At 34.5% G+C, this 1,027,203-nt stretch overlaps 1 protein-coding gene, 1 non-coding gene and 2 pseudogenes across 2 annotated transcripts; 2 read left to right on the top strand and 2 right to left on the bottom strand.

Annotated features, from left to right (window-relative positions):
• Window positions 1-180,567: 180,567 nt before the first annotated feature.
• LOC113185380 (thymosin beta-15A pseudogene) lies at window positions 180,568-180,723 on the top strand (annotated as a pseudogene).
• Window positions 180,724-229,364: 48,641 nt separating this feature from the next.
• On the bottom strand, window positions 229,365-892,897 carry Cntn5 (contactin 5). Its single transcript, XM_077797318.1, has 23 exons — window positions 892,879-892,897; window positions 722,874-723,095; window positions 708,541-708,664; window positions 708,237-708,412; window positions 637,355-637,450; window positions 585,980-586,183; window positions 555,891-555,993; window positions 506,919-507,100; window positions 497,929-498,065; window positions 495,801-495,930; window positions 493,674-493,824; window positions 362,480-362,607; window positions 359,605-359,780; window positions 325,517-325,637; window positions 299,604-299,762; window positions 294,924-295,073; window positions 283,250-283,320; window positions 281,240-281,474; window positions 272,588-272,697; window positions 240,458-240,644; window positions 239,899-240,011; window positions 233,326-233,494; window positions 229,365-229,465 (listed from the first exon to the last, which is right to left on the bottom strand). The coding sequence occupies exons 1-23, from the start codon at window positions 892,895-892,897 to the stop codon at window positions 229,365-229,367; spliced, it is 3,264 nt and encodes a 1,087-aa protein (XP_077653444.1).
• LOC113185394 (small nucleolar RNA SNORA66) lies at window positions 432,883-433,013 on the top strand. Its single transcript, XR_003301125.1, has one exon. It is a non-coding gene; the product is annotated as a small nucleolar RNA SNORA66 (small nucleolar RNA).
• Window positions 892,898-924,222: 31,325 nt separating the features above from the next.
• LOC113185352 (mitochondrial import inner membrane translocase subunit Tim23 pseudogene) lies at window positions 924,223-924,869 on the bottom strand (annotated as a pseudogene).
• Between the last annotated feature and the right edge of the window lie 102,334 nt (window positions 924,870-1,027,203).

The raw sequence follows: 1,027,203 nt of genomic DNA, 5'->3' as shown, positions 1-1,027,203 counted from the left end.
TTGTCTTACACCGAGGTGCCTTGCTTAGAAAGCCAAAGGAAGACTCAGGACCTGAATGACTTGAACTTCCCTTCTTGCTGTGGATAGAGAAAGTTAAAGAGGGGGGAAAACAGGGATCCAAATGGTGAAAGAGCTTGCTTGACAGGAAGAGGGAGAAAAAGGATTTTCAGGTTGTCCCTCCATGCTCGTGGTCTCCTTGATAACAATGATGACATAGGAGGAATGAAGGAACAGTTTCTCCATTCTTGAAAACCGTGCCCAGCCTAAGGATCCACTTGTGACATTCCTTGACTAATATCAGTTCCTTTCTTCCATTCCAGGCAGTGAGAAGTGACTGAGGAATTATGTAAGGAGACTGCCATTGACTAGAACAAAGTATTAATGAAAAACGTTTTTTTTCCTCAAATAAGAAAAAATCTTAGTTCTTATAAGCTGTTTCAGGACACCCTCAAACACAAGGAAAACAATTAGCAGCTAAATCAGTCTAGAACTGGGATTACCCCAAGTTATGTAGCAGGACCCTTAGCTTGTGTCAAAATGGGAATTATCATATTATTTTGGCCAAGAGTATAGAACAGAAGCAGGCATTCTGTAAAAGCCCGGGAACCCATTTGTTATGGTTTGGATGTGAGGTGTCCTCTGAAAGCTCACGTGTGAGAAAATGCAAGAAGATTAGGAAGAGAAATAATTGGGTTATAGCCTTGACCCAATCAGTGAATTAATTAATCCCTGATGAGATTGAGTGGTAACTAGAGGCAGGGATGTGTGGCTAGAGGAAGTGGTTCATTAGGGGGTGGCTTTGGATGTTAGGGTCTGTAAACAAGTCAGGATGGCACCTGGCATTTTGCCAGAGGGAGTGGTTTGTGAAGTAACACCAGGGAGCCATTAAGTGTGGAGATTCCTTATGGGTTGACTGCTGTATCTAGTTTATGTTAATTAAGATAAACTGTGTGGAATGTATATATACCCCTCCTGTCCTACAATAAACGGCTCCCACTCCTGCTGTATCAGTCTTCACAAATTGCTCGTCACCCCTGATTACTTTGCTGCAGCTGGACTGCAGCATTTGGGGTATATATTTTGTATCTGGAGAGTGGAGTCTCTCTCTCTTTCTCTGCTTTCTGATCACCATGTGTGTTACTTCCCTCTGCCTCACTCTCCCACCATGATGTTCAGCCTCACCTCAAGCCCGGAGGAATGGAGCCAGCCTTCTATGGACTAAGACCTCTGAAACAGTGTGCCCTCAAATAAACCTTTCCTCCTCTATTTGTCCTGGTTGGGTCCTTTAGTCACAGCAGTGGAAAAGTTGTCTAAAACACCATTTAAATGTGTAAACTAAATGGTATTAATTTAAAATTCCCTGTCTTCTTCATAAATTTGTTCCCTGATCATTATTCTTACAATTACTTTCACTATTCCCAAATGTGCATCTCCAGGAGGATGCTTGTAGCTGCTATCCCTTAGGTAACTCCTCAATGGGTACTCCAAACAAAAACACAAGTTGAATATGGACACGTTGCTACACTTCATGCTTTTTCTTAAACCTACTTCAAATTGCATTCCCTTACCTTAGGTGGCTGGGAAAGAGACTTGATATGCAAACAGTCACTAAGCCACCTTGGTATCTCTTATGTCCAACCCCTCCTCTCTATCCCAGCTTCAACACTAGTTCAGCCTTCACTGTCTGAGCGATTAAAATAAGCCCTCGCTGGCCTCCATGGCTTTGGTCAGCTGTTCTCTAATCCATGGTTGCAGTTAGAGTGATCTTTTTTAAAAAAGCAAAACTCATAGTTCTCTCCAGGGCTTAAAATCCTTCAGTGGCTCCTCATTGATTAATGGATATAGTTCAAACTCCTTAGTGGGCCAAACCAGTTTCTGTTATCTCTCTAACCTTATTGATTGCCTTATCTTTTGCCTCTGGAATTATGCTTCAGTTAAGCTGAGTTTCTTTACATTTCCCTCATGGGCCAGTGAGAGTGATCATCAGCCAAGAGGTCTCTATGAGAAGTTTTATTTTTGTTTTAATTTTGATGATTGCCTTTAAAAATAAAATAAGCATTTTTGAATAATCAATAGCAGTGGCTTTTAAACTTAAATGCACCTAGGAATCACCCAGAGGTCATCTTGAGGGGCCAACTTATTAAGTAACTCCTGTGTGGCCCAAGGCATTTCAAGACAACTCCCAGGTGACACCAGCGCTGCTTCTCTGTGGACCTCGTTTTGAGGAATGAGGGTCTAGAATTATGGCCACTTTCTAATTGTGTGTCACCACAAAACTGTCTTGTTGTCATGGACTAATGAATAAAGAAGAAAGGCAGACAATATTTTCAATGATTTGTTCCTTGTAGAAGGAACATTGCAGCTTACTGTATGAGTAAAGTGCAGGCCATAGTTCTAGTATTAAAAGAAAAGGCAAGCCAGGTGTAGTGGCACATACCTGTAATCCCAGCAGTTTGGGAGGCTGAGGTAGGAGGATCACAAGTTCAAAGCCAGCCTCAGCAACAGTGAGGCACTTAGCAACTCACTGAGACTCTGTCTCTAAATAAAATACAAAATAGGACTGGGGATGTGGCTCAAGGGCTGAGTGCCCCTGAGTTCATCTCTGGTACCTCCCACCTCATGCTGTAAAAAAAGAAAAGGCAATGAAAGAAATGAGTCACCATTCACAACAAGGTAGCATAGGTGGGTCAAATTCCAAAGAGTCACAGCAACCTGAATGATTTTACTCCAGAAAATTATCACTCATACCACAAACTGATATTACTTGAATGATATCAGTTTTATAATTTTTACAACTAATTTTGGTTTATACTTATATAATAGTCTAATATATTAGGGTTTATAGCAGTGGTATATTTCTACATAGTTGAGAAAACAAAGTGACTCTAAGATATATGAGCAACTTTTTCCTTTACAAGGGGTCTAGGAGCTGTACAAGTCTGGGATATACTAGACTAAGCCTACAGGTGTCTTTCCTTCTTTGCTCCTGTTGTAACTTCTGCCAGCCTATTGGATTACCCTCCCATAAGCCCTTGCCATCCTCACCAACCTGCCATGTCTTCTGTGCAAACACTCTTCCCTGTGGCTCCTTTTCTGAGCCCCGTTGCCAACTTTCTGTGTTCTGTCCTAATTTTTTTTTTCATAATGTATGCAATATTTTGCTATAGGCTTGAACCCATGTGTTTGCTTACTTTACTATCTCTTTTATTCCAAAGACAAAGATCTTGTCTTGTTTGTCATATTTGTAATTGCTGGACATATCATAGCCACTCAGTAAGTATTTTTTTGAATGAATGAATGGAAGTAAAACTTAGTTTGCAATTAAGGCAGAAAGAATATATCAATCTACCATGTGTTCACACTAGTGAAGGAAAGAAAATTAAAACTATAAAATATTTCCAATATTCTTCTACATGTAACTTGATTCCAGTATTATAGTTCAAATGCCTTGTCTCCCAAAGAATTTGCTGAAAAGTCTGTATTTACCCTAATTTTCCACAAGTCTGCTTGTTGAGGTTAAAGCTTAGAGAGTTTTCAAAAAAGGCAAAAAGAACATTGTGATTACATTTGGTTGATGTATCATCAGAACTAAAAATAGAATGGAACGACTGGAAATCTTTACTTGAACATCCAGCCAAAGTATGGTTAAGCATTATAGATGGGCTGGGATTGTGGCTAACTTTCTACTTCAATTACACAGGATAAATTCTGCAGCATGCAGAGTCTTCTGGCCCTGACTTCCAGTATTTTGGCACTACCATTTAATTTTCTTTAGCACCTTTGCTGGGGCTAGAAGAGAGAGTGAAGCTCAGTTTGCATTTGAAAATAGGACAAAACCTAAAATACAATATTTGGCTTTATTTTATGAGACTAATTTTCTGGCCTAGATATGGAAAGCAACCTACTTTAAAATATGTAAGACTCTTTATGCAGGTTGATAGACAGTGTGGGGTTGAAGTTGAGGGTAGGATTGGAATAAAGAGTGAGAGACAGGAAATAAGTCCCATCCAATTCTGTCACTGATGTACAATACAAATATGACCACAGCACTGTGCAAATACTGGTTGAAAGAATGGCTCTGATGGAACAAAGACAGGCTGGCCAAGCACAGATCTAGATTTTCATTTTATTTTAATAGCTGTTTAGAGTTCATTATGAGAACAAGATTCTCATGGCCCTAGAAGCCATAGAAACTTGTATAGCTCAGGGATTTTGATGGATAATTCATTCATGTATGGATTTAACCAAGCATTTCTCTACTTAAAGTAGGAAAAAACCAAAGTCTTTTCTGATTCCATCAGAGTTCCTTATTTTACTCTCTAGGAGTATCAAACTGTACCTAAAATCTGACATAATTTTCTTAACTCTGAATATTTCTGATTCTTCCCGGAATATCCATTCCCAATTTTTTTTCAACCTTATGCAGACATTAATTCCCTCAGAAAGCTTCTTGGCCATCCCCAGAGAGAGTTACCCACTTTCTCCTCTAGGTTAGCTTTGTCTCCTGTAGACTTCATGAAGCACTTAATATGTATTATACATTTGTGTGTGTGTGTGGGGGGGGGGTTATTCTTGTGTCTTTTCTTTTTTTGGAAATGAGGATTGAACCCAGGACTTTGCAAATGCAAGGTAAGTGCTTTGCCATTGAGGTACATCCCAGCCCTACCTTCTACTTATTGATCCTGTTTCAACAGGAAAGGATCAGAGAGTTGTAGACACCTGGCATCTTAAACCTGTAGTATGGTGGAAACGACACTTGATTAGAAGTCCAAATATGTGGCTTTAAACCCTCTCCACATGACCAAATATTTTCTCTTTTGTACACTTTACAGACAGGGCTCCTGCTCTGACTATTCTATACAGGAAAGAAGTATTTGTCTGTTTGTATGCTCATTCTCACTTAGTCTTACACAGTGTGTACTCAGCCATTATGTTTAGCTAAATTTAAAATGGCATTCTTTTTTGTACCAATACAGCCTTCTGGGTCCCACAGGCAGGATCTTGGTGCAAAATCACAAGGCCTTTTCCATTTGTTACAGAGGAAAACACACAGACTGAAAACAGATTTGCCCTATTTATTTTCTGATGTGTCAGAAAATTGTCCACCCATGTGTCAGACAGCAAGGATTATTTAACATCACTGTTTTGCCGCCTAGCACTGTACCTATAAGGGAATTGAACTCAGTTTCCAGATTTCATGTATTATTGATGTCTTTGATCTACCTGTAAACTGTGTTCTAAATGGACCCCTATCCTGGGAATCTAATTTTTTGAGACAGATATCTAAACAATCAGCATTCAGAACATCCTACATGCCTACGCAATAACCACAGCTGTTTGTTTATTCCCTGTTTCAACAGGGACAAATATAGTCACTAATTTTTGCCTTTTAAGGTAACAATCCATTTTAATACTTGGCAGGGAAGGGGTGGCGGACAGGGGAGAAGCCATCATAGTCACAAGAGAAACAGAAATACAAAATATCATAACAGCCTGTGTTCTTTGAACATTCGCTTTGAAGATGAAAACAAAGTTTACACAATATTATTTAAATAAATAGGAGGAATTCTGTGGTAGATAGTATATCTAAATGATTGACATTTGTAGATAGCTTTGTGAACTTTATCATGGAGCAAGGATCATCAGAGCTCAATTTCTATTGTCTTTATCCATGTGTTACTGCATGGAAACCCAGGGTATACTCCAGGAGGAAAGCAATCCTCTTGTTTCTGGCTATGGGCTGTATGATATATAACTGAAGCTTATGTCATATTAGAGTACCAGTTGTATTTATCAACTTCTCTCATGGTACAGTCCTGACTATATTACTCTGACAGCAATTTCTACTCATGATAATTATCATAGTCACTTGGGGGGTGGGTAGAATGGTATTCCTCAAGAATGATAGGCCGTATTTTGTACAGATCTTTCTACTTTGCACACCTTGTCTCATTTAACTCTCAGGATTAGTCTGCACTCTTTTATTACCAAGTAATGAAAGTAACTCTTTCATTACAAAAAACAACTTGAACTAGTATTGGTTCAAGGGGAATCTTTTTAGGGAGCTTAATTGAAAACTTCAAGGGCACATTTGACTTTAAACGTAGCACAATTGAAATCTTTTCTGTGTCTCTAACTTAATACCTAAATATCAGCTATTCTGTCTGATAATTGTCCTAGGCATAAAAACCAGAGCTACCTACATTTGACTGCCTATGTTTCTTAAGTGTTTGTTATTCTAAAGAAGAAAGGATCCTATGTTCATACAGCAAAGCTCAAAGAGAGACTCCAATTGGTCCTCTGTTGGACATGTGCTCATATCTGAGTAATGACAGCCAGAAAAGAGTTGGAGTATTCTGATAGCCCAGATTGGTGTTCCTTGCTAAATGTCGAAGTCAGGTAGGGCTCTCAGGATTCAACACTGTATCAGAACTACAGGAGACAGGAGACACAATTCCTGGAGGGAAAAGGGGTCGCTGAAGATTTGACAGTAATGGACATCCACCATGTTATCACAAAAACTAGCAGAGGCTTTGTTTCCCTTATTTTAGAAGCTCAGAGAGATCCATTTGTCAAAATTAGCATAGCTAGTAAATAGCTTAACTAAATCTTCTAGTCTATTTTTGGTTTGTTTGTTTGTTTTGGTAATCTTCAGGATGGAGAACACATAAACTACTTTAAAAGGGATATGTAGACATTATGATCTCAAAATGAGTAATTAATTTGGTGTAGTTGATAACCTGGGAAGAAATCTGGAATATTTTGCAAATGGTTGTAAACAAGAAAAGGTTATTTTAAATATAGGACCATTTTAAGAAAGAAATGCTAATATGTACAAAAATGTTGCTGCAGCATTTTTACTTATTGGAATAATATTCTGTAAGAAATTATAATTTCAAGTTTTAATGTTGGTATAATTTAAAAATAAATTTGAAAAAATAGAAGTTTCTTAATAAAGTAGTATAGTACAATGTGTTTTAAAAATACTATTGCATTGGTCTGGTTTTCTATCAAATATTTTTCTGTGATTTTTGGGTGAGGTGGCAAAGATAATTGGGCCAAAATAACACTGGGGAAGTATAGAGCCAGATAAAGAAAGGTTTTTTGTTTAAGGGCAGCTTTGTGCTGATTGTGACAGGGGAAGCTTGGATCCTCATGAACAAATCCAGAAGTTTCTAGGTAGAAAGCTAAGGGCTCCTTTTCAACTTGTATTATTTGCTTCTAAAAACAAGAAGGAAATCAGCGAGGTGGGTGGCATGGTGGCACACACCTGGAATCCCAGTGGCTGGGGAGACTGAGGCAAGAGGCTCACAAGTTCAAGGCCAGCCTCAGCAAGAACCTTAAAAGAACCTTGCCTCAAAATAAAAAAAGAATAAATAAATAAAAAGGGATGGGGATGTAGCTCAGGATTAAAGTGCCCCTGGGTTCATCCTCAGTATTCCCCTCTCCAAAAAGGAGAAAGCCAGCAGATAGCTCTTCCCTAATTTCTAGTATGTCCAAAGCTCGATTACCAACATATATTTAACCATTTACATTTAACACTTTGAGTATTGTACAATATCTTCATTATCTTTTCTTGCTGTATTTCCTAATAGGCTTTGGACACATCAAGAAACTTAGTAGGAAATTAAGAATGAACAGTGAAAAAGTCATTGATAGAAGTTTTGTGAAGAAAATAACAGACAAGATGCCAGTATTTGATTAGTTTGAGGGGAAAAAAATGTAATCCCCAAAGTGGGTTTGTAATGTTGATTATAAACAGAAAGGAGTTAGACTTTGTGGAAAACCTTATTAAAATAAACAAACCAAGAAAAATTGTAAGTATGTATTTAAAGGAAACAAATTCATATATCATGTATCTTGAGGTCTGATTGAGAAAAAAAATGACCATAACTTAGAAATATCCCATAAACCATATATATAAACATCTTAACCCGAGGATTCTCAAAAAGATAACCTAGTGCTTAAAATAGACTTGTGGCTTTTTATTGCGAAAATGGGCCAAAGGTTTTTTTTTTTTTTTTTTTTTTGGTATTAAGGAAAATGGGCATGTGAGAATTAAAAAATACTATCCATATTTAATACAAACAATATTTTCAAAATTGGTTGGTGAAAAGAATATACTGACCCTCTATTATCTGTAGAGATTTGGCAATGTCTATAAATTTATAGTCATCAAAATATGACAGACATACATATCTCCATTTAATGCTTTCGAGTGTTTTCAAAATCTCCATGAATATAATTTAACTTTAAGGAGTAGGTACTTTATATTAATCTTAGTTATTTTATCCTTTTTTTTTAAAATCAGTCTTTCCAAATATTTCTGAAATGTCTTACTGTTCAGTAGCTCATGGTTGTCTATAGCAAATCCTCTTGTGTTAATCAGGTCAATTTTTGTTTTCAAGGTCAGAAGGGAGGAAAATAGTGACAGAGTTGTTGTTGTTGTTGTTTATCATTTTATCCTTGGATTCTCACTTGCATTCTGTTGCACTCAGAAAGTTATTTGCTGCCTAAAGCCATGCTATTTATTCAGGCAGCTACACACTGGCTGATGAATACCAGAGTGGAAGGCCTGGAAAGAGCCCCAGGGAAAGGCATTGGCAGAGAGAACCTGACCAGTAAGCTCCCATGCTGTTCAGTGCTACACCTCTATGTATAAACTTTCAACTGATTTTCACAGACTCATGAAGAACTCTGACCCCCTTATCCTTTCTACTCATTTTTATAAGTCACTGAGGACTAACAAAATTGACTCTCAGGACCTTCTTGGTATTTTACCTATTTGAAAATAAAGAAACTTCTCTATATTCCTAGAAACCCAGGGAGAAGAGCGAATGGAAAAGGAGTATTCAAGAACGAGGGAGTTTTGTGGCACCCGTACCATTTCTATTCACTCTACAATGCACCTGAGAGCTAGGCAAAGAATATTGCATTTAATTTTACAAAACTGGAAAATCCTTCATGCTTACCAGTCATAAATGGACATGCTAGATCCCAGCATTGGTTTCCAGCATAGGTGAAAATTTAGATGAAAATTCAGGGTTACCCTGACTTCTTTAGCAATAGAAGCAGCTATTTTAAGAAGAAGGGTCCGCAAGTTTTTGCAAGAAAACTTCTGTATATTTATATCAACTAGATCTTAGGACAGTTACAGACTCGTTTCTTTATTGCCTAGTTTGGCAGGTAGGTCTTATCTCAATTATGATTCTGTAGTCTGAACAAGATTGAGATGAAGACTGGGATCAAAGAAAACAATGCTTTGTTTCTAGTCATGTGTGCTCAGTATCTGTTGTACTCGATTTCTTCATCCATAAAACATTTCAGCTGTTCATGGCAGTTAACCAATTTCAAACATCTTTCATGGCTCAGACTATAGGAGCAATACACATTTTTAAAAATCATTTTTATAGGCTTTGCCATATGGTGCTCTTTAATTTTAACAATTTTCATGAGTGTTTAAATGTAATAATGCATTTCATAGAATAATAACACTTAATTATTATTATCTACTATTTATCCAGTGATCTCATAGCAGGTTATAAACACTAATTAATTGAGATTTGCAAAACCTTGTGAAGTTCCAAGTACAATGGCCATGTTGCATTTATCCACTTATTTCTCTAAATGCTGCTTTGAAGTCTTTGAATTTTTAATTAGTGATTATGACTCTAGTTACTATCTGGGAAACTTGAAGTAGGCTTGTTTTTCATTTTTTCCCATGCTTTTTAAATAAAGATTTTATTTGTGATTTCTGGAAAGAACCAGAGAGAAATTTGACTAGCTAATTTTGACTAAAGGTTGAAATTACATCTTTGGGAATATTCAGATGAGTGAGCAAGTGATGTTGACATTTTCAACCTGCTGGGAACTGTAATGGGGAAATACTTAGTTTTCTGCTTTAGCATTCTCCATAGTGGGGATCTATAAGGCTTTAAATTGTGGCCCTGATTTCACAAAGATTTTAGCTCTTCCTTTTTATACTTCCTCAGATACCCTTTTGACTTTCTATCCTGATAAAGTATGGGCTGTATTATAATGGGAGAGAGCTGGTGATAGGTTACCAATCCAGAAATCTAGGCTCTACTTTGCATTGATTTATGCAGTTTATTTCACCCTTGTAATATTGTTTTCCATGTAACATGCAAAATAACATATACCATACTATTTCTCAACTTTGTGACCAAGGTAAAGTGAGAAAATAGGCATAGTTCTTCTTTAGAATCCTTTGGGTCCATAGCCACTTAACAAATATCTAATGCCTATTACGTGACAGTGTCTATTCAAAGGACTTGGAATATAGCAGTAAATACATAAATGAAAGAAAAGAAGAATGAATAACAAGTGTCTCCTGAAGCTTATAATCTAGCAGGCAGCAGGTGATAAATAAGTAAAAATATATAATAGTTTAGGTGGTGCTATGGCTTGATTGTTTCTCCCCTGAGAAACTCATGGGGAAATTTAATTGCCATTGTAACTGTATTAAGAGGTGGGATCCTTAAGAGGTGGTGGGACAGGCTTCTATAAAAGGATGAGTTTGGCCCCCTTTTGTCTATTTGCTCTTTAGACTTCTGACACATGAGGATGAAGAATTCAAGACACCACATCATTAGACCTACAAGTTCCTTGACATTGGACTTTACAACCTCTGGAACTTTGAGCCAATACATTTCTGTTCATTATTAATTACTCTGACTGTGGTATCCTCTTATAGTAGCACAAATGGACCAAGACAGATGGTGGGAAGTTTTAAGGAGAATCCTAGTTGTGACCATAGGTTCTCAGATCTGTGGCTTTAGGAGAACTACCCGACCTTATTCTACCCAAATTTCTAAGCTGTGAAATGAGAAAAAAATAATATTACTTACATGTTAGAATTATTTTGAAACTTTAGACCTATCTTGTCACAAATAGTTCAGTTTGGTATTCTAGTAAGAGAGAGTGAATTCCAATCAGTTTATAGTTAGGATGATAATTAGAAAACGAAGAGACTGTCTATGACACAGTTAATATTCTTAGAAGTAAGATTAACCCCAGGCTATCTGATTTAATGTATCTGCACTTGACTATAGGCCTACATGACCTTCCACCAATAATTATAGCTAAGAGCCTCATCTCATTTAATCCACACAAGAGCCCTATAAAATTAAAAACTATACTATCCCCTTCTTTGAGTTCCTGAGGTACCATCACCAGCTGGTCAGTATTCCCACGGCAAAGAAGGTCCAGCTATATGGTGTCCTCTTCTCCAAGCTTCAGGTACCTATTACTTCTACCTTTTCTCTTCCTACTTCCTCTCATTGAGGTAACAGGTCTTCCTACAGTTGCTAGATGTATGTTACTTCCATTTCCTGTTGACTCATTTTTAATCGTCTAATCCTATTTAATCAATTCTTTTAAAAAATGTTTCTCTACTAAAGAATCTATTGTGTTTTTTGTTTTCTTGCTTGTACCCAGAATGACTCTGTACCTAGTACCAAATGCAGTAACTCTAAGAAAAACAAAGAAACAAAAAACAACTCCACAACCTTAAAAAAAAAAAACAACTCCACAAAGATGGAAATCAGGATTGACTTAGTCATATCTTTGATGTTAAAGGAACTTCTGATTTTATTGCCAAAGAGAAGGGGAATACTAGAAATCCATGGCATGCAGTGTCAGAAACTTCACAACTAAATTCATTCTGCCCTGCAAATGATTGTGATGAAGTGTCAAGTCAAGCAAATGTCCTATGCTTTCTAATATTGTAATCCTTAAGAATGGCCCATGATTTATTTAACCAGATCCCAATAGATAACAGTAGTTTAAATTTCTCACTCTGATAATATCATGATAAACACTCATCCATTAGTGTATTTCTTTAAAATAAAACATTAAAACTAAGATAATATTGTGAGTGGTCATTTCTGGCAATAAAATTGAATGATTTTTATTTTCTCTTAGAATACTCTGATGATTTTTGTTGAGAGCCACAGCCAAAGGGGCCCCAGCAAACTTCCAGCTGCCAGCAAACTTCCAGCTGCCGGCTGATGATTGGCTCACAGTGGCCCCAGCAACATCTAGCTGATTGGCTCCTCCACGGAGCTGCTCATTGGGCTGTTTCCCTGCCCTTTCAGACCACGGAGCTGCTCATTGGGGGACTTCTTTGGCTCCGCCCATGTGACCCAGCCAATCGGCCTTAAGAGCAGGAGGATTGTGGGAGGTGGGGAGGTTTGTGTGGGTGAGAGGCTTGTGGAAGCCGGTGGTGGCAGTTGGGCTCTGAGGGTTTTTTTTTTTTTTTCCTGAGGAGCTGTTTTGCTTGGCGTTTGTAGTTCTAAAAATAAAGTTAGTTTCTTTTGACAAGTGGCTCCTGAATTGTGCCCAGCCAGACTGCGGCAGATTTTTTTCCAATATAAGTTTTTAAATTTTGTTATAAGAATAAAAGAAGTTATCCCCTCTCCCCCAATTAATGGTTATTAGGTTTATCATGTCACAACACAAGTGTACTCTGCTGTAATTTAATGAGGTTCATCCCAAGTGTGAATTGCACAATAATCAGAATAAGTCACTAAGTAAGCTGAACTGACTGCTGTTGTCCATGTTTGATCAATTCTTTTTCCCCAGGGTGAAAATAATTTTCAGTTAGTCTGAAATCCTAGAATCTATAGGTTGGAAGGGACTATAAGTGTCCTAAAGAAGATCATGAGGAATTCTCTAACTAAATAAGCCATTTACAAATAGACATAGACATCTAAAGATATCTAGAAAGAATTTGGGATCTAGTATCTGGTGACTCACCCCTTGAAAACCCGAGAGGCTGATGAATCCCCACGAGCTGACATGAGACCAGAACTGAGGGATCAATGCTGACTCCAGGCTTAACTGTCTTCCCACCTGACTATGGCCCCTCACCCTTGACTATTGTTTGATTTTTTTATCTAGCTTTGAAATTTATACATGGCAATGTTATCTTTGTTTTTTAATTTTTAATGTCAAGTCTAGTATAAAATATATGCACCTATAATTTAATAAATAGTTACATATTTCATCTGCTAACTATTGGTAGATATTCAAGGTCCCATAGTGTTCTCAGCTCAAACTTATCCAAAATAAATGCTTCCATTACAATTATAAAGCTGGCATCATTCAAAATTGTATCTGTAGCCCAGAATGCTCCTCCAGGAGAATTTCCAGATTTTTAAAAAAATTTAAATATATACATTTTTAGTTGTCTATGGACCTTTATTTTATTTATTTATATGTGGTGCTGAGAGTCAAACCCAGTGCCTCACACATGCTAAGCAAGTACTTTACCACTAAGCCACAACCCCAGCCCTCCAGATAGGTTTTGACAAATCAAAAATACAATTCTGGATTGGAGGAAGCAGGACACCGTTTTTATGAAATAGAATTGGACCAAATTTAGAGGCAGAAAACACCACTCCATCATCACTTCCTACAGAAATAGAAGAGGGAGCCTAGGCTGGGGGTGGAAAAGAAGGGGACAGTCATGGGGGATAAATCTCATTTAGTGAACTTAATAACTGGGCTGTGGGAGTGTCAGATGGAGAGCTCAAGCTCAGGACATTGCCTGACACCTGGGTGATCAGCAACAGTGTGGAAGCCAAAACAAAGCGTAGAAGCCAAAGCCACTTCTGCTTGAGGAAGCACTGTGCATTTGGCAAGAGGAATCATATTGGTTGGTTGATTCTTCCTCCCCTTTACAAAAGTCCAGGACCCTCAAACACACCAAATTGGCAATGAAAATAGGAAAGGAAAAACTCAGCCAGGACCAGTGTTTAGAGAGCCAGGGAAGAGGGGAGATCATGTACACAAAGTTCTTTCAGTAAATATCATATCTGGACAAGCTGAAAAAATGAGAAAAAACTCCTGAATACACATTTATTGATATTTCCCCAAACATTAACAATTTACATCATGAGCTCTGTTTCCTTTTTGTGCATGTGCAAGCATACACACACACACACACACACACACACACACACACACCCTGAGCCCCCCACTATGAACAGTTTTTAGAAATCCCTTAAAAACTGGATAGCCATTTAAGCCTAAATACCTCAGTTTTTTCTTCCTAAAATCATAGGAATTCTTTTGTATAAAAGCAGTACATTATCAAAATCAGGAAATTGCCAATGATAAAATATTATTATCTAATTCACAGACCTTATTCAGACTTCCTCTAAGGCCCTAACATTGTCCTTTATTAAAAAAAAATGCAAGATCATGTGTTATATTTATTTACCATTTCTCTTCAGTTTCTTTTAATCTGGAATACTCCTGAATTTTTATTAAGATTTTACAACATTGATATTTTTGAAGACTCAAAAGTAGTTAATTTTTTTAATTGAGGTAAAAATCATAACACATAAAATTTATTACTCATCAATTTTTAAATGTATAATTTAGTACTGTTTAGTATATTAACATTGTTAGTGCAACACATCTCTAGAACTTTTTCATCTTGAAAACTGAAACTCTGTATCCATTAAATTCTCTTGTTTTAATCAGCTTTTTTTCACTGCTGTGAATGAAGAACCCAACCAGCAAAATTGTAGAGGAGTAAAAGTTTATTTAAGGGCTCATTGTTTCAGAGGTCTCAGTCCATATACAGCCAGCTCCATTCCTTAGGGGGCCCAGGTGAGACTGAACATAATGGCTAGAGAGTGTGGCAGAGAGAAGGGACCCATACAACTCTGAGGAAGCAGAGAGACTCCACTCATTACAAAATATATACCCCATAGCTTCACCCCCAATGAACCATTTCCTCCAGCCACACACCACCTGCCTTTAGTTACCTCTCAGCTAATCACATTAGGGATTAATTCACTGACTGGGTTAAAGTAATAACCCGACATTTCTCCTCTGAACCTCGTTGCATTTTCTCATACATGAGCTTTTGGCAGACACCTCACATCCAAACCATAACATTCCCCTTCCCCATCACTGGGCAACCATCTTTCTATTTTCTATTGCTGTAATCTGACTACTTTAGATACTTCACAGTAGTGGAATCATTCAGTATTTGTACTTTAGTTAGCTTATTTCTCTCTGCATAATATTATCAAGGTTTATGCACACTGGGGTATATGAAATCATGGCCTTCTTTTAAAAAACTGTGTAATAGTCCATTGTATGTTGTCTTAAACAAGGTAAATGATAAAACACAAGTTTACTCAGGTCCTGGAGGTTGGGAAGTCCAAGATCAAAGCACTGCAACTGGTGTGGGCCTTCTTGCTATGTCGAAATAGGGTGGAAGGGCATCATCTAGATAGTGGGAGCACAGAGGAGAACTCTTGCCCAAGAGAGCTTACCTTTAAAATAAAGTCACTTCCATGAGAAGTAACCCATTCCCCTGTAAGGGCATTAATCCATTTATAAGGGTGGAGTCTTCATGACCTAATTATATCTTAAGGATCCCACCTCCCTTATATCATCATGGTGTCAATTAAATTTCAATATCCATTTTGGATGCATTTAAACCATAATATATTTATACATCATCTTTTTGTATCCATCTATTGATGGACATTTGCTTGCTTCCGTCTCTTAGCTATTATAAATGATGCTGCAATTTACAAGGGCCTGCAAATATCTCTTCAAGAACATGCTTGAATTGAATCCAGAATCTTGCACATTCCAGACAAGGGCTCTACAACTGAATAGTCCATGTTCTTTCTGATATATACCAGAAGTGGGATTATTGGATCATATGGTAATTCTATTTTTCATTTTTTGAGGATTCTCCTTACTGTTTTCCATAATAGCTAAACGATTTTACATTCCTAAAAGCGATCCCTTTACCCACACCCTTGATTTCACTTGTTATTTTCTATTCTTTCTATAGTGGCTGTCCTAGTGAATGTGAGGTGATATCTTATTTTGGTTTTGATAGGCATTGCTTAACATCTTTTCATATACTTTTTAGCCATTATATATTTTCTTTGGAGAATTGTCTAATATTTTTGCCCAATTTTTAATCATTTTGTTATTGTTTTTGTTGAGTTGCAAGAGTGTCATCTATATATTTTAGTCATTTGCCTCTTATTGGAAATGCAATTTGCAAATATTTTCTCCCATTCTTTGATATAGTCCCATTGGTCTATTCTAGCTTTTTTGGTTTTTATTTTTGCCTGTGCTTTTGGTGTCATAGCCAAGAGATCACAGCCAAATTCAATGTCCTAAAGCTTTTTTCTATGTTTTTTTTTCCCCTAGGGGTTTTACAGTTTCAGTCTTTAATCTGTTTTGAGTTGATTTTTGCATATGGTGCAAGAAAAGGGTCCAACTTTATTTGTGCACATGTGAATATTCTGCTTTCCCTTCACCATTTGTTGAAAAGGCTGCTCTTTCTCCACTGAATAGTCTTGGCATCTTTGTCAAAAATTAATTGACCATGTACGCAGGATTGATTTCTGGGCTCTATTCTCTTCCATTGATCTGCATGTCTACCACATTAATATTACACTATCTTTTCAGTGTTGCTTTATAGTGTTCTCTGAAATTGGGAAGTGTGAGGCTTTCCCTTTTGTTATTTTCCAAGATCGTTTGACTGTTAAAGATCAGGTATTTTGTACATGCACCTATACTTTGGGTTTGTCTGATCTTTCAATATGCTTATAGTCTAGCTATTCACCTTAGGAGGAACATCACAGAAATAATGTTGGGTCCTTCTCAGTGAAGCACATGCTGTTGATTAGCTTATTTCTGATGATGTTTGCTTTGGTTAAGGTGGTGTCTGCCAGGCTTTAGGAGTCATCATTTGACAATTTGTTTTTTTTTTCCGTCTTTATCCAATCCATGACTTCCCCTTTTGGATTTTACTATCTAAATATTTCTCAAGTCCATCTGCTCTTCCTCTGTCTCTTTGATCCAGCCTTACTGACGTTTCACTTCCCCAAACATGTTGTTCTTCTTGTTATGAACATAGTTTCTCACCATCTTGGTTTTCTGACTCCAACATTTTCTTTCCATTTCAGCTCAAACATCACCTCCTACAGGAGGCTTCCCTCCAGCTTTACAGACAGCTCAAGTCCCTGTTTCTACTTTCTCAGAGCACTGTGTGCCTTTCATTTCTAGGACTTAATAACTGTGGCAAACTTAGTTTTATTTGTGTGAGTTTTGGCTTAACAGTTGCTTTACCTTCTCAATAAATGGCAAGCAGCAACAGAATGCATTCCCTGCCTTTGTACCAGCACAGTGTTTGACTCATAGCATTCATAAATAATAGTCTAATGATAGTCCTAATGATAACGGCATCAATTCTGAGTGATTAATATTTGCTAGTAACTCTGCTAACTGCTTATCATCTCTGTATTAGCTCAGAAAAACAAATGTTAATGAAATATAGTTCACAAAAGCAATTTTTTAAATGTCATTGAATTTTCCATTTGTATAATCTTTTGTCAATTATTTAATTGTTTATCTGTTTTGGTAACTTATTGTCTAACATGTGTTATGAATTGCAATAAAGAATCTATAATAAATAGCAAAAACAATGCTAAGCAGGAAGTGTGAATCAGGCGGTATAGCGATACCAGACTTCAAACTATACTACAGAGCAATAGTAACAAAAACAGCATGGTACTGGTACCAAAACAGGCGGGTGGACCAATGGTACAGAATAGAGGACACAGAAACCAATCCACAAAACTACAACTATCTTATATTTGATAAAGGGGCTAAAAGCATGCAATGAAGGAAGGATAGCATCTTCAACAAATGGTGCTGGGAAAACTGGAAATCCATATGCAACAAAATGAAATTGAATCCCTTTCTCTCGCCATGCACAAAAGTTAACTCAAAATGGATCAAGGAGCTTGATATCAAATCAGAGACACGGTGTCTGATAGAAGAAAAAGTTGGCTACGATCTACATACTATTGGGTTGGGCTCCAAATTCCTCAATAGGACACCCATAGCACAAGAGTTAATAACTAGAATCAACAAATGGGACTTACTCATACTAAAAAGTTTTTTTCTCAGCAAAAGAAACAACAAGAGAGGTAAATAGGGAGCCTACATCCTGGGAACAAATCTTTACTCCTCAAACTTCAGATAGAGCCCTAATATCCAGAGTATACAAAGAACTCAAAAAATTAGACAATAAGATAACAAATAACCCAATCAACAAATGGGCCAAGGACCTGAACAGACACTTCTCAGAGGAGGACATACAATCAATCAACAAGTACATGAAAAAATGCTCACCATCTCTAGCAGTCAGAGAAATGCAAATCAAAACCACCCTAAGATACCATCTCATTCCAGTAAGATTGGCAGCCATTATGAAGTCAAACAACAATAAGTGCTGGCGAGGATGTGGGGAAAAGGGTACACTTGTTCACTGTTGGTGGGACTGCAAATTGGTGCAGCCAATTTGGAAAGCAGTATGGAGATTTCTTGGAAAGCTGGGAATGGAACCACCATTTGACCCAGCTATTCCCCTTCTCGATCTATTCCCTAAAGACCTAAAAAGAGCATGCTACAGGGACACTGCTACATCGATGTTCATAGCAGCACAATTCACAATAGCAAGACTGTGGAACCAACCTAGATGCCCTTCAATAGACAAATGGATAAAAAAAATGTGGCATTTATACACAATGGAGTATTACTCTGCATTAAAAAATGACAAAATCATAGAATTTGGAGGGAAATGGATGGCATTAGAGCAGATTATGCTAAGTGAAGCTAGCCAATCCCTAAAAAACAAATGCCAAATGTCTTCTTTGATATAAGGAGAGTAACTAAGAACAGAGTAGGGACGAAGAGCATGAGAAGAAGATTAACATTAAACAGGGATGAGAGGTCGGAGGGAAAGGGAGAGAGAAGGGAAATTGCATGGAAATGGAAGGAGACCCTCAGGGTTATACAAAATTACATACAAGATGAAGTGAGGGGAAAGGGAAAAATAATACAAGGGGGAAACATGAATTACAGTAGAGGGGGTAGAGAGAGAAGAGGGGAGGGGAGGGGAGGGGAGGGGAGGGGGGATAGTAGAGAATAGGAAAGGCAGCAGAATACAACAGATGGCAATATGTAAATCAATGGAAGTGTAACTGATGTGATTCTGCAATCTGTATACGGGGTAAAAATGGGAGTTCATAACCCACTTGAATCAAAGTGTGAAATATGATATATCAAGAACTATGTAATGTTTTGAACAACCAACAATAAAAAAATAAAAAAAGAATCTATAATAAAAATAGATATTATTTACTGATGACCTTATAAATAGTAGCCAGTGTCATTTGAAGGTACTCTCTTATAGTTGAGGTGCATACATTCTAAGTTTGTAATCTAACAAAACTCAAACTGCATGAAGAATTTTTTTTATAAGAATGGCGCTGTTACTAGTAGAAACAGGGTACATAAGCAACAAGTATTATTTAAATTCACAATGAAAATTGGCATAGCTCCATATTCTTGAATGAATGAAGCTTGAGAAAGAAATCATTCTCCATATAATGACAAATGTCATTTTCTTTTTTCAAAGCTGACCTACCAGTGTCTATTGGCCTATCCCACTTTCCAGGTCAATAGCAGATATTCTGTGCATTTTACTGTTGGGATTTTTTTTTCTTTCTGATAGAGAGTAAGAGGAGAATTTTTGCTTTGGACAAGTTTTGAAAGAGTGAACAGACTAAATTCGCTTTATCTGTTCTTAATTACAAATTATATGTATATTTTTGAGATCTTCACAAGCATCTACTGGCCACCCCTCACCCCTGAAAGAAGAGAGAATCATTTTGCTGCTTTGGAGATTGCTGTGTTATTGTTAATTTAAAATTTAATTAACTGGGTGTGTTGCCTGGGTTGAGAGAGTAAGGAGTTAATTCTTTAGTACATGTAATACTATGAAGACGAATAGTCAAAATTTGCTCAAATACCTACAATTTGTAAGAGAAAAAAAATATGTCTGGAGTTGGTGTCTCTAAACATCAGGGTATTTGGTAAGATCTTGCTGTTTGGCTGAATTTTTCATTATTGGAAAAAAATAGGTAGCTCATGTTTTTATAGACTCAGAGAATAATCTGAGTATATAAAAGGCAATAAATAAATGTTAGTCCAAAAATCCCATAAACAAACTTACATAAACTAAGAACCGTCTGAATTTTCATTGTCTCAAAATAAGGCATGATTTTGGAAACTGGTTCAACCTTCTTGTCATCTCAAATAAGACTAGGAAATATGTTGGCAGTATCAAGTCACAGCCCTAGGTTCTGGGAACCAAAGCTCCCTTTAGGAGCTTGTGTATAGACTACTTCATGACACTAGGGGAAAATGTTCTCTTATTTATGAACCATACTGAAGAAAACTTTATGATTAGGCCGAATATGGAGAAGAATTCTGAAGTACAGCCAGATGGTGCAAAATAGAAGTGCTGCTGTAGCATGGTCCCTGGCATGAGTAAACAATCTAAGAGGCTTCTTTATGGTAGAAAAAAGAAGAGGTACTTAAAAAAAATTAAAAAAGAAGAAGCAGCAGCATAGTGTGCTATATATTTGAATTACAGAGTTAAGAGAAAGTTGAAAAACTTTTTAAATCATAAAAGTAGAGTCATAAATACACTAGAGAAAAAATAGAGAAACAAAAAGTAAAAATAAATATGTACTATTTATATTTCCAATTTCCTTCCTTATATATTTTTTAACCCAAAATTGAATCCAATGGTACATAGTGTTTATTAGATTGCTTTTGTCATTGAACATTATATCGTGACAGCTTTTTCCACATTTTTTAATATTTATCTGTCAAATTTGCTTTAAAGCTAACTTTTGAAGTTGCATAAACTTTCTATTTATTGTACAGTTAGTATTTGCACTAAATTTTGAACAAAGCATAACTGATCTGATTTAGAAAGGAGATTAGAACCCATAAAGTGGCAGCCCTATAGCTCCAGGACTCTTATACAAGTTCCTGCAGCACATTCCCCAACATTACTTCAAATGGCTGCAGACTGTCCCACACATAACCACATTATAACCACTTTATAATTTATCCAACATATCTGCTATAGTTGAACCCATGTTGCTCCAAATAGTTCCTTATCAAGTACAGCACTATGAACAGCACCTTTGCAGGCCTAAAATTTAGGAGCATGTCCATTATTGTGTCTATGGGGTAGTTTCTTAAAAGTGGAATTCCTAAGTGAAGTTAGGTATTGTTAAAGAGGTTGTTAATATGGATTGCCAAATTACCACCCAGAAAGGACCTTAAACAATGGATCAACAGTGTCCCCAGAATGTTTGGAGAGCTCAAATTTTCCAGAATATTGTCAAAACTTCACTGGAACTATGATAAAGAACAAACCTTGAAAACACTATGTTTAGTGAAAGTGGTTAGTTGGAAAAGACCACATGTTATATGACTTCATTCATATGAATTTTCTCAAAGAGGCAAATTCACATAGACAGAAAGATTAGTGGCTGCCAGAGGGTGGAGGGAAGGGGGAACTAAGAGTAACCTGGATATGGGTTTCCTTTCGGGGTGTCTAAAATTAGACAGTGGTCATAGTTGTGCAACTCTGAATACATAAAACACTGAAGTTTAGACTATAAAAGGGTGACTTTTATCTCAATAAAGCTATTATAAAAAAAACTTACTTGGAAAACTTCACCAGTGAAAGAAAAAAAATGGTAGTTATGGTAAATTTTGTGTTTAATTAATAGTAATGTTCTACTTTTCTCTTCCCATGTGGATTGGTTACCTTTTTCTCTTTCCATGTGGATTAGTTACCTTTTTCCCCCTCCTTCCTTCCTTCCTTCCTTCCTTCCTTCCTTCCTTCCTTCCTTCCTTCCTTCCTTCCTTCTTCCTTCCTTTCATTATTAGAGATTGAACCCAGAGGTGCTCTACTACTGAGGTACACCCCCAGCCCTGTTTTATTTTTCCAACAGGGTATTGCTGAAGCTGGCCTAAAACTTTCGATCTTCCTGCCTCAACCTCCCAAGTTGTTGAGTTTACAGGTAGGCACCTCCTTGCCCAGCTGGTTATTTGTGTTTCTTAGTGAGTTACTTGTCATGTCTTTTTCTTTCTCTTTTAGAGGATTCATCCTTTTTGTAATGATTTCTATTTTTTCCTAATATACCTTTTAATATGTGCCTTTCTAAATACAAAGAAAAAAATCGTTAAAGAGTATTTATACTATTTTAAATTTAAGATTCTGGATACTGTTATAGTTATTTCATATCAATGAGAGGCTTGAATAGAGTCTTGATACCTAAATTTAATTCTAGAATGCCAATAATTTTAATAATTCTCTGGAAGATGGAAAACAGAAGATATTGATTCTAGCTAAATTAGCCTCAATGTAACAGGTAATTGCAGCCTGCAGTTGCTGGCATTTGCTCAATCTCTAAATTAAATAAGATGTTAAATATAGCTCTGGAAGGAATTCAACCTGGCAAGTGCCCTGACAATGTATAATAGTTTATGCTCACTTCAGAAAATTTAAAAATTCAAGAAACAATTGGTGTCATTAAGTGGAAAATGTGCCATTGGTTATCTTACATTTACTTTAATACTTTAGAGTAAATTATTCAAGGACTAAGATTCATGATTGTTCTTATTGCTGAGAGAAATATTCATTGGGTAGAGTGAAAATTTAAAAAAATACTCCAAAATATTATTTTGAAGCACTAAAATCCAAAGTTTGTACCACACTTGTTGATTTTAAATCTCCATCAATTGTAGGTAATATCTGTAATGCTAGAAGAGAAAAATAAACCCTAACACATTAAATGTAGGTATCAATTATAAAATTCATTACCATTTTAAATGCTAAATCATGAAAGATATGTTTCAGCATTGTGGATACATGGCAATTCTATACTTTTTAACATCAAGGGAACTGGGAGCATCCAGGAGACTGTGGCACCCTGAGACAACTTCAAATCCTTTCTTCTCTTAGTGTATAAAAGACATTTTCTGGATTTCAACAATGAAATCCAGAAAATGGCTTATCACATACAAATGATGGTTATTACTAAGGAAAGAGCAGAATCATAGAGACCAGATTGTTCTCTATAGTGCATTGTTTATTGCGAATATTAGTATCTGGCCAAACTAATACCTCTGAATTGAATCCCAGAGGTAGTTAAATGTAAGTTACTACTTGCAAGTCACTGTGTAAAAAGCTTCTGGAATATAAAGCTGAATAAAACCTTACTCATTGTTTCTGCCTTGGAGGGGAGCTTCGTAAACTTGTTTTTCCTTTTTGATTGGGAAGTTGGGACAGTCTGAGACTTCATTTCTTCTCCTTTTGACAGTGAAGAAAGTGGGTGCTCTCTTGATATCATGGCTAAAGCTAGAGGTCTACTGTAAGACTTGAGAACTCTAATTACCACACTGCTGTATACTGGAAATATTCTAAGAGAACAGGTTTTGAGTATTCTTACCACACACACAATAACAGGGTAACTGAGAGATGATGGATATGCTAATTTGCTTGACTGTAGTAACAATTTCCTAAGTGTTAGTGTATCAAAATATCATATTATACATACAAAATGTATAGACAATAAAAATCATACAGTTGGAAAAAAATCATACAGTTAGATAAAACAGAGATCAAAGTGGAAGGGACTGAAGCTAGAGGCTAGGGGAGGAGGCAAGACAGGAAGTGAAGGAAACAAGAGCAGATGCTCTGGTAAGGACATGTTGGGGAGGGGGCAATGTGTGGACTTCTAGGTCAGGGGCAGTTCAACAATCTCAGATTCACATGAGAGCGGAGACAGCCTTTGCAGTGGGAAAATTGATGATACATCACAGCATAAACAAACAAGCTTCTCAAAGAACGGGTCACATGTTGAGAGACTGAAAAACAAGAGCAGGAGGCTCTGGAGAAAGCCCGTGGAGATGAAGGGAGCCTGCTTCCTGGAGAGCAGTCCAGATTATATAGAAAGTTTATAAGTAAACACATTTTTCAGGCTCAGCAAAAAAAACGTGTTTACTTAACACCTCTCATCTAAGGACCTAGGAATGCTTTAGACATTTACATTCATTGCTTGCTTGTATTCCATTCCATGAGACAGGGGTAGAATTGGAATGTTTTGGGGATCTGTTCCTTGTCCTGCAGTCCCTATGAATTTATTTCCCTCAAGAGAGTGGTAATATGGACTCAGAGGTTATGTTCACATTAGACAACAATAAAGAGAATGGAATTTTAGATTCTTTCTAAAATAGGTCATGAAAAAATTGGATAACATCTAAAAATGTGGAGAATAACACTTGTGTCTGAGGATTCTGTGAGGTGATGCTGAAAAGATTGAGATTTTATCACTGCACTTTGCATTTCTTAGAAGCAGTACAGGGTATTCATGCATAATTACTGCACAGTTTTAGTTTGTTTTTTTTTTTTTTAATTTTTTCCTCCATTACTGGGGATAGAACCCAGGAGCACTTTATTCCTGTGCAACATCCCAGCCGTTTTTTAAAAATTTGAGACAGGATCTTTCTAAGTTATCCAAGCTGGCCTTGAACTTTCTATCCTTTCTCAGCCTACTGAGGCCCTGGGGATTACAGGTATGTCCCCGACGCCCAGCAATTTCATTTTTTTTTACAGGACTAAACTGAATATGGAATAAAGTGAGGCATGAGTTTCTCGGATCAAATTTGACATATTCTTTTTGGAATGATTTGATCTAAGATTTTTTTTACATTTCTTTTACCTGATTGTTTACTTTTTCTTTTTAACCATATTTACTACTTCTCAGAAGCAACTATTCTTAAAATTCATACAAGAGTTTTAACAGATTTTTTTTTAAAGAATTAGGATTTGAAAGGAAAAGACAAATTGTTAAAGATGTATATGAAGCAAGCTGGGAAGCTGAGACAGTCAGATTGCAAATTTGAGGCCAACCTCTGCAATTTAGTAAGACCCTGTCTCAAATTTAAAAAAAAAAATGTGGAGAGAGATATAGCTCAGTGGTAGACAGCCTCTGCGTTCAATCCCTAGTACCCCAAAACAAAATAACAAATATAAGTCTGAAAAGATAGACACAAAGGAATTTCTTTTTGGCTTACATACAATTTTTAATATTTCTATGATAAATGTGTATATAGATTTCAAATATCATAAATGTATCAAAGAAAAAAAGTTTAAATTGTCAGGCAGAAAAATGCCATGAGTATGTTCATATATATGTATGCATATTTTTTTATTATCAAAGTGTCTTTCCTATGCAATGCTTAATCTCATATAGAAGAGACCTCGGAGTAAAAACATTCTTCCACTATCAGGACATCTGAGAACAACAGATGGTGCCAGAACAGTGGGAGATGGCAGATAGGATAAAGCAGAGGGAGAGGAGGAGGAGGGAAGTGCAAACATGGGAAGCTCAGCTGGCAGCTGGAGCAGAGGTCCCACCAAGTGCATGCTGTCGGAGTGGATGGGAAACGCCTGGGCCTTGATGAGACTTCAGAGACAGTTGGGTTCAAACTCTGATGTTTTTGTGAGGAAACTGCTGGCCAGAGAATTATGAGATTGCCCACAGTTGTGGAGCTTGCCCTATGTCTTGGTGTTGAATCTGCTAATGCCCAGTCCAGCAAGTAAGTCTCCACCTGATCTCTACTTCCCCATCTTGGTATTAAGTACCTGTCCTGAACTATGCTCTTTTGTTTTTCTAAAACAATTGAGATGAGTCAAGAGAAAAACCTAAGAGACCTATAAATGACAAAAATCCAGCTCTGGTTATCCAACATGGACAAAAATCTCCCAAATGGAAGACGGATCTCCTATATAGTGACATCTTCCTTTTTTTATTTTTCTGTGATTAATGCCCTGGGCTCTTGGTAATCTCTCACTTTTCTACCTCATCTTGTTCTATTAGTACTACTGATTGTTAATCTGTGTGAACTCCTGTCACCTGGGGTTTGAATCCTGAACTTCAGAAATTTCATAGGTGACCTTGAGCTAGTTACTTAATATCTTGGCACGATTTTCCCATCTGTAAAAGATGATACAATAGTACTGGTCTCCTGTCTTAGTTTGGGCTGCTTTAGCAAAGTATCATAGGCTGGATGGCTGATGAACAACAGGATTTTCTCACAGTTCTGGAGGTTGAAAGTCGGCAGTTAGGGAGTCAGGTCTTCAGAAAGAAAGCAAGAGAACTCACTGGGGTTCCTTTTATTCAGGCAGGAATCCCATTCCATTGTGAAGACTCTACCTTCAAGACCTAATTTCCTCCCAAAGGTTTCTCTTCAGAATACCAACCCATTGGGACTTAGGATTTCAACGTATTAACTTTGGAAGGGACATACACGTGTAGTCTATTTGCCTTCCATGAGTATTATTTTTATCTATCTATTTATTTTTTGTGGTACAGGGGATTGAACCCAGAGGTGATCTACCACTTAACTATATCCCCAACCGTTTTCATTTATTTATTTTATTTTAAAACAAGGTCTCACTAAGTTGCCAAGCCTGGCCTTGCTCCTGCCTCAGCCTCCCCAATAGCTGGGATTTTAGGCCTGCACCATTGTACCTGGTTATTGAATGGTTTTAACTCAAGGAAAATGTTTACAACAAAGGTTACACTTGGAAGGTGCAATATGAATTAGTGATTGTTATGTTATTTCAAGTCCAATCCTTTGAATTCTGTTGCCTCTGCCACAGATGGCCAATTCATTTCACAACTCAGCTTCTCTGGAAACTTTTCCAGATTGCCATAGGATGAAATTATCCAGAACTTGGAAAACTTCCTTTGAACTTGTGCAGACATTCATAAGAGGATAGCAAGAAGACCATATATATACAAAATATATCTCTATCTATCTATATCTATCTATCTATCTCTATCTATCTATCTATCTATCTATCTATATATATATATATATATAGAGAGAGAGAGAGAGAGAGAGAGAGAAATCAATCATTATGTAAAACATAAAATGATTTGGAGCCACTTCTGCTAAGGACCTTTGCCAAATTTGGTAGCTCTTTGCAGAGCTCAGGATGAGAATTTCAAAATCACCCAACATATTTTCTGAGCTGCTAAGGTTGAAGGCCAATTATTTGGTAACTTATCAATTTTAAAGGTTCCCTTTTAATTAAAGGTAGAGCCTGAGACAGGTGGTGGTTGTGGTGGCAGGGAGCGGTTGAGGAGTTATGCTGCTTTGGGTGTGGTAGTCAAATTTAGGTGAGGAGAGGAGCCTGTCTGCAAGTGTCCTGGATAAAGGAGAAATCAAACCTTTTGACATAGGTGGGATATGAGCAGCATTATGACATAAAGCCCACATCTAGCTACCTATACAAATGCCACATATGAGTGATGCATGCACTGCAGTGGAGGAGAGGGTCTTCGTTCTATGGCTGGGTTGGTGTCTTTGAATGCTGGATCCTTAAAGATCACTAACACAATCATCAATCGATAAAATAAAGCCAAATGTATTGCTTGCCATGGTGGGAGAATGCAACACCTCCATGATTTTGGTACTGTCTTGATGCAGGGCAACCAAGGCAGAATTTATCAAGAATTGTAATCTTGCTTCTTTGTGAGGTGTGCACAGGTGAGTGAAAAGATCTATAAATTGAACTAATGGAACTCTATAGGAACTCAGCTGCAGGTTGCAAGGAAACTTATAAACTACCCCTGGAATTCTTGAAAGACTGGGAGAGACACAAGGTTGCACATATGGCATGGGATTCAAGCCATTTAATCTTCAGCCTTCAGTAACAAGTCTTCCACCTCCCCACTGGCCAAGGTCATCTATGACTTTGTAAAGAACACACCAATGCACTCTTTTGTTCAGAGATCCTTTAATTGCTACCCTATTGCTGTTGCTCTGTTGGTAGTGGGGGACTGTCCATTTCTCACCCGAACTCCTGATACAGTCCCCAGATGGCCTTCCCTCATTATATATTTCATCATTTATAGTCAAAGACTTCAGAGGCTCCTTTGCTCCTTTTAGAAAAAATATTCAAGTTCTGAAGTTAGCTTATGTGGTTCTTTGTGATCAACACTTGGCCCTTATCTACTTCTCCACATGGCTGTTTCTGTTTCTTGACTCTGTGTTGTAAGTGCACAGAACCCTCAGCTTCTGTGCTTGGAAAGTCCCCTCGAAGATGTTCCTCCTGCCTGTCTAATGACACTAGTCCTTCAACACTCTGCTGGAGTGTTTCTTCTCTGATATCTTTCCTGACAATACACTAGTAGAATCAGGTTGATATTTAAGATGTTAAATTTAACAACTGGCATAGCATCAGCACTAACCAAGAAGAACAGACATTGAATAGAAACAAGCAGATGTTCAATGTGATTCATGTCAGCTCTCAGAAGATTTAATCATTCTCATGCTGTGTGCCCACTGAAGCCAGCACACATATTCTTAGAGTTAACTGCATTCAGGCTGTCTTTCTCCTCCAAAGCAAAAGCCTCATGAGAATATGAACTGTATGTATTCACTTCTTTTCTATTTTCTCATTCATTCTTTTATCTTTTTTGCAGTACTGGTGTTTGAACTTACTTTATCACTGAACAACATCCCCAGCTCTTTTTATTTTTTTATATTCAGATAGGGTCTTGCCAAGTTTCTCAGGCTGGACTGGAATTTGAATTCTCCTGCCTCAGTCTCCCAAGTCCCTGGGATTATGGGCATGTGCCACTGTGTCTGATATTACTCATTTATTTATCCCTAGAATTTAGCCATGATATAGCCACACAGTTTCATAGTATTTGTTGATATTAAGAGTAAAAAAATGTAAGAGAAAGCTGTAAAAGAAAGCTCTCCAAACATTTTGCCAGATGAGGAAATAAGTATGACAGATTAAGGAACTTGAGTATCTTGCCTGTATTCCCACAGGTGGCATATGGAGATAGGAATAAGATTGCCTAGTTCAGTCTTAGTGACTTTGGGTAGAATTTAGGGACTGTGGCTGTTAAGGGGGTTGAGGACCACTCTCCTCTCTCCCCATCATGACATTGTGACCTGATAATCTAGATTCTTTATGATTTCAGTATGCTCATTTCTTCTATTGTTTTTTTTTTTTTTTGGTCCCCCTGCCCCATTTAAAAAAAATAATACTGGGGATGAAGCCTAAGGTAAGTCTGCTAATGAGCTACATCCCCAGTCTTTTTTTTTTTTTTTAAAGACAAGTTCTCACTAAATTGCCCAGGCTTGCCTTGCATTATCCTCCTGAGCAGGTTCCCCACCTTCCTTTCTTAAATTTTTTTTTTTTTGAAAAAAGTTTTGAACAAATTTAGGCCCATCTCAGCTACTTTGGAGGCTGAGGCAGGAGGATTGCAAGTTTGAGGCCAACCTGGGCAATTTAGCAATATCTTGTCAAAAAAAAAAAAAAAAAAAAAGAGCTGGGGTTGTGGAACAGTTACCATTGCTTGCCTAGTGTCTAGCAGGAGCAAGGCTCTGGGTTCCATTTCAGCACTACATGAAAACAAACAAAAAACAAAACAAGGTAATGTTTGGACATATGTTTAAAAAAAGTGAGTGTGAAGACTCAAAATATTTGTACACCAATGTTCATAACATCATTTTCCACAGTGGTCAAAAGCTGTCCAGCAGATGAATAAGTAAAATGTATACATACAATAAAATATTATTGAGCCATTAAAAGAAATGAAATTCTGATGGCTGTGATGGTATATGCCTGTAAACCCAAAGGCTCAGGATGCTGAGGCAGGAGGATTAAAAGTTTAAAGTTAGTCTCAGCAACTTAGTGAAGCCCTAAGCAACTTAGTGAGCACTGTCTCAAAATAAAACATTAAAAAAAGGGGCTGGGGATGTGGCTCAGAGGTTAAGTGTCCCTGGGTTCAATTCCTGGTTTCAAAACAAAGAAAAAAAAAAAAAAAGGAAAATCTGGCGTGTTACAGTAACTATTAACCTTGAAAACAGAATGCCATAATGCTAAGTGTGCTAAGTGAAATAAACCAGAGGCTAAGGGAAAATTTTTATATTATTCTACTTACATGGAATAGGCAAATTCATGAAACAGAAAGTAAGATAGAGGCTACTTGAGATTGTGGAGAGGCTGATATGGGAAGTTATAAGGGGTACAGAGCTTCTGTTCGGGGTAATGTTCTGGAAATGGATAGTGATGATGGTTGCATAAGAATGTGAATATACTTAACATTACTTAATTGTACACATAAAAATGCTACAGATGGTAAAATATATGTTATGTATATTTTATCACAATTTATCACTATTTAAAAATAGTACTGCCCAGTGAGGTGGTGGTGCATGCCTGTAATCCCAGCTACTCCGGAAGCTGAGGCAGGAAGATTTAAAGTTAAAGCCAGGCTCAGCCAATTAGCAAGACCCTGTCTAAACAAACAAACAAACAAACAAACAAACAAAAATATAAAAGGGCTGGGGACATAGTTCAGTAGAAGAGAACCCCTGGGTTTAATCCCCAGTACTGCCAAAACAAAACAAAACAAAAAAAGTATTATAAGGCATACAACAAAAATTAGTATCTTTGATCTTTTTAAGTTTAACTTCCAAGAGGTAACCATTTTTTCCCCTATTTTCTTCTGATTATATCTTTGTATTTCTAAATAAGTACATTTCTGATTCTTACTTTATTGCTCTTTGACAACGTCTGACTATTTCTTGTTATGTAAATGAGGGTTCAGTTAATATTGTCCTCACTTTTACTTCCCACCCTCTCAGTATTAGTTCTTTATGTTCCTTTTTTTCTTGTGTGTTTTGGCCACTTGTGTTCATGTTAGAACTTGAATTCTGCTGTTAAAGAATGAGGGTCCTGTCTTCCTGGGGTGGCTGTAACTGCAGCTGCTCAAGGGGCTGTGGTCCAGGCCACTTGTTTCCTGCTGAGTACCCTTGTCAACTCACTTGTCCAAGGCCCTGGTGGGATGCCAAGCTTGGAGCAGTTCTCTTTCATGGCTGGACCCAAATCTTTATATTCCCAACTGATGTTTCTGGTTAGGGTCATACTTCCAGCAGACTGATCTCTTTAACTCAGACATTACAGTCTGTATTTCTTGAGTTGGTTCCACTGCCTAGCAATGTCTGCTGCTATGGTGCACATGCCAGAGTGTCTCCATGGATTTGGACAGTAGATAGAGTCAAGGACAAGTTCTCCATGTCTCTTTGTGCTCTGTAATTAGTCTTATTACTTACTAGCCCTCAGTTCCCTAGTGCTTTCTGCCTTCCCTTTAGACTGTGACACTGAGGTTCCAAAATGGCTCATAGCCAAGATTTCCTATTTCTATGACAAGGAAACCTTTGAAACTAAGCCAAAATAAAGCAAAACAAAACTCCCTCCATTTCCAGAGATACAGAGGGTAAAACTGAGAACACTGTACCCTCAAAGTTGGACTCCTGGGGGAAGCAGTTGATAAAAGAGGACAAAACAGGTAAATGGCTCAAAGAATAAAGGGGAGAAGTTCTGGATTTGAATCTTTGTCTCAACCCCCTTGAGTTTCAGTTTTTCTTTCTCAAAAGTAGTGAGAATAATAACATTGGCCATACTTTCCTCACATGGTTAGTATAAAAAGCAAATGAAATGATATATGTGAAAATATTGTGGCAGGTGTGAGTCTCAGTCCCAAACGTCAGGCAAGTAATTCAAGTTTATTTATTTATTTTTATCACAAGCCCCATTTTCTTTAACTACAGAAACTTAATCTTGGTCAATTTGGGGCTCTCCTTCTTTCTTTCACTTGGTCACACCTGAATTCCTTGGGATTTATATAATGAAATAAATGCATTAGGTATCTAGCCTGTTTGATTTATTTAATACATATCTGAAGACTTGCCATGTGCAAGGCATTTAGATATATAAAAAAAGATTTGTTCTGGGGCCGGGGCTATGGTTCAGCCATAGCACACTTGCCTGGCATGTGTGAAGCAATGGTTTTGATTTTCAGCACTGCATATAAATAAATAAAATAAAGGCCTATCAACTACTAAAATATATATATAAAAGATTTATTTTCTTTCACAAAGAAATATAGAGGTCAGTGTTTTGCCCTTGCTTTTTTACTTTATCTCAAATATTTTGTGGTTCATCAAGACAATAGAAAATGTCACATGGTTTATCTTGCAGATTGTGTACTTCATAACTCTTTCGCATCATGCTGAATGTGAATGGGGCTTTCGATGTGCAATGTATAGCTTTATCAATATATGTAGTCAAATCTGTTTCAGATTCATTTTATTTGAATATTCATTATATCCTTTATGTATCCCAACAAGGATGATATTTTGGGGCATATATGAAAGAACTTCACAAATACGTTTATGATTTACTATTTATAAGGCTGCTAATATAGGAAAAGGAGAATGAATTAACAAAGTCAACAGGACTTCTATTTTTAGGCAGTTCTCTAATTTCAGTCATTTCCTATGACTAGTGAGTGGCTTGCATTCTGTGGGAGTGATATTTAATATTCAATAAATGAACACTGCATACATGAATAAAAGAATAGGATGAGAGAGGAGGCAATATGAAATTCATATTGGTCAACTTTGTTATTTGATGGCAAGGACTGGTTTTAAATGATTCATCTGATGCCTACTGCCCTCCCCGCCCCCAACTACTTCCAACCCTCATCCGCCACTAAAGAAAATTGGCTCATTCTCAATATATCCTCTCAAAGTTTATTGTTTGGGATGCAGAAATAGCTCAGTCTCTCCTGATCTCTTTTCTATGCCGGCCTACCTGTTTGGAACCTCTGCCTGGCTACTGCTCCCCAGACTGCCTGTCTTATTCTTCAGAGAGATCTTGGAATTACGCTGTTCCAGATGGGTGAAATGACCACAGTGGTATTTCAGAAAGGGTCCTGGGGACAGTCAGGAGATGGTGACTTAATGCTCAAGGTGAGCAGAGAGAGGTACTCTGGGGACTTAAGGAGATTGAAGAGCATGGGAATGGCCAGTGATATCTTTAAGCAGAATAAGAGGCTGTATAATGTAACCCAAAGGTGACTGGAACTTTCTGTGAGTTCTTTATGGAAACCCTTCAGTCATATTGTCTGCTTCACCTCTTGCATGTGAGAACAGCAGCCTGGATATAATTGTTTTCTCATTGTGTATTATCAAAGCATCCTTCTAATTTGTATACACAGTACATCACTGTCTGGATAAAAGCATTGCTAGTAGCCCCTACGCCCTAAGGGCTGTGTTGGTGCGCATGTATGGCCCTCTGAGCCTTTCCTGAACCAGTGTGTCTTCATATTTCTAGAGGAACTTATGCACCCTGCTGATTTCCATGGCAGAATGGAAGCCTACCTCTGTGCCACTATCCATGCTGTTCACTGAAAATGCTCTCTTCTCACTCCTATAGTTGCTAAGTTTTCCCTCTCTTAAAAATTCCTTTTAAGCCTTCCCTATCCCTCAAATCTTGATCATCTGTTTTCCAGCCTGGGCCATCCACTTGAAGATATTCATACCAATCATCTGTGTACCTAATTTAGTGCTTCATTACTAAGTCTTACACTTACTACATCAACTTGCAAATTGTTTTTGAGTAAAACGTTATTTTCCTTACAATAAGAGTTCCACATATTTATTTTAGAAATAATAGAAAATTAAAAGAAGAAAACTGCAATCATCTTTAATTCCATAATAAGATCATCTCTTTCTTATGTAAAAACACAAAATAGTTCCATTCTGAGTATTTTGATTTAAAAAATCATTTAATAGATGCAAAGTTATTATACTATTACTGTGATATCAGTAATGCTTTTAAATATATTTAGCCTTTATTATCATGATAATATTATATTCTTTTGACAAATAGTAGTTCATATATGACAGGGTATCTTGCCTAAGTTTCTTTCTTGTTTTTTGGTCCTGGGGATTGAACTCAGGGGGAACTTAACCACTGAGCCACATCTCCAGCTTAATTATATTTTATTTTGAAATTGGGTCTTCATAAGCTGCTTAGGACCTCACTAAGTTGCTGAGGCTGACTTTGAATTTACAATCCTCCTGCTTCAGCCTCTGGAGATACTGGGATTACAGGCATGAGCAACCATGCCCAGCTTGCCTAAGTTTTATTTTGAGTTTGGTAACACTATTTCTAGTATCCTTTATATATTATGATTACACAAATTTTCTTCTTTTTTATGAAAGGTATGTCACTAGAAATTTGTAGACTCTGAAAAATGAGACAGACATTTAAAGATATACATCTATGTAACATTTGCATAATCATGAATATATTTACAAATTTTTATGATACAATTGTGTATATTATATATGTGTATCAGTTTTTTGTTTCTATAATAAAATACCTGAGACAGGACAGTTTTATAAAGAACAGAGGTTTATTTAACTCAGTTTCTTTAGGTTTAATGGGATAGTGACTTCCTTGGCTCAGTTCTGTTCTTGGCCTTCTTGATTGTGTTGTTAGGATGGATGGCAACTGTTGGAGAACATGCAGAAGCAAAAGATTGTGGGCCAGGCCAATATATAAAGCCAGAGGAGTGCTGGATGGGGCCAGATTCAGGCTTATATTGCAATCTTGAGAACTACCAAGATGTTCTATGATAAATATCTTAATCCCTTCTGAGGAATGGCCCCCTAACGACCCAAGGATCTCCCACTGGATGCCCACTCGTAAAGGTTCCTTAGTACTTCCAATACCACCATCCTGGGGACCAAGCTCCTAACACACAGATTCCTGCGTGACAAACCACATCTGAATCATAGTAATATGTCATAGTTAGTAGTCTGTGTAAAATCCCTGTGACTGAACTACCAGTGAAAGTTAATGTTTCCAAGCTGATGAATAGATGTTAGAATCAAAGAGATATTAAAATTATTTTATGTTTTGATTGACTAGCAATAGAGCAGCAGAAGACAGTTTTTAAAAAATTAGCATTTTTTTCCCCCAAGAAATGTTTTACAAACTAAAAGGTGATTGTTCTGTTTCTCTCCTCCTGTGGCAAGCTGGTCAGCTCTGTCCAAAATGTCTTTTTTTGGTGATGTTGGACCTATAGCCACCATAATTTCTCTATGACAACTCTCTAGTGATAGAATGGGTGAGAGGTGGGTGCACTCATGCATCAGGTCCATGTGAGAGAGAGTTGAGGTCCAAGGAAAACAGGTGCTACGACTCTCATGCTTTTCTCTAGGCTGAAGAGAAGATCCATTGGAATAGCAAAGAGCTTCAGTGGAAATTCAACCCAAACTTGAATTTGTGGGCATCATGATCACGCTATCAAAAGTAAATATATGTTGCTCCAGGTTCACATTGTTTGGGCACTTTTTGAAATAAGGTAGATTAATTTGAATGCCAACAGGATAATAGAATAATTCCAGTTATTAAAATAGAAAACTGCCAAAATAGCAATCTAAATTAGTTCTTTCTAGTGATCATAACAATAAGAATAAGAAAGTGAAAAACTAAGAGAATAAGAATGAAAAATGGCAGTCTCGGCTCAGGGAAGGTAATCTGTAGAGCAGACGATAGGGAGTTTAACATTATACTTCTTAGAGCTGCCACATTCTAGATCTTTCCCATTGTATAAATTCTTCAGTAGGATGAAACTAATCATTTTTAAAGTTCCAAGATCATATTCAATCTGTGTAGTTACTATTAATGATTTAAGGAATGACTCACTAATTTACTAAGGGATATGGCAGAAAAAAAAATCGGAGCTATGAAAAGCCCCTAACATTCTAGTAAATAGGACATATATACTCAGACGATATGTTTAATCAATGCTGGTTTACCTTCTCTAGTAGAAATTATCTTGAGCTCTTGAGTCAATGAAAAAGACAAATGAGACCACCAAGAACAAGCTATTCTCTCCCTCTAGAAAATTTTTCCTTCCTCTCTTGGATACAATATTAGTTTGGTTATCTTGAGTAACTACCTAGCTCCCAAAATTTGTTTCATATAAAATTAATTCTATAAAAGTTCCTTTCCTTAATCAAATAAATTTGAGAAATTGTTTCACAGTATATCCCTGTCTTGGAAATGTATAATGCACATGAGTATATTAGTCACCATTAAAATGTCCTAAGTTAAAGAAATCTGTTTAACTTTATTGAATAGTTAACTTCTCAAACTTACATAAAGAGATAACATTAAATATTTTAGCTGTTTTTCATACTTGTAAATATTCTTGCTACAGTGTCCCTACCTTTCAAAGCAATGAGTTTCTGCACTCTAGGGGAGGATGGCACAATGGCACAAACTAGAAGGACAAAGGCTTTGCTCATTTTTTTTTTTTTTTTGAATATTTTTCTCTAGTTGTAGATGGTCACATGACTTTATTTTCTTTATTTATTTTTATGTGGTGCTGAGGATTGAACCCAGTACCTCACACATGCTAGACAAATGCTCCACCATTGAGCCACAACCCCCGTCCTACTCAGTTTTGACTGTTAAGATAATATTTGCTTTTGGCCTAGAGGAGGACAACAGCCTTTAGCATCAGGCTTTGTTGAAAATTGGGATTTCTAAACACCATAGATAGAGACATTTAAAAGATGGTATAAGATAATCTTTGCCTTTAGAAAGAAAGCTGGACCTTTGTGGGTGAAGGAGTGGGAAGAAGATAGCTAAAGGGAAGAGAAACAGATGGTCAGGCATGTGTGTGATTTGAATTTGTGGGCATCATGATCACGCTATCGAAAGTAAATATATGTTGCTCCAGGTTCACATTCCCTGGGGGCTGAGATCTAGGGGTAGAGGTCTGTTAGATGGCTAGGTGGTGGGGGAAGGCAAAGCAGAGGGTCTTCTGTCCTGTAACCTGCTCAGAATTCTGGGAGCACCTCACTGGAGTAACTGCTTCAACTGGTGAGTGGCCTCAGAATTTAAATGGCAGTGTGGAGTGCTTGGGTAGATCATGAGACTAACTTAGCGATTGTGAACCTCCTGTAGTTCCCCTAATGGTACAGAAAGGTCTCAGGAGAGACTTTTACAAGACCTGAAAAAGACTTTTACAAGCCCAGCAGAAAGCCAGCTGGCCTGCCGCGGAAGATGAGTGAGGACGATCTAGAATGTGACCCATCTCAAAGGCCAGGGGAGGAGATTCTTCAGCAAGAGTTCCTGCGGAAGACATGATAGGGGTCTCAGAATTACTTTGCCACTAATGAGGGTGAGGTAAGCTGAGTCAACAAAGGAAATACCTGAGTCCTGCCTAAACCTTTGACCAGCTGACAGCATCCTCAGTGGCTGTGAACAGATTGATCAGTGACCAGGCAATGAAGGGATGTCTCTGAGAAGATTAGAGAATCTAGCAGTGAAGAAGAGAACATTCTGTGGTTCCAGGCATGTAAAAAGTGCTGTGCTGGTGAATGTTTAACTAGCTCAAAAGAAAAAAAATAGCACATGACAAATTCTGGGGTGAAAATGCTTACTTACATCATGCCCGATCTCAAGCTACCAGCATAATGTCCCTGAACACAGACTGGGAGGAGATGCATGTAATTCTCTAGTCTTCATGTAAACTCCAGCTTTTCTCACAACTTACACCTGGATGCCAAGTTCAGAAGGCACAGGGAGAGGAAATAAAATCCTGGCTCAGATGTGTACAGTTAATAGACTGTTATTATTCTTTCCATCCCTACTCCTCCCAAGAAACTTAGTTGAGTAGAAGCATATGAAAAAAAAATTATATCGAAAAAAAGTTCATACTTTCTTTGCATATCCAGCTGTTAAAGCACAGAATTTGTCTCCCTTTCCAGGTTACCACTTTATGAATTGCTATTCTGTTTTTTACTTATCCTTCTCTGATTGTTTTTTCCCTAAAATCTTCTAGATCTTCTAAAATTTGGGCAGTCCTCAAGGTTTTCTTTTCCTTTTCTGTTCTCCCTTGGGTCTCTGTTACAGATCTTCAATCACCTATTGTATTTTTTACACATTGTGAGCCTGTGTCTCCAGCCTGATACCACTCTAACATTCAGCCAAATCACCTCTTAGGCCCTTCCTCTTGATTCTCTGTCATCCAAAATCACTAGTATATTCAGCTCCAAATCCCTGCTTTCCCATCTTGATTTTTTTTTTTTTTTTTTGCTATTCTTGGAATCATCCTTGCTTCTTCCTTTCACACTCACTCACTTCTAAGCCATGTGTCACATTTTACCCTTATTTTCCATTCCCATTGCCACAGCTCTAGTTTAAATATTTATGACCTCACATCTAAATAATCAAGATAGACTCCGTATGATTTTATTTAAAAATGTATCTTGGGGGCTGTGAGTATAGCTCAGTGTTAGAGCACTTGCAAGGCCGTGGGTTTGATCCCTAGCAACAGAATACAAAATAAAATAAACAAAACAAAACAAAAACCAGAAAATAAAAACATATCCTTTGTAAATAATTAAAATAGTTTATCATAAAAGAATAAAAAGTACAGTTATCCCTCAGAATCTGTAGGAAACTGGTTCCAGAACCCTCCTTGAGGATGCCACAACTCAGGAATACTAAATTCTCTTATATGAAATGGTAAAATATTTTCCCATAATATCCACACAAATCCCCCCATATTTTAAAAATCATCTCTATATCACATATGATACATGATAAAATATAAATGTTATAGAAATAGTTGTTATTCTGTATTGCTTAGAGAGTAATGACAAGATAAAATAGTCTGGCAAAAGAAAATACAATGGAATAAAAAGAAAAAACCATCTGTACGTGTTTAGTACAGATTCAATTAAAAAAATATTTTTGATCTGTGGTTGGTTAGTTGAATCTATGGATTTGTGAAACCCAGGGATATGATGGGAAAACCAAGCCAAACAAAAAACAGGCAAACATAAATTCTGAAATCCCATCTTCCAGTGATAACCCTGTTTGTTAACCACTTGGTCAGTCTTAGTGCAGGCATTATGTGTGTGTGTGTGTGTGTGTGTGTGTGTGTGTGTGTGTTGGGGGGGAAGGGTTTGAGTAAATGTATTTTTCTTATATAAATTATAATCCACATAAAACAACCATGGATTATATTATACATACTATGACTAACTAGCCTTTTAACTTAACAATATAAAAATTTTTCATGTTAAATGTATTTGTAAACATGATATCATAATATATATTATATTTAACCAATTTTTAAATTTAATAATATCAGATACATTTTTAAAAATTTAAACTGATGCTTCACTGGATAGCTGTGCTATACTTCACTTTTCTAACTCCATTGATGGATACTTTGCTATGTCCACTTTTTCACTATGAGAAACAAACGGTGTATAAACACCTTTGTGAGTAATGGAATTACAAGTGTCTTTCATACTTAGGTAAAAGTCGTCAATACTGGACGCATATGTACAGGGTACCCATACTGGTGGGTGGAGCCGAAGGTAGGGAGGGAATGAGGGCAGGCAGGCTCTGGGCTATGGATTCCCTGTAGGAGCTAGGAACTAGGAGCTAGGACCCAGGCACCAGGTCTCATGCTACCCTATTCCAGCCCAGAATACAGAGGAGAATGGGAATTAAAAATTCAAACTTGTCCCTTTAGGGTTTCCTGAAGTTATATTTTAAAAGATTAGAAAAAAAGAAGGAGAAGGAGGAAGACAATTTGAGCCTTAGATATTGTCTGATCTGTGCTTGAATACTTGCAGTACTAGAAATTTATAATTTCCCCAAACTTCCAATTAGGTTTGTGCCTACCTTAACATTTTCAGAGTCCAGGTAAGAGATCTACATACCATGTGTCTAAATATTTACAATATACCTTTCATTTAAAATACAATACTTGTTACTTGTCTGCATCCCATACTATGAGGTGCTTTGCCTTATGTGTATGGATTTCTTGGCCCAGAAGTCCCAGTTTTGTGAATTTCCCCTTTGGGTACCCAAGACCTGGATACAAAAAGGAGGCTGTGAGGGAGCAGTCATGCAAAATCAAATCCCAGCTACTTGGGAGGCTGAGGCAAGAAGATAGAAAGTTAAAGCCCAGCCTGTGCAACTTGGTGAGACCCTGTCTCAAAATAAAAAAATAAAAGAGGCTGGGGTTGTGGCTCAGTGACAGAGTGTTGCCTCACATATGTGAAGCACTGGGTTCGATCCTCAGCACCACATACAAATAAATAAACAAAATAAAGATATTGTGCCCATGTATAACTAAAAAAAATGTATTTTTAAAAAAAGCCTGGGGATGTGTGACTTAGTCATAGAACATCCTGGATTGTTCAATCCCCAATAATGGAAGAAAAAGAAGGAGGAGAAGGAGAAGGAAAAGATGAAGAAGGAAGAGGAGGAGGAGGAGGAAGAGGAGGAGGAGGAGGAAGAGGAGGAGGAGGCGAAGAAGAAGAAAGAGGAAGAGGAGGGGAGAAGAGGCAAAGAAAGGAAAAGGAAAGAAAGATTGAAAGAAGGGCATTTAAACCATTGACTCTCACAGGTGAAAATGGGAGAGAAGGGCGAGTGTGTGTGAGGTGAGGACAGAAGTGAAGGCGTGGGTGAATACGAGCCTGAGTGAGAGAAACCTTTCCATGATGAGGAAGCTGGTAAGGAATTTGTGAAATGAGGACCCAGAAGGCCAGGAGGACTTAAAATGATATATATAAGGAGGTAAAACTCTATCCTATAGTAATGGAGTTATTGGAAATTTTTAAGTATGAAAAAAACATGATTGGTGAGGTCCAAATTTTAGGTAGCCAAATTTGTTAGTAAAAGTAAAGTTGAATTGAATGGTTGTAGACTGGTGAAGAAAAGGAATATTTCCTGCCACTGAACTTTTCCCTACAACTTTGTCTTCACAGTGTTGGGATGGAAATTATTAGTTACCAGGCAATCTGTAATGAAGTGTGGAGAGACAAATGATGCGTTCAATGTTGGCTCCTAGATCTTGCAGCACATGTAGCAGAGGATTAGTAGCAGCATCACCAAAGGCTCCAGGCTTTGGAAAGATGTCCAGGCTTTGTCAGTGTATTGTAGAACTCTGTCTTAAAGATTTTCAGTTTCACATAGTCTTGGCAATAGGCTAGTTGGCAAGTGTTTGTGTCTCTGTGTGTGTCACTTTGAGTACACAGACTGAAAATTTGAGCCCTGTTTGCCATTTGCAGTCTTTGGAGAGGGGCAGGGAGCACAGTTCCCTGTGTATCTCTGTCTTGAAGAAGTTGATAGAAAGCAGAGAGAAAAAGATAGAAAACAGTTGCCTTTGGGAGCTAATTTGGGAAGCTTAAGGACATTGCAAAACAAAATCTGTATACACATAGGGAAAATAAAGTATCTAGTGATTATACTGTGTTACTCTAGGCGTAATTGTGAAGTTTTTAAAAGTACATGTTATTTATAAGGAGCACTATAATTACAGTCTTTCCACAAAATACATTATTTCCTGGATTACCTGCAAAAGTTCCTGTGAGTTCATCTATGAAGGTTCATTTGTGGAAGGTCAAATTATTCATCTAATTTCAATCTATTTAGGTCACAGCACAGATCTCAGGGGTGGTGGTAGTCATCACCAGCTATCAAATAATACAGTCATGTTCAGTGAAGAGCATCCAGGGTGAAGTGCAGACATTGCATATAAAACTTTTCCCATTAAAAAAGAGTGTATGATTTGGGTTGTTGTACCTATTTACATAGTGAATTTGAATGCAGAGGTGATGAATATCTGGGTACTTCCCTCCTTCAAATTTTATTCCTCTCTGTGTGTGTGTGTGTGTGTGTGTGTGTGTGTGTGTTTATACATGTGTGCACACGGTACCAGGGATTGAACCCAGGGTACTCTGCCACTGAGTTACATCCCAACCCTTTCCACTTTTTGAGACAAGGGCCTAAGTTGCTGAGGCTGACCTCAAACTTTCAATTCTCCTGACTCAGCCTCCCTATTCACTGGGGTTACACATATGTACCATGGTGCCCAGTAGGACTCAAATTCTATTCTCATATTTGATAGCCTAAGTGACATTATTTCCTTTCTTCCTTGATCTAATAGCCTGTCCCATCACTCTATCTCCCAAGCTTTTCTGCTAGACTCTCCCTCATACCTCCCAGTGTTCAAATGGCTTGTCATACTTCTTGCCTGCTTGTAAAAGAAAAACAATAAACCAGAGTTCAGAGTCAAGAGACTTGGGTTTTCATAAGCTCAGCTCTGTCATCAATTAGCTGCCTAACTCTGGGAAAGTCTTTTTCAACTTTCTTAGTCTCAGTTTTCCTTACCAGTACAAAGGGGAATAGGGAATAGATGACTTCTAAGGTTCTCCTCAACACTAACATTGGTGACTCTAACAAACATGGAACATAATTATTATAATAACAGTAGTGAAAGATATAATTAAAGGAAAGCTGTTCAAAAATATGAAGTGTTTTTGTGGTAATGCTGTAGTGACATCATGAATGCTAAAAATGCTCTGCATGAAAGTTTTCTTATATTGTTTTGGAGGTCTTTTCTGCCCATAACCTCCAAGCTGTTAGTCAATGGAGTGGCTTACTCTCTTTTTCCTTAATTGCCGTGCACTCCATATTCAGATTTGTGGTTACTCCAGTCACAAATTATATGTACTAACATTTCTCATGGAAGTGAATTCTAAGATCTAATTGGCATTACAGTTACCCGGTCCTTATGGATGGGGTCCAAATGGACTTGATTTATACTAGATTCTGTTTTACATCAAATAACAAAAGAATCAAGATCAGTTATCCTAAAATCAGATATTTAACAGGGCATGGCTTGCTGCACAGATTCTGGGATTTGGAATCAGAGACATGGGATTTAGGCCTGACTTAACAACTAATTATTTATACCTAAGTCTAGTTGACTTGTGATTTAAAATGTTAGCATTATAGGTACTGACTCTCCCCCAAAAAAAATTCTTAAAAGAAGGCATGATGTAATTTCCAGCCAAGAAATAGAATAGTAGCAGGATTCATGAAAAGCAAGAGATTTTAGAAAAACTATTAGGCAAAAAATCAATAGAACCAATTGGATTTTTGATCAAGAGCGTTGAATTTAACAGAGACAACCCCTTTTTAATGAGATTCAGTCCTGAATGATTGGAAGCAGAAATAAACAGTCAAAAGTCACTTTTGGGAAGGCAGAGAAGAGTAATAGGATGAATCAAAATATTCTGATTTTATGGTTGAAGAAAAAACTGTGGACATGCCCAATAGGAAATTGAAAATCAGTACTGGAGGTACAGGTTTAGGGGTCACTTGTCAGCTTCAGTAGATGTCAAAGAGAGTCCAGATTTTCTTACTTCAGTGTAATGAGCATGTCTTGGTATTTTTGATCCTGACCTCAGAAGTTCTGATTTGTGAGTTTAGGATGGGGGCTGAGAATCCCTACATTCTAGTAGCACCACAGAGATTTTGATGCAGGTGGTCTGTGCCCCCATCTTTAAAACAGTAGTTCTCAAACTTTAACATGCATTATAATCAAGTGGGGGCCTTATAAAAACAGATTGCTCAGCCATAACTCTGGGGTTTTTGATATAGTAAGTTTGATGTTGGGCTAGCTAAATTTTGTTTCTGATAAGGCTTCTGACCTGGATTAGACTTTGAGAAATCTGCCTTAGGCTACATGGACTTCACTGACATAGATAGGAACAGTAGGAAAAATTCAAGAATAGACTTCTGGAGGAAAATTGTCTTCAGTGACAGAAGTTAGAAAAGCCAGGGAAAGAAAGACTCTATCAAACATGTGAATGGAGAATCAGTATGGTGATATGATTAAAGGGGATTAAGTATGTTTAAATAGGCATTTTTCTTATTCTAAAAACTATAAAGAAAAAAAGCCACCTATTATCTCACCACTACTAAGGTTAAAAGATGAATAGTAATACTGTTCTTGTTAAAGACTTAAATTAGATATAGTGTCCAAGCTGTTATTAAGTTCTGTAGTAAGGACTCAATATATAGAATTAATATTGTTTTGCTGAGTAGCAGAGATGGGGTTCTTTCTACCATGTCATATTCTTAAGGGGGCGAGGATTTAAAGGAGAAAGAGAAAATCAATAATACTAAGGACTGGTCTCTCACCTCAATTCAACAAAAGACAAAGAAAAGAAGCCATTGACTTTTGAGGATCATGTGGGATAGATAATTAGGACAAGATCAGACTGAAAATGGTTTGGCAATTAGGTGAAAGTAACAGATACCAGATTCATTTGAGATATTTGGAAATAGAAGAAAGATGCAAACAGAGAAGGCAGCAGGGAGAAGTCTTTTTCCTCTCCCTGGGCTGGGGAAAACCTATGTTCACTTAACAAACACTAAGAAAGTTGGCTGGCTGAAAGATGCAGAACAGCAAGGGGATCATAAAAGGGGCTGTGGTTAGGAGCAAGCCAAAAGGATACAGATGAGTCTCAGAGGGGCAAGACTGAAACAAGGGCCATATCTGCTTTGATAGGATGTGGGGAAAAAAGTAAGTCAAGGTAAGAGGTTTATGGAAATAAAGAGAGGGTAGAAAACTTCAAGTATTTATTCCATTGTCAAATCTTTGCTTTCTATACTTTGTTGTATTTGCCCTACAAAATCCCATTACATGTTTGGTCAGCTTCTGTAAGTGGCTGTTGAGTGCAACAAAGGAACTAAAACATTTTCAAAATAAAGATACTTAAATGCATACCTTGTCCTATTTGTCCTTGCTAAGCACTCTGTGCCTCCCTTCTCTGCAATCCTTTTTGTTACTTATGTTCCTCAAAACCCAATTTTAAAAGCCTTGTTCAGTTTTCTAGGACCTTCCCTTCCGTTACATTTCCCCCATATTATCATCAAAGTAAATTGGTAGAGTACTTGCCTGGCATGTGTGAGCTCCTGAATTTGATCCCTGGTACTGAAAAAAAAAAGCATGAATAAAATCAACTTTATCTGATATTAATGCAATCAACTCCTTTCTTTTAATTAACATTGGTATAGTCTTTTTCCATCCTCACTTTCAACTTTTACATATCATCCTATCTGAAGTTTCATATATAGCATGCAATTGTGTCTGATGTTATTTTTATCTATTCCTCCAATGTTTTTTTATTCATTGGTGTATTTAGATTATTTATGTTTAATGTAATTATTTATATGTTTCTTATTTATTTATTTATTTATTTATTCAGAACCTGGGGGATTGAGCCAAGGGGTGCTATACTACTGAGCTACATGCCCAGTCCTTTTAAAACTTATTTTTAAAATTTTGAGACAGGGTCTTGCTAAGTTGCTGAAGCTGTTCTCAAACTATTGATCCTCCTGCCTCAGCTGGGATTTCAGGTTTGTGTCACTGCACCTACCAAGTTTAGGTCTTATTGATACTTGGAGAGGAAGAGCTTCTTGTTACTGCCTGGTGGGTGTGATAGAGTCCCCCACAAGGTCGAGCCCCCCACAAGGTCATACCTTGGCTTGGAGGAATGAAGGAACCTTCTTACTATTCCCTGTGAGTCCTCCATTGACAATGGGGAAATGAGGAGGAATGTCGCTTCATCACTACTATCAATGGTGAAAGTCCTGACTCTGTGACATGACTCCTTAGCCACCACCTTGTGAAGAGCAGGAGGGGCATCTTCCTTCCACCCAGTGGGAGTGCAGTCTGGGCCCCTCGGATGGTTTTCACCCTAACTGGTGTGCCTTCTATCTTCCAGAGCCCTTTTATATTTATTTTTGTGTATAATGTCTGGAGTTTTCATTTCTCCTTAATGGGAGGAATAAAGAAAGTTGCATTTTCTCCCCTTTCATGAAAACTGAAGTGTGAGTTTTGAACAAGTTTTGAACTTGCTGTTTTGAACAAGCAGTACATTTACATGGCATAAAGTATAACAAGCTATATAGTAGAAAGTTGCTCTTTCTTGTTCATTTTCTGCCCTGTTTCTATCTTGCCCCTTGCCCAAAGTTTTTTTTTTTTTTTATACTTTTAGAATTACTTCATGCACATATAAGGGAATGACAAATACAGATTGAATTTTATCCCTCCTTTAAAAAATAAAAATGTCTTAAATATATGCACCATATATTAAACTATATATCTGGAGACCTTTCCATATCCAGTGCAAAAAGAACATCCTTACTTTTTCTTTTTTAAAAAATTAGTTCCATACATTTTCAGTGTATGAAGAAAAGATAGCATCTTAATGGCATTTTATAAATTGTGTTGCTGAATTGTGAATTTTCTCAGAATAACTAGTATCTTTTTGTAATATATAATCCATCAGTGTTTATTCCTAGTGGGATGTCTGGAGATACTTGGAGCCAGATCGTGTGTTTTTCCTTTTAGAGTGGTTTGTGTGTAATATGTTTATGCAAAACATTCTGTGTTTTCCAGATGATCTCAGGGATTCCACAATTCTGACATTTTATGAGGAAAAAAAAACATGCCAAGTCTAATTATGGGAGCTACAGAAGTGTTTAGTGTTCTTAATTGCAAGAAAGAACTAAGCAAGAAACTTTAGGATGTTCTCTTTCCATTTGCAGAAGAATGTCAATAAACAGTCAGGCATGGTGATGCACACCTGTAATCCCAGCAACTTGGGAGGCTAAGACAAGAGGATTGAAAGTTCAAAGCCAGCCTCAGCAATTTGCCAAGACCCTGTACCAAATTAAAGCAATAAAAAGGGGTGGGGATATATCTCAGTGGTAGAGCACCCCTGGGTTCATTCCCCAGTACTGCCCAAACAGAAGATAAAGTAAAGGAGGAGGAGAAGAAGGAGAAAGAACACCACCAGCAGCATAGGTTTTCCTTAGATTCGTGCCCTCATATTTCTGCTCTCTTCCCTGTTCCAAAGACACACCTCATGGAGTCTGCAGTCCAATGAAAGCCCATCTAAACCACACTGTGATTTGTCTGAGATTTTTGGCAAAAACATTTTAAGAGATTTGCCAGACCTCATGAATTAGTAAAACCTAACTACCTGATGATAAGAGTAGGAAGATTTTAGTTGAAACATTAAAAAGTAGTTCTTGTCACCAATAGGAAGCTGCAAAAGAAGAAAAAAATGATCAGAGAGTTTTTGCAGAAAAGGAACAACTGTTTCCAGCTTTCTTGACACCATTTTTGTGAATAAATCACTGTGATTACTGCATGTGAGGCTTTCTGGGATGAGGAAGGAAGGAATCAAGACTGTAACTGTTCTTTCTATTTCTATATGTGACTATAAGAAGCTCATGCTATAATTGAATGAGGCTGAGTGAGAGTATTAGGATTTGGTTTATTTTTAATGTAGTCATAGTGTTAGTAGAAAGCAGAGCATAAAGAATATATTCAATTATTATCAGAAAATATAGTAGTCTCTCATTATCCATGATCAATTGTTGTCTGTAAATATTAAATATGAAATTGCAGGAAAAACAATTTATAAGTTTCAAATTGTGTAGTGTTCTCAGTAGCATGAAACCTCACACTATCACACTGAGTCCCACCCAGGATATGAATCACCCCTTTGTGCACCATCCATGCTTTTTATGTTACCTGCCTGTCAGTCACTTAGTAAGTATTTTGATTATCAGAACCACTGTCCAGTTTTGTGACACTTATTTTCAGATAATCCTTATTTTATGGAATAACAGCCCTAAAGCACAAGAGTAGTGATGTTGATAAGTTAGATACTCTAAAAAGAAACAAAAAACATGCTTCCTTTTAATAAGAAAGTGAAAGTTCTTGATGTAAAAAGAAAGAAAAAAATCATACACTGAGATAGCTAAAATCTATGATAAACAACACTCTACCTCTCAAATTGTGAAGAAGAAAAGAAATTCATGCCAATTTGCTGTCTCATCCCAAACTGCTAGTTATAGTCACACTGCATATGGTAAATGTTTAGTTAAGGTGAAAAAAGTAGTGAGGGGTAATCACCTGTAATCCTGGTGACTGGGAAGGCTGATGCAGGAGGATTACAAGATTGAGGTCAGTCCTGCAATTTAGTGAGACTGTGTCTCAACATATGAAAACGACTGGGGAGTCAGCGCAGTGATACAGTGCTTGCCTACTACTTAATCTCTAGCACCCCCCCAACCCCCAAAACAACAAAAAACAAGATGGGAAAAGTGTGAAATTTATATATGTATATATATAGGGAAAAGCATCATATATACAGTTGCTCCTAGTCTTTCAATGGGATTATATCCTGATAAACCTACTGAATATCATAGTTTAGCAGCAGCATACCACAGAGCATCCATTGTTTCCCATCATGGTCATATGGCTGACTGGGAGTTGAGGCTCACTGCTGCTGCCCACCATCATGAGGGATTATCCTACCACATATTGATAGCCTGAAAAGAGATAAAAATTCAAAATGTGTATTTTTAACATTGATCTTTAAATTTGAGCTTCAATTCTGGAGTAGAAATGGAAGATTTTCAACACAGGGATACACTGTCATTAAGCATAAGCCAATTTGCTAGTCTGGGTTCCCCTTGATGTAGTTTGTTTCAGGAATGAGCGTGTGATACAATTTTGCTCAGTGAGATATAAGAGTATTTTCCCCGCCCCCCACAGATTTCCTCACATAAAGAATTTCTTTGTAAGAAATCTTTTTCTCTCCAGGAAATATGGTTGCCTTCTGGAATGTCCTTGACTGAGGACGAAGAGAACTCTCTGAGGATGGCAGGGTGAGGGATGGGAAGAATTCAGGTCCTTGACAATATTGTTGGACTTGGAATTTAACAACTCTACAGCCTTGGTATATGTCATTTATGTGCCTCTGAGACCAAGGGAATCTCTGAAACAAAGAGTTTATTAAATTGTTATGGGTGCCAATCAGAAAAGGGCCAGACCTTAGGACAAGTTTCTGCAAGCAGCAACCTCAAGGCTTAAACTGGGAAAATGTCCATAGAGCTAAGAGTACTTTCAGAATGAAAATTTGGGGAAGGAGAGCTCAAATTGCTTACATGACACCTCCATTAGCTAGAGCTAAGAGAGACTGGAGACGCAAAATTGGGAAAGCTGTGGGACAGGAGGGAAATCCATAAGGAGAAGTCATTGTTGCCTCTGCATGAGTGGAGGTGAATAGTTCAGGAAGATTGTGAGTAAACAGCAAGGGTCCCACCTGCTGATTGATCATAATGAATTTAAGAAAGGGTAAATAATCTTCTGTTGATTTCACTCATTGTTGTTAATTTACTACCTTCCTTTATTTCTTCCTCTCTTCATCCTCCAATTCTTATGATTAAATTTAGGATGTCAGAATTTTTCTTTTTTCAAACATAATAAATTCTCTATATTACTTAAGTGTTTGTGATCCAGGTGTTTTTTCATTTGCAGCTAAAAGTATCATAACTGAAAAAAATATTTTAACATGCTAGACTTGAAAAAATAGTACTGATAATTTATTAATGAAAGTTTACGTATTCAAACACTCTTTTGGACATGTAGATTTGAACCAATGGCAATTGGAGATTATAATTAATTTCCATTTGATAAGTTTCTTAGGGCTGAATAGAAACATGAATTTCTAACTAACTAAGAAGAGTTTGAGGGGCTGGGGTGGTAGCTCAGTGGTAGAGCACGTGCCTAGGATGTGCGAGGCACTGGGTTCAAGTCCCAGCATTGCATATAAATAAATAAAATAAAGGTCCATTGACAACTAAAATTAAAAAAAGAGAATAGTTTGAAGACAGTAATGCTACAATTTTAGAAATAATTCAAAGTTTTCAAGAATATAAGTCATACAATTAGATTGTTTTATAATCCTCAGGGTATTTCTGACTTATAATCTTTCATCTTTCCCAAACTGAATATTTTGGGAAACACCCCAAAACCCACAAACACTTAATTAAGAAAGGGAAACTTATTTATTTATTTTTATGTGGTACTGAGGATTGAACCCAGTGCCTCACACATACCAGGCAGGTGTTCTACCTCTGAGCCACAACCCCAGCCCTGAAAGATATTTCTATTGATGCAAATCTGAAATCAGAATTGAGTTCTCTTCATGAATACTTCCATATCTCTGGAAGAATTCAGTCTGGTAAATATTGTCATTCTTACTGATTAATCATTTAACTCATAATTAATGCTGGGCTGGTAAATGTGACAACAATCCCTTCCTAAGAACTCTTGTTGGTTGGAATTCTGGTATAGGCCTTTTCATCAGCCTTGAGAATCTTACATTCACTGCAACTGAGTTATAGTTTTACTCCCATCAGGGTTCATTTTGAAAAGCTAAAATCAATCAATAAGTCCATGACACAGAATTAGAAGGTAACAGGCATTTGCATGGAGGTCCAAAGACAGGAAAAATGCCTTAGTCATGATGTTATTTGCTATAAAATGCAATGAACTTATAATCTACTTATTGACATTGCAGGGGAAAAGTTTACAAACTTTCCTAGAGACAAAGGGAATAATAGGTCAAAGTTAATTTTGCTACTTTCATTATTAGTTAAAATGTTGTTGGTGATTTTTTTTTAATTTCAATGTGTTACCTGTGTTAATTTATTTGAATAAATAAGATCAACTTTTTATGCTTATTAATTACTTTCACAGAATTGGTCATGATTTATGATTTAATTTTCTTTAGCTCTATTTCACATCAGTTTTAAAAATTTTCAAACTTGAGGTTTTCAGAAATCTAACTTTTCTAATTTCAAAGTATCTGCTATGGATATTTTTTAGGGAGTAAGTTTGGTGGTAAGAATTGATGCAAAAAATGCCAATGGTTTTGAATATTTTTAAACAATAAAAATTTCCATGGAACATGTATATATACATATGTTGTACACTGAAAACTGTGGATTCCTCCCCTATATTTTTGCCTTCATGAATCTCATCTATGTCTAGGAGTTTGCATGTCATTTCTTAGCAAATATTACCTAAATACCCAGCTACTTGGGAGGCTGAAGAAGAAGGATCACAAGTTCAAGGAAAGCCTAAAAAATTCAATGAGAGCTTGACTCAAAAACAAAAATACAAAATAAATAAATAAATAAACAAATGAACAAAGGCAGCACAAACATACGTTGGAGAAAAAATAGTCTCTTCAATAAGTGGTGCTGGGAAAATTGAAAATCCATATGTAGCTGAATGAAAGTTAACTCCTATCTCTCACCCTGCACAAAACTAAAAGTGGATTGAGGACCTAGGCATTAGACCAGAAACCCTGTGCCTACTGAAAGAATATGTAGGCTCAAATCTCCAGGACATTGGCTTAGGAACTGAGTTCCTTAGCAACATTCCTAAAGTGCAAAAAGTAAAACCAATAATCAATAAATGGAATGGAATCAAACTAAAAATATTTACAGCAAAGGAAACAATTAAGAACATGAAGAAAAAGCCTACAGAATGGAAGAAAATCTTTGCTACCAGCACTTCAGATACAGCATTAATCTCCAGGAGATATAAAGATCTCAAAAAAACACCAAAACAAACAAACAAACAAAAACGAAAACACTAACAAACCAACCAAACAAACAAACAAAAAATCCCCCAAACCAGGACTGGAAATATGGCTCAATGGTAGAGTGGTTCTTGCCTAAGCGTGCACAGGGCCCTGGGTTCTATCCCTAGTGCCACCAAAGTAGGGAAAAAAGACAACAAAGTCTATATCTCTGATATCTTTGCCTGCACATCTTATTGGTGCCATGAATAAAACGTTTTTGTAGCTAAAAATCAATCCTGAAATCTACTCCTCTGTCTCATATTTCTGTTTGTGTCCACATTCTTCTCATGGTGATTCCGGTTTGAAACTTCTAAGGCATTTCTTATTTTATCTTCTCTTTTGTCTATAGTATATAATCTGCTGAGAATATGCTTTTTCTACTTCAGGTGGTACTTGAAATCAATCAAACACCAAGCATTTGTTGGCCTGCACCAAGTGCTCATTACCATGCTAGAGACAGTGGGAGAAATACAAGGAAAATTGATGCAAAAGAAAAAAAAAGTACAGAAGAAGATCTAATGTCTTTGTCTGCCAGAATAAAAATTTCCATTACCTTGTTCAGCAAGTGATCACCCTATGCATAAAGATGAGATATCACTTTTAATCAGAAGAGCCTGAATTAGATGCCTAATTTGTAGAAAGAATCTACTGCAGTAATCCTAGCACTTTGAAAATGTGCATAAAGTATAAAAACAAAATAACACAGATCAAAGTAAAATAGATTGTGAGTAAACAGCAATCTAATGCTATAGAAAATTAATACTCTTTGTGTCCCCTCAGAAGATAATCATGGATATGAGTTTGGATAGTATCTCATTCTCTGCTCTGCCTAAAAAAGCTTGACTTAGATAGATATAACACATAACACATTGATTTTTTGCATCTAGTGCCAATGACAGATCATGATTTCAAAATCATCACTCAATAGATCTCTTTTGAAATTAATTTTTGTTATTCCTACCAGTTACTCATGCCATTGATGTTAGCCTGTACAGGCAGTTAGAATTTAGAATAGTGATTACTAAGATAGAGGTAGTAAGTGAGATCCATGGAAGTACCTAGGACTGGCATTTCTCCTTTGAGGTTCTTGGATGTTGGAGTGGCTGTCAAGTTCACACATCTGAATTGATTCTTAGGGGCCAGTATGAATCACCTAGTTGGAAGAGATTGAGTAGAACAGTTCAGGCAGAGAAAATAGAATGTTTAAAATCTTGGAGATCTGACAGAGTATGACTCAGAGAACTGTTCTTGGATATGGAGCATAGTATAAAAAGTGAGGGTGGTGGAGTATAAAGGAGACTGGAGTATAAATGAACCGAATGTGAAGCTCCTGATATACCATGCTCAAGAGTTCCTGAAGGCTACTGGAAATCTTTAAAGGATTCTTGGAAGAATGTGATTTGATACTACATAGTCCAAAGATTATTGCAGCAGCCTTTAAGGAAATGGATCATTAATGTTCAAGATGGGAAGCTGGAGCGCAATTAGGAGGTACTTACAATAATCTAGTCAGAAGTGATGAGTATTGAGTAGTGATAATTTTATTGAGAATGGAAGATTTGAAGAGATACAAAGGCCAGAGGATCAACAGATTTGGGCGATTCAAGGAATAAAGCCATAAGAGCTTCCAGAGTTTTGGATTATGCAACTGAGAAAATAGTGTTACAACTCAAGAGTACAAGTGACTGACCAAAGGCCACTGCCCAATTCAGCCTGGCCAGTTTTCCAGCAGTCAAGGAAAACAGTTAGGTAAGGCTATGGATTTGATGGCCTCCACAGAATTTCAAGAGGAATCTCGGTGAAGTGGGGTAGGGGGAACATAAACCAAACTACAAGGCCCTCAAGGACTGAGTAGACGTGAGGGATTGGAAACATTGACAGCATTGTTGTGTATGAGCAGAGGATCCTTGGGGATCATTATCATAATTTTACAGATGACTTCTTAGCATTATTGAAAAATATTTCCCAGGGTCTAGTTACCTGTTAAGGACCCTAAAGAAAGACAAGGAGTGGTCTGACGAGGAGAGTAGTCTGTCTGGGGGTCTCCCACCTCTCATTTCTTATGTTTGGCATCTACCCTGCATAAATTTCTGCTTCTCAAGTCATTCATATTTTATAAGTTTATCAGCAATTATGTCTTAACAGCCAGACACAGTGAATATCAGTGGAGTGCATTTGTGAAAGTAACAGAGAAGCTGAGTGGCAGTAAGTGATCCAGGATAGTGATGAATAAGGAATCGCTACATCTTAGCCACTAATGTCTTGTTTCTTGGATGGAAAACTTTTGCTTTTTCCTGCCTCTGCACTTTTGCTTACACCTCTACCAGAATTTCCTTCTTTTAACCATCTGAACAAACATAGAAGACTCAGATCAACTGCTCCTCCTTGGAAACATCTGGTTCCTGCCCCTAGAACAGGTCTCTCTCAATCCTGAATGTCTCTGGGATTATGCTAAACTTTTATGAACTTCATCATATTTTGTCCTATCTTAGAATAGCTACTTCTCTGAGCTTCCATTTTCTAAATATAAAATGGGATAATAACAAGTACTTTCCAGACTTGTTAGGAAGATTATAAATTATGTAAGTAATCTAGAAAAAAGACTGGCATATAGTTAATAAAGTAAAAGTAGCTGTTATTATTATTATCCTTAACTTCTTCTGTATTTAAAACATACGCAAAAGAGTTGCAATGACCTAAATGTGTATCATATAGTTTAAATAATAATGAGTGAGGCCACAAACTTTAGATGTGCTTTAAACTGAAATGGAAAAAACACAAGTCATTCTGTATATCTGGCTTTGGATCCAGTGAGCCACTGACCACAAGCTGCTGGGTGGATGCACCATGAGGATGTCAGGTGCTGCTAACTTCACTTCTTGATGAAAGTGCTTATCCAAGGGTCTGCACTGACCACTCAAAAGTGGCTTCCTGCACAGATGGTATGGGTTTCACTTTATTCAGTTTGTATAGTTGAACACAGCCAATCTGTCACAGGGAATAATCTCACCCTAACCAGATGGAAGGATAAATTCACCAAGAATTGTCTCATTCCCATTGCTAATGACTATAATTACATGAAGTAATCTTTCTATCAAGCAAACATCCTTACACTAAAAATAAAGCTCATGGTTAACCTGAAGGAATTCTTTGCCCAGGAGTTCTGGAATGAGTGAATGTTTGTTGGATGAGCAGCAGGGAACTGAGGACCTGTCACCCAAAGTGAAAACAGGCGACTATGCAATAGCAACCACTGGGGTAACTGTATTCAGGGAACCATGAGTTGTCAAGGAGAAATGTGCTGTGATGAGTTGTTTGGAATAGAGCAAGTATTTTAGGGAGAGTAAATATATCCAATTCTATTTTGCCAGACATCATTTGTAAATACCTTTCTATCCAGGAATGAAAGATTATATGCAAGCAAGTATGCCAATAATTCTTTTCCAAAAACACTTGTCTAAACTTGGCTAGGAAACTTAACATTGTCGGGGAAGTTGTTGTAAATGATGTGCTTCTCTTTGCTAATATCAAACAGTCCTGGGACAGCTAAACCATGCTTTCTTCAAAGCTACTTTCTTGGAAGTCATGTGGGTAGAAACATGGATGCAGCAAGTTCTGTGACTAGATTACCAGAGTTGGAGGGAACAGTCTGGATGATACAGGTATTGATGGCAGTTGACATCTCCAAAAGGTCATCCCTGGGTTCTCTCCTCCATGAACTCTTGACCTTTTTGCATACTTTCTTCTTCAGTTATTTCTCTGCTACTTGCAGTGTCTATAGTAAACACGTTCCTTTTTTTTCACCTCCAGTTCCATTCCACCTGTTGGCTCCTCTGTCTGAACACACCTATGAGCTTTCCTTCTGGATAACTCTTAGTTTTCCTTCAGGTCTCAACTTGGACATCACTCCCTTTAGAACATAGTCCCTGAGCATGCCCTAAGATGTCTCCTTTTAGTTATTCTATACCACCTGGAATTTTTCTAGGTAAGCTCTTGTCATCTTCCGACTATCTGTTTATTTGTCTCCTCATAGACTGAAACTCCTGGGAGGCCAGTGCTAGATCTCATTTCACAGTTATATCTTCAGTGCCCTCCAAGTTACTTGGGACATACCGCATAATCCATACATGTTTGTTCAATAGATCAATGAGTGAACAAATAAATAAATGCATAAATGTACTCTCCCACAGTCGAAGAATATCCAACATTGACATAATTGTCAGCATGATAGTAAAGAAATCAGATAAAGCAGAGGTGAACAAAATTGGATGGAAAAGTTTCACATTAAAAATCATTTTTTTTAAGCTGAGAGTGGTGGTGCACACCTGTAATCCCAGTAGCTTGGGAGGCTGAGGTAAGAGGATTTCGAGTTCAAAGCCATCCTCAGCAATGGCGAGGTGCTAAGTTAGACCCTGTCTCTAAAGAAAATACAAAACAGGGCTAGGGATGTGGCTCAGTGGTCCAGTGCCCCTGAGTTCAATCCTCTGTACCCCCCCAATCATTTTATTTTAAAAGAATCTTAATTTATTAAATGTTTTAAAAATAATATGAAGAAATTTTATTTTGAGTCAATTGAGACTTATTTCTGACAGAATGCCTCATTACTTCTAAATGACTTATTCTTTATTTCAAAAAAACAAGGGAATTTTCCAAACATAATACAGTACAGAGAATTATAAAGTTAAGTTTGATCACAATCCAGTCCTAGAACTCTGTTCAACTCCTATCAATTATGCCAAAACCATCCTTTATGTGGAATGATTCAGACTTAATCAGGGGTTGTATTTAGTTTCCATATATCCTTACTTAGTCTCTTCCAACCTGAAGACCTTCTGAGTCCTTTCTTGACTTCCATGACCTTGACATTCTTTTTTTTTTCTTTTTTTTTTTTATTGGTTGTTCAAAACCTTACACGGCTCTTGACATATCATATTTTAGACATTAGTTTCAAGTGAGTTATGAACTCCCATTTTTACCCCAAATACAGATTGCAGAATCACATCAGTTACACATTCACCTTTTTACATAATGCCCTATTAGTAACTGTTGTATTCTGCTACCTTTCCTATCCTCTACTATCCCCCCTCCCCTCCCCTCCCATCTTCTCTCTCTATCCCATCTACTGTAATTCATTTCTCTCCTTGTTTTTTCTTCCAATTCCCCTCACAACCTCTTTTATGTAGTTTTTTTTTTTTTAACAATGAGGGTCTCTTTCCATTTCCATGCAATTCCCCTTCTCTCTCTCTTTCCCTCCCATCTCGTGTCTCTGTTTAATATCAATCTTTTCTTCCTGTTCTTTCTCCCTGCTCTATTCTTAGTTGCTATCATTATATCAAAGAAGACATTTGGTATTTGTTTTTTAGGGATTGGCTGGCTTCACTAAGCATAATATGCTCTAGTGCCATCCATTTCCCTGCAAATTCCATGAATTTGTCATTTTTTAGAGCTGCGTAATACTCCATGGTGTATAACTGCCACATTTTTTAATCCATTCATCCATTGAAGGGCATCTGGGTTGGTTCCACAGTCTAGCTATTGTGAATTGTGCTGCTATGAACATCGATGTGGCCGTATCCCTGTAGTACGCTCTCTTAAGGTCTTCAGGGAATAGACCAAGAAGGGCAATAACTGGGTCAAATGGTGGTTCCATTCCCAGCTTTCCCAGGAATCTCCATACTGCTTTCCAAATTGGCTGAACCAATTTGCAGTCCCACCAGCAATGTACAAGAGTACCCTTTTCCCCACATCCTCTCCAGCACTTGTTATTGTTTGACTTCCTGATGGCTGCCAATCTTACTGGAGTGAGATGGTATCTTAGGGTAGTTTTGATTTGCATTTCTCTGACTGCTAGAGATGGTGAGCATTTTTTCATGTATTTGTTGATTGATTGTATGTCCTCCTCTGAGAAGTGTCTGTTCAGGTCCTTGGCCCATTTGTTGATTGGGGTATTTGTTGTCTTATTGTCTAATTTTTTGAGTTCTTTGTATACTCTGGATATTAAGGCTCTGTCTGAAGTGTGAGGAGTAAAAATTTGTTCCCATGATGTAGGCTCCCGATTTACTTCTCTTATTGTTTCTCTTGCTGTGAAAAAACTTTTTAGTTTAATTAAGTCCCATTTGTTGATTCTTGCTGTTAACTCTTGTGCTATAGGCGTCCTGTTAAGGAATTTGGAGCCTGATCCCACAATATGTAGATCGTAGCCAACTTTTTCTTCTATCATAAGCAGAGTCTCTGATTTGATATCTAGGTCCTTGATCCATTTTGAGCTCACTTTTGTGCATGGTGAGAGGAGGGGATTCAGTTTCATTTTGTTGCATATGGATTTCCAGTTTTCCCAACACCATTTGTTGAAGATGCTATCCTTCCTCCATTGCATGCTTTTAGCCCCTTTATCAAATATAAGATAGTTGTAACTTTGTGGATTAGTCTCTGTATCCTCTATTCTGTACCACCCGCCTGTTTTGGTACCAGTACCATGCTGTTTTTGCTACTATTGCTCTGTAGTATAGTTTGAAATCTGGTATTGCTATACCACCTGATTCACACTTCCTGCTCAGAATTGCTTTTGCTATTCTGGGTCTTTTATTTCTCCATATGAATTTCATGATTGCTTTATCTATTTCTACAAGCAATGCCATTGGGATTTTGATTGGCATTGCATTAAACCTGTAGAGGACTTTTGGTAATATTGCCATTTTGATGATGTTAGTTCTGCCTATCCATGAACAGGGTAAATCTTTCCATCTTCTAAGATCTTCTTCTACTTCTCTTTTTAGGGTTCTGTAGTTTTCATTGTATAAATCTTTCACCTCTTTTGTTAGGTTGATTCCCAAGTATTTTATTTTTTTTGAGGATATTGTGAATGGAGTGTTTTTCCTCATTTCCGTTTCAGAAGTTTTGTTACTGATATACAGAAATGCCTTTGATTTGTGCATGTTGATTTTATAACCTGCCACTTTGCCGAATTCATTTATTAGTTCTAGTAGTTTTTTTGTAGACCCTTTTGGGTCTTCTATGTATAGAATCATGTCATCTGCAAATAGTGATAATTTAAGTTCATCTTTTCCAATTTTTATGCCTTTGATTTCTTTCGTTTGTCTAATTGCTCTGGCCAGTGTTTCGAGAACTATATTGAATAGAAGTGGTGATAAAGGGCATCCCTGTCTTGTTCCAGATTTTAGAGGGAATGCCTCCAATTTTTCTCCGTTCAGAATGATGTTAGCCTGTGGCTTAGCATAGATAGCTTTCACAATATCAAGGTAAGTTCCTGTTATCCCTAGTTTTTCTAATGTTTTGAACATAAAGGGATGCTGTACTTTGTCGAATGCTTTTTCTGCGTCTATCGAGATGATCATATGGTTCTTATCTTTAAGTCTATTGATATGGTGAATAAGATTTATTGATTTCCGTATATTGAACCATCCCTGCATCCCAGGGATGAATCCTACTTGATCATGGTGCACAATTTTTTTGATGTGTCTTTGTATCCGATTCGCCAGAATTTTATTGAGGATTTTTGCATCTAGGTTCATCAGAGATATTGGTCTGTAGTTTTCTTTCTTTGAATTGTCTTTGTCTGGTTTCGGAATCAATGTGATGTTGGCCTCATAGAATGAATTTGGAAGAACTCCCTCTTTTTCTATTTCCTGAAATAACTTGAAAAGTATTGGTATTAATTCTTATTTAAAGCTTTTGTAAAACTCCGCTGTATACCCATCCGGTCCTGGGCTTTTCTTGGTTGGTAGTCTTTTGATTACTTCTTCAATTTCATCCATTGATATTGGTCTGTTCAAATCGTGTGTGTCCTCCTGACTCAGTCTGGGCAAGTCATATGTCTTAAGAAATTTATCGATGTCTTCACTATCTTCTATTTTATTGGAATATAGGTTTTCAAAATAATTTCTAATTATCTTCTGTATTTCTGTGGCGTCTGTTGTGATATTGCCTTTTTCATCCCTTATGTTAGTAATTTGAGTTCTCTCTCTTCTTCTCTTCGTTAGCATGGCTAAGGGTCTGTCAATCTTGTTTATTTTTTCAAAGAACCAACTTTTAGTTTTGTTAATTTTTTCAATAGTTTCTTTTGTTTCAATTTCATTGATTTCCGCTCTGATTTTAATTATTTCTTGCTTTCTGCTGCATTTACTATTGTTTTGCTCTTCCTTTTCTAGGGCTTTGAGATGAAGTGTGAGCTCATTTATTTGTTGGTTTTTCCTTTTTTTGAGGAATGACCTCCAGGAGATGAATTTCCCTCTTAAAACTGCTTTCATTGTGTCCCATAGAATCCGATAAGTTGTGTCTGAATTTTCATTTATCTCTAAGAATTTTTTGATTTCCTCCTTTATGTCTTCTGTAACCCCTTGATCATTCAGTAACATATTGTTCATTTTCCATGTGATATTGGATTTTCCCTTCCTTCTTTTATCATTAATTTCCAGTTTCAATCCATTATGATCAGATAAAATGCATGGTATAATCTCCACCCCTTTATATTTACTGAGGGTTGCCCCATGGCATAATATATGGTCTATTTTTGAGAAGGATCCATGTGCTGCTGAGAAAAAAGTATATCCATTGGATGATGGTTGATATATTCTATATATGTCAGTTAAGTCTAGGTTATTGATTGTGGTATTGAGTTCTATAGTTTCTTTATTCAACTTTTGCTTGGAGGTTCTGTCCAATGGTGAGAGAGGTGTGTTGAAGTCACCCATAATTATTGTGTTGTGATCTATTTGATTCTTGAACTTGAGGAGAATTTGTTTTATGTATTTCGCAGCACCGTTATTTGGTGCATAAATATTGATAATTGTTATATCTTGTTGTTTAATGGTTCCTTTTAACAGTATATAATGTCCTTCCTTATCCCTTTGGATTAACTTAGTCTTGAAGTCGATTTTATTCGATATGAGGATGGCCACACCTGCTTGCTTGCGCGGACCGTGTGCGTGGCATATTTTTTCCCAACCTTTCACCTTCAGCCTGTGTATGTCTTTTCCAGTCAGGTGTGTCTCCTGGAGGCAGCATATTGTTGGATTTGTTTTTTTAATCCATGTTACCAGCCTATGTCGCTTTATTGGAGTGTTTAAACCATTAATGTTTAGAGTTACTATTGATATATGGTTTGTACTTCCAGCCATGTTTGATTATTTATCTCTTTTTTTTTTTTTTAATATTTCGTTTGTTTCTCCATGATTACCTTTCCCCGCTCCGTCTGTCTTTACTGAGGTACTTCCCACTGTTGGCTTTGGTTATTGTTTTCCATTTCTTCCTCGTGAAGTGTTTTGCTCAAGATGCTTTGCAACGCTGGTTTTCTGGCTGCAAATTCTTTTAGTTTTTGTTTATCGTGAAAGATTTTTATTTCGTTGTCGTATCTGAAGCTTAATTTTGCTGGGTACAGAATTCTTGGTTGGCATCCGTTGTCTTTCAGTGTTTGAAATACGTTGTTCCAGGATCTTCTCGCTTTCAGCGTCTGAGTTGAAAAGTCCGTTGTTAACCTTATTGGTTTACCCCTGAATGTAATCTTTCTCTTTTCTCTTGCAGCTTTTAATATTTTCTCTTTGTTCTGTATATTGGATATCTTCATAACAATGTGTCTTGGCGTTGGTCTACTGTGATTTTGTATGCTCGGTGTCCTGTATGCATCTACAATTTGTATATCTGTTTCCTTTTTTATTTCTGGAAAGTTTTCTGCAATTATTTCATCTAGTAGATTACTCATTCCCCTGGTTTGAATCTCTATCACTTCCTCTATCCCAATGACTCTTAAATTTGGTTTTTTTATATTATCACATATCTCTTGTAGGTTTCTCTCGTGATTTTTAACCAGCCTATCTGAGTTGGCTAGACTCTTTTCCAGATGATATATTTTGTCTTCGTTATCTGACGTTCTGGCTTCTACTTGCTCCACTCTATTAATGATACTCTCATTTGAGTTTTTAATTTGGTTTATAATTTCCCTCATTTCTAAGATCATTGTTTGATTCTTTTTTATAGTCTCTATCTCCTGATAAAGATGCTTAACTTCTTCTTTTATCTGTTTATGTAATTCCTTCTCAATGTGTTCTTTCGCTGCTTGAATTTGCTGTCTCGTATCCTCTTTAAGGTTCCGTTCCATCTGTCTCAGGTGATCCATGAATTCTTTATATGACCATTTTTCTGGTGACTCTATATCCTCCTGAATATTTAGGCTGTCCTGCATTGTTTGCACTCCTTTTCTTCCTTGCTTTTTCAAGCTGTTCATATTGTTTCTTGTTCTGTTTGACTGCTGAGTTACTGTTTACTCCTATAAATTTATTTGATGCTTGGGAGGAAAGGTATTAGAAGGGATGGGAAGAAGTCACTAAAGAGAATGAGAGTAAGCAGGTAGAATTCAAGGAAGGGGGAATAAGAAAATTGAAAAGAAATGTAAAGGCAGGAGAAAAGAAGGAAAGAACAAAATAGAAAATTTAAAAGAATTTAAAAAAATAATAATAGTAGAAATGAAAAATGAAATTAAAAAAATAGAATAAAATAAAATAAGATGGATTAAAAAAACATTTAAAAGGACAGCAAAAAAAAAAAAAAATTATAAATGTAGTCCTAGAGTTCGATTAACTGCTCTTCCAGTAGATGGAGCTATGCCTACCGGGCCAAGTCTCTCCTCTCAGTAGGCGGGAGTCAATCACTGTGCAGCAGTTCTTCCTCCCGGACTGGGTGAGTCTCCACTCCTGCTGTGGGTGGGGCCTTTTGCAGAGCTGGTCAGGGGTCGTTTGCAGCACTGGGCTGGCAGGTGGGGGGTGGTCGTCTGTAGCTCCAAACCACCAGAGGAGGTTCACAGAGTCGGGCCGGCCGGTGCCGAGCAGGCAGCGCCCGCTCCCCCACTCACTGCAAGGTTGCAGGCAGCGGCTATTTGGCGCCAGCCAGCGGCGGTTCACAAAGCCGAGGCGGGCGTGGGCCCTGGCAGGCAGCGCCCGTTCCTAAGTTTGCTGTAGCGTGTGGGCGGCGGCAGTTCACAGAGCCGGGTGGCGGGGGCCCAAGCGGTCAATGTCTGCTCCTACCTTCGCTGTGACGTGTGGACTGCAACCACCCGGCAGCGGCCCGTGGTGGATCACGGAGCCTGGCCGGTGTGGGCCCAGGCAGGCCGCGCCCGCTCCTAAGCTCGGTGCACCCTGTGGGCCGCTAGTCTGGCAGCGGCCAGCAGTGGTTCACAGAGCCAGGCCGGTGTGGGCCCAGGTAGGCCCACCCGCTCCTAAGATTGCTGCTACGTGTGAGCAGCGGCTGGCTGCGGTTCACAGAACCGGGCGGCGGGGGCCCAGGCGGTCAATGTCTGCTCCTACGTTCGCTGCAACTTGTGGGCTGTAGCCACCCGGCAGCGGCCGGTGGTGGATCACGGAGCCGGGCCTGTGTGGGCCCAGGCAGGCCTGCCCGCTCCTAAGCTTGCTGCTACGTGTGAGCAGCGGCTGGCTGCAGTTCACAGAACCGGGCGGCGGGGGCCCAGGTGGTCAATGTCTGCTCCTACGTTCGCTGCAGCCACCCGGCAGCGGCCGGTGGTGGATCACGGAGCCGGGCCGGTGTGGGCCCAGGCAGGCCACGCCCGCTCCTAAGATTGCTGCTACGAGTGAGCAGCAGCCATTTGGCGGCTGCTGGAGGGGCTGTGCCCCTGCTCTGCGTTGCCGAGATTCAGTAGTCTGTGACAAGCAGACACCTCCAATTAAACTTACTAGTTCCCGGTAGGTCTCCTTTCAGTGGAATTTTGCTTGAAGTTTCTCAGCCTGACGCCTGTGGGTGTATTAATGAGTCTTTCTGATCCCCTTACCACGGACGCCTTGAATGTGCTGCCTCTTCGCCGGCGGCCATGTTCTTCTCCGACCTTGACATTCTGACAGGGCCAGGTTTGTTGTTGTTGTTATTGTTTTAATATTTCTTATCCTAGATTTAGTAGATGTTTCCATGGTTAGGTTAAGATTGGATTAAATTAGAATATCACATAAACACTAGTGAATATTATCTTTGCAATATATTAAATGGCACATGATTTTGATGTGTTATATTATTATTGGTATTAGTTTTCATTAATTGAGCAGGGTGGTATCTACCAACTTTGTCTATTATAAAGTTACTCTTCCTCACTTGTCTTCATCTTTTCCTCTGTTATAACAAATACCTTAGATGGAGCAATGTAATCTATAAATAGTATAATAGTAGTGCTCATAGTTTTGAAGGCTGGAACTGTTACAAGGTCAAAGTATCAGCAGATTCAGTGGCTGGTGATGGCCCATTCCTCATAGATGGTGACATCTCTGTGTCATTACATAGTGGAAAGGGCAAAGGGATCCTTCAGTCTCTTTTATAAGGGCACTAATCTTGTGTGGGGAGCGGGGCACAAATAAATATTCAGACCATATCATCCTCTTTGTAATTAATAAGAAATAGTTGAAAAATAATTTGAGATAATGTAATATCTTGTTTCTCAACAATCTTTCCATGTATGTGTGTACATGCATACACATCTATGTCAATATAAGTTTTTATTTTCTTTAGTTGGTTAAAATTTATTATAATCACTATTTATTTTGCTATACAACTTGGCCTATATTTAGTCAGTGGGAGCTTCTTTCAGCTAACATTTATGTCCTTCTGACATGTTCCCATCATGCTTTAAGCATTCCTTTACCTGTTGACCTAAGAAAATATTTCAAGTTCATCATTTTTTTTCCTGCTGCATCCCTGAAAACAGATACTTCTCCATGGAATCTTATCTTTTAGTGGAGAATGACAGTTATGGTGTTATGGTCTTAATGTTTATATAGTAGTGGTATTATTTATACTAGCCTTGCTTATTGCCATTGGGCATTGCTCCTCGATGCTCTCTCTATGGTCAGATTTAAAGAATTTTAAAAAATTGCATTTACTTCTACTTTTCTTTTATTTTTTTTCAGTACTGTGGATTGAACCTGGGTTTTCACATATACAATGCAAGTGCTCTACAACTAACTTATGTCCCCATTCCTTTTTAAAATTTTATTTTGAGACAAGATCTTGATGAATAGCCCAGGTTGGCCTTAAAGTTACAATCTTCCTGCCTCAGTCTCCCAAGTAGCTGATATTACCACTGTGTCTGGATACCTTTTAAATATATTTTTTATTTATTGAGAGTCATGAGTTCACAGTTATATCTCCAATTTCAATCTAACACCATAGGATTCAATCTTGTTTTCTTACTTTACTTCTTGCACTCTGACATTATCCGTTGGACTCTGCTATTGCTGTCTTCTCCTATATGGTATTAAGGCTGTCAGTGTAATCATCAGAATATGGGACAAGTGAAGTTATGTGACTTCAATTGTTAGATATTCAAAGTATTGTAGCTTCTACCTCTATCTTGGATCACTTGCTCTGGGAGAAAGCTGGTGACATATGATGAAAAGAGGAATCTGTAGCAAAGAACTGAGGCCTCTAACAACCACATTAGTGAGCATCTTCAGAATGAATCCTTCATCCCCAGTCAAGCCTTTGGATGACTGCAGTTCTGGCCAGCATTTGATTGCAATATCATGAGAAACCCTGAACCTGAAACAACTAGTTGTTTCTAAATTCCTAACACTTGGGAATTTTGAGAAAAACAAATGTCCACTGTTTTAATCCAATAGGTGTTACGCTAATTTGCTATGCAGCAACTGATAATAAAACAATGTGTTCACAGAAAGATCATTGTTTGGCTCCCGACTTTACTGATTTTAGCATTGAAAATCCCATGTCTTGGGAAACCCCCAATCCTGGATGAAGCAGCACAGTTAATTGATCTATGTGTTATACAAAATGTGAGGTACGTTAACATTGTACAGTTATGAGTTCATGTTCATGGCAAATAATAATGCTTGATTACCAGTACATTTATGATTATTTTAAAATTAAAATAATTTAAATAGATGAATCCTAAATTCTTTCCAGCCTCAAATTAATTCTGTGATTTTTTTTTTTTTTTGGTAGGCTGAGACTGGTCAGTAAAATTATTTTATTTTATTTTTTTGTGGTACTAGGGAGTTAAGCCCAGGGGTACTCTACCATTGAGCCACATCTCCAACCCTTTTTATTTTATTTTAAGGCAAGATCTCACTAAGTTGTTGAGATGGACCTCAAACTTGACATTCTTCTGTCTTAGACTCCCTGGTTGTTGGGGTTACAGGTGTACACCATCACACCTATTCAGTGAATTTTAGTGCAACTACCAAAGCTGCATCCTTGCAATAAGGAGAAAGTCTCTTTTGCTCTCTTTCTCTTTTTATTTTTGGCAATGGTGCATTCTACCACAGAGCTACATCCTCAGTCCATTTTTATTTTTATTTTTTTATTTTGAGCCAGGGTATTGCTAAAATGCTAAGGCTTGCCTTGAACTTGCAATTTTCCTGCCTTGGCCTCCGGATTGGCTGGGATTACAGGTTAGCACCACAGCTAAGGAGAAAGTCTTGTATCAATTCATGACCGGTAACTGTATCTCTGGAAACATATAACTCTTGTCTGGCTGTAAAAGATCCAGGTCCTGATCTTAGTGTTGGATCCTTTTCTTTTACTCCAGACTATGTGGGATTTTCTAAAAGCTTAAGTTAACAATCCCAGTCACCTGTCATTTACACACAAGATTCACTACTTTTTTTTTTTTTTTTAAAGAGAGAGTGAGAGAGGGGGGAGAGAGAGAGACAGAGAGAGAGAGAGAGAGAGAGAGAGAGAGAGAGAGAGAGAGAGAATTTTTAATATTTTATTTTTTAGTTCTCGGCAGACACAACATCTTTGTTGGTATGTGGTGCTGAGGATCGAACCCGGGCCGCATGCATGCCAGGCGAGCGCGCTACCGCTTGAGCCACATCCCCCGCCCAAGATTCACTACATTTATCCAAAGAACAGAATGTTATCTAGCCCAGTAGAAGTGTTTGTGTGAAACTGCATTTTTTAGTTCTGAGATGTGCAGCTTGTATGGCACTCCCTACAGACTATAGTTATAAACATGTAAGGAGTATATGACTTTATTGTGAGCATTGTGGAACAGGATGCTTTGAGCCTTAATTAAGACTACCACTGTCCAAAGACCTTATGCAAAATCTTCTTTCAGAAATGAAGGCAGGCAAGGAAGGAAGGAAAAAGAAAGAAAGAGATCCTTTAGAGTAAGTAAATCAAGACATATAATGAGGAAAAGGAGGAAGGTCTTCCAGAAAGGAAGTAGAATAAGACCTTTTCGCTTCAGATATTGCAAAGAAATCACATTTTTTTCCTAGAAGTTCTAGGAACTGCCAATACATACAGTAGATGGGGGTTCCCTGGGGTGCTGAAGACACATGTAGAATCTGAGCATAGGGGACAGGTCCTTGGAGGTGAACGTTGTATGAGGGACTAAGAGGAAGCAGAACCTCATGGAGGGGCCATTATATGGGAATGAAAGAGAGGGAATAGAGTTGTGGCTATGTGGAGATGTGGGGCAATGAGGTGGGGTCCAGTGGTTCTAGTCTACCATTCAGCAGTAGTTCTGCAAAGCCTTGGGGAGGAGAATATTCCAAACAGTAGCTAGCAAGACTCCTGAGTTCTTACAAGTCTGGGAATAGATCTTTACCAAATCTCCTGTTTGAGTTGCACTAAGTTCTTTTGGATACAGGGGACTGGGACTATTTTAAGAAGGTAAAAATGGGAGTGGTGGTTTTTAAATTTTATTAATAAAATTTCTAACACTGCTCCATTCAAAAGGTGAAATCTACTTCTTTTAACCTTGGGTATGAGCAGGGCATAGGAACCTGCTTCTCATGAAGAGAGTATGGTGGATGTGATGATGTGTGATGTTTGAGACTACATGATAGTGTAAGTCATCCTGGTTCTTCTTCTTCTATCTCTTAGATAGACTTTTCTCTCTTCTTTCCTTCAACCCTTCCTCCCTCCCTCCCCCTTTCTTTCCTTCCTCTCTCCTTCTCTCTTTCTCTCCTTCCTTCCTTCCTTCCTTTCTTCCTTCCTTCCTTCCTTTCTTTCTTCCCTCCTTCCTTCCTTCCTTCCTTCCTTCCTTCCTTCCTTCCTTCCTTCCTTCCTTCCTTCTTTCCTTCCTTCTTTCCTTCCTTCCTTCCTTCCTTCCTTCTTTCCTTTCCTCTGTCCCTTCCTTCTTCCTCTTTCTTTCTTTCCATACTGGGGATGGAACCCAGGGGAACTGTACCCACTGAACTACACCCTCAACTCTTTTTATTTTTTTATTTTGAAACAAGGGTTTGCCAATTGTCAAGGCTGGCCTCTAGTTTGTGATCCTTCTGCCCTAACCTCACAAGTACCTGGGATTACAGGTGTGTGCCACCATCCCTGACTAGATCACTGTTTCTTGAGCACAAGGGGAGCCTTATGGAGATGTCCATATGTCAAGGACTGAATCTATCTTCCGACAGTCGACAAGAAACTCAAGATTCCTGTCAACAACCATAAATGAGACACCTTGCAGGCAGGTCCTTCAGTTCATCAAGTCTTCAGGTTGCAGCTCTGACCAAAAGTTTGAGTCCAACTTCACAAGAGACCTTGAGGTAGAATGTCACAGCTAAGCTACTTCAAATTCCTAATTCAGAAACTGGAATAAAAAATGTTTATATATATTTTTTAAAACCATTAAATTTTAGGGTAATTTGTTATACAGTTGCAGATAAGTAACACACCTGTCCATCCAGAATCAGACTTGTTTTAATAAAGTTTGGTGAAATAAGAAATATGACTACACTTACTAAATATTGTGTTGAAATTATGTGGTTCTAGTATAGCAAGGACACTGTACATAATTAAAGATAATAATATCCATCACAGATTATGATCTGCATAGGCTACCAGGACTTTCCCAAGCATTTCTTATTCTGCATTCTCTATGGCAAGGATGATCCAGGAAAACAGAGCAGTCAGAGAGGAGGAGAAAAGAGATTATTTATCTCCTTAGGAAAAAAAACATAAACCATTCATGTGAAGATCTTTACTTTTGGAGGACTGATCATATTTCTTGAATTTGGGTTTTGTGAGATTCCACTTTACCCTTCCAATTGCTCCTTCTATAGTTGAACTAATTTGAATAGATTTCTCTTCTTTGCAACCATTGATTCCTGCCAAGACAGCACCCACTGGCCTTATTGCTGATTCCTTAGTTCGACTTCAGGGCAGCATCTGTGCAATGGAAGCAATTACCCTCAGGGTCACATTCTAGCAAGGTTATTTGTTACAACATAAGATTGGACAATACACTTGGAACTATTCTTATAGAAAGCTAATCCCTAACAAGCGAGTTGTTCCTGGAGGACTCCAGGGTAAAAGTCCAAGGTCAAGAACAGTCATTTTGGTTGAGTTTAAAGAAAATAAATAGGCATATATTGCTTTCTTAGGCAAATGTTTCTTAAATAAACTAAAATTCTTAGGAAAATAAAAATTTCAACCTAAAATCGTTTAAAACAATACAATACTTCTGATTATTTACAGCATCTCTGAGTTTTCTCATCTAAGTTTTAACAGATGATAAATACTTTGGACATGATAATATGAAGTACCTTAAAACATTTTAGGCATTGAATCTACAATTAACACTAAATAAAATGCAAGAGTACAAAAAATAAAATTAATTGCTTTAACCCCAAAGTAGGAAGTTTGTGTATAGTTTCCCAGGGAGCTCATGACCCCATGTGCTTCTGAGACGTGCCACATTGATTTCTGACCATTAGGTGGATGCCATTTTGCAAATACAGAGTGTGTCATGCAGATATTTACTGGCAATCTTCCAGGGAAAAGCATTCCTTATGTGCAAATTCAACACAGCTGGGATTATTGTTCAAAAACAGAGATTTGCAGGGTGAAAAGACTTTTCTGTACCACCCACATTCCAATGCATTTGGATAGTTTCTCAAAGGTTTTGTTTATTGGTTGGTTCAATCTTGACCTGATTCAGGGTCTGGAGATTTCCCCTTGGCAGCTTCATTAGCAAACTTAATTTTAGTTCAGATATGATTTGAAGAAATACTGTTTGTTCAGATAGTTAGCACTGTGAAAACGTATAGAAAGAAAACACAACACACACACACACACACACACACTGTGGTCAAGACTTTGTTAGGAAAACAATGCTACATTTGGGGCAAAGTTTATTTGCAAAGTACTTTTCCTGGTCTAAATATCTTCTACTATGGAGTCGAAATAAAATAATTCTACAGGACACTCAGTGGATTTTTTTTTAAAGTGAATTTGGGTCATGTGGCACAAACCTATAATCCTGACTACTTAGAAGGCTGAGGCAGAAGAATTGCAGTCCTATGACAGCCTGGGTTAACTGTCTGAAAATAAACAATAAAAAAAGACTGGCAATGTAGCTCAGTTGTAGAGTACCCTGAGTCCCTGTGTTCAATACCAATATCATTAAAAAAAGAAAAAAAAAGTTGGGAGATTGAAATTAGGGCAGAGGTGGCAAGCAAAATATTATTCGGTCAGATAATTTAATTCTAAAAATGTTGAGTAATCTCTTCAGAAGCTCTAAATGAGGTAGTTTGGTTTCCCCCAAGATGCCCAGGCTTATTTAGAATGCTGAATTGATATATTAGCTTTGCAGTTTTGGAGATCTGGGTGGGATGGAAGAAGACAGTGGCATTTTGGGTTTTGCAAAACATCTTAAATTATTTTCAAACACTTTAGGGTTGGCAAAGGCAAACTGAATTTTGTCAAATGCCTTTTTCTCTACTTCAGAACTCTAGTATACTTCAAGAAAAAATAATTCAATGTTTCTTACTTATTCTCAAATCATCAAAGAATTGTCTTGAAATAATTGCTTAATGCACAAGAAAATCTTTTGAAAAACTTAATGACATTATTGTAAAGTTCTTCTTGTATCCCATTTCCTTTCCTTTGCCCCTAAAGTCATAGTTATGTGGTTCTAGCATTAAATCAAGCCAAAGTTTTGGAAACTTTGCATATTGTTTCCCATTTAAAGCCCTGTAAGTATGAGGTAGTTCTAAGATTAGCCCCAAAATACAGCCTATTGTTACTATAAAATACGATTATAGGGTCATAAAAATTTTGAGTGCAATCTTCTCCTTGGTATAGGATTCCTTTTTTCATCTGAGCAATAACCCACCCTCTACATCAGCACACAGCAGGAAATGGTCCCCTCAATCACTGGTTGACTCTAAACAGGACTTTCCCTAATTTGTGATTAAAGTTCACAGTAAAGGAAGTGGTCATCAACCAGAGTGGTTATGAAGCAGTTATGACCTGGGAAAGGTCAGCCTTCTTTGGAGTCACCATTAAAGGCTTGCTACTCAGCTCTTAGCAATCAGAATGATGATAACAGCCAGGGACCCAGAGGCTCCCAGGAAGAAACTCCTTGGGTTACAAGACTCCACCTTCAGGAAAATGACATTTGTGAATTAACTACACATATGGAAAAGCAAAGAGAAGAGTTGTAGGTGAGCTGACTTGGGTGGGCACACTGACCTAATTTAGTGACTGGCACAAGATAGGGGTGGATGGGCCATCTGCGTGATCAACACAGGAAATAAAGCTGGTTCTTTCTTCTGGCTGTGCAGAAGAAGCAGCTTTAGTGATGAAATCAAGGGTCTTCCTCTGAGCATAGAGCACATAGTTCTTAAAGAAACCTGTCCTTAGCAGGATTCAGTGGTGCTTACCTATAATCTTAGTCACTCAGGAGGCTAAGGCAGGAGAATCATGAATTTGAGGTACCTTGGTCATCTTAGTGAGATCTTGTCTCAAAATAAAAAACAAAAGGGTCTAGGGACGCAGCTCATTGAGAGAGCAACCTTAGCTTCAATCCCTAGTACTGCAAAATAGGGAAAGGAAAGAATTTAAGAGCTTCCTTTATACTCAGACATCTGAATATTGGAGGTAAGAAATTATGAGCTTTGGAAAGTAGGAACTATGTGGCTTGTATGCATATCTACAATTTTCCTTAAAACTTTGAGAAAACAGATGATACAATAAGGCCTATAATATTAGCATGCATGGAATATAACAGATGCTCTTAGTGGAGGCAACCAAGAGTAGAATTGTCAGGATAGGTTTCCTGGAGAAGGTGGCAGCTGATTGAAGTCTGGAGAGACAGTAGTTATCCCAGGAAGGAAATGGAGAAGAATTAGAGGGGAAGGAGATTTTTTGGCAGAAGTATCATCATGGGTCAGGACATAGAGACATGAGATCAGGGGCTTATCCAAGAAATCAGAAAGAGTTTTTTGTAGAACATGAGGCTGGAGGATGCTTGAAGGACTTCCTCCAGGTGGGTTTTGTGTTTCATGGTAAGGGAATTATACTTTACCACTTTATAGGTAATGTGGCATCATGGAAGATTCCCAGTGGGAGAGTTACATGACCAGATTTGCATTTTAGATCCATCATGATGGTTTTTCTAACAGATGGGTTAGGGGTGTAGTCTGGAAACAATGAGATCAATTTTGAGGTCATTTCAAATTTTTAAAGGAGGCATTTTGAGGACCTGAAGGGTGGGGAGTGTAAAATCTGAGAGCCAAATAGATGAGATTTGCTGACTGGAGATGGATGATAAGGGACAGGGAGGGTCCAAGGGTGACTCTTAAGGTTATGTAACTGAGGCAGTGATGGGGCAATTTACTGAGAGAGGGAGTTCAGCACAAAGGAATGTGATAAATTGAATTCTGAATATTCTGGAACATCCAAAAAGGAACATCCAGATATGAGTCTACAGTTCAGAAGACAGGCCTATAGGTTTGGGAATTATGAACATATAAGGGAGACTGTTAAATAAATTCAAGTCAATTACTTTCTGGAGGAATATATATGATGGAAAGGCAGCTAAAAGAAACATCAGTGGCAGAGTTTCCTGTCTGGTGTAACATGATTTTTCCATCAGATAGTGAACCCCTCAAATTTAGTGAAGCTGGGTAAGAGTAGCAGTGTTGAGGATCTCTGGGAAAACTGCCACCTGAAGTGGCAGTCATTTCTAGGGCCTCTTAGTGGGACCTTTGAACATACTGGTACTAAGAGCATATGTTTGAGTCTTTGAAGTTGGTTAGCATGATGAAGGTCTTCTAGCTCTTGTTTCACTGCAAGGCTCAGAATATAGCCAAGGATCTCATCTACCACTTTAACCTCTATTTCAGACTTTTTTTTTTTTTCAGAGTGGTTTTTGCCAACTGCAGAGTTGCTGGAAGAATTGATTGACTAGGTACATAAGCAGCCCTAGGTTTGGCAGGTTGAGAGAGAGAGAACATAAGAAGATGGTAGGGAGGCCAGATAGGATGGTAAGTTCCACTCCAGACCATGGTCCCAAGTCTCTGACTTCACATACACTGGATAATTCTGCCAGTGTGTGACCAGTGTGGTACCTAGTTCTCTGTACAAGTTGAGCATCAATCCAAAATCTGAAATCCAGACTCCAAAATCTTTTTTCATGTTAACATGGTGCCACAAATGGAAAATTCCATACTGACCTCCTATGGTGATATGTCACAGTCAAATCACAGGAATACCAAAATAATCATGTAAAATTTCCTACAGACTGTGTGTATAGGGTTTATATGGAACACATAGTGTTTATAATGGATTTTGTGTTTAGGCTTGAGCCACATACCCAAGATGGCTTACTATGTATATATAAATATTTCATAATCTATAAACCCTCTAAATCTAAAATAGTTCTCATCTTGAAGTTTTTAAATACTCAACCTACACTACAAGTATTTCAGCCAAAAACATTACCAATTTGAAATCCTTAATGTGAAAATGATAAATCAGATTAGAAATTCATTCAAATAGAAAATTTCAACATTATGTTTGCCAACAAAATAAAATGAAGATTGTGTCAGATAACTTTCTGTTACTGTTACAAATGCCTGAGATGGATAAACTTATAAAGAGAAAAGGGTTATTTTGACTCTCAATTTTGGAGGTTTCAGCCCATGCTGATTTGGCTTATAGTGGCATATCACGATAGGAGTGTGTGGTGGAGCAAAGCCATTTGCCTTATGGCTGGGAAACAAAAAATGAGAAAGAGAGGAAGAGGCTGGGGACTATGCTCAGTGGCCTGAAACCTCCCACTCTGCCCCACCTCTTAAAGGTTTGGCTACTTTTCCAATTGTGCCACTCTGGGGAGAAGCCTTTTAACACAGGGGCATTTTAGAAATATTTAGGATATAAGTTATAGCAGAGTGCTATGGATGATGATGATGGTGGTGGTGGTGGTGGTGGTGGTGATGATTTTGTGGTCCTGGGAATTAAGCCTAGGGCACTCTACCATTGAGCTACATTTGAAGGTCTTTGATTTTTTTGAAGACAATGTCTTGCTCAGTACCCAAGCTCGATTAAAACTTGCAATCCTTCCTCTGCCACTTGAATTGCTGAGATTATAAGTATTATTCTTAAAATGTAATACTAATGGTTGCAAACATTTGAATAGTTGTCAAAAATTGTGACAACAAAGTTTTTTGTTGATAATTAAGAAGTTATCACAAAAAGCCAGGAATGGTGGTGCCCGCCTGTAATCTCAAGGACCTGGAAGACTGAGGCAGAATCTCAAGTTTGAGGTCAGCCTTAGCAATTTAGTGAGACCCTATCTCAAAATTAAAAAAAAAAAAAAAAAAAAAAAAAAAGGAGCTAGGGATGTAGCTCACTAGTAAAGTGTCCCTGAGATCTATACCTAGTACTGCCCAAAAAAGAAATAATTACAGTCTTTGTCTTTTTTTAAAAGTGGGAATTGAACCCAGGGACACTTTACTACTGAGCTACATTAAATTATTTAATTTTATTTTGAGATACGATCTCACTAAATTGCTGAGGCTGGCCTGGAACTTGGAATCCTCCTGCTTGTGTCTGTCTAGTGATTAGGGTTATAGGTGTGAGCCACCTCACCCATCTTATTACACTCTTGACAAGTAATTTTAAATGGACTTTTCTAGACTTAAAAAATCTTAAAGATATTTGAGAATTTTAAATAAATTCAGATTTAAAAATCATCTCTATTCCTCTTTATTTATTGTATTACCATACATTATACAATATAAAGAGGTAATTATTTTTCACTTCACATCATTTAGACACAGGTGAAAGGATTACAGTGAATAAATGACAATGAAGGGAAAATCCTGGGCATTAAGGGAAGAGAAGGGAGGACCTGAAGGCTTGCATTTCCAGTGGAGTTTAGGAATTCTAGAACTGCAGGGATGAGAGCTGTTAGTGGGGTCAACAGGCCTTGACATCCTGGGGAAAACGCAGGATCAACACCAGATGGTTAAATGGCCCCGTGAGGCTAACTGGCCTTCCTCAGGAGTTTAAATGGAACACTGGTTATGTTACCAGAATCAAATGTCGGCTGCCTGCTGCTCCAATATTTGGGAGATGAGAGTTGTTGGGAAAGAATCAAACTATTCAAAGCCAGCCTGAAGAAGTCTGAGGGGCTAGTTCCTCAAAGTTCTATCTTCTTGGGCTCAGGTTCAAGAATTGTGTATGTGCGTGCGGGTGTGTGTATTCGCACTGAGCATTGAACCCAGTGTGCTCTGCCACTGAGCTACAACCTCAGCCCCTTTTTTTTTTTTTTTTTTTTGAGACAGGTTCTCACTAAGTTCCCTAGGATAAAATAAAAATTTAGATCCTCATGATTCAGCCTCCTGAATAACTGGGATTACAGGTATGCACCAACAAACCCTAGCTCAGGATACTCTTCAAAGGAAACTTCGTGAGGAGTAGGCACAGGAAGGTATGAAGGAATGAAATCAGTCACAAGGCAGTTCATGGTTGTCTGACAATTCTTAGGATCTTTTCTATTGTCTGATCAAGAGATAACATTGGGAAAAGACCTCATATCATAGGTGTTCTCTCTGCTTAATATTTTCTAAAAATAAATGTATTAATGGGCTAATTAATAGTACACAGGGAACTTTTCCTGAATGGATAAATTTTCAGTAACTTTAAGATTATGAGTAAAGGTTTGTAGATTTCAAAGAAATTTGGGACAGGCCAGGGAGAGAGAACAGGCTTGGGAGGAAAGATATGAGGAGCACACACCCAAGTGTTTCCTCCCTTTGTCTCCTTTCCACCTACTTTTAAATTTCTTCTATTCTCCCTCAAGGGCACTTAGATGGTATTGAAAATGAGTCACTTATTTTAGAGTTAGATGCTTTTAAATTCCATTTTTGTATGCAGTCTGATTTTATGTAAAGATGGAATTTTGCTTTTATCTCTTATTTTATATAAAAATGGAATTTTGCCTTTCTTTCTGTTGTTGCTGTTGTTACTTGTACCAGACAGCTCTAAGAAAATGATGCAGGAAAAGAAAAAGAAAGGAATCAATGTGGTATTTATTGTCATAATCTCAGTGATAGCTCCACTGCACACTTCATTCCATCTCGTTGACTTTGCCCTGTCACCAGCTCATCACTGATCTGGTTCTCTTCCTTACAAACATAGGACAAGGGACATATCTTGTGCTTTATAGTATCTTTCCCCTATATATACCATAAAACCTTTGCCTATCTCAGCCCCTGAAAAATACCACACACACACATGCTATAGGTTCCTGCCTTCTGTGTACCCTGCCCCCATCAATCCCATTCCTAGGTTCCCAAATTAACTTCCTCTACTTTATAAAATAGGCATTTAGTTCAGAATGCCAATCAATGCTAGGGGCTGCCTTCATTATTTCTATATTCCTGCAATGCTTAGTGCCTTGTGTGACATGGAGAAGGTATTCAGCCATGTTTGATGAGCTGGGCTGCTTGAAAGACATGCCATTTTAATTCAGGAATAGGGAAGAAGGTAAGAGTCTTGGGTGGTGAGCTGGTAGGTGCATGGTAGGATCAGATGAGGGCTGCTGGATAAAAGTGGGATAATTATATACTGAAGTTTAAAGTTACTTTCTCTTAGATCTCAGCAAATTAGAAAGACAGAAAGAAACCTTCCTTGATTAAAGAAAAAAAAAAAAAAACAACCCTGAATTTCTAAAGATGAACCCTGTTTGTGACAGTTAAGTTTTTGTGCCAGTTAAGTTTTTGTGCCAACTTGATTAGGCTAAGGGATATCCAGATGGCTGGTAAACCTTTTTTTTTTTTTTTTTTTCCCTAAGAGTGTCTGTGAGATTGTATCCAGAATAGATTAGTGTTTGAATCAGTAGATTGAGTAAAGGAGATCTTCTCTCAGTAATATAAGTGGGCATCATCTAATATGTTGAGGACACAGAGAGAACAAAAATATGGAGTAAGGACAAATTCTAGCTCTCACACCTAGAACTGGGACATCTACCTTCCCCCACACTTAAACATCAGTGCTCTATTTGAGGATTTATTTATTTTTTTATTGTTTTTTTTTTAAAGATAAATGACAGCGGAATGTATCACAATTCTTATTACACACATACATATATACAGCACGACTTTTCCTATCTCTAGTTGTATATAAGGTATGTTGACACTAATTCGTGCCTTCTTCATACATGTACTTTGGATAATTCTGTCTATCACATTCTACCATCCTCCAGTGACTACTTCTCCTCTGTCCCCAGTTTTCAGATCTTTAACTCAAATGGAATTCTATCACTGGTTTTTCTGGTTCTGTAGCTTGTAGACAGCATATCATGGGACTTCTTGACCTCTATAATCATGTGAGCCAATTCTCATAATAAACGATCTATCTAATCAAATCGATCTTTGGATCTATGTCTTTGGAGAGCCCTAACTGAAACACAGCTGATCATAACATTGGATAACCTCAGAGACCAAAGGAATGCCTACAGAGTCATGTTGGTAGCTAGGCATGATGGCACATGCCTGTCACTCCAGCCTCTCTGGAGGCAGAGGCAGGAGAATTGCAAGTTTGATGTAATCCTGGGAAACTTAGGGATACCCTGTCTCAAAATAAGAAATTAAAAAAGGGCTGGGCTAGCACTGTGGTAGAGTACCTCTGGGTTCCATCCTCAGTGCTGCCAAAAATAAAAAAAAATAAAAATAAAAGGAAAAGAGTAATGTGGGTGAAAGAAATACATAAAGGAATGGTAAGACATAGAGTAAACCTCAGAAGTGTCAGAGGGATGACTACCACCTTTAAGCAAAGTTTGGCCTCCTCATTGTTTTCTGGAGAGAGGCAAAGGTCCCAAAGCAGCAGGTCCAGGACATGGTCACTGCTAGTATTGTCTTTCCAAGCTGTGGCACAAGGTCACTCATTCCATCATGCCATAGTGCTCTCCTGCATCCCCAGAGGAACCGAAAACATGGTGCATCCGTGTGGCATTTCTACCCAGAGTGTTTTAGTTTAATCATTGTCAAGGTTGGGGGAAGCATAAGCCTTTCTTTGCAGTCTGTCTCCAACAGGAGCTGATGTACTCAACTCTTGCCAAAAATGAATACTTGATGTAGACCACTAAAATAAAACTGCTTGTGAAAAGCTGGTTTATACATTGAGACAGAGACATAGTTCGAGCTACAATTGTATTCACAGGGAAAAATAAACAACAGAATAAATCATCAAATAACACTCTATCTTTTCTTTCTTCCATGTCCAGATTTCCTTCTCTCTTGTACTCAACCCACGAACTCTTCATGAGTATTTTCTCCCCCTGACCTTCAGTAAGTTGTTTGATCAACTTAGAATATATCAGCTTAAAACAAATTGATTTGATTGCAGGAGGACAAAAGAAAAAGGCTCTTTGTCTCTAGTAAGAACAAATGGAGGCCCGTATGTCTACTACCAAGACAGAGGCAAGACATCATAATTCTGATTTTCATTTAGCTTCCATTCAAAACAAGGTCAGTTCCTCATCTGCACACCAGTAGAAGGGCAAAAATCACTCTAGATTTTTGTTGCTTCCCAAATACAATCCAACATCAGTTGAGGACGAAAGGGTCAGATTTTCCTATAGTTTCTTTCTTTCTCTGATTCAGAGGAGGAATCTATTTTGTACTCTATACTAATTTAGTGAAGAAATTTTAAAGCTGGGAGGAAAATAGCTACAAAAGCTTCATATCAGTTTTCTGGATTATTTTGTCATCTGTCATGGAACAAATATCTATGATGTTACACAGAGAGATGTTTGGTCTGAGATATAATATATTCGTATCAAAATATGTAATCATTGATATTAAATTGTAGATTGATAAAATATTATATAAATAGTTCTTAGTAATCAGGATTTAGCTGTCCTGTGGCTTAATTTTTACCATATGGTTTTGTGGTTACCTCTGAGAAATTGTAATAAAAAAAAGATTGATAAAATAACAACAAAATATGATTTGTGAATCTCATCCAGCCCAATGCTGTACATAAATAGTTTTCTTTAAAGAAACCAAGTCTGAAATATGATATTATGCTCGACTTATGCATTAAATACCCAAACCATTATGCAGACATACACTGAACATGTTTCATTCTGTTATGTCATGTTCAAGAGAAAAAATGATTATTCCACCATACCCTGATACTCTGTAACAATGAGATAGAGATAGAAGAAATACAGCAATGGGAGCTGGGGTTGTGGCTCAGCGGTAGAGCACTCTCCTAGTATGTGAGAGGCACTGGGTTTGATCCTCAGCACCACATAAAAATAAATAAAATAGAGATATTGTGTCCATCTACAACTAAAATAATCTTAAAAAAGAGAAATGCAGCAATGAACTCAGCAATGAGTAAAAGCATAAACATTTATTGGTTAGAAGGTCAAAAGATTGGAGCAAAGTTTTTGTGGATAACCATCAGTCCTCTTATCCTGTAAGTTTATCGTTCCTCCTTCACTAGACTTCATCTCCTATACTACAATAAAAGCGAATGGTCATCTCCTATACTACAATAAAAGCAAATGGTCTCTGTCTCACCTTGGTTGCCTCCCACTTGGGACAGTGGACTCTATTCCAGGTCTATTGGTTATGACATGAAAGTAATAATAGTAATATGAATAGTTAACACATAACATGTGCCAACTATTGCATGATATACATTACAAACATTTTCTCTGGTCCTCATCATAACTCTCTGTGGTAGGTTGTACTATTATCATTCCTGCCTCAGTGAGAGGAAAGCAAAGCTTGGAGAGTTAAAAGACTTGCCTTAGGTCACAGAGTTAGTAAGGGAATGAAACAGAAGTGGAAACCACATTTTTACATCACTATTTTTTCTATAGCCTATATCTCTACAATCTGAGACAGGCACCTGCTAGGAAAAGAAAATTACCTGGAAAGCTGGGAACATCCCTCTTTGTTCTGATTCCCACCTCCTGCTGGGCATGCCCCATTAGCACTCTTTGTTAATACAGTCCATCCCCTCATTTATCTTCTTGTCAATCTCTTCTACTACGTGGGAGCTTAAAGATAGAAAATGCAGAACACCAATAGTTCCTGCACATAGGCACTTAATACATTGTTGTTGGGTGACATAAGCTAAAAATGGTTACACATTGGGGATTTATATAATTAAGACCATAGACTTGCCCAGCTGATTTGTTATTTTATTTCTCAGACGTTCAATAGATTGTTTGTAATTGCATGCTGACTTTTAAAACGTAGGCAGGTGCATTTGCAAATACAATTTGATGCATAATTGCCATTATTATATTTGGCATTTGCAAATTTAATTCTAATTACAGAATTAGCTGTTGTATCAAAAAGAAAAGAAAGTGTTTTAATTTAACGTTTTGATAGGAAGTGTATGCATATTTACTAACTTCATTATAAAACTATCTCATCAAGTAACTTCTGAATATCTATGCCACAAAACTCAATTAGCTTTTTGATGGAAGATGCTGTAGCCTTATTTTAATAGATTTATTTTACAGCGTTACTTTGTATTTAGCTTAGTCCTCAGATGCCCTCTAGTGGTAACATTTGTAAATAAATAATAAATTCAGGTGAAAATAAAATGAATTTTTCCAACAGTTGTAATTAAAGGAATTGGTAATCACATCTGTTCAGATTTATCAGACTGATGAAGTATAATGAAAAAAGACAGTGTATTTTGTCTTCCCAGTTTAATATAACTACCTTTAAAAAGTCTCATTAAAATATATAATAGTAAAATAACAAATATGATGACTATTTATTTTATAAATATATATTCATATATCCTCTACATTACATAGGATTGTGAAACAAATGTTTGTGTACTCAGTACTTTGCTGAAGAAATAGAAAAAAAATAGAAGTAAAAAGGGGAAATAGTCAGTAGTTGTTTGACTTAAAGGCCATTGTCTTTTTCTCCACAATATCATTATAATTCTCAAGATGAAGAATGAAAAAACTCAGTCCCACATAAGTGACATTGACACTTAGCTTCCTTAACAAACATGCTCTATCTAGTTTCTCAAGCCAGCAGATCTTACTGAAGAAAAAGCAAAATAGCTTTCATAATGCTTTGCACATAGTGAGGGCTCAATAAGTAATTATTTATGTTATATTCAGTAAACAATCTAATACGTTTTGATTGAGCCTTGGAAAGATATCCTGGGGGAATATGAGATCCTATAATATAGAAACCTAATATTATCTATCTGCTTTCAAATTAAGTTATTCCAAAATCATTCCCAGAGGAAATTGTTCCTTTCACATTCTAAAAGCAGCACAACAATAACTATTTTAAAAATTCACTGGTTTAAATCTCTTGCAACATTGTTTTCAGGATCACTTCTCACAGCTCTATCAATTTAGAATATATATGATTCAGAAGTATTCTATTATTTTATTGGAAATTGAATAAATTTGTATAGGTCCAAACTCTTATTTCATCGTTCAACATCTCAAATTCATTGTGATGACAGCTTCCACTTTGTAGATGAAAAAGTGGTTTTGAAATACTTGGAAACACACATATGCAATTCAACATGCTTTTCCCACAAGATGTCACCATGGTACCTATGAAATAGTCATATATGTATTTATCTGTCTGTGACCTTAGTTTTTAAAAAAAAAAAAACGTTCAAAAGACGTTCACATATGGGCACGTGATCCTGAAATTAAGGATATCTATGAATTCAATTTATAGATATCCAATATCTACTATACTACACGAAAGCAAATATTTGTTTCAATGAAGACAGTCATTGAAACTAATTATATGCATCCAAAAGGAAGCATAAAAATAGGAGCAAGATTATATTTAAGACTCTTTATTAGACAGATATTCTAAAGATACATCACATGTCACTTACCATGAGACTATCTCACCAATATGTGACACACTCATGGGCAGTTCCAGATGGAGTCTGTATATTTCATGTGAGTGTGTGATGTTGAAGGATGAATCAATCCCGAGTGGTTTCTGACTGAGGAAGCTGGCATATTCATTTGTCCTTTGTTTCTGTTTTAAGTGAACCTGAGGTTAAGAGCCAAGAGGTCAGGCAGACCAGAGTTCAAAATCCATCTCTGCCACCTGTGTAACCTCTGGCAAGTTAATTAACCTCCCTGAGTCTGATTTCTGATTTATAAATGGGGATAGTAATATCCATCTCATTGTGGTTGCTGTGAGAGTAAATCAAGGTGATGCATGTAAAGCACCTAGCACACAAGAGATACTCAATAAATAATGGTAGTTATTATTAATTCCAAGAGGGAAATGTTAATTAGAATCACATTTAATGCTTTGATCACAGGACTCAGCCTATGCTAGGTTTGGTTCACAGATTCAGAATTCTTGTGTAGTAAAATTTAAGCATATATATAAAAATTTAAACATTGGCAATAACTGATATTCTATGATGGCCTTTAATCAAGGTTTTGTTTGCTAAACTCAACTATTCATTCAAAGAGTAAACAGAGGTCTGGCCTTCCTTTTTATAATGATTCTCTTCTGCTGGTGACTATAGCTGAAATTTGCCTTGAGTCTGACAGCTGCACATAGTTAGACATCATTTGACCAATTGTTAGGCAAACTGTGGGATTTCCTCTCATCCTCCTGTGTTAATCCTGCCATGTTGCACTGTATTATTCTCCTATTTTTAAGCCTTCAATAGCTCCCCAAGGCTCTTAGGATAAAGTGCAAATATGGCAGACATCTGCGGCTTGCCCAATTAGCTGAATCTGCCTCAGATGCCACAGCCAGGGTGTTCTCACCACCAGCTCCTCAGCAACACTTCACTAGCAATGCCAGGAACCTGAAACAACTTGTCCAGAGTCACACTTGTCCTGCCTGATTGAGCTAAGACTAGAACTCAAGTCTCTTTATCCATTGGCACCAGCTCAGGATGAAGGCGACTGCTTAATCCCAGAAATGCCAGGATTATTTTCTTTAATTAAAGTGCTTTATATTCAGACCCGAATGATACAGCAACTTGGGAAGCTGAGGCAGTAGGATTCCAAGTTCAAGGCCAGCTTGGGAAATTTAGGGAGACCCTCAAAATAAAACGGGCTGGGGACATGTAGCTCAGTGGTAGAGTCCTCATGGTTCAATCTCCTGTACTAAAACAACAACAAGACCAAAACAGAAACAAAAAAAAAATCCTTCTACCTGATTTGGGCAATGAGAACTGCAGAGCTCTTCCAAAGCAAACTTCTACCAAGCTGTAAGAAGTTGTCTCAAGGGTCACAGGAAGCTCATCTTTTTGATTGGTATTTCTCATTTCTAAATTACATTTTTTTCCTCTAAAATTTTAAATGAGATAATTAAGAGAAATAAAATAACATGACATTACGAATCATTTCTACAAGATGAATTGGCCTCTGGAAGTCAAAATTGTCCCGTGCGGATGAAGACTCTGACCCCACGTTACAATTTGCAGTGACACGGTGCAGGAGAAACAAAACTGGTTATTCTAAGGTGTGTTTGGAAAACCATCAACATCTATTTCACCTGGAAGCCTGTTTGACTATTTTGTTGTTGTTGTTGTTGTTGGCAATGGGGATATACTACTACTGAGCTACCTTCCAGCCCTATTTACTTTTTATTTTGAGACAGGGTCTTGCTAAATTACCTAGGCTGTCCTGGAACTTTCAATCCTACTTTTCTGTCTTCTGAGTAGCTGGAATTACAGGTGTGCAGTACACCCAACTTGAAATATATGTTTTAACAAGATTCCATGTGACTCCAGTGGGCACTGGAATTTGAGGAGCAAACTTTCTTAAGCACAGTAGGACACAGCCTCATGGAAGTAGTGTCCTGCTTAGTTTCCTTCCTAATGCTCTGGCTGTGTCTGCCTAAGGGAAAACCACAAAATCACAGTTATTGACACTAATTTGTAAATTCACAGGGTTCCTGCTCCTTTCTTGGAAATTTTTGACTAAAACTTCTTTGGCATTCACTAAATAAAGCTGAAAAAATTGTGTCAATCAATTTTTAAAAAAAATATTAGCATATAGATCCATTGGTGAAAATGTGGATGATAATGTAGAAAGAAGAAATCATTTGTCAGTACAGAGTGACATCCACTAATTTTACCATCTTGATGTATTGTCTTCCACACACACATACGTAATATTTTAAATACATTTACAACATGTACACACTATGGAAGTATATACATTCATCTGGTCCAAAAAAATAAAGAGGTATAAAGTCTTTTGCTCATTTTTGTACTTTATCTGCTCAGTTCCATTCTCAAATCCAGTAGGTAACTGCTTATTAGTTTTTTTTATGTGTCTTTGCAGAGAGAGGTTTATGCATAATCAAGTAAATATGAATATGTATACTTTCTCCATTTTCAATACAAATAGCTTTTTAACATACTTTTGCACCTTGTGCATATATATATTTTCAGTTGATTTGCTTTTATTTACTGAGAATACTGTACTTGCACAGCATCCCAGTAGTTGTGTGTGTGAACAGTGTGTTCCTTTTTAATCCTCTGTTGGATTCCATGGTGTCGACATACAACAAGAAATTTAGCCATTCACTTATTATTATTGGATATTTTGTTGTCTTTAGTTGGGGCAAGCACAAATTAATCTAATACAAACAATTCTGAACATTATTTTGTGTAAATACATGTTTACAATTCTTGAAACTGATACATAATTCCTGAGTTACATAATACGTATATATTATATGGTTTTTTCTTCAAATTTTTAAGCTTTTTTTCTAGAGTACAATGTTATATTCCCACAAACAACATGAGAAATTCAATTTCTCCACATTCTTACTAGCATTTGATATTGGTCACTATCCTTAATTTTTGCTTTTCTAATAGTTGTGTAGTAATATTTCATCACAGTCTTCTAATTTGTTTATCTCTGATGACTAGTTGTGCTGAACATCTGGTTGTACACAATGTAGAGTTGCATCACATGTGCAGTCATACATGTACCTAGGATAATGGTGTTCATCTCCTTCCACCATTTTCCTACCTCCATGTCCCCTCCCCATCCCTCTCTCCCCTTTGCTCAATCGATAGTTTTTACAACTATTAAAAGGTCCATAATTGTGATCCATTTTATAAATTGCTTTTATACTTTCTATTTTATCACAAACATTTCTTATATTATATGAAGTTTTCATAAATGGCATTTGAAATAGCCAAATAGAATTTCATTGTGCATATTTAGAATAATGCCCTTGACTTGTAGAGGTTGCTTTTCACCTTTTGGCCCCACCTGCCTGCCTTTCTTTCCTCCTTCCTTCCTTTCTCTTGCTCTTTCCTTCATTCATTCCCTCCCTCCCTTTCTCCCTCCCTTCCTCCCTTCCTTCCTTCCCTCCTTCCTTCCTTCCTTCCTTCCTCAATTACAGATACCCCTGTGATGAAATCCTTTGTACATATAATTACTGCCACCCAGTGGGTACTGGGTAGAGCTTGGAGAGACATGGTCAATAAATGCTGCTGAGATCCCAGAGCAGTATATTTTTTCCCTTCCTGAATCTCACTTGTTCAATTATTTTTCAATTCTGTGTACTACTCTGTAACTTACTAAAGTAATTACCTTTTTTTTAAAAAAAATATAAAGTAGCGTTTATAAATCTCAACAAATAAGAATTACTACATAGAACAACAGGAAAGATGGAAAGAGAAGACAATACTTTCATTCAGTGAATGGCTAATTCCACATATGGTAGAACATGAATGAAACTATCCAATGAGGAAATCAGAATTGAAACACACACACACACACACACACACACACACACCGTGATAGCTAAAATTGAGAAATGGTGAAGGGGTAGATGTGGGAAATAAACAATGAAAGGGAGTTGGTTCTTATGCAGGAGGGAAAGGATTAGAAAAAGAAAATTCCCTTCTTTCTTTCTCCCACTTTTTCCTTTTTTTTTTTTTTCAGTATTGGAGATTGAACCCAGGGTGCTCTACTACAGAGCAACATCTCCAACCCTTTTTGTTTTGATGCAGGGTCTTCTAAATTGCTGAGGCTGGCCTTGAGTTTTCAATCCTTTTGTCCCTAGCCTCCTGAGTTACTGGGATTATAGGCATGTACCTCTGGACCTGGTTTTATTCCTTTCTTTAACCTTAGAATTTAGTCACAAATAGGCACACAGTTTCATTTCATTGAAAAGCTTCTCTCTCTCTCTCTCTCTCTCTCTCTCTCTCTCTCTCTGTCTCTCTCTCTCCCTCTCTTCCTTCCTTCCTTCCTTCCTTCCTTCCTTCCTTCCTTCCTTCCTTCCTTCCTTCCTTCCTTCCTTCCTTCCTTCCTTCCTTTCTTTCTTTCTTTCTTTCTTTCTTTCTTTCTTTCTTTCTTTCTTTCTTTCTTTCTTTCTTTCTTTCATTTTTAGGTCCTGGGGATTTAACCCAGGGGCACTCTACTACTGAACTGCATCCCCAACCCTTATAATTTTTCTATTTTGAGATAGGGTCTCATTAATTTGTCCAGGCTATCCTCAAACTTCTGATCCTCTTTCCTCAGGCTCTTGAATCACTGGAATTACAGGTGTACCCCTTTTACACCCTTGAAAAACTTTCTTAAAGCCTGAAGGACCCAAACAGCTGAGGAAATTAAAGTTTTCATGGAGGCATGAAATGTCCATCTTCTAGCTCTGAAGCAACAGGCTTGGAAAAAATCAAACAGAAATAGTTCTTAATCTGAAGCTTTTTGGGGTAGATTCACCAACAAATCCACAGTTTGATAGCTTATCTGCAGACAAATTTAAGTGCAGGAGGTAGCTGGCTATTTCAGTGTAAGGAGATGATAAAGAACTGGACCCAAGGTCGCAGAAATACATGGAAAACTATTGGGGGAATGCCCATTCTTGAGATGGGTAGTGGTATGTTAAGTATAGCAAGAGCCAATGAATTCTCTCTTCAAGAGAGGACATAGTTACTGTCATCCAATCTAGTCTAATATTTTTTTTTTTTAAAGAGAGAGTGAGAGAGGAGAGAGAGTGAGAGAGAGAGAGAATTTTTTTTTTAATATTTATTTTTTAGTTCTCGGCGGACACAACATCTTTGTTGGTATGTGGTGCTGAGGATCGAACCCGGGCCGCACGCATGCCAGGCGAGCGCGCTACCACTTGAGCCACATCCCCAGCCCCAAATCTAGTCTAATATTAAATTCAGGATTGCAGAGCCAATCCACCAAGGCTTAAAAGATAAATCATTGATTATTTGTGATAGATTCCAAAGGGAAAAGGTCCTCCGACAAAATATGGGACTGAATAGAAATATATGTATATCTTTTAACTAGCACTCGTGAATTGCAGAACTTATATGATGCAATCTTAAAAAAAATGTAACTTCTCTGTCACATGGTTCATAGGAAATTTGCAAGTTTGACCCATTATAGGTGAGAGCTCACTTACTCCTGAAGTATTTCCAGAGGCATCACTGTTATAGATAACTCTTTTATTTTTTCTCTTTTTCTTTCTGTACTGGGTATTGAGCTCAGGCACTCTTTACTAACTGAGCTACCTATACAAACCTTTTGTATTTTGAGACAGAGACTCAATAAGTTGCTTAAATTTAGGATCCTCCTGCCTCAACCTCCTGAGCTGTTGGGATTATAGGTGTGCACCACTACACTGGCTGCTGTAGGTAAATTTAATAAGATTCTTACTCTTTAGATTTGTCATTAGTGAAAAATCAATACATCATGTCTACCAAACTTTTGAAGATACAGTTAGTCCTGAAGCCATTGTTTTCTGGACTTCAGGGACATGACAGCCCCACCCCTCCCATGGGTAGATGAAAGTTCTTCCAAAAATCTCTCTTCATCTGCAATTCCCAACTCTTGGCAATTCTTAGTTCTATAGGTTGAGGTGTGTGGGTGGTGAAGGACTTGAAAACTCACTCTTGACCTTTTGTTTCACAATTCAGATTGGTGGTCTTTCATCAACACTTTCATATGTAGGTTATAGTTTATTAATTAATAATGAATAGACAGATTAACATCAATTTTAATATAGTAGCTTCTTACTACCAAATATACTTTCTGAGAAACTCATGTGATAGGTTATTCCAGGAAAATTACTAGGCTATAAGGGTCTTCAACTTTCCTTGAATTTTATTTTTACGTCAAGGTGTGCATGCATTTGAAGATTTAAATTTCCTTTAAATTTCAGCTTGGAAGTATATGTATTTTTTCCAGAAGAAAAACATCCATTTTCTTTTCTAGAGGAATAGGAAATGAAATGTCACCAGTGAGGAAACAATTTAGGTTGGAGATTTTGTTTGTATGTGAATATCACTGTATGTCTATGGCTAGATCTATGTGGGAAAATGCCATTTTGAAATTACCTTTTTCTGTTTTGAAAGAGTGGGAAGAAGAGATGAATAAATGACCCTTACCATTTTCAGTTTCTACCTCTTTCTTCAGAAAGTGGATGAAATGCATAAATACTAAATGCACACACTAAAGCTGCTTCTTGGCAGATGTGGATTATATTCTAATGGGACACGTTCAAAGAGCATCACCCAAATCACTCATTTATTTGCATCCCCCAAGCATGCCTCAGTGCAGTTTTGCAATATCATCATGTGCAGGTTTACATAGCTCTCTGTAATTGCTCTTTTGCTGCTTTAGCCCTGGGTGAGTCACACTTTGAGCAAACCTCCTGTACAATTTGACTTGAGCAAATTTATAAATTAGGGTTGGAATATTATTTGCGTAACATAAAATAACTCTTCAGTCTATAGTCATCATGAATTTCTTCTGATATTAAATATTCCACAGTGTGGTTTTGAAAAGTAAATTTATACAAATTTGATCCCCAAACACATTTTCAGTAGCCTGGAGTTCCCTCAGAGGATGCCAGTGGTAGATACAGCTTTAAGTTACTGCCGATGTCTTAGAACAGTGAAGGAGGCCAGAAGGGGAGAACATTAGCAGTTCTATTTCTGCACAAATGTGAGACTAACCTTGTGTTTCAGCACTTGCAGAAATAGTTAACAGAATGTTCAGAGGCCCCATAAAGCAGGTAAAGGATATAAGTGAAAAATGTATTTACTGTTGTTATCTTCAGACTTGTCTCCATAAGTGAGGAGAGAGGAGAAATGGAATATTTAGCACATGTGTCTTAAAGATTTTCTTTTCCTTTGGGTCTTGTTTCTCTACCATGCTCACTTACTTTAAACAACAACAACAACAACAACAAAAACAAACAAACAAACAAAAAAAACCCCAGTAACTTGGTGGGGTCCTCTGAAAAAAGAGTTATAGAAAAGAAATGACATCACAAAAGTAAATAAACAAGAAGAGGTGAGTACAAAGAGCCCCCATGCAAGTCCCATCTAGCATGGAAAATAAGAGAAAAAGTCAGTTTCTCCTTGTTCTTTATCCTCCCAGTAGTGGGAATTGGACCAGAACCTTGTGCATTCAAGGCAACCACTATGCCACTGAGCTACACCCTGGCTCTCGTATAAGCTTCTTGAAAGGGTGATGATATCACATTTGACGATATCACATTGCTTTCTTCCCCTACAAAGCGGGCATTCGATAAACATTGCCTATTAAGTGATTGAATCAAAGTGCACACAGCAGGCAATCTGGTAAGACCTCAGGCCCTAAGTGACATAGAACATCGTTTCTCAGAATATGATATCTTGGAGGACCTTGTGCTCTAGCCCTCCCCTCCTGTCTCTGTTTCCCTCCCAACTTCAGGTACCCGGGAAGGATTGTACTCTGAGGCTGATAATGATGATCTAGGATGACTAAATTAGAGTTTATTTGTAACCATTATAAATGTTTGAGAAATGTTTTGGTACCATTTTAGCTTTGAATTTTAAAAATGACACAGACCTGTTTGTTCAATTTAGAAAAGAGTAGTAAACAGATAAGTTAAAAGAAACAAAATCATTCACTATAGCACTAATTACAGATAGAAAGATAAATATATCTTTGTATAAAAATAGGATCACTGTACATATTGTTTGTGTCCTGTTTTTAACTTTGTGACAAACTGAGAATATATTTTTTTGAGGTATGATTTTAGAAGTGTCTTTAATGTGTTATCTTTTTCTTATTAACCAGGATTAATCAGTTATAGATTTGCTTAAAATAAACTGAGATGGGAAGCTCCCTGTGTGTTCCTGACTCCCTCCCATGTATGCCTCCAGGATCCAGCAAACAATATTAGTTCTTCATATGGTATAGGAAAGGAATGAATTTGCCTAAAGAGGGGATTTTAAAAAAAATCTAGCTAAAAGTACATAATAGCAAACCTCAAGGGAAAGTTGAGCCTTGTGAGCAAGAGAGTCATATGGAGGAGGAAATGCTATCATCCTCCCTATCCCATTGTACCTGGTATAGGTGCTGAGAGAGGCCAGAAGCTATGTTGTCCTCAACTGGAAGAAATTTTAGAAGTGGCTTCTCTTAACAGTAACATTCATTCTAAGAGATTGTTTGGGTTCCAAGAAATTTGTGCCAGACATGGTGGCACATGCTTGTAATCTCAACAACTTGGGATTCTGAGACAGAATCAAGGCAATTTGATGAGATTCTGTTTCAAAAATTATTTTTAAAATTAAAAATAGAGGTTTGGGAGTATAGTCAGTGGTAGAGTACCCCTGGGTTCAATTCCCAGCACTACAGTCAATCAATCAATCAATCCATCAAGGAAGAATTTGTGGCTGTGGTTCTGGCACCACTCAAAATCAGAACCCCCTCAGCATTAGCTTATTAAAGAGGAGGGTGCCCTGGATACAGCTGGATTTCATTGGCCACTGCAGAGCTAGAGGTAGAGATGTTCCAAAAGGATACTTGTGCATGGGCTTCTTTTCTCTTTCCACCCCCAGCAAGGGTGTGGCTTCATCAGTGAGACTTTGGTTCAATAAACAGAGCACCTGAGTTTTCACAAGAGTGCCTATCTATGATCACTAGTGCTGCCATCAAGCTGTGTTTCCATCACCACCAATTGGTTTCGGAACATTTTCATCACTTCATTGTTTTATTTTACTTATTATTTATTTTTCTTATTTGCAGTAGTGGGGATTAGACTGAGGGGCACCCTACCACTGAGCTATATTCCAAGTCATTTTAAGTTTTTATTTTGAAATAGGATCTTACTGAATTGCCAAGGCTGGCTCAAACTTGAGATCCTCTTGCTTTAGCTTTTGGAGTCACTGGTTACAAGTTTATAACACCACACCCCTGCCCCCACCACTGGTGTATGCTGTTTTATTATTATTATTATTAATTTTTCTTTTTTGCAGTGCTGGGGATTGAACCCAAGGCCTTTTGTGTGCTAGACAAACAGGTGTACATATTTTATGTGAAAATACAGTTTCACTTCTCTTAGACAATCTTCTGCATTTGCATATGTCTGTAAAGGAAAATGTGTGGATTTGCCCTTTCATAAGCAGGCTCAAATCACCATTCTGAATTCTGAATATTTCTACTCAATTTTTCTGAAGAACTAAGACTGATGTAAAAATAAAATCTAGTGATTAATTTTTTAGAAAATCCATAGGTTAGCCAGGTGTGGTGGCTCACAGCCTATAATCCAAGCAACTCAGGAGGTTGAGGTACTAGGATCACAAGTTTGAGGTCTGCCCTGGCAATTAGTCAGACCTTGTTTAAAAAAAAAAAAAGAAAAAGAAAGAGGAAAAGAAAAGAAAAAAAAGCATGTGTTATTAGCTTTTGTGGTAAATTGTGATTTGAGCCTTCTTATGAAAGGGCAGTAGCCTATCAAAAATTTGGCTTTCTCAATGCTAAGAATGACCAGCAGCCCCATGGAGGAGCAAGGCATGAATAAACCAGGCCAAGAAATATTGTCCCTGCTCTCTGTGGCACTTGACATCCATTAAGTTCTTAATCCCTAGCTAAATGCAACGGAGCATTCAGTAAGCATGGACGAACGTGTGGTCTCCTCTCTGAGTAGGCAACCTGGAATGCTGCAGGTAGTACTCTTTCCTTTAAAATATAAAAAAATTACTTAACCCTAGTGTGATGGCACACACTTATAATCCTAGCAAATCAGGAGGTTGAGGCAAGAGGATTCCAAATATTAGGCCAGTCTAGCAACTTAGCAAGACCCTGTCTCAAAAAATAAAAAAGGCTGGAGACATGCATACCTCAGTGGTAGAGCATCCCTAGGTCCAATCCCCAGTACTGAAAATAAATAAATAAATAAACAAATAAACAAACAAATAAATAAATAAATAGAGGTTGATCTGAGGAAATAGAGACTATGAATGAGTGTAAAGGGAAAATTAAATTATTTCCATTTAAATTTTACACACATTGTTGGTATATTTTTTCAAAACATGAAACTATATAGTACAGTTGTGTCCTATTTGTATGTAATCAATGAACAATGAATATATTGCAGAGGCATCTGTTTAAAAGCATCTACTAATATTGTACTGTTTCTTCCTCATATTTTATTACAATCAAATTTAATGATATTGGGGCTGGGGTTGTGGCTCAGTGGCAGAGCGCTTGTCTCGCACATGTGAGGCACTGGGTTTGATCTTCAGCACCACATAAAAATGAATAAACGAAATAAAGATATTGCATCCATCTATAACTAAAAAACATTTTTTAAAAAAATTAATGATATTAAAAGTTCTTCTAAAAAAAAAAAGGAGTGAGAAGCTATTCTTTTTCAGGTTCAAAGTGGGAATTTCCACTTACTCATTTTATCCTAGATACCAATGGTGGTAGGCTCAAACACAAGCGAGGCAGAGAGGACTGGATCTAACCTAAAAGGACATACTGACACAAATACTAGTGGGTCTGCCTGGACATTGCAGGGGAAATGGAAGAGGAATTGGGAAACCAAGAAGAGAGAGTTTGGTTTGTTACAGGTTAAAAAGGAATTCTGGGGCCTCACATTGGATTTCCCCCTGCTTATCTGTGAGTATCTTTTTAAGGATGTGCACTATCAATTTGGATTTCTCTCATTTTCAAATTTACTTGAAGACTGGAAATTCTGAAGCCTTAAAAAAAAAAAAAAAAAGAAAAAGAAAAAGACGGGAAGAGGCCAGCAGGGATTTGTGGGGAGGAATTCCCAGCACCCAGGTGGTGCTGGCAACCTGAGGTTAATGGACGCTTGTTTGTCTGTTCAACAGACAATTTATCTGTGATCATGGTCAGGATCAGATACGCTATGTTTTGTTTCAGAGGTAATATTTCACCACTGAAATCTGCAAAGCATTCATAATACATATTAATTTGAGAATAATTAGAAAACATAGATGATCAAAGTGATAATAAATGTCATCATTTTGTCTCTTTACTTAAGGAGGTGTGAAAATATCTCTTTGTAAAAATGGGATGATAAACTCTTAGTGTTTGTGTCCTGGCTATTTTAGTTGGGTCTGGAATGTTCCCTAAAGGCTGATGTGTTGAAGGATTGGTCCCCTGCTGGTGGCAGGTCCCTGGGGCCTTCCCTTACAGGGGATTTTGGGACCTGTTGTCTGGCCCCTTTTCTCCCTCCTCTCCTTCTCTCTCTTCCATTTCTTTTCTCTTCTCTTGTCACCTCTCTCTCCCCACTCCCTTTCCTAGCCACAAGCTGAGCAGCTCTGTTACACCATGAATTCCTTGCCTTATCACAGGCCCAGAAACAAAAAAGCCAAGTGACCATGGACTGAGACCTTTGAAACTGTGAGCTGACAGAAGGTTGACTAACTCACTGGCCTTTTCCCTACTAATCTATGAATATCTTTTTAGAAATGTGCCCTGTCAATTTGGATTTCTCTCATTTTCAGCCCCAACCACAGATAACAGATGGTTTCTGGCTAGAGTATGAAGGCATGCTTCTCCTTCCTGCTTCTGGTCAGTGACCATTACTCTTGGCTTTCAGGATCCAGAGAGAGCAGTGGTTCTGCATACTAAGATAAAGAAAGGAATTAGCTTCATGGGCAGGTGTAAGCTGGAAATAAACTGCTGTAAGTACAGAGAACTGTGGGAGAACATCTAGAACTGGAACACTTGGAAAGCAGATCCTTCTGTATTAGGAAAGAGAAATAGAAATAAAGCAAACTTTTTGCTTAGTAGTAAGGGTTACTAAAACCCATGGAGTTTTTAAAATGAGGAAAAGCAAGCTATTTCAGATGAGTGGTAGTAAAGGTTCCTATTTCATTTCTTCTCCAACCCCCAGAGTGTTCAGGGTGAAAAGTATTGCTTATTTCCTGAGATAGGGATACTTCCTAACAACTAAAAACAGTCAAATATTTAATAAGTTTATTTATAAATAACTAGGGTCCATTGATGGTAGGATTAATGTCAAGTTCACTTTCAAAGGTATTATTTTAGCCTTTAGATTTTTAAAATGGAATAAAAAATATAGGTTTGTTTAAGAAAACAATCCCAGAAAACAAATAATCTGTCAAAAAAAAAGGCAATAATTATTCACTATTTCATCATGAAAATATTCAGGATATAATACTCCAAAATATGACACTTCAGCATTTGAGAAAATAGCAGAAGCAGCACTGTCACTTTCACCTGCCCCTCATCCTTCTCCCCTGTAGCAAGAGATATAAGATAGGAAGGTCACTCTCTGACCTCCTCCCAAGATGCTATGCTATGTGACAAGTGTCCTGTGTTATACCTGGAGGGGGATCAAATGTCACACAAGGACGCCAAGAATCTAAATAAACAGGCCCTGTTAAATTCCACCCCCCCATTGTATTACCTTTACATCATATCTTTTTTGTCTTTCAATCATATTTCTGCTTGACTTTCCATAAAAATACACAGATTTCCCTATTCCTTTGGATCTTCACTTCTAAAATCTTATATCCTAAAACTTATATTAAAATAATTTGCCTGCTTTTCTCTAGTTAATCTGTCTTTTGTTATAGGGATCTCAACCATGATTCTTACAATGTCTAAAGAAAAGATGCTTTCTCTTCCCTATAATCATATAGAGATAAAAGCATACATATTTGCTTTTAGTATTCATGTCCAGTTTTTTTTTTTTTTTTTTTTTTTTGATCAGGGATTGAACCAAGGGATGCCCAGCCACTGAGACATATCTCAGCACCCCCGCACCACCTTTTTTATTTTTAAATTTGAGACAGGCTCTCACTAATTTGCTTAGGGCTTTGCTAAGTTGCTGAGGCTGGCTTTGAACTTGTGATCCTCCTGTCTCAGCCTCCTGAACTTCTGGGATTATAGGCATAAGCCACTGAATCTGGTCAATGAACCTGGCCATGTCCAGATTTTTCTAAGATGAGAAGCCACACTTTGTTAGCACTACTCTTGAGATGCACTATCCCTGTGGCAGTGTTTCTTTAACTCTGATCATGCCCTTAAGACTTTATGTGGGTAGATCGGGCAGCCATATTTTCTCTTCTTGTACTCAGTACTATGTCATGTATCCTCAGCTGAAAGCAGAGCATTGTCAGATGAGTAGTAAAGATGATTCAGAGCCTTAAACTCTCTGCAAGCCTAGGCAAGAGATGGTTTTAGAGGGTGGCTCTCCTTCTGCATCCTATCTAGCACTTATTATGCTCCTATCCTCAGGTTTATAGAGTATTTAGATTGGGTAGAACGACGGTAGGTTTAGAGATATTATGTAGATTTATAAGATGACCACGTGAATTTCACTAAACTGTTGGAACTCAGTTTCAGGGTTCCTAGAGGAACAGGATTTCTGAACCATTTCTGGGCCCAAAAGAATGGTCAGAGTCACACCAAGTATGGCAGTGGCACAGCAAGAATTTAACCTTTTATTCCCCCCCTCATCCCCCCCCCCCAGATTTGTCAGGATTCTGTCTGGCCAGTGACTCTTGCAAGCAGCTGCAGACCCTGTAGGGAACCCAGGGGTGAGAAAAAAGCCAGGCCAAGTTAGGATGCATCTGCTCTACTCTGTGCAGCTTGCCTCCACTGTTTCTGAAATCTTGGCTGGTAAAATGAGAAGATGCAGGAGGGTGTTTGAGTGGATGTGGTCTCTTCCTGCCAATATTGTAACCCACCTGCAGGGTCGTTTTACCTTTTTAAATGTTTAAAATAATATAATAGCATAGGTCTACTTAAGGTTAAAAAAAAAAGAAAGAAAGAAAGAAAATTTCTGGTGACCCAAATGCAAATAGCAATACAAGTATATTTTTCTCAAAAGGAATCATCTTGTGTATGTTTATATTTGAATTTCCTCTGAGAGTATGGCACCCCTGGCATCACATTTGAATTGCCATCAAAGTACGGTACTGCAGCTTTTTTATGCTGTTCTATAATCAAGAGTACCCACTGTAAAGTTTTATTTTCCTGGTGAGGCAGTGATAATTCTGTTTCCTCTCCCATGAAAGGCAATAACACCCATTGTCTTAAGATCCAACAAGACAGTGTGAGCCTGAAGAGCCAGGCTCTCTACAGAAGGAAGAGAGCAGAGAGGATATCTGGGGCTTCTTCCCCCAGGGGAGTCAAGTCTTTCAGATTCCAGACAAGTAAAGGCCACAGAGAGACAACACATTGCAAAGCCACCCTGGGAAGAGTATTTTCTCTCTGTCTAGAATATCAGGCCAGGAACTCAATATTACTAGATTGCTAATGAATCTCGATCAGTTAATGACCACTTGTGGCCGTGTTTTGATGAATGATGTACTTAAAGAGGCTGTTCATTCATAACCCCTCAATGGAGATATATTTTACTTTAAAACTTCTAAAATTCCACGGTAGTATATGTTAATTTGGGAATAGATAAGGGTAACGGTGGAAATCATCATCTGCTGTCGGCTTAGAACAACATTATACCTCATTTCTGTTTGAAAACTGGGATCATTATTTCTGGTTCACCTGTGGCCTGTTTTCTCCCTTTGTCTACACATACTTTTTTTTCCAGTTGCATTGTAACTCATTTGCCATTTGATCTCAAAAGTTATGATTGAGTCCATAAACTCCAGCTGCTGCACTACCTCCAGCTGCCTGGTCTCTTATGATTCTTGATTGCTCAATGCTGTCCTCAATTCTGTGAATCCCAGGACCCATTTAGTAAAATCTTTTTGGCTTAATTTAGGGAGTTTAGGGAGTCACTTTTTGGTATTTGATATTAAGAAAACCTTAAGTAACATCTTCAAGAATAATGCAAAAGATTAAGAAAAATTGGAGTCAGGCACGGTGGCTCACATCTATAATCCCAGCTACTCAAAAGGCTGGGGCAGGAGGATGGCAAATTTGAAGCAATTCAGGGAGACTCTGTCTCAAAAATAGTGGGGGTGCTCGGGATGTAGCTCAGCGTACGACTGACAGTCTGTGATTGCCCTGCCTCCTATTTTGTGAAGCTCCAAGCTTGCTACTCTTTACTGCTCATCAATGTTTAGAGTTTACTAGACTGTTAATGAATCTCAATCAGTGATCTCAAATCCTAAATATTCTCAATCGTTATATTATATACTTTTAGAAACAGGTATCCATTTTTCCAACCAACACATTTATTGATAATGAGTCACCAAAAAAAAAATTAAAATAGTCTTGTGACTGTGCTTTTCAGGAGCAATTGGTATTTGGGGAATGGGTTCTACTGGTACCATAGAGAGGTAAACTAGTTTTGGAATAACAGTTGGATAGACAGTTAAATGTCTGTGGAGTTTGTGCTTACTTCTGTTTTCCTTTTAAGACGAAACATGGACAAAAATAAAATAAAAGAATAATGAATCTAGTACCTCTGAACTCAATAACTTTCAAATAGGAGGAAGAGAGGTGAATTGTTATTGGAATCTCTTTAAACTCTATGCTGGGGCAAAGAATAGGAGGAGGAAGTAAAGTGGGAAAAGGAGAAAGAGAAGTATAAAGTTGGAGAAAAGGCAGTTTACTTCTTTGTAGGCAGGGTCCACAGATAAGCATGATAAAAAGAAAATACTTTAGTTCCCAATAGCAGTATCCTCTAATGTAGCTCTGGTTAATTAAAGCCATATTATAAATTGACTCTATTCCATACACATTCTTTATGATGGTTTTGTGGATTATCTTTGGCATGTTTCACTTGAAAAGTCTCAACCTTGTTTCAGTGGAGGAAAAGGGAAAAGATGATTTTCCATTTCTTCAAGTTTCAGTATTTTAAATGGTTCATGTCAAATCTGTCAGCAGATCCTAGGGAATTACAGGTGAAATAAAAAACTCAAGAGCCAGTCAAGTGCAAGAACATATTTTTAAGGCAAGAAGCAAGATAGAAACAGAGTGAGAGGACTTATTTCCCTCCCCACCAAGAATAGCAATGGTATACCTAGAATTTATTTTAAGCAGGAGCTAGTGTCCAGATGTCTATCTTCCATTACACACACAGCTACTTTGGGATTTTGGCCCGGCATGAGGTTGTTTATGTGGGTTTTCTTTTGGACAAGGCAGCATGGTCATCTCTTCATGTCCATATCCTTACTTAACTTCTCAGCTTTTATAAGAAGTCAACTCCACCTTCAGCATCATCAATTATCAGTGTCCTTTGCTTTATAATAGCATCAGAAAGTAAGTCTGTTTCAAGTAATGGACAAGGAATAAATTTAAACATACAGCTGCTAATAACAGGCAAAACCTCTGGGGAATATCTGGGGAGGATATTTCTCTAGAGGAATTGTATCTTTGTTTTGTTTATTATTTTCTCTGTATAGTTAGAAGACTGATGAATTCCAAATTTCAGTGGAGATATAAACATATTCTTTTCAGTAGAAGCAAACAAGTCTAAAGGTTGTGGGTTTGTTGCCCTGAATGTTGTTAACCTGTTTCATGACAGCTTTACTGAATAATGACACAAACCCGTTTTACAAATGCTCTTTGGACCAGCTTTTCCATCCTGATGGTTCCATCATTAGTGAGTTGTCAAGTCCTTGACAGATGCTCACCAAATATCTGGATGAGTGGTAGTTTTAACATTTCAAAAATTACGTTTTGGCAAAGTTCTTCCCTATCTGCTCTACAAAGGCCATCTTACACTGTTACAGAGTTTCATTTGTCTCTCCTCTAAAGCTCTCTGTTCTTGGATCCTGTCAGTCATATACTTGCACCGGAGGACTTTTATGAAAGGCATAATGGTGTTGTGGGCAGAGAATCAAATTTTAGAGTCAGATTTGAGCTCCATGACATTATAGCTTTGCAGCCTTTAAGAGCTCACCCCATCTCTCTGCTTGCAATTTTCTCTGAGATATTGAATCACATCTGTTGTACCAATGCAACTTCTCAATTGCTTCATTTGTAAAGTGCAGAAGTCAAATTGGTTTACCTCCCAGATCTTCTTCAGTTCTAAAATTCTCTGGTTCTGATACTTCTGAGCTCCCCTACCACTTTGCTGTACTGGGGATAGAACCCGGGGTGCTGTACCACAGAGCTACATCCCCAGACCTTTTTATTTTTTGTTTGGAGATAGGTTCTTGCTAAATTGTCAAGGCTGACCTCAAACTTGTAATCCTCCTGTCTCAGCTTCTCTAATCACTGGGGTTTCAGGTGTGCACCACCTGCACAACCATTATATTCCAATATTTTCCCTTGAGGAGTGAACCCAGGGCCTTACTTGTACTAGGTAAGTGCTCTACCACAGAGCTCCATCCCCAGTCCTTTTTATTTTTTGACTATGTTTTCACTGAGTTGTCCAGGCTGGCTTTGAATTTACAATTCTCCTGCCTCAGCCTCCCAAGTTGCTAGGATTACAGGTGTGCACCACAGCATCCAGCTTCCAATTAATTTTTAAGAATCAGAAATTTAAATGTATGAACTTCATTCCTTTAGTTTGATATAGGTTACAAAGCAGCAACAGTAGGTAGGGCAGGGAAAATTCAGCCTCCACACGTCAAACTCATAAATTTCCAGGGGGTCAAGGCACCAGGGCATCTCCAGATCAATCTCAACACTCATAAAAGCAGCAGTTACTTTATTATAGTTTAGATATAAGGATTTAACAATGCAGTTGTCTATCATCCAACTTTAAAGATAACTTATAAGTGAGAAAAACTATTAAAAAATGTTCATTGAGGGAGAAAACAAAGCAAAACAGATAAGTCTAGTTTATTCCTGGGGCCATGATACCATCTTAAAGCACAGACCTTGGCAGATGATATTGTTTCAGGGAATTACACAAAAATAAGACTCACAAACAATAAATTATTTTTCTCTATTCCTTTGGGTTCATGAAATAATTTTAAGATTCTGACACATAAAATCCTATAAATAAGGGATAATTCATCATATTTGTGAACTTAAAATTCTGTCCCCTATTTTTTTATATTAACACCATAATATATTATAATAATGCTATTTGACAGATATTGGCATGGTGCTATTTGAATAACACTTCTGATTTGGGCTAAGCTAGTTTCATTTCTTACATAATTTAAAATTTATACAGCAAAGAAGAATAATAATTATGATAATAACTTAAATATTTCCAAAGATTTAATTATATTACCACAATATTTAGTGGTTTTCTATATGTAGTTATATGTGAATGATATATCCATTTTCATTTTTCCTAATTTGCTTTAGTAGAAGTTAGAATGTGTTTTATATAAACTTTGTATTGACATAATTGTACATATTTGTAGATCTTTTCTTTTTTCTTTGCAGTTCCAGATTGAATTCAGGGCCTTGCACATGCTTGGCAGGTGATCTTCCACTGAGCTACACCTCAGCCCAAATGTTTATCATTTCTTTGTGTTGAGAACCTTTGAACTTTTCTAGTTCTTTATAAAATGTACAATAAATTGTTGTGAACGATAGTCATCCAGAAGTTAGAATTTATAATAATGAAATCACAAAACAATACTCCATTACTTTTACCCCATGCTACTGGTTAGAAACAGGTCACAGGTCCACTTGAACTCAAGGAGAAGGGATGACAAGGACAGGCAGTGATATCACTAGGGGCCATTTTGGAGTCTCTTTACAATTCACAAACAAGAACATGTCATAAAGCTTTAGCTGTGATTGAATTACAGAGAAAGCATTGTACCAAGACAGACAAAAAGCTATTTGCATGACAGCCCAAATTGCTTTACCTCTCTGGACTTGTTTTTGTGTGTGTAACAATAGAAAAGGACACATAAGGTCCAAAATGCCTGTGGTTGCAAAATTACCTAACGACTGTGCCTCAGTCTTCATAGCTATAAAATCTTATTTACTATTATTACCTTTCAGGGTGAATTCAAAGTCAGAGACTCTGCAAATAGAAAGCACTCATCAGCTTTGAGATAGTCTCATTCCCAAAAGATATTAAAGAGTTTCATACTGTGACCAACGAGTAATTTTTGTTTGTGACATGTAGTATACTGATCGAAGGTCCAGTTTTGGAAAGAGCCTCCCATTCTTCATAAAACATTAACATGAGTCTCTGAGCAATGGAAAGCCACTTCAATGCAGGCTGTTGGCATGGGGCTATGAATGCTGGGTTTTGTGTCAGAGAATAGGGATGGAAGGGGGATAATTAGTTAAATTATTTTCTGTTTCACCCAGATGAAAGAACTACTTTTACATATGTGTATCTAGATATTTCCAAATTAAGGGTACAGAATATGGGTCCCAGAGAGATTTAAGGGGCCTTACATAGACAGAATCATAATCGGAGAGATTCATTATAAAGCAGTATAAAGCCATAACATTTGAATTAGAAAGGCAGCAAATGCGTGCTTTGCATTGGCACATCCTGAAGAGCAGAGGAACATTGGATTCCATCAAAACAACAGAAGAAATTGCTCACACAATGCCTGAATTAGCAAGTGGAACAAAGTCTGCCTAAAAAGGGAGAAAAAACAAGTTGAAATCATCCTAGTAGGGCATTTTAATACATTCTTTTAGAATGAATTCTTAAACTTGGAGCTAGTGGGAAAGAATATATAAAAATAATTTCTAAGAAACAAATTCGACTTTCAAATTATCACATTCCTACAAATTGCCTCTTTCCAGCATGCCATTTTCTGGAAAGTCATGTTGACCTTTCCATCATGTCAACTAAAGTAATTCTAACCTGAATTTTAGATTTGATTGCATTCTCCTTGTTATGTTTCCTTATGCAAACTCTAGGGGAGGAAAGGCTTCCCCTCTGTCACCTAAGATTGATAGCTGGGTCTATAAAACAACTGACAACAGGCAGATTAACAAGAGATAAGACATGTGAGTTTATTACTTTCAAATATTGAGTGTATCAGGGCATCACAGGAAAAAAAAAAAAAAAAAGTGAATGTCCAAAAATCAGATGTGATTTGAGAAGTTTAGGAGAGAAAAAGTTGAATCTTTCCTTACCCCTTGCAAGGTTCATGACTAAGGCATCTAAGACAAAAAAGCAAAACAAAACAAAAAACCTGATTAATGAGAGAAGAGAACATATATTTACTTAATGTAAGTCTTACATGACCAAGGAGCCTTCAGAAATTAACATACAGAGAAACAGGGACACCTGTGTACTTTTATGCTAAGTTTGACGAAAAAGTGGATAGTTGTGGAGAAGTGTCTTTACACACAGGGGGTAAAATCTAGTGATTATAAGCTAGAAGGAACTTAACAAGTGCGATTTGTTCAGATTATTCAGTGTCTCTGTGTCTTCAGAGATAAAAAACATTCTTTCCTTTCTGGTATAGGGCGGGAATCTCTGGAATGAGGGTCTTAGGGTATTATTGCCTACCTAGGGAAAAGTTGGCTGAGCCTATGGCCTATTTCCTGGAAGAAGGGTTGAAGGGAAGATGAGAGTCTTTCTGCTTCTGTTCTTTCTCAAAATCCAGGGTGCCATAGTTTGGGATGTGTCCTGAGCTCCATCGGAGCTGATATTTTGTCTAAACAGGAAAAGGGAAAGGGATGTAGGGATGTTTTCACTTAAGAGAGAGTAATGATTTTTTTGAGAAAGATGAATGGGTCCTTAGAAGGTAGACAGGAAATATGATAGTTTATAACCAAGCTGATCTAGTTGTGGTATCAATGATAGTCTCCGGTGTGATAACAAGCCGATTTTCCCTAGCTGATGAAACTCCTATGGAGGGAATTACTGACAACTGAGTTTCTTTGGGAAGATTAATCTTTAGGTTGATCAGGGACATCCACAGAAATCTGCATCTTTTCTATACCTTCAACTCAAATAATCAATATGTTAATAATGTCCCAAACATAATAATGTTCAATAACTCTAGATAATAAATTTATGATCTCTTAAGAAATCTAAGATTTTGAATTTCTTTTCTTTTCCAAGTTCTGCCATCTTGATTTATTGAAAGGTATTCAAAATGACATCTTGAACTTTTTTAGTTCTCAGAATGATTCTGCATGTGTCTTCTCTAGATGTCAAGTGAAGTCTATTCTTTCTATGAGACTGAAAACTTCCTTAGCCCATTTTCCCATGGTTGGCCTGGACTGGTCCTACACATGGACTGCACTTTGTTCAAGTAGGCAGCTGGTGCAGATGATGATTTTGTCGTCATCTTCAGGTCTCTAAGTCCAAGTCAACTCTGTTGGACTGGGAGACTGTTATAAAGCAGGATTTCCATGAGAAACGTCATGAATTTGAACACCCCCAAATAAGCTCCTCCTACAGAGCAGGTAGCTTTTAACCTGCCTGAGTCTGCACAGGCTAATCAAAGTCAGATTTTTGTCATTTCATAAGTGTGCTCTTTGGGAGACAAAACTATTTGTTTTGGCAGGGGCAACAACAATGGTTAAAATCTTGATTTAAAATGAGACCAACTCTAGAATTTTAGCCAGAGTATTGTGGTTTAGTGTTCCATGCATGTTAACCCATGGATCTTGTTAACATCAGATTTTGATGCTCTTGGTTAGGTCAGGTAGAGTTCCTGCTATTCCAACAACATCCAGGCTGACCATACTTGAAGTAGCAAGTCCTAAATCCCTTGGTTTATAGGTGTGTGATGGCTGAGGGAGGCTAAGCAAGCTGCCTGGAGTCAGGTAGACAGTTAGCAACAGAGCTAGTACTAGAAGCCACATTCCCTGATTCTAAGTGAAATGCTACTTGCCAAATACTTTATTATATTTTCGCTTCCCTATAATATCCCCAATATTTAGGATCACTGAGTCTCAATATGTTTAGATTTTTAAAGTATCCAAGTTATTAATTACTGCTGGAGTATATGGGTTTTAATCTTTGGAGAGTTTTATCTCAATATCTATATTTACTTTCTTAAAAAGGTAGACTAGGTTCTACTTTTTCCTTAACCAAAAAGTAATGAATAAAATCCTTTAGTTAATATGAGGTGTTTCTTTTTAAGAAAAGGAACGACAGCCAGGCATGGTGGCACATGTCTGTAGTCATAGTTACTTTGGAGTCTGGGATAGGAGGATTGCAAATTTGAGGCCAGCCTGGGGGATTCAGTGAAACCCCATCTCAAAATAAAAAAAAAAAAAAGCAAAAAGATTTAGGAATGTAGCTCAGGGCTAGAACACTTGCATAGCATGCATAAGACCCTACGTTTGATCTCCAGCCCTATAATATACACCATCAAAAAAAGACTACAAGTCACATCTATATAACTGAGAACTTTAACAAGCTATAAAGTAGAAAAAATCCTTATTTTACATCTGGGCCTCATTCTTCAATAATAATATTAATACATAAATGGAAGAACGGTGAACTAGGAACACTCAAAAGGAGAGTCAACTAGACCCGATTTTGTCCATCCTTAGAAAAAGTGATCACCCAGAGGCCAACGGCTTTGAAAAGCATATATTCCAGTGTTATAGCTAAAACAAAAGGAAGAAAAGATAAAGCAAGTCCATATTTGTATGTGAAATTACAAATCAGCAATGCAGTTGATTTGAATTATTTGGCTTGAATTATTTGGCCTGCATATGTAGTTATTTAAAAGGTCCAGTGATTGAACCATTTTTGTTTGAAGCACCACCCAGAAGCAAGACTGAACAAAGTTCTTTCTGAAAGCGACATCTTGATTTCTCCCACATGATGCCCAGTATAAGCCCTATAAATGAGAGCACATTGATAAAGTGTTAGAAGTGATTTTCTGGGTCAAGCTCTGCATTACAACAAATACAGATTCAACCAGAAAAGTAAGCTTTCAATTGCTCACTCTTTTTAGTAGCTGCAGTTCCTTTTGCGGCAGCATAGATTGTTACACAAGCAAATAAATCCTTTTAATTGGCCCACCCCTGGGGCAAACAACCCACCCCAGTAAGTAATCATGGCGAAGAGTGGAGGCTGCCGAGGTGGGTGCATCCTGCTGAACAATTTTTGCTTTTATTTTACCAACTGATTTTAAAAAGCAGCATTGTAATTTGGCATTAAATATTTAAGAATGATATTAAGGTAAGATTGATTCATTTAACAGGCATAATGGAGTGGGGAAGCCGCATGGAGTGACTAAAGGGCTTCACAGTGGGAAATCTATGCTAGCAGGCATCAATCCGCACCTGGTAATGGCCATGAATAGGCTCGCCTTCTTGCTATTTAAATAAATTGATGTGCAATTCATCTGCTGTTTAGAGCCATTGGAAATGCACTGCACTAACTCTATTCCTTGGCAAGCATCCCAATTAAGTGCCTGGACCATTTATCAGAGTGCCAAGTGTATTTCAAGTTGCTACCAAGCTTCTACCATTTACCCAAATGGCAATTTGTTCTTAAAAGGGCTACTGGGGGTGTTGGGGGGCAGCAGCAGGATGTAGTAGAAAAGATACTGGACTCTGACAACACCAGTTCAACTCCTGACTTCACTAGAGCACAGGTCATTGAATCTCCCCCAAATTATTTCATTATCTCTGTAATAAGAAGAATAATATGCCTGCTTTTCTTACTTGTAAGACACAAAACAAGATAAAAGTGAAAGCACATTTCAGTTTAAAAAGTGCCATTCAAATTATGAGTTATCACTAAGAGCATAATTCTTGCAGGGGTACTGCAATGCCTGCCGTTTATTTCTGTTAGTGTTCTACACCGTTTCCTTTCCTTCTGTTTTCCTCTTGATCAGACAATCATAGAGCTGGGAGGAGAATAAAAATGTCAACCTTTTAAAAGGCCCACACCTTATGTGATACATAGGTTTGTATTTCTTGGTGCTAAAATGTTCAGACTGTTCTTGTAGTTTTATTAGCCACTTCTTGGTGATATATAAATCAATAAGAGAGCACTTCAAAAGCACTTAAAATAGGTATGATCATAAAGAGCAGCTAGCTAATTTGAAAATTTTATTTATTTTGTGATAAGATTTTCAATAGATTTCTGTTGATTCCCGTCACTTTAAAATATGCCATTGTCTCTTCAGTCTTCCGCTGCTGGATGTGTTTGGCATATTGGTTGTGGAATATAGAAATATGATTTATGCCTTTTAATTTTACAGACACATAATTCAGAACAAATTAAGTCCAGGCTTTGCATTAAAATAGGAGTTCAGAAAAACAAAGTGCTTACTTTTCACTAACGAATGGTGTTTGAAACAAGCAATAAGATGGTTATAATCATTTGTGGTCCACATGTCTCTGCTGATTCAATTAAACGAAGCTCACGGTGGCCCACTTAAAATGCATTGAGTGAGTATGTATATTAGGAATTGTGTTGACTTAGGTTGTTTACCATTCTGATCCTTTTGTTGTTTGCTTTTCTAGTTCTCTTCTGTACAATATTAAATAAAATAATAAGATGGCTGACTACAGTTTGGTAAACACTACTTTATAATTAATGTCTAATATACTTCTGCATCCTCTGTGATTAAACCCAATGGCTGAGTTAGTCAAATGCAGATATTTCCACTAAAGGCAAGCATTGCATTGACAATTCAACTACATCCAGTAAGATCCTATGCAGTGTCTTCTTTCATGTAGCCAGGAGATATTTTTCAACCCCTCTCACTGTACTCTGGCAATTGCCATTATATGGGCTATAACTCATCTGTCTACTCAGACTTCCTCTATTGCTTTTTATCTTCATCTGGCTGTCACTGGAATAATGGTTTCAACAAGAATCTATTTGGTATCAAGTTCTTTTTGCATAGGAACCAATGTATGCAAAGAAGTATTGGTTATAATGATAAAGTTTAGTGGAATAAACAACTCTTCCTAGATTTACTTGGAACAGAATTTCTAATGTTTTTGAAAAAGCATTTTTTAAAAGACATCAAAAAAATGGTAATTATACACCTCTTTGCTCCAAATTCTTATTTTCAAGCCATAGCTGCCAGTTGGATGGTTTTAGGTGGGGAGGCCTTTGGGAGTTAATTGATCTCCTTATAGGAATGGAAAGAGATTAGGGTGCTCTCTCTCAATCTCTCCCTCTCCCTCCCGTCCTCTGTTCTTCCCTTCCCTTCTCCCCAGGAGGGTACAACCATCAGAAGGATACAGCCAAAAGATGGTTGTCTATAACTCAGAAAGAGGGATTTCACCAGACACAAATTCTGCTGGTCCATTGATTTTGGATTTCTCAGTCTCCAGAACTGTAAGAAGTAAATTTTTCTTAAGACACCCAAGTGCTATGGTCTTTTTGTTATAGTGGCCCAAATTAAGACATACAGGGAACATATTTTTCTGGCCATAGAGCAATAAATTGGTAATATAAAAAAAGCCAAAGTTGAAGAAAAATAAAATTTTCAAACAAGGCAAACATGGGATCTGTAGGAATCAATGCTGCAATCTTATAAGATAATTTGTACTACTACAGTGACTTCAAGGGACCACATGCTCCTGTTCAGTGCAAAAATGTTTCTAAATCTGCATGCCTCCATTTTAACTTTCAAAGTAAATTACAAAATTATATCCTCCTCTGAAAAAAAATCTCCTGCATCATTGATTTGGCATTTGCCAGGAATGGGAGGGCAGAGATTGAGTTTGGGAGTCTGAGTTTTCAAGGGAGGTCAAGAAAGAAGCCTAGAGTTATGGCCAGAAAATTTGGAGTGAGATGTGTTTAGCTGTAGAACTCATTATTGTTAGGTCAGTTGGGGTCTTGACAGATTCACAGAAGTGGATTCCTTAATAATAAAAAATATCTAGCCTACAAAAAAGGTTATAAAAAGATTAAAACTTTATCAGTATCTTTCTTAATCTACTAATGAAAATAAGACTGACCACTGTATTGATTATAATTGTGCAATTATCTAATTTTTGGTGAAAGACTATTATAAAAGTTTTAGAACTGAAATTATCTGTTATATATTGAGATTTTAAAAAACATCACCTCTTTTCACAATTTTTGTATGAATTCTTATAAGATGTAAAGGAATAATTTTTGGTGAAAAATGGTTATTTTGAAATGCCACATAAATTTACTAATAAAGAAAGTTCATTTCTATAGTCTGCTCATCTAAGCTTCTTGAAATAGATACTTGTAGCTCAGGCAATTTCCTAGTGTGATGGATAATGAATGTTGACAAAAATATAATATAAAAATTATAAATGAGTAGTTATCAGCATTACCTATTTCCTATAAATAAATTGAGCAGACCTGGCTAAGTAGTGTTTCTTTACTAATAATGTGCACAAAGCAATTGAATCTATATAGTTCCAGTAATTTATGTTCTCTGTGTGCTTTAGTTTTCTCATTCATAAATTGGAGACAGTAACTGGTACTTATCTCCTTGGGCTGCTTTGAAGATCCAATATATTAATAGATATACATACTATTCCCTGTTATACTCTAAGTGCTCATTAAATACAATTTGTTGTTATTATCACTCTTGGGATTATTGGCTTCCCTATTCAAGTGCATTTGTGTACTGGCCTGGTCTAAATGTTTGTTTTTTTTTTTCTTCCAAAGTTTCCTTTTCTAGTTGTCTATGCACAAGATAGCATCCTTTCAAGACTCTTGTGAGAGCCACGACTGTCCTCCTGTTGTTCTGCAGCTACCATTTGCATGATAGTTATCATATTGGCGCCATTATGACAGCATTCTAGCAGATGTCACCAAAGTGTGTTAAGGAAGGATGTTAATGTCACTTGGTAGAAAGTCAGTTATGGGAGTGGTTGTAGTGACCATTGAGCTTTTGTTAATTTCCAAGCATAGTGTAGCTTATAAAAACCTAGACTTTGGATATGTGTTTCTTGAGAATGAGGAAAGTAGCTGAGGCAGTAAAGGTGCAAAGAAGCCACTGAAATATTTGTAAAATGATTAAGATTCAGTGTACTTGAATCCAAGAACCAAGTTGCATTAAGTTTTGGTGTTAATGATAGATCTTCAGTCCTTGTGGTTGTGCAGACTCAAAACTGTGCCTGTGAACTTGGTCTGCAGCCATTAGGAATTAAGTGGTGTCAGGACTCAGAAAACATTATCCTAAAGCACTTGGAACAAAAGGAGATTGGGAGGGTGTCAGAAGAAGATCTTCTCCCTCTGTCCTTTCTTCTCCAAGATATGTCATATAAAGCAGAATTCCTCTCCTCTAAAGCAGATCATAGAATCTAAAACTTCTATCTTCCAAAAGCAAGCCACAAAATTTAGAAAGGTCAGGTTCTATCCTACCTTCCCTGAAAGTAGATCCTAAGACTCTCATTCCCAAGGGCCTCTGCTCTATAACCAAGGAGGAGGGAAGGTTACACAGAGAGACCAAGGAGAATCTAAACAGGCCCTGCTGAGTTCCCCTCTCAGTTTTTTACCATTAGATCATTTCCTTTTTGTCCAGTCCCATTTCTCTATCATTATCTACTCTTTTCATCAGACTTAGCATAAAAATACATGGTTTTCCCTATGTCTTTGGGGTTTCATTTCTGAGGGCTTCTGTATCACATAAACTTTGCTAAATAAATGTTTCTCTTGCTAACCTGTCTTTTGCTATAGCAGTGGGGGCCATGACCCTTGTGAAGGGTGAGGAAAAGGCATTGCCTTTCACCCCTACAATGACCTTATAAAACAATGAGACCTTATACCCTTTGAGTGTCAGCTTTCTCATTTTAAAAATGGGTTAAGAGCACTTGTCTGTCTAATTCTGAAAAGCATAAAAGATCATGTCTGGAAAAGTGACTTGGTAATGTAAGATGATAATTACACTTTGTTCCACGTATCTTGGCAGAAATTCCCACCGTCTCCATTCCTTGTCATAACAGGCTTTGCATCTGCCCCCCTACTTCCTTCCAAAAGGCTCACACAGGGCATGGGTTGAGCAGGTGATGGTTCTAGCTGGTAGTAATGGTGCCAAAGAAGCTGTTGACAGAAGCTGCAACGCAGGGTTGGCCTCGATCAGATTTCCATGACATTAGGGCCCACTTGATCTGGTTGGGGTAGAGGAGACACCCAGACAAAAGAGACAGGGAAGACAGGAGAGAGCAAATTTGAAGAGATCAGGAAAGCAGCAGGCCCTGGGGTAATCCTTCAGCCAGAAGCCACACTCTGTGGGGCCACCTTCCAGGTTACTTGGCTGTTCCTCTGACTGTAGGCACCAGTGAATGAGGAGCTCTTGGAGGCATACCTTAAGCAGACACTGAGATTTAAGATCATGCACACTAAAACTCAAACTGACACTTGAGGAATTTTCACATTTGGCTCTTGGATTAAAAGAGACAGCTTTCTCCTTTTCGCAAACACATGGCATCCTAGACAAAAGACTGAGCAACCCTGAATTTAGTAAGCACCGCCTAAGTGCAACATAAGCTGATGCTTTAATAGAATGAGAACTGATGCTCCTGATTCCCACAAACATTCATTTTTTTTTTCCAGCTCATGTGCACCTTTTCTCAGGGATGAAATCAATCTTTTTTGAAATGAGGAAATGAGCTGTGTCACTAGCCCTCAGTTATGAGTGAAAAATATGGTGGGTGTTCAGCCTCACCTAGGTGCAGCAAATAATTCAGCACATTGAGCATTCCATGCCAATGCCTCAGATGACTTTAGTCTGAATTTTCCCCCAATTGGATTAAATTTGAGTTTTCTAAGTTTTTAACTTATCCTGTTTTAAAATGTTCTTTGATTTAAAAAATGTGGGAATAATGAATGATAAATGCCTTTCTTTAAAAAAATGAAATCATAGATTGTTACTTTTATTTTTATTGGTGTTGGGGATCAAACTCAGGGCCCTCTACTACTGAGATATATCCACAATCCTTTTGAATTTATTTTATTTTGAGACAGGGTCTCACTCACTAAGCTGTTAAGGCTGGCCTTAAATTTGGGATCTTTCTGCCTCCACCTCCTGAGTAGCTGGGATTATAGGTATGTACCATCATGGTAGCAAAAATCATAGATCTTTTTAGCCAGAAGGGATCTTGACACCATGTAGTCTAATCCCTTCTATTTAAAGATGGGATGCTAAGGCTCAGAGAGGCAAAATGTTTATCCAAGAGTGGAAAGTTGTAGAGCTGGGACTCAAATCAAGGTCTCATTTTTCCTCTACACTAAACTGTGTTAAAAAAAGAAAAAAAAAAAGACAAGTCAATTTATTTTTATCAGGGTCAACATCAAAGCATCAAAGTTTGATAAAAACCTTTCTGTGGATCTCAGTTACATCTAGCACAATACTTAAAGACATGGGCTTTGATATCTGACCTAATCTCCAATCTGGGTTTCATCTCTGACTTTGAACAAACTACTTAATCTTTCTAAGCTTCAGTTTCTTCATTTATATAAAGAAAATGACAGTGCATATCTCACTTATGAAGTGATTCATGTAATGTGCATAGTACCAAGCCAGACACAAGAGTAAATGTTTAATATATATTAGATATTACTTTTATGTCTACATCTGCATCTTTTTTTGTGGTAAGAACCTTTCTGCAGTGGAAAAATGCTGCAATCAATGGTCTGTGGGCTCTAAGTAACTTTGGAATCTTGAGCCCATGGAGGTGTTTCAAAGTCAAACACTTATTTACATAGCCTTTAGAAAGAGCTGCCCTCCCAGGAATGTTTACATCATTCAATCAATTTCAGTTATTTTCCAATTGGATAGCAAGTATAAGAGCTTTTCAGAGGGAAGAAAATAGGCAAACCAGCTTTTTTGTCTTTGCTGATGGTGTTCCCTCAGCTTGAAAAGTCATTCTCTTTCCTTCCAGCCCAGATTCCACTCATCCTTCCTAATTTTGCCTCAAATGCAGCTGGGACCCTGCACTAGCTCCCCATGCTTGCTTTTTGCAGAATGTTTATGTCTGTATTATTAACAAGTCAATGTGGATGCCATTCTCCCAGGTAGATTTTAGAACCTGTCTCAATTCCAGATTAATTCTCATCTCTGTGCACTGCAACACATAGTACTTCCCTCATTACATAATTGTAGCTGTGATGTGTGTCATGGTTAGAGCACAGACCCTGGTACCAGATCACCTGGGTTGGAATTTTAGCTCTGCTGTTTCCCAGATATTTGATTTTGGATAAGGTATATACTGTGTTCCTGCTTTCTCTTTTCTAAGATGGGGCTTTAAATAGTGACTTTCTCAGGTAGTTATTAAGGACCAAATGGGTTAATTCATTTAAACACATAAATGCTAGTTAGCTACTATTATTAATTCATAGTATCATGAGAGTTTTATTTGTCCATATATCCTCCCATATTAGAAACTCCATTAAGTCTGTACTTTTGTCTATACTTTTGTCTCGAAGGCTATGCAAAAATATCCATTGATAGAATGGAAGCAAAGACTGAATTTTAAAGGGCAGAAACTATATTTTTTTCATTTGTAGACAGACAGTGACTAATGCAGGCTTGCATTGATATTTATGTTCATAAATGTTTGATGAATGAATGAATGCACATTCTTTCTAAAGCTGTCTTCAACATTTTCTCTCTGCCTGGCTCTGGAATTAATTGCTAATTCATTTGTGCTCCTGACTTCTCACTGCACTCACCTGGTTCTTTTCCTATAGTTTTATGCAACACTGTCCCATATTATACTTGTTGATATGTCCATTTCTTTGACCGGTTTTTGAACTCTTTAAGATGAGGTCTGCTAATCATTCTATTATCTTTCAATACTTAACATTGTTTAAGTTGCTAATTCATGTTTTCTGGAAAGTGAAACTAAGAAGCAATTACTATGGCCAAGGGTGATCTAGAACATGTTGAAAATCTTAGTGTTCACTAAATCCCTGGTTTCACCATAATTTTAGTTCAGAAAGTTTTTTTTTTTTTAAAGTGAGCTTCCAAAAAAAAAGGAATTTATTTTTAAAAAGTAGCTAATCTTAGAACATTCCAGAAGTTGTTTCCAAAATTTGCTCTGCACTTCATAATCTATTATTTAAAACTACATATTGTATTTGTTTTTCCTTTTTCTTCTTCATACTATGTTATGCTTTAGTGTTTATTTAAAAGAGAACAAGTATTTTGTCTTAATTTAAGGCAGTGAACTTCCATACTATTCTCTGGAGGTACCAGGACTGCTTTTTACAATATGGACATTGAGATCATGTTGAATCAGCAGCATCTCAGAAACGCATCGGTATCTGAACATAGCATCCGCTGTTGCTTATGCTTTTATTTCCATAGTGCTCATGTCAGGCTAGAGCACACATTTTTTCCTGGTTTGTTAATTCTGCCAAAATGTCACTCTTGTCAAAATATCTACAGAAGTCTGCAGTCGATGTTAAAAATGTGGCCTCATGGAAAATTGCTGTTAATATGATTTAGTTGGTGCAGTCAAGATCCTGTCCTTTTAAGCATTTTGGTTTTTGTCATACCTCAGCAAGAATACTTTTATGTGTGTTTGCCTTTCATAAAGGAATTAATTTGTTGAAATATTGTCACACAACTGCTTATTAGGCATTAAGATTATCCCCAATTTCTACCAGAGCACTAAGGGTCACATAGGTTTATATATGCCTAGCTAATGAGTTAGACTCATTTAAAAAATTCATTTGTCATGCTTATTAGAATGAACCTATATTCCTTTATTACCTAGTACAAATCCTTTGCACATCAAGCCCAGAGCATAAAATTAAAATTGCATGAAACTTTGATCTCCTTCTTCATTAATCACACTGGATAATTATACACAGGTGTCAGCCTCTGTCTAAAGGCAGATGCTTTCTGACCCTCAATATAATGCTGAATATTTGCTGTGTACACTTAAAAGGTAACTGAGATGTGTATAATACAAAACATATCTCTTTCATTATGCTGTGAGATGTAAAATTCTACCTACACTATACTTAGGGATAATTTTAATTAGAAATACCTGACAGCTAATCCAATGATAATGAATTTAAGAGCTTGAATGGATAAAAGGATAAAAAGGGTAAAAATAGGTCAAATTAATTTTTACAAAATTAAATATTCATTTATATCATGTTTTCAGACCTTACTTTGAATTCCTTTGTTTAGCTTAATTAATGTTACCTGAAATAAATAAGCAAATAGTGATCACTCTAATTGTATAAATACATGGTATTATACCTGGTAAAATAACGTTATGGAGAGACTAGTAAGAAAATGCTGTGTAATGGAGAGTATTCTGATATAAATCCTTAATCCATCGACTTCCTTTTGGTCTAACATAGATGTCTATTCTCATTTAATTTTCAGTCAGTTCCCCCCAGAAAGGGTATATGAATAAGGTATAGTGTAAACTTAGCGTTATGCCCATATATACATTATTTACTCTGTTTTTCTTTTCTAAGAATGAAGAAAAGAAAATCCTTTTAAGGATTGCAAACTCCAGATATTTAGGTTAGTACAAGAGCAATGATCTTAGGGGGGAAATGTTAACAAGGCAGTAAGTTTAGAATTGATCAGCAAAGCTTATTATAATTATTTTAATTTTCTTGACACAGATATCCAGTGTGCTACATATATAATTTAAAAACTAACCTTATCTTAAATAGCATAAATTGTATGATTACACATTAATTCAAGAATTTCTTACTTACCATTAACTGTAGATCACTGTGTGGGAGATGAAAGAGAATTGCTAAGCACAAGGAGCCCATGGGTGGGGGAAGATAAGCTAGCTGATAATTACAAGAATGTGTTTTGCATGGAGTGCTATAAATACTCAGAAATGAGGTTCCCAGTCACAGATGCGGGAAAGTGAGGGAAGAGGTCCCTGGGAGAGTGAAAGACTGAAAGGACAAGTTAGTTTAGCAAGAGAACATGGGAGGAAAAAGAGTTCCAGAAAGAGAGACCAGCATAGATGAAGGCAGGAGGATTTAGATACCACAGTGTATTCTTGACTGGTTGTGGCTTTGGGGTAGAGAAGTACTGAAGTGCAGCAGTAGATGGGGCTGTGGAAGGCAAGGGTCCCATCATGAGTCTTCTCTTGTGTCACATCAAGGTATTTGATTTTATTCTTGAAAGCAGCCTGGAGGTTTTGAACCATTTCAAGCAGGGTAGTGACATAATATGATTTGGTTTTTGTGTTAGAAATAATCTGATAAGGACCTTAGATCAAGAATGTTTTCTTAATTTTTTTTTTTTTTGGTTGTATTTCAGAGGAGAAATGAATCGGTTTTGAACCAATTAGTGGGAGTAGATTGAAAAAGAGTGAAGAGGTTAGAGATATTGAGAACAGACAAATTCATTACATGTACCCATGTTAACAGGGCATTTGACCAGAGTCATGGTGGGGCCAATTGTGAGTGGTTTTTCTCCTGTGTCTTATTTTTCCTTTTCCCTTGTTCCCTGTCAAACAGATTTTGTGTCCTAGCTGCCTCAGGAAGGCAGGGGGTAAAGCGGGAAAAGAAGTAGCCAATATACATTTTGATAATTGTTTTTCATAAGCCTAAGGTTTAGGAGAATTTGGAGGACTTTGTAGAGCTTGTAAAAAACAAAAAGTAGGATGTATAGGGACAATGGTTTGCTATTAAAAAAACAATGGAAGTATTTCCTCTGGATTAAAAAAAAAGTGACTCCCTTTTCCTGGAAGGAAGAGAACAGATGAAGCTGAGAATGGTTCTCACTCTGGTCATGCATCAGTTGTAGTCAGGACGCTGCAATTGTTTGATAGCTTGACTGTGCTGGAAGATGCACGTGTATGTTCCCTGCACAGGGGAAAAGGCCAGAGGGAGAAGTGGTTACAGGATACATTCTAGAAGATGGAACCAAATACAGTTTTGAGACAAAATGTCTGTACTTCAAGTATGGCCCCAAAGAAACAGACCCACAGATCTGGGGGCTCACATATCTGGGGGATATGAACGGCAAATGTTCTCATAGAAAATGATGTACCAATAATCAGTATCTGCCACCCCATTTTGGTACTTCTTAACCTGTTCTTGAGGAAAAAAATACCCCAAATAAACAAGGTTAAGTTTACCACTTGCTCTGTGAAATGACAAGGAGAGCTCAAAAATACAAATTGGATTGCTTTATAGAAAAGACAGTCTATGTCTGTGTGTGTATGTGTTTACTTATATATACATACGTATTTTTCCCCACCTCTGGGTTTGTAGACTGGGCTTTATATTTTGGGGCTTAAAAATTTATATTCCTTGCATTATTATTTTTTGAATTTCTCTGGAAAGGAGTTGCATAAGATTAAGTGGAGAAAAGACTACAGGCAAAAGCAGGTAAAAATTTAAGAAAAATGAGAAGGAAATAAGAGTATTAAGATTCCGTAGCAAGGATCAAGAATATTGTAACTTTTTTTCTCATCCCAAAAGATTTTTGTTGTTGTTGTTGTTGTTTCTCTAGATAACCCACCAGACCTGTGTAAAACAATTTGTATTTTAACTTCTCCAGAGATTTTGGAAATAATAGTACTTTTTGGTATGTTTCAGTTATCAGCACTTTTTTCGTGTGTGTTTGTTTGTATGTGCGTGTATGTATATCAGTATCTGACCAAAACTCTTTCTTATAATTGAATAGGATATTATAATAACAATTGAATATTAAGTGAATAATTCATGATAAAAAGATAGTCTTCTCATTTCCATCAGTCCTTCTCAGTGATGCTCTTGCTATGGATAGGACCATTTTTCTACCAGGTGAGCCTGAGAAGGAGGTGACACTTCCCATTATCAGGGGTAGCCAGGGCTTCCAAGCATTACCTAGGCTGTAGCCATGATTACCTGTACCATAAGCAGTGTTTTGGGATCCTGGTCTAATTTTTCTGTGACAACCCCAATTTTATATAAATACCCCTTAAAATGGGGGTAAATTCTTTTGTTTCTATCATCTTTTTCCTCCCATTTGCCCTACACATAAAAGTTCTTTATCATCAAATTAATTTACAAAAGTTTATTTTGAGTATGAAACTCCCAAAGACACTGCAGAAGATACCTTCTGAGGTCTTAAACTTCTATATTCTTGTGGCTTTGGCTAGATTTTTTTTTTTATACCAGGGATTGAACTCAGGGGCACTTAACCACTGAGCTTCATCTCCAGCCCTATTTTATATTTTATTTAGAGACAAGGTCTCACTGAGTTGCTTAGGGCTAAGTTGTAAGGCTGGCTTTGTACGCATGATCCTCTTGCCTCAGCCTCCTGAACTGTTGGGATCACAGGCGTGGACTACCAAGTCTGAGAGACAGTCAGGTTGGTTGTTTCACACATATTTTGAGCATCTTATAAGAAATAACTTGGGCATTGGTTGCTTCTTCAGTCGATGTTAGGAAAGCTTTTATGTCTAAGTGCAGCTTTGCATTCCCTGTTGACATGTGAACCTGGCTTCTCATTAAATTCTGTATTATCTTTGTTTAAAACCTCTCTTTGGATGTCCATTAGTTAATCCATAGCTTACTCTTGTCTGCTCATGGACACTGCTGAGGAAATTAAAATTAAAACTTGCCTTTCAACTGTTGTCATGTCTAAGTCAGAGTCTCCTAAGGAGCCCAGATAACTGTGGAAGCTGTTCACTGGAGTGTTGAGCTTTGAAGCAGGTCATGAGAGTCTGAGGATCCATTCTGAGCAATGGGGAATATTCACAGACTAGAAGGAATGGGAGATCCAAACACCAAGGGCTCTAGGGGCTTTGGATATGTCACTTTTGCCACTGTGGAATAGGCAGATGATGATGCCATTAGGGCAAGGCCACACAAGACATGTGGACGAGTTGTGAAAGCAAAGAGAAGGTTCTTAAAGACCAGGTGCTTCAATGTGCAAAAATATCTCTCCTGGGAAGATTGAAGTGATTGAATCATGACTGACTAAGGCAGTGACAAGGCTTTGCTTTTGTGACCTTTGATTATTTGCTATTCAGAAATACCATCTATGCCTTGGCTGTGAAGTGAGAAGGCCTGGCCAAAGCAGGAGGAATAGTGCTTCATCTTAGCCAGAGGCTGAAGTGGTTCTGGACACCTCGGAGGCTGTGGAGGTGGTTTTGGTGGCAATGACAATTTTGGTTATGGGAGAAACTTCTGTGGCTGGGGTGGCTTTGGTGGCAAGTGGGAATGGCTGAAATGGGTTTGGCAAAGATGGAAACAATCTGGAGGTAGCAGAGGGTGTAATGATTTGGGCAGTTACAATAATCAGTCTTTAAATTTTGGATCCATGAAATGAGGAAACCTCGGAGGGAGGTTTGGTCCTCATGGTGGCAAAGGACAATACATTGTCAAACCATGCAACCAGGGTGGTTCCAGCAGCATAGGTTGCCATGGCAGCAGTAGATGTTTTTAATTACAAACAGGAATCAAAACTTAGCAGGAGAGAAGAGCCAGAGAAACGATGGGGAAAGGTTTAGGTTCTAATGGATTTACAAAGTTAGCCAAGCACTTTGGTAGTAGAGATTAACTGCTATAAAAAAAACAAACAAACAAACAAACAAAAAAGGCCTGTATATTTGTGACTAATGGTGTAACAGGTTATTTTATTTTCTCTAAAGTATAAAACACTCTCACAATTTTAAGGTAGGGTTTCTTTTTTGGCACCTATAGAGTTGGTTACTAAATGTAATAGTTTGATCATTACACCGAATAAATGTGTCTTTTTTTAAAAATGTGCTGTGTAAAGTTACTTGCTTCTGAAACCATCTTGGTAAACTTCCTCAACAGTGTGAAGTTTGAATTTCTTCAGGGTGATGCGAGATCCCATTAAAAATTTATTCACAACCTTCACGGGTGGAGAAGCCATTGTCTCCAGAAACCTTGGAGTAGTTGAATTAACAATTACTGTTATGATCTTCCGAATTTCACAGTTAAAAGAGTTGCCCAAGCAAAGTCACAGAATTATCTGGTTATAAAAATGATTGTTGGCACATCCTGTATGTAATGCATCTCAGTTGAATAATGGTACCAGTTAAAATGATAGGTGAGAATGGAGCTGGTGTATCATTCATTATCGTGTGGAATCAATAGATGATTTAATCTCTTGGAAAAACCTCTCCATATACTCAGGATGAAGCTTATGATAAATACTAATAAAACATTTTCAATTAGTTTGAAGTGTAAATTCAGTATTGATTTATACCTTATAGCTGATGAAAAACTCTTACCGCTTTACAGACTTTTAAAAACAGTTCACAGTAGAAGGGTAAAGGAAGAGAGTCAGGGGGAAGAAGGCAAGAGGTGGAGAGTTATCGAGGAGTGAAACTGATCAAAGAAAGTCATATGCATATACCAATCTACCACAATGAAACCCACCATACTGTATAATTAATATGTACCAATAAATAAGCAGAAACAAAACAATACAAAACTTTGTTTTCAGCTCCTTCAGGAGTTTTAAAATTTTCTTTACAGAATTCTGGAGTTCTAGCTGAAAACCCTACCCACTGAATTTAAGGAAGGGACATTTCCCTTCCTTAAATATTCCATGTGGGTATTTATTGATCACCTCTTGTATCCAGGTGCTGTCACAGGAACTCAGCATACATCGTTGAGCAAGGAAGACCAGGCGTTTACCCTTTTGGAATTTACATCTTAGTGAGAGAGATAGACAATGCATGATAGGATTAAGTGATGGAATGCATGTAAGGCACTTACCACAGGACCAGGCATATAAGTGCTCAGAAATATTATTGCTATTATGTATTTTTAATGCTGTTGTTACCAGGCATAGTTGAACTGCCTCTTGGACACTTATTGTGTTGCCATTCTGAGTTGAGCTTCTTATAGTTGTTGCACTTGTAGGTAAATTATTGGTTCATCAACCTCAGAAATGAAACTGTCTGGCAGAGAGGGAACTTCTTTTGGAGAAGACCTGGCCCGCCTGTGTGCCCTAAATCTGAACTGAAGCAGGTATCGCTGGTAATCACTTCCAGTTGCCCTGCAGTCTTACTGCCTTCTTCTAGAATGTATTAACACTTCTTTCTTCACTTTTTCCCTCCATCATCAGTGTGACATGTCAACACAGGATGCAGCATATCAATCATTTCTTAGAGGAATTCAATAGTAGTTTTTGTGAGTAATGAAAATGATTACCGGGTTGATGGTGAATTTGCTATCGACAATCTGATATGACAGTTATCTCACACAGTGGCAAGTGTTAAATGAACCTGAAAAGAAAACTGAGATGCCAGTATAAGCAGCACTGGAGGGCTGGAATTTATGCATAAGTCAGAATGTCTGATCAAACATTTGTCACCCTGGGGTACCTAAGGAGTTAGAGGGGAAAATGTCAACTAAGGCTTTCGCTACACAGACTGGAACTCATAGCCTGATCTCTTAGTCATGGGTATTGATATTAAGGATCAGATACCTGTAGGGTTTATCTAGTTTCTCAACTCTCCCTTCAGTTTTATTTTTAATTTTATTAGTTTATTTGTTCATTCAGTGAATGAGACATATATATGACCTTTATTATGTTTCATGCCAGTTGTTTCTGGAGTTTAGATTTCATAGAATGTAAACTTAAAAATAAGTATGAGGATAATTATAGGATTGTCATTTTTAATATAGCCAATGAAGGACAATTTAAAAAAAATCATTTTACCTATAATCATCATCATTTAGCAAAAGAAAGGGCATTTTAAATACCAAGAATTTAGAAAGAACATCATCTCAGAATAGAGGACAGTTCTATACATATAATTAATTTTATTTAAATAGCTCTACATCATGCCTGTTTTCTCATTTTCTAGACACCCTGGAGCAAGTTTTCATGAATTAGTACTAGTCAGCTATTATTATTTAGTAATTTTATATAAACATATTGTGTTTTTAGCAAATACTTTCTGAGGACCAACACCATAGCGAATCCTTTTCAATTTCTCTGCTGGTGCCCACTGTGCTGGACTCAGGAAATGCTCAATTAGATTGCAGCAGATTACAGCTCACTCAGAGAATGTTTTGTAATGGGAGCTATGTGAAATTGGAAAGGATTATGTATGTGTACATATAAATGGCATATATTAAGTTGCATGTCACCAGAGGTCTTCATACAGACTGAATGACTTGTCAGGGATGATTGTAAAGAACGTTTCTCTTCATCTGAATTTTCTAGAAAACAGTTCTTGAAAAATAGACTGTAACTACTCCTGTTGTTTTCCAAGCGAACAGTTTGTGTTCTAAAGTAAGAGGTATATGCACCAAGATTTTTTTTTTTTTTTTGCTCCAGTGGGTATAGAAAAATAATGCAATTTATTGTGAACATAATAGTTTAGTAATTGCTGTCTTAACTATTGTCAACTTAACTAAATGGCTGAGGTTAAATGACAGTCTCAATTTCAAATAGAATTTATTGACTTGATACTCCTGAAATACCAAGCACGAGTGGCTAGGGAGCCATTTCTGGTACTTCTAGTGTGCTTGAATGTTTCTATTCCCACATACTGAACCATATCCTTAGTAAGAATTGGTTGCGTTGTTGAAAACCTGTGTATGATCATTGTATTTGAATTATATTTACAAAATTATGTAAGCACCATATAAATTGATGTAACAAAAGAAAAGAGTTACTGAGGCAAGGTTTAAACTGTTAATGTTTTATTTGAGAGATGCCAAACCTAGGGCAGAGAGAGTAAGAAAAGTGAGGCAATAGGAAATTATACAGTGCTTCACAACAGACCCTGAAGAGACACAGGAGGGCACTGAGTACTTGAGCCCCTTTTGTCCAAGGAACTTTTCTGGATGGGTTACCACGAGAAACTGTGCTTGGATTATTTATTTGTGGGAGCAAAATGTAGAGAAATTATAGATCAGCATTTACTTCATGAGTTGTTAACTCCTCTGCATTTCAGGGTTTTATTATGCAGTCCTTTCAAACACTGCTCAGCAGGAGATCCCATGCCCAGTATGTGGGAGTAGGGAGAAGAGTCAGAAGGTCCATAGGTGGGGTTGGTCAGCCTTGTTGATTTGAGATGACTAAGATGGGAAGAACTGGGACTCCAGGCAAGTGGCTTTGGCTCCAGATGGAGAAACCATGTGGACATAAGCAGCGATGGCTGAGGTAGACAGAGCAGCTGATGGTCCGGAGACAGATGGCTCTGAAGGAACCTGGGAGGACATATAAAATTTGTGTCCAAGCCAGGCATGGTGGCACATACCTATAATTTATTTACTTGGGTGTCTGAAGTAGGAGAAGCACAAGTTTGAGGCTGGTCTTAGTAATTTAATGAGACCCTGTCTCAAAATAAAAATTAAAAAGGCTGGGAATGCAACTCAGTGGTACAGTGCCCTTTGGTTCAATCCCTGGAAGGAAAAAAAGAAAAGAAAAGAAAAAAAGTTGTGTCTGCATAGCATTTATGTATAGTGAGTTGAACTAGACCAACATTTTTTTTCATGTTTATTGCAGGTATCACTGATAATATTAAAGATAATTTCATGAGGACTGTGAATGAATACTTTTTAAGCATTTGGTGTTTGTTTAAATATGTATTAGGCTAAAATAGTACATAATAACATGATATATTATCTTCCAAATAATGTAAGTTTTCCTTTGAACATAATTTCCTAAAACAAAAAATTGAATCAATTTAAAGAAAAATAATAGGTAAATCAGAGTACAATTATATGCAGAAATGACAAAAATTGTTGTCTAATGATTGAAGTTTAAAAATAGTGGACAAGAGAACTTTTCCAACTCCAATGTCCATAAGTTTCCAAATGCCTGTGTAATTCTGTTCTAGTGGTAAAAAACCTGCAAAGCTATTGAAAACAGAGAACCTCTGTTTTCCAGTGTGTGAATTTCTTTGCTTTGGATTAGATTTTAGAACCCTATACTTTTTCTCAATAAGACTCTGCTAGCTTCCTCCTTTGGTTTTATAGTGGCCAATGTTTTCTTTCATTAAATATTTACTTTCTCCAGTCCCTTTAAGTGGGGAAAAAAAGTAAACCTAATAGTCATTTGTAGGCATCCTGATTCTCTCTCTCCATGCTGAGGCATTAGCTCTGACCAAGGAAATTCATCTTCATCCTTCATTAGAGTGTTGTTCACTGAAGTGGTTTATAGCCAAATAGAGTTGCTGGCCTTGCAGATTCTGTTTGGGCTGGTACTGAATCAAATGTGTTCTTGATGTCTAGATAAATCATGCCTTAGATTCTCTTGGTTATATCTGTGTTAATTTCTAAAACCAACTGTCAAAGAGATGAAAGCCATCTAGTGAAGCATGTTGGTATGTGGCCACTCTAATTCAGATTGCTTTCCATTAAATATGCCTTGCCTTACACATGTATATTAAATGAATGATTAAAAGATTCTTTTCTCAGAAAAACTAAAATATAAAAAAATAAAAAATATAAAACACAAAATATAGGAAAAGATGAGGGTTCTTTGATGTCTGCACTCTAAAAGCTGTTTACAGTGGAGTGAGATGGATGCAGAACAGCAGTGCCAGTATAGTCCTGTTAAAAACCAGCTTGAACTGTGGGACATTTGTGCCAAAATGCATCCCTTCATTACAGACAACAGCTTTTGCAGTTTTTCTTCTTCCCATTTTATTGAAATATAATTGAAAAATAAAAATTTTAAACATTTAAGATATAAAACACATTTGATACACATATAATTATGAAATGATTAGGACAATCAAGGGTATTAACATATCTATTACCACAAACAGCTACCCCTTTATTTATTAAGTGATGAGAACACTTAAGATATACTCTTAACAAATTGCGAGTATAAAATACAGTATTGTTAATTAGAGTCACTATAGTATCCATGAGAACTCCTGAACTTACTCTGCATAAATTCAGTTTTGTATCCTGTTTTGGTGCTATGGCTGCCATAAAACATACATATTTATATTTCCATCTTTTAGGTGCCAAAATTACCTTTCCTCCCCATTCTTTCCCATTCTTCTTGATAGTTTTAACAGGTGTGAAGTAATAGCTCATTGTTGCTTTGATTTTCATTTCCGTGATGAAAATGATATTGAGCATCTTTTCATACACCTGTTGACTGTTTGTGTGTCTTTTTTGGAAAAAAAAAAGTCTATTCAATTCCTCTGCCTATTTTTAAATCAGGTTGTTTGTTTGCTAGTGAGTTCTTTGAGTTTCTTGTATATTTTGCATGTTAATCTTTTGTTGGATATGGGATTTGCAAATACCTTCTCCCATACTCTAGGTTGACTCTACACTCTGTTGATTGTTTGCTTTATTGTACAGAAGCTTTCTTGTTGAGTGCCATCTCACTGTGCATCTTTGCCCTTGTTGCCTAGGCTTTGGGGGTCATATCAAAAACCAATTGCTAAGGTTAATTTCAAGAAAATTTCTCCCTGTGTTTTCTTCTAGGGGTTATAAAACTATAAATAGTTTTGAGTCTTAAATTTAAGCTTTTATTTCATTTCAAGTTGATTTTCTGAATAGGTGTAAGATAAGGACCAATTCCATTTTTTTTCACGTGAACATCCAAGTTTCTTAGTGCCTTTCTCTATTATGTGTTCTTGGTACATTTGACGATGATAGTTGACTGTGTATGTGTGATCTCTGTTCTTTCCTGTTGATCCATATGTCTGTTTTTATGCCAGTAAGACACTGTTTGGATGACTGTTGATTTGTACCTAAAGGCTTTAATTATTCCTTTTCAGGTCCTTTAGTTGCATTTTTGTAATGACTGGGGACTATCTTAGATTTTTTTTTTTTTTGGCAGGGGGGTCCTGGTGATTGAATCCAGAGCCATGGGCAAGCCCTCTACTATGGAAACACATCTCTGCCCTCTAAGTTTTTTTTTTTTTTAATTTTATTTTGAGATAGTATCTCACTAAATTGCCTAGTCAGGCCATCAATTTGTGATCCTTCTTCCTCAGCCTCCTGAGTGGCTGGCATGACAGGCATCACCACTATGCCCAATTTAGAATTACTGTTTAGCCTGAAAATATTTCTTAAGCTTAGTGTGTGCTTCTGTTCAGAGCAAAGCACTGTTGTAGGCACTGTGAGCATGCATGTTGGGCCGAAGTCCCTTCTATATATTTTTGGATACTGTTGTAAATGGGATTGCTTGTGCGATTTCTTTTTTAAATAGTTTCTTGTTAACCTATAGAAATGCAACTGATTATTGTGTGTTGACTTTGTGTCCGGCAACTTGTAGAACTTGTTTCTCAATGCTAGCAGTTCTTTCAGTGACATCCTGAGCGTGTTCCATATAGAAGATCATGTCATCTGAAAGCAGAGCCAATTCTTCTTCCTTTACAAGTTGGATAATTTTGTTTCTTTCTCCTGGCTTCACATATTATGTTATTGTGGTTATAATTTATATCTTTTTATTTTGTGTATACATTAAAATTATTGTGGCTATAGTTATTTATAATACTTTTTCTTTTAATGTTCATAATTGAGTTAAAAGTAATTATGTGCCACCTTTACTGTATTAAGAATGCTCTGAATTTGACTCTTATACTTTTGTCAGTGAGTTTTATGCTTTCTTAAGTTTCATATTACTAATCAGCATCTATCTTTTCACTTTAGCTTCAGCATTTCTTGTAAGGCAGGTGTAGTAGTGATGAGCTTTCTCCATTTTATGTGTCTGGGAGAGTCACTATCTTTCCTTTATTTTTTAAGCTTGGCTTTCCTGGGTATGACATCCTTGGTTGGCAGATTTCTTTCAGAACTTTTTTTTTTTTTTTTTTTTTTGGTGCTGGAGATTGAACCCAGGGCTGACACACCTGAAGTCTATTGTCTATGGTTGATAGCAGCAGATAGACACCTCTCAAGAAGGATAGAGAGCGTGCAGGGAAGCATGGGATTCCTCTTTGCTACACTATTTTGTTCCACCTGGGTTTCCCAGCCTATTGGACGGTGCTTCCTACATTCAGGACAGGTCCTTCCCACTGATTACTATCACACACACAAATCCTCTCTAAAAACACCTTCCTGGATATACCCATGTTTTACCAATTTCTTAGGCATCCCTCAATCTAGTAAGGATATAAACAAAATCAGACATCACATTTTGGATTGCATGTGATGTTTCTATTTTTTTTTCTAACTTCAGAATGGTTTGCTTTTGTCATTTGATAATTTGTTTATAATATTTCTTAGTGTAGTTCTTTTTGAAATGATACTGTTTGGGTACTTCTATATTTCATGAACTATCCTGCCAAAGATTTGAGAAATTTTAGCTATAATTTCTTTTCTTTTTACATCTATTTTTAACTGATTCATAAATATGTAAAAACTATATATATATTAGCTGGACGTGGTGGTGCATACCGGTAATCCCATAGACTAAGGAGGGAGGCTAAAGTAGAAGAATTGCAAATTCAAACCAGCCTGGACAATTTAGCAAGGCCCTAAGCAACTTAAAGAGACCCTATCTCAAAATAAAAAAAAATAAAATAAAGGGCTAGGGATGTGGCTCAGTGGCTAAGCACTCCTGGATTTAATCCTTGATACCAAAAAAAAAAAGAAAGAAAGAAAAGAAAAGAAAGAAAGAAAGAAAAAAAAAAAAAACCCTGAGGAATGAAGCCGGCCTTCTATGAACTAATATCTCTGAAACTGTGAGCCCTCACATAAACTTTTCTTCCTATGTAGTTGTTCTGGTCAGATCCTTTAGTCAGAGCAGTGAAAAAGCTGACTAAAACATGTATACATTGTGTAATGTTTAAATTGGGAAAACATATCTATCTTCTCAAATGTTTATCATTTCATTATGTGAAAACATTCAAAATCCTTTCTTCTTTATATTAACTTATACTTAGATAGGAAGAAGTTCTGGGCATATTATTGCCCAGAAGGAACAGTAGGGTTCCTTTCTCCACACCTCTCTCCCTCTTATTATTGTTTTTTGAATTTTTTTTTCCTGAACTGTTCTCTCTTTTCTCCTTCACTTGATGGTGTCTCGTAAATCTCATAGACTTTCTTCATCCTTTTTTCTTTTTTATACTCAGTAAATTTCAAGTGACCTGTCTTCAAGTTAAAAATTCTTTCTCTGCTTTATTGAGTCTGCTGTTGAAGCTCTTGATAAAATTTTTCATTTCATTCATTGTATTTGTGTGTGTGTGTGTGTGTGTGTTGCAGGGGCGGGGGTTACTGGGAATTGAACCTAGGAGCCCTCTACCCCTGACCTACATCCGAACCCTTTTAATTTTATTATGAGACAGGGTCTTCTAAGTGTTCCAGGCTAGCCTTAAATTTGTGATATTTTTCGTGCCCACTTTTACATGTATTTATACACAAGTTCTTCCTCTAATCTCACCTCCCAGATCCTTTTTTTATTCAAAGCCCCTGACCTACTGGTGAAGCTATTTACCACTGCTCATGTATTCATGTATATTTTCACCTTGACCACATTTCTTCCAATAAAATGGTTGGCTAGGTACATCCCCAAAGAGTACCTATTAAATAATTCATCTCACTTCTATCTCTAAGGCCATTCTTCAGTGGAGTTGTAATGCAGCAGCTCTCCATCTTCACTTGTACACATATAATGAGCAAAATCATTTGTGAAACAAGCTGAGTAATTTTCATTTGCCATCAGTTGGTCTGGATATAAAGGCTTCTTTTACATATTTACTCCCAGAGCAATAAGTATAACACCAAGTAGGTAAAAACTTGATGACAATGGGATAGTTAGTCTCAAAGTCCTTCTGATAGAATACTTAGTTATTATAAATTGAAAAGGAGTAACTTTATAGCAGAAAAACCTATCAGATACCAACTTGATCAAATTATCAAAGTTAACATTACCAACAATGGAATAAATTAAAATCATGTACGAATCAGTAGAATATAATAATAGCACCACATCCCTTTTGTCATGTTCCTGCCAAAAATGCAAAATTAAATCTAATCAGGAGGAATTATAAGATAAATTGAAATCACATGACATTCTTCACAATGACTGACTATCTTGTAATCTTCAATATCATCAAATCAAGAAAGTCAAAAAACAACTTAGGAGCTTTCAAGCAGACAAAGAACAAAGAGAAAAGAAGCAATGGAGAAAGGGAGAGAGGGGAAAGGAGAAGTGGGAGGAAGAGGAGGAAGATGACAGTCTCTAAATCCCTTTTGAAGGAAAGTACCCAGTGAACCAAAGATTTCTCGCTACGCCTTACCTCTTCAAGTTTCCATTCCCTTGAATAGCACCAACCTGGAGACCAAGTCTTTAACATGTGGGCCTTTGAGGGAGATTCCAGATCTAAGCATAATAAAAGGTGCATAGTTTTTTCCTTCTTCAAATAATATGTCCTTGCACCAGGTCCCTAAATGATCTTTATTGTGATTCCTTCGTCGGCTCTTGCCAAAAGCTTTATACAGAATCTTTTCCAATTGTAGATACTTCTAATGGCAAGAGAACTGACATGAATTATGTCCTAAATATCACAACCAGGACCTGATGCAGAACCATCGATTGTCCTGAGCCCAATTCAAAACTATGTGCTTCTCCAGGTGTGGTGGTGCATGCCTGTAATCCCAGCAAGTCAGGAGGCAGATACAGGAGGATCAAAAGTTCAAAGGAAGCCTCAGCAATTTATCAAGGCCCTAAGCAACCTAGCAAAACCTTGTCTTAAAATAAACTATAAAAATGTGGGGCTGTAGCTTAGTGGTTAAGTACCCCTGGTTTCAAACAAAACCATCCAACCAAACACCACCCCCCCAAAACAAAGCAAAACAAAACAACAAAAACTATGTGCATCTGTTTCACTTGGTAAATGAGTTAGAACAGTATTCCCAAGTTTAGAGTATGCTATCTTTAGAACATAAGGGCCTGGTCAGTATTTAAGCATGGATGTCTGGTGAAGGATGTTCTGGGATATTTTGTCTTTATTCTTGAAGGAATGTCCCAACATTCTTTGACTGGATTCTTGAGAGCTTCATCAGTATCATGGACCCCTGAATTTTCATAAAATTTATCTTCTATATTCTGAAGTGAATGTTTCTTTCCAAGGCCTCTATCACAATTGCCACTCCTTGCTTGGTATTTCTGACCCAATTACCATGATCTCACGTGTATAATGCACTGATCCAATGTTCTATGGAATGTTCACATAGTCCAGGTCCCTCTGAATTATGTTGTGATAGAGAGTGAAGAGTTAACCCAGCTCTTGGGCAGCTCTGTAATGTATATTGTTATTCATCTCCTGAGAACAGAGTGCTTTCTCTTTTATAGGAGTGGAAACGATTGTCTGCGTCAGATCAAGAGTGACTTCTAAGTTCCTGGGGCTGTGCTGAACTGCTGTGGCAGAGATTCCACACTTGGCAGTGCAGCTGCAGTTGGAGATACTACTTGCTAACTTTACATTAGGTTACTGCCATGTGCTTGAATTCAAGGATGGGGCATTGGGTCAGTGACTTCCTTTGGCTGAAAGAATACCTGGACAGGGATTGAGCTGTAGGTTATCAGCAGTCAATTCCATTAGAAGCTAAAAGAATGAGTATGTTGGTCCTGAAAGTGTGAGATTTGGTACCATACCTCAGCAAAAGTTAAAATGGGCTCTTTTAATTGTTGTTTTACACCATGAAATTTGAGTACACTTTTCAGGAATAGTGCCCTATCTTCCTCAGCTGTGAATTTAAAGTCTTATTCTTTGAAACCATAGGAAAATGTTCAGTTTCAGCTTGTGTCGTCCCTTTTTTGCTTATTGTAATCATTATTTTTGTGTCTCTGTTTTTTGAAAAGTATTGAATTGCCTTTTTAGGGCTATTTTCTGTCTTTCAAACATCACTCATCGTTTCCAAGGGTTAAAAGGTGAGTAAAGTTAAAATGAACAAATTTGCATTTCATCTTTTTAAAAGAATAATAATGATTCTTAGCTTTAGCACACACACAAACACATGCACACATATGCAGACACACAAATATGCATTTAAATAGGAATGCTTTATGCACCATCTCATTCCCTGTATGTTGCATTGCTTTGCAAACCACGTCTAGTCTAGAGAAAACAATGCGAGAGGACTTGAAAGTGCAAAACCTTTTTCAGGTTGTAGACACCTATTATTATGTATCACAGTGCAGATTTAGTGCCTATCAGCAAGATCTTGTGAAAGACATGACTCAGCATAGCACACTGGTCACTACCACACCTAGCTACTGGACCCAGATAACCTGAAGTATGGAACTAGCTCTACAGTTTATTCTTTTCCAGTCAAAATAGCTTTCAAAAATACAAGCAAGTAACAAAAACAATGAACAGATATTATTTTGGAATTAACTTTGAGTCATCTCTAACTTATATTTGAAATTAATAAACTATTAAAAATATCAGATACTTGCAAACTTCCTATCAGTGACACATAACTGATCAGGACATCCTAAAGTAAGGAAACACTGTTATTGAAAACCACCTTAGTGAAAACTTTATAAAGTTGTCTTCATATGAGAATCATCTGAATTCCTGAAATAATCTTGATTCCATGCCCTCTCCTTTTCTTACGAGATTTTTTCAAATTTCCCTGCTGCCCTGCATAATCAACTCCTCTCCATATGCCCAGGTCATAGCAAACACTGATTTATTGTCTGGTCTTAGAGGTTTTGTTTCTTCTAGAATGTCATATAAAATAAATCATTTATACATAGACTTTTGAGACTGATTTCTTTTTCTTAACACAATGCATTTGAGATTCATCCACATTGTTTCACATATTAGCAATATGCTCCTTTTTAGTGTTGAATACTATTCCCTTGTATGGTTGTTCCACAGTTTATCTATTATCACTAGTTGAAGGACATTTGAGCTCTTTCCAGTCCTTGATGATTATGAATAAAGCTGCTATAAATATGTTCTGCAAATGCAAGTTTTGTTTACTTAGATAAGTATCTAGGGATGGAATTGCTAGGTTATATAGTAGAGATATATCTAATTTTATAAAAACAAAACAAAACAAAACAAAACAAAACAAAACAAAAACCTGCCCCACTATTTTTTAAAGTGTCTATATGGTTTTATACTCTGCTCCTGGCTCCAGCAATGTGTTATAATACTAGTTGCCCTGTGTTAGTAGGGTCAGTATTTTAACTTTAGGGGTATAAGGTAGTATTTCACTAAGGTTTTAATTTGCATTTTTCTTACAGATAAATGATGTTTAATGCACAGTTAGGTTTCAAAACCTGACTCTGAATTGTTCTGACACTTTCTACTTGAGTCACTTTAGGAAGGTTATTGAATCGCCCTAAATTTCAGTTTCTTCAAACAGACAAAAAAATAGACTTTCTTTCAACCAGACTGATATGCAGTTAAATGCAAGGATATTTTTAAAAGACTGAGTATTTTTTTACTAAAGTAGTTTCAGGAGTTTGAGTTGGTGAATATTTATTATATGTGGAAAAGCATGATACACACAAGATCTCAATCAAACAAAATGGGATGGTGGGGATGTATATTGTGTGTGTATGTTGTGTTGTATATTGTATGTATATATGTAGGACCCAGGAGGACTCATTCAACTCAGCTGCGTGTGACTGGATGACACATTTGCTTCTGGTATTTTTCTGTTTCCTGTAATGCTTTAAAAAAATAAAATTTATTTAAAGATCAGCTAAGTACTTTTGGCATTTAATAGACATTCAGTAAATGTGAGTACTTAATGATTCTTCTGAACTAATTTGGTTATTCTCAAAATTTCATGTTTTAAAAAATACCTTCAGATGTTAAAAAATATATTTGGGCCCAGGTAGACCCAATTGGTCATTTGGTCATGTCCTGATAGGTTCTCTCTACCATTAGCTAATGGGCATGTTGCTCAAGACTCTCAGAGTTTCAAGCCTAGAAGACACTAGTAGCCTATGTGATTGAGTTCAGGTTGTACCTGGAGCATTACATGTTCTCCGTTCTTGTCTTGTTGGATAATGCAAGATGCATTAATGGTACCAATTACAAAGTGTGAGTTTGATTTATGGCTCTTTGTTACTTTCTCTGGCAGTCACCATGCAATAAGAAAATCCACACACAGCAATCTAAAGACAATTTAGTCTGAAATGGTGCTTTGCAATTTAGGCATTTAATTAGGGGTTTTAAAGCTTAATTAAAAAGTTAAATCATTTGTCTTTATTTCTGAAACAATGCTATTGTAGATGGTTCAATTATGTAAAATAAAACATAAGATATGTATTTCCTTGTCTTAAGTTATAGCATCATTCACACATAACAGCACAGCCCCATAAAATGTATCTGAGAAGATAGAACAAAATTGAAATATAGAACCATTAAATATAGTGTTGAAAGTAACTTCTGGTCTGTGAAGTTGTTTTTCTCTTCTTTAGTTTCATGATCCTTGCAACATATGAGCTTTTCCTCCAAAAATGTAAATGATGAGAAAAAGGATTTCAAGTATATTACCTACAATTCCATCCAAAGGCACACATTTATGCAAAAAAACTAGAATGAAGCTTCTCATCAATCTCGTTATTTAGCTCTAAAAAACAAATTACATTCTTGTTTCTGAGTAATCATCCTTCAGGTGCAACAAAAATGTACTTTCTAATTTTTAGGAAACTAAACCTAGGCCTCCATATTAGTGTTTTCTAGGTAAACACAACCAAGAGAACTTATTTATCTTTATCTATAAATATTTAGTGACTGGCACTCCCCCTGTTATATGCATATAAACAATAGGAACTATCTACATCTCTTTCATATTAAGCTGCCTTTATTTTGTGGAGTGATTCTTTCCTTAAAATAGGTTGTGAAAAAACTATGCATGGAAGTAAATACCTGGGTCCTAAATCTTGCTATTGTATTAAATTTGGATATATTGGAAGATTTGCACTTCCCACGTGTTCTTCAACTTTTATAGGTTGTATGTTAAACAACAATTACGTCATATTAGACCTATACAAGACAGATAGCAGACACTAGTGATTGTGTGTACTGGAAAAGGCAGGACCCAGGTAGGAATCAGAGCAGTGGACTGAGATGACTTCAATTATACATATGTGGCCAGACACCTGTGCTCCTAGGTTATCTACCCTCATTTGGTGTCAAGTGACCTAGATCAGTTGTTCTTACCACTGGCTGCACATTAAGATCACTTGGGGAGATTTTAAAAAATAATGATATGTAGATTCTGTGTCAGGCCAAATTAAACCAGAGTCTCTAGGGGTAGAGCCCACACCCTAGTATTTTTAAATGCTCCCGAGGTGAGTCTAATGTGCAGCCACAGTTGAAAGCCACTGGCCTGTATCTTCCTAGTAACATGGCACCAATGATTCCTGCTGTGAGCATGGGAAGTAGCTTGAGAAGTAGTGTAAGGATAAGTCAAAATTTAGAAGAGGGATAAATTAAGTCACTAGGAAAGCTCAGTGGAAGTCAATAAGCTATCTTAAAATTATACAGAGTCATCCAGGGGGCCCAAATGATATTAAATAGTTTGACCTAGAGAGGATCCAATCAGTGTTTCATTGTAAAGTTCTTTAGCAATGCTTGCCAGCTAAGGAGTAGGAAAAATGAACATCAGGGTCATTCATCGTGGAGGATTGGCATTTTTGATAGTTCCCAAATGATGCTGAGTATGGGAATCATAAGAGAAACTTATGAAAAACAAAATCTGGGACTCCACATCCACCGAGCCTCTTCTAGTAGATCTGGGTTGGTTATCTTCACTTTTAACAAACACACCAGGTATGAGGGGGAGGCAGTAGACTACAGCTTGGGGAACTACTGAATCAGGGGAATGGATTCTGTGTCCACAGTGGACACATGGTTGAAAGATGAGATCTCAAGATCCAGGTAGGTAAGGTGGCAACTGAAATCAGAAGGGCACAGGAGAAAAAGGAGGCAAATAGGGAATAAAGAGCAGGGTTCCTGGCAGAAGGGGAGGTGAGGAGTTAGAGACAAGGAGCTGTTCTGGCAAAAAATAGTTGGTCAAAACTATGGTCAGAGAGAGGAAATTCACTGTTTGATCTTGGATTTCATCTCTCGTACGTTTCTTTGTTTTGATCCCCCCTTCACGTTACTATAGGAATTTTGAGGACACAGAAGTCAGCCCATCATAGATACAAAAGCTGGGCGTAGGATGCTGAAACTCTATTGAAAGAAAAGGAAAGCACAACATGATTTTTCTTTGGTTACTTGGAAATCAAGACAAATCCCCAGTCTTCTCATAGTTTTAGCCTAGGGGAGAGATGAGGTGAGCATGTGCTAAATTAGCTTCTGCAAGACGTTCTGTGATTGCTAATTTTTGACCTTCTTTAGCACAGACTGCGATCTGAGGGCAAAGCCTCCTGGCTCCATGAGGAACAATGGCCTGGCTTGGTAACAAACTGATTTCCTTTTTGAACCTGCATGAGGAAATAAATTGGGGTCTGTAGGCTTAAAAGATTAAAACACTACAACCCTTAGAATTTAAATGAGAATTATTAGGGGAGAAATTATAACATGTCAATTATTGATCAGATATTCTTATCAAAATTGCCTAACAATGTGAGAAAGGAGAAGAGATTGCAGGGCTCTAAGGTATAGGTGCATATTTTAGTGACTTGGATTTGACATTCTCCTGTTTGTTTCGTGAATGCAGAGGGGGAGAAGAACATTCTCATTATCACCTTGCAGAGCTTATCTTAGAAGCCTCCTAGAACCACAGCTGTGTAGACATTTGATGTAAGCCCAAAGGTGCCATGGTTTTATCTTAAAAGCTTTTTCTTCTTCTTTAATAAACTGACTAGAAGTATAATTTGCATGCCATAAAATTCAGCCATTTTAAGTGTACTGTTCCACAATGATATTTAGTAAATTTCCCAAGTTGTGAAACCATTATCACAATGCAGCTTTAAAACATTTCCATCACCCAGTAACATCCCTTATGCCGTTTGACTGTTCATCCGTATTCCTACTCTCAGACCCTAGCAATAACTAAGCTGCTTTCTGTCTCTGTAGACTTGAATAAAGGCATTTTTCCCCATGCAACATGTATTTGAGAAATTCTACTTCTTGGACATATGTCAGTAAAATAAAAACTAGTATGGTGGCCTTTTCCTCAAATTATCTGAGTTAAGTTCCTAGGTTAATTCTAGTCCTAGTGGTTTTTAAAGTAAATTTGGTCATCATGTCAATATAATAATATTTGAAAAAACAATATAATAGTCTACTTTATTCTGATATATTCCTCCTATTGCTAAAGGTTAAGTCAATTCTTGACTTAACCTACTAGCTTGTCCCTTGTTTTATATATAATTATTACTTTAGTGATCTTTGATGTAGTCAAGACTGTCAGATGATACAAAGAAAATGTGGCAAAGTCTATTGTTAAAAGTGAATTTTCACTTCTTATTTCTAAGTACTGACAACCTTTTATTATTGCTAACATTTACAAGGGACAAATGAGTACTCGAGGAAAATTCATTTTATTACTTTGGAAACAGAAGCCTATTATTTTCATTCCAGTAATTTCACCAAATGGTCATCACATTTAAGTAGTTCTTTTTTTTTTTTCCTAAAAGACTCCTCTCCACTTATCCCTTTATGTTCTCCACTGAAAACCAAAGATGTAGCTTCTTGCAAGTGTGATGTGTGCAAAAGCAAAGATGCTGCTGTGGTTCACAGAATATGAGCTTCTCTTCACTGTGCAGATGAAGCATGGAATTGTCAGCATGAGCCATGCATTTAATTGGGTGCTGTCAAAATGGGGCTGAACATGTTATTTAAAATATCTTATTCTATGTTTAAAGCATTTCTAAGGGATCAAGGCCATAGTTTATCATCCTTTTTTTGTTCTTTTCCTACTTTCCATACAGATTAACATTATTCTTGTGCCTTATCACATTATTTATTAGAAAGTTTCTGACTGTACCATCTGCCATCAGCATTCACAGCTCACAAAGCCATGAGATGTACAATACTTTTAGGTGAAAACAATTATTGCAAACTTTAGTGCTCTATATACAAACTTGAATATTCATATGCAGATTTGTGTGTGTGTGTGTGTGTGTGTGTGTGTGTGTAATAAATTAAACAGAGTAAGGCACAAACTGCTTCTTCTTGGATAACTGATGGAAATTTAAATTCCTGACTGATATTTCACAATAAACAAGGTACTCTATCTGTATCAGAACTTCATCAGATTTTTTTTTTGTATCATGAATTAACACCCAATGGATGTTATCACTGTATGAAATTTACTGATTCAATTTCTCAGCTAATTAAGGAAGAGTCAGAAACTATCCAGTGATCAATGACTAATGATTTTACCATTTAAAGTAAAAAGAAAAAGTCTGTAATCAGTTATAGATCAGTAACTCAACTGGAAGCTGTAAGATCTGATTAGGTTCAGTCAACCTTCTGGCAAATAAAGTAACTGAATCAAAAATAATAATAACTTTTTCACTTAATGCAACATCCTTGATGTCAATCAGTACTGGTCTAGACTTTCTTACTGTATATCTCATGAATTTGTGCAAATCAAGGTCAGAAGACTGGTAATTAGGACAGAACTGATGCAAGTAAAGAGGGAGAAATTATTTTCAAAGAGTTATGGAGAATAATTCCAGTTTTAAGGAAAATTTCGCAGAAGTTACAACATGAATAAGGTCAATTTTCACTTACAGGAGAGAAAGTATTTGCAATGTGTGTTTTTTTTTTTTTTTTTAATGTTGTGTGCCCAGCAGTGCAGGTTAGAAAACTGGATAAAATGTGACTCTGATTAAGCCTAGGAATCTGAACTCCAGTTTAAATTTGGCCCAAACATAAAGCATTAAAGCAAAAAAAAAAAAATGTTTTTTAAACAAAAGCTTTTACTTGTTCTTCCTCTTTAGTTCTGAGTCTTGAGCTTTTGGATTCACTCTTTTCTTTTGCTAGTCCTGGATCAAGTTTAAATCACTAATGTGAAAGCAATTTCCCCAATCCAGGGAGGTGACTTAACTCTAAAACCAAGATTAGATTTAGGAAGCTACTTTCGTTCTGCAAGATTGGAGAGCAGTGCCTGTGAAGGTGGAGTGTTTCTTTAATTTTTTAAAGGAGATTTATTTACTAACCCATGCCAGAAAATTTGCCCTGTAAAATCAGGTTTTATCACGATCTGACTTAGGAGCCTCTCTAACTTCATTATCTCCACTGCCTCATACACCATGTTTTTCCACTGCCCAAAGTTATTCTAACCAAGTTCTTGTTCAGCAATATGCTTTTGTACACAGTGCTTCTCTCTAACTGCTTTTCTATGCTCTATTTTTCTTACAAACACCTGCTTATCTTTGAAATTTTAGTAATTTCTTCTTTGGGAGTCAGGCTGCTCACTTCATTTAAGATTTTTAAAACAATCTGTTTTTGCTTGCATATTATCACTTGTTATATTCTCTTATTTGTTTCCCTACCAGATTCTGTGCTGCTCAGGAGCAGGTAGCAGTGTTGGTTACATATATAATAGATGCTTACTAGCTATTTGTTTATTGACTAAATGGAAATGCCTGTCTACAGGTATATAAGTGCAGCTACCTTTGGAAAAATACTAAACACTGGGCACTGATGTAAGCTTTTTTTTTTCTTTTTTTTAGCACTTTAAAGTTGTCTTCTTCCTTGCATTACTTCTGAGGGGAAGTCAGCAATACTTTTTTATTGCTCCTCTTAATCTAATGCTTCTTTCCCTCTGGCTGCTTTTAGGATTTTCTCTTTATGACTAGTCTTCCTTGATTTTATTATGATATTCTTTCACATGGTTTTCTTTGTATTAATTTTGCTGAATTTGTTCATCTTTTTTCTATCTCTGGATTCAGAGTTTTAATTAAATGTAGAAGATCTACAGCCATGAATTCTTCAAGTATTTTTTTTCCCTCCTTCTTTGTTTTCTTTATGGTCTTCAATCAAATCTATGTTAGGCCAGTTATTGTTGTGTTACTGGTCGTTAAAGAATTGTTTTTTTCAGTATTTACTCTCCGTGCTTCAATTTAGATAGATTTTATTATAGGTGCTCAAGCTCAATGGCTTATTTCTTGTGGTACTGGGGATTGAATCCATAGATGCGATACCATTGGGCTATAGTCTCAGCCATTTTCATTTACTTACTTCTAATTTTGAGACAAAGTCTTGTGAAATTACTGAAGCTGGTCTCAAATTTGCGATACTCCTGCCTCAGTCTCCTGAGTAACTGACATTACAGGCTTTCGCCACCTGTAATGATAAAATGATAATGATAAATTAAGTGGACATGAGTAATTGTAGTATACTACAATTACTCATGTCCACTTAATTTATCATTATAGATATTGTATTTTTTAGTCTTTGTTGTATAGTCATATGTGTATATAGGGTAATGATGTCTGATACATTCTATTGAGTTCTATTGCATCTTCTATTTTTTTCTTACTATGTTTATGTCTTATTAAAAATATGAAGATATTTATATTAACTGTTTAAAATTCTTAAGTAATAATTTGATCATCCCTGCTATTTCTGGATAATTTTCTGTTAACTGAGATTTTTTTTCTAGTTATTCCTCATATTTTCTTGCTTCTTTGCATTTCTGGTAATTTTTGACCAGATACTGGACATTGTGATGCTAAGTACATGGGCATTTGGATTTTTGAACTTCCTTTAAGGGTAACTAAACTTTGTTTTTTATAGAAAGTTAAGGTTTTTGATGACCAGTTAGATGATTTTGAAGTTTGTTTTGAAGATATTTTAGGTAGGTCTAGAGTGGTCTTTATTTTAGGACTATTTTTGTCCTACTACTAATGTGTTAGTCATGATGTTGTCTACTGAATATAGTAGGAGTTCAGTGATCTCTTTCTACTCTACCTGGTTGCAACTCAATAATTCTTATACCTTTGTGAACACTTGGAATTATTCAGCTTTCACCTTCTTGATGATACTATGCCAGGACTTCTGGAGAGTCACTCCATGTTTGCACATTTTATTCAGGAAGAGACTCTGGAGAACCAGTGAAGATTTCTAATGCTCATTTTCTATGTACTATCTCAATGATTCTCTGTTAACAAATTCCAGTCATTTAAGATTTTCCAATGTTCCTTCTGTTTTTTTTAACTTAGTAAAACTATTGTTCTCTGTTTTGGTACCCTGTGCTTGCCCTAAAGTTCAGATGATTCCTCCATGTAGTAAGCTTGAGTAATTGTTTGTAATTTTTAAAATTTGGTTTAATTAGTTATACAGGACACTAGAATGCATTGGATACATCATATATAATGGAGTATAATTTCTTATTCTTCTGATTATACATGTTGTAGATTCCCACTGGTTGTATAGTCATATATGTACATAGGGTAATAATATCGGATTCATTCTACTATGCTTCCTACCTCAATACCCTCTCCCCCTTCGCTCCCCTCTACCTAAAGTATCTATTCATCCTTAGGCCCCCCCGAACCCCACTGTGAATTAGAATCTGTACATCAGAGAAATATTCAGCTTTTGTTTTTTGGGGATTGGTTTATTTTGCTTAGCATGATATTCTACAGCTCCTTCTATTTACTGGCAAATGCCATCATTAATATATGAATATTATATATGAATATTACTTTTGAGTAATATTTATAAATAATATTCATATATAATAGTTTTTTCATCAATACATCTGTTGAAGGGTACCTTGGATGGTTCCATAGTTTAGCTATTGTGAGTTGAGCTACTATTAACATTGATGTGGCTGTATTACTATAATATGCTGACTTCAAGTCCTTTGGGTATAAACCAAGAAGTGAATGATCAAATGGTGGTTCCATTCCAAGTTTCTGAGGAATCTCCATACTGGAAAGCTGAAGTAATTGTGATGCATATTATTTCCATTCTCTTTGGGATCTCAGTTTGGTGACACCTGTTATCCATTGTCTTAAAAACAGATTTTGGATGATCTAGTTGTTTATAGTAAAATTACATAGCTAATACTTACAACTCAATGGTTGGAGGAAAAAATTCTCCAATCACTTTTAATGCTTTAACATAATTTTTTTTTGTTTAAATGTTTTGGTTTTATAAGTAGCTCCAGGAAATTTCTGATTGCCAATTAATAGAGAAAATCATGAAAATATCATCAAAATAGAGTAGTCATTATTGACTGAAGAGAAATTCAATTTTAAAAATAATTTGAAATAATCTCAAACTTAATAGAAAAGTTTCAGGAAGAGAAGAGAATCATCTATTGTTTTTTCTGAATCACTGAATATAACTTGTTAACATGATACCCAAGCAACCCTAGAGACTTAAGTATACATTTTCAACAAACAAGTACATTCTCCTACATATCTAAATTAACACTATCCAATTAACCTTGATATGTTTCTACCACCTAAACCTTAGACCCAATTTGTATTTCATTAATTGTTTTAACAATGCTTTTTCTGGTGAAAGAATTCAATCCATTGTTTCTTTTCTCCTTGTTCTTTGTCTGCCTCTAAATTTCTAAGCCTTTTCTTGACTTTCCTGATTTGATATTGAAGATTACAATCCCAGTTATTTTGAAGAATGTCCTGCAATTTCAGTTTATATTATAGTTCCTCCTGATTTGATTTAATTTTGCATTTTTGGCAGGAACATGACAAAAGAGATGCTGTGTCTTTATTATACTCTATTAATTTATACATGGTTTTAATTTATTCTATTGCTAGTAATGTTAACTTTGATAATTCAATTAAGTTGGTATCTGATAGTTTTTTCTGCTATAGTTACTCCTCTTCAATTTGTAATAGTAAGTATTTTATGCAGAGGTTCTTTGAGACTAAATTTTCCATTGTCCTCAGATTTTTAACTTTATGCTAATTTAGTTTGATTAATTGTTATATGATGCCAAATAGTGATTTTTTAAAAAATTATATCATTTCTTCCACATTTACTAGTTGACTTTGTACAATAAGAAAAGAAACTGTCTCTTTTTAACGTACATTTGTTTATATCAGTATGGACTTATCTTTACTTGTATTATTTAATAGGTGCTATTATTAATTTTTTACTTTTAGTTATTAAATAATTTCAAACAATTCATTTGGGAATGTAGAAATTGAGGTAAAGAGATATAAACTTCTTAACTGCATATAGCTATCATTTTACTAGGATTTTATCAGAAGCAGATTCAAAGATAAAAATTCAAGGGTTAATCTTTTCCTAGTAGTTAAAAAAAATACGACCCCACTAGTAAGAAGTCAGATAAGAAAGGGAAGGCGACCTGTAGGGAGTGGATTATTAATCCAGGCCCATTCTAGGCAATTAGCATTTAATGTTGCTGTGGAAATTCAGGAAGCCATATAAAAATACACCTTAGTTTTTCTACCTGCAGGGCAATGGTTTGGGTATTTACCAACTTATGTCAGTTTTATATTAAGGAACAATATCTGGGTGAGGTTTTTTTTTTTTTTTTTTTTTTTTTTTCCTGAAGCTTCTGGCATGCTAGATGGGTAGGCACAGTGGGGTATTACAACAAAAGAAAAAGCCCTGAGGAAGAGTTGTGAAAAGGGCAGGAGTAGGGTACACAGTTCCACTACCACCAGCAAGTGACCATGTGGATCTCTCTTAGGCTGGGGCTAGGGCTGCAAAGACTGTGCTTCAGGCTGTCCTGATCTTGTGGCCAAATGCTCATAGTCCTGTAGATTCTGCCTCTGTAACAGATGGCATTCTTGAGCAAGCACCGCCAGTGAAAGGTCCACATGACATCTGTGGAAGATAAAGTAGGAATTCCATTTTCACCTAATGCCACGAGAATACAGCCAAACAAAAAAAGGGTTTCTGTCTTTCCACATTTTAAATTTGGGAAAAATGAAATCCACGCACATCTCCTGGATTCCTTAGAAGTAAATACTCTTTTTCACAACGTAGAACAATTAAGCTCAATAAAAATTTGTTATACAATAACCCTGTTAACACATCTTAATTCTGAAAGGATACTGAAAAGTAGCTGCTCAGTAGTTTGTGAAGATTGTGAGTAGGAAGAGAGAAAATTATGACAAGAAAAAAGGCTTAATAGTGAGATAGCATAGCTAGCATATCTTTGAAAATTAGAAGTGTAAGTATAGTTAAAAAGCAGATGGTCTGGAGCCAATTTTCTATGAACCAATTCATGGCTGTCCCACCTATCAAGACATTATGAGTTGAATTGTGTCTCCTAAAAGATGTTAAAGTCCATGCTCTCAGTACTTATTATATAACCTTATTGGAAAGAAAGACTTTGCAGATAATCTAAGTTAATATGAAGTCATTAGGATGAGCCCTAATTCAGTATGACTGGTGTCTGCTTTTTTTTAAAAAAGGGGAATTTGATACAAAAACATTTGCACAGGGAGAATGTCATCCGAAGATGAAGACAGAGATTGGATCATGCATCTACAAGTCAAAGAATACCAGGTATTGCCGGAAGATTACCAGGTATTGCTAGAAGAAGGGTGAGGAACAGGTGCTTTTCCCTAGCCCTCAGAAAAACTAACCCTGCTGACACCTTCCTCTTCAACTTTTTAAAACTGTGAGACAAAAAATTTATTTAGGCCACCCAAATGTGGTATTTTTTATGTTAGCCCTGACAATTTAACATGCAGGATTTTGTTGTTGTTGTTGTTGTTCTGCAGTTCTGGGGACTGAAACCAGGGTGTTGTATAAGCAATCTACCAATGAGATGCATCCTCAGCCCTTTTAAACATTTTATCTTTAAACAGGGTCTCATTAAGTTGCCCAGGCTGGTCTCAAACTTGCCATCTTCCTGCCTCAGTCTTGGGAATAGCTGGGATTACAGGCATGAGCTAACACATCCAGCTAATACACACTTTTTTTTTTTTAAATTAACCTCCCTGTTTTACAGTTTCTTCATACTGAGTGACAGTAATAATTATATTTACCTTCTAGGTTTTTGTGAAGAGTAAATGAGCTAATAAATACAGGGCTTAGACTTGTGCTTGCCGCTCAGAGGCATAGGGATAACAGGGCTGGTAGTTTGACTGAACAACCATTTATTCTCTTTTGCTAAATACTAAATAGCATTCTATTTGTAGGTTGGGCTTTCTGCTTACTTGCAGATCAATAATTCCCTACTGATAAAAGGGAATAGAGAACAGATATTTTGACTTAGCACAGTGAAAGTCACAGGTTGTAAGAAAAAAGAGGGACTATATCAAAGTGGCTAGTTTCAGAAAGCTAGAGTTTTTTTTTTTTCCCCCAGGGGGTTAGAGGTTTAAAAGAAAGAATAATGATTCCAAGGGTCTAAGAGGCCAGATGTCAATATTTTTAGAAACAGAGAAGGGTTAGTCAATTATGTGGTATAAACCAAAGGATGAAATGCTTCAGATACCCCACATCCTTCATCCTCTATGACCATGGGGCCTTGGATTAAGATATTGGTCTTTATAAAGGTGCTTTTAAATGAAAAACTTACATTACTTTTCAATAGCTATTTCTTAATTAGTATATCTGCTTATCTTATTAATAAGAATTTGAGAAAGCCTTGGGGAATGAAGTACTACCTAGGTTCATTGTGAGAAGAAATAGGTTAGTGGCTTGGGGAGAATTAGGCAATCTGGGAAGAGTGGGTAGTTGGAGATTGGAAGCTGATCAGGACTTGAGGGTTGATGGAAAAGAGAGGAAAATTTCATGTACTCAATCTTTGCTATTTATAGTTCTGTTATCTAAGACAAGTTATTTAATATTGCTTAGCTTCCTAAGGTAGCTATAATAAATACAACACACTAGTAAAATAACACACATTTATTCTTTCATAGTTTTAAAGGTGAAATCAAGGTGTTGGCAGGGTTAAGCTCCCTGAAGCTCTGGAGGAGGATCTTTTCTTGCCTCTTCCTAGCTTCTAGTGCTTGCTTGGTAGATCCATCATTCTAATGTCTCCCGTCTTGTGTGTTTCACACGATGTTCCCCCTTTCTATATCCGACTCCAGATTTCCCTCCTATAAAAACATCAATCATTAGATTAGGGTCTGCCCTACCAATATGGCCTTAGTTTAACTTGATTATTTCTACAATAATTCTGTTCCCAAGATCTTATTGTCCTGTTACATGCAAAAGTTCTGGGTGGAGATGAATTTTTCAGAATCATTATTCAAGTGTACTCAGTTTCTTCACCATAAAAGGAAAGGATTATATTATATTTTTGCTTCACTTTCCTTATCTGTAAAATGAGGAAGATAAGAGTTTCAACTCTGAAGGTTATTTTGGGATGTTTTTGTCATTCTTTGGTAATTTCCCATTGATTTTGCTTGCAATATCCTGATTTCCTTTGGGTGAATTGTTGCTTCCTCAATGGATTGAGTTCAGTGGCTTGGTAACTATGGGTTCACCTTCCTTAGATAATGGTTGTACATGTGACTCCAAGAATGCCAACCGGTTTGGGTTCAGTGGAAATCTAATCTTGATCAGAGGAATAAAAAGACTAAAAGTAGATGAAATCTGTAGAGTGGTGGTTAACTGCACAGATATTAAAGATGGGCCATATATGTTTCACTCTAACTCTGTCAACTGTGTGACTTTGGCATGTGACTTTGGCAATCATTTTGTCTCCCTTTGCCTTAGTTTCCTCACGTATAAAATAGGAATGATGATTGTGACTGCCTCATTCTATTTGTCCACTACTAAACTTGCCATCAGTGAGTAAAATATGACCATGTGGAGCTTTCAAACCTGGAGAGAGCTGGATACCAAACAGAGCAAAATGGAAATTTACAATAAATTGTGATATGTACATACATGTCATGCAAAGTGCTCACTCAGTACTTAGAACACTTTTGACAAGACCTAACTGTGAGCATTTACTTATTTATATTAGTAGTAGTGTTCTGATCACATATCAACCCTATGACTTCTGATTTCTAACTACTTGGAAATGTCTGAGCTTCTGCTTATTTCAGAACTTTTTCCCCCCTCTTTCTCTAATGTTGAGAACTCTAGTGTACTTTCAGCAAATTTCCTTTTGCTTAATTTAGCCTGAGTTGGCTTCCAGAGGTAGTTGTAAGGATTAAATAAAATCATGTACATGCTTAATTAATATTAATTGCAACCTGGGTATGTCAAGAATGGAAAGAATAGAATCAGTTGACAGTGATCTGACAAACAGAAGTAAACAAAAATATTACCTAATATTTTAGTGGGAGGTAGACTCCAGGGAACTTGGCATGCTGGTGAAGAAGGTCCAGCTTTAATTTATAGGATTGAATGAGAATGCTAGATCAATCTGAGGAACTCCCAAGAACTGAGGACTTGAATGTGACACATTCAAGGTAGTGTTAATTGTAATGTCCCAGAAGATTTAATCTTGGATACGCAGTCCTATTCAGAAGTAAGCTCTTCTTTTCCTTTCTTTCTTTCCTTCCTTCTCTCTCTTTCTTTTCTTCTTCCTTCTTTGTTTATTTTTTTTGTATCACCTGAGAAAGCATTCTTCAAAAATAACCTTCAAAGAAATTGTCCTTTGTTTTTTGACACAAAAATATAGAAAAGGAAAACTAATAATGAATGGTAGAGCCATTTGTTCAATACCAATCCATGTATACTCATTATTCTAAAGTGCAAAGGTACACATTTTCAACCCGAGAGGAAAGGTAATATTGTGCCAATGGATGCAATATCATAAATACACACATGCATATTCAAATGTTTCCAATTATTCTTTTGAAGCTGTATAAATTATGCATTTGGAAATTAACAACTGAAAATATGATACATATGGAAAATGCTTTAGCATCTTGAGATAAATATGGAATGAAAGAGGATTATTGCAAAAGCTCTTTTCTTGTCAAGTTTCTTCTGTTTCATTTCTAATCACCAACCACTACTCAGTCCTTTTAACTGTGTCCATAACCCAATTATCCTTTAGGCATCAGGGAACAGGAAGTACTCCAACCCTTATTTGGTTCAAGCGCCAAGCTCAGACTTGGTGTTTAAAGATAAGCTCCTGTTTTGAATTAAAGGGCTAAAACTGTAGTCAACTCCAACACTTTTCATCATGAAACCAGCTAATTGACATTCATTCATTCCACCAGTTATTGATGAAGTCTGCATTATTTTTTGTCAGAGACTGTCCTTTATATTGGGTAATCATGGTGAATAATTACTGTGACTGTCATATGGAATTATCAAGCTAGTAAAGAAGACAGACAGTAAGAAAAGCAACAAGGGAATATTATATTCAATTTGTAATGTGTGCTATGAAGAAAATGAGATGAGGAACAAGGGTGGACAATCTGCTAGGAGGTTGAGCCTACTTAGATGGGGTCTACTCGGTGACAACTTTCTCTGTATGATAAAGGATGCAAATATGAGTGATAACTGCAAGAAGATCATTCTCAGAGTTGTGAATTTATGTTGCCGGTGGGACCAGCCTGAGGTCAGAGTAGCTGCGTGTGTGTGCACACGCTGGGAATGGGAGAGGTGCTGTTGTCCTTGATGATTCTTGCACTATACTTTTTTTGTTCTTTAAACAGGTTTCCGGTTTTCCTTTTTTGACAAGGGAATGGCTTGAGGCTTGCAAAGTCAGGAGAAGATTGGTACTTAATGTCTGGCCTCAAATTACCAGTTTTATTTGCTCTGACTAGAGGCCCTGTAACCAACTGTTCTCTTAGGGCTTGGTTACCTCCTTAATGTATCCCTTCACATTTCATTTTTCTTCTTACTCTTCCTTGCCCTATCTTGAGCTTCAGAGAACAAAAAGTAAGCCTTCCTGTGGGCAGGTTTTCTCTCCTTAAGTGACCTGGGCATGACCTCACTGTAATCTGAATTGTTGCACAATTTAGCTCCTTTTCTATGCTATTGCTCTGTTGCTCCTATTTCTCCCCATTTAAGAAACAAAATAAAAACAAAGTAAGAAGAGAAAAATCTTTACAAAGTTAAAAAAATCAAGGAGTATGAAATGGTCTCAATTATTAATTAAAAATTCTGGCAGAGAGCATGGGAAGTGTCAGCATTATAACCAACATCCTGGGGGCCACGGTCAAGAGAAGCATTCTCTTAGATGCCTTGCCCTCTGCATCTTGCAAGAGGGATTCTAACCGGTGGCTCCTTATGCTACTTGATCCTGGGCTATATTTTCAAGGAATTAGTAGAGACCTCATTTTGTATGAGGAGCAAGTCAACCAAGGATGCTGGAGAAGAAGCAAGAGGAGGGGAAAGGGAATTTGTTATGAGATTTAGGTGTGAGCCTTACTGAGGGAATGCTCTGCAGGCAGAAACCGCTAGGGAGAGAGCAAAGCAGAATGGGCAAGGAAGAGGTGAATAATGGTGCAGTCTCAGGTCAAAGACCAGTCTTGGTTTCAATCAAGTGTTGGGGATGGTAATGTGGCACACAAACTTTACCAAAGAATATATCCCCTTTGAGGTAAGAAGCTATTTTGTGTACCCCAGTGTAGGTCAGTCCACTAGTGGGGAGCTATCCAATACAGCAGAAACGGGCAGGAGTACAGGTCTGGCAAGGGGCATCTGAGGAGTAGTGCCACCCAACATTGACCTCAGGAAGGTTTAAGTTTGACACGATCTTTAAAAATAATTGTGATTTCTGAAGTTGTGATACATGGAAAGAATTCCTCTAGCAACTCTCCTGTATCCCCCTCCCCTTTTATCATTCTGATAAGAATTAAACTATAGATAGTATAGATTAGATAAAGGGAAATGGAACTTTAAATCTAGCATATAGCACTGCCCTTCCAACACATTCAAGTTCAAGTTCTAATAGCTAAAGCTGCAGTAAAGAGAAAGGGCCCCTAGAAAATAGATGGATGGGCAGCAATGGAACATAAACAAAAGTAAAGTACTCTCTGGGGAAGGCTGTCCTACACCAAGAACTTGATTTGTCCCCTTCTATGGAGGATAAATCTGAGTTGTGAGAAGGATCTACTAGTCTGAATCCATCCATAAATATTGGTGCCACTTAACAAACTACTTGACCCTGATTCCAGCTCACCAGGCAATTGTGGATTTCCTAAATAGATCTGCCCTTGGTGAGAGAATGTTTTGTCATACAGATGGATACATTTCAGGCAAACATTAACAGTTATATTTCTCCCTAAACATGAACAAAATGGGACTGTTTGTACTTCAGTCAGTTTAGTTTGCTAGAGTCCTTTTCCCTGTACCTAATTCACCCTGTGACAAGGATCTGATAAATGTACCGCACTTTCAAAGCTGAGGATCAGAACCCGGGCCACGACAGACAGCTGCCCCGGGTTTCCCTGCCCTCCAGGCAGTGAAGCCCTTTTTAGTTTCGTCACATAGACATTCAGAGAAGGGTGAAGATGACTTTGGGCGTTTGTGGAGAAGACAGAGTTTTACTTTGGTCTTTATGAATGTACATGTCAGGGAAGGAGGCCAACCTCACAGAGGGTGGTGAGGAATAAGCCTGCCACCGAGCCACAGGCATTGAAAGTAGATGAAGAGACAGAGAAAGAGAGGAAGTATCTGTATCACACAGCACAGGAAAGGAGGGTGAATTATGCCATTCCCCAGCCTTCCAGTCCCACAGGGAGAGGCAGTGAGCCCATATGGATGCTAGGCTTTGTTCTTGGACTTTGGTAGGCACGCTCAGCGATGGCATGTGTGCACTCTCAGGCCCCAGGGGGATGGGCTTTCCCAACAGGGCCCACTTCCGAAAAATAGAATGGGGAATCGAATCCCCCAAAGTGGTCATGGTTGTGCAACTCCTGTGAAGTAGAAGTTAGTTTCTCTCTATTTGGCTGCAGTAGAGGTTCACTCAGGGGAGTCAGAGAGACATAGCTGGAAAGGAAGCTTAGGACCAGATTGTCAGGGACCATAGGAAGCCAAAGTACTCTGGTTTTTTAAAGGTGGCTAGAGTTTCACTCTATGGAGTCTTAAGAACAAATTCTAGCTTAAAATCTGATTACTCTCATTATCCTTATCATATAGAGAAGGAATGGGGACAGGGAGACCCATTGTATTGCTATGATTATATAGTCAAATAATTAGTAGGCATGACTGGAAACAAATATAATTCCTGAAGCATGATAATTGGTTAATTCATAGTAGCTATTGTTTTCAATAACATGACTTCCAGAACAAATGTCTGAAGTCCACATATTTAAATATTTAGAATTCACGAACCTTTAGAGGTTCTGGGAAAAGGAAACTTTTCATTTCTCTTCTACTTCACTCTATACCTGAGTCCAAGAATGACAACTTGACTCCTTTGAGACAGGCAGCACTCGGACTTGCAATGACTTTGTTTGGAGAAAGCTTTGGGCTATGTTGAGGTTCCTGGAAAGAGAATTGGGCAGACTTTCCCAACCTTGGTCTTCGACGGCCTGGCAGGCTACATGGCAAGCAGTGCTGAAACCTAGCGATAGGAGCGTAGAGGCAGAAGATGAGTGTGCTGGGCCTGTGGAACCTGCAAGGCAGGTGACAGCCTGTGCTTAAACCACTGGATCATTAGACAAGAATCTTTGATATGTCTCATCATGGGTGGGATTCCAACACCAGTCTTGAATTCTAATGAGAAAAATCTCCCCTCCGAATGGCTTCCCATCCAGAATACAGAATTCAAGTAAATAATCAAACCATGTGTCAATGACATGGGACTTCTGAAGAATTAAAAGAATGGAGAATAACGAAGAAGCAAAATAAGATACAGTCTTCTGCCTACTGGAATATGAGAAATCTGATGGTAAGGAATGTCACATCAACAGTGGGACTGATTTCTTACCTGCCTGTCCCAGTTTGCTGGGAGTAACTTCCTTTAGAGCAAGGAAATGTTTGTATTGTTCTCCAGTATATCCCCACCCCCACCCCACCACACACCTTTGAGCACACAGTAGGCAGTAAATAGAAGGTGCTGAGTCCATAAACAAATACAGGGGCCATGACTCTCTCTGCCACTTTGTCTTTCTCTCTGCTGCCTCATATCTTATATTTCATTTACAATCCTATACTATTCTCCTTCCAGAGCAAGTTTTCCTAGAAAAATAACTCTTAACACTTTAGAGTTTACTGCTATATTTCATGTCTCCTTAAACAAATTCCAAGAATCACTGACAATCTTTGTAGAAACTCTATATGTCAACTGGAATGTCCCAAGGTTACCATTTTTACAGAGAGGATTAGCAAAGCTTGTGAAACCTGGGAGAAATCTCCATTACAAATGAACCTTTTCTGGCCAGAGGGGCCTGAAAAGCCCAGGGGGAACCTATAGAAAGTTTAGCTGTCATGCCTGTCTTCTAAGCAGACAAGACATATAGACATTGCTGTTTTCTTAACACGTCTTAGAGAAGACAGGAAATAGCCCAGTTTGATCAGATCAATAATCACATTTGAAATTACATAGAAAGTAAACATTTGGTTTCCAGGCAAAAGTTTTATGTTTTGAGCAAGAAATAAGAAAGTTATAGGCCTTGGCAATTGGAACTTTGGATGTTTAAGTAACAGCATGCATCTGTGTGGAATTTAGTACCCTTAAGATACTCCTGTCTTTTTGTCACGTTTTCAGCCTTTTTGGGGATCTGGTTCTCAACTGTTGTTCTTCTGATTTGGCCACAGGCTCTATTAAAGGTTCATTATGACCTATAATTTAAAGTAGCAATTTCAGAATGAGATTAGATTGATTGAACTTCTACCAGATGCCAAGTGTCTGCTTTGAATTGGAGAGAAAAGGGTATGTAATACAGACATGGTCCTTGTCCCCCCAGAATTTAAATTTAGTGAGAATATGACACATAAACTCACAATCATTCACTGTGGTATGATCTCTGGTGGTGAGAGCCCAGGTTTTGGTGAGGATAGGGGGGTAGGAGTGACTGCTGAGGGAAAGGACTTATGAACTGAAGGTGAAGAGGGCCTAGAAAGAAGAGACAGGGTAGAGGTGATGGGGGAGCATAAACAGGGACATTGCACAAAAAACTGCAGAGGAAAACATGGCAAGTTTGGAGAATGTGTCCAGTACATTGGGCATATAGGCTCGGCCACCTCGTGAGTTATGGAGACTGTGCTCTGCAAGGAAACACCTAGGTGGGCTGGGTTAGAAATCCAGCTGGCACTCCTCTCACCAAGCCTGCACTCTGGTGTGAGACGGCATTTGCTCAGAGAAAGGGCTCTTTTTTTCCCTCATTTATAAAGAGCTATCATTTGGGCTATTTTCTGTCTTGTGCAGAGGTAGATTGGGGAAGAGTATGAAGGACTTAGTAAATTTTGGATATGAGTTCTGAGAGCAGTGGGGAGCCCTCCAATACTTTAAGCAAAAGAACAAGTCACATATGCATTTTAGAAAGATCACCAGTGACACTAAACCAGAGGGAGGGAGGATAATAATCCAGGGGAAAGGTAAGAGAGGCCTACACTAGGCAGGTGGTACAGAGAAAAGTGATTGGTAGTTCACTGGGTTTGCGGCACTGGAGGAGGTGAAAGGGTAAGTACTATGTCAGGATATTGCCTTGAGCAACCGAGTTGACTGTGTTGTTTCTGGAGGTAGGAAGGCAGGTTGAATGGGAAAATAGTGAGTTCAGTTTAGGACATGCTTGAGATTTTAGATGATTATGGTATATCCAAATAGCCAAAGGTTATTCAAATCCAAAGGATTAGACTCAAGAAAGGATTAGACTGGAGATACATCTGAGAGTGTGATTAAAATATAAATGAAAAAACCACAGGAATAGAGATTACTCAGGGGAAGTATTATGTAAAGTTAAAAGAGAAAGGAGCACAGAATGAAATCCCAAGAGAAGTTGATGTTTCAGCAATGGATAGAGAAAGAAGTGCCTGCATAGGAATCTGAAAAATAGAGAAGCTGGCAGATTTCCATACAGGTATGTTGCCACTAATGTCAAAGGACTACAGGGTTTAATGAAGAGAAAGTTTGATGAGGTTAAGACTAAAACTGTGTACAGAAGTTATTAGTCAGTGGAATTTTGAAAGTGGTGGTAAGTGCAATAGACTGGAATAGGAAGATGGGAAGCAGAAAAAGCTAGGAGGTCACTCCAAATACAGTTTTATGAGAAATGAGCTCTCAGTCTTTTTTGGGGAGGAGGGTGGGTACCAGGTTTTCAACTCAGGATGCTCAAACATCAAACCACATCCCCAGCCCAATTATGTATTTTATTTAGAGACAGGTTCACTGAGTTGCTTAGCACCTCATTTTTGCTGAGGCTGGCTTTGAATTCGCCATCTTCCTGCCTCAGTTGGAGGGATTGCAGGCATGTGCCAGCACACCTGGCTTCTCAGTCTTTATTAATGGGGAAAGTTAACTGTTGGACTCCCCCAACCCATTTTGGTCTGTAATAGAAAGAAGACCTCCAAACTATTAAAAGAGAAAAAAATACATTTACTTTTTTGAAAAAAGTGGAATGAAAATATTTTCTCTCTTCTAGAAATGTTCAAACGTCCTTCCAGTTCTCAAAAAAGGATAATCACCCATTAGCCAGGAGATAGAGCTCAGGAAACCAGTTACAGAAGCCTAGTTCTTCTAGTGAATCAGGTGAACGAACCTAGAGATCTCTTGCCATGGCCATTGTTCACATCCCCAGGAGTCTCAAGAAGCCAGGTCGCAGCCAGTGATGTCACCATTAGTCAGCACTCAAGCACTGGTCTGTGCTCCTCAGTCTTTCTGAAGAGGACCACCATCGAACTTTGCAGCAGCACTCTAGCTGCCCAGGTGTGTGTGTTTGCCCATCCTGAATAGCAATCCCCAACTTTCATCTTTCATGCCCCAAGAAACTCATAAACCTAAAAAGGACAACTGATCATCTAGCAGGAATGTGAAAGAGATCTAATCCTGAACTCATGTGAGGCAAAGGTGGTAGGTGGCTGCTGCAGAGAGTAAATTAAAGACACCTGAACTGGGACATGATTCCGTGGCACCCCTATAAACAAAGAGCAAAGGAAGTCAAGAAAGGGCTGCCTGGAACTCTATTGGGCAACTGAAAGGAAATTATGGATTAGATATAATTTAGAATGGAAGAATAGGGCATGATGAGTGATAAGACTGGGAGAGAGAGAGAGAGAGAGAGAGAGAGAGAGAGAGAGAGAGAGAGAGAGAGGTCTTCCAAACTCCTTTGGGACTAGAAAAATACTATGGAAAAACCACACTTACAAATATTCTCTCTGTATCCTTTTTGGTAGGGAGGGGATCAGGACCAAAGAGGAGCTCATCAAAAACACAGGTATTCGGAGTATCATTCTTATTACTTAGAAGTAGGAGAAAACGAAAATGTTCATCATCACTAGCAATTAGAGAAATGCAAATAAAAACTACTCTAAAATTTCATCTCACTTCAGTCAGAATGGCAGCTATTAGGAAGACAAACAACAATAAGTGTTGGCAAGGACGTGGGGGAAAAGGCACACTCATACACTGCTGGTGGGACTGCAAATTAGTGCAGCCAATATGGAAAGCAGTATGGAGATTCCTTGGAAAATTGGGAATGGAACCTCCATTTGACCCAGCTATTCCTCTCCTAGGTCTATACCCAAAGGACTTAAAAACAGCATACTACAGGGACACAGCCACATTAATATTTATAGCAGCACAATTCACAGTAGCTAAACTGTGGAACCAACCTAGATGCCCTTCAATAGATGAATGGATAAAAAAATGTGGCATATATACACAATGGCATATTACTCAGCAATAAAAGAGAATAAAATCATGGCATTTGCTGGTTAATGGATGGAGTTAGAGAAGATAATGCTAAGTGAGGTTAGCCAGTCATACCCCCCCCCCGCCCCACAAAAAAAAATGCAGAATGTTTTCTTTGATATAAGGAGGCTGATTCATAGTGGGGTAAGGAGGGGAAGCATGGGAGGAATAGACAAACTCTAGATAGGACAGAGGGGTTGAAGGGGAAGGGAGGGAGCATGGGGTTAGCAATGATGGTGGAATGTTATGGATATCATTATCCAAAGTACCTGTATAAAGACATGAATTGGTGTGAATAAACTTTGTATACGACCAGAGATATGAGAAATTTGTGCTCTATATGTGTAATACAAATTATAATGCATTCTGCTATCATAAATAAATTTAAAACAATAAAAAATGTAGGAGAAAACTTTACACAGAAGGTCACTGTATGCCTGTCTAGCTAACATTTGCTCATTTCCCTTCATTCATCAGTTGAATCTGAGAAGACGTGAATGCAGACTTTCTGCATTTACTGGTACACTTAAATACTTCCTTCTGAATAGAGTTATAGGGTATCAGCTTGGACAAGAAGGACTAGGTTCTGAAATCCCAAAGGGAATGCAACAACCCACATTTTAGAGAGATTAAGGTCGTGGTTAGGAGTGTGGCTTCTTTAATAGGCTTTCATCATATCCCAGCTCTGCAGTTAATTGACTTGAGGCTTTGGCAGACCACCCAATGTCTTTGAGATTCTGTTTCTTCATTTATAAATAAGGTTGTTGGGAGAATTAAATATGGACTTGTATATCGGTGCTTAGCACCCTTCCTGGCATATAGCAAAATCTTGGTAAATATTAATTATTAATTGTGGAACTGCTTCAACATGGTATATATTAGTAGTCTAGGGTTCCCTATTTAATTAAAATCACCAAACTTATGCCAGTATGTGATTTTGAATTTCTTCACTATCTCCTTTCTCTTCTTGAATTAAATGTATTTTCTTTTTAATTACATATTCAACAGTATATATGAAAGCTAGATAATGTGCTGAAGTATATTTTAGAATCTTGTATGTACTTTATCTCTTTTGAGCTTCAAACTATAGCCTACAGTTAGCACTATCAAGGGCATCTTAACACTGTATTATCATAAAAACTTACAGAAATTAAGTGACTCAATCAAGGTTATACAGATAATTAGTGGCGGAGCTGGCATCTGGTACAATTTTTCTGACTCCAAGTCTCACTCTACGAAGTCGATTTCCCTGATGTTAGTTCAAGAGATAAGCAAAGATGAACTTAAGTTTTTTGAATTGATAAAGGATTGAATAATTTTATAAAATCCAAGTTATTTTGACATTGTATGGCTATAGTCTAAGTCGAAGCAATTGTGTTTTGAAAACATGGCTTTAACATTTTGACTTTGGCTCTATATTGTTATAGGGACACCATATTGTTTTTTCTGTTATATTATGCATTATAATTATACATAACAGTGGGATTCATTGTGACATTCATGCATACAATGCATGAATAAATTTAATATAATTTGGTCATTTTTCTTTCCCACTACCTCTCCTTTCCTTTCCCTCCCCTCCACCATCTCCTGTCCCTATACAGCTAAAGGGAGACTATATCAGATTATATGTAGAATCAGTTTTTGTCTGTTCTTTTTCCTTCTCATGGATATTCAGTTTTGTCCTGGCATCTATCCTTGCTCCACAAAAGCATAACCTTTTGGGGAAGCCGTGTCCACCTGGTTCTAAAGGTGGGACTAGCTGGTGTAAAGGGATAAATCCCACTCCCTTTGCTAGTGAGTGGTTAAAGAGTGGAGATTTGACCTTATTCATGCTAGTGTGACCTCAGGACAGATCTAGCTAAGACCCAGGGAGAAATTTTAAACAATGAACATACCTGGAATAAAACAGGGTTAAGAGCAAAACTTGGCAGAAATTTCACAGCTACATCTAAATTCTTTTGAAAGAGAGCTTTTGGTGGATTTTTTATTTAATCTCTTTCAATAGAGGGACTCATATCATTTGTAAATTAAAATACAACTGACATATAAAATGTGAATCTATTACTAAAATAATCTCAAAGTTTGCTATTCACTTGAATTTGTTCTCTATTTTATGCCTTTGAATGGGAACTTGTCAAATGGTTTTGATAAGTACTTTCTCCCTCATCTTGTCTGGACGGTGTTCTCAGCTTTTAGGAGACGCAAGGCCATTGCTTGCACTCATAGTCAGAGGTGATTACTCTTTTGTCAGATGTAAACTGTCCTCTGGCCCAGCATCTAATAACTGCTAGGACTCTGTTAGTAAAAGCCTCTAGTTCAGCCTGTTGTTGCTGAATGATTTTTTTCATGGAGTACTTATTCTCACCATTCAAGAAATCAGTAACATTGTCATTTTAATAGCTTCTTTTTATAGTAGATGCCATAAGCATATTTCCTTCCCCTTCCAGCACACTGCCTATTATGCAGATACAACTTTAACCAAGCAAAGTTGTAAGAGGTATAAATAAATAATTTTGCATTTTCCTCATAGGACAAATGACTAAATGCTAATTTGGAACCTGGCAAACTTGGCCTGCTTGTTAGAAAATTTTAGAATAATGTGCCCCCTTACTGCAATTCATGCCATATATCCTATTTTATATGGCAAATCCCCAAATGAATAAATGAATTGTGCTTCTCCTAATGCTATTTTCTGGAAGACAGGAAACTTATGTGTGGCAGAGGCAGAAATTTAGTGTTGTTTCCGCTGACTGAATCTTATTTTTCATTTATATATTCCTACTATCCTAGGTTGAAATGATATTATTTCTACAAGTTTATCTATATCATGACCCACAATATCACCTCTGATGTTTCATGAACCATTTTATTCCCTGAGAGTTAAAGTGTCTGTATATTTTTAGCAGAACAGATAGACAAGGGTATCTGTATGCTGAGAATTCTTTGCATATGAGGATGCCTACATTAAATTCAATCTCTTTCTAAAGTTAGTAAAATTATGTTATTCTCTGATTCATTTGAAATTGTTTTAACCATTGAAGAACTACTTAGTATTCCAAAACTAAATAGCACAAAGTGGAAATCTTGCAATTCCATTTCTAAATACTTCTCCTTTTGGTCCAAATTTTTTTTTTCAAGTATTTACTGAGCACCAATTAGTTGTTGGACACTTGTATTGGTATGGGCATAACATTAGTGGAAAGAACAAAGCCCATGTTCTCATGTAGCTTATATTCTAGTTAAAAAAAGAAAGACAATACATTGCTAAACTCATAAAAGCATCACATGTCCCATGTGATTTACAGTAGGTAAAAAACTAGAATGGCCATTTTGAATTTACATGGACTGGTCAAAAAAGGCATTTCTAGTGATGGGACATATAAAACAAGGACTAGGCAGTAGATTCAGCAACCAAGAGGTCAGGTGACTGGGAAGCCATTTTTATGTAGGATGGATAGTCAGCTGGTGTTAGGTAACCCATTGGCTTTTGTCCTCTGAGTTCAATTTAATACTAGCTATTAAATATTTTCAAAATCTTCTTTGTCCCCATTAGCAAAGAATTTGGACAGAAATATTTTTAAAGAAGGGCACAGTGTGACAGGTGCCAAATTCTTTAAGGAATAAGAGGTGTGGATATAAATGCAAGAAAGAGGACAGTTAGTGAAGTGGTTTGATGGCTGAGCCTCAAAATAGCTAAATGTTTTGGGGAGAAGGCAGTGATAACAGCTCCTGAGTGCCAATAGGAAATGAGGTGGACAGCTTCATCACCTCCAGACTCAGTGAAATAAGTGGTGAGGGAGAGAAAACACACTATTTGAGTTGTCTATATGCAAAGCAGCATCCTCAGAAGACAGCAAGACTTCAGTTAGCTGGGAGTGGAACATGCAGAGAAGTGGAGGATAAAAGGGTGTTTCATCAATGGCAAGCAGAGAGCCTCAGAGGGTGAAGATCAGAGAGAAGTCTGTTAGTGGTGGAACCTTGAGTGAGATTACAGGAATTAACAGACCTATGTGAGGATGACAGCCAAGGTGATGGGGGACCAACAAAGGTGTACTCTGAGTAGGATGTGATGGGTCTTGAATGCTTTTCACAGTGAACATGCCATCTTTTGGGGAAAGGCATAACTCCCTGGGATGCTGGTTCAGTTATAGAAATGGAGAAGTGGAAGCAGTTGAGGCACTGAGGCATCTGTAGGATGCACATCTCCAAACTCTTCATGAGCTCCACCTATTGCCATAGGTGGACATCACAGGTCCACCTAATCAGGAAAGTGCCATCTCTCTGCTTCAACTATACACTGAGTATCAAAACATCTGAGTTTAAATGAAAATTATCAGTGTCATTATCCAGATGGTTCTGAAATATACAGATGTTTTTATTACACTGAACAAAACTTATCTGTGGCTATCTGGAAAATGAACTTACCTGCTGCACCAGATATTTCAAAAGCTTGTCTTTGTCTGTTTTGGCCAAAATTACATATGCCTGATATTTCATAAATGTAAGATCCCTGCTTTACAAAGGAGTGGAAGTAGATCCTATATGAATTTAATTCTTGGGTGGGATTAAATCTCATCAATGTGTGCATGTGTGCATGTGTGCATGCACATGCATGTATTTTTGTTCCCCAAATGGAACAACACAGAAATTCCAAGAGCTGATCATCAGGAACTGGCTTTTCTGGACAAGTGAAGCTCCTTTTTTAGTACTTTTGTTTTATCCATTTGATTAAGAGCATTTGGTGAGAAGAAGAAAGGGCATCATAGTGGCACACGTGGGACCAGATCATAGACCCTTGGCCTCCTGATTTTGAGTTCTTTTGATGTCTGAAGGAGCAATTTCTCAGCAATTTTTGTCAATAACTTTCTTTTTGAATTTTTATTAGAACACTATAATTATACATAGTACTTCATTTGTCTTCAAGCTATTTTTATTGCCACATAAGGGTAAGACACAAGGTGGAAAAACTGAGTCTCAGGGCATGCAAAGAGTTTTTCAACAGATCTGGGGTTCCTCTCCTTCCAAACACTCTAAGTAGAAAGTCAAAACCAGAGAATTGAGAAGTAAATAGACACTAGATACTATATTTCTTCCCTACTTAGTTTCTTCAAATGTAAAATGAGCAGTTAATCTCCCAGGCTTCTTTCAATTCCAACTATAGCAAACTCTAAAAATCCTAGGAACCTAGAGGAGATCTTGAGTTGTGCAAATGATTGACCAATAAGCATCTCAGAAATATGTTACAGAGTCTTTAGATGCAGCCTGTGAGGAAAATATTTGCCCCACTGTTACACACGTTTGTTAGAATTTTATTAATACATAGGTATCAATACAACCAGTTTGTACGCACCTTAGGAATAAGCAATAACACATCCCTCATGAGTTTAACTTTTTCAGTTTTATTTCCACAAAGGAGACAAAGGCAGTTTACTTATTCTGCAATTACTGTAGGTGGCAAGCTATCAATAAAATCTCATGCTTTCCCCAGTGGTTATGCAATCCTAATAATTAAATCTACACATCTGCTAAATAACAGCAGATTCAAAGTCTAGCAATTTACATGGAAGAAAACAGATGTCATTCCGGTATAATCTCTTCACTTTCACCATGAGTGCTGTGAACGCTGCACACCCCGCAGTGATTAATCTATCAAAATACTCTACTCCATTTACTCCATTTTATTACATCCTGTGTCACAGGAGATGGAGCAGCTGTTTCTGGATAGAAAGCAAAGAATGGGTACCAAATAAAGCATTCTCTGAATAGGTGCAGCAAACTGATGTTCCCAAATTATTAGAAAACAGAGATCAAGTGTCTGCAATGGAGTGATTTTCAGAAACTCCAGTGAAACTACTGTTTCAATCAACAGCAGAAGGGGAGAATGATCTGAAGCACACAATGAATAGGTGCATTTTCCCTTCACAGAAAAGTGCTTTGCAATGTAATCCTCTGCTTCCAAATTGAAAACTGAAGTCCATATCCTTTGTTAAGCACAGCAAGTTGATTTAAAGAGTAGGTTATTTCCTAATTAAGTTGCCATTAAATAAAACTTCACCTTTAAGGTGAAAACACATGTGAGAAAATCCCCAATTCTGGAAACTTATGCTGAAAAGTTAGACAGAAAAAGTAGAGTGTACTGTTTTGGGGAAATTTATTTGGTCATGGAAAGTGTTATCAAAGAAGACATTGAAAATTTGCTGGGAAGTTACCAAAAGAAATATTATTGATATAAATGAGATATAAAAAGAAGAATAATTATACATAGATCTAATATGTTCTTAAGAAGAAAAATTGTATTTTACTAGATGAGCAACTTTTACATTTCAGTGTGCTCAAGAATCTCCTAGAGTGCTGAAACCCACAAAGATTCTGATTCAGTGAATCTGGGATGAAGTTTACAAATCTGCATATTGAAGATTCCTGCTGGTTAATTCTGATGTGAGTTGTCTTTGGATGATTCTGGGAAATGCTTTCTGGATAACGGTTCAGATAAATATTTATTGGTAGTGTGTTTCATGTAATATGTGTGTGTGCTCGTGAGCACGAGAGCGTGTGCACACACATTTGCACATGCACACACATAGTAGGTACTCAACATATGTCTGCAGAAAGCATAGGGAAATTAAGAGCTCTATCTTTGGAGGCAGACATCTGTCTCTAGGTTTCAGTTCTTCTTTTTGCTTGTGTTTCCATTTAGAGCTAAATCTTTATTCTCTCTGAGCCCACTCTCCACCTTTGTTAAATGAATATACACATACTTAAGTCCTAGGATATTTTGAAGATTTATGATTAATGATTTTCTCTCAGAATGATTTGTCTAAGTTTGCTGCTTTCAATAAATTCCTCCTCCACATTCTCTCTTAAACTTGTACAAGGTTTCTGCCCCCAATAAAGTATCTAAACTGTAATTATGTAACAAAGCAACCTCCACATTACGGAAGCCAATCATCTAGTCTGCAATTTCTTCTTATTTGAACAATTATCAGAATTCATACTATTGCTCATCCCTCCTTCATCAGCAGATTTCTTCATATACATATTAAGAACCAATTTTTCATTTTTTTCTGCCATTTTTCTTGTTGCTCATTCTTGTTTCCTTGTTGGTTCCACCAGAATAGCAGGGCTCAGTCCTTGGGCCTCTTCTTTATCTATACTTACTCTTTGATTTTAGATGCCACTTCTAATGACTATCAAATTTATATCTGCAGTCTACACTTTTTTTCCTGAACATATTAGAATCATATATCAAACTACTCCACTTGGATGGGATCATAGAATCACATATTGTCTCCACTTCCATATCTAGTTGACATTTTGAATTTAGCATGGCCCAAATTGAGCAGCTGATTTTGCCTTCACTCCACCAAACCTGCTCTGTGCTATGCTTTTCTTCATTTCAGCTGATAATTTTATCCCTCCAGTGTCTTAGAGAGATAAGACAAAAGCGTTGGAGTCATGCATGATGCCTCTCTTTATATTATACCCCAAGTCCAATCTGCCAGAAAATCCTTTTGGCTTCTCCATTTCACACCACCTCCACTGCTATCATTCTGACATGAGCCACCATGACCTTTTGCCTGAAATATTGCAAAAGTGTAACTAATTTCTCCAATGCCACTTTTGCCTCCCTATAACCTATTCTTTACCAAAAAAAAAAAAAACCAAAAAACAAAAAACAAAAAACAAAACAAAACAGAGAAATACTTTAAAAGTGTGACTCAGTTCAGATTAGTCCTTTGACAAAACTATCCAATGGCTTGTTAAATGAATACACACATATTTAAGTTCTATGGGTAATTTGAAGATTTAAGATTAATAATTTCCTCTCAGAATTATTTGTCTATATTTGCTGCTTCCAATAAATTCCCCCTCCACATTCTCTCTTAAACTTATATAAGGCTTCCACATTCTCACTGGGCCATTTCTGACCTTATCTCCTCATCTTCACTGTATTTCTACCAAACTGTCCCCTTCACTGTCTTAAAACATGTGTGAGTGCACTGACTATTCCATCCACTTGGACACTCTGACTCTAGGTATTCTCATGGATTCTCTCCTCACCTTCTTCAAGTCTTTATTCACAGGTAGCTTTCTAGCAAGACCTCCCTTGACCACTCTTCTTAAAATTAAATTCCAGCCAGAGGTGGTGGTGCATGCCTGCAATCCTAGCAACTCGGGAGGCTAAGGCAGGAAAATTGCAAGTTCACGGCTGGCCTTGGTAACTTAGTGAACCCGTCTCAAAATAAAAAGCCTGGGGAGGTAGCTCATTGGTAGAGTGCCCCTGGGTTCAATATCTAGTACCAAAAAATAAACATAGAAGTAAGTAAATAAACAAACTCCAAACTTTTTCTTAAGTCTCCATATTTCTGTCCCTGTTTATTTTTATATGTACCATGTATCACTTCATATACTATATGATTTACTTATTCTATTGGTTGGTTGTTTGTAAGCTCCATGATAACAGGGATATTTCTTTTCATTTTTAATTACTGCTGTATTTCTAGAACCTAAAATATTGCCTGAAACAAGGCATGTACTCAATAAATATTTGATCAAAATAATGAGTGAACTTCCCTGATTTTTAAAATATAACCCATTAATGCATTAACTAATTATAGAATTTTTGAGATTGTCTTCATAAAACCAACTAGCATAAAATAAATTCAATTGATGTTTAATTAATATGACATAATAATTACAATTAATAGAATTTTTAAAATCAATTATAATAGAGGACACATACAAAGTGTTTTTCAATGTGCTAAATGTTCTATGTGCTTTGCAAGTATTACTTTAATACTTTTAAATGATTATGAAGAATATATTATTATTGTTATTATTATTATTATTCAGCAAATGAGAAAAATGTTAGAGGGCTTAAGATATCTGGTCAAGGTTACACAACTGCTAAGCTTTAGAGATAACAGTCAAAAAAGGGAGCCCTATCCTGATTCTTCTTTAATACTGTCCTGGGTAAAGAACCACAAAGAGTCACACAATCACTCAGTGGTTGCTTCTGTTAACAATACTGGTTGAAAAAAAAAAAAGAATACTAGTTGCTTGATGACATAAAATTACTTTCCTACAGATGTGTGTCAGATGTGGTTAGCCTATGATTCACTTTTTGGATAGTTTTGGTTGCTGTTTCCAAAACTTAGATCTGTAAATTGCTAAGTATTTATCTCTACTTTTTTTTGCATTTTTGACTATTGGAGGCTAATCAAGTGCATGCCCCATCTGAGAAAAAAAAAATTTATGTTCATGTTATAGGCCTATTGGGTACTACCAGCTTGGTCCATTTTCTTTTCTTTTGTAGAAATAACATCTTGGCCTCAAATAAGCTTTCAAGGAGACCCAGATGGTGAATAATAATTTTAATAGATCCATTGTTCAGTTTTAAAAAGATATCAGTCTGGCCATTAATGAAAGCCAGGAAATTGCTTTACTGCTGTGAAGTACTGTCAAAAGACCATTTATAAATTGTGAGGATATTACTTTTTCAATTAAATTTAAATATGATAATGAATGAAGAGAAAGGTGTACCTGCTCATAATTAGAGGAACTTGTATAAATACCAGAGTGAGAAAAAAAACATGAAGATTATCAAAGTACTTATAATTTCTATGACCAGGAGCCTCAAGAGTCTGATCTAAGGGGTCAGCGTTAAATGACTGCTATTATATTTTAAGCTAGTTTGCTTGGGTTATTTTTAATCTTTTGACTTATATTGTAGAGGTGTGTTATCTACTAGAGACCAAGTCTTTTACTGAGTTCACATTCTGATTGAGGTCATCAGTGATTATGGGAGGACTCATAAATAACATTCCCTACATTCTGGGTTGAGATTGGGATTTCAAGAGCTCATTAATAATGGTTAGTCTTGACTATTCTCTAAAGTTAGATAGAAACAAGGTTAGACTGCCCTAAGGAAGACAGAAAAAGAAAGTTCACGTACTGACTTTCTGATAACCTGGAGAAAAAAATAATAGGAAAAACCGCAAAGTACTAAAATCATCAAATGGTTTAATAGAAACTGTGGACTTCTTTCGGTTTTCACATTGAATCTGTGACAACGCTTTGGACTTTAGAAGTTTACTTTGTAATGAGAGATCTTTTTTGCCAGAATATAATTATACTCTGAGATATAACATATGATCTCGTTTGATTCTCATTATTGATGTATTGATATATGTAAATATTTCCAGGCAGTTATTTTTCTTTCAACAAATATTTCATATTGCCTGTAAAATGAGGATCTTAATAAACCCTAGATCATGAACTCATAGATAAAACTGGACCACAGTGAATTAAATATGCTACTGTGCTGAGAGTAATGTTGCCACCCACCTGGTATAGACTTCCCTTTTCCTCTTTCTAACAGAACTTATTGTTCAGGTGTTCACCTCAGTTTTCTAGTTCAGGGAAAGCTGACCCTACCATAGGAGATTGATCCTGATTAGTTTAAGCTACTTAACATGTGGACTTCCTTGAATCAAGGATTGATAGATGACGTATTCTGACCAAATTGTAGAAAAGGACACATAGCCCACCTGTATGGAAAAGGTCCTTTTCCCTCTTATTTTACATGAGCAAGAAAGCATGCAGTTCTGATGGCCGGGTACAACAGCACAAGAGATCACTCTTAGGATGAAGCTCATACTGAAGATGGTTGAGGAGATGGAAGAAAGAACCCCAGTCCTTGACAATGTAAGTGAACTTCCTGAACTGCCCCAAGAGCACCCACACCTCTGGGTTTCCATTCCTGGTAGATGATCTCTATCCTAATTGTTTCAACCAGTCTGATGTTATGCTCCATGCTGTATTTATATCTTGTCTTTGTCAGTTTGGGTTGTTATAAAAAAAAAATACCACAGACTAAGTGGCAAGCTACTTGCATTCATTTCTCACAGTCCTACAGGCTGGGAAGTCCAAAATCAAGGTGTTGGCAAATTTGGTTCTTGATGAAGGATCCTCTTCCTGGCCTGTAGGTGGCCAGCCTCTCATCATTTCCTCACAAGGCATGGAGAGAAAGCTCTGATTTTTTTTTTTTTCCTCCTCTCATAAGGGCCTTGATCTATGATGAGCTTTTACCCTCAAGACCTAATCTAACTCTAATGACCTCCTAAAAGCCTCCTCCTTCTAACAGCATCACATTGAGGTTAAGCCTTCAATATACAAACCTTGGGGAGACAAAAATATTCAGTATATAATGAAAGGTGTACCCCTGTAGTTACAAAAAATTCATATCCTTCTTGCATGCAAAATGCATTAATTCCATCCCCACAGCCGCCAAAACCTTAGGTTATTTTAGCATCATGTCTAAAGTCTAAAATTCAAATCTTATCTAATTAACACCTAAAACAGATGTGAGGAGGTCTTCTGGCAACTTTTACACCAAGGGGGAATTCCTCTCTACCTGGAGCCTGTGAAACCAGATGAATTGTATGCCTCTAAAATGCACTGGTTAGACATATTATAGAATCCTTATCCTAAAGGGAAATGTTGGAAGGAAGAAAAAAACAACATGATCCCAGGAGGTTAAAATCCAGTAAGACAAATACCATTAAATGTTAAGGCTCCAAAATAATCCTCCTTGCTTTGATTCTTTGCCTCCTGGACTAACTGGGGAGATAGTCCCATCTCCCAACAGCCCTACAATCCTGCTGAGTGGATTGTTCGGTGACCAAGGCTCTGGAGGGCCCAGTCTGCGTAGTTCTGAGTGGCTGCCATCTGGCTTGTTGAAATTGAGGCAATGGTGCCAGCCTTTGAAGTCAAGAAGGGAGCCCTGATGATCTCTGAATCACCTTCAGAATCTCAAAGAATAGTGCACACTCACATCCATCTATAGCTTTACGATCTGGTCCTATAGGAGCTAAGAAGTGGAAGCCTTTGTTTTCACCCTCCCTCTGCCTGCTTCAGTTCAAACTGCTAGTGTTTCCTATGGGTGGTTGATTAGTTCTGTGGTTCACACCTGTACTAACATCCTTATCAAAAGATTGTGGAGCCATTGTCTTGGTAAGTCTTGCAATATGGTAAGGCTGAGAATTTTCCAAATCTTTAAGTTCTGATTAGTTTTTGTTAAACAATTTCTTCTTAAACTCATTAGTCTCTTCTTGCATTTCACTCTATGCGGTCAGAAGAAAACATTTTGCTCAGCAATCTCTGGCTAAATATCCAAATTTCATTGCTCATGTGTGCCATGTTCCACAAAATACTAGAACATGAACACAATTCTGCCAAATTCTTTGCCAATTTATAACATAAATCACCATTTATCAATTATCCGATAACTTGTTTCTCATTTTTAACTGATTTCATCAGAATGCCTTTATCATCCACTTTTTTTACCCATATTATGTTGTTGATTATTTATCATCTAAGAGGATGGAAGCTTTCTCTACAACCCTCCTCCTTTTCTTTCTGAGTCCTCACCAAAATCATCTGTAACATTCCCTACATGACATTCATACACTCTTCTGATATGTGCCTCAAAATTCATCTAGCCTCTACCCATTGCTTAGTTCCAAAGATGCTTCCACATTCGTAGGCATTTTTACAGTAATGCCGTATTCCCAGTATCAATTTCTTAGCCAGTTTGGGTTGCTGTAACAAAATACCACAGATTGGGTAGCTTAAATAATAGATATTTATTTTCTCACTGTTTTGGAGCTGGGAACTCCAAGATTAGGCTACCAGAATGGTTGGATTTTGCTCAGGGCCCTCTTCCAGGCTTGCATATGGCCACTTTCTCACTATATGTTCACAGTCTTTCCTTTGTGGGTGCAAGTGTGTGTGGATATCTGCAATTATCTATATCTATGGCAAGAAAATATGTCTGTCCATAGAGACAGACAAAAAGAGGTAGAGACATCTCCTTCTCTTCTTATAAATTCACTAATATCATCTTGGTGGCTCTATCCACATGACCTCTTCCAAACCTAATAACCTCCTGAAGACCCCAACACCTAATATATCACATTGGCGTTTAGGGTTTCAACACAGGGATTTTGGAAGACACAAACTTCTAGTCCAAAACAAAGGGCCTATGACTTGACTAGAAACTTAGAGTTCTAAAGCCACCTGAGACTGCCTGCATGATCTGAGATGTCACACAATACTCAACCGTACTGTTGGAAAGTACTCTAGCCACTGCATTAGTATAGATTGCATTGAACTGACACTGGGAAGAGTTCTTCCCAGGTAGAGGAAAAATCAGGAAAATGGATCCTGGAGCAAGATTAGTCCTTGTTTTCAAGGAATTGAATTTCCTGGGAGCTGGAAAGAGATCTGCATGGGGGAAGTTAGATGAAGCAAATACTTGGCAGAGAGGTAAAAATCTGGGATAGGAAAATAGTTGTCTCTACAGGCTTACACAGTAGTATTTGTAGAGAATAAAGTGACAGAATGATGCAGACTGAACTCTTTGTTAGCATTTGTGGAGAAGGAGTGATGTAGATGTAGATAAATAGCAACAACAGATGAGTGGGGTTCATGGCAGAGCTAAGAGAGAATCTGCAGGAGGAGTGGAGAGGTTGGGAAACTTAAGGGCTGCTTCATTTTTCTGAGTATTTTAGAGGACGCTGACCCTTGAAATAAATGGGGGATGGAGGTGGGAATGGATATTGATTATTGTTATATTTACATGTAAACTGGGTGCAGTAGGGTTCCCACTCATTTTTATGCCTGAAGGAGGGAATATTTGCTAACTACACGGGATAAACTTTACTGTGATTAGCACTTAAAGTCATCTTTTCACCCTTTAAAGAAAGGAGGGTATATTTTAAGTCATTGCAACCTTTGATGCAAGTCCTTCCATGGGGAAATTGCTCATCTCCTCACTGGAGGTGTTGCAAACTTGAGTGCCATCTGAGCTTTGATGAAAAACACATCAAGAGTCTTTCCATTAGATCAGAGTTGGGTAACCCCTCACCTCGTTTCTTTTCTTTTCTTTCTTTCTTTCTTTTTTTCTTTTTAGGCCAAGGTGTAAATATTTTAAGCTTTTTGGGTCATATTCTTTCTGTTGCAACTATTCAAGTCCACTGCAGTATCAGAAAGCAGCCATAGACAATAAACAAATGAATATATCTGTGTTCCAATAAAATCTTATTTATATACTCTGAAATCTGAATTCCATACAATTTTCACATGACATAACAGCGTTATTCTTTAATGTTTTTGCAATATTTAAAAATTTAAAAACCATTTTCAGCTGTGGGCAACACAAATGTGGAGTGGGCTGGACTTGGCCAGGTGGGCCATAGATGTTGACTTGTATGCTAGATGGTAGCAGGCAATGGAGGGCAAATGACTTTTTTCCTATGAAGATGAGTGAAAACCAGCCTCTTAATAATAGCAGTTCAGCCTCTTCACTGTTGGGAGAAGGCTCCCTTCACTAAATCACCTACAAAGTATGTCCTTCTGACAAAGACAAGCATTAATTTTTCTCTGAGAAAAATGCAGGCTGGTCTGGTAATAAGAAAAGGACTTTTTTTTTTTTTTTCCTGAGAGCTTGGTTTTGTGTTTTGTCCTTTGTGAACAACAGATCACCCTATTACTATGCTAAGAAGCATTTGGCTCTTTCTTGCCAGACCTGAAACTTGGCTGAATCACAAGAACAACCATGCTGGTTGTCAATGGATGTCTTTTTGGTGCCAAAAGGAGCGGTGCCAAGTTTGATTAAATTCTTCTGATTTCTGGCCTTCCACTGGTGGGGACAATGAGGAATGGTTCTTGCCAATTCCTCCCAACACATATATAAAACTGTTCTTAAAAACAAAAATAGCATATTGGATAGGGCATATTGTTTTTCTTTAATAACCACTTGACAACATAGTCAACATTTCCCATATCATCTATTACATTAAGTGTCTATACTCTATTTCATCATAAATTATAAAATAACCTGATCAAATTTCCCATTTAGGGTTTGAAATAGTGGTCAAATTTTTGCTATTATAAAAAACAGTGTGGTGAAATTCCTGTTAGATAATCTTTGTTTTTGTGCAGATTCATGATTGCGTTTTTAGGATGAGTTCCCAGAAACAGAATTGCTGAAATAAGCATATATTGAAAGCTTTTGATAAGTGTCACAAAAATACACTCTGCAGTTATCTCAATCAATTTATATTCCCATCAACAAAACATGAAAATATCAATTTCTCTATATTTTCGGTATTAAAATTTAATTTGTTAGCAAATCACAAAGTTTTAAATAAAACTTTTTATTTATATATACCTTTCTCAATATTATGAATATTTGATGGGTCAGGGATGCTGTTGTCTTGATTATTTATTCTCAGTTCCCAGAACAAAGCCCAGCATATCATAGATATTTAATAAATACAGTTTGGATTGAAAAATAAGGGAGAGAAACAAATAATATTGCCAATATCTAGACATGTGTTTCCTATCCTCCCTTCACTTTCCAGACAGATTACTTTGTTATAAAATATGTTCTGATCAAATTTATGAGATCTGCCTTTTTCAAAGCTCTGCTTATTAATATGATTTTCTAAATATGCCTGAAAATGTAGAATACAAAAGATTGTAGAAGATGGTTATTTGAATCTCTGATTTTAATTTTTATAAGAAATCTACTCTTTCTATGACCTTTATATTGCTCTCTTTCTCTTTCTGTCAATCTCTCTGTTTAAAAATCCAATTGTATAATTCATTGGATCAGGGGATATGTATTTTTTTATTTAGCGTGTGTACGTATGCAAGGCTTGGAAATGTTTTCATTTGTTGGATACTTACACAGGCTGGATAACAGCATAAATAAATAGCCTTGGACAAGTCATAAATGGAAATCTCCTTGTTGTCAACTGAGTGCAATTAGGATTTTGCTATCATAATAATAGTTGCAGCTGTGCTTTCAAATGAAGAAATGCCCGCAAGGGCAAGATTCTCTCTTTAGATTGATACCCTACTGCTACTTGATTGTCTCAGTTGACTTATAGACCCTGCAGTGCTGAGTAAAATAATTGTCTATTTACACAGGCAAAGTAATTCCTGACTCCAAGGTCACTTGCAGTTTATAGGAAAGAGAGAAGTTTCGCCCTCAGGTGAGAACCATGGGAAACAGTAACAGATTGGCTGTACCCACCACTTCCAGAAGATCCTCCTCTGTTAAGAGTTTTGTAAGTTTAAAATATTAGCTCACTCTGGGAGGCCACATTGTCTGCTTTGTTCACTGAGGTATTGCTAGCATACCTCAAAACCTGTCTTATAGTAAAAGCTCATTAAATGGTTTTTGACTGGGGGATACCTATATTTTCCTTTTTTTTTTTTTTTTTGAATCTGCCAATCAATAAGTACTTTCTGAGCACTTATAAGTGCTTGGTAAATGGATGGAGTTGGAGAATATAATGCTAAGTAAAGCTAGCCAATCCCCCCAAAACAAATGCCAAATGTTTTCTCTGATATAAGGAGGCTGATTCATAATGGGGTTGGGGTGGAGCATGGGAGGATTAGAGAAACTCTAGCTAGGGCGAAGGGGTGGCAGAGGAAGGGAGGGGACAAGGGGGAAGGAAAGATGGTGGAATGAGATGGACATCATTACTCTAAGTACATGTATGAAGACACAAATGGTGTGACTCTACTTTGTATACAACCAGAGATATGAAAAATTGTGCTCTATGTGTGTAATATGAATTGTAATGCATTCTGCTGTCATGTATAACAAATCAGAATAAATTTTAAAAATGTTAAAAAACAACAAGTGGTTGGTGCTTCCAAGTTATACAGTTCTTGTTTTAAAGGTGCTCATAATCTAACTGGAGAGACAAAATATCCACTAAATTAGATTACAGTGTCATTCAGTGTATTAAATTCACTGCCTCACAAATCACCTGTAATTCTCCCTGCCCAGATCTTCAGCTCCTAATATGTCCACTCTTGTGTGATTGCCACTCCCCAAGTATAGACTAGATACATTAAGTTAAATTTAATGTAGAAATATGGCAGAGCTAATGAGATGTCATTTCAAAGTATCTAAGTTAGAAAAATGACTGGCTTCTGTCTTGGGTGTGTCCTTTCTCACTCCCTTGGGCCGCCACCTCTGAGGGAAGCCAGCTGCTTCATTATGAGGCAACTCTGTGTAATGTTCCATGTGAGTGAACATGGAAGTAGATACTGTTTCCCAACTTCCAGCCCAAGTCAAAGTTTCAGATGAGATTAGTTCCATATGATAGCTTGACTGCAAACACATGAGAAACCTTGAGCTGGAGGTGCCCATCTGAATACACATGTATTCCTGACGTATAAGATACTCAATGTTGTTTACAAGATGCTAAATCTTTTTAAAGTTATTTTTAAATATTTAGTGCATTATAATTATAGATACTCGTGGGATTCATTGTGACATTCATACACTCACATAACATAATTTGGTCAATTTCACTCCCCAATACTTCTCCTCTCACCCCTCTTCTCCCTCCCCCTGGTCTCCTTCCTCTTCTCTACTATTTTACTTGAATTTCATGATCTTCTCCCCATTCTTTTTTCTATACCTTTCTCCTTTCTAGCTTATGCATATGACAGAAGACATACAACCATTGACTTTCTGAGTTTGGCTTATTTCACTTGATGTAATGCTTTCAAATTCCATGTATTTCTTACAAATGACAATTTCATTCTTCTTTCTGGCTGAGTAAAATTCCCTTGTGTATACATACTACATTTTATTTATCAATTTATCTGTTGACACCTACACTGGTTTCATAATTTGGCTATTGTGAATTGCTAATGTAAACCTGAGCATGCATGTATTGCTATGGCATGGTGACTTTAATTCTTTAGGATACATATCAAGGAATGGTATAGTTTGGTCATATGATATTTCCATGCCTAGTCTTTTGAGAAACTTCCATACTGATTTCTATAGTAGTTGTACTAATTTACAACCTCCCAAACAGTGTAAAAGTGATCCATTTCCTCCATACCCTCACAAACAATCTATTATTGTTTGTGTTCTTCTGCCATTCTGACTGGTGTGAGATGAAATATCACTGTACCTTTGATTTGTATTTTGCTGATTACTAATGTTGGAATTCTCATATATTTGTTGGCCATTTGTATTTCTTCTGTTGAAAACTGTTTAGTTCATTTTCCCATTTATTTACTGTTTTTCGGGGGGGGAGGTGTTAAGCTTTTGGGGTTCTTTATATGTTCTGGATGTTAATACTCTGTTGAGAGAATAGCTGGCAAAGATTTTTTCCCATTCTCTAGGTACTCTCTTCCTGCTCTTAATTGTTTCTTTTGCTGTGCAGAAGCTTTTTAACTTGAGGCCATCCTATTTATTAATTCTTGATATTATTTCCTAAGCTTTAAGAGTCTTGAGGAAATTGTTGCCTGCACTTATATGTTAGAGTGTTGACCCTATGTTTTCTCCAAACAGTTTAAATCCTTAAATTTTAAAAGTGCACTGTTATATAGCAGTAAATAACAAATAGGGGTCCTTTGATTTATAACTCTATGAAAGAAGTTTTGGTGTACACCTCTATCAAAATGGTCCTTTATGTGAACATACTTTCCATCCTTTTTAATATGGGAAATTTTCATTTATCCATATATTGTTGTTTAGAGTGGGCTTGTGGTGCCCTTGTAGTAATTAAATATTCTGGTTAAAAAGAAGGGCAGGGAGATCCTTGGCCAGGAGTTCTGAGTAGAATATATCACTTCCTGAGAGACTGCATACATGACCAGCTCGCCAACAGCTGTTCTTTCTAGCTGGCCTCATTTAGGAAGTCTTATATTGTAACAGTGATCTCCTATAAGTCATAACTATCCATTAGATCCCTTTCTTTGGTTCACAATTCAAATACAAAAGCCAAAAGGTTTTTTTTTTTTTTTTTTTTTTTTTTTTTTTTTTAGCACGTAGCAAATTCACTTATATCAAAACTATTCCAGTCTGATGTAAGGCTACTTACATTCTTTATTCCACTTGTTTGAGAATTTTTGTGCCTAGTTGTAAAAGATTAATGCTTCTGATTATGGGTCTTGTCAGATCCTGTTGGGGATGTTAAGTAATACTAAGTAAAAGTATTATGTTATATTTCTAATACTTCAAAAAATAGGATTTCTGAAAAACATCTAGCCCTCAGATTTTGGATACTGGGTTATGGGACTTTGCTGAATTCTTTGGGATAGTATTTCACAGAATAAAATGCAACACTGAGGACCAGGACTATAAGAAGTTTGGAAGATCCAACTTTTGGTTTTGGAAAAGGTTTACTTTCTCTCCTGCCCAAATTAGTGTTCCTATCCTCACATGTAGATATGCTGAATTATCCATGAGAGGATTGGCTCTGCCTAAACCACAGTTGTGATTGACATTGGGTGGAGCTGGGAGAAAGGTTAGGTTCTGACATTATCCAGAGACAAGGCTCAGTGATTGAAACACAACACAACATCCCTAGAGTCTACTTGTTTGTTTGTTTGTAGTTCTTTCTCTTCTACTTCCAGAAGCACGAACTGATCCATTGTCTCCAAGTTTAATTCATCATAAGTCAGGGGAAATTCCTTGCTTTCATATGCTCCTATGTTCCAGATATTAAAATTGTAGTCGCTCTTGATTGGCTTAACTGTTAATCCAGCTCTTAAAACATAAAATATGAATTTAACATCTGGGCAATCTCTGATTCAATAAGTCAAGATTATAGAGGGGTAATACCTGCTGAAGAACTGTAATTTCAAAGGGAATCCTAATAACATGTTTTAAAAAGTTATTTAGCTTTTGCCCCTTAGTTTTCTCATCTGCAAACTGGTGTGAACAATAATAGTCCTCATTCAAATTATTGCAAAGGTTAAATAAGTTAATATCATGTAAGGTATCTGGAATAATACTCAGACTCATATGAATAATGATGATTCACCTGTTTTACATCTTCCAAAACTTGTCAGGTTTGTCTATAGTCTAAATTTAATTCTACCTTCTCCTAGGCTTGCCATCATTGCTATTATAATTTATTATTAATATTACATTATTTATTATTATAATGAGTAAGTTCTTATCTGCCTAAACTTTCTCTTGGTTTGAGCTAGATTTCTCTTGCTTTATTTTATTTCTGTTATTAGTTATTCTTTAATGTATTTAAATATGTTTTCCTTGTCTTTTTCAGGATGTTCTGGATTCAGCTTTATTACCAAAAATATTTTTATTTTGAATCTTACTTTTAATTGTAGAATAAAGTTTCTTTTTTACTTTTGTTCTTTAAACCTCCCTCCCTCTTCTCTCTTTCTTTCTGATCTTACAGCATTAGTAAGCAGCATTTGTTGATGATATTTTAGAAGTAAAAACATTTTTTCTAAATATTCCTCAAGTCATATTTTATTGTGATGATGCGACAATTGGTAAGGGTAGCTCTGACTAGATAATTGCAATGGGCTTTTGACCATTTAACTCTGATGACAACTATCGCTATTACTCTTTATATTTGTGTACTAATATTTGATTAATAGGGTGCCACATATGAAATTGCTTGTGATTCTCATAACACTGTAAGATGTATACTATCATAGCCACTTAGATAAAGGAACTAAAGGACTAATAGGTTGAGTAATTTGTCTAAACTAAGCCACTAGGACATAAAATCTGGAGGATCTTGGTCTTCTCACTCCAGGTCCCAGGGTATGCATCCATTTCTCAATTCTCTTTCTAGGGCTAGAGAGGTAACTTGGTGGTAGATCACAACCTGGTACAACACAAAGCCCTGGGTTCAATCCCAAGCACCTCACAAACTATCAATTCTATCTTTCCAAAAAAAAGGATAAATGTTGATAAATGACAATTATCTAAAGCATAGGCAATTGTAGTATGCTAAAGTACTTAGAAACGCAGTTCTAGATACTTTTCCAATAATCATTCTTTATTAGTCTGTTTTCATCACTATAATGACATACCAGAAGCAGCCTAACTTTTATAGTGAATAATTTTTTTAGCTCACACTTAGGAGTTTCACCTCTATTGGCTCAGTTTTGGTGAGGGTCCTCTCCACTGTGTCACATCATGGCTGATGGCAGGAGCATGTGTGGAAACCAGTCATCGCATGTGGATGCAGGAAGCCAGAGAGCAAATGGGATGGTGTCATATTGGCTCAGATATATATAACAACCCTTTTGAGAACTCAAGTGTTCTGTGACAGTGATCTTAAACCATTCCAAGAGTAATCTCCCTCCCTCTTATGACCTAAGGACATCCCATAGACCTCACTTTCTAAAGGTCCTACCACTTCCCAGTGTCACCACTGTAGGGACCAAGTGTCTGACACACAAACCCTTGGGGGACATACCATATCATATCGAATCCACAATACATCCTGAATAAATTCATACACTACAGGAAAGTCATAGAGATTCTCATTCCATTAAAACCATCATAGGATGGAGGAGTTGTTTTGTTATGGAAAATGAAAATCCCAAAGAAAATGTAAATCAAGTTGGCAAAATGCTGAGGTGATAGCTCCATTCATCAATCCTAGTCTTTTGATAAACTTTCTGTCAATCTAAAAAGAGCAGTTTTATTTTTCTTAAGAAACCATTTTTGGAATTTATATTACTGATTTTTCTTCTAGCCATAAAATGAGTCTAAAAACATTTCATAAAATAGAATTTATATATGTAGATAAACCATGGAGTTTTGCCTTCTATGCCTGTACTCAGAGGCAAAGTTACCTTAAAATTCTTAATAAGAATTTATAAAGCACCTGCCCTCAGCAACTCTAGCAAACCAGCCCAGCCCAGCAGTGCCTTGCCCTGGTGAAATAAGGTAGCAGCTGGTCAACGGAGCATTTCATACTACATCCAGCTAATGTTTTCCTGAAGATGGCTCAAATAGAAAATAAACTGCTTTTTTTCCAATACTAGATTAGAAAATCTTTACTGAAGGAAACTCAAAATTCCATTTGGGTCTGTAGCTTTGGAAATACAGAATGAACAAATTTCCAGTGTATAGAAAGACTTGAAGTTGTGGGTATGATATTAAAATGAGCTTACTGAAATGTGTAAAACTCACATGTTATTTGGAATCACTCTGCTGTAATTTTTGTTTACGAAGCTATCTCTCCCACTCAATTATTAATCTTTCGATGACAGGGATGGGGTTTTATTGATCTCTGTATTTACAGACCTAGCATAAGGAGCTTGTGATGTAACTGCCTAATGAGCCAGGAACAGAGCGAGTACTCAGGAAACACATGCTGAATGCTTAGAGTCCAAAAAGGAAAAATGAAAAGAAAAACCCCTGCAGAATCTGATAAGCCTTTATTATTATTATTTTTTCTAGCAGGAAAAGATTATAATATTATTTCTTTGTTTAGTACTGAATGCAATTTAAGGGTATGTAGACAGAAAGGCAAGAGAAAGAAATACTGATCAGAGATATATGCAGGGTTCTGTTGGGTTGGAGACAAGTATTAACCTAGCTGGCAGCAAAGACAGTGTGTGTGTGTCTGTGTGTTGTGCACACACGTGAGAGTGTTGTTTTCCAGAAGGAAGTGATATTTTGAAGGATAACAAAGCCAGCAATCACATCTAGAAGGGAGAAAGGTGTTTCTCATGATAGGAACAGCAAAAACCCAGAGGAGTGCTACAGCATAATGAATGGGGAGTCCTCAGCCTCTATGTGTACTTTCTTGTGAGTTCTCTCCCTCCCACTCCCCTTTATAATATTTTTGCATTTCTTCATCTAATCATCAAACATTTTGTATGTATGTATGTACTTATTTATTTTTTTCCCTGGGCACTTAACCACCCAGCAACATCTCCAGTCCTTTTTTTTTTTTTTTTATTTTAAGGCAGGGGCTCACTGAATTGCTGAGGCTGTCTTTGAACTCAAGATCCTCCTGCCTTAGGCTCCCAAGATGTTAGGATTACAGGTGTGCATTCTCAGCTTGTATGGACTTTTACCTCAAACTTTTCTCCAATCTTCCTTGCTGTGTTGCTTTTATCAAAATTCATGTTGTAGGGCCTGGGGTTGTGGCTCAGCGGTGGAGTACTTGCCTAGTACGTGTGAGGCATTGGTTCAATCCTCGGCACCACATAAAAAGAAATAAAATAAAGCTATCATGTCCAACTATAACTAAAATCAATAAACAAATAAAAATTTAAAAAAGATTCATGTTTTAATTCTTCCTTATATTACATTTTACTTTTTATCTTACAGATTTTAGCAACTTTTATGTCCTTTACTTTTATGATTTTGACCCACTACTGTTGACCTTTATCTTTAATTTTATGTGTTTTATCTTTTCATTTAATAGTTCTTATGCCTTTATCATCAATTGTGTTTGCATGCTTATACTTAATTTCTACTTTTTTTCTCATCCTACTCTCAATTTCACACTTTTATTCTTTCTTTTTAAATGTACTGTTTTTTTTTTTTTAAATACTATTTCTTCTATTTTTTTTTTCAGTCTCCTTGTGCTTTTGTTGTTTGGATAATGGGAGCAGGAAGTGCCCTTTCCTGCCTAGCTGTATTCTTTCTCTCCTAGCATGGTGGCCCAGCCTCAGCTCTGTGCCTCTCCTCACTCCCACTTACTTCCATCCTTTTCATCTCATTCTTGGCAAATGAGTTAGTTTTCAAACCAACAGCCTGTCAGTAAATTCAGACTGAAGTCCCAATTCCTCTGATAGCTCTCCTCTGAACACTTCTAGTGGTCATTTTTCCATGAACTGAAATGTCTGTGAACACTGTTCAGTTTGACACATTTAAATGCATTGTTCTCTATCACTTGGTCAGCAATAATATTTTCACCTGCTGTGGGCTATAGTCTCAGCCTTGCAGCCTTCAAAGTGTTAAAAGGTGAAGGCAATGTTTAGTGAGAGAAATGAAATATGTGTTCCAGACTGTGCTCCTAGGGCTTTGGAGCCTAGAAGCAGAAGGACACCCAGGAGAGGATGCGGCTGTGTCAGGCTATTACAGGTGAAGGGTTTTGGGACTGAGGGTGCAGCTCAGTGGCAGAACATTTGCCTGACATCTACAAGGCCCTGGGTTCAATACTAGAGCAATAAATAATAAAATAAACAAAATTGAATAGTGAAGGCTCCCACTTCTCAGGTGACCTGTATTGATCCACAATCTGGATACTCTGCTACACCTATGTGCTGCTGGTCAGGGGTTAAGTAGAAAGAGGAGCAGAATGAAAGAGAAACAATTCTGTTTGAATGGGTCTAACTTCTTATGTCCATCCTAGAGTTGTCGTTCTTGCTTTTATAAAAGGGATTTAGTTCATAAAAACTGATTTTCTTGCTTTCTTTGTTTTCTGAGGTTCTGGATCAAAACTAAGTTCAGTCTGTTCTGTGCAACATAAATTCCATAAGTATGGTCTAAACAGGTGGTCTATGGCTTGCTTACTTATGAAAATTCATATAGTAGTACATACAAATCAATTCATACATCAAATCAATTGTATACTAATATATAAGAAAAAACATGAAATTACCAGAGGATTGTTAAAATTATTTCTGTAGTTTCCTATGCTTTTCATGGTTTCTTTCATTGCTATAACAAATAACTACCAGCTGGTTGGCTTAATTTACTCATTCCCTCATGATTTAGGAGGATAGAAGTCCAAATCAAGGTGTTGGTAGGATCAGTTCTTTCTAGAGACTTTGAGGGAGAATTCATGCCAGGACATTTCTTTTAGCTTCTGGTGGCCTTAGGCATTCCTTGGATTCTGCAACGTAAGTCCAAACTCTGCCTCCCTCTTTTTCACAAGGCCTTCTTCTCTGTGTGTCTCTGACTCTAACTGTTCTCTTTTCTCTCATATGGTCACCAGTCATTAGGTTGAGTGCCCACACTAAATCCAAGGTGACCTCAGCTTGAGGTCCTTAATTCAATGACAAAATCCTTTTCCAAATAAGATCACCTTCATAGGTTTTGGAGATTAGGGTTGGACATATCCTTTCGGAGTCAGTATTCAACCTATTAAATTGTTAGTCATACACTTATTATTTCTTTGCTAATAAATGTTAGTAAACAAGGGTAACTAACTGGTGCATAGGTTAAGACTTCAAAATAGTACATATTATTATTAATCTAGACAAAGATCCCTTGATATAAAGAAGAAAGCCTCAAACTACCTGTTTTAAATTTTTTAAAATACAGTTTATTGTAATGAAATAAGAATATTCTTGATAGATGTAGTATGGGAACTCAGATCCAGGAAGCAGATTCAGGATCCCAGCAGGTGGATAATCAAGGCATGGTTGAGATATAGTCACCCTTTATTCAGAGGTGGCAACAGCCTCTAGCCAGCTTCAGCTTTAATCCCTACTCACTCTTGCCCCTTTCTTGGCCCTGCAGAAGTGAAATTCATTAATGCTGATGAATATCACTGCAGTTTACTATTGCTCACTGCTGTTAAAAGGGAAACTTCCTTAAACCTGACATTTAGTATAAGTAACTTGAACAATTATAAGTAAAACAGAACAAATTAAAACAAAGTCATACAAAATTAAAAAAAAAAAAAAAACAGTCCTCAGAATACCAGTCTCCAGAACTAAAGCAGGTTAATAAGACTCCAACCAATAACATGATCTGACAGCATTTACAGAAAACAGAAGTGCTTTGTAGAGACAACTTGATTGGTTACAGCTTAATTGGTTGATTGGTTACAGAACCTTCTGCAATCAACTGCAGCTCAGCTATTGGAGTTACACTTCATATTGATTTGGTCTGTTTGTGCTTGGTACTGGAGCCTCGTTCAAATTATTGCCCTCCCACAAATTTTATTCAATATTGCTATATAGATTCTACCTCCTTAATATATTACAATTTATTTATCCAATCTCTCATCCTAGTATTTTGTTATTATAAATAATGCTGGTATAAACATCCTAGTACACATTTCCTGTTTCCTGCACTTAGTCCAAAAACATACACACAGAAAACTAAATCAAAGTTTCAATTAAACAATAATTGCCCTTCCCATTTGCAACACAGTCTCATATTTTATTTATTCTAGTGTAGTCTAACATAGTATATATTTTTTAAAAGGATGTTTTTGACCCACTAGATCTGTGGTTTTCATGCTGCAGCATTTGCCAGAATCAGCTGGAGGACTTATTAAAAGACAAATTGCTGGAACTCACTCCAAAGTTTCTATTCCAATAGCCCTTCAGTCAGGTTCCAAAATTTGCATTTTTAACAAGGTCCCAGGTGATATTGATGTTGCTGGTTTGTGGATATCACTTGGAGAACCCATGAACTAGACTGATTTTTGTAATTTACCAATTAATCTACAAAATTTTCATGTGTAGGTACTTAAGAGTGAAATGGTTGGATCATAGTGTAGATGATTACTGACACTTGACAGATGATGGTTTTCAAAATTTTTGTACCTGTTTGCTGTTCTATCAGCGCAATATAGGAATTTTTATTGCTTTATATCCTTTCCAACATTTGGTATTATCAACTATAATTTTTGCCTACATGGTGAGTATGAAATGCTATCACATCTTGATTTTATTTTGCATTTTCCTGGTTATTAATGATGTTTAATGTATTTTCAAATATTTACTAGTTGTTCATGTTCCTTCATAAGCAAAATGCTTATTCATGATTCCATTCATTTTTCTGTTTGGGTTATTATCTTATTGATTGGCACAAATATTATAAATATTAATCTTTGTGGCTTATATGTATTGTCAGTATCTTACCCTAGTTTGCAATTCATTTTTTTTTTTTTTTTTTTTTTGGTGGTGGTGGGGGATATAGGGGATTGTGCCGCAGTCTGGCTGGGCACCAAATCCCGAGCCACTCACAACCTTGTAGATTCAAACAGCAATTCTTTATTCCTGAACTCACACCGGCCCTCTACAAACACGTTCTGCGGAAATCCAAGTTCTGCCCGCAAAATTCACGTACTCCACCAGGCTTTGAATCCCAAATACTTTCTGAATCCCAGGAGAACTCAACGGGAACTCAGGCAGCAGGATACGCCCTATTCCCAGCAGGAATAACCTTAAACCTGGAACCGCCCTAAACCCAGATTGTCCTTAAACCAGAACGCCCTAAACCCAAGGAGCGGGATACTCCCTAAAACCTGCAGGATACACCCTAAACCTGGATCCTCCCTAATCCAGTAGGATCCTCCCTAAACCTGGATCCACCCTGGTCCTTGAGCAGGGTCACCTTTCTCAAACATACATGCAATGTCACATCGAATGTCCAAGGCAAGTCCATTTTCACGAGTCCTTCCTCTAAGCAACATGGGGTACTCTGGCAAGGAAATTTCGATTCGTCATTTCTACTTGGCAATGGCTCTCAGCAGGATTGAACTCAGAGGCACTCAATCACAGAGTCACATCTCCAGCCCTATTTTGTATTTTATTTAGAGACAGGGTCTCACTGAGTTGCTTAGTGCCTCACTTTTGCTAAGGCTGGCTTTGAACTCGTGATACTCCTGCCTCATCCTCCCAAGCCACTGAGATTATGGGCATACACCATTGCCCCTGGTGGTACAATTTGATTTTTAAGTGTCATTATGTTTTGAAGAATATAAGGTCTTAATTTTAAATGGTCATTTTATGGTTAATGCTTTTATGTATCTTAAGATTTCCTGCTTGAACCTAGTCCAGAATGAACACGGTGGCAGTCAACTGACAGCCTTACATTAAACCCCAGGCTTCAATCTTTCTTTTAGTCAAGATGAGTGAAAAACCAGATTTGTCCAAAGTGGAGAAGTTTGACGAATCAAAACTGAAGAAAACTAATACTGGAGAAAAAAAAAATACTCTTCCCTCAAAGGAAACCATCCAGCAGGAGAAAGAGTGTGTCCAAATGTTACGGTTGTTTACTGGGTGAGGAGTCCTTGCTTCCCTGAGTGCTGAAGTATAACACCAGAGAAGCAAACAGGGGCAAGTGTAGACTGTAAAGTGGAAGGCTTCATTAAAGTATAGCAGAAAAGACTTCTCCCCCAGGAAGAATGGGACCTGAAAAGGGGCAGGGGGAGGTCTTCTCTTCTTTATATTTAAGGTCTTCTGTTGTCCTCCCACATTCCCGTCCTTTGTTTTCCCTCTATCCTGCAGTGATAGAATGCCAGTGGGAAGGCCAAAAGGTGGCAGTGGGGAGGAGTAATCTGGGCAGGAAAGGCCTGGAGTGGTTTGATTAGCACCTCCCAGTTTGCTGGGAGCTACTTCATTATCAGTTCTTTTGGATGGACTCCATCTTCTTAATAGACTCCATTCTTTATTGTACCTAACTACACTACCTATCTTTAAATCTGGCTTCAGAAACATCATAAAATGGGTATCTCCTCCCAAAAGCAAATTTCAACATTGCTGGAAAGTCTTGGTTTTACGCTTTTTTTTTTTTTTTTTTTTTTGTAAACCTGTGTGTTTCTAGAATATTAGGCACCTATGGCTTCTTACCTGTACTTTCCTGGATAAGAGGTTAACACTAGTCAATGTTCTCTTAAATTTATTTGTAAACTTCTCATTGGTCCATAAATAAATTCAAGAGGATAGATGCTATCAATAATCTCACCATTGATGATCTTTGTGTGTGTGGTCCTATAAGGCAAGCCGATTTTAACTTAGAATGGGTACCTACGTTGCTTCTTAATCTTCATGAAGTTACGTGCCTTTGCAGCTTAGTTTATTTTCATTGCTAATGTATCAACAAAACAATCAATACAAAAAATAATTCATGCTTACTCTGAAGTCAGAAATAATTTATATTTTTTTTTCTAAAACTTGTAAATTTGTAGAGTACCAGAGCTTCAGAGAAGGCACTGATGCCTAGACCAGCACCCCAACAGGGAAGAAGTAGGATCTGACACATGGGACATTTGTGTAGATGTATTTGACATCCTCGAATCTTTAAATTCTCCAGAATTCTGGACTTTCAGAAGTGGTCCACACATCTATGTAAATAGTAGACACACACACCCTGCCTGACCTTTGCTAGAAGACAATGTAAATGTCTTAAATGCTTCAAATGAGGTCACTACCTTCTAAAACATTTCCATTCCTCCTCTGTATCTGACCTTGCTTCCCCTCCTAGCCACCAGACCATAGATAATATCCAGTGTCAGCTTAAACCAACTACTAAGGGGGAGATTGCTAAGGGAAAGAGATTATACAGCAAAGGAAAGTCATTACCTGGTTCACATAAACTAGTAAGGATAAGGGCTTAACCCTCAAGGTGCTAGATTAATGGAAGAAGAATTTACAGTTGGCTAAGAGAGAGTGACAGTATATAGGCATTCTGTGATAGGAATGCTTGGGCCCTGGTTTATTGCTTTAATACGTTGCTAAGATGGCCTGGAGTGTTTGAAAGAATAAATAGCTTTCACAGATGAAGTAGAGATGTTAAAAGTGCCATGGGGGGGGGGGGTAGTAATCAGGAAGCTCAGAGCAACAGGCATGCTTATTGGCTCTATGAAATATCAGTGTTCTTTGGGATGACCCTCAGTTCCTTTCATTTTCCAAGGTAAGAGGGGATGTGATAGTGAGGGCTCCAACAGTGCAGAAAAGCTCAAGTGATTCATGTGGCAGGACATGTGATCATGTTAGTGGCTCCTTAGGAATAAGGTGGTGGGGTAATAGGACCCTGGATTAGCAGAAGACAGCTGTAGGCACTTAAGGTATATCTGATTAGCATAATGCACAGCAAGGTTGGGATGGCAGTCAGGGGTCCTGACTCACAGGAATATATGGATATGATTCAGCACGATTTTCCTATAGGCAGGATAGATGGGCAGCCAACAAAAGTACTGATTAATATATGTACCAGAAGGGATCAAGAAGGACAAGTAGATTAGGAGGTCAGCCTTCAAAGAGGTAAATCATTATGTGACCAGTTTCCAGACATGAGTAGTTCTTAGACTAAGAGCCACAGAATAAGTGAACAGTTGTAGTCAGCCATAAAGTACGTGAACAGTTGTAGAACAGTTGTAGAAAGACCCTGAGATGTCACAACAGGTGTGCCTCCTTATAATTCTCCTGGTCTTCCTCATAGGAACTAGTTAGAGATGGATAATTACTCTAGGGAAAGGGACTTGAAAACTGTTAGATACAAGATCTTAATTGGGCTAAGATTAGAATAGGGTCAACATATTTTGATTGTCCTAAATAGGTGTTAGCTAGGTTTTAAACAAACCCAGTTTGACAGTTTTTTTTTTTTTGATGTTGAGTTTTGTATATATATAGTGATTATTGATATATTTGGATTTATTTTTTACCATCTTATTTTATATTTTCTATTCTTTTCTGCCCTCCAATAGCATTTTCTATTTTTCTTTCATTTTTGCCTTTTTCTCAATTAAGTTGTTCTTTCTCTTGTATCCTCTCCCCATCCCCTGCTGTTTTTTCCCCTATACTATTTTGAATGTTATAAACCCTAATTTGTTTTAGCACTTAGCTTCACAATTTTACTACCCATATGTTAAAATGTCTAAATATTTTTATCTTCTTGTAAAATAACTTAGAACATTTACTCGTCTCCCCTTTCCAAATCTATGTTTTACCCCTAGGATTTTTAGTTATATATAGTTTAAAGCCCACTGTAGATTTTTATTTAGATTTATCCACAGTTTTTTTATTTCCCTTGTTTACCATTAGTTTTATCTTAATCTTTCTTTTGGAAATTATTTTCTTTGTTTTAGAAGTCAAAAGTTTAGATTTTTCTTTAGAGAGGACTTGTTGATAATAAACACTCATTTTGTCCAAAGTGTTTGTTTTTTTTCTTGAGTCATATATATTTACTGAGGATCTAATTCTCGAACACACATACACACACACACACACACACACACACACACACACAGGTTTTTAATCCTGCATTTGTACTTGGCATAATAATGTGATATTTACATTATATAAGCTCCCAAATAATCTAAAAATGATTTAACATTTGTTTAATATTCTATTTATGTGCAAACATAATTTATTTAAGTCATCTCCAAATATTTATGATGTAGGTAGTTCCCAACATTTTACTATTATAATTAATACTGTAGCAAACATCCTTGTACATAAACCTTTGTCCTCATTTCTGAGTATTTCTTTAGGGAATATTACTAGATGTGGAATTTCTGGGTCAGACTATCTCAGCATTATAAATTTAATTTAGTTTTATACTTCCCCCATCACAACCAAGTCTCTGGCATCACAGTTTAAATTAAAATTTTTACTTACATTGAAGTCAAGTCACTACCTGATTAAAAAACCAAATCGTATTGACTGACTTAAAATGAGAGTATAGACTCCTTTTCTATTCCTCCCTTCCTATGTCCCACTCTGCATTAAAAGGGTTTTTATTTACTTATTTTCGTCATCTTCTTCTAGTTGCATCAGATTCAGAAGAACCTGGTTGATCTATTCATTTCTTCCCACTTCCTAAGTGAAGATTTTAGCATTCTCATTCTTTTCTCCCTTTCTTCTTTCCCCATCTACCTCCCACATTCTACATGCTATACATTTACATTTAGGTTTTAAAAAGCTGTAAATTGGGGCTGGGGATGTGGCTCAAGGGGTAGCGTGCTCGCCTGGCATGCGTGCGGCCTGGGTTTGATCCTCAGCACCACATGCAAAGATGTTGTGTCCGCCGAAAACCAAAAAATAAATATTAAAAAATTCTCTCTCACTCTCTCTTAAAAAAAAAAGCAGTAAATTGTTTTGTAATCATAGTTCAAACATTCCAGAAGCTGATTTTTACTGCTGAAAGCAGTTAGCTTCCCATGGTTACACCTGTGCAGGTGCTGCTGCCTGTACAGTGAGCATGGCCGCTAAGCAGTGTCACCATGGCACTGCTTTCTCCTTCTCTCCACCTCTGCCACTGTTCCTTCCTTCCTCCCTCACTTTTTTCATTGATTTTTTTTTTCTACTTTATCTTTAAATACTGGGGAGATGTCAGGATTTGTTGCATCAAATGGGAAAAAAAGAGTGTTTGTTAGGAAGAGTTTGAGGAGTCTGAGTGTCAGCTATGTATTGGAAGTTGCACAGAGGAGAGACGGAAGGAGCTCTGAAGGTCAAGAGAGCTTAGAGAAACTGATTTGTGAGACTTTGATGTATTTCCATGTTTTGCTGTTATTCAGACAGAACTGGATCTCTTACATGGGATGATTTTTAAATGTGTAAGTGTTTTGAAAACTACTCCTTTCATTTGTTAACTTTTGATTTATAGAGAAAGTGAATGGCAGGGTGGTGGGGGAGAAGGAGTCAGGGAGGGAGAGAGGGGAAGGAGCAGGAGGGAGATCTGCTGAGGTGAACCATAGATTTGTCTGGTTGTTGTTCATGCCTTTGGCTAAGAGAAGTTCTGAAATAATTGGAAAATACCTTTTAATTTTTACTCAGAAGTCACTGTTCTCCTCAGTTTTATTCTGACGACAGATAATTGCACAGGAACACTTTTCATTCTAAATATAAGTGCTATAGCTAACAATAAATGTTAAATGCTAAATCACTTTAAATGTGGCCAGAAAGTATAGTGGAGCCCTTGGATTTCCCTTAGACTTAGACTTCTTAGAGAAATCACAGAAATTATAGCACTATATAACACTAGTATATCCAGGTATCTTAGAAATAAATCTTTATAAAGATTTCCAATTATCCCTACAATCAAAATCGAAACTCCTCACCACATTTTATCTTATCACAATCTAAATCCTGCTTAACTTTCAATCTCATCTCCAGCTCATAATGCTATTTTTCCCAAAAGACTTATGTTTTAAAAATAGTTCTAAGTTCACAAAAATTTGAGTGGTAACTAGAGAGATTTCTCTTGTAACCTGTAGGTCCCACACATGCATATCTTCTACTGTATCAATGTCCCTACCAGAGAGGAAAAAGTGTCACAATTTATGAGCCTACATCATCACACCATTAAGGCCTGAAGATCACAGTTTACATTACAGTTCAGTCTTGGTTTTGTACAATCAGTGAATTTGGAAAAATGAGTTGGGGCATGTATCCACCATTATAATATATCACAAAGAGTAGTTTTACTGTCCTAAAAATTCTCCATGCTTTTTCTTTTCTCTACCTTAGAATCTGGCAAACATTTGTATTCATACTGTCTCCAGAAAGTTACATAGTTGGAATCATACAATATGAAAATTTTTCAGATTGTTTTCTTTGTGATATGCCTCCTTGACTTTTTTTTTTATATTGTGTCCATCTTATTTTATTTATTTATTTATTTATTTATTTTTCGGCGGACACAACATCTTTTGTTTGTATGTGGTGCTGAGGATCGAACCCGGGCCGCACGCATGCCAGGCGAGCACGCTACCCCTTGAGCCACATCCCCAGCCCCATGCCTCCTTGACTTTTCATTACCTGATAGTTCATATCTTTTTAGTGCAGAATAAAATTTTTTGGAGGGACCATAATTTATTTATCTATTATCCAACTGAAGGACATGTTGATCATGTCCAAATTATGCAATTATGAGAAAAGCTGTTATACACACTCAGGTGCAGAGTGTGAACATGTTTTCAACTTTTTGATATAGATACCAAGGAGAGAACTTGCTAGATTATATGGTAAAAGGATGTTTAGTTCTCTAGGAAACTGCCAAACTATTTTCCTAATGTGATCTAGCACTCTAGCGACAATTCGCCTTCTCATTGTTCCACTTCTTTACCAGCATAAGCTAGTGTCAATGTTCTGGATTGATCATTGTATTAAGTGTGTAATGGTATAAGCTACACCTATGATTGACACTTACAGAATAGGGTCAATGATTCTGGATTTTGATCATTGTAATAAATGTATAGTGGTATCTCCTTATTTTAATTTGCATTTCCTTGATTACATATGGCATCTTTTCATATGCTCATTTGATATCTGAATATTTTCTTTGGTGAGGTATCTCTCAAGGTCCTTGGTCCATTTTGATGATCTTTTATTAGTACATACCTATTCAGAATTGTTATGTGTTCTAGACTTCTTCATTGTTATGTAAAATTCCTCTTTATCTTTGAAAACTTTCCTTGTGTTGAAGTCTGTTTTGTTTGAAATTAATATAGCTACTTTTATTTTCTTTTGATTGGCTCTATCACAGCATCTTTCATTATCTATTTACTTTTAATCTATATGTATATATGTTTTTATGTTTAATATGATTTCTTGTAGCCAACTTAGGGTATTACCTTTAAGAAGAATACGCTGACAAACTTTGTCTTTTAAATGATAAATTTATCCCAATAGCATTCAAAGTGATTATTGACATATTTGGACTAATATCTACCATACTTGTTATTGTTTTCCATTTGTTGACCTTGTTTGTAGTTCCTATTTTTGCCTTCTACTCGTTTGCTGCCTTTTGTGGCTTTAGTTAATGCCCTTTTACATATGTGAGTGATTTGGGGATTGAAACAAGAGGTCTTCTACCACTGAGTTACATCCCTGGTCCTTTTATTTTTAGACAGGGTCTTACTAAGTCGTCCAAGCTGGCCTTGAACTTCCACTCCTTCTGTCTCAGCCTCTAGAATCTCTGAAATTACAGGCACATGCCACCATGCCCACAGCTAGTGCATTTTATAGGATCATATTTTATGGCCTGTTTTAGTATGTCATATACTTTTTTTTTTTGAAGTTTTTAAAGGGTTGCCCTAGATTTGCAATATACATTTACAAGTAATCCAGTCCACTTTCAAATAACACCATACTGCTTCCTTCCTCCATCTGGTCTCTTGCATCATTGCTGTCATTCATTTCACTTACACACGGGAATGCACGTGGGGTGTGTGTGTGTGTGTGTGTGTGTGTGTGTGTGTGTTAATAATACATGGTTGCTGTTATTATTTTGAACAAATAGTTTTTAGTTAGGCCCATTAAGAATAAGAAAAATGAGAGCTTTTATTTTGCCTTCACTCTTCTTTCTTTACTGTTTTTCTTTTCTTTATGTATATTTAAATTTTAGGCCTATGTAATTTTCCTTCTTTATATAACATTTATTTTAACCTTTTTTTTTTCTGCAAGGCAGGTCTAATGGCAACAAATTCTCTCAATTTTTATGTTTTGGAAAAGTATTTCTTATTCACTTTTGAAGGACAGGTTTTCAAAATACAGAATTTAAAATAGTGTTCCTTCCACCCCCTCCTCTTACCACTTTGAATAATTTGCTTCATTCTGCATGGTTTCTGATGAGAAGTCAAAATTCATTCTTCTCTTTGCAAGTTTGAGGTCAGCCTGGGCCAACTTAGTAAGACCCTGTCTAAAAATTTTTTTAAAAAGGACCTCTTAGCCAGAGGTGTTTTCTTTCAGCATTTTTCTTAATCTTCAGTGTTCTGTGATTTGAATATGATATGCCTAATTTATTTTGGCATTACCTTGCCTTGTCTTTGATAATTTTGGTTTTGTGGCATGGTGTCTGATATTAATTTGGGAGAAATTCATAGTCGTTATACTGTAGGTATTTATTCTGCCCTTTCTTTTTTTTTCCTTCTTATATTCTTGTTACATGTATTTTTACCTTTTGTCATTGCCCCACAGTTCTTGGATATTCTAGTTCCCACCCCACACTGGAGTCTTTTTGTGTCTGCTTTTCAGTTTTTGATACTCTTATCAGGATATTCGCAAGCTCAGAGATTCTGTCCTCAGACGTATTGCGTCTTCTAATAAACCCGTCAAAGGCATTCTTCATTGGATTTCTAGCATTTCTTTTTGGCTGTTTTCTAGAATTTCTGTTTCTCTGTTCACAGTGTCCATCTGTTCTTGCTTGTTTGCCACTTTATCGATTAAGGAGAGCTTTCAGCTCTGTTCCTTCTCGATCCTCAACCAGTGTTTATTAGCAAACCTCATGATTTTTCCCCTGATAGTCAGACATGATCTAATGGGTAAAAAGAACAACTGAAAATAGGCCTTTATTATGTGGTGGTTGGGTGGGGACGGGAAGTGTTCTCCAGCCCTGTGATCAAGACTCAGTCTTGAGTGAGCTTGTGCTACTCTTGACTATAAATTTCAAATTTTCTTCAGCTGGGGCTGGCGGCTGGTGTTGGGGTATGGCCTGAAATTGGGTGTCTCTAATCTTACAGATCAGTTACACTCTGCAAATCCCTGAGAAGGTCACGTTCTGCTTAAATAGTTTCACCTGTGGACAGCCTTAATAAGAACAGAATCCCGCTCATGTATTCCAAAATGGTTCCTGCTCTCCTTGTCCTGATGGGCACCTGCAAAGGCTTTTGTTTGCTTTGTGTTGATGCTTGCTGGGAGACCCTCACAGAGCTTCAGGAGGTGAGATTCCAGAAGTGCAGCTGTCCCTCCAACCCTGGTGTCCTGGAGTTTCATCTTTGAATTCTCCACACTGAGCCTTAAGCAACTTGTTGACTGTATGGCTCTAGTTCCCAAGGACTCTCTGCCTGGTAAGTTCTGATTTTCTGTATCTACCAGTTTGCCTCCTTAATTTGGGGATCCCTGGTTTGCCCTGTGACCTCATCTCTGTGGAAGAGTTGTACTTTAACATATGTTCGGCTTTTTGCTTGTCAGAATGGAGTTGTACCCTCTCAGTAGTTTACATGCTTGTCCAGGAACTGCAGGTTCTCACGGTGCTGTTTGTACTGTCAGATATATCAAGCTGGATCCTGCCTCAGAGTCTTCCCCAGAGTCTTTGTACTCCATATTACTTTGCTGGAGGAATGCTCTTCTCTTTTCTTTCTTTCTTTTTTTTTTTTTTTTTGGTGGTTCTGGGTATGGACCCAGGTGTGTTCTACCACTCACGTATGCACCCAGTATTTTTTATTTTTTATTTTGAGACAGAGTCTTGCTTAGTTGTCCAGACTGGCCTGGAACTCAGGATATTCCTGTCTCAAGTGACCTCACAGCTGGGGCCACATGTGTGCCCCTCCATGCCTGGCTTCACCTTTGACTTAATGGTGGCTTAGATTTTTCTTATGAATCTCAAGTGTCATTGTATTTTTTTCTTTGCATCATTTATGAAGCATAGTTGCCTTATCTTGCTCCTACATGGCACTCTATTTTTTATCCTTGTTAGATCCAAAAATTTATCTTATTATATTTCCTCGGTTTTCTTTTTTAATGGCATTTCCAGCATTGAGATTTTTTTGCCAGGTTAATGCTTAATACATATTTATGGATATGTTGAATGGGTAATACGATGAAAAAATCCTAGAAATACTAACTCCCCTGAAAATATTGGGAGTAGTCCTCAGACTGCCTTGTGGGGAACATATGAGGCTGGCTAGATGGTGCTCAAAGGGACTTGAAAGAGGGAAAACCTAGCAACGCCATCTTCTTCACCCCTGTATAGGGAGAAAGCTGCTCAAGGAAATGCATGAAAATTAAAACATCCCAAGGAAAACTAGCACAGACGCAGGGAGCCTTTTCCACATGGTCCCCAGGTCCTCTGTACTGTCTGGGGTACTTCATATGCAACACATTATCTCATTTCACCCTCACACCACCAGGCAAATAGGGATGTGAACCCTGCTCCCCATATGAAAAAAACTGACTTGAGGCAGGTAATTTTCCAAATGGTGGCCATTTCTAATTTAGGGAGAACTGAAAATTCAACTCAGATGGGCTTCAAATCCTAACACTGAAGTATTATGCATTTAATTTACTGGGGGTAAACATAAAACAGAAATTATACTTTTGGGCTTATAGATCAAATACGCCTAAATTCTACCTTTTAAAAACTCAGTTTTGCATCAGTTTACTGCCTGAGCCTTTGGATCTTGAGCTCTGAAAGGGAAAAAGAGATTTTGGAGAACAGTAAAAACTCTAGATACTTGGTTATTATACTCATCCTCATATTAGGGGGAGAGCAAACAAGTCCTGCTCATATCTCTTCTGAATATTCTTAAAACCAGGAATCCAGTCTTGTAGAGGAGGAGGAGGAGGAGAAGGAGGTCTGGGTTTTAATCTCTATGAAATCAACTCTTCACTTGCCTTCCTCCTGGGGTACTTATCCATGGGATGCAGTGTAAAGAACTCTAAGCAGTTTGGCAGTGGGTAGCCAAAGTCGTCTTCCCTCCAATATACAGTGAGTTGCAAGACAGCAGGATATTCAGATATAGAAAAGATCACAAAAGGTGATAGATCAAGTTTTAACCATAACTGGTCTGAGGGTTCTCTGATAAAGTGAAATAATTAGATTCTACCTATAGATTAGACCCAAAGTGTTTTTTTAAGTTTTAAGGATAATTAAGTTTTAGACAATTCTGTTGGGTAAGAGAATATGGATTTGAAAAATTGTGGGAGTTGGGTTTTTTGTGATCTTTACCTTGAATGTCAACAGTTTTCCTCATTTGCCTTGTGAGCCTAGTGCTGTCATGTTCAAAGTGGGTGCTGTGGCCATGTAAAGTGGGCTGATAAAGAACATCAGTGTTGACAATCTGGGGCTGAAACAGAGCTTTGTTATTCATGACTTTGTATCTTTGGGTAAGATATTTTATGCCTTTGACCCTTAACTTCTTTGTGTATAAAATGGAATTGATAATAATTATTTATGGTTTGATATAAAACACATGTTTTCTTTTTTGGTACTAGGGATTGAATTTAGGGGCACTAAACCACTGACCCACATTCCTCAATCCATTTGGTACTAGTGCCAATACATTTGGCACTAAACCACTGACCCACATTCCTCAATCCATCAGGGTCTCATTGAGTTGCTTAGTGCTTCACTAAGTTGCCGAGGCTGGCTTTGAACTTGTGATCCTCCTGAGATGCTTCGATTACAGGCTTGTGCCACCGTGTCCTGGCTAAAACACTTAATATATTTTACTTCCCTAATTTTTTCCTCCCAAGTTCAAAATTGACCTTTGTTGACTCTAAAATTGCTGTTTTATTAGTACTAGGTCATGATAGAAGCTGTTAATTGCCATTTAGTATCCATTTCCATACACACACACATTAACTAATAAAACTCCTCTAGTTTTTCCAGGCACATTTCCACCTAAGAGCTAAACTTATCCAGCATTGCTTATGACCAAGTGATACATGAATCAAAGTTCTAGGTTGGTATTGGGATGTATCTCAGTGGTAGAGTGCTTGCCTGGCATTGTAAGGCCCTGGGTTCAATTCACACACACACACACACACACACACACACTCACACTTCTAGATCAATGGTATTTGAATGGAACTGATGTGAACAACTTACAGGTCATATTCTCAAAGGTGCTAAACTTCCTTTCTTTTGACAGACTAGAATGCATACATAGTATAGTAAGTCAGTTTTAACCTTGTGGATTTGGAGATGGCAGAGAAATAAGAAAAAAGGAACATGGGTCATTTGATAACCATATGGAGTAGGGTTTCTTTGAACTGATTATCAGATTAGGCTTTTATATGAGGAAAATATGCTTTTTAAAAATCAGCTCTAGGGTGACCATAGAGTTTTCTTTACACAGGATATTATCATTGTCATTTCTTTATAACGAAAGCACCATTATCATATGCTTTTTGAACCTTATATTGTGGCTTTTCTCAACTGTTTTAATCTAGATTGAAACAGTTGAGAGCAAAACTCGAGAGATATTTAAACATTAGATTCTTTGGGGAAAGAGTTTATTTGAATGATCTCTAATTTCTTCTCAAACCAAGCCAATGTTTGTTTCTCAGTCTTCAAGTAATAGAGACTAAATCTCGCTTTGAGCAAACCACTGCTCACAGTTGATAATACCTTTATTTACTGTGACCACAGCAATCATCTGCACTAATGATAATTAATTTGAGAGAATTAGAGGATTGATTTATTTAATGAACCTATGGGTAATTGAGAATTTCTTTACTAATGACATCAGGGAAATGAGACATGTTAACATCTAAGACAGTTTGTAATGGACATGTGCATCCCTTAAAAGAATAAAATCTTATATTCTCATTAACTCCCTTCCATTTGAAATGAATGTTTTGCTTTATCACTTTTTATTATTAGATCCAAGTCTACACTTATGATGAGAACAAATTCGCAATGCTTTATTTGTTTACTTTGGCTTCTTCTAAAACAAAGGGGAAGTATGCAAGTGAACTTAAATTTGTGGAGCTGCTATGTATAGGTGACTGTATCTTATTTGATACCTGTACATATTATTTATTGTCTCAATAATATGGTATATAGTGTTACTTCCACAATTAGAGTTTTAAAGCAACAAACATATTTGGGTCAGAAATATGTGTTTAGCTGCACTTACTTGGTCACTATCTGGGGCTGACCAGCTGTTGAATGACCTAGGATAGATGTGCTGCAGTGACTTGGCTTTATTTTCTCTGCCTTCCATCCTTTTATTTATTTATTTTTCATTGAAAACAATAGCCATAATGTATTTGCAGGCTGCTTTTTCTATAGTTTCCAAACAAAAATTAAACAGGATTAGTTAATATTTTTACTTGGTATAATATCCAGGTGAGTAAACTTCAGGATTCTATTCACTTTAGAATTGACATTACACACATATGAAACAAACCTAACCTCTGCATTCAGCCAAGGTCTGTCTACTCGGCCTTCATTATGACTTGTTTGGCATGTCACCTTTCAGTTTAAAGGTAATGACTGGAATAATAACACTCTCAAACTCCTATTTCACTCTTCTGCTGGGAGTGTTTTAGTCTGCATTTACTATGAAGTTGGTTTAATGATTTGGTTTAATTTACTTCACAGAGAGGATACCGAGCCAAGATCCGGTTAAGATGTGTGGCAAGCATCTCAGACAAGCCAGGAAAGAGACCAACTCTTCTTCTGGTAGTCTGGGACATGTCCACCAAAATAATAATACCCAGGAACTTGGACCAAGCCCCTGGGGCATAGAGAGAAGTAGAAGTCCAACAGCAGGCCCCTCACTCTCCTCTCTGCCTGTCATCAAAGGACCCTGTCCCCATCTAGCTCATAGTCACTTTAGATTCTTAGAGGTGACTAGGAGTGAGTCACAGAAAACCATGCAATTTGGGGTTAGGAATGCAGCTTGTGGGCATTTTCTTAGCATACAAGAGGGCCTGGGATTGATTCCATAGAACTGCAAAACCAACAAAGACACAGCAAGTTTTCACAATAGGAAGGATTCTTAGAGTGAAGCTTGCCAGAAATATCAAAATAAAAGAGTGGTCTTTCATTTTAGAGTGCAATAGACATGTTTTCAAGGTGATGGCAGAGAACAGGAGTGAGGGCAAATGGAAAATTGCTGGTATTTTTCAGTTTCTGCTTGTCAAATATACTCATATATACTGATTGTTCATCACAAGGAACATGGTGTATTAGCTGTAACAAAATATCGTAACCTTGGTTGCTTAAACAACAGCCATTTATTTCTACTTTTTAAAAAATTGGTACATCATAGTTGTACATAATGGTGGAGTTTGTTGTTAAATATTCATACATGCATACCATGTACCAATACTGTCTGGCCAGTATCACTTTCCAGTATTTCCCCTTTCCCTCCCCCTGGTGCCTTTCCTCTACTCGTCTCCCTTTGATTTTCATAAGATCCTCCTCTCCCATTTCTTTTCCTTTTACCTCTTCAGGCTCTACCGATGAGAGAAAATATAGGACCCTTGACCTTATGAGTATGGCTTTCACTTAACATAATGTTCTCAAGTCCATTTTCCTACAAATGGACAGTCATTTATTTTTGCACAGTCTTGGAAGCTGGAAGTTCAAGATCCAGGTGTTGTCAAGTTTGGCTCTTCTGATGCCTCTTTCCTTATAGATGGCTGTCTTCTCTTCCACAGGTTCTGTCTTCTGTGTGCACGTTTCCTAGATGTGTATGTCCAGATTTCTTCATCTAATAAGCACACAAGTCAAATTGGATTAGAGTCTATGGAACAACTTCATTTAAGTTATAATCACTTCTTTAAGGGCCTTATCTCCAAATACAGTCAGTCTGAGGTACTGTATTTCAATGTATGACTTTGGGGGAGGCATATTTTAGCCCATAAAACATGACTAAGCCTAGACTGTGAAGGGATGAATATGGGGAGATATAAAAAATTTGGGGACTATATTTCCCTTAATCTACCACAATGCTAACAAAACCACTCAATGATTATTTTTGTGATTTTTTTTTTTACACATGAGGAAAAATAAGGCTCAATTGGATTTGAATCCCCCATTTATTTGTTTTTGTTACATGAACTATTGATGGATTAAAATGAGGGATCTTGAGGAATCTTTGTACTTTCAGCTTTCACATATTTGAGTTCAGGTTGACCTAATAGATTGACAGTGTAAGCTCTTGGCATAGCCTGCCTGAGCAATGCCTTGACTGTGTCCTTGTGTTATTTAACCTTTAAATTGGTCCTATGTTCCTGTAATATAGGAATAAGAGCAATTCCTACCTCATGGAATGAGGAATTAAATCTTTTAAAATATGTAAAGATTAGATCACTGCCGGGTGCATAGGAAACACAAATAGCTTGCTATAACTGCAATGATTATTGAAATCTTATTTAGTAAGTGAGATCTATAAACAAAACATAATTCTTTAATCAGAATAACCTGATGATCAGAGTGAGAAATAAGATAAACAGTTTGGCTGAAAGCTTTTTGCTTATTAACTGGGACTCTGCTTCAGGAAATCAAATACTCCACTAAGAAATTCTCAAGTACTTATATTTTTTATAAAGTTGTAATATTTCAAAGTCAATTTTCTATAACTATTTATTAAATAGTGAGCCTATGGTGTCAGTTAACTATTTGGACCATCTTTCATAGCTTCAAACTGACTTTCAGCTTCTAGTTTTCTCTTTTCTCTAAACTATTTAACATAATGAGGTGAGATCCAGATTCTGAAGAACTTTGGTTTCATCGTATTACTCCTCTTGATATGCCTTCAGCGGCTCTCTAGGACCTATGGGAGAATATTCTAACCTCTCTTTCTAGCATGCATCACAGTCCACAGCATGAGGGCCTCACTTTCCACAGTTCTCAGTGTGGGCTTTTAAAAGTAGGCTGCAGATAACACTGGCCACTTTGCATCACGACTTTCATTTGCCCACCACAATCATTTTGTAGACACTTATTTCCTACTATTTTCACCAATCAAGTAAACTTTCACATATTAACATTTGGCCTCTTTTGATAGATAATGTGAGAAACTGATATCAATTTGCTGTTAGAATAAAAAAAAACTTATTTTCTAATATAATTTGTTATAATTATTGGCTAAATTAACAATCACCATTAAACCTTTATACTAGGCTCATACAAATGCTATTCACATCTAAGTAGCATGGTGCACGGTGGTTATGTGTCTTTTCCCTGAAGGTAGTAATAATTTCTTTCCTTATTCATTTGCATAGTTTTCTTTGTGCCCATGAGTAATTCTTCCCCTATATTTTAAGAGCTTCTTGGTATAATTTTCTACAACGGCAATCCATTTTGATCCTCAATTAGTTCCAATTTATTTTTCCCTCCAAAATAAACCCTCAACTCTCATCAGGAATTTGCTTCCTATGTGAAGGACATTGCTTTCATCTCAGGAGTTCTCTGTTGTCATACTTGAAATCCCCTTTGCCTTTCTCTAGATTGGGACCTGGTCACTGAGATTCTGAACAATTTGTTTCTCTGTTTCTTTGCATAAACCTTGAGAATGAACAAAAATTTCCTAGAATATTGAAGTTCTTTGCTAAATAAAGGAAGGTTTTAATGCAGCAAATTTTAATGTATTTCAAAAATTGTGAACACAATGTCCATTTAATAGTACACCAGCTAAAGCTGAATTTTAAGTATTTCATTAGAAATAGAATTTGGAACTTTGTAATTCTTCAGAAATTTTAGATGAGTCAATTTCTGTTTTCTATAACCCTTTGTCCTCATATTATACAACTTTACTCATGGTAGAAGATGAGGCAGATTCTATATTTACTTTAATGACTAGTGGCTAAAAGAAGCAATCATAAAATTCAATGAACAAAGGAAAGATTATTGTGGGACAATTTCCTCTCTAGATCATTTAAACAGATTAATAAAAAGAATATTTACTACCTACATCTGTATCACCTTAGCCATGGATGGGCTGACTCTAACTTTTTATGATAGTATAAAATTCATTTTTCACCTTTAAGTCCCCTTAAGTTGTCCCCATTGTACGATGAAATAGCTGAGGGATGAAATGTGTTCAGAATTTGTATTTGTGCATCTAAGTGTTGTATGAGGAAAGAATAGAATAAGTGAGGTGCTTCTAAATGGTTTCAGTACCTGACTACTATTTCTCACTTTTCATCAGTTTTCACTAGTAGTCCTCTGGGGGTAATGTGGGTGTGGGAAAGAAGTATGACAATCATAGGAGTTTCTGTTTCTGACCCAATCAGTACTATCTTATCTTTTAAAGAGTGTGTCCAGAGACACTTTTATACTATGAAGAGATCTCTAAAGTGAAACTATGAAGAAGCCATTCTTATTTTTTCTGTCATTTTTTTCTCGGTCATGCTACAAACTAACATCATTTTGTAATTTTTTTCCTTTTCTTCTCTTCCCTACTTCCTTCTCTGTGTCCTTTGTTTTCACTTAACATGTATTTTTAAAGGATTTGTTGTGTGTCTTATAACATTAAAAATGTTGAATATGTAGAAATGTAACATGGTGACTATCAGAAGAGAGGGTGGGAGGAAGGGGAACAATATTACAATTAACTAGGATGAATACATCTAGAGACCTAAATTACAGCATAAGCAATGTTAACTCTTGTTAACATTGTGTACTAGAAAAACTAAGAGTAGATTCTAGGTTCTTACTGCCCCGCCCCCACACCAAAAAAGGTAACTGATGACATGATGGATATGCTAAATTGCCTACTTGTAGTGACCATGACTGTATATGTATATCAAAGAATCATGTTGTAGATCTTGAATTGATACAATAACAAAATGTACTAACTTGCAAGTATTCATCTGACAGTTAAATTTTATGAAGTTTCCTCCTTCCTTCACATAGAGAATGGGCATGTTTTGATGGGATCTTATTATCCAATTGATTCCAAGGGATAATACTAAACCCTCCAATCTGCTCTGTATGCAACCTAATTATATCAGGGCTTCCCTTTCCCTTAACATTTCTTCCAGTATTCCTTATTTTTGCCTATTCGTCCCATCCCTGAGACTTGAAATTTCTAGTGCTTTCACTGAATCATCATTGATTTGCCTTTTATTGTTAATTTCCAATTATGTACCAAATCCTGATTATTTCCCTTCATTTGTCTACCTTTTTACCACATCTCATCGGGTGGCATCCCCATAATAGCTTTTTAGTTGGTATGCCTCCATATCCAATTGGCCTCCTATGACTACCGAGTGCCTGCACAAATGCCTCCTGTTTGAAGGATTTATCCAAGTCCCCATGTTTAACTTCACAGTCCCATTGTTGGATTATATTCTTTCAATTTTGATTTGGTATCCCCATGGAATCTGTCTTGGTTAACCTGTCCATTGACATGTTTCTATCATCCTAGTAACCAAGCTCTGGTCACATATCCTAGATCGTTACTCTCCAGACTGAGTCTCTCCATGCCTATGGTTTTTAGTTTTCTTCCTGCATTCTTGACTTAGCATTAACTATTTTGTTTTCTTGGCTTTGAGTCAACTATTAATTGTGAAAGTAGAAACTGCATATTAAACAGGCAGATATGATTTTTGATTTTGCATAGAGTGCAGTCCTTTGATGAATTGCAGAGTTGAAGAAATAAGTACAAGTGCTGTTGGGGTAACCACAATTCAAACAGTAGTCTTTCCCGGGTGTAGAGTAGAGGGCAATCATAACCTTTGATCTGATCTTGACAATGCACTGTCCCATGGAGAAAAATCACTCATGAAATTATTTACTTAACATACACTATGAACCTTGAACTGTGATAGAGCCTTTAGTTACATGACAAGGTTTATTTCCTTCTAAGTATCCTAATATCTAGAAGCACAAATATGTATATTTAATTATAGGTATAATTAAAATAGAGACTTTATCACATTGTTTTGAGGATTAAATGAACAGATGTCTTTAAAGAGCTTAAAACAGTGCCTGGCAAATAGAACACAGGATATAAATGTTTGCTATTAATTTTACAGTGAACATTAATTATGTTCACAGGCTAGAAAACTACAGAGTTTCCTGCATGTAAATATTGTTTGTCCATTCATGGATTCTCCCAAGGCTTTGCCTAAGACTTACCACCATGAATTCCATGTTCATTCATTATCTTTATTTATTTAAAAAAAACTGTTTAAACATCTTTTATATGTTCAGGCTGTTCTAGGTATTAAAAATAAGACAAGGTCTTTACTCTCGAGATGCTCACATTTCTTTCTGTCCAGCCCTTGAGGAATGAAAGTGTTCTAATAATTTGACTTCCTGCAACCCTTCTTTTTGCTATAAATGCAAAAAGAAGTTCTTTGCTAAATAAAGGAAGGTTTGCAACAGTACAAGCCATGTTCCAGATGTAATAATAAGCTGTAGGAGAGCTAAATACATCCTTTCTGATGATCTTCAATTGTCACAGGTGTTATTAGGTGTATTTTTCTAAATCCTTGGAAAATTGGTAACCTATAAATGACTAGTTTTAAGCAGGACATCCTAATTCAATTTGTAAGATACAGGGGAAAGAACACTAGATTTCAAATCAGAAGATGAAGGGTTAATCCTGGTTTTATCACTTTCTAGCCAGATGACTTTGAGTAAACCATTGAATGTCTTCATTTGTGGAGTAATATGAATAAATGCCTTAGAATGGATGAGAGGATTGCAAGAGAGGTTTTACTCAAGAACTTCTGAAAATATCTGGGAGAAAATATATGGCAGCTATATTTTAAATGGGGTTGGCTGTGTCCATACGTATATATGTATGTGGCCAGGCTGTGATTGTATGTATACACATGGCCCATAAAGTGTCTTCCAAAGGCCATGTGCTAAAAGCTTGGTCACCAACCTGTGGCACTATTGGGAGATGGTGGAACCTTTAAGAGGTTGGGCCGAGTTGGAGGAGATGGGCCATGGAGGTGTGTCCTGGAAGTGTACAGTTTGTCCTGGGCCCCTTTCTCCTTGTCTACTTCCTAGCTGTCATAGGTGACCAGCTTTCCTTCATCATGCTCTTTCACCATCACGTACCACCTTATACAAAGGCCCAGAAACAATGCAGCCAGCCAGCCAACCATGGACTAAAGCCTCTGAAACTCGAAGCAAAATAAATCTTTCCTCCTCCTAAGTTGTTTTTCTCAGGTGTTTTGTCAGAGATGGAAAGCTGACACATTACTTCACCCAACCCACAGAGGATTTGAGAATATTATTTTCTTTGATGTGTCACAAACTTTTTACACAATTTTCTTGATGTTGCTTACTAGCGGTGGCAATGTCAACTTTGTCCTTTATGACTTGAGTCACAGAGAAAGCTTTGTTCACATGTACTCAGTAGATACACAATAAATTCATATCGGGATTGGATTCTTGGAGACAGTGACATGTCTAGCATATTGGAAAACTCTAGCAGGTTCTGAATAACTCATCTAAGCTAGATATTAATATACTTCAGCTTCCTGGAGGCCAGTCATCTATCACAGTGACCATGGGGTATTCCTTCATGTCTATTTTATGCAAGCTTACTTAATACACTTGCAACAGCAAATTGTCATGTGACGTGCTCTAGGAGAAATTTGATATCAATTTGTCAAGCATGATTTAGGAATAATGAATCCATTTGCCCAAGCTATGGTGGTGAGGACGGCAAGCAATAGATGAGGTGATACGCTAGAGGTTCTTTCTAACTCTACTTATTCCTTGACTTACTAAACAAGGACATTTCCTCTGTGAATTATATTGAAGGCTGGCTCTTCCCTTAGAGGCTGTAGGACTCCCATCAAAATAATTTAATGATGAAAATGAAGCTGGTCTAATTGAATTCAGTATGAACCAAGAGTCATCACCTTAGGGTGGGTTTAGCCCTGAGCACTTAATATTCTGCTCAGCAGCTTGACTTTGTGGCAAAGCTAGAGCTGTTGTCATTGCAGGCTTTAAGCTCAGGAAGATATTTTTCTCTTTAATACAGGGAATGGGAAGCTGGGAATGTGCCTGGAATTGAGATAAATGCAGGCACTCACCTTGACCACTTAGGAGCTTTTAAAGCCTGACACCTCATCAGCAAGTAAAAATCAACTCAGCAGGTCTCAATAAAGCTGATTTCCAAAACTAAAAGCGATTTTTTTTTCTTTCCCTTCAAAGGTTCATGTTCTTTAAAGAACTCAGCTCTCACCTTATCCTCTTTAGGAAAGAATTTTAATGAGTGTCAGTAGGATTCCCAAGTCTCTGCCATGGAATTTACTTGCAAATTGATTTTTAAAAATTGGGTTGGAAGCTCTAAGGACAGAATTCCCTAACTCACCCTGCTGTGAAATACCATGCTCACCTCCCTATTGTCTGATCCTGCCTCATTTAACCAATGATGTTTAAGGGCTAAGATTCAGCCTTCCATTTCATTTCACTAGGTCTCTGAAAGAAAATCTAATGTTAAAATTGGTCCATTATCTAGACCAGTTTAATTTGTGTCTTAAAATGACTTTGGAAATAAGTTTTGATTAAAAAGTTACACCAGTGATGCATTTTCAGTATCACAAAGCAAAACCTATTTGAAGAAGTTATTCCTGCATGCCAGATTGAGCAGAAGCCTTAATTCCCTTCAGTAACTGTGTAGGCGAAAAGAAATTAGGACGCTGGTGAATAAACAGGAAGCCATAAAAATTGCAGACATCTTTGCTATCTGTCTTGTTTTTCCATCGAATGGATCTTGCAGTCAAAAATTACAACCACAATCGAATGTAAAGTATTTTAAGAATGAATACACACATTTTTTCCCTCAAATAACTATTAACAACCAAGAAACATATGCTTCAGTGAATACTTTTAGTTGAATCATAAACTACATTTCCAACAACTGTCTGTTGGAAGCCAGTTGAGACAGCCACACAGAGGATGTTAAAGCCAATCAAGCTCTCACTGAGCCCATCTGTGTCTTCCCTGCGAGTCTCCAGCTACTTCTTTGCTCCGTAGTTCTCTAAACTGTACAGTTCCTGCCTTGTTTAGGGATGTTCTGTTCTTTTCATACAACTGTGCAGTCAGTTCCTCTAAAAATTAAGGAGAAAATTAAAACCCTTATTTGCTCATTAAAACTCAGTGAGGGGAGTATAGTCATCATTTGTTAAAGATATTGAATTTTGCAAAGATTTAATTCCTCCTATTATTGGATATTTGTAGTATTTGATCAATTCTGTCAGGAAACCTGAGCGATGAGTCACAAACGGCAACAACAGGGAAATAAAACAAAAAAGAGGTGGGGTTGGTGTTGAATGCTGGGGTGGATGAGGAGTAAATAAGATGAAGCCTATGTAAGATGCCAAGGCCTATTTTCTAAGGTTAAAATGGTCATCTAAGGTTAAAACAGTCCAGAGACAGCAGTGGGAAAGTACCAATTCACTCACTACAGCAGAGCCAAAGTCAATAATTTGATTCCAAGGGCCACACCAAGATTAAATCTGTCCTGGAGGTGGGAAAACTCTTCAAATTGATTCACTTGTGCTGCTATGATGAGGCACCTTCTGAAGGTCCCAAGCTGCATTGGAGATCTGGGGTTCTTAGAATTTTCTTAAAAAAATAAAGAACATTTTCTTGAAAGTGCTGGAGAGGCAATTAACATAATCAAATGGGAACTAGTCACAAATAGCAAGACTTAATTTTAGTACAAATGTCTATAATATACATACATATGCAAGAGTCAAATAATCCTTACAATTTAAAAAATGGCTAAAAGTTAATCTCCCTGTAAACCTGCCAATGAACTTTGCATGGATAAAGGTATAAATAGAAGCTGCTGCCTCTAACCTATGACCAAGTCTTTCCCTTTTTCTACTTCTCTGCACAAAACTTTGCTCCCACTTGTATACCCAAGCTTTATCTGCAACCCTGCATTTGGCCATCAACAGCTTCCTGGCCTTTACCAGCATGACTAATGTGTATTAGTCATATGACCTGTGCCCAGGAAGATGGAGCTGGTAAGGGAACACTCAGGTATGGGAAATGGATCTGAGGACATTTGGGTAGTTCAGGGTCAGGAGTAAGCACTTGTAGTACAGCTTTTTAGAATGGTAGAGTGGAAGGGCAGCATGGGTGTGGGGAGATGAGGGTGAGGAGATGGGGAAATCTGGGGAAGAGCTCCAGGTATGCATAGCTGGACCCATTGACTTCTTGCTCTACCAGGAGAGTAACAAATGGACAAGAGCTATAGGCAGACATTCTGATGCCTGAGGTCTATGGGTCGGATTTCATCCTTAGCAATTTCCCATTGCTGATACATGACTTGGCAAGGGAAATCTTTCACCACCTGGACATCAGGAAATATCATCTTAATGTCCACCTCATCTTAATTTCCAATGACAAAAGTTCTTGCCATGCAAACCAAAACACTATGATCTTTCATACTTTATATCATTTCTTATGTTGTATCTTCTCTAGAAAAAAATCTATTCAGGCCTAAAAATATCCTAGCAACTCTTGAAAATCCGTGTCACATATCACAAAAGTTGTAAGAACTTTTCCTGGCTTCCTCAGGAGTTCACTGACCACTCCTTGGTGCCCTTTGTATCACAGCTCCTATATTGTATTTTAATTTTTGGTTTCCTCCTCTTCTTGAGTTCTCAGCACCTGGCATTTCATAATTGCTGCATAATATTTGCTGAGTTGATTAGTTCATTGGACTGAATGTTCTCCTATTCCAATGAGAAATACACTTAAGACTGTCTATGGCAAGTCTTACCTTAATTTTCATTTCTCTCCTTCATTGTCATCTTATTCCCTAATTTTTATCTTTCCCAGCCACATCTTGTTTTCTATTTTCTACCATGTTCTTGCATTCATTTTAGGTTCCCAGTCAAGTTTTTGACTTTGCTGCTTTATATAACTCTGCAGTTCACTTTTTCATGAGAAATGAGAGAGGGGGAGAGAGTGGGTATATGCAAGTGTGTGAGTATTGGATTTGTAAGGTCAGACCAGCTAATGAAGTTATTGTGATAGGAAGTGACATGGTGAAGTTTTTTTTTTAGAAAAGTTGATCTGACTCATTAATCTTCCCTTCTAGTTGCTTTTGGCAGCTGAGTCACCTTTCAGGCCAATAAAATTTAGGGTTGAAAGTCTTTAAAGATTATCTATTCCCACCAGCTCATTTAATATCTTAAACTAGAGCACCTAGATGATAATAGCAAATAGTGACTATGTAGTGATTAAGGTGCAGACCAATTGTTCCCAATTAATCATTTTTCAGCTTTTCAGGGTTGTCTAGCTCCAACTGTGTTTGTGCCCTGATTCAATGCATTGCTCCAATATATTTTAACCAAGCTTGAATCTACATGCACAGTTCACTCATTTATTTATCATCCTTATTAATATTAATGGTGAGGCCAATGACAGGCATCACACTAAGCCCTGAGGATACGAACACAAACAAGAATTTGTCCTTGTTCTAAAGAAACTCCTAGTATGTAGAGGGCAATAATTACAGAATAACACAAGGGATGATGTCTAATTCAGCTTGGAACATGGATAATGAGGCAGGTTTTGTGAGAATATGACATCAGATCTGGGTCTTGCAGGGTGCTTACCCTTTGGGCATTGATGGTAATAGATACTGAATAATGCAAGTGGGAACATTTGTACCAAACAATGTGATCCTTTCTTGGAGGACCCCTGTGTTGAGCAAAGGATGGGCACAAGTGCAGGGCAGGGGAAAGACACCACTAGGGAGCTGACAGGGCCTGGGTTTAAATCCCTGCTCTGATCAATTGACTTAGGTTATCTGAGTCTTGGTTTCATCACCTGTTAAATGACAATGATACTTACTGGACGGAGTTCTTATAGGGATTAAATGGGATAAAGCATGTGAAATCCTCTTCTTAAGGATGCCTTTCCTTTCCAGAAAAAGTTAATCTCTGATCTGTAGGAACTACAAATAAAATTGTCAGGTAGGTGATAGGGCCTAAGCTGACCTCAGTCACTCTGTTATATAAAATTCTGGTTCATATAAGAAAAGAGGAAATAGACACAGAAGATAGAAACAAATTAAAATATCAGATTTACTACTGGTAAAACTCAATTGAAAACTCTGTGGCCAAACAGCTGGAAAACTATATCTCCTTAGATTAAGAGCCTAAAAAACAGCATATTTAAATTTGAGTGGGAATCAGTTAAAAATAATGTTCTGAAATTAAAACAGCGAGGCAGAGTATCAAAGGATGTATATGCACATTTCAGAATAAACTAGCCACTTGTTAGTTGTGATAGCTTGCGGTACTAGAAGCCAAACACTTTCTTTGCTCTCCCTGCTGTGTCCTGTCTCTGGGGAGTTTTATGCATCTCTGCTAAGCTCAGAGAATATAGCTAGTGTTGGACCATGAAATATGGTAGAAGAGGTTTTTATTACTTGCAGAAGGAAGCTTCAAGAGCCAGAGTGTGGTTGTCCTTATTTCTCTTCCTCCTGCCACCATGACAAGCAATATTCCAGACAGAGGCTGGAATAAGTTGGTGGCCTGCAGTGAAGATGAAGAGTAGATCAGTGGCTAACCATGATAAACATGCACCCTGACCAGAAGTTGGTGTGTTAAAAGCCACTAAAATTATTGGGTTATTGCAGCAAAATCTAGCCTCGACTGAAGTCATTATTAAATCATACCACGTAAGCAATTTAACTCAATGGGTCAAATCTGTCCATTAAGTCTATACTTGTCAAGATTGTATGGTTTTTGAATAAGTTCTATGTGAGGCTATTTAATTCTTTTTGGCTTGTTATAAATTCTGCAAACATCAGGGGTTTTGCGTACTTTCATTTATCAAAAGAATAATACATGATGAGAATGAACATTCAATTTTTTTCTACTTCATTAAATTTTTTGCAACATACCTCTCTATTTGAATCTTCTATCCTAATATAAACACATGTTTGTTCTGTTTATCTTATACATTGGTTTTTACCTATAACCTGGCAATGACTAAAGGCTAGGATCACATCTATTGTGTACTCTATCCCTACCTATGCTGTGCTAAAATAACTGCTAAGAAAGAGAAGTATAGTTAAATGTCACACTTAGCTTCCAAAGAGGGCTTCTTTTTAGAAGAAAGTTCTAATTTTGGAATTTTTGAATACAATTGCCCTACTAATAATACAGCATATTTTAATATAAACTTGTAAAATTAATAAATCTTATTTTAAAAAGAATAGAGGTAGGATCAATTTTTCTATTGTCTTCAAACACTAAAGAAGCACATTTTTGTGGCATTTATGTAGTTTACTGCTAATCACAGAATTTGTTTCTAAATGACTCTATCTTCTATCAACAATAACTGAGTAATCACCTGTCCAGGATACCGCATTACCATATAATGTAAAAGAAAAGGGAAAGGAGGATTTTGTTCTCAACAGAACTGAGGTAAGATCAGTATGTGGAAAGAATGTGATCACCTGTAAATGGCATAAGTACTGCAAACTACATGTAAGGAGTTGCTGGCAGGATTTAGAATTAATGATAGGAAGTATTAAATGGGAAAAGGATTAATATTATATTAGAAAATAAATGAAAAATGATCCAAGCTGGCCTCTGCATTGTCAGTATGTTCATATTATAGCTGAAGGACTGCATTAATATAATTAGGTGAAAATCCCAGTGGAAATTAGCTGACTTGGTATAATGTAAATGTTTTTTAATGACTGTAGAGATTTTGAGATACTCTCATTAATGATGCTAACTGTGTAAAATAACACTTCTTGACACATTGAACAAGATCAAAGTTCTGCAAGGATTGTTTCACTTAAATTTCAGCCTGTGAGGAGTAAGGAGGTGATATAATTAAGGACCACACACCACGATGGAGGCATAAGTGCTATTAGTTCTGTGAGAGTGATTCACAAATATAGTAACTTTTAACTTGCAAAGTTCACGTGGTTAAGAGCAATGCCATCTGATGGAAATTTCTGTCCTCTATTTGAAAGATCCATGATGGTAGCCACTAGTCACACATAGCTCTGGAACAATTGTAATACAGCTAGTGCAAATGAGCAACTGAATTCTTTAAGTTTAATTTAAAATTGCTATGTGTGATTAAAATGTACTGTATTGTATAGTGTAGGTCTTAGATCACATGCTGTAAAAATTTTAAATTTAGATTTTTGTACACATGTACTATGCCATCTTTAATTAATAATTAATCATAATTAATTTTGCAAAGGTAGACTGATTCAAAACAAAATGAAAATTTGTCTAAGTGAAAAATAAGTTTTCAAGTGCATCCCATGTCCCAAACATAGTTAACTAATGTCCCCAGATTCTGACATTCTTATGCTTATTTTGCCATTAATAGATAGGGATCCTGATTTTTCTCTATCCAGTCATGCCTATTTCAGGCTCCTCTATCTTACTTCTTTCCTATCAAACTGTTGCTTTGGCATGGGAGATTTTTATAAGCAAGAACCGAGCATTCTCTGAGGCCATGCCTCTTCCAGTTAACTTCTGTTTGACTTGTGACTTCAGGGGATGAGGTTCTCTTTAAATGCCACTGAGAAGGCTTTCTGATTTATTCATTGCTTTAAATTGTTACTAGATATGAGGATGTCATATTCTCTATATAGTATCCAATGGCACTTACGAACTGCAACCCTCTTTCATAATAATATGTACCAATTAGTCTTTCTTTTTGCCTGTATCCCATACAAATTCAGAAAACAAGTTTTCAGCAAATGAATCTTTACAATATGCCATACGTTATAAATACAACAACTATCCCAGAGTGGCTGGCGTTGTCATTCAGCCAGAGAGTGAGCACTCTAGGACCCCAGCCATGGGATCTGCTTCTTGAGTCCACTTCCCATACCAACTGTGCAGGTTTAAGTTACCTTGAAGGTGAACCTGAAATGATGATTCTTGTTCATGACTCACAGAGGAAGAGAAAAGTGAACAAGACAGGTGAAAGAAAAAGAAAAAGCAGTCTCAACTGGAAATTGGCTTCAGTCTGATCTCCCAGGAAAGCTCCGGCGTATACCTTGCACTAGAGAGTTAGTTCTGCTTGAGGGAAAGGGCTAGCCAGTTATATACTCTTGTTTACCCACTGCTTCTGCAGTGGGTGTAGGGGAGGTATTCTGTTCCTGGAAATAGAACCACTTGTGAACTGTTCCCAGTTGACATCCACAGCAGCTGGGGATGAGAGTGGGGTTTGTGTAAATACACCTATAGTGAAAGTGTTCTGGGTAGGATAAACAGCCTCCGTTACAGCAAACAGGACACAAGCTCCTTTGGTGGAGTCTTCAGCGAGATAAGCAGCTGGCAGAACCAGGGGCTGAGGACTAAATGCTGCCTGCATAGCACAATTCTTTCCACCTCATCACATGGATATATTCACTCAGTCCCTCATTCCAGAGATAATTAGGGAGACCCATTATATCATAGGAGTAACTTGTGCTCTGGGAATAGGATAATGATTAAGCTTACAGACTCATGAGCAATAGCTTGAAATTGGACTATTTCAGGAAAATCTGAGTAGGTGCTATCAAATAATGTGAATCTGCAAACAGAAGGGAGAAAATAAAAGTGGAGAACTAAAAACAGAGTTCACAGAAGTTGAAATTTGAACTAGGGACTGACAGATGACTAGGAGTTTGGCAAATTTCCCTAGTTATAAAGCAGTTAGGTACCTCAGTATTAAGACAAATTGTTTCTTGATTTTTATCGGATTTAAGATAATGCTTGGGTTAAGTGGCCTACAAAGGCTAAAGAATATCCATCATCCTGCTTTAGAGCTGTGTTGATGCCCTGATTGTATAATACAGAGTGTTCCTTTTTTGACTTGAACACAGATTATTCAGCTCCTATTCACCTAGTATTATTCAGAAGGCACCTCAAATGACACACTAGGAAATTCATGCTTATGACATGCATAGGAGAGTGAATCCTCAGTTTCCCATGGAAATGGGAAATAATTTGAATAATAGAGCCCTATTTCATGACCTGATACTTTTATCTGAAAGGTAACAGGATTCCAGTTGATAGACTTTTTTTTTTTCTTGATGTGAGCTGCAAATGTGTCTTAGGACAAGGAAAAACTGCTGTGTATTCTTTTAAAATAATCTGGTTGTAAGTTTGAGTATCAGAGAGCTTCTAAGGCAGTATGACTGTGGATCTCCTTTGCATTCTGTTACTTATCATTCTCAAAGTTCTCCATTTTCCAGTATTGTTAACAGGATGACTGGATGGATCTGTTCATTAAATGTGCAAAATCAAAGCACATCTTTTGAAAGCACTGTCAGAGCTAATTAGGGAGTACATGAAGGCTTGAATTTGGTAACTCAACTTTGAGAATAAACAACTTTGTCCACCTGAGAGCAAACATATGAAGGCAGATGGTAAAGCAAAATTACATATTTTCTTTCTGTTCCGGGAACACCTGAAACTATTAATACCTCTACTAAATTTTTAAAATGAGACTTGTTTCTATGACTGACTTTGGGACATGTAGATATTTCAAACATTATTATGATTACAATGCTGTTTTGTGTTATTCTATAATAGAATGACACTAATAAATGCTAACTAACAAAGCAGGAGAGGATTTTTTGCTAGTTATAAAATTAGAAGTTGATCTTTTATAATCCCAGCTAAGGTGTCATTGATGAGAAAACTCCTTGGGAATATGAGCTGCTGTCTTCCAGGGCATGAAATACTGTACTTTGAACAAACGAATACATGTGCTGCCTTTCTCAAGTTGAAATTTGTACATTTGTCATATCTGGAAATAGGAGATTATGGCATTCGGCATTTCATCTAGGGAACCTCCCTCAACATGTTGGAATCTACCTCATGGCTATTCCCTCTAACCCTTCTTTGCAGGTTCCTCATCATTTGAAATACTTGACAGTTACTAAATCCTTTGCTCTTTCTATCTCTACTAGCTACATTTCAAGGTTACCTCATTTAGTCCTATAGTTACACATCTTCTAAGTGTTGATGATCTATAAATAGCATTTTTAGGTCTAAATGCCCAGACATCCATTGCGCTGTAGATATTTTTATCTAACTGTTCTTTGACATTCCTACTTGGGTACCTTATCGTCATTTCAAACCTAACATGGCTAAAATTAACTCTTAGTTCTTTGTCTCTCTCAGCTTTCTACCTCTCTAGGATTTATCTAGTTAGGGGCATAAACTTCACTAGTATTTGCTTCATCTCTTCTCATCACACTTCCCATATAATTTATGAGGATGCCTTGTTCTATTATTGAAAATACACTGAACATGGAACTTTTAAATTTTTTTATTTAAAATGTCTGTCTTAATAAATAGATATTGCACATATTTATATATAACATGATGATTTGATATGTGCATTTTGGAGTGGTCAAATCAAGCCAGGTAACACGTACTTGGATTAGCCTCACATATTTTTTTTTTTTTTTGAATGATGAGGATGCTTAAATCTACTCTTAGGAAATCTCAAGTTTTGAATATATAATTAATTTTAGTCACCATGGGTATAATAGATTTATTGAAGTTATTTCCCCTAATTAAAATTTTGTATCCTCTAACAAACATCTTCACAATCCTCAGAATCTGGTGGTAAACATTCTATTTTCTGCTTTTATGGTTTTGACTTTTTTTTTTAGAGTCTACATATATAAGATTATACAGTATTTTTCTGTTTTTGGCTAATTTTACTTAAGATAATGCCTTCTACATTCATTCATTTTGTCAAAAATTATAGGATTTCCCTTTTTATAAAGCTAAGTAACATTCTATTATTCATTTATGCTATGTTTTCTTTATCCATTAATCCATAGGTGGGAAACAATGCATCTAGTTGGCTCCTGAATATGCCAATGAACCTCAATACCTGTTAAGCTTTTAATACCTGTTAGCCTCACAGAGAAGCAAGTCTTCTTAAATTAGTACTAGATAAGGAAAGAAGTTTTCTTGCTCTTCTTATTTTTCTCTTCCTGACTCATTCCCTTTGAAACTGGTAGCATCTGAAGCTTAAGTTATAAGAAAAAGGAAGGGGAGAGTGAAAGTTTAAGGAAAGAGAACGAAGAAAAATGACCAGGATAACCTTCTTGGACAATTGACTTCCCATTTAAAAGAGGTCTCAAATGAGAATGAAGAAACATTTTAACTTTAAATCAAATTGGGAGTTTTATTATTCTATAAGTCTTGATCATTTTAATTACTGAAGTGAGACAATGGTTTTGTAACTTAAGGTAATCATAGTATTATGGTTATTATGGCCATGATAGATTAATTTATGGGATCTCTGGGACTTTATCAGGTTTATTAGGGAGTAGATGAACAACTTCTTCTGTTGAATAACCCTAAGGAGAGTAGAAGGTAAATAAAAAGTGACTTTCTGATTAAACCCAAAGGTTGTGCTTATTTAAGATGCCAGTCTAATTCTGTGAGGCTTATAATAAAACTCAGAATAAAATCTAAAGTCCTCAGGTGCTCCAGTCTTAGTTCTTGATGCCCACCCCCCACTCACTCCATCTCAGTGTGCATGCCTTGTTTCTTGAACTGACTCTTTATTTTTTCAAGTATGAGATTCTTATTATATCCTGAAGGCTCTCCTGCCTACTTCAACTTCCTCCTCTTTGACCTTCCTGGACATTTTTCCCAATACTCTTCTCACATATCTAGTCCTGAACTCATGTCTGGTTACTGGAGGATTCATTGTGACACATGGTCACTAGTGATCTTTTTCAGAGTAAATTCAGGGAGATTGAGGGACTGATTTTAAATATTGTAACATGAATGGTAAGCAATTAAGCATAGATGGTGAATGTGGGTTTTCCTTTAGGAGACATACCTATAGATAGATGGGAAAATACTACAAGTCCCAGAGATGAATTTTCTTGTTGGTCGGTTTTGTATAGTTGAAAGGAAGGTAACTAACATGTGCCAGGACTTTTACTTATGGTAGAATATCTAGTCCTCATTAAAATTACTTGGAACTTAGTATTATTGTTTCCACATCAGATGAGGAAGCTAAGGCATATGGATGTCATCGATTTGCTTGTTTTGTTAAGATGTAGATCCAAGAATTGAACCCAAGGATGAAAGATTTTTAATGCTTCTCTTTTCTTAAACCTAACGTGATGCTTTTAGAAGAAGTCAATAAAAAGCATATGGTTGAAATTATGGAAGAGGGAGAGAGGAGATAATAGATGTATCCTAGAAGAAAACTGGAGATATTATATTATCCGATCTATAGTAACATCTTCCTCTGAGATGAGCCTGGTGACAGATCATCAACTCATGATACTTCTTAAAACTTCCCAGTGGCCAACTTCCTATTATACCAGGGGTAACACCTAAAACTTATCATGGCCTTAAAGAGAGCCACTTTGCTTTACCTCTGCCCAACTCTCTGGCCTCTTCTACCACTCTCAACTTCCTATGCCATTCCAGACATCTCGCTTCCTCCTTTAGCTTTAGCGAGTCAGGTCCTTTTTATTTTCCATGCCTTTACTAATTTCTTCCTCTGCTAGAAAATTTCTTCTTGTAGTTAGGCCTCAAAGCAAATGTCACATTAGAAAACTCTAAAAAATTTCTTGTAAGAAATCCTTTCCCCAAGTTATTCTCATCTGCATTATTATTTAGCTGTTGTCTTGGAATGCACCACTGTCTGAAATGATCAGACCCTCCCCCCTTTTTTTCCATTGAGGTACAAAAATTCATGAATATAGCTATCTTTTTTGCTGTGTTCTGCTGTATCTCCAGGTCCAGAATAGTGTCTTGCGTATAAGTAAGCATTTCTATTGCGAATTGGAGGTAAAATGACTGGAGTTAAGAGTATTTATACCAGGAGATCTTGATTTATGTTGTCTTGAATTTGGCACCTGCTGAGAGTAAGAAGGATCAGAGCTCCAGTGTTGGGGTTTAAGTGTGCAGAGTTTAGCTCCCTCAGCCTGACACTTTGCAAGAAGCTGTGGCTGTGATTTAGGTCAGCTGAAGGCATGCCTCGCTAGGAGAAGGAAAGGTCCCCTTCCCCTTATCACAAGACACAAGCTTCTGCATGGTTTGGCCTACAGGAAGAAGCTTCCTGCATACTGGACCTGGGAACAGTACATTCAGGGATTAGATAATGTCTACAAAGAACTTTGGGAGGGTACTTATCAAATGAACAGGAACAATCTGAATTTAGCTCTGTGTACCCGCTGAGGCATGATATTTGGGCTATGTGGGTGAAGTGTTACTGAAGAATTGCTTGCTTTGTTAGAAGAAGAATATAAAAGGAACTTGCAAATAAACCTCAGCATGCAGTTGCAATTGCTGCCTTGGCTCTGCATCCCCTGTGTCCCGGTGATTTCGTGACCCTTACCCAGGGACCCGAACGCACTAGACGTTCACACTCCAGGAAGCTTGAGATGGTGGCTATGAATAGTAGTAGAAGGAGGTAAATGATAAGTAAAAAATATCAGCAGAGTGCTGGGTGGGTTGGCAGTCTCCTCTACCAGTACATAAAGCTATAACTGTCTATGAATCTAGAAAGCAAGCATGCTCTCTATGTTCTTAGTTGATCTTTGCTTTCCTGTAGAGTTATTAAATGTACAAGTGATTTTAAAGTTTTTTTCAATTCCATTGATTCATTTTAATGGTATGGTTCAATAACTTTGGAAATAAGACCTCTTTGACTTGTTTTTGTCATTTTTTTCTCTTTTAATTCAAGTAAATATTTGTTAGTGTTTTTGCTTTATTCTTCCATTCTTTCCAATTTGTCTCACACCACTAACATTTTATCCTAAATTCATTTTTTCTTATGTAGTGATTTTTTTTCTTTTTTCTTACATAAGTAATACAAACAATTCTCTATTTTCTGTTTTTTTTTAAGGTGAAAAGCAGATGGATGGGGGAAGGGATAGATGGAGAAGTCCAATACACATTAATTAACAACTTTTATAACTCCCTTTAGACAGGGGCAATTCCTGGGACAGGTTATCTTAGCAACATATTGAAGCAGGGGCAGGTTCTTTTTTTTTCTTTTTTTTAAAGAGAGAGAGAATTTTTTAATATTTATTTTCTAGTTTTCAGTGGACACAACATCTTTGTATGTGGTGCTGAGGATTGAACCTGGGCCACATGCAAGCCAGGCGAGCGTGCTACTGCTTGAGCCACATCCCCAGCCCCATAATTCTCTATTTTCAATGTTCGGTTTGTTTCTGTGGGATTTCTCTTACTTGTTCTCTCTCTCTCTCTCTCTCTCTCTCTCTCTCTCTCTCTCTCTCCCTCTCCCATCTATAATATTCTAAGTTTTTATAACTCAGTAATCAAAAGGCAGTTACGTTTTTATTTTAAAATGTGCTGTGAGTTTTGGAAATACATCACATAAAAATCAGAATAATTTAAAAATAACAATTAGAGTAGTTTGAATTTGCAGAATAGCTCTAAATTTATATGCTACACTAACCCATTTATTCATTTGTTGATAAATATTTGTAAATACACATTAGGCAGTGTATTACACATACTAGGGAAAATAATAGTGGTTATTGCAACTTAAAAATTCACTGTGAATAAGACATGCATATAAATGATTTTGGTAAAATTCAATAGAGAATGATGTGGTTTATAATGGAGAGTACCTCCAGCAGTAGAACTCTTACCTTTGCTTAGGGATTCACCAGAAGTTGAAGTGTACCATAAAATACTTTGAAATTGAGTCCCGAAGCTAACTAGCTCTATAAAATGGCAGAAGGGCAGTCCAAGCAGAGGCAGGCTAAAACAGTGAGCGGGTGTGGTTGGATAAAGTGTCAGATCATGAGGGATTTGAACAAAATATAAAATTACATGGACTTCATTCTGAAACTGAAGACAAGTTTTCAAGAACTTTCAAAAAAAAAAAAAAAGTGTTATGACTGTTTGTTTTTATAAAAGCTCCAGTGGAACCTGTGGAGTTACAGGGGTTTGAAGGTGGTACTAATGCCAGTTAAGAGACAATTGAGAAATAGTAAGAAATCAAACATGGAATGTGATAGATTTGAAATTTGTTAAAGGAGAAGGATTAATTGAGCATGATGATGCCACTTTCTGTGGAGAGTAATCTCTCTCAAGTGGCTGGCTTGAAAAAAACACTAGTAAAATTCAGAAATACTAAAAAAAAAAAAAAAAAAAAAAAAAAAAAAAAGACATGACTAGAGAAGATAATGAGATGAATTTGAGACATTTTCCACTGTAGCTATTGAGATATTCAAGTACAAATGGCTGAGAAGCTCTAGAAATACTACCCTAAAGCTCAAAGGAGAGTTGGGGTTAGAGATGTGGATTTGGGAGTCAATAATATAAAGGTGATTGAAGCCAGTGAATGAGTTTACCTAGTGAGAGCAGGTAAGGAATGGGAAAAGATAGTAGAGCCCCTAAATGTTACAGAGGAATAAGTGAGAAGGGTAGGCGAAAAATGAGGAAGCAGTTGTAGAAATCAAGAAAAGAGAGATTCAAGGAGAAGTACATATTTTCATCATTTTGAAATTAAAAGTTTCAAATAGCTATTGAGTAATCATTTTTTTTAAAAAAACATTTGTTCTTTTTAGTTTGTCAAAATACATTCTACTGTCTTGTATATCATACATACGTGGAGTATAACTTCCCATTTTTGTGGTTGCATATGATGTAGAGTTACACTGGTCGTGTATTCACATATGAACATAGGAAAGTTATGTCTGATTTATTCTACTGTCTTTCCCATTCCCATCTTCCCTTTCTTCTCCTAACTTCCCCCCAGTTCCATCCTCCCTCCCTCCTGCCCTATTGTAAGTCAGCATCTGCATATCAAAGAGAACATTTGACCTTTGGTTTTGGGGACTGGTTTATTTCACTTAACACATAGTCTGCAATTCCATCCACTTACCAGCAATTGCCATAATTTCATTCTTATTTATGGTTGAGGAATATTCCATTGTGTATATGTACCACATTTTCTTTATCCATGTATTTGTTGAAGGGCACCTACGTTGGTTCAATAGCTTAGCTAATGTAAATTGAGCTGCTATAAATATTGATGTGGCTCTGTCATTGTAGTCTGCTGATTTTATTTATTTATTTATTTATTTATTTTTTTATTTTTTTAATATTTTTTATTTTTTAGTTCTCAGCGGACACAACATCGTTGTTGGTATGTGGTGCTGAGGATCGAACCCGGGTCGCACGCATGCCAGGCGAGCGCGCTACCGCTTGAGCCACATCCCCAGCCCCATAGTCTGCTGATTTTAAGTCCTTTGGGTATATACTAAGGAGTGAGAGAACTGGGTCAAATGGTGGTTCCATTTCAAGTTTTCTGAGGAATCTCTATACTGCTCTCCAGAGTGGTTATACAATTTGCAATCCCACCAGCAATGTATCAGTGTGTCATTTCCCCCCACATCCTTGCCAACATTTATTCTTACTTATATTCTTGATGATTGTCATTTAGACTGAAGTGAGATGAAATCTCAGTGTATTTTAAATTTGCATTTATCTAATTACTAGTGATGTTGAACTTTTTACATATATTTGTTGACTGATTGTATTTCTTCTTTTGTGAAGTGTTCAGTTCCTTTGTCCATTTATTGATTGCAATATTTTTTTGGTGTTAAGTGTTTTGAGTGCTTTATACATCATAGAGATTAGTGCTTCATCTGAGGGGCAGGTGGCAAAGATTTTCTCCCATTCTGAAGGGTCTCTCTTCAAGTTATAGATTGTTTACTTTGCTGTAAAAAGCCTTTTAGTTTGATACCATCCCATTCATTGATTCTTGATTTGACTTCTTGTACTTTAGGAGTCTCATTGAGGAATTCAGTTCCTAAGCCAACATGATAGAAATTTTGAGCCTACTTTTTCTTCTAGTAGGCACAGGGTCTCTGGTCTAATGCCTATGTCTTTGATCCACTTTGAGTTTTGTGCAGGGTGAGTGATAGGGGTCTAATTTTATTTTATTACATATGGATTTCCAGTTTTCCCAGCACCATTTGTTGAAGAGACTATCTGTTCTCCAATGAAAGTTTATGGTACCTTTGTCTAGTATGAGATAACTGTGTATATGTGGGTTTGTTTCTGTCTTCTATTCTTACCATTGGTATTCATGCCTGTTTTGGTGCAAATACCATGACATTTTTTGTTACTATAAATCTATAGTATAATATAAGATCTGGTATTTGATGCTTCCTGCTTCACTTTTGTCATTGAGGATCACTTAGGCTATTCTAGGTCTCTTAATTTTCCAAGTTAATTTCATAACTGCTTTTTCTATTTCTATGAAGAACATCATTGGAATCTCAACAGAAATTACATTAACTCTATATAGCACTTGTTGGTAGTATGGCTATTTTGACAATATTAATTCTGCCTATCCAAGAACATGAGAGAGATTTTCATCTACTAAGGTCTTCTTTAATTTCTTCAGTGTTCTGTAGTTTTCATTGTATAGATAGATCTTTCAACTCTTTTGTTAGATTGATTCCCAGATATTTCATTTTTTGAGGCTATTGTGAATGGAATAGTTTTCCTAATTTCTCTTTTGGTTGATTCATCACTGAAGTCTAGGAATCCAGTTGATTTATGGGTGTTAATTTTATATTCTGCTACTTCATTGAATTCATAAGAGTTCTAGAAGTTTTATGAAGGAGTTTTTGGGTATACTAAATATAGAATCATTTTTTCAGCAAATAATGATAGTTTGAGTTCTTCTTTTCCTATTAATATTCCTTTAATTTCTTTCTTTTGTCCAGTTGCTCTGGCTAGAGTTTCTAGGACAATATTGAATAGAAGTGGTGAAAGTGGGCACCCCTATCTTGTTCCAGTTTTTGGAGGAGATGCTTTCAATTTTTCTCCTTTTTAGAATGATATTGGCCTTGAGTTTGGCATATATAGTTTTTACAAAGTTGAGGTATGTTTCTACTATCCCTAGGTTTTCGAGTATTTTGAACATGAAGAGGTGTTTTATTTTGTCAAATGCTTTTTCTGCATCTATTGAGATAATCTGTGATTCTTTAAGTCTATGTGATGAATTATGTTTATTTTTGTTTTTTGAACCAACCTTTTCATCCCTGGAGTGAACCTCGCTTGATCATAGTGGACTCTCTTTTTAAGCAGTTTGCCAGTCAATAATCCATCTTTAAAGGATAATGACGACTGATTATTATAAATGGATTTACTTAAAATTTTGGTTTTAAAATTTCACAATAAGTAATCAGCAAAACTCTGATCTTAAATTTTATTTTAAAATTTATATTTTACAATCTAGCAAATTTGCTAATTGTTTCTTATAATAAATTAAAAAACACACTGAAGTCAGTACAAATGACCACATTAGATATATACTTTAAATTTGAAAATTTGCCTCAAGTAGCACTGAGTTGCTTCTTTCAAGGAGTGTATACAAAGGCTATTTTATTCCCTCCTTTTTTGATATTGCTGTAATTAATTAAAAGTTCATTGTGAAAATTTTATAAGATTGAAATTGTAGAAAACTTCATGTACTTATCCCCTAGATGCAGTTATCAATATTTTGCCATGCTTGTTCTGTGTATTCTTTTAAAAAATTTCCCCTTTTCTTCCTTCCTTTCTTTTATTCCTTCCTTCATCTCTGCAATATTTTGAAGTAAACCTCTGCTATCATGTCATTACATATTTTTCTAAACATTATCTGTCTAAAATAAACATACTATCTTATCACACCTAACAAATTAGTATACATCTACTTAGCCATATATCATGTTCCCTAGTCACTTAAATATTATTTATTATGAATTATTTAAATTATACTCTATAGTCTTTTCAGGTTATTACTCAAATTTCTTTTAAAGAGGAGTTTGCTTCTATTATTGCTCCTCACTCTTGTTCTTATAAACTGTCATTATCCTAAAGCATTTCCCACATTGTGAATTTGGTCAGTTACTTCTTTATAGTCTCACTTTTTTTTCAATTCCCTGTTTTGTTTGTTTTTGCAACTAGTATACATAGAAGTTGGTTAAACTCTGGATTTATTTATTTATTATCAAGAATATTTTAGGGGGCTGGGGATGTGGCTCAAGCGGTAGCGCGCTGGCCTGGCATGCGTGCGGCCCGGGTTCGATCCTCAGCACCACATACCAACAAAGATGTTGTGTCCGCCGAGAACTAAAAAATAAATATTAAAAAAAATTCTCTCTCTCTCTCTCTCTCTCTCTCTCCTCTCTCTCTCTCTCTCTCCTCTCTCCTCTCTCCTCTCTCCTCTCTCCTCTCTCCTCTCTCACTCTCTTTAAAAAAAAAAAAAAAAAAAGAATATTTTAGTACTTAGACTGGGCATGGTGGTACATACCTGTAATCCCAGCGGCTCAGGAGGCTGAGGCAAGAGGATCTCAAGTTCAAAGCCAGTCTCAGCAAAAGCAAGTACTAAGCAACCCAGTGAGACCCTGTTTCTAAACCAAATACAATGTGAAATGTGGCTCAGTGGTTGAGTGCCTTTGAGTTCAATCCCTGGAACCCCTCAGCCCCACCCCTCCAAAAATAAAGAATATTTTAGTACTTAAAATTGTATTACATCTGGTTGTCAATGTGAAGTTGTCTCACTCTTAGTGATGCTAAAATTAGTAGGTTTGGGTGGTAATCCAATGTCAGATTCTGCATCAGTCACTCTTTTCATGTTTTTTTTTTTTTTTCTTAGAAGCCATTATTAAGTGTAGCCTGAATAAACATTTCATTAGGGATTGAAAACTGATTTTCTAATCCTCTTATTTACTCCACATGTGCTACCGAGCCTACCCACATGGATCTTATGTCATGACCCTGTTTGTTCAACTTCCTTGCTTTCTGGCTTTACTAGATAATGCAGCCTATTCCTGTAGAATTCTTTCCCTAGACTTTGAATCGGCTATTCCTCTGAGCAACCATGGTTGCTTTTAATGGATAACAGGGACTGTTTCAGCCCTGGTTCCTTAGAGAACTATTTTGGTGCCATCAGGACAGCATAAGTGAAGGAAAAAAGAAGTAAGACAGGAAAGAATGGGAAGTAAGATAAGATGATAAGTACTCAATTTCCATTGATATTTGACAAGCTTTGATGGCATCAGCACATGTGTATGGCCATATGGGACATCTCCCTATAGGCTGCATGAAAAAACCAAGTGGGGGAGAAAATAGGGAAGCAAATTTATATTTCTGGCTCCATTACCTTCTATTTCCAATGGGTCATTGTTACCCACCAAGGAATTACCTTTGTGTGCTTTTCTTCTGTATCATCGAATACCTGTAGGAGCTTGTTGGGTGGACAGATTTTATGTCTCACACTGTGACTCCCATTGACTAAGTGCAGAAGCCATGAGAGGGATCAGAACCATAAAATTACTTCTGGTTAGTCTGTTTTTTAAAGCAGCAGCCAAAGGGTAGTTCCTAATACTCCAGGTCAAGGTATTGTTTGTTCCTATGTCGTGGAATTGAGTGGATCTGAAGGATATGTCTGTGTGGTGGATGATGAGGTGGAGCATGCATCTTGGGGTCTAGCAAGAATGTGAAACCAGTGGAGACTGGAGATGTACACAAAAGGACACAAATTTTAACTCCCACATCACTTTCTTCAACTTGTTTCCTTTTGCTTTTAGAATAATTGAAAGGCCACATGTCTTAGTAAAAAGACATTCTTTATAGAAGTTAAATTCAAGATTGTATTAGTTAGGCTACTGCTAGATAGTATGTGTCACTTTCTGTTAGGTGTGGACAAGTACTTGAGTCCCCACTAATTCCAAGAGTGACTGAGAGGTGGTTTAGTTGCATTCACAGGGAGAGGAGGCAACAGGTTTGGTGAGGGTAATGATTTGCACAGGGTAATGATTGTCATTGGAATGTATCTAAACTATTGTGACATGTTCACTTACACAGTTATTGGTTCCTGCTATAGGTTAGTGTATAACTTGCCACAGAGATCACTGATGAGGGGATCCAGATTTGTGGCCAGATATGGGATTTTTCTGGTAACTGGCATGGGTTTAATTAAAAATCAGAAATCAGATGAATCAATAAAGATAGGAAATTGGCCATCTCTGAATATTTGTGTCATGCTGCAGCTGGGTCACCTGTTGACAGAACATGAGTTGCTAACTTACTGTATTGACATTTAGGTCAAGAGGCAATGGTAATGCATGCAGCGATTGTTTCTTGAAACTATAATTCAATTTTGTGTGGTTGGAAGAACCAGCTATTTAGTGAACATTATTTTTACCTATATAATTTAGTATGATATAAAAATTCTTACATAATTATGTTTAATATATATTTTACAAAGATGCTACTCAGTGGTATTACTATTACATAAGTATTGAAAGACAGTAAATATCAAGGTGAAATGTTAAAATTTATGGGAACATGTTTTCTTTTATTAAAAGCAGAAAAAAGTTAAGATATTTGTCTGTTTTATAAAAAATATTAAGGAACAATAATTCAGAATTTCATCAAAAGTGCTAAAGGCTCAGACACACAGATACATCTGTGATCCCCATTAAAAGGTTTAATGACATTTTATAGATAAATATTTCTGCCAAGGAGTCTAAAGCAAGGCCATTGCCTTTATATTATGGAAAAAGTAAAACCTATACAAATATGGGGAATAGAATAATAATGTTCACTAATGCATCACTCAGCTTCAATGATTATGAGTATCCTGCTATACTTTATATAGTATACTTCCTAAATTGTTTATTTTACTTGGAAATATTTGAGTATTCAAATATTGAAAATAAGACAAATTCTAGAATCATCATTTTATAGGTACATACTCAAGTAGATGACTGGATAAAAAATGTGGCATTCATACCCAATGGAATTTTACTCAGCAATAAAATAGAATAAAATCATGGCATTTGTAGGTAAATGGATGACATTGGAGAAGATAATGCTAAGTGAAGTTAGCCAATCCTCAAAAAACAAATGCCAAATTTTTTTCTGATATACGGAATCTGACTCATAGTGGGTAGGGAGGGAGAGCATGGGAGGAATAGATAAATTCTAGATAGGGAAGAGGGGTGGGAGGGAAAAGGAGGGGGCAGGGGATTAGCAACGATGGTGGAATGTGATGGATATCATTATACAAAGTACATGTATGAAGACATGAATTGGATATCAACCTAATTTATATACAAACAGATATGAAAAATTGTATATATGTGTAATAAGAATTGTAATGAAAAAACCAAAGTACATGTATAAAGACATGAATTGGTGTGAATGAATATACTTTATATACAAAGATATGAAAAATTGGGCTCTACATGTGTAATAAGAATTGTAATACATTCCACTGTCGTATATATTTTTTTTAAAAATCAATAAAAAGAAAAAAATAGTCCAGGGATTCTAGTCACTGCAGGAGTGACTCATGAATTAGGAATTAAGTTTTCTGAATAGTTGTATATGAGAATGGAAGAATATTTTGCTATAGTAAATAGCTCATATTATTCTTAAATCTTTATGCATGTCAGTCTGGACACAGCACACATGAAGTGAAATAGATTCTTCATGTTGGCCACAAGATGAATACTGAAGGCTAGAATTGCAAATATTTTAGTTTAATAAAATGATAAATTGAAGTTAATTTCATCTGCAATTTTTTTTAAGTCCTGTGGATTGAATCCAGGATCTCATACATACTAGGCAAGCTCTCTGCCATTGAGTTACATCCTCAGCACTTTTTATTTCATTTTTTAACAAGACAGGGTTTTGTTAAATTGTCCAGACTGGATTTTAATTTGTGATCCTCATGCCTCAGTCTTCTGAGTAGCTGGGATTACAAGCATGTGCCAACATACCTGGCTCATCTACAAAATTTTTAATGAAATATTTCATTTAAAATGACTTTGGTTGACACTTTGACATCAATAATTAGTCATATTTTGATTTAGAATACTAGATAGTAGTGAATTTTTTTAGAAGAAAGTAATTTTAACGTATATAAAGTTTTAGCTTTTTTATATAACTGAATTCACATTAAAAAATAAAACTGTTGGTACTGCTACCATTCCCTTTTTCTCCACCTAACACTCTTTATTTTCAGAATTTCTGAATTTATGTTCAAATCAGGAACACAAGAAGTTCCACATGTTGTGTTCCTCTTTAGTTTGCAGTAGTGTTTTAACGGTTTCTCATTTATATCTGCAAATCATTTATTTGTGGAAGAAACTGGATCCTTGGTTCTGTAGAATATCCCACATTCAGAATATATCTGATTCCTTCCTTATGGTATTATTTAAGATGTTCTCTTTTTTCCCCCTCAAGTATCTCTTGCAAAACTTTGCCAGTTTCATGACAATTTTTAAGACTATTAAAGGTATAGTTCTGTATATACATCCTCTTCCATCATATCAGGTTGGACCTATTGTCTGTGTGACTTTCAGTGATGTTAGAATCAATGGGTTCAGACAGTGGTATCTGATATCACTAGTAAATACTGTTCTTCAGCATTTGATCTGGTGGTTTGAATACCTGATAATCTTTGCCTGAAAACTTTTTAAAAATTCTATTGTAAGTTTTGAATTTACTGTGATTCTTCTCTAATATGGAGATTTTCTTTTCTCAAGTATTTGGTTTATCATGGAACACAGTTCTTAAAGAAAAGGAAGCATAAAATCTTAATTCTTATAAGAATTCTAGAAGGGTGATTCCTGAGTTCAACAAAGATGAACAATGATTTGTGTGCCTGTAGCAGTGTGAGTGCATGACTTTAGATAGCTAGTGTGTTCCAGTTCATTGCAGTCATTGTTCTGTTTAAGTTCAAGTTGTCCCAATTTGCCAGAGGGAGGTCTTTACAGCACTTTTTTTTTTTTTTTGTCATGACAACAGTGGTCTTTATAGATACAATAAGAAGTTCCAGGCTTATCTTGTACATTTTCTACTGTAAGCCTTAAATTATCATTTCTCCAAGAAAGTCCTGATTCCTTTTAGTGGTCCATGGAGATGTAGACCACATTTTGTGCATGGTATATGCATTCTTTGTGTTATTTGTGCATGAAGGATATTCATTATTTTTCTAAACTTTTTCACTGGACAAAGCTAGAGAAGAGGTTATTTTTAAGAAAAAAGTTTAAATAAATTATGAATTAATATATTTCTCAAACAGGATTTTATTTAAATTAAATATATTTGTATCATCTCCCATCTTAAAATTTTGCTGTTTCAATACTTTTAACATTTATATGTTTATATTTGGCTAGTTAAAAATGCTACCCATAAGAAGACCAATAGATATAATTTAAGATTTTGTGTGTGTGTCTGTAAGTGTACATTGTCCTTGGAGTGTGACCCAGTAGGGACTTACTGTCCATTGACAAATTTGAAATATTTACCTATGTTCTTATAATTCTTTTATGAGGAAAAATTTTAAGTTACACCTATTTGGTTGCTAAATATTTAGGTTCATCATCCCCCTATTCTCAATTTCTAGAGGTTGCTTAGTATTTTTTTCACATCTTCATACATGTATTTTATATGATGATGACCATCTCCTTCCACCATCCTTGCTATTCCCCTTCTCCCTTCTTTTCCCTCCCACCCCTATTCCCTATCTAGAGATAATCCTTCTCCCCTGCTCTCCTTCCCTACCCCATTTTGAGTCACCCCCCTTATATCAGAGATGACATTCGGCATTTGTTTTTTTGGGATTGGCTAACTTCACTTAGCATAATCTTCTCTAATGTCATCCATTTCCCTGAAAATGCCATGATCTTATTCTTTTTTAGTGCTGAGTAATATTCCATTATGTTTAAATGCCACATTTTTTTATCCATTCATCCACTGAAGGACATCTAGGTTGGCTTCACAGTTTAGCTATGGTGAATTGTGCTGCTATAAACATTAATGTGGCCGTGTCCCTGTAGTATGCTGTTTTTAGGTTCTTTGGGTATAGTCCAAGGAGAGGGATAGCTGAGTCAAATGGTGATTCCATTCCCAGCTTTCAAAAGAATCTCTATACTGCTTTCCAAATTGGCTGCACTAGTTTGCAATGTATGAATGTGTCTTTTTCCCCACATCCTTGCCAACATTTGTTGTTTGACTTCATAATAGCTGCCATTCTGACTGAAGTGAGATGGTATCTTAGAGTAGTTTTGATTTTCATTTCTTTGATTGCTAGAGATAATGAGCATTTTTGCATATATTGGTTGATTGATTGTGTATCCTCTTCTGAGAAGTGTCTGTTCAGGTCCTTGGCCCATTTATTGATTGGATTATTTGTTTTTTTGGGTGCTTATCTTGAGATCTTTATATATCCTAGAGATTAGAGCTCTATCTGATGTGTGAGGGGTAAAAATTTGTTCCCAGAATTAGGCTCCCTGTTCACCTCACAGATTATTTCTTTTGCTGAGAAAAAAAACTTTTGGAGGTTGCTTAGTTTTTTTCCTAAGCTTTTTTTTTTTTTGGTTTTATTTTTTTTGCACTAACATAAAGCAGTTATATAGGTCTAAGGACAAAATGTGAAATAAGTACACTGAGAGAATGCTTGGTTGCATATTTGTTCCCATACCTCATCTTCTTTCTCAATGAGTCACCAAGTCTTCAGGTTATTTCTTCCATTATTTGTTCTTGAGAACATTACCCAATGTGAATGTTTGTATTTTTTTCTACTTCTTACACAAAAGGGGGCATATTCATTCTCCTCCACCTTATTTGCTTATTTTAGCCATTTATTGGCACATTTTTGCTAGTCTATCTTATGGGTAGATTACTGGGTGTGGGACAGTTCTGTCAAAGAGTATATCCGTAAAACACCTTATTAGATAGTCAAAGTCCCTTTAGTAGAGTTGTATCATTTTTTCAATTGGAAAATTTTTAAAAATTAAAGTTCCCTAATGTCTGACCTACTGAGTGAGAACTCAGAGATGTGGGCGTTCAGGTTGAGTAGGGTGCTCACCTTGGTTTGGTGAGAGAGATTCCAAGATGAAACAGTGTCTCCCCTGTATGATCCTAGAGCCTGGATAGTAGAGGAAAATATTCATAAACAAATAATTTTTATGTGATTGCTGGAATAATAGAAATGTATGCATGGTACTAAGGGGCGACAATAGAGTGGGTAACTCTGTCAATTAAAATGGTACCTGATATAGAATGGAATTGACTTTTCCTAATATAAAAAAGCAGAAGTATACATTTTTAAAAAACAATTTGTCTGCAAAACTGATTTAATGAAGACACCTTTCGTGAAAAGAAATTATGAGTTAAACCCTGTGAACTTATTGTATCTGTACTTGTTTTTTTGCTTATTTTATTCTTTGTCATAGCTTCAAATTTTCAAGTTTTAGCTACCATGGACATCTATGGAGAGTTTTTTCAACCTAAAGTCACAACAGCATGCAGAATCCTCACAATGATATGTTCAATGTAAAAACTCTGCTGTAACCAGGAGCATTCTGCACTCTGCTTGAAGCTAGTCATAGAGTTGACAGGAGAGAAGATAAAAGTCAATAAAAACAGAATTATTTATTAAAAAGATCTAATGTTACAAGAACAGTACACAGAACTATTATCTTACTGTGCCTTCCACATGTTATATACCATTATATATAGTATATATACAGATTGTATACAGTATATTTAACGGTTTGACATGGAGTCCACAGTACCTTTAGTTGGGTGTGTAAAACAGTTGCTTTCATTAAATTTTTAATTATCAGGAGTGTTGTTTTCTTCATAGTTCAATTGACATTATACAAAAATACAGTCTCTTTAGTGATTTAAGACTGTGTGGTTACTATCCCATCCAGGAAAAAGCTCCCTTAGTACTGTAGCTGAAAAATAAGGTACCTTGATAAGGAATGCTGTCTGCATTCTACAAAGTAACAAATATGTAATACATAATACATAAACATTGAAATCCTGTTTTTTAAATAGATTTATGAGGCAAAATACATATTTTGTGAATGTTGAGTAAAAACATCCCATATCTGATTCCTGTAAGAATACAACATTGACATTCTATGCGTAAATATTCTGGCAGATATGTACCATCCATCAGCTATTTGGAAATATCGATCGGTTGTAATTTGGTATTGGAGATGGAACTCAGGAGTGTTTTGCTGCTGATCTATATCCCCAGCTTTTATTTTTGTTTTTAAATTTTGACACAGATTTTATTTTTATTTTTAAATTTTGATACAGGGTGTCTCTAAGTTGCTTACGACCTCACTAAATTGTTGAGGCTGCCTTGAATGTACCATCCTCTTGCTTCAACCTCTCAGGTCACTGGGATTTCAGACATGTGTCATTGTGCCTGGAGATATTGGTTAATTTTAAGTTGTCATACATCAACATATTTATTGGGTTTTGCTTTATAAAAATTTAGTATAAATTATAAATAGTAAATGTTAGTATATCTTCATTCTTGAAACCCTTCACTGAATCTAGTATAGAATATTATAGAAAAGGAAGAAAATGCTTTTTGGTTCATCAAATATGTAAAAATTATTTCCAACTTTTAAATATCCTTCAATTTTTTTCAGCTGTACAATTAGCTTTCATAAATTACATCATACTTAGGAGAGTTAGCATCCCTCTATTTGCAAAGTTGAGCCTCTCCCACTTCAAAGGTGTCAGTCAAGAAAGGCCACTTCATTGTTGTTATTTAAAGGCTAACATATTCACCATCTGTAGTGTTTATTATAATCTTCTGACTAAAATAGTATTTTAAATTACTTTGTGTTTGTTCAGGAGTGTCTTGAACGTAATCTTCTCCAAACACAATGAGTAATTGAAATATATAGTTATGTTATATCTCTAAAACTAATCTTTAGGCTGTTCAGAACAGAATTCCTAATCTTGCCAGATGTTATGGTGTATGCCTATAATCCCAGCGTCTGGAGAGTCTGAGATGGGAGGATTGGAAGTTCAAAGCCAGCCTCAGCAATGGTGAGGTGCTAAGCAACTCAGGGAGACCCTGTCTCCAAATAAAATATAACATAGGACTGGAGATGTAGATCGGTGGTCGAATGCCTCTGAGTTCAATTCCTAGTAACGCCCCCCCCCCTCCAAAAAAAGGAATCCCTAATCTTTCCTCTTCAATGGTTAACCAGCAACTTAAACTTATATTGTAATGCTTAGTTGGTAAAGATGCAAATAGAGTTGATAGGTTCAGATTATATAAAGGAAAATAAAGGGAAACTGCTTTTTGTTCTCATGTAAGCATCACCTGTAAGACTAGTTTCTCTAGGCTCTTTTCTGGCAAATGAGGTTGCAATGAATCTTTTCAGACATCTTCATGGGTGCAATGCCAACTCTGGCACATCCTCATATTTTCTAGAAATTCATGATTCATCAAGTAGAAAAATTTCACCTAGCTTTCCAATAACTATCTAGAATAACTTGGGTTCAATTTGACTTCTCAAAATAGCAAGTCGTAATCACCTCCCAAGCTACAAAATCAAGCAGTGTGTGTCTGGAAGAAATAGCAGAGTCCCTATGCTGATTCTATGTTCCCACAGATTAATTTTCTAAAAATCAACTTATCCAATAGCTCTTTATTTTAGTAGTTGGTAAGATTTTATAAATGGCATGGAACTGTCTGAAAAGTATTTATTTGATGTACTTGAATCATTTTAATCCACAGACAATATGTCTGTATAATTATTTCCACAACAAATTTTCATTGTCCTTAAAATTATTTGTAGTTACAAGAAAGCATTGGATTTAATTCAAATTTGCTTTGAAAGTAGGTGGAGAAATTAAAAGCTCTGTCTCATTTGTTATATTTTTAAGTTAGTGCCTGTGGCTTCATATTATTGTCTCAGTTTTTAGTCATCATATATTTTTGTGACTTTAAACTCTCTTGTATTAATAAAAATAAACATTTACAATCTTCATTCCTAGATAACATAGAACTTGATGGAAAACAATAAACTCATTTGGACTTACTTTATATTTACCTTGTATTTATATTAATAGTTTATTCCCTACCCCATTATCTGATTCTAGGGGTGCATATAGAATAGTGTATTGATAAATCTTGCAATTTCCCTATGTAATCATATAACATTTTTTGAGAAAAATTTTTGAGTATTTATCCTTTAATGGGCCACATAACTGAAGTATTTTTCATATCTCCTACTGGTTTGGCAATTGGAATAGTTAGCTGAATAGAAAATAAAAACACTGGACTTGGAGTCTAAACAAACTTTTCATTCTTGGTTTTGTATTTGTTTTTGAAACAGACCTGCTAGTTACCACTTAACAAATGGATGGCACATACTCAGTCATCAGATATAAAATCAAATTCCAACATATTAAAAAAATTCAGAATACATTCGACAGAAATTACCTTTGCTTACAAAAATTCATTACATACAATCTGCATATTTTTATTGGACCAAGAACTGTCCTTTCCATTTACAAAAACCAAAGAGAAACCTGATGGATAAGTAATATTTTCCTCCCGACCTCCTGTAAGTGCACCATGTGTGGTCCCAAGTTTTAAAGCTTATCTCAGGGTCCTGGGTCTCCAATTAACTACACTCTATTCACTGCTGTTCTCAAGCTAAAGCAAAGAAAATCAAATTAAGTCGGCAGCTTTCACCAGGAAGTTGAAGGAATCATCAATGCCAAGAGCAATGTTACTGATGATGATGTGGAGAGAGTGTGCAGGGTTGGCTGAGCGCTTGTGATTTTCCCACCTGTGAAAAAAGAAGCATCAGATGAAGCCAATTTTTGTGGTCTTATTTGGACAAGGCAAGTGTTCTTAGAATCTAGGACAAGAGTATATTATCTGTCCCTTTAATGAGTGTTTTTTTTTTTTTTTTGGCAGGGGTACTGGGGATTGAACTTGGGGGCACTGAACCACTGAGCTATACCCCATTTTTTATATTTCATTTAGACAAGCTCTTACTGAGTTTTTTAATGCCTTGCTTTTGCTGAAGCTGGCTTTGAACTCATGATTCTCCTGCCTCAGCATCCTGAGCTGCTGGTAGTGAGTGTTCTTCATACTTTGGGAACCTCAGATCATGTCTTATGGCCTAAGTTGCAAGGAGAGCAGAAATATTTATGCAACACTGTATTGAAAAATCTAAGTCATGCTAACAAACGCATCAAACCAGGAGATTTAGTGTAATCTCCATTAATGATGTGCTGATGGAAAACATCCCAGGTTCCTGATAGGGAATGAAAAGTAATTTTTGTAGAACATACTTCAGGAAGTGGAGCAAAAATAATTAGCAAAAGTGTGAAGCAACATGAACTCATAATTTAATTACTTCTGTTAATTTTTAAAATTTAATGACATTTATTTATGGGTCTTTGATTATTTCAATTGATTGGGCTTAAATTCTAGATTCTCATGCCAAACTTGGTAAAGGTTTGTTTTTTCATCTTTCTTTCTTACACTCAGGAGATATTTCTTCTTGAGACCAAAACGTTACATGCACTTAATTGCATTAAATTAACTGATCTGAGTTGATTAGTCTGAAGTAGCTCCAATAGCTCCACATGGCCACAGATTAAGAATGATTTTTAATGCTACCTTCAGGAATGGTATTTTAAGCCAGAAGACTTCTAAAATATCATTATGATCAACATGTAATGAATACTCACTATATCACAAACACTGTATTAAGCCCTTTATAAATATTATATTATTTGATTCTCACAACAACCAACTTCAGAAAACTATTGTGCATCTATTTTCCTGTTGAACTTGAGAGAATTGGTATTTAGAAAAAGGATAGAACTTGCTTAAAGTTCCTGAGCTAGGAATTAGTACATCTGTGATGCTTTAATGTTTTGTCTATCTTAAAACAGTGTTGGTTATAACCTTAAGAATAAGGATAAAATATTCCACCTAGTTTTTGGACTCTTCTGTCAAGTTCTCTCCTCTGACTGGATTGAATGTAATGGAATTATAATGGTGATTTTTGTTAGTCTATTTTTCATATGCCTATCTCTACTTAAGAGGTAAAAAAAAATTGGTAAAAGACATGCAAAATTGGCAACTCTTTCTTTGAAAATTTGTATAACTAATGCAATAATAAAACTTATTAATCAACATGTTGGAGAATGTTAGATATAGTTCTACTTGTACAATAGGAGTTTATCATGAAATTCATAGTCATATGTGAACTGTAAAGGGAGATGACAAAGCCTTACTGGAGTTCTATGTATATGCAAATAAATAGAAAATGAAAAAAAATTTCTATATATTTGAAAGTGACTGTCTTCTTGTTAAACTAACTTACATGACATTTTTATAAAAGCGTCTCACTTTCAGAATGGTAAGTAGAGTCTATACCTCAAATTCTAAGTGAAATCCACAAAGTCATCATTTTAGTAGGGCAAACAAAACAAATGGGGTGGGGAGAAAAAAAAAAACCCTCTCCACACACAGCATCACCAACATTGGATTAAGTTCTAGCCTGAGCTGTAAAAACTATTTCACTTGGACAAGTCATTCAATTTCTTAGGCATTTGATTTTTTTTGGAATATAAGAAAAAAAAAACAATCATTGCTTGGGTTTTATGAGTCTAAAGTAGATAAAACTAAGAGATTTCATATTATTGAAACTCAGAAAATGGATTACACTGGCCAAGATGTTATTAACTAAACGATTAAAGTTGCCATCTCCCCCCATAGAATAGAAGTAATAATTAAAATAAATGTGAGAATTAAGGTCTTTTATAAGTACTCCAAGCTTGGGACTGAACTTATTCAGAGGATGCTATTGAATCTGATTGCATTAGAATTAAAAGGAACTTTCTAGAATCATAGAGTAATATCATTCCTAATTGGAAGGATAAAGTAATGTATGGAAAACATGTAGCATGGTTCCAAGAACATTTTGAGGTCTTAATAAATGCTCATTGTGTCGTTAGAAATTTGACACTTCTGAAAGAAGAAGAGTTATTTTTTTTTAAACATGAAAAATATCTTTTGCCTTTCAAGGTGCTCTTGAAAATTCGGCACCCTCACCTGAACAGTTCAATTGTGAATTAATCAGCACACAGACATTATTACCATTCTTGCTGTTGAAACTGCACATTTATAAAGGAATCATAGAGTGTATTAAATTTTTGTATGACCACAATATACTTAAATTTCGACTTGTATTCCTGAAAATGTCAGTTTCCTACATCTTGTAATACAGTTTTCGGTGAAAAGTTAAAATATAACAAAGAATTCACCTAAATTCCTTTATTGTTAATGTTATCTTCATGTTTAATTGTCTTTTAAAACACATTTTTCTCATTTTAAATATAGAAATGATATAACCTTTCCCCTAAGTACTTCAATGTATGTTTCTAAAGAATAAGACAATTTCTCATCACAAAAGCGTGATTTCTACAAATTGATATTGCTGTAATCTTTTCTAATATACAGATAATCAAATTTTAGCAATTGTCCCAATAATGTCCTTTATCTCATTTTGTTTTTTTAATGCAGAAATTTGGAGTTTATTAAATATTATGTTTTCCTCAGAGTCTGGTATCATTCATTTCTCCATTTTATTTGCCATCCATTCATTTTGTGACATCAAAAAATAACATAAGCAATACCTCTTATCTGATTTCAAGTTGGTCAATGTATTAAATAGTGCCATACACACAGAGCCTTAGAAGATATCATCAGAAACTGCCTTTTATGTTGATCATTTTGTGTAGGAATGATTTCTCAACAGATAATACTCATAATTAACCATTAAGTGAACACCATTTAATACAAGGTTTTAATGAAAAATTGCCCAACACTTTCTCAGAGATTTGCATATCTAATTAAATCTTTTTTTGACTACTTTGACAAAATGGTTTCTTCTAATTTTATAAAATCTCCCTTCCTTTAGATAGTTTTGTCGTACTGGGACACTAATGATTGTGGTGGTAGATATTCAGGTATCCTTGGAGATAAACTACCTAGATTTGAATTCTGGTTCAGCAATAGTGTGATCATGGGCAAGTTACTTAGATTTTCTCTGTAAAACAGGAAAAATGCCACCCATCTCATGTGATTGTTACTAAGATTAAATAATATGAGTGTAAAGTTTTTTGTGCCTGTTATATAGTAAAGACTCAGAAAACAAGAAATTAATATTGCTTATAAGAACTATGGGGCTCAGTGATATAATTTGTTTAGAAGTCAAATATCAAATTTTAAAGTTTAAAGGGAATACTTTTAAAATAATCTAACAACAAGAACAATCAAGATAATAGAGAAGTAGGTACATCAAATGGGTGCAATATTACTTTAAAAGCAATATTTCAAAAGCCAATTTGGCCAGCAAGGTACTACTTGAGACCAGGATCGAAAAGAATTCTCGTAAATAAGTACATTCTAATAAAAGTATCAACTGCTTTCTAGATTTGTAGAAATTCTGCAATTGTGAGCAAATTACCATGGTTCATTCAGATTGTAGGAGGAGTTGGAAATCAAAGAAGAGAAACCCCTCCAAAAAATATCTGAACTGTGCAATCCATCATTCGGTTTTGATGAGGTTTTATCATCTTGCATTGCAGGTGGCCACCATATTAAGCCTGTTAGATTAAAACTTACCTGAATACGATGGTACCCTGATTTGGGAACTAGCTGTTCCATCCCCTCCTTCGCTGTATGCTCGGACTTCAATAATATAGACTCCAGCATCAGGGAGTGGTACTACTGCTTGAGGTTTCTGCGTTTCAATGACTTGACTGTTGCTGTGACCCTCTTGCCTATAAAAAACCTGTGAGGAGTAACAGAGGCTCAACATTTGAAATTCAGTTGAGGATTACAAATGCTTACTGTCTATATCTGTATGTTACATTCTGAGCTAAGCGCAAGACGCTTACTGCTTAGAGGTGTAAGCAAATGTAATACATGTGTTATGCACTGCAATGAAAATATACTTAGGGAGCCATGGAAGTCAAGAAAGAGTTTAATTCTGTCTTGGGATTTCCGAAATCCTTTCCAGAAGAGGTGATGCCTGAGCTAAGTATTTGAAAATGAATAGAGTTTACCAGTTGGAGAATACAGACAGTGATAAGATTAAAAATACACCTAGCTGATAAGAAACCATGGCACTGGAGTATGGAACAGAGAAGATAAATATGGATAGTGAGAAATGAGACTGGCGAAGTAGGTAGTGAGGAGACACACCATAAAAAATCTTTTATATCTGGTTATTGAAATGAATAATATCCCGAGGAGATTTAGAAGCTTTGTCTTTAAACTGTTTGAAAAGAGTGAAGAGAGAACTTAAGCATGTTAACAAATCCTTAAGAATTCAGGAGATGGTTGAAAAGTTAAAATTGTTTTAATTTTTATTTTGATGGTGGTTTGCTTTTTGGTGAACTGATATCAGGATAATAGAGGGTGGCAAAGTTGAAGTTTTTTTTTTTTTTTTGGCATCTGCTCATGGTGCTGTAAACAGGCATGCATGGTAAATTCAACTACAGAGAAGGACACAGTGTTATCCTGTGTTTACATATCACAAAACTAATGGCATAGGTGGGTTCAGGTAGCTCATAAGATCATCTGTCTAGTTAGAGTAAAAACTTTGTTAGTAAGTTATTATTTTGATGACTTTAGAGCTATTTTACTATATTGTGCTAGTCTAAGTGCTTTTGCCTCTAATAATAGTTCAGTATAATTTTTGGAGGTATAATAGTCAAATAGCAGCAGTTAAGAATGTTTAAATGCATTTTTATTCATTTTCATTGTCTTTATGCATTTTCATAGTTATTGGAATTATAATATGATTGCTTTGCATAATGGAAATAGAAATGGCTTTGTAGTCATACAAGTCTGGATTCAAAACAATTTCCTACAAAATAAAGTGAAACAAAACTAATCTCCTAAACCTTCCTGGCTGGATAAATTCCAACAAATTACTAACTTTTCTTGATCTGCATTCACTTGCTGGTAGAAAATGGTGCCATGTAGTTTATGGATTTGTTAGAAGAATGAAATGAGAAGGTGCAAAAATACCTAGCACAGGACCTGGTGCATGTAAGCTTAATAAGAAAAAGCTATTCTCAGCCAGGTGTGGTAAAGCACGTCTGTAATCCCAGCAGTTTGAGAGGCTGAGGCAGGAAGATTCCAAGTTCAAAGACAGCCTCACCAACTTAGCAAGGCCCTGTCTCAAAATAAAAAGAGCTGGGAATATGGCTTAGTGGTCAAGCATCCCTGGGTTCAATCCCCTGGTTCAATATATGTATATATATTCTTATGAAAAATGTGTTAATGTGTTTTGAGTTTGAACTAACTTATATACAAGACAATAAACTCTAGAAAAGCAATCTTATCCTGAATCTGTCTTTACTCAATCCTTCTGTGTTTTAGTAATATATACTTCCTTTATCTTTTGTGGGTTGAAATTTACTTCAAGGTCTATAGAAGGAAGTGACTTCTCTGTGGAAGGAGGTGACTTCTCTTGAAAATATAACATAGTGTATAGTTATAGCTACTGAAATGTTTTTTTGGGAAGGATGTCATAGTCTCAATGAAAATGCAAAGTGATAAGTGCATCACCAACCATGTATCGGGCAGCTCATGTAGGCAAGCCCATGGCTGTTATACTGGAGATTCATGAAAACAAGACCATGCTTCCTGCCCTCATGGCACTTAACAGTCTAATATTGGAGACAGATGCAATTCAATGAAGTGTGGTATCTACTACAATAGGAAATGTGTATGGTGCCAGGGCAGTGCAGAGTGAATTCTTAGATTTGAGGAATCAAGAACACTTTCTGGAGGATGTCTATAACAGTATTTTTAGGTTTAAAAATGACAAATATGTCAGAATTTATGCTTCCAATTTTGACTATAGCACTCTAATGAATTAGAATTTGATTATATACATGAGGCAATTAGAAATCAAATTTATGAGATGGGAAAGTATGTAAATTGGTGAGGATTGGCAGGGGAGTAGCTGTTTTAGAGGACACTGTTATTATGGTTCAATAAATTACAATTTTTATGACAAAGAAAAATGAAGCCAGCAATGCATATCTAATGGTGCTGTAAAATAGAGTTAAAGGAAACCTTGTGGATCAGTTGAGATTTAAGAACAAAAGGTAGAGGCAGCAAAAATAAAATTAGTTAATGGTCATAAAAGGAGTTTAAAAATCACTTGTGGCTTTTACCAATACATCCACGAAGATGTAGTGCTATGTGTCAATAAGTAGGTATATTAATTGAAAAGTTAAACTAATGGTTAAATTTTGGTGCTTTTAGGGAATCTTGGCTCATTTTAAATTCCTGCCCTCATATAACCGCTGAGACTCATTGTAAATTCCTGTCCTAAATATAGAAAAAATGAGGGTAAGAAATATAAGATGAAAGAATTAAGACATGTCAAAAAAAATTATTGACAAAAAGGAGGTAAGGGAGACCTTTGAGACTCTGGACATTCACAGATTGGCAGGTATGGTGACAGTTACTTTTCTGCACAGAAAATTGTCTAATGTTGACTATTCTCAAATTCTATCAAAAAACTGAGAGCATTGGGTTATTCAAATGGATAATCCTAGAAAAAATTTAATTGGGATTGTAATTCTTAAAGGCATGATCTGTAAGTGGCTCTTCTATATGTCTAAATGGCTGAATGGTAACAATACTGAGAAGAACGCACCAAAAATATAACAGAATAAAACTTTTGCTGATTATAAGTGCCCTTAAGAAGAAAAGATCCTATTAAGGTCGAGCATCTTGGGCATAGTTGATGAAGACAACTGCTCTTTATAGAGGATGAAGAACCCAAAGCACAGGGGCAACAAGATAAAGTGAAGCAGGGCAAATCAAAACTGCATAAATTCCTTTTTTTTTTTTTTTGGTACCAAGGATTGAACTTGGGGGTACTCGACCACTGAGCCACATCCCCAGCCCTATTTTGTATTTTATTTAGAGCCAGGGTCTCACTGAGTTGCTTTAGTGCCTTGCTTTTGCTGAGGCTGGCTTTGAACTTACAATCCTCCTGCCTCAGCCTCTCAAGTGGCTGGGATTACAGGAGTGCACCACTGTGCCAGACTTTTTTTTTTTTTTAATCAAGCATAATCAAATGTACATGGTATAATGAAACTCATGTACCCATGACCCAAATTAAGCTGTTATATATGTCTTTGTAATTTGTGGAAACAGCAAAGACTGTCTTCTATATTTGGAATTGATATAAGATGAAAGAAGCACTGTAAAATACAGGAAATTGGAGGTGGCGATAACTCAGAAGATCTTTAAGGAGATGGAGAAATATAGGAGTGGGCTTCCAAATCCTATAGTGTGTGAAATACATTGGTGTAAGTATGCACACATCTCAGGAGGCTACTAGGCCTTCATTTATAAGTTGCATAAGCAACCAAGAACTATGTTGATAGATACTATAATGATTAGAAAATCCTGGACCTGATTACTCTGTTAGCATTATAAATAGGTAGAAAAAGAGAGGTGCAAAGTGGGTATATATGTTAAGGGATTGTGAGTCTAGGAAAGGATATTTTCTAGCTGCTTACCAGAAAAACTAAAACAAAAATTTTAAAAAACAAATCGTTTATATAGCCTTAGGCCCTTGTCCTCAGTTTTTTTTTCCAACTGCTTGTTTCTTTTCTGAAGGGGAAAAAAGTTTCTCTCTATAGGAAAAGGGATATTTACACAAGTGAGAGCACAGCCCGGGGGCATTCAGTATTTATTTTCTTTTTCAGTTGGGCATTAAAATCTGTATGATGAAACAAGGAATAGATAAATTGGCTATTTACTTTATAATCTTGATAAACTTCTTTCATGGTGTTAAAAAAAACCCTCCCTTCCCAAGATCATTAAGAAGAATTTTGAGAGAATTTACTTTAGTTCATAGTTTTGTTATTGGCATTTCTGAAGTAAGGCCACTAACATATTTATAATATGTGCCCAAATTACCAAGGATTGTAGATATAGACCCTGAATGAATGAAATTACCAAAATACAATCTTCTTAATGCAAGATAATTGGGGGGGGATACCAAGTTAGTGAAACTTTTATTTGAAGTTTTTATTCCACTTTCCTAGTCATTTATAAATAATGCATTGATAAAATATTGCAGTTGATCTCAGATTGGGAAATGTAAATAAAATAAAGTGGCACTGGCTAATTGACCAGAAAAAGTCATGAATATAATAAATAAGTTATCAAGTTTTATTCAACCTATCAAATAGGTTATCTTAAGTTGGAATAAATTGTGTTAATATTATATCTTAAGGTCTATGTAAAACAGACATCTCTTTTCCAACAATTTTCTGGTTCTTCATAATTTTCTTTTACTTACTAATAGAAGCTGTGATATTTTTAAATTATTGCTATTAATATAGACTACTTAAAACCCCAACAAATCTAGAATCTCTTGAGCAGTCTCAAGAATATAGCAGTGAGAAATACTGCACTAAGTAGTAATGCTTTATGTTTATCTGAATGGGTTCTATTTTAATTAGATGCCTAAAATCATGATTCCTGCAATTAGCCATATATGTTTTTACCTCGCTGTTTCTGGAATTTTAATTTGCTTTCTAGTTCAGGAGATTGCTTGCCAGTGTCCTAATGATAGTAAGTTGGTTTCTGAATGGTGTGTCAACATTTCTGAAAACACTATTACTCCTAATCATTGAAAGTTATATTTGCTTTAGAGGGCAAATTATGAGGACATGGTCTTTTGGAAAGATTTAGATAAGAGAGTGCTACAGGAAAGACCCCCAAAAGGCGTTGTTTACTGTTATGGTTTAGATATGATGTGGCCCCCAAAATTCATGTGTGTGTGACAATGAAAGAATGTTCAGAGGTGAAATGATTAGATTATGTGAGGTGTAACTATTAATCCATTGACACAGATTAACTAGGTGGTAACTGTAGGCAGGTAGCGTGTAGCAGGAGGAGGTATATCACTTGAGGTGTGCCTTTAGGGTTTGTATTTGTGCCTGATGAGTAGAGCTCTCTCTGCTTCCTTGTTGCCTGGTTCCCACGTTCTAACTGCTTTCCTCCACCCAACCCTTCTGCTATGATGTTCTTATATCTAGAGACCAAGTGTGGACTAAACCTCTGAAATTGTGAACAAAATAGACATTTTTCTCCTTTACTGTTCTCCTCAGATCGTTTGGTCACAGCAACACAAAAGCTAACTAAAACACCCACCCATTACCAAAAGCTCAAATTCAATATTTCTGAGGATTAGAGACAGATTTGAGTATGTGTGTGAGTTTGAGTGTGAGAGAGTTTTATCATATATACTAATTATGGTAAGAAATGCTGCAGGTTGTGTCTTAAAATATTAAGGAGAACTCCTTATCAAAACACTGTATTTCCCATTTATAACTTCAGTTTTTAAGTATCAGAGTTTTGGCACTTCATACATAAAACACATTGTGTGACCATCTCTGATAGCAGAAAACACACCAATAATAATAATGCTTTTCAGTCTACGTATTGTTATTAAAGTATTTTCAAATCTACAAATAATATTCAACTAATAATTTTGTATGGAGTTTAAGATAAAAAAATTGAAGCTGATTTTTCTGGAACAAGATTTTGAAATTAAGCAAATTCAATGTACAGACCCCATGTATTTAAAAATCAAGGTTGTTTTTTTAAAAAACAAGCTGAGTAGATGTCTTCCTATTTCAGATCTCTGGTTGGCATTTGGCAGGATAAGTGTGAGAAGTGTCTTGGAGCTTGCCGTCTCTCTCCATGGACTCTTTCCTATCTAGCATGCTGGCCCTAGCATTTCTTTCTTGTGTTTCTTTGTTAATAGTAAGTCTTTCTATTCAGTCTAAGACGTCCAGTCTTTGCCATCTGCCAGGAGTTTGTGTGTGGGAAGATGTGCCAGGATCCTCTGCCTGGCACCATGTGTCATGGAGCTATTCATACTGAATGATTCTCACACTGAATTCAGACTGTTGTTGCATTTCCTACTCCTTCCCTTCCTGTGCCTTGTGCAGTGTGGGTACCGAGTGTGACTGCCTTGGCCTCCTCCACCTGTAGGCAGGTGCCTCATTCTAAGATCTAAACAGAAAATGACTTAGAGAATACAGAAGGCTTATTAGTGGGCCTTTTTATGCCTCGTTAATGGTCTGTCTTCACGAGAACGATTTTTGGGATGAATGTGTATGCCAGGAATGAAGAAACACTCACCTTGTAACCCATGACTTCTGATTCATTGGCTAAAGGTCTGACCGGCTCCCAGCCCAGAGACACCTGAGAGCCTTGCTGCTCCCACCGGAGGTTGCTAGGTGCTTGACTAGGGGCTGCAAAATAAGCAAAAGTGAACTGACAAGGATTCTTAAATATGTGTCTTCATTTAAATCCTCTCAAGTATTTGAGTCTTTTCACGTGTTTAGTAGTTGGCCAGCCCCCTAGGCTTCCTTCCAGCTGGAGTCAGATAAGGAGGGTTTTGCTCTAGGAGTGTCATTTTAATAGCTCCTCTACTGAGCTTTTGAACTTGAATCCTTTTATCTGCCTTTGGTGTCAGAATCGCTTAGCCTTGTTTCACAGGAAGATAACCTTTATCTACTGTGAATGCAAAAATTTCTGAGCTAGTTTTGGAATTCAGATCTAAGCACTGAAGCAAGACTATGAATCACCACTCCCCACCTGCCTTTGACTCTGCTTATTATGTACCTCACATGGCTTTCAGAAACATGAAAATGTGTTTCCTTTTTGTCTGAAACAAACAAAAGCCCAGGTCACTTACGGGATTTCTTGGTGGTTGCACTCACTTCACTGCTAGGTGGCCCGTATCCAGCTCCATTGTAAGCCCGCACTGTGAAGTGATATAAGGTATTTCCTTCTAATCCTGTCAGGATGATAAATGACTCATTCCCCCTAGTTTTGACTGTTTCTGCTGCATCTTCTTGTTCCATGTCTTTCCAGTAACCAACCTGTCAAGAAATTATCAAATGACAAATTAATTTTGAAGTTTGCCTTGAGATTATGATTGCTTGAATATTTAGAATTTTTTTTTTCTGGATATTGCCTGCAGCCACCCCAGGAAAGAAATCATCCCTGTATGACCCAATTATCAGGACTTACTAATGAGACCAAAATTGCATCCCTGGCCTGATTTGTATGTTTGAATCACCACTACCAAAGCTGCATTCGGCAAAGCAACAAAGGATGAGACCTCACAGCCATGGCCCAGTGGTGTGAAAGAGATACAAATGCACTGTGATATTATTGAAGACTCATTCAAAGAAACTGCAGAAGTGCTTTTCCTTTCACAGGCTATCAGAACAATTTACTGTGTTTCAAAACCAGGAAACCTTGCATGAATTAGGTGAGAAAATAGGTATGAACAATATTTCCTTTTGGGCTTTACATAAAGGTGAATCTCACAAGCTGTATTAGTTCAGTGCAGAGAAGATGAAAGAATACCCACAATATCTTGGAGTAAATCAAGTGTAGATAAATAGTATTATTGGGCTATGGAAGAATGACAGAATGAAACAGCTTTTTATTGCAGCGTGGATTGTGCACTGAGATCATCTTTCCCTGTTTTGAGTTCATGGTGGATGGTCTCATACCTTTGTTTCCCTGTGAAGCTAAGGCTTAACTCTGCTCAAACACTAGAATTTATCCCTGCCTCAATTCATGGAAGATTAATCCTCCTAACACCCTGCACTGTACCCATTTCATCTGCCTTCAAGGGCCTTGTCTACTGTGATATCTAGAAAGCCAAACATTTTCCAGATTTGTTTTCAGCTACAGTTTCTGGTCTACAATGTGAATAGTAAGGAATTTGAATTGGAAGATGCTCTGAAGCATGTGTAGGATTGCCACTTCCATTTGTGACCATAGGAAGTCACTATGGGCTTTGATCTCAAGAATGAACACAGGGAAGAGAGGACTAAAGGGGGCACCTTGAATGAAATTGACCAAATTTATTGTTATATTATGTGCATGTATGAGAATTTAAACATATTTTATTTTGTATAATTATAATGCACAATAGAAATACATAAAATAAATTTTAAAAGAATGAACATGTGGATTGCTATGACTTTTTAAAATTTTATTGATGTATAATGATTACACATAATGGATTCATTGTGACATACTGATTTATGCACATAATTTGGTCACTTTCATTCCCTAGTCCCTCCCTTTGCCCTTTCCTACTCCCTTCCTCTAGTCTCCTGTCTCTACGTAAATGGTCTCTCTTCTAATTGTATGAGATTTCCCCACCTTCACTTTTTTTCCTTTTATTCTCTCCAACCTTCACATTTTTTTTAAATTTTTTTTTTATTGGTCGTTCATAACATTACATAGTTCTTAATACATCATATTACAAAGGGCAACCTTCACATTTTGACAGAAAACATACTCATCCTTGACTTTGATTCTATCTTATTTTACTTAATGTGATGCTCTAAATTTTCATATATGTTCCTGCAAATGACATGGTTACATTCTTCTTTGCGGCTGAATAAAACTCCAGTGTGTGTGAGTGTGTGTGTGTATCTTCTTATCTATTTATTGACTGATGGACACCTACGCTGGTTCCATAGTTTTTCTTTTGTGAAGTATGCTGCTACAAACATGGGTGTGAATGTACCACTGTACTATGCTGGTCTTTAATTCTTTTTGATAAATGAGTAGCAGTGATCCTCATGACATGCTTGCCAGCAATTAGTACTTGTATTCTTGAAGTTTGTAATTCTGATTTGAGTGAGATAAAATCTCAGTGTAGTTTTGATTTGCATTTCACTGATTATTAATGATGATGAACATTTTTTCATATACTTGTTCCTTTGTATTTCTTCTTTTGAGAAGTGCCTATTCAGTTCATTTGTCCATTTATTGATTGGGTTACTTGTTTTTTTTTTTTTTTTAGTGTTAAGTGTTTTGAGTTCTTTATATATGTTTCTAGATATTAATCTTCTTATCAGAAGAGTAGTTGGCACAGATTTTTCCCATTCTGTAGGTTCTCTCTTCATGTTTTTAATTATTTCATTTGCTGTGCAGAAGCTTTTTAATTTGCTGCCATCCCTTATTAATTCTTGCTTCTATTGCCTGAACTTTAGGAGTTCTATTGAAGAATTAAGTTTCAGGCACTTATGTGTTGGATTATTGACCCTGTATTTTCTTCTATAAGTTGAGATGTTTCTTGTCTTGTACCTGGTCTTAGATACATCTTGATCTGACTTTGTTGATGTTGAGAGATGGGGATCTGACTGTGTTAGTCTACATAAGGGCAACAAGTTTTTCCAGTTCCATCTTTTTTTAAAAGAGACTAACTTCAATGTACATTTCTAGCATTTTTGTCAAAGTTCAGATGACCGTACTTGTGTGGTTTTGTCTATTTTCTATTCTGGTCTCTGTATGTATTTTTATGCCACTACTATACTATTTTTTATTATTATAATGTTGCAATTTAATTGAAAATCAGGTATTTGGATACCTCCAGCATTGCTCTTTTTGCTTAGAATTTCTTTGGATATTCTCAGTATTTTATTCTTTTTTATGACTTTTAGGATTTTTTTCTAGTTCTGTGAAAAATGTCATCTTATCACAATATTTCAAAGGACCCAACCAATCTAGGTGCTGTCCTGAGGCAAAGTGAAAGAGAAATAGGGAGAGGACAAAGAAGTTACAAATTTCATCTGAAGCTTTATGAAATGAAGACTGTTATCTGTTGGTCATATTTTTCTTGTATTATTTCATATATATTTATAAGTATGAAAAGACCTTATTCTCATGTTTTACACAGAGCGTGTTATTGCTAAGCGACTTTCTACTACAGTTTATTAGAGGAGGAACAAACTTTCACCCAGAGATTGGACAGATTGACAGATGGAACTTTCTTTGGGCTTCCCGTTATGGGAGAGGGCAGACTGCATTTTAATCTGTGAAAGATATAATTGCATTATGTTTTTATGCAATATCATTGATACAAGTTGATACTTTTGGGGAGCTGATGAATAGGGAAAATAGTGCATATGGATATTAAGTGACTGAATGGATAATGTATAGTACAGTTCAACTGTTCAACATCCATTTCACCCTAATTCTAGTGTGTGTATTATACTGATGGAATACTAAAATTCATATTTCTATGGCTACCTTGCAATTAGAGTCTGGATGTGTTTAGATTCAGTCAGTCAGATGCAGGTGCATGAAATTTGAAAGTTAGAAGTGAAATGAAGGTGAACCTTTTTTTTTTTTTTTTTTTTGCAGGGGCGGGGGGAAGCCCAGTAATGGAGGCATTTGGGCTTCCTTGCAGTAGCATTAATACATGTCTCATTGCTTACCTATTGACCTTATTAGAGTCAAGAGGCAGCTCACAGGGCAGCCATTTTGCTGGTGTAAATCATAGTAGACATAGTGGGATGCTGGAAGTGGCAAGAATAAAATCCCTTGGGATGAGGATGCTTTCCTCAGCGTGGCACCATCTTGATCATGGTGGCCTCCATATGCTTCTGGAGCTGGTGGTTTCTTGATTTTAGAAGACTTCAGTCTCACCTCTAAGGGCTTAGTTCTATTGCTTGGCTTTGAGGGTTATTCTTGAAAGACTACCATGAATTCTGTTGACTTCACAGTCTCAGTAATTTTGTAAGTCAATTATGCCTGTCATAAAACACTCATGCTAAAAGCTAGTTAAAATAAATCAGTTCTTCACAATTAAACCCTGCCTAATATACCTCTGGATCTTTGATTTATATATAACAAAGACTAATAAAATGATCAAATCCTATTTCTTAGCCCCATCTTCCCACTGAATTGAATGAACATAGTTCAGTGACTGAAATTTGAAAATTTCTTTTTACAAATGAGAAAACTTGTTATATGTACAAAATGAGACTAGATTCTTATCACTCACTCTGCACAAAAATCAACTAGAAATGAATCAAAGATTTTCAAAATAGAAACTATGCAAATCCTAGAAGAATAGATAGAGTCAACACTCCAGCATATATGCACAGGCAGTGACTTTCTTAATAGGACCCCTAAAGCTCAGGAAATAATACATGCGATGGCATAAAATTAAAAAGCTTCTGTATAGCAAAGGAAATAATTGAGATTGTGAAGAAAGAACCTACATAATGAGAGAGAAATCTTTGCTAGCCATTCTTCTGATAGAGGATTATATTATATTGTATCCAAAATATAAAGAACTCAAACTTAACACCATAAAACCAAATAACCCAATTAACAAATGGGCAAATAAACTAAAAAATACTTCTCAAAAGAAGAGTTGTAGCCAACAAATATATGAAAAAAATCTTCAACATCATTAGCAATTAGGGAAATGGTAATCAAATCTATACTGACTGATCTCACTCCAGTCAGAATAGCAGCCATGAAGAATACAAATAATAAATGCTGGAAAGTATGTGAATAAAAAAGAACAGTTTGACACTGTTTGTGGGACTGTTAATTAGCAACTACAATAGAAATCAGTATTGAAGTTCCTCAAAAAACTAGGCATGGAACAACCATATGACCCAGCTATGCCACTCCTCAGTAGATTTCCAAAAGATCTAAAATCAACATACTATAAGGCATGCAGCCACATCAATATTTATAGCAGTACAATTCATAATAGCCAAATTATGAAACCAGACTAGGTGTCCATTAATGGATGAATGGTAAATAAAATGCATATATACAGAATGGAGTTTTATTCAACCATATAAAGAATAAAATTGTTATTTGCTGGAACTCAAGAACATTATGTTAAGTGAAATTGGCCAATCTCAAAAGTCAGGCATGTTTTCTGTCATATTGAAGCTAGAGAGGAAAAAGAAAAGGGTGTGGTGGGGGAATCTCATGAAAATTGAAGGAATGTCAGTTGAGTAGAGGAATGGGACCAGGGGAGGGAAAATGAGAAATACTGGGGAATCATATTGGCTAAACTGTATTGCCATATTGTGTGTATTTATGAATATATGACAAATATCACCATTATGTACAACTATAATGCACCAATAAAAATATGGAAAAACTTGATTTTTTTTTGTTCATGACAGTAGAGTATATTTTTACATATGAGTATAACTTTCCATTCTTGTGGTTGTACACTATGTGGAGTTACTCAGGTCATGATTCATATATGAACATAGGAAAGTTATGTCCAATTCATTCTACTATATTTCCTAATCGCATCCCCTCCTTTCCCAGGTTCCTCTTTGTCTAATTCAATGAACTTCTATTCTTTCCTCCCTCCCTCGCTCATTGTGTGTTAGCATCTGCAATATCAGACAAGATAGTTGGAGTTCGGGGTACCATGGCCTTAGACAGTATCTATGTATCAGAAAGAACATTTGGTCTTTGGTTTTCTGGGATTGGCTCATATCACTTAACACGATAGTCCCTAGTACATCCATTTACCAGCAAATGCCATAATTTCATTCTTTATGGCTGAGGAATATTCCACTCTGTATATATATCACATTTTCTTTATCTGTTCATCTGTTGAAGGGCACCTAGGCTGGTTCCACAGTTTGGCTATTGTGAGTTGTGGTGCTATAAACATCCATGTTGCTGAGTCTCTGTAGTATACTGATTCTAAGTCCTTTGGGTATAAACTGAGGAGTGGGATAATTGAACCAAACAGTGGTTCCATTCTAAGTTTTCTAATGAATTTCCATATTGCTTTCCAGAGTGGTTGCACCAATTTGCAGTCCCACCAGCAATGTAAGAGAAAACAATTTTTTAAAGCTTAAAGCTGCTAATATTGTCTTTTATGTGTTGTTGGCCCCATTATTTCCAGTTCCAAAACCTATCTTGCTTGGTCTCTGAGAATATTTTTAACTAAAAAAAAAAAAAAAGAAAAAATCAGTTATTTTCAAACTGCAAAATTGGCTTAGAAACCATTGATGAGCAAATGTGTATTTTTCCTTTCCAGTGATATATCTGATTTCATGTTCTGTTTCAATTTTCCTTAACCAGTTATTTTAAATACAATTAAATATATATTCAGAGGGGGCTGAGCACAGGTAAAGAAACTACAGATTTTGACACAAATATAGACTTCAGTAAAAATTCTGGACTTCTAAGTCAGGTGTGGTGGTGCACTCATGTAATCCCAGCAATTTGGGAGGCTCAGGCAAGGAGTTCAAAGCCAGCCTCAGCAACTTAGTGAGGCTCTAAGCAGCTCAGCAAGAGCCTATCTCTAAATAAAATACAAAAAGTGATGGGGTAGGGTTTAGTGATTAAGACCCCTGGGTTCAATTTCCAGTACCCTGACCCCCAAATTCTGGACTTCTAAATATTGAATGTTTAATGTTCCAATTAACCACCACAAAATTAACCTTCCCATGAAAAATAGAAAATGTTTCTTAAGTAACTCATTGGAAGATAAAGAATTATATGTGCACCAAATGACACCAGAAGTACCAGAATTCATTTATTATTTCCTTTTTTAGTACATATAATATTTAAAAAATACAGAATGAAATAGTTGTTTATTCACACCTTTCTATCATGTGGGAGAGAATCAAAATATGGAGTTTAACATAGTACATCTTTAGTGATTCTTAAGCTGAAATTGCAGTTAAGAGTATTAAAAATCATACAACCAAAGTTGAAACTTTCATTTCATTTCTTTCCTCAGATATTTTATCCACTCATGAAATTTGTACTCTGTGAAATTACTTGCAATGAATGCAGTTAAAACCATTAAAAGATATAAATATTTAAAATTGGAAGCATACACAGCCTGTTTTATTACCCTAGCATAATTGTTTTCCTTTTTTTGTACGTATCCGTTTCTTTATTTTTATGTTTGATGTATTTACGATTGTACTATGACTGATTTAACGTCATATTTCATTCTCTAACATTATGGTTACACATAAATATTTTCCAATTTTTAGAATAATATTCTATAATATGTCTATGTAACATATATAACCATTGTCCTATTATAGAACATGTGGGTAGCTTTCAATTTTTGCTTGGTTAATTAAAATGTTGCCATGGATATCTTCATGTACCTCATTTTCCCCATAGTAGCTTAATTGCCTAAAATAGGACCCACTAAGGATTACATGGGTTACAAAGTTATGAAAAATTTTAATGCAAAAGTTCCACACTGGTTTTCTTTTTCTTTTTCTGTTTGTAGTGAGAATTTTAAGAGTATAGTTTATGGAGACTTTACACTATAAAAATAAATTAATTTGAACATTTTTAACTCTTTAAAATCCTGTAGAACAATAATCACCAAAGAACACATATTTTACATCCCATTTTTGTGAAAAGGTTAAGTCGGGATCCTTGTCTTGTGAGTTTACTACACAATTATTTTTGAAGTATTACTACTTGTTAGGATTGACATATGGGCAACTATGTATCATGAACCTGTGTTGATCATTAAGACGTCATCATCCAAATTTATTAAAGATTTTACAGAATGAACAGCAATACTTCAAGATTTATCCTACAAAAATAACATTATGATGAGAATTTCAAAGAGTATGACTGAAATATAAGCTGACTTCTTTTTGTTTTATCTAACAGAAAATACTTGGTAGGAATATTGAAGAGCTACCTAATCCTTTTTAGATTAAAATATCTTAACATATGTCTAAATAAAAAGTTAACAAATATATCTGATAAATATATTTATAACAAAGACGTTAACTTCATTTAGCCTGAGTAATGACTATAATTTGATTTTTTTTGTATAAGACAATGCTAAAATCTCTAAAATATAATTACTAGATTAGAAATGTCTTGTCTTAGCTCCCATTTTTGCCACTTGATGAAAACACATTCTCTGGTTATTGCAATTTTTTTCTTCCCCTTATGTTGTCATCTAAAATACTACTAGCTCAGAGATTAAAATCATGAAGTTTGAGAATATTGTGAAAGAAGATCTGGTGGACTAGCTTCTGTTGTTGACCTCAGGTTTTTTGGGTTTTTTTGGGTGCTGGGGATCTAACCCAGGGCCTTATGCGTGCTAGGCAAGTGCTCTACCAACTGAGCTATATTCCTAGTCCTTGACCTCAGTTCTTGATAAGGTAGGAGATTCTGCCCAGGAATTCACCTTAGAAGCCTAAGGTGAATTTGAGGCAAGAATTGGAATCAAAGAATATAAAAATGAATTTCACCTAATTTTTTCATTTCATTAAAACCACATTCTCTTCCTGTATTGATATCAATTATGCATCTCTTACAAATAAAATCTATGACACCATATTAAAGAGAGCATAGGAAGTTTTACATGATTTGTTTTTTGGATGGCCTAATATCTTCCCCAGAAATGAAAAAAAAGAAAAGGTATCATTGTAGCTTTTCTCAAATCTTTTCTTAGAAGAAGGGGGAAAAAAGCTTCTTTCAAATCTTAGAAGTAAAGAAAGTGCATCTTCCAGTTGTCAGTAATCTCATTTATGTGAGTGGAAAATATGTTCTTTACAAATTCATGTGTGACAAAGATGACAGAATAGGAACACTGACTATGGAGTTATTAATTTTATTCAAGGTGACAATTAGGTCTTATAACCTTCCTGGTAATCCATAAAAATATAAACAGGTATTATTTTTAGGTAGAGGGGTTCTTTGACTAAGTAGAAATTGTTGAAAATCACAATGAAAGTAAATAATAGTTTACCTGAAAAATAAGTTTATAATCTTTGAAAAGATCTATATTTATAAGATCTTTTTTTAAGATGAGATGGAAATATTAAGACATCATAGCAATGTTGGTCCACAGCAAAGACTCAAATAGTTTGTACAAACTTTCATTTCCAACAAAAATGAATAAATGCAAGAAATTCATCATTCTGTTGTAAGCTCTAGGAAGATCAAGGATTTGAAGCCAGAAGGTCCATATTCAAATCTTACTTTTTTGATATTTGTAATAATAATTGGACATTTACTTCACCAGTGAATCTCTATATCCTTAGTTTGTAAAACACGTAAATCAGTACTCACCTTTTGTTTTATGAATCATTTTTTAAAACAGCTTTCCTAGTTTTACTCAACTACTGAGCTGTTCTTTTTTTCTGATATTTTAATCTCTCTCATTTGTATTTGTAAGTATGTTTTCTTTTTTATCCTTTGTTTTTAAATCTGATTGTTTGATTTTTAAATCTGTTTTTAAGTCTGATTTTCTGATTTTTGTTACTTCCAAATTATTTTTATTTAAAATTGGTATATAATTTTATTAGTGCTGGACAATAAATATGAATTTTTGTCATCTAATACCTTTAAGAGTATAAATTTGAACTTAAATCTACATAACGGCTCTTTCCAGTGGATATTTTTTTTCTTTTTTTTTTTTTTTTTTCATACTATATCTTTTTTATTTTTTTTTTATTTTTTTTTTATTGGTCGTTCATAACATTACATAGTTCTTAATACATCATATTACACAGTTTGATTCAAGTGGATTATGAACTCCCGCTTTTACCCCGTATACAAATTGCTGTATCACATCAGTTACCCTTCCATTGATTGACATATTGCCTTTCTAGTGTCTGATGTATTCTGCTGTCTGTCCTATTGTCTACTATCCCCCCTTCCCTCCCCTCCCCTCCCCTCCCCTTTTCTCTCTCTACCCCTTCTACTGTAAATCATGTCTTCCATTTGTATTCTCTTGACTTACCCCTCCTTACCTCTTATATGACATTTTGTATAACCCTGAGGATCGCCTTCCATTTCCATGCAATTTCCCTTCTCACTCCCTTTCCCTCCCACCTCTCATCCCTGTTTACTGTAAATATTCTTCTCAAGCTCTTCGTCCCTACCCTGTCCTTGTTTACACCCCTTATATCAAAGGAGTCATTTGGTATTTGTTTTTTAAAGATTGACTAGCTTCACTTAGCATAATCTGCTCTACTGCCATCCATTTCCCTCCAAATTCTATAATTTTGTCATTTTTTAATGCAGAGTAATACTCCATAGTGTATAAATGCCACATTTTTTTTATCCATTCATCTATTGAAGGGCATCTAGGCTGGTTCCACAGTCTTGCTATCGTGAATTGAGCTGCTATGAACATCGATGTAGCAGTGTCCCTGTAGCATGCTCTTGTTAGGGCTTTAGGGAATAGACCGAGAAGGGGAATAGCTGGGTCAAATGGGGGTTCCATTCACAGCTTTCCCAGGAATCTCCATACTGCTTTCCAAATTGGCTGCACCAATTTGCAGTCCCACCAGCAATGAACAAGAGTGCCCTTTTCCCCCGCATCCTCTCCAGCACTTATTGTTGTTTGACTTCCTAATGGCTGCCAGTCTTACTGGAGTGAGATGGTATCTTAGGGTAGTTTTGATTTGCATTTCTCTGACTGCTAGCGATGGTGAGCATTTTTTCATGTACTTGTTGATTGATTGTATGTCCTCCTCTGAGAAGTGTCTGTTCAGGTCCTTGGCCCATTTATTGATTGGGTTATTTGTTATCTTATTGTCTAATTTTTTGAGTTCTTTGTATATTCTGGTTATTAGGGCTCTATCTGAAGTGTGTGGAGTAAAGATTTGTTCCCAGGATGTAGGCTCCCTGTTTATCTCTCTTATTGTTTCTTTTGCTGAGAAAAAACTTTTTAGTTTGAGTAAGTCCCATTTGTTGATTCTATTTGTTAACTCTAGCGCTATGGGTGTCCTATTGAGGAATTTGGAGCCCGATCCCACAGCGTGTAGATCGTAACCAACTTTTTCTTCTATCAGATGCCGTGTCTCTGATTTAATATCAAGCTCCTTGATCCATTTTGAGTTAACTTTTGTGCACGGCGAGAGATAGGGATTCAGATTCATTTTGGTGCAAATGGATTTCCAGTTTTCCCAGCACCATTTGTTGAAGATGCTATCCTTCCTCCATTGCATGCTTTTAGCCCCTTTATCAAAAATAAGATAGTTGTAGTTTTGTGGATTGGTTACTGTGTCCTCTATTCTGTACCATTGGTCCACCCGCCTGTTTTGGTACCAGTACCATGCTGTTTTTGTTACTATTGCTCTGTAGTATAGTTTGAAGTCTGGTATCGCTATACCGCCTGATTCACACTTACTGCTTAGTATTGTTTTTGCTATTCTGGGTCTTTTATTATTCCATATGAATTTCATGATTCTTTTATCTATTTCTACAAGATATGCTGTTGGGATTTTGATTGGCATTGCATTGAACTTATAGAGAACTTTTGGTAATATCGCCATTTTGATGATGTTAGTTCTGCCTATCCATGAGCAGGGTATGTTTTTCCATCTTCTAAGGTCTTCTTCTATGTCTTTCTTTAGGGTTCTGTAATTTTCATTGTATAAATCTTTCACCTCTTTTGTTAGGTTGATTCCCAAGTATTTTATTTTTTGGGGGGATATTGTGAATGGAGTAGTTGTCCTCATTTCCGTTTCAGAGGATTTGTCGCTCATATACAGGAATGCCTTTGATTTATGCGTGTTGATCTTATATCCTGCCACTTTGCTGAATTCATTTATTAGCTCGAATAGCTTCTTTGTAGACCCTTTTGGGTCTGCTAGGTATAGAATCATATCATCTGCAAATAGTGATAATTTAAGTTCTTCTTTTCCTATTTTTATGCCTTTAATTTCTTTTGACTGTCTAATTGCTCTGGCCAGTGTTTCGAGGACTATGTTGAACAGAAGTGGTGAGAGAGGGCATCCCTGTCTTGTACCAGATCTTAGAGGGAATGCCTTCAATTTTTCTCCATTCAGAATGATGCTGGCCTGTGGCTTATCATAGATTGCTTTTACAATGTTGAGGTATGATCCTGTTATCCCTAATTTTTCTAGCGTTTTGAACATAAAGGGATGCTGTACTTTGTCGAATGCGAAAAAGCATCTATTGAGATGATCATATGGTTCTTATTTTTAAGTCTATTGATGTGGTGAATAACATTTATTGATTTCCGTATATTAAACCAGCCTTGCATCCCGGGGATGAATCCTACTTGATCATGATGTATAATTTTTTTGATATGTATTTGAATCCGATTCGCCAGAATTTTATTGAGGATTTTTGCGTCAAGGTTCATTAGAGATATTGGTCTGTAGTTTTCCTTCTTTGATGTGTCTTTGTCTGGTTTCGGAATCAGGGTGATGTTGGCCTCGTAGAATGAATTTGGAAGTTCTCCCTCTTTTTCTATTTCCTGAAATAGCTTGAAAAGTATTGGTGTTAGTTCCTCTTTAAAGGTTTTGTAAAACTCTGCTGTATACCCATCCGGTCCTGGGCTTTTCTTAGTTGGTAGTCATTTGATGGTTTCTTCTATTTCCTCTATTGTTATTGGTCTGTTTAGGTTGTCTATAGCCTCCTGGCTCAATCTGGGCAGATCATAGGACTCAAGGAATTTATCTATGCCTTCACTATCTTCTATTTTATTGGAGTATAAGGATTCAAAGTAATTTCTGATTATCTTCTGTATTTCTGAAGTGTCTGTTGTGATATTGTCTTTTTCATCCCGTATGCTAGTAATTTGGGTTCTCTCTCTTCTTCTCTTCGTTAGCATGGCTAAGGGTCTGTCAATTTTATTTATTTTTTCAAAGAACCAGCTTTTAGTTTTGTCAATTTTTTCAATTGTTTCTTTTGTTTCAATTTCATTAATTTCAGCTCTGATTTTAATTATTTCTTGCCTTCTACTTCTTTTGCTGTTGTTTTGCTCTTCTTTTTCTAGGATTTTGAGATGAAGTATGAGATCATTTATTTGTTGGTTTTTTCTTTTTTTGAGGAATGAACTCCAAGCAATGAATTTTCCTCTTAGAACTGCTTTCAATGTGTCCCATAGATTCCGATATGTTGTCTGTGTTTTCATTTAGCTCTAGGAATTTTTTAATTTCCTCCTTGATGTCTTCTAAAACCCATTGATCACTCAGCAACCTATTGTTCATTCTCCAGGTGATGCTTGCTTTTTCCTTTCTTCTTTTATCATTGATTTTCAGTTTCATTCCATTATGATCAGATAAGATGCATGGTATTATCTCTACCCCTTTGTATTGTCTAAGAGTTGCCCTGTGACATAGTATATGGTCTATTTTTGAGAAGGTTCCATGTGCTGCTGAGAAAAAAGTGTAGCTACTTGATGTTGGGTGGTATAGTCTATATATGTCAATTAAGTCTAGGTTGTTAATTGTGTTATTGAGTTCTATAGTTTCCTTATTTAACTTTTGTTTGGAAGATCTGTCCAGTGGTGAGAGAGGTGTGTTGAAGTCTCCCATGATTATTGTATGGTGGTCTATTAGACTCTTGAACTTGAGAAGAGTTTGCTTGATGAATACAGCTGCACCATTATTTGGGGCATATATATTTATGATTGTTATGTCTTGTTGGTGTATGGTTCCCTTGAGCAGTATGAAGTGTCCTTCTATATCCCTTTTGATTAGCTTTGGCTTGAAATCTATTTTATTAGATATGAGTATGGACACTCCTGCTTGTTTCCGCGGTCCATATGAGTGATATGATTTTTCCCAACCTTTCACCTTCAGTCTATGTATATCTTTTCCTATCAAATGCGTCTCCTGTAGACAGCATATTGTTGGGTCTTGTTTTTTGATCCATTCTACTAGCCTGTGTCTCTTAATTGGTGAGTTTAAGCCATTAACATTTAGGGTTATTATTGAGATATGGTTTGTTCTTCTATCCATATTTGTTTATTGATGTTACTAAACCTGATTTGTTATCCTCTTTGACTACTTTCCCCCCTTTACTGTCCTACCTCCCATTGTTGGTTTTCAATGTTGTTTTCCATTTCCTCTTCCTGTAATGTTTTGCCAAGGATTTTTTGAAGAGATGGTTTTCTAGCTGCGAATTCTTTTAACTTTTGTTTATTGTGGAAGGTTTTAATTTCATCTTCTAACCTGAAGCTTAATTTCGCCGGATACACGATTCTTGGTTGGAGCCCATTGTCTTTCAGTGTTTGAAATATGTTATTCCAGGATCTTCTAGCTTTCAGAGTCTGTGTTGAGAGATCAGCTGTTATCCTGATTGGTTTACCCCTAAATGTAATCTGCTTTCTTTCTCTTGTAGCTTTTAAAATTCTCTCCTTATTCTGTATGTTGGACATCTTCATTATAATGTGTCTAGGTGTGGATCTCTTATGATTTTGCATATTCGGCGTCCTGTAGGCTTCTAGGATTTGGGATTCTGTCTCAATCTTCAATTCTGGGAAGTTTTCTCGTATTATTTCACTGAATAGACTGTTTATTCCTTTGGAATGGAGCTCTGTGCCTTCCTGTATCCCAATGACTCTTAAATTTGGTCTTTTGATATTGTCCCATAATTCTTGGATGTTCTGCTCATGGTTTCTTAGCAGACTTGCTGAGCTGTCTATGTTCTTTTCCAGTTGAAATACTTTGTCTTCATTGTCTGATGTTCTCTCTTCTAAGTGATCTACTCTGCTGGTAGTATTCTCAATTGAGTTTTTAAGTTGGTTTATTGTTTCCTGCATTTCTAGAATTTCAATTTGTTTGTTTTTTATTACCTCTATCTCCCTGTGAAATTGATCTTTTACTTCCTGGATTTGTTTGTCAATGTGATCTTTCATTGTCTGATTTTGCTGTCTCATGTCTTCCTTGAGACTCCAGATCATCTGAAGCATGTATATCCTGACCTCTCTATCTGACATTCCATCTGTTGCAGCTATTACCTCTTCTAAAGTTGAGTTGACCTGCATTGCTTGTGGTCCTTTCTTTCCTTGTCTTTTCATACTGCTCGCGTTTCTTTCTGCTTGGTGCAACTGTTGTGTTTTGAAATTTACCCCCTATTTATTTATGTTGCTCTTGTATACTTGAAAAGTCTCCCTTGCAGGTGCGGGCGGCGGCTGTGCCCCTACTCCAATTGGGGTGACGTGTCTACCACGCTGGCGGCTCTCTGGGCCTGTTCCGGGAGTGGAAGGCGGCTCTGCTCTGTCCCTATTCCAATTGGGGTGTCGTGACTACAATGCTGGCAGATCGCTGGGCCTGTTCCGGGCGTGGGCGTAGGGCTTGGCTGGCGGGATTCCACCTAATGGCAGTCCCTAACCTCCCTGCTTGCTAATTAATGGCTTCTCTGAGGCGCCACGCCTTCTGTAGCTGCGGGGCAGGCCGCGCGAATCAGTTGGCCTGGATCTCCGGGGTCCTGCTGCTGGCTGTTTTGATGTTGCAAGCTGTTGGAGAGTGGTGGTGTATCCTTCAGCTTTCCCGGATGGTGGCCGCTGACTGCCTCGGCGGAGTGTCCGCTGTGGGGGATGGGACTGTACCGCTTCCTTCCCCTTCTGAGAACCCGTGCTCGGCCCAAGGGTCCGTGTGGGCTTGGCTGGTGGGATTCCACCTAATGGCCTTCCCTAACCTCCCTGCTTGCCAATTAATGGCTTCACTGAGGCGCCACGCCTTCTGTAGCCGCAGGGCAGGCCACGCGAATCAGTTGGCCTGGATCTCCGGGCCCTGCTGCAGGCTGCTGGGATCCCTGGCACTCTATCACTTTGATTTTTTCTGCTTGCCCCTCCCCCAGCGCTGGCTAGCCAGGTTTCCTTTTGGCTGCTACTGGGAGGAGGGGTTGGAGGTCAGGTGTCTCTGGTTTCCCCCTAGCCTGTATGGAGGCTCAGCTTGATACTCCCTCTCCCGGCAAGCCTAGGAGAGATTTTATGCGAATTCCCGCTGTCTGGGGGGTGAGCTGAATGACACCGACCTGTTTTGATGTCGCACTCTGAAGGAGAGTGGCGGTGTATCCTTCAGCTTTCCCAGATGGTGGCCGCTGACTGCCTCGGCGGAGTGTCCGCTGTGGGGGATGGGACTGTACCGCTTCCTTCCCCTTCTGAGAACCCGTGCTCGGCCCAAGGGTCCGTGTGGGCTTGGCTGGTGGGATTCCACCTAATGGCCTCTGGATATTTTTTTTCCAAAGTTGATTTTTTTTTCAGGATAATAATTATTTTTACTGTGTAGAGAATATGTTTCACTCTCTGGTGTGATAATTCTAAGATATTCATGTCATACTTTTTAGTAATTTTAGGTTCACAGAAAATCGAAAGGTAGATACACAGACTGTTCATTTCTCCCTACTTAACACATGCACAGCCTCCCCCATTATCAACATTCTTCAGTAGAGGGGTAAATTTACTACAACAGGTAATGTTGATATATCATCTTAACAGATTTTTGTTAGTTGCTAAGTTTAAAAAATACAACTCTTGGGGAATGGAAGTATAGCTTAAAGGTAGAGTTTGTGCTTACTATGCATGAGGCTCTGGATTGAATACCCAAGACCTCCACCCCTTCTTCAAACTCCCCCTCCCCAAACAAAAAACCCAAACATTTTATACTCATTTCTGTATCTTTAAATGTACCTAGTGAACACTGCTCATTCAATGCCACTCTCCTTAAATTTAATAGACACCACTCTATTTTCTGCTATTAAACACTGTAGAATCATTTTTATTTTTACACCTATGAAAGTAACTTTTTTAAAATCAGAGTTTATAGATTTTTAAATAATCAAAATGTATATTGAAGTGTAAAATTTCACCCGGACCTGAGTTTTTGGAAGTTACAAATTCAGCTGCTTGTTCAAAATTATTTTTCGAATATGTATTACTTGCCAGACACTTAGTCCTCAGTTGCCTGCAGGCAAACGATGAGTCAAAGTAGATGTGGTCCTCATGTTCCTTAGAGCTTACAATCTCCTTTAGGGCACCAGCCACAGAACAAAAACTATATAAACAAATGTGTAAGTGTGGTTTTGATAGACCTTGTGGAAAGCTGAATATTGTCAGAGATCTGCCATGGAGGACTGGACCCAGTAAGGCGGGGATGGCCAAGGGAGTCTGCTAGGGTAGAGACGGTTGAGTAGGAGCTAAGCAGTCAACCAGGGAGGGAAGGGCCAGGAAAGGTGTGTGCAGTGTGGAGAGAGGAGCACAGGGCCCACAAAGGCCTGATAAATGTCCAGTTAGGCTGATAGAGGGTGGGAGTTAGTGTGGCAACACCTGATGCTAGAGATGAAGGGTGCAGCTAGGTCTTGTACTTGGCTATGTGAAGGTGTTAGGATTAATAACAAATATGTCCTAACAGCAAGTGTAACACACTGAAGGCTTTTAAGCAGGGATAAAAGTGGGAGAGCACATGTGATCAGATTTGTGTTTTGAAAAGATACACGCAGCAATCAAACTTTTGTATGTTTTAAAATACACAAATCAGGTCATTCCTTCGCTATTAGGATAGACTTCCTAGGGTACTGAGAATAAACTCCAACGTCCTCCCGGTCCTCCCCATGGCTTGCAAGGTTCTGCCTATTGTAACCTCTATATCCTGTTTCCACCTCATCTTAAATCTCATCTCACTTTGTCCACCACCTTCCAGGAACAGAGGGCTCAAGTACTCGACCGCCTGCTGGGTTTAGAGCCTGGGAGTCTTTCATACTGGCCCAGAAAGCTCCTCTCTCAGCTGCCTCCTCTCTTCCTGGAGGTTTCAGTTCAACCTAAAACCACCCCTCCCTTTGTCTGTCTCTTTTATTAATATTATTACTTATAATTATCACTATACATAATTATCCTCATTTATCTGTTTAATCATTTGCTTTGTGATGGATACATAGAAGCACTTAACAATCTGTTTTAGTGAGTAAATAATGATGTCATGAAGAACAGATTGGGAAGGGGCCAGAATGCATATAGGAGATAATTCTGGAGTACAGGCTAGAAATGAGGACAGCCTGGAGTTGGGTTACAGTAGTGGACCTGGAGAGGTGTATAGGGTCAAGAAATATTTACAGAAATTAACACTTTGGAGGGTTATGGAGATGATAAATGCGGAACATTTAAGATTTTAGTATTTGCTGAAATGCTGTGGAATGTCTCTGTGTTCATAACATAGGCATTTTTGGGGTTGCATTATTTTGAGATTTTTATTTACTTTAATTGTTTTTTAGTGCTTTGCTCCATATATTCTGTCTCTTCTGCAGATACCTATTGTTTATAGACGAAAACTCTTTTGTCCTTCATATCTGCCATCTTCTATCTCTTTTTAAAATATATTTTCCTTATTCATTGACTTTGCATTTTGGGATAATTTCTCACATTTGTACTCTGAAGCACTGGTTTAAATATTTAGCAGTAAGAAGTTTGCATCTTGCAGCTTCCAATGAATATTTTATTTTAGTGACTTTGGTTTTGATTTTATTACATTTTCTTCATATTCTGAACTGCTCTTTAAATATAGAAGAACTATTCTTGTTTATCTCATGGAGATCTAGAACTGTATGTTTAAAATTTTTCTTTGATTTATACAAAAAAACTTTTATAGGGAAAGGAATTAATACTTAGTCTTACCATTTGTTTCTTTGCTTCAAAGATTTTTCTTCTAATAACCCTTAGATTTTACCCAAATGAATTTTAAGTGGATATGTGTTCTAAAAGGGAATCAAAGGTTTATTTGAATGGGGAGACTTGCATTTCTACACTATATTTTTTCTGTACTGGTCCATGCTGTGCAGTAGATGCCAGATTATTGGTTGTTATGGTAAAACTCCACTGATATTCTCCAGAAAACACACACACAAAAAACCAACCCAGGCCTGAGCTGAGAGACAGAGCTTCATGAGCCTGGATGTAGTTTGTTTCATTGAAGAAAAGATGAAGGAGGAGGAGGCCAGAGGCTATTTCATTGCTTGCTTGCACCTAGAAAATGGGATTTTGAGGCTGGGTCATTGCACAAAGATGAAAGGAAAGAAAAACCAGAAAACACTGTAATAATTTTGTTTCATACCACTCACTGTGATTGCAGTGAGGATTGTCTCTCTCCTCAGGGTTTCATGGGTACTTTAAGGGGAATCAAGGAAAGCTGATTTTCTATGCTTCCAAACTGAGGGTTAGAAGGCAGACATATCACTGCTAGTGTACTTTCTCTACTGATTTCTCAGCTTCAGATGCATTTTAAAATACTATAACCATCTTCCTATGAATTCTTAAATTACCGTTTACATTTCTCTTTCCTTATGCAACATGATCAGCATGTCCTTTTACTGAGAGTTTCCAAATCCTATACATGGGGAGCACATTTCCCATGGAAGATGAATTTGTTTTGGTTGGTAAAGTTCCAACCTGCCTCAATTTAGCCCATCTCCAGATTCCTAATCTAACACTAGGTATAGTTATTAAATTGGCTATTCATAATCAATACCCTGAGATATGTCAGCAGTCAATGTTATTAGATTGCATGCATATTAGTCGTTTTGTTCCCAGAAATAATGTTATCAAAAAGGACACAATTTAATGAATCAAACAAGATAAATAAACAATGTTTAAACTTTTGAATATTTATGCAGCAGCTCAATAGTGATTAGAGCATATAAGGTGAAGAAATTTAAAATTCGAAGAAACACAATAATAGATATTACTTACTGAATAAATTTGCATTTTTTTCCTGATGTTACCTAAAAAGACAAAGTACTAAAGAAGACTGGGTATAAATATAAACTTGTATAAATATGGGTATAAATATGAATTTGTTCTTAATACCTGTAGTTTAGTATAGGTTGTTTACAAATGTTAGTTTCCATCTCTTCTTCACCTTCTTTGCTCAAATATTCGAAAAACACTTTAGGAATGTAGCTCAGTGGCAATTGTTTACTAGAATGCATGAGAAGACCTGGGCTTAATTGCCAGGAACACACACTCATACACACACACACACACAAAAGCACTTTGAATAGAGAGAATTCTGGGAGAATTTTATTACAGCTAATGTACTTGAGTGTTTTGTGAGCTGACCTATAAACCCAGTAATCTCAATGCATCTTAATTAAATGAAAGAATAAAGGTTTTTGATCTGAAAGCGAACACTCAAGTATAAAATTTTGATCTGAAAAAATTGTGTTTAATTGTATTATGTTATATTCCCTACAAGATGCTCGAAATGGAGAGTTTTGGAGATGTATGTTCTTAATTATATTAGAAAAGAATAAAAACTCAAAATCAGTAATACGTTCATCATATAATGTTTGAAAAAGAACAGTACCTTTTAAACCCAAATAAAGTAGAAAGCAGGGTATAATGATAGGAGCACCACTTAATGAATTGGAAAAGCAAACATAAAGAAAATGAATAAGACCAAAGTTAATTATTTGCAGAGACTCAAAATTTTGTAAATGTCTTTTGATTAAAGGAGGCAGGGGGAAGGGGAAGAGCAGAGGAGAAAGGAGAAGGAAGGCTAAAGGAACTTTTTGTTTTTTGGGGGGAGGTTACTGGTGATTAAACTCAGGGCCACTCAACCACTGAGCCACATCCCAAGCCCTATTTTGAATTTTTATTTAAAGACGGGCTCACTGAGTTGCTTAGTGCCTTGCTTTTGCTGAGGCTGGCTTTGAACTTTCAATCCTCCTGCCTCAGCCCCTTGAGCTTGCCTTTTAGAATAAAGTCTCAATCATTTAGTAATTGTTATTCTTATATTGATAAGTCTATGTTTTTATGTTTCCTTTTTCTTAATGTGCTCTAGCACTTTATAAAAGTTCTGTTTCCTGGTATATTGAGCTAGTCTAGATCTGTATCTGTCAACACTTACTGAGTCAGTACTTCTATGTCATAAATGAATTGTCAGGTACTTACAATATAAAACTAGCCTAGGTGTGCACCACCATGCCTGGCAAACAAATTCTTGATACAAAGAAAGTAATATCACAAATCCTAGAGATTTAAGATAATGAGAGAAATCTGGATGAGAAGAGTGCTTGTACAAATTCTGTCCCAGATGAGAACTGTAAAATCTCAAACGTTCACAGGCAGAGAGAAGATGGGGCAGAGTGTACCCCTGAAATACTGAAGTGCAACAGGCAAGAAGTGTGACTTTGTGGCTTTTTGGTTTGAGGACTCCTCCAAGCCCTCTGGTTATGGTAGAGAAAGTCTGCAGCCTTATCAGCTGGAGTAGCAAAGGAAGCTTAGTGCAAAAAGAGCAGCTGGAGACTAAGAGCGAAATCCAAGAAGGGAGAGAACTGCAGAAATGATAAGACCCCAAATGTGAGTTTAAGCCTTGTTTAAATCCTTGGCAGAGTGATAATTATGCTTGCCCAGGGAGAAACACTGGGGCACCTAGTAAATAATGTAGGCAGAGACTTAGAATCCTTAAAGACAGAATCACATTAGGTGTGATTTTTGAATTTCCTGCTTCAAAAAGTGAGTGCTTTCTCCAGGTGACAATTTTTAAAAGTTCTTATTTTAGAGATGGTTTAAATTGAATTATGTTTGGTGAAACAAGGGTTGAGATTTGCTTCAAAATAATACAGGAGGATTAAGTAGAATTATGCATAAAAAAGATTATTCATTAGTTCATATTTGCTGAAGGTGAGTGCTGAGTACATAAAAAATTCATTGTGCTATTGTGCATATTTTGCATATTTAAAATATTTCATAATACAAAGTTAAAGTAATCTAAGTTAAAAACAAAACAGCTCTAATAGTACCAAAAATAACAGGTAAATCTGAGTTGCAAAACTTATATTGACAAAGAACAAAGAATACTTGAAAAACAAAGTTATATTATGATCATGTATTAGAAACTTAATATTCTGAAGTGGATAATTCTCCAGAAATTGCATTGTGGTCAGTGCTATTCATGACAGACTGAAACTGGAAACATCCTCAGTGTACATCAATGGTAGGGTGATAAATTGTGAGATACTCATATAACATAATTTAACAGACAGTATAAACTACAGCTGTATGCAATAATAGACAAATTTAAAAATTTTTTAAAAATTCTGTGTAATTTCAAAAACTATCACAACCAATCAATGTTTATTATTAGAAATAACGATTTTTTTCGGGGGGAGAGAGCTGAGAATAAAGATAACTATCTGAGACACAAGTGTGTTTCAGTTTTAGTAATGTTCTGCTTCACGACATTAATTGTATTTACTGTGTATTAACTCATTCATCAGTTCATTTATGATCTGTGCACTTTCCTTTCTGTATATAAAAAGAAAGCTTGCCTTTTAGAAAATAAAGTCTCAATCATTTAGTGATTATTATCCTTATATTGACAAGTCTATGTTTTTATGTTTCCTTTTTCTTACTGTGCTCCAGCACTTTATAAAAGTTCTGTTTCCTGGTATATTGAGCTAGTCTAGATCTGTATCTGTCAACACTTATTGAATTAGTACTTCTATGTCATAAATGAATTGTCAGGTGCTTATAATATAAAACTAGCCTTCAAGAGGAAGAATTTATTACAACTTAATGATTTTCAAGTTGGGTATTCCATGAAAAAAAATTAAGCATTTGTAAAATAAAATTAAATGATGTCTACATCTGTTATTTATTTTGGTAGGGATGATGTATGAGTCCAAATGTGCATAATGTAAGACTATAGATGGACTTTTGAATAGCTTATGGATGGTTGGGATCAGGGATGAAAAAATACCTTGTAAAATGTGGTGAAGTGAATTCACATATCTATGTTGAAGACTGAAAAAACGAGGAATACTTCTACATATGAAAAAAATGCGTCATATCTTTTTGGTTCATTTTATGGTAAAACAATATAATCATGCAAACATTTTAATATTTTTTAAATAAAATGATTTATGTAAAATTTTGATAGAAAAAAAATTTAGTGTTTTGAATTATAGAATTTCCTCTATGAAGACATGCATCTAGAAGCAAGTAAAACAAAAGCACAATTAACTGAGTACTTAATAGCCCTCTGAAAGAACCCTACAGAGATGCCTTTGGACAGAACCCAGAGAAGGAACAAGTTTAGCACCAGAAATATTGTTTCTTTAATTTATTTTTTGATTTGCTGATCTTTGAAAAAATAAGTTAGTTTTGCTATCAAAGTAAATCAAGGGACTCTAATGTTGAAGACAATAAAGCCATTTGATTTAAATCAGTCTACAGAATTTCAGGAAAAAAAGAACATAGAGAATTGGCATTGCATTTTTTCTTACTGTTTAGTTTTTTAAATTCTTTTTTATATAGTCATAATAAAAAGCAAAGTGAATCTATAAAACAGCTGCTACCCACATACCATATGGAAAAAAAAACATTCTTTGTTTTAGCCTTTTGGTAACTGGCTTTATATGAGCTTCTTTTTCCCTTTAACTTACATCTGAAATTCCATTTTCACCCACACATGTTTTCTCCTTTCCTCACTATAAAAATTAAACACCATCCACCTAGCATGCTCTATGGTCAGTCAACACTGAGGTCCATTTGTTTTTGTCTTTTGCCCTGATGATTAGCATCAGATCCTAAAGTAAAGAGTAACAATCTTGTCCCTTCTCCCCTTAAGGACATCTCCACCACCACTTATTTTATAAAACAAGATACAATTTGTGCCTTTTCAGCATGATCAATAAGTAAACATGTTTAGTGACATGTCTACAAGGACTTCAAAGTTGCATATCCTCCAGAAGATTTAAAATGAACACATGTAAGTCTTACACATAGTCCAAGAAAAGGAGTTGCTAAGGTGAGGATGGTGGCTTTTAGTGACAATCCTAAAATGGAATAAATTGGTTTGTCTTTCCTTTTCTCTCAATAATAAACACTAGAAGTTCAGAATTAAAAATATTACACTGAATACTTGTCCCTGTGCTACAAAACAAAAACCAAAACACGTTGTCACTTACTGTTAAAATGATTTCAGCTGTTAGAGAATTATTATCTGTCTTTTTGTATTTCTAACACAGAAGGCCGAATAAATATAGACATCATAAACCAGGCAATCATGTGGGACTCTGTTCCACAGGTAGAATATACAACACAGTATTTTAAAATATATCCACTGAAGTTTTCTTTTTTAAAAAATTTATCAAATAAAACTATTTTTACTGATTACATAGGCAAATTGAGGGCATGTTAGGGGCAGAAGTATATGCTAATGTAAACACAGAAACTTTAAACCCATATAGGTCACAGGCATGAGTTCATTCTCAAGAATATTTCTTGAAGATCCAGATGCTAAAGAACCCTGGGGCAATTATGGATCCGAGGATAGTACTGTTCCAATGTTTTTCTTTTTTTGTTTACATTAATTTTCTATAAATCTCCCTCAATATTAGACTGAACTTTTTGAGGTCAAGGACCAGATCCTATAAATTTGGTTATTTCCAGCATAGTACTTATACTAAATGAATGCTTGATGAATGAAGAGATGAAAATAGGAATCATCTAATATTCCATTATCACAATTTCTTTCTTCTTTCTGATCTGGGAAAATCGGATAAAAGATGATGAGATTTGGCATTATCTTTTACTCTCTTGCCAAAATGGCATCTGCTCTGAATTTGTATGCTCATAAAAATCCTGGTATGCTCTGAAAAGCTTGAAGAACTCTGCTCTAGAATTCAGGGATTACCATTCACAGGACACGTTAGTACTGGTGGGTTCATAAATTCAAGACAGAACCTAATAATTCACTTGCAGGAACACTGACAGAGAAGGCAATCCAGATGGGATAGTCATGGTTATTCATGAATTAAAGTTGTTCCATAAATACAGCCCATTTCCAACTTTCAATCATGCTGTGTATCATAAGCTAGAAATTTCACATATCTCAGTGCTAATGTTTTCTACATTCAGTCTCTGCAATCACGAAATCTCAAGCCACTTTTAAGTATCTGAAATTCTCAAATGGGTGGTTCTAAGAGAATGCTGACAAAAGTGATCAAATATTTGTAAAATACGGTTAGATAGGCTGATGTCCACATCTGGGATTTAAAAAAAAAATTCTATTTTCTATTTCTGAGGTAGTACTATCCTGGTAGAAATAAGTCTTAAAAGCTTGTTGAAAAACAGTTTTTTATTTCCTTTCCTCCCTCCCTTCCTAGTGGAGTTCTTTCCCAGCTTAATGGTGACATTGAGAAATATCCATGGTTTGATTCATGCAAAGTGGGAAGGGATGATACCACTAAAATGTTCTAAAGTCCCTTACTATTAAAGATGTTACCTGGAGAAGGGGTCACCATTCTTTACCTTTTTGCATAACTGTTATTACCATCTTAATTGCTGTGTCCACTGTATTTGAACAATTAGTCAATTTAATAACACAAGCCAGTGACTATTTGATTTGAAATAATTGGTTGATGTATTTGAAAGTTTTGAGTTTGTTGCAAATGAAAATTAATTTAAGTTAAAATGCTTTGTCTATTATTTCTTATATCAAGTTATAGTGGGAGCTTCCTTGTGTAGGCAAAAATGCCTTATGGAGGTAGAATATTGGCAGATGGTATCAGGGGAACCCTTCAATGAAGTCCTTATTGCTGGCCTCCTCGGCTACGTCAGGGAAAAGAATGATAAGCCCAAACCATCAGTAAAAGGGGATACCTGGAGTTGGGATCAAGACTTCAGTATAAGATTAAAACAAAAATATACACCCAAGAAAATAGGAATACTCTCTCCTTTGCTAGACTGTGGACTTTATAAGGAAAGGAAGTTGTTTGATTTGTTTTAGCCTTATCACTGTGCCAAAATGTAGTGGGCACTCATTAAATATTGGTTGAGTAAATAAATAAAAAATGAACTTTAATGAAACATATATAAAGCCTGATCAGGATTATATGAAAGCAAAATCTGACTAATAACCCAGGTTCATAATCAGTTAGATTGTAACCAAATTCTGGAGCATCTGTAGCCAGAGTCAGAACTGGGGAGGGAGAAGACAATAATGGGGACTTGGGTGGGGGAGATCAGGAGAGGATATGAGAGATTCAGGGCTTATTTCACTTGATGACATAAATTATCTCTCTGATCCTTGCTAAGTAGCTTTCCCCAATTAGTGGGAAAAGAAAAATTCAAAGTTTTCAGAATCAAGTCACAAAGCCTCAAGTTTGTTAAATAAAATACACTGAGATACTACCACTGGTTAATACCACACTATGTACTCCAGAGATAGTCAATATCAGAATACATATGAATTTCTGGACAGGAAACATTCTGGAAAGAAATACATCTGTGCATATAACTTCTAAAATGATTTCTTATTTCTCATTTACCTCTCCTGTTATGCTGGGTACATAAAGGGAAATTTCCCATATAAAAGTATCTTTTCAACTATTTTTTAAATCTGAGGCTAAAGTAGTTTTCTGCAGTGGTTGGTTAGACTCACTTTATAATCTTTGGAGCAAAAACATATTCAGATGTGCAGTTTTCTTTAACCATTTTTGACAGCAGGATTGGAGAGTTGAAATTCTTATGAATATCAAAATACCTATATCTTGAGAAGAGACCTAGATAATTTCACAGCAAGTAATGATGGGATGGCAGAGAACTCTGAATTGAGGTCTCCTCAGACTATTTCCACTAATCATCGTTAGTGACATTATTAAGGCTATTAAATGTCAACACCTTAAATAGCTAAATTTACAACATAAGGGTTATGGATTATTTGTTTGATTATGGAATATTTCTTAGGAATACTCAAAACTTCTAAACCCACTTTGCACTTTTCTGCCTTTATCTCACTTGATCTCTTAGCAGCTTTAAGCATAGTGGAATATTTTCTTTCCTTTGGTCAGCTCTTTTACTTTTTATTTTTTATTCATACCTGGTTTTCCGTCTACCAGACTGAGCTCTCCTTACTGATTCCTCCTCTTTAGCTAAACTTCTAAATGCTGAGAGCACAGCCCTCCTTACTGTCCTCCTCCTCTCTTGAAAATTTGTCTTTAGGTGCTTTTATTTAATAGCATGGCTTTAAATGGCACCTCTGTCTTTAGCCCTGATCTCTCGATTAGACTTCAGACTCAGATATCCTACTGTCAACTTGACATCCTTAGGTTGCTGATAGGTGTCTCACATTTAATCTGGCCAAAACAGAACTCTTGATTTCCCATCTTCAAATCTGTCCCTTTGTTCAATTTCTCTCATTTCTTGGTAAATAGCACAATTTACTCACTTGACCAATCCAGCAATGCAGAAATAACCATTTTTCTTCTCTCCAGCCAACAAATCCTGCCAGCCCTGCTTCTAAAATACAGTCCAGTTCTCTCCCATTTCATTGCGAGGCCCCAGCCTAAATCACCATCATTTCTTGCTTACCGTATTGCAATAACCTCATAACATTGACTTCCTGATCCTTTTCTCTTTCCCTTTCATTCTTCAAGTAAGAGCAGACAATGTTATTTTTAAGTATGAATCAGACATTGTCCCTCCCATCTAAGTTGCTCTCTATACTCTCTACTGCATTTGGAATAGAATAATCTTTCCATAATTTGTATATCCCTACAGAATCCTGTCTCTGCCTGAGTCTCTGATTACTTCTACTTCCACTTACAGCATTGCTAACTAAGGTCTAGTCCCTCTGCTTCGTTTTTGTGCCTCAAAGAAACTAGGTTTGTTCTACCTTTAAATTTCTGCATATTGTTATTTGAGTTTATTTGCTTCTTTATTTTTTTTAAATTTCTTCCTCCATTAGGATGCAATATTCCTTAGAACCTCATCTATCTTAGCCACATTCCAATTCAAGAAAAATAAGAGAGGAACCCCCAAACACTGTCTCCTCTATTTTCTACACAGTACATGGTACCATTCCAGTAATTTGCTCTTTCAGACAATTCAAGGAAAGTTAGAATTATGGCTATAAAAGTGATTCATAGAACTGATACAAGTACATAAAAATTGAAACAATCTTCTGGGTTTTGTTGACAAATGCTCTTGTTTCAAATATCAGTTACCATGCTCAGAATCCTACCATTAGCACATATAACTAGGATTGTGGTAGGCTTAGAGTACAGGAAGGAGATAGAAGATAAATTATTAAACTATAAGGAATTAATATGTCTTACTAATAATTAGGGACCTCTTTTACTAAATGACATTTTTAATAGGAGATAATAGGTAGAATATGAGAGCAGTAAATACCTGTATGGGCAGAGGTTGCATTTAAAGGTATAAAAGGGTGCAGAAAGGAGGGGATGGGAGATGTTGATAAGCTTTATTTACATCACATTTAGTTTTAAATCTACATGCAACCATTCAGTTATGAGACAATATACATTAAAAATAGTCTTTGCTGAGCATATGCTATTTAAAATAGCAGTAATTTCATGTTTGACCATGTTTGAAGTTTATATGGTTTTAATTATTTTCTGATTACAAGAAGCATATATTTAATTTTCCACTTAATAAGTTGTTGATTTCCTCCCTCTGATAACAAACACCAAATTTTTTTAAAACTACAATTTATAGTGCATTATAAAGTAGCATAGATGTTACTGTGTCCATGGATTCTGCCCTGTTTTTGTGTGTAAAATCAGTTGTCAGAATTTGTGTCAGGTCATTTCAATTTAAAAATATAGTCATTGTGATTATTCCAGAATTTGATTCATTCCTATCAGCTTTTGATTTTTAAGGATATTCCACTTTTGCTTGTGATAAGTTGTCATTTTGAATGAAACAGATTTAGCGCAAACATTGTGCTCTGACACTGAGGTGTCACTCTTGATCTTAACCTCCAGGCAAGCCTTGATCACCAACATTTCAAAACCTCTCTCATCAAGTTTATGAAAGCCTCTGCCACTTCCATCTGGAACTCTCGGGCCTCATTTTTCTGCTAATTTTTATTTTTTACTTTTTTTGAGACTGGGTTTCTCTGTTGCCCAGGCTGGCCTTCAACTCCTGGGCTCATCTGATCTTCCTGCCTCAGCTGCCTGAGTAGTCTGGACTCAGGTGTGTGCTACTGAAACTGGCTGAGGCTTCATTTTTCTTAGCAGCATTTGACCTCTTGGAACATTCTCTGCACACTAAAATTCTTTTCTTGGATGCTGAATTTCTTTCAGGTCTCCCTCTTTGTTTCTTTGGCCACACCATTTTCCTTTCTTGAGCTCTAAGTGGTGAGACATCACTGGGCTCATTTCTCAGACATCTTCTCTATCACTGCTCAGTGATCTCAGCCAGTAAATGAACAAAAGCTATTTATATACTGGTGAGTCCTCACATTACTCAACCCCAAATATTTGTCTTCATATAAAACCTCCTTGACAACTCCTTTTAGAAATAAAGAAGGCTTATAAAATTTAACCCATCCCAAACAATACTTGATTTCTTTCTTTTTTTTTTTTTTAACTGCAAGACTCACTTTTTGAGTTCCTTATCTCCATATATGACAATGCTATTCAACCATTTTGGATTCGAAAGCTCTGGAATTAGTCTTTGACTCTTCTTTCAACCCCACATCTAATTAATTATCAAGTCTTATACCTCCATTTGAAGTATAACCTACAAGGTCTGCTTTTCAGCAACTCTGCTACTACCACTATAGGTGAAAGCTATCTCACTGTCATCTAGGTGGTGGCAATCTCCTTGCTGCCACTCTCTAGGGAAGACTGGATTTTAGATTTCCCCTAGAGTTTGTTCTTCCCCCTCTAATCTGTTCTCTACCTTCTAGACCAAGAGGGGCTTTAAAAACATGTCAGATCTTGATAAGATCTCCCTATTTAAAATGCTTTAGTGGATTTCTCTCTACTTAGGATAAAATTTAAACTCTTCTCCTGGTTCATGAGACTGCATGCAATCTGGTCCTTGTCCTAGTGATTATTCAGCATCCTATTGCTACCTCCCTATTGATCTCTGTTCTCTTACCTTTTACTCAATCCTGACTCTATTCAAATGTCCCAACCTCAGAAAGCATGACTTCTCAAACATCTATTAACTATCACAATCTCTACCTTTACCTTTCTGCTATTTTTATATAGCATTTATCCTCAACTGAAATTATATCTCATATTTATTTCTTAGCTTTTATTAAATTCGCTCTCCTACTGTAATATAAGTTTCACAAGGGCAGGGACTTTATTTTATTCATAGCATTTAGCTCAATGTTTAGTACTTAGCAGCCCTTATAAATATTTGGTGAATTATTAAATTAATGATTTATATCGAGGGAGAAAAAAATTGTGCACAAATTTCGATCTTACATAAAAATTAAGAAGTTATGGAGAGATGTCAGTACAGCGAGTCATGGTGGATATGTGAAAGTTATGCTATTGTGGTAGGTAAAAAAGAAATTGAGGGTAAGTGGCTATGTGATGGATCACTACTTTGAGGTGTACCAATCTGGATCTCTCTCTTCTACATACTGGTATATACTTGTGGCTCTCTAACAGTACACTCACTAAAGATGGGTCCCCAGATACTCTGCCTCTGAAGTCTAGGGAGGATGTACCTTTATGTATAAAAACAGCATACTACAGTGATGCAGCCACACCTATGTTTATAGCAGCTTGACTCAAAAGAGTCAAGCTATAGAAACAACCTAGGTGTCCTCCAATGGATGAATGGATAAAGAAAATGTGATCTATATATATATACAATGGAATATTCATCAGCCATAAAGAATAATGAAATTATGATATTTACTGATAAAGGGATGGAACTAGAGAATATTGTGCTGATATAAGCCAATCTCCAACACCCAAAGGCTTAATGTTCTCTCTGATATGTGTATGCTAACCTACAGCAGGGGAAGGGGTGGCAGGGGATAATAGAAACCCATTAGACTAGACAGTGGGAAATGAAAGGAAGGTAGGGGGGAGAGTAATAGGAAAGACAATAGAATTAATTGGACTTAACTTTTCTAGCCTAGTATTTGTATACAGGATCATGTGTACACATCATGTATGACCACAAGAGTGGGAGCCTAAATAGAATAAGTTATATCTTATTTATGTATAATATGTCAAAATACATTCTATAACTGAAAATAAAGTAGAGCTTGAGGTAGGGTTTTAGGTGTGTTTGATTTGTTGCAAGAGTGCTAGCAGGTATAATCCATGAGGGCAGGAGGACAGCTAGGTGGGGAAGGAGAGGGAGCTAAGCAAGAATGTGAATCCAGGTAATCTAGTGTCAGCCTGATGCACACAGCAAAGGCTCTGTGTCATAAACCACACCATCATATTGTTCTCTTCGAGGCATGAGAGTGGTATCAGTCCATCACTAACCTTGGGCTGTCTGAGTGTGGGAGAGGTAACTTTCTGGGCAAAATGGGCTCCCTCAGAGTAGGAGAAATTGAGAACCATTAGCAGTCAACACGTTAGCAGCTGGGGGATGCTGCATTAGCTAGTAAAGGGGGTCAGAGAATGGTTCCCTTCATTTGGTTCACAATGGTTCCTATAATCATGTAGAAAAGGGGCTGATAGTGAAGCACATTCATTCATTTCGTTCAATAGAAACTTATTGGGGCATGTCATAGGCCAAGTGTTACTAGTTGCTGGGATGTGGTGATGAATCGACATGGTTCCTGCAACATGCATAGGGAAAAACAGAACTATTAATAGAATAAATATGCAGTCATAATATAGCACTGAATTATCTGTGCTATAATCAAATAATGAATTGAAGTTCAAATAATAAATTGAAGTAATACTGTAAAAATAAGTCCATGATACTGGACTTTATTTTAAAAATGGTTCTTGCTGCAACTTCTAGGTTCTTATATAAGAATTGATATATTGTGTGCATACACACTTGTATTATGGACTTTTTATATAATGTGAGCATTACTGTGTTTCAAAACGGCAAATTTCATGGAACAACCAAAGTAACTCCCCTTTGAATAAATAGATACAGGTGTCTATGTTCCAAGCAAAATTTGAGTATCAATATTAACGGTAAGACCTGCCTAAAAAGTATGAAAAGAAAATTCATTGTTATACGTTACATTATTAGAAACAAAGGCACAAAACATTTTTAATCACCAGTAAACTGGATACTAGCAAATATCTACCTGTAGTGCCTGATTCTACCTATTTTAATCTTTAAAAAAAAATCTTTGCATAGTCCTATGGAAAGTATTGTACAGAAAAACAAGCCAGCTAATGAGCAACATAGTACTTGTCAGTAAAACAGTATTTTTACTTTTTTTTTAAACATAGAGCAAAATTTCAAAGGAATATAATTCTGTCAAAGTGTCACCAAACCATCTCTTTAGGAGGATGTAGTGCCAGCAGAAACAACAAGGCTTATTTTCAGTATTTCTGTTCATACCTCAAATCCCTGCGGTCTTCCTAGACTCTCTTTAATATGTTTCCATGCAACAAGAATCTCTGACACAGACACACTTGTAGCCTTGACATCCGTGGGAGCAGCACTGGGTTCTGCATGAAGGAAAATGGAAATAAGAAGCCAGGACTGTAATAAGTTATATCTATCAAAACAGTATACCTAAATCTATCAGGGGTTCACTTCTTTCTATCTTGTTTTGAAATGATATGCTATAATAGCTATGAAAAGCTCAAGATAAAAAGGTGGTTTTGGATTTCTTTATTTGGGTCAAATATCATCAATAACTTACCAATGGCAAATGACAAATCTTTATCCTTGGATTAGCTAGGACATTTCTAGAGAAGTTAAATGGTCTGATTTAAATTGTCTGACAGTCTAGCATAATAATGAAGGAATGGGCTATGCACTTGGGCTTGGCTCTTTTTGTAGTGGTGGTGAATTTTTGCCTTTAAAAATTATTCAGTTATTCATGATTACACAATATATGCATATATTGAAACATCATGTGGTACCCCATTAACATGCATAAGTTTTGTGTTTTTATGTTTCAGTTCACAAAATCTTTTTTTATTCATTATATTTATTTATTTAGCTTTGGGTAAATTGCTTTACCTCCTCCTAACCCCTCATTCCCCCATCTGTAATAGGGAAGTAATTAGAATTGTATCTTACAGAATTTTAAGATTCATTTTAACAGAAATAATATCTATAAAACATTTAGTTCTAAGTTGCCATTTTAAATATTCAACCATAAAATGTCACATAAATATTATTGTATTTAACCCACAAAGGAGAAAATAGTCTAAGTTTCATTAGATACTTTTTGATGTTCCAAACACAAAACTGCATTTCCATTCTTATGTGTAAGGAATATGTTAAGCATCATGATATTTAAAAGGCATGCACTGACTTTTAAGACAGGTGTGGGCTGAGTTGGAAAGTCCCTGAAGGTCTTGGTGCTATTGCTCAAAACCACTTTTTCATTTGTCTCTATGTTCAGTGACCTTTCACACTATTTTTCTCGAATACACAATGTCTGACTGACATCCATCAAGAGGTGCATTTTATTTGAGGTTGCATGCTATGTGAGCAACAAAATATTTCTGGCGTTGACATGGCTGAATCATAAATATTGTCACCAACACATGTTAAATGAAATGGCAGAATAAAGGCCATATATTAGGTCAAACAGTTCTGTAGAAAGCCTATTTTAAAAAACCCTACCCCATAGAAATTGTAGACTTTGATACTAACCCCATAAAAGAGTTCAGACTAATCTGCTGAAATTTATTTATTTTTTTTTCCAAATTCAAGAAACTGCATAGCAAAGATAGAATTCTAAATAAGATTTTTAAAGGCCTTATGACAGACTTCAAAAGAATTGTGGCCATATTCTGAGATCTTTCCTTTTATAATAGAAAGTAGTCATACATCTGCCTGAAATGATTTTGTTTGTTATTAATTGAAAAAGATCTGTCAAAAGCATTTACCTGTTGCTGTCAAAGAAGCCCATAAAAGACTTTTTCAAAGGTATAGATTTGTAGCAAGCAACGATTTTTCTTAGGTAAAACCCTCATTAAAATCATCTGTTACAATTGTGTAAACTCAAAGTGCTTTGGTAAATTTAGTCTATGTACAGAAGTCAACATTAATTCCGGTCTCAGTATAAATAATGATTTCTCATTCTGTCACCCTCTGAATAACTTCTATTATTTTCCTTTGTTCAGTGGTTTCCCTCATCCTATTTTCCAACTTCCTATTAATTGTGTATCTACCCAATTTTTACCAAAAAAAGTGAATTCTGGGAAAAGCTTCTAGTTCTATTTCATTCTAGAATTGTGGTTTGCAGATTTGTAATAGACTCTTTTTTCTCCATTGTTATTTCACAGGAGTTAAAATTCTTGATTTTGCCAGTAAAGTAAAGGACATGCTGATATTTTGAGTTGTGTACAACTTGATCTCTAGGATTTAGGACTGATATATTTCTAAGAGAGCCATGCTTTGGATATCACTTGTTATTCAGTAATAGATTTGCTTCTCTTTAGAATGAATGCATTGCATTACAGAGATTTGTGTGCCAAAAGTCTTCTTTTAGCTTTTATATTATTGAAGCAATTACATCTTTGTCAAAGAAGATTGCAGGGGGATAAATAATTTTGGAAGCACAAAGCATGTGGTTGGGTAGCAGCCTTTCTATCCTTCCTTTTCTCTAAAGAAAGAAATTGAGCTTGCAGGAGTACTATATGCATTTAAACACTCCTCAAATAGAAAATTTTAAATGCTATACTCCATGTATGTATAACACGTCAAAATATACTCTACTCTCATGTATATCTAAAAAGATCAGATAAAAAAATAAAACTACTTCCTAAATAAGCACCTTAACTATTTAAAAGCTCTGAGGATTTAAAATTGGGGTCAGAACCATCCTGACATTTTACAGTTGAGTTCTTGGGGCTGTGCATTACAGCTACATCTAATTGAATGAGGGTGAATGAATCATACCCGATCTACTTTAATTTGTTTCACCTTCGGGATCTAAATAGTTTCAGATGTACACCCATGCTGACCTAACTTGGAAATTTCAGCATAGAGATTTATTCCGGAAGTTTTAGTGTGTACTGTCTATAGCCAAGTGAGCAAGAAGTTTGTCTGCATATAAGGATAACTGACTGGATCAGCAAAGTTTAGAATGAAACTCACTATTCCTTTAATCCTACTTTAGCCAAGTGATGGAAGGCCATGACTAGAAAGAGTTTAGAATAACACTGACATCAAATGGATGGCCAGTGGGTCTTCCATCATTTTGTTAGTACACACAATGTGTTCAACTAAATTAATTTAAGCCCATGTTTAAGTTCTAAGGTCTGAATTTCCTTGGGGAAACAAAAGTAGAAATCAAGTCTGAATTCTTGTGTGGGAAGGTGAGGACTGGCAGTCCACTCTAACCATCAGGGTGTATTTGCCAGAGCCCTTACTTCTCCCTGTCCTCTCGCAAAAAGGAAATACTTCACTTGCTTGTTTCTTAAACGACCCTTGCAGGACTTGAGTAATGGACTTGTTTTTAAATATCTGCCCCTAGTTTGCAAAAGCAAAAAAGAGGCCAAGGTTGATTTCCCCTTTCCCCCCAAACTCTCCTCTGGTTCTGAAAGGGTCCCAGCTAGAGCTCTTCTCTTTTTAAATTGGGTGCCAAGGAAGCATTCTCAATTTTTTGGAGTGAGCTTTCAGATACAGAAGAGATCTTATCGAAAACATTCGTTTCTCCATTATGCCAAATTCCCTCCAATAAACAGACAGAGGCATGGGTGGGATATCATTAAGAACAAACAAAATAGATAAAGGGAAGAACTCAATGTAACAATTGCCATTTTACTTTGAGGGTTTGCTATGTTCTTCATTCTGGTAACTATATTAATTAATCATCCTAAAAAATTTTGTCATTACAATCACTATTACTTAGGTGAAGAAATTGAGGGGTGGTGACACTAATCGATCCAAGGTCATTCAGAGCTAAATGGTGGAGGATGTCAGCTCCCACCACCATGCCATCAGCTGTGTGTGTCCCTGTTGCACATGCCTTATGTTGTTTTTTTCTTCTTTTTCTTTTTTATTTTGCTTTCTCTCTTCCCCTTTGCCTCTACACTTCTAACTTCTCCCAAGAGTTTTGATGTTGGGCTTCCTACTTGAGAGCTCTACTCATGAGTCTTTTCAGAAGCCACCTAGACCCTCACCATCATCTGTTTAACCCTCCACAAACTTACAATGAACTCCTGTTACTCCTGTTGCAGGGACCACATCATACTTGTGCATTTCTAAAACTCTCCTGACCTTTAAATCATAGGGTGTTCTCTGCAGCTCTCACTCCTGTCTATTATACTCTGGTAATTTGATGAGAGCTCAGGAACGTATTTCTGAGATTATACTAGTGTTATGTCTAGTAGACTTAAGACTTAAAAGGATCTTTTTTTTTTTCCTTCTACTTATTTTATTAAGTAGGCCATGGATAACTCCTTTACTCCAATCTGGGGATATGAAGTAGAAGGCTGACTGATAGATTTTGGTATCAGTTAGATTAAAAATTTGAAACAGCATTACCATGTTCATGAATTTAGATGATACGTTTGTATTAAGTGACCTAGCAGCTGGAGTCCTCCAAGTAATGTGGGGGGATGTGCTTGTAATATTGATTATACATCTGACTTCCCAGGAGGGGCAAGCAACAGCATTAATCAAAGGAGAGTTTAATAAACTCCTTGGGAGAAGGGTTATGGTTTCATTATTTAAAAATTCAGTAAGGACAGCTGTAGTTGAACTTTTATAGGCACTAATCCAAATAGATCATCTGGCAAAGACAGGAAATTATTCCTTGTATTTTATAACTAATATGCCAATTTATTAATTTCCAAGTTCACATAAATCCCACTGAGCTCAGTTCCAGCTAAGAACTGATTTGGAGAATAATGCCTTATGAATGTTGGGTTTTAATTTGAGCTGTGGTAGCTCTGTTTGCAAGAGGATAATTGCATATCAACTTCTTCAAATGAATAGAGGCTTTGGGTTTTAATAAAAATAAAAGAAGCACTCTTTACATACAAAGCAAAAACCAAAGGGAGGGGGTAGTCTAGAAAAGTCTAAAGCATGTCACAAATAAATAAATCTTCTAAAATACAATTAGTGTATATTGAAATTCAGTTTTTCTATTAGGCATAAGTAAATGTTCTGATTCTATCTAAAGTTATAGTAATATGTTAGATTAAATATTTCTAGAAAAAAATGCTGATTTGACCTTCATCTTGAAGAAAAACCCCTTTATTGGTTTTATTGAGCATTTTAAAACTACTTATTTTGGAAATTTGCTATTCTTTTAAAAAGATGGAACTGCTTCAAAATTATGATATTGGTACGATTTTACCCTGCTCTGTAGATCTGTAGTCGAATCAGGATTAGGAATGTACATAATTCTTGACTGGTTTAAAGTGTGTTCAGTGTTAGAAATCCTAGTAGGAAAATCTAGGGTGTGTGGAAATCCTAGTAGGCAAAAATCTGTCAGGTTTATGCCAGATGCTACTTGGCACTAACAGAGCCTTTAAGGTTTACTTCTATTGTGAAAATATTGAAAGGTTTCAAAGGTTCAAGGGTGTTAGCAAAAGAAGCATTTGCAACTTCTCCAATAGTACTCTAGGGCAATAGTCAATGTCAGAAATGCAAGTCAAGGTCACATCTCAAGTAATTTACCAAATATCAATATTTACAAATGATGATTCCTTTTAATAACAGGTCAACTAAGGTTTTTCCTTTATAATAATATAATTCTCATTTGCATTCCAATATACTTTCTTGAGAGAGGAAAATTAAAAAAGATGAAGGGTGAACACACACAAGCATTCATAGAAGGGCATTCTGGGATGTGAATGCCATCTATCATTGATGTTCCAGTGGGAGAGGTAGAAGTAATACTCTAAGATGAGCCTTGTTAGTCTTTCTGTGCCTCAGATAACACCAATTCTCATGGCTGAATTTTGGTTGAATATCCATCCAGAGAATAGAATACACTGTAGAGATTATTAATACTTTAATTATCATGGAAACATGTTTGTCATAAATTGTTAGAGAGTGAAGAACATAAAGCAACATAAATGGACTGATTTTTAAAAAACCAAAATGTGAAAAAACTTAGAAAAACATATCTAAAATGTGTAGTGGGATGTGTAATATATTTAACACATATCACCCCCCTCCAACCCAGGTCAGTGTCAGCTGTGAAAATGTGACTTTTTCATAGCGTCCTAGGCGTGTGGCCAGTATTCTTGGTCGAGAGAAGAACTAAGCCCATGAATAGAAATAGAAAAGCAGTCTCATTCCGTTTGTTCTTTACTGCCTCTCCAGTAAGGAAAGATTTGAAAGTGAAAGACAGTTGACTGGGTTAAAGGGAACAGTAGAGCAGCAGAATTGGTCTTAAGAAGTACATTCTCAGATCTGGTGGGCTGGGGGTAAGAGGATGATGATTAAAGACATATTGAACCTGTAAATATCCACAGGCATAGAGGAGATGAAACTGCACTGGCAGGAGTACACCCACAATTTATAGTTTTGAGTGTATTACAGGTTTAATTAAAAATCATTTAATTTTTAAAATGGTCTCTTCTTCTCAAGTAAAGCAATTTTCCAAGGGACTAATTTGCCCTTTTTATTATAGAGAAAAAGTGAACTATGATTACTCCCTGTTAGGGATAGTTGTTTAAAAGAACACCTTAGAACATAGGATAAATTGACAAAATTTTAATTTTAGATTTGTGAGGATTGACAGAGACATTTTTATTTTAAAAGTTCATTATTGAAGTGTAGAAAGACAGGGCTCAGAGAGGTGAATTAACTGTCCAAGATCATTTAGTATATAACCAGAGTTGAACTTGGGCTCTGCTACATCTAGGAAAAAAGCTCTTCTGTCCCCTATCCTGCAATTTTGGTTGAAATTTAGTGATGGTAGCACTTTATTCATATTTACACACAGAGTTCCAAATTTTTAAATCTAATTAGTAAGAAAATGCCAAATATATTTTGAATTTTGTCATCAGAACAAAGGCAGAGTCTATACATACTTAATTTGCCTGGTATCTTTCATATTTTAGTCTACAAAATAAATGAAGTGTTACTATGAAATATGTTACAGCAACAACTTCAGTGTCTTTGAAGGAAAATATGCATATTTCCTTTCTAGCTTAAAAGAGAAATCTCCAAAGGCAAGCCATTTCAAGTTTAAGGGAACACAGTATTAAAAAAAAAATGGTGGCTGCTATAATTTAATTTCAAAGCAAAGGTTGTCAAGAAACTTACAAACTGGATTTCTTAAAGGCAGCACTGGCATTAACATACAAAGCATGTTCCCAAACTTCTGCAACTCACCTCATGTGACCTTTGGGATTGTGTGCTTGATAATTGGGTTGAAGCAATTTTAAAGCAACAAGAATATGCACTTCCTGAATAAAACATGTACTTGAAGATAGATATTTGGAGTAATAAATAATAGAAAATATCATAATTACATACATTCCTGGTGAGACAGTATAGGGTAGTAGTTAAAACGTGCTTCGGAATCATATAGGTCTAGTGAAAATCTCAGCTGTGTCACTTACTGGTGTGAACTTGGGCATGTTAGTTAGGTTCACAGACACCTAGTTTTCTAAAAGGTAGATTGAGCTTGAGCTCCTGGCCTCTTGTTTGGTTTTAAGTGTTAAATTAGGTAGTATAAGTAATACGGCACAGTGGCTATATTGAGAAACATCAAAAATCTGAGATGCTTAGTTCATGGGTTTCTCATTGGAATACCCATGACTCCTTTTCATTACTTGATTCTTTATCTTCCTGACCATTCTTCTGCTAGAATAGAGTTTTTGCTTCACTATTTGGCTCTACATTATAAAAACATAAGGCAGCTTTTACAGAAAATCTGCACTTACATAAATCAAACACTACCTTTGTTCTTCCATATTCAAATAACCCTATTTCTTTTTATGAAGCTCACAGCCCTGAAAATATTAATTCTTTTGAGCTATTCACGTTGCACATGTGGGCATGAAGGAAGTACAAGGGTCAGTCTGTGTTGCCCTTGCTTATTTGGAAGGTCAAATGAGTGCTGCCTTCAGTGGAACATTTTCTCTCATAAATTTAGGGAATATAAGACAATTTTATTTTAAACTTTCGGGGTCAGTTGAAATTCTGCACATGAATACAAGAAGGACTAAGAGGTAAAGCTAGCTTTCAGGAGTTAGATCTATCATGCTTTCTCTCAGAAAATAGCACGTTTGTACTTAAACTCAAAAGAATCCAGGATTTTGATGTTGGAAGCAGGGTTTGTACTTTAGCTCTATGACCTATTGACTGTAATCATGAGCAAGTCACAGGTTTACAGTTTATTCATCTCCAAAATGGCTAGTTAACTGTATCTTAAGTGAGGTCATGTGTACTATCGCAGCACACTCTAGAAAGATCAAGGATTTAATGCTTAGAGATAGGGATTGAATACTCAATTACAAACTTGTTACTTTTAGCAAATTTCATAATTTTTCTGAACTTTAATCTCTCTTTCTACTCAAAGCCTAGCACACAAGATTGTCATTAGGATTTAATGGTTCTATGAAAAGTTTGTAATAGAAAGTCCTGATACTACTTTATCAGTACAATGGTTTGTGCATGGGATAGATAGAAATATTTACTGGCCATGTAAATGGAGACCTTATTTAGATTTATTTCACATATGTATTATTAAAGTTATCTAAAATTCAAAAGAAAGGGGTTTGTTAATATGCACCCAGAGAATTGAATACACTACAGAAATTACTAACATTGTTATTATCATGGATACTTGTTTGCCATAAATTATTAGGGAGTAAAAAACAAAACAAAAACCAAAGCAGCATAAACAATTTTTAAAAATTAGATTATTTTAAAATTAAAATTAGATTTTTAAAATTACATTTTCCAAACTCTTCTCAAAATTTATCTTAAGTGTAGTAAGATTATAAATGAACTTTATTTTCTTTATTTTTGGCTTACTCTTGAATAATGAAGCCTTTCATAAAGAAACAAAAAAAATATTAAAATGCTAAATAAGATAATAGGAATAAGGCAACTGACCTCCTTCAGCTGAACAGATAACCACAATTTGACTGAAAGGTCCATCTCCTTTATTGTTATAAACGCCAACCTTTACTTCAAAAGGTGTAAGGGGAGGGACGCTTTCATCTCGATAAATAAATTTGGAAGCTTCAGAGGATGTCACCATTTTTTCCTTCCAGCCACGTGTTCCATTGGGTCTAAAAGCCACAATATAACCAAAGCCTTCCCCATTCTGAAACTCTTCAGATACTGGCTAAAGAAGGAAAACACAATTATCAGCAAAACAATTTGTAAAAAACCACTTCCTGCAAATCTTTAGTTTTTTATTGTTGTTATTTTATGGATAACTAGGGCAAAGGTAAATATCAAATCAATACTACATTGGAAGCCAACATAACAAATGACTTTGGCAGGTTTTGAAAACTTAAAAGAATTTAAAGGTAAAAGAAGGAAAATTAAATTATATCTGTGGGCATGTAAGAAAACTCACAAGAGTACTGAAAACTCCTGAAGTGAAACAAATTTGCTCTCATCAGTCATGTATATGAAAGGAAGGCCCTTGAATTCCACACTAGAATTTAGCATGTTGGGGAAAACTGACATACGGTCTGATATTTGGGAATATCTTGTCACTGATGCTCTTCTGCAGAGTACTTTGCACAGTTAATTGAAGAGATATTAAATGAAGAACAACCTTTCAGTGTTCTTTTCATTTTATTTATGAATATGCACAAATACTGGACTATGGAATTTTTTTTTTCAAGAAACTTCTTCTGCTATGGGGCTTATGTTTACATTTGTCAAGTGAGCTTCAATTGAATATCACAGAAAGCCATAATTGTAATTGACTAGTTAACGGAAAAGTTTAACAGCCACTGATGAGCACAGTGCTTGATACATAGTAGACAGACAGTAAACATTTATAAAGTAGGTTTTCTTTAAAATTTTGATTTGAAGAAAAACTAGTTATCAAATGAAAGAAGAGAGACAAGCCTATTATAATCAAAGTTCATGGGGAAGGGCAAGTCTATTTAGAGAGAGATCATCTCAGTGAAGGTCAGATGTTGAGAAGTTAATACTTCTGCAGAAATAAAAAGCAAGGCATGAGGTTTTATTGAGAAAAGGGGAATAGATAGAAAAAACAGGACAGATGATGAGCCTATGGAAGGTTTCTTGGGAAAAGATATTTTACTTTACATTTTATATTTGCTCTTAGAAATTATCAGGCATTTGTTCGATTTTTCCAACAAACATTTCAGTGTCTGTATATTCTAAGGCTTAGGTCTGTGAACTACATAGATATATTTGCTATTTGTGTGTGTGGTGCTGGGGATCTAATCCAGGGCTTTGCACATGCTCTGCAAGTGCTCTGCCACTGAGTTATTTTCTCAGTCCCAACAATAAGGTTATTTATCAAAAAGGAAATTGGCTTAGTGAAAAATAAGTCTCCTTTCATTCTTTTTTTTTTTTTTTTTTTTTTTTTTTTTAGAAAAAGAATACTTTGGAAGCTGTATGACAAGGTAGAAAAAAGAATACAAATGCTTATAAGAAGGGTCCCAATTCTGTTTATTAGGGAGTTTCTTAAAAATTATCTGATTCATAATTTGTAAAATGAGGACACCATTTCTAGCATGGGCTAGGAGGGACAACCTGGACACTGTGCCCCACATGGGTGATTCATTCCTCCTCCCCAGGACTGTTAGTTCCTAGGAAGTCAAGGTGACTATCTACTGGTCAAATAATTAAATGACAAATGAAGTCAAACAGATCCATGAAGTAATTTGGAATAGGATGTGTTTTAATCATGCAAACTTTGTTTTGTGATGTCTTATATGACAGGAAAGCATATCTTAGACCTGGGGCCTGGTATGAAAATGAGAGAGCTTCGCTTTGGCAATACTTGTGAGAGCAGTACATGCTCTAAGTGCTTAATCTAAAAAGAAACCCATGTGTTTCTGTATACCAGGGCAGCAAGCCTGCATTTCTAAGGAAGTGGGGAATTCTGACATCTTCAGAGACTTTCTTTACCTCCCAGGCGATGACCAGCTCATGCCTTCTTCCACTTCTTCCACTGACATTGGTGGGTGCTGTCTTTGGAACTGTGAGGAAAAAAGGATCAACAGTGAGGAGAGGGAATAGATGTGAGATTTTTCTTACAATACAGACCTATCATGACCCTATTGACTTTGGGTAAAATCCTGAAATAACAAGTCAAACATTGGTTTGAGCTTAGAATGATCATATTAAATATTGAAATAAAACATTTGTGACAGATTATCTGCTTTCAAATCTTTGAGGGACAATATTTTTAATTGTAGCTGGACACATTACCTTTATTTTATTTATTTTTATGTGGTGCTGATGATCGAACCCAGCACCTCACTCGTGCTAGGCAAGCACTACTGCTGAGCAACAACCCCAGCTCCTTGAGGACAATTTGGTAACTATATTTCATGGCCACATACTCCATCCCTAAACTAGTCTTGTTGTAAATGATCTGTCAGTGATGTTCAAATTATAATGAACATGAAAGCTAAAGACTCCTACTAATGGTTAGATAAACTCCATCCTTTAAATTGTTTGCTTTTCTCCTCTTTGCCAGTAGTGTGACCCTTTTCTGTCATCTAGAGCTTACAGAATCCCTGGAAAACCCACAGGTTGACACCAACATTACTGTATTACCAGAACTCCCCAGGAAGACCCAATTTAAAGAAATCTTAGCAAAAATGCCACAGAAGGAGAATCTATTTCAATACACATTTAAAGAAAACCTGTCAAGAATCAATTTCTCTACAAACTGCAAAATATATAGGCCCTCAGTGAAACTTTTTTCAAATGAATAACTATTAAAAGAATAAATGTGTCAAAGGAATAAATTTCTTCTTCACTGTACCAAACCACAAAATCTGCAGTTGAATGGGAACATTGTCAAATGAAGAACTGTTAAATGAAGAAAAATATTAAAAGAAATCATTTTCCAGGCTATGAGCCTGCATTAGCAATTTTACACTTCACCGTTGCCTTTCTATCCCAGCATATAGTTTTAAAATGATATTGATATACTCATAAACAATGAATTCACTCCCATATATTACCTACTCGGATGACAGGCTATTAATTACTGCTAGATATTCACGCAGCATTTTATATGCTAGAAAAAACTGAAGGGAGAATTTATATAGTACTAGAAAGGAAAAATAAAAATTCTACTTGGGCCAGGGAGGTGAGAGAAAAAAAAGCCTGTTAACATATAATCGGCTCCACTGAAATAAATAAGCTTTATTTTTCAGGGTCCAAATTTCAGTATCTTTGGGCATGTTTCTCCATAAATGATTCTTCTCCAGTCAAACCACAGGAAGAAGCCACCAATACAGCATGAAATAGCAGTAGAGTATATACAGCAGTAGTTACTAGTCTTTTTTTTTTCTTTCACAGTTACATGCATACTAAAGATTTTTTTTGCCCATGGAGTTCACTTTCATGGGTTCCCTAAGAATTACATGGTGTTAGATAACCTTTATTCTCATACAAGAAATTGTATGGTGTTCAATTGGGAAAAAAAATGGGGGTATTGCAAAAAACACTCTGAATATGTCTTAATTCATACGTATATCAAGCAAGTGATTTATGGACATGAGTTTTTAAATTAATAGTCATAGTTAATGGACATGAGTAGCAACCTGTGATGTGTCAGTATGCCTCGAGACCATGTCTGAAAAGCCACTGTAACATGATGTACTAATTGTAAGTTTATTTTCTGGTTTATGATATGAGTAATACAGCACATGAGAAGTGAGCTGGTTTTTACTGTGTAAAAAGAAAGAAAACAAGGTGTCATATAATTCCCCTCAATGGCTAATCTGAGTTTTGAATATTCTGATCATCCATGGCTGCTCAGTCAAATGAAGAGTGGAGATAGAGTAATTTATCGATACCAAACCATCATGGCTTGTCTTTGTACCATTTGTTTAAGAAAAAACAAACATGCACTTCACATTTATCTCACAACTCACATTTGAGTAATATTATGCATAAGATCTATCAGGTCAAGTTCCTTTTCTGTTCCTTTTCTGTTACACTGTTATTTCCTAAATTTAGGGATCTAAGGACACAATGCCTAAATGTATGGATTTCTATGGGAAGACTATGCACTGAACACCCTGTTCAATTTTGTTTAGTTCTCTGACATCACCTAAAAAGAGGCTGCTCTGAGACTCTGGATGGCAGTTGTGGAGTAGGCTGTGGGATCCCTGGTGGGATCCCTGGAGCCCATTGTAAGACTGGAGGAGAATGGAGTGGGAGAAAGTATTTGAAATCAAAACCTCTGAAACTTTAGTGTATTGTTCTACAGTCTATTAATGCTTTTATGTTTTAGAAAGCTTATTTAAATTGTTTAAAAGTTTTAATTTTCTGAGTAAAAAAAACTGGTGAATGTTTTGTAGAAACTTTCACTTTGAGAAGACAAGAAAACAAAGCTTTCTCTGATTTGATTAATTTCTATTTGGGTAATTTCCCAGTTGAATTATCTGTAAAAAACCAAACAACAAAACAAGACAAAAACAACCCCAAGTGCATAAAATTTCTTGTATTCAAAATCAAGCTGCTAATTTCTTTTTATTTATTTATTTTTGGTAGTGGGGATTAAACTTAAGGGTGCTTGAACACTGAGTTATGAGCTACATCACCAGTCCTTTTTATTTGAGACAGAGTCTCCTAATGTTGCTGAGGCTGGCCTTGAACTTGTGATCTTCCTGCCTCAGCCTCCTAGGTCTCTGAGATTACACCACACCTGGCAAGATAGCCCATAGTCAGTGTTAGAGTGACATAAAGAGAATGTTAGTTCCTATCTCCAATTTTAATAAACCTAAGTGATATAGCAAGAGGTATTATGGCTTACTATGTTTTAATAATATTTGTGAAAAAACACCAACTGCTCCTAAACTTAAAAAGCTTATTATTAGATATACTGGGAAGTACTACTAGAAAACATAAGGCTTTAATAACTACAACTCAGGCATTATATTTTGTTGTAAGGATCATACTGTTTGGGCAGTCTAATTCTAATGGGCTTAAATTTCCTAATTATGTGCAGATGATCAGTGAAGCCCAGGCTCATTCATTTCCTTTTCAAGTTGGTGGTATATAGTTATAATCTCTGCAGTAAATTCTATGGAGTCTACTGATTTTAATTATAGCCCTTTATTTATAAAACAGCATTACTTATGATATGAAGGAATTTGACTTAATCTTTCAGAGCCCTTCTGGTGTAATAGTCCTATAATTATGGTTAGAAACATAAAATTAATGCAATGAAACATCTAGTAAATGCTTTCATTGAGTACAGAGAAATACATATTTTGTTAAAAACCAAATATTTTCAGTGGCATTAATGAGAACCTGATTTATATTTAAGAAGTGAGGTCATTTTTCCCTCAGCCACTGATAAGGTCATGAGCATGTTAGCGTAGACAATCAAGTTTACATGCATGGTTAGCAGGTTAAGCCCTGATTCTTCTGAATTTATTTTTGGGCAGTGATCCTCCATGAATGGATAATGTAATTGATACTTTGCCCACAAGCTACAAACAGTTAACTGTTTGAGGTCTTATCTGGCACGTTGAACTATAGACTATTGACTCTTTTCATCTTTAACTTTGAAAACATTCTTGTAAATACTCAGAATAACCAAAATGTAGTATACCACCTCAGTTTAAGCATGTCTAAATATTTTTGTAAGTACAACAGTTAGAACAAAGTGAGCCACACTATCAACATGACTTAATAACTAAGCAAAAAAGATGAAATCATTTACCCATCTTTTTTCCCCCACTGTGAAAAATTTCTAGTTTTCTTATTGCAGGTGTTTAAATGACTTATTACATAATAAGCTTTATCAGAGACTGTTAGAAGCGATGTGTAATTTAGGAGCTCAGTGGTTATTGACTAGTTTGGAAAGAAGGTAAAGGAGAATGGAAAGACAGGAGGGAAGTTGTTTATACAGTAAAGGTGGGAGGGGAGAGGGACATTTAAACATTTTTCCCCTACCAGAATTTAAGTACAAGGCACATGGATATTGCTATTAGTTATCATTTAGGCTGAATTTTATAGAAAAAGTGAAATTTTTAAAGTTTCAAAAAATACCAATGGTGTTTCCTAAACAAATTCAAATCCTGTTTTTGTTCTTATGAATAGAATAGATAAGAATGTATACAAATAGTAAAAAGGTTCTTGTGAGAAAGATCTGGGTGTGGTCCTAGTTGTACCACTCTCATTCCTGTCACTCATGAAGATAATTGTACCTACTTAAAACATATTTTTGTAATTATTTATCACAATACCTGGATTTTGAAAAATACTACTAATTATAATTTTCTTTCAAAATTTTAATTGGTTCTTTTTAGTTATACATGACAGTAAAGTCCATTTTGATAAAATTATACATGTGTGGCCTATATCTTATTATAATCAGGGCCCCAGTCTTGTGGTGGGACACACTGTAGTGTATTCATACATGTAACTCGGAAAGTTATATCAGATTTTTTTCCATTGTCTTTCCTATTTCTATCCTCCCTCCCTTTCCTTCATTCCCCTTTATCTATTCTTTTGAACTTCTTCCCCTCTACCCTTTATTGTGAGTTAACTTCACATATCAGGGAAAACATTTGATCTTTGGATTTTGGTGATTGGCTTATTTTACTTAACATGATACTCTTCAGATCTATCCATTTACTGGCAAATGTCATAAAGTCATTCTTTTTGGCTGAATAGTATTCCATTGTGTATATACACTACAGTTTCTTTATCCATTCATTTGCTGAGGGACATTTCAGATAGCTCCATAGCTTAACTGTTTGTGAATAGTGTAGCTACAAAACATTGATGTAGCTGCATCACTGTAGTATGCTGATTTTAAATCCTCAAAAGAGAAAGTGGTGACATCCAACAGGCACTAATATTCAGCATGAGTCTATGCATGTGTGATCTTGAAAATACGATGTCTTTCTTGGATATGTGGTTAACCCTGTTTTGATGTTACCATGGGACTTATGATTTTAGTTTTGGCACAGCTGGCTTTATGTATGTATTTATGTATGTATGTGGTGCTAGGGATTGAACCCAGGGCCTTGTGCATGCAAGGCAAGCACCCTAACAACTGAGCTATATCCCAAGCCCCACAGCTGGTTTTAATTTGGAAATCTAAGTAAACATCCCCTTCTCAATTTGTAGAAGAAATGGTTATATATTTCAGGAAATGTAGAATTTGTATGATTTTTGAACTTTGGTATAAGGAGTAATAGTCAAGAATACAGATGTAAAGCTATGGTGTTTATCTTAACTCATATTCTCTTATCTATTTGTAAGAGTTTACAAGGGAGTAAAAGCAGAGAATGAGTAATCTCCAAATGAGACTTATAGATAAATGTAGTAAAAAGAGAAGAAGGAAATGGCAAGAAGGAGGAAGGAGGTGTGGCGAGGAGATTACAATTTGGGAGGCATCAGTTTGGAAGTTAAGGTCTAGGTTAGAATCAAGCTCTACTGCTTATTTACTAGATAATCTTGTGCAAAATTTTTTAAAAAGTCTGATTCTGTTTATACCACTATAGATGATATAAACTGATTTATAAGAGTGTTTTAGAGACTGATGTGAAAACCAAATGCGGTATTGAAGGGCAAGTACTTAGCACAGGACTGGAAATTGATGTGCAGCACTTCAGGGACCAGAAAGATAGGAAAAGTCTAACCTGAGGGTGTCAGATTCCTTCCTGAGCTGACAGCCCTTCATTACCCTACCATCTTGCATGTTCAAGTCTTCCATAGCTTTGCCTCTCATCCTGTTTCTTCTTTGAGATCTTTGTAGCAAAGACTCGCCTGCCTAATAATGACCAGTTTTCCTTCTAAAAGACATTTGTGAAAATTACCATCTTAGCTTGAAAACTGTATCTGAAACTGAAGATATATTTCTCAATTGTGTTTTATTGAACAGACTTGCCTGGACCAAAGTAGTTTTATGATTTTTAAATATTGTCTGCTATATGAGCCATACTGTTATTTTCTCTTTTCCCCAATAATCAAGATTTGGTCTTAGAGGTCTGTTGCTTGCCATAATTTTTGTCTTCTTTTCATCTTACTGAGAACCACTTATACAATATAATTAAATTACTCATTGGATTGTGAAAGCCAATAATGTTCATTTAATTGTATTTGCTTTTAGATTTTCCCAGTTACTTCAGCTGAATATATTGTCTATGTAACATTTTCTTAGAAACTGACTAGAAAAACAACCCTTAAAAACTCCATAGCCTATGACTTTTATTTTGTACACAGCACTGCCTAACAACTGGTATTTTCTAGTTGGTCCCAATAAATAATTTAATCCAAGTCATATTTGCTTTGGCTTTCACATACTCACTATATGCATTTACAAAGCCAATTTATATACTCCTAGAGAAAACTAATCTAGTCCTATCATATTGCAATAGTATTTTTTGCATTTTAAAACTATTTTTTTGTATTAGAGAAGTACATGAGTATATTACAATAATATTTTATTGTCTCCTACATAACTTCTGAACTCAAGAAAATTTTCTAAATAACTATCATGAACCAGAACTATAAAGATACATATGTGAAAACAGCAATATCTTATTAGGAGTCACAGGACAATGAAGAACTAAAGAAATTATAATAAGAAGTTATACAAATCTCTTCTGAACTTGGAATGAATTACATGTAACTTCATAAGCTAAAGTGGGGCTGGCTAGAGAAGGGTGCAGACTTGCTTAGAAATAAGGTAACCTGTTTTTTGATTCTTTCCTATTATCTTTCTTTAGCTCATATAAATAGGATTATAGCTCAGGAAATGCTATTTTGGAAGAAGAGTGTCGGTTTAGAAAATGGATGTGCTGTGGCATCTCTCTCTCCAACCCCAACTGTTAATAAGGAGGGAGGGGGCGATTTTCCTACCAAGATAAATAAGGAGAGGAGCAAGACTTCAAAATAAGTAGAGTTCATATACTTACTCTATCACACTCTGCCTGAATGTTGAGCTTCAGAGTTTTGTAGGATGCCCTGTCCCACTCCAGCTATCAGTACAGAAATTAAAATAGTTGTTAAAAAGATCTTATATTTCTAGGAATTGACTGGACAGGCATGGGGGATGTGAAATAGATACTGCTGAAATGGACTCTATGGAAAGTAGGTTCGGACAGGCTTGTTGAAGTCACACCCAGAAAGACTGTGTGTTAGGGAGCCATATGTCTCCAGCAAACCCAAAGCACCTCAAAAGAGAAGGCAGAGGACAAATGCCATCACGTGGACTTTCAATACCCAAGGAGAAGCACATCATACACATTGCACACCTAAGTGGACGTTTACCCCTTTTTTGTTTTCTTTTTCGTTTCTTCCCATTTTTAAAAAATTTTAACTTTGCAATAGGAACCAGTCTATTTAGCACATCAGTATATAAGTGTAATATAGTGCATAAAATATTAAGACAAAGGAAGATTTTTATCTGATTTTCCATCTGGTACCTTTAAATGTAGAAAAATATTTTTCCTTGTGTGGTCAGAAAAATATCAAAAGAGAATGATAGATGGAATTCAGTGTACTAAGCAACTGGGGAGCTATTTGTAGAAAAACAGTATACATGGTCTTTCATTTGATGCTTCTTTCTCTCTGCTCTTTTTGCCTTGTCTATACTACAAGAACCAAAGGAAATTATTTGAGATAACGTAGGACTCAGTACTGGCTATTAGGAAGAAGGCAAAAGCACCATATGAAGGCCAGACATGGGTTTGGGAGGGAGATGTAGAAAATACCTGAAAAAGGGCCCTCAAAAAGAAACTTCTGAATTATTACTATTGTGTAAATTTCCATTTTATAAAATAACAAATCATTTAAATTAATGATGATGGCGATAGTGCTTATACACATTGTCTTTTTTATTTTATAGGTTCTTTTTAGTTATATATGACAATAGAATGGACTTTGATATAATTATACAAGCATGAGGTATATTTTATTCTAATTAGGACCACAATACCTATCCTTCCCCTTTCTTTTCCCAACTCCCCTTCCATCTATTGATCTTTCTGCCATTTACCTGTAGTTATTTTGTTTGTTAAAATTTCTTGATGTACATGATGGTGAGATTCACTGTGGTGTATTCATATATGTACATAGACAACTTATGTCAGATTCACATTATCCAGTGGGATAAGTTGTAATATTTTCCCCATTTCTCTAAGTAGGAAAATCAAAGCCTTAAACAAACTTGCTTATGTTCACAATGCTGGAAAATGGAACAATAAAACATTAATTCAGATGTAAACTCAAATAATTACAGGTAAAGCTTCCTTTAAAATATGTTTATATTATACACACACATATATATTTATATATTTTTATATAGAAAAAATTTCAATTTTTAATTTATATATACTTATATGTATAAATTAAAGTTTGAAATAACAATAGATATTGGGATTTATGTCAAGAGTTTTGTATTAACAGATATTACACAATAAAGCATACAATGCTTTTCTAAATGACAAGTTACATAGTTAACTCTTCTTTTTATTCATCTTTCAAGTGTTACAAATGTGTAACTTATAGAATATTGACATTCAGGGAAAGAACTGCTGTTGCTATATTCATTGTATGTTTTTCCATTTTTATCATAGTGCACTTTTCAAATTCATTTCTTAAAATGTGACATTATCCTTTTAAGTAACCAAGGATTTATATTGTCTCATAATTTATATGTTGTTTTGAAAATAGTAACATATTTTATAAATTAATAAGCACAGGGATATTTATCTGTCTCTAATTAAAGCATGTAAGAAAATTTCACTATAAATGTGTACTAATGTAAAAAATACATATTTATATTACTGTTTTGATATCCTATTGCTAAGAAGTTGAGTTGGATCAAGTTACTTGTATTGACTAAAAAAAGTGCTTTGATGACTACAAAATTCAAAATATACCCTAGAGGAAAATTGCAAAGAAAATTTATTTATTATTCATTTGTTACCTTTTGGTGTCGGAAAGGAGCAATTCTAAGGTTGAAATACTTTGCTAAATCTGCTTTGGAATTTAGAATTTTCTAATAAGAGAATTTTAAAGAGGCATAAAATTTTCAAGTGAACATCCTAATGTGAGACCTTTCCCCTCCCAAACAGCTCTGTCAATTTTCAAAGTTTAGTTGGTCCATTAAAAAAGACTCATCTTTTAAAATACAGGATATGCACTTAATAGAGACAGAGTGCATCACTTGAGAGGCTGTCTCAGGATATTGGTGTCCCTTTTAATCTGTGCTGCCTGACAAAACAGGCACAAAATTCAACACTTGGTTCAACACCATTAGTAGCTCGAGTTGTAGGTAGTATCTAAGCAAAAGAAGCACAAAGTGGGCAGCACAAGCCTTCAACTCACTTTCAGAGAAGAGTACTTCATGCATTTTTCATACTATTTCTCTTCCATAAGATTTTAATGGACTCAAGTATGTCATGTATATAGAACTCATGATAAAATGGAGAGACAGGCAATACATGATTGAGGAAGCTGCAGAAACAGATGAAGTCTTTCAAATGCATCTTCTGAACATAATTTAGTTTAAAAGCGTTTTTGCTAAAAAGCTTTTTAATAGCACAAGGAAATTTATACTATAAAAAGTTTAAAAGGATTATTCATCCCAAACGAATTATTTACGTTTGAAACGAATATTTATAGAGAGCCTCTGAATTAGGCAGCAATCTTTGTCTTTATTTAAACACAATTAACAATATGCAAAATAAGGCAGTGATTTTTAGAAATTATGTGAGCATAAGTATTACTATTGGCAGTCATTTCCATATCTGCACAGTGAGTACATAAAATGAGAAATGACTAACCTGTTATGCTCTTAATTAATGAACACCTGTACACAATGAAAGCATGGCTGATTTTATGGATGCATGAAAATCCAACCAGCCAATTAATGTTCAATTTAAAATTCACACTATTGAAAAGTAGCAGAAAAAACAACTTGTGAGAGGCAAATCATAAAAGCAGAGAAGTTGGATTTTTCTGTGCATGAATATTTTCCAGCATATGTAATGTATTTTTTCCCTTGGGTGCTTAATTTTTATGTGGAAAAAAATCTGAAAATATTTTGTACAGTTATTTGTATTTAATGAAAAAACTTGATCATTTGGAATTCTTTCCTCTCATTTTAAAGGGTCAGACATGATATGCTTAATTGTTGTGATAGTTTATTTTGCTGATAATTATTTTGTTTAATTTGTTAGAAGTCAAATCATATTTTGGTCCAAGTCTATAGATATAGTAAAAAATGGATATAGTTAATCCTGTCTTCTATATACATCTGCCTCTGACCTAGATAATGATATGGATAAGGCTGCCGAAAGGAAAAAGAAAGAATGTTCCCTTTTAAAATAAGACATGTTGAGTACAAGTTCCAGATACCGTTTTATATTCCAAAGGATAGTGAAGACATGACAAAAATCTTCATTTTAATGAACTTTCTCTGAGTTTTACATATTATCATTAAATATGTATGAAAACATTAGTTTTTTTTTCCTTCCTGGATCTAATACCTACTTTGCCACCTTCCCCATTTATGTTTTTATATTACTCTCATCAAAGTATTGATTCATATGTCTCCTTGTGTTCTGTTAGGTGCTATTAGGTACTGTCTTAATATACAATTAAATACAATTTATGTATTTTAATTGTGTATATATGGATACAAATGGTACCCATTTGATACACACAACATGTAATGATCAATTCAGGATAATTAGCATTCAGTGTTCCTAAACATTTATTATTCCTTTGTGTTACAAACCTCTGAACACCTCTTTTATTTTTTATAAAATTAATATAGAATTTTATAGGGTTATAAAATTTATGTTTCAATAGACTTTGTCCAAAGTAATAAAATCTACTAAAAGTTCTTTGTATGGAAATTTCACAGATACACTGATTAATCCATACAATGAATGAATGAATTAATTAATTAATAATCTTAGTAAATTTTTTTTAGTTCCGTGTACATCTACTCTTTCCATGTGATAAGAAAGATAGCTTAATTTACTTTTTGAGTAAAGCTGTTAATTCCTCTTATCTACATTAAAAAAAAACATTTTTTATCAGAGATACTTATTCTAAAAGACCAGAAAAATGCTTTGTTTTCTAAGTCAGAATGCAGATGTGTGTTTATTATACACATAGACTTCAAGTAAGCAATAGGTCAAGGAAGGACTGTGTTTGTATTTGCAAGGTATAATTTATACAGGTTAGGTGGTGAAGGTCAGCATAAAGGAGTTATAAGGAAGTAGGTTATAATTAAAGGAGGATGTTGTCACTGGAGAAAAAGAAGAAAAATCCATTCTGGATTTTGTGGATGTATAGTGTATAAGTATACAATTAGAATTAGAAACTAATTGCTTCGACTTCATGCTAACTTGAAGATGCTATGATGGTTGGTAGAAAATTGCAGCATCCACGTGCCTGTATTTGTGGTCAAAAGGAAAAAAAAGTTTTGAAAACAAGTAAAGTGAAAGCATTATTTTAAAGGAAATGATTTTATGATATCTAGGTAAGTGCATCAGGACAAATTATATTAAGGCAAGCAATAAAGCAATCATGCTTAATTCAACTTGCTTTCAAAGTCAATTCCAACTTTTTAAATTCTTACCTGCCTCATTTGTGCGGATCATCCGAGATGGGGTGCTTGGATCTCCAGTCCCAATTGGATTGGTGGCTACTACACGAAACTCATATTCCACCCAGGGGTTTAAGTCCACTGCCATGGCTGACTCCATATCTCCTGTTATGATTTCTGGGACTATAGAGAGGAATGATATGTTATGTCATTAGGAGGACTATAAAAATACTATAAATGGCATTCAAAGATATCACTATTACTGACATAATCAGCAGGCAGATTCATTCCTCCTCACAACACATGCTTATGGTACCACCTCCAGTGTCAGTAGCAAAATGAAAATCAATTTTCAGGAAATAAGTGCTTGCAAGTGTCAAAGTTTACTGGAGTTTATTAAAATTCTTTACTTATGTTTGGTCGTTATATAACTTGTCATTATCTATACTAAAAATCATTTCATCAACTCTTAACTCGAGATAAGAGACCAAGTCATAAAATAATTTAAGCAAAGAGTTTTTCTTCAATTTCTAAGAAATTTCTTGAGCAGTTTGCCTGTCCTGGTCTGACAAATACATTTTGCTACTTGGTAGTTCCAAGTAGCAAATTAAGAATATAGCTCTCAGTTTTTAAAAACTATTTGTGGGATCTAAGTGGATATTCTCACTTCTTCTCATAGTGACTACATTTTTCATCATATTTTGTACTACATTTATTTTTTTATCAAAAGGTAAAATTGTCAATACAATTACCATGTAGTGAAATACTTTTTATATAGTGTATAAGAACTATTCAGAACTGCTTTTATTGCTCATCTCTGCTCTCTAGGAAATATTGTTAGAACTTATCATGTGAATAAAAAGGGAGATTCTCCATATTCTTATGTGTAAAGATCTTGAGATGATATCAGTCCTTGATTTCTATGTGATGTGTGTGTGTGTGGGGGGGGACAAATGCGAGTGGGGTAAGGCTGTTGATTTGATGATAGTTCAGTTTTACTATAGCAAAGTGGGATTCATTCATCTTGAATTTTGCATGAGAGTCTCTTCTGAAATGTATAGAAAGTTACCAAGTTAGCAGCTCCATGGAAGGTGAGTGAACAGAGCACAGGCTGTATGGCCTGCCTGATAAATCTCACAGAATTGCAGGGCTGATTGTTGTAAGTGGTGACATGAAGAGGTGGGGGAAAACCTTCTCCTCTTATTGCACTGGAAACTGAGCACTGTTCTTGGAGCACAAAGATCTGAGATATAGGAGAAAGGCCACCAATCCATATATTGGGGAAATACTGAGCTACCCTTGCCACACATCAAGGTGGGAACAAGATTCCCAGACACCCTCTCTGGCTCCCTTCTACACTGTCTCACCAACACTTGTCTTGGGTCCACCAGGATTTACCTTGCTGCTTCATTTCATTCTGCTATGGTAGGCAATTTCAGACATCTGCGCCCCTCCACCTTGTTACTTTTATTCTTATCTCCATAGAATTTAGCACACTTGCTTTTCTACGCAGCTCGTGTTCCTCCCTAATTCCTGAAGCTCTTCCACTGTGATCTTTGGAATTCATGATCTGTCAGCAGCAAAATCCCTTCTACACTTAATGTCCTCTCTGAATGTACTGTTCTTCCAATTTCTTACTCTAATAGGAATTGAGGACATTTTGCCCTTCTCAAGGGCTGATTCTCTTAAGATATTGCATAGAAGAATAAACAGCCTCCAAATGCAGATAATGTATGCTTTCTATAAGCAAACAAGTATGCAGGTATTTTTTTTTCCTATAGAAAAACAAAACAAAACAAAAAACAAACAAAAAACTCCCAAAGCTCTTATCACCTTTCCTCTCCTTCTAGTCTTCACTTAGTTTTTCTATTTCTTTTAGAGCAAAAATGTCTTGTTCTGCCTGTGGATTTTTTTCTTTCCATTCTTTCTTGAACCCCCTCCAATCATGCTCTTACTTCCAGCTTTCCACCTTATCTTCTGTCTAGCTTACCAATGGTCTCTGTTATTGAAACTTTAAGGTGAGGTCTCAGTTCCTCATCTTCCTTGACCTGTCATCATCCTTTGACACTATTGATCACTTTCCCTTTTGAAATGCTTTTCACAGCTTAGGTGCCCTCACCTGCCTGACTGTGCCTTATCAGGCTCTGTTGCTAGCATCCCAGTGCCACTCTTCCCCATTTTCTTATTACCTGGTGATCTTATCCAGTCTCATAATTTTAAACACCCTCTCTATGCTGATGACTCCAATATTTTCAGCCATGAATCTCTTGGCTAGACTCCAGACTCATGTTCAATGGCCTATTAGACAATTACACTTGAATAATGTTTTGAAGGACTCATATTAAGGGAATGACAGTTTCTTTCTTACAGATGTAGCCAAAATCTTAGAGCCATTCTGGACACTTTTATTTCTTCCTGTCTGACTCCAATCCCTAAGTAAATTATGGTGTTTATGACCTCAAAATATGTTTATTTCTTCACTCCCCTTTGCAGTAAAACCTAACAATTTTCTGTAATAATTTCTCTCCCTTTCTCTCTTGAATTATTCTTATCAGACGTTATTGCCTACTATGGGACTAAAACTGTTATTATCAAGGTCGCCGATGGTCTTCATATAACTAAAACCAGTGGTCAATTCCAGTACTCATTTGACATGTCAGCCACATTTGAAATATTTACTCTCTTCTGTGATAGTCTCATTTTTTTTCCTTCCAACAAATCACATTATTTTGATATTATTTTCTCCCAATGATTACTTCCTCTCTGTATCCTTTGGCTGATTACCCTTCTCAACAACTTTTTACTATTGGAATATTCCAGGACTGGATTTTCATACTCATTTCTTTAATTTATATTTATTTTCTTTGAGTTGACATGCAACCTTATGGCTTTAAATACAATTTATGTGACAATTTTACAATTTATAACTTTATCCTAAACCTCAAACTTGAGACTCCAAATGTTTCAAATTCTGACCAATTTTATGACTTGTCCTTTGTCACTCTGAAGCAATACCATCTCTCAACAATGATAGCTTCCTAACCAGTGTAGTGCCCCCTCTCCTTACCTGTTTCATAATCTATTTCCAACATAGTTGGAATGAATGTATTAAAAGATAAGACAGGGAATATCAGTTCTCCAGTATTTCTCCATTCTTTCAGGATGCGGGACTGCCAACATCTCTCCAAACTCATCTTCTACCATTTTTCCAAATCTCATTCTGCCCCTGCCTCATTAGTCTTCTGATACTTTCACATTGGTTCGTCCTTCTACTTGGGCTGCTTTCTCCCTTGGTATTGGCATAGCTAAATCCTCATCTCTTTTAAAAGTTCACTCAAATGTACCAACTCCATGAGGCATATGCTGGTCACTCTATTTCAAATTATAACCTCCTGTTGCGAACTGAATTGTGTCCTTCTAAAATTCATATGTTGAATCCTTAACCTCTAGGGTTGCTTTATTTGAAAATGGGGTCTCTAAGGAATGATTAAAGTTTTAAGTAATCACAAAAGGGTGTTCTCTTCTTAGTATGCTTATAAAAAGAGACACCAGAGCATTTGCATGTAAGAGTCTTCATCAGGGAACCAAGTCAGCCAGAAAATTGACCTTGCAATTCCAACTTCCAAAACTGTGAGAAAATACATTTCAGTTCAACATACTCAGTCTGTGGTTTGCTATGGATGCCCACACCAACTAATATACTGCTTTACCAGTGTACTTCTACCATACCATATCAACACAATTTATTTCTTTTCCCACAGCACACATTAAATTCTGACATACTATGCAATTTATATGCTTATTTTGTTTTCTGTTGATTATTTATCCTCACGATGACAGTGCAATTTTTACAAAGGCAGAGATGTTGTTGTTGTTTAGTGTTCATCAATGTATCCTAAATACCTAAAACAGTGATTTTAAAGTTCATTTTATGGTCTTACACACTTTTCAAATACCATGTTAAATGCATATCTTACTGTCAGGAGGTGAGTTTGGGGTTACACGTCCTTGCTGGACAGTGCATTGAAGAAACAGGGGGAATTTAGTTTTAAAATATAAAAAGATGAAAATAATTTTTGGAATAATACAAATATAATGGAAACATCTTAAAAGTGGTCATTAAAATACTATAATGTTTTAAATAATACAATTTATGTTAGATTTTTTTATAAATAGATATATGACTATAAAGGCACCGCACAAGGAATGGGGACAATGGAACACTCCTATATCCGAATTTTCCCGTGGCTTCTTGAATTTATAAAACAAAATTACAAAGAATTTCACAGAACTACGCACCAAGAAAAACTGCATTATCAGACTGGGTGAAATCCAAATAAGGCCTGAAGCTCGACTGAGAGAATTGTCCCAATGTCACTTTTCTGATTTGATAACTGTATTGTGGCTGTGTAAGATTTTATTATTGGGGGAAGGTGGGGAGTGGGTCCGAAGAAACTGTATTATTTTTACAACTTTTATGTAAGTCCAAAATGATTTCAACAAACAAACACGATGTGCTCCCTGTTTGGAAACTAAGAGGAAAGAAAGGTAGCTTGCTTTTTTCAGTTAATAAAAAGAAGCAAACGGTGGTCAATAGTGTATTAAATAATAACAAGATTTCAGAACCTAGAAAAGATCCTAGTGAGATTGTAAACAGATATTAATCATGAGATAAGAAGCTCGGGTTGTGTCTGATTTTGCCTTGGGACTCACCTGTTTTTACAGTTTGCCAGCCCAAGGAAAAGGGGCTGCGAGCCTGCAGGTTATAGGAGGAGATTGGGCTGTGGTTGTCAGCTGCTGGACTCCAGGAGAGTGTGGCTGTGCTGTCGGTGATTTCCTCCACAATTACTATTCCAGGTGGACCTGGGGGACCTGAAGGCAAAAGGCAAAGGGCAAAGCTAAGTACAGCTCATTATGAGGAGCCAGAAGAAATTGTATTGCCAGTGTGGATCTCATCAAACTATATAATCATCTTAATGAAATATGTATTTAGTAATGAAAATTGACAGCAAAAAAATTATGGGATGCAAGTTGGTTTCTAGGATTTCTTCAGGGAATTTAATTATAGATTGGATATTTTTCTGATGTTTTGTGCCTGGAGGCAACTACCAATTAGCATTATGTTTTATAGGAAAAGAAAAAAAATAATTAGAAGCTGATACAGGGTATAAACATCAATATCAACTATAGTTGTTGAAATCTATCACAGCTTACAGAGGTTGCAACAGAGTGATAGTCAATGCTTCCAGAAACAAAAGCAATCCCATTTTCATGTTGAATAAACCTACAGTATATAAAATTGTGATGTGTTCTGTTAAGTATCTTAGACTGTAACAAAAGACAATGAAGGGTTCTGAAGAAATGATAGTATTGATAAGGTAAGGACATCTACCAGAAGTGAGACATGTGTAGAGTTGATGAAAATTTCAAGACTGAAATTAGGTTCTTTTTATTTATCTTTGTGTAAGGCAGTGTAGGTAGTGAATCAGAGGAGGTTAATTCTTTTTTAATCTTGAAAGAATTGCATAGCGTAGTGATGACTAATCTTTACATGAACTTCATCTTTAAAAAGAAACCATGATCTGATTTGAGGAGAAATGTACCATTGTATTATTGACTATAAAATAGTGATTTTAATAGCATTTAAAAATGCACAGCTATTTATATTGTGATAGCTAAAAGCAATGTCAGTTATCTCATTGACATTTTTTTCTGTTTTTTAATGTAGACAATTCAAGTTGCAAGAATGCTTTTATTTTCAATGAAAAAAATTCTACCTTTAAGTGCTTTATTGTTGTTATTTTCTGAACTTGCTACACATGTAGCAAGTTGCTGTCTGGCTTTGGTGATTGGGATGACTGAGAGGTAAGGACTTTACTAGATTGCAAGGAGCTAAGAAATGATTTGGTGCTGAAAAGAATGAGCAGTTAGTGAAGACCTCTGAGACTGTCAACAAGAAAGAAACAATGAGATGGAGAAAGAGTTTAAAAGCCTCATTGGGGCAAATGATGTTTTCAGGATATGAAGGATGAGCATTTTTACCCAGGCTGAGAAGAACCAGCAGCATATGGTAGAGACTAAAGATTTGATAGATATGGACTATTCATCAGAAGGGTGACAGAAAGTTGGGACTGTGGACAGAGTAGTACAGGATAAACTTGAGAGGGAGTAGCAGTTTTTCCTCCAAGAGAGAAGATGGAAGCAACAGGGAAGCCAGTTAACACAGAAAGTCTTTGAGATTGCAAAAGTAAAAAGGCTCATTTTGGAAGGCACTCTTTTTTTTTTTTTTTTTTTTTTTTTCACGAAAGTAGAAAACAAGACTGTCAAGCTGGGGCTGTAGCTCAGTGGTGAAGCGCTTTCCTAGCACTTGTGAGGCCCTGGGTTTAATCCTCAGCACCACATAAAAAATAAATAAATAGAATAAAGGTATGTGGGGGAAAAAGCCTTTTTTTTTTTTTAAGACTATCTCCAGAAGTGAGAGTGATGGGATGAAAATGAGGTGACCCTAGAGAATAACAGGGAAGGGTTGGGATAGGGATATAGTAAAAATGGAAGTGTGCAAAGAAGAGGCTATAAAATGATTTTGGAATAGTACTGGAGTTCAAGTTTGCTTGGAGTATATCATTTTGAAGGGAACTGAGGAACTTGGCAAGGTCTGGAATGCTAGGACCAGGAAAAGAAGAGAAGTTAAGGTTTAAGAGTTTGGCAGAGTTAGTCTTTATCATCAAAGATACTAAAGACATGGGTGACTGTGGAGTCAAGGTAGAGTAGGGGGTAAGGTGAGGCCAGAAAGTGCTGACAGACAAAAAAAAAAGGAGTCAGGAGATGGGATTATTATTGTAGGAAATGTAAGAGTAGTATCATGTCTATGAAGGGAGATTGGCAGAATTTGTTATTATTTCTTGAGAGGTAAAATAGTTTCGAGTGACGATTTGGTTTGCAGGAGAGAAGGGAAGAAAATAACTATTAGGTTGACAAGTTCTAGGGATGTAAAAGTTTGTCTAATGTGTCAGCAGTATCAGTCTTGAAGCCACTAAAATAGTGGTTATGCATATGGTGAGAAAAATAAATGTGATGTAGTTGCTAAAGTTGTTAGACTGTGGTGACAGGAACAAGGGGAACATCTGTAATAACAATATCATGAGAAGAATATTAGTTATAATAATAATACTAATAGCTGTCATACTCTCCTGTACTATATTAAGGAGCTGTACTAAATATTTCCAAACATTAATGTATTCCTAGAGTGGATAATGAACTTTGAAATTATTTAATAAATAATAAATTATTTAGTCAGTATCTTTATGTTAGGTTTGTGGTAGGCACTAGAAATTGGAGTCCATTCTAATGAACTGTTGGTGAATGGCATAACAGATTTGAATGCAGATCTGATTGTAAAATCTGATTTTTAGAAAGAAGAAAGGGGTAATATTCCATTGTGTATATATGCCACATTTTTTATCCATTCATCTATTGAATGGAATCTAGTTGGTTCCATAGTTTAGCTATGGTGAATTGTGCTGCTAAAAACATTGATGAGGCTGTGTCCCTGGAGTATGCTGTTTTTAAGTCCTTTGTGTATAGACTGATTAGAGGGATAGCTGGGTCCAATGGTGGTTCCATTCCCAATTTTCCAAGACCATACTGCTTTCCGTATTTGCTGCACCAATTTGCAGTCCCATCAGCAGTGTATGAGTGTACCTTTTCCCCCACATCCTTGCCAACACTTATTGTTTGTCTTCATAATAGTTGCTGTTCTTACTGGAGTGAGATGAAATCTTAGAGTAGTTTTGATTTGCATTTATTTAATTTCTATTGCATTTGCAGATAAATGGATAGAGTTAGAGAAGCTAATGGTAAGTGAAGTTAGCCAATCCCCCAAAACAAATGCTGAATGTTTTCTCTGATATAAGGAGGCTGATTCATAGTTGGGTAGGGAGAGAGGGAGCATGGGAGGAATGGATAGGGCAGAGGGGTGGGAAGGAAAGGGAGGAGGTATGGGGTTACAAATTGTGATGGAATGTGATGGACATTATTATCCAAAGTACATGTAAAAATACATGAATTGCTGTGAATATACTTTGTATACATCTAGAGAGATGAAAAATTGTGCTCGATAGGTGTAGTAAGAATTATAATGCATTCTGCTGTCATATATAAATAAAAAAATAAAATAAAGAAGAAAGGGGTACAGAGACCCTATCTCCTTTTATTAGTAATCTAGAAAGCAGTTTCCACTGAAAGAAGGAAGGAAAGAAAAAGTGTGTCATAAAGGCACATTTAAATTATGTAGCAGACGGAGATGTCATTTGAAGATAGATTAAAGACTTTGTGGTAGCCTGTGCCCAAGAGGATTACCCTCGCTTCCTTTCCTCCCTTTAGGTGTAACTCATTTCCATTTGACAAGTGGAGCCTCCTCTTTGACCCACCTTGAATCTGGGCTGTCCTGTATGGATCCAATAGATAATGGTAGATGTGACACTGTGTGACTTCTGATATAAGGTCATAGGAAGCTTTGCCTTCACACAGGTCTCCTGGAAGGCATGTTGTGGGAAACAAGTGAAAGTTTGGGACTCCCATTCTCTAAGGAAGTCCAAGTTAACCATGTGGAGGGGCCTATGAAGAGGTAGATACACCCAGCTTGCCTCCAGCTATTCTAGGCATCCCAGCCTAGGCAAAGTGAGGAAAGAGACCTTCAGCTGATGCTGGCATCTGCATGAGAATCCTTAGGCATGAACTGCCTAGCAGTGTCCATTGGCTGCCTAAACCATGAAAGCAAGAAGTAGATGGATTTTTGAAGCTACTAACTTTTGTCACAGCAATGGCTAATTGGAATAGGCTTCAAAATGCCTTGTTTTGACAATTTGCCAACAAATTCATTTATTAAGCTGTTCTGTAGTGTTTCATTTCATATATTCTAATTATTCATCTCTTCAAAGGAAATTTATTAACAACTGCCTATGGGAAGTCTGATGAGAAACACTGAAGAAACAACTATTCAAAAATACACCTTTCTGAGCATTAAATTTCTAAAAATGTTAAGATTGGCTCTTTTAAAAAGTCAAGATATATTTTTAATAACGGGTACTAATTACTATAAAGCTTTGGCTGGAAAAATATGTTCTTGGAAATTTACAACATAATAAAGCTTTAAGTTCTTTTTATTCTATGTGTCTATTTGCCAAAATATGGTCCTTAGCAAAATAATCAGTGACAGGGATAAAAATTTATGTACCCAGGATACTGATTATGGCTGTACAATTATTTATAATTATAAACCATTCTAAACAACTAATTGTCTAATAATCATATAATGTTTAAATTATAAATACTTATGATAAACTATTAGGCTTCCATTAAGCTGTCTAGTATTAAAGGCTATTTAATAACATGCAGAATGTTCATAATTTAATAAGTGAATAAAATGGATTACAGAATTGGATGTAAATATGAATGTTATCAGTTGTAATGTGACAAATATGCAACAGAAATACTGGAGAAAAATAAATCATTACTTGGATATGGGGCTAGATGATTTAAACCTTATTCATATTTGTTTGGGTCTTCTAAGTCTATAATAAGCATATATTGATTCTAAAATTATTTTAAAAATTATTTTAGAGAAAGTTTCTATATTGTGATGTGTTAAGTGTTTTCCTAAGGATATTCAATTTGACTAAACAAACATTCACTGAGTATCTAGTAGTGTGCACCACTGTGAGCAACCACGGGAGGTGGCAAAGGGGAAGTGGTTGCCAAAGGATAAGATGGGGTTTTGGCCATGTGTTAAAATCCAGTGGCAGAGAACCATCTTTCATTAAAAAAATAAAGTGCTTTAGAAATGTATTTCATATCATGGTAATACTTGTTACATTGGTTATAATTATTTTTCTGTAATTTCCACTCAACATGGTACTTGACATATATTAGGTCCTTAAGAAATATTTGCAAATGATAAAGCAGGAAAAGTGAAGGAAGAAGAGGAAGAGTTATATTTTGAATTTGTAATGTTGTATAACTATAAATAAGAAATTTTAAGGGATGGGGTTGTGGCTCAGTGGTAGCATTCTCGCCTCGCAAGTGTGAGGCCCTGGGTTCCATCCTCAGCACCACATGAAAATAAATAAATAAAAATAAAGGTATTGTATCCAACCACAACTAAAAAATAAATATTTCTACAAAGATGTTTTAAAATAAAATATTAGACAAAGATGCTATATAATATTTTTTGTGAAATTATTAGCATAGTGATATTTTTTCATGTTTAAAATGGCAATACTAATGAAAGAATAGCTACCTATGAAGAAAGCAATGTGATTTAATAGTAAGGTTTATTAGAACTTAGAGTTTTATAACCTGTAGATAGATAATTTTTCAAAATCCTGGTAGATATGAAAGATTTGCGAAGAGATTACTGTAATGATACTCCTAAAAAAAAAAAATACTGGTGGTCTTATTTACCTCCTAAAAAATTATACTTTTAAACCATAGTAATAATGAAAATAAACTATCATTATTTCATTTGTCTTGGCTTGTCTATGACGTACTCCTGGGGAAATATTTTTAGATACTATATACTGAGTGCTTCCTTTGTATATTTATAGCTTCCTTTGTATATTTAGGAATGAATTGTACTTACATATTAGTAGTCAATATTTTGTTTTTAATACCTGTTAATAATAGTCCTATTTTTACCATCTTTTGACTTAAACAATCAAGCAATAAAAGTTTTCTTAAAAGCATGTTGACATCTTTGAACATAGATTGGGAGAAACATATCTTACTGGCAACTAATGGTGGCAGCAGTAGTATCTGCATCTGATACAGATGCCATCCATTTAGCAAAAATCTCATTACACGCTATACATAGCTGTAATGATTCAGTGTCAGATGGGCAATAATCTGGAATGTTTTTTTTTCTCCCCAGGGACAATGCTGTTATGTAGAATCAGTAAAATAAATATTTATTGGAAAATAGAAAATTTAGAAAAACAGGCATAGTCTGTTCATATCTTCATGTTGAGCATTACAGAGCAAATGACAGTCCCCAAAACCCTCAGTCAAGGTTCTGCCCAGTACTGCCACCAGATGGCTGGCAGATCTACTCATTCTAGTGACCTAATGTTCAGTTACAAAATTTTCTTTTGTTGAGGAGCCACTGCCTTTTAAAGCTGTAAAGTGAATTAGATACATTTCTCCTCTAACCTCTAACATGGTGATTATCATACTGGAGACCTGAAACAAGGACCTGAGGCTTCATAGACTAATTCATCAGCATTGCAGATTCTCGGAATTTTTAACTTAACTGAAGTCATCTAGGTCAATTATTATTATTTTCAGATAAGGAAGGAGTACCTGAGACAAAATGTCTCAAAGACATTGAAAGTATCTTCCTGCTTTTGGGGGTAAGGATTGGCTATAAAAACATGAAGTAGGGATAGGTTTTTGTCTTGATAACCAGTCACATTAGTCCACTTACTACAGTGTGGTAGCAATGAGCTATGTACTGACTACTTCTGATAATATTGCTGGCACTTCCTATCTACCACTAGTTGTCCACTTAGAGTTCTTGTGGTGTGAGCATCTGACCCTTCACGAAGAACACTGAGGGACCTCCTGCTAATGTTGAGGCTGACTCCCAAGCCGAGAAATATTTCTGGCTTTTTCTCATCTAGATAAGGTCATGTTCTCTGCCTGATTCTAAGACTTACTGATTCAACAAATTTCCCTATTATGAAACATTTATTACCTTCTAAATGTATTCAATTTGTTTTCATGTTTATTTGATTTGAGGGACTCTCCTTGATTTCCTCATGCAGGAATTTTAGAAGTAAAATTAAAGTTTGTTAGAATTCAAAATATTTAATGAAACTTTGTTTCATATCACTTAAAACTGAAGTGAAAATTTGGTACTAAATATGCTGCATTGTTCTAAATTTGTTCTATTCTTAAGCCTGTCAATAATTCTCCAGGGCAGATGTCTTTTCTAAACACATCCAGAAATATGCAGTAGAAAGGAAGGGAGCAGCATGTCAGTTAAAATGGAAGTAAAGTCCTTCAGCTGTCCTTCTAACATGAAATGAAGAGGAGGCTTAGTGACTGTCCAGAACACAGATGAATAAAATCAATAATTCAGACTACAAGGAAATTTTATATATATATATTTTTTTATCATGCATGTAACTCATCTCCAGTGAACCATCCACTACAGAAGTCTACTTTCTATAGACCCAATTGAAAAGGCCATATGTAAACATCAAAATATTTCAATAAAAAGTAATATTTAATCAACAATGTGACTAGATTAACAACTGGTTGTTGAGGTTTCTACCAAATTATGAGGAATTATAGTATGCCCCTATGTAGGAAGTATGGTATTATTGACAGAATATTTTTATGTAAGAAAATATCTCCTGATATACTCTTGACATACTGGGATGGCTAAGTCCAACCCCAGGCAGAATGAAATCATTTCTTCTTTGTCCTCATTGTGTCTCATGAAGCCTGGGTTTTTTCTTGGGTTTATTTACTGTTATAACTTAAGTGAACCTTTCCTAACGTTTTGAATCCTGTCTGTGTAACTTGTCCCTCAGCATGAAATTCTGGCCCCTCCTGACGTTGCCTATTTAACAGCTATTTAGACTTCATATTTCAAATCTCTGCTCAAGTTTCACCTTCTTAGGGAAATCTTTCTGACCACCTTGATAGGTAAATTTACTGTACTTTATGTATTTATTGTACCCATATACTTTTCAGTCATAGTTGAAATAAAAATTGAAATCTTTTTTACTTATGTGATAATTTTATTAATGGGGGCTCTGCTCTTTAGCTTGTAGGTACAAGTGAGCTGGAATTGTGTTCTAAATTTATTTCACTACTGTCTTCCTAGTACCTAGGACACTTCTTAAAACATAGTGTGTTACAATACAGATTTGTAATAAAGGATTGAATAATTTTTATTAACAGATTAGTATAGCTATTGACTTAATATTTGTATATCTTTTCACTGGATATCAAAATATGAAAAAGTATTTCATATTTACAAATTATATAGCACTATTCTAAAAGAACACCCTCTCATATATGTATATATGTTATGGTAGATATATAAATCTCATGTTGCATTTTAATCTTTCTTAAATACCACTAATTAGATACTAACCTGTCTATGGTATATTTCTTTAAAAAAGGAGGAGGAGGCTGTTTGTGTCTTTCAAACTTTGATTTTGATGAGCAATGAAAATGAAATTTCTGGGCTGTTTGTAAAGAAAATGTGAATTTTCTGAGCTTTACCTAAAACTACTGAATTTCAATTTCTATGATTACAGCTTACGAAACTATATTTTGTACAAGATGTATAGGAAATTTTTATGTATGTATTTCAAGAAAAAAATGATCTATAGAATAAAAGAGTTGTACAAAGAATCAGAAAAAAAATTATTATAGTCCTGACTCTTTACTATAAAGGCTTTAGCGCCTTGGGCAGATTTTTGAAACTCATTAAGTCTCAAATTTCTTACATTATATAGAGACGATGATGATACTAGTCTCATTGTGAGTACCATGTAGGGTAACACATGTGAAAAGTGGTAAATGATTGCAATACTAGCATTAACTTGGCCTCTCACTACTTGGTAATTTTGACAATATCAACTTCACAAGGCATTTCTTTCCAATGAAAATAAGAACTCATGTACACATGTGATTTCATCTAAATAAATGTGGAAAGATATGTAACTAATTTGAAAACAACAAAAATGTACTATTAGCAAATTCAATATTTTATTGGGAGGATGGAAATAGGAAAGATGGTAGAATTAATTGGACATAACTTTCTTATATTGTATGTAAATATAAAACCAGTATAACTCCACATCATGTACTACCACAAGAATGGGAAATTATACTCTATGTACATATACATGATAGCAGAGTGTATTTTGGTATAGTATATCTAAACAGAATATGAAGTCTTAGAAAGTTCAGGCAACTCACCTAAAATTGGTACATAATACTACAAAAGTGGGTTCAGATTTGAGTCTCATTTTTATTTGCATTTATAACTTAGTTTTAACTCCTTGTTATTCATTGTCATGTAGCACTATTTCAAATAATTCAGCAAAGACAACACATAGATTTCAGAAGATTAAAAGTTACGAGCAGAGACAAATGATTTTTTTTTCAACTGAGAATGAATTTATAGAAACAGCATGTTAGAGATGAAATGGTCTTTGTGGTTGACTCTCTGTCATTCATTTTACCTGTCCCAGAATTCTGTTGGTAATACCTCTTTTTCCTCCTTCCCATTATCTGGGTTACCCTGATTAGGCTGTCAGTCTTGACACTCTCATCAATCTAGTGATTGGTTTAGACCTAGCTTCCAGAATCAATCAGATCAGGGTAATCTTAGAGCAATGGGTGTTGGTTCAGAAGAAAGAACATGATCTAAACTGGTATGACCAGATGAAGGGGTGGACATTCATTGTATAGTTGGGGGAGAGAGGCTAGTAGCTTCTGTTGCATGTGAACAAGGAAACATTGAGATTCTTTCTTATTCCTGTCAATCAGCCTATTTCATGATATTACATAATAGATGACAGAGCGAAAAGATGGAAGTACCATGGTCTTAAGGAAAAAGTTGATATTCTGAATTGGCCAATTTAACCCGCTTTAACTTTCTGTCATCAGTCTATATATTTCCTATTTTTTCAGACAATTTGAGTTAGGTTTTGTAGTACTTGCAACTGGGAGCATTCTTGGATATAAACAATAGCTCAGAATTCCCTTGGTTTATGAAGGATCAAAACAGCAATGATTCCTTATTTTTATTAAAACTGGTTATATTATTATAAAAAACCTGAAAAGGTTAGTCTTCAAAAGTATCTACTGTAAAGATACAGTTGTTGGAACTGAAAAATGACAAATTGATTGAAAAAAATAAAAACCTATGGAACAGCTGACCAACTGGAAGCAGACAATTGGGTAAATACAAAATTGAAAGGAATTACTAAAATGGACTAAAATTTATCTATAGGATAATGGAAACATCACTTTTGAATAGAGAACTCAGACTCTTTAAAGATAAGAGTGCTATAAACGATGTATTCTTATGATCACAAACATTGACAAAGGATTAGAAATCCAAGAATTTAAAGCAAAATTAAAACCACTCATTTTACAAATCTATGATCAAACATTCTGCGTGTTTCTCTTTGCTATTTTTATTTTAAAAACTAATCATGAAAGAATCTGCTGTAGAAGGACAAAGACAAAATGTCTACTTGACAGCTTTGAGAGGTGAAGGCTGAGCAGAGGACAGCTGAGACTTACGTTCTCATGCCATTTTCTAGCAATATGACTTGAGAATAAACTTTGCATCTCAGAGGAATGGCAAGTTCATTAGATGTGGAGGCTGGCAGGATGAGTTTTTCAGCAAAGATTCCAAGAAAACAGTTGCTATGGACTAATGTTTCAAGATAGAAAAGGGGATTTGTGTGTGTGTGTGTGTGTGTGTGTGTGTGTGTGTGTGTGTGTGTGCAGGGGGTGGGGTGGGGGAGTGAATAAGCAAACAAATATGCCCAAAGACTGAAAATTTCAAACTATTTTGAATAGAGTCAGAAGATAGCTTAAGTTCAATCAGAGTAGCAGGATTTATAAAGGTGGAGAAAAGTAGGCTGGGAAAGGCAATATTAGGGCAGTGAGTTTGAACTTAATTATGCAGGTAGTGAAGAACCAGGAAATGTTTCTGAACTGGAGGTGGGAGCCCTTATAGAGAGGATTTTAGAGTAGAATGAAAGAATATTCTAAAATTTCAGGCTTGAATAAATTGGTATAATTGAGAGGGTAACTAGAGGAGTTTTTCTGAAGGTTTCTTTTTTTTTCAATTTAAAGCAATTAAGTTTAAGTAGAATAAATTCTGATGACATTGGAATGCAGAAGTGGTAGGATGCTAGTTTGGAGCCAGAAGAGAGTTGAAATTTCAAGAATAGTCATTCTGGGCAATGTGATGAAGAGTCAAACATGAACAGTGATATTACTGACCAGTATTGAGAATGAAAATGAAGTAAAATCTAGTGATGTTACAGGGACTGAGTTAATAACTATTTCATTTAGATTCTTTATCCCTTATGTCTGCTAATAATGAAAAACAGGAGATACAGATTAAAAATAGACATGAGAGACATCAAAGAAGTTGGGAATTTCAGGTAGGAATTGAGTTAGGTGTAGCTGGTGACCACTGGAATAAAAGGAAATCCAAGTAAAAGAGGAAGACTCAATAAAGCGGGGAGATGGGCTGAGGTTGTAGCCTATTGGTGGAGCGCTTGCTTGCCTAGAACATGTGAAGCACTGGGTTCGATCCTCAGCACCACATAAAAATAAATAAAGGCATTGTGTTCATGTACAACTAAAAAAAAAAAAGATGGGGAGGCACCTACTGTAGTGGATTAAAGGAAGCTGTTAGAGGTTTCATGTCTCAATTGTGATATTAATATACACATGGCAAGTTAGACCTAATGTAGGTCCCCCATAGCTGCAAATAGGGGAAAGGAGTAGGGTGCTGGCCCTTAGTTGGTTGATATAGTAAATAATTTTTTAAAACTCCGTTATTGAACTTATAATTTTAGAGGAACACATAGTCTTTTATTTAGCTTTCCTGTTTTATTTATCATATACTCCAAGTATCCAGAATTCTGTGTGTGAATCATTCTTAGCCATTTGCATTTAGTTTTTATTTTTTTTAGCTTTTAATTGTGCAATATATTTATACATAATAGAGGAATTCACCATATCATATTTATACAAGTGCATAACATAATTTGATCACATTTCTCTGGTTCCAATTTAAATCAATAGTTCTTATGAGAATGAGTATGTGTGTATGTATGTGTGTTTTAAGAATTGAGTGGAAAGTAGAATGGAACTATGAAAAAAAGTCTGAAGGACTTACAGGGAGTGTTAAACTTCAAAGAGAATTCCCGAAAACTCTCACCACAGCATTTTTATGTATTTCACTGTATCTGTGCCTATACTTTATTGACATAGGATGTGGCAATATGTGTAATATTAAATGTCTGTTACTATTGTTTATTCAATTATTATGCTATCTTCTCTCCATTCTTCCCTATTTATCTCACGGGTAAAATTTAATCTCTTTGGGGGAAAGTATTCCATATTAATTCACTCATACATTTAATTATTTGTTCAATAGTATTGAGAAACATTGCCCTGTGTTGAACCCTGGGGCTAAGGGAGCAAATGGGAAGGAAGTTTCCCACTCTTATGACATCTACAATTATGGTGAGGAAAAGGAAGTAAATAAATGAATGAGATCATTTTAGATGGTAATAAATGCAATGAAGAAAGCAAAATGAAGTGAGCATCAGGTGTTAGGGGACACATTAGAGAAAGCCGAGGAATAAATAAAAAGAGCCATGCAAAGATAATGAACACTTTTGGGGGGATAAAATTCCTAATTACTAATGAGTGCGTCATGTCAGAAGAACAGAAAACTGGTGTGGTTACAGAATGGTTAAGTAAGAGGAGGGAGAAAGATGATAATGTTGGAAATATCAACTGATGCCATATAATAGAGGGATTTGAAGGTAAGAGTAAGAAATTTAGATCTTAGAATAAGAGGGACTTGGAAGTCATTGGATAGCATAGGGGAAAGCCAAGGGAATAAAGTCTTGAAAACCAAGGAGAAAAAGTCTGCTGGAATCCCTCAGAGGCTGTAGAAAGCCTTTGTTCAAAATCTTTTAAAATTGTTAAAAAAAAAAAGTGTGCGTTTTTTCTTTTCCATAGGGCTTTGTAACAAACGTCAACTGTGATGGTTCATCAAGTCACTTTTGGAAGATGGTATTATCAAAAAGTAGATGTCAGTAGATGTCGGTGACATTGGCCCTCCCTGAGGATTCTTTGGTTGCTGGTCTCTTGCAATCTTACTTAGAACATGATGATTCTTCTATTAGTAGGCAAAAATTTTTTAAAAAAGATATCACCCACTCCCCTCACACCAGTCTTATAAGACTAGAAATTAATGCATTATTCCGAAGTTTAATTTTATAACATGCAGTTGTCACTGGAAGGCTGGATTCTGAGTCAGGATATAAGGAGCTATGTGATTGATTCAGACTAGTGAGTTGTAAGATAAAATGACTCGTGTCATTTTTGACTGAAGCATTGAATTGCCAATGTAACAGTCTCCAGAACATCATGTTTAAAATGTTTATTAAAGAATTTTCTTGTTTCATTTTTAGAGAAATACAAACACTTCCTGGTCAATTATCACAAACATCAGGTGAAAGGTAAATTAACGAACAATTCCAGGAGGTGAAGTAGGCATAAATATTTAATGTAGTTTTACATGAGTTGAGTTGAACACACTTTATTCCAATATAAAAGTAATACTGTCCATCCATCGAGGGTGATCTTTCTGAAATGGAAAATAGATATTTTGAATCTATTGTACAAACTGTCAAGAATAATTAAAAATATTCAACTTGTTTATTTAAAAGCTCAAGCAATCCACATGTTATTCTGAAATTTATTTATTAAACTAGGATTACATAAATTCTAAGAACAGATCAGTAAAGAAATCCTGTAGGAAAGTTCCATATGAGGTGCTAAAATATGCAAGGTACCATGTTTCTGCACAGCTTTCTATAAATCCAATGTTGGGTTGCTGTGTATGGCTCATTATGATTCTCAATGCAGATTAAGAAAATCATGGAAATGAGTAATTTATAGATATCCCTGTGATTTACTTTCACAAACATACTATGAAAGAAATTTGGAATTATTGTTCTCCTTGAAAAACTAGGGCAACACATTTATAAGGCCATTTTCCTTAGGATAAGTATACACTTGACAATACTATGGACTAAACTCTAAGTGGGACACTGGATTTAATGTTTTTTTTCCTAAAGTATAAATTTTTACTTGTTCTCACTTATTTAGATTTTCTTTCATATTTTTTTTCTGGAAAGCAACATGAAATCATATTTTTCATGGTCTTAGAAATGAACAAGAGTTGACAAACATGTATCCAGGATCTGTAATTTCATATTTTTACTAATTAAACAAATCAGTAGTCCTCAAATGACTTAAAAAAGAAGAAGAAATATTACTCCCTGGGTGCTTAACTTATCCAAAAATGACTAAGCCATAATGGAGGGAGGGCTGTCTCATTTTTCTTAGGTGACTGCTGGTTTATACTCTCAGGATTTTGGTATGCAACTGTAGAAAGAGCATTTACCATTAGATCTCAAATCATGCTAAAAGATGGCTATTTTCATATGGTGATAGTAATCTTGGTAAAATCCTGATGCCACCATAGAACTCATTTGGAGAAATGAAGACATAAGATCTTCAGATGCACTTCAATAGAGCAGTCTTCAGACTGCATAATCTGAAACAGATGTTCCCTATAACAGATGGATTACAGGAAGAGTCTGTTCACTGGGTATGATCAATGTTGCTTTTTAGCTTGACAACATTCTGTGAGATGAGGTTTTGATGTGAGTATATGAGCATTATTTCACTGATACACATATCAGGTGATAAAATGTTTATAACAGTGATTAGGTATTAAAAATGAAGTTTACTAATAATAGGTTTATTTCTTGAGTTGGCATAAAAGAAATAATTATATGAACCAATAACCTCCTGAACAAAACATGTAATTTAAACAGACTTGCTTTATGCCACAGTTTTCTGTGATTAATGAACACTTAACCAAATCAGAATGCTGTCAAAAGAGAATGCTGGCACTTCTGGTGTAGATAATTATGTGATTTTCAAATTTAAAAAATCCTCTTTCTTTGTGATTTTATATTTTTGACCAAGAAGGCTTTAAAATTTAAGATATAATTCAAGAGAAATGTCAAAGTCACTCATTCTATTTGGTTTCATTTTTTTTAAATATGAGTATTTTGTGTCAATTCCATTTCACATTTACTTTGAAGCCTTTTAGTTTTCTTGGAGGTGGTGAGAAAGGCATTCTGCTAATTTTTACATTGCTTCCTTGCCCACTCAACTGAAGGTATGGGGATATTTTATGCAAACACTCCTGGTATGAATATTAATATCTTAAGAATATGTATACATTTAACTGTTTCTTAGTTGTGTTTTATTGTAAACGTATTTGAAACACTGCAGACAGGAAGGAGATGATGTCAAAATGCCTTCTATCACTGAACAGGGTGAACAAAACAATCAGAATACTATTGGCTATTCAGTCAATAGATAATGAATTAGGGTCTCCCTTTAAATGTAGACCATTTTCCTGACCACACAAACCATGAATAGCAATGGTTCAACTCCTTAATCCTAAAGATAAGGAAAATGAAAATTCTTCCTAAAATTAAGACTTTCAATAATATCTATAATTTACAGAGAAGCATTCTATTATTTGAAATTTCATTCTCTTATTTAAAATAGCAAATTAAATATTATTATCCTCCCTTTTATATGAGGAGGCTAAATCCAAAAGAAGTCAAATAACTCATCCATGGTATGCTTTACTGTCCAGAGTGAGACAAATCCTGGCCCGGGGCAGTTTTCTAATGTGACCATGTGTTGGTTGGGTCAACATATTATTATAGGGATTTTAAACAATTTGAGTTGTTTTTAAATTATGCTATTGAGATTCAATTAACATGTACTGAATACCAGCTCTGAATTAGGTCCAGTGCTCAAGCAGATATAAGACTTTTTCCCCCCCAAATTTAGCATAAATACAGCCAACCTTTCTCCACTAGTTTTTGTCAACATATAACCTGAGATAGAACACTGTATCTCATCTTTGCAGTGCCTACACTTTTGAAGCTAATAGAGGTTATTCTCTATTTTAATGAATTGTTCTTTTCTGAAGCTAGGAGCTAGTTTTTCATTTTTCCCTGTTTCAAGGCATCTCAGCAGATCTGCATGTTTCTAAAGGAAAAAAAAATGCTTATCTACTTAACAGAGAGAGTAGAAACCTACTTACTCATGACTGCCAATCATTATATGTTATGTGTCAAATTAGATTTTTCCCATACTTGCTAAGCAGTAATGTAAATACATTTTAATTTTAAAAAAGTTAAAAAACACCTTTTCTTTGAACGATTTTACCAAGAGCAAGTAATATTTTTTCTTGGCATTTATAGACATCATCTGGTGTTCAGTCTCCCCTACCCACCCCCCACACACTCTTTCACCTCACTTGCTCTAACTCATTAGAGAGCTAATTGTCTTTGTAATTCCAAATTAAGGAGTACTTAGTGAAACGAAGACATTACCTTTGCCAGGTGTTTGGGAGGACAAAATTCAATCTGCAGTAAAAGTCAAGAGAAGTTTCTTCTGATCAGTGCTAGTCCTTTTTGTCTTCAATACTTGGATTTTGTATTGTTCAATGAAGAATATGAGACCAGGCTACATAATGTATAGTGTTACCTAAAATCAAGAAAACAATTAAAAATTGAGTATCTTGGAACATAGACTAAAATCAAACAAAATTTCTTAATAGGGACTGAAGTAAACTTACCAATTTTCCCTTTATTCTTGAAGATGTGACCTGTCATTGGTTGACACTCAAAACTTCTACTTGGAGCTTGGCTCTTGGTGACCACATTAGGGTTATCAAAAATGGGCTGTACAGTATGAATATGCTCTATAAGACCTTATGTTTCAGGTTTCACAAAATACTACTCAAACTTAAAAACCACACTAGAACAGTATAGGTGACAGTCACAGGAAATAGAATGTATTCAGAAAAAAAAAACAGGTCAGTTTTACATGTGATTGGCAATTGGGTAGTCATGTCTATACAAAGTATATGAAAAGTGAATAAATAGGATGATTCCCCCCCCAAACTTTTCAAACAAACAAATTAATAGATAGATACAAATTCCTTTCTATATTTTGCTTATGGAATATTGGTGTTGTTAAAACCATCTTATTTAATGTTAAAGACTGTTTTGTTTTTATGACTCATGGTATAATTTACCTATACTTGGGCAGGAAACACATCTAAGTGTTGAAAGAACTGTAGCAGTTGGAGTGAATATCAAGTACTTTCTAAAGCACCTGGGAGTTTTGTTCTTGCCTCATAATTGTAGGGTTTGCAAGAAAGTTTAAAATGAGAGAATAAAAAGCAACCATACAGAAAGAGATCTATTATTTATAGGTGCTTAATGTTTCCAAAGGTGTCTTGTGCAGAAGTGATTGTTTGTTTCTGTTGAAACCCCAGGGCATCTACATAAAAAGCTCTACAAGATTCTGAAAAAAAAACCAGTCGTTTGAATTTAAAATTTTAGATGATAGGCAAGATGTGGGGTAAGAAGTCCAGACAGTAAGGTTAGTGACTATTCACATCAAGATGTAGAATAAAGTGGTGCCCAATGATGCCATCTGTGATCACATGGGCAAAGATTAGGTACTTCAGAAGATTAGAGAATGTGAGGCCTTCAAACAGGTGAATGGGCACGAAAAAGTGCTGCATTTGCAAACTTATATGGAGTTACTGTTCTTCTCTTTCTTGGTTCAGTCATTGCATTTCCTGTAAGATTCTGCCAGCCTTTCATCTCTTTGATAAAAATTCCAACTACTAGGCAAAGCTTGTCACTCCATCCTGGTTTCTTACTATAGTCCTTTCTTCTTTTGTGCCCTCCTCCCTCTTTCCCTCTCTTTCTTGTCTTCCACAGTTATTAATATTTCAGGAATTATAATGTATCAGGAACTGAGAGAATATACAGGACACAATGTTGAAGAGATAGAAATGACCTGACACTTGACAGGGAAAGAGGTACAAAATACTAGCTCAAAGCCAGCCCATCTGGGCTCTCCTCACTATTCTTTATCTGTCAGGGTGACATTCAATAAGTTCCTAAACCTCTCTGTGTCTTGATTTCCTTACCTGCAGATTAGAACTAAAAGTAGTACCTCTCTCACATTGTGTCCACATAACATGCTAAATGGATGAAGTGAAATAATTCATATGGAGTCTTTAACACAATGCTTGACATTTGGAGGAACTTAATAAACGTTAGCTGAATTTTAAAATAATTATTACTAATAGGGCTTATAGTCAGAGAGCAAACCATGCTGCCCATATACTGGTAAGAGCATTACTCATATTGTGATGTAAAAAGACATGTTCCTCCATATCATACGTTGTCCATGGTTAGCTGGTTAGCTCTGTGCCTGCCACACATTGAATGCTCTATAAATGTTTGATGAATATGTACTGATTGAAGAATGAGTGAGGTTCAAATAAAACTACCTGCCCAAAGTCATTCTGTAAGAGATATGTGTGTGGGGGGGAGTCTCTGACTTTAAATCTTCTGATTTTCTTAAGATTATGCACTGCCTTCACACAATATTGCTTGCCTCTCCACCTGCTGTAATTTGGTTATTACATTCATCATCCATGGAATTTACCCTTGCCAAGTTTATCAGTGACTTCAGAATCACTCTATTCAGTGGTATATATTATTTCTTATTTTACTTGTTTTGTTTACTCTGTTGCATGGGAATTATCTTCTCTCTCTGTTTAAATGATATGATTTATTTGGATTTTTCTCCTAGTATCTGTCACTGGCAGCCATTTCACAATCTCCTTTGCAAATCTCTCCTCCTCTTTATCATGATACTTCAGTACTTCCCAGGATTTTATTACCAGCATTTCCCTTATTTTTCACATGCTACTTTGTAATTTCATTCCCTTTTGACTCTAATATGCTGACAGTGCCCAAATCTACATATCAACTCCAATGTTTCTCTTCTGACCTCCACAGGCACAAACCTATTTGCTTATGGAGATTTGTCTCTGGAGAGCCTCAACTTAAATGCTGTTCATTTACTTAGCATTCACTTTTCTCAGAGTCTTCCTGATGACGTGAATCTGATCAATCTGATCATGATCATGAGTAATGATTGTTTTCTTGGGTTGGGGCACATAGTTTATCATATAAACCAGGGCAGCTTTCAAAGTGAGGATGCCTCATAACCAAATACTCTGACACTCTAAGTATGACTTGGAACTGCCTTAGTCTGACCCAAGGAGGGGATCTGCCTCCCATTGATCATCTAAGCATTAAAACTGGCCTTCATCTTTGCTTCCTCTTTCTTCTTTAGCATAGTCAATAGGTTGTCAGTTTCTGTAGATTTTATCTCCATACTATCTTTTGGGTCTATACCTCCTTTTCCCTCCCCTTATTTTCTTTTCCCAGGCCCTTGTTATTTCTCACCAGAATTACTGTACTGTGCCCTACTTATTCGCAAGCCACTGATCTGTAAAGCACTCTCTGAGGTTGTCCAAAGGATCTTCCTTTAGAGCATATCTGATCATGTTCCTTTCCTGATTGATCCTTAAGTTTTAGCATAAAAGTTCCTTTTCATGGCATCGGAAAGCATTCATACACAATTCTATCTTACCATTTCTTCCTGTTGCATTCTAGAACTTTCCTGGTATAATGTAGGTACTCATTAAACAATGAACCCTACACACCAGGAATTTGCCTCAAGGTTACATAAATGGGAAGTGACAGTATTTTTGTATTATGATGTCTGCATAAGGAAAATAGGAGCTATCAGTGGAACGAATTACAGAGTGAAATGTGATTACCTTAAACTTTTGACTCAAAATATTGATGATATAAAACCTCAGAATTTTTCTCAAAATGAGTAACGTCGCAATCTTTGTTTCAAAATGCTGCCATCAAGAAACTTGAGAAAATCTGTCAGTTGATGTAAATACCAGTGTCTAAAAGAGAGGTTGGCTTCTTCCAGCAGGCACTTAGTATTTGTTGAGTGAACTAAATGCAAAAGATTCAGTCTTCATCAGTGTGTTGCCTGTATACAATGATAATTCATTTATTTGCTCTTATTGTATTTGCAGATATACATGTATGTGCATGAAAACTACTTCAATCATTTTGGTCATTCAGGTCACTTCAGTTAACTGTAATTTGAATCATCCAAACTAAAGTGGTGTAGGGAATCCAAATACCTGATTATCAAAATATGTTACCTTTTTAGTCGTTTGTTAAAAAGTTCTAAATAAGCAAACAACCACATACAAAGTGAAAGACAAATGAAACTAAACTGCTGTTCAATGTCTAAAAGAAATTTTATAGTTGTCAAGCAAACCAGTTTATGTAGACAGAGAATAAGCTAGTAAAAGAAGTGATTTGTTTAAGCTGTTTAAATTATCAAATTCTTGTGTAATAGTGAACTAATACTTCCACAGTGGTATAGGATAGTCCAATAAGACATTGCGTTAGGGAGATTAATTTTCTTTAAGAGGGTGATACCTCTATTTTAAAGTACTGTTATTTTGGTTTTTGGTGCTGAGGATCAACCCAAGGCCCTCATACATGCTAGACAAGTGCTCTATCCCTGAGCCACATTCCCAGCCCTGTTTTAAAGTTTTTTTTTAAAATCAACTACATAACATACATTTTCAAATAATTTATGTTTAGAGAAAAATATGTTATTAATATTAACTAAGACTAAATTACACAGAAAACATTAGTCAGTGTCCTTTGATCTCTAAATACCAACATATTGGCAAACCCAGCTCTGCTTTAAGTAACTATTAGCTTTTTTCTTATTTGTGAAAGACTCTTGAGTCCAGGTCATAACTCTATCATATAAAGGCCCAGGAATTTTCCAAGTATAATAAGCTCATTGTATGTTAAATAAATATATAATTAGGAAATAAAAACTGTTCACAGTCCATTTTCCAAAGATGCTTATGTAAATACATGTGCCTTTTTAAAGCTTGGAAGCTTTCGGAAGTGGCAAGGTACCAAAAATGGACAGGTATGTCAAGTTAGAATCTGCATAAATCATAAGATTAGTGCTGTGAGATGTGAAGATAGAGAACATAAGTGCAGCTTTAATTCTTAAATCAATTAGTATGTTAGAGGTACATTGTTTTCACCAAGTTTTAGTTTCTCATTGTATTTCTGAAACTGATCATACATGCATTTTTCCAAGGGCAAAAAGAAAATTCTCAAATATTCCCTTTTTGCTAGTGAGAATCACAAGAAAAGAGAACACAAAGAGAATTTGTATAGTATTTAATCATGGGTTACCAAATTTTGGTTTCTATTCTGGTAGAAACTGGTATCTTTAGATATTTTTCAACTATTTGAAGACAAAATCATTTAAATTGGCATTAAATTGTCTAGTTTGGTAGTTTCATCTACCTTAGCATAGGTTTTTTAGAGTTAAAATTGAAATATAAATATTTAAAGACAGCATAATCAAAACATGGCTTTTTGGGTGAAATAACTGTGTGTGTGTGCGTGTGTGTGTGTGTGTGTGTGTAAAAGCTCACAAAAACTTGTGATAAAAGGTTCAGTACTCTAATTTTATAAATGAGAAAACTTCTGTTTTCTATAATTTATTCCTTCCCCCTGCTAAAGTTTTTGTTGTTGCTGTTCTATAGAGGAATACCTAATTTAACAGCTATGGAGGCCACTAATCTTATAGTTTCAGGGGGCCCTGTGCTTTGATTAATGTCTTACTATGCTAAAATTTTTACTGATTTTTAAGAAGTAGCCTCACATTTTCATTTTGTACTGAGCTCCTCCAATTGTGCATATGGACCCACTGCAGACTTATTTTCATAATCTCTTACTATGTCCCTGAAACTTACCTGGAGGCACTTCTCTGGTCTTTCTCACCCCACTTACAAAAATATCTCTCATTCTCTAGTAGACTAGAAAATGTTGAGCTTCCTAAAGTTTCTTCATATTTTTGATCTGAGTGTTGACATTAGTGCAGGATGAAGAGCCAGGTGCTAAATGAATGGATAAATGAAAAGATGAACAGCAATTTATAAACAAATGCCTGTTGACTTATTTCTTTGGCAAAAAAAGTCAAACTTTTAATGGCTTCAAGTTTGTGCTGAAAAGTGACTAGGTGGTTTAGGAAAGATTAGACCAAAAATTTTCAAGGAAGAAATTCTTGGAAAGAATGAGTGGACTTGAATTGATTGGAAAGGTAGAGAAAATTAGACTGACAGGTAGAACTCTGCTAGGAATAAGAAGTGATGGAGTGGAGTTAGAGGCAGAGGGCTAAAAGCAGTTAGAGATCTCCCAGCAGTTTGCATCCCAAGGAGGATTCATTCTTTTCAAATTCAAGTAAATTCATGTTGGATTCATCTTGTAAGTTGTGATACAGGAAATAAAAACAGTCTAAGTTGAGGAAAGGCTGTGTGTTCAGAGGAAACTTAGAGATTACTGATTCTTCTTTGATTATTCTCAGAGTTTCTAGACCTAATGTTTTGTATTAAGAATAAGAATTATAAGGATATTTGAAGAGTGAATTTCTTATTGCTTCCTCTGCCTCTGAACAGAATAGAAAGAACTCAAGCTCTGGCTCCCACTTAGCCTAGCTTAGTTAAGCACATTTTATTCTTTAAACCATGATAGTTTTCTACCCTTCTAGTTGCTTTGGGAAACACATTTCTGACATTGATTTCTATGAAATAATATAACAAAAAAATGAACACTCCTTTCTCTAGAATCTTTTAAATTGTGTTTGATCACTTCTTATATTGCTTGAGAATATCAATTCTTTACAAATGTGTATCCCCTTCAGGGATAAATTTTTACTAATATCTCTGGATGGCTTATCTTCCTTTCCCTGGGTAACATGATACAGTCACCTATGGCACTGTCTACCCTTGCTTTCTCTGTTGTTGTTATAGCATACTTAAATAAGTGCTTGAAATTGTACGCAGATATACAGGTGCAGCTTTAATTTCTTTTTATATCCAGAAGAAGATTCTTGTCAGATGTTCATTCACTCTCGTATGGCTCTCCAGATTGTGCATGGTGCTATGATAATGCTGGCTCACAGGGTGCTAAGTTTGTGAAAGCAAGTGATTTTATGCTTCAGCTGATTATTTATGGAAAATTCAATTTTTAGATAATGATGATAATGGTGGAAGACAGGTGAATAATAGCACTGACATCCAAAAGCAAAATAAAGAAAAAGTGTGAACAATCATTTGAGGGAAAGATAGCCCTTAAGATACTTTATGGGGAGAGTAGCATGGAACACTCAATTCTAAACAAGCAATGGGGAGGTCATGTCCTCCCCCCACTGAATGCCAATTTAGTGTGCTGGTGTGGCCAGATAAGAAGTGCAGGCTTTGGTAAGATGAACAAAAGAATGTTATAGTCAATCTTCAATTGGAGAGAAAAACAACAAAAAGGAGCTTCTTTCTATCTAGAAGAGGAGAATATAGATATATTCCCCTGGTATTTCTACTGAAATAGAATCACAAGAATGTATTCCTCGCCAGCCAATTATTTTCCAAGTATGATCAACATTGAATGAAGTGAACTGCTCGCTCTAACCAGTGTATTCTACAAACAGATGGTTGGAGTTTTCTTTACTGTTCCCATCTTCCTCTGATTCACATTTGAATAACTGTGTTTTAAAGATTCTGATGCTAAAATTGTAGCAGTTATTTAAAAAGCTTAATCCAGAGTGTTCAAGCTTTGCTCCTGCAGGCCTCCTCTAGAACATTGCCCTCAGTTTACAACTGAGGAGATTGGAGGAGAGGGAGAAAAAAAGCTTGGCCAAGTAAAACTATTTTGAGTGTATATTTTGCAAGTCAATATTAAAAACAGCAACATTCAAGAATCTAAGTTCCTTCAATTATTAAGAGCTGTTAAATTTAATAATATTGTTAATAAAAACACCAGAACTCTTTAGTTTAGTTTTTAAATTTGTCTGAGAGTGGCCAGGCAGAAGAAGAAATCTATTTTTTCCTAATTTTGAAAAAAGTAGTGCAAGTATATAATCGAAAATTGGCAACTTGATCAAACTCACTTCAAGGGAAAGCTTGAGCTGAATGCTACATGAATATTCAGACAATAGCAACCTGTTTGAAATTGCTATTGGGTATAATTCCAAAATTTATGCATTTTATCATCTCCTAGGCATAAAGCCAAAGGCTAAAAGAGCAGAACATGAAAAAGTTGAACTTGAATTATGTTCTAAACCCTGTTGAGTTTAATTTTACTTACAAAGCAGAATGTTAGTTTGCCACTTGAATTTGCCCCTTATAGTCCTGTAAAAATACCTGGTTTCTTGTTATCAGTCTCTAAATTGCAGTATTCATTTGGAAAGCTCCAATTTTAGGAGCATCATTTTAAATTACTAGGCAAGTGCATACAATAAATACACATAATCTAAGACATACTGCAGCAAGAGAAGGCAATTCTATAAATTAGAGTACTGGGTGGTTTGCAGTTCCACGAGCCTTGTAATGTCGAAGGCACTAGGGGAAATTTTTAGTGGAATGAAATGTATTGAAAAAATGAGCACTTTAAAAAGTTGGTGTTTCATACTGTCATACAATACACATTCTTGATGTAAATTTGGAGAAAATATTGAAACTGCTTTCTGAACAGAAACACACAAAAAATTGAATAAGTGCTATTCAGATATATACTTTTTAAAGCATTTTTCTTGAACCAATAATAGATGCACTACCAAAAATCAGTAAACAGTTGGTGATACAACGAAGGGATGATTAAGTTCACTGTATGCCCTTGTGTCTACCATACAAAAGTTTTTGTAATCATTCTTAAAAATAATTCTAAAATACTTCAGATGTATGTAAAGTCAGTTAATCTAAAACATAATTTCTTCCTATAGATTATAAAATTGTTACTTGTAGACAACGTACAAGAAATCTAAGCATGCAATACTCATGTCACTCAAAATATGTTTGAACAAAATCGAAGAGGCACTGGGTAGTCTTCTGGTAATATTCTAGTCCTTATAGTTATCTGGTGTTCTTGTATTGGACACATGTACACTTATGAATTTAGAAAATGCCTGTAGATATATTGTACTTGAATATAAAGCTAAAAGAAAAGGAAGGATGGAAGGAAAGAGGGATGGAAGGATGGAAAGAAGAAAAAAAGTGAAAGGAGAAAGGAAGGAAAATAGAAGTATGCTAAGATCTGCTTTTCTCATACTGGGGGACACTGTGCAAAACGAAATGAGTGTTCTGGTCATTTACTTAATTGAAATAAGACCTAGCTTCCGAGGATTGCAGAATTTGATGATCTGGCTTTTAATTGGAAACCACTTGACTGTCTTTTCTACACAGGGAGTCAGTATGTTGACATTTTCAGACTTTTAAAACATCCCTGTCACTTAACAATTGTAAATGTCACCATCTTACACATGCAGTTTTTCTGTTTTGGGAAGCCAGATTTAGAAGTTAGTGGAGGAAAAGCAAATTCCACTAGCTTTGCATTTGTAAAACACACAAACACAGTTTTATTTTTTTCTCTATAGTCCAATAATTGTCTTAGTATCTCTACTATTTCGAGTTTATGCTTGGCAGTAAGTTGGTTTGACACTCAGTGATCACTTATTGCTAAGAGTGTTTTTGGACCCTGAATTTGGATCTGTAGGTTTCGTCTGTTACTGAGGAACAGTTTTCCATGTAATCTCTTCAAAGGCAAAAGGTTAAGCAAAATGACATATATTGTAAAATTGAAAGTAAAATGCATAGTACTGATGTGCTCAAAGTCCATGCATTTAAATTCCTTTGTATGATAATTTATGGTGATCATGTCTTCAGACTGCACTATTAGCATACTCACCCCTAACAAGAAGTTCTGCCTCATCTGACACACTGTCTGCTGTGGTCTGTACCCTGCAGCCATATCTCCCAGCATGCATCAGAAGGATGTTCCTGATCATTAAATCTGCAGAGGATGCTTGCTGAAAGAGGGATGAAGTGCCAGTTTAAAATGTTGCAAATCTGCCTAGTTCAAGGTGGTTTAAGGGGGGAACTTTGCATATTCAAAGGGCCCAATTTTGGCCTTACAATTTATATGACAACAATTCAGAAATCAAACATGCCCTACCTTAAGGAACACATGGAAGTTGTTTTTAACAATTGCTAATAAGGGTTTGAACATTTAATATTGCATATAATGATTTAGCAGCTAAGATATTGAAGAAATATTTAAATATGCACAAACAAACTCTTTAAAAATAGAAAAACTAATCAGTAAAACATATTGCTTTGCTATTCTGAGGCAGGCTGATTTTTGTGGCAAGAAAATTGCACTAAAAGAAATAGCAACTTTTGGGAAATTAGTTATGAGAAGGTCGCTGTCAAAGGATGATCTCTTGTGGCTTTATTGAATGGTTCCTTTTGTAATACACTGTGGGCAACAGATTGAGATAGTACTTAGGTGACTGCTAGTTCTGAAGCCACATGTCTTTATTTAACAAAAATATATCCCTCCCGTAGTCTCCCATAGTCAGGGAGCAGGGTCAGCCTAAATCTTTGTTAATGCAGTTACAAAACACAAAGGAGGCTCAAAACACCTGATTCTTGTTGGAAGCAAGATGATTAGAACATAGTTGAAGAATAACTGCTGTTAAGGAGATCAATAAATACCAGGGACAGTATCTTTTGGCTGTATTTTTTAATGGGATCAATGATGATCCTACACTTCAGAATGGCTGGTACAAACCTTTCATTACTCAATGCCATCTTTCATTTTTTCTATCAGACAAGATAGACTGATTGTGATCAAGTGAAGATCTTTTATTTACTACAACTCATATGGTATTTTTTTTCTGGTAAAGACAGCAAAAATATCCAATACTCCTTTCAGTTTCCATGTTGCAATCCAAGAACAAATGAGGGAAGATGCATGCAGCTTGAAATGACATCTTTGAAGAACTCAAACCTTTCCTCCAAAAACCACTGAACACATGAAAGAATGTTTAATGAAAGTCATAAAGAAGCCACCAGATTAGAGTTCTTTTATTTTTCGATGAAATGAAAGTGATTACCTTTAAAAACATAATGTGTTTGTTCCGGGAGATTATTTAAGAATTTATTTGTCTTTGTTTTCAAATAGATTAATGGATTTTGTGAAAATAAGTCTAATTTCCAGAAATCCTTTGGATTCTTTCTTAGCATTCATGGAAAAAAACATTATGTAATTGTGAACATTTTACCACTCAAAGAATTTGTTTCTCTCAATTAATTTCCTTACTATATACTATGTTTTAGTTAATATTTTTTTTCCTGGTACTTAACTGTTTTCCTTTCTTGTCAATATTATGATAGGAACTTTTAAGGGTATTAATGTTTTCTCTTAAAAAGTAATTGTTAAGACATGGTCTGTTTAGTCATTTACAAGGAAATGCTTCATGGTGAGACTGAATTGAAATGTCATAACAATTATTTCATGGAATGTGTTGTTTGTCCAGTGAGGGTCTATGCTGCTAATTTCCTTTGGATAAATTGTGACTCTCAAATTCTAACAAAATTCATTTCCTCATTCCCACTAGACTAAGTGTTCATTTCTTTAATATCTTAAAAGGAAATGTTAAATCCTTTGATTTGTAATGGAGAAACAAAAGCAAACTCTAGACATTATAAATAATAATTCAGTTTCAAATCAACATAATCCTATATTGTAGGAACGAGCTCCTTCATATGTACCACTATATGTAGTGTGTCTGCCTTTGCTCTCCTCCTAGATTTCTACAAAGCTGGTTTAATAGGTTACTCGGTTAATAAGGATCCAATGTGCACATTACAGGCCCAGAATGTATTTCCCTGTATCCAATGGGAAAGCCAAGGAGAACCACAGAAAATCGGGGAGGATTTGATTCTTTTATTTCCTAGAAATAACACTGTAGGAAAGACTACAGATTTTGCTTGTTCTTTAATATAGTTCCACAAACCTATTGGTATCAGTTAAACAACAGAAAAAAAAAATACTGATAAGTCATTTTTCAGGCTCACATTTTTGAAAAATTATTTTGTAAAATCTCATTCCTACAATTGAATAATTGATGTTTCATTTTGCAGACTTTTCCTCCCAAATAATTTATTTATTTTTGTCCTGGACGAAAGTCCTCAAATCTTTTCCTTTCTGTGGAATTACATTTAAAGTGAAACTTAATGGGATGGAGAAGAGATTTAGTTAAAATCACATAAAGGTCTAAAGAATTCAGGGGGTAAAGTATAGATTATCTTTAGTTGGCTGTCCTTTAATGGGTTCCTGCAATTAATAGTGTGCAATGCTCTCTAAACAGGCCAAATCTCCATCATAATCTATCAGGAACGCAAAGTCTACAGCCTCCTCCATATTTGTCAATGCCAAGGCTATTTGAAGAATTGAAATTATCTCATTTTGGACCCATTCCTTCCCTCTTGGATTATATCTGCATTATATTTTTAAAATCCTAAACTGGGAAGATTAAAAGTAAAATGAATGGATTGTGAACACTAAACCTAAATTACCCTTTCAGTAGATTTACTGTTCTTTCAAGAGAAGTAATGAGAAGAATTCATGTGGGAGCCCATTATCCTTAATCTCAGCCCACAGTATGCTGTTCCTGAGAGAGAACCTCTGCAATTTAGTGCACTTTTAATGAAATGGTTACTTACAGCAGATGCTTGCTTTCCTAACCATAAGCCTCATTTCCACTTTTTATCTCTTAGGAGTTATTCTCTCTTCTTTATTTTTTCTTTGTTTTCTCTGACACTTGCTTTATTTTCAGTCTTATTTCCCTTGCTTTCTTTGGCTTTGTAAACAAATCATGTTACCTGTCACTTCAAATGAACTTCCTCACAACCAGTGCTTCGCACAGTGCCGATGCCTAACACAGCTCATGGCACACAGTGGGAGCACAACACACACAGTGTGTTGTCAAATGAGTTAAAAAGTGAAGGCTTTTTACAAAAGAGGTGTTATGTTCATGCTCTGAGAGTAAGTAGCATGGTTATATCATTTACATCTCCTGGTCACATGGTCTCATTAGAGCAATTATAGGTTATTGTGATTTTTATTTACAACTTTGAAATAAAACAGGAAAGCTTAGTTTTTCCATCCAAGCCCAGTTTTTTTATTAGCTCATACTTTGACTAACTGTCCTGCATATCTGTACATGCAACTTATATGCCTAAGTAACGGAAGCTCAATAAACTTTGCTGTTTTGTGTCTGCTCACTCTTGCCTTTAGGATAAAGTCCAATACCTGTTTATTTCAACCTAAAGGCTCTTTAGAACACCATTCTACCTCCTGCAACTGAATTCTGTGGTCCTGTAATACCAGTATTATGGTTTTCTGTACTCAGGAATTCTTTTCTGTACATGCCTGATTGCACAGTTTTTTGTTTGACTGCAGACGTTCCTTCTCTTGTCTTGGCCTGAGAGATACTTGAGGCTCAACTCATGCCCTCATCTTGATAGTCTTTCTGGACTGTCCCCAGACTTCCTTAGTGTGTCACCATTAGGCTGCTATGTCACTTTGCTCATGTCTCTGATCTGGCACTTCCATTCTGGGAAGACTCTCCTCCTAGGTCCATCATGGGCATTCCCAGAGCAAATGAGGCACCAGGGCAGCTAGTGATAATTTAGCAAGCTAATGAATGGCCTGCTTCCTTCCTTACCTGTGGCTGTCAACAACCCCCCACTTTTTTTTCAAAGAAATTAGGAAGTAAAATAGGAAAGTCTATAGAGGAAGACAGTGGGAGAAAGCACTTAAAGAGTAAATACAAGTTCGGGAATGATACAGAATTGTGTGAATTCTCGCTCTACCACTAAAGTTCAATACCATTAGATATTGAACTTGGGGAAATTATTACTCAGAGATTCAATGTGATAATGTGAGTAAAGCCATAGCAGTGTCTGGTACATAGAAGGTATTTTATAAATGGTTTTGTTTGAAGGGCACTATAACTGTATTCTTAACCAAGAGGAAGATTTCTTTTTAATGTGTATTCCCTCAACAAACTGGATATCAATGTTTTTCATAGCTATAGTCAGTTTTAAGTACTTACCTTTATTTTAGATGTAATTTTCCCCCCATCCCTTTCTCTTTTATGGTATAATAGAAAGCCATTGGACCTAGAATTAGATGACTGGAATTCTAGCCTTGGATCAGCACCTTCTGAATAGCCCTGGGACTCTGGAGAATCAGTTTATTGGGATAATAACACCTACACTATCACTCTCAAGGAATATTGAGGAAAACCAAATGAAGGAATGTACTTGCATGAACTATTGGGACATGCTTCAAAAGCATAAAGTACTCTTAAAGCATTTGGTGTTCAGAGTAGAGCTGAAAGCTGTGCACACGGAAAGCATTCAAAGAGTGGTTGCAGAAGGAATCATTTAGACAATAAAATAACTTTTATTCTTGTAAATAGTTAACTCATGTTGAATGCCCCTGCCAGAATATTGTGAGGGATGACAGTTTCTATACCCTCACTTAGGGTTTATTTCACTTTTTCAAAGGTTTGTGTAGGACATTTCCAGCATGTCCGTTTCCTGATAAGCATGAATATAAACCAATCTGTGTAAAGCAAAGTAACATGGCACATAAATTCTATCAGATGTAATTTAAAAAACTTTATCTAACATGAAAAGTTGGAAATAAGCTATGAGGTATGGATTATGATTATTATTGGCATAAAATCTTAGTTAAAATACTTTCTTTCCTAGCAACAGTATTTCTGATTCCCATAAGATAATATGTTTAATAGTAACCAATTATGACAGGGAAATAACATACCTATTTCTTCTTAGCAGTGTTTTTCTGAAACCCCCACAGTACAGGGTTTGTTTAGATTAATGATGATGAGTTTTAATATTGTGTTTTTTAAAAAGAGTTGATATTTTCTTCCTTAAATAAATGGACATATTTATCTAATAAGTGCTCTACCACTGAGCCACAACCCCAGCCCAAGTGCTTCTAAGTTAAAAGATGCTTGGAATATATAAAGTCATATAATTTATCAACCTAATGTTTTCTCAGACTTATTCTTAGCTCCATTCTGTCTTTTGGCAAAAGTTTATCTCACAAGACTACTAAGAATATTTTTCTCTTTCTCCTTTTGTTGTTTTATTCAGTATATTACTAATTCAGTAGTCATTTATTCCTAATGTGCTAAGCTTGGGGTATACATAAATATAAATATTAATAAATAGAAATATTAATTGCTTATAGTAAAAAAAGATGTCTCTTCTCTGATCCTATGGATGTTGATTCTCTTTTCAGTGGCAAGATATATTAACACTCCTTTATCTAAGATGAATGTAAGTGACCAATGCAAAAGGGTTCCACATGCAGAGTGACATTTCTTCATTAATCTAGTGCTCCTAAGTTTATTTTTAAAATTTTTTAAGTTGTTGATGGACCTTTACTTTATTCATTCATATATATGTGGTGCGGAGAATTGAATCCAGTGCCTCACACATGTAAGGCAAGTGATCTACCTCTGAGCCACAACCCTATCCCAAGTGCTTATAAGTTAAAAGATGCTTGGAATAGATAGTCATACAATTTATCAACCTAATGTTTTCTCAGACTTATTCTTAGCTCCATTCTGTCTGTTGGCAAAAGTTTATCTCACAAGACTCCTAAGAATACTTTGCTCTTTTTCCTTTTGTTTTTATTCAGTATATTACTAATCACTTCCATAGCTATTCATTCCTAATGTGCTAAGCTTGTGGTATGCAGACATGACTTGGCACTCAAAGAATATCTATTCTAATCCAGCTTTGATAGAAGAAATGTAGGCAGGAAAGGAGGAAGAGCTTTTCTCATATCTTCATGTGGGCTTAGAAGACATGTGTACACAGGTTGGGTCCAGATGAAGATATTTTCTCTTTCTGTGTGCCACATATAGTTTTCACAATCATTCCATAAGCATTGACTTCTAAATTTTTTAAAAGATCTTTAAACTGGCAGTTTATAATACTCTTTTTTATCCCTTCTTATTTTCTCACATGTACCCATCTGATACGCCATTGTTATATTTGTCTTTTAAAACTGATATTGTTTATCTTCTTAAAAATCTTCATTGGCTCACTATTTCTTAATGCTGAATTGAACCAAGCATGTCTCTTATCATAGAGGAAAGTGTATTCTCTGCTCCCTTTTTCAAGTGGTTCCCCATTGACCTGCCAGTGTCTCCAATTATTTCATTTGCTAAAATTTTGTTCAAGTCAAAATTTTTCAACAGGTCTCAATGAACACTAGGAATAGTTATACAAGTTGTGGATCTCAGTGCCAAGTGAAAATATAAGGACCTTTGTTAAAAAAATTAAGAATTGGAAAATTCAAAATGGCAATAGCTATACATTACACTAAGCATATGATTCATCTTGCTATGGGACCCAGTGTGACTACGCAGGATGCAGGTCCACAGGTTGATTGGATGTGCTGACTACGCCAATTTACCTTGAAATATCTGGGGGTCTTCAAGAACATTGATGCCAATTCTAGGACATGGTACTCTTTGAGATAAATACTGAGGAGTCAGCATGGCTCTTTCTGTAAATTATAAAACACCCATCCTTTCCTATTTTCATGTCTTTACCTTCTCCTTCATGCTTAATTGACTTGAAGGTTTTTCTCAATCCATGCTGATATGGAAAAATAAAATAGATTTAATCTCCTTAAGTCTTTGTTATAAAACACAGTGACACAGTTTATATTGTGTTCTGAATGTTTCATGTGAGACTAGCCTGACATTAGTATATTTATGTGGTATTCTCTCCAAATATTTTTTTCTGATTTTTTCCTTATTCTTTCAATGAAAACACAGCTCACTGATACACCCCTGTTAGCTTCAATTTGTTCACTTTTACATCCAGTTTGTTGGAAGAACATTTCACACTTGCAATAATGAAGATGGGGTTGCTTTTTGAATTCTACAGTTGCAGATCTATATGGAGCTATAGAGGGACTCTCCTCCTCACTTAGAAATTGGGAGTTTTGCAAGTACAATGGCAGAATAATTTTCTTTAAGTGAATTCTAGGCAAGAGAGGTATTTAAATTCACATCATTACAGTTATGAAAAGTTACTCTCTAGGGTATATGATGAATCAACTTTCTCATGAAATCTCTTCAGTAGTAATATAATTTAAATAACACCTGATCCATAGGATGGCTCAATGAGGCAACACTGGCAGATAGGAAGATATTAACAATCATGACAGGCAATAAACATTTTGGTTTCAAGTGAATTATACCATTGTCTAATAATAGAACAATCTTATTACCTTTCACTAAGTCTATGCTTCATAAATTACCTCTCTTTGAAGTTACTTAAAATGGTAAAACTAGTCGGGAAGAAACTTTAATTCATTCATGCATTAGCATATGATCTATAAACAGGTAGTAGCGGCATGACCACCAGGAAAGTTCTAGAATAACAACCATTTTACAGTAGTTCTTCATTTTATTTTATGGATGGTTATTGCATATGTACAGTTGTAAAATTGATCAGTCATTCTTCAAATATTTCCTGAATTGTCTTTTTTTTTTTTTTTTTGGTCTGGACAGGAAATGATAAACACATAACACATTTAAACTCTTCTCTCCTCCTTTACTTGTAGCAAACAGGTGATCTGTGATCTAAACTATAAATTCTTCTCAACCCAGTGTTTCAGTTGATCAGAGACTGTGCATGACAAACATTCTGTCTTTTAAACAATCTAAATGTACCTATTTGGCCTTTGAGAAGCTCACAATGCAGTGCGACAGCTGATTAAAAGGCAATGTGTTGTATTTTAATAGATAACAATACAAAAAGCTCTGCAGAAAAAAAACAATTTTACTTTGTGGAAAAAGAAATACTCTGATCTAACTAATTCTTATAGCAATGAAGGATTTGTCTAAGTGCAAGTAACATGGGGAGTCAGGAGCAGAGTTAGGTGTAATTTTTATTCTATCACACTGCCTATGGACCCAGTTGTTCTGCTTAAAACATGTAGATAATTTGATTTATTAGCACTATTTAAAGGAAAAGTTGGTAATAATATTAAAATAAAATGGCTTTATTGAATAATAGTGATTATAAAACTGTTATTAGGAATTATATCTCTAAATAAACCATAGAGTTCTTCCAGGAGCCCATGCTTTTATAACTGGTTTAACCAGAAACATCTAGACCTACAATGCTGCATCTCCTGTCAAAATGCCAGAATTGCCTTCATGGTAACATATAAACCCAGGCAGCTCATTTACTCATACTATCATTTACCTTTTCTGGGACTTTTATCTAGCCTTGAGAAAATACACAATACGTACCCTACAACTGACATGTTACCATTTAGCCATGAATATTACTAACAGTTTTAGTTGAAGAATTATCCAAATTTGAATTCCTACAGTACATAATTTAGATGAATCAATATTTTACTGTTAGCGTTTTCATTCTGTCTTGAGTGGTCTTATTTCTTTTAAGAATAACAGTATTGTTACACCATAACACACTGGCTTCCTGGATAAGGTGAATTTTAGTCTGCTATTGTTTGTACATTGCAGAATAATCATTGTCTGCATCCCAGTCTTGTCCCTTCTTGGCTACATGGAAAAGTACCTTAGACCCTTGCCTACTGGGCTTCTAATGTTTCCTAGAAATCAGCAGAGTCCCACCAGGGAAAAAAAATCATAGCTCTATCTCACTCATCAGTAATTAGAATCAGTATTGATTGACCTGGTGGTATTTTCAAATATCTAAAATCTTGGTAATGTAACAGAATACTCTATTTTGTGTGTGTGTGTGTGTGTGGGGGGGGTATGTGTATCTGTGTGCTAGAGATTAAGCCCAGAGGGCCTCCAGCAGGCATACACCCACAACCCATTTTGTTTTTTGTATGGAACTTTAAGAATTAGTTTGAAAGGAAGATGGTTATTATGCCTTTTATGTTTAGATGTCATAGATACAAGCAATTTTGATCTTGTGGGTAACAACATAAAGGTGATATTTAGTTTACTGCTTATACCTGGTGCCTAGCATAATGTCTGGCTCATAGAAGTCTCTTCATATTTATATAAAATAATATGGAGCAGCATATTGACAGACATTTCAAAAGAAAAAAAATTAAACTAACAGAGAAACTTTATACCTAATCTTTCTACAAAAATATTCCTCATGAAATACTTAATATCAGCATTTCTAAAGAGTATTTTCCAATTGAGTATATGGCTTTCTAAATTTCTTCAGAATTAAAATTTATGATGTCATGCTTTTTTACAATATTGAGAAATAATAACACAGTCTTCAACAAGTAGCTTCACTTTAGCTTTATGATCGAATACTGAGAATTATTTTTCTAAGCCTACTCAGAAAGTTACTAATGTTTAGAAACAAGTTTCTGAATTAAAAATATCTTCTTACAAAAGAAGGAAATTTGGGTTTTAAGATCTGTTTTAACATGTCTTTCATAATCAGGAAGATTCTCATCAACTTCAGAAATACTTAGAATTGAGGGAATTGAAACACATCAATGTCAGAAAAGACTACTCAAACTACTGCTTACATTGTGCTTACAACAGCCATCTTACAATGAAGATTGAAACAAAGGAAGAATAGTTCAGTTCAAAGGCAAGGTAAAATTAGATAACTGTGTCAATCAAAAGTCAGGCATGAAAAGTTACAGGTCAAAGACACCAAGTCAAATTCAATTGATATTTTGAAATTACATCAGGACACTTAGCCATGAAAGAACTCATTTTTGAAAACAATTTTTAGTACATAGACACATAATTGTTCATATTAATGGTGTATTGTGAAGTTGCAATAAATGTACACATTGTGCCATATTCAAGTCAGGTTAAAGAGACCTATCTCCTCATTTATCATTGCCTTGTGTTGAAAACATTCACAATCCCTTTGCCTAGCTTTCAGAAATATTCAGTGCATATTTGTTATATTACAGTCAAACTAATGTACAATAGTACACCAGAACTTCTTGCTCCTATCACACTATAATTTATGCCCAATGATCAGCCTTTCCTCATCCCCTACCTCATGTACTTTCTCCAGCTTCTCTTAACCACCGTTCTACTCTCAGCTTCAATGAGACCAACCTTCCTCTATTCCAACCGAGTGAGATCTTGTGGTCCTTGTTTTCCTGTGCCTTATTCACTTAACACGATCTCCAGTTCCACTCATTTTTTGCAAATGACAGGATTTCATTCTTTTTATGTCTGAATAGTATTCCACTATGTATATTTGCCAATTTTTCTTTATTCATTAATCATTCAGTTGAAGGACACAGGTGATTTCCAATTCTTTGTTATTGTGAATAATGCTTATCGAACATAAGAATGCAGACATCTCTTTGACATATTGATTTCATATTCTTTGGATTTGTAAACAGCAGTGGGATTGCTGTATTCCAAAGTAGTCCTATTTTTATTTTTTTGAGGAAGCTCCACAGTGTTTTTTATATTGGCTGTACTAATTTATATTCCCACTAACTATTCCCACTAACACTTGTAGAGTTTCCTTTTTTTTTTTTTCTAGATCCTCACCAGCACTTGAGTACTTGTTATCTTTAGCTTTTTTTTTTTTTTTTTTTGGAGGTAGGATTGAACTTGGGGGCACTGAGCTGCATCCCCAGTCCTTTTTATATGTATTTTGAGACAGGGTCTTGCTAAATTGCTGCTTCAGCCTCCCAAATCACTGGAATTACAGGCAAGCACTAACACACCTGGCTCTTTAGTCTTCTGATAACAATCATTCTTACTGGAGTGAGGTGATAGCTCCTTGTGGTTTTCATTTGCCTTGATCTGATATTAATCATGTTAAGCATTGTTTTTTCATATACCTTTTAGCCTTTAATGCCTGTTTAGTTCTATTGCCAATTCTTTAATCAGGTTTTCTCAGGTTATTTACAATTTTGCTATGAGTTTTTGGAATAAGTTTTATATTCTGGATGTAAATATCTTTCCAGATGTGTAGTTTACAAATATTTTGTCTAATTTTCTCTTCACTCTGTTGATTATGACCTTTGCTATGCAGAGCTATTTAGTTTGATATAATCCCATTTGTCTTTTTTTTTCCTGTTCTCTCTGCTTTTAGGGTCTTGTCCATAAAATCTTTGCTAATTTTAATTTCCTGAAGCATTTCTTCTATTTTCTTCTATCAGTTTCATATTTCAAGTTTTATTTTTAAGTCATTAATTCACCCTGAGTTTATTTTTGTAACTAGTGAGAAATAGGGGTCCACTTTTACTCTTCTGCATAGATACATACAATTTTTCTTCCACCATTTATTGAAAAGGCTGTATTTTCTCCACAGCCTCCTCTTACCCCCTTTGTTCAAAACCACTTGATGGTAGATGCATGGTTGACTTTTTGGCTTTCTATTTTTTTTTTCCCAGTGGTCCATGGGTTCTAATGCTTCCTGCTTTGTGCTGCTGCTTCTAGATGCCTTTGACTTGTGTGTGTGTGTGTGTGTGTGTGTGTGTGTGTGTGTGTGTTTCCATATAAATTTTAAGATTCTTTTTTTCTAGTTCTGTTAAGAGAGTCCTGGGTATTTTAATAAGAATTGTACTGAATCTATAGATCACTATCTACATAATAGATCTGTTGTATGGACATTTTAACTATGTTGATTCTCCTAATCCAAGAACATGAGATGTCTTTTCATTGTGTTATCTTCAATTCTTTCATCAGTGTTTTATGGCTTTCATTGTAGAGATTCTTCACCTCTTTTGCTCAATTTATTATTATGTGTTTTAATTTTTGTAGCTACTGAAAATGGGATTGTTTTATTTCTGTTTAAAATAATTCAGTATTGGTGTATAGTATAACACTAATGATTCTTGTATGTTGATTATGTACCTTGAAACTTTTCTAAATTTGTTTTTTCTAAAAGTTTTGGTGAAGTTTTTTTGAATTCTCTCTATATAAGATCCTGTCATCTGCAAATGGTGACAATGTGGCTTATTTTCCAATTTGAATGCCCTTTACTTCTTTATTTTGCTTAATTGCTATGAATAAGTCTTCCCATATTATGCTAGATGAAAATGTTAAAGGTAGTCATTCTTGTTTTATCCCAGATATTATAGGGGAAAGCTTTCAGCCTTTTCCCATTTACTATAGTGTTAGCTGTATGGCCTTTATTACATTGATGTATAGTCCTTCTATACATACTTTGTTCAGTGGGTCTTTGTGTTGTTGTTAGGGGACTGAACCCTAGGCCTTGGGTATCCTAAGCACATGCTCCCTGTTCAGAGGTTTTATTATAAAGGAATATATGAAATTTTATCAACTTCGTTTTTGGCATTATTGATGTGAGTATATGATTTGTCTTTGATTGTGTTTATGTGGTGTATTGCATTAATTGATTTGCATATTCTCTTCCATCCTTTCATCCCTAGGTGAACCTCACTTGACCATGGTGAGCAGTCATTTTAGTACACTGTTGGAATTGATTGCCTCATATGTTGTTGAAGATTTTTGCATCTATGTTCATCAGGGATAGATATTGGTATACAGGTTTTTCTTGGCAGGGGAGTGTACTGGGGACTGAACTCAAGGGCACATGGCCACTGAGCCACAACCCAAACCCTATTTTTTGTATTTTACTTAGAGACAGGGTCTCATTTAGCACTTTACTTTTGCTGAGACTGGTTTTGAACTCATGATCCTCCTGCCTCAGCCTCCTGAGCCACTGCGATTACAGGAGTGTGCCACCATGTCTGGCTTGTCTGCAGTTTTTGCTTTTTGGTGCATCCTTGTCTGATTTTAGTATCTGAGTAATGCTGTCTTCATAGATTTTTTTTTAAATTCCTTCTTCTATGTTTTGAAATAAGTATATGAGAATTATTATTCCTTTTTTAAAAGTTTGGTAGAATTTGGTAGTGAAGCCATGTGCTCTTGGGTTTTTCATGAAAGGAGACTTTTTATTTGTGACTCAATTTGTTATTCTTATTGGTCTAGTCAGATTTTGTATTTCTTCTGGATTCAATCTTGGTAAAGTATATGTGCCCAGAAATTTGTCCATTCCTTCTTAAGTTATTAAATTTGTTGCCATATAGTTATTCATAATAATCTCTAATGATACTTTACATTTTTGTGGTGTCAGCTGTAATGTTTCCCATTTTATTCTGATTTTACTTATTTGAATTTTATCTCAAGTTTATCTAAAATTTTCAGTGTTTACTTTCTGAAGAACCAACTCTTTGCTTGTATTTAGTCCCTATTTGACTTATTTCTGCTCTGCTATTTGTTATTCTAGTGAATTTAGGTTTGTTCTGTTTTTGTAATTCCTTGAGATGTAGCTGTAGGTCGTTCATTTAAAATCTGCTATTTTGAGGTGGGTAAACTTCTCTCTTAGTACTGCTTTTCCTGTATCCCATAAGTTTTGGTATATTGTGTCTCCATTTTAATTTGTTGCAAGAAATTTTAAATTTACTTTCTTATTTCATTCAGAGTTCCTTAGTTGTTAAAAAGTAAATTCTTTCATTTCCATGTATATGTATAGTTTCCAAAGATTTCTTGTTAGTGATTTTTAATTTTATTGCATTTTAGTCATAACATATAGTCAATATGATTTCAAATTTTTAGAACATTTACTGAGTGACTAATTATCTTGTGATTTGTTATATGATATATCTTTGAGAATATTTCATGTACTGAAAAATGTGTACCATCACTCTTAAGTAGAATGTTCTGTAGAACTCTGTTAGATCCATTTGGTCTAATGTGGAATTTAACTCTGTTTTTTCCTTTTTTTTTAAAAAAAAATTCTTGTTTGGATGGTCTGTATATTGCTATAAGTGGTGTGTTAAAGTCCTCAACTATTACTGTATTGGAGTCTGTTTCTCCATTGTAATTATTAATACTTTCGTTGTATATTGGGAGCATGTATATTTAGAATAATTATTTCCTCTTGTTAAATGGACAGTATCATATCATTATATGATGGCCTTACTTGTCTATTTTGTGGCTCTTGATTTAAAGTCCTTTTTGTCTGAGACAATTATGGCTACTCTTGCTTTCTTTTGGATTCCATTTTCATCAAATACTTTATTCCCTCTCTTCACTTTTTGTCTGTGCATGTCTTAGAGGTATAGTTAGTTTCTTATAAGCAATATACAGTTGAGTCTTGTTTTCTTTAGATTCTTTTAATTACTCTATTTTTTAATTGGAGATTTAAATTCATTATACATAAAGTAATTATTGATAGAAGGGAAAGTTCTTAGTAGAGTCATTGTATAGCTTGTTATCTTATGTAGGTTATGAAATTATTAAAAGAGAATTTATCAATTATTTATGTATTAATGAATAATTATATATAATTAATCAGCTTACTCAGATTGATACTGAAGATTATCCATGAATCTGTATTCTAATTTTTCTCCTTTGGTAACCATGTAAGACCTTATGTATTACAATGAACTATATTGATCATTGCTTTCAACTGAAGTAATTGACAATGCAACGCTCTTCAGAGTTGTACAACTTTCATTATATAACAACACCAATGTATGTATTTCACATGTATTTGGTCTAAGATTTCAGAATGATAGGGCTTGCATGTTTCATTTTATTTGAAAATTGGGAGAACTGGTTAATAAGGGTTGCTAATTTCTTACTCAAAGAAAAATTTTCTCTTATAATAACAATATGCTTGGAGCATGGAAAATATCCTTTTCTCTAACTTCAGAGCAATCTTCACCATTGACCAAGATATTACATGCACAACAAACATTATTTTAGCCACAGGAAAAAAATTACAATTTGAGCTTTTTTTTCCCCTGTAGGATTCCTTATGCACTGAGAATTTTCTATTTCTAATGTCATCATGAGATTTTAGAACATCTTCCATCAATTAAGGAATTTTGGAATATTTAAGCAAAATATGATTTGGGGATATCAATTATCTCTCCTGAAAATTTATTGATTTTTCACTAAAAACTTTTAAATTGATCTCATTTTAATGGATGCCATATCTACAGAGTTGGTTAGATTTAGTTTTTAAATACAAACAAAAATATTAGAGATTTAGAATCAGATGGGAACATTAGAAATCATGTACTATGACCTCTTTATTTTGAAGATGAAGATCCAGACCAATGACATGATTTATATAAGGACATACAGTTAATTAGGAAAAAAGTTGATTCTACACTAAGAACTCTTGCTACCCTGTCTAGTAATCTTGTACTATATAATCATGTCACCTTTTAATGTATTATGATATTGCTTAATTACTATGAAAATGTTTGACATCATAAATTAAAAATAGCCTTATACTTTGACCTTATAATTTACTCCTTGGAATCTGTCCTATAGAAATAAAATGGTTGATACATGATAATACAAGTATTGAAAGATGTTTTCTGTAGCTGGGTGTGGTGGTGCACACCTATAATCCAAGCATCTCAGGAGGCTGAGACAGAAGGATCATGAGTTCAAAGCCAGTCTCAGCAACCGTGAGGCACTAAGCAACTCAGTGAGACCCTATCTCTAAATAAAATACAAAATAGCTGGGGATGTGGCTCAGTGGTTGAATGCCCTTGAGTTCAATTCCCAGTACAAAAAAAAAAAAAAACAAAAAAAAAAGAGATTTTCTGTAGCATTGTTCATAAATCTTTGAAAAAAGAAAGTTAATTGGGAAATATTTAAATTGAGGTATAATCAAACAATGAAATATTTTGAATCTATTTAAAAGAATGAATTATATCATATGGACATGGAGTATTTTTCAATATTATTATTGAATGTGGGTAATGAGAAGCAGAAAGAGTATGTAAACATTGATTTTATTGTTGTAAAACAATGATAGAGATCTCCCAATTCATTTGTAACTTTTTTAGGATTAAAATAAGACAGAGGAAAATACAGAACATATATTAGGACATTAAAAAGCTGACCTGGGTATGATAGACATTGCCAAGAGAGGATAAGAATAGTGGAGAAAGAAAGCATTATTTTAAATTCATTATACATGCTATGATGCATGCTTGAAGAGATGCATGAAAATATGGTTGGAAATGTTAGTGGTTAAGATAGTGTAATTCCAAGTGATTTTTATTTTATTATTTCAACTTTTAGTATCTTCAAAGGATCTGAAATGAACTTACGTTGTTTATATGATTATAAAATAAATTCTACCTTAATTCTCATGAAAAAATTGAAACCTTTGATTTAGAGTTGAAAGCTAATTACCACAGAGACATACCAAGCTAAGGGATTATCACCTGAAGATATCAACTAATCAGGTTGTGTGGCTATAGAGATCCATGCCTGATCTTACTATTCTATGTTCAAGTGAAGACTGCTTTCTGTTTATAACTTTATGGTTCTTTATAACCTAACCTCTTTGTGATCCTGCCTCTAGGACTTACTTATGATATTCTGAAAGCATTCATTAACAAAGAATGTGCATAATTCTTTTTTTTTTTTTTTGCTGAGTATCACACTAGTCTAGCACTGTGTTCATGATAGCATTCTATAGCATTTTGTTAAACTTCACTTGACATAGCTCTTTGTGTATTTTTAAAAATAACTTTGTATATTTTTTTGATTGATCTTGTGAAAGCTGTTACCAAGCAAAGCTGTTACTACTGTCTATTCTCCTTACCTGTTCAATCCATCAGAATTGTGTAATTGAAGGCAATTGAGTTCCCAAATCCTAAAGGAATGTTGCCTGCCTTTTAATATTGACATCTGGCATGTGCATTGATGATATAAAATTTATTATGCTAAATGAGACCTCAATGGGTGGTCAAGAATGTTTAGACACACCACAGACAATAACATAATTATTCTCTACATCTTCAATTTGACTAGAACTGGATATCCCTTGGATGTATCAATCTGAGTAAAGACTTGGTCTTTATTTATAGTTACATTTGCAGTTCCATTAGGAAATGTTGCCTTTGGGATATTATTTCTGTTGAGAAATGTTCATTTTATTTTATTTTTTAGATTGTGTCATTTGAAGCTAACATTCAAACTTTCTTGGTAAAGGTGGAATTGTGTCTCATTTTGACAGTTACAAGATTAATATTTTAAGGAATTTTTTAAAATTATTGATTGATTTTTAGTGGCACAGAAGTCAGGTTACCTATATACTTGCCAACATTTTTTTATAGACATGTTGACTTCTGTTTTGTATTTTTACTTATTTATAACAATTTATTTTGAAATCTTTGAAGAACTACCAATTTTGTTGCTCAAACTTTCTCATATCTTTTCACATCAAACATGGTAGAAAAGCTTAATAAAAGATGAAGATTTAATTAAAAAATATTTGGTTTAATCAAACACATTGCATAATGTCTTGATTTAACTAGAAATATTCAGTATTTTTTTCTAATATTCTGTGCATATGGGATTTCTGTGCAGACCAACATAATCTATATTTGAATTATCTTTTGATAAACTTCATATATAGTTATATAGTTATCATGTAATCATGACATTGGCTTTGATGGGACTCATGGTATTCTTTGGTAACAACCTGCTGGGAAGCTACCTTATAGAAAACTAATTTCTGACCATTGTGTTCACAGAAGGAAATCTCTAAGTTCAAACAGTTCAACCAAACTGCCTAATTTGAACTCTACTCATTATAAACTTTGTCAACTCTGAATGTCTCAATCAATATACATTTTCAGTCTTTGCTTTCATCATCTAATACATTTAGAAAACTTAAAAAATCTTTTGAATTTGTAGGTCTCATATTTGCTTGAGGAACATAACAATATCCTTCAATCTGCATGCCTCCTTTATTGCACCTTAACATCACAGCTAACAAGAATAGTAATGCATAAAAGTAGCATAGGAAACAGAATTATAAAGTGGAGAAATAGAAATGAGATGATTTTTGACTATTTTAAATTTTGATGTTCCTCAGATCAGTCTTCTGTGATCAGAGATTTGTATGTAAACTCTTAATTTTATTTTTTTGTCTTCAAAGCTCAAGCTTCAGCAAACTCAACATCATACAAAAAATGATATCCCCATTCAAAAATGAGAAGCAACTGGAACATGCTGGCTAAAAGTGCCTCTGAATTCATTTTTGGGATCAAATATTGGGTATATTTCACTTTTGCTTGAAGTTTCTTGACAGCAGTTTATTAATAAATATACCTGTTTATGTTGCTACCAAAGTAGAGCAAAAGCACATGAATCACTAGAAACAATTTTTAGTAAAATATTTAACAGATTATGTTAGGACCAATAAGGTAGCAAATATAATTACTTTCAAGGTGAACTATATTTTTTGTGTAAAACCAAATAATTCATTATTTTTTTCATTACAATTTGCTTTCCTGTTAATTTTCTCTTAATTGCTGCCAATTTTCTATTCAATTGATTTAAATTTGCTAGCATTTTAAAAGATGATAGAAAGCACATGAAATGGGAAAATTGCTTCATAAACAGATTTAGTGGTTTAGCTGTCTTCATTTAACACAATAGGGTCAGTTCAGATAGTGGTTAATTTTATTAGAGCTGTTCACCATCTTTGTTGATAGTGACAATGTATGTTTAGTTTTAGGTTTGTGCAAAGGCTTATTTTTCTAAAGACTTAGCTCTCACCTTCCCCACACAGCATCATGCATATATTTTCTATTTTAATTTAGTATAAAGAATGGCATTATAATTTGAAGTTAAGGATTATTTGGCACTAATAACTGTTTAGATCAATTGCTGCATGATAACCCTGGAGTATTTCATGCCTTCCTGAATCTATGCCCTGGAGTAATCTCCCACCCTGACTCTGTGCCTCACCTAGTGACTTGCTTTGACCAATGTTATATTAGCAAACATGGAGCATGCAGATGTTTGCAATGTATGTGTGTGCACTGGAAATTACCATTTGGAACCCTGTGACAACTGAATGACACAGCTGCTAGCTTGCTGAAGAGTGAAAGACCACTTAGAGCAGAGAAAAGCCATCTAGTTGCCTCTCCCTCAGACAGTTACCAAGCCACCTGATAGCTGACTGCAGATGCATTAATGAGCCCGTTGAAACCACCAGCAAAACCATTCAATTGAGGCCAACTCACAAATTTGAGGGAGTTGCTAACTGCAAAACAAATTTGGAATCATGACTGAATAAGACTTCTGTGGATTCTGGAATGAGGGTGCCAAGTTGGAAAACTATAAAAATCATGGTTGGAGGACAGACAGTGAAAAAATAGCCACAATTCTTGGCAGTTCTTTCCAATAAGTTTTTCCAACTGATTTCATGCAGACTATTACTTGTTTTCACCAATAGAGTGTGGCAGAAATGACATTGAGCAAGTTCTGAGCCTAGGTCTAAAGGGTCTTGACACTTCTGCTGTTGGGTCTTAGAACCTTGAGACTTTCTTATGCAAGAATCTGGACTAACCTGGTAGATGATGAGAAACATGTAGCCCACTTATCATGTAGCTACAGCCAAGAGCCAACTGAAACCCAAAATTAGTGTCTTGAAACTGACTGGCAGCTGACTACAGATGTGTGAATAAGTCTTGCTGTGGCCAGCAGCTGAACTCCAGGTGATCTCAGTATAAACTGGCAACTAAATAAATAGTTGTTTGAAGCCATAAGTTTTTGCAAGGTTTGTTTTGCAAAATTGAAAAGGACTGTGTTTAATTCTTTCATCTAGATATTTGGGATAACTACCCATTAATTTCCTTTCATATGGTTATAAGATATGTGCAAAAGGTATTGATTTATATTTAAACAGTGTTTTCTTCTTTCTGAAGATAAAAATCTTAACACCCAAAATCTAAAAACAAAATAAATCAAAGGATTATTCCAGTCAGTTTTGATATGAGACTAAATGTCATTGAAAAAAGTAATGTGGACAAGAAGAAAAAAAAACATACCCTTAATTGCTTATGCCAGATAATTCTTAAAGAAGCATTCTAATTGAAAAGATAGCATTTTTAACTCTGGTTATTTTGTACACCAGAGTCTCTGTAGTGGCTTGTTAAAAATGATTGCTGATATGATGGGCATAATGATAAAAGCATGTCATAGAGTTGCTTTATTTCAAGGAGAGCCAAAACTTGTCCACTAAGTTTTGAACAAGTTTCTTGCTGTTTAAATGTTGGTGAATAGAAATTAGAGTTTAGGTTTCAGAAAAAATTTTGCAAAATACTATTGCAAAACTATCAGAAATATTTTAGCCAATTTTTTTCAACACACTGTATTTATATGTGGTGCTATCAAAAGTTAGAAAGGATGAAATAGTGTTTTGTAGTTTCAGTTAGACTTCCTAATGTGTAGTCCTTGAACATCTGAGTATAGTGTTGTACCTTCATAGGTAATGCACTCTAAATTATTTAGCTAATTTTGTTTCAAAATTGCAAATTCTTTTGGTTTTATACAACATTTAAGGTATATAATGAAAACAGCTGATTTTAATGTAATTTAAATTTTATCAAATTACCCTATGCTATCCTAGTTGACTTAATAAACTTTATCAATAAGTTAAGTTGAATTCAATTGAACACTGATTTTAAGAGCAAGCTTTTCTATTAATGACATAGCTGGTTAATAATTCAAATTTATTATTCTGGAATTTATTTCTCTCATCAGTATAATGTCTCAACACTACAAAGCTTATCATAATATTAAATAGTTGCTTAGAAGTCTGTTGAACTATACAATGAACTCTAGAAAGTAGAGACCATGTCTTATTCAATCATTTATTCCCTGCTCTGGACAGAACTGTACACGTTACAGTAATTATTAATTATTTGTAAAGTGAATGAATGCATTAAATTTTTTTCTGATATATGTATTTTATGATTTAATTTTGCAGACAAAAAAATGAGGATATGCTTATATTTGAGAATATAAAATTCTATTGGCTGATGCAATTACTTTTACAAATGTTTGTTTAAAATATATTTTATTTAGCAAATATATTTTCTAGGTGTGATCTTAGGCCCTGGTGATGGTGAGCAAGATAAATATTGCTTTCCTGAAAAAAATCATAGTTTATTAAAGGAATAAATGTGGATGATAGCAGAAAATATGATCTTAGTCTCTGTTTTTCTGAAATACATTTTAGTGTTAGAAAACAAGTAGCCTGAAAAAGTCACACAGTCCTCAGGGAATGATTTCAATGGCCCTGAATATTGAATCTTAATATTATAACAGTTGATTTTTATTTTGTAGACTCCACAGAAAATTTCCAAGCAACATGTTAACTTATGTAAAACACATTTATGCTGAATATCATACAATTTATCCTTGGGTTTAATTTGAGAGTTTCTGGCATGTTTACTTTTGCTCAATGTTTGTAACTTCCTATAATTGAAATTAAGAAAAATTGTGTTCATTTATTTAACTTTGATGGATAATGGGAAATGCCATATTTAAAATTGGATTACTATGGTAATATACTGAATGAAGGCAGCTCTCACTGTAAAATTGTACATTAATTTTGGAAACATCAATATATCTTCTATGTGATGCTCAGCTACCTGTAATACCTTTTCTCTTCTGCTTCTTGTCCCTGCATTGTCTGCAAAATTCCTGCTTCCTCATTAAGAAAAGACTCAGCCATTATTTGGTTTTTGAAGTTTGCTCTGATATGATTTTAATGTAATTTAAATTTCATCAAATATATATGTATACACACATATGTAATAGATATATACATATATGTATATATATATATTTATATTTATATTTATTTATTCCAGAGGTTGTATGATGTGTAACTGAGCTACTGAATATACTTCTTCCACTGTTTGTGCTACATATATATTTAGATTTCTGCTTCTCTGTAATATTCTAGTAGGGGACTTTGAAAAACTGAAAGCAAAATATATCATAACACTTAGGTAATACAAAATAGATGCAGAGAGAAAATCTGAAATAAAAGTAGAATTTCAAAAGTGTCTTATGAGCAATAGTCCCTCATAAACCCAACTCTATTATTTGAGAAACACTGTATCAATCTATAATGCAATACTTGCATATCAATAATATTCTAAAAAGTAAAAGGATACTGTGCTTGCTTATAAAAGTCCCCAAACTTTTACACTATTAAATAATAGGAATAGTCCTTTATTTATCATGGCTTTCAAAAATTAAAAAGAAAAATCTTTTACATATTTTTCCAACAAGGTAAAAATTAAGGACCTTGTGTATTGTGCATTTAATCTCTCTGCAGGTTAAATTACATAATCTTGATACACACACAAGACACATTCACGTATGATACACATATGACATTCTTTTAGGATTATGTGAAGCCTTTAAAACATCAGCATTCTATAAAATGATTACTTAGAATCCATTATATTTTTATTAAGAACTGTAATTATTAAATACAGAGAAAACATATACTTTTATCACAATATTAAAAATACTTAAATATTAATGTGGAGCCAAGTGAATAAAATATTAATCCACTAACATCCTTTATAACAAGTTAGAAAATTTCCTCTGTTAACTAAATTATTTTTGAAAAATATTTAGCTATTATACTCGATATTTGTTTCTCGGTGACCTACTCTTGTGAATAGATTTTAGTTCACACATCCCTACCTACCTATGCTGAGTAACTATGCGTCTTTTTTAGTTTTTAATATGCATTGGGTACTGTGTTGAGAAACATCCTCTTCTGAAATGGTAAATTCTAGAAGGGGAAATAAAGAAGTGAACATTTATGGCAGTGTTTGATACTTTCTCTGGTGGAGGGCTGGGTAAGGAGTAATGGGAAGGATTCAAGCTGACTTGAGGGAAATGAAGGAGTTTGCCAAGTTGAACAAGTGCAAGTCTGGGAAGAGTACTCTTGGCAGTGGATCGCCCTCTGAAACATGATATTTTTCAAAAACTATTATGCTTTGTTGAAAAATAAAGTGTAAAGCAGAAATGCTAGAAGTTGAAGTTTGATGGGCGGGGTGGAGTTAGATCCAGGATGGGAAATATGTATGTGTTTGTATATACTTATGTACCAATGTGAGATGGGGAAATGTACTATGATAAAACTGTACTGTGAAAACATGGTGATTGTGATTCCAGATTAATGGGTACTAAATAGAGAAAGAAATGCCAAGAATAGGACTTTGGTCTCAATACTGGAGAGGAGGAATTTAAGACATAATTAGTAGGATTTGAAAAATCTACTGCATATCAAGGTGAGGAAAGTATAGGAATCTGAGACCTTACCAGTGATATGACTTTGAGAACTCAATTCTGTTGACCCCAAAATAAAATGAAACAAAAAATGCTGTTAAGGACAGACATGATTTTTAATGCCTCAGATGTGGAAACAATATTTTCTTTAGAAGACTAGATGAAATCTTTGTACCTTACAATATTTGTCTCAATTTTAACTGTAAAAGTAATATAACATATTGCATTTCACATCCCATCTGAGAGAATCTTTAGAAGACTAAAAAGGGAAATTGACAAAAATGGGTTCACATGCTATATCATGAAACAAAGCAGATAGAAAAGTGAGCTTTAGTTAATGGGAAAACACATCTACAGAACATCTGAAGAGGCAAGTATAGTAGGATATTTTAAGATATTTTTCAATGCATTCTCAGTAACCTTTAAATAATTTCATGATTTTATCTTACTGAACATGTGATTTTAATGTTTTAATATTGACGAAATGACATAAAAATGGGCTCATTTATTAGCTAAAAGGTGAGACTGAAGATCAGAATTATAATCTCTTTTATGGCCATAGTTTTCAGAAAGCTACAGTGAAGAATAATAGCTAGTTTTAGCTATTCCTATTTGTGTCTTGAGACACTAAACCAGATTTGGAATATCATTCATGGTAATATGGTTTTAAAGAATCCTATGTGGAAATGATGCCTGTATCATAAACGGGCCTCTGCAGCTCAGTCCCTGGGCAGTGAGGCCCTTACTGTTCCTCCTTCCTGAGGTCTGGTGTCTGATATGAATATAACTTGCTTGACTCACAAAGTTGTGGGAATGAAATAAATGATGCATATTTGAGAAGAAGGGTTAAAAGTTCCTTTCAAGATGAAAAAGTCAATTTAGATATTTCCCTTCAGGTCTTTTCGAATTAAATTTGGCTCGAGGTTGCCTCCATATTTTGAGTCCCTATGTACTGAACTATAACCTAACTTAGTATGTAAATTAGGTGGAAGCCTAACTTAGTTTATCCTTGATACAAAGAGTAGAATTTCAGCTAATCATTTGCAGCTAATTTATCACACCTTGCCCAAATAAGGCAGATGATTATCAATAGCCAATCAGATGATTATTCTAGTTTACTTCTATGTCTATAATAGTTTGCTTCTCATACTGCTTGATAGAGCTCTCTGAACTTTTGATTCTGAATACTATGATTCATGAATCATTCTTTCCTCAAGTAAACTATGCTAAATTTAATTTGTCTACAGTTTTTTCAGTTAAGAGTCTCAATCAGATAAAAAAAATGTTTGTAATTCTAAAATGATTAATCTTTATGAGTCTGACTTGTAGAACTGCCTTAAATAGATATATATTTATACGTATATGTATCAGAAACATTTTTGTCAAAAGGGCATAAAATTGCTTATGATAATATGTACAAATGTTAGAAAATAAAAATTCAAATGGTAACCATAAAATTATAGTAGAAATTTGACAGGAATGAATGACTATGCATGAATATTAATAAATCTTACTGAAGTGAAAATAGACTTACAAATTTTAAATCATCTTATTTATAAGATGACATAATTTGTCAAATTTACAAGGAAAGTAAGAAATTAAAAATGTTATCTTGCTAAATAGTTTTAGATATGCTCTGTTTGATAAAAGATAGTGTTTTCTTTGGGGTTAGCCCAAGTTTGAATAGTAACTCTTTTTTAAAATTTTTTTTAAAGAATTTGTTTTAATTAGTTATACATGACAGTAGAATGTATTTAGGCACTTTGCTATATCATACATAGATGGGATATAATTTCTCATCTTCCTGAGTGTACATGTTGCAGAATCATATTTGTAATGTAGTCACATATATACATACAGTAATAATGTCTGTTTCATTCTACTATAATTCCTATCCCCACATCCCCTCGTCTTCCCTCCTATCACTTAACTCTACCTAATCTAAGGTAATCATATTCTTCCCTAGTGCCCACCACATTATTGTGAATTAGCATCTGCATATTATAGAAAACATGGGCTGTTGGTTTTGTGGGATTGGCTTATTTCATTTAGCATGATATTATCTAACTCCAACCATTTATTGGCAAATGCCATATTTTTACTCTTCTTTAAAGCTGAGTAATATTCCATTTGGGGAAATATATATATGTATATGGTAATTCTTATACAAAATGATAAATTATATTTGGGAAAGATGTTTAATGTTGTGAAATTCATGTTCTTTCTTTGTTAAAAATCCTACAACATAGGGTATTTGTGGAAAGTAAATGAGATGACATTTGAAACACTTAACACATTCACTGGTTTCTTGTAGGCATACCGAAGAGTTATTTTTTTTTTTATGCCTTACACCTGTTTCCAGTGTTTCCTAAGTAATGACATCTGCCATTTATGGTTATCTTAGGTTAGGTTTCAGAGAAACAGACTCTGAGGTAGAAAATTCATTGGGGAGTACCATTGGCATTAACACTTGTAAATAAGTGATGAAAATAGAATTGGGCAGGGAGATGTTTAATAATGATGTGGGCAAGAAGGGTCTCAGCAAATTCCAAAGGGCACTGGTGCTGAGCTGACACTTCAGAGATTTTCTTACTATGAGGCAAAGGGCCTGGCTTTTATAGTACCATTGTATACTGATCACCCCTGTGCACTGGGTATAAGTTATGGGGTGGAGCATAACTTGATTTTGTTTGACAACCCTCTTTAGCTAAAGGCAATTCCCAGAGAGGGACTTAGTACTGGTGGCTGACAGCTCTCAGCTATCTGTAGCTTGGGGAGAGCATGCTTCAGTATTGGAAAGTAGAATGTGGGCAACATACCTCGGCATCTTCTACACTGGCTTGTGTGATATCTTTGGTTAAAAGTGACACATAGCTATTCTTTCTAATTCAATTCATTAGAACAAGCTCATAAGTCAATAAAATTAGTAAAAGGAAGAAAACAAAAGAGGTTTTTATAAAACTTATAAAGTTATAAATTGGAATCTTAAAAAGTAAAAGAACTGATTATGTGCAAGATTGAACTATTGAGAAAGATTAACATAGGTTTTGCAGATAATTTATGTACTCATGTCAGTACATAACTGAACATGGGATACAAGTGGAAAGTAATAGTGATAGTTTTATAAGTTGAAGTGTGGATTTGATATTGTGCATTTAGTTATTCATTGATTTATTCTAAACTGTTTATATATAATTTATAAAGATTTTGCTGTCATAAAAATCAGTCTTTGTCAGATTTGGAAGGGAAAGTCACTCTAGAGTCAAGATCCATTGATCTTCAATATGAAAATTAGAGGATAATTTATAGAAATTTATAATAGAAGTTGGTTATTCATTTTAGAATAATATGTATAAGTGATTCACTATTAAAAGTGACTTAGAGTTTATGTAAGAATTTGGTTTAATAAACATGCTTAAAATAAATCAGACTACATGATCAAAATTAAAAGAACAGTAACAGTGGTTGCAACAACACACTGGGGCTAATGGTAAAATTTCCAAAGATGCAAGTGCTTCATTCCAGGTAAATTAATCTTAGATTTAAAAAAAAAAATCAAGCCGGGAGGGGGGATAGTAGAGAATAGGACAGACAGCAGAATACATCAGACACTAGAAAGGCAATATGTCAATCAATGGAAGGGTAACTGATGTGATACAGCAATCTGTATACGGGATAAAATTGGGAGTTCATAACTCATTTGAATCAAACTGTGAAATATGATGTATGAGGAACTATGTAATGTTTTGAACGACCAACAATAAAAAAAAAAAAGTAAAAAAAAAAAATCAAGCCAAAAAGCATATAGTATTATAGAGATGTATTGAGTCCATATATGCACGAATAGAAAGTAACTTTGGAGAAAAACAAAACTTCCAAAGGAGAAAATATATGGATTCCTAAGTGCAAATAAACATATCTTGATTTCTGGAGTTAGTGAGCTAGAAAATTTTAATTTCTGAAGTTTATAATCTAGAAGATCAAATTCTATTAAGAAGTAGAGGTATTTTCTATTTCTCATTCCCATGTTTCCCAATCTAATAACCTATAATGTCCCAGCCGAGTCTGAAAAGTATGGCATTTTATTTCCTTTAGAGATCACAGAATGCTGGCTATTGATCTGATTTTTCCCAGCATGGTCCTCAACTAAGATTATCTTTCTTTGTCATGGAGCTTTATTTTCCCTCTCCTTTAAAAAAAATAACAAAAAGACCTGCAGTCTTTTGTTGCAGATATTAGTGACTCTTCATATCACACATAATGCCATGAAAATATATCAAATATAAAATAGATATTAAAATTGACATTAACACAATGCCCTGCATCCTTACGATAATTCCCTACCTAGAAGGTATATTTTGGTTAACTATATTCAAATGAACAAAGTAAGGCTTGTAAAATGGACAGAGAAGTTTGTCTTTTTCAAATGTGATATAACTTTGAGGCATTACCTGATTTTATCAAATTTGGAAAACTACAGAAATTGAAGAGTCACACATGTTTTGCTTTGTCAATTACAGTAAAAATGAAAGTGGATCATCTACCCAGAATTATTATCCTGCCATGATCCTGACCATATTGTGGTCCACAGATAATAAACCAGGAATTAAGTATGGTATCCCAATAAGACTGTCTTACATGTTACCTAAGGTGGTCATTGTTTACTCAATTCCAAACTACGATAAAGTAAAAAAACAAAAACAAAGAAATGATTCTGTTACAACAGATTTTAACAAAAATGTGTATAGTATTTAATAGTATTACAACTTCTAAAATAATTTAGTTGTTGGGCAATCTGATAATGATATGTATCAAGTTTTTATTATTTTTATTCAATAAGGCTTGACTTAATGGCTATTTTGTGGGTATCCTTAGTAGAAAGTGATTAAGATGACATATTTGCCACTAGTTTTAGAAAAACAGGGTTGAACTTATTTCATTAATATAAAATGTTATAGAATAATTGATTTCAGTCTTATATTTTGTCACATGAAACACATACACATACTGAAAAAGAAGGGCATTCTTATTTGCTATAAGAATGAATTCTACTTTAACAAGATGGTGGAGATTTTTTTTATTAATATAGACAAGGCAAATAGATTTGAGATGATCTCAAAAATCTATGGATTTTGGATGTAACCTCTCTTTGCGTCAGTCCCCAAGTTTTGATTGGTGGTTACTGCTTGTTTCTGTTCTAGTAAAATTACAAAATTATTTTTGTTAAGTTATATGAAAGACTAGGAGGCAACTGGTATGAAACAAATCCATCTCAATTAGGAAATATAGCAGATAACACCAAGTTGGTAGACTGCCAGGTTTCCATGATTTAGTAAGGCAGGAACTGAACTAATGAGGAAGGATAAATCCTGTGCCAGACGGTGAGAGTGTAGGGCTCAGAGTCCAGGAGGCCATACTACTTGGACATATGAATATGACTAATGAACAGATTGAGCCAAAGAGAATCTATGCTTTTGGTAGACCTGCTACCCCTTAGTTCGCTTCCTGATTGGCAAAAAAAAAAAAAAAAAAAAGGTTCTGGGACTTATGCAGCCAGTTTGATTAAGAAGAGGGTGTAACAGATACTCATGAGGACCTCATAGCTTTGTGCCTTAGAAAACAGTGGCACTGTGTCCATGATTTCCTTCACTTTTACCCAAATATTTTTATCAGTCGGTAAAGAGAAGCATGCCTGTTGAACATGTACTGTATTCCATTCTAAGACTTTTACTCCTCCAGAAATAGAAGCTACTTTCTAAGAAGATAAATGAGGAACAGAAGTATGTGATAAGAAAATTGAAATTGGCTAGAGCTTTTCAGCTAATACAAAATTCTCAGGCATTAAGGGGCTTATTCTGGCTCCTTTTTATCTACCTAGTAATTCACAAAAGCCATGGATACAAATCAGAAATATTTGTTTATGATTCTTAGAATAAAGGTTATGAAAATTACTCCTATTTTTCGATATTCAAATGTGGTAATGTAACATACTGCGGATTACTTGGCATTAAAAGATTGCTAACTCCAAAGGAGAATCCATATATCAGTCTAGGAAAAACTTCAAACTCTATTCATAATCTCCAACATCCCTCAAAACCTTGAGATTGTCATTTCCTTTCTACTCTGTCCTAATTCTACCCTCTTGGGTCTGGGTCAGTTAGCATGTTCCCCCCAATAATGAAACTCTTAGGTTGTTAAGAGAAATCAGAGTGAGTGTTCAATTATTGTGTATATTGAGTATATCAACAGTTCAATTATTCACATACTGTATATTGCTTAATTAATTCCTTGTTCTTTTCTCCACAATGTAAAAGGTCATATTAAATCTTTCTCTTTTCTGGTCTCTAACAATACTTGGCTATAATTTTAAAATAACAGCAACAATTTTCCTGTGGTCATATTTTTCTTGAATTACTTCATATTCTGCATCATTTTGTGCTTCCTGAAGACTGGGATCAAAGCTTCCTTTTATTTTTATTTCCCCCAGTTTAGGACTGAACACATAATAAGTAGTAAGTGAATACGAATAGATTATGATTCATAAAGGAGAATTAATATAACATTTAAAATTGTGTTATAACTAAATGTTATATTGATTCTCAACTTAATTGTTAGCTCAACTTAATATTCATGGGCATGGTCTGAAAAAGTCTTAACTCTTCAGTTTCCTCACTAAAAAGGAGGTCAAAATCCCCATTGTGCTTTCTATGTTTTTGTTCCCATTATTACTCTAACCAGAGAATTGGGTAAAGGGTCCTGCAAATAGTGCAGTTGCATGGAACCCTGGCTTGGTTGCCTGTATAGTTGTAATTTAGCAACTTTGCAATGGGGAGGTCACAAAATGGAAAGCATAGTTTTTTTTTTTTTTTTTTTTTTTTTTTAGCAGACCATCCTGATCACAAAGGTGTAACATGTTTTTCTCTGTCAAAAAAACAGCAAATTGCAGGCTTCCATGATATTCAGTGTAATAGTTCTTTATGCATTATAAGGATTAAAGCTTGATTATACTCCAAATGAGTAGGAAATTTTAAGTCTCTGGAAAGCAATGCATCACCAGAGCCCTCCATTAAGACTGTGGCTTTGGGGCAGATGGTGACACCTGGGTGCTATTCAGACATTGAGGGAGCAGAGGTTCCTGCAGAGCTCTGAACAACATCAACAATTGTGTCAAAATAGCGGTAAATGCTTTTATTTAATAAGATGGTTATTCAGTACCAGAGGTTGTAATGTCTGTCTCCTCACTGTAACTTCTACTTCACCAGTCTAGACTGAATTTAAATCCATGAACTATTCAATCCCTGCTCCACCTAGCTGTCAAAATTATCTTCTCAAAAAATAAATGTGAACCATGTGGCTCCCTGCTACATTCAAAATACAACCAAATTCTACAGCTCAGAAATCAGTGCCTTTTACAATGAAGCCTCCACTGCTCTCCTTGAAATTTAATCAACAAATATTGACTTATTGTCTACTGTGTATCCTCACTGTGCTGTCCAGGCATCTGGTTCCACATTTTTCCTCAGACATGCCCCAAACTCTTCTGCCTTTTGTCTTTTTGACCGGTCTGCTCTGTATGGCAAAGCATTTTGTTCTAGGCACCTGGCAAAATTCTACCTATCCAGATACATTTCAAAAACTGACTTCTCCTGCCTGTATACATGCAGAGAATAGGTCTCTAGCCCATCCTGCTCTCTCCCATTCAATTGTGCCTTCTCAGTGGTGAAGGGCCATGTCGTCTTTGTATCCCCCACAACACTGAGCAGATGAAACTGGATTGAATTAAAATCTTAAGAATAGATTTGATAATTTATACATTCAGTTTGTTCATATTGTTTGCCAGAAGTGATTTAGGAGAACCGGATCAAATGTTTATGGACTGATTGCCTGGCCCCTTATAACTGTGGCTTTGGTAATGGTTTTACTCCAAATTAGTCAAATTGCCAGGTTTATTAAATGTGGTCTCAGGACAGAGGGCAAGAGAATTAGAAGCATTTTCATTAGAGATGTTTTAATTTAAATTTTAAAGCAATACTATTTTTTTAAACATGTTTATGTACTCACTCTCCTGAAATGCCGTCATCCAAAAACAGTAGTCTATGTAACATATAATGTCATGTTTTACATAAAGTGTACACATAAAAATTTGACTACTTTTATCTACAAATAGCTGTATATAAAAAACATCTCAACTAGTTAAGAACATAATTATGTCATATTTTTGTATGTATAAGGTGTTCAATAACAAAATATTTTTGATCTTTTCTTCTTTTCATCTCTGAGGTTTGGCTGATTGATTTTTTAATGTACTAAAGTGTTTTCCTCTTTCTCTTCCGATTCAACCACATTGAATCACCCATCTACAGCATACCATCCCAGAACAGCAGCTTCCAGAACATTAAAGCCATACTCTGTTCCTACTGAAGCCCCCAGTCCCATTTGTCTTTCTTGCTCTTCTGCACCACCCCGGACCCCTAAGGTGAGACCTCAACATCCTTTGAATGGTTCTTCTTTGGAGTACAGATCAGGCCTTAGGAGTACTTACTGAGATTTTCTCTGAGAACAGTTCTGTCTCTCTGACTTCCAGAATGAATCTTCCCTCCTCCCAGAAGGTATTTACAAACCTAGAGGGCTTCCCCAATCTCCCTTCTAATGACAATTTTATTACTCCACCTAAAGCAGATACATTTATGGGGAGAGGAAGAAGAGTGGGACAGAACATTGTTCCTTCTTGCCTTGCCCTTCCATTGTCATGCAGTGGTGTTCTTTCTAGCCAGAATTCATTTAGTTTTTGAAATTGTTGAGAAGGTGATAGAAGATCTCTTTTACATTGCACAGGTTTGATGCTACCCAATATTTTAAGGATATATTTTTATAAATTGTTGTAAGTATACTAAAAGTGTCTTCAAGATAAATATTTTCTCATTCCAAAGCATGATTTTAAATGTCTTGTATGTATATGGGTTTGCATGGAGTAGGGGATTGGTTTTGTATTTCTCAAGTTCAAGGGACAGTATATGTGCAAAGAGGGATAGAGCAGGTATTTGTGAAAAACATTCAAGATACATATTTATACAAATAAATGACATTGACCAAGAGTGGTAATGTCTAAGAAGCATAAGCAAAAATTGTCATAACTTCATCATATTCAAAAAAGAAGGTCTGTTTCTTTTTTTTTTTTTTTTTTGGTGCTGGGTATCGAACTCAGGGCCTTGTACATGCAAGGTAAGCACTCTACCAACTGAGCTATATCCCCAGGCCCTAGGTCTGTTTCTATGAAGGAATTGGTAATTTTGGAGATATTTTTACTTTATATATCTGATCACTCAAAGGAATGTTTATAGATAATCCTAAGAAAATATTTTTAGTGGTACTTGTTTTGCTGTCAAAAGTAATATTTTTGTATCATATTATCCTGTTTCTGTTTTATGGCATTTACATTATTAAATTCATATAAAGGAATTATCAACCCAAATGAGTGTAACATAATCTAAATATTTTGCATATAACTTAGCCATAGATAATTGAAATTGATTTAATGAGATGGTGACTAATGCAGTTGGTAATCATCTGTTATTTATATAGTCTCTATCATTAATTGCAGAGTAAACAAGGATGGAAGGAATAATTTGGAACAAAGTGTTTAATTTTGGTTACATTGGCAAATGCAACAAGGAGAGTTCATCTTTACTCTGTTACTACTATGCATTTATTAAATCTAAAGTGAGAGGGATTTTAGAAATTATCTGGCACAAATTTTTCACTTCTCTATGAGATTGAGGCCCAGTCAAATCAAATGACCACCTTTATGTTACAGAGATGATTAGGGATTGGGCTGAAATTCCATCCACAGAATTCCTAACTTTGGGTCCAGGACTTTTTTTACTGTATCATATGATCTTTAAAATAAAATCCAATACAAGTGAGTTTAAATATCTGGGTTCACTACCTATGGTTTTCCAAAGCTTCCCATAGTGTTTAGGAAAGAATAAACTGATATTAGGAAGTATATTACAGCATTTAAATTGGATGATTGGGGTGAGGGGTAAATATATATATTTGGATCTCTCTTCAGCCAATATAGAAGGACAATTTCATCCAAGATCTCCCTGCCAGCTGAGTTCGATGAGTTCTCCTGTCACTATGGTGCTCCTTTATATTTTCATGAAGTCAGTGGGGGAAGGGGTATTCTTTTCACTTCTCTATAAAGCTAAGATACTGCTATTATTCTGTAGTATCTGGTTCACAAGATTGCCTACTTCATTTGACTGAATGCCATGTAGATACATAATATAAACAGATATTAAAAAGAAAAAACTTGGCAGACAAGAAACGAGAATGTCCATGAATGTTTAAGACTATGTCCAATCGTGACTATGGTATGCATGTTGAATTTCTATACCTCGTGAGAAACTAAAGAATATCCCCAAATTACTACTATGGAGGAGTAGGACAGGCAGACTAACTTCATTCATTACTGTAGCATAATTACTGTGAGCAAAGCTAAATAATGCAGTGACCATTTTATGTAGCAATATAATGTGAGAAGTAATATGTAAATATTTACAATACTATTAAAACATTTTTTTAAAAGTGGCAATGAAACCAAACTCACATAATAATATCTTCCAATTTTTTTTTTTTACTGGAGTTTTAAAAGAATTATTTTCAGTTTGACATGACATAGAAGAAAGTAATTGTTTTAATCATATCTTTCCTACTTTTATTAACTTTTCATATATAAAAACATTTTATATTGAGTCAAAATTTCTTATTACTACTTGAAAATAAAAGTGTATAAACTTACGGCCCTGATGCTTTCAAAATGTCCACCTTCTTTCTCGAAATCAATAGGCTGTCCTTTTAGCGTCCAGTAGAAAGTGACATCCAAACTAGCATCATGAATTGCTTTGCAATTAAGGACTATACTTTCTCCAACAGTTAACTCTGTTCTTTTAGGAGTAAGTTCTATCCTTGTAGGTTCTATGGAAGCAAAAATATATTAATTAAAATAATCAACAGGGTTTTCCCCATGCAGCCTGTATCATTTTGAATAGCAGGAAAAAACTTATATAAGGATTCTATACAAATACAACTGCTCCAGATACATACACCAAATTTTCCACATCTTTATTATTTAGTGAAATCTTAGCTTTTAGGAAGCTAGGATATTTTATTATGCTTTTGTAGATGACTAATGAATTTGGAGTCCCTGGATGTAGGAAAAAACAAACAAAAAATGACAAGACACTACAAGAAACAACAAAACTAAAAGCAACATTTGGCATCCTGGAAGAAGCATTAGAAAAGAGAAGCTGCAGTCTCTCTGAGCAACTTAAAGGATCATCAAGTACATAAAAGGATTAAAAATGATAAGTAACAGGGCTGGGGTTGTGGCTCAGTGGTAGTAGAGCATTTGCCTGCCATATGTGAGACACTGGGTTCAATTCTCAGCACCCCATATAATTAAATAAACAAGTCCATGGACAACTTAAAAATTATTTTTAAAAAATGCTCCTTATCTCAGAAGGAAGAATTGCAGGGATGTTTGTGCCTTAAAGGCTCCTAGAGGCTATAAGGCAAAACAAAGAACCTCCCTCCAAATTACTATCTCAGTAGGGATAAAAATATTATTCTACTACTATACTACTTACTTACTTTTCATTCCAAAAACTCTCTGAATAGAAAAGAGTAGGAAGGTACCTTCTGCATGATTATAAAATTTCACTTTGAATAGATTATGGTTGGTATAATTAAAGGCAAAAACACTAAATAAAAATGTTTTTGGAGGAAAAAATTATGTTTAACTACATGGTTTGGTTAAATTTTGAAAATGACACATTTTTTACTGGGATTACAGTAACTAATACAGCTATGCATCTAAGGGTGAAATGAGTAATTAAGTGACTGCAATCTGACATGTTTTAAATGAAGTAGGGGGTAATGGAGACACAATTTTGATTTTTTTTTTTTTTACTAATTAGATTCATGGGTATAGATGCCACAAGAAATATGACATGTTGATTAATAATTAGCTTGATTTTCCTACTCTACCTCTATTGTTCACAAGAATACAGTCTGAGAAATCACTACTCCTCATCACTTTTTTTAATATCCAAAGTCCTGAGTAGCTCCTGAGAAGAAAATGAAATCCTAAAACAGGAATTCCACTATAACTATTAGCATTCTAGAGCTCAGATATTCTGTGTGGCATTCCAAGTTCTGGCTTTGTTGAAGAAGACAGATAAACATAATATACTGTAGTTGGAACTTTGTGGAAATTGAAGTATTCTGAATCACTAAATATCCCATTTAACTCATGATTTACAAAACCCATTATTATGATCATGAAAGTCTGTGGGATGGGAAGAGTGGTACACATCTATAATCCCAGAGGTTTGGGAAGATGAGGCAGGAGGATCATGAATTTAAAGCCAGTCTGAGCAATTTAGCAAGGCCCAAAACAACTTAGCAAGATCCTGTCTCTAAATAAAATATAAAAAGAGGTGGAGATGTGGCTTACCCTGGGTTCAATCCCCATTCCCCTCCTTAACCTCTCCACCAAAAATGGTCTGTGGACCCAGCATTACCTCATTATGAAAAGAACAAAACTGATTAGCACACAGAATAAGACATATGACTGGTTGGATCCCAGTAACATATATGATATAAATGAAAACATATTTTAAATTATGTTCTCTCCTACACTTAATGTTTGCCTTCCTTCTAAGCTATCATAGTGCTGGGTATTTTGATTACATTTGCATTTCTAAAGACACAGAAAAATTAACAGTTTTATTAGCACTAAATATGTTCACAATGTTGTAAATCATTACTGCCGTCCACAGAACTTTGTTCATTTTCCAAACCTAAAAAATGTCATAGTTTGATTTGGTATATAATTCATGCATAATGGGAAAAAAGTCAAGGATATAATTCAGTTGTGAAAAATGTCTCTTTTCTTTGCTCCTAAGATATGAGATTATTCTTTTTACTACTAAACAATAATATATAGTCTCAAAACCATGTTCTTGTCTTGAAATCTAGTTGTATTAGAACCAGAGAACATATATATTAGAAATAATATTTAACATACTAAAAGTGTAAGTATATAAGAAATTCCATTGGTGCAAACCTCAATGAGCAGCACTGGCACCAATTTATCTGATCTATACCCCTGGCTCTACTACTCATAGATATCCTCTTTTTGCTACTCCTCTGGGTCTAAATCCCCAGTTGATATGGCAACAAAGGAATGTTCCTGACTGATGTTAAAATTAGTTTTAGTACAGAAAAAATTTTTTCTTGTGGTGTTAAGGATGGAGCCCCAGGCCCAGTACACACCAGGCAAATGTTCTACTACTGAGCTATATCCCCAAACCAAGTGGAGGGAAATTTCTTTTATGTTGCTAGTGTTAATATTTTGAGACATTTAAAAAAAAAACCCTTTACCTTATAAGTTTTGTTCAGAGCAAAATATTGAATTTTAACCAATAATGGGTTTTTGCTTGGTTTCCTAAATGATAGAAAGTGATGATTTGAGTGTGTTAATGCTGTTTGTAATATGGTTTAGAAGCAGGCATGTACACACTTAAGTGCAAACATACACAGGTGCATGTCATACTTATTTTCTTATATGGGCATGAAACTAGGCTTCTAAGACGTTAGCTACATTTTCTTACCTTTTACAGATACAGATGCTATTATTTCAGCAGATCCAAAGATGTTTTCCCCTCGGCAAACGTACTTCCCTTCATCTGACTTAGAAGCATTTAGTATCCGTAGGCTCCCGTCTGGAAGAATAGCTATTCTGAAAATTATTAAAAAAGGTTTTCTCCTGTTTTACTGCAAATCAACTAAATGATAAGAAATTCTGATGAAGTCTCAAAACACTTGTAAGGTGATAATAAATAAGATAAAGCACCCCTGTGAAAGTAAGCAGTGACAGTAGAAATGGTTTACCCTTTTAAGACTTTATGCAATAAAGCCATTGAATATCTTCTAATATTCAAAAGAGGTAGGGAGGTACAGGTTATGTTTCTTTTGACAGTTTTTGACAGTTAATTTTAAAACTTGTAGAAAAAGGTGACCCTGAATTTGGTTATAACAACTTGTTCCTAGAATATCACCTAGCAATATTTTAATATTAAGCTTGGGTATTTTACCTCAAACCAAAAATGACCTCCAAAATCAAATATAAAAAGAAATAGCATAAAACATAGAGGAGGACAAGTACAGAACATAAAATTAATTGTATACAGCCAGGAGATGATTTATGGTGGTTTCTCTGTCTTGCCAAAGGTACAGCAAGGGTATGAAAGTGCAACCTGGTAACTCAGCGACTCACACCACACTTTTTAAACGTAAGAACATGATATCGGAGTTTGCATTTGGTCTCTTTAAAGACCTTTGTTAAAAATGGACCTTCACTTTTATATAAAGGTGAAAAATTAAAGCATTATTAAAAATTTTTAGAAGTTCTGTGAAAATGAGGCTGACATTTGGAATTACCACATCCTCCTGTGTATTTATCATTTTAGGAATTTATAGATTTCAAATTTAATTAGTACTTGGGTCCTTTCTGTGCTCTTGAAGTGTAACCCATTATTTCACCAGTATATCAGCCTACAAAAGTGAACTGAAACAGAACAGAAGAAACTGTTGTGGTTTTAGTTGACATATCATTGGAGTTTGGACTGACTTCTTTTAGAAAAGAGGGAAAAATAGGCTGTGCTGCATGGGGTAAGAACCAGTGACCCTTCTGAATGTGAAATACTAAAATTGAATCCTCCTGTTCCTGAGAACAGTTTATTACATAGCAATGATATTAAACCAATAAAGATTCCAAAATAATGTCTTAATCTGTTCAGTCAAGATTTTTGATACTATTTTAAAATGTACAGTCTTGCTAATGTCTCAGACCTGATGGTTGCTTACAATATTGAACTTCATACAATTGATATTAAATTGTAAATTGTTGAAATATTGCTTATGAATGTATACTTACATATTGCCATTAATAAAAATAACAATGAAAAAACATCATATGGTTTTCATTATGGATCTAATTTGATTTGCAATATGTAAGAAGAAAAACAAATTTAGAAACAAATCAGACTAGGAAGAGAAAGGTTGATTTTGTAGTTTATATCTAAGATTATCTGGAGACATTTGGAAAACAATGCTTCTAATATATATAATATGTAGATATATAATCCATTCAAGATGGTCAATGAGAATTTCCATTCTTTTTTGTTTTCTGTAAAAATTTTATTCTGTGAACTTATTCCATTTCAAACTCAATGGTAAACATTCTACCAGAGATACATTTGAAAGCAAAACTTACATTCATTTGTAAAGAATTCTTCTTGTGAAAATTATAGACTTTGAATTTACCTAAATACTATAATTTTTGCTGATTACTAGTATTTTGAAAATATTCTGGATTTTACCAACTGGAGTAAATTATAATATAGTAGGAAAGAAATTTGGCTTAAATATTCACCTGCTTCAAAGAAATAGATGTGTCTTGGACACTGGCAATATTTCAGCTCTTGGTTTAAGATGAATGCTTTTTCACAGACAAGAGGCAGCATATTAAATTCTCCTTTTGTAGATAGTTTACCAACTCCCAGGTCTGTGCGTTAGACTACTAATCCACTTGAAGGGATGAAGAATTTTGAATTCATAATGTTTATCTGTCAGGTAACCGTGTCCTTTACTCAAAATCCTGTCTTCTGATTCAAATTGCAAATCTTTATCAGATGAGGTTTTTTTTTTTAATCTTAGAAAAAGTAGATAATGAGTGTGATTTACATTATAATGCTGGTTATTACACACATAATTACTTAGATAATTGAATGTTGAATTATTTCTCTCCTGGAGATTCCTAACCTTTTAATCTTCTTCCCTCTGCTGTAAGAATTTTTAAGATTTGGGGTCTAATTCTGCTGAGACATCCTTAGATTCATAGTAGGGTAGTAAGGGAGGGAGGAAGGGAAGGTTTTGTGGGGTAAGGAGAGAATTTAAGAGTTCAAACCAACTTTCTAGAATTAAGAGCCAGTCATGCTTACTATATTCTGGATTCTAGACTTGATGTTAATTTCTGCCTAGATTTGGAGTTGTCTTGTTTCTCACCTTGCCACTAGTTCCTGACACTCTGCCTTGTTAATTCGTCTAGGACATTATGGTGCTTAACTCACCTCACATGTGTTCATTGTTAACCCCTTGACACATATCTCTATTTCCAAATTTCAGGGCCACTTCCTGGACCCTTCATGTCCACGTTTGGCTTCCCTATCAGACACCCCACAACTTGGTATTCCGAGGCAGTCTACTTAGAAAGGTCTATACCAACTGTTTACCTTCTGCCATATTACTTAGTGATCATGCTTTGACTTTCAGTTTTAAAAAGATAAAAGAAAGAAATCTGAGACACGAAAATGCAGAATTGCACATAGTAATGGGTACCATGTAATGTTTTGATATGTATTTCATAATTATCTTTCATTTTTAAACAACAGGAATTTATTTTCTCAATTTGACAGGCTAAAAAGTCCAAGATCAGATGCCAGCATGGTTGACCTCTGGTGTGGGCTCTTTTGCTGGTTTGTAGACTGCTGCTTTCCTACTGTGTGCTCATATAACTTTCCCATGGTGCATGTGGTAGAGAGAGATCTTGTCCTCTTCTAAGGTCACCTATCCTACCCTATGATGTTATTCAACCTTAATTGCCTCTTAAAAACCCTCACTGTTAGGAGCCACAAATGAATTGTGGGCTTGTCTGAGTCATCTCTAAGCAGAGGTGTGCCCCTAGGAGAAGTCTTAGGGTCGCATCACCCATATGAGACTGCTTCATTGCCTTGTCAACGTCCTGCTCAGAGAGAATTCTGTGATACCGTGAAATTAATTGGTTCAAATGCAACTTCACAGGGAGTGGAAAGAGATACCAGTGTGCTCAAGTAATCTTGAGGTGCCAGCTGCCTGGAGGAGGAAGAATTATTGTGCAAGTGATACGTCCTCAATCTGGCCAACTTCCCCACAACCTCATGCTTCTTGTTTATCTTAAAGAACCCTTCCTCAGGATGAATTCCTTTGGTGTGTTTCAGTATAAATCTTTTGTCTTTTCCTTTTGATAGGATCAGACCCATCAGGTCTTTTTCACTCCTAAAGCCCCTGCTTTAACTAATTTCTTGTGTCTTTTCTCTTTATTTCTTAATACTGTTTTTTTCAGACTTTTATTTCCAGCCAGCCTACCCCTTCATTTGATTTACTTTTTCCCTTCCCATGCAGGACACGTGAGCCCTCACAGCAGTGTATTAATACTGGTAGTAGAGCTTCTACACATGCATTTGGTGGGGGACACAATTTTATTCATAGCACCTCATCAACCTGCTCCCACATTCCCAGGTTAAGTTAGGGATCATTTCTTCCTTAGCATATTGCCCTCATTAGGGAGTCAAGGAATACTCAGCCTACTCTTTTTTCATATCTCTGATCTTCTGGTGCCTCCTATTGTACCATCAGTGGGGCAAGGGAACCCACTGATTGAGTTCTCAGGAGCCAGCCTCATGGGACATAATATAGCCTACAGAAGGATGGAAAAAGAATTTGTAGTGGAGAGAAGATGCTTGATCAAGGCATGCCACAATAGGTTTTTTTTTAAATATTTTAGTTTTAGGTGGGCACAATATCTTTGTTTTATTTTTATGTGGTGCAGAGGATGGAATCCAGTGCCTCACGCATGCTAGACAAGCACTCTACCACTGAGCCACAACTCCAGCCCCACAATATTTGTTTAAAGATAAAAATTAATTCTTGGAATTTGTGAAAGTCTTGAGTGGAACTTGTAACTTAGCTGATCCAACCTCATTTCAAATATTCAAGAACTAAAACCCAAGAAACTTAAAATGACTTGGTTAGGCTCATCAGTTATTAATAAGAAATATAATTTGTGGGTGATTTCCCCTGTGTCACTCACCAGTGTTTATTTAGGATAGTTTCTATTGCTGCATAACAAATTACTCAAACTTGGTAAGTTAAAACAATACCTAATAATTAACTGAACATCCATTCATTTCTTCAGAATGTTGAGTGTCTCAAAACACTTTATCCAGGTGTGGCCTGGGTAAAGTTTTACCTGGATGCTCCGGAAAAAAAAGTCTTCTTTAAAGAGCTCATTCTTGTTTTGGAAAGAAATCATTGTGTTTTTATTATTATTATTATTTAAATTTTTTGTGGGCTGTAGGGTGGGAGCTGTTTTCAGCTTCTAGATGTTGCTTGTGTTCCTTGGCATACGTATTCATCTGCCAGATTAGGTTTCTTTCTGATACCACAGTGCATGTATCATGGGATGATTAATAATTAGTACCATAAGCTTTAAAAGTACAGAAGGTTGAGTTTGAAACAGTGCCATTGACTAGTGGGTGTGTAATGTTAATCAAAGTTATTTAATCTCTTTCCTTAAAACAGTTATACCTAACTAGTTTAGAGAGAGAGAGATTTCTCTTATAAGGTCACTTTAAAAATAATAACTAGATAATATATGCAAAGTGTTATATTTTAGTGGTTATGGTAAACATAATCTAAAATTTATTGAAAAAATAAATATGTGATAAATGTTAAAAGTGAAGATGAAGACTGCCAAGAATTTTTTTTAACTCATATACCTGAAATATTTATGTAGTAGGTAAGTTTTTTTTCTTGGGGAGTAACATTTGCATTAAGAATAGAAGGGACATTTGTTTGAGCTCATCCTTTTGTGTGGAAAAGCAGAGGCAATACCATTTGCAAAGGCTGAGGTCAGTTGAAATGACCATGAGGTCCTGAAGAGCCAAATGGTCAGCTGAAACAGCAGCAGGGAGTGGCATAGGTAAGAATGGAGAGAGAGTCAGGGCAAGATCAGGTCAGGACTCATAGATTGTGAGTGTCATCTGAAGCTTCCAAACATTTGAACAGCTTTATTGAGTTATCATAAGCATGTAAATACACCTGTTTAAAGTCTATGCTTTGAAAAGCTTTCGTATGTGGATGGTAAGTCAAAGCCATCATTACAGTTAAGATAGTGAATATATAAATAACCCATAAAAGTATCTGTGCTCCTTCACATGCTCTTCCAGTCCTCTTTTACCGTATTCCCATCACCAAATAACTACGATCATAGTTAGATTGCATTTTCTAGACTTTTATATAAATTAAATGATACAGTATGTTATATTACCTTATATATAGCTTATTTCACTCATCCTAAGTTAAGATTTATCTAAATGACTACAATTGCCTATTCATTTATTTTTGTTGCTTACTAGTATTCCAATGTGTATATGTAATACAATTTATTGATCTATTCACCTATTGATGTGTATTTATTTGCTTTCAGGTCAGGTCTATTTACAAGTAAAGTGTTCCTGAACATTGATGTCTGAGACTTCTTTGGATCTATTCCTTTATTTCCTTTGGCTAAATACTTGGATCTGTAAAGACTATATCCTCTGGTTATGTTCATGTTTCTCTTTGAAGCTGCTACTGTGATTTTATCAAATGATGACACCACTTTACATTCTTAGCAGCACCAGTATCAGAGAACTCCTAAAGCATTTTTCATGGTCAGTCTTTGAGTTCTAATAATAAGTAGGTAATGGGATCTCTGTGATTTTAGGCTGTATCTTCTTAGTGATGAATATGTGCAGTGTCTTTTCTTGTGCTGATTTTCCATCTGTAAGTCATCCTTTGTGAAGTGATTATTCAAATATCAAGTTTTACAGAATTGTTTCTTATTTTTGAAGTTTGGGAGTTCTCTAATACTCTTAAAAAGAACTCCATTGTCAGACATATGATATGCAAATATACCAGTTTTTCTGCTGTTGGAAAAATTCCAAGAGAATTTTTCCAACAGCAGAAATTCCTAATGTCAGTAAAGTTCAATTAATTTTATTTCATGCATTGTGCTTTTGTTATGTTAAGAAATCTTTTGCCTGAAGTTACAATCTTTGTGTGTTTTCTTATATAAATTTTATAGTTTGTTTATGTCTGATACACTTGAGCTATTTTTTGTTTATGGTATGAGATATGGGTATTTATTCATTTTTCATGTGGCTGTCCAATTGTACCATATTGTGATTTTGAATAGATTATTGATATGGACTAAATGTTGAGGTTCCCCTAGATCACGTGATAATAATATAATCTCTAATACTGTGGCATTTGGAGATGTGGCCTTTTGGTAATAATTAGTGCATGTGGGCTGCATTACATGGATGGGAATGTTTTTAGATCCTGTGGGATAAGCACTTTTGGGGCCAAGGCTTGTGGTATTGGCATCCATGGTCCTGGAGCTAAAGGTCACAAGTGAAACCTTTTCCTGATCCTAAAACAAAAGTGCCAGTTATTCTGGGCCTTTTTGTACCGATGGCTACAGTCCTAAGCCCATGGAGTAGAAGTTTTACCTTAATTCCTGTGAGAGAGTGTAAGGGGAATTGGGCTCTTGTCTCTGACAACCACTGATCCTGAAGCTGTAGAACACTTAGCAGCCTGTCTTCACCTTTGTGAAACTTGCATAGGACCAAGGCTTTTGGTGGTATCAGGGAAAGTGACTGTTGGTCCCTAAGGTAGGGTGACATCTATAATAATAACTGTTGTAGCAGCTTGGGTTCTAGAGGCAGGAGAGATCCAATGTGAGTTACTTCTTTGGAGCAAAGTAATCACTCTTAGATCACCTAGCTTGCCAAAATGGATTTAAATCCTATAAGGATTGGTATTATTCTGTAATCAGGACTGCTAGTCTGCTGCAGTGAAGGGGGTTGCTGGTACTTTTCTGCTTACCTTTACCCACCAAGGTGGAGTATGCCCTAGCCAGGGAACTAGGTTTGAAATTGCTTTATTCTATTCTCTAGGTTGCCTTTCCGACTTTCCATCACTTTTTGGCTGATATCCAAACTCTTCCCTCAATCATTCTCCTCTATAGTTTTTTCCTTTTTCATCCTGGTTCTCTGTGGCAGAGTCATACACAGGACATCTGTTTTAGTCAGCCGTTTTGTGGCTGCAAATTAAAGACCTGCCCAGAACAATTTTAGAGGAAGAAAAGTTCATTTGGTGGCTCAGTTTCAGAGGTTCATAGACAGTAGACTCCATTCCTCCGGACTCAAAGTGAGGCTGAACATCATGGCAGAAAAGTGTGGCAGAAGGAAGCAGTTCACATGATGATCAGACAGTAGATAGAAACATCTCCACTTGCCAGATACAAATATATACCCAAAAGCCATGCCCCCAATGCCACACCCACCTGCTTTCAGTTACCCCTCAGTTAACCCAATCAGTGAATTAATTCCCTGATGGATTAAGACTCTTGAAACCTAATCTCTTCTCCTCTGTACCTTCTTGCATTGTCTCACAGGTAAGCTTTTGGGGGAACACCTCACATCCAGACCATAACAATATCTATATTCAGTCATCTTGAATATCTCTGCATGAATTATCCACCATCACCAGTAGGCATTGTATGTCACTTATTTCTCTTTTTTTTATCAGCCATTCTCATAAGGTGTACATTTAATGTAGCGTGTTTAATTTGTATTTTCTTGACTGTTAATGATGTTGAACAACTTTTCATGTAGTTAATTTCTGTTAATTAATATGCTCTTTGGTGAAATAGCTTTTCATAATTTGATAGTTTATTTTTTGCCTGTGTATGGAGGCTTCTATATAGCATATTCTAGATATTTATCATAGAACTAGAGTTTTTAATTTTGAAAAAGCCTAATCAATGTATCTTCCACACATAGTAAACATTCTCAAACTTTATCAAAAGTACTATTAGATCATTAATATGTCCTTCTATATTTTCAAATTCTTTCATAGAGTGCATTTTGGTTCTACATTATAGTTGGACTTATTTTAACATAAATCATGGAACTTAATTTGCTCCACTTAAGTACCTGGTGCCTCCTCTTCTATTCTACTGGCTTTCCATATATATATTCAGTTTTTAATTGGTGCTTTGTAGACATACATAAAAGTAAAATTCACTGTGGTATATTGAAAGATGTAGTTAGTATAGTATTGTCAAATCCATTCTGCATTTCCTCATTGTTTCTGTCCATCCTCTGTCTTTCTTAATCTCCTTCTACACCTCCTAAAATTTGCCCCCCCCACACTTCTACAGTACTTTGTTCTAGCTTTCATATGAGAAAAAATATTTGCCCCTTGATTTTCTGAGTTTGGCTTATCTCACTTAGCATGATGGTTGCCACTTGTAGTGCTTCTGATAATATGGGCATTTTACCAACATTAATTCTGTCTATCTAAGAACATGGGAGAGTGTTCTATCTTCTGAGGTCTTCTTAAATTTCTTTCTTTAGTGTTCTGTAGTTTTCATTTTAGAGGTCTTTCACTTCTTTTGTTAGATTGATTTCCAAGTATTGTGTGTATGGGAGCTATTATAAATAGGATATTTTTCCTAATTTCTTCTATAGCTGATTCACTGTTGATGTATAGGAATGAAACTGATTTATGGGTGTTAATTTTGAATACTACTACTTTGTCAAGTTATGAGTTCTGTAAGTTTTTTGTTGGAGATTTTTGGGTCTCTTCAATCTAGGCTCATATCATCAGCAAAGAGATAGTTTGAGCTCTTCTTTTCCTATTTGTATCCATCTACTTTCTATTTTTGCCTAAGTGCTCTGGCTAGAGTTTAAAAGATTATGCTGAATAGAAGTGTTGAAAGAGGGCAGCCCTGTCTTTTTGGAGGAAAAAATGAAAGAATTTCCTCTATTTAGAATTATGTTGGCCTTGGGTTTGTCCTATATAGCTTTTACAATGTTATGTTCCTTCTTTACCTAGTTTTTCTAGTGTTGTGAACATGAATGGATACTATATTTTGTCACAGGCTTTCTCTGCATCTATTGATATCATTTGATTCTTGTCTTTAATTCTATTACATTGATTGGTTTTCTGTATGTTGAAACAACCTTGCATCTCTGAGATAGTGTACCATGATCAAAATGTGTTTTATCTTTTAAATGTGTATTTGTATGTGATTTCCTAATATTTTATTAAGAATTTTTGCATCTATGATAATCAAAAGGTGTATCTTTGTCTAGTTTGGTGTCAGGGTTGTTATGGTTTGGATGTGAGGTGTCCCCCAATAGCACATGTGTGAGACAAGGCAAGAAGGTTCAAAGGAGAAATGATTGGGTTGTGAGAATCTTACCCCAATCAGTGAATCAATCCCCCTGATGGGATTGAATGAGTGGTAACTGGAAGCAAGTGGGATGTGGCTGGAGAAAGAGGTTGATTGGGAGTGTGGAGTCTCTCTGTTTCCTGATCACCATGAAGGAAGCTGTTACCCTCTCCCACCATGATATTCAGCCTCTCCTTAAGTCCTGAGGAAAGGAGCTAGTTTTCTATGGACTAAGGCCTCTGAAACCATAAACCCTCAAATAAACTTTTCTTCCTTACATTTGTTCTGGTCTGATCCTTTAGTCACAGCAGTAAAAAAGCTGACTAAATCAAGGGTGATACTAGCTTCATAGAAGGTGTTTGTAAGAGTTCCCTCCTTTTCTACTTCATGGAATAATTTGAGGACGATTGGTGTCAGTTCTTCTTTAAAGGACTGGTAGAACTCAGCAGAGAATCCATCCTATCCTAGGCTTTTCTTAGTTGGTAGGTTTTTGATGGTGTCTTCAATTTCATTACTTGATCTGTTTAAATTATCTATGACTTCCTGGTTCAATTTGGGTCTCTATCAATATCTTCAAGATTTTCTCATTTATTATAGTATAAATTTTGAAAATAGTTTCTGGTTATCCTGTATTTCAATAGTAGCTGTGGTGATATTTCCTTTGTCATCATGAATCTTAATAATTTGAGTTTTTCCCTGTTTTTTTTTTTTTTTTTTTTTTTTTTTTTTTTTTTTTAGGAAATCACAAATCAACTATTTTGGTTAGTTTAGCTAAGTGTTTTTCTTTTCTGATTTTTTAAAAATTTCAATTTCATTGATTTTGGCTCTGATTTTAATTATTTCCTCTTTTCTCCTTATTTTGGTGTTGATTATTTCTTTTCCTAGGGCCTTGAAATATAATATTATTTATTTGATGACTTTCTATTCTTTTAATGAATGATCTCAATACTATGATCTTTCTTCTTAGAATTGCTTTCATAGTGTCCCGGAGATTTTGATGTGTTATATCATGATGAATTCTCACCACTAAGTATTTTTTTTTATTTCACCTGATTTCTTCTTCTGTGCATTCATCATTCCATAACATTTTATTTAGTCTCCAGGTGTTAAAGTAGGTTCTTTTTTATTTTATCATATCATTGATTTCTAATTTCATTCAATTGTTTGAAAGAATGCCAGGTATTCTCACTCTTTTTTAATTTTTTTTTATTTGAAGCATTACTTTGTGGTCTAAGATGGGGTATATTTTAGAAAATGAGCAGTGTGCTGCTGAGAAAAAAGGTTATTCAGTCACTGATGGATGAAATATTCTTCATATTCCTATTAAATCTAAATTATTGTATAAGTTCTTTTTTTAGTTTAAAGAATCTATGCAGTGGTGAGAGAGGCATGTTAAAGTCACTCAGTGTTATTGTGTTGTATTTAATTCATTCTTGAAATTGAGGGTTTGTTTGGACATAGATGCACCATTGTTTGGGGCATAAATATTTATGATTGTTATACCTTGTTGATGTGTAATTTGCTTAAGCACTATGAAATGTCCTTCTTTGTCTCTTCTGATTAACTTTGGCTTAAAGTCCACTTCATCTGATATGAGAATAGAAACCCCTGCTTGTTTATGAGATCCATGTGAATGATATATAATTTCCCATCCTTCCACCTTCAGTCTCTGGATTTCTTTGCCAATGAGATGAATCTTTTGGGGAAAGCATATGGTTGGGTCTTATTTTTTAATCAAATATGTCAGCTCATGTCTTTGATTGATGAGTTTAGACCACTTATATTCAGTATTATTATTGAGAGATAATTTTTCTCATCATTTTAATTTTTTCTAGTCTTTAATTTGAATTAATTTCTCTGACTTAGTGTTTGTTATAGTTTGGATGTGAGACCATGCAAGAGGGTTCAGAGGAGAAATGATCAAGTTGTGAGAGCCTTAATGCAATCAGTGAGTTAATACTCTGATGGGATTAACTGGTAGCTAAATAAGGAGGGGGCATGGCTTTGGGATATATATTTGTATCTGGTGAGTGAAATCTCTCTGCTTTCTGATCATGATGTGAGCTGCTTCCCTCTGCCACAGTCTTTAGCCATAATGTTCAGCCTTACTCAGAGCCCAGAAAAATGGAGACAACTGTGTTTATACTGAGACTTCTGAAACCATGAGCCCTCAAATAAAGTTTTCCTCCTCTAAAACTTTTCTGGTCAGATCTTTTAGTCACAGCAGTTTTACCTGCTAGTTATTTTCATTTATTAATTTCTTCATGAAGTATTTATTGAGTATGTTTTATAGTGTAGTCTATCTGGTTGTGAATTCTTTTAACTTGTTTATCATGGAAGGTTTTAATTTCATTTTCAATTCTGAAGCTTAATTTTGCTGTGTATTATATTCTTGGTTGGCATACATTTTCTTTCAGAGTGTGGTATTTATTTCTCTAAGACTTCATAGCTTTTGGGGTCAGGGTTGAGAAAACAACTGATATTCAGGTTGGGTTTTATCTAAATGTGACACATATTTTTTTTCTATCAGCTTTTAGAATTTTATCTTTATTATGTATGTAAGGAATTTTTATAATAATGTGCCTTGGGGTGGGTCTATTGTAATTTTGTATATTTGGAAACCTGCATGCTTTCTATATTTTGTTTTCTATTTCATTGAAAAGATTATATATTCCTTTAGTTTGTATTTCAGAACCTTCATCTATCCTGATAAATCTTAAATTTGGACTTTTCATGTTATCCCATATTTCTTGAATATTCTTTTCATTGTCTCTTCACATCTTTTCTCGATGGTCAACTTTGTTTTCAGGATTATATATTTTGTCTTCATTGACTAAAACTCTATATTCTAACTGGTCTAGTATTTTGGTGGTGCTTTCCATTAAATTTTATTTCTGATGGATTCTTTTTCAGAATCTGATTCCTTTTTGAACTGACATTTCATCTCTTGTATTTTCTGTTTTCATTCCTTACGTTGTTGTTTACCTCATAGATCAATCAGTTTAATTATGAACTTTCTAAATTCATTCTCTGACATTTTCTCCACTGTGTTGTTAATGGATTCTGTTATTGAGGTATTTGGGGTTGTTCCCTTGCTTTTTCATATTTTTGTCTGCCCATCTATCAGTATGAATCTGGGGCAGTACAGTTCCTATCCTATGATTTTATAGTGTCCTTGAATATTTCCAAAACACCATAATTTGGGGCGAGACAAATAATAGCACCACCAATTCAAAGAATATATAGTATTACACTAACTGCTCGAGTTCCCACTATGACATCTACAATGTTAATTGGCACAGTAAATAGAAATACTTTGATAAGCAGTTATCTACAATAAAATAGTTTGCAATTTCAAAAGGTGAACAGGGAAAATGCAGAAGGAGATGTATGATGTGATGATTATGAAGAAGTAGGAGAGACTATAGAAGTAAAAAATTTAAGGAAGCATGGAAATGAATACCATAGAATTTGACTTCTAGCAAAAGAAAGGGAAGGAAGATAACCAAGAGATACAGACAAGTGAAAAATAACACAAAATAGAACCAAGATATACTAATCAAAAACTGGTAACCCTCAAAAGACAGTCATAAAAAATAACTACTTTCAAAAAGTTAGAAGTGAGAAAAAAGGGAAAATACACACACAAAAATGTCTACAGTCTCTTTTATCAAGAACCTTTTTCTTTTAAATAAATTGAGGAATTGTCTCCATTGCAGTGGTCAAAACTGTCAATGAGAATAGATTTTTTTTTTGTCTGTTCCTAAATGTTTTTCTTACCATTTATTTTTCCTTGAGGTATCCCCTGCATATAAGAGTAGTGACTTCAGGCTGTCACATCCTTTCTGTTTTTGTGTTGCTCATTAAACTGACAGCTGGAGGTCAAAAATTCTTGACTTCCTTTCTCAGCAGTATGAGGTAGAGTGGGGTTCTGTGAGAAGAGTTTGGAGCTTTTGAATGTGGGGTTTAGGTCTAGTTAGGCTCCAGGTGTTTGTTGAATGGTGATTAGTCTGAAGACTTTAAATCATTGCACCTCCCAGGACCAGAAGCTGCCCATCCATGTTGGGAGACTGCATGCCAGAAGTTTCCCTTTGGCCCTTTGCCACATGAGAGGAACCAATCTTTTACTCCCTCTTCCACCTAAGGATCACACTATTCCCAGCCTCCTCAGCTCAGTCTTCAAGTAAACAGTCATAGCTACATCTTTTTCAAATTGTCCAGCTGATCCTACAAGCCACTAGACTCAAAGTGGGCAGGGATAGGGGGAGACCAGACTCTCTCTGGTCACTATTGAATCCTATTCCCCTGGTCTCCTAGGACCACTGAGTTGTGTGGTAGGTGTCTGCTAGGTCTGGGCTCCTGGACTTGCTCCCACAGCTGCTGTCTTCCATAGTGAGGTAGCAATATGGCGCCTGCCTTGGCTCTCTACAAACAACTGGGAAATACTAGTAGGATATAGTGTGATACACCCTCTGGTTAAGTTTGGCAGTGACTGTTATCTGTGATTTTTTGGTATCAAGATACACCACACTACCACTTGAAATGCAAATTCCCTTATACTCCGTGCTTTGCCTGTGGAGGGATTTCTTCTTTATTTTATTGTATCCAAACTTCTGGGTCCCCAAGCTGTTCTGAGAGTCAAGTATTAAATGCCAATAAAATCCCTCTTTCACCCACCTTACTGAGATGCTGTTTATTTGCTTTCTTGGTCTCATGCCATGAAACAGCTTGAAAAGCAAACTCCTCCATCTTCCAAGCATCCAATTTCATTCTTCTTTATGGCTGAATAAAATTCCATTGTGTACATATACCACACTTTCTTAAACCATTTGCCTATTTTTTGGGCACCTGGGCAGGTTCCATAATTTGGCTATTGTGTGTTGTGGTGCTATAAACATGGATGTGGCTATGTCACTAAAGGATATTTTAGTTGTTTTATATAAATATAAAGAAATGGGATACCTGGGTCATATGATGGTTCCATTCCTAGTTTTATCTTCCTCCTGTATTTTTAAGAAAACTCTTATTACATACCTTTTTTTTCCTGATCCATTTTGAGGTTCAATTTTGCACGAGATTTGGGTTAATTTTTTTTGGCAGGGGAGCAGATTTTGAATTGCTCCAGCATCATTTTCTTCCATTGAATTGCTTTTTAACTTTGTCCAAATTAACTTGCCATGGTCTATCTTATGATCTAATGTCTACTGCTTAATTAAACACTTTAAGAATTATATATATTTATAATAATCAATAATTTTTCTTTATTCTTTTTTGTCAAGATTGTTTTGATAAAAAAAATTGCATCTGGGATGTAAGAACTATTGTCTATTATTTTCTTTTACTTTTTGGTCTGGGCATCAGAATGAGGATGACCTTACATAGAGAAATGGGTAGTATCTCCAGAAGAATGTTCATAAATTTGGGATTATTTCTTCCTTAAATGTTTGGTAAAACATTCAGGACTGGGGTTTTCATTGTGGGGAAGTTTTAATCTATAAATTTAATTTTTTAATTTTAATTTTTAAAATTTGTTCTAATTAGTCATATATGATAGCAAAGTACATTTTGATTCATTGTACGCAAATAGAGCACAACTTTACATCTTGTACAACCAGAGAAATTAAAAGTCACACCACATGTGCAGTCATACTTGTACCTAGGGTAATGATGTTAATCTCATTCAACCATCTTTTCTACCCACATGCCCTCTCCCCTTTGCCCAACCAAAGTTACTCCATTTATGCCTCCCCACTCCCACTACAGTTCAGCATCTACTTATCAGAGAGCATCTGGCCCTAGGGTTTTTTGGGATTGGCTTACTTTGCTTAGTAAAGTAACTCCATCTATTTACCTGCAAATGCCATAATTTTATTCTCTTTTAATCTTGAGTAATATTACATTGTGTATATGTACCAGAGTTTCTTTTTCCATTCATCTATTAAAGGGCATCTAGACCAGAATAGCCAAAGCAATCCTTAGCAAGAAGAGTGAAGCAGGAGGCACCACAATACCAGACCATAAATTGTACAAAGCATAATCGTACAAAGCAATACCAGACCATAAATTGTACAAAATTGGAATGGTATTGGCACCAATGATAGAGAATAGAAGACACAGAGACAAATCCACATAAATACAATTATCTGATACTAGACAAAGGCACCAAAAACATACATTGGAGAATCAACAGCCTCTTCAACAAATGACACTGGGAGAACTGGAAATTCATATGCAGCAATATGAAACTAAACCCCTATCTCTCACCATGCACAAAAATCAACTTAACGTGGATCAAAGACCTCGGAATTAGACCAGAGACCCTCTGCCTGATAGAAGAAAAAGTAGCCACAAATCTTCATCATGTCAGATTAGGTCCCACCTTCCTTAACCAGACTCCTAAAATACTAGAAATAAGAATCAGTAAATGGGATGGACTCAATCTAAAAAGTTTCTTCTCAGCATAAGAAACAATCAATGAAGTGAAGAGAGAACCTATATTTTGAGAGCAAATTTTTGCCACATGCATGTCAGATTGAGAATTAATGTCCAGGATATATAAAGAACTTGAGAAACTTAAGACTAAATTCAATTTTTAAAAAGAAATATGAAGTTACCCAGATGATCTATTTCTTAAATGAGTTTAAAAGATTTTTAAGCTGGAAAATGTAAGAAAGACTTCCTTTTTTTACTTATTGTAACTATAATTTTTTTCTTGGCTTTTGATCTGGCTTAGCCATGGATAAAGTATATTTGTTCAGTATCTAGAACAGGTCAATTCTAATAAATCGTCACCTCTTGGGTATATTCAGGTTTTATCATCATACTGTACATTTAAGTAACTCATTAAAAATGACATATTTTGTTTTATGAGTTTTTCATAATTGCCTCTCATGATTATATTTGGTTTAGGAATATAAAATTTCCATTATTTGACTATTTGGCTATTTTTTTTTATTCAACTACTTTAAGCCTTCACCTGTACAAATACCTTCTTCCTATCAATTGTTGTATATTTAATTTAGATTCCAGACCTATAGCCACTTTGGTCACTTTTTTCCCTGGACATGATTTTGATTGTGTCTCTTGTATCCAAACTCAGCCTATGTGTAGACACCAAGTGGGTCAGTGGAAGCTGAGGTTCAAGAAGGTTAAGTGGCTGGGAAGGTTTGGTGGACCTGTCTGTTCCTTTGGTGTGAACAGGGACTGTATTTGGCTATTTTTTAAGGTTAAGACAGATTTAATGATATTTCAGATAGCAAAAATAAAAGTAACAACTGATGTCAGAACTGGGGCAAGCCTACCACTCACTGCCCCTCCAAAAAAGGATATTTACTGGTAATATACTTTCCTAGCAAAATAATCATCTAGTACAAATAAGTCATCCCATGTTTTAACTTATACAAATTCTGTATTTTGTTTGCAGTTCTATCCTCTTACAATTTAGTTACAATGGGATAGATACTCAATTGTGTACTATATATTATCATGTACACAAGTTACTATATATAGTTTACTATATAGATATACATGTATATATTTCAATTCTACTTTGTTGGAGGCACTACGTCTTTGAGTCACTTTATTATAGTAGCTAAGCCAGAACCAAACTAATTGAAAAGTTGTAACCTGGAAGAATAGTGCTGCTATGATAAACACCTAGAACTGATTTTCTTAATGCTTTGGTACTAGGTATCAAAAACACAAACATCACAGATTGAGAAGCTAGTGTCAAACAATCTAGCTAAAACTTTTGGGGTAGATCATGAGGTTTTTGAGACTGTTGTAAATAAACTAGTTAAAAATATTCAAAATAATTTTGTGTGTAGTATGCTCCTTGTTGCTTCTAGCAGTCTTCAAAAAAGTGTGAGCAAGACTGTGTGGGCTAAATGAAGTAAACTTCAGCTCTGGGATAAGAAATTTATGTAAGAATTCAGGTTTGGGATGGAACCTTTTTTTTTTTAAGTCAAAACAGTCAGTGATAAATTTCTAGATCTTTCTTGAGTATTTTCCATTAAGCTTTGTAAGTCATAATAAAGAACAAAGGGTATTGCCTTTTCTACTCACTATAACTATTTCAGAGGACCTTTCAGAATTATCATTTAAAATGACTAGAGGTAATCCAAATTCAGAAGGCAGTGACAAAATCAAATACAGAGTCTTCAGATAAATATCTAAAAGGATTTGATTATTTTTAACCTGCAAAATGGCAATTTTCAATTGGTTCAACATTATTGTTCTATAAGAATTTTGTGCTCCAGTACTTCTGCAGTACTATGTAAGGAGGAAGATCATGCTGATGTCGGGAACAGAGAAGTTGCATGCTACTCTAGGTAAGCCTTCTTTGTGATATTCAATAGCTTATGTCCTCAATTGACCTGATATGTGAGGCTTATAGTCTAAATGCTGTGCACTTAACTGATTCCTCACTCAGTACCACTAGCCAGTGACAAGGGATCTTCTGTCTATCATTCACTGTGAGTCAGTGGGAGAGTTCTTTAATATATCAGTTTGATTCAGGGATCCAGGATAATGTGGTTCCTCAGTTACCAAGACAGAAAACATTGCATATGGTAAAGATGCAATAACTCACAACACTGTATCAACTGAATATAGGCACATGGCCTCATCTGATCTCAGAATAGTAAGGAAGCATAATCTTGCCATATGTCTGGCAGGAAAAAAAAATGAATGGTGACAAGCACTAATACTTATTATATGTCTTATACTGGGCCAAACATGGCAGAAGATGCAAAATATGTGTTAAGGTACAATCTCTGTAAAGTTGTAGGAATTCAATTTTTCACACAAGGACTGCAGAATGGTAATATTATGTATCACACTATAATTCTTCTGCAGTTCAGAAGAATTCTGTAACTCATGGAGAAGATTTGATATGGATCTTAAAGAACAGATAGGGAGAAATAAATAGAAAAGCCTTTCTAGAAAGAAACAAAATGAATAATGGAGGAAAAATTTAAAAGTATGTATAGTACATTAAAATATGGAACTTAGAGAAATAGACCAGAGCATGTAATAATTTTACTTAAGAAAGTTAATAAGGTTTGGAGATCCATGAAGACAATTCTGTTATCAGTAGCCATCAATCAACAGTGCAGAGGAGCAGGTGCCATTTTCCTTGTAGTGGGAAGGGTCTTGGGAATTTTGCTACAGAACATTGAGAAGGGATTCTTGATTCCATCTGTTTTGTGGATAATGGAAGATGATATAAATATTGGTTCATTTTGGTTTTGGCTATACTTACTTTCTTCTCTCAGTGCTAAGAGCCTGAGAAGTGATCTGGGTTAAGCATGTAGGTCATCTCCTGTGCCCCACACGACCTCTGCCAATATCCCCAGAACAAAATGGATATGCAAGATCAACATGGAAATAACTTTAAGCCCTCCTATACCCAGTCCTCTCGTTTTTTGTGGAATGAAATAACCATCATTTTGGTAACAGAGATAATTATAATACAATTATAATTGTCTCCATTTAGCACTTATCTCCTTCAATCTAAACTGAGACTTGAAAGACTGCTAGCAATTTGCCTGCTGAATGGCTGGAAGTAGGGGAAAGAGTTTAGTTATATTCATCGACTACTCACTGGACAGTTTCTAAATTTCACTGTGGAAGGTTTCTTGGGTACGATTGTCAATGTGATGCAGTTTCTATCCTTAGGAACCACAAGGTAAAGAGGAAGAGTGAACACATATCAGTGTAATCAATTTTGGAAAGGGAGTATACCAGAGTACAGAAAAGGGGCAGTTAATCAACACAGGAGGAAAGTGTATATAGTGAGGGAAGGCATCTCAGAGGAGGTGACATCTCACTTGAAGGTTGAAAATGACTTTAGCCTTATCTTTATCCTGGTTTGGGAAGGAGATAGATAAAACGACCTATGGATACGCATATTGAATTTTTTCCTAATTATATGAACTCTCATTATTTTTCATTTAAATTGCACATTGCCTCTGGATTGAATTCCTTAAATTATCGATCTCATTACTCTTTTTCTTACTATTTTTATGGTTTCATACTGCCTACAAAATAGCATACACAGTTGAGGAGCTCTACCCATGGCCATTGCTTCTGTCATCTCCCTCTCTGAACTCTATAGTGCTCCAAACTGTCTTGTAATGCACCATCAATATGTTTATAAATTACATAATTATTAAGCAGATGATAATTATTTCATTATAATTAGACATTATGATGAAAACGAGATGCCAAAGTGAATATATTATAGAATTTTCTCCCTGCTTCCCCTGATGGATCTCATGAATATTCTCTGAACTGTTCAAACCTGTATTTGTAGACCACTGCTCTACTCACTTCACACCACCTACTTTCAATGGGTAGATTCCATCTATTTATAATGGTACCAACATATGATCTGCCTGAATTCATCCCTATCCTCTTTAGTTAGAATTATTCCTGCCCTTGTTTTTGTTTCCTTAAAACTCCATCAAACCATTTGTTGTATTTTTCCTTGGTAGAAAACAGACAAGTTGTATTACCTCTTGAACACTAGAGTGTTTACACTTTCAAGGGCCAAAATAAAATTAGCTCCAACAATAAAAACAACAACAGTGTTGAAAATAATACATTGTAACATGGTAATAGTAAATCACACCTCTTCTATTTTTTCAGAAAACAGTTACCAACATAAAAATACAAAAAATTAACAGTTGTATTAAAATTTAATTATCAAGTTAAAAATATAACTTTTTAAAATATTATAAGAAGAATATCTACTTGGTATTCAGATACATTTTACTGTTTTGATATAATGTGGGATGGGATATTTAAAAATCAGTGATCCTAGAACTTACAAAGGTCTTAAAATTGTTCTGCTAGCCATGAACACTGACTGATCACTTGTAATGTGTAAGGCATGATACTAATTTTCTTTTACAAAAAGCTGCTAATCACTATGCTAGTGGAGTACTGTAGTTTGCTGATGAGAAAATGGTTTTATTACCACCTCTGACCTTATTCAAAGCTATTCTGCAAGTGGCAGGGTCCTGATTTCATTCAGGCTCTTTGATTTGTCATTGTTTGTCTATCAGAGTCTTCCTAATTTGTAACCATTTCAGTGGTCATTTTTATAAACAACATAATAACTAGCCTAGTGTTTTCAAGTACTAAATCAGACCAAATAAAGCACTAGACTACACTTTATAGATGAAGAAAATTGACGACTAGACCACATCAAAGTCTTTTTTTAAAATGCAGTGATGGATAGTGTGTTTTGATAGCATTTACTAAGCATTTATGATTTGCTAGACCCTGTACAAAGCATTTCTGATTCATAAACTTACCTTAGTTCTTACTAAGATCCCAGGATATATGATTACACTTGTATGATAAAGAAGAGGAAGAACATTCAAGGCAGAGAGGGTAAAATGTGCAGGGTGTTAAAGTAAGCCTGCTAGATCCCAATTTATTCTTTAGGCCACTATGCAATGACCTGAAGACATTTTCAAAAGAAAGCTTTGCGTAAGATCACATGCTTACTGGCAGTTCTGACCTACAATAGAAGCTGACAGAAGTGGAAACTCAAGGGTAACAAGACAAGACACATGTTCCTTACAGATGATGGAAATGAGAGAAATTCATACTCTTTAACCGGATCAGTAAAATCTTTAAAAAGCTAAGGGCAATATACACTCATGGAGGGCTGTGCTGTCACCATGTTCTTCCCTTTAGATGCAGTTTAGCTGGAAGAAAGAAGTGAGCTGACCCCGAGAGACATGCATGACAGCTTTTAGAAAGCAAGGCAGAAAGCTTAAGTGCAAAAGTTACTGTAATTAATGGGCCTCCACCCCTGGCTCTCAGCATCTCTGCAAGCATCCTAACAAAACTGCAGAGCTTTTTGTGCTGAGCCTCCGAATAATTGCAGAACCTCCAGGCTCTGCAGGAAGACTAAGAAGGAGGGCACCTCCTTGTCAGTTGGATGCAGAAGGTGCTTGAGATTAAAACAACAGACTTGCCCTTTTTCTGAAGGCCACCTCCAGGAGGATTTGTCACAGGCATATCAAACTTAACATATCTGAAACTACACGTATAATCTTTTTTTCTTCCCACTTTGCTGTTCTCTATTTTACATGAATTTTTATGGAAGATTCTAAATGTGTGTATGCCCCCTTTTCTGTGATAATAACCATCATAAAATCCTTTATTTTATAATAAAGCCCAGAGAAGCAAAAGCTATTTATTTTTTAAAACTCAGCAGTCATCTAAAGTAACTCAAAAGTCATCACTTTTTCCTTTATTACAAGTGGGTGAAGTCTTATCTATTCTACTTTTTAAAAAATAATTTATTATTTATTTAATTTAGGTATATATAAGCAGAATTCATTTCCATTCATTGTACATAATTGTAGCACAACTTTACATCATTTACAACCAGAGAAATGAAGTGTCGAACCATATGTGCAGTCATACTTCATTTCTCTGGTTGTAAGTTACCAAGGAATCTACATACTGTTTTCCAGAGTGGTTGCACCAGTTTGCATTCACAGCAGCAATGTATGAGTGTGCCTTTTCCCCCATATCCTCAGCAACACTTATTGTTGTTTGTATTCTTAACAACTGCCCTTGCTGTTAGATGAAATCTTAGAGTAGGTTTAATTTGCATTTCTCTAATTACTAGAGATGTTGAACATTTTTTCATATTTGTTGATCGAGTATCTTCTTCTGCAAAGTGTCTGTTCTGCTCATTAGCCCATTTATTGATTTTTTTGATATTAAGTTTTTTGAGTTCTTTCTATATCCTGGAGATTAGTGCTCTGATGTGTATATGGCAACAATTTTCTACCCAAATGTAGGCTCTCTGTACACCTTATTGATTGTTTCTTTTGCTGGGAAGAAGCTTTTTAGTTTAAGTCCATACCATTTATTGATTTTTTATTTTATTTCTAGCACCTCAGAAGTCTTGTTCAGGAAGTTGGGACCTAATCCAACATGATGTATATTTGGGCCTATTTTTTCCTCTATTATGCATAGAGTTTCCAATCTAATTCCAAGGTCCTTGATCTACCTTGAGTTTTGTGCATGGTGAGAGATAGGGATTTAGTTTCATTTTGCTGCACATAGATTTCCGGTTCTCTCAGTGCCACTTGTTGAAAAGACTATCTTTTCTCCAATTTTGCTGCCTTTGTCTAGTATGAGGTAACCGTATTCATGTGGGTTTGTCTCTGTGTCTCTATTCTGTACCATTGGTCTACATGTCTGTTTTGGTGCCAATACCATACTGTTTTTGTTACTAAATATAGCTTTGTAGTATATTTTAAGGTCTGGTATTGTGGTTCTGTCTGCTTCATTCTTCTTGCTAAGGATTGTTTTCGCTGTTCTGGGTCTCTTTTTTTTTTTTTTTTTTGAGAGAGAGAGAGAGAGAGAGAATTTTTAATATTTATTATTTAGTTCTCGGCGGACACAACATCTTTGTTGGTATGTGGTGCTGAGGATCGAACCCGGGCCGCATGCATGCCAGGAGAGCGCGCTACCGCTTGAGCCACATCCCCAGCCCTGTTCTGGGTCTCTTATTTTTCCAAATGAATTTCATGATTACTTTTTCTATTTGAATAAGGGATGGCATTGGAATTTTAATTGGAATAGCATTGAATCTGTATATTGCTTTGGATAGTAGGGCCATTTTGACAATATTAATTTTGCCTATCCAAGAGCATGGAGATCTTTTCGTCTTCTAACTTCTTTAATTTCTTTCTTTAGTGTTCTGTAGTTTTCATTGTAGAGGTCTCTCACCTCTTTTGTTAAGTTGATTCCTAAGTATTTTTTTTTAGGCTATTGTGAATGGGATAGTTTTCCTAATTTCTCTTTCAGAGCATTCATCAGTGATGTATAGAAATGCCTTTGATTTAGGGGTATTGATTTTATATCCTGTTATTTTCCTGAATTCATTAATTAATTCCAGAAGTTTTCTGATAGAGATTTTTGGATCCTTTAACTATAGAATCATGTCATCAACAAATTGAGTACTTATTTTTTTATTTGTATCCCTTTAATTCCTTTTGTCTGTCTAATTGCTCTGGCTTGAGTTTCAAGGACCGTGTTGAATAAAAGTGGTGAAAGAGGGCATCCCTGTTTTGTTCCAGTTTTAAGAGAAAATGCTTTTAATTTTTCTGTTTAGAATGATGTTGGCCTTGGATTTAGCATAGATATCTTTACAATGTTGAGGTATGTTCCTACTATCCCTAGTTTTTTCTAGTGTTTTGAACATGAAAGGGTGCTATATTTTCTGCATCAATTGATATGATTCTTTTCATTACATCAACATAATTAAAGATATTTATTGATTTACATATTTTGAATCAATCTTACATCCCTTGAATGAACCTCTCTATTATACTTTTTAAATATCTTTTAACATTTGTTTGCTGGTTTCTGGCTTCTTGAAGAATCTAAATGTAAAAGGCAGCAAATATGAAATGGTTTTACTTTTTCCAATCACTATCTTTCTGCATTTTTCTACCCCCTTTCAACCTCTAGGAATGTCTCAGATGTTAGACAGCTTTTTTTGTTTGGTACAAAGGTAAAGCTTATCTCTAATTTCTTGCTCTTCTATTTTCCTATACTAGCTCAGAGTTAGCAAGTGACACAGAAGTTCTTTTTCAAGTCCTTTCTCTTGCTTCACCCAGGATCCTTTCCTTCCATGTGTATCAGAGTGGGGAAGAGAAAGCTGGCACAAGATAAGAGGTTTTCTTATGTAACTTCTATTGTTGTCCATCTGACAGAGCTTCCTTCAATCTCAGCAGGTCTCCAATTGCTGCCTCTTATGAGCACATCTGTCTTTGGGATCTCCATACTGTTGAGTTCCTTGATTTCCCCTATTCTTCAGGGATTGCCTTTTCCAAATTTTCAACTCTGTCTCTGGCATTTGTTCATGGTGTCCAAAAAGGTCTTGCTTGGACAAATCCTCCATTCACAATATCCCCCCAAAAATAAAATACTTGGGAATCAACCTAACAAAAGAGGTGAAAGACTTATACAATGAAAATTACAGAACCCTAAAGAGAGATATAGAAGAAGACCTTAGAAGATGGAAAAATATACCCTGTTCATGGATAGGCAGAACTAACATCATCAAAATGGCGATATTACCAAAAGTTCTCTATAAGTTCAATGCAATGCCAATCAAAATCCCAACAGCATTTCTTGTAGAAATAGATAAAACAATCATGAAATTCATATGGAATAATAAAAGACCCATAATAGCAAAAACAATGCTAAGCAGGAAGTGTGAATCAGGCGGTATAGCGATACCAGACTTCAAACTATACTACAGAGCAATAGTAACAAAAACAGCATGGTACTGGTACCAAAACAGGCGGGTGGACCAATGGTACAGAATAGAGGACACAGTAACCAATCCACAAAACTACAACTATCTTATATTTGATAAAGGGGCTAAAAGCATGCAATGGAGGAAGGATAGCATCTTCAACAAATGGTGCTGGGAAAACTGGAAATCCATCTGCATCAAAATGAATCTGAATCCCTTTCTCTCGCCATGCACAAAAGTTAACTCAAAATGGATCAAGGAGCTTGATATTAAATCAGAGACACGACGTTCTGATAGAAGAAAAAGTGGGTTATGATCTACATACTGTGGGGTCGGGCTCCAAATTCCTCAATAGGACACCCATAGCGCAAGAGTTAACAACTAGAATCAACAAATGGGACTTACTCATACTAAAAAGTTTTTTTCTCAGCAAAAGAAACAATAAGAGAGATAAACAGGGAGCCTACATCCTGGGAACAAATCTTTACTCCACACACTTCAGATAGAGCCCTAATATCCAGAGTATACAAAGAACTCAAAAAATTAAACAATAAGAAAACAAACAACCCAATCAACAAATGGGCCAAGGACCTGAACAGACACTTCTCAGAGGAGGACATACAATCAATCAATAAGTACATGAAAAAATGCTCACCATCTCTAGCAGTCAGAGAAATGCAAATCAAAACCACCCTAAGATACCATCTCACTCCAGTAAGATTGGCAGCCATTAGGAAGTCAAACAACAATAAGTGCTGGAGAGGATGCGGGGAAAAGGGCACAGTTGTTCATTGTTGGTGGGACTGCAAATTGGTGCAGCCAATTTGGAAAGCAGTATGGAGATTTCTTGGAAAGCTGGGAATGGAACCACCATTTGACCCAGGTATTCCCCTTCTCGGTCTATTCCCTAAAGACCTAATAAGAGCATGCTACAGGGACACTGCCATATCGATGTTCATAGCAGCACAATTCACCATAGCAAGATTGTGGAACCAACTTAGATGCCCTTCAATAGATGAATAGATAAAAAAAATGTGGCATTTATACACAATGGAGTATTACTCTGCATTAAAAAATGACAAAATCATAGAATTTGGAGGGAAATGGATGGCATTAGAGGAGATTATACTAAGTGAAGCTAGTCAATCTTTAAAAAACAAATGCCAAATGACTCCTTTGACATAAGGGGAGTAACCAAGGACAGGGTAGGGACGAAGAGCGTGAGAAGAAGATTAACATTAAACAGGGATGAGAGGTGGGAAGGAAAGGGAGTGAGAAGGGAAATCACATGGAAATGGAAGGTGATCCTCAGGGTTATACAAAATGACATATAAGAGGAAAGGAGGGGTAAGACAAGATAATACAAGTGGAAGAAATGATTTACAGTAGAGGGGGTAGAGAGAGAAAAGGGGAGGGGAGGGGAGGGGGGATAGTAGAGAATAGGACAGACAGCAGAATACATCAGACGCTAGAAAGGCAATATGTCAATCAATGGAAGGGTAACTGATGTGATATAGCAATCTGTATACGGGGTAAAATTGGGAGTTCATAACCCACTTGAATCAAACTGTGAAATATGATGTATTAAGAACTATGTAATGTTTTGAATGACCAACAATAAAAAAAAAAAAGTCTTGCTTGTACCTTCTCCAAAGTCCATCTAATGCTATGGGGAATTACCATACTCTTGCCTTTCTATGTGCTGTAGTTGTAGGGTTTCTTTTCTAGCTATGCCCCCTCTGTCTTGTCATTTTTTCCCCTAAATTTCTCTTCCCCCTGTCCAAACTGGGACAGGAGCTTATTCGCAAGTCTGTTGACTAAGCAAATATAAAGTCAAGAATAAGATGCCAGTTCTACAATTTCTATGGGCGAGTATTTAAAGCCTTTGCTCTTTGAATTTGGATATAGGAAGGGTAAGAAAAAAGCCTACCTATCTCCATGAAACTAAGGCCTGTAAAGAATGTCTTCCCCTCTCTCTCTGAGGTCCTCCTATATTTAAAGAGGGTAGTTTGGGGAAAGCAAAGCCATGCTGGGTTAATCTTTGGACAAACAAAACCACATCACTACCTAGCCCTGGAGATTCTTTGGAATAGAAGGTGACTAATGTAGCTCAGTGCTTACCTATGCATATCAAACTTAACATACTATTTCCACCTTCATTTGCTCCTACAACCCTGTTTGAGCTTCTAATCAGTATTCGTTTGCATTATTACCATTTTTCTACCTCTGCCTTCAGTATCAGGCCACACTATTTCCTCTGCTTCCCAGTGTGGCTTATGCTAATCTCACCAACTAACTTAATGCTCCTTCATGTCTCCATGTTTCATTCTAGATGAAACCCAAACTTCTTATCATGACACACCATAGTCTTCCAAATCTTAACCTCTCATCTCAAATTGTCAGTCTTTTTTTTTTAAATCTATACACACCCTAATTTCCATTCATAATGAACTCCATATTCTCTTCAAAATAATCTGTTTTTGCATGCTATTGAGTCTTGCGGTAGTCTTTCACAGCTGGACGAGACGCCCGTTTTCCAGTTTCATCTGTCTGGTAGATCTTTTACCATTCTCGTGATTTTTGCTTGAACGATACCTGGGTGATATTCCCTGGTGCCCAGTTGATATCATTTCACTCCATGATTATTCTTCCTTGGTCCTCTTATACTTCTAGTACCTTCCCCAGTTCTAACACTAGCATATACTGGTGTAAATATTTTTCCTAGACTTAGTATTACATGAGGAAGGAAGGAAACATCTTGATTACACAGTAAGTCTTCAGCAAATATTAAATTAAGAGCTCAGATTCTCATCAGGTTATTTGAATTAATCACTGTATTTTAATTAATGTATCAGACCTTATTTTTCTCCATGGGAGTCCATCATAAGAGGTCTGGCTATTTTACTCACACTGGAGGCAAAGAATAAAACAGTTTCAGGATGAGACAGGCTCCACTTAATAGGCAGAGATGGCAGAAGACATCATGGGTTAATTTCATTTGATAGGATTCCAATAGCTGTCTTTATGTTTACTGGCTTAGGTGCCTTTCATAATGCTGTGGTATATCTATTAACATGAATGTTTGTTTTCCTTGATAGTATAAATCTATTAAAATTTAATGGACTTATACTTGGAAAACAATTTGAAGCTTGAGGAAAAACATGTGTATTTATGATATTTTTTTCTATTTTATATTAAAGTTTTTTTTTTTTCTTCTAGGTTCTTAAATAGTTTGGGAAAAGCCTTTTTCAACTAACATTTTTTTCATTTTCTCCTGAAAGCATTTGGCTTAGCACTAATGAGAAATTGATCTCTCAAAGAGAAAGAAATTAAAGTCAAACACAGTGAAGGTGGGTAAATGCTTTTAGAGTGACTCTGCACTGGATTCTAAACTTTTCCACTGAGATGTTTCTAAAACTGAAAGATGCTACAGAATTGGATATAGCCCCAAACTGAGAATGGTTTTAAGTAAAAAAACATAGTTGAGGTGGCACTAAATCATTTACCCTGTAGCTTTTCACAGTGTTCTGAACTGAATAATCTGTCATTTCACATTAGCGTGGACATGAAACCTGCCAGTATTTCTTAATGTAGACTAAAAGGAAAAGAACAAATATTTATAAAGTATTAGAATCTTTGACTTATTGAATTTGTGTTAGTTTTTTCCTTTGTCTTTTCAGTCTGTTTTGTGTATAAATTTCTAGATCTCCTAGGAACTAGGGATAAATTATTGCTCTCTGTAACCTCTAAGGCCACAGACATAGCATCCAGGGCGAAACTATAAATTTTTGATATTCCCATCTGGGATGATTTTTGTTCATTTTAAATTATGCTGACCTAATTAGAAAGCTTGACCCTGGCTAATGTGTTTAATATTAACAGTAGTTGCTTTTTTTTTTTTAAGTTCTCTCCTACAGAATAATTCTTCTACTGTTTAGCTCAAATTTTGAACAGAGCCAAATCAACATTAGTTAATTGAATTTTATGTGTGGCAGTGAAGGGTAAGGAAAAGTGCATTGGGCAGTCAGTACAAAAACCTCACCTCAAATCTCACTTGCTAATTGACCTTGAGTTTAATTCTCTGTTTCATCTTTCTCATCCATAAAAGGAAGATTTTATGATACTTTTCACCTCCTTAACCATCTCAGTCTCCCTTCTGTGATTTCCTTTCTATGTACACTAAAAGTAAGCCCCAGTGAATCAGTCTATAATTTTTTTCTTTGATCTTGGTGAGAATCTTCAAAGCAACTTCAGTCTCGGGATGAGACAGGCTCCCCATTACCAATTTGTACTCCACCATCCTCTGTGGAGGGCAAATAAGAATATAAAAGATTGCTCAGAGCCCTCAAGGTACTCATTGATCCCTTTTTACTTATGTGAAATAACCTGGCTATTGACAAGAGTCTAATTGACAAGAGCTAATCTGGGTTATAGGGGATAACCTTAAGTATTAAAAAAAAATTTTAACTCGGTGTTGACAAGAGCATATGAGGAAATCTAGCATAAGTTAAAATTTCCAGTTGAATTTATGATAGGCACTTCTACAAATAGATTTTGAAGAGATGTGAAAGTATTGTCTGGATAATCCAATTGATGCCTGGATTAGTCAAGCATCTTATTTTTAAGTGTACATACAAAATAACTACACCATTTGAGCATTTGGTTTCTTTTTCTAAAAATTACGTAGTGCAAAAAAGTTTCAACACAGGTTTTTGATGTAGATAAACCCTGCCACAGAGGGACTAAATGACTTTGGGTAAGCAATTTAAACTCTCTGAAATAGTCCATTTGTAAAATGCAAGATAATAATATTTATCTGTTAGTAGTAAGAATTAGATATGTATGATGTGGCTATCACTGTGCTGTAGCTGATTTTCAAAATTGAAATCAACAGCTACTCTTTGTGGAGTGCTCCTATGGGTCAGGCACTGTGCCAGGTTCTCTTATCTAGGAAACCTGGAAGCAGCCTATTCAAATGGTAACAGCAAGCAAAGATCCAAAGGATAAGAAAAAGGGAGCCATTCATAATTTGAAAGAAGAATATTCTTGTCATCATGAATACCAGGAACAAAGGTCATGAGGCCAGAAAGATAAGGCCATGATTTGGAACTGCCCTTTTGAAGAGACAGCCAGTGTGAGTGGAGTATTCTGAGTGAAGGTAAAAGTGTATATATTTGTATTGACGGAAAATTCTAAGTTGATTAGCTGGGTAGTTTAAATCTACATTACCATGGAGAAAAATAAAAAATTGGGGAGAGAATAATCTGAGTTGTGAATACAAGTCTCATAATATAGGTGTTAAATCACTTTATCTGGGAGACAGATTTGGATAATTCTTATCATTACAAGTAACAGTGCTGATATTTTCACATTGACGAACATAATTTTTTCAAAAAAAAGTCATAAACCTACACAGGTATTTAAGTTAGAAGATCACCATTTAAAACAGTGTCTTTACTTCTGGCACTCTAAACAGAAGTGGTTGATTTTTCTTCACGGCAATGCTGGCATCTCTAGACTCAGAGAGTTGAGTTACCAGTTGAAGTGTTTTCATTGACTGAAATATTTGTTGAGTTTCTATCAGGCATGTTTCACATTTTTTTTTTTTGATAATTCTGTGCCATCTTTCAGTTCCTTGAAAGGAAAAATATAGCATACTGACACCAGCCCCAAGGCTGCCCATCTGCAATGTTGTTCCCTTATTCCACCATTGCTGTGTTTCGTGCGGCTTCCCAACTGACACCTATCCTTCAGTGTAAGTGTCCATTCTCCTGAAAAATCCTAGTCTTTTCCTGCTTTTTTCATTACACATATGCATAGAATCAAATTATTTTATTGAAAAAAGAAAAGCAACTTCCTTAAACAAATTTGTTGTTATTAATCAATGTGATATAAAGTAGGAGCCAAACTAATAAATGAGTTTCATGAGGGCAGTTCCAAGTCTATTTGTGTTCATCACTGTATCCCTAATTTTGCACATGGCAATGGATCAGATTAAGTGTCAACAAAGTATGTGGTGATCGGATTAATGAATGTGGGAGTGAGTGGATTATCTTGAGTAAATATCACATATTGCTTAATGCATTATGTCAGCCATATATTTTTTTCTGTGCCTATTGAAGTAAGGTTTGTTTTTATGAAAAAAACCTGTTTCCTTCTCAAAGAATGTCTTAATCACTTTCCAAAATCATAATAAAAGATTAACATGATTTTCTCAATTAATTTTGATGAATACCTACCTTAGTGTAATGTTTTAATTGGGCTATGGAGGCAGGGGTTGTTGGAGCAAGGAATACCACTTTTTAAAGGTTAAAAATGACATGAATTTATATGGGAGCACAATTAGGAACTGACCAATTTTTTAAAAATTGAAAATCAAGACACTTGGGGTCTAAGTATTTTTCTGCCCCATTGGCTGTGTGCCATAAAGAAAGTCATTTTCACTTAGAAGCAATTTCTTTCATCTATAAAATTAGAAAATTAGTGGAGGTGATGTCTAATGTCTCTTTCAAGTCTTCAGATTACAGCATTCTATAGCTAAAGTATTCTATTCGGGAACCTCAAGGAGAAGAAAGATCTTTATTCTTCATTTAGATATCTGACCAAACATGGAATGTATCAGGTAAGCCAATTTTCTGAGATACCATTAAGCAAGTGCACACAAATTGAGGTCATTGACACAAAGTTAATAACTCCTTTTTTAGTACCTGTTTTGGTTTAGATATGGTGAGAGAATTAAATGCTTTTTTTCACTAATTCTAAAGTATCCTTACAATATTTCTGCTTAAATAAGCCTACGTTAAGTTTTTTAAAAAAGTGTTCTTGGCATATTGACACCAATGAGTAACAGCCCAAGTTGAAATCTATTCCATATTTGGAGGCCAAATACACTTAGAAAGGACAATACTTGAACAGTATGAAATGAACAGGATTACTTCCATATTATCAGGAAACAAAGTGCCTTTTAGTGAAGTGTGCTTCTTTAAAATTGATAATTAGTGTTTATATGGAACATTTTCATAGGCTTGGAGAAGTAGTCATCTACTAAAATATTGTCATTGTAAGTTTCATAATAACTTCTGGTCATGAAGGCTGACATCAGTTTTATTGTGTTCAGCAGTACATAATATCCAGCAGAAATAGTAAGTCTTAATAACGTCTTATAAAAATGATCAATTAGTTTTTCACTCCAAAAGAATCATAGTTTCTTTATATGTATCATATGATATTTTCTGGTTAAAAGGATTAATGAACTAAGAAATGCTACTTTTGATTTGGTAGGACCAATTAAATAGAATTGAACCATCCAGGAGTTACTAATAATCTTTTAAAAGATAAATAGGAACAAAGGTTACAATTGAAGAGTGAGTGATTGCCAGAGTAAGTAGTCAAGGAGTCACTGAATATTTTGTGATACAGACTTTAAAGTGAAGGCTCAGGAGTTGAATAAGCTTCAAATACTACATTACTTACTAGCTTATGATGCAGGCAAATTCCTTAACTACTTTAGCTTTCATTTAGGGACATAATAAAGTGTTTATATAATGAGTAACTAAAGGGAATGCAAGGTGATTAGCTCTTTGCTCAATACCCATTCAATAAATGGTAACTATCTTTGACAATGAAATTATAGAATCTTAAAATGCATGGGGCCTTATTCATTCACTTCCTTGCCATAGGAGGAATTTCTTCTATTGTTTATCTGATAGAGGATCACTTGATATCTATGTTTATACATTTAAAAATGTTTTTTTAGTTGTAGATGGACATAATTTCTTTATTTTTATGTCGTGCGGGGGATCAAACCCAGTACCTCATGCTTGCTAGGCAAGCACTCTACCACTGAGGCACAACCCCAGCCCTCTATTTTTATACATTTTTAAGGGCAGAGAACTCACTATTTTGAAGGTAACACATTTAATTGTTGAGCTTTGTTGGAACTTTCTTAGTCATTAGCCTATAATTGGAGTTCACAACATTTAACAGAGCATTCTTGATACATTATCTCATTTGATACAATAACCTTATGGGAGAAGGTATGGTCCATTCATTTACTCAATATTTTTGTGTACCTGCCATAATAACAGGAACTGATAAAAAAGAACTCTCATTAAGGTATTAAAATACAATTAAGGCCCAATGACCTTTACATTCTTATTTCAGTATATTTCAATCGAAATATTTAAAATATTAATGTCTCCCTCATTGCTGCTTTGAATTTGTTCTGCTCTTCTTGCCACCAGATCCTCATTCTTTTCCTAGCATTTATTTTCTTACACTTCTGTTTTCATGAGACTACGACTCTGCTGAAACCCATCAATTAGAAAATGAGATTGATCATGGATTGCTTGAAAGATGAAATATACATGAAGTCACAAAATGCTAAAACACCGTATATAAAATGTATACCTTATTAGACTTTTTAATATGTTGTTAGAGATGATTGAATCATTTTACAAATTAATTGGGAATTTTGATGTAAAAGGTAGTAACTTAAAAATGCAACCATGATTTTCTAGTTAAATTCTCTTATATTGCCACTATTAAATGACCATTTTGTGATGCATTTTTATACAAATTGTATCAGTCTGACAATGCTAGGCAAGTTAAGTCCTCCACCACAGAGCTACCTCCCATTATTTTTATCAGTAATCTTCCCATTTTTATTCCATGTCCTTGACCTTATTAAAATAATATTGTAATGCTAGTTTACCACTTATGATATCCAAACTTCAGGAATAGGGAAATGCTGTTTTTGACACTTATTTTGGGCTTCTCTCTGATATTCTCTTATGCCATATCCTCCATGTTTTCTCTAGTTATAAAGTATGGATTTTTCCATTTAATTGGATATTTATTCAAATTAAGTAGAATAAAGAGATCCAGCTACCCTTTTATTCAATTTATGTTTCAATTTAGAGCACGGATACAGCAAATAATAATTCAAAGCCTAAATAAGAGTCAAAGGACTGAGAAATACAGAATTATAAAGGATGTGTTGTTGATTAGTGCCACTTTTGGTCTCCTATTCTTTCTGTTGTTACCAGAAATAGACTTTCTCCCTGATTGTATTGTTGCCTGCATTGAATACTTGGCATTGACAACATATACAATCTGAATCTCTCAAGTTCCTGATTTAAAATTGAATAAGACTCTATGAATATGCATAGCAATGCACACAGCAGTCTACAGGGGTTGTTTAATATAGTAGACCAGTCCTAGAGAATCTGCCAAAATTATCCTTCCTTTTGGGACTGTGTGCTTGAGTTAGGCTGCATCTGAACCTTGGACAACTTGTAAACATCTCTAAAACGCACTTGATTCATTTGCAGATTAATACTAATAATCCCATATGTCTATTTGGGGGTATAAATAACAAAGCATATATACTGTTCACTTTGCAGATAATAATAAACTGTAATGATTATTTTCACATGCAAAAGTCCTTAGGGATAATGGAAGTTTCCAGTGAGGCAAACTATTCCAAGCCAAGAAAGAAAAATATTCAATAAACTGGACACAAGAGTCTTTATAAAAGAAAGTAAAGAAGTATAAGTTGATCAATAAGCAAGGGGATTGAATTCTGGACAGCTGCTAATAGATGTAAATTTCAAAGCAATGATATTGGAAGTTGTTTATTGTATTTGTTGCCTTCAGGAAAATAGTTTCTCAGTAAGTACTAGTAGTAATGATGTCCAGGGGAATGTTTTCATATATATTCCCATCATCTCTATCTTTGTTATACAAAAATATTAGACCACTAACATTATAATGAGTATCCTGTACTAAGTAACACAACAAAGTATAATTTTTGTAATGAAACTTGGAATGTCTCCCAGTTCCATATTTTGTCTTCTTTTTTAGTTTCAGCTGCTTTGAACTAATTTTAAGAAAGGGTGGGTCTAGCTAATTCTATCTAGACATCTATAGTTTTCAACTTGTTGAAATATCAAATAGTATAAGAATTTTGGAAAATAATTTTTGCTTAATGCTCTAGAAATAGCGTCAAAACTAAACATAACTCACACATTTCTAAGGATGTAGGTGGGATGAAGACAATTGAATAGTGTCTTATTTACACTCCTTTGGCTGCTGTACTGAGAATATAACTTCATTTAGTATTCTAGAAAGGAATTGAGTTATCTGGCACTCTCACTTGCAAAGCAGCTTAAGCACCATCTATCTTTCTTTCTTTCCTGAAGAAAGGTGAAATATTACCTAGGGGAAAAAGGCAGTTTTCAAGAAATATGCATTATATTCAAATATATTATTACTATTAAGGGGAGAAAGCATTTGTTCCATTAGAAACTAATATGTGGACATGATCATAAGCCTAATCTAGTTGCATAACATACAAATAACAAGGTAGGAGAAACAATGACTTAGGTGAATGCCTAATATTGGGAATTGTATCAAAATAATGGATTTCATTTTTGAAAAATTAAACAAGCCTTCACTCATGAACCCTATTAGCTTCTATTAGTTAAATTGTGGACAACTTATAACAAAAATTTTCAAATACAATAAGTAACAAATTTTTCCCCTTGGAAGTTATGTTTAAGAGAAAATAAGTTGTAATTAGCATAAAGAAGGATGAAGATGGCTGCATAATCATTGATTGGACAAATAACTGCTAGAATCTTTAACATCATGTTAATATGCAAAAGCATTATCCTAATTTCTAGTTCTTTGCTCATACAAATGCTAAGATAGGCACTTCCAGTTTTTGGATGTTGTAGATGAGAAATTTAAGAAACATGGAGTAGGTTGGGTGGTTCAGGACTCTGGCTCCTGACTCTCCCCTACCTCATGATTCAACCTGGTAAATGGGGTGAATGGTGGTCTCCTAGCCTCACACCTCCATGCACATGGCTCAGTTTTCATTTTTCATCAGAGACAATGACCTTTTTGACTTAAAGAGATGAATTTTAGCAGTTCTAAGCAACAAAATATTTACGGGTTTCTTTGTAGGGATCTGAGGGTTAAATATATCTATATACTGGTATAAAAAAAAACCAGGTCTCTACTTTTACTTCAATAAATATCCATCTATGTTTAGGTATTTCATTGTAAAGAAAATAAAATGGAGACAGAGGCAGAATGTCAAAGTCTCTTGTCCAAGCTGCCAGCTTTATTTATATCAATAGGTTACATTAGGTCACTAGCATCAGTAATTAATTATCGTTCATTGAGTCATTAGGCAGGTTACTTCAGTTAATGAACATCTTATGTTCATGTATTTCATAAATTTTATTCACAATACTGTTTTTTGATATAAATACCATTGTCTTCATATTTACAAATGAAAAAAAATGTTACATGGCAGAGAGAACTCAAATTTAGTTCTGAGACTGTAGGTCTGGAGTTTTCCTATTGACTGCTTGATGTTTGTCTCAGATAAAGACATTATCTCTGTAAACTTACTTATAATAGTCTTTTACTGATAAAAAAAATCTTTTAGTCATCACCCATAAAAATGTATTTTTAGCAAATGATAAACATGTCACCTTTGTGAACTTTTATGTGACTGTTTTACTGAACATTGACATATATATATAACTTAACATCAAAGTAAGTCAATTTGCTAGAAATAGTCTTTAAATGTCTGATTCTCCACAACCTTATCTCTGCAAGAGTGGGACATCTAGCTGAAGTGTTAGCTAGTGGCATTACCTAACCTGATTGTGAATCTCTAACACTCTCTGAGAGCCACAGCCCCATGAAAAAGTCTTAGTAAAGAAAACCAGATGTATTTTCCAATCTTTTTTGAAAATAACATTTTTTTATGGAATATATTGCTCTATTATTCTGTAATGTCTATTTCAATCTGACCTGGATCTGTATAACGCACATCCATATCTAGTTATGTAACCTTGTGAGTATATTATTTAATTATATCACTTGATCACTGTGTATTATGTTAGGATAATCAAATGTTAGTAGACTTGCAAATACTATTCTGCATTTTATAGGGGAATGGAAAGAGGACATGAAGTGATTCATACAAAGTGTTCAGCAGTTCCTGATGCATGGTACATATTGTTATTGTTAACAGTTCATCATTCGTTAAGCTACTATACAGCTGATTTTGCCCATAAGTAGAAGGAAATTGTGGATGCCCAAAGCAACTCTCCTCTGATTTTAGAGAAGTTCATTCTCAGTACAAAGTCAAGTTTATGTCCAGTGAATTTGCTAAATACAGTCAGATTTTTTGCTGCTGTGCCTAAATGATATGACAAGATAGTTTATTTGGGGGCTCAGGATTTTAGAGATGGCCAACACCATTCCTTGGGACTCAAGGTGAGCAGAATATCATGGCATCAGGAAGCAGAGAGAGACTCCATTCATTCACCAGATACAAAATATCTCATAACCCAATCATTTCACTTTTAAACCTTCCAGTATTATCTCACGCGTGAGCTTTTGGGTGATACCTCACATTTAAACCATAACAGTCTTATTCTTGTGCTTTCATTTTTTGTTGAAATTACATTTCTACTGGAAGTCTAGAGTCATTTTTCTTCATATGTTAAAAAATACGTTGTCTGATAAAATAAGTATATGACAGAGTACTTAAAGAATACTGCCTAAAGTAATAATGTCCCATGAGAACTGCCTATCACTCCAGATTATCTGGTAGTCTTTTGAACTCAAGAAATGATGCATGTATTTAGTACATACATTTATGCTAGTGAACTTGCTAAACTGTCAACTCATTATTTTTTAAAGGAACCCTAATGACTTTTGTCGCCCATGTCTTTTCCATAATAAACAGCCAGACAATAAAACTAAATGGAAGCAGAAGTATACAAAGCCATACTCAGAGGGAAAGCATAATGGCAGCTGAATAAGATCATCTGCCCAAACTAGCTACATAAGACCTTAGGAAATTATATATCTTTTTGTTTTGCTATACCAAATCATTCTAAAGAAGGCAGGAAGACATCCTAAACTATAAGGAACCACAGCAAGGAGGGAGTTGCTTCCTGCTTGGAAGAAAACAAACTCCAGGCTTTAGTCTTGAGAACCCAGCCCACTGTTTGCTTAGTACTGGGAAGCGAGAAACTTTATCTTGAAGAGGAATTCAGACCTACTCTGGAAAGACTTGTTACTTGGTAGAAACTGAAGGCCCTGTACATAGGTTAGAGCTCAAAGACAACCTCTAGACTGGCCCTCCCATCACATAAAGACCTGTGTGCCAGCAGGAAATATGAGTTTTGGTCTGCACCAGTTCTAGGCTTTGAGAACAATCACCTTCTAAAATTGTGCAGGTCTCTGATTTAGGGATGACTCAGCTTAGTGTTTGCCCTGGTAACAAAGGGACTCTCAACCCAAAATGGCATAACTCTTGTGAGAGCAAGCAAATTGGATTCTAGAACTGCTCTGGCCAAACCTGAACCCCTGTTGAGAGCCAAAGGGGCACCAGCAAACTTCCAGCTGCCGGCTGATGATTGACTCACAGCGGCCCCAGCAACAGCTAGCTGATTGGCTCCTCTGTGGCGATGCTCATTGGGCTGTTTCCCTGCCCTTTCAGACCACAGAGCTGCTCATTGGGGGACTTCTTTGGCTCCGCCCACGTGACCCAGCCAATCGGCCTCAAGAGCAGGAGGATATTGGGAGGTAGAGAGGCTTGTGGGAAGCCGATGGTGGCAGTTGGGCTCTGAGGGTTTTTCCTGAGGAGCTGTTTTATTTGGCGTGTGTGGTTCTAAAAATAAAGTTAGTTTCTTTTGACAAGTGGCTCCTGAATTGTGCCCAGCCAGACTGCGGCAAACCCCAATGGGACAGACTTATAATTTGGCTTCATGGGCCTGCATGCATCCTTGATGAGACTATGAAGGTCTTTGGACTGTGATATTCAGGTGTGATCCACCTTAGCATTGGTCTACATGGCCCAGGGTCTGCCTTCATGAACCCTAACCTCTACAGCATGTTATAAGACCCCATTTTCTAGTCAAGGCAGTAAACACAGGATTTTACTCTGGAACACTGGGCTGGATAAACATATCATTAGATCCTACTAATCCCCATTCCTGCCTGAGGATTTATCTAATGGAACTTCTCTAGTCTCATAAACTACATGGAACCTCAGTTTTTGTTTTTTTGACTTCTTCACTGCAGTGTTCTTGTGCCATAAGTTCACTTCAGTAATAGGCAACCCACAGCAGTGCTAGTCTTGGCAGCATCAAGGTGTGGCACAGCTTGGTGGTCAGGACCTGGGAGTTCTATCCACAGTAACTTTCCAGAGCTGAACTGAATTCTATATTGCCTGATCACAAGGCTGTAACTATGCATTAGAACTACACTGACCACACAGGGAGTGGCTTGCAAGGACAGACTACTCTTTCTAGGACTTTGCTGGTTCTTTCAGAATAATACACCAACACTGTATTTGGGGCAATCCTGGGCTGTGACCACCCCCTAGTACTTTAGCAGTGACAACACAAACACTAAACAGATTTGCCAGGACCTGGCAAATCTAGACCTGGGTACCATCTACTGTTAAGGTCATGGAAGTAGTTGGAGACTCAAATGTATGTACCATGTTTATAGGCATAAACAAAGGCCGATTATGAAGACTAGAATAGATACTTAGTCCTTCAATGCCTAGATCTCATAGTACAACAGCAAGTGTCAAGAGCTTTAAAGAGATGATGCCACAATCTGACCAGGTAGTCATCACGAAGGGAGATACTTTAGATACAGAATATAAAAAACAGCTATTTTAAGAAAACTCAGTGAACCTCAAGAAAATTTAACAAATGATAGAAGGCATCAATAGCAGGATATATTAAAAAGAAACTCTTTTCCAAGAAAAGTGAAAGGATAGAATAAACTTGAGAACCTGTTATTTGACAAAACACAGTTGGAAGGTGAAAAAGAATGTACAGTAATAAAAATAATGAGAAACTTGGGACATTATTTTAAAAAGCAAATATTCAGGTTATTGGGTCTTAAGGACTTGAGACTACCAAAGGGGTAGAAAGCACATTCAAAGAAATAGAGATTGGTATACACATTCAGGTACAGGAGGGACATAGGTCACAAAATTTAACTCTACCCCAAAATATCTTATAATCAAGTTTCACAGGTGAAAGGGGTGTCTCAACTCACTTGACTTGGCAAAAACCTTACAGGCCAGGAGTGAGTGGCATATTTTCACAGTATTAAGGGGGCCAGGACTTTCAACTGAGAATACTGTACCCAGAAAAGCTAAGATATTGTCAGACAATATAATTCTACCAGACTGGTTCTACAGGAAATGCTACAGTAAGTTTTTCAAACTCATATTAATGAGCAAGAAAATAATGAGAATGTATAAAACTTACTGGTAAGAATAATTATATAAATTCAGAGTATTTTAATACTGTAATCATGGTGTATAAGCTATTCATAATTTAAATAATAAGAGAGACAATATAGGAAGATTTAAAATGGAATATCAAAAATATGGGAGTTTTAGTATATTTTCTCTTGATCACATTAAGTTACTATTAGTCCAAAATAGCTTGATATACACAAAAGCCTCATGGTAACAACAAAGCAAAAATCTAGAAAAACAAGCTATAAAATGGCTGTAATAAGACCTCTTCTATTAATAATTACCTTGAATGTAAATTAAGTACTTTCTTTTTCCCACTGTGGTTTCAACCTAGGGCTTCATGTATGTTAAGAAAGTGTTCAACATCTGAGTTAGATCCCCATCCCTCTAGCGAATGATGTGAAAAACTATAGAACACCAAAAAAAGAAATTGAAGAAGACTTTAGAACATGGATAGCCAGAATGATAGTATTAAAATGCCATATTATCCAAAGCAATACACAGATTCAGTGCAGTCCCCATCAAAACACCAATGACATTCTTCACAGGAAAACAAACAAAAAAACACAACAAACCAGGTTCAGTGGCATATGCCTGTAATCCCAGCAGCTCAGGAGGCTAAGACAGGAGCATAGCAAGTTCAAAGCAAGTTGCTAAGCAACTCAGTGAGACCCTGTGTCCAAATAAAATACAAAATAGGGCTGGGAATGTGGCTCAGTGGTTGAGTACCCTTGAGTTCAATCCCTAGTATGAAAAAAAGAGAAAAAAACCCCAAAATGTTGAGGACATCATAATATCTGATTTCAAATAATACTACAGGGCCACAATAACAGAAAATGCAGGGTCCTGGCATTAAAAATGGACACACAGACCAGTGGAAGAGATGGTCATCTGATTCTTGAAAAAGGTGCTGAAAACATGCAGTAGAGAAAAGAGCTGATTTTGGGGAAACTAGATTCTCTCACCTTGCATAGTCTACTCAAAATTGGATCAAAGACCTAAGAATTGGACTAGCAATCCAACATGTAGATGCTGGAAATGGATTCCTCAATAGAACTCCTAAAGCTCAGGAAATAATACCAAAAATTTTAAAAGGTGATGGCATAAAGTTAAAAAGCTTATGCACAGAAAAGGAAATGATTTTAAGTGAGCAGAGAGAACAGAATGGGAGATAATATTTGCCAGTTACTCTTCTTACAGAGGATTAATATCCAGAATATGTAAAGAACTCAAAAAAACTTACTACCAAATAACCCAATCAATGAATGGGCAAATGAAGAAAAGACACTTGTTAGAAGAATAAATAAAAATGAGCAATGAAAAAAGGTTCAACATCTTTAGCAATCAGAGATTTCATATCACCCCAGTTAGAATGGCATCAGGCATACAAATAATAAATGATCTCTATATGCTGACAAACATATGGGATGTGGGGAGGAACACCAAAATGTGGTTAAGAGAATTATAAATTTGAAGAACCAGTATAGAGACTGTACTAAAGACTAGGAATGAAAACACTGTGACCCACCTATACCTCTACTGGGTATTTATCCAAAAGAATTAAAATTAGCATACTATAGTGATACAGCATATTCTTGTTTAGAGCATCACAATTCACAAAAGTCAAATTATGGAACCACTCTGGTTCCCATCACCTGATGAATAAAGAAAATGTGGTATACATCTACCATAGAGTTTTATTTGGCCATCAAAAACAAAATTATGTCATTTTCAGGTAAATAGATGTGAGTTTAGAATATTATGTGGAATAAGCCAAACTCAGAAAGTTAAGGGTAGTATATTTTTTCTCATATGTGAAAGCTGGAGGAAAGAAAAAGGCTGGGGTTTCATGACAACAGAAGGAAGACCAGTAGAATAGAGGAGGCGGCAGTAAGTAACGAAACTGACCACATTATGTTGTGTGCATGTAAAAACAAATAAGAAAATAGGGAATATTCCATTACAATATATCATTACTATCTTCAGAAAAAGGCAAATCAAAAGCACAATGCAATATCACCTTACCTCAGTAAGAATGGCTAACATCAAATAGACTCAGTAAAACCAGCATTGATGAGTATGTGGAACATTGGGGAGCTCTTGCAAACTTTTGGTGGGAAAATAGGACGGAGGTTCTCCAAAAAATTAGAAGTTGAGCAACCATATAACCCCACTATTTATTATATATCCAGAGTAAATATGCTAAAGAGACATCTGTACTCCCGTACTCATTGTAGCACTATTCATAATAGTGAAGAAATGGAAACAATCTAAGTGTGCATTCACTGAGAAATTCGTAAAGAGCATCCTGTACATGTGAACAACCAGATGCTATTCAACCTATGACAACATGCATAGAACTAGAGGTCATTATGTTAGGTGAAATGAAACAGGCACAGTAAGAGTATAACCTCAGAGGAGGCATCAGAAAAAGGTTTTCTCATGGAAGTTGAGAGTAGAATGATGGTTACCAGGGCCTATGGTGACTGGTTGATCATGAGTACTGAGTTACAGTTAATAAGAAGTTGTGGCGTACTGTTTCATAGTAGAGTGACTATAGATAATATACTGTACATTTCATAATAAAAATGATAAATGATAATACTGACATGTATAATCTGATTTAAACAATGCAATATTATATAGTATCCCATTAATATGTATACTTGTTTTTTTTTGTGTCAGCTAATAAAAAAATAGAATAATAACCTTATGTCCTAGTAATACAAGTTTCTTAAAAATGTGTGTATATAATATATATAATAATAAAATGTTCAGCAGCAAATATTTCAATTTAAGTAGATTTGAAACCCGAGTTCATTATAAATAATAATTTATTGCTTGGTGCTCTTTCCAAATTTTCTCACAGGTTAACATAATATAGTTTGTCAATTTATTAGCTGTTTAAATATTTAGATTCCAGATAATGCAGTGACCATTGATACCAGAAAAAAATGTTGTGGCATAGTTTTCTCTCAGAAGAACCTTTTTACACTAACAAAATTATGTGCCCATTTTTTTTCACTATTTTGAAAATTTCCATACCATCTAAAGTGATGTACAGGTTTAGTGCATTCCCTATCAAAATACCAGGGAAACCTGATGGATTTACAGAAAGGCTAGTGTTCATGCTATTTAATTAATATAATAATTAATTATCTGTAAACTCTGGTCATCTTTACCAGTTCTTCAGAATGGTAATGCAGACCATAATAATTAAATCTGATTTATTATTTATTGTACATTTTTACCAATATTTTGGTGAGATAGCGTTTTCTTATATTTGATTAATAGAATTTTGAAAATTTAGAATGAATTGATAATTAAAGATTCTAATACTCTCCTTCAAAATGAATACTTTCTAAAATTCTTATTATCCAAGAAAACAAGGTAATTATCGGAAGTCATAAGTAATATTTAACTTAGTAAAATCTGCATAGTCAGCCAAATTCTGAGGAATTGAGTGATTTTTAAGTACCTAATAATTTAATGTTTCAATCCTGTGACAACAAGAAGTGAAAAGATTAGAGTTTGATTATATGAAATTTTGGTTGGATTCTAATTTTACAATGTTTGCTCACTTGCTCTGCCTCTTATTGTGTCTTATAAATCAGATGAAATGGAAAATTACACCTTTATTACTTTTTTCTGCTCTTATTTTTATGAGAATACTTTTTGTGGTTAAGCCATTAAAAATTAGTGCTTTATTGATAAAAGCAATTTATAATGACTTTTTGGTGATCTCGTGCTTTGGGAAGGACATGCCTGGGGAGGAAATCTTGGCTCTGACCTTGAGTCTCTCTCTGATCTTTGCAAACTCTAAACCTTAGTTTTCTCATCTGTAAAACAGACATGCTGTAAACCTACTTTAAAAGATTTTGCGTTTGGGCTGGGGATGTGGCTTAAGAGGTAGCGCGCTTGCCTGGCATGGGTTTGATCCTCAGCACCACATACAAATAAAATAAATATTAAAAAAATCTCTAAAAAAAAATAAAAAATATTTTGTATTTGAGATGTTACTTTATACAGAGTGGCCATTTAAAAATGGTTATTAATTAATAACATTGAATGTCAATTTAAAAAGTGCAAAAACATGACAATACTTTTGAATGCTGTTTATAAGAACTGAAAATATTCATATTCATTTGGGAAAATCACCAGCAATGATGGGCCAATTTTGAATTATTCCTAGGCTAGTCATCTTCATCAGTCCTACTCCAGCCTAATTGAACCAACTTCAGGAGCACACTGAGATTATGTTTACTTCCTCTGCTCATGGGAAAGTGCTTTTCATTCAGTAAGGTTGTCTATTTTTTATTTGTCTATTTTGGGCAGTAAATAAATTGGAAAATGCTTGGAACAGAGAGCCAGGACACCTGAATTCGAGATTTGACTCAGCTAGTAATTGGCCTTCCAGCCTTAAGCACATCATTAAACACTTCTGCATCCCTGCTTTTAATAATGCTACCTTGTTAACTTCCAGACTACTCTGCAATGAGCCTTGTCTGATGAGAATTACCTGAAAGAACAGACCACTGGAAAAGAAAGCCTTTGGGGTTAAGGAGAAGAAAAAAACAAATGAGTCACGGGAGAGGTCACAACAGTTCAGGCAGGCAGCCAAGTCATAGGGCAGAGCTGGTGCAGGCCTGACTGGTGATTTTACTTAGATGTTCAGGGCTAAAGATCACTCATTTCCTTGAGGCACACAGTTGAGCTAAAGGACTTGTGGTTTAAGTAATATAAGGAGAAAAGGCTAAGAGTATCAGAAAAACTAGCAGATGGAATCAGGAGAGAATTCTGGCTGAGAGACATTACTGAACAGAACTGAGGCTAGAGGACTACCCTAATCACCTGCAAGAGGTTCTCATGTTGGAGTATTATACCCAGGAAGCTACAACACCTAAACCTCTTACAATGTGACTAAAGATATTTCCAAATAGTTTTAGTATATTATATAGATATATTGCATATATGTACCTAGGGAATTGTTTTTCTTTTGTCTTGTTGATTAAACCCAGAGGTACTTTATCACTAAACTATTCCTCCAGCCCTTTTGAAATTTTTTGAGACGGGATCTTCACTAGGTTGCTGAGCCTGGATTTGTACTGGCAAATCTCCTGCCTCAGCCTCCCAAGTTGCTGGGATTACAGGCATGTGCCACCATGCCTGGTTGATAGTAGTCTATTTTTCTAGGAAAAAATGCACATGTAGCTTTAGGGTGAGGAGAAACAATAATCTTTCTGCATTACACAAGATTATTTAATAAAATCTGGGAAATAGGCATAGCTAGAACAGATTTAAGAATCTAGTATGGGAATAAAAATGAACAAACTAAGTTAGTAACATCTGTTCAAATTAATGTAGAATACCATTTAGACTTCAAGTATTTGTACCAGGTAGCTTGCTTGTTTAGGAGTAAAACTAGGTACTGAAGCTTTCACCATGGGCCCAATACTTGGGCTTAAGTATCTTATCAATAATCAACTAGGGGCTATTGGTCCCATAATCTCAATTTCAACCAAATCACCCTCTGATCACTCCTTCCTACTTTCTCTCTAAAATTTCTATACGTTTTAAGTTACCCAGATCTGTGGTATATTGATCTTACCACCTTTGCAACTTATTTCCTTGTTCTATCCAGTTTAAACTTTGTTTTTAATCATTATAATCACTTACATTCTTCTAAGCATAGTCTTAGAATAATTAGAAAAAAAAATAAGAATAATCTTTCTGAACCGCACCCTATACAATCTAATTAGTTACTAATCCTTGCTTTTGCCCAACAAATTGAACATTGCTGGAGTAAAACAAAGAAATTTGCTTAAATGATTATTTAAAAGACTTTTCTCAAAATACTCAATCTTCATTCCCGAAGCTCACTCTAACCTGATGAATTTGACCCTTGTTTCATATTCCTCCCTTCCACATGGGTCTGCCTGCTTTTCTGTTACCATGACTGAGCTGGTCCCATTCCTACTCAGAGCATAGACTGTCTTTCATTCACTTCATCATCTTTTAAGCAATTCAAGGATATTATTCTGACAACACCTCTCTCTTTCTTGCATTATCAATTTGTTCCTCTCTCCTGGTTTGTTCTTATAAGTCCATAAATGTATTTTCTCTCATTTAAGAATCTCAAAATTCCATTTATTCAATTTACAGTAAGAATTAGTATTCTATACTTTTTCTCTTATGTTTCTTTAAACTCATCAAAATGATCTTTATTCCAACTATAATAGTGAAACTGCCACTGACCATGTCACTAATGATTGCCCTGCTGTTGAATACAATGTCCAGCTCTCCTTCCTCATCCTACTTACTCTGGTCACGTTGTTTGAAACAGTGACTTAGTTCTTGTCTATTGCTTTTCTATCTTCAGTCTCCTTGCATGATATCAGTTAGCATCATTTCTCTAAAGACAATCTATTGGCATATAAATCCCAAATTTGTACATCAAGGCCAAACCTCTGCTGTCAAGTCTAATCTCATATGTCCAACTGTCTACTGGATATCTCCACTTGGATGTCTGATGGACATCTCAAATTTAACATGTGAAAAATTGAGCTCTTGATTCCAAAGCCTGTTTCTCCTGCTTCCTTGTCCATTACAGTACAATGCCAGCAACATCCTTCTACTCCCTCAGCTGAAGTAAACTTTTTTCTTTTAACCCACATGAAATTCATGATAAAATCCTCCTGATGAGCTATACATGTAAAATCTGATATTTCTATTTACATGTGCTCCTCCCACCCTGAATAGATCACCATAATCTTTACATTAATGTAATAGCAGCCTGCTTGGTCCACCTGTTTCTGCCTTTGTCCCTCCAGGGAGAATGGAAATGAGGAATATTCCTCCTTTACTTGTAGTGAGAGAACCATTTTAAGGCTTTGAGAAAAGTCCAAGTTCTTACCAGACAAGATGTGCTTTGGCCTCCAGGACCTGATTTATCACAACTCTTTATGTCGCCTTTACTCCTCAAGCACAGTGCATTCACTTCAAGGTTTTCAAATCTGTTGTTCCCTCTGCTAGATCTCTTCTCCCAGATAAGGCTAAACCCACCCCTATCTCCTCACTTTCTCAGTAACTCTTTCACTATTCTATCCATACTTCTCAACCCCATAGTGACTATCTGCCTTTCTCACCTCTTCAAACACATTAGAAATGGAAACTTGTTGAGAACTTTTGTCTCTGCTGTTGCTCAGTGCCCAAGACAATGCAGTATGAAAAACATATATTTAAATATATATATATATATATATATATGTACACACACATATGTATGCATGTAAAATATATTTAAGTGTGTCTTCTATGTTATGAAATATCTATAAGGTGCATTTACATATTCAAGAATAATTACATACAATTGTATTCATTTTAAAATGCTCATTTTAGTCATCTTGTGCTGACATTCTATCTTAGTCTGAGTGACTTAAACAATAGACATTTATTTCTCAAAGCCAGAATGCTAAGAAGTCTAAGATCAGGAAGATTCTGGTGAAGGATCTCCTTCAGACTAGCAAAGATATACCTTCTCATTGTGGCCTTCTATGGCACAGAGAAAAAGGTCTAGACTCTTCTTCTCATAAGGACACTAATACCATTATGAGGTCCTCATGACTCATCTAAACTTAATTACCTCCCAAAGTCTGCACTTATATAAACAGCATCACACTATGTATTAGGACATCAATATATAAACTTTGGGTGCATATAGACATTCAATGCATAATAATATAATTGTTTTCTTAACGTACAGTTTTTCCTTATAAAGAATAGGCGAAAGCCTTACCCATGTGCAGTGAAGGCATTAACTTCTGATTTTGACAGTTGTATTTCTGCTTGTATTGATGACATTCTGAGCATCTCATGTGTATAGGAACTAGTCATTTATTTTATGACACAAATTATGGAAATTTTCAGAAAGAAAAACGCAAAAAAGGTAAAATTACAGAATTTTTAAAATAGTTATGGACTGACTAACAAATAGATTTCATTTTGTTAGGGTAACTTATAAAATCATTCTATTTAAAGGTCATTTTCAAAAATAAGATTCTTTTAAAAAATCCAAGATAACATATAGCCATATACATTAAAGAAAAATTTTAGAAATCCTAAAATTTGTTTTATGGCAATTTAAAAGTGATAAAACATAAATAATTTGGGCATGTATCCACAAAGTTACTAAATTTCTTAGGTATATATGTATCTAATATCTTGTCACTAATATTTTTTTTCTAAAGAATATATTTTTTCAGCTTAAATTGATCTTTTTCTATATATCATAAAACGTCTAGAGGCACATGGTATGTTCAAAGTACATTTTCTAAATGGAAGTGCTCAATTCCATTGGGGAGGAGGCTAATGACATTAAATTGTGTAAATATTTTAAATATTTATGGTTAAATTTTCTTTATATTTCTTTACTTTATATACTTTTCTTCTGTTTAAATTATATATGTATTGCATAAATTCCAGAGTTCCTACCTCACATGTCTTGATTTAGAAATGTTTTAATTTATTAAGAAAATCAATAACAAAAATGGATCAACAAAGGTTATATTTTGACTGCATGATTTGGTTGAAATATACTGACTTCTCATTTGATAAACTTAATTGATATTAATTTGGGGGGGGCATTGTTACAAAATTGGCATCACTTAACTATTTGTAAGGTCTCTTCTGCCAATGGAGGCAACATTATTAACAGCTTTAAATATTTTGTACTTGCAGATGAAAACTGGTAATAGAAAATAAACAATTAGTTTAGATAGACATTTATTTAAATAAAAAGTGATGTTTCACAGAGTGATATGTAAATGCAGTCAGCAGCTTCCTATGTTAAGTTGTCATCTTCCTGAAATTTATTAACTTTTGAAATGATGCTGATGTTTTTTCAGTACACTTCTGTGTTCTAGTTTTTGCATTCTCAGACTTATTGGTAAATATCATCAAATATGTTCCCTATCAACTTTCTTAATCAAATTTAGTACTTAAACATTCACTTTGGGTGTTCTTTTGTTGCTGCTAATGAGCTGCCAATGTATTTGAAGCTAAATTTAAAAAAAAAAATACTATCAAATACATATAGATTTACTCTATACAATGACCACAGCTTCCACAGCAAGAGTATTAGGACTATTCTCCATAAGAGTACTTGGCCTCACTTGTCTCACACATATAGGATACATCTCTCCCACGATTTTCAAGTTTCCTTAGTGTTCGCATTACTTATGATCTGAAGGCATCTTGTGGACTGCACATCAGGCCATTAAATTACAATCAAAAATGATTCACATGGGAGGTCAAAGGAAGTTCCTGCATCTCAGTCACACCTGTTTAGGGACAGCAAACTTTACTTGTTTCAGTATATTTTATATCCTTTTCAAAAAATAGTATACAATAGTTAAAGCCTTGAAAGGCCAGGAAAGAGAAAGAGGTTAGTTCTTTTAGATTCAAATATAAATACGAACTATTCAGTATATATACATCTAACATAAAACTAGATGATACCATGGCATTTGGCCCTCAGAGAAACTGTGTAAGGATTGTATTACTGTCTCCATCAGTGGATAATGATTTCAGGGCTCAGAAATATTAAATGAAATAGGCAAGATCAGACAAGGTGAAGAACTTGGATGAGGAACTAGGCAGATCTCTGAAAACAGCAAGCAGTTTTTGGCAGAACAAAGGGACTATAATTATAAAAACAGAAATGCCAGAACTATGAATGAGTTAAAATGTTACTAAATTTGACTAAACTTTCCATAAAGGAGAAGAATGAATGTGATGAAGGTTTAAAAGATTATAATTTAAGAAATGCCTTATTTAGAGAAAATTGGTCTAATGATGCTATTGAAGACTTTGGGGGTATTAAACACATATTTATTTCCTTCCAGGTTTTAAACAATTGAGAATTGAGCTAAGAGCCAAGTAAGGGCAGATGTGTCAGAAATCAGCCTTATTTCTAGTAGCAGTGTTTTCTACCTCTCATCACAAATTGAAATGAATGTCCAGTTCCTGAAGAATGAGAGTATGGGGTTTTAAGTTTAAATCCTATGAATCATTTTCTTCTGTATTCTGTATAGTTTATCTGAAGAGTGTGAGTAGCAAGAATAGAAGGAAAAAAATTATATGTATATCTACATCTGTCTATTGGTCTATCTAGATATACCTTTTAGGAAAAACAAACAAACAAGTCTTCTTGATTGTACTGGAAAATATGATAGATATGTAGGCACAAAACAGGGCTTCTGGGCAGAACTGACCCAACTGCAGGCTGGATTTCAGGCCCAACTCATTCTGTTTTAACTTGTAGGGGTAGGATATATAGATCTGGGTGCAGAACTAAGGCAAGTTACCATGGGACATGAGAAGTTACGATCTGCAGTGACCTTTGACAAGTTAACCAAGGGTATATCTGGCTCTCAACAATCACTACCATTCTTGATCTTCTGAAGAGGTTAAAAGTCAGAAGTGCCCACCCACTTCCCTCAAGAGTGATGATGCTGGGACTCTGCGGGGTCCAGCAATCTTGTCTCACTCCAGAGTTAATTTTGAGAGGGGCTGGAAAAAGGTGAAGAAAAGAGGGGGCCAGATCAGAGAGGATCTTCTTGGCAATGCCGAAGGGTTTGGACTTTATCATATAGGTAGGGAAAGATGAAGACACTGTCAAAGGCAATCATATCTACATTTGCAAAATGGCAGTAGGCTAGTGGAGAGATCATTTAGGAGGATACTGAAACAATAGACGCAAATAGAGAATAGGCAGTTGTAAGGGTGGAGACTATACAGTATGTTTTATTTTACTTGTTTGTTACATTCAGAGCTGACCTGACGAATTTATACTAATATGTTTCACTTTAAAATACTTATATATAGTTCATAACATTTAAAACTCATCCTGTCATTTATAGTTATTTATGTTAGCTTAAAGGTAAAAATAAGCTTAAATTGCATTAAAATGGCCAAGCAGAAGAATCTAATTATATCCTGACATTTTTCTTTCTTTTTGAGAAATAAAAATCTTTAAAGAAGCAAAATTATCTCTATTTTCAAATAGTAGAATAAAACAGAAAATCCCAGAGACTCAACAGGAATAAAACACTATAGTAAGGTGGAGGATATAATAACAGAGAAATCAATATGGTTCAAATATCCAAGCAATTACCATTTAAAAGACATAGTAAGTAGAGAAAACCCCTATTTCCAATAGTAAAAAGGGATAAAATGTTAAAAATAAACTCAACAAAAAATGCAAAACATGAAAAAACACTTTAAAACACTCTGGATGTTATAAAATCAAATTTCAAAATATGAAAAGATATCTCATCTATATAAAATGAATCAACACTGTAAAGATGACAGATATCCTTAAGTTAATTTGTGAATGTAATAAAAAAAGCACAATAATAGGAATAATTTTCTTTATGTTTATTTATTTTTTGGTGCTGAGGATTGAACTCAGGGCCTCATGCATGCTAGGCAAGTGCTCTACCTTTGAGCTACACTCTCATCTCCTATTCTGACATTGTCAACACTGACTATACTCTATGTACTGAGAACAGTAACTGTTTCATGGAATTTTATTATCAACAAAATTTGTTACAAACTGAAAATTCTCATTTGTCATTATGAAGTTGAGATACAAAAGTAAAGAATGTAATTTTAGAAGAGACACTAGCAGATGTTTTTATTATTACAATATCAGTTTTATGGATAATAATACACTCAATGTTATAGGAAAATATTTAAATTTTGAATGTGTATGTCCTAATTACAAAATATAAAAGTAATGGATATTCATTATAATATGTATGAAAAGTATAAAATTGTACAAAGAAGAAAATAAGGACATTGTATGATTTCACCATCCCGATATTATCACTATTTACCTTTTGGACTATTCTAGTATCTAATGAGAGATGTTTTTAGTTGGCAATGGACCTTTATTTTATTTATTTAAATATAGTGCTGAGAATCAGACCCAGTGCCTCACACATGCTAGGCAAGCGCTCTGCCACTGAGCCAAAACCCCTGCCCTCTAATGAAAGATTTTAATATGAAAAGAAATGCACTAGGGTTACCCTTGAAACCCTGAATTCAAAATCTTTAAGTATTAATAACTGTTACCTTCCCAAATAAATCCAGAAAAACACAAAAAAAATCCTTCTTGTCAGTAACAAAAGGTCCATCTTTATAGCTGCCCAGATGTCTTTACTATGATTACAGGGAAGCTAATGAAAATGTCTCCCTTTTTTCTCAAAGTGTAGGTCTTGTAAAGCTTGTGCTGGAGGATCTCATGTCTTAAAAGACAAAACTTTTCTACTCCATGGTATGTTATTCTGATCCTGGCCAGTAAATTATAACTGAATCATGATTATTAGAAGAAATCTATGAATGAAGTAATTTTGACAATCACAGAAAGGATTTACAGATCCAAATCCCGAAAGGCTTCTTAATGTTTGTGATCAGACTTTTTGTTTAGGTCCCTGTGTTTTGACGTCTCTTGAGAAACCTGTTCCCTTAGAACTGCAAGAGTTTGATACCCAAACCCCAAGAGTACCTGGGATGTCAGGCCTTGTAGTCAAAAGCAAGTCAATAAGGCTTCCTGTACCTCTGCCTCATTGGTAAGATGATAGTAATGGCGAAGAGGATTGAAAGGAAAATAGTGATGGCCAAGCACTTTGCAAACACACGTTCCTAATTGACTGATCATTAAGGGAACCTATTAGGCAGTGATGACTCCCTAGAGGCTTCTGTCAAGGCATACTTTCTAAATGCAAACTGTGTGTTCACACGTGTTGCGTACGTACAACACAAACACCGCCCTGAATCAAAGTCACTCTTCAAAAATAAACTCATCAGCATTCACTGAGCCAAAAGATTAGTGGACAATAAACAAAGGGCCAGAGGTCCAGAACTGTTATCCCAGAGCCCTCTGAAACATGACTCTTCAGTGAGGATGTGTGATGGTGACGGAATCCCTTCTGTCCCTCATGCTGTTCTGAACAGCAGAGAAAATGACTAACATTTATTTGCTGTGAAGGGCCAGATGATGTACTAATTGATTATAGGTACTTAAATTTTTTTGTTTTTTTTTTATAATAACAATATGAAGTTGGTACTATTATCTCCATTTTCACACACATCAGAATGAGACATCAGAGGTTATCTTATTTTCCCATGATCACACAGCTAGTTAGTAGAATAAAGAGACTTACTGAATGGCAGTTTAAAACAATTTAAAGGTGATAGCACCAATGGGAAGATCTCTAATTCATTACGTGAAATTGGCAGCTTCAGCCTGATACCCAGCTTGACAAAGAGTTCATGAAAGGAAGGTGGGGACCAATCTCAGATAAATAGATAATTAGAGAGGGGGGGGGGATAGAAAATGGAGTTTTGAACCATAATTAATATTTATAACAGCATTATCAAGTAGAGGGTTTTACTATAAAATATAATATGGTAGCTTTGTAATTCCCTATTCATTAGGATAAAATAAATATATATATATATATATATATATATATATATATATATATATATACACACACACAAATCCCAATTATATTTTGTGAACTTTATCTAGGTTTTTAACAGGTATTACAAGAAAGGAATTTCTGGGATTAAATAAGTATTAGAAATTCCTGCTCTATCCCCTTTGAGAGTTGTAGAGCACATGCATACATTACATGCTCTAAGAACTTCTGAAGTGAGAAGTCTGTTTAACCAAAAAAAAAAAAAATTGTTTTCTCCGAACACATTCATATTCTAAGGAATGGGTTTATGAAACATGGATCTAATATATCAGACTGCAGTTTGAACTCTGGGATTCATGGACATCACCTTCTCCTTCCCCTAGAGCCAAAGAGGTCTTATTCCAGGAACTGACCATTGTGCATCACTGTTCTGTTGAGGAGGTACTGCAGACCTGCACAGATTGAGTCTTCAAAATCTAATCCAAGAGAAAGATCAGTTCCCTTTTCTTAAATAACCAGGCTCTGCCCTTTGCATTCCTTTTTTTCTGTATCATATTTGTCAGTGGCTAAAACTAGCCAGAAGACAGACTCAGGGACTGGCATTAAGAATTTTCCAGCTCCAACAAGCAGAATATTAACCAAATATATTTAATGCTCAGATAATATTGGGTAATGTTTCCTTGCAGATGTTGTCAAGGAAACCTGCCTCAGTTTTGGGCACATTTTCAAACATTTAGGAGTAATATGAAACTGGGGTGAATCATTCATACATCACACAGGAATTTTCAGTTTACCATAAATATCACATACACTGTCTAAATTCATCACTTAAATATTCATTTAAGGTCAGCATTTCTTATAATATTTTATTCATCTATATAATAAATATTGATTTACAGAATAACTCTGTGCCAAAGACTTTGACAAACACTAAAAATACAAAATGGATCAGGTATTGCTTGCTTTCAAGATGCTTGCATTCCCATGGAGAAGAGAGATACACAGTTGTGAGCAAAAAAAAAAATTCCTTCAGGGCTAAGTAGAGATAGGTAGCCTGGTCTCAAAAAATAAGATAACTACTTATCTTTCCTTCTACAAGCCATTATTAACAGGAGCCAAAATACTCTACTCAAAGGAGTGTTGCCCTTCTCTGGGCATGAAGCAGAGGTTAACCCCCGCCTCTGTCCCCAAGATCTCTGCTTCTCAAAAGGTACCCCACCCCTCCTGCCTCTGAAACAGCAGTCTTATCACTGTTTTCTGCTCTGGAGCCCTGTGGATGGGGAGAATCCTCTTCCTGTTCCTTCAGTCATTACCAAAACCACAGTACTCCCAGGATTTGATTCCTGTGTGGATCTCTCTGTTGCCTTTCCTGACTCAGTACTAGTGCATTCCATGCAGAAACCTTGAATGTGCTCCATGGTTTACTTTGCTTCATTGCATTTTACACAATTTGACAAATTGCATTATTTAAAAAAATTCAGTTGGAATGAAATGTAGTTTGAGGCAGAAACTTTGTTTTGTTCATTGCCAAGTCCCCAGCACCAAGAAAATGCCTGCAAATGATTGGCATTTCATAGATATTTATGGGATGAATGAATGATACACATGTTTATCATTTATCATCAGCTCTGTTTTTTCTCCTTAGGGCCAGAGCTAAATTTCTAGTTGCCTACAGAACATTTCTAGCTGGATATTCCAAAAGCCCTTATAAACCAAATCTCTTCCTAAACCTGCTCATTTTCTTATCTCCTTCAGTTTATTCTAATATTTCTATCTCAATGGCACACAATACAATCTGAATCCAGGTGACTCTCTGGTTCTTATTTCTCTTCTTATAATCCTATTTATCAGCCCACTTCTCTTAATTCTCCCTCTCCCCAACCCACAAGTTAGTCTTTAATTCTTCAAATTCACTGCCAGTATCAATATTTAAGGACCCATTACTTTCACCTAGATATTTATAATACCACTTTTAGTTGTGTCCCTGGCTTTCTTCCCAGTACTCTCAAAACCATGCTTTACAGTGTTGGCAAGATGACTATTGAAAATGCAGGCAATGCTTTCCTCTCTTTGCTCTCATATCATCCTTTGAATACTTTTGTTAAAAGTACTTTTCATGGTGAATTTCAGTTTTTTATTTTTAATTGCTTTTTCCTTCTCAACCTAATAATGCAGGACAATTTACCAGTAGAATTAAAGTGTATGGTGATAAACTGGCTTGCCTGAATAACTAGATTACAAGTTTTTTGATATTTAACTCAGAGCACTAAATACACAAAACCACAATATGCATTTCCTAGCTTTGCCAATTAAGATTTAGGTAACATTATGTGGGTCATTTTAGATAGTTATCCAGAAAACAAAAGAATATCACCTTTTTGTTTAATCATCTGAGTATTTTAGATTAGAATGTAATTATTTGCTTTCTTTCCCATAGGTCTGGTATTTAGAATACTACCTGGAACATAATTGATGCTCAGTAAAAACATTTTTAGGTGAGTAAATAATTTAGTAGTTTTTGGTATGTTATCAGTTTGAAATAAAATTCATATTTGAAACTGTGAATTACTGGTTCATACTTGGAATTTCATATTATTAGCCTCCCATCTAGGTAAAACAGCTTGAATATTAAAATTGACTTCTAAATTTTATTTTATAGAACTTCTCCATTAATATATTGTTGGGATACTATTTTATATATTCCTGCGTGGCTCTATTGCCTTTCCTGACTCAATACTACTGAATTCCACACAGAACCCTTAAATGTGCTCCATGGTTATTTTTTTCTTCATTGCATTTTACACAATTTGACAAATTACATTATTTTAAACAATTCAGTCTAAATAAAGTGCAGCTCCTCCCCCCAATCTTTCAGGTATGAAGTTAAGAAAAATTATTAGTAGTATGTAGATTTCCTCTTAAAATCTTCCATCTGCCACATATCTTTGCAGATATAAAACATTTTGGTTAAAATATTCTATATATAGATGTAATATCTACATATAAGTATTTAATTAAAGTGTTATTAAATTATCTGATTTCATTTATAGATTTTTCACTTTTACTCCTAGGTATAAACACGAAGTCATATTACACAGGTTTTCTTTAGTATACAATCTAAATAAGAGTGGAAAAATGAAACTATTTATTATTTTTCTCCTTTTCTCTAGGTGTTTGATTTGAAAACTTTGTCTATTTAGAAAATAAGATATATGTACATTTTCATTCCCTTTATAACTGAAGGGTATAATAAATCTGTCTGGACTTAAAACAAAGAACTTATATCTATAGATGCAATGCTTAAACAAGTGGATTCATTCCTATGTTTGTTTAGGAAGAGCTTTAAAGGATCTGAGAACATACCTGTAACTATTCAGGTAGTAAAAACTTGTTATTTCTTTGCTATATTTTGATGCAATCATTTCATTTATCAGGAGATTAATAAGAAATTGATCAAAATTAAAACAATACAAGTGGATAAATCAGTTCTTTTTCCTCCAGAATTGAAGATACAAACCTTGAGGGGAGTAGAACAAAGTTCATTTTATTTCTTCAAAGTGAATTAGAAGAAAAACAGAAGAGCTGACATAAATCAGACTTTTGGCAGGCTCTAGGTCCAAACACAGATGAATATGTGATCTTTGGAAAAGATGGGAAAACAACTATTGTCAGGAGGAGTGATAGATGAAGAAATGTTGTTTCTATTTATATGGAGTAGAAGGCATGTGATTGTATGTCTTGAATACCATAGTCAAGGGTGAGGTATCCCAAAACCAGCATTATCATGACAGTTGTTATTTTGTACCTTTATTTGACAATTCTGAGTTTAATCTGATCTTTACTGAGCTATGGATGATGTAGCCACATTTGTTTTCCTAATTCAAAAACAAAACAAAACAAAAAACCACTATTCTAAAATTAAGACAATACTGGATGATCTACAAAAGGAGAGTATCATTATTTTATGCCCTGAGCACAGCACTGAAATTCTAGATAATTGTGACAAATAATGTCATGACCCATATCCAAGAAGCCACAAGCAGTAGTGAAGGCAAGCCTTAACTGAGAGAACAGCAGATACATCTAACAAAGCAGATGATAAACCATTATTAAGAAGCAGCCTGTAAGTAATGATTGAACTAAATGGAAATAAGATGTCATAAACCCAAATGGAAATGAAAAATGCATGAAATAATACTAGCAACTACGAGTGCTACAGTAACCTTACTTACATATCAGAAAAATGATAGTGAAACCATAGCCAATGCCAGAAAGCAAGAGAAAGGTTAATATTCATGGGTGGTTACCTCTTTCTACAAGACAATGAGTCATATTAGTGTGCACTTAGCAAGCAGATGGTTAATATGTTACTGATTTACTAAATAAGATTAATGATAGGGAGTTAGATAAGTGATCTAATCTAGTCCTTACAACTTTATGGTAAAAGGGACATTTGATTTATCTGGGAGATTTAGACTTAGCAATTTATTTGTCTCCTATATTCAATATAAGAAAACTTATATCCAACATGGGAACATTAATACTTCTCATTACAACTTCAGCATGTTATCTCCTTATGCCTTAGTATAACTAGAAAAAAATTAATTAACTTTCATAACACCAAAAATTAATCAATTACCAAATAATTAAACCAATACATACTTAGAATTCTCTAGACACAAGACATCAAATATGAAGTAAATATAGATATTAGTATGAGAGAGAAACATGAATAAATAACTATGACATCCTTATGATTGGAATAGTGTAGCATACAGTGTAACACTGCCAATATACGGACATGACACTTTGCTTATGTTAGGTGGGTAATAGACTTCAGCCATGGGAAAGCTTTTATGGGAATAATTATTTCAGTGAGATCTTGAAAAAATTAGGCAGGTGTTGATGAGGCTGATAGAAGTGCAATTTTGTTTAACAAATATTTTCTGGAAAACTAGAATATACCACGTTATATGATAAGGGTACAAGCCTAAGTAATGCATGGCCCCTGACTTGAAGGAATTCCTAGTTCAATAAAGCCAATTGATTGACACATTTACTTTTAATAAAACTCTAAAACTGCAATTTATTAGGCATTAGTCATATACTGGGTACTGACATAGGTACTTTATATTTATTATTTCATTTAAATCCGAACTACTCACTTTATGATTTGTAAAACTGAGGTTTGGGGAAATTAATTTCTTAAAGAAAATATAGTCAATAAGATATAGAAGCTGAATTTCCCCTATAAGGGGAAAGCAGCGGGGAGAGATGCTATAAGCAGGTTTTGCAGGGTTTATGACCTGCCCTTCCAAGTTTATATTCCATTTATGTTTGTAAAAACTGAATTTTAAAGGGAAAAGTCAGACTTTATAAATTGTTTTTTAATGTGATTGAATTACTGGAAGCAGCTATGAGCTCTTCTCTGTCTATTGAGAAAAGACACATTTCCTTTATCTTTTTGTTGATACCTTAAGGAGTTTAAAAACACCTATTATTAGTGTCTTTAGCAGCCTTTATCTCCATTTTCTATTTAGATTTTCTGATTTCAATGCTAGCAGTCTTTCATTATTTTCTGACATTTCACCCACTAGACTAAGTTTTTGTTTTAGTGGTTCTCCCAACTATAAATCCATCTTTGGTATTATTAAAAATAATTGAAATAAAATGACATTATAAATTGAATTTGAGTGAGAACCATTTTTGAAATTAGATATAAAATTGTATTGTTCAATTTTTAACTCCAGTTACCAGCAAATAGCTTGATTGCATGCCCTTGGTAACTTCCCAATGGAACTAATATCAGTAACGAAGGGCCAAATCATCTATTCCCTCACATTACATGTAAAGGGGGTCAAGCTCATTGCTGCTGAGAAGAAAGAGCAGCTTAATAAATATATGCTGAGGGAATGAGAGGCAATATGGCCATATTTATAACTTTATATGGTTCTTGGTAAATTGCATCAAGGCCAAATAATCTATCCTGGTTCTAAAAAGTCCTTACAAATGTATTCTCAATGCAAAAGTATGATTATATTTTCTCTGTAGTTGTCTGTATTGCTAGAGATAAAGAGGGGAACTGAATTATTCAACTTTTTACCGTACCATGTTCATTGGTATTATGTGCACAGAATATCTATGAAAAGTTATACTTTCAAGAGAAGAAAAATTAAATATGCCAAGCAGAATCTGACAACAAACCAAAGTGAATCCCATTAGCCAGCTGGACCTTCTAAATGAAACAGTTAATCCTCTCATGTTGGCAATTCTTTCCATATCTGTTGGTGACAGTACATTTTGTGCAGGGAATATCTACAAGCAGACAGACTGTGTGAAAGGTGACAGAGGTTGAACTGGCCATTAACTGCACATGTAAGTTGCTATTCATCATTAAGGTCACTGCCAATGTCTGCATATAAACCTGAGTGAATATAATTTCTTTTAAAGTCTGCAGTCATTTGTGAGAAAAATTACTGAAGGATTTTCAAATGTCTTTCATTTATGATGTCCATTTTGTGATATAATTAAAATTATTAATAAAATATACTGTTCTATTATTTCATAAAAGTTTATATAAATACTCTCCCTGTATAGAGGCATTAATACTGTGAGTTAAAAAAAAATGAGTTGCTTCTTCTGTTTGAAAATCATAAATCAAAAATACTAGTTTTGCTCTATGCTGAAAATGAGAATTCAGATGGTCACATATATTAGATTTATCAAGGCAGTTGGGTTATATTCAAGAAAAATAGATTCCTTGTAAAGTGGTCATCTTTTTTTAAGATTAGGCCTTTAATTTTACTAGTAATAGTGCATAATTTGGTTTCTGTTACAAAAGTGTATATGGAACATTTGGAAGTTTTTTTGCTTAGTTACTCAAAATTTTAACTATAATGTCACACAATACTCTCAAAAGATAAATATTTTTCTTTTAAATTGCTAATCTCTCTTCACTACCAAGTTTAAAGATGTGCATAATGGACAAATTCCATGAAATTTCTGTGTAAAAATAATCTACATATGCTAATAAATATATTTTTAAAACTCTAAAATTTGAGAAAATATTATTTAAATAATCAAGAGCAGATGAATGTACTTCCTCAACTATTGGTACATTTACCACCCCAAGACTCCCAACATGAACACCTATCCAAAACTATCAGTGAAGCCAAGCCCTTGTCCCAGTGGCCTGGGTGGGTGGAGCATGGGTGGCAAGTACAGGGGCATGTGCATGCAGAGCCAGGAGGGAGGCAGCCAAGATTTACTCCTGTTGCGGTGGAGCAGTGCAGGAAGCCTGGCCTGCCCAGTGTATGCTTGTTCTACACAGTGCCAGTGCTACAACCTCAATCTCCCACTTCCCTACCAATGGTGGGGAAAATACAAGCAGAGCAGATCCAAATGGAGATTAGCATAAATTTGAACCAGTAGCATTGTTTTTTCCCCAAACCCTTATTAGTAGGTATTTGGATCAATGGTGTTAACTGAATTGCTATATAAACCCTAGGAGTAGCACACTCTAGTAGTATCCCCTATTAGATCCCCCTTGCCCTAGGAGAGCTCTGTTTTTTCTTTTTCATCTTCCCACATAAATAAATTCTACTCTTTTGCATTTACTTTTCCTGGTCTATGGATTTCATTCTCTGAATTCATGAGACAAGAACCTGGAAGGAAGAAATTGATGGTGAGTTTCTGGGGTCTGCTACAACACTGGAGGGTACAGCCTGCCATTAAGAACTGCAACATGCCACTCAATGGTAGTAGAGAAGAATCGTGCTTTGCTGGACACGACCTTTAGAGGTGACACTGGTAGTCATCCCCTGCCTTGATTAGCTACTTGCACCATAGCAGGCTTTCTCAGCTGCAGAGGCCTACAGCTTAGGCAGACCCCACCCACCAGTAGAAACGGAGAATTTCCAGTTTCACCTGTAGCTATCACATGTTATGCTTTTCATATATGCCTAGCTGGATCTACATGAGATGTATTACATGTCTCATCATCTTTTTTTTTTCCTCACAATAAATATGTTAAGTGGTGTTTATTTCTAAAAGATGAGGAAACAGGTCCAGGACATAAGTAAATATAACTCAGATTCACAGAGATATTAAAGAACTGAACAAGCACTGATCTTGGCCCTCAAAGTGTTTTCAACCTAATGGGTTAAGTTACTTAGTGAGATAAACTGGAATACTACTTGCTTTAGTCAGCTTTTTCACTGGTGATGAAAGGACCTGACCAGAACAACCATAGAGGAGCAAAGGGTTTTTTAGGGGCTCAAAGTTTCAGAGGTCTCAATCCATAGACAGCAGGCTCCATTCCTAGGGGGCTGAGATGAGGCTGGACATCATAGTTAGTTCCGTCTTACACACTCTTTTGCTAACTATGATGATCAGAAAGCAGAGATTTCTACTCGCCAGATACAAAATGTATCCCCCATAATCATGCCACACCCCACCCACCTCCTGCCATCAACAAGTTAATCCCATTCACTAATTAGGTTAAGGCTGTAATCTGATCATTTCTCCCTCATATCTTCTTGCATTGACTCACAGTGACCTTTAAGGGACACCACATCTAAACCACGATCCTACTGGAGATATTGATGAAGGCAAAATTGATAATGTATGATCTGGCTTTTTCTTTATCCATTGCCATCCTAAGTTCAGTATTCTTCCACTTTAAAAGCCTCCTCTGAAAAGGAGTCTCATGACTTGACTTACTGTCATTTCTCTAAACCAAGCCTCTATAAATGCTGAGCTCTGTATAGGCAACCTTGACACCCAACCTTTCTCTTTGCCAAAGTGCCTTTCCAAGCTGTATTAAACACTCTTCTAAGGCCATAGAATACTCTGTACCTACTACCTTCATGGCACTTATTACTGTCATGTTGAAATATTTTTTCCCCACATTTTTTATTGGTGCATTATAGTTGTACATATTGATGGGATTTGCTACATATTCGTATATTGACACAATATGACAATATAATTTGGTCAACATCACTCCCCAGCACTTTCCCTTTTCCTCCATACCTCCTACCTTTTCTCTACTGATCTCCCATTGAGTTTTAGAAGATCCATTGACACCTTTTTTCTTTTTCCTCTCTAGCTTCCACATGAGGGAAATCATATGACCCTTAACCTCCTGAGTTTTACTTATTCCACTTAACATGATGATCTCTAGCTTTATCCATTTTCCTGCAAATGCCATAATTTTGTCTTTTCTTTATGGCTGAATAAAATGCCATTGTGTGTATGTATGTGTGTGTGTGTGTGTGTATTATATACACATATGTGTATATATATATATATATATATATATATACACATATATATCACATTTTCTTAATCATTCATCCATTGATGGACATCTAGACCAGTTTCATAGGTTAACTATTGTGAATAGTGCTGCTAGAAACGTGGGTCCACCTGTATCACTGCAATAAGATGACTTTAATTTTTCAGGATAAATAGTGAGAAGTGGTACAGCTGGGTAATATGGTGGTTTTGCGGCTAGTCTTTTCAGGAGCCTCCATTAGCAATTAGGAGAATGCAAATCAAAACTACATTTAGATTTCATGGTACACTATCAGAATGGTAATCTTCAATATAAATAATAATAAATGCTAAAGAGGATGTGGATAAAAAGGAATAGTTTACCCTGTTGGTAGGATTGTAAACTAGTACAGCTCCTATGGAAATCAGTATGAAATAATGTTTCCATATCTCACTTCCTCCAACCTCACCCTGAACTATAAAGCAATGGTGTGATTTTGAAATATGTAGCTTGTCACTGTGATATGTATTGTTATGATGTGTTTGTTTCTTGAATCATCCTCTTCTTTTGGCATTCTTTTCAAATATGTCTTCTCCTGCCTTCTGCCTTTCTGATTATTCTTTGTGTCTCCAATTTTAGGTTTTGATATTGTTCCCACCTTATCTATACTCTCTCTTGACAGTCTCTTGCACTTGCTTTGTTTCAACTAATGTCTACATGCCAATCAGTCCAGCCCAGGCTTTTTTCTCAGTTGCCCACTTAATTTAGCCATTTGGAAAACTCATAGATATCCCAACCTTGACATGCCCAAAACTTAATTGCTGATTTCCAGCCTCATCCTTTCAGTGCCATTCTTCATTTTGTATTACATCTCAATAAAGAACATACCTCTCCAACTAATTTTTCAGTCCCTCACATTTCCCAGTTAGGTTTACTTCTACCATATACCTGAAAGCCTCCATTTTCTCTCCACTACCAGGGTGTTAGTCTGTGCCATTATCTCTAGACTTGTAAAGTACTGAAAGATTTTAGTGATTCCACTTCTGCTTTTGCTTTTCTACAACTCATTTCATTTTACATAAAAGCCAGAGAAAACTTCTTAAATTATAAGATCACATGACTCTCATGCTTAATTTTCTTAACATTGCTCAGATGATAAGTGTTACTCAACCTTTCAAATTTGAAGTTGAGGCTGTCCTTTTAGGTTCCCTATTTTCATTTTCCACTGTGATACCAGAATCATATTAAAACTTATCAATGGCATATAATTCTGTGAAGTCATTGTATATGGAAGATAGAAGATGACATTTTCAAATAAATAAGTTACAAAAATCTTGTTTAAATTGCCCAATTTTCTCTGACCAAATCTGCACTTCCTGTGTACAATACTATCTCTTTTTATCCTCTATCCTCAAACCATAATCTTTATTTGCCTTTTCAGGCTATCTAATCTGCTCTGCTCTACATATGTTCATTTCTAAATTGTATCTAGGAGCATGTTTCCTGAACATTATGAAAGCTAACAAAAACCAAGCCAAAACCTGTGATTCTCTGTGTGTCTTCCAACATAGTTCCAGAAGCATTGTAGATTGTCCCACCACAGTGCCTTGCACAACCCTGCTTAAAAAACACAGCTGCCTAATATTTTGCCGCTGGGTATTTTAACCCCTGCTCATGATGCCTACACCATTCCCACCTTAATGTTTGTACATACATTTTTACCTTTGTCCAAAATGTTCTTTGCTGTATTCTTTGCACCACTGACATAAATTGATCTTTCTAGCTTTATTACAAGGTATATGAGGGCAAGGACTATGCTGTGTTTGCAGCTATCACTCTAATGCCCAACATAGTGCCTAGTATACAGTTTTCATTCAAAGAAATGAATTGAATAAATATGCAAATGAATGAGAGAAGCAATGAAGACTAATGCATAAAACATAAGCTTTTGAATGATTGTGGCTTGGAAGCATTTAAAATTTAAGTTTTATGGTTAATTGTCTTTCTTAAATAAAATATGATTTCAATAAAAAAACTGCGGATTTGGTTTGATGTCTGTGTAGGAACAGGGTACTACTTTTTTTTCTTCAAGAAAAAATTTCACTTGCTTATTTCACTTATGAATATCTTTGGCGCCGAACATATTTAATCTGTACCAATAGGACAGCATCTGTGGAAATTAGAATATATATTCAATTCACAATTTGTAGCCTAGATTTCTAATTTGGAAAGTTGTAGTAATAAGGGGAAATATAAATTTAGAATTGTAAAATAGGGATTTTAATATTCTAGTTGTAGGGATCATATATGACTATGAGAATAGAGGTTGAACCTGACAATCATATAATTTTCTTTGATCATATGATAAAAATCCTCTGTCCAATGCAACTGCATAGTCTTTATTTTGTGTGTTTAGGAGGATTTTTTACACTGGTCAATTTATATGCATTTAGAAGGAGCCAAAACAACTTCTATGGCTCCCGAGAAAATCAGAAAATATTCATGCTCAGAGAGTCACATATTTATGTCACTCTTTGGAAAGCCTGATGAAAATGGCTTTAGTCACACTTTTAAGCAACTGCAGTTTTATCTGTGATTACGATCTCTTTTTTCAGTCTTCAAATGAATTTTGAAGTGATGAGTGTCTGTGCATAAGTATATAAATGGAGGCATAGAAAATGGTCATGGAATGGAAAATGACTTTTACAGATCAGAACTTTGACTGGATGGTCAGGATTAAGACAAATCTACTTTGAAAAAATATCTTGAAAGTTTTTGTCAAATTTCCAATTGTGAGTAGAAATGTGGCCACTGATTGGGTATAGCCACTTTAAAATACAACCTAAACTGGTATAGCTCTGTGTCAGTATATTTTGTAACTCCATCCACCTAACATGCATCCAACCAACTCTCCATCCACCCAACTATTTAGTTATCTTCCCAGTCTGCATGTTTTTTCTGTATACCTACTCAATTCTAGGTACTCTGCAAGTTATTTGATTATAATAACAAACAAGATAAATATTCCTTGGCTACATTTTCTTTGATGCTTAAGGCTGTAGGAGAGAAATCTTAAGTGAAATTTTTACATAAACATTAACTAATTGAAATTGTAGCAAGTGTTAACAATGGGTCATTACAGAACATCATTAACATGCATGATTAGATATGGGATTCAATATAGTATTATTTAAGTTCAGATAATTTTTCTCTGTGCCAGTGATATTTTGTTTGAAACATGTTATTTGGGTCAGAGTTGGCTAAAGGGTAGGTAGAAGTAGGGGTGATGGAAAAGTATGGAGGGATAACATGTAAAACAGCTCTCTAAGTCAGGATGGGACATGATGCCATTCATTGTAGTTCTCTTTCCATTCCATGCTTCTAGAGGAGCCCCCATTCTTTGGCTTGGGTCTTCCTGAATTTATTTATATCTGTGCCTCTCTTCACTATTAAGGATGGTTCTGATTACACTGGGTCTATAAGGATAACCCAGAGAAAACTTTTCCAATTTAATGTCATTGGATTAATTTTAGCATGTGAATATATGGTGCTTCTGTTATTGAGAAACCAAAGATGAAGGGAGAACAGATTTAGGAATGAGTGGAGATTATGAATTGAAGTTTGAGGATGTTCCAGTGAGATAGCCAAGTAGAGATGTACAGCACACAAACTGGATATATGGCTGAAGCTGGGAGTACATGTTGGAGTTGGAGATATAAATTTTGGATGATGGATGCCTAGATGATAACTTATGTAATAAAAACCATCTGTAGAGGGTATATAAGAAAAGAGAGTCTGGAACTAAGACTGACTGTTATTCCTACCCTAAGAAACTCCTTAGTTGATTTTCTTCGCAGTACTTAGAGCCAAGAGTTTTGTTTTGTTTTGATGTGGTTATTTTAGTGACCTATTGGAAAATTTTCCTAGTGACCTCTTCCCTTGCCTCTCATCTTTCTTTCTTTCATATATTCTCCGGATGTGTTGTTTACCTGTCTCTGTTCTCTGAATTTTGTTCCAGGTTCTATAATAATTTTCTTGACATAGATTTATAAGTTTGTGTCCTTATGTTTTGTTATGTAAGATGGCTATTATTTATATTTAAAAGGGGAATATAATAATAAATAGGTAAGAAGAAAGGGGATGTCAATCCTATACTTAAAAGTTTTAAATATCCAGTTTTTGAGAGTTTGAGCTGTTGAGTCAGAATTCTGGGGTAAAATTCTTGCTTGCTGTTTTAACCACCTCCGCCTCAGTTTCCACATTTTTATATGGGAATAATTATAGCACTGATCTCAGAGGACTTCTGGAGAAATTAAACAGGAAGTATGAAGTACATAGAACAAGTACCTGGTGCATAAAAAACACTAAATAAATTCTGGCTATTATTGTAAAGAGAAATAAGAGGACTTGATCTGTAAATCTACTTGCTATGCTCTAAAGAATTTCCTTTGTAACTCAGTTCTTTGCTGCAGATTCAAAAAAAGCTGATTGTGACATCCTAATAGTCAAACATTTATCTAACTTCATATGGCATCATAACTAACAATTTTAAAACTGTCTTAAATCAAGTGTGTGCTCAATAAATATTGGCTCATATTTTACTGACCACTGTTGTTTAGGAATATTTTTCTAAACTCATAATATTTCAGCTGAGCAAATCCTTTTTCACTGAATTCTGATCATTCATTGTTATTAACTTGGTGTATGTATCTCTTAAAGTTGGATACTTTCCTCTGTCTTGCATCTCTTCTCTTCTCAAGGTGTGTTGAACTGTATAGTTTGTACCTATCACTGCTTCTTGGTTAGAGTACAAAAGCTATCACCATTTGCCTTAGGAATTTGGTTGGCCATTGGTTAAATAACACACTTTGAGAAGGATTTTTAAATTAGCAACAAAAACTAATTTAAACATCTAAATGATCTATTGGCAGTTTAATCATCAAAGAGTTGACATTAACATCAAAGTGTTGACACTAAAGTTCTTTACATTTGATTAGCACAACAACTCACTGTATTCACATTTATTCCACCTAGGAGGTTAAGATGCATTATTTATGATTTTGATTCCTCTCTCTGCATGAAATATTAAGACTCAATAGATAGAAAGATGTAAAGAAAAGTGTTGATTTTCATCTAACAGTAATATAAAAACCTGGTGGCAAAAACATTTCATATTTAAAGGGTAAAAATTGTGATGGAATTATTTATTTACATGATTCCTCATACTTAAAAGCTAGATAGTTAGTTTTGACAGACTCCTGAAATATGAGAAAAAAATGAGTACATTCTCAGGAAAAACACCACCTAGGATAAGAGCACAGTCTTTAACTATACTCAAAGTTACATCAAGGGATGGGTCTCATAAAAATTATCCACAAATGCCAGCTGAACCCTTGGCCAGGCAGGAGAGTATTAATGGATCTATGTACTAAACAGAGTAACAGACAAAAACACTTTTTAAAAAAGTGACAAAACAGTGTAAAACATGGACTATTGAAGGAATCTTTATAAAAGCCCAAATACACCATATTTTTTGTACTATAGCATGCATTCCTGCCTGCTCTTGTCATATTCATTCATATATATATATATATATATATATATATATATATATATATATATATATATAAAATTATAATTTTTTTGCTCAGTTTTTAGCCTATCCCTGCACCGCTGCAGCAATCCTTTAACACAGATGGCTCAGAACTAGGAAGGTAGGCAAGTGATTGAAGAAGGGAAGGAAAGCAAAAGCTTATAAGATTCATCTCTGCCTAATTCATTCCATACTGGGGAGAGTGGTGGTGGGGAAGAGGATATTTAGACTATAGTAGTCAGTTTTAAGCTAATACCATATTTTCTCAAAGGATGGAATGTAGGATGAGTGCATTGTAGATATTCCATTTCAGATGTTATAGTGCCAATTTTGTGAGTAGAAATATACATCTGATCAGCTCTTAATGCTATATTTTGGTCCTTATATTATTACCTTGGGAATGAATTTTGAATAATACTCTTTATTTCTCTCATGTCACACATATAAATAATTGCAAAGCAATCAACATTATCTTCAAAACATCTAATATTTGCCTCCAGGATATTGCAAATGCTTGCTTCCATTCCTGTTTCCTAGAATCTAGTCTCCACAAAGTAGGATGATTTAATATGTGTGTTATAAGTTTACACTCCAAATACATTCAGGAAAAAATACTTTTCTAGCTTATCCTACTAGTTTTCCTACCACTGCCTCTTCACTCTGACCTCATCTCCTGAGGTTCTCCCTTCACTGCCTAGATTGCCACTGAAGCCCCAACTTATAAACTCCTGAACACACTCCAACCAGCTGTAGATCTTTGCATCAGCTGTTCCCTCTGCTTAAGGATCTTCCCCAGACACTGCCAAGAGCCTCTCTCATTTACTAAGATCAGTTCTCAAACACAACCTCTCCAGGTTGCTTCCTCTCTTTACCCAAATGTGGTCTCCTCCATCACCAAATTGCTTAACTGCATCCATCCCCATAACTGCTTTACTTTTCCTCATAATACTTTACTCCATTTGGCTTTATATGTAATTTTTATTGATTTTTGTTTACCTCTTTCCGCTAGAATGGGATTTCCATGAAAAGAAAATAAAAAACTGTTTGCTTTATTTTCCATTATGCTCCTGCACTTAAATAAGTGTCTAATACATGTTAAGTAATCAAACTATGAAATAGTTATTGAAAAAATACTAAACGAATGTTTATGAAATTACATATATGCTGAAAATATTAGAAGACATTATAGTAAGTTTAAAATAAGCTTATTTTATATTATACTATAGGATTCTTTTTTAAATTGTAAATTGGGGATATCTATAGTTCTATTCCTTATAGAATATGCCTTTTACATATTCTAAAGTTGTTCACTATACAGATACTGCTTCAGACTCAGAGTGGAGTTATTCTCATATTCTATTCACTCTAAAATTACTATTTAATTTAGAGTTGATCACATTTAAAAAGAATAATGTGAAATAAGCTTGACTTGTCACTTTTGGCCTTATGGAACTACATAAAATCTACAAATCTATAAAGTATATTTGAAAATAAACTTTGTTTTCACATTATCCAAATTGTTCTTAAATTCTTTTTTCCTTTTCTACCATCTATGGCTTTTAATTATATGTATTTCAGTATTGAAAAGCCAGACTTGTGCCTATAATATATATGTTGTAATTGTTCTTTTGAATCATGTATATTTTTATATTCCCTGCTTTCCTTGATTACATTAATCCAGCTTCAGGTCCTTTGGATTGATTAAAATCCTCTGAAAAATGGAATTGGAGGAAGAAAAAGAGTCACTATTTAGTAGACTATTGACACTTTGATCAGTTTAAGTGGAATCAATTGAAGCAACTGACATTCTCTTATACTTTTAATGATGGTATAAATTGTATAATTTTCCTGGAATGCAATTTATCAGTGTATACATTAAAATTAAAATCCTTAACCACATATTGTTTGATATAGTGACTTTGATTCCATGTACAAACTTAATCACTACCTTACCTGATGTTGTAGAAGCTAAGAGAACCAAACTTGCTAAACTAATCATGGTAATAGACATTTATTAGCTTCAGAAGCTACTGAGGTGGCCCATTCCATCCCGTACAGTGTAAATACCCATCTTGCATTTTTTTTAATTGACTACCTAAAAGTTAGAGTTGCTTTCTAATCTTTTACACTTTGATCTATAAATGAAAAAGAATATTTGATTAAGGATTTTTTTTCTTTTTTTTTGCATCATGGCAATAGGACAATATAATCTCATCAATGGTGGGGTTTGGGAAAGTGAATTTAAGAACATAAATAAGTACATGTAATGGAAAGTGGATTATTCAACATCTGTTTACAAAGTCTTTGATCTTTTCAATTGAAATTTAATATTCTATATCCTATTTAGCTATTGTTTTAAAAAACATATTCCTATAATTTACTTAGTTTTGCAAAAAATAATAAATTATGATTCCAAGTGAGTATTAAAAAAAAGGCAAAGATGGGTACATAAATATTTCTATCTTAAAATGGCATAGTATAATGAAACACAAAAAAATAATAAAACAAGGTCTTACACAGTCTTTCAATTTTTCTCTGGTTATATTAATTGAAGTGAAAATATACAAAGTTGAATATAAATTATGATCCACTTTTAAACATGTAAATGCCTGTTTAAACAAAAGTATATTCATTTAGTGGGAAACAAAACCCAAGTGTTAACATTAATAAGCAGAACTCTTTTATATTCCTAATTCAGGTATCTTCATGATGATTGTTCTCGTGATAATTTTCAGGCATAAATGCTTTCAGGGCCAGGAGTGATTTCATCTCCTCTAACCCAGAGATAAGATTTGGAACTAAATCAACTTTTTATCCTTGGTCTCTTCTCATCTGTCTTTTAGTGTCTTCTCTACCTTCCTGCTTTCCTTTTCCTTCCCATTTTGCAGAATCAATCTTCACAGCAAGAATATGCCTTTTACATATTCTAAAGTTGATCACTATATAGATACTGCTTTAGACTCAGGGCGGAGTTATTCTCATATTCTATTCATCCTAAAATTACTTTTCTAGGAAATGCAGAATTCTAAAGAATAATTCCTTTAGGATGTATTTTTGAGTAATTAATCTTGGACAGCTTAGTAAGAACTGTTTTGTTGTCTGGTTACTGGTGAAGAGAAGTTGTACTTTTCCAAATAGTAATTTACATGTAAATAGCTATCACCAAATAGCAACAAGAGCATAACAATAATCATGCAGCTGTTTGCATATCATTTGCTTCTTAAGGACCCCCAAGGAGAAACATAAATGAATAACCATGGGCAAACTGATCTATTTTCTTTTGCTATAGTAAAGCTGTATATGTGTCTAGTGTAACCCATTTCCAGCTGAGAACAGAGCAATACTGTGTTTATGACACTGGACAGTTCCTAGCCAAGCAGAAAAGGGCATAGGATAGTCTCTATAGAGGTTGTGCTCTGCCTCTTATTTGCACAGGAGACCACTCTGTAGCATAAGTAAGTGTTCTTGTCCGGTGGGGGTGAATATGCAAAGAATGTCTTACATCATTTTTTTTAAGCCTGTCTTTTAAAAAGGAGATTAATAGCTTGCAAACTGACAGTTCATATAGAAATATTCTGTAGTTTATGAAATTTAATACCTATGGCTGGCATTTTAAATTTCTATTTTTTTTCTAGATATACAATATAATTTGAAACTATATATAAAGAAAAATATGTGAATAATGTTTTTTAGTTACTAAAAGCTATTTCCATGTCTATTTTATAATTTTTAAATATACATTCTTAATAATTACACACAAGAAACATTTTATAACAAGATAGATATTCTTGAAGAAAAGAAACACATTCTGACCATTAAAATAACTTATTGTATTTAAATGCCTTTGATTATGGTGAATTCTGTCAACCTTGTATGGTCAGGTAATTGGGTAAACCATAAAATATGACACTAATATAAAATCAGTTTCCAAAATGAAAAAGATGTACTAGTTAAAATTCAAAGTAATTACAAATCCTCATTAACTCAGTCCAGCTGAAGACAATAGATAAGTCTAAAATGCTGCCTGGCTTCAAATCAATCCCTTGTTATTAAATAGTTTGCGACCAGTAATTTATTATTGACTCAAAGAGACATTTCAGTTTTACATGAATGGTTTTTTTTTTAATTTCTATGTCCAAAAAATAAGAGACAGTTATGTTTAGAAGACACTATGATCTAATGAAAAGTACTGTCTTTACACTAGCCTTTCACGTCTTTGGTATTGATTACAAGACATTCAGAATCATTCAGAAGGTCAGCAGCTTTCATTCTCGTACAACGAGCAGCAGTGTAGTTCAATGGGAATGAGAAAATCTTGTGTGCAATTCCCCAAAACCTCCATTCAGCAATATAATTATATGAGTAAATTTAAAGTAGTTGTTTTAAAAACACATAATATATGTAAAAGTAATACATATTTTAAAGACAGCTACCATATTTATCTCAGACCATGACTCTGACGAGCTAGATTTCATCTTCAATTTTAACAAACCTTTGTAAATAGAATTATTATCCTGCCCATTACATGGATGATGAATAAAACCTTGAGTTTCATTCAATAAGTTAGATAAAATTTTCCCAGTTCAAACTGAATTCACAATAAGATTCAATTACATAGCTTACATCAATCTCACAGAGCAAGTCAGGATCTCCTATGTAGTCCATCTAATAATGAGACAATATGTATTTTCTTCTGACTCTGAAGCCTTCCTTCAGTTGACACATTCACTTATTTATTCAGGTGAATAATATTCATTTATTGAATAACTAGTGGATTTTGTGTTAAATAAAGTATACATGCAACATGTACTTGTGTGCTGAAATAGAGCACCATTTGAAAAGAAAGTCTGCAAAAGTTAGTGTACTGATTTTTTTTTTTAATAAGATTAGACTTCCAGGTATTCTTAAGTCTTATATTTCTCAAATCTAGTAATCATAGCTGCATCTGCTATGCCCATCACAAAGAGATTTTCAGATGGTAGACAAGACTTTACTAGCATGAGATATTGGAGGTGACCTTGGGCAGAGGGATTGATATTGGTTGAGTATATACTATATGGTAGACATTTTAGATGTACTATTTCATGTAATTGTCTCAGAAATACTTTTTTGGGGGAATGGAAATTATCAGGCCAGGAGACTACATGTTTAGTGTTTAGGGATTTTTAGTTTCTTGAGCCTGTATTTTTTGACATAAATAAACTAATATAATCATAAAGAAGTGGCAGATGGAAATAGCATTATTTATTGCCGCCATTTTATATGAGAGGAACAGAAGTTCGGGGAAGTGATTCACTCAAGGTCAAAAAGCAAATCAGTGTTCAAACTATATTGAGACATAGTAGAACCCAGGTTTTGGAATCCTATCCCCAAATTGGTTTTGGGCAATGGTTATCAGTGGTTTTAATAGGCACACAATATTCTTGTTTAAAATCTATTTTGTTTTCAGAAGTAACATAGCAGGTCTTTCTCTCCAAGAAAACAAGCATGCACTTATCTCTGTATTTCTTGCTGCTTTTATCCCCCTATTCCCCTGCCACCCACTACAAGTTCAGTGGAAGAAGTAGGGCTGGCCATGTGACTTTGATGGACACATTTACTGGCTGGAAAGAAGTCAGAGAAGCTGAGAATTTCTTCACCTGCCACCTGTGATGTGCTTTCAAGGCAGGCAATTCAATTTACACTATTATCCCAAAAGAGCTTCTTGGAAGCTGTTATCCAGTATTTCATTTGCTTTGCTATGTGCCAATGCAATCTTTTTAAAGTAAGTTTAATTCCTGTATTTTGCTTCCTATCAGCCATTCAAACTTGCAAGAAGAAATGTGAAAAAAAATCTACATATGAATAATACAAGACCTGCCTAAAGATGAGATTAGTCAAGAATATATTAGGAATAAAAATATAAATATATTCCCATTATACAGAGAAAATGCAATTATAATAGGTAATTATATTTCTTTCTATTTAGTTCTCAGAAGTCATTTTTAAATATAGTTTAAAACAAACGAACAAACAAACTGGGTTTATACTCTTCTCTCTTCTCAGGGGACCAAGGTTCATAACAAAGTTTTCTTTTCAAAAATTTCCTCTGATAATCAAGCCAATGATCAGTGATATCTGAATATACTGTGCTTGCAATCTTCTAAGTCCAGTTTAAAACTGTTGAACATTTTTTAATTATATAGGACATCTTCCATGTTTCATGGGTGTTTTACAAGTTGCAATTGTCTAACATAAATATAAGTGTGACTTCTTTTGGTTTTGCTTTTGCCCTTGGCAAGGTAAAATGTAGAATATTTTTCTCTATTTTGAAAACTGCTCTTCATAGAATGAAATATGGCTGAATTATGCTGACCTAGCACTCAGAGGGACTAATACTCCGATCTCTGTGTGCTGCTATGGAAGGTTTCCAAATGTGACTTTTGGAATAAGAACAATTCATGCCTGGAGCTCGAGCTTGGGTCAGATGCCAAGAGGTTTAACTGTTATACTGGCTTAGAGATTGTCTTAAGGTACCAGAAGAATGGAAGATCAGCCAGAGGTTGTTCTCTTTCAGAACCAGAAATGGCTTCAGACAGATTCATTTGACACATTGTCTTCTTTATCCCTTTTGCAACCACTGACTGAATTTTTCATATGAATGGTTTGATGTAATATGTGAATATAGAATCAGATATTTTTCTTTATGTAAACCTTTCTGGCTTTTACAGAGTTTTTTTGGCTTCTGAGTTTCAAAAATAAAAATACTTTATAATATTATCCAAAAATAATGTCTAAATTTCCACTTAAAATTTTAGTTCATGTATACAGAAATGGATAAAACAATGTCTCAATTTCCAATAAAATTATATGATTTAAAAAATCACAATATAATTTGAAAATATTTATCTTTCATCAAAATATTGTTGATGTATACTGAGACTATGGTCTTTTTTTTCCCAAAAAGTAATTTTTAAAACTTTGGGGAAATTAAGATAGAAGCATCCTATTTCACTAACCCAACTTCTTTTTTGGAATAAGAACAATTATTCCAAAAATAATTGGAATTACAACCTCTTTGCTACATTAATATGTGGTGAACATTTCTACCTAGGATTTGCCAGATTGGTGCAGGAAACAACATGCTTTGAAATATACTTCTTAATATCTCTCAAGTTTTCTTAATTCTTTATTCTAGGAACAGCATATATAGTCACCACTCAATAAATGTTTTCTGCCACTAGAACAGTGGAATATTCATGATTTTTATTTTAAAAATGTTTTTATTTGTGCATTATAGTTATACATAACAGTTGAGTTCATTTCAGCATAATCATACATGTATGGAATTTACTTTGCTCCATTTCATCCCCCAGTGGCTCCTCTTCATTCCCTGCTCCCACTCTACTGTATTTTGTTTGTTGTTGTTGTTTTGTTAACTGGTACTTTATAGTACATAAAAAGGTGGTATATTTATATATGTACATAGTGTGATTTTTGTCAAATTCATCCCACATTTCCTCTCCTTTCCTGTCCCTCCTCTATTCCACTCAATCTCCTTCCTTGAGTCTACTGACCTTCCCTCTATCCTTCTGAAATTCTACCCCTATATGCCCCACCCCCAATCAATCCTATTAGTTGATAGAAACAAAAAAATACAGCATGTATTGGCTCTACCAGAAAAGCATGGCAATAATCAAAGCCATTATGCTAATAAACTAAAACTAATCTGAATTTATAGACTGGAGTCCTTAGGATGCAATCAGGACATGCAACAATAATTAGAGCTTTATTTCTTACTCTAAACCTATAGCAGTCTTTAAAATTCACTTGGTTCCACTCTGAGATTTGACCACTGGAGAAGAGGTGGTTCTAGACAAATGACTGGTGGTAGAGATTGATGGTATAAGTACTGCCCAGTAAGGGAGACAGAGTATCTAATATCCACAATGAATGCTATCAGTGTTGTCCAGTAATGGTGGATGGAGTGGAGTGGCCCTTATAAAGTGAGACAAAAAGCTGGGCAACCCTTATCTGTCTTTGTAAAAGCATGATAAGCATCAGTATGTACTTCACAGATCAGTTCTGATGAGTGAATGCATTAATTTATAAGCACTTAGCAGAGTGGCTGGTACAAAGTGAATGCTCGTTGTTTGTTTAATGAATGGAAGAGATGACATGTGCACTGATTCTAGAAGAGTGAGAGGGAAATTGCTAAATGGGAAAAAGAGGGATAGTGCTCTAAATTTTAAGAATAGAGCATTTCTCAAGAAGTAAAAAATTTCAGGCAGAAGGAACTACTATAAGAAGAAGCTAAAAAGTTATTCCCAGGTTTGAAGAGCTTTTTACATACTGTACAATGCAGTTTAAACAACAAGCAATGGAGGCCCACTGGCGTTTTCTAATGATGTGATAATCTATCAAGTCATAATTCTATGAAAGAGATAAGAAATTTAAATGTGATAAAATTTTTAAAACATCAAGTTACTTAATGATGAAAATATTTTAAAATTCCTTCTCCCCAAAACTGTTTTGACTATCTTTTAAAATTGATGTTTCGATATATCTTACAAATGCAGATAAATAGAATTGGACTGATAGCAGCAAAAATGTTATAATTTTCAGATCAATTACAGATTGCAGGTTCAGAATCCATGACTATGAATTGCAAAATCTTTCCTTGAGTTTATTCACAGAAATAATCTCAAGAAAAAATTCTTTGATCTGTATATTATGTTTCCAATCAAACTTTGATGTTTCAATAATACAGTAATATCTATTTTTGATCTCATGCAATGGAGCAAAACTTAATAGTTTTGTTTTAAATTGCTAAAAAATAAAACCTTGGATTCATGACAGACAAATAAACACTCTTACTTATAATGCACACAGTTATTGGTGGAACTGGGCTGATACTTCCATGGATGGCACTTTTAGACAGACCAAGAGCAACATATCCAAGAGACCCGTAAGGGTAGAGGTGTAACCTCAAACAACCATACTTAAAAGTTGTGTAGTTGTATAAACGGTAAGTCTCAGAAATCCCCTCCTTTGGCACTCATGTGGTGATGACACAATTCCAGATATATTCTAAAAAGTTCAAATTCAAATCAACTGAATTGTACATATGTGGAAGCTTTTAAACTTGCAAAGAAACAAGAGCTGGGAAGCTGATATATTTTTGCAAATCAATTAGAAGCAATGTGAGATATTTATGTTGATGTCAGATTTGCAGAAAGGTGTATACAGGACTATAGAAGTGTACTATTTATTATGACGGAAATATGGCCCAGGTGGATTAAAAAGGAGGAAAGAAGTATGAAATTCACAAACTGATTTTGTACTCAAATTAATTTTAGCACCAAAAAAGCATTTAATATTCTGACTTTTCTGAGTAATACTCCTGCAGTGACAAGACCCCCTTTTACCATGACCCTCATCCCATTAAGTAAATTTTAATTAGCACTAAGGCTCTGAATGTTGAGTTTTGGTGTTAGCACTTCCAAACTTTCTTTTGTGACTTTAAAGACATAAGATCCTTCTCAGGTACATGGAGGTATAGTGTGCTATTAATAGTGCACTATACCAGTGACATTGGTCTTTTATTTATCAACTTAATCATCAATTGTCAACCAAAAATTTAGTTCTTCAGTGGCATTGCCACTGCCAGGTGCTCAGTTTGCTTATTGTGTTGGACAGCACAAATGCAGACCATTGCATTGATCATAGCTATTATCTATTGAATAGCACTAGAAAGAGGATTAGATTTGATTTTAATAATGAAAGATTAAACAAAGTTAAATAAAGGATATAGTCCTCTACATTTTTCTCTATTAGTATTATCTTTTATAAAGATGTTTGATGAGAAAGAAGTATAGATGATGCTATTTTAATTTTTCTTTCTTTTTTTTAAATTTTTTTTTGGTGGACATAATATCTTTATTTTCATGTCGTGCTGAGGATCAAACCTAATACCTCATACATGCTAGGTGAATGTTCCATCCAAGTTGAGCCACAACTCCAGCCCTCATATACACACATTTATATGTGTGTGTGTATATATATAAATATGTATGTATGTGTTTGTGTGTGTGTGTGTATGGGAGAGAGAGAGAGAGAGAGAGAGAGAGAGAGAGAGAGAGAGAGAGAGAGAGAGAGAGAGAGACACAGAGACAGAGACAGAGACAGACACTCTGTGAACATTGCTGTCCTCTTAAGTTTTTAGTCAGGTACTCTTTTCTCCCTTTAATTATATAATTTATACTTATCTTAAAAGTATATCATACCTAAAAAGAGCATACTACAGGGACAATGCTACATTGATGTTCATAGCAGCACAATTCACAATAGCAAGACTGTGGAACCAACCTAGATGCCCTTCAATAGATGAATGGATAAAAAAAAAAATGTGGCATCTATACACAATGGAGTATTACTCTGCATTAAAAAATGACAAAATCATAGAATTTGCAGGGAAATGGATAGCATTAGAGCAGATTATGCTAAGTGAAGCTAGCCAATCCCTAAAAAACAAATGCCAAATATCTTCTTTGATATAAGCAGAGTAACTAAGAACAGAGTAGGGAGGAAGAGCATGAGAAGAAGATTAACATTAAACAGGTATGAGAGGTGGGAGGGAAAGGGAGAGAGAAGGGAAATTGCATGGAAATGGAAGGAGACCCTCAGGGTTATACAAAATTACATACAAGAGGAAGTGAGGGGAAAGGGAAAAAAAACAAGGGGGAGAAATGAATTACAGTAGATGGGATAGAGAGAGAAGAGGGGAGGAGAGGAGAGGGGGGATAGTAGAGGATAGGTAAGGCAGCAGAATACGACAGACACTAGTATGGCAATATGTAAAACAGTGGATGTGTAACCGATGTGATTCTGCAATCTGTATAAGGGGTAAAAATGGGAGTTCATAACCCACTTGAATCAAAGTGTGAAATATGATATATCAAGAACTATGTAATGTTTTGAACAACTAACAATAAAAATTTTTTTAAAAAGTCATAGCCATAACTTTGAAACTTTCACTTCTTCTTTATCTTTAAACTTAATTGTGCAATTTGATAAATCTCAAAATGGGTTGACTGGTTCTATGTAAAGAAAGAAAAGCCATGCCTCTCTCTATCCTTTCTTATTCTCATTACCCTGGTTTAAGGAATGACAATGTGAGTGTTTAAGTCTCATTATGCCATACAAAGAAGTTAAATGTGACAAGTATCCTACCACAGCTCTGAGTGGGTATCAGAAAACTACAGCTCTAACACTGGACTAATTTAGAATAAACTAAGATAATGTAGGAATGCTTATTACATCTATGATAATTAGTAGTAAGAATCATTAATTCATGTTTTAAAATAGAATTTCTTTACTATTGTCAGTGTGTATATCATCAGATTTATGCATCAGAATGAAGTAGTAGATAATAAACTTTTAATATTAGTATGTATTATGGGACTAAGGATGTAGCTCAGTGGTATGGTACTTGCCTAGCATGTGCAAGGTCTGGGTTCAATCATGAAAACCATAGAAAACAAACAAACAAACCCTTATTACCCATATGGTTTGGATGAAGTCTTGGTCCTCAGTGAAGTAATGTCCAGAGGTGTAGCTTTTTGGAAGTGATGGGTGCAAACCTCATCAGAGGATATGAATGGATGACTGGGAGGAAAGGTACACTATGGGGCATGGTTGAGGAAACAAGGTCACTGGGAGCATTCCCTTGGGGACTGTATCTTGTCCCTGCTTCCCCTCTCCAACTCTACTTTCTGGCTACCATAAGTTGGGCAGCTTTCCCATACTACACCCTTCCACCATGATATTCTGCCTCACTGCAGGCCCAAAGCAATAGAGCCAGAGACCATGAACTGAAACCTCTGAAACCCTGAGCCAAAAATAAACTTTTCCTCCTCTCATTTGTTCTTGTGAGGGATTTTGGTCTCAAAAAAAAAAAAAAAAAAAAAAAGTTAACACACTGTCTAAAACCCACAAGGGATTTTTTCCTCCTCATTCCTGAACATATTCATCGAAGAGTAGCTCCATGCTATGCTGGCTTCTGGGTTCACGCTTTTGCCCTAGGCTGGGTGGCCCATGTCAATTTTGGTGGCAAATAGATGAGAACATGGCAAAAAAGTATGGCTATTAAAACACCTATTCAGAGTCACCCAGGCACTTTCCCCTCATGTTTTATTCATTGGCTAAAGCAAGTCATGTGGCCTTACCTGACTTCAAGTCATCAGGGAGTTACAGTCTCTCTAGTAGCTAAGAAGGATAGAGGCATGGAGTATTTATGAACCTCATAGTCACTATTGCAGAGGGAATGCAGCATTTTAGGAAATATATCACTGTACAACTTTGGTAGAAAACAAGAAAGAGATAAGAAGCTACTGAGTTTATCAGACATAGAAAGATAAAAGACTATTTTATATTATTTATATAAGTGGAAACTTAGTCAAATTTATAAAAATCAAATAATTAAATGGATGCTACTAGGGGCTTGGGTAAGGGGAGGCAGGGAATTATTTATCTATAGGCATACCTTTTCAGTTACAAAGATGAATAAGCTCGAGCGATCTTCTGTACCTATAGTCAACAATCATGAATTATCTATTTACACTGTGTAAGAGGGCAGATTGCAAATTAAGTGTTCTTACTACAATAAAATGAAAATAAAAATTATTTCACTGATAAAAGACTGCAAGAAAGAAAAAGATAATAATATAACATTGCACAGGTAAATGGAGGTACTATTCTTGTCTGCTCTGTTAGATAATGAATAATAGAATGAGACTGAGGATGTTAAACTCTTGAAGAAACCTTTTATTCTGACAACTGCTTCAGGAACAAATATATGTCTTGTTGCCATGCCCCTGGATCACAAAGATAAGGTGGTTGGCTGATATCCTGTCCTGTCTTTTTGAGATTTTGCCTTATCAGTATTTTATTCAGTCTCTCTGTCCTTGGAATTTTGTCACATTCTAAAGTGAATTGCTAACTGAATAATTTAACTGAAACTGAAAGTGGCACCTGTTATTTAAATACTTCAGGGTTGAGTTCCTTAGGAATGCTTGGAATGTACTGGCACCAGTACAGTTCTAAACATGATCCCACAAAATACTCCCCAATATCTGACCTTGGGTATCATTCATAACCATTCTTGGTATTGACAGGTTCCCACATTAAATCTAATGTATTTCTCTTTCTTCCCCAGCTTCCCCCCCCCCAGGTTTACCTATATAACTATATTGAGTTACAAAAGAGAGATAGGGTTACAGATTTATTTTTGGCCTTACATTTCTTATATTGAAACTTTGTGAAGAGCTACTCACTCTCATGAAGGATATGGCTTGAAATATCCTTTAATTCACTCCTCAGTGGGTCGTTGCACTTTCATGAGCATATGCACAAATACTGAAAGCTAAGAAAATAGCATCATTGGTGTTACTGGGGTCTAATGATTTTCAAATAAAACATCCCAGACTGAAGCTACATCAATCCCACATTTCAGTGTTGCTATAGTAAATGGTTGCCCTGACCCAGAGCTTCTGCCAGTCTCTGATTCTGAAGATGCAATCAGATTTGTCACTAGGCATTAATTAAACACAAAGCCCTTCAAGGTACTATTTACAAACAACTATAAATAATCTTTTTTTCTCCTACTGTAGAAAATTAGTCTCTATTATGGGTTGAAAATTACATTAAGAACATTTTCGTTATAGATTATATGGTCTAGAAATAGTTTGTTCCTTTTTCTTCTCTAATGTATTTTATAACATCTAATGAGAAAACATCTCTAAGCTTATGTTTTCATTATGAACTTGAATACATATTGCTTTTAGAAAATTCAGAGCACAGTTTAAGCCTGTATCAGGAAAAATCATAATTCCATATTATAGGAACATTTCGATTTGGCTAAGACTTTTTATAATTGCACTTAAAATGCTACATTTAGTCTGTTTGGTAGTTTTGTTCAAGTAATGTTACTTTGTAAACTGAATGCCATCATACAATTTCATTAAATGCCCCAAATGCAGCATGTTTTCTTAAATTGCTAGTATTTATAAAGAAAATTCTGTTCAGCTTTTGTTTTACCATTCCATTCTAACTGCTATAATATGGACATGAATGATCTGACTTCAAAGCTAACGATAAAGAAGAAATGAATTCCTTGGATCCTATCATGAAGATGAAAAAGCAGATTTTACATTCTTCTGCATATTTTGTGCTTTTAAGTTGTGCCCTTGCTACTTTTTGTCTTTATCTCTGAATGCTCATTTGAATAGTAAAACCTATCTGAAATAAGTTGAACTATATACTATCATTTTTTCTTTCTTATTAATAGGAGAATTATTGAGTCAAAATTAGTAATTTTGTTAGTGGAAAAAAAAAATGATAGGAGTGTCCAGAGCCAGGGTCATTTCAATGAGTAAACAGAAAAAAGAATTGACCTTGACCCCAGGAGTGTTTTTCAGTGTTCTTAAAATACTATCATTGAGAGATTCATTCTTTTCCCTGAAAATCATCCTAGTGCTCTTTGTGATTTTATTTTATAGTATGCTTTTTCTTAGTGATGAGAGGCCACAGTCGCATGTCATTACTGGACAGCGGAGAATTGAGAATTGGGTCAAGGGTGTTGAAATATCAGTATAGAAGGATAAGAAGTATTTCTCTATACAGATTTTCAATTTTTTTCTAAAGCCAGTTCTGACTATCATAATTCTGTATAATAAACATAGAGCCATTATGTTGCCACATTATTCTAATCTTCTACATAGTAGTGTGTTACTAATTGCAAATTATTGAACTTTAATATGAACGGCATAGAATGGTAAGGAAATGTACCTTTTCTATACACATACTAGTTGTGGGGTTGGTCACTTTACATATATAATAATTAGAAATTAATCAAAATAGTCATATATGTCACAAAGGAAGAATAGAAGACATTATAAAAATATATAATAGCAAACTCAAGAAGCTGAAGAGGACACATTATAAGGATTGAAGGAGAAAGAATTTCAAACATTAATTTTTGTACCCACACTGCTTGTTTTTTATAGGATTTTGATAGAACTAAGGGAAGGAGTACTATATGTATTTTTTACGTTCACTTAGCAAGTGTATATTGAAGCTTTTGCTGAAAATACATTTCCCATTTGAGCCTCTCATTCACAGCCATCTCTCCCACACCTGTTAGTCCAGTGATGTCTTCATAAAGCCAAATTATACACAGAATTTTATTTATTCTTTTGCTGTATAGCATTGACCCCATTGCATTCTATCCAACCTCAAAAACATGTTAGACACTACTAGAAAACCTAAAAAGTGTTCCTGTTCTCCATAAGATCAAGCATAGTCCTCAACCTGGCTTTTAGGGAGCCCAAATTGTGATCGCAAACTCTTTTCCTAATCTTTGCTTTATTTGTACACAAATCTTCATTTCCAGTCAAGTCCATCAAGAGTGCTCTTTACTAATCCTGCTTAGCCTTCTCTTCACTGGGAAACATCTCCCACTCTTCTCCACTAGGGTCAATCCTACTCAGTTTTCCAGGTTTCACATAAAATAAACTTCCTTTCCTATGAGATATGCTGTATTACTTTTATTAATAGTTAGGCATTAAATAAACAACCATGCATGTATATATATGTACATTATGTACTTATATGTTAAGTTACATTTATATGCATATATATCACTAGATTATTTGATCTTTGAAAATAAAAAAAATTCTTTTATAAACTCTATTGTTTTATATGTAAGTTTTTCACACAATTTTGTTGGTGAATGTTTTTGTGTTAATACAGGGGAAAAGCAACAGAAATTACCAATGATCCAATGACAGTGGTATACTTCAACCCATCTATATAATAAAATTTTTTGTTTGGCTTTCATCAGCCTTTAATTCAGTTCTTAAAATTGCCTGTCAGTATGGTTTCCAAACATTTATTAGATTCTATGTACTTTGGCCTAATTTTAGGAACCACTGAGATGTTTAGATTAAAAAAACATACACACATAAAACTCTAGCTGCAACATCTGGAAACAAGCCTTCAATTCCATAATCTAGTGCACCCTGGGATTTGCTGGAATTGTCATAATTAGAATATTTTAATATTGTTCATACCATGAAGTTTTTTCATTAAGTCTATTGACCTCATGCTAAGATAGAAATTATTTTTAATAAATAATAATTTATCTACCAGTTATCAGAAACTTTTATATTTTACACTAGGGGCTTTTATTTTCCTCAAAATCTGCAGGATATCTGGCATAAAGGAAATAAAATGCTAATTTACTAAGAAGTATGTAAGCAAGACAGGAGTAAGGGAAAAGTGGTCTTGGGGATACTTTTATTAGTCTAAGTTTATTATTAGTCTACTTTGTTAATGTCTAAGCTATGTTCACAAAATAATTATTATAAGTACACTTCTAAAAACTACTAAATCTGTTTTTTTTTAAACTTTAAACTTAGGCATAAATATGACAGTAGTTAATGTATTCCAAATGCCAAAAAATTAAATTGTTTGTATTGACTTATCTTTAGAGATAGTCAAAGATTTTCCTCCAAAGTAAAATTTTATATAGAATATTTCACATGTTTTTGACAACAGTAGGATCTTTGCTTTCACACTGTTTGGATGGGGACATCATGTCACCTTATGATGAAAGGGGGCGGGGGCATCGTGGTGACAGACAGACATGCATTATTTTATTTTTCTTGTTACCAGAAATAATTTAAGGTTATGTTATGAACAAATACCTATGGTCAAATATGGATAGCCTTACTATCTTCTAAACAAATGCATTTCATTGTTATACATTCAAGCAGCAATAGATGGTATTTTGCGGGGGCGGGGGGGTCAGGATGGTTTAAAACAAATGATGTTCAGTTTAAACTGCAAGTTTACTTAATATACCGGTTCTAGTATATATGCTCTTGTTTCTTAAGCTCTAATTATATAGTTTTCTTCAAATATTTTACATATTTTTTTCCTACCATTTCTGCCAAATGCCCAAATTCAAGGAAAGTTAATCTTTGGTAAGGCATTAGAGAGAGAGAATTTCACATCACACAGTCTGCTATTCTCTGATTTCCTGGCACTTAAGTGTGACTAGTAGAGTGGAAGCGAATATGGCAACTGCTACTCCAGGTATGGTCCATTAAAACCCCCATTCTATTTTCCTTGTTGTGAATTGATGCAAAGATAGCAGCTGCACAACTTACAAGACCTGAGTCCCTGATTCCCTCTTTGCAAGACAGCCACCATCTGATTAGCAACACTGGTTTGAGCTTTATATGAGCTGATAATCATATTCATTAATGGTGAGCCTTGTGATTCCATTAAAAAGCATACTTGGTGCATAATCAAGCATTACTGTTCCACTATAAAGTATAGCCAAATGTTGTGAGAGAGAGATTGACTAAGAGACGTTTCTCTTTAGAGAATGTGAATGTCTTAAAAATTTACCTTGAAGCATGAGGATGTGCTGCTGCATGAATGTTGGACACTTCTTAGAAATGCAAAGGCCTGGCTGTGAGGATTTGGGCTTGAGTTGGAACCAGAACACTAAAGGGGGAGTGGAAGGGCTGAAAGGCCTGGGAGGGTGGACCTGCCTGCATAGTGTATTCAATGGAGGGAAGAAAAAGCAGGAAGGAGGCCAAATAGAGAATAATTTCTGAATATTCAAAAGGCTGACTCAGAACATCAGGTGATACAGTGGGAAAGTGTCATGTTTATGATCTTATAGCATGAGTCCTTTCCTGTAATGGATTGTACCTGTAAATGTTTCATACCTTCTGGAATATTTGAGGAGACCATAAACCAGTGAACACTTCAAGCTGTGAGCTGTGTTTCTGCTATAGAGGTATAGAAGTATGAAAGCATACTTCCAGAAGACAAGCATCCTCAGGCATTCTCAGATTTACTGAAAATCTCATAGGGGTCATAATTTGCTTCTTGCTTGCAAAGGAAGCACTGTGTATCTGGCCATAGTGGTACAACATATTCTCTGACTTAAATCTCAGCCTGTGTATATTTCTTAGAAACCGCTAAAACCTAGATGTTCTGCTGCCTGGAATCTTTTTCATGACAGGAAGTTGATAGAAACTGATGAAGTCAAAATAACTCCTTTGTTCTAGTCTCTCCCCCTCCCCTAGCAGCAGATTAACCCTGGGGAAGATGACCCAATCCTTTTGGTTTAAGTAATCATTTTGAACAGTTAGCCCCTGAGTGTTTCTCAATGGCCATTTAGGCAGTATGAAACCTACTTTCCAGTTGCTATGAAGAGAATATCTGCTTCAATCAATGCAATATACACTGTCCTGCCTATAGTTATGGGACTACTGCAAGAAGACTTTCTTTTCTAATTTTATTGACTAGTGTAAAATAGTATCTTGCCAGCTAGTTCTTGTGAAATATAATGTGAAGATTCTAGGATACAGATATGAACACTTACACAGGAGAAAACAGGGAAATAAACACATGATCAGGTTGTAGAACAATATTATGAATGGCTAAATTAGCAAATTCAGGTACAAAACTAGTAGAGATAAGATACAGTAGTATTGCAGGGTTCATCTAGATGCACATTATCACTCATCTATTCTCCTCAATAAAAACCCCTGATAGTATACTTGTCTACTCATCTATGTAATCTATTTAGTTGACAGTTGCCTTTATCTAAGGATAAATACTGTTAACACTTCACTATATTTTTCCTTTAATATAATCAGGATTGAGTTGATGACATATGCAAAGTGTCTAGTCTAATTCTTTGTTTCTAGTGAGTATCCATCAAAAGATGTTATATATGATCATTTGTTCTGTAACTTGCTGTTCTGATACTTAACTATACTGAACACCTGAAAGCTATTCTTTTAAAAAAGTGACATTTTTTCTGCCTTGTCTGCTCTGAGCTGTTTGTTTTTTGAAAATAAAGTGTGAGAAGCCATTAATTGCACACTTTCAGTTCTATTTAACAAAACAAACTAAATTATAAAATAAATTTCATGACTTGGGAAAGATTTCCACAATTTCAACTTACTTTGTAATTTCAATCTTTATATTTATCTGCTCTAAGTTAAAGATCTCTGTAACCTATGAAAGTTGCTGAGTGTCAGTCCAGGGCTATTCACATTTCAAAAGACTTTCTAGTAGAAATTTCCCCCAAATTGAAGAGGTGGTAATTATAGTTTCCGTTTCCCTTGTAGTATCTATAGGCACTGCTAGGTAGAGTACAAGTAATTAAAATAGACTCTATTCTTCAACCCCACACCGACTGGAGCAAAGTAGGATTTATAGGATTATAAAGGTGAAGAGGTTCATGGATGAAACACCCAGCACCAAGTGTAGAATAGTGTTATTAAAAATGAGTTTTCAAAGTAAAAGGAAATAGCTACATCAAACTTCACCTCATGGAGGCAAGGTTAGAGTGCTATAAACACTTGGAATGCTTTTTTTTTTTCCCCTGGCTTTAACAAGAAAAATATAATAAGTGTTCAAATTTCCATTACAAGGTTGTCAGAGCAAAATTAGTACATGATGCGCTCCAAGACATGGATTGTTCAGAATTTACCAATGCGTGAAATCAGAATTAGGCAGAACGCTAGAATCAGGAGGAAAACTGGCAAAGACTCATTTGTAACTACTGAAGTGTCAACAACAATATTAACATTTTTAACAAGTTTTAAGTTTAAGGTAAATCTACAGGGCATTAGGAATGTACACATGCTAATTAGTCTTGCTTATTGATTGGCAGCTATTGCTCACATTTAAAAAGATCGCACTTTAAAAATAAAACATGGATTAAAATAGTGTACAGCACATGTGCAGAATGAGTTGAAGGTATCTGACTCAGTGGCCTTATCTTCACGTTAGTTTAATCAGAAGTTAGAGCTGGAAACCCAAGTGTGTTATTTCAGATCAAAGGGAAATGACATCTAGAAATGAAGTAAATTGTCAAGGAAGCTATGGGGGAATTCTTATATTGAGTGAGAGTAAGTCGACATTTAAACCTCAAGATGTGATTGTTCTGTGTCTTGTCCAAATTCTCACAGCTAGTTAAAAACAGAATTCACATTTACTAATTAATTACACTATTTAGTGCTAATGTGTGGATTGCTGGTAACAGACAAGTAATGTCACTTATAATGGACAATAGTAACTGGCACTAATTAACTGGAATCCTTCCCTCTTTATACCCCTGGAAAAATAAAACATATAAAAATATAAATTTTAGTAATATCTCTTAGTGAAAGTGTTTTTTAACAATTTCCCATCAATCTTAAGATTTTTTTAATATATCCCAAATTACTCTTCAGTTTTTTACCTCCTTACTTTTTTTGATCCTTTTTTCCATTTTGTTTGACCTCTGGAAAACTGCCTTTTCAGTTCTATCTCCCACTTGTCTTATTCCACAGGATCTCTTTGTGCTTTTCAATCTTTTATTCTTTCTATATTGTGGGTACTTCCTTAAACCTGTCTTGTGCTTGTTAACATACATATACCTTATTATGTCTAGGGTCGGGGTGTTCAAGTCTCAGTCTTTAACCAGAGGTTCTGTGTTGGATCCCTAGTTGGTGGCCATTCATTTCAAAACGAAGTACTTTTTCCCATGAGGCACCCAATACCAAATAAACTTCATATTCCTGATAGAACCTGTAACTCTTGTCTCATTGTATTCTCTGTATCTAAAAGAATCCATACATTAAACACATTCAATAATAATAATAATAATAATAATAGTAATTATTATTATTATTATTATTAAGCAAACAGTAGTGGAAAAGCAGTTGTTGTAATTAGTCCTAGTTAGGGGAAAAAAGAGAGATACATTAAGGACACTTTTAGGAGGCTTGAGTAGGTAAGGAGATTGGAATCATGAAGGATACATGAGTATATCAGAAGTTCAATGACCAAGCAGAAGCAGCCACCTAAGCAAAGACAACAGAATCCAATGGGATGTAATAAATTCATTCAACATAAGAAGTATCAGTGCAAAGAAAGACATGATTGAGTGGTGAGAAGTAAGGCTGAAAAAATAGATTGTCCCTCCCTATAAAAACAGAAACTCAAAACACTGGAGATTGAAATGGAGCAAATTGCATTACATGCATGTATGAATATGTCAGAATGAACCCCACTATTATGTTTAACTATAATGTACCAATAAAAATGTAAAAACTATGAATACATGATTCTCATTATTTTTAGGCACTTTCTTTCCTCCCTATTCTCACTGCCAGAATATCATGTCTGTTTAGTGGGAGTGCTTTTGTTGCTGGTCTTTTCCACTAATCTTTGATAAATGTCACTTTTACATGTTCCTCTTTTACACATGTATACTGAGACGACAAGTGTACATCTCTCTGCTTCTTTTCAATCATCATCAGGTCATTTCAAATCTCCATCCTTGTCCATTATTTTATTCATGTTAAAGTCATATCTCAGGAAAACTGATATTTTCCTTTTATTCAATGGACATATTATTTTCTTTAGCTGAAATATCTTCTCCTTTTCTTCTGATGAACCAAGTCCTACCTCTCTAGGACTGGTGAAAGACCTACTTCTTTTGTGACAACTTTTTTGATGACCTATCAGTGTTTTATCAGTATGGATACAGCAAAGTGGGGAATCCATCTTACCCATTGTTTAAGCTCATCTAGTCTAAGAAGATGCCTAAGTTTAAGCTGTAAATTTAGGTAGGAGAAATTGCAGGTTGGGCAAACCAATAGCTGGACATTTCCTTTTCTCAACAGCCAAGTCTTGTCATTAAACATGTTTGCCAAGTTCTGGGAAAGATGCAGGCTGTTCTGAGCATGGAGAAGCTATCATACAGTTACCAGAAGGCAAGAGGAAGTCCAAAATACTCTTTTTCTTTATATAACATTTTGCTCAGAAACCATATCTTTAAATTTTGATAAATTTATTTTTAACCAATACATAAAAACATAAAATGCTTATATTAAGAGGGTAATGTTATGTTTCAACACATGTATACATTATACCATATTTGAATCAGGTTAAACACATTCATCTCATAAAACTAAATTAATCATTTCTTTATGGTGAAAACTTTCAAAATATTTTCCAACTGTCTGAAATGTACAATTCATTGTTGTTATCTATGGTCACCCTACTAATAAACAAAGACTGTTTGGGTACCTACCATGAGCCAGGCAACAGTAAATAGTCCCAGATTCTAACCTCAAAGAGTTTATGGAATAATGGATGACTAGACAAACATTTTACAATAACAGGTGCTATGATAGAAACACGCAGAATCCTGGCTTAAAAGGGAGGGGCTGAGTCAAGGAAAGCCTTCCAGAGGGATTGAGGCTTAAGAAGAGTTCCCTGGATGAGTGGAAATGTAGATATATATGGCAAACCATATCAGGATACCAGCTATAGCCCCATTCTCCCTCGAGAGAGAAGTTTATGTTACCCCTTTTTAAATAAACCCTACTTTATATGCTTGCCTAAGTGTGCTTCTCCAATGTTTATACTTCAACATGTGGGGAAGCAGGACTGGTCGGCGGTAACTGGCAGTATCAAATTTGGAGATTCCACCGGGATCTACACCAAGGTAAGCTCTTCTCCATGTACCCCACACCTGTTTGAGGTGCATCTTTCTGACTCTTTCATTTTAGAGGATGATGGGCACCTATTGGCTATTTAAATGCGGTTAGTGCAGCCACCCCTTTTCAAGACTCAGGTGAAAGGTTTCCTGGAGGAGGCAGCTCTCAATCACCTGTTTAATACAGAGCAGGCATGTTGGGTTTTGCCAAAGCCACTTCATACACTTCTGTCCAGGCCCAGAGAGCAACTGGTGTGGGTACTCAGGGTCCCTAGTCTTGATTTGCCTTGTATGCATGAAGGTGGATGAAGGAGTTATGGAACAACTGCAGAATTTCTGGCCTAGGCTACACTCAGGAGAAAATCCTAAGGTTCCTTCTCTGGAAACCCCTCCTGATTGCCCTAAGGGGTATGTAAGGTGATCCATAGGTGAATGGCACTGAGAGAAAGCCTCAATTACATTTGCCTCTGTGCAGGCCAGGACACTCTGCACCCCTGTATCCATTCCCTCCTGGATGCTCCCTTCCTTTGCTAATCAGAAACACTAGCAAGTCAGATTGTAGGACTGAGAGAAAGACATGGGATGATCAGTAAGAAAACATCCATATTTCTTTTGTTCACATAGTTAGCCTTCACAAGCCAATTTAAAATCTCCCATTATTGTTCCTGTATTCAGAGGTTCTTAATGTATTTTAAAAAAGTGCTGCAGGAGGGAGGCACTCTTTTAACCAACCCCTGCCACAAACTCTTCTGGAAAAGGGTGTTTAACAACCAATAGATGTTCCCTTTACCCTCAGGAGATTCGTTTAGTCTATAGGACAACAATTAGGCACATAAGGTTATGACACATAAAATTATCCTTTTCTTTTTAATAATCAGGAGGAGCAATACTGTCAGGGAGGAAGGCAGTAATGCCCTTAACTCTGAATCCTCCCAGGGTCTCTGGCACAGGGCATTCTGGGACCCTAGCACATTGTCAAAGGAGGCCAGAAATAACTTTGGCAAGGCTAGGTGAGGACAGACAGATTTTCTGGACTGTAATGAAGCTCAAGTTTAGGGAGATGTCCCTAATATATTGGATAAAGAGTTTTCTCTGATGTGGGAGAAAACTTGAATTTTCCATCACTCAGGTGGGAGCTTCTCTCTCAAGTCAGTTTGTACATTGACCGCTAGTCTACATCCTGGGAAAATACAAATGATCAGGAAAAGTGCCTTATTTTCATGTGTTGTTAGGCCTAACCTCAATGTCTACCATGAGAGAAGGCCTTAAGGAATCACTTACTGAGGAAGAGAAATCAAGGGGACCCCCAATTTAAAACAAATAAGAACAAATTCAGGGAGATTTTTGGAGTATATAAATAAATAATTGGGATGTTTCAAAACTTATGCCAGGTGCTTGATCTCACATGGAAAGATATTATATTTTTACTTAGCCAAACTTTAGCCTCCTAAGGAGACGACCCTAAAGCAAGTAGCTAAAGAATCTGGGGATGAACCTATATCTTGACCATGCCGCAGCATCACAAACTAGAAACAAACAAACCTAATCATTAATCTGTAGCACAGGCAATTTTCAGAATCAATCCTAGCTGGGAAAGAAATGATAAACAGGATGCTTGGAAGATTACACACTTCTAAATGTTGGTCCTTAAAGCCCTAACTATTCCAAGGTCTCTGAAATTACTCAGGGCCCCCAGGAAACCCCTACTTTTTTCATGGAGAAACTCAAGAAGACAATAAAAACACACCACCCTAAATCCTGAATCCATAAAGGGCCAACTACTTTTAAAGAATAAATTTACCAAAAAAGTTTACTCCTCCTCCTGAGTTATGAACAGGTTTTGGAAGCCTTTAAGACATTAAAACAGGGCCTTATTTTGAGACCCTGTTCTTAACTTACCTATGGAGCAAATTTAACCTGTTCATCACTGAGGCCCTAGGAATGGTCATACAAAATAATGGATCTGCTCAGTATGGAGCTTAACATTGTAGCTTTGTTCTCAAAATTAGTAGAAAATAAGGTATCATAATTTTCAACATCCAAACCATCCAGTTACCAATTAGAAAAAAAAAAAAAAAAAAAAAACATGGTTAAAATGCCTTAGTCTTGAGGTTTCTGCTCAGAATAGCAGTTTTCCCGGAAATGAGGACAACTACTCCATTCACAATATCCCCCCAAAAAATAAAATACTTGGGAATCAACCTAACAAAAGAGGTGAAAGATTTATACAATGAAAATTACAGAACCCTAAAGAAAGACATTGAAGAAGACCTTAGAAGATGGAAAAATATACCCTGCTCATGGATAGGCAGAACTAACATCATCAAAATGGCGATATTACCAAAAGTTCTCTATAAGTTCAATGCAATGCCAATCAAAATCCCAACAGCATATCTTGTAGAAATAGATAAAAGAATCATGAAATTCATATGGAATAATAAAAGACCCAGAATAGCAAAAACAATACTAAGCAGGAAGTGTGAATCAGGCGGTATAGCGATACCAGACTTCAAACTATACTACAGAGCAATAGTAACAAAAACAGCATGGTACTGGTACCAAAACAGGCGGGTGGACCAATGGTACAGAATAGAGGACACAGTAACCAATCCACAAAACTACAACTATCTTATATTTGATAAAGGGGCTAAAAGCATGCAATGGAGGAAGGATAGCATCTTCAACAAATGGTGCTGGGAAAACTGGAAATCCATCTGCATCAAAATGAATCTGAATCCCTATCTCTCCCCGTGCACAAAAGTTAACTCAAAATGGATCAAGGAGCTTGATATTAAATCAGAGACACGGCATCTGATAGAAGAAAAAGTTGGTTATGATCTACACGCTGTGGGATCGGGCTCCAAATTCCTCAATAGGACACCCATAGCGCAAGAGTTAACAACTAGAATCAACAAATGGGACTTACTCAAACTAAAAAGTTTTTTCTCAGCAAAAGAAACAATAAGAGAGATAAACAGGGAGCCTACATCCTGGGAACAAATCTTTACTCCACACACTTCAGATAGAGCCCTAATAACCAGAATATACAAAGAACTCAAAAAATTAGACAATAAGATAACAAATAACCCAATCAATAAATGGGCCAAGGACCTGAACAGACACTTCTCAGAGGAGGACATACAATCAATCAACAAGTACATGAAAAAATGCTCACCATCTCTAGCAGTCAGAGAAATGCAAATCAAAACTACCCTAAGATACCATCTCACTCCAGTAAGACTGGCAGCCATTAGGAAGTCAGACAACAATAAGTGCTGGCGAGGATGTGGGGAAAAGGGCACTCTTGTTCATTGCTGGTGGGACTGCAAATTGGTGCAGCCAATTTGGAAAGCAGTATGGAGATTTCTCGGTAAGCTGGGAATGGAACCACCATTTGACCCAGCTATTCCCCTTCTCGGTCTATTCCCTAAAGCCCTAACAAGAGCATGCTACAGGGACACTGCTACATCGATGTTCATAGCAGCTCAATTCACGATAGCAAGACTGTGGAACCAGCCTAGATGCCCTTCAATAGATGAATGGATAAAAAAAATGTGGCATTTATACACAATGGAGTATTACTCTGCATTAAAAAATGACAAAATCATAGAATTTGGAGGGAAATGGATGGCATTAGAGCAGATTATGCTAAGTGAAGCTAGTCAATCTTTAAAAAACAAATACCAAATGACTCCTTTGATATAAGGGGAGTTAACAAGGACAGGGTAGGGATGAAGAGCTTGAGAAGAATATTTACATTAAACAGGGATGAGAGGTGGGAGGGAAAGGGAGTGAGAAGGGAAATTGCATGGAAATGGAAGGTGATCCTCAGGGTTATACAAAATGTCATATAAGAGGAAAGGAGGGGTAAGACAAGATAATACAAATGGAAGAAATGATTTACAGTAGAAGGGGTAGAGAGAGAAAATGGGAGGGGAGGGGAGGGGAGGGGAGGGGAGGGGAGGGGGGATAGTAGAGAATAGGACAGACAGCAGAATACATCAGACACTAGAAAGGCAATATGTCAATCAATGGAAGGGTAACTGATGTGATACAGCAATTTGTATACGGGGTAAAAGCGGGAGTTCATAATCCACTTGAATCAAACCGTGTAATATGATGTATTAAGAACTATGTAATGTTATGAATGACCAATAAAAAAAAAAAAAAAAAAAGAATAGCAGTTTTCCCAGCTCCTTGCAGACCTCTGCCAGGACTTACATTGAAATGCAAATAGAAGAATCCTGCAAGCTCAGTAGGAGACTGATCTGAGGCCCAAGAAGAAAAAAAAAAAAGTAAAAGCTTCTTATCTGAACTCAAACTAGACTAAACTAAAATGTAAATTGTATGATATTTTACTAATTACTGGCTGGTCATTTTTTTTTTTTTTTAGGAGTCTTGCTTTTTCTTAGATTCTGTATTTTTTTTTTTTTTTTTTTTTTTTTTAGCTCATGATTTTGATCTTACAGACTTAGGTTAATGTTCTTCTGATTGGTCCTTTTTTATTTATTTTTTTAAATTCAACTATGAAGTTTTTAAACATTGCAATGGAGATTTCACCTGCAAAAAGCCACAAGGACTTTACCATTGTGTTATGTGTGCACACCTGTGTTATGTGTTGTATGTCTATATGTGCATATGTCCATATATCATGTACATGATATGAAAATTGGCAGATATATAAGTAATCATACAATTTAAAAAGTGGATCTAAATACTTTTAATTCACGTGATTTAAAATGGTTTGATTTAAATTGGGTAAAAAGATGAAAGTAAAGTTGTCTTTAAAATTAAACTCAGTCTCTCTAGGTGGTCAAAGAACTAATAAAATGTTTATGTCTATAAGTTGTCTAATATCTCTTGGTCCTAGGACTTTTCTTCAATAAGGAAGGAATTGCTGATACTGTTCAATACACTTGTCGGATATTTTGGAAAATAAGTAAAGTTGATTTGACATGGGATTACTCATAAATATGAATAATTTTGTTAGACATCTGATTAATTTACAAAGTTAAAATGCTAAATGTTAGACATACCATCAGGTACTCTTAACTTCTTGAATTCCATTGGGTAATATTATTGATGTTTTCATAAATTGGCAAATGAAGAAAAAAGGGATTTAAAGTTGCTTTGTCATCACTGAAAAATGTTACTAAAAATTTAAAGTCCCAACAGGTATAATTCTATATACTTAAACATCGTGTTTTCATGAAATGGTAAACAGATGTGATTCTATATACAAAGGTTTATAGAAGATTTCTATGTACAAAGGTCCAAAAGTTTCAAGTGGTCCAATTAAGAGTACTGTAAATAACATAAAATATTTCTTTTTATTAAAATGAAACAATTTGCCTAAATTCAGAAATTTACAAGGACTATTTCAAAATCTGAACAGAAAAGGAGGTTAATAGATGGGAAGGAGAAGTTAGAAGGTTCTAGGTATGAAAACCATATTTAATAGAAGGAAAAGAAAGTGTTTCTGGATAAGAAAGTATGTGATGAAGCAAATAAATGGGTTTAAATAAATGATAAAGGTCTGTATAAGTTTGTTTTTACAATCAGTCATATGTTAAAAGGACAAAAATTTCTTAAAACATTAATTAACCCATAATATTGTGTTTATTATGTTTTGGGTTTTTTTCTAGAGCAAGTAATCTTAAGGAAATTAAACAACTGGTTAAATAAGAATGGTTATTTTAGAGCATTGTACTATGTTATTTCTTTAAAAGCTAAATTTGGTTAATATGAAAACATCAATATAATCATGGTGCTATTACTCTTCTTTGTATATTAAATGTGTTCATATCTTCCAGGAATACAAGTCTTTAAGGTAGAAGCTTTAAAAGAACATTTTATCAAGCTGATGTTCTTCAAAATAAAGCTGTATGGTAATTTTAGGCTTATAAGAATAACATATTGGAGATTTTTTTAATATCATTTAATGTTCTATAACTGGAGTTGTTATCAATATGATATATAAAGTTTTATTTTACTTTTTACACTGGGGTGCATTTAAATGTATTTTTAAGTTAATGAGAACCTAATCTATGTAAAGGTCAATATTGTAAAACACAAGCATTTTGCTACTTTTCCACAAAAGGTTAAACGTGCTCAGCCTTTCTTTAATTCATGTTTTAAATGTAACATCATATTACATTAGCTAATATTCATGTGACCTTGAGCAACAATATATGTAAACTTTGTAAAATGATATTTAAGAAGCAAAGATCAGCTTCATAACTAGAACATTTAAGATTTATAAAGATTTATGAAGAGCCCCTCCTTACCTAAGGTTCTATGTCCCATCTTACTACATGTCAGAAATACTCCAAAGTAGGCCATATTTCAGTTCTTTTAAAGTTGTGTTCAAAAGATTGACTTTTGTTAAGATTCCTAGGATCTCAAACAGGGGATATAAAAATTCAAGGTAGCTATTATAAAAACTAAATGTTTTTACTCTTGTTACGTTTATTTTGTATTTTCCTTAAAACCTGTCGAAATGTTGCCTGTTAATGTTTTGCAGAGGTATTGCTTGAAGAACACAACCTGGGTTAATTTAAGATAATAAGCCATCACCTACAGGACAGATAGGATAATACAGACCCCAATTAATAGAAAGGGTAAATGACTGTAAAGTTATAAACATTAAAGTTAAAGCCCAGTGCTCTTAATTTAAGACTGGTGAGACTGATTTGCTATATGTTTAAGGTCTAGACTTAGAAGTCAAAATTAAATTAAAAGGGCCAAGAAAACCAATATTTGGCTCTTGCCCTCCAGGTCAGTCTGAATCCAGGGAATAGGAAACTTCTCTAAAGAGCTTTGCAACTCTGGACCACATAACTTCCTGATCAGGGAGATTAATGAGACTCCTGGAGACAAGAGAGTCCATCAGTGCACTTGCTATGAAGAGGAGGATCATTGGAGAAGTGAGACATCCCTCATGCTTCCAACGAAAGCCACATGGTCAAGCAAGAACTGGACCCATCCTAGTGCAAATGGCACTAGTAGAACTAAGAAAGTGCTCTCAAGTTCCCGCAGGAGTGACTCCCATGGAAACTCAGCTGACTGTTAACAATAGATAGAAACAAAAGTCAGTTTGACTTGCTTCATCTTAAACACCTAGTAAAAACAGTTAAAACCAAAACACAGTCATTCCTGGGCATTTAAAAAATAATAATAATAGTTAAATGTAACAAGGTATACACCTTGCATTAGCCCCCAAGAATAAGTAAGACTGGAGGCTACAAAAGAGAGATTCCTAGGCAGGAATGCCTGATAACTATCAAAAGAAACTATCAAGAGGAACTGCCAGAGTCAGAAGTTTTTAGTTTAACACCTACAGATATTCCTAACCTACACAGGTAGGCTTGATGTTTGCTAGTGTGATTATCCACCCTACATAACAGAATTATAGGGTTCTCTACTAGACACAGAGGTCATACCAATAGAAAGATTTTACAAGATCAGATGACATTAAGTTATTTAACTACATCTTATGGGGATGGACATCTGTAACATTAAACGTGTTGTTGTTTACATTCCTGATAACTTTGGGGATGTTAAAAATCTACATTCCCAAATAAAGGCCTTGTCCACTCTGGCCTTATTGTGGGGACAACTTCTCAGCCTCCACACTTTCTGGTGAGGGATTATTGACTTCTATCATCTTCATGGTATACACTGACATGTCCCAGATGCTGCAACATTTATTCAGTACTCAAGATTTTTTTTTTTTCTCTCCCATAGAAGCACCCATCCCCAGATGACTTTACAACCTGTTCTACCGGAACCATACTTCAATCCAACCTAACTTTTAAAAGGAAACTCCAAACTGCTTGACCCACCTCATTTTACCCCTCTCTCAGCACCAGAGCAGCCAGAGCCATCACTGCCCCTTTTCCTTATAGCAGTAAGGAGTTGCTAAAATTAGAGGGAGGAATGAAGCCAGAATTAGATAGGCAGTCAGTATAGATAGGTAATTCGAGTCCGATTGGATCAAGGAGGCCAATTTTGGGTGAGTCTGGGAAGTTGGAGACTGTCCCCTGAAAGCCCATCCTCCACCCTTATCAAGAACCTGCTGCTGCTCCAACCTGTTGCTAAAGTAACCTGTGCCAATAATTGCCCCTCCCTACAGGAAGCTGTAAAGTCATTAATTAATATGTCCTGGGCTGCACCATCCTGCCCTTCCCTCTTTAGCCCATGTGTTTCCCACCTTTTGGCTGTCCCACCAAGCATTACTGGGTCTAGTCATGTACACAGGAAAAGAGAAAGATAAGAGGGGAAAGGCAGGAGAACAAAGGAAGTCTAGGACATATAAAAAGGGCAGAACACCTCGCTTCTTAGGATACCAGGATACCAGCTATGGCCCCCTTCTCCCTTCAGGGAGAAGTCTATGTTACCACTTTTTATTTTATCTATTTTTAAATAAACCCTGCTTTATATGCTTGCTCCGGTGTGCTTCTCTAATGTTCAACCTTCAACATGTAGGGAAGCAGAACTCATCAGCATTAACCTGTAGTATCATAACCATGAAGTGCACTGAATACCCATTTTTCTTCTCAGTACTGAGGACTGAATTCAGGGCTGCCTCCTCCAGAGCTACATCACCAGTCCCTTTTTACTTTTTATTCTGAGATGGGGGTCTTGCTAACTTGCTGAGGCTGGCCTCAAACTTGTGTTCCTCCTGCCTCAGGCTGCTGAGTGGCTAGGATTACAATTGTGTGTTACTGTATCCAGTACCTATGTTGTGCTCAATATTATTTTGGGCTCTGGGGGATTTTAAGCCAGGATAGGCATTGTAAAGTACATGTAAACACCGGACATTAAGCAAAAGCACTTCAGATCTCAATGCAGAAGTTATATTGTGTTGCATAGAAAACATACTAGTTCTGAGCTTTGGAAATCAAAGCCAATTTTAAAAATAGCAAATTGGAGGACAGAGCTGAATTGCTTGAAGCAGTATGTACACTTGGAGAAAAGATAAAAATGTATAAAATTCATAACTGGAGCCACAAGGAAATCAAAGAGTTTTTTAAGGAAGAAAGAGAAAATACCCACATGGAAGAGACCTAAATAAATGTTCATTCATTTATTCAATAAAAATAACAATGAAAGAAATTATGGGCTGCCTACTGGATGTAGTGCATTATGTTAAACTAGAGGACATAAAGGGTTAAAAATACAACCGAGTATACTGATCAGATAACTTGGTAGAGGTAATGTGATAAGTACTGTGATCAAAATATGTATTAAGCATCTGGGATCACAGATGCTATGGTGATTAATTTTTCAAGTAAAGCAGACATCATAGAGAAGGAACCTGGGAACTGAAATTGATTTTAAAGAGAGAAAATGAGCAAAGGACATTCTAGGTGAAGGGGTAGAGTGGCTAGGCACAAACCAGAACGAATAGACATGTAGAAACATTAAAATAATGCTTGAGCAATGCATTAAAATGAATTAAATTAATTAAATAAATTAAAATGATGCTTGAGCAATGCATCATGGATTTATGTTATGATATATAGTGCCTTATAAGAGGCCTTAAGCCTATCTACTACAAACTGGGGTTTACTTAATGGGCAAACTGGTATTAAATGTCAGCATTTATGCTAGTGGAGGATGTGGGTACCACAGTAGGCTCATCTTATGCTACTGTCCACTTAGTCACATAGGTCGGGGGTCCAAGGCAGCTTTAGTGTACTAAGAATATCAAAATAAGATTAGGAAAACCTGAAACCTTTACTTGGAAGTTCAACCATCCCGGTTTGGGAGGTGGATTATCTGTGTTTTAACTATGCCATTAACTATGTGAACTTGGGCCAGGCACTTGCTCTCTCTTAACCTGTTTTTTTGTTTGTTTGTTTGTTTTAATCTATAATCAAGGTTCTTAAAATCAATTTCCTAAAGAAATTCTTCCAGTTCTTTGGTAAATTATTTATAAAACTGGCTGCAAATATTTCACTTTCTATCTCCACTGCCTTTCGAAATATGACGTTGCTGTTCATCCCACTTATCTCTTCCCTACTCTTTATAACTGGAATATTACAATGTCTTGTTTTGCCTAACAGAGTGCAGCAAAAATGGTGTTTGGCCTTCTGTGAATCCAGGCTTTAAGAAACCTTGAAAGATTTCCATTTGTTGTCTTAGAGCCTCTTCTACCAGCAAGTGAACACATCTGGGTAATCTGCTAAAAAGTGACAGAAGGAGTGGACCACAGCTAAGTCGGACTAGTTGTTCAAGACAGATGGGACAGATGAGAAGTGATGAGAGATGTGAAAAAGACAAGCCAAGATTAGCAAATTGCTAACTCAACCAATAGTTGATTGCAGACCAAAGACGAGCATGAAAGAATAACCACCCTGATGATCCAAAGAACTTCTGGGTAATACTAAATGCTTATAATTTAAGTGTTGGGGTAATTTGTTATTCAGCAATAGACAGGTCCAAGAGAAAGTTTCTAAATTCAAGGTAAAGGGGGAAACAAGGTTTATAAATATAATCTGACATGAATGATATTATAGCTAGGAGAGTTCTCAGATGACAATATACAATCAATCAACAAATATATGAAAAAATATTCATCATCTCTAGAAATTAGAGAAATGCAAATCAAAAGCACTCTAAGATTTCATCTCACTCCTACCCAAATGGCAGCTATTATGAAGACAAATAACAATAAGTTTTGGTGAGGACGTGGGGAAAAAGGTACACTCATCCACTGACGGTGGGATTGCAAATTGGTGCAGCCAATATGGAAAGCAGTAGGGAGATTCCTTGGAAAATTGTGAATGGAACCACCATTGGACTCAGCTATCCCTCTCCTCAATCTACACCCAAAGGACTTAAAAACAGCATACTACAGGGACATAGCCACATTAATGTTTATAGCAGCACCATTCATAGTAGTAAAACTGTGGAGCCAACCTAGATGCCCTTCAAAAAATTGAATGGATAAAAAAATGTGGCATATATACACAATGGAATATTACTCACAATAAAAGAGAATAAAATCATGGCATTTTCAGGCAAATGGATGGAGTTAGAAAAGATATTGGTAAGTGAAGTTAGCCAATCCCAAAAAACCAAATGCCTAATGTTCTCTCTGATATAAGGAGGCCGATTCATAGTGGGATAGGAGAAGGAGCATGGGAGGAATAGATGAATTCTAGATAGGGCAGAGAGGTGGGAGGTAAAAGGAGGGGGCATGGGGTTAGAAATGATGGTGGAATGTGATGGACATTATTATCCAAAGTACATGTATGAAGACACAAATTGGTGTGAATATACTATGTATACAACCAGAGATATGAAAAATTATGCTCTATTTGTGTAATGAGAATTGTAATGCATTTCACTGTCATATATAAAAAATAAATAAATAAATAAACTTAATTGTTAACTCATTGAAAAGATAAATTTGAAACACAAATAGGAAAAAGAACAAAAACATAAATTTAGGGATCCCAGTCACCAGAGGGTTTATTCTTTATTGAAAAGATCTTACCTTTGGGATCCTAATATTACTCATATTTTGTGATGTACTACAATTCAGGAATAATGCTAGATATTTATTTCTTATAATTTAAATAATCACTACTCCAATATCATCTTTGAATATAACAAAAGTTGAATAATATTACATTCAGTTTATAGTCTGATGACAAAATCTCTTTGCTTTTAAATGGATGTAATTCATGCTGAGCTATCACTGGATAATTGGACTCAAACTTTAAAATCCTGCAGTTGTCTGTCTATACTTAAACACTACTGCAAAGAATATAGAAAGGATGCAGGCAGTCCATTCCTGATGATGACTTAGCTGACAAATTTAACCTGTCAAGGAGCTCATCTTCTTATATAATCTTGGTAATTCTGACAGTGGGACAAATAGAGAATTTTAAAAAATTACTTCCCAATTAAATTTCTTTTACAATTCGCATCTCTGTCCTCTAATACGCACTGACAATTTCAATTGATTCACTATTGAAGGAAATAGATGGGTATCACTGAGGGTATAATTTTACTGCCAATATAGAATATACATTTTGTCTCATTACGTGAAAATGGATAGCTGTTTTTAAGAACATCTTGTAACAATACATGAATACTTAGTTCCTAAAATTTTAACACATTTTTTTTCCTAGAGAAGCTTTTTATCTCAGGATTTCTAAATGATTCCCAAATGAATGCTAAATCCAGACATCATCTTTCATTCCTACACTTTTCTCTTCCTTTTGATCTCAATAGAGCCAAAATTTGATTTATCTCATTATATTATACATTGCCTGTCACTCAAGCTTTTTATGATTCCTTTCCCTTTCAGTCAATTGCCAGGAATAACTTCTTTTATTCCGTGAAGGTTTTTTTTTTTCCCTTTCCATTTTTACTAACATTCCTTCACATTGGCATAATGACACACTGCATCCAGAAAACCTCTTCTTAACTCTGACCTCCTTTATTCTCATGGAAAAAATAAACCTGATTCTCATTCTACAAGAATAGTATGACATTCTGGGAAAGACACTTGTCTGAAAATTAGGGGAGTCAAGTTCATAAATTTGTGCAAATCATTTTATCATTCTCACCCTCAGTTTTATTATCTGTAAAATGAAGAAGTTGGAATGAATGACATGTAAGATTTCCATGGTCTTGAAGAATATATGATCCCTCAATATTAGGGACTTTGGAAATTATGATCTTTCAGAATTATAAAGGCATTTCTTGCCCCAGAGTGAGTTTGGAAAAAGTTAATTTCTATAATATCTCAATGGGTTAATAGAAAATATTCTATTTTTCAAGTTTGTTTTCAGTAAAAGATTTGTTGATCCCCATTTCCTTGAAAAGTACAGTATGTTTTTGAAAAGAAAACAGGGGAAGAGCAAATTCTTGGGGAAGTCTAGGAGGCAACTTAGATAGTTTGCTTCTCCTTGTCCACTTGGTTTATATGAGCAGCTTTTAGAAAGCTTCCCATCAACTGTGTAGCTTCTAACTTGATTTCAATAAGCATGGAAATAAAATTTACTTTCTCCATGTGGTTTGAAAAAGTTAAATGGCAAGTGATTAGGAATTACTAGTCTGAGAGACTAGTAAAAGTTTTGAGCATACTAATATATTCATAAAAATGATGTAAGAACTTTTGTCTCACATGTGAATTTCAATTTGGTGACAGCAAATCACTAACCCAAGCATGAACCTCTTCTGAGAATGATATGTTGTACAAATGTACAGTGCTCTTGCTCTTGAGACCAATTCAATCCCAGGTCTATTAAAGTCTATAACTGGTGACCTGGACCTCTACCACATATCCTCTTCTGTTGAGTAGGGAATGGAAGAGTTGAAAGAAAAGTTTGAAATGGTTATAATGTCTGACAATACAGGTATTGATGATAATTTTTTGCTAAAGATACGGAGACATATTACCTTGTGTATTGTATAAATCAGCAAGGACACATGTATGAATAAAAACTGATGGAATTAAGTGTTTTGTAATTTATTTCTCAGGCTTGAGAAACCATCAGAAATAAGCTTGTTCGTTTAAAATGCATAGGCTTACATACAAACTGGCCTGAGCCCAAATGTGAGACAAAGTTATTGATTGAAGAATGTGTCCTGAGAGGTATAATTATATTTTTCAAACTTTACTTCAAATACATAATCTTGCTCTATTATGTTTCAATAGGACCGATGTCTTAAGACCAGCTTTTAAAAGGAGATCCATTTGAAATTAACTGCATAGAAGTAAATCCAAACACATTGTACATATCTGCATATTTGGTATGGACATCGACTGTATTGCGTGCTACATTGCATTTGGTTAAACATTTCTAGTCAATAGTAAACTAAACGTGGGCTTACACTAAATTATTTCAAACACAACATTAATTTTTAATAAATACTGAATAATTGCAGGGAGGCTTTCATTCTTCTTCAAAAACACACTTGGGTGTTTTTGAAGACTCAATGTAAACTAATATACTTTGTAATTTTAGAAAAAAAATAGTATAAAACCCATTTTCTAAACTGAGATCTTGGTTTTTCTTTCTTACATTCTTAGCTTATTGAAGTAGTCTGCCCCTGCCCTCAGGTGATACAGTCTAAGACTCCTATTGGATACCTGAAACCACAAATAGTAACAAATCCTATCTATATTGTTTTTTTTCCTATCACCCACATGGATTTGATGCTTTTTACATCTCCACTAAGGACATAGCATGCACAGTGGCTGTAAATTTTGTAATTTGAGGTGTGATAACAAAACTAACCTAAATTTCTCCTTTCTTCACAATTTCACAGAAAGAATTGTCCTTACCACAGATCTTAGCAAATTCATCATATGATTTTCTTTCTTTCCTAAAATAAGCTGAGAGATTTTTACCTTTTCTCCTAAAGGAAGAAGTTCGTGACTACTCTTGCGCATATTCAAATTGCCAACATCTGTACTCTTGGGGACAGGGCCATTATTAAAATAAATGTTGTCTGAACAAGCATTGCAGTATCACAAAGGTTCATCTGACAACTGGGATGGCTACTAACTGACTACCAAGAAGGAGGAGAAGGAGGCATAGATAACTTGGGTGTGAAAGGGATGACTCATGTCTTAGGTAGGACAAAACTGGATAGTGCAAGATTTCATTATAGTACTCAGAATGGCACAGCTTAAAGTTCATGAATTGTTTATTTCTGGAATTTTCCATTTTCTATTTTTGGATTGTAGTTAATCATGTGTAACTGAATCTGCAGAAAGTAAAATTATGGATAAAGAGGGCTACTGCGGTTCTTTGTGAAAAATACTTATCTAATAAGCAAAGTGAAGGAATCATGCTACAATAGAGACAGCTTCGCAAAAATATTCAGATCACAGAAATGGAAGTGTTTTACATTTGCTTACCTTAACTAATTTTTTGCATTTTTTGTCAAAATTGATTTTTAAAAAAATGTTGGTTTCTGAATACAAGTAATGACTAAGCTTCTATTTATGCAACTTGAAGAATACTCACAAAAATTTATGTTGCTTCTTTCCCCAAATATGAAGCTGATGAAGAGTTTTTGTTTCCTGTTTTTTCTCTCCTCCTTCTTTCCCTTCTTGCTCCCTTCCCTGTGTATGCCTTGCCCCTCCCCCTTCTCTGTGGGTCATGGGGAAGTTAGGGGTGCTGGGTACCATCTCAAAAAGAGGTGTATCAGAACCAGAACACCACTTCTTCTTCCCTCTCTCCTCTTTCCAGCACACACAAAGCCTTTAGTTGGTAGTGAAGAGAATAACTTTATGATTTAAATATTATCTATAATTTAGTTTAAGTTTTAAAATATTTAAAATAGATGGAATCTTTAAAAACTAAGGGTAGAGAGGAAATAGATTTGAAAATGCCATTATAGATTAAACAATTATTTATTCAGCAAATATGGGAAGGGTACATGAATTGGGTTCAAGTCATGTGTTCCTTAGGATCACTGTAGTTAAGCATTAGGGTTAGGAGGTGAAGTAAGACATGTAATAAAAGAAGGTAGGAGAGGAGAAAGATTACAACCTGAAAGATTCCTGTCTCTCATTGTCAGATGTGACCATACAATTAACCCCCATTATTTGGGAAAGCCTAAATATATCTGATCTTGTGCACACAAAAGGATCTTACACAGGTTATGAATAGAGTATGTAATTAGAGTTAATTGATACAAACCTGGAGAGTGAAATGCTGTCCTGTTAACCCTGAGGGGAAACACTAATCCTGAGTAGCTGTGTTTCCTACACCGGCCCTCCCATGTGAATTACCTGTACTAATAAAAATCCTAGATTATGGGGATCCACCACAGATCTGCTGAATCAAAATTTCCAGGTTGGGGAGGGGTCTTGGTGTCTTATTCCTGACAAGATCCATGTATAATTCTTAGGATTGAGCACTTTGGAGAAACAAAAAGCAAAAAGTTGAGTAATTGTCATAAGGTCATGATTACGACCCTGAACTGTCGTTAGAAGAATCAGAACTCCTTACTTGCTTTATTCTTTCTGTTCATAAAAGTCATCAATTAGAGTGAAGCATGCATGTAAAAAACTGCATCTTTCAAGAGTGATCAAAAAACTCAATCAGCTAAAGTCTGGAGGGCACCAGAGAGAAGACAGGGCTTCCCACAGCTAGATCAGAACTGTGAACCTGAGCCAAGGGAAGGAAAGGGTCATTCCTGCAGTCCTGTGAGGCACCATGGACTTCCAGTAAACCCTTCTGTGATGTTGTGATCTGAGACTGCTTAGGATGGTCACTGAGAAAGGAGGAGGAGGGACTGAAAACACTGTTGAAGAGACTCGTGCACATAAAATGGCTTGTGAAATGAGTCCAGAACATAGGGCATAGACTTTTTCTTTCACATATTACTTGTACTCCAATAACTCAGCATGATGGAAGAACCCAAAATCATGCCACTTACAGCCTGTTTGCTGCAGAGAGCACATCTTGCTTCAGAGTCATGGGGAACATCAGGGCCCCTGACTTCCAGAGAAAGAATGATGGGGAATCACTGCATTAAAGCCAGGTGCACAGGTGCATGCACACTGCTACCCCTACCCCAGCACTCACATACACACAAAAAAGGTAATCACATGAAATTTTAAGCATCCATCTCAGTATGGGGGAAGAACACAGTCCTATTCCACACACATAATTTATACGAACTTAACAGCTCTAAATGCAGTGTGCCACCTTCTAAATTTTTAAAACAATTTTATAATAGCGTTTAAAAACCAGATAGGGACAGTTTGGAGAACAGAGCTATATCGAAGGGTTTAGTTAAAATGATTTACTTGTGGGTTTTAAACAGCATTAAGTGGTTTGTGAAAAGTGTTCTGATTTGTGCTTAATATGGATGGTGCTTAAAAGTCTGGGCTCTGGAAAGGTGCCCCCCAGGAGACACATTCACCAGGAAAATGCAGGCCTTAAATACAGCTGGGTGTTTGCTTCCACGACTGCTTTTCTGAATATTAACATTTAAACCATCCACAGAGGGCTTGCAGATGCTTCACTGGGTAAATGAAGGAGAAATAGGAAAACTTACATCCCAATGCTATTTCTTCCTAATTCAGTGATCATTCTGGGGTCTATTTGGTTGACCAGAGAATGAAAATTTAAGTTAGCATGGAAAAAGTTATTACAGAAACCCAAATATGTTTGGTTAATACTCTTAAATTCAATAAACAAAGAAAACTGACCCTGCATATGTTTACAACTTCCTGATTCAATTCCATGGTGTTTTGATTTAACCATATATGAGAAAAGCCTTGGATATTTATGTGAATAATATGAGAGTGATCACAAATATATTACTTGTTATTATAATATCTTTCTCCAAAGAAATTCAGAACAGTAGATGATACCATTTCCTCCATTCCTCATAATATCCTGCATAATTTAGCTTGAATTTTGACCTTGGATGTGCACATTTGGGAAGCTGAGCCATGGAGATATACAGTAAGAGCGTCAGAGGATTTGGGCACATGTGTTGCTCTGATGCACTCATTTAAAAGTATTTTTATTTTAGTTTATGCAATGTGCAGAGCATCATTCTAGGCTCTGCAGTCACTAAAGGAAAAGAATAATGATATCCCTGCCTCATGGAGATGCTATTCTAAGGAGAGACATGGATAATGAGTACATAAAAATAAATAAATACAAACAATAGTGCAGAGTGGGAGGAGTGATTTGAAGAATAGAACATGATGAGGAGGGAAAGGGGCAATTGGGACGGGGTTACTACTAAAGATCAAGGTCCCAGAATGCCTCTGAGAAGATACCATTTGACCTAGGAAGTAGACATTGAGCAGAAGACAACAGTGCAAGCCAGTGGATGGCTCTGAGGCGGGAATATATGCTTGGAGCAGGGAAGAGGATGGTGGGACTGGACCTCCATGAACAAGAGGAAGTGAGGACTAAGACAAGGCAAAGGCCAATAGGTGGTCTTCAGCTGGTGGAGGTTCTCACATGTGGTGGTATGGATTTAATGGTATTCCAAACAGAGGGGAAGCCATTGGAAGGTTTCAGGAAGTCAGCTGACATGATTAAAGTTATGTTTTAGAATAAAACTGGTGGCTATAAAGAACACAGTATCTGGGGCTGGGGATGTGGCTCAAGCGGTAGCGCGCTCGCCTGGCATGCGTGCAGCCCGGGTTCGATCCTCAGCACCACATACCAACAAAGATGTTGTGTCCGCCGAGAACTAAATAAATAAATATTAAAAAAAAAAAAAAAGAACACAGTATCTGTGGAAAGACTGGATAAAGAAAGGCCAGTGTGGAAGCTGTCAGATAGGACAGCCCAGATACAGTGGTATGGGTTATGTAGGTAGCTGGGTAGGCAAATCCCCTTTGAGCAGTTTGAAAGATTATATTTTTGTTGCACAAAATGATTAATGATTAGCCATGTATATAAATAGTAGGTGTTAAAGAAAAATATAAATAAATTTTCTATACTATAAGAACAAAGCCAAGAGGTACTCTGAACAAAAAAGTGAGCCCTCACCAGACAAAGTGGATAACACCTCGATTTTGGACTTTTCAGCCTTTAGAGATGTGATAAATAAATTTCTGATGTTTATAATAATAATAAGAAAATAAATAAATGGGTCAGGTTAGCTGGCCTTTTAACGATAAAATTCAAAGATAAAATTTGAAAGCCTGTGCCCTCCTTGGAGGGAGAATAGCCTCTGGCCTACATTAACGTGACCAGCATCACTGTCTATGATGCTGACAGTAAGGAGGGTAGCTGCTTTGCTGGGTATCTTCCGTATGCCAGATGCAGATTGACAACATGTGCCAAATTTACAAGTTTCATAAAAATCTTCTGACATAGTTATCACTGTCCTCATCTCAGAAATGAGAAAGTTAAGGATTAGAAACTTAGTTAGGCAAGTTCAATGTATGACAGATAGTATTTCTTTATTAGGTGCTTAACACCCTATGCTGGGCCCAGAGTTCCTAAACATGCCTGGCACCCTTACTTACTAACTGAGCAGCTGGGATCAGATTATTGTACTCTTCCATGATTCAGTTTCTTTGTCTGTAAAAAAGTGTTAATTCAAAACCAACCTTTTGGGATAAAGTGAGCTAATAAACATAATATTTTCAGTTCTTTTCATTCTTTTATAAATCCACAGTAAACTTTATTTTATTATAGTTGTTGCAGTGCTGGGGATCAAACCCAGGGCCTTGTATATGCTTGGCAAGTGCTCTGTCTCTGAGCTATTCCCCAGCCCTCAAACATTCTTGATTTTTTTTTTATTGTTCAGATTACACAGACAGTAAATGATTTTTCATACTTCTCTTCAGAATTTTATTTTCAGTAAAAATTATATCAACAAATATTGACTTTAATGGAAAAATTGGGGCCCTACCAAACAAATAATGTTTTTAGATTTATTTGTTTATCAGTAACTATCACAAAATGGGACACCAAAAATTCCCTAAATATTGATTCAATTTTTCCTTGCATGTGAGAATTTTAAAGTATATATGCCAATTAGTATCTTACAACAGTTGCTAAAATTAAAACTTCAAAATATACACACATTAAATGATCTATTCCAACAGAGAAAACAGTGGTATAACATAAAATTAAAAACTATAAGCATTCTGCATATTTTTTCTAGAAAAATGAGACAGTATTATAAACAGAGCTTAACTCAGATATTCTGATGCTGTCTTCCCTTCCTCCATTTTTAGTTGTTTGTATACACAACCACACTCACCCCCTAACATGTAGGAGACGCCTTTAAAAGACACAGGATATCTAAAGTACTTAGGAAATACAGCTTACCACACAGTGAGTGTTTTGTTGTTATTAGTTATCTCAATCCAGTGATGCAGACATTGTGCACAGTGATGAAGAATAGGAGCCTCTGAATTTCTATGGGGAAAACCAAACCCAAGCTATTTGTTGTCAATGTAATTGTTTCAAGCAGAATCTAAAAAAGGAGTTTCTTTCACAAAGCCTTTCAGAACATGGCACTTAAAATGCTCTTCTGGTCTCACTAAGGGAAAGAAGGAATAACCAAGCAGCTTACAAAATATGTAGGTCTTGGGAAAAGTTATCACTCATGGATAAACTCAAATATATATTCTAACTAAATATAGAATTCAAAATTAAAACACAACTGTTTCCCAGAAGCATGCTTTTTCTTATTCCTGAATAATGCCACTAACCTCCCATTCAGAACTAACACTTTGATACCAATGAATTATATTCTCACTCTTTTTGTTGTATAGAAATGTAAATTTGCTTTTGTTTTGTTTTGAATTTGAACACGTAATTAAACTATAAAAATTCAAACATTTTTCTGCAGGTGATTTTGGGCTTTCTTCATGTAAATGAAATAGGTTGCCAATAATGCAAATTTTGTTTTTCCTTTTTATTTCTCAATACTTTTATTTTCTTAGGCTGGCCAGGATGCCCAGTAAAACGTTTAATAGATTTGCATTTAATGTATGCTTATGAATCAAAGTGTGAAATACGATATGTCAAGAACTATGTAATGTTTTGAACAACCAACAATAAAAATTTTAAAAAATGTATGCTTATATCTTTCTTTTTTTATGGGGGGATAACTGGGAATTGATCCCAGAGGGGCTTTACCACTGAACTTTATCTCCAGCCATTTTTCTTTTTTTTAAATTTTAAGACAGGTTCTCACTAAATTGCTTAGGACCTCATTAAGTTGCTGAGTCTGGCCGCAAAGTGAGCCACTGGGATTATAGGCATGTACCAGAGCACCAGGCTGTTTGTTTCTTTACTTATTTTTAAAAATATCTTTAGAAGTTCAGGAAGTTCCTTTTGGCTTATATGGTTGATAAGAAATTATTTTAAGAATCTTAAATAGATATTGTATTTTATCAAATGCTTTGAGAAGATCTTATGTTTTTTTCTTAGTCTTTAGTGTGGTAAACTATGTTAATTGATTATCATATTAAAATAAGTTGGTTGCCTATTTGAAACCCAAATTGCCTATGTAGTACCTTTTGTATATTTGGTGGTATTCTATTCCCAAATATTTTCTTTAGAATTTTTAATCTATGTTTATGAATGACATGGTTTGTAATTTTTCTTCTTATTCTCTCCTTGTCAGATTGAATTAAATTTATTGTCCCTTTTACCTATACTGTGGAATACTGCAGAAAGGCTATCAAATCTCATTTGTTATTATTTCTTTGGTAGAATTCTCCAGTAAAGCATCTAGGCTTTGAAGTCTCTCTGTGATATGTAGTGTTTCCACTACCTATTTAATAATTAGTGAATGATGTTTTTTCCACTTCTTGAGTCAGTGTGGGTAGGTTTTTTTTTTTTAATTTATTCATTTTATGTAAGCATTATAGTTTGTTGACATTGTTACTCATCATATTTTGTTCTTTTTTAATTCACAGCATATATGCTTATATTTCCATTTTCTCATTTTTTAAATATCTTCTCTCATTTTCTTTATCACTAAAGATGTGTTAGTTATTTGAAAGAATGAGTATTTGATTTGACCAACCTTCCAACTGCATTGGATATTTGCTTTTAATTTAATTATTTTTTATTTTTATTACTTTCTTGTGTTTACTTTGCACTTTGTGTTCTTAATTTCTTAAGGCATATGCTTAGACCATTCATTTTCAAGTTTCCTCTTTTCTAATATAAGTATTTAGAGGCACACAATTTCCCCTAAGGCCTGAAATACAAGGAAAACATGAAATTCCCCTATTATCATGATGGAGTCACTTACTTTTTCCTACAAAACTATTTTGCATATTTTGAGACAATGTCATGAGCTATATATAGTGTTATGGTTTAGATACAAGATGTGTTTAAGCAAGAATATTCAGAATTAAAATGATAGGATTATGAGAATGTAACCTAATCAGTTCCTCCTAGTTTGAGTGGACTAAATGGGTAGGCAGGTGGGTCATGGCTGGGTGAGGTAGGTCATTGGGAGAGTTCCCTTGAAGGGTGTATTTTCCCTACAGCCCCTTCCCCTTTCTGTTTCCTGGCTGTCAGGAATGGTGTAGCACCCGTCTATCACACCCTCTGTCATGATGTTCTGAGCCCAGAACAATGTAGTCAGTGGACCATGGACTAAACCTCTGAAACTGAGTCAAAATGAACTTTTCCTCCTCTAAGCTGTTCTTTTCAGGTGTTTTTTTTTTTCAGTGACAAAAACCTGACTAACACATAGGTTTTGAAATATGTTTACTTGGTCAATTGAAGCTTTTATATAGGGACCATTTTTATGTTTCTTCTTCTATAGTCTATTTTTCTGATATTGATGTGTCAAGTTTTCTGATGGTCAGCATTTAAATGATACATATCCCTGAACTATTTAGCTTTCAATTTTTCTATTTCCCTAACTTAAAAAAAAAAAAGCTTTTGCAAACACATGATTGCTAGGTTTTTATTTCTAGTTCAGCATTTATAGTAATTTTTGTCAGTTTGGGTTTATTTTTACTAAACTATTTCTTGCTTTCTATTTGTCTCTCATTTTCTATTGTTGGGACAAAGAAAAAATACCCCCAAACATGGTACACTTTGGAAGGTTGACAATGTTGACCTGAAGGATAATGGAAGGGCCTCAGAAGCAAAGATAATTTTTAACATTTTCCTGTCCTTCTTTTTCCTGCTCCTCCACCCCATCCCCGTTTTACCTCTAGGGTATACCATAGAAACTAATTCTTTTTCCCCAAGGAAGCTCATAAAAACTAGAGCTTCACTTTCCCCAAACCAGACATAAAACTAGAAATGTTACTCTAACTTCTCTTCACCCACCTTTCCATGTTAGAGCTGGCCATAAAAACTCACCTCCTTCCTGCTTTGTCTGATAATAGATCAAAAGTCCATCTTCTAGAGGGTTTTTCCTAAACCCAGGAAGAAGGAGTGCTGTACAAGAGGCCAAGAAAAATCTAAATGGATAGACCCTGCTGGGCTCTCCCTCTTGAACTTTTACCATTGGGTAATAAAAAGCAAAACATTCTTTTGTTTAAGAGTATTTCCGTATCACTTCAATTCTTCATTGATTCTAAGCCTAAAAATGAATATTTTTCTCTGGGATCTTTGGGTTTTCAATTATAAAGATTCCCATCATATAAAACTTCAATTAAATAAAGTTGTGAACTTTTTCTTGTGTTAATCTGTCTTTTGTTATAGGAGTGTAGGCCATATCCCAGGGTGAACATAGATGTAGCACTTTTTGGCCTCTATACTATATATACATCTTTTTCCTGTGTTTTTATTTTTAAACTTTTCATTACATTTATTTACTCAGCTAGTTTGGAAACAGTATACATTATTTTAATTCTTTGCCTTGCTGCACTAAAAATTTAAAAAGGCTTAAACTTAGCAAATTCTAAAATAAATTCACATGCGCACCTGTTTCCAAATAACTAAAGCAACTTGGAACATTTTAAATACCTTCTCACATTATTGTTTTTAGGTTTTTGATTATTTTTCTTGTCTTAGAGCATTAAAAAATATTTCTACTTCAAGTGATGGCTTTTGCCAATCTTAACCCACATATTGATAATTTTATTGCTTTTCATTCTTTATTGTCTGTCAACTGAGATTATGTTAAGTAAAATTTTAGATTGGAGTTTTAAGGCCATCAGGTAGTATAAATTAGTTTCTGGTTTGTGTACAAAAACTTAAGTGATGGATACCCTGTACTCATCCAAATCAGTCCTAAAACACTGAAGGAGATAATTTTTCTTTACAACTCTCTAAGTAAGATGGTTTATTTCAAGTGCACTCTATGCTTTAGGGATAGCAATTTGTGGGGACAGTCTAACAAAGGAATTCTCTGGGTTGTGTCTTATTCCTTCTATGTCTAGTGACATGTAAAAACAATGCTTGCTGCTAGTATTTAGCAAATATCCTTGAAGTGAATGGTGGCTTTCATACAAGGTTACTGCCAATGTATGCTCAGTGCTTGGGCTTCTCATTTCCTTTGGTCTTTCTTGCCAGATCATGGATGAAATAAACACAAAACTATATTTATTTAATGTATTTTTTATTTAAGTCATGTTTTAATTCGTTTTAGAAGACAGATTGAGTAGTTAATGTTTTTTTATAAAGGAAAACAAACCTACTTTAAAAAAATTGAATAATAAAGTAGATATTGTTCCAAAATAGATGTGAATAGAATCTTTCAATGAATACTATTTTGTTACTAAGACAAGCATAAGCTCAATCTGCTTTTTAAAGTTCTTTTCAGTTTAAACTTAGCTATTCAATCTTCCCAGTTTATTTTGCATCTTTATATATAATTTACAAATTTGACCAAAGGTGTAGATTTTATTTATCACCAAAGTTCCCTGGATTCATAATTGTGCTTTTTACAAATTCTGAACTCTCTTTCTAAATACTCTCTATCCTTGCATGTCAAAATTTTATTCAAGAAACATTTGAAATAGGAGCTCTTCCAAAAAGTTTTTTTTTTTTTTTTTTTGGTATTTTTCATCCAAATTTTATTTTTTCCTCTCTGAATTCTGAAAGTTTTTTGCACAGAAGAGTACACTTAGAACTGGTTTTGGATTCAAACAGAATTGGACCCTCTCTCTAACTGTGCAACTTGCTCTGTGTTAGAGTTTAAGCAATCTTTCTGTGACTTGATTATTTAAAGTATGCTAATTAGAGATCGCCCACTGCAGCCTGCATGGAACCCATGCCCACAGAAGGCCCAGGTCCACCCCTCAACCCATGGGGCAGACATCCGCCAGAGCCTCGCCTCTGGCACAGGACCGCCTCTTCCAACCAGCAGACTACTGTGGGAGCCCAAGTCTGGCCCAGATCTGTCCACATTGGCTTGTGCAGAACCCAGGTCCAGGGCGGGTACCAGTTCACGCCTTCCCCACCTGGGAGCCTAAGCCTAACCCACTTCCATCTTGGAACACTGCAGTCATCACCATTGACTTCCCCACAAGTAGCCCATGACTTTTTGGCACCAGACAGGGCCTACAAGCAGCTACATCTCAGAGCAGGCATCCCAAAGGGAGTGTGATGCCCACTCTTTCAGCCCCATCTCTAAGACATTGCTTCCATCTTGGGGCACCTTAACTATTATCTCGAGTTACCTTGGCTATTGCCCCCACCACCTTTAGATGCAGTAGAATACATTGAGGGACACCAGCAGGATCTGGAAGCCCAACATCAAGGTGAGGTACAGACAATCTGCACAGATACTTTAAGAATACAGGGAAGAAACTGTAATATTTCAGATCCACACTGCAAGAAAGGAAGACACATAGACAACATGAAAAAACAAGGGAGGAAAGTGCCCCAAACAAACCAGGACACTGTAATAAAATAACCCATGGACAGCAAAGTTGATGAAATGTCAGAGAAAGAGTTCAGAAGGTTCATAATTAAAATGATCTGTGAATTAAAGAATGACCTAAATGAGCAAATACAGGCAAAAAATTGATCATTCCAACAATGAGAAAAAAGAGCAAATAGAGGTAACAAAAGATTACTACAAGAGAGAGAGAGAGAGAGACTCTGAAAAAAAAAACAGAAATGCTTGAAATGAAGGCTACAATAAATCAAATAAAAAAACTCATAGAAAGCAGAACCAACAAACTAGATCACTTGGAAGAAAGAACATCAGATAATGAAGACAAAGTATACAATCTGGAAAACAAAGTTGACCACACAGTGAAGATGGTAAGAAACCAAATGAACAGAACATCCAAGAATTATGAGATGGCATCAAAAGACCAAATCTAAGAGTTATTAGGATAGAGGAGTGCACAGAGTTTCAAGCCAAAAGAATGCACAATCTCTTTAAAGAGATAATATCAGAAAATTTCTCAAGCATGAAGAACAAATTGGAAAACCAAATACAAGAAGCTTAATGGTCACCAAATATACAAAATTACAACATATTTACACAAAAACACACTATAATGAAAATGCCTAGCATACACAATAAGGATAGAATCTTAAAGGCTACAAGAGAGAGGAATCCGATCATATATAGGGAGAGAACAATTTGTATCTCAGCAGATTTTCCAACCCAGACGCTCAAAGCCAGGAGATCCTGGAACAACATATACCAAGCTCTGAAAGAAAATGGATGCCAAGCAAGAATCTAATATCTAGCAAAACTAAGCTTTAGATTTGATGATAAACAAAAGTTTAAAAAAATTTACAACTACAAAACATCCCCAGCAAAATATTCCAAGAAGAGGAAATGAAAAACAATGGTGAAAATCAGCAGAGGGAGGAATTACACTAAAGGAAAATCTAATCAGAGGAGAAACCAACTCACATTAAATACCAAAAATAAATAAAAATTACTGGGAATACAAATCATGTCTCAATAATAACCCTGAATGTTAATGGCCTAAACTCACCAAAAGATGTAGACTAGCAGATTGGATTTAAAAAAAAAAACAAACCAAAACAAACAAACAAACAACAACAACAAAAACAATATGCTGCCTCAAAGAGACTCACCACATAGAAAAAGACATCCAAACATAGACTGTGGAAGCAAGCAGAGGTTTCCATTCTCATATCAAATAAAGTAGACTTCAAACTAAAGACAATCAAAAAGAATAAAGAAGGACACTACATACTTCTCAAGGGAACAATATACCAACAAGACTTAACAATTATAAATATATATGCCCCAAACAATGGAGCCTCTAAATTCATCAAACAAACTCTTCTCAAGTTCAAGAGTCAAACAGACCACAACACAATAATTTTGGATGACTTTAAGTTCAAGAGTCAAACAGACCACAACACAATAATTTTGGGTGACTTTAACATACCGCTTTCATAACTGGATAGATCTTCCAAATAAAAGCTGAACAAAGAAACTATAGAACTCAATAATACAATCAATAACTTAGATTTAACTGACAGATATAGAATATTTCATCCTTTAACGGGAGAATACACTTTCTTTTCAGAAGAACATGGATCCTTCTCTAAAATAGACCATACACTATGCCACAAAGAAACTCTTAGCAAATATAAAAAGTAGAGATACTACCCTGCATTCTATCAGATCATAATGGAATGAAATTATAAATCAATGATAAAATTAGAAATAAAAATCACTCCAACACCTGGAGACTAAATAATATGCTACTGAATAAACAATGGGTTGCAGAAGACATCAAGGAGGAGACAAAAAAATTTTAGAGGTGAATGAAAACACACATACAACAGATCGAAATCTCTGGGACACTATGAAAGCAGTTCTAAGAGGAAAAGTTCATTACATGGAGTTCATTCCTTAAAAGAAGAAAAAGTCAACAAATAAATGACTTAACATCACATCTTAAAGCCCTAGAAAAAGAATAAATCAACACCCAAAAGCAGCAGAAGACAGGAAATAATTAAAGTCAGTGCTGAAATCAATGAAGTTGAAACAAAAGAAACAATTGAAAAAATTGACAGAACAAAAGTTGATTCTTTGAAAAAAATAAATAAAATTGCAGATCCTTAGCCATGCTAATGAAGATAAGGATAGAGAAAACTCAAATTACTAACATACATGATGAAAAATGAAATATCACAACAGACACTACAGAAACACAGAAGATAATTAGAAATTATTTTTTAAATTGTACTCCAATAAAATAAAAAACATTGAAGGCATTGACAAATTTCTAGGGTCATATAATTTGCCCAAATTGAATCAGGATGATATACACAATTTAAACGGATCAATTTCAAGTGACAAAATAGCAGACACCATCAAAAGCCTACCAACCAAGAAAAGCCAAGACTGGATGAATATACAGTTGAGTACTATAAAACCTTTAAAGAATAACTAATACCAATACTCTTCAGTTTATTTCAGGAAATAGAAAAAGAGGCAGCACTTCCAAACTCAATATAAGGCCAATATCACCCTGACCCTAAAACCAGGCAAAGACACATCAAAGAAAGAAAACTTAGACCAATATCTCTAATGAACATAGATCTAAAAATTCTCAATAACATTCTGGCAAATCGAATACAAAAACATATCTAAAAGATGCTGCACCATGATCAAGTGGGATTCATACCAGGGATGCAATGTTGTTTGAATATAAGGGAATCAATAAATGTAATTCATCACATCAATAGACTTAAGGATAAGAATCATATGATCATCTCAATAGATGCAGAAAAGGCATTTGACAAAATACAGCACCCCTTTATGTATAAAACACTAGAAAAATTAGGGAAATAGGAACATATCTCAACATCATAAAGGCTATCTATGCTAAGCCCCAGGCCAACATTATGCTAAATGGAGAAAAATTGAAGGCATTCCCTCTAAAAACAGGAACAAGACAGGGATGTCCTATTTTACCACTTCTATTCAACATAGTTCTTGAAACAATGGCCAGAGAAATTAGACAAAAAAAAAAATTAAAGGGATACACAAAGGAAAAGAACTCAAATTGGCACTATTTGATGATGATATGATTCTATACCTGGAAGACTCTAAAAATTCCACTAGAAAACATCTAGAACTAGTAAATGAATTCAGCAAAGTAGCAGGATATGAAATCAACACCCATAAATCAAAGGCATTTCTGTATATCAGTAACAAATCCTCAGAAAGGGAAATGAGGAAAACTACCTCATTTGCAATAGCCTCAAAAAAATGGGAATCAACGAAAGAGGTGAAAGATCTATAGAATGAAAATTACAGAACCCTAAAGAGAGAAGTTAAAGAAAACCTTAGAAGATGTAGAGATCTACTCTACTCTTGGATAGGCAGGATTAGTATTATCAATATGACCATATTATCAAAAGCACTATGCAGATTTAATGTAATTTCAATCAAAATCCCAATGACATTCCTCATAGAAATAGAAAAAGGAATCATGAAATTCATCTGGAAAAATAAGAGACTCAGAATTGCTAAAGCAGTGCTTAGCAGAAAGAGTGAATCAGGTGGCATCCCTATACCAGACCTTAAACTATACTACAGAGCAATAATAACAAAAATAGCATAGTATTGGTACCAAAACAGACTGGTAGACCAATTGTACAGAATAGAGGACACAGAGTCTAACCCACAGAATTACAACTATCTTATATTAGACAAAGGTGCCAAAAACATGCATTAGAGAAAAGATAGCCTCTTCAAGAAATGATGCTGAGAAAACTGGAAACCCATATGCAACAAAATGAAATTAAACCCCTCTCTCTCACCATGTACAAAACTCAACTCAAAATGGATCAAGGACTTAGGAATAAAACCAGAGACCCTGTGTCAAATAGAAGAAAAAGTAGGCCCTAATCTCCATCATGTGGGATTAGGTCCCAACTTCCTTAATAAGACTCCTGTGATGCAAGAATTAAAATCAAGAATCAATAAATGGGATGGACTCAAACTAAAAAGTTTGTTCTCAGCAAAAGAAACAATCTGTGAGGTGAGTAGAGAGCCTACATCTTGGGAGCAAATCTTTACCCCTCACACATCAGAGAGAGCACTAATCTCTAGGGTTCAAAAAGATCTCAAAAAGCTAATTAACCCCCCCCCCCCAAAACCCAAATAACCCAATCAATAAATGGGCCAAGGACTTGAACAGGCACTTCTCAGAAGATGATATACAATCAATCAACAAGAATACAAAAAAATGTTCATCATTGCTAGCAATTAGAGAAATGCAAATCAAAAGCACTCTAATATTTCATCTCCCTCCAGTCAGAATGACAGCTATTATGTATACAAACAACAATAAGTGTTGGCGAGGATGTGGGGAAAAGGTACACTTATACACTGCTGGTGGGACTGCAAATTGGTGCAGCCAATATGGAAAGCATTACAGAGATTTCTTGGAAAATTGAGAATGGAACCACCATTGGACCCAGCTATTCCTTTCCTCCATCTATACCCAAAGGACTTAAAAACAGCATCTTACAGGGACACAGCCACATCAATGTTTATAGCAGCATAATTCACAATAGTTAAACTGTGGAACCAACCTAGATGCCTTTCAATAGATGAATGGATAAAAATTGTGGCATATATACACAATGGGACATTACTCAGCAACAAAAGAGAATAAAATCATGACATTTGCAGGTAAGTGGATAGAGTTAGAGAAGTGAAGTTAGCCAATCTGATAAAACCAAATGTCGAATGTCTCATTTGATATAAGGAGGCTGATTCATAGTGGGATAGGGACAGTGGGCATGGGAGGAATAGAGGAATTCTAGTTAAGACAGAAGAATGGGAAGAGAAGGGACAGGGCATGGGGTTACAAATGAGGGTGGAATGTGACAGACATTATTATCCAAAGTACATGTATGAAGACAAAAATTATGTGAATATACTTTGCATACAACCAGAGATGAAAAATTGCACTCTATATGTGTAATATGAATTGTAATGCATTACACTGTCACATATAAGTAAAAAAGAGGGCTAATTATATTTTCCCCATAATATTATATTATTACAGAAACTAATAAAGTAAAGCACATACCAAATACTCAATACTCAGTAAATGGTATCTATTTTTACTATTTCTCAATGAGGGCAGCTATTGCATGCTGTGTTATAGGTTTCCATATTAGTTTTACTTCCCATCAGACAGGTACCTCCTTGGAGGAAAGGGTTCTCTCTTACTTATCTTAGTGTCAACTGGTATAGTGTTTAACCTTATATATGTTGAATATAGTTTTGTTTTTCACTGAAGTGAATCAAATTAAACACAAATGTGCCTAGACCATGTGGCTGTGGCATGAGGGAAAGAATTGGATCTACCATTCATGAATGAAGAGATGGGGGAACAAAATTAGATCAGTACCCTGAATCCTACAGATACAAGAATCTAGTCCTCACTTTAAAACATATAAATACATATATATATATATATGTTTTAAATATATATGTTTATATGTATATATATATATATTTATATTCATATAACACACATACATTTATACATATATTACTTTATATATACATACGTACGTGTATCTGCGTGTGTGTGTGTGTATATATATAAATAAATAAATTATATATATATATATATAAGTAAGGACTATATACACACACACACATATTTAAATTTTCATAAGTAATTCTTATAGCAGAGAGAAGTGTGATAAGGACAATATTTATTTATTTTATCTGTTATGGGAATTATCTGTAAGATATTTTCATCACAGTTGAGACTCACATCATGTCTATTATTTGTAACCAGATCTCTATTTCTCATTATGAATCCACTACAGTTAAATTAGATTGTGATTTATGCAAAAACTGAAAAAAAGTGACTATGCAACTCTCAGAGGAAGTTAAAAATCTCTGCTGTAAAATACTTTTTTCTAAGCATCTTCAGAATCTCTTCTCTTCACTATTCTACATTCACTGAAGAGTCACTTGGGGAGGTAGCAGGATCAGTCACTGGCATGTACTTGGATGCTTGAATTCCCAAGTATTTTAGATGTTGTTTGTATTAAGGACAAATTAAGCTGGAAGTTGCAGTCTAGGGGGCTTTTGGAAAGAAAAACCTTTAAGCAATTAATGCCTTGTTCAAGTTGTGCCTGTGTGGAGAGCACACCCAGGCAACTTGTGTAGCCATTTATAGTAACTGGGGTAAATGAACCATAGTTAGAAGTAGAATTTATGGACTGTTTGCTAAACTGGTAATTAGCTAGCAATGTAAAGCCACAAACTGGAGATGCTCATAGTACAAAAGAACCAGGATTATTTTGTTGTCATCTGCAGCTTAAATTAACCGAGCTCCTCAGTGTTATTTTCCATGGGATATTGATGCCTGTTTGGTTACATTTAACAATTAAGGGGAGGGGAATGTGGAAATGAGAAAAAAATGGATGTGAGATCAGAAACGTGGAAAATTTGAAGACATTTGAGGAGGAACTTTTAATTTTCTATGACCTTAATTTGGGGAAATATCAGGAAGAAGGAGTTGAGGCTTCCTGATGGACATGTCTTGTGGTCTTCGGCATTTAAATGTATGTCATTAATTTGAAGATTCATGACCATTATTATATTATGTAAACATACTATTAAAAATGGAATTATTTGAAAATGTGAAAATACCTTTCCCGATCATTCTTATTCAGCTATTTGGCATACTCTGAGCACATTGTTATTCAATGAATTTGTAATATTTTGGGTTATACATTCCCTGAGGAGAACAAGTTTAGAAACACTGAATATCTTTTAAGCCAATTTATATCAATAATATAAAAAATATTAAGGCACATCCCAGAAGCACCACAATTAAACTAGTTTTAGAATTATTTGGTGCATAATATCTGACCCATTGATCAAGGAAAAGACATAGCCATAAATATTTCTTATAATTAGGACAATAATCAACACTGATGTGATCTCCTTTATCTTAAAGAAGAGAAAGTGAAAAGTCATAGCAAGATTAAACTTTGGCCCGTGTCTCTAAGTTTGCAGTTTGACTTCATGACATCTGTTGGAAGGAAAGTTAGCTTCATAATGTACTACAAGATTTCACTCAATTGTTGACTTTTAAAAAAATAAGTCTTGCATAAGTTGAGGATAGAATGGTGATTACCAGAGGCAGAGGGAGGAGGGAGAGGGAGGGTTCGATCACTAAATTATAGTGAAATGGGAGCAAGAAATCCAATGAGCCAGTACATGGTAGATTAATAATAATAATAATAGTAATAATAATATAATAAATATATATATTTTAGAATGCTAGAAGAAATTTGAATGCTTTCACCATAAAAAATGATAAATGTTTGAGGGGATAAATGTGTTAAACCTGATTTAAACATTATACAATATATACATTTATCAAAATATCACATTACACTTCACAGAAATGCACAATTTTTCTGTTGCATGTTAATTAAGAATATATCTAAAAATAGGAAAAATTATAATAAGCCAGAAGTAACAAAGTGCTGGTAAACAAGTAAACTCATTCATATTTGGGATTGCATGAGAATCTTTTTGATTGAATATTATATTTATTAAGCACTTCAAAGCCAGGCACCCCTGTAATTCCAGAGGCTTAGGAGGCTGAGACAGGAGGATTAAAAGTTCAAAGCCAGCCTCAGCAATTTAGTGAGAACCTAAGCAACTTAAAATAAGAGTGGGGATTTAGCTCTGTGGTAAAGTATTCCTGGGTTAATCCCTGGTACCAAAATAATAACAAAACCACCACCCTCAAAAAAACCTCAGTATAAGATAAACTAAGTACAACAAACCTGTGGCTTTAAAAGGGTACAAAGCTTATTTCTTTTTCAAAGCTGATATGCCATTTAAGGGGATAGGAGGCATAATTCTTGAGGTCCTCCAGGGATCCATATTTCTTTCTTTTTTGTTTTTTAAAGTTTGTCTTAGTTCAAATTTTACATGATATAACCATCTTCAATTTACAGCCAATGTGAGGTTAGAGAGGGATTGAGTAGGATTGATTAGGTTTCTTTTAAGGATGTTACTCAGAAATTGTATAATTACATTTATGTTAATAGGATCTACTCATCTGTTAGATCTATCTAGTTCTAAAAGAGTCTTGAATGTATTTTCTAGCTGTGCTATTTTCAATTTAAAGCATAAGCAATTCTACTACTAAAATGATGAAAATGCCATTTGAATGCAACTAACCAAATATTTTCCTCATTTGGAAGGTCATTTGAATATGAGTTGTGTGAAAAAGAGCAAGGAAGAGAAAATTTACTATGAAGTTGGTCATGTAGTTTTTGTATAGAATGTAGTATAGAATGTGAAGCTGAGGAGAGAGAGAGAGAGAGAGAGAGAGAGAGAGAGAGAGAGAGAGAGAGAGAGAGATATTAAGAGGAAATCCCAGTACTATTCTCCATGTGAATTGAAATGCAATTTCATTGCTAAACAATTTGATTGCTAGGATCACAGAATTATTGACTAGAACCAGGCTTAGTTTTAAAGCTCAGTTTTGCAATTGATGATTTTGAACAAGTCACTTAGTCTCCCTCAAGTGAAATTTCAAAATTTGTATCAAAGATAATAGTAACTAACTCGAGGGGGCTGTGAATTGACACGGGGGGTTAGCAGTTGACTTAAAATTTATCTAACATCTTTCAAACTACACCTTCCTCATAACTTATCTGCTTGACTATTTCCAGTGTTGAGAGAACACAAAAAGATGGTTGTTAGAGTAAGATCTTAAATATTATTGAGAGTGACTACTGTGCTACAAAGGAGGAGAGAAAAAGGAAAATTGTAGGTCAAGTTCATAAGGTAAGAAAATGCAGGAACTGTTTTGGGGAATTGTGACTGTCTGGTGTAGTTTTAAAACAGAATGCTTTGGAGATTTTTATTGTAGAGGGCAGGCATGTGCTGAGAAGGACAGTAATATTAGAAAGACACAAGAGGGAGAAGGACAGTTGAACAACCCATCAGGCTGGTATAGACTGTGAAATCCACGTTGGTAGATACTTAACGTTTTATTCACTTCATTGCTGATACTCAGAAATGGAGTATCTACGTATTATAAACACTAGATATAACCATATGGAATTGAATCACTATTTATCCGTTTTTAACAAAAACGGCAATTTTATGGATTTCAACTTAATAATTGTTGGATGGATTAATGAATATGTGAAGGAAATTTATTGAAAAATCTCAAGAATCATATTGGTGATTTACAATTAAAAATCAATAGAACACTTAACCAGTAATTTCAGCAGAAGAAAATACAGTGAAGGCTGGGATCAGGAATATTTTATGGGAAGGACAGCATACCATATATGAAGAAGAAGAACAGGGAGAAACAAAGAGCACAGTTTAAGATGTTTGCTTCTTGTTTGCTTACGTTGGCCGCCAGATGAACAAACAAAAAAATCCCACACAATTCTGGAAAGAATAGTAACTCATGTGCTCAAATCAGTTAAAAATTAAATTTATGTTCATTTTAGGTCTATTCAACTGGCCTAAAATAGAATATGAGAGGGAGCTATTTGAATTGTTTGTAAAATTAAGAAGTTTCTTTCCCTAAAGACATAGAGAAATTTAGCAAAAAGAGGAACGGTAATGTCCTTCCCTTAGGTTCAAATTAAATCTAAATTATTTGAATTATATATTTAGGAATATATGTCACCTAAATTTTCTGAAGAAAGTTCCTCCTGAAAATGTTTAGTGTATCTAAACTTTCTTTACTGATTATGAAGCAGATTATAATAATTATATATAATTTATAACATGTAGAAAAGCATACTGAGGATTAAATTTATCTACAAAATATCCAAATTCTTATGGAAAAGCCTATGAACAATTAGCTGCATTTATTTTCAGATTTTTAACTGTGTTTGCATGCATGCACATACCTTTTCTTCAAATAGAATTTGTTTCCTGCCTATACGTTATCTATTCCACTGATGACACATCATGATCATTTTCTCACTGTTCTTAAATATTCACCCAAAAGCTGTTTTCAAAAACTACAACATTCCATCCTGGTGTGATGGTGCACAGAACAGTTCAAGAGGTTGAGACAGTAGGATCAGAAGTTTAAGGCCAGCCTGAGCAACTTAGTGAGAACATGTCTCAGAATAAAGTAAAAAGGGCTAGGACATAGATCAGTAGTAAAGTGCCCCTGGGTTCAATTCCCACTACTGAAAAAAAAAACAAAAACAATGTTTCAGTGTTTCATATGGATATATGTGTGTGTATGTGTATTCATATGTATACATATATGTGTGTGCATATTTTTTGTGTACTTTATCTTTGACATTTCTTTCATGAACTATGCACGCATTGTCACGACAGAATATTTTTAACCTTTTGCTTTGTAATTCTTAATATTTATTAATTTACCTAGTATATACACACATATGTAAAAATTATACTTTATACTGTATCTATTATTGGTGATTACTCTTTTTATATTTGCTTGGTACCGTCTTGTTACCATATTCATGAATATAATTTAGATTTTATGCTTTATGTGTATTTGTGCTTTAAACTGTCTCAGGCTCGTCTCTTTTTGCTATTTCTCTCAGTTTTCCAGAATCTCACCCTCAGTTATGTATTTTGAAATCAGTCAGGTACACCACCCCTACTCTGCTGTGCATATTCTACCAAGGCCCTAGTGCAGCCCAACTGGAGTGAGGTATTCACCAGTTCCATCCTCTCATCCTTATGAGTATATAAATGTAAATTAACTCTCCTAGAAAACTTAAACAGTGTCTGCCTTCTTGTGCTAAAAGAAATACATGCAATTACACAACTTTCACAATCCATAAATTTCAATATAATTCTTTTGTATTATTATTCATCAACATTAATATTTATTAATCACTTCAAATTGCTAGATTCCTAATCTCCAAAACTGTTTTGGATCAGTACAGATGGCTAAAATAAGAAAACTAACATTTTTGGTGTCTTAAAAAAAATGGCCTTGCTGTGGTAGGAATGTCCTAGGACAAATTTCTGGATTTAGTAGATGTGGGCATAAAGTAGACATTTGTGATAGATACCCCCTGCTGGTTTCTTATGAATTTACCGTAGTTCCAGAGGTCTAGGCTTCAACCAGCCATTTCTTAGTTTAGCCTATTTCTTCTCAAAACAGTGATTTATTCCTCCTATGGTTCTAGCATTCATCCATAGTCTTAATTTCCAATGTTGCTGTGATTTTGTATTAGTGTGTGTGTGTGTGTGTGTGTGTGTGTGTGTTTTACTATCAGTGGAAAGGGAAAGTGAAGAAGGTAGTTGTGCACAGTTAGTTTTAGTTGAAACCAGGAAATGGCATCTCAACCCCACAATAATGAACACAAGGTAATTTCCTCATCATCCCCTTCAGCTCATCAGACCTATGGAACAAGAGGCCGTCTCTGAGAGCTAACACATTGCAGACTGTAAGCAGTTAAGGAATATTCAGTCACATGAAGTCCTATGTCAGCCTTTCCTCTTAAATGTCATTTTGATCATTTTATTTCCTTTGAAGACATAGGTTTTAATTCACAAAGGAAGTTAAATGATGTATTTTTAATACATATATGCTCATTTTCCCTCATTAAACAACTTCTGAGACACTGAAAAAAATCTGATACCTAGGGTCTACATTGCTTTATGTTCTTAATATGTAAAAGACATTGTCATTGAGGAAACAACAAAACAGCTTGTTCATTAGCAAACACAGCATGTAGGTGGAAACAAAGGGACAGAAACAAGACCCTAATTATATCCATGAATTTCTCTTCTTCCTGAGAAAGATTCAGAAGACCATGCTTCCCCTCAGTAACAACGTCCTGTAGGGCTTTTATGAAGAATATATTTCCCCATATGTCTGTGAGTCAGTATGTGAGCTTGATCATTGCTGCCTAATAACACAACATGAATTCCCACTAGAAGTCAACTAATGGGTACTTCAAGCACAATTTTCTATGCGTGTTAAATGAGTAGGTTGAAAAGTTTGCCATTCTGAACCTCCTTTGGTGGGCAGGGAATATTACACGGAATTTTGGACAATACTTTGCTTAAATTATAGTCCCATAAAAGAAAAATTATTCTGTAATACTGCTCCTTTATAGAATAATTGCTATTATTTTGGACTCAAGATTTTGTAAGCACCCATTTGAATTATATTCTAGTATCTCTGTAATTGGTACTGTCCTCTGCCTAGAATGAAAACATGGGTGCTTGAATCACTTTAAATTTTAATAATTGTGAATAATTTTTAACCACGGGTGGCATATTCTATGAGGTTCAATCACAGTTTATGTATATACCAATGGAAAGGAAACAAAATAAACTGTACCCATACCCAAAACTATAAATTGTTTGTCTTAGTGAAGATTTTATTTGTCCACAAAAAAAGACAGAAATTGAACAAGCAATAATGGAAACTTAATATGTGTGCACTGCTGGAGTGCTTCTTGATGATTATATTTTAACAAAAGTTAATGGCCAAGTAATGGAAATAATGAGCTGAAGTGAAAATCCAATATGAGTTTGATGAGTAGCACATTCTGAATGGAAGTATACTAAGGAGAAAATCCCTGTGAAATGTTTTACTTGCTATAGCTGCTGAAGTTTATTAGTTTTAGTATTAAAATGGAGATGATGGGTAAAGGAACCTAAGTAAATGAGCACTGGTGATCTTCAAGAACGATGGGCAAAACCTGTAGGATAATTAAAGAAGATGTATAAAAAGAGGAACTGTTTTCAAAAGGCTTTATCTCTGTTTCCATGAACTCCTCGTGTACAGTCATATGTCTGTACATCATCTGTGAAGCTGATGATGAAGAAGCAAATATTCAGCCTGTAAGTAGAGGAACCTTTCCCAAAGACACTGAGCTAGGTAAATGATGAGAGTGGCAATGTCAGCAATAGATGATAAAAGTGGAGATTTGAGGCTCTTGTGGACCAAGAATGGTTATTTGGGAACAGTGTGATGAACAAATCCATCACAAAGATTATCCAAAAGACTCCTTTAGCCCCATAAAATTCCTTAAGTATAGTTTCCCTTAATTACCACAGAAAGAAAAACGAAATTATAAAAATTATCATACTAATGATAATAGAAAATGATGCTAGGACTCAAAGGTTCAAAGGTTCAAATGGTACTGTCATTATTACCACCACCTCCACCATTACCACCAAGGGTAAGCAGGACAACTGAGTTCTGTTTTACATTTTGCATCATATTATTAAGAGTTAAAATGTTTTGCAAATTATAAATGCTATAGACTTACGATCAGTCATCATCACTAGTAATAATGTGACTGAATATCTAAGGAGCAGTTCATATTGATCAACCTGTGACACCTTCCATGATATAATTAACTACCAGCTATAAAAAACTTATGAGCTTTGATATAATCTGTTGTCTTTCACATTTTAAATATATCAATGAGAGCCAAATTAATGGAACATTTTATAATATATAAGCAGGCAATGTATGTGCAAATTACATTTCTTCTAAAAATCATATGGTTTAAGTTATTTCTTATAAAAAAATTTGGCTTCAGCATAATGATTTCTCTGTTTTCTTAGCAAAACAGACAAATAAGAAAAGAGCTGTGTTTTTAAGGCCTCCTCCCAATAGAAACAAAACAAAACAAAACTCAGAAGATTCTGTCAGAATATGGCAGAGAAAGGTAAACCTTTGATTATTTGATATTTTGCTGATAATGGAATTTTTTGTTGATTATTTGGTATTTGGCTGATAACGCAAATGATTATCTATAATGCTTGGATGTTATAACATTGTACTTAATAATTTAGAGTTACAGTTCATTTAGCTCTACATTCAGATTCAACTGTGTAAGTTCTCTAAATTTTTCAAAATACTCCAAAAATTAATTAAAGATTTATTCAAATGAACCCCTAATATTGACTTAAATTATTTAACTATAATTTTACTTACCTCTGTACAGAAATAAAACAAGTCAAATTCCTTCTTTCTTATAGACCAAAATGAAAAAAAGGAGAAAACCCTCTAAAGCAGTAATATAGAATATTATTTTTATATGATGGAAGTTATTTTTTTATCAATCTCAATTATTTCAATTTCATTGGTAACATCAATATAATAATGATTGGCATACATAGATTGCAAAGTAATGATTTAATTCTCTCTTCAATTTTCTCCATTTGTATTGTGATAGTTTGGCTTTTACCAAAATTTGTCAAAGACAAATGTGTACATGTTAAAAATTCTTCTGCACATTTGAAATTTAGCTGTGGCAATCAAAGTAATCCAGTTTTTGGTTTTTGTTCTTTTTTGCATCAACATGATTAAAAACAAAAAGGCATCATTGGCACAGAAATCACATGACACAAATTCTATCGTAAAGTCATCATCCAGAAGATCCAGAATATGTTTTCATTATTTCTATTATTAACATTGAAGAAAAACACAACCCTTGAAAATGATCATGTAATTTGTGGATCTCTAAATATGCAGACCCAAAATGAAAAGCAAAGGTAACTTGCTTAATGAAAGTGTTTGCTTTCTTCACTACCTAGAGAAATTCTGAACTGATGATAAACGGCAAAGAGGCAAAGAAATCTGACCATACTTAGGCAGAACTTTGATTTTCTTTTAAAAATTACTAAATAGACATCCACATACATTTCAGTTAGTTTATGAAATATCTCACAACATCTGTAAGACTCTGTTATATACTTCACATGTGTCCTCTGCAACCTCAAAAATGTCTGACGTTAAGCTATTAAAATAGAAGAGACTTCTTACCTTTTGTTCTCTCTTACTGCTTTATCTCCCTTCTTCCAAGAGATGGTGGGCTTGGGAGAGCCTTCAGGTTTGCACTCTATTATCACTTCTCGGTCTTTGGTGACAATTATTGTTTTCTTCACTTGATTCAGTGCAAAGGTGGGAGCTGAAGCTATTAGAATGGAAAGGTTAGTTTTACCCAAAGCAATGATAATTATGTTTAATTGATGATTCATCTAGATATTTTGACATTTTCCTCTAGGATACATTTTTCATAAAGGCATTAGCAAAATTTTTAATTTATTATTAATTAATAGATATTTATCATTCAAATAGCAGATGTTGGTTTTATTTGTTGTGAGATCCACAGATAAAGGCTGTTTAAAAAATGACTTGCTTTAAATATGATTACCAGCTTCAGTTTGAAAGACTGATGGCCAATGTGTGCAGAAAGTCAGGCGGACAACTAAGGAAGTTTAAGCTTTCTTTGGAAAGACAGTTATTACCTGTGGAGAAGACAATACTATGACTTCCATCTCCTTACTCTGAGTCTTAATTTAATCCAAATTTTACTTCAGTGTTATACAAAATTGAATGTTTTAAATGAAATAAAATTTTTAGGAAATTGAATTACCTGAATTTTAATTAAAATATTTATTTTTTTTGCAATTATTCATCTATGCATGATCATTCATTAATATTGCTTTTATTGGATTTTTATCAGGATGCTTTTATCTCTGAAAGATATGCCTGGAAGTCTACAGTATCTGAGACAATTACTTATACAATTGGACAATTCTGTGTATATTTCAGAAGAATTTTATGTTCATAATATAGCAATATAACAAATGGCATAATGACATTAAAATATTACATGCATACAATTGAGATATGTTGAGAGACTGAAATAAAAATGAAAAAAAACTATGAAGAGATAGCAGTTAACATTTTTCATTGCCTATAGGGAATACAGAATTTATTAAAGGTAATTTTGAAAATATGTCTAGTGAATAACAAGGGTTAGAGAATGTATATAGGTAAAGAACTAAAGACTCAATTGTTTCATTCTGAGATGTTACAGAGTATGAATTGGCAATACATTAATATTTACTGTACAAGATGTAGGAAATTTAAACAGACTACTGTTTCTATTCACTCTAGATTTTTTATAATGTGCAGGAATTCAACTGCAAATATTCATAATTCAGTAAGTTGATTAATGATGAATTATATTTAGCTTATATTTATAAATGCTAGTTCTCCAGGTTTCTGAGATGTTTGGTGTTATGTAAATGTAATATTTTGAGAATTTAGGTGGGGAATAGAAAGTATGCTTTGTCTTTCCCCTATTTGGAGTAGACAGTGAATTAAGATCACAAAAGTATATCTCTTTGTATTACAACCATCTTATATCAAAGTTTAGGAAACTACCAGATGGGAAAAAGTAAATTAATTTCAGTGTTCAAAATATTCTTATTCTGGATAATCGATTCTTTCACTATATTCACTCTTCCCTATAATATTTAAATAGTCAATCTGTTGCTAGTGTCCAGTTTCCATTCTTTTTTTTCTTTTTTCGGTTTTCATGAAAAGAATAGTCTTTTTTATGAAAGGAATAGTCTCTGAGCCTGCCTTGCCTGACCTCCAGAGGCTTTCTCATTTATTAAGAATTATAACAACTTATGTCCCATTAGAAGAGAATGATTTACCCTGGAGTCCTGTCTTGTAGGAAACACAAATAGTGCTAGTTAGGAAGTGGTTAGGGAAATATTAACCTTCTATGGAAGCAGGTGTTGTATGCTAGAATTCCATATTCAGATACCCTATACTCTAAAGGCATTTTTCCTTGAGTTATCATATGTTCCATTATATGATTTTTAAAAATGCCAGAGCAAAGATATATTATATAAACCATTTAAGATTTCAACTAAATAGAATATCCCAATAAACAAAAAGCTATGGTACAAACTTTAGACAATATAAACCTGTTTTCTAAGGCTTACAGAACATATCAACAAGATACAGTATTTCTTTTTAAGCCATAAAATAGATTTTTAGAACCATGTCATACAACTTCTTTACAGTAAGAATTAGAGCATGAAAAGAAGCAATCCTTCTTTTCTACTGATTTACTTAGAAATTTCATACCTAGAATCTTCAGTTCAGCACTTGCATAAATGGCTCCGTACTTATTTTCAGCCAAACACTGATACATCCCAGCATCCGATTGATTCACGTTGTGGATCATCAGTACTCCATTAACCATGTCAACCCTACTCTGTAATGGAATAAAAAAAATTACATCTAGAAAGTAAACAACCAATGAAAAAACCTCTAATTAATGAAGTTAAACACTACTTCACAACTAAGTAACAAATTTATGTCTCTTGTTACATTGTAACTACTTCTTAGTCACTAAGAGAAGTATAACTATATTTTCCTATCCTTTGTTTTAGGAGTTTTACTTTCAGTTTTGTTTTTAATCTGAGCTGACTTTTTTGCAGACTTGAACTTGTTAAAGGCAGCAGAAGATGATACTTTAATTGGAATTCCTTTTGTAAAGAGGAAGCAGAGGTTCAGTGATGGAGAGGATGGAGGTGGTGGACATGGGATCAAGGTTAACAAGAGCTCAGATAAAAGAACAAGGCTTTCATTCTATTGATCTGACCAGGAATTTGCCTTTTCTCTCACTTCTCAACAAACTAACACAAACATAAAACCTCACTGCTACTGTCTGCAAAAAATGACAGGTCAGAAAATATAAGCTTCATCATCAGAATACAGAAGAAAGAAGACTGAGCATGTACGAACTAAGGCAAATTGAGGCCAAGGGAACATTTCAGAAACCAATCTTGAATTAAAAGTATTAAATAAACCCCCTCCATTTTCCATTTAATGCCAAGTAAATAATTATTTTTTAATCTTAGCAGAGATTTGTCAATGGAATGACAAGTAATTTGACAAGATTTTCAAAATAGACCCATTCACTTAGCAAACATATTATCTGTCAGTAGAATTAATGTTACTTGAAGGCTTGGAATATAAAGTATAACCAGCAAGTTGGGCATGATGGTAGAAGTCTGTAATTCCAGCTACTCAGGTGGCCAAGGCAGAAAGATTGCAAGCTAAAGGGCAGCCTGGACAATCTGGTGAGACTCTGCCTCAAAATAAACATTAAAATGGGTTTGGGGAAGTAGCTCAGTGTTAGAACACTTGCTCTAACATGAGGCTCTGAATTCCATCCTCAGTGCCACATATGCATACAAAAATAAATAAATAAAAGAAATAGAAAAAAATGACCAGCATAGCCTTTTTTTTTTTTCAAGGGGTGTGTATTCTTAGGAAAAGTAGAAAGAGAATTCAAGAATATTCAAAAGAATTCAATTCAAGAGAATTCAAAAGTAGAAAGAGAATTCACTATAGCCCTATGTATTTATCTGGTTTTTTGTACAGTTCCATTTTGTCCTGTCTTAATTAGCTTTAGAAGGAAATGTTAGGAAAAAATAAAATTGGGAATGATCTGATCCAATCTCTGTATGTTAAAAATGAACAGACTGAGGTAAATGACGAACAAGAGTCCCTATGACAGTGCAAGTCCTGGGTAGGACTGGTATCCAGAGTCTCAAGTTCACACTCTTACTTCCATTTTGGTCATAAATAGTGATCTATTGCTTCTCTGTTCTCCCTCCTGCAAAGGGTAAAATCAAGGAATAAAGCTATCAAAATTATTACCATCATCCTGCAATGAAGTAATAATTAATTTAAATCTAGTACTTACCAAGTTGTTTTAAAAAATATGTAATATATTTACTGAAAAGACATTTATTGTGACTGTGGGTAGTAGAGTGCCACAGGAAGAACCCCACCAATGATGCAAGAGACTAATATTCCACTGCAAGCTCCTCTCCTATTAGATGTGGGATCCTGGGCAAGTCACTTCACATTAAGAGACTAACTCCATCATTTGCAATGTGATGGCAACACAACAGATGGTATCTAAGAGTCATCTATAAATGGCAATAAGTCTGTGATGATCAGTGATATTTTCCAAAAAATTTATGGGATCTAGAAAAAATTATGTAGTACACTGCTTAAAAATGTAATTAGGTAATTAAAAAGAAAATCTTGCTCATATATTTGTTATACTTCTCACTCTAAACACATTTGAAGATGGGAGTAAGAAATGGTTTTCAGTAAGACTAAAGAAACCTATTGATGTCCTGTGTGAAATTTCACTAAAATTACCCTGGAACAGGCTAATAGTTCCCAACAGTACCTGAGGTAAGAGTGGTACTCCATTCTTCAGCCACCGATATGTGGGCCTAGGCTTTCCAGTGGCTTTACATTCCCATCGGAGAGGGCTCCCACTGTCTAATTGAGTGTCGTTCAGTTTCTCTAACCAGTGTGGAAAGGCTGTAAGTATTTAAGCATTAAAGAAGAGAAATTTAGTTTCTTAAAAATTTCATCTGGTTCAAACTTCACATGGAAAAATTCATAGCATTAAATATTATTTTTAATAATTAGCCTGTGTGTTTACAAGAAGCGTAGCATTACATTACACATAGAACTGTATTTCCTATGCAAAACACACACACACACACACACACACACACATATACACAAACACACATACGTGAGAGAGAGAACACTCATAATATTTTCATAACTTAAGAAATACTTTTGTAAACTATTTGAAGTATGTCTTGTTTATTTATTTTTTACTGCTATAAAGTAAAGTGGTTTGATTCCCCTAAGACACCAGGGCATTTTAGTGGAATTTAGCTATGCAGAGGCATCACTCTTTCAAAGTAGTGGGGCAGCAGTTGCTCTGGGAAGAAGGAAAATCACTGGTCGATTACGCAATATTTGCTCTGATTTTTTTTTCTACTAGAACCTAAATGGTTTTGGAAAAATAATCCATGAATTCAAATGTTACTTAATATTTGTCTTGATTTAATTGACTTCTTCAAGTATAACAAACATTTTAAATTGTAACAGAAAAAAATCCTTTATGAAGAAAGAGATAATGCTGTAATTATGTAAAACCTATAAGACACAAGTTAAAGTATCTTTCCTCCATAGGAAAAGAATAAAAGTGATATTTTTTTTTATCTATGCCTATCATTTAAAAAGACTCAAAGCAAAAAATAGAAAAGGATTTTGAACTTAATTTATTGATCTTTCTAGTAACATACTTGGCAAAAAGGAAAAAAAATATAAAACTAACAAACCCTACATTTTTAAAAAATTATATCTGCACTAGTGAGGATTTTGATCATTCAATTCCTTCATGTTCATTCATGTCATACTGGGTAGTACTTAATCTGAGAAGTAGAACCACATAAATTGTTATTGTGACAGAAGTCTAACATCAGTTCTGAGGATAAAAATGATATAAGAAAGACTTGTTGAAGGAAATTGAACATGAATATCAGAATAGTGGGTCCAAAAGGACAACAGAACTGGGCAAATTGGCATGCCTATAATCCCAGTGACTTGGGAGGCTGAGGCAGGTGGATCACAAATTTTAGGCCAGGGGCTGAGGTTATAGCTTAGTTAGTAGAGTGCTTATCTAGCATGCACAAGGCCCTGGGGGGGGAGGAGGAGGAGGAGGAGGAGGAGGAGGAGGAGGAGGAGGAGGAAGAAGAAGAAGAAGAAGAAGAGGAGGAGGAGGAGGAGGAGGAGGAGGAGGAGGAAGGGAGGGAGGGAGGGAGGAGGGAGGAGGGAGGAGAAGAAGGAGAAGAAGGAGAAGAAGGAGAAGAAGGAGAAGAAGGAGAAGAAGGAGAAGAAGGAGAAGAAGGAGAAGAAGGAGAAGAAGGAGAAGAAGGAGAAGAAGGAGAAGAAGGAGAAGAAGGAGAAGAAGGAGAAGAAGGAGAAGAAGGAGAAGAAGGAGAGGAAGAGGAAGAGGAAGAGGAAGAGGAAGAGGAAGAGGAAGAAGAAGAAGAAGAAGAAGAAGAAGAAGAAGAAGAAGAAGAAGAAGAAGAAGAAGAAGAAGAAGAAGTTGTTCAAGGCTAGTCTCAGCCAGAACTTATACCAAACTAAAATATAAAAAGGACTGGGAATGTTGCTTAGTGGTTAAGCACTCTAGGTTTAATTCCCAGTGACAGAACAAAATGAAAAGATAATAGATGTCCAATTCCAAAGTCAGTTTATAAGGGAAGAAATAAGAAAGAGAATAGCAACTCTCATTTATTAGATGCTAGTAGTATAAACTGAAACTTAACACCAAAAAAAGCCCCCAAACCAAACAACAACAAAAAACTCCAAATAACCAAATCAATAAATGGGCTAAGGAACTGAACAGACAATTCTCAGAAGATAATATACAATCGATCAACAAATATATGAAAAAATGTTCAACATTTCTAGTAATTGGAGAAATGCAAATCAAAACTACTCTAAGATTTCATCTCACTCCAGTCAGAATGGCAGGTATCAAGAATACGAGCAACAATAATTGTTGGCGAGAATGTGGGGAAAAAAAGCACACTCATACATTGCTGCTGGGAATGTAAATTGGTGCAACCAATCTGGAAAACAGTATGGAGACTCCCTGGACAACTTGGAATGGAACCATCATTTGATCCAGCTACCCTACTCCTCGGTCTATACCCAAAGGACTAAAAATCAGCATACTATAGTAACACAGCCACATCAATGTTTATACCAGCTCAATTCACAATAGCTAAATGGTAGAAGCAACCTAGATGCCCTTCAATAGATGAAAGGATAAAGAAACTGTGGTTTATATACACAATGTAATATTATTCAGTATTAAAAAAGAATAAAATTATGGCATTTGCAGGTAAACAGATGGAGTTAGAGAATGTCACGCTAAGTGAAGTAAGCCAATCCCAAAAAAGCAAAGGCTAAATGTTTTCTCTGATATGTGGATGCTGATGCATAATGAGGGTGGTAGTGGGTAGCATGGGACAAGTGGAGAAACTTTGGGTAGGGCAGAAGGGAGAAAGGGGAAGGGAGGGGTCCTGATGGTAGGAAAGATGGTGGAATAAGATGAACAATGTTACTCTAAGTACATGTATGAAGACATGAATAGTGTTACTTTGTGTAAATGAAAAATTGTGCTCTATTATGTGTTCTATGAGTTGAAATGCATTATGCTGTCATGTATAATAAATTTGAATAAATACATTTTTAAAAAAGTAAAGAGAAATAAAAATAATTGGTATGTTCTAAAAAGTAAAATAATTTCTCAATTAACCCCTGTAATATTTATCTTAAAAACAAAAAGATTGCATGTTATAAATCAGTAAACTCTGACTTAAAAAGGTCAAAGAAGTTTGTCCAATGCCATAAAATTAGTTATTTGTTTTTAGGTGGGAAGGTTTAAGTATGTTTTTTTTTCTTTTACTAGTGCATTATAGTTATACATGGTATCTAGGTTCATTTTGAAAAAAAATAATACATACATGGAATTTGATTTGCTCCATTTCTGTCTCTGGTGGCCCTACCCTTTCCTTCCCCTTCTTCCTCTACCTATTCTCCTTCTGTACTGGTGTTCCTTTCACTCCTTTGTTTATTTTTGATTGGTTATTTTGTTTTTATTAGTTTATTGGTCTTCTAACCAATATACTCTTATCTTTTAGGAGCCCTACCACAGTTGTGGCATACCACATTCAGGATTTCTAGGCTTGAAATACATCCTGTGGTTCAAGCTGTAGGTGTAAAAGCTATTATTTAAAATATTCTTAATGAATTTCAAATATTGGCCCCAATTTTTGTGCTTGGCTTCCAAATTAAGTCTCTTTCTAGTTACATGTCATATATACTGAAAATGCCAATAGAGGTGGTTAGAAACAAGAGCAATAGTACACTCTCATATTTGAGTTTCCTAAACTTTCTAACCTTACTTTGCCACACTAATTGGTATACACTGCGCATGACCTCTGTAATCTGTCTAGACCAGTTTGCTGTTTCCCATGCACACATTCTATTTTTTTAAATTATTCACTGCACATGGAATGTTCTATTTCTCTTCACTGTCTCTTTTAATTCTTCCCATTATTTTAGGGTTAGTCTAAATTAAATAAATCATATTAATCTTAACCCCAAAGAAAAGCCATTTGCACTGTCCATGGATAACTGATTCTTATTTACTTGGAAAATTATCAAGTAGTAGCTTGTTGCTCATGTGACTTAAATCATTACTTAATTTTTGGTTGGTCACAGTATGACACTCAGATCATGAGATCATTGAAATAGTGTTGATTTAACACATACTCAAATGTGTTGATTTAACATTTGTGTTAAATCAAATGCATATGCATTTGTGTGTATATCACATATAACTTAAGCACCTTATTTCACATTATTTAATTACAAAATATGGATACTTATATTTAATGATAATTCTTTTAATGTACTCTAATGCTGGGATGCACAGTTCATGGGTGTTAAAAAGAAAGTATCTTAAAAATTCACTAAAAAGAAAATTTAGGAATAACAAGTGAAAAATTAGAAATAACTATTAAAACGTTAAAATAAAAACAAATTTTATCATCTGGAAAATAGAAATTTCAATAATGTTTCTCCAAATATATTTTGGATTGCTGTATAAAATAGTAACATTTAGAATACTGATTTCAAAATAAATTTGTCATGGGATTCAAACAAGTGATTAATTCCATTATAATGAACTAAATCCTGCTTTCCTTTCTTACAAATGTTTTTGGATACCACTACAGATGCAATGCTTATAAAAAGAACAAAACTGCAAACATGTAACAATGTCACCTCAAAATCTAGTGGTCAAGATGCAATTGAAATATTATTCAAATTCATTCATTATTCTATTAATTCTAAATAAAAATGGCCTGCAAAATTGCCCTACATATTGAAAAAATGCTACCAATTTATCAATTCTTGAGATGGTTTCAGATCTTTTCTATTTTAACTATGACTCTTCCTGGCTTATAAATCTTTGTGCAGTCAGTATAGAATGTTTATTTCTGTTTATTTCTATAATGACATCTGTATCACATAATAGGAAAAACTATAAAACAGTGTAACTTAGTAATGCCATTTGACTGCTTCTCTAAATGTCACATTCAATTAGTATAATATAAACTGCTCTTGCTAATTTAACATAAAAACTTTCAAGTAAGTCCAGACAAATACACTCACAAACACAAACGAAATGTGAGAAGCATATCATGGCTACAATGAAGTTAAGCTCCATATTGTAAAAATAAATTTAACATCATCATTGGATAAACACTAAGGCTATTTGGATTTTTGGATTGTCATCCTTCATGATACACTTGAAAAATGTGGGTTATATTTAGAACAATTGAAGCTCAACTTTTATAATAGATTTCTTTACACTTTATGGTATTTCATTAGCTAATAGGTATGTACTATCTGGTCCAAGCCAGAAAAAAAAATTAAAGGATTATGTGAAAGGGCAATGATAAGATTTTAAAATAAATAGTTAACTACTAGATTTCAGACTGAATTTGTTTGAGGCCATGGTATCAAAATGATAGTACAACACTTTGAATATTCATAGAAAAAACAACAAAATTTTCAGTAATATAAAATCAGAAACACACAAGGTTACTTTTTTAAGGTTTTCTTTAGTGGAAGACTACAGGTAACTAGAGGGCAGTGGCTTTAGCTTCTGAGTAATGTGGTGCTAACATAAATCAAAACATGGTCTGCATTGTGGGGAATCTTCAGTCGATCTGGAAAAGAAAATTCTAGGTCGGGCCACATTTAAAAAAAAATTAGGTAACATCTTTTATCTAGCTTTTTAAAGGCCACCTCTTTTAGGGTATGGAAAACTGAAGAGACATATGGCACTTGAAACTCAGAAGCTGTTAAAATCTCACCAGATGTACAGTATATTGGCAACTACTTATGTAATACATTTGAGCTTCACATCAGTCTCTGGGTTACATTTTTTAAAACACTAAGCAGATGTGCATAAAGAAAACTCTTGCTGATTATCTCTTGTCATTAGAAATTCTGCAACTCTATATTAATAAATGCTAAGTGTTATTGGCCACCTTCCTTGTTCCTGTACTCTTAAGCACTGAGGAGTTAACACATTTTATCCACCTAGATCACTTTTCATAATATGAATCTCAGTCGTGGGCCAGTGAGAAGTAATGTGCTATGTGGGAAAGATTATACAGTTGGGGGTGAATACAGGTTCAAGTCCCAGTGCTACTATGCCCTTGCTCTATTATGTGACTGGGAATAAGTTACTGAAATTTAATGAATCTCATTTGTAACTTGCAGGTGGTAATTCTTATTTCAGTGGGCTACTATGATGATTGAGCATAATAAATATTAGTTACTCTACACCCCTAACCCACTGCCCATGCATTAACTTCAACTTCAATTTTCTATCAACTCTATACATGCATATGACACCATTTTCATGATAAAAGTAGAATTCAAGTCTGGAAAAATTTTCTCCAAAGAAACAGTTTTGAAAATGTTTACTGTATATGAATCAGGAATCTACAATTATTTATCCTTTCCTGTAGTAAATGTTTCATAGCTGAAATATCATTAAAATTATATCTAATATAGATAAACACAATTTTGAAGGACAGAAAAACAAATAATGAGTGGCAAGAGTCTGAATACGTCATACAGCTTCCTCCAATATTAATACAGTATGTAGAAATTACCTGCTTTCCATCCCATGCCTGGGCTCAGGTCAGCCAATCTCATTGAGAGGCAGTACCATATAACTAGAAGTGTAGGTGGGAGTTGAATTTTGGTATCATTGCCTGTTCAAAGGTGGATTCTGGTTCTACTGCTTACTTTTAAATTATTTTTGAGGTGCTGGAGATCAAATCAAGGGCCTCACATATAGGCAAGTGTTCTGCCACTGAACTACATCCTCAGCTTCTGCTTATTAATGACATCTTGTGTAATGAGTTTAGTACTACTAGACTTACTGACTTTCTCATATGTCATAGGGAACCCTAATAACTAAGGGTTGTTTTGGTTAATGCGTACACATGATCTGTGAGAATCATGTGCCATTTAGATATAGCTGGCCCAGTTTCTCATTCTAGATAATAATGTTGATAGTTTTTCTATTTAGAGTGATGGTGCTTTAGGCAATTTTATGTTTACCTGGCTGGCTTAAAGTGTTCATCTAAATGTACATGACAAGCAGAGATCATAGATCATTTTGTAGTGACACACCTTCTCATCAGAAGCTATACCAATAATTTTGAGTCAAAGTAGTTATTTTCAACAATCTTGATAATGATCATTGCTGCCTATGAATTAAGTGGTTGGGGTAAGGAGGGGAGTGAATAGAGCTGGGGCATATGGGAGGCTCACTCAGTCTCCAGAGTCTACAACTCATTCTACTTGGATGTGGACCATTCTTCACAACAGAGATATTTGGGACAATTCATCTATATCTTTAAGAGTAACACAAATTTCTTTATATGTGTGTGTGTGTGTGTGTGTGTGTGTGTGTATACACACATGCAATTAAGCAATAGAGTCCTGGTTGAACATTTGTCATATGTTATCAGATTTTTTATCTACAAAGCAGGGCTAGAAATTACCTTATACTACTGTTATGAGGATAAAATTACATGATGTATTTGAAGGTTAATCACTATTCCATTTGGGAGAACAACATTTTCCCTTCTATGTCCTACTGGTTTACCTTAAGGAATTATGAACAGTTATACATACTTTTAGTTTCATCCAAAATTATTAACTTTCTAGATCCCATTCAAATATGGCATCCATGATCTAAAAATCTTACAAACCATTAAATGACTTTTTAATTTTTTCCTTCCAGGATGCCTTCTCCAGTTCAGCACTCCTACTATGGATCCTACCTAAGCCTTTCTCTGAGTAGAATGTGGTATGCACATGCCTTCATTATAGCATGTGTTCTATCCTAACACAGGATTAATTTTTCATCTAATCCAGTGGACAATGAATTCTTTCAAAGCTCTACTATTAGCACGTAGAACAATAAGAGAAACATAATAAACATTAATTAAATGAATGTATGAATGATAAGATTCTTATAGCATAGTTGAGTTGGTTGGAGGGCTACATTCCCGAAGTAGTGGTTAAAGGTAATGAAAGAGGCTGAATTCAGATATTAATAGTATTTCATAAAACTCCTTAAGAGTGTGGTTGTATAGAGTCAGGGGCTGGTAGTTCAATCTTGTAATCCCAGTCACTCAGGAAACAGAAGCAAGATCACAAGTTGAGGGCCAGCCTAGCAACTTAGCAAGAACTTGTTTAAAATTTTAGAAAAGGGCTAGGGATGTGGTAAAGTGCCTCTGGGTTCAGTGCCCAGTACTGATTAAAAACAGAAATAAAGTGACAGAATCCCTGTACAGAACACAGGTTTTTTTGGAGAACTCATCTCGAGATACAGTAACAGTCATAGTTACTTGTAGGAATCAGCCATATGTGATTTTGACATTGCTCATTTCAGTGCTCTGGCTTATTGTATTCCTCTCTTTTTGTGTTTCCTCATTTGGGAAAATGAGAATACTATCACCCATTATGAATATTGTAACAGCAAATATGAAAATGGATGTGATTTGTGATCCTTAGAGACAAAGGTGAGATTGTAAAAAAAAAAAAAAATTTGATCCAGATTGTCCTACTTCTCACATATTACCTGATGGGCTCTTCAGCATCTTTGGACAATATAAATAGGCCATGAAGCTATTTATAATACAATGTATTAATTCAGGCCAGAGGTCAACCAACTTTATGCAAAGGGCCCGAATGCCAGTCATTTAACTCAGCTGGTCTCTGTCTCTACTGAATTCTGCAGTAGCCAGGTAAAAAGTGGACATAGAATATATAAGCAAATGGATTTGACTGTGTTCCAATAAAACTGTAATTACTAAATACAGCAACTGGGAAGAATTTGGCTAATGGGCAATATATAGTGACCCCTGATTCAGGCCCAGGGTTAGAATGAGTCAAAAAGTACAGTATAATGTGTTAAAGATTTTTAATTTATCAGAGGATAGTGTTGGTACCAAGAAAATATGTTATTTTTTACGGGTGTAAACTGTGTATGCTGTACAAAGAGACTGGTAATCCCTCATTTATTTTTAATTTAAAATATTTCTGTATGTGAGATAATTTTACGTGATGCTTTATTATGCAAAATAAGTACAGTTATAAATTATTACTTGTTTTTTATGTATCTAACCAACAGTGTTTAATTAAATTCGCATTTTCAGTTTGACACTTGGGACTAGAGCACGCTTAGCTGAAAGCACTTACTGTATATTTGTAATTGTCCACGAAAAGAATTTTTTCCACGAGAGTTTTCAGCTCTGCACTCATATATGCCTGCATCATCCAGTTGCACATTCGGTATTTCCAGCACTGCCTGAGATTTCCGCAGACGTGACTTAATAGGAATATAACCATTAACCTTCATCCATGTGATTGTTGGAACAGGGCTATAATAGGGAGCAAAAACACAGTTAACACACTTTCCACTATTAGGCACATAGATTCTGTTATCTGGTAATTTAAGCACTTAATAGGCTGAGTGTAATAAAATGTAATCACAATTAAGGACCATGTGCTCATTGATATACTTCACTTTCCACGTGGATTGTCTGATAAGTAGTTACATTACAAGAGGATATTTTCCTTCGCTTTGATATTTCAGTAAAGCAATTCAGAGACAATATTTACTTACTTTACAACATTATACCTTACTTTATATTTTAAAATAACAATTAATATGACAAAATTATTAATATACAGTTATTGCAATGAGTCAAACAAAAGGATCATGAATTAAATAAAGAATGTTTTTTGTCCCCATCCTCTGGCAAATTTCTACTGTCTGCAACAAATAACAGTTCATATATAATTTCACATCTCATGTCCAGGACATCTATAGCCACACATATGATGTTATTTTTGTTTTGTCTTTCCAAAAAATATAAATGTTGTCTACTTGGTTATTTTGTTGTTGTTTTTGTTATTAAAAGACCTCATCCCAAAATATAGAGCTGACTAATTTTGATTTAAAAAGTCACATATTATTCTAGTGTTTAGATGTAGCAGAATTTAATTAACTGTCCCTGATGGACATTCAGTATAGTAAGTTTTGTTTCATTCTTTTTTTTTTACAACTACAAAACAATGCTGCTATAAATAATCTCACACATACATCATGTACTATTGCTTTTATTTTCTGTGACAGACTTTCAAAAAAGAGGAATGGATGGATCAAAGGGCATGCTCATTTTTTATTTTAATAAGTACTGCAAGATTGTTTTTCAATAATATAGTAGCAGTTTCTATACTTGTTGGTAATATATGATTCTCTTTCTCTGCATCTTTGCCAACATTGTACAGAATCAATTTAATTTTTGTCAGTATTGATGGGTAAAATGTGCTATTTTTCTGCTTATTTAATTAATATTTCCCTGATCTCTAAGAATGTTGAACATATTTTCATAATTTCACTGGTCATTTATATTATTTTCCCTATTTTTTTTTCTATTTTAATTTGCCTGTTTGCATTATTTCATTTCTTAGAATTCTGTGCAATACAACCTTTCAAGACTTTGTTTCTTAGAAATATTCTTCTTCTTTGTATGCTGATATAGTATCTGTGATATAATTTTTTAAACTTTTTTTTTGGGGGGGAGAAACACACATGTCAGTAGTTTTCTTTATGACTTCTGAACATTTTCTTAGGTAGAAGATGATCTCTAAGCCCATTTATGTCAATTTTTGTGCAGAATTTTTGGTAGCACTTAAAAATATATTTAAATGTTTTTATTTTTAATATAACTGGATTATATTAAATGTTTTGGTGTGAGATAGGGAATGTAATTATTTCTGTGTCATTAAATAAGTAAAATGCCTTTGCTACAATATGTGAAATGGTGCTTTTGTCATACAATTCCACATACTTTAATCTGTCATATGTCTCACATGGTTGAGTCTGTTTTGGGCATCTCAGTTCTGTTCCACTGATTTATTTATCACTATCTATATTTAATATACTTTATGCTTCAGAATTTTCTAGTTTGATTTCTCACTATCTCCTTCCACATCTCTTGACCCAGAAACACATCTCTCTGTGTTTCCCATCATATCTGTTAAACTCCTACCAATCCTTTGAGACTTGTCCTAAATGCCTCATCTTCAACCACTTTCTTATTTGTGTAGCCAGCTGAGAACTTTTTTTTTTTAAATAACAAAGCATCTTACTTTCATTCCCTGTAACACTCTGCCATAGATTATAAGATGTTTCTCAAAAATATTATTTTAGGAAAAAATATTTTTTTCTTGTACGAGTCAATAGTAATGCTAATTATTATTAACACAATTATAATAAAAGCCCTTGGTTATCATTTAATACTTTTATTATTTATTTTCTTAGGAATAAGACATAAAATTGAAATTTATAGGTTTAAGTTGGCAATATTTGCTTCTTTGTTTAAGTATATATTGTGGTAATATCAAGAAAAGCTGAGTTCCACTTCCAGAATAACTGGTGTATAAGTATGGCATATCATTCTCTTAACATATGTAAGAACTGGTATGTGATTTTTAGAATTTTACATCTACTTGTAAAGTATAAATTGTCTGTACCTTATTAGGTTTGCTGTGTGTGTGCTTATTTGTAAGTATGTGGTTGGTTTGTGTATAGTTAGCTTTGAGAGATGTGGTATCATAGCGATAGATGGCTTGGTAAACGTGTCAAAATATTCATGTCTCTTATATTCTGTACCAATTTAAAGAGTAGGGAGGCTATTTTTTTTTTCTTGGAATACCAATAAGATTCTCACAAAAAGTTACCTAGTCTGCTTTTATCAGTGGGATTAGTTCTTTACCATGTTCGCTTTGATTATGCTGTTTAAAATTCTGCTTGCATCAAATTTTGTAATTTGTTTCACTAGAAAATCAACTATTTCAACAAATTAAATATTGTAGCAGTAAGTTATATAAATTTTTAAAGTTTTTTAAAACTATTCCCTTATCAATGAGTACTAAGTAGCAGTAGTAAAGTGTAGGCTCCACAACCACATTTTCAGGGTATAAAGGTAGCTTTGTAACAAAAAGGGATTTAACATTGCATTTTTTCACTATCCTCAATTATAAAATATGGTGGGAATATTAATATTTATGTCAGAGAATACTTATATACATCAGGTAATTTGAACTGGTTGGTATAGAACAAGGAGACAAAAATATTTGCAATGATCAGATGTTTTCAAACTGCTTCATAATTTTAATGGTATTACTATGTGTTCTCTGGTTTTCTTATACAGAGAGACCATTATATATTTGTTAGGAGGATGTGCCTTCAGGGAAACCCGTGTCCAAAACCAATTTGGATACAAATATGCTATGTAATTTGATAATGTGCCTAAGTTCCCAGAATTTGGTTCCCCATCTGTAAATGGGAATATTTATTTATTATTCCAGAAAGCAAATATCTCTATGGTAGTAAAATTAATTTCTTTTTTCAGTAGTATGGCCTCTATTTTCTAACCACAATAGAGTGTTCGGTATATTGTTAATAGTATTTAATATACTTATGAAATAATTGAATGATTCTCATAAAATTCTTTAAAAGAGTATGGTAAGCTCTTGTAAATTAGTTAAAAAGTCATGCAAAATATCGAGTTCCCAATAAATGTTAGCTATACTAATCTTTTAAAGATCAGTTGTGTCAGGTTGTCTATTTTACAATAAACATTTTGAGTTTTTATTACTTTTTCTGTTTTATAAGTTTTTTTTTAATTTACCAATTTATCTTTCTTTATCAGTACATTTATATTATATTATTAATTTTTCTGCTGGATGATCAACATAATTACTATTCATGATCAATAGTAAAAATATATAACTGACTTTTACTCTGATATCAGATGTAGCCAGATATTTATTTTGATATAGAGAGTGATGCAGAGTTTATTATTTTTGGAGCTTGATAAATCTATCTTTTTACCCCAATACAAGATCAGTTTTTGAATACATTCTCTATTCATTGGCAATAAAACGAATCCCTTATTTAAGATAAAAGTTTAAAAATTAGCTTTTAAGTAATTTTTAATTGTGTCCTCCAAACATTATTTTAGTGTTTTTTCATAATTTTAAAGCAATTTAACTTTCTAGCAAATTGAATCTTCTCCGGACTATTTGAAAAAACAAAACAAAACAAAAAACAAACAAAACAACAACAACAACAAAACAAACCTCCCTTATCAGTAGATGCAAAGTTGATATGCTTGAAGCAGGAATGAAGGTTCTAGAACCTGCTTGCTTATCCATCCATACCACACAAAACCACTGCTCTATTTTTCAATTTTGTCCTAATTGATCTGTCAGAATGAGAGAGTTGTTAATTTCCCACTATTTCTATTACTACTATATTGTCTTATAGTTCACTAAGATTTATTTTTTATTTTATTTTTTTCCTCTGGAAATAAATGTTCATGAATGTTCACATTGAAGTTTTAATTATTTTAATAAAAATAAAATTATTCTCTAATTGAATGATATGTTATTTAAATTATATTTTAAAAAATATTCCATTAACCTCATGCACCTTTCCTACTTATCCTCCTATTTTTACCTTTCTTTTTTGTAGTGGGTCACTTTGTTTTGATCTGATTCCCCTACATAGAAAATGACTATATTTATTTTTGGCCCAAAGACTACATTTGCAGATCTTTGCATTGTAATTGTTGGAATTTGACTTTTTAATTTTTATTGCTCTAATGAATTCAACTATTCTTATTTAGTCAAATTGGAATTGAATGCAGAATCAAACATAATTTCATACTGAAAAAAACCTTTAATGGAAATGAACCTTGGAATTAAAATGATTATGAATTAGAAACTTATTAGGAAGATATGACTGTAAAAGTAATTATGCAGATTAAAACTGAAATAGAAATAATATATAACAATGTAATAAATAAATCTATAAATATAAGATTCAATGTATGTAAGTTAAACATGGAACTGCACATATTTGTAGAGAATAGAACTGAAATCATTGAGAGGTTTGAACCTTTCAATGAGACACCATGAGACACAGAGAGAGAAAATACAAACAGAATGGACTTCAATTAATAGACATGTAACATAAAACCAGAAGGCACAGCTTAAGTCCAGTCAAATATGAGAGATAGAGGTAGAGGGTGGGGTGAGGGAGGGATAGAAAGCATTATTGAGGCAGGGAGCTATAGGGAGGTAGAGAGAAACCATACTAATGAAAGACAGAGTGATTAGAGGAAAAGGAAACTAAGTAATATCCTTAGAGAAATGGCATAAAAATTTCCCAAAATCATGCACATGAATCCTTAAATACAAGTAACATAATATATACAAGGCATGGCTAAGAACACAAAGCACCAATCACATACCAGTAACCACAGAGGAAAGACAAACTATCTACAAAATAATAATAATTACAATGTTCACTAACTTTCCAACAGCAAAATTGTAATCACAAGAATACTTTGGAGTGATTACATATTCAATGTGGTTGGGGAAGATTATAAACCTAGAATTTTGTATCTTGTAAATTTTCTGTTAGGAATGAAAAGTAAATAAATATATCATGTATACAAAAACTGAACAAGTTTATTACTAAGGCACTATCACTGGAGGATATATACCTTAGAAAGAAGAAAAATTACTTCAAAAAGGGAGCTGAAAACATAAGTATAAATGGGATAACATTATAATAATGACAAGACTAATAAAGTAGATGTATAAAAAAAACAAAACAAAAATGTTGACCAAAAGGGGTATGTGATGTAAATGAAGAATTAATTAGGGTTAATGTGTCCTAAATTTATTTTTTCTTGTGGTGGAGAATGGTTAGGTTATTGATAAAGTTCATATTTATGAAAGGATAGTGAACATTTTCAAACAGATGAAGTACATAGCAAAGACTGGAAAAGCTCAGCTCTTCCTAAAATCCATTTATTTTTCTTTCCTGCACACTCATTTGCTATTTTTCTATTTAAATCAGCATGGATATGATGGTTGTTTCTGGCAATGAAATATAATGTAATGGTTTTTATTCTATATATTTCAACCATTTTTTCTTTTGGGGAGGTGAATATCAATGTCCAGGGCAACTTTGGAAGTCACAGGTTGAGAATGTCAGGACTAAGCTTCTAAATGACTGTGATGGGAAAAGTGACAAACATCACCTATGTCCATCAATAAGACTGACATGTAAATATTTACCTTGCTAAGATCCTGAGACTTGACAGTTTGTTATACTGGCTAGCATTGTCTTACTAATCTGGTATGTGAAGACTGAAACCTACCCTAACAAGACATTAAGTATTTGGAATTAGAACAGAAGGTGGCCAGGTTCTGATATTGGAGAACAAGGAGATGAAGTCACATGTTATGAAATGGAAAATATCTGGCAAAATTCCCATCTTTGATAACTTGGAATGCTGATCTAAAATGCTTACTAAGTCTAGGGAAGGGGTTAAACAACAGAATATTAAAGCAATGCTACATTCATAAAAGTCTTAGAATACTTATTGGATTCTTAGGAGAATCAATGAGAACACAAAAAGTGGGTCCTTAGCTTATACAGTAGATGAATCGCAAAAGTGGATTCAGTTCTCCATCAGTCAGTATTCACATCCTTTGCCATGTAATTGCAGATCTTACATTAAAAGATAGAATCTACTTACCAACTCTGAATCTGACTTGCCTGATACATGTTTTTAACCACTAGAGTGCAGCTGTAAGACTTGTGTGCTTCTGCTTTCTCTCTGGACCCTTGCCTTTGCTATGAGAACAATTAATATACCTGGGACATAGAATACTCCTTTACCCTTCAATTGTTTGTGTCAGTCCCCTTCCCAGTCATCTACACGCCTGACAATAATTTAGGAGTACTTTTGCTTGTTTTGGACTTTTATGTAAACAATAATACAGTGTATGCTTTTGAAAGTCTGGTTTCTGTCTCTCAGCATAGAATTTAAAAGATTCATTCATGTTGTTTTATATGTCAATAGCAATTCTTCTTAATTGTTGAGTAGTATTTCAATATCTATAAAGGCCACAATTAGCTTATTTAGTATTTTCTGGATAAAATTTTGGACATTTGGTTTCTTTTCACTTTTAGGCTATTATAAGTAAAACCATATTGTATATCCCTGTACAAGTTTTTGTGGACATATATTTGTATGACTTTTGGATAAATAACTAGTATGAGAAATTCTGGATCATGTGGTAAAGTTTTCACCATAAAAGAAACTGCAAGACTATTTTATACAGAAGATGCATATTTTCATGCTTCCACCAGCTATGTGAAATTTCTAATTGTTATATATCATTGAAAAAAGTTGGTATTTTAACTCTTTTTAATTTTAGCCAGTTTTGTGAATATGCAATGATACTAAAGTGTGATTTCATTGCCTTCTCTGATTACTAACAAATATGAATATTTTTTCAGTTTTTATGGGCCAAATATTCAAATATCTGCTTTATTTTTATGCTGCATTGTTTTCTTTCCAATATTGAAATGTAAGAGCTATTTGTAATACTGGATACAAATCTTTTCTCAAACATGTCATAAATATTTTCTCCAGTCGAAGATTATTCTTTTTTTTAAAACCAGTAGCTTTTGAAATATGCAAGTTTTAATTTTGGTGAAGGCTTCAACTCTTGTTTCCAGCATTTTTTTGTTTTTCTTAGGAAAATATTGTTTGGCTTTAGAAAGTCAAAAGTAAAATTTTCACATTTGTTCTAGAAGTTTTAAAGTTTTACATTAAGGTCTATGGTACAATTCATTTTTTGTCTTTAGAGTGAGAGAGGGTAAAAGGATCAATGGATCAAATTTTGCACCATGGCTATCCACATACTAGTAGTATGTGTGGAAAAAAATACCCTTTTTCCATTGAATTACTTAGCACTTTTTGTGATAAATTAATTAACCTTTTATGTGTGGGCCTATTCCCAGACTGTCTGTCACCTTTTCCATTATCTATAAACCTGTTTTTTTTTTTAATATTCATGTTCTACCAAGTCAATTTGTATTCTATGCTCTTTAAATTTTCATGTAAATTTCAGAAGTGGCTTGCTAATTTCTAGAAAAATGAAAGCCTTCTGGGATTCTTACTGCCTTATGTTGAATTCATAGATTTGAGAAGTGACTTTTGAAGACTATTGAATCTTGATATCCATGAACATGGTTTATCTCATCATTTATTTAAATATTCTCTTAATTTCTCCCAGAAATGTTATAACATTTCTCAGTGTGCAGGTCTTGTGCATATTTTGTTTAGTTTATTCCTAAATATTAATTGTGTGTCTTTTTGTGCTTATTTATTAAAATAGTCTATTTATGCATATGATGCTGTTTACAAGCCAAAACAGTTTAATTTCAAACTTTCTATGTCAAAGGATTTTACTTCTTTTATGCTTTATTGTACTATCTATGACTCTCATTAAGTGTGGAACATAAGTGATAAGAACAGAAAAATAAAGGTGAAACATTTCAGTCCTTGACAATTAAATATTACAGTGAATATTTTTTTTTTGTAGGTTCCTTTATCCTGGATGAGAAAGTTTCTTTCTAATCCCACATTGCTTAGTGTTTCTTCAAATGTATTGGATTTTTCATCTACTTCTTCTGTATTTAATAAAATGAAGGTGAGAGTTCCTTCTTTTATCTATTCATGTGGCAAATTACATTAAATTTTAATAATTGAAAACAATTTTGTATTCCTGAGATAAACCCCAGATGGTCATGTTGTATAATTTCTTATGTGTTTGATAGAATTAAAAAGGGGAGATAACTGGGATTTGAAGTTTTTGTAGTGTGAAGGCTTTTAATTAAAAATTCAATTTAATTAATAAGAATAGAACAATTCCTATTTCCTATTTTTGTGCTAGTTTTAGGATTTATATCTTTTAAAGGATTTATTTGGCCTCTTTATGAAATTAAATATTGTTTAGAGTATCCCCTTCTTGTTATTTTAGTGCTTTACAATATGCACATAGTGATATTTTTTCTTTCCTATTTGATACTTGTAATTTGAGTTTAAGCTCTACTTTTTGATATTTACCAGTTTTATTGATATTTTCTAAAAACTAGCATTGAGTTCCATTTTTTCCTATTGTTTTTTCATATACAATTTCACTGATTTCTGCTTTTTTCCTGTTCAAATAACTTTGAGTTTATATTTATTTTTATTCTATTTGTTTAAGCTAGAATTGTAGGTTACTGATTTTCAAATATTCTTTTTTTTTAAGGTAACCATTTACCTCTAAGTAATTCTTTAATTGTATCACACATTGTATAACACAGTATCACTTATTTCAAAATATTTTCTAATTTCTCCTTGAGAATTTGGTTATTATTCAGACATGCATTTTGAATTTCCAAATATTTGGTGATTTTTTCCAGTGTTTATCTGTTAATAATATATAATTTTATTGTAATTAAATAATATATTTTCTTAATTTTCTATTTTTTTGTTGAAATGAGACTTTTCTGTAGCCCAGAAATATGTACGGTTCATATTAGTACATATTTCATATGCTGATAATATATTGTGTGGTTGTGTGTTGCAGAATACTTCCATCCAATATCAGCTAAGTCAAACTAGTTAATAGTTGTGTTCAAGTCATTTGAGCTTTACTCACTTTCTTCTTGTAAATGATGAATTACTGGAGAGGAGTTACTATACTGATGTTTCTGTTCTATAGTTCTTGCAATTAAACAATTACTGGAGAAGTGTGCTAAAATCTCCTACTATAGATAAGAGATTGTCAGTTTCTCCATTAAGTCCTATGAGCTTTTGCTTCATGTATTTTAAAGCTCTGGTATTAGGTTTATATATTTAGGATTTATAATGTCTTTTTGAGAAATTGACTTTCTTGTGTTTCTAAAATTTTCATTTTTATCTTAGGAAACATTTTTTGTACTTAAAGATAATAGTCTGATACTAAGAAAATCTCTTCAATGTTGTTATAATTACTACTTCATATGATATCTCTCTACTTTGTCTCTTTCATCTTAACAACTATAAACACACACACACACACACACACACACACATACAGATACTCATTTAAAGTGGGCTTCTTGCAGGAAATATACTATAAGACTATGCTTATTAATCCACTTTGATGCTGTCTGTTGTGGTCAGTACATTTACATTTAATATACTTACACTTATGTTTAATTCCAGTATTACAATATGCATTTTCTCTTCATTCCATTTGTTCTTTATTTCTCTTTTGACCTATTTTCCTTGCCTTACTTGTTAATTACAACTTTGATATCTTTGTGTGTGCATGATACTTAAAGGCTTGCAAAGTGTATTTGACATTATCACACCTGCATATTTTCCTTCTTATGTATTGTACAATTCATTTTTTTATTTTCAAAAACATTTTATTTCATCTATATGGTATTATTCGCACTAAATTTAAGTTTACTATTGAGTTAAAATTCATATTGGACTAAAAACCCTTTTTAAAAAAATTAATTTGTTATATATGACAGCAGAATGCATTACAATTCATATTATATAGAGCACATTTTTTTCATATCTCTGGTTGTATTTAAAGTAGAGTAACACCATTCATGTCTTCATATATGTACTTAGGGAGTAATGTCCATCTCATTCCACTGTCTTTCCTCCCTCCCCTCCCCTCCTCTCCCCTCCCCCCCCTTTGCCTTATCTAGATAATATACATTATTTTTATGTACTTTACAAATCACCCATTGTTATTTTTAAAGAAAAATGAAAATTATAAATTTAAGAGATTAAAATGGAAAATATTTTATATTTATACACATATTTTAAAAATTATTTTTCTTAATTACTTTGTGGAGACTGGAATTTCCAAAAAGTATTGCTTTGCTTTCAACCTTAAAAGCTTTCTTTAACATTACTTTTATTGTTATCTATTGCAACAAAGTATTACTAGCTTTTTTCCTGCATGAAAATGTCTATTTTGCTTTGATTTTTGAAGAATATTTTTACTAGATAAATAACTTCAGGTAGACTATTTTTGAGCATTTTATTTTCTGCTCTTTTTTTCAGGAATTATGTTATGGTGTGACTTTATACATTTTTCCTGTTTTTTTTTTGTTTGTTTGTTTATTACCCTGCTGTGTTTCATTGATAATGGGGACCTGTGAGGCCAAGATTTACAATAACTTGGATAACATTTGTTCATAATTTTCAAATATTTCTTGCCTAACTCTTGTTTCTGAAACTCAAATTTCATATATGTTGTGTAAATTATTGTTCCAGGAATTTCTTAGGCCCAATTCATTTTCTTTCTCTACAGTATACTAAATACACTGTACTTTACAGAGATTCTATTGCTTTATGTTCAAATTCATTGTGTTTTTTTGCATCATCTAATTTGCTGTTAATATAATCTAGTAAATTTTCATCTGAGACTTTATGTTAAATGAAAAATTGTGCTCTATATATGTAATAAGAATTGTAATGTATTCTGCTGTTATATATAAATAAGAAAAGTTTCATTTAAGATAGTTTATAGTTGTATCAATTGTTGTTGATGATTTTCTCTTAGCGACTTTATTAGTTAGATCTCTGTAGGGAAAGAGAACCAATAAGTAAGATATCTATATTCACATATTAATGAAATTTATGGGAATTAGCTCATGTGATTCAGGAAGCTGAGAAGTCCATTAATTTTCTCCCTGTTATGTTGCAAAACTAGAGAAAACAGTGGTATAAACTCAGTATGAGTCCAAAGGGCCCAAGAACCAGGGAACCAATGGTTCAATCTGAGGCTAAATGCCAGAGAAACTGGGGGCTGATGGTGAGTCCTCAAATCGAAGCTCAGCAATGTGTGATTCAAGTGTTGTGGAGGTTAGATTATGGAAGTCTCAGTTCTATAATGCAGTATGAATTTACTTTCCCTCAGTATTTTTATTTTATGCAGGTCCTCAGTAGATTAGACTGTCCACAACTGTAAGGAAATATCTTCCTATTCTACCTGGTGATTCAAACGACAATCTCTTCTGGCAACACTCTCACAGATATATACATGAATAGTGTTTCTTAGCTATCGGTGTATCCCAGTCAAAGTGACACCTAAAATTAACCATTGCAATGATTGGGCATATTAAGATCTGTTTTAAAAGGTGTTTTCTTTATTCCATCTTTTCTGAGATTTCTAGCACTGTTTATAATGATTTTTCTTCTGATGATAGTCTATGGTTTGTTTTTGTTTGTTTCCTCACACTTCTAGCAATTTTGCAGAGGCTATACATTGTCAGTTCCCATAACTACTGGTGATTTTCTTTTTCTTTGTTTTTTTTTTTTTTTTTCCCTTTCTGGCTGTAGAACTACTTTACTTGTAGTCCAGCTTACCCTTTCCTATGTTTTTTTTTTTTTTTTTGGTAATCCTTATTAGGTTGGGTTCAAAATAGACTTTTTGGGAGGGCTACATAAACCCTACTCCTATTGCCTGATCCTTTTGGGGGGTCTCTACTGAATGCCTCATGAATAAAATAATGGTTTTATTGATGTGGGTTGGTTGAAGTTTCAATTACTCCTGACCTTGGGCAATATCTGGTATCTTTTCTCAGCTCCCTTGTGTGTTTTCCTTCTCCCTCAGTTTTTCACCCTTTGCATGCATAGCTTACTATTTGTTCATATTTTAATGAGATCTGAATGCAGATTTATGAAAGGTATTCTCTGTGTAGCTCCCCTGTTTCTTTTATCTGACCTATCAGTCACCTCAGCTTCTCTGATCTCCCTTCTCTGTGTTTTCAGCTCAGTGAGACTTATTTGTTGTTGTTGTTGTTTCTGGTAATACCTGACAGAAAAATGGGATGATGATCCCTTTCATCTTGTTTGTTTTCACTCTGTGAAGGATCACAGTCCTGATATGTGTGTATTTATTTATTTATGTATTTACACACTAAATTATTATTTATTAGATAAAAATAAATGAATTATAACTATCTTCAACACTGTGGAGAAGTCTTAGACATAAAGGTTGAGAAACATAAGCAAGTCGCAAATGCCCACATGTGGTAAAATAGAATTTCATCTATGTTCAAAAATCAAGCAAAAATAAAGAACATATTTTTAGATATATCCATGTGTCCTAAAATAATTTCCCTGTAAGAAATCACAAAGATGATGAGCACATATTCCAGGTTTCTAGTTCCCTCTTAGGGTAAGACAGGATGATACGATTGAAGAAGACCACTCAGGGGACTTCAATACTCTTCTTATCATCAGTACTGCTTTGCTGCTTGCTGGCTTCATAAGTATTCTCTAGCATTAAACTAATATCACATCAAAAGTTGTATAGAGCGGACTGGGCTTGTAGCTCAGTAGCAGAGCACTTGCTTAGCACATGTGAGCACTGGGTTTGATCCTCAGCACCACATAAAAATAAACAAATGAAATAAAGGCATTGTATCCATCTACAACTAAAAATATTTTTTAAACAAAGTTGTATAGACAGTGTTTGCTCTCTTTGTTCTTCATATATTCTCAGAAGTGATAATCATTATCCTTTTCCAAATACAAATTTTGGTGGGTAAATAATCTTTTTTTTTTTCTGTACATGCAACACTTCTTTATTTATTTTTTTTATTGTTGGTCATTCAAAACATTACATAGTTCTTAATACATCATATTTCACAGTTTGATTCAAGTGGGTTATGAACTCCCAATTTTACCCCGTATACAGATTGCTGTATCACATCAGTTACCCTTCCATTGATTGACATATTGCCTTTCTAGTGTCTGATGTATTCTGCTGTCTGTCCTATTCTCTACTATCCCCCCTCCCCTCCCCTCCCCTCCCCTTTTCTCTCTCTACCCCTTCTACTGTAAATCATTTCTTCCATTTGTATTATCTTGTCTTACCCCTCCTTTCCTCTTATATGTCATTTTGCATAACCCTGAGGATCACCTTCCATTACCATGCGATTTCCCTTCTCACTTCCTTTCCCTCCCACCTCTCAACCCTGTTAATGTAAATCTTCGTCTCAAGCTCTTCGTCCCTACCCTGTCCTTGTTTCCTCCCCTTATATCAAAGGAGTCATTTGGTATTTGTTTTTTAAAGATTGACTAGCTTCACTTAGCATAATCTGCTCTAATGCCATCCATTTCCCTCCAAATTCTATGATTTTGTCATTTTTTAATGCAGAGTAATACTCCATTGTGTATAAATGCCACATTTTTTTTATCCATTCATCTATTGAAGGGCATCTAGGCTGATTCCACAATCTTGCTATCATGAATTGTGCTGCTATGAACATCGATGTAGCAGTGTCCCTGTAGCATGCTCTTATTAGGTCTTTGGGGAATAGACTGAGAAGGGGAATAGCTGGGTCAAATGGTGGTTCCATTCCCAGCTTTCCAAGAAATCTCCATACTGCTTTCCAAATTGGCTGCACCAATTTGCAGTCCCACCAGCAATGAACAAGAGTGCCCTTTTCCCCGCATCCTCTCCAGCACTTATTGTTGTTTGAGTTCCTAATGGCTGCCAATCTTACTGGAGTGAGATGGTATCTTAGGGTGGTTTTGATTTGCATTTCTCTGACTGCTAGAGATGGTGAGCATTTTTTCATGTACTTATAGATTGATTGTATGTCCTCCTCTGAGAAGTGTCTGTTCAGGTCCTTTGCCCATTTATTGATTGGGTTATTTGTTATCTTATTGTCTAATTTTTTGAGTTCTTTATATATTCTGGTTATTAGGGCTCTATCTGAAGTGTGTGGAGTAAAGATTTGTTCCCAGGATGTAGGCTCCCTGTTTATCTCTCTTATTGTTTCTTTTGCTGAGAAAAAACTTTTTAGTTTGAGTAAGTCCCATTTGTTGATTCTAGTTGTTAACTCTTGCGCTATGGGTGTCCTATTGAGGAATTTGGAGCCTGATCCCACAGTATGTAGATCATAGCCAACTTTTTCTTCTATCAGATGCCGTGTCTCTGATTTAATATCAAGCTCCTTGATCCATTTTGAGTTAACTTTTGTGCATGGCGAGAGATAGGGATTCAGATTCATTTTGATGCAGATGGATTTCCAGTTTTCCCAGCACCATTTGTTGAAGATGCTATCCTTCCTCCATTGCATGCTTTTAGCCCCTTTATCAAATATAAGATAGTTGTAGTTTTGTGGATTGGTTACTGTGTCCTCTATTCTGTACCATTGGTCCACCCGCCTGTTTTGGTACCAGTACCATGCTGTTTTTGTTACTATTGCTCTATAGTATAGTTTGAAGTCTGGTATCGCTATACCGCCTGATTCACACTTCCTGCTTAGTATTGTTTTTGCTATTCTGGGTCTTTTATTATTCCATATGAATTTCATGATTCTTTTATCTATTTCTACAAGATATGCTGTTGGGATTTTGATTGGCATTGCATTGAACTTATAGAGAACTTTTGGTAATATCGCCATTTTGATGATGTTAGTTCTGCCTATCCATGAGCAGGGTATATTTTTCCATCTTCTAAGGTCTTCTTCTATATCTTTCTTTAAGGTTCTGTAATTTTCATTGTATAAATCTTTCACCTCTTTTGTTAGGTTGATTCCCAAGTATTTTATTTTTTGGGGGGATATTGTGAATGGAGTAGTTGTCCTCTTTTCCGTTTCAGAGGGTTTGTCGCTGATATACAGGAATGCCTTTGATTTATGCGTGTTGATCTTATATCCTGCCACTTTGCTGAATTCATTTATTAGCTCTAATAGCTTCTTTGTAGACCCTTTTGGGTCTGCTAGGTATAGAATCATATCATCTGCAAATAGTGATATGTTCTTCTTTTCCTATTTTTATGCCTTTAATTTCTTTCGTCTGTCTAATTGCTCTGGCCAGTGTTTCGAGGACTATGTTGAACAGAAGTGGTGAGAGAGGGCATCCCTGTCTTGTACCAGATCTTAGAGGGAATGCCTTCAATTTTTCTCCATTCAGAATGATGCTGGCCTGTGGCTTATCATAGATTGCTTTTACAATGTTGAGGTATGATCCAGTTATCCCTAATTTTTCTAGAGTTTTGAACATAAAGGGATGCTGTACTTTGTCGAATGCTTTTTCTGCATCTATCGAGATGATCATATGGTTCTTATTTTTAAGTCTATTGATGTGGTGAATAACATTAATTGATTTCCGTATATTGAACCAGCCTTGCATCCCATGGATGAATCCTACTTGACCATGGTGTATAATTTTTTTGATATGTATTTGAATCCGATTCCCCAGAATTTAATTGAGGATTTTTGCGTCAAGGTTCATCCCGTATGCTAGTAATTTGGGTTCTCTCTCTTCTTCTCTTCTTTAGCATGGCTAAGGGTCTGTCAATTTTATTTATTTTTTCAAAGAACCAGCTTTTAGTTTTGTCAATTTTTTCAATTGTTTCTTTTGTTTCAATTTCATTAATTTCAGCTCTAATTTTAATTATTTCTTGCCTTCTACTTCTTTTGCTATTGTTTTGCTCTTCTTTTTCTAGGATTTTGAGATGAAGTATGAGATCATTTATTTGTTGGTTTTTTCTTTTTTTGAGGAATGAACTCCAAGCAATGAATTTTCCTCTTAGAACTGCTTTCAATGTGTCCCATAGATTCCGATATGTTGTGTCTGTGTTTTCATTTGACTCTAGGAAGTTTTTAATTTCCTCCTTGATGTCTTCTAAAACCCATTGATCATTCAGCAACCTATTGTTCATTCTCCAAGTGATGCTTGATTTTTCCTTCCTTCTTTTATCATTGATTTTCAGTTTCATTCCATTATGATCAGATAAGATGCATGGTATTATCTCTACCCCTTTATATTGTCTAAGAGTTGCCCTGTGACATAATATATGGTCTATTTTTGAGAAGGTTCCATGTGCTGCTGAGAAAAAAGTGTAACTACTTGATGTTGGGTGGTATAGTCTATATATATCAATTAAGTCTAGGTTGTTGATTGTGTTGTTGAGTTCTATAGTTTCCTTATTTAACTTTTGTTTGGTAGATCTGTCGAGTGGTGAGAGAGGTGAGTTGAAGTCTCCCATGATTATTGTATGGTGGTCTATTAGACTCTTGAACTTGAGAAGAGTTTGCTTGATGAACACAGCTGCACCATTATTTGGGGCATATATATTTATGATTGTTATGTCTTGTTGGTGTATGGTTCCCTTGAGCAGAATGAAGTGTCCTTCTTTATCCCTTTTGATTAACTTTGGCTTGAAATCTATTTTATTGGATATGAGTATGGACACTCCTGCTTGTTTCCGAAGTCCATATGAGTGGTATGATTTTTCCCAACCTTTCACCTTCAGTCTATGAATATATTTTCCTATCAGATGCGTCTCCTGTAGGCAGCATATTGTTGGGTCTTGTTTTGTGATCCATTCTACGAGCCTGTGTCTCTTAATTGGTGAGTTTAAGCCATTAACATTTAGGGTTATTATTGAGATATGGTTTGTTCTTCTATCCATATTTGTTTATTGATGTTACTAAACCTGATTTGTTATCCTCTTTGACTACTTTCCCCCCTTTACTGTCCTACCTCCCATTGTTGGTTTTCAATGTTATTTTCCATTTCCTCTTCCTGTAATGTTTTGCCAAGGATTTTTTGAAGAGATGGTTTTCTAGCTGCGAATTCTTTTAACTTTTGTTTATCATGGAAGGTTTTAATTTCATCTTCTATCCTGAAGCTTAATTTCGCTGGATACACGATTCTTGGTTGGAACCCATTTTCTTTCAGTGTTTGAAATATGTTATTCCAGGATCTTCTAGCTTTCAGAGTCTGTGTTGAGAGATCAACTGTTATCCTGATTGGTTTACCCCTAAATGTAATCTGCTTTCTTTCTCTTGCAGCTTTTAAAATTCTCTCCTTATTCTGTATGTTGGACATCTTCATTATAATGTGTCTAGGTGTGGATCTCTTATGATTTTCCACATTCGGCGTCCTGTAGGCTTCTAGGATTTGGGATTCTGTCTCTTTCTTCAAGTCTGGGAAGTTTTCTCGTATTATTTCACTGAATAGACTGTTTATTCCTTTGGTATGGAGCTCTGTGCCTTCCTGTATCCCAATGACTCTTAAATTTGGTCTTTTGATATTGTCCCATAATTCTTGGATGTTCTGCTCATGGTTTCTTAGCAGACTTGCTGAGCTGTCTATGTTCTTTTCCAGTTGAAATACTTTGTCTTCATTGTCTGATGTTCTCTCTTCTAGGTGATCTACTCTGCTGGTAGTATTCTCAATTGAGTTTTTAAGTTGGTTTATTGTTTCCTGCATTTCTAGCATTTCTATTTGTTTGTTTTTTATTACCTCTATCTCCCTGTGAAATTGATCTTTTACTTCCTGGATTTGTTTGTCAATGTGGTCTTTCATTATCTGATTTTGCTGTCTCATGTCTTCCTTGAGACTCCAGATCATCTGAAGCATGTATATCCTGACCTCTCTATCTGACATTCCATCTGTTGCACCTATTACCTCTTCTAAAGTTGAGTTGACCTGCATTGCCTGTGGTCCTTTCTTTCCTTGTCTTTTCATACTGCTGGCGTTTCTTTCTGCTTGGTGAAACTGTTGTGTTTTTGAAATTTTCCCTCTATTTATTTATATTGCTCTTGTATGGTTGAAAGATCACCTTGCAGGGCAGGTAGTGGCTGTGATCCTCCTCCAATTTGTGTGATCCGTCTGTTACGCTGGCAGGCCCTAGTTCTGCTCTGCTGGTCGGTCAAAGTTCCGCCTACCCAGCAGGCACGAGGGGCACCTCTGTCACTCCGCAGGTTGCTGGGTCTGACTTCCCAATGGGTCGAAGGTTCGCTTAGCTTGCAGGCACTGGGGGAGGGGCCGGTTCCACCCCTCAGTAGGCCGCTCGGTCCGATCTGCCACTGGTCACAGCCCCGCCTACCTTGCAGACACTGGGGGAGGGGACGGGCCTGCCCTTCAGCAAGCCACCGGCCCTGTCCTACTTGTGGGTCCTGACCGCGTTCCCTGCAGGCGCGGGTAGCTGTTCTCTCACTCGGCAGGTTGCTGGACCTGACCCGCCCGTGGGTTGCAGGTTCGCCTAGCTTGCAGGCACTGGGGGAGGGGCCAGTTCCACCCCTCAGCAGGCCGCTGGGGCCATCCGCCGCTGGTGAGGGTCCCACCTACCTTGCAGACACTGGGGGAGGGGACGGGCCTGCCCTTCAGCAAGCCGCCGGCCCTGTCCTACTTGTGGGTCCTGTGTAGCTGATCTCTCACTCGGCAGGTTGCTGAACCTGACCCGCCCGTGGGTTAAATAATAATCTTTTTTTAACATAAAAATTTATTTTCTACTCATCTTACCACATCTTATAATCACTGCTTTTTGGGTGAAGGCATAAGGAATTGTAAAAATAATGGGTATGTATCTAAAAGGAGTTAGGTAAAATCATATCTTCCCTTTGACAGTGGTTTTCAATATGATCTTAGAGAGCAAATGACTTCCAACAGTTTACATTAAGTTTCTTTAATCTGATAGTTATTTAAACTACACACAAATAATTTAAGTTCTTTCATATTAGAATAATCACTTCTTGATATTTTTAAGTCTGAATTCTTATATTTTCCCCACAGTCAAAAAATCAAATTACTGACCTAAGTACTTATTTTCCATGTTTAATTTTTTCCAATCCTTAATGTTTCATCATTTTTACTTTAGTTTGTGTTTTGGCACTCACTACATGCAATTCTAGCTGGATCTTAATTATTTGCCTATGAACAGACAACCTCAAATTTTTATAACCACAGTTAAAATTACTATTGTCCACTTTCCTAAATTCTTAATGTCTTAATTCTTAGTAGTATATCCTTTGAATTTTTGGCTTCCTCTGGAGCCATTTTTAGCTACTTTATTTACTCTTAACTATATTAAAACCTAAATTTCTTTGATACAAATATTTCATTTGATCCTCCAGAGAAGGGAATTCCAGTCTAAACAGGTTATACAATTTGTAATATAGAAGGCAAGGTTGTGGGGGTAGGGAGGAATAGATTCAGAACATGAGACTACAGTTAGCATAAGAAAAACACTTCCTGCTTAAGCAGGGACAATTATTCTTTACTGGTATGAAAATAAAGGAGACAGTGAGCAAGCAATGACAGTATTTCCAGAGAGTGAGAGATTTTGTTTGATCAAATGACAGGGGGAGTGATCTCAAATTTTTAACTATGTCAGTAAAACTTCACTGAGTTCTTACCATATGCCAGATATGTATTTAAAATTAAAATTAATAAAATGTATGATGGTTTAATTAGAAAGAAAAAAACAAAACAAGAACAATGAGACCCCTGTACCACGTGATACAAATATAGAAAAAAAAAGGATATTAAGGGAGTACAATCAAGAAAGCTACTTATATAAGATTGGGACGTGAGAGAATGTAGCCCAGAAGAGATGATATATAAGGTGGGTTTTGAAGGATAGGGAAAATTTACCAAGGCAGCAAAAGCATGTTTTTGTTAGAGAAATGCATGTATATGAATACACAGGATAATATTAGCACAAGAGATTGGTGATACTTCACATAGTTTGGTATGCTAAAGTTATATAATGTATGTAGAAAAGCTCTGGCAAGTTTATTGAAGCATATATTTTCACTTTAAAAACAAGGACATCTTTAAATTATGAAAATTTTAATGTATTTTTCTTCTTTTCTTTCTTGAATAGTATTAATATGCTAATTTTTTGTCTCTGAGTTATTAGAAACTTTGGAATATGAAAATATTTAGTTGCATTGATGGGTGGCTGAGAACTTTTTGGAAAAGTTTTCATAGACAACCTATTAATAAATGAAATAGTGACACTGAGCTTCCTGGCACTCCTAATGTTTCATAGGCATTTTGGATATCACATATTTGTTTACAATGTCCATGACAACTTACAGAAAAAAAATCAAAGAATTTTTGCCACTTCTAAATGACTTATTTGTAACAAGGATAATTTATTCATCTTTTTGTAGAGTTTTAAAAGTGGAGTTTTAAAAAATGTATCTTAGAGCACAGTAAGATTTTATCTACTTAATATTATGGTATTATTCAAAACAAATTTCTCCATCATAAAAATCTGAAAATGGAGCTGTTGCTCAAAAAGACTGATTTAAATAACATTGGAAGAATGAGTAGATATGTCAGCTTTGACAGAAAGGCAAAGCATGGTTATTTTCCCCCTATTTTAGCTCTGTGGAAATTGTACCTGTTCAACTACACATTTGAGTTTCATGTAAAATAAGCAATTAAATTTTAAAATTCTAAAGACTTTTAAAAACAAATGTTATAGTGGGGGTGTCACTATTCATGTGGCTCAAAAATAGCTTTTAATAATGGTAGAAGACTCAATGAAGCCACTTTGAAATTCTGACACAAGCTTTTTGTTATGTACTGTCAAAGTGACAGGATAAAAAGTGTAACAAATGTAGTTCTACAAAGTAAGAAAAGTGTCAGATGAACTTTGGCCATTGTCGAAGTCATTAAAGGTATTTTTAAAGATCATTTTTATACATATGATGAAGTAATGTGTAGAATCTGTCAAGGCAGAAGGAATACTTAGCTGTAAAGATTTAATGATTTCAAAGGAAAGTACTCCCCAACTGCAAATCACTATTCACAGACAAATTGTAGTTCTGTCTAATGGAGCTTCCTATTTTCCTTGCATAAGTCACAAGTGAGATATGAATTTTACATCTGATGTGAAAATATACACAGTTATAGCTCCTTTGTGACTTGCACAAAAAGAAGGAAACATTGTATATCTTTGATAGAAACTGAAAGAACCAAGTTTTATAACTTTTCTCTAAGAAAGCACATATAAAGCCATCATAAAAAAGCTATTGAACTAAAGTTTTTTTTTTTTATGATCCTGTATCTCAAGAAAAAAAATCAACTGTTAATGTGAATTATCACTACTATCTACATAATATGCCAAAAATTTGAAGGCAAGAGTTTGCTCTGTAAAAGTTGGGAAACTTTCAGGGGCAAGGAATGTGAATGTGGGACCTTTTTAAAAGGGGAGTGTGTAGGATTGCTCCCTTGAGGCACAGAACTGCTGTCACAGCTCCAAATGCACGGACTAATTGGCCTTTAGGGAAAAGAAATTAACTGAATGTAACTCAAGTGTAAGCTTTAGATCTCTCTGCTTAATGATTCTTGACTCAGAATGTATGATTATATATTATCTCAAAACCTTCCCATGGTATTAGTTCTGCTTAGGACTTACTTAAGAGTCACAATTCAAAATATGTACCATTACTTTTAATTATCTTAGGTAAATAATCTAATTTAGGTAAAAATAATCTTGTTAGTCTCTGTGAAGTTATGGTCTTGTACAACCTTTATGTTTTTACCAGTTTGAAGAAACTTACTACTTCTTCCTTCCATTTGAAAAAGTTTCAAGTAGCAGTGAAAGCAGTTACCTCTGGGTCTAGCCTGTGTCACATATAGGCAACTAGATGCTCCCATTTTCCACAGGTGGCCTGTTGCTTCTTTGGGGATTAACATACTTTATATATAAAGATATGAAACAGTGTGCTCTATATGTGTAATAAGAATTGTAATCCATTCTGCTGTCGTGTATTTAAAAAAAATAAAATCAATTAAAAAAGAATTTTTTAATCTATTTCATAGATGCTGAGATGGAGAGAGAAGAGGTCCATTGTTTAAAACCATGAAACTTGCAGAATGAAGATTTGAGATTTATTCAGGCTGTAACTGTCACTAAATACCTCCTGTCTTCCTTATTCTGGTGTGTGTGTGTGTGTGTGTGTGTGTGCGTGTAGTGTGTGTGTATGTGTGCGCATGCACATACGTGTGTATGTGCATATATATGCATATGCTTATTATAGCTTCTTGATAAAATTGACAGATGTGGGTCTTAATATCATGCTAATTCTTTTTCCTCTTCTTTAACTCCAAAACATTATACAGTGTTTCTTCAGGGTGCAAATGAAAGAATATCCTGTCTCTCTCACAGAAAAGGAAATAAATACTTACACAGAAAAAAAAATATCAGGCAGAGAGTGACTAAAGCAATGAATCTTATACTTTAGCTCATTAAATTAGAAGAGGAAAAGGAGGAGAATTTGGATATCACAGAATTGGGAGCATAAGCAGGAGACTGGGGTTGCAAATAATAGAGAGAATATTGTGAAGTTAGGAAATCAGACCAAGAAAATGTTATAGTTAACTACTATTTTAGATTCAGTATGATTCCACATATGATTGTATCTCAGAATAATATAGTATTTTTTAGTAAGTTCTCCTTTAGTCTATCCTCTTTCTTACTCCTTCCATCTATTGGGACTCTCCAAGTCCTTCCAGAAAAGTTAACCTGTTCCCAGCACTCTTTTCAAATTTGATGTTTATAAATTGGAACATAGCAGTCTGCTTGTCTGGGTCCATTACGATTTATTACCTTAGAAAATTTGAAAACACTTTGAGGAAAGTAGACCTTTAGATTAAACACACAGAAAAAAAAATCTGTCTAAAAGAGAGATCATGAACCTATTAACATCCACCCTTCATATTAACTTTCTATTTAATTTGCAACTAGTTTTCATCTATACATAGAATTTTATTAGGTATAAAGTTTTAAAAAGTATTGCAAACCAATAGATAAATCTTTACCTTTTGTTATAATCTAAGTACTGTATTTTGCTAGCAAAATCATGGAACTAAAGCTAAAAACCTACCACAATATTCATTTATTAAAATTGTATTTATAGGGCTGGGGATATAGCTCAGTTGGTAGAGTGCTTGCCTCTCATGCATAAGGCCCTGGGTTAGATTCCCCAGCACCACACACACACACACACACACACACACACACACTTACTCTCTCTTCCTCTTTCTTTCTCTTTCTCTCTCTATATATATGAAATATATGTATATGAAGTATATGCATATGAAATATATATATGTATATGTACATATATATTTATAGATTAATTTCAGAAAGAAATGACATTCTTTTATATTAATTATGCTTATTTTTATACTTGAGAAATAGGAAGGGACATATGAAAATATATTTCTCATTTAGAAAAACTATTTATGAATTTCTTGCCCCCAAATATGGGTCACAATAAGAAAACAGATTCATGATTTAAAAACATTTAGAGTTAAGTGAATATCATCATAAGTGTACATGACAAATTCATGCAGAAGTGCTGTTTTGGTGCAGTGATGCTAGTATAATAAACATTGTCAAAGACTGCACTCTTAATACCCTTCAAGCTTTCTTTTTATAAATATATAATCATAACAAATCCATAGGATTAGATTTATCTCCATGATAAGATTCACAATGATGGTTATTCCAAGTAGCATCTTGTTCACTAAGAAGAAACCTGAAACCACTTAATATATTTTCTTTGCTAATTAAATTGACAAAAGTATAAAATCTACTTTTTTTTCCCCTTAGCACATTTTTTGTCTTTTAAATTTATAACTTTGTCATTTTGAATTACTGTTTGGCTAATGCAAGGAGGTAAATGTGAAATTGCTAATATTTAACATAGCTTTGGTGAAATAACATATAATTCATAAATAACACAAAATACACATTAATATAATTATTAAATGTAATAGCAGAAAATAAAGCCTTTCAAATATTCAAAAAGACAAATTGCTGTTCCTAATGATCTTATGGTAATATTTTTGGAATGTCTGCCTTCTCTGAGTATTTATTGGCCAAATAAATCAAAATAAATTTGTCTTTCACCCACTTCTACAACCAAGTACCTAAAACAGTGATTAAAATAGAACTGAGAAAGTGTGTAGGTGCTTTAGAATTTTTGTGATATAGAAGTTCTTGTTGACTTTGAATTCTTTCAAGTAATAGGTTGAAAAAAGTAAAATCTCTGCTCTTCTGTGTATCTTTTCATCAAGATAGGAGATACACATTAAAATTAATGCTCACATCCACCAGAGTGTTATGTAAATCTAGTGCATACAGACTGTGTAGTCCAATACTAAGATGGGAATTCTGAGATCAGAATTCTAAAATAAAAATAGTAGATTTAGTACTGTGACTTTAGGAGAGACTCTTGGCAGTTACTTTAATATCTATCTAATCGAGGCATAGTGAAAGAATTGTATTTGGGAAGTATAGTCTTTCAGGCTCTTGATTTATCTATGATTGCTGGATAATAAAATAATATAGCTATAATTAACTGACCATCTATTTTCAGGATTTTCTATATCATTTAACTTTCACAGAAGCACAGAAGTTGGTTTTCTCTGTTTTACAGGTAAGTAAACAGAGATTAGGAAATCTTCTAAATAGAAAAAGATAACTTTGAAGCCATTATTCATATATATTTTCAATGTACATAATTATGTGAAATATCTCTTTGGCTCTGTAGTGTTTTTAGCAAGAACAAATGCAGAGAAGGACAATAAAGGGTGCCACCTGTGTACAATGGATGCAGATCTCTGGCAAATCTTAATCTCAGGTGGTTAAGGGGCTATGTTAATGATACACTATACTAATGAAAGATCCATGGCTCTGATTGTATTTAGGACAGTAAATTCTGTTCTTAATCAAAATCCATTTTTATCATTAGGTAGATATTGCAAAAAATGCACCAGACATTGCATGGTATAAATTCAGTCTATTTCTCCCTACACTCACTATACTGAGTCAAAGCCTGACATACTACAGAGTATAGCACAGATCATTTCTGAGGGATAACTCAGTTTATTTTTAAGGGACACAATGTTTTAAATTAATTTTCATTGGAATAAAGTACAGAACCAGCCATAATATTCTAATTTTTAAAATAGAGAAAATAAGTGTAAATTGAACAATTTATTAACAGAAAATATTAGTAATGATTTTGGTATAAAGACAGAATGAAAGGAGCATGAATATTCATTACATATTTAAAATTAACATTATTTATCAAAATATTTTTTAACAAAAATAAACCCACAAAAGCCAAGGAGCACTAACAACCCATAAATCATTTCGTATAAGGGGTAGATTATTCCTTGAGCAATTTTAGTTCTGGAGGAAGAGAAACTCAGATTTACCTTTCAGTACTATTTAAATTGACTTATATTAATATTTGCATTACATTTGCATTCTTTGAACTCATATTACCTACTAATTTATACTGACTGAGGCCTTTGTTTCAAGCAAAGAATATTCAAGTCCATATTATAATTAAAAACAAAATATTTCTCAGACACTTGTTCAAGCTATTTTGTTTTGCATTGGAAAATTCTAATAGCAAGTATATGAGGCTATTTATCATGATTACTTCACAAATTATGAAAATGAGATTCAAAGAGGAGGAAGCCCATCTGATGTTGTATGGTTGGTAAATGATTGAGCTGAAATTTGCAATTAGGTTCCTTAAACTAACAGACCTTCATTTTACTGACTTTTTGTTCTGAAAATACTCCTATTAAACTATAAAAGAATGACAGATTCTTATGAATTTAATCTGGTTGAAATTATTTTTTGAGCTATGGGTAGGTGAAATGAGAAAGTTAACTTTGCTTTTTGTTGTTCTCATTTCAAACTTTTTCTGAGAATGGATTTGGTCAAAAATCAACCTATTACCTTTCTGTTGCCGGAGTTTGAGCATAATTTTTAAATAAAGATAGGTAGATCTACCATATCTCACAGGGAAATTGCTTTATTCTTATACCCTTGGTTAAATAAACATGGTTAAGGCAGAGTTGATTCAACATAAAATTTTTACTTTTCATTTATTTATTATTATATAAAAATGATTGAGGACAAAATAGCTCAACACTATGAAAAATACATTAAAATTAGACTCAAAATACTGGACATTAGGATGGAGAGGATATAATTCCTGAAAATGTTAAATAAACAAGCTGAGCCTACTACTGCTGCAGCTTGCCCCCCCCCCCCACCCAGAGTTTCCAACCTGCAGTACCAAGAGGGAGACAGGCAAGCTCAGCAGTCACTTTAAGGTGAGGAAACAGAGCCTGGGTCTAGGGAGCTGTGGTTGCCAGGGTTCATGGTACCTGAGGGAATAGAACTGCAGGAGAGATTGAGGAGACCTATGGGAGACCCACGCTAAGTGTTCACTTCATTACTGACTGACATGTGATTATGAGAAAAGACTTTATGAAACAAAAAGGACATCCTGAAATATTAGAAGGAACAGTTGTCAGAATTCAGCCAACCTGAAAATACTATCTTCCTAAAAGCCAGAGTGGAGAATTTTGCAATTCAGAAGTCATTAGTTATAAGTACTGAGAAAGGCTGAGCCTCCGTAGTAGGAAAAAATTACCAGTAGTCTAATTAGTGCTTAAAGTGAGATGTAAAAGAGTCAAATGATTCCAACTAAGAATCTCATCACAGAACAAAGATCAAAAATATTCAGTTTCTTAGATGGCAAAATTCAAATTTGTGACAAAAAAATTTTTCCAGGTATGTACAGATTCAAGAAAATATAACTCATAGTGAGGAAAAACTACAGTCAACCAAAACTCATATACACATGAAACTTACAATAAATAGGTCTATTAAAGAAGAACATTAATGTAGATTTTTATGTTCAAGAACCCAGAGGAAATATTACCCATATTTATTAGTAAAAATCAAAAATAATTTTAAAAATTTCAAATCAGAATTTCAGAGATGAAAACTTTAATGCTTAGAATAAAATGCAGATAATCACGCATTTAGTGATGACATTTTTTATGGAATACCAGAATAACAATCATGAAAGAAAGAACTGATAAGTGTACTTCATTAGAATTCAAAATTTCAACTGGAAATGTAGGTCAATGGTCAAGTTCTTATCTAGGATGCTTGAGGTCCTGGGTTTAATCCCCAGCACCACAAAAATAATGATAATTTAAAAATTATGCTCTATGTCACTGTCAAGAGAATGAAAAGACAAGCCAGAAACTATGAGAAAGTATTTATATAAGACTGCTATCCAAAGTATTTAAAAAAGAATTTTAAATATAAAATATTTAAATATAAAATATTAAAACTATAAAGGACCGTTATCCAAAATATATAAAGAACTATTAAGACTCAACAATAAGAAAACAAACTCAATATAAAATGGGCTGAAGATCTTATAGATACCTCATCAAAGAAGAAATGGAGGCGAAAGATAAGCCTATGAAAGATATTCCAGATGGTAAGTTATGAAAAATTGCAAACTAGAATAACATCAAGATACTGCTGCACACCTATAGAATGATCAAACTCCAGAACACTGATACCACCAGGGTCTGGGGAGGACTGAAACAGCAGAAAATGAATCTCATTCATTGTCCTTGGGAATGAGAAAACTAAACATATTCTTTCCATAAAATTAAGCAAACATTCTCCTTTGTATCTACCCAAAGAATTTTTGGGCTATGGTTTGAGTTTCTTGGATTGTACCAAAATACACCAAAGTCTTTGATATAAAATAAGATTCAATGTAGTAGCCAATAGTTAGCCATTACATTTCAAAATAGTCTCTCTCCCCACTCCTTTTAATTTAGGAGCTAAAATTACATTTATAATAGGCTCACTGATACTCTGCTATATCTGTTGCTGTTAATTCTTTCGTGTTGTTTCGTTTTAGGTATTTTCTGTTGCTGTGTTTTCAAGTTCATTGCTTTTTTCTGCAATATTTAATCTGCTATAAATCACATCAGTATACTACAAAATCAGATATTGAAGGCTTTTTTTGTCATAAGTAGACATTTATTTTATAGAGGTCCAAAATATGAGTCAAAAACTAATAAAACTGCAAGGAGAAACAGACAAATCTATACATATTTTGGGAAATCCTTACTTTATTCCCAACAATCTATAGAAGAAATAGATAGGAGATAAATAAAGGTAGAGAAGTCTGAGCAACATTCTCAACCAAATTGACCTACTTAACACTTGTAGAAGAATCCACTTTTTTTTTTTTTTCTGGTACCTGGGATTGAACTCAGGGACACTCAACCACTAGCCACATCCCCAGCCTTTTTTGTATTTCATTTAGAGACAGGGTCTCACTGAGTTGCTTAGCCACCCCCCCACCCCGCCCATTGCTGAGGCTGGCTTTGAACTCATGATAATCCTGCCTCAGCTTTCTAAACTGCTGGGATTACAGGCATGTGTCACCCTGTCAGGCAGAATCCACTTTTTAACAATGGTATGCAAACCGTTCCCTTGTGCACATGAAACATACCAAACCATACCAAAGTCTTTGATATAAACCAAGTCTCAATGTATTTAAGAGGGCTTAGATTCCACAGGCTCTTTTCTTTGACAATATGGAATTAAAATAGAAATTAATAATAAATCTGAAAAATAATGAATAACTTGAAACTAAATAACATACTTCTAAGTTACTAAATTTCCAAAAAGGGTAAAAATATAGGAGAAAATTGAAAGTGTAGGGAAATAATTTTGTACTACAGAATAGAATTTTGATAATGATTGCACTGAATTTGTAGATGGCTTTTAATAATATGGGTATTTTAAAATATTAATTCTTCCTTGGGGCTGAGGTTGTGGCTCAGTGGTAGAGTGCTTGCCTAGCACATGTGGGGTGCTAGGTTACATTCTCAGCACCACATAAAAATAAACAAATAAAATAAAGGTATTGTGTCCATTTATAACTAAATTAAAAAAATATATATTAATTCTTCCAAGTCCATGACCCCAAGTAAATCTATTTTCTTTTGCCTATCTTCTCAAGTTTCCTTCATCAATATTTTATATTTTTCAGTGCACAAGTTACTTCTAAATATTTTATTTTTTGGATGCTGTTGTAAATCAACTTGTTAGTTTGGTTTTTAGATAGTTTATTGTTAATATGCAGACACATTATTCATTTTTATATGATTATTTTGTATCCTGCAAATTTATTTTTTTAATTATTTTATTGAATTTTTAAAAATTAGTTCTAACACATCTGTGTTCTTTCCTTTTTTTTTTTTATTTTGGTGGAGGCTTTAGGGTTTTCACACATACACTCAAGTCATCTTAGAGACAATTCATATGTAAGCACTAAACATGCTGAATAGCCAAAGCCTTCTACAGTAAAATGAACAAACATGAAGGTAAAACGCTAACTGATCTCAAAATCTACTACAAAGCTATAATAATCCAAGTAGCATGACACTGGCACTAAAACAGACATAAATGCCAATGGAATAGAATTTGTACCCCAGAAATAAATCCACACATCTACTGTGAATAGCTCTTTGACAAAGATGCCAAGAATACTCTCTTTTCAAAATGCTGCTTGGAAGAATTAAATTTTGTCCTAACTTGCCAGATATGCAAAAATCAATTCAAAATGGAGTGAAATTCAAATGTAAGACGTAAACATGTAAACCTACCCAAAGAAAACACAGGGGAAGACCTTCTTGACATTGGTCTTGACTTCGATATTTTGGAATACAATCCCAAAATACACGTGAGAAAAGCAAAAATAGAAAGTGGACAGTGCTTAACTAAAAATATTTTTTCACAGCAAAAGAAGTAATCAATAGACTGAAGTGACAACCTGTAAAGGAAAGAAAATAGTTGCCACCCATATATCAGACCAAGACTGAACATGTAAGCTGTATATAATACCATACCAGTTCAATAATAAGAAATAAACCAATTAAAAAAAAACCCTAAAAAACAAATGCCGAATGTCTTCTCTGATATAAGGGGGGTGACTCAAAATGGGATGGGGGGAAGAGCATGAGAAGATGATTACCACTAAATAGGGAAGAGAGGTGGGAGGGAAAAGGAGGGAGAAGGGGAATTGCACGGAAGATGGAAGGAGACCCTCATCGTTATACAGAATACATGTATAATGTTGTGAGGGGGAAAAAAAAAAGAAGTGTGTCACATTAGATTGGGTAAAGAGAAGTGATGGGAGGGGAGGGAAGGGGAGGGAAAGGGGGATAGGAAGGGCAGCAGAATAAAATAGACATTATTAGTGCTGTATGTATATACGTGGTGACTATGACCAATGTGATTCTGCAACCTGTACAATCAGAAAAATGAGAAATTATATCCCATTTGAATCCAATGTATGATATGTCAAGATCATTGTACTGTCATGTGTAACTAATAAAAAAATAAAATTAAATTTTAAAAATGGGTAAAGGACTTGAGTTGGCATTTTATAAAGAAATGGCCAAACAAATGGCCAATATGTACATCAAAAATATTCTGAACATTACTATTGATCAGAACAACAAGAATTAAAACCACAATGAGATATCTCTTCATTCCTTCTAGAATGGCTTTTATCAAAAAGACAAAAAATAAAAAGTGTTGGCGAGGATGTGGGAAAAAGGGAATCCTTGTGCATTGTTGGTGGGGTATAAATGAGTGAAGCCATTATGGAAAATAGTAATGGAAGTACTCAGAAAATAAAAAAATAAACTACTATATCATGAAATGAAATTACTATTTTGAAGGGATATTTGAATTCCTTTGTTATTGTAGCATTTACTCACAAAAGCCAAGATAAGCAATGAATCTAGTGTCCATTACCAGATGAATTGATAAAGAAAATGGTACATATACACAAAGCAATAGTGTTCAGTCTTAAAGGAGAAGGAAATTGTCATTCAAGACAACATGGATGAATTTGGAGTACATTATGCTAAATAAAATAAGCCAGGCCCAGGTAGGCACATACTACATGATCTCACATGTTGAACCTGACAACAGGTTCCGAATAGTAGAGACCAGAATAGCTGGTTACTAAGGACTGAGGGGATAGGGACTAGGGAAAAGTTTCAAAGGGTAAAAAGCTTCAGTTAGAAGGAATAAGTTCTGAAAATATTGTAGAACATGACAATTATAGTTACTAATGTGCAGCATTCATTATTACCCTAGGTACATGAATAATTGCACAAATGGTGCATTTCTAAACCATATACAACCAGAGAATTGAAATGTTGTGCTCCATTTGTATATAATGAATTGAAATACATTCTTTTGTCATGTACAAGTAAGTAGAACAAAAAAATGATGTAATAATGATAATAAAAAGAGTAGATTTTAAATGTTCTCACCACATAAAGATAATGGTTATGTGAGGTATTGGATATATTAATTACCTTGATTTGATCATTCTGCCATGTCATAGAGCACGCCATCATGTTATGCCTCATGATGATATGTAGTAAAAAGGAAAGTACTGAATTGAATGAAAATAAAAACATATATATCGAAATATGTGGTGTGCGGCAAAAATAAGTACTTAGCTGAAAATTTATGCCATTAATTTAGAAAAGAGTCTCAAATCGATGACTCATAATTTAAAAAAGAAATAGAAAAAGAAGGGCAAATGAAAATTAAGACAAGCCAAAGAAAGAAAATAATGATTGATGAAAGAGAAATGGAAAACTAGAAAAAGTCAATGAAACTAAAGTTGTTATTTAGAAAAAAAAAAAGGTTAATTGAATGAACCTTGCCCCAGATTGATAATGACCATAAAGTAAAAAAAAAAAAAAAAAAAAAAAATTAATGCCAGAGGTTAGACTACCATGTTTTTGACAGATATCAAAATGAAAATAAGGGAGTATTAGAACAATATTATCACAATACATTTGTCAAGTTACTTGAAGTGAAAAAAATGTCCTGGAAATATATAAAAATAGAAGAGTTCATGTAAGAAGACAGATAATCAGATCAGGCCTACATGTACTAAAGAAACTGATTTTCTAATTAAAGCCTTTCCTCTAGCCTGCACAAAACTCCAGGTACAGAGAGATTAATAAAAGGATTTCATTGAACATTTAATGAAGAAAATAATATAAGTTTTACACAAAGAATTAAGAAAGCTGAAAGGAAGAAATAATTTTGTCTGTGAGGTCAACATTATTTCAATACTAAAATTAGACAAAAATATTAAAAGAAAACAACACTACAGGGAAACATTATTCATAAACATATTTAAAATCCTTATAAAATACATTAAACTGAATCCAATCATATTATTTCAAGAATGTAAATAAATTTGTTTTATTATTTTAAAAATTCAATCAAAGTACTGTACAATTTAGTATAATAACAAATCTTTAGGCTCAGAGAAAGCATTTTAAAATTCAATGTTCATTCATGCTTTTACAACCAGAGGAACAAGGAAACTCCTTCAACCTGCTAAGCACATCTACTAAAATGTTCAGTGAATGTTGTACATAATAGAGAATAACTGAGTGCTTTCTCCTGATAACACTAGGATGGGTCCTCTCAAGAATCTATTCACAGTCATGCTGCAAGTTTCAGACAGTGCAATAACGCAGGAAAATCCAGACTTTTAGATTGGAAAAGATGTAGAACTTTCTATTCACAGATACATTTTTGAATAATGCAGAAAACCCTGTGGCTTTTGGGGAACAAAAAATAGCAAGAGAGAATAGCAAGGTTGTACAACATAGGATCAATATACAAAATGTATTTCTGTATACTACCAGTAAATAATCCAAACTAAAATAATTTGAAGAGAAAGCCTACAGAATGAAAGAAAATCTTTAACACATGCACCTCAGATAGAGCACTAATTTCAAGGTTATATAAAGAACACTAAGAACTTAACGTTAGTCTACCAGTCGATTTTGGTGCTAATACTATGCTGTTTTTGTTACTATTGCTCTGTACCATAGTTTAAGTTCCGGTATAGTGAAGCCACCTGCTTCTCTCTTCCTTCTAAGGATTGCTTTAGCTGTTCTGGGTCTCTAATTTTTCCAATGAATTTCATGACTGCTTTTTCTATTTCTATGAGGAATGTCATTGGGATTTTGATCAGAATTTCATTAAATTTGTATAGTGCTTTTGGTAATATGGTCATTTTGATAATATTAATTCTGCCTATCCAAGAAAAAGGTACACTCTTACACTGCTGGTGTGACTGCAAATTGGCACAGCCAACATGGAAAGCAGTATGAAGGTTTCTTGGAAAAATGGGAATGAAACCACCATTGGACCTAGCTATCCTTCTCCTTGGTCTATACCCAAAGGTCTTAAAAACAGCATACTACAGGGACACAGCACATGGATGTTTACAGCAGCACAATTCATAGTAGTTAAAGTGTGGAATCAACCTAGATGCCCTTTAATAAATGAATGGATTAAAAATGTGGCATATATACACAATGGAATGTTACTCAGCAATAAAAGAGAATAAAATCATGGCATTTTCAGGTTAATAGATGGAGTTAGAAAAGATAATGCTAAGTGAAGTTAGCCAATCCCCAAAAACCAAATGCCAAGTGTTTTCTTTGATATAAGGAGGCTGATTCATAGGGCGAGCATGGGAGGAATAGATGAACTCTAGATAGGGCCAAGGGGTTGGAGGGTAAGGGAGGGGTCATGGGGTTATTTATTAATGATGGTGGAATGTAATGATCATTATTATCCAAAGTTCAGGTATGAAAACATGAATTGGTGTTAATAAACTTTGTAAACAACCAGAGATATGAAAAATTGTGCTCCATACATGTAGTAAGTATTGTAATGCATTCCACTGTCATATATAAATAAAAAATAAATTAATTAATTAAAAAAGATACAAGTATCAAGTGAGGACAAAAAACATATTCAATTATGTTAGTCATTGAGAAATTCAACTTTACACAAAATGTCATAGTAACCACTAAATACATATCTTAATATAAATACTGAAATGCAAAGATGAGTTATGAATTATGAATTATAGAAGCTTTATGGTAACAACTGAAACATGGAATCAAGCTGAATTTCCCTCAATGGGTGAACAGAGAAACATACTGTGACATAACTTAAAATGGAATACTAATGAACAATAAAAAGGAATGTTCAATTGACACATCCAACAATTAGTATAAATTTTAAAATTATCAGTCTGAGTGAAAGAAGCCAGACAACATAAGAAAATAAATGTATGTATTGAATGAGTCCAGCTATATAGGACTTTAGAAAATGCAAACTGATCTATACTGACAGAAAAAAAGAACAGATCTGTCTTTGCCTAGGGTTGGGGATGCATGGATGGGAACTGGAAAAGGGATGATAGATGTACGTATAGAAATTTTGTGTATGATGAATATGCTCACCATGTGAATACTGTGATGTTTCCATGGTAACAATACATATGCTAAATGTATCAAATTTTATACTTTAAATACTTTATTATATTCCAAATATACTTCAGTGAAGCTTTTTAAAAGCAGCTTGAGTAGATACTTTAGCAATGTAATTTACTTAATTGGACTAATAGATTTTTTTTCTGTACATTTTAGCCACTGAAAATACACTATTTATTCTTTCTAGTCTACCCTTTTGGCCCCGAAACAGAAGTAAATGAAGAACTAAACTGATAACCATTTTCTTTACCATTTCTTTAGGTATCACCTCTTCATTTTGTTATTTATTACATCAGTCGACAAAACTCACAGGTGCAAGATTGATAACAAAGGCAAAGAACAGAGGAAATCTCTTTAATCCACTTCTTTATATTTGAACATTGTTGCACATGGAATCAAAGAAATGGCATGGTTAGGGGTAACTGAGACTACTAATGCTACAGTAACTTTTGTTGTTTTTATAAGATAAAAATATGTAGTAAAAAATCATTTGTACTAAAAGATTACTGGTACCATAAGATAGATATCTGTTTATTATTTCAGATTTTTAAAATTAAACTGCTCATTAACAGAGGAAGAACATGTCACCACTTAGGTTCCTACTGAGTTTATCACCAACTTAGGGCTTAATATATGCTATGTTAGCCTTAATTATTCTAATTTATCACATTCAAGATACTTTTGATTATAAGACTCACTTTTTTAAAGGTTCACTAAGAAAGGTAATACTGTCAATTAGACTGGCATAACTTTGTATTATACATCTGAATGTCAGAGATATTAAAATTTTAAAAACTATGCCTATATATTGCATGCTTTTTATCAATAGAATGTGGCTAACTATAAAGGAATAGGTAAAGTGGGAGCACGAAGTTATTCTTGCCCTATGTAGCAAATACCGACGTGTGCACCTCTTTCAGAAATGTTAAGAAAGCCACATATGTCTGTAGGGATGCATAAAACAAGTGACCTGATTTCATAATGTACTTTCCTTTGAGGAAATAGCTGTAAATAAGACATTCTAAAAGTTGTAATTTAGATTGATTCAATCCCCCAAAGAAAATATAAGTAGGGAATAGAAATGATCAAAAGTACTTATCACTTGATTTTTGTTCTGTGAAACAGCAACATATGTTCCCATTGAGTATTATTTTGTATCTAGTGGCTATTATATGGAATTATTTTTCAGTCTAAAATTCATTATAAATGGTTTGACATGAAACCTTTTCTGCACTATATAACTGCAAACAACAACAACAAAAGAAACAAAAAACAAACAAAAACAGGTCACAGAAGGTAGGTGCTGCTATATTGCATTTCAAAATAGAAAGAAAGGAAAAACAGAATGTTACATGCTGAGTTTATGTCTGATGCTCTATTTTAGGATACCCTATCCTAAGATGTTCTTTCTATGGATTTTACCAACTTATTCATACACACACATACATATTTCTCTGAAACAAGAAATACATTTAATCTTATTGCACCAAAATCCACCATGTGCATATGCCTCTACCACTGAACATCAAGTATATAGACAGAGACAATTAACAGAAAAAGAACCACACGAATGAAAAAAAAAAGACAACCTCTAATTCATCATCCTATGAAATAAAAATTGTTCAGATATATTGAAAGATTATAAAATGAGTAATCTTAGGTAATAATAAATGAGCTTTAAAACAATTCAGAACCACTTTGATTATACATTGAGCATGTGGAAACATGCATATATAAAGAGTATTATCAGTTTAATAACATAGAAGAGTATAAAGTTAGGACATATAACTTCACAGTATATTTTTATGATAAATATGATTATAGAGATAAATAAAATTCTGTGAATGTTAACTGTAAGATATAGACAAAGGAAGTTTTTGTAACTAATCTGGGATTTCTCCCTCCCTTCCCCCATCTCAATGGCACCCTGTTTCTAGTTGCATGATGCCCTCAGAGATTCCAAAGACAAAGATGGAATTATGGCTCTGGTTACTCATTTGTTGAGAACATGAGAGTAAACTCATAAATTTATATGTGGTCTTCTGTGTCATAGATATGAGAAACACAAGATAAACTTTCTTCTAAATCAGCTATCTGACAAGAAAGACTGAAGATAAATAGATGTGAGACATCCTTTGAATTTCAGGATAAATTCTAAAATGGGAAAAAAAACTTTATACAAGAATAGATAAAATTAGACATTTATAGAAATATTTCTGTTACTACAAACTAAATTTTGACTTATAAATATGCAATTAATGAATCTAAGGGATCTCCCTAAAACTTCAAAAATAATTCCCCAAAATTATTATACAAATATAATAGAATATAACAGAAGAAAAACTGTGATTTTTGAAAAATGCTATATAGATTATATAATTTGAAATGATTTTTATTAATTATTTTTATAATAAAGTATCTTAAAAAATAGAGATCAATAACAAAAATAAAATTACTACTGGAGAAATTATGCTCTTAAGGTTGTTGATACACACAGGGATATTTTGCAGAGAGAGAGAGACAATCCGTTCCTCTGAAGTAACTTGATAGTTACAGCCCATAAGGAGACCCACCAATTTACTCTCTCTGTGATTAGAAGCCACAAGCTGTCAGATTAGTCAAATTTGTACTGAGGCCATTCCTTATGTGTATAGACCAACAGTCATGATTACTAGAAAATTGTCACAGATTTTTATATATATATATATATATATATATCATGGTAACTCTGGTGAAATAAATCAGTCCCAAATACCAACTCTAAAAATTGTGTTTCTTAAGCTCGAGCACATACAGACAAATATTACTGCATGAGGCATACTCTGAGGTACAGCATCATTGTCACTCAGTGTTATTTTTACAAATTAAATCCCCACATATATGTGGTCTCAGGCTTAGAATTCCTTTCATATATTAGTTCATTCCTGATTCCTTTTGAGTATACACAGTTACATGTTATGTTGATAAGTAACTTAATTCAGTCAACAAATGTTCAGCATATACTGTTAGTAGGAATTAATTTAAGAACCATTTATTGTGATAAAAGAGATAAAGTTTAGCAGAAAGAAAGAAAAAGATAATTAAGGGTTTATACTTAGGGTTACTCTCTAAGTATTTACCTGTAGTAGCAGTAAAATCGTTTTTATGTAATTAGATCTATAGCAAAGCCCAGTCTTCTAGAACCCCAGTCTGGACCAAAGCTGTGGCTCAAGGGACTGAGGAATGTCAAACAGGCTAAAAAAAGAAGTGACACTTGAGCCAAGAATTAGATTTGAAATCCAAAATAAACATCAGATTGACTGGAATAGGAGTGAGAGGAAAACCAGGAGAAAGGCCTGGGGAATGGTAGACATCCAACAAATAAAACGCAGATAGCTGGGCCTCCAAAAGCAGTACAAAGGAGCTTACAAAGTTAATGCAACTTCAGTGAAATTGTAGTCTTATTTGCATCAGATATAAGAAAGCCAAGCTAATGCAATGGTAAGAGACTTGAATTAAGATAGTAGCAGACAGAATAGAATGGAAGAAATAAAATCTAGAGCTTTCAACAGTTGACAGATTTGGAAAGATGGTCTGTCAGAGGTCATTGAGGCCAAGAGTTGGAGGCAAGATACTTGGATGAAAGTTAGGGAGGAAGGTGTGTCAAGGATGATAAGAATGGGAAGTTCAACTTGAATGCTATGTACATATTTTCAAAGTTATTGAAATGATAAATACAAAATGTAAATATTCAAAGAATGTGTTTGTTTTCCTAATTAAATTTCCAACTTAATATCAAATAAGAACTGTATATGAGAATATTTTAAAATTCGAAATTGATCTTTCTTTAGAGGGCAAGTTTTGTTCTAAATATTGGGAAAAATAAGTTTCTAGTAGAACTGTCATTTGGAATTTGTGGGTGATGACCACATATAACTTCACAGAAATCCAAGACTCAGAGTTAAATAAAGAAACTGAGGTCGGGGGAATATAAGATTTGCCTAAATTCACTCCTGTTTCTAGCCCCTTGAGAAATATTTCTGAGATGTAGTTAGAATCTAAGTGAGATGTAGTACTAGCCATCCAGTTCTAGGCACAGGTTCATTTTAAAGTTCACTGAGGTTGTCCCCAACTTTTTGATTAAAGTTGCTTCTTTTATTGGTGCACTAATGTTCATTCAGGCATTGAGATTCTGTATCTGGTGAATATTTTTTGGATGTAAAATAGAGTAAGAAACTTCTGATGGGCACACTGATATGTTATATCCTCATTATGAATTTCAATATCCAAACAGATTTTGGTCTCACAATCAATATCCAGGGAAGAGTAGATCTATGGAAACTGCAGGCTGATTGATCAAAAATAAAATGATCAGATGAGTCTAAGCTGATCTAAATAAAGATCTCAGTCATTCAGGCTTTGAGACATGCCCTAGTGACCTGTTTTGCACACTAATATTCCTAATACTCAATCATTAAGATTATATTTCAGGGCATCCAGAAAAGTCTTTACTCGGATGAAGTGTCAATACCTCTTTGCAACTGAAAAGTGGTACAGCAAGTGGAGAAGATCACTAGTTTCAACATCTGGAGATCTGGTTTTGCCTGTACAGCTTTCTAGCTGTTTGGCCTTGCTGAGGCAGATTAAGTGGTCCTAGGACAGCACTGGAAAGGTTGTAAATATGATATCAGTTAACTGAATCCAAATGTGAATAATAAAATCTGTCCTATTTTCCTAGAAATACGTAAGACCTCTGATTACAAGAGTAAATATGTAAATAAAATATTCCCTTCCATAGTTGGCACTATAGCAGAAGTTTTAAAATGTAAAGAGCATAGAATGAAGAAATATCCAGCACTAATCAGAGTGGCATACTCACATGTCTTAGTCTAGTGATTTCTTACAGTCTTACTGCCCCATCTAAAATTGAAGCTAGGCTATGCACTATGTAATCTCTAAGGTGTTTTCTGCACCTGTCCCCTCTGGGTACAACCTGAAATGAGGATACCTCCTTTGTTTCAGCAATATTAAAACAACCAGTAGATCACAAAAGTAAATTTTATTGACTCCATAATACACTGCTCTCATGTGAAATCTAAACATTTATTGATTCCTAGACCTACTAACTGACTAATTTCCAGATCTTCTGTCAATCTAATGATTAAGTAATTTTATTTTAGCTTGATAGACAAATACTATACAACTCTGATTCATTTTTAATTCTTACAGCCCTTAGTGACTGGCAGTTCCAAATAAACAGCATTAATAAATCATCAATCTGTAACTAAAGAGCAGATTCTTTCAGGAACATTTGCCAGTTGCAGACTGTGAGAAGTCTCAGAGGAATATTTGTCATTCTCACAGTTACAATGGGACACAAGAGCAGCCATTTGAGACAACTTGGCTAAGGACTGAGGGGAAAAAAACAAATTATTGCAAAAATGACTTTATGAATTGAAAACTGGTGATTTTATTTGCAATAAACATACAAAAAGAGAAAAAAATTACTTAAAGTCTTCATTTCCTAATAGTCATTTGATGGAGTGTAGTAAAAGATGATTTGTAAATGCTATCTGAAAGAAAGATAAGCAGGAACTAAGAAGAGCAGGAAATTGAATGTGTTCTTCCCTCCCACCTCACCACCAGATTTCAGATGAGTTTAGAAAGGTCATTCACATAATTATTACAGTAACTGGTTCAAGGCCTTTTGAGCACAGCTGATCTGATTGTGTGTTAATGGCTGCAAAAGCAAGATAAGGAACATGTAAAGTTAAAAAAAAAGTCTGCCTGTAACACTATTTGCTAACACTATTAGCTATCAGGATTGTCATAGTAGATAAACCTATGTTGCTTTATAGCATATGGCTTTTTTATTACAGAATAACCCTAAGTTTGCCCTTGTGCATGGGGTCACTTAAGCATCAGTGACCAGATTTTACTTTTTTGTTGGTGGTGGCTATTTGACGTATCTAGTGATCTTTCTCCTGTCTGCAAAAGGTCATATGGGGAAATGATACCTGCCAGAAAACTATAGTTAATGTAAATGTGGTAAGAATTTTCAGGGAAAAAACAAGTGAACAGCATCTGGAGACATTTGTCTGACCAAACCAAAGGCAATAACATAGTCCTGCAATGAAAGATGGACCACATTTCTCAGGCTTGAATTCAATTCAGCAAACTTATTCAGTACCTGCTGCATATAAGAACACTCCAGGGATCCAAAATTTCAGCACAGTAAAGAAGAAAAATATATACAGCTGTCCCAGTGGGGCAGGCAAAATGGTGAAATATACATGGCCAATATATATAGTTGTTCCAAAGGTAAGAGATTGGATCTCAAGAAAAGCAGGGTGGATTTAATGGAGAAGTAGCATCTTACCTAAGTCTTGTACGTAGAACAGGATGGTGATGGTGGGATGTTTTAGAGTAAGGACACAGTTTTACAGAGTCATAGACATGGAAAAGCATGTATGGCTGAGGTTCAGAGAAGGTTGTGACTAATTAGGAAATGAGTCTGAGAATGTAAAGTGGAAGTGAGGCTCATTTTTAAATTACCCCTTTTCTCAGCTCTGGCCTTACTGTACTTTATGTGCTAGGGTTAGAAGTCAGAAAGCCACATTTCTTCAGGGTCAAGAGGAGGCAGTATGAGTATACTACAAGACCAGAAGGGAAAAACAATTCTGTGTAAAACAATTTAAATTTTTTCAAACTTCTTAGACAAACTTCTGTGAATGCTACCCAAGCCAATCCTCAAAGTTCTGGGTCCTAGCAGGATAGTTCTGAGATAATAATTTGTAATAATTCTAACCCCTCCTTTCCCCACTGGGCTATTCAGTCACTAACTCTCCACATTTTTAAAGTTTAATTGTTTACTCTGTTACCTAGTTATCAACTTGCATAGACTGGACTTAAAAATGAACACCTCCAATTAAAAATACTACCAACTTTCAATTTCATACCTCTTATGGTTTGGATATGAGGTGTTCCCCAAAAGCACCTGTATTAATGTAGATGGTGAAATTATTATGAGAGCTACAAACTAATCAATTGTTAATAATTTGAATGGATAACTTCATTATAACTGTAGACAGGTGGACTATGCCTGGGGGCAATGGTTCACTGGGGGCATCCCTTGAGGATTATATATTTTTTCTCTGCTCCTACTTGTCTCTGTTTCCTGGATACCATGAGTGATATCCTCTGCTAGGCCCTTTTATCATGATGTTCTGCCTCTCCTTAGGCCCAGAGCAACAGAGGTGGCAGACTATCCACTAAATTCTAAAACTATGAACTGAAATAAACTTTTCCCCTTCTAAATTATTCTTGTTGGGTATTTTGTTCTTAATGACAAAAAGTTAACTGACATGACTCTGGAAAAGAACCTTTGAAATGAAATATTTATTGGGCCCTTAGGGACTCCTTACTTTACAGCTTTGTTATGGTTAAAATGTAACTGGTCCCCCTCAAATTCATGTGTGAGACAATGCAAGAAGGATTAGTGGAGAAATGATCGCACCATGAGAGCCTTAATCCAATCAGTGAATTAATCCTTTGACAGGATTAACTGAATGGTAAGCAAAAGTGAGTGGGAGAAAACTGGAGAGGTGCATCCCGAGGGGCATGACTTTGGGGTATATAGTTTGTATCTGGCAAGTGGAGTCTCTCTCTGCTATCTGATCATCATGTGAGCTGCTCCAATGTGCCACACTCTTCCACCTCATCTTGAGCCCCAAGAAATAGAGCCTATTGTCTATGGACTGAGACTTCTGAAACTGTGAGCCCCCAAATAAACTTTTCGTCCTCTATAATTGTTCTAATCAGTTCTTTTATTCACAGCAGTGCAAAAGCTGACTAAAACATATCCTTTCTCCTCTTACCTCTCAGATTAAGTGTATTAAGTCTAATTTTTAAACACAGACCTGAGAAATATCACAGACAACCCTTCTTCCTCGCTTCTGGACTCAATGCTGAGCAAGAAAACCCAATATTCTTCACTGTTACTTCATACATTTGCCACCCACCAGCTTGCTCCATTATATAACAATGTAGTTGCCAAAAGTAGCTAATTAATCTGCCTGACTCTATCCTTCTATTCTTAATATTTATCTTAAGTGTAGGTGGATGAGTTGCCAGCAAATGAGAATGTTCAAAGTTTTCATTTCTAACCCTGACCTGGATCATTTCTCTCCTTTCAGGGAACATTACATCTAAATCATTAGAAGACAAATGGGCATTATTATATTCTTACAGCAGTGCAGAAAAAGAGCTTCCACTTCCTCTCCTGATAACCCATTTTCTCTGTAACAACTCATTTTGTCAAGAACTTCTGTATTACACCCAATCTAATTCTTCTAGTTTAATACCATACTGGTAGAGTTTCATTCCCTCCCTACCTTGTTGAAACTGGTAAACAGCTTGTGAGCAGTCTCTTGATAATAACCTTCCATATGTCTAAAACAGCCTTTTCTTTCCAAAGTAATTAATCCCCCTCCATTTTTATGCTTTGCTGTATTCCCAAGCCTTTGTATACCTCATTTTCCCTTTGGGGTATATTTAAGCATTTCCCAGATTTGGGGAAATACCTATGCAAAAATTGACCAATAAAAAATATAGCACATTACAGTCACTTTATAAATTCTGTACTCAATGTTGTGTAATACTATTTTAAGAGTGATTTCTAGGACTGAACTTGTATGCTGGGGTTGTGCTCTGCCCCAGTTTCCTGTTGGGGAACTATTTGATTTTTGTGAAATTAAGATTTGAGTGGAGATTTATTTAGAAAAAAAAATGCAGTGTTTAGTTTTCCAATTTTTATTTTAAATTAGGGAGGTTGATAAACTTTGGTGATATCAAGAGATGGTGTAATTGATGCCATAAAATATTCTTTTTTCCTTTAAGAAAACAAAAAAGTATGAACATATTTTAAAATGATCTGTGCACTGTATTCACATTAACTTTATCCTTTAATTTATGGGAAATGAACACTTCCATAGGGACAGCTCATAAGGAGATAAAGGCACATGTAAATAGGAATAAAAATGTAGTAAAAATAAATAAAACAATATTTTGATATTTAAATATCATCTAATTTAATGTTTTAAAATAATATTTTAAAAGTTTAATTCTTTTAAAAATCAAAGAGATTTCGTAGTGTACTCTATCAAAGGTTCATGTGATCTTGTTAAGAGTCAGAGAAAATCCAAAGGAAAGAAAACCTGTTTGTACTATTGTTCAGTTTCACTTAGAAATCAAAACAAAAAACAGGGCAATAAATGTCTCTAGCAGTAAAAGCTGACCATGGGGGATAGGTCAGTCGGTAGGTATAGCTAATGTTTATGTTACAACATTGAGATCGGAGTCAAGAGATTGTGGTAGTAGACCCAGTTATGTGCAGGGAGATAGTGGCATCTCTTTGAAAACAAGAACTGTGGGAAAAGTTCTCATGTCTCTAGGACATTGCCTGGCAAGCTGGGCTCTCAAAACCTTCAAAACTGCATTCAGTTATTTTTTTTCAAGGTATATTCACATTTACAAGATGAACTATGAGAAAAATCCCACTTCTTGCTTTTTGGCACCTGTGCATTAATGTGAATCATTTCTCCTTGAAAAGAATTATATCTAGAAGGTGTGTGCTTCAATTAATAACATGGTAAAAATCTAGAAATCTGGATTGCCTCAGCAAAACCTAGAGGAGACAAAGTTAGTAACAGCAACATCTTTGTGTTTATTACATTATTACATCCAATATTATTCTCTGATATATATTTTAACTCTATCCTTCATTCTATATTTTAATTAATATTTTTTATTCCTGTGCTTAAAACAATCTCCTCTTATGAGGCAATATATGAAAGGAGGTTTTTTTTGTTTGTTTTTTTGAATTGTTAAGAATAACTATGACATGAACATGATAAGTTTGAAATAAAAGTAAAACTTCAGTTATATAAGATAAATAATTGCTAAAGATATGTTATGATAATCCTGCCTATAGTTAACAATATTGAATTATGCACTTAAAATGTAGAGCTCATGTTTTCTTATCATGATAGTAAGGAGATGGAGAAATAGTAGGTCTAAGACAAGAAGCTACTTGATGAAGTGAGACAAGAATAGGTAGGAAAAGATGAGACAAGAGTACGAGTACATTTGGAGATTTATAATATATATATGTATATGTATGTATATGTATATGTATACATATAATATAATAGGGCAAGAAACAGGTGTTTAGTGAATGTATAATTATTTTGGGGTAAAGGACAAGAAAAAAAGTATGAAGAGCTTATTATTATTCATTACTAACTGTTGATTGGATTAAATATGCACAGTATTTAATTCATTCCTTTAACAAGCATTTCCTGAGTGCTGTGTTCCTGGTATGATGGAAGACAACAGCAATATACAAGTGAGGGATAGTCTTGATTATAACCTTTGGCTTGCAAACAGACTTCTGGTTGAGTTCTAGTTGGCTTCTTGGGAGGCCATAGAGGAGGTCAGAAGGTATAAGAAAAACAAGTCTCTTTAGCTGTGTTCTTGTGGCTCCAGTGATTATAGCCACTGCTGAGTAGTCTTTGGCCTATTCCAACACTACCTGATTCTGGTATCATCATCTCCTCCTCCCTTGTGCCTTCAGGCTTAAAAAGTGATACCAGAGTTCAGATATGCACAGTCTACATATACCTTCATTTCTCTTTGTGGTCTTCTTAACCCTGCTCACAGATCGACACCTTGATCATTTCCTACACTTCATTGAACCATCTACATTGGATCCTGTTTCTAGCTGCATTGTTGAGTTACAGGAAGTTTCTAAGTGTGGATATATGTTTGTGTGTGTATATACATATATAATTTATATATGAACATTAATATTATAATTATATTAAACTTTGTGTGTGTATATATATGTGTGTGTGTGTGTGTGTGTGTGTGTGTGTGTGTATACTCACATTAAGTATTATAAAGAAAAGAACCCAAGTATTTTCAGAGAGAATAATGAATGTGAGTTAGATAAAGTGGTTACAAATGGCTAACATGTTCACAGCTGGAGCTGGGATTGTGGCTTAGTGGCAGAGCACTTGCCTCCCATTGTGAGGTACTGGGTTTGATCCTCAGCAACACATAAAAATAAATAAAGTAAAGGTATTGTGTTCATCTACAACTAAAAAAAAATTTAAAAATGTTTACAGCCTCTTTAGAAGCTTTTATTGCAGTGGAGGCAAGAGAGCAGGTGGGAACCACCATGGAAAAAGAGGGGAGGAGTGTTCATAGAAGAGGAGATACCAAATGAAAAAACCACGAGATGAAAAAGAGGTTGAAATGCTCCATTTCAGAATTTGATTATAACACTCCTTTGAGAAACCAGCGTCCTTTATATTGATTGAAGAAACTCTTATGTTAAAACCTATCTATGAAGACACACTGAGAGGAAGAGTCAGCCTGGGGTAACATCTTGCCCAATGTCTAGTGCCAGATACTGAAGTTCTCAAAACAAAGGCCCTCTAGAGCACCATACATTCAGAAAGCAGCAGCTCAGATGAGCTGTGAGAACTAAGCCAATGCTCAGCCATTAATTAGAGGTTGCTGGGATCATGTTGGGACTTGATGATGACCCACTCCAACATGATAACATGCTGTAAAGGAATTAAGGCATGTCAACATGTCATTTCTTTGATCTTGTTTATTTTCAGGAGGGTGGAAAGTTATTCTATAGATAGTGACAGCCTTCTTTTTTTCCACATCTGTGATATTTCACAGGAAGAATATCAAATGAACAATAGAGTCCTTCTTGATATAGGTGGTATGTGTCTTTTACCCTCTCTTGTACTTATTTAGTTTTGGGAGAGAAGGAGTAACAAAAGAGGAGTGGAAAAGTTGAAGAAAATAATATATTAAAAGAATACAAGTGATTTAACTATTGGATCCTGTCTAGAAGGAAAGAAACTTTAAGCATCAATTTACTAAGCACATTTCAAGTCTTCCCAAAGCAACCAAATCTAACTTATTAAATAAGCTTGCCTAGGGAAATATTCTATATTGTTTTTCTCTCTATAAATCTAGTTTTCTAATTTGTTTTACAATATGACCTCCCTTTGTTTGTGGCTTTAGTACAAATTCTGGCATTTAAGAATTAGTTAACTGCAGGATATATAAAAACCTTTGGCATCAAGTCAGAATATATTATTTTTGCGTTTATCAGAATTAAGCACTTTATGTGAGACATTTTTCCTGACATTGCACCATGGAGAAATGGTAAAGAACAAGACTTTCAAGGTATTATTTAATATTATGCCCTTAACATTATGCCTTTGGATTTAGGAAGCTTCCTCAGATATCTACCTAAATATCTTCTAGGCTCATTTTAATTCCTTAAAATATCTTTCTACTTATGGGCATTATTTTCTTAAAAGAGGGGCTGTACAATAACTTATTTTATCTTTGGTCTATTATGAACTTGTTCCTATTTACATTTGAGAATTGACACGTTATTTCAGTCAGTCTTAAAATTAAAACAAATGGTGTTTACTATATTTATCCTGAAACCTCCAGTTAATAGCCGAGTTTCTTTTTTTTTTTTTTTTTTTTTTTTTTAATATTTCATATTCTGTTTAATTGAGTTAAATTTTACAAATTATAATGTACAGAAAAGTGTAAATATTAAATATGTATTAATCATTTCATTACCACCACAATCAAGACAAAAATGTCTCAGCAACACTTGAAGGTTTCTTTTTGCCTCTTTCAGACCAGTCCCCACCTCCATGGTAACCACCATTCCAATTTCTTTTTTTTTTTTTTTTTTTTTTTAAAATAACAAATCATACATTGTTTATTCACAGACTACAATGCAGATTAAAATTGAAATTAGTTACAGAAAATAGTTGGAAATTCCAAAATCCTTGGGAATTAATCTACACATTTATATAGAACACATGGGCCAAAAAAGAAATATCAAGAGAAATATAAAAATTATTAGTAAATAAAAATTAAAATACAATGTTCGTAAGTTTGCTTTTGTGGGGTATTTCCTCAGGTTCAAAACTTTGTGAGATGAAGGGAAAATAGTGTATAGTAGAACATATATACAATTGAATAAATATATCAGAAAAGATGTCCTAAAATCAATCACATAAGCTTAGAATTTGTAAAAGAACAAATTAAATTCAAAATGAGCAAAAGAAAAAAAGTAATAAAAGAATGGAAATTAACAAAACTGAATACAGAAAAATCAATGGAGCTTGATCAAATCAAAGGCAAGTGCTTTACAAAAATCTATACAATCAATAAGCCTCTAATCAGAGTAATAAAAAAAGTGAAGACACAAAGTTACTAATATTATTTTACTAATATTTTTCTCACCCACAGGCTAACCCTACTGCTATAAACACATTTATGTAGCATGTTTTATCTCCAAGTACTTTATAGTTATGATGTGGGAGTTAGCTCAACACAACTGAAGCTAGATGATTAGTAACTGACAAATGCATTTATGCAAATTATAATTATATGATATAGAAAAGACCCTGAGGTCTTATCATAAAAAATAACACTATTTAAAATAAGTTATAATACTCTAATCAAATATGTTCAAAATTGCACTCTTGCCTCTGATCCCAATACGTATATTGTAAACATCACTGACAAGTGACAATATATGGTGGATTTAAGTCCTCAGAAATAGAATCAATAACTATAGCAAACATTAGAGTGTGATATATTTCTGTCTGTCTCAAGGAATGAAAACAAATTGTGCATATCATCAGCTCGTGTTATCATGATGTTATTTCTGGAGATTCTGAAATAATCTAAGTATTATCCTTATAATTTCTGTACCATTTTCATAATCTACATAATTTACATCCTATACATGAGAAGCAGGCAGTACCTTTTTCTTTTTCCTCCTCTTATTTGGAGCATTGCTGAATGAAATTAAGGATGATACTGAAATATAAGGCATGGAGGCACAGAAAAGTGAAGCTTGTCTTTAATTTAGAGAAATTTCCTTTTTGTTAAAATGACCAAATTATATACATTGCAGTCCATAGAAATGACTAGGAAGAAAATTATAATTGGCTACTGTGCCAATTCTCATTTGTCCTTCTTTTTGAAAAAAATGTATAGCAACTATGGAGCTGCTGGGGAAAGAAAATCTAGCAAAATAAATGATCTGAAAAGATTTGTCACATTTTAATAAACAATTGTGTCTAATTATAGAGGAATATGTACTTACTTGCCAAGTGCAAAGCACTCCATCTTAACAGTTGTTCCCTTAGCAGCTGTAACCGTGAAAGGAAAATGCACCTCAATTTTCGGCTCATATTCTCCCATCACACCTGGGAAATAAAGAATAGTCTTTAAGCATAAAATGAATGTCACAATTTCTTTTCAATCTTGGAGATGTTATACTGAAAATCACTGTGGTTTGGTTGCTAGTGTATGTTTGATGACTATTAAAATTTTTGATGCATTGAAATAAAAAGTACACTTAGGTATAATCATGATGATGAAATCCTGCTCTTCCCTTTAGGATTGGGTTATGTGCCTGTTCAAAACCATTTAAAGTGATAATTATTGAAAAAGTGTTTATCAACACTGGTAATTCACTTACTTATATTATTTACTTTAGAGAATTATAGAATATTCTCTAAAGTAAATAATTATGACCATTCCCAATATTAAATAATTGTGTTGATTTTTTTTAAAAAAACAAAGACATCAGAACTTTATCATTGCCAAGTTAATAGACATTTATGAATCAGAGACCCTATGCTTATTAGAAGAAATAGTAGGCCCAACTCTCCATCATGTCAGCTTTGAACCAAATTCCTCAACAAGGCTCCTAAAGTACAAGAAGTAATCAAGAATCTATAAATGGATGGTATGAAACTAAAAAGCTTCTTCACTGTAAAGGTAACAAAGAACATGGACAGAAAGAGCCTACAGAATGGGAGAAAATCTTTACCACATTCAATTCAGACCATTAATCTCAAAGTTATACAAATAATTCAAAAAGATTAGTACCAAAAAAACCCCACAAATAACTCAATCAATAAATGGGCAAAGGGACTGAATAGGCACTTCACTGAAGAAGAAATATGAATGGCCAAAAAATGTATGAGAAAATGTCCAGGTTAATTTTCTATGTATGTTCCCCATGCTATTAGGTTGATCATATTATTTGAAATTATTTTTCATGAATTTAGTTGACTTTCTATTCTGCCTCACAAACTCATGCATTCCTTTATTGGTGGTGATTAAATGAAACATAAATCTTCAAATATGTGTAATGGTGGGTCTTTACCACATTCCACCAAACCTTCCCCTTCAGTTCAAGATACTTTCTTTTAAGGAAGTTGGAAACTTAGTCTCTAGATCCATATGTTAATGTTTTTTTTTTTTAATTTGTTCTTTTTAGATATACATGACAGTAGAGTGTATTTTAAATTGAAAATCTACAGATATGAATAGAGCTATGTACACATTTGGGCATTCTAAGAATAGTTATAATTTGTATAAGTAGGAGAAAGACAGGACAAAAAGCAAATAGTTTGCTAGAAACAAAGAAAAGGAGATAGAAAATCACCATAATTGGAATATTATTTTTTTCTGGTATGTTGGTATATGAATGAAAATGATATAGGATAAATATGGAAGTATAGCTGGAATCTAAATAGTAGAGGGCCTGGATTCTCACAGTAAAACATTTAAAGTTGTGAGGTTGGATAGGGCATTTACCTACTCAGAGTCTATGCACTAGCTGAGGCCTAGTGGATTCTGGTGCTAGGGCTATCAGATAGCCCTGGAGCTAATTATCTCCTAAAAATAAGATTTTGATCTCCCTTTGTGTAAAGCACCAAAGAAAGAATAGTATAATTTAGCATGGATGCTGTTGTGAGGAGACTATGTTCAACGGTGTCTATATCTAGGAATACATGCATGTATATGTTGTTGTGTATACATGACTCTCACTGTAATTTTTTGTGTGTGTGTGTATGTGTGTAAGATGAGGAGACAGAAAGAAGCCCACACTGATAAATGATAAAAGACATGAAGGTAAGATAAACCTGACATACAAAGGAATAGAGGGTAGGTGTGTCAAGGAAAATCTTGTATATATTTGTTTACTATGTAGTATTTGAGATAAGCCTTGAAGAAAGAACCTGGACAGCTTTAGATGGGGACTATTCAAATAATTCAAGATTATCTGTGCTTTCCATTCTAGTTTCTTACAAAGCAATTTCAGCAGAGAAATTATCAATACTGTCTCTTACACAGAGAGTGGATTTCTAGGCCTGGCTCTGCTAATGACTAGACTGTTCCATCCCTGACAGTCCAGTGACCTCTGGACTTCATTTTTCTCATCAGTAAATTGAGGGAATAAATGGGAATTATCATTAACATAACATCCTGCTTTAGTGAGCTGACTCCCTCAATTGCTTCCTTTTCTAATGTTTGCTGCACATCAGGAACCTGATAAATAGCAAGTGAATTGAGTGCTTAGCACTATCGTATCACTCAAAACAGATGTTTAAGCACATCTTCTCTATTTCTTTTTCAATAATGTTCTACTCTTCTGCTTCTCTTTTTCCCCCCCAAATCTCTCTCCCTGCCACGCTTTCCAACTTCTTTTATGCCCTCTTCATGTTCTCTTTCTTTCCCTCCTGTCTCTTCTAGCTATTAGAGCAGCAGGATTTGGCCCACTGGTGATACTTATAAACTCGACTGAGTATATCCAGTGGTGTGAAGTTTGCCTTTGATTCCCTCTTACTTATAAGCCCCATATAAAGACTGCTAAGCATCCTATTCAGTAACTATCTTTGCTCAAATGAAACCATCTTCAAAGTCAGTTTCTGGATTCCCCATCCATTTTTAAAATTGATTCTGTAATGTCCTCTCTTTTCTTCATGATGATTCAATACCAACTGATTTATAATGATGCTTATTAAACCTAGGCCTCCTACTAGCAAGTGTCCCTGTGCTGGAAGTTAGAGTGTCACAGAGTGCTGGAGAAAGGCAGTGGGACTTGGTTCTAATTTAACAAAAAAAAAAAAATTCTGTCATTATTCTACTAAATTGTTCAAAAAGCTATCAGAGCAAAGGGACCTCAATCTCCAAAGCACCAGTAATTTGTTCTGATTTCCTTTACCCACTTAAATAAATATTTCTTTAAGAACTCACTTTTACAATAGCACATTTGTAGTCATTCTATTAAAGCAGCTGAAATAAATCTATATATTAAAACAAAATGAAAAATTTAACTATAAAGTTTAGATTAAAGTACCTAATTTGAGTTGCACTGCAAGAAATTATAGTGCTTCTTTTTAATTTTACTTTGACAGCAATAAGTACAGGTGAGCATATTCTGTAGGTACATCTTGTTCTTTAGCAATTGATCACATTCAGCAATTAAGTTTTGTTTTATGTATCATGGGATAATTATGTTAGAGTTAAAGGTGACCTGGTCAAGGTTTTGTGGTTTATTATAGCTGTACTTTTTAATATTTCAAGTCATATGCATCTTAATTTGCAATTCCTTATGCTAGGTAGAGGTTGATGCTGAAAGAAATGGGAAATAGTCCCATGAGACACCAGATTGAACATCAAAATATCGGACTTGTTTCTTCAGTTACAAATGGCTCTTTGGTCTTTGATTATGGCTGGGATTGGCCTGAACATTGCTCAAGAGACCCTGCATTGCATTTTTAAGTCTTTTTCCATGCCTGTCTCTCCTGACTTCTCCTTACTTTTTCCTGATTGACTTGCTTGCCTCACTTCAGAATTACAGGCCATTAAGAAATGACCCCCAAGTTATTCTAATTCCTAATAAACAGAAGCCTTCCTGCTGAGAGTACATTACTTTTCTTCAATGTCTTTATGGTTGTTGATTTTCTTACTTATTCCAATTACTCACAAAGATCCAGGGTGCTTTTCCCTAAGTGGAATACAATTTACAGCAGTTATTTACCAAGCATATTACAGAACAAAGAGCCAACAACAACAGAAAAATCTGGACAAGTTATTATAATTTTAGGATGTAGGGTCCTACACTAAGCCTAGTGAAGTTTTCAAAGGTAGGCTATGAACTCTATATTAAGATTGTTTTTCGGGGTGATTTTATGTACATAAAGGAAATTCAAAGTTGGATCTTCTTTGTCTCTAATTTTTATCATAATACTTGACATTCTTAGCATTAGAGTGTGGCAGACTAACAGGCTTGCAAAAATAGCACACAGGGCCTGAGAGCATGCACGCACTGGTAACTTCCCCTGGCATTAGGGCAAATCATGTTCAACTCTTAAAGTTCTGGCACTCCCACTGAGCTTGCTTTCTTCCTCCTTGATTGAGTGGTCTGTCCTAATTTTTTGGTGCCTATGCAAGAGCAGTTGTTACATATTTCAAGAGACACTTCTGAAACACATAATCATATTCATTTCTAAGGTCAAAAACTCATGCTTAGTAACTTTTAAAAATTTGGCTGAACTAATGAGATGGAAAGATCTGGTTTGTCTTTTCTATGTCCAAATAATGGGTATTTATATTTTTATCTTCAACATTTCTGCCAAAAATATTCAACACATTTCTTGTCTTACAAAAATAACAGCTATTTTCTTAACACTTCTTTTAGAAAATTCTGCTTCCATCTTCTCTAACTGGTTGAGTTGAATAGGAGCCATTATACTACTGTGTGATTTCCTTCCTGATGGTATCAATTAACTTATTGTGGGTACCTGGCATGTCAAGCAACCTTATTGTTCTGTGGCACGATGACTGAGTCAGATGGACAGTTAAGGTTGGAATTTTTTGACCAAGGACCAGGGAGTTTAAAGTGTCTTAGTTTGTTTTTGGTGATACACACACAAAAAAGCCAGCATGTCTGAGGGCCATGAGAACTATATTCTGTGAAAGTAATTTGTTATTAAAGAAAATTAAGCCTATTTAGAGAAAATTAAATTAAAATATACAGAGGAGAGAAAGGAATGAATATTGGTGGCAAGTCAGTTCTACCTGGAATTTCTCTCAGTCAAATAATATTAATTGCCTATTTTGGTTAAGTTATTTCAAGTTGGGTTTCTCAGGTACAAACAAAGTGTTTTGAATGATATGCCACTGTGCAGGACAAAACAAAAGTGGTCTCTGGCTCTATCTTATTCCTTTTCTAGATTCTGAGTATCATATCGAAAATACCATCCTAGGCAAAGGACAAGATAGAGTAGCAGTGGATTAGAGCTCAAGACAAAGAAATATATTTGATTTGCTCTATTTTTTAAGCATTGCACATTTTAATGTAGAATGTTAATTTGAACAGGGGATAGAAAACATAAGCTACATGAATATCCTTATGAAAAAGGATAAATGAAATTTGAATGGTTCAGATAAAGCACTGTGGGAGAAAAGAGATTACTGAATAGAACATTTAGGAAAATGTGGGAAAGCACTGTAATTGTATTTTGACCGTGGAATCAAACTTGAAAGATGCATGATTAGAAGTTTAGTGACTCTAAGGTAGAAGAGACAGTGTCAACAAAGGTATAGAAATAAGATTCTATCTGGGGATTTTTACTAAGTACTTGATTTCATTACATAGAGTATGAAGGTATAATAAGAGAAAAATTTCAAATATAAGTTGAAGCTAGATGATAGGTAATATTTAGTGACATATTTTCTTACTCTTCTGTTCAGATGTTGACAATGTCTTGATAAATTTTCATGAGTGCTCATTTGAAAATACCATTTCAATAAACAGTAGGCATCTGATTTCATTTCAAGATAGCACTTGGAGTTAATAGGATCCATGTTCAGTGTTATCAGCAATCTCATACTGGTATACGGACACACAATGTGTGTAATGAAGATGCACCCAGGATAAGCATCAAACTGGAGGCTTAGGAACTGAGGCATCATTTTCACATGAAAATTATTTAATTGCTTAATAAACTTTTTTTTTTAACATTTCACCAGGAGCATATGTGATATCAGAGATTCCTAAATTTTTATATTTCATTTGCAGGAGTTGTTTCACTTGTAATTATTTTGTTACTGTCTTGTAAAGTCTGAATATAAAATCATCATGTTCTGGAAGTTCCCTGGTAAGATGATGAATGACTAAAAACAAACAATAATAAATAATGATAATTACAATAGATATAAAAAAGAGAATGAAGAAGCTGCTGAATGGTGCACTTGATGCTTGAAGATGCTGTGCTATGAGAGATGCCTTCCACTTTTCTTGTACTTTTAGAACGTATTAAGTATCAGCTTGCGATCTGAAGATAAATGATGCAATTTCCAACTATAGCCGTAGCTCTGTTGAAACATCAAGAGCATCAAAGAACTTTATTTCAGTCCCTATTTTCTCATATGCAATGATAGTGCTTACTTTCTTATAAGTTTAGAAATCTAGTGCTAAGTATGGAATTATATCTTATGCCTCCATGTATACACATTTGCTTACTGTACTCAAATGAATACAGAAATCATAATCTTTAAAATTTAAATCATTTATAAAAGTGTCCAGATGTCTTCATTTCATTTCCATAATGAGCCACTGATAAGTATCAACTTCTCAAACCTGGATTGAAAGACAACATACTGTTTTTTTATTCAAAAAACGTACATTACCCTAAATCATAGTTTCTTGAAGAGAGTCATTGCTGTGTAAATAACGGGACGGAAGGGTATCCTGACAAGAAAAATACGTGGCCTGAGTTATCAACAAATAAATGCTCCATTATGGGTGTTATTTATATAGGAAGACTGAGGAAAAACTGGAGTTTTATTATTAGGACAAAGCATTTTTCATCACTAATATATATACTCTGAAAATAAGAGAAACCAATAGATTTATTTTTTCCTTCCTAGTATTAAGAATAAATTGATCAAGGGCCTGCTACACATTGTAATTGCTTTCCTCTGATTACTGAGTTTTAAGACTTATTTTCTTCTCTAGTTCTTGCCACTATGATTTAGGTAAATATAGCCATCTCTCTCCACCATCATCAGAGGGCTCATTCTATGGGTATCCATAACTTAGAATAAGATCTTATAAGAGTGAGGCCTAAAGAAAGCAGCTATATATTTTTCCCCAAACATATAAGCTCCCTCTGGCATTAAATAATATGCCAAATGCATAAAATTTTCAAAATTTGATAACAAAAGGATGAAATACACTTTGAGAAGTTTGTTGAAAAGTGTTCCTTTTTATAGAAAGTATGTTTGCTATTTTCATAAATTTCTAGGCACAAGATTATAGGAATTTAACTGTAAATATATCCACATAATGAAAACATAAATATTTTATGATAAGTCCATAACTTAAAATGCTTATGGGCAATTTTTTTTTAAAAAATTAGCATTTCTTTGACTTTGTAAAGTGTTTGTGTGTACTTTTTTGCCTGTCTTGTCTATGTGTGTAGAAATTGAAGTTTTTTGAGGATTATACAAAAGAAAAGTTGGTACCTGGAAAAATGCTAATAATTTCACTTTTATGAGCTTCCACCAACATCTATGTGAACATGATTCAAAACTACAGATCAGTTATTGTATAAATGAGGGGTCTCATTTGACAAGCAAGGACTCTTTCTTGGAAGCCAGTTTGGACTAACTAAGAATGAGATAATGACTGTTCTGATTCAAAGCAATTTAAAATCATAGCTGATTCCAAATGACATACTGACTGATGCTCAATTAAGTAATAAAATGCATTGAAGATTGCTGAATAGTCCATAGGAGTCTTCTACCCTGATTAGAGTTGTATGTTTTCAATCATGACTGAAGTAGAAACTGTGATTTCTAAATAATCAATTAAAACATATTTTCCATTAAAAAGAGAAAGGAAATGTTTTTTATAAATATGGTGGATTTACCCTGTATTAGATAAATTAATCATTAATTGTCATAATTACAACAATCCTATGAGAAGCTGAAAGGATGTAGTGAGATTCAAATGACATAAAAGTGACTTGAGGCACACCTAAGAAGTTTTTACATACACATCATCTGGAAGGTGGGAGAATGTACTTGAAGTGAGGATCAACTGGATATAACAGTAGATTTACACAATTGGGCAAGAAACACCAGGAACAACTCCTATTGCTTAGATTCCTAGAACAATTTGGACTCTACTACCTTCCATTCTCCTCTTAATAGTCATGCTGTGTTATGGAAACTAAATTTGGATTTCTCTGATTTCTCCTTTGTCTTATCATGCTGTATGCTTTCTAAGACTACAAGGACCATACTTAGGTTAACTTGATGGAGCATCTGTTCTTTCAACTACAGAGAACAACTCAAATCATTTTTTATTCATAAATTTTCATCATTCTTTAGAAGAACTACTCTCTCCACAATAGTTTCTTACTTATAACTGTCTACCAATCCATATACTAATTCCCAAGAACTCAAGGAAATTCCTAGGGGAATTAGTTTTGCCAGCTTAGCTGATGAACTGCCTTGTTGCCTAACTCTGGAAGGAAATGTGACAAATTAGTTGCTTTAAACTGTTGTTAAAAATTTATTTTTACATTTTAATCTGCACAGATAGTTTTCTTACTGAGTGTCACTATTGAGAAGACTGGAATTCCTGCTGTTATCACTCATATTTGAGATCCTTAGCACAGTATTCCCTGATTTGCTCTGTAAACAATATACCACATATTTTACAAAGTCTTACTGATTTCAAAGGGTGTATGTATGATACAGTTGAAAGGGAGAATGTTTAATGAGGGAGAATGCTGATTATCACAGCCTCATCACAGGGCTTTATGTGCCTTAAACACACTCCATAGATGCAAAAAGGGAAGGAATAAACGTTGACTGAAAACCTGCCAAAGCCTGATGCTTTGTTCAGTATACATGCAAATAAACTGTTCAATAAATTCTGTGACCAGAGTAAGGTACACAGAATTATCCCCATTCTAAATAAGAGAAAAATAAGTATTGTAAATGTTAATTAACTCCATCTAATCACTGATCTACTAAAAGACAGGCAAAGGGTTCAACTGAGGTCTGTGTGAGTCCTGAAGAGTACTTCCACTCACTCTTCTATTTTGCCCAACCCCAGGAAAAATTCTTATTGTTCCATAAGATGGCATAACTATTGAAATGACAGTAGAAGGTAGTAAAGTCCAAATTATTCTAGGAATCTTAGCAACAGGAGTTGCTTCTAGTGTTTCTTACCCAATTGTGTGAATCTATTATGTTATATCCAGTTTGTCCTTCCTTCAAGTACATTCTCCTACCTTCCAGAAGAATTTATTTAGTCATTCCCAATTTTGTAGACAATTGAGTTCTACTTCAAACATTACTTTTTTAGGAAAGTCTTTCCTGAACCTCTGCCTATTCCCTTCTCCAACCAAGTCAATCACCTCAGCTGTTAATCCCTATGATTATCAATTGTTCAATCTGAACACACTTCTATTCCTTTGTTCAATATCTGTTTTCAAACCTCTGAACTTGTTCAGGACAGAGATTATATAATTTGTCTCCCTTTTTGCCCTTAAACAATGTTTGGTTCAAAGTCAATGCTCAAGAATATTTGATGACTGAATTAGTCAATAGAGTTGTTATAAACTATGTAGAAGATGTATAACAGGTAAAATAGGATCTGGTAAGATTTTATTTTTATGTATTCCAATGATTATGTTCATTTCATTCTGAGGAAAATGCAAGGTAATTTTTCAATTCATAACCATGAAAATTTATATTTTGTTTTAAGTTACTGAGGTATGAACATATGATAATGAAACATTTTGTGGATGTATGAATTGATAAAGTCTCTCCATTTCAGCATAATCAGTCAATTGTCAAGTTCTGTCAGTTGGGTATCAATTAAAATTTTCCAGACTATTCCTTTACTTCTTTTCTGATCATTATTACTTTAATTTAGATTTCCTTTTATTCAGCCCATTAAATTAGACAATATGGGGATCCTTGGTGATCTTTGCAAAAGTGGTGAGTATTAAAGTTTCATATGATTAAATATGAGAAAAAAAGTAGAGGTAAATTTGATATAAAATTCAGATGACTCTTGGAGGTAGCCTTGATGTCAGTGAGAGCAGAGAAAATAGGATGGGAACTATTTATTCAATAATGTCATAAAACAAAATATGAATACTGCTTCTCATATAGTACATTCAGAGTCCTTCACTATTTGGACCTTGTCTGTCTAGTCAGTCTTAAACGTAGTGGTTCTCCTCCTCACAACCTTATTCTGTAGCCACGTGACAATTTTCTTCAGCTCTCTAAACTGACCTTTATGTCAATCATCATATGCTTGTCTTTACCTGAAATCCTTTTAGTCTTTTTCTCTAGTTAGTACACTACCATTTAGCTTTCAGTATCATACTCAAATTTTATCTTCTCATCTATTAGAGAATTAATTTCATTCTGTTTTCAAAGCACACAGAAAACCCTTTATTTTAGTGCCCATTCTCTCTGCGTTTTAATGTTTACTAGTCTATCTTCATTATAATGTGGTTTCTAACACTGAGGAATTTTATTCTCTTTTGCACCTACAATGTCTGAAGGTAGATTTATTAACTTCTATCGGCCTACACATCACTTTGCAGGCCCTCTTGTAGTCCATGAACCACAGATTTCTCCTGCTGAATGCTTAATTGCATTTTTAATTGAAATTTGATTCTAAGATATTGGATTTTTTTCTATAAGCACTTTCTTTATTCTTATTAGAATGTTGAGAATGTTTTAAGACCACACCCAGTAATTTTATAATATTCTTTCTAGTATTTATTGCATATGTACTTTACTTTTTCTTTCCTGGACATAATTCTAATTTGGACCTTCACTACTCTCCCTTGATTGCTGGTATACTTGACCTCTTCACTTTGCTTTCCTTCTTCTCCAATCAATTTTGTACCATGACTCCAGATTAATCCTTATAAAATAGTGTTCTCATCATTTATTTTCCTTTCCAAAAAAAAATTGGTAATTTCCCATATCTGTTTGATGAAATTCAGGCTATTATTTCTGCAGTTAAAGCCCTAAAAATATGCTCAAAAGCAGAAAAAAAATTAGTGTTAGTTTCCACTTGTCCATCAGAGCCCACTGTTAGGACCAGTTTGTCTCCTAAATAGCAATAATTAATTTTTGTTACCTTGACATTTTTAACATATATATTCTCAAATACTATGTTTAGTGAGGCTAAATAAACTAAATCCTTTTTCCTCTAAAATATTTTCTATAACCACAGTAGCCCACAGTGGTGGATTCTAGCCTATGAATTCCAGCAGCATTTACTGTTTATGCTTTCTTTTCTGAGGAGTAATGTTTTTCTTAATGTTTTGAGATTTCACATCTTGTTTGTATAATAAGATAATTTATTGATGACTACAGCCATGCCTTCTGTTTGATTCCCATAGGTTCTGATCATGGTAAGTTCTAGTCACATAAATAGTCCTTATCTGCTGTAAGCTGAGTAATAAAAGCTTATTATTATGTATCAATATAGCTTAGTAGGATAACTATCAAATATATTTTTTAAATCATCATTACTTAGGACTAGGCTGATATCCTAAAGTTTCTAGAAACTTCCCCAAATCCACATGAGGGCTTTCAGATTTCAGTATTGAGAATTTTTCCTTATATATTTATTTATTTGGTGCATAATACTTGTACATAATTGTGGGATTGACCAATATAATTTGGTCAATATCATTACCCAGTATTTTACATTTCCCTTCCCTCCTCCTGCCACCAGTCCCTTTACCTTACTGATCTTCCCGTGATTTTCATGGGACCATTGCCTCTCTTTTCCTTTTTCCTCTCTAGCTTTCACGTACAATAGAAAACTTATGACCCTTCATCTTCTGTGGCTTAATTCACTTAAGATACTTGATCTCATTGTCCATTTCTTTTCCTGCATATGATGTAATTTCATTTTTATTTATGGCTGAATAAAATTCCATTGTGTACATATATCACATTTTCTTTATCCATTCATCTGTTGATGGATACCTAGGCTGGTCGTATACTTTGCATTTTGTGAATTGTGTTGTTCTAAACATGAGTATGCATCTATTGCTATATTATGATGACTTTAATACTTTAGGATAAATACTGATGACTGATATAGCTGGGCCATATGGTAGTTCCATGCCTACTCTTTTGAAGAACCTCCATACTTATTTACATAGTGGTTGTATATTCATTTGCAATCCCACCAATGATGTAAAATTGTTCCCTTTTTGCAACATACTCTATCAGCATTTATTCATGTTTATAGTCCTGATGACTGTCATTCTGACTGGAGTGAGATGAAATCTCAGGGTCGTTTTGATTTGCATTTCCCTAACCCCTAATGATGTTGAACACATTTTTGCAAATATTTTTTTGCCATTTGTATTTCTTCTTTTGAGAAATATTTGTTTAGTTCATTTACCCACTTATTAATTGAGTTATTTGGTTTTTTGTTAAGTATTTGAGTTCTTTATGTAATCTGGATATTAATCCTGTAAGAAGAGTAGATAGCAAAGATTTTTCTCCTCTTTGTAAGTCCTCTCTTCAAATTCTAAATCGTTTTCATTGTTGTACAGAAGCTTTTTTACTTTGATGCCATTCCATTTATTAACTCTTGGCATTATTTCCTGGGCTTTAGGGCTCCTGAGAAAGTCATTGCCTGTGCCAATATGTTGAAGTGTTGACCCTACATTTTCTTCTAGAATTTGCATATTTTCTGCTCTAATTCCTAGGTCTTTAATGCATTTTGAGTTGGTATTTGTGTAAGATGAAGAGAAGTTAGGGTATAGTCTCATTCTTCCATATATGGCTAACAAGTTTTCCCAGCACCAACTGTAAAAAAGGCCGTCTTTCCTCTAATGTATGTTTTTGGCACATTTGTCAATGATGAGATGACTACATCTGAGAGTCTGAATTTCTTCTATTCTTCACCATTGGTCTATATATGTATTTTTATACCAGTGCCATGCCAGTTTTTGAGAGTTTTGAATTTCAATTTTTGATTCTATATGGATGTATGCAAATGTAATGACAAAAACATGATATTTTAAGAACAGATAAATCCATTCATATATTACAGCTATGTTTATTCTTTAATCTGTTTATTTTAGGTCTTTAGCACTGCTAAAATGGAGATTTTCTATTAAGCCTCTCCATGATTATAAGTAAATCACAATATATTTGAGTTTTCATTAGTCCTCATATTCACAAAGAATCTATTTTCTTTTGTGAATATCTAATAGCACTAAATCAGTTTCCTCATATTTTCTTGTTCAGAATATTGTATTAAGCCAAAATAAAAATTTAAAAATCTAACCATCAAATAAATATAAATATTAAATCTAACTATTTATACTAAAAGGCAACAGCAATTAGCAACTGATATTTAATATACTGTGAAATACACACATAACGTGTGTGTGTGTGTGTGTGTGTGTATTTTTTCTCCCCCTTCCTTTTTAAAAGAAGGAGTGAGCAAGCAGAGCTTTTATAATGGAAAAGGATCTTCCCTTGCAAACTGCCCTAATTCGATTTTGGTGTGAGTGAATGCTTTCTGATGAGTATCAGAAGCAGGATTGTACATGTAGTGAGTGTTCACTGAAAATACACTGGTTACATGCATATTGGATTTCTAACTCTGGAAAGTTTGCTTAAATTATACATTACCTTAACCCAGCTTGACAAATCTGCTGGATTTGCAGGTTTAAATAGTCTTAAAAAAAGTTTAAGGAAGTAAGTAATTCAGTGATAAATTCAAGTATAACTTGTAAAGTCTTATTTTATCTAGTTTTATTGTGGTATTTTATATAGTTGGGAATTTGATTTGTGAATGATTTTTACAGATTATAATTCACCTTTCCCCTTGCTTTTAAGTCATATTTATAGAAGATTTCTAAAGTTTCATAAATAAATTCAAACCTGAAAATTACAACCAGAAATGTGGTATATTTCAGGTTGTGTGTTAATCACTATCACATGAAAAATTTATAAAATAATAATTAGAATAATACTCAGACTTTTTGGGTTTTACTATGTGCCTGGTATCCTTGTAAGTCATCCAGATAAATACTCTTCAATCCCTTTGAATTAGTCTGAATAGTTCTCATTTTGTCTTTGGGAAAACTGACTCAGGAAAGTTGAAAACTTGTCCAGAGCCACATGACTATTAAATGCTACAGCCAGGATTTGAATTCAGGAAATCTGACTTTGAAGCACATACTTCCCATGATACTAAATAATGAATCGTATTCCATGGGTTCTGCAGTAATCAGTTCTTTGGAGCCAAATAAATTTTTCTGTGGAACATTGCAAATATTGGTTTGATTGCCTTTAACCCACAAAATGCTACTGAGTTCACTAAAGAAATTAGCTGTAGTAACAACATGACTCTTTTAGGTTCTAGATCATAGAAGCAAGGTCCCTTGTAGTGAAGAAAATAAAATACTTTTTTCCTACCAGCCTCTGATAAATGTGAAAGATGAAGGTATTTGGGGCATGCTCTACTTCTTTTAATCCTTTTCCCAAGTTCTTTGAGTATGATTTTGCCTTGTTATGGAATGCAGCCCAGAATTAGGGCAATTGATAAATCCTTTTTTTTTATTTCAACATGCACTCAATTGTTAGTTCCTCTGTGCAAATGTTCCTGATTGCCCTGAAGTTAGGTTCCTCTTTGCACCCATGATGATATAATTTTATTTTATTCTTTTCACATGATTTTCTTTTTAAAATCAAGATTCATTTTGTCTGTCTTTCCTACTATATCATGGGCTCTCAGAGGGTTCAAAATCACGTCATTCTTGACTTCCAGAATAAAACAAAAACAAAAACAAAAAACTGGTGCCAGATTCCTTACAATTATGATTATTTTAATTTTACATCCATTTCAAATCAGATATAAACACTGTTACATGAATCAGGACAGAGCAGGCCATGTGGTAAAATGAGGCAGAACTGGGATTGTAATCTAATAAAGTCTTCCTAAAAAGCTCTTTACCTGATCACATTGATACATACAATGAAGTATTTTTTAAAATTATGCTAAACTCCCTTCTGTGATCAGTCTTAAATTTCTACGTTACTTCTCTTCCTATGTCAGTGAAACTCATTTTCTTTCTGGGAGTGTCCTACAAAGAGTTAAAACCGTAAGAGGTATGTCAACAAATGCATGCTGAAGTTAAAATTCCTGACCTCTCATTCTCTCTATTGAATTCTTTTTGTAAAAACATAATGTTCATTCACCTAAATGAGCATTTTGGAATGTTAGCCTGAGTGGTGTGTTATGTCATGGGGAGGGATCGCAGTAGACACTAGTTCTGCTGCATTTGGAGTAAACTGCCTGAGGGTTCATTTCTGAGCTTAACATCATCTAAATTATTCTTACTCTTTTTTCTTTCTACATTTTCTTCCTTTACCTCTGAATTTCAAACTCACTAAAAGCTTCTAGAGGTTATGCTTTTAATTTAAACAAAAGCAAAGTCAGAAAAGCCTTAGGCAGTGGCCAACTTATGGTAGGGCAGCTATTTATACATATGAATCATTTACAAGTTGCCCATCTGTTAAGATTTGTACTACATGTATTTGATTACCCTGATGTTAGGATGACAGAGAAATATCTCTTTCTGTTGGCATTCATTTATTTATTAAACCACTGAGTGATGAAAATATTCTCTACAATTCCAAATTCAGCATATTCTTCTTTTTCCATAATCACTAACTTTTTAGCAGTATAACATTTTAAAAGAAGGCCTACATTTAAAGAAGAAAGCATGGTGTAATATTAAGTAGACCTTACTAATTATTAAGAAAATTAGACTCAGAATTCTCTTGACAGATATTCTGACAGATAATTAACACACTGTGTAGCAGGCAACCTTACACTCTCTAAAGACAGAGTCTGTCATTCCCAAAGATCAGCATAACCCCAATTTTACTTATGTAGGTTACTCCTTATACTGTCTAATTTCAAAAATGTCATAGATTCTTTTCATTGCTGAATTTAGAATAATGGCCTTTGTAGCATTTATTTCAACCAAACCAGGAAGAAACAAATACTGATTGCTTCCGTGAGGATCATTTCTATCCTCACCCTTTAATTGTAATTCCAGGTAATACTGAAGAGTTGAATCCAAGGTCATAATGTGGCACTAATATAAGGGAGGCAGGATGACAGAGTGGTGAAAACAGTATCTGTGAGTCATAGCTTTTGTTCCAGATCTGTGACCAACTCTGTAGTTGGGAGTCCCTTAACCTGGTAGTAACTGAGCAGGACGTTTACTCTTAAAAATGTAGTCTCTGCAGTCAGACAAGCATAGGCAAGAGGACCTGCTACCTGTCAAAACTGCAGGTTCTGTAATTATAAAACAAAGATAGACTCGAAATGCTGTTTTGTTGTGATGACTAAATGACAGAGTGTATGAAATGCTTTCAGCACAGTGACTGGAGCATAGAGGGAACATCAGTCTTTATCCAACCTTCCACTGACAAAGCTGTTCTCTCTCCACAGTATGAAAGACACAGATTATAAAATAGTAAGATGAATCATTGGAGTTTGAAAATATTTTGAATAATGTCAAGCTTACTTTGGTAGAAGACAATTACCTACAAGTATGTCTACTTTGAAGAACGGGGCACTTATTTAAATACATGAGGTTTAGTACCTTTGTTAAAAAAAAAAATCAGTCTTGTTATTTTGTGATAAATTTGCAAAATTTCCATTGGTGTGAGCTATGTAAGAAACACTCCTAAATATTACAATTTACTTCCCAGAACAAGTAGTTTTAGAAACCTCAGTATCCTGAATGTGATTTTTAACACAAAAATGGACACAAAATAATAAATTCAATATCCTTGCAGGATAATGAAAACCTTAAAATATCCACTTCAAGTTAATTTAGGAAAATTAACTGAGACAAAATGTAAGGATTGATTCAGAGGTAAAAAATTAAAGGAAATCATTTAAAATCATTCAAAGGGAGTCTTAAGGTTATATTTAAACACCATTTTGGATGTTCAGAGGAATGTAAGATACATCATGTTAAGAAGTGCTGTGCAAGGTAAGGTAGGAAAACGGGCAATGTTAGGAAAATGGGCAACTTAATAATAGAAAAGCTGTCTAAATAAAATGAAAGGTGAAGCTCAGTATCAAGATTTTCCTCAAAAAATGTTTATTAATCTACATTTCAGTAATTCCCTTCAAGGTGCTCTAAAACTATGAATTAAACACATTTTAAATGTTGCAAAGGAAATTAATCAACTGCATAAACAGGGTGACCACTTGACAGCCATTATAAGGTCAGTTGTTGAGATAAAATGTCATCCATCCCCTAAGCCTAAGTGAAAGAGAATATCTAAGGAAAAGACTCAGGAAGCTGTGTTTTTAGTAAGAATCTCTTCCAGTGTACTTCTAGTATAGGCTTTTGTTTCAAAACCCTGTTGGTATAAAGAAGATATTTAAAAATATGGAGAAGCACATCACATTAAAATATGGCAGGTATCGATAAGTTCAATGGTTCTCAATTGACTAATATATGAAATATCTGAAGAGTACTGTGGAAAATGCAGATTCCTGGGATTATAGGATGAAAACAACTTTTATTCAATACTTAAAATGCCTCTTTCAGTCCTCTTCCAATTCTCTCTTTGAAGGAAGACACAAACAAGTGAGTCCAGATGGCATGTCTGAAAACCTAAGTTCTGAAAACTTCCAGAGAAAGATAAGGTTCAGAACTCCTTCTGCAAATTTTCTGTGGGGCCCTGCCTTTCGTGACCAATAAACACACTTGAATACACTCACAGTCTACTGGCTGTTCTGGAAGGGCATGTTGACTCTCTGAATCTGAGAGACAAGGTGATCTCCTGAGAGAGGAGATGCTCTTCTACCTGGGGAAGAAGGATTCTTAGGAATAAGTGCTCCCAGTACTTTTGGGATACATTGCCTTTATCTCCACAGAGATATCATTCTATGTGATCTGTCTACCTTAAAAAACTCTAGAATTAAAAAACTCTGAGATTCCAATTCACTGTAGTCAGATTGGCAACTATCATGAATATAAGTAACAATGAATGATAGTGAGGATGTAGGGCAAAAGGTTCATTCATACATTGCTTATGGGGCTGCAGATTGGTAGAACCACTCTGTAAAGCAATATGGAGATTCCTCAGCAAACTTGGAATGGAACCACTATTCAACCCAGTTATCCCACTCCTCAGTATATACCCAAATGACTTTAAATCAGCATACTATAGTGATGCGACCACATCAAAATTTATAGCAGCTCAAATCACAATAGCTAAGCTATAGAACCAATCTAAGTGCCCTTCAACAGATGAATGGATAAAGTAAACATGGCATATATTCACAATGGAATGTTATTCAGACTAAAGAAGAATGAAATTATGGCATTTTGTGATGAATGGATGCAACCAGAGACTATCATGGTAAGTGAAATAAGCCAGTCCCCAAAACCCAAAGACTGAATGTTCTCCCTTATATGTAAATACTAACACACAATAAAGGGGCAGGAGAAGAGCAGAAGTTTATTGATTAGACAAAGAGAAATTAAAGGGAAGGAGGGGGGATAGAAATAAGAAAGACAGTAGAATGAATCAGACATAACTTTCCTATGTTCATCTATGACAACATGACCAGTGAAATTCCACATCATGTACAACCACAAGAATAGGATTCTAATTAGAATAAGTTACATCCCACATATGTATGTCAAAATACTATAATGTCATATATATCTAAAAATAATAAAATTAAAAAAACCCCAAAATGAACAAACAACAAAACTACTAATATGTAAGACTGTCTCAGAATCTTTGATTGGGAGACCTCAGGTATGGCCTAAATATCTCCATTATATTCTATTATTTTTTTTATAATTATCATAGACTATTCTGATACAATTTTGCTGAACTATAACACCATGAATACTAGATGTAAATTATATAGACTTATAAAAGCATTTTATAAGTTTTGTTACTAAATGTTATTTAAAATCAAACTGTGATGTGAAATAATATAGAGTAATAATGTTTTGTTGGGCCAATGAAATATCTTAGTTACGGGAAGCTGTATTTTGGAAAAATAGAGTAATGGGTCAGGTGTTGAGATGGGTTGTTGGTTGTTGATTATTCTATAAAATGCCTTCATATGCTAAGGGTTTAATTCATCCCTGAATTTTCAGGTGATGCAGAACTCTCTGGGTAGTAAATACAATGCCAATTTGATAAACGTGTTCAGTATGGACAAACAAAGGAATTCTAGAATAGAATTCAAATTGCTTACTATATGATAGATTTTATTCCTGTTTGTCGTAACTATCAAGCTATATCATCTTAGGCAAATCATTCATATCCTTAAAGAGAGTGCTGGAAGATGAGAGGGCATCTCAAAGATAATAGAAACAAAAGGAATGAAGCTGGAAAACTCAGGAGCAGTTTGAATAAAACAATTGAAAGCAGGCAATGGGATATAAAGCTCTTCCCATTGCTATTTGTCATCCATCTCTTTCATGCCTATTTATATCTTAGTTGTATACAAAGGAGTTTTGATTTATACAGTAAACAACATCAACAACAAAATTACCATAATAGCAATAGTCTAGAAGAATAGTTCTTAACTGCAACATCTCTCACACAGCGAAGAAATGCTGTGGAATTATATCATAAATATTGTGTTACTAGCCAGTGTTTCATATAGCTTACTACATAACTAGGTACTTGTCTAAGTATTTTGTATATATTGATGTTTAATCCTCACAATACTCAAAGAAAAAGTACCAATGTTATCCCATGTGCTGATAAATAGATTGAAAGACAGGTTAAGTCTCCTGTCCTCTGAAGAACCTTGGATGTAGGTAACCAAGAATTTAGGGGAATCCTGTGACAGCAAGTGGATGATTAAATGAAATGACTGATTTAGGGATTTGACAGAGAGGAAACATTGAAAGGTACAAATGAAACTGTTTGGGAAGCACACTATCTGTCATGTCAAGAAAAGAAAATATTTCTTTTTTAAATGGGATTGCAAAGAGGTCAAGAATAATGAAGACTGATAAAATACCAATACATTTGGTTGTAAAAGATATTTGATTAATTTTGAGAAAACACTTTGAGAGATGTGGTCAGGCTCAAAGCCAGATGGGAGATTATTAAATGCAAAGAGAAGGTGAAGCAACAGAGACAAGGGTGTAGAGTAGCCTCTCAAGAAAGTTGAAAATAGAAAAGGAAATCAAATCACTCAATATACATGTACTGTAGTGCTCATAACCAAAATTGCATTCTTTTCTTATGTTAAAAATAATGTATATATTCAGTATTACAACACCAATTATCAAAAATTAACAACCAATAGAAATTTGTTTCCTAAATTATAATGACAGCTTTTCATGTAGAAAATCAGGAAAAAGCCCAAGTAAGATTTGCATTTAACATGTATATCTTATTTGCAAGCACATATTCAATAATTTTTCAACATTTCTAAGACATATTAAGAGAGTTAATGAAATCATACATATTGTTTCTCTTAAAATGTCTTATCTGCATAGACAAAAGTTCAAATGATTGTTGTAAGTCTGCTTAAAGAAAAAATGATTTGATGGAATGACCAATTGTTAAGATGTCTGAATGAATGAAATATTCATTTTACTCAGGACTCATCCAGTGATTTTCTGATGTTTTCATTTGTTTCTGATCAAGATTCCAAAGATAGAATGGCAAAATAAATATAATATTAATAAAAGTTAAGTAAGTTTCCATATTCCTGTGGAGTTTGACATAATGCTTTAATATTAATCAGCTTCCCTCGCATAGATACATGTATCTAAATCCAAGTGTTCCTGTCACACTTCTACTTTTCCTAGGTTTTTCAAGCCCCTTTGGAACTATCCATCAATTGAGAATTTTCAGCAGAGATTAGAAGAAGAAAAGATCTCACAGGTTTAGGGTAAGATATTTGATACCTAAAGAGCAGCACTTTTAAGAGAAAGTGAAAAACCGAGAATACCCAAGGTTATTTCAATTCTCATACTGCTTTGAGTTCACAGACAGATCAGGGAATAAGACTGACTTTGCTGAATTCCACTATCAACTACCAAATCAAATGTCAGGGATCAGAGAGGGCAAGCATAAGATTGATCTCATTGGTGTTTTTTCTGGGGCAAAGCAAACAAAATTCCCTTGAGCCTGACCCAGGTGAGGATAGGACAGTCCTCCTTCTACCTCTACAGGATCTAGGGGAGAATTCTTTCTTCTTTGCTTCTTCTGTCTTCTGATGCTAAATTATCAACATTCTCTTGCTCATGGTCCCTGCTTTGGTTTTTTTTTATGGTATGGGGGCTTGTACCCAGAGCTGCACACAAGCTAAGCAATTACTGATCTAAATGCCCAGAGATTTTTTTTTTAAATTTTATTTTGAGACAGAATTTTAAGTTGCTTAGGATGGCCTCAAACTTGAGATCTCCCTCTCCTGAGTCCAGGTGTGTATCACTGGCACCTGGCACTCATGGTCTAAATGCATATTCTACGTGAATATTCTGAGTGCATTGCTCCAGTCTCTGCTTCTGTCATCTGTCATCACATCCCCTCTCATCCACAGTCAAACTGTTCTAAGCCTCCCACTTAAGGACATATGTGACTATAGTTAGGACTGACACAGATATTGTATGGTAATGTCTCTATTTCAAGATCCTGAATTTAGTTGCATCCATGAAGTTTCTGAATGACATAAGCCAATACTAACAATTTCCAGGAATTAGAATTTATACTTCTTGAGGGTCATTATTCAGCCCACTACAGTCTCAAGAGCCATGCTATTTTTATATTTTTATATTTCCCTTAGGTCCTGAATTATTCAGCAGTAAACTAATGGGTTTGATTCATGGATTATGTAATTAGATAATTCTGTGCATAATTTCCTTGTTGACATAATTCTTGCTTTAAAACATAAACATGTTGTCTATACATACATTTTCAGCTGATGACTTTCCCTACAGTTCATTAATAAAAAATCAAGCCATCAGATTCTCCAATACCCCCAGGGATAGATTATCTGCATTTGTAGTCTATTTTTTTTCACTACTGTGACAACAGATGAACTTTCTAACATATACCAATATTTCTGAATGCATTTTGAATCTATTTCCACTCAGTTTCTCAAGTTACTAATGCAATTATCCTTCTCTCTACTTCACTATCCTACCCAAGAGATAGAAAAGGGCCCAGGGTGTGTTTCTTCTCCTCCTCCTCCTTCTTTCCTAGAGTCCTGTCTCACTTTGGAGCAATTATGGCCCCAGGGAAGGGAATTGAGAGAACACTGTCTTGGGAAGTAGGCTGAACTCCAAGGAAAAGATCTTGGAAGAGGGATGAGGACTAGGAAAGGGGTGAGGAATCTGGTCTTGTACATAATGGATTAGGGAATATATGTACAACTGTACATATACATACATATACATATATTTATTCCCAGAAAATTGTTAGAATATCCAATATCAGAACATCGTCGACCACTTTAACCTTATAATTTTTGTATGTAATATTCATATGCTATTAATATAACAGTCTCAACTTCTTTGTAATTGATATTAACCTGTACATATTTTCCATCTTTTTATTTTAATACTTTAAAAATTTTTTTAAAACACTGCTTCAAATGTAGTAAACACATGTTGATTAAATAAGTTTAGATAAATAAATTTGAATTAAATTCCAAGGAACACAAATGAGAGAAAATTCTCTCCCTTGTTTTTTTTCCCCTTTCCCCTCACAAACTCATATATGTAATTTTGTGTCTTTGATGCTGAGTTCAGGTGACCTAAATTGATTATAGGAAAATAAATACTGTTTACAAACCTAAAAAAAAAAGAGAAAAAAAAAAAGAAAGTACAAAATTAGCCATAAGACAGACAGTGAGATCATGAAGGAAGGCTGAATGCAGCAGTATTAGAGGAGGTGGGGGAGGCATTTGAAAGAGAGATAGAACCTCAGGAATGAACACCTGATAAAGAGCAATGTGGTGAGAAGGGGTGCATCATAGATTCTGCTGTATTTTGTGGAGTGTAAGTATTTCATTTATTACCATCTAAATCATTAGTGAAAAAATCTATGTTACTCATAATTATTTTAGAGTTAGATTTGTTTTGCTTTGTAGTTCAGTGATAAGTGAAGTATGCCTCATTAGGATACTGTGTGAGGCAGGCAGATCTTGAGATTCACAGTTACAGTCTTTGTTAATATTTAGGGTGAGATCCTCTTTCATATTTGATTATAAACTGCACAGGATAGTGATGTTTGTTTAGCCTTTGTTATAGCCTGAGTGCCTAACAAAATATCTGACCATAGTAGGGGTACAATACATATTTGTGAATTCATGAAGATAATTTCCTACAGTATGAGAACAGGAAAAATCCAATCATGTGCTTCATACATGTCAAATGTGTTGAAGCTTCTCCTACTGATTTGACAGTTACATGGTCAATAAGGACTTTTATTGTATTGAGATAAGATAGAAGAAATAAGAAATAGGTAGAAGAGGAGACATAAAAGAGAAACAATGAAAAAATATTTAAATTTGGAAGTGCTGTATACTTTTCCAGGCTTGTCTCCTTCCCTGACCTACTACTGCTGAATGTGGGGGAAATCTATAACTCTATATATGCACTGTTACTTAGCCTCCAACCACTCCCAATAGATTAAGCAAAGAGAGAAATGTTATTCTGAGAAATGTGGAATACTTTCCAACACTATCTACTGATCAGAAAATGAAGACCATGTTACCCTAAGAATCCTGTGAGTGACCAGAACACTAGAACCCATCCTGAGATCACTGAACTGATGTCATTCTTACATGCCATTCCATAACCACTCATCACCAAGTTTCCTTTAAACAAAGAGCTGTGAATACCCCAAATGCATCTCTCACTCAGGAGATGACTCGTATTTTCCCTTAAATGTACATCTCTTGTTTTATCTGCAAAGGTATCTCTCTTTTGAGATTGCCCCTATTCTCCCTTGAATATGTATTTACTTTCCTAAATAAACCTCTGTCTATGCCTCTGACAAGGGCATGTCAGATTGTTTTCTGGTATGTAAGGCAAGAACCTTGCTGGTCCTCAGTCAAGTTTCCCCCTTTCCTCAGCAACTCCTGGGATCATTCTTTGGTGATACCTCTTCTGTAACAGTATGACCTTTGTTCTCCCTCCATACACACCCTCATATCACCCCATTGCTTAGTGTTTTGTGTTATACTGGAGTGCAATTACAACATTGTCTATGATTTTATATTGTACTCAATGAATGCACATGCTCCTTTTCTTTATCTATCAAATTCCAAATTTTAAAACTCTCTTCAGGTGTCAACTCCTGGAAGCATTCTCAGCCAGTGGGTTCAGTGTTATTGTTAGGCATTACCATAGCAACATATACCTATATTTGAATCATAGCACTGCATTTCAAATAGCTTTCTCACTCTTCTTTAAGTCCTTATCCATGTGTCTGAATATATGTCACAGAACCTAATGCCCAATGGAAACAACATCCTTATCAAATGACTAAGTGATAGAAAGTCTCAATGGAAACAACATCCTTATCAATGTTGGGGTATTTGAAATTATGTAAATGGAAAATGGAATTCCTTTCTATAAGCAAATGTGCTAGAACTGTGAAAACTTTCTCATTATCACCAATGTTTCACATGTCCCTTGTACTGCAGTTCCAATGATCTTGGCTGTACTTTTTACTCTCGCACCTGTTACTATAAACTGGTTTGTATAGGTGAAGCCAGTTCCAGGAAATTGGAACTTGAGGGCCACCTGAAGTTCAAGGGCTTTCACTGCCTAAAGAATTACTTCCAAGTAAGGGGGGAGGGAAATCCATTGATTCATCCTCCAAGATCACCAATCTGAGTAGGCGTGTTAGGCTCTGCTCCTGTGGGATGAAGCTGCAGATGCCTAGAGAAATGGTCATCTCCATAATGAAGCCCTGTTTTTCACTGATTGACCCAACACTACTTACTCCAAGTCTCTGGGAAGAAATTAAATAAACTATAACCAAGAACATTGTGTTTCAAGCTTTGCTTTTAGAGGAACCTAAGGTAAAATAATACTTTCTATAACAGACAGTTTATTAAGCAAAAATTTACTTGTACTTGAAACAAGAACTTTTGCTTATGCATGTATCCTTTATTATTTTTAGAAATATCTATATTTTTTTAGAGAATTATAAAATCACAATGCTCTTAAAAATGATTTTTATAGCTAACTCTATGGTCACAGCAGATTAAACACAATTTTTATATTCAAATCCCTGCAGAGGTATTTGCCAAGTTTGCAGAAACATCCATTACAATGCCTATCTCTGCACTGAGAAGTTTGTAAGACCCAGCAGGAATTTCAGCTGACTATGGTGCAATAAATGGATTCATCCACAATCATTCTATTTCTATTTTCAGAATAAGTGTTTAATATATGCTACCTATTTGGGAAAATATTCAGGATAATGTCCTTTTTATGAATACCCTTTCTGATTACATTATTTTAAAGAAAGACAAAATAATGAAAGTTTTTAAATTAAAAATGATTGTAGTCTAATTTGTGTGTGTCTTATAGTTATCTTAAGACACACATCTTAAGAGCTTCTTGCTTTTTACGCATCATCTTGGAATTCTGTAATCAACCAATATGCTTAGTAATTTTTAAATGTAACAGCTAACTTTGAACTGCATATAAATATTAAATCTGAGAAATTTGGAAAGTGGTATTGGGTTCTTGCATGGTGTGTCTGTAGACACAGTAGTGGAGTGTGTTCATGTTGATGTTCTGCTTAAATTGAGAGGGCAGGGAATTTGCTATCAGGAAGTAGGTACCCAAATGTCAGGAAAAGGTTTTTCACTATCCCACCACTCACATAAACAAACAAACAAACAAACATCAACAACAAAAAAAAACAAACACTTTAGCTTCAGTTTACTGAAATTGATCCTTTGAATTTTTGCAAATAGAGATATGGAAGGGATTCTAATATTTTACTGTGACTTGTCCATTCTACCTATCCCCCTTAGTTTAAGTCCCATTTCTTCCATCCATCCTCATTGCTAACTTTGATTTCAGTTTTACAGACTTCTATCCGGCACACGGTTGTCAACTCCTTTCGTTTATCCTTTAAATTTTATTCAGATTTCATTTTTTTTCTACTGTTTTAATCCTTTCATTCACATCTTTCCTCATTTGTCCAGAAATATATCAACATGTCTGATGTGTTGGTGATACCTTTTCCTCCTTAAGACTTTTCTCATGGATGATATAGATTTCTTGCTGTAGGGTGTCAGAAGGGACACAAGCAGGTGTGCACACTCTGTTCTTCAACTGCATGTCTATGCCCACCCCCTCACTTAAACATTTCCTCTGATTTCTTGACACTACTCTTTTTCCTATTTTCTCTGTGTCTTCTTATTATATTTTACAGTATTTCATTATTTACCCTCCTCAAGTTGTCTGGCTTTTTCAAGACTTGACCTGAAGTGTTACATATTTTCTCATTTCCTACTGTCTCCATGTGCTTTCTCACCCACACCACTGTTCAATTATCACCCTTGTTGCTATGAATTTTGTTTACATCTGAACACTTTTATTGGAACTACTTATTGTTTTTCTACTACATGCCAAGTGTATTATAATCTTATTGTTATAGTTTGATTTTTCATTATGTTATACTTAATTCTAAGTTTTACATATTAGGAAAAATACATCTGGTATAGCATCAATATCTAGAAAACGACTGAATTGTTACATAGTACTAACTTTTAAATATCTATTGACTATTAGCTTCCAGAATCAGTTGATGGGGAAGCATATAAGACTTTGTTGTATTTGATGATGATAATGTAGAAGCGAAAGTAGAAGGCAAAAGAAGATAAAAATAGTGAGGGAAGGAGTAGTAAAAAGTAGGGATAAAATTTTTCTAATTTATGAAGAAATTAAAATTTGTTTTGAAAAGTATGAAAACTGCAAAGATTTCGTACATTATTGAATCTAAAAGGGAAGCAACAGAAAAACTATGAAAATATCTGAACATGACAGAGAGGAGTGTACACCCTGTTTGAGGAGGGGAGGGGATTTGGGGTTGGGAAGATAGAAGAATGAGGTTAGACATTATTATCCTATGTGTGTATATGATTATATATGATTGGTATGATTTCACATCATGTACAACTAGAAAAGTGAGAAGTTGTACTCTATTTATATATGATGTATGCATTCTACTGCCACGTATAACTAAATAGAATGAATTTTTTTAAAAAGAATATATGAACATGTGACAGGAGAACAGAAGCAGTGTTTGCATACTTATTTGAGGGATTAAACAACTATTATTTAAAATTGATTAACCAAGAAATACAGGTATTTTCTAGCATTTCATGAAAGTTTTCAAATATGTGAATTAAAAATAACTTTTTTTTTTCCTAAAAAATGAAACACTAAAGAGTGACTTTTAAGGACAGGGAGAGGGATCAATATGTTTTTTTTGTTTCTCTGCATTGCTACATTCATTCAATAGGGATGTTTTAACATGATAAAAAAGATATTAATAGACAACAGCCAAGGAAACAACAGACTTAGAAAATTCATATTTCTTTAAATTACCTATCTTCTCTGGTAAAAAATAAGACTGTAACTGAGTGATATAACTGAAACTTAGTAGATTTATTCTACTTGTTTTTTTTCAGTTAAATTTGAAATCACCATGTTGTTTTACTTATTTTTGCTGCACTTATTAATCATGTCAGTGTATTTCTCAAATAATGTTGAAGATACATACATTTATTAAAAATTAACAATACTGACTATTGCAATTATTTCAATTCATTTGACAACTAAAATTATTCATGTCCGGTAACATATCATTTATTATATAAGAAACAATGACTAACAGTGCATTATTCTGACTAAACAGAGGGAATGAAAACCAACAGTAGAGGATGGATTGGGGATTGGTTCTAGCAGGATGAATATCTCTATTGAGAAAGAATGGGTTGGGGAATAATGATGTGGATGAAGATGCAATTAGTTAGATTTGAACTGTGTTAGTAGAAAGATGAGCTTGACAACTTAAATAGTTCTGTGAAGTGGTAGTAGGGGAACTGTCCATTTGAAGGAAAGCAGAGAAGCATCCAAAAGCTTTTTGACAAAATAGTAGATTAAATCATCCAATTTAATGGGATTGAGTAGCACCTTTCAAATTGGTGATCATGAATCCACAGTGGGTGTTACTTTTGAAGCAGTCAGAATAAGACTACAGTTGAATTCATTGGGATCAGAGGTTTGCCAAACAAAAGAAACAAAAGTTGGAAGGAATGGAGTATTTTAAATATCAGCAAAGGATTACTCTTTAATGTTTGAGTATAGAAGGTAGAAGGTAAAGTTAAGTGACACATTTGGGCCATGAATTAAAAGTTACCCATGGACATTGAAACTTTTAACTAACTAGTGAAAGTAGTATTAGTTTTGGGGTTCTGACTAATCCATGTGTTATTCTTATAACTGGCATGTGTAATAAGAGGTCTGTTGTATGAAAAGAAGGTGGAAAAGACTCTCCAACCTCAGGCCTGAACCAACTGCAAGGTGTATTTATATATAAATGAATAGTGTAAATGGAATTAATTGTTCACAAAGAAGAATGTGACAATTCTCAGGTAAGGTTGCTTTAAATTCTTAAAGAATTAATGAAAGAGTGCTCTGAAATTTTATGAAAACAGCTCACAGAGAAGCAAATCAATTCCAAGATGTTGATTAGATAAATTTGAAAAATAAATTTCAAGTAAGCAAAATATATACACACTCAGAACTTGAACTAGAATGATGGAGCACACAATGGTGACACTTAAATCTCTTTACCTGGCCTAGCTGTCTTATGGATATTAGGAACATGTATTGGAATGCCTACTATATAACTCCACAGAGATTTTCTGTGGACACTTCACCTTATCGTATTCAAAACAAAATGCCTCATGGTCACCCACTCAGCAATCTGTTCCTCCATCTGCCTCTTGTGAAGAAGCAACACCCACTCATTAAAGTATGCCAGTACCTTGAAATTGTCTTATACAGTATCTCCCTGCAGTCCAGAGCACCATATTTAGTTTTCAAATCCTGAAAATTCTACCCACTTAATACCTCAGTCATCTTTCTTACCCTCCAAGGCTACTATCACTATTTTAGTTCCATCCTGTATCACCTCTATTTAGTTTAAGTAGCCTCTGGGTTGGTGTGTGAGTCCCTGTTCATGTTTCCCACCTGTTCATCCATGACACTATCCTGTGTGGGCTTTAGCAGGACTCATTATCTCTCTAATGTTCCAGCATTGGATTTCTCCTCTTCAAAATGAATATTGTATTTGTACTTTATCCATTAAGGTTTCTAAAATCTATAGAGTCTACAATACTGTGTGTGTGTGTGCTTGTGTGTGTATACTTATAGCTTAGTGAGTCTCATAAACTTCATTAATGAGTATGTATATATCTAAAGACACACTAAATAGTAAAAAAAAAATCAGTGATATAACTTTAGTCATAGATTCCAACAGCAAATATAGTCTAAAACCAAGTATGTAAAAGAACAGCATTGAGATAGATTATTTTTAAAATTTCAAAATCAATCAGTTCTCAGCTCACTTAATAATGCCTTCATAGATTTTTTTGGTTGCATGATAGAGCAAGTTGCATATCATATATCAACTGTAATACAGCACTTGACTTCTTTAATGCAATGCTTCACTGTAAATGTCTATAAATACAAATGAGGTGTTTAAATGTGAAGATACTTTAGATAGATGGCAATACCTATAATTATAGCATCATCATATCTGCCTGAATTGCACTTAAAAGTTAAAGTTCCAACTGTTCCTATTATTGAAAAAGTAATAATAACAATTATAATTGTACCATGAAGTATTAAAAGCTGAACATTCAGTTTGAAAGCAGCTAAAATAAAAATGTAATGAAAACTGAACCCATAAAAAGCTTACAATTCATATACATATGCTATATGGAGGCACTAAAGTGGAAAGAAAAGAACTGTGGTCTCTTTATGACAGTTCTCAGATTCTCTCTTTCTTTCTGGAATTACAGTAGCATTGTAATGAATATTTTTCATCCATGGATCATCACTTTCCCATATCAAAATTTTTCTTCTAAGGTATGCATAATCTCAGAATAAAAATGCTGAGTTTCTAACCATGGTGAATGCCTTTTTATTTTGTTTGTACTAGGTCAAATGCTTAGAGAACACTAAATATCTGTTTTTCACATGTGAGACAGCTGACCATTTTCCTCTGGGCCACGCAACTTACCATCATTTCGTAGAGTGAGTGGTGTTGGAGGACTAAGTACTCGAGCATTCGTCACTGTGTTTTTCACCAGACAAATATAGCTGCCGACATCTGAGGTTTGCACTTTAGAAATATAAAGGTTGCCTGTCTCCTGGGAAATGAACCGCCGGCTGTCTTCCGCCACAAAAGAAGGGAACTCATTAAACACCCAGCTATAGATGATCTCTGAAAACACAAAATTCAGTTGTTGAAAGATACATATTATTTAACTATCAGACAAAGCTCAAATAACAAAAGACTTTATAAGTACCACAGAGATTGCAAGTCTATCTATGTTTTAATTTAGCACATTGCATTCAAAGAATTGTTATGCTTCATGGCTACAGGAAGATTTGGATATTTCTTAGGGATGCTTTATTCTTTCACTTCCAATGTGTACTGAATATGGGTTAGATACTCAGCATTACAACATGAAAATAAAAAGATGAGACAGTTCCTTATTCTCAAAGATCATCTTACTGAGGGAAATTTATTCAAACCCATGAATCAGCATGCAATAAAGAGATGGCAATGTATATTCAATTGTAAATACAGCTTGAGAGAGGGGCATAGTCATTTTGATCAATGAATATTTCCTGAATTAGGAGATATTTGAGTTGCATTCATTTACTGGTTTATTCATCACACAATGGTTGAAGATCACTTCAGACCAGGCATCCTTCCAAGAAAAATCGGAACGTCCATGCTTTTATTATAATGGGGGGAAATGAAATGTATATCAACAAATAAGGGTATATCAAGCAATTGATAAGTGCTGTGAATGAAACTATACCATTTTGTGAGATTGTGGCAGGGCTGAGAATCTTTTGAATTATATCTTACAAAATCTCCATAGATAAGGAGTAGTATCATGACAATGAAATGAATAGGAGAAAGGAAAGCAGGAGAAATAATGACAACTATCCTAGGCAGGTATTTTTAAAATAGTCATGGAAGTTACAAAATGCTTACATGTGAGTGGTAGTGGTAGTGACAGTCATGGAGAAAGTGGAAAGAAGTGATGGACTGGTTCTGGTAAAAACATGGTGGAAGGTTGACAGAAATGCTGATGAATGATTATGAAATGTGATAAGAACAACAACAACAAGGATTAAGTTTACTTATTCATAAAATGGAAATATCATTATCTACTTCATAAGCTTTAAAACAAAATAGTGCATCTAAGAACTTGAACTATAATAATATATATAATATAAAAAGTACATCTTTATGATAGCTCATCTCCCTAAAACTTTCTGGTTAGGGGTTCCTCCTAACACAAAGGGGACAACACAGAGATTTAAAACAACAGTAAAGGAAAAATGTAAAATTAAGTGTTTGATGTTTTCCACAAAATTTTCAATGAAGAATTGAATGTATATTTTAGGCAAGATTTAGCCAACATATTTTTATTTTCAAGGCACATATATGGTAGTTCTAGCAGAAGCCTGAAAATTTTGAAATATTTTAATAAATTCTTTATAAAGAAAACTATTTTATGGTTATAATTACATAGTTGGTAGTCTTACTCCACTTGATATTATATCAAAAAATTATTACGAATATCCACATGGCCTTTTTCAAAGGAGGCCCGTGGAGTATATCTAAAATACTTCAGCATGCACTCACCATGCTCTAGGAGACTAATTCCAAGGACTTCTGATTTAATTATACGAAACCTTCTAATTGTTATAATGAAGTTTATTTTATCATTCACACATATCTCACAGACATTTAGTATTTTTTATTAGAATTTACTGGAATTTTTTGTATTTTTGGTGTGCACTACTTAAAATTTGGGAGGAAAGAAAGCAATGAGCTATTAAAAGCTATCATTCACTGAAATATTATTTATGTTATACTGTATATTAGTCTGCTTTACATCTCTGTGACCAAAATACATAATAAGAACAGTTTAGATGAGGAAAAAAATATTTTTGGTTCATGTTTTGAGAAGTCTCAGTCCATGGTTGGCTGACTCAATCTCTCGGATTCTGAGGCAAGGCAGATCATCATGGTGCAAGGTCAGGCAGAGGAAAAGTGCTAAACTCATGGAAGCCAGAGAACAGAGAAAAAGAGGAGCCAAGGAAAAAATATCATCCTCAAAGGCAAACCCCCAATGACCTACTTTCTCTAGCAGTGCCCTGCCTGACTATATTTACTAACCAGTACAGTAGTCCTTCCAAATTATTAATCTAAAAAATAGATTAGATGAATCACTAGTTTACAGCCTTCAAAAACTAATCATCTCACCTCCAAACATTCTTACATTGTTTAATATGAGCTTTGGGGGACAGCTCATATCCAAACCATAACACTCTGATAACATTTATTGAATCGGTATCTCATAAAAGATTTATAGAATGAGACTAAAGAATATAAAATTAACATTTTTCTTAAACTTTAGAGAGTATTTGTGGCTCAAAAATGCTCATGTAGTTCCTCAAATAAGTTTCTGGTTTCATGTAAAAAAGCATTTCATAATTACAAGAAGGATAAAAAATAAAAATGGCACAGAACAAAAAGCTAACAATCTATACCAAAAATAAAAATGTTGAACTGAACTAAATGTCTTTAGAATTCTTTACTGTATCCACCTATGAAGTTTTCTTTTACCTATTAAGTGTACCTGGCCCTTAAAAATAATCTAATATATTCCTTTTTATTAAATGATAAAAATTTGACATTATTCTTCATTTCAGAAGATATTGAGACTAGTTGCTCAATTGTGATTTCACATTTTTGAAGGCTTTTTAAACAGTATAGTTAGCTAAAGCAATTCGAAGTGCTGTAGATGTTTTGGTATGATCCTTGTGTATATTTTAGCAGACAATGAGTATTTTTGAGGTATCTTCTACATCCTAGATTGTAAAAAGCTTCCATAAGAATGCTTTTGTATCTGCTTATACCCAAGGATACACCCACTTTAAATTCACTGGTGTTATTTTTGTTACCATGTGGTATTATACGTTTAGCCTACAAACCCATGTGCTATGGAGTCTTTGGGCTTCTCTGGGAGAACTTTTTGTCTTTCATGTTGAAACAGTGAGGGTCATTCTAGTTCACTAGAAGTATAGCACATCTAGGGCCTGGCTTGATGCAGACATTGCTATTTCAACTTTTAGTAACAAAGAGACCTAATGTCTTGTCATTTGTCCTGGCAGGATCTTTCATCTTCAAGCTTCTAGGCTTTATGGCCAATTTCTATGGCTTGTTCCAAGATGTCTTCAGTATTAATAAAATAAACTTTTAAGCTGATAAGCTCCGCCTAAGTCTGATTTTGTACTTCTGTATTAAATTTTAGCCTAAAGCTGCCTCCACATGTAACAAACTGCATCCTAACTTAGTATGTAAACAAATTGCAAATTTAATTAAGGGGATATTCTTGTATCAGATGTCTAATTTTCAGCCAGTCACAGGAATCAAGTTTCAACAGCTCACAGTATGCCAACTAAATCCACCATGTCCATATTAGGCAGATGCTGACTGTGACTAATCAAATTGTTTTTGTATCTCTCTGTCACTTCCTTTTCTGTAGAAATAAACACAGCCTACAAATGTGGTAGAGTGGGGTATTCTGAAACAACTTTAGTTAGGAATTCTACCTGGTTTTAAAATCTTCTCCTTACTCAAATAAGTTTCATAAAATGTAATTCATCTCACAGGTGGAGTAAGATGGTAGCTGAGTAATATCCTCCAGTGAACATCTACCCATAGGCATGACAAATGGAAGTGTTATTCAAGCACCAAAGCACCTTAGCAATAGCTAAGAGAATAAGATGAATGATCATAGTGCCTGCTTTTGGTATAACAAAATGGAAAGATATACTGAGAAGGCAGGAGGAAGTTGCCCATATCATCTCATCTCCATATCCAAGCAATATAGCAGTGTGTAGAGATGCCACATGCTTGAAGGAAGAAGAGGGAATTAAATTCAGGTCTTAGGCTTGAAACCCAGCTAGTTCCAGGTCCTCTGTAGTGAGACCCATTGCCAGGGAGAGGCCTATAACACCTGCTACCAGGATAATATCTATGAACTAAACTGCTGGAATTGTGTTAGTAGGCAGAGACAGCTTCCAACATCCTTTCTCCAATCTTGGATAGTACATCAAGAAGCAAGATTCTACCACTGGGAACAGGAAACTAAAGCTAAAATAGAATTTTGTCTTGGTGCCCAGTACCAGGTCCATCAGGGTGAGATCCTTAACTAAGTAGAAACTGAAGGCAGTTCCTTAGGTAGGCTGATGCTAAGCTGGGTTGTATGTTAATCTCACAGCTACTAGCACTTTCTGTAAGGCATAGCTCAAAGATGGAATAGATAGACCTGTCCTCACATCAGGAAATGCCTGGGACTGACTTAAGTTTTGTCCTGTATCACTTGTAGACTTGGAATGAGCGTGAGGCACATTTCCTTTCCCGCATCCATATTACACTATGCAGGTCTCTGAAATTGGGAAACTCAGGTGAAATACAGCTTAGCATTAGCTCTGATGGCCCAAGATTTTCTCCACTATCTTATATCCAATCTCAGGCAGCACATTTATTGCAAAGCCAATGCTAGAAGATAGAACTATAGAACTGCCCTGGTATTGGGAAGAAACTTTGCTTAGTAGGACAGACTCATGTTTAGGCCAGTCACCACTAGCTATGGTGCACCCATGGGACTGTGAAAGTTCTAGTAGCTGTGAGATTAACATACAACCCAGCTTAGCATGAGTCTACCTAAAGAACTGCCTTCGCTAACACTACCCCAATCTTGGGCAGCATAGCATGGAGAAGAAACTATTAGCTGGGGTATGTGGGTTTGTAAGTATAGTACTTGGTCTGAGGATTTAGTGATAGGCAAGTGAATTCTAAATCTGGGCAGGTCTTAATGCCCCTGGGCAGAGGCCTACCTGCAGATGGAACCTCTGGTATAGACCCAGTGCCAAAGGAATATACACAGTGCCAGTTTATTAGACTCATATTCCAACTAGCATCATTTGTGGCTGGTTGTAGAAGTCTTGTGCCACAAGTTTACCAAAACAATAGACAGCCAAGAGCAGTGTTTCATTGATCTTTGTGGTATGTGAGCTTGGCAGCATTGGTGGCCATAGGATCCTAGAGCTGGTTGATCCATGGTGATTCTATGTAGAGTCTCAGAAAATCCCACAATACCTTATCACAAGATGGTGTCTGTGGAAGGGGTTTTCTGGGCTACCCCATTCTCAGGAAAACTTGTGGATATGGACTGTTCTCCCTAAGCACTCCCCTGGTTCATGCTGAACAACATTTCAACTATTGATTTGGGACACTCTTTAACTCGCTTGCTGGTGATAAAACAGTGCCAACATGCCAATTGTAGACACCTGGCAACAGACCTGGCACTATCCAGTTCATAAAAAGTAGAAGTGACTATAAGCTAAGAGAAAATGATCCTTCTTGCTATAGTTTGGATCCAAATGTCCTCAGTCATTTGGGTACCATTCCAAATGACTTAATAACTTTCTGTAAGGCATAGTCATTGGTAGTGCTATTGGGAATTGGCAGAAACCTGAGAAGGTGGGGTTCTAGTTGGAGGATAGGCCACTGGTCAAATATGCTTGATGGGTGTATCTTGTCCCAGCCTCCCAGCCCCTTTCTTCCTTGTCACCCCCTCTTTTTTCTTTCCATTTCTTTCTCTGCTTTTGATTGCTATGAAGTGAGTAGCTTTGTTCTGGTACATCTCCTGGCCATGATGTTCTGCCTAGAAACTGTAGGGTCAGCTGACAAGGGACTAAAACATCTGAAACCATGAGTCCAAATAAATCTTTCCTCCTTTAAATTAGTTTTCTCAGGTATTTTGCCACAGAAATGGAAAGCTGACTAATGCTAGTCTGTTTACAATTTCTGAAAATCCAGATAAGGAAGATTGGGATAAAAACCTAATCCTTAAATTCTCAGAAAATGTCACACATTAAGAAATATCAAGAACTCTCAAGAAACTATGACCTAAGGTAAGAGTCAAATATAGGCACCAAAAACCGACCAGATAACAATCAGTATGGGATAATTTTCAGAGAATTTGAAACAACTGTTTAAGGAAATTCAATGAGTTCAAGAATACATGGACAAAAAATACAATATTCTAACACATAACTTGAAAGATTAAATCAATTAAAGTAACCCAAGTAATCAAGTGGAGAAATACATTTGGTTAATTTAAAAACACCAATAAAAGGCATCAGTATCAACAAACAGAAGAAAGAATTAATGAGTTTGAAAGTGGATATTTGAAAATTCAGAGTTGGAGAAAAAAAAATGAGTGAAGAAAACTGAAGAAAGCTAATGGGAAATCTGAGACAGTATCATATGAACAAATATTTGAGTTTTTGGGATCCAAGAAGAACTTGGAATTCCAGAGTAAGAAAGCTTATTCAAAGAAATAATTGCCGACAACTTCCCAAATCTAATGCCAGGTACAAATATGCAGATTTAGAAGGTGAAAGGTCAACAGTCAGATTTAACTCAACCAAACTCTACCTAAGACATAACCCAGCTCTATGGTAAAAGATTAGGAGAAGATTTGGAAGAGAAAATAAACAAATGACACATAAGGGTATCATAATTTCCTGGGCAATGAACTTCCCAGCAGAATCCTTACAGGCTATGAGCGAGAGATATGGTATTTTCACAGTAGTAAGTGAGAAAGAAAAATAAAAAGAAAAACAGAACACATGCCAATGGAGAATACAGTGCCCAAGAGATGGAGAAATAAAGACATGACTAAACTAATGAAATCAGAGAGAAGATATATTCACCACACCTGTCCTACGAGGAATGCTAAAGGCATCTCTTCATAGTGTAATAGATATTAATGAGCCAGAAGAAAACAGGGGAAGGTGAAAAACACACTGGTAAGAGTAATTACACAGGCAAATTCAGCATGCTCTACAAGATATAGGCAATATATAAATATATAATGATCAAGGGGTTCATTCAACAAGAGAAATAGCAATTCTAAATATAAATATACCCAATATTGAGCACCCAAATATGCAAAGCAAATATTAATAGGCTAAGGGGAGAGATAGAGAGATCCCAATACAATAATATGTGGGGACTTTAAATATGCCACTTTCAGTAGTAGGCAGATCATCCACACAGAAAATTGACAAAACATCAAAATTAAATTGCACTTTAGATATGAGGAATGTAAAGACATCTACATAACATTGCCTCAAAAATCTGCTGAAGACATTTTTCTTACAAGCATAGAAAACATTCTGTGTAGATCATAAATGCCCACAAGTCTTAATGATTTTTGAAAAAAAATCATATAAAATATCGTTTTTGACCACGATACAATACACTAGAAATCATTAACAAGAAAAGTCGAAACTATAAAGACAAATGGAAGTTAAAAAAAAAAAAAGAAAGACTTTTGAGCAATCTATGGATAAAGGAAGAAATCAAGAAGAAAATTTAAAACTTCCTGAAACAAATGGAGATGGAGATTCTTATACCTCAAATTACAGAACATATCAAAAGCAGTTCTAAGAGCAAAGTTTACAGCAATTAATGCCTTCGTGACAAAAGCAAAAATATCTCAAACTCCCTACTATTGCACCTCAAGGAACTAGAAAAACAAGAAACAAACATAAAATTAGAAGGATAGAAATACTAAAGATTGAAACAAATTAATATAGACTAAAAATACAAACAATCTATGAAACAAAGAGCTGTTTAAAAAAAAAAAAGTAGACAAACTCTTAGTTAGATTAAGAAAAGGAGATAGAAGACTTAAAATCAGAGACCAAAGGTAGATGTTACAATTAACACCATAGAAATATAAAGTATCATTATAAATTAAGAACAATTAAATGCCAACAAATTTAATAGGTTAGCCAAAAATATTCATTAGAGAAAAGATAGCCTCTTCAAAAAACGATGATGGGAAAACTGGAAATCCATATGGAGTAGGATGAAATTTACTATCTCTCACCTTGCACAAAACACAACTTAATATGAATCAAAGAACTATATATTAGACCAGAAACCCTGTACCTAATACAAAAAAAAAATGTAGGCCCAACACTTCAACATATTGGCATAGGAACTGACTTTCTTAATAGGATTCCTAAAGCACAATAAGTAAAAACAAACAAACAAAAATAATAATAAATAGGATGGTATCAAATTAAAAAACCTCTTACCAGTAAGAAAACAATCAAAAGCATGAAAAAAGAGCCTATAGAATGGAAGAGAATCTTTGCCACCCACACCTCAGATAAGACATTAATTTCCATGATACACAAAGAACTCAAAAAGCTTAAAACCAATAAATAAATAACCCAATCAATAATTCAGCAAACTAAACAGATGCTTCTCAAAGAAAATATACAAAGGTCAACAAATTAAAAAAAAAAGTTCAACTTCTTTAACAGGGGAATGCAAATTAAGACTACACTGCAATTTCACCTCACTCCGATCAGAATGGCAATTCTCAAGAATACAAGTAACAAGCCAGGTGCAGTTGGTGCACACCTGTAATCCCAGCTGCTCTGAAGACTGAGGCAGGAGGATCATGAGTTCAAACCAGCCTCAGTAATGGCCAGGAATAAGCAACTCAGTGAGACTGTGTTCTTAAATAAAAATACAAAGTAGGTCTGTGGATATGGCTCAGTAGTTGAGTGACACTGAATTCAATCCGCAGTACCAAAAGAAAAAATAATACAAGTAACAATAAATGTTGGCAAGGATGTATGGAAAAGGGCGCATTTATACACTAGTTGTGGGACTGAAAATTAGTATGACCACTATGAAAAGCAGTATGGAGATTCCTCATTAAGCTAGGAATACAACCACCATTTTACCCAGTTATCCTACTCCTTACAATATATGCAATATATGCAAATCAGCATGCTTCAGTGAAACAGCCACACCAATGTTTAAAGAATAACAAACCACAATAGCTAAGCTGTGGAACTAACAAGGTGCCCTTCAACAGATGAATTGATAAAGCATAGTGGTATATATACCCAGTGGAATGTTACTCAGCCATAAAGGTTGATGACTTTATGATATTCGTGGGTAAATGGATGGAGCTGGAAACTATCATGCCAAATTAAATAAGTCAATCCCCCAAAACCAAAAGTCAAATGTTCTCTCTGATATGTGGATGCTAACAATCAATGAGGGTGGAATATAGAAAGTTCAGTAGATTAGACAAAGAGCAATGAAGGGAAGGAGAGGGATAAGAATAGGAAAGACAGTGGAATGAATCTGGCATAATTTTCCTATGTACATATATTTATACACCACAGTGAATCTCAACTTTGTGTACATCCATAAGAACAGGGATCCTAATTAGAATAAGATATATTCCATGCTTGTATGAATATATCACAATAGATTCTACTGCCATGTTTAACAAAAAAGAATAATAGAGTAACCGACTTTTATATATTGAGCTTGTATTATGCAGCCTTGTTTTAATTACTTATTATAGAATATTTTGTCAATGATCTTGGGTTTTACACATAGATGAATATATTATCTAAAAATAGACACTTTTATATCCCCTTAAAAATCTGATATAAGAAATATACAAATTCCTAGACAAACAAACCTTACCAATATTTAATCATGAAGAAATAGAAAATCTGAGCACCATAACAAGGAACAGATAGTAGGGGATAGGAAAGGTAGCAGAATACAACAGTCACTAATATGCCATTATGTAAAAATGTGAGTATGTAACAGATGTGATTCTGCAATCTGTATTTGGGGTAAAAATGGGAGTTCAAAACCCAATTGAGTCAAATGTATGAAAGATGATATATCATGAGCTCTGTAATGTTTTGAACAATTAACAAAACAAAAAAAAATCCCTAACAAAAATTCTTCCACCAAAGAAATGCCCAGGATTAGATGGCTTTACTGCTGAATTCTCCTTAACATCTAAAAAACCAATACCTTTTCCTTTTTTATTCCAAAAAATAGAAGATAAAATACTGTTTTTGAACATATTACATAAGTTCAGCATTACTTTGATACCAAACCAAAAAAGATACTATTAAACAAAAAATACAATTAAACAAACACTACTGGTTAAGAACTCTGATTAATATTGATAAAAAATCCTCAACAAAATACCAGCAAACCCACTCCAAAAATCCATTAAAAAGATTATTCATCACAATCAAGTTCTGTTCATCCTATGGATATAAGTATTGTTCGATATATGCAAATCAACAGTCATGATAAACCATATAAACAGAATGAAGGTCAAAAAGCATGTGATCATCTCATTAGATGCAGAAAAAGGCATTTGATAAAATTAAATTTTCCTTCATGATAAAAACACGTAACAAATTAGGCAGAGAAGAAACATTCCTTAACATGATAAAGGTCATATATAATAAACCAAGAAATAACACTGTACCGAATGTGGAGAAGATGACAGATTTCTCTTTAAGATCTGGAATAAGACAAGGAAGCTCCTTTTTACCAATTATATGCAACATGCTTCTGGAAATCCTAGCCAGATAATTATAGTAGAGAACAAAATAAAAGGCAACCAATTTTGAATAGAAGTTGAATTGTTATTCTTTGCAGATGATTTTACATTTAGAGAATCACCAGATTTATAACAAAAATATTAGAATAAATGAATTCATCAAATTTAAATTTACAAAAGAAATGATATCAGCATTCTGAAAAGACATTTGTATCCCCAGCACTATTCATAATAGCTAAAAATGGAATAATCTACGTGTTCACCCAGTGATGAATGGACCAAGAAAATGGGGTACCCGTACACAAGGAGATATCATTCAGCCAGAGAAAGAATAAAATACTATCATTTTTGACAATATATATGGTGATCATTATGAACTGGAGAACATTAAGTTAAATGAAATAAGTGAGGCACAGAAAGATGAGTATGACATGATCTGACTCGTATGTGGAACCTAAAAATGTTGATCTTTTACAATTTGAGAGTAGAAGGGTGGTTACTAGAAGCCAGAGGGGAAGGAAGAATAGGGAAAGGTTGGTACTGTTAACCGTTAGATACAAGTAAAAATTTTTTGTGTGCTATCTCACTATGGTATCCGCAGATAAGAATTATCTACTATACAGATCAAAAGGCTAGGTGAAAGGATTTTGAAAGTTTTTACCATAAAGAAATGGTAAATATTTAGGGAAATAGATATTTTTAACCAGATTTAGACATGACACAATATATTTATACGCTGAAACATCACCTGATATCCAATTAATGTTTGCAATTTTGTGTTTTATGTATCAGTTAAAACTTTAATTCATATATTTTAACAAAATTATGTCTTGGGTTTTAGTTCATATTTGTTTCTACTATCTGGCATTTTCCTTATTATGAGTTCAGGTATTCCATTGTTTTAATTGACTCATCATTTCTAAATTTTGGAAGTAGAAAAGTTTCCAAGTAGTCTCTTTTGTCCTAATTGAATGTCCAAATTTTATGGTTTTATGCATTACAAACTTCGAATGCAATTGCTGCAATTTATTCAGTGTCACAAAACAGATGATATTCTCTTTGCTTCCCTGACAAATAAGATGATTTCTTAAATGATATATTTCCACAACCACAGGGCATAAAAACAGGAGTTTCTATATGGTCAATGATGTTCATTTCTCAGAAGAGTAGCACTGTTAACAAAAACGTGTGGAAAAGAGTAATGAAACTGCACACTGGACTCTCTGAAGTCCTTGAAAACAATTTCAATGAGTAATCACATGCGATTCATTTCAACATTCTTTAATATAAACTACAATTTTGGAAATAACCATTGTTCTTTTTAATAGTGTATTTGCACATCAGAAGCTTAAGGTCAAAGGATTTTAAGGGAACTCAATGGATATAGCATCTGAGTAGTTCAATGACCCAATTAATGTAACTCTCTTAGGGAACCTAGTTTCTTTTTTCCTGTCAGCTACAAAAAGGAAAACAAAACTCAAGTTTCTCTATTTTCATGAAATGTTCAGTTTTATGCTATCTGCAGAAATTTTCAGTTAATAAATTCTATTTACCAAAATCTCTGATCTCATCCTTTCTGGGTTATTCCTATAATGTGAGATTCAAAGTTGTTTACTAAATAACTGTAAGTTGTTTTTTATTACAATGTGTAAATTTTATTTTTAAATAGTTTTTCATTTATAGTTTAATATATTTGGGAGTCAAATTTGATTAATGATGCTTCAGAGAATATGTAATGTAAACATTGCTGTATTTGCTCTTTGTTTATAATCATATTTGCTTTTAAAATTCCATGGTCCATTATGATTCCTCTCCCCATTTCTGTGATAACTAATTTATGTGAAGATGCTTGAGTAATTTAGCAAGATGCTGGCAAAAATGATAACAGTTTTTAAAATGGACATTACAGAATGTCATGATGGTGCACACCTGTAATCTCAGAGACTCCAGAGTCAGAAAGATTATAAATCTGAGGTCAGCCCCAGCAATTTATTAAGGCACTATGCCACTAAGTGAGACCCTGTCTCAAAATAAAAAAAAATAAAATAAAACAAAGGGCTGGGGATGTCGCTCAGTAGTAAAGTGCTTTTGGGTTAAAGCCCCAGTACCAATAAATAAAGTAACAAAAATTGACACTATAATTACTTTTTCTTTGAAAGTTTGTAGTTGATGCTATCACTTTGAACTTTTGAATTGATGACATCTTAAAGGAAAGTGTAGAAAATAGCCCAATTATTATGTTACAGCTTAATATGTGAGGATATAACCTGAAATTCATGAAAACTATATTCTTATATTGCTGGTGTATATCTTTATTATGCTAGAAAGTATCATTCTGCTCTGTTGAAGAGCAGAGACTAAATCTATCTTTTTCACCCCTATATCCTTATAACCCAAGGAGGCCTCTTGTATAATAATGTTTGTTGAATAAATGAGTAGCTAGGATAAAACATGTATATATGTATGCATATAAACCTCTCTAAATTTAGAGTACAAATGTAGATTTGTTTTCACATTTTAAACTTCACTGCATATTTGCTAAGATCTAAATGTGATTATTTTGGCATTCCAAAGATGAGTTGAAGAGATGCTTGAAGTTAGGCTAAATTCAGACACTGAGAAATAATGTAGGCAACTTTAAGAATATAGAATATATTGTCAGTGATCAAAAGACAAAGAGTCACTTTTACAATGGCATTATGAAATATTTTCACGATTTAATTCTGCTAGGTTAAATGGATTTTGAAAGGTTGAAGGAATATTAGATCTTAAAGTACTCCAATCACTGTTTCAGGTTAATAGACTCATATATGGTTACTTACTTTGCTTTTGCTTGAACATGCCTTTTGACACTATGTTGAGGCAGCTTATTTGGCAGTTCAAGCTACTGAATGGATCATACACAAAGATCATTCTAGCTGCTGGATTTGGCCAGCTAAGAGATCAACAAGTAGTGATAAATTATTATAAGCAAATCACTTTTTCAGTGTGTTGTGGGGATATAAGATGGGTCTGGGAAGGTATTAACTTGAGAATTTACTCTGAGTTATACAGTGTATACATTTAATACTAATTCTTCTTCTCCTCTCCCACAAATATTATGAAGTGGTATCATGGTTGAGCAATATCAGAGGAAAAAAATCCAACATTGTCTGAATCATTCTAACCTCATATCATACCGCTTCAGGTATTATATTCTAATTTTCTTGAGCCTTAGTTTCAGTATCCATAAAATGGTATAGTAATGTTATATGGTAACATTGAAGATTAAATGAGCCACATAAATGAGAGTGTTCAACATGAAGGAACAGCTCAATAATTTATCTCTTATCTCAGGACAAATGACCTGGTATAATACAGAGTTTGGTACAATGCAAAGGCATTTTACATCATGTACAGTTGTATTTAATTTCTACAAACGTCAAGTTTCATCCATAAAACACAGCCAGAAGCAAGCATCCTAAGAGTAACAACAGAATAAAGCTGTCTGATTCTTAATACCACATAATCAAGGCTTTTTAAAAAATGATCTGCAGAATGCAAGAGAGAACATTTGTCATCTATTAAAAAATGAAAGTACCTTAATACAAAGAGGCTGTATTATTACATTAAATTCCCATTATCTTGGCCGAACAAAACAAAGTACTAATTCTATTTTTTTAAGTTTTTGAGACATGTATTTTTATTATGCTGTTACCTAAAGTCAAAAGAAGCAGATTTCTTCTTCAAAATTATGTCACCAAGACAAAATAGAAATTTCATGCGCATATTATTAAAAACACCTTTAGCAAAACAGAATATAAAGAAAAGATTATTTATATAGAAACAGCAGTAAACTGACATTCTCCCATGATCCACAACTTAAACAGCTCTAAGCAAGTGAATTCCAAGCTCTAGATTTTGAATGATTATATGAGCTGGGTGAGAGTAACTATTCTTATTTTCTCTGTGGAAGACTTTACACTCTGTAGGACATTTATATCCTAGGCGTCTTGTGTCTAAATATAAAGGTCATTGTTAACTTTTTGCAAAATACAGCCGAAAAAATTTATTGCTTTACCAAGGGGTTTAAAATTATTTGTATTGAGCTCTAAACTACCAGATCTGGGTCAGCATTTACTTAGCAATGTGAAATAGTAGCACAAGTTCAATTTAGATTTTGAACTTTGCATTAAAAAGTATCCATTGAAGATTTCCCATAATTCATTGGCAAGGTTCACAGATCCCAGCCCTTAAGCAACAGAATCTGTCTTCTAGAATCTTGTCAGGGAATAAGACCTTGCTTTTCAAAATTGTGAACTTAAAAAAAAAAAAGTCATGGAGAATTACTACAAGACTTTGCAGTTCATCTATAAGACATTAACAAGGTGATCTGCAAGTTTATCCATCATTAAATCAGAACGTTAGATGGCAAAATATAATAATAATAATAATAATAATTATTATTATTATTATTATTATTATTATTTACCTTAACAGATTCCTAGACCTAGAGTCAAGGAAAGGGATTCTTTTGAATGGGGCTTATGGAGGGGGTGTTCTCAGAAGAAGGAATTAAGGATGCAGGATGGCATAAGGACAAAAAAAAAAAAAAAGTAAAGCAAGGATGGGGTGTCTGCTAAGAGAATAGCTTAAGACTGATCCCACATGGGGATCTTAAACACACATTCTGCTGTAGAATCAGTGACTGAGGCAATGGGAGACAAGGAGTCAACCAGTTGGTTATTAGTTCCTGGATGGGGAATTTGGGGTGCAATAAGGTTGGAGAGCACAACTTTCCAGATGAGGAAAGTTTCCTTGAGCAAGGGCAGTAGCCAACACTCACAGCAGCTGCTGGATGGTGGCCTTAACCAGGTGAAAGACATCTGAGTGGGACACCACTAGGATCCAGAGAATTTATAGCTCACTATGTTCCAGGAAGAAAGAGTGTTCTCTGTATATTAACTTAATCCTTACAGGAATAGGTGACCTGTTTTAAAGAGGACGAAATTAAGATATAGAGAAGATCAAAAACTTGGCCAAGAATGATTACTAAGTCTACATATTCCTTTGAAAAAAAGAAAAAACCCTACTGATTAAGAAATGGTTTCAAATATTTATTAAATTGAATTAGATAGATTCGGGGTCTAATTTTTTAAATTAAAAGTTTAGTGCCTAAAACAGTGACAAATCACAATGTTTAAATCTTACTAGAATAAAAGCAGGTTGTCAACTCTCCTATTAACCATTAAGTCTCATCTAAATTAAACCATAATGGCAGAATCATACTATGTGAAACAGTAAGGAAATACTGTGCTGATAGAGACTGCTTATAAAAAACACAGCACTGTGTGCCTGAATTGAAGATGCTCACAGAAGTCTTTATTGTTGGACAGTCACAATCATGAATCCTTATGCCTAACTTATATTAAGACTTAAAGAATTTTCTAAATTTAATCATAAAAAGTCCCGCAAGTACTTATCATTTAAGTTAGCAAGTATTTTCTTCAATAAAGAGGAATCCATAGATGGAAATGATTGATGACTGCAAAGGATTAAATTTCTGGGCAATATTCAAAAGGAAGATGAAAACCATTATTGGCAAAAAAAAAGTTTTCACATTTTTCCTGTTTTTTTTATTTAATAAAACATTATTTATTATCCAAAGGATTAACTTGTTATTGACATATAACTGGAATAAAATTTATATTTCCCTATGTATTAAAGCAAAAGGATTTACCTGTTAAGTATTCAAAACACACAACATTTTTTTAAATTTGATAGTGAATTTTTAAAAGATATGTTTGCTCCTTTTTATTTCATGCTATGCAATTTTAGGCATTGAAAATTTGTTATTGTGTGAATTTGAATATTTGTTATAGCAAAAATATTAATAGAAACAAATATGAGTCTTATGAACTACCCCCCATTGAGGTAGGTGAGTACCAAAACCCACCAGAATTACAATTGCTTAAATTTTATATGTTAAATGAGGGTTGCAACTTTGATTGCTTTTTAAAAATATATTTATCATATGGATGCAGCTGAGAATCTTTAGGTAGAGATAAATTGTTATAATGAAATTGGCTGTCAACTTCTTATACTCAATGTAATTTTTCATAAATGTTTTTTGTACTTTTACAATTTAAGTAATGCTCATTAATCCTTCATGTGAATCTTTAATGGTTTTATTAAAAGTAATTTATTTGTCACATTGTCATGTGCCATATAGGAATGGTGAATATTGTCTATTTGTCAGGAGACTCTGAAGTGGTTTATTTTCTGCTCTGAGAGTTTGTTCCCATGTGTACCTGCTTCAGAAAAAAATCCTAATGATACAACACATATTTATCTCTGTTGACATATAATCACTGCAATAAATCTTCAAATTACTATTAATGCAAATTCACCTACCATGACACTTTTGGGTAAACTTTTTAAATTCAGTTATTTGAAAAATTTAGAAAAAATGGTATGAGTTTATGGTTATAATATAAAGTGTATAAGAACTTTTTAGAAGTTTTTCTTTTTTATAAGCATTTTGTCCGTAAAAATAGATGGGTTTTAATTTTTATAATTATATTTGTATCTTAATTTCCACATAATTTCATCACTTGTAATCAACAGGTATTTATCAACTAGACGTTATGTTAATGTTTAATACTAAATGATAGAGAATTTTTGAGCAATTAAAGAAAACATAAAAGGGAAATATGCCTTAAAATGCATATAATTAAAGGAATTGAATGATCATTATTTGAACATATTTATTTCTATCAGAAATGAGAGGCATGCGTATACTATGGAAATAAAATGTCTAACTGGCATGAAACATGGTTTCTTCTCTTTGGTTCAATTATTTTTCCATTTCACCCCTTTTTCTTTATTTTATTTCATGAGAAGTTTTCCAGACTTCTGTTTTCAAATTGGCTTCCCCTTGGTCCGTTCCAATACGGTTTTAATTTTTAAAACTTTTTCTAATTCCAGGATATTAGTAGGGATTTTCTTCTCAAAATCTAAACATGGGCAGCCTTGTTTGTCGAGCACTAATTGCTCAGATGTGTTTTGTGAATTTTCTACAAGTGTGGGTTCTGTGATGTTTTCCTCCCTAAGCCCCTCTCCCTGGTTCGTTGGTTAATTAATAATTCCAAAATTCAGTGATATTTTTCAAAATCATAAAACTACTAGAAACTATAATAACTGAAATAAAACTACTATAATTTTTTGGAATCCGGAAGGTTTAGATAACATGGTAGCTTGAAAAATAGGAAAACTATGTCTATAGGGCTTTCTGCAAATTTCAAGAATGGAAACCAATGGTTAAATACATAAACTTAATGAGGAACAAGTTACTTAGGAGGTGACTGTTAAAAAAAAAAGAAAATGAGGAATTCGGATATGGAGGGATTAGCTGAAGAAACTGACAAAAATGGAATTCAAGGTTATTTCATTTCAGAGAATGAGGAGACTATGAAGATAGATTTAGTTTTAAAATTCTAGTACTTATCACTTATTTTTAATGGATGGAAAAGCTTCACCCAAAACACTGATTTTTGTAACACAAATCATATTACAGTACAAGATCCAAGCCACACAGGACTCAACCCAATGAGCACATGCAGAGAAATAAGGTGATATGACACCATCAAAAGAAAAGATTTTTTTAAAAAAATGTTTTAAAATATGTTTTTAGTTGTCAATAATTTGTATTCGGTGCTGAGAATCAAACCCAGTGCCTCACACTTGCTAGGCAAGCACTTTAGCATGGAGCCATAATCCCAGTCCAAATTTTATTTTATACCAATGGAAAAATATGTTTAGATCTTTATACACACACACACACACACACACACACACACACAAATTTTTTTTTGCTTTTTACCCTGTATGCAGAATCAGCTTAATAAACACAAAAAACTCATATAATCTAAACTTTTAGTTAAAAAATAAATTCATGCATAAAAGAGGTATTTTGCTTTGCAGTTGGGTAATATACAATAAGCTATTCTTGTTCAAGATTCCTGTGCACAAACATAGATTATGCAGAATTTAACAATATGTACATTTTATATTATATTCTTTAAGATTCTCATCTTATTCCAAATTGGAATTTAAGAGTAGTTTTATTCATTATTCATGTCACATGTCTGTCTAGGAACTTTGAGTGATGTTTACATGGGATTAAAAATCCATCAGTCTCTGCTTTTATGTCAGACTCCTCCCTTTCTTAGGCATCAGGTATTATTTCTAACTCGTCACATTCATCAATACATCAATAGTTGATCTTCCATGTGTATTTCTTACCACATTATTTACCTAAACTAGAATGCATTTCCAACTTTTTCAGTCTAGTTACATGTTACACAGGCTATTACTATACACAAGCCAGGTACAGTACCATCTTCTCAAAACAAGCTTCATGAATCCCCATGATTTACAATCAACAGTCTTTTCTGAAACTCCTTGGACACATCATTATCTTGAGTCCTGATTTGCTTTGAATAGTGCCAGTTTCTCTCAGTATTCCCAGAAGGCTTATTAATATTCTCCATTTCACTCTAGAATATGCTCCAGTTTGTATAGAAAATAAATAACACGGGCTCCTTACTCCTCAGTTATCATTTGCACAACACACGCCTCTTATATTGGTACTACATTCTCTTATAGTTCTCAGTTTGAGTGGATACATAATCATTCCTGCCACAACACACATTCATCCACAGCGCAGGCTCTGTCACAGGCACACACAGCACAGATGTCACATCCATTTAAAAGATAAAATCAATTAATTTATTTTTAGAAACTTTAAAAAGAATGCCATGTCACCATTAAAGATAGTTGAGGATATCTTGAATTACCTGCAATCCTTGTCTTTGCTGTAGTTGCCTAAAATAGCTTCTAAAACACTAGAGTGTTCCCCAAGTTGTTTAAAGAGCTCTTTCTGAAGATGAATGCAATGTTTTGTTGCTTTATCATTAGTGAAATAAGATGCATTTATTATACCATTTCTTCAGCCCTTGGTAATAACTAGAGTTTTATAAATCCTACAAGACCTCACATAATTTTGCCCCTGACTGTCTGTTCAACTTGGATACATCTTTCATTGTTTCAATCCTCCACAGTCACAATGGCTTTCTTGCTGTTGGTTTTCAACATATACATTACATTTTACCTTAGCCTGGGCTGTTCCCTCTCCAGATGCTTTCCAAAGCTAAGGACATAAATTCTTTTAGGACTATGCACAAATGACTCCCTCTGGAGGCCTTCTCTAATCAGCTCACCTAAACCTACAGTACTATCATCTCTGTCTATCCTCCTCTTCTCCCTCCCTCTCCCCCTCTTTCGTGTGTGTGTGTGTGTGTGTGTGTGTGTGTGTACTGATACCTTATTGGTTGTGGTGAGTTTTGTTAGGGAAATAACCTTACCTACTTGCCTATGTTTAAATGTTTATATTAGTACATTACAGTTATCCATGATACTGGGGCTCATTTTGACATAGTCATACATGCATAGAATACAGTTTGCTTTAATTCACTCCCCAGTCCTTTCTCTTTCCCTCCCCCTGCTCCCTTTCCTCTACTTTACTCATCTTTCTGCTATTATTGACTGTTCTTTAAATTCGTGTTTTATAGATATACATAAGGGTGGGATTCATATCTGTGCCCAGCATAACTGGATCATAATATGGTCTACTAATCTATTTTGTTAATCACCACACTTACTAATATTGTAAAATGTGGCTGTCACATAAAAAGTTACTGTTGAATGAACAGAAAGAAAATGAGTATAGATAAATGAGATGCTATCTTCTATGTTTCATAAAATATATCTTTAGGAATTGCCATATTGGGTAGAGTTGATCTCTTTATAAGATATAAAATAGAATTATTAAAAATGATTTACCTGAACTCTTTGAAAAAACCTGTGCCTACACATACCCTGTTATCCATGTAGATATGCTGGACAAGGAAAAGAAACCGGAACCAATGCTAATAATCCTGCTAGTTGGCTGAGTTGTATATGTGTAATTAGATTTACATGAAGTAACTAGAATTTATAGAAGAAAAAAATATTAATATTAGTTATTTCCACAAATATTGCAAGTGGAAGAGAAAATAAATGAAAACAATAATTTTAAATGATGAACTAGGAGATCCCCTAAGCACAGTTCAAAGGTCTATTCTTTTCTCTTTTTTTCTTTTTCAGCTGATCAATGTGTGGTGAATGCTCATTAAAAACAAACAAAAAATAAACTGTCATCTTTGTTTGTTCATTAGATTTTCTGCTGTCAGACCATCATTTTTGGATTTTATATCCTTTATAGGTTTTACATTATTATTTTTAACTTACCCTGAATTTTTATCTACAGAAATGCCATCAAAATGGATGCCTTTATCTATGGTGAAATAAAAACACAAACTTTCCAGTAGTAGATCTTTGCTACAGAAGGGAGAAATCATTGACTTTATTAGTTCTCTAATGAAGTCCTCAGGTATGATTGCCACAATTTTAAAACACAGCATGATAGCTGTGGTTTCCACATAGACAAGCACTCTTACATAAACCACTATTTCCGTCAATGATTGCATCCAGGGAAGAAATGAAAATGCATATGCAGATGGTGACCAAGCACATGCTAGTAACGTGGGTGTTGCTGAAATACTATGCCTAAACAAACATTTTATGATTAGAAATCATAATAGTATCTTTATGAGAACACTAGGGTGCTGGTCTATATGGGGTCATTTTTTAATAATAACTTCGAAATGTCCTACTCCTTATTGCTTATGTCCTATATCTTTCTTTTCCAATTTAACTTTTGAAAATAGTAGTTCATTAGTTTATTATTTTTATTTCTCAGAATAAATAGTCTCTAATAATCCTAATATTTAGAGATTTTAAAAGCTAAAGAGTTCAATTTACAAGAATTTATGTTGGTATTAAATATCATCTTCATGCAATGACTTCCTTTTATCTACATCAAGCTTTCTCAGTTTTAGCACAATTAACATCTAGGCCCATATAATTACTTTTCTTGTGTGAAAGAGCATCCCTGTGCATTGCAGAATATTTCCCAGCATTCCTACCTCCTAGATGCCTTACCACTGGGTCCTTCTTCCCCACAATTCAGTTTTTTCAGAATTCAGCTTTTCTTTCTTTCTTTCTTTCTTTTTTTTTTTTTTTTTTTAAATCAGGGGTGGTAACCAGGAATTGAACTCAAAGGTACTCGACCACTGAGCCACATCCCTGGCCCTTTTGTATTTTATTTAGAGACAGGGTCTCACTGAGTTGCATGCATAGTGCCTCGCTTTTTGCTGAGGCTAGCTCTGAACTCAAGATCCTCCTGCTTCAGCCTCCCAAACCACTGGGTTTATACCGTACCTGGCCACAATTCAGTTTTTGCACTTTAAAAATTAGACATTTTCAGAGGTCTCCTGGCTGGTGGCAGTGAGAATCATTTCTGGTTGAGAACCACTGATCTAGATTGATTTAGGAGTGAAATTTCAGGCTTTTTAGTGATTATTATATTTATGATTCATTAAGTAAAAATCATAGATATATAGATCAAAATTTGCTGAACTCATTTTATGTTTTTATTTTTAACAATAGGATACCGTAGTACTTTCATTATTTTAGTTTTCCAACTTGTGCACATTAGAGAAGCTATGCAATAAAATTTGCTGATGAGAATTAAAATTAGAACTCAATCATATTTATAGCAGAGAACTTTAAGAGGAATATTACTTGCTCTGTGATTTAATGGATCAAAATACATCTTGTAATTTTAATGCTTTGGGACATATACTTATCAATTATCCAAATAATTACAAGTATAAAATTGTGATTAAAATATATTTACACATGATATAACATAGACACTATAAGACTGTCATTTTTCTATTTTTCATATAAAAGTTCATAATATGTAAAAAACTCAGTTACATGAGCTCTCCATTTGTTCAAATTTACCTGGAAATCATATACAGTTGTAAAAATGTGGTGAAATCTGAAACAATGCACTTAGTTTACTTCCTTTTACTCTTCTGAGGTTAACCTGGTTTTCTCCATTTTTAAAATAATGAAATACATATTCTCAGAACTTATGGGGTAGTATTAAAAATTAAGTGTTTATAATTTATTCAAGATAATGGAAAGACAATGCAAATATAGGAAGAGGAGACAATCTGCAAGCATATTTATAGTTATTGGGGTCTAAGCTAAATAGATGAGAGAAATTGGTTTTATATACCATTAGATAACTTTTCAGATTATTAAATATTGTTTTAAGGTATTGGCATTCCTTATAATAGTCTATATTTTCAATAATATTTTCGATTTTAGAAATCACTGTAGAAAATCCAGATGGGTGATAAATTAGTTCAGCACAAAGTAATCTACTCTACACAAACTTCAGTGTTTACAAAGAGCAATAAGTTGTAAAAACTCACAATTTAATGTGAGTCAAACCACAAAGAAACTCGGTGAAAGGCAGACAGTTATAATCTTTAGTTTAATTTTCCAGGTCTTAATTTTTCAGACTCAGCTTTCACCATGTTCTTTTTATAACCTCAATTACTGGATATCCTGGAGCCTCTTGTCACCCTGTTTTAACATAGAGACATGCTTTCCTTCATGTTGCTTTGTCACTATGAGAGAGGACTTAAGTATGTCTAGCATGCACATCTTCAATGACATTGTGTTATTAGTGTAATAGAATATTTTTTAGATAAAGACCTTTGGGATTAAATAAATCTAAGATGCTGATAAAATTCTGAGGCTCTACTAATTCAGCTAGCATTGAATTAAATACCTGCTTTATTCCACTTGGTTTAGTTTAAAATAATTCAGGGTTACCTCTTGCTCACGAAGGTAAAAGATCTGACTGTTCCAATCTCCTCTGACATGCCCCATTGTCACTGTCTCAGTACCTGGGAACATATGAAGTACTTTATATGTGCTAAGCATTTGGGTAAATATTTTCTCTTATTTGTAATGACTGGCTATCTCCATTTGATTGAATTTAAAGTGAAGATTGATAAGAAGATTGCAACCAGAATCTTAGGAAACACTTCCCTGACACTGGGAGCCACTTGTTCTTTGTGATTGCACATTTGGAAACTCTAATGTGTTCTTTTTACATATGCATGACAGTAGATTCAGTAGAGTATATTTTGATGGGTTATACAGACATGGAGTATGACATATTAGCCTGGAACATACCTTCACCTCCTTGAAATCATTCAAGATCAAATAAAAATATTATTCTATTAATTTCTTTTTTTTGGATACCATTCTTTATTTTTGTACCAGGGAATGGACCTATGATTAACCACTGATCCACACATCTTCAGCTTTTTTTATTTTGACACAGGGTCTAGGGTCTCACTAAGTGTTGCTGAAGTTAGCTTTGAACCTGTGATCCTCCTGCCTCAGCTAACTAAATTGCTGGGATTACTGGTATACAACACCATGCCTAGCTTCTAGATCCCATTTTCACATACACACAAATAAATACTTACTTTAAAATCCTTAGAGTCCATTTGCATAAACACTGCCCCCAAACAAAAGCAGGATTCTATATTATTAATTATAGATTTTGGGAGTACCTCTCATTTCTTCAGCTAAACACAAGGAAAACTATAAAATGCAATGGTTTTTATTTTCAGTGCCGGTTAAACCTTGTATGGTTACTGCTGCCTGGACTGAATCATGCTATTAGTTAAGAAAAAGCACTGTGACACTGAGGACCATCAGTTTTTGCTTGGAGAAGCAGTGCTATTATAGGACTTTCCCATCTTCTAACCTGTTTGTCAAGCTTCAGGCTGCAGCTACACACAGGCTCAGAAAGAGTTCATGTCCTACGGGAAAAGCAAAGTTCTCAAGTGCATTTAAAATATAGCCCAGAGTTTCCCTTTATCATTTCCCCTTCTTTCTCTTATGGCCAATATGGAGCCACTGAAATGGCACCCAGAGTGATCCTTGTTGACATAACCTGGATCGCAGCCTGGGAACACACATCTCTAAAGCACAGCCCTGTCACTGCAGGCCATTCTGCCTGAATCTGTACTGTGCTAATTGGGCAAGGTCAGCCAGTTTTCTCTCTCCAGACTTTCATTCTCCCTGAGGGGAAAAAACGGTTCCAGTGAGTGATCCACCATGTCTAAGGGCACTCATTTTCGATGCTTGTTAGCTTAGTGCCTCTTTGCAGTATATAAGAAGAGCATAAGAGGAAGCATTAATATAGCTGTCCTCCAGACCAGCTTTGCAAAACAATCTGGAACTGCAGCACTTAACTAGCCCACTTGTCCTCTCCCCATCATACAGCATGGGGATATTCTAATTATTAGAATCACACTGATTATATGAGTTCAAAGGAATTGTGCCTAAGAATATGTCAAAAAATATCCACTTGAAAAAGCTATATTATATAAGTAAATTAATTTAGAAAGGCTATACATCTCATGAAAAAGGTATCCATTTTCTTCTCAGGGTTTTCATCTGCAAAACAAAATAAGATTAAGACCTATTTAATGTGTATTGTGTTGATCAATCTATGAACTTAGTCCTGTGCTGCTCCTGTGGTAGGAATTCTATTCGTATTGTTTCATTTTGTTGTCTGCTAATGAAAAAAAATAATTAGATGTCTATAATATATCCCTGCTTTACCTGTGCTCAGGATTTAAGGTAATCCTGTGTTTAAGACAAGGACTTAGTTCCTACCAGGGATATTTTGTTTATTAACCCAAGGAGACCACAATGATAATGGTACTTGAAATTTTACGTTCTTCATTTTCTTAAGTCCTTCTGGCTGCTTGTTTTATGAGGGCTTTATTCTCCAATTGCCCTGACCCTTGCTGGGATGCCAACTGACTAGTGGGCTAGAGAGAAATAAGACTATGATATTTGAAATTGCTGGAACCTTTAATAAGGTTCACATCTAACACTTTCACTATTATGGGACATTATAGATTTCTTCTTATCCAGTCCAAAAATAACACCTGCAGCTAAGCATGTAACAGCAGGTTATGGCCTTTGAAGGAAAGGAAAAGAAAAAGTTGGGGCCATTTGAAGAATTAATTGGATAATGCTTGGCCAGTTCTTATTGTACTCTGAAGAAAAAAGAAAGAAAAAAAAAGAAAACTCTATATAGTTTAAGAACTTTTCTAAACCCAAACACCTGAGAATATTAACTGGGGACTTGCTCAAGCAACATGTTAATTATATTTTGAGTGAATTAGCCAGTGGCAGATGGATGTTTATGTCTGCACCCCCTGCTATCGATCATCCTTTGGCAAAGATTTGTCTTTTTTTTTCTAACCACTACAGATCCCTTCAGCAGGAGGTAAAAATAATGACCATGCCTTCTAAACATTGAAGGGAGAGTAGCTGTGAAGACACAGTTCTACTGTGCAAAGTATCTTTCTTAAAATAGGTTTGATAGAGGGAATAGGATTCCTTGTTCATGGTGGAAGGACAGAATGTAACTGGAGGAGAAACGTCAGAACATGTCAGATAAAGGCTATGAATTAACTTTATAAAACCAATGGAGAACTAGATTCCAGAAAGGCAGGATGACAGAGGGACAAAGGAATATATCTGTTTTCCCCACTCTACACCCAACTTATCCTACAAAAGACTAACCAGCAGTCTAGGTATTTGAAGTTCATAGGTTTGGCAAAAGGCAACACTAAATAAAGCACAAAGCAGCCTAAGAGAGTTTCTCCACCAACACGCAAGTGACTGCAGGAGAAAAAACTTATACTCTTGCACTCTTTTTAGAGCAACTTCATAATACTCAATCACATTGATGATCCTTTCACAAGGAAATTTTACCCCTAGGAATTCAGTATACAGAAATAAGCATGAAATATACAAATTATCACAATGTTCATTGTAAAGTTATTTATAATCAAAAGTATTTTTTTTAAATCTCAAATATTTAGCCTCAGAGTAGAAATAAAATAAATCATATCATCTTTCTGGAATACCACAAAGCCATAAAAATTGGAGATTAAACAATTTTTGACATGGAATGATTTTTCCAACATATTGCTTATTGAAGAGTAAAACTAACACAATGCCCTTAAGCATGTATTATATGTAACAAATATTTATCTTCTATTTATTTAAAATGCCAATAGCTATGTACTCTTCTTGGGAGAACTAAGAAATGGCCACTCAAGTCATCTTCTGTGAGGCTTAAGTTTCTTGTGGTACACCTGTTCAAAAAGGCTAGCTTCAATAACTACTTGGGATCATATTTATTTGTCACCTTATATCTTTTTAAAGTAAATATGAAGATGCAAATATGGATATAAATGTATACACCCTTTCTTAATGTGGTACTCTTCAACAGTATACCTTTGTATTTCCCCAGGACTAGTACCCTTCAATTATGAAAAGATACATACCAAAATATCCACAGTTTATTTTTAAATTTGATCATATCTTCATTTTAATTAGAATCATTGCACATATAAAAACTATTCTATTATTCTTAAAAGTAATAAAGATGTGGGATATTTGTAAAAATAATTTAGATAAAGTTTGTAGCACATGACTATAACAATTATGTCATGATTACTTGTATAATTTATGCATGGTCCTCTAACATAAATTAGGATTATTACCAATTTTCAAATATACACCTATTAAAATTGGCAGCTGGTTAAAATTTCTAATGATTCTTTCAAGAAAATGCATAGATAGAAATCCTCCAGATTAAGAAAAATATTGTTCAAGTAAGATAACAAAAAAACCAATGGTGTTGTTTTACTCATTTCAATGGCATCAATATTAGTCATCTTGTTTTCTGCAAAACACAAACTGAGTGAATATTAATTATGAAAAGAATAAAATATGTATGCTATAAAGTACCCGTGTTCATACAGAAGAAAAATGCCTATGTCATTCCAAAATGAAGCAAACAACATTTACTACAATTAAAATTATAGCATGGAATGATTACAACATAAAAAGTGGTAACAAGATTTTTTTATAGCTACACAGATATAAAGTTTGAAAGTAAGTTACAATCATGGAGAAAATTACCTACAATATGAAAAAAAAATAAAAATCACGAGTAGTCACAGGCAGTAGTGGTGAATGTATAAACAAACTGGAGGGATACTGAGATAATAGAATACTATTCAGCTAAAAAAGGGACTAAATACTGACTCAGAAAAACATGATGCTAATGGAAGAAAGCCAAGCCCAAGAGATGACATACTGTATAATTTGAAAATAATTTCTAGAAAAGAGAAAATTTATAAATAAAAGCAGACCAATAAATACCAGGGGACATAGTGGGGGAGGAAATTGATTGGAAAGAAACAGTGGGAACTTCTTTTAGTGGTACAAATGTTCTATATAGAGGCTACAATACTGATTGCATGACTGTATTTGTTTTGTTAAAGTTCATTAAATTGTACACTTAAAGTTGCTGTTAATTGTGCCTTAATAAAGTTAATTAAAAATAATCCATATTCAACAAATAAACGAAAAATGTTAACATTAATTTTTCAACTGAGGCTATTCATTAAAATTCATTAAAATTCCTAAGCAAAGTCAACATTTTCTAGTAATATTTAACATATTTGTGATTAATAACAATATCACATTTTTAAAATAAATAATGGTAATAGTTTCCTTTTTTAATTTTATTTTTTATTATTTTTAAAATTTATTTATTTGTTCTAATCAGTTATAAGTGACAGAATGCTCTTTGATTCATTGTATACAACTGGAGCACAATTTTTGACTTCTCTGGTTGTACCCCAAGTAGAGTCACACCATTTATGCAATCATACATGTACCTAGGGTAATGTTGTCTATCTCATTCCACCTTCTTTCCTACACCCATATCCCCTCCCTTCGGCTCCCTCCCCTTTGTCCCATCTAAAGTTCCTCCACTCATCCCTTGCCCCACCCATTATGGGCATTTTGGGTTAGCATCTACTTATCAGAGAAAACATTTAGTCCTTGGTTTTGTTTTTTTGGGGATTGGCTTACCTATTATCTATAAATGCCATAATTTTATTCTCTTTTACTGCTAACTAATATTCCATTGTGTATATATATATACCACAGTTTCTTTATCCGTTCATCTATTGAAGGGCATCTAGGTTGGTTTCACAGTTTGGCTATTGTGCATTTTGCTGCTATGAACACTGATACAGCTGTATCCCTGTAATATGTTATTTTAAAGTTTTTTGGGGTATAAACTGAGGAGTGAGATAGCTGGGTCAAATGGTGGTTCCATTCCAACTTTTCTAAGGAATCTTCATATTGGTGTCCAGTTTGGCTGTACCAATTTGCAGTCCCCCAACATCCTTGACAACACTTAAGTGTTGTTTCTATTCTTAATAGCTGCCATTCTGATTGGAGTGAGATGAAATCTTAGAGTAGTTTTGATTTGCATTTCTCTAATTGCAAGAGATACAAAATTTTTTTTATGTATTTGTTGATGGAGTGAATATCTTTTTCTTAGAAGTGTCTGTTCAGCTTATTAGCCCATTTATTGATTTGGTTGTTTGGTTTTTTTTGGTGTTAAGTTTTTTGATTTCTTTATATATCCTAGAGATTAGTGTTCTATCTGGCATGTGTGGCAAAAATTTGCTCCAAAAATGTAGGCTCTCTGTTTACTCATTGATCGTTTCTTTTGCAGAGAAGAAGTTTTAGATTGACTCCATCCCATTTATTGATTCTTGGTTTTATTCCTTGAGCTTTAAGAGTCTTGTTAAGAAAATTTTTTTAAATTGATTTTATTATTTTTTTAAATACACAACAACAGTGGAATGCATTATAATCCTTATTACTTCTATGTATGTGTATTAAGAATTGTAATGCAAAAAAAGTACATGTATAAAGGCATAAATTGACATGAACATACTTTATATACAGAGATATAAAAAATTGTGCTCTTGTTAAGGAAATCTTGGCCTACTCCAATGTGATGAAGATTTGGGCCTACTTTTTCTTCTATTAGGCATAGGGTCTTGGGTCTAATTTTTTGGTCCAGTAATATCATCATTTAAAAAATACAGAAAAAGCTATGTAAGATGGACCTTATTAGTTGCTTTAAGAAGGGGAATTAACAGTATTTATGGACCACCTGATACATCTAAGACTGTGTTCTAGACATATAAATTATTTAAAAATGCATGGATTGCTTCAAATCCTGCATTAAGTGGGAAAAAATAAGAGGCCACCTATGACTATCATGCAGTGAAGTTTCTGACAGATTAAGGTAAGAGACAAAATTCTGTAGGCACTTAGGGATGCTGAGGAGGAAGTGGGTAATACAGAAGGATGGACCTCTTGTGATGCTGTTGAACATGACAAGATTGGGGTGGAATCAATGTTATGATCATCAAGTTGTATTTACTATATAGTAGGCACTATGTAGAAAGCTTTACATTTATAATCTCATTGAATCTTTCCAAATACCATGCATATGCAAAATTTTGAAAATGAGGAGTTATGGTAGGAGCATTACTATATTTCTTATTCAAATTTACATTATTTTACCTTAACCACACATGTAAAGTTATATTAAATAATTTTATATTAATGGTAAATGGAAAAAGATGAATCTGCCCATCTCCAAAGAACAAAAGTTTAAATGTTTATGCGGCATTTATTTTAATGTATGTACCTTAAGGACTATATCAAGTTTCAGCAGATGGGGATATGGAAGATGAGGCCCAGTCCTGGATAGTAATAACATGATCAAGGAAAGAGGTAGGAGGATGGTAAGCATGTTTTGTAGGAGTGAGTGGTATAGATAAACAAAAACTTAGGTCTTTTACAGTCCAAAGACAAGATACAGGGAATGTGAAAAAGGAATGGGTGCCTGCTAAAGGAAGTTGAAGTTAATTTAAATGGTGATAGGAAGACATTAAGAGTTTCTATAGGGATGCATTCATATGAAAAAAGTTTTCATTAAGATGACTAGAAAGGACTAATTTGCTCACTGGAGTTAAAAGGATGTTGTAACACATCAGCATTTGAATGTTCAAACTGTACCTGCGTCACCTCATTTAATTCTTCCTGCTTTGAGGTGTAGAATAAGAATGACCACGAAGGGGGAAGAGGCAGGCGAAAGATTCTCCTAATAATTAATTATTGTCAAACTCACCTGGGTCACAGGGCTGGCCTGGTTGGTAACTAATCTGTTCTTTACTAGTTTGTTTCATTTCCTCTTTCATTCTTACTTTCTAACGTCACCTATTTTTGTCTTTGGATCATCAGTGTCAGTCTGCTTTCCTTTTCTTAGCAGATAGCCACATTGTTCATGAATAGAGGAGTGGTTCTATTAGCTTTCAACTACCTCAATTTATTTACTGTGTCTTATTCTATAGAGGGAGATGTGTTCACCTAAGATGAAACTTTTTTTTTTTCTTCTGTATTTGATTACATCTTCCACTCACTCTGGGCTTTTACTCCAAGATACCACCAACATTAAACCTGGATGCATTTATTTATCTACTAGCTCTTTGATTCCAAAATCTACTGTGACATGGAAAAATTCAGTGTAATCTCTGGAGCCCACCATTCTTGGGATTCATTTCTAAGCTCCCTCACTCCTAACCTACTTCATTCTTGGGATACTGCAGTCATTGCTGTAGTCCTCCCCACACAGCAGTCTCCACCTTGGGACAATGAACAGGGCTTAAAAGCAGCTGCATCTGAGAACAGGCATAACAAAGCCAGTGTAAAGCCCACCCTTTTAGCTCCATCTCTGAAAGCAGTTGTATCCACTTTCACTGATATCTCCAGTTACCTCCACTAATGCCATCACCACCTTGCATTATCATCCATCACTGGACACTGATAGGGTCTGGAAGCCCAATCTCAAGGTGAGGTTCAGATAATCTGCACAGATACTACAAGATTATAAAGTAGAAACTGTAATATCTCAGATCAACATTGTAAGAAAGGAACACACATAGACAACATGAAAAAACAAGGGGGAAAATGCCCCAAACGAACCAGGATGCTACAAATAACAACCCATGGACAGCACAGTTGATGAACTATCAAGAGAAGGAGTTCAGAATGTTCATAATTAAAATGGTCTATGAATTAAAGAATTACCTAAATAAGCAAATACAGGCATAAATTGATCACTCCAACAAAGAGATAAGGGAAAAAATATAGGTAGCAAAAGATTACTCCCAGAGAGATAGAAATTCTGAAAAAAAAAAAAAAATCAGGAATCCTTGAAATGAAGGAAACAATAAACTAAATTAAAAACTCAATAAAAAGAATCACCAACAGACTAGATCACTTGGAATACAGAACATCAGATAATGAAGACAAAGTGTACAATCTGGAAAATAAAGTTGACCACACAGTGAAAATTGTAAGAAACCATGAGCAGACTATCCAAGAATTATGGGATAGCATCAAAAGACCAAATCTAAGATTTATTGGGATAGAGGAATAGTTTCAAACCAAAGGAACAGAAAATCTCTTCAATGAGATAATATCAGAAAGTTTCCCAAACATGAATAATGAATTGGAAAATCAAATACAAGAGGCTTACAGGACACCAAATGTACAAAATTACAACAGATCTAAACCAAGGTACATTATAATGAAGATGCCTAGCATACAGAATAAGGATAGAATCTTAAAGGCCACAAGAGAGAGGAATCAGATCACATATAGGGGAAGACCAATTTGTATCTCAGATTTTTCAACCCAGACCTTCAAAGTCAGGAGATCCTGAAACAACATATACCAAGCCCTGAAAGAAAATGGATGCCAAACAAGAATCTTATATCCAGCAAAATTAAGCTTCATATTTGAGGATGAAATGAAAACCTTTCATAATAAACAAAAGTTAAAAAAATTTAGTGAGAAAGCCCCCACTACAGAGCATTCTCAGCAAAATATTCCAGGAGGAGGAAATAAAAAACAACAATGAAAATAAGCAAAGGGAGGAACTATACTAAAGGAAAGGCTAATCAAAGGAGAGACCAAGTTAAGTTAAAAACAAACAAACAAAAAATAAACCAAAATATCCAGAAATACAAATCATATTTCAAGAATAACTCTGAATGTCAATAGCCTAAACTCTTCAATTAAAAATGAAGACTGATAGTTTGGATTAAAACAAAAAGACCCAACAATATGTTGCCTTCAAGAGACTCATCTCACAGGAAATGACATCCACAGAATGAAGGTGGGAAAAAAAACATACCACTCACATGGACCTCGTAAACAAGCAGGGGTTTCCATCCTCATATCAGATAAAGTGGACTTCAAACCAAAGCTAGTGAAAAGGGATAAAGAAGAACATTTCATACTGCTTAAGGGATCTATACATCAACAAGACATAATAATCATAAATATCTATGCCTCAAACAATGGGGCATCTATGTATATCAAAGAAACACTTCTCAAATATAAGAACCAAATAGACAACAACACAATAATTCTGGGTGACTTTAATATACTTCTCTCACCACTCAATAGATCTTCCAACATAAAACTAAACAAAGAAACTACATAACTCAATAATACAATCAATAATTTGAACTTAACAGACATATATAGAATATTCCATCCATCAATGATTGAATATACTTTCTTCTCAGTAGCACATGGATCCTTCTCCTTATGTTATGCCACAAAGCAAGTCTTAGCAAATACAAAAAAAAAAAAAAAAAAAATGGAGATTCTACTCTGCATTATATTTGACCAGAATGGAATTAGAAATCAATGATAAAATTAAAAAGAGAAGTTACACCAACACCTGAAAACTAAACAATATGCTATTAAATGATGCATGGATAACAGGAGACATCAGGGAGGAGATAAAAATTCTTAGAGGTTAATGAGAACTGTGATACAATTTATCAAAATCTCTGGGACACTATGAAAGCAGTGCTAAGAGGAAAGTTCATTGAATGGAGTTCAATCATTAAAAGAAGAAAAAGCCAACAAATAAATGACCTGACATTATAGCTTAAAGCCCTAGAAAAAAATAACAAACCAATACCAAAAGCAGAAGAAGACAGGAAATAATTAAAATCAGGGTGGAAATCAATGAAATTGAAACTAAAGAAACAATTCAAATAGATGTTTCTTTGAAATAGTAAATAAAATCGACAAACTCTTAGCAACTCCAATAGAAAGGAGGAGGAAGAAAACTCAAATTACTACAATTTGCAATGAAGAAGGAAATATCATATCAGACACTATTGAAATACAGAAGACAATCAGAAACTATTTTGAAAATTAGAAACTGACAAATTTCTAAAGACATGTGATCAACCCAAACTGAGTCAAGAGACATACACAATTTAAACAGATCAATTTTAAGCAAGGAAATAGAAGACACCATCAAATGCGTACCAACCAAGAAAAGCCTGATACCAGACGGATTTACAGTTGAGTTCTACAAGACCTACAAGGAAGAATTAATACCAATACTCCTCAACTTATTCCATTAAATAGAAAAGGAAGAAACCTTTCCAAACTCATTCTACGAAGCTAGTATCATCCTAATACCAAAACCAAGCAGAGACACATCAAGGAAAGAAAATTTCAGACCAATATCCCTGATGAACATCGATACAAAAATTCTCAATTAAATTCTGGCAAATCACATAAAAAAACATATTTAAAAAATATTGTACCATGATCAAGCAGAGTTCATTCCAAGGATGCAAGATTTGTTCAGCATATGGAAATCAATAAACATAATTCATCACATCAATAGACTTAAAGAATCATATAATTATGTCAATTGATGCAGAGAAAGCTTTTGACAAAATACAGTACCCTTTAATGTTCAAAACACTAGAAAAATGAGAAATAGTAGGAATATTCCTCAATATTGTAAAAGCTATCTATGCTAAATTCAAGGCCAACATCATTCTAAATGGCGAAATAATTGGAAGCATTTCCTCTAAATACTGTAACAAGACAGGGATGTCCTCCTAAAGCACAAGAAATAAAATCAAGAATTAATAAGTGTATGGATTCAAACTATTCAACATCATCCTTGAAACTCTAGCCACAGCAATTAGAAAGACAAAATAAATTAAAAAAATCAGATAGGAAAAGAAATCAAACTATCATTATTTGATGACAACAAGATTCTATACTTAGAAGACCCCAAAAAAAACTCCACCAGAAAATTTCTAGAATTAATGAATTCAGCAAAGTAGCAGGATATAAATTCAATACCCATAAATCAAATGCACTTCTATACATCAGTGATGAATTCTTCAAAGAGAAATTAGAAAAATTACCTTCATTCACAATAGCCCCAAAAAACCAAAAAACCAACAAACAATAAACTTGGGAATCAACTTAACAAAAGCAGTGAAAGATCTCTACAATGAAAACTACAGGACACTAAAGAAATAAATTGAAGAAGACCTTAGAAGATGGAAATATCTCCTATGATCTTGGTTAGGCAAAATTAATATTTTCAAAATGAACATACTACCCAAAGTACTATATGATTCAATACAATTCAGATTAAAATCTCAACATCATTCATTATAGAAATAGAAAAAGCAATCTTTAAATTCATTTGGAAAAATAGGAGACATAGAATAGCCAAAACAATCCTTAGCAAGAAGAGTGAAGCAGGAAGCATCACAATACCAGACCTTAAACTATACTACAAAGCAATAGTAACAAAACAGCATGGTATTGGCACCAAAATAGATATGTAGACCAATAGTACAGAATAGAAGACACAAAGACAAACCCACATAAATATAGTTATTTCATACTAGACAAAGGAGCCAAAAACATACATTGGAGAAAAGATAGCCTCTTTAACAAATGGTGCTGGAAGAAGTGGAAATCCATGTGCAGCAAAATGAAACTAAATCCCTATCTCTCAATATGCACAAAAATCAACTCAAAGTGGATCAAGAACCTAGGAGTTAGTCCAGAGACCCTACACCTAATAGAAGACAAAGTAGGCCCAAATCTTCATCATGTCGGATTAGGCCCTGACTTCCTTAATAAGAATCCTAAAGCACAAGTAATAAAATCAAGAATTAATAAGTCGATGGTTTCAAACTAAAAAGCTTCTTTTCAGCAAAAGTAACATTCAATGAAGTGAAGAGAGAGCCTACATTTTGGGAGCAAATTTTTTCCATATACACGTCAAATAGAGCACTAATCCCCAGGATATATAAAGAACTCAAAATACTTAACCCCCCAAAACCAAACAACCCAATTAATAAATGGACTAGGGATTTGAACAGATACTTCTCAGAAGGTATACATTTAGTTAACAAACATATGAAAAAAAATGCTTGTCATCACTAGCAATTAGAGAAATGCAAATCAAAAGTACACAAAGATTTCATCTCACTCCAGTCAAAGTGGCAGTTATCAAGAATACAAACAACAATAAGTGTTGGTGAGGATGTGAGGGAAAAGGCACACTCATAGATAGCTGGTGAGAATGTAAATAGGTACAACCAATCTGGAAAGCAGTATGGAGATTTCTTAGAAAACTGAGAATGGAACCACCATTTGACCCAGCTATCTCACTCATTGGTCTATACCCAAAGGACTTAAAATCAGCATACTTTAGTAACACAGCCACATCAATGTTCACAGCAGAACAATTCACAATAGCTAAAGAGTGGAAGCACCCTAGATGTCCTTCAATAGAAGAATGGATAAAGAAACTGTGGCATATATACACAATAAAACATTACATAACATTTTGAATCAAAGTGTGAAATAAGATATGTCAAGAACTATGTAATGTTTTGAACAACCAAGAATAAAAATTTTTAAAAAAAGAATAGTTCAAAAAAAGAGAATAGAATTATGGCATTTGCAGGTAAATTGATGGAGTTGGAAAATATCATGCAAAGTAAGCGAATGCCCCAAATCCAAAGGCTGAGTGTTCTCTCTGGTAAGTGGATGCTGATCCATAATGCAGGGGGTGGGGGGATGGAAAAAATGGAGGAACTTTGATTGGGTAAAGGGGAGGGAGACTGGGCAGTGTGCATGGGGGCAGGAAAGATGATGGAATGAGATGCATAATATTACCCTAGATATATATGTAAGACTGCACATAGGGTGTGATGCTACAATCAATTGTTTCTTTCTTTTTGCTGGGCTGTCCTATTCAGTTTGACCTTTAAATGTAACTCTTGGCCATTGTTTCCCTTCCCTTCTCCCCTTTGAATCTATCTCATTTATTGATTCTTGATATTAATTCTTACAATACAGGAATGCCCTTCAGTAGATGAATGGATAAAGAAAACGTGGTATATACACACAATGGAATATTGTTCAGCATTAAAAGAGAATAAAATCATGGCATTTGCAGGTAAATGGACGGAGTTGGAGAATATAATGCTAAGTGACGTTAGCCAATCCCCCAAAACCAAATGCCAAATGTTTGCTCTAATCCTTAGCGAATGAAACAATCAGTGTGGTTTAACAGAGAGCCTACAATTTGGGAACAAATTTTACCACATCCACATTAGATAGAGCACTAATCTCTAAAATATATAAAGAACTCAAAAATTTTAAACACTAAAAAAAATAACCCAATCAATAAATGGGCCAAGAAACCGGACACTTCTTAGAAGATATACAATCAATCAACAAATATATGAAAAAATGTTCAGCATCTCTAGCAATTAGAGAAATGCAAATCAAAACTACTCTAAGATTTCATCTCACTCTAGTCAGAATGGCAGCAATTAAGAATACAAACAACCATAAGTACTGGCGAGGATGTGGGGGAAAAGGCACATTAGCACATTGTTGGTATAGGTGCAGCCAATCTGGAAAGCAGTATGGAGAATCTGTGGAAAACCGGGAATGGAAACACCATTTGACCCAGCTATCCCACTCCACAGTGTATAACCAAAGAACTTAAAAACATCATTTTCCCTCTCTTGATAAAAATGAGAAAAATATAATGTGATAATTAACATACCAAAATTAATAGTATTTGCAGAAAATTTTTATAATAGATTTCTTAAGAGATAAGTTCTATCTTTCTTCTAGGGTAGTCAGGTGGAATGGTAACTTCCTCCTTTCCTCTCCACACATTCCTTTTCCCCAAACTCAGGCACCACCCCCCTCCCCAAGAAGAAAGGAAAAAAGAAAAAGAAAAAAAGTATATTTGTAATGAGATAAATATAACCAACATGTAGTGACAGCAGACTCGGAAGGATAGAGTTTTCTCCTTCTATCTGTTTAATTCCTGGAACTTCCCAGGTCTGATGTCAATTTAGAGCCTGTTTAGAATAAGCTTAAGTGATTTTGAGCTGGGTATTGGTCATGTACAACCAAAAGGTGATAAATAATGTATGCTTATTCCCTGCTTGTATCACACAAAAGTATTACAAAGAGAGGGAAGGGTTTCCTATGATGAATTAGGAAAAAATACCTGGCCTTATTAAGAAAGCCTCTTAACAACAGATCCAGGAGGAGACTCGGATTAAGAACGGGGTCAGCATATCATAGCAATAGGCCAAATCTTATTTTCTGCCTACCTTTTTATGGCTTCAGAGTTAGGAATGGATTTCAACTTTCTAAATAGTTTAAAAAAAACATTTAAAGGGTGAAAAGTATATGAAATTCAAATACTGCTAGGTATAAATAAAGCTTTTCTTTAACAGAGGTATTTTTTTCATTCACATGTTGTTTGGGTTGTTTCATACTACAATGGTAGAGTTGAGAAGCTGTGACAGACACTGTGATTCACAAAGCCAAACATATTTATTATCAACACATTTTCAGAAAAAAATTACGAACCCCTTATTGAGAGGAATTTAACTTTGAAGGGATTATTCTTAGTCCAGTGAGCTAAGTAAAATGGGGAAATAGAATAGTACAATGTCTTAAAGAAGAAAGAAAAGAACTGGTCTGTGGCATTGTCGATTCTATTATTTCCAGTGTTAATCAAACTTCATTTAAAGCCAGGACCTGCTGCTGTTTACTTTACTTGCTTTTCTTTTTTCTGAATCAATGTGGCTGCTCTGTTTCTGTCAAAAGTCTATTGTACTATCTACCCAAGAAATTTGAGAAAAATAATACCAATATCCTATTTTAAAGTGTTATATAAGCTGGGTTTCTATTCTTCAAGTGTAGAAACTCTTGCTAACTTTTCACAGTTTCCTTGTAAACAACATTCTAGCAAATATTAGTCAGAATTCACATTTAACTAGTTAACTAATTATGTGTGGGTTTTTTGTTTGTTTTTTAGTATCTTCCCTTACTGGATCACAGTTGATGAGAAAATAATTTCTTTGGTACCTCATACCACAGAACAGAGAAGTGGTACAGTTTTTAGAAAATATGAGGCTTTCTGGAGTAAAAACTCATTGTTTCAAGTCACCTTGGTGGCACTCCAGCACACTAATTGACTGGATGTTTGGCCACCATGGCCATGTCAAATGCAAGTGGAGTTCCACAACAATGCAACAGAAAAATACTAGCTATTCCAAGTATGTGAGCCAAAAAGGAAAAAGTGAGTGGATTGCTCCCCTAGCCCATTATCATCTACTATCTTCTTGTAAGGTACTTCATAAGAGGAAAAAATAGGCTATATTAAGGAGTTAGGAATATGGTCAAATCCAGCACTAAAAATAATTGAATAAATCTGATTCACTCTATGGTAAAATCCCACATCAAACTAAGACATGAAAAAAAGGGCTATTGCAATGTTCTCACTCTTTTCCCTTCTGCTGTGTCTAAATATTCTAAAATAAATTCCAGGTTGAAAGGTTTGCTTTGTAATATTTAGTTTCCCATGTACAAATTTTGTTAGCTAGTAAAAACACCAGAGTCCAAAACACATTGAGTTTTCCTTTGAAGTGACAGCTAAAGAATGTATTATAACAAAATAGAGCACAAGAGGAAAAATAAGATGTATTTTAAAACTGACCTGTAAAGATTTTAAAATAATGTAAAAATATATTGTTTGATAACTACTAAGTCTAGGCAAACAACTAATTAGAACGCTTGTTACAAAACCATCAAGGGATAGTACAATTTGGGTTGAAGTACTCTTTCTGGTTAAATTGAGGGTATAAGACTCGTATTATTTTATATCCTCATAGGAAAACATGTATAAGAAAACTAAATTATCCCTGTATTTCTCTGCTGTTTCATTCAGTATCCTTGTTTTCTTTAGCTATCCTGTCTAGCTTCTGAATAATTGCTAAAAGTGATACTTGTGCACTGTATTATTTTAACTGGTAAAAATATTAAGATTATATCTATTTATTTACCTTTACATACTGTTATATACTTGATTTAGCAGTGTTAAGAGTTAACAATTTGGTCAAGTCAATCAAAATAAATGATGAAATTCCTTGTTCATTTGAATTGTTTCAACAAACATGTTGACAAGTAGCTTGTATGTACACAAAACAGGATTTTCAGTAAAATTATAATATGATATGTAGAAAAAACATATTATATAATCAGAAAGGACAAAAGACTTTGAATCACACAGGACTGAATCTTTTTATTTATTAGGCAGACTTCAGTAAGTTGCTCTCAGCATGACTATCCCCATTTATAATATGAAGGCAATAATATTAAATTCATAAAGCAAAGATAAAATTAAAACTAAGGGACTGGGTTTGTGGCTCAGTGGCAGAGCCCTTGCTTGGCACATGTGAGGCATTGGGTTGAATTCTCAACCACATAAAAATAAAATAAATAAAGATATTGTGTCCTTGTAAAAAAAATAAAGGTATTGTGTCCTTGTAAAAAATTTTTTAAAAAGCTTAATAAATAAAAATAAGATACATGTGAAAAATATAAACGATTAATTTCCTTTCATTCTCTTTATCCTGAAATGGCCTACTTTAGGATGAACTTTAGGATGAGTTCATTGTGTCCAATATAAATCAAGTCCTCGATTAAAATTTTTTTTAAAGAAGAAAAAATCATAATCACATAATGACAAATGAATTGGTCACTTTACAAATACGCTTCACCGAATCTCTTTTTCCATTTAATCAGTTTCTTTTGGGTCATTCAGTTATTTATAACATATAAGAGAATATTGCACTAGTATATTGCAAAGTGAAACTGCAAATCTTGCAAAAGTTGTGGATTTCAAGAAGTTAATAAAGTACTTTTAGAAAATAGCTTCAATCATCAGAGCAATGTTACTAAGAAATCTGATAAGTGACAAGAAACTGTACAGGAAAGAAGACCTTATGTCATTCAACATATAGTAATTTGGAATAAATAATTAAGAGAGCCCTTGAGGAAATTGGTGAACTCCTCAAATACTTTTGGGAAAATCACCTTTCATACCTTGGTACAAAAGTTAAATAGGAAGCATGAAGTGTCAATCCTATCTTACTACTTTGTGGAATGAAGGATGACAAAAAATATTTCCTTTTTTATTATTATAGTTATCATATCATTTTAAATTATGAGATAGATTTTTAGAAAATAAAATTTCATTTTTAAATTAAAAGTATCAACCAAAATATTTTCACGTCTATGATTTTGTTTATTTTTATCTTATATATGTTGGCTTTGAGGGAAGATTTTTGGACACTAATTATCCTAGTATAAAGAGGTTCTCTAAAGATCACAATGATACCTGCTGTCCTTACTGTCAGGGCTCTTTGCCCTTTACTTAATCTTTATCTCTTCTCAAATGTTCAGATTCACATTTTCAAGTTTCATTCAACTTCCAGTTGCCTTATTGTCAACTTGATGTCAATTCATAACTGCCAACTAGTAATTAGTGTTAGCAGATAATGATTTAAAGTATCACCTTTCTTTAAAGCATTTGCATTTTAAAGAGGATTCTGGAAGACAGATCTTCAAGATAAAATTGAATCTAATGCTAACTTTCCTTCAAGCATTGGGCTAATTGCCCTACATGAACTGCCTCTTAATTTTCACAACTATCCTGTGCTATTAGCTTTCATTGTTCCCCTTACAGGTAAGAAAAGTTTTGAGAAACAAATCCAATATTAAGTGTCAAGTCCAAGATGAGAATCCCTGGCTGTCTGAGTCCAAATGCCAGGTGAACTATCATGGTAAGATTATGACACAAAAGCAAACTATCTGGGGCTGGGGTTCTAGCATAGCAGTAGAGCACCTGCCTCAAACATGTGAGGCACTGGGTTCAATCCTCAGTACCACATAAAAATAAAATGAAATAATTAAAGATATTGGGGCTGGGGATGTGGCTCAAGCAGTAGTGCGCTCGCCTGACATGCGTGCAGCCTGGGTTCAATCCTCAGCACCACATACCAACAAAGATGTTGTATCTGCCGAGAACTAAAAAATAAGTATTAAAAAAAAAATTAAAGGTATTATGTCCATCTTAAAAAAAAAAAACTGTCTTGCTTTCCTTCATCATAATATCTACAGAGCCATTGCTTGTATTATCTGGATTTGTTTACTTATGAAAAACCAGCCTCTATCTCAGAGCAAAGCCTGTCCAAGAAAGGGACATGACTTTTGTCCTTGGAAAAACCCACAGAGCACTCCTAAGCACATTCCCACCCTGCTAAGTTGTTTATCTACAAATAACAGGAGAGATCTGCTGCTCCAGGTGTCCCTGACTCAGTCAGGCTAGGTGGGGATCCATAGCAACCCCCTAGCAGCCACCAATCAGCATGAGACAGGGAAATACCTGGGATGCCAGATGACCCTCCCAGTAGTTTATGGTGGTTGATAACATATTGAGATACCATGTAGTTCAGCATGTACACCCCTCTTGGCTCAAACCAATCAGTTCAAACCAATACCCCTTTTGTTCTGACCAATCACCCCTACCCAACTTGTTCCCGCCAGTGAATGTGCTAATCATGTTTTAGAGTTGTTATTTGATTTTCCCGCGGTGTGTGATGATTTGCTATGATGTATGTGAAGTCCCTGCCCTCTCCAAAAAATGTATAAAAATGCTGTAAACCCTGGGCTCAGGGCCTCTCAGCGTCACTAGTTGCTGTGTGTGCATGCAGAGGACCGAGCTAGCTCGCAATAAACACCTCTTTGCTGCTTACATCGATCTTGGGTCTCTGGTGGTCTTTGGGGGTCTTGAATTCGAGCATAACACTTATTATACACAATCTGGCTCTGCAATGGATTTGTGACTGATGAACCTGTCTACCTGTTTTAAATTAGGTCAAGGTAAAAAATATTTTTAATTCAAAGAAAAAAAAAATTTTTGTCCCCCTTTGACAGGAATGTTCAACTAAAACACTATAGTTCAGATGCAAGCTGCACTCTAATACTTCATAGAAAAAAAGCTTCAAGGTCATAGGGAATGAGGGATTGCTTAGACTTAGCATCTAGGAAAAAAATCAAGGCATTCAGACATTCAGTGTCTATTGCTGTTTGATTATTTTTCTGAACTGAAGAAATTATGTTATTTTGCAACAAAGAGTTGTTAAAGGTGCAACCAAATGTATTATGCTACTTCATTCACTGTATGCTCAGACATAGTTTGCTATAGCTCATTACTTTCTGAATACAGCTATATTTTATAATGGCTCAAAACATACATGCAGAAATAAAATAAGTTTACTTTGTAAATCTTTACAAAATGCTCTAATCCAGTTTTCTTGTTGTTTCTTATTTAACCGGTTACCATGATTTTAACTTCCTTCACTCTGAGACCCTCTGGTATTCTTTATGCAGGACACTGGTGCTACCACAGTTCTGTCTGTGACTGAAGACAAGATGGTAGCCAGCTGAACTGAGAGAAAGAGAATGAGAGAACTGGAACCAAGTCTATGGATTCACATTTGTGGGGAGGCCGATATACCCATGACTGGGGACTTAGTTTGCCTGAAACTCAATTCCAAATAATGTCACAGGATCATGAATGCAAAATCATACTAGACTAGTCAGATTGAGAATAAATTAGGGATTTAGGCACTAAAATAAAGAAAATTATAAATTTCATCAGCCTAAGTCTTTTATTCTTTCTCTCTGGCTACAAAAAGCTTTATATATTCTGATATTTTGCCTACAGAATGTTCAGCTTTTGGGTCAATGTTTGCATCCTCTGTGTTCTTTTTATTCCTTGTCTCAGGACTTAGTAATGTTCTTTGTGAACAATATATATGCTAAGTATTTTTTTTCTGCCCACTTTTTCTTGATGATATAAGCTCTTTTCTTTTCATAACCTTAGAGCTCTTGTGTTCTGGGCAGCCAAAAGGTGCATTAACTTTTGAGGTTTGATAAATACAATAAGGTCTGTAAAGAATCAATAAATCTTTTGCATCTAAACAGTTAAGTTTTGCCATCATTTAGAGGTGAAAAATGAAAGATTACATATTGTTAGAAACCTGCTTAAACTACATCACATAAATGCACAAATTGCCAGTAAATGGAAGCTATTCAAACTAGTTGGTATCTTAGAAACAAAACAATTTTCTTTTTCCCCCCAGTGTTTACTATAGAAAGAAAAATATATTTGGCTTATTTCCTGTGAACACACTATAAACATTCTTCTTAAGAGATCTTAATCAATCTTATAATTACATATCAGTCTTCTATGGTAATTATGCTTAAAATTTTCTTCTCTTGCCTCCATGTATCCAGTTTTCTGTGGTAACTACAGGTACATAATACATAATGTATCCAAAACTTAACCAATCTTCCCAAACCAACTTCTTCATTTCTTAGTTAATAGAGAACAGTCATAGAGCCAGAAACTTGAGTTCTCTTTCTTCTTTAAATCACATTCGATTAATGAATGAATGAATAAAGAAAAATCATATAGGTTTATTGAGTTTTATATGTAATTTCCCAAATAATGAAAAATATTAAATTGAAAATGACATGTGAAAAAATGTAGTTTAAAACCTTCTATTAAGCAGCAAAAACAACCACAAAATATAAGAATAAAAGTGAAGAGGACAAATGAATTTTTAAAGAAATAGGATAATTAACATGTTATAGTTTGAATCTGGAATGTTCCCCAAAAGCTCGTATATTGAAGCTGCATATTGGGTTGTGGGTAGAAACCTAGGAGGTAAGGACTAGTCAGAAGTATGAAAGTCATTGAGGTGTGTCTTTGAAGGATATATTTTATCCATAACCACTGACTGGTGACTGGTGTTCTCTCTCTTTCTCTCTCTCTCTCTCTCTCTCTCTCCTTCCTGCCATGAGGTAAGCTCTTTTACTCTGCTACATCTTTAAATTATGATGTTCTGCCTCACCTGAGGCCCAAAACAATGGAGCCAGTAAATCATGGGCTAGAATCTCTGAAATCATGAGCCAAAACAAATCTTTCCTCCTTTATTTTTTTTCTTGGATATTTTGTCACAACAACAAAAAGCTGACTAATAATGAAAAATAAGATGGCAGAAATAAGCATAAATAGTCTAAACCTATTAAATGTTGACACAGAAAATAATTGTTTAATAAAAAGATAAGTATTTAATAGAATTAAATACACAAAATTTTTGAGGTGTTGATAGTCCCATTAAAAGTATTGATTTGTATTAATGCTATAAATGGTTTACTATCTCTTCAAAGACAATGCCAATAGAATACTAGCTTTATCAAAGACTGACATTCTGATTCTATCATTTACTAGGAATGACAGCTTAAAATTTTTAATTTTGTGAAAATTAGATTTTTTATTGGCACAATGAGGATAAAAAATAATTCCTAAGCTATTTTATAAAGATTATGTGATTATATGGTAAGATGTTACATTTGTTTTTATTTTTCCTATAGCCTAATATTTTGTTCAAGAATTTTAAGTCCCATGTCAGTATAAGATTTAAATGCTTCTATATATAATGAAATCAAAATATAAACTGGGTGTGGTGACGCACATCTGTAATCCCAGCAGCTTGGGAGGCTTAGGCAGGAGGACTGCAAATTCAAAGCCAGCATCAGCTACTTAGGGAGGTCAGAGGTAAATTAGCAAAACTTTATCTCAAAATAAAGAATAAAATGGCTGGGATGTGGCTCAGTAGTTGAGCACCCCTGGGTTTAATTCCCAGTACCAAAATAAATAAATAAATAAACAAACAAAAAATATGTTTTAACTGAAACATAAAGTACTGACTTCTTGATTTAAAATGTACTATGGTTATAGCCTCTAAACCATAAAATAATTTCATTTGTGGTTCTAGATTTTTATGAAGTTTATTTCTACACTTATTTTTTTACAGAGCTTTTCATTATATACGATTAAACACTGAATTTCATAATTATTAAACTGACAGAGGTATTATTTTGGCAGCAAAGTATCATTTTGAACAGATGTGTTTAACAATCACAAAAAATCTATTTACTTCCTGGTAGATAAGTAACCACCTCAGAATCTAATCAAAATGTTTTCATTCATTTGTGTTGCTAAGAGGGATTAATATTGAAATTCTTAGATGCAAAAAGAGAAAGTTAGTGAATAACTCAATCCTAGCTTTTGATTTTATTCAAAAGAAATATGCATTCTAGATCCATTAGAGCTATAAGGAAATAGATCTTAGAGAATATTATTTAATCTCTGATGTATAATCTGCTGTATCATTTTATATAGCTTTCACTGAATAATAGTAATCAAAAATATAATAATGTATTTTGAAATAATAATAACTGAATGTGTGATATTAAATGGTCCAAATATTTGTCATGAATATGAGTTAGAATAAACTTTATCAGAAAGTAGACATCAAGTGTCTAAAACCCTATAAACTCAACTATTAGAATCATTATGCTCATTCACTGATTTTCTATGCATTTAATGAATACCTACTGTTGGGTACTGAGATAAATATTGGAAATATAAATTGGAATATGGCAAGTTTCATATCGTGAAAGAACAGATAATATACTATCAAAGGTAAAAAGATTAGTAAATTTTTACTTGTAAGAACTTACTTCACGTAATAAAATTTCTATAGGTAAAATAATAAACTAACTTGAATTTGAAAGAAGAAAGTAAAACAAGAGTAGAAAGCAAAATGTAATTACAAATCAGTTAAACAAGTGCACTATCATAATTTATATGACTCTTTGGACTGAAATAGAAATTTGAATCTGAGATTTCTTTCATGAATTATGTTATTTATGACTATAGAAATATTTAATTTCACCCACCAAAAACAAACAAAAAAGGCAGTTATTGACTTCATCTTAGTCGTTGACTTCTTAGGTCACAAATACCAATCAGGGACTCAACCCTGGCTGGCTCCTACTTACTTCCCCTTCCCCTTGAACAAGCTTTTAAACTTGACAGTTCCTAGATATTTTTAGAGTTCTTTTTAATTAAGTAAGGCATGAGAATCAAATCACATTTCTCAATATGATTGTGATCTCAAATAATAAATTCTAATCCTTCAGATTTTGGTAGTTGGTTAGGCAAAATAAAAAAATGTCACATTTTATTCTTCAAAGTCAATGATAAGAACCACATTTCATTTTTCTGTTCCATAGTTATGTTTCTTCACAAAATAATTATAGTATAAAGGTAAAACAATAAGAAAGGATTCTATTACAAACCTGATAAATTTTTCCCTGTTTTTATTATTGATCTTTCAAAGTTTCTTATATTTATTGGTTTAAACTTTGACTCATAAATAAATGGAATCATTTATTTCATGAATATTATGCATTAGATTCACTCAATAAATATTTGTTTAGTTCCTACACTATGCAAGGTACTGTCTTAGGCACTGGGTACAACATTTCTGTCCTAATGGGATTACATTCTAACTAAAAGTTATAAAAATGAACAATTAAATAAGTATTTTTAAATAGTATGAGGGAAAAAATAAAGGAAAATAGAGGGAAAAATAGAGGAAAATAGTGCGAATCTCAAAAGAAAGGTCAGGAATGGTTTTAGATTTGAAGAAAACCTGATGTGAGAGAGTAAGCCATTCAGATACCTTGAAGAGGGGGATCCAGGCATAAGAAATAGGAACTTCAAAGGCCTTGGAGGCAGGCCACACCCTCATTTAAAATGAACTACCTCCTGTAAGTCCCAGGTCCAAAAGCTACCTGCTAAGTTTGAATGTTAGTGTACCTCCTCATTCCTTCTGTTGAAATCCAAATTCCCCAAATAATGGTATGAGGAGAAAATCTCCTTTAGAATATGATAAATAATGAAAGCAGTCTTTATGAATGAGATTAATGCTCTCATAGAAGAAGCCCATGTTCTCTTCTACCATGCTAGGACAGGGTAAAAAGATGTTGTCAATGAACTAGTAATCAGGCCCTGGAAGATAAATTAGATAAATAAAAAATCATATTTATATTAATAGATGTGAAAAAAAAAACTATAAGAATGGAGGTTTGTGAGGAGATATAACCAGAAGTTTAGTTTTAAATGTAGTTAAGCTTAAGGTACATGTTAGCTATTAAGATGAAAATATTGAGTGGATAGTGCTAGACAAGCCAGAACCCCAGTTGCAGACCTATCTTTGGAGGATATCAAGCCTTATTATCAGACAAGAACTAAGTGAATGAAGGTTTATTAAGGAAACAAATGAAAGGACTGTTGCTTGGGGGGCTATAATATTAAACAATTCAAAAAAAAAAGAAGACAAAATTAGCAAAGGAAATGAAGAAGATAGGAGAGAAACAGACTGGGATACTCTAAGCTGAATGAAGACTTTTTTTTTTTTTTTAAATTAGCTACACATAACAGTACAACTATCTTGACATTTTATAGAGAAAGAAATGACCAACTTGAGAATTGGAAAAAAATCCAAATATTCATCCTTTGGTGTTTGGATAAACAGAATATCACATGTCCATACAATGAAATACTAATCAGCAACATAAAGTAAAAATATCAATAAATGCCATGATGGATGAATCTCAGAAAAAAATACACTAAAAGAACACACACACACACACACACACACACACACACAGAGAAAGAGAGAGAGAGAGAGAGAGAGAGAGAGACAGACAGACAGACACACTAAAATTTTTAGAAAAGATAAAGACTACAGAAAGCAGACCAGTAATCACTTAGAGACATGATTGGGAGAGGGATTTAAAGACTTTTTGCAATTATGGAACTATTCTAAGACTGTTTTGGGGGGATTGTGGCACAACTGTCTACATTTAATAAAAATCATTGAACTACACATCTAAAATGGGTGAATTTTATGAGATATGATTGCATCTCAATAAATCTTTCCAAGACAGGTATGGAGGTGGAGTGATGGAGAGAGGCTAGAGGCTGGGGAGAGAGGGGTGGGAAGAAATATATATATATAGAGAGAGAGAGAATGAATATGAATGGGATTATGAATATGAATGGGATTAGGAGAATGGGGAATTGAATAGAGTTTATACTGGCAAAAGTTTTCAGGAGCTTCACTGTAAAGTAGAGCAGAAAATTGAGGTAGGGGCTAAAAGAGAACATGGATCCAGAGAGTTTTGCTTCATTTTGTTTGTAGATGAAGGAAAACACAGCATATTTCATGGTGATGGGGATAATACAAAAAAGAAAAAAAATCTCTGGTAATAATGCAAAAGAAGGAAGGGAGACCTGCTGAAGTGATTTCTGTCAGTAGGAAAAAGGAAGATGAGCTACTGTACAAAAGTTGAGGAACTGGCTTTAAAAGTGTCAATACATAGTATACTGAAAAGAATGGAACAGAATATGGCTGTTAATATTATTGGGCATTTGTTTCGGTGAATAGGTGTTGTAGAAGGATCTTCTGATTCTTTTCCAAAGTAAAATAGGATGCAGAGTTATCTGCTGAAAATAAGGAGGCATAAGACACATTGAAGATTTAGCAAAAGTATAGTAAAAGTAATAGATGTTTTTGAAATTTCTTGTCTGCATTAGGAATGCTTGAAGTTTACAGTTTGGCTTTTAAATTGAGATTAGTCTGTATTGTAAGTATTTTGTTGTTCTATTTTAATATTTTTACCAATTATTAAAATGAATAGGTTCAGGCATAAGGTAAGAGTTGGATATACATAAGAGTTGGATATACACTAGAATTAGGGTTTTGCCAACTATCAAGTCAATGTGATGAAGCAAAGAAAGAATAAAAACAATTGAGGTTGAATGTAAGAAAATGATAAAAATTGAAAGAGAATGATAATCAGAGGAGGAAAAAGTATAATGAAAGAGGACAGTATTCATGAATTGTTCATTCTAATGAAATTAAAGGTCCCCTGGAATCAGGGTACTGCAAGGAGTGAGCAAAATATAGTAGGCACTAGTCTGATAAAAAGGATGTTTGTGAGTACTGCAGTTATTACAGCTACTGGTAATAACAAAGCAAATATCTAAGGTTACTAAGATCACCAGTTATCTTGCCTTACATATATTTATCTCAATGAGAAATCATATCATTATCTCAAAATTTTAACGTGTATTCTTAGCTCATATTTATTTTATCACATATGCAATAATTATATTATTTTCCTACCAGAAATCTCCATATAGTTTTTTCCTGTCAATTGGATATTTTATCTATGTCTAATCTTACAATTTTGCTTTCTACATCTTTCTCTCCCATTTTACTTTTTGTTTAAAGACAAGTTCAAAGAGTATTGCAATGTAGATTTTATCTCAGATGGTCTTGCTTGTTCTCCATGTTGTTAACTCCTGTCAGTCTGTTGATGAATTCATTCTTTGTAGAGCCCACTGTGTTCTCCTCCTCCTCCTTTTTGTAATCTCTAACAGTTATTCTTCTAGTAATATTCTCCAAATCAAATCTAATAATCAACATTAGAAATCATCTAGATGATTTTCCTAAACTACGATCTTATGAGATAAAAAGCTAAAACATACGTCTCTTTCATAGAAAGTAAATGTGGATTTAGGTGCAGGTGAGACTATGTGTTTATTGTAAACTCACAAATTGCTCACAAAAAAATTGGAATAACTAAATTGACACATAGGATTTGGGTAGGTACAACTATGAAATTACTCCCAATTGTGATTTTGAGTATCAAAGCAAAATGTTTTCAAACATTTTTTTTTCTTATTGAAATGTGGTATACTTTACTTTCACTTAACAACAACATAGAACATTAGAAAGAGCTAAAGGGTAAGAACCCTTAAGAAAATAAATGTAGGTTCTTTTTTTATTTTTGTTAAGAATTATCTATGCTAAAATTCTAAATGAACTCCTTTAATAAATGGATAATATAATCTACAAAATGGTTGTAAAACCAAAAAACAACAACAACAAAAAAACTTACTGATATATCAGGACCCTGGATTCTTTTTCCAGTGGTTGATTGGGGCTTTGTTATTTATGTTTCTTTCTAATTAATTGATGTTGGCCACTCTGAAGTTGTGCTATGGGAAAACCATATTGAGGTATGAAGAGGTACTGATCTCAAATTATAGGATTTCAACAGATGAATATGGTTAGCTGTGAGTTGGTAAATAATCAGAATACAGGTTAGCACTCTTTTTCCATAAGCCTTGGGAAGTACTTACCTATTTCTCTGATTTTATAAGACCTGAAGCATAAAAGGGGAAAAAAGAAAACCTAGTTTTGTTTGAAACTCAAAAAATACTTAGTAGTTTTTGTTCCATTATGGCAAAGAATATCATAAACAACCAAGTATCCAGCTTATCTTCTGAAACAAGATGCACATTGGCATTCAGTTAGCTCAATTTGCACTTTAAATGATTTTGAAAGTTTTCATTCTCTCAGTTTATCGCTTGCCTGGTGCTGCAGGCAATATATTCCTCATTGATGGCAGGCAGAAGCAGCACTGTGACAGTCAACAGTTAGAATGGCAATAAAACAAGTTTATCATAAGGAGCTTAGACTCATAACCAATGGTATGTAGAGCATAGGTTCTTTAATTAATCATCTGGTACTGTGATATATATCAAGAAAACCATGCACATTTCACCTGGAATGTTCCCCTGTCAATACACTTGTCTAAAAGAATGAACAAAGAAAAACAGAGCAGCATCAATATAGAATGGGATCCTACTGTACCTGGTGAATGAGGCGGAGGAGAGCACATCAGAACAACCCCCTGGCCTTCCCTCACAGAGACTGCACTTCTTGTCCGGCCACTAAAATTTCCCAGATCTGTCAACATAACACAGCATTCAGATGCAAGGCAAACATAAATTTTAAAAAATCCCTACTATTATAATTTACATTTATTTTTCTATCATCATCCTGACAAGGTATTTTGTTTGTTTTGCAGTGACAGAACAGTCTTGTTAATGAATCTATATCATCCAATTCTGAATACCACAGTTTAAATTCTATATATTCAAAACCCCTCACATTCTTTATCTTTACCGCACATACAAGTTGCCAGTGTAGAATCTAGATAATACAACATTTTAATCATATCAAATAGTTATTTTATTTCTTACCAATATTTTTTGTATATTGATCTTTTGACTGGTAAAAACCTTTCATTCAAAGTGAGAAGATAAACATGAGGTGGTTATAGCACCTGCTATCCAATCTGTGGCCTTATCATATGTGATGTTAAGGATGGTGTGTGAAACCAAGCATGGACTTGCCAAATTAGAGACTTGTAGGCTCTATCAAAATATAACGAGGACATGAAGTGTTCTAGCCTAAAATGAATTCTACAAATTAATTGTCTCATCCATTTTGATTAGCCTGGGACTATTACAGGTACTGAAACACTTGTGTGTATGAGGATTATAGCACTGGGTTCAGTTACCTGCCTTTGTACTATGCTGCATTTGCACAATTTGGAAAGAACTTCATAAAAATAAAGTGCCTCATAGGGGATGATATATTATTGCTTACTAATCTAATCATAACTCATAATGTATATCTTTTTCCTTCTCTTGATCTACTTCAATCAAAGGCATGAATTTTAGAATAGTGTTTTGCAAATTATGGAGTTCAAATTTCTATAAATAAACATATTCCAGAATTCTAAGTCTCTAAAATCAGGTTTCCATGGTGAGAAATGCTTCTTGAAAATGTTCTGCCATTCCTCCCATCATACATAAATTGTATAACAGACTTTTAAAAATCATTTAATTATTCCATGTAAAAATACTACTTTGCAGCAATGTAAGTTAGAGTCTCAATTTAATGTTTATTAACCTGATAAACCATAAAATTAATCAAGAAAATATATTTGATGGATATGAAGAAGATAAATCACTATCATTAAATAGTCTAATAGAAACCTTCTATGATTTTTTTTTCTAAGAAAGGGGCAACAATTATTTGTTGAATTTATAATCAGATCTTAAATTCATCAAGAGTGAATACAAGATGCCAAAATAATACTTAGAAAGATATTCATTGTTTGAGAATGTTTTAGGATTTTGTATAAAATTCTACAATTTATGGAAAATAGGTATGTGTTTTATAAAGAAACAAGACAAAACAAAGAATAATCCTAGTTCTACTTTTGTTGGGGAAAAATAGCCTTATCTAAAAATATACAAATTAACTTTCTTTAATTTTTTTAGTTATAGATGGACACAATACCTTTATATTGTCATTTATATATATTTTTTATGTGGTTCTGAGGATGGAACCCAGTGCTTCACACATGCTTCCCAAGCACTTCACCACTGAACTATAGCCTCAGACCCACATTAACTTTTGTAGTAAGCATCATATGCATTGATTCTTTGGGATAGAGACTATCTTTTTTTTTCCAGAAAATGATTTCAATATGAAGATAAAGCATGACAAGTTTTCCAGTTTGACTTTCTTTAACTCATTCCTAGAATTATAACACAGAATCATATAATGAAGCAATGGTTGTTACAGGACTTTAACATCTCTTCGGGGATTGTCTGGTTTTCCTTTCTTGTTCCTCCTCATTGAATTTATAAATCTTGGGGGAGACTACTTGGATATTAATTTATTTTAACTGAACTTAACTGGTTTCTAAAAATATATACGTATTCCAATACAATTACTAATAAATGCATGTAGTGTATATATTATGACATCAAACCAATCTACTGTATTTAAAAATATTTTAATAGAAAACAGTCCTAAAGTAATGTCCACTTTTGAAAAACTGAAGTACATTGAACACACAGAAAAAGAAACAATTGTAGAATAATTATGACCTGAATTATGTTTTGAGATCTAAGTTATCCAAAAGTTCACATTCAACTATAATTGCTTTATTTTGTATCAACAGTCAATACAAGTACAATTCAAGACTTTCTCTAGGATTGTTTCTGGGTCATTATTTCCTAGGAATTATTGTACCCAGAATTTCAAAATAAATGAATATTTTTCAAATGTGAACAGAACTTTTTGCTTACATAAAGCCACACAGCAATAATACAAAGAAGTAAATACTTTTATGAAGAGTTGTTAACTACTTACTAGGGAGAAAAAGTGACACTCTTTTTGTATAATGTATAAGTGGTTTTCTTTCATGCCTGGCAAGATTGTAGTTAACCTAAGGCATAATTTTTATGTGAAAAAATTCCTGGTTGGTGTGGGCATGGTGGCTTGATTAAATACGGGAAAACTCAGCTACATGTTTATATCTCATTGTGAATAGAAAGCTTCTTTTGATGTGCTTTTCAGAGGAAATAGAAAGCAGCCTAGGTATACATGCAGTTTGGATGCTTATAGTATCTTCTTAGTAGATATATATTTAATGTATCAGAGAAATGAAAACAAGAATAAGTTTTTGAATGCAGTCTTTTTATTACAATTTACACAAGGCCAAAAATATGTGTTCGTGTTTTATATTTGGGAACTTTAAGGCGGGGGGGGATGAGTAAAGGTACACATTCCAAAACAAGAATCGTAAAATTCTAATTTGAATTTTTACTGAAATAAAACTCTAGGAATATTATAAAGCATATGACTAATAGAGAAACAACAGAAGGGTTTGTGATCAAGAGTCAGAGCTCTTCAAGTCTTGCATTTGATCTGACCTTTCCTTCCTAGTTATGAAATGCATGCAAGGGTTTAATAGGGAGCTGTAAACAGAGCTTTAGCTCACAGAATTATTGCACCTTTTCATCCTAGAAAAAAACATGCAAACTAAAAGACTTAAGCAATGAATGATGTGACTGAGGCCTTAGATGACAGATTATAGATTCAGATGTATGCTTTTAGCCATATTAGCCAGATATGAGACAGATCACAACTTATTTAACAAATCCTTATTCAATGAATACTGTACCCTGAAAAATATGCTAGGTCCTAGTGATACAGAAAAAGAGTAAAGGAAAGATAGATGAATTAATTATACTCACTTGGATCCACTATCTGTAGCTCAGAGGAGTATGAGTCACCAAATAGATGTATGATCCCACACAATCATAGCTTCAGCTTGTCACAACTATAGCCACAAGTGACCAATACATACCCCCTACATATGAGCTCCAAACACATGCATACCAACTCACATTCTGTAGTTTTTCCCTTCTTCTCTCTTTTTTTTTTTTACTTTCCGCTTTCTCCCTTCCTTCTATCTCTCTTCCTGACTTATTTTTGTTACTATTTCCTTCCTTGAGCTATTTATTTATTTATTTATTTGACTGAATCTTGCTAAGCCCATGCTGCCCGTGAGTTTCTTGCTGCCTGATGGCTGAAACTATAGGCACATGCCACCATACCTGGTTCACAAATTTAATCTTAGGAGAATTCAAAACAAAGGTAATGCTATCTATAGTATTAGGATTCATGATTATTGTAAGATAAAAACTTTCTGATAATTCAGGAGCAGCACAATTTTATCTGATATTACACTCTAAAAGGTATTTCCCTTGCAAGACTTTATAAAAATAACACTAGGGGGAGCAACTTCACAATCCCCTTATGAAGGGTCTTCATCATGAGATTCCTTAAAGAGGTATTGTGTTTCACTTAGACACATACATATCTGTACAAAAATCATTACCCATAAACAATAATTGAAAAGTATTAGAAATACAGTGCAGAAAACTGGCAAGAAGGAAATTGCATAAGAAATCTGGGACCTTGGTCTTCGGATCTTACACATGTTAAATACAAGTTGGTTCAGTTACTGTGGAGGAGTGAAAGGAAAAGTCAAAGCAAGAGGGTAAATGTCATGCAGTCATCAGTGATATGGTTCATGTGTGTCCTGGACGACTTGTATTTCCTAATCTTAAATCTGTTCTGAATGAGTGACAATGTAGGTTATAGGAGTTAGTTAGATGGAGGAATGGGAAGGTGGGGGCTCATTTTTGACTTGTGTTTGGCTACACGGGTATCCTATAGGGGATGCTAATGAGCTTTCACTGCCAATGCTCCAGGCCTTAGCATCTCATCCTCTACTTTAAAAGCGCTGTAAATACACATATAATTTAGTGGAAACTCTAGACTTCTTCACAAGATTGAGTTTGAATTTTTACAAAAAATAAAACACTGAAAATGGAAAATCACATTAAACTAAGTACCAGGAACTTGAGTTCTATTTAGCTTAATCACTAACACCTATAGGATTGAGGAAGTGAGCGTGGCGCTTGGAACTTTAACTTGTATGATTTCTACAACTGACACTTTTCCTAATAATGACTTGATATTTGCTGCCTCACTTCCAAAATGAATGCATATTGAGGTTTTTCATCAGTAGTATTTGTTGCTGCTGTTGATTATCATCAAGACTATTTGGGTCATTGACAGATTTTTTTTTCTTTTTTGCATACATGCAAATATTATGTAATACAAATTGGCTAGACTTCATTCATAAATATTAAAATTTGACAATGTTAAAAAAGGGAAAAGGGGTGGGAAATAAAGAAAATAATTGAAATAGCTACTGTCTACACTATGAGAGGCACCCTGAAATTTAAATAATCCTGTTTAAAATTTCATTTTTTAAATTTAAATTGTTTTTCCCCTCCTCCTTCTTCAGTGTGGAGATCACACAGTCACACATTTTAGGCAAACACTCTACCACTGAACAACATCTCCAATCCTAAAGATTACTAAATTTTATTTGAAAAGCAAACTTATTTGAAAAGCTTTGTGCATGCAATTTTTTAAATTAGTGAATTGGCAAATCAAATATAATGTGATTGATTCCAAGTTTTAGAAAAACATTAGGATGAAAGCAGTTCAAGCATTTGGAAGTTAGACCAAGTTGGTTTTAGGAATTAGAAATAATCTTCATAAGAATATCTTTTTAAGAAACAATTCTAACAGATGAAAAACAAAAAGGTAGGAAAATAGTGACAAATAGAGAAAACATAATTCTTACATTTATACTGAGAATTAAATTAGCACTTTCTAGTCTATAGTCATTTGTGTGCATGTGAAGATGGTCAGAACTCATTCTAAACAAGCAAGATCCTTAATAATAGTTTCTAAAGTTGTTGAATTGTACCTAGACTGAAAACCTTGGGAATATGAAGCTTTGTGATTTTTATTGGCAATTTTGAACATATGAGTCTATGATCAACTTATCAGCAAGACAGACAGGTATTATTATACCCATTTATTGAAGGGGACACTGAAATTCACTAAGGGTGAGTACTAAGAATAAAAATCACCTGGCCAGGAAGGATTTCAGCCTTCTAGATAACTAGTTCAGTTTTGGAACATGAAAGATTGTTTATTTTGTTGATTTTGTTTTGTCGTCGTTGTTTTGCACCACCCCCCAAGTTATTCTGACATTCTTAGTTTAGAAATAAAATTATTTCTTTGTAATTTTCTATTATACCACATTAAATAATATTACAATTCTTTTAAATATTTGTTGTAAGTCATCTGTAAATGGGACATGATATCACCCTTAAAAATGTTAATTATTTAATAAAACTTGTCTCTCAAGAATATCAGCTAGGCTAATTATAGGTATCTAAAATAAAATCTTTTATATGAAGGTAAGAATTGAATTAAGATGTAACCGGGATATGGTAAGGTAAATCTACAAGAGGTAATGACAAGTTGTAATGGAACTTTTTTCAGTCTCATTTTTCCCTTGGTTATATATAACAGGTCAGATAAGTAATCTTTTGTAATGACTTGCTATTTTCACTTTACATATTATCAGACGTGAATTATTCAGCCAATGGTTCACTGAATATACAGAGAAACCAAAGCACACCAGATGATGTTTGCCTTGACAGTAACACTTTAAGCACATTGTAAGTTAAAAATCAAATTGTAATTGCTTTTGTAAAAAGAAAAATTGTCCAAAGATTGTGATCAAAATCTTTCTGATCCTAGGTCTTTTCTTTGGTACTTTGTGCATTACAAAATCTACTTCAATAATGAATATATGATAAAATCATCTCAAATGCAGGAGTGTATGTAAATATGTTTACTTAATATGAAGATAGACTGTGAGTGTTGGCAGAGGTCCTAAACCTCTTTTGACAAAATTTCTTCTTCTTTACAGACAAGTGCATAAATAATCCCTATTTATTTACTTTTAAGTTCACTTTTTTCCAAATAATGACTTTTTTTTTTCAAATTAACATTAGTGTTATTCATTAAATCTTACAAAAGTTTGAAGGTAAGCACTACAAAATGTATCATACAAATACTTAAGCATGTACAGAGATTTGAGTATCATTGACCCATAGAGAAGGAGAAAAGGGTGTTATTTAGTAAATTCAAGCTTGCTGTATGTGGTGTTGCATGCTTGTAATCTCATTTAGGGACTTAGAACAGGAGGATCTCAAGTTCAAGTCCAGTCTGGGCAACTTAGTAAGATGTTGTCTCAAAATAAAATATTTTAAAAATGGGCTGGGGATGTAGTTTAGAGCTCAAGAGATCTTGAATTCAATGCCCAGTACTGAAGAAAAATAAAAACCCAGCAAGTTATTTGGTACAACTCCTGTAACTCATAGATCTTGTTGATTATCTCTCATGCTTTTGAGCCTAACTACCCTCTGGCATTTTCTAATTGTAATTCTTAAATAATTACTTCCTTGCCTACAACCCTGGCTCCTTATCTCACTTAACACTTTTTCCTCCAGCACAACTTCAGCCTTAGTTAAATTGGACTATATGTGTATTCTGCTTTGATTTGTGCAAGTGAATATGGATGGAGAAAAACATCAACAATAATGGACAGTTTGATTCTAAATTCATGACTATGAGGCTCAGGCAGTCCGTTTGTGCTGCCTGGTAACCCTGATACATTTATGGAGTCCATTTTCTCTTGATTCTGGACAATAACATTATAACCACTTTCTTCCAATACCTCCTGCCAGATTCTTCCCTTCCATTTCATAGAGAAAACAGAAGTAATCCAAAAACAAGTTATACATGTACCACCTAGTAGAACACTGAAATGTGCTCTAAATTCTCGTTTAATGAAGGACTCATTGCACCCACTATTGGGGATTCTGATGACAAACAGCCTTTGGCCCTCAGCTCTTCAGGGACTACTTTTGTAAATAGAAGCTCTTCACCCCAAAGGGTGCTTCCTGGGGCAGGACACAGTCAATGAAGTATCATTGAATGACCATCCTGAGACAACTCCAGATACCCTGACATACTGTCCTAGCTTCAGAGAGCCTTTTGGTTTGGGCAGGACAGTTGATAGACCTGTATCAGAGTCTGAATCACCCCTTGTCTATTCTCACTCTTTCTACTGGATTTGATTCCAAGGTCATTTATTTAAAAAGAAAAAAAAACATTGTCTGCATTTAACTTGATCTCACAGTCTATTCCTCAAGGACCTGATCCTTTTACACTATCACAATAGCTCTTCATTCCTCAAAGTACATGTTACCTCCCATCTTTTTACTATAAATGAACTATCTACACTCTAGTCAAAGGTCAGTCTCTCCCTTTTGCATCTATAGCATCCAAACATACTGATATTTCTCCAAAGATTTTTTTAAAGGAAGAAGTTAATGCATCTTTCTTAACCTCTTTCCCCTTGTAGGTACCATACCATTATTGTTCTATTCTGCAACAAAACCCATTCTCTCTTCAGCTTTTCAAATCAAGGTTATCTTCCTACCACTGGCAAAAATGCAATTGTGAGATAGCTAATGACTTCTGCATTGTTAATTTATTAATAAATCCCTAGTCCTCTTCTACTTTATAAGCACTGTTTGATATAGTCAATTATTTGCTTCTGTTAAAAATAATTTTTATTTGACTCCTCCTACTTTAATTTCTATTCCTCCTCAATTCTTCAATAGTTAAATACTACAGAACTCCAGGTTAGTTCTTTTAATTTTTTCTTTCCCCATCTATACCATTTCCAAGTTTATTTCATATAGTCTTTATATTTAAAAGCTGTACACACACTGAGGGATCTCCAAATTTTATTTGTGCCTGGACGTTTCCCTTGACTGTCAACATGCACACATGCATGCCTGTACACACACACACTCACACACACACACAAACACAGAGTTTACTTAACATTTGTGCTTGGGTATCCAAAGGTATTGCAAACATGCCCTTATGGAACTCCCTTTTCTACCCACAGAACTATTCTCAACAGAATATTTCCCATGAGAGTAAATAGTGATTTCATTCTTCTAATTGTTAAGAAAAAATTTAAAATTCATCTGTGATTCTCATATATCTGACTCCACACACACAGTTCATGAGAACTTCATTGATACTATTTGATAATGTATCCAGAACCCAACAACTCTCAACATCTATAACTTTCACACAGGTGTCTCTGACTTGATTGTCGGGATATGCATCTAACCAGCCTTCGTATTTCTTCCTTTATTCTATTTCAGACTATTTCCAGCACAGCAACCAGATTGATTCTTATAAAATTAAGTTGTATGATATGACCTAAATGGCTTTTGATCTCACTCAGAGGAAAATAAAAGCTGCTTGTAATACCCTCCAGGCCCTACACCTTCTATCTGTGTTGCCTGTTTGATGTCATTTCCTACTTTGCTCCCCTTTGCTCACTCCAGCCTAGCACATGAGTTTCTTGATTTTCAGAAAATATACCCAGCTGTTGTCTCTGCCTCAGGCCCTTGTGCTTGCTGACTCCTTCAAGTAGAACACATTTTCCCCCACATATAATCATGGTTGTCATCTTCGTGTTCTTTAGGTCTTTATTTCAATGCCATTTTCAAGATCCCTCTGGAGAGATCTTTTGGGAGCATCCTATCTAAAGTTCAACCTCATCATTCTTCACCTATTCCATACACATTTTTCCTAGTTAATTTTTCTCCTTGGTTCTTCATTATTATTCATTTGCCTTGTCAATTTTGCCCCCTACAAGATCTATAAGGAGATTTTTTGTTGATTATAATATTCACAGATCCTTAAGCTTATTTGTTCTCTCTGCCTGGAATTCTCTTCTCACTGATTATTTTCACTGATCTCTCCAACTATGTGCCAGTCTCTGTTGGAATGTCACCACTGCAGAAAGCATTTCCTTGATCACTTTATTCTTCCTTTCTTTTCTCCCAATTTTTATTTTCCTTATTCTTTTTCTACTTGTTTTCTACTTGGCTGGGGATCAGATCAAGGAACCCACACCTGCTGGGCTAGTCTCCTGACTCCTCCTACTTTAACTTCTATTCCTCCTTAATTCCCCAATATCTAAGCATTATAGAACCCCGAATTAGTCCTTTGAACTTTTTTTCCCACTTACACCATTTTTAAGTTTATTCTATCTAGTCTTTATATTTAAAAATTATACACACACTGAAGGATTTCCAAATTTTATTTGTGCTTGGACACCTCCCTTGACTGTCAACATGCATACATGAGTTACATCCCTAGCTCTCTGGTCTCCTTATTATGATAACTTGTCTTCCATGATACTCATCACCCACTGACATATTATATAACAAGGAATTAATAGTTTATTGTCTCCTATATTCCATTACAATTTAATCTTCTTGAAAACTCGCACTTTGTTTTGACACTGATTAGAGTAATGCCAGATGCTCAGTAAATAACAGTCCAATAAGGAATTGAATGCATGAAACTATTGCATATTTTATTATTAATTTATACTTGAAAAATTTTAGTTTTGAACTTCTAAGTGTTGAGATATATTCCAAATATTACACTTATAATTTTTTTCAAAATTATAGTACTATGAAAGCCAAAATTCCCAGGAAATACTGACTTTGACAGATAATGCTGAAATATATAAGTGCTAAAAGGCTTTTCCAGAGCAGAAATTTTCACTTCAGTTAAATTATTTTTATAGGAAAAAGGTTGTTTGTATACCCTTTCAAACTGTAGCTGAGTTAGAAAGTATATGATTTCATTTTTAAAAAATCTTTATTTTTTAGTTACAGGTGTATACAATATCTTTATTTTATTTTTATATGGTGCTGAGGATCAAACCCAGTGCTTCACGAATGGTAGATGAGTGCTCTACCTCTGAGCCACAACCCGAGCCCAATAATCCCAGTTTTTGTAAAAGGAATATTTTTATTATCTGGAGTCTTATAATTCTAAAAATGTTACAGTTTCTAAATGAAAACAATTTGAACTTTTTTTGATACCTAAATATAGTTTCATTGATATACCTTATGCATTGCAGTTGACACTACCAAATTCTAAAGACCATTACTACAAATAATAAAAGTTATAAAAGTTCTAAAAAGCAGCCATTTAATTAATTTGCCTGACATTATATTAACATAAATATTGTACTTGCATAGCTAATTTTAATGTCAAGTACTTAAGTTAGTAACTAGGCAGAGAATTTTGAAATTGTATTTTAAAACACTGGCATAAAAAAAAAAAAAAAAAACACTGGTCTTTTAGAGACAAAAGACCTCAGTTCAAATTCTAATATTACTATTTACTCACAGGGCCACCTTGAGCAAATTATATTACTTTACTGTGCTTTACCTCCTAGCTAAGACCAGATAATTATAAATATGTTATCAGCTTACTGGAACACATTACATGGTGTATAAATAACCTACCCCATATAACTTGCCTATAACAAGCACTTAAAAATATTATTTCTTTTTATGCCTCCACATTTTAGAGAGATGTAACACATTAACTTCAAGTATAATCCTAAATAATTTTCTAAACACTTTGAGCATACAGAATAAAGATTACCAAACTGTACTATTTGGGGATCAATGCTATACAAATTAACATAATAAATAGGAGAGGCAGCTGAGAGGTGCCATTATAAACACAGTGGCAATTGTAAACAAGCTACTTTGCCCTTCAAATCTTAGCTTCCTTCTCTATAAGATAAAGGTATTAAAATCAAGTTCAAAGTTGTTGAAAGACATAAATGAAATAATGTCCATACAACGGTTATAAAGTTACATGACACAATATAATGAATGGAAAGCAATATTATCTTTATTATTATTCATGCCATAAAAAACTCTTATGGGTCATGAGACATTAATAGTAATCTTAACTCTCTTGCTAGCTAGCTACAAACTTGTGGCAAAAGCTTAACCTTCTGTGTTTATTTCTTTGTGTTTCAGGGATTTGGGTTGCTTAAGAGAAAGAAACCCCCATGTTTATGGAGTTGCAAACGTGAGGTTAACAACAATCATGGTGGGAACTAAGGAAAATTGAAGAAAATATTACTCTTGAAAGCATTTACATGTGGTTTCAAAACACTGTAGGGGTTGAAGGAAAGTTGTATAACCACATTTAGCGGAAAGGATGACATTTTTTTCACACCTAGACTAGATTATCTCCAAGATGCAACATTCCATGACTTTGACTCAGAGTCTGTGATTCTACTAACTTTAATCTTTTGTTCAGAACCTATTACAGAGAGTGTGCATGTATGTGTATATGTGTGTGTGTGTGTGTGTGTGTGTGTATAGTCATATATATGAAAGGCTATTCCTAATACCCATTTTCTACAACAAACAGAAAATTAAATTGATTTTAGATTTTGTGTTTATATTTTGATAATCAACTTGATAGAGGAGAAAAACTGCTGTCAGCACAAGAATTTGTAACCACTTGTTTATAATGTTTACATTTTGCGGTAGATTTATGATGACTTGACTAAAGTAAAGGAACTTTTAAAAACTTCACTAAGGTGAATATTCTATTACAAATGAGAAAACATGTCATAATTTTACATTATACATAAGGAGACTTTATGTTCAAAATCATCATAAATTGCATTTTATACCCTGTAATGCAGTGTTTGACATCTGGGAGACAATATGTATTTTAAAAAATATAATGTTTTTAATGCACATTATGTATTAATTTGTGGCTCTAGTCTGTGTACTACAGGAGATAAGAGGAATGAGGTGGGTGGAGCAAGATGGTGGCAGAATAAAATCCTCCATGTATCTCACCCAATAGATAAATCAAATTGAAAACTATTCATGCACAAGAGCTAAGAAAATCAAGTGAGAGACTGTTTGTTATTAGTATAGCGAAATGAAAAACTGTAATGAAGAAGAAAGGAAGGAAATATTTGCCTATATTACTGTATCCCAACTCTTAGCATCCCAGAAGAGAGAAAGGTTCTTCACAATTGGAGAACAGAGAGAGAATTAAGTCCACATCTGAGACTTGAAACCCAGTAGATGCCACCATGATGAAATCTAGTAGTAGAGAAAGTTTATACCCCTACTTCCAGTACTATGACTAAGTCACTGGAACTGCATTAGACCAGTCTGCAAAGAGAATGCTTCCATCAACCCTCCTACAAGCTAAATATATATGCACCCAATAAAGGACTTAAAAACATCATTGTACAGGAACACAACCACATCGATGTTTATAGCAGCACAATAGCTAAACTGTAGAACCAACCTAGATGCCCTTCAAAATATGAATGGATAAAAAAAAATGTGGCATATATATACAATGGAATATTACTCAGCAATAAAAGAGAATAACATCATGGAATTTGCAGGTAAATGGATGGAGTTAGAGAAGATAATGCTAAGTGAAGTTAGCCAATCCCAAAAAAACAAATGCTGAATGTTTTCTCTAATATAAGGATGCTAATTCATAGTGGGGTAGAGAGAGGGAGCATGGGAGGAATAGATGAACTCTAGATAGGGCAGAGGGTTGGGAGGGGAAGGGAGGAGGCATGGGGTTAGAAATGTTGGTGGAACATGATGGACATTATTATCCAAAGTACATGTATGAGACACAAATTGGTGAATATACTTTGTATCCAACTAGAGATAAAAAAAATTGTGCTCTATGTGTAATAAGAATTGTAATGCATTCCGTTGTCACATATAAATAAAAAATTGAATAAAAAATAAAATAACACAACTCAAAAAAATACTATCCAATTTATCCTTGCACTTCCAAATATATGTATTGTGCTTTTCCACTATGTAAATCTTTAATTGCTAATTTCATTAGACCAAATCATATGTAAGTCATATTGATGGCATGTTCACTCTATATATTGAGTATAGCAAGTCATTTCTGTGATATTCATCCCCCAAACTCAAACCCCCAGTCTAGCCATGAGGAAAATATCACACACATTTGATTTAAAAGGCTATCTCCAAATAACCCAAACAGTATCCCTCAGAATCGTCAAAGTCATCAAAAACAAGGTAAATGGAATCTATCACAGTTGCATGAAAGCTAAAAGACATAAAAATAAATGCAACATATCTTGGATGGATTTCTGGAACAGAAAAAAGGGCATTAAGGAAAATGTAGTTAAATTCAAATAAAAATTGGAGTTTGCCTAACAGTAATGCATTGATGTTAGCTTCTTGATTGTGACACGTATCATGGTGATTTGTAAAGTGTAAACAAGTGGTATATAAATAGAACTCTATACTCTTTGTAACTACTCTTTATTCTGACACTACTTCAAAATTTTAAAGGTGCATTTAAATTAGAAAATTCCCTTAAAATTATGGAAATCATTGGTTTTATGAAGTAAAAAATATTACTCTTTCCAAAAGTAAGAAAAAAATACAAACAAAATCAAAAGATTTTATAATTTCAGAATGTACCAGACATATGTAATGAATTTATACTGTACAAAAATACAATTATTAAAAATTTTATTTCTTAGAAAAAAAGAAAGTAAGTATTAGCAGAACTAAAGGGAAAGATAAATTCTAATACACTAATAGTCATGGATTTCAATCCCATACTATCAGCAATGGACAGATCATGCAGAGTTAAATGCACCTCAAATAAAATGGACCAAAGAATCATTTACAGAACATTCCATCCAACAGTAGGTGAATACATATTTTTTTCATCAGCACCTGGAACATCCTCCAGGACAGACAATATAATAGAATACAAAACAAGTCTCAATAATTTTTAAAAAATTGAAATTATATTGAGCATCTTTTCTGACTAAATGCAATAGTTAGAAACTGATTACAAATTTTGAAAACTATATAAATAAATGCAAATTAAACAATTTAATTTTGAACACCTAATAAATCACAAAATTAAGGGAGAAATAAAAGATTGAAACAAATGAAAATGGAGACAATATGCAAAACTTACAGATTATAGCAAAGGCAGAACTAAGAGGAAATTCTGGAAAAATTAATGTTTATACCAAAAACTATGAAGATTTCATATCAAAAGACTATCACTGTATCTCAAGGAACTAGAAAAACAAGAATAAACTATACCCAAAATTAGCAGAAGAAATAATAAAGATCAGAGCAAAAATAAATGAAATAGAAAATTAAAAGATAATACAAAAGATCAATGAAACAAAAAACCAGTTTTTCAAAAGGATAAAATTATCCACTTTTTCAAAAGGATAAAGAAAATGGACAAACCTATAGCTATACTAAGAACAGAACACTCAAAGAAATAAAATCATGGATGATTTTTTTTTTTTTTTCGGTATCAGGGATTGAACCAGAGACACTTAACCACTGAGCCACATCTCCAGCCTTTTGTTGTATTTTATTTAGAGACAGGGTCTCCGTGAGTTGCTTAGGACCTCTCTAAGTTGCTGAGGCTAGTTTTGAACCCTCTATCCTCCTTCCTTAGCTTCCCAAACTGCTGAGATTACAGGCATGTGCCAATGCAACTGGCTCAAAGATGATTTTATATGTTGTATTTATGGCAGCAAAGAAATACGAAAGATCAGAGATGATTATCAGTAATATAGAAGAAATGAATAAATTTTCAGACATACATACTTGCTAAGACTCAAACATAAAGAATTAGAAAATGTGAACAGACTAACAAGTAAAATATTTAACCTATAGTAAAAAGTCTGCAACTAAAGGAAAGGGTGGAGCCAGATGGCTTCACTACTAAATTCTACCAAGCATGAGCCAGCAGGACATCTGACTTCTGAGTGGGAACTTTCCTTGCCCTAGTGAAGAAACAGTGAATTAAAATGTGATGCTGAGCAAGGCAAGGTGCCACACCATGGAAAAGGGAAACAAGCACAAAATGGGGGCAGGTCTCCATGGTCAGAAGCTAGTCAGGCTGTTGTATTTTCTTACACTGATGTCAATAAGAACAAAGACATGGCCTGGGACTATAGAGTATCAGAAAACCCAAAAAGTTCATCCCTGGAATAAAATTAATCTTTCCTGGCATTAAGAAGGAGGGAGAAAGGGCAGACTTAATAGCTTACCTCAAGAAAGTAAATAATGAGTAGCAGTCACCACCTTATTTATTACAAAATAGAAATGTCTCTTGGTCTTTTTGTGTGGACCATGATTTAAATGCTATAATACACCAGAATTTAAATCATGAATGGCTAACAGAATATTTTTCCTGGGTAGCCCTAAATTAAGTAAAATTGGTTTGTAATTAAATGAATGCGATCTTTTTAAAAAGTAAAAAAATTGGTAGTAATCCCAGATCAGTAAATATTATCACTGTTTTCCCTTTCTAAAGATATGGATGGACTTTATTAGTAATGTTCAACTTTTCACAAAAATGGTGACTGTCATCTGAAAGCTGGTTTTGTAGTTAGGTTAACATAATTGGGTATGTGAATATGTTTTAATACAGGGGAAAATCCCTCTACTGTCTCAACACTGAGCAAAATTCACACTTTTGAATTTCTGGTCATTCGCCTATTGAAGACAATGGTTGAAGGTAAGGAAGCAGTGACTCCTATACATTTTTGTTGACCATGCCAATTTAATTGGAATTTGTATATCTAAAACACTGGCTTTTCCTTATTAAAAGGCATTTCAATATGGTTTATGTATAATATTAAGGATATTTAATACTTCTCACATTTTATAGTAGATATATAAATTCCGATATTTTTAAAAGTCAGTATAATAAAATACCAAATTAGAAAATAAAGAATTAAAAAGTAAAGTCTAAGTCACACTAAGTAATAATTCAGAATAGAATTTAAACAGCTATTTAAGAACACAAAAAACTGTGGAATAACTGTGTGGGTGCAATTGGAAGTGGTGAGTTTTGCCACCTCATTAGATGGCAGGATTAAAGTAAAGAATATGTGCCATCAGCACACATTTGTAAATTTTGTGACTATAACACTTAAGATAATTAAAAACAAAATTATAGATAAAAATTCTACCAAACATTTAAAGAAGAGCTAATACCAATTTTCCTTAATCTATTTTAAAAATACAAAATAAGAAATTCTATCAAATACACTGTATGAAGCCATAATTACTTTGAAAGCAAAACCAAATGAGAATACAACAAAGATAAAAATACAAGCCATATCGTCAAGAAAAATACTAGAAAATTACATCCAACAGCCCATTAAAAAATTGTTTAAAAGAGGTAGAAGTATAACCAGGGGCATTATCTGTTTTTAACTGTTTTGGAATGCCCACAGTGGCAAAATTTTGTAAGCAATGAGCTATAACATCTTTAGTTTTTTTCTCCGGCATGAAGGGAGCCCATCAAAAATCCAGAAGAAGAATCAATTGTAACATGTAAATATTTTAATTTTCCAAATTCTGGCAAGTGTGTGATGTCCATCTGCCAAATATGGTTAGGTATCAATCCTCTAGGATTGACTCCAAGATTAACTTGTGGTAAAAAGGTCACACAATTTTGACATTGTTTTATTATTCGTCTATCTTGTTCCTTAGTTATTTTAAAACGCTTTTGTAAAGTATTAGCATTGACGTGGAACCTTTTATGAAAATTTATAGCTTCTTCTAGTGTAGAGAAAATATGTATGTCATGTATAGTTTTATCTGCTAAATCATTGCCCAAACTAAGGGCTCCAGGCAATCCTGTATGTGCCCTGATATGTCCTATAAAGAATGGATCTTTTCTGTCCCAGATTAGACTTTGTATAGTGGAAAGCAAAGAGAAAACAGTAGAGGAAGGGGAAATCTTACCAGCATCTTCAACGGATACTATAGCATTAACTATATACTGACTATCAGAAAATAAATTAAATACAGAATCTGTAAACATCACAAAAGCTTGTAATACTGCATTAAGCTCTACCTTTTGAGCTGATTGTTTGGGTACTAAAAATGTAAAAGTTTGATCAGGTGTAACTATTGCTGCTGTACCATTATTTGACCCATCAGTGAATATATTTGGAGCATTCATGATAGGGGTTTTTCTTGTCATTTTTGGAAAAATTACGGGATGCAATGACCAAAAAGACAATAAAGTATTAGATGGTAAGTGGTTATCAAGTGAAATATTAGATTTGCACATGATTATTGCCCAAGTATTTAACTCATTAGCTAATTCATCAATTTGATTCATAGTATATGGAGTAATAATTTTATTGGGAGAAATTCCAAATACTCCCTTTGCTGTTTTTATTCCTTTGAGTATTAATTGTCCTACTGTCTCAGGATACCTAATAAGAATAGTGTTAGGAGAATAAGATAAATGTATCCATAATAATGGACCTTCTTGCCAAAATACTCCTGTAAGAATATTTTTTGTTGGTAGTACAATAAATAATAAAGGCAAACTTATATCAATTCTATCCAAATGCATATTTTGCATATATGTTTCAATGATTTTTAATGCCTTTCTTGCTTCAGGCATTAACATTCGGGGTGAATTTGGATCTGATGGACCTTTTAGGATATCAAATAAAGGTCCCAATTCTCCTGTTGGAATACCTAGATAAGGCCTTATCCAATTTATGTCTCCTAATAACTTTTGAAAGTCATTAAGTGATTTGAGTTGATCTACTCGTATTTGAATTTTTGGTGGACGGACCATGGTTAAGGGTAATAGAACTCCTAAATAATTAATTGGAAAATTTAATTGTACTTTATTGCTATCTCTATATTATAATTTTTTAATAAGTTTGTAAGTGTGGCATAACATTCTAGCAATGTGTTTTTAGCTTTGTGTGCTAATAATACATCATCCATATAGTGAAATATTTGTAGTTCAGGATTTTGATTTCTAAGTGGCTGGATTACTTTGTTAACATAAATTTGACACATAGTTGGGCTGTTAGCCATCCCTTGAGGGAGTACTTTCCATTCATATCTCTGATCAGGACCTTCATGATTCAGTGCAGGGATAGTAAATGCAAAACATGGACTATCCTCAGGATGAATTGGAATTGAAAAAAAATAATCTTTAATATCTATAACTAAAACATACCAAGTTTTTGGCAAAGCAGACAATTGAGGAATCCCCGATTGAGCAGGTCCCATAATGACCATTTCATTATTAATGGCTCTGAAATCTTGCAATAATCTCCATTTACCAGATTTCTTTTTGATGACAAAAATGGGAGTATTATGGGGAGATACAGAAGGTTGTATATGTCCTTCCACTAATTGTTGTTTGACCAGATCATGGGCTACTTATATCTTTTCTTTAGTCAAGGGCCACTGAGGAACCCATACTGGTCTTTCTGATTTCCATGTAATTTTTATTGTCTCAGTGGCCCTTTGTGAAAATCCAATCCATGTCTGTCTGTTCCTTGATCTATTTGTATTGGTGCTGCTATACCTTGTTCTTGTTTTTCTAATCTTTTTCCTTTCCTAAAACCTTGTCTAGCCATAATAGTGGGTGCATTTTGATTGATGTTATTTGTTAATGTCAAACCTAATTGATCTAGGACATCTCGTCCCCATAAATTTACAGGAAGATGATCCAATACATATGGCTGTATAGTTCCTTCACATCCTTCAGGATCCTTCCAATCTAATACCATTGCACTTCTATTGGGATTAGTCGCCACTCCTAGGCCTCGAAGCGTTTGAGTAGCTTGTTGTAATGGCCAATGTTTTGGCCATTCTTGACGAGAGATGATGCTAAGGTCTGCACCTGTATCCAGTAGCCCATTAAATTCATGTCCTTGAATATTTAGTTTTAGCATGGGGCGAGAATCTAAATTTAAAGAAAGCATAGCCCAATCTACACCTGTGGAGCCTAATCCCTTGGAACCTCTTTCTACAGCATGACTGGAAAATTTATCATGTAGGCTTGGTATTATTAGTAACTGTGCTATTCTATCTCCTGGTGAAATTACTGATATACCCTTTGGAGAACTGGCTATAATTTTTATTTCACCTTCATAATCGGGATCAATTACCCCAGGACTTATCAAAAGTCCTTTTAGAGTAGAAGAGCTGCGTCCCAATAATAAGTGTACTGTTCCTTTGGGAAGAGGTCCTTTTACCCCTATGGGAATGATTTGAACTCCCATCTCTGGAGTTAGTACTGATCTGGCGGAGGCGCAGATGTCCAACCCTGTGCTCCCTCTGGTTTGTCTGATGAGGGATCTGATGGACAATGTGTCCTGGTCACTACCCTGATGGGGTTGCTGGGTTCCTCCAGTGCTCCATATATTTGTGGTTTGGGGCCCCAGAGCATTGGGGCCCCCTGTCCATTTTTTGGCAACGGAGCCCGATGCCTTTGTCCACGATATTGTGGATAAACAACTTGTCCTTGTTCGTTTTTTGATAATGGAGTACCCTCTATGGTGGTTTGAGAACAGCATTCATTAGCCCAATGTAATGGAGTACCCTCTACGGTGGTTTGAGAACGGCATTCATTAGCCCAATGTCTCCCTCTACGGCATCGTGGGCAAATACCCGGTATTCTACTCCTTTGATACATAGTTTTGTTAAACCCTCCTCCTATGGGGCAATTCCTTTTAAAATGTCCTGTTTGTTGACAATTGTAGCATGTTCTTGGCCTGGTACATAAAGCCTGTTTTACTGCAGCTGCCACAATTTGCCCTTCTTCATTAATGTCTCTGGCATCTAAAGCCTATTTTACTGCAGCTGCCATGACTTGCTCTTGTTCATTAATGTCTCTACATAATTTAATATATGTGTTTAAATCTTCATGTTTCCATGGTCTAATGATAACTCTGCACCAACGATTCGCTTGGTCATAAGCCAGTTGTTTTATTAATGGCATTGCTTGTTCTGTATTCCCAAAAACTCTGGTAGCTGTTTGAATAAGCCTATCTACAAATTCAGCGTAAGGTTCATTAGCTCCTTGTATTACCTTAGATAATTGACCTTGTAAACCTCCATGTCCTTGTAAAGTCTTCCATGCCCTAACCGCCTCTGCAGCAATTTGTGCGAATACACCAGGATCATATGCAATTTGTTGCTGCTGATCCTCATAAGGTCCCTTTCCTAACAACATATCTAGGTTTCTCTGAGGATAACCAGCTGCTGCATTTTGCCTAGCCGTCTCCTTGCAAAATTCCTCATTGGCAACCTTCCATAACAGGTATTGTCCTCCATTTAGCACAGCTTTACACATATTAGCCCAATCTGCTGGCGTCATGCTTAAGTTGGTAATGGATTCGACCAAGCTTACAGTGAAGGGTGCTTGAGGACCATAGGTTGTTACAGCCTCTTTTAGCTTCTTCACTGTTTTGAAATTTAAACCCTGGTAAATTCGCTGCCCTCCTACCTCAAATACAGGGCATGTTAATACTTGAGATCCTGTCTCAGGATTCCAGCTATCAACTGCGGGGGTTGGGAGCCTCCTAGCATATGGAGGTGGTGCTGTTGATTGGACACTTATGCCCTCTGGTGATAGAATGCTGTTAGTAGCAGCCTCCTGTAGAGGTGGTGCTGTTAGTTGGACACTTAAGCTTTCTGATAGAAAGGTGTTATTAGTCTCTACCTTTGTCTGAATTGAAGGCTTTGGACTAAGCAAACAAGATACCAACGTCCACAATGGCAATGTGCCAACTGGCAGAGTCCCTGGGCTTTTCTTTTCTATTCTTTTTAAATCTTCACCATGATGGTCCCACTGTGATATATTCAACAACAACTCAAAAGCCATGGGCTACATTTTTGTATTGTATCAACGTATGCCCTGACTGCTCTTGATTTTACTGGGATGCCTCCTTCCTCTAACAATTTACTTAACACTCTTTCGGTTTGTTTTTTACTAATTTCTGATCCCATATTTCTACTATAATACAACCCAATAAGATAACACCAAACAAAACCGAGATAGAATGAAATAAAAATGGAACAACAAAAAATCATTATAACCTTTCTTCCTATCTGTTCCTCAGATGGAAATATTTTTTCCTCAGATGTGAGCGGTTTTTCTTCCATCTCACTCATCTCCAGGGACAGGCAACTTAAAAAAAAAGTGAAGCAAAACAAAAGAGGAATCTTAAAATGGCTACCCATTCTCTTGCCCTGCCCTCAGGGGCGAGCAGTTTACTTACCCTCATTCACTCCCCGTGTGAGCCACCAAATGCCACAGTCTGGCTGAGCACAATTCAGGAGCCACTTGTCAAAAGAAACTAACTTTATTTTTAGAACTACAAACGCCAAACAAAACAGCTCCTCAGGAAAAAACCCTCAGAGCCCAACTGCCACCACCGGCTCCCACAAGCCTCTCACCCACACACCAGCCTCTCCACCTCCCACAATCCTCCTGCTCTTGAGGCCGATTGGCTGGGTTGTGTGGGCGGAGCTAAAGAAGTCCCCCAATGAGCAGCTCCGTGGAGGAGCCAATCAGCTACATGTTGCTGGGGCCGCTGTGAGCCAATCATCAGCTGGCAACTGGAAGTTTGCTGGCAGCTGGAAGTTTGCTGGGGCCCCTTTGGCTGTGGCTCTCAACATACACTGTATGAAGCCATAATTACTTTGAAAGCAAAACCAAATAAGAATACAACAAAGATAAAAATACAAGCTATATCGTCAAGAAAAATACTAGAAAATTACATCCAACAGCCCATTAAAAAATTATATAACATGATCTGGTGGGATTCATGGGAGAGATTCAATGATAGTCCAATATTTGCAAATCAATAAACTTTGATACACCACATTAATAGAATAAAGACAAAACCTCATGGTCATCTTAACTGCTGCAAAAACCACTTGATAAAATTCAATGTCTCTGCATGATAAAATGCTGAACTAATTAGGAACATAAAGAACATGCCTCCACATAATAAAAACCACTCATAAAAAGTTAACATAACACTATGATGAATGGAGGAAAGCTGAATATTTTTGAATATTTTCTAAGATCTGATACAAGTGAAAGATACCCAATTTTCAATATATTCCAACATAGAAATAGAAGTGCTACCCAGAGCAATTAAGTAAGATAAACAAATAAAAGGCATCCAAATTGGAAAATAAGTTAAATTTAGAATAAATGAATTCAGCAAAATTACAGAATATTAAACCTACACACAAAAATGAGCAGACTTGTTATAAGCCAGAAACAAATGATCTAAAACAGAATTCAAATAAAATAAAACAAAATAAAATAAAACAGAATTCAAGAAGGAAATCTCATTTACAATAGCCACAATAAAATGTAGAAATAAATTTAACCAGAGATAAAAAAAAATTCTAAAATTAAATCATTGATGAAGTAAAATAAAATGAAGAAGACACAAAAATTAGAAAAGACATCCCATGTTGACAGATAGAATTCATATTGTTAAAATATCCAAAACTACCCAAAGAAATTTACAGAGTCAATGCAATTTCTATCAAAATATAAACGGCATTCTTTATAGAAGTAGATATTCAAGTAGATAAAATAATCCTAAAATTTATATAGAACTCCCCACTCACACATATAAAAAAATAACAAAGTAAATAGCCTAAATTATTTTGATTAAAGCAGAAGGCATTGCTCTGACTTCAAAATCTATAATGTACTATTTAAAAAAATCACAAGTAACTAGAAGAAAGATAATAAGAGTAGAGGAAGGGAAACAGTGGGAGGGAAGAGGGGAGGAAAAGGTAAGGAGTGGGGACTGAATCAGATTAAATGATATTCCATGCTTTTAGAATTATGTCATAATGAACACCAATATTGTGTATATCTAGAATGCACTAATAAAAAATTTAAAAACCACAATACAAAGCTGTAGTAATCACAACAGCATGGTATTGGTATAAACACATAGACTAATGGAGCAGAATAGAGAGCCTAGAAAGTAAACTGATTTTCATCTACAGCAAATTGATTTCAATAAAGGAGCTAAAAACACACATTGGAGGAAGGATGGTCTTTTCAATAAATGTGCAGGGAAATTTGGACATCAACGTGCAGAAGAATGCGGTTAGATTTCTATCACTTACCAGTTACAAAGATAAACTCGAAAGACTTGAATGTAATGCCTGAATCTACGAAACTTCCAGGAGGAAACATATGGGAAATATTATGGATAAGCCCCAAAGCACAGAAAACCAAAGCAAAAATACACAAATGGAAATACATCATATTAAAATGATTCTAAGAAAACCAAAAAAAAAAAAATCCTTTAACAGAGTGAAAGACAACCTACAGAATGGTAGTAAATACTTGCCAAGTATACATCTGACAAGGAGTTGATGTCTAAAATTTATTAGGAACTCCAAAAACTCAACAACAACAAAGTATAACCTAATTTTAAAAATGGGCAATAGGTCAAAACAGACATTTCTTAAAAGAAAACATACAAATAGTCACAGGTACATGAAAAAGATGCTCAACATCACTAATCAGCAGGGAAATGAAAACCAAAACCAAAATAAACTAGCACCTCACTCCAGTAAGGATGGCTCCTCTCCAAGAGACAAAGATAACAAGTGATGGCAAGTATGTGAATAAAAAGGGAAACCTTGCACACTGTTGGTAGGAATGTAAATTATTACTATTATCACGAAGACAGTATGGTGGTTCCTCAAAAAATTACACATAGAATTACCATGTAAACCATAAATCTCACTACTAGGAATATAACCAGAGGGAATGAAATCAGTGTGTTGAAGAGACATCTGCACTCCCATGTTCATTGCAGTACTTCTCACTTCATCCAAGAAATGGAAACAATAGAAGCATCCATCCACGGATGAATGGATTCATCCATAAAAAATGAAATCATGTAATTTGTGACAACAGATGTAATTGGGGATCATAATTGAAATAAGTCAGACTCAGAAAGACAGCTAATATGTGGAATCTAAAAATATTATTATCATAAAAGTTGCAAGTAAACTGGTGGCTAGAGTGGAAATGATGGGGAAAGGTTGAATAATGGGGACTGAGTTATACAGGAGCAAATCTCTGAGGTACTATTGTACAGTATGGTGAGGATCAACAATAATGTACTACACATTTCCAAAGGTAGAAGACAGAATTTTCAAAGTTTTCTCCACAAATAAATGTTTGAGGAGATAAATATATCTAACCTGATTTAAACATTATGCAATTTACACTACATATACTTATACTGAACATTACATGGTACTCCATTAATATATACCATGTAAACCATACAACTTTCTGGGAAATGAGCATGCTTTCATAGATAGCAGTGTTGTGCTGACCAAGGAAGAAGGCAATCACCACACTGTCTTTTAGGAACTCCTTTCTGCTATAAATGTTTCTACTCTTCCTGGCAATTTTAACCTCCAGTGTCCCCTATATAGAATAGCTCCTCTAGACAACACTATTATTTCTTTATCATGTATCTAATAAAAAAAAAATCACTGGTGAGTAGATTTTTAAGACAGTTTCTTTGGTTGTGAATATAAAATTATAGTTTTCCATTTGAGTAGTGCATATTTCAGTAATACTATAGGATTTTCCCTTGTAAATCAAACCCATTCTCAAATTGTATGAGGATGTCTTCAATGGTATCTTTTGATTTTTAATTTAGTTATAATAATATTGTTCATCATTGCTAATATGTACTTGAGTGTTTTGCTCATCTAAATTTGTTTGACTCCTATATTTCAGTGCACTTAGAATAGTCCTGGACCTCAAATAATGGTGTTAAAATGTCAATGGTTTGTTTTCTATATTCCTTAGCATATTTGCTATTGTACAGTTAAATCACAAAATGAAGATTTGCATTTTATATTATAAAATTTATAAACACAACACTTTCCATTTAAATAATTTACACTTTGTTTAATTAAAAAGTCTTATAAACCTGCTTTATTTCATAACCCAGGTGACTAATGATCAATTTTCAACCTTTCTTGCATCTCTGCCAAAAACACCATGTGGTGGCTTAGAGCAAATATCCCTCTGTCCTTGGACCAGTTGTTTATTTTCATTCAGTTTTCTCCATAACTTTTAAAAAATATTTGTTTAGGCTGAACTAATACATAATGGATAAAATGCAAAATTTAGGGAAAATTCTACTTATTGTGTACAGCAAAGTATATATTGTGCTGCATATCAATTGTGAGAAAATAAGAACATGAAATAATGTAAGTTCGGAAATCAGGTCATTCACAAGGTATTAAATAATAGGTTGGTGAATAAATGAATGAATAAATACACACTAAAGCAGTTGTTACAAATTGAATTGTGTATATCTCAAATGTTATATTCCCTTTCTACATGGTTTAAGTACATGAAACTAGAGAAATTTTAAAAAGACAAAAAACATGTTTCAATAATTTATTCAAAATGGATTAAACTTGTGGAATTTTCATCAATTGTGTGAAGAAATTCTTGAGGATGAAATTTGTTTTTACATTGAACTCAGTCCAACATATTAGTAACATTTTAATTTTTGCTTCTGTTTTCTAGTTGCTTCAGCTCTTTGCACTGAAGTGCAAGAAAATAGTTCTCAGAAATTATGCTGGGCTGTATCTATTTTCTAAGGGTACATTTTTTTTTACATCAGTATGGCCTGTGCATCGCTCACGTTGCTGAGGGGCATCACAGTCTAGTTCAAGGTTAGCCAGATATTTTCTGTTAAAGGTCAGAGAGTGCATATTTGAAGCTTTGCAAGCCAAAAGGAAAGATGAGGATATTATGTCCATATGGTCATATAATTTTTACATCATAAAGTGTTTCTTTTTAATTTCTCAAGCACTCACAAATGTACAAAAGAAAACCCCTGGCTTGCAGGCCAGGGAGAGGGCCCTGGTCTGATACACTGAAATTATGAGGAATAGAAAAGCTGAATAAAACAGTGTTCTACTACAGAGTTAATGATTATTTTATGTTGCCTGTTATAGTCATTTTAGAGGGATAGGATATTTTAAAAGATAAAGGTCAAAATTCTGTCTCTTCTACTTATTACTCATGTGACCCTGAACAAGCCTTAGTTTCCTTTTCTATATAACCTTTCTCCTCCTCCTCATCTCTACCTCAAAATGATTATAAAATGGGAAATGCTTATGATTGGCCTTAGCTCTTAATAAACATTAGTTATTATCATTTTATATGAAGTCGTAGCATGTTCATCTTTATATCTCATACTTAGGATGTTTACTAAACAGGGGTTCTGGTTTTTTTTAATTCATGTATTTTTATTAAATAGATATTTGTTGCCCACAACTATATAAAATGCACACAGTGCTATATCCCAGAATCTCAAAGGACACATAACTCATAATGAGAACTCAGTGAATGTATGTGCTCTGTTTGTATCTTGTCTAATGTTACTAGTAGTCATATCTGCCATAATTATGGTCAGCATATATTTTCCCTTATTTTGTAATGTTCCTTTTGCATCTATATATATAAATTGCACATAAAATTGTTAATAAATTGAGAGTCTGGATCTTAATAGATTATTATCATTACAGTTCATCTTATTTTGTCATATGATTTCTTTTTAAATCTTTATATTGATTCCCTCTTTCTGCCCTCTTTATTATAGAAAGTATTTTGTTTTGACTTTTCTACAATATCATATATGTGATGCCTTTATTGAAGACAAAATAAGGTAAACTGTTTAAGTCAAAAGAGGAGCTGAATAAAAGTAAAAAGCTTTGGGGATGTTCAGCAATTGAGTGCCCTCGGCTTCAATTACCCTTACCAATTAATAAATAAGTAAATAATAAAATACAAAAACCAAAGGAGCTGAATGTATAGATCATAAAGGGTTTATAATATTCAGTGCAGCTTATTCACTGGAATTATGAAATTCAGGTGCAGTGTGCTCAGGATCCTAGCTCACCTGTTTTTCACCTTATATGTCTATAGGAGATCCCAGCTAAAAACTATTGTAAACTCTTGGCATGTTAGAGAAGCTGACTGTTGATTCTGAATGCAGTATGGACATTCTGAATCATGCCTTGAGAAAGGTACAGGTCTTCCTTTTTTGATAAGCAGGCTACTCTGCTTCCTGAAGTAAAATTCAGCTGTTTCTAAACCCAACACCACATTGCTTATTTTATATAAGCTTCTCCACATTTTGACATTGGGTTATTGAGTCATCATAGCATTAGAATTATAGCCAGACTTTGTACTGTTTTTTACATAATCACTGGTGATTTTCTTATACAGTGAGAAAAACTTTTCAAGGAATAGCTGGTAATAATTTTCACTGTGTCCATATATGTACACCTTTATCCAGAGTTATTGATCTAGCTACTGTGAATTCATTCTTTTCTTGATGTCAGTACATGTCAAAACACACTGAGAATTCTTTTAATTTTTTTTTAGTTTTGATTATATTTATAAAAGAATAAACAAAATTTCTAAAGAAAAGAGTATAAAATTTGAAAATCCTCAGGTTTTATTTTTAATTTATTTCCTTTTTCTCATTCCCAGTTTGGTTCCCCAAAGTTAATCAAATCACATTAATGACTGGCACTGTGATAAGCCTCTAGATTGAATAGAGATTGACAACATTAATCTCTTGATATTTTGATGATGGATGTTGCTGAGTCTAACACCTTACTTTTTGAGAAGTGAAGGTAAGAAAGGTTATTTGCCTTATAGACACTGAAAAGTTTACAATAAATGAAGCAAACTGAAATGTGAAATATGCTACCATGAAGACTAAATTTGAACTCTCAGAAAACCTACATACCATCTATTAGGTGGGAGATGGAAATGTCAGGTACCACAGTCACTATAGCAACCCCAGCAGGAAGAGGTAATTTTGTTTTTTCTCTCTCCTAATAGCAGAATGCCACCAGCTGGCATTAAGGACATCAGTAGCTCCCTCCTGGACAAAACCCTAGCAAGGTAGTGGTCAGAGATACAAAAACCCTAGAGAAGGGAGAGATGCTCTCTCTCTTGATCCTTAGTCTCAAATGATAAACTATGTAAATCCAAACATACTTTTAAATAGACAAAACATATTATTTGCTCTAGTCAAGTAGATTACACAATCTTTGTGTGTGTGTGTGTGTGTGTGTGTGTGTGTGTGTATTCCACCCTCATGCAGATATACATAAAAAAAGACAACGTCATATTGGACAGCTCAGTGTTCAGGAATGGACAGAATGGTGCAAATTTTATTGTCAGAACAATACTAGCATATTTTTATTGATGTGGAGATATTCAGATTCAAACTAATTATAAGGCAAAAAGTATCTGACATACTGGCTCCTGTCTCACTATGTCCTTACCTGACAAGAACATTAGAGCATTAGCTTGTAAAAGACTCCCATTCTTTATTAATTGTATAAAACTATATGTCTGATGTATACTAGTTGATTAATAAGTGTTTTTGGAGAAATAAGTATGTTAGTTAGATGCTATCAACAAGCAAATAAGTGCTATCGTTGCTGTATTTTCTTACATTACAATTCAGGCAGAGGAAAGATTTGAAAACTTTCAGAATCTTGATGTTGTCTGAATTGTCCAGCTAGTATTTACTCACAATAATAATCACTCATTTTTTAGCCTGAAAGATTTGTTATTAGGATAATGCCAAATAAGTACCCTTTCTATTTTTTTAAGAGAGAGAGAGAGAGAATTTTTTTAATATTTATTTTTTAGTTTTCCGCAGACACATCTTTGCTTTGTATGTGGTGCTGAGGATTAAACCCGGGCTGCATGCATGCCAGGCAAGTGCACTACCACTTGAGCCACATCCCCAGCCTTACCTTTTCTATTTTATTAGCATATTTTAACAGTGTGTTAATATATAGTTGGGACAGAAAAGCAACACCTTGAAATTCCTTGCTTTTATTGAAGATGTTACCATGAAAAAAATAATGGATTTTCTTGGCTTAAAATTCTCCTGAAATTCAAAAATTTGCCAATGAAAATCAGCCACTTCTTGTTTTCCTATTTCAGGGTTGAATTTAGTCCCTACCACCACCAAGTAACCTTTGCCAAAACTGCCAGCTGAAAAGATATTATCCTTCCTTTGGACACAGTACTTAATGCCCATACCATAAACTTAGCACTTACACTGATTTCTCATATAAACTTTAAAATGTGAAAATGGTTTGAAATATTTAGGGAAATTGAGACACTGCCTATACCCAGATTCCCTTATTCTTGTTTTTACATTATTATGGTAGACTTGTCAAAATTAATGGAGTAGTATCTACACTTGCTTGTTAACCACAGTCAATAGTTTTAGATTTCCTTAGTTTTGACCTAATGTAAGTCTTCTGTTCCAAGCCCCCATCTAGGACACCAATAACAATTATATTATTAAGTCAAACTTTCCTTGATTTTGATGAGTTGGACAGTTTCAAGGTACACTGGTCAGGCATTTTGTAGATTGTCTCTCAAAAAGGGTATGTGGCATCTTTCTTATAGTTTGACTTGGGTTATGGGTTTTGAGGAGGAAGATGACAGAGGTAATGTGCCATTTTGATCACAGTATATCAAGGATACATATTAGCACCATGACAGACTGATGCTGATTTTGATCTCCTAGTTGAGGGTGTATTTGTCAGATTCTCTTTAAAATTGCTTATTTTATCTCTTTCCATACTGTGCTATTTGGAAAGAACTAACTATAGTCTATACTTATGCAGTGGAGAGTTTTACTCCACCTCCATGAGGCATTTCTTTCCAAATTATTTGGACTTCTGCATGGCTAATTTGTTTATTCTCCCCTGTTTAGTCATTCTTTTCAGCAGTTTATATTCCTCAGTATGGGCTTATGTATGTTTTGTGTGATGAGTGGTATATTTCTTTCCTTGATCTCTCTGATCGCTCCACATATTTTCTTCCCTAGGATGCTTCCCATTGCTAACACTTTATTACCAAGAAAGAATCAGTTTAATGGATGTGATTCAGGTTCAGTTTTTTGATCTCAGAAGAAAATTAAGCCTATACCTGCTGTCTTTCAGGATGCCCCAGACGTTTCCTCAATGGTACCCTGCCATGTTGTCACTGGTACCACAGACTCATTAAGAAGCTTGGTGTCATAAGGTGACTGTAAATATTTTTTTAATTTGTGATATTTTGAGTCACCTAAATTAACATATTTATAGAATCATATCAATATTTCCACCTTGTCAAGTAGAGTTAACTGAAAAAAAAATTAAAACATTACAACTTTGCCTTCCTTCTCTTTAGAAATTTGGCAAAATAGAAGAGTAAGTATCTAACTCATATGACAGATTGATTCACGGAATGATAATACTGATATTTACATCTAGTCAACATGACTACAGTTAGGAACTGTGTTCAGAGATTTATATGCATTATTCCCTATCATCCTAAGAGTAGTCTAATGAGGGAGGAGCTATTGTAAACCACGTTAGAAAGGAGAAAACTGAGCCTTAAGAAAATCACATTTCCAAGGACATTCAGCTAATAAGTGGCAGAGTTAGGATTTCAATAAAAATTATTTGGCTATGGTCTCAATCCTTATGTAACGCTTCCTCACAGCTGGAATAAGTTTCTAAGAATTTATAAAACTCAGTTTAAATTTGGGGAATTACTACCTCTAATAAACTTCATCAATGATTCTCTCTCTGGTCTCAAAGGCAGAGATTCTCATATCAATGATCAAAAACATGGTGAAAGTCTTAGTAGCTATAGTATTGACTGCCCTTATAAAAAATTGAGAGAATGTGGAAATACATTTCCAATTCTTATGAATGTATAAGTAAATAAATTTTATGATATGTGAATTATATATTAATTGTATAATATTTGGTATAACAAAAATAATTTATGTAACATAATTATTATGAAAAACATAAATGAATATCCAAAAACCAAGCACTAGTTTGTTTTACTGGTATGATTAAGCTATTTTATTCCTGACCCTTCTTTTCTCTTTATATTTGTTCTACCTCCTCTTAATATTTTGAGTTTTGTGCTTATCATCCCTTCCCTTAAAAATGTCCATATGTAGGACTTTAAATAAAAAGGATTGCGGACTTTAAATAAATTCTTCGAATTTGAATTTTATTAAATTGATATTATAAAGCAGATTGCTACTTGTTACCACATAATGCTGTATTTTTGAGGTTCATTAACACTGTTATAGGTATTTGGGTTCATTAATGTATATTGCTGTAAAATATTCCATTTTCTGAATTTACTATATTCATTTTCCTAATCAATGGGCATCTGTGTCATTAAGTTATTAAGACAGCCAAATTACTATGAGCATTGTCTTACTTGTCTCTTGATATATTGTTTTCCCAAAGAATTTGACCAGTAATTGTGTATGCATTCTCAATACACAGCCCTCCATTTCAACATTTTTGACAACTTATTGGACATTACATAATACATAATATGGTAATGTGGTGAGTTTTTTTTTTTTTTTTTTTGTACTGGGGATTGAACCCAGGGGTGCTTAAACACTGAGCCACACCCGCAATCCTTTTTATTTACTATTTTGAGACAGGTTCTCGCTAAGTTGCTTGAGGCCTCTTAGAATTGCTGAGCCTGGCTTTGAACTTGAAATCCTCATGCCTCAGCATATACAAGCATACCACCACACCCAGCTTAATATGGATATAGTTTAAATTGAATCTAATTACTAAATTTAAGCATCTTCATGTGTTTTCATATTAGGTGAATATCTATTAGTAGGTACTATTTTATCTGTTTCTCAGTATGTATATACATGTTTATACTTACATTTGAATTAATTTGTAGACATAACTTATATATGCTTATTACTAATCACTTGTCATCTATATATGTTTCTGTGTTTCAATATTTGGGCTTGTATGTACATTCTCTTTATGTTGAATTTTAACTTAAGTATTTTTAAATTTTACCACAGTTGAGTACACTGATATTTTAAAATAACTTCAGTTTTACCTCATTCATGGTGGTAAAATATATATTCTAAACCATTTTATACTTTTTACTTTTAATTCTTAAATTAGTAGAGATGATTTTTATAGATGAATATGATAATTTTTAATGTAGATACTATTTTCTAGTGATCTTTTCCTTATAAGTTTTGTAGAGATGATGTAAAATAACCATGGCTTGATATTTACTTTAGGAATGTTTTAATAATTTTGTATTCTTAGTTCTACTAAAGCCTTCATTTCTCCTTGAGTAAAGATCAGAATATTTTCCTTTTTGGGGAATTTTAGCAAAAGCTTCAATTTTGGTCACAAATGTGCTCATGGTATCTTCTATTTTATTTCTCTTTTACAGTTGGAATTGTGTTTTTTTTCTGTTTTCATTTTAAAGTCTTTTTTGTAATCTTATTTTTTTCCCATTTTTTGACCTTTCAGTGGGTTGTCTACTAATTCCCAAAAATGATATGCGACTTTACAGTGGTCATATACCTGGGTCACCAATTTATTTATGTCCTGCTTACCATTTTTTTCCTGCATTTTAGATTTTATTCTGAGATCACCTTTTTTTATCCCCCCTGAAATGTATTTTTGATCCTTTCTGTAGTTAAAAAAGCTATTTGTGGTAAATTCAATTTTTAAAATTTGTTCTTTTTAGTTACACATGAAATTAGAATATATTTTGACATATTATACATGCATGAAATATATGTATATGCATTTCACATTCTTGGGTTATACATGATGTGGAGTTACACTGATCATGTATTCATATATGAATATAGAAAAGTTTTGTACAATTAATTGCACTGTCTAAAAAATCTAAAGTTTTATCAATTTTTTTGATGTTTTTCAAAGAACCAGCTTTTTGTTATATCAATTTTTTTGATTGAAATTGAAAACAAAAACATCAATTTCCGCTCTAATTTTAATTATTCCCTGTATATTACTGCTTTTATGTTGATTTGTTCTTTTTCTATGGCTTTATTTAGCTTATTTATTTGTTGTCTTTCTATTCTTTTAGTGAATGAGCTCAATGCAATGAACTTTCCTCTTAGGAGTGCCTTCACAGCATCCAAAATATCTTGATATGTTGCATGGCTATTTTTCATTTATGTCTAAGTATTTTTTAAAATTTCATCCCTGATTTCTTCTGCTATCCATAATTCAATAGTGTATTATTTAGTCTCCAAGTATTAGCAAAGGTTCTACTTTTTATTTTATCATTGATTTCTAATTTAATTCCATTATGATCTAATATGATACAAGGTATTATCTATATATTTGCATTTGCTAAGAGTTGCTTTGTGGCCAAAGACATGGCCTATTTTTGAGAAGGATCCATGTTCTCCTGAGAAGAAAGTGTATTCAGTTTTTGATGTTTGAAATATTCTATATGTCTGTTAAGTCTAAATTATTAATTATATTTTTTGTTCTATATCTTCTTTATTTAGTTGTTTGGAGGATTTATCAAGTAGTGAGAGAAGTATTTTAAAGTCACCCAGTATTATTGTGTTGTGGTCTATTTTTTTTTTTTTTTTGTAATTGAGAAGGGTTTGTTTGATGCACAGATACTCCATTGTTTGGAACATAAATATTTACAATTGTTCTTTCTTGTTGATATATATTTTCTTAAGCAGTGTGAATGTCCTTCTTTGTACCTTCTGATTAACTTTGGCTTGAAGTCCATTTTATCTGATATGAAGATAGAACCCTTTGCTTGTTTATGAGATCCATGTGAATGATATATATTTTCCCATGCCTTTACTTTCAGTCTATGGATGTATTTACCTATTAGGTGAGTCTCTTGGAGGCAGCATATTGTAGGTCTTGTTTTTTAATCTAATCAGCCAGTTTATACTTTTTCACTGATGAGTCAGCCCATTTACATTCAATGTTATTAAGATATGATTTTTATCCCATCATTTTGATTCATTTCAGGTTTTTAATTTGAACCAGTATCTCCATTGAATCAGTGTTCTATTAGTGTAGTTCTTCCCTTTGCTAGTTTTCATGTTTATTTTTCATTTCTTCTTTGTGAAATATCTTAAATGTGCTTTATAGTGCAGGCTTTATAGTTGTGAATTATTTTAATTTTTTTTAATCATGGAAGTTTTTTATTTCATCAGTTCTGAAGCTTAATTTTGCTGGGTATAGTGTTCTTGGTTGGTATCCAACCAAGATAGTATATTATTTCAAGACCTTCTATTTTTGAGGGTCTGGGTTGAGATACCAGCTTAGACTGGTTTCCCTCTAACTATTGCCTGACATTTTTCTCTAGCATCCTTTAAAATTCTGTCCTTATTCTGTATGTTAGGCATTTACATAATAATGTGCCTTGGTGTGGGTCTGTTGTAATTTTGTATATTTGAGGTCTTGTGAGTCTCCTGTATTTGATTTTATATTTCATTCTTTAGGTTTGGGAAATTTTCTGCTATCATTTCATTGAAAAGATTGTGCATTCCTTTCGTTTGTATCTTCAAGCTTTCCTCTATTTCAATAAATCTTAAATTTGGTCTTGTTAGGTTATCCCATATTTCTTGCGAGTTTTGTTCATGGTCTGTTAACATCTTTTCTGAATGACCAGTTTTCCCTTGTGTAAACCTCTGTCCACATTTGATTCTGTCCTTGTTACGTAAGCACACTCTATGCGCTGCAGTATGTATTTATTACTTGTATTTCAGGCAACACTTTGTATGCCAGCAATCGACCCCCTTAGCTGTGGGCCCTCTCACCACAGCTGCAAAATGGTTTCTTCCTTTGTCCCCCACAGGCTGCCTGGAGAGGAGGAGGCTTTTTCCTCTACAAGGATATTAAGCAGTATGCCTTTCAGTTTAGTAAGGCAGTATTTTTGATCTCTAAACTCTCCATATCCAGACACGCCTAAGCCCTACAAAAAAATGTGGGTTCCTTTAATTCCCTTATCCCTTCCACTTTGCTTATGGAGAGACCACTCTAGCTGGTATTTTTGGCTTGGCCGTGTCAGTGGCTCTGTTGCTGGGGATTTTTTTTTCTTATTTTATTATGTCCAACCTCCTGAGTACCCAATCTGTTTTGAATGTTCAGTTTTAAATTCCAGTAAAGTTTCCCCCTTTTTCTTGTTCACCCAACTTGCCAGAGCTGAGTGTCTGCTTCTTTGGTTTCACACCATGGAGCAGCCAGGAAAGTGACATCCTGTATTCCACTACCTTGAATCTGTCCTAAATTCAACTTTTATTTGCAATTTTTAAACCCCTCATCATGACTGTTGATTTTTCTGAGTAGACAATTCTAGATTGGCAGCTATATTGTTTATCATTCTCAGGACTGTGTTCGCCATCTTTTTTGGTTCTGTTGCTGCTGCTAACATATTTAGTCCTCATTCTCTTGCAAGTACTTTGTCTTTTTGCACTGTTTTTCAGATTTTGGGGATACATGTTCTGCACCTTCCCCACAGGGTTTTCAAGTGGGTATTTCATTTTCATGATGCTCATTACATATCTTATCTTCAATATCTGCCATAATTTTGATGCATTTGGGAAAATTCTCAGCAAGTATATCCTGAATTATTAGTTCTTTCACTATTTTTCTACACTCATTTTCTTCATCTATGGCTATTATACTAATTCATTTGTTGTATTTTGTTTAGAAAGTTATATTTGATTCATTTTCAAATTTCTGATCAATTTGGATAGTATCTCATTTCTTATTTATTATCTTGTCATTTTCTTTGAACACTTCACCCATAGTTATTTTATGCTTGAATATATTTGTGTTTGATTTAGGGGTACAAGTCTGATGTTCTTTCTCACTGGTATTTGCTTTTTGTGACATTTTCTCTATAATTGGTGATGTTAGATTGTTGGTTCATACAGTTCACATTAACTTTTGTGAATAATGAGGCCTATATTCTGGATCTCTCCTAAAAAGAGAATTTCTGCTTGCTTCTGACAGAATCAGAAGTACAGCAGACATACCTTTCAATATCATACTTTCTGCAATAGGACTTATGTGATTTCTGAAAATACATGGGGAAAATGAAAAAATTATGTGGAAATATTATTCTTAAAAGAAAGCTGATTCAGTTTTAGAGCTCCGGAGTAAATGTCTTCCTTCTCCATTTTATATACAATTACACCAACAGAAAAAAATACTGTTTAATAAATTATTTGGATAGACTAGGTGCATTCTGATTAGAGTGTGTGTTATGAGCATTTCTTGTTGTCTCTCTTTTTTTCTTCTTCTTCTTCTTTTTTTTTTTTTTTTTTGGCAGAGACTATTATCTTTCTGCTAGTAAAGAATACCATGAACATGTTACCAAGACACCAGTGCTCAGGTCAACTTTTAGCTCTAGGAGCTCCTTGAAGGGCAATGAGTGAGTTATGGGCTTTCTCTTTCTTAAAGTTGTTTTCAGATTTGCTCAGAAAGCATTACTGCAGGTCCAAAGCTGAGGCTCTTGAACACATTACTAATCATATTTCTACTTCCAAGCCAATTCTCCATATTGTTTGCTTGTTGCTCAAAGCTCATTTTTAGAAGATTTTCATCTTTTCTTATGCAGGAGAATAGATAGCTGAGTTGTAGGGATTCTGCTCCTAGAAGTTCATTGTATTTCATAGGAGATTGCCAATAATCATATTTTTTGAATATTACAGCGGTTTTGTAACATGATAGCTACCTGGAATTACCTAGATCATTTATTGATGAAAGCTTGTACTGAAAATATAAACCATAACCACTAAGGGTATGACCTTAGCACAAAGTCATTTTGTAATTAAAATTTCTTCAGTAATAGAAACGTAGCATTTTTGCCTTTACCTTTAGAGCCCCTCAGTCACTTTTGCTAAAGCAGGCCATTATACCCAGCTTTGTGTCAGGTGGTATGCCGGTCCACAATTTTGGTGCTAACCTATACTATTTGAGCTTATCTCTCAGACTTCTGCTGTCTCCATTCCAGCTCAGCAGAGTGGCAATCAACTCAGTGCCGTGTTTGATCACCAGTAATAGCTGGGACTGTGATCTGCAGTGATGAACAAGATGAGATAGGAGTAACTTACTCGGAAGCTATGGAATCTGTCAGACAATGCTGTGCATCTCTCCAGAAAGAAGTCAGCTGAATAAACTGCAAGCTCTGCAAAGCATGGCTGGAGGGAGAGCTACCTTTTCTACAAATCACAGTAACGACCGAAACCCCAGCACGGGCAGCTTCTGTACCAGTAAAAAATCATTGCCTCAGGACAGATTAAGTTTATACATAGCACTTACTAAGCAAGCTTTCCCCTTTATTTTCTTTCAAAAAGTAATGACATTGTAATCAGTACACACTAACTGAAGAGTCATGTTGTTTGTTTTTTTTTTAAAATAGCTCTTAAATCTCTTAAGGCATAATATGCACTATTGATAATGAGGACAATGATGCAGCAAATTCATAATAATGGTTTTGAATGAATTTTTTAAAAAGCATGACTATTGTGGAATCAAAGGGACTCTTCCAGGAAGTGAAGCATCGCATTGGCTATTCAGGTAAAAACTCAAAAACAAACAAACAAACAACAACAACAACAAAAAAAAAACCACTAGCATAAATCACTTAGTAAGGACATAAGAACATTCTCTTTTCTATTTGTAATTTAACAAGTTTGGAGCAGGAATTTTGTGTAATCATTAGAAGTCAACTATTGAAAATTAAAAACTGTTTCATGCACTGTGTTCCTGTTCTACAATGTCTGCAGTGTGCAGAGCAGACAGGAGTGTTCAGTGTTTCTAGACAGCCTTCAGCACAAAGGAGTCTCACTCATCATACCTGCAACAATCTAAGAACACTCCTGCTCAAGCTATTGCCCAATCTGTCTGAATTACAGAAAAATCACAGTTGTGTGATAAATAATTGCTGCTGGATTTAATTAAAACTTGTTTGCTGCTAATAAAATCAATTAGTATCTTTACAGTTGGCCTTAATTCTCACTGAATAACAGCTTCTAATGAAGCATGACAATTTTTAGACACACGTTATGAGTTTTTATTTCAAGGAAGGACACTTGTTTTCTTTTAGCATTAAAAAAATCATAAAATTTCCTTGTGCTTCCTCATAAAGAGATGGCTGAAGTGTTAGATATAAATTTTTACTTGCCTTTAAATAATATTTTCTCTATTTAAAGAAGGATGACCAATATATTACTTTTAATATTGTATAATGGTATCTGTGTAATTCTCCAATGAGGTCATTTAAGCAAATGATTATTTGTCAGGGTCGAATAGAAACATCTTGCAAAGGTCAAAGACAATTCATAATATTATGCAAGATGTTAGTATACACATTTTTATAAGCTCTCAGTTTCAAGTATGTTTGTAAAATTTAACAAAGAGCTCAAATATTTTCTCTTCAGACAAGCTGTAGCATGAAGAAAGGATCTCAAACTCTGGAAATTTTTTAAGCTTATTTAATTGCCATATAGCATGAAGAGTGCCAGTCCTGTTTGTCTTCCTTTTTATTGATTATGAATGAAGAGAATGTGAAGTGGAAGAGAGCAATTCTTCTTAGAATTTACATTTAATATCATTCTACCAGCATTACTGTGAAAACGTCTCTTAGCTGCCTATATCACATAAAAACTTTAAATTTATTATGAGAGGAAAAGATGAACACTAGGGGCAATGGGAAAATAAATGCCTTACATTATCTATTTCTATTTCAAGTTACTATTTTTTTCTGTGGTTTACAATATTTTGAATGACCTCAGTGGCAATATTTGAGACATTAATGAACAACATGCTATGCATATGTGGGTAAATTTTATGTATAAGCATGTATATATTTTTTTCTTTACCTGAGCAGTTTAAGAACAGTGAAAGGAGAAGAGAAACTTAGCAGTTTGTTAAGAAAACTTAGGGGATCACATCAAGAGAAATTCTTAGCTCTGCAATAAATTTTGGTTTTATTTTTATCCTTGAAGAAGTTAAGAAAGTGAATACAGATTCTCCTGAAAGCTAAGGTTCAGCTACCAGAGCACTAAAGGGTCCCTAAGATCTCAGGTTTCATGGTAGATATGTGAGGGTCAAATCCCTGTCCCCAAACTTAATAGATCCTGGGTAGATTACTTATCTTCTCTCTTCCATATGGTTTACATGTCTATAAAATTTCTATAAGCTCATGTAAACTTATCATGAACCATGGAGCAATGTGTCCATAACACTTAACACAGGTAGCATATAAATAAACTCAGTAATAGTAGCTAGCAGTATTTTTAAAATTATAATATAGATTCAACTATAAAAACAGAAACCATAACAATTCCTATAGTCATGTAGGTAAAATTAATCCTGACAGCGGTTTCTTAAATCTTCAGCATCTCAGTCTCTGGGTAGTGTCAGGTTTGATTTATGTTTATTTGTATTGTCCAGTTTCAAAATTTCCCATCTCCTTAAGTGCTATTTAAAAAAAAAAACACAAAACTTGACTCTTCAGGTAGTATGTACTGATTACTACTCTTCAAGTAGTGTGTATTGTTATCTGGTCTGATAATATAAATCATCAGTAATTGAGGAAAGCTGAAGATTATAATGCTAGTACAGGAAAGCTTTCACATTTGTTTTCTTCTCTTTTCTTTCCTTCTTGTTTTTGTTTTTGGTTTGATTTTTGAACTTATAAAGCCTGCCTTTCTCTTCCATTTCACTATGTCCTAGTTTTCTCCAGTGGTTTACCAGAAACCATCATAACCAGATACTTTTTGAAGTATTATCCTAAAATATTTGCAATCACAATATTGGTTCATGGCAGAAAATCTTTCTCAGAGTGTGTTAAGGTTTTCGATTATCTATTGTTTTACAATGCACCCTGTCAACTACTACATGTCAATCATCATTTGCTTGCATGTTCGAAATTGGAAAGCATGTAAGTTCTGTAATAATTATCCATTCCTGTATTTTGTTCTCCTTTTCCATGAAATTTTTACCTTTCCATTAATCAAAGCTAAATCAGCCCCATCTATTTGTTATGAGGTAACACTTAAGGGAGGCAGTATTGAAGATAAAGCAGGAGAGAGACAAAAATAGGAGCCAGGTCATTTGACTCTAACTTCAGGGCTCTCACCAGTTAGCTCTGTCACCTTGGAAAACACTTAAATGTCTTAGATCTAAGGTTGTGCACTTCTGAAATAAGAAATTGGAAGACATCTCAAAGTTCTTTCCCACTTTATATTTTAAATGCCATCTTGTTTTAATGTAGTGTACAAAGTATGATACTTATTTAGCAGAAGAGAGCTGGTGTGAAACACATGAAGTTCCATAAACATCATTAAAGTAGACTATATTGAAACAGAGTGTTCAATGTGAAGATCATTGCTATGCAGTGTCACAGAATTCTACTCTTCAAAGTAATAAAGTAGAAGAATTTTGTGAATGTTTTCAAAAGCCTTGATGGCAAATGGAAAAATAAATTAATATTTTACTGACAGAACAGGTATACAGTATTGATAAAGTCAATAGGCAATATGAACAGATTTAGTAGTTCTGAGGTGATTTTAATAGGCAGATTGAAAATCTGAAATGCAAATGCAGATACTTTTCTGTATAAAGTCAGTACTGTATAAAGCTACAATGTTGTACATAACTGGAGCATACAACTTTAAGCAATTAAGCAATACTCAGCTGTGTGATAAATGCCCTTTCTATATATCATGAAAACAGCACTGCTTTTAACAATAATTAAGGGTCATTAAAAGATAACCATAAAAATCTACTCACTTTTAATAGGTGATTGGAAATGCCAATATACAATTACCTTGCTTTTATCATTTTTAAATGCTGTAGATCTACAGAAAGGAACTGTTATTTAGGAGCCAAGAATTTGGTTTTGGTAAATTCAAAAGGCTGAGTAAATGAGCAGAAATGATTTTCATTTAGACACATGACTGTTGATCCAGTGGACCTGAATTTAGAAATAAAATCTCCAACAGTTTTGGCAAGACCACATTTTACTCCCAGTAGGATCTTGCTGAGTAGTTCCATTAGAGATGGTTATGTCCACTGGCAAAGTGGTATATTTAAACTATTGCTTATCCTCTTGAGTTTCATGAAACCTGAGTACTTTGTTATAAAGAATTTCAGAGTTAATGAGAATAAAGTTCGTTTTTGCATTATAAAAGAAGTACACTTTTCAGGTTAACTTCCAAAGGGTATTAAAAATCCATATTAATGAAAATATGGAAAGAATTTTATTCCATGAACCTTTCAACTCCATTTAAAAACATCTATAATACCATGGCATCTAATTATCACTCCTACAGCTCTATTTTTTTCCCTAGGAGCTCAGAGCAATTTACATAGTTAATGTACTTCGACAGAAAAAAAAATCATTTAAAAGGATAGAAGAAACTGAGGCACCCAAAAGTTAAGAAGGTTGGTCACTATTATGCCACTCATGATAAAGGAATAAAAGTTATTAGTAAGGGGTTCAATCATATTTTTCCACTTAAATTCTGTGTAAAGTTGAAAATTGCTAAACATTTCCAAGTCTCTAATTTTATGTCAAATTGTGTATCTTCTCTGTTAACAGTCACTGCAAGGCTTGGGGACATTGTAATATGTAAGAAGGTTTAATAAATAAGATATGAAATAGTACTTTTATAAAATATGTTGTCTTGTGCTTCTAATTCAGTCTCTGAAGGGAGGGTTAATTGTTAATCTGATACCTGGACCAAGAAGTTTGAACATATTATAAATACTGTAAAGTACTATAAATGTATAGTATTCCAACAATTTCCCCGTTATACTCCTTAGAACATCTGGGACTCCAGCCTTTGGTACATACAGTGGGTTGGGCCATGAGAAGGAAGCTGAATGGGCTCATAAACTGCTTCAAGTAGAGACAGAACAACATAGTCTGAGAAGGGAGCATAGACAATTACCCAAAATCAAGGATCAATATTAGAACAATAGCAATGACCAGATAACAGGGGAGCTGTCAAAACAAAGGCATAGCAAGGAACTGAAGGTATCAATAGCAGGTTAGGAAAATGACAAAAACAACTGAAGCAACAGGGATGCAGGCTCAGTCCCTGAACAGCTAAGAGTCTAGGAGTTTTTTTTTTGTTGTTGTTGTTGTTGTTATTTTTATGGGTGCTAGCTCATAACACAAGGACACTTCAGCTGGAATAATAGGATAGTGTGGACAGTAGCAACTATATATTACAAAACAAGAGAAGGATGTAAAAAACATCTTAGGTTCCTTTCAATGAGACCTATTAGGGAGTCTCTCTCACTATTCATAACTTTGTGATAGTATTAAATCATCAATGTCCAGCCTGGAGTGTTGGAAAGAAGTGTTGTTAATTGAAATCTAATGGAAATCTGTTAAATATTGTGATTTGCTTTTCTAGGGTAAGAAATAACTTTGCAAATACAGAAGGTTTTTGAATAATGATTTTAAAATATTGAATTAAGCTAATATTTCTAACATCTAAAATATGAGTAGGATGAGCCTTTTTTTAAACAATTCAATCATTCATGCATCGCATGAATCTAAGTGTCCACTGTGTATTAGACATCTATTCAAGAAAAACAGAGTTTACAGCCTCTAAGTAAGACAATGAGATATTATGCATGTGTGGTGTTCTGGGCATAGCCTGATTTAGGATAGTATAAAAAATATGAGATTAGAGAAGTATATATGAGTAAGCTGCAATGTGGCAGGAGCTATAAAACAATAAAATACAGGATTATACAGTATTCTAGAACTATACTTAGCCTCATTTAATGTTTAATTACTTAGTGTTATGGGAAAATTTATGACCTATTACTCAGTGGTAATAATAGAAGCATATAGAAGGTGTAATAATATAATCAAAAGAGAAAAAAAACCTGATAATTTGTTTGCTCTATTTCATGTGGAAAAGTTCTCTAATAATCATTTCCATTTATGAATAAATCTAGATTCAAATATATGAACTAAATCTTAAATATGTGAAAAAATTTCAGTAATTATTTGAGTGGCAGAAATATTTTTATTCGGATACATGTTCATAATGTGGCCTAAAGTAAATGAATTATTAGGAGAGAGCTAGTTTATCATCCCTGGTAATAATTAGAACTAGTTTTCTCAGTTGGAATGAAGGAGACACAGACATTGTCCAGAAAAAAAGTGATATAATATGTGCTATAATCCTAGATTTAGATTGTAAATATCAGTATAATTTAATCCTGAGTTTTTCTGTCTTTCAACCCTGTAGCAAACTCCAGGAACCTTATTGTCCTCTTTAAATATGATTTCCCAGTGAAATAAACCAGACCTTCTAGGAGCAACCATTCACTCTAGGTTTGGGGCTTGTCATACCAGAGAGTGAATGAAGAAGCAAAGCCTACCAGGGTCATACTGAAGGATGTCATGAGTCAACTTGAACAGAGTTTCACTTGGCAAAATAAGGAACTTTAAGCTTCAAAGAGTATAAAAAAAAATTGGTTAAACTCTAAATCCATAAATTCCTTTGTTACCAAGTACAGTGCTCACCTTCAAAGAATATAGGTGAAGCAATGTGTTAACTTGGAAACTGATAAGGAACAAATCAAATATTTACCTACTATTTCTCTATTTCTATCCCTGGATAACTCAATAGTAGATTAGAAGGAAGTTTCTCTTTATTAAAGTACATTTCCATTAACAAATGAAAAGGGAATGATAGAGTTAGAATACTATCATTTTGTAAATCCAATAATGGATTAATGGATGTTACATCAGTTATTACTAACACAACATAAAGAAAGACAGCAGGCATCATCTACCTAATGGAAAAATAGTCCACCACCCAGGAGTTCAACCTCAGCCTTATCAAGTCTGTGGATCTAACTAAAATTTTGTGGAAAATCTGATTTGGCAACAGGTTGAACTAAGCAATGAATATACAACCAGAAAAATTCAAATCTAGAATATGGAAAACACTATAGGTCACATGATCTATGTGTTTTTTTTTTTTTTTTTTCTACAGATGAACTACATAAACAAAGGGGATAGAAAGAAACCCTGTAGATAGACAGGAACTAAAGACTGACATTGATTTTTTAAAATATCTGAAACCAAGTACAAATATGAACTCATGAATGATAAAAATTAACTCAAAGAACCAGCTATTTAAATTCAGCATATTGGTTATTTATGGCTGGGAGAAAGGTTTGAGATTGGAATAAGTACAGCTTTTAGAATTGCAGACCAGGTTCCAGCTCTCATTGCTGGTCATAGTTACAAAGGTACTCACTTTGCAATAAGTAAGTTATAAAGATTTTTGTATGTTTGTATTACACTTACTATGGGGAAACATAGAATACACATTCAATTGACAAAGCCTATTATCAAAATATGCCATTAGGCCTGAACTCATTGTTCATTTCTATATGGCTTATTACTGATAATTGTTCTTATTTCTGGTGCTTATCAAATGTTTAATCTTAAAAATGCAATAATTTGAAATTGAACAGGGTTAAGATTTCTAGAAAGAACAATATGACAGACATAAAAGTAGAGATAATACCTTTAAATTAATTCTAGAAATTGGTACATGTTACTTATACAGCATCACCTAGGGCTTAAACTTTTTTTAGTACTCAAACTGATTGTAAGTAGAATAGACTTTATTGAAACAAAATTCGGGATTCCACCACAAAGCTCAGCCTCTGGTGAATCACCTCCAGTCCTATGCAAAATGAAGCCTCCTGCTACCAGTTTACAGAGTTCATTTTTACAGAATGGCAAGAAGGCTATTTCCTTTTCTTATTCCTTTTCTTTCTTCTTCTCCCCCCCCCACCTTCCTCAAGATATCTTCAATTATGATTAATTTTACTTAAACTGGTTTAGTGGACTTTGTGTCCTCAGGATATGGGGTGAGAAATTTGCTTCAAGTAGGTGTTTCCTTTTTTGTTTATATATTTCATTAAATGATGTGTCTTCAAAAACAGCACATAGTTTTATAAATCAAATACATACTATAGTGGTTTCATTGGAAGGGAAACACAACACAGGATGAATTCAATCACTAAAAATTCATTAAAGCAGAGAAACGAATGCTAAGTTACAAGGTTTTTGTTGTTGTTTTGCTTTTCATTACACGGCGTATTTGTGTACCACTTCATTTTATAGATGAATCTTAGAATCATGATGTAATGAAAAGTTGATAATTTTAATGTAACAAAATGTTTTGCTTACTGTATTTCAAAAGCATTACTACTTATATGACCCTGCAAATGAGCAACCAGTAGTAAATAAAAGAACACTGAACTCAGTATATCCTTCAAAATATTTTCTTAATTAAATGTGTTAAATATATTAATGTGGCATTGATTATAGCAATATTATATTGATTTAAATTTTATGGCAGGATACACACACACACACACATACATCTTGTTAGTTTTGTAAGCCAACCAAATGAATAACTTCAATCATTAAGTTTAATTAGAAGTAAACATTCTATATTCAGGCAATTAGACCATAGATATCTTGATATAGTCAAATATACATTTCAACAGTATTATTCTCTGCTTTCCCCCACTTCAAATCATGAATATATTGAAAGCTGTACTAGAAAAAAATTCATTAAACCACAAAATCCATCATATTTCCCTTCAACTTTATGTCTCCTTGTTATTCTCAGGATCATAAATGTATATAAAGCATCTACTGGAAAGTTATAGCTTTAAGAGAAATGCCTTTGTTTGCTCTCATCAAGATCCAAATCTGAGCTTTTAACACCAGGCTAATAATCATTCTCAGAAGAAGAAAGTAAATTTTTGCTAATAGCAATTGATATCAGCAGTTATTTATAATTTATACAAACCAAATTAAGCTGGCTCATGTTAAGATCATGTGAATAATGATTATATTAACCAGGGTCTATACTTTAATCAATCTACATTACTCATTAAGAAACCATGGAGCTCTGATTTTTAGACTCTATTAGTTACAAATTTAGTCAGTTTAATATTGTTCTATAAGCTGAAAACTATTTTTCCTTGTCCTTATGCCTTCTTCAAGAACATGGGTTTATTATTTAGGGTTTGGAGATGATATTGCCCTTAGTTCTGTTATCAAGGGGTCAATAATAACATTGTCAATGAATTTAAGAAACTAACAAATAATTTGATTTTAAGATTGTTTTGATCCCATTATTGGTAAATCGCTTCTTTGAAAGAAATTAGACATTAGACCCTGTGTTCCTATCTTTTAAAGCAATTTCTTCTAGTTCTAAATACAGATAGATCAGAGATAAAAACAAAATGCAGTTTGGCATTAAGAACCTAAATATCCCCACAAATATAGTCATATCCATTTTATACGTTACTGATATGACATGGAAGTATTTGAGAAATGAAATAAACTCATCAAATAGAACAAAGAAATTGAGTGCTTTTAAAGTTTATGAGGTTAATATATAATTCACTCATATTTTTATATTTGGGTTGAAGGAAAATGCAATGAAGGATGGGACAGAATCATTGCATTTTCTTCCAAAGACAATTTTCCATTTGTCCTTAATTAACACAGAATATCTGGAAAAAATTGAAATATAAATTAAGTTTTCTAACCAAGAGAACAAAGTTTAAATACTTGATAATACAATGTTTAGGTGTGATGAAACTTAGTAATTAAAAGCGTTGTTAGTAAGGTCAGCTTCTATAGGAAAAATAGTTGTTTTAATGGTTCAGATATTGTGTGTGTATGTGCATGCATATATATATATGTATATATATGCTATTATTTTATGATTTTAACTGTATTTTTTCATGCGTAGTAAACATGAAAAGCATAGAAATGTCATTAGCAATTTACCTATGTGGCCTATTCCAATGGAAGCATTTCCCAGCTATTATTCAGATTCTATCACTACCATCAAATGCAGGTTGAAGACCCCTGGTAGGGCTGGGGTAGAAGAAGCGGAAGAGCCGAGTGACAATGATTATTTGGAAACCATTATAATTTCCTTTGACAAGGTTATCTCTCATAAGCAGGATTATGAATCTGGAGGTTAAATAATTTCCTGTTTTTCTATAAGCCTTTTTTAATGCCACCTTTCTCCTTGTTATATTTGTACAATTAAGTTTAGAAAGCAATTAAACATTTTCTTCTTTCTAGATATAGGCAAAGCATACATTCCCAATTACAAAGCCATTTATTATGCTATTCCCAGTTCCACTGGCAAAATCACGTATTAGTGTGCCAACCACTGAGAATGGAGCCTTCCAATTAGGTGGCATGGCAGGGGGCAAGGGTAAATCAGCATCTCCACTTGCAGATAGCATCCTTAAGCTAACACTGCTATTCAATATATTGCATCAGCCAGGTGGCTCAAATTGCTTGAAACTTTCTGGAAAATTTTAATTGTGACATTTTAAAATAGATCCCTAAGGGAGGAGTTACCCTTTTCTAATCATCTTTGCCACATAAATCTGAATTTAATATATTAAATATAGAAGCAAACTGAACAGAGAAAGTCTATGAAAAGCAATGGCATAGAGGGGACTGTTGTCTGCTCAATGCAGATCAATTGATTATTTGTTATCAATTCCTTGTGCTTTGTTCTGTCAGGAAGCAGCCAGTGATGCAGCTTTCTGGTGTGTCATGTGAAGAAGTCTATAGATTTCAGCTGTGTATTCATAATAAATATTGTTCTCCACAAGTGGTTACAATTGCAATTTGGGAAATAGAGATTAAGGGAGCAGATGCCTGTGCTTTTAAAGTTCTTACCTAAAGAATCTAAGCGTACGTTTAAATTTTTAATTTTATTTATCTTCTACCCAATATCTTTGCAATATGGTCAGAACTGAAATAATCACTGTAGATTTCAACTGCTCATGATTTTTCAGCATCTCATTTTCCTCTCTCTAACCCAGATGAGACTATGGGTTTCACTACATTCACACACCCAGGTATGAGAATGTAGGTGAAAGTACTTCCTAAACATTTGAAGGCCTAATCTAACAAAAGTGAAAAAAAAATTAACCTCTTTAAGTTTCCCTGAAACTCAATGTTTTACAAGGCAAAATAAGTTTTATCTTCAAAAATATTACTTTGAGATATTAACATAATTAGTAGTGCTCAACAAGAGCACCTTGTAATTGTGATCACCAGTCACAGGAACCTGGCTTGGAAAGCCCTCTTGGCTTTGGAATCACAGCATATACTTCTTGGCATTTTAAAACTGGTCCTCCTTCATTCCTTTCTCTGTCATCTTTCATATTGCTGTTAGACTAATGTCTCTAAAATATAGTTTCATCATCATATCTCTCAATTATTTATAAACCTACAGGCATCTGCTCTTGTTCCTCTGTTGAAATGAAGACTTGAATGACTACAGATAAACCAAAACCCCTCATTTTTCCAAATGATATTTATCTTCTTGACTCCCCAGCACAACCTCTGACATGCTCCAATGCAGTCCATCTCTTGTGCTATATATTATGCTGTTTACCACTTCGTATTTCTGATCATTCTCATTATGTGTCCTTTTGGTGTGCTTCTGAAAACTGCATACAAAGTGTATTCTTTATTCCATGTTTTGGGAATCATTTGTTCTAAATCCGGTTTCACTATATGAATAATCTTTGAAGTCAGAGACCTAAACTTAAATCCCACTTCTGTATCTATTCATCAGAGAAGAACTTGGGCAAGCCTAAAATAATTGTTTTTATTAACATGAGATCAGAACTCCTTATTTTTACAAGTTGTTTTGAAAATTCAAGCAACCACTATATAAAAAGCACTAAGCCTGGTGGCTGGCACATACCTTTTCAATGAAATAGTGATTTGGGGCATGATGATAATTAGTATTGTTATTATTGCATATTTTCTCATACAATGCTTTGTTCTCTAATTGTTTCATATATGAAATTCCTTGTGTATTATCTCTTGGATATCATGTCTGGTTCATCTTGGGTGAATTACTCTTTTTCATCTAGCAGACAAAACAATTCAATTTTCTACATTTGAATCCTGGAATTTAAAATGTATGTTCACAAGAAAACGGGGAATTAAGGTTGCACAGTAAGTAATATTGCTAATTTGGAGATGGTGTAGTTGAGATTCTACTGTATTATCCAAGTAGCCCAATATAGTTCCCCAAAGCATCCTTAAATTAGAAGGAGGCAGTGGAATAATCAGATGAAGAGATGTGGTGATGAAAGCAGTCAGAGAGATGCTATGCTCTTGGCTTTGAAGATGTAGAAGGATCAGGATCTAAGAAATGTGGACATTCTCCAAAAGTTAGAAAAAAAAATCACTCCCCTCTAGAGCCCCCAGAAAGGACTGAAGACCTGCCAGCACCTGGCTTTCAGTCCTGTGAACTATGGGGTTAACCAATAGAACTATAAGGTATTAAATTTGTGCTGTTTAAGTTACTGGGCGACACTCTGTCATAGCAGCAAAAAAACAAACACAAAAAGAAAATACAATGCACTCCAGTTCTCATGATAGCACCCAAAACTCAGTAAATACAAATTTATTTAAATACCCACTTTTGTGCTGCTTCTTTGGCCTACTAAAGAGTATACAGAGTGGGAAAGATAGAATAGTCTATTTCTATAGCTCATGGAGCTAGAAAGCAGTGATCCTGACTGCAAAATATAACTTATTTATTGCTCTTTCTTTAAAGTTAGAATTAGTTGAAAGGATGCAAATTCAGTTATCCAGATCAAGACTGGAATCTTGGGCTTACTTCTTATCACCTGCAAGACCATTTGAGATCAGAGCCTTCTTTAATGTATTCCAAATAACAGTTACATCGCCTCATATAGTTTCACCCCCACATAAAATTATGAGATCCTTTAACTATCTCCACACTCCAAGTAGCTCCTGAATCTCTGTACTCTCAAATAACCATATATCTTTATATATGTTGTAAGAGGTGGTAGCAGAAGTGGTAAGTGCTCTGCCATAATGTGCTTCTGGAGGAAGAGACACATCCACAAGGGAGGGGAACCCCAGCAGTTGAAATATCATTTGGACTTGGTATCCACTGTGTGGGCCAGCAAGTGCCAGCTTCTTGTGAATCTCTTCTACAAATGGTCACAGTAACAAATTAATATTACTGAGTCTAATTCATGCAACAACAGGAAACATTAGCCTCATTTACTACTGCTTTCTAGATTTTCTGATGGTGGTTTTGGCTGGGAATAACAAGATGCATGTGTCAGCAGCATGTAACCAAGAAGACTAAGTCCACCAGGCACAGTAGGCACCCTGAGGATTAGGAGGCCTTTAAACAGACCATGAAAATGGACCTATACTTCTTTTATCTGTGCAGGAAACTGACACTAATGAGTTTCTTGAGGGATTGTGTTACAAATTAAAATCATGTATGTGAGGTGCCTAGTAAAGTGTCAACTGCTATGTAGGTAATTAATAAAAGGAAAATTTTAATTTTACATAGAGTAAATACTAATAACTAATAGTCATATTTTTACCCTTAGAAAATGTTCAAAGGAAGTTTTTAAGCTGTGTCATTTCCCTATATTGAGTGCTTGAAGTGGAAAAAAAAGATAGTTTACTGATTTTCTCTACTCACAAGTGCACTTCAGAGCAAGATCATTCATGCAAGTCACTTGGAAAACACCCAAATAGTTTGTGAAATTACATTACAAATTACATCATCAGAATGTTCTAGAACTTGGAGCACTCATCCTCACAAGTCCCTGGATGCTGTTAATGTGTGAAAAATTACTGAATTGTACCACCACAACACAACACGGAAGTCAGTAGCAAATTCTCAAGAAAAAATGATTGCACTTTAATATATAAACATGTAGGAGTGGTGACAGTTCTGTGGTGTGGTACAGAAAAAACTAAAAACAAAAACAAAAAAGTGAAGCCATATGGCTACTGTCTTACATCATCAAAAAATAATTAAAACAAGTGAAACAAAGCTGGCCACAATGTCATAAAAGCTCAGATTTAATGAGATGTGGAAAGTGCAATAAACTAAACAAATCACATATTACTATTAATTAATGGACTGTAAAAGACTTCCAGGTGGCTTAAGCAAATAACAATTTTTTTATTTTACATATTAAGAAGAAAGCTTTTAATAATGATGAGACAAAGGAAATATATCTCAGTTAACTTCATCTAAAAGTTATGTTTTTACTTCATTATAAATTCATATTATTTATAACATATTTATCATTTATAAAAAATTTTATTTGTATATGCTTTCTTATTTTGCATCATATTATATTTTGAGATATACATATTATATTTGTAAGCTTATAAGCAATATAATCTTTATAAAAATAATTTCATTGGGCTTTATCATTATAAATATATATGCACATATACATACACACACACACATACACACACATATATCTAAGTGCCTAGAACACAAGGGAGGATGTCCCAGTATGAGGAACCGAAAGAAAAGGGCCTAGAAGCAAGAGCAGTAACAGTCAGGACAGCATCTTTTTCATTGTAGGTATTCCATAGTTGTCTGGTAGGAGGGTGAGTGGATTTCTAACTATGCACATATCTGTGTGTGTGTGTGTGTGTGTGTGTGTGTGTGTGTGTGTGTGTTGGGATTCCTTTTCAGGTGTCTGACACTTTATTGCTAATCCCCTACATGTATTATGTCCCCATGATTGTTGTTTATTCTTAAGAATACAAACATTTTTCCCTAAATTTTCAGGCATTTATAATCTTACAGTGGAGACATGAACATTTTCTGTACAAAAAGTGTTAGAATGTACCAATGTATGGTGCACTAATAAAGCATACAGAGAAGGAAGTTACAGAGAAGATGTGAAAGTAATGGTGATATTTGTAGCAAATCTCAAGAGAATAAAAGTTCTTAAGACAAAGAGACAGAAGATCCCTATGACGACATCTGTCACACATTGGTGTATTGCTAATATTTGATATATAAATCAAAGCAGAGACAACTGATTCCCCTTCGTGTAACCGATATTCAATTACTAATTTAATGGATTTTTCATATATGCCCATAATTGTGTTTATTAAGGGTTTGGAAATAGTATTGCAATATTTGAAGCACTTATGTTTCAGTGTGCTAAACAATAATTGTACTATATGAAATTGCTTCAAAAGAAGAGTGTACACTTCCATATGTATATTTATATGTGAATTCTTATGAACACAAAAAAGATTCTATTGCCTTTTTCCATTACCGTGTTAATGCAATATCAATTTACCAAAACTCTGAGATAACTACTTTCATCCTGACACACATCAGAAAAAATAAGTTAATTCTTAAAATAAATTAGAGTTCAGAAAAGGACTCTTTGTGGAAAATGATATTAGAGCTGAAATGTGATGATGTGAGAGAAGGAGACTTGAAAAGATCAGGAGATGAGCACTACAGGTAGCAGGAACACACTATCAAGGTGGAGGCCAAAGGTGGTAGTGTCATCCAAGGAGCATGTGCAGAATCAGGAGAGAACAAAGCTAGAGATGAAATTCTAAGGGCCTAGAACATGAAACAGAAAGAAAAGGGCTTGGAAGCAAGAGCAGTAACAGCAGGACAGCATCTTGTTCATTGTAGGTATTCCTTGGCTGTCGGGTAGGAGGGTGAGTAGATTGCTAACTATGATGTACTGGAAGATTAATAATATCAACATTTTATAGTATCTAATGGATTAAAGAATTACCTGTGTGTCAAGCACTGTTTGTGGTCCTTGAGATACATTAGTGAGCAAAACAAAGATCCTCTAATTCATGGAGATCAAGACATAGGCTCATGTTTCTTTTCCCATGTATGTTTTGAGAGACTGGTATTAATAATTCCCTTTTTAAAAAATAAGAGAAAAAAATCTACCCAAGGTTTTCTGCTAGCAGGTTATATTTGAACCTAGATTTTTTGACTTCAAGTCATACCACTAGGGTACAACGAATTTGTCATTAAGGAGACAGTGAGGTCAAATCACTATGGGAAGAATCAGGAAACTTTTTATTGGGAAACACAGCATGTGGTTTATAACTGGAAAGAGTGAGGTTGTCAGTAGCCTTAGAAATAAGACATCCAGATAAGTGTATGCAGAGGAGGCAGAAAAAGGAAGTGATGCTACAATGAATAGTACCTGTGCATCCAAAGCAGAGGATGTCTGGAAAGAGAGGATGAGTCCTTATTTTTTATTAGTGGATGATTTTTAGCAGAGTGCAGGAGTCATGAGAAGAGGTACACAAGGGTGAGTTGAGATGGGTGGAGGGAACAAAAATGTTCAGGAAGCCATCATTTAGTACAGATAAAGGGGACATTAGAGGCTTAAATTAAGGTGGCTGAACATTGGCAAAGAAAGTAAAAAAAAATGAAAATTCTTGAACTTGGACTAAATTTAAAGGAATAATTAAAGTTCATGAAGACAAGGAATCAGAGATGATCTTAAATTTACTAGTTTGTTACTGTTAACATAATTTACAAAAGAGAAATTCAGAAGCCAGGTAGGTTTTTATGGAAGGAGGATGACTGAGAACTGTGGTGCTAAAGGAGATATTTAATAAATAATATGATACTAGAGATCATAAATAAAGTTATGAAAACATGGATTTACTAAAGAAGGATATATTTTATATAAACATAATAGTAAAACTTATGACAGTGCATGACCTACTTTATAAGTTTATGAGGGACAGGGAAAGAGAGAGAAAGAAATGAAAAATCTCCCAAACTTGAAAACATCTATTTGTAGTAGAAAACAACAATAAAGAAACAAGGAAAACAGATATATGATAAGATACAGAGAATTTAGATAACATGGGGGAATGACCTTAGTAATGTGATCCATAGAATAAATCCTTTCCAACTGATAAACACTTAAGGTGAATGGCTAATCTAGGGATGAAGCAGCACTAGAGACCTGAATGTCACATAGAAATGTCAAGGTAGGGCTATACTTGCATTGTCAGGCAGTGGGTAAAGCAAACAATACTAAATATTTCTACTGTGCTTCTGAATGCCTCCTGTTTCTGTAAGGGCATTATTAAGAGTGAGTAGGGATTTCTAGTGAATCAAAGGGATAAAAGGAAAGTTTTGGATCCCTGTCACTGACATGTGGGTATAATTCAGAAGGATCTATCATCTACATAAAGCTGAAATTTAAAACTATTTCTTCAGGACTATATGCACAATTAAGATATGATCAGTAGACTTCAATGTTGGTGAAAATTGTTGGTAAAAAGGAAAAGTATGACAAAGCTAAAAGAATACCCGTATGTTCTACTGTTGAAGAATCAAAACATTTTCACCAAATATACAGTTTAATATGTACATCTCACCATTCCCTTAAGAAATTGTGAATTCCACTATCCATTCCTTGTCAACTTTTTAAAAACACAGTTTTGTTCCCAATTTCTTGATATCCTGTATAGTAAATTCCAGTTCATTTCTCTAATGGAATACTGTCTTTATATTCAACAATACTGTCTTAGATGACAAGTACACCTGCTTTATCCTTATTTTCTTCAAATACAATGACTGAACATGATGTGGCTGAAAACTGTAACAACTTGAAGACTTCTCAACTGTTTCCCATGATTATTTCAGTCTGTTTCCAACTGTATCAATTCCCATTGACTTTGTACTTCTAAAGGAAGTCATAGAGGAAAAAGCAAAAGAAAGGTGTGGAAGATCTTATGGAAAAGAACCAGGGGAATGGAAAATACTGGGCAATGTTATTGGCCAAACTGTTTTAATAGTGTGTGCATGGACAAATATGGAATAAATTCTACAATTATAATCAACTATAACACACCAATTAAAACTTTGAAAAATAGCAAAATGCCTGCTTTTTTGCTATCTCATTGTAATAAGCTCCACTTTGAAAAAAAATTGCTAACTTGTTTTCTACCTTTTCTTTTACTATGAGAGATGGTATAGAAGAAGATATGCTATCCCAAACACAGGAAGAAGATAGCAAACAAAACCCTCCATATTTTTCTTAAGGTAATGTTGATTCCTAATTTTATTAACATTAATATTTTATAAAAAGACACTATAATCTTAAGATATAGGTGAGTACTCAGGTTTTTTTCATATAATCAAAGTAACTTTTTAGCCAAACACACACATGTGTACATACATCCCCATATCAATCTTTTGGAATTTATAATCATTAAGGTAAATTAAATAACTAACTTAAATGGTTTTACTATGCCTTTGATAAATAGCAACTCACTTATTAAATGAGGTCTTAGGAGGTGGAAATTTTTCTAATGAGTTAGCATATTTATGCAAAAGCAGAACATCAAGTGAGATGCTTTTCTCTAAGATACTTTAGAAATAAACAATTGAATTACCTGACTGCTCTTGAGTTTTTCCTGCCCTTGTGAAATAGTGATTCTCCATTTGAAAAATTGCATATGATTAATAATTAATGAATAAATATTTGCAAATTAATTGCAGTATAATTTCAGTTTAACTTTAAAAGAAAGATACAATTAATAAAGTTAGATTTAGTAGAGTTGTATTAAATGTACATGAGCATATTTGCTCTTTTTTCCCCCTATGTGTATAAGGTTGTACATTTTGGAAATGAGATAGGCCTACAAAGTCTGTATAATCTATGAATGAAGAGAAGCAATTCCATTTTATAGTTTTATAGGGAGATGATAATTTATCTCCATGTCAGAGGCCACAGGAAATAAAAGTAACATCTGTTATAAGCAAAGATGTAAGGTATCACTTTGTGACACAAGAGTTTCAATGGACTTTGGACCAAAAAAAAAAAGGAATTTCTAGTTCAAAAAAAAAAAACATGTAAAAATGCATGCATTGTTAAATTTTGTTTTTCCTTAGCTAGTTGTAATGCTGAAATGTATTCGACAACAACAAGGAAAATCTCATATTCCAAGTGATTTTGAGATGCCAAGTTATAAAGATAAACAAGATTAGGTTGACAGTTAATTTTTATGTTTTATATATCAATGTTCATTTAGCCTTATCCATATTTACAATATCATCCAGGTTAAGAAAAATATACTATATGCAATTAGATTAATATTATAAATTTTATATTACTTGCACTTCCAAAACATGGAAACTTGGGTCATAAAGTTTGGACTGCAGTTAAAGCTTGCTTCCTAAATGTTAATTTTGAAAATAGAAAAACACTTCTTAATATTACTAGCTATTCAAATGATTACAGTTTATCGTCAACAGTAATAGTAGCTATAAACTGTAGATGTAGAAAATAGCTTGATCTAAAGGTGAGCATAACTGCATTAGGCTATACTGTGCTTATTTTGGAAGACCCAGGTAGACCTTATTGCTGATCTCCCCAGTCTTGACATAGACCCTAATTAAGTGTGACCTGATGATATTGATAGTTGAATTACATGAATTATGTCTGTATTTTCTCCCTTATAATTTGGGCTGTTTTGAGTCTGATCTGAACATTAGTGAAACCCATATGATGTTTTCAACAAGATATGAATATCTATTCATTGATTTAATGGAATATAATGTCAGAACAAAAGCTGTCAACATTCATGTTCTCTGTGTGGCAATGTACTGGAATAATCATTGTGAAAAAAATAAAAATACCAAAGAGCAGCCTTGTATGATTCTGAAGATTCAAAAAAGGATGACTTGAAGATGTATACATTCATCAGATGTGTTTCACAGATGAAGTTTGATTTTAATCTGACCTGAGGGGCCACAGTACAATATATCACCTCTATCATTTCAATTATTTGCTCTCAAAAATAGAGGTGATAGAGCTACTAAGCATAACTGCAGGATTGTTCAGTTTGTTAATGAGATATCATGTGGAAAAAACTCTGTGAAAATTAGGGGAATATTATTCATTTATTTTATAAAGAGATCTGGATCTAGAGTTAGATAGAACAAGTATTAGAACTCAGTTTCATTTTCCTTAAACTGTCACCTTAGGCAAGCTAGTTAACTCCTTCAGATAGTTTGCTATTGTTCAAAATGTTTAATCATTAATGATGATTAACTTAGGCAATTCTTGTTTTTTAATGAATATGAGAATAAATGCAAAAAGTCTGCATTAGTGTCTGGCACATAATAATTGCTTAATAAATCCTAACAATTACTAGTAGTGTCATTAAGTACTAAAAATGTTTACATTGTTAAAAACAAATACTATATAAATGTATTTAACATATAAGATACACTATTTAAATTGATAAAATATCATAAAAACAATTTTTATGAAAAATGGTAGCCTTTTGTTGTTGTTGTTGCTGTTCATTTCCCAAAGTGGATAAATTCATTAAGATTAAAAAAAACATAGAAACATCTAAAGATATAACTTCTGAAAAAACTAAAAAGTAAAAAAATGTTATCAAGGGAATTGCTATAGAATACTTTTAAAGAAAAATATACAATCCTGTATTTCAAGAGTGTTTTAAAAATCAATGTTAAGAAAACATTGATAGCTTTTTCAGTTTTTAGTGTTTTTTAATGGAATCTAGAAAATAATTATAACTCAAACTTTCTAGACCTGCTGGCAGACTAGTGCACAGAGACTTAAGAGTTTCCATCTAATTAACATTCTAGTTCCGTCCGAGCAATTACACTTTTGGTTATTTTATGTATTTAATGACTGTTTCTGAAATTTCATGAATTATATATAGTTCAAATAAGTCTGCTAGAGCACTGATTTCTAAGGTGGAAGATTTACTATGCTTATGATAGGAATGACCTCACTTGATGTTCTTTACTGACAGTTTATAGACATATTCTTGGTTGTTTTGTTGTGACAGATGTGATACTTTGAAAATGTTACTTAAATTCCTGTGAGTTTAGGGAAGACAATTCTCTAAATTCATCCACTTATTAAGAGCTAGGAGGTGAAAATTTCATTTTATGATAACTTTAAAAATATTTTTTTTAAAAAAACTGATAGAGTAAATTATTGTTTCTGGATTTTTGACATGAATTATGACCATGGCTCTGGGTAGACACATTAGGAGCTGACAACTGAAATAGACGAGTATTTCCACATACATTCTCAAAGAACTTAAGAGCAAAGTTGTTGCTTTGTTTGATAAATTCTGTCACTATATCCTGACTCTAAGTTTGCAAACCAATGAGTCTATAAAATGAATAGGAAACTTTCACTTTTGCTAGGATCAATAGAGAGATGTTGCCTGAATTCTAGAATCATGTTTTAAAAAGAAAGTCAGTGAGCATTTTCCCTATCTGTAGTCAGGGTTGCATCTAAAATCACTTTTTGTAAAAGATGACTACTCCATATTTCTCTGAGATATCCTACTTTGCTTTGAACATCTATTGCAATATAGAATATGCTATCAATAGTAGCAAAATAATATAAAATATGTGACTGAACTTAAACAACTGTCAAAACCTGTAATGATGCATTAATTGCATTCATTAACACTATTTATAGTTATTAATATTAATTTCAAATATAGTGATAATACCTTGACTAATATCTATTTGGGACTTTATGAAGTCTTTCTTCATAAATTTATTTTGATTCTCAATTGCAGTTGTTTAAGATGGCTTTGTATGAAACTCCTAATGAATCATTCCTCTTATAGGACTCAGAAGTCAATTCTTTTGCAAGATAGTGGGTACTGTGTTGCTAGAAATATTTATTCATTCACTCTTTCATTGTGCAAGCATTCACAGAATGTTGAAAATGGACCTCCATGATAGGGGTTAGGTATTAAACAACAACAACAAAAAATAGTGGTTAGATTGGCTTTAGCCATTGTTTTAAGTAATAAGAATGCAACATAAGAAATAGATATAATAAAGAACTTGGAGAAAGTGATAGAGGTAAGTTTTTTTGATGGTATATCAAAAAGTAGGCAGAACATGACATGTACAGATACGATATCATAAATGAGATTTGAATACTGTAGATAGTCCAATATCACTTGATAATTATAGAGAAAACTGGAAAGCCTAAGTGTAAATAATAAATGGGCTTAAGACTATTTTTAGGACAGTGCACCTTATTTTGGAATGGATTTGATGACTTTAGGTGTATTAAGGTCCGGCTAATCAGACTAGTGTCCCCTGGGTAGAAAAGTGAGGATGTTGAAGAATAGTAACTCTGTATAAATCATGTGCATCTATAGAGGCAGACTTAATGGCTTATGAAGTGGTTTCCATGCCCCAATAAACTCCATGCTTGCCCTTTAATCTCACATAATGTACAGGACATAACTGGCATAGAAATGCCATTCTGGTTGCATGTACGTCTAAACTTAAGACTCTAAGCACCATATATAATGTTCACAGGTATATTTTATGTTTTCTTTTAGACTACATTGAATGTTCCATGTATGAGGATATTATTAAAAATCTGTGAAAGACGTTAGAGTGATTCTAATCTGAGTCTCCGCATAAACTCCTATAGCATCAGTTGCCATTGTATCTGTCATTGCAATGATTTGAGGACACATTTTATTAAAAAAACCTTCTGTCTCAGATACCTAAGCCCACTAATAAGAGTTTACTATGAGAAACTCTAGCAGCTACCCAGGATTTGTCAAAAATTACTACATTTGACTCAAAACAAAATCATCAAATCACTGTAGAAATCCCACATAAGAGTTGAGGCCATGAAATCACAGGTGCTGAGGATTTTCTTAGAAACACAGAGATCATTAGTCACCCTTGTTTGGGGAGAATCAAGTTATTTTCTTACCTCTCCTATGCATTCTTTAGAATGGGAAAAAATCTCAGTTTGAATTAAATCACCATGTAATACTCTTTCCTCAGACATACAAAATTATGTGCAAGAGTAACACTGTCTTTTTTTTGTTCTCCTGAGGCAATAATTGCATTTTATTTAAAAAGGTACTTCAAGATTCTAGAAGATACAGAATAAGAATCAGTGTTAAAAGGAATAAGAAAACAATTCTAAAATTTTATAGTGTTTAGAGCTGGTTTTAAGACCCTTTAGTAAGTGTAAGTCAAGATATGAGCCTAGACTCTACATTTTTTGACATAGCATTTCTAATACTGAATATTTTTGATAAGACAGAAATTTCCTCTGGAAGACATAAATTTAGAGGATATATACACTTTACTTGGAAAGGTGATATTCATTTTACCAGTTAGACTTTTTCAATTTAGTTTCTTAAGCCTCAAGCTCTGTACTGACTCCTTTCTTTCTACTACCAAAAATCACCAGGGTTTTACTCTTTGTTATCCACAAAATTCTGTTCTTTCTCTTCATTCCAGTTAGGACCAGAATCCAATGTAACTACTCATTCTTCAATTATCTGGATTCTGATTTCTGTCCCTATCAGTCCTGCGATTGTTCTCCAAATGTCTCAAAATCCAAAGGCCTTTTCTGACAAATTGGAGAATATTTATTACTTGGCCTGGAGCTTCTGGAAATTTAATTGAACTACTATGAACACTGATGTGGTTGTTTCACGTTAGTATGCTGATTTTAAGATCTTTGGGTATAGACTGAGGAGTGGGATAACTTGATCAAATAGTGGTTCCGTTCCAAGTTTTTAAAGGAATCCCATACTGCTTTCCATAATGGTTGCACCAATCTACAGACCCACCACAAATGTATCAGAGTACCTTTATCCCCACATCCTCACCAACATTTATTGTTCCTCATATCCTTGGTAATTACCATTCTGACTGGAGTGAGATGGAATCTCAATTACAGAAATGCAAATTAAAACTCCACTGGAATTCTATCTCAATGTGTTTGGAGACTAATTTCTAATTTCCTTTTCTAATCACCAACCAATATGTTAAAATGTTAGGTACTTCCTCATGAAAGTTAGAATAAATCTACCTCAACGTAAAATTATTTTCTCAGAAATATTCTGCTTCAATTTTCTGTATGGCTTTATGTAGCAGCATTATGAATTGTTCAATTGACTTGGTCAAAGGGTATAGTCTTGATGTCATCATATTTGAAGCACTTTTTATCCTCTCACTTCATTAATCATTTTCACATTCTCATTTTCTTTGGAACACACTATAGGGAGAGAATTCAAGTCCTCTTTACCCAAAGGATTGAAATGATGTTCTTTGACTCTCTGTTCATAGTTCTCCCGGACACACACTTCTAGAGAAGCCCTCTGATTGTATTGTGCACACTCTGAAGAGTAAGTCACAACCCTCTGTGCAGGGATAGCAAGCCATCAGAGATTTATGCAGGGGCAGTGTGGACAGAAACATATTTTTTATAGACCATTCCATTATAAAATACAGAGTTCTCACTGGGGCTAGAGCTGAATGAAGAAGAAAGATATTAGGAAATAGAAAAAGTAGGCTGGCATTTCAGGTAGGCACTTTTTTTCTGTAGTTCAAGGGAGAGATAAGTAGCTTAGATTTGAAAATTTATATGAAATAGAAGATTTGTATAGCTTTCGCTAGTCTCAAGCTTTATGAGGATGTATATTTTTAACCATAGAAAAATAACCAAGAAAGAATACAGATCGAGTAACTGTTCTAGATATAAATTAATTACAGACATGCAAAACAAAAAAAAAATGCTATACATACTATGGTTAGTATTGTAAGCATTCTAAGTATCAAGTTTAAAGTTAGATCTGAGTTGAAGCTTCTGTTTTATCACTTACTAGTGTGACTGGAGAAACATCTTGACATCTCTGAGCTTTTTCCATTAATAAATTAGGTCAATAATAAAACTGCCTTCATAATACTGCTGTGAGAACACTAAATGTGTTTAGTACTCTGCCTGCCATTTAAATACTCAATCAGTGTTGAAAATGTTTGTCTTTTTGTTATTGAATATACATAGATATATGCACACATAAAAATAAATGTACACACAAGCCTGTACATTCACGTATCTTTCCATGTTATGTATACATATACATGAAACGCAGAAATGATCCCACCTGATGTGGTAATAAAGTCATATTAATTGCTGTTCTTTTTATTCAGATGAAATTAAATTTTCAAAAGCTCCAGGCCAAGTAATAAATATTCTGCTCCAATTTATTCCTCAAAGGAAGGATATTTTGTTGAAGAAAATGACCTTAGAATGACCTTAGAAAGTACTCATGTTCTATACCTGCCTCTCTATTTGTACTCTTTTGTATTTAACTGATATCTTAATATTCAACAGGCCTACATGTCCTCCTGAGATCGAGATGCTATTTTTTAATGTTAACCTGAGAGTAGTAGTAAAATTTAAAGTGTCTCTTTTCCTTTGTGCCTTGGAATCCCTTGTGCTAGGGAAGATATCCAAAGACACAATGATAAGAGTAAGGGCAATGTGTTAGGTACATGCATTTGAGCAGTAAGGACTGGAAAATTATTTAGTCTTCAATCCTGGTCTCTTCCTTTTGTTTCTCATAACTTGATAGAGGAATCCATCTCCTCCATTTCCAAAATCAAGAGGGAACAGAGATTAAAAAAAAAAAAGAATACCCTGTGCCAAGCCAGGCAAGTACAGCCATGTTATTAGGGGTTAATCTGTCACATATGGACAATTAGTACAATTTTAATGAAAGTACTTGTCTATATTAACTTCAATAAATATTTATAACTATAATTTATGTGATAGAAGTATTTAAGTATATTCCATCACAGATCTGTACTTTGCTTCCTTCTCAACAACATATTGCACAGAATTATGCATTTTTAAATAAAAAAAACAACTTTCTGGTCTCAAATAATCCATGCTGCAATTTACCACAGAATTATACATTTATAGTTACTATATCAATTATGACCAGATGAACTGTCTTTTAGAAGAACTACCCAAACAATAATTTTTTTGTGAGTGATTTTATTTCTTTTTCAAAAGAATTGTTTGGTAAGAGGGAGGTAAATTATAAACAATTTATTTTGAAACAAAACCTGATGATAACTTTATTACTGGTGAACACATGAGCATACCATTGTGACTCTTTCATTCAGATTAATATTCAATTGACTTAATAAAGTCATTACAGACAAAGCCTCACAGAGTAATGAAATAAAGCTTTGGACATACTCCGGAGTCAGTGATGATTCAAATAATTTCATTAGATATTAAAGACTGGTAAAATGTGGTTTTAAAGTCTAAGGTCAATTTTACTGTAGGAGAAAAAGTTATGAAAAAGCCAGAGAAGTAATTTTTGAGTTTTATAGAAAAATTAAAGGTTAAATTAAAGGGCTTAAATACAAAGTCTACAAGTCATATAATCTCTCAAAGAGTTAAGGAGGTTATTTTAATCAACTGCTTCAAGGAAAACTAATGGAGTATCCTGGATCTAAATCATCTAAATGCTCTGAAAAGCAATATGTTCAGATTTAGATATGAACTATCAATTTACCAAGGATTGCATATAAAGATATTTTTGAAGCAAGAGACAGCAATGAGGAGATTTTATTCTTGATTCATTTTATGTTTGACTTCCTACCATGAATTATTTCTAAAAACCCCAACTTCGGAGAGATTGCTATGAGCTTTGGCTTTCTGAAGGATGTTTGAAAAGTGTGCAGTGTCACATTATCAATTCCAAATTCTCATCAGCATGGTAATAAGCTAATAGAATGACAAAGTTTTATATGGTGTATTCTTCCTTGTCACTGAAGAGAAATCACTACCCTAGGTGAGGAAATTATCCTCATGATGAAGTAAGCTCCAGGAATAAAATATGTTTTGTCAAAAATAATCTTATTGATAAACCAGCAACAATCATTTCTAGCAAGAACATTTCACTCTGTATTTATGTCTTTCTTTCTGAACTTAAAAATAAGTTCACAAACATAACTTCTCCACCTTATTAATTTTTACTATACCCTTGTGAGGTATATATTTATTAACGCTAAACTAAAGTATTAACATTAACTAAGCTGAACCATGTTTATAAATATTCATTTAGGGAGAATTTAAAATGAAAGATCCTCATGGGAAGACATTTAAAATGAGAGGGATATGTTAGAAGGGGCTGAGCCAGTGCATGGCAGCTTCTCACTCCATTAGTTGTTAAAATCAAAACTAGAAAAAAAAAATATATCAGTGAATTAAGCGAATAACTTCCTAATTACAGTCTAGTTACAGTTAAAGAATAGATTGGCTTCATGTCAGGCTAATTAAACTTGCTACTGAACCCATGTAGGGATGTTGCTGAGATCACTATATGAAGCTTCAAATGAGAAATTTCCAGGAGAATTTGTCAAGAAAAAATTTTCTACCTTTGAAGAAGTGGGAGGAAATTAGTCTTTTAATTAATTTTCTCCTTCCTTTGCTTTAACCACTAGGAAATCCACAGAAATATTTCCTCTTATCAAAATAATTATAAAACTTTCTGTGATACAGTATCTTAAAGTTTGATATAAAGTGTATTTTTCCTGGCACTATAATTACTTGTTTACTTATCTATCAGTGCATCCATCTATCACTCTGCACAAAAGTCAACTCAAAGTGGATCAAAGGCTGGGCACAGTGGTGCATGCCTGTAATCCCAGCAGCTTGGGAGGCTGAGACAGGAGGATCATGAGTTCAAAGCCAGCCTCAGCAACACCACGGCACTAAGCAACTCAGTGAGACCCTATCTCAAAACAAAATACAAAATAGGGCTGGGGATGTGGCTCAGTTATTGAGTGCCCCTGAGCTCAATCCATGGGACCACACATACACACAAAATAATACAAATAGTAAATGCTGGCAAGGATGTGGGGTATACTCATACATTGTTGGTGGGACTGTACAATAATACAAACCCTCCAGAAAGCAGTAGGGAGAATCCACAAAAAGACTAGCAATTGAATTACCATATCACCCAGCTATCCCACTACTTGGTATTTAATCATAAAGAATTAAAATCAGCAAACTATAGTGATGGAGGTACATCAATATATATAGTAGTGCAATTCACAATACTATGTTATAGAACCAGCCCAGGTGCCCATCAGAAGATACATGGATTAAAAAAATGTAATATACATACATACACACACACACACACACACAAATACACACACAATCAAGTTTTGCTCAAGAATAAAGAATGAAATTATGACATTTGCTAGAATGGAAGGAGAGAACATCATGCTAAGTGAAATAACCCACACTCAATGTCAAGGATTGAATGTCTTTTTTCATATGTAAAAAAACAGACCAAATAAGAAAAATAAATCCGGGGGAATCCTAGGAAAATAGAAGGAATATCAGTGGTATACAGGAAGGGGATAGAGAGGGAAGAAGGAGGGATGGAGAAAGGGAAGAAAGGTGATATGAAATTGACCAAAATATGCTATGTATATCACAGTGTATATGTACTTCATAGTGAATTTTATCTTTATGTACATCTATAAAGCATCAATTTAATAAGCTATGAATAAAAAGAAGGAAGATCAGTAGAGTAGAGAAGGGTTAAAGGAGTAGGGAGGTGGGGACAGAAAGAGGAAGTGCTGGGAACTGAAGTTAAGCAAATTATATACCAAACATATATGAATATGTCAATATGAGCCCTGATATTATGTATAATTACAATGTACTATTAAAAACAAAATTTTAACACTTAGAAAAATGTGGTTAAATATGTATTAAAACTGTATAATTTATTGAATATTTTGGTTTTATAATGCTAGTTGTAATAAATTTAAATTATTAGATAAATACTGAATGATGGATATACAGGATTAATGATTTCAGATTTAAAGTGTCAAAAGCATTGAGTATTTCTCCACAAAGTCTCTTCAAGCATTAAATATTCTATCAAAAATAGTGAGTCTATTCTCATCTCTCTATAAGCTAGGACCTAAGAAAATTATGATGTAAAGGAAAGTTGTTATCAGGTTATTAAATCTCAATTCATCTTTGACTCTTCTTATTCTCTTTTGGAAGTCCCTTTTTCTTTTTCTTTTTTTTAAATATTTTTTTAGTTATTGATGGACCTTTATTTTATTCATTTATTTGTATGTGGTGCTAAGAATCGAATCCAGTGCCTCACACATGCTAGGCAAGTGCTCTACCTCTGACCCACAACCCCAGGCCCCATTTTTCTTTTTCTCTCTAAATTTCTACCTCATCTTGTCTCCAACTCTCAAAATTTCTCTAATTCTCAGAACATTATAGTACCACACTCCAACCCAGACGTAAAAAAGGGGAAATTAAAGTCCTCATTCATTCTATCACCCATTTTTTTTTACATTCTTCCTAATGATTAACTGTAAAAAAAAAAATTAAAAGGGTGCTAAATTCAAAGGAGTTGATTTTTTTAATATTATAAGTATAAACATGAAAGAGTCTAGGTAGGGAAGTAAATCCAAGGCAGACGTCCCTGCCCCTATGAAAGTAACTGTCATTGGTTGGTTTGTTTATTTATTTATTTATTTATTTATTTATTTATTTATTTATTTATTTATTTATGGTGTTTAGCTTTTTGAGATCTTTGTATACCCTAGAGATTAGAGCTCTGTCTGATGTGTGAGGGGTAAAAATTTGTTCCCAAGATGTAGGCTCCCTATTCACCTCACATATTATTTCTCTTGCTGAGAAAAAAAAAAAAAAACTTTTTAGTTTGAATTCATCTCATTTGTTGATTCTTGGTTTTAATTCGTGCACTATAGGTATCTTATTAAGGAAATTGGGGCCTAGCCTCACGTGATGGAGATTAGGGCCTACTGTTTCTTCTATTAGATGCAGAGTCTCTGGTTTAATCCCTAGATCCTTGATCCATTTTGAGTTAACTTTTGTGCATGGTGAGAGACAGGGATTCAATTTCATTTTGTTGCATATGGATTTCCAGTTTTCCCAGCACCATTTGTTGAAGATGCTATTCTCTCTCCAGTGCATGCTTTTAGTACCTTTGTCTAATAAGGTAGTTGTAGTTTTGTGGGTTAGTCTCTGTGTCCTCTATTCTGTACAATTGGTACACCAGCCTGTTTTATTGCCAGTACCATGCTGTTTTTGTTACTATTTCTCTGTAGTATAGTTTAAGATCTGGTATAGTAATACCACCTGTTTCACTCTTCCTGCTAAAGATTGCTTTAGCTATTCTGTGTGTCTTATTTTTCCAGATGAATTTCATAATTGCTTTTTCTATTTCTGTGAGGAATGCCACTGATATTTTGATAAGAATTGCATTGAATCTGTATAGTGCTTTTGGTAGTACAGTCGTTTTAGTAATATTAATTCTGCCAATCCATGAGCAAGGTAGATTATCCCATCTTCTAAGATCTTCTTCTATTTCTCTCTTTAGGGTTCTATAGTTTTCATTGTAAAGATCTTTCACCTCTTTTGTTAAGTTGATTCCCAAGTATTTTATTTTATTTTTTAGGATATTCTGAATGGGGTAGTTTCCCTTATTTTCTTTTCAGAGGATTTGTCACTGATAAACAGGAGTGCCTTTGATTTATGGGTGTTGATTTTATATCCTGCCACTTTGCTAAATTCATTTACTAGTTAAATAACCCAATCAACAAATGGGCTAAGGACCTGAGCAGACACTTCTCAGAAGAGGATATACAATCAATCAACAAATATACGAAAAAAATGCTCATCATCTCTAGCAATCAGAGAAATGCAAATTAAAACTACTCTAAGATACCGTCTCACTCCAGTAAGAATGGCAGCCATGATGAAGACAAACAACAACAACTGCTGGCGAGGATGCGGGGGGAAAAGGTACACTCATACATTGCTGGTGGGACGCCAAATTGGTGCAGCCAATTTGGAAAGCAGTATGGAGATTCCTTGGAAAGCTGGGAATGGAACCATCATTTGACCCAGCTATTCCTCTTCTCAGACTATACCCCAAAGACCTAAAAATAGCATACTACAGGGACACAGCCACATCAATGTATGTAGCAGCACAATTCACAATAGCTAAACTGTGGATCCAACCTAGATGTCCTTCAATGGATGAATGGGTAAAAAAATGTGGCATATATATACAATAGAATATTACTCAGCACTAAAAAATAGTAAGATCATGGCATTTGCAGGGAAATGGATGGCATTAGAGTAGATTATGCTAAGTGAAGTTAGCCAATCCCCAAAAAACAAATGCTGAATGTCTTCTCTGATATAAGGGGGGTGACTCAAAATGGGGAAGAGAGGAAGAGAATGGGAAGAAGATTAACTCCACATAGGGCAGAGGGATGGGAAGGAAAGGGAGGAAGAAAGGTTATTGCATGGATGGTGGAAGGAGACCCTCATTGTTATACAAAATACATATATGAAGATGTGAGAAAAAAAAAAAGAATAGCATTACCCTAGATTAGGTAGAGAGAAGTGATGGAAGGGGAGGGGATGGGTTGGGGAGATAGGAAGGATAGTAGAATGAAACAGACATTATTATTACTGTGTGTATATATGTGAATGCTTGACCAATGTGATTCTGCAACCTGTATACTCAGAAAAATGAGATATTATATCCCATCTGATTCAAATGTATAATATGTTAAGGTCATTGTACTGTCATGTGTAACTAATTAAAACAATTTTTTTTTTAAAAAGAACAATGGCGAGAAGAAGGAAAGAAAGAAAGGAAGGAAGGAAGGAAGGAAGGAAGGAAGAATGAAGGAAGGAAGGAAGGAAGGAAGGAAGGAAGGAAGGAAGGAAGGAAGGACCAACGAACGAAAGAAAGAAAGCAACTATCCCCTTCAGCCAGGAACACCCAGAGGAAACCTAACTCAGGGAATACTTCATATCCAAGGCATCCCCTTAATTAGGTGGGTTGAAAGTGAAGGGGTAGGGTCACAAGACCTAACCAATGGATGCACAGATACTGCTGACCATGATCTTTACTTTAAAAATATGAAAATACTGTCCTAAAAGAAGCTGAGGACAGATTTATGTTGAATAGATTATAGCTTTCCATGCCTGATCATGTATCTGTAAGTGTAGGTGCCAGAGTGCATGCTCCAAAAGTAGATGGGTATTTGATAACTGTCAATATTCAAGACAGGAAGGCTAGGAAATCACAACGAAATGGACATTTTGATCATCAAAGAAAACAGACTGTTGCTCTAAAGCACACATAAAAATACTTGGCATGGCTGGCTGTATCCAAATAGAAACAAATAATATGTAGGCTACTGCTAATTGATATACTTGTATCAGATTAAGCAATTAATATTTATATACCATATTCTTTGTACTTGCTGTATTTGTCATGGAAAGGCTATGCTGCTGAATAGTGGAGCAATTAGAGTTTTTGTTTTTTTATAGTAGTTTACTAGGTGCATTCTGAAAAGTAATAGGGTCTGTGATAAAATACATATTGTTTTTTAAAATAAAAGAAATGTATTTGGGTTGCTATTTTGGTACTTTTTGTATTTGTAAATGCACATAACTAAAGTCCTTATTCATGTCTACTTTAAAAGATAATATTTAGATTTTCCTAGGACCTATCTCAGGAGTCTCCAAACCATATCCGTTATGAACCCTTTGATTTTTATTTTCTTCTTCACACTTTAATAGTGTACCTGGATTCTAGGTTAATTAGAAATGATATTTGAGAAAGAATATTTAGAGAAAATAAATTATTGCATTATTCAGGGTGTAATTTTAACTTAAAAATCATTTTATGATAATGCAACCAATACAATTACATGTATTAATATAATTATTACTGGCCTTTCCTCTGTAAAATCTTAAAAAAATTAAATTTAAGTAGGATTACTTTCCACAAAATGATATAACAAAGTTTTCTTTTTTTTAAATATGGTAGCCTATCTTCACTTTGGTATAAGCCCTCCTCAAATGTGAAATATTTTAAGAGTTTCTAAGAAATTAATATAATTAATTTGGCATATGACCTATATTTGAAAAATATTTATATTATATATATATACACATTAGAATATGTTTGTTTCTAAATGTTTATATATAGACATTCTAAATGTATATATGTATATATACACATATATACATATATGTCTGTGTGTATGTCTGTATAACACACAAATATATACATGCATTGATGAACAATGGGGTAACCTGTAGAATGCATCAGAAGGACAGTTTGCCATTATGTGAACATTACAGATCACAGAGTGTACTTATACAGACTAAGAAAACTATGATATCACAAGGTGATATGAGAACACTCATATACACAATTTATCAATGACTAAAATGTTATGTGGCACATGAATGTATATATATGTACATACACATATACACATATATACATATATGTTTGAGTCTATGTGCATATATATACATAAAGCTATGGTATCTTTATATATATATATATATAAACATGAATATACATATATACACACACAAATATATATATATATATATATATACACACAAAACTATATATGGTACTATTTATTCAGTTCACAAATTAACACACTGAATTTTATAGTAAGAATCTAAAATATTCACATTTCAGAAACATTTCTTTGATCATATAATTCTAAGCAGAATTTTTAGAATATGCCATCTTATGCTTGGAAGAGTCTATAAATAATAGTGATTATGACATTGTAGAAAAATAAAAGCAAGTAAATAGATATTTTTGAAAAATAGAGAAGTTAGATTACAAAAGAAAGTTGAATTCTAAAACTATCTTCTTTAATACATAGGATTTTAACTTCACAGACTAATGTATCAGATTAACTTGTGAAAAGCAAATATTTTAGGGAAATTCAAACTACTTCAGGAAAAAGTGAATTGTTTGCATAGGTCTAATCCTTACCATAGTTTTCAGCAGTGTTTTAAAATTTACAGTCTTAAGCTTTAATTTAGCTAAAAATTAAAACTACATGTATATATACACCACATATAGGAAAAAAATCATATACTTTACTCACAGGCAAACTGAAGTGTGGCTTCTCTACTCAGAATACTTCCAAAGGTGTTGGTTGCTAAACACTGATAATGACCAGAGTCCTTTGCTTCATTTGGATTGTTTATGATGAAGGTGCCATCTATCAAACTATAGCGGTAATCACTTTCCAAATCTATTTCTGTTCCATTCCGGAGCCATCTTAGGAAAAATAAGAAGATACCTATGTAAAAATTATCTAAGACATTATGATACTCCCTGGGAGTGTATCTCATTGATGAGAATTTTTTTCAGACTTAACGAGCAATGATAATTATTGTTTTATCTACCTGTAGCTGGGAACTGGGTTGCCACGAACTTCACAATTCAATGCTACCTTCTTCTCATCAGAATCAGTTGGGAAAATGATGTCATCTGGTTCTTGTACAAACACTGGCCCATAGTCCACACTTTCTGTAAGGACCAAAAAAGATGCACATTTTAATTCCTCAAAAGAGCAAGATACATTGTTCTCTACCTCACTATGTTTATATTCAAGATTACTGCTTTGTGTAATCAACAAATTTTCAAAAGAAGGTATAACTAATATAATAGTCAATGTGTAACTACGTTGTTTTTCATAAATGGCAGAAATTTAAAAATAATTTTATCCACCAAAAATATTTTAAATTTATGATATATGCAATAGAAAAACAAATATCTCAAACATTTATATATATTTTTCAACATATATTTTGTTTTCATCTTGCAAAGCAGAGCTAAAGAAATTATTAAACATAAACATTTTAAAAAGGCTAAAAGTTTATAATACTCCTAGAATCTTAAAAATAACAACAAAGAAAAGTAAAAAACTAATATTGTGTCACTAACTGAATGCTATACATAAAAACACGCTGGTCCACATGCATTCCTTGTATATTCCTTTCTTTTCAATTATTTGCTCAAGCACTAGTTAGTGCTAATGATTCTAAAGTATAAGGGAAATTGATGTAATGCAAATAAACATGTTTTCAAGGAATGAGACATGTCCTCCATAAATTAATTAATATGTCAAAACATTAACCATTGAGTGTTCCATCAGTAGATTCATGTACTCAGTAAGGAAATCAGAGGAGAAAAGGTGTAAGGAAGAAAGGGGAAGAGTGGAAAGAACACTTAAGTGTGCTTCCTTTTACGTTTCATGTATGAGATTTTACTTAGTTCACCGTCTAAGTCGTCTTATGATGAAGGTAATTTGAAAGTAGTAAAAACTTCACAGAAAAAGTGGGAATAAAAATGGACTGTATATGGCAGCCTGGGCTTAAGTTTTATAATTTTGCTGGAGAAGTGATGAGCAAGCATGGTGTTGGGGATGTGAGCAGGTCATCTCAGCTTGCAGGTTTGTCTAAGTTTAGAGCATCCTGTGCAGATTTAGGATTTATAAAATTCTGAATTATGAATTTGGGAAAAGTTAACTCTTTTTTCTTTTTTTGGTACAAGGAATTGAACCTAGGGTGCTTAACCACTGAGTCACATCCCCACCCCTTTTTACTTTTTTTTTATTTTGAGACAGCATCTTTATAAGTTGGTTAGGGCCTTTCCAAGTTGCTGAGGCTGGCTTTGAATTTGGGATCCTAGCAAATAAATTGCAACTTGGAAAACAGATCCAAGACTGCTAGCTCTTGAATTTGAATACCACTAACACTACTACTACTGCTACTATTCTTCCTCCTCCTCTTTGTTTATGAGTGCTGCCATTCTTGTTATATATTTTTGTGTGACTGACTTTTACTGTAAATTCACCTAATTAAGAGTTTGACTCCATTTCTGCTATCTGACTACTGACAGCTTTCAAGTCCAACCAGTTGCTTTTTCCCTTTTGCGTCACCTCAGGACAAACTGATAAGGAGAGAACCCCCTCCCTTGAGTCTGAAGGGCGAATTCACACTATACTAACCTCAGTCCACATAGAAACCCTCACCCCAGCTTTACCCACCATCAGTTATGTTGAAAACCATGCCCACTCATTTTTTAACTTGAGCCATTTTCAGACCAGCCCACATCTCCTCAAAATATGAAGAACAACTTTTTTCAACCCCTGGTGAAACACATATGGCATCACCATCCTCTATATTTGGACCAGTTTTGGGCCTTAGAGGTATTGGTCTCATCCTCCACAGGGAAAGCATACAACTAATCAGGATTCAAACATCTGGTTAGGAGACAATAGGTCTTCAGGTAAAATGTGAAAGGAGACTTAGAAGAAAGGCAACTGATATACTCTGGACACTATTCTCTTAGTCCTTTTTTTTTAAAAAAAATATTTTTTATTGGTTCTTTTGAGTAATACATGACAATGGAATCTATTTTGACATAATTATACAAGCATGGACTATATCTTGCTCTCCTTAACACCCTAGTATTTCTCCTGAGTTTTATATCAGAGAAACAGGATATGCTGTAGGATCATCTAAATGTTGGGTAAGATGGCCCTGACAATGGGAGTTAGACAGCACTTGGAGGCAAACAGAGAGTAGCATCAACTAGAGATACTCAAATTGCCCGTATCTGGAGGCAATCATATAAAACAGCATAAACTGAACACATTTTAACTACAACTCATTTTCCTTTGTTTATTCCAGAGCCTTTGTAACAATCCTATCCACACTAGTCTAGTATCTGAACAAGCCCAGAAAGACAATATGGAATTGATAAAAAAGTGCTCCACAGCCATCTAGTACTTCTCAAGTTCATTTAATAATATTTTATGTTCTCCCTTTCTTATATTAAAAATGTGTTAATATTCAAAATACTTCCATGTAAAATGTTTTAAAAATCAATGACAAATGAAAGAAAAATAAAAAATAATATCTAATTAAATATAAATTATCAAGATCCAGTATAATAGAATTCATAAAGAAATCAAGAATTTGTTTTATTGTGTTTTTTTTCCTTTTCACAAAGCCCCATGAATGCAGCTGCCACAAATGTGAAATGATTCAGGTATGTGGTACTGGTGACTCAAATGTCATGAGCAGCATTAGTGTTGAGTTGTGTGATTTTCTAAGTAGTCACTGATTCTTGGTAAGGCTCTAAACAAAGTTAAATATAATCTTGTTATAATTTAGTTTTTGCACTGACATTCATTATATTTAAAAATACTTGCACATAACTTAATACCAGTTGGATTCCTTTTTTCAAATAATTAAAAAGAAATTTTTTCGCTTATGAGAATGTTTGGCATGGTGTTCAAGACTGTGAGTTCCAGGTATATAGTTCATTTAATTTTCTTCATGTCCCTTCTCTAAATTCAAGTAGCATCCCTTAATCATTGAGATAACCTGACTACTCCCACGCATTTCAGAAACATTTCTAAGGGGAATGGTGTTATACCTTGAGCAAATCACTCTGCTAGGGCAATGAACAAAAAATAACTACACCTACCTAAAGTTATCTGGGTTCTAGCAGTTGTCTCCAATGAGAGATTCCTGAACAGGAATCTGAAGCTCCTGTGAATTTCAACTTAGAGGCCCATGTGCCTTTCTTCAAGTAGTGCTTTCTGCAGTACTGGTTTATTACTTTGTCTGAGAGACGATAGGTACTTTATAGAGGCTTGTGCTAGGATCAAGTTAGTATCTGGCTTTGATTCCTTTTGAAATTTCTTTCACTTATTGATAGGATTCCTGGATTCTAATTCCCTTCCTGCAAAAACATTTTAAATGTCAACTATTCTGAGATTCCTATAGCCAGGTTGCCTAGAAAAGCCTTGCTTCTTGAAGTGGGATGATATTGTTTTTAATTGTTTTCTCAGATCATGACCTGACATTATCTTATCTCTCTGGATTCTAAACCTGCCATTTCAGACTTAAATCCTCTTTAAAACCTATCTCTGTGCTCATTTTCACAAAGATTATGTCTAATGCCAGGTCCCAGCCAACTCTACCTGCCAGTTTGCTTTAATTTATGGTCCTGCCTAGCTGATTCTTATAATGTGACCTAAGCATATTAGCAATATAATCTAGGAAAAAATATCAGATTATCATGTCTGATACAATTATAAGAATCACTTCTAAAAACACTTAGAAGAACCAATGCATACACTTTCTGCCTTGACCAAATAAAACCATATGGAGAGTCTCCAATAGTATACAAGGGAGACAGATTATCTTCTCTTTATCCCAATTACTCCGGGTTTCTCTCAGGCAATTATATTTTTTCTAAGTGTGATAGCCTCCTACTGACAGTTTTTACTTCTCTCTTGCCATGGAAGTGATTGTGATTATTATTATTTTAAGTCTAATGTTCAGAGGTCTCTCAGGCAATTACTGGTGAAAGTATTCCATGGCTTAATGGGGACTTTCTGTTAACCTGGATAAAAATGTTATACTCTTTAATGAGTATAACTCTATATTTTCATGACAGTCATTAACACTTTGCTACAAGCACATTTTGGACAGTTCCCTAAATATAAGGAATTGTGTTCTTGCTGGGCACTATGTCTTTGAACATATTATTGGTTCTATCTGGAATGTACTTCTACATCTAATATTTTAGATCCACTATCACTTTCTCAGTGTAGTTTCTCCTGAGAGAAAATATTCTCAGGTAAAATAACTGTCAACTTCAAATTTTACACCCTGTTAAATATCTATCACTTAAGAGTGAAGGCAAGGGACCAAGGTTGTAGCTCAGTGGTATAGAACTTGCCTAGCACATGTGAGGCACTCGATTCAATCCTCAGCACCTCATAAAAATAAATAGAATAAAGGAATTGTGTCCATCTACAACTACATTTTTTTTTAAAAGAGTGAAGACAAAATAAACATATATTCACACTTAACAACTATACCACAGTCTTGTTCTCAGGACAAACAGGTTATATTTGATGACCCTCTTCTATGCTCTTACAGAATCATGTGCATACCTCTGACATGACAACTATAATAGATTTCAATGTGCTTTCTGTGGCTGTGTCCATATCAAAAACCAAACACATGAGGCTACGGTTACATTAAATAGTGTATACTTGGGAAGATGAAAGTAGGCTGAAAAAGCTTCCTGACTAGGAAAGAAGTCAAGTTGTTCCTGAGCTTAGTTACTGAATTTCAGTATCCTCAAGTGGGGGCAGGTGCTTCAGAAATGCCATTAAACTTATTCTGATCTAGAAGTACTAGGGACCAGGTGGCAGTGACCACAAATTGGTTAAACATAAGAGGTAAGCACAGAGGAGAAAGAGAGAAAGAAAATAAGTTAAAATGTGTCCATCCCATAGATATATGAAAAATAAACCATAATTCCAATGTAGATAATTCTAGTGTTGCCAATCAAACTTAATAAAAACAAAAAAAATCATAGGAATGATAAATTTACTCCAGATGAAATATATTTTAAAACCCTGCCTAAAACAAAACATGAAAATAAATATGATTAGGATATCAAAAGGCATATAAGACCAAGTGGATTATAATTATGAAACATAAAAAGGGTAAAAAATAAGTAATATAAAGACAAATTGGGAACAATTTTTGAAATCAAATATAGCTGATTAAAATTTCTCCTTTGTAATACAACTTAGAAATTTTAAGTTATATTAAAAGTTGTATTAAAACTTCTAAAGGTTAAAGTTCTATTATTTAAAGAAATTTAATGATACTTAAAAGATATGGAGGGGAACATTTTATAAATCTTATATGCAAAAATCATATACATGACAGATACCCACTCTGCTAAAAATAATTAATAAAGGGGAAAAATGAAATATTTAGTACAGAAGTGGTATTTAAAGGAAAAAGAAGAATTTTGCACATTTGAAAAGAAACATGTTATCTTTCTTTCCAGATTGCTGCACAAGTACTGAGAAGATAAAAAAGAAGACTACTTTTAGAAACTACAAAGTAAATATGCAAAACACCAAGAATTAGAAAAGAAATAACTTGCATTAGAGAGTCCATTTGCAAAGGGTTGACAATTAGATTGATAACAGACTTCTTACTTGGTTAAAGTAGATAACTAAAGTATTCAGGGAAAATAACTGTCAGCTTCAAATTTTACACCCTGTTAAATATCTATCACTTATGAGCAAAGGCCTCTTAAGTGATAGATAGAGGTTGTAGCTCAGTGGTATAGCGCTTGTCTAGCACAAGTGAGGCACTGGGTTTGATCCTCAGCATCACAAAACTATTTAAAATAAAGATATTGTGTCTATCTACAACTAAAATAAATTTTAAAAAGAGTGAAGACACAATAAAGATATATTCAAACATACAAAGACAGTCTTATTCTCAGTATTAAGGAATATGCTTCACCAAGAAAGTGAACACAGAGAAATGAAATCATGACTACAGATACTAAAAAGTGAAAATATAATTCAATATTAATTTTATAGCTTTTTAAAATAAAAGGTAAAATTAATAAAAACAAAGGTAATAAGTATGTAGGCATGCAAATATGACATGTTGAAAAAATAAAATTATTGAATAACCTTATACTTGAGAAATTTCTAAGTATGTAAATGATAATCAATAAAAGAATAGTTGATGATAATATGTAAGAGAATAGTTATTTTGGGTGGTGGCAAGCACTGTAATCCCAGAAACTTGGGAGGCTGAGGCAGGAGGATCACCACTACAAAGTCAGCCTTAACAACTTGGCAAAACCCTGCCTCTAAATAAAATATTTAAAAATTAGCTGAGGATTTGGCTCAGTGGTTAAGCACTCCTGGGTTCAATCTCAGGTACAAAAAAAATTGAATTTGCATGTAATATGTAAAATCTAAAACAAAAATGAATCAAACATAGAAAACTGGATCTAGCCAATAAGAGGCATGGGATATTGAAAAATTTCCTTAAAAAAGTAAAAAATGTGGAGACACTGGCTTATTATAAACAAATCTTTCTTTTCTTTTTTTTTTCTTCTTTGGTTTTGTTTCTTCCCTAACCACATAGCTAGCTACTTTCTTTTACAAGTAATTTTTCTAATGCACTATCTACCACATAATAGAGGACAAGACCATATGGGCAAGAGCTAACATAAAATATCAGGCAACAGAAACAGAGCCATGGGATTCTAGATACCAGATTTAACAGATTCAGACTACAGACAACTATGTTTACTATGTTACTGTTTCCTCAGAGAAGAAAACTGATGAAATCTAGTAACAAACCTAACAAAATATGTATAAAAAACTTCATTATTAAAGAATTTAAAATATTTTTGAAAACATGATAGAGGTTGTTTTATAAAACAGTAGTTTTATCTTAGTTTATAAACAGTACTCTGAAAATAGAAAAAAATGATATTGTCGTTATTATTATATGCAAAACTACTTTAATTAATTTAAATACCTAAACAATAAAATCCAAATTTAAAGCAAGAAATGAATAAAACATCAAAGTAAAAAAGGTTTATACTTAAGATACAAAAAGCAGAGACTATAAGAGAAAATATTACTATTTCTGATTATGTGGAAATTAAAAATTCTGTTGAACAAAATATCCATTGACATGATAAAAAGACAAGGTAAATGCTTAGAGAAGATATTTATAATGAATTTTACTAAATTTTACCAATGGTCTTTAAATTTTCTACATAATGGTAAAAAGATAAATGTTCTAATAGGAAAAACAATATATGTGAATAAGCAATACACAGAAGAGAGAAGCAGAATGTTTGATATGTACCTAATATAATTTTAACCTTACTAATCAAGGAAATGTAAAATAAAACCAAAAAAAAACCATAATATTTGAAGGATTGGGAAAAAATATTATGGCTTGTTAACAACATAGAGAAGTGGGAACATTCTTGCAGAAATATGTAAAGAAATATAACAATATTAAAAAGAGTTGCAATTATACATGTAGTTTAATATAAAAATAGCACTTCTAAAATGTGTATAGCATAGTTGTCAACAAAAAATGCAAAAGAACATTCATTTGATGTTCCAACAACTGAAAATTAAAAATAATCTAAATACTCATCAAAAAGAAATATTTATTACAGTAGTCATACAGTGATGTGCCTTATAGGGTATAAAAGGAACTCAGAACTGCAAATATCAAGATAGATGAACATCAGGGATATAATATTTATCCAGAAAAGGTAGATCATGACTGACATACTGAATAAAATTTACATTATTGGTCAGTACATGTATTTTATAGATTTAAATAAGAATGGTAATGATATTACATTCAGGTGAGTAACAAAACTCATATAATGGTTCCTAAAAGACTAAAAGGGGAGACATGATCTGAACAAAGCTTTCAGGAGCTTTCAATTTAAATTCTATGTAAAAAAAATACTAAAGCATATTTGGCAAAATATTAAAATTTAATAAAACTAATATATCATTCTGAGATTTTCATGAAATTTCTTTTATCTTAAATATTTTACAATTTTGAATAGAATGAATAAATCATAAAACTTATAATAAACTATTAAGTAAAATAGTAGGAAGATTTGATTTTTCTCTTTTCCACTCAAAGTGCCTTATTTTTCTCGGCATCTATTATTGTAATAAATAGAACTAAAAAGCGGGTTTTGTATAGAATATTAAGGAGAATATATAATGAAGACCTGAATAAATAAATCTTGGTTGAATATAGGGATTTTCTGCCTAGAAAAATATACCAAGCTGTGGGGATGATCACAAGATGACATAGAAAATGAAAATGGATGAAATGGATGAAAGAAACTTTGGAAATATGAAATTGTGAAAAGAATTCTCTGTAGAAAATGTAGAGATCTGGTAAGATTAACAGGAGGGATACCCATAAAACAACAACAAAAAACTGTATGTTTATCATCTATCTCCAAGGGTCAAGAAAACAGGTATAGTTTAACCAGGTCCTATGAATGTGTGTCTTTGGTGAAGTGGGACCACAGCTTCACATCAAGATTGGAATAGCTTCACAGATCCAACTGTGAACTCCCTCATGTGATAATTGGTTGGGTTCAGTTCTTGAGGATTGTGGGACTGAGTGCCTCAATTACTCATGGACTGTCCAGAGGCCATTCTCAGTGGAAACTTCTGTCAACATTAGCTGACTTCCATTAGCAAGAGCAAGCCAGAGACTAAGGAAGGTGAATAAGACAGAAGCCAGGATCTTTTGCAGCCCCACATTGAAAGTCATATCCCATTATTTTTGTCAAAATCTCTTCTCCAGAAGCAAGTTAACAGTAAGGTTCTGAGAGCGGGGAGACATTATATTATAAATGCCAGGAGATGGGAATCATTGGGAGCCGTTGTAGATGCCAGTACCTACTACAGGTGTCATCATATTTGTTTCAGAGATTTTAAGAAATTAAATATCACTAAGTTGTGGATATATATATTATATATTCCTCTCCTGGTACTCCTTTCCTTCTCACATGTTCCCTTTGACCTCAGAGGTAAGCTCTAGAATCCACTTGTGGTTTCAACTTCATGCTTTAAAACAACTACATACATGTATACATATAAAATCCCTTAATTGTTTCAAAAATGGCATAATATATTTGTAATTATTTGTAATAACCTTCTTCAATTGACCATTATATTTTAAGGTATATGCATTTTGTTTCATAAAGTTATAACCTATTCACTTCACAGCTGTAGCTTGTCATTGAGGGGAAAAATACAATTTATTTGTATCCCTTCTGAAGGACTTCTGAGGTTTTCCAATTTTTACTTTTAAACATATACTGCAGTTAACGTACTTTTAATTTTCCTGTATATGTGTAGGAGTGTTTTACCAGGATTCATATCCAGGAGTGGAATCACTTCACCAAATTGCTCTTCAAACTGGGTTTTTACATTTGTCAGAAAATTCTTTGTTCCACCTGTGGTACTCCTTGGTTTAACTCTGAGCATAAGTGGGATGGCTTTCTATTCAAGCTCTGTTAGAGTTCTCATTTTTCACAAGAGCATGTCAACCTCAGGTTTACACTTTATCAAGGCTAAAGGGAATTACCTGACAAAAGCCATATGTCAGACTCTTGTCAGAGAGAAAGAATTAAAAATCACAGCTAGCCAAGATCTATCAAATACTCAGATGAGACAATAGTAGTTAGGAAAGATCACTTGGGAAATACTCAAACTATCCGCTCTTCTGGATATTGTAAAATGTGGATTAAGCTAGATCCACAGAAGATATACATCATATTAAATTGGTTCCCAGACTAGGGCCTTGCTACTCAAAGTATAGACGAGCAGCATCAGCATCACCAAGGAGATGTTTTCTAACTGAGGTAATCTGACCCCACTCCAGATCTTCAAAATGGGATTTATGTTTTAAGATACTCAAATGAATAACTGGCAGGTACATTTAAGATCCAGGAGCACAGATTTAGAGAAAAACTCATCCTTTTGTTGTTTCTATTTTTGTTCTATGTCCCTGTATTGAAGGGGAAATAAAGTGAAATTTTTTTAAATAGTAAAAATAATGTTCAGGCTGGGGGTGGTGACACATGCTGTAATCCCAGCAGCTCAGGGGCCAAAGCAGGAGGATTTTGAGTTCAAAGCCAGCTTCATCAACTTAGCAAGGTCCTAAGCACCTTCTAGAACCCTGTCTCTAAATAAAACATATATTTAAAAAAAAAAAAGGGCTGGGGATATGGCTCAATGATTAACCACCCCTGGCTTTAATTCTTGGAGTAAATAAATAAATAAAGTTCAGGTCAGTGCCCATTTTAACAAATAATAAAGGCTTAATGAGGACCCTCCAGAAAACTGTGTCTGACCTGTGTAGGAAATAGTTGTGCTTCTATTGAATAACAATTCTGCTTCACTGTTTGAAGACTGTCAAATATTGACAGAATAATTAAATAATTAAACAATTGATCAGAATATCTCATTCCTTGGCTACTAATTACCCAAAATGGGACGTGCATAACAAGTATATATTCTACTATAAATGCAGGTGTTTTCAACATTTAATTTGAATTAGCTTCATGCTTGGCTCCATAATATATGTTTGCCTAATTGTTACATATTTTAACTCATATTTTCTTGCTATATTTTACTTATCATTGTGAGGTTCCTGAACTTTCAATTGGAACAAGTGAACAAAAGAGTAGAATACTAGTTGGTAGCAAATTATACCAAATGAGTATTCATAGTTCTCAACACTGAATACATTCTACTTATACATCATCCCATAATATAAAAATGCCCGAAGAACACAAATCCCCAAATATCTCTGCCTGATTGAGTGTAACATTGAATTTAAAGTAATGGAAATTTTAATATTTATTCTGAGTTTAAATATAGTTTGGTAAATAAAACATATTTAGAGTGCTAACACTGTGCATAAATAAAATTTCAATGCCAATACTATGGATTGGCCACTGGAAACAAGTTATATAATCACAGGAAATGAGTTTGCCTGTGCCTAGCATCACAATCCAATTTGACATTTGAATATCCAACATTACAATCTCTTCAAGCAATTTAATTTTTGCAAATATTTCTTGAAATGTTTAATCCTTCATCAGTTATAACTGAAATGTAGCCCACATATACTGTTATTAAAATGAGTACACATGTAAATGAAAACTGGGTATACTATTTATTAGCAGTGTGACTTGTGCAAAATACCTATCCACAAGTTTCAATTTCTGTAGAATATAGTAACAATATACACCACCACACATACTTGTTGAAGAAATTGAATGAAATAAGCTATACAAGTGACTGGCATGGAGCCTGTTGATAATGAAGGGCTATTGTGTCCCATGGCTATTAATTAACCTAATACCTATTTTGTTTTCCTGTATGTTCAATAATGACAGGGTTAGAGAAAATCTAGAAAATATTTTTCAGAGTTTAATATTAACAGCTACAGAGTAGTCCTTAAATTAACCCATATCTTAGTGTTGGACATTGTTTATTATTTAACACTCATAAATAATGCTAAATATATACATATACCTGAGTGTGCCCTGTTTATTATTTCTTTGTACAGAATATACACCTAGAAATAAAACCATTGGATTATATCACACTTCTATTTTAAGGTTATTGATATTCATTGCTAAATTGCCATTCAAAAATATATTTTTATTTATAAAAATATATAATATTTAGTCTTAATCCTAAATCATGATTGGTATTGAGTATAATTAAATAATAATTAAATGCATTAAAATATGTGAGAGAAATTTAGAATTGAAGAGATATTTATGACCAGTTTGGCCTTAACAGTAGTTTCCTCTTCTTGATCAATTTCAGTTTTTTCCTTATTATAGTCTGTTGAATGTGTTTTTATTTTAAAACATTAATTTTTACAAATTTAAAATTGCAATCTCATTCTCAGTTCCTTTGATACATAAATCATCTCCCGATCTCTGCCTTTTTTGCAAACCAGCAATGTCTGTCTCAATGACCTGAGAGCTATCCATTTGAAGTGCAGTCATTGAGAATTATAGGGTCACAATCTCTGTGAGAGGGTAGGAGTTGAACTTCAACATAGTTTTTGAAAGACTGGCCAGAGCAATTACACGAAAGAAATTAAAGGGATATGTATAGGAAAAGAAGTTTAAATTAGCACTATTTGATGATGATACGAAGTAGCAGGATATAAAATCAATACCCTAAATCAAAGGTATTTCTGTATATCAATGACAAATTCTCTCAGAAGGAAATGAGGACTACTACCCCATTTACAATAACCTAAAAAAAAAATAAGATAATTGGAAATCAACAAAAGAGGTGACAGATCTATACAGTGTAAATGAAAGGATCCTAAAGAAAGAAATCAAAGAAGAAAGATCTACCTAGCTCTTGGATAGGCAGAATTAACATTATCAAAATGACTATTCTACCAAAAGCACTATACAGACTTAATACAATTCCGATAAAAATCCCAATGGCATTCCTCACAGAAATAGAAAAAGCAATTATGAAATTCATCTGGAAAAATAAAAGAGCCAGAATAGCTAAAGCAATTTTTAGCAGGAAGAGTGAAGCAGGTTGGCCTCACTATACCAGACCTTAAACTATACTACAGAGCAATAGTAACAAAAGCAGCATGGTTTTGGCACCAAAATAGACTGTTAGACCAAGGTACAAAATAGAGGACACAGAGACTAACCCACAAAACTACAATTATCTTATATTAGACAAAGGTGCCAAAAACATGCATTGGAGAAAAGATAGCCTCTTCAACAAATGGTGCTGGAAAAACTAGAAATCCATATGCAACAAAATGAAATTAAACCCCTATCTCTCACAATGCACAAAACTCAATTCAAAGTGGATCAAGGACCTAACTCAGAGACTCTGCATCTAATAGAAGAAAAGGTAGGCCCAAATCTTCATCATGTGGTATTAGGCCCCAACTTCCTTATTAAGACTCCTATAGCACAAGAATTAAAACCAAGGATCAATAAATGGGATGAAATCAAACTAAATCGTTTCTTCTCAGCAAAAGAAACAATCTGTGAGGTAAATAGAAAGCCTACATCCTGGGAGCAAATTTTTACCCCTCACACATCAGATAGAGCACTAATCTCTATGGTATATAAAGAGCTCAAAAAGCTAAACACCAAAAAAAAAAAAAAAAAAAAAAAAAACCAAATAACCCAATCAACAAATGGGCCAAGGACCTGAACGAACACTTCTCAGAAGAGAATATACAATCAATCAACAAATATATGAAAAAATGTTCATCATCTCTATCAATTAGAGAATTACAAATCAAAACTACTCTAAGATATCATCTCAGTCCAGTCAGAATGGCAGCTATTATGAAGATAAACAACAATAAGTGCTGGCGAGGATGTGGGGAAAAAAGGTATACTCATACATTGCTGGTGGGTCTGCAAATTGGTGCAGCCAATATGGAAAGCAGTACGGAGATTCCTTGGAAATCTGGGAATGGAACCACCATTTGACCAAACTATCCCTCTCCTTATATGCCCCAAAGACTTAAAAACAGCATACTACAGGACACAGCCACATCAATGTTTATAGCAGCACAATTCACAATAGCTAAACTGTGGAACCAACCTAGATGCCCTTCAGTGGATGAATGGATAAAAAAAATGTGGCATATAAACACAATGGAATTTTACTCAGCAATAAAAGTGAATAAAATCATGGCATTTGCAGGTAAATGAATGACTTTGGAGAAGATAATGCTAAATGAAGTTAGTCAATCCCCCCAAAACAGATGCAGAATGTTTTCTCTGATATAAGGAGGCTGACTCATAGTTGGGTAGGGAGGGGGAGCATGGGAGGAATAAATGAATTCTAGATAGGGCAGAGGGATGGCAGGGAAAGGGAGACATCAGGGGATTAGCAAGGATGGTGGAATGTGATAGACATCATTATCCAAAGTACATGTATGAAGACACAAATTGATGTCAACATACTTTATATATATCCAGAAATATGAAAAATTGTGATTTATATGTGTTATAAGAATTGTAATGCATTCTGCTGTCATTTATTTTAAAAAATCAATTTAAAAAAGCACCAGTAAACACAGATAGCCTAATCTGGCTGACCAAGTTCACCTCTAAACTCTTCTAATTTTCCTCCAGTTCATCATACCTCTTAGAAACTCTACTGCCTTTAGTCATAGCACAGAAAAGTTCAGTCTCTTCTATTGTAGCCATCTTTACCCCTATTCCTATAGTCTTAAATAAAATATTCCTGGCCTGTTTAACTCCATGTTTGCAGTTTTTCTTTGACACTTACCATCTTGTTTGAAGGCATCTGAGGAATGATAAAGACTGATGGGAGAATAATAGTGTTGAGCTGCCCCTCGCCAGCTGGGCGAAGAGACACTCAGTGTTCCCAAGGAAGGGCTGCTGTATTGCTGTCTGGCCTTGGAACCAAAGAGAGATGAGGATGAGCTCTTCTTAATTCTTAGCAAAGCTGCTTGTGAAGTAGGGAGACCAGGAGGAGCTTCAGAATACTCTGTAAAACAAAACAATAATAAAAAGTGAGTTCTAAGGAGACTGTTTATTTATTTTTAAAAAAATAAAATTTGTTTCTACACAGATATGGTTAAAAATCTTCCTTTGAGCTGCAAACAAATTCATACTACAGTGTGAATAAAAAACATTTATGAAAGTCCTACTGATTGTAATATTGGACTTTATAAGAAAAAAAAAGATATTAAGGGGAAAAAAGCAAATAAAGAAACATAGTGATGGAGGGAAGCAAAAGAAAGAAGACAAGAAAGGAAGGAACAAGGGCATGCAAAACTTCAAGCCTTCTACTTTCCTAGTCAGAAATGTTTGAGAATCAGCCTTATACATTTGCCTTAATATTTCATTAAAAACTCTGAAACAATATTCATCCCACATACATTAGATCAGATTCTTTTTATTGTTAAAAATAGGGTTACGGGGAAAGGGGGCTAGAGTTGTGGCTCAGTGGTAGAGTATTTGCCTAGCATGTGTGAGGCCCTGGATTCGATTCTCAGCACCACATAAAAATAAATAAATAAGATAAAGGTATTTAAAACAATAAGGGGAAGGAAGAAAAAATAATCTCACTTCTGTTCTTTAAATATATTGGGTCTGCATCACCTATAAATTATAATTTCCTAGGAAATATATCTAAGGGAGCACAAAAGTTTAGAATAACCTTAAAATTATAACTTTTAACTAGAAAAGCAAAATAACTATGGGACATTAAAAGAATTTGAATGTAATTTCTTTTGTATGTTTTGTTGTATAATTTATAAAGCTTACTACTATCAAGTGGCATATTATTATAAAGCTCCCACTTTTATTGATTACTGAGAATATTTTGTCTGTAATATAATTACCAAAGTATTTGCTTAGAAAAGGTGTGCATAGTGCCTGGAATAGATTGTACTAATTTACTTCTTGTTCACAGGGAAGATAAGTTAGGTGCATAAATTAATTAAAAAAAAACATAGAAATTATAATATTAAAGAGCAATTAGGAGAGGGATTTTTTTTCTATGTCTAATATCAATTCAACCAGACAATTTGCTGGTCATAGAAATCCTATTAGCAATCATTCAATTTTGTTGAAGGTATCTGACATTTGACCTTAGTGATTGCTAACTTAGTGTAAGATACAAGCAATTTTTTTTTTCAGTAAGCTTTCTCATAATTAAAATTACTTAGAATCATTACACTTCTTCATAAAGATATTTTGGAATGCTAGAAACATTTCTGTGATTTGAAAATAACAGGTTAGGTGTTAAGCATCAAATTAAGTTTAACATCCTCTGCACTGTGAAATTGTAAATACGAGTTCTCTGAAACTCTATGAAGTATATTTTTAGATGTTTTCCACACTTAAAATGTGTATGATATGTGTAGTTCAAGACCATCAGGAGTTGTTAAGAGATTCATGTCCTTTAGTCTTTGCTGTTCAAGCACAAGCCTGGTGAAAGGTGGATCAATTTTAACTGAAAAGAGCTAACTTCTCCTGGGCAAGCTATGTGAGAATAGATTATGGGTAGACATAAAATCTCCTTTAAAACTTGGAATTAAATGCAATTTTTGGCACCTAGAGGTGTAAGGTAATGAAAAGAGAATGAGTTTTCCTTTAAAGTGGTTTGTAGTTGTACTTTCTGAACCTACTTATTTCTAGAGCAGTCTGCTACTTAGTATTTTAACTGCTTGCTCTGATCATTTATAAAATAGAGAAGAGAAAAAGAACCATGCCAGGCTAGTGTTAAAATTAAAATAATATGAGGTTATTTTTTATAGTTCTTAAAGCTAAAAAGGGATAATTCATAGAAAACCAGAGGACCATAATGAAGATTAAAAAGGCTAGAATCATTACCATGGTTGTAATTATGTATAATAACAGCTTTAGGTTCACTCTCCAAGAGGTACAGAAATTGATTTATGCCATTTGTGTCAATAGAGATGAGCCAACTGGCAGTTTGGCTGTGTGCTCCACACTAGGGCTTCATTTGTTATGTAATCAGTTGCATCTGTTGCAACAGTGATTGCTTTTCTATCAATTAATGGGATCCTAAAGCTGTTACTAGAAATCTGGCAATTCATTCATTTGTGCATTCAACAAACATGTAGTGAGAATTAATCATGTGTCAAATACTAGGGACACAAAGGTGAATAATATATTGCCTCCATCTTCAAGAAGTTTTAATCCAGTGGAAATGAAAGTCATATATAGAGCAATTATAATCTACTGTAATAGAAAAATGATTTAAGGACCTATGGGCTCTCTCTGATATGGGTAAGGATTCCTCTCATTCAGTGGATGACCATCAGAAAATGCTTTCCAGAGGAAATTCTATCTAAACAGAGTCCTGAGAGCCCATTATCAATTAGCTAAGAAAAGCCCACAGCAGAGAAGAAAGGTATTCCAGCCAAAGGAAAGAAAATTTATGGACACCTGTAAAGGAAAGGCATCATGACATGCTTAGTGAACTAAAATAGGAGCCCAGAATATGAGGGAGTAAATTGGGCGAAGTGGGAAGGCTGGATAATTAAGCAAGACCAAATGATGAAAATGCTTTAAGTATCATGCTAATATGGTCTAGCTCTGAAAGGGGAATGGCAAAAGTTTCAGAGTCCATTCTGGCTGTAGTGCCATATTGTAATAGGACACAGTGCAGAAACACTATTCAAGGGCCTAAAGCTATAAGATAAGCAAAGATTAATAAGAATAGGAAGATGGTAGTATGTATGGAAAGAAAATGAGAAAGATTACAGACTACATAGACTGAAAAAAAAAAAGTAAAGGACAAGAATTAGGCATGGTCCAGCCACTGAAAGATGGAAAGCAATGCATTCAGGAAAAGGCATATGTTGGAGGTGAGGAGCCATGGATTCTGGTTTGGACAGGTGGAGAGCCTGAAGAACACCTTGGGAATTGTAATTATAATATTCTGCCAAAGAAAGGGTGAGTTCAGTCTCAGGAGAGGGATGATTAAATGGTACTTGAATAAAGGGTTACTGAAACTATTAGGATGGGTCAGTTTGCCAAGGAAGTATTTAAAATAAGAAATGGAGTGTTGAAAAATGAAAATGGAATTCAGGGGAGCACCAACATTTAAGAGAAAAACTAAAGTTGAACCTGGACAGGAAAGAAGGAAAGCAGAGTGTCACTGAAGAAAAAGAAAGTGAGTCTTTTGACACGGATAAGGAAATAGCCGATAGGGCAGAGACCAAGTGCAGAGGCTAAACCTGCAGAGAGAGAATGCACAGCAGAGCACAGCCTGCTCCACACAGTGTGGGGAAGATGTGCAGTGAGGTTAGAGCCAAGGGGTGAAGGGGACTTTATAAGCTCTGGAGAGAGTATGAACCTCCACACTGCCATATCCATTTTATTTACATTCAGGCCCAGGCCTTATCCTGTGGTTTCTTTCAGTCTCATGGTCTGAGTGCCCTGGACAATCATTCAAACTCACCACACCATTTCTCAGAAATATGTTTAATCAGTTTTTACTATGACATCTCTAGTTCCCCTATTCCTCGCTCAGGTTCTAGGATCCTGAGATCTATAAAATAGATATATTAGCATAAATAAATGGGAAAGTATGTTTCAATTAGAACTTTGCTTAGCCTTCAACTTTGGGATACATTAACTCAACAAATGCAGGCATCTGTTAAGAGTGAAAAATAACTGCACCTCCTTCCTAGTTTTAAATTCAAGAATTTGCATTTCTGTTGATCTTATTGTACAGTCTCTTTCTACCTCCCGCTCCTGCACTGTTTTTAACAATACTATCTATGATAGCAACTACTTTGAGACCTACGACCTATTGATCATAATGCCTTTTCACACCCCCATATTCTCCTCTCCTTAGTAACTTCCGGGTTGGAGGTCATTCACTTGAAACCAAAATACCTTTACTTTTCACCCTACCTTGTTTTCAAAGGCTAAAAATCTTCCTACTAATTTAATTCCAACTATGGACATAGTCTGTAGCTAGAGAACACAGTGTCATGCTTAAAGATATTAGTTCATTACCATTAACCTCAAAGTCCCCTGTGAGCTTCTACTCACAAGTGCTACTGCATTTCTGGAGTCTATTTACTTTCATGCATTCAGTATAAAAAATTTACATCTCATCATCTCCTCACATGCCTACCTTCTTGATCTTCTCCATTGAGAAAATAGAAGCAATCAGAACAGAGAGTCCCTCATACATGCCTACCATCTGTAGGTATACATGTACAATTTGCCTTGTTTTCACTATTGTGTGTCAAATAAAGAACTGAGCATCTATTAAAGAACAACCTGTCTATGCATGTGCATTGAACCTATTCCATCCCACTTTACTACTCCTGAAAATAGAGGAATTCAGAAAATTCCTATTTCTTTAACATCAATTTTTATTTCTGCTAGATTGTTCCCATAACAATATAAACATTGCTTTAACTTTTTCTTAAGGAAATTATTGACTTCATCATTCCTTCTGCCTATTTTCCTTTGCAGCAATTCTCCTGGTAAAGAGATGTGTATGGTCAATGCATTCAATTCCTCTCCTTCCATTCACCCTTGAGTCTATTCCAAGCAGTGTTTCTTGTACCACTCCACATTTCTTTTCAACATTAAAAATGACCAGGCAATTGTTAAATCTAAGATCAATTTTCACTATACCAGACCTATCAGAGTTTATCATCTCTTTTCCCTTTAAACATTTTCTTCATGATTTCCAGAGACCATAACTTCAAATCTTCATTCTTTTCTTACCAGCACTTTATCTCTTTGTCTCCTAAACTTTTAAAGATTAGTTAACCCTAGGAGACAACTCTTTTCAATCTAAATGACCCCTTAAATGATCTTGTTCAAAAACATTCCTTCCCTGATGAATTCTACCTGGAAGTTCTAAGTTCTGGGCCCAGGATTTCAAAGAGGCCAAGTGAGATAGAAATTTGAGTGGCACTCTTGAGTGGCTCAGGACTGGATTCTTTGTAGACATAATTCCTAGTTTTCTTTTTGCAAACTCAAACATCATTTTCTCCCTAATGGACTCCTTTATCATTCATCATTCATCAAGTTTCTCAATAGCTCCTTATTGTGTTCTTACATTGTGATAAGAATCAGGATACAGAATTGAGCAAACCACAAAGGAAGGTCATGAGGCCCCTAGCTTCACAGGATTTACTGTCTGGGTGTATTGGTAGAAGATTATCAATTGCTAGTATATTAGTGGAGGAGCATTACACAAATGAATTTATTCTATAAATATGTAAATCTAGGAAGTATGACACATATGATGGGGAAGAAAAAAAAAGAGAGCCTTGAGAAGAAACTTACCAACTTTTTTTTTTCTAAATTATGCTGGCATTATGGCTCAATTCTTGGGAATAATTCTTTTTTAAGCTCTGAGGCATACATCTTCCTCCTATGCCATGGCTACTCAGTTTTTAGATTGAGATTATTGAGTGAGAGAAGCTATCAGTAATCTGTTTGCAATGCAGATGGCATGGGTTTACATCTGGACTATGCCTCATAATAGCTCCATGCCCTTATTAGTACAGGAATAGTTCTATCACTCAGTTTCCTTGCTTTTGGAAGGGGAATGATAGTTTCATCCTTGTAGGTTTTTAAAGAGATCAAACAAAATAGTATGTATAAAGCAAATGGAACTATGCCTGGTTTAAAGTGAGAAATCAATAAATGATAGCTATATTTTCTGTATTATATTCTGTAGTTTAGTTATTACCCTATTACCATTGGTAAGTATAACTGGCTTCCCCTTCCATCTGAAATTAGGTCATGAAATGGTAATATAAATACCCAATTTTGGGACTGGGGTTATGGCTCAGAGGTAGAGCACTCGCATAGCATGTGTGAGACACTGGGTTCAATGATCAGCAACACATAAAAATAAAATAAAAATACTGTGTTCACCTATAACCAAAAAAAAATATATAAAAATGAATAAATACCCAATTTTAATATACATTTTACCCTGAGGAGTTACAAGGGTGGGTAATGGAAAGAGAATGTTCATTTTTTTTTCCTAATAAGTATACTACAATTAGCAAATTCTTAAGGGAAAAATATCTGGACACTGATAGAAACTATCAGTTAACACTTATTTATTCGTGTGATTTCATTGGTCAGAGTATAATCCACTCATCTTTACTTCACTTTCCTAAGCAGGTATGGAAAAAAGAGCCACTCTATTTCTTTTCAGAGAAAATCTTCTTTAGGTCCTCAATGTTTTAATGAATACCTAGACTGAAATGTCAAAAGAATCTAGTAATTTGTTACTAATTTCTTCTTCTATTTTCTTACTTTATATAGATCAGACCTTAGGGAATGTGCCTTACAGTTATTTCTAAAGTGGCAAAAAGATTTTTTGATAAAACTCAATTAACCTGGTGCTCTCACACCATGAAATTCCAGCTGGAAGATGGGTAGGAGTAAATATTAATGCCTTCATTAAATATTTCCTAATCCAATGACCCTGGGACCACTGAACTTATATTATTTAATAAAATCATAGTCTACTAAGTTAGAATGACATTGCCACCACTTGTGGTGTTAAAACTAATAGCATTCTGTTTCATTATTTAAAAGGTCACGCTATAGATAACATTACCATTGAATGCAAATAATATTAATGAAATAGTGGATTAGAATATGTAAAGCTAGAACTTCTTATGGAAATATTAATAAGTAAAACAAAATAAAATGTCAGTATGATAAAGGCTATTTTAAAAATATTTACTTACCATATTTTAAATATCCCTAAATTTTCTTATAGCAATTAAACTTAAGAATTCTATTTATGTTCTTAAGTATAAAAAATATATCTATAAAGACCTTGAAAGCTTTTAAAATATTTATCATACAACTAGTATATCACTATTGAAACTGGATATGAATCTTTTCTGTCAGCACCTTATATAACATTGTTAATTTTTATAACTGTAGATGGGAAAGGAAAAACAAAAATTCATGAAATGATGAATCTCTTATATAAATTCATTCATTCTCAATAATGCTAGTTTGATCTTAAAAAATAAACTAAAACACCAAGTGATATGCAGCACTTCTAAGAATATTAATGATTATTCACTGACTCATAAGTCAAGCAAGATGAGAGTAGCCATGCATACTGATGACAGTGTACAGAAAAGGCAAAAGTCATACAATCTCCAAGCCTGCAGTGTGACTCAATTTGGATCAAAGTCAGCATAAAGAAATTTGATATCTGACCTTTTTCAGGGTAATTGCTAAGGCTGTCCTCTCTTTGATGAGGATTAATGTTAACTGTGCAACTTTAGCTGCTACTGTTTTATGAAGCTTGCAAGGATGGATGTAACACCTCAGAGAAGCCAGTCGTGTGAAGCGTATTTAGAAATGGTTAATAATTTATAAATAAAGTGCATTATTTCAATTTGGTTTCTAAATCTATGGCAGAGGAGAGCTTGAAATAGCCAGAATCATATGCATTCTATGTCTTAACTCAGCATTTTCTTCAAAAATTGTATTATGTGTAAACTTTACAGTGTTTTAGCTGCAGGAGCGAGAATGTATATGTACAGGATGAAATTCACCATTTTTAAAGCACCAAAGTCAGGCATATAAAGTGCAGTTTATAACAAATCGTTCTAACATAGAAGAAGAAAATTTAACAGCACTGCATTTCTGGTGTTCTTTGCATAAGATTGAAAAATAGACAGACTTAAAAAGGGTAAAAAGAAACATAGTTCAAAAAGATTTCTGCCACTCCTTCTCCAAAAGATATACCATTTATATTTGAAGTCATAATGATTTAATATTTGGAGAACTTTATTTTCATTTTATATAGCAAATACTTAGTGATTTGTATAGATATATTTTTAAAATGTTGTACATTAAACTGGATACTTTATGCTTTTACTAAAAATAATATTCTTATAGTTTTCTTCTTTTGTGTATTTTTGTGGTTGTTAAAAGTCTTTAAAACTATCATATTTATGTACCAGCTCTTTAAATTACCCAAAGCATGAATTGTGATTGCATTAAATTGATATTTCTTCATTATACAAATATGAATCACTGAGGAAATTAATAAGGGCAGGAGCTAGTTGTGAAGTAGAACCAAATTAGTGATTAAAGAATTCCCTCTTGTTTTGGATAATTAAAGGTTTCAGTGAAGTTTAACTCTGTAATGATAATAATAACTTATATGATTTGATTCTGTTTATAACAGATCAGATATTATTTGTTGCTAAATTTTAAAACAGCTTATACTTATAAATAAAAACTGAAGCTAAAACATGAATATATTTCCCACAAGTTTAGAAATTGTAGTTTAGGCACATTACACTTACATTATAGAAGTATTATAAAAAAATAAATTGAGTATTTTAATATGCTCACATTTCCTTTGATATGGTACAGATTGTTTATAGAATCTCCAAGACGTAGGTACTCTCACCCAATGGCAGATTTCCAAATGGAATTCAGAATGGCTAATTACATCAATGGAGTTCAAGATAGCTAAAATAATCATGGTACTTGGGCATATGTACACATAATGCAATACAAGATTTAACATTTATTCAATATATATAATTTTTGAGTATCTATAATATATCCCATACCGAAAGATAACTGCAAATATAGAAAGCAATAAAATATGTAATTTCTGCCTTCAAAGAATTCTTATAAACCAAGAAGGGAATACTATAAGCTTCATAGAAATCACATTATAATCAGAAAATGTGGACAAAACACTTAAGAGTCAGAGCCACTCAGATAAAATATGTTTATTTTAGAGAAATGTGTAGTTCTTTCCTATTCAGGATGTATGGGAATTATTTTTATACTTTCTGGAAGTTCACAGCTATGTGTAGCAGTAAGAGGGTTCAACACTACTCTCTATTAAGAAAATGAAAGCTTTTCTCAGGACTGCTGAAGCCTTACTCAACCTGGCTACTATCTTAGCTCTATACTTATGTAAGGAAATCCATAGGAATCAAGCAAATAGGGCTTTCCTCCTTGGGTGTGTGCATTTTGTATTACTGCTCTGAGCAAATAGATTTCTTTATACTTTACCATTAAAAGAAATCTTATGTTTGTCATCTTGAGTTGTTTGTTACTGTCTTACCATTGATCACAGTCTCACAGTGATGCTAGTGCCACAACACAAAATATTAAAGGGAGAGTGAAATAGGTATATAATGGGATTACTGTTCAAGGTAACTTGTGTGGAAGCATCTAAAAAGAAGCAATTGATACCAAACAAATAGTGCTTGGCAGGAGAGATGGAATTTCAATTGCACTTTGGTCATTTCTCTTAAATGGAAATAAGCACATTGGAAATATGTTTATGATTTCTATTTTGCTACTTTGCACATGAAAAGGTTGCCAAAGACTCCCTACAAGAGGAGTTAGCTATCAAAGCCCTCAAATGACCTCATTATATGACAATTTTTCTTCAAAGGCAGTCCCACAGCTTTGCCCTTGGGAATAAAAGGGTAGTGAGGCACATACCAGAGTAAATGGGAAATTGTACAACTACTAGCAATTTCTTTGAAGAAAACCTATCAATGAAAATTGTTCATTGACAATTTGGCTCCTTTAACAGATAAGATACCTGCTAATCAATTTAAATGTACTCATTTGTTGTGGTTGTGGTGTTGTTTACTAAACGGACAGCACATTTGATCCAGTTACTTAGTAAAGCTGAAACAAAGACATGAAGCAGGATAAAGCGTTGCAAGCTGATTATGTCACTGTTACCATTAGTACCTATTCATTTGCCCCATCTCTGACACTCATTCAGTATCTAGCCAAATCCTCTTTCCAGAAACAAATCCTCAATGTTGGAACTACTATTTCTCCACTACTGGTCATAAACTGTCCTACTTCTCCAGCCAAAAGTCTTCCATGTGAATCAAATTTCAAAGGAATATGAAATCTTTATGAGTCTGTGTCTATCTCAGCTATTTACTTCTTTTATTTTGCCCTCTGAGTCAGAAGTGACCCTTTCTTAAGTCTTTTCCTTAGGAAGGATATTGTGGGGTTCAGGATGAAAAGAAAGGGTGATATCTTACATTTCCCATGAACTATTATATTTTTTTATTTTAAAAAGAAATATATGTTCACTGTAGAATCAAAATGATCTCTGATTTTGCAATCGAGAAATAGCCCTTTGCCAAAACAAACTCTAATGTAGTCTTATTTCATTTACACACAGATATATCAACAGAAATAGGCAGATTTTGTTTTGTTTTGTTTGAAGGAAACTGGATCAATTGACACAAGTAATTTTCTAATTCCATTTTATATTGTGATTACTTAGTCATATTAAAAAGGTCCTTCAGGAGTATTTCCTAATTACATCATATTCCTATTATGTGTTTTTTATAAGTTCACTACATCCCTGTGATTAGATGAATTTACATGTCATATAATGCTGTGGAAATATCCCTGTGCACATGGTATTTGTAGTCATTCATTTCCTTAGTCTATCATCATAGATAATTTTTAAACATGAAAATAGTTTTTGCTAGAATTATTTTTCTAGGAATTTTAAGTTGTTTATACCCCTGCTAGCATTATAGAGAATAACATATTTTTTTACATTATAGATAATTGGCCCTAGAAACCATATAATAAATATTATCTTTTTAAAATTCTATAAATATAGTAAAACTCATTTCAAAACTATTTACATTTTGATTCGTAGTCACATATTTTATTTTCCTTTATTAAAAATTTTTTCTTTAAATCATGTCTCCATTTTCCTTTTTCCCCTTGAAGTAGATTTCTTTTCACTGGTTTTTTCAAAGCATTTTGTATACTAATACCATTAATAATTAAAAATAACACTACAGCAAAATAAATTAACTATTATTTTATTATTTATTAATATTTTATTTAATTTGATTATTTAATCATTTAATTAAATAATAATAGTTAATTAAATAATAAATTAACTATTATTTTCTTTGTGATTTCATTTATCTTTTTTAGAATTGTCTCTTGAAATTACTAATGATTACTTTAAGAACTGGATTTATATTTATTGGCCAACTAACCCTACAGGGGTACTTACTTTTCCCTCTGTCACTTTCAAAAGTTAGTAGGGAATTAATATTAGCCTAAGATTGATTGATTATTGTTTTATTTTTCTGGGAATTGCACCCCGGGGTGGGGGGGTTTTACCACTGAAGTACACCCTCATCCTTTTATCAGGTACAGAATTGTCAGAAGTTAGTAAGGTTGGATGGCTTCAAAGGGTGAAAGTAAATGTTTAGTTCATATTAAAAAAAGAATGAAGTCAAGTAAAATAAAGTCATTTAAATAACACAAAGAAGATCCTTTTCAGGCTACTGTGGCTCCATAGTAAAGGCAGACTGTGTTACAAAACAATGCTTGAAAAATATTAGTGACATCTCACATGCTGTCAGGTTTTTTTTTCTCCTTTTGAGACTGTCATTAAGACCACTTAGCTTAATGCTGGATACACTTTATTGCACCTAAAACTTTAAATTTCGTGACAATGCAAAAAAAAATTCTCACTTTTGAGGTGACATTTTTTTTCTTCTTTTTCAGAATGACAGTTGGTCAGTGGTTAAGGCTCAATGACATTTATCAGCTACCTAATTAAAATGTAGACACTTTTATAATAATTGCAAATGTGACCTTCATTTGTGTATTTTTGCTTGCTAGCATGTTTAGTCAAATGTCACAAAGAACCCTAATCTATTCTTTCCCATAATGTTTAATTATATTATCTTGAAAGTGTTCATTCCTTGGTTACCATGGCGTATGGAATCACATTGCCTCCCTGGAGAGTGGGGAGCTGTATTTCCTATACCCTAATGAGCAGTGACTACAAGGTTGTGTGTCTACAAGCTGCCAAAGCAACTAGCTGAAAAGTGAAAATTTGTTCAATTAACAAGTTGGTTTGCCTTCATCATGACAAACAATACCTCGATTTTTTTTCCCTCTGTACAAACAAAGCTTCATAGACACAGGCTTGATTGTTTGGCTTTTTGTAAAAATAGCCCAGATCTCTGCTCTCACCTTTAGACCTTTAAAATTGACATCCTAAATTAAATCTCCTAGGATGTTCTACAGGTATTGACAACTTTAAGCCTGCCTCAATATGCTCTAAGTTTTACCTCCTACATACCCATAAACATAGACCGACTTAATTCTCTCTCTGCCTAATTTCTTCCCAGACCTGGCAAGTCCGTGCTCCAAAATTCCATACTAGTCATGTTTCTGATCATAGTATGTGCCTGCCCCAAATACTGTGATTGTTCTTTTAAAACCTTGAAGACAATGCAAACTTTTTCTGGGACTCAAGACCATTTTTGATTATTATTTTCTGACACTTAAATCTACTTCCCTCAAGTTCAAATCCCAATTCATTTTTCCTTCTATATCTGACATTAGATAATTTAGTAAATCTCTCAAACCTCTATAAAATTTGGACAGTATTAAGTACTTCCCAATGATTATTCTGAAAATTGAGTAACATGTATGAATTTTCAACTACATTGGCAAAAAATAGAAATCCTGCAAATTATATCATGATCATTATTATCAAGATAATTTTTATTATTGTTTCTAAATCTAATACAATAGCTTGAAATTAAAGTAGGTTTGATATACATCTACCGATCCTTCAAAGTTACGTAGAATTATTTTATATGATTCTTTTACTTTACAACAAGTGTTGGCGAGGATGCGGGGGAAAAAGGTACACTCATACACTGCTGGTGGGACTGCAAATTAGTGCAGCCAATTTGGAAAACAGTATGGATAATCCTTGGAAAGCTGGGAATGGAACCTCCATTTGACCCAGCTATTCCTCTTCTCGGACTATACCCAAAGGACCTAAAAACAGCATACTACAGGGACACAGCCACATCAATGTTTATAGCAGCACAATTCACAATAGCTAAACTGTGGAGCCAACCTAGATGTCCTTCAGTGGATTAATGGATTAAAAAAAAATGTGGCATTTATACACAATGGAATATTACTCAGCACTAAAAAATAGTAAGATCATGGCATTTGCAGGGAAGTGGATGTCATTAAAGCAGATAATGCTAAGTGAAGTTAGCCAATCCTCCCAAAACAAATGCCAAATGTTTTCTCTGATATAAGGGGGGTGACTCAAAATGGAGTAGGGAAGGAGAGCATGGGAGGAAAATTACCTCTAGATAGGGGATAGGGGTGGGAGGGAAAGGGAGAGAGAAGGAGAATATCCAGGATGGTGGAAGAAGAGCCTCATCATTATACAAAATTCATTTATGAAGATGTGAATTTGGTGTCAACATACCTTATATACAAATAGAGATATGATAAATGATGGTATTAAAATGTATTAAGAATTGTGTGCAAAAAAATAAGAGCTCATGTACAATGGCATAATTTGGTGTGAACATATTTTATCTACAGAGTTACAAAAAATTGTGCTGTGAATGGATAATTATGAATGTAATGCACTCTACTATTGTCATGTATGTAAGAACTAAGTAAAAAAAGAAAAAAAATAATTATTATTTTGCTTTTTTCGAATAGTAGAGATTCCTGGAGTTAACAAGTACTATTTGCACTAGTGTTAACTTTTATATCATAATGTTATAGAAAAAAAAAAGATTAGAAATAAAATATTAGGTCACTAAATTAGGGGGAGCTTTTAATCAAAATTTTGGGTCAGAAGCAATCTAATATATACCAAAGATTTGGGTTGATAAAATCTGAAACTGAACTTCCTTAATAAAAATGTTTCCCGTATATAGATTTTTTTCATAAAAAAATGAAAAACTATACATAACAAATTTGATTTCTTTTCTCTATCTATTGAGGAGAAATTACATCTGGCCAAGAGGCAATTGAATAAAAATTTTAATAAGTACATATCAAAAAAAACTAATAAGTACATATCACAGTGATAGTAAAGTACACAAAGGAATATGATAGTTATCATATGGGTTCCTAAAATGGTTGCTTAGTAGAATCTGAATAAGTGTTAGAGTTCTCATCTGCTACACTAGTGAAAAAGCTGAATTTACCCCCATAGTGTCTACACTCGTGTTTTATATATGATTGGTAGTGAATTAAGTGTTGTTGAACAGAACCAAAATCTAAAAGCATGATTGATTTTCTGCAATTGTTCAATACAAAGTGAAATAATATAAAGTTTACCTATGAACTTCAGAATGAGTTTCAACAATATTCCTATAGTTGAATCATAATTTGTATCTCCAAATAAGTCCTTTGAAAGTTTTCCCTTCTAATAATGCTACTATTGCTTGTCATTGCCCAACATTTTAGCATATATTTTGAATAGCCTGCATAGCCTTATGACTTTATAGTTATGTTAATTAAAAGCAGCCTTATTTATGATAAAAAAAGGAATGAAATTCAATGAGTGGACAGTTTTTATTGAAGGTAAATTTCAGATAAAAAGAGATTAAGGCTAGGAGATGAAAAACTTACATCAGGAAAAATGCAAAAAAAAAAAAAAAGACAATAATGTCAGTGAGATTTACAGAGTATAAGAACTGGAAGGGACCTCCAAGGAGATAAAAGATTTCTATTATTTTGACCATGGATATGAGATGAGCCAAGGACACAAGGGGAGCTTACCCAAGTTGTGTTAAGGTTTCAGTAAAAGCTGAATGATGTAGACACTATTCCTAGTTGTCCAATAATTATAATGAAATAAACTACCATAAATAAACTACCATAAACTACCATAAATAATAAATAATAAACTACCATAAATAGTAATTGGCATAATATTTGCATGGGATCTGGTTAACTACACATTTTTGCAAAATTGTGGGGAGAAGTTATTTAGGAATTTAAGCCATTGAAAGGTCATGAGCAAGAATGTAAATTATGTAGTAAAGGCTTAATTATTGACATAGTGCATATCTGAAATTTTTCTCTGCTGGCTCTGGTCAAAACATGGAGATAAACCATGTACATGTATTTAGTAACATGTTTTTCTTCCCTCAAAGAGGGTGTTGCATTCTCCCTTGGTCATTTTTTTTTTTTTTTGGTAGGGGAGGGGCGTGTGTTGAAAACTACTTCCTTGTTTGGAAATATAGCCTGAGGCAAAAACACCAAAAGTATCCTCCTTGCTAAGAATGTAAGTTTTGTTTTATACCTTACAACTGACATTTTTAGAAAAAAAGTTAAAAGGTAAAATTTTTAAAAATTAAAGAGTTTTAATATGAAATATGACTATAATATTGTTAATAAAGTTGAACAAATCCTAATTTCACAATCACAGTCTTAAAAAATAATAAAACAAATTCTTATTCTTTGATTCTCTATTTTTGGAGTAGACAAAATTTTTTTCACTCAATGCCTCACTATTCTTCTGTATTTCTTCCCCAGTTAGGGTGATCATCCCTTTTTTTTAAAAACAATCAAAATCTGTGCTGATTTTGGGGGAGGCAGTGCTGGGGATTGAACTCCGGGGCAATGGACCACTGAGCCACATTCTCAGCCCTATTTTGTGTTTTATTTAGAGACAGGGCCTCACTGAGTTGTTTAGCACCTCCCTTTTGCTTAGGCTGGCTTTGAACTCATAATCCTCCTGCCTTAGCCTCCTGAGCTGCTGGGATTATAAGTGTGTGACACTGTGCCTAGCTGTACTGATTTTTTGAAGGAAATGAGAAATTAATATCATTCCATAAATTTAAAATTTATATCTGATCACATTTGACAATCAACACCAAGTCAGAAGTCTCATATCCTTATACATACTTTCTGAAAAGTTACTTAAATAGGATTTATCTATCAATGTATGAATTATCTTCCATTCTACTAGTATCCCAAAATAAACTGAACAAAAGTTCTTAACCAGGCTTACTGATGACTTTCAAAGATCTTTGAACTTCCTAAAATCATCTGTCAAATATTATGTGCACGTGCATTTGAGGAGAGTTGAGGCTACGCACACAAATAAATAAAATTTAAACCAGGTAAGTAGTATTTTCAAACTTTTTTATAGATATATATTATTCTTACAGCCTATTGAGTCCAATATTCCAAGAAACACAAGAAAATAGTAATTTTACAAAATCTAAGTGACATATAACCTTTTATTTTAATGTTTAAGCTGAGCTCTTATATTTAAAATACATCCTTTCTGAGCACTAAATAAATGTGAGATCTTGTTTTGGAGACCACAATAATGAAGAGATAGCTCAGGTTCTCAGGCAGCTTCCAATCTATTTTACTTTTGAATATGATCATGGTTATAGAATAATGTATAAACAATAATAATGTTCTTAAGCAAACACAATTTTCCAAGAATCAAGGTAAAATTTTGAATTTGCAGAAGTACAGTAAATAAAGAGCCTGTGATCAATTGGCATATAGTAATATTTTTTATGGGCACTCAAAATATTGCCTATTGACTAATGTAAGAGTTATCTTAGGATGACTCTAAGATGACTCTTGTGTTTCCAATAAAGGTCCATCCTTGGCCGTCTTTCAAAGTCATCTGTGAATTAAACCTGCCCTATTTACCAAGAATTCTCTCTCATTTTTCCTAGTGTGCCCTAATACATTTTCCTTGAAATTGTACTTTTTTAAACTCAGTTACTGATAATGCAGCACAGTGTCCCCCTGTATCTTAACAACAACAAAAGAAAAAACCCACAATTTCATAGACCATCAATTTTACTTATGATTTGAGAATAAAAATTGGGAAATATATGTGCAAGCTGTTAATATATGAAGATCACCCCTTAGCTTTTGGGGCTGATCCTTGCAGTGAGTTCCCTTGGGCTACTTTCTAAGATCTGTGTTTTGTCTCATTCTCATTTGCACGTTCTAATACTTTGCTAAATACGATTCTTAGTCTTAAAATTCCACTTACTCAAAACCTAGTCTTTATTCATGCATTTCCCACTTAAAATGTCTTCAGAATGCCTTTCCTTTCCTTCCAGCTAAATTCAACATTCTCCTCTAAGCCCAATTCTAATCTTCATAGGTGATGAAATCTTTTATTAAACCACTTTTCCTCTTGCTTTGATCTTCTTCAACGCTGATGAATAATCTGTTATCAAACATTTGCAGGTATGTTTGCTAATACAAAAAGTGTTCATAAATGCATACATGAGGCACAATTAATCTCATAGTACCCAGAATTGTAATAAGGAGACCTTGAAGACAACTGTAAGAGAAACTAGCAGTAGTTCATCTACAAATTAAGAGAAGAGGCAATGTTGCCACAGTATTTTTAAGGATCCTGGCAATCTTTATAATATCCATGTCCAGACTCCATCTGTCTTAAACAGGCAACTTCTCCCTCTCCACACATGTACATTAAGAGACTTTAGGCAAATTGAGTGTAGGAAGAATCCATGTGCGTGAAAACATGGGCCCTAGGATGTACTGGGCATGCTGACTACAAGAGTGGTAGCAGGGTTGCTGGGTGCATCAACAAGAGAACAGACAGTGAGCCCTGTGCTAATCTCAGTCTCTGGAAACTTATACTTCTTTAATAGAATACTTTCTTGGACATACACAGGGGATTTTGTGTTGGCCACATATTTATATAATAAGAGCTTTCTTTGAGCAGTAAACTTTTTTGGGGGATACCAGAAATTGAACCCAGGGGTGCTTTACCACTGAGTCATATCACCAGCCCCTTTTTATATTTTTATTTAGAGACAGGATCTCACGGGGTTGCTTAGGGCCTTGCTAAGTCGTTGAGGCTAGATTTGATCTCTTGATCCTCCTGCCTTAGCCTCCCATGCCACTTGGGACTACAGGCATGTGCCACCATCCCCAGCTACAGTAAACTGAATTTAAACATTGCCAAGATCTTTGATAAGTCACTCATTCTTGCTATGCCTAAGATTCCTTATTTTTCCAGGAGGAATTATAACACATTCTCACAGGACTGCTGTGAGAATTTGAAGAGCTAATACACGTAAAGTACTTTGACCAGACAAAATACTTGGTACAGATGAAGTACACAATAAACTTCATCTTTACTATTTTTGAAAGCAAGATAGGATTTACCAGTCTACTGGAAAGTTAGGACTAAGACTAGGTTTTGAATCACATATTCTAAATAACTTGACCAACGCATGATGACTAGTGTACCTGGATGCACAAGGTGAATTTAAAAGTGCTAGCATTATATTCACACTCCAGTTGAAGTTCCAAGTAGTCTGACTGATATGAATTCAAAATTCTGCTTCTACATCTAAATTCAGCTGGAATTATAGAGAAAGTGAACAATGCCTTGATAAGAGTGATATAACAAAGAAGAAATAAAATTAATTACATATGTCTCTATTTTGCTTAAAGATTTAAAATATAAAAATTGTTTGTAGTTTATTTTCTTCCAAACATGGGCATATTTATAAAATTAAGATATTTATAACAATACTAATATGTTTAGAGGTTACTGAAATAATCTAAGCAGTTGAATTATGTGATTAGAAGATAATGGATTTTTTTCTTTTTATTTTCTCATAAAGAATGAAATAGTATTTTTTAAAGCATATTTATAGATTTTCTAGTTCACAAGGATATTCCTACTTCGAAGAATGATTTGAGAATGAACCAAAACAGTTATCAAATTAATTTTCAAAGCCCTTTTAAAAATTTAAATAATGAAGAATTAAAATCATTGTCAATATCAATGAAGTTAAAAATTAGTGAGACTTTTCCTAATTTAGTTATTTTTGAACTCACCATTCTTCAAATTTACATTATAATTAATAATAACAAATTGACTTATTTATTGCCCAACTCTGGAGAAACTCTTTAGATGCATAATAACAGGTTTCTTTCTCAACAAAGCCCTTAGCTTGATTTTACCTTGAATATGAATTATGTAGCATTCAACAGAGCAGTTACTTATTTCCGCAATTTAAGGGGGACAACAAGAAGAAGCCATTGCAATCACAGACACGTAAACTTTATTAGTCTAATCTAATGTACATTATTTTTAAAGGCTTCCTATGATTAGGAAAAAATCTTTTGATACTCAGAAGTATAGATTTCAAAGTATACAGTATATTATTCACACAACTGTTTTAATTAACTGTAGTTTTAGAATAAGAAAACATCATAGAACTATACCTATTCACTATTCATTGTTAACACAGCATTTAAGACTCTCTAAAACACATCTGAAAACTGATGTGCATTTACTCTGGACTTATCTAAGATTGTGTCTGAGAATCCATTACGATAAAGCTTTTGTTTTTGATTCCAATAGTTTTATGAAGGCGATCATTCTAATAGAAAGCCAGATTAATCCAAATCCTGTCCAGTATTGACCACTGCTTCTGGTAAGACATTTTCATTAGCAACCCGAATTAAACAATGAAGTCATACATGGTTATGTAACTTAAAAAATACCCAGAGTTAGAATGACATAAGTGTAAACTCATTAGGGTTGTGTTTAACAATGTCACAGAAAACTCAGTTACTATTTCCTCTATTTGATGGGACTGTCAGCAGATTGCTTTAACATATAGTATTATGGAAAATCTGTATAAAAACAATTTTGGAGTATTTAGATATGCTTTTATACACATATGTGAAAGGAATCCATGAACTATGTCATATAAATGTGAGACAATATAATTAGCACTATTATTGTTATTCAATTTGAAATGTTTTGGCAGTAAAAATCAACTCTGCTACACCTGAGGTTTGCTCAGCACTCAAAGAAGCAATTGAAGTTTTCAATTTAGAAACATACCCTCAGCAACCACACATTTACTTGTCTAATAGAACAAAATTGTCGAGAACATTTTTTTTTCTATTTTCTCTTGAGAGTTAACAGTTTTTGATTGAACCTGCAAAAATTGTTATCAAATCTATTTTTCAATAGTTGAAAAGTTCAGTGGCAGATATAAGCTCCAAACTTTTTTTTTTGAGCCTGAAACCTTGATATATCATTTATTCTCTTAATTTTGCATTTAAATATTCATAATTTATCTTGTCAAACTAATTTGCTTAGTATTAAGTTTCATAATTAAAGGCAAATAAAAATCTAAACAAGAGAACAGAACTCCTATTTCTGTGAAAAAAAGATGCAGAACATGTGCAAAAATTTAAATATCCATGGGCAGGATGTAAATGTGCCATTTAAAAAGACATGGGTGAACTTGAAACTATATTGTTGTCTTGCTGTAAACCATATCTTTCTTGAATAGTAAATTGCCAAAAATTATAAATACTACAGTGGATGTAATATTTCCCATAACAAGAATCTTAATTTCATGTCCTTAAAGTTGTAATGACAACCCCCAAATTTGGCTACCTGGGAAGCGAAATGGTATTTGCTCCACTGAAGGACAACATAAAAGTAAATCAAATTAACAAAATTAACATTTTGATTAAAAATGAAGGAGGGACTGACTCACTTCCCAAAGAATACAATTTCCTCGAGAAAGTAAGAAGTTTGCTTACCCTCCTCTTCATATTGGAGACCAAGCTTTTCTAGCTCCTGTAAGAGGTCAAGGTAAACTTTTGAATATGTCAGGTCAAAGTTTGATATTATTTTTAGCAGTCATATGAGGTTGTATTTAAGAAAAAAAATATTGGTCATTGAGTTTCCTTTAGTATGGCCTACATCCTCCTACCCTATAAAGGATTCTCTGCATGAGTTGACTGGCTTCTGTCCAGTAGAGGGCACTGCTGTATATTTATGCAAGCCTACTTGGACATTAAAATTTGAAAATGAAAGTTAATAGGTATGACTTTTGTCTATCACCAAGACAAAGAAATAGAGGCCATAGAGGCAAGAGAGGGGAGAAGTAGGGAAGGAACCCTGAGAATATCATTCTAATTTTAAACATTATTACTATTTTAATCTCAGAAAGAATTGTGTTAAAATTAATAGCTACTTTCTTTTCTCACAAATGGTGTAGGAAACTAAAACACATTTGACAACTATAGAAACATTATTTGAGAGAAAATGTTTTCCATAAATAGCACGTAAAAATTGAGGATTAAATTTCAAACAGATTTCTTTAAATCTTACATTTAAAATTCCTACCTACTGAAAATCTCTCCCTGTGACATTTCCATTTCTCAGGGGAGACTATTTCTTCTTCCTTTAAACTCAAACAAGATGCTATGCATATGGTATGTACATAGTTTTTTCAGGCTTCACTGAACTGTTGCCTCAATGAGGGGAGAGTAATTTTCCCATTCATTTTTTTTAACAATGTTTTGTAGAGTGTTTGCTGAATATCTATGTATTGACTAAATGACAAAAGGTTAATTAATGACAATAAAAATCATTTCAAGAGCAAAGAAAATATTTATCTAGAATACAAAATTAGCAATAAAGTTATAAATTCTATGAAAAATATGACTAAAGAGAACATTTGGATGTTCTCCAAATTACCCTATGCATGAAACTACACAGAAGATTCCCTATCATTGTACAGTCTGATGTTTTTACTGCACTTATATTTAACATTGTTACTAGTTTTTCTTCTTTCTTGGTATCTATTTTTAAATGAGAATATTGAAGAAGATATTCAAGTTTCCACTTACCAAACAATTCAAGATTCCACTTATAAAATGAATGCATACATTTTATTAGAGCATCATAATAGCCTGTGGCTTTCTTTTGACAAAATTATACATATAAGGAAATCAGCTTCAACCCTTATATCCCCTTTCTCCTCCCCTCCCTTCTCTTTTTCCATCCTCTACTGATCTTCCTTTCACTCCTTTTATATCTCCTTTATTTGATTGGTTCTCTCTCTCATATGTGTGTGTGTGTGTGTGTGTGTGTGTGTGTGTGTGCGCGCGCTCGCGCGCGCGCATGTTTACAGACACATTTTTGAAAGAAGAGTATCTAGCTAATCTAAGAGTCGTATATATGCTCAAAGGAAAATATGAATTCAAATATAATAATTTTGAAAATATTTCTTAAAAGTAAATTTTCAATAATTCTTTGTTTCTTTAATTCCTGTTATTTTTTATATTTTACATTTTTTATTTTTAGCATTGCAGCTTTAACCTAGAGCCTCACATATGCTAAGCATATGCTCTGTTTCTCTGTTTCTCTGTTTCTTTCATTCCAAGTCTCTATTTTTTTCCCAAGTTGAGTTTTTTGTTTGATAAAACTCTTGAGTAGATGACACGTTGGCACAATATACTTTTATGTTTCTTTAGGTTGATTAGTTATCAAACTTAATTTGCAAAATGACATGAACACTCATTCTGAATAGTTCAGTGAACAGACATTTAATCTTCCTACCAGTTATTCCCAGGAAATCTGTATCTCATGGGTTTTCTATAATTCTGTATGATTTTCCTTTGTTAAAGAACAATAAAAACCATAAATGAAAATGGCTGTATTCAAAAAGAAAGATGTTTTACTTCCTAAAGTGATTGAAAAGGGGGAGATTATAGTAGTTGAAAATACAAAAATGTTATCACCCAAGGGCAACACTCTTTATGGTTAAGTATCATGCCAATGGCATAGTAAAAACCACTCAGTGCGGCCACAACGGACCATTGTTTTGGATTGACTTTGCTACAGAGCATCTGCAGAGACTTAAGGGATTGGCCACAATTCTCTTCTGATTGCTCTGCCAATGCACGGTCAATTTATTTCATGTCTGTAGACATGATCCAAGCTAAAGTCATGTTTTCAAGTGATTATCAAATGCACCTGAATAAAATTTCTTAATGCAAATTAATTCTGCATTATTTTACCTTGTTTGAGATCAGCCTGGGCAACTTATTGAGACGCAAATAAAATACCTGGGGATGTAACTTAATGGTCAAGGACCCCTGGATTCAATCTCTAATAATAAGAAAAACAAAAATATAGCCAAATCATCAATATATAGATACTTGGTTACTTTTTTTTTTAATGAAAGTTACTTTTCTCCTTTTTCCAACACTTGATTACAATGACTTTAATGTAGTAAAAGAGAGCATACCTGTAATGCAAATTTAATATGGGCAGACATGTAACTAAGGAAACTGAAACTCTGCTCATTTATAGATTGTAGGAGAGGAATGCTGTTTGAAAATGTGTGAGGTGATGGGCAAAGAAAAGCAAAATTTCAAGTACAGGGAATAAGAAGACAGGAATGATGATCATCAAGGAGTGTCTACCCCAGGCTCTTCCAGGGACACCTGGAGAGAAGATGAAGTCTGCACAGCTGTTATGGAGGATACATGTATTGTGGTTTTAACTGGTTTCTATATCAGAGAACATTTTTTTTTACTTCTCTTATCAATTTACTAGAAATTTTGTCCTTGCTCACTTAGAAATATTTCATGAGATACAGAAACAATATAAACAAAAGGAGAATAATGAGATTAACTACTTTATTGGGCAAACCCTGTTTAACACAAGGAAAAAAAAGCACAAAATTCTCAAAGCTAATTATTTAGCAGTCACTAAATGCCTTACCATTTCTTCACTATAATGAGTGACAAAGATTTATTCATACATAAAAAATAGTTGATGAGTACCCATAATATGCTCAGTAAAGATGATTAAAAATAGTTAAATAGGTTTTTCTTCTTAAGAGCTCAAAATATTAGAGAGATGACTCAGAAGCTGAAGCCACCTGAACCTGGTGTAAAAAAATATTGCAATAAAAGTAGGCAATGAACTTGAAAACAGTATTAAAAATGGTGGTCACCATCCACAAAGGCTTAGTGAATGAAGAATGAGAATGGTGTTTTAAAAGAAAAATAGAAGTTTGCATCATACAAAAGATAGAAACTGTTATACTATTCAAAGGATAAGCACTTTAACAGACATGAAAAGCTATGATGTTTAGTAGGAAACCAGTAGCAATCCGCTATTTTTTGTAATATGGTGGGGGGTTTAGCTTGGGGTCCAGAGGGAGATGGAGACCAAGTCAAGAAAGGCCTTATATGGCTAAATACCTTGCATGCCATCTTCCAGGTGTATTCAGGGTACTGAGTTAAGAGGTCTTACAAAGAGAATTATACTCAGTGACTTAAAAGTTGGCATATAATTGGTATTTATAGCTGGGCATAGTGGCACACATGGGTGATCCTAGCAAGTCAGGAGGCTGAGGCAAGAGGATCATAGTTTGAGGTCAGAATGGACAGTTTAACAACCTCAGCAACTTAATGTGATGGCCTAAAATCAAACAAATAATAGACTGGGGATGTAGCTCATTAGTAAACTGCCCCTGGGTTAAGTACCCAGCAACACACAAAGAAATTGACATTTATGTTAGTGAGAAAAATTATATTTTCCTAATTGCCAGTTTTAAAGAAAACTATTGCCAGTATTTTTATTGAATGAAGACAACAAAATGATACAATTAAAATGGCCATTTATTTTCCTATACATAAGGTTAAGTGGTTTTGGATGTCATTTCAATAACAATTCTTCAAAAATTAATTTCTATTCTAAAATACCCTAGGGTAGTATTAAAATGCATAGAGTATTCAGTACAATGACCTCAAAACCCAAAGACTTTGATGAGGCCCAGGAAGGGATTTATAATAACTTCTATAAATCTGTCTAAGAAAAATACACAGAATATTTTATTTGTGAAATCTTTCTCTTTATAATTCTGAATAATGCAACTAAACTCTAATTGGAACTGTTATATTTAATAACTTCAAGACCTATATGAAAACATTGAAATTTCTTTGAGGTTATCAATTGTTGTTCAGTCATGGCTACCAAAGATTTTCCTTTTAAACTAGGGTCTTTTAACCTTCAAAACCAATGCCATCTTTGATAACATTGCAAATCTATGCCTTCCTTGGATGTAAATTAAAATTCAAGCTGACTGATACAGCAGTTTCCCATGGTGATCTGGGTCATTGGCTACAGGCATAACAGTCTTCCCCCACCCCCTGCTTGTCATGATTTGTTTAATTCACCCACAAGAATGGGGTCCTAATTAAAATAATATATATTCCATGCTTATATACTTTACTCAAAATGTATTTGGCTATCATATATAAGAAGGCCTTTTGAATTCTGACAAGGATCCACTTCTTGATCTACTTGTTTCATCCTTAGGTTTACTTGTAGCAATTCATCAACCTGAAAATAGGATTTATTGAATATGTACAATCCTAATGCAGCATGTGAAACCAAGTGGGGCAAACATTGAATTATGTTCAAATTCTTCTCAGACCAAGCACTCCCCAACCAGCTTCCTGTCTATTCATGTATGACTCACAGGTGGGGATTGAGATCTTGGTACCTTTCTTCCACACTCCCTTATAAAAGTGCTATTAAATTTTTACAGGTTTGGATATTAGGGAATATAACTCTGTTCAACTTAAGCAGCAATCTATTATTTAAAATGTATTGTGATGCATTGAAACAGAAAAACAACCTGTTTCTTTAGCAAAACAAGTTCACCTTCAAAATTATCTTGAGGCTTGGTTAGAAAAATAATCTTCCTTCACTAGACAAGGATGTTTTCCTTGATCAAGTTCAGCTTCAGTGTTTTTGAAATAGGGAAGTATACACTGCATGTTAGCCAGGTCAGCTAAGCCAACCCCAGAAATCAATGGGGATTCTTAGAGGAATATATGAAAAGAAAATCCAAGAGAGCTTGCTTTAGTACGAGTAACAAATGTTCAGAGAAGTACTTCATAGCAGCTCTGTCATGTCCTCTGGAAAATGAAACAAACAAAACACAACACAGATTATCTACATTCTGATACATCACACAATATTGTAGTAGTTGATATGGCTGGCTATACTTTTAACTCTAAGCTGAGAAAAGTCAATGAATTTGGACTTACCTATATTTGTAACCCAAAGACTAAAACAGTGTCTTAATTTACTTTGAAAGAAAAAGTAATGTAGCAGAAAAAATTTCTCAAAATATCCAGGGTCTCTCTCCTTTTGACCAAAGCAGGAATTTTCTGCTATTATCATAAAAACATTTGTCTTTTCCTTTACTGACCCCTCATGTGCCTGTTATTTTTATTAGAAAAACTCTTCAGAGCAATCAATATTCCCCAGGCACTTCCAGTTACAACACAAATACCTAAAATCTAAGGATATAATACACAACAACTTAAGATCACCACCATTTTCCTTTGGGAACCTTCCCAACATAAAGAAGTTTCTCAGTGGCTATCTCTGTACACAATAGCCATAATACCCTGGATATAAGAAAAATAGGTGGAAAGACCCAGGGTACCATCTGCAATGCTGGATTAATCAAATTCTTTTCACAGAGAATTTGAACTTTTAACAAAAGGGGATTATTGAAGAGGTCTATTTGCCATATCAACATTATAAGAACTCCAGAGTCTTAAATTGCCAAAGTTGCCTGGTTCTTACTACCTAAACCTGGCTGTATAGTTTTTCTTTAATTCAAAGAGTTACTCCATATTGTTACAATAGATCCCCATTTTAGCTTATGTTAAGGAAGTTTATTTCTTATGTTATTACTATTAGCCAAAACTTCTTGAGAATAGGAGGTTAAAGAAGAAAGCTTGGAATTGATACAGGGAATAATTAAATCTCTCAAGTGTATTGTAGCATGAAGAGCCAGAGACCTTTCAAGTTCTCAAGCAAAAGCTTGGCATGAGGTGAAACAAAAGTTAAGTGAGCCTTACTAAAACTGCTTTTCTACCCAAACACTGCTAATTCCTGGATTAGATTGATATGGTCATCTCCTCATCCTATATGACTACCAAAGAAAAAGAGGAAACATTTCTGAGAAAAACAACTGCAGCATCTTCTCCTGTATATTATAAAAATGACTCATGTAAAAATAAAGGAAAAAGTTATTGTTGATAAAAAGATAAATTGGATAGTAAAAGTAAACCCACCAAAGTTCCTGTTGTGGTGGAAAAAGTTCCTCGTTATAATAAATATATTTAATAAAATAGAGACAAATAAAGGTAAACAATGAGGTTATGTTTTATCTATTTTTAAAAAGCAAAATTTTAAAATTGTAAACATTATTATTGCATACTGAGAAAAACTATCAAATTTTAGACATGATCACACAGAAAGTTAATGAATAAGTATGTTTTGAAAGAATTCTTGATAGCAAACACTCAGTGAAACATGTTCTAGAACACAAAGATAAAAAAGACCTTGAAATTCACTAAACAGGTTTTAGCTGTGGTTTTGATATTGTAATTCTTGATCTGTTTTTTTGTCTATCTCATAAGATAAATCAAATAATTATATATACTGAATTACTAATAGTCAACATTTGTATTAAGGCACAGAGATCAAATTGTAGAATTGGAAGAGATAAAATATTATCATATATCACTGAATTTTAATTAGAATAAGAGTTTAGCATTTAAAAAAGTAAGATTATTCCCAGCTTTCCAAGGAATCTCGATACTGCTTTCCATACTCCTGAACCAATTTGCAGTCCCACCAGCAATGTTCTAGTGTACCTATTTCCCCACATCCACACCAGCTATTCCCCTTCTCAGACTATACCCAAAAGACCTAAAAAGAGTATACTATAGGGACACAGCTACAACAATGTTCATAGTAGCACAATTCACAATAGCTAGACTGTGGAACCAACCTAGATGCCCTTCAATAGATGAATGGATAAAAAAATGTGGCATTTATACACAATGGAGTATTACTCAGCACTAAAAAATAACAAAATCATGGCATTTGCAGGGAAATGGATGGCATTAGAGCAGATTACGCTAAGTGAAGTTAGCCAATCCCTAAAAAACAAATGCTGAATGTCTTCTTTGATATAAGGGGGGGGGGGTGACTCAGAGTAGGGAGGAAGAGCATGATGATTACCAATAAACAGGGAGGAGAGGTGGGAGGGAATGGGAGGGAGAAGGGGAATTGCATGGAAGATGGAAGGAGACCCTCTTGTTATACAAAATGCATATACGATGGTGTGTGGGGGAAGAAAGGAGAAAAAAAAAGAAATGTGTCACAGTAGATTGGGTAGAGAGGTGAGGGGAGGGGAGGGGATGGAGGGGGGATAGGAAGGGCAGCAGAGTACAACAGACACTAGTATTGCTGTATGTATAAACGTGGCTGTATAACCAATGTGATTCTGCAATCTGTACACATGGAAAAATAAGAATTCATACATATGAATCAAATGTATGATATGTCAAGATCATTGTATTGTCTTGAACAACTAAAAAAAAAGAACATGATAGTATAAAAAAAGTTAAAAAAAATAAGATTATTTCTTAGTTTTGTTTTAAATTCTTAGTAGCTATGGCCACATCTAATACTCAGATCATGATGTCTTTCTAACTAAAATTAGAATTCCTTGGAGTAATAGCATAAACCAGGTTTGGGGCAAGGGAATTAACAATATAAGCCTTGAATATTTTGTTGTCTCATAACTTAAGGATATAATAAATGACCAAACAGGACAAAAATACAAAGATGCCAGTGTGAAGGAGTTTCAAATAGCTAGTTCAAATACTTTAAGTATTGAAAAACACTGCCAATCCAAGAGCATGGGAGATCTTTCCATCTTCTAAAGTCTTCTTCAATTTCTTTTCTTTAGTGTTCTGTAGTTTTCATTGTAGAAGTCTTTCACCTCTTTTGTTGGTGATTCCCAAGTATATTATTTTTTAGGCTATTGGGAATGGGGGTAGTTTTCCTAATGTCTCTTTGAGAGAGTTCATCACTGATGTATAGAAATGCATTTGATTTATGGGTATTGATTTTATATACTACTACTTTGCTGAATTCATTTATTAATCCTAGAAGTTTTCTGGTGGAGTTTTTTTTTTTTTTTTGGATCAGCTAAGTATACAATCATGTCATCAGCAAATAACGATAATTTGAAATCTTCTTTTCCTATTCACATCCCTTTAATTTCTTTCATCTGTCTAATTGCTCTGGCTAGAGTTTCAAGGACTATGTTGAATAGAAGTTGTGAAAAGGGCATCCCTGTCTTATTCTAGTTTAAGAGGAAATGCTTCCAATTTTTTTTTTTCCCATTTAGAATGATGTTGGCCTTGGATTTAGCACAGATATCTTTTAGAAAGCTATGGTATGTTCCTACTATCTCTAGTTTTTCTAGTGTTTTGAACATGAAGCATTGCTATATTTTGTCAAATGCTTTCTCTGCATCAATTTATACAATCAGGGACTGGGTTTGTGGCTTTCCTAGCACGTGTGAGGCCCTGGGTTTAATCCTCAGCACCACATAAAAGTACATATAAAATAAAGGTACAATATCTTTGTGTCCAACTGCAACTGAAAAATAAATATTTAAAACAAACAAAAATTTATACAATCATATGATTCTTATCTTTAAGTCTACTGATGTGATGAATTATGTTTTTTGATTTCTATATGTTGAACCAACATTGCATACCTGAAATGAACCCCACTTGGCCATGGTAGACTATTTTTTAATATGTTTTTTGATAGGCAAAATTAATATTGTCAAAATGGCCATACTACCCAAAGTACTATATGAATCAATGCGATTCAAATTAAAACCCCAACATCATTCCTTATAAAAATAGAAAAAGCAATTGTGAAATTATTTTGGAATAATAAGAGACCCAGAACAGCCAAGGCAATCCTTAGCAAGAAGAGTGAAGCAGGAAGTATCACAATACTAAACCTTAAGTTGTACTATAAAGCTATAGTAATAAAATAAGCATGGTGTTGGCACCAACATAGACATGTGGACCAATGGTACAGAACAGAAGACACAAAGACAAACCTACATAAATACAGTTATATCATAGTAGACAAAGGAACTAAAAACATACATTGGAGGAAAGATAGCCTCTGTAACAAGTGGTGCTAGAGGAACTGGAAATCCATACGCAGCAAAATGTAACTAAATCCCTATCTCTCAATATACACAAAAATCAACTCAAAATGGATCGAGAACCTAAGAGTTAGTCCAGATACCTTGCACCTGATAGAAGACAAAGTAGGCCCAAATCTTCATCATGTTGAATTGGGCCCCGACTTCCCTAATAAGACTCCTAAATCACAAGAAATAAAATCAAGAATTAATAAGTGAGATGGTTTCAAACTAAGAAGCTTCTTCCCAGCAAAAGTAACATATAATGAAGTGAAGAGAGAACCAACATTTTGAGACCAAATTTTTGCCACATGTACATCAGATAGAGCACTAATCTCCAGGATGTATAAAGAACTCAAACTTAACACCAAAAAAACAAACAACCCAATCAATGAATGAGATAAGGAACTTAACAGACTTCTCAGAAGAAGACATATCCTCGATCAATTAATACATGAAAAAAAAATGTTCAACATCTCTAGTAATTAGAGAAATGCAAACCAAAACAAACATTTCATCTCAGGCCATCACAATGGTAGTTATCAAGAATATAAAAAAAATAAAAATAAGTGTTGGTGAGGATATGGGGGAAAGAGCACACTCATATTGTTGGTGGGATGGCAAATTGGTGCAACTACTCTGGACAGCAGTATGGAGATTCCTCAGATAATTTGGAATGGAACCACCATTTGACCCAGCTATCCTACTCCTCCATCATTACTCAAAGGACTTAAAATCAGCATACTATAGTAATGCAGCCATATCAATATTTACGGCAACTCATTTCACAATACTGAAACTGTGGAAGCAACTTAGATGTCCTTCAATAAATGAATGGATAAAGAAACTGAGGTACATATACACAATGGAATATTACTCAGCCTTAAAAGAGAATAAAATTATGGCATTTTCAGGTAAATGGATGGAGTTGGAGAATATCATGATAAGGAAAGTAAGCCAATCCCCCAAATCCAAATGTTCTGATAAGTGGATGTTGATCTGTAATGTATGGGGGGCATGGGAAAAATGGAGGAACTTTGTTTGGCAAATGGTAGGGATGCTGAGGGGAGGGGAGGGAGTATGGGGACAGGAAAGATGGTGGAATGAGATGGACATTATCACCCTAGGTGCATGTATGACTGCACATACGGTTTGACACTACATATTGTACAGAGAAATGAAAATTTGTGCTGCAATTGTGTACAATGAATCAAAATGCATTCCATCATATATGCCTAATTAATTTCAAAAGAAGTCAAAAAATACTCCCAATATTTATAATTTCACATTTAATAAAAATCCACAAGTCCATAATGAAGTTTGAAGACAATTATCTTAGACTTAATGAGAACAGAAATATAATGAATGTTAAATCAACAGTGGATAATAGATTATTGGAGTCTTAAGAGATACAACTTCAAATGTACTACATAAACCTTAAAGAATAGTGCATTGAGGTATTTGAATACTTTTGAATATGGATTGTATATGCTGAAACCCCAGTCACGTATTGTCAATTGTATAAAAATTGTATTTCTGTATGAATATGTGTATGATCTACCTATCTGTAATTGTCTATGAAGATAGAAAGACAAAACAAATCAAGCAAATCAGTAACTGGTTAGAGGTTAATGAACTTTTTTTTTCTGTAAAAGGACAGATGGTAATATTTCAGGGTTTGTGGCCCATATTGTTTCTGTCACAACGACTTAATTCTGTGTTGTAGTGCAAAAGCAGCTTACAGATAATTCATAAATGAGAGGGCATAGCTTTGTTCTAATAAGAGTACTTGCAAAAGCAGGTGACTACATAAAATTATTCATTGATCTATAGTTTACAGACCCCTGAGAAATAACTGTTTATGTGGATATTCATTTTACTTTTCTGTAGATTTGAAAATACTTTAAAAAAGATAAAGGAATAAAATATACTCTGGTGGGATGAAAATATGTATTTGGTGTTTTTTGCTATAAAAGTGAAAATGACAACAGTATTTAACAAGGAGTCATTTTGACTTTATTTGCTGTAATGCCATTGCCCTTTTCATAAATATAAAAAGGGAATGGTTAGAGACTATTTAGATTCAGTTCTTAAGAAACAAAAAGCATCATTAACCACAAAGAGCAGAAATTACACTGCATGTATGCTCAATTCTGTTTCATTTTTAATTTTTTAAGCTTAAAATACTAAAATCATTAGTGATGATGAAAATAAAAAGAAGTATTTTCAAGAAAAAATATACTTTTTTGATTATCAAACTTGGACTTGTACTATTTAAAGTACTATATCTTATTAATATGTGTTACAGGAAATTAGCTTTTACTACTAGATGGTATGTGAACTCACTAACCTTGTGACAGTTAACAAACCAAAATACATACTGCATGGGCATTAGCTTTCTCTTGAAGATTTGTTTACAATTGTTAGCTTAGCAGATATGATTCCATCATAAGGAAAATGCCTATTCCATCACAGTTCTACATAATTTCTCTCTTTCCCTCACTTAATACCATTTTGCTTTAATTTTATAAGTGAATTTTCTTCACTTACCAGTATGTTTAATACAATTTCATGTAATGAATATGTATCATATATCATGAGTGATTGTTAGGATTGATGGATGCATAGCTGGATAGATACAGATGGATAGAAATGGGGTAGATGTATTGTCTTAAGTAGAAAAAAAAGGCTGGATACAGAGATACAGAGATAGAAATACTTGTGAAATTGCCTAGAGAGCAGTTACATCTGACTGAATGGATGGAGAAGAGGGGGGGTTGATTCAGAGCACAGCAAGCCATGGAAAGGATGTAGGGGCACCTGAGGACACGGAGTGATAAGCAAGTATTGAAAGAATAAAAAGAATACTCAAACACAACTTCTCTTTTTAAACTGAGATGGCAGGGATCTGAAGAGACCAGAAGAGCTCATAATGGGCTTTTTTGTTTGAAATGCTCTCAAGTATGTCATTTATATATGGAAAGAATAAATTACTGCAGATTTTAAAAACACCTGTTAAAGTAGTCATAACTTCAGCATGAAAAAAAATCTATTTTAAAGCATGTTAAACCCAACCCAATGATAAATTTGACAGAGAAACAATGAGAAAAGAAGTTAGATAAAAGTGATGGGCAAAAGTGTCAAAATGATTGACAAAAGTGTCAAAGAAATGTGAGTAATGTTTGGCACAGGAGTGTGGCCTCAGACTCCTAAAGTAACTCAAACTGCATCTTCTTTGACAAAGGAGGAGTCTTGTAAAACTTTGTATTCGTTTTTAATACAAAATAATATTTTTCCATCTCAAGAAAAGTAGAAAATAGGATTATCCAGAGTTATCTATAATCTTCCAGACCTATAATACTGTAGTTTTTGCCTAATGGAATTTATCCTTGCATTCATTTTACTTAGAACATTATACAAGATACATAAAAAGTTCTATGTTGTTCTTTTATTGCAATTATTTTGTAGGCATTTTATTTGAAGACTCATTAATTCAAATGGAATTGTTCATTCAAAATACATTCTTGAAGCTCTTCTCTGGGCTAGAGACACTAGATGCTTGGAACATTTTGGAGATATATTGACATGCCAGTAAAGCCAACTTCTTGGTGTACCTTATGGGACCGCTTCTAGTTGTAATAAAACAATTGCTTATTATATGACATACAGCTGTGAGGTTACATGTGTTCACAAATACAGTGACTACTAGGTACATCATAACAGAATATTATTTTTCAGCAGGGAGTACTATATTATTTGCAATAGTCATCAAGTACCAGGGGAAATATTCATGTTCTCTGATCAGAGACAATATTCAAGATTCTAGGAAAATTATTCAAAGTAACAAAACCCCAGAAGCCTAGAGGTTGCTTTCTGACATATACAAATTGAACTATCTTAATATTACATGGTATTTGACTCTGGGCCACTCTTGTTTAATACAAACAGAAAGAACACAGGTCCATGTTCTCATCAACTGATACTCTACATATGAATAGAGTCATAACTCCTCCTTATTCTATACCTTTCAAGCAGCTCCTCCATAGACCATCATCAACAATAAAATAGGGATAGTCTTTTCTGTGGGTTTCAATGACATTAAGATTTCCAGAATTCCTCAGCTCCTCTCTTTGTCAAAGAATCCCTTATAATCTGAAAGGCTAAAATATTATGATAAGCCTGTTAGACTCCCATAATACATGTTAAATATCACAAAGAAATGTATAAATGTAGAGAAGTTGCACAATCAAAATAATGTTCTAAATATTTAATCCTCTAGAGCAAATCAGATTATAGAATCAAAACTATACATCAGCCTGAATATTTTTTTTTGATATATAGCTTCTCGTGATGAACTTGTAAATATCTCCCAATGATTAAATCTCAGGGTGGAATGTTTGATGCTAATGGCCTAAGATGATGTCAGGTGGCACAGTGACTTTGGAGTAAGTAATGCAGTGAAAAGTTTGTTCTCTCTTTGATCCTGGTCATTTCAAGTCATATAGTAGTATGTATTTTACATACCTAAATAACTGTTCAGTCTTTATAACAGAACAATTGGTCTCAGCCTGAATTTATAGACAAAAGTATCTGATGTGTAATAACAGTTTAAAGTATTTTGTGGTTACCTTCTATATAATTGACAAGTCAGAAATATGACAAAACTTTTAAAATTAATAGACTTAGGTAAAATAATGGGTTAATTCAGAGAAAAATATTAAGATGATACAGTACATGTAATATGTGAGTATGACAGAAATCAGATAATTAGTTATATTGTGTTACAGAGAAGAGGAATATAGCATTGACACATGAATGGTATGGTTTAGATGTGGTTTCCTCCAGAAGTTCACATGTGAGACAATGCAAGAAGTTTTGGAGAAGTGATTTGGTGATAGCCTTAATCTAATCAGTAAATGCCTGATTGGATTAACTGGGTGGTAACTGGAGGCAGGTGGGGTGTGGCTGGAGTAGGTGGGACCCTGGGAAAGGGCTATAGGGTATACATTTTACCTCTGCAGAATGGATTCTCTCTCTCTCTCTCTCTCTGCTTCCTGATCGCTATATGAGCTGCTTCCCTCTGCCATACTCTTCCACCATGATGTTCAGACTAGCTGTCTATAGACTGAGACTCTGAAACCATCAGTCTCCAAATAATCTTTCCTCCTCTACAGTTGTTCTAGTCATACCTTTTAGTCATTGCAGTGAAAAGGCTGGTTAAAACAATGAATGAACAAAATTTAGGGAATACCAGCTTAGATTTGAGATGTTGAAGAAGACAGAGCTATATGTGCCTACTGGGCACTTGAGATATGGCTATTCCAAATTGATATGTTTTGTGAGTGTGAGCTACACCCTAGATTAAAGATGACTTTTTATATTGATTTAATGTTAATATAAGATGTCTAGCCAGGTATGGTGGTGCACACCTGTATCTCAGTGACTCCACAGGCTGAGGCTGGAAGTTTGGAAGTTCTAAGCCAGCTTCAGCAAATCAGCTAGGCTCTAAGCATCTTAGTAAGACTCTGTCTCCAAAACAGCAAAAACAACAAAAGGCTAGGGGTATGCCTGAGTGGCTAAGTCCCCACTAGATTCAATCCCTGGTACATAAATAAATATCTAATGTATTTCATTAGGTAAACATTTTATTAAAATTGTTATTGTCCATTTCTCCTCTTTACAATATGTGGCTGACTACAAGAAAACATAAAATTTCACATGTAACAACAGAAATGTGAATTGTTACATTTTAGGATGCTATTATACCTTTTCTGGGAAAAAGAAATATAAATATCAGTTATTTGAAAACCATAATAGTTCATTAAAAAATGTATGTGAACAGTTCTTTGTTTAGGATTTGGAAATTTCATAGTATTGATTTGTACTATATTATTTCATTTTGACTCCACTTTGCCCATAGAATGTCTTTCAATGTAACAGAGTTCTTCTTGACATTTTTATGGTTGTCCTTGTATACAACTCTGCACAAAAAGTCTACAAAAATGATTTTTTAAAAGCTATATAATAACACAATAATTTTTTTCAGGATTATCAGATTTTTTTGCAGCTGATTAAACTATATATATATGTGTGTGTGTGTATAAATAATAAACATGCTTAAACAGAATATAAAGTTTTAACCAAACTGTTTAACAGAAAATAGTTTTCATGGAACTATGTCTCTTAATGAGTATAGTTTTATATCCCCATTTTCCATCTTTGAAATGGAAAAAATTTCATTGAAAAAAATTCACATACTAAGTAGATAAAAACAGTTTTGTTGTAACAATGCAATTCAATATTCTGAATTCCTTCTGAATTATGTTTTAGAATCAGTTATCTATAATCAAAATGATATTAAGTTATCAGCAAGCAATTTAATTTGATATTCCCTTAATGTGGTTAAAAAGATGCACTGGAGAAGCCAATTGGACTGCATATTAGATAAATTGGTATCTTTTACTTTCTGCAGTCTGCACTGATAATTTTGATTCTCTTTTTTTTTTCCGTTTCCATTGTGTATTCTAATATAATACCACTGCCTGTCCTCACACAAGAATTTGAAAAACATTTAGTAAATTTCTTATAAAAGTTACAATTAATTTGGCTAATAATGCTTGTTATTATGTATTAGGTCTGTTCTCTAAAGACTATAAGCTCTTTGTGAGTAGGATCATGTAATATTTCTTTTATTCATGTTACCTACCATAATACTTTCCATACAGTAGAGGATAATTATTGATCAAATAAAAAAAACATAAAGAGGAAAAGGGGAAGGGTATAATAGTTTCTTTAAAATGGTGTAACGTGTAGTACAGTTAATTTTTATCCAAGGGTTTCAAAAGCACAGTTTCCATCTACGTCCTACAAAGTCCGCTAGACTTAAAATATATTGCCAGCAATAGGAAGGCATAGTCAATTTATTTTAACATCAAAGCAAGTGTGAAACACTTTCACTAAATTTTTCATGTTTTGATAGAGACTAGTATTTCCTCTCTAAATACAAGTCAAACAACTTAGTTTCTTATAAAGAAAAAGAGCTGCTTTAATTCTTATAACAGTCATAAAATGATAAGGTTAATTTTCTTTTAAAGTAAGTTCTATCCAGCAAATACTTTGATAGTTCACAAACATTTTTGAAGTCTGAAACAAAAGTAAGGGTCATTCTCTTTATATACAGGAAGGAGCTAGAAGATCACATAATATCTTAGACTATATAACTACTAATTGGAAGAGCTTGGACTCAAATGAGGATGTTTCTGTATCCAAAGTTCATGTATTGTGTTCTGGGTTGAATAATAAGTCTATATCCTTCCTGGGCTCTCAGAATGTGCCCTTATTTGAAAACAGATTCTTTGCAAACAAAACCAAGCTAAGAAGAGGTCATGCAGTGGGAAGGCACTAATAAGGCCCTGTAAGGCAGGACCTTAGAAGAGTAAACAGACATGGACAGACACGTAGGAAATACACACCATGAAGATGAAAAAAGAGGTTGGATTGAAAGCACTACAGGTCCATAAGTATCAAGTCCCGTTATCAATACCAGAAGCTAACAGAAAATCCCAGAGGAGATTGTGCTCTAGGGTCTTTAGAGCAAACAGGGCCCTGCCAGCACCTTCAAGCTAGAACATTTTAACATGTAGTTTGTTATAATTTGTACTAGAATCCCCAGGAAGTTATATGTATTGAGTAAATAATATAAAAATGTTATTTCCTAAAAGTTTGATATTAGCATGTTAGTTATTTCCATAATATATCTCTCAAAAAACCCTTTATTATTTCTAATTTACTTTGGCTTATTTTAGACTTTTAGTCATTATTTTCTTTTACATAATACACAGCTTAAATAAATCTCTTATCAGAAAAAAAAAAACTACTTTTAAGCATCATTTCTTTCTTACACAAAATGAATAGGTTAGGAAGAGTTAAGGGAAGCATTCTGATAAGATCTACAGACCTGTGAAGTTCAAATACCTTGAGAATGGGTGACAATTCTGAAATTTACCTAAGCTTCTGTGTAAATGTTCAAAGGTTTTAGCACAACAAGCCTGATGATCAGACCATTCTTGGAATGTGTATTTAATGAGACAACTCTGATTTCTAGTGATCTGAGCAGAAAGAAATATCTTCAGCTCACTTACTGTGCTTCCATTGTGACAGAATGCAATCCACCTTTCCTTTTGCTTCTTCTTACTTTAATAGGATTTGGTATTTACATTGTCAGGAAAAGAAAATTGTCTGTGAAAAGTCTGTCCTAATCCATGCAAATAATAGACACTTGATATAACTATGCATGTGGCTCTCAATCATACGTTTAGAAAGGACTTATTAAAAAAGTATAGAGATCTCACTTAGAAAAGCCCACAATGGACTATGATCATTCTTCTAACCTCAGTCTCCCAAGTTACATTTGCAAATTTCATTCTGTTCTTAGTTATAGCCAATATTTTTTTTCTGTAGGGAGAAACATTCAAGAACATAGGACAATCTAATTTTATTCATAGCATATTTTTTTTCTTTCTCAGTTTAATAATGACAACCTGAAAATGTTTTCCCAACAAAAGAAAATCTTTTAAAAAGCAATAGGGTATTGGCAGCCATTATGAAGTCGAACAACAATAAGTGCTGGCGAGGTTGTGGGGAAAAGGGTACACTTGTACATTGTTGGTGGGACTGCAAATTGGTGCAGCCAATTTGGAAAGCGGTATGGAGATTTCTTGGAAAGCTGGGAATGGAACCACCATTTGACCCAGCCATTCCCCTTCTCGGTCTATTCCCTAAAGACCTAAAAAGAGCATGCTACAGGGACACTGCTACATTGATGTTCATAGCAGCACAATTCACAATAGCAAGACTGTGGAATCAACCTAGATGCCCTTCAATAGACGAATGGATAAAAAAAAATGTGGCATTTATACACAATGGAGTATTACTCTGCAGTAAAAAATGACAAAATCATAGAATTTGGTGGGAAATGGATGGCATTAGAGCAGATTATGCTAAGCGAAGCTAGCCAAGCCCTAAAAAACAAATGCCAAATGTCTCCTTTGATATAAGGAGAGTAACTAAGAACAGACTAGGGAAGAAGAGCACGAGAAGAAGACCAACATTAAACAAGGATGAGAGGTGGGAGGGAAAGGGAGAGAGAAGGGAAATTGCATGGAAATGGAAGGAGACCCTCAGGGTTATACAAAATTACATACAAGAGGAAGTGAGGGGAAAGGGAAAAACAGTACAAGGGGGAAGAATGAATTATAGTAGTGGGGGTAGAGAGAGAAGAGGGGAGGGGAGGGGGGATAGTAGAGGATAGGAAAGGCAGCAGAATACAACAGACATGAGTTTATCAATATGTAAAGCAATGAAGTGTAACTGATGTGATTCTGCAAGCTGTATATGGGGTAAAATGGGAGTTCATAACCCGCTTGAATCAAAATGTGAAATATGATATGTCAAGAACTATGTAATGTTTTGAACAACCAACATTAAAAAAATAAATTAAAAAAAAGCAATAGGGTATTGAAATTTCTAAATCTCTATTAGTTTGCTAGTTTTTATTTATCACACTTTGTGATAAGTTGTGATATCAAAGTGCCACTTGAAATATATATTTCATAAGGGGTGAGACATAAAAGGCAGTTTAGAATTAATCTAGTAAGTTCCTCTAATTTAAATAATGTATGTGATAATACAACTACAAGAACAAAAAAAAATATGAAAGACATTGGTAGGATAATGAGAATACAAATCACAGACTGGGAGGAAGTATTTGCCCATCTATATCTGATAAAGAACTACTATTCAAAATACATAAAGAACTCTTAGAACTCAACAATAAAAAGTCCCAATGGGAAAAAAATACAGTTAAAGATCTGGATAGATCTCAGTGAATAAGAGATACTGATGACAAACAAGCATGTGAAGAGTTTAGCATGCTGTAACTACAAATTTGGAAATTTTAAAATATATGATACTATTATACACTTATTAGAATAACCAAATTCCACAAAACTGACAATATTAAATGCTGGTGAAGATGTAAAGCAAAATCAATTCTCTCTTTCTTTGATGGTAGAAATATATAATGGTATAGGCATTTGACAAATTCTTAAATAACTAAATATACACTTCCAATATAATTGATCAACTTGACTCTTTGATATTTACCCAAATGAGCAGAATAATTATATTCACACAAAATCTTACACACACGTTTATTATAGATTTACTTATAATTGGCATAACTTGAAAGTGATCAAGATGTTTTCCATTAAATGAATAAATAAAATATGCTATATCCAGACAATGGAATATGATCCAGTGTAACAAGAAATAAACTTCGAAACCTTCAATATATATTGTTATGTTGAAGAAATCAACCTGAAAGATTCTGTATTATATGATTCCAACTGTAAGGCACTCTGGAGAAGGCAAAAACTGTGGAGATAGTTAAAAGCTCAGAGGTTTCCAGGAGTTACGTGCAGGCATGGATGAATAACTCAAGCAGAGGGGAGTTTAAGTCAATGCAACTTTTCTGTGAGATACTACAGTGATGGATGTCTGTCGGTATACATTTGTCAAAAATCAAGATGAATTCTAATGGATTCACCATGGCACTATGGATTTGGGATAATAACGGTGTGTCAATATAATTTTGTAGATTGTAAAATATTTACCATTATAATTTTAGGATGTTGATAGAGGGCTCTGACTGTGTATAAAAGATGAGAAGCAGACCGGCAATAAATGGGAACTTTGTTCCACAGAAATGTCCTGTGAACATAAAACTGCTCTAAACATTAAAGTATATTTAAACAAACAGTAAACAAAGTTCTTATATATTGAAAAACAAATCATGAACTATTTAGGGGTAACAGTTGAAAATCTCTGAGGAATTAAGGAGAATCAGAAAATGAAACACAGCCAAATTGCTCTCCATCATAAATTAACAGAATTCAAGGGTGAGGGAGAGGAGAATACTCAGGAAGAGCCCAGGAAGGAAGCAAAGGAGGCGAGCACAATGTTGGGGCAGTTAAAGAGCTCTTACACTAGAGCTCTTAGACTAGAAAATGTGTCTATTTCTCTACTAAAGCTCTTGTATTCCTAAAGTGTTAATTCCTCAACATACACTTTTACTCCACAGATGTTATTTAAATTATTTAACAACATTTATGGCATGGATAACCCCCAGTGGAGATGTACTCACTGATTGGTTAGAATAGACACGAGCTATACAGCCAGCTTGTCTTACCATTGCATACTACCTGAAAATTGCTCTGAACTTACAGCTATTGTTACATACATGCCTTATATCAAAGTGTGGGGTTATTTTTGGCTTGTTTTTTTTGTTTCTCAGAAAAAAAAAAAAAAAAAACTGGTGTTAGAATCATGTCTACCTGAAACTCAGTAGTGCTGGGATGACTCATGTGATACCACATAGCTAATGACTAACCCACGGCAAGCAGAAGCCAATGAAGTGCTGATAACGGGAGAGGAGACTAATCTGAATAGATCACATTCTCTGCCTATAGACAGGGGACTTCAGACCTATCTTTCTCAACACATCCTTTTTTTTTTTTTTTTTTTTTTGGAAGGAGGGTGGAGGGAATATTATAATCAAAACAAACAAATTTAAAAGTGACTATTCCTAGACCACACAACTACAGATTCTCTTTACTCATTTTGGGGGCAACAGTCTTATATTGTATTCAACAATCATATATTGTATTCTCCTGTCCTTATTATTATCCATTACTACACTATTTTTGAAACTGTGTAGCAATGTAATTCTGGAATGGCTAAAAGTTGATTCTAAGAATGTTTTAAATTAAATACTGTATTTTTTTTCTGTAGGATGATGTTTCAAAATTCTGAAGTGGCAATTGTTATACAATATAATTCAATAATTAATTTTAAATTCCTTTATTCTTGTAGGAGAAATATATTTACAATCATCAATGTTAAATAATAATATGAAAAGGATTATTGAACATAATTAATAAGAAATGACAAATTATAAACTTGCCTCATTGTACTTTAATTATTTCAATTTTTCATTACTTATATTCTAAGGATGTTTGACAGTATTTAAATCTTCACTTGGTTACCTATCAGTCTCTTATTCTGTTTATTCATTCATTCAATTATTCATTCATATCATCAGAATAGGTTGCTAATAATGCTTACCATTCAATTTAAATATCTCTGGAGAATAGAAGATGTTCCACTCACTCATGTCCTAGGTTTCTAAGTAACTTCATAGAGACATGGCTGCAATATTTTGAATGAATCAGCTTCATACAATTCCCTGAAAAATAATTTAAAGCGCTTCTCCAGGAAAGAGTCATCAGGATCACATTTAAACATGCGACACAGGAAATCTTAACTTATTCTTAAGACAGGAAGGGAATGACTATATTTATTTGGTGTCTTCATTTGTTTGTGTTACTGTAACAAAATACCTGAGAATGAATAATTTATAAAGAACAGAAATTTCTCACAATTCTGGAGGCTAGAAGTTCATGAATAAGACACCAGTAAAGATGGTGTTAAACCTTAATCTCTCTGTTTCCAAGATGGTACATTGGAAGCTTCACTCTCCAGAGGGCACAAATATTGCATCCTTCCACGGTAGAAGATATATAAGGGCAACCAGTGATGTTATGTGAAGCTTCTTTTATCCCATTGATGAGAGGGGATCCTTTATAACCCAACCATCTCATAAAGGCCTTACCTCTTAATTCTGTCACATTGGGAATTAAGTTTCAACAGGAATTTGTAGAGTTCACATTCAAAATATACCATGTGACAACTGATGTTTACTTTTGGGAAAAATTCAAAATATTTATTCCAGTGATTAAAATGTCATCTATGTTATTATAGAGGATGTAACATTTAGATGATACTAAAATAATATGCTATTTTAAGGATGTACAGATGCAAGAACTTTTGCCAGTGTTGTATAAGACATATTTTATACCTTATTTATACAGTGAGAAATGGGTGGAAGTAGAAATTATTGAATACTAAAAGCAAAGTTGTTTTAAATTTGGCACATCTCACATATTCTATTAAAATGCATAAATCTCTTTTGGGGACAAGAAGTAATTTTAAAAATTATCTTGTAGCATGTAGGATTTATGTACTAATTGTGAGAGACAAACATATCCCTTTAACACTGCAAGAGGCATGGTTAATACTGAAGTTGGCTAATTAATTGAAAGGCCACAGTGATTTTTGTCTAGAGAAGCTTTAATGTAAACTCAGATAGCTCAAATAGTTCAGTTTCACTTTCTAACCACACTTAGAGAAGCAGAAACAGATGCTTCAGGCTAAAGATTGCTCACAAAAGATTCTAATGAGATGAAAAAATATGAATATAAATTGCACCTTATCTCTGATGCTTTAAGAGGGAATTTTCTCAGAGATTATGTTTAGAAAGATATTGTTCCTGTGATGAGCGTAAATGTTCACACTTAATTTCACTTATTGAAAGTCATATTTCTATTTCTTCTGTCTCTTAAGGAATAGCTCTACAGCATTTTTAGTTAGATTTTGGCAATAAGTAGCCTGTCATTCTGGGAAAACATGATTCGATATATTATCATTTATTTTCTGTCAGAAGATGTAAGAATTGTTCTTAGCTCCCAGAGAGAACAACTTCAAATCTCTCAAACTTCAGACACATGATTCCTGGAGCCTGTAAAAATTGTGCAGATATATCATTCTGATGGAGTTATAATATTGCTACTATGGATGCTTATAAGTTTGGGCTCTTCTGCTCAACTGAAATAGTAGTTGAGATATAAGACCATAATCACTGAAATTGTCTTCCCCAACTGTCAAAGAAACATTCTTATTTAGAAGTAGGATGGGTATTAAATCTTATGTTAAATGCTTCAAATATTTTTTAGCGAAGATACTTGGAATATTATTATAGAGAGGAAAATACCTTAAAATATATCAATTCCATGTAGATTTATACATAATATGGAGATTACATGATTTCTTCCCAAAATAAGAGATTTGTATGTATCCAGGCAAAACTTAAGCTACTGTAAATAAATACTAGAATCAAGATTTACTTTTCCTCATCTATCAATTGAAAGTAGGAAGACTTTGTGAGGTCAAGTCATTTTGACTCGTGACTTTTGACTTTCACTTATGCATCTATGGCAAATAGTCTCATTTCTGCTACCTCAGAACAAGAAGAAGGAAAAAAAAAGCAATAAGGAAGTCAACATCCTGTGCTTTTAAAGGGCAAAACTAGTAGTAGCACCCATATGCCATTGGTCAGAGCTTAAGTTAAATGGCTACACTGAACTCTGAGGAAGATTGAGTGTGGTGGGAGCTTCTCAACTGACCAAATGTCCCCACTGTAAACCATGATAAGATGGAACTGAAATAGATTCACTTTAGGTAAGAAAAGATGCATACTAAATAATAAGGCAGTTGGAAATGTAAGCTGATTATACTTCTAATACCCACTCGAGAAAGTTCCATCTGATCCAAACAGTTTTACATTTTTCCAGTTGTTTGCCGAATTTTGCAAGAAATTAACTCATACTGGGAGTGTACCAGGGAGAAAAGAGGAAATTTATTTGAAATGGTAAGACAGAGTGACTGAGGTTATCAATACCAGCTATTATGACTGTCTACATGCATCATTCTAAGCACCTTTTATGAACTAACAAATTTAGTCTTCAGAAGGACTCTTCAAAGTAAGCATTATCATGTTAGGGGTATTAAAATTGAAATTAAGGTAAATTTTTCATTTTTTATTAATTCTTATGTTTGTTCTCTCTCTCTCTCTCTCTCTCTCTCTCTCTCTCTCTCTCTCTCTCTCTCTCTCCAACTTCACCCCTCTTCTTATCTAATGCATAATTCATTCTTTTCTTTTTAACTAAGGAGATTACCAAAATGTTACTCTGGCCTGTCCACTGTAGACATGACCTTTGGGTTTGCTATTAAAACCACTATAGAATCAAGAGTAAAAACAGAAATAGTTCTTGGCATTTCTCTCTCTCCAAATAGGAACTTTCCAAATGCCAGAGAGTACTTGTCTGAACTCAAGTTGCAGTAAACCTTTGGGATGGCTACATCCTTTGTCACAGAGTATGATAATATGATTGATGGAAATATGGCCACAGAAATGTGCTTCTAACCATTCTGTGATCCATATTGCCAGCACAGATGGAATGAGCATCCACCTTCATATTCTCCTCAATGGACATCATCACTAGCTCATCATTGCCCAGAGGTGAACTCATATTCATGTGTTTTTTTGTCTTGTTCTGTACCTTCAAAGACTTTCCAGCTTTTCTTTTTTTAAAAATATATTTATTTTTTAGGTGTAGATGGACACAACACAATGCCTTTATTTTTTTTATGTGGTGCTGAGGATTGAACCCGGGTCCTGCCCGTGCTAGGCAGGCAATCAACCGCTGAGCCACAATTCCAGCCCCAGCTTTTCCCTTCATCTCCCTATCTTAAGTTTTCATGACTTCTAGCTCTGGAAAGACTGGGTCTTGAAAAAAATATAAACAGATGAATAATGTGTAAGGAAACCATGTTGGTTATTTTTTTGTGTGTCAAATTGATGAAGGGATACCCAGGTAGCTGGGAAAACATTAGGTCTGGGTGTGTTTGTAAGTCAGTTCCTGAAAAAAAAATTTAGCATTTGATTAAAGATGATGTAACTTATCACGAATGGTGCCACCCAATTCATTAAAGGTACAGATAAGAACAGAAAAGACAAACTCCCTTCCTCTTCTAGGTAGTCATATTCTCCTGTCCCTGATATCAAAGCTTCAGGTTTTCAGGTCTTCAGACTCTGGGACTTCTATCAGTGTTCCCTTACGCACTGATTCCTAAGCTGTGGTCCTTGGAGTGAGAATTATACAACTGGCTATTTGGATTCTTAAGTCTTTGGATTCAAATTGAATTATACCACTGGATTTCTTGACTTTGTAGCTTGCAGACACAGCATATTATGAAACTTATTGGCTTCCATAATTACATGAGTCAATTCCCATTATAAATTCCCTTTAGTGTATCTATATAGCTTATCAGTTCTGTTTCTCTGGAGATCTCTGACTAAAACAGGATCAGTAATCAAAAACCTGACAAGGAAAAGACTAATCCTCGTGGCTTCACTAGTGAATTCTAGTAAACACATAAAGAAGAATTAATGTCAAGATTCCTGAAAGCCTTGCAGAAAATTAAGGAGGGAACACTTACAAACTTCTTTTACAAGGCTAGGATTACCCTCATCATGACATATTCAGATAAGGATACTACAAAAAAACGTACAGGACAATTTATCCCCAAGGAACATAGATACAAAAAAATCAACATAATGCCAGAAAAGTGAATTTAACTGCACATTAAGAGCATTAATTAATCCTGACAAAAATGATGACAGAATTTCATTGGGAAATAAGGATAGTTCAACCTATCGAAGTCAGTAGTGTGACATACCACATAAAATAAAAGATAAAAATTATAAGATTATACCAAGTGATATAGACAAAGTATTGATGAAATTCAACATTTTTTCATAATAATAACTGTCAACCAATTATGAATAGAAGCAGTGGTAAAGACCACATATTACAATCCCACAGGAATCATTATACTTAAATGATGAAAAGCTGAAAGCTTTTCCTTTAAGACTGGGAACAAGGCCAGGATGCCCATTCTTATCACTTCTATTATAGATGATAATTGCAGGATATAAAATAAACATACATAAATCAGTAGGGTTTCTATACACTAACAATGAAATTTCCAAAAAAGAAATTTAAAAAATTCCATTTATTAGACCATCAAAACCAAAATAAAATTCTTGGAAATAAACTTAACCAAGGAGCTGAAATATTCATACATTGAAAACTACCATATATTCATGAAAAAAGCAACATATAACTAGAAAGATACATCATAGATTAATATTATTAAAATGTCTAGTATCTGAATTTACCTACAGATTCAGTACCGTTACTTTCCAATTTCCAATGATATTTTGCACAGAAACAGAAAAATGTCCTTAAAGTCATCCATAACCAGAAAAGAATCTGTGAAACAAATTCAATCTTGAGCAAAACAAAAACAGCTGGAGACATCATCCCAATGCCTAATCTCAAAATACACTACAAAGCTATAGTAATCAAAACATCATGGTACTGACATGAAAAAAAAAAGTCATGTAGACCAATAGAACAGAACAGAGAACCCAGAAATAAATCTGTATACTTATTGTCATGTGATAATCAAAAAAAAAAAAAGTTGCCAAGAATACACAATGGGAAAAGAATAGTCTTTGGAAAATTGGAAATCCACTTGCAGAACAATGAAATCAGATTCATTTCTCACATCATATACAAAAATCAACTGAAGATGAACTTAAGTGAAACTATAAAACTACTAGCAAAAAGTACAAGGAACAGATTCTTGATCTTGGTCGAGGCAAACATTTTATGCATATAATCCCCAAAGCATTGTCAACAAATTTATGGTTACTCTATAATTTAATAATTATTTGCAACTAACTTTGGGTAGTGATCACATTTGTTTTGAAAAGAGCCAAGACCTCTTGTAATCCCAGTGGCTGGGGAGGCTGAGACAGTAGAATTTTGAGTACAAAGCCAGAATCAGCAACAACAAGGTACTAAGCAACTCAGTGAGACCCTATCGCTAAATAAAATACAAAATAGGGTTGGGGATATGGCTCAGTTGTCAAGTGCCCCCGAATTCAACCCCTGGTACTGGAGAGAGAGAGAGAGAGAGAGAGAGAGAGAGAGAGAGAAAGAGAGAGAGAGAGAGAGAGAGAAAGAAAAGATCTCTTAACCTTCCCAAATCCTTCTTGCATCATCTGTTTGATGATGCTTCTGTCACCATCATTCCCACCTGTACCAGTGCAAGATTTCATTAGTGTGTTCTCTGTCACTACTCTAACTTGAGTATGTCTAGTGCTTTTCCCTATCATACTTGATCATATTTATTTCACTATCTTCTTTGTTTATAAGATCCTTAAAAGCAATGTGCAGTATCCAAGTCTTCTTTGTGTTCCCCTCTGCCAAATTCAATGTTGAACATTCTCAGTCAATGTTTATTAACTGCATTAGAGGACAATTAACTAAAGTTGGCACAAATAAGGATTGGAAATATTTTAAACCTGTAGAGTTGGTCCCTTTTGTTACCCACTGCAGGAAACAATCATTACATTCTTTAATCGAAACCTAGAGAATCTTTTCTGGCATAGGAAAATGCTATCTACCAATAGAGGCTGACATAACATGAAAGTTCTTTCATAAGGCAGCCATACAGGTTAGCAAGGCAAAAACTTCTCAGCTGAACATGGACAGACTACTATCCTCACTCTTGGCTAAGTGTTGTCAGTTTAAGCTAATAATAGCAACATACCCTTGTAATTAGGTAATAAAAATAACACTGAGGCTTTACAAAAGAAGAGAAATTAAGTTTTGGATAAAAGTGTCTTCTGCTATTTCATACAGGGTGATAGAAGTTTAGAGTCAGTTTATATTGCCCCTTGTAAGGTTTTGTTTTTCTTCTTCATCTAAAACTAAGAGAGCTATGCCTTCTTTTCTTGTGCTTTACCATTGTTCTAATTAAGACATTCATAAGGGTGAACTGGGGGATGACCCTGAAATCTATGCCCATCGGGGAGCCGTTTCCACACCCAAAACATAAGTTTTACGCCTGTCGATATAAACACTTAATGGAGGAAATTTGCTGAAATGCTGAGCAAGAATTATGTGTGTTTTTTTCACACCTTTTGTGTACAAAATCAATGATCCTAATCAATCACCTACTTGGAAAGATTGATCTTTGCAATTGTGAAATTGAATAGTAAGGGAAATGAAGGAATAGAAGGCTGAAAATAAGGGCTCCCTTAAAGTTTGGGAATTTAGGACTTAAAACGCAGCTTCTACATTGGCAGGCAACTAAACTATTTTCATGTTCCCCAAGCTTAACTTTATTATTAATGAGAAAAGGCCTTTTGGGCGCAGGGCTAGCATATATGTGTCATAATTACAGCTGTTACAAGCATGAGTTGGACACTAGCCCTGTGTCTGTGTGCATAAGTCGTTCACTATTCTGTGGGTTGTATTTGTCAGAAGCCTATAATGTTTGCAAGTCAGAATAATCATATATTTAATAGTGGTTCATACTTGTCTCTCCTCTGTGAAGAAAAAGTTAGCTGGACATTAGCAGTAGAATTGATAACGGCTCATTTTGGTTAGATGGAAATTAAATAAGCCTGGATGCTGTGGTTTTTAATCACTATCTGAGTGATCTACTATGAAGTCAAATAGTGCTTTATCAGCTTGAGGTCCTTGGAAGTGTTTCTTTTCCCCCACCTCCACGTCACAAAATGTGGAGTTTTACTGTCTCTGAATGAAAGCTTTTATAATACATGCTCAGTTTATCCAAGATGCAGAAGTCAGGTTAAAAAAAGTTCCATTTTTGTATTTCAGCTTAGGTTTTACTCAACATTCACTGTTCCTATGTCACTACACTTGTATGTGTTTGAGTAACACAAGATTTGAAGATAAATTTCTGCTGAAGTAAAAAAATAATACTTGTCTAGATTTATTCAAGGTTCTCTTAAGATTTCATTGAGTTGTTAAAATGACTTTTTTTATCATCTGGAAGTCATTTATACCTTCATTTATGACTTTACAAATAACTTATAAATATGTTTGACTTTTTATAGCTAAGTCACCCGCTGTAGTAGATGCCTATATGCAGAATACTCCTGAATGAAATCCCTCCCCAACAATGACAAAAATCCTCTTAATGTACTGTATTCTACATATGATATATAACAAGTAGGAGATATTCATTACATAGCTCATATGTACTATGCCCTATTAACATTTCATATGTTCTTCACATTCTTCTGCTTTTATATGTAAGAAAACAGATTTAGAGAGGGTAAGTAATGTGCCAAGGTACATACAAACTTTATGGGACAGAGTTCAGCATAAGCAAGTTATTTTTACTATTATATGCTCCCTCCCATGAACTCACAATATAATGAGGAAGATAAATAGCAAACTTATACTTCCTAATATCTGAACATTAGATTCATCATTTGTAATATGAGGATAAATCTACTGCCTAGGTTTGTCAAGAAGATTAAATAAAAAAGTGTATGAAGAGAATGATTTATATTCATATGAGTATAAATAATCAGGCAAAGAGCTTAAAAATGCCATGTCTAATGTACAAATTCTAGATATAATTGAGATTCTTTATTGTTCTTTCAAAATGATGTATCTTTTTCCTCCTGCTTTTTCATTGTACTGTTAATGAGCAAAAACAACATATTTTCCCTATCCTTCCCTTTCAGGTAACTCATGACTTTCTAATTCTAACCACCAAAGCATGTTATACCTTGCTGAGTTTAGCCACACAGGCTTATGCTAAAATGGCAGCATGCATGGTCTTCTGAGACTGTGAGCTTCCTGAAGAACCTTCTCCTAGTGGTTCTGCTTAATCAGACCATTGGCACAGGTCTGACACATTGACTGAAAGTATGTCCAACATCTCGTTATTTTCCAGAATATTTGACATAGACATATTTGATTTGATAATACTAACTTGCAGTATTAGCAAGGCAGAGTTTTAACAGAAGGAGAACTAGTCAAGATGATAGACCCTGGACTAGCCACAGTCTCTATTTCTTGCCTAATACAGCTGTTCATTAGCCATGGGATCTTGCTCAATTCACTCTTACTTCCTTAAGTGTAATATATGAATCTATAAAATAAATACAAAAATACCTGCCTCACTATTTAAAATAAAGTATAAATAATAGAATTAAAGTGTTTTAGAGTTTGCAAAGGACCAAGAAATTGCTTTTTCTTCCTTTCTACCAAAACTCTACTTAAAGCTTACAAACATTTAAATCTAACAGTCATCCAATATATAGTTGATTTAACAAAAGAAAACCCTTTATTAGTTATTGAGCCAAGGTTTATTTTCCAGCATAGTCTAATATTTACTACCCTATTAGAAAAAAAAAACTTATACATTTAGTAAGTATAATCTAATAAATCTCACATATGAAACATACTCTAGAATTTACAAAATACTAATTTGTCAATCATTCTAGATTGATAATCATCACCATTCCAACATTTACAGCACAGATCTTAGAATCAGAAAATTTAGAATGATTTAGCCAAAGTCACCTCTCTACAAGAGCCCCTGTAGAACTTGGATCCACCATATTATCTTTTAATCCTTTTTCCACTTTGAATAGCAGTTATATACTTTCTATATACTATGGATGGTGTTATTTTCTAATTATATGGGCTTATTTTATTTTTTACATAAAATTTAGTAGTTACATTTTCTTTTTTTCCTCCTTAATAGATTCTAATCTCCAGTAATAAAAATGCTATTTTTCTTACTGATAAATCACAAGATTGTTACTGTTCTTTTCAGGAGTAAAATGCTGTGTCCTTACTGGAAGAAACCATAGGGAATTTATAGTTACAACCTTGCTGAGCGTGTTTTTGCAAAACTTCTAATACCAGTTACATAGCAGTAAAACAATATACACACACACGTGCACACACACACACACACACACACATATATATATATATTGAAAAAAATATGTATGTAATGAAAAGAAAATACCTAACCTGCCTTAAGGAAGATAAAACTTGTGGAATTCCCAGTTAATGAAATTTTCTAAATTGAGTAGAACAAGTAGTAGAAAGCTTTTGAAGGGCTTATTTTTAAGCTATGAATTAACACTAGGAGGTGAAGTCTCCTGGTGGGTGAGGTTTGTGACAAATTGATCCACTGGCCAAGTTCACTGAACAAGCAAGTGGCTATTCAGGTACTTCATTAAAGTATATTAATAAGAATATTTAGTTACTTGCGTCAGTGAAGTAATAGTGTGCACAGCTGGTAGACTCCATGTGAGCTTGGTTTTCCAAAATGTTAAAGCAGAAATATTCTATCCCTATAAAATGTTGAGCATGTTTAAGCAGCTTATATAATGATAAAGTATACTGAGTGGATTGTGAAACAGAAGGTTCTCATAAAACAGAGGTACACTTAGAAATAAAAGACAAAAAAAGGCAATTGGATTGAACAAATGCATTATTGAGTCAGCCAGTAAATGAAACAACTTATTCTTTCCATTTAATATTAGCTACAGATATATTGAAATTAATGATTTACAAGAGTTAATACACATGCCAGACAGAGGCAAAACTGTTATAATAGTTGTTATTCCAATTAGAATCTCAATGACAGTGGAAATAATAATACATGATATTATTACTTTGGTATTTCATTTCAGTGACTGTTACTGACTACATTGCAGGCGTATTTTTAGTCCAGTCATTTTAATCCAATTTTTTAAGTACTTAAAACCAAATACTATGAAAAGGAAGGAATTCTGCTCAAAAATGTCACATTGAATCCCAGCCTCTTTTCAGTCCTCTGCTTTGAAAAATTCATACTCAAGACTGCAACATCCACACTTGCTTATATAAGCTGCCGATCTGCCCTGCAGGTGCAGACTTGCCAGCCTACACATCATGTAATTCCTTAAAATCTCTCTCCATACACACATGTATGCATGTATGTGTTTAATGTGTATGTATGCATATATATGTGTATATATGTATGCATATATGTGTGTGTATCCTTACTATTTCTATTTTTTCTGGAAAAATCTAATATGCTCTTATGTGTCTTTCTCCAAAGTTATTTATTTTTAATCCAATAAACTATATACTGTTGAAATTCTCATGGAACAAGACCAACAATAAATTAATAAGTAAAATAAGTAGTAAGAAAACTTACACATGCAACGTACAAATGCATACATATATTCCAGGCAATTACTCTCAGAATTCCAAAGTCAAAGATAAAATCCTGGGTTAAAATATTTTTAGAAAATTTGGAATCCAAGTTGGATATAAAATGGGTCATGCTTGAATCAGGGAAAATGAAATGTGAAATAAAGATCATCTAAGCAGATAACTGAATTTAATAGCGTATTATGTTTAGCTAGGTAACAATGGGCTACTTCCTATGTGCATGTGGATTATTTGGAGGTGAGTTGAGGGAGATTATGTATTATTAATAATTTATGTTCATAGGTTTTCAGTTTAGATCATTTCAAATTCACTGTAGCATTTGGTACATGCCCAGCAAATATTTACTGCTGAAGATTAGCTGCAAGTTCTTGTTGTACATTACCTATGGCCTGCTGAGGATATAGCAAGGGGTTGAATTCAGCCTGTGTCCACTTGCCCAGTCAGAGCTACAAGCACCAGGAAGGCAGAAAGCTTTCTTCTAATTCATAAAGTCACCCAATGTGTCAGAGGCAGCCCTAGTACAAATACATTCTCGGCTTCTTCTGTTTTACTTCAAAAAAAGGATCAGTTCATTCCTGTTCTTTTCATTATTGATTTCAAAATATGAAATAAATTTTATGTTACCAATGCTATCAACTAATGCTGAAGCAAAATGTGTGTGTGTGCGTGTGTGTGTGTGTGTGTGTGTGTGTGTGTGTTTAACATTCCCTGATGGCAATAGGGGATATTCAACTACCCTAGGGTTTAAATTTAAATTCTGGATGATACTAAGGTTTCTTTAGTTTTAGAATCTTCTTTCTTCCATGACTATACAATTTTGTTAAAGAAAAGGCTCTAACGTTTGTAGCTTATATTTATAAACATAGTTAAGAGACTAATAGAACAGAATCTTTTCATTTATATTCTTTGAAAAATATTTGTGCTTTATAATTGGGATTATTCTCTCCCAAGATAATTTAAATAGGTACAGATTATATTACCAAAATTTTGACATGATCTTACAGTATTTCATAAAATTTTGGGATTGAGGGTATATTTATCACCACATGTGGGTATATTAACTTGCCAAATGTCTAAAATACATAGATCAATATATTTTAACCTATACACAGCAAACATAGGTCACATCATATTTAAATAACCCAGTCCTGGGGCTAGGATTGTGGCTCAGTGGTGGAGCACTTGGCTGGCACGTGTGAGGCACCGGATTCAATTCTCAGCATCACATGAGAATAAATAAATAAAATAAAGATATTAAAAAAATAAAAATAAAAAAATAAAAAAAAATAACCCAGTCCTTCATTCTAGCTGAAGCTCTTGCCTAGACTTAATTCTTCAATTCAATTTACCATATATTTTTTTGTGCTCAATATATACCAGATCCTAGATAGAACCTAATGTGCCCTTACAAAGAATTAAAAACAGAAGCAAAACTGAAACTATCATGTAGTCTTGACTAGTGAGCAGAACCTGGCTGGAAGTTAGACCCCATTTTTACCCTTGGGGCATATTGTGCAACCTCTTGAGGAATCTCAGTATTCTCCCCAGCCTGGCCAAGTCCCCACCCTTCCATCTTTCTCAGTAATATGATAGATGCTCAAGCCAAATGGAACACTAGCATATTCCAAGGAGAAGTATTTTATACATCCAAAATGAATATTTTTGTATTTATGTCTTCCAAGTGATATATGCCTGGTTTTTGTTTAAAATGATGTAAATGCAAATCTGAGGTGTAAAAGATTCCCAAAAAAGACAATCTGTTTTGATGTGGAATTTTGTGCTATTATCATATTTTCCCCACTATGCACTTCCCATCAAGTAAAAACTAGTTTTTACTCTCAAGTAAAATCTATGTATATGTAAATATAAATTTGTGCACAAATGTGTGGCACATGCACACACACACACACACACACACACACACACACACACACACACTCGCTAAATAGCTGCATTGCATTGGCCAAAGTTGCCACAACTTAGTCATATGGATCATTTTTCTAAGACCTCCAAGAGGGGTAGTTTTAAAGCTTTAATTAATTGTGTGAACCTCCACATCTGAATTCAAAATGTATATTCTTATGACTTTTTAGAGTCAATACAGAAAGGTCAATTTTGTAATCTGTGGTACCAGTGGTAAGAAAAATGAGTTCAGAATAGCTATAATGTCAGTAAAGTCTAAATGCGATTGAGTACCACAGAAGAAGGTAGTAATGTTAACAAAATGTAATAGGCTCTAGAACACTAAAAATATTTCAAATCAATCTAGCATTTATTCTTCTCATACCTGACCCTTGTAAAGACAGCTCCTGATATACACATACATGCACATGCTTAGTTTATTTATTCTTATTTGTGTTTAAGCGTAGGCTAGAAAAGATTCTAGTATTTTGCCTCATGGCAATAAAGGAAGGCCACTTTTCACATGCTTTAAAGAAAGCCACACTTATCTTATTACTGGAATTTTTCTACATGCCTAAAACCCTCTCTGCTGCCCATGAGATAGATTCCAAATTCCTTTACCCAAATTTCGAGTTCTTGGCACTGGATTTCCTCTCCAGCTTCAATTCTCACCCACCACTTCCTTTACTAAGTATACTTTGTACAGTCCAGATACGTATGTGCACAGTCACAGCTTCTATGAATATAAGATTTTTTTCTCATAGCCTGCCCTTTGTGGGTTATTATTCTGCCACCATTTCTTTTTTTCCATGGTTTTTCACCTGGCTATTCTTACTGAGATGAATTGGGCATCGACTTGTCTAGGAGCCCTGTTGGGTCAACTATGTCAGGCTTCTAGGGCATTGAAACAATGTATCTCATATTGGGTGCCTTAAACAACTGATATTTTCTCCCAATTTTTGTGATTTTTTTTTGTTGGGGGGGGGATGCTGGGGATCAAACCCAGGGTCTTGTTCATGTGAAGCAAGCACTGTACCAACTGAGCTGTGTCCCCAGCTTTCCCTTAGTTCTGGAGTAAAGAAGTTCAAGGTGTGGATAAGCTGGTTTCTTCTAAGACCTGTTTACTTGTCTCAGACCATTATTTTCATATGGTCTTTCCTTGGTGTTCATCCACCCAGTGTCTGTATATCTAAATTTCCCTTCTTTATGAAGATACCAGTGAGACTGGACTAGGACCCAGCCTACTGATGTCACTTTAACTTAATTGCCTCTGTAAAGTCAAAATCCATTCACATTTTGAGAGACTAGGGATTGAGAACTTCAAAATATGAATTTGAGTGGGGGCACAGAATTCAGTTCTTAACATTGGTTATACATACACCAGAACAAATCTAATCCCCTTCTAACTCTTTCCAACTTGAATTTGATGCCCATTTTTGTCTATGATCTTATGGTATATCCTACATTCTCTAGTAATATTTCAGTTGTTTTCTATTTTGTCTTATCAACTTTGTTTATTTAACTATACCTTGAGGCAAGATCTATATATTATTAGTGTATTTAATTAAGATGTATCAAAATTTCAGAGATTTTAAATGGTAAAATTAATGTTTATGGTGATTATAACACTTCACTGATGGTGAGATATTTTATTTTAGGGATGTTAAAATGTGAAAAATGTACATATTATAACTGATAATATATTTGTTGTTTTATCCCCAAGGCCTAGTTGAGTGATCTGTATTAGGATTTGGGGAAATTGTCTTAAATACAAAGATTATTGTATTCTCCTAACACTGTATAAATTGGGAAATTTCGAATTACACTTAAACAAAATAAATCATGCCTCATAGAAAGTACATATTCTCATCACATAGTTGCCTGGAAAGGACTCCAAGACCAGAACTTAAGTGCTTAAATTATTTATTTCAAATTCTTTCCCTGTATCTCAGAGTCAGTAAATGGCAACACAGAGACCAGAAAGACAAACTTATGACTCAGTCTACATCTTTTCAGTTTTTAAACTACCTGAAATGTGCAGATTATGCTGTAGTTTGCAGGCTGGAAAGAGGATATATGGCTTTGTGGCTAGGGTATTTATTTGTACCAAGACTAATATAACACTTGTATTCACTTGGATTATGCTTATTCTTAGCTGGAAGATGACTAAAGCAGAAAACTTAAATAATGTTACATGGCATTTGTAGTGAGTTGATTTAGCAGGGTGGTAAAAGACAAGTCAAAGCAGAACTTTGTCTTTGGAAGGCTGTGTGTGTGTGTGTGTGTGTGTGTGTGTGTGTGCGCGCGCGCGTGCGTGTGTGTGTGTGAAAGTGTGTGCTACAAGATGGTTGAAAAAATTTTTCCTTTTCACAAAAGACATGCAAAATATGATGATTATTTTGAAATGTGATATTATAATCCACGATATGAGGAACACTGTGTTCATTGTGCTTGAGATTATTATTATATAGCTCCTTAGTATGGCTTTGTGATTTTTTTTATACATTTTGGAACAAGAGATTGGAAGATGTACAATTCCCCACTGCTGACTTGTTTGGTTATTGTAGATGGTACAAGAAAGCATTGCATAATATATAAGATTATATGTTATATACAAATAAGACAGTATCTTCCTGGATTCTTAAAATCCCTTTGAGGTATTATCAACATTTTACAGATATAGAAGGATATAGATATAGACATAGATATGCATTCGTGTATATAAGAAAACCAAAATATGTGGCAGACATCACTAACATTATATCGTTTTCACACTTCAAGAATTATGATTTCCTATGCATGGATAACTGGTGCAGTTTCCTGTGCTTGAAGCAAGTAATAAATTTACCTCTGCTAGATCTTGGGTAGAAGAAAACTTTATCTTACATAAACTGATTAAATGCATTAGACACAGCCATGTAATATAGTTGTTTTAAAATGCTATTTTGACCCAGTTTTGAGGTCCTGGCTAGAGGCCAATCTATTGTTCACCAATAATTGATTAAGTTTATACCTCACTCTTTTGCTTATCAGACTTTTACATTCTGGGGCTCCTCTGAACCAGGTTTACTGCCCCAAGGGTAGGTGCCACATATCTATGAACAATTCATCATCTCTAGAGCTTTCAAAAATTATTCAAGTTAACTACTCCACAGGGAACTAGAGAAATCCAGCTAACCCTTCCTCACTTTCCAAATATGAGTTGGCTCCTGTAGAGGCAGCTTGCTGTCACATCATCCTTAGGCACAATTCCTGCGGTCCTGCCTGTCAGCCTTCTTTCTTCAAAGCTATGATAGAACATTGCCTTTCATCTACCCAAGTATCCGTGAGTTTAGGCTTCTCTCAAAAGAAATCTTTAAATTTTATAAAACAAGCCAATCTAGTGTTTTCAGTACTTTAAAAAAATGAAAAAAAGGGGGAAAAAAAGAAGCTATTCAATTCATAGAAGTAGAGCAAAATGGCAGTTGCTGGGGACTTGAGGGGAGAGGAGAAATAGAGAGATATTAGTCAAGTTGTGTTAATTTTCAGTGATACATGATCTGCAGATCTAGTGCACAGAAATGTGACTATAATTAACAGTACTGTATTGGATTCTTAAAATTTGTTAAAAAAAAAAAGGCAGATCTTAAATTTTCTCAACATATACACGTAAAATGACTCCAAGGTAAGGTGAAGAGTATGCAACTAGTTTGACCGTGATGGTGATTATACAATATATTTATCATCAAGTGAATATTAATTTTTATTTGTCAATTATACCTCAATACAAATGGGGGTGGGTAAAGCTAGTCAACCTTTCTAAGAATTTGGTATATTCCAATTTAATAATATAAATATTTGTCTTTTGTGCACATTAGCGTTGGTTGGTTTTGCATGAGTCCCAACACATACTAAATCATCAAACAATTGAGTTAATGAATGCAATCTTTTTGGCTCAATTCTCTAATGGTCCACAACATTCATAGTAAATTTTAACCAGAATTGGTGAAATAGTGCAGTCTATCTGCAGCTGTACAAAATGACTGTATACTGCTATGTGTCAGGGATTTGTTTCTCAATTTCCACCATTGAGAAAATAAGTATGGTAGAATTCAAAACAGAGAAGTAACTAAAGACAGTTGGAGAAACAATGGCATTGTTTAGCTCATCTGTGTCTTACAAGGAGATGAATTCTTATAGGAATAGCTGTTTCAGAGGAAAACTTATTAGCCTGGCATATCTCAGAATGTAAAATCTTCTAGAATTTAAGCTCTGTAAAGACAAGAACTTAGAACAAAGCCAGAGATATAGTAGGTACCAGTTAAAGCCTGTAGAATGAGTGAACCACAGATATTGACAGCTTAATTCCCTTTGTATTAATACACAATGTTTTAGAAAGCTTTAATAGAGTCATAGTAGAAATAGTTGCTCCTCTGCCCCATGGCATACAGGAATTGGGGATTATTTCTTCCCAGTAGGAAGCAGACAACATTTCAGTGTAACAATTAGTAGTATAAATAGGGACACATCTCCCTTGCCTGGGAACAATGAAAGATCACTGGGTATGTAAAATAAAACCAATGTCTTTTGGAAGTCTCTTTTTGAGGCAAACTAGGAATTCATTGAAATAAAATATGAAAGCAACACTAATGCAGCATCTTGCATCTTTGAAAACAGGATTTTTGGATAAAACAATACTTGTTTGATTGTTATATCAATCCAGCAGAAAGGGCCATAGGAAATTTTCACCTTGAGGCATTTCATTGAACTGGACCATCATATGTTTATTCCTAAGAGTGTTATAGTTTTTTTTTTTTTTTTTTTTTTTTTTTTTTTGTGTGTGTGTGTGTGTGTGCTTGATTTGCCAACCAAACTACTCCTAAAATGGATTAAGGAAAAATAAAGTCCTCTTAATTTTATAGATCTCATCAGTACATTTTAAAGAAACACTTCATCTCCATGGGTTGTTGCAATGGTGCTTTAACTGGCCTCTTTTCCCAGTCTCATTGCATTCAATCTTGCATGCTTTCCCAAGTTTCCCATATTCGTTTTCCCAAGTTGTTTTTTATCATATCCCTTTCTCACTAAAATGTGTTTTCAGTGGTTCTCACTTTCCAAAGATCAAATTGTCAACTTCTTATCTGACACTGCAAGCCCATCACACATTTAAGCACTAAGTGGAGCACTCTATGCAAGTAGTGCCACTACTGTATTACTGTGCTTTTTCCAACCAGCGTTCTTCCTTTGCGATTCCCTCCTACCTCCATTCAAGTCACTTCCCACATCTTGCATTAGATCTTTTCATTTTTCTTCTGCCTACCATGATCACTGGCTTTGCCCTGAATTTAAGGCTAAGTTTTAGAAGTGTACCCTATATTGATTATTATGCTGCCTTGTTTTCTTATCAAATTTATTTCTAGTTCCATGTTTTGACTCTTTGCATTATTTTTAACAATAACTAACTGTACACTTCCATAATCTGTCTTCTGAATACCCCTTACCACTCCATCTCGTGAAATCCATTACTTCCAATTCAATAATTCTTTAACCAGACTCTAAAGGGCCTCAGCTGCAGTTTTTCATTATCCTCCAAATTTCTTTTATTGGCTCTTTGCTGCCAATGACAAGTTCCTTGCAGAAATCTTTAAAATCCTTTTGACTACTAAGTCTAATTTACATTGTCTGATGAAACTCAAACTCTGCTTGAATTAACAATTTTCCTTCTTTATATCTATAAATGAATTATACATAATTTATATTACAAATAAAAATAGAAAAAAATGTGCTAACTTTGCTGACTTCAAAAGTATGATACCATACTAAAATTCAAACATGCATTAAAGTACATTATATCTAAAGACTGGCTTCCATAGTTTTTTCAGCATGTACCACATATTCTACTTGCCCCCTTAAGAGGCAAAATTTATTTCTCTTCCTGTTGAATCTGGAAGGGGCTAATACCAGACTTAATCAATAGAATCATAATCAATAGAATGTGGTAGTAGTGATTTGGTACCAGTTTGTAGCCTGGCCCCAAGAGGTATTCAGAGAGGCTGGGGAAGCACAATGAAGTATGGGTATCTATCTCAGCCTGAGGGTAGGGAAAATTTCCTGGAAATGATTTTGCCTAAGGCCTGAATTAAATCTTGCATTAATATGAGAGTGAGATAGTGATAATGGTAGAGCTGATAGGAATAAATATGCCCGGAAGGCAGTTTTTGCCTGTGATGTCACCTGCCCTTATTATTATTTCACTCAACTCTACATGTAAATATTCTATTCTGATATAGCACTGCCATCCTCCCACCTACATGAAAATTTCAGCTCCCTAAATGAGGTTTTAAAAGACTAAGGTGAAGCATTTTGATAACTGTTCCAATAACTGGCTCCATCCTAGAAACATGGGAGAAGAACTTCAATTGTTACTTCATGACAAAAAAGTTTAAAAATGAGATCCCTTCCAGCATAAAGGAAGGGGTGTACCAAAAGGCAAAACCCACTTCTGTCTTAGAATACTCAAATTTCTATTTCTATACAATTGTTTCTCTCTCTCCAGTTTGGTTGGATGTTTACAAGTTTTGAGAATATAACTCAATACTCTATGGTATTTAGGAACAAATTAGGGTTAAACAAGAATAAGTAATATGGTTACTTTGCAATACAAAAGAGAGAACACACTGGGAATCCATAATCATAAATATAAATTTGGTTTCATAAATATTATAAGTACTTGTTGAATTAATGGGTTTGTAAATATCTAGTTCAATAGCAGATATCTGGAAGCCCTAAGGATACATAAAATATTGATGAGTTTCCGTCAGTGGTCTTTTTATGACTGAAACAAAAACAGAAAAAGCCATAGAGTGATAAACTGGAGTTACATGTCAGGTCCCTGTCCTTGTTTTTTTTTTTATGCATTATTCTCTTGAACATATTTTTTTTTTAGAAAGTGAATATAGAATTTGTCTTTTCTGAGGCAAAGCCAATCAAGCAAAAGTTATTCTTGCATTTAGGCTTTAGAGTCCTTAGCACACTACACCCTGCTTCTGGAGAATATAGACTCCCTCTTCTGTAATCAGAAGTCATTTCTAGCCGCATCATGCCTGCTTCTGAGGAACTGAACATAACTAGCTCATAATTACTTAGTTCTGTTTAATTAGCAATTATTGAAAAATCTACCAGAAGTCACATGAGATGGTGGATATATACCATGTATGGGGGTGAACCAGGATAGAAAGGAAAGAAATGGGAAGAAAGAAGACATGAAGGAAGAATGAGGAGATATAATTTTAATCTGAGTTCCAAAAAGTTTTCTAGGCTTTTTACTCCCCAGTTGAGTCTGCCTCTGAAGTCTGTCACTCCCAAATTTCTGGGAAATCTGTGAATCTCTCTTATGCATTGTCATTCCCCGCCCCCAACAATAAATAGCTTAAAGAAGAAAATTTTAAGAAACCTATGATTTAGGAGCTTTTCCAGAATTATCTACTGAATCAGATAATGGAGACTTTGTCAATCATATGGATCCTTAAAATGACCATATCACCATAAACCCTCTTGAGAATGCCAGGCTGATGTCATCATTACATTCCTTCCCATACTCTCCCCTCACCAAGTTCCTTTTAAAAGAGCCAGAACCCCAAGCATGTCTCTCACTCTTGAGATGACCCATGTTCTCTCTCTTGAATTGGTATTCTTTGCTTTCCTAAATAAATCTGTGTACCTCTATTGACACATACTCAAATTTCTTGTCACAAATGTCAAGGACTCTACTGGTCATGAGCTGAGTTACCCCTTCTTTCTTAGGCTCCTCTTGTGGAGATCTCTCTTCTCTACTGACAGAGATATACGAAAACAAGGCAAGGCTTCTTGTTCCTAACAGCTTGAATGAAGAGGTGTTAAATTAGAAAATGGCTCAAAATGTATGGAAATTTGCACTGAATTTTACTTCCTGTTTAGTATCAATATATCCTCTCTATATCCTCTCCCATATATTCCCTTGGGACTAGAATTAGTCTCATCCTCCTTATACCCATGTCCCTGCAACCTTTCATATGCATTTTTTTAGAGAGAGTGAGAGAGGAGAGAGAGAGAGAGAGAATTTTTAATATTTTATTTTTTAGTTCTCGGCGGACACAACATCTTTGTTGGTATGTGGTGCTGAGGATCGAACCCGGGCCGCACACATGCCAGACGAGCGCACTACCGCCTGAGCCACATTCCCAGCCCTCATATGCATTTTATGTAAAGCTATAAAGGTGTCAATCTGTCCATAGCAGTGGAAATCCTTTGAGGACCAGGAACACATCTTAGTCACAGCTGATTTTCCCTTGCTTAGCACCAGAGGGGAGTGCTCTATCAATGTTGACATCACCCTACTGAATATAGGTGGTTTGGCTCAAGAATGTAGGTTCATAAGATGAAGGGTTATGTTGATCCTAAAGCCATGACACCTAGATGCCCTCTCTCTGTATGGTCCATCTACAACTTTATTTCCCATTCCCATTTATTCTGACCATGATTCTTTCTGGCCTCTTCTGCCTGAGCTGGACCTTGATTACAGATGCTTTTCCAATACCTAAGACCTTTTCCTTTCCTTTCAGACAAAACTTCAAAAAAAAAAAAAAAAAGTATTCAGTCTGATCTCAGTGATTCACAATATCCCATCACCACCTTCTTTTACAGTGAACTATGTTCTCTACCATCCTGGGGTCTTGATCTTGAGTGTTCCAGCCACTGGACTAGCTTCCTGACACCTATGTTCTACAACACAATGAGGCTGCCATCGAACGGAACAAACAAACAAAAAGAAGCCCTGACAACAGGCTATATTCTACTTCTTAAAAATCATTTGCCTTCTATAAGAGAGAATGTGATGAATTGAGAAACATCTAGTATATATGTAATTAATAACTGCTAACATTAGAAAGTTGCTCTTCTTTTTGTTACTGATGAAATAACATTGTCAGTACATAGTGCAGTTAAGTACTGTTATGGTTGGAAGTGATGTGTCCCCCAAAAGCTCATGTGTGAGACAATGCAAGAAGGTTTGGAGGAGAAATGATTGGGCCATAACCTTAATCTAATCAGTGAATTAATCCATGATGGGATTAACTGAGTGGGAACCTGAGGGAGGTAGGATGTGGCTGAAGGAAATGGTTCATTGGTTCATTACCAGTGTGGTTATGGAGTATATATTTTGTCTCTGGAGAGTGGCGTCTGTTTCCCAATCATGAGGTGAGCTTCTACCCTCTCTGACAATCTCCTACGTGGTGTTCTACCTCACCTTGAGTCCCAAGAAATGAAGCAGGCCTTCTATGGACTAAGACCTTTGAAACTGTGAGAACTTAAATAAACTTTCCTCCTCTATAGTTGTTCTGTTTAGGTCTTTCAGTCACTGCAGCAAAAAAGATGACTAAAACAAATACTTAGCCTGGATTTTCAATATTTGGCAGGCCTTGATCCAATCTCAAAATCTTAGGTAAAAATAGTACCTAAAAGATCTATTAAATCACTCAAAAATACTGCATATTGTGTTTTTTTATAGTATCTTGGGTAGCAGAATATGCATGAGTGAAAACATTTATGAAATATATCCATGTCTTCAAAATTAAATTAGTTAAGTGTTCTGTTCTTAGGAAACACTGAGGAAATTATATTAGCGTACCCACCTGTTGACTCTTCATACTCCAAGCTATCATCTTTGTTTACATTAAACCTTATCAATTCTTACCTTTTAAGTTCTTATTCAATTTGGGCAAAGCTTAGACACCATTAACATCATCTGGCCAAATGTATAATGAATAGCTCTAATTCCTTATCAGTGGTAGGGAAAATGCTAAAACCCATTCATTCATCCATCTATTAATCATCTTTCTCATAGGATAAATTTCTCATTTTCTTAAACATATATAGAAAAGTACATCATTTCAATATATTTACAAATACACTCCTTTTTATGAATTTCTCTCTCACACTTATTCTAATCTGCATGAGGCAGAGTCCATAAAGTTATCTCCTTCTGTTTCCAATCATCCTGAATGAATAAAATGAGTGACTCGGTTTATTGTCGGAGGCAGATTACCACAATAGTGTTAAATGAACAGACTGAATGGGTTTCTAATTTTAGACAAATAAATTACATACATGGAAATTAAATGAGATAATATTTAGAATGAACAAGAATACAAATGGTCTATATATGATATAATTTTTCAAATGACTTTGATATTGTATTTTATGTTAGTTCATTTATATCTATGGCACCATGTAGGTATTCTTAGTTAATAAATAAACCCATGTATAACTTCATTTTATTTCCAAAGTTTTCTCTTTTTTTAATGTTTTGCATTGGGTGTTTAAGAAATATAAAATTTACCTTGATTCCTTCTACTGAAAGAGAAAAATCATTTAAATTCTACTTGGAAATGGGGAATTGTTGTTTCTAGGAACATTTGATGCTCATAGCATTTAGACAATTGTCAAGAGTGAAGCTACTGTGTAAGTTATGTTTATTGACAAGGTCTTGGTATTTTATATGTTCTGCCTTGTCAACTCAGAAGCCAAAGAGGTTTCAGAAGTATGAGCTATACTTACAATTGTTTATTTACATGATAGTATTCTAATAACATACAATAGCTACAATATGCCTGGAATTTTATAAATATGTATGAAACAATTCTTGAGTTTATAAAACAATGGCCAGATGAAGATAAGCTCCATATTTTGAATAAGTTATTTTAAGGACATTTCCAATAAATATTTATGGCTTGCCTTTAAAAGATTCACAGAACTTGGATACAAATACATTTCTTTTTAATTAAATGGGGAAAAAAAGCATACAAAGTTGGGAGAGAGTGGTTTTGTATAGTGGATATATGAACCACCCACCCCATTTAACATCTCCAAAATTAACTGCATTTGTGAAAGTTAGCTTTGCTACAAATTGCATGCCCTTGAAAAATTAAGCTGTATTTTAGGGTAGCCATCTGTACAATGGAGAAAGTGTTTCTCATCTTTTAGCATTTACTGAGCGATTAATGAACATATGAAAATACTTACAATATTTCTTGAAGTAAAATAAAATCAGTGATTATTATTACATAAAGCATTCAGCCTAAAGCAAATAGTACAGAATAATTGTCAAGGTTATTGCTCTGTTTCTTCCTAATAGAAAATATTGCTACTTTCTGTGAGTTCTCAATCCTAGCTTGAGGCACTTAATGTGAACTCTAAATATGAGATAATACAACACTAAGGCAAACATAAAATATTCCATAGATTATAAGAAAAACCTTAATATATGACATTTTGTCATTGTCTGATACTCTGACACACAAGATAATGCATAGATTATTCGTTAGATCTCCTGGACAAGTAACTTCCTATTCACTTCTTTCTTCACTCAGGGCTCTTTGCAGAGTAATTAGAAATTCTTTCCAGTTTATGTCAGTGTTCCTAGAGATAAAAAGAGAGGCTTGAAGTGATACTGACATCATGTGCAAGAGGAAATAATATTTAAAAAGAGCTTCACATTTCCTCTAAACTCAGTGTGCCTTGGATTTATTTATTTGACTATTCTGATGTAGCTTGTATCTTTAAAAAAACGAATGTAGAGGATTTAAACAGTTCCTGTAACATGTCAGATTTGAAAGGCCACACCATTATAGAGAGCCTGGTCATCAGAATCTGCAGTTATGAGTTGCTTGTGTTTAATAAAGCTTGTACAAATTTACCATTGGACCATTCAAAATGGCAGAAAAGCAGGGCACAACTAATGACCTGAGAGGAAACTGCTGAACAGCAGAGCCTGAAGGACATGTGGGTATACAAGTGGGGTTTGTTTCTACAGCACAGGAAATGTATTACACGTGTCTCTAAAGTATAAGAAGTGCAATAATTTGTAAAATATTAATGAATTTGGATCTACTTATTATCAGTTTCCAATTAGTACTCATTTTGTCTTTCAAGGAATTAAGAAAATGTTATAAAATAAGTTATTAAAATGGTATCAATTGACTTATTTCATTGTGATTTTTATAGAGCACTTTTGTTTTGGCTCAAAGGACTACCTGCAACATATAATATAAAAACATTATTAAAATAAAAACCAAAGTTTAATATAATTAAGAGGAAAATTCTTCTTAGAAATAGTATCTTCACAGGAACTTTGAAAATGGCTGTCTAGCATACTTTTCAAATGATATCTATTTTCTTCCTTAAAAAGTAGTAATTATAGGTAATTTTCTCTTTTTATCACTATTGTTTTTTATTTTCTACAATTTACACAGTGTCTTATAAAAATCTGATTCTTGAGCAGGTCTAAAGGAAGTTTGACAACACTGTTCGCTGAGGACACGCACAGGTTGAAGAAACATTGTGGAAGGTAAGTTTCATGTTGACATATACTGATAGTTACAAACAAGAATATTCATATTATCCTCCTCTTCGTAGTTGTTTCTTTCTACATGATCAATCCTACTTAAAGTGGTTTAAAAATTACGCCTTAGATCCACCCACACCAGCCTCTGTAGGGCCAGGGCACACAGCAGGCAGGGTCCACCCCTTTCCCAGCAGGGCAGGCACTCTCCAGAGCCTAGCTTCTGGTGCAGGACCACCCCTTCTGAGGAGTACACTACCCCCCAGAGAGCATACATCAAGCCCAAACAGCCCACAACAGCCTGTGTGGGATCTAGGATTTCAGTAGGCCCATTTCCTCCCTCCCCCAGCAGGGCAGACACTACCAGCACCTAGCCTTTGGCACAAGGCCACCCCTTCCTACCAGCAGACTACCACCAGAGGTTAAGCCCAGTGGCCCAGATTCACCCACTTTAACTTACTCAGGTCCCAGACACAGGATGCATTAGCATCCTTCGAAGGATACCAGCAGGGTCTGGAAGCCCAACATCAAGGTGAGTTACATGCAATCTGCATGTGTACTACAAGAATATAGGAAAGAAACCATAATATCTCAGATCCACATTGCAAGAAAGGAAGACAAAGACAACATGAAAAAACAAGGGAGGAAAGTGCCCCAAACAAACCAGGACACTATAATAACAGAACCTGTGGACAGCGAAGTTGATGAAATGTCAGAGAAGGAGTTCAGAAGGTTCATAATTAAATGATCTGTGAATTAAAGACTGACCTAAATGAGCAAATACAAGCAAAAATTGACCACTCCAACAATGAGATAAGAGAGCAAACACAGGTAGCAAAAGATTACTTCAAGAGAGAGCTAGAGACCCTGGGGGAGGGAAAAAAACAGAAATGATTGAAATAAAGTATACAATAAATAAAATTAAAAACTCACAGAAAGCATAATCAACAGACCTGATCACTTGGAAGAAAGAACACCAGATAACGAAGACAAAGTAAACAATCTGTAAAATAAAGTTGATCACACAGTGAAGAAAGTTAGAAACCATGAACAGAACATCCAAGAATTATGAGATAGCATCAAAAGACCAAATATAAGAGTTATTGGGATAGAAGAAGGCACCAAGTTTCAAACCAAAGGAATGCACAATCTCTTCAATGAAATAATATCAGAAAAATTTCCAAGCATGTAGAATGAAATGGAAAACCAAATACAATAGGTTTACAGGACACCAAATGTACAAAATTATAACAGATCTACACCAAGGCACATTATAATGAAAATGCCTAGAATACAGATAAGGATAGAATCTTAAAAGCCACAAGAGAGAGGATCACATATAGGGGGAAACCTATTTGTATCTTAGAAGATTTTTCAACCCAGATCCTCAAAGCCAGGAGATCATGGAACAACATATACCAAGCTCTGAAAGAAAATGGATGCCAACCAAGAATCTTATATCCAACAAAAGTAAGCTTTAGATACGATGAAATAAAAACCTTCCATGATAAAAGTTAAAAGAATTTACAACGAGAAAACCTGAATTACAGAACATCCTCAGCAAAATATTCCAATAAATATTCTATTGAAAAACAATGATGAAAATGAGCAGATGGAGAAATTAAACTAAAGGAAAATCTAATAAGAGGAGAAACCAAGTCACGTTAAATCACAAAAATAAAAATGGCTGGGAATACAAATAATGTCTCAATAATAACCTGAATGTTAATGGCCTTAACTCACCAAAAGACATAGATTAGCAGATTGGATGAAAAAAAAAAAAAGACTCAACAATATGCTGCTTCTAAGAGACACATATTATAGAAAAAGACATTCAAAGACTAATGGTAAAGATTTGGGGAAAATCATACCACTCACATGGACAAGCAGGGGTTTCCATCCTCATATCCAATAAAGTACACTTCAAAAAAAGTCAATCAAAAAGGATAAAGAAGGACACTACATTCTGCTCAAAGGAACCATACACCAACAAGACTTAACAAATATAAATATATATGCTCCAAACAATGGAGCATCTACTTTCATTAAACAAACTCTTCTCATGTTCAAGAGGCAAATAGACCACAACACATTAATTTTGAGTGACTTTAACATGCCTCTTTCATCACTAGAAACTATAAAAATAATACAATCAATAACTTGGACTTCACTGACATATATAGAGTATTCCAAACTTCAATGAGAGAATATACTTTTCTCTCAGCAGCACATGGATCCTTCTCTAAAATAGATCATATACTATGCCACGAAACAACTCTTAGCAAATATAAAAAGTAGAGATACTACCCTTTATTCTATCAGATCATAATGGAATGAAATTAGAAGTCAGTGATAAAATAAGAAATAAAATCCACTCCAACACCTGGAGACTAAATAGTATGCTACTAAATGAAGACTAGGTTACAGAAGACATCGAGGAGGAGATTAAAAAGTTTTTAGAGGTGAATGACAACACAGATACAACATATCAAAATCTCTGGGACACTATGAAAGCAGTCTAAAATGAAAGTTTATTGCATGGAGTTCATTCCTTAAAAAAAGAATGAGTCAACAAATAAATGACTTAACACTACATCTCAAAGCCCTAGAAAAAGAAGAACAAATCAACACCAAAAGCAGAAGAAGACAGGAAATAATTAAAATCAGTGCTGAAATCAATGAAATTGAAACAATTGAAAAAATTGACAGAACAAAAAGTTAGTTCTTTGAAAACATAAATAAAATTGACAGACCCTTAGCTATGTTAACAAAGAGAAGGAGAGAGAAAACTCAAATAATTAACATGCGTGATGAAAAAAGGAAATATCACAACAGGCACTACAGAAATACAGAAGATAATTAGAAATTTTTTATTATTACCTAATTATCTTCTGTATTATTTTGAAAATCTGTACTCCAATAAAATAGAAAATATCAAAGACATTGACAAATTTCTAGAGCCATATAATTTGCCCAAATTCAATCAGGATGATATACACAATTTAAATAGATCAATTTCAAGTGACAAAATAGAAGACACCATCAAAAAAAAAAGCCTACCAACCAAGAAAAGCCCAGGACCAGATGGATACACAGTGGAGTTTGACAACATCTTTAAAGAAGAATACCAATACTCTCCAATTTATTTCAGGAAATAGAAAAAGAGGCAGCCAGCACTTCCAAACTCATTCTATGAGGCCAAAATCACTCTGATTCCAAAACCAGGCAAAGACACATCAAAAGAAGAAAATGTCAGACCAATATCTCTAATAAAGACAGATGCAGGGCTGGGGATGTGGCTCAAGCGGTAGTGCGCTCATCTGGCATGCATGCGGCCCGGGTTCGATCCTCAGCACCACATACAAAGATGTTGTGTCCCCTGAAAACTAAAAAATAAATATTAAAAAGATTCTTAAAAAAAAAAGACAGATGCAAAGGTGCTCAATAAAATTCTGGCAAATCGAATACAAAAAACATATGAAAAAGAAGTGCACCATGATCAAGTGGGATTCATCCCAGGGATGCAAGGTTGGTTCAACATACATAAATCAATAAACGTAATTCATCGCATCAATAGACTTAATGAAAGAATCATATAATCATCTCAATAAACACAGAAAAAATCATTTGACAAAATACGGCTCTCCTTTTATGTTCAAAACACTTTAAAAACTTGGGATAATAGTAACATATCTTAACATTATAAAAGCTATCTATGCTAGGCCCCGGGCCATCATCATTCTAAATGGAGAAAAATTGAAGGTATTTCCTCTAAAAACTGGAACAAGACAGGGATGCCCTCTTTCACCATTTCTATTTAAGATAGTTCTTGAAACACTGGACAGAGCAATTAGACGAAAGAAATCAGAGGGATACACATAGGAAAAGAAGAACTTGAATTGGCACTATTTGGTGATGATATGATTTTATACCTGCAAGACCCTAAAAATTCCACCAGAAAACTCCTTGATAGTAAATGAGTTCAGCAAAGTAGTAAGATATAAAATTAACACTCATAAATCAAAGGCATTTCTATATATTAGTGACAAATCCTCAGAAAGGGAAATTAAGAAAACTATCCCATTCTAAATAGCCTCAAAAAATATAATAATTGAAAATCAACTTAACAAAAGAGGTGAAAAAGATCTATACAATGAAAACTACAGAACCCTAAAGAGAGAAATCAAAGAAGACCTTAGAACATGTAAAAATCTACCTTGCTCTTAGATAGGCAGAATTAATATTATCAAAATGACAATACTTCCAAAAGCACTATATAAATTTAATGCAATTATGATCAAAATCCCAATGGCATTCTTCATAGAAATAGAAAAAGCAATCATGAAATTCATCTGGAAAAAAAGAGACCCCGAATAGCTAAAGCAATCCTTAGCAGGAAGAGGGAAGCCACTATACCAGACCTTAAACTACACTAAAGATCAAGAGGAGAAAAAAAAAAAAAAAACAGCAATGTAGTGGCACCAAAACAGACTGAATAGAGGACACAGAAACTCACCAACAAAACTACAATTATCTTATATTAGACAAAGGTGCCAAGAACATGCATTGGAAAAAAAGATATCTTCTTTAACAAATGATGCTGGGAAAACTGGAAATCCATATGCAACAAGATGAAATTAAACTCCTATCACTCACCATGCACAAAACTCAACTCAAATTGGATCAAGGAGTTAGGAATACAACCAGAGACCTTATGTCTACTAGAAGAAAAAGTAGGCCAAAATCTCCATCATGTGGGATTAGGCCCCAATTTCCTTAATAAGACACCTGTGGCTCAAGAATTAAAATCAAGAATCAATAAATGTGATAGAATCAAACTAAAAAGGTTCTTCTCAGCAAAAGAAACAATCTGTGAGGTGAACAGCGAGCCTAAATCTTGGGAGAAAATCTTTACCCCTCACATATCAGATAGAGCACTATTCTATAGGGTATATAAAAAAACTCAAAAAGCTAAACACCAAAAAACCAAATAACCAATAAATGGGCCAAGGATTTGAAGCAACACTTCTCAGAAGATGATTTAAAGTCAATTAACAAATATATGAAAAAAAAATGTTCATCATCACTAGCAATTAGAGAAATGCAAATCAAAAGAACTCTAAGATTTCATCTCATTCCAGTCAGAATGGCAGCTATTATGCATAAAAACAACTGTAAGTATTGGTGAAGATGTGGGAGGAAAAGGCACACTCATACACTGCTGGTGGGTCTGCAAATTGTTGCAGACAATATGCAAAACAGTATGGAAATTTCTTGGAAAATTTGGAATGGAACCACCATTTGACTCAGCTGTCCCTCTCCTCAGTCTATACCCAAAGGACATAGCCACATCAATGTTTATAGCAGCATAATTCACAATAGCTAAACTGTGGAGCCAACCTAGGTGTCCTTCAGTGGATGAATGAATAAAAAAAATGTGGCATATATACACAATGGGATATTACTCAGCAATAAAAGAGAATAAAATCATGACATTTGCAGGTAAATGGATGGAGTTAGAGATGATAATGCTAACTGGAGTTAGTTAATCCCCCCCAAAACAAATGCCAAATATTTTCTCTGATATAAGGAGGCTGATTCATATTAGGGGTAGGGAGGGGGAGCATGGGAGGAATAGAGGAACTCTAGATAGTGCAGAGGGGTTGGAGGGGAAGAAAGGGGGCATGGGGTAATTGATGATGGTGGAATGTGATGATCATTATTATCCAAAGTACATGTATGAAGACATTAATTGGTGTGAATATACTATGTATACAACCAGAGATGAAAAATTTTGCTCTATATATGTAATAAGAATTATAATGCATTCTGCTGTCATATATATATGTAAATATATATATATATATATATATATATATATATGTAGATATATATATATATAATTCAGCCTTAGAGCATGCAATCTTTTGTATCTTGATAACAAAGTCAAATTCTGTCTTAATTTTATACAGTTAGGGTTACTGAACCCTTCAGGATCTTTTCTAAAAGGCAACATATATAAAGCTACAATAACCTGCCTCTGTCACCAAATAACCAGGTCAAAATACCACAATATGACATTCATTCCTCTAGTCTCTGCATTTTAAAAAATTATATATGAATAATTTGTTTATATATATATATAAAATAAAATATACTTATATATGTTTTATTATATATAATAAGTATATATGAATATATTATTCATAACAAATAAAATTTGTTTTTTAAATATACATGACACTAGGATTATTTTGACATATTATACATACATTGAGTATAACATTCTAATTAGGAGCCCATTTTTGTGGTTGTACATGTTGTAGAGTTTCACTGGTCATGTATTCATATATGAACATTGAAAATTTATATCCAATTCATCTACTGTCTTTCCTATTCCCATCTCCCCCCTATTCTTTTCATTCCCCTTTATATTTTTTAAGTGCTGTTATTCAGCCTGTTAGACCCAGTCAATATTTCTGGTGAATTTGCCAATAACTACCTGAGAGGTATCTGAGAGGTCCTCTGGAGCTGGGCCACCTGGTTCAATTCCCAGTTCAAATAATCAGTAGCTGTATGAATTTGTTAAGTTCTCTGTACCTCACTTTCTCATTTGAATATTGGGGATAAAATTTGTACTGGTTCTCACAAAGTGTAAGTACTGAATTAATTTCCACATATAACAACTTAAAATAATGCTTTCTATCAGGATTTCACAGAGTGTTATAATTGCCAAGTAAAAAGCATGTAGTGGTGTTTAAGTGTGGAATCTATAAAATGAGTAAGAACAAGCAGCAGCAGAAGATCTGCTAGAACATATATATAACAGAGCGTGTGTTTGTGAGATATAGATGGTGCTAAGACATGTGTGGCATTGCTTAGAGGTCAAAAGAGAAAAAATTCAGTTCAAAGGACCAGAGAGAGAGAGAGAGAGAGAGAGAGAGAGAGAGAGAGACAGACAGACAGACAGACAGACACAGACACAGACAGACACTGACTGACTATATCTTAGACATGTCCAGAAGAGCATGCTGAATTCCAACAGGCACAAGACAGAGCACAGTCCTCTTACTGGAAGGGAATCCTGTTGTAAGAGTGGCTGTGCTGGCTCAGCTTAGACCATATTGAAGAAGAGGAAGGAAGCTTCTGCTTTGACAAAGATTAAGGTATAAGAAGGTAAAGCAAAATAAGAAGATAAGGATATTCTGGGGCACAAGCACCAATAAGACTATTAGAAGTAATATTTGGGACTTCATTTGGTACCTTTGGGTTCTGATGTGGGTTGGAATTATGGCTCCACTACATAAGGGCTCAGCATTCCTTAGAAAATTAAATGCTATAAACCTAAGTTTTGTCACTTTTCAAAGGAAGATCATAAGATTTATCTCATAAAATTACTTAAATGAGTAGATGTACACACACAAGTACTGTACCCTTGAATTGTTGCAAATATATAGATACCCAGACAAATTATGAAGACAACAGTTTTGCCCACTTGGAGCTTAGTATGACATATAGCATGACAGAAGTGCAAGACAAATACACAATAAACAAAATACTTAAGGAATTACATAGTATAATAAACAGTGTTAAGTGTTATGGAGAAAATGAAGCACAGCACAAATTCAGGATAGATGCGTTGATACATACTGGTATGACTTTTCTTATATTTGATTTTATCAGAAATAAGGACTGGAGACTATAGTGAGAAAAAAAATAGAGGTTGGATTTTGGACTAGAAATGAGAATGTAAAATGGAAAGGACCCAATGAATAGACATGCATGCTTGCCTGGAAGTATGTTGGGGCTTAAAATGAGACCAGACAGCATGCTTTAACTTTTCCTTCTACCACATTTATCTAAGCAGGAGGAATCAGAGTAGACAGAAGTTCTGGGCCAATATGAATTTCTTTCCCCTCAGAAAAGAGGGATCTACAGGAAAGAGATAAGGTATCTGAATTATATACAGGGTGCAAACCGTGGGTAGGTGAGCAACTTCAGGGCTGGGTCAAGTGATGGGCAGTGAGATTGGGATAAGAACAATGGAATGTAGATATCAATGTAGTCAAAAGATCATTGCAATTCAAACATTAGAGTATATGATCAGGAAGAAACAGAAGAACATGCTTAAAATGTGATTCAGGTTAGTATAACAACCTCCTGGATCTGACAAGGAGAGGGGATAGGTTTCTGAGAAAATTCAAAGGATAAGGTGATTAAAAGAGAGGAGGCAAGGAGTTCATACAGCAGGGTATTGGAAAATTAGTTTATATATATTGACATTGTGGCATTATGACAGGAATACTGGAAAGAATAACAGTGATTTAGGTGCTTAAGTCTTAAGTAACATGGGGGAATAAATGTGGAGTTGGAAGTCTGTAAGAAGGAATAATAGGCAATGTGTCTGGTGTCATAACATTCAAACCTTTGGGTTTTTTCTCCAAGAAAAGGGGAGCGAGTATAATGTGAAGGCAGCAAAGAAAAAGTAAGAACACTTTTCCCACCTTTATTACAGAACTTTGAGGGTGCTGTGTTTAGAATAATACAAATAAGGGACTTGTATCCAAAATATATAAGGAACTTGAAATGATGAATACCAACAACAAAAAACTCCAATTAAAAAAAAGAAATATCAGCCAAAAAAAGTATCAATTAAAAAAATGGGCTATCCAGGCATGATTGTACATGCCTCTAATCCCAGTAGCTGACTTGGGTGGCTGAGACAAGAGGATTGTAAGTTTGAGGCAAACCTCAGCCACTTAGTGAAACCCTTAGAAACTTAGCAAGATCCTGTTTCAAAATTAGAGTTAAAAACAAACAAACAAAAAAAACCCAAACTGGGCATATAGCTTAGTCAAAAAGTGGTCCTGGGTTAGATCCTTAGTACCAAAAAAAAAATAAAAAAATAAAAAATTAATAAATAGATGGCTAAAGACCAAATTAGACACATCTCAAAAGAAGATATACAAATGGCCAATGAACATATGAAAAAATGTTTAGTCTCACTAATTATCAGGGAAACACAAAGTCAGAATCACGAGAAATCATCTCACCCAAATTAGACAGTTTATCATAAAAAAAGACAAAGTCACAAATGTATCATTAAAAATACAAAATAAATCAAAAATGTTGACAAAGGGACTCAGAGAAAGGAAATTTGTACCCATTGTTGGTGAGAACATAAATTAGTACAGTCATTACAGAGGACAGTATGGAGATTCCCCAAGAAATAAAAATAGAACTGGGATATTTTCCAGCAATCCCACTACTTGGACATGTAGTCAAAGGAGATGGAATCATTATAACAAAAAGACACTTCAACTCCATTCATTACTATTCATAATACCTAACAAATGGAATCACCCAGATGCTCTTGGGTGGATAAAGAAAATGTGTCACTAATATACTACGGAATATTATTCATCCAGAATAAAAAAAATGAATTCCTGTAATTTCCAGCAACAGGGATGGAACTAGAAGTTTTTGTTAAATCAAGTCAGTCAGAAACAATAAGTCAAATATTGTCAATACGTCAAATATTGCTCATTTGTGAAACTAATAAATCTTGTAGAAGATTGAACTTCATTCTTCTACAAGATTGAACTTTGAGGGTGCTGTGTTTAGAATAATACAAATAAGGGACTGGTATGCAAAATATATAAGGAACTTGAAATGATGAATACCAACAAAAAACTCCATAGTTCAATCTTGTAGAAGAATGAAGTTCAATCTTGTAGAAGAATGAAAGGGAATATTGGTCACATAAGAGACTGGGAAGGGAAGGGTGAGATGGAAGAAGTTCAATATGGGGCAGCAAAACTGGAGTAATTGTTTCTGGTTCTTCTTTATCACAGTAAGGGGACTATTTGCTAAAACAACCTATGGTATATTTTTAAATGACTAGGAGAATAAAAGATTAGGGCTCTACTTGATGTGTGAGGGGTAAAGATTTGCTCCCCAAATGTAGGCTCTATCTTTTCTCCAATGTATGTTCTTGGCACCTTTGTCTAATATAAGATAATTATAGTTTTATGAGTTAGTCTCTTCTGTACCATTGGTCTACCAGTCTGTGTTGGTCCCAAAAATCTCAACAAATAAAAATAATGTTTAAAGGGATGGAAATACTTATTACCCTGATTTGATTATTGAATATCATATATATGTTTAACTATCATAATATACCCCATAAAGATGTACCGATATTATGTCTCAAAGATACAAACGAATATTTAAGATTGTGGTTGTAAAATTGAGAGATTTGGGGCTTCAGGGAAAATGCATCTTAAGGTGAGGGTTAAGTTTCAGTTAAAGCATAATGTCAAGGGAATATGAAACAGGTTGACTGAGGATTTAGGGGTATTGTGTGATGGCTTTGAGTCAGGAGGCTGAAAGGTTCCTGGAGTGCAATTGCAAATAGGGATCAGAGTACAGCAAGGGCAGGTGAGGAGGAAACCTGCCAGACTCAAGGTCTTCAACACACGGGGGTAGGAGATGAGGACTAAGTGTTGGGGTACAGTAGAAGGCAGAGTCTTACCAGGAGTTCTCAGAATTCTCCAACCAAAACTTATTATATGTTTCAGCAATTTCACTCTGCCTCGTGGTTTTAAAAGACTAGGGCTGATCAGCCCTTAAATATCTAAACCATTGCCTCAAAATCTTGCTTCATCTTCAGATTTCCCTTTTTATTTGATAAGAAGTATGTTCTTCATTTGTGTATATTTTATTTTTACAGATACATGTATACGCGCGAGCGCATACACACACACACACACACACACACACACACAGCTCTGAGGTAAAAATAGCCTTCTTAAACATGATTCTCTACCATATGCATAATCCTGGGATCTATCTTCCTTGGAACTTCAATCATTTTGTCCTCTCAATATAAAAGCTGTTTGTTTCTATTCTGAGTGAAACTCCTTGAGAATGATGCTCAAAAAAACAATACTGTGTCAGTACAGCTGATCTACAGTTGAATGTTAGTTTTAGGACTTACTGTGGTCCTTAATGAATTATGAGTTGTTGAGTCTATTAATCTTTTTTTTTCCCTACGACAGTTGGAGAGATAAACATGTTAATATTTTTGACACATAGTACAGTGTTTGGTATATAGTAAGATGTCACTAAACAATGACTCAATTTATATTTTGTAATTTTTTTTCTTACAGTGTTGGATTGAATGCAGGACCTCCCACATGCTAGGCAATTGCTCTACCACCGAGCTACACTCCCCATAACCTTCTTGCTAGCTTTTCATAGCAGTTGATGCTACAGATTATCACCCTCACATTCTGTTCCTGTCAAGCCTCTGACAATGCTAGAGTTGAGCTACTATTTTTTTTAATATTTTCCTCTTTACTATTTCTTTCTCTCTCAGCTTCCTTACTCTTTCATATAGTTGCAAGAAGCATCTCCAAGGTGACAGTTCCCAAATCTGCTTTCAGAATTTCAAATGCATTCACCTCATCTATATTTGGATCCCATATTGGCCACAGACCAGAATCAATAAAGAAATCTTCTAAACACCCTGAACCTTCTCCCAGATGAAATGAATCAGAATCTCAGAAGACAGAATCTATTATTGTGATGCCAAGACAGATTTATAAAATATATATTATGAACTCATTAGTTTGTCACAAAGCTCATTTTTGTTTAATCCCCACTGTGACTAGAACAGTGTCTGACACACAGTGATTAATAAATGAATTAACTACTACATAACAGAATTAATGCATAATGTAAGAGCAATCATGAAGAATGAGGTCATTAAAAGGAATAAGTGAAATGACTCCTGGAAATGCATGAGGACCCAATTAGTGCGTGTTGTCATGAACAAGTGGAGGTCCATTAAGAGGAATTAAATGACATTCTTCAACCAAGTTTGACATTGAAGAATTGGACACTTCATACATAAAATGTAGAGAAGAAAACATAAGTGGGGGGAAGAGCAATGAAAGGACTGTAGAACAAGAAGCTACCATTCTAAGTGTGCCCTGAGGGTTAAGTTGCCAGGGCTGAGCTAGATCCACTCAACTTAAAACTATTTTGTTCAACTATAAACTTTGAGTAACCAGGTGTTCACATTTTGGTAACATTTTGCATATTTTTCAGAAGCTTTCTGTTCAGAATAATATTCAGCCTACTTATGTGCCACATAAATCATGGCACATTTATTTCCTCTATATGCATTTGATAAACACCTGGATTTCGGTATTACATTTTTCTATCATCTTGCTATTATTCATTTTTGGAATCAGATTGTGGATACATCCATATGTTACTCTGATTTATCTGCATTTAATTGAACAAATGTTGCTTAAAAGGTGTTGATTTAAGAAGTTTGATTCAGAACACCTGTTTAATTAAACACACACACACACACACACACACACACACTCGTATTACTCATTCAAAAAACACAATGGAAATTCTGTACTCTTATTTTTTTCCCTGATTTTGAATTTCTTATAGCATTGTGTTGGTAGTGCACATGGATAATTCCTAGCTGAGATTTTTCCACACTTTTCTTTATAAGCAGGTATGGCTTTTCTGCAAATTTACAAAATTTTGAATAGTTAGAAACAATGTATGTGATTATAATTAATCGTACTAAGTAAAACTTTCCCTTAACCTTCTATATTCAAGTGAGTAGCAATAATCTTGGATTTACTTTTTCTCTAGAAATTTCAAATCAGCAGTTTCAATTCTACAGGACACTAAGCAAAGGAATAAACCATAGGAAAACTGGTATGCGTAATTTAATTTCACTAATAATACTAAGTCAAGGACAGAAATGAAAGCAGCTGATTTTCTCAGCTGCTTCCCAGGCAGGCTCCTTTAGCATGGATCCATGTCTTAAACACTATCATTTCCAACACACACTGCACTTAGCATAACACTTGAACACAAAACATTTCTACTTTATGAACATCTGCTCACAGATTTTTAAAAACTGTTAAATGAATGACTATCCAAAAACAATTTCAGTCATTCAATAATATTTTCTAAACTTTCCCCTCTACAAGGGGTCATTGCAATATTAATTCCATGGACACTGAGGGTGGGTAGTTTATTGCAACCTCTAAAGGCTGGGTATCGTTTGAGAAAGAGAATACACAAGAAATGTGGAAAATAGGATGTTGAAGCTGATGAGTCCAGGCTGCACATGTTGAGGTTAACTCCTTTGAGATGATGTGGGAGCAGCACAGAAGGCAAGTGATTCATGCAGTATTCAGCCAAGGGTCTTGATGGAGAAAGAGAGAAGATGAGTTTCTTCTGCTCACTGAGGAGTAGTCCTCAAGAAGGAGGAAAAAAATCAGAAGCTAGAATACCATTGAAGTCATGGTGGGTTTCAAAGAAGGGGAGAATTTTTAGAAGACATCAGTTTAAATTGCTACATACAATCTTGTAAGAAGAAAGAAAATTGGATAGTGTCTATCTTTTTTAATATTTTAAAGAATTTTCCATGAGCACATTGTTCCACTAGGGGTTATGATGGGTTCAAAGAAAAACAATATGCTTGCTTATTCAAGAGAGTTCACAATTATGGAAAAAACAAAAGGAAATTGTAGTGATTGAATTAAAATACTAAATTATACAATACAGAGTATAAAAAACAATTTATATTCTCAGGATCGCTTTACTAAGAAAGTCTTCCAAATATGTTTCTTTGAAATCAAAAAACAATAATGCTATGTTTATTTGGGGAAATGAATTTCTATACTTGTGTTAAGGCTATATATCCTTCTCTTTGTTTGTAATATAGAAATAATTTATAGAAATCAGTTTTTGTCATTTATATAAATTTTGGCTTGACCAAATAATGTTTCTAAAATATTAGGTGTTTCTTTATGACTATGAAGATGTCATGATTAAAGTATATGAATCTGTATATATCTATATAATATTAAAAAAGCTATGTTCTTTTTAGCATAAAGATGCAATATTATATACCAGATAATAATTCATAATCCAAAATTTCTGCTCTTGCTTTCTGTTCATGTTTTTCTCCCTAGATCAACATCCAGATATTTTGGGGATTGTATTATGAAATCGGTACAAACTGCACCAGTCCTTGGGAGCCACTGTGTATCTCTGTTCTTACTTTGGTTCCTCTTGGCAACATTCACGGCTGGCTCAAATGTAGAAGGTGCCTAGCCATTGACACTACTAGGCAAAGGCACAGACTCTGTCTCTTGGTTCCTTCAAGTTGATCTCTGCAGTGTGTTGGAAGGTTCTAGACTGCATGTAGAGGTTGGAAGGATAGCTTTGTATTCGCCGCTGTGAGCTGGATGTGGAGGGTTCTGTTGATTCCCAAATATTACATAAAATCTCTCAAATAATTGTTGTTTTTCACCACTTGATCACAGAATTCCAGGAGCCATTCTATCCTACTTTATTTATTCAGTTTCCTCTCTCTCCAATACTTTTATACAAGTACCTATGCAAATTTACTTTTAGTGACATTTACTGAGGAATTAATAACAAGTTCTGAGGTAGATACTATTATTAACTCTATTTTACAGATGAGAAAAACAAGGCATGCTAGGTAAAGCCTATATTTAAATGCAAATTTTGAGATTCTACAACCTTTGAGCTTTAAATGCTCTCAAAACGCCCTTTCATCATTACAAAAAAAAAAAAAAATGCCTAGAATTAAGGCTTGAAGGAAACTGTCAGTATGAGCTGCAGTTCAACCAGGCTAAATGGTTTGATGTATTAACAGTATGTGTAATTGCATTTTCATCAAACAAATGATAAAACCTTTTCATTTGGGCAGAATATAGTGAACATGACATGGAATTTGTAAATTAAGTTGTACTTGGCTCTTGGCTTGAACTCATTTTTCCATTAGTGTGACATTATGCTGTTTATGGCAACTCCCTGAGCCTGTATTTCTTTGTCTTCACAGAGGAATAATAATGTCTATATTTAACATAGATCTAGCCCTGTTTGAAGAAGTAAGATAATACCTGTAAAGCAACCAGCAATGGTGCACAGAACTCTTATAAGGCAGCCACTAAAGATTACTTTGTCTTTTTTCCCTTATCCAAAAGATAAAAAAGTTAAACAATCAGATACTATATTTCACTATGCTTCTAGGTAGATTCCTTTTGCAATACAGAACTCAAGATAAAGAAGATATTCCTATTTAAAACTCTTAAGTGCTGTACATAATTACTTTTTCCATAGAATGAGAGTGAAAATTAAAACAATTCAAAATTCACTAGTTGCTACACTCAATTTTTCCTGAGATGGGTATGTGTTGATGATATTTACAACATTAAAGAATCTCCAATAACATATAATGCTTCACCATAGTAAAATACAACAGAGCTACTGATTCTAAGGGGTCTATAAATGTTTGTATAATCATTTGTGTGTAGCTACATTACAACATACTATTAAGCACTCAATCACGTTTGTATTATGGTTATATTTGAAGTTCAAAAGTACAAATATCATTGTTAAATGGGTAATATAAGGCATTATTCCTAAACTCTAAAAATAAAAATAAACATATTCATAAAGAGTTTTGGATCAGTTGTAATTAGTTATTTATTCTGTGTTGGGAAAATCTCAGTATTAAGCTCAGTCCCAATGCTGCTTTAAAAATATTAGTATTAAGAATATATCACTTATATCAAATGCAGAACAGCCATTTTTGCTCAGCTATGTAGATATTCCAGTTCTTCAGGCCCAAATCCTGATTGTTGTCAGTTATACTTTCTACAATAAAATACTATAGGTTTTGCTGTATTCACACTCTGAGTACAAGTATTTGTATTTTTTCCTAGGTCTAGACATGTGTAGGTTATGCCTTAGAAGAAAACAAATCTTGATAGTTAAAAGTACATTGGTTTCTATCTATAAACATATACACACATTTATGACACACAAAAGAAATTTCCACTCTACCAATTTGTTCTAGAATTTACTTCAGCCAAGAGTCTTGTATGGATGATGGGCTCAAAAGTATCTTTTCAAAAGATGCACAAGGTAATAGAGAATATTTCTCAATAAGAAAACTCTTGTATGGAGCTGATATAGTTTGATTACAGTTTTTCTGAATAACAAGAAATAGTAAGAAAGTTAGGCAAAACACCGAATAACAATATAATGACCAAAGCCATTACTACATCATGAACATGGGCCACTTTTCTGTGAAAGAATGTACTATAGGAATTTCAAAAATCAAACAAAAAACAGCAATGTCATCTCTCTCTACAAAGTTGCTTTGCTCAACACTAGTTTCCTACTGAAAATTTCATTAAAAGCTGATTTTAAAAAACAAGTCAAGATTTGCAATTTAAAAGAGTAATTGAAAAATGAGCAACAATCTTGTGGAAAAATTCAGAAGCTATCACATGCAATATATCTAACTAGAAATTCCAGCTTTCATTAATAAAGAACTTATATTGTATGTCACATCCAATATAGGGGACATATTAATACTTAAAAAAGGCATACTTTGTTTATCTGAAATTCAAATTTAACTAAACCACCTATATTTTATATAACAATTATCAAACTCGTGTTCCAAATGTATTTTAATAAATTAGTATACAATAAATTGGTATAAAAAATGTGCTTTTAAAAATATTTTTAACTACTGTTTTTCAAGTGCCTTAGGTTGAAAATAATTAACATGCCAAAGCAGCATATTTGGCGGATGTATTCTCTGAACTCCAACACCAGCATAGTGCACACAATAGACACCAACAAAATATTTGCCCTTCACACCCACCCCACGTCCCTCCTATAACACTTCCTGCAAAACTACCAAAAATTACATGTTATTGTCTGCTTACATCTATCTTTTGCCCACTAGATTGTGAGATTCACAATGACCGGGCCTATTTCTTTTTGCTTTCATATCGCGAATGTATAAAAGTACTCAGGATATGACAGATGTTTAAATAAATCCAGTTGAATAAAGAAAGAAAAAAATATTTTTAACTATTTAAACTTGCTATTAATTTCTGCATTTCCCTCTTGTTTCCTTTGATGTACATGTTTCATATATTTAAACATTCAGAACACCTTTCCAGTATGGGGGTATGTTCTTAATCCTCTCCTGATTAACTTGTTTTAATCATTTTACCCACAAAATGTGAGACTGAGACTTTAGGAAAAAGTGTCAGACTTGGGATGTAGGCATTAATTATTCACACACACATGCAAGTCTAGAACAGGGGCTTTAGGGTTGGGGTTATGCCTTTAATATGAATTTCTCTGTCTTACCATTCTTCCTTCCTCTCCAACACAGATTCACATCCAGCAATAACACACTTGCATTCTGATTTCTGCAGTGTTATGGTAATAGTAGTTTAATGAAATGGAAAAGCTACAGGAAGTTTGAAGTTGCTTGCATCCTGGAGTGTTAGAGTAGCATGAACGGGTAGCCGTTAAAGCACTATGGAGGGGTGTCAATGGGATTCTTACCATGGGGTAGTGATGCTGGCAGTGATGATGACAAAACCAGCAACTCCAAGAAGGGAGCTACTGAGGGTACCTGACTTATATGGAAAAGTACCAGCTGGAGAAGTCTCTGTGGTATCTGAGAAAGTGCAAGGATAAAATTAGCTGGACCCACCTGTGGTGTGAATTGTTCACTTTTAGTACCCCAAATACTCATAGCACAATAAAAGTAGAATATGAGAGCAATGTTTTCTGGAAGAGGAAGGAGTACAGAGTCACATGTGTAAAGATAAGGCAGATGCAGAAATCTCAGGTGTACTTAAGTGATCAATGTAAATTTTAAAAATAAACACCAAGAAATCAACTATTTGGGGATCAACTTCCATTAGATATTTTTCTGAAATATATCCCTAAACCTAGGGCTTTTCTCTAATCCTCTTTCTCAGAAAAAAATAAAAGGCTTGAACTGCTTCAATACTTTTGCCTTAATAAAACACCATTTAGTACAAACTTAAGCTATATATTATTAACTTTAATAAATCCTTTTCAAGGCTCCATTAAGTTTTACTCCAAGAAAACTGGAGGGTGTTATTCTTATGATAAACCTGTTAGTTTGCAATATTTTGGTTTAATTGAAATATTGCCCCATTTAGAATGCTTAATTTATAAACTACTTTCCAGAAATGTATCTATTGTTCTAATGGGGTTTACATGTAAAATTATGTACATGTGTGCATGCTTATGTGTCTAACATAATTCTTAAACAATTTAAATACCTACTTCCTGTACTCATAAATTAGATGACAACTTTTCATGTGAAAGTCAACTGAATAATGTACAGCAAAATACTGGCATTATTTAACATATTTTTAGTAGTACTGTTCTTTTTTTCCTCCACTTCTTTAAATTAGTGGCAATGATGTAGTACATGTTGTATACACTCCAGCAACCCCACCCTGAGGGTGGAGCAGGCATCACACTTTAGGCCACATGACAATACTGCATAGAAGGGAAGCTGACAATTGAAATTGTAGGAGAAAATGTGTGGTCTGGATTCCATGTTTATTCAAAGAAATTTTCAGAGCAAAAAATGTATATTCTTATAAAAGATTTGTAAGATTTCAAAGGGTACATTTCAAATAAAGTAGTTCAATAAATGGTTGTTATGTTAATCCATGGATTAAAATTTAATCACTCAAAGTCTGTTGATCTTTTGAACCATTGATGAGCCTTTATAAAGGTCTTTGGGAAATAGCCACTGCATTTTCAGGATGGAAAGAATGCTAAAGTCTAGAAGCCTAGAGTCACTTTCCAGTGGGAAGCAGGATAACCAAATGGAACCATACCATATGGGCTTGAATTCCAGTTCTGCCATTTTCCAGCAGATTAACATGGGTAAATTGCTTAAACTGCTTACACTTTAATTTCCTCATCAATAAAATAGTGATTACATTTTACATTTCTCACTGAGTACGTTTGAGTTGTAAATGATTTCATATTTGTAAAATACTTTAATGCCAGGAACATGCAAAATGCTATGTGAGCAGTTAGAATTTCTCTAACTTTACCAAAACAAAAGAAAACAAAGACTTCTTGAGGGGGAAAAAACCAAATGTTGAATACAACAAAATAAAAATGAGCAAATTTAATAAAATAATTCACTATTATTACTATTAATTTGTTTCTATGTGTTCATAGACTTAGATTATGGTTTTGTGCTAGACACTTTTCATATACCATTTCAACCTTTCAATAATTGTTTGAAGATATATTATTATTAATTTGTGGACTGAAAAAAACAACATACTCAAAGCTTAGAAAGATAAATTGAATTCCTCTGTGTAATAACAGTGAAATAATGGTAGACCTGAATTCAACCAAGTCCTATGGTCTTTTATTCCAGTATTTATTCTACTATGCACAGGAAGAATTCTGTCATTTATGGAAAGAATTTGCTCTGGAAAGATTTTTGAAAAGTTATTACATTTAAATCATTGCAACTACACAAAGTACAACTTGACTTATATTCCTTCCTTCACTCACTTAAATAATAATACCTATCAGTTTAAAGGCATCTACTAATATGCAAGATGTTTCAATATACTGTTAAATTTCACAGGTTAAAGAAAGTATACACATTTATAGGTAAACATTTCAGGTTGACAGAGACTGAAAACTTTATGGTAGTAAATTCTGACTATGAATGATCTAGCTAGATGGGAATTAAAGCCAGGTATTTTAAGCTTATTCCACAAAATCTTATTAGCTTTTATGTAAATTATATATATATATATATATTATATATACACACACACACACATGTATATATACACACACACACACCAGTGATCTCTATTTATTAACAAAAATATTACTTGGTGTCTTCTCTATTAAAAATAATTTATGCATTCCCTATGAAAATTAAGAATATAATCAGTTTTTGTAGTTATAATGATGCTATTATGGGGAAATAGTAAAAGGTACTTTCCTGACTATATCATGGCATGAAACCAAGAAATCAGAAAGCTTCTCAGCAAGATGGTGGGGGTGGGGGTGGGGGTGGGGAAGAGGAAGAGGCTTCACTGGGCTTCAAAACTGGACATTGAAAGCACATCAGGGACTCCAGAGGTTGGATATGATAAGAAAGAAATCCCCAGCAACAGCCCTGCTTCCATGGCTTGAGGCACCAGCCAAAGTGGTCCCTTCATGAGCAAAGTGAAGGGATAATTGAATTAAAGGAATCCATAGTTTTAGGAGGACTGAGGTATGCCTGGCTATGGAGAGATCAGAGATCAAAGACACTGCCCATCTAAACAAAAGGTGTGCTGCTGCATAGCATCTTTGTGCAAGAAAGAAACTGCACCTTTCATGGCTGCCTGCAGAGAACAGAGGAAGGACCTATTTTGCAGCCATAGGGTAGGGGATAGCAGCTGGGGGAGAGCCAATTTGTAATACAACAGAACTTGGCCCTAAATACAGGCCTGGCAAACCCACACTGCATGACATAGAGTGTGGCTAAGTGACCAGGAGAAAAATCAATTGTGGAGAAGCATATACACAGGGGAATACTGGTCATAGAAACCCACCCAGCTCACCGCCCACCCCCCCCCACCTCCAATCTGTCAACTTGTAGGACCAGCTGGGAGAGACTTCAGCTGGGATTTTGAAAGGGTGGGGATAGAAGAGATTAAGTTCGGAGAATAAACCCAAGAGACCAGGAAATGTAGGGTCCACAGGTGATGGAGGGGACTAAGAATTTGCTATTCAACTGAATGATTGGAATCCAGGAAAAATCCCTGGGATCCAGTCTTCCAGTATTGACCCACAACTACTGGGCTTTGGACTTTCACCGATTTAAAATCTTCAGACCAATCACCCCCCAACAAAGAACGTAGAGATAACCTAAGCTTAAACCCTGCCTCCAGGAGATTCACCTATGGGATTCCCTTTTACACTCCAGCAACCCCACCCTGAGGGTGGAGCAGGCTTCACACTTTAGGCCACAGGACCTAACACTGCAGAGAAGGGAAGCTGACAATCATTTGAACTCCAATTGAAACAATTCTTTAATCTTTCATCAAGTTCTTTTATTTGTTTAATTTTATGTTTTTTTTTCTTTTTGCTTTTCTCTGTTTAATTGTGACCTCAATGGGGTTCATAGACAGTTATACATACTCGTATTTTTTTCTCATTGCTACCATTTTTGAAGCCAATATTTTTCATGGATAAATATTTGAGGACTATGTTTGATTACTACATTTCAGTTTTGTTTAGGATTCTCTCATTTTTATTTTTATTTTAGTTTAAATATTTTTTTACTTTATATATATTTACATATGATTTTTTTCTATCAATTTTGTTTCCCATAATTGTCTTTCACTCTTTCCTAACAGCTAATCTCTATTGTTCTCTCTCATTCTTCTTTTAATTTTTTCACTTCTATTTTTTCTTCTTGTTCCTTAAAATCTTCATATTCTACATCACTTGTGTTCTCTTTCTGTGCACCATTCAAAATTTGTAAAATCTTTTTCAAGCTTACTATAATTACTGTGGGCAAAACTGATCACATCATTTGTGACAATTAACACTGTAGATGTCATAGCAGGAACTATTTCATTTATGATGTATATTTTCTGCATTGGTGATGGTTATTGCTTGTTTCTCCCTAAATGGGGAGGTACTATGAACCTTCAGAGACACAACAAATCCACAGGGTATAAACTCTACTGTCTCATATCCATAGTTAGATGGGTAGACAAACAAACATGAAAAAACAAGGAAAAAAATGGTCCAAATAAACCAAGATACTCTAATTACAGAATCCATTGACAACACAGTGGAATAAATGTCAGAGAAGGAATTTAGAATGTTCATAATTAAACTGATCAGGAAAGTAATGGATGATGTCAAGTGAAATCAGAGAAAATATGGAAAATGAAACATCACTTCAATAAAGAGATAGTCTGAAAAAAAATCAAGCTGACATCCTCAAAATGAAGGAATTGATAAGCCAAATTAAAAATTAAATGGAAAGCATTGTCAGAAGACTAGACAACTTGGAAGACAGGATTTCAGGCAATGATGACAAAATACATCATCATAAGTAGGATATGAAAATCAATAAATATAAATCAATTGCTTTCCCGTACACCAATGATGAATAACCTCAAAGAGAAATTTGAAAAACTATCCAATTCATAATAGCCTCAAAAAAGAAAAAAAAAACCTGTGAATCAATCTAACAAAAAAGATTTAAGACACCTACAATTAAAACCACAAAATGATAAAGAAAGAAATGGAAAAAGACTTTAGAAAATGGAAAGATCTCCCATGCTCTTGAATAGGCAGCAATAATATTGTCATAATGGTCACACTACCAAAAGTGCTATACAGGTTTAAAATGATTTCTGATAAAATTACAATGAACTCTCACTGAAATAGAAAAAGGCATTGTGAAATTCATTTGGAAAAATATGAAGCCCAGAATAGACAAAGCAATTCTCAGCAAGAAAAGTAAAGCAGGAAACATCTCAATACCAAAAATTAAATTATACTATAGAGCTACAGTAACAAAATCATAATATTTACACAAAAACATACACAAAGACCAATGGAACATAATAAAAGACGTAGACAGACCCACATGAATACAGTTATCTTCTACTGACAAAGGAACCCTAAACATACATTGGAGAAAATATATCCAATGTGGTGCTTGGAAATCTGGAGAACTTTATTTATGTAGTTTTTGTAGTCAGCTTACTCACTGCTGTGACTAAAGCACCCAATCAGCAGAACTGTAGAGGAGAAAACATTTACTCAGGGGCTCAGTTTCAGAGGTACTAGTCCATAGAACCCTGGCTCTATTTCTCAGAGTTGGATATGATGTAGAACATCATGGCAGAAGAGTGTGGCAGAGGGAAGCAGCTCATATGGTGGTCAAGAAGCAGAAAGAGAGACTCTACTTGCCAGATACAAATATATATACCTCAGTGCCATGCCCCAATTCCCACCTCTTCCATCCCCCCTCCCCTACAAATTCAGTTACCACTCAGTTAATCCCTATCAGGGGATTAATTCACTGATTGGGTTAAGGCTTTCACATTCCAATCATTTCTCCTCTGAACCTTCTTGCATTGTCTGACATGTAAGATTGTGGGGGACCTCTCACATCCAAATCATAACAATAGTAGAATGAGATTTAAACCCTATCTCTCACCATGCACAAAAATCAACTGAAAATCGATCATTAGTCCAGACTAGGCATTAGACCAGAGACACTATTCCTACTAGAAAAAAAATGTAGGCCCAACACTCCAATATGTTGGTTTAGGAGCCAACTTCCTCAACAAGACCCCTAAAGTTCAAGAAATAACCAAGAATCAATCAATGGGATGGTATCAAACTAAAAAGCTTCTTCACTACAAAGGAAACAATCAAGAACATGAAGAGATGATCTACAGAATGGGAGAGAGTCTTTGCCACCTTCACTTGAGGGAGAGCACTAAAATCCAGGATATGTAAAGAACTCAAAAAACTTAACACCAAAAAAAATAAATAAATAAATAACTGAATCAATAAATGGGCAAAGGAACTGAACAGGTATTTCACAGAAGAAATACAAATGGTCAGCAAATATATGAAAAATGTTCAATATGTCTAGCAGTTAGAGAAATGAAAATCAAAACCTCATTGAGATTCTATTTCACTCCAGTCAGAATGGCAATTATCAATGATAGAAGCAACAATAAATGTTGGCAAGCATGTGAGGGAAAAGGCACACTCATACGTTGCTGTTGGGACTGCAAATTGGTGCAACCACTCTGAAAAGCAGTATAGAGATTCCTCAGAAAACTTGAAATGAAATGACCATTTGACCCAGTTTTTCTATACCTCAGCTTATACCCAAAGGATAAAATCAGTATACTGCAGTGATTCAGCCACACCAATGTTTACAGCAGCTCAATTTACAATAGCCAAGGCATGGAACCAACTTAGGTCCCCTACAACAGATAAATGGATAAAGAAAATGTAATATACATGGACAATGAAATATTAATCAGCCATAAAGAATGAAATTATGGCATTTGCTGATATATGGATGGAACTGTAGACTATCATGCTAAGTTAAATAAGTGATTCTCAGAAACCCAAAGGTTGAATGTTGTAATATGAGGATGCTAACACACAATAAGTGGGACTGGAACAATAGAAGTTCACTGGGTTAGACAAAGGGGAAGGGAGGGAGTTTGGATTAAATAAGACAGTAGAATGAATCCCACATAACTTTCCTACGTTCACTAGTGAATACACGACCAGTGTAACTCCACATCATGTTCGACTATAAGAATTTGATCCTAATTAGAATTAGTTATACTGCATGTGTGTATAATATGTCAAAATACATTCTTCTCTCTCTCTCTCTCTCTCTGTGTATATATATATATATATATATATATATATATATATATGTGTGTGTGTGTGTGTGTGTGTGTGTGTGTGTATGTCTGTGTGTGTGTATTAAAAAAGGAATTAGTTTCTCATGAAAAATGTAAAGTACTGTCAATTTTCTTTCTGAAATTTGCATTTGAAAAATACTAGTTATTTCCATAAAAATATATTCTTAGATAACATCTTATAGGTTTTTTTATATTTATATGAATCAATAAACCAAAATTTTAAGGAAAAAAAATGATGCTATTATGGACTGAGTGTGTTCTTCAAAAGTGCATGTTTATCCTGACCCTCAGAATGCTATTACTAGGATACTTAAATCAAGAGCGTAGAAGTCCTCAGGAATGAGAAGAGTGACTTTATGAAAGAGATTCCTAAGATCTCTCTAGCCTTCTTGCTGAATATGAGGCTATCAGGAGAAGTTGGCAAGCTGCAACCTGCCTGAAGGCCTTCACCAGAATCTAACTATCCTGGCTCATCCCCTTTATGTGGTCTTTCAGTCTCCAAAAATTTTAAGAAGTTTCTTATTTAAGCCACTCAGTCTACGATCATGTGCACCCCATCCAAACTGAAGGCAGATGCTATTATAAATGAGAGTTTTCTTGATTTACTGTCACATTGTTCCTTAGCCTATAGACATGTAGTGATTTTTGTATGTTAATTTTGTATTCTCCAACTTTGGTGAATCATTTCATTTGTTCTAAGCATTATTTAAAATCTTCAGGATTTGCTTTATACATCATTCATGAAGAAATCATTTTAGGTCTTTGTTTCTGATTTTGATACTTTTTATTTCTTTTTCCTGGCTATCTGCTGCGGATAGTACCTCCAGGACTGTGTTACCTGATATGGTTAAAGTGGGCTTTCCTTTCTCATTCCTTACCTTACAGGAAAAGCTTTCAGTTTCTCACCATTGTGAATTTGGCTTTAAGCTTTGCAAATATTTTGTTGTGGATTTGTGTATCTATGTTCAGAGATTTGGGTGGTCTTTAGTGTCTTTTCTGGCTTTTTTTATCAAAGCTTTTCTTTCCTTGTGAGTTTGTGTTTCCTTCCTCTTCAATGTTTTTTTTTTTTTTTTAAGAGATTGAGAAAGATTATTTCTTAAAATTTTTCTAGAGCTCATCAATGAAGCCATCTGGTACTGTGATTTTTCTGTTAAAAACTGTTTTTATTTCTGATATTACATTCATAATAATAGATCTCAGATTTTCTATTTTTCTTGACTCTGTAGGTGGTCTACTTCTAGAAATTTATCAATTTCCTCTAGGTTATTCAGTTGTTTGTCTCACTGAAATTTAATGGAATCAGAGAAGTCTTCATTAGGGAGAAACTCAGAGTTAATTAAGACAAATAAATGTCATTTAGACATGCAAGGAATATTTAAAGTTGTAATATCTGAATGCCATAGGCTTCTTCCGAATGTCCTCATACAATTGTTAAAATCTGGTTCCCAGACATTATTTGTAAATATCTGTTTTAGTAGTTTGGGAAGAAAATCCAGAAATGTATGTTTAATAAGCATGCCATATAATGTGCATTGAAAATAGGCACAAGAATGCCTTAAAAAAAGACTATTATGCTAAGAATACCAAGTTTTTTACCAGAAAGAAAAGGATGTGATGAATGAGATTAGTTATAAGAAAATTGCATGTCACTTTAGTAACTTTAGACACCACTAAAAAGTTTTAAGTGGAGAAAATGTCAAGAACAGTTTAGTATTTGGAAGACATTACCAACAGAGTTGTGAGGAAGCTGAATTTCAATCAAGATATGGACACAAGTGAAGAGATTCTTACCAAATCTAACAGAAAGTGAATTCTATTCTGTGTGAGATGGTTAGGAGCAGTATAAATAAAGAAAAGACAGAAGGGGAAAATTTAGGAGATAACCCAGGTTTCAGATGACTTGTAAATCTGAATTAAAAAAAAAAAAAAAAGAGAAAGAGAGAGAGAAGTAAAAATAACCCTGGGGCTTTTAGCCCAATTGGCTGCAATACAGATAGTGACAGAGATATTTTTCCTTTCTTTTGCCTTAAGGTCTAGAAGCATTTGGCCAATCATTGAGAAGGTATTGAAGGTGTAGAAGAAAGATGGAAGAGAAGTCCTTTAGATGTATTCGATCACTTGTTAATAGTTAAGGCACTAGTGGATCAGAGATTGCTTTATTCAGGTATCCAATTAGAATGTTGAAAGTCCTTTAAATAATGTGTACAGAGGGAAAGTTAATGTATCTGTCAATTTTTATATTTTTATTTACTTTGATCACTTAAAATTTCAATAATGTTGATTGTGACTTTATTAAGTGGTATGAACATATTTGTCTTTATCATTCAAATGTCAAATATATGTGAAGCACTTAAATTATTAAAAAGAGAAAATTTTAAGTTATCTCTGTGTGCATGTGAAAAGTAATAACTCCAAGGCAAGGATTAACATCTATTTTCCTAAAAGGTCTGAAATTTTAAGTTCTGCAGCAGTATTCATTCATCACAGCTGAAATATTTTCCCTGTATTTCACGGAGTAGAAAAAAGTGTCAATTTTATTCCAAGCCAGAGAAGATTTCTCTATAGTTATTCATCAAGAACAGTGGCCTAGGTCACAATTTATGCTCTAGATTTTAAAATTTGACCTCTGAAGGTTGTTCACTTTCATCTTTAAAATTCGTTCTTAAAAAACAGATACTGAAATATTTAGTTATAAACTAAGTATACTAATAATAACTCTAGACATCTATATAGGACACACATTTCAAGAATTTTCTTAAAAGGTCTATTTTAGACCTATTAAAATATTTAGATATGTCATTATTTATCTAATAATGATAAAAATAGCAGGTTTCCCATTTGGGGCCAAAAATAGGGACATTTTAAAAACTTTAATATTCATCCAATAAATTTTATATTACAGAATTTTAGGTAAGATTGATGATCCGTGATAGAATACTAAGCATTTTAACAAGAGGAGTAATGCTTTTTGATATCTCTTACCTAGGTGCATTTCATACTCGGGTTAATAAAGATTGAACTTGAATCTTTATTTCCAAAGATTAAGACAACAAATTCAAATGGAAATTTGATTTCATTTCTATGAAAATTAGTGAGACAATGTGGCTTGCTCAAAATTACTCACTTAACAGAATCAGGTTTTTCAAGGTTAAGACCTGAACATTTTCCTCCTACTCAATTCTTTAATATCCTCACTCTAGTGATTTCATTTATATTAGGAATTCATGCACAACTAAATGCCTAGATTATTCAGGAGCTTTGAATTTGTAATGATGTTGGGAGGAAAATCAATTTAGATAATCAAATGGGCAATGATGTCTTGCAATCCTTAATTATTATTTTTGTTTAGGTTAGTTTAAGACTAAAGTTAATTTGAAACACTTACAATGTATAGGAAAACTTGATCACTTTGGCCTTTATCTTTTTTCACAGAGGAAGCTTCAATAACATTTATCTTCTTCGGTGCATTTAAAAATCAGTGAGGGATAAAGATAAATTTTACTTGACCAATAGGAAAAAAAATGGCTGTAAACTGGTTCTGAATACACATCATGTAGTTTTCATCTTCTGACAGAGCAGTATTTTAGAAGATAACAGAGAGCAGAAATTTATGGCAGGTGCATTACTACTTAGGAACTAATCTTACCCACATGGCTGTTAACGTGAAATATGGATTTTAATAATCCTGGCTCTGTGAGTTGTGTGATCCTGCCTGGTGGGGAATGTGATTAGCCATAGCTTGAAAGATTAATTGAGATATATAGCACATGATTACATCAAGTGAACTTCAAGTCCCCCTGATTATGCTAGAGTTTGCATAGTTAGTGTTACAAAGTTATAGTGAAAGAACTAAACTAAAAACAAATCAATCAATAATTTTTTTTATGACAAGAAAGAGAACACATCTTATCTTAGGTCATGATAAAGGTCACTTGAATAGATTGTAAAAGTATTCCAGAGGCAGGAAAATTTTCTAAAATAGATAGGTAGAAAGATAAAGTGAATTCATTTATAAGAGTTTTGAAACTTCTTTGATTATTATGCCTATTATTTAAAGTAGAATTTTGTTTGAGGTAGAAAAAGTGTTTGACTTTAGAAAAGTCATTTAGGAAGGGAAAATTTGAAATTAAATTTTAATTAATGATCATCTTATTATTTTCTAGAAGAGATAAGATAGTGACTTAGTTTTCTTAAGTCAACAGTTTTGCAAAGTATTTCCAATTATGAATATAACTGCCAAATAAAGGATCTGAAAAATTGCTCAATTACCATCTATTAGGTTTTAGATCTTATTAAATGATAATTAAATGTTTACTTTAAATAAAATAAATGAACTAATGAAGCCTATTACATATGTAAGAGTAAGAAAAGCATTTTAATAAAGTTGCTTAAAGGTAACACTAAGTTCCAAAGACATACTTTTTACAAAGACCTACATAAAATAGGCAGCCCCATTATTGACATTTCCCAATGTATAAGATGAAATTCCACCTATCCACATTTGAGAAATGTAATCCATTGCTTCCCACCAAATTTATTCTTTCTACATTTATTTTTTTAAATCATGGTAATATTAGCCAATATTGACATCATCTTTTTAAAATTTTAATCCCTAAATTAAACAAAGGTCAATTATTAGATATTTAACCAATGACTAATGTACAGCCCTCATAAGTTTTCTCTTTAGAGAAGGCTTATTGACACCTCCCCCCACCACCTTAACTATGTCCACTAGACTAGAATTTGTCTGAGTTTCCATTACACTTCCCTCTAGTTGGTAGTTCATTATTCTGGTAAATAGTGTTATTATTTGTGCTCCTGATGGTAAGGATCCTGACCTTGAAGACAGGGACTGCATAATCTTATCACCTAACACAGTATAAGTCTTAAGAGTTTTTGTTTTAAAAATAACTGAGGACATATATCTTTTCAAACTCACTCTCTGCTCTTTGTGCATTGTGCTCTTCACCAGTATTATATTCCTTCCTAATCCTAACAGAGCTATCCTCTTTCAAAACTGTACACACTAGTTTAATCGACAACTGCACTCTTTTTTCCTCTTTTTGTGCTATTTGTTTATGAAGGAAATGAGGTATTCAACAAGTAAATGTGCCATTAATAACCAAAAAAAGCCACAGATTTGCGAAAGTGAGTTCCTACTCTAATAAAACCTACCAAGCATAGGATGAATACACTCAAGACTCCAGGAACTTAAGGACACACATTAAGTAGTCACCTCTATTACTGAACTCAGACTCAGGAAGGAAATTTTAGGACTCTACTTGGTAATGGTGAAAGATTGGTTATCATTCAAGTTAGAAATTTCAATAACTCTCCTTAGAGCACATCTGGACTAACTGACCATATTCTAGAACTCCAGGCCCAGAGGGGAGTTCTAAAATTTTGAAGGAAACCACAAAGCAAGCATTATTTGATCTTTTGTGGTTCTGGGAATCCCTACCAGGGCCTCTGGCATGCTGTGCAGATGTTCTACAACTAAGTTATACCTTCAGCCCAAGAGAGTACTACTTCTTGTAAATGACAATGAAGCTCAGAATTCTAGGAAGGAGGAAAGAATAAAAAAATAAACGTGTTCTCCAGGCATGGGGTTGCAAGCTATTTTCAGCTTCTCTATAGGCAAGGCACACATATTCCAAATATGAGGCCAGCCTTGTCAATTTATCCAGACTGTTTCAAAATTAAGGGGGTCAGAGCAGTACTGAAAAAAAAAGTGTGTGTATGTGTTTTCAGGAGATATTTCTGTATATTTTGGTGAGACACCTCAAAATGGGCAATTAAATGGAATTTGGAGATGTTTAAAGCCATAGATTTCTTTTTACTATTGATTTGCTAGCTTTTTCTTTTTAACCAAATAAACTATAGTTAATGACCAAACTGAACTTAGCAAAAGGAATGTTTTTCAAGGATACTTTTTTTTTTTTTACCACAAATGGTAAATATTTGAGAAAATACATATGCTTACTCTGATTTGATCATTTTTATATAATGTAAACAGGTATGGGAACATTACATGTAATTCCATACATGTGAAAATATAAATTTTTTGTATATAATTTTTATCCCCCTCCCCCATACTGGGGATTAAATCCAGGGGTACTCTATTACTGAGCTACCTTCCTGGCCCCTATTTATTTATTTATTTTAACTTTGACATGGTGTTTCACTAAATTGCCCAGCCTGGCCTCAAACTTGTGATTCTTCTGCCTCAGCCTCCTGACTAGCTGGGATTAAAGGTATGTGCCATCACACCCACATCATCGAGTAATGTTTATTTTACCTGTATTCTACATATCTTAAAAGCTAAATATAAATATAGAATTTTTTTAAAAGGACATGTATTTAGAAATAATTACAGATATACTAGTAACTGCAAATTCATGGATTGCTGAACAACACACACATTTTAAGGGAAAGATATATGTTGTCTTCTGAGAAGGACTTTGGTGACTAATGACAGAGGAATCTTTTCTTGATAATTTTTGCATGTTGATATTTTTACTCCTTTTGTCTTTTTAAAAAATATTTATGTTTTAGTTGTAGTTGGACACAATACCTTTATTTTTATGTGGTGCTGAGGATTGAACCCAGGGTACACACATGCTAAGCAAGCACTCTACCACTGAGCCACAACCCCAGCCCTTCCTTTTGTCTTTTTAAAAATACTTGTATCTCATCTTAAAAAGTATCATAAGTTGCCAAGAATAGCATGTCCTTTTAGGGATATATAGAATGAACATATAAATAAAATACTCTTTAATAGTTTAAATATGGTTGGAAAGTGGTAATATTGTGTACTTCATATATTGAGAGTCTTCATTAGTCAACTTTTGATGGCAAATAATTTTTTTCAGTTTTTAGTATGTTCTTTTATCTTGATCAACAGCATGAATGAATTTCTTCCATTTTTCATCTTCATCTAGAAATCACTATTCAGTTATACATAGTAAAGCATAGATCTATTCATCAAGTTCACTTTTTAATATCATTGAAAGAAATCAAAAGTCATTCTGGCTTCTATTCTTCATCTTCTAATCCATATCAATTTCACAATCCATCTGATTTACTGAGCACTGAATCAGATCCAATGTACATACCTAGTATGTTGCTGCTTGGGACAATACAGAGACTTGTATGGAAATATTGAGCAAAGCAGAGAAGAACTCAGGGCTAAGAGTAGTTTTAGACACTGGGGATTAGAAAAGCACTATGTATCTAGGTAGATACATAGATATACACACTCATCTCTCTCTACATGTCTGTATGTGCATGCATATACATACATTTGTTTTATTTTCCTTCACTTATAATGCTTTAGCAACTCTCCACTTTCCCGTGACGGTCCAACACAAATTGTTCAGGAGTATTTATTTCTATTCTTATTGTGTTTATAATCCTATACATGAATCATGATCATTTAATATAAGATAAAAATAATTAAATTTCAAACTTGCCTTGATGAAATGAGGGACACCCAACAGAATTATTCAAATGTGCGATACCTCAGCCAAATAAATGCTTAAAATATTTAATGGCTAATCCCTCTATATGTTGAAATTTTGTTAATAAAGACATTATATAAGATTGATGGATTTTTAACTTGTTAAATTCCAGGATTTATTTTAAAAGGAAAAGAAAGTTACAACCCACTTCATGTTTCTATATTCACTGATTATATTTCCAGAGGTCATTATATGTGATTTTAGTCTTTGGGGTCAAATAAATCTGATTTGCAATTAAGTTGACCAGCTTGTAGCTTTATTAATCTGGTTGCACTTCTGTCCTCTGGATTTTTGCATGTTAAAAATAGAAATAGTTGCCAGGAGTGGTGGGCACACCTATACTTCCAGTGGCTCAGAGGCTGAGACAGGAAAATTGCAAGTTCAAAGCCAGCCTCAGCAATGGAGAAGAGCTAAGCAACTCAGTGAGACCCTGTCTCTAAATAAAATACAAAATAGGGCTGGGGATGTGACTCACTGATTGAATACCTCTGAGTTCAATCTCTGATCTCCCCCCCCCAAAAAAAAAAAAACATAAAATAGAAATAAGGCCTATCACATAGGCCTTCAAGTTATTATTTAGATTAAAGAACACCATTTAGTTATCAGCATAATCAAAGGACTCATAAAATGACAGACATATTAACAAAAAACTATCCCTATATGCCACATCATGATCCTATATTTACAAGTCCCCCAAAACTCCACTAGCAAAGTAGCAAGATATAAAATTAACATATAAATCAATTGTGTTTCTATATACTCATGAAGAATAAGCTGGAAGAAAAATTAAGAGAACTCTCCAATTCACAATGGCCTTGGAAAATAAAATACTTGGCAATCAATCTAAAAAAGAGGTAAAAGACACCTACAATGAAAACCATAGAACACTAAAGATCTCCCATGCTCTTGAATAGGCAGAATAATATTGTCAAAATGGCCATATTACCCAAACTGCTATACAGATGTAGTTTAATTTATATTAAGATTTCATTGATATTCTCATTGAAATAGAAAAAAGCAGTCATTAATTCATTTGGAAAAAAAATAAGGGGCCTAGAATAGCCAAAGCAATCCTTAGCGAGAAAAGTGAAACAGGAGGCATCAAAACAGCAGATCTTAAATTATACTACAGAGTTATAGTAACAAAACTAGATAATTGCAGAAAAAACAGAGGTAAAGACCAATTCAACAGAATAGAAGACACAGAGACAAAGCCAAATATATACAGTTATCTCATACTAGAGAAAGGCACCCTAAACATACATTGGAGAAAATATATCCTATTCAAAAAATGGTGTTGGAAATCTGGAAATCTTTATGTAGTAGAATGAAATTTAACCCTTCTCTCACCATGCACAAAACTCAAAGTGGATCAAAGAACTAGGCATTAGACCAGAGACCCTATACCTACTAGAAAAAAATGTAGGCCCAACCCTCCAATATGCCGGCTTAGGAGCCATCTTCCTCAACAAGACCCCTAAAGTTCAAGAAATAAAGTCAAGAATCAATCAATGGATGGTATCAAACTAAAAAGCTTCTTCACTACAAAGGAAACAATCAAGAACATGAAGAGAGAGCATATAGAATGGGAGAAAGTCTTTGCCACCTTCACTTGAGATAGAGCACTGAAGTCCAGGATATGTAAAGAACTCAAAAAACTTAATACCAAAGAATCAAATAACCCAATCAATAAATGGGCAAAGGAACAGGCATTTCACAGAAGAAATTCAAACGGTCAGCAAACATATGAAAAAATGTTCAACATCTCTAGCAGAGAAATGCAGATTAAAATCACATTGAGATTCCATCTCACTCCAGTCAGAATGGCAATTATCAAGAATAGAAGCAACAACAAATGTTCGCAAGCATGTGGGGGAAAAGGTACATTCATACATTGCTGTTGGGACTGAAAATTGGTGCAACCACTCTTGAAAGCAGTATAGAGATTCCTCAGAAAACTTGGAATGGAACCACTATTCGACCCAGTCATTGGTATATAGCCAAAGGACTTAAAATCAGCATTCTAGAGTGATGCAGCCACATCAATATTTATAGGAGCTCAATTCACAATAGCCAAGCTATTGAAACAACCATGTGTGTAATAGAATATTTCTCATGCATAATAAATGATGACTTTATGACATTTCCCACTAAATGGATGGATCTGGAGACTACCATGCTAAGTAAAATAAGTCAACCCCTACCCTGCCCACCAAAACAAAAACAAACAAACAACAACAACAAAAAAAACAAACACCACACACAATGGTGGAATATTCTCTCTGAAATGCAGATGTTAACACATAACAAGGGGAGGGGAAAGAACAGAAGTTGAGTTGATTAGACAAAGAGGAATGAAGAGAAGAGGAAATAGGAAAGATAATGGAATAACTCTAACATGACTTTCCTATGTACATGTAAGCATATACCACAGTGAATTTCCACATTATTTATATCCACAAGAATAAGATATACTTGGTGTTTGTATAAATATGTCAAAATAAACTCTGTCATATGTAAAGAAGACTATTTGGAAAAATACCTATATTACTTTATTTCATCTAAGGAGGAAAATCTTAAAAATCATCCTCTGGTTAAATATAATTTACATAAGCATAGTTTATTTGTTCTAAACTTGGTCAGAAAACACAAGCAAATGATCAGAAAACATAAGGAAGAAAAGTATTGATATATATTTTATGTGAAAGCAGCTAGTAAACCAAAGTTTAAAAATCAAATAAAGATTAGAAAAAACAAAGTCATTACTAGTAGTAAAGGGTTTTAAAATTGGGCCAGGCACGGTGGCACACATCTGTCCTCTGACTCCAGAGGCTTGAAAATTCAAGGCTAGCCTCAGCAACTTAGCAAGTCCCTAAGCAACTTAGTAAGATCCTGTCTCAAAAAAAAAAAAAAAAAAAAAAAAAAAAGGGCTAGGGATGTGACTCAGTGGTTAATCACCACTGGGTTCAATCCTCAGTACCAAAAAAAAAAAAAAAAAAGTTTTAAAATAATAGTTATAGGAATTATAAGCCTGTTTCTTAAAGTTCATATTTTCATTTAGTATGTAAAAGAAAGCTATCCACCCCTAGACAATTTACCCGATGCTATACTGCATTAGAAATTTTTGTTATGTTTTGTTTTAAAAGGAAGATAAAAATTACAGCCTACATCACACATACAAATTTTAATGATTATCATTTCCGGAGGTCCTCTCACAAACAAAAATAAACAATAGAATTTCTTCTTTTTCTGTACAGATGGTGCCTTCTTTTAGCCTTAGCAAGCAGTTTTTCAAGTCAATGTTTTAACAATGAATAGGAAACAGATGAGAATTCATATCTTCCAGAGAATTCATGAATTAACTCAATTGCTTAAAGATCAAGCAGCTTGGATATAAAAACACAAGGTTGGAATTCAAATACTTAAGCATCCTAGAAAATACTGATAAATAATGTTAAAATTCTGCTGGTTAGATATAATTGAATTTTGAAACTTTATTTCTGAAGATTTTAAATGTACAAATGATATGCTGGGTATCCCTAGTTTGTAATTACAAAATAATTTATGTTATTAAAATCATAAAATAATATAATGATAATTATGTCCAAATTCCATAATGATTTTGGAATTGATAAACCTACCATTGTTAAATGAACAAGATCATTTCCATTGAAATGACCTAAGTTATTTTATTCATTTTAACATCTGATATCTTAATTGTGAATATATTAAAATAGGAAACTGAGGTACAAGGCTCTGTGTTTTGTTGTTGACAAGGCTAGTAATAGAATACTTCATATTGCTAAGTATTTCAGCATTTGTTTGGCCAACTATATTAAATATGTATCCTAAAATATAGGATCATATTGATGTATCACATTAACTTTTTCATAGACAAGTAGACATATCCTACCTCAATTTCCCCAATAGTTTGCCAATGAAAAGCTCACAATTTTTGTGTCATTTAGATTGTCATTTTCTCTGTTTTAAGTAGCTATATCTCTATTATTGAAAAATTCTAAGTGATTAAACAAGACTCAAAAAATACATTTAATAAATGAAACTGACTCGATTCTATAGTCCCTAATTCTTGTCATAAGTTAATTGATACCAAATAATTCTGGAGTATCTTTCAAAAGTAGAATCAGACATAAGTGCATGAAACATTAGAAGTAAAATAGTACAATATAAATAAAGCAATTTCAAAAGCCGTGTCCAAAAGAAATAAGTGCCAATGGCATAAGAATCTGCTAATCATCTTCATAGATGCTTTATATTTAGCAGACTGTATCAGTAAAATTTAAAGAACAATTGCAGGTATAGTTTTAAAAAACAATTAATTTTTTTATAATTCAAAGTAAATCTACTATAAGACAAAAACAAAGTAAATTAAACATTTTCAATTTCTTTTTATTGGAGGTAACTGTACAATATTTTAAAGCTATATAGGCCCTATGCATGATTTTGTAAACAGGATCATATATTATAGACATTATTATCATCTGAATTCAAAATTGAAATGCTTCACTTTTATACTTAATTTTTTTTTGTTTAATTAAAATTTTCTTATGTTACTTTGAAAATACTTGCATGTTTGGGAACAAGTCAGAGTTCTAGAATTAATTCTCCTTTTCCATTTCCACATTAGCCACATTTTTTATCATCTATTGAGAAATTAATGGTTATATCAATGATTTCTTTCACATAATACACAAAAATAACTTTTAAGACTTTTTCTCAACTTCAGCGTTATGAGATCACTTGTCAGTTTATCTCTTTTCCATCTTTAAGTCTCCCTTCTAGACTTCTTTACTTATGAATTTGAATTATTTCTCTGTTGAATTTTTAAGGTATGTCCTGTTTGCTTAGTAGAGAAGTAGACAGGAATTTACTTGTAAATTTCTGCACACTTTTTACTGACACAGTCTGAGGTGTGACCTTTACAAATGAATGTTTGAATGAAGACATACTTTTTCAGACATATACCAAGATGATCCTTAAACAGGCATGTTATTTTATATTTAAGAAAATTTTTACTTCAGTATCATTTCAGCTTCTGTTTCTGTAAGGAAAAAAAACATCAATTTTTTTCTATGATTTTTCAATGTGGCCTTGGGTATCAAACTTAAGGCCTCCCACATACTTATCACACCACCTTCTCTACTCCCTCTTCCCTTCCCTTCACTGTGGGGGGTGGAAAAAATTTATATTTAGTCTTTAAGTACAACTAAAGGGGAGAATTATTGCAAAAACCTCTTGAATTCTTATCCTCCAGCCATGTCCATTCTCTGCCTTTTAAAACAGTAGATCTCCAAATATGTCTGAAAAATGACAGATAATTGCTATTCCTCCTATAAAGATAGGACAGTGACAGTAACTATTGAACCTAGAATGAAAACCATTTACCTATTTCTTCTCTCTCAGGGTAATTTCTATCCTGTTGCTCACCCACAAATTGTTGCATTTCATGTCAAATCAGAGAAATATTTGTCTTGAAAATACAAAGAGCAAAAACAAAACCCAAACAAGGCTACAAAACTATTTGATATTTCAGTCAATCTTACTGATATATTCTTAATTTTCATAACTAAATGAGATAAAAATAAGAAATTGAAAAAAAATCATGTAATATATTTGCATAACCTTGCATTGTCTAACAATTTTGTAAATATTCTGCATCAATTAGAATTTTCAGTAAAGAAAATATGGATACACTAGATTGTCCTTTCACATTTTATAAATGTAGAATTTCATGTTCAGAATCACACTAATTTTCACTAATTAAGTTGTATGAGTACAATTGGAATCTTGAATGGAAATCAAGTTTAAGTCATTTATTTTGCTTCCTATATAATTTTAAATATTCATTGCCAAGGGCATGCTTGATCTTATAAAGTATTATGGTATTATATTTTAAACGAAAGACATAAAAATTTGTTTTTCTCTGGGCAAATCAGGTAACCCTCTGGATAGTGCTGTATTTCTTCATTCTCTATCTGTGGCAATCTGGAGGCCAATAAGATACTCAATTGGTAATAAATACAGTGACCATTTATTCATGTAGTTTTGTATGTTTCTTATATTCATATATTGAATGCATTCATTCATTGGTTCAACCACTATGAGCTTAGCCTCTTTGCTAGGGTTTGGAAATGTGTCCTGGTGCAGGGATGGTGGTGGTGGTGGGGGGACTTAAGTCCTGAAATGCTGTGAGACCTCAGCAACAGGGACTCCTATGAAAAGTCACTACAAAAGGAGTGGCTGAACTTGAGGATAAAGACAAGAAGGTGAGGGAGACACACCACAACTGAGCATTATAGAGTAGAGGTGTATGCTACAGGTAGTGATAAAGGTGCTTAAAGATCTTCAGTGGATCCCATGATCTAACCATCAGTAGTTAACTTCAATTTCCCAATTAGAAGAAATGGAAAGACTTCTAAGAGGAGTAATTTTAACAGTAGGCATTTATCTACATCTAATATTACTCTGGGGACATTATTAGCACTATCTCTTGCTTTATGAGGATTCTATTTTACAGATGAGTAAAACAAAAATGTTTATTTATCAATTCTTCAATTCCAAGTAGATTGCATTTCATCCATCATGAAATCTTGAAATGTTCCACAGAAGCTCAGTGCATGATATTTGCAAACAATTTTGACACATGCCACAAAATGATTTTTTTTAAATTTTAGATATTTAAAAAATGGTAAAATTTCCAATTTTCTTATATATATATTATATATATATATATTTAGACTTTTAAAATGTTTCTTGCACTTTAGTTTTTTAAAATGTGAAAACATATTAAACATTAAATGAAATTAATGATTGATGCTTTTTAAGCTTTACTTCATTTTAGTTTTCTCATTTAATGTCCATGTGATATCCCTTAGGAAGTAATAAATTTAAAAGGTCTTGCATAGAGTTATAAAGAGTTGCACAGGGGAATCAGTGTTCATCATATATTCTTAAAACTTGGGGAGGATAAAATGGAACACTAGCTTTTTCTCTGGATGAAAGTCATATAGTGATCTACCTTTATCAATAGCTTTATGTTCTTATGAACTTTTATTTGAATTTGATTTAGAAGAAAAAGTTAAGGTTTTTTTTGTTTTGTTTTGATTTTTTATTTTTGTGCTCTCAATAGCAGCTCCTCTTTTGAAACTCCAACATAGTTTCAAGCATTTTGTATGTAGTTTGTGTTCTTATATTTCCAACACTCTTTCTATGTCAAGTTCAATTAAGATTAAGATTCACTGCTTTGTTCTAAAAGATAATTTTATTATCTTGATTGCAGCATTAAAAAATTAGTAATTTCATTTTTTCCTTTTTTCACTAATTTTACAGTATAAAAAAATAAAATATTGTAAAATATTGTAAAAAATAATTCTATACAAATAAAACCAAAATAAGCCTTGGTTTGTCAAGCAACATCATTATGCATTTACAGAAACAATGTGTTCAAAAGTCAGAACAGTGGATATATGGAAGGCATTTTAGAGGTGTTAAGTTTGATTTCATGAAAGTGCAAGTAGAGTTAAAGTCAGGAATGTTGAATCTCATGCATGTGAAACTTCATTCAACAAATGTGCTGGGCCCAAGAAGGTAGGACATTGTCAATATTCATGATAATATATGTGCAAAAATGCAACTGTTACAGAGTAATTCTGGGGATCTAAATGATCTAGGAATGACTTTAGAACACGGCATTTAATTTCTATGTCTTTTATAGATTTCTCTTTCCCTAGGTATTTTAAAGAATCACACTACAGAAATTGCTAAGTATATTCCCTTTTTGTTTATTTGTTACTTACATTTCTAAAAGTCAAATTCTTTTCTCCTTCACTTACTGATGTTTAAATTGCTAAAAAGCATACTTTAGAAAATCCCTAGATTTCAATGGTTACTGAAGCAGTGATTTAAAAGCATAGAAATTATATGCAAAAAAATGAATAATTTATTCCAGAGTTTAAAATAGAAGCATTTGGTGAAAATATGGTGATAATGGTTAGTGCTCAATTTTTAGCTTTACTTTTTAAGAAATCAAATACAGTTTGCTTAAGAGTGACAGAAATGCACTTGACCAGTATTAAACAGGATATTGTCAGATTATATTAAATGCTATGTTATATAAAGCTATGTTATATGATGACTTTGGTTATATAAAATTTTGTTTGATAATTGCTTTATATTTTCAGAAAATTTGCAGGTAGTACAACTCCCATATACCCCATAGCCAATTTCTACTATTATTGATATCTTATATTTAATAAGATACATTGCAGCATACACTGCATTACAATGCCTCTGTGCTGTTATAGTATTACTAAAGTCCATGTGTTATTCAGATTCCTCTAGGGAATTTCTTCTGTTCTTTTATTGTTCCAGGACCCCATACATGATACTGTGTTGCAATATTCATCACACTTTAGGATCTTCTTGGCTGAGAAAATTTCTAAGTCATTTGTTTTTGATGACCTTGACAGTTTCCAGGAGTATTGGTCAGGAATAGTCAAATGCTGGATTTGTCTAATGTTCTTAGTAGGATTTGCCTGAATTTATGGATTTTTGAATTTTGAGGAGGAAGACTGGAGAGTTATGTTGTCATTCTCATTGTAGAGGTCTCAGAATGCATTCCCCAGGTAAAAGAGGAGACTACTTGGTCATGAAATCATATGAAAGAAAGCTTCTGTCACTTTTGTACACTCTACCATAGCTGATGAATCTCTAGAAAGTGCCCTGAGTCTCCCCTGAGTTCTAACATTTTATACTCATTTTGTGTCCACCTTCACTTAGAGCTATTTCAGGCACTTGAAAATACACATACCATACAAAATATCACTAATCATTTCTATCCTGCTTTCTGAATTTCCTATATCTGAATACATTACTCTGCAATCTCCCAAACCAGAAAAATCAGAAATTTCTTAGCTCTTCCATTTCCTTTACTTTCATTCAGTCAATTTATGAATATTCAATAAATCCGTCTAGAAATCTTATTGTTTCTACTAAACTCTTTTATTCCTATCATCCTTCTACCTTTGTCATGTCTCATGGCTTGGTGGGATTCCTACAACAGAACTCCACTAGAATTCATCTAATTCTAGAGTTCCTTTTTTTTTCCAATCTGCTATCAGGCTGTAGAAACCTATGGGTCTTTGAAAACTATACATTGACTCCATAATGTCAAAATTATGGGGCAACTATTTCACTCTCATTCAAGTGTGAAAATATCCATAGACAGCACTGAAAGCATGTGTTTGGTTGTGTTCCAATCTTTACTTACAAAATAATGGTAATAATACAGATTTAATCTCCTGTCCACAGTTTACCAATGTCTAAACTTAAGGATAAAATCCTGGTCTATTAGGATGGCTTCAGAGACTTGTGACAAAATTCATGTTTTTTCTTGGCCTTTTTTCCCATTCTCATATTTTACATTCCAACCACATTAAACTACTTATAGTTCTCTGCAACAGTATTTCTCATGCTTCATATTTCTGCTTATGCAGACCCTTCTATCTTGATCACCCTTCTTATCCCAGATTTAAGTTCTGAATATTATTCATCAGGCATCAGCTCAGGCTTCCTCTAAATCAGAAAGACTTTTAGGCATCTTAGGTTCATAAACATATTTATGTATCTGTTTTCTTCATCAACAGGGATTATATCATATTCATCCCCTATCTTTAGAATCTGACTCAGTATATATTTGTTAAGCCAAACTGAACCTCCATGTTATATTATCCATTCCAAAAGGTATAGATGTTGCAGTTATATAAATCAAAGCAACAATCTACCCCCTCAAAATTACACTGACATTGGTATCTATATTTAAGAACTCAAATCATTTTCCTCTGAGTTTCTTAACTTGGATATTTCATGTGCACACACGCTATGCTTGCTGCCATGGTCAGCTGTCCCAGGTAACTGGGCTTTACGCCATTCTGAAAGACTCTGTCTTTGCCCCTTCTCTGGGCTCTGTGCCTTCTGCTTTCCATGCCCCATTTCACAACCTTGACCTCCTCAATTTTATATTTAAGTTTATAGTTGTTTGACTAAAAAGATGAAGTAGGCTGGGGTATGAACTTGGAAGTAGAGGATGTGCTTAGTATGTTCAAGGTATTAAATTCCATCCCCAATACCAAAAACAAAACCAAAAAAAGAACTAAATTCTAAGCTCTGTGGAGAGAGAAGTTCCGTATGGGAGCACTTCTAACATCTAAAAAAATCACTTGGCATGTATATACTCAATAAATGTGTTGAATAAAAAATAAAAACTGGAATAATTTAGTTACTTTCAATTGTGGAACTATCAGTTTAGAACAATTTCCTCTTTTATACTAAAAGGGTTTTATACATATTTGTGTTTTCAGTGTTGTATACAAACACACCCAATGCTGATGTTTCTGATTGATGACTTACTTTTCAATAGCTACACACACACACACACACACACACACACACACACACATGTGTAAATATATATATCTTATTTTCCTCAAGTGTTTGCATATGTGATTTTTTTTAACTTGGAAATTTAATTTTTCTTAAATGTTATGAGAAGTTTCTATTTACAGATTCACCTGTTAAAATAGCTTTTTCATTCTTTCATATCCAAAGTCATTTGACTCTGTCATTTTGATCTCACAATCAGGATTCATTAGCTTTAATCACTTCTCCCTGGTATAATAATTACCCAACTAAATGCTCTACAAAATTGTACTTTCCCAAGAGACATCAATAGCTATTTGGAAGAAAAAAACAAGGAGTTGGCAGGGTTTATGGTGAATAAAGTTTGGTATTAAATAAGGTTAAAGATATTTCCTTACTGTGGGAGCTTTAAACATACTTATGTGTTTTGAAAATTGCCTCCAAAATCATGTTCTCCAAAATTATTTGATCATGGAACTATCAACTGCATATCCATTTAGGACTTATCTGCATATTATCTATTACAGTTTACATGACTGATCCCTTATGGAGCATTAAACTCTATGAAAGTAGGATTACACTATGCTATTCATCCTGGCCTCACCAGTTATGCTATTTTAAATTCATGCTCAAATAAATGTTGTATACTTTAGTTGAATTAAAGTGTTCCAGACACTTTGTTCAAAATAAGCTTTCATCAGCTATCTCTGTTTTACTAATTTCTTATCATAGCTATTATTTCCTTTTACATTTTCACATTATTTATGGAATTCTTTGAGTAAGGAAGAAATTACTAGGTAAATAAATCACAACTCAAATCCACTGATTTATAAAACAAATAAGCAGTTTAATAGCCAATCAGCATGTCACTTAAATCCATCTTATAGCTCCTGGAAATTCTGAAAAGAATGTATGTAGCTTTATTTCAAATACTTGCCAACTAAGCACATGCCTCTGAATAGTAAACATAGGCATAAGGATTGAAGTAAATAAGGGTAGAAACATAACTTGGACTCTTACTATAGGACAGAACCAGGACATGACTATTTTTGATTTTTTTGAAATATACTACATTGAGACATATTAAGACTTTTGCAAGTAACCAGATATATTTTGTGAGAAATGTACATGTACATAAATCCTGAAGAATCTTATGTTTCCTATAGTCTGTGTCTATGATGGTGTCAATTATCACTGAGCCACCTTAATGTAGTATTCATTTTCATAAAGCCCAAGGAAGAACACCATGGAGTAACTATTATGCAACTTGAGCAATTCAAATGAACTACAGCCCATAAAGTATGGCTAAGTGAGCATTTTGAAAATTCAGTGTGTGCCTTCTGGTCTTGACCTTTGAGATGCACTTTAAGACAAGAACTCTGACACTTAAATTTGGATAAGTAGTAACTTAACTATCTAGAAAATTACCTCAAACCATTTTTAAAAAGATTTTATATACAACAAGGCACATTCTATGAGGTTATTAAACTACTTTATGTTTACAGAGAATATTGTATTGTCAGGCATATAATTACTGAGCAAATTACCAATCTAACACACTAAGTGCTATCACATTGACCTTGTTCATATAGTATTAAGTATCTCTGAGTCAAAGTGTTCTTGGGTACAATTTGCCATCTGGAAAGGTCAGTATAGAGTTTTCTTTAGTTCCTGATACAGGACTCAATAACTGTGCAAAAAAAAAAAAAGTGCAGAATTTGTATTGTAGTTACAAATACACTAATCTTCAGCTCTAATTGTGTAAGTGACTGTGAGGGATTTCAGAGCCTGACACAGCTCTTCACACAAATGGTCTATTTATCTTTCCTGCGTTAAAGGGTTTATAAAGCTCTGGGAAGCAGTAATGGATGTGAAGATTCTTCACCTTTGGGCACGTAAAAGCAATCCAGCATCAGAGCTGCAGAGTGAGAGTTGTGGGCAGAGTTGGTCTAACAAGAGTGTAGGTTCCTTCCATCCCCGGCTCCTGAGAAGGGACCTAACCAAAGAGCATCTGCTTTTCTGAGCTGAGAGGATGTATAATTCTCAGGAGAAGGAGGAGGCCAGCATCACATATGCTCTCTTATTGTCCTCAGGGTCTTAAAGCCCACACTTTCCCTTTACTTGTATATCTATTGACCCAGAGTTCCCCAAAATATACCCCTGAGCCCCCCAAAACAAGAAGATAGTAATAATCTCTGATGATCAGAAAAAAAAATTAGTCATATGTTACAGTGAAAGTGCACATGAAAGAGAGAAATTTGAAAGAAACCTAAAATATGTAATTTCAAAGGATTTGGGAGCTAGAAAAATATCTTTCTAACAAAAATTGCAGAGATTTCTAATATAGACAAAATAGCAAGTTGAACTTTATCAAGAACAAAAAGAAAAAAGGAAACAAAAAGATACTAAAATTCTCTATCCAAAGAAAACAAGAGTAATATATGTATATATTTGTGTATATGTATTCTTGATTACTTACATATGTATTATATGCATCTGTGGATATATGTATAAAATTTTGAAATAAATACAAATAAAGCTACTCCAGAATAATAAAAACTAAGGTAACATAACCACCAGAAAACCCATTAAAATATTAAAGAAATTTCTGCAGAAAGAATGCACATTGTGTGTGTATGTATGAGAAAGAGAAAGAGGCAAAGAGAAGGACTGGGGATTGAACCCAGGGTACTCTATCATTGAATTATATCCTTACCCCTTTTATATTTTTGAGAGAAGGTCTTGCTCAATTGCCCAGGATAGGGTTGAACTTGAGATCTTCCTGTTTTAGTTTCCCAAGTCACTGAGATTATAGGTATGCCTGACTGTACACAGATGAAAATGATCAGAGCTAGAAACTAGTGATAAAGAACAAAGAACAAAGGATAGATAGTGGGTTAATTTAGTTAAGTAATGACTATATAAAATAGTAATATCAATGCCATTTAAAGCTTAAATATATACAAAGAATAAAATATATAGAAACAATGGTGTTTATGCATACACTCAAAGGTAAGGAAATTGATTATTTTGTTATATATCATATCAGTGATGAAATTTTAAGAGTACAAGCGAAGATGTATTAGACCTTTCAATGGAAAACTAAAAGGTATTACTATCTGTAAGACACAAAGATAAGCACTGTATGATCTCACATGAAAATCTTAAGAAATAGATTTCATAGCAGCAAAGACTTAACAGTGGTTAGCAGAGACTGGGGTGGGAGAGTGGGGAGATTAGGGAGATGTTTGTTAGAGGAAGAGAATTTTATTTATGAGAAATAAGTTCAAAAGATCTATTATCAATGATTGACTGCAGTTAACAACAATGTACTGTTTACTTGAAAACTGCTAGATGTTCAGTGCTCTCATTGCCCACCCCCCAAAAAAAATCAGTAGCGTGTAAGACAATGCATGTTAATTAGGTTGACTTACCCATTCCTTAAAGTATACATATGAATATCATGATGAACATCCTAAATATGTAGTATTTGCCAATTTAGAAAAATAAAAAATATCACTGGTTGAAATTAGACAAAAATGTAAAAGACAAATATACTATGTTGACTGGAAAGCTCATCATTTTTAAATAGTTAATTCTTTCCCAAATTGACGTACATACACAAATGTACTAAATGCACTTACAGCCAAAAGTTTCAATGTCCTCTCTCGTTTTGCCATAATTATCAAATTTCTAAAATTTATGAGAAAGTGCAGATTACACCCCTTAGCCAAGATAGTCTGAGAAGAACATAGCTGGAGAGTGGACAACCTAGTACAAAGACTTGCAATAAATGTATGTATGATATTGTTCCAGTGGAACAAATTAAAGAATCCATAGACTTTACTTCTGCATGTATCAGAGGGAAGACATGCAATAGTGGGAAAAGCACAGTGTTTTCAAGTACTACTGGATCAGTCACACGTTCACATGAAACAATAGAACACCACTCCTACCTTGCATCCTATCAGAAAGTGCAAGGTAAAATAGCAAAATTTCCATAAATTAATAAGGCTATATATCTTATGAACTATAGTAGGGAAAGAGTCATAAGATGTGAGATAAAAACACTATTAGTGAAGATACAAGTCAAAATACTACTTATATCATGTGAGATTGACAAAGGATTTATATGCTAAGTATGTAACAAGTACTTCCAAATTCATAAGAAAAATAGGAAACATTGTGTTTTCTTGTTTATATTTTCTTACATTCCCTGAAGTTTGTTTTATATGTGTTTTACTGTTGTATTGTTCAGTGAATAGATATATGTAATGTTTTTATATAACTTGTAAATTGTGACTAACAGCAATATAAAACGGCTTTCTTTTTTCTTTCTTAATGCTTTTTACCTAAATTCTGTGATGCCTGGTATAGGTGTTATGTTTTTTTCTTCCTTATCGTTTTTACTTGCCTGATATATTTATGCCATCCATTTATTTTAGTACTTCAGAATGACTGTATTTTAAGTACATTTCTTGTATAGCATATATGTGGGTTTGTTTTATGACCCAATATGAAAATCATTTTAAGTTAAAATATGAGTTAAGTCTGCTCACATTTATCGATAGGATTGATGTGTTCGGATTTGTCTTTTTTAGTATACTTACTGAATTATAATAAATTGAGAGAGAGAACAGATAAAATATATCTCCTTTTAAAAGCATTTTCATGTTTGTTCAATTGGTTATTTTTGCATTTACACCTTTTGTGGTTATTAAATCCCTACCTCGGCTCCTCTTCCTCCTGATTCAGCATTTTAATACCCATTTTTCATTTTTAAATGGTATCTTGTGACTTGAACCTATTACCTACACATCACTTAATATCTCATTTGATGTTCACTTCTCTATTCACCTTTTATTTCCTATTGAAAACTTTTTGCTTTGCCTGAACATATAAATTGAAATACCGTCCATCCATTTATACTCTCACCCATGCTTTGGAATTAAATATGTGAGTGTGAACAATCAATTCTCTTGATTATATTTTTCTAATTACATTTTAATTGAATGGAATTAAGTATATATAATAGGTTCTTCCAGAACAACTTGTATAGACATTGTTCCCAGGGTTCAAACATTTATTTTTCTATACAGTTGATATCCAAAGAAGAAAGCTTTGCCTGGATATACAATCCTTTGAACATTCTTTTGTTGGCTGCTCCATTTTCTTTGCTTGTATTATGTTCCTAAGAAGTCTACAGCCATTCTAATTTTCTTATTATAAGTTATATGATCTTTTTTCCCTACAGAATCTAAAGACGTGTTTAAGATCTATAATTTTACTAAGATAAAACTAAAGTTTTTCTTAGTTCTAGATTTTTTAAAATCAGAATGCACATATCATTAGTTCAGTTTTACTTTTACTGTATATATCAATCAAAACAATTTTTAAAAAGGTAAAATATTGTGGTCAGAGAAACAGTGTTTGGAATGAAATGCAGATGTAAAAATGCTCTCTCAATTCTTGTGGTTGTTTACATGCCTTGCCACAACTTACTAAACGGTCATTTGTATTTTCTTCTCCTTGAGCACATGGCAATTTATTTCTTTACTGTATTCACTGCTGTAAACCACCTTGTCCTCAACCTTTGTTCAGCTTTATCTTTCTAAGGACAATTTTTTTTTTTTCTGTACTTTACCCTTCTCTCTCTTTTTCAAGGACTCAAACTTCCCTTCCCACCATTCATGCTCACAGTCTTGCAGTGGCCCCTTGGAAGTTCTGTTCAAAGTACTAATGGGATTTTGTGATTAATCTTTTTGCTTATAGGAAGCTTCAAATTCATAGTGTATTTTATCTCTTAGAAATACTTATATTGTTGATTTTTTTCTTAACATACCTTGTTAAATGTATGGTTTTGGAATATATGAAGGATGTATGGAGAGATATGAATGAAGGAGATCCCATTCAGAAACAGTATTGTTTGTTTGTTTTTGGTACCAGATACTGAACCTGGAGGTGCTTAACCACTGAGCCAAATCCATAATTCCTTTTCTTTTCTTATTTATTTATTTAGAGACAGGGTCTCCCTGAGTTGCTAGGGCCTTGCTAGGTTGCTAGCTGGCTTTGAATTTATGATCCTCCTGCTTCAGCCTCTGGAGCCACTGGGATTACAGGCTTGTGCCACCGTGCCCTGCTAGAAACAGGGAATTTAAAAATATGTGTTGCAATGACTTTTTTTGTTGTTGTTGTTCAGCCAGATGTAAGAATCATTCAACTCTAGATTTACCAATCTTTCCTTACCACATTTTTGGCTTAATATTTGTTCAGCTATGTTTTAACTCCAATTGTGAAAATCTTACTTTCTGCAAAACCCAGGAGTTCTCTTTTTAGAAAGAAAACATATTTACAAATCAAGTGAATATTAAGAAAGATAACCAGTAATAGCATGCATGTTCAGTGATGTGATTTATTTAAGAATCACATAATGGGTAGTCTGTAGAAGATGGGTAAACATACAAGTAACAATAGAAATAAGAATAAGTGCCAGAAAACAAAGACAAAGGGCTGTCAGAGAATAAAGGGAAAAAAAGTGACTTGAGCAGAAGGATAATTGGAAATCTAGTTATCTGAGAAGAGCCAGGGGAATCTGCTTCATTACAAGGAAAAACAAAAATGGGAGAGTTTCACATGCATGGGAAACAATATTGTCCAGGTATAAATTTATGGCAATTATAAGATCATAAGATAAATGCCTTTTCAAAAAAAACTGACAAAAATTATTACAAAAATGTTTACACTTGCACAGAAACATGTTAATAACTAAATAACCAACCCATCCCATTTCTGAGAAATACAATGTGGATTAAAAGAAATACTCTTGAAAAAGTAAAAACAACCAATTTTTAAGAAAGTTAATAGAGATTTTTAGTGTAATCTTTGAGAATCTTCTTGTAAGAATTTATGAATAATAAAAAAGACGTGAGTTTTCCTTGCAAAATAAAAAACAAAACAGAACAGCATGACATTACATTTTGATGAGTGTTTTTAAAAGTATCATAGTCGTGTACTAGATAAAAATAAATGCTGCAATATTGTCTAGCTATTTTAGAAGCCAATGTTCTCACAACTGCTCAAGTAGTGGAAGCTGTTCCACTGTTGTTTTTGTTCTGTGGATCAGAAGGACATTCACTGCATTGAGGTGGTAGCTGCAAATACGATTTCAGATGCCTTTTGTTAAATTGCTTCCAGAAACATGCAAAAGCACTTGCTCCACTACACTTACTGTTGGCAGCTTTCAGGTCTCTGAGCTGAGCTGAAGAGAGGAGCTTATTAAAGAAATGGTATTTTCTTCCCTCTGAGAAATGGTGATAAAACAAATGAGTTTTGAATTCAATAAGCACATCTTTGCCTGATACTTTAGGTGGCTTAGTATCAACTTATTATTGTGCAACAGTATAAAATATACTTGTATATCAAAATAACTTGTTTTGCTAGGACTTTTTTCTATTTTAATGTATTTATAAAATAAAAATGATTGACCAAGAGATATTTAAATTTTCAGATGGATAATTAGTTTGGGTTTATAAAAGTGTTGCAAAATATGTCATATGCATTATTTCAAAAACCTTGCAGTATTTTTACATGTAGGTGGAGAGCTTTGAGCAGTGTGGTCACTATATTATGAGATACCTGGGCCATAAGATTGTATATATTACAGAATTCCTTAAGTTATTATACTTCTATTTGAGTAATACATTTCCCTTTGTAGCCAAGCAGGGTGGTGCATGCCTGTAATCCTAGAGGCTCAGGATGCTGAAGCAGGAGAACTATAAGTTCAAATCCAGCCTCTGCAAAAGCAAGATGCTAAGCAACTCAGGGAGACCCTGACTCCAAATAAAGCACAAAAAATATGGCTGGTGATGTGACTGAGTGATTGAGTTACCCTGAGGTCAATCCCCAGTACCCACTCCCCCCAAAAAATTTCCCTTTGTAATTATTTGTGTTTAAGACATTGGTGTATAGATTCTTTTTTTTCCTTCCACAGTGATAAATTCCACAGTGATAAGTTCCAGAACTTACTAGTTTATTTTGCAGTTCTTCTTTTCTTAACCACCAAGTTATGAAAAAAAAGAGTTGCTTCTGCAAAGTAATGCAGATTCAGAGACTGCAGTGTATAAATTTTTTATAGCAGAAGCCCTTGTCATTTTATTGCAGCAGGTTCTTCACATGTGCTAACTTATTTTGCACCAACTACAGAGGTCTGGCAAAGGGCCTGTAAAAAAGAAGGTATTTCTTAGAAAAATCCTTTGACTTGAAAGTGTATAATATATTCACTTCTGCATTCGCTTTGGTTTGTCAGTATCAAGCAACTTCTATTTTCACTTTCTCTATTATTCTCTTATGATTCTTAATAAAACAAAACAGAATCAAAAATAATTAACATAAATAAGTCAATTAATTCACTGACCACAAAGCAAGTCTTTATCACATTCTGGGTCCCGGAGATGCCAAGTCAACAAAAATACAGTAATAAGAACACATGATCCAGCACAATATTAAGCCATTACAAATTATAATTATATATAGCAAGTGATCATTAGTGTTAGTTACATCTTTGATGCCTGGTTAAGGTGGCTGCACATCCTGGAAGCAGGGTGAAATACAGCAGTTTCAAGTAATCAGTGTGGAACAATCATAATAAACAGAAGAAAAACTCTTGTAAAATCAGATGTTTCTCTTAGTAATTCACCTAAGTCACTGAGTCATTACCACAACTCCATGTGGACATTATTATCTTTATTTTTCCAAGGAGTATAGAATTGGTGGTGTATATCTGCCCATCTGGCTCTAGAGTATGTGCTTCCCATCACAATGTCATGCTATTCATGAAATCAGAATTCAATATTTTCCAATGGTGTTGGAGATGTCCCTAGAAAGTTTGTTCAATATTCATATTTCTAAGATGTATAATTGTAGTTATAACTACAAACACAGCAAACTATTGAGCAAGGTTTTTCCTTTTTTCTAGAACAGCAGTCAGAATTATAAGCTGAGGAAAATGTTTTCTAAGAGTCTTGTACTGTATGATGAAGGCACTATTGTTAGCCATCTCAAACTCTACTCTGGAGGGATTGCCTCACCATGAATCTGTAGCCCAGAGCCATCTCCTACTGCCTTCTACCACACACATACAAAAGAAGGATAAACCTATAAGAAGCCACAAGAATTTTGATTGTCTAGTGAAGAATGTTTAGTCAAAGGATTTGATGACTCTCTCCAATAGTTGCTACTGGAAAAAAAAAAAAAAAAGAATTGTGGAGACTGGCAGAGGGGTCAGTAAGGTTGCAAGTATTCAACAACATTGTATTAGGATTCTTGGTTCCTACCAGATGGTTAATCCTTGCCATACTTTTGGCTTATGCAGAGCGAAAGAGATTATAAGGAATTTCTTGGACAGCTCATGCTTGGGGTGCATATGAGAGAAGCTTAAAGCTACCCTGTAGGGCCAAATCTCTCTTGGGACTGACAAAACCCTGGGAGCACTTGCCATCACAAAGCAGCCAGTATCCACATACAATGAGCCCACAGTCAGGAAGGGCAATGATCCAGCTCACCAAACCTACGCGAAAAAGGAAAGAAGTAATGTGAATGATAGAGCAAAGCCCTATCTATGTTTGAAAGTGCAAACAAAGATGTTCCAGTGAAGGGCACATGAGACAGATGTTAATAGATGCTTATGAGAAGCAAAGTAGGGTTTTGAAAAAGATGTGAGACTAAGTTTTTAAATTAAATCATAACAGAACTATTAGAATCAAAGGGACTACTCAAGAAAAAGTGACAAGAAGTTATAAAATCTGGTCATGTAATCCTTTAGGTCATAGCTGATCAGCAGCAAAGGGGAACATGACATAGCACACTGGAGAATAATTATAAGAAAATTAACATTTTTAATGTGTACAACTTCAAACATTAAAAGTCCTCAGCAAACCAGGTGTGTGCATCTGAAGGTATGTGAATTATGCATGTACAAAGATACATTTTAACTTCAAGAAGCAATGTTATACTCCTAAACATAAAAGTTCTTCTCTACTATTATTACCAATAAAAATTGAATTTCTCAAAGTAATTTTTCTTTTACTTAAAAATTGTAATAAGTTGGTTCAGAATAGTTCTGTGGGATGAGTAGAGATGCAACAAAAACTAATGCATAAGTCATATTTTCAGTAAAGCACATTGCTGACAGCAGTTTTTGTTTTAAATAATATGAGAATTCAGCAGCATATTTATTTTTCATATAGTAAATTTCTTCTCTGGACACTTTGGAAATCTTTCTTAATTTCTGTTTTTATGTATCAGGTACCTGTGATTTTTTTAATAACAATATGTATCTGCTTCACTCATATTCACCAATAGTTTGCAGGTGGTACATCTGAATACATGAATGTCTCTAAGTGTACATCAAACAAGTGCGATTACTAAAATTGCTATTTAGTCATAAATATTATCTCATACATTTCAAGAACTGGGATAGGGATTGAAAAATACAAGATAAACAGTCTGTTCACAAATTATTGGCATATTGGAAAGGGCAGGTAAGTAAAATATGTATCACCAAGATGATAAATGGAGGTAAAGACATGGCGTGGAAAAGGAATACTTAATATAAATGGAAGTTCCAAAAATAAGAGTTCACAAGAGAATAACATTTAAGATGAGAGCTAAAGCAAGCAGGATAAGAGCTGAAGCCAAATGGCAGGACTAGAAGAGTACTCCAGAAAAAGTGAAGCAATGACGAATGACGAAAAGTTAAATAATGCCCATGAGGTGCCAGGTAAGATTCTATGCACTTTCCATGCATGTACTCTCAAATAGGTACTGCCTAATTACCTAATTTCCTCTTTAGAGTAGAGGAAAGAGATAAAGAGAGGTTGAAATTTGCCCCAGTAACATAGCTGGGATTCAGATCCAGGACTGTGCCCCTTACATGCTACAGAGTCACTGGGCTTAGGCTCTCATTTTTGTATATTTTTATCTACCAAACTTCAGAAACAAGACAGCATGTGGTACATTTGTACAGTCTTCCAGACTCAGCCTGGTTGTGGTAGAGGAAGGGGTGAAAGTCACTGCTATGGGATAGAAGTTCAGATGAAGAAGTGGTTGGACAACAGGGAGTACACAGCCAGTGTCTTCAATCTAATCCCCAGGTGTAAGTGTTAATGTTAGATTAGGGGAGTGATACCCTGGGGTTGAGAGGCCATTTAAGAGGACTTTGCAGTAATCAAGGTGAGAAATATTGGTGGCCTGAAATACAAATGGAGATAAATGGATTATTCTTAATTTTTCAAGGGGTCTAAAGGGACATAATTTCTCTCTAGGGATTTAAGAGTATAATGGAAATTAAAAGTTTGCATTCAGGAGCCTCAGTTATGTTACTTACCCTATTCTGTTGGGTTACATGTGAATTTGCAATAGGGTGACTCCATAAACAGTATATTACTATTAACTTAAAACATAAATAGAGGAAAACAGGACATGAGCAAATGTTAATAATACATTCCTTAGAGAATTTTGTTGTTTAACCAACAACTAGGACACTAGAATAAAGGCTGGAGATATTGATAAAATGCTGTTTACAAAGTCTAATTTTACAAATATGCCACATAAAACAATGCAGCTATTCTCACAGGGAGGGATTTAAAGGAGAGGTGTCTCCTAAATCTTCAAAGCAGCTTATAGACTTCAGTGGTGGAATTTCTAAAACTCCCATTGGAATTAAACAACTAAATATTTCATTATGGCTTCTAACAGATGCATTAAATACATAGCACTTAAGGATATGACATTCCTTACATCACCAGTTCTTAAGATCAGTTTAAAGATGCAGTTTAGGTTTAAATCTTCTGCTAAAAAGGTAAATCAGAATGAAAGAATTCTAGACTTTGGTGAGTTAAAGGGGTCAAATATTCTAGTAGAGCTGAATCATGTAGCTGAGGTAAAAGAGTTTTAGTTCCTTATTAAAAGTTTACTGTTAAATTTGTTAATTTGCTCTTGGAAACATAAATCAAATAGCTTTATTTTTCTAACACTTTTATACCCACCTTCTTACACAATTTTGCCATTTTGTTTATGAAAGTCCATTTTGTTTATGCATACCATGCAATATGTATGTAGTATAGCCAGGAAAAGTACTCAAGACCTCTTCATGGAGACCAAACCCTACTCAAGCATGATAAACAGTGGAGTTATGAAATGATGTGTGAGTAGACTATGATAATTTAGGTGGCTGTAATTCTAGGATTAGAATTTTCTGATCTCTCTCTCTCTCTCTCAGGATTCAATTTCTTATACTTTTCCTCATCTGAAGATTCAGTATAGTCTTGTTTTCCTTGATATATCATAAAGAAACACCCTTCTATTTCACCTTATTGGTTTACTGGCTTAGAAGATACTTTTAAACCATGTCATACCAGTAACAAAACTATAAATATAGAAATGGAAGGACTGAAGATGTTGTACAAAATAGACAAAAATAAGAGTACAAATTTATATAACAGAAAATTTCATATGTGCATAAAATTTCAAAATAAATTGGATAAATTACACTCCCAAATTGTAATCTGTGGTGAAATAAAGTAAGTTTTCATTCCCAAAATGGAGCATTCCATTTGGTACTAGGGATAGAACCTGGAAACGTGTACATGCTGGGCAAGTGCTCAATCACTGGGCTACATCTTCATCAAACAAATGAGAACATTTTAAATTTGATATTTAAATCTTACAAATTGAAATGAGGCTAGAAAACTTATCTCAATCTTTATCATTAATGAAGCTGCCCTGTTCAACAATGAATAATTATATGAAAATGGTTTCAGAGTATAATAAATGAGGTAAATATAACTAACAGTGTTTTTCTGGTTTAAGCCTCACCTGCAACATGGCAAGAGACAAGTTTCTTCTGGAATCTACTTTAGTACCCCTATTCTGTGGCTTAAGGGCTGGTCCTGCTGTAAGTATCCTCATAGGTTACTGTTGCCCATGGTACTGGTCAGCACTGTTCCCCTTCTGGCAGACACGAGGGAAACAATCATTTGCACTCCAGGACTGACATTCTTTGAGTTCCTCTGTGCTGCCTGAGCTCCTAGTTGCTGGACAAAACAATAAGAATGCAGGGATTGGGAGCCCTCTGTTCAGGATGAGAGGCACTGAAGGGGACAGTCTGTTCTTGCTGCACTGCTACCTGGCTAATCTGGAGTCTATAAATCTCTTTTTTATCCTGCTAACATAGTAGCAGTCCTTGCACTTCCCGTTCCCCTTGGTCAAGAAATAATAATTGACTATTTGAAATGACTATCTCATTCACTTAGAAATTACAAGAATGCATGTGGGTTCTGAGTGGGGTATATTTAGGCTCAGTAGAAATGGTGCTTGTTATACGGCAGACTCTGCCACAGACATCCTACTGAGTATTTGTCATTTCTACATTTAGCAATATCAAGGAAATTATATTAAAAACTCAACATTCAATACTTTGATAGTTTCAGTGGTATTCATGTCAAGTTATATTTATTGGGTACTCAATATGGATGAAGAAACATGCTCAGTACCAGGGAGGAATGTAATGAAGAGCCAAATTTATTTGACTTGTATACAAAACTCCAGTAAATCATTGGATAAAAAAATTGAATGATTCTGTTTTATATATGCAACTTAACCTTGTTATTGAGAACTCATAATTGAAGCTAGATACCCTGGGTATTGGGGATAGAGTGTTGGTGGTGATAGTTGCTATTAGATCCTTGAGTGGGAACTTGGAAAGCACAAACATATGAAAACAAAATTACAGTTAAGTGTATTTAAAACGTTTTCATATACTTAAAGATTATGAAAACTATTGATAAATTGGTATACAGCACTCTTGTAGTAGATTTGCATCACTTACAATTTAAGCCAATGGTCTGTTTCTTTGCTGTGCAATACAGTTGTCATTAGTCATATGTGATTATGGAGAATTTGCAATGTAATTAGCCTGCACTTAGAGAGGTCAAAGATCGATACAATGAAAACTACAGAACCCTAAAGAAAGAAACCAAAGAAGACCTTAGAACATGGAAACATCTACCTTGCTCTTGGATAGGCAGAATTAATATTATCAAAATGACCATACTACCAAAAGCACTATACAGACAATGCAATTCCAATCAAAATCCCAACAGAATTCCTCATAGAAATAGAAAAAGCAATCATGAAATTCATCTGGAGAAATAAGAAACCCAGAATAGCTAAAGCAATCCTTAGCAGGAAAAGTGAAGCCGGTGGCCTCACTATACCAGACCTTAAACTACACTAAAGAGCAATAAAAAAAAAAAAAAAAAACAGCATGGTATTGGCACCAAAACAGACTGGTAGATCAATGGTACAGAATAGATGACACAGAGAATAACCCACAAAATTACAATTATCTTATATTAGACAAAGGTGCCAAGAACATGCATTGGAGAAAAGGATAGCCTCTTCAAAAAATGGTGCTGTGAAAACTGGAAATCCATATGCAACAAAATGAAATTAAACCCATCTCTGTCACCATGCATAAAACTCAACTCAAAGTGGATCAAGGACCTGGGAATTAAACCAGAGACTCTATGTCTAATAGAGAAAAAAGTAGGCCCTAATCTTCATCATATGGGATTAGGCTCCAACTACTTTAAAAAGACTCCTATAGCACACGAATTAAAACCAAGAATCAATAAACAGGATGGATTCAAACTAAAAAGTTTCTTCTCAGCCAAAAAAAAGAAAAAAAAAATCTGAAGTGAAGAGAGAGCCTACATCCTGGGAGCAAATTTTTACCCCTCAGACATCAGATAGAACACTAATCTCTAGGGTATATAAAGAACTCAAGGGCTGGGGATGTGGCTCAAGTGGTAGTGTGCTCACCTCGCATACGTGAGGCACTGGGTTCAATCCTCAGCACCACATAAAAATAAATAAGTGAAATAAAGGCATGCTGTCCATCTACAACAAACAAACAAATAATTTTTTAAAAAAGAACTCAAAAAGCTAAGCACCGAAAACAATAATCCAATCAACAAATGGGTCAAGGACCTGAACAGACACTTCTCAGAAGAGGATATACAATCAACAAATATATGAAAAAATGTTCATCATCTCCAGCCATTAGAGAAATGCAAATCAAAACTACTCTAAGATATCATCTCACTCCAGTCAGAATGGCAGCTATTATGAAGACAAACAACAATAAGTGTTGGCAAGGATGTGGGGGGAAAAAGGTAAACTCATACACTGCTGGTGGGACTGCAAATTGGTACAGCCAATATAGAAAGAAGGATGGAAATGCCTTGGAAAATTGGGAATGGAAACACCATTTGACCCAGGGCTATCCCTATCCTTGGTGTATACCCAAGGACTTAAAAACAGCATATGCACTAATAAGACACGATAAAGAGAAAGAGGTAGATATTATAAATGATTAAAATATGGGAAATAGAAGAACCATGAGAATTTACAGAGCTGACATTTTTGTGAAGGAATTTGCAAAGGTTTTGATGAGAAATTGACTTTTGATTTGAAACTTGAAGATTAAGTGAACTTTTTTAAGGATGGGAATAAACAGGCATTCCTGATAGAACACCTTTGTCACAGCTTTTGATGCTATAGGGTTTTGTGAATATATTACAAATTTTATGGTTATATCTGATATCTTCATTTATACATTTTAATAAAGGGATATTAAACAAAAAATTTTAAAAGATTTAAATATAAGATTTTGAACACTAAGTCCATGATTTTATATTGATTTCATATTAAAGAAACATTCTGAGTAAATATGGCTAAATATAGCATATATTATTAAATTAATTTTACCTGTTTTTAAAATTTTCTATTTAATTCCTAGGATATTTAAAATTGCCTATATGGTTCTTATTATGGCCGCCTATTGGACACTTGTCTTTAATAAAATCTTCATTAGCATCTTTTGCATTGATTTTTTTTTAAATGTCATAGAATGCAGCACTTTATACACAAACAGGCCCATGAACCAACTAGTTTGTTGTATAATAATACCCTCAGCATTTCATATAATGTCTTGTTAAATGCTCTAGTGCATGCTCAGGGCTTATTTAGCCAAAACTATGAAACATTTCTTGATATGGGAGATTTTGTACTCTAAACAAGGCTTCTTAAACTAGAATATGTATGCCTCTGGGAAGTTTTTAAAGTGCAGATTCTGACTCAGTAGCTCCAAGTGGGGTCTGAGATTCTTCATATTTTCTAGTAGTTGCTTCCCAGGTAATGCTGATGCTATTGGTCTTGGGACCACACTTTGAGATACAAATTTTTACATAGTCATGTTCATACATACTTAGATTCCAATAAAAATAGAACAGGAGCTAAATGTACTCTATTTCATTTGACCTTATAAATTAATCATTTTAATATTATATAAGCTTCAAAAATTTAATCATTTAAACTTTTTTCTGAATATAACTATGTGCTAAACATAACAATGTAGGGAAATAGGAAAAGCATAAAAAAAAAAGAAACTGAGCATCATCTACCATCACTGTACCCAGTGATAACAATCATTACATTCGTATGTATTTGTATTTAGCACTTTTACTGTCTAACATTGGGAATACTGCTTTGCAACATTTTCTCCAAATGTGTTTATATTATGAACATTATCCTAATTTCCAACATAGTTGTCAACAAAATGTAGTTTAGCGGCTGATTATTTTAGAATATGGACACTTAAAATCTACTAAATCCCCACTTATGTCACTCATCACTTCCAATTATATGCCTTTATCAAGGATAGTGTGATGAACCACTGTCTCCTGTTTCTTTGAAATATTCTTGCCAATATTCTTAGTGAAGCAAATAGTTTAGTAATTTTGAGTATATGCTTCAGAAGAACTAGTGCCATTAATAGAGTATTATTAAAGGTTATATTAATTCATACAGATCCCATTCTCTCCACCAAAACTTGAATTACTTAGATAATGCACTACTTTGAAAGTGTCTATAGGCCTGTATATATCATCTGTACTGAAAAGAGGAAAAATGTGAATAATCATTTTCCCTGTTGTTTCTATGATACTGGATTACCAAACTTTTATTTATTGTTGCTTCATAAGTTAAAATATGTTCTACTAGACCTTGTAACTTTAAAATTTTGAATCCTGCACTATATATGCCATTGCTGGAAGGATTTTCTAGGTACTTTAGAAAACTTCATGCCCCTATTTAAAGCAAATGCATACATAGCATATACACATATAATAATGTTAAGGCAATAGAACACTCTACATCTAATGTATAATACATTTATCAAAGATTAAAATAGCTTTAGTTATGAAATTAACATTTATTCTTGACGAGTGCTTATTCAGGAATTATGAAATCCAGTGCACATGTCCTGATAATTTCAAAGAAACTTGAAATGAACATTATCCCTTTAAGACTCTCCCCTAATTTCTCGATTATTGGTTTACATTAAAGATATATATTATAGAATATAGTTATAACTTTTCTGGGATTCAGTCTTTGGGTATTTTCTGTACTGTAAAACCATAAACTCTTTTGTCAGAAGTAATCTAAACAGACCAATATTAAGCAATGAAATTGAAACAGCAATGAAATTGAAACAGCAATCAAATGCCTACCAACAAAGGAAAGCCCAAGACCAGATGAATTCTCAGGTGGGGTCTACCAGACCTTTGAAGAACACCAGACTTTCTCAAATTATTCCATGAAATTGAAAGGGAAGGAATACTCCCAAATACATTCTATGGAGCCAGTATAATTCCGATACCCAAACCAGACAAAGATACATCTAGGAAAGATTATTACAGAACAATATCTGTGATGAACATATATGCAAAAACCTTAAAATATTAGCAAATCACATTCAAGAACACATTAAGTAGATGATGTACTATGACCTAATGGGCTTCATCCCAGGGATGAAATGTTGGTTCAACATATATAAATCAATAAATGTAATTCACCACATTAATAAAATTAAGAACAAGAACCATATGATTATCTCAATGAATAGAGAAAAGGCCCTTGATAAAATACAACAACCATTCATGTTAAAAATCCTGGAAAAACTAGGGATAGATGGAACTTACCTAAACATTATAAAGGCTATAAATGACAAACCCAAGGCTAACATCATACTGAATAGACAAAAAAAATGAAAGCTTTTTTTTTTTTTTCAAAAAAAGGATATTCATTCTTATCATTTCTATTTAGTATAGTTCTCAAAACTCTAGCCAGAGTAATCAGAAAGGAAAAAGAAATTAAAGCAATACAAATAGGAAAAGAAATCAAACTACTACTGTTTGAAGATGACATGATCTTACATCTAAAACACCCAAAAAATTCACCACAAGATTCTTATAGCTTATAAATGAATTTAGCATAGTAGCAGGATATAATATCAATACTCAAAAATCAATAGCTTCTCTATACTCCAACAATAATTCAGCTGAGAAAGAAATAAGGAAAACTATCCCCTTCACAATATCAAAAAAATAAACAAATAAAAATCTGGGAATTAATCTAACGGAGGACGTGAAGGATCTCTACAATGAGAAATACAGAACACTGAATTGAAGAAGACCTCAGAAGATGGAAAGACCAATGTTCTTTGATAGGCAGAATATATATTGTCAAAATGGCCATACTATCAAAATGAAAATACAGATTCAATGCAACCCCCATCCAAATATCAATGGCCTTCTTCAGAGAACTAGAAAGAAACAGTCCTTAAAATCCTTTGGAAGAATAAGAGATACAGAATAGTCAAAGCCATTCTGAATAAGAAAATTGACACAGGAGGCATCTCAATGCCCAATCTTCAATCATATTACAGAACCACAGTAGCAAAAATAGCATGGTATTAGCATCAAAGTAGACACCAGTGAAATAGAAGATACAGAAAAAACCCACGTACTTACAGCCATGTGATACTTGACAAAGGTGCCAAAATATATATGTTGGGGAAAAGATAGACTTTTAAACAAATGTTGCTAAGAAAACTGATATCTACATTTATAAGAAAAAATTAGAACCCTATTTTTCACCCTGCAAAAAGTTATATAAAATTTAGACACTGTCAATTTAAAAAGCTTCTGCAGAGCAAAGAAAATGATTAGGAGAATGAAGAGAGAACCCACAGAATGGGAAAAAATCTTTGCCAGCTACTCTTCTGACAGGAGATTAATATCCAGAATATATAAAGAACTCAAAATAATGCCAACAACAAAAGTAAATCAATAAATGCACAAAAGAACAGATCTCTCAAAAGAAACACAAATGCCCCCAAAAATACATGAAAAAAAGTTCATCTCTAGCAATCATCAAATTTCAAATCCCAAGATTTCATCTCATAACAGAATGACAACGATCAGAAAATGAATGATAATAAATGCTTGAGAGGATGTAGAGGGAAAAGGTGAGAAAGTACACCCATATTGTTTGTGGGGCTCCAAATCAGTATACCACTCTGGAAGATAGTGTGAAAATTCCTCTCAAAAAGGGAACCACCATATGACTCAGGTATCCCATTCCTCAGTATTTATCCTAAAGCATACTATAGTGATCCAACCACTACAACGTTTATAGCAGCACAATTCACAATAACCAAATTATGGAATCAACCCAGATACCTGTCAATAGATGACTGGATTAAGAAAATGTGCTATCTGTACACAATGGAGTTTTAGTCAGCCATAAAGAATGAAATAATGGCATTGTACAGTAAATGGGATGAAAATGGAGAAAACCATGCTAAGGGAAATAAGCCAGACTTAGAAAATCAAGGATCACATGTTCTAATGTGTGAAAGCTAAAGAAAAAATAATGAAAGGAATGGAGTGGGGCAGGAGAGGGAATCAGATATCATAAAGATATAGGGAAGATCAGTAGGAGTCAGAGAATAAGAGGGAAGGAGGAAGGGTAAAGGGAAGAAGTATGAAATGAATCTAACGGAATCATGTTACAAACAAATATAAATGTACTGGAGGAAATTTCTCCTTTTGTAGAAAATGCAAATAAAAAATAAGTACGTAAAGGAGTGAAAGCATCATTGGAGTAAAGGAGAGAAAAAAAGGTCGGTAAGGAGGGAAGGAAAAGGTGAGGGGGATGAGGATTAAAATTAAATTTCTTGTATGTATAATTTTGTCACAAGGAACTCAAATGCTAATTATAATGCTCCAAGTAAAAACAAAGTAGTTATATCATCCTGACTACTTCTGTGTTTCACCTCTTTGATCCTATTCCTTTTTCTATAAACTGAGTTTGCTACTATCTGTATTACAGGATTATGGCAATAAAATTTAACATATTTAATGGTTTGTAAGAGAGTCTAACAGGGGGCATCAATCTCTCCTATTAATATTTTAACATTACTATTCTCATGCTTTTTCAAGGATGAATGGAAAAAGAGACTATTTTCCCAAGTGTTAGTGAGGTGATGTTCAGTCTCTTGTTTAGAAGATAAATTACGTTTCCACATAAAATCCTATATGGAACTTTAATACAGAAATTATTACCATCTCTATCACCACCATCACAATGAGACCTTCCCATTCAAAGGTGGAGAAGAGAATAAAATGGAGTCGAAGAATCTATTTGCTGAGCTGCTCTCTCCTAAGTAGTTACTAGTGGGACCTCTGCATAGAATTTGAAATCCCGAAGCCTATAATAATTATTTTAGAAGTCAAACAACTGTTTACCCAGATTCTCAAACCTGGGAGCCATCCTATATCCTACTATTTCTTTCTTTTCAAACAGTTGTGCTGACTCTACTGCAAGAAGAATCTATTAGTTTCTTGCCATGACCCCTGTCATCACCCTGATTCAGGCACTCCTCATCTATCATTTAGACTATGACAAAAGACTTTCTCTGGTATTTTTTGCAACAAGTTTGTTAAGGCACTACAGATATATAACAAAATGGCACATCTTTAAGATACATGATTTGATAACTTCTGACATGTGGATACACCTGTGAAAATATCACCACACTGAACAGGACAAATATACCCATCACACACAAGTGTCCTCATGCCCGTTTGTAATTCCCCTTGACCCTACCTCCCATCATCCTTAGGCAATCCATGCCCTGGTTTCTGAAACTATAGATTAGCTTGAATTTTCTCAAGATTATATAAATACAAGATTAGTTTATACTCCTGTAGTTTTGATTCTTTCTCTTAGTATGAGTCTTGAGATTCTTCAGTGTGGCTTCATACAATAGTCCATTCCTTTATTATAGAATAGTATTTCCTCATGTGAATATATCACAATGTGTTCATCAATTTTCCTGCTAATGGACATTTGGGTGGTTTCCAGGTTGAGAGTTTTGCTAATAAATTTGCTTTGAATATTTATGTATAAGACTTTATATGAGTATTTACTTTTTCTTAAATATTAGGGTTAGAACCTTAGGATGAAATGATAAGAGTATGTTCAAATTCTGAAGAAACTAATTGTTTTACAAAATGGTTGTAATACTTTACCACTAGCATAGCATGAAGGTTAAAGTTTCTACCTATCCTTGCCAGCAGTTAAAGATGGTGTTTAAGTTTTAATCATTTTAATAGGTTTGTAGTGGTTCTTCCTAGTGGTTGTCATTTTGCATTTTCCTAATAAGAAATTATGTAAAACATCTTATATGTTTGTCATCTGTATATTTTCCCTGATAAATTGTATATTCAAACTTTTGTCATTTAAAAATATATTTTTTCTTATAATTACATTTTGGGAGTTCTATCTTCTGAAAACAAGTTTATTTTACATAGATATTTATGTTTGTACTGCTCTTCTCAATCCATTGTTCACCTTTTCCTTAAGAGCATCTTTGAGAAGACATTTTTAATTTTGCAAGTTCCAATTATCATTTTTTTAAATTATGCCTTTGGTGTTAATTTTAATAACTGACTATGCCAAGGTCATAAACGTTTCCATTTTTCTATGGGATGTTTATACTTATGTTTTTACATAAAGGCCTATGATCTACCTCAAGTGAGGTTTTGTATATGGAATGACGTTATGGATCAAAATTCATATTTTTACACATGGATATTCAATGATTCCAGTACAAGTGATTGAAATGACCACCTTTTATCCGCTGAATTATATTTGCACCTTCATAAAAGTCAGATACCCCTGTATGTATGGCTCATAATTTTTGCTTAATTCAACAACAGCAAAGTCAAAAGTAATCACCAGATTTGATTATTGAGGCTCAAACATTTTGTGTTAATTTGGCTGCACTATGATATCCTGATAGTGGTCAAACATCAGGTCTAGATAGTATTGTGAAGGCACTTTTTCAGATGAGATTATAATTTAAATCACATAATATTGACTAAATCAGATTATCCTCCATAATGTAAGTATAAAGTGTACCTCAACCAATCAGGTGAAATCTTTAAGAGGGAAGGAAACAAAAAAGCAGGTGCACCAAAGAAGAATATTCTCCCTCCAGATGCCTTTGGATTGAAGCTGCAACATTAACTCTTCCCTCCACAATTGTGAGAGACAGTCCCTAGAATATATCTCTAAATTTGCACACCTTATTTGTTCTGTTTGTCTGGACAACTCTGCAAACTACAGTGATGTAGCATCTTCATATTATTTAGTATATTGTTTACAGACCCCCAAACTTAAAGTAGCTAAAGCAAAAATTGTATTACATTTACTAGAGTCTCTCAATGTTATTCAAAAATAGAACTTGCAGCTGGCTCAGGAACAATTGGAGCCAGGAATTCAACCACCAGAGCTCCATTTCCTCCTCTTATTACTCTCTTCCTTTCACTTGTTATTTTCATGTCACTCAGAAAGCCCGACTTCCTTTACTTCTCAGATGTATTCACACAAGGATATGACTCCTGATAGTCCCTGAGATTTACGTATCTTATTTCAAAGATCTAAAATCTCTAATTTCCAACACTAAAAATCTCATGAATGAGCCTCAATGATTAGCTTGGGTCAAGTGCCCATCCCTGGATTCCCCAATTATTACTGGGTTGGAGATACAATATATGTTTATGCTGGAACCATGTAATGATTTACAGGAAGAGATTGGTACTAAAGGAAGGTATTGGACAAGCAAATAGCATCCATTGCATTTCAGAAAGAGTAAATAAGCTAAATTTCTAAAGTGACACAAGAGTAAATACCCTATTTTTGACAGCTGGCTCAAATTCAAGACTCTGCCTGTGACATGAAGATAAAATCAGATTATAAATTTTTATTGGAATAGTATCATCCATACAGTTAACACAAAATGTTCCTCTATCCAAATCTGGCTTTTTCCTCTCATTTTACTCATTTGCTCTATATAAGTGTGAATTTGATTTTCATTTTGTATTATCAATACTTGAAAAGTTTTACAGGAGATAATGTCAAGCTCATTCCCTAAACACCCTATAAAAATTGTCGCCCTCTGTCCTCATCCCAGTACCTGGCTTTGTTCTTATTCAGATTAAGTGTCACAACCTGGACTGCAGATTTGTTATTTTGTTTTCTTTTGATTTATGTTTGCATCCCCCTAGTTATAGAACGTAAATTGCACAAGAGCTGGGGCTTTTCTGTTTTATTCATAGTTGCATTCCAGCACTTGAAAATGGATTGGCATGAATTAGGGATGCAAAAAAAAAATTAAGTGAAATATGAATCTATATTTAGATATGCTTATAGGCTTTTAAAATCATATTTATAAAGATAGATTCATTATTCAGTGGCCAGAGTGGTAGAACAACACACTATTGAGGGGCTGCTACTTTCATAATACAGTCTAAAATGGTCTAGTCGCCTTAACTCATCCTTCAAAAACCAGTGATCTAGCACCCACATGTACAAATTTTCCTTGAATTTTTCATGTACTCCTTCTCCGTGTGTCAAGTGTGACAGAATAGATGTAGTCAGTGAGTGATCAAACAGATGTTTCCTTTGTATCACCATTCATTACAATATGTCATAATTGACAGCACAACCATGAAACTTGTCAAGTCCCTAAATCTATGCAGGTCTCTTTTTAAGGGAAGTCATGATTAAAAACAAACAGAACTTCCTGTGAAACACTTGCAAAAGTTAAACGTCTCTATCTAAAAGAAACTGTCAATGCTGGATGGCATCAAACAGTCATGTGAGCCTTCTTTTCAGGTTGCAAATGATAAACAAGGAATTTTTTCACTCTCCTCAGAGCAATCACAGGTTACCATGGAGAATTGACTCAATGAAATGATCATGCAGCCCCTGCCCAGTCCTTAGATCATACAGAAATCGCATGTGGAAAACAAAGTTCCAACCTCGAAAAATGGACAGTCACACTTTTATTTAAAGGTCATTATACTATACATTATCTTCATCGTGTGCTTGTGATAGCAATTGTGTTTCCCCAACATTTCTGACAGATTCCCCCTTTGCAATGCCATCTACATCCTATAACTCTCAAACAGGATATTATGAACCATTTTCTCGTATTTCATTACAAAAATTCAGTGAGATTTTATTCATGAATTCTGTTTATTGGAACTTTGTGATTTTTCATTAAGCTGGGCATGTTACTGTATACTTACCTTGGAGTCTCTTTTGGAAGGGATGCTTCTTTTGATCTTTGTTTTAAAAGCAATACATTTCAGTTCTCAAATTTAACTGCAAAAACTTAATTTTGAAAAACTGTCAAATCTAATTAAATTGTGACACTGAACCCTAAGCTACTGAGATTGCGGAAAGAAACATTCTACCAAGTATTCTTGAGGCCCTGTATTCTTTCAAAGGCTTACAAGTTTCCTTAAAGCCTAATGAAGGCCTTTCGTGCTTCTCTCAGAAATCTTTCCCTTCCCAATTGTTAATTTCAAAAGCAGGCACCCAGTTTTACTCCTACCCTTGATGTATCACATATTTTCAATAGTCTCAATTTTTAGGCAGGAGAACTTTTGTATTTCAATAACTTTTATGATGTGTTCTGTAAAACTTCCCGAGAAAAGAAAATACAAAAAAATTAGCTGTGCGGCTGCTTTTGTCTAGAGACAACCCACATTCTCCCTTCAGTGTGTATCCATCTTCCTAAACAGACCTTTATCTATGCCTCTGTCTGGCTGGTGCTGAAATACTTTTCTGCCATGTATGACAAGAATTCAGAGTCCTTAGTCAAGTTCCCTCTCTCCTCCAGGAACTCCTTGGACCCTTTGGAGAGAAATATTTTCTCCCATGACGGCTTTTGGCTCTTGAACATGGGGCTTCAGAGATATCAACTTTGGTATTATCAAGTATTTTCTTTCTCAACTGTGACCTTTTTTCAAAAATTTTTATTTTTGTTATTGAACTCAGAGCCACTCGACCACTAAGCCACATCCTCAGCCCTATTTTGTATGTTATTTAGAGACAGGGTCTCACTGATTTGCTTAGTGTCTTGCCTTTGTCGAGGATGGCTTTGAACTTGAAATCTTCCTGTCTCAGCCTCCTGAACCACTGGGATTACAGGTGGGGGCCACTGCACCTGGCAACTGTGACTTATTCTGTTAATTCCTATAGCTATAACCTCTCTCCTGCTTCTTCTACTTTCAAAGACCAGAGAGTACAATATCAATCTGCCTCATTTGCTGTGGTTCCACTTCTTGGGTAGCCGAGAAATCCCCAGGCCTTTGTAGGTTCAAGTGGCAATAAATTGGTGGCTGATACAATCCTAGGGATTTGGTAGAGTCTCTGAAATCTAAAACTGATGGAACTTGGTGGTCCTTTTAAAATCTGTTTCTTATGCTGCAAAATCGGCATCAGGTTTCTCAGCCTCTGTGGGACTTACATGGGTGATGTTCTGTTTCTCTTCCTCCTCTCCTTGGCCTGGAGCCCTCTTGCTTTTTAAAAGATGTTTATTAAAGCATGAAGATAGGAGAGTCCCTTAGGCTAACACACCCAGTTCCTGGGTCAGAAGGAACATAAATTGCTCCTCTGAAAGATGCACACGAGGGATTGGTCTCCCAGCATCTTGAGCACCCTCTTTTTTTGCCAAACATGGGGTTCACCTGAGACACATTGTTGGAGGGACCTGGCCATGATGTGACAATCAAGGAACCTACCTCCATTAATTATCACATTCAGACCCAATACACAGTGGCCATTTCTGGACTCTAAGCTTCTGCTGGTCTCTAAAACTCTGGCCTGTCTTGTCCTTGGCCTGTATTCCCTTTTCTGAACTATTTTTGTACTCTCACATGTGTCCCAGCTAAGTTATTCTATCCTGATAGGGACTATCATTCTTGTAATTCACATGAATTAAACCTTTAAGAAAAAGTTCAATTTAAATTTGTTAAACAGTAAAAATGCCATTAAAATTCTTAACCTACATATTTTTATAGTTAGGCAGGAAAACAAGAGTGTTGATTTCTATAAGATGATTGAAGTGAAATTTCCATTGACTCAATTTTTTTTGAGAGAGAGAGAGAGAGAGAGAGAGAGAGAGAATTATTTTTTAATATTTATTTTTTAGTTTTCGGTGGACACAACATCTTTCTTTGTATGTGGTGCTGATGATCGAACCCGGGCCACACGCATGCCAGGCGAGCACGCTACCACTTGAGCCACATCCCCAGCCTCTCAAATTTTTTCTTCAGTAGAAAAAAGATGGCTTATTCTGTTATGTACACTTCTCTGGCAACTTTAGGTTACCCATGGAAACCAAGGTAACATAAAATAAAAGAGTAAATTAGATTTAACATAAATGGGATTAATCATCATAAACGTGTTCAGAGGGGACATCTTATTCATTTGCAAAGTTAAAATCCTAAATTAAAGTACTCTTGACATGTAAAAGGTAATATATATTTGAATATATTAAATTATTTTAGAAGTGGTAAATGAAGAGTTTAAGATTACTTTAGGTCTTTATTGAAAGCAAGGTTATTAAGAGTTAAAATTCTGACAGGTGTAATTCTATAGGCAAAGTGCAAAAATGTTTCAGCTCTGTTTCAATGAAAGTATTATAAATAGCATAAAGTATTTTATCTTATTAAGAGGAGTAATTTGGAAAAATTTTAAAATTTCTTGAGGATTGTTTCAGAACACAAATTTTAAAAAGGCTCAGCGATTAAGAAAGACATAAGAAAGTTCTAGATATGGAACTAAATATGTTTGAGCTTTGAGTGCTATGAAAAATTTTAAAAAGGCTCAGCAATTAAGAAAGACATAAGAAAGTTCTAGATATGGAACTAAATATGTTTGAGCTTTGAGTGCTATGAAAAAATCTGCTATTATAGAAAAAAGATGAATTTGTACATCAGATAATAAGTATTTCTGATCATAAACACTTTATTAAACATATAAGAAATTTAAGGTTTAACTTTAATCTTTGTCAGTGTCACTAACCTATACAGACCTGTGATTATAGTTCCCTACACTATGGATCCTAAATTTTTCTTTAAAAGTAAAACTTTGTTAATATAGACATCAGTTTAATTGTGATGCTGTTCCTGGCTTCTTTGTATATTAGATGTATTCATGCCCTCCAAGTATACAAGTCTTTATAAAGATTAGAAAAGCACTTTACCAAGCTGGTGATCTCTAAACTAAAGTTGTCTGTAGCAATAGTCCCTTTTAGAATCATATAGAAATAACAAATTTTTAGTTGGGAGTTTATTTATATCATTTAATATTTCTTAATTGGATAAAAATAATGTCATCCATAAGTTTTATAAAATTTTGTGTTATCTTTACACTGGGATGAAAATTTAAATGTACTTGGAAGGTAATAAGGAGATCCTGATTTGTTTAAAGGTTGACAATGTGGACCACGAAATATTTTGCCACTTTTCCACAAAAAGGAGTCAGGAACTATCTTGGTTTGTTTAATTCATGTTTCAGATGTAATATTGAATTGTATTGATATTTGTATAGACTCAGGAAACATTGTATGAAAACTTTGTAAAATGATATTTATGAGGCAAAGACCTGTTTCAGAAATAAAACACTTAAGATTTGTCATGAGCCCTGCCTCACCCAAGTTAATACTCTGCCTCTCACCTTACTCCAGGTTAGGATGCTTCCAAAGTAGGTTAAACATAAGCTTATTTAAAACTGTGTTCAAAGATAGCTTTTTAAAGATTACTGTGATCTCAAAATATCCAAGGATTATAATACAATACTAAGTAACAGTTTGATTAAATTGTAAAATTTACAAGATTGTAAGAGTTTTAAAGAAAAATGAAATTTGTAAAGGATTGAGTTGATGAATTTATGTCTCTGTGAAAGCAAAATAGATACCAAAGACATTAATTAGTATTATTATAGAAATGTTTTTTGCTGTTGTTTTGGTTGTTTTTGTTCAAATCAATCATACAAACTGAATGTTTTTGGTCTGTTAGTTTTATAAGGAAAATACAAAATGAAATTAATTTTTACCCATTTAAAGAAATACTCCAAACAGAATATTCTAATTTGAGATAATAAGTCAACACCTATAGACAGATTAAGACATAAATTTGACTTCCAGTACTAATACTAACCCTAGTTAAGTGGAAGGAATAACTATAAAATTATAGACATTATAGTTACTGGCAAAACTGATCCACTGGATGTTTAAAAACAAAATTTGGAAACCAAAGGTAAAGAAGTGGAAATGTCAAGGAAAAAGCAGCCAATATTTTGGTCCTTGCTCTCTAAGGTCATCTAGGACCCAAGGAACAAAGGGACTTTGATAAGTGTTGTGCAACTCTGGGTAAATCACTTGACCTCCTGATCAGAGGGATTGAGAGGACGCTAGAGAACTGGAAGTCAACTAGTGTGCATTCTGCCAAGAGGAGGGTCACTGGAGAGGGAAATGTCCCTGATGTTTCCAAGGGAAGCCACATTGGGGTCAACAAGACCCTCACCTATCCTGGCAGGTGGCATAACTAGTACAGGAAGACCATAAGAGTTGAGATTTTGCACAAGTTCCCAAAAGGGATCCTGAGGGATCTCAGCCAACCCTAACTGTAGACAGGAAGGAACAAAGTCAATTTTTGACCAACTTGGTCTTAAACATATGGCAGGAAAGTATAACTAAAGAACAATCATAAATGGACATAAAAAAAGACTTCTCCTAAATGAAACTTGATGTATATTTGTGTCAGCCGTACCAAAAGTATATAGAAAAAGAAGTCTTATGCATGAGTGTCTGATGATGATGATAATAGTAATAATAATCAGAAGAGATTGATAAAATAACATTTGCCCTAAATTTATTTTCTGACCTAACAGTCATGCTTTAAAACAACAAAAACAAAACCCAAATCCTGAGATACACACAGGAAAATAAAACTATTAATGCTTACTTACTTGACTTCACTTGACTGTTTCCACTGTTAGGACCTCTGGTAAGTATTACTTCTGCTCCTATTGCTCATTCCAGGCCTTTTTAATCTAATAAAGCTTGCATCTTCCAGATTACAACAATTCCATGTTAAGAGGATGTCAACATAAGAATAACAACCCATCCCTGAAACTGAGAACAGTGTCTTCCCTTTAGAATAGTCAGAATGAGACCTTTGATCCATGGCAAGACAGGGTCCTCACCACTTTCCAGCCTGAAGCAGCCATAGAAAATGGATCTTCACCTCTCATCAACACTTAAGATTAAGGGATCAAAGTCTGGGGTGGGGGAAGAGATAGGGATTTAGGAAAAGAGAAATGGATCTTAAGGGAAACACCATCAAGTCATTGAAATGCAGAAACAAGCTATTGAGAAGCAGAAAATAGTTGCAAACCTTGGCCCATGCCCTTGTAAAATGATGAAATACACAAGCACAGGAAAACTGGCCCCCAAATGCAGCTCTATTCTAATCCATCTCTGGTCTAGCCCCAAGATTCAGCCCTTCTATAAATACTGGACCTACAGTCCAAGTCAGGACTACTTCTCACTCTTAAGACATCCTGAATTCTCTCTTGAACATGACTACCTTCCTAAATAGACATCTGTCAAAAAAAAAAAAAAAATCTAGCTGTTTTTAGAATGGGAAAGTAGAGAGGAAGGCAAATACTAGCAAAACATGCAAGTTACCATTTCAAAGCTTATCCAGACTGTTGGTTTTATCTACATTTTTTGTCACCCACTCCCTTATCATCAAGGATTATACTCAAGAACACTTAATCACTGAGCCACATCACCAGCCAGTTTTATTTTTGAGACAGAATCTTGCTAAGTTTCAGAGGTTGGCATTGAATTTGTGATCCTCCTGCCTCAGCCTGCTAGGAGCCACAGCAAAAATATTGATACAGGCACCTTTGGGTTTAGTGACTGCCAGCCAGCCATTGAGATTATGATTATGTTAAGTTACATTCATATGGTAATTGGACTCCTGCTGTTTACCTGGGCCCCTTACGGGACTCAGGTTACTCATGTCACTCTTGTAATGGGAGAGTTCCCATTGGTTGGGAAAGGATGGTAGGAGGGTGTTCCGGGGGAAGTGGAACCCCCGGCTCAGGTAGAACACATGTGTGTGGACCAACTTGTTAGGGGACGCACACAGCCTCTCACAAAATAAAACTTTGTTTCAGTTTGACTGGCTTGTGTTTTTGTGCCCAGCCAGGTTGCAAGATTGCAAGCCGGCGTGCACTGACAGCCCAGCAGGGAGGCGCCCAGCAGGAAGGCAGCAGGCAGTGCTCGGCGACAGCAGCAGCAGGAGCGAAGCTCAACAAAGCCCGTGCGGCCCGGGGCGAGCAGCCTGCAGCACAGCCTTCTGAGGTGCTTGAATTACAGGTGTGAGCTACCATACCCAGTTAACCTAACTCTTCATATTTCTCATTTTACATCTAAATAATGAAGAGATTATAGTACAATAAAAATGTAGGGTGCAAAGGCCAGAACAAATTTATTCAGGACCCCAAATAAACATGTGTTGTTTACTCCAGCTAGCTATTTAGTAGCCCTACAATAAACATCTGTTTAAAATATATGTATCTTTAAAAACATATGAATTTTTATTGTATATGTATTTTTATTTTCAATTTATGGATAAAGCAAGAATGATGAGTCCATTTATATTAGGAATACAGCAGTGTCCTAGGCCCAATCAATGTCATAATCTTCAAGATTATAATGGCAAGAAAGCCATTGACATTTCAACTGCTTGTTTCTGAAGAGATTCAGATCTTTCTGTGAAGACAGTAAAGCTGGTACCTTGAGGAGATGGAAGGAAGGTCAGAAAGGAAGTATGGAGATTCTCCCCAAGGAGGGAGGTCTCTCTCATAGAGAAAAGTTGGATTTTAAGCAACAGAGATTGTCAAAAGGTTTGGAATGCCTTGTATGTAATTCAGCATCCAATATTTATTAGATAAAATTAATTTCCTTCTAGGCCAAACAAGCATTGCAGAAAATGCTATTAATGTCCAGACCTTTGAACCCCTCAGGACTATCATTTTCAGAATATTGCCTACAGAAGCAGTGGTTTAATATGTATAAATCAGATCTTCATTGTTTCTCATCCAACTCAGTACCTGTGAATTTATATCAGAGAATGTGCCCCAGTTGAAATCTGCCCCATTTTAATATTACAGCACCATTTGGTCCTATATTCCTTTCTTTTTTACATTATCAGAACTTCCTAATGGAACTCCATGCTCATTCTCTGAAGAATACCAATGGACTAGATAAGACGTACACTGATTTATTTAAGGAAGGGGCTTGCTAAGAAATATAAGAGACTGCCAATCCCCAAATTCTATCACTACTTCAATTTCATCTACCATAGATTTTTAGCTCTATACACTATACAATACTGATACATTAGTATCTATAGAAACAACCTTTTTTAGTTGAAACAAACAAAAAATCCATATATTATATTCCACTGGCACTTTCCTCTTTTTTTTTTTTTTTTCTTTTTTTCGTGGTGCTGGGGATTGAACCCAGGGCCTTGTAAGCAAGCAGTCTACCAACTCAGCTAAATCCCCAATCTACCACTGGCACTTTCTGAAACATGTAATAGTGACTCAGAATTCAAGGGAATGCTCAGCTCTCATAACTTCCCTTTTAGTCTTTCACCTGATTTGTTTACATGATGAAATATTTATATGACTACTGAAGACTGAAAAAAGTCCAGTAACAACTTTTTTTCAATTTTTTATTTTATTTTGTTATAGATGACAGCAGAATGCATTACAATTCGTATTACACATAGCGAGCACAATTTTTCATTCTATTGTTGTACACAACGTAGAGTCACACCATTCATATCTTCATACATAGGGTAATGATATCCATCTCTTTCCACCATCTTTGCCCTACCGAGAGAATTCATCTAATCCTCCCATACCCAACCGTCCACCACATTATGAATAAGTAGCCATAAATCAGAGACAACATTTGGCATTTGGTTTTTGGGGATCGGCTAACTTTACTTAGCATTAGATTCTCCAACTCCATCCATTAACCTGCAAATACCATGATTTTATTCTCTTTTAAAGCTGAATAATATTCCATTGTGTATATATACCACATTTTTAATAATTATGTGATGGTATACTTTTTATATATTTGTGTTTGATTTGACAGAATTTTAGTGAGATTTTTTGAATCTATGTTCATTAGAGTTATTGGTCTGACGTTTTCTTTCTTTGATGTATCTTTGCTTGGTTTTGGAATCAGGGAGATAATGACCTCATAGAAAAAGAGGGCACACTTCCAAACTCCTACTATTTCTTTAATTGAAGAGTATTGGTATTAATTCTTCTTTAGAGATCTTGTAGAACTTGGCTGTGTATCCGTGCTGTCCTGGGCTTTTCTTGGTTGGTAGACTTCTAATGGTGTTTTCTATTTCATCACTTGAAATCGATCTGTTTAAATTGTGAATATCATCCTGATACAATTTGGGTAAATCATAGGAAGCTAGAAATTTGTTGACGCCTTCGATAGTTTCTATTTTCTTGTACTACAATTTTTCAAAATGATTTCTAATTATCTTCTCTATTTCTGTAGTGTCTGTTGTAATATTTCCTTTTTCATCAAGAAAATTAGACCTGGGCTCCCAGATGGTGGTGGGGGGTGGTGGTGGAGCAGATCCAAGCTTACCTTGGGCCCTGGCTCCTGTGCAGGTCAGGGAGGCGGGTCAGGTCCCAGCCCGATTCTGGTGGGACCTACCTTGGGCCTGATCTTCCGTGCAGGTCAGCAAGGAAGGTCTGGACTAAGCCGACTCTGGCGAGTTTCTTTGTTTTGTTTTATACTTAAAAAAATAAATCCATCAAATTGTTTAAGTCAAAATAACAGTACTTTGATTTAGCTGCCTTGATTGACTGACTGTTTTGTCACTATTTAGACAAAGAGGGATATATCATTTTAACAAGCAGTTTAGAAGCTACATGACAATCCACTGTAGAAATTTTTTTTTCTTTTTTTTGGAGAAAAGTTTCTGTAAGATCCCTCTGCTTATTATGAGGAATCGGATATCCTGAATTAATTCTCAAAGTCCAATCTGACTACAGCAAAGATCTAATGAGAAATCTGTGCTCTCCTAGGAGCTCATTTAATTAACTCAAGCATTGCTTTCAAAGTACAAGTTATAGTGTTGCTTGTAGATTCACATATAATACATGTAAATTATAATACATTTTGGAGGAAAGGGAGTTTGGTGACAGTCCAATTTACATTTCTTTCTTGGCCATAAGCATTTTCCCCCTTCTCAGGATCTAAATTTAGCATTCACAGATTCATATGGAGGACTTTTGTTTTCCTAGCTATTGTCATCAAGATATACACTTTTGTTCCTTTTAAATATGGTAATTCCTTCAGTAAATATAACTATTTCTGATTTAAGCTTGAAATCTGAGAGGGGAAAGCTATAAGCATATAAAATTTTTATTAGTTGACTTAAATCTGGATGGATAAATTGTACTCTTAAGTGAAACAGGTTTTGCCCTGAGGGACAGATACTTTGTTTAAGAGAGGGAAAAATGAGACAAATAAGCTTATAAGAAATATCTTGCTTTAATGTACTACACATTGAGGGAAAAAAACAAAACAATTCTCCTTTGTTCTATAGTTTAGTAGTACAAATTAAATAAGTTTATGGTGAATTTCACTGAATAACTTCCAACAAGTTTCATTCACCTCATATGTAACATCACTATAAATATTGTCCTATTTTTCAAAGGAGTCAGTAATGAAATTAAAACCAGTTAATTCAGTTTTGAAGGATATACACATAATATTGGATTATTCTTTGCCTCTTCTTATTTTTATCCTTATAAAGTTCATTTAAATAAGCCAATGTTGAATTTACCCCAAGTTTACATACCCTTAAAATGCCCCCTTTCATATTGAACTCCTAATTTTAGAAAACTTTAGATTTAGTGCAAATTTTTTTTTTTTTTTCAAATCTGAAACACTTGGTGGGGCACAGGCTTTTTTTTTTTTTTTTGAAAGGTAATACTGCACACACTCATTAAACTCTACTGAACACCTTCATGGAGGCATTCCCTAGTACACTTAATACATAATTATATAATAGTGTGTGCAATGGACTTTATACTCAATCATATTAATATCCTGGCAAAATAATGTGAGCATTTTTGCTAAATGGATTAAATAAATTCTATGCATGGCCTATCAGTTCTCAGATTTCCTCAACAAATTAATGATGAATGTTTTCGATTTTTAGAGCATTTGGACTTTATAACTGGAGTGACCACAGAAGTTTGATATTCAAATACAACACTGGTAGGCAGAATTCTAAGACAAACTCCAAGAATCTAGTCCCTTGGTGAAGCCAGATTTAAAGATAGGTAGTTAGTGTAGATAAGTAAGTCGGGTCTAATATCTAAGATAAAGAAAATGGAGACCATTTTCCAGAATGGAGTCCAGGAAACAAGAACAACACTTGGGGAAATTGAAATGTTAATGTCCCAGAGGCCTGGAACAAATCCCAAGGAACTGTGAATGAAGTAGCTCCCAGCAAACAGGGAGGTGCTAATCAAACCACCCCAGGCCCTTCCTGCTCAGATTACTCCTCCAGTCTCCCTATCTCCCACCTTTTGGCCTTCCCACCTGCATTCTATCACTGCAGGATAAAGGGAAACAAAGGACAGGAATGTGGGAAGGCTAAAAGAAGACCTTAGCTATAAAAAAGGGAAGACCTCCCCCTTCCACAGATTCTGCCTTTGGGTCCCCTTCTTCCTCCTGGGAGAAGTTTTTTCTGCTATCCTTTAATAAAGCCTTCCACTTTCCCACTTTATACTTGCCTCAGCGAGCTTCTCTGATGTTATACTTCAGCATTCGGGGAGGCAAGGACTCAGTAAACAGCAATAACATTGGTATACATGCTCTATAAAGCCCTGTTCTTCAGTGTTGGCCATACCTATGGATACTAAAGGACAGCCACTGTATTGATTAATTTATGCTACATAACAAAAGTCATGCAGAGCCACTCTCATGATTATTTTACATTATATAATGTGCCATCATAGCCACCCAGACCTGTACTGCTCTAAAAGAATGGAAGAAATACAATGTCATGTTGTGAGGGCCACATGAATTGGACCTGAGTGCAGTACCTAAGAGGCAAGACTCCCAGACTGACAGCCAGTTTAAAAAGAAGAAAAAGAGAGATACCTCTGTCCTAAGAGAGAGATACCTTTGTCCTATAGCCACAGGGGACTAAATTCTATAAGCAACCCAATGACCTTGGAAGAGGACCCTGAACTTCAGATGAAAAAAGATATTGCAGCCCATATCAACATCGAAAATTTAGCCTGGTGAGATGCTGACTAGAACTGCTGGCCATTCTGTGCCGGGATTTCTGATTCACCAAAATTTTAAGATAATGCATTTATGTTGTCAAATCTGTGGTAGTTTTGTTATGCACCAACAGAAAATTAATGCAATTATTGAATTTCATTTATTTCCAGTTCAAACTTAAAAAATAAAACAGATCCTCATCCACAATCTAAGTAGTTTTCCATAATTCTTATTAAGTCATTGTCTTGGTCTTATAAAGAAACAAAAAATACTCTGGGATAAAGATTTTTTTTTTAAATTTATTTATTTTTTATTAGTTGCTCAAGACAATACAATGATCTTGACATATCATACATTTGATTCAAAAAGGGTATGAATTCTCATTTTTCCACGTGTATAAATTGCAGGATCACATTGATTCAACCTCCATGTGTATACATACAGCAATCCTAGTGTCAGCTGTATTCTGCTGCCCTCCCTATCCTCCCCTTCCCTCTCCTCCCATCACCTCTCTCTACACATTCTCCTGTGACACTTATCTAAGACCACTTTATAGTTGACTTTCATTTTAAGTTTACATAGAGTATAAAGAGTATGGATGGGATGTTAAAATTACTGATAAAAGCATATAAAAGAAATAGTTTAGTTTTAATTTATATAACCCTTCTTTTATTTTTAAAAGAGGTTTTGAACTTGTTTTTTCTCAGATGAAATAAATTTGATCAAAATAAAACATACAATATTTTTAATTTGTAATATGACTCATGAAAGTCTAACAGCCAAAACACTTTATATCTGTCACTTCAATTCTTACTAGGAGCATGAGAAGGGTGTGTTCAATGATATTAAATTTAAATGTGCTTGGGATCAAATTGCCTTTCTGCTCTTAAAATTTCTATCAGTTTTCAGGATGAACTGGTTTTAAGGAATGAGTATTCTATTGAAATTCTTTCAGTTTTTCCACTGTTTCCATATATTAACTCAATTCCTGTACTCATTCTGCATGTCCTACCACAAGCAATCAAAATGAAAGAGAATGATCAAAGCTACTTTATCAAATTACTGAATGTGACAATTATTTATGGTATCTGTTTACAGAATCACCAGTTGATTTTTTTTTTTTCTTTCAAATTTCAGGTAGCCAGCTGTGAAATAAATGTCCTTAATTCACTTACCTATGTGATCTTGGCATTTTATGTTAAACAACTTTTCTAAGGAAGATAAAGGGTTTTATCTTAATTGTGTATGCTAAATAGCAAATAACTTTTTATAACTAAGTTGGTTCATCAAATCTTTAAATAGGGAGATGTATATAATAATATTATTGGAATTTTCTCATGGTTCATTTATTATCAAGGACTATCCCTGAATCCCAGAACAGGACTGACAATTTTGTAAGACAAACTGCTTCATCCACATGGTATTCTCTAAGGGCTCATCTTCAACCAGCATGTGACATAATGATTTTTATTGAGGCAAAGTTACCAGATCTCTAATCAGAGTATAGTAATATTTCTTAATAGTGCCAAGAAAGGATATGACAAGGTCATATCTCAAGAAATCCATGAGGCCAGCAAACTTCAGATCATTTAATCTCTTTGCCTCATAATTAAATGGAATACTTTTAATGGTAAAACATATTACTAACATATTACATTAATATTTTTAAGAACATTGACATCAGCAGTGGGAATTTTGTGAAAATGTTTATAAAGATGAATCATTGCAAGTGTTCTCTGAACAGTTAAAGACAGCCCAAGCCGAATTGGCTAAAAATATTAAGACAGTTTCCAGAGAAGAGAAAAGCTGGCTTCTCTGGGCTGATAAGCCTAGGATCCTGGCTCTTAATTTCCCACACTACAGGCACTCCCAATCAAATATGCTAACAACTCAAGCAATCTCTCCAAGGTGGAGCATGGTTACTGATGCTCCCTCTGGAGCTATTAGAAGGATTATCCTTACTGCCTATGTAACTACCAAAGAGTGCAATGCTATCTAGACCCATCTCCCTTCTGCATTTTATTTTCTCTGGCTTTTGGAGGTAAGATGAAGAGCAAATTAAAAATAAATCTGATTCTTTCCCCTTTTATGATACTAAGAGAAAGTATTTGCCAAGAAGAGAATTGGAGAACCATACACTGAAATGTTTTTTTAAAACTTATTGGCTTTATCCATCACTCTCTTTCTTAAATGGCATATAACAGTCTCTCAAATGTATACTTGCTAAATTCATGAAATGTGTATTTGGTTTTATTACTCATGTTCTTTCTGCACTTATAGCTGTTTTGCATAGAACGATCAGTTATCCAAAATATCACAACTTGAAACCCATTATTATAGTTTGGGTCTGGAATGTACACCAAGGGCTTATATGTTAAAGGCATGGTCCACAGTGCAGCAGTATTCAAAGGTGGGACTTTGGGGGAGTTATTCCATCATCAAGGTGCTAAGCTTATCAGTGATTCATTTCAGTTAAAAAAAAAAAAAGGTAGTGAGAAGCGTGGATATTAAAACATAATATATTGCGTGTGTTGAAATGTCAAAGTGTAACAATATGAGTTAATATTCAACAAATTCAAGAATAGTCAAGGAAAAAAAATTACCAGTAAAATTCTAAAATCTAGGTAAGAGGTATTAACTCAGCGAAGACCAACTTTTTTTTAACTTCTAAACTTTTATCATAGAAAGTAGACTTTGTATTTATCAAAAGAATCTGTTAAATGAAAATATGTAGTCTATATGACATCTACAATTAGGAAAAAATAATGGTAGTGTTTTGTAAACAGCCTGACCTGCTGAAGTCTGAGTTGTTTTCTTTTTTTTTTTTTCATGTAGCACAGATGTTAGTATAATAGAGATCAATGGATTATGATACCATAGCCTGATGGGATCAGCTATTCAGATGTATGACTAGCTCCACTTTCTGAGAGCTTATGCTTACCAAATAACCTGAGTATCTGACTCACCCTTAGATTTTCTGCTATGGAAGGGAAACACTGATCCTGGAAATTTACTAGTTATACTGCTCACAATAAATTCATTGATATCATACTTTTTACATTCCTCTTGTAACTTTGTTTCATTAATTTTTAGCCTGAGTAAAAGTATCCCATACCAGAAATTATATAAATAGCTTTTTTTCAGATTGCCAAACTCAGTTAATAAAAATATTTTATGTTCCTCACATGCTCCAAATACAAATAAAAATATGGATTTCATGTAGATTACAATTATCTCTCATTTAAAAGAGGACCTGGACATACAAATATATATTTCAGGAATCATTCTAGTTGGCATGGATAATAGTATAAGTTTGCTATAAGTAATACTCATTTGTAAAGAGGGAGAAGAAAGAATTTTGTAATCAAGTGGTGGTAACCAACATCAATTATCAGCAACACCTCAGATAACTTTGAGTAAACAGACCCAAATAAATCAAGATTCCAGAATGTTTTCTGAAAAGTCTTTATTTGCTCCATGGAACAAAAAACTAATTTTTTTTTATTGTGAGGTGACTTGAGTGAACCCTGTACTTAAAATATGAATTTCTCCCAATAAAGGTAAAATATTTGATGCATGGATTTGCTTTTTTCATTTGTTCTCCTTTATGCAATGATTATCCTGCAACATTTCTTAGGAAACTCAGTTTATCACACATTGTCTAGTTGCTTAGTTTTGCAGTTTACAAAGAAACCGCTTTTCTTTCAGTATCTCTATTATTCCTACACTTCTATGTCCATTTCTGTGTGTTTTAGGGAAAATAAATGTAAAGTATTGTTATTTTAATAAAAAATTTTCATTGCAAACATATTAACATACTCTTGATTTTCTACTAAAATCATTCTGCCTCATGTTTCTTTTATTTCATGATTTCAAAGGGATGCTAATTTTGACTAGAAAAAATTAAATGATTGAATAAAATATATCCAGAATATTTCAATGAGTTTAAATTAACTATTTCTATGAAAAGATGGAAAGTTATTTATAATCAATAGTCTTTTATAGAATTGACATTGATGAAGGGCTTCAAGCTCTTAAAACATTCTTTTGTTCAGTCTTGTCAAATATTCCCAATTACTTCTGAGCTCATTGAAAAATATAAATGTTTTTCATTGGTTCACTGGTTTATTCAACAAATGTGTTTTGAGTATTGTGTGATGGAAAATATCCTTGATGGAAAATTACAGAAATAAATCATATGCAGTACTTCCTTAAAAGTTGTCAAAATATTAGGGAAGACCAGCCTGTAAGAAAATAAATACTTGTCAACTTTTTGTCCTGAATAGCAGTTATATTGAACAGTCATGTAGAAGCTTCAGGTGAGCAAATGCAGTGTACATTCTGATATCTGTGGAAAATATTTCCTTTTGTTTCTGTGTGCTACATTTTGGTTGACCTTGCATTAAACATATTTGCTTCTCTAGCTGAAGACACAAATTTTTGCTTAAATAGTGTTTGTCATATCCAAATAATAGCAAATATAGGCTATCAAGTTCTCACATATGCATATTAAGGCAGATGTAACCCTTCCAGATAATATAGGTATTAATGCACTTTGCTATCAAGTTCTTTCAGTTTTGATATGTTTTTCCAATTTTTCTTTCAGGCAGTGATTGTACATAGACATGAGCTTCCCAGCGAAATAAACAAAAGAGAGCCAATGCTTTCGACTGCGAATAACTCAAGCTCCTGGCAAAGTATGCCCAGATCAAAAATCAATACTGAGAAATGGACTCCAAAAAAAACAAATTAACTGCACTAGTGACTTGCACTTGTTCTGCAAACTTTTGCTCCACTGTTGTTTAACCCTTATTGTGTTAGCTATCCAATCAAAGTACAGATGACAAATTTAACCAATGCTTTCATTAGCAAACTTCAGATCATGTAAAGCCATAGTGTAAGTCTCAGAAATCCATCCACTTATCTTTTTTTTTTTTTTGCTTCTTTTGTAAAGTCCAAGTTTTAGAGACAAATCTTCTGGAACGTATTCAAACTTCAAAGCAGAATATTAAAACCCCCCCAAAAGCATGTGTTTTAAAAAGAATCTTATATGATTTCTTTTAGTCTCTGAGTATTGTTTAAGTATCTGAAACAAGTTAGAGCAATAACCTTATTTACGTAGGAAAATGTTCTAATTTCCTGTGTTTTGCTTAGGTGCTTTACTAGTGAATATTTAATAAAACTTATTGAAATAAATTTAATCAAATTGATCCACAAACATGCTTTTCAAGGAAAATTATGTCTTTTGTCCCAATATTTTCATCATATTTTTGAAAACTTTTCACAATATTAATATAGATCTGTGGCTAAAACTTTTAAAAATTCAGAATTCTAATGGTAATTGTCCAATTTTGTCCATTTGAAATATGATAGGAAAAAATCAATTATTTATAGAACATAAGTCATTAGACTTGAGATTCATTTCTAAATTGAGTTATGAAATTATGTAGAGCAGAATCTGGTGCAATCTTTTCATTCTTCAATTCTTCTTTGGTTCCTTAGCTTTCTCAGTGCTCAAGGAAGTGTAGTCTAAATGTAAAATAAAAAAGACACTGATAACTTATCAATTGTGTGGTAGCTTAAAATGAAGTGAAGGGAAAAATAAAACAAGCTCAATTTTGTGTTCAAAGTTCTCAACTAGAACTCAATAAAATGAGCAACTATATCATTGGGAGTGATAGGGTTGAAAAGACAACACTGAAGAGCTGAGGAGAAACATCCAATTTGACTCCTCTGCGAAGCATAGATCAAACATCTTTCTATGCTAGATAAATTCTTTTATGGAAATAGCATTGAGAATTTCACAATATGGGGATATGAATCCATGTTTGAAAGCTAACACTTGAATTTATAAATTATACATGAAGCTATAGGTTTTTACTTACAATAGTATTTATATTTTTTATTCAAACATTTTAGTAAATTGTGCATGCACATGGAATGTGGATTTTGCATAATATATTTCTAAATTTTAGAAAAATTCACTTCAAAATTATTTAATTACACCATACCTATTAAGTTTCATAAAGTTAATATTTTTATTTAAACATAAGCATAACTAAAATTAAATTTTAATTATTCTAAATTATATGTATATAAAATAGTAAATTTATTTTTTTATTTAAATGTTATTTTATTGCAGAAATTCAGTTACACTAGAAGTGCCATAGAGGTGTCACATATGTGTCCATTTTTGTGGATCACAAATTATATTAGTTGTGCTTAGCATACACCTGTAACAAAGTAAGCCCAGTCAGTGGTCGCTGCCACTATTATTATTATTAACATTAATAGACCTGAACTTTTCTTATGAATTATGCATTTCAGTTTATTAAATATATGTATTTTGGAAACAAAATGATGATTCATATTGAATGTTTTTATTGGCCATTGTTGTATGTCAAATATTGCACGCGTCTAGTATAATCATTATGCTTATTTACATCACGTGAAAGTTAAAACACCAAGTTGTTTAAGAACACGGAGGATATATTGTTAGAATTACAAGTGTTAGAAAAAAATTCCTATCCCAAGTAATATCACTTCAGATCTACTCTTATTGTTCTGTCTCCTTATATATATTTTCCTCATATATTAATATAAGTACATGTATGTATATATATCTGTATGTGCACACATTTATACAAAAAATAATTATACACACATTTATGCCTTTTCCAATTCCTTTGAGATTTTTCACATCCTTGCTCAAGTTTCCTGTAATACTTTCCATAGGTTATTTCTGAGATATTGCTGTTATGAAGCTTAATCCAGGCTGGGGATATGGCTCAGTGGTATAACACTTACATAGCACATGTACCATTAAAAAAAAAAAAAAAATCCTATCCCAAGTAATATTGAAAAACCAGCCTCTACCTCAGAGCAAAGCCTGTCCAAGGAAGGGACATGACCTTTGTCCTTGGAAAGACCCAAAGAGCACTCCTAGGCACATTCCCACCCTGCTAAGTTGTTTATCTAACAGGAGAGATCTGCTGTGCCAGGTGTCCCTGACTCAGTTAGGCTGGGTGGGGACCCATAGCAACCCCCTAGCAGCCACCAATCAGCATGGAGACAGGGAAATACCTAGGATGCCAGATGACCCTCCCAGTAGTTTATGGTGGTTGATAACATGTTGGGAAACCATGTAGTTCAGCACGAACACCCCTCTTGGCTTAAACCAATCAGTTCAAATGAATCCCCCCTCTTGTAGTAACCAATCACCCCTACCCAACCTGTTCCTGCCAGTAAATGTGCTAACCATGTTTTAGAGTTGTTATTCGATTTTCCCAGGGTGTGTGATGATTTGCTAAGAGATGCTATGATGTATGTGGGGGGTCCCTGCCTTCTCATGTATAAAACTGCTGCAAACCCTGGGCTCCGGGCCTCTCAGCATCACCAGTTGCTGTGTGCACGCGCACAACTGGAGGATTGAGCTACCTCGCAATAAACACCTGTTTGCTGTTTACATCTATCTTGGTCTATGGTGGTCTTTTGGGGGTCCAGAATTTGAGCATAACAATATCACTTCAGATCTAGTCTTCATGTGCTGTCTCCTCATATATATGTATCATCCTCATAAATTAATATTTAAAATAGTTTTTTTAAAAAGCTTAATCTAGCATGCACATATATAGTGTTATAATAAGAAAATTTCTATCGCAAATGACAGAGATCCAACTTGCAATGATTTAAAAATTTAAAAAAAAAAATAAAAGCAGTGGCATTTATTGGTTCACATAACCAAATTACAGAATAGCAGTGTAGAATCAGTCACTTGGGAAACAAAGGAGACAAGGAAATTGGATTCTCTCAAGACTCTCATTATCTGAGTCTTGTCTCTCTGTCAGCACCATTCTTACTATTATGTAACATATGAAACAGAATTTTTCAGAACAGCAAGGAACATCGCCAGAGGCTGCTCAAGACCAACACATTCTTTTAAGCAGAATGTAATCCTTCCCATCAGCCTCACTTGAAAATATCCTCAAATAGGATTTTGAATAATCTAACAGGGGTTTCCTAAATTATCATATGTAAAAGGAGGAAGTCGTATGCCTTCACAAGATGGTGAGACCCAGGAACAGAAGACGGACTTGAGTCTTGAATATAGAAAGTATGTCAGTGCCTCTCTCTCCATCTCTACTTAAGAGTCTGTAATTTTACTACAGTTAGGCAAACAGAATCATGAAGACAGTCAAATAAAAGACATCCAATCTTTTAGTACAGGAGCTCTGTTCTCATAGGAATGACCAACAATGCATCTTAAAAATAAAACTGAACACTAAGAGTCCTGTTCACATGTAACTTGAGGATTAAGCCAGGGAGGGAAAATATAGAAAGGCTGGTCCACTCACACAGGAAGAGAAGAACCAGAAGGATGAGGGTCAAATGGTGTTCCTCCAGAAGTAGTATGTAAGTGCCAGTAAATTTACCTGAGAGTTAGGAAAAGTAAAGACTGATAATAGGCATTCTAGGGTGACAAAGTAATAGTTATGTTACGTGGGCTTGGGCTTCATGTTTTTGCCACATTGATGTCAGAATACTCAGGTTATTTTTGCGAAATTAAAAAAAATAGAAAAGCACAAAGAATATAAGAAACATCTGCTTGTTACCACCAGAAAAAAAGTTGTTCACTTTATTATTTTTCACTTTTTTCTATAACTTTTTTTTGTATAACTGATTCATATTCTTATTTATCAACCACCTAAAATTCTACTTCCAACACATTTACAATCATGAATTAATATAAGTTCCAATTCACAGTTTATATGCACATGGACATAAATGTCATGTAATATCAGTTATACTTATTCCACTTATCATGTTCCAAAAACATCCTGTAATTTACTTTTTTGCTTAAACATTATAGGGTTGTGATTCCTCCCTGTTGATTGTGATGATTTATTTCACTCATATTATTGCTAGTATATTCTGGCTATATTTTATTCTGTGATTTACAACATGTCACTAATATTTAAGTGACAGTGAAATAAACGTTTCCAAAATTTTACATTTGCAAACTTTCCATTAGAATTTGGATAAGACACTTTCACAGTTAATTTTGAATGCATTATTATTTTTGAACAACAGCATAACTGACCCCAAAGCCGCCAGAGTTTAGGGAACTATCAAATGGTGCAACATTCTGCACTTAAAAGTGGGAAGTCATTTGCTTCTTAATTCCCTAGGTTACTGTGAAGTGTAGCTAGCTATATGAAGAGAGGCACTTGATGTATGATGCCTTTTAGTAGGAGAAAGCAGACAACCACTAGTGACTGAACCAGGAGGAAACTAGGGGACCGATTCCTCCATCTCACTTTCCTTTGGCCTGTGGTCTTCTGCCTTCATCTCTGATAAGCTTTCAACCCAAACAAAAGCTGGAGGTAGAAAGACCATTGGTGCCACCCAAAGGCTTAGTTTCTCAGAGCATGGAAGTAAGAAGGGACAGAAGAGTTAAAAGGGAATCTAGAAAAGCAAACAGGAAAACAAAAATGTTCAGATTAACAGTTTCCTATATGCTGATGTGAAATGTCTGAATATGTGGTATATGGTAGGAACAGTGCTTTTTCAATTTTGTTAGTTATTTATTTAGGTCATCCATCTCCCCCAAATAGATACAATACTGAAAATATTTTGTGAAAGTAGTCAAATATAAAAATAGAATTCTCCTTGTCTTTGTTCTTAGATGATTTATGAAGTGTTCTATTGGCATATGCATATGTGTATCTGGTTTCCTAACACAGGAGTTTAAAGAAAAAAAAATGTTTTTTCCTTAAAAAGCTTTCTCTTTTAGTTGTTTTCTAGGAGTGAACATATTGTATGGGAGGAAAAATAAATTTCAATTGAATTTTATTCATTTTGAAGGGCATCAACTTCTTTTTTAAAGTATATCTTCCATTGAGAAATAGTCAAAATGGATGAAAGCTTTTTCCTATTTCAAAATACTGGTTTACCACACCACTTGGGACTTTCTTTTTTCCTGGGTTTTATATTTTTATGTATAAAGTGACTGTAATAAAACAAAGCTGTGAACACCCAAGTGCCAGCTTGAAATAGTAACAAAACTGACATGAACATACAAATATATAAACATAATTTATTTACCAACCATGAGCTTGTCATTTTCCCTAGGGATGTTGTCATTTAGAGGACATCTCTCCTTCTCTTACTTGTTTTCACAGCTATATGCATAGCTGATAAACACATTTGTAAAAATAAAAATGCCACGACATCCCTGGGATTTGGATTCCCTACAGAGGTTACTACTCATAAAACAAAACCTTTCAAGACTCAGAATTTGGAAGGAAGAAAGCGAGGGAGTACTGTAATAACAGGTAGTAAGCTCAAGTTTTATGTAGCTTCTACTGCTGTGATTTCTAGTTTTACCATCTACCATTTGCTGAACTCCTGCTCTAGGCTATCAGGGTTGTTACAAATACATAATCTCTTAATATTGAAGAAATACAAAATTTTGGTAGCATGATCTTCATTTTAAAGAGGAAACTGGGCCTCAAAGAATTTAAATGGCCTGCACAAAATAAAAATCGCTAACTCTGGTGTTTGAGGTTATGTTGAAGTTCCACATCTTTGGTTGCTAACTTTAGTATTTTTGGTTATCATAAAACTCTAATTTTCATGTTATACATTGACATACATAACCCATAACTTAAAGATTCCCTTATTAGAAATATATTAAAAACATTAAAAGAATAGAAAATGTTCTTCCAAAATTTTATACCTAAGTCATAGACATAAAAGGCATCTCATCCTTCTAGTCAAATCATGCCTCATCTCTACTTTCCTTCAGAATCCATAAGGGACAGTGTGACACACTTTCTTACCATATTCCCAAATTTATACACACATTTATGCATGTATTCTGTTTTTTTTTTTTTTTATATCAACTATTGCACTGTGAAAGCCAAACTTGACCTTCAGGACACTGGTGACAGATGAAGATTTCAGTTTCTGCAGTTAACACCTGCTAGGCAATGAGGTTGCACAGTCAGGTGCTTGGTGTCACTTTCCACCATGAAAGCTATTCTCTTACCTACTTCTTTTTGCAATCTACCACTGCTTTTGCCCAATGCTGACTCTGGGAAAGTGTAACAGAGTGACAGGGAAGTGACTGGGCAGAGTTTCTCATTGCTAGTAATAGCTTCATAAATGGAAGGTATTCAACAGAAAGTTTACTTTAAGATGTACACTCAAGAAATGTACAGATTAGACTGAGTCCGTTACTAAAGACACAGAGCCAGTAAACTTCCATGAATTGAATGATATCATCTTGAAGAGGAAGTGAAGACAGAAAGGGTACCACAATAGAATCAAGATGGTATTTCAATTGAACAAATGTCAACCCCTGAGACAATGACACATCAGTGATGACCAGAAGACATTCAGAGTCTAGGAAATACACTTTTATGAATGTTGTTGTTAGGGGAAGAACACTTGTGGGAGGGAAATCTGGGTGTCTATTAAGTTTTTGAGTAGACATGCATAGTTATGTGCTAAATTGTATTCCCTAAAACCCATGTTGAAATCTTGACACATAGCACCTTGGATGTGACTAGAGTTAGGCCTGTGAAAGGGATAATTAAGTTAAAATTAGGTCATTAGCATGGGCCCTATTCCAATTTGACTGATGTCCTTAAAGGAAGAGATTAGGGAGGCCATCTGAACACACAGGGAGAAGGCTGAAATAATTATGAAACTAATGAGAAAGGTCTCAATAGAAACCAACCCTGCCAACAGCTTCATCTCAGACTTCAGTTTCCAAAACTAAGAAAATGTCTATTATTTAAGCTACTCAGTCTGTGCTACTATGTTACACTATGAGAGCACCAGAAAATAAACACTTCTAACCAAAATTGCACAGTATTCAGTTCAGAGTTAGAAAGTAATATTTGAACCAATTTAAGAAACTTAGTCTGAAACTCCCATGAATGGTGATGAAAGTGGTAGCAGCCAAGAAAGCTCTCAAAGAAACAGCATAACCTGAGAACACATCTTTTGTTAGTGCAAAGATTTTTAAACCATAATTACAAAATAATTACCACTAGTCCATGTTTTTTAATTTCAAACCAATCCTTGAATCAATATTTTAATTACTTCTGGCAAAGAAGGAAAGGAGATATTATCTGGTAAAAGCAACATCACTGGTAAGTGTCAGAAACTGGAAACAATGTCTCCAGATCCCACAAGCTCAATCACACTAACATAATTTTAGAGCATTGTAATTTCTCCACATTTTCATTTAGAAAGAATACAGTAATAAATATCAGGACAAAGATTAGAATGCAAGTATAACATTTTAGAGTATCTCAAGATAATTAAACTTATGACACTCATGGTAGCTTCTACATTTGGTCTTCACCTTTCCACTGCAATTCCTCCAATAATTAAATGCCCTCAGAAATTCCAAATTCAATGATGCCTTTCCAATTTTATCTAATTTGACTTTTTCATGGTATTTGCACTAGTGAGCAATATATTCTTAAATTTCTCTCATCCCTCGATTTCCTATTCTTCTCTGGCCATTTCTTCTCACACTATTTGTGGGTATTCAGATTCTAATCATCTGTTAAATATAGGTGTCAATCAGGTTTTGAGCCTGGCTTTAAACTCTTTCCTGGACCATTGCACACTATTTTCTGAGAGCATTTCATTGCTTTTAACCTCCCCATAGTCTACTTGCAGTTTAGCCTTCATATTACTGCCTGATTAACTTTTCTAAAATACTAACCTAATGATTCCATCTTTACTTAAAGCCTTTTTTTCTTTCATTTGGAACAAGACAAAGTTTATATTGACATACTGAGCAATGTTTTTAGAGGCTGTCTGCACTTTAGATGCCTTCACCTAGCTTATCTTGCTCATGTTTCTTCATAATTCTAAAAATCTAAAATTCCTACTCTAAGTGTAACTTCTTTACAACCCCCAATCACCATTTCATCCAATAGAAAATAATGGGCTTTTCCTCTGTGGTTTTATCTAATTGAGGGTACGTCTTTATTAAGGGATTTGCTTTTCTGAGTGGGAAATGGTTTTGCTGTTATTTTCATTTTGTCTTCTGCACTAGACTTAACTTCATGTAATAAAATATCTAGAAGGTGCCGTTGCTTGTAAAAGTTATATGTGATCAAAATGTATTGCAAGACCAAACTACATTGGGTAAATTTCAGTTTCTGACTGTAATACAATTCTGCTCTTCATGAGAAACAGTCTCCCAGTATGAAATGTCTGTATTTTAGGGGCTGAAAATAAGAAAAAGTATCACTACAATGTTTCTTAAGTGTGCGGATACTATAGATGGCAGACATAAGTAGTATCAGAGTCTAAATATGCTGGTTTAAATAGAACAATTTGTGTTCATGAACTATGCCAGGTTAATAAATCTAAAAACAGAACTATTGTCAGGTTTATTGTACACTAAAAATGGTCACTGAGAAACTGAATATTTCCCTCCTGTCTGTTCTCCTTTTGAATTTTTAAATAATTTTGTAGTCTTCTACATGAGAAAAGTAATTTCTGAAGGTTTCAAACTGGAGCTGGTTCCCTATTCAATCAAGATTTGAGTTACATTTCTTTTTTAGTCCTAAGTACAGAGATGATGAACTACTCTATAATGGGTCTATTATCTTCTTAAAGAAATGCAACCATGGGCTGGGAATGTGGCTCAAGAGGTAGCATGCGTGCGGCCCGGGTTCGATCCTCAGCACCACATACAAACAAAGATGTTGTGACCGCCGAGAACTAAGAAAAAATAAATATTAAAATTCTCTCTCTCTGTCCCCCTCTCTCTCACTCTCTAAAAAAAAAAAAAAAAGAAATGCAACCAGAAAAATAATATGAAAATTATATTTTTGCAATATTTTCTTCCTCAGAAGGAATGTGGCCATTTTCACGGTCTCTAAAATATACCTTAAATGAGTATGCACATCTTTGGTGGTATAAATACAATCCTTTGGAATACATAGAAATTGAAAAATTTAGAGATCAAATAACTTTTTTTTCTTTAGTGATAGAGATTGTACCAAGAGTCCTTTACATGTTGGACAAGTATTCTACCAGTGAGCTGCAGCCCCTAATATGTTTTTAAATCTGAATATCTATTGCCTAGCAAGGCAGAATATCCCTGAGACTTTTGTTTATATTTAGTGTGAACAATAATAACTACTGAATCTTAAATCTTAAATGTACCCTTCTAGTTGAGCTATTAAAAACATTGTTAAAATAGATACACAAATAATTTGTACAAGTCCTTTACATTCAGTTTTGAAGTCAAAAGCAACAAGTCTAGATACCTAGGGCACTAGAGTAAAAGTCAATTTTGACAAATAACTTGAGAAAGAAGAATTTTAATGGTAGAAGACTTCCTAAGCATATCAAACCAATAGATGCCTAATTCTGGGCCTTTAAAGTCTTTTGAATTTCTCTCTCTACCTTGGCAAAGTGTTCTAACCCCTTTGTCTTAATTGTAACTTGGGCAAGATGGCAGGTTTACCCCAAGAGTAATTAGAGTTTAAGTTGGACAAAAGCTATACATTTGACTGCATCATTTATAAATTTAATGATTATAATTAGTATGATTTTGTAGTATATAATTTTATCTTAGTTATTTAAATATAAATGTTTAGCCACTTTAGCTTATGCATAGTTGTGTTAAATATGTCATTATATTTTAATCTAAATCATAAAATGAGACATGTGAAGATCATAAGATTGTTCATGCAATCAAATCTTAAGTTGTATTTTGATATTCTCAGTTATTTGCTTTGCTATCTTACCCACGTTATTTAACTTTTCTGAGTCTCACTTTGTGTGTATTCTTCTTCATGAGAGGTATGACACAGATTATTCAGGTTTATTCTAACAAAGTAAAAAATATATTTGAAATGGCTGGCATATGGAAAGTAAACAATAAATGAAAGATGTCACTAGAAACAATACTTCTTAGCAATGTCACATTACCAATCATAAAAAACTACATATAGCTGAAGAGGAAATACAAAAAACTAATTTGTCTAGCCTATAATTAAATATAGACAAGTACCCTTTTTAACAGTTATACAATTATTTATCAGAAAATATAATTAGTTAATTTAGTCGTTCTTTACTAACTCAAGCAGTTTAAGAACCCTAGAAACATAGAATCCATTCTATTTTAAGAATGCTTTCACAATATGTGTTGATGTTACATTACATGTAAGTGGCTCTTTATGTGCTTCTAAATCATATCAGTTTAAGGTAAGTGGCATTTTCTTTTCTCCTTTTCTGGCTTCCTTATTGAAATCAAGTGTTTTGAAAAATCCATGCAAGAGCAGGAAGAAAAGATTAACATTAAACAGAGACATGAGGTGGGAGGGAAAGGGAGAGAAAAGGGAAATTGCATGGAAATGGAGGGAGACCCTCATTGTTATACAAAATTACAAATAAGAGGTTGTGAGGGGAATGGGAAAATAAACAAGGAGAGAAATGAATTACAGTAGATGGGGTAGAGAGAGAAGATGGGAGGGGAGGGGAGGGGGGGATAGTAGAGGATAGGAAAGGCAGCAGAATACAACAGTTACTAATAGGGCATTATGTAAAAATGTGGATGTGTAACCGATGTGATTCTGCAATCTGTATTTGGGGTAAAAATGGGAGTTCATAACCCACTTGAATCTAATGTATGAAATATGATATGTCAAGAGCTTTGTAATGTTTTGAACAACCAATTAAAAAAAAAGAAAAAGAAAAAAATCCATGCAGTGTTTCTCCCTGAAAACTTAGTAAAATATTAAATTTAAAACTCTTACCTTTCACACACATAAAAAAGCAAGCTAATAAATTTATTTAAATATTCTGAAAAGCACTCAGTATGTTTCCTCCTGTGCTAATTTTCTATGATTAATTTTATGGGAACAACAACCAAAAAAAAAAAAAAATCAGCCATTCTGCAGTATAAATTAGCAAAAATACTTTATTTTTAATCATGAAAAATAAGGCAACTCTATCCTTTTATGGTGTGAAAAATAAGGCTTTTAGATTTAATAAGTGCATTGATGCTGAGGATGGAAGATGAGTTAGGAAGAATAGCAGTCCACAGTGCTTTTCAATGTACATGAACAGGAAGTAATAAAGCTAATTTATCTCCAAAATAGCAAATTGCTTTTTAGCAAATGGTCCACAAGGGTGCAATAAAAACAACAACATTAAAGATTCTTTGACATGGTAAATAATTAAGAGATTGGTCAAGGACTTGATATAAAGTTTCTCCTGTCTAATCTAGAAATTACTAAGACTCAGGAGTATAGCACACTCCCACATCCAGTGTACTCTTGATTATATGACTGAAAGAAAGTGCCAATGCCAACATACAAAATGAATAGTTAATATTAACAGCAGATCCAAGTGACTAAGAAAGAGATGAAAAAATTCATCTAAATTACCTGTGGTCATGAGTCTGAATGGTATAGAATAGAGTAAGTGAGGCATGGTGGTTATTACAAGGGGTGTGGCAGGATGGGTACAAGTAAGCTTGTGTAATCACCTGAATCACTAATGAAAGCGCACACACACACAAAATAATACAAATCGTTTTCATAACCTAGAGAAGGGGAGGACAGACAGGGTCTCCATAAATTTCCTGTGTGATATCTCATTACTCCTTCCCCAGAGGCAGCCAGTGATAGCATTTTTTCATGATCCTCTCAATAATATTCTAGTCCTATATGCATACCTACCTCCAGAAACCAAGGTACAATGTTTTGGAATTTGTTTCTAATAGAACCATATATTTCAGTGATTATTATGTGTATTGATATAAACCTATCTTCTTTATTTTTAATGAATTTATGGTAGTGTAATTTAATAATTTAACTATTGATGGCCATTTGAATTGCTTATGATTTTAGAAGAAAAATTATAAATTATAATCATGTTTTTATCATCTCCCTAGTGTAAATACATGTATATCATACACAAATTTACATTAACTTAAAACCCATGTGAAAATCTTGACTGAAACAATCTGAGCATAAGATATTTTGTCAAATATTATCAACTTAAAATTTAATAAAATCAGTCACCGCTTTAACATTTGCCTGAAATTTTGTATATAAATGACAGGGAGTTATAAAACATCTTTTTTACAGTACCTACATATAGGCTTTGTAAAATTGTATCAATAAAACAAATTACATAAAATTTATGTAGTAAGAATCAGGTTTCTTAAAAATTCTTTGTAAATCAGATAATCAGATTTTTTAATAATTTGAGAGAGCAATTTAAATAATAATTTTAGTTTTTTGAATATGCTTTTATTATAAATTCTGTACCACTAACAACTGCCCTCCACAAATTTCACTTGCTTTGCTAGTATTTTCCTACATTGACTGGAAAGAAGAGTGTTGAGATGACCATATAGATAGACCACTTCTTAATTTATCATAAAATATGTCTGCCCCAAAAGAATGAAGTCCTTGAAAAATGGATGCTTTTTTTTTTTTTTAATTTAGAGGAACTTATTTTCTAAACTTTTCAACTTTGGGACTGTATCCCAAATAGATACAAGGGTAATAATCTCATTTGCCACCTAGTAAAATAATTGTTTTAAGTTGTTCATTTCTTATTAAAAATTTTCTGAAGCAAAGCAACAATCCAAATGCCTTAATAAGTTCAACCTTTTGTGCTATTATTCTTTAGTAAAAAAAATAATCACAATAATCATTTCTGCCACTTTTTTTTTAAAAAAGGTAATATACTTTATAATCCTCTCATAAGGGGCTTACTTCCAGTATACACCTGGTTTGAATTCTAAAGCAAAAAGTCAACTTCTTCAATTTGTACTTCAGAATATGTGCTGAGTCCCTGGAATTGTTTCCAATAATGCTCTTCACATGCAAGTGCCCTATCTTAATTATCTTAACAGTAAATTGTATGCAAATTAACTAGTCAAAGCTTTTACTTGTTTGAGCTTTTGTGTAGAGCTTTGCTTCTAAACTATTGGGGTTGGCAATTATTCACATAGAAAACCATTTCATTGGCAAAGCAGAAAAAAAAGATATTTATGCCAATGCATTTTACCCATTTCCTATGCACTTTGTTGGATTTCTGAATATTTTTCTTACGTACAAGATATACAAATGGTTATGTATAGTAGTTATAATAAGTCTTCTTCCTCTCCCTGCATACAGGTGTATATATTATTACCTATTATAGTATTTGGCTTTCTATTCCTAGGCCTATTGAGATGTCTGTAGATATAATTCAGTGGGTTTTCTGTTTTCCTTTTGGTTAAATTAGAAACGAAACGCTTACCTGTGGTATATGGTGAATTATAACCAACCTATACAACAGTTTTAAAACATTGATACTGACTGAATCCTGCATCATTATTTTAATAACAGAGAAGTGAAGAAAGTTTGATCAAAGGATACTAAATTACATTTAGATAGTAGTAAGAAATAGATAACAATAATATGCTGTACATTTTAAAAGCTTATTATAAGGCTTGAATGTTTTCACCATAAAGAAAAGATAAATGCTTGAGCAGATAGATATGTTTAACCTGATTTAAAGATTAAAGTTTAATGTATCAAACCAACACATGGTACACCATTAATATATACAATTTTTATGTTTTTCTGTATCAGTTTAAAATTTAAAAAAAAATGTTCATTAGCTTTTCATCACTGTAATGAAACACTTAACACAAGCTAATTATGAAACAAAGAGGCTATTGTGCTCACAGTTTTGGAGGCTGCAAATCCAAACATCATAACAGGAGCTCTGGTGAAGTCCCTGTGACAGGATTTGGAAAAGCAGAGTTGAAAAGAAGAGGCAATTTAACTGTGTCAGACGACAGGAAGTGAGTGAGAGCACAGTCTAGGACCAGCCTTCATATCTGAGTCCAGGAACCAAGAGGAGTAAGGAGGGGCTAGCCTGCTCTTTTTATTACAACCCCAGCACGGGCCACGGGAGAATAGCTTCCAAGAGCACACCCTCGATTGCCTAACAAACACCTGCTAGGCTCCAACTCCTGATAGCTCCATAGCACCCCGAAATAGTTAGTATCACCTGGGACCAAGCACTAATCACATGAATCTTTGTGGGCCACATGGAGCTGGAGGAATATACTTAAATCATGTGCAAGCTATAATAAATTTTCTTACTTTAAAAAGAATAGCATAATTTCCCAAGTACCAGCAATAGAGAGGTTATGTTTTCATTAAAAACTTGGTATTTCAATCAAGAGTTGTTTCTCATTCTAAGCAGTGACGCCTCCTAGAAAGAGTTAAGTGCAGCAAAATATAACGCAGAGTTAATGAGACTTCAAGATGGGTCCAATGTTTACCCTAAAAATAATACTAAGTTTCCTAGTTACATTGTGAATGATAATGATGACAAATTAGAGAAGAATAAATTAGGCTTTAATTTTCCTGCAATTTGAACCAAGTTGATGCTAAAAGAAATCCTCTAATTGCTCCTTTTTAAGGCTGCAATGAGACCTTGTGCAGCCAATGAAAGGATGATGTCTTTTGCCTGATTAAATCCAGGGTCTTATTCTGCCAACCATGTTCATTTTGTTGAGCCAATCCACTGCAAATAAGAATGCAATGTCTATAATTCATAGCTGAATGTGCTTCCTGACCTTGAAGCTACATGACCCACCTGACATAGCAAGTTGTCACTAACCAGGAACAGGGGAATAACCTGGGTGACATGGGAAATCCTGAGATAAATAAAATATTCAGCTGAGTTATACCAGATTTATCAGCATCCCCTCTCTCTTCTCAGGCTTTGCCAGTTCTGAGCCTGTCTAGTCTATATGTCAAAGACCAAAAAGTGCATGTGGATTTTTACAGGAATCCAACTGCATTCTTAGGGAAGTACTTGGTAATTAATGCCACCTGAGCTTAATTTACTAATTGCCAGGCAGGGGTGTATAATCAGCTGGTTCTCCTTGTGGTTCTAGTGAATTAATTCTGAGGCACATATTCTTTTCTGAATTCTCCAGTTATTATAGTCTATCAATTCTGAGGTGCTCTTTCTAAAATAATGTTCACATTTGGCAAGAACTGAGATTTATTTTTTAATGCAGTGTAGTTGTTTTTTTCCCTTATCTGAAAAAGCATATATTTTTTTCATTTTATATCCTTAATCATGGCTGTTGAGTAAATCTTGAACTATAGTAAAAATTACTCTTAAAATAGTAGCTGAATCAGTTACACTTTCATTAAAATAAAATTTACAAGCCACAATAGATAGTCCAATTTGGAAATGTTTATTATAGGGAAGTAGAAGTCTTTTCATTTAAATGTTGTAAGAGCTGGGGAATTAAGTCCAGGGATATGGCTGCTAGAGTCTATGATGCACAGGAGCTGTGATAAACCTCATCAATATCAAGGAGGATGGAAACACTGATTTTTGCTGCCAGCAATATGGAAGTCAGAGCTTCTTCTATCCCTGAATCTTCCTGCAATTATCTCTTACTTCCCTTTCCTGTCTTCCAAATCTTGCACAAATGTTTTTCCTTGGCAGATTCTGAACCTGGAACTATATGGAGAAAAGGGATACTACTAAAGGTCCTTCCAGTATGTCTCTCTGCAATGCCAAAATAGCTGTGACACATGAGATAATAATGCTGACTGGATCACAGGTAGCATAGCACAGAAATGGTACTGTATCAATTACTTTTCTTCATTTTCTGAGCACTGTGAATTATAGAACACTTTCTCAACAAATGTGCATTTTCTCAGTTCAAAAATTAAATATGGCATACGACTTTCCAGGTCTCAAGAAGTAAATTGTTAGAAATATACATGTTTCCCTAATGCAAATACAGTATTTTCATACAAGAAAATAGCATGATATACAAATATTTTTTAAAACTAAATGCTCACATTCAGCATTGTAATTTCTAGGAGAGATTGCTTCAGACTAGAAAGGGAATGGGAGACTTCTTGAAGGAGGTGACATTTGTGCTGAAGGATACACAGGATTTGGAAAAGCAGAGTTGAAAGAAGAGGAAATTTAACTGTGTCAGATGACATGAAGAAGGCAAAGCCTATAATATTCTTCATACTCCCACCAGCATATTTTTCCTAACATGCTATTCTAATCATATCACTCTGTAATGCTAAAAGCATTTAATAGTTTCTCACGCCTTAACACTTTCCTTACAACCTATCCCCAGGTCTGAGGCACACTGTGGATCCGAGCAAATTTTCTATCCTCCCCTCTCATTAATCTCTAACATAAAAGCTGTGTTTCATCAGGCTGAATTAATTTGTACATACACCACAGGCCTTAGTCTCATCCTATCTCGTGTGTGCTGACACAGGTCCCTTTGTTACATCTTCTGCATCTCATCTCCACTCTACATTTTACCTCTGGGACCTCTCTGCTTCCTTCACCACCTCACTCAAAATTTCATAATGTCTGCTTCTCCCTTGCCCACTTTTTTCCCCCTGCTTTGAGCTTTTGGTTTTTACAATGCTTATTAATTCTGAATATGACTAAATTTTATTTGCATTTACATCTTTCCCCAACCATAAGCTCATGATACATGATAAAAGGATCTTTACACTTCTTACCTCACCATGCAACATCTCAGAAAGTGCCTTGCATGGAATAGCCTATCAGCATTTTTTTTTAGTTGAGTATGTATTATGATAAAAGAAGTCAATGGCTTCATTATCTCACTGGAAGAAAAGCAATGGGATTTCATGCAGTAGGAGGTTTTGATAAGATCTAATGATGAACCTCTATAATGATTCATTTTTAATAGCTGTTCAGTCTCTAGGAGGCTGAAAATACTCCCAAATAATAGATAAAATATGAACATATCTGTAATGTATTTTGGCTACAAATTATGAAATAGTTTAGTACAGTTTCTTTGATAGTGCAAATTGACATCTTTCTTAATCCTGAATCTCACAGAATAAATATAAATGTAGGGCAGTTCAAATAGGGTAGAAAAGAGCCCGCATTCTGAGGGCTTCCACTGAAGATGAATGAATGATGCTACAGCTGACATCTCTTTCTGCTTAGAATCATGATCTCCAAAGAATAATCTTTCCCTGAAATGCAATTGTTTAAGGCTTAATTATTCTATGAGAAATCATAGTACTGTCCTACTTAATTCACTCATAGCACCCACTTGCTTTCTCCATCAAGTGTGTTTGGATCAAGTAGCAGATCATGGGGAAATTTAACAGCAGGCTAGTGTAAAAGAAAACAGCTCTCAGGAGTTTATTCCTTTCCCTTGTGGTGACTTTAATAGATAGGTTTCCAATTCATTAATTCTGGAACAATTGCTTACACTCTATGTGTCAGACACTGGGTTAGATGATAGGGAGAAAAAAAATGGAAATTATTATATGATAGACAAAGCAGATCTCAGGTAACTGATAGAGCTTGGTGATCTTGTCAGATGAAAATAACAGTATGGTCTCAACATCAGGAAGCTTGGGTATCAGCTATTTTTTAACATCTCTCTTTAGAGGGGAGGGTTTCTATACCATTGCTATTTTCTCTCCCTGTGACTGATTGGCTGTATTTACAGAAGTAATGTGCTATATTTGCAGAATTGTGAAGTTTATTAAAAAAAAAAAACAACAAAGTATCACTATAATGCCTACCCCAGCCACTTAGCACAAGAGCCTAATAACTCTATTGCTTATAGCAGAGTGCTTCACAGAAATGGATTTCACTATCTTAAGCTGTCTCATATAGGTAAGAAAGATGTCAGAACTCTTTTTGAAAAAATGAGAAAACATAACAAATTATTGACATATGATTCCATGAAACTATCCAATGTCTTTTAGACTGCATTGACTGAAGTAAAAACCCATTCTAGCAATGTGTGGTCAAACACTGTTTCTTGGCTCCAATTTTACATTCTCACTATCTCATCTAAAGACTTTACAAGATTTTTTTTGTAGTTTTATTGATTTTATTTTTTAAATACAAGACAGCAGAATGCATTACAATTCTTATTATACATAAAGAGTATACTTTTTCATATCTTTGTATATAGAGTATGTTCATGCCTTTATATATGTACTTTTTTTGCATTACAATTCTCATTACACATATATACCACAATTTTTCATATCTCTCTTTGTGTATATGTTGACACCCAATTCAAGTCTTCATACATGTACTTTGGATAATGATGTCCATGACATTCCACAGTCCTTGCTAATCCCCTGCCCCCTCCCTGTCCCTCCCACCCCTCTTTCCTATCTAGAATTGTCACACCATACTTTAAAAACACATGTTACATAAAGGTCACATTATGATAAAAATCCACAAATAGATGTGAAATATCAAATATTACTGAATGCTATCAAAAATACAATAATTTATCATCTAACAAGGATAATTAATGTACATCTAGAAATTCTAATAGCTTATGTGAAGGGAGTGCAAATAGCTAATGTAACTTGCAACTCACAATAGATAGGAGAATAGTTAGTGAATCAGGAAGAAAATTTGTAAAGAAAGCACTGCTCAAATGTTAGCAGACTAAGGCAGAAATAAATGGGATAATCCTTTAAAAAGGGAAGTATGTTTGTTATGAAACCTTATGAAAAGATTTTGTGAGGATCAACAATTTTTTATTTTTTTATTGAGACATAATTTATTCATTCTTTATTAGGCACAGTATGGCAATTCAATAGAAGTTATAATATGTAATAACTAAATCAGAGTAATAAGCATTTTTCTCTCTTCAAACATTAATAATTTTTAATGTGTTGGGAATTTCATACTCTTCTAGTCATTTTGAAATATATCAAGTTGCCTCAACTTACATTTGCCATACTAAAGAAAAACCAGCACTCATATCTGTACTCCAAGTGTGTTATGGTGTCCCTTATTGAAGTTTCTTCTGGCCCCTCTCCCTATCCACCTTGCCAAACTCTGGTGAACACATTCTGTTCTTCTACAAGACTGACTTATAAATTTCTACAAATGAGTGTGAATGAGGTATTTATCTTTCTGTGTCTAGCTTATTTTGCTTAACATCATGACCTCTAATTAGAACTATTTTGCTATAAATGATAGAATTTCATTCTTTTTTGTGGTTAAATAATATTCCATGATATATATACATATATATATATATATATATATATATATATATGTGTGTGTGTGTGTGTGTGTGTGTGTGTGTATATATATATATATATATATATATATATATATATATTTCTTTTATCAATTCACCCACTGAAGGTCATCTCAGTCCACTCCACATTTCACTATTTTGAATTTCTGTAATAAACAGGTGAGAGCAAGGCTTTTGTTGTTGTTGTTGTTGTTGTTATTATTTATTTATTTATTTGGGGGGGGTATGAGAATTTTGTCTCCTTTGAATATATCTCCAGTAGTGGAATATGATCAACAATTATTTTAAAGCAACAGGTGTATATATGAGTTTCTAGACTAGAAAAGTCATATAGAGAGAGGCATGAGGAGTGAGATTCTGTCTTCAGTGAGCTCTTGGTCTTGTCAAGTGCTCGCTATACATTGTAAGAAGAGTAAGCCAACTGAAGGGTACAGTGATTCATTTGCAGAGAAAGATGAACTCAAAGTAGTCAAATATTATAAATTTTGTCTGGAAACACTATTAAAATAACTGAGGAAAATAAATAACTGTTACCTTCTAAACAGAACTTAAGTTTATAAGGAATGAGAGTCCAGATCTTGTAAAGAAAAGCAAAGCTGGGGGCGGGGGGAAAGAGAGAGAGAAAGAGAGAAAAGAGAGAGAGAGAGAGAGAGAGAGAGAGAGAGAGAGAGAGAGAGAGAGAGAGAGGCCTGCGCGTATGCCTTGACAACATAATTTGAGGTCTGGGATCCAGTCAAGCCTAAATCATTGCCACTCTTTGAACTTCTTACTTACCTGGGTCAGTTGTCCCCATTCTTTGTGTATGCACTATTTTGAATGGGGTTTTATCACCTGGAGCCAAAAAAACACCACTGGATTATACAATCATGAATGGCAAACTGGTACTAAGAACACCATGATTCAGAAGAAGGACAGTCAGTGTGGGGGGGGCAATTACCAGGCAAGTCTTCATCAACTGTAGGAAATGTTCTAATTCGATCTTTAAAAAGTGAATAGTTTACTGCTCTATTTAACAAAAAAAACCATTCCAAACACGTGAGAAAGTGAGGGAAGCCAGGGAGGAAGTAACAGAATGGCTAGCAGTTCTGATTGAATGAGAACATGTGAATTAGAATCAGAGCTCTGGGTGGCACCCTAATTACAGTTGCAGGTTTATATTCAGAAAACCAAAAAGAGTCTTGAATAAGAGCATTAGATTACATGCATGTTCATTTGTCATTTATTTTCTTAGTCTTTCAATAAAAAGGTGAAGCTGAACACCAAGGGGGAGGAATCAATTAACAAGTTAGCAAAGTCATGTATATAACCTTTCCAGGGAACTGGCCTTTTCATTGAATAATCAATGGTAAAACACCTGTTTCCAAATCTCAGAACACAATGAAATTTAGATTACCATCTCTTTGTTAATTAGCATTCTACTAAAAACAAAGCTTAGAGAAGTTGGGTCAGCATCTATTCTCAAATAATCCTTTTATTGAAAGGGTGACTGATACTATTCCATGGCTCAATTAAATGGGCAGGAGGCATTGTATAGTACCTGGAAAATACATCAGTTGAAAATGCAAACTCTAAGTCTTCCCCAGATAATTAGAATTTTCTACTTTGTTGATTAATACGGAATAAATCTTTTTGCAAAATGGTTTTTGGAACAACTGTGTTTCTCATGACTATTTAGACCAGAACAGTTGTTTGCATTATAAATTCAGTAGAGTACCAAAGGCCTCCTTCTCTCTAGTCATACTGTATGATTTTAATTTCATTAAACCAAATTGATTGCAAACTCATTTACATTTAAGACAGCAGAACATTGTATATTTTATTTTTACTGGTTTGAATATATGATCCAACAAAATTAGGGAGAAATTCCCAAGGTTGCAAATATACAGTTAATAACTTACTGAATCCCACATGCCAATGAAAACATTATGCAAATGAAGCAAAATTTTCACCTATCCAGGAACTAAACAACAGATATGATTCATTTGAAGACTGCCTTTGTAGGGGAGAAAAGTAAAATAAAAAACTATTAAAAAGATTCATTATGTAAATGCATGTACTGAATTAGGCGTAAACCAAACCATTGTGTGTAGCTCTGAAGTGTTCCAGACAAAATAAGTCAAGTTTTATCCACCATGAGAAATCAGTTAGTTATTTAGGAAATAACAGAGGATAATAACCTTCAAATATGGCTAGCAGTAACAGAGAAAAGTAGTCAATATTTGCACATTAATTAAAAGAACCATACCATAGAACAATGCAATACAATTGTTAAACTACTGATAAATATATAGTGTTTTTAATTACACATATGGGAAGTGATAAATATATTGGGAAGATGCTTTTGTGTGTCTAACTAAGCAACTTTTCTAAGTTGCAAGAAGCCTGTCTTCCAAAAGATGACTAATACATAACTTTCATATTTGCAATCATAAATATTCTGATTTGGGCCTCTTATATAACTAATAAAAAGAAAGAATTAGTATTTACCTGCCCAAACTAAACCCTAGGTAAAGTAGTAAAAAAAGTATTATTCTATAAATTATAGGCAAATATTTTAATCAACGTGTAATTTGTTGACCTCATGCAAAGACATAATATTAGAAAGTCTCATGTGTTGGAAGCTATATTGATAATTCAGGGATATTTTTCTGCACTTATAATCAGTCACCTTTATATATGAAAAAAATTATTTTGAGGGAAAAAATGTTTTTTCATGTATAGTTTAAAATTTACAATCCTGTTCTTTTATTTATTCAAGAACACTGGTTTGTTTATTTGTGTTCCTGACTTACACATTTAACCTTCTCTTGATTCCAATCCCTCTGACTGGTTTGCTCTTTTCAATTCTTTGTCTGTCAAATCAAACTTAAGACCTTAAATACACTTGTTTGGGGGAGCCTTTTACCACTGGCCACAACTGAACAAGGATCTCCATATCATGTATACTCCACAGTACTCTGTGTCTACTCCTATCACAACCCTAAGCTATGTAATAAACATTTTTGTTTGTTTTATCTCTACAATAGACTCTATGCTATATAAATGTAGAGATTATATTCTGTTGTTTGTATCTCATTCCTACCACAGCATCTTGTACAAATTAGGCCTTCAAGTGTCTATTGAATTAACTCACTGGGAGAAATTTTAAAGAAAAAACATAGACAAAAATGATTTTAAGGGCTGGGGATGTGGCTCAAGCTGTAGCGCGCTCGCCTGGCATGCGTGCGGCCCGGTTCGATCCTCAGCACCATATACCAACAAAGATGTTGTGTCCGCTGAGAACTAAAATAAATAAATAAATAAATATTAAAAATTCTCTCTCTCTCTCTCTCTCCCTCTCTCACTCTCTCTTAAAAAAATGATTTTAAGCACAATTAGATGCTTAAAGATTTTTAATCCTGATTTATCAGGATTTTAATCAGGATTAAAATATTTTTTGTTTCTTTTTGTTTTCTAACTCTATTGTTGCACTCTTATGTAGAATTCTCTTTGACAAGTCACAAATTTTAACTTGATAATGAATAGGCTCAGGAATCGCCTTCTGATTCTTGCATAGCTACTTGGTTTGCAGATTGAACAGCACTATGAGATTCTGTGCTGCTGAGAGGCTAGTTTTCTATCACTTGATTTTTCTATGCCCACAATTTGATATGCAGCATATTGGTTTCTTGGGATTTCTGCTGACATTAACTGCTGGGCCATCAGTCTTTAAAACCAGGCATGCAGTTAACTATTTTAGGCATATCTTTATTTATTCAATTCATATTTTCTGTGGTGAAAGCTCAAAATAAAGCAGCTTTAAAATCCTGCTAAGTCATTTCTTCTTCACTAATTCTAAAGAAAAAATATTTCTTAAATTTTGTAAAAAGGACATAAGTGTTTGCAATATAGAAAATAAAATGTTACATGCTGGCAAAAATGTATATGTTTACTTTTCATTTAATTATAAAATATTATGATATTTTAAAACATAAATTTTGAGATAAATTTAAAGACCAGGGTATGAAATACTATAAAAAAGAGATTCTAGAACCTTATACAGGTAAAATAAACAATGATCATGACTGGGAATGATTATACTTAGCTCCAAGGATATGATATATTGCATGGTTTTAATGCCAAGTAATTATCTTCAACTCTTAACCAATAAATGTCCTGAAAATTCACTTTAAGCATTTTCTTAAAACTATAAAAATTTTAATGTAATGAAAAATAATTATAGATTTAAAAATTTTAGGGACTTGCCCTGATCTAAGCTTCATCTCTTAATATTTCACATGTTAAGAATTTTAGAACCTAAAAGTAAATATTAAAGTATAAAACTCATTCTAAAGAATGATCAACTTATTTATTAGGCATATTAGGGCAATTTCACTGGTTTAGACTTTTATTTTTTGAGTATTTAAACTTTATTTTGATGCAAAATTATAATAAAAAATTTTATTGTTGAAAATGGCAAACAAAATTCTAGCTCAGGAAGATGAAAAGGTTCTGAAGATGGATGGTAATATGAAGATTCTTAATGCCAGTAAACCATACACTTAAAAATGGTGAAATGGTGAATTTTATCTAAGGCATATTTGACCACAATAGAAAATCCTCAGAAAAAAAATAAATGAAAATGCATATTACTTTCATGATGTTTAATTAGTTGCTTACTCAGCTAATAAATAGTTCACAATATCAGTATTAAATTTTTATAGTTTTATGATAAATTTAGAACTTTAATATAGAAATTACTGATGTTTCACTAATAATATTTTAGGGACTATACAAACATTACTAAAATCTAAAATAGTTTTGTTATTTTGATTTTGATGAAGAAAAAGACCTTAGAATAAATAACAAACCAGTAGGTAAATGCCAAATAACCTTATTTAAAAATGGAAAATAAACCTAAATAGATATGTCTCAAAAAAGACATGTAAGTAGTCAAAAGGTAAATAATAATAATAATAATAATAATAATAATAAAAAGGTTCACATCACTAGTCATCAGAGAAAAACAAAACAAAACCACAATGAGCTATTACCTCACTCCAGTAAGATGCCTATTGTCAAAGACAAAATAGAAGGACTGGCTTTTAGAAAAAGCAGAAAAGGAAATCTTGGCACACCGTTGGTGGGAAAGGGAATTAGTATAAGCATGTGGAAAACAGCTCTGAAAACTGGTTCAGAAATTTTAGTGCATTCTTCTTAGCCGCATCAGCATAAGGGGAAGCATCATGGCAGAGTGCCTGTGATGGCACTGCTGCTCAACCTGTGGTGGTCTGGAAGTGATGAAAGTGAAGGGACTAGGGACAAGATAAACCCTGCAAGGCATGTCACTGGTGACCTCCTCTCATCAACTAGGTATCCCAATAGCACTAGCAGCTGGGGACCAAGCCTTCAACACATGTATCATTGGGGGACATTCCAGATCCAAACTTTAATGGAGGTGTCAGTTTTCTTTTACTGGATGATCTGTATAAGACATAGCTATTCATATGATATGCAAAGTAGGTCAGACACATCTATTATTTCATTCTTCTGAGATTATGCATTATGGTCAGCTTAATTAAATAATTTATTATCCAAACCCAAATATTTCAAGAGTTAAATAGAGACAGTATTAATAATTATCCTGGTATAGTGTACAGAAACAGGAATATTTCCAGGTAAAGCAGAAAATGTGGTCACCTTATGTGTAGTACTCATATTAAAACTGATTACAACCCTGTACTTTAGTAAATCACTATGGTTGACAAATAATAATAACATTAAGTAAAACTCTGTGTTGAACGTAGGGACTTTTAAGTCCTAGTCTTTCTCCTTTCCTGTTAAATGCCAAAGAACTGTTCAGTTTATTTTCTACATTATGAAGATTACAGAGCAGATGAAGTCTAGACATGAAATAGTGAATGATAAATATTAATTTTTTGTGCCAGTCATTTGTAAAATGACTGGCACAAAAATTAATATTCAGAAGTTTAAAGAAATGAGACCATTTCCAATCACTCTCTCAACTAGTTTATTATAAAACAATTTTATAAAGAGTTCAACTTTCAACACTTAGAGTTGTAAATTGATGTCTACTAAATTTTAAGTATTTCTTTAAAAATTCTGATTCTGGATCAGAGTAAGAAATTCTCAAAGACTTTGACACAATTTAGTTTTTAATTCTCCCCTTCACCAATATTTCCTGAGCACCTTTTTATGCGAGACGCCATGTTAGATGCTGTAAATACAAATATAATATGAACTATGTTCCCAAATAACTGTTTTCTAATATGAGACACAGAGAAGTGAACCCATAATGAACAATGACGCCTGCAATGAAATGATGTGCCAGGCACTAGGGAAGAACTGTTAGCTGCAGCTCTTAACAGAGGGTGTTAGAACTGCTTTCCTCCTCACATGTTTTACCAGGCTAGTTAGTCCGGGTGGTTTCATTTCTACATTTACTTATTCATGCTTCCCTTTGGCCTGTCTTCATGTGTTAAGTCTGCACCTTTCCCAAATATCTAATACATAGATTAGGGTGATGATATGTTAATCTCAATATTTATCTACACATCAGTATCGGGAAAATATCTGAATCTATAGGGACTCTGGGTCCTTTTCCTAGATTGACATGATGAAGATAAAAGAGTTTGGATTACTTTCTCAAAAAATATAGAATTAGTCTCCACAGAACTTTATTTTTCAATTTTTATTTATTCATGTAGCTCAGCTTTATGGAAACCTCTTGAGATTCTTCAGGATAATAATGGATAAGTCAAGTATGCATTGCACATCAAAAATCATATAAAGAACATCTGTGCTAATTCCTGATTCTGAATATTACAGCCCAAAAACTGAGATGACAAGCTCTTTTCATTTGTTTTAATTTTATTTAACACATAATTTTTTAAAATTACCAAATACTTACAGATTCAAAGAAGTTACAAAATATAGTACAGAGAGAGTCTTGTGCCCTTTTTCCAAGTTCCTCTGCTATTAACATTTGCCTAATTATAGTACAGTATCACAGCCAAGAAGTTGGCTTTGGTAAAGCCCAAAGATTTTATTTAAATCTTTCATGCTTTATGCCTTTTTAATGCATTCATATATACGTGTGTTGTGTGTATTAAGTTCTATACAGTTTTGCACATGCATTTATCTGTGTCAAGATACAGAATTATTCGATTACTTCAAGCATCTCTATTTCAACTTTTCCCAATTTCTGCCCTGTTTCTTTTCTTCCCCTAACATTAACCAACTTCTAATGTGGTGGATATTATTTAGAAATAAAATGACAAATATTACATCAATTTAAGGATCATAATTTGTATTCTAAAGTCTAGACTACTTGATTCTATACTCCAGCTTTTAGGACTTGTTGTCTATGTGACTTTGCACTTAATTTCCTTAAACATCAATTTCCTCATCTACTATATGAGTATATACCAGCCTATATTTCATGGGGTTATGATGATTTCATCCATTAATTCACTGTGATGATAGAAATTATTATAATGAATTATGCCTGTCCTGTTGTGTTTACAGCCTAGTAGAGAATATGGACATTAGGATATTAGAAAACAGCATAACAGCTTCCAGAAGATTCCTATGGCAAAATCTGTGAAGGAATCTAACCTATACTTGGGGGAAAGAATGTGAGAAATGGAATATTGAAGGAAGTGATGAAAAAAACCCTAAGATTTAAAAGATGAATTGGCAGGAGGCAGATCAGAGGGGTTAAGTATTTTTCAAGAAGAGTAGCAGCTAGAAGTATATAGATCTTTTGGAAAACTTGATAATTTGATATGGCTGTAACTCAAAGATAGAGAAGGAAGACCTTTCAAGATGCTTAGAAGTCTAATTTTCATCTGGAAAACTAAGGAAGAAATCGAGAAGAGTAACATTATCAGATCAGATTTGCATTTCAGAAAAATCACCCTGGTGGAGTGTAAGAAAAGGTAGAAGGACTGTAGATTATTATCCATAAATCATTACTAATTAATGAGTCATTTTTAGTTAAAGATAATTCTTAAAATGGTGGGTTATACTAACTGAACTTGAGGTTAAATTCTAAGCTTGTGATTTTGATTAAAACCTATTAACAAGACATATAAATTGAACTTCAGTGGTAAAAATAGTCAGCTAGTTTAGAGAAGTCCAAAAGCCAAAAGGACAACGAGAGAAAAACAACTTTTTAATGAGCCAGATCCTTCCATTTGCACCACAGAAGAACAAATATAAATAGTAGCTTCAAGTATTTATGGCACTTTTGATATCAAGTAATTAGTTTTGGTAAGTTTCACGTTCCTTATTAACTCCTCCTTAGTAATAGGAGAGCAGTTTCTTAGTGCCTTTCTCTTTTTCTATTTCTATGTATGATACATATTATATGTATATATTTGTAATGTATATAATGTATATAATACTATCTCAGTTGTTATATGTAATGAATGTATATGAAAAGGTAGAGATACCAATCTATATCAATCTTTGTTTATATATATATATATATATACACACACACACACACACACACACACACACAAAGACAGATTAATATAGACCGACATATATATTTATACCATATCCTTCTTAGGAGTGAAAAGTCTGAAGTATCATGTTGAGAAACTGTTCATCTTAATGCAGATTTTTCTCATTTAGCATTTAAGCCAGGATCAAGGCACAATGATCTGTACCAGCAGTCACAGAAACAGCTGGCAAAGCCCAGGGAAGTGGAGGATGCACAGTGGATACTGGATTATTCACTCTCACCCCCTGTTCTTAGTTCTTTTCATTGCATGACTTTAAAATCACTAATTCGATTCAGTGTTTTTTTTCTTCCCCCAGCAGCCAGAGAGTACATAAGTGCTGTCCTTTCCAGCCTCTGAGAAGCCCTTGCCAAGGGCCAGAACACTTCTATTAGCTGTTTGCTGCTCCCACCACTCTTCCACTCATTCTACGGTGAAAAAAAGCAAAAAACAAGTATGAAAGGTTGAACTTGAGAAAAACACAAATAGATTTTGATTCCCCTTTACTCTGGATTATTTGTTCCACTTTTGTAGAGTGATTCTGAAAAATAAGAGATGATCATGTTATGGGAAAAATAAATTTAAACCAATGAAAAAAACTTGATATAGATATTTAGAATTGATACATAAAAATCAAACACATAAAGAATATATTACCTAAATGAAAAAATGAGATTTCATCTTCTTGACTTATTTGGATAGAACAAATTATTAGAGGAAAACCACCTTACCTAGGTTCTTCAACTTGTAAGAATCTTGTTTTGAATAGCACAAAAAGAAATAAATATTTCATTACCCATATAAAAATTTTGAAAACATAATCCACATACTGAACAACTGTAATAGATTTTGTATGACATTCTACAGTTATAAAAATGTAGAGCCACGCACAGTAGCATATGACTGCAATCCTAATACTTGGGAGACTGAAGCAGAGGGATCACAAGTTCAAAGTTGGCCTGAGAAACTTAGTGAGGCCCTAAGCAACTTATCCAGACCCTGTCTCAAAATAAAGAGTGAAATAAAAGGAAAAGAAAAGAAAAGGCTGGGGATGTTGCATAGTGATGAAGCACCCCTAGGTTCATCCCTGGTACCAAAAAGAAAAAAAAAATTGTATAAGTCATAATTCAGGATTTTTTAAAACTATCATTCCAACATTTTTATCAAGTTCTATAGATTTAAATGACACCAAATGTCTGTAGTTCTTGACTCAAAACTACAAAGTACAAATTAATATCATATCAAGAATATTTATTCTAAAATATATTAGTAAAAAGAACTTTTTAATTTCAGCTTTATCTGAACAATTAAACTTTTTAGTGGGTGATTTTAAAACTATAAATTAACAAATATTCTAGCATAAAAGAAGTAATCATTATTTTTAAAAATATATCATCTTAATATTCCTTTTTGTGATAAAGTATTTTTCTTAATTTTATATTATTTGATGCCAAAATAAAAGTGAGTATTTCAGTCTTTTTCCTTCTTTTTTTTTGATATTCCTTTTCTCCTTCTTCCCATTGCAGGATCCTTATTGCCTGGCTTTTGCTTTACTTTTTGCTATCTCCTTCTTTGGCTTTCCTATAATGATTGATGGTGCCTGTGAGCATCATGATTTTGGACTAAAGAACTTGAGTTAAGGCTCTGGCTTTACTTTGCTATCAGGCTTCCAAACTTCTAATTAGCTTTGAAATCTGTCAATCCCCTGGGCCCCAAGCTTACATTGACATTCTAACCCCAGTTTTTGTATTACCTCTGGGTCCAAAGCTCCCAGTTCTTCATCCACTTCTCTATAGCACTTGTCTGAGTACTTACGTGTCAAGCTCACAAGAATATTAATATCTCCAAAGACAGAATTTTATCATATGCATTTTGAATCTCCACTGTATGGCAGAGTGCTTTTTAAATAGCAGATAATAAATAGTTGCTAAGTAATATAAAGGAAGGGATCACTAATTAAATGTGAAGAGTGCATATTGACAAGATTATGATTAATTGAATAGATGCCTGGAAAAAAAATATAATGTCTATGTTTTGAGAAAATAAAAAAGTAGCTTTTTAGAACTCAGAGTACTACATTCTTGATTCATGAAGGCCTTAAGATCCTCCAGATCAAAGGTACTCAAAAGGACTCACAGAAGAAAATATGGGTTTAATGACATACTAAGAAAGATAATTGACATACCAAGAAAGAAATTGAATATCATATTACATATTACAGGTGTTTGATTTTTAACTTTCATATCAACTTTTTACCTATTCCATCCAAAGTACCAAGGAGGAAGATGAGACTAAAAGTATAATGTCCAGAGTCTTCTGTCTGCCACCAGTAAGTAGAAGAGCTTTTCAAGCCAAGTTCACCTGTCCCCAAACTTTGAATGTTATGTGCCTTCTACTGTATCTTGCTTCAAGTTAGAACTAGCTTGAGGTTAGGAAACCTTGGTTTCAGTTCAGGTTTGCAATTTAGTACCTTTTGGATTTCAAACATTTTATTTGATAATTGTGAGTCTCATTTTTCTTCTTTGGGAAATCTAAATAATTTGATATACCTCCTAGGGTTACTATAACATTGGGAAATTATTGTTGCAGGTGCCTGATACATATTAGTTGCTAGTAATGTTATGATCTTCTTTGAAGATTGTGGCTCTAGAGAGCCCTTGAAAATTCAAAATGCAATAGTGGGTATGGAGAAAAACCTCTCTTAACTCTTGCCTTTTACTTTCCCATATTGAATAAAGTACAAAATGCCTTTTTTATTCTAGAGTTATTGAATTCTATTATACATGTTTGAGAAAGTTTGGGGGTAATTTTCCCACTATTTGTTAAGAGCTATCACATCTTAAGGCATAAAACTGCCAGCCTACTTTCTATAATTAGAAATAAAGACAACTTCTCTGTAATTTTGCTTTCTGGTCAAGTGCATCTGTAGGAATAATACTGGAGAAGGAAACAGACTGTCTGTTGTAGTAAAGTCTATGTACTTCCTTCCACCTTTTCTTCATCTACTTGGGTAGATTATATTATATATGAATCTTAAAAGAATTGAAATTGGCAGATTCACAGATGTCAGATAGGACTACTGATTTAAATACAGTTATAGTTTAAAATAAATTGAACTCAAGTCCATTTTTCTCCACATATTCACTCTCAACACAGACTCTATTAATAGCATATTTAGAAAATTTGAACCGACTTTTATTTCACATTTAACTTTTCTAAACTGCCAGATAAATACAAGAAGCACTGTGATTAATTCTGTCTTAAGTAAGATTTATCTCCCATGAGTCAAGCTGATAAATTACTGCTGTATATATTTTACTCAGATGAATTATATCTGTTTGGGGGATCTCCAAGTGCTGGTGGGTTTGAACAGCCTTTAGAATGTATCTATTACTGACTACACTATCAAAATGCAGTATACTATAGCTCAGTATTCTTTTGATGTAGGTTTTTTTTTTTTCCAGTTTGGAGAACCCTTGTGATAAGAATGACTAAAAATATGAAGAGGTGGATGTTTTATTTCAGAATGTTGATGAGAAGTAAATATTCAAACAGAATTTATGTTGTAAAGACACAGCATCAGTTATGGAAAAAATGGCAATCGGCATTGTCTTTGCTGGCACCTTGAAATACTTTGCATCCCCCTGGCCACCCACTGCTCCCGCCCCCCCCCCAAAGGCAGTGAAGAGCTAATTTTAAATAATTCACCAACATCTTCAGAACAAAGAACCTGAAGGCTTGCATGTATTACTAAGTAGTTCCAGTCTTGTGCATATGTGTTCACACATACTTGTGTTCTTAGCATTATGTGAATACACCTTGCTTTTCTCTACATACTGGGCCCTGCTCTTTTTAAGAAACTTTCTAGTTTATTTCTGAAACCATTGCTTCCCCATCCCTGCTGTACAGTTACCTTGGAAAAACCTCTCAGATTTTCTCTCATTGCTGGAAATAATTACTGAACATCATTAGCTTAAGTTTTCTGCCTTTGATAGTTCTCCATCTGCCTTTTACTGTTTCCCAATACAAAAACACCGAAATCTCCATTCTGCTTAGTGTCAGAGGCTCTCACACGTTCCCTTGAAATTCTTTCACTTCCTTACTAGAATTAAACTTTGCCTTTTTCTGTTAATACCTTGTGTCACTGTCTTCTATCAAAAAGATCCATTTCTTGCGGGTAGTGACACTACTTCTTGTAGAGTAGTTTTACTTCTGAGCCAAATCTTGCACTGTATTTTAATTTGTTTTCAGTCCTTGAATCTGGTTATAGCCCTGTCTAGGAAAATAAAATATGTTCTAAGATCCAATTCTAACTTCCTCCATAAATTCAACATTTGGATCACATTATTTCTCATCATGCTATCTATGTCTAGGAGTGGTCCTAAATTTGATATGAGACTGAGAATCTATACCTGTGTGAGAAATAATACCAGCTATAAAGAATAGGATGCATCAAAGCCAGAGTCAGACCATTAGATCAGTGAAATTTTCCTACTGACAGATGAGAAAAGTAATTAACAAGATCCCCAAAGTCTAAATACTTGGAAAGAAGGGATTAACATTTATTTCGTGCTTCTGTGCATCAGATATGTTGAGTGCTTTGCATGCATTAGGAAGCAACCTTAAGACTTAGACATTAAAATAAGGCTTTCTAAGATCTACTACTTGCCATCATAGACTCAGGTTAAGTACCCAATTTTCCACTTCTTTATTTTTGCAAAATGTACAATTTACCTGGTCAGGTGTGGTGGCACATGCCTGTAATTCTAGGGACTCAGGAGACTGAGGCAGAAGGATCCCAAGTTCAAAGCCAGCCTGAGCAACTTAGAGAGGGCCTAAACAACTCAGTGAGACGCTGTCTCTATATAAAATACAAAAAAGAACTGGGGATGTGACTCTCTGGTAAAGTGCCTCTGGGTTCAATCTCTGGTACCAAAAAAAAGTACAATTTATCTTATACTTATGTGAATTAGATAAGGTAACATATGAATTATATTCAGTGTCTGCTATACATGAGGAGTAATTGTTAGCTATATTATTTACTTTTTCCAATAATTCTAAAAAATTAATGGAACTCAAAAAAATTGAGGCAAATGTCACTCACTAAACTTTTTTTTCAAAAATGACAATGATAAATCTACAACTAGTAAACAATAGAGTCAAAACAGTTTTCTTCTGCTTCTAATTTCATATAAAATGATTTCATATAATTTCATTTCATATAAAATTATTACTATATGTAGCAGATAATATAATAGGTATGTAGCACAGAATAAGTCTCTGTTATCTTTTGATTTTTTTCATGTTTTTTATACCTTTTCCATTGTAATCTACTCAATATTGACATCACTTGAACAATGATCTAAAATATAGAGATAATATGGATTGTCTTTAAAAGCTAATTTTATTAAATGAACAGCATTGAAAATATGTTCTATTCTTTTTGCTGCATCATGTAGAACCATGAAAGAAATGTGAACCAATTCCTACTTCCTCTCCATTTCCCCAACAATCAAGTCCTAATTTTCTACTTGTACCTGTGGAACATACAAGTGCTCCACAGTCCATTAAATATTTTAATTATGATGTTAAGCAGCAGCTATAATCTTATAAAATAAAAAGGAACCTAACAGGTAGGAGTGTTCTGACCTCCACAGGTATTAGTCCATCAGAAGTCCTTGGTCAGGTGCTCAGTCTAATTGCTTACCATTCACCATTTTGGGTCTATGTATTCCCTGTTTTTCTGTACTGTGTTCATATTCTTTTCTCAAATACAAAGATAATAGGATCTCCATTAAGTCTCATTCCAAATAAGTTAGTAATAGAATGTTCAATTGGAATGTTCCACAGTTAATTGCTGATCCTACAACCAATGACTATCTTTTCCTAATTGGAACATTCCTGCTCATACATCACAGTGCCAAATCAAATCTGCAACAAGATGCTTATCTAGACCTCTTGGATGGCTACTGAGAATCTGATTACCTTTTAATAACATTGGACATGAAAAATATTACTTTGAATATAGGCAGAATCTGAATTCAACTCTAATTTGCTTTTTACAGGGTTTGAATGAGTAAATTACACATGTTCCTTGATTGCATAGAGACAAGATACAGACAAGATTTGTTTTTTTTTTTTTTTGTGTGTGTGTGTGTGTTTTAAACTTGTGAGGATTAAAAAAAATAATCTATAAAGTATTTCATATGTGTCTCGCCTGGAATACATCTTTAACGGTGACTAGAATTATTAAAATACAAAATTATTTGTCTTGACATACATTCCTTATTTAGATATTAATTTGGTTGGATCTTTTAATAGTGATAGTTATACTGATCTTGCCCAAACATTACATTAACATTCTATAATACTGCAAAATCTTGTTTGCTTTCCTGGACTCCTGATTTCTCTATTCCCTGATAGAATCTTGCCAGTGTTGAATTATGATTCAATAATCTCAAATCTCAGAGCAAATGCTCTCAAATATAATATGTTGCTAACAGTTTATTATCATCAATTGTTTTTGGGTATAATCTCACAGCTAGCGGCATTCCTAAAGAGTAAATATGGGTCCTGGAACAATAAGGCTTTCCTGATATTTATATGGTGAAGTGAGGTATAATCCTCCAGAAGTCAGTATTTCTTGAATGGTTCACATCTTTTAATATGATTTAAATATAGAACTATACATCCAAATCTTTTCTCTCCCAAAAGTATACCAAAGGGCTGGATTGTGACTCAGTGGCAGAGCGCTCGCCTAGCACCTGTGAGGCTCTGGGTTCAAGCCTCAGCACCGCATAAAAATAAATGAATAAAATAAAGGTATTGTGCCAACTACAACTAAAAATATATTTTTTTTAAAAAAAAAAGTATACCAAAGTTTCTACTAATATTCTTTAACTGAATTGACTAAAATTTCTGCACTAGATTTTCACATAGATAACATTCTAAGAAAATAATTATTTTTTAGCTTTTGATCTAACTATTTCCACTAAGAAAAAAAATATGATATATTCCATTCAATATTTCCATTACTTTAATGTTCTCTGTTTCTCTACAAGTTTTCCACATGATCTTATTTCTTTACAGAAAGCTGAACATTTGAGGGGGAAAAATGCTACAGACTTCAAAGTCACAAAGAATTGATGTGCTACCAATAGACATCAGTGTGGTAGCCCAAGTTTAAGTAGACATAAAGAGTAATAAGCAAAGGGCAAGAGAAAAACATTTAAATTCTACCTGGATTTTTATACATTGATCTGAAAAAAAAAATCCATTCTGAGCTATTTGTATCATCTGTCATACTGATGCCAATTGTAGGAAGAAAGGTGGACATTGGGGAATAGACATGTGAAACGGACATAGAAAGGTGAAGGACTGGCTGAAGAAAGGGTGCTGCAGAATTGCCAATGAGAAAGAAGAATAAGTATCAAAGTTAATTCCCACAGGTCATATTGCACTGTTTAATTGCATTTCAAGATTATAATACTCTTATAGTACTATAGTCTCCATTTAATGAATATTCATTGCTATTGCCTTGTTATTTAGAACTTACATAGAAGCTTAAGGTCCTTGTCATAATAAGGTACATACATTCATGCAAGTGGAATGGAAAGCTAGATAAGTAAGTTTATTGCCTGTATCATCTCACTGAGGCTGCCTCAACTTAGGACCACAAATTGGGTAACAAAAACAGCAAATGTTTAGTATCACAGTTCTGGAGGGTCTGTGATGGCATGATCTGTTTCCGGCCTCCCTCCTTGGCTTGCAGATGGCTGTCTTTTCTTTGTGTCTCTTAATATATCTTCCTGCTATGCATGTATATTTCCATATCCAAAATTTACCTTTTTATAAATACACCAGCCATAAAGGATTAGGTCTAACCATAAAGAACTCACTTTAACTTGGTTAACTCTGTAAAAAAAGACTCAGTTTACAAATGATGTGACATTCAATGGACCTGAGGTTTAGGACTCCAACAAGCTTTGCTTGAGTGACACAATTCAACTCAAGTCATTGCCCTCATACCCAATATAAATTTATTGTTTCGGTAGGCCTGATCCTCCCTGCTGACAGCAATTTGCTAGGCAAGGAAGCAAGCAGGGCAGGAGGCTTTCGTAGTATCCTGTAATCCAAAAGATGTCAAGAGCTTTGTAATGTTTTGAACAACCAATAAAAAAAAAAAATGCAACTTAGCTATTAGATGGGGCAACTTGAACTTTTTTAACATTTCATATAAAATGATTACTATTTGTAGCAGATGATATAATAGGTATGTCATACAGAATAAGTATTTAGTTCACAATCTCATTATCTTTTGATTTTTTTTTTTTCATATTGCACCAACACTTCCTCAAGCTTCCACAAAAGTGCAGTGGTAGCTAGATCATGTGTTTGTTTTTGTTTGTATTACTTACTTGTAGTTCATTGACCTTACTTAACTACAGTTCCTTTGCAAGAGTTTTTATTTTTGTCCCCCACTAAATAATGTTAATACATGGATATATCTTTAATTGGTTTATTCACAAAGAGGATCTGGTGAGTACAATCTCTTATGGATCTGCCTTTCTTATTGTACCCTTAGCTGGGGTTCACCTGTCTCCTGAGATCGTAAGAGTGCATCATATACATTCCTCTTAAATATCTACCCTGAATTCATTAAGTTATCATGAGAGATCTCTATCAACTAAATCTATTTTTAGTCTCCAACAAATGCATTTATTCTCTGATTAACAACTTTTCAAATTTTTTTTTTGTAGTTGTAGATGGACAGTATAACTTTATTTTATTTGCTTATTTTTGTATGTGGTGCTAAGGATTAAACTCAGTGCCTCACACATGCTAGGCAAGCACTCTGCCACCGAGCCCCAGCCCCAGCCCCTGACTAACATTTTTAATAAAATAAATAAACAAAGAAGAAATCAGAGGTAACTATACAAAGCAGACCTCAACAATTTTTATGCATAATAAATTATATATTCCTATAAGAACTTGTTTCCATCTCATAGTAACATTCTTTTTATGTATCTTCTTTTTTCTATGACATGGATCTATTACTAGATAGTGGAGAACTTGGATTTCATGTGATGAATTCGAAATCTCCATAAATCTAGTTATTTTGTGCATGTAATAGTCAAAACCATCATTAGTGTATAGATAAAATGGCCTTGTATTTTATTGCATGTTAATCTATAAAGTGGTAAAAATTATACGGCATTCTTCCTACTGTTGAGAAGATTAATTTTAAGTACAGAAGCATGATGTTTACATCTAAATGTAAACACCACACACAGCCTTTCTGTGGATAGTTAAATGACTGTGTCAGAGACAAAGTATCACAGGAGTTCAGAGAGGAAGCCAGCACTGTTGTCTTTTATTATCACCAAGACCTCCAAAGAGGAGATAGAGTGGATAATCTCAGAGCTGGATGAGGTCTCAGAAAAGAGAACTTTTAGAATGTCATATAAGTAAATACAGAGAAGCACAGAATAGTCATTTTGTGAGGCTTGTTTTGTCAAGAATTTGTGCGTAATAAATTTAAGAATATTGTGATGGAAATTTGTAAGGAGTACTGTAAATATCAGCTGCATTGAGATTATTTTCTTACTGGCAAGGCAAGTCTGTAACATCTTAGGAAGAAGTCATTTTAAGGATCTTTTCTATTCTTATTGTGTAGAAGGAATTTGAGGATGATAAAGTATTGGCAGGAGGTGATAACTGCCAGAACTAGTAGGTGGAAAGAAAGAAAGTCTACACAAACAAGCCAGAAAGAAAGAAAATACAACCTGATGTTTGATTAAGTAAACAGTGCTAGTCTTATGTGGATCACATAGCAAGTAATTTTTAATACTCTTAAAATTCAGAGAAACTATTTTGTAGGAGTGTTTAAAAATCAACCTCAATTCCTGCCATCAAGAAAGGTTTGTTTCTCCCTACTTTTAAAGAACTTAGGCTTTATTGTGTTTCATTTCTCCATATTACTATAGCTTTTATACACAATATATTAAATATTAATAATAATACATTTTATTGATTTCTATTTTATTTATCTTTCATTTTCCCACATGGATATTGAGTTTTTGACAAAGTATCTGTCCCTAATAAATCAAATATTATGTCATTAAATATGTTGTTGTATTTAACAGATTCTTTTTTTTTTTTTAAAGAGAGAGTGAGAGAGGAGAGAGAGAGATAGAGAGAGAGAATTTTTAATATTTATTTTTTAGTTCTCGGCGGACACAACATCTTTGTTGGTATGTGGTGCTGAGGATCGAACCCGGGCCGCACGCATGCCAGGTGAGCGCGCTACCGCTTGAGCCATATCCCCAGCCCCTTAACAGATTCTTACTGTCTAGTTTTTTTCAAAATGGTCACCTAAGGATCATGAAAAACATTTACACATGGGACTTGGTTAGATGTGAGCATATCAGCCTTGGTATTTTGTTAGGGAGAAAGGATATCACTATATAGTTAATTTTTTTTTACATATACTAGTTTAACCCACTTAAAAAATACATCCTGTATTATCATTGGTGCTCTTTAGCACAAAACACTGCATTTAGAAATAACTCAAAAATATTAAATTGAACATTTACTTGGTAAGCTATTGACATTATTCAAGCACATTCAATTCTTCTTATAAGATGTTACAGACATTATATATAAAATAATAGACAAATCAATAACATATTAAAATTCATTTCTTACATGGTTGAATCAATGTTAAAATCCTGTCAGAAAACTGTTCTCTTCTAAAGGTACTTGTCAATACACAGCCTATGAGAGGTGGAGGCATTTTTACAAAATCAGCTCAATAAAATTTTGAAGATGGTTACTATACTTATTTGAAGAATTCCAGTATAGTATGTGCATGTACAATATGCCACCATGAAACCCACTTTTCCTTATAATTACTACACACCAATACATTTTCAAAAATAAAAAATCCAATTTCCATAATGCCTCCAGAATGTAGGTGTCTTATTTTATATAAAAATTCTCCAAGTGACAAATTGAACTTACAAATACATTTTAAAAAACATTTTGTCATTCTGTATTATGAGGATTTATATTTTGCTGTTTTGAAATTAATTATGTATTTGCAGTATTTCAAAAGTAGATTTAAAAAGTTGCAACTATGACTCATTATTTTAACTTACTTAAATGTTACTGCTCATAAATTTATCATATTAAATTTTCCTAATTTTATTTGATTAATAAAGGGCTCTATTAAGGACACATTTATCATAAACATAGTGTTCAGTTTGATAGCATATTTGAAATTGACTAACATTTGTCATATATGAAAATGAAATATGTCACTGATTGTCAGTAAAAATGGTGTTTTAAATGTATATTAAAATATGAATGGTTACCTACTGTGAGTTCTAAAAGTTCCATGGTAATAATAGCATCACATACACTGTGATGATATGAAATATCTCCTACACATGCCCTTTCCTGCTTCCCTGGGTTGTCATCATGGCCTTCCTGTCTGAGTGCCAAATGGCATGTGTTAGACTTTTAGTTCACATCTGAGAAAAAAAAAACAAGTTTTTTTTGTTTTGTTTTGTTTTGTTTTGTTTATTCCTAAACTAAAAAGAAGAAACTTTCCAAAGGGCAAACTTGCTTAATTTTCCCCTGAGTTGTTGTTAAGAAGGCAAAAAGGCTTTTGACATTTAAAAGAAAAAAAAATTTTATATATACACACACACACATACACACACATATCTATCTATCAGATAGATAGATAGATTTAAAATATTTATATTTTTGGTTTTACGTGGACACAATAACTTTATTTTACATTTATGTGGTGCTGAGGATTGAACCCAGTGCCTCATGCATGCTAGGCGAGCACTCTACTACTAAGCCACAACCCTAGCCCTGTATATATATTTTAATATGTAAGAAAACATTACAAATTTTCTTTAAAACAATCTGTATTGGAGGATTCATATTTTCATGTATATATGAAAAAAGGGTGTAGGAAATAGAGACTACATGAAAAAACTTTTAGGAACTTGGGGAGTCTAAAATTGTAATTCTTGACATTACATAGAAATATCTGCATATTAAGAGACTGGTATCATGTTCCCTACATAAAATATTCCAGTCAACAGAATCTCCAAACATATCCTCATGGCTCAGAATCATGGGTGAACAAAATAAAATAAATAAATAAATAAATAATAAAAGATGATAGACTGCATATTAGGGAGACAATATCAGGATGGTTCATTTTTATATAACTAATACAACCCAAAGGCACATGCCTGTAATGCATGCAACTCGGGAAGCTGAGGCAGGAGGATCATAAGTCTGAGACCAACCTGGGCAACTTAGTGAGACTGTGTCTCAAAATAAAAATAAAAGTAATAATAATAATAATAATAAAGGGGTGGGGATGGAGCTCAGAGGTAGAGCACCTCTGGGATCAATCCACAGTTAAAAAAAGAGCTGAGAGCTGAGGTAGCCCCTACTAAGGAATAACTGGGCTTACTGAAAAAACTGTGGGGTACATAAGCTCTTGAAATTCTAGACACAGGTAGTCATTTCTCCTTAGCATTCCTGGTACCCTGAAGATAAGTAGAGTGGCCACCTGGGCACTTGAGAAGCAATAAATGCTGAGAAAGCCAAACACTTTCAAATAAGCAGCTGAATACATGCTGACACTGAAAAACAGACCTGGGCCAAGGACCCTGGCAGTCTCAGTCAATAGATAAAAAATCTCCATTTTTGTTCTGAGAATCCTAAATGTAAACAGACTCTATCTTTCCAGGTTTCCTCCACTACCCTCCTTTGAGGTATCTTGAAAACTTTGGGGAATATATAGTGAGCAACAAAAAGAGGAAGGATTAAAAATAGTTAAATTGTCCTAATTTCTAGGCTACATGAAACAACTTAAACCTGCAGTGACTGAAAAGTTATTGGGTGGATTAAACTTAACCTATTAGGATGGAATCACTTATAGAGCACTTTACTTCATATGCTGACTGAAACTTCAGAGCCAAGAACATTCCACAGAACTCAAATTTTATATTTGCTTATATTTGATAGTAAATATTCAATTACATTTGTTATGAATTGTGTCTTTGTACTGCTTAACATGTCCTGTGACAACAGCAAGAGATTCTTCTGGATCAGGAATCATTCCTCAACTCTAGTATGTCATAGAGGTGAAGTCTGAAAGACATTACTATTTATACTTTTCAAAAATTGAGATGTATAAAGAAAACTTCTCTCAAGTACTAAATGATATTGTTTCTTCCTAATCATAAGGTGAAAAAAAGTTCTCATGTTTAACAGTTTCAATAAATCAATAATAGACTAAAGCATTTAATCATTTGTCAAGTATATTATATATATATATATATGCCCTTTGTTTTATATATATATATATATATATATATATATATATATATATATATATATATCTCAACCCAATATAATTCATTGCATTGTTGTTAGTCTATTTGTGAAATTTTAAATCTTTTTGCCTGATAGGTAGTTTTATAGACCAGAAAAGAGAAATCACTTTACATTGATGAAAATTGCTTCCCTAACACAGAGAAGTAATTTGTTGTATTAATTCATAGAAATAATGATTCATCTTCTGCCATTCCAATTGTTAAATTCTTTTTTTGTTGTTGTTGTGGTTTTCATTGGTACCAGAAATTGAACCCCGAGGGACTCAACCACTGAGCCACATCCCCAGCACATTTTATAGTTTTTATTTTGAGACAAGGTCTCACTAAGTTGCTTAAGGCTTCACTAAGTTATTGAGGCCAGCTTTGATCTTGCAATCCTCCTGCCTCAGGTTCTCAAGCCACTGGGATTACAGGTGTGTGCTGTGGCACCTGACCCAATAGTTAAATTCCCCCCAAAATATTGGCTATCCACAAACACTAAAAATCCAACAAGTCTTCTTCTCATTGCATGTAATGCCTAATTCCATGCCTCCTTAATGGACTAATCAGATTGCTAATTTGAATGCTGAAGCAAAGACATACAAAAAAAAAAACAAAAACTTTCTTTTCTTTAAGATAATTTACTTTAGATTTCTTTAGGACTATACCTATTGAAGCTTGTAAATTTTTCTTCAAATTCATGATTTTATAAGATGTTAAAAAAATACTGGTGGAATAAATGTCTATTGATTGAAGGGTTCACACAAAAGAGGGACATTAGTAGTTTGTTGTGATCTTTTTTTAGGTTACATCTTTAAGAACAGAAACTCCTTGATGTTACTGTGTTAATGGAAGAATAATCAGCTGGATTCAGTTTCTTGAACAGGATTCCAAGTTACTTTAATTCATGGTATCTTGATCCTATACTGTGGTACAGGACAGCATTGATTATTTAGGATTCAGTGATCTTGGAAATTTTTAAGTTTCAAAGACCTGAAGTGGCTCTAAAAATTAAACAAAGGATTCTACCATAATATAGTAACATCCTTATTGACTTATACTATAAAAACATTAATTTGGATTGTAATGCCTGACTCTGAAAAAAATCTTCACAAACAAGAACTAAAGATTTTCTTGGCAATTTAGTCTGGTGCTTCTCAAATTATGAGTTTCTGAAGTAAGAGGACCTCATTAAAATGCATATTTTGACTCAGTAAGTTGAGGCAATGTTCTTTAATTCTAACAAGCTCTCAAGTGACAACTGACAAGCTTCAATGTAGCCCCTAGTTTGAGCAAGTAAATTTTTAAAGGTTTTAAGACCCTTCTGATGGATAAGGTGCACCGTACTAAAGTTCATTATATATTAATTTCACTTGTAAAGATCACAAGTGTCTTGCCACTAATATATTATGATATATATTTGGATTGAAAAGAAGGAATTCAGCGTACCTTTATCATTATAGAAATTGATATTCACAGTATCATGGATAGAACCTCTATTTTATTAGTTTATTAGTTTAGAGAAAGGTTTTGGAGAAAGACAATGTCAATTGATCTATCTGCTTTATAGCTTACATGCTCCCAATTCTTGTGGTATCATTAAATTTACTTATCCTTACAATTCCTTTGATTATTATACTCTATTATTTTTACTAATGTTCTGAGTTACTAGTATTTAAAAGAGGTTTGAGAGATTTAGATTATTTTCATATTGAACTCACCTTTTTAAAAACAAGGACGGAGTGGTACAAGTGAGGAAATCATGTATACTGAGGAAACGTCTACAGATATTTTCACTCATCATTTTAATAACCTGTGACTTGAAGAGAAAGGTTGTGGAAATATCATCTAAGTGTCCTATCAAAATCAACTGAAGAGTGAGGATTACTATGCCAGAGTCTTTTTGAATAAGATGAAAGTACCGCCTTTCATATTGTGCTAAGTTTAAATGCTACCTCTTACAGGGCTGTACTGATCTAAAGTGGTACCATTAACAGCAGTGTGGCAAGCCATCGTTAACCACCTACAGCTTTGTGCTGGGCAAAATTGATGCTACCTATTGTGTTGTAACTAAAGCACTTCTTTTCACAGTTGCATTCCAAGTTAAGAGCTCATATTGATAGAATAGGCCAAGGCTAACCTGATACTCCACTGTATCTCATTATATGGTGGCGGATTGTAACAGTTAACCTTTACCTGTTCCTAAAGTGCATTGCCCTTCTTAACAGTTCCCGGGTGAAGCAGAACTACATGCTAGGAATTGAGCTTACATAAAGGTCTAAACAAAAAGAAACAGACCAAGGCTACTTTTTGAATATAAGCTTTGTCCAGATCTCAGCTACATCCCCGGAACAGGCAGAGTGTTAAAGCCTCACTTGTCTGCATTAACTGTAGCTTTTCACACAACTGCACTTAATGAAAAAAAGCTACCAACCAAAGCACTCCACTCAGCAAAACTGTTCCCAGTCAAAGAATTGTAGCAAATAAAATAAACACTACCTTCAAGAGTGATAGAAATGTAGATAACAATAGGTCCTATAAGTCTAAGACTAAAATGCTTCTTCACAATAAAGTAACTTTATCTACTAGACCAAGAAAAATATGCTATGATACTGAATATACCATACATATAAAAATAGAGACCATTCTAGGAAAACCAACAATCAGGCAGTAATTAACAGATATTTCTATAGGATATTCTGATTAAAGTGCAACAACACTAGAAAGAGAAATATTCCTAATCCCCTCCACAATCATCATATATGAAAGAGATGACACATTTTGTACTGTGTATCCGTAGAGAAGATGCATATTAAGTCAACTGGCCCATACTGTGATTGATGTCATCTTGGCATCATGCTATGAGTAGGATAGAGATTCTGGAAAATACTCAAAAGTGGAAATGGACATGATCCAAATCATGGGGATCTGGCAGAAGTTGTACTTTCTGGTCCAGATCCTTTGTAAACATAGATAATAGAAAGGAAAGCTTTTAGATGGTGAGATTTTGTTGGTGGAAAGAACACAACAACCTAAAAAAATGCTAAAATATTATTTTGTCAATATCTACAAAGTCTTCTCCATTATTAAATCTGCTTGATATAGAATTAATTAGTTTCCACAACCATAGAAACACAAGTTTTTTTTCTGCAAAGAAGATAGTGAAGATAAGAGAAAGAAATATTGTTATATTATACTTTTATAGCCACATGATGATGTGTACTTTTAATAAAGGCAGTTAAAGGTTGAAGTTGCACTGACGGAGGTCCCCAGTGTGTGACAGAAAACACTTAAATTATCAGTGAACAACTGACAGTCCCTTTCATACAAGTGACAAAAATTCCATTCTATTTTTATATCTTATGTGCTTTGTTGGCCTGTAACAGAGCTGTTTTTTTGGTTATGTATCCTTTGGGCATTCTAGCAATCAAGAGGATATTACAAGAGGTGATAAAAAAATCTTTATGCTCTTAATTTATAAATGCCTAAAATATTATTTTATATTTCAGGGTAATAATGAAGGAAAATGCACTGCCCACTAGAACAGGAAAACCTAGGGCCACAAGTTACAGAAATATCTAATCTAGCTATAAGTCAATCCTGGTGGAGAAAAGATAACATATTTACTCACTTCTAAAAATTTATTTGAGGGATGCTTAAGTTGTCATTTCTAAGAGTTGTCAGCTCCATCTCCTTCCTTCCTTCCTCCCTTCCATCTTTCTTTCCTTTCTTCCTTCTATCTTTCTCCTCTCACATTGTATATACAAATCACTGGAAAATATTATTGTCCTTAACATTAAAATGTATCTGAAAACCTAATACTTAACAACACCTCCTTTCTTACCACACTGGTCCAAGTCACCATCATTGCTTATCCAGACTACTGCCATTAGTCCACTTCCCTGGTGCCTATCTCCTATAATTCCTGCAAAAACTTATATTTCACTGTGTTCTTCTGTTGACAAATTCTTGTAATGGTTTCCTATTTAAATCAGAGTAAAAGCCAAAGTATTCCCAGTAATTTAAGTATCCTACTCAAAAGAGATTTGGGCTCTTTCATCCCATGACTTGGCTGGCCAGGTCAGATGTCTAGTCTGGGTAGAATGCCCAGACTATTAGACAACAAAGCCACAAGCCATTGGGTAAAAAGAAATTAGGCCCCTGAAAAGCCATACCCCCTACACTACTACCAACAGGAGCACCCGATATAATGGTCACCTGAGTGAAAATGACACTGGATGTGGGTAAGTGATTTAGATAGTCATCACACCCTGAATAAAAGCACCATGATATATCAAGGTAACACAAGATAGTTGAAAAGATATATGATCTGCACCAAATAAATCACGCAGGCTATACATTCAATGTGTCTACAAGAGGGCACCATCATCCTCAGTTGGTGGTTCATGAGAAGATCTACCTGAAAGATAGTCAGGTTCTTAAAAAATAAATAAGAAGTGAATAGGTAAAGTAAATATAAGTGTATGTCAGGGAAGGTGACTGGAATTGTTCAAATGACAGACAAGAAAACATGAATTACATCTGAAAGACAACCCATAAACTCATCGGACTACAGTTAAATAAAATTAGAGAAATTGGAGAAGTCAGAGATGTGGGCGTAATCCTCATAGGCTTAGCTGCAATCAAAAGAAACATCCAGAAAAGGATATAAAAGTATTTTTTACTCTTCCAACACCATGCCTTCAGGGTCATACCTGAGAACTTGTAATGACTAGTAACTACATTCTCCCAACAAAAATGTCAAGTTTCAAGTAACTTTCTTTAGACAGTCACCTCTGACCTTCTAATGCATTTGTTCTGGTACCTCAGCCCAGGAGTTTTGACTCTGCTCTACCATGAACCCCCATCCCTGTTTTCACCATGCTTGTCCTCCTCCTCCTCATTCTCCTCTTTTCCCAGCACAATGCCAAGGTCTTCAGACCTCTCTTGCTCTTCTCACCCCAACTGTATTGCATTTTCCCATGATATTTCTAGCCCTAATTAATTTCAATAATTATAATCATTTCATTTGCTTATAACTAACTGGAAGATAGACAAAATTACACGACTGGTTTCACTATCTTCCTTTCTCTTAAATAAATTTTAATATGTATATTTAAGTATGCAACTTGATGTTAATATATATCTATATACACATAAATACACATAACATGATGTGTATCTATAATATGTATGTGTATATGTTTACATAAATATCTATTTATTATTTCAGAGGATAAAATGACATTCATTATCTCATATTTACCCATCTACCTCCATGAGAAGAACAGCTATAATCTACTGATTTCACAAAATCCTGAATACTCTATTACCTATAGTTGTTCTGTTGTACAGTAGATCTTTTAACTCATTCAGGCTGCATATTTGCTACTTTGACACTTTGACTTTTATTTCTCCATCTTCTCCCCTGAACCCTAACCATGGTAACCACATTTTTATTTGATCTTCTTTTAAGATCCCACATGTAATATTTTGCCTTGTATGTCTAGCTTATTTCACTTAGCACATGTTAGCTATAAATTGAACTGACTTATTTCCTGTATTTATGTTAGCATTAAGTACTATAGGTCCATCAATTTGGAAAATCATAGGCTCTCCTTTTTTTTATACCTGAATAATAATATTCTGTCACTCACACACACACACACACACACACACACACACACACACACCACAATTTCTTCATCCATTCATGGCTACATAGGTTGTTTCCACATCTTGGCTAAAGTGAATAGTGTAATGAACGTGGTAATGCAGAACATGGTAATGCAAAAACCACCCAGGTAATGGTTTAATTTCCTCTAGGTACATACCTAGAAGAAGAATTGCTGGGCCATATGATCATTCTAAATGGAATAGCTTTGGAAGTTTCCATATTATATTCCATAACAGTTCTGCCAATATACATTCCCACCAATAGTATACACATTTCCCTTTTTTTTCACATTCATGCTAACTCTTTTCCATAATAGCTACTCTAAAGGGTATTAGGAGACACCTAACTATGGTTTTGATTTGCATTTCCCTGATGGTTAGTGACCTTGAGAATCTTTTTTGTAACCTGCTGACCATTTGTAGGTGAATGTCTATTTAAATCCTTTGCCCATTTTTAAGTAGATAATATGTTTTCTTGCTATTGAGTCCTGTGAGTTATTCATACATACTGGATTTAACCACTTACCTGATACATGGTTTGTAAATATTTTTTCCAGTAGTTAGGTTGCACTTTCATTTTTCTGGTTGTTTCCTTTGTTGTAGAGATTATCTAAGTGGATATAGTCCCACTGATTCATTTTTGCCAAACCGGAGCTTTTTGGTGTAATATCCAAAAATCATTGCCAATATCAGTTTTCTCCTGGGAGTTTCATAGTTTAAGGTTTTGCATTTAGATCCTCTAATTTTTTTGAGCTGATTTTTGTGTGTTTATAAGAATCCAATCTCATTCTTTTTCCTATATAAATCCAGTTTCCCTGGCATCATTTTTGATGACATGTCCTATGAGGTTCTTTTGGTACCAATGTCAAATATTAGTCAACCGTGTTTGGCTTTATTTCTGGACTCTCGATGCTGTTCTAGTCTATGTGTCTATTTTTATGCCAGCACCTTATTGTTTTGATTACTGTAGCTTTGTAGTATAATTTTAAATTAGGAAGTAAGATACTTCCAACCTTCTTTATTTTTCTCAGAATCGATACAGATATTCTTGGTATTTTTGGTTCATACAAATACTAAGGTTTTTTTCTTTCTTATGAAAATAATATCATTGAGATTTTAACAGAAATTTCTTTTAAGTAATGTGGGGATTTTTTATAATATGAGTTCTTCGGATCCATGAGGATGGAATATGTTTCTATTTATTTTTGTCCTTTTCAATTTCTTTCATCAGTGTTTTATAGCTATCAGTATACAGTTGTTTCACCACCTTGATTAAAATTATTCCTTAATAATATTTTATTTTTAAATTGACACTAATTATGTGGTACAATATGATAATTCAATATATCTACACAATATGTGATGAGTACATCAAGGTAATTAGCATCTTTTTGTAGGGAAGTTTGAGCTTTTCTGATGTCATTTTAATTGGATTATTTCCTTGAATTCTTTTTAGCTACATTATCATTTGTTTTTAGAAATGCAATAGATATTTTGTATCTTGATTTTATTTCTTACAACTTTACTTAAACAATTTTTTAGATCTAACAATTTTTTTTGTGGAATCTTAAGGAATTGGATTCCCTTAAATTCCAGAACTTAAACTTCAGATTTATTCTCAAATTTATGTTTTTCCCACTTTCCCAAATAGCTATTGTGAACATCTTTGCAGTCTCCTCAAAGTATCTTTAGGCTTTTTCTCCACTTTGAGCCTCATCTTTGCTGACTATTAATTAGAAGCAGTTTCATCTCCCACCACACAATGGCAAACCTACACCATCTATAATTATTCTAGGTCATTCTTTTACAATTTAAGAAAAGTCCCCATTTTTACATTGTATTAACTATTTTACTTTTGAAATATGATTTTACTCTACTTCAAGTATTTAAAAAGGCAGAGCAAAAAAAATATTTATGTGACATTAAATTCATATTCCCTTTCACTTAATCCCATGTCTCTGAACCTTTTCCCATGTTCTTTTCCTTCCTTCCTTCCTTCTCAAAAGAAGCAGTCATTAGTGGCTCATGATTTATAGTTTTTGGTCATTTATTCTTTGCATTTATAGTTTTATTAATTTATGCTTTAGTTGATATTTTGTAGTATGATTATAATATCTTTATTTGAAATGTAGCAAATATTTATTTTTATGGTTAGTGTGAAAAATTCATTATGGACACTTTTTTCTTAGTGTTATTCTTCACAGTATTAAAAGAATAAACACTAGCATGATCAAGGTGATTGCTAATCACCCACTTCTGTACTCATCTTGAACAATTCTCCTCTTAGCTCACTGTGTTCTTTCTATATTTGGCTCCTTTTTACTGGTTATTCTAAACCCTTTCCTGCTACAACCTTTATACTTGCTGGTTCTTTAGTCTTGAATGATCTTGTTTTGATTCTTTGCATAGGAGTTTTTTTTTCTGACATACTTCTTCTATGCAAAATTTGTACCTAGCTATAAATATTCCTTCCCAGACACATATCCAATAACGTAAGACCAATCATTTCTATGACATTAGTTACTGTTAATGTGCTCAGAAACAATGTCCTAGCTCATCCTTTCTACTTGTGAAGTAATATTATTTCACTTTTAAAGTTGATGTATTTTAAGTGGCTCATAAAGTAACACATAAAGCTATGTGGACAATAAGTAGCAATTCCAAAGTTTGAACTTGAGTGTCTAATTTCAGATCTCCTCTTCTTTTCATTAGTCTCCGAGATCATTCCCACTTTTCTCATTTCTGTACCTAGCAGTTTTCCCTTTTATATTCATTGTTATTAGTGGCATTTTTTAACATAGTGCTCTGTGTACCTGCTTCTTTTATCCTTCTTTGACTTATGTAATCATTGCTGTCCTGCTTTCTGCCTACCCGCTTCCTTCACTGGATTCCTTTCTACTTAAATATAGGCCTGACTGCCTTTGTTCAAAGCATTTCTCTTCCCTTGAATCATTTTCCCCCCTCCATATCTCAAACTCATCTTTCAAGGACTGAATATAACCAAGTGTTCTCTCTCTCTAATCATTCTATAACACTTCCTTCCTTGACCACTGTATGGCATATGAACACTCTACAGTATGACTCATGTTATATTATTCACCTTCATTTTTCCTGCTCATTAACTTTTTCTCACACCCAAAACTATTATACAAATAATATGAGGACAGTAAGCTTGTTCATATTTCTTCAAATATTATGTCTTATGGTTCTATCCCAGTGTAGGAGTCATGGTATGACTATCACATACATTGGACTGGTACTAATGATCAAATTTTATGTGGATACTAATGTGAATGTATGTATATTTGATTTTTTTCTTTTTATTCAATTATTTTTTTCAAACATTAAAAATCATAATTCATTAAGTTAATGTATTTTTCAAATATTTATGGAAACAGGAATTTTATGTTTTCAACTAACATGAGAAATTCACTGTGAACAACCTATTTCTGAGATCACCTCTGGATTAATTTTCTATAACATTTTTTAAGGAAAAATTACTTTTAATATTCTTAATATACACGTACTTTATTTCAGATCCTTCTTCTTTTTTTTTTTTTTCAGAAATTAAACTCGCTTGTATTTTCCTTAACTTTTCCTAAGGCTTCTTGAAAAACTTTTAGCTTCTAGTTATTCCCAGAAAGGAGTTACTATGTACAGAATTAAACATGATTATTGGATAGACTGTTCTAGCATACCATTCTGATTAACTTGAAGTACCTTCAGATTACTTAAAGCCAACTTGTCAGTTTACTGGTGAAAAATCCTATCCTAGTTGTTAATTTCACCAACAGTCCTTCATTGCAATACAAACACAAAAACATGTTATTTTGGCCTCCTTTAGGCAGAAGAAAATGCCAAGATTAACTTTGCCTTCATAACCAGATAGATGTTTTATTTTATGATTATTACTTTTTTTGTGTGTGTGGTACTGGGCATTGAATCAAGACCACTCTGCCACTGAGTTACATCCCAGTCCTTTTTAGTTTTTCCAGACAGGGTCTTCCTCAGTTGCAGACATTAGCCTCAAACTTGCAATACTGCCTCAGCCTCCCAAGATGCTGGGCTTAAAAATGTGCACTGCTGTGCCTGGCTTGGGCAGATGTTTTAGAATGGAGACACCAACTATGTTTATGTGGGAGTTATGACTTTGGTTCTATTTTTTACCCTTTATTCAGAACACAGGGCAACATTGCAGTTTGAGATCATGAAAGGAACAAACAGTGATAAAGTATTAACAATAAGCATGACCTGAATTTTGAGAGTAAGTGGTCTTCTAGTTCAAGGAGTAGGAGACAGAACAGGTGCAATATCTTCTCCAAAGGAGAAGAGGACCAACCACATTACTCAGTGAGTCACCAAAGGGTTTTGCCTTTAACTAAGGGCAAGAAGAAATGCCAGTCCTGATCTTTATCACAACAAATCCAAATCTCCAATTTCTCAAACTAATTGTAGGTAGAAGAGAATATAACTCCAGACTGATTAATTGGTCTAGATGACTACTGAAATGTCCTACATTCATGAGTTGATAAAAATTTTCAGAGTGACTGTTGAAGAAGGGAACCTTTCATGTATTCCAGGTTATTATATAGTGCATAGAGGATGGTTAGTATTAGTCCTGCCAGACCACCTCGTGCTACCCCACGAAGACCACCTGTACATTTATACAACATGCCTATCATAGTTCCGGCTGCTACTGTGTTGAGGTAATTTTCTGCACCTCGTGTTTTCTCAATGATAACACCAAATGCACTATAAAGCAGAGCCAGAGAACCTAGAGTATTAGCCCAAAGTGCACCTTGCCTAGTCACCATATTCAAAATCTGTACATTTCTTGGTTTGGACCAGGCCATGTTCTGGGTTTCCTTCAATTCTAGCTGAAGACCATTCACTGACCCAAATGCAGCTCCTGTCATACAACATCCTCCAATGGTAAGGAAGGCTAGTTCACATCTGCCCCGTGTTTTATTAGCTCCAGTTGGTAAAATAAACTCATCCGTATCCTGCACAAGATATCGTGGATCCACATTTAAATAAGGAGACAGAGGGTTCATACCAGTTAGCGGGACGCCAGCTAAATCCGCGGGCTAGTAACCTGCTCCACCGGCTCCTAGAAAAAATCTGCCAATCCCCCTGTGGTTTTGTTACCACTTCCCCTGCCGCCTTCCATGGTGTCTCAGGAAACTACTATCTCAAGCCCGGTCCAGCGCTTGGCGGTTGCTTCACCGTAGGCACGGGGAGACCCGCGTTTCAGATCCTTTTTCTGAAGCAGTATTTTTCTGGTTTGGGTTGTTTAGAATATTGAATACATGAATACTGAAAGATCAGAGTAGAACGTATTGAATTCTAAATTAAAATTAATCAAATGGCTTAAATATGCACATTTAACACACTTTTAAATTATTGTACTTATGTATCTTATTGATGGTTATTTCCCCTGAAATTGCAAAATCCTATGAGGGTATGACTGTGTTTGAGTTATTCTTATCTTCTCATTTAGGCAGTGTTTTATTGAGTATTTAACCCTACTGAAAAGGATATTCATCTTAAAATTGCCCCTTCGAAGTCACCCCTTGCATTAGGACAGTGTTTATATTAACATTTTGCTCTACCTTTGCTTCACATTCCATCAATGCTCTTTTCTATCTTACAATCCTGGTTCTAAACAATACACTACCTATCAAGATACCGACAATATTGCTTTTGCTATTTTTATTTCTAGAAAAAAAATATCAAGCCTAAGTATACTTGAGGGAAAACTATAATTACTTCATATAATTAATTACTTTTCCACAACAGCAACTGTGACAATTACTCATTCTAAGAAACTCTAATCACATTACAGAAACTTGTTACAGTTACTTAGCTCCCAATACAGACAGGAACATTGCTAAGGTTGGTCTGCATAGAGACCTGCTTCACTGTCATGCTGCTGTGGCTTTCACCATCCTGGATCTCTCTAATTGCTGAAGTTGAACACAGGTGAGATGTTAGTCCGGATTGCAACTGCTGGAGTCTATAGTCCTGCAGCTTTAGAAATTTTTCTTTTCCTTTCATATGTTAAATAAAAGCTAGAAGACACTCTCTGAGCCCCCTGGCACCCTCACAGGATGAAAAGTTCAATTTCTCCTATTTGCACCACCTGCTGTCTAAGCACTCACTAGGAGACTTAATGTCTCTTTATTACATTTTGTCTCAAAGTACTGGTTCCCCTGAACTTCTATTTTACCCATAAAGATTTTCATTTCCTTTTCTTAATCTGAAAATGTCATGAATGTGGAAGTCAGTGCCTCTGCCTTGACTTCTGCAAACTACCATTTAGGTAAAGAGATGGTACATGGTATCTTGGGACAATTAAACCAAATATCTTCCTCAGGTTCTTGTCCTCTTCTTATTTTACCTCTCTGTTGCTTTCTTCTCTAGGTTAGATCTAAGGAACTAAAAATGCCTCCACTTTATAAACAGAACCATTCAGCTCTTAATGTCTCTCAGCATGGCCCATTTTATCCAAACTTCAAAAGCATTCTTTTGAAAACCAAAATAATCCCTCAAGATGTTTTTCCAACAACTGACATTTATTTTGTTACAGAGAGCTCGGCTACCTGCTTTTAAAGTGACCATTATTTTAAAATATGTAAAAAATGTCCTCAACAGTTTTCCATTAGGAATATTTTTCTATTATTGGCAAATGACTTCCAAGTTAGGAATACACCCCTATTCCCACACATTTTGCACATCGAATGATACTTGAAGAGTTGAAACATACTATTTAATGGAACCAAACACGTGATTCCCAGACTGATCTTTATCCAGGGAGAGTGGATTTTCCTTGGTATCAAATAGCATCAGACTGGGTGTTTTGGTCCCAGCTGTCCTGTAACTGAATCTGGTTGTTCTTTTCAGGGGACTTGCTCCCCATACCAGGTGTCTGTTCTGGAACTTATGCCTCCTTTATATGAGACTTTTTATTTTTCCCCAGCTAGTTTCCTGTATTCATTACTTTGTGCAGTGGCTCAGCATGTGTATTTTCTTCCAAAACCAAATGTTCACTCTCTCCAAAATTTAAGCAATCGTAGGCTTGTTTCCAAGATCTGTTCCATAAGAAGATCATATGCAATGTAGGTAGAATAGAATAGATTGTTCACTCTTGTGTTTCAGCAGCACAACACCAGAATTATCCATGTTGTCAAACCTCTCCAATTCTGAGCCACTATGTGTTAATAGCCAATGTTTGTGATACTATGCAGTTTTCCACATATGGTACAAACTTGGTAAATAAACTTGAATTTTGTTTGTATTATTTTAACTAGAAAAAGTTGATTAATCTGACTTTTTGTCAATTACTAGACTACCATTGATGACTTTCTTTCCCTGTGCATAATATTCTGGGACAGGGTTTCATGTCTAGCCCCATATAGTGTCCTAGGTTTGAATGCTATTCTTTATTATAAATGTAATATATAATGTCAAATGCTTATTAAGTGGATTTCTTAGATGTATGGCTCCTCTTCAAACTCAAAAATTAGTCAACATATAAATAATCATTACTCTCAGCCATGTATAGTCTGTGTACCTTTCCTATATGTATATGTAGCCTACTCTATAATTGTGACTGAAATATGATACAGGGAGGGCATAATCTCTGTCCTCTCATAGCTTATGGTATAGTAGTAATATTAATAGGGAAAGCCATGAATTATTATTTAGTACTTGCTTTCTGTGTTTTAGCTATTGTACTTATTGCCTTACAAAGTAATAAGTATAATGGTTACATCTTATAAAAGATGATATATAAGATGATGATGGAAGGATTATGGGAGTAATGCAAAGAAAGATACCAAGATTGAAATAGATTTGTCATGCTGGAAGAGAACATGAATAAACTTTCATTGGAACAGTTCTTATTTACAGAGAGTAAAATGTATGATCAGAGTGGTGGATGTGATGAGAAGTGGTAGATTCATTATTTCATCAATGCTTAAAAATAATTACCTGATTATGTAGAGGGTTGATAGTGATGTATCTGGGACTAAAATAAACCTGTTAATCATTCTGCATATTTCAGGATGGGTTGGAAAAGCAAAAAAAAAAAAAAAAAGAATGATGGTACTGATAGCCAGATACAAATAAGCCAACCAGACATGAGGTAATTTAGTAATGATTTTAAATAAGTAAAAATAGAAAGAAAAGGATATATAATGTGAGGTGTTACAACAGAAGAAATGAACTGAAATGAAATTCAGTGGAAAGAATGGGAAGGAAGTGAAACATGTGTTTTTCAACATCTAGTCTTTGTCATTGCTATTTTTCTGCTTCCCCTCGAGAATGTTAAATTTAGTAGTTCCTTTGGATATATCAGGATTTATATATGAGGAAGGTCAGAATATTTTATAGTTCATGAGTTTCTTCAAGTATTATCTTCCTGGTTTCAAATATGACTTCCACGCTAGTCTTCATCTCATGCTTTGAGTCATCAGATATATTTAGTGTCTACAATACATTAAATTTTGTACAGGGGTAGTTCTCAAACCTTTTGGTGTTGGGCATATTTGCAGTTTGAAAAATTACTAAAGCAATAATTGTGTTTAAGTGAGTAATATCTGATCATATTTTTACTCTGTTGGGCATTAAAACAGAGAAATTGAAAGTAATCATTACCAATTATTTTTAAAACAACCATACTAATCCAACTATATGCTAACTTAATGACATCTTATTGAAATAATGGCTACTGTAGTTTCCAAAACAAAAACAAAAAATTGCCAATAAAAAGAGTGCATAATTATGCATTTTTGCAAGCAAAAATTTGACTTAATAAAGGAAGCTGGGTGGATCCTCATATCTGTTTTGTGTCCAATCAGCTACAATGCTGCTTTGAGTGGAGCAAATGAAGAAAATCCAGCTCAAATACACACACACACACACACACACACACACACACACACACACACACACCAAGAGAAACAGAGAAAGAATAAAGGAGAATATTATGACATCCTTTGCAAACAAGCATGTGTGTTCTTAAGTACCAGACCAAAACACAAGAAGTAAGTTTCCTCAAGGAACAATGTGATGCATATTCTAAAATTCATATCTGTGAACTTTATGTACTTTGCTAAATTAAATTATCCTTTGGTTGGGTATTTATTTTGACATGCTCTTTTATGTGTGTAAGACCTTGTAACTTCATGCTTTTGTTCATTTGGAAAATATTGCATCACTGAATTGTTCCCACTTTATTAGACAATTTGTAAAAAACAACAACAACAAAAAAATAAAATTAAAGTCGCCATTAAAATCGTTAAGTATTGGGAAGTGATCTGGCTCATGAAGGTGAACATAAGTTTCCAGAAAGTTAGTTTGGGGACAGAAGCTTGAATTTTGTCTCTGGTAACAAATACCATCAGTTATTTTCCTGAAGTGACAGGCCTACTTACATCATTTTAAAGAAAATATCTGCCAAGTACACCTGAATCACAGTTTGTCAGTCTTTCTTTCAAGTAAATTGGTGTTTCATGGAAAAATGGCTTCTTGGTTATCTCACAAATCAGAAATCACACAATTTCAAATAGAAGCATGATGCTTTTTCTTAAAGGAACCATGAGCCTTCTGCATGACCTAGCAGTGGTTTATCATGCTTTTAATTTCATCACACAAATTATGAAAAGATGTGTGCTCAAAGCTTTTAATAAAAATTAATGCATTCAATAGTTTCATTAAGGATATTGGGTAAGACTAAGGTCAAATTTTACTTAATACTACTTGGTGCTGCTATAGCCATATTTGAACCATGGTTCTGGCATTTTTCTCAAGGTTGTTTATGCATCACTAATAGAAACATCAAGACAGTTTTCAAAAAGATCAATAACATAGAGGTATAAACATAATCTGCCATCATGGACCCTCTGAAGTGTCTCTAAGATCCTGTGGTCTGTGGCTTACTCAACGTGAAGCCCCAGACTAGAAGGGAATAGTACTTGAGGCCCATGTGACCGAGTACTGTGAGTAAAGAGGAAAACTGTGCAATTATTTTTTAAGTAGGAGAATACAGAGCCAATTTTAGGACTGTATATGCATGACCTAGTAAAATACCATATATGCTTTCTCCCCACAAGGGAGAAGAAAGCTGAATAATTTAAATATTCAATTTTAAAGTTAATAGTTGCAAATTGAAAAAAAAAACTGGCTTGAGGAGCTCAGCATGGAATACTTGGTGCAGGAATCATGTCTTTCTTATTAGTGCCTTTGACACCAATAAATAATACTGACCTATTTTATGAAATTAATTCTATGATTACCGCTATTGCTCATATCCAATACTAAATAAACACAATGAAAACCTTTGAAAATTAATTCCCCACTGTAAGAATGTAGAATCATTTTTAAATGTATCAGAAGCAATAAATGAAGGATTGTCCAAACTCTGTTTTCAATATATGTCTATGGGAATTATCATGTGATATTCCCATAGGCTCTATCAAATATTCCATTTTGTTCTATTTATTACTCTAAGAATAGATTTTTCTACAATCTCTCAGTAGAAAAAATTTGCCACTCATGTTTTTTAATTAAATGAAAATCATAACATTCTGTAATAAACCACTATATTGACATAAGTTATAGCAAAATGCCTAGTAAAAATATAAATGTCATAACTTCTGCACATTAATCTAGGAAAAAGCATCTATTTGTTCTGGATTCTATGCTTTATCCAAACAGTACAATTAATCATTCATGAATCAACAGGTCACATATCCTCAATTTATTCTGCTAAGCTTGAATAGCTCACTTGAGCTTATGGTTATGGAATATGAGTGCTTGGGGGAAAGGCAGAGGAGCTGAGTAAGAATCTCTGTAATGTGCTGAAGGATGGATATAAGCAGGCAGAGCTGGGAGCTCTCTGCAAAATGTGAGTGCATTGTTCCCTGTTTTAATGCACTTTTCTTCTCTTTCTTCCTATCTAAATACACTCAATATTTTATCACCCTCTTAGAAGCCTTGTCTTCTGAATTATTTTAATGTGCATTACTAACAAATGCCCTAGGGAGGATTCTAATGAAACTATTTTTAACATAAGGAATGCTCTATACCATAAAGATTCCTGGGTACGTTTCCCTCAATGTAGCTCAAGATTTGATCATTGGGTCCAAAGGTCTGTACTGTGATCTAATGCTTATATCCCTCCAGAATTCATCTAACCCTTAAGGTGATAGTATTGAGAGAGGGATCATTTGGGAGGTGATTGAGTCATAAGGGCTGAGCACTCATGAACAGGATAAGCACCCTTAAAAAAGAATTATTAGCCTCTTCCATGATATGTGCACATATCAGGAAAGTGCCATTCATGAGAAAATAGTCCCTTAGCAGACACCGAATTCAAAGGTGGCTAGATTTTGGATTTTCCTGCTTGTAAAACTCTGAGAAAATATAATTCTATTGTCTTTAAGCCACCCAGTTTATTGTACTTTGTTAGAGTAGCCTGAATGGACTTGACAGTCTGTATCCTATATGAATGAAGATCATGTGGGAGTCCTTTTTCTCTGTTAATCTGCAGTTTCTAGGGTCTATGTTCCCTAACTCATAGTAGCTTTCAATACATTTTTACTGAAAAACTAATATCAATTAAAGATTACTGTGAGTTTATATATCAATAATGAGAAAATGTCCAATTATATGTAATACATTTAAGACCGAGACTGAAAAAATTTTATGTTTCTCCAATTACTGCTTTAAACATCTGCCAAATTTCCTTTCCCCTGCCCTAGATGACATTGTCAATAGATCTCCAGCTGTCCATACTCTTTAAAATATTAGAACAAGGCATGATATAGCAATTAAAATTAATTTTTAGTATATAGTTATCCCTTGGTATCCACAAGGGATTAGTTTCAGGACCCCCTGCAGATACCAGCATGTGGATGCTCAAGTCTCTTACATAAAATGGCATAGGATTGGCATATAGCCTGAGCACATTCTCCTGTATACTTTAAATCATCTCTAGATTAATTATAATACCTAATACAATGCAAATGTTATGTAAATATTTTTATACTGAATTGTTAAGAAATAATGACAAAGGGGAAAAAGCCTGTATATATTCAGCACAGGTGTAATTTTTTTCAAAGATTCTTAGTCTGCAATTGGTGGAATCTCTTGTATGCAGAACCTGTATATGCAAAGAGCTGTCTGTATTAATACATTAGTCCTTCCCAAACACTCTTTAACCTCTCATTCCTCCTTTCTTTCTTCCCCACAGATAAGTCTTGCTCTGTTGCTAGGGGACTTATGGTGGGGCAAAAAGGATGCCTTTGTTTTATTCTATTTTTGCTTTTAATCTTTATTTCCCTTCCCTTCTATTGATGAATCTTTCAGATGATGAACACCAAAAGATCAAAAGTCTTAGTTGATTGATTGGGCAAGTCATGACATGTCCACAGAGACTATGTGTATGGCATTTATCCACATGCTGATTCTTTAGTGGGTTGCATATGTTGGTCCTTTGATGATACTTTCTAATCTAACATTCTGCCTAGTTGTAGACAAGACAACCCACACTCTGACTGATGTCTTATGTGAATAACTTCCTTCCAGTTCCAGGCACTAGTAGTCAGCTATGGTTCAGATATTATTTGAGTGCTCCTCAATAGTTCATATGCTGGAAGCTAGGTCCCCAGTGTGGTAGCATGAGGTGAACACTAAGAGGTGGGTCCCAGTGGAAGGCAATAAGATCCTGGGGATCCATCTCAGATAGGATTAATGGTGGCTTGTAGAGTGAGTTCTAAGGAGAGTGAGTTGGTATAAGGTAAGGCCAAGACAGTCACTTGGCACTATTGGTATGTTGCGGTTTCCCTTTCCAATTCTCTACCATGTTTTCACCCAACTAGGAGCCCCTAAACAGGTTGCTGGAGTGTAGTGATCTTAGAGCTCCAGAAGTGTGAGCCAAATAAATCATTTTTCTTTATAAAGTACTCAGCTTCAGTATTTTGTTATAGCACCATAGAATTTATTAAGACATAGTCTCCCTATTCTTAGTCACCTCCTCCTGTCAGGTGGTACTAGCTAGAATCTAGATGGCTCAAATCTGTTTATATCTGATGCACCAATTTCTGACCCACACAAATCTTTGCCCTTCCAAGTGTCAGGACTTAGTGTATCCCCTGCTATCTTTAAATCTACTTCTGTTTTTAAGAGTAGGTCTTATCAACTTCCTGACTTCAGAGAATGGGAGCCAATTTCTATTCTCTTATGTCACTCATTCTTAAAATCTATAGAAGATTTTCTCAAGATTTTTCTAGTATGCTTTGGTTAGCATTTCTATCATTTAGTAGAAGAATGATGGTATTTGGGTTGGGATGAGAGACTTTTTTCTTTCTGCAGACATGTCAATCCATGCAAGTGGTTTCTTTGAAGATCTCTATCTTCGTTGGAGAAAAGTCCCTCTTTCTTTCCCCTTCATAAGAAGGAAAGAAAATTCAGACCATTGCTGTCAGTTTATGCAGTGTGGTACTTCATTTTCCCTCTCTGTTAACTTTCTTTAAAGATTTAATTATCTATTTAATCTGGACCTCATTTAACATCTTTTAGTAAATACTACATGGATGTGTCTAGTACCATTCTTTCAAATGTATGGACAAATACATTTTTATGTCAACTTTCTCTTGGGGTTCTACTAGAAGTTCTGAGATGATTGGAAAACATTAGACTATAGAAGAGGATTTTTGTAGCTGAGAGCACAGTGTTACATAAAATGAAGTGATGACTTACGCAAGGTCCCACAATTCATGGCAAAACTGAAACTAGTACAGGCCTCCAAATTCAAGTTCGTTTTCTCCAAAATGTGCTATTTTGCATTTTGAATGTAATTAATATTGAAAGATTATTAGGAAACTATATTTAAAACATGGTTCCAAACATATAGAATAACCTTGCAGAATGGAATGGAATCTGAGTACATAAAAAGGCCATTTTGTAATCAGGTCCATATTATTATATTACTTAAAAAGGTTATTTTGGATGGAATCCAAAACAGATCATATTCTTTCTTATGCTCCATTATGCTCCAGAAACACACTAATATATTAATTTTTCCATCAATTCATTGCTTTTTATTTGACAATACTTTCTCAAATTCAATGTTACATCTTATCTTTTCATCTTTACTTTCAAAATAACCTCCTCTTTTAGTTTTTCTTTATTTTTATTTCTATCTCCAGGATTCTCACACATGCTGGCTCAAAGGAGCAGACAGAACTATTTCTTACTCTCTCTTCTGTTATCCATTATATCCTATAGGTATTAGGTCAGATAGATATACATAGATTTTCTTTCTAACTTCCAATATTTTCTTTCTGTTCTTAGTTCTACCTGTAATCATTCTCCATTCTCTCATTTGGTAATATCCTGGTATTAAAACATCACCTATTATTAAATACTAAAGATAAAAACTATTATTTTTGAAGTCTAACTTGTAGAATCACAGTTCTAAGAATTGCTGGAGACTTTTATATAATCAGAGCAAACTGTATGTTACTAAAATTACATAATGATCATTTATCTCAGGCTGAACTGTATTTGAAAAGAGCTGACAGACTGCCTTGAGGTACAGCTGATTCTACCATTGAGCAACTCTGGCTGCTTAGAATGGCCTTCTTTTTAGATTAATACATTCTACCCTTTGCTTTTCTGTAGCTTCTACTGGTTTGTCACTTTGAATCTCTTAAAATAAGTCTCAACTGATTGAATATGATTAATTTTGCTTATTTAAGGTAGCAATTACATGAAGTATTTTCCTCTGCGTTTTGAGTTGAGATGGTTGGCTATGTGGCAATTTCTTGTTGTGGGGAGTGAGAGGCTTTTGCATCTCACTAATAGAGCAGATACTGAATATAATATTTACATATGGTACAAAAAGTTTACTTTCCTTCAAGTCTTTGTATCTTGTCATGTACAATTATAGGTGCTTGTTATTAAAGAATATACAGAGTTCAGCTCTCCATATAACAAATAAAGAAGACAATTTGAAATTGAAAGTAATTACTGTTAACCCAGGTATAAAAGAAAGAGACAAGTCAAATTATTCCATGGAAGTATAAATAGGATAAAAACTTCCTTTTGTAGGCTTTTGTTTGCTATCTTACAGTTCTATATCTTTAACTCCATGGCTTATAAAAAGCAATAGTCGAACCAGGCACAGTGGTACATGCCTATAATCCCAGCAGCTTGGGAGGCTGAGAAAGGAGGACTGCAAGTTCAATACCAGCCTCAGCAAAAGTGTGGTGCTTAGTATCTCAGTGAGACTCCGTGTCCAAATAAAATACAAGATAAGGCTGAGGATGTGGCTCAGTGGTTGAGTGCCCCTGAGTTCAATCCCTGCTACCCCCAAACAACAACAACAAAAAAGCAAGAGTCAATTAGTTCAATGAAGACTTTGCAAGAAGGAAGTATCCCTTGAGTTTTGGTCAAAAACTCCTGTAAATATTAGCTGTCATTGATTTACTTTTTCCAGTTATTTCTATTATTACCACATTTCAAGGTTTTTCATTACTTTGTTTTCCTTCTCCTGAATACATTTGTGATTATCCACGTTTCCATGATATGACAGAGCCTGGAACTGAACATACTAGTACAGTTAATTATCATGAGAGATGGAAAGCAGATCCATCCTCATCTTTTCTGTAGATGTTTTTAATATGGCTGAATCATGTGAACTGTACTGGGGTAGGCAAAAATCAATACTGCCTCATAAAGAAGTCAAGAAATAGCATTAATATACCTGTACTGCTTTCCCACTCTAAAACTATTCCAATAGCATCTTGCCTTTTCTCTGTTTCCTTTCTTGTTCAAGTTCTACAGTCTATTTCATAAATGTGCAAAGGTAGTCATTTAATGTGTTATCTCCCCAGCTCAAAATGTGATCTGGCTACTGCCTATCTGTACATTTCACAACCTGTCACTCTTTTTTTGTTTTTGTTTATTTTTAAAGAGAGAGAGAGAGAGAGAATTTTAATATTAATTAATTAATTTATTTATTTTGTTTCCGGCGGGCACAACATCTTTGTTGGTATGTGGTGCTGAGGATGGAACCTGGGCCGCACGCATGCCAGGCGAGCGTGATACCGCTTGAGCCACATCCCCAGCCCACCTGTTGCTCTTCTTAACACACATTTCTCTTCATTCATACAGGTCCTTCTTCCATATCACTTCTTCTCATGAACACTGTTCCTTCTAAAGGAATTATACGTTTGCCTTCTCCTGTCTGAGGCACCTTTTTTCCTCTAAATATTCATGTGTTTTGCTTTTTTACATTTACCAAATTTTCCTTACAGACTTATTTACAGTGAACTTTCTTAACTAGTCTATATAAAATAATGCATTGCTATCCTACCCTCCATCACACTCACTATCTCTTTGTTTACTTAAATTTACTTTGTTTCTGCACAGGAATTTTTCCTATCAGATTTTTTTATTATTTCTATTCTTGCTAATTTGTTTATCTTTTCCACTAGAATAGGAGCTGGACAAAGATGGGGGTTTGTCTGTCTTGTTCACTACTATATCTTTAGTGTCTACTAGAGTATCTAGTAGACATTAAATAAATATTAGTATAAGTAACAGAAATATGAATGAATTATAATCAAAGAAACTTAAATATGTCACTGGGAATTAGAATATTTTTAAATGTCCTTTATCTCTGTCATCTCTATCCCCAAGTGCAATCTTTGAAAATTATATATGCTGTGTCTACATGAAGCATTTTATCTATAGCTATGATTTTTTAGAGGACAGACTGAAGCATGAAACAAATGTTACATGTTGAATTTTATAGAATCCCATTTTAAAAAACAGTCATTTCCTCCAGGGTTATTCTGAAACTAATAAGAATCCCAGGGCCAAGCTAAAATAGTTCTTTCTAAACTTGGGCATTAAATACAAATAGCTCTAGGCCAGCAAAGACACTGACAGTCAGTGCATCTCTCTGAATCACTAGATGAGCCAGTAGAAAGGCAGATATGTCAGTTGTCTTATTGGTGACCTTTAGAACCTCTTTGAAGCAAATTCTGCCAGGAATATATGCTGTGTGGCAATGGTGAAATGAGGTTTAGGAGCCTGATTGAAAGTACTTACTCTTCAAGACTTTGCCCTTTCACTTTCTTTTTCTTCACTTACTTTTCTCTTTTTTTTCTGTATTTTTTTTCTACTTGTTGCTTTCATAATCCCCCCGTCTACCTAAAACCACTGCTACCACTTTCACTGAAGACATTTAGAATATCCCAGGAAGTCACATCTTAGTTTTTTTCTTTGTGGGGATGGGGTCCTAGAGATAGAATTCAGGGGCAGCCAACCACTAAGCCACATCCCCAGCCCTATTTTGTATCTTATTTGGATACAGGGTCTCACTGAGCTGCTAAGCACCACACTTTTGCTGAGGCTTGCTTTGAACTTGCCATCCTCCTGCCTCAGCCTCCCCAACCACTGAGATTACTGGCTTGTGCTGCTGTGCAGCCAGAGATTAGTTCTTGATATTGAAAAATATCAGGAAAATCAAGTTAGAAAAGTGATTCAGCCTGTTTGGATATTTTCTACCCAGAAATTACTACAACCACAAATATAATATATGCTCCTCCTAATCCAAGATAAGCACCAAACAAATAAAACTTTTTTTTATTAATTTATAAATAGAAGTCTAATATTTTATAGCAAGAATTCTTTTAGCTCTTATGTATGACATGTCACATAGTTCAGACATTGATTCTGTCCTTATACAACAGATGGTCTTGTATTTTTAATACAAACAACTAAAAATCCAAATTACAAAAATATAAAAGTACAACAAATAAAAAGATCATCACTCAAAGCCATCTTTATATCTGATTTAGACCTCTCAGAGAGATCCAGCACACCCTAGACAGAGGCCAAAGTCATGCTGTATGCCACCAGCTCAGACACATCGGTGAGAACAGTGTTATATGATGAATTCTGTTAGAGTTATAACAAGAATTAGGATGGAAAAATTGTCTTTTCCATATGCTTGAAAAGAAAACTATTGTGACTAATTCCCATATCAAATAAATATCAGTAAATATTGAAATTGACAAAGCTTCAAGAAATCCATGTTTAACTTGTTTAATGTTAGCGAAATAGAATTTTCCAGAGGTAAAATAAACAGAAGATAATATGTAGCATGTAATTGTTTTTCATTCTCACAATTAGTTACATATGGTCTATTTGACACATGATGTATTTATATATGATACATCACTGACACATTTTAGTATTTGGGTCCTGAAAAATCCATAACATTTGTTTAAAAGTCAAGAAGAGCAGGTTTTTTGCATCCCAATTTTGCTGGCCTGCTTGGGTGCTCAATGAATGTAATCTTCTATTCACTTTATATTCAGAATAAAACTGTATTTGAACAAACTAAACAAAGGGAAAAATAAACTGTTTCCTTGAAAGTACTCAAATGACTACTTACCCACAGGCATCTATGATAAGCAATAAAATAATTGTTAGTATTAATAGATACACTTTACATTCATATTGGTGTGGTTTAAATTTATCTCTGCTTAAAGTTAACATTGTATACATTAATTCACAAGTTCTCAGGGACATGGTAAAATATGAATTCTTTGAATATTATTTTATAACAAAGAGAATAAATTTATAAGATTAATTTTCTATTAGGAAAGCTATATCATTGTTCAAAATAATGATTGCAGTAAGTCAGTGCAGTTGAAGAAACCTACGATAAATTTCACAGTATTTTCAAGATTATCAAAACACTTTGATACTTATTGCTTATTCCTTAGTCAATACTCAAGTGGAAAATATTTTTCAATAAATTTTTATATGTAAAAGAAAGAAATTTAGATGACTTAATAAACTAGTTAATTCTCTTTTTAAACATAAAAGCACTGAGACGCATATTTACTATAATTTTCCGGGATGCTGAACTGGCTCTTTAGTTGATGGTTTAATTTTCTATCACCCCAGGAATGGCTGACAATTATAGATACTATATAATATATTCTTTGCCTTTAAGATAAAAATAACAAAACTTACTAAATTCAGATGACCCAACACTCATCCCACCTCCTGCCTTGCTGACAAGGAGAAATTAAATTGTTTTCTGATTAATTACATGTCTAATGCCACCAGTGCACAGCTGATAAGAGTCAAGTTGGAGTCCCACACAAAGGTGGTCTACATTATCATCACGACTTCCTTCCCAGGGCAACAATACAATGTGCAAATATATAATTTAAAAATAATCATGAAGTAGCTATAATCCATTTCTCTTCCTTGAGTGCAGTCAGCCAGTCAGAATTAATAGTATCAGGCTCCTGTTTGCTGTAACACTTCTGTTTTCATTTTCCTTTGTAAGTTCTTAGGCAGCACTAACTGGCAGTGACAAAGTTCTGTGCAATTTACCACACTGCCACCAAAGAGGAGAGAATTTGTATAAGCTTATCAATGACAGACACTCTCTGTTCAACAGTATATCATCCATTTGGCAGAAGGAACAAACTGTCACCTCTTCAATAAAATGGATGTATCCCAAAGGAGAAGAATGAGGTCAAAGTAGACAGAAAAAAATGTTTTCTTCTTGTTGTTGTTATTTTTAAAGCAATACAGCTTACCACAGAAGCATCTGAAGGTAATTTAGAAGACAGGAACTCCGTGTACTTATGCAATTCTATACTTATGTAGGTCTAGGAGGAAGGTAGCTCCCATCAATTGAGTTTCCTTTCTTGTCTCAACTTCATGCTATCTGGTATGTTAAAAAAAAAAAAGCATGGGTGCAGGAGGCAGTCACCTAATCCCCTCCTGATACTTCATTAGTTGTCGCCCACAGGAAAGATCCTACCTCCCTGAGCCTCTCCCTGCTGAAAACACACTATATTTTATTTGCTCCCATACATAGAGTTGGACCACACATCTCTTATATTTAATTGAGATTTATAATTTTAGGCAAGGAATGTAAACATCTCTGTTTGAGTAAACCCAATTAAATATTATTAAGTTTATAACTTTTGATAGAAAGTTATATCGTAGATCTGGGGTGTTGAAAAATGTACATTGGTACTGAGAAGTACAAAATGAATGTTTAAAAAAACAAAAACAAACTTAAACCAAATGAGAGTATGATGATGAATGTAATAATACTTTTTTCTCACCCATTCTAATAATAAAAAATAATAATAATGGTAGATAACAAATACTGCTTCCCCCTTCTTAGTATCCTTTCAGGCTGTTATTCTATAGCTTCTGTCATACCCATCAAAAAGCAATCAGAGAGGGGGTTTCAAGATGGAAGAATAGAGCAGGTCACTTTTCTGGCTGCTCCATGATGTGAAACGAAGAAGAGAAGACAGGCAGTTTCTCAGCAAGGTGGGTGAATGAATACAAATAAGGGGGACTTTACTGCAATTTAATACTAGACACTCAAAACAGATTGGAGAATCAGGAGGTCAGATATAATAAGGAAGAAATCCCCAGCACCACAGCCCTGGCCAGAGAACACAAGCCAGAATGGTCCCTCCGGGAACACAGCAAAAGGGATAAGGGAATCAAAGGAACCCACATTTTTAGGAGGGCTAAGGCATGTCTGGATAAGGAGAGTTTAAGATCAAAGATACTGCCCAACTAAACTGAAAGGTCCATTGCACAATATCCTTGTGCAGGAAAGAAATTCCATCTAGGCAGCATGTGGAAGTCAGAGAAAGGAACCCTTTTGCAGTCACAGGGCAGGGGCCAGTGGCTGAGGGAGCCAATTTCTGGCAAATTTGCATCTGGCCCCCAAAATAGGCCTGGCAAACCTATGCTGTGCAACAGAGAGTGTGCCTAAGTGACCAGAAGAGAATCAAATGTGTAGAGAAGTTTACACAGGAAAACGTGGGTTGTAGAAACTCACCTGGCTCTCCTCCTCCTCCTCCTCCAATCCGGCTGCTTGCAGTGCCACCCGGAAGAGGCAAATCCTGGCTGAGAATTCAAAAGGGCAAGGGTGGGAGAGATTAAGTTTGAAGACTGAACAAAACACCAGGAAATGTGTGGTAGGCAGGTGCTGTAGTGGACTAAGAATTGGCTCCTATACCACACAAGTGGAACCCAAAAGAGAGCCCTGGGGTGCAGGCTTCCAGTGTGGACAAATACTTACTAGTCCCTGGAGGAGTTCTAATTTAAAATCTTGGGACCAATAGGCATTCAGCGAAGAGCCTACAGGCTACTTAAGGCTAAACCCTTCCTCCAGATGTTCTATCTCCAGGATAAACCTTCTCATCCTAGCAACCCCACCCTGAGGGTAGAGCAGGCATCTTACTCCAGACCTAACACTGCTGAGAAGGGATGCTGAGAATCTCTTGATCTCCAACAGAAATAATTCTTTAACTTTTAATCAAGAACTATTTTTTCTCCTTTTTTTTCTCCTCTCTTATTCTACCACTTTTAAAACCAGTTATTTTCATGGATCAGTTTATTGAGGACTAGGATGTTTGATTAGTATATTTCAGCTTTGTTTTGTATTCTTTTACTTTTAGGGTTTTTTTTTTGTATGTTCAATTTTTTAAAATTTTACATTATATATATATATATATATATGTATATATATATATATATTTTTTTTTTCTCTCATTTATTTGTTTCCTTTGATTCTTGTTTTAGTCAGCTATTTCACTGCTGTGATATGACTAGAACAATTTTAGGAGGAAAGGTTTATTTGAGGACTCATGATTTCAGAGGTCATAGTCCATAAAATCCTGGGCTCCATTCCTAAGGGCTAGAGGTGTGGCAGAACATCACAGAGGAAAGAGTGTGGCTATAGGAACCAGTTCACATGATGATCAGAAAGCAGATAGAGCCTCCACTTGTCAGATACAAATATACACTCCAAAGCCATGTCCCTAATGCCCAACTCCTCTACCTACACACAACCACTTCAGTTATCACTTAGTTAATCCCTATTAGGGGATTAATTCACTATTTGGTTAATATTCTCATAACCCAATCATTTCTCCTCTGAACTTTCTTGCACTGTCTCACACATGAGCTTTTGGGAGAAATCTCACATCTAAACCATAACCCTCTGCCCTTGGCCTCCAAAAGCTTACAACCATCTCATAAAGCAAAATACATTTTGTCCATTTCCAAGAGTCCCCACAGTCTCAACAATTCTGAGATTGCTCAAAATTCAAGTCCAAAGTCTTCTCTGAGGCCCAAGGCAATCTCATTCTATGAGCTCTGTAAAATTAAAAGCAATTTATAAGTATTCAATATGTAATGGTACACAGTAAACATTTCCACTCACAAAATTAGGGATAGAAGAAGGAATAGGAACAAAGCAAGATGACTATCCAGCTGGGCAAACAAGTCTTATAGCTCCTTGTCTGGTACCTGGGGCACATGGCATTATGATGTACTCTCCAAAAGGTTTGTGTAGCTCTGCCCCTGTAGCCATGTTGGTTGCAATCCAAGTGACTTTTCTGATGGCTTGTCTTTGTTTAATTCCTGCAGCTTTCCTAGGACAATGTCCCACATTTTGGGCATTTCTTAATCTTGGGGGTCTCCTTTGCAGCTTCAGCTTCCTCCTCAAATCTCTGCATTTAAGTTTCTCAGTATTCCCATCAGGTAGTCTTACCTTGCTGCATTTTATCATATCATAATAAAATTAAATTAGAAATCAATGATAAAAAAACAAGCTATTCCAACACCTAGAGACTAAATAATATGCTATTAAATTAATAGTGTATTGGCAGAAGGCATCATAGAAGAGATTTAAAAATTCTTAGGGATAAATGTGAATACTGATATAACATATCAAAATCTCTGGGACACTATGAAGGTAGTACTAAGAGGAAATTTCATTGCATGGAATTCATTTCTTAAAAGGAAAAAAAAGTAAACAAATGAATGACCTAACATTACATCTCAAAGCCCTAGAAAAAGAAGTACAAATCAACAACAAAAGCAGTAGAAAACAGGAAATAATTAAAATTAGAGCTGAAATCAATAAAATTGAAACAAAAGAAAAAATTGACAAGTTGGTTCTTTGAAAAAATAAAGAAAGTAATAAATCCCTAGCCATGCTAATGAAGAGAAGGAAAGAGAAAACACAAATTCTAACATCCATGATGAAAAAGGAAATATCACCTGAAATATTCATATACAGCACCCCTTCATATTCAAAACACTAGAAAAACTAGGGATAATAGGAACATATCTAAACATTGTAAAAGCTATCTATGCTAATTGCCAGGCCAACATCATTCTAAATGGAGAAAAATGTAAAGCATTCCCTCTAAAAACTGGAAAAAGACAGGGATGCCCTCCTTCACTACTTCTATTTAACATAGTCCTTGAAACTCTAGACAGAGCGATTACAGTTGAAAGGAGTTAAAGTGATTTGGATAGGAAAAGAAGAACTCACACTATCATTATTTGCCAGCAACATGATTCTATACCTGGAGGATCCAAAGAATTTCTCCAGAAAATTTCTAGAACTAATAATGAATTCAGGAAAGTAGCAAGACATAAAATCAACACCTAAAAGTTAATGGCATTTCTGTGTATCAGTGATATATCCTCTGAAAGAGAAACTAAGAAAACTACCCCACTTACAATAGCCTCAAAAAATAAAATACTTGGGAATCAACTTAATGAAAGAGGTGAAAGATCTCTACAATGTAAACTATAGAATGCTAAACAAAGAAATTAAAGAAGATTTTAGAAGATGGAAAGATTTTCCTTATTATTGGATAGGCAGAATTAATATTGTCAGAATGATCATACTACCAACAGCACTATACAGATTCAGTGAAATTCAAATCAAAATCCCAATGACATTCCTAATAGAAAAAGAAAGACCAATCATGAAATTCATCTGGAAAAATAAGAGACCCAGAATAGCCAAAGCAATTTTTAGCAAGAAGAGTGAAGCAGGTGGCATCACTATACCAGAACTTAAAATATACTGCAGAGCAATACTAACAAAAATGACATTGTATCGGCAGCAAAATAGATTTGAAGACCAATGGAATAGAATAGAGGACACAGAGACAAACTAATGTAAATACAGTTATTGCATGCTAGACAAAGATGTCAAAAATATATATTTGGAGAAAATATAGCCTCTTGAACAAAAGGTGCTGGGAAAACTGGAAATACATTAGCAGCAAAATGAAATTAAGCCCCTATTTCTTACCATGCACAAAACTCAACTCAAAGTGGATTATGGACCTAGGAATTAGACCAGAGACCCTGTGCCTAATAGAAGGAAAAGTAGGCCAAAATCTTCATCATTTTGGAAAGGCCCCAACCTCCTTAATGAGACTCCTATAGCATAAGAAATAAAATCAAGAATAAATAAATGGGATGGATTGAAACTGAAAAGCTTCTTCTCAGCAAAAGAAAAAAATCTGTGAGGTAAAGAAAGAGCCTACAGAATGGGGGAAATTTTACCACATACACATCAGATAGAGCACTAATCTCTGGGATATACAAAGAACGCGAAAAAACTTAACACAGACAAAAAACAAATCTAATAACCCAATCAATAAATGGGCTAAGGGACTGAATATATACTTCTCAGAAGATGATATACAATTGATCAACAAATACATGAAAAAAAGTTCAATATCTTTAGCAATTAGATAAATGCAAATCAAAACAGCTCTAAGATTTCATCTCACTCCACTCAGAATGGCAGCTATTTAGAATATAGCCAACAATAAGTGTTGGCAAGGATGTGGGGAAAAAGACACTTATATATTGCTGGTAGAACTGCTAATTGGTGCAACCAATCTGAAAAGCAGTATGGAGATTCCTTAGAAAACTTGGAATGGAAGAACCATTTGACCCAACTATCCCACCGTTTATACCCAAAGGCCTTCAAAACAGCATACTACAGTGACACACCCACATCAATGCTTATAGCAGCCCAATTCACAATAGCTAAATTGTGGAACCAATATGGATGTCCTTCAATAGATGAATGAATAAAGAAACTGTGGTCTATATACACAGTAGAAAATTACTCAGCATAAAAGAGAATAGATAAATGGAAGGAGTTGGAGAATCATGCTATGTGAAGTAAGACAACCCCCAAAACCAAAGGCCAAATGTTTTCTCTGATATGTGTATGCTTATCCATAATGATGGTAGGAGGAAGCATGTGAGGAATGGAGAAACTTTGGATATGGCAAAGGGAAGGGAGGGGAAAGGAGTGGGTGTAGGAGTAGAAAAGATAGTGGAATGAGATGGACATCATTATTCTAAGTACATATATGAAGACACAAATGATGTGACTCTACTTTGTGTACAACCAGATAAATGAAATATTGTGGTCTATATGTATACTATGAATTTAAATGCATTCTGCTGTCTTGTATAACAAATTAGAATAAATAAATTTTAAAGTGACTGGCAAATCACATATAAAAACATATTAAAAAGATAGTGTACCACTATCAAGTTTAGTTCAACACAGAGAAATCAATAAACACTATTCATCACATTAATAGACTTAAAAACAAGAATCACATGATTATCTCAATACATGAAGAAAAAGCATTTGATAGCATACAACACCCGTTCATGTACAAAAAAGTAGAAAAACTAGGGATATTAGGAACATACCTTAACACTATAAAAACTCTATCGGCTAATGCCAAGGCCAACAACATTTTATATGTAGAAAAACTGAAAGCATTTCCCTTTAAATATTGGAACAAGACAAGGATTTCCTCTTTCACCACTTCTATTCAACTTCATCCTTATACCTCTAGCCAGAGATTGGCAGAAGAAAGAAATTAAAGGGATACAAATATGAGAAGAACTCAAAGTATTCCTGTTTTCTGATGGCATAATTCTGTTTAGAAGATCCAAAAACTCTACCAGAAAATTTCTAGAACTCATAAATGAATTCAGTAAAGTAGCAGGATATAAAATTAATAGCCATACATCAAATGCTTTCCTATATATCAGTGATGAATCCACTAAAAGAGAAATTAGGAAAACTAATTCATTCACAATAGCTTCAATAAAACAAAATAAAAATTTGTAAATTAATCTAACAAAAGAGGTGAAAGAACTCTAAAATAAAAACTGCAGAGCTCTAAAGAAAGAAATTGAAGAAGACCTTAGAATATGAAAGATCCCCATGTTCTTGGATAGGCAGAATTCATATTATCAAAATGTCCATACTACCAAAAAGTGCTGTCCATATTTAATGCAATTTCTATTAAAATTCCCATGACATTCTTCACAGAAATAGAAAGAGCAGTCATGAAATTCATTTGGAAAAATAAGAGACCCAGAATAGCCAAAGCAGTCATTACTAAGAAAAGTGAAGCAGGGGCATTACAATACCAGACCATAAATTATACCACAGAGCTTCAGTAACAAAAATTGCATGATGTTGGCACCAAAACAGACATTAGACCAATGGTACAAAATAGAAGACACAGAGACAAACCCACTTAAATACAGTTATCTAATACTAGACAAAGGCACCACAAACATACAATGGAGAAAAGATAGCCTCTTCAACAAATGATGCTGGAAAAACTGGAAAACCTATGTAACAAAATACAATTAAACCCCTCTAACCCAGCACAAAATTCAACTCAAAGTGGATCAAAGACCCAGGCATTAGACCAGCGACCCTGCACCTAAAAGAAGAAAATATAGGCTCAAATCTACATTATGTTGGCTTAGGAATGGAATTCCTTAACAAGACTCCTGAAGCACAAGAAGTAAAAGCAAGAATCAACAAATGGGATGGCATCAAACTAAAAATCTTCACAGCAGAGGAAATCAAGATTTTGAACAGAAAGCCTACAGAATGGGAGAAAATCTTTGCCACCTGCACCTCAGATAGAGCATTCATCTCTAGGATATATAAAGAAGTAAAAAATTTAACACCGTAAAACCAAATATCCCAATCAATAAATGGGCAAAGGGACTGAACAGGCACTTCACAGAAGAAATACAGTTGGTCAACACATATATGAAAAAATGTTCAAAATCTCTGGCAATTAGAAAAATACAAGTCAAAACTACACTGAGGTTCCATCTAACTCCCATCAAAATGGCAATCATGAAGAATACAACTAACAATACATGTTGGTGAGGATGTGGGGCAAAAAGCACACTTGGGCCTGGGGCTCAGTGGTAGTGAACTTGCCTGGATGTGTGAGGCATTGGGTTCAATTCTCAGCAGGGCATGTAAATAAATAAAAAATAAAGGACTATCAACAACTAAAAAAATATATTTTAAAAAATATACTCATTCATTGCTGGTGGGATTGCAAATTGGTACAACCATTCTGGAAAACAATATGGATATTCCTAAGAAAACTTGGAATGGAACCACTATTCCAGCTATTCCACCCCTCAGTATATACCCAAAGGACACTGCCACATCAATGTTTATAGTAGTTGAATTCACAATAGTTAAACTATGGAACAAGCCTAGGTGCCCTTCAACAGAGGAATGGATAAAGAAAATGTGATATGCACAGACAATGGAATATTACTCAGCCATAAAGATAAATTAAATTAGGGTATTTGCCAGTAAATGCATGGAACTGGAGAATGACATGCTAAGTGAAATTAGCCAATCACAATAATCCAAAGACCAAATATTCTCTCTGATATGTAGATGCTAATTCACTTTAAGTATGGAGGCGGGTAAGGGAAGAATAGAAATACTTTGGATTAGACAATAGTGGGGAATGAAGGGAAAGGAGGGGGAATAGGAATAGAAAAGATAGAAGAATGAAACAAACATTATTTTGCTAGAATCATATATGAATACACGACCAATGTAATTGCACATCCTGCACAACCAAAAGAACAGAAGATTGTACTTCATGTATATATAATATGTCAAAATGCATTCTACTATCATATATAACAAAAAACCCTAAGTAAAATTAAAAAAAAAAAAAAAAGAAGAAGAAGCTGCAGCAGCAGTCAGAGCCAGATGCAGTGGCACACGCCTGTCACCCACAGGCTTGGGAGGCTGAAGCAGGAGGATCAAAAGTTCAAAGCAAGCCTCAGATATATATTGAGGCCCTAAGCAATTTATCAAGACCCTGTCTCAACATAAAATATTAAGAAGGCTGGCGATCTGACTCAGTAGTTAAGTGGCCTTGGGTTCAATCTCTGGTACCCATTCTCAAAAAAAAAAAAAAAAAAAAAAGCAGTCAGACACATCTCAGTGACTTCATCGCATGTATGCAAAACACTTCTCTGGGATTCCCATTTAATGGGCTATTCACTGCTTTTCTCTGTGAGTCCTTCTTGATTCTTACCTACGGTTCAGAGTTTAATTAAGCATGTGCTAAAAAAATGTAAAAGTAACAAAAAATCATGTGACATTAAGCAAACTTATGGAGACACAAAACATAATAATAGGAAAAGAGATGGAACTGCTAATCTTTGTGCATGCAAACAAATCAAAAACACCTCCGACTGTTCTTTACTCTCATAAAGCTGCTCCTGTTAAAGGCAACACTGTTATTATTACCAACCCCGACTACTGTGTATAACTACACAGATGTGTATGTTTTCACGCTTCACAAATAAGGACCGATTTACATTTCACAGAAAAGAACCTACTTATAATAAATACTATTAAGATATCCTCCAATTGTTAAACTATTCTAAAGAAATCATAATTGATAGCCACAGACCAAAGGACTATGATGATTGAAAAACCTATTACATGGGGTATTCTGCATAAAAGACTAGGTCAATTTAAACATTTTATTTTTTGATGTTGTTCCTTTGACTATGGACACTGAGTGAAAAGCAATTTGTAAAGAGCTATGTGTCAGGAAATTTGATTTTAAATTCAAAATATATAAAGTGTGGTTAAATTGTCTCCTTCCAATTGTTACCTCTGCACATACTTAGAGAAGTATTCTTAAAGTATAATTTTGAAATATAGCAACAATATGACTTTTTACAGAGTAAAAATGAAAATGTATTGAGCCCCCATGTAGATATTCATAAATCATCAATAGTAATTATGATTCCCTCCAAATGGTTTCATATAATGAATCTAAAAGCTTAGCTTTTATTGAAGTTAATTTTGATTGATGAAAATAAATTTACTGATTTTAAAAACATTTGTAAGCTCACCTAATAAGGTTATGTCACAATTTTCTATTTGCTAATATACCTGAAATAAGAATGCAGAGAAATATTCTTTCTTTACTGTTTACTAAAAATAGTTAGAATTGTTACTATTTACAGATGAAACAATCACAGAATGTTTTAGTCAGCTTTTTGCTTCCTGTGACTAAAGGACCCAACCGGAACAACTTTAGAGGAGAAAAGTTTATTTGGGGGCTCACGGTTTCAGATGTCTCAGTCCACAGACAGCAGGCTCCATTTCTCGGGGCTCAAGGTGAGGCCACAACATCATGACAGAAGAGTGTAATGGAGGGAAGCAGCTCACATGATGATCAGAAAGCAGAGAGAGAGAGACTCCCCTCACCAGATACATACATATACCCTGAAGCCATGCCCCCAAGTTCCACCTCCTCCAACCATACCCTAAGATTTCAATTACCTCTAAATTAATCCCTACCAGGGGATTAATCACCGATTGGATTAAGGCAATCACAACCTAATCATTTCTCTTCTGAACTTTCTTGTACATGTGAGCTTTTGGAGGATAACTCACATCCAAGCCATAACACAGAAATATATACGTATGTGAGGAACTGCAAATAAACATTTTTTATTGCTATATGTACATTCTTTGCAATGAGATTTGGAACTACTCTTTTCGAGAATTTGAACTTACTTTTCTACTCCTTGATTCGGGCTTTGGCCCATGGGATTTGCATTGACCAATAATACAGGGGCAAACATAAAACAGGCTTGAAAAGTGCTTGCAGATTGGGGTTTACACTTTTTTCTGCCGTACCTGGGAACCTGCAAGCACAATCACCTAAAAGACCCCAAGTTAGTCTGCTGGATGGTTGGAGATGAGACTAGCATACTCCTAAGGCTCTTCCCTGTTATAAATACCCATGTGTGGAAAGAAATCAAACAATTTCTCGAAAGTGAGCGAGCAACGCAAGATTTACTTCTGACAGAAGGGCATGCTACAGAACCAGATTAGCAAAGCGCACCTGTGCATTTTGCCTGCTTGTATCCCTAAGGTAGTGCTGCCCTTTGCCCTGATTAGAGGAACTTGGGGTTAGAATCTATGTGATTTGATAATTTTAAAATTGGGGCCTGGTACACAACTAAAATACAAGGCTGAGTCAGGATCAACAGTTCAAAATCAGCCTTAGTAACTTAGCAAACTCCTAAGCAACTTAGCAAGACCCTGTCTCTAAGTAAAATGTAAGAAGGACTGGGATGAACCTTAGTGGTTAAGTACCCCTGGGTTCAATCCTTGATCTCAAAAAAAAAAAAAAAAAAAAAAAAGGTGGACAAAGGGAAGGGTTATAATTAAAATGGCTACTAGGCTTTCTGTTTCTCACATTTGCTAACAAGGAGTCACTCACCAGCAGTGTGAACCCTGATAAGACCATCCAATCTTACCCTGTCAAACCTCTCACAAATGGATGTGTTTCCTTTATAGATGTAAATTTGTCTTACAATAAAGCAACTTTGCAGAAGTACTCTTATGTCTGCAATTTCTCAAAATAACCAACTCAAAATATTTTAAGGTGTCAAAAGATATATTTGGGGGTGGCATATTATGATCTCCTGCAGACATAATTTGGGGTGGAGTGTCCTGAGCCCCATCACCAATGTTCTCATTTCACTCAGATTTCCCTATTAATTTAGTGTTCTTTTTTCTGTAATGGTATCCTATCCAGGATACCACCTTATATTTAGTTGTCATCTTTCTTAATGTTTTTTTCTGTGATGGTGTCTCCAACTTTCTTTCTTTTCTTTTTTTTTAAACTCTAACTAGCATTTATTAGCAATTCATGAGTTGGGCAGCATCTTGTCTATGAAATAAAAAGATGCTCTACTAGGCAATGGGCAGCTTCCTATTTATGACATAGAAAGACATTCCACCTTCAGTTTTTATATAAAAAAAGAAAGAAAGAAAAGAAAAAGAAACAACATAGTGTAAAAAACATAGTAGTTAACATCAGGCTACTTCATATTACTTTCCTTTTATAGATAATGCAGAGGGAATATTCTTATCATCCCAGTTAAGGTTGACTGGATTCCTTTTGATGATTGGTTTCTATGAATTTCCTATTATTTTTTCTTTTTTCTTTTTTTATTGGTTGTTCAAAACATTACATAGTTCTTGATATATCATATTTCACACTTCGATTCAAGTGAGTTATGAACTCCCATTTTTACCCTGTATACAGATTGCAGAATCTTTAAAGAATACTAGTCAGGTGTTTTACAATGCCTCTTAGTTGGAATTTTTCTCATCATATTTTTTCTCATGGTTTGTCTGGGATTATGGATTTGGGGAAGAAAAACCACAGGAATGAGGCGTCATTCTCATTTTATTTTATCAAGTGTAAATTTTATCAAATGATATCCCAACTAAAATTGACTTTGATCGTCTCTGGCTGAGGCACTGATGACCAGACTCACCCATGGGAAAATTAATCTTTTTAGCCTCTTTTCTATTCTGTACACTTTGAAAAGTACTTTGGCAAGTTACTCTGTGAAATTCCTTCTTAAGGGGAGAATATTCCACAATCTCTTCAACCAGGAAGTGTCTACATAAATTATTTGAAATTCATCTACATGAAGATTTGTCTGTTCTCCCAATTCGTTTACTTATTCAATCTTTTATTTTCATAATTATGAACTTGTGGGTATTTTTTATTATTTAAATTATAAACTAATTCTTTTTAAAATTTATTTTGCTGCCCAAATTGTTCAAGTTTTGGCTAATAGGAACTTTTTGCTTTGTTTCTTGTATCATATTGACAACATTAAGCTTCTTATATTCTTTAAATTTGCTAGTTTGTTTTAGCACTTCCTTATTTCCTGGCACTACAGGATAATATTTTATGATTTATTTGTTTTCTATCCCAGTCCTAGAATCATCATTTATTGAAGAGCCCTGGCTCCTTTAGGCAAAAACGGATGTTAGAAAGCAAGATTTTAATACCATGTGTGCTGGTTTCTGTTGGGATGCATTGCTTCTAAGCCTTCTCAACTGGACTTTTATATGTAAGCATCTACATCTATCTTGAGCCAAATATGAATTTATTCTAATGTCTCCAACCCCAATTCATCACCATGTGCAAGATTCTAAGCCTTACCCTTTGCTTGAAATGTAACTACCCACTCCAACAGTGAGAAATCTGGCCTCTACCATCTGCTAGCCCTTGGCTTAATTGTTCAAATCTAGTATGCATTTAGGTTGGCTTCAGAAATGCTAAACAATATTATAAAACAGAGTACCATGCTTAAGTACAGTACCTTTTGCCCTTAGTCTGCAAACTCATTTCAAAAGTTACTCCGGTCACCTTTAACCCACATTCTCCTAATTCAAGCTTGCTTCATACATTGGTAATATAGTTTGATTATTTGTCATAAGTTGTGTTTTAGGTACTTCTTATCTCCTAAACTATTTCTATGTAATTTGCACACATTGAGGTTCACTCTATGATAGAAAGTTCTATTTGGTTTTGATAAGTGCATAACATCATGCCTTTTCATTACTGTTTTATACAGGGTACTTTCACCATCTTAAAAAAAAAAATGCCCTTTGCTCCATTTACTCATACCATAACCCCTGAACCAGCCCTTGGCAATCACTGACTTGCTTGTCTGTAGATTTTCCCTTTTCAAAAAGTAACAGAAATAGAAACAAATAGTATGAAATCTATTCTGAGTAACTTCGTTCAATGCACATAGGAATCATTCATGTGTTTATATGATTTATAATTCATTCTTTTTTATCACTGTTTAAATCACTGAACAGTACTCCATTATTTGGATTTCACAGTTGGTTTATACAGTCATTTATTAAAGGACACCTATGTTTCTAGTTTTCAATTATTATTAATAAGACTGCCATAAATATTTATAGAGAGGTTTATGTTTGGACATGAATTTTTTTTGTTTGACACATAATGATTGTAACTATGTTCAAATGAGTTAGATAAATGCCTAGGAACTCAATTGCTTCATCATTTGAGCTTTCTCTCTGTAAGAAATTGCCATTTTTAAAGTGACTACACCATTCTACATTCTCACTATCAATAAATGAGAGTTCCTATTGCTCCAGGTCCTTATAAGCATTTGACATTGTTTCTATTCTTAATTTTTTGTTGTTATTGTAGTCATTTTGATGTATGTGGTGGTATCTTATTTTACTTGTGGATCTATTTTGAATATAAGGTTGTAAGTTTTGTGAAAATTGCCCAATCTTCATTATCCTCATCATCCAGTTAAAAAACAGGATTGTAATAATTCTTTTCTATTTCTTAAACACTCCTAAAATAACCCACTCATTATGAAGATGTGAATTTGGTGTCAACACATCTTATATACAAACAGAGATATGATAAATAGTGGTATAAAGGTGTATTAAGAATTGTATGCAGAAAATAAGAGAGCTCATTATAATGGCATAATTTGGTGTGAACATACTTTATATACAGAGTTACAAAATTGTGCTGTGAATGGATAATTATGAATGTAATGCACTCCACTATTGTCATGTATGTAAGAAATAAATTTTAAGAAGAAAGAAAAAAATCCCATTCATTTAAAATCTGAATAAATAATGCACCCTGGTACATGCCTGTAATCCCAGTGGTTTGAGATGCTGAGGCAAGGGGATTGAAGTCAAAGCCAGCCTCAGCAACTCAGTGAGTCCCTAAATAACTCAGTGAGATCTTGTCTTTAAATAAAATTTTTAAAAGGTGGGCACTGGGAATGTGGCTCAGTAGTTGAGTGCCCCTGAGTTTAATCCCAAGTATAAAAGCAAGCAAACAAGAAACTGAATAAATAAAGGAAACATAAGTAAATTCTAAGTTTTCTCATATCTCTTCAATCAAATTTTCTGATTCAAACAGCAGCAACCACATAAAATGTGCTCATGACACAGAGTTTTCTTACCCTCATTTCTGTAATAGCCATCCACTGACTTGGGTACCAAATAAGCCCACAGTGTGATATTCACAACTTAAAGCAGTGATTTAAAAAATCAAAAAATAAAATATTAAATTATTAAACAGTGAAGTAAATATTAAATATAAGTATTGACCAAGTAATGAGAGCAGAATAGGACCTCTACTTCCAGAATAATATGATAAAATAAAAGAATAAAGATCAGTTTTCATTCTTGAAAACTGATTCTTTCACATTGAATAGACTTTAATTTTCACAGATGTATACAGAAGAGCTGAAATTAATCTGTTTAAAAAATAACTGATGTATTTGCTCCATGTTAAATGCAGGTATGATAACTAAAGATTAGATTCCATGTAATAATTATAAATTTCCTTTGTTTTCCTCTTATCTTTCTGCTTTGCTTATTATGTTTGAAATACCACTTACCTCAAATCAATCTAATTAATGCTATCTTTAACAGTCTTGTTTACGCCCTGGAAGAATAACAACTGGGTAGCCAGCCACATGAGCTGGGAACCTGGCAATTACAGACCCCACTTCAGGCTGAGTCTGCTTCTCTTTCCACAACCGCAATATAATGCCTCTCTTGGAGGGAGTTTATTTGGGAAAATAGTGTTGGGCCAATAAAAGAGAGAAAAAAAAAATAGGACTGTTACTTAGATTATTACCTTTCCCTTTATCTAGCATTTTAGATTTATAAACAGAAATACTGGACAGTAGTGAAAGTGAAACAAAATATTGCATGAACATAGAACTAAAACCAAACAAACAAAATCTATTGACTGTTTTTGAAGTTAAAACTGGGCATTTTTAATATCATCTCAAAACCCTACTTCTATCCCCATCATCATATACTTTATGAGTTTAAATGTAGAATGACATTGAGAAGATGAGAGAGAAATAGAAAAAAATCATCAGATAGTAATACTGTGCAAAAGGAAAAAACCTGAGATAGGACAAAATATCCATAGACTCCTTTATTTAATTTTTTAAGTAACCATAATGTTGATGAACTGTAATTTTCATTTAACTTTCAGTGTCTTTGTAATTACACACCTTTTTACGTCACCATAGATCTGTCTACCAACATTTTGTCTTTCACATCTCTTATTTACTTTAGCCATTTTTTATAAGCACTGTCTTCAGCTTATGAAATTAATACAATACATTCATAATTATTTACTGTGTTACTTTGCAGTTATTTAATTTCTTGAAAACTAATCCTTTCAAGGATCAATATTAAAAGATGGAAGAGGCTTTTACCTATCTTTTAAAGCATTTAGATATATTCATGCATGTTTTAGATGAGACAACATATACACAATTTATGAATGAAAGGTTAAATTTATCTCTGAATTTAAAGAAATTCTATTAGGTTTCAAACAAGATTTTTGAGCACAATCTGATATTAAGTTAAAGATTATCTTTGATGGCATGGAAAACCCCACATCATATATATAGTTGAATTTACATTGTTAGTATTTCACAAATAGTAAACATTTTATGAAAGACAAAGAATATCTGCTATAAAATTAGAATGCTAAAAATATGGTACAAGTGATTCTGAAAGTAATTCAAAATACATTCTATCTAGGTTTGTTCTGCTATCTGTTATTTTTTGTAGACAATCTGCAGTTTTCTTAATAACACCTAATACAGAAAAGGTTAAGTTGTTAGGAGAATGTGTTTCATGCTTTGAAACAACAACAAAAAAATTTTTTTAGTATAGTCAATTTTTATTGCATAGTAATATAACAAGATATAAATGTTAAGGCTATTTGTGGTCATCTATAAAATGCATGCTCTGTACTTCAGATGCCCATATAGTCTGTATTATACCCATTTTCATGCATATATATGCTATGCATTATTATATGTATGCATATGTTAATATGCATATTTAAATTTAGTATTTGCAGAGTACTGAATTACCTTATATATATCAAAGTAAATATCTTATTATTTTAAAAATTAAGTTTAGTATACTTAAAACATTACAAATATCCTTAAAATAAAAGCAATCATTCATTCTAGAATTATAAATAATTACATTTTCAGACCCCCTTATTATATGTTAGTTAAATTTTATTTTTAATAAAGACACTGAGTTAGATCAAATCAAGCTATAATTATTATGTGCATAGTATTTAAATTATTACCACATTTCTTGACATTAAAAACAATAAACTCTGTCATCTTAATTGTTGTCATACTCCAAAGAACATAAACTGCTTTTATTTTTATTTTTTATTTTATTTATTTATTTTAGTTCCTGGGGATTGAACCAAGGGGCACTATACCACTGAACTATACCTCCCTCCAGTCCTTTTCCATTTTCATTTTGAGACAGGGTCTCAGTAACTTGCTTAGGGCATTGCTAACTTGCTGAGGGTGACCTTGAACTTGACATCCTCTTGTCTCTGCTTCCTGAGTCTCTGAGATTAGAGGTGTGTACCTCTACACCAGCTCATAAACTACTTTTGCCAAATAAAAGATCACACTTTATATCCAAGATGCAGAACAATAATACTAAACAAAACAATGTTAGGGAAGCTGAGACACTAAAGAAAAATACATTTGTACAGTTTCTTTTAAATAACATCATATATATTTATATGTGTGTCTTTGTATAACATATATAAATATCTAATATATAAAAATATATAATACATATATAATGTAAAGCCATTATTCTGTTTTTATATGGTGAAATTTAGCATTATAGTTATTATATGTAACTTTTATAATGATTTGATATAATATAAATATATATATGTACATATATGCACACAAAACCAAGTTTCCTGAAAGCCAACAATGGCTTTGATTGTAAACAAAAATCAATGAAGTAGATACTTATGTGATTAATATTTATAATTTTTGTATTGTTTTATATTATATATTTTGATGTTATTCCATATTTTTATAATATTGAATTGTATATGACTTTTTGCTCTGCTAACAGAAATTTAAGGGTTGTTTGGTCTTTCTCTTGCTGAAAGATATAAAAATTAATATAAACTTTAACAAACACCAGAGGACACTTTGTAAGTGAGATCTTGAATATAGTTCTGTTAATTGATACTCAGAAAATTAAATAATTAGGCAGGCCTTTTACCTGAAAGACACCCGGTGACTGAGAGAAACAGAATTAGTGTCCAAAAGGAAGCCATCCTGGGTCACTGGAATCTTGTGTGCTCCAGCGTGTCTATCAGTGCTGATATTTCTTCATTAAAGATTGCCCTGTTGTAATAGATAACAACTTTCAAAAACAGAGAAAATAAATGACACAACAACACAAAAATCTCCTAACATGATAAATGACATAGTGGAAAGGTCAGATGAATATACACTTGAACATTGACCACAATAAAATAGTTTCTGTTACAACTCAATTAATGCATAGCACAAAAACTTCAGAGAAGTGATAAAGTCTCACTATCACATTTATTTATGTAGGATATTCCCTTACAGATAGTAAAAACATCAGGTTCTAATGGGGATAATTTTTCCTCACAGAGAATGTATAATAGCCATATTTATTACATTAGACAAATTATTGTATAGAAAAATAGGGTAGAGGAACCAGTTACATTAATATATGCTCCTCTGCTCTAGAACATAACTAATGATCAGTTAGCCAAGTGATTTTACACATTGTGCCTGTAAACTCCACAGGGAATACTTCTCATTTAATTATTAATGTCAACTGCCTTTGTTTATAACTCCTGTGATTATCTGTACTTGTTAGAGTTCCCTCCTTTGGTGAGTTATTTCTCTCAGCATCTTTTGCTAGCCAGAACCTAAGGGAAATAAGGATTTTCATAAATATTTAATATCTTTGTCTAATGCCATTTTTATAACAATAACCGATATAGCACATTAATATCCTTAATTTCTTTTTTCCCTGAATGATAGAATAAGTGTAAAAGAATATAAAATTCTAACACTGAACTTTCTGTAAGAATTTGACAAATACATATTGGAAATTTCTGTCCTATACAAGCAGTTTCAGATTTTTGGGGTGCAAGCTGTGATTCTCTTGGCCAAAGATGACTCAATTGATAAATAATTGCCCAGTAAGTTGATGATTTTTATACAATAACTGCTTTCTTGGTGTGAACCTTCTTTATTGACTTAGGCGTCCAGGTTATGTCTATCTTTAAGGAATAGCTTAAAAATATAGACAAGCATTCTTCCCCTTACTTATAATTTAATATAATTATACTAAAATAGGGAGTCTCTTGTTAATTCTTCTCCCTGAATAAAGCTAGTTCCATTTCATTGATATTTTAAAATATATGCCTTGGTAGTCTTTTTAATTTCATGGATATGGATCACTAGTAGAGAAGAAAGTTAAAAGTTAATAATGGCTGATTTATTTTTAACTACCTCTCATCAGAAAGAAACTTTCCACTGCTTTTTATTTTGTCCTGAATAAATATCAGAAACAAATACAATTTAAAGCACATATGGCCTCATAGATAATTTTTATAGTTTAGAACATTTTTATTATTTATAAACTGCTCTTTACCAGAAATGAAAATAAAATAAAATAAAATAAAATGAACATATCCCATGCAGCAACTGAAGAAACTCAAAGTTTCCTAGAACTATAATTATAATTCATGAGAATAGCATATTTGAATAAGTTAATTTTCATTTCATAAGAAAATTGTCCTTCCTTGAATGTGAGTCCTGTGAATGTAGTATAGTTTTGAGTAAACTTGAACTTGTTTGATGAGCTTCTGCTCATTCCGGTGTTCCCCCAAATTGTCCTTCCTTTCTCTATTATCAATGTCTCAGTATTCTCTGTTGTCTTAAACATTTAACATCAAAAATGCTAATACTCCTGGAGCGCTGTGTGCTATGCATTGGGAATGTTGAAGAAAAAATCCACATACATGTGTGCTCCTCTGCATTCTACAGACACAGAAGGGAAACATCACAGAGAGCCACCAGCAGGATGCCGTAAGTGTTACATAGAGAAAGAGCTATGTAAAGAAGAGCTGATTCCTAAAGATGGCAGGAGCTGGGAATAATAGAGCAGGATCTTCAATAAAATGGCAAGGCAGTCATTGGCCTTCTGGTGGTCTCACCACCAGAGGAGAGAGGGTAACTTTGAAACAGGTTCAGGCAAAGCCTCTCTGATAAGATGTTGTGTGGGCTGTTTTGAAAGAGTCTTTACATGTATACTCCAGACATTTTTTTTTCCTTATTCTCTAATATAAATGATGGTAGATTGGATTTGATTGCTAAGAAATCCATTTTATATTAAAAGCTCTTTAGAAAAGAAAATGTGTGTGTGTGTGTGTGTGTGTGTGTGTGTATTCTCAAGCATCAATACTTGGTTCTGAGGGATTAAACACACAAAATACCACACATTCTTATGAAACAATGTGCTATGGTCTGGATCTCAAATGTTCTCCAAAGACCAATGTATTGAAGCTTAACTGTCTTCCTGTGATGATATTGGTGGAAACTTCAGCAGGTGGGAGCCAAGTGGGAAAGAATAGGTCATTGGGGGCATGCCCTTGAAGATCCTCTTCTCCCTCTTCCCTCTCCTTGCTTCCTGGCATACCAGGAGGTGAGCAGCTTGTTCTACCAAATGTGCTCCCTGCCATGAGGTACTACTGCTTTGTCACAGACCGGAAATCAGTGGACCAATTAACTATGCATTGAAACTTTGAAAACCATGAGCCAAAATAAATATTTTCCTGCTTATTAGTTGATTATGTTAGAAATTTTGTCTAAGAGAAAGCTGACTTTTTAAATTCTCTCTCTCTTCCCTCCCCCAAGGGGGAGGGGAAGATACCAGGAATTCAATTCAGGGGCACTCAACTACTAAGCCACATCCCCAGTCTTATTTTTTTCTATTTTACTTGGAGACAGGGTCTCACTGAGTTGCTAAGCACCTTGCAGTTGCTGAGGCTGGCTTTGAACTCACAATCTTCCAGCCTCCACCTTCCTCGCCATTGGGATTACAGGTGTGTGCCACAGTACCCAGCTTCTCTCTCTTTGATTAAAGTAAAAAGTATATGTAACAAACTCAAAACTCTGAATATGTGAACCTTTTATATGCTTTCCTTCAAAACACATTTATCCTATGACTTTAAGAAAATTACTATATCAAACTAATAATGAAAGGTAATTTATCACACATATTAAATTCCTTCTAGATGCCAGATTAAATTATAATCAGTAAATAAATGTCACCTTAGTAAATCAGAATGGTATGTATTTAGAAATGCCTTATTGGAGATTAACAGGTAAATATAGCACTTGTTGTTCCCAGAGAGATTGAAAAGCCAGCAATACTAATTTGGAAACTACCAATCAGAAACATATTTTAAAAGCCTTCAATTTTTTTAAAGAATTTGTTTCAGTGCTTAGAATATATACCCATTATCACATGTGATATGTAAAGACCACTGATTGGAATGACCTATTTCTCTGCATTTCTCTGTTTTATTGCAGTTATTTGTAAGCAAAGTATAATAAGTAATCATTGTATCAGGTTTCAGTTACAAATTATAAAGAACAAATGCATTGTGGGGTTGACGGCCTGAACAAGCATTTAAAAACATCACATCTTAATAGAGCTAGTTATATGCTATATACAATAAATGAGGTAATAATATATTATCGCTTAACTACAAGTTAGTCTTTCTCTTAAAGATCCGAAAAGGAGACCTCTTTCAATGACATATGTGAAAACAGAGAGAGGGGAGGGATGTTTATTATAGACTACTGACTTCTCCCCAGTTCTATATGGGGCAGTGCCTTATGGGCAATTGTCATACAGCAGTCAGAATTATATTTTAGAACATAAATCAGATTGTACGTATTTCTGTGTTTTGCTCTTAAAATAAAACCCCAAATACGTAATATTGTTTATAGGGCCATATGTGCTCTGATGCCACCTTTCTGTCTTCATTTTCTAAACATCCTGAAGTTACTTCATTCTCAGACTCAGTTTCTTGCTGATTTTTAAATAGGCCAGGCATTCCTGTGTCTTCTTTCTGGACATCTCCAAAATCACTCCTTTTTCTACCTTACAGTTGTAAATCATCAAAAATTGATCCTTTAACCTTCTAGAGGCCCTACTTGATCCCTCTCTTTAAAGCAAGCCACTTCCTGCTAGCCCTGTCACCAATTTTCCCTCTTATTTTTCTTCTTAGTAATTTTTGGTGTCTAAGGTTACACTTTTATCTGTGTATTTATTATCTTTTTCTCCTACTCAGTGTCATATACATGTAAGTAATGATGTCTGTCTCATTTATCTTCATAGATTCAACTTCTAGAAAATGACTGGCATTCAGTAGGCGTTCATTTATTCTATTTTAGATAACAATTATTGAATAAACTGTAGCCTACAGTGAGCACATTATTTAGTATAAGAAGAAAGATTCCACTGTTTTTCATATTTCTGTAGCACTTGTAACATTGTGCTAAGCCCTTCACTGTCCAACTTCTAGTAATGTCTTATGAATAAATATAATTTATCCAAGATATTTTATAGATATTTACCTAGTAAAGACAGAGTTGGGGTGAGAACTCTGTTAACCCTTAAGCTGTCTCATCTCACACAGGATTACCAGCAATCTCTCCAACAGTCTTTAGAGCCATTTTATCTGCCCTAATTGAGACTAATTGAGTTAATAAAAATATGTAAAAACAACTCAAACATGCATACCTTAAATGTTGTCATCTGGCTAATAATTTTTTTATATTCCTAGACAAAAGAGATTGAAGATGAGGAAGAAGTGATAGGAAAAGGGAAGAACAGAGGAAACAATCCAATCAGATTTTCATATGTGCATAGGAGGATGTAGCACAGTAGGTCCCAGCCTCAGGTATATCTACAGGACACTAAAGCAAAAAAAAAAAAAAATGTAAATTGTAAATGGATTGAAGAGGGATAAGTGGAGGGGAGGGAGAGGAACAGTGGTGGGGGCGGGGAAGTGCTGAGGACTGAATTGGAATAGGTTATGTTCCATGCTCTGATTATGTCAAAGTGTATACCAGTATTTTATATAACTAAAATGAATTTTTAAAAAGGAGTCTTCCTAATTAGGAATATTTTGGTGCACATATTCTCACTTTTATTTATTTATTTTATCCAAATACTCTTACTATTGTACCTTCATAATTCTAGGATTTTCATAATGCTTATTTAAATAACACAATTACGACTACATGTGCATTCTGCACAAACAGACTTTAGACATAAGCACACTGAGTCTTGGTAAGCATATAACTTACCAACTTACAATGAGGTAGCTAGTTAATGATAGAGATAAATCTGCTTAGATGTGAACATTTCATTTGTTTTGAGTCATTTTTATTTATGGAGGTAATAAAGGATGTTAGTTATTCTGGCAAATTGGAAAAGTAGAGGTTAAATAAAAATGTCTCTATTCCGTTTGTATATGTCAGAACTATTACATGAGATACTTGGGCATAAATTTTGGTGAAGGAAATAAAATTATGAAAGATCTCTTTTTTTTCTGGAAATTGTATGCTCCATATAAACCAGAAGTTTTCCCTGAGTCTGGAGCTAGTGGCATCTTTGCATGAAAGATATATCTTAAGGTATGTGTAAGGTCAGAATAGGGTTCACAGAGAAGGAACATAAAATATGCTTTTGACGGGAGTTGTGTTCTAGATAACCTTGATGTTCTCTAGCTCAATGCACCTGGGCAAATCAATAGACATTAAGATGCAACAGAGATGTAGAAGAAATAAAATACAAATAAAAATGTGTGTTTGTGTTATAATTACTATCATATATCTCTTGAAGGCCAAGAAACAGTGTCAGGAAGTGGGTAGACAGAATTTGGGCTCTTAAATATAACTAGACTGAATTATGATACTGTGAACCACAATGAAACAAATGACAGTTCTGTACCCTGACAAGATGCTCTGGGATGTAGCAGGGAAACTGAGTTCACCATTGTTACATGTTTTAGAGATATTCTTCATAATTTTCTATCGTGTGTTGTTTAGCATAGTGAAAATCTATTTTTCTCATTCATTTTAATCTAAGATCAAATTTTGACCCCAACAGAACTTGCCCTTGTGGAAGAAAATCCAGCAAGAATTTAATAAAGAATAGCACCAGTCTTCTGAGACATTAAGCCAACTTTATCATTGTAGTTAAAACATAAAAGTAGAGAAAAATATAGTTGACGATTATTTATGGCTCAGTAGTTTACTTAAGTCATGATTAGAGCTGGAAAAAAAGACAATTACTTTAGAAATCAGCCATCCACCAAAGGTTATGATTCCCATCACCCAGGAACTGACACCAGGACAGGGTCACTACACCTGCCACCATGTAAAGACAGACAGGCCTTGTGCCATGTTGGGATCCAGAGTACTTGTCCATGGCCAGGTGGTAATAGATTTCTCTTTCTATTAATTTGAGAACTGTATCTAATAACTAAACTTCCTTCTTAAGGCAATATTCAAAATACTATAAAGTGTTTATAAACACCTTAATAAAATATTTAGGAAGAAAAAAATTAAACCACCAGAAGTCAAAGCTAAATCAGAGCAACAGTTTGAAAATTGAAGTTAACTTTTACTGTTAGGTCACTTCCCAAATTTCCATAAACTTCAGGATGATGTTCTTGGCTACTCTGAAAGTAGATACCTAAACATAGGTTCTAGATCCCCAAGGGTGGATATTCAAAAAGGAGAATCCAAATGTGTAGTTTCCAAATAGATCTCTCTCCAGAAAGAAATTCTATTCAGAGAAAAGTAAATTAAAAATTTCAGTCTTAAACTGTGGATTTGGATGGAAAGGCAAAAGAAAATCTGAGTGAAAAATCCATAGTCAATATTTACAAAACATTTGAGAAAACAAGTTTCTGTGAGAGTTGAGAGAAATAATGAATGTCAGAGTCAATCTGCAAAGACTTCAAATATTTGACTTTTCAGACACACACATGCATGCACACACACATGTATATACATGGTCTTCATAAAATAAAAGAATTGGTACCATGAGAAAGAAGAGAAACAAGAGAAGTGAAGAAGTTATCTAGAAAGAATCCCAGAAAGGCAAACAGAAAGTTAAAAAGGAAGATGAACAGAACAAGGGTTTTAGTGAGCCCATAATTAAGTATGTCTAATCAGATTTCTAGAAAAAGAGAGAATGGGTTGAGGCAATATACAAAGATAGAGATAATTGATAAGATTTTAAGAAACTGATAAAAGTTAACAATTTTAAGATTCAGGGAGACCAGATTTAAAAAACAAAACAAAACAAACAAACAAACAAAAAACCACCAAGAAGGATGGATACCCACGCACATCATAGTAAAAATGCAGAAGACCCCAAAACACAGAGAAAAATAAAACAAAAATCCAGAAAGAAAAAAGAGAATTAGCTATAAAACCATAAAAATCAGACTCAGTTAACTTCTTTTTATCAATCATGGGCTGTGAAGAAAAAAAAAGCTACGAAGTGCTTTGAGGAAATAATTATCAAAAATCAAAAGGAGGTCATTAGCCTGAGGTTCTCTGTCTAATGTGAACAACAAACCAGAACTTGGAAACAATTTTTTATAACTGACTTTTAAAAAATGAACCTCCAAAAATGATCTTTTTTTTTTTCTGGAAACTGTCTGATTGGTTCCTGCAATCACAAAGTGCCCAGCAGGTGATTGGTTGTACAACTAGATACCTCCCCTCAGACCATATCCAATGGCGGAAACCCCTGGTTGTGACCAATCCAGTCATCTGTACTCTGCCTCAGTATTCCCTCACTGATCATATTACCAGAACAGAGCCCTTTGAGTCTGCTTTGGTTTTGAGGGCTGCCTGATTTATGAATTGTTCTTTGCTCTAGTAAATTGTTAAATTTAAATGGTCTAAAGGTTTTTTTTTTCTTTTATCAATCTATAATTCTAGACCAAGTGAAAATTTCTTTAAAGGATAAGAGAGAAAATATCTCTTTACAGTGAATCAAAAACTGAAGTTTCTAAAAGTTAATTCTTATTGGGAAACACAGTAAATGATATTCATCAGGTATAAAGAAAAAATAATTGAAGAGGTAATCTCTAAATGTGCAAAGGGATAAAACCATTTGCTCATGTATATAATGCTTAATATATGCCAGAGGCTGTCCTAAATACTTTTCTATAGTAATTTATTTAACACAAAGGATACTATGAGCTAAATCTATTATTCTCATTCTACAGATAAACAAGTCGAGGCACAGGGAATTTAAGAAAAATTTCCAAAGCCACACAGCTATTGAGTAAGCTAGGAATTAATATCTAGCCATGACTTTAACATACTTCACTATCTGAAAGAACAGTAACCAAAAATGTATAGTGATCATCTTTACAAATAAAAATAAATAGGGTAAAATGTAATAAAAGTGTAAAGCTAAAATCTATTAAAATAGTGGCATAAAAATCAGGGGAGAAGTGACTGATGTTAAATATTTCAATAGTTCATATATTATGCAGAAGGAAAGCAAAGCTATTAACTTTAGATTTTTTGCAAAACATCTGTGTTAAAATTTCTAGATTAACTGATGAAATAGAAATTTGTCAAAAAACAAATTTATATTCTTCTTAAATCTTTATCATCTCCCACTATTTTGGAAAGAAGAAATATATTAAAATTATATACTTAAAACTCTTTTACAGAAAATTTAGCACATCTGACAACTTTCTATCTCCTAAAAAGAAAAACCTACATTCTTTAGTCTAGCCTTAGAGGACACAAACTATGCATCTTGCTATACCTCCTACTACTCCACCTTAAATGTTTTGTAGCCCAGGTTATCTGAAACCTAATTTGTCTTGTATATCTTCCGTGAAATGTCCGCATTTGTATTCCTCAGCATATAATTTCTTATTTCAAAATATCTATTTGTGGAAGGAATGAAATAAATGTTTAAATTGCTTGGTCAAGGGGAACTGCAAAGACCTTCATGCAAGAATAGATTTGGTACATCAGGGCTGCAGAGAAAAGGCTAGCATGGCTAAACTAAGCTAATGCCTAAGAGGAGGGAGTAAGAGTTCAAGCCTTAACAGGCTAAATTGCAAATCATTGCTAGGTCAGGGAAAGGAGTTATTATAAATACCATCATAATAAAAGCAAAATATTAGTACCACAAATTAATTTCTAAAATTCTCATATATTTTTTTGTTTTTGTCAAGTAATGTACACTGGAACAAATGACACTTCATTGTTACAAACTGAACAAACAGATGTGAAAAACTGATGAGACTTGCCTAATGCTGTGAGTAATTAGAAGTCAGCATCAGAGTTAGCACTCCCATTGTCTGGTTCCTGGAGAGATCTAAATAATACATGCACCTTGCCTCTTCCATTCCCTACTGAGGAAAAAATGTACTCTAAGTTCAAGTTGTTGGAGAACTTAAGAGAGAATATTGGAATATATTTTGGAAAGTTTCTGAAAATGAGCCAGGGTGTCTCAATGCTTAAAATCTGGCAATATGAGGAAAGGGTCTTGGGGAGGACCACTCTGTAGCTTCTGGGAATGTGGGGTTGGATATCTGTACTCTGGAAAAGGAATCTGTGAACAGAGAGGAACTAGCTCCACACGGGCAAGTAAGTCAAATGAATTTTGACTAAAAGAGTTTAAGTCTACAGTTTTAGGATTACATACTTTACTGAACAAGGAGAGGTAGTAAAATTTTGAGATAAATAAACTTTTTTTTTCTGATGACTTGGTTTCTAAGAGAGAATTCCAATGCCTGGTAGGTAGGTAGAACAATGCAAAAAGGAAACCCAAAGGATCTTGAGTTCTAAAGATTTCCTTGCATGACAACACAAGTCCCAAACTTATTTGAGTTTTTAATATTTCTTTAATTTAATTAAATATTAAAACAAGAATCCTTTGAAAACAGTTAAATAAGTGCAATTGTATTCTGGGTTTAATTGGATTTTTTAATGATTTACTTAAAATTTGACCTACATTGGAAAATTGGCATTTTGAATCATTATCTTCATCTGGCAGTTGAAACCACAGGACTAAATTGCATTTAAACAGGCACATGGTTAAACTGGGAATTATAAATAATTCCAAGGCAATGTTTGAAACTGCTAAAGCAATCCCCTCAGGAATCATGTATATTTGTGTTTTTCTATTTCATATTAAATCCTTTTGCCTGGAATGTTCATATTCTGTAAAGGCAATGCAAACAGAACTGAAAAAAAAATTTAAATGACAAAGGAACAAAAAAATATATAATACTGTTATAAAATATTGGGAAATTTTATTTGGAATTATAAGACTCTGGAAGTATGGCTATATTGTTAATCAAAGGACTCATAAAGAAATCTCAATGAATGAAAAAGACTGTAGGGATAGACAATGGAGAATTTCATACCTTGAACTTGGCTACTATTGATTTCTTTTTCTTTCACACAGTAACTACAAAGTATTGTGATCAAGTAGATAGGGACTATGGAAAAGGAAGGAAACCTGAATTCTGTTCAATATCAAGTCCCAAATTAACTGCCTCTCCTTGCCTTAGTTTCTTTAACCTATTTCCTGTAAGTACCAGTCTTTTTCAACTATGAGTGACATTACTTGATTCATTAAGTCCTTTGAAACTTCATAGATAAAGGTGTTTAAATGCTACACATTGCTACTTTCAATCAGTAAATGACTTTAAAAATTCTTAATATTCAGTTTTTTATTTTAGAAATGACTTCAAAACATTTACTACTAAAAAATTAGCTATTGATTTTTCTAATCCCTAACCTACCTACAAAAGCATATCACAATTTAATTCCATTACTAACATAGTACCTAAATAGTCTGAAAAAAATAATTGCACATTATACTAAAAGCACATCTAATTTACATGTTTAAATATTTTTAAAGTTGCTGATTAGAAAATGTTCCTATATTTTGAAAAAGTTTTAAGCTTAGATATTAGATATACCTATTTCATTTGTTATAGTGTATGTAATAAAGCAACATTAAATACTTATTGTGTATCTAAGTTCATTTTGCATTTGATACATTTTTACTCTTAGAATTAGCTCACATAATTTTGAAATGTTCCTAGTCTCTGAGAAATAGTATACCTGATTAAGAAATAATGCTAGCCAAGTTAAGAGTCTGACTTCAGTATTAGAAGCACAAATAGATGTGATGGTCAGCATAGTCATCCATCACAAAGAACTCCCTGACAGATACCTTGAATGTTTTGCCTAAGAGTAGAAGGTATAAGGAATTGGTGACCATAGTAAATTGGGCAGTGACCTAAATTTAAGATATGCTGCATAAAACTAATGGAGACTATATTTTGCTGTTCTTTTACTCTTGTTCATTTGCAGGATTTATTTTATTTCCAAAGTCTAAGAACTATATATTTCAACTTTTGAATGCTGAGAAATATGATGCTGTAGAGTCAAACTGAGATTGTGATTACCTAGGAAAGGAAGCTAGCTAACATTTCAGGAGTGGTTTTTAAGAATTCTACTTCCAGATACAGAATGAAGCACAATAACAAGTCCTAGCAATGTTTAATAGGGTTGGCCATATAATGCATACCAGACTTGTCACAATATGAGGCCTTCCTTCACAAAGGGGAACCTGTGGCCTTTATGGGACACCCTTGAAGATAACACCACTCTGAGATCCTTTTGAAGAACAATTTTTAGTTCATTTGTAAGAACAGCAATCAGCTAACAGCTTCCAATTGTTAGCTCCTGCAGGATCCTCCTCAGTGTTGGATGAAACTGAGTTTGGTGTGGTATAAGGACCTGGCCATTCTGCCTAATGGGAGACTCTATAGCAAGACAGTCTTTGTTCTCCAAGTACATATTGGGTCAGCCTAAACCACTGGTCTCAACCAGAGGTAATTTTTGCCTCCCAGGACATTTCTCAATATTTGGAGATTTGTATTTTTATTGTCACAACTGAGAGTATGCTTTTGGCATCTAGTAGTAAGGCCCAAATGGCAGTAAAGATATCAAGTCCTTCTGAGTCAGCTATAATTTGTTTTTCTAGACTTAGTTCACATTTCTTCTATATAGGCCCTAGTTTTTCATTCATTCCTCAATGAGCAACTGAGTGTACATCACATACCAATATTCCATGCTGAGCAGATGAAACAATGAGAAAGGAAGATACATCCCCTAAGCTCAAGTTGCTCATAGCCATTGAGCACTACTGGCCCATTTTTGAGCTTAGGATGCTTCTTTGTCAAGCTCCTTCCAATGAGTGTATTTCCCTTCTTGCTCCTTAGTCTAGTTCTTTTCTTGTTTCAAGTTGCATGCCTATCAAAAATATTTCCTTGAGTTCCACCTTAATCTAACACTTTCTTGTACCTTTGTAGCACTTTGTTCATATTCCAGTTTTCACCCATGTTGTGGTAGTATGGCAACTATGAATCATCTCCTACATTGAGCTCCTCGAAGATATAAGCTGCATCTTTTCTGTATTTGTTTCTCAGGCACCCAGAAAAGTATGAGGCATACCTAGGCACTCAGTAAATTATCACATTTGAAATGTTTATGCTCAAATTTTATCAAAGGAAAAAATAAAAGTCCTAATGCCAAACATAAATTGTATGCATTTTTGTTCTTTTGTTTGTTTTGCATCTTGAAAATTCAACATGTTTTATGTTCTTGGACATTTCTCTGTGCTGTGCTGACTTTTGTGGATTTGCCCAACATAGAAGCCTTTTGCCATAGTGACATAGGAAGCATTTGTAATATTAGTGAAAGAACTTGAGATTTGTGAGAATACACAACTGCTCAGAAATAATCTAGGATTCAACTATAATTTATACCATCGAGATTAAATAAATATCTGTTCTTTAACATCTAGTGTTTCCTTTAAAGTTTATAGACTTCTAAAATTGTTGTAATATTATAAAATGATGTTTAATAGCAAAATGATGTGATAAGCAACAATAATAATATTTACATATTAACTAGCATTATAAAATTCACTTTGAAATGAACTATAACATTGTGATAAATCTTAACAGCAAATTTACTAATTTAGACTTTATGGTTATTTAAACAAGACCTGGTATCATGTTCCAATTTTCTGTGAATAAAGTCGGTGTTTTTTTATTGTAAATATTGTGATGCTGGTCAAGTTCATGTCACCTGAACAAATGACATTGTGATACCAGACCTTATAAGGTTGTTGATAGATTTCTACAAGTGAAGCAGATATGATTGTTTGTGTTTATAATATTCAGAAGGATTGGGGTAAAGGAAAAAAAAGGAGATGATCTTGGTAGTATACCCTTCATAATATCAGTTAAGTCTATTGCTTAGTACCTAAGCCTTAATGCAGGGAGCCATCCACAGACTATGAGACACCCTAAGTGGGTTCTTTTTGTGTAATTTGGGTTCATGTGCTTCATAGAGGAGACTTCCAAGTAATTTTTTTTTAGGGGGAGTATCAGGTATTGAACTCAGAGTCACTCAACCACTGAGCAACATCCCCAGCCCTATTTTGTCTTTTATTTAGAGACAGGGTCTCACCGAGTTGCTTAGGACTTTATCAAATTGCTGAGGCTGGCTTTGGACTGGAGATTCTTCTACCTCCACCTCCTGAGCTGCTGGGATTTACAGGCATGTGCCATTGCCTGGCACCATGTAATATATATTTTATAAAGTAAAACATATTGCTTCATTTAGACATTAACATTTACTTTAAAAAATGTTTCCACCTATAAATTTCTGAAGACAAATTAATTGTATTCTGAAACTATGTATTTTTTGAACAAGATTAATCGTTCTTAGAAATAAGGGGTCCTTACAATGGGCAAACAGTTGGCTTTAAAATGTGGTTGCAAAGCAACAGCATTTGTTTCAATTACTTCAAGCAGTACCCACATTTCTAAAATAGCTATGGTGGTTTAAATGCTAGTAATTTTGTTCTTAGCCATTTTCCACTTGAATTACTCCAATACGTTTTTAAAACTGCCATGCTGAAAGATATTAATGATGCAACAAATTGACTAGTATTATAGGAATGTATCTGTTATTTTTATGAGCATATTTAATTGTACGTGTTTCTGTAGGTTTCTAATTAAAATCAGTAGTAAAAATGATGTCTTTGTGCTTAAGCCTGCATTTTTAGACTAAAACATACCTCATAATTAGCACTAAAATACAGATAGTTCAGAAAGATATAATGCCAACACATTAAAGTGGATTGGAAAACCTATTATTAGTGTGATTATTAACAAAGACCTTGTCAGCAGAGAGGAAAAACAAACAAACAAACAAATAAACCACTGTAGGTGGAATACTCGTTACTTCAGTTTCTTTCACAAATTTCCTGATATTGTAGACTAAATGTTGGAGAGATCAGAACATAAACGGTGGTATAATTCCAACAAAAAAAGTTTATCAGTTCCAGTGTATTTAACGTTGCACATTTTAAATACCGTCTCAAGATTTTATTACAGACTCAGTCTAAGAGGTAAAAAAAAAAACAAAACAAACAGTTCTGCAGTCTGGTGTGACAATTCACCAAATAATGATCTTTAACTATTTTTACTCAGTATTAGGCAGCCACCAATTAGAGCACTAAGTTCCTAGAGTCTCTAAGGGCAGTTCTACACTTCACATTTTCAGTGGCAAATTGTATTTGACATTTAATTTAAAGCCCAAGACACCATAATGTGAAATCTTCTTTGCCATTAATGACAAAGCATTAGGGTGGCCTCCCACCTCCTGTTGCCTAGGGCTACCTCTGGTATTTCCCAGAAGGCTGTGTCATTACTGCACATCTTGCCCACTGGGAGTTTGTTCCTAATGCACAAGTGAAATCTAAACACCAGGCTCCTTCCTGGAGGCTTATCATATACTTTTTAGAGCTGTTTGTCAATATAAAACCAAGGACAGTGACAGTCCAATGGGCTAAAAGCTATTAATCAAATTTCTTGCTTTTGTGGTGGTATTGGTTATTGTTTCATTTTTAAAAAGAATAAAAAGACATGGATAATTTTTGAAAATGAGAGGGGTTAGTTCTTAGTTATAAGAATCCCCTCCATCATTTATAATCATCATCTATTATAACCATTCAGTATCTAATTTTCTTTTGAATTATTTCTTTAGTGAATTGAGCTATTTACTGGTGATGCAGTTAAAATACAGACTTTGGGAAGGGCAGCAGAATACAACAGACACTAGTATGGCAGTATGTAAAAAAGTGGATGTGTAACCGATGTGAATCTGCAATATGTATATGGGGTAAAAATGGGAGTTCATAATCTGCTTGAGTCAAATGTATGAAATATGATATATAAGAGCTTTGTAATGTTTTGAACAACTAATAATAAAAAATTATTAAAAAAAATACAGACTTTGAAACTAGACAGACATGAGCTCATCTTCTGATTGTATTGTCTACTAATTGTGACTCGGATTTTACCTAATTTCTTTTTTTTTAATTTATATATGACAGCAGAATGCATTTCAATTCTTATTACACATATAGAGTACAATTTTTCACATCTCTGGTTGTATACAAAGTTTATTCACACCAATTCGTGTCTTTTTACCTGTACTTTGGATAATAATGATTGATCGTCACATTCCACCATCATTAATAACCCCATGCCCTCTCCCTTCCCCTCCAACTCCTCTGCCCTATCTAGAGTTCATTTATTCTTCCCATGCTCCCTCTCCCTATCCCATGTTCATCTATTCCTCCTATGCTCCCTCTCCCTATCCCACTATAAATCAGCCTCCTTATATCAGAGGAAACATTTGGCATTTGGTTTTTTGGGGATTGGCTAACTTCACTTAGTATTATCTTCTCTAAAGACCATTTGCTGATATGTGAAAGGAGGATACACATATGTCTACAAACCTCAGATCACATCTCCTTAAGCAGCACGGGGTGGTGTTCAAGAACTCCTGCCCTGCAGTGGGATTATCCAGTTCTAAACTTCAACTCTGCCCTTTTGCAGTAACTAAACCTGGGAAAACTTATGTAAAATCTCTAAGTCTGAGCTGCAATAGCCACTAGCCATACTTGACTACTAAGTATTTGAAAGGTAATTATTGAGCTATTCTAGAAATATATTTAAAAAATGAAGACAGTATGAAAAAGAATGCAAAATACTCCAGTGCTTTTACATTTATTATATGTTGAAAGGATTATATTTCGGATTATATGTGTCTTTAATTTTATAAAATGATCTATTATAACTAATTTTACTTGTTTCTTACAGCTTTTTTTTAAAAGAGTTACCACTAGAAAATTTATATGTAGCACATTCCATATTTCTGTTGGCTATGTTTCCTAAACCTTATTTTTCTCATCTGTAAAACAGAGTTGATAATGCCTTATCCAAGGGGTTTATATGGATATTGAAATTACTATGTAAAAATAAGCATTATTCTAATGCTTCCCTAACATAGTAAACCTAAGTGTTAGCATTGTGTAATTCTCTTTCTCTCTCACATGGCAAGAAGATCAAATGTGAGGTCCTTCTTGCTACATTATTCGGGTTCATATCCTTAAAATAGGACTTAAAAGATTGTACTGATTATCTGTAATTTTCCATGTTATATGCTACTCAAAAAATTTAGTATTTTATTTATTTTATTTATTTACCAGTCTGCCTTTCTTCAAGACTCATGAGATCACAGAACATGTTTTACATAACCTCTTAGGTCCAGGATGGAGCTCTCTATATTTTTACCAGTTATGGAATAAATATAATTTTCAGAATGTTTAAAAATATTGTTTTGTAATTATAAATGGATATAATACCTTCATTTTATTTATTTATATTTATGTGGTTCTGAGGATCAAACCCAAGGCCTCACATATGCTAGGCAAGCACTTTACTACTGTGCTACAACCCCAGGCTCGTTTCCAATAATTTTAATATAAACTATGTGATTAGTAAATATTTTCTGAAGAAAACACTGGTATTTAATAGTAACTATAAGTGACTATCAATTCTATGAAAAGATGCTTTTTGTTTTGTTTTGCTCATTTGAAGGCTAGGTTATCTATTCAAATAATATCACAAATACAGGAAGAGAATAAGTCGATAGCTATAACCATTTCATGAAAAAAATGCTACATTTAAATATGTAACTACTCAGGATGGAAGATAGCTATTACCGTCATTGAAGTTAATTTTTTACCAACAAAATGATTCACTTATATTTTCTTTCCCTTATATGCATGCATAGACCCATGTTCTCTCCTTTGACCCCTATCATTTTTGTATAAATTAGCTTAAAATGTGACTGACACTATTATTTTTGAAAATCCAACAACCTACAAACTATCAATATTAAAGACTGAATTAATAAAAATTCCCCTGATTTTTCTCTTTTATATCCTAAAAAGGAGGAATCAAATAAGAAACAAGATTTTAGTGAATTAAAAACAATTCTAGAGAACATCATATATTCAGTGGATTGAATTAAGTCTGCTTAATTTAGAAGATCTTTTCCACAGGAAAATTGAATACAATCTAAAGGTAGAGCATGAAAAGATAGATGGAGACTAGCCTTTTATAATGACTGTGTAATGTCTTAACCACATACAAAACATTTCTACTTTGCTGCCTATTCCGTTTCTATTAAATCTCCCTACTTCAACCCGACCCCACACTTCCCTAAAGCTGCGCATGAGAACCTCCTGGGGAATTTTAAGACATTCCCATGCCCAGGCCCCACTCCAGACCAATTGAATCAGAATCTCTAAGAGGAACTCCCAGGTGATTCTAATGGGGTCCAAATAGATTTGGGAAATAGTATTTTGAGGTCCCATTTATTTTCTATATTATTAAAGCAGGAGAATGGAATTAATGTGTCTCAGTATTAGAAGCTCAATTTCAGGAAGGTTAAACCTGAACGTTAGTCTTCTATTCTATCAAACATTTATCTCTCTCTCTTTTATCCTCCAAATTTAGTTTCTTCATAAATCCTAATAATTTTTTCTCATTTATCCATCACTCTATTGCTATAATATTAGACCCAGCCATTATTATACTTTTGTCTGGACTACTAATAATTCCTACTATCAGGTCCTCCAATATTGGCACTTGTCCTCCTCCAGTTTGATGTCTGCACTGCACTGAGAGTAATATTTCCTGGATTCAAATATAATCATATCATCACATCCATATAATCTCTTTAATGGCTTTTGTATTAACTCAGACCATATATATCATCACAGTATATGACATTCTACATGATCTGTCCTTCAACATGTAGCTAGCTCTCTTTCTTTCCTTCACTCCATCCCAGCCCCCAGCCTTCTTTCTGTTAGTTCTCTGAACACAACTAGCTCTCTTCCAATATACTTCCTTTACTCATGCCTTGCTAACACCAGGACTGCTTTTATTTCCAGCCATCCTTGTATTATAATTGACTTACCACTGCCTGGCCACTGAAGAATGGAAACATGTATTATAGCCTTGGAATTGCACACTTCCTCTTCAGACTGGTAATTCTAATCTATGGTTTTAAAGTCTTTAGTGTGATCACTGGGATATTCATGGTATTCACAGTCATGAGGTTACTGGGATATTATGTAACAACCTGTACAGTAATATATAATTAACATGTTATTGTAATAATATGTAATGAAAATTCAAATTCTTTATATATTTTATTTTTATTACAGTGTATTCTTTATTCTCTAAATAAGTTAATATACAGTATATATGTATATGTAAATATAAACTACCATCCACTCAATAATAATCTACAGCATAAATTGCTCATTAAATTTTTCTATCTGTGCCCAAGTTATTTGATTTGTAGAAAGCATTTTCGTGATCCTTCATTTAAATCTCCTGTCATGAGTTAAGTAAAGTGTTAAACACTATGGTTTAACAGAAGCCAGATAAAACTCTGAATAATAATCTCATTAAAAAAAATGGCCATTAGTTGACAGTATCAATAAGCAGAGAATTTTTCTTTACATCAACAACAATATGCTTGGTACTGAACCATCTTAGCTACTACTAATTTAACAGCAATTATTTTAACTTGATTTTAACCCTGACAACAGAATGAGAATTTTACGTATTCCATAGTTATATTATTGACTAACTCACAAAAATCATTTATTGCAACATCTCATTTAATTAGGCTTAATTAGTTCTTCAGCAGAGAGATGGGAAGTAGCACAGCATGCTAGTTTGCTCTCATCTATATAATAAGTTTATTTTGTTTTTGGTCAGGAGGGCAGACATATGATAGATTTTAACAGACTTGGCACATTATGGGTAATAATTAATAGAGATGGTGAAACAGGGAACTTTTCCTATCATCCAGAGTTGTAATCTCCTCTAAAACAAATCAAAGTCATTTTTTCCCATGTGCATGAAGCTGAGTGATCCCTAGATCCTCAGCTATCCTCATTGACACCCCATCTTCTACTCTTTTGGTTTCTCCCAGCTGATATTCCACGGAGGCCAGAATTTCCATCCAACATTAGCAGTACAGGACACGTGGCATGGGTATACCCTGTATACATTTGGCCTTAGGTAAACTCCAGAGCATGTGCCTCACCAGTGACCAGGGACTTCTTTCTGTGGAGTTCCCACTGCTTTGGCCAGATTGTGTATATACTGTTCATTCTAATTTGTTCTTTTTGTAGAGTTTTGTTGTTATAGTTTATTTGCTTTGGGGGCTTTGTATTTGTTTACTTTTTTCATTCCTAAATGTACTGGACAAGTTTATTTTAATAAACAAATGCTTCCCCACTGTCATTTCGTTGAGCTCTTGCATTTCAAGTTTTTTATTGTGTTGTGTTTATATAGTTGTGTTTCTTAAGTCATGGTAAGATGTTTCGTGTGAATTTTCTGTTTTGATGCATCATCATTGTAGCAAATATTCCTTAGTATTTTTATGCTGATTCTTTAAAATTTCTACACTGCTTACCAATGAATCATTAGGATCTCTTGTTCCAGTTCTTTATGGAAATCTCCTTCAAAGATTGGGTGACTTTTCTTTTCCTTTTTCATCCCTTGCATCCCTGAAATATTTGGTCATTTCATGTGCCCATTTCACTTTCTTCCTATCTTCTTCCTATGCAATTTCTAGTTAGTTTTGCCTTTTTTCTTTAGATCCTGAAATTCTTGTTTGGCACAAATGAGGAAATTATCCCCATCACAAATCTACATTATGCCTTTGTAAAGTGTATTTTTATTGGCATTTCCTTGGCAGCTATACTGTGATTCTTTCCCTTTCTAGGCTTCAGTGTGAGTCATACAGTCAGAATGATATATGCCTTCAAATTTCAGTGAAAATAGAGAACAAGTTTACCTTGCTGCTTTTATATATAAAATATGTAGTACAAGAAACAAGTTACTATGTTTCTCTTTTTTTTTTTAAAGAGAGAGTGAGAGAGGAGAGAGAGAGAGAGAGAGAGAGAGAGAGAGAGAGAGAGAGAGAGAGAGAGAATTTTTAATATTTATTTTTTTTAGTTCTCGGCGGACACAACATCTTTGTTGGTATGTGGTGCTGAGGATTGAACTCGGGCCGCACGCATGCCAGGCGAGCGCGCTACCGCTTGAGCCACATCCCCAGCCCACTATGTTTCTCTTTCATGTTTTTACGGAAAGTTTTGGGATTTAGTTTTACTTTCAATTCGTTTGTACTATTAAATTTATTGCAATTGGTCAAGACTTATTTTAGAATTTTAAAGAAACTATATTTTTAAAGGCATAATACCAGGATTTTTAAGAGAGCAATTACAGGAAGAGATTGGAAAGATGTTTAAATCAGAAATAGTATTAATGTCCCTCATTCCTGTACTCTGGTAGTTTCTTGAAAGAAATACAATGTCTATCAGTCAGACACCCCTCAGGACACCCTAACGACTACAGGCATAGGCTCTGCTGAATAAATGTTGGATTATAATCCTTGCACAAAATCTCAAGGTAAAGCAGTCATAAACTAAACTACAATCAATAGATAAACCAGTGAGTGAGAGAAGCATTTAACCTGAAAGCAAACATTCAGCTTCTTCAGACACATGGCCTTCCCAGGGCAGACAGGCAGCTTTACTTTTAGTTAAAAGGGCAATGGATCTCAGGAGACAGTTGAGATGTTAATAGGCTTACAGTGAGCACATAGGTAATTTGGTACTTTGTATTTTCCTTGCACATGCTTAATTACAACTTCACAGCCTTTTTGTATAATCACATCCAAATGTGGAAATGGTATGAAGAGTTCTCTCAGTGACTAAAACATAAGAGCAGTTTCATGATCTTGGAAAGAGAAATTGAAACAGACATGTGTTTATATGTTAGTTGAATTTTACAGACTATGGAATCTTACAGCATCAAATTCACTTTAGAATGGGAACATGGGCCCTCATGACGTACGCACAGTTCTGTTGTGAAGAAATAAGAGGAAGCACAGAGTTAAACACATATGGCAATGCCCTTTATATAGTAAGGGCTAAATAACTGCACACTATCCTTAATGCAGCATTATGGCATCTCAAAGAATCAATCATCACAACTTGAGACAATATGCTGAAGTTTCTTTTGTTGATCAGCTCTAACCTATATTTATGCATTAGTGTTACTGAAGCCACAAGCAATAAAAAATAAATAAATAAATAAATAAATAAATCCCTCAAACCCACATTTTTTTTTTCAGCTATTCCTGCATAAAACCATTTCATTCCTTTGTAAAAGCAGTTCCGGACTTCTCTGCTTAGAGATTTCAGTAAAAAGCATGATTTCTGAAATGAAGTCATCTAATAAATTGAATGAGGTATTTTGGGCTGTTCTAAGTATCAAAGGAGACCGCACAGTAGCTGGTAAGTCTTGGACCCCACAAGTAGATGTGTAAGTCAGTGTGGGATGAGCTCTATTTTGAAGCATCTGAAGGAAAACCACACGCTTTTCTTCTTTTATCACATCTTTTGCTCCACATACTTTCACTTATTATTATTAAATCAAGTTATTGGCAAGACAGAACCAGACTCTGCTGTTAACAGACAAATTCTAATGTAGCCTTACAGTTAGTTATTTAAAGAGAATTGGAACATGTCTCTATTATCTAATGAATTGAACTCAGTTATTTCTTCAAAGCAAAAAAATTGTTATTTGTATAAGAAATAAAACATTAAAAATGAAAGTATAACAGCTTTTAAAGGTACAATTGCTTTGATGTAATTATAATACACTCATTCCTTTTGTTTATTCCATGCCATCAGGTTCTTTGTGTGTGTGTTTGTGTTCTTGTGTGTGTGTGTGTGTGTGTGTGTGTGTGTGATGCCTTCCAAAACAGTAAGATTAGTAATAGTCCTGTTCATATTGTACTTAGGGGACATGTCTTGGAAAAGTGAAACTAAACAAAACTAACTAAACAACAAAAAATACCAGAGCAGTTGTGCCTTTTGTTAGAATTCCATGATTCAGTCTCTAGCGACTTTATTTGCTCTCTGCCTGGCTACTGAAATGACATTCTAGTGTTCTTGCAAAGTGGACTCACTACTTTACTCACTATACTACTTGAGCAGATCTAGGCTTTCCCTCAAACATTGTTAGCTTGTAGCTTTTATCTTAATTTCCCTTGTGCCCATTAGGAATATCCCCTAATCACTCATTTGTCAAATAAGGTTAACCATCCTTTAAATGATATCAGATCATTCTAATTCTAAGTGAATTCTGCATCTTTGAAATTTCTCTATTGTTCATGTACAGCATTCAGTTGCACACATTAACTAGACCTTGTGTATTTCATTATCATTTCACATATATTAGAAGTTCCTTGGGGACAGGGACTATTGTACTTAGTAGGCACTTACAGATAATCAAAAAACTAAGACATAGCAGCATCTGCAAGTTCTCTTAAATAATCTGTAGAGTTTCTGATGGTTGTTTTGTATTAAGTTATGCATTTTCAGAAAGTCCAGTCAGTCTTTGTTGATTCACTAGTTCTATTCATTAACTAGAGTTCTTGTAACTATTTTGATCCTTCTTTAATTTTTATAGCAGTTGGATGAGAACTAGACAAAGTCTTCCTAATGTAAAAAGCATTAGCTTCCCTTTTAAGTTAACTTTTATAATTAAGAATGATAATGCCATGGGAAAATCTGATGCAATCTGTATATGTTAAACAGGATTTCTATGCATATGAGACATTTCAACTAATACTCTTTTCATGTGTGTGCTGCACTCTAAAATGATTCAATTAAGTCCATTTCCTTTGAAATGTTCACTTACTTTTAAGGAGGCCTGATTATTGTGTTCTGAAAGCTATTTGATCATAGTGATTTTAAAACTAAAACTGGGGAAAATAATGAAAGCATTTTAATATTTATATAATTTTCTATATTTTTATTGAAAGTATAAATATACCTAATGGATGAGAGTTATCATGTGGTTTATCTCCACAAACACTACAAAAGGCTTTCATAGTCTCTCAGTGTTTTTTTTTTTGAGATTTAATTTTAATTTAACAAACTAGATGAAAATATTTAGGATATTATATCTACACATAGGCAAACATCAAACACTGAACAAGAAATAAGGATGTAATTTTACCTTTAATTTAAAATGGTCATCTTATTGTAACACAAAACAAACTTGTGTAATCAGAAACTGTAAGAGCATGGTCAGGAAAACACCTCCAAGTAGCCATCTTCTATCTCCAGAATGAAGCACAGTCAGGAGTGACCCAGATCAAAGGGTGTTACTCGATGTTTTCTACTGTTCACTATAGCAGGTTCAGAAAAAAACTGCTCCTCAGGAAATTTTGGAAAGATCATTTACATCCCATGTGTTTTTATGTTGAAGTTATTGAGAAGAGATATGGATTGCCTTATTGTCAAAAATTCCTTGTTCTTTCTCTGTTTCAGCACTCAAATTTTATCTTTGGCACGGCAGGGCTCTAGAGAAAAGGAATTATGGAGTCTAGGCTATTCAGACAATGTCAAATGTTAGAGTTAGCACTGACTGCCTACACTCATCCAGCTTCTGATAAACTTTAACATGCCTTCAAAGACAACAAAAATATAATATACAAACAACACTGTTTCTTCAATATGTGCTAGGAAGAGTGAGACAGCCAGACAAGACACAAAAATAAGCAAGGGTTGTATCTTGAAAAGCATGTTATCTAGACAATCATATATCAATATGTTCAAAACTACAGTGTGGTAAGAGCAATACCGTGAGGTAGGCTCAATATATGCAGGTAGTAGTACAGAAAGAAGGTATGTCAACTGGCAAAAGTAGTAGCCTTTGAAAGATGAGAAAACCTTTACAAGGTAAAGAAGTGACAATCATTTCAGGCATTGAAAGAAAAAAAAAAAACCTGAAACTATGAAAGGTTGCACGTTTAGAACATAATGTGAAAGATTAGTGCCAGAGAGTGAATAAGTATCCTGGACTTCATTGGAATTCATCAGGGAAGCAGGGAGAGGTAATTGAAAGGTGTTAAGTGGGAGCATGACCTAATCAGGTCTGTGTAGAAGGATGATGCACGCAGCTGATGAAGGATGGTTGTAAGTGAAGAGTTTGGCAATAGGAGGGCAGTTAACCAGCTATGAAAGTAATACTCAAGTATTTAAAAAATATCATCAACAACAATAAAAGATACATACCACCTTAAACAGGAACATTCCTTAAAAATTAGCAGCTGGAAAGTGCCATTTTAAAAATCTTCATTATTACAACCTTAACCCTATCTTCCTCTGATTACAATAAAAGCAGAGAGCAAAATTTGATACGATGGGTGATCTACTGATAGTGTTATAACATGCTAAATAATTCATTTAAATAGTGCAAATAACTTAGGTTTTAAAGTTAATTCCCCTAGAGAATTAAAACAAGTGTCTCTTTTCTTCTTTTCTTTAAACTCCTTTCGTGAAAATACTTTCCCAGTATATCCTTATTTGTCCCTTGTGCTATAGTAGAATTCCCTAAGCATATTTGAAAACAATATTTAATATTTTTATTCTACAGTATTATTAATAAAATAGCCACTTAGTTCCCAATATTTCAAATCAGATTGGGTGGTCCGAGTTAATGATCATCATTTGGTAAAAATAGTTCATTTATATTCTAATGATGACAACTTGCTGTAACTTAGCATGAATATAGCCTTACTCCACTTGAAAAAAAGAATTATTTCCTATATTGTGTTATTCCTGCTGCCTCCAAGTTTTAGGAAGAGAGATAAAAAGGAACCATCTCCTCTCTTTAGTGTCTGTTTCCCCAGGTGTGATTTCTTATAATGTGACCTGTACCTCTGAGCCTTTGGGCCTGAAATTTTCAGTCTCATCAAAGACTATTTTCTATTCTTGATTTTCATTATTCAAGGTTTAAATTCTTAGTTCTCATAAGGATACTCACAGGAGGAAATTTATTGCAAAGATAAAGAAATGGCAAATATTTCTACATTTGGAGCATGTTGCTATTTTTCCAAGTAGCACACAAATTCAACCCCAGCTAATTCATATAGGAATATACTGAATTGATCTTGTTCTAAAATATCCCCTTAAAGGAAAGCAAAACAAAAAAAAAAAAGAGGAGAAAATTGCTGATGCTCTAGATCTTTTTGTCTGTTAGAAAAGATTATTAGCATCCATGGCCAACAATAACAATAAGAAAAGCAAGTGTACTCTGTACCCATTGTTTAATGAGCAAAAAGGAGAGTGCTACTCATGATAGGAAATAGCAAGACGATTTAAGCATACTACATTCATGAAAGTCATGTTTATTGTTTTGTGTTTTGGTTTTGGTTTAGTTTTTGTATATTTTGAATATTTCCTCTAATCTAAAATAAAACATGAAGTCACCTATTTATTCATCTTTTAAAATATGTATATGTTGAATAGAATTATTATTTCATTGTTCCTTTTTGAAAATTATAAGTGAAATCAATGGAAGTCATTTAACAGTATAATTATTTTATTAGAGATTACAAAATGTTTTTCATATAAAATACTTTGCTTCAAACTTAAAAAGAGGCTTATTATTTATACATGAGAGGTAAAGCCTCCATTTTACATGTGGAAACTTAATTTCAGAAAATGTAGATACCTATGTCTGTTCAGCAAGTTAAAAGGCAAGCCTGATGTTTGGAAGTTCAGGAAGGGTCCTTGAAGGAATGTTCAGACACACCTTTCCCCAACTTCAACTGAACTCTCAAAGCTGAACTTAACAATATTGTTATGAGAAGGAAGAGGGAGCGGAAGGGAGGATTTAGCAATCCATAGTGGGAAGCACAATGGATTAAGATTATAAGGGTTGGATTCTTATTCTGGCTCTTACAGACTTTAATCACAAAATCTTGAGTTGTGAAGAGATTTAAAGAATATAATGAATTTAAAAGAGCTATATAAACTACTATTGTTATGCATTTGAAAGTTAATGTGATCATTAGTTGCTTACCTCCACAATTCATTTTGTCTTAATTAATATTTATTTGCCAACTTAAAGCAGTACAAGTAAAGGTCACCAGTTGGGATCTTTGATTTATTCACATCTTCTCCACATCTCCATGGTGTTGTGCATTATTATTTTTTTTAACAGTTTTGATATAAGGCAAAGCAAGTCCTGTCGCCATGACATTTCTTTGGGTGATTCCTTACTCTTTCCTTCCTTTATCAAGTAATAAAAGTTGTTGCTGTACAAATATTGATCCCTCAGCACCACATACTTCAATGGCCTGGGAAGAGCTAGGAAGCTTCAAATCTTACTTCAGTTCTCCTTCAAAGGTTTAAGAAACTTGAGAGGTTATTGTAGGGAATCTAGTTGACTTTGATCAAATGCTTAAGCAACTTCTTGTCTGATGGTTTCTATCATTCCAGGAATGAGTTCCTTATCTCCTGTGGGAACATTTTGATTGTGCACCTAAGTTCACCAAAGCACCATTGAAAGGAGATGAGGAGGAGCACAGATAGAATGAAGATGAAGAATAATAGTTTACTAAAGCAGTTATCTGGGAGGCAAATACCTTTAGTATTACTATTTTTTCCCCTGGCTTTTTAGATGCTTTCTAAGTTACTTGAAAGTTTTAAGAACTCACACTTTACATTTAAGTGGTCTTAATAATCCCATAGCAGTCTAAACTGTAAATATTCTGCAAGGGAATCTAACAGAAATGCTTTAATTTTCAATTCACCAAGTGCTTTTCTGGTGGTACTGAATTCTCATATACTGTAAAAGCCAGGGCAAGCATAAAATAAATGCTATACAGAAACATTTAAATATTCTGGTTCAGTGAACTGGCACAAAAGGTTGCTGCAGAAATGGCAGATAAGTAATCTAAAACAGCCAAGGGAGCATGGATGTGGGAAGAAAAATAGAGTAAATTATTTATCGACTACCTACTTAGAGTCTGAATTCTCCTGGTTCTTTGGAGGTAAAAACATATTAAATGCATGGTCTTTTACAGAGAAACTTGCTGTCTAGTTAGGGTGTGAATTAGGGCATATCAACTCTATTGACAGTACAAAATGCTTCCCCACCCCTGTAAACTATAGAATTGTGTTCTCAGACTAGTTTGAATAGCGACTGAATAGAAAATTTGTAGTTTTATGCAGTGAAACTAGCAAAAGTTTATATACTCATAAATGAATTCTATATTAAAATGGCATTTTTAATCAATAATGGTTCTAAAAACAAGTACTGTGGTTCTGTATTACAAGAAATAGCATAATTAGGAAGAAGCAAAATGATAATTTAAAATAATCACCTTAACAAACTAATTTGATTTTACTTTTAAAAATTCAGATAATAGGGTTGTGGCTCAGTGGTAGAACATTCACCTAGCATAAGAGAGGCACTGGGTTCCATCCTCACCGTCACATAAAAAAGAATAAACAAAATAAACGTATTGTGTCCATCTACTAAAAAGATATTTTAAAAAATTCAGGTAATAAAGGAATTATACAAATCATATACAGAGATGTAAAGAATAAGATTTCTACCCAGGGATCTCTGACATTCTAGGGAACATCCATTCTTTTATGCATGCATGCAACAAATGCTTATTAATTATGTACTTTGTCTCCATGAGATAGACACATTAGAAACAAAAACACATATATGTTTTTCTTAACCAAACTTATAGCATGACCTTGAGACCATTAATCAAATAGTTACATTCAAAGGAGTAAATTGGTTTAAATTCTTGAGAGAGCAACAGAATGCTAAGAATAAAAGTACTGAGCAAGATGTATTAGGGGGGATTTGATCTAGTAGAGAGATCAAGGAAGCCTTCTATAGGGAAGTTAGCTGGAGCTGAGAACATAAAAATGAATGAAATTAAAGAAAAGTAGGAAAATGGAATTAAGATACAGAGAATAACATATACAATAACTGGAAAAATCCAAATACAGAGGAAAAGAATAAAAAGTCGGTTTAATTCAGCAGTCAGGTGTTAAGAGTTGAAGATAGGGTACCAGTGAACACATTCATGGAATTCTGTCTTTATTCTAGGAGCTCTAGAACACCACTGAAAAACTTTAGAGAGGAAAGGGACATGCTTGGTTTTGAGTTTGCAAACTTCACCCCTAGATAAAGTCTGAAGAACAAGTTGAAACGATTCAGATTGGCAATTCTAAATTAGAAAGCTCCTTCCTACTGCAGGAGAAAGATGATGGTGAAAAAAAGATGATGATGAAAGTAGAGTGTTGCAGTGAACGTGAGCAAGGTGGAAATTTTAAAAGACATTATAGAGGCATAATCATTAGAATTGATTGAGAAATCAAATATGAGATGGAAAAAGAGAAGAAAGGAGGAATGACATGAAATATCTTGGATTACAAACAGAATGGAAGGCATTAACATTCATTTCAATAAGTAACAATGAAAGAGCTCATAACCTGTAGGATAGTTGACTGCCCATGTAATATAATCTATTGCTGCCATATTACCCTGGAGAAAAAATATTTTAAAGTGAAAAATATTAACTTTATTGTTGTTGCATTCCTTTGTAAGTAAAATGCTCCCCAAACTACCATCACTGACATGATATACATAATTTAGTACCTAGGGATTTCAAAATATCTTGAAGAGCTTATTCATGGTTGGTCTATAGTTGTTCTGGCTCTTCAAATCTCAGAAGAGTTAATGGTATTATACTTTGGGGTTCTCTGTTTGGTTTTCTGATAAAATTTGTAGTTTTATGTAGTGAAACTAGCAAAAGTTTATATACTCATAAATGAATTCTATATTAAAATGGCATTTTTTAGTAAATAATGGTTCTAACTACAAGTACTGCTTTTTCTTTATGCTTTCTTTTCTTACTAATCTTACCTAGTCAACTAAAGATACTGATTATCTGTAATAGATACCTTATAGGGTGTGGCCTAACTCTCAACAATACTCTTTTTCTATAAATGATAATCTGTTGGTCATGTTTAGTTACATAAGTCTAAGTTGTTATTTATCCAGTTGTATATACCAGACTCAACTTAAGAAAATCAGATTTAGTATATTGGGAATTTGAAACCTATAATAGAGGAACATACACACACATAGAGACATAGACTAATTAGAGCTGTGTCCCATTAAGTACAATATTCTAAATGAAGGTCCAAAACTGAGAACTGTTGGGATAACCTAAATTAATTCTTGGTTCATTCCCTTCTAGGTTTCAGATGGCTACTCAATCTTTTTTTTTTTTTTTTTGATCTAATGTTTGAATTCTCTGGCAACATTCTCCTTTTTTTAAACCAATGAATATCTTTTTGTTGTTGTTGTTGTTGACAGACCTTTATTCATATGTGATGTTGAGACTCAAATCCTGTGGCTCACATATGAGATGCAAGTCCTCTACCACTGAGCCACAACCCCAAAGCTGTTTTTTTATTTTTTTATTTTTTGGTGCTGGGGATTGATTCCAGGGCTTTGTGCATGTAAGGCAATCACTCTACCAACTGAGCTATATCTCCAGCCTTGGCAACATTGTTTAACACATATAAATAATGAATGCATTGGCTGCTGTGTACCAAGAATATGATCTAGGTACAAAGTTTGCATACAGAATATGATATAGTTTTATTATTCTTAGAAATCAGATTGTTAGTTACAGAAAAATATGAAAGTTTAGATTTCCATGAAAGTTAGGTGGACTATGGAGGAATGTGTGTATTGGATCTTGTCAATTCACTTGTGAGAGGAGTCAGGCAGGTGTGACGTGAGCAAATGCTTCATGAAGGAAGCTCTGTCATCAATAGCTTACAGAGGATGATCTAGAAAATCTTGTAAAGATTGGCACTTGTGGAGGGGTGGCTCAAATCAGAGGGAGACAGGTGAGAAAACACTCAGACATAAAGCAGCCGAAAATAGATTATAGCTGCAATTATCTTGGAATGGCTGAGAAGTCTGGGAAAGAAATAGAAGAAGAGTGTGTAAAAATAAACCTTAAGCAATGAGCAGGGACCAGATTGTAGAGAATTTTGTAGAACTTGCCAAGAATTTCTGACTACATTCTACAAAAAATAGACACGCTGAGGATATTAAGCAAATGAGTCACGTGATTAGTTTTACACCATAGGAAAAGAAAGGTGGTGGGAAAGATCTGCATTTTCTAGGGACTAGTAAGGAGACTGTTGCAGGCATCCAGGCAAGGTGAAGAAGTTCAAAAGCAATAATGGAGGAAGTATCAAAAAAAGGGTTTGTTATAAAAACGAAAATTCAGTACAGATCAGTGATGGATTTTATTTGTGAGTAAAGAAATGAGAAGAAGGAGTGTGTGATATTTCTCATATTTCTGACTTTATACTTAACCTCCTTTCATTTGATTAATCTTTAAAGTGGAGATAAAACCTGACTATAAGATATTGTAAGGAATAAATTTAGATAGCGTTTGTGGAGAATCCTGCCATGTGTATAATATATATAAGGAATTCAAACAGACTAAGCTTACTTCCTTCTTTTCTTCTACTTACCAGATAATTTAAAGTAACCAGGAAGATACTTTTAATGCCAATTACAATTAGTGTTGATTCATTTTTTATTGTATAAATTGTCAATTATTTTACCCATGATTAACAAAAATCCCTTGTAAAATATCATCTAACATAAGTATCTCACAGACTAATTTTTATGTGCATTCCAAATGAAGTGAAAACATACAGGCTTTTACATGTTTTGGTATCAAAATTTTTACATATGATGTGGAGTTTCATGAAAAAAAAGTCAAGTAATTTGCTGGAAATATTTTAAAATTCAGGATTAGGAATGGGGTGAAAAATGAAGCTTTTTTTGTATTAATACAAAAAAATGAGATGACATCCATGTCTGTGCATGAGTTGCATGTGTGCCCTTGTTACATTTTGCTTTGCTCATCATTCCACTCTTCTAAAATAGAAAAAAAAAAGTGTAACATACTGCAAAGATAAACTCTAGACTATATTAAGTTGGCCTTCTCTTATACAATTTGAGCCAGATATTCTAATTTTCGAAGACCTTGTTTGAAACATTTTTATAGCTTATAACATTGGTAAGAAAATAGACTATTAAAATGGGTGAAAATAATTTTTTCATTACTATGTCCTGCTGTATCTCATTTTAACTTAAAAATAAAAGACAAGTTTCACTTATGATTTAAACGTTGCTAAGAGAATCATTTTCTTAACAATTTAATCTTTCTTTTTATTTTATCACTTAGGGTATGGCTTACTGCCTGCCAAACAGTCTATAACACAATTGATCATATGTGAATCATTTTCATATATACCTAGTTGACCAGAAAACTTTCAGTGTGATCAAACGTATAGGAATGCCCATATTCTCTTTGTTTCCCATAAACATTGTAGATATACACAATTGTATTAAATGTATAAACTTTTATAATGTAGTTTAAATATATTTCTTTCAAAATATAATTAGCAATTATTAATTTTATAAGATAATAGCAATTTATATAAGCAATATTTACTATTTAGCAGCTAATTATAAAATCCTTCATTTTATTTAATAGAATTTTAATGAAAACATATAGAAACAAAACAGCATAAATATATACAGAGTACACATTCAGTTATGGCTTCATGTTTGAACCCTAATGTGAAAATCATCATGATTCTAACTATGAGTACTAGAAAAGAGAGAAAGTAGTGTTCATATTTTTAAAACATGTGCTCATTTGAACTTATAAAATATATCAATTTTCTCAAAATATATACTAAGGCTTATTAATTACTTCCTATTATAAATAAATTATGAATCAACAAAGGCAAAAAATTACAAAGCTGTCGTTGTCAGTTCAGTGTATAGAGTCGATGTATTTACCTAATAATACCACAAAAACTGGTTTTTCCTCTGAATTCCAGAGATAGACAGAATTTCAAGAGAATAAAGGCTATTATTTTTTTAAACCAGGATTTTCACTAAATTTTTTCAGGTTGGGGCTGTCAATTCTAATTTTGCATGTGTGTTATCAAAAACACTAAATTATGGGAACTTCCAAATGCTATTAACATTTTTGCTTTTTCTGGTCAAGTGCATTTTCTTTCTCTCCTTTTCTCTCTCTGTTTCTGGCTACTGTGAGGTGAGCTGCTTTCTTTCACCACACCCTTTCACCATGATATTCTGCTTCACCTCAGGCCCAAAGGAATGGAGACAATTAATCATAATTTGAAACCACAGAAACCATGAGCCAAATGTTCCTTTAAGATGATTTTCTCAGGTGTTTTGTTGCAACAAAAAAATAATGACAAACATATGCAGTTTTCATTTATTGTTCCTAAGTTAACCTCAGAAAGGTTATACCCCATGGAAGCAATCTAGATGCCCTTCAATAGATGAGTGGATAAAGAAACTGTGGTGTGCATACACAATAAAATATTACTCAGCATTAAAACAGAATAAAATTATGGTATTTGCAGGTAAATGGATGGAGTTGTAGAATAACATGCTAAGCCGAGTAAGATAATCCCAATAAACCAAAGGCTGAATGTTCTCTCTGATAAGTGGTTGGTGACCCATAAAGGGGGTTGGGGGGTATGGAAAACTTGAGGAACTTTAATTGGGCAAAGTGAAGGAAAGGGTGGGGAGGGGGCATGGGGGCAGGAAAGATGGTGGAATGAGATGGATATCATTACCAGAGGTACATATATGACTGCACATATGGTGCGATGTTATATGGTATACAACCAGAGAAATGAAAAGTTGTGTAGTAGTTGTGTACAATGAATCAAAATGCATTCTGCTGTCATATATACCTAAATAAGATAAATAAATTATATATATATATATATATATATATATATATATATATATATATATATAAATTCAAGTAACACTTTCATATGGAGTTGCTGGTTCTATTTTTCCCCCATACCTATATCAACTGAGAAATCTTTAAATCCAATATGTCAAAAAAGGTTTCCCATTGTTGTATGTATTTATTAAAATAATTCATTATACATTATGTATTACTTGACCATTTTTCTTTTTGTGAGGAGTTTATGCTCATATGGTTTATTTTGTTCTATAATAATTATAAAATATAAATGTATTAGACAGTTATGTTAAGCACTATCTTAAATAATATTCTAGTAATAACCAAATTATGTCCCACAATAGACATAGACTTTGTTTTATTCCACATAGAAATGAAAAAGATGAGTTGAGAAAAGGCTAAACAAAATCATAAATAGGGTTATACAAATATGAACAGATGCAATCAGGACTTGAACCCAAGCACAATGTTCATGTTAACTTGCTGGAAAGTGTTGCCTCTCATTGTTTAGTTGTTTGAATTCTTTTATATTATCTTGGAAACATTTTTTCCTATGGTAAGAAAATGAATTTATAAAATTAGAATACAAGGCCAATATATTAAGGAAATTATCCCTATGTTAAATGATCAGTAATAATTTATAAACACAAAATATTTTTCTATTTTGTTTAAATCTTTTATTTTACTTACATATCTATTTATTTGTTTTCATAAAAGTATAATATTCAGATATAAATCAAATACTCCACATCATATGGTTATATTAATTTATGAGATTTCAAAAAAATGAACCAAATATTTTTTTGAGTTAAAATCTAAAATTTGTTCTGGCCATTCCTACTTTAAAATGTATTCAACATAACTTTTTTTTTTTTTGTATTGTTGAACTAGCATCTTTATCTCTTCTCAGTGATTATGAGGGGCAATTCCTATTTTAGATATATACAGAGACCTGGGTTAAATTAATATTAATGGCTTCTTTTATTAAACTCCATATCTTTATATATACACAATGGAATTTTATTCAGCATTAAAAAAGAACAAAACCATGGCATTTGCAGGTAAATGCTAAGTGAAGTTAGCCAATTCCCCCAAAAAACAAATACCAAATGTTTTCTCTGATATAAGGAGGTTGACTCACAGTGGGATTGGGAGGGAGAGCATGGGAGGAATAGATAAATTCTAGATAGGGCAGAGGGGTGGGATGGAAAGGGAGGGGTCAGGGGATTAGCAAGGATGGTGGAATGTGATGGACATCATTATACAAAGTACATGTAGAAAGACTTGAAATGTATGTCAACATACTTTATATACAAACAGAGATACAAAAATTGTGGTATATATGTATATATAGATATGTGTGTGTATATATGTGTGTATATATATATATATATATATATATATATATATATAAAGAATTGTAATGAAAAAAAAGAAGAGCATTACCTTAGATTAGGTAGAGGGAAGTGAAAGGAGGGGAAGGCAGGGGATGTGGTGATAAGAAAGATCCTAGAATGAGACAGACATTATTACTTTCTGTATGTATGTGGCTGTATGACCAATGTGATTCTACAATATGTATACTCAGAAAAATGAGAAATTATATCCCATCTATGTATGATATATCAAAGTATATAAGTGCATTCTACTATAATGTATAACTAACTAAAACAAACAAAAAAAATTTAAAAAACCCTCCATGTCTTTAATTTTTATCTACTAAATATATTTTGAACATTTTTTTATGTACTATGATGAATTGTCTTCTGTTTCTTAGCATACCCTGGAACAAACAAGCAAGAAATAATGCAAGCATGCTTCTTAAATGAAGATTATAATGAATTTAGGGCTGAACACAGCACTTTGTATTCTTTTGGACAAAACATCTAAAATATGTATGAGCATTCACTTTTTATAAGTATAATATTGTGGGATGATTTACATTCAGCTTACTGCTTTTGGTTCTATGATGCTCTTGCCCCACCTATGATGATACTTTTCTTATATATCTATAAAAGTTCTCCAGATATTTTTAGTGGTGTTTTTTCCACCTCATTTTTACACTTTATGTATTTTAAAAAAAAATTTACCTTGTGAATACCTGACTCTGACATACTTTGGTTGATATAAAAGCCTACATTTTTAAAATATCATTTTATATTTTTAATTAAATGTCCCATTATGCTCCTTAAAATTGTAATTATTCAAAAATATTATCCAAGAAGAGAAAAAAAAAGGCACTTATCACACAGGATAAGCATGCACCTAAGTATTTCCTATGCATTAATTCTATTATTTATTCAAAAAGGTTATGAAACAAGTATTATAATTTTCATTTTTCAACCAAGAAAGCAGAAGCTTGGTGAAGTCATGAACTCTTCAGTAACCTGTTCAGGCAGTCCTGTACCCAGGCCTCACACTATTTCAGGGCTTACACCTATGCTGTCATAGCTTATTCCTATGCTTTCATAGCAATGGGTACATTGTATACTACACTATCTCCACAACTCTGTCCTAACTCAGAACACATCTTATGGAAAAGCATTTGTTTTGAGTATGAAAATATCATTTATTTTATCACATTAGCTTCTATTTTAATAGAATTTATGTTTCTCGTTAATACAGTGAAAAGAAGAAGAAAAAAGAAGGCACACTTCAAAAAAAACATAGCTGTGTTGTTTTATAAAGCTTTTCAAACATTTATGAATACCTTCAATCATGTAGCAGTTATTTATCTTGAACTAAAAAATATAAAACAAGTTTACATTTAATGGAAAAATATGGGAAGTGAAAAATGAGTCATGATTGAACTATTAATATATTTTTATTGCCAATATTTAAAAATCAGAATAGAACAAGGGAAAAACATAATACAACTTAAAATGCACAGATATATTAATATATGTTGAATGCCCTTCAGGAATGTTCTCATGAGATGTTTTTATGTATTTTAGATCAGTGTAAATTATGTATATGTCTCAACTCATTTGTTGATCAAGATATCCCTTTAATATGTCATAATCCAGTATTATTTAAGATTAATTTAAAACAAGGAAAAAAGAAAATGTCAATATATTATATTTAGTAAGATGGCCATTGGTTTGAGAAACTTTGTTTTATCTGTATTTATATACTATGTGTATATGCAAATAATAAATACAGTATATTTTTATTGAAGGTAGGGATCAAAATATTTGAATACTATTGCCTTAGATCTTATGTTGGATGTCATATTTTACTTTTCCTATGCATTTTCTAACTCCTCAGACATTAATAAGAAGCATAACTTCCTTTGTCATGGAATATTTTAAGATTCTTCTGCCATGAATTTACAAATTATTTCATCCTTGAGCATTTTGGTTGTTGCTATTTTTTGTATAATGAATTATCCAATGATTTTGCTGTATTTTACATTAATGTTATTGAAATAAATCCCTAGAATTACTATAATGAATAAAATCACTTATAATCACATTAATAATTATGCTTATTTTATTATATTTACTTTACTACATTAAAATTCTACTACTTATTTATGTATAAAATTCAACATTTCAGAATCTTTAAGTGAGAAAATAACACCTTATTCCTAATATACATACATTAATAGTGATTTCATTTTTCATGTATTTATATACTTTTTACAGTGAGTATAATGTAAAACACAAATTATCTATCTAAAACAAATAGCAATAAAGAAAGCAATGCATAAATAGGAGTCAGAGGTTCCTGTAAAGGTCAGTGAAAGAGAGGGGTATAAAATAGCTTTCAGTTAACAAATATAAAAGTTTCATGAAAGAAAATCTGCAATCATGGTTACATGATTGGAAAATAACAATCTTTTGCCATTACATGCATGGATATCAATTTTAACCCTTTTTGAATGGCTATTTAGAATTTTTGAAATATTTATTCATGAAGGATTTTCATTTTTAGCTAATTGCTGAGGTAGGCCCCCTTTTACTTTGCTGACCAAGATATGGTAAGCATGGGGACAAGCCACACCACTTAGATTCATGGATCAAAATGTCTGAGATCAACCCCCCCAGTAACAAATGTTAAAGCTGTCAAAAATACTCAGAGCAATGGGCTGGAATGCATTATGCAGTAGCCTAAGGTGAGGGATTACCTCCTGTTTAGTCAAGCAGCTCGAACATGGAGGCCGAAGCCACAATACCTGATCCGTTATGACTTTGAAAAGTGGAAAGAACACACACTAGTAAACCCACACAGAATTCAGACTAGGTGATTAGCTAGCCCTTGGCCTGGAGAGTGTCATTCATTTATGGACCAATGACCATAAACCTTGCAAAATGCTCCTGCTGATTAGGTTCAGAAAATTCTATGTGGGCAGAAAAGGAAGATCCTCCAGCAGTGCAGTGAGGCCTGTGTTAGGAATGCAGAGGTTTCATATTATTTGAAAAACAAAACTAAAACCCTCACACTGAGAAGTCTCTACTATTTAGGGATTAGGGGGAAGAGAATATAACTGTGTGACTGCAAGTCTTGGGTATATAAAGAAATGGATAGGTAGCTAGGAATACTACGAAATCTCCCAAAGGCTGGATTTATGCATCACTGTTTGGGTCTACTGTCTAAACGATGAGAGTGGATTATTCAAAAGTCATGTTGAAAACAAAGCCCCTCTGCTTTCAAAAAACACTATTTTCCCCACATCTCAGTTGTTTCTAAAATTAGCTTTCAAGTAACTCTTTCTTCTGTAAATAATATTCAGTAGATTAATAGAGAGACAGGTACTGTTAAGAGATGCCCTTACATCACAAAACTGTACAGAAATTTTTACCACTAGAGATTCATTGCTTTGAGGGAAAATGTACTTCTTTTAAATGTTAGATCCTTAATGGAACACCATGTAAAATCAGTGAATGGTCACCAATTTTTAATATTAACTAATTAAATCAAATGTTTCTTTCCAAACAGTTAATTCACAACATTGCTTGGGGGTAATTAGTGTAATGAGAGTGAGGAAAAAAATATATTAAACATAAGTGAATCTGGATAGAATGACATTCTTGAAGCAGAGCCAATCAGATGTCAGTAAATGGGAAATAGGATCTGAGAGAGCATGAAGAGGAGGGTAAATACTCAGTATCTATTTATTGCTGCTGGTCTCCCATCTTGGCTTTCTACATTCTCTCTTCCTTTTTTTTTTTTTTCCTGTTTAGAATTCTGAGAACAATAAACTATGGATCCTGCACCCAAGAAGTCTGTGACATATTAAGGAAAGTGACACCAAACTGATCCATTCTTAATGTCAAGGGAATGTTAGTAGCAAAAGATATGTATATGGAGTCAGAGACAGAAGTTTCCATTAAGTAGAGAATCCTTCCTTTTAGAGTTCAAAAAATACTTTCCTAACAATTTGTTTGATTTTACACTAAGCTTCTGCTTCAAATTCAAAGTTCTAGTGAAAATATGAGCTTCAGTACAGAACAAAAAATATTAAATTAGGCTGCATATTTACGAATGGGTTATGAATTTTATGAACAGTTTTATTCTTTAGACAACATGACAAAGCACTTGTCTAAACCCATGAGGACTAAGATTTTTATGAAAATATTAAGAATGGCAAATTTCCTTTAGAAATGTTAGTTGGTCATATTGCAACTATCTTAAACCTGTGCAGCCCTGTTCATCACAGATTTATAATTAAAGTACATTAACCTCACGTGGGTGAAGACAAACTTGTAAGCCAAGCAGCCAGTGGAGCAATTAGTACACAAATGTAGAAAATGAACATAGAAATAGAACATGTAAATTGCTCTATTAAAATAAGTTTTTTGATGCAAATACATTGTAATTGAAACTATATTTCTTCTTAATTTAACTCAGTCTGCTCCATATTTATTGAATGCTTGTTAACTAAGGTGGATTATGACAATAAAATAGACCTTTTTTTTTAAACAAAGGATGCAACAAAAACCCTGTCATGGAAATAGCAGGATACATACTATATATTAAATATATTGTGTTATATATGATACATGTATGTATGTATCTATCTATCTATCCATCTATATATATATATATTTATATATCATATATATTTATATATCATATATATCATATAAATATATCAATTATTTACTATATGCCAGACTCAGTATTATTAGAGTCTGGAGATGACTAATTAAAAAAATCCAGCTTTTGTCCTTCAGTAGTTTTCAGTATAGCACATGTGAAAGCCAAATCAACAGTCATGTGCCACACACTTGATATTGCCTAGTCCACATTTAAAAAGGGCTTTATTTCAAACTCCCAGAATTCTGAAAAGATTTATGGAGCTTTATTATGTCTGAATTGAGCTTTGGAGGATGCACACCGTTAGGGTAGCCGAGAAAGAATGAGCAAGATGCTAGGAATTCAACTTTTTTTTTTTTTTAACAGAAAATTTTTCTTTTACCTTGGTAAATTACTGCCTTTTGCTATGAACAAAGCTTTTTCATGCTTGTATAGCAGTAAAAAAGGATGGAGCACCCATTTTGGCCATCCCAAGGGAGGATGGGATTAAAGTCAGGTTGTCCTCATATTCTAGCGTATCAGTATCAAGTGTATGATACACTTGGTAGTCACAAAAATGACAAAATACATCAGGGAAATGAATGGTAGGAGGGAAGTGGGAGGAATGTGTGTATCATAATTCTGGTAAGAACATATTTATTAAATTCCAGGTAAAAATGTAAAAGGTCTTAAATAAAAGTGCTATAAGTAAAGATAGATTAGAATAGATAAACGACAATTAGGATATGAAACTGACAGTGTTAATTTAACTTTTCAATGCAAAGGCAATGAAACCTACAAAGATTCTCAATTGTTCCCACTTGCCATCAATGTGGAATGACTGATATATGACATCAGTGACTAAAATGTGGACTAAGAAATTTTTAAAAAAAGATTTTGAAAAGGAGATGGTTCATTAAATAATGAACAAATTAGTTAAAAATCTTTTTGTTAAATACAGATGGAAATGAAAAGTGGATCATGTAATCTTATATTCACCTCTAGGACAGTGTAAGGGTGGGAGAGAGGTGGGGACCTAGAACAGAACTGTGATTTTGTCAATGAGAAGTAATTGTTGGGGCACTAAATATGCAACAAAACAAAATAAAACAAACACTAAACAAAGAAGGAACAGAAAGATTCCAAAGAAACAAAATGTGAAAAAACTAAGAACACTGCAGCATAAATTATGTTTTATTCTTTATAATATAGAATGTGTATGAAGCCATCAAACTTTGTTGTTAGCAATGAGAAGCACAAATACAATGAAATTCTCTGGTGAATATATAGAAAATAAAGAGGCAGTATTGATTGAAGTATAGAAAGAGCACAGTGCTATGGATGGGAAGAATAGACACATCTGCTACCTGAGGATTAACTATGCCTAAGAATTTCCGAGGAGCCATCAGTGTTGTAACTGCAGATAGTTCAAAGCCACGAATTTTGGATAATGGCCAAGTTATCAGGTTAATTACTAACACTGATCAAAGATAGAAAAAAAGAATACAAAATTACTAAATTCCTATTCATCAGTTATTATGCATGTTGTCTTGTTAAATACTGAACATAATCAAGAAGAGCCTTTTTAACCTTTATTTTTAAAATTAGGTTATTATCTTGGAGAATTTGAATGACATATTTAAAGTCAAACATAGATAAAATTAGTTTCCAAAGCAGATGTGCCTAATTTCTAAGGGTCAATGATGGCACTGTTTTAAAAAGAAACCACTAACTTATTTACTAAGCGGGTAATTCAATGAATGGTGAAATTACTTATTTCCTTGGTAATTGGAATATCTTCTATTCATGTATCAAATCTAAAACAGTTTTGTACTAGGAATGGGCCACCTCGCTTTTGAAAATGCAAATGAATTATTTTGCAACTGCAACATCATGCTTGATGCCAGGAAAGGTGGCTTGCTGTATCAGTGGTTTCTTAAAGACGGCATCGACAGTTCAGGTCAGTAGAGACAGAAAGACTCATAAAGGAGGTGGGATTTCAAGTATGTAAACTAAATATTGGTTAAACAAATTAGGGTTACTTAAACTTATTCTGAAGTATAGATTTCAGTGTTTTCTCCCTTTTTAACTGACTTGATTTGGACCCCATCCATTTCATGAATAAGTAGGGCAATCACTCAAAAAAGCAAGTTGCTGAGAAGCTTGTAATTGAATACTCCAGTTACAGTCTAGTGGGATAAATGTTTGAAGTCAGTTATGCAAAGGATATAGCAAAACAGTACACACACGTACACACACACAAAAGAAATATACATATATATGAATGTATATGGACTATATATACATATGGACTGTGCATAGGCACATACATATAAACAACAATGGACTGTAATATGCAAATACATATGTACATATGGTGCTTCTAAAAACTCATTATGCTACATATTTGGAGGAATTTTTGATATCTAACGTATTTAAATACCCTGTAAAAGAATAGTATGAGTTTAAAAGACAACTGTTAATTAATATATATCTATTACAATTATATTTGTACAACATAACCTGGAAATAATTAAAATATGCTTACATAAATAATACTGCAATAAATTATTTTTATATATAACATGGAATATTAGCTATTTAAAAGAAATATATTTATTGATAACATCATATTCTGAAAATATTCTTATGTGAACTAAATAGAAATCAAGTTTCATATATAATTATATGAAGAAAGAAAGAAAAGAGAGAAGGAGGAAGGGAGGGAGAAAGGAAGGGAGGAAGAAAAACAAGGAAGGAAAAAGGAAGGAAAAATGTTAATATACTTTTGTAAAAGTATAGATATTTTTCTGGAAAAATACAAACAAGGTAGAAAGTAAACAGAGAATTCAGAAAAAAGGGGATTTCCCCCCATTTTTAGTACTTCAAGTCTCTCATTTATTTTTCTGTAATCATAATAAACAAGTGTTAGTTTTACATTTTTTAAAAGAAAACATTGTAGAATGGAATAAGTTCTGTTGTACTATTGCACAGTAAGGTGACTATAAATAATGACAATTTGCTGTATTTTGAAAAGCTACAAGAAAGGATTTTGAATATTTTTACTATAGAGAAGCGATAAACGTTCATAGAGATGAATGTTTAAAATGATGTAAGGAGAGCCACCACCTGCCCCTGCAAGGTAGGCAGACCTGCGACCGACCAGGAGAACAGGCCCAGGGACCCACTGGCGTGATAGACACATCACCCCAATTGGAGAAAGGGCCCAGCCGCTGCCTGCAAGGTAGGCAGACCTACAACCTGGAGAACAGGCCCAGCGGCCCACCAGAGTGGTAGACAGATCACCCCTATTGGAGGAGGAGCACAGCTGCTGCCCACGCCTGCAAGGTAGGAAGGCTGCGTATCCCGGAGAAGGGGCCCAGCGGCCCGCCAGCGTGGTATACAGAGCACCCCAATTGGAGGACGGGCCCAGCCGCCGCCTGCACCTGCACGGTAGGCAGACCTGCGACCTGGAGAACAGGCCCAGAAACTCGCCTGAGCGGTAGACAGACCTCCCCAGTTGGAGGAGCCCAGCCTCCCGCTGGTGAGGTAGACAGACCACTCCAACTGGAGGAGGGGCCCTGCGGCTTGCCCCTGCGGTCATCTGACTGAACTCTTGACAAACATAAGGTTACACCAACACCCCCACCTCATCAAAAACCTTATGAGAAAAACTGATGGAACTCATCTTGGAAAACCCCACCAACCCTTAAAACCCACCAACCGGTTGACTGGCATGGCTACCAGTGCAGTTCTGCAGCGGATCAGGCACCTGGTTTACATCTCAGAGAATAAGAGTAGAGAGGCCACAGGTGGAAGTTCAAGTCCTCTCACACTGACTACCACCACCATCCTGAACCCAGAGACTCAAGCTAGGAATAGACAATGCCACCAACTGGAAGAAATGAAAACAGAGTTCTGAGAGACTTTTTTTTTTCTTTTTTTCTTTCTTTTTCTCTCTTCTTTCTCTCTTTTCAGCCATTCACCCAGTCTCCTCTACCCTTCCCCCTCGGGTCTTCACAACCTCAACATATGCGAAACCAAAAATTGTACACGAAAAAGGTCTTTAACAACTGAATCACCAGAATAATATGCTATAGAGGAATTGCATATGCCCCACCTCCATTTCCCCTTTTTATTCCTTTTCTTTTTTATTGTATTTTCTTTTTCCTGCTCTCTTTTTTCTCTCCCTTTCCTTGTTATCTGTTTTCCTCCCTCTTACTCCCTCTATCCCACTTGCAACCCCCTAAATTTTACTATTCCTAAGTAGGGTAATCTTGTAAATACAGATAGGAATTTGAATTTATACATTCTTCCATAAATTACCCATCTATTGGTTAGAGCTCTCCAAAGTTACTAAGTTAGATTAACTCCATACCCTCACTCCTTTCCCCGTAAACATAACATCCTACACCTGAAATCCAGTTTTCTTCAAGCTACCAGAAATGGTATGCCTTTCATGAAACTAATGACTATATTTGTAAACGATAATCATAACCAACATTTGTAGACATAGAGTCTAGCTATAAATGTAGTAATAAGGAAAACGTGTGCTTAGATGATGTACTATTGATATTGAGAACTGTTAACATTGTCTTTCTCCATAAAAGGGAGACTTTGCAACTATACAAGAGCAATATAAATATATAGGGGAAAAATCAGTAACACAACAGTTTCACCAAGCAGAAAGAAACACGAGCAGTATGAAAAGACAAGGAAAGAAAGGACCACAAGCAATGCAGGTCAACTCAACTTTAGAAGAGGTAATATCTGCAGCAGATGGAATGTAAGATAAAAAATTCAGGATATACATGTTTCAGATGATCTAGAGTCTTAAGGAAGACATTAGACAGCAAAATCAGACAATGAAAGATCACTTCGACAATGAATTACATAAACAAATCCAAAAAGCAAAAGATCAACTATTCAGGGAGATAGAGGTTATAAAAAACAAACAAACAGAAATCCTAGAAATGCAGAAAGCAATAAACCAACTTAAAAACTCAAATGAGAATACTACCAGCAGAGTAGAACACTTAGAAGATAGAACATCAGACAATGAAGACAAAGTATTTCAACTTGAAAAGAATATAGACAGCTCAGCGAGACTGTTAAGAAACTATGAGCAGAATATCTAAGAAATATGGGATAATATAAAGACACCAAACTTAATGGTCATTGGGATACAAGAAGGTATAGAGGTCTAAACCAAAGGAATTAGCAATCTGTTCACCTAAATAATAGGAGAAAACTTCCCAGACTTGAAGAATGAGACAGAATCCCAAATCCTAGAAGCCTACAGGACACCGAATGTGCAAAATCATAAGAGATCAACACCTAGACACATTATAATGAAGATGCCCAACATACAGAATAAGGAGAGAATTTTAAAAGCTACAAGAGAAAGGAAGCAGATTACATTTACGGGTAAACCAATCAGGATAACAGCTGATCTTTCAACACAGACTCCGAAAGCTAGAAGATCCTGGAACAATATATTTCAAACGCTGAAAGAAAATGGGTTCCAACCAAGAATTGTGTATCCAGCGAAATTAAGCTTCAGGATGGAAGACGAAATTAAAACCTTCCATGATAAACAAAAGTTAAAAAAATTTGCAGCTAGAAAACCATCTCCTCAAAACATCCTCGGCAAAATGTTACAGGAAGAGGAAATGGAAAATAACAATGAAAACCAACAGTGGGAGGTAGTACAGTAAAGGGAAAAAATAATCAAAGAGGAAAAACAAACCATGTTAAGTAACATAAATAAACAAATATAGCTGGAAGAACAATCCATATCTCAATAATAACCCTAAATGTTAATGGTTTAAACTCACCAATTAAGAGACACAGGCTAGAAGAATGGATCAAAAAAAAAAAAAAAGATCCAACAATATGCTGCCTACAGGAGACACATTTGATAGGAAAAGACATACATAGACTGAAGGTGAAAGGTTGGGAAAAATCATATCACTCATATGGACTTTGGAAACAAGCAGGAGTGTCCATACTCATATCAAATAAAATAGATTTCAAGCCAAAGTTAATCAAAAGGGATAAAGAGGGACACTACATACTGCTCAAGGGAACCATACACCAAAAAGACATAACAATCATAAATATATATGCCCCAAACAATGGTGCAGCTATGTTCATCAAACAAACTCTTCTCAAGTTCAAGAGTCTAATAGACCATCATACAATAATTATGAGAGACTTCAACACACCTCTCTCACCACTGGACAGATCTTCCAAACAAAAGTTGAATAAAGAAACTATAGAACTCAATAATACAATTAATAACCTAGACTTAATTGACATATATAGAATATACCACCCAACATCAAGCAGTTACACTTTTTTCTCAGAAGCACATGGATCCTTCTCAAAAATAGATCATATATTATGTCACAGCGCAACTCTTAGACATTATAAAGGAGTAGAGATAATACCATGAATCTTATCTGATCATAATGGAATGAAACTGGAAATCAACGATAAAAGAAGAAAGGAAAAATCATGCATCACTTGGAGAATGAACAATAGGTTACTGAATGATCAATGGGTTTTAGAAGACATCAAGGAGGAAATTAAAAACATTCTTAGAGATAAATGAAAACACAGACACAACATATTGGAATCAATGGGACACAATGAAAGCAGTTCTAAGAGGAAAATTCATTGCTTGGAGTTCATTCCTTAAAGAAAAGAACAACAAATAAATAATCTCACACTTCATCTCAAAATCCTAGAAAAAGAAGAGCAAACAACAGCAAAAGAAGTAGAAGGCAAGAAATAATTAAAATCAGAGCTGCAATTAATGAAATCGAAACAAAAGAAATAATTGAAAAAATTGACAAAACTTAAAGTTGGTTCTTTGAAAAAATAAATAAGATTGACAGACCCTTAGCCATGCTAAGGAAGAGAAGAAGAGAGAGAACTCAAATTACTAGCATACGGGATGAAAAAGGCAATATCACAACAGACACTTCAGAAATACAGAAGATAATTAGAAATTATTTTGAATCCTTATACTCCAATAAAATAGAAGATAGTGAAGGCATTGATAAATTTCTTGAGTCATATGATCTGCCCAGTGTGGTGAGCCGTTTCTGTGTACTGTGGCCGCCATTACAAGATGGCGCTGATAAGCGCCGTGGCCTGTGATAAACAACTCCTTATTTTGGGAGAGTTGGCACGTAGCTGTAAAACACCCTATGAGAAAGATCCATGTGGCAGTTGTGCATTGGGGCTTTATCTGCTTTATTAAGGCTGGGGCACGTAGGAGTAGTAGTAGTAGTAGTAGTAGTAGTAGTAGTAGGAGTAGTGGCAGTAGGAGTAGTAGTAGGAGTAGTAGTAGAGAGAGAAACAAGCTAAAAGACATGTCAAAACAAAGGCCTGAATAAACTGCTGAAAGAAGATTCCTGAGTTGCGTCTTCCTTGCGGGCAAGGGGTCGCGACAGCCCAGATTGACTCAGGAGGATATAGACAACCTAAACAGACCAATATCAATTGAGGAAATAGAAGAAGCCATCAAAAGACTACCAACTAAGAAAATCCCAGGACCAGATGGGTATACAGCAGAGTTTTACAAAACCTTTACAGAAGAACTAATACCAATACTTTTCAAGCTATTTCAGGAAATAGAAAAAGAGGGAGAACTTCCAAATTCATTCTACTAGGCCAACAACACCCTGATTCCTAAACCAGACAAAGACACTTCAAAGAAAGAAAACTACAGACCAATATCTCTAATGAACCTAGATGCAAAAATCCTCAATAAAATTCTGGCGAATCGGATACAAAAACATATCAAAAAAATTGTGCACCATGATCAAGTAGGATTCATCCCTGGGATGGAAGGATGGTTCAATATATGGAAATCAATAAATGTTATTCACCACATCAATAGCCTTAAAGATAAGAACCATATGATCATTTTGATAGATGCAAAAAAGCATTCAACAAAGTACAGCATCCCTTTATGTTCAAAACTCTAGAAAAACTAGGGATAACAGGAACATACCTGAATATTGTAAAAGCTGTCTATGCTAAGCATCAGGCTAGCATTATTCTGAATGGGGAAAAATTGAAAGCATTCCCTCTAAAATCTGGAACAAGACAGAGATGCCCTCTCTCACCACTTCTGTTCAACATAGTTCTCGAAACACTGGCCAGAGCAATTAGACTGACGAAAGAAATTAAAGGCATAAAAATAGGAAAAGAAGAACTTAAATTATCACTATTTGCAGGTGACATGATTCTATACCTAGCAGACCCAAAAGGGTCTACAAAGAAGCTATTAGAGCTAATAAATGAATTCAGCAAAGTGGAGGATATAAAATCAACATGCATAAATCAAAGGCATTCCTGTATATCAGTGACAAATCGTCTGAAACGGAAATGAGGACAACCACTCCATTCACAATATCCTCAAAAAAAAAAATACTTGGGAATCAACCTAACAAAAGAGGTGAAAGACTTATACAATGAAATCTACAGAACGCTAAAGAGAGAAATAGAAGATCTTAGAAGATGGAAAAATATACCCTGTTCATGGATAGGCAGAACTAACATCATCAAAATGGCGATATTACCAAAAGTTCTCTATAGGTTTCATACAATGCCAATCAAAATCCCAATGGCATTTCTTGTAGAAATAGATAAAGCAATCATGAAATTCATATGGAAAAATAAAACACCCAGAATAGCAAAAACAACTCTAAGCAGGAAGTGTGAATCAGGCGGTATAGGGATACCAGACTTCAAACTATACTACAGAGCAATAGTAACAAAAATAGCATAGTACTGGTACCAAAACAGGCAGGTGGACCAATGGTACAGAATAGAGGACACAGAGACCAATCCACAAAATTACAACTATCTTGTATTTGATAAAGGGGCTAAAAACATGCAGTGCAGAAAGGATAGCATCTTCAACAAATGGTGCTGGGAAAACTGGAAATCCATATGCAAAAAATGAAACTGAATCCCTTTCTCTCGCCATGCACAAATGTTAACTCAAAATGGATCAAGGAGCTTGATATCAAATCAGAGACTCTGCGTCTGATAGAAGAAAAAGTTGGCTACAACCTACATACTGTGGAGTCGGGCGCCAAATTCCTCAATAGGACACCCATAGCGCAAGAGATAATAACTAGAATCAACAAATGGGACTTACTCAAACTAAAAAGTTTTTTTCTCAGCAAGAGAAACAATAAGAGATGTAAATAGGGAGCCTACATCCTGGGAACAAATCTTAACTACTCACACTTCAGATAGAGCCCTAATATCCAGAGTATACAAAGAACTCAAAAAATTAAACAATAAGAGAACAAATAACCCAATCAACAAGGACCTGAACAGACACTTCTCAGAGGAGGACATGCAATCAATCAACAAGTACATGAAAAAATGCTCACCATCGCTAGTAGTCAGAGAAATGCAAATCAAAACCACCCTAAGATACCATCTCACTCCAGTAAGATTGGCAGCCATTAGGAAGTCAAACAACAACAAGTGCTGGGGAGGATGTGGGGAAAAGGGTACACTTGTACATTGCCGGTGGGACTGCAAATTGGTGTGGCCAATTTGGAAAGCAGTATGGAGATTCCTGGGAAAGCTGGGAATGGAACCACCATTTGACCCAGCTATTGCCCTTCTCGGTCAATTCCCTAAAGACCTAAAAAGAGCATACTACAGGGACACTGCTACATCAATGTTCATAGCAGCACAATTCACAATAGCAAGACTGTGGAACCAACCTAGATGCCCTTCAATAGATGAATGGATAAAAAATGTGGCATTTATACACAATGGAGTATTATTCTGCATTAAAAAAATGACAAAATCATGGAATTTGCAGGGAAATGGATGGCATTAGAGCAGATTATGCTAAGTGAAGCTAGCCAATCCCTAAAAAACAAATGCCAAATGTCTTTTTTGATATAAGGAGAGTAACTAAGAACACAGTACGGGGGAAGAGCATGAGAAGAAGATTAAAATTAAACAGGGATGAGAGGTGGGAGGGAAAGGGAGAGAGAAGGGAAATTGCATGGAAATGGAAGGAGACTCTCATGGTTATACAAAATTACATACAAGAGGAAGTGAGGAGAAAGGGAAAAAAACAAGGGGGAGAAATGAATTACAGTAGATGGGGTAGGGAGAGAAGATGGGAGCGGAAGGGAGGGGAGGTGGGATAGTAGAGGATAGGAAAGGCAGCAGAATACAACAGACACTAGTATGGCAATATGTAAATCAGTGGATGTGTAACCGATGTGATTCTGCAATCTGCATATGGGGTAAAAATGGGAGTTCATAACCCACTTGAATCAAAGTGTGAAATACGATATGTCAAGAACTATGTAATGTTTTGAACAACCAACAATAAAAATTAAAAATAAAATAAATGATGTAAGCATAGTACAATGCATACATGTTTTGAAACTTTATGTGATCCATAAAAATGAATTATTTTTATGGTGTTTGTATCTATAAAAATTAGTCTAGAAGGTGGGGTTGTGGCTCAGTGGTAGAGTGCTTGTCTCACATGTGTGAGGCACTGGGTTCAATTTTCAGCATTGTCTATAAATAAATGAATAAAATAAATGTCCATCAACACTAAAAAGAATTTTAAAATAGTGTAAATTTATAAAGGGAAATATTGCTATTAACTTGAGTGACTTAACAAGGAAGTTAATCCATATGTATATTTGAATCGAGTTACTATGCCTGCATATGAACAAACTCAGATTTTTTAAAATAAAAGATCAAAAAAATCTTACCTTGGGCTGGGGATGTGGCTCAAGCGGTAGCATGCTCGCCTGGCATGCATGGGGCGCTGGGTTCGATCCTCAGCACCACATAAAAATAAAATAAAGATTTTGTGTCCACCGAAAAGTAAAAAATAAATATTAAAAAATTCTCTCTCTCTCTCTCTAAAAAAAATCATACCTTGATCTTATGTGACAATTTAGCTTGTAGAAAACTTAATATGGTAAACTTAATCAGTAATGCAATACGTCTTTCAATTTGCCTTGAAGGTATCACAAAATAGGGTTTACAACTCAGTGAGAGCAGTAGATTACAAAGATCTGTGAAAATAAATTATTACTAGTTTTGGTTTTAGTGGCCTTCTAATCAAAACAAACAAACTAAATCCACGGCTTAATGTAACAGCTTTTTTTTATCTGAGTAAAAACAAACAGCCTTATGTGAAATGCAGTCATGTTTCCATGTTTTCCTTTATTTCACCAGTATATGTACTTCCTGAAACAGGATTAGATGACTTAGAAATCTATACAGTTTGAGTCTCTTGAATTAAGTTAGTAACTTTGACTAACAATTTAAGTCTTTGATTTTTTCTCTTATTACTATTACCCTATAAAAACCAAAGCTTCATTGAAGAGAATGTACCGTTCCTAAACATGAGAAATTGATCTTTCACCTCCTTTAGATACAGCATAATTTGCAAGGTAGTTAATATTTCCCAATTTTGGTGCCAATATATTTTTTCTCATTTACCATAATTTAACTACATTAATATCATGATGAAATGTTTTTGATTATCAATATGTTAAAAATTCTTCAGACATTTGCAATATGATTTCTTTCCAATAAAGATGCTGTAATCACATAGAGATAGTTAACTATGGGCAATCGCTGTAATCACATAGAGATAGTTAATTATGGGCAATTGATATTTGTCAGTGTTTATGGGCGAAGGGCATAATTTTTCTGAGGACAAGATGTACACCCTGTCTCCTGCAGCCTGGTCATACTCAGTGTCCACTAGGTGGAGGAGAAAAGAGATCACCCAGGAAGCATGCTCAGTTTCTACCTGAGTTGGCTGAGCAGCAGCATACTTTACTGTACTGGTGAAAACAATCACAAGGTCACACCTGTGATGAGGATAGAAAATGGAGTCTCTTTCAGCCACCACCTCTTAGGTGTAACAGAATGTTATGAAAGACATTTTGGTATTCGGCTTGCCATTTGTGCCACAGACTGCCTGTTCTCTTATGGATTGTACTCAAATTGAATGAATTTCAAACAACATAAATTAACCTTTTGTAGAAGGATTTGTTATTTGAGCAAATATTTTCTAAATTTGTATTCTTTTTACTCTCATTATGCTAGGATGATAAAAGTTCAACATGTTACAATAAAATATTTTTGGTAATTTCCACTGCTTTTATTTTCATTAATAATTTCATTTCCTGTTTCTCTCTAGTTACAAAAAAAAAAAGAAAATGTCAATTAATGGTGCTTTTTAATGTCTGGAAAAATAAAAAAAATGAGAGTAATTAATAAATACTGATATTCAATTACAGTTGTAAGATAAAATACAGGATACTCTGTTTTGCCTGCAACATACTTAAAATAAAACATTATTTATGCTCTGCCTCTGTTTCTTTTATTATGACAAAGAAATTGTACTCCTATATTTATTTTCCTATTTTCATTTCTTCAATTCCTAGATCCCTGCTTCCGTGGAAGTCTCAATCCAAAACTCAAAGTGGGGAAGCATTTGGTACCAGCCAGTTTTGCCATTCTTATTTGAAATAAAAAATAAGCGTAGGATCTGGGGGTGTAGCTCAATGTTACAGCGCTGGCCTTGCATTTGTGAAACCGTGTGTTCAATCCCTGATAACACACACACACACACACACACACACACACACACACACACGCATGCACACACACACACACACTGAGCACAGGATTACAGGATGGAGAGCAGTCACAAATGTTCTTAAAAAAGAAAAAAAACCCTGTATTGCTACATAAAACTAATGTTTATTTTTTCTATGATGGGAAAACCATAAATAATGTAGTACAATTTTAGTTATGTTGCAGTATGCATTTCATAGAAAACACATCAGAATAGAAAACAATATGATCTGGAAAATATAAGTGATATATAAAATATAAAAATTTCATCATTAACAAAAAAAGTATGACAAGTATGTCAAATAAATATCAGAATTAGGTTGACTTTCACATTTCAACATAGACTCTTTGTTAGAATACACTTTTTGTCAGGAACATATGTAGGATTTTTATTTTAAAAAAACATCAATACTAATGAGGTATCTTATCCCATTTCCATTGCTACAGAATATGTGAGACCAGCTACTGTATACTGAATAGAGATTTTTCTCACAGACTGGAGTTTGGGCAGGCCAAGCACATGGCACTAGAAAGCTTGCTGCTTGGTTTGGCAGTCTCCTCAGATAGTAGAAGGCAGGGGGCAAGAGACTGAACACTGCGAAGCCTCTTTTGTACGTTCACCAGGCAGAGCCATTTGTGGCTTAGTCATCTCTTAAAGGCTTCACTTCATATTCTCACACAATCAAACCTCAGTATCATATTTTAGGCTTCTATTAAAAATTTAAGAGAAACAAAAATTACTAGGAAGTAATCCAAGTTCAAATTTAGAAATAAAGAAATTTTATCTATCTTATTAGAAGTAGAATTTGGAGCAGGACTGGTTAATTTTAGGTATATTATTGATTTAAAAATGCATTCTCTCTGAGAGTTGTTTGTTGCTACTGTTGTTGTTTTGTTTGGATTTTAACTGTGAGTAAAGGCAAACATATCAATACTGCTCTAAGTCAGGGAAGGCATTTCTTGGCTCTCCGGATTGTCAAAGTCCTAGTTAAGTCTGGGTTTTATGTTCCTCTCATTGGAAGTTTGCCATACCAACTGAAGCTTCTTCTCCTTTCTCATTCTAGCACATCAGGTGTATCCTAAAACTAGTTCCCCTGTAAATGGATCGCACACATTCTCACTGTAGTGTGCATGAGAAGGCAAATTGGTTTTCTTTCACCTCCTTCCAAGGGGAAAGGAAATATTTTTTCCTAGACTCCCTAACAACCAATGATACCTCTCTTTCTCCTGCTGTCTTACGGATTCATTCTTAAGCCACCACTGGTGACAGAGATATGAAGCAACACGAGTGGATTCTGCAAATTAGTGCCTATTTCTATATCATTGTCAGGAAGTGACATTTATTCAGGCCCTATGTCTGGCTGAAGACGGGAGGTTTACCAAAAAAATAGATAGATAGATGGATAGATAGATAGATAGATAGATAGATAGATAGATAGATACATGAATAAAATTTTAAAAAATCTCAGAAAAGGGGAGATTGATGCTAGTTAGAAAGAAGGAAGCAGATAAATTTAAACAATGAATCATGCTTAATAAAGATTTCCTATGAGTAGGCTGAATTAGAATGAGGAAAATAAGATAAGAAAAAAACAGAATAACTCAGATTGAAGCAAGACAATAGCTGTGGTAATGGAGAGAGAAAAAGATATGGGAGGCTGAAAACTGTAACAACAAATGGCCCACTAACTTTACCCTAAACTACAATAATGCTATTTAGCTATAAAACTAAATGCAGCATAATTGCTATATGTTATGCCTTATTATGAAAATCAATACTGTTTACAAATTACAATTTAAGAGGAACTAGAGAAAAGCAACAAAAATGACAAAAAAGACATGAACAATGTGACTTATTGTCTCTCAGGTTCTAAACCCACGATGGCTCTGTGGGGACCCATTAGGTAACTATAAAGATGTTACCAAACAGAAAGTGTAAAATGGCCAAAACCATGAGACTAAATATACAGTAGCTAACAGTGTGGAAAAGGAAATCTCTAGTCAAAATTAACTCTAGGGAAACCATAAGATGAAAAGAAGTTTGGGACAATTTCAAATATACCCCATATAAGTCTACCCAGGTGATCCTTTATTCTTTCTTTCTTTATTTTTTGCCAATTTTACTAGATAAATTTCTAAAGTTATCACTTAAATATTTATAAAGAACTTACCTGCAAAATTTGATGATTCCTAATATGTTCTTATTTTGCCTGCATAGTAATATGCTTTTCTCACTTTTTTGAAAGCTGCAACGTGCTTTCCATTTTTACACCTGTATGAAAAAAATCCAGTTTCCAACAACTATTATTTAGTTGTGTTTATTTCCAAGTTCACATTTTTATAACTATATATTGGATTGAACTATGTGTATGTGGTTCCATTTCTTCTAGAATGTTCTTGGGCTTTGTTTTTTCTCCCTCTCTTTGTTTGCTAGTTTTGTTTTCCTGCTATATGTCATTATTGTCTTTACTTGGAGACTAGGACTATGCTCTCTCTTGGGAATATTCTATTCTGATGTCCTGGATTAAAGGCAAGTTGTCCATCTGGGTTCTCTATCTTTTTCTTTAGCTTCCACTTTGATAATTTTTTTCCTAACAGCCAGAATTTCTGAAAAAACAGCCTCTACCTCAGAGCAAAGCCTGTCCAAGGAAGGGACATCACCTTTGTCCTTGAAAAAACCCACAGAGCACTTCTAGGCACATTCCCACCCTGCTAAGTTGTTTATCTACAAATAACAGGAGAGATCTGACTCAGTCAGGCTAGGTGGGGATCCATAGCAACCCCCTAGCAGCCACCAATCAGCATGAGACAGGGAAATACCTGGGATGCCAGATGACCCTCCCAGTAGTTTATGGTGGTTGATAACATGTTGGGAAATCATGTAGTTCAGCATGTACACCCCTCTTGGTTTAAACCAATCAGTTCAAATGAATACCCCTTTTGTACTGACCAATCACCCTTACCCAACTTGTTCCCACTAGTGAATGTGCTAATCATGTTTTAGAGTTGTTATTTGATTTTCCCTCCGTGTGTGATGATTTGCTAAGAGATGCTATGATGTATGTGGGGGTCCCTGCCTTCTCCAAAAAATGTATAAAACTGCTGCAAACCCTGGGCTCGGGGCCTCTCAGCGTCACCAGTTGCTGTTTGTGCGCGCAGAGGACCGAGCTAGCTTGCAATAAACACCTCTTTGCTGTTTACATCGCTCTTGGTCTCTGGTGGTCTTTTGGGGGTCCCAAATTCGAGCATAACATTTTCATTAAAGGCAGTATTTTCTTATATGTTTTCACAAATGGTTTCTTAACTGACCTGCCTTTTCAGGATATCTAACTGTATTTCTGTCATCACCATCTTTCTTCTGTTTTTATAAGTTTAGATTTATTAAGGAATAAGCCTCTTCTATAAAAAATTCATAGACTGTCATTTTATTCATGTTGTACCACCTTGGATTGCTACACAATTGTTTAGAGAGTCTCAGATTTGTGTATCAATCTTTTTGGAGCACTTGCATGTGCCTTACTGTGCTTAAGGATTCTTCACAAATATTTTCTCTTTCAATGGTCAAGTTTGATATATATTTCACTAACATCCACTTTTCACAGATGAATGATTTGAGCTCTATGAAGATAAAATACCTAAGATTAGACCATTAGGAAGTATTAGAGTCTATACTTGAACTATGGACTATCAAACTAAAACCTTGATTCATTTAATCACTGTATTTTTCTTCTTATTTCTCCTTTTAATTGGGTTTAGCAGGAGTCTACTTTTACAGTTATGCTTTGACATTATACTTGCTGAAAATACATCAAAATCCATATTTATTTATGAAGGCAGAGTATTTCCACTACATTTAGTCCCAGTTACCAGTTTTTTCTCTTGAGAAGTCATCCAAAAAACTTCATAGAGATTGTAGCACATTTTTCACTCAAATGCCTCATCTGGAATATATTTCATGATTGCATAGAGTGAGGCAGACTTTGCTTAATGCTGGCATTTCACTTCCTCAGCATTTTCCTAGACAGCCATTGATCTGATCTGTGGAATTATCTCTACGCCTTTACAAATGTTAATTTATTTCCTGTTTCTGAATACATCAGAGGGAATCTCCCTTAGGTAAAACTTGAGGATTAAAACTGGATTATTTTCTTTCAAGACATACAGAGAACTTTTTATTTTATCAAACACTATACAGTGGCACTTGTTATTATGAGGACGAAGGAACAAAATGGGTAAAGGCCACTGAAGTAGAAAGCAGATCCATCTGATGCCCTTAGTGGGTTCAGGACAAGTCGAGGGCTATTGCTTTCATTCTTTGAGCTTGTGTTTCTTTACCTGTAATTGGAGACAATAATAGGGCCTATCTCTAGTGTTTTTAGATGTAATATAAATAAAGGGCTTAGCAGTGACTGGCCTTGAGTAAGTACTCAATGATGGTTAACTGCTATTGCTACTATTTCAACCTGCTTCAATGGGAAACCTCAAGCCTACATTAAACTAGCTTGGTTCTTTTTTTCTTTTTACACAGAAATGGAAAAATAAATTGGCTTTTTAACCCCCAAACAAAGAAAACAAAAAACAATATAGTAGATATTAGGAATGAGAAAGTGAAAAGAAATCTTCTTCTCTTTGGATTTATTGTAAATAAAAGAATCTTGGACTTCAACCAACCTTTCTGGCCACTCATTAAAAATCATTTTCATCGGTTCCTAGTCATCAATACATTCCCTCTTTTTTTTTTTTTTTTTTTTTTTTTTTTTTTTTTTTTTAGTCAGCTTTTTCCCTGCCATAACCAAACAAAAACCTGACAAGAACAATTAGAGGAGGAAAAGTTTATTTTAGGGCTCCTTTCAGAGGTCACATGAGTCCATTTGTGGGGGCCTGTGATAAGGCAGAACTTCATGAAACAAGTGTGTTACTAAGAAAAGCAACTAGGAACATGGTAAGAGGAAGGAGAGAGAGAGAGAGAGAGAGAGAGAGAGAGAGAGAGAGAGAGAGAGAGAGAGAGAGAGGAGAGAGAGAGAGAGAGAGGGAGAGGGAGGGGGGAGGGGGAGGGGCAAGCAGGCTCCATTTAACAAGGACAAAATATAAAACCCAAGGACAGGCCCCCAGAAACCCATTCACTTCCTCCACACACACCCTACCTCTCTACAGTTACCACCAAGTTAATTCCCATCAGGGTTTTACCTAATCAGTTAATCCCCATCAGGGATTAATTGATTAGGTAAAACCTTTTATAACCCAGTAATTTCATCTCTAAGCTTTGTTGCATTGTCTCTCATATGAGCTTTTGGAAGATACTTTACATCTAGACCATGACAAATATTAATATTTAGAGCATTTAATCTCAGCCCTCCTCAGTTTTCTCCATGAAAAACTAATGCATGAGTACTTCTATCATTGAAATTTCACAAACATGCAAATAATCACTAATTCTCTATCTTAGTCTATTTAATTCCTAATGTGTTAAATAGTTCTTAAAATATTTGTACTGATATACTACAGATACTTCAAGCTAATGTGGCTAAATGAAATTCTCATCCTCTTCCACATTGTTCTTCTTAGTGTATTATCCAGCTTATTAAGTGGTGAGTTCCATCATATACACCTACTCCTGAAAACTAGACAGTTTCTCCTTTCTTACTCCCTCACTCAGTCACTGAATCCTGTCAGCTTCATCCTACTGTCTCTCTCAAATATTCCTCTCTACTTCTTACTATCTGAGATCAAAACTTTGTTAATTCTTTGTTAGATCTGAACACTGTCCTCTCAATTGCCCTTCTGAATTGAAACACTTCCTCTTTTCCAATTCAATCTTTAACCTGCTATCAAAGTGGTCTTTCTAATGGATTAAGCTCTCCTTTGCTAGAAATCCTTTATTGCTATCAAGACAGAATCTTATAATACATCAAAGCCTTTGTTTCCTTACTGCTAACCCACTTTCTGACTTTCCAAGTGGCTCATAACAATATTGGCTAATTCTAGAAACCATCCAATTGCATAAGATAGGTGCATAGTGAATGGCTCAGTCTCTCTCTCTCTCTCTCTCTCTCTCTCTCTCTCTCTCTCTCCTCTTCTTCTTCTCTCTCTCTCTCTCTCTCTGTCTCTCTCTCTCTCTCTCCCTGTCTCAACTACAAATACTATAGATATACATGTCCAAAAATTTTAATGCACTAAGAACAAGATTAATACTATTATTTTTAAATTTATAGAGTTTAAATTGAAAAATACTACAAGTACCTATGACAATATTTTTTAATGGTTGAAAAAAAAGAAAGTAGAAATTATCATTTCATTTTAAACAATAGTCCTTTTATTTTATTATTTTAATTTTATAATTATAATCCCAATATTTTATTATAATTGTAAATAATAGTGAGATTCATTTTTTCATATTTGTGCATAACATAATTTGGTCAGTCTTATTCCTCAGTATTTCCCCTTCTCCTCCCCTCCCCATTTACTTGCTTTACTCTGCTGATCCCCTTCTATTATTGTTGTTATTTTAATTAGACCATTATAAGCACATATATATGTATACATATATACTCATATATGTATATATATATGTGTGTGTATACACACACACACACACACACACACATATAATTAATTGTGGTATGTTGAAATGCAGACATAGCGTAATTTGGTAAATACATTCCCCATTCCCACCCCATGCCTTCCCCTTCTCCTTCCCACTTGTGATCTCCTTCCAATACTCTATTGGTCTGTCTTCCATAAACAATAACCTTTTGTATATAACCCTACTTGACTCAGGTCAAGGTGAACATCTTAACATTAACATAAAGCACTGGAAAATTACATAACACCTTTATTTACTTATGAACAGGGGAACATATCCATCAGTTCTATTAATTTGCATGGTTTCAGCTCTGAAAGAAAGCATATGACTCTTCATCATGCCTATCTGTGGCAAGCCAATTCTCACACTCCCCAAGGTTAACAGACTGGATAAAATGCATGTAAAACTTTTATATTCCACAGTGGATTATCAGATTTTTTCTTTTCTTTTCTCTTTTCAGAATCCCTGAAGTGTTTTTCTTCAAACATTAAAGTTATGTCAGCTTGTTGGACTCCATTACCAGCAAGTAACAAGATTTTCTTCACCTTTTAAACTCAAGATCCAAAGAATGTTAGTATATCATGAAGCAATTATTTATTCCAATTAAGATAAAAGGTATACAGTGCAAAGGATTTACCACTGTCATTAAATATATTAGACAAATGGATGTATTTTAGGATTAAGTCTTTTTAAGCTCACTTGTGAGATATAGCCTGGTGGGAAAGCAAAAGAGTACTGCAATTTCATTATTTTGGAGTTGAACTTTAAATACTGAGTGCATACATTCCTCTAAAGATTAAAAGGCATTTCATTTAGTCCATGGTTTGCCACATGAAGTTGATTACTTCTAAATTTGATAGAATCCTATATAGTGAGTTTCATCAATTCCAGGGGAGAACTATAAAGCTCTGACATGAAAGTCTCAGAGTGGTGCTATGTCAAATTAAGTGAGTGTGTAGGCACCTCTATAGATTTTAATTCTCAGGAAACTAGTTTCCTGCAATATTTCTTTTTCCGATAATAAATGACCACTAAGAGATTAATAAAACCCTGTAACAACCAATAACAGAATGAACATGTACTTTAGTATGATTATATACATTGCCTTTTAACTTTAGTACATTAGGTAAATCTTACTGAAATTTTATAGAAAATTAAATGTTGTATTATTATCCATTATTAAAGCAATGAGAGGTACAGATCACATATAAGAAGGGTAAACCCTTTAACTCCTTATGTTTTAAAAATACACGAGCAAACATTTGTTCAAGTTTTGGTTCATCAGGGGGAACTTTCCTGATCATTTCAGTCCTCCTACTTTGTCTATCCTTTCCCATGTCTTATTTTTCTGTTCCATACCCACCTCTACTGAAATGGCACTATTTATTTATTTTGTTGTTTTGAGTTTCCACTATACAGACCTTTGAATCAGTGCCATTTTGCTGATACTTATGTTTCTCTATTACTATCTATTAGCTACATTTATAAACTCAAGTCTATATATCTAATGGATCTGATACTAAACAAGGTTAATTTTTGCTATTGGACATAATGGTAAAAGAGCAAAGATTATATATCCTTCTAAACCTCATCTATAAAATGAAAACACTAATAATGTCATTTAGGGGCTTTGTTGATTGAGTATATCAAATGAATCCAAGTAAAAGAACTTTAAAAACAGAACTTTAGAGTTGACTAAGATTGTTTTCATCATTATTGCTGATTTTATTTTTTGAACCAGTGTCTTAAATCAACTTTGAATTCTAATACATTCTTCAAACAATCTTGGTTTTAAAACGGAAGAAACAAACATATCTCAGACTATAATTTTTTTCACTCACATATCATCTACTGTGTAACTAAAACAAACAACAAAATCATAAGTTTCAGGAAGAAACTTGGCATCTGAGGAGACAGCAGAAGCAGGAATCTCTCTTTCACTTGCTCCTGACATTCTCCCATTAAGCAAGCCATAAAAAAATCTCTGACCTTCCTCAGAAGTAGTTCATTAGATCCTTAATACAAAGGGAACAAATGTAAAACCCAGAGGAGCTTTATGTCTCTAATTCTGAATATTCAGATACATGCAGAAGAATCTATTCAAGCCAGTTTTTAACTACTAGATTATACTCCTCTTTCATTAAATCCTACTGCTATTTTGCTATCCACTCTTCCTTAGATCTAAGCATAAAAAGGCACAGTTTTCTGTTTCTTTGAGGCATTATTGAAGGCACCAATGTCATGTAACAATTATACTGAATATATTTTTATGCCTTTCTCTTGTTAATATCTCTTTGTTTAGAGGGTGTCTGTCATGAACCTTGGTATGGATAAGAAGAAATTGCTCATTTTCTCATACACAAAGGAAAATCAGTTATAAAATAAAAAATGAAAACAATAGCCTGATTATTGCATCCCTATATCACTAATCACCTTTCTTAGAGGTATAGCTTTTTGGAAGATTTTAACATAGTTAGTTATCATAAGAAGCTTGGTAAACAAAGGATAGTGCTGAGGTAGGTGTGAACATGGATTACTTGGCAATATTCTTCTAGTTTGAAGACCTGAAAGGAAATGGTAGGGGAACAGGGCCAAGATGATCTATAGAATAAGAGCTAATTGACATGAGTATGGCCATGAAACAGATTTTTGTTTTTCATGGTGATGATCACCAAAACTCACAGAGGATACTTTTAACAATGAATGAACATGAGGCATCCCAAATGTATCAACCAATACTTCTAATCAGCCACCCACCTTGACCAGGTTTGTATGAATAGTGTCACTGGTGACCAAAATAGCATGGACCCAAAAGAATGTTTTTATCTCAACAAAGATGATGTAGTTAGTGTCACTGCTAAATATGCAACTTTTAAACAGAAACAAACTATGAGCCTTTGACATAGCATGATTTCTTGAAGGAACTGGGTCAGGTTGGTTTAATAGGACCTTTGTATGTTATAGTGGCAGTTACTAGCAGCTTTAATACCTATTCAGGATAAGGATTTTTCTTTCCTACCTGCACAACCATTTAAGAGCTTAGAAAATTCCTAATGTAGTGATATACAATTTCATGCAATATTCCAGCCAATAAAGATAATTTTTTTGACATAGAAGCTGCAACTAATGGAAAATGAGTACAAAATGCAGTGATAATGTAGGTTCCCCATCTACACAGGTAGGCTAATAAAGAATTGGCCTACTAAAGCCTAAGTTAAAATGCCCTCTCAGAACAAAGACTCAATGGAACTGAAACACCTTTATCAGGTCTAGTATGTTTGTTGAATCATTGATCCATATGACCCCAATAGCATATTGTCTCAGAGACAAGGAATACAAGGAGGATTTGTCTTTCCTATCTTAATTTCCAGTCTTATCCTTGGAGAATTGTATTTCCCCATACTCAAAAACCTCAGTCCCTACTATATTAGATACCCTGTCACCAGAGTGGGTGTGGGGGGTGGAATTTCCACCAGGGGTAATAAGAAAGATTCCTCTAAGCATAAAGCTACAAATATAATCATTTCATTCAAGGTCCCTCATTACTATATTTTAGTAGGCTCATGAATATGAGCATTATTTTTCTGGAGATAGATAAGGTAGATAGAAGTGAGTTGGGAATCCCAGTGATTCCCTCGGGCAACTCATGGAACTGCCCTGCATTGCCCACTAAACGTCCTACGGGAACTGTGGCAAATGTGGCCTGACTAAGATAAGGTTACTATAGCCATAGCTTTTTTAAAGACTAAGAGTATGAAGTCACTCCACCAGTATAGGATATAGACTAGAAAAAGTAGAGTCTGAGGATGAAGGGAATCTAGAACAGCTGTGGGAGTTTAGAGGCAATAAGTATTGCTAATGATGGAAAGACAGGCCAGCTGCAGTAGCAAAGCCAGTAGCTTACTTCATTGATCCTTGTCCCTTAAATCTTTCCAAGACTGAGGCAAGTTTCTACAAGTAATTGGACTTTACCCCCACTCTCTCCTTCTCTGCTAGGGAAATAAATGAGGTTCTATTGTTCTTATAACTATAAAGACTCTGCATTATAGTATGAGGTGATGAAGGTGGTATGAGTTCAGATATTCTAGGGTTGGAATATATCATTCTGCCACATGCACCAGTCAACACCTTCCACACCTTACCAGTATTGTTTTAGCTGCCATGTAGACATTAGGTCTGTGTGAGATCTGACTTACCCATTTGAAAATAACTTCACCACTCTGCCTCATGCCTGCTCCATCTGCAGAGGATTCCCTAAGGATGACCCCATGGGACTCAGCTCAGTGATCAAATATGTATAACTGTCAAGTAGCCAGGACTTAATAACCATCAGAGCAAAATTTAATCAGTGAGGGATCGAAAACTATGAATGAGTTGTTCTGCTTCTCTTATCCCATGATGGTCAGTCCTATGTAAACATATCAGTAGTCTATGTGGCTTCGATGGGGTCATCTTAAGATGATCAAGCCACCAGCAATACCAGCTGTCAAACATATCCTCATATTGACTCTCCCTCCTAACCCACTTCTCTTTCTCATCCCTCTGCTCACTGGGATTGCACTGCCTAGTAAGTCACAGAAATGAAGCCATCTACTTCAGGCTATATATTTAGAAGAATCCAGACTGAGATTGAAAATCTCTCTTATAATTTTGCGTGATATTTCTGAAATTAAAAAAAAAGTGCATTTAAGGGTATATTTTGAAGGTATCAAAACTATGAATTGAGATAGCACTTGTACACTCAGAAATGTATATAGATTTTACATTCAGATTAATACTTTGCATGTAAATTTTTTTTGATTTTCCTTATTTTGTTAATTTATGTAATAACATAAGGTCCAAACAATTAGTACCTAAAATTTTCTTTGGTTGATGAAAAAGTAGGAATGATAGTCAAATTTATCTCTTTCTTTTTATAATGTCTTCAAAATTAATACCACAGAAAAAATTACTACTTGACAAGATATAAGCATATTATAATAATCTTTTGTTAGATTTTTGAAGGAAAACAGTAAATCTTTTTCTGTGATATCATATTACTAAATAAGAAATCTAAAAAGTGATGTGACTGATTCTCTGAGTGAGTATGTCCATATAGAATAAGAGATGCAACTGAAACTAAACACTGAAACTTAAGATACTTCTAATTTCTAATTCCTTCATAAAATATAAAATCATCCATCTTCCCTTTTTTGTTAGGCTTTTCTATTTGACATTCAATGCATCTCTCTCTGTCTCTCTCATTTTCATTATCATTCTACCTCTTTCCTTTCTTAATCTCCAATCTCTCTCTCTCTCTCTCTCTCTCTCTCTGACAAAAGGTGTGCAATTCAAATATGACAATGTCCAGATATTCCTGAATTCCTTGTGTAGCTGTACAATCTCTCAGTAGACTTCATGCTACAGGATGGATGTCTTGCTCTATCATTCATATAAATATTACATTAGTTGGATCCTTTTGTTAAAATAATACACAGCATAAAATATGTAATGTATAAAGTCTGTAATTTTATAGGAAATCCAAGAGGGACCAAACTCTCTCAGGTGATAAGCTTTCATTAATCACAGGTGTCAGTACTAGTAAAGAAAGCAACATTGAGGTTGCCTAAAGCCATGAACCACTAGAGAGCATGAGAAGTTAAAAGATATATATGACAAAATCAGATCTTCTTAAGACTAAGCCCTGTGGTACAAAATATTAAATTGCGCTCTACATCTTTAGAGGGATAATATTTCATTGTTTTAACAGCTCTACTTTGTCATGTTTACATGCTTACATTTCAGAGTAAATAATGCTCTATTGCATCTGAGGGCTGTATTTTATCCAGTTACTTGACTCTCTGGAGTAATGAAACTCACCTGCATGTCATTTAACCTACTTCTTGGCTGAGTTGCCTATAGTTCAGCAAATAGGGTTTAGAGTATAGCTATTCAATGGGCACCAATATGACCCAATGGAAATGTCTCTGAATTTATAGAAACCCAAACTAAAAGAAAGTAGTCAATTGTACTAATGCACTAAAGGATACATAGAGAGAATAAAAGAATATTTAATTTTTAGACAAAATAGTAAATAAAACATAGAGTCCCATAGTGGAACTCTAAGACTTATGCTCTTATTTGATAAAGGCTATAGAATATAGCATTCTGTTGACACTTGAAAATTGTATTTTAACATTATCTGTTTGCTTTTTTATAGCAAAGCATTTTTAGATTTTTAGTCATCAGAATGATTGTTTTCCACTGTTTTTAAATATTGATGTACCCAACTTTCATCCTGGCACCTAAATTTTCCTAACAGATTGTTTGCTGAGAAACTAACTTCCACCCTAATAGCTATAAAGGAAGATTTTGAGACATTAAACCCACACAATAGAATGATCCCAGAGAGATCCCCCATTCACATCAGTTAACAAAAGAAGAAACAAGAAATCTCTCATTGGCTTAATCTGAAATTTGGAAAATTGTAGCATCTAATGTTAAGTACCTTCATTATATGGGGTCAAATTCAGTGATCCTGAAGGTCAAATACAGCTGTCTGAGCTGCTGTGAAGGGCAGGTTGATGTGTAAAACTCCTCAGTTTATTTCAATCATCTCACATACATTTAATTAGTAAAACACTGTTGAATGAATAATGAGAAGTAGCAATTTGATTGTAGGGTTATCTAACATCAGAACATGGAAACCATGGAAATCATAATCTTTACTGCAACTTGACTGAGGTTTCTTCTTAAGCTGCAATCATAGAAGCCCAATTAAGGGAACATTGCTTTCCAGGAGGCAATGTGACACCCTTATGTTCCACTACAGAGTCCTGTACAGTTGTTTTTAAAGTGTTAGTCTCCAGCTCTTTGTAAAAATAAAGATGGTGATAATTGTGATAAACTGTTTTTTCATGGTATGAGTATACACTGAGATCATTGGTGATACATAAAATAATGGGATTTTTGTTTTTTCAATAAAAAAGTAAGAAAAGCCATTAGGTGCACTGGAGGTTGTGTAAATATAACATACAAGAATGTTATAGAAAACACATTCTGAAGCAAGCTAAAATAGGTAATGACTATAATAATTGATGGTGTTTAGAATAAAAATGTTTACTGAAAAACCATAAACATTATACACAGAATGATAGAGGAGAGAAGAAATTAGACCTACAGAGAAAACAGAACACTAGCACACTATTTGTTCTTCAGTAATTTAAATAAATACACGATCAAATAAATCTTGTTTTAGTCTTTGCCCTCTCATAATACAGCACACAGAAGACAAGAATATTACCAGTGTGTGAGCATTATTTATCCTTGATAAAATAAAATTAAAGATACAGCTGCACAATTTGGAAAGTGAAAGGGAGAAGTAGTGATGGGCAAGAGCATTATTTCATGCATTTTATTTTGAGTACTGGGGATTGAACCCAGGGGTGCTTAACCACTGAGCCACATCCCCACCCCTTTTATACATTTTTATTTAGAGAGGGGGTCTTGCTGAGTCATTAAATGTCTTGCTAAATTGCTGAGGCTGGCTTTGAACTCTCACTATTCTCCTGCTTTAGAATCCCAAGCTGCTGGGATTATAGGCATGCACCTGGCTTATTTCATTCTTCTGTGAAGAATAAGCAAATGATGCTATGGAGAAATTAAGAGGTCAATAGTTGTAGGTGGATATTGGCATAGAAAGGTACTAGAAATAAATGCTAGAGGTTTAAGCTTTATATCAGAAGGCAATAATCGATGTATAATGGCTGGAACCAATGCAAGTAATAGTGATACAAGTGTGCTATTTATAATTATCAAGATAATTGAGAGGAGAAAATAAACCAGTTTGCTTTTGAGAAATACAGTTTCCAAGAAGAAAAGTTTTGACAAAAGATTTATGTGCTTTATTGTCACATTTGGGTAACTTTTAAAAAGTCCTATACATGTTTTACTTTTTAAAAACATTTAGGACCAAAATAGTTAGGGAAGAGTAAGGAATATTTAAAAGAAAGAAGTGCTTACAAGAAAGGATTAACCAGGAATTTAGCTGTCTGTTGAGACAAACCAGGACACATTTACCCTTCGAACAAGATTTTTGGGTGTACATTCAAATCCAGATGGACAGATAGTTGCCAAGAGGAAGATCTTCTTCCATTTTCTCATAACATTTGAGTGACCTCTCTTGGTTAGGCCAGTATATGGATGTAGACAACAATTTGAAGAAGAGAGAAGAAACTGACTTATTAAAATTTTCTTTCCTTTATACATTTTGTTATAAGGTGCTGGTATTTGGTGATGGCAGTAGACTTTCTCATAGAAGCCAAGAATTCTCCTGGTTAGAAAGATATTATGATAGTCTTGATATTCTGTATTTTAGAGTTTACTTATCCGGAAGGAAAGAGATTATCCAAGTGATACCGACTGGCAGGAAAGTGCATTAAGGACAGCAAGAGGAAACACAAGGAAAGAAGAAAAATTATTATGAGGATGTTTTGTAAAAATAAATAAATAAAATTAAAAAATCTCATTGTCCTTTTTAAAGAAAGAGAGTTTTATCTTGTGAATGAACCTTTCTGTAAGGATGCCTGGACTCCCAAATTATGAGTGAACATTTTCCTCATCACTATAATTATTAAAGTATCCAATTACAATATCTTTCTATTAGTTCAAGATTATCTTGCCTGTGATCATTTCTCTGCTACACTGCTAAACTCATCACAGTGCAGAGACCCTGAACAGCGATGATACCTATGAATTCAGCAGTTCTCTTTTGTTGAAGTGAGCCCCATACTAACTTTGTCTGATGGTCTTCAGGTTCTTGCTAACCTCCTAACATGTTGTTAACTTGTCTGTTTTACAGAATAAGCATTAAAACATGATAACACATAGCAGGGACACTGCCCTCCATGGAACATGTAGAACCAGACTAAATGTTTTTTTGGGGTTTGTGAGAACTTAAGCAGAATTCAAGTATTGTTGACCTTTGCTCTACTATCATCTGCTCTGCTACCATTTTCACTCAAATGTGACCAACTCATGTCACAGTTTATTCTTTATGACTTACTCTTCTAAAAATCCTAGAGAAAGAGAGAGACACAAGTCCTCTGTGCCATGGAATTCCATAAATATATCTGGGCATACTCTAATATACGCAATTCCCATCACTTTGCAGCCACTGAAAAAATATTTTTATGCCTTTTCTGTAAGGTGTGAAAATAGTTCTATGTCAGTATGCCTCCCCTACTCTGTGATTTACAGTTAACTGATGCACTTTGAGTTTTATACTACTAATGATGATCAGGATAATGCTTTTAATATTAAAAACAATGACAATAGAAATAAATCAACGTTCTTGTTTTTTATTTTTGTTAATTTGAAAGTCACAGCTTTTAAGACTACTGAAAATCAAAATTAAATTTACACTGAGGTCTTTAGGTTCTTATGTTACAATTCTACACTTAGCTTTAATCATTTCAATGCATATCAATCACCTCGATTCATGTTAAAAAACTATTTTTAAAGAAATAATATTGACTATGAACTAAACACATCTCTAAGAATTTATATATGTTGTGCATTATGCTAGAACCAAAGGATGTAGGAAATGAGTAATACCATGTGCTTTTCAAAGCTACATTAAAAAAGAGAGACATAGTCTAAATTATAATGCATGATGGGAAATACTATTATATAATTATGATGAGATGAAAGAGTATCTAAAGTAGTTTATTAAAAGTTAATGTAATGTTTGATGGGAAAGAAGCAATTTGGTTTAGACATCTGAAAGAGATGATTCAACAGGAATTTCAAACAAACATTATTAAATACAAGCAAGAAAGCCAAGTAAATTATAGGAATAAGTAAAACGCTTCCTCAAAATAATACACAGTAACAATAAATTCTTAAGGGAAGAGACAGGAGACAGAAGTAGTAGTATTTAGCAGTATGGTGACTGAAACCATAAGTATGGGCTAGGGCTGGGGCTAGTGGTAACACATTTTAGTGGTAACACATTTGCCTGGCATGTGTGAGGCACTGGGTTCGATTCTCAGCACCACATATAAATTAAAAAAAAAAAAGGTCTATCAACAACTTAAAAAAATTTTAAAAATTATTGATTATGAGGTCAAAGTATAGAATCAGAAAAAAAACAATTTGTGAAAGTATTTTTCCATGATCACAAACATGTTTTATAGCTGTTTGATACTAAGTAAATGAGAAATGATTGCTTGATTGCATATGATGAATGAACATAGAGCTCTGTACTCATTAACCCTCCCTGATTTTAGAGTGAAAATAAGGACTGTAATGAGCAATTTCATGATTGTAAAGAAGTCCAAAGTGTAATTTGACATAAAAACATTAAGATAGGAACTCAGGTTTTCTGTTTTTCTGTTTGCCTTTTCAAATTTACTTCAATCATGCTTCCTAAACTAGGATATTTCATTTATTGCCACCTTTTATTAGTTGAATCCTTTGAATTGATAAATTTTATTTTTTCGGAGTAAGATTGAACAGAAAGTTCAGGAAGTTCCTGTATATACACAACCTCCCCATAATTAACATCCCACACCACAGAGGTATTATTATTTTTTTTTAACAATTGGTGAACCTATATTGACACATCATTATCATCCAAAAACCATAGTTTAGATAGGGGTTCATTCTTGGTGTTGTACTTGGCTTTGGATTTATAGAAATGTAAAATGACAAATATTCATAACTGTAGTATTATTAGAAGAGTTTCCCTCTCTTAAAAATCCTCTATTATACCTATTCATCCTCTTTCCTCCACAGACTCTAGAAATCAGCATCTTTGCACTGCCCCTATTGTCTTTTCCAAAATGTCATTCTATTGAAATTGTACAGTATGTTTCCCTTTCATATAGGCTTATTGCTTATTTCACTTAGTAATACACATTTAAAATTCTGGCATATTTTTTATGGCTTGATAGTTTGGTTTTTTGTTTGTTTTAACACTAAATAATAGCATCTCAATGTCTGGATATACCACAGTTTATTTATCCATTCACCTGCTATTTACCTGATAAACATTCATGTGAAGGTTATTGTGTAGATATATTTTTCATTAATTTAGATTAATGCCAGGGAATATGATTGCTGGATCATATGATAATATCATGTATGGTTTTTTAAGGCACTGCCAAACTGTTTTCCTAAGGGCCTGTTTTGCATTCACACCAGCAATCAGTGAAATTTCCTATTGCTCCACATCTTTGCCAGCATTTGATATTTTGATTTTTCTGGATTTAGACTATTCTAAATGATGTGTAGTGGTAACTAATTTTAATTTGCATTACCTTGATTACATCTGAGTCTGAATAACTTTACATATTCTGCTTGCCATTTGTATCTATTTTTTTGTATTTGTATATTTATTCCCATATTCCTTCAGAACCAAGAAAACAGACTGTTTAGTAAACATGACTGAAAAAATTTCTAATTCTGATCCAATTTTAAATTTTTTGTGCTCTCTTATGCATGTCATTTGAGATCAACATCTATTTTATACTAATGTGAAATGTAATTAATTCCACAATATTCTAATAAATTAGTCAGTTGTTTTTAATTTAATTAGGGGGAAATTTTGTAATATATCATTTAATAGAACCAATTTTCAGAGATGTGTTTTAGTAGTATAGCATGGAGCAAGAGTTGTAGCTTTGTTTCCAGCTTTCTGGATGATGCTACTTTCTACCCACAGGTGAGGACCATCAATTAAAATTTTGACATTTGAAAGCAAATAGATCAGTGCTTATTGATCCAAATTTGCCATGCACCTACTATATAGCATATTGAAGTCAATCCATTAAAGCCTCATTTTACAGCCAAAACAACAAAAAAAAGGTATAGTCATGTAATAAATAAATAAATAAATAAATAAATAAATAACACATTTATGCTGTTTTTCCTTTTTTCCTTTGTATCAACTGTATTATTACAAGAATAAATAAATACT

Source organism: Urocitellus parryii, chromosome 4 (genome assembly GCF_045843805.1).
Source record: "Urocitellus parryii isolate mUroPar1 chromosome 4, mUroPar1.hap1, whole genome shotgun sequence".
Taxonomy (NCBI): domain Eukaryota; kingdom Metazoa; phylum Chordata; class Mammalia; order Rodentia; family Sciuridae; genus Urocitellus; species Urocitellus parryii.
Note: the sequence above shows the minus strand (reverse complement) of the source record. Positions and strands in the feature narration are given on the sequence as shown.

Coding starts and splice junctions, on each gene's coding strand:
- Cntn5 (XM_077797318.1), bottom strand. Junction 708,413..708,540: donor AACCCAGTTCCCAGCTACAG/GTAGATAAAACA, acceptor ATTTTTCCTAAG/ATGGCTCCGGAATGGAACAG. Junction 637,451..708,236: donor AGCCACACTTCAGTTTGCCT/GTGAGTAAAGTA, acceptor TTATGTTGACAG/ATCTGGGAAATTTTAGTGGC.